The sequence below is a fragment of the Alternaria ventricosa genome (assembly GCF_023758065.1).
Source record: "Alternaria ventricosa strain BMP 2768 chromosome Unknown scaffold_12, whole genome shotgun sequence".
In the NCBI taxonomy this organism is placed as follows: Eukaryota; Fungi; Ascomycota; class Dothideomycetes; order Pleosporales; family Pleosporaceae; genus Alternaria; species Alternaria ventricosa.
Window position 1 is genome coordinate 1 of NW_026055692.1, and position 1,077,719 is coordinate 1,077,719.

At 52.3% G+C, this 1,077,719-nt stretch overlaps 324 protein-coding genes across 324 annotated transcripts; 160 read left to right on the forward strand and 164 right to left on the reverse strand.

Annotated features, from left to right (window-relative positions):
* Positions 1–596: 596 nt before the first annotated feature.
* On the forward strand, positions 597–1,806 carry J4E93_006887 (uncharacterized protein; the record flags this gene model as incomplete). The annotated part of the gene is made up of 1 exon (XM_049344797.1): positions 597–1,806. A coding segment is annotated over one exon (1,210 nt), but the record flags the coding sequence as incomplete, so codon positions are not given.
* Positions 1,807–3,195: 1,389 nt separating this feature from the next.
* J4E93_006888 (uncharacterized protein) lies at positions 3,196–5,010 on the reverse strand (the record flags this gene model as incomplete). The annotated part of the gene is made up of 4 exons (XM_049344798.1): positions 3,196–3,921; positions 3,971–4,318; positions 4,374–4,760; positions 4,816–5,010. 4 exons carry the CDS (start codon positions 5,008–5,010, stop codon positions 3,196–3,198), a joined length of 1,656 nt encoding a protein of 551 aa, XP_049197723.1.
* A 3,195-nt stretch (positions 5,011–8,205) lies between these two features.
* Positions 8,206–9,165, forward strand: J4E93_006889 (uncharacterized protein; the record flags this gene model as incomplete). The annotated part of the gene is made up of 1 exon (XM_049344799.1): positions 8,206–9,165. The coding sequence occupies one exon, from the start codon at positions 8,206–8,208 to the stop codon at positions 9,163–9,165; it is 960 nt and encodes a 319-aa protein (XP_049197724.1).
* Positions 9,166–9,411: 246 nt separating this feature from the next.
* J4E93_006890 (uncharacterized protein) lies at positions 9,412–16,386 on the reverse strand (the record flags this gene model as incomplete). The annotated part of the gene is made up of 13 exons (XM_049344800.1): positions 9,412–10,957; positions 11,026–11,109; positions 11,158–11,312; positions 11,361–11,939; positions 11,995–13,976; positions 14,033–14,074; positions 14,122–14,289; positions 14,336–14,615; positions 14,893–15,042; positions 15,091–15,960; positions 16,016–16,123; positions 16,237–16,266; positions 16,321–16,386. 13 exons carry the CDS (start codon positions 16,384–16,386, stop codon positions 9,412–9,414), a joined length of 6,060 nt encoding a protein of 2,019 aa, XP_049197725.1.
* A 4,893-nt stretch (positions 16,387–21,279) lies between these two features.
* J4E93_006891 (uncharacterized protein) lies at positions 21,280–24,049 on the reverse strand (the record flags this gene model as incomplete). The annotated part of the gene is made up of 2 exons (XM_049344801.1): positions 21,280–23,753; positions 23,803–24,049. 2 exons carry the CDS (start codon positions 24,047–24,049, stop codon positions 21,280–21,282), a joined length of 2,721 nt encoding a protein of 906 aa, XP_049197726.1.
* A 1,810-nt stretch (positions 24,050–25,859) lies between these two features.
* J4E93_006892 (uncharacterized protein) lies at positions 25,860–29,016 on the forward strand (the record flags this gene model as incomplete). The annotated part of the gene is made up of 5 exons (XM_049344802.1): positions 25,860–26,408; positions 26,461–27,012; positions 27,062–27,319; positions 27,369–27,546; positions 27,593–29,016. The coding sequence occupies 5 exons, from the start codon at positions 25,860–25,862 to the stop codon at positions 29,014–29,016; spliced, it is 2,961 nt and encodes a 986-aa protein (XP_049197727.1).
* A 1,747-nt stretch (positions 29,017–30,763) lies between these two features.
* On the reverse strand, positions 30,764–32,149 carry J4E93_006893 (uncharacterized protein; the record flags this gene model as incomplete). Its single annotated transcript, XM_049344803.1, has 1 exon — positions 30,764–32,149. The coding sequence occupies one exon, from the start codon at positions 32,147–32,149 to the stop codon at positions 30,764–30,766; it is 1,386 nt and encodes a 461-aa protein (XP_049197728.1).
* Positions 32,150–33,094: 945 nt separating this feature from the next.
* On the forward strand, positions 33,095–33,606 carry J4E93_006894 (uncharacterized protein; the record flags this gene model as incomplete). The annotated part of the gene is made up of 2 exons (XM_049344804.1): positions 33,095–33,221; positions 33,275–33,606. The coding sequence occupies 2 exons, from the start codon at positions 33,095–33,097 to the stop codon at positions 33,604–33,606; spliced, it is 459 nt and encodes a 152-aa protein (XP_049197729.1).
* Positions 33,607–33,656: 50 nt separating this feature from the next.
* J4E93_006895 (uncharacterized protein) lies at positions 33,657–36,074 on the reverse strand (the record flags this gene model as incomplete). Its single annotated transcript, XM_049344805.1, has 1 exon — positions 33,657–36,074. One exon carries the CDS (start codon positions 36,072–36,074, stop codon positions 33,657–33,659), a length of 2,418 nt encoding a protein of 805 aa, XP_049197730.1.
* Positions 36,075–38,385: 2,311 nt separating this feature from the next.
* On the forward strand, positions 38,386–40,660 carry J4E93_006896 (uncharacterized protein; the record flags this gene model as incomplete). The annotated part of the gene is made up of 3 exons (XM_049344806.1): positions 38,386–38,536; positions 38,585–38,760; positions 38,816–40,660. 3 exons carry the CDS (start codon positions 38,386–38,388, stop codon positions 40,658–40,660), a joined length of 2,172 nt encoding a protein of 723 aa, XP_049197731.1.
* A 787-nt stretch (positions 40,661–41,447) lies between these two features.
* J4E93_006897 (uncharacterized protein) lies at positions 41,448–43,103 on the forward strand (the record flags this gene model as incomplete). The annotated part of the gene is made up of 1 exon (XM_049344807.1): positions 41,448–43,103. One exon carries the CDS (start codon positions 41,448–41,450, stop codon positions 43,101–43,103), a length of 1,656 nt encoding a protein of 551 aa, XP_049197732.1.
* A 261-nt stretch (positions 43,104–43,364) lies between these two features.
* On the reverse strand, positions 43,365–44,804 carry J4E93_006898 (uncharacterized protein; the record flags this gene model as incomplete). Its single annotated transcript, XM_049344808.1, has 1 exon — positions 43,365–44,804. One exon carries the CDS (start codon positions 44,802–44,804, stop codon positions 43,365–43,367), a length of 1,440 nt encoding a protein of 479 aa, XP_049197733.1.
* A 1,280-nt stretch (positions 44,805–46,084) lies between these two features.
* On the reverse strand, positions 46,085–48,053 carry J4E93_006899 (uncharacterized protein; the record flags this gene model as incomplete). Its single annotated transcript, XM_049344809.1, has 2 exons — positions 46,085–47,909; positions 48,001–48,053. The coding sequence occupies 2 exons, from the start codon at positions 48,051–48,053 to the stop codon at positions 46,085–46,087; spliced, it is 1,878 nt and encodes a 625-aa protein (XP_049197734.1).
* Positions 48,054–48,745: 692 nt separating this feature from the next.
* On the forward strand, positions 48,746–49,451 carry J4E93_006900 (uncharacterized protein; the record flags this gene model as incomplete). The annotated part of the gene is made up of 2 exons (XM_049344810.1): positions 48,746–48,907; positions 48,960–49,451. The coding sequence occupies 2 exons, from the start codon at positions 48,746–48,748 to the stop codon at positions 49,449–49,451; spliced, it is 654 nt and encodes a 217-aa protein (XP_049197735.1).
* Positions 49,452–49,750: 299 nt separating this feature from the next.
* On the reverse strand, positions 49,751–51,648 carry J4E93_006901 (uncharacterized protein; the record flags this gene model as incomplete). The annotated part of the gene is made up of 3 exons (XM_049344811.1): positions 49,751–50,045; positions 50,106–50,944; positions 51,010–51,648. The coding sequence occupies 3 exons, from the start codon at positions 51,646–51,648 to the stop codon at positions 49,751–49,753; spliced, it is 1,773 nt and encodes a 590-aa protein (XP_049197736.1).
* A 1,246-nt stretch (positions 51,649–52,894) lies between these two features.
* Positions 52,895–53,254, forward strand: J4E93_006902 (uncharacterized protein; the record flags this gene model as incomplete). Its single annotated transcript, XM_049344812.1, has 1 exon — positions 52,895–53,254. One exon carries the CDS (start codon positions 52,895–52,897, stop codon positions 53,252–53,254), a length of 360 nt encoding a protein of 119 aa, XP_049197737.1.
* A 1,116-nt stretch (positions 53,255–54,370) lies between these two features.
* Positions 54,371–55,450, reverse strand: J4E93_006903 (uncharacterized protein; the record flags this gene model as incomplete). The annotated part of the gene is made up of 1 exon (XM_049344813.1): positions 54,371–55,450. One exon carries the CDS (start codon positions 55,448–55,450, stop codon positions 54,371–54,373), a length of 1,080 nt encoding a protein of 359 aa, XP_049197738.1.
* Positions 55,451–57,236: 1,786 nt separating this feature from the next.
* On the forward strand, positions 57,237–58,397 carry J4E93_006904 (uncharacterized protein; the record flags this gene model as incomplete). Its single annotated transcript, XM_049344814.1, has 1 exon — positions 57,237–58,397. The coding sequence occupies one exon, from the start codon at positions 57,237–57,239 to the stop codon at positions 58,395–58,397; it is 1,161 nt and encodes a 386-aa protein (XP_049197739.1).
* Positions 58,398–59,148: 751 nt separating this feature from the next.
* Positions 59,149–60,312, forward strand: J4E93_006905 (uncharacterized protein; the record flags this gene model as incomplete). The annotated part of the gene is made up of 1 exon (XM_049344815.1): positions 59,149–60,312. The coding sequence occupies one exon, from the start codon at positions 59,149–59,151 to the stop codon at positions 60,310–60,312; it is 1,164 nt and encodes a 387-aa protein (XP_049197740.1).
* Positions 60,313–61,734: 1,422 nt separating this feature from the next.
* J4E93_006906 (uncharacterized protein) lies at positions 61,735–62,265 on the reverse strand (the record flags this gene model as incomplete). Its single annotated transcript, XM_049344816.1, has 1 exon — positions 61,735–62,265. The coding sequence occupies one exon, from the start codon at positions 62,263–62,265 to the stop codon at positions 61,735–61,737; it is 531 nt and encodes a 176-aa protein (XP_049197741.1).
* A 3,442-nt stretch (positions 62,266–65,707) lies between these two features.
* On the reverse strand, positions 65,708–66,526 carry J4E93_006907 (uncharacterized protein; the record flags this gene model as incomplete). The annotated part of the gene is made up of 1 exon (XM_049344817.1): positions 65,708–66,526. One exon carries the CDS (start codon positions 66,524–66,526, stop codon positions 65,708–65,710), a length of 819 nt encoding a protein of 272 aa, XP_049197742.1.
* Positions 66,527–67,489: 963 nt separating this feature from the next.
* On the forward strand, positions 67,490–69,111 carry NUO51 (NADH-ubiquinone oxidoreductase 51 kDa subunit, mitochondrial precursor; the record flags this gene model as incomplete). The annotated part of the gene is made up of 3 exons (XM_049344818.1): positions 67,490–67,783; positions 67,834–67,905; positions 67,954–69,111. The coding sequence occupies 3 exons, from the start codon at positions 67,490–67,492 to the stop codon at positions 69,109–69,111; spliced, it is 1,524 nt and encodes a 507-aa protein (XP_049197743.1).
* A 216-nt stretch (positions 69,112–69,327) lies between these two features.
* On the reverse strand, positions 69,328–70,056 carry J4E93_006909 (uncharacterized protein; the record flags this gene model as incomplete). The annotated part of the gene is made up of 1 exon (XM_049344819.1): positions 69,328–70,056. One exon carries the CDS (start codon positions 70,054–70,056, stop codon positions 69,328–69,330), a length of 729 nt encoding a protein of 242 aa, XP_049197744.1.
* Positions 70,057–71,573: 1,517 nt separating this feature from the next.
* J4E93_006910 (uncharacterized protein) lies at positions 71,574–78,047 on the forward strand (the record flags this gene model as incomplete). The annotated part of the gene is made up of 5 exons (XM_049344820.1): positions 71,574–71,757; positions 71,946–75,646; positions 75,807–76,034; positions 76,086–77,879; positions 77,934–78,047. The coding sequence occupies 5 exons, from the start codon at positions 71,574–71,576 to the stop codon at positions 78,045–78,047; spliced, it is 6,021 nt and encodes a 2,006-aa protein (XP_049197745.1).
* A 2,235-nt stretch (positions 78,048–80,282) lies between these two features.
* Positions 80,283–85,272, reverse strand: J4E93_006911 (uncharacterized protein; the record flags this gene model as incomplete). Its single annotated transcript, XM_049344821.1, has 2 exons — positions 80,283–82,105; positions 82,155–85,272. 2 exons carry the CDS (start codon positions 85,270–85,272, stop codon positions 80,283–80,285), a joined length of 4,941 nt encoding a protein of 1,646 aa, XP_049197746.1.
* A 2,362-nt stretch (positions 85,273–87,634) lies between these two features.
* Positions 87,635–90,487, forward strand: ATG13 (autophagy protein 13; the record flags this gene model as incomplete). The annotated part of the gene is made up of 3 exons (XM_049344822.1): positions 87,635–87,868; positions 87,920–88,015; positions 88,064–90,487. The coding sequence occupies 3 exons, from the start codon at positions 87,635–87,637 to the stop codon at positions 90,485–90,487; spliced, it is 2,754 nt and encodes a 917-aa protein (XP_049197747.1).
* A 2,316-nt stretch (positions 90,488–92,803) lies between these two features.
* J4E93_006913 (uncharacterized protein) lies at positions 92,804–93,822 on the forward strand (the record flags this gene model as incomplete). The annotated part of the gene is made up of 2 exons (XM_049344823.1): positions 92,804–93,014; positions 93,074–93,822. The coding sequence occupies 2 exons, from the start codon at positions 92,804–92,806 to the stop codon at positions 93,820–93,822; spliced, it is 960 nt and encodes a 319-aa protein (XP_049197748.1).
* Positions 93,823–94,287: 465 nt separating this feature from the next.
* Positions 94,288–97,341, reverse strand: J4E93_006914 (uncharacterized protein; the record flags this gene model as incomplete). Its single annotated transcript, XM_049344824.1, has 1 exon — positions 94,288–97,341. One exon carries the CDS (start codon positions 97,339–97,341, stop codon positions 94,288–94,290), a length of 3,054 nt encoding a protein of 1,017 aa, XP_049197749.1.
* A 1,428-nt stretch (positions 97,342–98,769) lies between these two features.
* Positions 98,770–101,946, forward strand: J4E93_006915 (uncharacterized protein; the record flags this gene model as incomplete). The annotated part of the gene is made up of 5 exons (XM_049344825.1): positions 98,770–98,773; positions 98,831–99,682; positions 99,741–99,893; positions 100,006–100,407; positions 100,634–101,946. The coding sequence occupies 5 exons, from the start codon at positions 98,770–98,772 to the stop codon at positions 101,944–101,946; spliced, it is 2,724 nt and encodes a 907-aa protein (XP_049197750.1).
* A 3,055-nt stretch (positions 101,947–105,001) lies between these two features.
* J4E93_006916 (uncharacterized protein) lies at positions 105,002–105,756 on the reverse strand (the record flags this gene model as incomplete). The annotated part of the gene is made up of 2 exons (XM_049344826.1): positions 105,002–105,498; positions 105,732–105,756. 2 exons carry the CDS (start codon positions 105,754–105,756, stop codon positions 105,002–105,004), a joined length of 522 nt encoding a protein of 173 aa, XP_049197751.1.
* Positions 105,757–108,847: 3,091 nt separating this feature from the next.
* Positions 108,848–109,733, forward strand: J4E93_006917 (uncharacterized protein; the record flags this gene model as incomplete). The annotated part of the gene is made up of 2 exons (XM_049344827.1): positions 108,848–108,949; positions 109,521–109,733. The coding sequence occupies 2 exons, from the start codon at positions 108,848–108,850 to the stop codon at positions 109,731–109,733; spliced, it is 315 nt and encodes a 104-aa protein (XP_049197752.1).
* An 889-nt stretch (positions 109,734–110,622) lies between these two features.
* On the forward strand, positions 110,623–111,753 carry J4E93_006918 (uncharacterized protein; the record flags this gene model as incomplete). Its single annotated transcript, XM_049344828.1, has 1 exon — positions 110,623–111,753. The coding sequence occupies one exon, from the start codon at positions 110,623–110,625 to the stop codon at positions 111,751–111,753; it is 1,131 nt and encodes a 376-aa protein (XP_049197753.1).
* Positions 111,754–112,239: 486 nt separating this feature from the next.
* MPG1 (mannose-1-phosphate guanyltransferase) lies at positions 112,240–113,573 on the reverse strand (the record flags this gene model as incomplete). Its single annotated transcript, XM_049344829.1, has 5 exons — positions 112,240–112,259; positions 112,314–113,190; positions 113,245–113,391; positions 113,472–113,515; positions 113,567–113,573. 5 exons carry the CDS (start codon positions 113,571–113,573, stop codon positions 112,240–112,242), a joined length of 1,095 nt encoding a protein of 364 aa, XP_049197754.1.
* Positions 113,574–114,878: 1,305 nt separating this feature from the next.
* Positions 114,879–115,883, reverse strand: J4E93_006920 (uncharacterized protein; the record flags this gene model as incomplete). Its single annotated transcript, XM_049344830.1, has 1 exon — positions 114,879–115,883. The coding sequence occupies one exon, from the start codon at positions 115,881–115,883 to the stop codon at positions 114,879–114,881; it is 1,005 nt and encodes a 334-aa protein (XP_049197755.1).
* Positions 115,884–116,395: 512 nt separating this feature from the next.
* J4E93_006921 (uncharacterized protein) lies at positions 116,396–116,803 on the reverse strand (the record flags this gene model as incomplete). Its single annotated transcript, XM_049344831.1, has 1 exon — positions 116,396–116,803. The coding sequence occupies one exon, from the start codon at positions 116,801–116,803 to the stop codon at positions 116,396–116,398; it is 408 nt and encodes a 135-aa protein (XP_049197756.1).
* Positions 116,804–119,587: 2,784 nt separating this feature from the next.
* Positions 119,588–120,767, forward strand: J4E93_006922 (uncharacterized protein; the record flags this gene model as incomplete). Its single annotated transcript, XM_049344832.1, has 3 exons — positions 119,588–119,616; positions 119,683–119,833; positions 119,913–120,767. The coding sequence occupies 3 exons, from the start codon at positions 119,588–119,590 to the stop codon at positions 120,765–120,767; spliced, it is 1,035 nt and encodes a 344-aa protein (XP_049197757.1).
* A 2,969-nt stretch (positions 120,768–123,736) lies between these two features.
* J4E93_006923 (uncharacterized protein) lies at positions 123,737–126,312 on the reverse strand (the record flags this gene model as incomplete). Its single annotated transcript, XM_049344833.1, has 2 exons — positions 123,737–123,837; positions 123,888–126,312. The coding sequence occupies 2 exons, from the start codon at positions 126,310–126,312 to the stop codon at positions 123,737–123,739; spliced, it is 2,526 nt and encodes an 841-aa protein (XP_049197758.1).
* A 3,041-nt stretch (positions 126,313–129,353) lies between these two features.
* Positions 129,354–129,902, forward strand: J4E93_006924 (uncharacterized protein; the record flags this gene model as incomplete). Its single annotated transcript, XM_049344834.1, has 1 exon — positions 129,354–129,902. The coding sequence occupies one exon, from the start codon at positions 129,354–129,356 to the stop codon at positions 129,900–129,902; it is 549 nt and encodes a 182-aa protein (XP_049197759.1).
* Positions 129,903–134,001: 4,099 nt separating this feature from the next.
* On the reverse strand, positions 134,002–137,215 carry J4E93_006925 (uncharacterized protein; the record flags this gene model as incomplete). The annotated part of the gene is made up of 3 exons (XM_049344835.1): positions 134,002–136,795; positions 136,851–137,066; positions 137,121–137,215. The coding sequence occupies 3 exons, from the start codon at positions 137,213–137,215 to the stop codon at positions 134,002–134,004; spliced, it is 3,105 nt and encodes a 1,034-aa protein (XP_049197760.1).
* Positions 137,216–139,516: 2,301 nt separating this feature from the next.
* J4E93_006926 (uncharacterized protein) lies at positions 139,517–141,244 on the reverse strand (the record flags this gene model as incomplete). The annotated part of the gene is made up of 1 exon (XM_049344836.1): positions 139,517–141,244. The coding sequence occupies one exon, from the start codon at positions 141,242–141,244 to the stop codon at positions 139,517–139,519; it is 1,728 nt and encodes a 575-aa protein (XP_049197761.1).
* A 294-nt stretch (positions 141,245–141,538) lies between these two features.
* On the reverse strand, positions 141,539–143,544 carry J4E93_006927 (uncharacterized protein; the record flags this gene model as incomplete). The annotated part of the gene is made up of 2 exons (XM_049344837.1): positions 141,539–142,752; positions 142,800–143,544. The coding sequence occupies 2 exons, from the start codon at positions 143,542–143,544 to the stop codon at positions 141,539–141,541; spliced, it is 1,959 nt and encodes a 652-aa protein (XP_049197762.1).
* Positions 143,545–145,335: 1,791 nt separating this feature from the next.
* Positions 145,336–146,298, reverse strand: J4E93_006928 (uncharacterized protein; the record flags this gene model as incomplete). Its single annotated transcript, XM_049344838.1, has 1 exon — positions 145,336–146,298. The coding sequence occupies one exon, from the start codon at positions 146,296–146,298 to the stop codon at positions 145,336–145,338; it is 963 nt and encodes a 320-aa protein (XP_049197763.1).
* A 789-nt stretch (positions 146,299–147,087) lies between these two features.
* Positions 147,088–148,289, forward strand: J4E93_006929 (uncharacterized protein; the record flags this gene model as incomplete). The annotated part of the gene is made up of 2 exons (XM_049344839.1): positions 147,088–147,432; positions 147,543–148,289. The coding sequence occupies 2 exons, from the start codon at positions 147,088–147,090 to the stop codon at positions 148,287–148,289; spliced, it is 1,092 nt and encodes a 363-aa protein (XP_049197764.1).
* Positions 148,290–148,983: 694 nt separating this feature from the next.
* On the reverse strand, positions 148,984–149,985 carry J4E93_006930 (uncharacterized protein; the record flags this gene model as incomplete). The annotated part of the gene is made up of 1 exon (XM_049344840.1): positions 148,984–149,985. One exon carries the CDS (start codon positions 149,983–149,985, stop codon positions 148,984–148,986), a length of 1,002 nt encoding a protein of 333 aa, XP_049197765.1.
* A 1,226-nt stretch (positions 149,986–151,211) lies between these two features.
* Positions 151,212–153,350, forward strand: J4E93_006931 (uncharacterized protein; the record flags this gene model as incomplete). Its single annotated transcript, XM_049344841.1, has 1 exon — positions 151,212–153,350. One exon carries the CDS (start codon positions 151,212–151,214, stop codon positions 153,348–153,350), a length of 2,139 nt encoding a protein of 712 aa, XP_049197766.1.
* Positions 153,351–153,557: 207 nt separating this feature from the next.
* Positions 153,558–156,915, reverse strand: J4E93_006932 (uncharacterized protein; the record flags this gene model as incomplete). The annotated part of the gene is made up of 6 exons (XM_049344842.1): positions 153,558–154,717; positions 155,242–155,270; positions 155,429–155,451; positions 155,502–156,677; positions 156,734–156,790; positions 156,841–156,915. The coding sequence occupies 6 exons, from the start codon at positions 156,913–156,915 to the stop codon at positions 153,558–153,560; spliced, it is 2,520 nt and encodes an 839-aa protein (XP_049197767.1).
* A 407-nt stretch (positions 156,916–157,322) lies between these two features.
* J4E93_006933 (uncharacterized protein) lies at positions 157,323–163,147 on the reverse strand (the record flags this gene model as incomplete). Its single annotated transcript, XM_049344843.1, has 5 exons — positions 157,323–159,958; positions 160,848–162,373; positions 162,431–162,805; positions 162,854–162,966; positions 163,028–163,147. 5 exons carry the CDS (start codon positions 163,145–163,147, stop codon positions 157,323–157,325), a joined length of 4,770 nt encoding a protein of 1,589 aa, XP_049197768.1.
* A 353-nt stretch (positions 163,148–163,500) lies between these two features.
* NUO31 (NADH-ubiquinone oxidoreductase 30.4 kDa subunit, mitochondrial) lies at positions 163,501–164,521 on the forward strand (the record flags this gene model as incomplete). Its single annotated transcript, XM_049344844.1, has 4 exons — positions 163,501–163,647; positions 163,699–163,832; positions 163,881–164,412; positions 164,465–164,521. 4 exons carry the CDS (start codon positions 163,501–163,503, stop codon positions 164,519–164,521), a joined length of 870 nt encoding a protein of 289 aa, XP_049197769.1.
* Positions 164,522–165,330: 809 nt separating this feature from the next.
* Positions 165,331–165,972, forward strand: J4E93_006935 (uncharacterized protein; the record flags this gene model as incomplete). The annotated part of the gene is made up of 1 exon (XM_049344845.1): positions 165,331–165,972. The coding sequence occupies one exon, from the start codon at positions 165,331–165,333 to the stop codon at positions 165,970–165,972; it is 642 nt and encodes a 213-aa protein (XP_049197770.1).
* A 465-nt stretch (positions 165,973–166,437) lies between these two features.
* J4E93_006936 (uncharacterized protein) lies at positions 166,438–167,369 on the forward strand (the record flags this gene model as incomplete). Its single annotated transcript, XM_049344846.1, has 2 exons — positions 166,438–166,752; positions 166,809–167,369. 2 exons carry the CDS (start codon positions 166,438–166,440, stop codon positions 167,367–167,369), a joined length of 876 nt encoding a protein of 291 aa, XP_049197771.1.
* A 1,218-nt stretch (positions 167,370–168,587) lies between these two features.
* Positions 168,588–169,085, forward strand: J4E93_006937 (uncharacterized protein; the record flags this gene model as incomplete). The annotated part of the gene is made up of 2 exons (XM_049344847.1): positions 168,588–168,726; positions 168,799–169,085. The coding sequence occupies 2 exons, from the start codon at positions 168,588–168,590 to the stop codon at positions 169,083–169,085; spliced, it is 426 nt and encodes a 141-aa protein (XP_049197772.1).
* A 108-nt stretch (positions 169,086–169,193) lies between these two features.
* SPB4 (ATP-dependent rRNA helicase spb4) lies at positions 169,194–171,179 on the reverse strand (the record flags this gene model as incomplete). The annotated part of the gene is made up of 2 exons (XM_049344848.1): positions 169,194–170,940; positions 170,989–171,179. 2 exons carry the CDS (start codon positions 171,177–171,179, stop codon positions 169,194–169,196), a joined length of 1,938 nt encoding a protein of 645 aa, XP_049197773.1.
* Positions 171,180–171,934: 755 nt separating this feature from the next.
* Positions 171,935–173,152, forward strand: J4E93_006939 (uncharacterized protein; the record flags this gene model as incomplete). The annotated part of the gene is made up of 2 exons (XM_049344849.1): positions 171,935–172,375; positions 172,424–173,152. The coding sequence occupies 2 exons, from the start codon at positions 171,935–171,937 to the stop codon at positions 173,150–173,152; spliced, it is 1,170 nt and encodes a 389-aa protein (XP_049197774.1).
* Positions 173,153–174,146: 994 nt separating this feature from the next.
* UBC15 (Ubiquitin-conjugating enzyme E2 15) lies at positions 174,147–174,720 on the forward strand (the record flags this gene model as incomplete). Its single annotated transcript, XM_049344850.1, has 3 exons — positions 174,147–174,255; positions 174,312–174,404; positions 174,464–174,720. The coding sequence occupies 3 exons, from the start codon at positions 174,147–174,149 to the stop codon at positions 174,718–174,720; spliced, it is 459 nt and encodes a 152-aa protein (XP_049197775.1).
* A 663-nt stretch (positions 174,721–175,383) lies between these two features.
* On the reverse strand, positions 175,384–175,748 carry J4E93_006941 (uncharacterized protein; the record flags this gene model as incomplete). Its single annotated transcript, XM_049344851.1, has 2 exons — positions 175,384–175,502; positions 175,562–175,748. 2 exons carry the CDS (start codon positions 175,746–175,748, stop codon positions 175,384–175,386), a joined length of 306 nt encoding a protein of 101 aa, XP_049197776.1.
* Positions 175,749–177,714: 1,966 nt separating this feature from the next.
* J4E93_006942 (uncharacterized protein) lies at positions 177,715–179,245 on the reverse strand (the record flags this gene model as incomplete). Its single annotated transcript, XM_049344852.1, has 2 exons — positions 177,715–178,752; positions 178,802–179,245. 2 exons carry the CDS (start codon positions 179,243–179,245, stop codon positions 177,715–177,717), a joined length of 1,482 nt encoding a protein of 493 aa, XP_049197777.1.
* An 821-nt stretch (positions 179,246–180,066) lies between these two features.
* J4E93_006943 (uncharacterized protein) lies at positions 180,067–181,581 on the reverse strand (the record flags this gene model as incomplete). Its single annotated transcript, XM_049344853.1, has 1 exon — positions 180,067–181,581. The coding sequence occupies one exon, from the start codon at positions 181,579–181,581 to the stop codon at positions 180,067–180,069; it is 1,515 nt and encodes a 504-aa protein (XP_049197778.1).
* Positions 181,582–183,721: 2,140 nt separating this feature from the next.
* On the forward strand, positions 183,722–184,976 carry J4E93_006944 (uncharacterized protein; the record flags this gene model as incomplete). The annotated part of the gene is made up of 2 exons (XM_049344854.1): positions 183,722–184,204; positions 184,269–184,976. The coding sequence occupies 2 exons, from the start codon at positions 183,722–183,724 to the stop codon at positions 184,974–184,976; spliced, it is 1,191 nt and encodes a 396-aa protein (XP_049197779.1).
* A 105-nt stretch (positions 184,977–185,081) lies between these two features.
* On the reverse strand, positions 185,082–185,660 carry J4E93_006945 (uncharacterized protein; the record flags this gene model as incomplete). Its single annotated transcript, XM_049344855.1, has 2 exons — positions 185,082–185,419; positions 185,612–185,660. 2 exons carry the CDS (start codon positions 185,658–185,660, stop codon positions 185,082–185,084), a joined length of 387 nt encoding a protein of 128 aa, XP_049197780.1.
* Positions 185,661–185,887: 227 nt separating this feature from the next.
* On the reverse strand, positions 185,888–186,463 carry J4E93_006946 (uncharacterized protein; the record flags this gene model as incomplete). The annotated part of the gene is made up of 3 exons (XM_049344856.1): positions 185,888–186,147; positions 186,293–186,346; positions 186,412–186,463. 3 exons carry the CDS (start codon positions 186,461–186,463, stop codon positions 185,888–185,890), a joined length of 366 nt encoding a protein of 121 aa, XP_049197781.1.
* An 882-nt stretch (positions 186,464–187,345) lies between these two features.
* J4E93_006947 (uncharacterized protein) lies at positions 187,346–188,395 on the forward strand (the record flags this gene model as incomplete). Its single annotated transcript, XM_049344857.1, has 3 exons — positions 187,346–187,660; positions 187,712–187,924; positions 187,979–188,395. 3 exons carry the CDS (start codon positions 187,346–187,348, stop codon positions 188,393–188,395), a joined length of 945 nt encoding a protein of 314 aa, XP_049197782.1.
* Positions 188,396–188,621: 226 nt separating this feature from the next.
* J4E93_006948 (uncharacterized protein) lies at positions 188,622–189,458 on the reverse strand (the record flags this gene model as incomplete). Its single annotated transcript, XM_049344858.1, has 1 exon — positions 188,622–189,458. The coding sequence occupies one exon, from the start codon at positions 189,456–189,458 to the stop codon at positions 188,622–188,624; it is 837 nt and encodes a 278-aa protein (XP_049197783.1).
* A 406-nt stretch (positions 189,459–189,864) lies between these two features.
* J4E93_006949 (uncharacterized protein) lies at positions 189,865–191,249 on the forward strand (the record flags this gene model as incomplete). The annotated part of the gene is made up of 2 exons (XM_049344859.1): positions 189,865–190,038; positions 190,086–191,249. The coding sequence occupies 2 exons, from the start codon at positions 189,865–189,867 to the stop codon at positions 191,247–191,249; spliced, it is 1,338 nt and encodes a 445-aa protein (XP_049197784.1).
* Positions 191,250–191,443: 194 nt separating this feature from the next.
* Positions 191,444–191,823, reverse strand: J4E93_006950 (uncharacterized protein; the record flags this gene model as incomplete). The annotated part of the gene is made up of 2 exons (XM_049344860.1): positions 191,444–191,475; positions 191,529–191,823. The coding sequence occupies 2 exons, from the start codon at positions 191,821–191,823 to the stop codon at positions 191,444–191,446; spliced, it is 327 nt and encodes a 108-aa protein (XP_049197785.1).
* A 777-nt stretch (positions 191,824–192,600) lies between these two features.
* J4E93_006951 (uncharacterized protein) lies at positions 192,601–193,818 on the reverse strand (the record flags this gene model as incomplete). Its single annotated transcript, XM_049344861.1, has 2 exons — positions 192,601–193,307; positions 193,734–193,818. The coding sequence occupies 2 exons, from the start codon at positions 193,816–193,818 to the stop codon at positions 192,601–192,603; spliced, it is 792 nt and encodes a 263-aa protein (XP_049197786.1).
* A 2,661-nt stretch (positions 193,819–196,479) lies between these two features.
* On the reverse strand, positions 196,480–198,285 carry J4E93_006952 (uncharacterized protein; the record flags this gene model as incomplete). The annotated part of the gene is made up of 1 exon (XM_049344862.1): positions 196,480–198,285. The coding sequence occupies one exon, from the start codon at positions 198,283–198,285 to the stop codon at positions 196,480–196,482; it is 1,806 nt and encodes a 601-aa protein (XP_049197787.1).
* Positions 198,286–198,701: 416 nt separating this feature from the next.
* On the reverse strand, positions 198,702–199,982 carry J4E93_006953 (uncharacterized protein; the record flags this gene model as incomplete). The annotated part of the gene is made up of 3 exons (XM_049344863.1): positions 198,702–198,904; positions 198,954–199,350; positions 199,398–199,982. 3 exons carry the CDS (start codon positions 199,980–199,982, stop codon positions 198,702–198,704), a joined length of 1,185 nt encoding a protein of 394 aa, XP_049197788.1.
* A 1,053-nt stretch (positions 199,983–201,035) lies between these two features.
* J4E93_006954 (uncharacterized protein) lies at positions 201,036–202,789 on the reverse strand (the record flags this gene model as incomplete). The annotated part of the gene is made up of 3 exons (XM_049344864.1): positions 201,036–202,333; positions 202,394–202,571; positions 202,649–202,789. 3 exons carry the CDS (start codon positions 202,787–202,789, stop codon positions 201,036–201,038), a joined length of 1,617 nt encoding a protein of 538 aa, XP_049197789.1.
* A 747-nt stretch (positions 202,790–203,536) lies between these two features.
* On the reverse strand, positions 203,537–204,967 carry J4E93_006955 (uncharacterized protein; the record flags this gene model as incomplete). Its single annotated transcript, XM_049344865.1, has 3 exons — positions 203,537–203,752; positions 203,798–203,863; positions 203,918–204,967. 3 exons carry the CDS (start codon positions 204,965–204,967, stop codon positions 203,537–203,539), a joined length of 1,332 nt encoding a protein of 443 aa, XP_049197790.1.
* Positions 204,968–205,622: 655 nt separating this feature from the next.
* On the forward strand, positions 205,623–207,186 carry J4E93_006956 (uncharacterized protein; the record flags this gene model as incomplete). Its single annotated transcript, XM_049344866.1, has 2 exons — positions 205,623–206,146; positions 206,235–207,186. The coding sequence occupies 2 exons, from the start codon at positions 205,623–205,625 to the stop codon at positions 207,184–207,186; spliced, it is 1,476 nt and encodes a 491-aa protein (XP_049197791.1).
* A 5,366-nt stretch (positions 207,187–212,552) lies between these two features.
* Positions 212,553–214,462, reverse strand: J4E93_006957 (uncharacterized protein; the record flags this gene model as incomplete). The annotated part of the gene is made up of 5 exons (XM_049344867.1): positions 212,553–213,752; positions 213,800–214,004; positions 214,054–214,165; positions 214,225–214,347; positions 214,420–214,462. The coding sequence occupies 5 exons, from the start codon at positions 214,460–214,462 to the stop codon at positions 212,553–212,555; spliced, it is 1,683 nt and encodes a 560-aa protein (XP_049197792.1).
* A 6,350-nt stretch (positions 214,463–220,812) lies between these two features.
* J4E93_006958 (uncharacterized protein) lies at positions 220,813–223,731 on the forward strand (the record flags this gene model as incomplete). Its single annotated transcript, XM_049344868.1, has 2 exons — positions 220,813–223,038; positions 223,084–223,731. The coding sequence occupies 2 exons, from the start codon at positions 220,813–220,815 to the stop codon at positions 223,729–223,731; spliced, it is 2,874 nt and encodes a 957-aa protein (XP_049197793.1).
* Positions 223,732–224,116: 385 nt separating this feature from the next.
* Positions 224,117–225,142, forward strand: J4E93_006959 (uncharacterized protein; the record flags this gene model as incomplete). Its single annotated transcript, XM_049344869.1, has 1 exon — positions 224,117–225,142. The coding sequence occupies one exon, from the start codon at positions 224,117–224,119 to the stop codon at positions 225,140–225,142; it is 1,026 nt and encodes a 341-aa protein (XP_049197794.1).
* A 2,237-nt stretch (positions 225,143–227,379) lies between these two features.
* On the forward strand, positions 227,380–232,231 carry J4E93_006960 (uncharacterized protein; the record flags this gene model as incomplete). The annotated part of the gene is made up of 3 exons (XM_049344870.1): positions 227,380–230,212; positions 230,267–231,887; positions 231,946–232,231. The coding sequence occupies 3 exons, from the start codon at positions 227,380–227,382 to the stop codon at positions 232,229–232,231; spliced, it is 4,740 nt and encodes a 1,579-aa protein (XP_049197795.1).
* Positions 232,232–232,630: 399 nt separating this feature from the next.
* On the reverse strand, positions 232,631–234,028 carry J4E93_006961 (uncharacterized protein; the record flags this gene model as incomplete). Its single annotated transcript, XM_049344871.1, has 1 exon — positions 232,631–234,028. The coding sequence occupies one exon, from the start codon at positions 234,026–234,028 to the stop codon at positions 232,631–232,633; it is 1,398 nt and encodes a 465-aa protein (XP_049197796.1).
* A 1,240-nt stretch (positions 234,029–235,268) lies between these two features.
* On the forward strand, positions 235,269–236,248 carry J4E93_006962 (uncharacterized protein; the record flags this gene model as incomplete). Its single annotated transcript, XM_049344872.1, has 3 exons — positions 235,269–235,826; positions 235,882–235,995; positions 236,048–236,248. 3 exons carry the CDS (start codon positions 235,269–235,271, stop codon positions 236,246–236,248), a joined length of 873 nt encoding a protein of 290 aa, XP_049197797.1.
* A 3,763-nt stretch (positions 236,249–240,011) lies between these two features.
* On the forward strand, positions 240,012–242,008 carry J4E93_006963 (uncharacterized protein; the record flags this gene model as incomplete). The annotated part of the gene is made up of 5 exons (XM_049344873.1): positions 240,012–240,095; positions 240,146–240,236; positions 240,291–240,542; positions 240,676–241,266; positions 241,317–242,008. 5 exons carry the CDS (start codon positions 240,012–240,014, stop codon positions 242,006–242,008), a joined length of 1,710 nt encoding a protein of 569 aa, XP_049197798.1.
* A 1,159-nt stretch (positions 242,009–243,167) lies between these two features.
* On the forward strand, positions 243,168–244,504 carry J4E93_006964 (uncharacterized protein; the record flags this gene model as incomplete). Its single annotated transcript, XM_049344874.1, has 3 exons — positions 243,168–243,283; positions 243,341–244,411; positions 244,468–244,504. 3 exons carry the CDS (start codon positions 243,168–243,170, stop codon positions 244,502–244,504), a joined length of 1,224 nt encoding a protein of 407 aa, XP_049197799.1.
* Positions 244,505–245,148: 644 nt separating this feature from the next.
* On the forward strand, positions 245,149–245,988 carry RIB3 (3,4-dihydroxy 2-butanone 4-phosphate synthase; the record flags this gene model as incomplete). The annotated part of the gene is made up of 2 exons (XM_049344875.1): positions 245,149–245,281; positions 245,360–245,988. The coding sequence occupies 2 exons, from the start codon at positions 245,149–245,151 to the stop codon at positions 245,986–245,988; spliced, it is 762 nt and encodes a 253-aa protein (XP_049197800.1).
* Positions 245,989–248,792: 2,804 nt separating this feature from the next.
* J4E93_006966 (uncharacterized protein) lies at positions 248,793–251,564 on the reverse strand (the record flags this gene model as incomplete). The annotated part of the gene is made up of 3 exons (XM_049344876.1): positions 248,793–248,825; positions 248,905–251,242; positions 251,293–251,564. The coding sequence occupies 3 exons, from the start codon at positions 251,562–251,564 to the stop codon at positions 248,793–248,795; spliced, it is 2,643 nt and encodes an 880-aa protein (XP_049197801.1).
* Positions 251,565–252,264: 700 nt separating this feature from the next.
* Positions 252,265–253,753, forward strand: PAC1 (protein with putative role during mitosis; the record flags this gene model as incomplete). Its single annotated transcript, XM_049344877.1, has 3 exons — positions 252,265–252,302; positions 252,356–252,521; positions 252,572–253,753. 3 exons carry the CDS (start codon positions 252,265–252,267, stop codon positions 253,751–253,753), a joined length of 1,386 nt encoding a protein of 461 aa, XP_049197802.1.
* Positions 253,754–255,818: 2,065 nt separating this feature from the next.
* On the reverse strand, positions 255,819–256,519 carry J4E93_006968 (uncharacterized protein; the record flags this gene model as incomplete). Its single annotated transcript, XM_049344878.1, has 2 exons — positions 255,819–256,092; positions 256,467–256,519. The coding sequence occupies 2 exons, from the start codon at positions 256,517–256,519 to the stop codon at positions 255,819–255,821; spliced, it is 327 nt and encodes a 108-aa protein (XP_049197803.1).
* Positions 256,520–256,792: 273 nt separating this feature from the next.
* J4E93_006969 (uncharacterized protein) lies at positions 256,793–258,495 on the forward strand (the record flags this gene model as incomplete). The annotated part of the gene is made up of 2 exons (XM_049344879.1): positions 256,793–258,085; positions 258,400–258,495. The coding sequence occupies 2 exons, from the start codon at positions 256,793–256,795 to the stop codon at positions 258,493–258,495; spliced, it is 1,389 nt and encodes a 462-aa protein (XP_049197804.1).
* A 1,014-nt stretch (positions 258,496–259,509) lies between these two features.
* J4E93_006970 (uncharacterized protein) lies at positions 259,510–260,118 on the forward strand (the record flags this gene model as incomplete). The annotated part of the gene is made up of 3 exons (XM_049344880.1): positions 259,510–259,663; positions 259,716–259,867; positions 260,005–260,118. 3 exons carry the CDS (start codon positions 259,510–259,512, stop codon positions 260,116–260,118), a joined length of 420 nt encoding a protein of 139 aa, XP_049197805.1.
* A 3,963-nt stretch (positions 260,119–264,081) lies between these two features.
* On the reverse strand, positions 264,082–265,586 carry J4E93_006971 (uncharacterized protein; the record flags this gene model as incomplete). Its single annotated transcript, XM_049344881.1, has 3 exons — positions 264,082–265,271; positions 265,323–265,475; positions 265,553–265,586. 3 exons carry the CDS (start codon positions 265,584–265,586, stop codon positions 264,082–264,084), a joined length of 1,377 nt encoding a protein of 458 aa, XP_049197806.1.
* Positions 265,587–267,659: 2,073 nt separating this feature from the next.
* J4E93_006972 (uncharacterized protein) lies at positions 267,660–270,051 on the forward strand (the record flags this gene model as incomplete). Its single annotated transcript, XM_049344882.1, has 6 exons — positions 267,660–268,046; positions 268,094–268,206; positions 268,253–268,612; positions 268,663–268,686; positions 269,155–269,246; positions 269,300–270,051. 6 exons carry the CDS (start codon positions 267,660–267,662, stop codon positions 270,049–270,051), a joined length of 1,728 nt encoding a protein of 575 aa, XP_049197807.1.
* Positions 270,052–270,269: 218 nt separating this feature from the next.
* Positions 270,270–270,745, reverse strand: J4E93_006973 (uncharacterized protein; the record flags this gene model as incomplete). The annotated part of the gene is made up of 1 exon (XM_049344883.1): positions 270,270–270,745. A coding segment is annotated over one exon (476 nt), but the record flags the coding sequence as incomplete, so codon positions are not given.
* A 3,210-nt stretch (positions 270,746–273,955) lies between these two features.
* J4E93_006974 (uncharacterized protein) lies at positions 273,956–275,757 on the reverse strand (the record flags this gene model as incomplete). Its single annotated transcript, XM_049344884.1, has 2 exons — positions 273,956–275,357; positions 275,405–275,757. The coding sequence occupies 2 exons, from the start codon at positions 275,755–275,757 to the stop codon at positions 273,956–273,958; spliced, it is 1,755 nt and encodes a 584-aa protein (XP_049197809.1).
* A 224-nt stretch (positions 275,758–275,981) lies between these two features.
* On the forward strand, positions 275,982–276,946 carry J4E93_006975 (uncharacterized protein; the record flags this gene model as incomplete). The annotated part of the gene is made up of 3 exons (XM_049344885.1): positions 275,982–276,012; positions 276,066–276,406; positions 276,455–276,946. 3 exons carry the CDS (start codon positions 275,982–275,984, stop codon positions 276,944–276,946), a joined length of 864 nt encoding a protein of 287 aa, XP_049197810.1.
* An 837-nt stretch (positions 276,947–277,783) lies between these two features.
* On the reverse strand, positions 277,784–278,791 carry J4E93_006976 (uncharacterized protein; the record flags this gene model as incomplete). Its single annotated transcript, XM_049344886.1, has 2 exons — positions 277,784–278,332; positions 278,393–278,791. 2 exons carry the CDS (start codon positions 278,789–278,791, stop codon positions 277,784–277,786), a joined length of 948 nt encoding a protein of 315 aa, XP_049197811.1.
* Positions 278,792–280,016: 1,225 nt separating this feature from the next.
* J4E93_006977 (uncharacterized protein) lies at positions 280,017–281,491 on the reverse strand (the record flags this gene model as incomplete). Its single annotated transcript, XM_049344887.1, has 2 exons — positions 280,017–281,389; positions 281,440–281,491. The coding sequence occupies 2 exons, from the start codon at positions 281,489–281,491 to the stop codon at positions 280,017–280,019; spliced, it is 1,425 nt and encodes a 474-aa protein (XP_049197812.1).
* A 384-nt stretch (positions 281,492–281,875) lies between these two features.
* ALT5 (Type I Iterative PKS) lies at positions 281,876–289,758 on the reverse strand (the record flags this gene model as incomplete). Its single annotated transcript, XM_049344888.1, has 5 exons — positions 281,876–288,401; positions 288,451–288,836; positions 288,904–289,214; positions 289,266–289,513; positions 289,574–289,758. 5 exons carry the CDS (start codon positions 289,756–289,758, stop codon positions 281,876–281,878), a joined length of 7,656 nt encoding a protein of 2,551 aa, XP_049197813.1.
* An 898-nt stretch (positions 289,759–290,656) lies between these two features.
* Positions 290,657–292,301, reverse strand: ALT4 (FAD-linked oxidoreductase alt4; the record flags this gene model as incomplete). The annotated part of the gene is made up of 4 exons (XM_049344889.1): positions 290,657–290,924; positions 290,980–291,377; positions 291,425–291,774; positions 291,866–292,301. The coding sequence occupies 4 exons, from the start codon at positions 292,299–292,301 to the stop codon at positions 290,657–290,659; spliced, it is 1,452 nt and encodes a 483-aa protein (XP_049197814.1).
* Positions 292,302–293,096: 795 nt separating this feature from the next.
* Positions 293,097–294,793, forward strand: ALT3 (Cytochrome P450 monooxygenase alt3; the record flags this gene model as incomplete). Its single annotated transcript, XM_049344890.1, has 4 exons — positions 293,097–293,192; positions 293,248–293,630; positions 293,686–294,054; positions 294,112–294,793. 4 exons carry the CDS (start codon positions 293,097–293,099, stop codon positions 294,791–294,793), a joined length of 1,530 nt encoding a protein of 509 aa, XP_049197815.1.
* A 342-nt stretch (positions 294,794–295,135) lies between these two features.
* Positions 295,136–296,755, forward strand: ALT2 (alanine transaminase alt2; the record flags this gene model as incomplete). The annotated part of the gene is made up of 1 exon (XM_049344891.1): positions 295,136–296,755. One exon carries the CDS (start codon positions 295,136–295,138, stop codon positions 296,753–296,755), a length of 1,620 nt encoding a protein of 539 aa, XP_049197816.1.
* Positions 296,756–297,381: 626 nt separating this feature from the next.
* On the forward strand, positions 297,382–299,044 carry ALT1 (alanine transaminase; the record flags this gene model as incomplete). The annotated part of the gene is made up of 4 exons (XM_049344892.1): positions 297,382–297,417; positions 297,473–298,594; positions 298,653–298,825; positions 298,888–299,044. The coding sequence occupies 4 exons, from the start codon at positions 297,382–297,384 to the stop codon at positions 299,042–299,044; spliced, it is 1,488 nt and encodes a 495-aa protein (XP_049197817.1).
* Positions 299,045–299,691: 647 nt separating this feature from the next.
* On the forward strand, positions 299,692–300,643 carry J4E93_006983 (uncharacterized protein; the record flags this gene model as incomplete). Its single annotated transcript, XM_049344893.1, has 2 exons — positions 299,692–299,767; positions 299,838–300,643. The coding sequence occupies 2 exons, from the start codon at positions 299,692–299,694 to the stop codon at positions 300,641–300,643; spliced, it is 882 nt and encodes a 293-aa protein (XP_049197818.1).
* A 1,112-nt stretch (positions 300,644–301,755) lies between these two features.
* Positions 301,756–304,008, forward strand: GRP78 (78 kDa glucose-regulated protein; the record flags this gene model as incomplete). The annotated part of the gene is made up of 5 exons (XM_049344894.1): positions 301,756–301,996; positions 302,053–302,162; positions 302,219–302,569; positions 302,619–303,406; positions 303,471–304,008. The coding sequence occupies 5 exons, from the start codon at positions 301,756–301,758 to the stop codon at positions 304,006–304,008; spliced, it is 2,028 nt and encodes a 675-aa protein (XP_049197819.1).
* A 2,382-nt stretch (positions 304,009–306,390) lies between these two features.
* Positions 306,391–307,471, reverse strand: J4E93_006985 (uncharacterized protein; the record flags this gene model as incomplete). Its single annotated transcript, XM_049344895.1, has 2 exons — positions 306,391–307,315; positions 307,368–307,471. The coding sequence occupies 2 exons, from the start codon at positions 307,469–307,471 to the stop codon at positions 306,391–306,393; spliced, it is 1,029 nt and encodes a 342-aa protein (XP_049197820.1).
* A 4,596-nt stretch (positions 307,472–312,067) lies between these two features.
* Positions 312,068–312,614, reverse strand: J4E93_006986 (uncharacterized protein; the record flags this gene model as incomplete). Its single annotated transcript, XM_049344896.1, has 3 exons — positions 312,068–312,103; positions 312,154–312,501; positions 312,564–312,614. 3 exons carry the CDS (start codon positions 312,612–312,614, stop codon positions 312,068–312,070), a joined length of 435 nt encoding a protein of 144 aa, XP_049197821.1.
* Positions 312,615–314,083: 1,469 nt separating this feature from the next.
* Positions 314,084–314,847, forward strand: J4E93_006987 (uncharacterized protein; the record flags this gene model as incomplete). Its single annotated transcript, XM_049344897.1, has 2 exons — positions 314,084–314,551; positions 314,614–314,847. The coding sequence occupies 2 exons, from the start codon at positions 314,084–314,086 to the stop codon at positions 314,845–314,847; spliced, it is 702 nt and encodes a 233-aa protein (XP_049197822.1).
* Positions 314,848–318,460: 3,613 nt separating this feature from the next.
* Positions 318,461–319,447, forward strand: J4E93_006988 (uncharacterized protein; the record flags this gene model as incomplete). The annotated part of the gene is made up of 4 exons (XM_049344898.1): positions 318,461–318,561; positions 318,616–318,997; positions 319,046–319,219; positions 319,265–319,447. The coding sequence occupies 4 exons, from the start codon at positions 318,461–318,463 to the stop codon at positions 319,445–319,447; spliced, it is 840 nt and encodes a 279-aa protein (XP_049197823.1).
* Positions 319,448–319,839: 392 nt separating this feature from the next.
* Positions 319,840–320,558, forward strand: J4E93_006989 (uncharacterized protein; the record flags this gene model as incomplete). Its single annotated transcript, XM_049344899.1, has 2 exons — positions 319,840–320,006; positions 320,054–320,558. The coding sequence occupies 2 exons, from the start codon at positions 319,840–319,842 to the stop codon at positions 320,556–320,558; spliced, it is 672 nt and encodes a 223-aa protein (XP_049197824.1).
* An 814-nt stretch (positions 320,559–321,372) lies between these two features.
* Positions 321,373–323,326, forward strand: J4E93_006990 (uncharacterized protein; the record flags this gene model as incomplete). The annotated part of the gene is made up of 2 exons (XM_049344900.1): positions 321,373–321,460; positions 321,507–323,326. 2 exons carry the CDS (start codon positions 321,373–321,375, stop codon positions 323,324–323,326), a joined length of 1,908 nt encoding a protein of 635 aa, XP_049197825.1.
* An 813-nt stretch (positions 323,327–324,139) lies between these two features.
* On the forward strand, positions 324,140–326,542 carry J4E93_006991 (uncharacterized protein; the record flags this gene model as incomplete). Its single annotated transcript, XM_049344901.1, has 4 exons — positions 324,140–324,328; positions 324,381–324,984; positions 325,032–325,300; positions 325,349–326,542. The coding sequence occupies 4 exons, from the start codon at positions 324,140–324,142 to the stop codon at positions 326,540–326,542; spliced, it is 2,256 nt and encodes a 751-aa protein (XP_049197826.1).
* A 453-nt stretch (positions 326,543–326,995) lies between these two features.
* Positions 326,996–329,613, reverse strand: J4E93_006992 (uncharacterized protein; the record flags this gene model as incomplete). Its single annotated transcript, XM_049344902.1, has 2 exons — positions 326,996–328,810; positions 328,858–329,613. 2 exons carry the CDS (start codon positions 329,611–329,613, stop codon positions 326,996–326,998), a joined length of 2,571 nt encoding a protein of 856 aa, XP_049197827.1.
* A 774-nt stretch (positions 329,614–330,387) lies between these two features.
* On the reverse strand, positions 330,388–331,851 carry J4E93_006993 (uncharacterized protein; the record flags this gene model as incomplete). Its single annotated transcript, XM_049344903.1, has 2 exons — positions 330,388–331,770; positions 331,828–331,851. 2 exons carry the CDS (start codon positions 331,849–331,851, stop codon positions 330,388–330,390), a joined length of 1,407 nt encoding a protein of 468 aa, XP_049197828.1.
* Positions 331,852–332,217: 366 nt separating this feature from the next.
* On the forward strand, positions 332,218–334,548 carry J4E93_006994 (uncharacterized protein; the record flags this gene model as incomplete). Its single annotated transcript, XM_049344904.1, has 8 exons — positions 332,218–332,269; positions 332,314–332,862; positions 332,996–333,071; positions 333,147–333,491; positions 333,538–333,640; positions 333,794–333,900; positions 333,952–334,300; positions 334,351–334,548. The coding sequence occupies 8 exons, from the start codon at positions 332,218–332,220 to the stop codon at positions 334,546–334,548; spliced, it is 1,779 nt and encodes a 592-aa protein (XP_049197829.1).
* Positions 334,549–336,624: 2,076 nt separating this feature from the next.
* On the reverse strand, positions 336,625–337,710 carry J4E93_006995 (uncharacterized protein; the record flags this gene model as incomplete). Its single annotated transcript, XM_049344905.1, has 1 exon — positions 336,625–337,710. One exon carries the CDS (start codon positions 337,708–337,710, stop codon positions 336,625–336,627), a length of 1,086 nt encoding a protein of 361 aa, XP_049197830.1.
* A 4,977-nt stretch (positions 337,711–342,687) lies between these two features.
* On the reverse strand, positions 342,688–344,458 carry J4E93_006996 (uncharacterized protein; the record flags this gene model as incomplete). The annotated part of the gene is made up of 4 exons (XM_049344906.1): positions 342,688–342,827; positions 342,905–342,945; positions 343,000–344,067; positions 344,115–344,458. 4 exons carry the CDS (start codon positions 344,456–344,458, stop codon positions 342,688–342,690), a joined length of 1,593 nt encoding a protein of 530 aa, XP_049197831.1.
* Positions 344,459–347,382: 2,924 nt separating this feature from the next.
* Positions 347,383–350,775, reverse strand: J4E93_006997 (uncharacterized protein; the record flags this gene model as incomplete). The annotated part of the gene is made up of 4 exons (XM_049344907.1): positions 347,383–348,852; positions 348,899–350,019; positions 350,068–350,078; positions 350,309–350,775. The coding sequence occupies 4 exons, from the start codon at positions 350,773–350,775 to the stop codon at positions 347,383–347,385; spliced, it is 3,069 nt and encodes a 1,022-aa protein (XP_049197832.1).
* A 596-nt stretch (positions 350,776–351,371) lies between these two features.
* On the forward strand, positions 351,372–351,827 carry J4E93_006998 (uncharacterized protein; the record flags this gene model as incomplete). Its single annotated transcript, XM_049344908.1, has 4 exons — positions 351,372–351,419; positions 351,469–351,561; positions 351,709–351,759; positions 351,807–351,827. The coding sequence occupies 4 exons, from the start codon at positions 351,372–351,374 to the stop codon at positions 351,825–351,827; spliced, it is 213 nt and encodes a 70-aa protein (XP_049197833.1).
* Positions 351,828–351,959: 132 nt separating this feature from the next.
* J4E93_006999 (uncharacterized protein) lies at positions 351,960–352,883 on the reverse strand (the record flags this gene model as incomplete). Its single annotated transcript, XM_049344909.1, has 1 exon — positions 351,960–352,883. The coding sequence occupies one exon, from the start codon at positions 352,881–352,883 to the stop codon at positions 351,960–351,962; it is 924 nt and encodes a 307-aa protein (XP_049197834.1).
* A 518-nt stretch (positions 352,884–353,401) lies between these two features.
* On the forward strand, positions 353,402–356,457 carry J4E93_007000 (uncharacterized protein; the record flags this gene model as incomplete). Its single annotated transcript, XM_049344910.1, has 2 exons — positions 353,402–356,299; positions 356,350–356,457. 2 exons carry the CDS (start codon positions 353,402–353,404, stop codon positions 356,455–356,457), a joined length of 3,006 nt encoding a protein of 1,001 aa, XP_049197835.1.
* Positions 356,458–359,767: 3,310 nt separating this feature from the next.
* Positions 359,768–362,614, reverse strand: J4E93_007001 (uncharacterized protein; the record flags this gene model as incomplete). The annotated part of the gene is made up of 1 exon (XM_049344911.1): positions 359,768–362,614. The coding sequence occupies one exon, from the start codon at positions 362,612–362,614 to the stop codon at positions 359,768–359,770; it is 2,847 nt and encodes a 948-aa protein (XP_049197836.1).
* A 3,643-nt stretch (positions 362,615–366,257) lies between these two features.
* On the forward strand, positions 366,258–369,615 carry J4E93_007002 (uncharacterized protein; the record flags this gene model as incomplete). The annotated part of the gene is made up of 3 exons (XM_049344912.1): positions 366,258–366,581; positions 366,669–369,434; positions 369,484–369,615. 3 exons carry the CDS (start codon positions 366,258–366,260, stop codon positions 369,613–369,615), a joined length of 3,222 nt encoding a protein of 1,073 aa, XP_049197837.1.
* Positions 369,616–370,232: 617 nt separating this feature from the next.
* On the forward strand, positions 370,233–372,405 carry J4E93_007003 (uncharacterized protein; the record flags this gene model as incomplete). The annotated part of the gene is made up of 2 exons (XM_049344913.1): positions 370,233–371,057; positions 371,107–372,405. 2 exons carry the CDS (start codon positions 370,233–370,235, stop codon positions 372,403–372,405), a joined length of 2,124 nt encoding a protein of 707 aa, XP_049197838.1.
* An 892-nt stretch (positions 372,406–373,297) lies between these two features.
* Positions 373,298–376,032, reverse strand: J4E93_007004 (uncharacterized protein; the record flags this gene model as incomplete). Its single annotated transcript, XM_049344914.1, has 2 exons — positions 373,298–374,851; positions 374,899–376,032. The coding sequence occupies 2 exons, from the start codon at positions 376,030–376,032 to the stop codon at positions 373,298–373,300; spliced, it is 2,688 nt and encodes an 895-aa protein (XP_049197839.1).
* Positions 376,033–377,154: 1,122 nt separating this feature from the next.
* J4E93_007005 (uncharacterized protein) lies at positions 377,155–378,720 on the forward strand (the record flags this gene model as incomplete). The annotated part of the gene is made up of 1 exon (XM_049344915.1): positions 377,155–378,720. One exon carries the CDS (start codon positions 377,155–377,157, stop codon positions 378,718–378,720), a length of 1,566 nt encoding a protein of 521 aa, XP_049197840.1.
* A 2,041-nt stretch (positions 378,721–380,761) lies between these two features.
* Positions 380,762–381,751, reverse strand: J4E93_007006 (uncharacterized protein; the record flags this gene model as incomplete). The annotated part of the gene is made up of 2 exons (XM_049344916.1): positions 380,762–381,384; positions 381,433–381,751. The coding sequence occupies 2 exons, from the start codon at positions 381,749–381,751 to the stop codon at positions 380,762–380,764; spliced, it is 942 nt and encodes a 313-aa protein (XP_049197841.1).
* A 392-nt stretch (positions 381,752–382,143) lies between these two features.
* RPL8B (60S ribosomal protein L8B) lies at positions 382,144–383,090 on the forward strand (the record flags this gene model as incomplete). The annotated part of the gene is made up of 4 exons (XM_049344917.1): positions 382,144–382,224; positions 382,274–382,362; positions 382,413–382,774; positions 382,828–383,090. The coding sequence occupies 4 exons, from the start codon at positions 382,144–382,146 to the stop codon at positions 383,088–383,090; spliced, it is 795 nt and encodes a 264-aa protein (XP_049197842.1).
* A 288-nt stretch (positions 383,091–383,378) lies between these two features.
* J4E93_007008 (uncharacterized protein) lies at positions 383,379–384,941 on the reverse strand (the record flags this gene model as incomplete). The annotated part of the gene is made up of 2 exons (XM_049344918.1): positions 383,379–384,660; positions 384,718–384,941. The coding sequence occupies 2 exons, from the start codon at positions 384,939–384,941 to the stop codon at positions 383,379–383,381; spliced, it is 1,506 nt and encodes a 501-aa protein (XP_049197843.1).
* Positions 384,942–385,332: 391 nt separating this feature from the next.
* On the reverse strand, positions 385,333–391,331 carry J4E93_007009 (uncharacterized protein; the record flags this gene model as incomplete). Its single annotated transcript, XM_049344919.1, has 3 exons — positions 385,333–385,395; positions 385,446–390,840; positions 390,895–391,331. The coding sequence occupies 3 exons, from the start codon at positions 391,329–391,331 to the stop codon at positions 385,333–385,335; spliced, it is 5,895 nt and encodes a 1,964-aa protein (XP_049197844.1).
* Positions 391,332–392,254: 923 nt separating this feature from the next.
* PSF3 (DNA replication protein) lies at positions 392,255–392,939 on the forward strand (the record flags this gene model as incomplete). Its single annotated transcript, XM_049344920.1, has 4 exons — positions 392,255–392,427; positions 392,479–392,668; positions 392,717–392,825; positions 392,872–392,939. 4 exons carry the CDS (start codon positions 392,255–392,257, stop codon positions 392,937–392,939), a joined length of 540 nt encoding a protein of 179 aa, XP_049197845.1.
* A 262-nt stretch (positions 392,940–393,201) lies between these two features.
* Positions 393,202–394,923, reverse strand: J4E93_007011 (uncharacterized protein; the record flags this gene model as incomplete). The annotated part of the gene is made up of 2 exons (XM_049344921.1): positions 393,202–394,611; positions 394,783–394,923. The coding sequence occupies 2 exons, from the start codon at positions 394,921–394,923 to the stop codon at positions 393,202–393,204; spliced, it is 1,551 nt and encodes a 516-aa protein (XP_049197846.1).
* A 415-nt stretch (positions 394,924–395,338) lies between these two features.
* J4E93_007012 (uncharacterized protein) lies at positions 395,339–396,512 on the forward strand (the record flags this gene model as incomplete). Its single annotated transcript, XM_049344922.1, has 3 exons — positions 395,339–395,560; positions 395,609–395,868; positions 395,915–396,512. The coding sequence occupies 3 exons, from the start codon at positions 395,339–395,341 to the stop codon at positions 396,510–396,512; spliced, it is 1,080 nt and encodes a 359-aa protein (XP_049197847.1).
* Positions 396,513–397,130: 618 nt separating this feature from the next.
* J4E93_007013 (uncharacterized protein) lies at positions 397,131–398,185 on the forward strand (the record flags this gene model as incomplete). Its single annotated transcript, XM_049344923.1, has 2 exons — positions 397,131–398,037; positions 398,085–398,185. 2 exons carry the CDS (start codon positions 397,131–397,133, stop codon positions 398,183–398,185), a joined length of 1,008 nt encoding a protein of 335 aa, XP_049197848.1.
* Positions 398,186–398,910: 725 nt separating this feature from the next.
* Positions 398,911–401,152, forward strand: J4E93_007014 (uncharacterized protein; the record flags this gene model as incomplete). Its single annotated transcript, XM_049344924.1, has 3 exons — positions 398,911–398,913; positions 398,962–400,279; positions 400,338–401,152. The coding sequence occupies 3 exons, from the start codon at positions 398,911–398,913 to the stop codon at positions 401,150–401,152; spliced, it is 2,136 nt and encodes a 711-aa protein (XP_049197849.1).
* Positions 401,153–402,729: 1,577 nt separating this feature from the next.
* Positions 402,730–404,187, reverse strand: J4E93_007015 (uncharacterized protein; the record flags this gene model as incomplete). The annotated part of the gene is made up of 1 exon (XM_049344925.1): positions 402,730–404,187. The coding sequence occupies one exon, from the start codon at positions 404,185–404,187 to the stop codon at positions 402,730–402,732; it is 1,458 nt and encodes a 485-aa protein (XP_049197850.1).
* A 2,111-nt stretch (positions 404,188–406,298) lies between these two features.
* J4E93_007016 (uncharacterized protein) lies at positions 406,299–407,798 on the reverse strand (the record flags this gene model as incomplete). The annotated part of the gene is made up of 1 exon (XM_049344926.1): positions 406,299–407,798. One exon carries the CDS (start codon positions 407,796–407,798, stop codon positions 406,299–406,301), a length of 1,500 nt encoding a protein of 499 aa, XP_049197851.1.
* Positions 407,799–412,773: 4,975 nt separating this feature from the next.
* J4E93_007017 (uncharacterized protein) lies at positions 412,774–413,352 on the forward strand (the record flags this gene model as incomplete). Its single annotated transcript, XM_049344927.1, has 1 exon — positions 412,774–413,352. One exon carries the CDS (start codon positions 412,774–412,776, stop codon positions 413,350–413,352), a length of 579 nt encoding a protein of 192 aa, XP_049197852.1.
* Positions 413,353–413,650: 298 nt separating this feature from the next.
* On the reverse strand, positions 413,651–415,527 carry J4E93_007018 (uncharacterized protein; the record flags this gene model as incomplete). The annotated part of the gene is made up of 5 exons (XM_049344928.1): positions 413,651–413,958; positions 414,023–414,390; positions 414,445–414,804; positions 414,856–415,186; positions 415,239–415,527. The coding sequence occupies 5 exons, from the start codon at positions 415,525–415,527 to the stop codon at positions 413,651–413,653; spliced, it is 1,656 nt and encodes a 551-aa protein (XP_049197853.1).
* Positions 415,528–417,440: 1,913 nt separating this feature from the next.
* Positions 417,441–419,178, forward strand: J4E93_007019 (uncharacterized protein; the record flags this gene model as incomplete). The annotated part of the gene is made up of 4 exons (XM_049344929.1): positions 417,441–417,485; positions 417,533–417,683; positions 417,737–418,194; positions 418,243–419,178. The coding sequence occupies 4 exons, from the start codon at positions 417,441–417,443 to the stop codon at positions 419,176–419,178; spliced, it is 1,590 nt and encodes a 529-aa protein (XP_049197854.1).
* Positions 419,179–421,578: 2,400 nt separating this feature from the next.
* J4E93_007020 (uncharacterized protein) lies at positions 421,579–422,432 on the forward strand (the record flags this gene model as incomplete). Its single annotated transcript, XM_049344930.1, has 3 exons — positions 421,579–421,632; positions 421,687–422,118; positions 422,169–422,432. The coding sequence occupies 3 exons, from the start codon at positions 421,579–421,581 to the stop codon at positions 422,430–422,432; spliced, it is 750 nt and encodes a 249-aa protein (XP_049197855.1).
* Positions 422,433–425,069: 2,637 nt separating this feature from the next.
* Positions 425,070–426,461, forward strand: J4E93_007021 (uncharacterized protein; the record flags this gene model as incomplete). The annotated part of the gene is made up of 1 exon (XM_049344931.1): positions 425,070–426,461. The coding sequence occupies one exon, from the start codon at positions 425,070–425,072 to the stop codon at positions 426,459–426,461; it is 1,392 nt and encodes a 463-aa protein (XP_049197856.1).
* Positions 426,462–426,862: 401 nt separating this feature from the next.
* On the reverse strand, positions 426,863–428,345 carry J4E93_007022 (uncharacterized protein; the record flags this gene model as incomplete). Its single annotated transcript, XM_049344932.1, has 3 exons — positions 426,863–428,023; positions 428,143–428,252; positions 428,321–428,345. 3 exons carry the CDS (start codon positions 428,343–428,345, stop codon positions 426,863–426,865), a joined length of 1,296 nt encoding a protein of 431 aa, XP_049197857.1.
* A 538-nt stretch (positions 428,346–428,883) lies between these two features.
* J4E93_007023 (uncharacterized protein) lies at positions 428,884–429,771 on the reverse strand (the record flags this gene model as incomplete). Its single annotated transcript, XM_049344933.1, has 2 exons — positions 428,884–429,516; positions 429,568–429,771. 2 exons carry the CDS (start codon positions 429,769–429,771, stop codon positions 428,884–428,886), a joined length of 837 nt encoding a protein of 278 aa, XP_049197858.1.
* A 1,081-nt stretch (positions 429,772–430,852) lies between these two features.
* J4E93_007024 (uncharacterized protein) lies at positions 430,853–433,133 on the reverse strand (the record flags this gene model as incomplete). The annotated part of the gene is made up of 2 exons (XM_049344934.1): positions 430,853–433,037; positions 433,099–433,133. The coding sequence occupies 2 exons, from the start codon at positions 433,131–433,133 to the stop codon at positions 430,853–430,855; spliced, it is 2,220 nt and encodes a 739-aa protein (XP_049197859.1).
* Positions 433,134–433,664: 531 nt separating this feature from the next.
* J4E93_007025 (uncharacterized protein) lies at positions 433,665–434,595 on the reverse strand (the record flags this gene model as incomplete). The annotated part of the gene is made up of 2 exons (XM_049344935.1): positions 433,665–434,303; positions 434,350–434,595. The coding sequence occupies 2 exons, from the start codon at positions 434,593–434,595 to the stop codon at positions 433,665–433,667; spliced, it is 885 nt and encodes a 294-aa protein (XP_049197860.1).
* Positions 434,596–439,752: 5,157 nt separating this feature from the next.
* Positions 439,753–446,740, forward strand: J4E93_007026 (uncharacterized protein; the record flags this gene model as incomplete). Its single annotated transcript, XM_049344936.1, has 2 exons — positions 439,753–439,768; positions 439,821–446,740. The coding sequence occupies 2 exons, from the start codon at positions 439,753–439,755 to the stop codon at positions 446,738–446,740; spliced, it is 6,936 nt and encodes a 2,311-aa protein (XP_049197861.1).
* A 350-nt stretch (positions 446,741–447,090) lies between these two features.
* Positions 447,091–448,113, reverse strand: J4E93_007027 (uncharacterized protein; the record flags this gene model as incomplete). The annotated part of the gene is made up of 2 exons (XM_049344937.1): positions 447,091–447,232; positions 447,281–448,113. 2 exons carry the CDS (start codon positions 448,111–448,113, stop codon positions 447,091–447,093), a joined length of 975 nt encoding a protein of 324 aa, XP_049197862.1.
* Positions 448,114–449,818: 1,705 nt separating this feature from the next.
* Positions 449,819–452,896, forward strand: J4E93_007028 (uncharacterized protein; the record flags this gene model as incomplete). Its single annotated transcript, XM_049344938.1, has 2 exons — positions 449,819–449,854; positions 449,900–452,896. 2 exons carry the CDS (start codon positions 449,819–449,821, stop codon positions 452,894–452,896), a joined length of 3,033 nt encoding a protein of 1,010 aa, XP_049197863.1.
* A 386-nt stretch (positions 452,897–453,282) lies between these two features.
* Positions 453,283–454,771, reverse strand: J4E93_007029 (uncharacterized protein; the record flags this gene model as incomplete). The annotated part of the gene is made up of 2 exons (XM_049344939.1): positions 453,283–454,004; positions 454,054–454,771. The coding sequence occupies 2 exons, from the start codon at positions 454,769–454,771 to the stop codon at positions 453,283–453,285; spliced, it is 1,440 nt and encodes a 479-aa protein (XP_049197864.1).
* A 534-nt stretch (positions 454,772–455,305) lies between these two features.
* Positions 455,306–456,103, forward strand: J4E93_007030 (uncharacterized protein; the record flags this gene model as incomplete). The annotated part of the gene is made up of 1 exon (XM_049344940.1): positions 455,306–456,103. The coding sequence occupies one exon, from the start codon at positions 455,306–455,308 to the stop codon at positions 456,101–456,103; it is 798 nt and encodes a 265-aa protein (XP_049197865.1).
* Positions 456,104–457,332: 1,229 nt separating this feature from the next.
* On the reverse strand, positions 457,333–461,233 carry J4E93_007031 (uncharacterized protein; the record flags this gene model as incomplete). Its single annotated transcript, XM_049344941.1, has 2 exons — positions 457,333–458,353; positions 458,403–461,233. 2 exons carry the CDS (start codon positions 461,231–461,233, stop codon positions 457,333–457,335), a joined length of 3,852 nt encoding a protein of 1,283 aa, XP_049197866.1.
* A 2,499-nt stretch (positions 461,234–463,732) lies between these two features.
* Positions 463,733–465,739, forward strand: J4E93_007032 (uncharacterized protein; the record flags this gene model as incomplete). The annotated part of the gene is made up of 2 exons (XM_049344942.1): positions 463,733–464,422; positions 464,471–465,739. The coding sequence occupies 2 exons, from the start codon at positions 463,733–463,735 to the stop codon at positions 465,737–465,739; spliced, it is 1,959 nt and encodes a 652-aa protein (XP_049197867.1).
* An 825-nt stretch (positions 465,740–466,564) lies between these two features.
* J4E93_007033 (uncharacterized protein) lies at positions 466,565–468,214 on the reverse strand (the record flags this gene model as incomplete). The annotated part of the gene is made up of 1 exon (XM_049344943.1): positions 466,565–468,214. The coding sequence occupies one exon, from the start codon at positions 468,212–468,214 to the stop codon at positions 466,565–466,567; it is 1,650 nt and encodes a 549-aa protein (XP_049197868.1).
* Positions 468,215–472,159: 3,945 nt separating this feature from the next.
* Positions 472,160–473,381, reverse strand: J4E93_007034 (uncharacterized protein; the record flags this gene model as incomplete). Its single annotated transcript, XM_049344944.1, has 4 exons — positions 472,160–472,577; positions 472,629–472,981; positions 473,030–473,158; positions 473,205–473,381. 4 exons carry the CDS (start codon positions 473,379–473,381, stop codon positions 472,160–472,162), a joined length of 1,077 nt encoding a protein of 358 aa, XP_049197869.1.
* A 2,747-nt stretch (positions 473,382–476,128) lies between these two features.
* Positions 476,129–478,365, reverse strand: J4E93_007035 (uncharacterized protein; the record flags this gene model as incomplete). Its single annotated transcript, XM_049344945.1, has 3 exons — positions 476,129–477,388; positions 477,650–477,729; positions 477,780–478,365. 3 exons carry the CDS (start codon positions 478,363–478,365, stop codon positions 476,129–476,131), a joined length of 1,926 nt encoding a protein of 641 aa, XP_049197870.1.
* Positions 478,366–478,829: 464 nt separating this feature from the next.
* On the reverse strand, positions 478,830–479,732 carry J4E93_007036 (uncharacterized protein; the record flags this gene model as incomplete). Its single annotated transcript, XM_049344946.1, has 1 exon — positions 478,830–479,732. One exon carries the CDS (start codon positions 479,730–479,732, stop codon positions 478,830–478,832), a length of 903 nt encoding a protein of 300 aa, XP_049197871.1.
* A 498-nt stretch (positions 479,733–480,230) lies between these two features.
* On the reverse strand, positions 480,231–481,647 carry J4E93_007037 (uncharacterized protein; the record flags this gene model as incomplete). The annotated part of the gene is made up of 2 exons (XM_049344947.1): positions 480,231–481,475; positions 481,531–481,647. 2 exons carry the CDS (start codon positions 481,645–481,647, stop codon positions 480,231–480,233), a joined length of 1,362 nt encoding a protein of 453 aa, XP_049197872.1.
* Positions 481,648–482,054: 407 nt separating this feature from the next.
* J4E93_007038 (uncharacterized protein) lies at positions 482,055–484,082 on the forward strand (the record flags this gene model as incomplete). The annotated part of the gene is made up of 6 exons (XM_049344948.1): positions 482,055–482,107; positions 482,155–482,235; positions 482,295–482,767; positions 482,815–483,085; positions 483,136–483,937; positions 483,990–484,082. 6 exons carry the CDS (start codon positions 482,055–482,057, stop codon positions 484,080–484,082), a joined length of 1,773 nt encoding a protein of 590 aa, XP_049197873.1.
* Positions 484,083–484,493: 411 nt separating this feature from the next.
* Positions 484,494–486,003, reverse strand: J4E93_007039 (uncharacterized protein; the record flags this gene model as incomplete). The annotated part of the gene is made up of 3 exons (XM_049344949.1): positions 484,494–485,289; positions 485,345–485,774; positions 485,832–486,003. 3 exons carry the CDS (start codon positions 486,001–486,003, stop codon positions 484,494–484,496), a joined length of 1,398 nt encoding a protein of 465 aa, XP_049197874.1.
* Positions 486,004–486,786: 783 nt separating this feature from the next.
* J4E93_007040 (uncharacterized protein) lies at positions 486,787–487,873 on the reverse strand (the record flags this gene model as incomplete). Its single annotated transcript, XM_049344950.1, has 4 exons — positions 486,787–486,996; positions 487,043–487,171; positions 487,223–487,439; positions 487,491–487,873. The coding sequence occupies 4 exons, from the start codon at positions 487,871–487,873 to the stop codon at positions 486,787–486,789; spliced, it is 939 nt and encodes a 312-aa protein (XP_049197875.1).
* Positions 487,874–488,292: 419 nt separating this feature from the next.
* On the forward strand, positions 488,293–489,478 carry J4E93_007041 (uncharacterized protein; the record flags this gene model as incomplete). Its single annotated transcript, XM_049344951.1, has 4 exons — positions 488,293–488,334; positions 488,386–488,829; positions 488,888–488,957; positions 489,021–489,478. 4 exons carry the CDS (start codon positions 488,293–488,295, stop codon positions 489,476–489,478), a joined length of 1,014 nt encoding a protein of 337 aa, XP_049197876.1.
* A 391-nt stretch (positions 489,479–489,869) lies between these two features.
* On the forward strand, positions 489,870–491,626 carry J4E93_007042 (uncharacterized protein; the record flags this gene model as incomplete). Its single annotated transcript, XM_049344952.1, has 3 exons — positions 489,870–489,898; positions 489,959–490,587; positions 490,653–491,626. 3 exons carry the CDS (start codon positions 489,870–489,872, stop codon positions 491,624–491,626), a joined length of 1,632 nt encoding a protein of 543 aa, XP_049197877.1.
* A 78-nt stretch (positions 491,627–491,704) lies between these two features.
* Positions 491,705–492,608, reverse strand: J4E93_007043 (uncharacterized protein; the record flags this gene model as incomplete). The annotated part of the gene is made up of 3 exons (XM_049344953.1): positions 491,705–492,000; positions 492,052–492,498; positions 492,548–492,608. The coding sequence occupies 3 exons, from the start codon at positions 492,606–492,608 to the stop codon at positions 491,705–491,707; spliced, it is 804 nt and encodes a 267-aa protein (XP_049197878.1).
* Positions 492,609–492,927: 319 nt separating this feature from the next.
* Positions 492,928–495,310, forward strand: J4E93_007044 (uncharacterized protein; the record flags this gene model as incomplete). Its single annotated transcript, XM_049344954.1, has 3 exons — positions 492,928–493,009; positions 493,072–494,466; positions 494,517–495,310. 3 exons carry the CDS (start codon positions 492,928–492,930, stop codon positions 495,308–495,310), a joined length of 2,271 nt encoding a protein of 756 aa, XP_049197879.1.
* Positions 495,311–495,340: 30 nt separating this feature from the next.
* Positions 495,341–497,010, reverse strand: J4E93_007045 (uncharacterized protein; the record flags this gene model as incomplete). The annotated part of the gene is made up of 2 exons (XM_049344955.1): positions 495,341–496,746; positions 496,794–497,010. The coding sequence occupies 2 exons, from the start codon at positions 497,008–497,010 to the stop codon at positions 495,341–495,343; spliced, it is 1,623 nt and encodes a 540-aa protein (XP_049197880.1).
* A 513-nt stretch (positions 497,011–497,523) lies between these two features.
* J4E93_007046 (uncharacterized protein) lies at positions 497,524–498,773 on the forward strand (the record flags this gene model as incomplete). The annotated part of the gene is made up of 2 exons (XM_049344956.1): positions 497,524–497,753; positions 497,831–498,773. The coding sequence occupies 2 exons, from the start codon at positions 497,524–497,526 to the stop codon at positions 498,771–498,773; spliced, it is 1,173 nt and encodes a 390-aa protein (XP_049197881.1).
* An 86-nt stretch (positions 498,774–498,859) lies between these two features.
* Positions 498,860–501,367, reverse strand: J4E93_007047 (uncharacterized protein; the record flags this gene model as incomplete). Its single annotated transcript, XM_049344957.1, has 4 exons — positions 498,860–499,101; positions 499,158–500,221; positions 500,310–501,214; positions 501,269–501,367. The coding sequence occupies 4 exons, from the start codon at positions 501,365–501,367 to the stop codon at positions 498,860–498,862; spliced, it is 2,310 nt and encodes a 769-aa protein (XP_049197882.1).
* Positions 501,368–504,056: 2,689 nt separating this feature from the next.
* J4E93_007048 (uncharacterized protein) lies at positions 504,057–505,301 on the forward strand (the record flags this gene model as incomplete). Its single annotated transcript, XM_049344958.1, has 4 exons — positions 504,057–504,294; positions 504,347–504,837; positions 504,891–504,960; positions 505,018–505,301. The coding sequence occupies 4 exons, from the start codon at positions 504,057–504,059 to the stop codon at positions 505,299–505,301; spliced, it is 1,083 nt and encodes a 360-aa protein (XP_049197883.1).
* Positions 505,302–506,021: 720 nt separating this feature from the next.
* Positions 506,022–507,766, forward strand: J4E93_007049 (uncharacterized protein; the record flags this gene model as incomplete). The annotated part of the gene is made up of 3 exons (XM_049344959.1): positions 506,022–506,271; positions 506,325–507,284; positions 507,336–507,766. 3 exons carry the CDS (start codon positions 506,022–506,024, stop codon positions 507,764–507,766), a joined length of 1,641 nt encoding a protein of 546 aa, XP_049197884.1.
* A 1,938-nt stretch (positions 507,767–509,704) lies between these two features.
* Positions 509,705–511,449, forward strand: J4E93_007050 (uncharacterized protein; the record flags this gene model as incomplete). Its single annotated transcript, XM_049344960.1, has 4 exons — positions 509,705–509,876; positions 509,938–510,144; positions 510,204–510,371; positions 510,434–511,449. 4 exons carry the CDS (start codon positions 509,705–509,707, stop codon positions 511,447–511,449), a joined length of 1,563 nt encoding a protein of 520 aa, XP_049197885.1.
* Positions 511,450–513,394: 1,945 nt separating this feature from the next.
* On the forward strand, positions 513,395–515,921 carry J4E93_007051 (uncharacterized protein; the record flags this gene model as incomplete). The annotated part of the gene is made up of 2 exons (XM_049344961.1): positions 513,395–514,567; positions 514,653–515,921. 2 exons carry the CDS (start codon positions 513,395–513,397, stop codon positions 515,919–515,921), a joined length of 2,442 nt encoding a protein of 813 aa, XP_049197886.1.
* A 201-nt stretch (positions 515,922–516,122) lies between these two features.
* On the reverse strand, positions 516,123–516,723 carry J4E93_007052 (uncharacterized protein; the record flags this gene model as incomplete). Its single annotated transcript, XM_049344962.1, has 2 exons — positions 516,123–516,596; positions 516,649–516,723. The coding sequence occupies 2 exons, from the start codon at positions 516,721–516,723 to the stop codon at positions 516,123–516,125; spliced, it is 549 nt and encodes a 182-aa protein (XP_049197887.1).
* A 2,909-nt stretch (positions 516,724–519,632) lies between these two features.
* On the forward strand, positions 519,633–521,802 carry J4E93_007053 (uncharacterized protein; the record flags this gene model as incomplete). The annotated part of the gene is made up of 3 exons (XM_049344963.1): positions 519,633–519,851; positions 519,918–520,611; positions 520,667–521,802. 3 exons carry the CDS (start codon positions 519,633–519,635, stop codon positions 521,800–521,802), a joined length of 2,049 nt encoding a protein of 682 aa, XP_049197888.1.
* A 4,410-nt stretch (positions 521,803–526,212) lies between these two features.
* On the forward strand, positions 526,213–528,779 carry J4E93_007054 (uncharacterized protein; the record flags this gene model as incomplete). The annotated part of the gene is made up of 2 exons (XM_049344964.1): positions 526,213–526,941; positions 527,778–528,779. 2 exons carry the CDS (start codon positions 526,213–526,215, stop codon positions 528,777–528,779), a joined length of 1,731 nt encoding a protein of 576 aa, XP_049197889.1.
* A 3,887-nt stretch (positions 528,780–532,666) lies between these two features.
* On the reverse strand, positions 532,667–533,728 carry J4E93_007055 (uncharacterized protein; the record flags this gene model as incomplete). Its single annotated transcript, XM_049344965.1, has 1 exon — positions 532,667–533,728. One exon carries the CDS (start codon positions 533,726–533,728, stop codon positions 532,667–532,669), a length of 1,062 nt encoding a protein of 353 aa, XP_049197890.1.
* Positions 533,729–534,718: 990 nt separating this feature from the next.
* J4E93_007056 (uncharacterized protein) lies at positions 534,719–535,981 on the reverse strand (the record flags this gene model as incomplete). The annotated part of the gene is made up of 2 exons (XM_049344966.1): positions 534,719–535,690; positions 535,757–535,981. 2 exons carry the CDS (start codon positions 535,979–535,981, stop codon positions 534,719–534,721), a joined length of 1,197 nt encoding a protein of 398 aa, XP_049197891.1.
* A 1,248-nt stretch (positions 535,982–537,229) lies between these two features.
* Positions 537,230–539,036, reverse strand: J4E93_007057 (uncharacterized protein; the record flags this gene model as incomplete). Its single annotated transcript, XM_049344967.1, has 3 exons — positions 537,230–537,492; positions 537,544–538,796; positions 538,861–539,036. 3 exons carry the CDS (start codon positions 539,034–539,036, stop codon positions 537,230–537,232), a joined length of 1,692 nt encoding a protein of 563 aa, XP_049197892.1.
* Positions 539,037–539,708: 672 nt separating this feature from the next.
* J4E93_007058 (uncharacterized protein) lies at positions 539,709–540,956 on the forward strand (the record flags this gene model as incomplete). The annotated part of the gene is made up of 3 exons (XM_049344968.1): positions 539,709–540,119; positions 540,171–540,340; positions 540,665–540,956. 3 exons carry the CDS (start codon positions 539,709–539,711, stop codon positions 540,954–540,956), a joined length of 873 nt encoding a protein of 290 aa, XP_049197893.1.
* Positions 540,957–541,621: 665 nt separating this feature from the next.
* Positions 541,622–543,688, forward strand: J4E93_007059 (uncharacterized protein; the record flags this gene model as incomplete). The annotated part of the gene is made up of 4 exons (XM_049344969.1): positions 541,622–542,161; positions 542,211–542,408; positions 542,715–543,287; positions 543,338–543,688. 4 exons carry the CDS (start codon positions 541,622–541,624, stop codon positions 543,686–543,688), a joined length of 1,662 nt encoding a protein of 553 aa, XP_049197894.1.
* Positions 543,689–544,038: 350 nt separating this feature from the next.
* Positions 544,039–545,393, forward strand: J4E93_007060 (uncharacterized protein; the record flags this gene model as incomplete). Its single annotated transcript, XM_049344970.1, has 3 exons — positions 544,039–544,043; positions 544,167–544,173; positions 544,221–545,393. The coding sequence occupies 3 exons, from the start codon at positions 544,039–544,041 to the stop codon at positions 545,391–545,393; spliced, it is 1,185 nt and encodes a 394-aa protein (XP_049197895.1).
* A 171-nt stretch (positions 545,394–545,564) lies between these two features.
* Positions 545,565–547,385, forward strand: J4E93_007061 (uncharacterized protein; the record flags this gene model as incomplete). Its single annotated transcript, XM_049344971.1, has 2 exons — positions 545,565–545,569; positions 545,708–547,385. The coding sequence occupies 2 exons, from the start codon at positions 545,565–545,567 to the stop codon at positions 547,383–547,385; spliced, it is 1,683 nt and encodes a 560-aa protein (XP_049197896.1).
* A 1,934-nt stretch (positions 547,386–549,319) lies between these two features.
* On the reverse strand, positions 549,320–550,561 carry J4E93_007062 (uncharacterized protein; the record flags this gene model as incomplete). Its single annotated transcript, XM_049344972.1, has 1 exon — positions 549,320–550,561. One exon carries the CDS (start codon positions 550,559–550,561, stop codon positions 549,320–549,322), a length of 1,242 nt encoding a protein of 413 aa, XP_049197897.1.
* Positions 550,562–556,494: 5,933 nt separating this feature from the next.
* J4E93_007063 (uncharacterized protein) lies at positions 556,495–558,507 on the reverse strand (the record flags this gene model as incomplete). The annotated part of the gene is made up of 2 exons (XM_049344973.1): positions 556,495–558,314; positions 558,366–558,507. The coding sequence occupies 2 exons, from the start codon at positions 558,505–558,507 to the stop codon at positions 556,495–556,497; spliced, it is 1,962 nt and encodes a 653-aa protein (XP_049197898.1).
* A 787-nt stretch (positions 558,508–559,294) lies between these two features.
* Positions 559,295–562,542, forward strand: KGD1 (2-oxoglutarate dehydrogenase E1 component; the record flags this gene model as incomplete). Its single annotated transcript, XM_049344974.1, has 3 exons — positions 559,295–559,474; positions 559,536–561,577; positions 561,627–562,542. The coding sequence occupies 3 exons, from the start codon at positions 559,295–559,297 to the stop codon at positions 562,540–562,542; spliced, it is 3,138 nt and encodes a 1,045-aa protein (XP_049197899.1).
* Positions 562,543–562,856: 314 nt separating this feature from the next.
* On the reverse strand, positions 562,857–564,785 carry J4E93_007065 (uncharacterized protein; the record flags this gene model as incomplete). The annotated part of the gene is made up of 4 exons (XM_049344975.1): positions 562,857–564,406; positions 564,567–564,573; positions 564,748–564,754; positions 564,781–564,785. 4 exons carry the CDS (start codon positions 564,783–564,785, stop codon positions 562,857–562,859), a joined length of 1,569 nt encoding a protein of 522 aa, XP_049197900.1.
* A 2,887-nt stretch (positions 564,786–567,672) lies between these two features.
* J4E93_007066 (uncharacterized protein) lies at positions 567,673–568,895 on the reverse strand (the record flags this gene model as incomplete). The annotated part of the gene is made up of 4 exons (XM_049344976.1): positions 567,673–568,081; positions 568,141–568,579; positions 568,627–568,732; positions 568,785–568,895. The coding sequence occupies 4 exons, from the start codon at positions 568,893–568,895 to the stop codon at positions 567,673–567,675; spliced, it is 1,065 nt and encodes a 354-aa protein (XP_049197901.1).
* Positions 568,896–569,636: 741 nt separating this feature from the next.
* J4E93_007067 (uncharacterized protein) lies at positions 569,637–571,626 on the forward strand (the record flags this gene model as incomplete). Its single annotated transcript, XM_049344977.1, has 5 exons — positions 569,637–569,862; positions 569,906–570,015; positions 570,070–570,772; positions 570,823–571,011; positions 571,070–571,626. The coding sequence occupies 5 exons, from the start codon at positions 569,637–569,639 to the stop codon at positions 571,624–571,626; spliced, it is 1,785 nt and encodes a 594-aa protein (XP_049197902.1).
* Positions 571,627–572,291: 665 nt separating this feature from the next.
* Positions 572,292–573,499, forward strand: J4E93_007068 (uncharacterized protein; the record flags this gene model as incomplete). Its single annotated transcript, XM_049344978.1, has 4 exons — positions 572,292–572,416; positions 572,468–572,540; positions 572,589–573,297; positions 573,357–573,499. 4 exons carry the CDS (start codon positions 572,292–572,294, stop codon positions 573,497–573,499), a joined length of 1,050 nt encoding a protein of 349 aa, XP_049197903.1.
* An 883-nt stretch (positions 573,500–574,382) lies between these two features.
* On the reverse strand, positions 574,383–576,700 carry PAB1_2 (Protein phosphatase PP2A regulatory subunit B; the record flags this gene model as incomplete). Its single annotated transcript, XM_049344979.1, has 2 exons — positions 574,383–574,512; positions 574,563–576,700. The coding sequence occupies 2 exons, from the start codon at positions 576,698–576,700 to the stop codon at positions 574,383–574,385; spliced, it is 2,268 nt and encodes a 755-aa protein (XP_049197904.1).
* Positions 576,701–577,777: 1,077 nt separating this feature from the next.
* J4E93_007070 (uncharacterized protein) lies at positions 577,778–581,753 on the reverse strand (the record flags this gene model as incomplete). Its single annotated transcript, XM_049344980.1, has 3 exons — positions 577,778–580,949; positions 580,998–581,448; positions 581,621–581,753. 3 exons carry the CDS (start codon positions 581,751–581,753, stop codon positions 577,778–577,780), a joined length of 3,756 nt encoding a protein of 1,251 aa, XP_049197905.1.
* Positions 581,754–583,355: 1,602 nt separating this feature from the next.
* On the reverse strand, positions 583,356–585,015 carry J4E93_007071 (uncharacterized protein; the record flags this gene model as incomplete). The annotated part of the gene is made up of 3 exons (XM_049344981.1): positions 583,356–583,712; positions 583,763–584,598; positions 584,646–585,015. The coding sequence occupies 3 exons, from the start codon at positions 585,013–585,015 to the stop codon at positions 583,356–583,358; spliced, it is 1,563 nt and encodes a 520-aa protein (XP_049197906.1).
* Positions 585,016–585,779: 764 nt separating this feature from the next.
* J4E93_007072 (uncharacterized protein) lies at positions 585,780–586,830 on the forward strand (the record flags this gene model as incomplete). Its single annotated transcript, XM_049344982.1, has 2 exons — positions 585,780–586,017; positions 586,082–586,830. 2 exons carry the CDS (start codon positions 585,780–585,782, stop codon positions 586,828–586,830), a joined length of 987 nt encoding a protein of 328 aa, XP_049197907.1.
* A 215-nt stretch (positions 586,831–587,045) lies between these two features.
* J4E93_007073 (uncharacterized protein) lies at positions 587,046–589,371 on the reverse strand (the record flags this gene model as incomplete). The annotated part of the gene is made up of 2 exons (XM_049344983.1): positions 587,046–588,854; positions 588,907–589,371. The coding sequence occupies 2 exons, from the start codon at positions 589,369–589,371 to the stop codon at positions 587,046–587,048; spliced, it is 2,274 nt and encodes a 757-aa protein (XP_049197908.1).
* A 250-nt stretch (positions 589,372–589,621) lies between these two features.
* On the forward strand, positions 589,622–590,988 carry J4E93_007074 (uncharacterized protein; the record flags this gene model as incomplete). The annotated part of the gene is made up of 2 exons (XM_049344984.1): positions 589,622–589,710; positions 589,755–590,988. The coding sequence occupies 2 exons, from the start codon at positions 589,622–589,624 to the stop codon at positions 590,986–590,988; spliced, it is 1,323 nt and encodes a 440-aa protein (XP_049197909.1).
* A 1,308-nt stretch (positions 590,989–592,296) lies between these two features.
* Positions 592,297–592,706, reverse strand: J4E93_007075 (uncharacterized protein; the record flags this gene model as incomplete). Its single annotated transcript, XM_049344985.1, has 2 exons — positions 592,297–592,523; positions 592,577–592,706. The coding sequence occupies 2 exons, from the start codon at positions 592,704–592,706 to the stop codon at positions 592,297–592,299; spliced, it is 357 nt and encodes a 118-aa protein (XP_049197910.1).
* A 417-nt stretch (positions 592,707–593,123) lies between these two features.
* On the reverse strand, positions 593,124–595,488 carry J4E93_007076 (uncharacterized protein; the record flags this gene model as incomplete). Its single annotated transcript, XM_049344986.1, has 4 exons — positions 593,124–593,380; positions 593,428–593,725; positions 593,773–594,906; positions 594,985–595,488. 4 exons carry the CDS (start codon positions 595,486–595,488, stop codon positions 593,124–593,126), a joined length of 2,193 nt encoding a protein of 730 aa, XP_049197911.1.
* Positions 595,489–598,285: 2,797 nt separating this feature from the next.
* Positions 598,286–599,228, forward strand: J4E93_007077 (uncharacterized protein; the record flags this gene model as incomplete). Its single annotated transcript, XM_049344987.1, has 2 exons — positions 598,286–598,522; positions 598,569–599,228. The coding sequence occupies 2 exons, from the start codon at positions 598,286–598,288 to the stop codon at positions 599,226–599,228; spliced, it is 897 nt and encodes a 298-aa protein (XP_049197912.1).
* A 574-nt stretch (positions 599,229–599,802) lies between these two features.
* Positions 599,803–600,611, forward strand: J4E93_007078 (uncharacterized protein; the record flags this gene model as incomplete). Its single annotated transcript, XM_049344988.1, has 2 exons — positions 599,803–599,870; positions 599,921–600,611. 2 exons carry the CDS (start codon positions 599,803–599,805, stop codon positions 600,609–600,611), a joined length of 759 nt encoding a protein of 252 aa, XP_049197913.1.
* A 207-nt stretch (positions 600,612–600,818) lies between these two features.
* J4E93_007079 (uncharacterized protein) lies at positions 600,819–601,876 on the reverse strand (the record flags this gene model as incomplete). The annotated part of the gene is made up of 2 exons (XM_049344989.1): positions 600,819–601,339; positions 601,390–601,876. The coding sequence occupies 2 exons, from the start codon at positions 601,874–601,876 to the stop codon at positions 600,819–600,821; spliced, it is 1,008 nt and encodes a 335-aa protein (XP_049197914.1).
* A 772-nt stretch (positions 601,877–602,648) lies between these two features.
* On the forward strand, positions 602,649–605,555 carry J4E93_007080 (uncharacterized protein; the record flags this gene model as incomplete). Its single annotated transcript, XM_049344990.1, has 1 exon — positions 602,649–605,555. The coding sequence occupies one exon, from the start codon at positions 602,649–602,651 to the stop codon at positions 605,553–605,555; it is 2,907 nt and encodes a 968-aa protein (XP_049197915.1).
* An 824-nt stretch (positions 605,556–606,379) lies between these two features.
* Positions 606,380–607,563, reverse strand: J4E93_007081 (uncharacterized protein; the record flags this gene model as incomplete). The annotated part of the gene is made up of 3 exons (XM_049344991.1): positions 606,380–606,697; positions 607,180–607,297; positions 607,343–607,563. 3 exons carry the CDS (start codon positions 607,561–607,563, stop codon positions 606,380–606,382), a joined length of 657 nt encoding a protein of 218 aa, XP_049197916.1.
* A 3,522-nt stretch (positions 607,564–611,085) lies between these two features.
* Positions 611,086–612,675, reverse strand: J4E93_007082 (uncharacterized protein; the record flags this gene model as incomplete). The annotated part of the gene is made up of 1 exon (XM_049344992.1): positions 611,086–612,675. The coding sequence occupies one exon, from the start codon at positions 612,673–612,675 to the stop codon at positions 611,086–611,088; it is 1,590 nt and encodes a 529-aa protein (XP_049197917.1).
* A 994-nt stretch (positions 612,676–613,669) lies between these two features.
* J4E93_007083 (uncharacterized protein) lies at positions 613,670–615,169 on the forward strand (the record flags this gene model as incomplete). The annotated part of the gene is made up of 1 exon (XM_049344993.1): positions 613,670–615,169. The coding sequence occupies one exon, from the start codon at positions 613,670–613,672 to the stop codon at positions 615,167–615,169; it is 1,500 nt and encodes a 499-aa protein (XP_049197918.1).
* A 406-nt stretch (positions 615,170–615,575) lies between these two features.
* On the reverse strand, positions 615,576–618,003 carry J4E93_007084 (uncharacterized protein; the record flags this gene model as incomplete). Its single annotated transcript, XM_049344994.1, has 4 exons — positions 615,576–616,668; positions 616,751–617,420; positions 617,470–617,696; positions 617,753–618,003. The coding sequence occupies 4 exons, from the start codon at positions 618,001–618,003 to the stop codon at positions 615,576–615,578; spliced, it is 2,241 nt and encodes a 746-aa protein (XP_049197919.1).
* An 835-nt stretch (positions 618,004–618,838) lies between these two features.
* On the forward strand, positions 618,839–620,151 carry J4E93_007085 (uncharacterized protein; the record flags this gene model as incomplete). Its single annotated transcript, XM_049344995.1, has 3 exons — positions 618,839–619,452; positions 619,502–620,061; positions 620,114–620,151. The coding sequence occupies 3 exons, from the start codon at positions 618,839–618,841 to the stop codon at positions 620,149–620,151; spliced, it is 1,212 nt and encodes a 403-aa protein (XP_049197920.1).
* Positions 620,152–620,808: 657 nt separating this feature from the next.
* On the forward strand, positions 620,809–624,866 carry J4E93_007086 (uncharacterized protein; the record flags this gene model as incomplete). The annotated part of the gene is made up of 7 exons (XM_049344996.1): positions 620,809–621,104; positions 621,155–621,724; positions 622,430–622,557; positions 622,600–623,119; positions 624,223–624,363; positions 624,418–624,536; positions 624,601–624,866. 7 exons carry the CDS (start codon positions 620,809–620,811, stop codon positions 624,864–624,866), a joined length of 2,040 nt encoding a protein of 679 aa, XP_049197921.1.
* An 86-nt stretch (positions 624,867–624,952) lies between these two features.
* J4E93_007087 (uncharacterized protein) lies at positions 624,953–627,074 on the reverse strand (the record flags this gene model as incomplete). The annotated part of the gene is made up of 4 exons (XM_049344997.1): positions 624,953–626,134; positions 626,183–626,592; positions 626,643–626,977; positions 627,025–627,074. 4 exons carry the CDS (start codon positions 627,072–627,074, stop codon positions 624,953–624,955), a joined length of 1,977 nt encoding a protein of 658 aa, XP_049197922.1.
* Positions 627,075–627,498: 424 nt separating this feature from the next.
* Positions 627,499–629,356, forward strand: J4E93_007088 (uncharacterized protein; the record flags this gene model as incomplete). Its single annotated transcript, XM_049344998.1, has 3 exons — positions 627,499–627,901; positions 627,948–628,042; positions 628,091–629,356. 3 exons carry the CDS (start codon positions 627,499–627,501, stop codon positions 629,354–629,356), a joined length of 1,764 nt encoding a protein of 587 aa, XP_049197923.1.
* A 1,174-nt stretch (positions 629,357–630,530) lies between these two features.
* On the forward strand, positions 630,531–632,227 carry J4E93_007089 (uncharacterized protein; the record flags this gene model as incomplete). The annotated part of the gene is made up of 5 exons (XM_049344999.1): positions 630,531–630,675; positions 630,727–630,988; positions 631,042–631,619; positions 631,673–631,851; positions 631,922–632,227. The coding sequence occupies 5 exons, from the start codon at positions 630,531–630,533 to the stop codon at positions 632,225–632,227; spliced, it is 1,470 nt and encodes a 489-aa protein (XP_049197924.1).
* A 1,246-nt stretch (positions 632,228–633,473) lies between these two features.
* Positions 633,474–634,458, reverse strand: J4E93_007090 (uncharacterized protein; the record flags this gene model as incomplete). The annotated part of the gene is made up of 3 exons (XM_049345000.1): positions 633,474–633,889; positions 633,948–634,327; positions 634,376–634,458. 3 exons carry the CDS (start codon positions 634,456–634,458, stop codon positions 633,474–633,476), a joined length of 879 nt encoding a protein of 292 aa, XP_049197925.1.
* Positions 634,459–635,149: 691 nt separating this feature from the next.
* Positions 635,150–637,167, reverse strand: J4E93_007091 (uncharacterized protein; the record flags this gene model as incomplete). The annotated part of the gene is made up of 5 exons (XM_049345001.1): positions 635,150–635,283; positions 635,332–636,881; positions 636,926–636,933; positions 637,006–637,028; positions 637,089–637,167. 5 exons carry the CDS (start codon positions 637,165–637,167, stop codon positions 635,150–635,152), a joined length of 1,794 nt encoding a protein of 597 aa, XP_049197926.1.
* Positions 637,168–637,812: 645 nt separating this feature from the next.
* On the reverse strand, positions 637,813–638,753 carry J4E93_007092 (uncharacterized protein; the record flags this gene model as incomplete). Its single annotated transcript, XM_049345002.1, has 2 exons — positions 637,813–638,525; positions 638,573–638,753. The coding sequence occupies 2 exons, from the start codon at positions 638,751–638,753 to the stop codon at positions 637,813–637,815; spliced, it is 894 nt and encodes a 297-aa protein (XP_049197927.1).
* Positions 638,754–639,492: 739 nt separating this feature from the next.
* Positions 639,493–641,054, forward strand: J4E93_007093 (uncharacterized protein; the record flags this gene model as incomplete). The annotated part of the gene is made up of 4 exons (XM_049345003.1): positions 639,493–639,680; positions 639,729–640,154; positions 640,208–640,457; positions 640,506–641,054. 4 exons carry the CDS (start codon positions 639,493–639,495, stop codon positions 641,052–641,054), a joined length of 1,413 nt encoding a protein of 470 aa, XP_049197928.1.
* Positions 641,055–649,341: 8,287 nt separating this feature from the next.
* J4E93_007094 (uncharacterized protein) lies at positions 649,342–651,273 on the forward strand (the record flags this gene model as incomplete). The annotated part of the gene is made up of 3 exons (XM_049345004.1): positions 649,342–649,688; positions 650,159–650,226; positions 650,804–651,273. The coding sequence occupies 3 exons, from the start codon at positions 649,342–649,344 to the stop codon at positions 651,271–651,273; spliced, it is 885 nt and encodes a 294-aa protein (XP_049197929.1).
* A 339-nt stretch (positions 651,274–651,612) lies between these two features.
* J4E93_007095 (uncharacterized protein) lies at positions 651,613–653,073 on the forward strand (the record flags this gene model as incomplete). Its single annotated transcript, XM_049345005.1, has 1 exon — positions 651,613–653,073. The coding sequence occupies one exon, from the start codon at positions 651,613–651,615 to the stop codon at positions 653,071–653,073; it is 1,461 nt and encodes a 486-aa protein (XP_049197930.1).
* Positions 653,074–653,719: 646 nt separating this feature from the next.
* J4E93_007096 (uncharacterized protein) lies at positions 653,720–654,292 on the reverse strand (the record flags this gene model as incomplete). Its single annotated transcript, XM_049345006.1, has 1 exon — positions 653,720–654,292. The coding sequence occupies one exon, from the start codon at positions 654,290–654,292 to the stop codon at positions 653,720–653,722; it is 573 nt and encodes a 190-aa protein (XP_049197931.1).
* A 2,431-nt stretch (positions 654,293–656,723) lies between these two features.
* J4E93_007097 (uncharacterized protein) lies at positions 656,724–657,629 on the forward strand (the record flags this gene model as incomplete). The annotated part of the gene is made up of 2 exons (XM_049345007.1): positions 656,724–657,216; positions 657,274–657,629. The coding sequence occupies 2 exons, from the start codon at positions 656,724–656,726 to the stop codon at positions 657,627–657,629; spliced, it is 849 nt and encodes a 282-aa protein (XP_049197932.1).
* A 689-nt stretch (positions 657,630–658,318) lies between these two features.
* J4E93_007098 (uncharacterized protein) lies at positions 658,319–659,131 on the forward strand (the record flags this gene model as incomplete). Its single annotated transcript, XM_049345008.1, has 2 exons — positions 658,319–658,585; positions 658,712–659,131. 2 exons carry the CDS (start codon positions 658,319–658,321, stop codon positions 659,129–659,131), a joined length of 687 nt encoding a protein of 228 aa, XP_049197933.1.
* Positions 659,132–659,804: 673 nt separating this feature from the next.
* J4E93_007099 (uncharacterized protein) lies at positions 659,805–661,760 on the forward strand (the record flags this gene model as incomplete). The annotated part of the gene is made up of 3 exons (XM_049345009.1): positions 659,805–659,982; positions 660,034–660,385; positions 660,434–661,760. The coding sequence occupies 3 exons, from the start codon at positions 659,805–659,807 to the stop codon at positions 661,758–661,760; spliced, it is 1,857 nt and encodes a 618-aa protein (XP_049197934.1).
* Positions 661,761–662,289: 529 nt separating this feature from the next.
* Positions 662,290–663,879, forward strand: J4E93_007100 (uncharacterized protein; the record flags this gene model as incomplete). The annotated part of the gene is made up of 1 exon (XM_049345010.1): positions 662,290–663,879. The coding sequence occupies one exon, from the start codon at positions 662,290–662,292 to the stop codon at positions 663,877–663,879; it is 1,590 nt and encodes a 529-aa protein (XP_049197935.1).
* Positions 663,880–668,642: 4,763 nt separating this feature from the next.
* On the reverse strand, positions 668,643–669,269 carry J4E93_007101 (uncharacterized protein; the record flags this gene model as incomplete). Its single annotated transcript, XM_049345011.1, has 1 exon — positions 668,643–669,269. The coding sequence occupies one exon, from the start codon at positions 669,267–669,269 to the stop codon at positions 668,643–668,645; it is 627 nt and encodes a 208-aa protein (XP_049197936.1).
* Positions 669,270–670,772: 1,503 nt separating this feature from the next.
* J4E93_007102 (uncharacterized protein) lies at positions 670,773–672,267 on the reverse strand (the record flags this gene model as incomplete). Its single annotated transcript, XM_049345012.1, has 4 exons — positions 670,773–671,165; positions 671,222–671,775; positions 671,826–671,949; positions 672,013–672,267. The coding sequence occupies 4 exons, from the start codon at positions 672,265–672,267 to the stop codon at positions 670,773–670,775; spliced, it is 1,326 nt and encodes a 441-aa protein (XP_049197937.1).
* Positions 672,268–673,102: 835 nt separating this feature from the next.
* On the reverse strand, positions 673,103–673,804 carry J4E93_007103 (uncharacterized protein; the record flags this gene model as incomplete). The annotated part of the gene is made up of 2 exons (XM_049345013.1): positions 673,103–673,590; positions 673,636–673,804. The coding sequence occupies 2 exons, from the start codon at positions 673,802–673,804 to the stop codon at positions 673,103–673,105; spliced, it is 657 nt and encodes a 218-aa protein (XP_049197938.1).
* Positions 673,805–678,423: 4,619 nt separating this feature from the next.
* J4E93_007104 (uncharacterized protein) lies at positions 678,424–680,115 on the forward strand (the record flags this gene model as incomplete). Its single annotated transcript, XM_049345014.1, has 3 exons — positions 678,424–678,673; positions 678,738–679,382; positions 679,442–680,115. 3 exons carry the CDS (start codon positions 678,424–678,426, stop codon positions 680,113–680,115), a joined length of 1,569 nt encoding a protein of 522 aa, XP_049197939.1.
* Positions 680,116–680,784: 669 nt separating this feature from the next.
* Positions 680,785–681,181, forward strand: J4E93_007105 (uncharacterized protein; the record flags this gene model as incomplete). The annotated part of the gene is made up of 2 exons (XM_049345015.1): positions 680,785–680,815; positions 680,886–681,181. 2 exons carry the CDS (start codon positions 680,785–680,787, stop codon positions 681,179–681,181), a joined length of 327 nt encoding a protein of 108 aa, XP_049197940.1.
* A 219-nt stretch (positions 681,182–681,400) lies between these two features.
* Positions 681,401–682,186, reverse strand: J4E93_007106 (uncharacterized protein; the record flags this gene model as incomplete). The annotated part of the gene is made up of 1 exon (XM_049345016.1): positions 681,401–682,186. One exon carries the CDS (start codon positions 682,184–682,186, stop codon positions 681,401–681,403), a length of 786 nt encoding a protein of 261 aa, XP_049197941.1.
* A 302-nt stretch (positions 682,187–682,488) lies between these two features.
* J4E93_007107 (uncharacterized protein) lies at positions 682,489–683,617 on the reverse strand (the record flags this gene model as incomplete). Its single annotated transcript, XM_049345017.1, has 2 exons — positions 682,489–683,452; positions 683,511–683,617. The coding sequence occupies 2 exons, from the start codon at positions 683,615–683,617 to the stop codon at positions 682,489–682,491; spliced, it is 1,071 nt and encodes a 356-aa protein (XP_049197942.1).
* Positions 683,618–684,246: 629 nt separating this feature from the next.
* On the reverse strand, positions 684,247–685,518 carry J4E93_007108 (uncharacterized protein; the record flags this gene model as incomplete). Its single annotated transcript, XM_049345018.1, has 4 exons — positions 684,247–684,348; positions 684,406–685,042; positions 685,106–685,384; positions 685,433–685,518. The coding sequence occupies 4 exons, from the start codon at positions 685,516–685,518 to the stop codon at positions 684,247–684,249; spliced, it is 1,104 nt and encodes a 367-aa protein (XP_049197943.1).
* A 206-nt stretch (positions 685,519–685,724) lies between these two features.
* On the reverse strand, positions 685,725–686,813 carry J4E93_007109 (uncharacterized protein; the record flags this gene model as incomplete). Its single annotated transcript, XM_049345019.1, has 1 exon — positions 685,725–686,813. The coding sequence occupies one exon, from the start codon at positions 686,811–686,813 to the stop codon at positions 685,725–685,727; it is 1,089 nt and encodes a 362-aa protein (XP_049197944.1).
* A 4,905-nt stretch (positions 686,814–691,718) lies between these two features.
* Positions 691,719–693,143, forward strand: J4E93_007110 (uncharacterized protein; the record flags this gene model as incomplete). Its single annotated transcript, XM_049345020.1, has 1 exon — positions 691,719–693,143. The coding sequence occupies one exon, from the start codon at positions 691,719–691,721 to the stop codon at positions 693,141–693,143; it is 1,425 nt and encodes a 474-aa protein (XP_049197945.1).
* Positions 693,144–693,291: 148 nt separating this feature from the next.
* Positions 693,292–694,675, reverse strand: J4E93_007111 (uncharacterized protein; the record flags this gene model as incomplete). The annotated part of the gene is made up of 3 exons (XM_049345021.1): positions 693,292–693,685; positions 693,734–694,608; positions 694,658–694,675. The coding sequence occupies 3 exons, from the start codon at positions 694,673–694,675 to the stop codon at positions 693,292–693,294; spliced, it is 1,287 nt and encodes a 428-aa protein (XP_049197946.1).
* Positions 694,676–696,785: 2,110 nt separating this feature from the next.
* On the forward strand, positions 696,786–699,560 carry J4E93_007112 (uncharacterized protein; the record flags this gene model as incomplete). The annotated part of the gene is made up of 1 exon (XM_049345022.1): positions 696,786–699,560. One exon carries the CDS (start codon positions 696,786–696,788, stop codon positions 699,558–699,560), a length of 2,775 nt encoding a protein of 924 aa, XP_049197947.1.
* Positions 699,561–700,391: 831 nt separating this feature from the next.
* J4E93_007113 (uncharacterized protein) lies at positions 700,392–701,033 on the forward strand (the record flags this gene model as incomplete). Its single annotated transcript, XM_049345023.1, has 1 exon — positions 700,392–701,033. The coding sequence occupies one exon, from the start codon at positions 700,392–700,394 to the stop codon at positions 701,031–701,033; it is 642 nt and encodes a 213-aa protein (XP_049197948.1).
* A 449-nt stretch (positions 701,034–701,482) lies between these two features.
* J4E93_007114 (uncharacterized protein) lies at positions 701,483–703,034 on the forward strand (the record flags this gene model as incomplete). The annotated part of the gene is made up of 2 exons (XM_049345024.1): positions 701,483–701,489; positions 701,884–703,034. The coding sequence occupies 2 exons, from the start codon at positions 701,483–701,485 to the stop codon at positions 703,032–703,034; spliced, it is 1,158 nt and encodes a 385-aa protein (XP_049197949.1).
* A 2,574-nt stretch (positions 703,035–705,608) lies between these two features.
* Positions 705,609–708,129, reverse strand: J4E93_007115 (uncharacterized protein; the record flags this gene model as incomplete). Its single annotated transcript, XM_049345025.1, has 5 exons — positions 705,609–706,365; positions 706,412–706,448; positions 706,494–706,847; positions 706,907–708,012; positions 708,062–708,129. 5 exons carry the CDS (start codon positions 708,127–708,129, stop codon positions 705,609–705,611), a joined length of 2,322 nt encoding a protein of 773 aa, XP_049197950.1.
* Positions 708,130–708,890: 761 nt separating this feature from the next.
* On the reverse strand, positions 708,891–710,629 carry J4E93_007116 (uncharacterized protein; the record flags this gene model as incomplete). Its single annotated transcript, XM_049345026.1, has 3 exons — positions 708,891–709,896; positions 709,947–710,290; positions 710,345–710,629. The coding sequence occupies 3 exons, from the start codon at positions 710,627–710,629 to the stop codon at positions 708,891–708,893; spliced, it is 1,635 nt and encodes a 544-aa protein (XP_049197951.1).
* Positions 710,630–711,906: 1,277 nt separating this feature from the next.
* Positions 711,907–713,996, reverse strand: J4E93_007117 (uncharacterized protein; the record flags this gene model as incomplete). The annotated part of the gene is made up of 5 exons (XM_049345027.1): positions 711,907–712,629; positions 712,689–712,971; positions 713,021–713,225; positions 713,278–713,634; positions 713,693–713,996. 5 exons carry the CDS (start codon positions 713,994–713,996, stop codon positions 711,907–711,909), a joined length of 1,872 nt encoding a protein of 623 aa, XP_049197952.1.
* Positions 713,997–732,411: 18,415 nt separating this feature from the next.
* Positions 732,412–737,547, reverse strand: J4E93_007118 (uncharacterized protein; the record flags this gene model as incomplete). Its single annotated transcript, XM_049345028.1, has 6 exons — positions 732,412–734,526; positions 734,574–734,627; positions 734,675–735,130; positions 735,174–736,779; positions 736,825–736,978; positions 737,025–737,547. The coding sequence occupies 6 exons, from the start codon at positions 737,545–737,547 to the stop codon at positions 732,412–732,414; spliced, it is 4,908 nt and encodes a 1,635-aa protein (XP_049197953.1).
* Positions 737,548–738,956: 1,409 nt separating this feature from the next.
* On the forward strand, positions 738,957–739,495 carry J4E93_007119 (uncharacterized protein; the record flags this gene model as incomplete). Its single annotated transcript, XM_049345029.1, has 2 exons — positions 738,957–739,182; positions 739,233–739,495. The coding sequence occupies 2 exons, from the start codon at positions 738,957–738,959 to the stop codon at positions 739,493–739,495; spliced, it is 489 nt and encodes a 162-aa protein (XP_049197954.1).
* Positions 739,496–740,883: 1,388 nt separating this feature from the next.
* J4E93_007120 (uncharacterized protein) lies at positions 740,884–742,259 on the forward strand (the record flags this gene model as incomplete). Its single annotated transcript, XM_049345030.1, has 2 exons — positions 740,884–741,960; positions 742,020–742,259. The coding sequence occupies 2 exons, from the start codon at positions 740,884–740,886 to the stop codon at positions 742,257–742,259; spliced, it is 1,317 nt and encodes a 438-aa protein (XP_049197955.1).
* A 1,919-nt stretch (positions 742,260–744,178) lies between these two features.
* MIC33 (putative mitochondrial 2-oxoglutarate/malate carrier protein) lies at positions 744,179–745,243 on the forward strand (the record flags this gene model as incomplete). Its single annotated transcript, XM_049345031.1, has 2 exons — positions 744,179–745,140; positions 745,195–745,243. The coding sequence occupies 2 exons, from the start codon at positions 744,179–744,181 to the stop codon at positions 745,241–745,243; spliced, it is 1,011 nt and encodes a 336-aa protein (XP_049197956.1).
* Positions 745,244–747,229: 1,986 nt separating this feature from the next.
* Positions 747,230–748,126, reverse strand: J4E93_007122 (uncharacterized protein; the record flags this gene model as incomplete). The annotated part of the gene is made up of 3 exons (XM_049345032.1): positions 747,230–747,658; positions 747,736–747,835; positions 747,900–748,126. 3 exons carry the CDS (start codon positions 748,124–748,126, stop codon positions 747,230–747,232), a joined length of 756 nt encoding a protein of 251 aa, XP_049197957.1.
* Positions 748,127–748,812: 686 nt separating this feature from the next.
* Positions 748,813–749,808, reverse strand: J4E93_007123 (uncharacterized protein; the record flags this gene model as incomplete). The annotated part of the gene is made up of 3 exons (XM_049345033.1): positions 748,813–749,299; positions 749,420–749,694; positions 749,755–749,808. 3 exons carry the CDS (start codon positions 749,806–749,808, stop codon positions 748,813–748,815), a joined length of 816 nt encoding a protein of 271 aa, XP_049197958.1.
* A 356-nt stretch (positions 749,809–750,164) lies between these two features.
* On the reverse strand, positions 750,165–752,080 carry J4E93_007124 (uncharacterized protein; the record flags this gene model as incomplete). Its single annotated transcript, XM_049345034.1, has 2 exons — positions 750,165–750,950; positions 750,998–752,080. The coding sequence occupies 2 exons, from the start codon at positions 752,078–752,080 to the stop codon at positions 750,165–750,167; spliced, it is 1,869 nt and encodes a 622-aa protein (XP_049197959.1).
* A 383-nt stretch (positions 752,081–752,463) lies between these two features.
* J4E93_007125 (uncharacterized protein) lies at positions 752,464–753,510 on the reverse strand (the record flags this gene model as incomplete). The annotated part of the gene is made up of 1 exon (XM_049345035.1): positions 752,464–753,510. The coding sequence occupies one exon, from the start codon at positions 753,508–753,510 to the stop codon at positions 752,464–752,466; it is 1,047 nt and encodes a 348-aa protein (XP_049197960.1).
* Positions 753,511–754,587: 1,077 nt separating this feature from the next.
* Positions 754,588–756,320, forward strand: J4E93_007126 (uncharacterized protein; the record flags this gene model as incomplete). The annotated part of the gene is made up of 5 exons (XM_049345036.1): positions 754,588–754,593; positions 755,002–755,067; positions 755,114–755,202; positions 755,251–756,218; positions 756,268–756,320. The coding sequence occupies 5 exons, from the start codon at positions 754,588–754,590 to the stop codon at positions 756,318–756,320; spliced, it is 1,182 nt and encodes a 393-aa protein (XP_049197961.1).
* Positions 756,321–767,927: 11,607 nt separating this feature from the next.
* Positions 767,928–769,100, reverse strand: J4E93_007127 (uncharacterized protein; the record flags this gene model as incomplete). Its single annotated transcript, XM_049345037.1, has 2 exons — positions 767,928–768,958; positions 769,097–769,100. The coding sequence occupies 2 exons, from the start codon at positions 769,098–769,100 to the stop codon at positions 767,928–767,930; spliced, it is 1,035 nt and encodes a 344-aa protein (XP_049197962.1).
* Positions 769,101–769,361: 261 nt separating this feature from the next.
* On the reverse strand, positions 769,362–770,288 carry J4E93_007128 (uncharacterized protein; the record flags this gene model as incomplete). The annotated part of the gene is made up of 1 exon (XM_049345038.1): positions 769,362–770,288. One exon carries the CDS (start codon positions 770,286–770,288, stop codon positions 769,362–769,364), a length of 927 nt encoding a protein of 308 aa, XP_049197963.1.
* A 588-nt stretch (positions 770,289–770,876) lies between these two features.
* On the reverse strand, positions 770,877–773,369 carry MAK5 (ATP-dependent RNA helicase; the record flags this gene model as incomplete). The annotated part of the gene is made up of 1 exon (XM_049345039.1): positions 770,877–773,369. The coding sequence occupies one exon, from the start codon at positions 773,367–773,369 to the stop codon at positions 770,877–770,879; it is 2,493 nt and encodes an 830-aa protein (XP_049197964.1).
* Positions 773,370–773,740: 371 nt separating this feature from the next.
* J4E93_007130 (uncharacterized protein) lies at positions 773,741–774,949 on the forward strand (the record flags this gene model as incomplete). Its single annotated transcript, XM_049345040.1, has 1 exon — positions 773,741–774,949. The coding sequence occupies one exon, from the start codon at positions 773,741–773,743 to the stop codon at positions 774,947–774,949; it is 1,209 nt and encodes a 402-aa protein (XP_049197965.1).
* A 396-nt stretch (positions 774,950–775,345) lies between these two features.
* J4E93_007131 (uncharacterized protein) lies at positions 775,346–780,410 on the reverse strand (the record flags this gene model as incomplete). The annotated part of the gene is made up of 3 exons (XM_049345041.1): positions 775,346–780,027; positions 780,075–780,321; positions 780,369–780,410. 3 exons carry the CDS (start codon positions 780,408–780,410, stop codon positions 775,346–775,348), a joined length of 4,971 nt encoding a protein of 1,656 aa, XP_049197966.1.
* A 544-nt stretch (positions 780,411–780,954) lies between these two features.
* On the forward strand, positions 780,955–783,191 carry J4E93_007132 (uncharacterized protein; the record flags this gene model as incomplete). Its single annotated transcript, XM_049345042.1, has 2 exons — positions 780,955–781,242; positions 781,296–783,191. 2 exons carry the CDS (start codon positions 780,955–780,957, stop codon positions 783,189–783,191), a joined length of 2,184 nt encoding a protein of 727 aa, XP_049197967.1.
* Positions 783,192–783,886: 695 nt separating this feature from the next.
* Positions 783,887–784,691, reverse strand: J4E93_007133 (uncharacterized protein; the record flags this gene model as incomplete). Its single annotated transcript, XM_049345043.1, has 3 exons — positions 783,887–784,045; positions 784,297–784,423; positions 784,573–784,691. The coding sequence occupies 3 exons, from the start codon at positions 784,689–784,691 to the stop codon at positions 783,887–783,889; spliced, it is 405 nt and encodes a 134-aa protein (XP_049197968.1).
* Positions 784,692–785,165: 474 nt separating this feature from the next.
* J4E93_007134 (uncharacterized protein) lies at positions 785,166–786,911 on the reverse strand (the record flags this gene model as incomplete). The annotated part of the gene is made up of 1 exon (XM_049345044.1): positions 785,166–786,911. The coding sequence occupies one exon, from the start codon at positions 786,909–786,911 to the stop codon at positions 785,166–785,168; it is 1,746 nt and encodes a 581-aa protein (XP_049197969.1).
* Positions 786,912–788,328: 1,417 nt separating this feature from the next.
* Positions 788,329–792,914, forward strand: J4E93_007135 (uncharacterized protein; the record flags this gene model as incomplete). The annotated part of the gene is made up of 2 exons (XM_049345045.1): positions 788,329–792,339; positions 792,390–792,914. 2 exons carry the CDS (start codon positions 788,329–788,331, stop codon positions 792,912–792,914), a joined length of 4,536 nt encoding a protein of 1,511 aa, XP_049197970.1.
* Positions 792,915–805,738: 12,824 nt separating this feature from the next.
* Positions 805,739–808,474, forward strand: J4E93_007136 (uncharacterized protein; the record flags this gene model as incomplete). Its single annotated transcript, XM_049345046.1, has 6 exons — positions 805,739–805,856; positions 805,913–806,439; positions 806,485–807,789; positions 807,834–807,933; positions 807,986–808,320; positions 808,370–808,474. The coding sequence occupies 6 exons, from the start codon at positions 805,739–805,741 to the stop codon at positions 808,472–808,474; spliced, it is 2,490 nt and encodes an 829-aa protein (XP_049197971.1).
* Positions 808,475–809,705: 1,231 nt separating this feature from the next.
* Positions 809,706–811,497, forward strand: HSE1 (ESCRT-0 subunit protein hse1; the record flags this gene model as incomplete). Its single annotated transcript, XM_049345047.1, has 3 exons — positions 809,706–809,979; positions 810,028–810,648; positions 810,695–811,497. 3 exons carry the CDS (start codon positions 809,706–809,708, stop codon positions 811,495–811,497), a joined length of 1,698 nt encoding a protein of 565 aa, XP_049197972.1.
* Positions 811,498–819,688: 8,191 nt separating this feature from the next.
* J4E93_007138 (uncharacterized protein) lies at positions 819,689–822,677 on the reverse strand (the record flags this gene model as incomplete). The annotated part of the gene is made up of 3 exons (XM_049345048.1): positions 819,689–822,429; positions 822,480–822,616; positions 822,664–822,677. The coding sequence occupies 3 exons, from the start codon at positions 822,675–822,677 to the stop codon at positions 819,689–819,691; spliced, it is 2,892 nt and encodes a 963-aa protein (XP_049197973.1).
* Positions 822,678–822,878: 201 nt separating this feature from the next.
* J4E93_007139 (uncharacterized protein) lies at positions 822,879–826,634 on the forward strand (the record flags this gene model as incomplete). The annotated part of the gene is made up of 1 exon (XM_049345049.1): positions 822,879–826,634. One exon carries the CDS (start codon positions 822,879–822,881, stop codon positions 826,632–826,634), a length of 3,756 nt encoding a protein of 1,251 aa, XP_049197974.1.
* A 1,189-nt stretch (positions 826,635–827,823) lies between these two features.
* J4E93_007140 (uncharacterized protein) lies at positions 827,824–829,338 on the reverse strand (the record flags this gene model as incomplete). Its single annotated transcript, XM_049345050.1, has 1 exon — positions 827,824–829,338. The coding sequence occupies one exon, from the start codon at positions 829,336–829,338 to the stop codon at positions 827,824–827,826; it is 1,515 nt and encodes a 504-aa protein (XP_049197975.1).
* Positions 829,339–829,609: 271 nt separating this feature from the next.
* On the forward strand, positions 829,610–830,965 carry J4E93_007141 (uncharacterized protein; the record flags this gene model as incomplete). The annotated part of the gene is made up of 1 exon (XM_049345051.1): positions 829,610–830,965. One exon carries the CDS (start codon positions 829,610–829,612, stop codon positions 830,963–830,965), a length of 1,356 nt encoding a protein of 451 aa, XP_049197976.1.
* Positions 830,966–834,691: 3,726 nt separating this feature from the next.
* On the reverse strand, positions 834,692–835,714 carry J4E93_007142 (uncharacterized protein; the record flags this gene model as incomplete). The annotated part of the gene is made up of 1 exon (XM_049345052.1): positions 834,692–835,714. One exon carries the CDS (start codon positions 835,712–835,714, stop codon positions 834,692–834,694), a length of 1,023 nt encoding a protein of 340 aa, XP_049197977.1.
* Positions 835,715–836,500: 786 nt separating this feature from the next.
* Positions 836,501–840,408, forward strand: J4E93_007143 (uncharacterized protein; the record flags this gene model as incomplete). The annotated part of the gene is made up of 2 exons (XM_049345053.1): positions 836,501–836,657; positions 836,897–840,408. The coding sequence occupies 2 exons, from the start codon at positions 836,501–836,503 to the stop codon at positions 840,406–840,408; spliced, it is 3,669 nt and encodes a 1,222-aa protein (XP_049197978.1).
* Positions 840,409–841,043: 635 nt separating this feature from the next.
* Positions 841,044–842,217, reverse strand: GPI8 (glycosylphosphatidylinositol anchor biosynthesis; the record flags this gene model as incomplete). The annotated part of the gene is made up of 2 exons (XM_049345054.1): positions 841,044–841,647; positions 841,700–842,217. 2 exons carry the CDS (start codon positions 842,215–842,217, stop codon positions 841,044–841,046), a joined length of 1,122 nt encoding a protein of 373 aa, XP_049197979.1.
* Positions 842,218–842,582: 365 nt separating this feature from the next.
* J4E93_007145 (uncharacterized protein) lies at positions 842,583–844,853 on the forward strand (the record flags this gene model as incomplete). Its single annotated transcript, XM_049345055.1, has 1 exon — positions 842,583–844,853. The coding sequence occupies one exon, from the start codon at positions 842,583–842,585 to the stop codon at positions 844,851–844,853; it is 2,271 nt and encodes a 756-aa protein (XP_049197980.1).
* A 189-nt stretch (positions 844,854–845,042) lies between these two features.
* J4E93_007146 (uncharacterized protein) lies at positions 845,043–847,433 on the reverse strand (the record flags this gene model as incomplete). Its single annotated transcript, XM_049345056.1, has 2 exons — positions 845,043–845,176; positions 845,342–847,433. 2 exons carry the CDS (start codon positions 847,431–847,433, stop codon positions 845,043–845,045), a joined length of 2,226 nt encoding a protein of 741 aa, XP_049197981.1.
* A 1,677-nt stretch (positions 847,434–849,110) lies between these two features.
* J4E93_007147 (uncharacterized protein) lies at positions 849,111–852,749 on the forward strand (the record flags this gene model as incomplete). The annotated part of the gene is made up of 2 exons (XM_049345057.1): positions 849,111–851,529; positions 851,776–852,749. The coding sequence occupies 2 exons, from the start codon at positions 849,111–849,113 to the stop codon at positions 852,747–852,749; spliced, it is 3,393 nt and encodes a 1,130-aa protein (XP_049197982.1).
* Positions 852,750–854,351: 1,602 nt separating this feature from the next.
* Positions 854,352–856,483, reverse strand: J4E93_007148 (uncharacterized protein; the record flags this gene model as incomplete). The annotated part of the gene is made up of 2 exons (XM_049345058.1): positions 854,352–856,370; positions 856,418–856,483. 2 exons carry the CDS (start codon positions 856,481–856,483, stop codon positions 854,352–854,354), a joined length of 2,085 nt encoding a protein of 694 aa, XP_049197983.1.
* Positions 856,484–861,747: 5,264 nt separating this feature from the next.
* On the forward strand, positions 861,748–863,287 carry J4E93_007149 (uncharacterized protein; the record flags this gene model as incomplete). Its single annotated transcript, XM_049345059.1, has 3 exons — positions 861,748–861,873; positions 861,922–863,096; positions 863,221–863,287. 3 exons carry the CDS (start codon positions 861,748–861,750, stop codon positions 863,285–863,287), a joined length of 1,368 nt encoding a protein of 455 aa, XP_049197984.1.
* A 104-nt stretch (positions 863,288–863,391) lies between these two features.
* Positions 863,392–864,930, reverse strand: J4E93_007150 (uncharacterized protein; the record flags this gene model as incomplete). Its single annotated transcript, XM_049345060.1, has 1 exon — positions 863,392–864,930. The coding sequence occupies one exon, from the start codon at positions 864,928–864,930 to the stop codon at positions 863,392–863,394; it is 1,539 nt and encodes a 512-aa protein (XP_049197985.1).
* A 973-nt stretch (positions 864,931–865,903) lies between these two features.
* Positions 865,904–866,791, reverse strand: J4E93_007151 (uncharacterized protein; the record flags this gene model as incomplete). Its single annotated transcript, XM_049345061.1, has 1 exon — positions 865,904–866,791. One exon carries the CDS (start codon positions 866,789–866,791, stop codon positions 865,904–865,906), a length of 888 nt encoding a protein of 295 aa, XP_049197986.1.
* A 529-nt stretch (positions 866,792–867,320) lies between these two features.
* On the forward strand, positions 867,321–868,398 carry J4E93_007152 (uncharacterized protein; the record flags this gene model as incomplete). Its single annotated transcript, XM_049345062.1, has 2 exons — positions 867,321–867,588; positions 867,638–868,398. 2 exons carry the CDS (start codon positions 867,321–867,323, stop codon positions 868,396–868,398), a joined length of 1,029 nt encoding a protein of 342 aa, XP_049197987.1.
* A 2,254-nt stretch (positions 868,399–870,652) lies between these two features.
* On the forward strand, positions 870,653–872,846 carry J4E93_007153 (uncharacterized protein; the record flags this gene model as incomplete). The annotated part of the gene is made up of 7 exons (XM_049345063.1): positions 870,653–871,096; positions 871,146–871,364; positions 871,416–871,512; positions 871,564–871,656; positions 871,705–871,837; positions 871,887–872,557; positions 872,611–872,846. 7 exons carry the CDS (start codon positions 870,653–870,655, stop codon positions 872,844–872,846), a joined length of 1,893 nt encoding a protein of 630 aa, XP_049197988.1.
* Positions 872,847–873,384: 538 nt separating this feature from the next.
* On the forward strand, positions 873,385–874,486 carry J4E93_007154 (uncharacterized protein; the record flags this gene model as incomplete). Its single annotated transcript, XM_049345064.1, has 2 exons — positions 873,385–873,675; positions 873,806–874,486. The coding sequence occupies 2 exons, from the start codon at positions 873,385–873,387 to the stop codon at positions 874,484–874,486; spliced, it is 972 nt and encodes a 323-aa protein (XP_049197989.1).
* Positions 874,487–875,602: 1,116 nt separating this feature from the next.
* J4E93_007155 (uncharacterized protein) lies at positions 875,603–876,020 on the forward strand (the record flags this gene model as incomplete). Its single annotated transcript, XM_049345065.1, has 2 exons — positions 875,603–875,956; positions 876,006–876,020. The coding sequence occupies 2 exons, from the start codon at positions 875,603–875,605 to the stop codon at positions 876,018–876,020; spliced, it is 369 nt and encodes a 122-aa protein (XP_049197990.1).
* Positions 876,021–878,360: 2,340 nt separating this feature from the next.
* Positions 878,361–879,146, forward strand: J4E93_007156 (uncharacterized protein; the record flags this gene model as incomplete). The annotated part of the gene is made up of 1 exon (XM_049345066.1): positions 878,361–879,146. The coding sequence occupies one exon, from the start codon at positions 878,361–878,363 to the stop codon at positions 879,144–879,146; it is 786 nt and encodes a 261-aa protein (XP_049197991.1).
* A 91-nt stretch (positions 879,147–879,237) lies between these two features.
* On the reverse strand, positions 879,238–880,804 carry J4E93_007157 (uncharacterized protein; the record flags this gene model as incomplete). The annotated part of the gene is made up of 2 exons (XM_049345067.1): positions 879,238–880,185; positions 880,250–880,804. 2 exons carry the CDS (start codon positions 880,802–880,804, stop codon positions 879,238–879,240), a joined length of 1,503 nt encoding a protein of 500 aa, XP_049197992.1.
* A 718-nt stretch (positions 880,805–881,522) lies between these two features.
* On the forward strand, positions 881,523–882,524 carry J4E93_007158 (uncharacterized protein; the record flags this gene model as incomplete). The annotated part of the gene is made up of 1 exon (XM_049345068.1): positions 881,523–882,524. The coding sequence occupies one exon, from the start codon at positions 881,523–881,525 to the stop codon at positions 882,522–882,524; it is 1,002 nt and encodes a 333-aa protein (XP_049197993.1).
* Positions 882,525–882,780: 256 nt separating this feature from the next.
* On the reverse strand, positions 882,781–883,806 carry J4E93_007159 (uncharacterized protein; the record flags this gene model as incomplete). Its single annotated transcript, XM_049345069.1, has 1 exon — positions 882,781–883,806. One exon carries the CDS (start codon positions 883,804–883,806, stop codon positions 882,781–882,783), a length of 1,026 nt encoding a protein of 341 aa, XP_049197994.1.
* A 3,706-nt stretch (positions 883,807–887,512) lies between these two features.
* Positions 887,513–888,690, forward strand: J4E93_007160 (uncharacterized protein; the record flags this gene model as incomplete). Its single annotated transcript, XM_049345070.1, has 2 exons — positions 887,513–887,638; positions 887,692–888,690. 2 exons carry the CDS (start codon positions 887,513–887,515, stop codon positions 888,688–888,690), a joined length of 1,125 nt encoding a protein of 374 aa, XP_049197995.1.
* Positions 888,691–894,296: 5,606 nt separating this feature from the next.
* Positions 894,297–895,037, reverse strand: J4E93_007161 (uncharacterized protein; the record flags this gene model as incomplete). The annotated part of the gene is made up of 1 exon (XM_049345071.1): positions 894,297–895,037. The coding sequence occupies one exon, from the start codon at positions 895,035–895,037 to the stop codon at positions 894,297–894,299; it is 741 nt and encodes a 246-aa protein (XP_049197996.1).
* A 7,592-nt stretch (positions 895,038–902,629) lies between these two features.
* On the reverse strand, positions 902,630–904,326 carry J4E93_007162 (uncharacterized protein; the record flags this gene model as incomplete). Its single annotated transcript, XM_049345072.1, has 3 exons — positions 902,630–903,664; positions 903,721–904,086; positions 904,138–904,326. 3 exons carry the CDS (start codon positions 904,324–904,326, stop codon positions 902,630–902,632), a joined length of 1,590 nt encoding a protein of 529 aa, XP_049197997.1.
* A 2,938-nt stretch (positions 904,327–907,264) lies between these two features.
* Positions 907,265–907,711, forward strand: J4E93_007163 (uncharacterized protein; the record flags this gene model as incomplete). Its single annotated transcript, XM_049345073.1, has 1 exon — positions 907,265–907,711. The coding sequence occupies one exon, from the start codon at positions 907,265–907,267 to the stop codon at positions 907,709–907,711; it is 447 nt and encodes a 148-aa protein (XP_049197998.1).
* A 758-nt stretch (positions 907,712–908,469) lies between these two features.
* J4E93_007164 (uncharacterized protein) lies at positions 908,470–909,339 on the forward strand (the record flags this gene model as incomplete). The annotated part of the gene is made up of 1 exon (XM_049345074.1): positions 908,470–909,339. One exon carries the CDS (start codon positions 908,470–908,472, stop codon positions 909,337–909,339), a length of 870 nt encoding a protein of 289 aa, XP_049197999.1.
* A 1,251-nt stretch (positions 909,340–910,590) lies between these two features.
* Positions 910,591–911,184, forward strand: J4E93_007165 (uncharacterized protein; the record flags this gene model as incomplete). Its single annotated transcript, XM_049345075.1, has 1 exon — positions 910,591–911,184. The coding sequence occupies one exon, from the start codon at positions 910,591–910,593 to the stop codon at positions 911,182–911,184; it is 594 nt and encodes a 197-aa protein (XP_049198000.1).
* Positions 911,185–914,162: 2,978 nt separating this feature from the next.
* On the forward strand, positions 914,163–915,841 carry J4E93_007166 (uncharacterized protein; the record flags this gene model as incomplete). The annotated part of the gene is made up of 2 exons (XM_049345076.1): positions 914,163–914,190; positions 914,442–915,841. 2 exons carry the CDS (start codon positions 914,163–914,165, stop codon positions 915,839–915,841), a joined length of 1,428 nt encoding a protein of 475 aa, XP_049198001.1.
* Positions 915,842–917,122: 1,281 nt separating this feature from the next.
* J4E93_007167 (uncharacterized protein) lies at positions 917,123–918,062 on the reverse strand (the record flags this gene model as incomplete). Its single annotated transcript, XM_049345077.1, has 2 exons — positions 917,123–917,639; positions 917,701–918,062. The coding sequence occupies 2 exons, from the start codon at positions 918,060–918,062 to the stop codon at positions 917,123–917,125; spliced, it is 879 nt and encodes a 292-aa protein (XP_049198002.1).
* Positions 918,063–918,894: 832 nt separating this feature from the next.
* On the forward strand, positions 918,895–920,716 carry J4E93_007168 (uncharacterized protein; the record flags this gene model as incomplete). Its single annotated transcript, XM_049345078.1, has 2 exons — positions 918,895–918,921; positions 919,019–920,716. The coding sequence occupies 2 exons, from the start codon at positions 918,895–918,897 to the stop codon at positions 920,714–920,716; spliced, it is 1,725 nt and encodes a 574-aa protein (XP_049198003.1).
* Positions 920,717–922,739: 2,023 nt separating this feature from the next.
* On the forward strand, positions 922,740–925,088 carry J4E93_007169 (uncharacterized protein; the record flags this gene model as incomplete). The annotated part of the gene is made up of 2 exons (XM_049345079.1): positions 922,740–922,748; positions 923,040–925,088. 2 exons carry the CDS (start codon positions 922,740–922,742, stop codon positions 925,086–925,088), a joined length of 2,058 nt encoding a protein of 685 aa, XP_049198004.1.
* A 3,489-nt stretch (positions 925,089–928,577) lies between these two features.
* On the reverse strand, positions 928,578–929,649 carry J4E93_007170 (uncharacterized protein; the record flags this gene model as incomplete). Its single annotated transcript, XM_049345080.1, is given in 2 exon segments — positions 928,578–929,094; positions 929,114–929,649. The coding sequence occupies 2 exon segments, from the start codon at positions 929,647–929,649 to the stop codon at positions 928,578–928,580; spliced, it is 1,053 nt and encodes a 350-aa protein (XP_049198005.1).
* Positions 929,650–931,025: 1,376 nt separating this feature from the next.
* On the forward strand, positions 931,026–933,145 carry J4E93_007171 (uncharacterized protein; the record flags this gene model as incomplete). The annotated part of the gene is made up of 4 exons (XM_049345081.1): positions 931,026–931,368; positions 932,498–932,523; positions 932,579–932,724; positions 932,893–933,145. The coding sequence occupies 4 exons, from the start codon at positions 931,026–931,028 to the stop codon at positions 933,143–933,145; spliced, it is 768 nt and encodes a 255-aa protein (XP_049198006.1).
* Positions 933,146–933,672: 527 nt separating this feature from the next.
* J4E93_007172 (uncharacterized protein) lies at positions 933,673–934,821 on the reverse strand (the record flags this gene model as incomplete). Its single annotated transcript, XM_049345082.1, has 1 exon — positions 933,673–934,821. The coding sequence occupies one exon, from the start codon at positions 934,819–934,821 to the stop codon at positions 933,673–933,675; it is 1,149 nt and encodes a 382-aa protein (XP_049198007.1).
* A 3,253-nt stretch (positions 934,822–938,074) lies between these two features.
* Positions 938,075–940,744, forward strand: J4E93_007173 (uncharacterized protein; the record flags this gene model as incomplete). The annotated part of the gene is made up of 1 exon (XM_049345083.1): positions 938,075–940,744. The coding sequence occupies one exon, from the start codon at positions 938,075–938,077 to the stop codon at positions 940,742–940,744; it is 2,670 nt and encodes an 889-aa protein (XP_049198008.1).
* Positions 940,745–941,074: 330 nt separating this feature from the next.
* J4E93_007174 (uncharacterized protein) lies at positions 941,075–944,971 on the reverse strand (the record flags this gene model as incomplete). The annotated part of the gene is made up of 2 exons (XM_049345084.1): positions 941,075–941,284; positions 941,351–944,971. The coding sequence occupies 2 exons, from the start codon at positions 944,969–944,971 to the stop codon at positions 941,075–941,077; spliced, it is 3,831 nt and encodes a 1,276-aa protein (XP_049198009.1).
* Positions 944,972–945,598: 627 nt separating this feature from the next.
* J4E93_007175 (uncharacterized protein) lies at positions 945,599–949,080 on the reverse strand (the record flags this gene model as incomplete). The annotated part of the gene is made up of 3 exons (XM_049345085.1): positions 945,599–946,484; positions 946,664–948,983; positions 949,035–949,080. The coding sequence occupies 3 exons, from the start codon at positions 949,078–949,080 to the stop codon at positions 945,599–945,601; spliced, it is 3,252 nt and encodes a 1,083-aa protein (XP_049198010.1).
* An 886-nt stretch (positions 949,081–949,966) lies between these two features.
* Positions 949,967–952,216, forward strand: J4E93_007176 (uncharacterized protein; the record flags this gene model as incomplete). The annotated part of the gene is made up of 3 exons (XM_049345086.1): positions 949,967–949,975; positions 950,038–950,203; positions 950,256–952,216. 3 exons carry the CDS (start codon positions 949,967–949,969, stop codon positions 952,214–952,216), a joined length of 2,136 nt encoding a protein of 711 aa, XP_049198011.1.
* A 2,401-nt stretch (positions 952,217–954,617) lies between these two features.
* GLD1_2 (mitochondrial glycerol dehydrogenase Gld1) lies at positions 954,618–955,721 on the forward strand (the record flags this gene model as incomplete). Its single annotated transcript, XM_049345087.1, has 3 exons — positions 954,618–954,664; positions 954,721–955,321; positions 955,377–955,721. 3 exons carry the CDS (start codon positions 954,618–954,620, stop codon positions 955,719–955,721), a joined length of 993 nt encoding a protein of 330 aa, XP_049198012.1.
* A 1,109-nt stretch (positions 955,722–956,830) lies between these two features.
* J4E93_007178 (uncharacterized protein) lies at positions 956,831–957,727 on the forward strand (the record flags this gene model as incomplete). The annotated part of the gene is made up of 1 exon (XM_049345088.1): positions 956,831–957,727. The coding sequence occupies one exon, from the start codon at positions 956,831–956,833 to the stop codon at positions 957,725–957,727; it is 897 nt and encodes a 298-aa protein (XP_049198013.1).
* Positions 957,728–958,404: 677 nt separating this feature from the next.
* J4E93_007179 (uncharacterized protein) lies at positions 958,405–960,039 on the reverse strand (the record flags this gene model as incomplete). The annotated part of the gene is made up of 2 exons (XM_049345089.1): positions 958,405–959,847; positions 960,031–960,039. The coding sequence occupies 2 exons, from the start codon at positions 960,037–960,039 to the stop codon at positions 958,405–958,407; spliced, it is 1,452 nt and encodes a 483-aa protein (XP_049198014.1).
* A 1,424-nt stretch (positions 960,040–961,463) lies between these two features.
* On the forward strand, positions 961,464–964,338 carry J4E93_007180 (uncharacterized protein; the record flags this gene model as incomplete). Its single annotated transcript, XM_049345090.1, has 4 exons — positions 961,464–962,772; positions 963,205–963,280; positions 963,333–963,425; positions 963,477–964,338. 4 exons carry the CDS (start codon positions 961,464–961,466, stop codon positions 964,336–964,338), a joined length of 2,340 nt encoding a protein of 779 aa, XP_049198015.1.
* A 2,305-nt stretch (positions 964,339–966,643) lies between these two features.
* J4E93_007181 (uncharacterized protein) lies at positions 966,644–967,510 on the forward strand (the record flags this gene model as incomplete). Its single annotated transcript, XM_049345091.1, has 1 exon — positions 966,644–967,510. One exon carries the CDS (start codon positions 966,644–966,646, stop codon positions 967,508–967,510), a length of 867 nt encoding a protein of 288 aa, XP_049198016.1.
* Positions 967,511–973,659: 6,149 nt separating this feature from the next.
* On the forward strand, positions 973,660–973,995 carry J4E93_007182 (uncharacterized protein; the record flags this gene model as incomplete). Its single annotated transcript, XM_049345092.1, has 1 exon — positions 973,660–973,995. The coding sequence occupies one exon, from the start codon at positions 973,660–973,662 to the stop codon at positions 973,993–973,995; it is 336 nt and encodes a 111-aa protein (XP_049198017.1).
* Positions 973,996–977,251: 3,256 nt separating this feature from the next.
* J4E93_007183 (uncharacterized protein) lies at positions 977,252–978,936 on the reverse strand (the record flags this gene model as incomplete). Its single annotated transcript, XM_049345093.1, has 2 exons — positions 977,252–978,400; positions 978,457–978,936. The coding sequence occupies 2 exons, from the start codon at positions 978,934–978,936 to the stop codon at positions 977,252–977,254; spliced, it is 1,629 nt and encodes a 542-aa protein (XP_049198018.1).
* Positions 978,937–981,776: 2,840 nt separating this feature from the next.
* J4E93_007184 (uncharacterized protein) lies at positions 981,777–983,118 on the reverse strand (the record flags this gene model as incomplete). The annotated part of the gene is made up of 2 exons (XM_049345094.1): positions 981,777–982,937; positions 983,023–983,118. 2 exons carry the CDS (start codon positions 983,116–983,118, stop codon positions 981,777–981,779), a joined length of 1,257 nt encoding a protein of 418 aa, XP_049198019.1.
* A 1,349-nt stretch (positions 983,119–984,467) lies between these two features.
* Positions 984,468–985,928, forward strand: J4E93_007185 (uncharacterized protein; the record flags this gene model as incomplete). Its single annotated transcript, XM_049345095.1, has 1 exon — positions 984,468–985,928. One exon carries the CDS (start codon positions 984,468–984,470, stop codon positions 985,926–985,928), a length of 1,461 nt encoding a protein of 486 aa, XP_049198020.1.
* A 646-nt stretch (positions 985,929–986,574) lies between these two features.
* J4E93_007186 (uncharacterized protein) lies at positions 986,575–989,241 on the forward strand (the record flags this gene model as incomplete). Its single annotated transcript, XM_049345096.1, has 2 exons — positions 986,575–987,853; positions 988,442–989,241. 2 exons carry the CDS (start codon positions 986,575–986,577, stop codon positions 989,239–989,241), a joined length of 2,079 nt encoding a protein of 692 aa, XP_049198021.1.
* Positions 989,242–989,549: 308 nt separating this feature from the next.
* On the forward strand, positions 989,550–990,850 carry J4E93_007187 (uncharacterized protein; the record flags this gene model as incomplete). The annotated part of the gene is made up of 2 exons (XM_049345097.1): positions 989,550–989,556; positions 989,793–990,850. 2 exons carry the CDS (start codon positions 989,550–989,552, stop codon positions 990,848–990,850), a joined length of 1,065 nt encoding a protein of 354 aa, XP_049198022.1.
* An 83-nt stretch (positions 990,851–990,933) lies between these two features.
* On the reverse strand, positions 990,934–992,079 carry J4E93_007188 (uncharacterized protein; the record flags this gene model as incomplete). The annotated part of the gene is made up of 1 exon (XM_049345098.1): positions 990,934–992,079. The coding sequence occupies one exon, from the start codon at positions 992,077–992,079 to the stop codon at positions 990,934–990,936; it is 1,146 nt and encodes a 381-aa protein (XP_049198023.1).
* Positions 992,080–992,545: 466 nt separating this feature from the next.
* Positions 992,546–996,102, reverse strand: J4E93_007189 (uncharacterized protein; the record flags this gene model as incomplete). Its single annotated transcript, XM_049345099.1, has 4 exons — positions 992,546–993,692; positions 993,831–994,788; positions 995,195–995,601; positions 995,654–996,102. 4 exons carry the CDS (start codon positions 996,100–996,102, stop codon positions 992,546–992,548), a joined length of 2,961 nt encoding a protein of 986 aa, XP_049198024.1.
* A 506-nt stretch (positions 996,103–996,608) lies between these two features.
* On the reverse strand, positions 996,609–997,783 carry J4E93_007190 (uncharacterized protein; the record flags this gene model as incomplete). Its single annotated transcript, XM_049345100.1, has 2 exons — positions 996,609–997,321; positions 997,375–997,783. 2 exons carry the CDS (start codon positions 997,781–997,783, stop codon positions 996,609–996,611), a joined length of 1,122 nt encoding a protein of 373 aa, XP_049198025.1.
* Positions 997,784–1,001,018: 3,235 nt separating this feature from the next.
* Positions 1,001,019–1,002,663, forward strand: J4E93_007191 (uncharacterized protein; the record flags this gene model as incomplete). Its single annotated transcript, XM_049345101.1, has 2 exons — positions 1,001,019–1,001,157; positions 1,001,210–1,002,663. 2 exons carry the CDS (start codon positions 1,001,019–1,001,021, stop codon positions 1,002,661–1,002,663), a joined length of 1,593 nt encoding a protein of 530 aa, XP_049198026.1.
* A 299-nt stretch (positions 1,002,664–1,002,962) lies between these two features.
* Positions 1,002,963–1,003,535, reverse strand: J4E93_007192 (uncharacterized protein; the record flags this gene model as incomplete). Its single annotated transcript, XM_049345102.1, has 1 exon — positions 1,002,963–1,003,535. One exon carries the CDS (start codon positions 1,003,533–1,003,535, stop codon positions 1,002,963–1,002,965), a length of 573 nt encoding a protein of 190 aa, XP_049198027.1.
* Positions 1,003,536–1,004,309: 774 nt separating this feature from the next.
* J4E93_007193 (uncharacterized protein) lies at positions 1,004,310–1,005,182 on the reverse strand (the record flags this gene model as incomplete). The annotated part of the gene is made up of 2 exons (XM_049345103.1): positions 1,004,310–1,005,105; positions 1,005,178–1,005,182. 2 exons carry the CDS (start codon positions 1,005,180–1,005,182, stop codon positions 1,004,310–1,004,312), a joined length of 801 nt encoding a protein of 266 aa, XP_049198028.1.
* Positions 1,005,183–1,010,063: 4,881 nt separating this feature from the next.
* J4E93_007194 (uncharacterized protein) lies at positions 1,010,064–1,010,831 on the reverse strand (the record flags this gene model as incomplete). Its single annotated transcript, XM_049345104.1, has 1 exon — positions 1,010,064–1,010,831. One exon carries the CDS (start codon positions 1,010,829–1,010,831, stop codon positions 1,010,064–1,010,066), a length of 768 nt encoding a protein of 255 aa, XP_049198029.1.
* Positions 1,010,832–1,016,074: 5,243 nt separating this feature from the next.
* On the reverse strand, positions 1,016,075–1,017,614 carry J4E93_007195 (uncharacterized protein; the record flags this gene model as incomplete). The annotated part of the gene is made up of 3 exons (XM_049345105.1): positions 1,016,075–1,016,812; positions 1,016,862–1,017,067; positions 1,017,263–1,017,614. The coding sequence occupies 3 exons, from the start codon at positions 1,017,612–1,017,614 to the stop codon at positions 1,016,075–1,016,077; spliced, it is 1,296 nt and encodes a 431-aa protein (XP_049198030.1).
* An 802-nt stretch (positions 1,017,615–1,018,416) lies between these two features.
* J4E93_007196 (uncharacterized protein) lies at positions 1,018,417–1,019,157 on the reverse strand (the record flags this gene model as incomplete). The annotated part of the gene is made up of 2 exons (XM_049345106.1): positions 1,018,417–1,019,061; positions 1,019,119–1,019,157. The coding sequence occupies 2 exons, from the start codon at positions 1,019,155–1,019,157 to the stop codon at positions 1,018,417–1,018,419; spliced, it is 684 nt and encodes a 227-aa protein (XP_049198031.1).
* Positions 1,019,158–1,020,689: 1,532 nt separating this feature from the next.
* J4E93_007197 (uncharacterized protein) lies at positions 1,020,690–1,022,375 on the reverse strand (the record flags this gene model as incomplete). The annotated part of the gene is made up of 1 exon (XM_049345107.1): positions 1,020,690–1,022,375. One exon carries the CDS (start codon positions 1,022,373–1,022,375, stop codon positions 1,020,690–1,020,692), a length of 1,686 nt encoding a protein of 561 aa, XP_049198032.1.
* Positions 1,022,376–1,023,352: 977 nt separating this feature from the next.
* Positions 1,023,353–1,023,751, forward strand: J4E93_007198 (uncharacterized protein; the record flags this gene model as incomplete). Its single annotated transcript, XM_049345108.1, has 1 exon — positions 1,023,353–1,023,751. The coding sequence occupies one exon, from the start codon at positions 1,023,353–1,023,355 to the stop codon at positions 1,023,749–1,023,751; it is 399 nt and encodes a 132-aa protein (XP_049198033.1).
* A 280-nt stretch (positions 1,023,752–1,024,031) lies between these two features.
* J4E93_007199 (uncharacterized protein) lies at positions 1,024,032–1,024,557 on the forward strand (the record flags this gene model as incomplete). Its single annotated transcript, XM_049345109.1, has 3 exons — positions 1,024,032–1,024,036; positions 1,024,074–1,024,081; positions 1,024,241–1,024,557. 3 exons carry the CDS (start codon positions 1,024,032–1,024,034, stop codon positions 1,024,555–1,024,557), a joined length of 330 nt encoding a protein of 109 aa, XP_049198034.1.
* Positions 1,024,558–1,024,708: 151 nt separating this feature from the next.
* On the reverse strand, positions 1,024,709–1,026,631 carry J4E93_007200 (uncharacterized protein; the record flags this gene model as incomplete). Its single annotated transcript, XM_049345110.1, has 3 exons — positions 1,024,709–1,026,063; positions 1,026,112–1,026,240; positions 1,026,289–1,026,631. 3 exons carry the CDS (start codon positions 1,026,629–1,026,631, stop codon positions 1,024,709–1,024,711), a joined length of 1,827 nt encoding a protein of 608 aa, XP_049198035.1.
* Positions 1,026,632–1,027,240: 609 nt separating this feature from the next.
* J4E93_007201 (uncharacterized protein) lies at positions 1,027,241–1,028,370 on the reverse strand (the record flags this gene model as incomplete). Its single annotated transcript, XM_049345111.1, has 4 exons — positions 1,027,241–1,027,305; positions 1,027,357–1,027,750; positions 1,027,798–1,028,263; positions 1,028,330–1,028,370. 4 exons carry the CDS (start codon positions 1,028,368–1,028,370, stop codon positions 1,027,241–1,027,243), a joined length of 966 nt encoding a protein of 321 aa, XP_049198036.1.
* A 1,000-nt stretch (positions 1,028,371–1,029,370) lies between these two features.
* On the forward strand, positions 1,029,371–1,030,052 carry J4E93_007202 (uncharacterized protein; the record flags this gene model as incomplete). Its single annotated transcript, XM_049345112.1, has 2 exons — positions 1,029,371–1,029,459; positions 1,029,506–1,030,052. 2 exons carry the CDS (start codon positions 1,029,371–1,029,373, stop codon positions 1,030,050–1,030,052), a joined length of 636 nt encoding a protein of 211 aa, XP_049198037.1.
* An 858-nt stretch (positions 1,030,053–1,030,910) lies between these two features.
* On the reverse strand, positions 1,030,911–1,031,791 carry J4E93_007203 (uncharacterized protein; the record flags this gene model as incomplete). The annotated part of the gene is made up of 2 exons (XM_049345113.1): positions 1,030,911–1,031,384; positions 1,031,456–1,031,791. 2 exons carry the CDS (start codon positions 1,031,789–1,031,791, stop codon positions 1,030,911–1,030,913), a joined length of 810 nt encoding a protein of 269 aa, XP_049198038.1.
* A 4,046-nt stretch (positions 1,031,792–1,035,837) lies between these two features.
* J4E93_007204 (uncharacterized protein) lies at positions 1,035,838–1,039,074 on the forward strand (the record flags this gene model as incomplete). The annotated part of the gene is made up of 1 exon (XM_049345114.1): positions 1,035,838–1,039,074. The coding sequence occupies one exon, from the start codon at positions 1,035,838–1,035,840 to the stop codon at positions 1,039,072–1,039,074; it is 3,237 nt and encodes a 1,078-aa protein (XP_049198039.1).
* A 228-nt stretch (positions 1,039,075–1,039,302) lies between these two features.
* On the reverse strand, positions 1,039,303–1,040,803 carry J4E93_007205 (uncharacterized protein; the record flags this gene model as incomplete). The annotated part of the gene is given in 2 exon segments (XM_049345115.1): positions 1,039,303–1,040,775; positions 1,040,795–1,040,803. 2 exon segments carry the CDS (start codon positions 1,040,801–1,040,803, stop codon positions 1,039,303–1,039,305), a joined length of 1,482 nt encoding a protein of 493 aa, XP_049198040.1.
* A 1,210-nt stretch (positions 1,040,804–1,042,013) lies between these two features.
* On the reverse strand, positions 1,042,014–1,043,064 carry J4E93_007206 (uncharacterized protein; the record flags this gene model as incomplete). Its single annotated transcript, XM_049345116.1, has 2 exons — positions 1,042,014–1,042,996; positions 1,043,061–1,043,064. The coding sequence occupies 2 exons, from the start codon at positions 1,043,062–1,043,064 to the stop codon at positions 1,042,014–1,042,016; spliced, it is 987 nt and encodes a 328-aa protein (XP_049198041.1).
* Positions 1,043,065–1,044,877: 1,813 nt separating this feature from the next.
* Positions 1,044,878–1,047,745, forward strand: J4E93_007207 (uncharacterized protein; the record flags this gene model as incomplete). Its single annotated transcript, XM_049345117.1, has 1 exon — positions 1,044,878–1,047,745. One exon carries the CDS (start codon positions 1,044,878–1,044,880, stop codon positions 1,047,743–1,047,745), a length of 2,868 nt encoding a protein of 955 aa, XP_049198042.1.
* A 602-nt stretch (positions 1,047,746–1,048,347) lies between these two features.
* On the reverse strand, positions 1,048,348–1,053,217 carry J4E93_007208 (uncharacterized protein; the record flags this gene model as incomplete). Its single annotated transcript, XM_049345118.1, has 2 exons — positions 1,048,348–1,052,521; positions 1,052,571–1,053,217. The coding sequence occupies 2 exons, from the start codon at positions 1,053,215–1,053,217 to the stop codon at positions 1,048,348–1,048,350; spliced, it is 4,821 nt and encodes a 1,606-aa protein (XP_049198043.1).
* Positions 1,053,218–1,054,147: 930 nt separating this feature from the next.
* J4E93_007209 (uncharacterized protein) lies at positions 1,054,148–1,054,945 on the forward strand (the record flags this gene model as incomplete). The annotated part of the gene is made up of 1 exon (XM_049345119.1): positions 1,054,148–1,054,945. One exon carries the CDS (start codon positions 1,054,148–1,054,150, stop codon positions 1,054,943–1,054,945), a length of 798 nt encoding a protein of 265 aa, XP_049198044.1.
* A 199-nt stretch (positions 1,054,946–1,055,144) lies between these two features.
* On the forward strand, positions 1,055,145–1,056,605 carry J4E93_007210 (uncharacterized protein; the record flags this gene model as incomplete). The annotated part of the gene is made up of 2 exons (XM_049345120.1): positions 1,055,145–1,055,149; positions 1,055,177–1,056,605. The coding sequence occupies 2 exons, from the start codon at positions 1,055,145–1,055,147 to the stop codon at positions 1,056,603–1,056,605; spliced, it is 1,434 nt and encodes a 477-aa protein (XP_049198045.1).
* Positions 1,056,606–1,077,719: the final 21,114 nt, after the last annotated feature.

A 1,077,719-nucleotide genomic window follows, 5' to 3' on the forward strand; every position in this document is an offset into this window, starting at 1 on the left:
CACACACACACACACACACACACACAAAGCTTTTGATATCTCAACTGGTACACAAGACAACGCGGAGCTCAGGAAGTAAAGGGGCTTAACGCTCTTATTCACGCGACAAAATCATGACGAAGAAACGTCATGGGAAAGGTAGGGAAGCGTTTCTCTTTTTTACATGGCGTTAGATCTAACAACATAATAGGGTCAGGCCACAAATCATCGGGGAATGGCGGAGAACGCCCCCAGCGACAAAACCGATGGGCGATGAGCGATCACTGGTCCCCGGAGCCTTATAGAACTCGATCGAGGTCTGCTACCCCACGTAACCTTCGAACCGGACCGAACAACGACCAAGACCGTTCGCGCACAACGTATGAGGAATGGGGTCAACCGACCGCCTCTCAGCGCCAAGAAGAGGCAGACATTTCTTACTATGATCCAGACCCTGAAGAGGCCCTGCCGTCCACCGAGCGTGATGATGTACGTCTTCGCGGTTCGGAACGTCACGAACGATCGTCGGCGTCGCGCATGTCAAATTCTCAACTTGATACTATAACTGCGAGTCGGCACAACAGGAATTCTCGGGTCGTTCTTGCAACTAATGCTAGCACACCAGCAAATTCAGCTGCTGTTGACTTGGACGATGGCATTTGGGATTCCGACGAGGACAACTCTGCCGAGCAGATTCGAGACCGTGCTGGAGAGAGCCAGACATCAGCTCTCGAAGACGATCCTTCTCATCCTCTATACAAGATCAGAAAGGCTGCTCGTCAGAGCAATCTTCCTCTCTACGAAAACACTAAAACTAGGAAGCGGGCGACAGGCTTGCAAGTAGTTTACGAGGGAGAAGACCAAAAGACGAAACTCGCCGATGCGGCACGTGTTACAGTCGGGGAAATATGGGAGATCCATGAATCAGCTCCAACCGGCGATCCAGACGCTTACCTAGGAGATGGAAAGACCGCACCAACGCCTGGAGGTCTGCATAGCTCGAAGACCAGCAGAGTTGTGGTCACTGGCGTGGAGGGAGAGTTTCGAACTGGCTTCAGGATTACCAGCTGTAACGGCAAGCTCCAAGAAAAGATCGACAATATGGGAAAAGACATACGGTATCTCTTGATTCATCTCGAAGGTCGGCCAGCACCACACAATTCAGCCGGTCTTCCACTTCTGCGCATTACATCCCGGGTATCCTGGTATGAGTTATCGGCCATGGATCTTGGCCATAGCGTCAGCTTCCGACCATCGATGAACGACCGACCCATAGGAAATGCTCACATCACCGATGTTGAGGAAGGTGTACTTCGGAGGACCGAGCGAGATGTCATAGGAGTCTCGACCTTGGCCCGAACGTTCGAAGCGACTCAGCCGTACGGCCCGTTCCCTCGCCAAAACACCCGGGCACGGTCTCATTCGACAATGACAACTTCAGCATCGCCAGCTGTGCCGCATGCGCAATCTCAAGCGACTGCCTCGGCGTTCAATCCGCCCACTGGCCCGCGCTCTATGGCTGGAGGATTCGATCGGCTGGCGGCTCTGAACTCAGCAATTGATTGGAGTCCGGAACGTCAGCAGCGCGAAGCGAGGCCTGCGGCACGAGCTACTCCACAAGCTCTCACGCATCCACTTCCGCCCCCTCCACCTACGCTTCCCCAGACCCAGACAGACCAGGCTACTCGAGATGGTATCAACGCTCGTACGCCTGCGCAGCAGCACACGGAGACCGATCAGCCTGGTACAATAGTCACAAATACTAAGCGCAAGAGGGACGACCCGGAAGATGGGGCTCTCAAGAATGGCCGACGCCAATCCATTTGATTCGTCTCCTACATGATTCCCTCCACTTCTTCCAGATATCCCGCCGACCTTCTGGGGCGACATCGATTAAGTTTCTTTTCTCATCAGGATTAGCGTTACAATACGCGCTTCAGCTTTCTCAGGCCATGTTGTCATTTGCGCATTTGTTCAAGCTCTTCCAGCGTTATGTCAAAAGCTGTAGTTGAAGCTCATGATGTCCCTGCATGTATCATACCCAGCCACTTTTCTTCAACTTCCCGTCGACAGGATAGCATCATATCTCATTATAGTCAATAAATCATCTCTCAGTTCAGTTCTACTTTATCGATCTGCGCCCCTCATTGCTCATCAAAGATATGATGTCGAAGAAGCCGACAAAAATCTATCGAACCCTGTTCAGCGTTCAGACCGTACCCCTGCGCAGAAGTCCATTACCGTCTCCGCCGCGAGTAACCACTCCTTCATCATCTTCCCATCACCATCGCCCTGTAGACTCCACAACGCCCCCTCTACAGTAGCAACAATGAACTCATTCATCTCACACAGCCACCGTGGGCTCTCCGTCAGCCAAACAGCCGTCCAGCTCGCCAAATGTACCAGCCCATCATGTCCCAGTGACGCAAGTCCTGACATCACCCACTCATACCGCTGCGACACGAATGCTCGTAGATCGTGAAACATTGCGGTGGTGACGGATGCGATCGTGGGGAAGTGCGCACGGGCTAGGGTGGATATAATGTCGAGAGTGATGCGCGAGAAAATGTGTGCGTTGACGAGCAGATTGACGAACAGTCTGAATGTAGATTCGTGAAGTAGGATGGCGATGAGGAGTGCGAAGAGGCTGATTTTACGGAAGGTAAGGACCATATTCGCGAGTCCAGCGTTGACACAGCTATCGGTAAAATGACGGCTTATCGAGACTGCCCAGGTGCTGGTGGTGACCTCGGGATGATGCCGCTTGAAAGAGACGCTAGTCCTGATCTGGCTACACGCCTTGGCAGGTAGGCTGTCGGGAAGGTAAAAGAGTCAACACTTGGAGGTTCCACGAGCTGCAGATCGCTAACAGAGTCCGTTTAATAACACTCACTATTAAATCGAATGCTCAGCACGGATCTGCACGCCAGCTGTACCAGGCAAAGTTTCCGGCGATCTAACGTGAATGTGACGGTCACATGACAAATTGTGCTTTCACTGCATCGCACACCAATCGTCAGTTCGAAGACGGATTGGATCACACACGTTTTGAACGCGAAGAAATAATAAGGCAAAGTTCTATTTGCTCAGATATTCTTTTGTTACAGTTTTTCCACACTTTAACCGTATAGGCAGCTACCGCTTGGTTTCCTTGTTCATCATCTGCGCAGTGCAAGACAACTAAGAGCCACTACCACCCGTCAATAACAACTCGTTCTAGAGCTCATGATCAATGGCAACTGGTACGTACGGAGTGTTCGGGTTCGGCGCGCCTCTGACAAGCTTGAAGCCACCCGGTTGCAGGTATTGGAAGACCTGTTTCGGATCGTACTTCTTGGATATCTTCATCAGCCGCAGTTTGGTCTTCGCTCCGTAGCTACCGATGGGGTCTTGGTATTCGGATGCGTAGTTCAGATACACAAAGTCGTGGTCCAGGTTCCTTCGCTTCGCTTCCGCTTTCACAAGTTTGATGATGTTGGCAATCACATTGTGAAACTTGGGCTCGTCTTCTTTGTTGTTCCAGGCAGCGTTGAAGTTGAGTACGAGGTATGGGCCATTTGCTGGATCGATGCCTAGAGCATTTCCACCGTTCTTTTGCATGGCCTTGGTCGCGCCTTCGGTGATGGGCTGGATGGCCATAATGAGTAGGATCTTCTCGACGTCGGCGACAGTTGCTTCTTGCGTGTAGAATGTGTCGACGATGAACTTGAGCAATTGCCTGTCCATCTTGAGACTAATGCCCCACCAGGTCTGGAAAGCACCAGGGGCAGGAGCACCCTGATTGAGGAGATCGGCCATGCCGGACATTGGGCGAAGGCCAGTCGTGTCATCGATGGCAGTGATATTACCCCAACTCGAGAAGACAGGCGCGTTCGCAATAGGCTTGGCGTAGTGGAGGTTAGCGAAAGCGACCTTGCCGATCCCGGGCGCGCTTGCGAAAGTCTAAAGATGTTAATTCTCCGCGCATGAGGAGTCTGCTCAGCGCACTTACAACAATCTGGGCCGCATCTTCATCCTTAACAGACCCAGAGACTGTGAACTGATGAATCGCATCAAGCACAGCGGGGTATGCATCCTCAAGGTACACCCGCTGGCCTCCCCACATCTGGCCAAGGGGGAAGGCGTCAAGCTTGAAGTTTGTGACGATTCCGAAGTTGTTACCGCCTCCTCTCAATGCCCAGTATAGGTCGGGATAAGTAGTCGTGCTGACGTTTATCGCAATACCCGAAGCCGTGACCAGTTCGAAACTCGCCACGTTATCACAAGCCCAGCCGCGCTTGCTCGCGAAGTGAGATATGCCGCCTCCGAGAATGAGGCCAGGCACGCCAACGGGGGCCATCTAGTTCTGCGATTAGTAACTAGACCATGAAGTTGGCGCAGATGCGTAGACTTACACGTCCTCCTGCGACACTCAGACCGTCTTTCTCGACAGCGTTGTAGACGTCTATCCATCGGAGTCCAGGACCAATGTCGACCGTCTGCTTATCGGAAGCAACGACAGCCTGCTTGAAGTGTTCAAGCGATACTGTAATTCCATCTTCGATACTAGATGCACCGGCCCACGCAGCATGGCCACCGCCTTTTACTGCGAAGGGGCATTGGTATAGTCTAGCCGCGAGCACGAGTGTCGAAACCTCAAGTGTCTTCGTGGGTTTGAACACACAAGAAGGTCGTACTAGACCTTGTTGAGCAGACCAATATCCCCCGGTGAAGTTGCTGTATGTGGTTGCTCCTTCAGCCAAGACCTTGTCGGTGCCGAAGAGTATCGTCAACGCGGTACACTAGAGTCTGTCAGCTTGCGCAACCCTAAGTTCGTGATATCGTGACAAAGCTTACGGCATCTGAGCATTGCGCATCTGAGCCACGGATATTGAGTGCATTCGCAGGTTCTGGCAGAGCCGAGACGTCGACGCCGAGGTTTTCGAGAGCCGCAGTGATGTTGAAGTCTTGCGGCTCAAAAGCAGCGCCGCTGGGTTGTGCTCCCACACCGGCTGCAAGAGCTGCGATGGGAACAACACATGTGACCTTCATCGCTGCTGATAGCTGCAATCAACTCTGCGAGTTAGGTCACTTGGCAGCGCGTTCGACAATAACCTGCGCGTTTGAGTCCCAAGGGCGCGTCGAGGTCTGGGGCCCCGGGGCTCTCTCACTTGGGGGCCTCTTTAACAGCATACCAGTGCGCCGCATCCTTCTGCACCTCGCTTGGCTGTAAGCATCTAATTTGAGGTACGTGTCCGATAATTGGCGCAATGCTAAGCCTCTTGCAAGAAGACGGTTGGATCCTGCGGGATTGTGGCGATGTGGTGAGCGAAGCCTTGCCATGTCTTGCACGGAATGGGACGAGCTGTCGGCTATTCCTAATCCATCCTGGCGCGGTTGAGAAGAAGTCGCGTCCCGCAACCCCTCGCCGCTATGACGTTTACATGAACAAGCAGCCTATAGCACTTTCAAGGCCACAACAACATTCAATCCGAAAAGGAGATGAATCAAAGTCGAACAGCGATGCGCTCTGATAGCAGAAGGATGCTCGGAACGGGGATGGCTGTGCCGGCCGAGCGGCAGAGGCGGGACGACCCTGGAAATGAGAACCTTACTCTCGGTAACATCGCCCCCACCAGACCGTGAATGATACTGCAGGTACCTCCAGGCCCCGCCGGACGACATCCTCAAGTGCCTCGATAAGAGACTACCAAAGTGTTGCGCTATCGAATGTTACCGACGAGGCAACCATGAGCTCTACAGCTTTTGTTAGACTGATCGCACGATGGCAGTGCACGTTAGGTCTGCGCAACTGGGTTGTGCAATACCGGTCTTCGTGAGATATGCAGTAATACAGACCCACGTCGTAAAGTACCTTGTACGGCAGATCACTCTTATCAAGGTAGACAGGCGCTTACGGGAATACTAATCGTTGGCTCCGCTTCGCAAGCGGTCAGATATCAAATACTTGATCTGAGGGATCCATACGTTCCTGTTGGTGCTATTGATGTAGACTTCTCGCTACTTCATCGATCCTTCCACATACAGCTACCTGACGACATACAGTTCGAGAAAGCTTCACCGCGTCGGATGTTCAACAAAACACTTCCGATATACCCAGACCCGATACCATGACGTCCCAACAACTTGCAGATGTCACTTGGGACAAGAACGCACCTCCAGCAACGATGAGCAGACGCGAACTAGAAGGCATCAACACCGCCATGCTGACTCTGACGTCTTTGGTCTTCGTTGCGCGCATTGCTATTCGATTATTCAAGCGGAGAACATTCGAGCTGCAAGACTTCTTTTGCTGTCTATCTTATGTTTTCTATGTCGCAATGCTCGTCATGTTCTTCAAGGAGAACGACCCGCTTTATCGAGCCGAGCGTGTTCAGAGAGGCGAGGCGCCGTTGTATCCAGAACTCCGTGCGTATGATCATCTTTCAATGCGCAGATAAAGCGGCATGCTGACTGTCTTAAGTTCATGATGCAGGAATGGTCTATCGATGGCTGACAGCTGGTCAATTGTTATACTATTCGTCTCTGACGGCAGTGAAGCTATCACTGTTAGCCCTTTACCGACTTCTGTTGAACAAAGCCTCGCCAAAGTATAACATCATGTGGTGGACGATTTTGGCCTTTTGTGTTTTGGTAAATGCGACGCATGACCAGCGTTTAGCGCTCATTACTAACACTCGAACAGTCGTATGTGGGAAGTGCTATGACAACCATCTTCGTCTGCGACGACCAAAGGGCGAAGTATAACTACGGCATGTGCGCAAAACCGAATGAGCAGAAGCGTGCGCAGTTTAGTCTATGGTTTGCGTACGCAGTAGATGTGGCCGGTGATCTCGCAGGTTCGTATGACTGTCCTGTCGGTTACAGGACCTCACTGACAAGTGCAGTAATGTTCCTTCCGTTTCGCATGACCTGGAACCTTCGGCTACCCAGGGCTCAAAAGCTCGGCATCTTCGTCCTGTTCGGAAGTGGTTGGATATGTATTGTATGTATCACCCGCTATTACCCGCATTCCTCAATGACCATACTAACATGATGCCTTACTTTCAGGTCTTTGCGACGCTCCGTGTCGTTCAAGTCAGCGTCAAAGACGGTCTACCAAAGATACCAGACCCAAAGTGGTTGCAAATGTGGACTGTCATCGAGACTTCAATGGGTTGGTAATCTCTCTGGGACATAGTCTCTCGCTCTGCTGACTTCAATCCTCAGCCGTCATCATTGGATGTGCTCCGGCATTCAACGCTCTTCGCCGTCGCTCAAATCATCAAAACGTTGAGATATCGTCAGTTTGTTTGGATCTGGAAACCGAATGTGGCGGACAGACATTGCGGGCGGAACCTTACATGCGAGTGCTGCGAACGAATGAGCAAGGGAGTGAAGAAGCACTGCGTCCACGCAGCACGCCTGGACTGGCATTCTAGGTCAGAATCTGCGCCCTAGGCATCCCTGTCGGCATGTCATCTCATGAGACACCTCCACCAACGTTTCTTTTCCAGTGGCTTATCCGGTGACCATCGTCCTACGAGTCCAAACTTCCACACAGAGCTTCGGTCTTGAGTTTCAAACTGTTGGATCTCGCGATGTTGTCCAGTGAAGGTGAACGCGGTAGCGCGGCAAATGCTGGGGTGACGTCAGTCGAAAGCGCGCAGTCACCACCAGCATCCTTATCATGTGTGATCTCTCAGTCAGATACCATTGTTGCAAATATTTTCAGCCCGTTCGTCTTGATTTCCGTTCACATTCGCGTTTTCCGAATCGAGACGACAATAGTCAGTGTTTGTGGTCGCGCGGCGACATCGACGAGTGTAAACAACAACGCGTACACTGCGCGTGCTCTCACTCTGTTTCACCTCCGCACTTTTCGTGAAAACTGTTTTAGTAACCACTCGCTATCGCGCAATCTTGTAAGCTTGGCTCTACGTTGCATCTTGTCTCTCATTCAGACTTCCCTGGCTCTTCTTCACAACCATCCAAACCACACAACACAACACCGCTCCGACCATATCAACACGACCCACAGGAGGTAAACAACCCAGAATCTACATCGCGTTAACAACCCCATAACTAACGTTTCGGTGCGAAGTTAGACTGCAAGGTATTCGATTTTCACATTGGATTTGGTGCTTTCGCCTGTCAGCTCACACAGCAAACAAGCTGCCTACCTTGCGCAAAGGGATCAGAGGCGCTTCCGAATTTTATGTCACGATTCATACCCCGATTCAGACAATGAAGCTCGAGCCCCAGTCACAGCCTTCCATCATCTCCATCACCACACAGAAGCGCAAACGCTGCGCAGACGAGCAGACCGACCCAGCCATCACGTCACCAACCAAGAAGCTCAAAACATCATTAAACTGCGCCCGAGTCACCACCGAAAAGCCTACAAGTACCAGTCGCAACACCCCCAGCTCAAAGTCCACCCTCATCCCCCGCGGCCCCCGCAAAAAAGCCACCCTCGGCGTCAAAGACTCATCCCTCCTCCTCATGCTCTGCGACAGCAGCACGACCCCGCGCAAAACAACCGAACTACACTTCCGCAAGATCCCACACTCCCTCATCGACTGGCACAACCCCCAACACATCTCCCAGATAAACGCGTGGCGCAACCAGATCTACGGGCGCGCCGGCCTGAAAGCTCGCTCGGTGAGCCTCTGGTACGAAGCCGAGGAACTGTGGTTCGAGCTCTACTTCCAGCTCTCCATTGTTGAGTCAAGGAAGCGCGGGATCATGCTTCCGGGAAGTAGACAGGTGCGCGAGGCGTTTAATAAGACGTTTGTGGGGAGGGTGATTAAGGGGAGGGGTGGAGAGGATTTGGAGCCGAGGGTGGAGCGCGAGGGGAATGCTTTTGCATCGAAGTTCAATCGCATGTTCCCGGTGTTGAGGGCGAGGTTGAATGGGTGTGTTGCGGGGAGGTCGGGGGATGTGTTTGTGCCGGTTATTACGTTTGGGATGATGGAGAGGTATAGGGTGATGAAAGGGCATTTGGCGGAGAGGGGGATTGAGACTGAGTCGGAGTATGCGGATGGGCTGGAGGAGTGGCGGTGGTTTCTGTCGCATCTGCCAGATGTCGACATGCAGACTGTCCTCAAAGAGGACGAGGTCAGGGAGATGGAGGCGAAAGAGCTCGATGCTGTTGCTGCTTTGGTCAGGCTTGCCAACTCGCCAGTTGACTCTAGGTGTGACTAGAGTGCGTGTTGCGTACACTGCTGAAACCGAACATCCTGACCGTTGCTAAGGTTATGTATACTTCTGGCCCCACATGCTTTCGTAGAATGAGAGACAACCTCACAGTATGAATAAGCAGAATAAGGAACAAAGCGAGCTGAAAAGACGAAGCCATTGCTAGTGCCTAGATTCCGCCAGATTTTCGTCAGCCCACACATGTCCACGTTGCCTATCCATTGCACCGCAGTGACTCCAGATGTAGCACCTCTAGTCATCAACAAGTTCCACGATGTCGCCGAACTCTTGGAACAACCACGGCTCCAGGCCCTTGAAAGCTTCGGGTACCGGCTTCTTCTCGACTAGTGAGACAACTGCCGGCTTATCGCCGAACATATCCAACATGTCTGCTACCTCATGGCCCACATACGCGTCTCGTTGGTCGCCGGCTGTATGCGGCTCGGGTGGTGTAGTCGTTCGTTGTTGCATGTTTGGCGGCGTGGGTACCTTTGTGGGTGTGGCGTTTGCAAGCTTGGCTTCGGCACCGTCTTCGCTGTCAAAGAAAGGCGATCGAGAGGTCTTGATTTGTGCTTTGCGAGGATGATCGGGATGACTAAACTCCGGCTTTTGCGAAATGTGATCTTCGGAATTGATCAAACTAGAGTCTATCTGTTTGTCACCTCTTCCGTAACCCATGTAGTCATCGTCGATGACGTTTTCGAAGGGCTGCACGGTATCAATGTCGCTTTCACGAATCTCCTGAAGATTTTGAGAATCTGCAAGCCCAATGAAAGCCTCTCGAAGGACAGAGTCGTCATCGTCAAAGGCGTCAGATTCGTGAGAGGCTACATGAGCTGCAGGCTCATAGTCCATGTAATCTTCCGGCTCTTGTGGGCCACCGAGTGAGTCTTGCTGCGCAGACTGATGCTGAGGATGATCGAAGTCGACTGATTGCTCGTCAAACCGGAAATCACCGTAATCGCTTGATGTTGGGTGCCGCTCGGGAGCGGAGCCGCCCATAAAGTCAAGGCTATGTTCGCCACCTTGAGAGTAACAATAGGCTGGCTTCGTGTACTTGACCGAGTGGAGTGAAGAGGGAAGCTCTCTACCCTGAATAGTCTTGTGCAGTTGATGCAGGCCGCGGTAGTCCCTAGGCCCGTTGGTGCCATAGTCGGCTCTCTGCTTCTTTTCTTGTTGCGTGAGATCGAGCTCATCAATCGGCGCCGAGATCTTCCTCTTAGATGCTGTGAGCTGGAGCTTGGTTTGCTTCTCCTTGCCTTTCGGAGGCGGTGGTTTCTGCGTCGGCTCGGGTCGATCTTCGCCCGATGGTACACGTTTGGCGACAGCTTTCTTCTTCGATGGTTTATCCATACCAGTCTTGCAACACTGGTGCTTGCATGCCTCTCGATCTTTGCACGGGTGATGACAGGCCCATTTGCCGTTGGCTAGCTGCACTGGCTCCGGATCGTTGTGTTCAGCAGCAGCAATCGGTCGTTTGCTCTTTCCGTCATCCTTGTTCTTGGTCACTTTGTTCTTCGCAGTATTCTTCCGTGTGATGGAATCGATAGGGTCGGCGTAGTTCTCGATGTGATCAAAGTCAAGATCACGGAAGGAAGCGTTGACAAGAGCATCATCATCTACATCACCATCTCCATAGTCATCGCTGGTGGCGGACACCTTTCGGCTTGATCTTGCAGTATCTGTGCGTCGCTTTGACATATTAGACTGATGTGATGTCGGCCGCTCTGTTTCCAAGCGCTTTGGAGTTGGAAACATAGAGGCAGCGACCTGGGGCTTCACGGCGGCGGCACGCATACTGCCAGCTTGTAACAGTCAGTCTTAGCTCTCATAATGCAGCCGGAATACATGCCTATGCCATCACACATGACGTAGCAGTTGATTGACTGGTCGGGGTTTGTCAAGAGCGCTGGGAATGTGAGGCTTTGGCCAGACCCAAGCTTCGGTCCACTGTGAGAAAGATTAGTACAGCGCAATACCGAGATCGTAATGGCTCACCTGATGCGAGCGAAATGCACCTTGCGGCCATCGGAAGTATCCACCAAAAGGCACACGTATATGAGTTTGTTGTTGAAGCGCTGGGGCGGCTGCTCGTTGATGAAGCCAATGTCTGCCTTGATCTGGATTTTGACCCCATCGTGGGTTTTGATTGCCTGGATAGACATTAGAACATGCACTTCAAAGAAGAATCGCAGACTTACGGTTGACGGTTGAGCATTGAGTGAGACGCGAAGCTTCGGAAACGACCGGACTTTCTCGAGCACGTCGAGGCCAAAAGGCGGATTTCGACCAACGAGTGCTTCGATCCGGTAAGGCTCGCAACCTTCAAGATCCTCCATGGACTTCAGTCCAGCGTTGACGAGCTTTCTGACAGCGACATTGCCGATACTGCCAATTTGCTTCATTTGGAGCGGGCTATCGTCCCAGATTCTGGCGCCTAAGCTTCTCTCAAGCATGAGAGCACTGTGAATACTGATGGAGTCACCTAAGGCAATCTGACAATCGATGATGCATCGAATCAGACTGCCAATATTCTTGAAGATGATCTGTGTCTCCGTCGTGTATTGAGAACGATGCTTGCCGGCCTCGCCTTCCCACGAGATATCGGCAGACCCAAGAACAGATTGTACGATGAGAGATACCTTCTGCGATGGTAGATCAAGGTTGACAGGGATAGCCCAGCGGATCGAAGCGGACTTGTTGAGCAGCTTGTAGAACGCCTTTTCGCCTTGACGAAAGCGTACTGTAGAGTACTCAACAGCTTGAGCGATGGCGGAGAGCTGTGTATGAATGTCAGCAAGGTCCTCCAAGTAGCGCCAAGGTTGTGTGACTTACAATCTCCGAGGGAGTGGACCGCAGCCCGAGTTCCATGAAGACTTTCATAGTCTCGAAATGGACGTAGTACCGTGCCATAGCATGGCCAAACTCGGTGCATCGGAAGTACTCTTGCCCTGACACAAGATTGGTCTCGCGCAAGAGTGTGATGTCGCGGAAGCATATGTCGTCAACTTGCTCTTCGATGCTTTGACCACTTCGAGCGCCGTCCAATTTGTAGTAACCAGGATTCTGCTGGAGTCTGACGTAAAGGAATGTACCCCTAAGCCATTTCCTGGCTGACTCTAGGTCGCTAATGGTTCCAAGTCCAATCTCGGCGTTCATATGATCTACCAGGTTGAGATGGAGTTTGCTCTCTATGAGATCCTGGCCTGTGACCAACATCTCGTACCGTCGGACTTTCGCCTGCCTGGTCATAATGACTGCTACAGCTGAGTCATCGTACTGAGGTCGTCCCGCACGACCCAGCATCTGCATCATCTCCAGGTCCGAATACTCCTGCATTCCTTCCGCACCCCAGGCCATGGTATTCTTGATGATGACGAGATGGCAGGGTAGGTTGACTCCGACCGCGAGCGTGGATGTGCAGCAGATGACACTGATCTCGCCAGCGATGAAACCTTTTTCGATTTTGGTCCGATCATCGAGATCAAGTCCGGCGTGATGGAAGGCTACACCAGAAGACACGGTATCTCGAAGCTCCTTATTCAGCAGCAGGGGTGGCTTAGACGGAGGCTTCCACATGCGATCTCGGTCTGATGCCGAGACCCACCAGTTTGCTATCAGCTTTGCCGTGCTGACTGTGGAGTTTCGAGTTGCGCAAAAGACCATGAGCGGCTTACGCTGTGAGTGAGAAGCGATAACCTCAGGGATCTTGGCATCGAGCACTTTTTCAAACCCGAATTCGTTGCTGGAGTTGTATGCATAGCCACGAACGTGCTTGCGGAGTTTGACTGGGCGGAACTCTTCACCAAACTTCTCATTGGCGGCTGGGATGTCTGGTTCCGACGAGTTCTTTCCTAACCATGCCGCAATGTCATGGAAGTTGGGCACTGTCGCTGATAAAGCCACAAAGCGCACATCCGTGCCGGTAGATTTCATTCGCGAAACGACCGTCTCAAGCGTGGCACCACGATCTTCCTTGAGTATATGCACCTCATCGATAAGAAAGACGCGGATAAGTCTCATCAGTTTCTCGTGGTCTTTCCACTTCCTGGTCATGCTGTCCCACTTCTCGGGTGTTGTTATGATGATGTTAGCGCTCTGTACGTTGCGTAGATCCCCAAGGTCGCTGTCGCCGGTCAGCTCGGCGCATTTGAGGCCTAACCTGTTGAACTTGGCTTCCCAGTCACGTTGGCGTTCTGCACACAAAGCCTTTGTCGGCGCTTGATAGACCACTTTGTACTGGCCGGTCGCGTTGGTGGCGACAGCCCGACAGACAGCGAGCTCGAGAATGACGGTCTTCCCACTGCCAGTAGGGGATGCAAGCACAAAGTTGTCATCGGTCCTGAAAACTCGGTCGAAACACTTGGACTGTACGGCGTTGAAGGTCGGGTAAGGAAACACCGTTCGAAGACGATCTGGTAGGGTAGTGACAGGGACCAGGCGGATACCTTGGCACATGGGAGCAGCGCTAGACACATCTTCTGGGTACGTCTGCGGCTCTGGGGGAGCTTGTCGATGATGCGGAGGATTGAGGTCGCCTCTGTGCTGTGCGGCAGATGCGCGTTGCTGGCTAGCATGTGGTCGAAAACTGGGCGGTGCAGCCTTTCCATGGGAGTGCTCATGTTGTTGTCGGTACTCTTCAGCAACAACATGGCCGTCGCCTTCGAACGGTGGGGCCTGTGAGCCGTGTTGAGGTCCGAAATCAGTGACTTGCTCGGCACGCCGCTGACTTGCCCTGAGTGCTGGACTAGAAGACGGGCCGAGCGGCATGTCGGAACTAGACTCTTGAAGCGGAGCGGCATTATAGGCAAAGCGGCCTGGACGGTGATCAGCATGGCCACAACCACCAACGGCAGAGGTGCTTTCGACTCACTCATTTGACCTCGCATAGCCTGCTCAGGACGCGGGTGGTATTCTGCTTCTTAGTCAGTAGATGCCTCTCTGTAGTGTGGGCTAAAGTACCTTCTCCATGGTACGTGTCTTGATCACGAACCTGGTAAGACGGCTGCGACTGGGTAGGCGCCGCATGACTGTAGAACGTGGAAGGGCCTGGTGCAAGTGACAACCTCTTTGTGCCTTGTGCAGCTTGCCGCCCAAAGTCAGCATATGGTTGTCGAAGCACTCTGTCATCTGCAAGTGTGAGCGAAGAAGTTGTGGAAGCGAGGGGACCACTTACCGAATGAATCGAGTTGCTGACCTCGGTCGTACATGCTATCGTCCTCAACCACGTCATACTGGGGGTCGTCATATTGAGTGGCGCGATAGCGATCCCGAGGTGCGACTGTTCTTCTAGGCTGCTTGAACTGAGGCCGAAGCATGTCGTACTGCGACGTGCAGCGGGGAGCCCCGAACTGCTCGTAGCCATCATGTGGATAGCGGTCGTCGTCCATGACTGCTACATGTGGTTTGATCAGAGGCTCTTTCACAGCAAAGTCGCGGCGGGAAAAGTTCAGAATCTAAAGTGGGGCGTTACGTGAGAGCTGAGATGAGAGGGAAGTGACCATGGAGGAAGTCGCGGCCTGACGTGCCATATCCGGATTTGGCGGAGTCACTCGACGGCAAACTTCGATCAAGGAAGGTAGTGAGTGCGTAGATCTCTGTCAGTTATGCGTGCACCTCGTCCGCATTGTGATCACATGGTCCCTATATTACTATCGCTCAAGCATCTCGCTTATGAGAATGCCGTTCTATAGAGGGCGATTCCGGTGCTGCTTTTGGAGCAGCTTCATACACTGATGACCTCCGCGGCTTGTTGGTATCGATTGTGCGATCCACTGTAGTCTTCTCGAAGTCGGCAATCCTGACTGGCAGCGATTGCGAGCCCCGCTCAGGCTTTGTGTAAAGATAGGTCGCAAACAGCACGACGCATGTACCTAGGAAGAACTGCCGATGGTCAGCATCATGAGCCTCACTATGGCACTAGAGACTTACTGATCGCGTCACCCTGAAGTCAAAGAAGTAAACGCTTGCAATGCAACTAACCAAGATGGAGATCGATGTCGCAAAGTTCTTGGCGATATTATCGGCATAGTTGATGACGAGCGCGACCACAATGCCACCAGCTGCTTGAAGACCGATAGCCGTCCACACCACCCAATTGTAGCCGACGAAGAATCCAGTCTTCGCTATGATCTCCCCATCCTTCCATATCACGCCCAGGAACAACGACGGAAAGAGCGACCAGAAACAGAGCTGGCAGTTGCGGACCCAGAGCGGCGTCTGCTTGGCGCTCGTTGAGTCCTTTAAGATCTTCTCAAAGGTAACCCCGGCTAGGCCTGAAAGCGCGCAGGAGATCAGGACAGCCATGAGCCCAACCCGGTAATTCATGTGGGGTATCTGGGCTGCGCGATCTGCGTGTATGCCCTCGTATGACCCAGACCGTTTCCCTAGCCGCCCTGCGACATTCTCACCAAGGTCGTGCAGCTGCTCCAGCGTCTTGGTCCATGGCTTTGCACCAGATGCTTGTGGTGGTGACGGCGCAGTCGCTTGCGGTACTTGTATAATAGAGACGCCGATGATGAGAAGCAACAACGATAGCCACTTGCGCGCCGAGAGTGTTCTGCCCAGCATCAATACACTGAAGATAGCCGTCGTCAGGATCTTGAGCTGGTAAGTCACCTGGAACGTCGCGGCATCCAGGTTACTGACAGCGATGTATTGGAGAGAGTTTTGTATCGTGTATAGTACGGCGGGTATCGCAAGCTTCCAGCTTTCGTTCGTAAAGATCGCGGTCGTCAAGGTACGGAAAAGCGTTGGGATCGTCGTGTTCGAAGGAAGGTTGCCTGACATCTCGTGTAATGCCTAGGACGGTCGTGAGCCTAACAGCATTCCATCCCTCTCAACCCGAGTGCCGTACCATAGTCAAGCTTATAGCAAGCTTGATGACCTCATTCAAGAAGACGCTTGTGCTTGCGTGGTATCGTTGCTCTCCAGTCAGAGGCATTATCCTGGAGTAATGCATAACCTGGGGTCGCGTCAGCCACTGTCACTCCCCGCTTGCTTCTCCACGGTATCCGCATGTTCTGTGTGCTGTTCGATTGCGTTGGTGTAGTGGTTCGCGGTGGAGGGCAATCGTACCAGGATGAGGGCAGAGTTTTGAAATATAAGCTGTGCATGGATGAGCTTTTGCCTATACGATGAGTGCGACGAAGATTGGCTTACTGTCACGAGAGAAACATGCTTCATAGGCACCCCGCCCAGAGTTCCTGAAGCCGACCTGACAACCATGATGGGCGTCGCTCTCATGGGTTTGCTGTAGTGACGGAGATACGCTAGATGTACATTTCCAAGGAGTCGATAACGATAGTACGTGATATTATAGTGAATGTAAGGTCAAACTGGTGCAGGGCAAACGAGACATGTAGACTGGGTCCATCTTGAGTGCTGTCAGCTGGAGATGGGGCGCGGCTTCCGCTGCTCGAGCATCCGGCGCAATGAGCAGGGATACTTAGCGCCGCCGATCAAGCTTGGCACGCTGGTCAATTTCCGATGACGCGCATCTCGACGCGTCACGGGCTATCAACTTCATCCTCACAACCACCACGGCTCCTAGTCACTTACCATTAATGAGTGACATGCCATTCAAGTACCATGCTAATTGAGCCAAGAAGTACGGCTGTTGCATTGGTGGCTTAAGCGTCGCAAGGTATCTTAGGTATTGACCGATGCAGGATCGCTCACAGCATAGAGTGTAGCTGACACAGAATGCAGCGGTTGCTGGTGCCTACCACTGCAGCCACAGGCACAGCTCCGCTGGACTTGACTTGGGGCGCGAAGCATGTTCCGTGATTTTATCCGATCTCACTCATGTTAACCCCTCCAAGATAACGTCAAACCCGCAGGACCTACACGTCTAGTCCGGTTCGTCCTTCACCACTACCGCCTCCTCTGCCACAAAACCACACTTTAGCCCGTTACGACCATCAAATTTTCATATCGTACATTCCGTCAATTTAACTCCTGTGGCATCGTTCGAAATCTTGATTACAGGCCCGACGATCTCACATCCTCCTTCTCGAACACATTCATCCGAAGCTTCAGCCCTTTAGCCCTCAAATTACCATGCTTCCATACCTACACCCAGCTCTTCCGCTTCCCGAAGCAGGCAAACACGTCAGGCTTCTGAGACTCAGTCCTGGCGACTTTTCAGATGACCTTCACGTGGAGCTGAAGCAAGTGCTTTTGGATGGCACTTCCAACTACGAAGCTCTGTCCTACGTGTGGGGCTCGCAGGCCCATCCGATTTCCATACTCGTCGGTCCTTCTCGGGAACACACTATATCGGTCACGCAAAACCTAGCGACAGCGTTACGGTATCTCAGAGACGCGAACAATTCCAGAATACTGTGGGTAGACGCAATTTGCATCGACCAGAGTAATTTGAAAGAGCGAAGCTCCCAAGTCAATTTAATGAGCGATATTTACCGAGGAGCATCTAGAGTTACAGTCTGGCTTGGACCCGAGGAAGATGACTCATCTCAAGCCTTCGACATCATGCGTGCCATCGGTTCGAGCATCGATGTGGATTGGATCAGATGCACATTCAAGCCTAAGATGGCGGGTGATGATCCACCTTCCAGGATGGGAGAACTCCAACATCACGGGTTTCAAGATGAGGACGCCCAAGCTCTCAATCGCCTCTTGCATCGACATTGGTTTGAACGTCTTTGGATTCGGCAAGAGATTGGGCTGGCAACTCAAGCAATTATCTGTTGTGGTAGACTGTCCATGCCTTGGCCTCTGTTTAGGGATGCTATCTACTTCATCTATACAGAAGGTTGGAAGCTGATGTTAGAAGCACTTGGAGATCAGATTGCGAGCTTTGCGTCCCGTATCACCCTGGTGTATGGCCTTTGCGAACGTCGTGTGTATTTTCTCGATTGGCTCAGAAAAGACCTTGCCCACGTTGTATGCGCAGACCCCCGAGACAGGATATATGCCATATTGAGCCTACTTCCCCCAAGCCAACAGGACATAGCCATCGTCCCAGATTACACTCGGGATGTAGCTCTTGTCTACCAAGACACCACTGTACGGTTCATAAACCACACGAGTGACCTATCCATACTCCTTCAGTGTGAGCCGCAAGACACTCCTCCCCATATGCCAACATGGGTCCCAGATTGGTCAACGGAGCTAAGAGCGGAACCAGGTATCGGAGGTTCAAGCAATGCAAGCGCTAGTTTCGAGTCGATTGCAGCTAGCAAAGGTGAAAAGATGTTGAGTGTCGCTGGTGTGGCTATTGCGACAATAGAAGATGTACAGTCCATGCATTTCGGCGAGAGCGAGGATGACTTTCAAACTGTGTTGACGGCCCTCTGGAAGGCCACAATGGCCAAATTGACTCCTTCGAACGAAACCGAAACATCTCAGCTGTCTGCAGTGTGTGATGCGCTTTGTGCCGGTTCTTTCCGCCATGCCATGATCCCTATCCGCCATGCCATGATCCCTATCCGCGAAGACCTCCCAGACTTTAAGTCAGTCATGCAAACTTTCAAGGCTAGACTGGTAACAGGGATGCTCTTGTCCGGCGATGTGGACTCCACCATCGAATGGCGCAAATACGGAGACAGGGTCAGATCTGTTTGTCGCAACCGGAATTTCTTCGTCACAACAGAAGGTTCGGTTGGCATCGCTCCACCAGCCGCCAGACCGGGTGATACAGTCTGTGTACTTTTGGGTTGCTATTCTACCATCCTACTTCGTCAGACTAAAGATAATACCTATCAAGTCGTTGGCCAGTCATACGTGTCAGGGGTTCATGCTGGAGAGACACTGTTGGGCCCTCTACCAGAACATTTACGGCCAGTCCGTCACTATAACGAGGACGTAAAGACGTTCATATCTGCGTATTGGAATGAGCATACAAAAGAAGTACAGTACAAAGATCCCAGACTGGATAAATTGCTCCTCAACCCCGGCTTCCAAGCTCATGACCGTGGAAAGAACTGTCTTCCAACAATCGAGACGAGTGTGGAGGCGCTCAGAGACGCTGGTATCCCGGCTCAGTACTTTGATCTTGTCTAGTCGATGACAGAATTCTTCACCTGTACGTAGGACACGCCACTATAGTTGCGGTGACGCAGGGCGAGCAGCGAGCTACTCACGATTTCCGCTGTACATAACCATCTCACACACCAAGTTACACCTCAATGAGAAAGGCCGCAATCATAAAAGCCGTTCCAAAGTACTTTGAATACTGTTAATATCGACTGCGGGACCGTTCCCGCGTTCACAGAATTGTTTCTATCGCGCTCTCTGGGAACAGTCTATCATATCTCGCAATTTCAAGCAAGCGGAACATCTTCTATCTCACTGATCTGCTGAACCGCAGCCCTGAAACGCTCATACACCTCTTCGGCGCCCAAACTATAGTCGACAGCGACATCAAACGAACCCCTTTGATCATTCTCGATGATAGCGAGGATAGCGTAGTACCTGTCGCGCGGGTCGCCACAGCGTCGATGTCGAAAGTCAAAAGCCACATCGAGAAGGTTCCGCTGCAACACCACACCTTCTCTGCGCGCAGCTTGTCTCATCTGAGATTCAAGAATATGGAGTAACGGCATCCAATCGAGCTCTTTCGCATCTCGTTCATGCAGATTGTAGAGCGGGGATACGATCGCAGACTTGACGCGAAAGACTAACGCTCTTAAAGTGCGTAAGTCAGCGGTCCATTGGATTCGATACTGGCCACATTGTAAGACAATGTGCCGGGCCAGGACTGCCTCTTGCAGGGTCCACATGCGTTCAAACCATGGTCGGTCGATGATGTTGGAAACGCTACGCTCGAGGTCGGGTATCGCGATGTGTGACCAGGGTGCGGGTTCTCCTTGGACATGACGCTGTAAAAAAGACTGTAAATGTTGCATATCTGTTCCCGTATGCTCCGTCGGTACACCGAGATGAACAACAACACTTTTTGCAGTTCCGTAGATCATGTCCATCTTTTGAACCTGATGGCTCCTTTCCATTACGCTTGATTGATCGACGCACACTTGATCGGCCCACATCGCTCGTACTGACGCTGAATATCGTAGAGCTGCGAAAGCGTCGTGAAGATTTTTGGTGATGTTGAATCGAGAGTTGTTGATAATGATCTCGGCGCGATCCAGGCCGCTTCCCCAGACATAAGATATTGCCTCGTATGCGGGTGCGTCATGTAGTGTCGTTGCCATCAGACTGATCCGGATCGGATCACCAGGATTGCCTGGATGGAGTTGAAGCAGACGAAAGTCTTCCTCTTTGGTTTTGTCGAGGGGAATGTGGCTGTAATGCTCTTCGGTGTCGTTCTACACAATTAAGAGCTGATCATGTCACGAGTTCGTAGGACGTACTAGTATTGCAAAGGGTGCGGCTCCGGGACTGTCAACGGTGCATCTGATCCAGAGTCCGAAGCCAATATGCCATCCAGTAGGCAGCCGAAATAACCATCGGTCAAGGTGAAAGGGAAGCGAGCTGAGCTTGAAGAACTGCCTCCAGAATTGTGTCCAGTACGTCATTATTGCTGCACAATAGCTGTATGTAGGGTGACTTTTAGCTATTGTTCATCAAGATCTCACCGTAATCGGCTTGCGCTCTGATAATATGAATTGAGAGCGAAAGTGGTGAGTCAAAGGGTCGTGGACGCGATCAGATGCCCGAGTAGATTCCGGTGAGACCTACAAAAGGCACAGCCACTTCATGGCGTTATGGCGTACACGGCACCAATCAGACCGATCAGCCACATGCACTGGACTCAAGTCATCATTGGTTCAGGACACAGCGTGACCATCTATCCATTATGTATGTCACATGTGCGAGTATAGCGTTAGCTGGACGTGAAAGAAGTCGCTAGATGAGAAGTCAACGATACGGTAGGAAACGATCAGATACCCTCACTGTACCGTCAGAACTCTCGGAAATTGAACAAGTATAGTTGATCTGATAAATCATTAACCTTCCAAAGGGCGCTACAAACGAACCCACCAAAACCGAATCCACCACCCAATGCGATGCAAACATGCCCCTATATACATAAATCATCATACAAATAACCCCCATCAATCATCACCAAGTTCCCTCAAACACATTCCAGAAGCACCAGAATGCCACTCAAAGTCACCAGACCCTCTCTCACACCTAATAAGAGTCCCCAAAAAACTGACTAGCAAGCATAATATCCTTATCCCCATTCGCAAAGTCCCACCCCACAATCGTCGGATCCTGACTACAACAGATAATCCTTCTGGCATCGAACTGCAGTTTGAAGACGCGTGAGTTGGTGCCGTTGTTGGTGAGAGGCGCGGCGAGGGGGTGAGGCTGGTGGTGATGATGGTGATGGTGGTGGTGGGGTGCAGCGTTTGCAGGGCCGGCGGCAGCTTGTTGTGCGGGCGCGGCGTTGGCAGTGGGAGGGTTGTTTGCAGTGGGAGCTGGGTTGGCGGTGGCTGCTGTGTTTGCGGGTGCGTTGGCGGCGTTGACGGTGGGGCCATGCATTGCTTGGGATGCTGCGTGGAGGGCGTGGGCTTGTTGGGCGAGGGTTTGGGCTGCTTGGGCTTGGGCTTGGGCTTGCTGTGCGAGGGCCTGGAAGTTGTTTTGTTGTGCGCCGGTTTGGGGGTTTGCTTGTTGGTTGGGGGGTTGGGCAGGGTGGTTTGCGTTGGCTGCGTGGTTGACGGGTCTTCGGGGGCGGCCGCCGGCTGCTCGGACAGCGTCGTTTTGCAGGAGGGTTTGCGACTTCTCCCATGCTCCGTCTGGTCCTCGCTTCCAGATGATGACTGTCTCGTCGTATGAACCGGAGACGATGCGCGCCCATTTGCTACCGCCGCCGCCGGGTGGCAGTTTGGCACCGTAGGCGAAAACCTTAGATGGGTCACGGGAACCGGCGTTACGAGCGCGGCGCTGCTCTCTGCTGAGATTTTGACCAGTGAGCTGACCACTGGCCTGTGCTGCGAAGTAGTTTTGATCAACAGAACGCGCTTCGGCTTCGAGCTCTTCTTCGTTGCCAGGAAGGTCGCCGAATTGAGCTTGCACAGTGCGCACAAGATTACTGTGGCCGTTCAAGCAGGCCACTTCAGCCCCCGTTGCACGATCGAAGATGCGTACACTTTCGTCCGAGCTGCCACTAACGATGCGTCGTCCGTCGAATTGGACACATGCAATGCCCTTAGTATGGCCTGAGAATGTCCGCGTACATGCGCCAGTGCGGACGTCCCAGCACTTGACACTTCTATCTCCGGACGCAGACACGATTTGACCATCAAGGATCTGGATGGCATTGACTGCAGCGCCGTGTCCTTCCAAGGTCATGATCAGACTGTAGGGAAGGAGGGGTTTGAAATGGAGGTGTTGGCTCTCGACGTGTTCCTGCATGTTGATAATGTAAGAAGGAAAGCGAGCGCCCGACTTCATCGTCGATGAAGGGTAGGTATCGTCCGTTGGCAGCATCTCTTTGCGATTCCATACTTTGATCGTCTTGTCTTTCGAGCAAGTGACCAGGTAGCGATCGTCGAACCTGAGATTCAGGACCGACTCAGAATGCGCCTTTTCGATTTCCTTGATGATGCGTCCGGTGGAAAACTTCCACAGAATCACTCTGCAGTCGCTGCCACCAGACACTACAATGTCTTGCTCGGGGCGCTCGTCAAACTGTAAGCACAGCACGGACGCTGCGTGGCCGACGAGTGGCGGGTGTACAAGGCGCTGAGTGTCCAAGTTCCAGACCCTGATGCTCTTATCCCTGCTGCCGCTCACCAGGAACTTCCCAGAATACTGTATGGTATACACGCACTCGGTATGAGCTTCCTCGGGATGGTTTGGGTGTGGTAGCTGGAAGTTGGAATAACGGCCAGTGCTCCAATTTTCTTCTAACCTCCTCTTTTGCTTGTAGAGATATTGCCAGTTGATCCTTGCTTCTGGGCCTGGAAGCAGCAATGAAGGGTGTATCGGAGGCCCGTTGTTCTCCGCGGAGGTGCTCGCCTGTGATGCCTCTTCGGTGACTGCGCCTTGTCTTCTTTCTCGGCGTGCCACGTCGGTGGGCGAGGCTGTAGGCGATGCACCGTGAAACGAGATGCCCTCCATCTTATCCTCAGACCTGACGGATGGACTGTCATCAGCCTCTACAGCACCGTGTTGTTCGCCCCAGGCATTGCCCGCAGAACCACTAACGGCCATTGGCTCTGATATGTTTTGTGTGCCATTTTCCAACGCGGCCCCGTCACCAAACAACTGCCGTTCTCGCACGCGCTTCTTGTGGGATGGTTTGCCGTAATCGGTGTCTTCGGCGGCTCTGTGTCGCGTCTTCCGCTCCTTCTCTTTGAACTCTGCGCGCTTCTGTCTTTGCGCCTCCTCGTACGCGCGCACTTGTGGGAAGTTGGAGTTCCAACCCTCTAACCTGAAAAGCAATTTCCATAAGGGGCTGTCGAGCACGCGTTCTCTCCACGAGCGGGATAGTGTCGACGCGCGTAGTAACGTCTCGGGGTTGAGATATGAGAGAATCTGGAAGGTGATCTCGGGCGGAAGGTACATGACAGGATCGAGATGGAGGAGTGGGTTGAGCTTCTCGACGATGCCGGCTATCGAGGAGGTCCGCAGCGAGCGTAGTATGGCGTATGCGAATTCTTGTGTAATGTCAGCGCAGACGCGCATGCTATCGTAATATCTACTTACCACTTCGTTCGTTCTCGCTCAGGTTCATGACCCAGTCGGGCAGGGCAAACGGCGAGTCGGCGTCCATCTCGGCGTCGGTCAAGCGCACGTCGCTGCGCATAGCCATGTCGCCCTCATTCTGGCTCCTCGTGTCCTCGGAGTAGCCTTCGTCGAAGCGGTTTGCGCTCATGGCAGAGGCGGGGCGGAACGGATGCATGTAGGGCGGGCCCGAAAATTGGGCGTTGGGGTTGCCTATAGGGCCTGCCATGGTGGTGCACGCGAGGATGTGGGTGGGTGGAGACAAAGGTCGCTAGCTGAAAAGTGATGCTGCGGCCGTTTGCAGCGCGCTGGACTGCGGCGAGAGGATTGTGTTATGCTGTCTCAACATGCGCTGGCAGGGTGTCGGGCTGGTGTTGCCTGGCGCTCTTGGTAATCAGGGTACTGGCGATGCGGAAAGCGACGGGTGGCAAGGTACGGGGTGCGATGCGCGTTCGGGTTATCACGGCGGGGTGAGGTCAAGTCAAAGATGGAAATGTCAACTTCGCGATGGCTCTCCCACTTTCGCAGAGCCTCGAGATGCCCAGGTGCAGCATGTCATGGCTTCCCGCGACACACGCCCGTGCACCCGCGCCCATTCACTCCAGATCTGCCGCTAGCCGAGCTGCCTAGGGCATGCGGACTACTACTCGTGCGGCCAAGTCGCTGCATCTGAGACACACCAGGAGAGGGACGCTAGATGCCCGCTTAACGGTCTGATGCACTAGAAGTTGAAGGATGCGGGCTAGAAGAAATGCAACAATTCCCCGATGTCGTTGCTTTCATGTGAAGGCCTGCCGTCTACGTGAAGCAGCGATTAGTCAACGGTTGCGCAATCGCCTGGGTTCTGCGTTTGAATTTTACTGTTGGGACGCGGGGAGTCAAGACTGTTTGAGGATGCCTGACGATGCCTGACAGATGTGACAACTTCACGTGGATATCCGACGGCTGTCTTGAAGCTTTTATTATATCGCCCAGGTAGCTGCGGGCGTTCAAGCGCCGATCGGGAACATCACCTGCTCTCGCGTTCGCCTGAGCTCGACCAATGCTGTGTTCCCGTCGGACGGCATGTGAGAACGGGCGCGTATCCAGCCTCCCATGGCCTTCCCGGCAAGCTGATGGCCAAAGAATGGGAATCGCTTTCTCACACCGCTCGACTGCCGCTCTCTAACAATACTCGCATGAGCCGCGTGGTGTACTTGGTGCTAGCAAGGCTGGAGAAATGGGTCCGCGACGGGCAGGCAGAGGGGCGATCGCGGCCCAAGGCAGCGCCTGTGCCGACATGACGAACCGCAGGCGGCAGATGCTGGAGATGATGTGATAGGCACGCGCATGCATTCACATTGCTAACCTGGCAAGTCATCGCAAGTCACGAGAACGGGGTGGGAGATGCTGTGCGGGTGAGGCGAGGCGCCGTTGTGAGTCAGCTGTCATATATCGCAGACTCGGTCGTGATCAAAGGACTGGCACTGGAAATGAGTGGAACGGCGACGCGCCGCATGGCTGTGGGGTGTCACCGAGCCGTGCTGCAAACAGCGTCGTTGGCACAAGCAGCGCCCAACGGCCAGCAGCCAGCCTGGGACGGCCAGCAGATGCCAGTGACGGGCGTGTATTGAGTTTTGTAGTCGCAGTCACGTGCCGGCTGCAACGCCTACATGGGCGGGTGAAACGACGAGCCGTGAACCCCTTTAGGCGTGCGCCGCCCGACACCTCATGCGAGACGTCCTGCGAGATTACACGATTATCGGCCATCTACAGCAAGAAGAGATTATCGCGACCCGAATGCAGGCCGGCGGTGATTTTGCTCCTGTCGCCGCACGCTCCACATCGCCGCCCTGTTCAGTTAGCAGCAGCGACCCTGACCGCCTAGGTGCTAGCGCGAGCGCAAGGAGATCGATGAAAGCAGCATGGAGGGCGGACTATCGTTTCACTCGGGTCTGGTGAGAGCCCATACCACCTTTGCCGTCTCCCATCCACCCCCCAAGTCGCCCTCACAGCACACTGCACACGCCCGGATGACCTCGACCGGGCCGCCTGCCCTCATGTCGCACCAGAGCTTCCAGAGCACCTACTCGAGCTACTCGCACAGCAGCGCGCGCGACACGCAGAGCACCCAGGCCACCAGCAGCAGCACCCTCTTCCACCCCCCGCCCGCCTTCCCGACCTCCTCCACGCCCGTCAATGGCGGGCCCGTCGAAGCCTCGGACAATGTCCTCAACAAGCGGGCCGACAAGGACACCTCGCTGTTCCAGCGCTGCCTGACGCTGCAGATGCGCCTGCGCTTCATCCCGGGCTTCGACCGCTGGATCGCCGAGGAGGAGGGCAAGGCCGACGACGATGCCGACCCCGTCACGCTGCTCTGGCGCACCTTCCGCCGCGGCTACCCGCTCATGGAGCTGTACAACGCCCTGGGGCCCCGCACGCTGCTGAGCATCCCCAGCTCCAAGCAGGACGAGAAGAGCCTCAAGAAGAACGAGAAGATGGCCTGCTACAAGTTCATCCAGAGCTGCGTCGCCGAGCTGGGCATCCCCCAGGAGAGCTGCTTCATCCTCGGCGACCTGTACGGTGACGACACAACTGGTTTTGTGAAGGTGAGCCCGCTCGACGAGACTGTGGGGTAGGCCCGCGCTAACACTTCCCCAGGTCACCAACGTAGTCAACAAAGTGCTCGACGAGCTCGTCGCCCAGGGCAAGATCGCTGGCGTTGCCGAAACCCTCGAGAATGTCGGCGGCGTCGTTACCAAGCGCACCCAGCGCGAGCACATCATCGACGAGCTGGTCAAGACGGAGCGCACCTACGTGCAGCATCTGGAGCTGCTGCAGGAGTTCAAGAAGCTGGTCGAAGAGAAGGGCGTCATCAGCGGCGACCAGGTCCACGACATCTTCCTCAACCTCAATGCCCTCCTCGACTTCCAGCGCCGCTTCCTCATCCGCGTCGAGCAGACCAATGCACAGCACCCGGACGAGCAAAATTGGGGCAACCTTTTCGTGCTGTACAAGGATGCCTTCAAGGTCTACGAGCCGTATATCGCGAACCAGAAGAAGTGCGAGCAGATCGCCATGCGCGAATTCGACAAGCTGAAGGAGACGGGTGGACCGCCAGAGATGCGACAGATGGTGGAATCGCCGACCCTCCTCGCATCTTTCCTCTTGAAGCCCTTCCAACGACTCACCAAATACCCCCTCCTACTTCAGGTATGATCTCAAACCCCCAGCTCAGAATCTCATTTCTAACACTTTGCAGCAACTGCGCGACAAGGGCGATCTCGACGAAGGCCGACGCGAAGACATTTCCAAGGGCATCGAAGCAGCCTCCTCCGTACTCGCAGGCACCAACGACGCGATTGCTCGGGAAGAACGCGTCGAGGCGGTTGAGGAGCTCAAGACGCTTGTAGAAGACTGGAAGGGCCACCGAATTGAAGGCTTTGGAGACCTGCTTCTGCACGGCCAGTACACGGTGCTGAAAGGCGAGAGCATGACTTCCAAGAACGAAGAGCGCGAGGTAGGCACAACCACCGATCAAACCTCCGTACATCACTAATCCCCGACAGTACAAGATTTACCTCTTCGAAATGATACTCCTCTGCTGCAAAGAGATCAACGTCAACAAGCCAAAGAACAAGATGTCCACGCGAACCCTGGTCACCAAAGACGGAAAGCCCAAGCTACAGCTCAAAGGCCGCATCTTCATGCAAAACGTCACAGAAACCATCTCCCTACAGAAGCCAGGTACGCTTTACCTCCTCCACTTACTCTATACCCACTAACCATTCAGGCTCCTACACATGTCAAATCTTCTGGAAGGGCGACCCAGGCATCGAAAACTTCATCATCAAGTTCACCTCCGAGGAAACCATGAAAAAGTGGGCCATGCAGGTCGATACCCAGCGCCGCGTCTGGAAGGACCAGGCGCGCACCAGTGCCAGCACCACAGCCTCCAAGCCATCAGATACCCAGTTCGCGTACATGCGCGACCAAGTGCTCGAAAACCCCTACCAGGAAGACGACGATGAAGATGGCGACGAGGACATTGACCCCGTCACAGGCTATCCCTACAGACAAAACTCCTCCACGCCCTCATTACGTTCGCGGTCAACGACTGGTGAAAGCGGCCCTCCAGATGGAGACTCAAGGGTACCGCCTCCACGTTTTCCTATGGGCTACAACGGTCAGCCAGCACTAACCCTGCGCACCCAGCAGATACAGAATGCCTCCAACAATGAATCCTACTTCTCACCTACGGCAGAAACACCAATGCAAACTCCCATGTCAACACACTCCAATGCCCGCACAAGCTCGTCGTCGAACGGCACATTCCCCTTCCCCCGTCAAGCTCCACCAAACGGATATTCTCACGATGAGAATAACCGCCACACCGCACCTGCTCAGTCGCGCCACGGATCCAGGGGCGAAAACGTTCAACATCCCCAAGGCCGTGCGATGCAACGCCCGTCACTTCCGGCCAATTCCACTCTTTCACAGCAAGGTAGATTGCGGGCAGCTAGTAGCCCTGACATCAACTCACATCTCCAAGGACAAACACGAAGAGCGCCGCCGTCACAGCCAGTACCAGATGTGCCACCTTTCCCTACCCACTACGCCTACAATGCCGCGATTGTCAACCGAAGTAACAGTAACTCGCCGAACAACCCACCGCCGCGCGCTGCAACCCAGTCACCAGCGATCCAAAGAGACCGCCTGATACAGCAACGAACCGCCGCGGAGTTGGCCAATGCGAATAACGAGTACCACAACAATGCCATGCGCCGCGATCCGAACTACCCAATACGTACAATGACGCCCGCATCATCGTTTGAGCGAAGCCAGGGCACTTTAACGCCAGCATCTATGGATTCACGAAACATGTCGCCACCGCTTGGCCAAGACTCGAGCATACCGACACAACTCAAAGTCAAGGTGCACTGCCCATCAGCCGGAAGCTCGATGGTTCTGGTTGTCAGCACCAACATCAGCTACCAGTCGCTCAAAGATCGCATCGACGCCAAGCTCCAGCGATCGACATCCGTCTCACTTGGCTCCGGCCAAGTCAAGCTAAAGTACCTGGACAGCGACAACACATACGTCAGCATCCAATGCGACGACGACGTACAAGAGGCGTTTGAGAACTGGAAAGAACAGCAAAGCAATCTCAACCCCGGCGGCGGCCTCGGCGAGATTGAGCTGTTCTGCCAACGGTAAATTCTGTTATTACACTGCGTTTCGGCATCACGGGGCGCTACTACACCATTTGGGGCATTGTTTCAGGCGTTCTTTTACGGCGTGCTCGGCATACACCGCTTGCTCTTTTACTCTCTCTTCCCGTTCCATGATATATCCTAGGGGCAAACATACCCTTCTTGCCCCGGCGAAATTTGGGTTTGTGTCTGTATGTGGAGGGAGGCTGGCTTCACAAATACCTCTTTTTGCTCTTCTCTCTTCTACCGATCGAACGAACGACACTATCGCATCATCCTACCCTAACACACATTTGCGGGATTCAGAGCTGGTTGGAGGAAATCAGCTGGTTCTGTCTGCGTGCGTTTGTTCTTCATAACGACGAGGGAGATGTCGTGCTGCGCTTGTTATACTCTGAAAGACATGTTTATCTATACCACGAGCTTCCGGTTTTCTTTAGCTGCTTCGTAGGCGGTGCCGGCTCATCTTTTTTCTCTACTTCCTTCTTCGACTTGAAGACTATAGGGTGGGTGGGCTTGGGTTGTGGTATGATTGAATGATGTAATGAATGCTTTCAGTTTCTTGAGAATTTGAACTTTTTTTGTCCGCCTTTTTTTTTGGACGGCTTGGTCTGAGGTGTAGGACTGAGTCGTTGGTACCTTCAGATTGTTGAGTTGAGAGGGTGTAGGTGTTGAAATACGATTGTTTGAAGTTCTCAAAAGACTTTATGCGGTGCTTCGTTCTTGACTTGCGTTCATCGTCACATCCTGTCTTCTCGAGGTCGTTCCTACCCAAACCGTTGAAGTAAACATCGAACTCCGCTCCTGCTCCGAGCACCGACCAATATCTTGGCACGCCGAACATCTATCCATCCATCCCTCACCTTCCACCCAATCCCCAATCCACATCTCAACATCAACATCCACATCCAACAACATTCACTCACAATGGCTCCCTCATACACAATCTCGAGCGCCCTCCCCTCAGACGCCCATGCCATATCCTCCCTCCTCGCACTGACATGGCAAGACCCCTTCACGCGCCTCCAATTCGGGAACGTTCCAGACTTGGGCAAAGCGATGACACCTCATATCGCGCAGCAGCTAGAAGAAGGACGTAGGACGTTTATGGTTGCGCGTGAGCAGGAAAGTGGGGATATCGTCAGTGTCGCGCAGTGGGGTGTTCCCTCTACTTGCATCCAAGACAAGAATAAAAAGGATGGAGAAGAAACAGAAACATCGTCAGAAAGAGAAGAGAGAGAAGCGTTTGAGAACGAAGTCTACCTCAACTCCCTCCCACCAACTTGCAACCACGCTCTCATCTTGGAGTTTAGAACGCGACTCGATACTCTACGCGAACGGATAGTACAAGGCGACCTTCATTTCCTGATTGATAATTTGGCGACACACCCGGGGCATCGGGGGAGAGGGTTAGCGGCACAGCTTATACGGCATTTATTTGAAGAGGCGGACAAGGACAGTTTGGTAGTTTATCTGGAGACGGGGGAGGAGAACAAGGCGAGGGGGCTGTATGAGCGGTTGGGGTTTGAAGAGAAGGGTCGGGACGAGATGGAGTTGGAGAGGTTCGCAAGTAGGGAAGAGAGGGAGAACTTAGGGGTGGGGGATGTTCATATTGTTATTGGGTACGTGAGGGTGCCTTCTCCTACGATATAGATTTGATCAAGCTCCAGAGGTAAGGTCTGTCCGCCAGAATGATCAATCACGCCTGCAGAAGGTTACCGATGCTCTTTCATCTACCCAGTACATGGTACTCAGACCCTCTTGCGCAATTTTCCCGTAACTGTGAGCCTCGCAATGAGAACGCACAGTGCCGATACAGTGGCCGTTCCACCAGCGTAGAAGATAGCAGGGCGATATACGTCAATGTTCTGACCCGATGCGGCACCTTGTCTACCGCCAGCGGCCTCTAACAAGTAACCAGCGATTGGTGCACCCATCAGATACCCCACGCTCCAACCAGTGACCGACATACTCATAGCGACGGCAGCTCTTCCAGGGCCAAAGATACCAGCGACTACCGTTGGCTGGGTGGTAAAGTACGCGCCGTTTGCAACACCGTTCAGGATTGCGAAGAGTACGAGTGGACCAAGGGTATTCGAGACCGGCCAGATCGCCAGCATGCTCGCGGCGTTGAGAACCATGACGATGACGAAGGTATTGAGTGGGCCAAACTTATCGCACAGTGGACCTGCGATGAAACGGCCGATGGCATTGCAGGCGTTGAATGCAGCGACGAGCGCAGCACCAGTACTAGAACTGAGTCCAATTGACTGCGCGAACAATGGAAGATAGTACGGCGGGACGAACAGTGCAAAGACACCAATAGCGCTGGCGACGAACGTAGCGATGAAGGTCAGAGACCGGAACATGGAGAGATCGACAAAGGGTATGTTCCTGAGCGGCACACGATCCTTTACCATCCACGCAGCCGGAAGACCTATAGCCCAGGTAAGTAGGCCTTGTATGCGGAAAGTCCACTCGATCCCGACTTTCTCGTACAGGGCGTTCAATGCAACAGCCATGACGCAGCCACCTACTCCGCCACCTAACTTGATAAGACCGTTTGCGAGACCGAGGCGAGCGCTGAAGTACTGAATGGGAACGGTATTGTTGACAGTCCAATTGAGCGACATCCCCATACCGCAGATGATGCTATACGTGCCGAACAGGCCGGGGAGATTAGACGTGCAGAAGCTTGCTCCGATCAACCCCAAGCCCATGAGGAAAACACCGAGGAGGATCGTTGTCCGACCGCCCATCAGTCTTATCAAACGAACAGCTCCTAGTCCGTACAAAGCGCCGCCTGCGAGACCCAGGGAACCGACGTAGGAGAGCGTCGATGGAGGGACATCTTTCAACGTTGAGTCGAGTAATGCGGCTTGTAAGACGCCCCAGCAGTTTATGATGGCGTTGTTGCAAAAACTTGTTGTTGAGGAGCCTGCGACTACTATCCATCCGTATCCGCCGTCTGGGACTGCTGTGACGGAGTAGGCTGCGTTGTCTGGTGTGTCGTCATGGATGTGAGTCAAAGATGGCGGTCTGGAAGTTGGAGTGAAGGTCTTGTTTGACGGGGGTTGCGGAGTGTTATGGAAGTGAGTGAGCTCGATGCGGTCTTCTGTGATGGTAGTAGTAGACATGTTGATGCTGTTAACCTGGCGTTGCAACACGAGGGCAGACGCGGGCAAGCTTATGGATGTCTTGCGAAGGGCGCGTTTACACGCCTTAGACGCCAGAGTGACTGGTACTCAATGTTGCCATGCAGGTAAGCGCAGAATGCCATGGGCCGATTTGCCCTCGCTTCTTGCAGAAGGGGCTTTTCCGATGGAAAGGGAAATAAGACCTACAGCGTGAGGACTTTCCAACTACAAGCAACGATGGACTTCCAGACGAGTCCATGTGTGTATCTCTAGGATACAATTGTACTGATGCGTCTATTACGGCCCATACCTCCAGAGCATGTATTACTTTTGCTTCTCTCGGGCTGTTGTCGCATCGCACGTATTATGTTCTCATTGCTGTATCCACCTGTTCAATCGCTCAAGGTGACCGTGAGACATGGAAGGACGGATCAGTAGACGACTGCTTTCCGACGCATAGTTACGTTGGATGGTAGTCTGTCCCAGATTGCTGAAGAACAAAGCGGGGAAGCTGCGGAGGTGCGCTAGTGCGTGATTAGTCATTTAAGCTCCCCAGGGTCCAAGGGTCCACGAGCTATCGACTGTCTAGGACTCTGGCACTTACCACACGCCTTTGAGTCCTACACGTCTCACCATTGTTCAAACTACAGATTATCGGCATGCGTAGTTGTCCTGTCCGAGCTCTCGGTGTTTCTCAAGATTTGGAAGCCGTGAGACCAAGTTTCCTCGCTCAACTGCCCGGTTTTCCAGGCTAGGCGCGCTCGGTGCCCACTCGCTGAGACGCGACACGCCTCATCCAACATCGCATCCTTGATCAGTCCACGTCATGGCACATGGCACAATCTATATACAGCATATAGAGCTGTAGCATACCAGATCGTTTGCTAACCTTTCGCACCTATCAACACATAGCTCTTATTCTGCACAACCAACACAGCATTCACAATGGCAACAGAAGACACCGTCGACCTCAGCGCCGCACACGCACCCCAACAAGCATCCCTCGAAGCATTCACCTCCATCCTCGACACCGTGAAAAGCGAACTCATCAAACTACGTCGCGATCATGACAGTAAACCCACCCTGTCCCATCGACTCCCCTCATTCCTCTAACGACCCCTCTAGAGCACGAGCCCGAATACTTCTGCGCCGTCTCGCACCTCTCCGGCAGCGATCTCGCATCCTTCACCGCCGACGACCTCGAATCCGTTCGTGTAGCCGTAACAGCATACGGACTGCATCTTTTCGGCAAGGTCAAACTGCCCGCTCTAGACAACGGATACATTCACATTCGCATCTTTGGGTCTGCGAAGGACGGGACGGATGGAAGTAGTCTTGACGAGAGGGAGTATAGTTTGCACAGTATACATACGGAGGAGGTAATCAAGGAGGATGGAGATAGGGTTTATAGAGCGGTGTTTGGAAAGGAGGACGAGTTGGAGTGGTTTGAGACTTGATTGGTATACTGAGTATATCTAGATAACGGATTGAGGATTTTGAGAGGTATCTACAAGTCCTCCAGGCCTAAAGCCGCATTCGCCTCCAAGATGCGTTCGTGAACCATGTTCAGGGTCATCTTGCCAAACTCCTTGAACGCTTTGTCGTCTACTTGCCCGTTCAGCATCTCAAGCTCATGGCGGTAGGCTTGGCGAAGACCAAACATCTTTGCAATCTCCTCGTTAATGCTCTTCAGATTATCGTCTCTGCTCTCTCGTCGCTTGTTTGCCTCGCTCAACCAGTACCCTTGAGCGCCTGGCAAGCGACTGAAGGTTTCGTACGTGGAGATCATCTCGACATCTGAGCGATATAGCATGACGAGTCGATTGAAACGGAATTCGTTGCCGGAATGGAAGTAGTCTTTGATGCCGATGAAGGCTTTCATGGTGTTGACAAAAGCTTGCCATTTAGCGAACAGCGCCTTGATCTTGCTCAATGCTAAGAGGCAAGAGAAATCACCCTTATTAGTGATCTTGGCACCAATGCTATCGAGATTGGAGGCGAGCTCGACGAAAGCGGAAGGAGCGCAGTTGCCTGCATTTGCGTTCAGCCATTCGGCCTCGCATGCATTGATGGCGGTAGTCCGTTCCCTGATCTTGCCAGAGCAGTCTGCTGATACGGCCTTTTGCGGCCTTTCCGTCTCATGCTCCTTTGGGGCGGCCAAGGGAGCATCCTGCACTGTGTGTTCTTGACCGGTCGTGGCGACTACGTCGTCGTCATCGAAGGAAGATGTGGTAGGCTCCAAGCTATTGCCGGCGGCAACCTCATCAATCTGCTCAGAGATTTTGAGGTCTTGAGCCTCTGAAGTCTGACTGGCGACATCGTCACCAACCGAAAGAGGCCCGTTCAGGATCATGTTGTCGCCTAGGGGGGCCGTGAAATCGAATGCTCCGGTCCAGTTTTCAGGGTCGAAGCCGGACGGGATGATAGGTACAGCGACGCTGCTTTGAGGAGAATTGAAGGTGAAAGTAAAAGCCGACGATACCGGAGATGCTACGGTGGGGGAACTGGGGTGAGAACTGACACCATCCATGGTGTTTTCGCTTTCATCCTCATCATCGCTTTCGTAAGGCTGTGGCGAGCGAGGCGATATGATCTCAGAATCGTCGCTTTCGGAAGACCTGTCAGATACGTCGTTGTCTCCAGCGTCGTCTGCATAAATATCTGACAGCTCTTCGTTACCCCAAGCAAGTTCCCAGAGCTCGTCTGCAGTATTTGAATCAAGGCCATGGTCTTGAGAGGTGTCGTTAGGGACGTACTGCGTGTCGGTCTGGTCATCCCCGGACTCGTCGTCTGAGCCAATGTCGACACCACCATCACTATCGTCGGTCTCGATGGAGAAGCAAGCATCTTCACCGTCCTCATGAGGATGGGAAGGCTCTGTCGATGCTTTGACTCCTTTCGGGGATTCAATCTGTCCGTTAGACAAAGCATTGTGCGCCTGAAGCTGGTGAATGTAGTCGAGGAAGAGCTGCCGACCGGTTCGACTACCTTCAGGGTCGCTTTCAGACGAATTCCAGTACGTTTTCCAGTCATCTAAGTCTTCCAGTGCCTCATCGATATCCTCTTTATATGAAGTGTTGCAGTCTTCGTGCTCAAGCGACGAAGTCCAAATTTCGGTCTCCCAAGATGACGCAAGCGCGACGACGTCAAGGTCCGGCGTATGATTCGCGGATCTCAGTAACTCACAGATGCCTCGGATATGGCTTCGGAAGCCCCGACGGTTGTCTTTGCGCAGCTGCATCTCTGGTGAGAGGCCTTCTTGGTGGTTGTCCGCATTGAGTATGGCCTCGGTGGCTTCGGTGGCTGAGTCGGATTGAGTACACACATAGCCGAGGCTGGCTGTAGTGTCCGCAGAATGCGGCCCAGATGCGATGCTCTCGCTCTCCAGCATGTCGTAGTTCAATTTGTCCATCTCCCAAATGAACCATTCTTCACCTGTCCAATAGCTTCCATCATCGACCGGCCAAGCCTCAGACCACTTCTTGTCGCACTTGGTGAGGAGTCGCAAAGTCGATCTGACTTCGTCCTCGTATCTCTTCTTATCGGAGCTTTGCATTGATCGGCGCCATATGTCGGACTCCCACTGTTTAGCAAAGACATCGGGCTGACGTTGCATAATCGCGGCGTGAGGAGGGCTGAGCTTCCTGAATCTGGAGAGCTTGGCGGCCAGTAGTTTGATAGCTTCCGTGCGGAGGTTTTCGTCTTCCTCGGTCAATAGACGCTCTTTTGTGGCCTCCGCATCAAAAGAAGCTGTTGTCATGTCTGTGTCGGGTGGGCGCATTCCCGCAGTCAGACGGGGGTCGTAGAATTTCTTTCTTGTGCGGAGCGGCTTCGGAGTGAAGCTAGCCATGGAAACGCTTGTGATATCTGGATGGGCAGAGGCGGGATCCGTAGTGCGAGACGAGTCGTTCAGTTGAGACGACATGGTGGCGCTTTGAAGGGGAGAGTTGTGACAAGGTCGCTGAAATGAACTGCAGGTTGGTTCTGTAGCGAGCCTTTTGGGTGTAGTATCAGGCTGCGGGAAATGGGAAACGAGAGGCGGAGTATTTGCGTGAATCTAGGCGAAGTTGCAAGTTGCGATGAACTGTAAGTGGTTGATGTGGGAGCCTATTGTTCTATGCTCAACAATAAGAGCGGGCAGAGCGACCGCCGAGTGTATGGTGGTATGTGCGCAATGAAGTGAAAGTGAAAGTGAAGACCGGCCTCTGTTTTCCAATATAGCGACTATGTGTAAGGCCATGTAGTCGACGATACTGCAAACATGAGGCCCCGGACTACGGAGTCGACAACATCATCAGGTGTTTGATAGAAAATACAGAGGACAGGCAGTGGTGACCGCACATACTACCTTGTGAGAGCTCCGGTGTTCATAGTGTTCGAGTAGCGACACTACCACGCCGCGTTCTTTGCCCTGCCATGTCGCCAATTTTGAGGTGTCGTGTACAACATGAATAGCTGGCCGTGTTAGAGCAGACGAAGACTGGCCTATGGTGTGCATTCAAGGCCTATGGAGCCTTCTACGAGTCCATGAACGCCTTTGCTGGAGGTTAACATGACCAGGGGATGACATCCGGCTCTAGGGGGTTGTTTCGGATGGCGTTCAACATGCGCGCAGGTCATCTTGGCCGCAACGTCCATCAGGCTATAACGAGCTAGTCATCCATGATGGAGGGGCCCTGGCGATTTAGAAGTGACATCTTGGCTCCTCAAAACGGCAGTTCGAACGTGAAAAGACGAGGCGCGGCGTTGTGAAGAAATGAAGTAGACATCTGCCGGAGGACGTGAGGTTTGGGAAATTAGTGGGCCAGATCGCAGCCAATGGGACGCGTCGGAAGCTCTGTCGCCCCGCCTCCCATGCTTTCTTCACGAGCTTTGCCACTTCCACTATGCTCAACCGATCGCAGCGCGTTTCCAAGCAGCGACAGTCCAAAGGCGTTTGCTTGCGTGCTGAGCAAACACTCTGACAATGAATTCTGAAAATGAAGCTAAGGCATCTCATCGACCGATTGCTTCGGCCCGGAGGAAGGCGCCAGGCCGGGATACATTGCGACTAGCAGTTTTCCGAGCTGAACACGACAAACAGATGCAAACAACTCATCCTCGCCAAAGCAGTGCTTCTTCCAGGTACTGTCGGTTGTCGCGATCGCCGCTGCAGTTCTAATCCTTCGCCGTCGCCACGATCCTCACGATCGAGCATTTGGACCAGTCTGGAACGTTACACCCGGCGCGCCCCTCTGACAGCTCTTAGCTCCCGCCGTGTATCACACCTCTGCAAAGCACTCTGCGCAACCTCTGCTCCCAATGCTGGGCAGTAATCCGACATACAGATATCTCGATGCATCTCATGGGCGGCCAGCGCGTTGCTTTCTTCCCGAAGGCAGATGCGGCCGTCCTCGCATCGAGGCATGCTGCGCCGGCCTCGTCCGAGCGCCCGACCACCACCGCGCCAATACTTGATCTTGAGAATGCCGACAAACCCCTTGAGCCATGGACTGCGGAACAAGTCACGTCTGTGTATCCCAGCGATGGCGACATCTGGACACCAGCACCAATACCTGCCAAAACATTATGTCCACCTCAGTGCACTGCGGATCGCTATCTCTTCCCAGTCTTGACGCGGAACGAGAGGCTGAGGCTGACATTGCTTTACTACTATACTCGCGGGGCGCTTGAAGATGTAGAGCTAATGTCTCGCCTACAGGAAAAGGTCCATCTCGCGCATGAGACAGTAGGATGGGAGTTTGTTATTGCTGGACTGCTGAATCATAGCACTTACACACGAATGGTCACTGTGAACCTTCCTCTTGCGATATTACCCCGTCGCGAAAGTACTTGCGCTCACACCATCAATCAGCCGCCAGGAGTAAGTGGACACTCATCGTTGCTTGGGCCACCACTGACACCTACAGACTGTCTTTGCGATGCAGAACATGGCCGAAGATTGGCGTTTCGAGAAGTCACCGCATGTTGAACTGGGTGGCTTGCGCGCCTATGCCGGTGTACCGTTGAGATTTGACACTGAATTCGGAGAGCACGTGGCTTTTGGATCCCTTTGTGTCGCTTCTAATTCTCCACAAGAGCCGCTCTCGCCATCAGTACAGCAGGCTCTTGCCAGGCTTGCTGACTGGATTGTTACGGATATAGTGCACAGTGCAAGAGCTCGCCGTCAGAAGGAACGTAGGCGAATGCTTGAACTGCTCTCTGAAGCCCAGCAGCAATGCGACAACCACCACAATATGGAGGAAGTGATCCCCAGAATGCTCGAGGATGTTTATCTCAATACGCAGGTGAGAATTCATCAGACCACGGACAGCCACATAACCTTTCCTGGTGGTACGAGGTTTCGCACCTCAGAGCTGGAGCAAGGCCTTTGGGAAGATACAGCCTGTGAGTCATTATGATTGATATGAATGTGACATATGCTGACTTTCGCAGATTTTGACTACGCCATCGAGAATCTCAATCATTTGGACATGACTGCGCCTCGGCCTGTACGGGCTATCGCGGCACAGTGCACCAGTCAGCGTGCAGCAATGTTTCTTGTGGTAGCCAGTAACGACCTCAAGATGGTTTTTGACGACATAGATTCTTGGTTCGTCCATATGTGTGCCGTAAGCATTGTCGAACTCGTCCTTGGGAACTATGCTGACACTTTGTGACCTATAGACAATACTATGTCGATATTGGCAAGGTCGTGCACTCCAGGAGGCGCTCAGCGCTAAGGAAACGTTCCTTCGCGGCATTACGCATCAGCTTCGAACCCCTATACATGGCATTCTTGGCTCTGTTGAGCTTCTGACTGAGGAGCTGAAATCTCGAAACGTGGTCCCTTCGACGGCTGCCTCGTCACCCACTGCCAGCCCAGACATCGAGCAATTGGACCCATACACCTATATCAAGACCATCAAGACTTCGGCAAGAGAGCTGATCTCAACGGTGAACAGCCTCATCAAGTTGAATCAGTGGGCAGACATTGCGCAGGCGGAACGCGTTCTCACAATGCATACAGTCTCTGAGATTGAAGATGCTTTGCTGAAGGAAACCCTGCTAGGACTATCGGACGACCTATCCACGCGACCATCGATTATAATACAACATCATCTACCACCAAGCTGCGACTTGCTTGCTATCGACAAGCGGGTATTTCTGGACTGCATCCAGCCGCTGATGGTCAACGCTGCTCAAAATGCCGCTGGCGGTATGGTAGCAGTGACTCTGTCAGTCCAGGAGGATTGCCAGTCCCTCGTCGTCGATGTCGAACACAGCGGGCGAAAGACACCCAAAGGGAATTACGATCGCGTGTTTGATGCACACGAACAAATCGATCTCAGTGGTACCGAGTCTGCTTTGGGTTTGACGTTGGCAAGTAAAGCGGCGACACTCTTGGGTGGCGAGATTACAATGGTGACTTCGCCCCATGGTGCAGGCTCACATATCAGAGCGACGTTCAATGAGCCCGTCTGCGCCAGCTCATTGCCAGCGTTCCGTGCAGTGAAGGATAGGTTCAGTGAGCTTCCGCAAACCTTCCATCATCTCACGTCCAAGTCAGCGACGTCGTCTTTGGGCGATTACTTCACTCAGTATCTTTCAAGTGCTGGCTGGACAGCATCAAACACACCGAAGGGCGCTTTCGTAGTCGTCGACTATACACCGAATCTGGCGGAGCTCTACCGACACACGTCGAACATTGATGCAGACCAAGTCGCGATATGCCTCGTTCCAGAATGTGCATGCTTTCTTGACTTCCATACGGAGCGCGTTCGGCGGCAAGGAAATGTTGTATACGTTCAAGGACCTTTCTTGTCGGAAACATTTGAACAAGCATTGAAGCATGCGGATGCAATTTCGGCCGAATTCCGCGCATCTGCTTTGGAGACTGAGCTGTGTACAACTGGTGGGGTCGTCATCGAACCAGTCAAACAAGATCCTGCGCGCGACTCGAACGAGCGCCCCAAACTCCCATCCGAGCGAGGTTCCATCTTCCCCGACAAGCTTCAGAATGAACTAGTCCAGTCGGTACGGACCTTGCGCATCCAAACCAAAGCTCCACCGTCCGTAAAGGAGACCTCAACATCGAGTAAACCCTTGACACTCCTTGTTGATGACAATGCTGTCAACCTTCGTCTATTGGAGATGTACTGCAGTCGTCGTGGTATCCCGTTTCGGAGTGCAAAGGATGGGCAGCAGGCTGTCAACCTCTTTACCGAAGCTCTTGTACCCAAATACGACCCTCTACTACGACAAAACCTACCCGTCCAACCCTTCGGACTTATCCTCATGGATCTGCAGATGCCTGTCTGTGATGGCATCGACGCGACACGACAGATACGACGGCTAGAGAAGCAGCATGGATACGAACCAAGCGTCTTGTTCATCGTCACTGGTCAAGACTCTTCGAACGACCGCAAGGCTGCAGACGACGCCGGCGCCGACGAGTTCCTGACGAAGCCGGTAGGACCCAAGGTTCTTGACCAGTGGGTGAAGAAGTGGTACCCTGATATCGACATATGAGGGCTTAGCTATCTATTCGCCCGCCAACAGCAGGTTGAGTTCCCAGGCTCATCATACGAAAATCCATGCTTAGCGCAATCACGACCTGTTATACAATCAAGATCGTCGCAACCGCTACAGACTTACCAGAAGTTCCTCGCGGACAAAATGGAGCTAGAACATTACAGCGGCCCAGAAGGGCTGCCACGGCTTGGATGTCGAAGTGCCTGCGCAGCGCCGAGCGCTATGATAGCATGCACCAAGAGGCTTGACTAAAGTTCCTTCCTCGGAGCACGCGTGCTAAGGAGTATCAATGGAACGAAGCTTGAGTCAGCTTCTTAGGCACCAAGCTTCTCATTATCACAAGCAAGCGCGGCGAGACATGGCTGTTGATAGGTAGCGCTGTTAGGCGATGACAGCTTTCGGGTCCCGTTATACACCCTTACAGACGCTTGCCACAATTTATTTGCATTCTGAAGGCTCGAGCAGATAACAATCCAAGGATGTTCTACCTATCAGAGCATCATCGCATGTATGCATTGAATCGGGCGATGTATTGTGTAATCACCGATCAGGCCCGCTGACGCCAAGTGATTATGTCATCGCTATGTGAAACCAGATCTCACTGCATATGCCATGCCGAATCCTCCGTACCCCGCCTCGATTATTGTATATCTTGATGCTCTCTAAACACTACCATCACGCATTCTTCAATATTGCTGTCGACAAGTTGTCAAAACCCAGCTTTATTGGCCGTTTGCCCGCAGTTTAGGCGCCACCTGCAGCCTCCCTAACCCCCAACTCAACAATGGCCCTATCATGGCTATCCTACACATGCATAGCCATCCTTCTCGCCACAGTATACATCAGACAACGCCTCAGCGTCCGCTCATCCCAACTCGAGCGCGATGCAGAAGCCGAGAAACCTGGCCGTCTCAGGCTCGACGATGGCCTCACAGCATCCGGACGGCAACTGAAAGCCAAGCTTGTCGCAGCCATTCCGCACATCGTCATCACTCCGGAGAAAGCAGCGGAATTCAAAGAGTCGATGAGCGCGTATTGGGACCAGAAAGCGTGCGAGGTGCCGCCCGCATGTGTCGTACGACCCCGCAATGTGTGGGAGCTAGCGCAAGCGGTCAAGATTCTCAAACGCGAGTTCGATCTGAGGGTTGAGCGAGCGAAGCAAACGGGAGAAGAGGTGGAATCGATTTTTGCGGTTCGAGGGGGTGGTCATTCTGCTGTTGCTGGTGCATCGAGCATTAAAGGTGGGGTGCTTATCGACTTGTCGCTCTTTAAACAAGTCGTTCCTGCTGAAGATGGACGGAGCGTGGTCATTGGCGCGGGCTGCAAGTGGATTGATGTGTACTCAGAACTCGAGAAAGAGGGGCTTGCGGTTGCTGGTGGGAGGAATTCTGCTGTTGGTGTGTCTGGTCTTACGCTTGGCGGTGGTCTCTCGTTCTTCTCGCCGCAATACGGGTTTGTGTGCAGCAACGTCCTTGAATACGAGGTCGTGTTAGCGGATGGACGGATTGTAACAGCCTCGGAGACAGATCAACCTGATCTTTGGCGTGCACTCAAGGGCGGAGGAAACAACTTCGGCGTCGTGACAAGCTTCACAGTCCGCAGTTTCGCCGCGAAAAACGTATGGAGCGGATTCATTTATCTCCTTCCATGGAAAGCCCCTGCTGTGCTGACAGCATTCCATGATACCGTCTCGAAAACACTGGCCGGTGAACTAGACCAACGCTTCGACCCCTACGCCGCAGGCCCGTTGGCATGTTTCACGTACCTCCAATCCGTTGGCATCCAGGCAATCTCTGTGCACCTCGTTCACACCGCGCCAGACACGAAAGAAAGAGGCTGGCCGGAATGCTGGCGTAGCTCTGGGTTCCATAGGATTGGACGTGTGTGGAGTACGTTCAAGATCCGTAGTCTAGTCGGTGCGACAGACGAACTCAGCGTTTTGAACCCGCCCGGGCGACGACAAGAGTTCGCTACTACGACGATCAAGAATGACAAGCTGACGCTGGAGGCGGCGCATAAAGCGTATCGCGATGCGATACCGAAGATTAAGGAGCACAGTATCAAGGGCATGAATTGGACGCTTGTCCTTCAGCCATGTTTACCGTCTTGGGCGCGAAAGGGTGATGCGAATCCGCTTGGCCTTGACGAAGGATCTGATGAGCCGCTTGTGAATGTACAATTCACAGTGAACTGGGCGTTGGAACAACATGATGAGGTGGTGAGGGTTATCACTAGAGAAGCGATCGAGCAGATTGATGCTTTTGCCACTGAGCATGGAACGAGTCATCGGTATCGCTACTTGAACTACTGCGCAGCATGGCAAAAGCCATTCGAGAGCTACGGAGAGGAGAATTTGAGATTCTTGAAGGGTGTTAGTCGAGACGTTGATCCCGAAGGATTATTCCAGCGTGGTTGTGGAGGTGGCTTCAAGTTGGGGTAGTGAGATCATCTCGCCTCATCGTGATGTATCATGGGAAGTGGGCAGGTGGTTCAGAACAATATAAAATTACTACAAGTGCTACAACGGCCGTCGGAAAGAATCATCATCTGTCATCAAACCTCGTATACTCGTCAACGCCGTTCGCTCTAGGAACACTTCCTCTGAGCCGCTCATGCTACCGCATCCCCACATTATACATGTCTGAAACGCCATAACACCCTTCTTGCAATCGGACTCTCGCTACGCACTCAAGCAACTTAATTAGTCAAGGCCGGCGGCGATCGCGGCAAGTGCCCAGTCCATGAAACCGGCGTTGGTGTCAAGGATATTGGTGTTGAACTCGGGCAGAGTGGGGTAGAAGTTGGTGCTGTATCCGAACTCCATGGTGAAGCCGTGGATCTTGTTCGCGCCAGACTTGGCGTATGTGCGGCTAGCAGCGTAGTCGTCCGAGGCACCGGATGTGGCGTACAGACCGACGGACTGCATAGATGTGTAGTCACGGCCACCGACTGCTCGCATCGCAGCCGCCGTCTTGGCAGCAACGTTCTTGATGTTTGTCGCATCAGCCGAGGGAATGTACTCCTTGTACGTGGAGTCGCCGAGACGACCTCTCTTTCCGTCATACGCGCTGTTGAGGAAGTTCATGGTGGTGCTAGTGCTCTGGAGCTCATCGTCACCCCAGTTGTACAGGATGTCGCCGGTAGCGGAGTGGATGTCCATGAACCACCTGATCTTCGGGAATGAGTCGTAGATGCTGACGTGGTTCTTGGTCTCAGACTCTGATGCAGCAGCTGAACCGTAAAAGGCCTCGGAGCTCGGCGAGGTGGAAGCAGGGGATGTGGAGGGGTCGAAGTACTTCTTGAAATTCCAGAGGAAATCAAAGTTGCGGTTGATGTCTACACCGACGGAGGCGCCGCTGGTGCCAGATCGCGTGTTGCGGTTCTTACGCCATAATGATCCGGAAGACTGGTCGTATGCGACACCGTCTGGGTTGACGAGCGGGAAGAAGACGATACCGGCAGCAAGGACGCTCTTGACTTGAGCATTTGTGTATGACTTGCTACCGTACTTCAGACCGCTTCCAGCCTTGTTCGCGGCGAGGAGATCTGAAATCCAGTAGATGAGCTGATCAGGGCCTCCGCGTTCGCGTGCGTGCATTCCAGCGGATAGATAAAGGCGGTACTTGGACTTGTCTGTGCCGGCGCCAACGTATCCGGCGGTTTGGGTAGCGCCATTGAATGTCTTGTATGGCAGAGTGACGGTGCTGATACCGTATCCGTTGACGAGTCCTTTGATGGCAGAGTTGATCTCGGTGGGGTTCATGATGCTGCTCATGGTCGATCCCGTAGCCTTGGTGCCAAGACCAGACGGTGTGACAGAACCGCCCGACCAACGGTCGCCAGTGCCGATCGGTGCAGTGGCAGCCCTCTTGCTGAGGTCACGACGGTGTAGGCTGATCTCTGCATGGTTCTCGTACTCTTTGGAGAGGTACGCGATTTGGTCCTCGGTCAACAGGGCGTGGAGCTCGAAATGGCCTTCTTTCGATGGCACCGCCTTAGGCCTGCAGCCGAGATCGTATGTGCCATTGTTGACGATGTCGAGAAAGTGTGCTGGAGAAGGTGCGTTGAAATGAACAGGCAGAAGGCTACCGAGTACGGTAGTGCTCTGGAGTATCAGAGCGGCGGCAAGAGCGTACTTCATCTTGGGTCTGCTTGAGGCGAAGAATATGGGTAACGTTAGAATGAAGTTGCCGGTGCTCTTCAGTATGTCGTGAAACAACGTTGTTTTTATACATTCCTTCCATTTTGGTGTAACGATCGACCTTCTCCTAATGGCCGGCAGGTGATACTCTAGCATAAACGTGTCGGAGGTGCCATGGTGTCGCCTGCCGCTGATTGGTCGACTTCGCGAATTACGCCGGGCGCTAACTTGATCTCCTTCTGCTTTCGTCCTGTCTCCGCTGAAACTCCAGATGCACCTGCCCGGGAGGATCAAGTAGATCCAGAGATGCATGGGCAATGAGAGGAGCTGCCCTGGGTGATGTGCAGCACTAGATAAGATAGATTAACTGGCCCTGAAAAGCAAGCCCTTTGGGGCAAAGTTTAAAGCTGGCTGGCCGGACGCTATCGTGAAGCGGTGATTTCCATCTGGGCATTCCAGGGGAAGCAGGTGGCAGGTCCAGACGGCTTCACCGAGGATGCGTGCTGGCCATGGAAGTGACCGCTGTGTGGTTATCCTGGGTTGCGACACACTGGGTGGCGTCGGTAAGTGACGGGTGTGCGCTCGCACAAAACAACCACGATAATCGCGCCATCGTCGGAGTCGGGACACTGATCGCTGAGAAAGGCTGCAACTCACAAACGTGTGACTTGCGGATACTCAAGCCTCGGTGGTGGCAGGCGAAAGATGCGGGTACCCGCCGCCAAGCGGGCCACGTGCCTGAGCCTAAGCAAGGGCAAATTGTCCGGCCGCTAAGCACGTCACCGTCACGCCAAACAGCTCAACATGCTACCTACCTAGGTACAGGCGACACACGAGATGCGTGACAAGCTCGCCCTCTGCTAATACCGGTCGATTGATGAAGAACGACGTACGACACGCCTGTGATCCTGCTATGCTTTTTACGCGTGTTGGCAAAAAGCAGCTCTGCTGGGAACAATCACACTTTCGCCACCGTATCATGCTTCAAGGATCGAAGATTGCACCATAACCCGGAAACCCCCGCCTCTTCATGTCGAACACGATCTCGTGTGGAATTGCTTGTTGCTGATGACCAGCACAGCCTCTGCGTTATCCTCACGCCACTCACACGTACATCTGTCACAGATCAGACCGCATCAATCATGGGAGTAAGCGAATGGCGGTGATCAAGCAACGATGCGACTTCAATACATACGCGACCAACACGCGACTCGGGAGGATTAGCTGACGCGAAGCCGCTCATCAATTCAGCTATACCCAGGTAGCTAATCAGATCCTTTCTAGGTGCCGTTGGCCGGCTGGTGATACTCCACGCCATCGATCGTCGTGGTCAACGTTCCGTTTGCTTCGAGTATGTTCTTCATTACATCGATCCTCAATTGAAACCCGTCCGGGCCAGTCCTCTTGCTTCCAGTGGCAGATCCCTTCTGCGAGATGTCAGAGTACCAATCAAGTTTCTGGTCCCACACATTCGGAGTCGAGACCGTCAGCTCAACGTCCTCCCAGCCGTCGATGACATGCTCGCCGTCATCGGAAAAGTTGGTGTAGTTGGCAGCGACACGCTTGATGGAGTCTGCTCGTGAAGGTGCCGTGTCTCCGATGAGCTTCACTTTCGCAAACCCAGAGATCTTGCCATGGAGTGTATAGTTGCCTGGCTTTAGTGTAAGCTGCGAAGGGATTTTGGCTCCTGATGAGAACGGCGTCGCCCACGGTATGCGACGAGGCACATTATAAACTGGGACTGGACGCGCAGGCTTGCGATTGACCATGTGAGCGAGCATTACACGGTACTCACGCTCACCTGGCGCAGTAGAGATTGGACACTGCAGCGGATTAGTGCCACCACATGCTGGCGATGTAACGATGGCCTGCCAGTACACAATACGCGTGCTGTCCAAAGAGAAAGCCGGGTCCGCTCGGCCGTTCCAGTTCGGATCGTCAAAGCCTCCTTCGCTACCATCGCCTTCCCCGTTGACCTGCTGCCCGTAGTACGACTCACAATCCCCATAACGATCTATTAAGATTGGTTGGAAGAAGCGACGTGGTCCATTGTTGCGTGTAGATGCGGCTACAGCAACGGCAACAATGTCGATGAGAGGCGGAATACCACGCATACCCGACATCCACATCTGTCGTTCGCTGGCACGTGTATCCTGAGTGACGAACCACTGGTCATCAGCAGAGAAGGCAATAGGATCGGCGTAATCAGGGTGACTGGTCAGACGGCGAACAACCCCAGTCTCGATGTGAACCGCATACAGATCGATATTTGTCGACTCTGTCGGCGCACCAATGTAGAGTATCTCGTCACCGGAACCACTGAAGCCCCGTAGTTCGCCAATTATGATTGAGTCGGGGTGAAGCTTCAGCTCCTCACCATCCGCCGTTATGAAAGCTCCACGCTTTGGATCAACAAGCAAGTCGACATCAACCAGGTCATAGCGAGGCGCACCAGGGCCCGACCCTGAGGGTCTCGCATTGAACTCCAGACGCCCGAAGTAGGAATATTGCCCAGCGTCGTTGGTGAACGAACTCCAACCAATATGGACATCGTCAGGGTGCATACGCAGCTCACGCGGACTGCCACCCGACCAGTGGATTGGATAGATGTGGATTTTGTCAGGCGTACATTCGTCGCTAGCCAACTGCTTCCCGTTGCAGTCGAGGATGTTGTGGCCCCAGATTGCTTTGTCGCCGCTTCTGAAGACATGTGGATAGTCCCGTTGTGGATCCAGTTCTCTTGCGTTCTCAACCGGTACCCCACACGTTAGGCACTTCCACGTGTCGCCGTTGCTGAAGGTTGAGCTATCAGCTTTGATGAGGATTAACTGAATTCCATCGTAGATGCTCGCCGGGTCGGGAGCCGCGGGAGCTCCAACGAAGGTTACCGTGACGATGACGTTCCTGCCGTCCGGAGTGAAGTCTCCAGCTTGAAACTTCTCAGTGAGCTCTCTCGCAATGCACCCGGTCTGATTTGGACATGCGCCAGGGTCTTGGCTTGGAGAAACTGGAGGTAAAGGTAGTTCGACGATGTCGATTTTTTCGGGCTTTGGAGGCTTCGGAATGTATAGCGGGGTGTTGAGAACAGCTTGTTGGTTGTTGTTCCTGGCTGGAAGATCGTGATTGGTTTGATGCGACGGGGCCAGGCTTGCGCCTAGGGCAGCTGCACCTGTGTACAAGTGCAGCAATGACATACTGTAAGCGGTAGTCTTGATCATGGTAACGGCTTAGGTACTTTGAATGCATCATGGCGGGTCATGCAGCAGTTGTTTTATAGATGATGCAGAGTGAAGCTTGCGGTAGCGCAGCTCAATACGCCAGATACGCGATACGCGTATTGTGAGCTTTGACCCCCGCCACCTCATTATAGGCCACGCGTGCCTAGCTGGCCTCCGACCGCAACATCACGCCATGCAGAAACGGATCTGAAGAAGTGCTCGGGCGTCTACTTTTACACAAAACAAAGAGTTCTAGGTTATTTCAAGGCGATGGAGCCCTCTGGATCATCCGCAGAGAGCTGCGCAGAACGATGAAGCTACCGTATCCGGAGCTTCAGTAGAGGAAACTCGAGGGGAAGAAGGTCGAGAAGGTAAAGCTGGGCATGGATTCTCGTTAGTCTTGAAGCTTTCGCAACGAGAAGTAGCACCACTGCATAGTCTGTGAGTGAGACCGGCGAGGACGAAGACGGGCACTTCACTGTAAAGAATCCATTTCGTTCTTCTCAAACCTTGTTGGATGATCGTTGACGAGGCGTCAAATTTTCTATCACCCCAGAACAAAGTAAAGGCAAGTCGGCTGTTGATGGCGCCACTGTTGCGACTACCTATGCCTCTCTAAAGCCTCATCTCCCCGCCAGTCTCTCACCCAACCACCTACACTACACACTTCTCAACATCTCTTCTATCCAAATTCTCCCAGAAACTGCCATTAAAATCTGAAAGATGGCCCAACTTCCCGTTCCTCAGCAGCTCTTCCTCCAGAAGCTCATCAACGATGCAGGTATGCAGCTGGATATGGAGCTCATGACCGGACTGCCTGTCACTGTCGAAGCTCCTTTGAAGCGGTGGCTGATACTCATCGCGAACAACGCTAGTAATCTCAGCGTAAGCATTCAAGGTCTTACTTCTTTTACGATTTGCTGATTCTCTTCACTAGTTTGACGCCTGGCAAGGTTATCGTCACGAACACGCGGAGCTCTTCTTCACAGGCTTCACCGATCAGCTTGTGGCCTCAGGTCATTTAGAGCTTGACGAAAGCCCGGTTCCGGTCGCAGCTGTAGCCTCAATAGCTCAGCCTCCAGCTCCTGGACCTTCGGCTTCTTCGGTCTCAGCTATCGGAGCCAGAACACCTCGACAAGACAGCCATGAGGAAGAAGAACGTATCAAGGTAGATGAGAGTATGAACCGGGAGATGTTGGAAACTGAGGGAGATCACCTATCAGAAGACGATGAAGAAGAGCAGTTAGAAGACGATGAAGAAGAGCAGTTGGAAGACGAGGAAGAGGAGCGACCGGAAGACGAAGAGGATTATCTACACAAGCGATGGCCGACACCCGAATTTTTGAAAGGAGTCACAGTCACAGAGGCGGAGGAAAGGGAGGAAATGAGACAGTACCACATCATGTCTCGGAAATTGGGTGATTACTGAATGCAAGCATGCACTTCATTCTTGATGCAGACGATCGGTATTTGATTGTAGCTAATGAAAACTTGGCGGTAGCTAGCATTCTTTCGTTGCACACTGGTCGTAGCTTAACTTAGTAAGATGATTGTTCTTATAATGGAAACATGTTTCTTCTCGATGAGTATTTACCTACAGCTGACGAAAATATGGCGATGTCCAGCCTTCTTTCCTTGCAAAATGCTCGTAGCTTGAGAATTATTCGTAGCTCAACCAAATAGAAAACTGTTGACATCATGTCAACGTTTTTCCTTTCTCCTCCCAGCTCACTCCCCATACATGCCTTCTTCCATGACTACTCGCTGCTGCTCCATAGCTGCATCCCGTTGACTAAGCTCGTGGTATGAGTATCGCGAGTTTGCCGTAGTGATATCCAGCTTGCCTTCTGCCTCAAACTTGCGAAATAGCTGAACCACGCGTGACAGTGTCTGAGCACAGGCCAGGAATTCCCTGTGCATGTCTCTCGGCTGGGCTACACGAACAACCGATATAGCGTGACCAACGATCTGTAGGCCTCGAATCACCACTGCGTTGTGGCATTTCCTGCCGTTGGTGCAGAAACTAGAGGGTTCATGTTAGCCTAACCACCACATGTCGAACCAGGTTTGGACAAAAACTTACGACTCGACGAAACGCTCTACCATAATCTGTAGCTGTCGCAACTCTGGAATCAGGTCGCTTATGGAAGACAGACCGGGGATTTTGATCACAATAGGAACTGGGCCGAGAGCTCCAAGCTCGATGATTGCATTGAGCTTCTGCATGCAAGCGGCGTAGTGTTCGTTGTAGAGCGCATTACCTGCGCAATAAAAGCTCAGGATATTATCAACTCCAATGAACGGTGACCTCAGAAGGCCGAGCTGATCAGCTTGACCAAGCGTGTCTGCATATTGGTCTGGCTGGGCAGCGCAGATCGCACTCATGACTTTGAGACTTGGCAAGTCTGCCAGCTTGAAAATGGCCGTCCGTGAAGCTTCCTCCTCGGGACCCAAAGCATCATGTCCTTTCCCCTTGGAATTCCAGTTGATAGCAAAGCTACTGACATCGTTGGGAGACGTGTATGGCCTGAGCCTCAAATCATCGTCCGTACCGGCTTTAGGCCGCAGTACTCTTGCTTCCAGGAATGCGACTAGGAAACTGTCGACTTCGCTGTCGCGCATAGTCTCCAAAGGAGACGCACGCCTTCGGTAGTGGTCCAAATAAGCTGCTGCGTAAGCTACCGTAGAGCTGTTTGCTTTCGAAGTAAGCTCTCGTAAGGATGCCAGCTTAGCTGCCCAAAGCTCCTCGGTGTCGGTTCGTTGGTTCCAGGTAAGCTGAGACGTGTTCTGAGCTGCGCTGCCGCGTTCTGGCAAAAGCTTCTTCACCCATGCGATAGCAACATCTCTCGTCGCATGGTTCAGTACAAACCATTCGATCTCCGTCTTGGTCAGCTTATACATCTCGTACAGCGTCAACACGTCCTATGATGGGAAGTAGTTAGCACAAGTTGGAAGATCTATGTCTGTAAATACGCCATTATGCTTACCCTGATATCTTTCCATCGGGACCGGGCCATATCTTCAGCCTCAGCTGCACTTGCGTTTGGAAACCAAACGATATCCTGCTGGCGTACCAGCATTCCTGAGCGCGCCTGGTAGAGGGGCCTGTCATCTTTCGATATCGACATGTAGACAGGGTCCATGATATCGCCCTCCTCAGCTTCCTTCTCTTTGTCCCCGCGCTTCTTGGCCATGTAACCAACTTGGATGCCGATAAGCGCGGCCGTCCTGCGAAGCTTTTGCTCTAGCCACTGAACTGGTACTACAACGACTTCTTCTTGCTCTGCTTGGGCGGCAGCCAGCTCTTGCCACATGGAGCGCAGATCATGGCCGCGCAGTGTGGCGTTCATTGTTGTAGCTCTGGGCCTATAGTCGAAGTTTTTGGCGTCGTACATGGTCGCTATAGCTTCCCAAACATCTTCCAAACGCGCGATATGGTCGGCGAGTGCAGCGTTAGATCCGCCGTCCCTGCCCGAGCTCTTCGACCATTCCCCCCAAAAGTCTTGCGCTTGTTGAATTGCGATCAAGTGTGCATCGACGGTGTCGTTGGCTACGCCAGATCCGTACTGCCAGTCTTCACCCTTGGCTGGGATACCCGGGGGTCCAGGGCGCATCTTGACGTCCATATAGCAAATTGGTTTCCAGTAATTCGGCGTAGAAGGTGCGTATGTGTAAGTTGGTGAGAGGCTGGCGAAGAGATTTTGGGAGCAGCAACAACAATGCCAAGACATGCAAACGGCAGTCACTTCGACTCACCTTCACCCGTCGCGATCTTTCTTTTTTAGGCATACCTCTAACGGCGGAAGCGCCTTGAGTTCTTCCTCACCTTGCTAAGATACTCGCGCCTAGCAGCGATGATTGAATTCTATCCCTCTCGGTCCCTTCACCTCGACCGACTACCTAGGTACCATCGGAAGATTAAAAGCGTCAGATGATGTCAATTCGTGTCTTATGTCTAGAACTTTCGACATTTCGCCAGAGCAAAACCGTCGATGAAGGAAACTGAGATGCGTATGACCGTCGGTGTAGGTTGGGATGCCATACCTCGGTGTAGTGTTGATGGGGTAGGCGATAGCTGGAGCTGGAGAGTCCGCCTCTATGACCACAAACTTGACGGTCATCAACTCACAAAGTGGGATATATAGGCCGAATCCATTGCTAGCACATATAGCAAGCTCCCTTTCATGGACCTTTGACCTCTGGGTTTAACTTGGACATAGAGTCACGCTTCAACAACATCAACTGTTGGCGCACTTCATAAGTCGCCTTATTACCGTGAGCTACGGAGTCGCTGTAGCTCGTTTATTGACACGGTAAGCGTCGTTGCTTTGTCTTCAAAGCATGCGCGGGTGGCCTTGGATGTTGGTGTTCGCCGTGACTCAGAGGAGCAACGAGGCGATCCGCTGTTCCGGGCGGCGCTGCGCCCTTTTGCTGACTCCAACGTCGAAACAGTGCCGTTAATGTTCGAGGCATAGTTTCCGCGCACCAATCATAGCCCTCCGTCAAGAGCGCGTCTTAGCTCGTCTGAAACTGCGGTATTTTGAGCGGTTGGCTGTTCAGGAAATAGGTAGTCATCGCAAAACCCGCGACATGACCGCGTCAATGAATCGCAACCCAACAAAGTCTTAGATGACGAGCGCATTTCGTGACTCAGAAGTGCTGGTGAATCTCTGCACACATATAGAGGAACTCATCCCGCCCAAAGTTGCATAACAAATCGACCAGCTTAACGAGAGGCCCTTATCAACACCAACACAAAGACTTCGCTTCTCCAGACCAGGGCAGCAAACCAAAGTTCATCATCGGCTACTCCGGTTGTTGAATCTTTCTCTCAACACCAATCATCGACGCGCACGCTACCGCGTCGCCTCAATGTCTACCACCACCAATAAGGCCGAACAAGCCGTCTCTTACGCTGCCCTGATCCTCGCCGACGAAGGCATCGCCATCACCCCCGAAAAGCTGCAAGCACTACTCAAAGCTGCGAACATCGAGGACGTAGAGCCCATCTGGACCACGCTCTTCAGCAACGCTTTCAGGGACAAGAACGTCAAGGACATAATCCTCACGGCGACCACGGCCATACCAGCCGGTCGCGGGACCGCTTCCGATATTAAGGACGATGGAAAGACAACTGAAGAGGATGGAAACGACGAGAAAAACGGAGAGGAGGGTATCGATATCGATGCGGACTCGGATGATGGTTCTGCATTTGGGGATCTGTTCGGCTAGGCAACCAGTGGTGATGGGCAGAAGGCTACGCACGTACGGAGGGGAGCAACATCGTCGCTTCGGACGGGCTGGGATGAGGGCGAGAGTTTTGAGATGCTACATTAGTTGCGCAACCAACAAGAGGATCTTTCTCTCGCAAAATGTGCTACCTGCTTGATGTGCCTGACTGATCCTGACGCGCGCAAAGTGCAAGGACGTTCGGCCTGATCCGTATTCTTCAAACTGAGGTGAATGCGACCTGCTGACACTCCGATGGCTTAACGCCGCAACCTGCATACAAGCTTCGATCCTGGTCTCGAAGCACTACGACTGTAAGGGTGTAGAGTAGTCATGTCGTGTCGAAGGATTTGCGGAAGTGGCATCGTACCTTGCCAATATAGCTGTGTGCTGTGGAGAGACTTGCTAAGCTTCGAGTTTGAGGGTCAAGATGCGCGCTTCTCTCTGAAAGTCGGCAACGCGCTCAGACCTACTGCTGATCATAGATCCAGCTGATTCATGTTCCCCAATGCGAGGACATCGGAACGAGTAGTAAGTATTCAACTTGAAAGCATTTGGCAACAACCAGGAACAATGTTCGGCATGTTGTAGGTAAGTGGCCTATGCGCATCGTACGTTGTTCGGAAGAGATGCCAGTAAGTTGCGTGTTTGAACATTTATCCTAAGCCTTGCTGCAGTGCGACGTGATGTGGTTCTAGAGTCCCCGAGCTACGACCGACCGAATATTAAGCTTTTGATTGCGACAGCTCGCGACCCCTGCTCGATCTGCAGCCGTCTGAATCGGAACCCACGCCCAAGGATTTGGTGAGAACTCTCACCCCGCAGGAGCTTGCTGACAGTCAGCTCGGGTCCGTACAATTGGGACGAGGAAACCCAAAATTGACGGGCCGCTGCGGCGGCTGTAGACAGAAGGGTTTTGTAATACAATTGCGCCATGATGGGCTTGCTGGCTTTCAGGGTGGTGCTGAGCAAAAGTGTTGTGGCGCATCGAGGTAGTGCCGGCCTGTGCATAAGATGTGCACGCGATCGAGGAGCGCACTGTGAATCGCTTCGGCGCATTCCGAGACAGCAGGCTAAAGTAACTTACGACGGGTAGGTGACATCCGCAGTATTCTGATATTAAACAAATCGCACTGGGTCCCTCCTCGACCGATCAACTTTGAGATCAAATACGTCTGGTCGCTGATATCCACCAACAACATCATGATATTGTTTGCCTTCGATGCAATCGTCAAGATTCATGTCGGCATACAGGATGTCTTCTCGATCTTGCAATGCATGTACATGCTCTTTCTCCCAACCTTTATAGGTGAAGCTAGGCAATGGCGCGCCGGTAGGATCCAGGAAGAAGGTCGCGGCGCGAGGCATGGCGTGAAGGGTCTCGGCTACGACATCCGCTTGACTTGCACCCTCGATGATCGTTTTGATAGCATCTTCACCAAGATGGCCCGAGCATGCTACACCGAAGCATTTTGCTTCAAAGCAATGCGCTGCAGCACGGGTCTTGTTTGCGGCTAAGTTGTCGTAGTTTGTTCCACGCGCAGCGCTTGGACTCGACTGTTCATTGCTATCGTCGGTGGTTTGCTCGGCGGTTTGCGCTGTGTGACGCGAAGTTCTTGTCGGCCATATCGTCGGCCAAGTTGATATATGAATTTGCTCTGCTTGCGCGATCAAAGAGTACCTTGCAAGTGCGTTAGTGTTCTCGCCACAGATTAACGCGCCGATACGCCCGTATTGCGTATCAGCAACACGCAGCCCATAGCCGTCACCGCTACTCCATGTGAGCTTTTCGAAGAAAGTCGGGACCAGCTTTCGATGGTGGACTAGGACTTCGCCTTCGGTTCCAATGAAGATGTTCGAATTGTACAGGCAGCCGTTGCTGTGTCGCGACCTTTCGCTGAAGCCGATGCTCACTAGGATGTTGTTTGACCGAGCCGCTTCGCGCAACGCCTCCATTTCATCGCCATCAGCATAGATAGATTCTTGTACCATACGCTGGAACAGCGAGTGGTTTTCAGTAGGAGGCCGTAGAGAGCTCCAGATCGGAAAAGCAGAGATGTAGGTTTCTGGAAAGACCACGAGATTGGCCTTGTTAGATGCCGCTTGTCTGATGAAGGATAGAGCTTTATCTGTTGTTTTGCGTGCATTGAGAAAGACGGGTGATGCGTGGCAGGCCGCAACGCGTAAGCTGCTTGCCATGATGGAAGGCTTCCCTTGTTTGTGCTCGTGTCTGTGAGTGAAGAAAGAAGAGAGTGTTGACAGTTTGGCATTGCAACCCCGCGCCTACGGCACGATTTCCCCGCACCTCTTGGAACCACGCAACCAGTCCATGCTGCCCTCACGAGCTCTTCAGGCTCAACAGTATTCAACACCTGAGCCTGCTGCATCACTGGAGTCTCGCATGATCTCTGATCCTCGCTCGATTCCCGAAGCGGCTGTCACTACGCCAAGAGGAGGCATCGTTTCACGGACGGGTATTACACGAAAGCTTTGCCTTCACAGAGCCCCCTAATTTCGCACAATCAGAAGAGACAGTCTCATCGGTCAAGCCAAGGCTGACGTCCAGGTGAGAGGCATCGAACGCAATGCTTTGCAGGGAGCGAGCCAAGGGAGGCGGAGATCAAATCTGGGCGTGTTCGAACTCGCTCGTCTCCCAGGCGGATGGTGCAGACGCCCGTTCTTCCAGCTAGATATGTGGAGTAAAATCGATATACAGCGTTGACCTGGGATGTCCGCCGTCGGCGGATAGAGACCAGATGTGAGCAAGAACCCGTGGCCCGCTGGACGAGAGCCTTGGCCGTTACGCGCTAACCTACTAGCGTATTCAGGCTGTAAATTATCTGGGCCACTGTTCACTCCTTCATCGTTCCTCAGTATCATGTATAATCCACATACGTTTGTTCGCGCGAGAAAAAGCTCTTTCAGTAGGCGGTTAAGGGGACGTGTGACTGTGCCGACATTGGAAGACCTGCATTACAGCCCACTGAAGTACAGGCGTAGCTTCGGAGCGGCGATCCGATGCGGTAGCACCGTAGGTACAACATCAATCGCAGAGAGGAGCCAATTTCCTGAGATAAGGAGCATTTTTCAGGAAGTCCGGTATGCACATGGCTCGATGCAGCATGTGTGTACGATCGATGTTGTTACCTCGGGACAAGCACAGCAATTAGCCGCCTTGCCACAACGCCCGACTAGAGCATAGCCCGTCGTTATATCACCATCGGTGACCGATGTAAGGCTTAGAGAAGCAGCGGAATCAAGGCGCTGCTTGCTTTGTCACCAGGCTGAAAAGTTGGAAGACGTTTCAGCCTAGCTCGTGGGATAAGTGACGTTCCAGGTCCGGCAATGTGCCGAGCAACCTGGGAATCCCACGGCAGTGACCGAAGCCACCTTCCACGTTTCGAGCTGGTTCCGGTACCTCAATTTCAGGAACTGTGCAACCATTATCAATCTACTGACCAATCAAGCTACTGCGACGGCACCGATTGATGCGAAATTCCGCAGTGGGTCACCCGCGTGCCTGGACTGACAATCCTGACATGAACCACATCGGTCCGATGCAGCTTCGGTGCCCTGTGCGTCCAATTCATGCTAAACAACAACCCAGTCGCGACCGCCTCTGGAGCGCTTGGCGACACAGCGGGACGTAGTGATGCTCCACTTTAGACGTTTTGACAGGATTGTTTATCAGATGAAGGGACTTCACGGCCCTTCTCCGATGACGCAAATGGTTTTGAAACCCAAGTTGGCAAGTAGCGCCATGTAAAGTCCAGTTTGGCACAGATGGTGTGCAGGCAAGGGTTAGATGGCATGCAAGATCTTGTGCCCAGAGTGACTTGCATGCCGAGTAGGCACAGCTCTGCCCGTCCCATGTCTCCCAGGCTTGACTGAGGAGGTATAAGAGTCTTGGGATCTCCTACCAACCCATCTTTCACCCAAAGTCGATCTTTCCTGCTCTTAGATACCCCAACAGTACTCGCTCAACATGCGTTACTCACTCCTTGCTTTCGCTACTTGCGCTCTGGCAGCACGCCCTTTCCTCAACGAACCCGATACTGGTATCGACGACCAATTGGCTGGATTCGTCGCTAATGACACCCTGCCTCCTCTTAAGTCTTTGGTCGGCCTGCCAGACTTCCAATGGGTCGGCCGCCAGCACATGAACACCTCCGCCTACACATACTACCGCAACGGAGCGGCTGGCGAATGGTCATACCGCAACAACCTCGAAGTCTTCTCGCGCTACCGATTGAGGCCCCGCGTCCTCCGCGACATCACCAACATCCAGGCTTCCATGCCCACAACTATCCTCGGCCACAACTTCTCAGCACCCTTCTTCATCTCCCCATGTGCGCGCGGTGGATATGCCAACGAGGATGGTGAGCTTGGCCTCGTTAAGGGTGCCGGCGAAGGCGACATCCTCTACATGACCTCGCTCTACTCGTCCAAGAGCTTGGAAGACATCTACGCTGCTCGTCCCAACGGCTCAGAGCAAGTCTTGTTCCAACAAGTCTACCTTGACGGTGACATGAACGACACCCAGGTCCTCTTCAAGAGGATTGAGGATCTTGGTGCGAAGGCCATTGTCCTGACCGTCGACTCTCCCGGTGATGGTGTCAGGCACCGTGCTGCCCGCTACGGTGTCGGTTCCGCCGACGTTAACCTGAGTCTCCTGACTTGGGATCTGTACCAGCAGCTGTCCAACATGACCTCCCTACCCATCATCCCCAAGGGTATCCAGACCGTCGAAGACGCTCGCGAAGCTGTCAAGCAAGGTGTAAAGGCGATCTTCCTCTCCAACCACGGCGGCCGTCAAACCGACACTTCGCCGTCATCCCTAGAAGTCGCCCTAGAGATCTACAACGAGGACCCCGACATCTTCCAACAAATCGAGGTTTACGCTGATGGAGGTATCCGCTACGGTACTGACGTTCTCAAGCTCCTCTCTCTCGGTGTCAAGGCTGTCGGTCTCGGAAGGCCCTTCATGTACGCCAACATCTACGGCGCTGAGGGTGTCGCAAGGGCGACAGAGATGCTCAAGTACGAGCTCATCAACGACGCGGCGAACATTGGTGTAACCGACCTCAAGAAAATCGGCCCAGAGTTCGTGAACTGGAAGTCTCCTGCCGTAAGCTTCAGCGTATAGACGGTGACGTCACCAGTTCTTGCTGCGCAGGAGCTCCAATATTCCCTTCTCTTCATCTAGATGTATATACTTTTAGCGAAAAACTTATCAAAACTTTCTTCAACTTCAAACATGCCGTCGCGTACTGCCTTTTCCGTGAAGCCTGCTGTGTACACGTTCAGAAGAAGCACGCCTCCCCGGAGGCAAACACGCTAGTGTTTTAGCGTGTCGCGCTCCTTCCCGAGGCACAGTCTCACTTCTTCTGGTTCCATCCCAACCTCCAACGTCAGTCGCCTACAATTATCGGGTAGGGAGCGTCAGATAATGCCCAATAAATCCTCGTGGTTTGCTCAGCGACAACAAGCGCAAAGTGTCAGCGACGCCGCCATAGCCCGTTCCGGATTCGCAGGCCCATTCGGTACCTTATCGCGCGCCTTATCGGCCACGTGTAGGGCGCATCTCAAGCAGTTCCCATGAAAATGCGCTGCCTCTCTAGCCCTCCATACGCGATGACATGCTCAATTGGACATTGGTTAGGTAATGGAGAGACTCGCGCTAGACATTGAAAGGCAGGTGTACGCCGGACGCGACAGCGTCTTGCACTAACAATATTTCCTCGCGCTTCATTCATGTCTTCCATAATTGGGCCTTAACCTTGACGCAGTCCTCCTCTCAAGCTCTAGAACGAACGAAGGCACCAGCACAGTATCTCGGATCTTCGCGTCTCCTGTCCCGGTCGATCCGCGCAGAACATAGCGCACTCAGCCAAGTCATGGTACATGCCACGGAGGACACGAACGCAAAGCTACAAGCTACGACAGATTCCTTGACGGAAAGCGCTGCTATCAAGAGTGGAGCGCATACTTTGTCTGAGCATGATGTAGTCCTCAGCTACCGCGGTGGCATCATCGAGAATCGACACAACGTCCACGCGGCCATTGTCGACGCATCTGGAAAACTACTATACACCGTTGGCGACTACCAAAGAATGACCCTTGCGCGATCATCTACGAAACCAATCCAGACCCTTGCGATCTTGGAAACAGGCGCTGCGGAGAGGTTCGATTACGATGACGCAGATGTAGCGCTCATGTGTGCTTCGCATAGTAGTGAACCTCGACATATCGAACGAGCACAAGCAATGCTCAAGAAGACGGGAGAGGAAGAGGAGGTCCTTACGTGTGGTGGACACCCAGCTCAGAACGCTGCTGTCAATCGCGCGTGGATCAAAGAAGATTTTACACCGACTGCTATCTACAACAATTGCTCCGGAAAACACGTCGGTATGGTAGCAGGTGCGGTGTGTCTGGATGTGACAACTCACGACTACTACTTACATGAGCATCCCATGCAGCAGCGCGTGTATCGAGCTGTTGAAGATGTAAGCGGACTCACGAAGAAAGAGGTGCTATGGACTGTCGACGGATGCAACCTCCCTACGCCGGCGATGCCTCTTCCGAACCTCGCGCTCATGTTTGCAAGGATTGCGGATGCCGCTGACCTTTCCGACGGTCCCTCGAAAGAGACACTCGATCAGAGAACACGACATCTAGCTCGGATCCACAAGTGCATGGCCAGCTATCCCGGACTGGTGGCTGGCGAAGATCGCTTCGACACAGCGCTCATGACGCCTTATACCGGACAAGTCGTTGGCAAAATCGGAGCAGATGCCTGTTATGCAGTAGCAGTTCGTGCTTCACCCGACGCTGATCTGGCTGGAATGAATCATGGGGCTGTCGGAATCGCTGTCAAGGTTGAAGACGGCAACCTTGATGTTTTGTATGCTGCCGTCATCGAGATACTGGAACAACTGAACATCGGTTCAAGCGAAGTGAGGCAGTCGTTGGACGGTTGGAGATATCCAAAGATTGTCAATACTGCAGGTGTCGTCACGGGCGGCTACGAGCATTGCTTCAAAGTACGAAGTGTGGTGTAGTAATAATCTTACAAAACAGTATCGACGCATATATTACCAATCCTCTATAGCCCTCTAAACCGAGCTGCCGCAACATACCGCCCATACAGACCGAGACAATGTGTTGACAACCCTTTTGGGTATCAGGGATTGGGAGGCGTAGAAAGGAAACATCCCATCAGGCCCGCGGTGAAAGGTATCAGAATCTTAAGAAGTTCATCCAACCTCATACTCAAAGGAGCAAAGCTAGCCATCTTCAAGAGTATGGAACCCACTTCTTTGCAGAACACGATGAGCGTCATGCCATCTCTCACCCATGTACGAACATCTCGGCACGTCTCCAAGTACGGTCTTTGCCCTTTCCTTTTCTCCAGTGGAAGCTTTTCGAAGCCGGCCAATATGCTGGGCCCATCGCCCGAGAGTCCGGTTCTCCTACGAAACTCGACGAGTGCTCTCATGCATACTAGCCATCTGTCCAGAGCCCTTTTACACTTTTCGTACTCACTGTCCAGCGCATTTTTGAGCTTTTCGGAGTTTTGCGCAGCTATACTGTTGATGCGCTCCATAGTGTTCTGCATGTGTGCGATCTCATGGCGTCCAGCGTCCTGTGATTCGAGAAGAACAAGTAGCTGGATTCCCAGCTCTCTGCGATCAAGAAGCGGCTGGTTTGCCATCGAGCCCAGACTTTGAATGGCATTCTCATTCCTGACTTGATCGTGGACTATCGCTGGCGTTACAGGACGGAGGGTTGTCTGAGGTTGTTTCGTACGGCGCGAGCTCGATACTGGTTGTATCATAGTTGGCGCCTTCTTCGCGTTGAGTCGTACAGTCCGTGCGGCTGTGTTCTTTATCCCTACCAGTTCACTTCGCTGCGGCTTCCTCTTCACCGTTCTTGTGGTTTTGGAACTCCCGGGCTTCCTTGGGGATACCACAACCGCTACGCGTTTGGTAATGGATCGTTGTGCAGGAGTTTGAACTTGATCTTGAAATACTCCTGATGATTGCAGTTGACGTCGGAGAACAGTATCGACTTGTTCTGTCGGTTTGGTTTTCCCTGAAGTGCCAGCCCAATAGTCAAAGTCCAATTCATCGATATCGTCATTTGATGACAATCTGGTATTACAAGGAGGCTCGTCGCGATTCCCGCGGACTGCTGCCACGAAGCTCGAAGGTCTCGTAGACGCTTTCCCCAATTCCTCAGTCTCATCATTTGATGACAAGTTGGGACTGCTAGGGGTTTCATCGCGATTCACGCGGACTGCTGCCACAAAGCTCGACGGTCTCCGTGACGCCTTAACGCGTGCTTTGTAAGGGTTCTTTTTCCCCCCGGCTTCGACTTTTCGACAGGCGCGCTGGACGATCCACGCAGATACTTGCAATCGTATTCTATGTCGTGTTGTTTTAGTCCCTCGTGCTTGAGGATCATATTGTCTGTGGACTAACTTACTTGTCTTGGTCACTTCGATCTCCGTAGATCAGATGCCTTGGATACGTGCTCTCTGCAATCTTGGTACGAGTCTTGACTTTCGAAGACTTCTGGACTCTGAAGGTCTCTTTGGATTTGGACTTCTCGCTGAGTCTCTTCGGAGTATCGACGCGCGTGACGAAAGGCTCTTCAATGCCATTGTTCCAGACCTGATGGCCAAACTTATTTACACAATCTCTTGAGATTTCTTCCAGACAGATGCGCCGATCTCGGAGAGCATCGCGCATAGCGTTTCTTGTCTTGTATTGCGTCGCAATAGACTCGACAATAGGCTTCGTTGAATCCCAGAAGCGTTGAACTTCAGGTACTGATTTGAAGTCTGGCTTGCCGCACTTCCTAGCATCCTTTGCTAGATTGATTAGCCCAAGACGTGACAGATATACAACAGCGTGTATTCCCCCCTTGGTACATTCCTCGATCAAGCTCAGGGAATCATCACCTGGTGGCATAACCCCAGGATCAGTGAGTTCTGTTTTCGTTAGCTTCATGATTCAATCAATAGCTTCCTTTTTCGAGGATACATAGCAGACATTGTGCGAACCTTCGAAGTAGAATCAAGGTCGTAGAGACTACGGGCGTTGATGGCGTCTGAAAGTGATTGCTTCGATGTGATGGATACGGTAAACGCAATACAGAGGCTACCAGACAGTGACGGGGTTGGTCTCCAGTGCCGTGCTGTGAGGCTTTCCAGGTGGTATGCAGAGAGAGCATCCTCATGCTTTGCTTATAAAAAAGACAGCAACTTCTACACGCCAGAGTATCTTCCGCACGCAGAAAGATGATGACTACGGCAGCCAAGCGCAGGACTATTTCGCCGAATCACCGGAAGGATTCATACCTGGCTAAGAACCTACTCCTCACATACTATGACTCATCTCCCTGGTCGTTTCCAGGAATAAAGGTACGCTTTGCCAGAACAGCTGCAGTAATTCTACCAGTGAAAAAGCTCGGATCACACTCGCAGCTCCTCATCTGAGGATGTAATTTCGGGGAACGTCGTCTCGTGCCAGATTGTGTACACGATCGGCGACGAAGGACCTTCATAGCTCTCCACGAAGTCAACTCATTGGCTGAAATGATGTTGAGATGATGTTGAGCTGCACGACGTCTCAGTACGTTAGGCAACAGGCCAAGATCTGGTCTGAGAGCGTCCCTCGCGGCATTCGAGCGGAGCGGAGATTACGTCCTATCGACTCCAGATTCCCTGTTGTTCTCTAACGGGAGCGGTGCTCGTTCCCCAGCGAATCATTGCTGATCACCCACTGCCTTATCAGACGGGTGTAGCAAAGCCGTGGCGGCGGGCCGTGCGTTCGGGATCCCATAGGCTGTAAGTCAGCCATATCTTGAAGGGAATCATACGTATTTTGTGGGAAATAAGCGGAAGCAAAGCTTGGCCACACTAATGTTTCAGAGATTGCGTCACAGCAAGAACTTATCGCTCTCAATGAGTCCGCCTGGCATCGGAAATAAAGAGCTGCCCAGACTGACGTTGCGGATGACACTTACGCAGCGTAGGCAACGGCCCTGACGAGGCCGAACCTCTGGGGAAAGAAAAGCAAAGGAAGGTAAACGGCGTGATTCAACGGGTGGCTGCAATAGTGCTCATGCGTAGACTGATGGTTTTTGGCTTGTCGAGCCGAGACTGCATGGCACGTGACCATGCAGGTATGAGTCCGAATCACCCGTCAGCGAGTGATCGACACTGAGAGAAAGCGTTGAGTACAGTTATCGGTGAAGCCTTGGGGATTTTGCGCCGCTTCTACTCCCTGGGAGCGTGCACGCACCTGCACTGCATGCTAACTAGTGGCTAATACACGAACACTGACGCTAACTCGATTTAGGTCTAGAAGCAACCGCGCCGCATTGCTACCAGCATCTTAATCCTGCCGGTGAAGGACCTGGCAGTAACTAGCGACCCCTTACGCCCCTTTCTTGCGGCGGAACGCACCGCGAACGTTCCCATTCAGTCGGTGGCGCACGCCACAGGGGCCGGGAAGAAATTAGGAGTCCAGGAGCCGCACTACCTGGTCTATGGCGTGCCTTAGCCGACGTTCCGACAGCTGTAGATCAAGGCAGGGGTCGTCTGTTCCGATCCCTATTGAAGATCGGCCCGGGGGACAGTTCGGACGTCTGTCAAAGTGCAGTGTCGACTCGATCGAGTAGAAAGAATAGGTTGAGAATATCCAGTTGCTTCCGTAACGCCATTAACGGGTCTTCTTCCAACGAAGAAGCAGATCAACAAACTCCTGACCCTTGTGTAACCTACAATAATAGAGATGGAACATGCGCGAAAGCCCTAATTGAATCCTACACCCAGAAAAGTCAATATGCTGATCTATTCAGTCCCCGGAGACTGATCTCACGATGCGTTCTTTGTATAAACAACAGAACGCATGCCATATAGAAGAGTTCGGTTTCTTGGTAAGGACGATCCCGAATTCTCACGCATGCACGCTGAAGGATCCAGCAAGACACGAGCGTTTTGATGCTGCGAGGAATACGTTAGCTAGCTCTCAGACCCATTGTTACAATACTGACTTGACGCGATCTTGATCGTCTTCGTACAAGAGGTAATCGGGGCGAACATAGTCCTGGTTCAGTTCGTCGATGTCGTTGGCGCATGTCTTAAAGGAACTATTGTGGTTCCATAACAAGGGACCATGCTCCTTCAGGAGGGGCTCTATGCTCGCATCGAGAAAGGTAGGCTGTGAACATATCGTCTCACATAAATCTCCCACGGAGAGGTACGTGTCGACGATTTGATCCACAATCTCTTTAGTCGCTTTGTTGAGGTCGCTGGCTATGCCCTCGTATCTAGGGCGTCCTCGTTTGATTGCGCCTTTGTTACCTACAGAGGGTTGTCGGAGACCCAAAGGCTCGGTGTAATGATGAACTCGGGCTGTTTTGAAGGTAGCTTCGAGTAGTCTTCCTAATGTTTCGGGTGGTTTGAGGGTCGCCATGTGATAACCCGCATTGAGAGTCGGCATTTGGAGCCAAAGCAGGTGGCGAATGATGAAACTGGAAGGATGTCAGTCAAGATATCAGACAGTGGACGCGTTGCTTTTAGCGCACGAAAGGGTCACATCTCCCAATAAAGCACCCACGAATTCGTAAAGATCGCTTACCTGTCGGACTTTTGCGCGTCTGTACAAATAGAGAGGTGCTGGGTCGGAGATTATTTTAGGTACAAGCTGGATTATGCAACAAGAATTCAGCTTTGAGAAAGTAGATGATTTAAGTATGCAGACGAACCTTGAGCCCTCACTGTCCTCCACAGCCACTCTCAGCACGAACAGCGTGGCTCAGAGACATATGTCATCCCGGGCTTGTCTCAGTGACCATTGTTGTTCAAGCAAGACCCGGCTCGCTGCCACTGGAATGTTCTGGCTTCCCACAAAGCTTGTGACCACGCATTGTGAGTCAGACATGCCAGGTGGGCAGATGAGTTCTTGTTGGCGCCAAAAGGTCTCAGCCGAATCAGTGGGTCTCATTCGCCAACATCATTAACGACACATCGGCCGGGATCCCGGGATATCTTCTTCGCGAGGCCCTGCATGCAGTCCGGTTTCGTGTTGTGCTGTTTGGTGCAAGTCGGGTGGAGTGGAAGCCGCGAAGACGGCACCAGCCTGCAGCAATACTTAGCGCGAACGCGTGACGTCACGCACCACCGCACCCGTGGACGTCTTGGAGAAGATAGCTGAAGACAGAGCTTGAATGCCTTCGCGACCATCATCATCGAAGTTGCAAACAATGGTGTTGTGAAATTGACAATGATTGGATTGCCGTTAATCAACTACCTCCTCCCTGCTAACTTTTCGCCAAAAGTGCCCAGTCGTCCTCCAAGACGTCAATGAACGCCCGACCATCTTGTCAACGCCCAGAACAGCAAACAAACAAAAACTTTTTAGGAACGCTTTTGCGCCGTCGACCTTACTCAGAGCTGTCTAGCTTGTCTGTCATCGCCAGCAGCTCATTCTGAATGTCCGCCCCTTGCTTGACTTTGACCTTCTTCGCCTCTGGTCCAGCGCTAATCCCAGCGGCCTCAGCGTTCCGATTAGTAGTGAAACCTGCATATACTGCAGCCATGTCACCGGGAATAGGTCTAGGTCGCTTCCGCATGGCTGCTGCTGGGATGTCGAAGTACGGTGAGCCCTGGACAGCCCTGTCGGTGATGCTCAGTGGCTTGATATTACCGTCTATAGGACCAGGGACGTAGGGACTAGGCTTGAGCATAGCCGGCATGGTACCGCTGAGCGAAATTTGGGTGCTAGCCTCGATTCTCTTTGCTTGCGCTTCCTCTGCTGCTCTCTTCACTCGCCAGTCAGGGGTACATTCTGGCGAGGAGGGGCGACCACAGAACTCATATTCGGCCGTTCTGCTGCGACGAAGTGGACCCCTGGCGAATACCGTTGTAGAGTTTTCGAGATATGCTGGCCGGCCACGATTCGGCCTGCTGGCTTTGATGTTGCCCAGATTGTCAAAATCGTAAGGCCAAAATGTGCTGAGCTCCTTCGCGGTATATGTTTGGGAGTTGTAGACTGCATAGCAGGCTTTGTCGTCGAGATATACGTACCTTGGGGGCTCCCTTCTGCCATAGATAATTGGACGTGGTACCTTCCCCATGTACATCTTCCAGGTCGGATGACCGCGTACTGTAGTCTTGGAGCGTGTGACGAAGGCTTTGTTGGAGTCGCCATTACCGTCGCCATCGGTCCAAAGAATTCGCATTCGTTTTCCGTCGGAGACCATTGTATTCTCTTGGCCGGGGGTTGCTGCTGCAATGTATCCATGTTTGACCATGATGTATCCGCCTGAATGTTGTCTTACCTTACCGTCCAGAGGGGAAAGATATGCCAGGCGAATACAGGGGACTTCCCGCGGAATTGAATGATATGATAGTGATGAGTGAAAGAGAACTGTAACTATCATGAATAAGAGAGGATGGAGGAGGCGTGAGTGAAGAGAGGTGGGTTATATAGAGAGCTGCTGCTAGCGACGATGACCAGTAGCCACGTGGGATGCGAGATGTACGTTGAAGTCCACTATGGATCCACTGCCACGAGATTTAGATAAGGGAAACCTGGGTGTTGATGGAATGACGTGCGACGGCATGAGAGCCTTCAGCGAAACAGCTCATAGCTATCGCAAAGTTTCTGTGCACGAATCTACATCTTCAACGATCAGCAAGCAACAAGATTTGGTATTAGCCTGTCTTAGTGGCGCGTGTCACTTTTCGTGGAGACTCCATGCAACGACTTTGACAGATGCTCTGCAGTCGATATCGAATACTGGGGAACATCGTCCATGGTAGCAAACTGGTACTGCTCAATATGAACGTAATGAGACGACGATACTGTAAGATGACGACGGGTATAATTGAACAGCGTTGATCTATGGCGACATAGCTCAAGTGCGCGGACATTGTAGGGAATCAGAGTTATGTTGCGAGTCATTCTGGACGGAAAGAGTGTAATTGCATTCTTGCGGCATCTCGTCGATGGTCCGTGACGATGATGATGATGGTGCGGTCGAGTCGGACCTTCCTGGCGGATTGATGTCAACGATGTCGGCTCGGGCCAATCAAAGACGCCAAGAAAACGGTAGGTCATCCAGATCGAACTTCACGACCGCCACCACTCGCATCGCCAGACCCAACGCTCGCTGGACCCCCGAGCATCAATTGCGCGAGACAACACACACACAGCAATCACGATGCTCGCACGACACGCACCTGCCTCATCGGCGCTCAGCGCGGCCGCCCACCGAACGCTGCCCGCGGCTTCGGCAGCTACTCGCCTTTCGGCCGCTGCCCCCCAGAACCGCACACAGAAGAGGACGCTCGCGACGGTCCAGGATGCGCCACCAAAGAGGACATACGGCGGCTTGAAGGACCAGGACAGAATCTTCCAGAACTTGTACGGACACCACGGTGCGGATCTGAAGAGCGCGCAGAAGTACGGTGATTGGCACAAGACGAAGGAGATCCTGCTCAAGGGTCACGAATGGGTGTGTAGAGTCAGACACAAAGGGTATCTGTATCAGGCTGACGGGTATAGATCATCTCTGAGATCAAGGCTTCTGGTCTGCGTGGCCGAGGTGGTGCTGGTTTCCCCTCCGGTCTGAAATGGGTAGGCAGCGTCAATATCTGTTATCACGACCTCTGCTAACGGTTGCAGTCATTCATGAACTTCAAGGACTGGGACAAGGACAGCAAGCCCCGCTACCTGGTGGTCAACGCCGACGAGGGTGAGCCCGGAACCTGCAAGGACCGCGAGATTATGCGCAAGGACCCCCACAAGCTCATCGAGGGCTGCCTCGTCGCTGGCCGTGCCATGAACGCTACCGCCGCCTACATCTACATCCGAGGAGAATTCTACCATGAAGCCACCGTACTCCAGCGCGCCATCCAAGAGGCATATCAAGCCGGTCTTATCGGCAAGAACGCCTGCGGTTCCGGATACGACTTTGATGTCTACATCCACCGTGGAATGGGCGCCTACGTCTGTGGTGAGGAGACCTCCCTCATCGAGTCGCTAGAGGGCAAGCCCGGAAAGCCTCGCTTAAAGCCTCCGTTCCCCGCTGCCGTCGGTCTTTTCGGATGCCCTTCTACTGTCGCCAACGTCGAGACTATCGCCGTCGCTCCCACAATTTGCCGACGAGGAGGCAGCTGGTTCGCCGGCTTCGGTCGTGAGCGCAACCAGGGTACCAAGCTATTCGCCATCTCCGGTCATGTCAACCACCCTTGCACTGTAGAGGAGGAGATGTCCATCCCTCTCCGCGAGCTCATCGACAAGCACTGCGGTGGTGTCCGTGGCGGTTGGGACAACCTGAAGGCCATCATTCCTGGTGGTTCCTCGACCCCCGTCCTACCCAAGCACATCTGCGACGACCAACTGATGGACTTCGACGCGCTCAAGGATTCGCAGTCTGGTTTCGGTACCGCCGCTGTCATCGTCATGGACAAGTCTACAGATATCGTCCGCGCCATCACCCGTCTTGCCAAGTTCTACCACCACGAGTCCTGCGGTCAGTGCACACCATGCCGTGAGGGATCAAAGTGGACTCACCAGATCATGGACCGCTTCTCCAAGGGCCAGGGTCGTGAGCGTGAGATCGACATGCTCCAGGAGCTGACTAAGCAGGTCGAGGGTCACACCATCTGCGCGTTGGGCGAGGCGTTCGCATGGCCGCTGCAGGGTCTGATCAGGCATTTCAGGCCAGAGCTTGAGGCCAGGATGCAGGACTATGGATTGAAGAACGGTGGTCAGGCGCTGGCAGGTGGATGGGCACACGATTCCGCCAAGAAGGGTCTTCTTGTCTCGCCCGGCCAGTAGAGGAAGAGCTGGGAGATTTGTATTATGCATTTTTCGTGTGTTTGAATTTTGATTTCGGCGTGCAATTACTTTGAAGAGCTGAGCTGTAAATAGTTTCTCGGCGCAAATAAAGCAAGATTGAAATTGACTCGCATGACATCCTTTCTCGCAGCCATGACAGCAACGCCCGAAACGCCTTGCAACCTAACATAACAGTGTCCCTCGTCGCCCTCCTACTCAAGTCCCCATGCAGATCTGGATAAATTCCTCCCTCGAAATTGCGTTATCGTTGTCCATGTCAAACTCCTCAATCATAGCCACCAACTCATCATGCGACAGCGCCTCGCCCAGTTCCCTCGCAACACGCGTAAGATCCTGTAGAGTAATCGTTCCCTTCCCGCCCTCGTCAAATAGCTCAAAAGCCCTAAGAATCTCATCCCTCGGATCACGACTCAAAATCCTCTGCGCCATGAGCGTCTGGAAAGCCTGAAAGCTCAGCAACTGTCTTCCAGGCGCCGCATACTGCTGCTGCTGTTGTTGTCTCGAACTCTGCTTCCCACCCTGCTGACCCCCCTGCGTCCCATACTGTTGCAGAATGCCCAGAATCTCCTGCTTGGGCAAATCAAAGCCGAGTGCTTTCATCGCCACTTTGAGCTCGTGATAATCGATGTAGCCGTCCTTGTCGAGGTCGAAGAGGTTGAAGGCTTCGCCGATTTCTTCTCGTTGTTCTTCTGTGAGTTCGGCGAGGGAGGCCGCGCCGGAGGCTTCCATGCGTTGTGCGGATTCGCGCGCGGCGCGCTCGCGTTCTAGGCGCTCGGATTCGAGGCGTTGGGCGTTTTTGGGGTTGGGTGGGAAGGCCGGTGTGCTGCTGAAGGTGGGTTGCGGTTGGGTGGGTTGTTGGGGTGGTGCGGTGCGGTTTAGACCGTAGCGGGGGCCGGGGCCGAGGGGGTTGGAGGATGTCGCCATGGTGTATCTTGAGGCGGTGGTGGTAGTTGAGGATGTGTGTTGTGGGATTGGTGGGGTGCGCGAGGTGGTGGTGGACTTGCGCGCGCGGTTCGATAGGCGGGATATAGGCCCAAGGAAAGTTGTGAGGGTTCACGAAGGCTGCAGAGATATCCCGTTGAGTTGCGACAATCCTCCTCTCTGTTTGGAGATTCTCGATGTGAACGAAGATGCGCAGTTGTTTGGGACGCGAAGCGCGTCGGGCGTGCGAGCTTAGCTGCAGCTCTAGCGCGATTTGGCCTGCAGTGGGGAATTGAGTTGTGTAGGGCTGACAGAGGCCCCGGCATACAATTACGATGTATATTCCGGTACGATATTGAATCTAGTACATGTTCATTGATTCTCCATCCCAAAGCAATCCCAGTATCTTCCTCTGTTTGATCTGTTTTCATCACGGAGGACCCCCGATTACTGCCACGAATCTCCACGCAGCTGATCGAACCACCGAGGCAGTTAGATCGCAAGCAATATGCATTGCATGTAAGCTACCCACATTCGACTGCCTATCGGACCTTCAACCTTCACATGATCTGAAAGACGCCTGCCTTATCGGCCAACCCTGCACTTGGAATGACGCAGTACTCTGTAAAGTGGCTGAGAGGAGGGCGTGAAGTAAGGGAGCGCAACGTCTCACCAGGCGCAAAAACAAGTCCTTTGTCTGGCACACCTTCGTCCCAGCCAGAATCAGAGTCATCCCTCTCTGGCTAGACGGGTCTCTTCCTTGCAATGTGAGTCCGGTTGCGCGAGAATTTGTTGCCAAGGCTGTCTTCAGTCACCAGGCAGCCGTAGGTAGCAACAGGTATCCGTCAGGCATCTTTTCGCACAAGTCGCGCCCAGAAAGCGTGTCGTGTTATTCGTCAATCGCTGTCTCGCTTTGTCATGCGTGCAGCGGCTGCAAGCGTATCGGAGAGTCTTTTGCTGGCAATCGTGTTTAGGAGAGGCACACGTGACGGCCGGTGACGGGTTAGCGCAATTTTGACGTGCCTTCCTCCTAAGTGCAACCTCACCTTTGCTTGTCCCTCCAAACTCACGCGCCCGTCGCTCTTTCCCTTCCATGACGGCCATTTCACTACTTAATCAGTGCCGCGCCTGACCCTCTTACTAATTCCACTCTTTACTGTTTTGCTCCTCGCAGCAAACCCCCACCGCGCCTTGTTCTCGTTCGCCCATTCCTTGGCGCGTTTTCCGCGAAGCTCTCATCAATACCTGCCTCTCCAAGAGCTGCAGCACCTCGATTCTATCAACCACCCCACAACCTCACGACTCTCCAGCGCATTGCTAGCCATCTAGACACCAGCACACGCGCAACCCGTCGGACACGCTCAAAATGTCCTTCGGCGGTGGTTTCGGGGGCTTTGGCTCCAACAACAACAACCAGTCCACTGGCTTCGGTGGATTTGGCTCAACCAACAACAACACATCGACTGGTATGTACAAACTCTTGCTTGAATTCTTGGATCCCTTTACGCGCGACCGCTTCGATGCGCCCTGCGACATCGCCACGGCCTCCTCGACGAACCGTGTCTAACTTGCCCTCCGCCTCAGGCTTCGGCTCAAACGCGAATACCGGGACGAGCATATTCGGCGGCGGCGCAAACAACACGGGCAGTACAATGTTCGGTGGCGGCAACAACGCCAGCTCGAGCTCGCCTTTCGGCGGCTCAGGTACGTGGACCGGTTGCGCTTCACTATCGCGTCGCTATTTGGATCACTCCGCGTTTTTCGAGGTCGCTCTTTGAAGTGCTACAGGGTCGCCAACAACGCTGCGTGTTCCGGTGCTCTATCGCGATAGCCTCGACCTTCACACGGATCCATTTATCACAAGCCGGACCAAAAACTAACTTTCCCTACAGGAGGCTTCGGCGCTAACACGGCACCCAAAACCGCTTTCGGTTCGCAACCCTTCGGCAGCTCGACAACAGGTGGTGGTCTCTTTGGCGGTGGAGGTACTTCAGGTGGCAGCGCGTTCGGCGGCGGCGGCTTCGGAGCGTCGAACAACAACACTACCTCAGCTTTCGGCGCCAGCAACACAAACACTGGAGGCGGTCTTTTTGGCCAGGCCAAGCCGGCGACAGGCTTCGGCGCTTCAACAACAACTGGCGGAGGTCTGTTCGGAGGTGGCAACACCAGCAGCGGCTTCGGATCCACCAACGCGAACACCACAACGGGCGGTTTCGGTTCCAGCACTACTGGCGGTTTCGGTGCAGGCAACGCCCCACCTCCAAACAACGGTACCGCCAGTACTCCGTTCCAGGCCTTCCAGGAGAAGGATGGCACAGGCAACGCGCAGTCGCAGTACCAGACCATCACCTTCCAGCAACCGTACACCAACTACTCCCTCGAGGAGCTACGGGTAGCCGACTACAACCAGGGCAGGCGGTATGGCAACCAAAATGGCCAAGCTGGAGCGTTCGGACAGAGCACTGGGTTCGGCGGATTTGGTAGCAACAACAACACCACCGCTTCTACCGGCGGCTTTGGTGCAGCGACCAACACTGGCGGCAGCTTGTTCGGAGGCGGCAACACGAACACCGGTACCACATCAGCGTTCGGTCAGAGCACCGGTTCTGCGTTCGGAGCAAACAACAACACTGCGAGCGGCGGTCTTTTCGGTCAGAACAAGCCTGCCACTGGTGGACTATTCGGCTCAAACAACAACACCACAACTGGAACCACTGGTGGTCTCTTCGGAGGTGGCGCCTCTACTACAAACAATACTACAGGTGGGTTTGGGTCTGGAGGCGGCGGTTTCGGTGCGTCCACAAACACTGGCGGCGGTCTGTTTGGCCAGAACAAGCCTGCGACTGGCGGCGGTCTCTTCGGAGGCGGTGCCGCGACTAACACCACCTCAACACCTTTCGGAGGTGGTGCCACGAACACTGGTGGCGCGTTTGGTCAATCGAACACCACCGGCGGTGGTCTCTTTGGTCAATCCAACAACCAAGCCTCCTCTACCCCCGCGTTCGGAGCCAACAACACTGCCACAAACACCGGCGGCGGTCTCTTCGGCAACAGCACGGGTGGAGGCTTTGGACAGAACAACCAGGCTCCTGCTCAGAACAACACCTCTGGAGGTCTCTTCGGCGGTGGCGGTGGTGGCTTCGGCCAGCAGAACAACAACCAGCAAAAGCCCGGTGGCCTCTTCGGAGGTGCAAGCACTAATAACACGGGCGGCGGCGGCCTCTTTGGTCAAGCCAACCAGAGCCAGCCAGCTTCTGGCGGCTTGTTCGGCGGTGCTGCTGCTAACAACAACACCAACAACACTGGAGGTGGTTTGTTCGGGCAGAAGCCTGCTACTGGCGGCGGTTCTCTATTCGGCGGCAACAATGCCAACACTGGACAATCTGGTGGAGGCTTGTTCGGCGGTCTTGGGAACAACAACAACACTCAGCAGAACACAGGAGGTGGCCTCTTCGGTGGTGGTCAGAATAACAACCAACAAAAGCCTGGCGGCCTGTTTGGCGGCTCTACATCGAACCAGAACACTGGAGGCGGTCTTTTTGGCGGCGGAATGGGACAGCAAAACAACCAACAACAGGGTCTTGGTGGCTCACTCTTCTCGAACCAAAACCAGCAACAGGAGCAGCCAAGCCTCAGCAACAGCTTGTTCGGGGCTTCAGGAAGCTCGCTGCTCAACACGTCGATGAACACCAACCCTTACGGCAACGATGCCCTCTTCGCTGGACTTGCTACCCCGACACAGAGCCCGGGCCCAATCGCGACTCCCTTGTCGAGCAGTCAGAAGAACAAGAAGAACGCCATCCTCCCTCAACACAAGCTTAACCCGGCTGCTTCGACACGTCTCCTTACACCGCAAAACAAGAGGGGCGGCTATGGATTCTCATACTCCACTTACGGCACTCCAGTTGGTGGTGCGAGTCAGAACGGTGGCCAACTCGGAGGCAGCCTGTTTGCGAGCGGCAGTTTGTCTCGATCCCTGGGTAAGAGCCTTTCTACGAGCAACCTCCGGAACAGCTTCACACCCGAGACGAACAGCATACTAGCACCAGGTGCCTTCTCCAACACGGGACGCAACTTCGGTAACGGCAGTCTCAAGCGACTCAACATCAACCGTTCCATCGCCAACCGGGCCCCACTGTTTGACGAGCCTTCCCAAAAGCGCGTCAGCTTTGCTGGTGGCGACAGCCCGAACGGCGATGCTAACGGAGAGACTGCGCTGGTCGTCAGGCAAGACGAGGAAGATGCTTCTCCCCGGTCCAACAAGGACACCAACGGCGAACCTTCTCGCCCAGTCATGCAGCAAGTCAATGGAACGGAACTCGCCCGCGTTTCAGAGGAGCACGTACTTACCCCCAAGTCCTCTGCATCCATCAACGTTCAACCGGGCCAGGACCCCAAGCCAGGCGAGTACTGGTCAAGTCCCTCGCTGGATCAGCTGAGGAGGATGAGCAAGCAGGATCTCAAGAGCGTACCCGACTTCATTGTCGGTCGTCACAACATTGGTCAGATCAAGTTCAACCACGGCAAGCCTGTCGATCTGTCCGAAGTCGACCTTGACAGGCTATTCGGTGACATTGTACAGCTCAATGCTCGTAACGCTACGGTGTACGGAGAGAGCTGCACCTGCCTGCCAAAACCACCGCTAGGCAGCGCCCTGAACCAGCCTTCCGAGATTGTCCTTGGTAACTCTTGGCCTCGTAACAGGGCTGGCAAGAAGGATGTCAAGCATCTCGAGCGTCTCAAGCGAGTGGCTGGTACTACTTTCATCAAGTACAACCAGTCCACTGGCGAATGGACCTTCTCTGTTCCCCACTTCTCGTCTTACGGGCTAGACTACGACGACTACAGCGAAGACGAAGGTGAAGACGAAGATGCGTCGAGCCTCCTCAGCGACGTCCCTGACACTCCCGCTGAGCAGCAGCACCGCTCGAGCCAGATGACCAGCACACCCCAAGACGACTCCTTCATGAGCCCACAGTCGCAGTCTAGCCCTGATGATACCTTTGACTTCAAGAAGGGAATGCGCAGTAGCCGTACTAGCGTGCCTGGTGGCTTCGGCGATGAGACGGCGTATGTGGATGACGAGGAGATGGAGGACACCCATGGCGAGTCTTTTTTAGGGCAGCGCTCCGTGGGTTCGCTTGATGGGCAGCACGATGCTGACTACTCTGAAGAGAGCGAATCGGAATTGGCACGCGACCAGAGCATGGCGGACTCTGTGTCAGGACCAGTTCGAACCACGGAGCAAGACACCGCTAAGGAAGATCCGTTCAAGAGCACTTTGAAGCCAAAGTCGATCTTGAAGCCTAGCCAGCTCATGAAGCCCGGAGCAGGCACACCTACAAAGGCGCAACCAGTATTCGACGATGATTGGGCAAACCAACTCCAGCGCACAATCAGCCCAAAGAAGCAGGATCGATTTGCCCTTCGCGAAAGCCAAGGCAACGTACTACGAGAACACGAAGCGCAGCCTACGAAACTATCGCAGTCTTTTGGTGCGCGACAGATGACTACTGCCATGGATTTAATGGACTCTCTATTCGGTGAGACCGAGAAGCAGCAGTTTCCCAAGCGTGGTAGACATGGTATTGAGGTTTGAATTCCCCTTCCTATTGTTTGTATTCACGGGGCGTAATCTGTGGCGGGTTTCCTACGTGGTTCTCCTTCATAGATTGACGCTAGGACCTTACGTCCGCCCGTGTATGTAGTCACAAATTGATATGGGGCAAGATTGCTGAAACTCTTGTCTCTAGTTACCCTATTCCAAGCGACCCAAAACCGCCTCCGATCTCGACGAGCTTGCCGATGCCGACAAAGAATTCCATGGTTGCAGCAAACCCCACTTCAGCGAAACCAACGTCCTGATCTACGGCAACAAGGGTCCATCGCACCTCGAAGGTGGTGTCTTCGCAACCGCTCAAGACCCGCTCGTCGATGCTACAAAGGACATGCGCTTCGTCAAGATGCCTACCTTTACTGATGTAAGCTTGGGTCTATGAATATGTCTATGATGTTGTTACTGACCATTGCAGTGTGCCCCCGAAACTCTGTCGCTTCAGAAACAATACACGAAGATCTTCAAAACCGATGGTGTACCTTCAGCAAGGCTCCTGACTGATCCCGCCCCAGTCGAGTTCTCCAGCATGGCAAAGGCCGTCGCGCTCGACACGCCAGCTGGTGTTCATGAACAACAGGCTTGGCAGCTACTCTCGCTTCTGTTCGACGATGCCGACACAATTCCTACCGACGTGCCAGAGGAGAACGTTAACACATACCGGAAGGAGAAGTTGTCTGACTTCTGGCAGCTGCTCGTCTGGGAAGATGCGCAGAAGCACGCCCAGCAAGCTGCCTCGCCTGAAGAGCGCGCGATCGCCCACCTCAGCTGCAACAATGTTGCCGAGGCTTGCCATACATTGCTGGATGGACTCGACCTCCGGTTAGCCACGATGGTCTCGCAGATTGGTGGTGATGAAACGATGCGCCAGAGCATGGTAGCTCAGATCGAAGAGTGGCGGCGTTTGGATATGCTTTCCGAGATGGAGGACGCCCACCGTGCCCTCTACGAACTTCTAGCCGGCAACTGCAGCAAGTCCGAAGGCAAAGCGGGATCTGGGAAAGAAAACCGTGCTTCTACCTTTAATGTCTCGAGCCGGTTTGCGCTTGACTGGCGACGGGCCTTTGGTCTTCGTCTGTGGTACGGTACGATGATTGACGAACCCATCGAGATGGCTGTCGCGCAGTTTGCGGACGCCGTTAGAGACGGTAACGAAGACGTCAAACCAGTTCCCTGGTTCATTCAAGACAATGCTGACATGGGCTGGAAAGATCCGGATGCTGAGCACCGAGAGGACCTGCTCTGGGGCATCCTCAAGCTCTATGCGGCAGAGAAGATGAGTCTTCCCGCAAACGTCGAGGACGTTCTCGCTCCCGAGAATGTGTCCGGCAATCCCTTCAACGCTCGTCTATCATTCCAACTATTCCAGCTCTTCAAGTCTAGGCAAGAAGACGAAGCTGAGGCAGATGAGCGCAAGGTCGCCATGCCCACTGCTCGCGGTCAAGACGAAGAGGACGACAATTTCCGCCGTTCACTGCAGTCATGGTCCGCACCTGGCGCTGCAGAAGACGTGCAAGCAGCGAATCCAATTGTCGAGCTTGGTGATAAGATCACTCTCACATACGCGGCTTCGCTACATACACCAGAGCACTGGACCACTGCGATCTGGGTATACACACATCTCTCTTCTCCAGCGACGCGGGAGCACTACATCCGCTCGCTCGTGAACCAGTTCTCCAGCTCCTATAACTTGGAGGAAGGCGATGCCACTTACAAGTACCTCACAGGTGATCTCCATGTACCTGCAACATGGCTTCACGCTGCCGCAGCACTACAAGCGAAGTCAGGCGGCGATGCCTTACGCGAAGCAACCCATCTCATCAAGGCCGACGAGCTTGAAGAGGCACATGAAGTGCTCTGTCGAAAGGTTGGCCCTGAAGCTATCGTCTCTCGCGACTACGACGCCCTTCGTGAGCTCATGGGCGGCTTTGTTTCCACGTCGCCACCTGATCGCCCTAAGGAAGCCCTACAAGGCTGGGCCCAAGGTGGTCAGATCTACTTTGACTACATTGAGTTGATCGACCTGACCGGCCAACGCTCAAACTACCGCGTCGACGAGGAGCTAGACAACCGTGTCAAAGAGCTTCTTACTAAGCTACAGCGCGCTCTGGAGATTGCCGGACGCGACAGGCTGGGTACATGCGGTCTGGAGGAGCGTGTCGCTCTCATGGAGATTGCTGGTACCGTTGCCAACCTCATTTCAAAGACTCAGGTATGTCAAATCATCCTTCTTGGTCATGGGCGTGTCAAACTAACATTCACACAGCGATCCAACCGCAACGCTATCCTAAAGCTCCCGCTTACCGAGGATCTATGGCTCAAGCACTCAATCGATCTCAGTACAAGCTACTACCGCAACGTCATGGTCACTAGTCGGTAGATCCGGTATGAACATGAACTCCTATCAGGTGGATACGGTTGGTACGACAGCCAGCGATCAGACGTGCGTGATCTGCTCGAGCAGGAGTGGTTGACTGGTATAATTAACGAAGACCTCATGGCGTATTGAGGTTTGAGCTATAACTGAATCGACTTTTCGCGAATGAAGCATGCATGTTGGGGTATTGATTAGATTGGGGAGGAAAAGCGACTTCACTTCGATCATGTGTATAATAGGTTTTGAGTGTGGAAAACGAGTTTAATGCATTGGTTATGTTATTTTGTGGCGTGGCGTGTTTGTTTTGGTCATGATGCTGACTTTTCGTGGTACTAGTCAAAGTGCACCGATCAAACACATGGATTTGGAGCTTGAGCTTTTGTTGTAGAAACGCGCAACTCAAGTTCTCAGACATCAGGGTTGCTGCTGCATCTTTCGAAGTTGAGGTGTCGAAATACAAGAAGGTTGTGACGTACGAAACATACAGGTGGTAGAATACGACGACTCGTATATCTCCGCGCTTAGTAGATATGAATCTACATAGGCTGGTGGCAATGATGTAAGCGGCGAGTGCATATGCAGGCCGTCCTAGCCAGCTTGTGCGACTACAAATATTCCGCCTACGAAACCTCAAGCTTTCTTTCCTTACTTCCTATCATTCCTACCACAGATTTCGAAAATGTGAGAAACAAATCCCATGTTGCGCGCTCTCCCGATTTTCAAAAATAGCTTCTGAATATTTCGATGTGAAGCAAGGCTTGAGCTTGTCAACATTTTCAAAAGCGCCAGGTAAACGATACATGGGTACGGAACTGCGCCCCTGAAACCAAAACTTTACCCGGGGTATGCTGATGAGAGACGTGTACTCTCGAGCCGAAACGTGTATCGCAGTCCGAACACATCATTTTACATCTTTTGGAGACAAGGCAAAACTTCAATGCCGGTCGTTTTCCAGGAATGCAGCGAGTGTGAGGGGAAGCGCGTCTCTGGTGCTTTCAAAAATCTGCAATGACTACTACATGTAATCCTGATCTTGTGGTGCGCCAACCTGAAAGCTGTCCAGGTCAAAGTGATGTTGGGTGTATAAAAGCGCGCCCTCACACAGTTCTACTCCCTGCATCCTATTTCCCCAACATACTGTGTTGCTTTCCAAAAACGGCACAAAGAACCAAGATGGAGAGCCCTCTACATTCTCCGCACACTAAAAAGTGTATTCGCCACGCCCATGGCTCTGTGGAGTTTCTCCTTTGGAATCTCTTCTACGACCTCCAAAAGCAACAATCGTTTGGATGATGTTCTGAGCAAGTCTTGTCGAGATACTCTACCTATATCCCTCCCTCTTTCCTCCACCTACAAAAGCAACACTAAAAACACAATACGACCAATTGAATGAGACCCGTCTGCCTCTCTTCTCTCGAGTTTTACTTCCAAAGTAGTGCATGGTAGCGGATAATGGCTTCTGGCTCGACAAAACGCCTCAGGCATCACAGATAGTCTGCTGTCGGGTTTCTCCAAAAGAATGATTGCAATCTGCATATGAGAGAACCTTTCTGATCTCTTTCTCCAATCTAAAAAGTAGCCAGTGAGAACACATGTCTGCGCTGCTCTGGGAACTTCGATCTTAGTCTATTCGACTATATAAGCATGTTCAATACCGCTACCTCCTTCACTCATTAACTACATTCACGAATTCTATCTTTCCAAAAATGCGCACGATCTACCAATGACCTCTGCCTTCTTGCGCTTCCAAAAACATCGGTGGCAACAAGGCATGAGAAAGACTTCTACCCCACCTACACATTTTACAAAAACAGCAGGCCTGACAGTCATGAGCTGTTCGCCTTCTTGCTGTCTGAAAAGGACTGTATTGTCGTTCGCGTCTGAGTGATGCTGCATATTGACATGCAACCAGAAAAGAGATTGAACGGACTGTGATGAGAAAAGAGGCACGTCAACCTAGGAAAAAGCTGAACACTCTGAAGTCTACGTTGACGTTAGGTCACCTACTTTGCAGGTTCTTGTCTTGATGTAGTCTGCAGACCTTTTCGGTTTTTTTTGCTTGTATAAGGTGGAAGGGGCCACCTGAGGCCACGAACAGCGCAGCAGGGTTTGGGACTTTGATTTCAAACAGCCATGGGTCATGCTCTGGCGGAAATTCAAAACGGCTGTAAGTGGTGTGATGTAAATATACAGATATATCAATATGCTAGATGCTATATACAATGGCACCACTTCGCGTCACGTCCGCGAAACAGAGGCCTGTGCCTGCGTTGCAGATGGAGCAGTGCTATCTCTCGGTGGCCCTTGAGCACGCCCACCGCGTGCGCCACCTCGACCGCCGCGACCGATTTTACCACGGCCGCCTCTAGCCGCATTGTCGCGACCAGGCGCACGACCACCAGCATCTTGTTTCGGACCTGCCTTTGGTGGCGCGTTATCCTTCGCAGTAGGCCCTGCACTACCATCACTCTTCCCTTTACCACCACCAGCATCATCGCCGCCGTCCTTCTTATCCTTATCCTGACCCTTCGCCTTGCCACCTCGACCACCGCGACCTTTGCCCCGCCCGCGGCCAGCACCCTTTGAGAGTTTATCGACGAGTTTCTTGGTTTGTTCCTCTTCTTCAATAACACGTCTGCTCTCTTGGTCCCACCATTGCTGGAATTCTTGTTCTTGTTGGATCTCTTGGAGACTACGCTTGGCTGCTGCATCGCGAATTGATGTCTTTTCTGCTTCTTGCAAGGACAGAATCTCCATCATGCTGAGGTGTTGGCTGGGTGAGGTTGGTGAGTGTTGGGGTAGGGGAATGTGGCGGACTGATCGAGGGGTTGGGATGGGGTCGGTGGAGACGGACATGCCTCGCTCAGATGTTGCAGGACGGGCTTGCGAGGGTGATCCAGCGCCGTTTACATCTTGACTTTGTGATGCGGTCCGCTTGTCCTTTTGTTTTGATGCGGCGCCCTTCTTTGCAACAGTCTGTCGCATGGTAAGCTGAGGAGTGCTTGATGCGCGAGAAGGCTGAGGTGATGGCTTCGGTGGCGGCGACGGCGCCACCACTGGGGTCACGACAGGACTGTTGCTTGGTTTGCGATGCGCGGCTGCTGTCCAAGGAGATACAGCTGGTGGGATAGGTTCTGGCTTTGCGATAGGTGTGCCGAGTTGCTGGGCTTGGGCAAGACGCTTTTTCTCCTTTTGTGACAGCTTGGCACTGGCAGCCTTCGCGACTCGCTCGCTTTCGCCTCGTGAAAGACCGAGCGACAAGTTCGATGGTGTAGCTGAGGAGTCTTGAGCCATGATGTCTTTGAGATCTAGCTTAGGGCCTGCAAGCGGCGTGGTACCCCATGGCTGGCCAGGTAGTCTGGTCTCCTTGACAGCTGGCGGGGGAAGAGGACTGACAGACTTCAGTGGTATGTCTCCTCCTTTGTCAAACGTATGTGGTGATGGTCGTGGAATCGTGCCCCAGGCTGTCTCTGGAGATCCGACTGGCGTTTCCACCGCCTTCTCTTCCCCAGTCTGCTCTGTGAACCGCGGGGGCTTGATCTTCTTTGGCACATCGTCATCGTCTTCCCCATCCGACATCTCAAACATAAGGTCCTGAGTGGAAGCTTGACCCTTCAGTGCTGGCGAAAGCACTGGACTCTTAGCTTCTTTCGACACCCTCCTTCGATTGCGCTGACGTAGTGGGGAAGCTGCCACTTCTTCCAGGCTCTGAGCTCTGAAAGAGGACGAGAGATTGTCACCGTCCGCATACTTGTTCGACAATACTATTGCATCGACCTTGGCGCGCTTTCCTCGCTCTATCCTTTCGGCAAGCTCGGGATAACGGTCGAAGAGAAGAGCCTCAGCTCGTCCACTTCTTGCAAAGGGTAGGTAAGCGAGCTGGTTTTCATGGGCAACCTGATTGAGCTCCAGCAGCAAGTCCTCGTCCAATTCGTCTAGTGAGCCATTCTGCATGACTGCTTCCAAACTCAAGCACACGTACTCAAGGGCGGCATCCTTGAACTCAGCAACTGAGCTAGGTGCAACTGCTGACAAGAGAGAGCAGACGTTTCGAGCATTGACTGGCATACAATTAGCGAGTGTATGACAATACCAAACGTGAATACATACCATAGCGACCTATCAGTCTTTGACAAATCTGTGACAGACGGTCCAACATCAGTTCATTGGCTACAGACATGACGTCCATAACGTGATCGAGCAGCTCGTCGAGCGCTAGCAAGTCGTTCAGATCCTCACTCGTGACATCCTCAAAAATCTCCTCCCCAGCGTCGGTGTAGAGGTGGCGAACGATGAGCTCAAAGAGGCGCGTCTCAACATGCGTCAAATCGATGTGGATGAGTGAAGACTCTTCCGTTCGCCTTCCCGCGAGCCACTGACCACCAGCACGTCCTCTGAACAAGCCTTCGAAGAAAGGACAACGTTGGCAAATTACATCGGAATGCAGTAGCATCTCGCCATCAGCAAGGTCGACGATGACGTCACCGCTCTCGAAGAAAGACTGCTCCTTGATAGCGAGCTCCATGTCCATATGCAACGATCTCCGTGGCTTGACCATTTGGCGGACAGCAGGCTCGAGCTGTCGCATTTCAAGACGAGAAGCGACCTTCATCAGTTCTGTTCGTACCGAGCGATACCTGTGCGCCAAGGAAGGATAGTGCCGAGTAACGTTCCAGAAGTCTACCACGGAGTCGGTGTAAGCGTAGAGAACCAGATTGAAGATGGTGAGGAAATCGAGACCCTGGAAAAGTACCAGGACTCTGCCGCCCTCTGCGCGAACAGTAAGTAGATCAGGCACCACGTATTCGGCGCCCCTGACACGAAAGTCGAGCAGAGCATCCCGCAGTATACGGCTGCGCCCGGTCAAGATGAACTCGTGAACAGGTATCCGGACATCGGACAGGGTCGATCCGACTTCCATATTGTATGTCCGATTTTGTGTCATCGACGAGCCTCGCGAAATGTCAGTCATCTCCGCTTCTAGGTCCTTTGATTTCAAGACACGCTTGCGGAGACCTTGCGCTTCTGAAGCTCGAGTCCAGAATCTTGGTGTCGGATCTTCATCGTCTGACGTCTCCTCGTAGTTTGTCAATTCGTGGAAAGAGAGCAAAGGTGCAAGGTCATCCCAAAGCCCGGCCTCATCCACACCTATCTGGTTTCTGGTGACGTCGCAATCCTTGCGAATCGCGGCATACGCACCAAATGCGGAGGCACGAACAGCAATAACCCGAGTCAAGCCAGAGACACGCTGGAACTTGTAGTCTTTTGGCTTGGACTCCACAGCAGCAGTGATGCTTGCGTTCTTGATCGTCGCGCGTTTCGTACGTCTCCAGACGCTACCGACTTCAGTAGTCAGAATGATGGAACCGTCCTGATCGACATCGACATCTCTGGCTGCCATGTGGCTCTTCTTCGACGACCAAATGCGGAATGGTGTGGATAGTGCTCCTCTAATTTGCTTCGGATTCGTGGTCGATGTGCCAGCGTCCTGGGCACCCTCTGAGCGTCGACTGACCGCGACTGTAAAGACCTCACCGGATGTAGATAGTGCGCAAATGGTGTCACCACCTGATGTGATCTTGCTGATCCTGTTTGGTGCAGTATCGTACTTTGTAGTCAACCAGCTCTCCTTGAGGAAGTTACTGGTGAACCCGTCCAAGGGAAAGCTGAGTTTCGCATAACCGTAATTGGCAAATACCCAGACTTCGCGACTCTCCAACAAACACACTGTAGCTCCGTCGATAGCCGAAACTGAGTGGATTGGGCTGGAGAACAGTGCTGCCGCAATTTTCCTGGGAACGATCTGCATCTCAAGCGACCGTGCGTCCGAATCGACAATACCGAGTTGGCCCTCATTCTTGCCAAAGGTGTACAGCGATGTCGCAGTATGAACGACTGAGTGTATTCGGGATGCCGAGATGCCGGTAACAACATCTCGCTTCAAAGGTCCAAAGATCTGGCGGGGAATAGTCGATATTGGGTCGTCGTCTTTGACGGCGGGCTTCGGCAGCGCATACCCTAATTGTCCGTACGCATTGTTACCCCAGGAGTAAATTTCGCCTTCTTCGGTAATGGCCAAAGTGTGGTTCTGCCCCAACGCGACAGCAGCCACCTTCTTCTGACCTAGTCCGCCGCTTTCAATGCAGGTAAATTGATATCTCGTCGTTTCATTACCCGTGCCTAAGCGACCACCTGGACCGTGGCCACACATGTACAGATTGGAAACTGGGTCAGTGGTCAAGACGGCGGTATGCAGTTTCGACATTCGTACGTCTTGGATGACTATTGGAGTATTCCGAATGTGAGTGGGAAGATCTACGGTACTGCGCGCTTGGAGGAGTCCAGAATCTTGCATGGGCGCACCTGTCGCAGCCCAATACTGATTTTGGCGCTCGCGATGCTCCCTATAGAAACGCTGAAGCAGGTGATCAGGTCTGCGCAAAGTGATGCGTTCCGGATACTGACGATCATCCTCATCGCCAAAACCAAGCGTGACATTCTTGTTGCTGCCAAAGGTATACACTTCATCTCCCTCGAGAAGTACGGGCGGCGCAATCAACTTCTTGCGCATCTCGTCATCCACATCGCCACTGTCGCCGTGAGCCATCTCATCGTCTGAGTCTGAGTCGAAAGCAGGCGCTTCTTCAGGTCGCAGAGTCCGGTCTTTGATAGTCATGGAGAATAGATCCAAAGGACCGTATCCTTCCTTGTCTTTGATCTTGACCAGGCCCCGCGCGTGCTGGTTGAACCCGCTGGATCCTTGGCCGAGGATGTCCTGCGCATCGCGGTTCAGAATGAGACGCGCGATGGCGATGTTGCCAAAGTAAAAGGCCCTGTGAAGCGCAGTCCAGCCATTCTCCGCATCTTGTATATACACGTCGGTCCAAGGATGTTCTAGCAGTGCTTGCGCGAACTCTACTGCGCTTTCGGCGGTGGACGAGGCTGAATGGTGCAGGATCGTCATTCCTGCAGCATCGCGACTGTTGATGTCGAATCGACTCAGGTTCGCAGCCGCGCCCATGCCCATCTTGCGGCCCTTGGCACTCGTTGTTGGTGACGCATTGTAGCTGCCCGGACTCCCGTTCACTGCAGTGGCAAACCCTCCGCCCTGCCAGCCAGTGAAGCTTTTCTGTGTTGCGGATCGGTGCGTATGCGTGGGGGTTGCGAGGACATGTCGAAAGTTGTCGACATCATCTTCGAGGTAGTATTTCCAGAGATAGCCGCTCATGTGCCGATAGGAAGGAGGAGTGATCCGAAGCTTTTACGAGTAGCACCTGGCCTCAACCTCAGGGGGTCAAAGCGTGTTTAAAGGCGCTGGCTGTAAAGCTGAGGACGACTCCGGGTAGGGGGACCGAACGCGACTGGTCGGCGGGGTGTGTGGCAGATGTAGTCGTTGGTGGAGGTGGGACGTGTACGTGTATCGGTATGCGGGTGGGAATGCGCGGGGGACGAGGAAGGGGCAAGGTGGCAAGTCGTCCGAAAGCGATTGCTGGTGGTTAGATTGAGCCTGCAAGAGGTGCGATGTGGCAAAAGTCGACGATGAAATGCGACAAACTTGCTGGGCAATGGGTGCGTTTGTGATGGTTGTGGAAGGCGCAAGTGGCGGGGCGCGAAATGGGAGTGGGTTGAGGTGCTAGGTATCTATGACGAAACTACCGAGGCGATTGATTGTAAGGGAGTCGCTGAGTCGCGAGAGTGAGATGAGTCAGAATGAGACTGCTTTACTTCCTCAAGCTTCCGGCAGGTGCGATGGAGGGGTTAGTTAAGTACGGCAGTCGCGAATACCTATTCGGAGGTGCACTGCGGGCGCGTTGTGGGATGGCCATCTCGAAGCCATGGGGTTCCAGCCAATGGCGTGCGCCCTCCTCTCCACAAGCTGTCCTCGGAGGTCGACATTGCTTGCAACGTAAGCTCCTAGAGTGACTACAGTGGTTTGTGACTATGGCATCCAAGTCATGAGATGTCCGACCTCGGCTATGACATGTCGATGAGGAAGCAGAGCTGGGCAGGGACCAGTGTTGCGCGCGATGAAGGCGCGAGCACGACTATATTATATACCATGCACGGTTACTCCACACTGACTGGCGGTCAACCTGCCCTATATGACAGCCTTCAAATTGGCGCTTGTAGTCACTGGAGGGGTCTCTTGGACTTTGGATGCGCTTCGAGGGCGAGACTTGATTGTAAAAGAAACGTGAACCGCTGCAGGGCGGGAGCTAGCCTCTGGAAGCTACTTGGACCTAGCGATGAGTTCACGACAAGGGAGCTACGAAGAAGGTCCGAAGACACGGCGTCAATCACATCATCGAGCATGAGGTGATAGCACATCTTGATAGCCACGCGTTCATGGGTGCCTTCGAGCGACGCGCCAAGGCCAGGCCGTGAATATCAAAAGCAAGTGATGATGCTTTGCAGTGCATATGCAGCTGAACAGCCACAGGAGTTGCTCTTGCATGCATCGACACGTCTGTTCGACATGGGTCGTAGGCAGTGAAGATACGAGTCTGCGCAGATGGACGTTCTGCGCAGACATTGACATGCAAGCTAAACCTTGTGTGTGATAGATGTAGTGCCTGTTCCTGGCTCGCCGGCCATGACATGATGAAATCGGCACAGCGCGTCTCACCGGCAACGCGGTAGCACAGACGATAAAGCAGATCTTGTATGACCGGTCAGAGGCCAGAGGCTGTGAAAAGGCAAGGGAGGCGTCGAACGGTGGTGCATAGCCGGGCTCGCTAACCAATGAGGCAATCAGTGCCAGGATAGCCGTCCACGTCGACTGGAGGGCGAGGGTGAAAGCGCATGCGCAGGCCACGATGATGGTGGTGGATGATGGCGTGGCCGCGGTCTCGATGTCGGAGGAGTGGTCCCAGCTCCCTGAGCCCGCCGAAGCTTCCACAACGAGTCACGCCAGTCACGGCTTGGACACTGCACACCTCCATCTTCCCCGGATTTGGCCCAAGTCAGATAGATTCCCTCATTGAGCACCAGCTGCTAGCTCCCTGCAGCTCCCGATAGCTTTATCTTGCCCGCCCGCCTACTGCGCGGCTGCTGCGTCGTTTATCTGACTATCTCGTGGCTAGCTATCGTCCTCGCTCGTCATTCCACCACGGCCGCGTGACTGACTCCCGGCGCATGCGTCCCAACCCTCTCTGACTCTTCATACGCCATCGCCATCCGCCTGCCCTGCCTGAGTGTCTGCCTCTATCCAGGACCCAGCCGTATCAGTTGTCGTCCCAACAGCTGCAGCCACCCTTGCTGCGCCCTTCTACCTTCCAGCCGGGTGCTCAGCTTAAGTCCGCTCATTGCCCCAGGCACGCATTCAACACAGCGCCAGCACCCTGCATATCATGGCTGCTGCCTGAGCCCTACCCGCCTGTTGAACCATCCCCCGCGTGCCCAAGTCTTCTGAGAGACATATCTGACGGCTCCTACGCGAACCTGACCCTGGCTGCACTCGTGATGGCTACGCGCATTCACCCTCGCCTGTTTCCGCCGCAACCATAACCGTCCTACTTCACTCGCCCGAGTCCCTCGCTGCCAGTCACGACACGCTCTCTTCCCGTCCGTACCTGCAGGAGGCCGCCGCCATGCACCCATACTCGCGCCCCTCGCCGCGGACAGCCTCGCCTGCCAGCAACCTCCAAACCAACCCCACACGAACCAACAACCAGCGGCATAACAGCCAGGACATGACGGCATACTCGACTACGCCGCCCTACAGCGACCGTGGTGCTGAAGAGTCGGAAGGCGAGATGATGTCAAGGGGAGAGCCCGCCTCCGAGTCGAGGGGGCAATACCACAAGGTCAACCAAGTCATCCAGGTACTTATCTTCTCCTCCCATCTGTCGCTGGACGCATGCTCACCCCAATAGAACTTCTTCACGAAATCAGCCCTCGCCATCGTATCTTCTCGCGTAACTCTGCCTCCAGCATACAACAAGGATGGCAAGATGAAGCACAACAAATGGGTATGTGCTGTCTATCCGCATCTCCACATCCCCACTGACATGCCATAGTTCAATGTCGTCCTCCCCGATAGCGATGTGCTCCAACGCCAACTCACCGAATGGAAACTCATGGATGCCGTGAACGGCCAGCATCCCTCGCTATGCATCGACATCTACCTGGACATACAAGGCCTCGGCCACAACCAGTCGCTCGTCATACACGATGATGATGGAAAGAAGTGGGACGTCGCTGCGGCTCTCAGCTCTGCAGATGCGACATCCCGATCGTCAGGCCGCACTGGCAAATCCACACAGGTTGTGCTCGAGCGTTGGAGAGTACACGTCGGAGACAAGAGCTTGGTGCAGCCTTCAGAGCTGAGCGAACCGCTTCCCAACGTGTACAAGAAGGCCGTCGTCACGTTCCGATCGCTGTTCGCTTATCTGCGCTTCATGCCTGCGTTCAGATACAACAAGGTGCTCGCCAAGCAACCCGCAAACTCACCCTCACTGAAGCTCAACTACCGCGTTTCGAATGGGGATTTTAAGAGCCCTAGCGTCGACACCCTGAATCTGCCGCTCTACCCAACCGACTCAGGCGAAAGGATCACAGATATAAACGACATCGAGCCCACCAACTCGCCTGTAGGCCCTCTGAGTGTGACAGTCGAGTACCGCACCAACTGCGAGTTCAGCGTAGAAGACTCAGAGTCTCTTCTGAGTTCGCAGTTCCAGGGCCTGGACGACACTTATTTCGAGCAAAAGACACGCCAACTACCTGGATCACTTCCTGTAAATAAGATGAATGCGCAAGAAAGCCCCGATATTGGACAAGCCTACGGCAGCCTTTCAACGTTCCACCAAGTTGGTCCGCCAACAGGAACAAGCCCCATCTCAGCTCTTCGCGCTGCACGGGATATGCCGTCATCTTCACCCATGGAGTCACCACCACAGAAGCTGCCACCCAACCATCGCACCGCTCAAGGCTCCAAGTCATCCTTACGCTCTGTAGATACGCCGTCATACCAGCGACGAACCTCAGTCTCTTTCCAGCCCTTCAAGGCTGGCTCACTCTCATCCTCGCCAGCCCTCGGTGTGCCCCCATCTCCTACCAGCTCAGTAGGAAGGCCCGGCAGCTCCCTTGGTCGAACCGCTACCTCCAACCCACTCACTCAACCGCGTAACCGAACGTCCCTGACTGCCCTCCCTCAAACGGCGCTTCGGACACCTTCATTACCCAACGACAATGTCATCACTTCTTCTGCATCAAGTTCGCCAAAGCCTGCGCCCATCAGTCGCTACAGCAGTAGCTTCGGTCATAGGAGGAGCAAGTTTTCCACAGGCGGCGGCAGCAAAACAGAGGATGACAACCTCAGTAGTGGGAAAGGAAGCCTCTCGTCGTCAGCGCAACGCGGGTCTGACACCATGAATGAGGGAACAGGCGGCAGTTCAGGCGAAGTGAAGACGGACGATGAGAACATTTCCGACTTCCTGAAGCTTCTTGAATCGAAGAAGGATCTGAAGAGCTTCACTCGGAGCGACCAATCCGCAAAGGCAGCCACCATGCACAAGACTACTGCTCAGCTGTCCAAGTATCAGCGGATGCGCGAGTCACATACAGGCCTTGCTGAATCGGTTTCTTCTTCCACCATGCTTCATCGCACACCATCATCCTCCAGCCGACATCTATCTAGTGTCCCCGCGATGATTGCCGGCACGTCAGTATCGACAGCGTCTTCACCTGGCAAGCCAATCTCACCCCATACTCCGCACACACCAGCCATCCCGTCCCGTCTCAGCGCAAATAGCATTGCTGAATACGACCAACCTACACGCAGTCGAAGCCGACCTGGTCGAAGGACGCGCGAGCACGATGTAGTCAACGTCGAAGAGCAGAGCGAGAGCGAAGACCAAAACATGAACGCCATTGCCATACCAACTTCACCGCGGCCGTGGCACTACACCCGCCGATCGAGTTCCGTCTCCCAGCAAAATAGAACATTACCTGACGACGAGCCCGACGTGTTCGGCGTCCGATCGGCCAGTCTACCATCGGAGGAGGTCGATCGCGCTAACGACCTGCATCGTCTGACCAGCGCAGGTCTCACGTCTAGTGGACTATTCGCGCAAACGGAGCTACTAGCTAGTGGCAATCGCGATAGCCAAACTGCTGATAACGATTCTCGCGATGACTTACCCCGGCCGTCCTCCACTTCCAACATGGCCAAACGCGGCACCCAGGTTGGTGCACGGGGTCGAGGCGGATTCTTCTCGCATAGCTCTTCTACCAGCCTCAGCACTGGCGGTACGAGCTCGACTGAGCGTCAAAGTCGCTACAACTTTAACAGCCGCGCTGCGACAAACGTTGACGACGACGAACCTCTGCTCTTTCAGATGAGCGAGATTGGTGCCGGGGGCTCCCGACGCAGTCTCGAGGAGGCACGAGGTGGCACCAGCACAGGCAGTGGCGGGAAACGTGGATCGTACTTCCGCTGAACACTTTACTTTCAAAACAACCTCGTCAAGCTCTTGCACTTCTCAAGCTTTATTCATCTGCTTTTTTAACGGCGTTTCCGGGGCATGGAGTCTGGGATATCTTTCTATCATCCCTTTAGCGTTTTACATACGTTGTTGCGCATTTCCAACTTTCCCTTTTCTCACTTATCAGATTGAGTACCATGGCGGAATGGATGGACCCGGCGTTCAACAAATGGGTGTTTGTTTCTTTTTTGCAAACGGCCGGGAAGGACATCTAACTCTCATGTAAGGAGTGGATCTTTATCTATGATTGTCATCAGTGTTTGATGCTCGGCGGGCGCGGAGTTTCTGGGATGGAACGGATAGGCATGGATGGTATGGATGGGTATGGATACGGTTTATCAGGGTAGTGCAGACGTCTTGATTGGATCGTCTGCAGTATGAATGAATGTGTTATCACTCCGCTCATTTTGTACTCGACTCTGAATTCATGTGCGATGCAATAGTAGTGCGATCAAGCAGAGGTACTCTCTAATTCCCGTTCTTCCCCTCCAATAAATCATCCAATCCCTTCAGTCCTCCCTCAAACCCATCAAGATCATATTCCTTCGGATACCTCACAAGCACATCCTTCAACTCCCTTACATGCTCCCTCTGCTCCGCCGTCAACTCCTCCCAAACCCCCTCAAACGCATTCCGAATACTAGGTTTCTTCTCCTTCTCCGCCTGTTCAAACGCACTCAACACCTCTTTCCTCGTCGCACTCCTCAACTCCTTTTCTTGGGCATCATCCCAGAGTGCGCATCCCTCGAGCCACTTTCTAAGCCGTGTGATGGGATTGTCGCGGCGCTTCCAGTCTTCGACTTCGACGCGTTGGCGGTACGCGAAGGAGTCGTCCGAGGTGCTGTGGTGGCCTACACGGTATGCCATCATTTCTATCAGGACGGGGCGCCCGCCGTCGTGGAGAGCGAGACGCCGTGCTTCGGCTGTAGCGCGTCGCACGGCGAAGATGTCGTTGCCGTCTACGCGGAGAGTGGCGATGCCGTAGCCTGCACCGCGGGAGGCGATGCCGTCGCCTCGGTATTGGTCTGATGTTGGCGTGGAGATGGCGTATCCGTTGTTGCGGCAGATGAAGATGCAGGGAACTTGTCTGGTCGCAGCGATATTGAGGGCAGCGTGGAAGTCTCCTTCGCTGGCTGCACCCTCGCCGAAATAACACACCGCGACGCGTGGCTCTGTCTCAGGGTTCTGCACATTCTGCATCTTGAGGGCGTAGGCTGCGCCTGCTGCGTGTGGGATTTGCGTTGCGAGGGTTGAACTGATGGTGTGGATGTTGAGCTCTTTGCTGCCGTAGTGGACGGGCATGTTGCGGCCTAGACCGTTATCTTTTGCGTTGGCGAAGAGCTGGTTCATGAACGACGATAGGGTGAAGCCACGTTGGAGGTACACGCCTGATTCGCGGTATTGGCAGAAGATTACGTCGGCGGGGGAGAGGGCGCTCGCGGAGCCGATGGCTATGCCTTCTTCGCCAGCGGAAACCTGGATCTGTTAGTATGAAGTTGAGAGGTGTTTGGTGTTTGACGTACCATGTAGAAGGATAGTCTTCCTTGCCGTTGCGCTTCAAACATCAATAAATCCATTATGCTCACTGTATCCTGTCAATGCAATGTCCACACGCAGTAACAGTCTCACTGACGCTTAACCATGTTCTTGTATAACGACAGAGCCTCCTCATCTGTAGTCTCCACTCCAATCTCCTTGTCTATGATCTCTCCATACTGGTTCATGACACGGTAGGTAGATATAGCTGGAGCCTGGGCTGGTTGCATAAAGTCCATAGTATTCGTGAACTCGCTGTTCAGCGCACCGGGAAACAACACCCTAAACACGATGTCAGCCTCTCACTTCAACAGCAACCCAGACACAGAACTCACCTCTCAGCCGTAGGCGTCGAAGCAACACCCCTACATGACTGCAACGGCGTGCCGACAACCTTTCTCGACCCATGAAGCCCTCCCTGGAGGCTTGAAAGCCTCTGTAACCGTAATATCCGCGAAGTATACCGGAACGACATGATTGGCAATTCTACATCCTCAAAACTAAAGCGCGGGCGGGGGACAGCGGTATATCTAATAATTCTGGGGAAGCATGCGCCTGGGGTAGGCGGCAAGCGTCGGCGTAGTCGACTCAACCGCGGTCAAACAACAGCGGGCGGGCGCTAGCAAACTTCCGGTTGGTACGGCTGGCTGGGGCTAGATGCGCGTGTCATGGCGCATGAATTCGAGAAAGTCGCCCGCCAAGCCTTGTCGAACAACAACCACGACCAGCGCAAACATGCAGACGAGCCGACAGAGGATAGGACGGCAATTGCTGGGGGGAAGGAAGAGCGGGGTGGCTAGGGAGCCTTACAGATGTTTCTCGTGCTCCATCCGACAAGCGCAGCAAGCGACGCCGCCACCGAAGTCGCCGCAGAATGGCGGCAGCGGCCAGCAAACGACGCATTTTGGGTTCGAGACGATATCTGAAGCGTTGAAGGAGCAGAGGGGTATGTCAATTGCATTCCATCTCCCCCTAAATACCCAATACTAACGGTAAACCGCACAGTCGGCGCAGTATTCTCCTCCGTAGCCTCCTCCTACGACTCGATGAACGACTTCATGTCCCTCGGCATCCACCGCCTCTGGAAAGACCACTTCGTGCGAAACCTAAACCCGGGCCTCAATCCCCTCACCTCCCCCACCAGCCAACAAGGCATGTCCATCCTCGACATCGCAGGCGGCACCGGCGACATCGCCTTCCGCATGCTCGACCACGCCTCCACCATAAACCACGACCCCCACACCCGCGTCGTCGTCGCAGACATAAACCCCGACATGCTAGCTGAAGGCCGGAAGCGGTCGTTGCAAACACCGTATGCGCGGTCTCCACGATTGGATTTCGTCGAAGCGAATGCGGAGAAATTGGACATGATACCGGATGCAAGCGTAGACCTCTACACCGTCGCCTTCGGCATCCGCAACTTCACACACAAAGAAATCGCGCTGAAAGAAGCTTTCCGCGTTTTGAAGCCCGGCGGCGTATTCGCGTGTCTTGAATTCAGCAAAGTCAACAACCCCGTCTTTGATGCCGTGTACCAACGCTGGAGCTTCGGTGCTATACCTCTGATAGGGCAGGTGGTTGCCGGGGACAGGGAGAGCTATCAGTATCTTGTGGAGAGCATAGCGAGGTTCCCGAGTCAGGAGGAGTTTAGCAGCATGATTAGGGAGGCCGGGTTTTTGGTGCCGGGCAAGGGGTGGGAGGATTTGACTATGGGGATTGCGGCTATTCACAAGGGAGTTAAGCCGAAGGTTTAGGGGTTGGAGATTTGGGATGGGGTTGTGTTATGTTTGTATGAATACATGAATTAGCAAGGCGGTCACTATCTTGAGGCTCTGATCATGTCAGTTTCGCTGGTGTGCCATTATTCAAAGTCATCCATCTTTCTACATCGTCTATTGTGACCACGACATCTTCGTTACAGTGTAAGAGAGGTAATTGGTCACGGCGTCAATCCCCCTTCGTAGCACCAACTCCGACATTCGCTTCCCCAATCCATTCCATCACACCGCAACACCGCAACACCGTTCCACCAGACCATCAAGGTACCTGAACACGCGAAGCGGTACGCATCAGATAACTGCCCTGTCCGACGTGTCAAAAGCTGTGCAAGGTGATGCACAGGCACGTCACATTCATTCAGTGTAGTGTTGTACTGGAAATTAATTGGCATTAGACTGCTTTAATCTGATCCTTCGCCGAAGCGATTGACATATTGGTGACTACGTAACATCAACCAGCCAGTCGGGATCAGCGTCTTCGTCTTCGGGGTCTTCCATCATGAGGGAGCCGGTTTCTGAGGGGGATGATGAGGGTGGAGAGGGCATTTCAGTGTCGGTATTGGGTTTGGGTTCGAGGTTATCGAGCTGCTCCGGGGTGGTAGGCTCTTCGGTCTTTTCCAACTGCGCGTCGTCGGTGGGGTCTACTTCCGGTATGAAACCTCCGGCGCTTTCTGCAGTTTCGTCAAGCTGCGAAGGCCCGGCATTGGCGTCTGTGGTAGCAGTGGAGGGACCTGCTTCGTCTGGAGAGCCGTCACGGACAAAGCCTCCGCCTTCTTCATCATCCTCGGAAGAGTAGATTTGACCATAGCTACTCCTACGCCGAGGGAGCAGCTGTTGCGAATCCAGGATGGAGCTTTCAAAGCTTTGATGTCGGTTCAGACTGATAGGCGGTGGACGGTCGGCTTCTTCTGGGACAAAGCCGCCACCTCCATCGCCGTCATCTTCGTTATCATCCTCGGGCAGGAACCCGTCATCTCCATAATCTTGCTCAGGTGGCTGGTAGCCACCCGCTGAGGGTTTTGCGACATCTCCCTCATCAGGGAAGAAGCCTCCGGCCATCTCCTGTGCCGCTAACTCTCTGTCCTCTTTACTAATCTCATCTTGCACATCAATGGCTGGGCCCTTTTCACCATCAATCTCGATGGCGTTGACACGTTGTGCTATGCGGAGGCCGAGGAAGAAGCGCCTCCATAGGCGCAGAGACTCAACCCTTCGCGCTTCGGCTTCAGCTTCTTCCTGTTGATGCTCCATTCCATCAATGACTGCCTGGACAGCATCTGCGTACTCTTGTGCGACCACAACACCCTGTACAATCGCAGTACCATGGCGACCCTTGAAAGAAAAGCCAGTAACAGCATCTGCATAGTCTACCCCAACGATACGCGCTGCTTTCGATGCGAGCTTGTGTCGGATATGCGTACCGCCGGGTGGACACATGGACGGGACGTAGAGATCCAGATTACCGTAAGCATTGCGGGGCACGCGCCCGCGGACAACGGGAGGAGGAAAGTAGAGCTCGGTCTGGAATTCTGCAAAGAGCCCAGTGCCGACCTCGTCGACTTGCTCATCGACATCCATATCTGCTCCAATCGAAGACCTTCTTCCTTTCTTGGGCTTGGCGCGCTTGAGTGGCTGCTCGCCGACTTTGACGTCGCGTCCCATGCGATACCACTTATCGGCTGTCCGGACTAGATGGACATTCGTACGACGGTAGATGGGTTCCATCTTTGGGTTCATGGCACTGCCGCAGTTGACCTTGCCGACCTGGTTCAAGGGATGTATCACTTCGTTATGCCTAAGATGACGCTCGAGAACATAGACTGGATGGCCTCTGAAGTCTTGCACGTTCTTTGGAATGCCCTCGGCAGCTTCTTTGCGAGCTAAAGTAGCGTCTTCCATCTGGTCTCTGTCGAGGGTGGTTCCACGCTGGAAGAACTGCATCGCCCGTCTCCACCATTTATCGCCATCAGGGGTAATTTCGACACGGTACTTCCGTGTCTTGGCATTGTACGCTTTCGCATATCTTCGGGTGACGTCTTTGGCAGTATAGTCTTCGTCGAACGCTATCGCATAGGAGAGAATGTTCTGAGCAAAGTTAAGCGGTGGCTCTAGCTTCTCAGGCGAGTTGACAGTAAATGTAGAGTGTGTATCGATTGGTATCCACTTCTGGTAAGAAGGGTTGAGTACCTCCACCCAATACACTGGATACGGCGTGTGATAGGCTTTCTGTTTCTTGGGTGTTACACCTGTCTTATTCAGAACAGCATGTCGCTCCCCCATCACACGCTCGAGTCTGGATAATTTCTTGTTACGCGGCCCCTGTGACTTGGGTTTCGTTGGACTGGGCTCTGCCGGCTTGTTGTACGGATCGACAACTATCGTGTTTTTCTGCGCGCTGGTCTTCTGCGGGGTGGCACGTTCGGCTGCAGAAGCAAAAGGTAATGGCTGTAGTGAGCAAACAAGCCTAACCTCAATACCGATGCCACGAAGAAGAGCGCAAAACAGTTGCGTCCCAACGTCCTGAGACCCTTGTAAAGTATGCGCTGCGGTGCGAAATTCATCCTTGTCCATGGGGTCATCAAGGTCGTCAAAGTCTGAGAAGGGTCGGATGGCGGCTTCGGCTTCAGCCCATCTAGGCTTGTACATGCCTTGAGCCGTGATTCTGAACCGCTTTGACCATAGTACCTTTAGCTCGTTCAACCCATCTATAAATTGCTTCGAGGCCGAGTACTGCGACAAGTCGGGATTGGGTACCAGATTGGATAGGGTCTTGGAGGGCACAATTTTACGTAGCGTGCTTTGTACCCTTCTGTCGTTGCACCAGGCATTTCTGCGATGGACGTGGTAGAGCAGACAGAGAATGTGCATCTTGTGGATGTCCAAACGTCGCTTCTTGTCCACCGAGGTTATGGCCCGCCGACGCACCTTCCTCCTTGTCCCAGTCTCCTCTGTCTTTTTGGCTCCCATGGTGATGTTGATGTCGCCAATCTTGGGTGCAGCCTCAACACCTTCGTCGGGGTCATCGCTATCGTCGCCGTCGGCAAGCGCGTCTTCCCACTCCATATCGCTGTCATCTGACTCGTCCGAGTCGATGATAGTCTGGCGCACTCGCTCGTTCGTACGCGGTTCCTCGTCAGTGACGGACTGGGCCTGAGCGACGGGCCGCGATCGCGTGTGCGACGGCATCTGGGATTGTGATGCAGCATCTTCGGCTTGGGACGGTGCGGGTAATGGCGACTTCGGAGCATCGGTCAGCGGTCGCCGCTGTCGTACGGGCTCAACATGGTGTTCCGGGCTTGGTTGTCGTCGTGGAGGCGCCGTTTTTCTCTTCTTGAGCGGCGGTTCGTCTGTGCTCATGGCCTGCTCTTCGCGCAGCATTTCCTGGAACACGGCTGGTACGCCTGCATCTTCCTGTTCCTTCTTGGCTCTCCGTGTTGATCGTCTTGGGGTAGCCGACTCCGCCGCCTTATGCGACCTTCCTCGCGCGCCTGCCATGTCTGCTGTCACCGGTAGAGTTGGCGCAAAGTGTGGGGATTCGATTGTGACGCTTGCTGTTGAGAGCTACACAGCGCAACAGCAACGATCATGGCTACAATAAGCAGAGAGTAGATTGCGTGCAGATGCCGCGATTCGTGAGTGTACTGCGTTGCGGCGGCCTGCTTGGAATGCTTCAGTGAAGGCTGACCGTGATGACGCAATCGTCCAAAAGCGCGCTATCACGTGTTCGGCGATCTAGCCTCGAGCCCAACCCTGGAAGGTCGCGTCCACATCACGCTCGACCAGAGTCACTCCAAGATGCATCGCAAGGCCAATCCCACGCTCCACCTCGTACAAGGAGAAAAGGAACAGACCTGCAGCCTACTTTCAGGTAGAAACCCGCAAAGCAGGTGATCTAACGTCAACGTAGCTCTGGGGTGTTCAGGTCTTTCCTTGCATGAGGACGCACCATGAAATGGCACTTCCCATGCTAAACCTAGTATCTGGGACATGTAGTACGGACTGGCATCCTCCATGGCCTTCGAGGTTGGTACCCGGACACTATGGACGTTATTACCGCGCGTAACACAGGAGACTGTCGCTCTTCCCTGACCAGCATACTTCCTCAGTCGCACCTGTATGCTTTGTGGAAGGCGTGTTACAGCTGTCAGTATGGATCTGGAACAGCTTGAAAACCAGCCTATATCTATGGTCATTGATCGAGTAGGCTCGTACTTCCGCGCTGTACCCACAAAACCATACCCTGGGGGTATTCAGTGCGGCTTTACACTTCTACAGGATACAAGATAGTGCCTAAATTCAGAGTCGCTTTTATATGAGGCGGGCCTTGCGACACGCTCCTTCGCATTGCAAGATCCTGGCTACTTAACCGTACCTTGTTGCTGCCCTCAACAGGAGTTGCGCCTACTACATCTACATGACCGGATGTCTTGTTATCTCCCAGCCTGGTTGAGTTCCCGGACGCATCAACATCATCAGAACCATCAGCATTATCAGCTTCACCGACATCGGTAGCAACACCAGAAGCATCTATCACTATTACAGCAACTCATCATGGCCATGTCTATGAAGCCCACTGAGAATGGCATTCCACGCGCTCATATTCTGGGTCTTCCATTCACGGTTGACCGAAGCTTTCCGAAACTGCCTACGGTCGAGACACAGCCTGTTGAGCACCCGCCGCGAGCACTGGAATATACTGGCTCTCAGTACTCTGAGGCAGCGGAGGAGATAAAGGTTCCAGCGCCAGATTCAGTGCATCTCCCAAAGAAGCCACATCACCGTCCATTTGGCGCGATTTCCAGCTGCTGCTCGACCAGTCGACCTCATATACCCCCTGCGACGGCAACGGTACATGCACACGGCGATGCGCATGACGAGGAAGAAGTCCCAGCCTTGGAGAGCCCACATACCCAATCTCACGCCATGGGTATTTGCTGCTCGGCGTCTCCCCGCCCAAGTGAGGACTCTTCGCTAAAGCATCTAGGTGACATTGCGATCTCGAGCGAACAAGAGGACGTTGAGCTTGGCCCTTCAAATTTTGAGCGAGTCGTTCTCCGAATCGATGGTCTCAAGTGCGGATGCTGCGAATCAGGGCTTTCGCGGGCGGTTGGCCGCATCCCTGCCGTTAGGAACTTTCAAGTGAACACTGTCTTAGCTCGGGTCGAGCTAGAGCTGGATACCAATCGACTTTCCGTCGACAGAATTATTGAGCTACTGGAAACGAGGACTGGATACAAATTCGAGGAGCAGGTGGCGGTTTCTGGTCAGGTTTTAGAGTTTATCATTACAGATCCCAGGCGTTTGCAGCATGCCGTCCAACCACGCGGCGTCACACTTGTCCAGGCCCCCGAACGAGCACCATGGCGTCCTTTCGGCTTGTTGCGTGGGCGCAAGGGCTTAACGCAGAAAAAGACGGCCGACGTCAACGGAGATTCCGGTGCCAAGGACAACCCTCGCGGAACCTCGAAGCTACGTATACCACCGACCAAGATATATTACGACGCGAACGTCATTGGAGCCCGAGACATCTACGAACACTACCTCAAATACGATCCCGATCTAACTCTAGCACCTCTAGTGGCAGACCCAGGGCTTGACCTTGGAGCCAAGCAGACCAGAAGAGCCCTGAAATGGTTCCTTCCCACACTGGCTCTCACTCTCCCCGTCCTCATCTTCGCATGGGCCCCACTTAACCACGAGAATCCTACTTTCGCACACATTTCATTGGCTCTGGCAACCCTCGTACAGCTAATCGCCTTCTACCAATTCGTCCCCAGCGCCTTGAGATCTCTCTACCATTCTCACGTATTAGAGATGGACTTCTTGGTGACATTCAGTACGCCAGCTTCAAACTCCATCCTCAAAATACTTTTGCTGACAATATACTTCCATAGGTACCACAATGGCGTACGTTTTCAGCGTCGTATCCTACAAGTACCAACTTGATGGTAGGCCACTAGAAACTGGATCATTCTTCGAGACATCTACGCTGTTGGTCTCGCTTCTCTTGCTGGGCCGCTTCATCAACGAATACGCCCGTTATCGAGGTAAGTGAAAGAATATCCTATCGCTCAGGAGCCTACATCGCCTTTAGATGTTTTTATTATGAGTTTCATTACCAATGTAGTCTCCAGGGCACGTTCTAACCTTTTCTTGCAGCTGCGAAGTCGGTATCCTTCAGATCGCTCCAAGTCGACCATGCAATCCTTGTGCAGCAGACAACGACGTCGTGGGCCAACGCAATCACGAGCAAAATCGACAGCAGACTACTACAGTACGGTGACTACTTCTGCACACCACCACACACCAGGATCGTGACAGACGGCGTGGTCGTATACGGAGGCTCCGACGTCGACGAATCAATGATGACGGGTGAGTTCAAGCCGAACGCGAAGGGACTCGACTCGGAAGTCTTCGCAGGCACCAACAATGGAGACGGCCAGCTCATCGTGAGCTTAACGAAGCTGCCTCATGAGAACTCGGTCCAGCAGATTGCCGCCCTGGTCGAAGACGCTGAATTGACGAAGCCGCGAGCACAAGCACTGGCTGATCGGGTGGCTGGTTGGTTCGTCCCTGCGATAGCTTCTATCGGGCTCACGGTCTTTCTTATCTGGTTATTTGTTGAGCGACACCACAGCGTAAAATCCTGGAGGGTACGGTGTCCACCCCGCGTACATTCAAAGTTCTCTAGCTAACTATTTTCCAGTGTGTATCCGCCAAGCTCTACTCCGCGGAGGCAGATTCAGATCAGCGTACTGACGTGTTAGCAGAAGCGCGGTACTCACAGCCATTACCTATGCCATCGCCACTCTCATCGTCTCATGTCCATGCGCCATCGGTCTTGCCGTACCCATGGTCGTCTTGATAGCAGGTGGTGTGGCTGCACGGCATGGCATTATCTTTCGGGACCCCCAGAAGCTCGAGATCGCACGCAACGTCACCGATGTCATCTTCGACAAGACCGGTACCATAACTACAGGAAGACTTGAGATCATTGGTCTCCCTATGCATCGCAACACGGACCACACACTCATGAAGGGGCTATTACTAGGCCTTGTGAAGGACATCAAGCACCCTGTATCCATCGCGATCGCCCAGTATCTGGAACGAGACATACTCGCCCACAAGAACTTCGAACCTCTTCAGGTCAACAACATCACCAGTATTCCTGGTAAAGGCGTCCAAGGCAATTGTGCGAAAACTGGGGTAGAGATTCGTGCAGGCAACGCGGAATGGCTTCACATCAACGTCATCGGACAAGGAAAAAACACAGCATGCTACTTCACCTACGGCGGCGATCTTCGCATGAGCTTCGAACTCCTGGATCAACCCCGGCCTGAAGCGATAATGGTGATCAAAGAACTCCACGCTCGAGGAATAAACGTACACATGCTCAGTGGCGACAATGACGGGGCTGTCAGCGACGTGGCGACAACCCTATACATCGACGAGGCGAGTACAAAGGCTCGATGCACACCCGAAGGAAAGATGCAGTACATCCGTGATCTCCAGGACTCGCGCAGGAAATCTATTGTCATGTTCCTTGGTGACGGAACGAACGACTCTGCAGCGCTCAAACAAGCCGACGTGGGCGTGCACCTCAATGATGGTTCCGACGTTGCAAAATCCGCGGCTGATGTTGTCCTCATAACGACGCGACTACACGACGTTCTCATCCTACTTGATATCTCACACGCGGCGTACCGACGCATTTGCTGGAACTTCAGTTGGTCGGCATTCTACAATTTCTTCGCCATCATCCTTGCTGCCGGCGCATTCGTCAAGCTCCAGGCGAACGTGAGGATTACACCGCAGTGGGCGGGCCTGGGCGAGCTCATCAGTGTCCTACCGGTGGTTCTTATCGCGTTCCAGATGCGCTTTCGCAACTATGGGAAACCGTACGGAGCGATGGAGAGGACGTATCAGAAGGTTGAGGCGCCGAAGCGCGAGCAGCGACGTAGTCGCCAGAGTGCTAGTTCGGCAAGTGCTGGGTGTTGTGAAATGCCCACGTCGACTTTGGCACATGTTGACGCTATCACGGGTATGAGTGAGAAGCGTGGGCTTGGGAAGGTGGCGTTTTGGCTTTCTTCGAGACGATGATTATTCTGTTTGTTTTGCGTTTGGAGTTTTGTTGGGGGTTTAGGGTAGATTGAAAGTGTGAAATTCTTTGTTTTTGTCTTGTCTTCATGCCTGTTCCTGCTGCTTTCTATGTGCACCCCACCCCTTATACCTTCAGGATGGGCTTTCGCAATGTAGATACGATGTTCATTGAAGGTGTAACTTCACAACATGTTCTTTCCAATTCGCCGGAACACCTTCTCCATCCATCAAACCATGGACATATGTGTCTCCAACGAGCGTGTAGTGACCCTTAGGCGCTTCTGGGACGGCTCGGAGGCAGAATGGCACGTTTCCTCCAAGCAAGATGGCAACAGAGTCACCTGGAAGCATCTCCGGCGGACCGACGCCCATATGGCCGTCAGTCGTGATAAAGAACCTCCGATCAAACCCCGATGTAAAGCAAGCCTCATAGAAGAAGCGATCGTCGCTAAGATCCTCTCCATGCAGACTTCCCGCGGCATCTGGATTGGTCGCTCGAGCCTGGCACCACGTCTGCAAGTTCCGTCCCAAGCGCGAGACGTTTGTGTTGCCGAATCGCTGTGATTTGTTTCCTCGAGGGGAGTCATTGGACGAAGCAGCGTGGTTCGACGGAAGCGGTTCCCAGCAGTCAGTCGTCAAGACACGCCAGAGCGCTTCTTCCAACGACTGATCTCCTAAAGCGCGAAAGACGTTTTCCTTATCTGCCTCGATCATGCCATAGCATGTTTCGAGGGTGGCGATGATGTTTTTCCATGTAAGTCGCTCCGTATGTAATATGTGTGAGACTTGTGAGATGGTCTGGCGTGGCTCGAAAGCGTTTACCGTGAGTACATCTTTCCGTCTCTCGATGTGGGCTGCCGTTCCACCCGCCGCGGCATACAGTGCTGAACGATGTAGTTTGAGTTGTGCAACTGCGTACTGCGTCGCTGTCTTTGGGCTGATTTCCACGACCCAAGACGGTATGTCTGATACACCGGCCATGGTTCTACCCATTAATGCACCCAACGAACGGGTACCGCGTATATCCCTGATAGTCGCTTGAATAAAGATTTCCTTCGGGGAGAGGCTGTAGTCAGGGATGATGGGCGGTGTACCTTGCCAGTCTGTTACAAGGCCTAGTACACCGAACACATTGTCTCTAATATTCGTCGCTTCGTGCAGGTGTACTAGACGCATAACTTGGCTCAGACACAGTCTTTTGCCTCGCTGTCTGAGCATTTGGAGGGCTACCGCGCCGGTGTGCACGGCGAATGATAATTGACTCCAAGCCAACCTGCCGTTCGTCGGTAGCGACAGGCTAAGGCTTCTACAACAGCCTTTAGAGTGTCTAGTTATCGACTGGACTGCCTCTATGAGTGTATTCCATGGCATGGTATTGTTGCAGTAAACCACCGTGGCCCGTCGAGCAAGCACCGTCTCTTGTACAACCCAGATTCGATACCACCACGGATTGGATATCCATGTCTTCGTAGCTCGAATGACTGCTGACCAGCTCTCCTTGCGAAGCAGCCGCCCGTTCTCTACAGTGAAGAAGGGGATTTCGCCTACGTGCTTGTCCATGCCACAGATTCGTATGTAAACAAAGAAGCCAAGTACGTCCTCTGCCTCTTTCTGCTCTTCTCTTCCCCCATCTCGGATCTTGCTCTGCTTGAAGTAGGCATCCACGGTCGTGGCGTCTCTTTCATCTCCAGTCCAGTCAACGGTGGCCGGTCGTTTGGAGGGCGCTCGCGGGCTGCATCCGTAACCGAGCCAGATGAACGTTTCTTCCGCCAAACTATAAATTTCGCCCATAAGCTGTACTTGTTCAGAACGCTCATTGAGGTCCGACTGGTTGATGCAGGCTGCATCTGCGTAGATGATCAAGGCCTCATCCGTTCTCCGTAATCGCTGCAGCCCATTACGCAGATTCTGGGTTATCTCCAGCGGGTTTCCATCGATCCTGATAGGTAACGTTATCGTTGGGTCGCCCCAAACATACGAGATCGCGTAGAATATCGGGTTGTCGTTCAGCGAGGTAGTCTCGAGGTGGCATTCGATGTCATCATTCCAGGCTCCTGGGTGGACATGGAGTAGACGTATTTCTTTCCGGGCCGCATCAAGCTGGGAATACATGCTGGGGTGCTGAACTTGCTAGCAGTTTGCGACGGCTTGTGTTGGATGCATGGCTCAACATTGTTACCTGGAGAGACTGCTGAACTTCGCGGGTTGCGCGTCGCATTCCTCTCATTTATCTCCCCCTATAATTAACGTCAACGGTGGCACGGACTGTTTGCTCCTTCCTGATGTTGTTGGCTGTGATGGCATCTGGATATCCGATTAGCTGGGAGCAGAGAAGCGAGCCAATGACCCGGGGGGCCTCGTGGGGCTGTGCTGGGCGGGAATAGGACCTGAAATTGGGGGCGGAAATCAATCTAATCATTCGAGCCAACAGAACCGACGCATTAGCGGAACAAGGTATATAATTTCATAACCGTCATAAGCATCATCGTTATATAGCCGCGTGGCCAACATCATCATGTGATCTTCTTTCATACATCTTCCATCTTTGGCTCAATCATCAGACAAAATCAGCCAAGTACCAAAGGAAAACACAGCAAGGAAAAGGTCATCATCGTAATATATGAGAGCAATTTCGTGAGCGCGAAAATGAAGAAGCCAACCCAGGATCAAGGGAAAGGTGTTTGCCGATCCGAAAAGCAATAAGAGGAATAGGTTTTTCGCTAAAAACGCTTCAATGCCGTCGCTATGCAGCCCCGCTGGGGAGGAAGAGCAAGATCAGGGTAAGGAAATTGGGCGTGGGTATGGTGGTCGTTACATAACCCAGCTCGTTTCGATGGGGGTAGGAACAAGGCGTCCGAGCCCGATAAGATATCACCGCAGTACTGGATAAGGATAAGCTCGTAGCAAGGCCGTAAGGGATGCAGAGTCGTAGGAATCGTGGTATCGCTGAGCTCGAGCTCTTCAAGTCTTTTGGTTCGATGCGGTCGTCGTAAGGTTTTGGTTTCGTTGTTGCTTGGTGTGGATCCCGTCGAGGGAAGCGAAGTCTATCGATATCTTACACCCTGTATCCCGCCTCTTGGAGACATCCTGAGCATCTCTCGTAAGCACGGACATATCCGCGACCGCAGTAGCATGCTGAGGTAGTTGATGGCGCGACAGAAGCCTTGCTGGGTCGTCGTCCTCCTGCCGCGGCTGCCTGGGCAGCATCAAGACCACAGTCGGAGCTCCTTGGGCTGGTGCCGCCACTGGTGGTACTGGAGCTGTCGTAGTCGTTGGATGAGGAAGTATTGCGTCGGCCCGCTCCTATCGGTGTTGGCAGTCCTTGTGCGCCCTGGCCGGGCCGTTGTCCTGGGTACATTCCATCGTTTACCGAGAAATTGCGGCAGATCATGTAGGCTCGGGTGGCGGCGGCATTCTTGGCGAGCTCTTCGCTCTCGTATTCAACATCCGTGGAGTACTCTCGGTTGTTTACTCTGACTGTTGATCCGTAACCGTAGCGTGTTCGGTAGGTTTGGAAAAGTGGGTCAGGCCAGTGGCGCCTTTGGCAAAGACCTATATCCGAGGGTCAGCAACCAGTACACATACACACGTTGAATCTGCTATCGTGCCGCCAAAGTCTTAGACATGGTCTTCCACCCCGTTGTGTGGGTCCCCTACACTAGACAGGGCTATCACCCATGAGTCTTGCACCAGTTGCCATGTCGTCGAGACCTCATTTGGCTCAACTAGATCCGGCTATGTGGTACCAACTGTCTAAAAAGAAAAGGAACAGTTCTAGCACTAACCTGTCAGGTACATAACGTAGAACATGTTGGAGGTGGTCGAAAAGGACTATTGACGTGTAATGGAGCGATTGGAACGACTGATGGCGCTTCGATGGTGAGCTGTCAGTCTGAGGGCAAGACTACTGCTGCGGAGTATTGCTGAACTGGCAAGCGTTCGTTGGTGGCGACGATAGTATCCGTGGCAGTGGTTGTACGACAGTAAATGCTTTTAGGGTGTGGGTGACAGTTGCCAATAAAGCATTGACAGCTGTACAAAAGAGATGAAAAGCGTTGATGTATGAAGAGCAAGGTAGAGGGAGCGGCTTGCAGTCAGTCGGACGGGGATGGGGGAAGCATATGTGCCTACTGTGGGATGGAGGAATATATTGCAGCAGGCGAGTGTAGCATGTATCCAAGCGCGTCTCGCCCACCAGTAAAAACGGAGGGGCAATTGGGCTTGTGGAAATGGATAATCTGCGGGTCTTGTTGCGGCTCTGAATGAGGGAGACCCATAGTATGTGCTGGCGAGAAGGTAGCCAACGGTAGAGGTTCCAGAATTTTAGCTAGTAAGAGACTCAAACCTCAAAAGGTACAGCCTGACCGGTTCGCTCTTGCCACCGTGCTGCACGCAGTAGCGCAGTGAAAAAACGGCTGGCGATCGGACACAATTGCTGTAACCCGTTTTCCCAAGGCTGGACATGTCTCGATCGGCATTGTGCAGGTTTAGACGCCTAGGATGGGCGCATAAACAACGAGGTGGCAGACGTGCATCCTAACAGCACTCTTTGCTCGTATCTCCCGGATGCACTGGGCCCACTAATGCAATATGCAAAGTGAGGGGAGAACGCAAATACGTCAGACTCTGCACCCTTTGTCAAGTGTACCGATACCCTGAAATCTTGGCAACAGAATGCGTGATATCGGCGTATGGTTTGGGAGGCAGGGTCTGAAAGGAATCAGAGACCAGACCAAACGTGCAGCAAAAAAATGGGACTGCTAATCGGCTAGGGTACCAACCGCCAGAGTCGCGACTGGAGAGGAGTTGGACACGATTGTGTGACTGCAAGACAATGCAAAGCATAGTGGCTCGAAGCGAGAACGCGTCACAACAGGCATAGCATGGAGCTACCCGACAGCCCCAGGGGCGAGCGAGACGAGTTGATTGATGCGTTCGAGGGTTCGAGGAGATACCTGGGGTTGGTGTTACCAGAAAGCATCAAGCGTCACTGCCAACGCATACATGCAGAAAGCACGGTCCTCTGAATATCGCTACTGGGAAACGCGCCTGCAGCTCGAATAGGGAAAGGGTCAACGGCTGTTAGCTGTAAGCCGTGTGCATGCAGGCATGAATTGGCATTGCGGAGACTGTCTGATGGCGCTCAAGCACGTTCGCGAGACGTAGTGGAGTACGGTTTGACAGGCGATGATTGACGAGGAGAGGACAGCTGGAGGGGCCAGGCGTTCTCGCGCACACGATCCCGGTCAATCGAGAGAGACAGAGATGAAGAGTTCACAGACCCTGGGATCCCCATGTTCAAGGCTGATGGTAGGGCATCAAGCAGTCCCCACTTTGCCGAAGTCAAGACATCGAAGATAGCAGGATGCCAAGCTCAGCACGAACGGGTCTGGAGCTTTGGGAGGAAATTTTCGAATTGACACAAAGGGATCATGCATCGGGCGGCTGCAGAGCGTACTTGACAATTGACCTGCCGCGAAGTGGATAGCAGCAGTACAAAGGTTGAGGGTGCACAGAGCAAGTCGTCGTGGAGCGGAAGCAAAATTCGGACGATTCGATAGGCCGGCGCAGTTCACGACAGGCAGCGGTGCATGGCTAGGTCCCAGGTCCCAGTAAGGGCCGCTTCTGTCTGGCGCCGATCCAAGATGGTGGTTGATACATGGAGCGGGACGATGGCGCTTGTGAATAGCGGCAACGAAGCGCAAGGAACAGCCACTGATATATTGGACAAAGAATAGCGTTTGAAGTCCAGACGAGCGCGTCCAAGGCCAGCAGAATCAGCGCGGAGATGAGTGAACGAGCTTCAGAACTATGTCGCACGCGCGGGAGATCTGTGGATGACGCGAGCGCGCCAGCACGGCCACCCGCCCCAAGCTGCAAAACAGGCGGTGAAGAAGCCAGCGCTGTCAACCATGCGCCCCTCTTTCTGCGCATCAATTCTTGACACTACGCATTAGCAAAGAAGACTGTTCTTTGACCTACTCGACCGCGTGAGAGGGCGGCCATTTGGACCGCAAAGTTGTCGGCCCTGGAGGCGTCCTGTCGTGGACATGTCGTCTTCGAATCGGCCTGATTCCATCAATAGGCTACTGAAGACCCACATGTTCGAGCGCTTTTCCAACCAAGAGCACCCTCACCCTCCTGTTCAGCCTCGCGCGGTGAGAGGTGGTGCTGCAGCCGGGTGTGGTTGCAGGGTAATCTAGAGGGGCCGGGTCTCGCGTCCATTACCGATGCTCGATGGAGGACACAACGCACCGTCCCGACCCTCCGAATCTCGACATTGCAGATTGCAGCCCCTCAGGGTCCATTCACCCTTACACAACTCGAGGATGCGGTAAAGGCTCTGGCCAGCTCTTTCCACGCTCCATGTGTGACGTCTAACAGCAGATGACTGCCATCCTCCACCGGCATCGGATAGCGGTGTCTGTCGTCTATTGTCAGTAGCATCAGTTACCCCACGATTCAAACGGACATTCCCTCTCTGGTGACACGTTTCAGACTATCGAGACAGGCATGGCGTGCGCATCGAGACTGTAAGCCTCGCCGTCTCGTAACAGACAGGCTACGTAATTGCTGTCAGCTCACAAACAGACCACCCGTCGTACAGGCGCCGTACGCGGGGTCGACGGCCAGACTACGGCGTCCGCAAAAAGCAAATGTAATTAGGCCGTAGATGTAGTATGTACTACGTCTTGAAAATACGCTGTGCAAAGCGTAGGGGAACCGACGTTGACGTTGACGTTTCGAATGGCTCTCCGCCTACTCCGGAGTCCGACAGAGTACCTAGATATACCAACTTGATAGCCTCATACACAATATACACACATTCATACAACGAGCTGAATCATACAAACCACTACTACGACTACCCTAAAATCATCAAAACCAAGAAACCGTCAAGATGCCCAAGATCGTCCGCCTCACTATGTTCAAGATCCCCGACCAGGACATGGTCAAAGAAGCCATCCAAATGTACAACACTCTCGCCCAAGATGCGAAAAAGGTACGTCGAAGCCCTTTCTTGACTCGCCAACATCCCCTCCAAGCCCTCCCATTCCCCTTCTAGATCTCCATACATACCCGCTCTCTCAGCCGAGTTAAGGCCAGCACATATCCATCGAACGTGCAGTCCATACCGCCCGCCCCCTGCACGACGGACCATCTCATCACGTCGGGACCCCAGATTTATTCTAGTCGCCCTCGGGCTATTTCCATCTTGCACCCTCGATAAGAAAAGAGCGGATAATGGCGTCAACCCTCCTCTTCGCGCGCGCGGAGCAATGTCCCTGGCGGGTAACCGCTGGGAATATTGCCGCGGCTAGGAGAAATGGGGTGGGGGTGACGAGGCTGCAGCAAGCGGGCGACACCAGCGAGCGCGCGGAAACAACTCCGAGTCACGACGCACATATCGGCCGTCTTGGATCCATTGAAGCCTCACGATGGACAGCCTGACGCTAGAGATATACCGACAGCCTCCGCACCGACTGACTTCCGAGGCTATCGTCGTCCGCCGTTTGTTGTTTGTTGCTGCTTATCGAGAGGATGCATGCTAACGTCATTGTGTTTTTGTGCAGGACGGCAAGACGTACATACAGCTTGCACAAGCCAATGCCACCTATGACGACCCGCGTAGTCAGGGCTACACGATGCTGGCGCGTTGCATATTCGAGTCTAAGGAGGATATGGACTACTACGACAACCAGGATGAGGCACATGCTAAGATCAAGGCGCACTTTAAGCCGAAGGTCAACTCGCCGCCGCTCGTCATCTACTCGGATATGGCATAGAGGGGCTGGGATGTGGGGTGTTGAGCGCTGTAGTGGAATACATGGAATCGAAAGAGTAACACATGGCAAACTTTGTTTTCTGTTGTGATGATGCCAGAAATGACGGAAGATAGCGCATATGCCTACGCAACCTTGGAAGTCTCTACGACAGCATCAGCCGAGTAGAGAAAGAAGAGTCATGCTCGGCCAGGAAAACGTATTGACAAAGCAAAGAACGTGATAACTAGGATCGATGGCATCAGACCTAGCTGCAGTCTCATCACTCGGCCCTTCTTTGTCTGGTCCAACATCTTTGTCTAAGACAACTCCGCTGATTTGCGTGCAAACTGAACAGTACGAGGCGCAGCTCTTCTATAGCCTGGCCTGATATCTCGGTTCAGACCAGGGCCCTGACTTACAGGCAGAATGACAGTCTCATATCTTTATCTCAGACGATCTTTGAGCAATGTCACCTACTAGGTACTACTGAGAACAAGTATCAAAAGAGTGAAACATCTGGAGGAGCCGGTGACCCAGCGCAGAGACAAAGACATTTACACAATGAATACTTCGTGCTGGCATACAAGCATCAACACTGGGAAACAATGTACAATCACCACAGATTCGCTTCTTTCATCAAAAGAAAGAGACGGCATCCCCATTGTTCAACATAGCCTACGTTGTACCGTAAGACCTGCCGTAGTCATCTCATACAGCTCTCGAGATCATACTTGAACCCATCTCCATCGCTATATCCTAAGTGAAGAAGCTGAACAACCCCATGGGCATAATATCTATTCCACCACAAATATCAATACCAGCACCAGCACCAGCACCATCCACATAACAAGCCCTGCAATCCTCCTTCTATCACAGATAAAGCACCCGCTGGAACTCCAGCACAGAAACCATGTCACAAAGAAGGCGTCAAGCACCATCCCTACCAGGCTTACCTAAGTATTCAACATCCTCCGAGTCCTCTTCCAGCTCAGAGGCGGAACCAGAAGACTACGAACCAAAGGCCAACCAAGGAGCAGTCACAACCCAAAAAGTAGCCCCAACCCAGAAAGTAGCCGTACCCCGATTCGGATCCGCAACCCAAAAAGTAGAGCCAAACCAAGAAACAGCCGCAGCGCCAGGATACGTGGGATACATCTGGTCACCGCCACCGGGCTCACCCACAGAGAAAGATGAAGACGAACCCGAACCCGAACTCGATCCACTCTCAGATGATATAAACTGGGATGACGACGAAGACCCACACGAGCCCGATGGAAAGGGCGAGGGGAACGGCGACGAAGAGCCCCAGACCACCGGCGTCGAAGCCCCGAACCCCATCACCATTCAGCTAAACCCCGTAGAGCGCATATTCAGAACGCCATCTTCGACGGGCACCGTATATTCGTTTCCAGACCCAGAACTGGCTGGAACAGACGCAGTAGCAGAAGTAGTAGACTCAGCAGCGTCCTCGCCGCTAGGTGCAAAAAGTCCTACTCCACCCCCTCCCTCTCCCGGCCCACCTGCAAACAAGCCGAAGGAAAGAGGTATGCCAACGGGTGTTGCTCCGAGGGCAGGACACCAACATGCAGAAACGGGCATGGAGGATGACGCGCCGGATGCTGGGGTAGCGCGCGCGGTAGCCGCAGCAAAGAAAAGGAAACGCGAGGAGGAAGAGAAGAATAAGCGCAAGGCGCCGCCGCGGAAGAAGACACGGTTTGCGTCACCGGAGGATGATGACGACGACTTATCGGATGCGCCGTCGAATCCCGAACCTCCTTCGCCAGTTGCGGTAGTTGAGACGGCGAAGAAGGGGAGGAAGACCAACAACGGGAAGAAGGAAGGCACAAAGCCGAAACCGGGTAAAGCGCCTCCCAAAAAACCGACGAAGAACACCCCGAAAGGCGTTAAGGGAAAGAAGGGTGAGGGTATGGAGAAAAAGAAGTGCACTGGGACAACGACTAAGGGCGAGCCGTGTAAGAACCAGGGGAATGTGAAGGAGGGAGATGACTATAACTGTGGGAAGCATAAGCCTAAGGAGTGAGAGAAGGTAGGTGATCGTAACGGTAATCAACGTGTAATTGTACGCAATCTTCAAATAGAAAGCTTTGTTTTCAGGTTTTTGGTATTCATACCTGCAGTACAGTACATGCACACATGATCTCCGTTTCCATCTCCATCTCCATCTTCATCCCCATTCTTCCCCGTTTCCTCTTGAGAAAAGGCAACATGCCGAGGCACAACCTTGCTTATATCCCATCGCTAAACCCAACCCAAAGCATCCATCCATCCATCCGTACCAAACCAGACGCTTTTTCGTATCGTCAACGCACTCCCCATGCTGAAGAGGGGAGATGTAGAGTGCTTGTAGAGACGCCTCCGTAGAAAATGCACAACTACTACCACGCAGTTCTATATGCCAGCCGGAGTGTATGCAGAAATATACAAGAAAGATACACGTTATTAAAAAAAAGTGTGTGTAGAAGATTTGCGTCGACGTGTCGTTCGACCGGGTATCTCGTGGGTGCGTTTACATGATAATCGAAGGAGCTGCATGGCGTTAGTTATTGAAATCCACATTGTGACATGTGAAGGGGAACTTACTGTCAACGTTCTGCTTGATAGACTTGTGCGGCAGAACTGAACCACCATTGACGTAAACCTCATCACCAATCGTAACATCATCACCAAGCACAGTCACGTTCTCGAGACGCGCCCACTTGCCCACGGTGCTGTTCCAGCCGACAATCGACGACTTGACCCAAGCGTGGTCCTTGACGCGGCTGTTCTTGAGCAGCACACAGCGCTGGAGACGCACACCGTCGCCGATGACAACATTAGGGCCGATGGTAACATTGGGACCAATGCGGCAGTTCTTTCCTATCTTGGCAGACTCGTCGATGAGCACGTTGCCGCCGTATACGTAGGGTTCCGACGCGGGGGTCAGCAGCTTGGAGTTCTTGCGCGCGAGCGAAGAGAGGTAGAGGCATGTTCCCGAGAGGAAGTCCTTGGGCTGACCGACGTCCATCCAGAAGCCCTCGAGGTCGAAGGAGTGGAGGAGGCCGTCCTTGACAATCGCAGGGAAAGTCTCTTGCTCGATGGATGTAGGGCGGAGCTCGATGCGCTTGAGCACGCTGGTGTTCATGATGTAGATACCGGCGTTGATGCGGTTGCCGACGAATTCGACGGGCTTCTCGACGAAACGGTCGATCTTGGAGGCGTGGCCGGGCTTGTGGACTACGACACCGTATTTGGAGGGCTCTTCGACCTTGGTGACAACAATGGTGCCCTCGTCGCCGTGTTGCTTGTGAAACTCAGCGAGCTGCTTGAAGGGGTAGTCGCAGGTGACGTCGGCGTTGAGGACGAAGAAGGGCGAGTCGTCCTTGCCCAGGACGTTCTCGGCAAGCTTAAGGGGACCGGCGGTGCCGAGGGGCTCGGTCTCGACGGAGAATGTGATGGTCACGTTGTATTGCTTCTCATACTGCGCAGCCGGTTATTCGTGTGCTCTGGTTTGCGGAGGGGTGGGTGTACTCACTGTCTTGAGCGCCTCGGCCATGATCTCGGGGCGGTAGTTGACGGCGAGGACAACATCTGTGACACCGGCAGCTGCGAGGGCCTCAATCTGGTGCTGGATCATGGGCTTGTTCGCGAACTCGACGAGCGGCTTGGGGTAGGTGAGGGTCTGCAATTGGCGTTAGCATGGCCGTTGCTTTTGGCATCGCGGGGCTCTCGAGCGAGCGCTGCGCGGGGACGAGGGCTTACGAGAGGCCTCAGACGGGTACCGAACCCTCCGACGAGAATGATGGCTGCATTGGCTGTTAGCTACATACAACAGAGTCGCGATTGGCCAGGCGTACCTTTCATATTGGCGGTGTTGTAGTTGTAGAGAGGCGCAGGTACTAGGAACTTGTCGCAGGAAGAACGGAGGAAAACAGTCAAGTCTTCAACACAGCACAAGCAGACAGTAATTGCCGGGTATACAAGAAGAAAAGAGTCACACGGTCGAGTGAAAGCGCAGGGCAAAGAGCAAGGGAGCTTGTTGGTGATGAGGCCAGCTGTAGGTTATATGCGTCGAAGCACCCGCGTCCACAATTAGCGGAGCTAATGCTTTCCCTGGAAATGTTCTAGCTCACACCGGCGCCGGTTCCCCTTTCTTTCACCCACCACATGCGCAACCCCCGAGTCCCGCTACGCCTCGTTAAACCAACTCCCTAACCGCTATCGTGATCGTGGCCTGGCCAGATGGGCCCTGTTCCTGATCGCTCGCCCTATCCGCTTCTAATTCGGGGAGTAGCTTCGTGTTGTGACTGCTAATAGGCTGAGTTCGTATTCCATCACGAGGGAACAATCAGCTCTTCTCATTTTTACTCGTTGTGTTCGTGACCGCTCCGTCTCCCTATTCAGAGCGAATTGCACCACGTGCCCGTGAAGCTGTGAATTGGGCGGCGTGGTCATCTCAGAATCTTCTGATCACGCCTCGGTCCCCACGTCGGGACCCTGAAAGTTATCCGCGCCCCTGGTACCGCCGACATGTGGCTAGCTGTGGCTGACCGAGAACACTACCAAGCCTTTGACAAACGCCAATGTATCTGTCACGTCGCTCATGGTGCACCTGATCAATCATCAATGCACGACGTTTTGGATCTCTGCAGATCCATGGTATCTCCACTCGGCCCCTCACAGCCACTCTCACGATGTTCGCTCCCGCTTCAATCAGCGTTTATGCGACGCGCGTCGTATGTTGGTGGCGAGATTGCCACGATCATCCGTCCAATGCGCTTACGCAGTTCTGAATACGGGGGATAAAATAGAACGGCGCTTCCTCCGTCTGCTCAGGTTTTCGCACTGGCGTGATGTATCCAGATCCCACAGCTGTTATACTTTCTACACCTACGATGTTCGCCAGCGGGACTCCCCTCGGCCATGGCAAACCACGGACGTGACATATTGGTACCAGACTGTCTTCTCCGCATCATCCGAACGCTGGTTCCGAGGACTGCCATTGAGAATATCATGGATATTCCGCGACAACATTTCATACCAGCCTTATATTACAGAACCCCCCTCCCAAACGCCCAAAATACGTACTATACACAGATTCACAAAGCATCTAACCTATTTCAGACCCCAGTCTGAATCAAAGGCGCATTCTCTTCTTCACACATCATCTCAACTCCTCTTCCGAAAGCTCATCGACCTCAACGCATCCCCCACACTACTTCCCCGCTTAAACATGCCCGGTCTCCTCCCGGGCCCATCCGTAGGACTCTGCTCGGGCGACAAATGCTGCCCTTGATTCCGCAGGCTCCCCGTCTTCGTCGGCGTCTTAACCAGCCCCTCACCAAACACAAACTCCTTTGCGAAAATCCAATTCCCACGTTCATACCTCCACAGATCCAAACCCACGGCACGACCCTCCTGGTTCCTCTCACTCAACTCCTGGCGTATCGTCGCGAACGCGCTGTCAACTTTCGTCTCTTCGTCGACTTTGTTCATGACGGTCCAATGGGGCCGGAAACCACCTGCGTCTTGCTCGCTGAGGAACTCAGACCATTGGGTTTGTAAGTCGGCGTGGACGTTCTTCATCTTTGTGTAGCCTGAGTCGACGTTAATGCCCACGCCTTTGCGCATCCGGAAGGGCTTGCCGGTTGAGACGTCGAAGGGCTGGATGCTCCCTGATACCTGTGCGAGCCCTTGTTCTAGCGCCTCCATGTGCGAATGTGGGAGTGCGTGGAAGAGCGTAAGATGCGCGCCTGTGCGGTTGAGGTGTTTAGGGAAGTATTGGTTTCGCATGTCGTCCATGGGTTTGGCTAGGGAATCTGTGAGTTTGAGTGTGAGAACGTAGACTTGTTCATCTTGACTCGCGGTGTTCGGTCTATGTTCTTCGCGGGTATGATGTCCTGATGGTCGACTTTCTTCCACGACATACGGCTCATTTTGAGCTTGCTTAGGACTGGTCTTGCCTTCCTTCTTGGTAGACCAGCCACGGAAACTGGTTTTGGCACGGATTCCTGCGCCGGGGCGTTGAGGTTTCTTGGTCTGCTCTTTTTGTTGTGCTTGCGTTGCTTCAAAGGATGCGCGTAGATCTGGGTCTGAACAGGCTCGGGCTTGGATTTGAGGCTGCCGAACCCCGCCGTTCGGTGTGCTGACAGCGGCTGCGTACGTGACTGCCATTGTGCTGAATCGTGGTGAAGTTGCTGATGTGATCCCGTTAGACGGTGATGATGACAAAGATTGACCCAGCTGCCTGAGGACAGCAATCCTCATCGAAAACGGGAACGTGGCTGGTGATGTGAGTACTTTCATGAGCTGCCCCTTGAAATGTTGTACGGAACTTCGGAAGATCACATACGTCACTCGACGGCCACTAGCGATGCGCCCGCGCTATGTGGAGATGCCTCAAGCTATCGCTTTTAGCTTTATAGGACGGGAGTACCCCAAACCTCGTGATTTGAGGTGGAGATGCATTGAGTCGTAGGTTTCGAAGTATTGTATCGCAGTATAATTTAGTATATGTAGCAGGTCAGAGTGTTCAACCGCCATAATGTATGCTTGCTCGCATTCTGAGACCCACAGCTCTCGCTTCTACAACGGCCAGCTGCCTGCAGTCTATGTGGAACTGTCCAAGGTATCAAAAACTCCCAAACTTCACGGCCTAAGACACCATATCTGAGCAACATAGGTCCCTAGATCAGCGTCTGCTGGTGGTGCGCCATCTTCCAATCGCCTGTAACGCCCTCTGAAGCACCTTCCAGCACCCATGCGCTCGAGCAGATGGCCCTGAACGTCTCGCTGTCCCTTGTCGCCTCTACGCGGTAGTAGATGAGCGCGCTGTCCTTGCCCAGTATAACGACTTCATCGTGGCTGAGTTTGTATGACTTCCAGGGCTGGAAGTCGGAACCCTGAAGCATATCGTGGACTGTCGGGGAAGATACGGAGGTGAGGATGAGGTTGCTCGGGAAGATCATGACGGGATTGCTGGAGAGAAGCGGGACGAGTTCGGCGCCAGAGCTGCATAGCGCTGCCCAGGCTTTGTGTTCGAGCGAGCATATCGCAGCGGTCAAAGACGGGTTCGTGAGCGTCGGTGTCGTCATAGTGATTTCGAATGTCGCGATGAATGGAACTGGTATCGGGTGAAGTGTTCGCGGTTCCTAAGTTACTGCGGTGTTGCGATGGTGAGCCGGCCAAGATGATGGCGCCACGTTCAAGGCAGAGACCTACCCCGCGACGCCATTGTGACATCACATCTCTAATTGTCGATGTTTGCCGGCGTTTTCGATACTTACCGTCGATATTGTCGGTATTGTTGTGTCGAGATGATGCGACGTTGTCCGAAACAGTCTCGCGGTTATGCGCTGTCGCATCTCGACATTGAATTGGTCTACCAGCCAAAAGCGCGCCTTCACGGAGAGGAAGGTTGCGCGCACAGGGCCTACGCGATGGCCGCGCAACAGTCTTGCATGGCCGAAATCTTCTCTATGCGATTTCAAGCTTGCGAGACGATGCTCGCCACTTCGCAGCCAGGAAGGTGAATCGCTCGGCGGACCCATGCCGGGTATGCGGGGTGCTGCGAGTAAGCGGGTCCGTAATCGCAACGTCGTATCGCGCATCCATACTTCGGTGTCCCATGCCGGCCTCTGCCCACGCGATAGGTGAAGACTCGGGATGCAGAGTTTGATCAAGATCTGGATGGCGAGTGTCATGGACTGTCTTCGGCCGTGGAGGCGCCGGTGAGGACCGCAGAGGCAAGGGCGCAGCTGCCTTGGTGGCGTCTACGTCACATGTCGGGCGCATGCTGGTCCAGGCTCCAGGCGATAACGGGCGGTGGGCCAGCGGGGAACCTGCGCGGTGTAGCAGTGAAGGGCGGCCACGACGGTGATGGAGCACAGTGAGGAGGTATCAGACAATGGACTAGGTACCGTCGTAAAGAGACAAGCCGAGTGATGGCAAACAGCGAGGTCAAGTAATGGCCAGTTGCCTGCGGTGTGCGTGGAAGCAGCCGGAATGTTCCCGTGCGCAGCTGCTGATTGGCGCACGGGCTCTCGCCGCATCATTACTCACTCACTGCCTCAGCCTGCCTGCATATAAACCAGCCTCTCCCCTCTCTTCCTCCTTCTCACACCACTCTCACACTCCTGCAGCCCACTCATAAGCTGTTCTACCCAACCAACACCTCATCCACACCGAGACACAGCACACCGCAAACATGCAGATCTTCGTAAAGACCCGTAAGTAGTCACCGCCACCGCCATGTCTCTGCGCCTCAGCTGCTAACACCCTCACAGTCACCGGCAAGACCATCACGCTCGAAGTCGAGAGCTCCGACACTATCGACAATGTCAAGAGCAAGATCCAGGACAAGGAGGGCATTCCCCCGGACCAACAGCGCTTGATCTTCGCCGGCAAGCAGCTTGAGGATGGTCGCACCTTGTCCGACTACAACATCCAGAAGGAATCGACCCTGCATCTCGTCCTGCGCCTTCGTGGAGGTATGCAGATCTTCGTCAAGACCCGTAAGTTGCCACATCGCCGCTCATAACCAAACACCCTTGCTAACTCTCTCCAGTCACCGGCAAGACCATCACCCTTGAGGTTGAGTCATCCGACACTATCGACAACGTCAAGTCGAAGATCCAAGACAAGGAGGGCATCCCTCCGGATCAACAGCGCCTTATCTTCGCCGGGAAGCAACTCGAGGATGGCCGCACCCTGTCCGACTACAACATTCAGAAGGAGTCCACCCTGCATCTCGTCCTGCGCCTGCGCGGTGGTATGCAAATCTTCGTCAAGACCCTGACCGGAAAGACCATTACCCTTGAGGTGGAATCCAGCGACACCATTGACAACGTCAAGTCGAAGATTCAGGACAAGGAGGGTATCCCTCCGGATCAGCAGCGTCTTATCTTCGCTGGTAAGCAGCTGGAAGACGGCCGTACTCTCTCCGATTACAACATCCAAAAGGAGTCCACGCTTCACTTGGTGCTTCGTCTCCGTGGTGGTATGCAGATCTTCGTCAAGACTCTTACTGGAAAGACCATCACATTGGAAGTCGAGTCAAGCGATACGATTGACAACGTAAAGTCCAAGATTCAGGACAAGGAGGGTATTCCTCCTGACCAACAGCGTCTCATCTTCGCTGGTAAGCAGTTGGAAGACGGCCGGACGCTCTCAGACTACAACATCCAGAAGGAGTCTACTCTCCACTTGGTGCTCCGTCTGCGTGGCGGACAGTAAGTGCGATGATGGTTGACGGTTCACGATGATATCTGGGACATGGCGTTCATGGGATGATCTGCCTGCGGGAGATCTGGTCTTATTCATAGTTTACACGACGGCTGTTAAAGCCTGAACAATGCATGAAGCATGCCTACGGGCGCGAGAGTATCTCAACCATCTGCGTTCTTACCTCTGTGACTTGACTTTCACTTTTGCCGCCTCTCGGGTTCACTTCCATCTTCCGTGCACCGTCGGTTTTGCTGTCGCCATCTTGGTACTCAGTGCAATACCAACGGCTCCATTGCGACGCCGAGAGCATGCGCTGCTGTCACGACGCTCATGTACCGCGGCTTCTTTCCGTTGACCCCACTTCAACTGACGCCATTGCCCTATCTCCGGCTAACTCCATGAATTATGGTGGCACGTCACCAGCAGTTCCATAGCTTCACGGAGGAGGAACCACCTTTGGACCCATTTTACAGCTCCGGAGGTCTGATCTGACTAAACCTGCGCACTGTCTGCGGTCTTTCCAGCAATCCCCGCCACCATCTCCGCGACAAACACCAATATAAGGCTATCACCAGCCCCTCCGTACGCGAAAACAGCTCCAGAGCAACACACTACGAACGACACAGTCTCCAACGGCACAAGCAATCGCAACAATGGCAGACCAGAAGATGCAATACGTAAAGTACGGATACTTCCATTGCTGGGCCAAGGACCAGCCACGGCAATAACAACGCTGACTGGAGTACAGCCTGGGCAAGTCCGGCCTCAAGGTGTCAAAAGTCATCCTGGGCGCCATGAGCTTCGGTAGTTCTAAGTGGCAGCCGTGGGTCCTGGACGAAGCCGAGAGCTTGCCGCTTCTCGAGCATGCATACAAGAGCGGTATCAACACCTGGGATACTGTAAGTCCACACAAGCTTCATCCTCACACCACCAAGACGCCGACAAAGCTGTCGGAGATCCAGAGCTAACATGCGACAGGCTGATATCTACTCCCACGGCCACTCCGAGAAGATCATCGCAAAGGCGTTGAAGCAATACAACATCCCGCGCAACAAAGTCGTCCTCCTCTCTAAATGCTACTTCGGCGTCGTCGAGGAAGACCCCAGTCTCGGCATCGCCTCCGTATCCACCAACGACGGGGATATGGTCAACCAAGTCGGCCTCAGCCGCAAGCACATCTTCGATGCAGTCGAAAAGAGCGTCGAACGCCTCGGCACCTACATCGACGTGCTTCAGATCCATCGGTTGGACCGCGGTACGCCCCGAGAAGAGATCATGAAAGCCCTCAACGACGTGATCGAACGGGGATGGGTTCGTTATATAGGCGCGTCTTCAATGGCAGCGTGGGAGTTCCAGACGCTTCAAAACATCGCCGACCGTAACGGCTGGCACAAGTTCATATCCATGCAGAACTACTACAACCTCATCTACCGCGAGGAGGAGCGCGAGATGATTCCATACTGCCTGGACACCGGAGTCGGCCTCATCCCTTGGTCCCCGATCGCTCGTGGGGCTCTCACTCGGCCTTGGAGCGACCGCTCCTCCAAGCGCGCTGAGACGGACAAGTTCCTTGAGATGCTTGTGCACGGTCGCGAAGATGCCATTGACAAGAAGATCATAGAGCGTGTGGAAGAGGTGGCGAAGAAAAACAACGTTAGCATGGCGTGTATAGCGACCGCGTGGACGATTAAGAAGGGGGTTTGCCCCATTATTGGTTTGAGCTCCAAGGAGAGGATCGATGAGACTGTACGCAACAGCAACTTCAATCTCAGTGATGAGGATGCGAAGTATCTGGAGGAGGTTTATGTCCCGAAGGCCAGGCAGGGCTTTTAGATGATGGTGTTAGATATCTTGGTTCAAGGGAATCGCCATGTAGTCACCATCGATAGGTCTATCAGCTTGACCCCGTTCAAGGAAGGAAATAAACATGTAGAAGTCTACAATGCTTTACAGTTTGGTCCACATTTATGGTTGCCTCGATTTAGCCTGTGAAGCACCTGTCCTGTTACTCCTTTGCACGCGGTAGCTCTTCAGGATGTGAGAGTTGGTTGTATCAAAGTATGAGCAACGATGCCTCAATATCGCCCAACATTTCTGCCAACGTCACTTTTACCCATAGCCTGATCGGGAACTTCCACTCATGAGGACTTAGTATCTTTCATTCATTCACGATCTGCTCAACAGCTTCAGTCCCAAGTTCTCAGCATCAACAGAAACGAACATCACAATCTGTCTCCGTCTCTATGTCCATTTTCGACGAACCGACACACCGACCCTGCATACCCTCGCTCAACGATGTAAAAAGCAGCTTCAATCCCCCGTTCAACGACATCAAAAGCAACCCCAATTCCCCCAAGCTTCCCCAACACCATCCCATCTCCATCCCCATCGGCATTACAAATCCCATATCTAACTGCCCTCACCTGACCTACCCAGGTACTCGCCCTACCTACCACACCGCGTTCGCGCCACTAGTTCACCACCGGTCTCCCACTACACCATGGCCAATCATCTCCCACCGCTAACTCATCTCGAGACGAGCCCCTCGGAAAACCGTTGAGACCAATGTATGTACCAGGTACATCCGGAGTGCGTACATGATACATTACCTTGCATTGCGCCACCACGCCGGTCTGGCGGGCGCTGTTTGTACAACGCATCAGTACGTTGCTTTTTTCTCGAGCTGGGGGCTGTAGGGCTAGCCCCACAAGTGGCGAGGTTTCTAGCTGCTTCTAGGGCAAAAGTTGGTGTCTGGTAGATGGAAGTTTGGGAAATTGGGGTTCGGGGGGTTTGTGGTAGCTGGATACGAGGAATTTGGTATGGGTGGGTAGAAAAGGCGCAGGGAAAACTCCCTTCTAGAATCTTAGACGGTTCAACTATGTGAAGAGAGAGGTAGCGAGGTGATCAAGCTCAAGATAGTGTACCAAGATCCGTGCATGAAACGTTGAGATGTAGCTAAACCACATCATAACATATCAGTACGGGTGTACTCGTAATCCCAACGTCGAACTTATTCCCGTACGTTCTCACGCATCCAAGACAAACCGGCTACGAAACCCGGTCCCTCAAACTCTCAAACGCGTGGACTACGAACCCAGCCCAAAATGAGATCACCATGCGTTCCCTTTCCGGTGAATGTGGGAACGCGCCTTACACACTTACACACTTACACAACGCCACACAACACTCTAACCCCGCAGTAGGATAGCAACTACTAGAAATCTAGCCCACGGAGGTCTAAACTCTACTTTACACACATCAATGATCGCAAGCATACGCCTGTTTCTATACTACCACACGCTTGCACGCTGTACAGACAAGAAGACAGGCCCATCCCGTCCTACAAACTCTCGCCTAAGCACGCTCATGACCCGTTGTCGCGACGGATCGGCTAGTCAGCGGGCGTGATCGTGATCGACAAGGAAGGGGCCGGGTAGATCATTCCAAAGAACCAAAATGTAACAAACCTGTTCCTCGCTCTTCGTTCGAGCGTTTGAAGGGTGAGGCAGAGGACTCTCATCCTAACGCGATAGTGCGTATGGCGGGTGGTGTCGGAAGCGAGGGGCGGGAAAGGCGGTGTGGTGCAGCATTCTCTTTTTTTCCCGCGAGCGATGCCTAGCCGGAGTTTTGCCGGAAATACAGTCCGCCGATTTCATGGGCTGCATTGAATGAGAAACACAAGTTGCAGTAGACAGGAGTGTTCCTGTCGTTCTGGCTGTTTTGGGTAAGTGGGGTGCGAGGGTTGGCGATGTAATGCAGGCACGGAGATTGGGGGTTGTGTTTGTAAAGTCTTTTGCCGTTGCGGTGTAGAAGTGGCTGGGGAGTCGGTGCGATTGAGTCACACGAACCCTGCTCAGAAAACTTCACTTTGCGAGTCACGATGTAGAGAAGTGTAGATGTGAAGGCAATAGTGATAATACCGATATTGATAATTCCCATGTTTTGATTTTGCTATAGCCTAGCAAAATACCCCCGATAAAGACAATGATGGATAGATACATACTCTGTTTTCAGTAGTTAAAAAAGAAATTCGCCTCACTCACAGCTTTCGGCACACAGGTGCCAAAAGGGCCGGAGGAGTATGTTCGAAGCCTCAAGGAAAGAAAGAAAGCCTGCTCGCTCGCTATGCCAGTAACACAATCGTCAAGAAGATGAAAAGGTGACTTTGTTCTGCTTGCTTGGTAAAGGAGGTTGGCAACATGGTGTTGGACGTCAACAACACAGGAGTGTTGGAGTGCGACACCGTACCAGGGACCCCTCCAACAATGTTGCAAGGAACAACCAAAAAGGAAACAGGAAAAAATAAACAGTTCAAAGAACACACAGGACCAGGGGTCCGTGGCTCTGCCTCGCTTGCTCGTGTTGTAAAATCAAGTAGTCGTGATCGTTGTCGTAGATCATACGTGCAGCCGTCTCCGTTCAGAAGGTCAATAAAAGTCGTATGAATTCATTTGTGGTGGTGAAAGAATATTGGTTTCCGGTGTCGCCGGGTAGTGAGCGTGATGTAGTTGGGAGGTTTGGGATGAGCCAGAAGCTGCTTGTAATCGTAAGATCGCGGGCTAACTTGGCATCCATAGGACACCGGGGAATCGCAGGAAATGCAGGACAGGTCGTTCATCATTTTAGGTCGGGTCGTCAGCCGTTATGCGTGCAAACATCGGACACATGAGTCGTGGGTCGTTCTATTTATATGGGTTGTGCCGTGAAAGCAGGCTGCTGAGAGGGTTGTCGGTGGATGAGTCGCGCGTAAACAATTGGTCGTGAAGAGTATGTGCAGCCTGGTGATTAGATTATGGTAGGACTTAGTTGGCCCTGATGACAAGCTTCGAGAGGAACTTGTTCGACAATGAGTCGAAGTCGGTACGGTCGAACTTGCAGTCACTTCTTGAACGGAGGTACGTTTCTGTAATGTTCGTTAGTGTGTGTAGACAGTAGCAAGGACGTTAGACTTACCATATTTAGTGACGTGCGCGCGGACCTCGGTCATCGCATCGCAGACCGCGGGGTTGGAGGCGAGGAGGTGGTGGTGTTTCCTCGAGTCCCACTCGGTGAAGGAAGGAAGCTTCTGGGAAATGGCCGAGAAGAGACCAACAATGACACCAACAGGTGTACCCTCCATCTCACCGCAGAACTTGTTGACCGCACCAACGTCGGGGACGCGGTAGTTGCAGTCAAACTGGATCAACTCCCAGACAGCGAGGAGGATAGCAGCGAGCATGAAGATGGTGGGCCAGTTCTTCAACTTGTCGCCACTGTAGACCGACTGGTAGAGCGAAGAGAGCTCCTCAAGAACATCCTTCTGCAGCTCACGCCACATGTCGGCAAGAGCACACTTGACCTGGAAGTTGATCATGACAGGTGCGATGGTCTTGCCAGAGAACTTGGACTGTTGGTCCTCGACCTTACCAGGCGTGTTATCCTCGTCGCCGAGACCCTCGATCATGGTGACGTGGAGAGTCAGGTTGTAGGCAAGGACAAGCTTGAGCGCCTTGCGGATGACGGGAAGCTTCTCGCGAGTGTAGAAGCGGTAGGCAGTCTTCAACAACTCGGTGACGAAGTAGGTACCCTCAAAGTACTCATCAACAAACTGCTCGAAACCACCATCGATATGGCGGTCAAGGTAGTCGGAGAGCATAGCGCGGGAGATGCCCTCCATACCGGCGGACAGCTTGGCGGTGTTGATCTCGAAGTGGAGACCGTTGAGGGTCTCGTGCCAGTCAACGCCGAAGCACTTCTCATCGCGGACGTAGACGTCGCGGGCCATGATGGGGAGGTAGTGGCCGTAGCCGTGGGTAACGTAGATCAGACGCTCCGATGTCGAGAAGCCCTTGATGTTGCCGATAGAGAAACCAAGGCTGACGTGACGCTCGTAGTCGGCCTTCCAGTCCTTCATGAAGTAGGCAATATCCTTGATGTCGATACGCGTGCACGGGACCTGCCAGAGACGCGCGTGGGATGGCTGGCAACCAGCGCACGGGTCGCCCTTGTCACAAGTCTTCTTGAGGAACTTACACCTCAGGCATGCACGAAGCTTGCGGATCTCGTGGGCCTGCTGTCTCTGATCAGGCCTGAGAGGTCCCCTTCTCCTGCCGACGCGCTTCTCGCCCGTGGCGTCCTTCTTCGTAGTGTGAGCGGGTGTCTTCTTGACAATGGTCTTGGCAGGCTTCGATCCTGTCGCGGTCGCGGTCGCGGGTGATTTCCTGCGACGAGCCGGCGGTGAGCTGACGGCTGACGAGGTTGGCGACGCGGTATTCGACGAGGATTGTTTTATGACAATGGGCTCGACGCGTGCCATGGGCGGACTGACGGACTGGGTAGGCGAGATGTAGCTGGCGAAGTCGTGATCGCTCATCGGGAGCCCGTGGGTGTGATTACAGCTGTCAGAGTGGGAGTGGGAGTGGCTGTGCGAGTGCACAAGCGGGCTATGCGAGTGCACAAGCTCCAGGTTGTTCTCTGATTGAGGAGAGTGCATGGGGAACTGTATCTCCTCGAAACTGCTGAAGGAGTGGGCTGACGGTGGCACGTCGGAGTGATTCGAGTTTGACGAATTCGAGCCGGTGCGGATGTGGAGTGACTGGGCTGGGTTGAAGATGATGGCAGAGCTATCTGAGTAGTCGTACGAGTTGCGGTGACCGTGGCCGAGGCCGACGTCGACCCAGCCGTTGTCGCTGCTGGAGAGCGAACGGATCTCCATCCAATTCTCACCAGGTGAGCCAGTGCCAACGCTGGGATTTGAGTGGGCGGTGTATTCGGCGGGCGCGCTGCCGAGGTGAGTGAACTCTTGCTGGAAGTCGTTCATTGTTTGCATTGTAAAGGGCGCAGTAGTCAGGGTGGGTAGCCCGTCCATGCTGGTTGTGGTCATGAAGTTCATGGGCGCCATGGACATTGAGTTCATCATGTGCGGGTTGATGCCGAACTCGACAGGCGACGTCTGCAGAGGCCCTCCGTATGTGCTGAATTCCGTGCCCATTCCCATTGAGCCCTGCCCGTAGCTATCCTGCCCAAAGCCATCAGTGTTGATGTTCATCCAAGTAGCCAACATGGGGTTCATCGGTTGCATGGCCGCGGGAAAGCCGAGACCCATGTGGAGAGGTGCCATGCTCGTCGTGCTCGGGTGCGAGTTGTGCGCGGTAGACGCGGCTGCGTTGTTGATGCGGCGCTGCTGATGGGGGTGCTGGTGCTGGTGATGCGAGTGCTGCTGCTGCTGCTGCTGGCTGCCATCGTGGTGCTGCTGTTGCTGATTCATGCTGCCGGGTGAGATTGGGAGCGGCCACGTCTGAGAGAAGTTGTAGGTTTGTCGGTTCGGGTCGAAGGAAGGATCAAAGGCACCGTCCACGCCGTAAATGGCCCCGTCAAAGTCGATGTGTTGGTTCTCCATGTTTGCACGGAGAGTGAAAATGGGGTTCGAGTGTTCTCAGCCTCTTCGAGCTGATAGTAAGCGGTGAAGGTAAGCGGGCGGGCGATGGGCCGACCAGAGTGTAGGCGGATGATGCCAAGACGCGTACACCGCTTTTTGTATGCAAGTCCCAGCCCCACACACCAATGGCTCGTCTAGTCCTACACTTGGTTAGGATAGCGCCAGAAGCGCTGCAGCGGACCGCGCGATTCGCAATCGAGGTCAAAGAAAACCCTGACCAGCGCCGACGTGCACGAGGGTTCCTAGACGGGCGCGTTGGGTGGTGTGCGGGTAGCGAGAGGGTGCTCAACTATCGTGGAGAGGCGCCTCTAGTGAGCAGATCGTTGAGCGACGACAGAACCGAATTGTGTTCGCCCGCCGAGACGCTCCACAGGTGTCCTTAGCCAGCTCCGCCTCTCGGTCTGGCTGTCGTCTGGCTAACTGAACCCACGCAAGCTGACGCCTCACCCTGCAGCAGCCAGTGAGACGGCGATGCAGGCCAGTGTGTCGCAATATCGCTCTTCTCTCGGATCAGCTGTCGCCTATCGAGCAGAAGGACCCCTCTTGCGATAGTGCCGATAAGCGTTAGACTCGGGGTCCGGTAGGTAGCATCAGGGTGTGGAGGGGAGCGTTGGGGATGCCGCAACAAGCAAAGACAGCCTATACTCGACGCTGTGGGCTACATCCACCCCTCATGCCCGTGCTGGATCGTCCACCTTCACCTCTCGAACGAGCTGTTCAACATGCAGCCAGGCGAACCGGCCTGCGCTACTGGCGCCCGTCGGTGGATCTAAGAATATAGACTGCGACAAATGGTGGACAAAGTCGCGGATACTACCATGGACCAGGGCTGTCCGTATTTGCCTCACTGGCATGGCCCGGCCTGCGACTCTATAACGGCACTTCGCCGTCGACGTCCAGACTCACCGACACGTCCGAGGATGCCTCGCAACTTGTCCGCCGTCATCATACATTCCAGCATCCTCGGCCATCCGCAGCATGAGCGCCATACCTGCCTCCACGCGCGGTGCCCACTCGCCGGCGGTTCCTCGCGTTGGCAAGCGCTCATCGTTACCCTGGCATGCCGAGCGCCTTCTGCGTAACATCGCTTCCGATCGTACTACTGAGCGCCGTGTCTTGCATCCGGATTCTCGTCCATGGCAGCCGTTTCAAGTATTGTGCATCCTGTCATGCCTTGCCCGCATATCGCCGTTTGAGCAGCGACAGCTTGACAGGATAGCGCCCCTGGTCTTACTGGTGGGCGTATTACATTGGTATCACTCTTGCTGTGGCATGCCGAGATTCGTCATAGTGCTCGTGACCATCTCTGCCATCTGTTTCGTTTTACTTTCGTTTGAAGTATACTGTAATTGAATGCTTCCCAAGTCTTAGAGATGCTTCCACGTTTTCGGCAAGATCTGCGTGGTTCTGCAGTGTCGCACCCACAATTTAACAGGTCAGTAGCCACGCAAGCCACCATCATCCGAAGTCATGGGGAGTGGATAGCGTTGTGCTACTGTACGGCCTTGCTGACGTTTCTTTGTCCAACATTCTCAGGGCGTACCATAGGCGAGGCGGCCGCATGTTGGGTCTCCGTATGACGCGAGCAACGTTGTCTTCCTATTGACTGGGTTTGACTTGCGACTTGTGCAGAGTACGAAAGGGAAAGGCGACAAGTTGGGGAACATCCCCGCACTTGATAGGAGAGTGACCGGTTGATCTCTTTAGCTTTGCCAGTTGAGGAGATTGGATGAGGCATTTGGGTACTTTGTGGGATGCATTCTTCCCCGTCTCGTGAGTATGGAGTAGCACTAGAAGTGGTGACGGGTGTAAGACCACGCAAGTAGCGCCATGCAGCAGAAACAAATGGAACGAGAGCAGGGGCTGAGAAAATTGGTGGTGAGCACAAGAAGAAGCGGCGATGTAATAACAGAAAAGCAGCGATTGCGACAAAGTTTTGCTCCGTTTGTGATGTGAAGGAAGTCGCGGTGTGCTGGAGCGCTCTTTCCGTACACGCGGCAGCCAGAGTTTGGTTCACCCGATAGAACAACGTCACGGTCTGTCGGCCATTACAACACCATTCATCCTTTCATTCGACAGAACATTGCTGACCAGGCCATGCAAAGTCCTCACCCTGTGTAAGGGGCAGTAATTGCGCGACTGAACTATAGTCTAGAGAATCCTGTGATGTCAGCTCAGGATCAAGCCAGGGCCAAACGACTGGCCTACATCGACGCAGCGCGGACGGTCTTATCCAGGCCTAGTTCATTTGTTGTAGATACGTCCGTGCTGCCTGTCACTGAACCATGTCCCACTGGTATCACTGACGGCGCTGTGTAGCGACCTTTGCTTGGGTTACATTGTTACCTTGGCCAAGACGGATATCTACATATATCCAGATGCATACCAAGAGCTTGCGATCAAGATATGATCCTGAACGCGGATTAGTTAACTAAAGTTCAGGCGTGCACTGCGAGGTGGTCGACCCGACATATCTCGAGTTCGAGGAAATCAATGCCATACCGGAGGAAAACCAGAAGGTACGCATGTGTATATCGAACGATCCAGCCGATCCTTCCCAGCCGTCCGTGTTCACTACTTGGCCAGCTTACTGGCTTTGCAGATGCCGAAACTCGTTGCGTATAAACGATGTGGCGGCAATATAGCAGACCTTATACATCTCGAACCCTGAACTGCAGCGAGACGAAACTCTATAACTCAGGCTATTGTAGATGCAATGACGCCTACTCAGGAGCCGTAGATGGCGGAGTACGGGAACTTGGATATGTGGATCCGCAGCCGGCCTTCGGCTCCACGCGCATCTCCCGTACCTCGTGTAACGCAGACAGAGCGTGAAGCAGTATATCTGAGACTCTGTGGGGCATGTTAATACATCGTTACTTCCACTCTGGCGAGATAGAAGGCGCGATCAAGTTACGTGTTGTGCTTGTCAGACTTCACCTTCAACACCACTCAATCATCACGAACGAGCACACTTCACGATACTCCAAAAGATCTCCAACATGGCACACATCGGCGCGTTGCCCAAGATCCACCGCTACATCACGGCCCATGATGACAAAGGCAAAGCCGTCTTCAGCAAGGCCTTCAACGAGGAAAGCAAGATGAAAGCCAACGACGACGGTATCGCCTTCGCCCTCAGCTTCACCACCAAAGGCTTCCCCGTCGATATGAACGACGACCAAGATCTCGATGTATACGGCAATTATCTCAAGGACGCCCCAGGCCTCGTGGTCGCTGGTGGCACAGTCCTCCGTCACGTCGACATCCCCCCGGACACAGCGTGCACGATGCACCGGACTGTGAGCTTGGACTACGGCTGCGTGCTCGAAGGCGAGGTCGAATGTCTACTGGACAGCGGCGAGAAGCGGTTGATGAAGCGGGGTGACGTTGCGATTCAGCGTGGGACGATGCATCAGTGGATCAACCACAGCAAGACCGACTGGACGCGCATGTTGTTTGTTCTACAGGAGTCGAAGCCACTGAAGCTTGCGGGCGAGACGGTCGGCGAGGAGCTTGCGGGTATGGCTGGGGTGCGTTCTTCGGATTGAGTTGTGTGTGGATGGAGATGAAGACGGGATGGTCCCGTATCGATAGCAGATGTCGCCAAGCCAGCTAGCACTCAATCTGATCACTCCCCACGTGCTCCACTCTTCTTTCCTTGTACCTGAGTTGTGTTTGCGACAAACAAAGGGCAGTCGATAACTCACGTAATGTTCGTCACACTATGCGAATGCGCGCCGTGAGATCCATACCATATCTGGACGCTGCACCTGTCTTCGAACAATACTAAGCAACCCTTGCAAGAAACCCACTGCACGCGCCAGCCACTCGCGGATGCCCATTCGTTGACCATTCAATATTGCAACGCCACGACGTGCATGTAAAAAAGATGGCTCTTCCACTGCGTCCCTCAGCTCCTGCTTCCCGCTTAGAGGAGATTATTCCCGGATCAGAACGAATTGAAGAGCTTTCAGACGAAGAGCTTGATAGCGATTACGAAGATATGGGGACCGCCACTATGGAAGAGCAAGCGAACATCGCTTACCTGGAGACTGTAAGGATACCAATCAGAGACTCACTCGTAACGGACACATCGGAAGCGGATGATGAAACGTCCAAGGCCATATTACCTTTCTTGGAAGGCAATCCCAACAATTTCCCACTCAACGCTTCTGGTATACCGAGCTTGCAGCGACGAAAGCACGCCTACTTTTTAGAAGGACAACTGGATGACTGGCCAGCACGCGCTGCCGCATTGGACGCTGCACGACCCTGGATCATCTACTGGTCTCTGCAAGGCCTGACTGCATTGGGCTCGGACATAACCGACTACCATAAGACGTAGGTCCATTCATTCCAAACACTCTCTTTGCCAAAATCTGCATACACGCGACTCCAGCTGTACATGTTCTGATATCACATAGAACACCACACACCGCCTCCCTAGCCCAGCACCCGGACGGAGGATTTGGAGGTGGCTACGGACAGTACGCTCATCTTGCCTGTACATACGCTTCAGTACTGTCGCTCGCCACAGTCGGCGGAAAAGAATCATATGAGACCATCAATCGCAAAACACTATGGCACTTCTTGGGCCGAATGAAGCAAGCAGACGGAGGCTTTACCATGTGCGCAGGCGGCGAAGAAGATATCCGCGGTGCCTATTGCGCCCTAGTCGTACTCTCCCTCCTCAACCTTCCTCTCGAACTACCACCCGATGCACCAGTACGAAAACAGGGCTTCACCACCTTCACAGACGGCCTTGGAGAGTGGATCTCTAAATGCCAGTCCTGGGATGGCGGCATCTCCGCAGCTCCAGGCAACGAAGCACACGGAGCCTACGCGTTCTGCGGGCTGGGCAGTCTTGCCATCCTCGGACCACCAAAAGAAACACTTCACAAGTATCTGGACGTCAACTTGCTGATATACTGGCTGTCGTCACGGCAATGCACACCAGAAGGTGGATACAACGGGCGCACAAACAAGCTCGTTGATGGCTGCTATTCTCACTGGATCGGCGGCTGCTGGTCCATTGCCGAAGCTGCGACCACGACAGGACTATGGAACCGCGGCGCACTTGGTCGTTACATTCTAGCCGCGTGTCAAGAGAACAAGGGTGGGCTGAGGGATAAGCCTGGGAAAGGCGCAGATGCATACCACACTTGCTATAATCTGGCTGGGCTGAGTGCGGTACAGCACAAATACGCCTATGATGAGAACGTAAATAAGACGCTTGGTACGGGCACCTTTGGCGCACCTTTCCATTGGAAGATGGAGGGTCGCTATGATGGCGAGGATAAGGTCTGGGATGAGGGTGATGCTGTGAGGGCGGTGCATCCTGTGTTCGTTATTCCCTTCATGTCGGTGTACGAGACAAGGAAGTACTTTGAGGAGAAGGAGGGCTTTTAAATGTCAGTTCGAATACATATGATAACTCTCAAACGCTATACAACCGAAACCCAAACTTCTATCAAAGCAGTCATGGCCATGACCGCCGTGGTAATCCTGTAACATCCCAACGCATCTGTCAACACCTAAAATTCGACTTTAATGCCCATTCATCTTCCTCCCACCCACCTCCTCTAAGATCTTCAACTGTCCCGCCCCAATATCATAAATAAGCCCATGCAGCGACAAGCCACGCTCAACAACCGCCCTCTTAATAGCCGGATGCTGTTTCAGCACCTCAATCGACTGCTGAACATTAAGCTCCGCAACGCGCGCCGCCCTCGCATCGTCGTTGGGAAGGCCCTCCAACTCGACTTTGTGTTTACGACGGAGTCTGTCGGTGTCGTTAGTATGCTAGCTTTTCAAAACCAGGATTCTGATCCTGCGAACACGCGTTCGCCCCACTAGATACCCTCCCCACATGCTCTCAGAGATGGAAGTAATCAACAAAAAGTAGACTCACTCTCGGACAGGTCCCAACCACTTATTCAAAACACCACCCAAATCATCATCTCCCAAAGCCGCATTCGCCCCGCCGCACTTCGTGTGCCCGCAGACAACTACTTTGTTGACTTTCAAATGCACAACCGCATATTCTACTACACTCGCCGCTGATAGATCATCTGGATGCACCGTATTCGCTATATTGCGGTGCACGAAGATCTCTCCGGGTTTGCAGTGACATACTGTAGTTTCGGGTATGCGACTATCTGCGCAGCCGATCCAGAGAATGTCGGGAGCTTGGCCTTGGGCGAGGAGAGTGAAGGCGTTGGGGTCAAGGGCTGTGGTGTCGGTGCGGTAGGTTGCGTTACCGGTGAGGAGGTGCGCGAGGGGTTCTGCGTTGGGATGATTAGTAAAGTGGTGTGAGGTGTGCATGAAGGAATCCTTGTGCGGAGTATCTGGGGTGATGCGACCGGGGTGTGGATCAGTCCGGGGATGTATAAAGTCTACGGTAGCTCCCAGGAGTGCGACATCCTTTGATGCCTCCTGCGCATCCGCGTCTTTTGCGTAGAAAAGCCCTGAAATTCGCAGCAAAATCGAAGGAAGACTACGTACCGATGTAAGTCGCCATATTTGAGTCGGATAAGCGGCTGGTAAGTCTATACGTATATCTCTCTGTATGCCCAGTACCAAGTGTATGTCAAGCCTTGGCCGGATAACCCACGGCAAGGTTATATACCAAGTCAGAAAAAGAAGGAACTTGAAGAAAGGGATGTGAACCAAGGTTGGCTTCAATGACCGCAGCCGTCGCATACCCTCTTCTCCGGCTGACTGAAGTCGCACACGAGCGCCGCGTGCGCAAACGCTCTCACAATATGCGCCACTGTTTCTCTACCCCCCTCTCTTTCGTCATATAGCTGGCCAATCGCTGCGGCGACGGTAGCCATCGCAGCAATGCAAACGCGCTGTAATCAGCGCGGAGAAGGTGTGGAGAAGGAAGGCGGTATCTGGGTAGCGAACCGTACATTCCACCCAACTTTACCTGTACTGGACCAGAAACCTTCATGGGACCATGTACGCCAGCCAATAGAAGCCAATCTGCCTCAAGACAAAGACTGTACCGATCAGAATTTGTGCAACTGCCGCGACACCACCCAACGTGCCGAGAAAACGCCTATATGCCGTGAAGCACTTTGAAGCAAATTCAGCCGGCTTGGTCGTACTCAGCATGATTGCTCCTTCACTTGAATCTTATCCGCGTCGCATCTTGGGACTACTGTCGGTTTCTCAGCGCCTCGCCTAAGCTTGTTGGTCGTGTGTGAGAGCCCCGATTAGTTGGGAGGTGTCTTACATTTTCCGTCTTGAGCGCATGAAAAGCATGAATGTGGGATGGGCAGGCAGCGGTGGCTTTAGCGTCAGCGTGTCACAAGAATTCACTACCACACCTCCAAAGAACGCGCAATCGCCATGTACTGTACTAACGGATGATAAGTGTGTCAAATGGAATTAGGATAACGTGAACTCACTTGCTTGAAGTGACAAGTAACAAACTTGCCGACACCCCGACTCATCAGTCGCAGCGGTATCATAAAGCTATGAAGATATCTAAGCGTACACTACCCCTGCGTACAAATGTTGTGAACTCCAAACACACCGGATCGCTCATACAGGATCGCTCATACAGAAGAAAGCGGAAACAGCCTTTTGCAACCTCACCAACGCCACGCAGCAAGGGCTTTACAAACACGTACTACTGCATCAACCACCGCCTTCAGCGATAGCCTTCAACAACCCACCAATGTAGTTCCGGAGAGTAAGGTTGTGACTCGCAGTGAAGGCGATCTGGTCCCGCAGCGGAGCAAAGATACGGGGCACCCATCCGGCATTTTTGGCTTCTTCTTCCTCCTTCTCTTCGTTCTCTCGTCTTTGTTCCGCTGCCGCATCGCTGAGACGCGGCTTCTTGCCGCCGGCTGTGGCTCGTCTGGCGGCTTCGGGGCTTCCTTCACTGGCGCTAAATGTCCGCTTGTGGGCTGGGGATGATGGCGAGGTGATGTCGGTGACAGTGGTTGGGGGCGGGATCTTGTTGAGCTGCCGGGCAAGGTTGCGAAGGACGAGGACAGAGGATAGGGGAAGGCCGGCGGCATCGTTAGTATCGTCAGTCGCCGTGTTGTAGTAGCGGAAGTTGGGTGCTGATTGCGCTCCTGCTGCATCCTCTCGGCCACCGTATCTGCTTGCAGAGCTGGTCGATGAACTTTGGTGTCGCCCACCCATACCCAAGCTACCCAGCCCGACCGGTTGTCCGAATTGCGGCTGGAAGTTCTCATGCCGAGCTTGTGCGGAAGAGGTCAAAGGCCGTGACTCTGAAGGCGTGCGATTGTGTTTCGCGTGGATGGCCTGCTTGATGCTCGTATCAGGCAAATGTGTCTTGACATGCTGTCCAGCCTCAAACGCGGATTCTGTGCCGTCAGGCGAAAATCGAGTGCAACCGCCCCAATGGCAATAGTATTTCGTCGCTTCTGGTGCGTCTCCGTTCTCGATATTGACAATGTCCTTGATGTCCAGCTTTGGCTCTAGCAGCCACTGCCCGGTTTCCTGGTCGCGAGGAACTTGGAGATGGACACTGACAACATGCTCCCACATAGAGCGTGCTCCGGAAGCGAACTCGCCGCACTCGATATTGGCTGTTGAATGTTTCGAGTCGGCGTGGCCGTTCAGAAGGCTCGGTGGATGCCAGCAGCAGCGCATGTACGGCCTCTTGGTGCTTGGGTCGACTGGTACGGATCGTGGCCGTATGCCTCTTATGGTATACTTTGGCTGTCCACCCACGGTCAGCACCTGAGCAGAGGCGCCACCGAACGTCGTCGATACATTCGTGATGAAGTCCTTAGCTGGCATCAGCGCCTTGAAAGAAGCCGGATTGTTCGTCATGTGTTCTGAGAAGGCTGCGTTGTAGGCCGACCAGAGCTGAATCTGAGTAATCTCGCCAGTCGCATCCTCTTCGAAACACGTCTTGAGCCATTGCGAGCTACGCTCTGGCTCATCAAGCGTCACGAGATGATCTATGATTGCAGACGAGAGCTTAGGCGCGTTCTCTGGAGGTGCAGAGGTCTTTGCTGTCTTGGCGGCACTCCTTCGTTCTTCGTATGCAATTGCACCGTATTGCAACAAGCGTACCAGTTGCTTCGCCACTCCTTCGATATCAACTTCGTGTACAAGCGTCTCAACGTTGTCGGGGAAACCAGTGAAGAGATAGAGGAAGTCCAGGCATGCTATGCGCAGATCCTCGTCTTCTACTAGCAGCCAGTCGCAGATTGACTTGAGAGTCTTGACTGGCACGTCGGAAAGCTTATTTGTCGCCTCCAGGTTCATTGCTATCCGGGCGAGTGCTCTCAGCGATGTGATGATGCGGCCACGGTCGTCGGAATCCACTTGATTGAGCAAAGAGCGATACAGCGGGCTTTGCGAGTCCAATATCCAGTACTTTGTCAGCTGCTCGGCGATCTCTAGGGCGTAATGCTGTAACTCCACGATAGTAGAGTGACGGGGCAGGTTGAGTGCGATAACGATCATGTCTTGGATGGATGGCACAGAGGCCGCGAAGATAGCATTCTCTTTCAGCATCACCATGTTCCGGATGATGAGCGCAGCCTCGTTGATCATGGTGAGGGCCTTTGCGGATTGCTCGGGTAGGAGGTTGTCGTGCATGTCGAGTGGGCGGAGAGACTTGATGCGCTGCAGCAGGTCGCGGGTGCCGGTCAGTCCGTTCAGGGTTTGCGGCAGAGTAAAGTCCTCTTCGACGTATGAGATGTCCCAGTTCACATCGAAGAACAATGTGGACACGTCAATGACCTTGGCGATGAGTGCATCTGCGAGCCCCGGGAACTGATCGAAGCGGTACTTGTCTCCTCGCTCGTGTGAGATCTTGACCAGGTGGTGCAGCGCGTATGCCTCTTCCTCAGGCTCCTTTGACCGCAGCGCGTTCAAAGCGCGGATGTATATGCTGGGCCCTGAGAAGCCGGTACCGGGCAGCATCATGCCCTTGAGCGGCACCGGCCTGTTCTTCTTGTTGAGGATGTACTTCTTGCGCGACTGTATGTAGGTATCGAGCGAGTTGGACGGGGTAACGACGGGCTTCATGGTGGCTGGCACGGCGGTCCGTGGCTCGTAGTTCGCGATCGTCATGGCTGCTCCGCTGGTGCCGTAGCCGTTGGCTTGCGACGAGGTCAGATGGCCCGTCGATTGGCGCGTCTGCCGGGTTGAAGACTCGGGCTGGAAGAGCACTCGCTGCGGCGGCGCATGGCGGAGGGACCTTGTCGACCGCCCAAGGCTACCGGGCTCGTCCACGTCCATCTTGTCGTCTTTCGGTGTCTTCTCGACGTCGTCTTCGGAGTCGGAGTCCTCCTCTCCCCTTAATCGTTCAGCCTCTCTATTGCTGGTTGGGAAGAAGTTGTCGACGGTCCGGTTGAGCAGGTCTCCACCCTTTGCAGATACGTTCTCGAGGATTTCAGGCGGCGGGGGCTCGCGCTTGTGAACGGTGGATATTTCGTAGGCGCTAGAGCAGGCGTCAGCAGTGGTAGGCGCAAAGTTGTCTTTCACCATTCACGTACGCAAGGTTCTTGTAGTAGGCCGTCTTCACCAAAAAGGCCTGAGTCGTGATGCTAGGGCTCTTGGGTAGGAACTCAGTCGCGATTTTGCGCCACGCAAGCTTGTTGTTTTTGGTATCTGAAACCCTATCGTAGCCTCCCTCTTCATTAACGCGTTTGTAGAGTCGCAACAGGTCAATGTGCCGGCTCCCGACCTTGGGTTCGCGATCCAGGACAGTGCTACACGTCGGGTCAATATGCGCTCATTGCGGCGAGACAAAGAACAAAACCCACCCGCGCTTTTCGTGGTATTCGGCCAAGGTGTTCAGGAAGTCTTCATGTTCTTGGGTGCGCTCGACAGATTGTTCCTCTGGTTTGTTTGGGGCCATGGTGCGGCTGTCGCATTTACTCGGGACTGCTCGGGCACGGGTCGCGACGCATGCGTGGATTCAGCTGTGTGCCAGGCGCAATGGTGGATCTGCTCGTGAATGCGCGGCGCGCGTCGTTCGCGATGATGGATGGGCGAACACCAGCACTCCAGACTGCACCAAGTCCCTCGCGTTGATTCGCACGGACCACATCATGTGACTGAGGTCGGTCGCGACTTCCTTCGACCATCTCTCACATCCTCAACACCTAAGTGCGCGACATCGGCGTGTTTTCAAGACGACACCGTTCATCGCACAAATGCCACCAGACGGCAGCTGATTGATCTCGACTAACAAACAGCATTGCTAACAATCATGCTATCCCTTCCGCTCCAGACTCTGTCAACAGCACAGGACACCGACACCAGCGAGCAGAGGTTCAACTGGCAGAAAGAGACCAATGACCTCACATTGATCATCGACAGCTATGGCGCGCGCGGGGGTCTCCAGCTCATGAAACTGTGTCAAGGCTCGCAGGTTCGGGTACGACGCATGCATGACTGATTCCCACCCACTCAGCTTGAACACCCGCTCCAAATAATGTGCTAACTAACCGTTGGATCACAGCAAACCATCGAAATCGAGAGACTGATCAACGAAAGCAACCAGATAACGCGCCAGAGTGAAGAGCGCGGATTGCAGGTGCAGCCCGACCACTTACACATCTCTGCCATTGTGCGCTGCCCTCTGCTCGCCATAAAATGGCAAGTGGCCAACAACAAGATCAGGCGCATCCAAATGAGGTTCAAGTCAGACAAAGACTTCAACACCGCGTTCGGCCACCTCCTTCATCTCGGTCTCTACATGGGCGGCCAAAAAGCAGTCCCGTCTCAGCCAAGGTCTACGGCTCAGCCACCATCGCCGGCGCGAGGAGGATCATCATCTCGGCCAAGTCTGACTGCTGTTGCATACCCTCAGCTGCCTAACATGAGCCCTTCCGTAGGTGGACTATCATGCCCTCCTTCGCGGCTGGCAGAGATCTCCAATCGACCGTCCACGAGTTATGACTTCTCTGCTCCTTCAGATTCTCGATTGCCCGTAGCGTCATACACCCGCCCGGTTTCTGCCACCACAGGATATACCAGGGAAGATGTTGGTATGACGGCATCCTTGTCAGGCCCTCTTGCTCCTCCAGTACTCTTCACTCGTCCTACCTCAGCGACCTCAGAAATCTTAGGGCGATCGCATGTTGACTCTGCATATTCATCAGATCAGCACATGTCAGACGTTCAAGAACCTCCTCGTACATCTACTGAGCGACCAGATACTGCTATGCTCTTCAATCGGCCTGGCAGCGCCAATCGGCCTGGTAGTGCAAACCGTCCCGATACTGCCGATCGCCCCGGTAGCACTGAGATACTACCACCGAGACGCGAGCTTCCTTTCCCACGCTTATCTTCGCCGCGCTCCTCTGGCAGCGACAGTGTACGACCCTCCACTGGCACGATGGGTCCTCCTCCTCTACCAGCACGCGTAGCCAGTAACCGACCTGGTTCCAGCCGCAGCGCAACCAGCAAGAATATTGAACTTCCTCCTCTTCCACAGCCCACTGTCATCAGCAAAACGGCACGTGGAAAGCAACCAATGCAACAGCCTCCTCGCACACCGAACCAAGATCAGTACAGTCCTGCACGCGCAAAGACGTCTCCACATGGCGGCATCGAGAATCAGTCACCGTTGACATCGTCTCCAATCTCCTCTCCGTTAGCTTTCAATCGGTCAAGCTTCAGTGCCATCCCAACACCGCAACCTCTCGGCGAACGAAGCAATGCTGCACAGAATCTTCACCATGACATGTCGTATAGTGGTCTCGACACCCCACCTACGTCTGTTGCTGGCCATCGTGGTGTGAGCATGTCCAATCCAGGTGCTACTATGAGTGTGAATGAGAACGATCAGTTGGCGACATATGCGATGCAGCCTGACGAGGGACGCAGAGCAGCGCTCAACGAGTTTGTCTATCGCCACCTGGAAAGCGACGACTTCCTCACGCTCGTCCAAGACATGGAGACAGCTTGGTCGAGAGTTACAATGCGAACGCAATGAGAGGACCGCTGCCCAACAAGATTTCTAGCTAGGAGTATGTGAAGGAAGGGGGGTCTCGTCGAGACATTTTAAGAAGACGTAGTAAAGAGTATGAAAAAGGGCGCGACGGCATCTCACAAGTATCAACTCGTTCTGTTGTTCCATACGCTTTCGTAGTTCTGAGATAGTAATACCGTCAACAGATGAGCAGCATCGAGTCCCTCGTTTTACGTCTACTCAATGCCTGCTCCCCTGCTCACCTACAACGTACCCCCTCGCAATTCCACTCCTCCCCTCTTCCATCTTAGCCGCCCTCTTACCCCCAGCCCCCTCCCCTCCATCTTCTGCATCCCGGTAATCCGTACCCAGACCCTGCCACGTCCTATTCGAGCGCAAATACTCTGCACCAGGCGACGCAACGCCCCCCACAGCCGCTATATCCCCGTTGGCCCGTTTCGTCAGCGCCGAACTAGATGACGCCGCCGCCACATTCCCATTAACAGCTTTCGTCGCGCCACTCGAGCGCATAGGTCTCGCATGCGAAACATATCGCCCAGTCCTAAGATCAAACTCAGGAGGTGCAGATTCCTCCTCAGAATCATAATCGCCATTCGCATCTCCCTCTCCCTCTCCCTCCTGCACATTACTACCAGTCTTCTCTTTCACATCCCCCACCCCCTCATCCAAAACCCTCTGAAAATCCCCTTCCCACCTCCCCGTCCAAACCCTCTCCTCATCCCCCATCAACGCAACCCCCAACTCCCACGGCGTGATCATCGGCCGCCAAAACTCCCTGCTCTCAATCAAACTACTCTCCCAACACCCTATCACCACCCAGCCCCCCACCTCACTGAAATTAGCCACCTTGGCCGCATTCACTTTGCCCACGACAAACGTGTAGTATTTCTTGCCCGCGGCGCTGATTTGCTTTTGGACGTGTGAGAGGATGTGCATGTAGTTCTTCACGGAGAGCGTGTTGATCAAGATGCCGAAGATGGGGGTTGTGGAGAGGGATGTTAGGAGGGCGTAGCGGCGCATGAGGGTTTGGTGGGTGCGGGCTAGGGAGGCGGTTGGTGGGGTGGAAGAGGTGGAGGGCGTGTCTGTGGGGTAGATGTGTATTGAGGCGACGCGTGAGGAGAGGGTGAGGAGGAGGGAGGTTGGCGGGTCGGAGATGTGGAAGAGGGCGTAGTCGTGGAGGGCTTCGTCTGTTTCTGTTGTATTCGGTGGTATTGTTCGGTTTGGGAGCGGCGACGAGGGGTCGTGGACAATTTGTGTGGCGTGGATGTGCGTGTAGCCGGCGTCAAGGAGGCGTGCGTGGAGCGGGGGGATGTGGTGCGAGTATGGTATGTCGGCCATGAGGATGATCTTTGCGTCTTTTTCTGGATATGTTTCTTGGAATGTTGCGATTACGGGGTCGAGGTCTAGCGGTCGTTCGGTAAAGACGTATACGACTGGTAGTCTCGAAGGAGGCGAGAGACATGAGCGACCATAGTGTACGACAACATCCGCATCGACGTGCTCTGCTGCAACTTCGTCCACACAGCACGCGCCGTATGATGTGTCGCCCAGTATAAACAGACTTCCGTCTTTGCTCTCCTCCTCGCTTATCGCCGCCTTCTCCAAGCCCGCGCTGATTTCTTCCACGCATGTTGTCCCATTTGTGTGTTCATTCTCCTCTTGCACCCCCTCCCGCGCCTTCCTCGCCTTGCCCAGTCCCCGACTCAACTGCTCATACACCCTCGGCGCATCAGTAAGCATGTGATCCGGGAACTGCAACGCAATCCTCTTCCACCTCCCTTCGCGGATTTCCCTGACCGTCCGCTCAATCTCATATGTGAGGGTGATCTGCTCATCGGAAAGTTTGGGGAGACTAGACGTGTCTACGGCGGGAGTGGGGTCTTCGAAGATGTGCGTGTCGGGCGTAGAGAGTACGGGCGCGCCTGCGAGCGACGGAACGGCGGCCATTGCGTGTGCTGATTGCGGAAGAGTGGCGTTGTGTGCGTGAAGCGTGGCGGGGTTGTAACTTTTTTTTGACGGGCGCGCAACTGGCGGGGCACACCTCGGTGATGCAGGGACGGGCAGCGCCGAAGAGCCGCAATGCATGGCATGGTAATGCCGCGCGTGTGATAGGTGAATGGCAATGGGTCGTTCGGTATACGTGTATTGACTCAATTACTATCTACAAAAGAGAGGTGGTATCATATTTCAACCCGCGCTGAATCCAATCCCTATGTCGCCAAAAGCAAACTAGAAAATATCTCACATCATCAGGTATCCTGACACGGCCGCTGCCAGAGCAAGACCGAGAACGTTGGGAACGAACTTTCCTACACCGCTGTCGTCGTCGCCGTTGCCGTTGTTTGTAGTGGCGAGCTGACCAACGATCAGCTCGGGAGTGTATGGCTGCGATGTCTCGACTGTTGTACCGTTCCAGCAGTAGTCAGTGAAGCACTGCTGGCACACTTGTGGAATAGCCTCGCCGTTGCGCTCCAGACTCCTAGAGAGGATGGCGCATCCGACGCAAGTAGGCCAGTTTGAAGCACCCTCACGTGTGGAGTTTGCTTGGGTGACGACGTCGTAGCCGTTCTCGATCATGCCGTTGCGCTCTGAGATGCTGTAGTCGAGCTTGTTGAAGGTGGAGGTGTTTGACCAGAAGACGTAGGGGGCATTGGGAAGGTAGACAACGAGAGGAGGGATGTTATCACCCTCAGTAACGTTGCTGCTGTTGCAACCGAAGAAAGCGGGGCGGCTGTTGAAACCTAGGGCAACGAAAGTGTCCTGGCCGGGGATGTAAGGGAACGAAGTCCTGTTCATGAGAGTGCCGCTTGCACGCTCGTAGGTTGCAACTAGAGAAGTACCGTTTGGCCAGTTTTGCGACGGGTCGTCATCCTCGACGGTGTCACCGGAGGAGTCGATAGCAAAGACGACATCGACCTGGCGTACGGGCTGAATGACCGGGTTGAAGGGAATGTTCTGGCCGTCTTCACCACCGTCGACGAGAGTAAGACGTTCCCTGTCAGCACTGGGGTTCGTCTCGTTGTGGTAGTGGAAGAACGGGTTGGGTGAGTAGTCGGCAATATCGTCACCATCTTCGCCGATACCCTTGAGAATGTTCGATACAAAGTTTACCAGGATCTGAGGTACGTCCTGGATGGTGTTCAATGTGAGGAAGATCTGGTTGAACAAGGAGCTGCTGGTTCCCATGACGAAACCCAGATTGTCGAATCCCTCAACGCAGCCCTGATCTTGGGCAAGTTCACCCTCGCTGAAGTTGGAACCGATGTACTTCAGAGGAGCAAAGCCGTAGGTTGTAGGGTCGAATGAGCCCATTTCGAACGGGTTGAACTCGAAGTTGGTGGCGTTCAAAGAAATGATCAAGTCTCCGGGCGAACGCTCATCTGCGACGAGGATAGGCATCGGTGCGTTTCCAGACGAGAAGTCTTGGTCGTCCTGGATGGAAGAGAAGGTGTAGGCTATTAGGGTTAGCTTGTGGACTTAGAAGATCTGGGGGTAAACATACCTGGGGCTCCATCACTGGCGTTGATGAGCTGGAAAGAAAGACCGCGGCCGTACACATCGGTAATCGACGTGTTGAAGTCACCAGCCGGCGAATCGCTCTTGTCCTTTACCGTGCTGACCAAGTTGTCGTAGTACTGTGCAGTCGAGAGCAGCTGGATTCCCTTCGTGGGAGGTCCCTTGAACAGCGAGTTCTGGAATTGCCAAATCGCCGAGTCCTCTCCCTTGTTGATGATTGCTTCAACTGAGGTAAAGTTGTTTGCGTAGATGCTGCCAATCATCCAGCCTCCTCCTGATAGTGCGGAAACATATGTGGATGCCTGCAAGATTCCTCCCAGATGTCCTGCACTCGTCGAGTTCGATGTCCGACTGTCAAACGCCGCTAGAGCACCCGCACCGTTCAGCAGGGCCCGGTATCCTCCACCAGAGAACGAGATCGCGATGTTCGGTAGGGCGGTGGTGTTGTCGCGGTGGTTGCTGATGTATTGTCCAACGTCGAAGCCCTCAATGTTGACGCGTTCGAGGAACTCGCGCATGGGATCTATCGTGTTCGGTCTCCTCTTCTGGAGCCATTCTGTCTCTTGCTGGGAGAGTTTGTCGGCGGATCGAATGCTCGGGCGTGTGGACGGGCAGTTGACTTCGGCTGGCGCGTAGCCGTTGGGAGCCTGGGGCGAGGCACGCTTCAATATATCCAAGCCATTGGGAGGTACGACTCTAGCTTCCCGAGGAACAACCGCAGATGCTGTCATGCGTCAGCTGGGTCCCTGCAGGAACACAAGGAGGCGCATCACTTACAGGTCGCTAAACTAGTCAATGCCGAAGCAGACAATACAGAAGAATACTTCATCCTAACGAATGGATGCAAAGAAAGGAGGGGTGAGAAGGCTGAGAAGACGCGAAATGAATCGCGAACAAATGCGGAATCATGGCAATGTTAAATGATGCGCTCCATGCTGACGGGAGGCTGCGGAATGACCCACACTGCACAGGCGGCTATGCTCCTGGCTCCAACGCACCAAACGCCCGGAAGAGCTAGGAGGATCTGACCTCATAGGCGTGCTACTAGGCGTGCCACTTGTCGTGGCTGAAGGCCCTGACGATCAAACTTTATTTTTAGTCCCATCTCTTCTCGTCGAGGTTTTGTCCGTGTTTGGTTTGTAAAGTGCTGTCGCATGCTCGCCTGAATCATCAGGCCCTCAGCCATCATCAGTCCTTGACAGATCTTCTTCGTTTGCAGCAGTTGCTAGCTGACACCGCCTTTCTGCGGTAAGGCTCTGGTCAGCGGGCACCGTTGTGGCGCGTCATCTCCCGTGAGTGGCTGGCGCTCATTTCGAAACAATGCGCTTTCGGCACTCGGCAAGCTGCCGGTACGAAGGGTACGAAAAGAACCTTGATACGACCCTGTCATCCTGGTTTGAGTGTGTGATCGTTACTTTCTCCATGTTTGAGATGTCGAGACAAGCGTTTGGCGCAAAGTAACTATCGCTGCCCTGTTGTTATGCAATAAACAATGTCGTCATCTTCGTTGGGCCCTGATCGCAACTATTGCCGTACATAGCGCGTCGCGTCCTCGACGTTAGGCAGCCTGCGTACGGGCATTTCATTCGACCGAATTTCAAGACATTACCTGAAAAGCGTGGTTTTCTTCACCACAGCGTATGCGCCATGCGCAGCGAGGAGTAGCTTCGCAAATAGTTCTGTTCCGAGGCTCCGGACTCCGCCATGACGATCAACGGGCGACGCATAACGTCGCGGCGGTGCTATGGCCGCGCGCTACATAACGAATCGCGACGGTGCATAGTACTAGGCTGCTAGCTGGATGCGGGTATGGAGATGAAAGTATTGTTGACGCGGCCTGCAGAAGATGTTGCAGAGCGTAGTCCTATACGCGGTACGAAAAGAGACGTTCTCGGCAATTGCGTCCCGCGGCCTCCACCCGAAGGCGCTCCAACGGCAACTGCAACTGCGTACTGCCATCACATGTTGAGAGTACGCCACCTCCACCTTACAAATCCTTCGATCGTTCGTCCGGATCTAAGCCTCCACCTCCACGTCTCCTTCTAGATCATGGATCATGTGGCGATGGTCCACCTTCAACTATCCAACATCCCAGAGGAAGGAACTGCTAACGGGTGGCTGAGGGCCCGTTGCCGAGCATCAATCTGGACTTACTCGCCAAAGACCAGTATGAGGTGAGCCGTGATTCATGCACATCGAGCACAACGACAATGAAGAAGAGCATGCGCCTTGACTCATACTGGACCCTGGTCATGGTCAGGCTAGTCATTGAAGTCTTACTGTACATCTCATGGAGATCTGCGGCATACAACCTCACAAACAACGACGATGATGGTCGCCATCTCCCTGTCAGCAGCATACATTATATCAACTCCTCTCCCTGTATCTTGTGCTTTCCATGCATACTCTCCAAGTACTCATTTCGTCCAGTCAAAAGATCTAGCCACCGTACTTGTACGAGCCCAATCCCCTTCCTCGATCGTCGCATCTAGCACTGATCTCCACGGCAACGCTGTGTATACCTAGTTATCCCTTTCAACAACCAGGCTCCTCGTGAACACATCGCACCAGTCCACTTCGAGCCCCAGAACCGGAAAATTGCCCCTGAAGTCGAAGTCACCCCATGTCACGATCCCATCCTGTCCCACAAGCCTTCGTGCCAGCGCTTCCACCTGCTCGAACCTGGCAGTATCGAAGACCGGGTTCTCGCAGATCCAGTTGGTAGGTATAGTGATCTTGATCTTTCGTAGATTACCGTCCCACTGCTTGGTGTGCCATTCGGCGATCCAGGCGTCCAAGTGTGCTTCCCAGTCCTTTGAATCTCGGAAACGAGATACTTGCCACTCCAGCTCCATGGACGCGTCTTTCACATGTGCGCGGTTGAGAATGGCCATGAACTCATCTTCTATCCCCATATGTTGGTCATATATCCTTATGACGATGATGTTGCGGAGGACTTCGCTATTGAAGACGAGGGGGGTAGAATAAGGACAGCCGGGAAGGCCGCGAAGGATGTCGCATTCCTTCTGCAATTCGCAAAGACGGTGAACATCGATTGCGTTGAATGTGCGCGAGGCACCAAAATAAGAGAGGGCTTCCGAACAGATCTGCTTATTGGTGAGGACCCACTTCGCGAGGCCCCGAGTGAACGCGGGAATGCTGTCGTGATAGCGGATGTCGAAGTCGTCGTCGCCGTCGCCATCGTCTTCCTCCAACGATCGAATCTTGCGTGTGGCCTGGATCAGTAGGCCCTTCACTTTGAATATGGTTGGGAGTGGACCAAATGCGTACTCGTAGATGGAGTCGCGGAGTTCTCTGGGCAGGCGGGTGAATGGGAAAGTACCGGGCGGGTTCCAGCCTTGCGCAATCTCAGCTGCTCGACGGGCTTTCCTGGAGATAGTTTTGGCCTTCATATCCATGTACCGGCCTGTGGATATGAAGAGCACTTCTTGCACCTGGCGGGGTCGTGGCGGTTGACGGCTCATTGTGATAAAGCTCTAGCTTGCCCAGATGAGCACGGGGAGGTGATGAGGGACGACTGGGAAGAACAGTTCCTGGATACACACTCAATCGACACTAGCGTAATCCATCGCAGCAGGCGCGATTTGCCATTTAGTAAGCACAAACGGAGGGCGGGGTGCGATCCACTCTCACTGCGATGTAGGCCTTGGAGCGCCCACACACCGAGTTAACAGACTAGACCGAATAGAGACCTTGTTATGCGCGGACTTTTAAAGGGGTTTAAGGACGATTTATGAGCTGACGGGTCGTCTGGGTAAGAGCAGGTTGCACAATACCATGGTGCCCAGGTGTCTCATGATTCCAGCGACTAGTCAGTAGTAGAGCCAGGTATATTTCAACGTGATTACAGAACGTGCGTAGTACACTTCTAGGAGTATGAGAACGTCTGGGTATCATGTAAGCTATCGAAATCTCACCACGACTTTCTTGACATCCTCCCGGATTCTGCGAGCCCCGACTCAGAAAGACATCGACCAAGTCACGAACCCCCTGATTGCTTTGTCCCTCGCGTGCAGCCTGATCGAAGGACCCACGTGGGTAGGGAAAGAATGACGCGGTGAGCAAGAGCAATCCGCGTTTGCAATCGCTCTCTCACCTTCACTTTCAGTTTCCAAGTCACGCTTACCTAGAAATGCGAAAATCTCTTCAGTCATATATATCGTCTATCGCCGACTCAATTCCTACTCTCTTCTTCAACACTCTACCTACCTACTTGTCTCTATCTACGCATACACATACCAAACAAATTCACAATGTCTTCCTCAGCCGCCATCGGATTACGCGTGCTCACCCTGTTCGATGTCGATTCCCGCAAGACTTGGAACAACTTCCTTCTCTACCGTTCAATGACTTGGAACGACATGGTGGTGTCAATGCAAGCAGCGCTAAAGCGCGACGGTCAAGAGCTTTGGGTGCATGATAGGAATGGCGAACCCTTGACCGATACCGACCCTGTCTTCAACATGGCCAGCATCGCGGGCCGTGAGGTGTTGCTCGTCACAATTCGGGAGAACACCCGTGTTACTGCGGGCAAGGATATAGAGGTTGTGCTATATCTGGAAGAAGAAGATCCTAACGCGCTTCCGAAAGCTCTTCAGGTAAGTCCTCGCAAACCTTGTCGCTATGAATTCAGGAAGCCACTTCATCTATGTCACTAAAGTCAGAGAAGCCTGCGCTGAAGAACATCTGGCTGACTCTTTACTTCTAGAAACTCAATACCAAGGACAAGCGTATTCATATGGAGAAGCTTCGTCGCCGCGACGGTATCGAACAGAAGAACATTTGCCGCATTCTTCTTCCTCACTCTGAAGTCAAGAAACTCCTCGCGAAGATGAACAGCGTTCCTCAGTACACGTTCGACCGGACCTACTCGGTAGCCAATTCCATAATAGATATCCGCAAGAACTGGCGCGTCCGCACCACGGACCAGACCAAGCACCTCCTCAAGGATCAGAGGTGCGTCGCCATGGTCAGTATCTTCAGCAAAGCCCTTCCCGGCCAACACCTCTTGGGCGAAGACTTCCTCGTCGCCGCCAAGAATGCGCGTATCGCCGCGGGTGGGTCGTCTGAACCCGAGCACCTCCTAGAGCAAGACGTTTTGGACGCTATCCAAAAGCTTTACGAAGCCGCCAACGCGATCGATTCGACTTGGAATGACAACAAGGTCACCAAAGCCATCAACAAGCGCGCTGATCGGATGGAGGCGTATGGCTCGCGTAAGACGGGTGAATCGGCGACTGCATTTGCCAATGCCGAGGCCGAAGACATGGGTGAAGAGGCTGCTGAGGCGGCTTACATTGGCAAGGGAAAGGGAAAAGCGGTCGACAAGCTCGCTGGCCGTCTCGAGAAGACCAAGTTGCCGGACAACGTCATGGACGACGAGGACGACGAGGACGACGAGGACGACGAATCCGAGGCTGCCGATGACGCCAACGATCCAGACTACGTAGATTAGGTTGATGGAGGAGCCTGGAGGATGTCAGTGAGATGGGGGTGAGTGGAGAGATACATGCGAAGACGTCGAACACCTCCTGGGTCTGTTATGATATCTCAGTGTTTACTTGCATGTTTAGCGAAGGTGTTCTGGGATTACTATGGCGTTTTGGCGGTCTCTTGATAGTCCACTGAAGGGACTCTGGGTACTCTGATAATCTGACTACTTGGTCGAGCATACTATGATAATGACATACCTTTTCAGCAAACATCTCATCCCATGACCCGCAAGTATGGATGTGGCGCAGTGTTACGATTGCTTTCACTTGGATAGTCTGCTTAACTGATCTCTCGACGTGACGTAGCCAGCTCATGCGGGTACTGTTTGCACGTCCCCACTCCCACAATCGCACAAGTGAACGCGCTCACCCATCACATCCAAGCGATAATAAGAACGCATTGTACTACATATACATATTAAACTGAACAATATCCCAATAGAATCTGAGGGACCAGTAGCGTATGTCATTTGCATGTCTACCTCGTCGTGCGGGGTGTGATCCATTCACATACCTGGTTTCGGTGAAGCGATCTATTTTTGCTCTGGGTTCGAAACTGACTGCGCCCGTCAAAGTCGACCATCTTTTATTTTTGTTTCGCTGCTGCCCAATTCGTTATCCTTCACTCGTCACGGCATCCGCACCGCCATAACAAGTTTAGTCAGACCCCTCCAGCCACCCTAGCAGCGCGCTATGGTATCGCTCACTGTCCTGAACTTGTGGACTGTGGCCTAAGTCCTCAAACTCAATAAGCTCTGCATCCGGAATCCTCGCCGCCGCCTCTTTACCCAAAACCTCGTATTTCCCTATCTTAGCCTGCACTTCTGGCGGACTCCAAGCTTTACCGATAGCCGTCGTGTCTTTCGTCCCAATCAAGAGGAGGGTCTTGGGCTGCACCAGCTCAAACTCATACGCAATCGGTTGAGTCAAGACCATATCCGTCGTCTGTGCCATATTCCACGCAAAGTCAATGTTCTCGGGTGACGTTTGGTAGAGCGAGACTAGCATGTTAACCCAGACATCGTATTCCGGCTTCCAGGTATTGACGTAGTAGGTGGCCTGTTGGTACTTCCGAATCGATGTGTAGTTGGTGGCCAGCTCGTCTTTGTACAAGGCGTCGAGATTGCGCCAGGGTACTCCGAGTGCTTTCCAGTCTTCTAGGCCGATCGGGTTTGTGAGAATGAGATGGGATGTTTGTTCTGGATACATCAGGGCGAAGCGCGTGGCTAGCATACCGCCCATAGAGTGACCGAGTACGTATGTTGAGTTCACGCCCAGGCTTTGCAGTAGCAGATGCGTGTTTCGTGCGAGCTGCTGCAGCGAGAACTGGTAGGCGGGAGGTTTGGACGACTTGCAGAAGCCAATCTGATCCGGGATGATGACGCGGTATCCTTGGGCTGAGAGACGACGCGCAGAGTCCTCCCATGTCGCGCCGCAGAAGTTCTTGCCATGGAGGAGCGTGATGGTCTTGTTCGAAGCATAGCTGGTGTTATGAGGAGGTACGTCCATGTAAGCCATTGAGAGGTTGGCGCGTTGCGACGTGAACTCAAAATACTGCACTGGCCATGGGTAGGTGTAGTTCCAGATACTGGGCGGAACCTTACTCGCGCCGAACGCCGTCGCAATGAGTTGCGTGAGAAGAAGTAGCTTTAGTCGCATCTTGAGATTGACGGTGGGAAAATAATACGAACGAATGTAGTGCCGAGAGAGAGGTGTGTAGAAGATGAGTTTGCTATTCAAACTCTTGAATTCTGACATGCATATGATGTGCAATGACGCCTGCCAATCTATCTTGCCTATCGCGACCCACTCCAATTCTTGTCTTCTTGCATCTCTTCGTATTGCGATCTGCTGCATGGTGCGAGCGCGCTCAAACCCATTGACCGATGAAAAGGACGGAGCGTGTTCGGTCTCGTTCGTTCTGACAGCGATATACATTCTGACCTCTTCGTCTCACAGTTGTCTGGTTTAACATAGCCGCTACTGTGTTCATGATGCTGCTATACTTGCCAAGATGAAGGGTCTCCGATTAATCCTCCAATGAGATGGAGGACACCAAGCGGTACTCATAGACGACGCCCCTGTGTTGTCGAGTTTAGCGACCGTTAAAGAATCCATCATCGGGCATAGAAACTACCGTCAATATTGTGGACATATACCTGTCGCTTCCCTCAAGCAAGGAAGTAGTCGATTGCCGGAAGGAACAAACCTGCCAGATTGTGCCCAGCTGTGAGGGGAATATGGCGACTAGCGCGCAAAACGGCTAGCACCAAGCTGCGCGTGTTGAACCCCGGAACCCCATCAAATTCCCAGCTTCCACTGCTCCGCTCCCCAGTTCAAGCCACACCCCGCGAACGGACAGCGAAGACATCCACCCGACCCCTGCATCATCTAGCATCCATGATGCCATCGCCACGAGGCCGGCGGGCTACATGCAGTGCCTAAACGGCTAAATTACATCGCACCTGAACCTCGGATGAAGATGCATAGACCACTCTCGCGATGCTGCGCTCGGTGTGATCTAACTGCAGGCCAAGCGATACATCGATCTGGAAGGACTCACATCCATTGCGATATCAAGTGACAAGCCAGGATGCATATCATGTCCTCATGTTCAGGCGAGTGCATTCGCTTCAGATACGAGAGGTTTTAGCACGCGTTTGTCGTTCGGTAGAATCGTTGCGGTACCAGTGTTCTGCTTAAGCATTCTGCCACTGCCCCTGCCTAGTGATCGATCTACACCTCGTTTCCTGGGGTTAGTCCGTTCTCGAATGCTTATTTCCAATAGCCTCATGTGGAGGAGAGCTGCTTGTGGCTAGCGCTACGGTTGTTCATCTGCAAGCACGACGCCATCCGGGTTACCGGCGCCGTATAAGAGGATCAAGATGAACGACCATGGTTCTTCAGCTGTCGATCAAGTCTCTGCGCCAAGCTGGACATTCAAGATGACAGTCATCACCACCCTCGTTGCCGCTGCGGCGGCTGGTATTGTTGCTGTCTCTCAGGCTTCACCAGTGGGATCAGCACCTGCCGTTGGCGTGTCGAACGCAAAGTCTTCTTTGACACTCATCTACCAGAACAACCTCAACGGCTCAGACGACAAGAACCACATCGGTGCCATCATCCTCGACCCGGTCCCTCAAGCCAATGCAGCAGCAGCCTGTGCCTCGCTCAACGAGAAGCTCATTTCTAAGGCTACGCTCCAGAAGTACCAGGCTGATTTCAACGATGCTCTCTCATACCAAGATTATGCCAAATACACCGATGCTGAACGAGGGTACTACATCGACAGCGGCGTGGTCTCAGTCGGAAACCGAGTGAAGTACATGTCTGCTTCATCACACCACAAGCAACTCCCAGTGCTGTGTACACAGTCGGCAAACAACGGTTCAGCGAGCGCCGGGCCCGTGAACGGAAGTTCTATCTCGGTTGCGTCTGGTGGAAACACTTTTGTCGGATACCGAAACCAGAAGTCCTTTAGGTTCCTCGGCATACCATACGCCGATACGCCTACCCGTTTCAAGTACTCTTCACTCTACTCTAAGAAGGGTCAAACAATTCAGGCTACCGAATACGGCTCCAATTGCATCCAAGGTGGTGGTGGAAGCGAAGACTGTCTCTTCCTCAACATACAAACACCATACATCCCCAAAGTAGGATCGAAGAAGCAGCTCCGCCCCGTATTGTTCTGGATTCACGGTGGTGGATTCACTGGAGGAAGCGGTGCTGATCCACTCTCCGACGGTGGAAACCTTGCAAGCAAGGAAGATCTTGTCGTGGTTAACATCAACTACCGTCTTTCGACCCTCGGCTTCCTAGCCATTCCTGGAACCGATATCAAGGGCAACTTTGGTATCGCCGACCAAATCGTGGCGCTCGACTGGACTATCGCAAACATCGCTGCCTTTGGTGGTGACCCAAAGAGGATAACCATCGCTGGAGGATCTGCTGGAGCTGGTTCTGTCCGAACACTATTGGGTTCTCCCAAAGCCATAGGAAAGTTTCAAGGTGCCGTTGCCTTGTCCAATCTCGGAGGAGGCGTGACGCTTGGTCTGGACGGTGACTACGGAACAACCTATTCAACCTACTACACGGTCAATCAAAGCTACACCGTCGCCGGACCTCAGATCTTTGCGGCCGCTGGCTGCAACGGCACTGATGTGTCGGCCCAAATTGCTTGTCTCGACAAAGTCCCTGCTGCAGACCTAGTTGGTTTCAACACTGTAGCCCGATATGTCGTCCAAGACGGTACCTATGTCAACACGCCCGAACTCATCATCTCAACCCGCAATGCCAGTACCGCGCACATTCCCGTCATCTTCGGTACCGTCCTCGATGACGGCGCTTCATTCTCTACATACCCCACAAGTCCCATCTCAAACCACTCTCAAGGCCTACAGGAAGCGCTCGGCATCAACAGCACATGGGCCGAACGTGTCATCCAGTCCGGTCTTTTCCCCTTAACCAGCACCGGCAACCTAACGCTCGACTCCTTCAACGTCTCGCAGCGTATTGCCACTGACAAGACTTTCCGCTGTGCCGATCAATCTACAGTCTACTCTGCCTCGCGATCAAAAGCTTTCTCAAAGACATACTACTACCAACTCGACCGTTCCATCGACGGCTACGACCCCAACAACCTCGGCGGCCCCGCCAACGATAACCCCGATAACCCTTACTTCCGCTTCCACGGCGCAGATTCGCCTTGGTTCTTTGGCGTTCTGAACCGCATCCGCGAACCAGAAGATCTGTGGAGCATTCAGCTCACTACTAGCTACTTCGCTTCTTTCATTAGGAGCGGCGATCCGAATCCTAGCTTGAAGTATCTTGATGTAAGAGGATACTACAAGGTGCTTGAAGGTGTGACGAAGTACGGTCAGTGGATGCAGGTAGATGCGACTAAGAAGTCGGGAGATGAGATTAGGTTGCTGGATTGGCCGAGCAAGAGCGCTGGGTACACGGATGTGGAGCAGTGTGATTGGTTGGGGTACCCTCTTGACTACTATCTTAATGGGGGTATTTGAGTGATCGTACTGCTATCAGCCGTGTCGTTATGTAGTCATATATAGGAGAAGCCCTCTCAATGCATGTGTAATTGTCATCATACCTTCTACCAAGTTGCTATCGATGCAGTCCATCTAGAACGCCTTTAAAGAAACCAAATGATAAAGGCAAAGCTGACAATACCCCCCCAACACTATTCGATGCTAATCTACTCACCCCCCACGACCTCACCAATCCGTCCTCATACTATAATAAAAATTCCCACTAACCTTCCCCAACAAATGATCCCCATACCTCCCCTTCCCATACCCGCCCTTCCCGCCCGTCCTCTCCACACACTTCCCCAACGGCTCAACCCACGCCTCAAAGTTCGGCTCATAGAAAAACGGCACACTAACCCTATACCTCTCCCCCCTATGAATAACCCGATGTTTCGTACTCTTCCACACCCCGTTCGTCCACCGCTCAATCATATCGCCAATGTTGACGACAAACGCGCCGGGGAGCGGGTCTGCATTCAGCCAGGTTGTCCCGTCTTTGAGCAGGACTTGGAGGGAGGAGGGAGTGGGGTCTGTGAGGAGCAGGGTTACGCAACCGTAGTCTGTGTGGGCGCCGCAGGAGAATTGGTCGATGTTGTCATCACCGGAGATGGGTGTTGTGAGGGGTGGGTAGCCGATCATGCGCATGACCCAGAAGGAGTCGGAGCAGTTGCGCAGGAAGATCTCTTCGTCTTGCGTTGATTGTGTTGCGCCTTCTTGTGGGGGACCGAGATCGAGGGCTACGCCCATGGCGTGCACGAGGGCTTCGCCGACTTTCTTGACTTTCTCTATGTATTCTTCGTACACAGGTCTGAGCTGTTCGGGTTTCTCGGGCCATAGATTGACTCCTTGGAGACTCTTCACGCTGCCTGGTCCGCCATCGCCTGGTTCTCTTTCTTCAACGGGCCAGTCCCGGTACCAGTCAATGGCTTCTTGCATATCTTGCAGCCCACCCGTTACATTTTCGCCGAGCCCCTGGTAGCCGCGCGCGCCGTCGCCTCCTTCTGGACTGCCGGCGTCGAAGCGCTTGATCTTGTTCTTTTCTTCGAGTGGTAGAGAAAAGAATTCACGCGCCAGGTCAATGATTTCGTCGAGTTTGGACGTGGGGATGCCGTGGCCGGTTAGGTAGAAGAAGCCGTAGTTTATGCAGGCGGCGTTTATGGCGGAGGCGGTTGTTGAACGGGCTTCTTGAGATGAGGAGGTGTCCATAAAGGGGGATATGTCGATTATGGGTAGTCCATCTTTTTGGGCCGCGGCGATGGGCTTATCGTAGCGGGAGCCGGAGTCGGGAGTGGGGTTGAGGTTTGTGGGAGGTGAGGATGTAATGCCATTTGACTGTTTGTCTCCTACTGGATGGGGGGATATGTTCGTATCTGACATTATATATTCCGGCAGATGACCCTCTCTTGTTTGGTTTGCTAACTCTCTTTCAACTCAAAGATTGATGATGGACCGTATTGCCTCTGACTCAGACACGATAACGGTCCTAATAACTCGCAACCAATCTTCCTGGAATGAAGTTAGCAGTGATGTAGGGTTTTTTTGTGAGTACTGCGTATAAAGGTTGATGAGGTTGGCAAGTTGGTACAAACGTGTGTTGGAGTGGAAAGGTCGAGATGTTGGATGTTCGGATGGCGATGCCCGATCGAGACTAGACGCGGCTATTCTAGGACATGTTCAAGTCAAGACGCAATAGCGGTAGACATGCGTTCAGATCATGCTACTGCGAAGGACGTTGTCCAACGTGATGACTACACACGCTGTCTGTTCACGATGAAGATCTTCCACCACACGTATGGTGCACGTCAATTAGCCTGCTGCCAAACAATGCAGGGCAACAGAAAGCAGCGCCCAAAGAATCGCATCTTCACACATGTAAGCACGAGGTAAAGATCACTCTGGCTATCATCGTGGCTTCATTTCAAGTATAGTGGTATATCGCTCTATCCAGTGACCACATGTCATGCATCGCATCATGATTAATTTCTATAGATGCACCTGTATCGCATCATCACGCACTGCTAACTAGCAACACACTGTTACCAATCGTGGTCATTTACATGATGACCTCGTTCGAGACGTCCTGTACAACACGTTAGCACACGCTGCGAACACATATATTAATTGACTCACCCTCTTAAGCTCCTTGTAAGGCAGGCAAACACAGTTTTGCACGCGAACCTCATCAGCGACAGCACACTCCTTTCCGAGAATGGTGATGCTCTGGACCTTGACGCCGTTCTTGATGACGCTGGTCGTGTGGCTGGTAACGGGGGTAGGAGTGCCCTCGACACGCGCCCAAGCACCGACCTTGCTGTGCCAGCCGATGATGGTGTACAATACGCAAGCGTCGTGCTTGATCTCTGAGTCTTCAAGAACGATGGACTCCTTGACACGGACACCAGCGCCAATCACGACGCGGGGACCAATGGACACGTTGGGACCGATCTTGGCGGTTGGATCGATCTGCGCGGAGGGGTGGATGTAGACGGGAGGGAGGATGTTGGCGGAGGGGGCGGCGAGTTCTTCTGAGCCAGCTTGGAAAGCCTTCAGGAGGTACAGAGCATTTGCTGGCACGGCGGAACCAGCGGTCTTGATCTGGCGCCAGAAGTCCTTGGTCTCGAGGACGAAGAACTGCCTGCTGTCGGCGATGTCAGACAGCACGTCCTGCTCCAATCGAATAACTGCATTCTCCTTGTTGTCATCGTCATCGTCGTTTTGGTAGAAGGAGGATTCGAGGTTCTCGGAGGAGGGGTACGACAGCAGCCGTGGGCGCTCGGTCCGTCGCTTGATGGCGCTGCGAATGGCGGGGAAGATGCACTCGGTCGCGAAGAGGTAGACGCCGCAGTTGATGAGGTTGGAGATGTGCGACTCGGGCTTCTCGACGTAGTGCAGCACGCGCTTCGTGTGCGCGTCCGAGACAATGCATCCGAAGTTGGAGGCGGCGTCGTTGGCGACGCGCGTACCCAGCATTACCGCCTCCGCATCCTTGTCCTCGAACAGCTTGAGCATCTCCACCAGCGGGAACGAGGAGCAGACATCGGCGTTGAGCACGAATAGCTTCTCGGGCCTGCCCTTCAGTATGACGTCGCGGAAGTGGTAGAGACCACCCGCTGTGCCCAATGCCTGGTATTCGCGGAGGTACTTAACGCTCAGGTGTGGCCAGATGGTCGAGACGGAGTTGATGAATTGCTGGAAGACGGACTCCTCGTAGTAGCCGACGATGAAGACCTCCTTGATCTCGGGGACGTTTGTGATGGCGCGGAAGCAGTGCTCGATTATGGGGTGGCCGGCGATGGGGAAGAGCGGCTGGAGTAGCGTTAGCGGGGACGCCCTGGGGCTGTCTATATCGCGTCGTCGCGTACCTTGGGCAGTTCCATAGACAGAGGCCTGAAGCGTGTGCCGCGAGAAGGGCCTCCGACCTAGTCTGGTGAGTATGCATGGCTGCGTCGGTGTTGTGGGCAGTATCTACCAGAATCACGGCCTTGGTCGAGCCTCCAGACGGAGACTTGGGCCTCATGGAGAGGGAAGGCGGCTGCAGACTCATAGTGGCGTAGTTTTGGATGTGAAAAAGCAAGCTGGAATCAAGAGATTGCAGAAAAGCCTCAAGATCAGAAGAAAGGTGCAGTGAGTACAATTGCGAATCTGGCCTTCAGGAACGAGTTGGTGGACCCTGGAAATCCAGCCCACGCTGGCGTTGGCGGTGAGGCGCCCTGGCGAATCGGGGCGTCGGCGCATCGTCAGGTGCATGTCGACTTCACCTTTTCACACGCCAGCTGTGAGGGAATACGAGCAAGCTAAATCCGTCGCGCATATACGATGTCACAATGCTAGCACTTCTGCTACCAAAATAATAATCTGGATTTAGTCGATAGCTACTAAGCATATCGTCTGTCGAAACCTCCTACCACCTATGCTATACATATTGGGGATTCCCATCAACCTATACCACCACTACTTTCCCACGCCAGTCGCCAGCTTCTTGTTCTTCTTGATCAGCGCGTTGAGCTTCTTCTCCAACACATCATGCTCCCTCCTCGCCGCATGCATGGCCTGCTCCGCCTCTTCCATAGTCAGCACACTACCTCTTCCTCGCCTCGTGTTGCCGTATCCACCCATTCCAGCTGTCGTCTCAATCGCGTTCATCAAACCTTGCATATCCAGTCCGCTTCCACCGCCATTTCCAAACGTGATGTTGCCGTTTCCATCAAGGCCGAACTCTTGTGAAGACTGGTAGCCAAGTCCAGCACCCACGAGCGCTTCGAGACCCTGTACAAACACGCCACCAAGCCTGTCAGCCGCCATTAATCCCATACCGTCTATCTCTGTGCTTCCTACCGCTCCGCCCTCAACCACTGCCTTGGCCGCTTTAGCTAATCGGTTCGAGTTGACAGATATGTTGGCTGTCCCGGCCCCAGGTGCGCCACCAACAGCCGCCATCTCGGGACGTGGCTGGTTTGGCGGTGGATTGTCCGTCTTAGGGAGAACGTATTGATTTAGGTAAGCGCCGGCATCTGCGGGTGTTTGCTGCTGTTGTGGGGGAGGGACCTGGGGCATGGACGCGTCCTGTCCTTGTACCGGTGGCAAGGGAAGGTTCGTCGAACCGAGAAGTCCAGAAGAATTGTCCAGTCGCGGCATCTGCTGTCCGCCGTTGGTGTTCAGCTTCTTACCTGCCTCCTTGAGTGCAGTCGCGATAGCTGGGAGGACGTCATTCGAATGCGCTGAAGTAGTCATGCTGTGACCGTGTGCATTTTGCTTACGGGGGTGGAAGCGGGCATGGCCTTTGAGCTCCTCGATGTGCTTCTCAAGCTCAAGTGCCTTATTCTCAAGCTCCTCAGTCAAACCCCAGAAGAACTTGCCGTTGGGCGTGATGAGAGTCCTGGAGTCTGGCTTTGCGTCCTGGCTGTTTAGACGTACCGGCTTCTTTTTCGCAAGCGCCTCGAGGTCTGCTTGAGAAAAGTGCAATTTCAGATCAGGTGGTGTAGACATATTGCCGTTCTGAGTAGCACGGGTAGCGTGAGCAAGCGACGAAGACAATGGTTTGAAGAACTCAAGAGTTGACGCAAGGAGCTCGCCAGTGCGCTGCAAGTCAGCCATGATCGATTGAGCTGAATGCTCCCGCTTTTCCTTGGGCTGTTCGGGCTCAGGCTCCGGTTCAGGCGTTGCCGTTGCCGAGATCTTCGCTGACGACACTCTCCGTGAGGCCACTGTCGGCACTTCAGGTTGCTCTTCTTCGACAGTAGCTGGCTTGGGCGAGGCTGGCTGACTTTTGAATGCAGCGGCAATGGGTTTGGCGTTTGTTGTCGGCTTCTTGGCTTTCTTCTTGCGCCCGACGATTGGAGCTTGCATTACCTCAACATCCGACTTGTTGTCTTCCAGTATTTCTTCTTCTATCTGCTTCTTCCGCTCTTGCCTATCCTTCTTGGCTTGTGACTTTGTCTTCTTCCTGACAGGCGCAGTCCCGACCTTACCGCCGATCGGAGGCGGTGAGCTGGCCCTGGAAAATGATGTAGAAGTGACTGAAGCAGTATCCGATATCATTTCGCTTGGTGTGCCTGGTATATTGACGGAAGCGATACTCGCTTGCCGAGATCGAAGCTTGTCGACCGTCGGGATTTGAGGCAAGGACGGTTGTGATGCCGCTGGAGTAGGCGGTGGCGCTTCTGTCTTTGGTGTTGCGACGACACGCAAAGTCCTCGGCGCACCCGCGCGCTTGATTGGCGATCCAGTACCCGCTGCGGCGGGACTTGGAGGTACAGAACTGGCGGATGTTGCTGGCACAGAACGACTGCTTTTTGTCTGAGAGTCTGCTTTGGATGAGTTTGGAGCTGGAGAACCCGCTTCGACCGGCAGCTTAGTTGCTGCTTGGATATCTAGCTTGCCAGGAGGCTGTCGCTTGGTCGAAGCTGGAGGCGTCGCAGTCGCGACAGGAGTGCGCGCTGTCTCTTTCTGTGGCTCTCTCTTCGGTGTAGTCTGAATAGCATGTTGGGTCTTCTTGGAGGCACCCTTTGACTTTGGCGTGTCTTTGCTAATCGTTTCCGCCATCGACTTCTTGGCATCTGGTGTAGACTTCGGTGTCTGCACAACGTCTTCTTTGGCCGCTTTGGAAGCCTCTCTGGGTGTGGGTTCCTTGGGAGTCTGCGGAATGACGACTGCTTCCCTAGTTGTCGTCCTTGAAGGAGTCGCAGGTGCAGGCGAAGGCTTGGAGACAGTGGTCGCGGTGGGCGCTGCTGCAGGAGTCGCAGGTTCGATAGTCTCGCTCTTCTGTTTTCCCTTGCCATTCTTGTTAGGGGTTGAGGTGGAAAGCGGCGTGGCAGGTACAACAGGCACAGCCGGTATGATGGTCGAAGATGTAGTACGGGACATTGGTCGAGATCCAGCACGCGAACGTGACTCTTCGAGGACTGCTTTGGGAATGGCTGGCGCTGTGAAGCCAGGCGGTATAGTGGGAGTCGATCGACGAGGATGCTCGAAAAATTGGCCACTTAGTGGAGTGCTTGGAGCCGGTCGTGTTGGCTCATTGTCGCTGTCGTTAACAAGTGCATCGACGTTGATAGATGCCTGTTCCTCTACACTCAAAGATCCATCATCTGCAATACTACGTTAGCACTAGAAACTTGAATGTATGAATCGACAAAAGCGGAGTCAGCGTCTATAAGTACGGCGGCCGCCAGACGATGGTCAGGATGGTTGATAAAAGCGCAAGGTACATCATGTTGCAAAAGTCGTCTCTCGAACATCTTCGTCACTTGGTAGGCAAGAAAACAGTGAATAGGCCATCTCTCTATTAGAAAGTAAGCATGCCGACATGATGCGGCAGGAGGGGTAGTTACGTACATGCGATGACCATGACGAAGACGACGAGAGAAGCCAACCTTTGCAGCGGCAGGACAGCGCAATCCACCAAATCATGACAGAAAATGAAAAGAAATGACAAGGTATAGGTGCCGTGAAGACATGCCGGGGCCATATGCTTTGACAAAATCCGTGCAGTCCAATCATAACGCCAGGCGATCCAGTGTCGAAGCACTGAATATGTGCCGATGCATTCGCCGTAAATCCGAAACGCCATGCAGCCATCATTGAAGTAAAGTACTAAGACAAAATGTCAAGCCGCTAGGCCGACCCGAGTGCAGAATGAAAATGACTACCATCGTCCAGCGCCGCCGTAGTTGTTGTTGGAATAGAGCGAAGAGAAACCACCTTGGCCTTGACCATACAAGCCCTGCCCGGCCATTCCGCCTTGGTGCAGCCTCGCCTGTAAGATACTCGGGTCTTGAACATCGGCAAGACCGCCACCCCCAGAGGAGGAAGTGTTGGCATGCCTATGCTTCTTGCCCTTTTTCTTGGATTTCTGCGAACCAGACTCCTGGTAAGCTCCAGGCGAAGGTCCATAAGGGAAGCTGAGGAGGCCAGGGGCAGGAGCAGGTGTGGAAGTTGAAGGATGTTGGTTAAGGAAAGAAGGAAACATTGACTCACGCTTTCCAGCTTCAGCTAGCCTAGCACCACCGTCCATGTTACGGCTGCGGAGCAGGTCCTGATACATGGCATCATTGTTGTTCCTGGCCGTTGCGCCAGCCCCATAAGGCAGACCACCAGTAGCGAAACCGTGGCCTTGACCGAACATGCCAGTCCCGCTGACCGGGGGTGTGCCAGTAGGCTTGAGTCCTGGAGGGGGTCCCTGCACGTTGGTGAAGAACTGCCCACTCAACTGCTGATGCTGAGACATGGGGTTGAATTGATTGGCGTTCTTGGGCATCATCGAGTTTTGCTGGCTCATCAGCTTCTGGTTCGCGACAGGCTGCACATTCGCAGAAGCGGAAGCGCTATCGTTGGCGAAGCTGAAGCGTGAAGTGTGCCTGGTGTGGCTAGAAGCATTTTGCTGTTGAGGGTGCTGAGCACTCGGCATGTTGTTCAGAAGACCCGTGGCTTGGGTACCAGACTTGAAGTTGGAGAGCAATAGCTGCTGCTGTTGCTGAGGTGTAAGACCTCTGTTGCTCAGTCCCAGGCTGCTGAAGTCCTCGGCCAATGGCGTGTTCTGTCCGAAAAGGCTGCCACCAAAGCCTTGCTGACCGGGTGGTGCAATGGCGTGCTGATTGAGGTGGTTGGTGCTTGTCTCGGGACCGTCTTCGGGCTCTCCTCCTAGCTGTAAGCTGCCGCCTGCCGTTGCTTCGTTGTCTTCGCGCTCGGCAGCCGGGGCTTGTTGAGAAGCTGCCTTTGCTACAGCTACAGCTTCCGCCTCAGCCTCGCGCTGCAATGCCAATTCCTTCTCCTTCTTTTCCTTGATGGCACGACGCTTAGCACCGCCATTGGGATCCAGTAGTTGAGGGAACTCGGTGACAGCTTTCAGTTCTTCCTCCGACAGAACGGCGCTCGAGAAGACGAACTTAAAGTCTGGCGAGCAGATGACCTTCAGTAAATCGTGGATACCGTTGTCGCGGGGCTTCGGTGGGCGGGCGGCGGTTGCGGGTGTCGGAGCAGGCGGCGGGGTTGCAGCCTTCGATGCTTGTGCAGCCTTCTCCTTTTCCCTCTCTTTCTCCTTTTCTTTTTCTTTTTCTTTGTCCTTGCCCTTCTTCTTTGGTGGCTCAGCTGCCTTCGATGGTTTGGGTGGTTGCGCGGGAACAGCATTCGTGACCATGGGACTGGCGTTGTTCGAAGCGACCGTGGATCGGCTGGCTCGGCGTTCCAGCAACGCCTTGCTTCCCCAGCTAGCGGTTGCAGGCAAACCGGGTGCCTCGTGTATCGAGCTCGACGTATCGGTACTATCCTGTCGATGCATCGGGATCGCGGCAGCGACAGCGGGACCCTGGTGGGCGGGGGGCGCGGCTCGAGACGTAGATGATTGTGACGGTTGTTGCGTCTGGATTGAGTTCATCATGGAGAGATCTTGGCGAGTGAAGCTGTCGTTATCTTCGCCGGGTTCGTGCAAGAACATGCAGTTGCGGTTATTGCAGGTCTCGCCGCGAAGGTACGCGGAGCAGTACTTCGTAGTACCAAATTGAGCCCTGCAAGAGACGTGAGCTTGTTACATGACACGTGTGCATGGATAGAAATTCACATACCTTAATGTCCTCTCGCCATTCTGAGAACCGTCGACAGCATTGATGCACTTCTCTGCATCTTCCTTGCGAGCGAATGTCACATAAACACCCACCGACTGTTGATGCTGCGCGTTCTCCTTGGCTTTGCTGACGACGATCTTGAGGATCTTGCCGTACTGGCCGAAATAGTCGTCTCCACGAAGAGTCTTGAGCAGTTCGTCTTCGCGTATCGTCGGCGTGAGACCGGTCACGTATACGAGGTTCTTCTGGACGACACGCAGACCAGACAGGTGCTTGCGGCTGAGGGAGTCGGCTTCGGCTTTCTGTGCTTCCTTCTGCCGTATCTGCGCGTTCTTCTTGGCCTTTTGCGCGATGAGCTGCTTGTGTTGTGCCATCCTGGACAGTGTCAGATGTGTTTAGAGATAGAAGGTGCAGGGGACCCACTCTTCGGGGGAGATGGTCTTCCACTCGATCGTGGAGTCATCGTAGGGGCGGCGGCAGGCGGGACACAGTCCGTTCATGGTCGTCTTGATGTTGTTGTAGCAGAACTGACATATCTGGCACGTGGGTCAGCATGGGACTCGAGATGGTTCACCGAGTTTTGGCACAAAGGCGTACTTGGTAGCCGCATGGGCAGGGGCGGAAATTCCTGTCCGAGAGGTCGAACTCTTCGACGCAGAGCGGGCAGCACTCCTCCTCGTCATCGTCGACGAACTGGTCCTGCTGCAGTCGAGACATGGTGTGTGGTGTTGCGATGTGTTGTTGAGAGCGGGTGGCGCCCAAAGTAGAGATACGTGGGGTGAGACGAGACCTGGGGGGTCAGGACGAGAGGTCAGTAAGGAAACCGCGGAAGTACAAATAAACGCCGGCCGGAGTGTCGCTGTCGCTGGAAGAGGGATCCACAGGAGGTGATGGGGTTTAAGAGGCTGCACCTGCGCGATGGCACACCAGGTTCCGCTTAACGCTAGCGACTTACATAAGCGTGCATTTGCGGGTGGGAGCTGCGAACTCGACGACGTCGACGACATCACCACCCGCAGTCGCCCTCACCTGCTACATCGCGTAGCCTCACCACTCTCTCACCGCACACAATGGCTATGCGGCTAGCTGTCGGCCGGCCATTGGGCGCCGCCGTCCGCGCCTCGGGCTCCTCCCGCCATGCAGTTCGCACCTTTGCCTCCACGGCTCTCCGGGCAAAGGAAGTCGCGGGTCCCGAATCGGAAACGCCAAACATGAGGGTGCGCATGTCACATGATATGGCGAAGACGTGGTTTCTAATGTGAACGCAGTTTGCCCCCCGCGACGAGACCGTTACGCTCAAGCGCGCCATCGTAAACCCGGCCGACCACTACAAAGAGAAGGGCGAGGCTCTGCACAAATATGGCCAGTACATCATGTCATGTCTGCCCAAATACGTCCAGCAGTATGTCAGTCCACATCTGGGAGTAACTACAGTCTGACCCTACCCAAGATTCTCCGTCTGGAAGGATGAGTTGACCATCTACGTCCCGCCCGCCGGCATCATCCCCACCTTCACCTTCCTCAAGTACCACACCGCCGCAGAGTACACACAAATCTCAGATATCACCGCTGTCGACTACCCCACCAAGGACCAGCGTTTTGAGGTCGTCTACAACATGCTCAGCATCCGTCACAACTCGCGCCTGAGGGTCAAGACGTACGCGGATGAGGCCACTCCAGTACCCAGTCTGTGCGATCTCTACGATGGCGCCAACTGGTACGAACGTGAGGTCTACGACCTGTTTGGTGTGTTCTTCGTTGGACACCCCGATCTGAGGCGAATCATGACCGACTACGGTTTCGATGGCCACCCACTGCGAAAGGACTTCCCCATGACCGGATACACTGAGATTCGGTACGACGAGGAGAAGAAGAGGATTGTCGTAGAGCCCCTGGAGATGACACAGGCTTTCAGGAACTTCCGTGGTGGCTCATCAGCATGGGAGCAGGTCGGTCCCGGTGACGATCTCAAGCCGGAGAACGTAAGCTATCCTTCATACTACACTTCCGTCACAGCATCTAACATGTTCATAGTTCAAGCTCCCAACACCAAAGCCAGAACCTCCCAAGGAGGGGGAGCAAAAGAAATAGAAGATTTAGAGAGTTTGGGCTGTATATACCTGCGAATGAATGTGCTTGTACAACATCCAAGATCCCACGATATGCAAGCTGCTGTCATAATTTGGTAGGTATCGCCGATGTACCTATCGGTTCCTTTGAGTCTGCACAAAGTAGATTGCATGTCTGAGAAGGACCGACAAGACTTCTAGCAAGGACATTCAGAGGCGGCACGAGCACAACTGCTGCAACATAACCAGGCCTCGTATTTCGTATTTGAGGTCCTGTTTTCCCATGCCAAGCAGATCTCGCAATCTTCAGCCCAATCAAGTAAGCGTCAAGCGCTGCACCTTCCGTCGATTCTTACTAGTCGGGTAAACATCGGTAGCTGCTATACGACGTATTGCATGATCTGCCGTAGTGTAGCTCGATGTGTAAGACGTACCACCAAGTTATCCATCGGAACTCAGATTTCGCATTTTCTCGCCCGGAACAGTACCCCGCTTTCCCCGGCTGCATCACGGGATGCCAGGATTCCAGGACGAAGAGGCGTTGGGGTAGTCTCCTTTGGCGGTCTGAGTGGGTTCTTGGACAAGGACCTTGAACAACTCCACAGCTATGGAGCTGAATCGACCCGGGGTTGAACCGTACTTCCGACTTCCTGCCAATCAAAAGCGCTACCGTACTTTCGCAGTAGTCAACTTCGTCACCTCCGTCACACCTGTCTTGCATCATGGTGCCAAGGTATAAATACCATTACGATCCCATAGATACCATGCATCATCAAGATGAAGTCTTACATCGTCTCTTTCCTCGCAGCCACAGCCACAGCCGCAGCCACCATGTCCAACACCACCACCACAACCATCAAGCCTTTCAGCCTCTCGGCTCCACCAAACACTGACATCTGGCGCAAGCCTCCCACGCACAACGCCTTCAATGCATCGACCTACCCAGAGCAGCTCCCAACATACACTCTGAAGAACTTTCAGCGAGCGCAGCTGTCGTTCGAGCTCCCACCGTCCGACCAACTCCGTCAATACGACCAAGCCGGCCTCTTGCTGCATGTCACCAAGCCAGGTGTCCCAGACAACCAAACCAAATGGATCAAGACTGGTATTGAATTCTACTACGGAAAGCCCTACGTCGCGACCGTTGGCTGTGATGCTTGGGCTGACTGGTCACTTACACCAATGCCTGAGTTCAAGAACGGTACTATGCCCGGTGCCACCATTGAGGCAAGAAGGGAGAGCGATGCGCTCGGCAACAGTCTTTGGATTTACTGGATCATCAAGGATGAGGCTGGCAAGGAGGTCAGCAGGCAGCCATTGAGAGAGGTCACCTGGGTCCTTGCTGAGGAGTACGAGCGATGGAGCGTGAGTATCGCAGGATACGTTTGTCGCCCGACTACGGCAGGTGGCGATGGGATGCTTGAGGCGGAGTTCAAGGACGGTCTGGAGATTGAGACTCTCAATCACGTGTAGGGGGAGGGCGCGAGTTTGGCGTTTGTTATGGTACGTGATATCGTCACCTGCGGTTGCGATAGTATCTGACTGACAAACAATAGAAGGTGTCTAAGTCGCAGTGACGCGTGGATAGCCAGTACATATCTCAATCTAATATCTTATACCTCCATATATACGAACTTCTCCGCATATATCTTGCTCAATTAGGCTATCAGACCCACACCTTACGACGGCAGTGTGCGAAAATCCACTCGAGTCTGCTCCCATGAGAGAAGCACGAGCCATCATTGGCTTTGGAGAAGGGTCAGTCGAGCGTAAGCGACGATTTTTCTCATTCATTGAGCAAAGCAAACTCACTGCGCCTGCCTAGAGAGAGCACTGACCTCTGGGCTATATATCTTCTTCGATTTTGATCTCTTGGTCCACACTCCCTCTTCGACAAGGATAGCCATCTGTTTCAATACCCTTTACAATTCCGCGACCATGGTTAAAATTCAGTTGTACTGTCCATCCACCAAGAAGACTGTCGAGGACTTCTACGTCACACCATTTCAGACTCTCCAGCAAGTTCTACCAAGTGTACGGCTTGCCTTCGACCTCAAGTATGCAGCGATATACACCACCGAGGCCAAACCAATCACGGAACCGAGTACCCTTGAAGAAGACCAGCGGGTCCTGGTAGCGGCCAGCGCTACGGAAGTTATGTTACCCGATTCGCCATCTGAGTGGGTACTGTACGACGGCGAGGAGGGCGACGACATCCACCCGGACGTCGAATGCTATGGCCTGGGTTGGGAAGTAAGTCTACATTGATCTCTATCAACAACGAAGCAAAGTCACTGACCGGGGTGTAGGAACTATGTGACGCCGACATGCGTCTCCACATCACCAGCCTAAACGAACAGAAGCCTGCATCTCGCAATAAGATGCGTATCACGCGCGAGTATAAGCCTGTTGAGGCCGACATTAACGCATTGGATGCTAAGACTTCAACCACTTCAAGTATTGCCGAGGACGAGGACCACATCGAGAAGTGCTGGGGCGTCACCGTCGAACATTTCCTTCCTACGTCGATGAAGCCCGCCGCCGCCAAGTCCAGCTCGAAAGCATGCGACTCTTCCACACTGGCTGTCCTGAGCATCATGGCCGGCTTCACTCAAGGCCAATCTCGTCTCGCTTTAGAAGTCCTGGAAGAAGCGGTCGCTCTTCGCACCGAAGAGGATCAAGGTGACCACAAGGATCCCGCTTTGCAGAAAGGCGATGTCTTGAACGCTATCACCCTCATCTATGAGAGGGCTGAAGCCATTGAGGCTAAGCTTATCAAGGGCAAGGGTGCGAAAGGAAAGGGAAAGGGGAGGAGGCGGCCCTCGAAGGGCACTCCGAAGAAGCTTGGCGCTATGTCGAGCTTGAGTTGAGGTTCGGTAGACCAGGCGGCGACATGATGACTTCTGAGTTTACATGGAGTTACCTGAAGGAGCAAGGATATACCCGGAGTCTTTTGAAAGTGATGTTGGAGGCAGGAAGTTATACCCAGGCGGATATATGCAGTTTGTATGGTACACATCAACTATGGGGGATACCTATGTAGCTGGATAGTCAGTGTACGGTATACGATTGCAATAGATTCATCAAGTTTGTATTTGCCCACCAAGCACCTCAAGTGTTGATAAGCAGCGAGATCAGGATATGTATGCGTATATCTTCCGACGCTCTTCCCCTCACATCTCCCACAATTCTTTCCACTCACACCACCACAGAATGTCAGAACAACCACCACCACCATCAACTGCGCAGCCAACAAGTGCGCAAGCTACAGAAGAGCGCGTCATCTCTAGTAAGTTCAATTCCAAGGCTATTTTCCCAAGAAAGACGTACCAGTTCTTTAACCAAGCAGGCCAATGGCTTATGGACAAGCTCAAGAAAAAGTCCCGTGAAACCAGAAATGATTGTAAGCAACCCTCCCATCTCACTCCTCCTCTCCCGTTATATGCCTCCAACCCCTCCAACCCATTCCTAACCCACCTCCCAGATCTCCGTATCCTCCGCTTCCACGTCAAAGAAAGCGCCGCAGAAAACAAATTGCAGCAAGCACGCAACACCACAATCTCCGAATTCGTACTACAGAAACTTCAAGGTAAACCTGGAGGCCCGGAACACGATTTCGATGCGGCGAGGGAGTATGAGGTAATGATGAGGTGGAAACTGCTTATTGACCTGGCTGTCAGTGATGCTAAGCATGAAGGGTTGGTGGAGTTGGTGAGGAGGGTTGAGGAGCTCATGAATGAGGATGGAGGAATTTAGATTGAGAAGGCACATGAGCACAATGGGCGCGTGGCTTGCGTACTTCTTGTTCTGGTAGACCGATATAACGAGTAGCAAGCCAGAAAGCCTATTGAATCCACCATGAGGTCGAGTTTGTGTTTGTCTTACAAGCACCTCCAGTACTAACAAATCAGTATCGCGAGTATATATGCGACCACATACACCAGTATTGTGTACATACCAAGATCCTCACTCGATCGGATACACACCTACAAGGCAGCATCCCGGACGCATCGCTCAAGCATCTCCAAACAATTCGATCAACATGGCCGAACAAGAACAGTCACCAGGCTTGCCAATCTATCTGCCCAATGGGCATAAGCTCTCTTGTAACAAAGCCCCCAGAACCCCTGCTTGAAAAAGCCAGCGACTTGCTAACTCAATACCACAAAGCGGTGATGAAATACTTAGATTTCCTCCAGGCCCAATCACGACGTTCTAAAGAAGGATGTACGTAGACCACTCGCCCTGGACTGGCCCCTTCTCTGCAATTTTCACCGACAGATCCTAACACATGCATAGGCCTGGAAAGTCTGAAGAAGTACATTGACAAGAGCTTGAAACAGATGTCTGAGCAGCGTGAACGCGACGACACAGTTATCGATCGCGCTCGAATGGAAGTCGAGGCCATGGAAGAAGGCGAAGAACGCAAGCGCGCAGCGGACCAGCTCGCTTCAAAGATGAGGACAAGGATGTTCGATTCGTTGCTCAAGGCGGCAATGCACAACGGCGTGCAGGAGTTGGTCGAGGCGGTTGAGGGGATTGTGCGGAATCATGTGCCGAATGAGGCCGATAATCTTTACTCGTAGATGGAGATGGTCAGCTAGAAGTGTGGCTTGCGAACGCTTTGTTAAAGGGTACTCGTGTCGTCAGTAGCAACCATCGAGCGTTTTAATTTCCATGTAGACGTCCGGTATTTAATCGCTAAATCCCTCAAATTCATCCGCGGCGTCTTGCGCCTCCTTCTCGGCGACCTTCTTCCGTACCTGATCAATCATACCCTTCACTCTCTCTTCTTCCTTCCGCTCATCTTCTGTCAAAGCCGCAACACGGTCATGTTCGCGCTTCGCAGCCTTCTTCTCTCTCCGCAGCTCCTTGAGCGCCTTCGCATCCTTCTGTTGTGTCCACGCCGACGCCTTCTTGTCCTCCGTGACATATCGCTTCTTGCCTTCTTTCTTCCCTTCCGCCTTGTTAGCTTCGTACTCGCTCTGCTCGACCTGTCGTTGTGCTTCGCGCGTTTTGTCTTTATATGCATATGTGCTGAAATCCATGACTACGCCTAGACTGCGGTCTCCGTCCCACTTCTTCAGTTCCGGCATGCTGGGTAGTTTGAGGAGACCCCAGGCGTTGCCGTGTTCTGTCCAGTCCAGATCGGGGATGCGGAAGATGGAGCTGGCGGTATGTTTGCTGTAGGCGCGGACCCAGGAGACGAAGCCTCGTTGTGCTTTGTCGAATAATGCTCTGTCGGATTTCACTACCTTTCGTATCCGGTTGCTCATGGCTGTGGCTTCTTCTGCGGATACCGTGACTTCAGGTGTTGTTAATGGCGATACCGGGGTTTGTCGAACGCGGAGGAACTCGATGTAGTCTTCTTCTCGGCCTGGACTGAGGAATGTGATGGCTAGGCCTTTACGACCTGCCCGACCTGCCCGCCCGCAGCGATGGATGAATGTTTTCGGGTCGCTTGGTGCATCAAGTTGAAGGACGAGGTCTACTGACGGGATATCGAGGCCACGAGCAGCGACGTCTGTGGTAAGGAGGATGGATGGGGTGACGCTCTCAACGAATTTGATAAAGTTGCGGTTCCTGACTTTGTCCGGGAGTTTGCCGTGCAGGGGCACAATGGTGTATCCTTTCAGAACTTCAGGTAAAATGTGTTGGAAGTAGTCGACTGAGAAACAGGTTGCCAAGTACATGATGGACTTTTGCGGCTGCGGATCCAATGACTTTAAGACTTTCTTGATGGCAGGTAGCTTGTGCGATGCTGGTATGGTCAGATATGTCATCTGCAGGCTTGCTGGCGTTTTCTTGTCTTCGATGGCACCCATTTCTCCTGTCGCACTATTGGGTGCCGCTCGTGCCTTGACCTTGACAGCGATACGAACGGGATTCCGGAGACCCACGCGGATTAGTTGGTCGACAGCCTCGGAAACACTAGCACTAAATAGACCGGTTCGGCGTTGCTTTGGGAGTCGTGAGAGGATCCTTTGTAGGTCATCTTTGAAGCCAAGGTCTAGAAGACGATCGGCTTCATCGAGTACAAGAGCATCGAATGATGACTGTGAGCAATGGACATGTGGTGAAGAAAGGAGTTCGAGTAGTCGTCCCGGTGTGCCGATGAGTACGTTGGTAGATGACTTGAGGAATCTGCTCAGGTCCTGAGCGGGCGTTACTGATCCTCCGAGAAGAAGCTGGGGTATGACCTTCAACGTCCCAGGTGGAAAAGTCGGTTTTGGCGGAGCATCGGCGTCTTCCATGTCGGTATCTTCATCTTCCGGATCCAATAAGGCTGCAGAGGGCGCATGAAATCTGAGAAGCGACGAAAGTACTGTGTGGATCTGGGTTGCAAGTTCTCTGGTAGGTGAGATGATAATGGCACCCACGTGATGCTTCTTTATGGGCGCATCCAGTCGCAACAAGCGCTCGACGATGGGAATGAGATAACTAGGAGCTTGTTAGATGCGCATAAAGACTGTCAATGTACGACCTTACGCTAGAGTCTTTCCACTCCCTGTCACGGCCTCGACGACAACATCAGAGTTCTTCATGAACATGGGGATGGCTGCGTGCTGCACAGGCGTGGTCTTTACGAAGCCCATGGAATCCACAGCTTCGAGAATCCATTCTGACAAGGCAGGCGTTAATGCGCTGAATGAGCGATCTATCTTAGTTTGGGGCGCCATGATGCACTATGATATCGTGAAGATGTCTGCTGGAGTCGCGATGGCTGCACAGAAAAGTCGCGCGAACTTTGAAAATAAAGTGGAGCACTGCACGGCCACCTTGCGCCACACTGTCGTTCACAGGCAGGTACGCTGGAGAGCACGCGGGGTCGTCGTCAGCTGTCACTGCTTCGAGCGCATCTGACAAAAGCTTGATTACTCAAAACATGATGCATCCAGTTCGCGAGCCTGTAATGACATACTGACACGGTGTCTCCTTTCTCGAACCTGATCGCATCGCCAAGACTGATCCGCCGCCACGCTGATCATAGGCGCATTCGCGAGACCGGATCATACATGCGTAGCCGTGAGACCAAATTTCCCAGGCTCATGCAGCAAGATTACCTAGCCGTCACGCACCAACCCATTCCCTGTCCACCCGCCTATAACAAATAAGACGACCGCTGCTGTCGCCTGCACGCACTGTGGCATCTTCTGCCTCCCTAAACGATGCGCGCTGCCCGGACGAATCCGCGGGCCATGAGCCTCTGATCACGCCTGATGCTGACATCAATGTCGAAGCCACCCTAAGTGCCGCCCTCCCACATGTTAGCTGTGACGCGCCAACCCAGCCTCATTACCTTTATTCCCAACCCTCGGATCGCCAGTCCCTGCTGGTAAACATCGCCCTACTCTGTGCCAGGGCCCACTCCACTCTCTCCGGCGTCATCCGGGCTCCTACCTTTCCTTACTTTCCCACCTGCTGGCGCGTAGCCATGGAGTCTTCACGCCAATACCAGATCCCCAACACGCCGCGTGTGATCTCGCCGTCACCAACGCCCTCGGAGGCGGGCAGCACGAAAGATGGCTATTTCGGACCCGTGACGCGCTCCTCGACGCGCAAACAACGGGTTACGTCACCCCCACCTATCGATGAGGACTCAGGATCAGACCCCGACAGCAGGGCTCGAGCAAGGAGCCGGAATGCCAGAAGTCGGAGTCCTACTCTGGATGGAGGCGTGGGACGCCGGAGGATGAGCGGCCTGACAAGCCGTAGGCAAATGAACGGAGGCATGAAGAAGGATCTCGCGCTGCCTGGCAATACTTCAAACGGCCACCTGTCACCCGCGCAAGCAAACAAGAACTACTGGAGGGAGATGAGCAGGAGTCCGAGTCCTCTCGGCTTGATTCCCATCCACCAGAAATGGCGGTCATTCGTGAGTACACACAGGGTGACTTCGCAAGCTCATTACTGACATCGATAGATTCACCGACATGAGATCCCTCGCAAGATCCTGCACGTCTCCATCGGCTTCCTTACCATCTTCCTCTACTGCACCGGCACGCAAACGTCGCAAATACACAATGTCCTCCTTACCATGCTGATACCCATCGCCCTCGCCGACGTCATCCGCCATCGTTACTGGCAAGTAAACCGCTTCTACATCCGCTGCCTCGGTGCCTTCATGCGCGAGTCAGAGGTCGATGGATACAACGGCGTCATCTCCTACCTTCTGGGCGCATGGATAGTCATGCGCTTTTGCCCGAAAGACATAGCAGTCATGAGCATCTTACTACTGAGTTGGTGCGATACTGCTGCTTCGACTTTCGGCAGGCTCTGGGGCCACCTCACTCCCAGAGTCAGGAAGGGCAAGAGTCTTGCGGGTTCCATCGCGGCGTGCGTAACGGGTGTCCTCACGGCGGCTGTATGGTGGGGCTGGCTAGGTCCTCTCTACTCAGAGTACAACCATGGCGAACACGCTTTTGCATTCCAAGGCGCCCTGACGCTTCCTCCACAGGCGCGGGAAACTTTTGCTCTCTCCGTGAAGAAAGCTTCCCTTACCGGATACTGGGCGTTGGGCGCCATGTCTCTGGCCTCTGGTATCATCGCCAGTGCCAGTGAAGCGATCGACGTTTTTGGCTGGGACGACAATCTCACCATTCCCGTGCTTTGCGGAGCCGGGCTATGGGGCTTTCTCCGGATCTTCGGCTAATCAAAGCTCCCTATATGTACGATTTTACGTTTTGGCTCTTCTAGAGTCTTGCTATTTCCAATCTATATCCCCTTTGGATCAAATGATACCCTAGATACGGGTCCTCGGGGAGTGGCATCGCATCTATCATGGTTACGACGGCGTTCTGGGACGTAATGGGAACTGGGCAGACAGAGATGGACGGGTATTGGGCGAGTAGATCGGGACATGAATCGGTATACCTATATAAGCAAATAGTGATCTTCCTTGCAGCCACAGAAGCTACTTTGGTGTGAAGGCGTTGTAGGGCTTATCGAGTTTCAAGCCGAGGTCCAAATTCTCACGTTGCTCATCTACCAAGCACCGAATCCAGCTCTCCCACACGCCTTTAGGGCTGACTATCGGCAAGCACCCGTCCTCAATGCAGAGCAGACGCAAAAGGGAAGGCCTGAATACCCCGAAGGACCCCTGCACAGCGGTATTCGACTTGGCGCATACCGCCACATGGGACGCGGCCATTGGAGCATGCCGCCGACTTGCTTCTTCATATATGATCACGCTCATGCACGCTCACTAACAAGACTCACGGAGACACTCTGACTCTTGCGCATACTCCCATCCACCCAGTAATCCCCTACCCACGACTGCCAGCGAGCCCCCTGCCGATCGCCCGCAGCTTGCCCCGCCACACCCGCCGTTAAGAGCCCTCCACGTCCTGCGCCCGAACGCGCCTCTGGAATCTCCACCTACCCTCTTTCCGCAACAGAACCGGCGCACACAAAACTTCCCTCACGCAAGAACAACTGCATCCGGACCGCTGTAAAACGTGTGCAATCTCTGCGTCGCAGCTATTATAACCGTCTCTTCGGCTGCGTTCCCCCACCCGTTCCCGATCTCTCTGCGCATACCGAGGGTTCATCTTCGAGCGCCACTTTACATACACGTACGCGAAAAGAAGGGTACTATGGCTTCGTCATCTGCGGCAGCGGGGCTGCTGGCTCGTCAACTCAAGCAAATGCAAAACGACAAGAGTATATCGGGCATAAGCTGCGGTCTGGTGGACAACAATGTGTTTGAGTGGGAGGTGATGCTGATGATCGACGACGACACAAAGTTCTACGGAGGTACAGATTCAGGCATGGTCTTTAGAAGTTACAGCTCCAGTACTAACACCAGACAGGAGGTTTCTTCCGCGCGCGCCTCACCTTCCCCAGCGAATACCCGCTCCTCCCACCAAAGATGCGCTTCGAGACACCCATCTTCCACCCTAACAGTACGTCTCGTTCCTCACAGACCCCTCATAACTCGAATCGCATAACTAACACCTTTCAGTCTACCAAAACGGCGAAGTATGCATCTCGATCCTCCACCCACCCGAAGAAGACAAGTACGGCTACGAATCCGCCGCAGAACGCTGGTCGCCCGTGCAAACACCCGAAACGATTCTTCTGTCAGTCATTTCCATGCTGTCGAGCCCGAACGACGAGAGCCCGGCGAATGTGGAGGCGGCGAGCTTGTGGAGGGACAATACACCTGAGTTTAAGAAGAGGGTGAGGAAGTGTGTGAGGGATAGCTTGGAGTTTGAGTGAGGTGGATGATTAGGGTGAGAGGGAGGGAGGCAAGTGTCTTTTGTGATAGCATAAGCGCGGACGGATATTTGGGTAGGCGATTATCTGATTGTGTCATGGCTTGCATGGTGGTGTTTTTGACTGTTCTCAGGGAGGCTTGAATGCATATGATAAGTTCTTCTGTGAGTTCGTTGATGGTATTGGTGTCATCAGATCGTAGCAAGAGTCGGAATCTGTTCTGGTGCTTCATGGTAGGCTTTGCGGACTCTGTGATGAGCAAGTGGTTTTTAGACTCATCGAAATGGGAATCGCATGATGGAGAGTCATACTTTGACTGGCGGCAGACTCTTAGTAAGTAAACAGGGTCTCAAAGCGAATTCACGAGATGAGGCACAAGATGTAGCTTAGGAAAACAGATTTCTCATTGTATCATACACACCTCTTCTTCCTACCAATCCTCCATCTCCAAATATATCTACAAATAAACTGTCACACCTAAAGGAGTGGTAGGCAGCGACAACAAGAACGGTAAACCCCCTTATGCTACATCTCAGCGATGTCTCGACCGCCCATACACATACACATCCACATCTCCAGATGATTCACTGCTTCAGCAGCGAACCCAGCATGCCGAATTGCCCCTTAGTCATGGACGTATCCAATGTCTCTGAGGCTGTGAACAGCTTAAGCAGCAGTGCAAAGCAACCCATCAGCACCAAGCGGCACAATGCAGCACTGAGCCGTCGTGCCGTCCTCAGCGCAAGCAGCCTGGAAGTCCTCTGTTGTTTCGATACCGGCGCCAGCTGTTATACACATTAGCACTCATTCTCCTCACTTCAATGGACTGAATGTTCTAACGTACCGTTCGCGCAGTTCAAGTTGGCAACACCAAGAACATCAGTCTGGCAGCACAATGGCGTGGCGAGGCCACCGCAGATCTCGCTCTGGCGAGCCTGGACGGAAGTGGCAGGGTAGGGGAAACGCTTGGTGACTGCGGCGGCGGAGGTGAGGCTCAGGAGAGCGGTGAGGGTGAAGATGGTGAACTGCATTTTGGTGGTTTGGTGGGTTGGGTGGGTTGGTTTGGTTGCGAAAGTGTGGAGGTGTTGGAGATGATGAGATGAGAACTGTTGTGATGATGAGTCTGTTCTGGAGGGAGAAGCCTTGTGCTTATATATCCCTGGTGAACGAGATGGCGGAGATAATTCCTTTGCCTCTGATGCCAGTCTTTGCCTTGCCCCCTTGTGCTACACTGCCTACACTACTCTCGTACGATACTCGATCTTGCTCGATCACATCCCATCCTCCCACGTCCAAGACTTCGACACGTCGATCAATATCCCCAATCCCCTCCTCCCCATTTCCTTTTCGTCATCGAAATCCCACAGACTATCCAATGCTCGCCGACCACAATCGTCTCCCTCACTACAATTTCAAGATTACCGACTATCAGCCACCACAACGATCGACATGAGGCTTAGATACCCAGTGACGATCTCTGGCCGCCAAGTACGCCCAATCCACCTCCCCGTGCGCCACGTCGTCTACATGCAGATACGTCACGCCGTTTTAGGTTGTAGTTTCCCCTCTGTTTGGTCACCTACCCTGCGTTGCCGTGCAGAAAAGGCAACGACACATGTGGGGACCTGATGAACGGCAGGGTAGTGCTCTAGCGGTTACTGATTAGTGTTTTACTGGTAACAGGGAGCTAGGCATCAAGTGGTATGTAGATCTGATAAGCTCCTGCTTTGGACGTATGCCGAGCATAAGCAATGCTTGTGGGAGGATTTGGGCCGTCGGCGAGAACTACAAGAGTAATCTAGGTTCCTGGATATGTTTGGTAGTGATTAGGGGTAGTGTTATCGGAGGGTTGTTTGTTTGGTTCTGTTCCGCATGATCGCTGGAAAGAAAACTGTGCGGTGGAGTTGTAGGTACTAAAGGGTCTTGTGTGTGAGATTCGGTGGTTGAGGTCATGGCAGAGATGGCCAGGTGGTGATCTCCTTCGATACCTTCACAGTTTGAAACGGTACCTGCATACTCAGCCCCAGAAACACCCACAACCTGACAGACAGATTTGGCATGCCTGTCATCCACATTAGCCACGTTATCTCCCACATCTTCCAATCTCTGTGACAAGCGAGCAACGATCCACGATCCATTCACTTCGGCGATCCTCCCCGCTCACCAATACCAGCACTAACACTTTCAATCATTTCATCGACACCATCGATATCAATCCCAGAATTCCGTAACAACAATAACACCTCCACTCCTCCATCCGCCCTATCTCTCCATCCTCCCCGTACCCACCGTATCGCGTCACCAGCCCCCACACGCTACCACGGCTTGGCGCGGCTGCAGCGTCGATCATGACGGCAGATAGCTACAAGCCTTCCGCCCTGAGCCTATCTCGCTCGGGTGCCCGGGTGCAGTACGTACCGTATGCTACACTTATCTCTGAGATCCAGGGACCGAAAGAAGAAATTACTGTAGTCGCTATTCTGAGAACCGAGGGACGATCACCACCCACACGCACATGGAAGGGGATGTTGGCTCGGCAGCGTGTCAAATGGAACAAGGGATGGGGGACATCACGAGGGAAGTGAAGGAATGTGGAAATGTCGATTATCTCATCTTATCTCATCTCTTCATCTGCCCCAATAGAAAGATAAAAGAAGAAGAAAGCACACGGCCAGCATATACCCTCTTCTTCTTTTCTTCCATCTCTTACACACGATAATTACCATCTCTCTTTCTACATACATGTACATCTCTCTATCTCTCCCACATCATCAAATCGTCAAGGGAAATCGGGGTGGTGGGAATAACGAAAAAAGAACAACAACGGCGTATTTACAGGTAAACATCCTAGGGTATCAGGCGCCAAAACATCCCGCATCCGTAACAAAATCAAAGAAGCCAAATAGATCAAAAGAGCGCCAGATTGTGAGCCAATCCATAAACGTCGAAGCGAGTGGTGTGTATGTTTATCAATGTCGTCGTTTCCTTCCTCCAGTCTTATATGTCGTCCCATGGGAAGTCTTGCGGATCGATTCTTGTGCATGTCAAATAGGGCAGTCCGCCTTCTCGTAGGTCGAGCTCGAGGAAATTGCGCATCAGCGGCTTGACTGCATCTTTGGCCTTGACCTTGATTTCTTCAATCCTGCGTTCGAAGCGCTTCAAGTTGTCGCGGTTGTAGTGGTCGGGGTTCAGTCGCAGGAAGCGCTTGCATTCGTCGTGGTTGAGGTAACTTGAGCCGGCCTGGCCGAGCAGGCGGAATATGCGGCCGGTGTTGAAGACTGGTGGAGGTGGCAGCGGCGCACCATCTCGCGAGTTCTGGGGACGTGGCGATTTAAGGATCGGGGCTGGGGGTGGCGTCGTGTTTTCGGCGAGCCATTGTCGGAATAGCGAGACTGCTATCCAGTCCAGCCAGTTGCTCGATGGGCTGACACGCTCGCCGCGACTGGTTGTGAGGGATAAGCGGAAGAGCTTGACTTCGATCTTGGCCTTGAGTTCGTCCATCTCGTCGACTTTGTCCTCTATCAGTTCGATAACGGGCTCAGCGATCTGGCCGCGTAGCTGATTGATGCCTTGTGGCCATTGTCCGACAACGTGCACCATAGCTTCGGCAAAGATGGCTTTACTCCGTGCCATGTAGCCAAGTTTGAGGTAGCTGGGCGGGTATTTCGCGATCTGCTTCCATAACCGGCCTTGGAAGCGCAGCAGATGATGGTCGACGCGTGGTCCGATGACGCCAAGCGCGTCGTACATGTCGGCGAGCTGCAGGAGCGATTTGCACTCTACGTAGGCGTTTGCGATATTGAGAGAGTCGAGCGTGGGAGGGTAGTTGTAGAAGATGCGGAACAGGTTGTCATAGTCTCGGAAGGTGTCGTCGTCGGGGTCGGTCTCGGGGGTGGCTGTCGCGGGCACGTGGAGGGTGGAGAAGTTGGCCATGCTCCTGAAGAAGCCTGCCTGCGGTGCGGCAGGCTTGTTGCGCGCAGTAGGCGGTTGCACAGGTGGACTCGGATCACCGCCAAACATGGTCGGTTGGTTCTTCTGTGTTCTCGTTAGCATGGTCGAGGTCGCGGACGGTAAACAAACGCACCTTCTGCACGAGCATGGGCAGGTCGTCATCGCCGCTGCCCCAATCCATCTCGTACCTCCATTTCCGCTTCTGCTCGGGTCGTGATCCTGATGGTATCCTCGACAAGGCGGTGCCGTTGCTGGGCCCGGCGTTGGTCACGTCGCCAGCAGTCGCCCACTCATCGCTCGTGCCAGCCTCGAAGAAGCCCGAGCACTGCGTCAGAATCAACTTGTGCAGCAGATAACGCATTTCCTTCCGCCCATTGCTGATGACGATTTCGACGTCGCCGGTATGCGTGAACACGGGGAACTCATTTTGGGGTGCTAGCGACGAGCTACCCACATTGGAGCGGTGCTGGCGATGTCTGCGGACGGTGGATGCGCGCGACGAGTGCGACACAACCGACGAGGGACGCCGTATGGGCAGTGAGCGCTCTGCACTCGCCGAGTCTGGGTAGGAAACCATGCGCCGCGACGTTTGCTATCTCGCTGTCCAGGGTTGGTGTTGAGGTGCTCGGGGTGGCCGAAGGAGTGGTTTGCGACAATGATGCGTTCCAACAATATTGCGACGGGTCGTGGATGGCTGGAGGTGGGTGACACTGGTCGGGCGGGGCAGGCGTGGCGACAGCAACAAAGCTGCGTAGTGCGGTGGTTGCACGCAGCGGTGCAGCTCGCGGTGCAGGCAGGCTGGTGGTGGGCGGCCGGGTTGTTGATGCTGGCGAGCGCTGGAGGCTGGTGCGTAGGCCGTAGACGAGAATGGCCCGCTAACCACCCCACCTCGAATGCGATGGCGCCAAAGGTGGACCTTGGCCCAGAACCGGTTCAGCGCGACAGGGTAGACTCTGCTGCTTTGCGACGCATGTGCAGTGTTGAGAAATGTTTCAGGAGCCGTGCAGCACCAGACAGCAGTGGCTGTGGCGGCTGTTCACATGGCCGCTATCCAGTATGCACCTGGTCTCATGCACCCTGCCACTCAGCTCGAACAGGTTGGAGGCTGTGCGCCAATCGCCGGCCATAACCGGGCCAAGCGCAGTCAGCCTCGATGGCGGCCAGCTGGGATGTCGCGGCCAAAACAGGGGAGTGCAAGCATCTGACGGTCCGAAACTTTGAAAGTTGATGCAGGGGGCGACCAGCGTGGTTTTGTAGACGGATGTGGCCAAAGACGTATGCTTGCCTGCATGTTTCTTGTGTGGTGTCGCGCATCTAGTTGCGGCACCAGTAACACCCAACCACCTGACATCATAGTCTAGATACATGATACATATCATACAGTACTTCTTCACACCATCAGCGACGCTCCGCTTGTATCTTTTCTTGCCCACCCATGAACGGTCGCAGCACCTCTGGTATTGTTACCGTGCTGTCCTGTTCGTTCCAGTGGTTCTCCAAAATCGCCGCGAGCACTCTGGGCACAGCAAGTGCTGTTCCGTTGAGCGTGTACGGGAAATCCAGTTTGCCTCCCTTTACGCGCATGCGAGTCTGTAGTCGTCGGCTCTGGTAGTCGATGCACATGGAGGACGATGTCACCTCGCCCCATCCTTCGTCCTTCTCACGAGATGGGAAGAATGCTTCAATGTCGATTTTCCGCGTCGCGCTGGCACCGAGGTCGGTTGTGGGCATTTCCAGGATGCGGCAGTGCAGCCCGAGCGCTTCTAGTATCTCCTTTTGGATCGATAGCATCTCGTCAAAGATTGACTCTGAGCTCGGTGCCGTTGGAGCGGTAAAGTGATCTTCTCCCATGTTGTCGGGTGTTGTCCAGGCAAACATCTCGACCTTAGTGAACTCGTGAACACGGTACAAGCCTTTTGTGTCGGCTCCTCTTGCGCCAGCTTCAGCACGGTAGCACCTGCTCACGCCGACTGCCTTGAGTGGCAGATCCGCTTCTTCTAGAGTCTGATTGGCTTTCATACCAGCAAGCGGTATCTCTGCAGTTCCAGCAAGAGCGAGTTGCGGCTTCGCCTTGTCCTTCTCCGACTGCTCGATAGCATATATTTGTTGCTCTCCGTTTTGATCCCGCGGCTGAAATCCGCATGCAGATGCAATGTGCGAGTACACTAGGGACGGAGGTGCGACTGCTTTCCATCCTTTCCTCCTAGCAACACCTAGGGCGTACTGCACGAGTGCCTGTTCCAGCATTGCACCGTCTCCGACCAGAAAGTACCAGCCCCAGCCCGAAGTCTGTGCTGAGCCCGAGAAGTCAAGTATCCCCAATTCCTGCCCAATGTCGACGTGCGACTTGCGATCTTGCGATTTCAAGGGCTCGTTAATGTAGCCAAGTACATCTGCTTCGGTGCCGACGGGTGTGCGTGTGCTACTCAAGTTGGGCAGATCCTGCGCCAGGCCTTCTATCTCTTCTTGGATCTCGGATTCTTGTGCCTCAATAGAGCTCAACTCCGCCTTCAATGCCTTTGCATCGCTAATCAATCCCTCTCTCAAGGCCACTGGCTTGCCGTCGGCGTCCTTGGCGCGCGATGCTGTCCTAGCTAGAGTGGCTCGTATGCGATTGTTGCGTTCTCGTAGGTCGCGACTGCTTTGCTGTAGCGCGAGCCATTGCTCGTGCAGCTCTATGATTCGCCATGACGATTTGCTGTGTGCGGCATAGTTGCGGTCTACGCAGTTCTGCTCATATAGTCCTGGGTTCTGCCGGATGTGTTTGATGTCGATGGTGGGTTTCGGTGCGAATGCGGGTCGTGTGTATGCGCGGCGTGGTATCGAATTTGTTCGGCATGACGTTAAGTTGCTGCAGAATATTTGCCTCTGACATGTTGCATTGGCGCGGAAAGATGGTCGGACAGCTTTCATGGTTGTAACATGAGAACTGCAGTCGAATCTCTTGCTGTGTCCCGCTTTCGCGCCTTCCTAGCTTTTGAGCATCCTTGATCCCTGCACGCGGCCGTCGCGTAAGTCGCGTCACGAAACCTCCCCGCATTCTCTCACTCCGCCTCACAAGGGTGTACTATTCGTAGGATGTGTCTGTTGAGGATCAACCAGACGAGTATGATGGCAACTCTGTGCGGTAATTCAACAACTCCTGAGGACAGAATGTCTATTCGCCTGTCCTCCCACCTTGACCCGCTCACGACCACGGTTCCGCGGTGACCCTTCAAAGCCCCAGCGAGACACTCGCAAGTACTCGTCATACATCCTCATGTTCATGTTGGGTCAGGGCTTCAGCTACGAGTGCAAAAAGCCGCCTGAAAGACTCATGTGAATCATGAGTCCTCCTCGCCTCTCTCTCTCTCTTACAACTTATTCACCATGACTTCCAATCCCGACAAACGCCCATTTGACCCAGCATGCGACCCCCAGGCTGACGCGGAAAACTCCAACCTCTCCTTCGAAGATGGCTTCATTGCGGGAACTGAGAGAAGACGCAAAATAAGTACGAGTCGGGGCCAAGGACCGTCCGGGACTGTACCATTCCCGCGGCAAGACTTCATTCCATATCCATTACCAGGGTTGAAAGCACATGCCACGCAAACGCCAAACCTTCAGTACATGCCATTCTACTGTTGTCCCATCTGCAGAGGGAAGCGTGAGGCGCATGCCCACGTGCGTAAGCTTTTTCTAGTCGCCGAGCGACTTATGTGGGAGGAAGGACTGGTGTCGATGAGTGAGAAGCATCGCAACGCATACTTCAATAAGCAGGTCAACGACGAACTCGGCGTTCCAAATCCCACTGTCAGTTGTCAAGACTATTTCCCTGGTGGGAGGTATAGCCAGACCAATAGACACTATCCTTTCCACAACGAGCACGAGATGGGGTTCGCTTTTAACGTCATACACACACATGACAACTTGACAGAAGCTGTGTGGTCAATGTGGATCGGTACAAAGTTGGATACCGAAAAGAGGCTGGCGGAAGACAGAGCAGCAGGTACTCTTCTGTCCGGAGGGAATACAGGAGGATGGACAGGACCGACCAACATGGCACCACATGAGCATGCGTCTGCTCAGATGGACTATCTCTCCGGGCTACCCACGCCGCCAGTATCCTCCATGGAAGAGGCTAGACGTATGAATACCCTCTTCAACTCACCTGTAACGACCGCACAACAGAGCCAGTTCACCGCCCACCCAGCAAATTTACTCAGTCACAGCAATCGGATCATGAGCTATAGGAGCTTGCAAGATTTCTACTTCCTTCTCGACAGGATTGAGAGAACCTCGTACGTCGCAGAGATGTTCCTCGTTGCATACGCTGCGAGGTTGAGGGGGGACAAATGCTTGAACTGCTGGCACAATCAGAACGTCGGATTTGATGGGCTTTGAGCGCGGCGTCTTTATCATCATATTATTGCTTTGAAGATACCCACTACCACCTCCACAAAGAAAACTCTGGTCAGCTGCACTGCAGTCTACTTTATTTCAAAACCAAAGTTAGCCAAGTCAATGAAAACCTCCGAGCCATTTACTTCTAATAGGTGTTCAACTTCTTTCTTGTATGCGGTGATGCGGCGTCGGAAGAGGGTGAGATTTGTCACAGCATGACGCCTCTAGTGGCGGTGCACTGTACCTAAACACAGAAAACAGCATCCAACATGACGTGGTCCCGTGGCAGTGATTTAGCATTCCACAAAAATGACCCGGTGGACATGAAATCTGTCGTGTGCCTCTGGCGCAGGGCGATGGGTCCTCGGCTCGCTAATCGCATCTCGGCCTAGAACAAGGGACTGCACCGAGCTTGGTCGTCATCCGCACCTTTTGCCAGGCATCCTCGAGCGGCGTGCATCATTGTGCCGCCGCGGCCTTGGATCTTCGTATCTACCCGAGTATAAAAACGCTCTTGCTCTGCCTTCCTGCCGAACGCCCCTCCGCTGCTTCCCTGCCTAAGAAGGGACCATCGCTCCTGCTCGCGTGCAACCCTTACCGCCCTGACATCACTCTCGCACCTCCACCTCCACCTACCTCCGCGTCTACTGCACCCCACTCGACTGCCACGATGCACGACCCGTTCCCTTTCGCGCCGCCGGAGAGCCTAGTCAAATATATACAGCCCGTCGCCGACTTCCTCAATATGAAGTCGCTGCCGCTGCACTTCCACGAAGTCGCGGCAGCCTTCACCTTCTACCAGATCATCTTCAGCTACGGCGCCCCCGCCATCTCACGCTTCTTCTTCCCGCGGATATACGCCAACTTCACCGCGCGAACTAAGCTGAACTGGGATGTGCATATCGTGTCATTTGTGCAGAGCACGCTGGTCTGCGGTTTGGCGTTGTGGGTCATGTGGACGGACAAGGAGCTGAATCAGATGGACCCGACAGAGCGCGTGCATGGATATACTGGAGCGTCTGGCTTGGTTCAAGCTATGGCAGGAGGCTACTTCCTGTGGGACTTGGTCATCACGGTGCAGAATGTCAAGGCCTTCGGTACTGGCATGCTGTTCCATGCCATCTGTGCCCTCTGCGTATTCTCGCTGGGTTTCGTAAGTAGACCACGGTGCTTTCCAGAGCATATGGGAGCTATTCAGAGTACTGATCGTGTGACAGCGTCCCTTCGTGAACTACTACGCGTGCACATTTATCCTCTACGAACTCTCCTCGCCCTTCCTGAACATCCACTGGTTCTGCGATAAGCTCAACATGACCGGCACCACCATCCAGCTCGTCAACGGCATAATCCTGCTATGTACCTTCTTCTCCTGTCGCATCGTGTGGGGATCCTACAACTCCATCCGCGTCTTCACCGACGTCTACCACGCCTACGCCGCCGGCGCATACACGCACTCAGACCCAGACGTTGGAAAGCTATCGCAAAACACCACCCTCCATAACGCCGGCTTCAAACACGACATCCTCCGATTCGCCGAAGGCCAAACCGTTCCCCTCTGGCTCATAACTGCCTACCTCGCCTCTAACATCATCCTCAACGGCCTGAACTGGTTTTGGTTCGGCAAGATGATCGAAACGCTACGCAAACGCTTCGATCCTCCTTTCGGCACAAAGACACAAGGTCCCGAGATTAAGGAAACTACACTGGAAATACCGGATGATGAGAAGGTTCTCGTTGAGGGTATTCACGTCTCTACTCCTGGTGCGGTCGAGCGGGATGCCAAGGATTATATTGAAGTCACTGATCGGGCGGCTGTGTCGCTCGAGAAGAGCAGTGCGGGCACGCATTTGGAGGTTGGGCAGACTAAGGTTAGGAGTCGGAATGCGGGACAGAGAGGGGGATTGAGGGCTGCACAGGCGGCTTAGGGGGATGAAGATTAGGAATGAGATGGGTGGGTTTGGAGTGTAAGTAACATGTAAGGCACCATCTACCAAATCTACATATTACCAGATTTCTTTACAGCAAGGAAATTAGCTACTATCAGAGCTGTCATCATGTTCTTCACTCGCCTCCCCAACATCTGCCCATGCATCCTCCGGCATAACCTCTTTAATCTTGTCCATCAGCGCACATAAGCCGCTAATCTTTCTACCCTTCTCCGCATTCGCATAAATAGATCTGTCCTGCTCAAGGTGCCAACGTTCCTCAGCGCGCTCCAGCCGCTTCCGCGCTTCCACGACCAATTTCCTCTCAGTCTCGATCTCAGCCTCAACTCTTGCTCGCACAGTGAAATTGAGGCCTTGGGGTTCTGGTTGTTCTCCTAAAATCTTCATGCTGGCGCGGATCTGATTGTAGATAATCTTATTACCTACGTAAACGTTAGACTGTTCAGATGGTGTGAGACAATGGGAGGGAAGAGGGTACGCACATTCTCGTTGGTCTTCGCGTGATAGTTGAGGGAGTTTGGATAGAAACCATTCTGCTGTTTTGCCAAGGGTTATCAGCTAGAGGTCTTTCAAGCGACAGCTGCAGTTTTGCGATAGGGAGACGGGGTGCTTACTGGGTATCTCGAAAGTTTCGGGAAGGGTGTCTTGGGGGGCGTCGGACATTTTAGTGAGCTTTTCTGCTGATCAATTTCCTATGACAGACTGAGGAAAAGTGAACGCTAGTGTAGTAGGTGTGCAATAGCCAAGTCAGAGGAGAATTGCAGTTCTGAAATGTTGCGGGCGAGAGAGGGTAGCATTATTCATACATGTAATACTTGTGGTTTGCTATATAACCCGTCGATTGGTGACATGACTGGTAGGTCGACAAACCGCAAGCCCGCTGGATCCTCTCACTCTACGTTTTTCCGCCACAACGCTTGGTTAACCTTGCTCAGCAACTCCACCAAGCCTTCGTGCTTGGTATCATGTACTACCTTCTCGAGCTCGATCGATCGTCTCTCTTCCTCTAATTGCTCCTTCGCACGCTTTAGCTGCTCTTCCAAAGCTTCGACACGATCCTTTCCCTGTTTGATGTAATCGGCGGATTTGTCAGTGATTAGTTTTCTCTCGACAATGCTGTCTTGGATGTAGGAGCTCAGGGTGCGCTCATCTGTATGCGTATTAGAGGATTCGAGCTCCACTGGTAGCTATGATGTGGACCGTATGAGATGGTAAAGTAAAGCGATCAATAGCTAGATACGGGTAGGTAGAAGAATGAATAGGGTGAGAAAGAAGAAGGGGAGCTAGGCACGTACAGGCATTCAGATCTTTGAGAAACATGTTGGGGAGAGTGGAAGTGAACCATAAGCCTGTTGTTTTTTGTTCGTTAGTCTGCTGTTTTGTTCTCGGAAAAGGACGTTGCGGTAGCACTCACTGGATACGCTTGGACGAACGGGTCGGTTTAGGGGCTCTGCATCTGTGATCATGGTTGGCGCTTTTCGCAAGTCGTTGGCGCTTCTCGCATGCCGCATCTTAGATACAGAGGTCAGATGTGAGTTCATGACTGAGGGAGAGCTGACTGGCAGAAGAGTGATAGAGATTCTGAGCCAAGGAATATTGCACTGCCGGAATATATGTGATGGCACTGCTTGCTATCTACTACGTCGGTCAATCAAGACAAACGGTATGCAAACCTCACATTCATTGTACACTTGGAAAGCTTGTAGTAACCGCCATATCAACGTAGATGTACCTTGTACCAGCTCTGATGTATCCCTAGTTACTGCGCACATGGACAGCAAATAATTGACCCTCGAGAGCTGTGCAAAAAGACGTGGGATGGGCTGGTGAATCGAATGTAGCAAAAAAAGATTAATGTCAGAATCTAGAATCGAACTCGGCAACAAAAAGAACATTCTTGGTCGGTGCTATCAACACTGCGTATTGGGTATATCAAACCCGTCGTCATCTCTCAAGCTGCGATCTCATCGGAACTGCGTATTGGGTATCTCAAACCCGTCGTCATTCCCATTTGACCACCCGGAATGTTCTTTACGAAAAGTGATAACATTAGAGCCATTATATAGTCAATACAAATCGTCTGTGGGGGGCAACGGTGGATCAGTCGCTAGATCTATGAACCCTGAGCGTAGTGAAGGCAAGGCGGTGGAAGAGCGCTCGCGAGGCAGCAGTGACGCACTGTCGCACAATGCAAACGCTCACCTTCACTTTCGACCTGAAGAAACTTCTAGGGCGACGAGTCTCTCGTCGCTCATCCACCCGCTCTTTATCTCTCCTCACGATCTCGCGTCTCTTGACCCATCCATCTCCTTGCGCTGCCCTGAGTACACAACAACGTCAACGCTACCATGGCGCACAAAATAACTCTTCACTGCCCGTCCATCGACAAGACCAAGAGCGACTTCGTTCTTGGACCTTTCGATAAACATGACAAGGTCCTCCAGCAAGTACGCGCGGTCTTCAAGATCGACTTCGCCGCCGTCTACGACATCCGCGCTCAACCGATCGACGACATCTGCGCCTGCGAACCGGGACAGATTGTACAAGTCGCCGCGTCAAAGGACGAGATCATGAAGTACTACAAACCCAAGGTCTGCATCTTCTACGACGGTGAAGAAGACGTGTCCAATGAGTTGGTCGACGGTTACGGCTTGCCATGGAAGGTAAGTGATGTCTATTGAAGCGCATTCACCGAAACCTAACCAAACAAATAGGATCTCAACGACTATCAGAGGTGCTCGCACGTCATGAGCCTCGGCAAAGGCCCAGGAGGTTTCGTCTTGGACAACACCACCCGGATCACGCGCCCGTACGCCGACGTTCAAAAGGACCTGAAGGAAGTCGCCGGTGCTGCTCCGGACGATATGGAAAGCAAGCGCAACCTTGGGATTGCGATCTTTTTGAACTGGGCTTGGAAATGGGAGATGGTTAGTGAAATCCTTGTCCGAACTGAACTGAGACTCATACTGACTTATCTATAGCTCCTACCCGCTTCTATGAAGCCGGCCAAAGATACCGACATGTCGTCCAAGGTTCTCGGCCTCTTAGTCGTCCTTTCCTCTTTCACTCACGGTTCCGCGAGCCTAGTACGCGGCTATCTCGTCGAAACCGTCAAGGCCCGTGTCTCTGGCGCCGAAGATGACGAGACGAAAGACCCACTCCTCCGCGCTCAAGACGTCGTGCACGTGATCAGCACACTGTATGAGAAGGCGGGCAGCCTAGCTGCGAAGATCGCACTAGCCAAGGAGAAGGCGATGAAGGACAAGATGAAAGAGAAAGCGCGGAAGACGGCCTGGAAGGCGAAGCAGAAGACGGGAGGAAAGGTCAAAGAGCCATCTGACGTCGACGATCTTGCCGAGCAGCTGGGTGGCCCTCAGAACTACATCGATCTTACTTAGAAGGATCAGCGAGGTGGTGGACTAGCTAGATGCCTACGTACCTGATAGATAGCGAGAAATGAAGTATCCCAAAGCTGATGAAGGCATATCAGTGATCAATGGCAGCCAAGATTACGTCTACCGAAGTCTATGTAGACATTATAGTGAAGCATGCTAATAACGGTTGAATTTTCTCAATTCAATGTAGTCACATCAGCGTCTCGAACTTTCAGGACTCGTGAGTCGTCTAATACCGCAACCACTGAAAATCATCATGCGCAAGTACTAAGTTGTGTCCTTCTCCCCATATCTCTCCTTCCGTCGCAAACCGCAGAGAACCAATCTGTATCAGCGGAAACAGTCGGTCACAATTGTTTGCGTCAAATGCTTTGAAGTTATTCGACGTAATCTGGAGAGTGTTGCGCATAGTGTTGTGCAACTTGCGCGCTTCGGCTTGGTCGACACGAAGCCGCCGCGAAAGGGTGATTGGATTGTGGCCGTTACCCCCAAGCGCTACCACCTTCGTGGGTGTACGCAGGTTTAATATCATACGTTCGGTGTACAATACACTGAAATGAGGGTTGCCTTGGAATAAGAGATTCGCCAGCGTCTTCAGGAAGATAGCAATGTAATCGAAGAGCTGTTTGGCAAAACAAGTCGGCGAGTGCTCCAACAAATGAGCCAGCTCATGCTCATGAGGAACAAAAGATTCGCGCGGCCCGTCTCGGAGGGGCTCTCTCGTGCGCAAGTCGACGTTGATAAGAAGTTGGTTGATAGTAGGCGAAAGCGCCGCAAATTGGACCCAGCTCAACGAGAAGTACGGCCGGCCATGTGAGAAGGTAATGTCGAATTCGTAGTTTAGGCGTTTCGCAGCGACCAGGTGTTGGATTGCTTGCTTGAACTCTCCATGCGTCTGGCGACACACGCGCAGCAGTCCGCGATAACACCGAAGCGGTAAGTCGTTCCTCACGTAATGCTCTGACACCACCATAACCCCGCGGAAAGAACGACCCAGCTCTTCGTTGAGCAACACCTCGTAGACATGATTTCGGAGTTCAAGTGGAAGATCCAAAAAGCCGGGCATAATGTTGGTGACCAAAAGTGCGAATGCGCCTGTCGAAGATCAGGGTCCAGCGGCAGGCACACGGATGTTCGGAAGCGAGACCGAAGGATTATTGAGTATGGTTCAGGCCTGCACTCGCTGCTTGCGGGACCAGAGAATGGGGATGCGGGGGTGACGACTGGAAGCTGACGTGATCAAGGGAAGTTTGCGGAGAAGATTGAAGTGAGGTTCAGCCTTTTCGACGAGGTTCAGTGTTGTGAAACTGATCGGTCCGTGCTACCCACGTGATTGGATCTGGGCTCTGGGATTTGCGAGCGGGCAATGGCGGCGCGGCAACTGCATCGTCATCGCTAAAGTGGTGTCTTATCCAAGATGGCATTTCCAGCCGGCCTGACTGCTATGCACACACGGACAGCGCATCGCATAGATGGACGACTACGAACTGGATCGCGTCGCGTCGGATAATCCTGCTCTGACTGCGCCTGCGGCCCAGCGGGCTCCCATACGACGGCTGAAGTCTCAGGGCCCGACGTCGACGTCAGCTACTCAATCTACCGGTTCCAATACTACGGTCGCATCGGGGGATTTGACGAAATACGATGTACGTGTCAAATACATGGCTTGGAGATTTACTCTAAACAAACGTAGGTGGGCTGGCGCAGATTTGTGAGGAACTTTTCGCCGTCATGGTTCTCCGTGACCATGGGCACGGGAGTAGTATCTCTACTTCTCGCCGCTATACCGTTCAAAGCAGACTGGCTGTACTGGCTTGCGGTTATTTTCTTTGGACTCAACACTATCCTGTTCGCCTGCGCCTTCTCCGTCTCCGTCTTCCGATATGTGGTATACCCTGAAATATGGACCGTCATGATCGCGGACAGTGTCAACTCACTTTTCCTTGGAACCATTCCGATGGGATTCGCTACCCTCATCTCAGCTTGGTGCTCAATATGCATCCCATATTGGGGGCCCTGGGCCGTTACCTTTGCCTGGGTCTGCTGGATGATCGATTCCGTAGTCGCTGTCTCAGTCACGATATCGCTCACGATCCTACTGATCTCCGCCTCTGATCGTCAGGCTTTGGATCGCATTACAGCAGCTCAGCTATTACCTATCGCTGCATCCATTGTCGCGGCTGGTACCGGTGCCAGAGTCGCAGAGCATTTGACCAACCCGCAACATGCTCTCGGAACGATCCTTGCTTCGTACATTATGTGGGGTATGTCTACACCACTAGCGATGACGGTTCTAGTCATGTACTACACACGCCTGGCTTTGCACAAGCTACCACCACGAGAGATTGTTGTGTCATCCTTCTTGCCACTAGGTCCCTTAGGCATGGGCGGTTATTCCATAACCTATCTTGGTTTGGTTAGCAGACGGGTCTTTCCAGAGACGGATTTCTTCTCAGATATTCCCATGGCAGGCGACATCTTCTTCGTCTTCGGGGTCTTTCTGGCGCTCATCATGTGGGCGTTTGGGCTGACATGGCTCTGTTTCGCACTGGCATCCATCTACAAGTCTCGGCCTTTTCCGTTCAACATGGGCTGGTGGGGTTTCACGTTTCCCCTCGGAGTCATGGCGCTTAGTACGATGGAGCTTGGCAACATCTTTCCAAGTCTGTTCTTCAGAGTTCTAGGGACGATCTTCGCCGTAGCCGTCATTCTGCTGTGGTGCGTAGTAGCTGTTGGCACAGCGCGCGGTGCATGGAGCGGTCGTCTGTTCAATGCGCCGTGCCTCAAGAACTTACCGAAGAGAGATTCTACGGGGAAAGATGAAGCAGAGAAAGAGAAAGGGCTAGTGCAGACATGATCCTGGGTCACTATCATCGACACAAGAGGTGCGTGTATGAAAGAATATTTGAAATGTCATAAATTGCGTTGCGTCTGATCATAAGAGTATATATGTTGTGCAGCCCATTGGAGCGAAGCATCAAGCCTCTTGCTGTTCGTTATACAGCTACATGATCTCCATCACACGCCGATAGACTACCTCGAAGGACAGGTCTAGTTGCCAGCGCCTGCAGCATCGCATTGTTCTACCATATAATTAGCATCGTACCAAAAGACTAGCGATCATCATCAAACTCACGCTTCTGAGCCTGGCAATCCTGAGTGGAGAAGTCCCCCTGTCCACCATTGGCCAAGTTCGCGCAGCCGTTGAACTGCTGGTCGCAAGAGCGCTGTAGAGCACCCGAGAGGTTGACGAAAGTGTCACCCTTGACACTGAAGGGGCGGTTGGCGATGCCGGAGTCGAGGATGGGTGTAGCTGCGACACCACCGAGAGCGCCAGTGAAGGTCTGCGCGTTGTTCTGGCGAACATAGATGGCGCGTGCGTTGCTGAGAGCAGCGACGCTAAGAACAAGGAGGGTGCTGGTGAACTTCATGTTGACAAATTGAAGTATTTGGAATGAAAGTGCGTTAAAGCGATGGGTATCTTAATGTGGTATTGAATGAATGGGGCGACCGAGCGCTGAAGAAGTGAAGTGAAGAGAATGAAATGAAGTGAACGTGAGCTGAATGAGTGCTGGCTTGATGATGGACTTTTCCCAGCGCCGGCCTCTCCTACATATATGTTCGCACACCTACCCCCACGGCGCCTACATCCAGATCTACAGCGCTTCTTGCAAAATTACTAGGCGGAGTCGCAATGCCAGTGCCCGCCGGTGTTGGTGTTCCAAAGTGCTGCCTCAGGCACCTGAAACCCCGCAGGTTTTGGGGTCGACACACCAAATGCCTCATTATCTTCGAATCGGCTACGCGACCAAACAACTACACCATTCAAGCTACTGCTAAGAGTCGAAATGTTTATAGCGCAAGTTTGACAGGTGGTGACAGCTGCTTGCAGCCATGATCCTGGATTTCGCGAGCCGCGTGGGTATGGCGTCGTTTGTCTCGGTGTGATTCATGTGGTGATTATAGCCGCGGCGCGACAATATGTGATACGTTATAGTGTTCGAGAATGTTGTTGGACGAATCGAGGATTCTATGGTGAGTTGCATCGACGCATATGACATGGTATGTGGTGTGTCGCGAGATCTGACGCGCGACCTTCCGAGGCATGATCAGCCATGACTGCGATTGATGATATGTGATGTACATTATTGTTCTTCTATGGTTTTCAGATAGTGCCGGCGACGCCGCTTTTCTACGACTTTGTGGTCTCAGATGTATAATCGTTTCCTGTCCAGCTTTCCTACGTTCCTGTCGGCTCTTGCAAATGCGATCGCGCCCACGGCCTCATTCGGACAGACATCTCCTATGCGCACAGGGTAGTCGCGCATCAACGCTGTTCTCGCCAGTCCAGTCAAGGTAGTTCCTCCAGTAGGCGTAGGAACATAAGGGTTCAAAAGCGTCAGCGAAGATGCATAGCCGATGATATCCGGTGCGATTGTTATGTACTTAAGTACGAGTCCGGTGTAGGCGGCGGCAAGCAGTATGATTGAACAAACCAATAATGCTGCGAACCATCTCCAATCTGTTTTGTACATTGGCGTCGTATCCTGCGATACATTGGCTTCGGTCGCGACGAATGTAATATTGGCGTCTGCACGTTGTGCCTGGGTGAAGTTCATGGCACCGGTTTCCATCACGGATGCTGGTAAATTTCCGCCGATCGCTCTGCTGGCGTATGTGGATTGCCAGAATGTATTGTACAGGATAGTCAAACGGTCGCCGAAGACTTGCGGCGAAAGCTTGTAGAGTTCGGCATTTCCAAAGAATACGCCGGTGAAGTCGAGTGGGTCCTGCAGCCATTTCTCCATAGTCGTCGCGCCTCGAGCTATTGCAGCAGGCATATTGAAGTTGTCCACGCTCGTCATGGCGAGGAGTGCGGTAGCCATGAACTGCCTCCTTAGGGCGATATCGTAGCCTATTGGGTAGTCCTCGTCATACAAGTACATCTTCCTCATCTTGTAAGCGGCACACTCCGTCCCATTGCAGCGCACTCCGACTTCATATTTCTCGAACGAAAGCCCGCAATTGGCCACTGAGTACTTCTCTGTATCCAAATCGACGACAGATTCACTCCGAATTGGGCAGGGGTAACTGGCACAAACCGGGGGCGAACAGGACGTCTCGTTCTTTTTGCATGGCGGCGGTGCTGTATCGTTAACTACTTGGAGTTGCCACGTATATTTTGACACGAAATCTATGGGTTCTCTTCGCGATGCATTGTTGCTTGAACAGGTCACGTCGAATTGGCGAGCTTCAATGTTGAAAGAGCTAATGCCGACAGAGGGAGGTCCGGCTATCGGGATACCGATTAGGGAAGCGTATGTGACGTTGTCGGCTGTACCATTAGGCACAAACTTCCACTCGTCAGACGTACTGTTCTCGATAGTGCGGTAGAGCGGGAGTTTGACATTTCCCCATAGGTCCATGGGTGTAGTACGGTATCTGGTGCTGCTGAGTATAGATGTGAGAAATATCGGAGTGAAGGAGCTACGGCCCGTACCTACGAATAGTGTAAGTATAGAGCCAGTTTACGTCTGTAACGAGCTTGACATATATAAACTTACTGAGGGTACTAGCAGTCTCCATCAATGAATCCATAAACGTCGTCGGATGGAGGTAGCGCACTTGTTTGGTAAACTGGACGTTTCCAATCTCTTGGTCAAGAAGACGAAGTGCAGACTGCCCACCGACTGGCGATAGGAGCCAAATCAAGACGGATGCAACTCCAAGCATAGACCAAGATCTCAGACAAAATTGACGTTCGAGTGCGGAGAAGACGGATTGGCAACCAATCAGCTGTTCGAGACGGCCGAGGGTTGTGCCCCGTTGAGCAAGGAAGAGACCGACATGTCGGAAGAACCTTCCCATCAAGGCTGCGAAGATTAGAGGGAAGATTGTCGGCGAAAGGAGAAGTGTTTGTTCCAGTTTGGCACCGTAGTCTGACACTTCTTTTCCGTTCAATCGGGCAGCGATAAGGGCCAGGGCTGTAGCATGTCAGCAAGTGGTCAATGTAATCGTTAAAGCAGCTCAGTGTGGTCACGCTGAGATCGATCATACTCACCCAGGAACATGATAGGCGATGAAGCTAAAATCACATCGAAAACTAGGACCAGTGCTTTCCAGGGCGTAATCTTCCCAACTTTCCGTAAATCCGAAGGCCATTTCTGCGATACGCCCTTGGTATTATCAACACTGTATTCCGTATCGCTATCCTGGGGAACCTGCGGGGCGGTGTTGTACGCCCCGGAATCGTATTGAGTGTTCAGGCCGCCATCATACTCCACCGACACGTGTGGACCTTTTGCCTGGGGTCCAACGGGTTCATAAGCCATGGTACTTGAGAGTACAGGGAAGTATCGTCGCCAAAGTTGAAAAGCAGTAAAGAAGAACGAAACGGAGAAAGGAAAGGTTGGACAAGTACACAGGTACTAGGAAGGATTCTAAGGACAGAGCATGAGGAATGCTGCCTGCCACCTGCGTTTTTGGCCCCAATCACACACATGCGGCATGGTACCTTGCAGCGGGCACCGCCCCGCCTCGGAACGGGGGTTGAGTTCGATAGAACATGCGCGATAAGCGGCTGAGACTCTCGGTGAGGCTCTCGTTGAGGCTCCCAGACTGTAGGATCGTAGATAAGTTGACGCCGCATTGGGGCCATCATGTGTTGCGCGCGAAGTGGACGAGGCTGAGTGGTGGATCGGATTGTTTTTTGCCGCTAGGATGCTAGCGTGGTCCGAAAATAGGCTAATGCAAGGGTCATGATGTCTGCATTCTGTCAAACGCGACATGGAACACCGCCATGCATTCCCCACATCTCCAACACCATACCGCCACACGACAGCCTTGGACCCAAGTACGAGCAGACCGGACACCACGGTACCTGAATATTCTTATTTCCGAGTTGATCTAGCCCCTGCGATGTTGCCAACCTTGCGCGTTGGATAACCCGCGCAATGAGGATCACGGCATTTCTCTGGGCAACCGGGACCCATATCCCACGGCGCATGAGTAGAAGCACCGTCAGAGAAACTCTGGGTCTATCGGAGAAACAATGGCCAATCTTCCTGGTACAAATCTCGCTCAATCCGTTGTCGCGACGCGCTCATAGTGCTAACTTTCTCGCAGCGTGTCTCACTCGCGGTTTGCAAAGACTTCACACGCTCCACGTTGACCGAGCTCACTGCAAAAGAGAAGGAATATCTAATTCAAACGATCAGGGAGTCTGTAGTGAAGGAAGGGCTTCCGCCTGTAGACGATGAAGGGATCGAGTGGCGTGTATCAAAGGTTCTGCCAGAGCTGCGCCACTATCAGCGCTGTATGCATACTCGGTGCACATGACGCTTATCGATGCTAACCGATAACAGTCGCAGATCAGTACGAAGCCTGGGAGAAGGTAGCTCAGAGATCGTTCCCTTATGTAAGTACAACGTTATGCATTCGCTCGGTGACACGGAGCGTTGTCACATGTTCTAACCCACTTTCCAGAAAGTACTTAGAGAGGCGGTCAATGCGAACATGGAAAAGATTCCCAGAAAAGGACTCCGCTACTGGATGGACATTCCCGAAGATGTTCGAATGGAACTCGCAGAAGACGTCAACAGGCGGCTTGATGAAAGTGGCCTGCCTACGATGGACGAAGAGGCCGTGTTGTATCGACTCAGGAAACACGTGAACCATTGGATAAGGGACCACCATGTGTCGCAATGACGCGCCTCACTTCAATGTAAGCAAACTGCATCAAATTTCATCAAATCTGGTGGCGGCAAGAGCTTCACGATTGCGACGCCTGTTGCGAGAGCATTGGGGCAGAAGTAAATCTCATGTCTGGGATGGTCTTAGCTAATAGTGTGTATTTAGAACGAAGCCGCCAAGGCAGAACGATGACTAGCTTCAAGCGACTGCTGTTCCAATCGAGAGCAAGTTCACTTCATTCAGCCTGCCGCCTCACAGTCCAAAGTCACACTGTCCTCGCTCGAAGCATCTGTTCCGAACGACCAACCCAACTTCAGTCCTTCGCCCACTCGTACTGCAAGCCACTGGAGCCACATTCTAGGCAACCAGCGCATGGATGGTAGAGTCGTAGACTATTACCTCCTCCAAACAATGAGCTTGCCTGTGCCCCTGCCCACAGCGTCCAGCCATCCCTTGAACTGCGCAACGTCAACCCGGAAGCCCTCAACAAGCGGTATACTCCCAGCCTTCTCCATCTTGGCGACCGTCCTCTTCAACGTCAGCGCACACTCTTGCGGCTCAATGCTCGATGCATCCACCTGGGGCAGCTCCGAGCTGCTCGAGGCCGAACGGATCTCGCGGTGAAGATGCTTCTGGCCACGGCTTCCGCCCACGAGGTTCCCTAAGGAAACAAAGCGCTTCAGTGGCTCCTTAGAAGATGTCGGGGTCGTGGGCTGGTTGCCAGGAGCGAGAGCATCCCTCAATGGAAAGACGGTGTGTAGGCAACTCGACACGTTGGTGACGGCGGAGATGTGCCAAGCCAGCATGACATGCGGCGGCGCGATGTCTTCGGGCGATGCGAGATGTCCTTTGATCAGGACATACGCCCACCGTCCCTCTCCATAGTTGGCAAGATGCATCTGATCCTGGGATCTAGTCGCTTGTCCTCCCGGTTCACGGTACCCACGTCCGAGCTTCAGCTTCTTCTTGATTTCCTCGAGCTTTGTATGTTGTTGCTCTTCCTTCTCGAAAGCAGCGCGTTCCTCTTTGCCACGGAATACGTCGACTTCTGCGTAGGCAATTTCAGCCGCGTCACCTGGACCCAAGAACCGGATCTCCTTGTGTGGGACGACGCTGGTGTCGTAGAAGCCGACGGAGACGAGGTGGTTGTAGATCGGAGCGGTGACGGGGAAGGGAAATGATGCATGGGCTCGGAAGGCCTTGGGGTCTGGGAGGCGCCGGTAGAATGACTGTACTGTGAAGGACCAGTTCAGGAGGATGGTGAGGAGGGCCGGAGTATAGCCCGGGAAATCGATATCCCATGAAGATCCCTCAGGAAGGGTTGGTAGTCCGGTTGTACCGTCCACACGGGAACCTTTGGGTGCCGGGCCAGAGAGTTCATCACCGCCTGGAGGCGACATCCGCTTCTTAGCTGACGAAGGCTCTCCTCCTGATGGGGCGTGGATGGCGACGTTAGCTTGGACCGGTGCCATAGGCTGCTTACCCTTGGCTGTTGAAGGAGACATAGGCTCTTTACCTTTGCCTTTGCCCTTGCCTTCATCCCACGTCTCCGCCTCAACGTGCGGAGACGGAAACAGCGGCTTGTCCGGCACACGATCTTGCATACCTGCCGCCTGACTCAGCACGTTCAAGCCCATATTCTGCATCTTCTTATCCAACCCATACTCTTCCAATCCAGCAACGAACTCTTCCTCTAGACCCTCCGGCATGTCAGGCGGCATAACGAACGGCTCTGGCGGTGCTATGCCCAAGACACGGTGCAGCCTCTTCGCTGCATCAGTGGCTCGAGCGAGACCTAAAGCGCGAGTCGTATTGCTCTTTCGTGACTGCGAGGGACCAGGCTCGGGCTTGTTGTGAACGTCAGGCTCTGGAGATGTCCAATCATCGAAGCCAGATCGAGGTGCAGGTGGGTTCACAACTGGTGTCTGGGGACCTGTCTCGTTGCCCACTTTCTTTTTGTCAGTCGTGCTCAGTTGAGGTGTAAAGTTGCGCAATGCGAAGTTCAGGGATGAAGTAGTGTTAGGCGTGTCGAGCTCGGGGAGGTCAATGGGGGACTTGAGGTTAGTGGGTGCGGACGGCTGTGAGCTTTCTGCCTTACCCTCATCGTTGGCTTTGGGGCCTTCCTCGGTGGCATCTTTGCTGCTGCCTTTGTTCTTGTTTTTGCGGCGGTTCTTGCTGCGGTTTTTGTGGCCGCCAGCCATGGTGAAGGTGAGGGGGGTGGGATCGAGCAGCTTGCTAGCTAGAGTTATGTAGACGACCCCTTGGGGCTGTCTTTGGATAGCAAGTTCTCGCTCTCAAGATGGCGAGTTGTTTGGTGAGGGTAAAGGTGTAAAGGAAGGAGCAGTCGGCGAGATGGACAGGGACGTAGGCAATGACGACGGCAGCGAATCCGCGGTGACCGCAACTCCCAGGTGACTGCAATCCATGGTGACTGCGAATCCATGGTGACCGACGAAAAGGAGTATCACAACAAACAGAGCAAAGTAAAAAGACGTGAAGCAGGAAATAACCTAGATTACCATTACGACATCCTCAAAAGGTGTCTAATTATACTATCGCACGTGGTATCATGTCACCTTATCCAAGGCTCCGCTCTTTCGTCACAATAGTGCGTCGTCTACTCAGTGGTAGAGAACACGTACTGGGCCTCGAGCGTGTAAGCTCCGCTGGAGGGACCAAAGATCTGCTCCTTCTCGCGCCTCCATTCGGGGTGGTTGATGGCATCGATCCAGTCCTGAACCTCCATGACGACGCAGCCGTACTTGGGGACGTAGCCGCTGCTTCCCTCAGCACCTTGGGTAGACTTGATAGGCAGAGTACCTGTATTTCTTGTTAGCAATTGTATGAGAGTTTTGTGGGTGTCACATACCATCTTGACCGGGGCAGCTGTACATCTGGTACGCGGCTTGGTCAGAGTAGACGTCGAGCTTGATACCGGACCACTCGCTCCACAGAGAAGCGACAGGTCCAGAGTTGCGCCAGTCGAGAGCCTCAGCTTCGTCGCGGTTGACGAGGTAGCAGTTGTCGTAACCGGTGCAGTTAGTTCCGCAATTGCCGAGAAGCTCGGGCGCAGTCTGGTTGGCACCAATCTGCTTGGGCGCCGACCAAAAGTCGTTGACAGAGTATTGCTCGTTAGGAAGAATAGTACCGGTGGGGATAAGAATGGCATCTACATCCATGCGCTGGCCAGAGTATGGGATGTGGAAAGTGTGGTTGAAGATGGTCTCATCCTCAGGGTTACCGAATCCGTCCAAGTTCCAGTAGGTCTACAGTAATCAGCATTGCAATACGATTAAAAAACCGATTCACTTACGTGAGAAGTCAACATGATGGGCGTCTTCTTGGTGGTAGCAAGCGCCACGATCTTGATGTTCCAGGTGTTTGGGGTCATGGTGTAGGTAACGTAGCTCACGACCTCACCTGGGAAGCCCTCCTTGCCGTCGGGATCGACAATGGAGAAGGTGATGGAATCCTCGGTATGCGCCACAACAGTGAAGTTGCGGTAATCCCATCCATCCGGTCCACCGTGCAGGGTGTTGTTGTTATTGTTCTCGTTGGGCTCGATGAAGAACTGCTCGCCATCGATGGAAAAGGTGGAGTTCCGAATGCGATTGGCGTAACGCCCGGGCACACCACCCAAATGGGGGTGAACCTCGCCCTCGTAAGCAGTTGCGTTGTCAAAGCCGAGAACAATGTCGCGCTCAACACCGTCCTTGCCCATAACGAACAAGTTGGAGATGGACGCGCCATATGGGATGAAGTGTCCGCGAATGCCCTCAGACGAGATCTCGTACTTGCCGTCCTTGTCAGGTCCGGACGAGCTCGAGTTGGTCGGCGGGGTGCTGTACTGCGCGAGGGCAGTCGCAGCAAAGAGGGGGAGTGCACTTGAGAACCGCATCGTGACTTGCCAAGCTCGATCGAGTTGAGAAGTGGAGGTGATGTGATGTGGTGTGGAGAAGCGTACGGGGTTGAAGGGCGGAGGGTTATTATATACTGCTATAGACGAACAGGCTACCGGCGTAATTACCGTTCCACGATCCTGTGACTAGGATCCATCCCGCATATTCTCACTTCTCCAGCCTCCAGGTTTATGGTGCTAATGGGCTCGTACTGGGGAAAGTGCGGGTCGCCGCTCGAGGGTAGCGAACGTGCGCTTCTTCCCCGCAGGAAGGCCATGTCAATTTCCCCAGGAACGCGGCTATGACGAAATCGGCCCGCGTAAGCTCACAGAAGCTGCATACTAGTCACATCTGTGCCATGGAGCGCGACGATCAACTGTCGCACAAGGTTGTCGCTCTCAATTGCAATTGTCCTTCGTTCATGTTGCACCGTGAGGCATCCAGCTCCGTCGCAAGCTCGAAGCCTCGGTCGTCATAGCTCTCAGAAGCGCGACTACACAATCTCACTTGACAAGGATCCGTCTAGCAAAAGGCACCGGCAAAAGTCGCCATTCGCGGAAAATAGCGGAAAAAACTAAATGCGCCCCCTTCACAGGCAGAACAACGTGGAGATGGCTTGTTGTTTACGCGGAGAGCGGCTGGGGTGAAGTATCCCTGCCGATGAGCTTACCCGTTGAGGCGGAAGCTTGAACCACGCCACATGTCGTGTATGCAAGGTCGGGATGGTATACTGCATGCAGCAATGACACCGCCATATGCATCCTTTTACGAAGTAGCTCGTCATTCTTCATCACGCCCTCATCATGCAGATACAACACGATGTTGGAAGACATTAGATTAGATCGCGCCATGTTCTGTTGTTCTACGAACAACCGTTACATACATGAGTCGGGTATTCTCGTTGATTATAGTCGTACATTCCTTCTGTAGCTCCAACCACTACTGCATTCGATGGATTCTGCTTCGTTTTTGCTGACACTTGCAGTCATGTGCCATACAACCTTCCCCGTTTTCGTCCCAGTAGAGCGCGCAAACTGGCTCCCTGACTAATTCTAACGGTATTCCGCATCTGCACCAGGTGAGAACGGCGATCTGAGAGCTGCATACTGTCGCCTTGAACCGTCGAACTCCAACTCGTTGCCATTGTTCCAGTGTGAATCGGCGAAAGGATGTGAGGGAGGAGGGTACTGGTACGATTCACCAAGAACCGGCAAAGCCATGTGTACTGGCACGTGAACACCTCGAAGGCCAAGTCCCTGTGTAGTGTATGGGTACTGGCGACCGTATGTAAGAGACTCCTCACGACGATCATCTGAAGCGTTCTGCCAGTTGGTGATGTACTGCCTGTTCTGTTCAGCAGCGGCTGCCTGAGCATCGAGATGAGAGATCACTGAGTCGATGCGTCCTTGTGGTCGTGGCGCATCGATCTCGGATGCGACGTTGACAGCAGTGAGCAGGTCGTCGAAACTTGATCGAGTAGGCAGCCGATGAGAATGATATGACCTCATGTCTTCGATAGGCTGCTCACTCTGTTGGCGGTGCGGCGATGTGTCGATAAAGGAATGATTGCGGTCATCATCAGTAGGTACCATCGAAGGAACCAAGGGAGCTTCTTGGGGCATCGCCTTCGGTTTCAGAACGGCCGATGAAGGCTTTCGTTGCGGAACACCCTCCCTGCAGCTCGGATGCTCGTTCCAGCTCACGTCTGGCTTGTTGTTCTTCGCCCAACAACCGCTAGTTGTCTCCAGATCATCAAGCTTCTTGCCCCAGTGGTGTTTCTTGACCTTTGACCTGCCTGAAAATCCCTTACCGCACAGACTGTGAATGTAGGGCCCTCCTGTTCCTTGCGACGGGGTGTTTGCCTCCTTGATCTTCTTTTCCGGCTGAGGTGGGACTGAAAGTCGATCAGCGATCTCGGCATCTTCTACTCTTGATTCCTCCTTCGCCTTAGCCTGGATTGTTGAGCTTTGACGACGACGGCGTTTCTTTGATGGAGGGGGCATCTCGTCGATGGGCTGGCCGATGGGTACAGCGACGGGTACTCCGAGCACAGATGGGCTAGCAGTCACAGTCTTTCCCTTCCTTGGAGAGAGAGTTGGAGAAAGTTGCGTTTGATAAGATGTTGCTGGCGAATTGAAGTGATTGCCAGTGGGAGACTGCGCATGATTGAGCATCGGACCGTTGTTGACGGAAGACCAAGGCTGGCTATAGTAGGCATGACCATCCTCGTGCCATAGTGGAGAGATTGGGGGTAAGCGCATTTGAGGCTGATGAGCCGGCTGCAGGAACTGAGGGCTAGGGCCAGGTTGTTCGAGAGGCTGGCGGAATCCGAAGTCGAAGTCGCCCACGCCTGGAGGTAAACGCACGACGTCAGTATATGTCTCACGTGCATTTCGTAGTCAAAACTTACCCCAGTCAGCCTCCCTGTGGAACAGGATGTTCAAGAGATCTTGCTTGAGGTCTGCATGATCTCCGAGCGTGTATCTGATTGCAACGAGAGTGTCTTTCTTCGACATCTCTCCAGCTCGGAATGTACCAAGGATGTTCAAGATGCTGATGACCTCAGTCGAATTTTCACCAAACCGAAGCTTCAAAAATCAGTATCAGATGCAACGGATGTATATGATGATGGCTCTCGATGGAGAGTGCAAAAGTGACGACTCACCTTGATGTTGTCCAGGAATATGTAAACGACCTGCCCGATAGTCGGCCGCTGACCACGACTCACGTCCTCATATCTGCCGTTGGTCGTTCCGGAGTGCGCCATTTCAGCTGGGTGTAGCGATTGCTGCGCATTATTGAGCATGTTGTTACTGGCGAGAGCTTCCATGACGTTGGTCCAGGCGGCAGCGCGGTCACTTCTTTCTGGTCACCTCTTTCTGGCAACAACCTTCAGTCCAATCCCAGTACCGGCGTTGATGCGATATATTTACAGAATTGATGGGTGCTGGAACCTCGTGGGACAGGCGCTCGGTCCTCAAATAGCCGAGTCTGGTCTGTTAGCAGTGATTGCACCTTCCGGTGAAGTGAAGATGAAACACGTGAGCGCGTGTCGCCCACCGCTTTTCGGTCTCGCGGAGGCGGAAACGCAATATCGCTCGTTTGTATAGTGGGTGGACGTGCGCAGGCGGAAGACTTCGTGGGCTGTTTGTACATAATGTGTCACAAGCAGGGTCTTCTAGGCCCCATTGGGACGACTGTTGCATCTCAAGGAAGTCGCGATGACTGCGGAGGAATATCGCACTCCTCCTCAACGATTCGATTTAAGGCAGCTGATACAAAGCGACAGGCATATACTTAGACTAAAAAGCGCGGAGTGGATAAAGTTTTCATACGTACGTTTGAGACACTCGGTATGAGGCCGCATCACCTCACACAAGAAAAAACTAAACAGGTCTGCAGGCTACATTAAGCCAAAATCATGCAAAGGCGGTGACCCAGCGCCAATGTAGGCTCCAGGCTGTTCAGTTTTTTCCTCTGTTTGCGTGGCATCCTAATAGCCCCCTTTCCAGTGTCAGCAACTCGTTCAGCATCACTAAAGAAACCTCATACATTACGTTCGTGTATCTTTCGATGCAATCAAGCGGCCTCTGAAAACCGTTTGGCGAGTATGGCCGGCATCATACACCACCTCTACCACGCTCTTTCTGCAGTGCCAGCCACTGTCCATTCGGTCGAACAACACAAAGTCGGCAGGCTGACCCGGATTTAGGGCGAGAGACGTCGAATCGCAGCCAATAGCGGTCTTTGCCCGTGTAGATACGGTTTCCTGTATGGTTAGCATGAGCAAACGGGGTGTTGAACGGCTGCTTACATATAGGAGTTCAGCGTCTTTCTTTGTACCAGCTTGGTAAAGACCGACACCTAGTGATGCAATGCTCTAGTCACAGTTTCAGCGACATTTCTGTATGAGCATTAAGGCGAGATGTCTTACCAGAGGATCGCAGTTCCCGTACGGTGTGAATGCGTTGCCTACATTGTTCACGGCAATGGCAGCATTGAAGCCATACTCATTGATGAGTTCAATGACCGGCAGAGTCCCGCGCACATTCTCTGGTGTTCGCATCATGAACAGGTCGGAAGTCGGTAGGCCTACGAAAGAGATCGGCAGGTCGCCTACTTCTTGTCTGAGATGCGTCCACTCGTCGTTCCGGAATCTCGTCAGTCTGGTGCAATGCCCTAACGTAATTTGCCTGTCTCCCGCCTTGTCGTTCCATTTGAGCTCTTTGAACATGTCCAGGGTATCCCAGACCAGTGGCTTCTTGTCTTCTTCCAAGAAGTAGTCAAGATGGAGATCTAGATGCTTCTGGTATTTGAGTGCTAACTGCGTGATCCATTCCACGTTACTCTTGGACTTCTGCTCATCATCCTCAACATATGGCGTGCTTCCGAGCACGGCCACCTTCTCCAACGAGGCAGCACTGGTCATCAGCTTCCTTATTTCCTCACCCCCGTCTTGACCAGAGAATAGCGGGAGCTGGGCGAACGCGCAGATTTGCACTTCACAGCGATCCTTGAACATGTCTTTCAGCTTGAGACCTGCGTCCAAACATTTCATGTGCACTACCCCGTCCACTTCTACAAATGCCCGCATAGCAGTCACACCGTGCTGGATGCTCTCTTCGATGAGGCGCGTGCCCCTCCTGAGAAGATCGTCCTCCTCAAACCTTGACTTCGCCTCACCAGTCATCGACATAGCCTCATTGAAATCGCCACTTTCGATCTGTAAGTCGCTGAACTTGGGGTCTTGCAGGAGGAAGCACTTGTCAAGATGGATATGGGCATGACAGAGCGATGGTGCTATGAGACGATTGTTTCCATCTAGCGTGTCCTCACTGCGCCCGTCCGAATCCTTGACATGGCTGTCTATCGAAGCAATTCTCCCATCGTTGATCGTGATATCCCAGAGTGCGGACGACGGTTTATCCGGTATACGCACGTTGGTAATTCTTTTGAGAGGTTTCTGTGACGTTTGGTCCTCCATGCTTTCCTTCTCTTCACTCACGCCAACGACTAGGGCGCTGGGTATCGAGAGGTTTTGCGTGTTAAGGTGCAGATGGGAGAAAAAGAAAAGAAGAAGGAGAACAGGGGACAGCGATAATGACGCTTAGATAGACTTGGACGATACTAGATCGCTTCACTGAACGAGCGTCAACGAATGCCAAGACGGATGCTGAGGCAGTGAATGAGACGGGGCCCCAATAGCAGCGAGAAGCACTTCTTGAAGGTTGCTATTTTACATCACACGCAGGTCTCTGATGTCGATGAGGCTGGAAATAGATGGAAAAGCTTGTGCAGTCGAGGGCTGGGTGGGGGTGATGCCCCGCATGGCCTATAGGGGGAGCTAGAGTATCCGTGCATGCACGTAGTCGTACCTAACCTCGACGCGTCTCGAAGAAGTTACCATCCTATCCACCTTCCATCTCCACTGACGCGCTTTCATCGCGAACTTCGCTGCCGTTCATTTTCGCACACTTTGCACCATGCAACCGAACTATCAGGCACGGGGATATAATTATCCGCAACAGCACAATGCAGCTACGCCATCCCGGCGACCAGGTAAGTACCCATTGCCAACCACAGCTTCCCCAACACGCCCCATCGCACCGACCGCCTGCGCATACCTTCCGTAAAAGACGATGATTAGTAGGAACGACCTCGCTCACTTGTTCCGCAACCCAGGCCCCATTGTCCACGCTCCGCACCCGGCTGCGCAACCGCAGTACAACAACGCCAACATGCAGGCTTCGCAGCGCGCCGAAGCTGAACGCCGCGAGAAGATGCGCCGAATCGCGAAGAACCCGACCGACAAGAACATTCCCGAGGGCGTTGAAGACGTGTGCATCGGCGATGCCGTAGCCCGCTACAAGGAATTGCGCGAAGTCGAGCGCACGCTGGATGCGACCATGATGCGCAAGAAGCTGGATGTCATGGACTCAAAACACCATTCGCGCGCATCGCGTTACGGCACCATGCGCATATGGATATCAAACACCGCCGAGAACCAGCCTTGGCAGAGCACCGGCCTCGACGCAGACGCTTTCGATTTTGACGGCGAAAACAACGCGACATACCGCGTGAAGATCCAAGGCCGCCTGCTCGACGAGGACGGCGACGAAGGCCTCGAGGAGGATGAGGACGACGAGAAGGACGCCGATGCTATGTATGTCGACCTTTTACTTGCGCCGGCGCCAGTTCGAGCGCCTGCCGGTCGGATTTTACCACATACAGCAAAACTGACTAGCATCTAGGGATGAAGACGGAGCCGAGAAAAAGCCAGCCGCGAAGCCAAAGCAGTTCTCACACTACTTCACGTCCATCAACATCGATTTCGACCGCGCCAAGAGCTTACAACCCGACAACTTTACGCAAATCGAATGGAAACGACCCGAGAACCCCACTGCGAAGGAGGCCAACTTCAGCGAACTCGAGTTCGAGCGCAAGGGCGACGAAAACATCAACATCACGATCAACCTGCAGCGGTACCAAAACCCCGAAGTCTTCCGACTGAGCAAACCTCTCGCCGAGCTGCTTGACACCGATGAGGAGGATCGCGCTGGTGTCCTCATGGGCATCTGGGAATACGCGAGGTCGCAACACCTACAACAAGAAGACGACGAGCGCAAATTTGCGTGCGACGCGAGGCTGAAGGCCCTCTTCGGTGGCCAGGACCACTTCTTCTTCCCGAACCTGCCCCAACTCATCAAGCAACACCTCACGACTCTCCCACCAATCCAACTACAATACACGATCCGTGTGGACAAGGACTACATCTCGCCCGCTGCCGACTCTGGCAAGACCCCCTCCGAACCGACCGTATACGATGTCCAGGTAGCGCTCGAAGACCCGATGCAGCCGCTGTTCCAAGATATCCTCCGCCGACCAGATAGCATCCAGACCCTACAAGAGATTCAGAAGATCGATGAGCAGCTCGTGCTGTTGATGGGTGCAATCGGACAGTCGAAGGCGAAACACGCCTTCTTCACCAGCATGTCCAAGGATCCCGTAGCCTTCTTTAAGCGCTGGTTGTCCAGCCAGAAGCGCGATCTGGAAGTGCTACTCGGGGAGGCTACACGAGGTGGCGGCGAAGACGTGTCTGGCGAGGAATGGCGACGAGGAGGAGCCGATGGCGTATGGGGCAGTGAAGTCGCAAAGGAGAGCGTGGCCTTGTGGCTCGCCAGGTCCAGCATCAAGCCGCATTAGAAAGAGGCCTTGGATACAAAGGCTCTGGAAGCTCAGGTCTTGGAAACTGAGGCCGTGAAAAACTAGGAACCTGATGCCTTGCTGCTTTATTGGTTTTCTTATTAGGTCGTAGGAGTTTACGCTGCATTATGGAGAGCCGGGTGAAAAGACGGCGTTCATATTCGATACCCAACGATTAGTTCTTTCCTCAGCTTCGACCTGCGATGGTGACTTGCCCAGATGAGACAATGCGGTTAGTTTCGGCCAAAAGCAGTTAGTGGTGTTAGTCATCGATCTCCCGCCTTCCGGGTGCCAGAGTGGTGTTCTGTGTCTGGTACCTCTGCAGCACGAATCGACCCAGTGACATTTACCCGGCATCTGTCGTAATGCTCGCCTGCTTCCAACACGGCCGACGATGCTGTTGCCAGTCTATGGGCTGTCGTCACCCTATCAGTCGCGGTTTCCCCTCCTATCAAATGCGAACCCAGCAGGCACAATGCATAACAACAAACGTCGGCCGTTTCTTCGAAGCATATTGAAGGCATGTTTAGCGCTTCAGGTCCGAGTTCAGATACCGCGAGGCTGAAGTATGGCGGCGATATGCGGATTGTCCAATGGCAAGCCCTGACGGAATCAGTATGCCTCCAGCTCCTCAGCCTTGTGCCATACCGCATGCAGACCTTCCCAAATCGTCTCGATTATATTGCAGAATCTTCCTGCAGATGTTATCCTTCCGGCCATCTAATGTGACTCTATCGGTCGCCGTCACTATGCCTCCAGCGTCTGTCGTCGTTGTCATAAGTACAACACTGTGAGGACGCTTCACAGACGTTCCCAGCCCAAACATCATCTATTAGCCTCTGTAAACCATGTCCAGTTTATCGAGGAACATCCGTTCGTCGACTTCGCCCCAGCCACGCGCCGCTACTGGAAATGGTCTCAGCGATGGCGCAATCGAAAGATGGAGGGTATATATTGCATTCGTTAGACCTTCACCTCAGTGCACTGTAGGTACATAGCACATCATCTTCTCAGATAGAGGGAATATTGTTCAGGTCGGAAACATGAACGGCGACATCTATTTTGGACGATGCTGAGCTGTGAGATCGTAATATTGGCAAACTAATCACTGATATCGACGCAAGTCATAGGAGAACTTGGGTCTAACGCAGAGTAATAACGTATTAGACGAAAGCTGTGCCCGGAAGTGGCGGGGCAAGCGAGTAGACTGATCTGATTGGCATCGCTAGGCTGCTGGCTGCAGGCCGCAGGACGAAGGCCATCGGGCTGAGATCTAACAGATCTTGCGCGACAGACCTCATCACCAACAGACACCCCATAGTTCATGCGCGCGCTACAACAGCGGTGCCCTGGGCTCTACGACACTGACCGCAACTTTCGGTAGCACGGCCATTTCATTCGTGCTCACATCATCAACGACTCCGTTGGGTTGCATATCTCGCTAGGTGCGTTATGAGGCAGCCCTGCCAGGTTTCGAAGCGCTTCGTTAGAAGAGATCGCTGACAACATAACGCTAGGCTTCGCGAATTCCCTTGGTTCTACTGAAGACGCACCCTCGAACTCATTCACCAAGCGGCACGAACCTGTATGTCTTTCCAACAGGCGCGTCGAACCCCTGCGCGAGATACACAGCTAGGCAGCCGGACCAGACAAGTTCTTGTGGACATGCACGCGCGTGCTGTAGATAACCACCCGCACGCATATATACCTTGCAACTGAATACCGACACAGAATTTCTAAGCGCCCATCGACCACCGGGCTACCGGTTGCTCGACGCATGCCGTTAGTGCACCTATTTTGGCAGCTCAGATGAAGTACCCTTACTCTACATTTGTTAGCTCTCCCTGCCGCTACATTTCCATCGCGATCAAACTCGACCCGACGTGCGTGTCGCGGGCAGATACACAGGCGCCGTGATGCGCCTCTTAGAACGCTCACTCAACGGAGACTTCAAGCTAGTATCTTTCGACGATGAAAGTCCTCCCCCGCATGCCATCCTATCCCACACCTGGATCGAGGATCAAGAGGTCACATACAAGGAGCTAATAGAGGGTACCGGCCAGGAAAAGAGTGGCTACGACAAGATCCGTTTTTGTGGTGAACGGGCAGCATCGGATGGCCTTCAATACTTCTGGGTCGATACCTGCTGCATTGACAAGTCTGCTGGTGTTGAGCTCAGTACAGCCATAAACTCCATGTTCCGTTGGTACCAGCGTGCATCCAAGTGTTACGTATACCTAACAGATGTTGTTGTACCAGACGAGGTTGCTGACGCTAAGGCCTTCCCAATAACCTGGGCGGAAGCTTTTCGACGCAGCCGATGGTTTACTCGGGGTTGGACGCTGCAAGAGCTGCTGGCGCCGCCGTGCGTTGAGTTCTTTTCTAAGAACGGAAAGCGATTGGGTAGCAAGATATCATTGGAGCAGGAAATCTATAAGATTACTAACATTGCACCTGAAGCGCTACGAGGCCGGAAACTAACTGAGTTCAGCATTATGGAGCGTATAAGCTGGGCAGCCGCACGCACAACAACATTGAAGGAAGATAAGATATACTGTTTGCTTGGCATTTTTGGGGTATTCTTGCCGCTTATATACGGAGAAGGGGAGGGATATGCGACTCTACGGTTGAAAGAAGAAATAGCAAGGCGGCTGGGAGGTCAGGAAACGGGGAGACACCTTGATCTGTTCGGTGTGTATATCATGAGCACAACAATGCTTCCTGTATAGAATCTACGCAGCTAATAGTATAGATGCATCGTGTTCCGCGTGGCCTTCTCCAGGATACGAGCTATCGGTTGGACGGGTAAACCAAAGCCCTGAAGACAGTCGCAAGCAGCAACGACAGGAAGTCACGATAGAACAACGCAAAAGATCTTGCCAACAGTTGCAGCAGAACATCCCGCCGCAAGTACTTCTGGAAAATCCGGTAATCTTATTTGACGGGTTCGACAAATGTTTCGCCTTCAGTCTCAACTGGATTTCCTCATTGAGTGTGAGTCACTTCTTTAGATGTTTATTGAGCCCTCTCATTCACTGACAAACTGGTAGTTCTTCCGTGAAGTCATGGCAAGGAAAGCCTTTGAAGTACTAGAAGACAGGTTCAAAGAAACGGGTCATGCCAAGATACGGGAAGGCGAGTTCCTGCTTCAAGATCAGTCTCGGCAAAATATAGATCTGCGCCGGCCTTGGAAGTTCATCATGAAACCTGGAGAGCAGAGATATATGAGCATCAAATTTCGTGACGACATGAAAATGAGCACGAGTTGTCCACATTGTGGCACAGAGAACAAGGGCTTAGAAAATCAGCCTACATTTTGGCGAGTTGCCCAAGACCAGGAACACATCGTTTGGCTAATGAAAAGTAGTCAAAGCTGCCAAGTGACCTACCAGCGACTCGTTGAACTCGACGAAAGGGACACCGCGAAAGACAGGGCACCAAAGAGTCTACCGAGGCATGATGTCACAGAAGAAGAACTCAAGTATTGCTTTCGCCGAATTATCCTTATGGCAACATCTTCTCGGGTTCGGGAAAGGCCGGTATGGCGCTGGGAATGTTGCCAATGCTATGGCTCAAACAGTGTGAAAACAGCTCCAGGTTGCGAATATTGCGGCAATCATTGGAGATGTTCCAGTTGCGCGGTTTGGGACGAAGCTAAGCGCGCGTTCTGGGAAGGCCGTACCTGACACCCGCTGAGTCGACGAAGGAGATATCGGCGGCCATGGTGTAAGTCTTGCAAGTAACAAAGATAATAAGCCTCTGTCACATTATACGTCTCTTGAGGTTTAACCTGATTGAATGTGCGATTCGATATTATAGTTCATATCTACTTACTCTACTAGTAATGCGATGACGCAGAGTGAAGACGAGCTACTAGCCACTCACGACTCCCGCAATATACTCCCATCCTATTCGCAATGGTATTCCACGAATGAGAGAGATCGAAATCATCAGACGCTGAAGAAGCTGATGAAGCTCGGCAGTAGCGTCCGGATGCTGTGGCTTGTGTCTGCTCTCGCATTACGAAGGATACGTTCGTACGCTGCCAGTACAAGCATACACACATACCAGATATCCTCGCGGCTCCAGTGCCTACGATTTTAGGACTCGACAACACACTTGGCTCCAAGATGAGGCAGAGGGTCTAATCTGCCGCTACTGCAGGCAAGCTCTCATCACTGTAGGCTAGCTAAAGAGCATATCTTTACTTCAAAACTGTTAGACTGGTATGATTATACCTACTGAAAATACTGTAAACACTAATATAACCTGTGCTACGTATGCAACATCTACCTGCGCCCTTTTAAGGCCAAGGCTGATCTCAAAGGCCGCGAACTCTCAAACGCTCAACTTTTGTTATAGCAGCGGGATTGAAGCGTCATAAGGGAAGGATGCACTAGCAGCGCGTCGGAAGTGACGAGATACCCATTGCACCATTCTCGGCTGCTCAACATGTCATAAAACCTTTCGCCCACTATTTCAACCGACATGCAAAACGATGTCGTAGACGCGTTGGAAAGGGGAAAGCGGAAGAGCGTGCAGAACCTGAGGTCAAGGAAGAATGAGGCAAATAATGTACTATACCGGTTCTTTGAGAAGAGTAAAAGTCTGTTTCATCTGCCGGCTGTCCATTAGCCAGCATTACACTTGTAGAACACAATCCAGAGAAAGCGCATATGAAGAGTAGGAATATGGGTATTTAACGTTTCGCGCACAATTATCGAATACAACATCCATCCCCAGCGTAACCTCGACTCATAAGATCCCACAGCGGCGGCAGTAACAGCAGCGGCACATAGCGTTGCCCATAGCCCATGCATTCAGCGTCCCGACATCTCTATACCCACACAATCAAATGTACAACAGCGCGACCTTTCTCTTCAGGAAGAGGAAAAAGTCGACGCCTCATCTGCCCCTCCTCTTCCCTCATATATCTCATCCCCATTCTAAACCCAAATCTCGTTCTTCGTTCGTTGTGCTTACGGGGCAACAGCTGCCCCATGTGTCCTGCGGTCTCTCAGATGGAAAATGACAAATGCCTACAACGCCCATTTCGCGCACACCTCTTTTTTCTCAGGGTGGTGGAACTATGCAACTTCGATGCAGTCGGATAAGGAGAGGAAGCGACAACCACGATGTTCGAAGCGTCGTCGCTGAAGATGTAGGAGGGGACTGGCATGTATGGAGCCCAAGAAAACACGCCAGTAAAACGCCACGCAGGAGAGAAGAAATCTCGGAAAGAAAGGTCTCCTGGGAAGACATCATCTACGGCAAGGGAACTCGTTGGAAGAAAGGGCGTTTTGTATGGGCGTGACGTGAAAGAAGGCAGGTGGGCGGGAAAAGGTGAGGAAAGGAGAGCAGGCATCTCAAGTATTGCTGATGATGACTCTGGCGCCTTCTTTGCCCAACACACCCCTCTCTTTTGCCTTGGGACTCCTGTCCCGGCCCTTTTTGCGACTGAGGAAGCCGAGCATTCCGGAGGGTTTCTCAGCTTGAGCATCTTTCTGTACGAGGGCGGAACTTTGGTTAGCCATCTCAGTCCAAGAACCGGTCTCGTTGAGAACTACCTGTACGCCTCCGCTGGTGCTGATGCTGCGTTGCGAGCCTCGCTGGCGGTTGTTCATCGGGCGGGAGAAGGAGGGGGTGGGGACTTCGGAGCCGTCGTTGGGGAAATAGTCGACGTGCTCGCCGCGTTGCGAGGTGGGTGAGCCGGTGTTGGCGGTTTGGTTCAGTATGTTGGTTGCAAGGGGAGGGCTGCCGTTGGGAGATTGCGTCGATCGGCCAGTGGCGGCGGAGCGTGTGGGATGGAGTTCGGCGTCTTGGGGATTGTTCGCGACTGGGCGACCCCAGGGATCTACTGATGGAGTGGGAGGTTGGTCCGGTGCGCTTTGGTTGCTCGTCCTTGAGCCGCCGACCGAATCTTGGGGATCTACGACTGCGACCGCGGCAGGTGTTCGTTGGTCACCAGCCGTCGTGTAGTTGAAGGGCTCGAAGAGAGTCTCAATCATCCTGTGTAGCTCTTCAGCCCTGATCTCCTGCTCGGTGGCATCGTCCTTGAGCGCCTCTCTAGGCTTCTGTCTCCGCGCTCTTGCTTCAAGCGGTGCTTCTTCCAACAACAGTTCCTCCAGATCGTAGGTGGCATCGAAGTTGGTCTTGTCGCTCGACGGTATAAAGACGGGCGGGATCTCTTTGCGCTCTAACGCGATGAAATCGATGGGACGGAAGAAGGGATTATCTGTGAAGGACTCGAATCCGATGGCGCCTATGCGCTTTGTCCTGTTCTTCTCCAAGAGCGAGCTGATGGCATGCAGACAGGGCATGGATACAGGCGGACTGGTAACGGGGTATGTGGGCTCTCCCTTGGAGATCTTGGCGGCGAGAGAGTCGTGGCTGCTAGCCTCGAAGGGTCGCTTGTTGTAGATGCACTCATAGAAGAGCACGCCCAGTGACCACCAGTCGACTTCGCATGAGTATCCTTTGCCTTCGTAGACCTCGGGCGCGAGATAGGCGAGCGTGCCAGACTTGCTCGTCAGCGGCTTGGTAGGGACAAAGTCGGAAGCGACATTCTGGAGATGTTAGTGATGGCCGGAGACATGATGTGGACCGAGCTTACGAAGTCTGCCAGATGGACATGGCCTTCGGAATCCAACAGCACGTTGTCTGGCTTGATATCCCTGTGTACAATGCCCTGCTGGTGGATGTAGCGCACCGCGCAGCCAAGCTGGGCTATCCAGAAGCGCACAGCTTCCTCTGTAAATGTCTTTCGCGAGATGTGGAAGCGGAGGTCACCGCCATTCATTAGATCGACCACGATATATCTGCCCTTGTCAGCCGCGTGCTAACTCATTACCGGGAGGTATGACGTACAGGTATTCGATGTCCTGGAAACTGTAGCGCAAGTTGCAGAGGAAGGGATGGTTCAGGTGTTCAAGCATGCGCCGCTCGCGAATGATGTTGCGGACGCTTTCCGAGCGTACGACTGTGACACGACGTCAGCTCCAGTAGTGCTGGGGTGATGCACAGGGCATGGAGACGAACCTTCATCTTTGCGTATGTACTTGAGCGCAAAGGTGAGACCTGTGTCTTTGCGCTCGACAATGCGCACTTTGCCGAATGCGCCCTTGCCGACGACTCGCAGCAGCCGGAAGTGGTTGAGGTTTACTGTTGGTGTTAGTCTGATGCCCTTCTCTTCTCTATGCATCTATCTATGCGTTTCTCATTGATGGCACGCACCTTGGTCGGTAAAGACGACGGGCTTGCCGTTGCTCTGACCCATTGGATGTTTCTATGGCAGACTGCCTGGAGAGTGGGAATGCGTGTCTAGTAATGCATCAGGCGACTGGGAAAGCTGGCCGGGGGGATCGGGTGGGGACGGGGCCGTGGTTGCGGGCGGCGGTGGGCAGGATGTTTGGCTTGGGCGGGCGGGTAGTCGGGGATTATTAAGGCAGAAGCAACAGGTCGAGGGCTCGTGATGGCAGTGAGCAGCACGTCGAAAGGAGGGCCCGACAGGATTGAAGAGGCACGTTTCGCAGGCGTGGCCCTTAGCGTCGGCAGGAACTAGCATGGGTAACACGTTTGAGTCGCATCCTTGCTTTCACACGAGTGGCTATCAAAGGCGACCGAACCCCCCCAGAGCTAAGCGTCGACGCTCCCTAGAGTCATGGCGGGCAGCCACAGCACAACGCCTGGCCGCACGATAATCGACGCCATAGCATGTGCATGTCTAGATTTAGGGTTGGCCATATTGGGGTACAGCTGCAGCACGCAACAATCCCCCCGTCTGCCATGTGTAGTCCACCTGTCTCCCACGCGGAGCTGTCACGGGACAGCACTCTATCTGAGCCCAAGGTTTCCGGGGTGGAGCGAGACGGACGTCGTCGTCTTGCTCTGCTCCCGTCTGATCTGCACTACCTAGCTAAGCTCGGACATGTGCTGAAACACATCTTCAACCACAAGGACGCTGCGCAGTCATAGCACGCGATGCATTTGTCCGGCGTTCGTGACAATTTCCTTCTGCAACCATCACGTCGATGCTGGCAGCAAACGGCCCTCTCGCCGATGTTAGCCTGTCTACAGCCTTCATCGTCGTTGATAGTCCCCAGAAGGCCCTCGCGGAGCCGGCGCCGATTGGCGTCTCCTAGTTTCTTCTTTCTAGACCCGCTTTCTTCTACTAGGTAGCAACGTAGAACCGTGCCACGGGCGACCACCTCTGCCTCCAGCCAGCTGCGGGTACTCAAGCCGCCGAGTCCACTCCACCTCAAGCGGAATTGCTTTGGCATCCTTCGCGCAGCCTCGACGAAAAGTCCAAGAGAACAAATAGTCGCCAAGATGATCACATATGTGCACCCTAGCAATGCAGGCGGGGAGAGCAGGAGCCAGTGCTCACATGCAGACGTCGACGAAGAGCGGCGGCGCCTGGTATAAACTTTCCAATCTCTCCTCTTTGCCCTAGGCGTAATAGTCTTGGCGGCCCCTCGCGCCTTCTCCAGGACCTGCACTAACTCTCACTTCTCATCCCCTCGCGACGAACACCACGGCCTCATTGTCATGGCATTCTTGTTCTCGGGACCTTCTGAGTCGACATGCATAAATCCCTGTCCATCGCCGTCCCGGCCCGAACAGTTCCTCCTACTGACATAATGTTGCACGACACCTCATCAACCCTGGGCACAGACAACAGACCCTTTCGCGGATGCACTCCGCTGCAGTTGCACGTGTCTGTTCGCCTGCGCGTAGGGACAAAGTTTCGGCTGACTACACCCACACCAGGCTAAAGACGTCGCGTTCTAGAAGACTTCCGCTTCCTCCGAACGTGCAGCAGTGTGGACACAACCACGCGGCTACTGCGTGCTTCATGCAGCCAGGTGGGTTTCTTCAGCCTCGTCAGTCCTTATTGCTGCAGTGCGCCCACCCTAGTGCTGTCTCCAAATCTTCTTCGATTCCGGCTACAGTTGTGGCTCATTTCCCTAGACGCATACACCTCGTGTCGGTACCTTAATGCCAGGGCAACCCTTCGAACGCCCATCCTGCTTGCATGCGGCACAGCAAACTCCTGACGCAGCCCCCTATGCGTTGGCAGCCAATCTTCGAGCAACGGTATTCTACCCACAGCTTCCCCGTTCCCAAGGCCTTGTTGCTGGTTTCGCACCCGCGATGGAGTCCAATGTCTGTCCAGTCAGTGGTGTTACGGCTATCGATCGCTGCTATCCAGTGTCTTGGGATTCAGCCCTACAGCAATGCGCTCGGGCGGCACAACCAACTCGAATACCATGAACATCAGGATCACGATGAGCTACCTCCTCTGCGACTCTCGCTTAATACAAGGATCCATTAATCTGCAACAGGCGGGCGTCAAGAGCCCCTTGGTGGTCCACCGTCATCTTCATTGGCTGGATCTACATCCCGCAATGTTGACTACCGAGTGCATCACATCCGGAAACTCCCATCTCGTACTAGCGCTATTATGCATCTGAGGACCACCCACAGGATGTGAAGCACTTATCTTCGACATTCCAGCTGAGCTCGCCCTGCGAGCGGTGCTTTTGCCTATTCTTAGCGCCATCGGGACCAGAGCCTGTTTGCACGGACTACATATAAGAGTGTGTGGCGTTTGAATAACGTCCCGCACAGAGTGGTCCTGCAGTGCCTGGACTCCATGCTGCGGAGAAGATGCTGGAGGCTTTCCGCAAGACCAAATTGGGGGAGTTGATTATGTCGCCATTAACGTGGCTGAAAAGCCTGCCGAAAACTGTCTTTACATCCCTACATCGCTTAGGTGTAATACCTCCACTTCATGCACGTCAGCTATGGATATCCCAGCACGCACGATTTCGGAGGGGTTAGCAGATGAATTCCTGTACCACGATAGTGTGCATTGTCTAGCACGGGAAAACTCGTGCTGATCGCTGTATTGACGGGCAAAAGAATCGATTATTGTGGCTTGCATGTACCCCGGAAAACTGCCAGAAAAGAGTCGAGGCCGGTATTGAAGGAATGATCGCCCATACCCTGTCCATATTCTCATAAGTGGAGCACACCGCCAACATGATCACGAGTACACAATGCAAGGAAAGAATTGGACAGATCTTTGGAGCCTAAACTAGGATGAACCATGCGGATCAGAGGATTGATGTAGGCTTTCACAATATATCATGCCAGGTAAGGTGATTAGTCTGCACTTCGACAACGAGTGGGGGAATAGCACGACTTACCCAGACGGGTCATCACATCCTAGAATATATCACAAACAAATTGGCAGATGGATCACCCTTCAACAGAATCCAGGCGACCTCCTTTACTCATCTCATTGCTCTAACACTAAGGGGGTGGAGCGAACGAATGATGGTCGACGAAGACAAGACTAAGAAAGTGTTGGTCGATAGAGAACAAAGGCTCATCTCTCCCAACCTACACTAAAGAAGTAAAAACTGAGGCCCACTCGCGATGCGTGTTCTTCATTCAGCTGATCGCAACAAACGACACTACAAGTAGACTCAAACCCCCTCTATCATCTTTCCTGGTGCCAAATGTCGAACCGTCCCTACCAACCATTTACATCCACGGTGTGTAGCAGAATGCATCCGTCTGCAAATGGGTTCGCAGAGTACGCTGGAAAGATATGCAACAATGAGCACAATGTGCTGACGATAGAGACCAGCATGGCGTTCGATGCATCGAGAACAAGATAGGAGAGGCGTATGGTCGTTCCGCGCAGACATTTGTCGCCGCGCGGCCGAGACGCGGTGGTGCATGTAGGTCGGGGAAGAAGGCGAAAGGGATGCGATAGGAAGGCCCAGGCCTCAAGACAGCACGCAGGTTGGCTGTCTCGTTTTGTCCGTGGCCGGCTCCTGTTGGTCTTTTCGTGTTGGCTGTTTCCCGGTACATGTTTGCACAAGATAGAGGGGATAAATAGATAATGTTCTTTGTTCTTGGCCGCGGGGCTCTCTTGCTACTGAGCTGTTGAACTTGGCTGGCTTCTGACACTCCTTTGGGGCTGGCTGAGCGCCCTGAGATGTTACATGTGCACTTCATCTACCTGAGAGAGGAAAGCTCTGGGCTTCGTTGGCTTGTTCGCCTTGTATGACGCTTCTCGTACTACGATTCTCGGTTGATATGTCAAGAATGCACCTATACGCAATATTCGTAGTGACTACCTCTTCGCGATGCGTAGCATCCGACTTTCCCACATTTCCATGGGCCCTTAACAGTCTTGCGGAATCAGAGCATTTGTCAGTGTTGGAGGTCAAGTATCTGTGCTTTACTAGGTTTTTGCATAGTTCGTGTTCTCGAACACTCCTTTTGCAAGAGCAGACGCACTGTAGGCCTCGAATACATGGGAGGTGGTGTGTAGCGAGCGCAGTCGTAGCTGCATAGACCCGCGTAGAGCTAGCTATCGCCAGCGTCTCGCTGCGAAGGAGGGTGGTGGCAACTCACCGTGTTTTAGATCAGAGGTTGAATGCAGAGTGTCCGTTCCATTGGCTTGCTTGTATACGGAGTGCATAACCACTGTGACGAGGCCTCCGCGTATCTCACTGAAGCCATCCCAATACAGTTTCCACCGAAGAGAACTAGAGATTCCTCGTGTTCATGAATCACAAAAAGGAGAAGCATGTTCCATATCTACATCGCCAAGTCGAGGCATCATAGACACTAAGTTGTACTAGATATTACTCGCTCTGGCGATCGATCAGGAAGGAGGGCAAAGAAGAAAGACACATAGCGATGACCACCCGGGTTATCATCGGGTAAACACCCGACTTCTGAGATGGCGTTAGCCCACGCTGGTCCACAGTCAGCCAAATATGCGGGATATGCGGCATGTGCGGCATATGCCGCCCGTAACCAGCTGCCTGGGTGCAAGGGTATCGGCCATGAGCATGATTGTATTGGACGGAAGAATGCTTCCTTAGGCGTCGAGTGGCGATTCTAGAAAGAAGCTGAAGGTGTCGTGCATGAAGGATATCGTAGATCGGGAGCTGATCGACGAGCTGCCTGTGCATTTACGCGGGCTTGGGTTGCTTTTTTAAGGCAGCATACCACGAGTTTGGTATAGCCCCGCAAAAGCAAGTCTTCCGCTATGCTTTGGGGATAAGTGTTTGATAATCTTGATGTTCTCAGTTTTCTCGATGTTTGGTGTGCCGTCGCATGGTAGCTGTCTTGCCAGGTGCTGTGAAAGGTGACAGTAACTTGAATAGGCCACTGCAGACACCTACATGAAACTCCCTGCACCTAGCTACCCATGCAAGACCGTGCTAGATCTCGAAGGAGTCTATTCGTACTACAACTATTGCTGTGTGTATCTTTCCATGCTTGTGTAAGGATACGAGGTTCGGGTAGTACGGCGCATGCGGACATGGATTTGGCTGTATGCGCAATCAGTCAAAGCCGGAAGGAATATACGTTGATCAGATGGCGCCCTTCGCGGGGTCGAATACGAATGTAGTACAGCCAAACTATACCATCTTTCTTTTCTCTTGCTGCGTAGTCTGTTGATAACCTAGGATCTGGGTTGCGGTTCGGGTCGGGCGTGCAGATGGAATAGAGCAGGCATGTACGTTGCACGACGTACGTCGAGTGAGAGAAGATCTGCGGAAGACAGGCTGCCTGAGATGGTCTGGATGCAAGCCTTGAACGTGAGCTTTGTAGACCGAATCATCTCCGGATCGTCGCAGAAAGCTTGCAACGCATCTGGGAGGGGCAAATGTGACGGGGTCGAGCGGAGCGGTACGAGGCGCACTCCGGCGGTTTACGTGAGACGTTTCTTCTTTGGTGAACCAATCTCTGATGCCGCATACGATGCCGCATACGGGACACCTCCAGTGTCTGCCCTCATAAATCTTGCCCACAACAAGACCAAGGGTCCACTTGGTCTTGGTCAGTCTCGTAGAAATCTCGATACTGGCAGTGAGCAGTTTGATAGGCTCTGCGATTGTAACTATTTGGCTTTCGTTCTTTGCTCTGATTGTTAGCTTTGCTCTTCTTGATCGGCACAATGGGAATCTGGGAAGATCTCCGCCACTGCCTTGAGAGGCGGTGTCCCTCTTCCTCCTCTCACTCAGCATTAGTTTTGCTTCCCCTCCTCTGGCCATTCTTGACCAGGTTTTTGGTCGGATAAACTGGAATACTGAGACCATCATCTAGCATATCGAGGTCGCGTTGTTTCAATGTTTGATGGTGCAGGTTTCCGTCAGAGGTATGAGAGATATGAATCTGGAGCTGTGCTGTCTGTGAGTGATGGCTTCGACCAAGATTCAATAGACATTTGCGAATTGCCAAAGCCACTACGAACAACATGGACTGCCAGAATTGTGAGTTTCCTGGTCCTGGCGACAATCCGTCTGGCTGTCATCGTATAAGTGGCCCAAGTCAACGCGGTATCATGGACGTCATACCGTGTCCATAAAGGGCTTTGCGCATTATTCGTTTAGATTCTGTAATGGAAATAAGTTGTTGGAGATCCATTCACCCAAAAGTGTTGTTGGAGAGTGCGAGGTCAGTGGTGGCCGGGGTCTGCTTAGTGTTCTGGTCGAACCGAGCACCCGAAGAAGCGGCAACACGTCGCGATTGCCCAGCACGACAAGGAGCAATACACGATGCACTCAACCAGCACCTTCAGCCCCTCACGCCATGAACGGGGCAGAAACACGGATATACGGTGAATCGCATACGACGGGCCAGCTCCCCACGCCTTCCTCGACGCCCGAACCGGACGATGTGGCACCTCCGAGTGGCCGCCGCGCCCATGAAGCCAAAAGCGAGGAACCGCTACAGGCCATGACGAATGGCGCCAAAACCGAGCCAAATAGCGCAATCAGCTCCAGTGCGCCGAGCAGGAGGCCCAGCGTGCACGAAGAGGCCATTCTCTCCGACACCAGCGAGAAGATACGGCCTATCAAGCGGCCTGGAGATGGGCGGCGGAGGAGCAGCGTGTCGGAGCACGAGAAGATTCTCAAGCTCAGTCCCCGCCAGATCCAGGAACTCACGAGCGAGCCTGCGAGCATACCTGTCCGAGCAGCCACACCGATTCTCGAAGACGAGCTGGAAGACGCCACGCCGCTGGAAGATGGCGATGGCCAGGGCAGCAACAAGCTCTTGGGCGTCGTGCTGGAGCGGCCGGTGGAGCTGAATGGTGAAGCGAGGAGAGAGAAGGGATCAAGAGGGCGGGACGGGCCGCGAGAGAAGGAAGTCGTCCTGATCAAGACACCTGCAACCGAATTGCGCAACGGCCGCCCGTCGCTTTCCTCACGATCCGTCACCACGCCCTCGCTCCCACGAAGGACAACGTCAAGGTCGCGATCGCGCACACACAACCAGACACAAGAGACAGAGGACCGGAGGCATAACAGGCATATTCCGCCGCCGTTGAGTCTGGACCACAGAGATGGCACGTCCAAGGGCCACGACCGACACAAGGAGGCGCGCGAGATACGTGAGCAGGTTTCTCCGACACCAATCGCCCTTCCGCTGCCGCCAATGTCGATGCCTACCTTTCTCTCGTTGGAACTTTCCGCAAGTCGGCCTTCTCCATTATACATATACCGCCCGGCGACGACGGACTTTCCATACGAAACATCCGAGATCAAGTACGAGCGCTTGCTCAACTTCCTGAGGATACCGCTGAAGATCGAGGGCATACTTGGATTTGGAGCGCTGGCTTGTCTGGATGCATGGATGCACGTCTTGACAATCTTGCCCCTCCGCTTCCTGCTCGCCATTGCCATTCTGGTCAAATGGTGGGGCTCGGTCATCGTGAAGGAGTTTCGCGATCTTTGGGCGTTCGTGTACGATGGCCTTCCTCGTCTTTGGCAGCGCAGGAAGCAGACCGATGGCCCTACGCCATTACCAACACCCGCCGAGGAAGTGCCTCCGTCTATGTCGCGGAAGCCATCATCCTCTACAGTTCCCTCGGCAAACACCACAGCTAGGCAGAATCCTCAAATGTCGACGACCTTCAAGTTTCCAGACATGAATGAGCTCAGAGCGCGCCGGCCTCGAAACTCCCGATTCCGTCACCGCCGTACCAAGTCCACGCCTTCTACGCTACAACCAAGCCACAAAGCAGACATACTGAAGGGTCTACTGGTCATTGCCAGCTGCTTCGTCTTGATGCGCTTCGACGCGAGTCGCATGTACCATGGCATTCGTGGACAATCAGCCATCAAGCTCTACGTTATCTACAACGTTCTTGAGGTCTGCGATCGTTTGCTCTCAGCTGTTGGTCAAGACGTGCTGGAATGCCTCTTTTCTCGCGAGACGCTGGACCGTAATCCTGACGGCAGAAGCAAGGTCCTCCGTCCATTTGGAATGTTCGCACTTGCATTGGTATACACTGTCGCCCATGCTACAGCGCTGTTCTACCAAGTGATAACGCTGAATGTGGCCGTCAACTCCTATTCCAACGCACTACTGACGCTCTTGATGTCCAACCAATTCGTCGAAATCAAGGGCACGGTGTTCAAGAAGTTTGAAAAGGAAAATCTTTTCCAGATTACCTGCGCAGATATTGTAGAGCGTTTCCAGCTCTGGCTCATGCTTCTCATCATCGCCATGCGCAACGTTGTCGAGGTTGGTGGCTTGAGCATTCAAAGCAGCGACACCTCTTGGACAGCCATGTTCACAGGTTCTGCCAACGTTTCTTCTGCGACATCGTTCAAGGCTACGAGTATCATACCTATGAGCTTCACTATCTTTCCGAAGTACATCGCGCAGGTACTTAATCCATTCCTGCTGGTGTTGGGTAGCGAGATGTTTGTCGACTGGCTGAAGCACGCATACATCACCAAGTTCAATCAGTACAAGCCAGAGGTGTATAGCAAGTTCTTCGACGTTCTTGCAAAGGACTACTATTCTAATGTAAGTCGTCCAACTCTCCCATAATTTGCTAGCTAACATGCACAGGCCTTTGCTGATGCGGACTTGACACGACGTCTTGGCTTGCCAGTCATACCACTATCCTGTCTCTTCATCCGTGCTGCTATACAGACCTACCACATGTTCATCGCCATGCACATGCCGCCTCCCCTCCACACCACATCAACATCTCTCTCTTCCGACCCGACCTCATCCCCCACAACGACCGCAGCACTAGCTCACATCGACCACGTCTTTCGCCGCGCCCTAGGCCGCTCCTCCTTCGGCGCCGGCATCCCCTCGCAAGCCTGGTACAATCCCCTGTCATACACCCTCGACGACCTCATCGCCGGCTCCACCATGCTCATCGTTTTCCTCGTCGGCTACCTTATCTTCCTCGCTTTCAAACTCATTCTCGGCATGCTTCTCCTATCTGTTAGTCGCAAACGATACTACAGTATGCAGGAACGAGAAAAGATGAACGTTGAAACTGGGGGTAAGAGAATCGGAGGCTGGGGCGTTGTGGATGTCGATGAGGAGAAGAGGAAGGTGATTTACGATGATGATCCTGAGACCCTGAAGAGATTGAGGGAGAGAGATGAGAAGGGTAGGAAGAAAGAACAGGAGGAAAAAGAGAAGGGGACGAGCTTTGGTCATGTTAGTCGGTATGCGATGGTTGCTAAGAGGATTTGGTGATTGGAGTAATTGTATGCTGTATATCATCAACTGATCAAAATATCATTCAAGACTTTCTCCATACTACGCCAAGTTACTGATGCTGGAGAGTACTTCGCAACCATACCTTGATCCAGGTGAGGGGCTGCACACCAGCGGGAAGTCCTGCCGAGGTTAGATTATTGGTGCAGCACGCTAGCGGCAGCGGCATGACTTTCGATCCGTAACGGCCGCAACATCCCCAAGAACATATCTACATTGATCAGGGGCTTTATCATTGAACTCTCTGCCATCTCAAAGCTACCACACTAAATCAGCGTTGCCTGTCAATCCTATAAACACCATCTTGATACTTTCGCCACATCAACACACCTCAATTCGTTGCATTCAACTATACCACCCAAGGATGACGGATCAAGCCATGCCCTCACAAAAGCCTTTCATGGAGCAACTAGCCCTACGGCAAACCGGCGAAAACGAATTCGAAATGATCAACCTACCCCAGAAAATGGGCAATCCACTGGACATTGCCTACGGCGGCTACACCATCGCCGTAGCTTGCAAAGCAGCCTGTCTCACCGTACCAGACGGCTACAACCTCTACTCTCTCCAAGGAAACTACCTAGGCCCCGCATACACCGACCGACCCCTCCGAGCCAGCGTACGAGTAGTACGCCAAACCCGGACCTTCGCAACGCGCCAAGTCGAAGTAAGCCAAACAACCACTCCCAAAGAAGGCCAAAAGCCAGAAAGCAGAATATGCCTCCTCGCAACCGCCGATTTCATAATCAGCTCCCCCACATCCCTCCTATCCTACTCCCACACGCACACCCACCCCAGCTGGCGTGACTGTCCTACACCTGAGGCGGCCTTCACCGCGCTCGTGAAGAAAGGCACGGTCCCAAAAAAGCTAAAGCAAGCCCACGAAAAGAGCTTCAATCTAATCTCGCACTTCTACGACCAACGCCTTGTTCCAGACAGCATCTTCACCCAGAACCTCTACGGCATCGCCGCCTCAGCACCGCACACCCAAGACGCGCTCCCGCCATCGGAGCGCAGCACCGCGGACTGGATCCGCAGCAGAGAACAACTTCCCACTGCTACCGACAACATGACTTCCCTGACCTTTCTCATGGATCTAGGCATTGCGTTCTTACCCCTGTCGTTCAACCATATGTGGTTTGGGGATGCGAGTGCGGTGTCTAGTTTGGATTTCTCCTTGAGGCTGTTTGTGGATACGGAGGAGTTGAAATTGGATGAGGGGTGGTTGCTGAGGGAGTTGAGGTGTAAGGTTGCGGGGGAGGGGAGGAGTTTTGGAGAGGGCTGGGTTTGGGATGAGGGGGGGAGGTGTGTGGCTAGTATGACTCAGCAGTGTATTTTGAGGCCGTTGGCGAAGAAGAAGGGGGAGGGGAGTGGGAAGGGGAAGTTGTGAGATGGGAAATGGGTTGGGGAAATTGCATGTAAGTTGAAGTTTCTTAGATCTATGGATGGATATACTGTGCACATTTACGTCATGTGTTTTACACTCAATTTCCACCAAGTAATTATGAAAATGAGTCTTGAAAGGAACGACATGGCCATTGCTCAGACGTGCCGTCGGTTGTCTCGATAAGCTCATCAGCACTACCCCAGGCCGTCCCGCAACGTTAGAGATATATCTGGGTGGGCAATCGGACCGACGGATCTGTGCGGAGGGAAGACGCAATAGTAAGCCGGACCCCTTCATGTCCCCGACTGTGGATGCTAAGACGTATATAGGTCTCTCACGTCCCGGTAGTCTTGGACACATTCAGCGGGTTGATCCTGCATTCGCTGCCTGTCGAGATGTACTCAGCAGTTCGGGTAAGAACATTGCCATGTCGATTCTTCGGTAGCTGTCTCAACGGGCTGCACAGCATACGACCGGTGGGAATTGACGAACGTCTGAGTAAGGATGCTACCGTTATATAGGATTCAGTGTCGCACTCTTGGCGATTTTGTTGTATTCGCGATAAGTTGGGCAGCGGCTGGTCGCACTGAGTATGTGGAATCGCTGCCTGACGCCCTGCTGTAAGAAAATCGTCAGATCGTTGAGGAATATGCAGCGTCTGCAGATAAGAGGCCAAGTACTGACTGAACCTATCGCAAGTTCAGTAGCTCGATCGACGGCTTGATGACTGCCTAGATGACTGTGAGTGGCATAATATTACCCGGGGCGTAACATGCCAACGCTGACCGGCACAAAGCAGTCGTAAGATGCACACCGTTTAAACGGCATACAGCGAACTCGAAAAAGCGCGCACAGTCAGCAGTACATACCAACAACATACCGCGCGCGCATTTGAGGTATATGTCAATAGATGAGCCGGCGATCGGAACAGCCAAGATCCGCCATCCTCGCCGTATCCCGGGGACCAACAACCTCACAGACCCTCTCGAGCGGCACGACGATAAGCAGCGGCAGTCAGCAGTGGAGATTCCGGAATCAGTATCGAGAAGCAACGGGACCCGGAAGCCTTTTGAACCAGCACCGTGCCACGCACATGGCAGGTGTCAGGGTAGGGCTGAACATCATCCATGGATCCGTGGGACCGGAAGACGCTACATCCGTCGCCGAATCCGCGCTAGAAGGTCGACGCACCCGAGGACACAAACACACACCCGGGCAAGCCACCAAAACACTTCCCACGGCAGGTCGAACCGAATGCAGCACCAACACCGAGCAGATGGCCACGCAACCACTCCGGGGGCTGGATCCACTCTGCCTTCACCCTGAATCTCGCGATCTGCGATTTTCGTCCGCTGTGCTTGTGCGAGGGAAGGGTCTGGGGCTCTTCGTTTGGGAGGGGCGTACCGGGGTGCGTTTGATTGGCGCGGTATGCAAGCATGCGCAGGGGAAACGAAGATGCACGACGTCAAGATGAGGTACAGTGTTAATGTGGTTGTTTCTGTCGGTTGCGTGCAGTGTCGCGATGGCGTATGCAGCCCTCGATTGCCTGAGACAGTCGACTGTAAGACCTTCTTTTTCTCTAGGGGTCTGGCGGGGATTCGCTTTCTCTTTCGCTTATCGCAGAGGGCAAATGGGCTGCATGTGAGCTTGGCCAAGGCTTAGGGGCATCCGCGGGCGTTGGTCGGACGAACTAGCTCGGATATCGTGCTGTATACAGAGGACAGTGTACAGTAGGCGATGCAGGTTCCACCACTGTGGTTACCAGAGAGAGCACTCAGAGCCGCATGGCCGAACGGCGATCGTCGCTGGCGGACGTAACTTTGTTCGGACCGTTCACGTCGAAACGACAGTGGTGGATGTAGAATGAGTCGAAATCGCGTGAAGCTCTATCGGCCAATCACCGTCTGCACACTACGGCCACTGGACAACGTATGCACCGTATCCGAGGCATGACGCTAGCCGCTCTCGATGCAAGCGAGAGGACCAGCGCGCTTCCGCCATCCGTCTCCAGCCAAGCCGTCTGTCCGCCGCCCGATGGACCAAATCCTTTACTGGGGCGGCCGCCTGGGTCCTCATTAGCAGTAGCTGCTGCTACCTTTATTATCATCTACCTCATCCCCCCGGCCTGGTCTTGTTGTTCCTGCCATACAAACTCTATTACCTTTTTAATACCTGTCCTTCTTTGCATTTCTCCTTCGCCTGACTAATCTCTGCCCCCAAGTGGCGATCTCTCGCCCACCATGAGTCTAGTCGGCAATTTTACAACCAACATGGACCGCGAGGCTGTATCCGGCGGCGTTCCACCACCAGAGATGGGCGGCAGACAACCTTCCCACTACAACGACAACGAGCAAGCAGAGTCAGATGCATCCACAATAGCAGCTGTCGAGGGCTCGCCACAAAGTCATAACAATCACACCGACCGCAAGGATGGAAACTACAATACACATGACGCCGACGAAATCGCCGAGGCTGCTCGGAGAGAAGAGGCCGTTCACCAATTAGCCCGCAGACTTACCTCGCAGAGTCAACAATCTTCAGCAAACCAAAATCCGTTCAATGCGGCACCCAATTCCGCTTTGGACCCCAATGGCGAACACTTCAACGCACGAGCATGGACCAAGGCTATGCTGAACCTACAGCTAAATGACGAGAATGCGCCCCCTACACGAACGGCTGGTGTATCATTCCGCGATCTCAACGTTCACGGTTTCGGAACCGACACTGATTACCAGAAGACTGTTGGTAACGTGTGGCTAGATGGACCTGCGCTTGTCAAGAAAATCATGGGCGACAAGGGCCGCAAGATCGACATCCTGCAGCACTGTGATGGTTTGGTCGAGGCTGGCGAGATGCTGGTCGTTCTTGGACCTCCTGGATCTGGTTGCTCGACTTTCCTCAAGACCATCACTGGAGAGACGCACGGTTTCGTCGTCGACTCAAGCTCGCACATCAACTACCAGGGTGTCAGCCCAGAGCTCATGAACAAGAACTACCGCGGTGAAGCCATCTACACTGCCGAAGTCGATGTTCATTTCCCCATGATGACCGTTGGCGAGACTCTCTACTTCGCTGCTCAAGCACGTCGGCCAAGGAATATCCCAGGCGGCGTGAGTGTACAGCAATACGCCGAGCACCAGCGCGATGTCATCATGGCCTTGTATGGAATTTCTCACACCGTCAACACTCGTGTCGGTAACGACTTCCTTCGCGGTGTCTCTGGTGGAGAGCGAAAGCGTGTTACCATCGCCGAAGCCTCCCTCAGCAGAGCGCCACTGCAAGCGTGGGACAACTCCACCCGTGGTCTTGATTCCGCCAACGCCATCGAGTTCTGCAAGACCCTCCGCATGGAGACTGAGATCAACGGTACCACTGCCTGTGTCGCCATCTACCAGGCACCCCAGGCTGCCTACGACCTCTTCGACAAGGTACTTGTGCTCTACGAGGGTCGCCAAATCTTCTTCGGAAAGACCACCGACGCGAAGGCCTTCTTCGTCAACATGGGTTTCCTCTGCCCTGACCGTCAGACCGATGCCGATTTCTTGACTTCCATGACCAGTCCTTTGGAGCGTATTGTTCGCGAGGGCTTCGAGAACCGTGTCCCACGCACTCCGGATGAGTTCGCGCAGCGCTGGGCCGAGTCACCAGAGCGCGCAGCTCTCCTACAAGAGATCGAAGCTTACGAGCAAAAGTACCCCATTGGTGGCGAGGCTGGCCAGCGCTTCAAGGAGTCGCGCCAGCTCCAGAAGGCCAAGGGTCAGCGTGAGAAGTCACCATACACTCTTTCGTACATGCAGCAGGTCAAGCTTTGCTTGTGGCGAGGCTTCGTTCGCTTGAAGGCTGATCCCAGTATCACCATCACGCAACTCATCGCCAACTCCATCATGGGTCTTGTCATCTCGTCCGTCTTCTACAACCTCCAGCCTACCACTTCGAGTTTCTACTCTCGATCCGCTCTTCTCTTCTTCGCCATCCTGATGAACGCTTTCGGTTCCGCCCTCGAGATCTTGACGCTTTACGCTCAACGTCCCATTGTCGAAAAGCACTCTCGTTACGCCCTGTACCACCCGTCCGCTGAAGCCTTTGCCAGTATGTTGACCGACATGCCATACAAGATTGTCAATTCGATCACCTTCAACTTGGTCCTGTACTTCATGACGAACCTGCGACGAGAGCCCGGCAACTTCTTCTTCTTCGTCCTCATCTCCTTCACATTGACGCTCGTCATGTCCATGTTCTTCCGTTCCATCGCCTCTCTGTCCCGCTCTCTTGTCCAGGCTCTTGCACCCGCCGCCATCCTCATCCTAGGTCTCGTCATGTACACTGGTTTCGCTATCCCTCCCAGCTACATGCTGGGCTGGTCCAAGTGGATCCGCTACATCAACCCTGTCAGTTACGGTTTCGAGGCTCTCATGGTCAACGAGTTCCACAACAGACAATTCGAGTGCAACGAGTTCATTCCTTTCGGTCCCGGCTACGAAGACGTTTCTGGTGTTCAACAAGCTTGCAGGACCATCGGCTCTGTTCCCGGACAGCCATTCGTTAGTGGTGATGCTTACATCAACTCGGCCTTCAACTACTACGCAAAGAACAAGTGGCGCAACTTCGGCATCATGTGGGTCTTCATGTTCGGTCTCATGGGTGTCTACCTCGCTGGTACTGAGTTCATCACCGCCAAGAAGTCCAAGGGTGAAGTCCTTGTCTTCCAGCGTAGCCACAAACTCCCTGCGCCCAAGAGCAAGTCCGAAGAAGATCTGGAAGCCGCTCAACCTGCACGCAATACCTCTGTTCAGAACAGCTCCGACGACATCGCCATTATCGAACGCCAAACTGCCATCTTCCAGTGGGAGGATGTTTGCTACGACATCACTATCAAGAAAGAGCCCCGCCGTATTCTCGATCACGTTGATGGATGGGTCAAGCCGGGTACCTTAACTGCGCTCATGGGTGTATCTGGTGCTGGTAAAACGACTCTCTTGGATTGCTTGGCTACGCGTACTACCATGGGTGTCATTACCGGTCAGATGCTGGTCGATGGCAAGCCTCGTGACGACTCTTTCCAGCGCAAGACAGGTATGTCTCCATACTATCGCTAACATTAGTAACACACACTAACTTCGCATTCAGGTTACGCTCAGCAGCAAGATCTCCATCTCTCCACCTCGACCGTCCGTGAAGCCCTCACCTTCTCCGCCGTCCTCCGTCAACCCGCACACGTCTCTCGTCAAGAGAAGGTCGAATACGTCGAGGAGGTTATCAAGCTTCTGGAGATGACTGAATACGCTGATGCTATCGTCGGTGTCCCTGGTGAAGGTCTCAACGTTGAGCAGCGCAAGCGTCTTACTATCGGTGTGGAACTGGCTGCTAAGCCTGCTCTTCTTCTCTTCTTGGACGAGCCCACCTCTGGACTCGACTCGCAAACCTCTTGGGCTATTCTGGATCTCTTGGACAAGTTGAAGAAGAACGGTCAGGCTATTCTTTGCACTATCCACCAGCCTAGTGCCATGTTGTTCCAACGTTTCGATCGTCTTCTCTTCTTGGCCCGTGGTGGACGCACTGTCTACTATGGAGATGTCGGTGAGAACTCGCACGTCCTCGTAGACTACTTCGTTCGCAATGGTGGCCCTCCTTGCCCGCCTGCCGCCAACCCTGCTGAATGGATGTTGGAAGTCATTGGTGCCGCTCCCGGTTCGCACACAGACATCGACTGGCACCAGACCTGGCGCGACTCCGCCGAGTACCGTGAGGTCAAGCGCCATCTCGCCGAACTCAAGTCCGAACGCGGCCAAGCTGAGGCTCTTCAACGTACCATGTCTGCTCAGAAGCGAGAGGACAAGGCTGCCTACCGCGAGTTCGCCGCACCTTTTATGGTTCAACTTCGCGAGACCATGTCCCGTGTCTGGACGCAGTACTGGCGCACACCCTCGTACATCTACTCCAAGACCTTCCTCTGCACGCTCTCGGCCCTCTTCATCGGTTTCTCTCTCTTCCAGATGCCCAACACGCAGACTGGTCTCCAGAACCAAATGTTCGGTATCTTCATGTTGCTGACAATCTTCGGTCAATTGGTCCAACAGATCATGCCTCACTTCGTTACTCAGCGTGCTCTGTACGAGGTCCGCGAACGCCCCAGTAAGACCTACTCTTGGAAGGCCTTCATGATCTCCAACATCGCTGTCGAGCTCCCATGGAACTCGCTCATGGCCGTGATCATCTACTTCTGCTGGTACTACCCCATTGGCCTGTACAACAACGCAGCGCAAACCGACGCCGTCACCTACCGTGGTTTCCAATTCTTCCTCTTCGTCTGGATGTTCCTGATCTTCACGTCGACATTCACACACATGGTCATTGCTGGTATCGACTCCGCTGAGACTGGTGGCAACATTGCCAACTTGATGTTCTCGCTCTGCTTGATCTTCTGTGGTGTCCTTGCCCAGCCGTCCACCTTCCCCCGCTTCTGGATCTTCATGTACCGCGTCTCGCCCTTTACGTACATGGTGTCTGGATTGCTTTCTGTTGGCCTCGCCAACGCCAATGTGCAGTGCGCGCAGAACGAGTTGATCCACTTCGACCCTCGCGAAAACGAAACCTGCGGTCAATACATCGAGGCCTGGACAGCATCTGCCGGTGGTAAGATGACCAACCCCGAGGCCATGACCGACTGCAACTTCTGCGCTATCGAGGACACCAATGTTTTCCTCCGCAGCATCTCCTCCGACTACGGCGACGCTTGGCGCAACTTTGGGTAAGTCACTCCGATCCATATCCTCCCTTTCGAACCTGTTACTAACTCTACCTCACAGCATCCTCTGGGTCTACGTCATCTTCAACATCGTCGCCGCCCTCGCCTTCTACTACCTCCTCCGCATGCCCAAGCCGAAGAAGGAGAAGAAAGACAAGAAGGAAGTCGGTGCCCACGCTGGCGCCGTCAAGGAACAGCATCTCGACCAGCCCTCGCACGTCGGCAGCAGCCTCAACTCCAACACCGAGCAAACCGGCGAGAAGAACACCGAAACCGCGCGGTACGCTTCCATTACCGGAACTACCACACCGCCGACACAAGCACATGAGATCTCAGAAAAAGCATAATCGTCCTTTATGACCCTGCTTTGCTGTTTGTTTCGTACTTTCGTTTTTGATGGGCGTTCTCGCTGCATGACGACATATTAGTTGTATACATGTTTTGGTGCGCATGTCGTTTATACCTTTTTTCAAGACTTAGATCTACTGTTTCTCATACGCTCAAGCGCTGAGCACATATTTATCAAGCATGTTTTGTTTCTTACATGTATGTACATACAACCTCACCTAATCCAACAATGGTCCGCTTGCCAGCTTGCGTACCATTACGTTGATATGACTAGAATGTTGAACTTGATGGTTTTTACTAGAAGTGTTTGTGATTGTGAGACTTCTGAAATATCATGTATCTGATGTTGTTAAGAACGGCGGCATCTAGCCACGACTCTTATCTGATGACTACCCCATCTACGCAACAGTATCACTCTCACTATGCGCCAACAACCCCGCCCTCTCCCCCCTCTCACTCCCCACGCTCCTCCAAACCGGCTCCTCAGCCCTGCCCATCTCAATCCTCCGTGCCGCCACAAACCCCCAATGCCACGCCAACCCGCTCACGAACCCCACCGCATCATTCTTGAACGTCAACAGCGCCGCCACCGTAACCAGCATAACCATCCACCTCTCCTTCCTCTCCCTCTCATCCAACTCCTTGACCCTCTTCCCATCCCACGTCATATCCCTCTCCAGCACCCTCAAATCCCTTGCATCGGTATTAATACTCTCCCCCACCTTCGCTAGTTCCACGCCCGCAGCCAGAACCAGCACACCCAGCAGCGCTTTGGGTATATCGTGTAACGTGCTGATAATCGCATCCGCTTTCCAAAACGCAATAAGGCCTAGCATGAACTTGACTGCCCCCAGGAAAATTATACTACTCCCGCTCCGAGCACCGAATCGGAACTGACCGGCCAGTCCACCGGACCCGTGGCACGCGGGCATGGCGCCGAACCAGCAGCCCAGCAGATTGATAGCCGCGACTGAGATGCCTAGTTCCGTTACGGTGGGCGCGGCGGGGTAAGGTGGCGATGGTAGCAGGTCAGATGAGAGTGCTGAAGCGGCGATGACGGAGTTGAGTAAGGTGAGCGGGAGTTGGCCTAGCGATGCTGTTGTTGTTGCTTCGAGGAAGTCTTTGGCCGAGGGATGCAGGATGGGGATTGCGGCGTGTGGGACGGAGACTTTGTCGTTTTGTGGGGCTGCGAAGGAGAGGAGGATGCCGATTAGGAAGATTATCATTGCGTAGGGTATGCGGGGGTAGGGGAATGTGCATAGTAGCAGCATAACTGCTGCGATGGCTATGAAGAGGTTGTCGCCCCACCATGGTCCCGTCCAGGTTAGTGATGAGAGGAGTTTTGTTCCTGTGCTTAGGCATAGCGATAGGCCTGCTCCGACTTGAATCCCTTTTACCACTGGAATGGGCGTGACGCGATTTGCCCAGTTAATCAATCCTGTGATGCTGAAAACACCAACCAAGCCCGCGACCACTAGCCCCGCAGCTGCATTCTGTTCCAGCGTGAATTGGCGTGCGATTGCTACTGCGGCTATGGCTTTCATCGGTTGTACTGGTAGTGGGATGCCGAATGCGAGGCCTGTGAGTACATTTGCTGCGCCGGTGAAGAGGAGAGTGGACGGGAGCGATATCGAGTTTGTCAGGACGAGGGTAGTCATAAGCGGTAGGAGAGTCCCCAGGTCACCCAGCGAACCCGATAGTTCGGCCAACGGTTGCGATTTTATGGTCTCGATGTTGTGCAGCTGGGTGCGGCGGAAGCGCCGCGTCGTGTTGCGGACTTGCTGTAGGAAAGACATGACTCGACTCGCTGAAAGCTGGACGCTGGAAATGCAGGGACTGAACGCGCAGGAAGAGAACACACAGAGAGACAGGCAAAAAGGAGATCTAGAATAAGGGAATCATACTGGCGGAGGAAGTTTGTGTATATCGTGGAAGCGGTGGGCGTAGATGCTCGGGTCCTACTGGTGACCAAAGTGTTCGATAAGCTCCATGCGAGGCGGAGCAAACGACGTCATTCAGCCTCAATGGAGGGTCTCGTGAACCACCCGTGGACCTCACCGCCTGGACGTACGACGCTACAACGCGTGTTTCCTGCGGCGGTGTCTTGAAAGAGAACCATGCACATGTACGTGCTCCGAGGGAATCGATGGGTGGGCTGGAAGTTGCTGTACAGGGTAATTTGAGGGTTCCGATGGCGTGCAGGAAGGGGCACAGAGGGCACGACGGCGTTGGACGGTCATTGGATGGATCAGTAGGCGTCGCGTGGAAAGGGCACGAAAGGGCAGCTGTGATCGATGGTTTTGCCTAAAGTTGCCGAAGAGGGCATGTTGGTGGTTTCGGGTGGTGAGCTTGCAGGGTATGACGACCCCGCTAAGATTTGTGCAGCCTGTCAAAGTGCTACCACGCGTTCGGTGGGTGTTGGGAAGTTGCCTAACGTAGTGAGATTCGGTGATGATCTGACGGATGTCGCACAGCTGCAATCGATGGTTCTTTGAAGTTGCCTGATTGATGTAGTGGATTTCTTGCACAAGTATCTTTTCGACGGGAGAGTAGAAGAATGCGTCGGGCAAGAGCACAGGTACCTACATGCTGTACTTGCTACGTTCGAGCATTCCAAGCACAGTTATATCAGGAATTAACAGATTTCGCCGACATCTCTCGACATTATCTTTCTCGATGCGGCAGCTATAAGCGCAGCTAAACAGTACCTTGAACGAGGTTGTTTCTCTTGGCAGCGGTTAAAATTGCTCGTTCGATCAACTCGGAAGCTGCATGAACCTTGTGCAGTGTCCGGTCCCAACACCAACGTCCATCCACGTACACCCCTCGCTGGATCTGCGACGATGGAATTCCAGCGAATCAGTTCCACATATGCGGCTTTCATGTCGAATGTGGAGAAGATGCGCGTCTATATATTCCATGAGCTTCGGTATACATGGAAGCTGCTTGCGTCGTCGTTCCTCAACACTTTGCATTCAGACCCTCTCGTACACCAGTCCTTGATCTTTAGGAGATTCTGACGTCCCACGAAGCAAAATGAGTCCATCAGCCATCAATACGGTCACTAGCGCTCTTGCCTCATCCACGACTCAAACATCAACCGCGCAAACACCGGCACTCTTCTCTCTCGCTGGGAAGACAATCGCCATCACAGGAGGTGGTCGCGGACTCGGAATTACCCTTGCATTCGCTGTCGTGGAAGCAGGCGGACACGCAGCCTGCCTAGACATCCTTCCAGAACCAAGCAACACAGAATGGCAAGCTTTGACAAAGCTTGCGAAACAGCTCGGCACTACAGCAACATACCGCCGATGCGACGTTACTAGTGAAGCGGAAGTCACTCAAGTTCTCGATGAGATATCACGCGAGGCTGATGAGCAAGGCGCGCCACTCAACGGTATGGTCGCATGCGCGGGTATCCAACAAAGAGTGCCAGCGCTCGACTACGAAGCATCAGACTTTGAGCGCATGCTACGAGTGAACGTTGTCGGCGCTTTCATATCGGTCAAGAGAGCTGCGAGGATACTCAAGGACAGGGGTACTGGTGGTTCCATCGTGCTCATCGCTAGTATGTCGGGTCAGGTCGCCAATAGGGTTCGTCTATTTACTTTGATATCGAAACGGTCAGTGGATCTAACCAGAATTTCAGGGTCTTACCTGCACAGCCTACAACGCCAGCAAATCAGCTGTACATCAAATGTGTCGCTCGCTTGCGCAAGAGTGGGGCCAGTATGGTATTCGGGTGAACACGCTTTCGCCAGGTGTAAGCCTATTCGCATCTCGCTATCTAGACATCATACTAATTGCCTCCACAGTACATCCGAACTGCAATGACCGACGAACTTCTCGCAGCCGACCCAGATGTAGAGAAGACATGGATGGCTGGTGCACTGCTTGGAAAACTTGGCGTACCAGACGACTTCAAAGCGCCAGCAGTTTTCTTGCTAGCAGAGGGAAGTCGCTTCATGACTGGCGCCGACCTCAGAGTGGATGGCGGTCATTGCGCGTCTGCCTAGGTTTTATGACATTGGTGTAATGTGCTCATATTCCCGTTGGCGGTAATGCTGATGTTTGGAGTGGACGACTCATGACCGTAGATCCGTGGTTCGCTATCCCAACTTATGGTAGAACCCACTATGAGCAGAATCTCAATGCTTTTAAGACTACTTTCTTCACTCACAATTCCTCCACTACAATACCTCTCACAAAACTCAAGACAACCTTCACACAAAACCCTCGACTCCAAAGCAGCCATGTCAGACGACAACACCTTCACGTCATACGATCAGTCGTTCGACTGCCCACCTTCTTACTCTACGCATGATCACACGTCGCATACTGCATCAGACAATTTCTCCAACACCGCTTCCGACCCATTAACACACAACACTCCTCATCACATCCTCTCCCATCCAGAGCCCGCCCGTTTCCCCGATGCCCACCATTCATCAAACCACCATTCCGCACCCAGCGACCCAAACTACGATATCGAAGCCGCATGGCAGACAATAAACGCTCAAAACTCTACGAACATAGCTCTCTCCTCACTGCAGTCAAATGCCGCAGAGGCCCAACGCACAACCCCCATACCAGCGGCTGAGGCCCCACAGCATACGCGCAGCACTGCACTCACGACGCCGAAGCGAAGACCGGATCCTGAGGAAGAATGCACGCCCGGCTGCGTTTGCTGCTTTATCGTTATGGCTCTGGTAATCATCATCATTGTCTTGGCTGTACTCCTTTCTCAAGCTAAGGATCATCTGAAAGATCAGAAAGGAGTAAGTGCAGACGGGAGAATGAGTGGCGACTGGGATGATTGGAACGCCTTGAACGAGGCCCTAGATGGACTGTATAGGGGGAATTGGGGGCGTTGAATGGACTGCGGGTTGCTTTGGTGGATGGAGAATTTGGGAGGGGATGGGCTGTAGGATGTGGTCTACCTAGGTAGTCATGTTGCTTTCAATATCGACGGACAGCCTGTCGCTGCTTTGATCTTGGTATCGAGTTTTCCTAATTCGGTAGTTGTAATTCGATTCCGTTTGAAACCAGACACACATCACATGCTTATACCGGCCTGGTGACTTTAATCGTTGAGATGCATTTTGGGGTTCATATACAGGTTTGGGAGTTGGATGAGACGTGGCGGTTGTTTTATTTGAAAGCGGGGGAGATTATAGATGGAGATGGGGTGGTGGATATGGAGAAGGTTACGAAGATAGTCTCTGGGGAAGAGGTGTAGGTAGGGAGCTGAAGCGCTTCGCGGTATGTGTCTGGTATGCCATTGCGGTAACTGTGCGTTTCATAGATAGTCTTACGGGATATGCTTGGATTATTGTGTCTAAAGCCGCCAATACAGTCAGCCCCAGCTAGACGATCATACGGCAGGTGAATACGAAGCGGACCAACGGCGCGATCGCACTCAAGTATGACGGCGTAGAGTTCACTCCGCAAACTCTATATTCGTCATCCCCTCATTCCAAACTCTCCGTCCTCATGTTACTCCGGGCCGCGATGATCTCTCTCACTAGACTGCTTAGTTCGGCTCTAGGCCGCGCTACAATCGATGAATATGACGCCAGCAGCCCAACGGCTACCTAAGTATCTCCGGTAAGTAAGAGGCCCGAAGCCATGCAGGTTGTTTGCAGGAGCTGAAGAGGATATCCATAAGCTCTAGTATAAGTGCGAATAAGGTGAAGCCGAGTCCGAAGTCGCCAAACGAAAGAACCAACAACACGGAAATCCTGTAGCCGTACGACACGGCAAAAGCGATTGGTTAGCCAGCTTATTAATTCTGTCATTTCCAAACAATGCCATATCGTGACGTCTCCTATGCCACGTGAGCGAGGCGCTCTAAAGAGCAAGATGCATATTGCATTTCCCCTAGCAGCCAATACATGTTGCTAGCGCAAGGGGTAGCCACATGGCAGCGCTAGGAGCGAGGCGACGATCCCCGCACCGTCGTTCAGCTCACGTAGTGCATATCGGTTAGAACAATCGTTGTGCTTGTTGCGTAGCGTCTGGATACTCAGCTCTCTGTATAGCGACACGAACAGCTTGAAGCGTAGTCTATGGACGCCGAGATGCTGGGCTCCGGTATCGGCGATGTTGACACAGGACATCGATCACGCCGTCAACAATCTCCACGGCAGGCCTATGCAAAGTAGGAGGCCTTGTAACAATATCTATCCTCATAGATCCCCGCGGCGAGTTTCAGATGGACCACGGCCCGTGGCGCATCGGGAAAGCCGCGTTAATCCGCGCTCGAAATACTCCATGTGGATTGTTTGTTACACCAGATCCGGCGACAACACGACTGCGGCGCGGATAACATGGCAAACCGCATCAAGCGCCATGAAACCTGAGATCGGGGCGTTCTAGATGTGGCCCAGTGGAGTCCCACAAGGCCAGAAGACGCGTAATTGCTTTTGAGATGCTGCGAGGCGAGGTATCGTGGTGGCATGGTCTAGGGCTGGAGGGCGATTGGTGTAGCCACGTCGTTCTTGTGTGACTCTTGAGATTAGTCGTCGAGGTGGTGGTGTTCGAGGTAGGAAGAACAAACAAGAAGGCTAGATGTCTTTGATTAGTTTATCGAATCGCGATGCCGCGAGTGCTTCCCCGTGAGCGTAGACTACCCCAGCAGAAGGAACGTGCCAGTTAGTATACTCGTAGCGTTCATGCGAGGTCGTATGTATAGCAAGCGATGTGTTTGTTCCCCGGAGGTGGTGTGTAGAAAGCCGTTTGTTGGTGGATGTTGGGCAAAGGAGCTCCTTGCGCTAATATTGTGTATCCATGCGCTTAGTCGCCGATGCCCTGGCTGCCGGGTTCGCTCCTGCATGTGAGGAGAAGCGACCCAACGATGACACGGGTGTCACCAACGTCAATATGGATGGTCGTGTTGCGCAATGGAGGACGAAGGCAGACGACATATGCAGGCGAAACAGCGCTGCAGGCAGTGGAAGGCTGACGGCATTCCAAGGACTCCACTTGGTGCTATCAGAACTTCATTAACGCGACTAGGCGAGTCTCCGTCAACCGTCGCATGGACTAGCTCCACCTTTATTTCCAACACGAGCGACCCATTCCGAAGATTGACAAGATTCCATTTGCAATCGACGAGGTGCGCCCGTGGTGTGCGTCTCGTCAGCTACGATAACAGAGATTCGGTCCTAGATACCCGTGGACAAGAGGCGACTTCCACAGGTCGTGGCTGCGGGCGCCGGCCGGCGACCTCCGAATAGCGCGTCCGCGCTGATACGCCAGGGCTGGCGTGGCTTCGAGGGGGAAAAGCATGTGTATGCGCCAAGATGAGGTGTCGCGAAAGGCGAGCTGCAGTGCCCGGGACTTCACGACGTTCCCCAGGCTTAGGCTGAGGGAAGCGGCCGGTCACCTTCACGCGCAGCACGCCGAGACAGCCTAGCTTGCCGCGAAGTGGAATCGCATGGGCCGCGCGACTAGTCCAACTAAAGCAGGGCTTGATCGGCCTGATATGGGTCATTGGTTCTTCGCGGGAGGTCGAACGCGACAGGGTTGGTCGTCGCCGCTGGTCCTTATCTTTTTGGTGCGGGATACACTTTCATTCACATCCGCCGTTCAGGCCCTGTGCTACGAACGCACCCTGACTTAAAAGACTCGCTTCGCCTTCACTGGTAAAAAGAGCAGAGCTTGACGTCGATCTTCTCGCCGGTCGACTCCGCATCAACCGTACCTCTTCATCGCACACAACTCAACCTGGAATTTTGCGATTCAACCCCTCTGTGTCGTCGAAAAAATTCTGCTACAATGTCGGGCTTTGTTCACAAGGTCAATGGCGCGGTCGCGCGCTCCGTCGTCGGACGGTATTTTCGCCTCGAGGGATCAGGTCATGTATGTATATCGCATGTCGATAGTCGGTACATGCACTAACAGCCCTATAGCCCAAAGAGCGCAAGGGGAGCTACTTCTTCACTGAGTTCCGCGCGGGACTAGCCACTTTCTTCGCCATGGCTTATATCATCTCTGTAAACTGTATGTCAATTGCGGAATGTCGTTGACAGGACCGCATCTGATGACCATGTGTAGCATCCATCGTGTCAGACACTGGTGGTACTTGCGTGTGCCCAGGCCTCCCGGACGACCCCATCTGCGAGACGAACCCACAGTACGCCCTCTGTGTCCAGGAAGTCAGACGTGATCTGGTTACTGCGACCGCTGCCATCTCCGCTTTGACTACTTTCTGCATGGGCTTGTTCGCCAATCTGCCCATTGCTCTGGCTCCGGGAATGGGGCTGAACGCCTACTTTGCTTACACCGTAGTTGGTTTCCATGGTACAGGTACGTTGCACCAATGCGCCTTCCCCGTTCCCGTTTATGTATTCCCGTTATGCGGTTCCCTAATTGGGTCTGCTTACCGGCGCCACGGGTCGTACCAGATGATCTTCATGGAACGTTGCTAATTGCTTTTTAGGCATGGTCCCCTATGAGGTCGCTCTTACCGCTGTATTCGTCGAGGGTTTCGTCTTTGTTGGTCTTACTATGCTGGGTATCCGACAATGGCTTGCACGAGCTATTCCCGCTAGTATCAAGCTCGCCACCGGTGTCGGTATTGGACTCTACCTGACTATCATCGGTCTCGCCTACTCCGCCGGTATTGGTCTCATCACCGGTGCTCAATCGACCCCTCTCGAGCTCGCCGGTTGCGTTGCCGCCGACCAGGTTGATGGCGTCTGCCCAGGAAGTGTCAAGATGAGGAGCCCAACCATGTGGATCGGTATCTTCTGTGGCGGTGTCTTGACCGTCATGCTTATGCTGTACCGCGTCAAGGGTGCCATCATCATCGGCATTCTCCTTGTTTCCATCATCTCGTGGCCTCGCCCAACAAGCGTCACCTACTTCCCGTACACCGAGACTGGCAACTCCGCTTTCGACTTCTTCAAGCAGGTCGTTACTTTCCACCCGATTGGCAAGATTCTTGCTGTTCAGCAGTGGAACATCTCAGAGCACGCTGGTCAATGGGGTCTTGCTTTCATTACCTTCCTCTACGTCGATATCCTGGACTGTAAGTTGCGCGCTACACAGACTTTTTGAATTGTATGCTGACATCACTAGGCACTGGTACCCTTTACTCCATGGCTCGTTTCTGCGGTGTTATCGACGAGCGCACCCAGGACTTCGAAAACTCCTCCATCGCCTACTCCGTCGACGCTCTCGGTATCAGTATCGGATCGCTTATGGGATGCCCTCCAGTCACCGCCTACATCGAATCCGGTGCCGGTATCTCTGAAGGAGGCAAGACCGGTCTTACCGCCATGTTCTCTGGTATCTGCTTCTTCATCGCCATCTTCTTCGCTCCGATCTTCGCATCCATCCCTCCCTGGGCTACCGGCTGCACCCTGGTAATCGTCGGTTCGCTCATGGCAACCTCGGCCAAGGACATCAACTGGCGCTACCTCGGCGATTCCATCCCCGCTTTCCTCACTATCGCCGTCATGCCCTTCACATATTCCATCGCCTACGGTTTGATCGCCGGTATCTGCTCGTACATCCTCATCAACACCACCGTCTGGCTTATCGAGAAGGCTTCTGGTGGTCGCATTGTACCTCCCAACAAGGACGAGAAAGAGCACTGGACCTGGCGTCTCGAGGGTGGCCTCCTCCCCCCGTGGGTTAAGAGGCTCGCCAGCGGAAAGAAGGACTTCTGGAGATCTGACCCGGAGACTATGGGTGTCTCAGAGCCGCATAGCGGAGGCAGCTCGGCTCACGACGACAAGGAGTTTGTCACCGATAAGCGGGCTTCGTAGACTGTCTGCTCTGATGTCTAGATTGTATATTTCATGTTTGATAGTCATTTTGCGACCTTTTTGTATACATGGCGTTATCACGTCGAGACGCTTCGATGCGCGCAGACGTGGGTAGTTTTCTTCACATATACCCTCACTTGTATCTGATATAGATCAGGTTTATTACAATGGTACACAAAACGTAAAGTCTTCATGTTTTGGGATATTCGCATGTGATCACAATTGGTTCGTTAGAATGAGAGAACGCCATGTTCCAGAGCCACCAGCGCACGACGTCTGACAGACAGCGCATCTGGTGCAAGGATATCCAGACTTGTCAGATATCGATCTTGCAGCAGCCACACCTCGGCATTCGGTGTCAACGCCACATCAGAGGCGGTGCGGCCGCGACCGAGTCACCGATGCAGGTGCACGGAGCCTAAGATGTTAGAACTGTTAAATTATCGCTCTTTAGAACTACGTAGGTTGCCTAACTACTGCAAGAAAGTCTAAGATGCACATTTAACACACGCCGCCTAGGTAGGCGCTGCGTGACACTGTGCTTTATACGTCACACTTCAGAAACGCTTACTGTTCTTACATATTCTTGCCGCCCTCATCTTCCGCGAGGACGTGCAACGCTAGTCTGCCACTGCTCCTGTTCAACGACTTGTTAGAGGCATACATATTAGCTACACCACCGCCGAAGTTTCCACTTTTCTACTTTTGCAGACTGCGAGCGGGCTGGTCGTCGTCTTGCAGAGGCGCTGTAGGCTTGGTGGACGATTTCATGACGATGCTGGGCGTGGGTTCTACGGTAGCTGCTTCGACGTCTTCTCTTCCATATAATCAAGAACAGACTGTCATGTGTAGGCCGAGGAGCTCGCCTTGCGCGAGAAAAAACTTACGGCGCAGTTGTTGATACGATTGCTGGATATTGCAGGCGCGACTGAGATCCAGAACGAAAAGGTGCAGAAGTCGAGTAGAGGGGAATGCTAGTGTAAAGTGAAACGGAGTGAAAATTTTCTGCCTCCTCGCGTAGCAAACAAGTTGGTTGTTGTCCTATACGCAATGCCTGGCATCCAAACTCTGGTGTCTACGTCGTTGCGTTTGCGCTCCCTTGCACTCTTGCTGACCCAATACTGAAATTCCCATAAGTCTGCACACAACAAGAGCGAGAATGTCTCCTCCATCCGCAGCAGCGAGACTGTTCAAGAAGAAATTCGACGACGTACAAGCGCTCTTCGACAGCGGCGATATAGCTGGCTGCATATCAGCAGCTAAGGAAAACGTATGGTAAGTGGCAGCAACAGAACATTGACCAGAATTAGTATTGCGACTGACTTTCCCCAGCGACACAACTCTTCCGGTGTTCTACTTTATTAGATACTGCATACTTCTTGCGCGCGCTGTGGATAACTGGGACGAAGGCAATGAATGGAAGCTCGCCGCGGTAATATCTCCAGTGTACAGACTAGATGCGAGACATACGCTGACTTCGACCGTGGCAATTCAGGAGCGCGCCTGCAGTAGAGCGTTCCTACGAGCAAGGGAAACAAACGATACGAACTCGCTCTTCTTCCTACAAGGTCTCCGTGGAAAGATTGACGAGTTGGCTAGGCAGCGAGACCGGGATCTCCAGGAACACATGCTCGAACAAAAGGGAGAGGACAATGAGGACGAGACGGACTCGGAAGCAGATGGAGTTGAGCTAGACGACAGCGAGGAGGAGGCAGAGATGGAAGCCGAGGGCGTTAAGTTAGGCGAGGGTAACGCGCTGATTGTAGATGGTGGGGACACTCAACTTCTTCCGATCCGCGGAAACCAAGCATCCACGGCAAGCCCCGTTCCAGTCATCGAGGCACTTGTTATGGGCGCTGTGCCAGTAGGAGAAGATAAGGAAGATAACGAGGGCCGAGAAGAAGTCACTGCCGGCGACGAGGAAGGTGAAGAAGGGGGTGCGGGAAAGATGCCAGGAGGCGGAGAGCCAGCAAGCACTGGCGATGATGGCCAACTGCAAGGAAGGGCGGGAGTTGATCGAGAGGACGAGCGTTCTGCCGGTATCGCAGCGGTCAGATTCCTTTTCGATTGCCAGTCGTATATGCCAGAGCATATGCGAGTTGAGTTCAACCAGGCGATCCAGACATTTCAGGAACTTGAAGTTGAAATGCGCAGCATCGTCAGCACAGCTTCCGCAGCTCCTACAAGCTCTACGGCTGCATCGCGCATCAACCTTCTCGAGCAGTTCAGAGTTGCCATGGTCGACTGGTTCCAGTCCAAGGAAACATCATCCTTTACGGCTGATGAACTAGTCGCTACTACGCTAGACGAGTGGCAAGGATTCAATCCGGATATTCAAGCTGCCTTTGGCCGAAATGAAATCGTCTCCTTCTGCCGGGAGCTCGACGGCAAAGATGGTTTCAGGTATGCACCCTGTTGATAATCCTGAGGATTAACACGTCTAACACTGACATTACCAGATACTACAAGTTTGGGGTGCTCAGTTACAAGCCCTAATCATCCTCAGGTATGCGTTGGTAGCTGGCTGTGCGAGGATACCTAGGTAGCTTACCGCTTGCAGAAGTGGAGCTGCACTGCGCGAAAGGAATGTCATGGATTCGGAGGCCTCGTCGGGGGCGTGTGGGATAAACTTTCTTTGCAAAAGATCGACGACAGGTACATGTGCTATGTCGGACATAAAGCATTTCCATGGTAGTTCGAGCAATAGAACCTTGTCTACGTCGACCGGCATCGGTCAGCGCCACATCGGAGGCCGCGACCGAGGCACCGACGCAGGCAAGAACCCCTCCCAAACCTTGGAAGGTACCCATGTGACATCAACCCCGACGGCTCCGCAGCTACCAAACATCACCACCGTTGACTCCGCCCGTATTCCTTCAATTAACTCTCGTGTTGTCACGCAGTATACATTCGCGCTCGAAGCATACATAAGGAGCACTATCCCAGAGCTTAGCATACCACGAGGTTCCAGGCGCGGACATCCGGTGGCTTACGAGATCTTTTTCTAAGCAGAGTGGTAGCGAGCTCTACGCTTTGCAAGCACGCGGAACCACCAAGCTTCGTTATTCTTCCCTGACACGACTACTTTAAGAGAAAGCGATATCAGGCGAAAGTAATTGGATCAGAGTCATACCCCAAACATGCCGGCAGAACTACAGAACGGGCTCCCTGCCCACGGCACAAATGGCGTCAATGGCAACGCGACGGAGCTTTCAAATCCCACACCCGCACACCCAGCATTTGACTCGATACCAGATGTCATACAAGCCTTCGGTACGTGTCTGCGAGCATCACCAGCTCCAACAGTCACCTTACCCCTCATTCCACAACCCTTACTAACGCGCCTTCCAGCAAATGACGAATTCGTAATCGTCCTCGACTCTCCCTCGCGCGAAAACGAAGGCGACCTAATAATCGCCGCCGAGGCCCTGACGCCCTCAAAAGCCTCCTTTATGATCCGCTACTCAAGCGGCTACATCTGCGCGCCCCTCCCCGTCTCCCGCGCCGCCGCCCTGCACCTCCCGCAAATGGTCGCCGACAACGCCGACCCCAACCGCACCGCCTACGCCGTCAGCATCGACTCATCCGACGCGTCCGTTACAACCGGTATCTCAGCGACCGACCGCAGCTTAACATGCCGCATGCTCGCCGACCCCAGTGCCAAAGCCAGCCATTTCAGGAGACCGGGTCATATATTGCCGTTGCAGGCGCGGGATGGTGGTGTGCGTGAAAGGAGGGGACACACAGAGGCGGCGGTGGATCTGTGCCGGTTGGCGGGAAAACAACCTGTGGGTGTCATTTGCGAGTTGATTACGGATGGCGACGAGGTGCCTGGTAAGCCGGAGTTGATTGGTGGGGGCATGATGAGGAGGGATGACTGCTTGGCTTTTGGCAAGAAGTGGGGGATTAAGGTGTGCACGATTGATGATATGGTCAGGTACATTGAGGAGAATGATGGGGTGTTGGGCACGTCGTCATAGTTTGAGGCGGGCAAGGGACCGGGTAAAGGCGCGATCATGAGAGGGAGGACATTTGTGAGGTGATCCCGTTGGTATGTTGTACGTGGACGGTGTTGGCGCACTTTGAGGACACATGCGCTTTAGTCATGGCATGGAAGGAAACCTGATATTGTACTATTAGATACTCCAATCCAGCGCAAGCTTCACTATCCGAAAGCCAGAAAAACCGTACACATGTCATTCTATACAATCCGACGAAAACAAGCTCCGCCCACGCTTATACCATGGAAAGCAAACACAACGTTCCCGCCCATCGCGAACAGCACAGTACGCGCCGAGGCCAGGCAAGCAAACCACCGCCCAGCTAAACACTCCAGACGAAAAGACCGCCCTCATCCACTCCCCCCATAAAACTCCTCCAACTTCCCCACCACCTCCTGCATAACCTCTTCCCTGACCGCAAAATTCACCCTCGCCCAACCCCCATCCTTCTCCACCCCATTGAACGCCCGCCCAGGCGCAACCTTGATCCCACCTCTCCCTTCCAACTCCCTCCAGAAAGCGATCTCCTCCTCTCCTGTCCTAGTCTTCTTTGCAAGTTTAGCAGCGAGGAAGGGGCCGTGTGTCGGTACCACGGTTTCGATGTCGTGGCGGCGGAGGAAGGAAGCGAGCATGTTGTAGGAAGTTGACAGGCGGGATGTGTTTAGAGTGAGAAGGGAGGGGAGGAGGGATGATGTAAGCAGGGAGGTTAGATAGATGGTCGAGAGGGAGGAGGGGTGTGTGGATGTTAGTGCTAAAGAGGTGAGGAGGGGGGTGTTTTGTTGGGATACCACGCAGCCCTGAAATACTCGTATCAGCTCCGATCATTGCAACAGGTGTAGTTCTGAGAAGACAAGAAGAACGACTTACAACTTTCAGTCCACCTAATCCGAATAACCGGCTTGCATCCCACACCACATGCACGCGACTCGGATCGACCTTGACGGCTCCCTCCGGTACAAGCGGTTCCGTCAACGACAACGCACTTACAAACGTCTCACCACCTCTTTTCCCCCTTCCTCCGCCTCCAATACCCCCACCCCCGTCTTTACCATCCAACGCCATCAACCCAGCCCCCTCATCGACGATTAGATGCAATCCTCTTTCTTGGCAGAACTCCAGTAATTCTCTTAAGGTCTCCCGGGGGTAGCATCGCGAGAGGGGATTGTTAGGATTAGACAACAAAACAGCTTTAATCCGCGTTCTGTAGTCGGAGAAGTCGTAGGCAGCTTGCAGGGAAGGGACGAGGTAGTTGTCCCAGTGGATGTGGGTTGGTGGGATGACGGGGATGGGTGTTACGTTTGCTTTTCGCTTCAGTAAGAGCGAAAGGGTGGCTGTGGTTATATCAGTCAAAGAGGGCAATTTTGTAAGTCAGGGTTGGACGAAGTTATGGATATGACTGGGGCTTAATGTGGAAGGAATGCTTACGACAACTCGGACCAGGAACAAGCACACTATCCCCATCGTCGCAAACAGCATGAATCACGTTCTCGATCGCATCCGTAGTCCCGGCTGTAAGAACGATATGTTCCGCCCTCACAGCATGCACAGGCTTGAAGTACGTGTTAAAAAAGCCCGCAAGAGCATTCCTCAACCCTGAATCGCCGCCACTCAGCGATGGCGCAGGCTCAATAAATGCCTATCCCAACGATTACCGGATTAGTCGAAAGTATATTGTGCTGTATAGCGAGAAGATCAACATACCTCAACGGCCCCCACATCCCTCACAACATCCCCCAGAAACTTTTGTAACTCCGGATACAACATCTCGTTACCCCCACAACTAAGATCAATCGTATTCCCAAAAGGGTCAAACGTCTCCGGTGCGGTACCCTCAAGCGCAGGCCCAAGCCCGTCGAGCGCGTTCCGCGCTCGTCGCGACAGTCCCGGGTCCATCATGGCTGAGACGGAGAGGTGGCGCGTGCTGCGCATTCAGGATGCCGTATGCGATGCGTGGTATATGATGCACAAGAACGGATTGAGGTGACTGCTGCTTCTGTACTGTGGGGAAAGTGACCCTGCAGCACGTCGCTGTCGCAGATAAAAAACGTTGCGATCTCATTGTCCGGGGTGTGCTGCCAAGGGTGGTCGCTGCGGTCTGCGGCACAGTTATTTGTGAGGACCCAGGGGAGTGGTAGCCTGGGGCTGACGCGACGCGATCTGTTGGTTGGGCGAGCGAGGGACGGGTCATAGCTTCGATACTGGGATCCCGAAGAAGAGAAATGTAGGCAAAGAGGGAAGGAAGAGCTCAAGATCTAATATTTCGATTACGGTAAACAAAAGCGTGTGGGGAATCTCTGAAGAAGGGAAGGAAGGGAAAAACAATGTCTCCCCTCTGCACCAAGACCATGCAAGTCATAGAGCCTGCACGCGTGCTTTTCTCCCCGGTCTATCCTAAGCCTCATGCCCTGCCCTGCCTAACACTATTACACAAATGCATGCCCCAAGCCAGACCAACGCCGTTGAAGATGCTCACGGATAAATGCATGCAGAGCGCATGCAGGCACCCTATTTAAAGCAAAAACCGAACACCCTAGAGCCTACATCAAGATAAAAACTTGTGAATTTGGTGGCTTGACGGCGACGTAGGCTCCTAGGTGTTCAGTTTTTCCCTTGTATGGGGTGCAGGGTCCAAGATAAGCGATGAGCTACGAAGCCCCATGAACGCCATGGAGAAAATCTGTGTGGGCCCGTCTCGATTTTGGGTGAAGCGCGGCAATTCGTTCGTGCAAGCGCAAAGATGACTGCTCGTCGAGAAGATGAGGTCGAGTCGGCAAGTCGCTATTCTATTGCTGTGGCCGTCCGATCCCTTGCTTAGCCTGAGGAATTGTAAGCTTCATCGTTAAAACTAAAACAAAGACGGCGGTCTTCTTCAAAGTGGGAGGTGTCGGAACTGACCTTCATCATCTCAATCCTCTGCTTGAGATTCTGAGTAACCTCTGCTGCGCGCTTCCAGCTCTCCGCGCCGGATGCTCCCGCGGAAGGTACCCGTTGAGCTGTTCCGTTCTCTGTTGGGCTTCTGCCATCACGCGACATCGATGACAGACCATCTGCTCGTGGACTTAGTTTTCCACTCAAGTTACTGCCAGGGCGGGATAGAGAATCAAAGTTCTCCTTACCATCGCCGCCCGGGCTTCCTGGCCCACTGGCAAAACTCCTCTCTCGCCTTGGGTGCATGGCCCGACTGCCGTAGCCAGAGTCACCGAAATGCGCGCCGTTGGTGTTAGCAACTCCGTTGTCGGTGTATATCTGGTCTCCGACGTCTGTAGCTGGCGGAGAATTTGAACGCGCCTGTCTAAGGAGTTCGCGCTTCAATCTATCAATCTCGCGGCGCTGGTTCTGTACTGTCTGCTCGGATGCCTCAAAGTCTGACCGCGCACGGACGAGTTGCGTCTCCTTTGCCTTTATCGAGAGCACGTCGCGGGTGTGATCTTCGATGAGCTGAGCGTTCTGGTTCTGGAGCTCATGGATCTGCGAAGTGAGGTTCGTCCTTTCTCCACGCAAGTCTTCATTCTGTCGCCGTACTCGTTCAACCTCTGCTCGCAGCTCATCAAGTTCCGCACGTTCCACCAGGCTGAGGCCGGTTGGCGCTTGTGGTGCTGGGGCGGCGACGGGTTCAGCAGCAGGCCTTCCTAGGGGACGACCTGCGAGACCACGTCCGGCACCAAACTTGGGCTGTGGCGGCGGTGCTTCTTCCTCGGGAGGAGGTGAAACAACAGATTTCCGTGGCGAAGGAGCTCCAAGACCTGGTTTCTTCAATCCACCGAGCCTTGATGGCGCAGCAAGACCGGGTTTGGCACCCAATTTGGACGCAGCGGGTCTTGAAGTCGGCTTCGGCTCGAGAGGTGCGGCGGGCTCTTCCACAGGCGGAGGCGGGGGTGCTTTTGCTGCAGGAGCCGGCTTCTTTGCGCCACCCGGTGCTGGCCGTTTACCCATAGGCTTCTTAGTTGGTGCTGCGGCTGCAGGCTTGGGCGCTGGCGCAGCCTTTGGCTTGTATTTGGACTTGACTTCCGCAGCATCGAAGAACTCCTTGATCTTGGTCTTGCGGATCTCGTCAAGTCCGTCCAGATGAGCGTTCATGATACGGTCTCCCATAATCTTCCACAGCGTACCAAGCACCTCGGCACCAGCAGCTCGCTGTACCTCTTGAGATTCAGTGAGAAGCTTCGTAGAGCCCTCTGCAATGGCCTTGGCTTGTTCCGGTGTTGGAGCTTCGCGGGTGTTCTTCAAGCATCGAACTAGGAATCTTGACGATTCAAGTTTGACCTGAGGATTCTTGTGCTTTAGGAACTCCAGGATCTCCTCCAAGCACTCTTGAAAGCTCGTGCACGCGAAGCAGGCGTCCAGAGCAGCTCCAATGGCGTCAGTCACAGTCTGCTTCTTCTCCTTCAGGCGCTCCATCATTGCGTTCATGACGTCTTTGCGGTACTTGGCGAAGCTCTTCTTTAAGCCCTTGGCTAGAAGTTCGACACAGTTCGCGGCAGTTACAACACAGGCAATATTCGCATCCTTCAGGCACGTCTTCGCAAAGCCGCGTATTAGCTCATCGAAAGGTCCTTCGGCGATCCTTGGGTGATCAAGAGCTTTTTGCGTGTCGTCGAGCGCTTCTTTTCGGTCTTTCCATTTTGACGAGGCCAACTTCTCCGAAAAGTCCTTGGGAATCTTTGCGAATACATCAACGGCTTCGTACTCGGGCTCAAGATCGATGGCGGCCTCCTCTTCCTCTTCCTCCTCTTCGACGTCTGGCGCAGCGGCAGCGGCTTCCTTGGCAGCCTGCTGTGAACGGAGCAGTCGCTCCTGTTTTGGCGAGGGCTCTTCCTTGACCTTTTCAAATAGCTTGTCAAGATCTTGCTGTTGGACAGGCTTCAGATCGTTCCAGAAGAGCGGCTTCATGGCCTCTTTTAGCCATCGGTAAAGTTCGACTGTCAACTCCTGCGCCTTGGCGCGAACGTTCTTGTCCGCATGGCCGTAACATTTTGGAAGTGCCTTGAGGACGGGCTTGGGCTCGATGGTTTTGCAGCCGTAGGCATGGTAAATCTGTGTAAGGGCGTCTAAAGTCGCGGCGATGACTTTGGGTTGCTTGTTGCCTAGTACTGGTAGGAGTTCTTCGATTACGGGGTCGGGCTTGTCGGTCTCGATATATAGCATGAGCGCTTCGAGCGCCTTTGCCTTCGCTGCCGGTCGTGTCGAGGGTAGGCCCTTTTCGGCGATGACTGTGATGGTGTTTCCGCGTGACCTGAATAATGCGTTAGTATTGCGCCGCGCAAAGTATTGCAAAGTACTTACCGTACGCAGCCCTCCCTTCCTGCTATCTCGAGGAAGGCGCACAGTGCGCCGAGGCCTTCTTGTTGTGCCGCGACGTTGGAGTCGCCCGCAACACCTTTCCATACGCTCGCATCATTTATGAACTGGCGCACAATCGGGTCTGATTCACTGGCGGCGAGACTGAACTCTTTGGCAGCGGCCTCGTATGCTTCTTTCCGCACCTTCCAGACCTTGTGTACGAAACGATCCGGAAGCGGCAGGGAACTGAAATCTTCCTCCGCGGCGTCGGCCATGGCCTGTTATGGAATGTGATGGATGTAATGCGGGGTCGTCTAAGAAACCAGAAAAGCTAATAAAGAGTGAGTCGCGTAGTTCTGGAAGGCTGAAAGGCCTTATAGCAAGAGGCGCAACAGTCCAAACACTGTGTAGACAACAGTGATATGCGCGCGGATGAGCGCGCGTGCAGTGGACCATGACTGATGCAGGAGGTAGGAGCGCGGAGACGTACCAGATGATGTCAGTAGACAATGTTGTCGATTGCTTTTTGTGAGACTATTGGGTCGCAAAGTCTCGGATAGCGATAACAGCGGAGTGTGAGGGGTCGAGTATGGTGTGAGGTGATGATGTAGAAAGTGCAAGTATGTTTTGGCGGGCGCTCCAGGGCTCGTTGTCCGGGCGAACAGCAGTGTTCCTTCCTAAACAGATCCCTGCACCACATGAATGCCCAACCCACCTACATCGTCCAGCACACACGTCACCTCCAACACACGCCCGCATTATTGCTTCGAGACAATCGCTATCCTCCCGCCGTCGCCATTCCCCTACCTCTAACTTGCGCCCCCAAGATACCCCACCCCTGCAGACATCCTCCGCTCACCGCAATTCCCCGCGCCCACCAAAAACCTCCGCCTCGACCGCACACGACTACGCACCAAGTCGCGATAGTGCATGGTCCCGTCTAGTGTCAATCGCGTATGACCTAGCCATTCCGCCATGAGCGCGATATTGACAGACCGGCAAGCGGAAGAGCTGTGAGCATTGCAGACAGCAAGTGACTCGAGAGCCATGACTGACGACGAGCCAGGCACAAGGCCATAATCGCATATCTGGGCGTTATAAACGCGCCAAAGACGGCGGAAGCGTTCCGGGAAGAAGCCAACATAGCCGAGAGTTTCGACGATGCCACGCGGAAAAAGTACGAGGGGCTGCTGGAGAAGAAATGGACCAGTGTAGTGCGGCTGCAGAAGAAGGTACTTGCGCGTCAATACCTACAGTGAAATCATACGCTTACGGTCTTCAGGTTTTGGAACTCGAGCAACGCAACCAGAGCCTTCAGAGCGAGCTCGACTCCACAACGCCAACCTCACTCATCAGGAGAAACCAAGACCCCACCGCCTGGCTACCACGGGCTCCAGCACGACACACCCTCCAATCACATCGCTCGCCCATAACCTGCGTCGCCTTTCACCCCGTATTCTCGTCACTCGCTTCAGGCTCGGAAGACACTACCATCAAGATCTGGGATTGGGAATTAGGCGAGCTTGAAAGGACGGTGAAGGGACACACAAAAGGAGTGCTGGATGTCGATTTTGGTGGTCCAAGAGGTGGCACACTGCTGGCGTCGTGCTCGAGCGACTTGACCATCAAGCTGTGGGATCCTTCGGACGAATACAAGAACATCAGGACGCTTCCCGGGCACGACCACTCCGTCTCTGCGATTCGATTTGTTCCTAGTGGGGCCGCCGGATCTCCATCGTCGGGCAACCTACTGGTCTCTGCGTCTCGAGACAAGACACTGCGCATTTGGGACGTCACAACGGGATACTGCGTCAAGACGATACGCGGGCATGCCGACTGGGTACGAGACGTAGCCCCTAGCTTTGACGGACGATGGCTTTTGTCTGCAGGAAACGATCAGACTGCTCGGCTATGGGACGCAAGCTCAGGAGAGCCCAAATGCACTTTCCTCGGTCATGAGCACGTTATCGAATGCGTTACAATCGCGCCTCCGGTATCGTACGCCAACCTTGCAGCACTTGCTGGACTCAAGAAACCACCACCACTCAGTAGCTCCGCCGAGTACGTTGCGACTGGATCAAGAGACAAGACCATAAAGATATGGGACGGACGGGGAACACTCATCAAAACACTTACTGGTCATGACAATTGGATACGGTCGCTGGTCTTCCATCCAGGCGGCAAGTACTTGCTATCGGCTAGTGACGACAAGACTATCCGGTGCTGGGACCTCACACAAGAAGGCCGATGCGTCAAGACCGTTACCGACGCACACGGGCACTTCGTAAGCTGTATGCGTTGGGCTCCCAACGTCATCAAGGATGTACCTGTCAATGGCGATGCCACCAACGGTGCAACCAACGGTGCCAGCAAGAAGAAAGAAGAGGAAGCAGCCAAAGCGGGTATACGTTGTGTTATTGCGACAGGCTGCGTTGACTTGAACGTTCGTATCTTTGCATCATGAGAGACGACAGCTTCGCCGCTTTGTTCGCATCGTTGCCAGTACGTGTTTTACATAGGAAGGTTGGATGTACAGGCGAAGGGGCTTCCATACACGAGACTTCATGAGTTCCAGTTTTTACGACTTCATGTAAATACCCAAGTTACGCGCCATGATCGTCTCTCACGCGTCATACCAAAGGCGCAATTCGGAGAAGGGCATGTATATCAGGTTGGCGTCAATATGGGCGGGAAGATCAAGGATAGAGCAGCAAGAGACATGCGATCAGTGTTTCCACCAAATGTTCACAGAGCGAAACAAGATGACTCCAAATCCCCTCGTGCCCTGCTCAACAGTCACTATGTGATTCTACGATGTTCTCAGTACTGAGGCCCGTGTCTCTATGAGGCTGGGGGTCCACCTTCGCGTGATGCTGGCTTAGTCACCAGCGCGCTAGTGGAGCGGAAAAACTAGCGAGACCTCCGATAGCTTAACTTTTCTCTCAGCGGCCTACAACTTGTCTTCCTACACCATTACTGCTTCACACAGCAATGGCGCATCAACGATACAGCAAGATTTGCTGTTGTGCGCACAAGATCTACGACTAACTGCCAGCACTAACAGCACTGCTCGCAGCATGCGCTCACTTTTGTAAGTACACACACACTACCCTACATCCTGCGCTTTCATGATGATTCACAAAGCCAAAAACAAATTAGAGTCTTTGACCTCTAGGGGAATGAAACTCAAACTTTTGCACGTCAGTCTGATCGCGACTGCGCTCATCACACTTGTCTTCACTTTTGCGACGAGAGCATCAAGCTAACTAGCTTCAGAACTTCTTGACATTCATTTGGAACAGAAGCGCATTGCGCATTCGCGCTCATGACTGCCGCAGGTAGCTTCGCTGCTCTGTGATATCACTGGTAAGCACACCTCCCCTCTATCTCCCCTCGTCCAATGATGATCAGATTGTGCTACGGCACGCTGGAAATTACCGACCAAGGCTTCTGCCGGTGCCGATAAACAATGGCTGTTTCTGATTTTGACTTTCACATTTACTGCTCTTCTCAACATCGCTATTGACTCTCGCTAACATTTCGCGCGTTGTAGACACTATCATCCCCCGACCCAAATGGTACGATTCCTCCCTCCCGACCCCTCTTCGAACACCATATGATGATTCCGCACTGGGCACCGACAATTCGTGACGGATATGCTCATTATGGCAGGCCTCAGAAACCTCGCCGACTGACCTCGCTCGCCAACACTGCACACTCATACAAGCGTCGTAGAGCTTCGGCTAACAACGCAATCAGTCTGTTCTCCAACAACAGTCTGTGACGTCCTCATGGGTAAGCGCACACCTCTTGCTCACCTTCCGGGAAATGATGAACACTTGATGACGAGTCCGACGGGTTCGCCCGGTGAAGACTTAAAATCAAAATATCCATTCATGTCAACTGATCCCACTTCAATGCATACCATTTGCTTTCTCCTCACTGGCAGAAGCTTTTGCTAACATGCTACCCAGATCCACCAGCGCTTGCCTCACTACAATCGGTACGCTCACCGCCTATCTCCTTCTTCGATATGATGATACGACTTTATCAATGACAAGCATATGTCCAAGCTTCGGCGACGACGAGAATTGTCCTGTCTGATCCACACTATACTGTGTTGCACTATGAAGATGAGATACAACAGCAACTGATCAGTTGCATAGGATGTTCTACTCATGTTGCAAGCGTGATGCTATCCTCTATGGTAAGTCTTCCTCAATCACCTCCACTTCCTTTTACAAGATGAACATTCAATTTATCACGACGGTCTACCGAGCTACGGCAATGGTGATAACTGCCTGTGACAGGGCATGAGTCTGATCAACACCCTCAACTTGCACATATTGATTACTTTTGATGCATCAAACGCTAACAATATGTTCAGATCTCAACTCTTTTCCATGAATCCCGTGACCAAAAACGCCTTCCTATGCTCTCGCGATGCCGCTCAAAGCGTGTTCCAATCAATGTCCTGGAATCTTCGTGCGACGCGTCGAGACTTGTCCGTAGTCCACCATGCCAGTAGCTCAATACAATCCAATCGTAATATCTCCACGAATCCTTGCCGTCAAGTGAATCTCTGCCTCCAAATCTAGCTTGATACCCAGGAGTAACGCCGCATCCTTGGGCTTGCCGTTGTCGTCCACTGGCCCCTTGATGATGTTGCCGGCCGGTCGGTTGAGTGTGGCTGAGGATGGGACAGGGCCAACCTTGGAAGTGGAAGACACCTTGCGGCCACCGGAGGCTTGTCCATCGCTCTCAGTGTCGGAGCCGTAGGCTGTTGGGCGGATGGTGGAGTCGCTCATTGAGGTTAGCACATGCAAAACCCTTTGTACCAGAGTTGCTTACAGGGTAGACATTCTGATGGATGGTTGGAGATAAAAAGAAGTCGATATTAGGTATTAGGCAAGTGGTTCAAGCTGGACAGGCGCCGGGCCGTTGCTGGGTATTGGCGATGGTGGATGGTGTGGATGAGATGCAGGTCAACTGTACTGGCCTTGACCAAGTGCCATATCTCTGCCTTATAAGCAAAGTTGCCATTAGGCACGACAACAGCACACACCCTTCACCTTCGCCATGAGTCGATGTCGCGTAGGACGCTCGAAACGGCTGTTGTGGCACTCCCGTGTCTCAAAGTCGCTGCCATCATCCGAGTCTCGTACCAGCCTCACTACCGAAAAGGATTCCAGGGTCCAGACAAGACGGTCAACCGCAGTCGCTTGGACATTGTGGGGATATGCTATGCTTGCCGGCGGGGCGGCTGTGACGATGAAACACACAGGGGCTGGTGAGGCTCAGGGCGACCGTCTCAGCTTGGACATTCTTGTTGTCAGTCGAGCGACCATCAGACCACCGGAGTCATCAAGCGATCCCGATTCTACGGAACCACGGTAATGCGCATAGACCCAACCGAATCCCATCCGCAGGCGATGCTGGACATGGTGCATGTCCATGCTAACCTCCACCCGCGAATGCATCTCCATGATGCAGCACACGCAAAATGGTCCTCTCAATCCTCATCGCCACGATCGTAGCCCCCGGCCTCCTTGGCTCCCAAGAAGCAATCCGGCAATCGCAATCCAAAGAGAAGCGCGAAGAACACCGTGCCCGCCGCTGCAACCTCATCGCCACATGCGTCAAGTCTTCACATCGGAGCCGCGAAATCGACGGCCGGCAAGTCGTACTGAGAAACGGGAAGCTCTGGATTGATACTGGGACAGAGGACGGAAGCCCGCTGGGTCACCCTTATGCAGGGTATTACCTTCCTTACCCGGATACGAGTTACGAAGGGCTTGTGACGACGATTACAGATGTAGCGCCGATCATGAATTGGGTATATGTTGACAAAGAGACGGGAGAAGCGAAATATGGTGTGAGAGCTGATGCGCAACCGCATCTGACAGGCCCATTCGACTGCACGCGTCAAGACCGACGGCTCACATTCGATGGTTGGGAGGGGTGGTGCGCAGTTGAACAAGCACCCGGGCTATGGGGCTTGTACTTTGATCTCGATGACGACGGCCTCAAATCTAGAGTTGCGCCTGGTACGAGGGTATTGGAGATCGAACTCAGTCGCAAGGAGAAGAGGTGGAAGAAAGAGGCGGACGAGAGGATGGCGGATCAGACTACTAAGAGGGCTGTTGAGAGGGAGGAGGATGCACCGGTTGAGAAGCCATTAGGTGGGGAGAAGGTGGAGGTGAGGCCGGGGGTTGGTGCTGGAGTAGGAGAGGGGAAGGAAGAGGATTGGAGGCCGATGAAGATACCGAAGTCTATTTTTGAGGATCCGCCGCCCGTGGTGGAGAGTTTGGTTTTTAGGTCAAGGACACCGCCGCCGGCGTATGAGTCTGTTGGAAGGGGTGAAGAGAAGAACTCGGGGACAGCGATGGGACAAGAGGAAGCGCCTGGTGAGGTATTCAGCATGGGTCAAAGTACTAACCCAACGCCTCCTGTTGTAACAGAACCCTGGCCAGCTGAAGCTCAGTCAACGTTCGGTGAAGAGACAAAAAGTCCATCAAACGAGGCAAACGTCGCACAAGCTCAATCACCACCGATACGGGTTGATGAGATCCAAGGCACCACCCCTGAGAAGGTAGACTCCACGTCGTCACATGAAGAGCAATCCTCGTCTTCCAGCGAGAGACGAACCACACCCAAGCTGAACAGAAGCAGCGGCTCTCGAGCTCTAGCCCAGGCGCAGAAGTTCGAAGCCATGGCAGCAGCGCAAAAGACTAGTCCTGAGGCTAGACGCCGATCAAGTGAACGCGGATCGAGTGCCAACAGTAACACGTCTTCTGTATACTCCAATGAAGATGCGCCACTGAGCGTGCCTGGAGTCAGTACACAGCCCCAAGCTTCACCAACACCGGCCCCTCTAGCACTCGCCGTCTCCAAAGCAAAACAAGCAAAAGCACTGGCGACGCGGTCGCAGCCATCAGCAGCAACAATGTCTGTATCCGATCCGTCAATCCAACGACCGATAACACCTCCCCGCCAACGCGCACCCTCCACCCGAGAAGACCCAGCCATATCCGCAGCTCAATCTACATCAAATGTCAGACCGGTGATATCTCTACCCCGTCGACCAAATCCGTCCAGGTCTACTCCTAGCCCAAGCCCGAGTCCCTCATCAAGACGATCCACTTCACAGCAGTCGACGCAAAGATCCTCTCCCGACCGCCGGCAAAGAAATCGATCCATCTCTGAAGTCTCATCGCCATCCTCATCCAGAGCCGCTACCTTTCGCTCATCCACTAGATCATCCACTATGGCATCGGGTCGCCAGTCTCTTGCGAGAACTATGACCAGTGGGAAGGGGAATCAGGGGATGAGTAATAGGATGGGAGGGAGTCAGAGGAGGGGAAGCGCGAGTGGGGTAGGCAGGCAAGCTGGTACCACTGGTGGTAGGGAAAGAGCGGCGACAACGGGTGCAAGAAAGACTACGTCGGCGCTGTTTAGAGAGATTGATGATTTGGTTGGTTTGGAGGAGGGTGGGGAGACGAAGTGAGATAGCGTTGGAACACCATCACGCATTTGAAAGATAGTAATCTATGAAAACCATTCCATCAAGCATCGTTGTATCTATCTTACAGGGCGGTAATGCTTGGTTGAGTAATCACGTTCTGTGTTGATGCCCGAAACCGATTAGGCGTCAATGCCGCCTTCCATAATTCGCTCAGTGCCACCATCTTTCCTCATGTCGTCTACCACATCAACCTTCACTATATCGATTATTCGGAACTTGAGCGGCAGTCAACCCAGATGTTACACTTTACCGCATACGACGGATCTACCGGCTAACCCACCCGTTGCATGTCGTTGCGGACCGGCAAATGTGAAACTCGACCCACCATCGACCGACTCACCCATCGCAAGTGCGTCAGGTTTCCGACACGTTTTGGCGAAATGTCACATGCCATATTGATCACGCGATAACAAGGCGTCATGTAGCGGGAACGGTTTGATGGAGGATGTGGTAATGCTAGGTGGCGTGGTAAAGTGATTGCTCGTTGAAAGCTGGGGTAGCCACCCGAGCGTGCCTGATACTGACTGCTAACGACTGGAACTTGGCTGAGCCCTACATTTCATGGTATCTTTTGCTTTTCTTTGGTACATATTCCAGTTAATTAATCTTGTCGACCAACGCACGCGTGGCCGTTTCCGTACGGGACTGATCCGCACCTCCTACACGGCTTCTTTCCACTTTACTGAGTACCCACCATGGATGCATCGACACGGCTATACAAACGCTTGGGAGAGATACCAGAAGACCCGAACGACCCCGAAAGTCTGGACGATCTGATAGTCTGCGCATTCGGTGCCTTTGAGCGATACTACGTGTGCTGGAAGACAAAAGGAGGAGAATTTAGACAAGGTGCGCATACTTTGTCTGATAAATGGGGAGGTTCCATACTAACACTCAAAAGATGGCTACGATCTCCCTCCCGCACTCAAAGACTGGCTCTACCCCACCGACGGCACAACACGAGACTTCGCGTCCCTTCAGGTCGTCTTCGGACGAGGCGAAGAGTACTTCGCATCCGACAAGAACGGCAAGCTGGAGTACAAAGAGCCGGAGGTGAAGAGACCAGCGCCTACTGAAGATGAAGAGAAGCTTGATCGACAGGCACTGAGGAGATCGCGAACGGTCTCGTTCTTTCGACCATTATCGGAAACGAGCATACGATCGGATGGCGGAGTGAGCGATACGAATAGGAGCAAGAGGTCGAGCTCAATCAGTTCGCAACGAGCGAGTCGGCCACCGAGTCTAAGCTATACGAATTCGAGGACGAATTCGGATATCTCGCTGTTGGGAGAGACGATTGTTGAAGGGCAAATGAGGCAACCGGGACGACCTTCGTATATATTGCAGTGGACAGCTCTTGGCTCGGGCGTAGGCGATTCGGAGAAGATGGAGTCGCCGCAAAAGTCAGATCCGAGGACAGACGTCGAGCCAGTGATAGAGCCAGACCGCAAGCCGGTGTCGACGAAGACGACATCTCCAGCACCAGTCGAGAGCACACCATCGCCACCATCATCACAGCCCGCCCTGACCCAGGAACCCACGACACTACAACGGAGTCCTCCACCCCAACCAAAACCCACTTCAGAAAGTCTACCATGTGCATGCAACTGCCACGCTACATCAAACCCCTCACCACCCCCACAAAAACCCACCTACGCGACCACCGCAACCCAAACATCACCTCCCCCTACTCCTCTCCCTAGAGAAAACTCACCTTCATCCTATTGGCCATCGCAAGCGAACTACACTGCCATACCCCAAGAGCCTTCCTACTACACGGACGAAGACTACGATACACCACCCGTTTTCATGGGGCGCATGTCGACGTACTTTAGTAAACCGGGGTACCAGTTGGGAGATAGCTTGTTTAGTGGGTATCAGCTGATTGATTGGGGGAGTGGGTATGAAGAAGTGGAGGCGGAGGGGGATGGTTAGGTTGAAGAGAAGGCGAGCCGAGAACTTCGTTGAAGGGGAAAACTAAATATCGATGGGTCTACGATGACGCTACGTCTTCTTGTTTGCTGGTTTGCTGTTCTAGTGCAGCCTGTAGACCTGTTCAGTGTCTTCCTTATATGAGGTGTGAAGAGAGATGAAGTGGTTCAGTGTGTGTTGTGTATAGTATTGATGAGCCTTTTTCCTCCTAATGTAGTATCGATATTCGACATCTGACTTCTCGAATTGGTCGTTTGAAAACGCTTTCCATTATCATTTGTTTCCACAACCTTCATTCGATGTTCGCCGCTGCCTCACAGAAATACCTATCGCTCTCCTCATAGGCGCATTGTCACTTCTTCTGATCGATACCTCCACGACACTCATCATCTAAATCATCCTCCTTTTCTTTTTCTACACACACGCGCACACTGAGTACACCACACCGCCAGTAAAACTGCTTTCAATCCCTCGATACTCGACCAAGACCAAGCGTACACCCCTTTGTTCGCGCCATGCAGCTTACTTTTCCAGCATCGACACCGCCAGTCCCATCCATGCGACACCTACACGCGGTAAACGCGCCACCAATCCCGCCGTGCAACGTGCAACCAAAAGAAAGCTTGACCGTCACATTCCCGCGATCGACTTTCCAGCTGCATGCAGGGTGAAGCGGAAATTCTCCGCCGTGCATGTGATTGATGACTTACATCCGAACCTTGCACCTCAGCATCGGAACGCCTCAGCACCGGAGCATAACGTTGAACTAGTGTTCACAGCATATCCGGGGACTTGCTTACCGACAGCTGATCCCCATGTCTAGGTACGTTCGGAAATGAGACGGTTATTAGCAACCGACCTCGTGGACATGATGGGGCTGGCACCGACCGAGCGATGACGTCGCGTCTCGTGTTACTTGCAATCACAATCGCGAACTACCCATACCTGGGTACTGTACGCGAAACGCAGCAATGACAGCTGCCCGGGCATGTTCCGCCTCATTCTTCTTCTCACCAGTAACCTGCACTCGATCCGTAGCGCAGCGAAATACCGTAAAAGCAGATGATACCGCACCCCCACAACCCCCACAATACAGACACGCGCGAACTCCAACTCGCAAAAAAAACTGAATCATTGTCGGCGTTGGCGATCGCGATATCCAACTGGCTGTATTACCCAAAGGGGAAAAAGTCGGTGGAACGGTGGAACCTCGTTGTCTTTTGCGCCTCGGTCCAAAGAACGCGAAGGACAAACACGAGACGTTGACATCATTTTGAACGGGTGTCAGAGAGTCCACAGGGTCAAGGACAAGGGCAGTTTTTCAGGGTCCTGCCGAAAGGTCCGATAGAGATGCGTGCGACAGGTGCGACAGGTGCGACAGCAGACAGACAGCCGAAGGTAGGGGATTCAGGGATCGACGATCTTGCCTTGTCTGAAGGAAGGGTCCTTGAGGTCGACTGACGTACGTCTGGATTGATCTGAGAACCACCAGAACCTTCAAGATGGTGTTCAACAGAGCGCGCTCGTCTTCTGACATTCTGGACGGGGTTGCTTAGCGCCAATGAGCTGCTGTTCTTCCACCAGACCCCCCGCAAAGCCCACGCAGTCTGCGAACGCCCGAAAACCCGCGGGAAAAGGTATCATGATGCAAGCGATGCGACGCATAGCGTCTAGATGTTCCATATAACTTTCACATATCGCTATGCCGCGACTCTCGAGAAGGAAGTTCAGTTCGCTAGGCGGGATTGTCCGCGGCTACATATGCGAAAGTCTATAGATGCATTGCATGCGTGCGTGATTTTCGCTATTGGAACGCTTCGTTGCGAAGACGGAAGAGAGGGTACTGCTGTTGCGGCTGCAAGTTCGCGATGAGTGATTATCTCAAAACTCGGTTCGAGCGACCATTGTTAATAAGCTGAGCTACCTCTCCATTCCCGTGAAGAACTGCTACAACACTTCTTCATTCTTGGTTTATCTGTTGGCGATGAACACGGCTGACTAGCACTATCGTGAGGAAGTATGCACCCGCCCCCATTACGAAAACGCGTGAGCACACCCAGCTTACCCGCATCTGGTTCGCTAGAACGCCGACTGCACACCTCCCACTCTGGCGGTTCGTAAAGAAGCGTAAAAGGGAGGCTGTGCACTGGGCATTGGCATGCACAACACACACAAACCCTCCTCTTTGTTTGTGCTGTGCAGCGGGCGCCGGATTGTGAACGCATCCGCGACCGTAAGCAGCTCTCGTAAGTGGGATGACATGCTCGTGGTCATGCTGCTGATTTAGCTTTCCTGACGGTGCGGCTAGCTAATTGACTGACTTTGCCGCGCTGTGCGGACGGTCACTGAGCCGTCTGTTGCGACAAAGATCGGTGTTTAGCCTTGATTTGATAGCCTGGATGCCACCGAGGCCGTCCCGGCACATGCTCTTGTGCAGTGCGTCGTAGCATTGCGAGTGATCACGTCGATTCAATCGCTGCCGCCGCGAGCGCTGGTGTAGCGCTCTCGTCGCGCATCCCGTGAGACGACGTAGTGGTGTTACATCTGTCGCCGATCATCCACGCACCTCATCGTCCTTTGATGCAGGACGACCCCAACGTGGGATCTTGACAGAGCATGCGCGTCCAAAAGGTTAAACACGGTCTTGCTGGGAGATAGCCTATCCCTGTCGACCGATCAAAGGATACTTGGAATGTCAGCGAAAATCTCTGCCATGCAGGGCGTGGGCGAGGCGCCTCGGGAACCCTGAAAATTCGTTGGTAAGGCGTCCCCGCCAATTGGTGGAGGACGAAAGCGAACCTTGCGGCCGTGCGGCACGCCCTGCAGGCTGCGACTCAAGGACGTCACTCGACGATGCTTGAGGGGCCCGTTGGGATGCCTCAATTGACAGTGAGAGTTCACAATGAGAAGCAGATGAAGACGTAGGATTGTTTTTGCTTTCTTATTTCATTGTGGGCCAGACGTCAGAACGCCAAAGGCTCCGTCTATACTTTTGCGAAACCCCCACGGGCAAACCGCCCAAGCATTGAAATCACCACCCAAATCCATCCCATTGTATATACGTATGCTTGCTTGTTCAACACTCAAATGCAACAAACAGTGATGGCGGCGATCTATATAGAACGGCCTCAAACGCACATCAAGCGAATGGTTCGGGCCAGGTCATAAAATATACACAGGCGACCGATAGTCAAAAGGGTAGTCGTGAAGACTAAAAGAAGATATGAATAGAGATCGCCTAGGCGTTGGTATCATCGCGCACCAGCAGCGTCATCAATCATGGCGTCATCAAAAGCGACAGTAGCTGCGAGAGCTGGCTGTCCCTTCGCAGGCGTCTAAAACCAACCACTGTTGGTATAAGATAGATCAAAGTTGTTCATCGCGTTGAAAGCACCGTTGGTCTGATCTATAGGCCATGGGTCCATAGGAACATCTTCGAAATTGCTAGGCATCGAGAGGGCGGCTGTGTCGGCAAAGTCAGGCGAGGCGGTACTCGTCATAGTTGCTGGCGCAGCAGTCATGCTCTTGGCGTAGATAGGATCGAAGCCAAGCATGTTCGGCATGGGTGCCGTAGTGGCCATTGGCATGGGCGCGTTGACGGATTCACTCGGTACTGCAGTGCTAAAGCGATACGCAGGGGTATCTTCCCAGAAGAGCGACTCGCTGGCAGCCGACTGAGGGGCTTTGAAGTCCAAGTCCCCGAAGAGGGCTGGCTCTCCAATTTCCGAGTGCGCAGATGAGGCTACAGTAAGGCCGGGACCGCTGAGTTTAGACTCTCCGCTGTGTGAGATGGGCTGCGCCAAGTCGTCGTTGAACTTGCTAGGGTCCAGCGGGAGATCAGTAGCAGACCAGACGTGGTCGAAACCAGCAGATGCTGTCAACCAGTCGCTATCCATGTTTGGAAGGCAATCTTGCGATGGCGAAGTGGACAGGCTGCCCAGACCGAACGTACTGTTCACGGGTGTTACACTGTTGGCTATCCATGGCCACTGATTCGAGAACGTGTCGCTGACGTTACTGTTGGGAGACTCGCCGTCTTGTTGAAAGACGCCGGGCTGACTGCTGAACATCTCGTTGAAACCGAATGTGTCGAGGCTACCGCCGACGTTGGGAGTCGGCGACTTGTCGGCACAGCGCTGTGTAGAGCCGAACATGGTGTGGAAGTCGTTGTTCGATAACGAAAGCGTGTCCATGGAGCGTGTAGCGGTCGGTTCTGGCTTGCTACGGGCACTCTTCTCTTGCGAGAGAGCAGAAAAGGCGGCATGGCCGTGGAGCGTATGCGGACGAGGAATCTTGTACGGAAGGCCAGAGACGTGGGCCGAGTTGTTGTTGCGATGGCAAGGCTTGTGGTGGCCGTTTGCGAAGACGGTCAAGTGGCTCTCCGAGTGCGTCGCAGTCAACTTCGGTTTCGCGCGAGCATCGTGGAGCGTCTGCCGAGTAGTGTCGATCTTGAGATCGATCTCTTCCTTCTTGGTGCCACACAAGCACTTGCCGCCGGAATGGCACTGGCAGCGGTTGTCATGAGCTAGAGTAACGTCAGAGATGTCGGGGACGGCCAAGCCAGATGTGAGCTCACTCTTCGCGTCGCCTTTGTCTTTGTGCAAGTCCTTGTCCTTCTTGTCGCCACAATCACACTTGGCGTGATGAGACTTGGACTTGCGCGCACCGCGACAGTGCTCGCATTGCTTGACAGGACGACCCTTGGGGTTGATGTGGTGGAGATCCCGATCTTCAAGACGAAATTAGCACTGTAGGGTTGTGAAGCGTCGCACTGAGCGACATACCAGTGTGGTTGCAACCGCTCACTCGGTGGCCCTTGATGCAGGACGAGCAAGCCCATTTCTCGCCATCGATAACAGGCATACCGGGGCGATAACGGCCGAGTGCGGTCGTCGCAGCTGGCTACGAGCAGCTGGGTAGGAGCGGTCCAGGGAGCCAACGGGCTAGAGACGGCGAAAAATGACGAAATAATGCCACACGCGCGGTGTGAGCGGATGGATAAAGATACAAGGAAGAATAGTAGGGTTCAAGAGAAGCTAGTTCAAACGCCAGAGGGTATCTTGGGCAATGGTATGGTATGCTGACTTGTAACCGTGAACGCCGGGGAATGAGACCGAGGACGACAGGATGGAGTGGAGAGTGGAGTGGGAGATCAAAGGGGAACCGAGCGCAAGAGGCGCTGGCCGAAAGCGTTAGACGGAGCTCCTTGGGAACGACCAGACCAGTATACTATGTGGTGTTGTGCGGGTGAGGTAGTGATGAGAGGGAAGAGAGCGAGCGGGAGGAACAGGTTAAGAGGAACGCACACGGCCCTGCGCGGCGTGTAATTGGCTGTGGGGCTTAGCGTCATCGGCAAGTGCGCTCAGACCTCGACGCTCGAAGCAAGCGCGATCAGCCATCATGACGGCGGCTCCTTTGGGCTAGCGCGGGAATCCCACACTTGCATGCAAGTGCAAGCGCAGGTGCAGGTGCGAGCCAGCAGCACCTTCTCACCGCATGAATCCTGCCATCCGCCAGCCCGCCGCCGTCGCGATCCACACCGGACGCCTACGACGCCTGCGACGGAGCCTGCTCCTGTGCTGCGCTGGCCTCGCCAGCCCGCCTCTAATCATGCGGGACTCCACGCACGGCATGTTTCATTGCGGACGCGATTCGCTTGTCGAGTCAGCATGTTTCCCTTACCGCGACGGCCGTAACTCGAAGCATCCGTCGCCCGTTGCCAAGTGGAGATCATCACTATTGTCTGCGTCGATAGCGTCCAGCACATATAGAACCGGAAGCAAGCCTATCCATTACTCTCAGGTACAGTGCCCGCTTGTATATCTCACATCAATCCTCCGGCCCAGGGAGCGCTAGCCCGTCGACTCGAATTTGATCTTTTGTGGGACAAATGGAATTTAGATCGAACAGAGCGTCTAGCCCTTGGGACCACTGGGCACAGCGTTGGCATAATGTTTTTGAAACGGGACCCCATGGCCTTCTCCGTGGGGTATACTCTGTCGGTGTATTGCACCGCTCTTATACGGGAGATCCTGGTGATCTTACGCTTGACGCTGCAGCCAGCCGTCAAGTCGTTGATCGTCTCGTGGAACTCTGGTAGCACTAATCTACGAGAGCCGGAGTAATTACAGCATCTGACATTGAACGACTTCGCATTCGGTATGCACTGGCCTTGTACATAATCGTGACGCGTGAACAGGTGTACGTATATCAAATGATACGGCGATTCTCCAGACCGCGTGCCCACCAATGGCTCGAAATTGTTGAACATCTTGCTCAACGTGTCCAAGTGCACCGGAGACTTTTTATGGCGAGCTCATTGTAGTGTGTGGTGACCCAAGTAAGTCGGCACTAAAACCATCATCTGAACACCTATGGATCAGCGCATGATAGACAGGACGAGGTCAATATCGCGCAGCAACAGTACGGAGCAGCAGAAATTTAAAGTTTATTCAGCAGTCTCTTGACGTTCTTGAAGACGAATGTCATCGGCTGCAGCGTGTGGGCATTTCTGATGATGGCTGTGCATGGTGCTCCCACTGGCCGCCCGGAGCGCGTACGGTGAAAAGATAATCCAACAGCGACGTCGTCACCGACCAGTTAGTAGCTTCCGATCCACGCTGCAAGCAGATAACATCTCCCATGTCTTAAGAAAACGACAACCACCATAATGTTGTTGTCACTTTCCCATTCATCCAAGGCCATGAGGACCTGTTCTCTCTTGCCATGGTTCACGCTAGCGCAAAAATCGCAAAGCTCGCACAACTCTCCTCGGCGGCCTCTTACACAACACGCTCCTCTCGCTTTCCAACACCAGAACCTCGCGCGCGATCGCGCAACAATACCGGACCGGTGCTCTGGATAATTCCCAACGGCATTTCTACTCGCAATCTCGAATACGACGCGCTGAAGAATGGCTGGCTACGGGGACTCGGATACGCAGATGGGAGGAGGGCCAGGCCAATACGCGAACCAGAACGGCACACCACCCGCGCAGCAACACCAGTTGACTGATCCCGAATTGCGCCTACAGGAAAACCTACAGCAGCTGCGCGACGGTGGAGACATGATGCACCCAGTCGGTCCCCAGCAGCCTCAGTACCAGCAGATGGCTCACATGGGGCCTGCAATGGGCGCGCATCCGCATTTTGCAGGTCCAACGCGCCCTACGCATTCTCCACAGCAAATGGCGCAACATGTCATGAATATGGACGGACATCACGACCCGTACGATCCCAACGACCCGAATCGCAAACGCTCCAAAGTCTCACGCGCCTGCGACGAATGCCGAAGGAAGAAGGTATGCGATGCCTCCAATCCTGCACAACATGCGCTTACGCTGGGTAGATTCGATGCGACGCGACCAGCGAGAACGGCCCAGAAGCCTGCTCTAGTTGCAAACGGACTGGCGCCCGCTGTCAGTTCAGCCGTCAGCCTATGAAGCGCGGCCCGAGCAAAGGGTATGTGGATTGTGTGCAGCCTGGCGAGTCTGCTAACAATTTCCAGTTATATCAAAGAACTTGCAGACCGGCTTAATTCGCTCGAAAGCCAAATTCACCATCCTCCGGCCCAGTCGCATAACTTCGATTTCGGAACGTTGGGTGATCAGCCGTTTCCCGATACTCAGAGTCCACCGCAGTTCAAGCGCCAGCGCACTCACTCCATGACAGATGGGTTTCACGAGGCATTCAGCCGGCCCAACTGGTCCGCACAGGATCGCGGTAATGGTGGATCTGTAGACGCACATGGTCTGCCTGTGCTAGGTGATCAAGACTCGTCGCTCAATGGCAACCGTCGTACCTCTTTTGGAGAAATGAGTTTGGGCGGCAGTCTTATCACAGGCTCTCACGAAGAGATTCTCAAAGCGTACGTATACCCGCACATGTGAATTTGCCAGACACTAAACCATATCTCAGGTATTACAACATCATTCATCCCACGTTGCCTGTTCTGCCACATCACGAGTCACAACTGAACCGCCTTACAAACTGTCCGTCAAAGCTGCGAGAGACGTTCTTCCTCGTGCTAGAAGGCTGTATCCGGTCCATTGCCTCGAAGGCTCTGCCGCCTATCGATATCAGTCTTAATCAGCTGTTACAACAGTGTTTTACTTCAGTCGACGCGGCGAACTATTGTCTTCATGACACGGATAGCTCACGACGGTTCTATAACCACTTGGTTTACTGCCAGTCACTGATCTTGCTTGCTGCAGCATCTGACAGGCCTGGCCCAAGCATCATAGGCAGTACTACTGGACTGCTTGCCCGTGTCTCAGCATGCATTGCAGATGTCGGAATAAATGATGCCAGAACCTTGGCTGGACTGAAAGAACAAGATCTCGAAGTGTATCAAACAGCACGGCGCGTATATTGGACTGCGTTGATCATAGACCGTTTCCACGCGTCTAGTCAATCGACGGACATGATGATTCGACGATACTCTGGAACACTTTCGCGAGACGATTACTCAGCTCTGGGTGAAGTCGCTTATTATCTCGCCCGTAAGTGCCAGGCTCATTCCAAGTGATGAACATCCAAGACTAATCTTCATCAGGTGTCGCCCTACTAGTTGGCCGTATTGCCTACGTCAATCGCGCAGGGAGCATCCCGAACGTCGACCCAGCAGCCCCTTTCGCTTTTTCCGCGCTCAAACCCGGAACCACTGAGTCAGAGTACCTCAACGGGGCACTAGATGAAATCAAGCAATCCATCGACCTGACCACCTTGACGAGTAACTCGCCCCCTCATCTGGCGCACCAGTATCTCAGAGTCTTCATCGCGCGGCTTTCAGGGCAGAATTTGCCTTCAGCCGAGGTCCTAGAAGTCACCAAAGACCTGCTCAGCAACCTTATGAGCGGTGCAATCACACCTCTGCACCACATCTTCGCCGCTCTAGTCGCTACATCCCTCACCGAATTAAACGACCGAGGCGAACTAAGAGCAGAAGCAAGCGCTACCATCAAAGAAATGAGCGACGCCCTATCAAACGGCCAAATCATCCACCGCAGCTCCGACGGTCTAGGCTGGGAAACCGCAATCGGCGACCTACTCCGCAAGAAGAAATCCTCCACACCCCCCTACACAGGTCCCGAACAAGCCAGCCCCGCGCTAGAACCCAATATGGCCGGCCTGCAACATCTCGCCGCAGCTGCAGTAGGGGAACGGGAAGGAACGGGTGATAATAACCGTCCTGGTAGTTCTTCGCAGCAGAAGGTTGATAATGATCTTTCGGCTGCTATGGCGGCGGCGAATGAGGCTGCTAAGGCGCAGGCGACTGCTGTTGCGGCTCAGGATTTGTTCCATTAGATGTGGTGAGCGTGGTTGTGCGTGAGCGATGCTTGTCTTCTTTTTTTGTAGTGGATATACCCCTTTTAGCGGTGAGCTGGTATGATGGTCTGAGTTGTAGGCTTGTATCATTTTGTAATGAGATTCATTTGTCTACTTGCTCTATTGACAGTTTGAGAATCCTGAGGTATCGTGCTCCAGTTGTTACTACACTTCGGGGGCCTACGCAGTGTTCCGCCTTACTCGTCCACAGCATCGCTCTCGACCTCATCAAGCGATTCGCTTTCGTCTTCTTCGATCAAACCGTCCTCACCTTCATCAACCATGACAACACCCATCTCTCGCCTACCCGCAGCATGTGCAGCCTCGTCCTCTTGCTTCAGTCGATCCAGTACAATGTTGACCTCCGGTACTAGTACGTCGTCGACAAAAGATAATAGATCGCCGTCGTGCGAGTCGTACTGTGCGTCAAGGAGAGGTACCAAGTCTTCTAGCAGACGTACGAGATAGGCGTCTTCTTCTTGGATGCGGCGCAACTTGTCTGGGGGGTATCGCGGAGGAGGCGCACGCTGAAGGTCAGGCTCGGTCGTTTGGTAGAGAGAGTCCATGAACCACCATAGATCGCAACAGGTGTGCCGAATGCCTAGCCAGGAAAAGACACATAGCCTGATGAGGTCGCTGATTATCCACCTATTCGCCGCGTCTTTAGCCACCTCTGCTACGCATTGCAAAGACTTCCTACACTTTTGATACCTATCTTGCATCTGAGAAGAAACGTGCTCTAACCTTAGTAGATCCAGAATCCCTTCCCGGTTTTTAGTTTCTCCACACCGGAACTGGTGACGGAAGAAAGAAGCAATAGCAGTACAGCCGTGCGTACTACAGCTGCATTGGCAATCGTCCGTGACCGTGTGTCGGAATAATTTTGCAATGTTATCGCAGACATCGTCTGTCATGACTACTGTAGTTCTGAGCATGAGTTGGGATGCTTTTGCGCTGGTGAAATGTAACGCGGTGATCTTTGATTCCGGCAAGCAATCGGTGATATCCGCCCCTTTGCCCAGGAACCAGTCTATCATTCTGAAAAACTCAAGTATTGCGTCAGGACGACTACGAATTTTTTTCCAGGATGCGATTCCGAGGTGAAATGGCGAGTAAGCCACATCGTCGCAGCATTCTTTGTCTACTATAACAACGTCCTTGAAGCCAGTGTCGTACAGGAATTGTAAGATGTTTAACGTTGAATTTGACGAAATTCTGGCAGCAGATTGTCGATATTCGTCATAGATTGTGCGGAAATTGTATATGTTGACTGAAGTCGGCCGAAAAGAGGGCGGAATGTTGAGGCCAATTCTGTCAAGTGCATGCGTTGCACACGTGGCGTGAGCGTCAAGAACGCCTCTTGATCTTTCTACGCACTCGCATTCGATTCCAGATTTCCGTATCATCTGCCGAAGCCGGTGTCTCTGTTCGATCAGATATGCGGCGACGACCTCTGCTATATGCACTTGAGAACCCGCCAATGCGTGTATAACTGCAGCTTCTAGGCTCCCGATGTGTTCAAGACAATCCACCGTAGCGTTTTCGCGCACAGCAAGCCAAAATTGCACCATATCTTGACTCTGAGAGTCCACGGCCTCCAAGAGAAGCAAGGCAGACGCATCTGATGTATAGCTTAAATGAGCATCGAGGAGGATCTGACAGCCGCGTGTCCAGCCCATGAGAGTTGTCATATGATACAACTTCGATACCTCTCCTTCTTTCCACGTGTGGTTAGAATTGTGCGTTTTTATCGCACTGCTGAACTCCAATTCTGATCTCAGCAACGCTGCCACAGTGGTTTCACCAAGGTCAAAGAAAGGATCTGGGAAAGATGTGAACGAAATTCCGACCCACGAGCTATAGCTTTGGGCAACGTCAATAGCTGTCGATATCCTTAGGTCGTAATGCAGAAGATCGGACCCCAGTATCTTGAATACGGAATTGGACGAAGTATAGAAGCTCGGACTCCACAAGAGGAGGTCTACGCATGTTCTGATCTCATGTGATTAGTCATCTCTGGTATTCAGCATTGTGTCTTGTTTACCTTCCGTAGTCATCAGTATCCGATGCATCTGCGTAAGTCATGTAACTTAGGAGCTGATCTAGGAACAATTGATAGGTATCAAGGCTGTTGGGGCTCATGAGGTTCGCCATGCCATTGATAAGTCCACAAAAGTACTGTTAGCTTTTAGCAATGCCCCCAATAGTCAGAAGGGGTGGTCAAAAGCTCACGTGTAACAGCGTTGTTCCGTTCCCCAAACGTTCGTGAGGTGAAGCCTGACGTGTCTGAAATATCTTTTTCAGCTCCGCGACGTAATCCAGGTGCTTAGATCCGCCACGATTGATAATGGGAACCATCTCGTCAATCAGGCAGAACGCTGGGGACGATTCTATAGTGACGATCCGACGGAACAACAAGCTTGGCATGATCGAGAAGGTGCCACTTCCAATAGACAGTTGCATAAACAAACGGAGTTTCAGGCCAAGGATCAGGTAACAAAGTATCATCCCAAACCCGATTGTCATCTCGTGGCTTCCAGACGTCCAGAATGGGCAATTTGTATCATGGTAGTGTGTTTCGTTCCGTGATACGACGAATGGAGACCGCACAAATTGCTTCCTTAGTAGGCGCTTGCGACATGTGCACAAGACGGAAGCATCTGGATTTCCCACCTGTACGGAGGGCGATCGTCGCATGCTCTGCTCGAATTTTCGTAGAGTTCTTGTCTCTTCTTCCAGACTTACTGCAGACATTGGCAGTAATGCACCACGGCGACTGTTCTGTGGCCATATTGCGGGGGATATCGGGAAGTGAACTCCAATCGGAGGTTCCTGGGCAAATATATGATCATGTCGGCCGACAAAGGGCTGTATGAAGTCTGAACGTTGTTCACTGGTGGCTAACTCTGCGCTTGTGCTCCAGCTCTTGTCGATTGAGTAGCCATTAGGCAAAGTCTGAGCGCGTCGCTGCTGATCGAGAATCATCTGGGTAGTCAGAGACAGTTGACCAAGCTGTCCCTGTACAGTCGCGAAGTTTTGTTGCCACTTATCCCTATGCAATATTAGCTGTAGTGTCATTGATTACACACTAATGCGGCCATTACATCTCTAACGCCTGCAACGCAATCTGCAAATTCTGTCGAATACTGCTCAAAGCATCTCTCCAGTACTTGATGTCGCTCTCTTTGAACGGATACGCTAGTCGTTTCATCACTTTCCGTGACTGTGTCGAGAACCTGCTGGAGCTCGTCGAAGGAGTGTCATCTCCGACCTTCGTTCTGATCCACTCTATGGAGAGCGCGCATTGCTGTATGATAGCTTTGACCAATGCGATAGGTGTCGTGGGGTCCATTCTGCTGGTGGCAGTCTCCAGATACTCGAGGAGATCCACCAGTGTGTCCAGTTCGCGGGTAATCTGTTCAGCCTTCTTTTTCGCATCCTTAACACCATTCGTATATTCGGAGAGTTTGTCGTAAAGTTGCAGGGAAAGAGAGATGACACCAACAATGGTGCCGGCCACTTCGGCCATGGCGGTCGTATGCAGAGGTGGGTGGAAAGTGGGATGGAGGAAGAGGCTGGAGGGCGTCAGCAGAATGAGTTATCGTAAGAAGGCGCAGCACAGCAGTGCGCCTGCCGTAGACAGCTGGCCACCCATTGGAGTCGGTGGTGCGGGGATCACCTGCAGCTCAGCCTTGCGACGATGCCAACCTTGCGGGCTTTCAGCCTCATCCAGCTACAATTTTGCTTGATAAATTCGAAGAAGTTGGCATATCTTATGCACTTCGTGATATGTGATCACCTTGAATTTTCATGCAGATTGCAGTCACATACACCTGCGACAACACCGCATACATCGTTGAAAAACTTCATGGACTACGAACTCTCAGCCCATCCCTAGTAGACCTTTGAGTCTAGCTACCTTCCCGATAATAATACCCTTCAACCCTCCAGCACCCATAGTAGGCACCTCATCAACACCCACAAAGCGCCTAACAAGCAGATTGAAGATATTGCCAAAGCCCAATGCCATAACCGTACTAGTCAAAATAATAACGTTATACGGCATACTGAAGTCCGGCGTGGGAAGAGGAAGTAGCAGCGAAGTAGTGCGAACGTAGATACCTTTGTTATCTCCTGATTGCGGCGACAGAACACGGATAACAGCAGGTGCGACGTCGAAGCCTCGATTCGCATCTGGCGGGTATTCCGTGTAGCGCAGAATCGCTTTCTCGAAGTCGTACGTGAGGGTGAGCGTGGAAGCTGGTGGGATGACCATGCGTAGCTCGAGGTGGGTGCCGCGCTTGCGGTCGACAGCTGGGCGGTAGTAGGTTTCTTTGATCGGGCTCTCCTCGGTAGTATCGACGCGGGCTTGGAGCGTATGAAGGTATGGCTTCATGAACCAGGGCAGAGACTCTAGGTATACTATCTCGACTGCATTGGTGGTAGACGGGTTCTTGATGACGGACTGTGTACTGCCTCTTTCCTGGCCGTGACCATTGATGGATCTTGCCGCGAAGACTAGGGGGTCGGGACGGACAAGACCGGTTTTCATTTTCTGCTCGGGTAGGACGAGGTCGAGGTCTTCGCCGACGGGGAGCTTATAGCATCGAAGGGTGTCTGATGCCAGTCTTGATTCGAAGAATTCTCCTGTTGTCTTGACCTCGAGTTCGCGCTCTGGCGGCAAGTTGATGCAAACGTTATTCGCTTCTCCCTCAGCCTGATCTGCGAGTGGACAGGCTCCCCTGAGCGGTCTTCCAAAGACCTCCTCCAGTGTCCACGCGGGCTCGGTGCCTTTGTTTAGGGGATAGCAGGTATCGTGCCCGTTGTATGGCTTGGAGGTGTCGCATTCCATCTGGTTGATTGGTAGAGGTCGCGGGATAGGGTTGTCTCTGGGTCGCTTGGCTCGCGCAATGTCCAAGACCATGTCTACGCTTTGCTCCATCTCTATTGAGCAGCTTGAGCTACCCTCTTCGCACGTCGGGCGTACATCGATGGCCATGGTTTGGAATGAAGCGTCGAATAACTTGTGTCCGTCCAGCAGGCTGGATACACCGGCCTTACCCTTACAGGGTAGTAGCTTGAGAAAAGGTGTAAGGTTCTCCGTGCAGACGACTTCGTGGGGTAGCGTGCCGTGGAGGAGGTGAAGGTTGGAAGAGTTGCGGTGCTGGTCTTCGGGGTCAAATGACATGACGGGCCGTATGGTCTTGGTGGCATCGATGAAGTTGATCGAGGCACAAAAGAGGCCTGACAGAGCGTTGGTAAGCTTCAGCCATCGTGCGAATGCTCTGTTGCAATTAGTCGAAGTTCCTCGCCCAATGCATGGAGGTCATACTCTTCCTCAGTATCAGCCTCTACCCAAGCCCACAGTTCAACGCCTGTCCCTCCTTCTCTTGCGCCGTTCCATGGCCGCTGTCCCCAGTTCTCAGCATCCCATCTTCCAACACTGAACCTCAAATGTAGCTCCCTCGTATGCGCATGTTGCAGAATCTGTCCAAATGATCGCGGGAAGTATCGGAAGTTTTGTTGTTCGAATGCAGTCGCGCTCTCGTTGCTTCGGAAGTTGAAAGAGGCCAGAAGGGTGTTCTGGGGAAGGGGTCGCAGGAGGAGGCGCTCGCTGTAGTCGGCGCCCGCAGAGACGAATCCAATCAAGGCATTGAGCAACACAAAGTAAAAAGACGAGAGCATCGCAGCATCGTAGCGCTCTCTACGCGAAATGTGAGCGGGAAGACTGACGATAGGCCCTTGATGTTGGGGTTGCGGCGGACATGTGGAGTGAAGGCGCCCCACCGGTGATTGGTCACCCGGCGTGGATACTTGGCACTGCCGCGGTCGCGATTTCTTTTGGCTGTCACTCACCTTGCAGCTCTCCACATCACGACCCAACCGCGCATCCCTAATAAATACACATCATGGCCGCCGCAGAAACGCGCAGGCTGCTTGGTAGGTTCTCTCAAACTTTATCACAACCACGACACCATGCTAACGCGACACAGAGCAGCTGATGGGCGAGCAGCTCATGAGCGGAACCGACCAGCGCGCGCCCCAGCTAAACATTAACGACACCAAGGTCTGTCGCTCTTACCTCGTAGGCAACTGCCCCCATGACCTCTTCACCAACACCAAGAACGAACTGGGTCCCTGCTCCAAGGTGCACAACGAGGCGCTCCGGACCGAGTACCAGGAGGCAGACGCGGAACAGAAGCGCAAGTGGGGATTCGAGTTTGACTACATGCGCGACATGCAGCATCACATTGACAGCTGTAATCGCAAGATAGACACTGCCCAGCGCCGCCTAGAAAAGACGCCTGAAGAGATCAGGCAGACCAACGCTCTTGTAAGTATCCCGGCTAGGGGACCTGCACTATCTGCTCACGCGCGACAGCTCAAAGCGATTAACGAACTGACCAAATCGATCGACGCCGGTATGCTCGAGATCCAAATCATGGGCGAGGAAGGCATGGTCAACATGGCCGTCCAAGAGTTCACCAAGGTCCGTTACAAGAAAGCCGAGAAGGAGGAGCGAGAGAGGGAGCTTCGCGCTCTGTCAGACACCGGAGGTCCATCTGGACACCAGAAGCTTCAAGTGTGCGACGTATGTGGTGCGTATCTCAGCCGTCTTGACAATGATCGGCGTCTAGCAGACCACTTCTACGGAAAGATGCATCTCGGCTATGCTCAAATGCGCAAGTCCTACGAAGCCCTGTCCAAGGAGCTCAAGGACCGCCAGCCACCCCGCAATTCCTACGCTCCCTCCGGCGGCGACATGGACCGAGGCGGCGGTGGAGGCTGGGGAGGAGGTGGTGGAGGATACGGCGGCGGTGGCTTCCGTGGTGGACGTGGAGGTCGTCGCGGAGGCAGAAGAGGCGCTTGGTAAATATCCCCGGAATTTGGCGTTAAGGTGTGTCTATGCGATTCCCAAAAGGTTCGGCTTACAGCAGTATTGATGCGAAGACTACCGCGACTCGGCGGTACTTGTACAACAAATGGCGACTATGGAGGCCCTTTCGGGCGTATGAGCTTGAGACAGTCCAATCAGAACATGTACGCTTTTCTCCAACATGCACCTGACATGCTTCTAACCAACGTCAAGGAACCTGTGCGACCCCTGGGCCAGTTAGACGGAATTTGGGCATGTCCACCTGCTATGCACCGTCTTAGGTGAGTTGCACTTCTTTGCGGTATGTTTCTGCAATGTGACGCGCAGCATTTGGCCCTGGTCATGACATGTCTGATATGAACCGCTCATTGATTCCGTAAACTCACGTCATAAGCCCGACCTTCCGGCCTATACGCATCTCGAGGTAGGTCGTAGAAACATCAAACATACCCACTTGCTGTAGGGTCAGCCGCATTCGCAGCATGAGAAATTCGCAGATCTCGATCTGCATGCTCGTTGTCATGACCCTGGCCAGCTCGAATCTGGCCTCTTCGTATACATGTGGCTCGCTCAGCTCTTGATTGATTAGTATGTCAAATTGGGGTTTCAGTTATCCACAACGGATAAGTCGACGATGGGACAAGACAAACGATATGTATATACACCAATGCATTCCTCTAGAATTCTATATACAGTCCAAGGGGGTATTCGCTAGCCACCGTGGCTTTATGGGTATCGTAATTGGCGGACATTCGCCCGCCATCCTGCGCTCTACTCAGAGCGAGTACTCGCGCCAGAAAAACGCAATCTACATGTAATCCTCCCCATCACCATCTAAGCGGTGCCATAGTTTCTGAAGTTCTCGCAGGGCAGGTAGTTGTTCTCGATGAACGCCGAACTGAACCTGATGCCATACGCGCACTCGAACTCCTGCTCGCTCTCGAATGGGAAACCCTTGGTCTTGACGGAGCCCTTGACGGTCTCGATCTTGTTAGGGCTTGTCGTCAAGCTGGTGTTGAAGAGGCGGATCATGTTATCGCATTGCTTGCCGTCGCCGAACATGACCTGGTTGGTGACGTTCATGAAGAAACCCAGCGGGTACTTCTCCTCCGACGTGAGTGACAGCCGCGTGCTAATGGATGCGGCGCCAGCCTCAGCGCTCGTCGCCTCGAACGACGTCGTTCCAGGCTCCTTAGCGTCAGGAACCGCGCTGTATGCATCGCAAGCAGGCTCGAACAACGACGGATAAGTCTTGATTCCGTAGTCCGCAGCGCCCTTCAGAGCGATGACGTTTTCAGCCGACATAACCAGCGAGGGCGTCCACTTGAAGGACGTGGCATTGTCACCGAGGAGATCGAGGAATGGGAATTCGATGCCACCACGCTAGTCAAAGTTAGCACTACTACCGCGGATCACGATCTAAGGTTAGGCGCATTATCGTACCGAGAAGTCGGGTATTTGAAAGCCGAAAGCTTGTACGCCGTGGTCGTGGACTGCCTGGAGAAGGGCTGGGTACATTCCTTCCGGGAAGTCAGGGAGGAGATGGCGGTATGCGTGCTCCAAGATGCGGTATTGCGAGGGGATGAGACTGCGTGCGAGATCCAGGGAAATCGGTAGGACTGAGATTGTGCCGTTCAACGTTCCCGTCGCATTTGTTGGGTATTGTGACGCAATGGGGTTTGGCTGGTCAACCGTCTTGCACACAGCCTGCTCGACGGCCTGTTGGATTTCATGGAGGACCGGAACCTGAGGACTCGCATTTGTAGTACTCGCATAGCGAATAGCAAGCAGCGAAAGAAAGCTGAGAAGAAAGTACTGCCATTTCGAAATCGGGGCCGCCATCTTTGGTCGTTGTATCGAGAGGAAAGCGAGTACAGGATGGCACAAAAGCGCAAGGTCCAAACAAGTGCTTATCATGGTTGCTGAGATTGACCTCCGGGCCGACTTGACAAACACTAGACGGTCAAAAAGCTGATCATGTGAAAAGGTTGGTAGTACAGCAAAAGGCGCCAGCCCATTTGGCGTAATGAAGGACTTTTTCAGCTACATAAAGGTAGTCTATACACACCGGCAACGCATGAATCCGCGCCACTAAAAGGGTGCCGCAAGGGTATCGAGTACTGGAACACAGATACCCGCAGCTGAGCGGGACGACTGACGCCGGGTGAATCAGGTACGTACCTGACCGCAACAGCGTCTGCGCGAGACGCAGCGGTGCTTTGGGCTGCTGGAACGAGCAAACGAGCAAAGACCAGAGTCAAAACGTGACTAGTGGCATGGAACTGCAAGTTTCCGAGATGCTGATCTGTCAGGTGGAGGCATGCTGCCGATGGGCTAGGGTAAGCCCTTGCGCATCGAAATGCTTAGGCCCGACTGCACTTGCTGGTTGAGTGCGCCCGCGCGTTGGGAGGGCGTGTATTGTTGCCGTTGGAATGGCGGGTGGTGCAGTGCGTGTGTCAAGGAGACAAGGTCGCAGTTTCATCGGCTTCGAGATGCTTGCGGGGCCGAGCGCGCACGTGCTTGCTAGGCTGGGTTCCGACTGGCGTGCGCAATGTATTCTCCGGTTCAAACCATTGATTGCTCTTTCACCACGCTTCTGGGAATGTCTTCTTCCAAGATTCTGAAAAACGCGTCGCATATACCGGTAGAGCTTATTGCTTGCGCCGCAGAAGGAGTCGTCGCGATGCTTCCTCTTTGATAGAGTAACAACTGAAGACATGCCAGGAAACTGTTCGCCAAACATTATCCAGTCGTACGTCATCCGTATTCATCACCACTCTATACGGAACCTAAATCCATGGGCTCCTTGCGTTACATATGGTAGCGTTGTGGCGTTGGTTATAGCCCGTGAAACGGCGGCGGACAAAGTTACGATCATAATCTTCCGGTGCTAAAGAATCCCATATCCGGATCCACGGTCGACCTCAATTACACTAAGGTAGGTAGCGTGCTAATCATCTCAAGTTCAACCGGTCAGACCAAGAGGACAGACCTTCGCAGCATTAAGATGTTGATTACTACAAGATTATACCAGCTATTGCCCAAGAACCAATGCGTATACAGGATATCACACACTTCCGTGTCGACCCCGCAAATACTGCTCCACCGTTGCATCATCCATCTTGTCGATCTCAGCTGCCATCGACTTGTTTGCTGGCTGCGCCGAACTACTCCTGCTTGAGGGTTCGGAATCCGACGAGGAAGATGATGAGTTGCCGAAGCCCAAGGCCGCGTATACAGCCACCACTGAGTTTGCAAGGTTTGTCGCAGCGCTCGTTGCTTGACTGATGTAACTCTGATCCCCTTGTGTCTCGCCATCGACTTGAGCGGCTGTTCCAGACGCTGAACCTTCTTGACGGGTAGGTTTTGCAGAAGATGGCGTACTATCGTTTTGTACGGTGCGAGGTGCAGGTTGCGAAGCCCGTCTTTCGGCCTCCTCGGCAGCGCAAACTTTCGTCAACTCCTCATGACCCGTCCGAGGAGGAGGTTGTGAAGCTCGTCTCTCAGCTTCTTCAGCAGCGCGTACCCTCGTCAGCTCATCGTGGCCTGTCGGCTCTGGCTTCGGCTGATTGTCCACAGCCACAGCCGGCGGCGCACTCTCCCTCCTCTTTTCTTTCTCCAACGTATCATTCAATTCCTTGCCAAACAGTAACTTAAAGAAGACCACGAGAAGGACCTCCTCCGTCTTTCGATTCCGAAGTACATATCTTAGATGATGCGTCTTTTCATCCACGTATTTGGCTACACTGATCGAAAACCCGGGTAACCTCAAGGAGAAATTCGCAAAGTCAAGATGTGGATTGAAGAAGTCGGCATGGTACATGCGGCCCTTCTCGAACGTAAATGCTGAAAGGGCTTGCTCATCGAGGTAATGCTTCCGCCGCTTCTTCCATTTGGAAGGCATAGACGATGTTTTGCGCACTTCTTTGCCGCTCCCGGATGCACCTTCTTCGATCACACTATCACTTTCTTGACTGAGACTTGCGAGTTGATCTTGTGCGGACACATCGCTCGTCCGATCTCCGATTCGGAAGGCAAAGAAACTTGACAGCGCGGGTCCGTAGAGATACGGCTCGTCAGAGTATGCATCTGAGTAGAGCCCGGGATCCAGCATACTCGTGGCAATCTTCATTGCGTACCTGAAACCTGGTGGAAGCTGGTGCTTGATCGAGTGGCCGTAATCGAAGCCCATGACAAGATCGGAGCCGGACATATCCTGCTTGGGAACGAATGAGTAGGCGATGGAGTATCTATCAGAGGTATGTTGTGGGTGTTCAAAGTAAGATGATGAAGCTGGCGATCCACGTGGTAGGCCATGGTAGTCTTTGATTCGGACGCGGATCCATGCTTCCACTATGTCGCTCTCGACGTGTGTGGGTTCTGCGCCGTTGACTGATACTTGTTCGTGTTTTGAGGCATCATAGGATGGTCCGGCAGTCACTAAGGATCATCAGCATTTCGTGGGATAATTCCAGTTCACTACAACATACCTTGCAGAAGGTACTTGTCGCGTGCCTCAGGGTCTACAACGTTGCCCGACATGTTGGTAGTAGAGTCCGACGATGAACTAGTGCAATAGCCGTTTGGTCTATCGGGAAAGAAAGCCGGGCAAGTAGATCTGCCAGTTGGAGCGACAGGTAAACTTATGTACCGTTGGACGCATCTTGTATTGAATGATCAGGCATCATCGTAGTTCGCACATCAATCAAGCTCGAATCCGCGGCCCTGCGTTGGTGACGACCAAACGGTTCCACGAGTCCATGACGTTATGATCAGCTACTGGCCAATCAGAAGATGTGGCTAAGCCGCTTGCGTGGCTGCTTCGTCGTTCCTTCTCAGCAAGCATCACGAACAACATCTGAGCAAGGACGAAGATAGACATAGCGGGAAGCAAATACTATTGGAACTACCCAGGTACACACAGCTTCAAGCCTGCGCAAGGAGCAGCTTACTCTTCTCTGCCAAGCTTTGTGCCAGCTGTGTCATCGGGATGTTCTGCAGAACATCGAACACGGAGCACTCTACCAACATCTCACGCGCGACCCAATTCCTTACCTCAACAGCGACCAGACTATCAACACCATACGCGCTCAGCGGCCTACCGGCATCGATATCGGCCTCGGGTATCATCATCAGGCTCGCAAGACGCTGCACTATGGCAGCCGTGATGAGCTGCACGGCCTCTTCGTTTGCTGTGCCGCATCGCGTCAACTCCTCTCGCAACGAGATGGTCTGTCCAGCCTTCGCCGAAGAGCCAGCTGCAACGTTGCGCAGTGCAGAGAATCGCGCGTCGGCCATCCAGTACCAGGCGTCGTCGTGTTCATTGAAGGGCAGACCGCACATGACTTGCCCAGGGTGCTGAGAGGGGCCCTCAATGGCGGTCGCTAGAAGACCATGAAGATCCGACGTATGCATGACCTTGAGCCCCATGGCCTTGACGTGGTCGACATACTCGTCATGTTCAGCCACGAAACCTACCGACAGAAGATAGCCGATGTCGATGGTCATCGCCGGTAGGCCCTGGTTGCGCCGGAATGCAGCAAATTCGTCTTGGAAGTTGTTGCCGCAGCCGTAATTGCCCTGTCCACGATGGCCCATCACACCGGCTAGCGAAGACAGCATAACGAAAAAGTCCATATCGCGTGGCAGCAGCTCGTGCAGGTTCCAGGTACCGTGGACCTTGGGACCGACCGTTGTACGCACATGGTCTGCCGTCATCTTGTCGAAGAGGCAGTCTTGTAGGACCATGGCGCCAGTCGCACAGCCCTTGACAGGTGGCAAGCCCTTGGCCTTCAAGTCCTCCAAGACTGCTTGCAGAGAGGCCTTGTTGCCAACGTCGCAATCGTACGCCAGAGGCGTGACACTGTACGTCTTCTGCAGTTGCGCAGCGAATGCTTTGTTGTCTGTGCCGCTGGCTGCAGACCGAGAGAGGAACACCAGGTACTTCGCGCCCTTCTCTGCCAACCAACGCGCAATCTCACGCGTGATACCACCAAGTCCGGCAATTACGTACGTCGCGTCAGACTGAACACGTACGCGTGGAATTCGAGGTACGGCACGGACCAAGTCTGCATCGTCGACGCGAACGACCACCTTGCCCATGTGCTTTCCTGCCTGCATATGGCGGAAGGCCTTCTCGACTTCGGCCATGGTAAAGATCTGGAGTGGCGCAATGGGCTTGATCGCCCCCTCATGGATCATCCTGGCCGTGTCATGCCATAGCGCTACTGCTCGCGGTGTCGGATTGTTCTCAAAGTCCAGCAGGTTGACACCGATATAGCTCTTGTTGTCCAACAAGGGCTTCATGTCAAGACCGGTGTTGGCGAAGAGATCCGCCTTTCCGATCTCCAAGAAACGACCGAATTTGGCCAGGCAGTCAGTCCATGATCGACGAAGAGCCTCGCCAGCCAGCGAGTTCAGTACCAGATCCACACCCTTGCCGCTCGTGGCACGGAGCACTCCCTTGACAAAGCTGGTGTCGCGACTGCTGAAGATATGGTCTTCGGGGATGCCATACTGCTCCATAAGAAGCTGTTTCTTTGCGTCCGCGCCGACTGTAGCGAAGATCTCGGCACCTTTGGCTTGCGCAATCATGATGGCGGCTTGACCGACACCGCCAGCAGCGGCATGAATCAGGATCTTTTCGCCAGACACAATGCCACCTGCAGTTACTAGCGCGTAGTAGGCTGTGAGGAAGATGAGTGGCATTGAGGCGGCCTCCTCGAAGCTCATGCCAGAGGGAACGGATATGGCACCCTTGGCTGGGAAGCGGACGTAGGTGGCGAAAGTATCGCAAGATGCAGTCATGACCTTATCGCCGACCTTGATGTCTGTGACAGCCGCTCCGACACGAGTAACGATACCCGAGGCATCGACACCCAGCTTGTTCTCAGCCAGGTTACCTAACGCCACAAGTACGTCCTTGAAGTTGAGACCAACGGCCTTGACCTCAATCTCAATCCAATCCTCAGGTAATGGCGTGTGGTACGTCTCGTCTTCTTCCCACTGGAATGTATCAAGAAGACCAGGTGTCTTGATGGTCAGCTTGAGGGGACGTCCACAGCTCTTGAATGGTACCATCTCGGGATCACCCTTGGCCTCATACTTGCGCAAAGATGCATCCACTTCCATAGTTCGCTCTACGCGGGGTACATAGACCGTGTCGCCACGCGCAGCGAACTCACCCTCAGTGCCGTCACCACGGAAGTGCTCATGAGCGACCTTGAGTGTGTTCTGTGCCGCTCTTTCGAAGTCAATGGTCGACGGCGCCTCCAGATCGAGACAAGCAAGGCGAACACCGGCATCCTCATTGCGAATGGCTCTGGCAAGCCCAACCATCAGACTCTTCATAGGAGATGGCGTGTCAAGAGCACCACCACCTGTGATCCACAAAGCACCCTGGGACGAGAGAACAACTTCGCGCAATCTGCGCCAGTTGTCATCGTTAAGATTGGCGAGGACAGCGTCATCCCATTCGGCAAGACAGAGACAGTACTTGCCATCCACGTGTGCTTTGGAGATGTCGTTCCACTGGGCGATGCTTGTGTCATGGCCGGCGGAGGCGAATGCTCCCTGGATGGCAGAGGCAAGCCAGCCTGTCGCCTCAGTCCCAGTGGTAATGACCAAGCAAGAAGGCAGACTAGGACTTGTAGTCTCGGGCTTGGTCGAAATGAGCAGCGAGACAGGCTCTTTCGAAGTTTCTCGATCACCGCGGATATCGACATCAACACCCGAGAATCCGGCCAGCTTCAAAGCGACGTTCCACTCTTCAGCATCCAAGAGTGGACCTCCCTTCCTACCGTCCGCTTCTCCTAGCCACCAGCCGGGCAACGGCCCCATGATGAACCCGGAGAAGATGCGCTTGATGGTCACCTCGGACAAGACAAGACGGCCACCTGGCTTCAGCAGCAACTTGCAATGCGCTAGTGTCTCCTGAATGCTCTTCGTCGCGTGAAGTACATTGGCGCAAACAATGAGGTCGAAGGACTCAGGACTGAACCCCTGCTCCGTAGGTGGGTTCTCGATGTTGAGCGTGCCAAATTGCATGATGGATGCATCCTTGTCGAATCGATCTGCCGCCTTAGCAAGGAAACCAGGAGAGATGTCCGTGAAGTAATACTGAGCGGCCTTGGAGCTGCCATCGGGGTTGCGCAAGCGCTCCAAGACATGGTATGTAGTACCACCCGTTCCGGCGCCGATTTCCAGGATGCGCAATCCGGGTTGCTTGTCGGCGATCAGACCGACGTACTCTGCTACGTTGGTGTTGAAACTCGTGCCGAAAGCGCCACGGTAGAAGGAGTAAAGAAGATCACCCTCAGTCATGCATTGCAGAGCTTCGACCTCGCGCGTGAAGATGCGAGAAAGATTCTGCCCAATGCGGTCCACCATCTGCACCGTGATATCGCCGCTCTCCGATTTGATGATGCGTTTCCGGGCTGCCTGCATCTCGGTCTCGACATCTTCAGGCAGCGGAGGAAATTGCTTCACGGTGTCATGCATCCACTCCACGTAGGACTTCCAGAAGCCGTCCTGCGGAACATGTGCCTTGCCTGCTTCACTCTGAAACCAGTCAAGGCAGCGATAGATGTAAACAAGGCAGACAAACTCGAGGAGATCAAGGACCGAATCGTCGTCTCTACTCTTCAACGTGCGCTTGTAAACGAGTTCCTTAATCTGAGATGGAGACAAGAGATCAGCATCCACGTGCCAGTTTTGCGCGAAACAAGACGCACGCGTCTCAAGCTGTTTCGATGCGTTCTCGGTTGCACCAACAGATGCCAGTACAACGCCTTCCATGATGACGACAGGTTCGGTCATGGTTGCCTCGGACATCGTGATGCTGGAAGTCCACGTTGTGTAGCTCAGCTTCTTCGCGGAAGAGCAGCCATGTAGCTCTGAACCAGCGGTGCTTGGGATCCTGGCCGAAACGAAGATGCGATCAAAAGATCTGGGAACGACCGCCTCGTTCAGTGCTTGATCGTCGCCAGATATACTGGGAAAGACAAGATGAAGGACCGAGTCCAGCGTGGCAGGGTGAACGACATAGGGGTATTCGAAGCCCTTAGGCATGACTGCCTTAGTATCGGGTACCTTGATTATGCCATAGCTGGAGCTAGGACCAGCATACAGCTCAGTCATGTTGCGGAAGGTCGGTCCGTATTGCATGCCGATCGTCTCGACTGTGTCGTATAAGAAGCTTCGTGCCGGCTTTTGGCAAACATCCCTAGCCTTGGAAAGAGACGACATGTAGCGCTCGTTTTCAAGCGCCAGCTCACGCTCCATCGAAGGAGAGAAGGCTTTGAAGACGACGGAGACTAGACCACGAGCATGAGCACTCCAAGAGTTCATCTCCTCACTCCAGGAAGAGACAACAAACTCGTAAAGTGTGGAAGACGGCGCTGCTCTTGTTCCAGTACGACGGTTGTGTAGCTGCGTCATAACTTCAATACCCTTCTCCGTATCAGGTACGCGAAGCGCAGTGTCGATGCTAACGTCGCGCAACTCGAAACCATACACTTCGTCGGCATTGGTCTCCTGGGCCAATTGGTGCGCCGCTTCAATAGCCATGACGAGCATGCCCGCACCTGGATACAGGATATTGCCCTGGACTTTGTGCTCACGGATCCATGGATTTTCGTTGCACCGCAGGAAGTTGCGCCATGTGTGCTCTGGCGTTCCAGTAAGGCGATAGCCGACAAGGTCGGTACGTGGCGACTTGCGAAGGCGGTGTTGCCGGCTGAGGTGGGATTCGTCCCAGTACGCCTTGTGGTTCCAGGCGTATGGAGCTAGGTCTACCAACATGCTGGTGTTGTCGGGAGAAATGTCATTGGCTTTGCCCAAATCGACTTTGCATCCATGCGCCCAGAGATGGCCCATCGCTTCCAACATAGTAGCAGCGCCATCGTGGTTGCGGCGAAGCAGATTAGTGTAGGTCGTATCGGCAGCACGGTTCGCACTGGCAAAGATGTCTAGGAGGTAGCTGCGCAAGGCAGAGTGAGGGCCGAGCTCGATGAACAGGTTGGCGAAGGCCTTGCGCGACTTGCTCTCTTGGGGGTGGCTCAGAAGGGAGCGGGTAGCCGCGACAAAGTTGACAGGAGACACGAGGTTATCCACCCAGTAAGAGGGCTCCATCTGTGCAGGATCAACCAAACTTCCCGTCACCGAGGAAAACATGGGAACGGTCGCAGTGGAACCATGTGGGATGCCCTCCAGAGCCCTCTCATATTGTTCGCGAGCTGACTCCATGTGGAACGAATGATATGCGACATCCATGGGAAGCCGAGTGCATGGTATCTGCGCGTCCTTCAACTGCGTTTCCAGCTCACCAATGGCTGAAGCGTCGCCGGTGATGGTGCAGGCCTTGGTGGAGTTGAAGCATCCCACGACCGCTCGACCGCTCTTCAAGCCATTGAGATGATCCTGTACGCTATCGGCACTTGCAGAGACGGCCAACATGCCACCGTTCTTGGATACAGTCTTGCTGACCTGGCCTCTCAACCAAGCGATCTTGACTGCCGCTTCTTGATCGATGAATCCAGCAGCGTACGCAGCCGCAATCTCACCGCTGGAATGGCCGAGAACAGCAACGGGTCTTACACCGAGGTCGCTAAGGAGGTCAACGAGCGCGACCTGGATAGCGGTACAGGCCGGCTGACTGTAGTCGGTCTCACGTAGCTTGGACTCGGTCTCGCTGCGATTAAGTTCCTCGCCAAGACTCCACGGGCAACCAAACGATTTGAGCATGGCCTCCGACCTCTGCATGCTCTCAGCAAAGGCCTTGTACGACGAAAGACCTCTCCCCATTGCATGCCACTGCGCGCCCTGGCCAGTGAAGACAAAGGCAATTCGTGGTATCGCAGAAGTGGAGGAGCGGACCACTGGAGCAAGGCTCGAAAGCTTCTCTCGCAGACCGCTGACGCTCGAGGCGACGGCATATGATTTCCATGGCAACGTGGTTCTCTTGGAGCTCAGCGTGAACGCCAAGTCGTTGAGGAACGAAGGTGGAGTGGATGTCTTCAGTGCCAGATAGTCTTGCAGGCGCTCGGCATTGCGCTTGACTCCTTCTTGGTCGTTGGAAGATAGGACAAACAACCTCGATGTTGGGTGAAGGTCGCGCAAGATCTCGCTCGACACATCACTTGTATTGTCGCTGCACTCCCCGCTAGTCGTCTCGTCAGCGACAGTGCTTGCAGAGCTGCTAGGACTGTCACTGGGATCAGCAACGCGCACACTGCTTGGGCTAGGAAGAGATGGAGTTGTCGCATGCCGACCCTTCAATCCATGGCGTGACAGGAAAGATGCTGCGTCCTCAAGAATGACATGTGCATTCGCACCACCAAAACCGAAGCTGTTGACGCTCGCGCGGCGAGGGCCGTTGTGTGGCCATGGCGTCAGCTTCGAAGCTATCTTGACGTTCTCCGGTAAATTAATGTCGGGATTGAGCTTCTCGAACCTGGAGGATGTCAGTATCTGCAGATTGGGAGCTTCAGCGATTTACTTACCAGAGATTCGGCAGTATCATGCCTCGCTCAACAGTCAGCGCAGCCTTGATGATACCCGCTACACCAGCTGCGCCTTCGAGGTGACCAATGTTGGTCTTGACCGATCCGACGTATAGATCTGACGACCGATTCTCAACTGATCCTATGGTTTTGAGGATAGCTCTGGCTTCGAGTGGATCGCCGGCTTGTGTACCCGTTCCGTGCGCTTCGACATATCCTGTCTCTGCTGGATCCACACCAGCCTGCCGGTATGCGGTTCGGATCAGTTCTTGTTGCGCTTCGCTGTTGGGCAACGAGATGCCTGGTGTGCGACCATCTTCGTTAGCGGCCGTGGCCAGCACGACTGCTCGGATGTTGTCGCCGTCGCGGATCGCTGCGTCTAGAGGCTACACGTCGGCATTCGTCAGTCAAATTTCTCACAGCGAAAGCGCGATGGAAGCGCTCAGTACACACCTTCAAAATCGTAACGCCGAATCCTTCTCCGCGGGCAAAGCCATTCGCGTCTGCATCCCACATCTTGCTCTTGCCTTCCGGCGACAGAATCTTGGCAGCGCCCAGGAGGATGGACATGTCCGGTCCGAACATCAGGTTGGCACCACCAACCACGCTCATCTCGGCTTCGCCTGTGCGGATGCTTTGGCAGGCTAGATGGAATGCTGTTAAACTTGACGAACAGGCCGTGTCGACTGTCAGTGAAGGCCCCCGCAGATTGTAGAACCACGATAGTCTGTTGGAGGCTAGAGATGCTGACATGCCAGTCGCGTCTGCAGAGAAGGCTTAGCTTGGACCAGCATTATACCGACTCGATTACTTACGGTATATTGAAGGCCCTTCGTTATCGCGGGCTTGTAGATTGGGGAAGTCTGCTGTGAAGGTTCCGATGTAGCAGGATGTCTGTGTGCCTGAGACTTGCTCCAGAGTCAAGCCGGCGTTTTCGAAGCCCTCATACGTGGCTTCCAGTAGAATGCGATGTGTCGGATCCATGGCCTTCGCTTCTTTCGGCGTGATGCTGAAGAAAGGAGCATCGAACACCTTGAAGTCTTGTTCCAGGAAGTGCGCATGTCTATCGCAAGAGTAAATCAGTATGGCTGACGACCTACGCATGGCAACAGTTTAAGCCTACCTTTGTTGGATGCTACCTAGCCGCTCTGGATCGGGATGGTAGAAAGCGTCGACGTTGTAACGGTCCTTGGGGATCTCGGTGCGTGCGCTGCGGCCTTCTACGAGCATACGGTAGAAGGCTTCGGGGTCGCGAGCATCGCCTGGACCCCGGAAAGAGATACCGATTATGGCGATTGGCTTGTTCATTGTGACAGCTTGAAGAGGAGGGGGGATTATGAGAGATGGTAGACAGCTGTGCGGTGGCAGCTCGAAGAGAGGAAGAAGAGTTACGGGAAGTAGCACACAGCTGTGTGATGCGGTAGGTATGAAGAGACCTGGTGCGAAAGCCTGCTGTGAAGGCTATAGGTACATATCCTCTTCAGAGCTCTCATAAGACTCTCATCTACTGATCCTACAGGTTTCGCGTCCCAATGGCCCGATCACTGTTCTCAAGCCCACGCATCCGGACTGCAATTCGGCAAGAGCGATATGAAGCCGGTCAAACATCTCGACGAAACTATCCAATACCGCTGTGTTGTTCGAGCACGCAGCATGTTGTTTCCCCGATACAGGTGAACGTGTTCGACTATCTTCCCAAGATCTAAAGTCGACCAGGGTAACCGAAGCCACGACTCAGGTGTGTCTCCACCACTCTAAACAAGACTTCCCAAGACTTTTCCGACCCACCAAAGGCCCTTATAATCGGAGAATTATTAGCATCGGCTTCAGATATTTCCCAAGATCATACTGCTGTGGTTCTCGCTTCGAAGTCTAGCGTGGGCCACGTCGCATGAGAGTACCCACTTCCTACTGCGCCCACGATTTGGCCAGATTTCGAGGTTCGAGCAACGTCTATAGGCCACTCTTCATGCCCACGTGTACGCACGCGGCCTTTTACTGTTCAGCAAGGAGTTGGTATCGTATCTACTAAGCTATCGAAGTCCCAAAACGCTTAGAGGTACACTAAGGGTGCCGCCGCCAAGTCCAAAGGCCCGCGCGTGAGTGCAGGCAGGATCATGTTGCTCAATACGGTATTTCATCAAACAACATCATTGGTAAGCTAAGTCTGCGTTGGATGCTGCTCCAAACATCTACAGTAGGTATCTCATGACTCAACGAGTGGTTGGTACCATCGAAACGCATTGTCAGGGTCATATCTCTGCTTGAGAAGCCGTAACTTCTTCAATCTCCAGGGCTCGTAGCCATACAGTGCTTCGGGCGGGTCCTCCAAGGTCGCCGTGCCATTACCATAGCTCACATACTGTTGCAAACGGCCGTATCCAGACGTTTCGACGAAGCGTTGCTTCCAGTAGTTGAGATGGTCCTCGAAAACCTTGCGGTCTTCCAATCGCTTTGGTGTCGCATTCAGCATACTACATCCCATACGTTAGAACTCGCTTCGTAGAGGAACCAATGTGGTACACTCACAGGAAATGATTCGAACCTCCGCGCCACGGAAAGGCTGTCGCATCGTCGGGAATCTCGCGAACACGCTGGTCAGGCAGGCATTCGAACATGGCACTGAACCAGCCGCGGTCCTCCCACTCCTCACTCATAGCTTTAACACTCTCAAAGAACTCGCGTGTCGTCTTGAGGTCAAACTTATCGACACAGGCTGCGCCCATCATCTTATAGGGGCCTCGGAGCCAGACTTCGGGATTGCAAAAGAGCTTATTTATCTCTTTGTAGGTGGTGAACGGTAGCTCTGGCCATGACACGGACTTCCGCCCGGTGATCAAGACTGGGTCCAGGGACTCGAAGCGCTGCACATATGGGTCTGCACCCGCAGCTGGACCAGACCAGACTAGGTTGACGAGAATGATGTGCTGGGCCTTGTTAGCAGTGTGGATGCCTTACTCGTTAAGCGACCTACCTTGCGACCGCTGCTCTGGCGCAACCATAGGACGAAAATTGCCAAGTCCGCGGGCATAGTCTTGTAGACGCTATTCAGCGTCTCAAACACCGCATCGCACTGATCCAATGTATACTCCAGATCCCAAGTATGGTGAATACCTCCGTGCGGCTGCGGATAGACTTGGAACGTGACCTCGACTGCAATACCAAAGTTATGACCTGCGCCACGAATGGCCCAAAACAGATCCGGATGCGAGTCCTTGGATGCAACGACCACACTTCCGTCGGCGAGTACGAGCTTACAGGAGATCATGTTGTCGTTCAGAAAGCCATATTTGCCTTGCAAACGGCCAAGGCCTGCACCAAACGCTACACCAATGACACCAGTCGTAGGACACGATCCTACATCTTCCGGCTTTGTAAGTACTTTGGCTGCCAGTGGAGGCTTTGCTACACTTACTGACTTCCATACCCAAATCATGCACGAAGCGCACGAACTCATCAGTGATCGCTCCACCACCGGCGGTAACATGCCGTCTCTCAGCGTCCCATCGCATGTGGTTGAGTGGGCGCATGTTGATACATATACCGTTTTTAAAATGTCTCATCGTGGTTGTGACTGCATGGTGGCCACCACGGGGTGTGAATGGAATACCCTTCTCCCGCGCATACTTGACAACTTCGACCACGTCGTTCTCACAACCTGGATTGACGACAGCGAGGTATGTTGGGCGCTCGTACTGAGTGAAGCGAAGGTTGCCCTTGTCGAAGCCTGTCTTGTCCTCGTCAAACGGCAGATGGACGCGCGCTTCGCTGGAAAGCTTCTGTTGAAGCTCGGCACGGATTGTCTTTGCCAATGAGGCAAGCACGTCGTCGGAGCCATGTTGGTTATCCATGTTTTTTTGGTAATACAGATGTTACCGCGTTGACTGGCGATACCAAAGAGAGACGTCAAGACCGAAAAGAGATGGTGTTTCGTACGACGAGATGCTCAGCTACCCGCAGACCACCAGCTCGTCATCACAGCCCATCTCTTGGACACATTGACAGGCCAGCAACCCAACGATACCGCGTGCTGGAGGCTACGCAAGAGGAACTAGCATCCTTCCAGATCAACAGGGGTATAGAAATGCTCCACCTTACACTGTATCGCCGTGTAGTAATCGCGAGTCATTTTTCTCCGTACCCGTGGTCAAGCTTTCACCATTCACCCCAAACACGTGGCCCAGCTGCACATAATCGTTTGCGCACCGTTGGCAAACCCATGTATCCCGCCAGTATCCACAATTGCATGAGCGCAGCCGACTATCTGCAAGCCATTTCGGAGAGAGGATCGGCCCGACAACCAAGGGCCGAATGAAAGTCCGGGTCACCTGAGCTCACCTTCGTATCTTGACCGCGGAAAACTTCAATCTCTCTCAACACCAACTGTAGCAGAGCGTGCGTAATGGAGGGGATGCAATTGGTTACTTCTGGTCTGCACCATCGGTCGGCGAGCGCGACGTTTGGCGATAGTAAGGGAATGGGAGGTTCTTGCTAGATGCCGCATGGATCGAACACGTCGGGTTAGATGCCTCCGGCAGTTTGAGCGTTCAACAGGGTGATGAGCTGGAGAAGGCAGAGTTGTTCGTTCCCCGGCTTTCGAACCGCTGGCTCTGAGCTTCGTTACAGTTTGACAACTTCACAACATCATGGCGGCTGCTTTCATACCCGATAGCCTGTGGCAACAATTCCGCCAAGTGCCATCGCTAACATTGCGAAACATCGCCGCCGGTATCTTCGTGCTTGTATGTCTACGCAAATCCTAATTTGGCTTCTGTATGAGCTCACAAAGATTACCAGATCCTGCTCCACGTCTTCTTCAAGGTCGTATACAACCTCTACCTCAGTCCTCTAGCTGGTTACCCGGGCCCGAAGCTCTGGGCCATCTCTCGTCTACCATGGAATCGCGCAAACATGAAGGGTCGGATCAGCTGGAAGATTCGCGAGCTCCACGACAAATACGGTCCTGTTGTGCGCATCGCTCCTGACGAGCTCTCTTACACGACTTCGGGAGCGTGGAAGAAGATATACGGACAGCGGAACCCTGAGTTCGTGAAGGCTCTTGACGGTAGAGGTATCGCGCCTGCGAGTATAGGTGGCCAACGTAGCTTGATGACTGAGCATCAAGATCGACACTTGAGGTTGAGAAGAGCTATCGATCCGGCTTTTAGTCAGAGAGCGCTGTGAGTCTATGCATCGAGATGCAGTCATTGTATGACAATACTGATCTCATGCTAGGCGCGAACAAGAGAGTTACTTCCAAGACCACTCGGATAACCTCGTCCAAAAGCTGAAGGAACGAAGCAAAGACGGACCCGTCGACATGACTACATGGTACAACCTCGTCGCATTCGATATCGTTTCCGACCTGGCTTTCGGCGAACCATCAGGCTGCGTCAACAACCCCGAGCAACCGTGGATCCAAGCTATCCTCGCTCGCGCAAAGGCTATCGTTTGGTTCCAGCTTGCCGTGCAGTACGGCTTCATGGGTCTGCTCAACTGGATGACGCCGAAATACGTCACCGAGTCAAGGAAGAAGCACATCGCGATGACAGAAGCCAAGTTGAAGGCGCGTGTCGAGGCCAAGAACCCTGGGAAGGATTTCATGTAAGCTCAATTGACTCATCGCCCAGTCGAAACACTACTGACTCAGTGACTAATCAGGTCTTACATCCTCGAGAACGACGAGAAGCTCAACCACCTTGAACTGGTCATGCTCTCCTCCAACTTCATCGTAGCTGGCAGTGGCACATCGGCAGGCGGCATGTCCGGCCTGACATATCTTCTCCTGCGCAACCCAGATAAACTCGAGAAACTCAAGCAAGAGATACGCGGCTTGTTCAAAAGCCGCGCAGACATGACCCTCCAAGCTGTGACCAGCTGCAAGTACCTGCGCGCCTGCCTCAACGAGGGCATGCGTCTCTACCCACCAACTCCAGGTTCACTACCACGCTTCGTCCCTGGAAAGGGCGAAATGATCGAGGGCAAATGGGTTCCTGGTGGTTATGCTGTTGCCGTTAATCAGCTAGCGGCCGGACACTCTGAGCGGAATTTCAAGAAGGCTCGTGAGTTCCATCCAGAACGCTGGCTAGATGACGCACCCGAAGAGTTCAAGGACGATGATCGTTCTGCTGTTCAGCCGTTTTCCTACGGTCAGAGGGCTTGTATCGGACGATCTATGGCTTATGCCGAGATGTCGCTTACGATGGCGAAATTGGTACGGTTCTTTGATTGGGAACTTTATGATCCTGGTAACGACTGGTGGAACAAGCAGGGCACTTACTTGGTGTGGGAGAAGCTCCCTTTGATGGTTCAGTTGACGCCCGTGTCTGATCTGGATGGATAACGGCAGCCGAAGATGAAGACATGGAGGTGTTTCTGATGTATCTGCCTTGCGTGTAGTGATGTAGATAGCGAGGTGTCGAAAATATGACTGTGATGTGGTTAAAATTGGGAATGCGCCGCAAAACGCAATGACTCGCTCGCGGCCATTCCCACAAGCAACGCTAACCGGGCATTCTCCAGCTCAGAATTCAGAAAATCGACTGAATACCCATCCCCTGCTTAGTGCTATGCACGTGGGTCAGAAATGATGCGTCGGAATGAATAGCTCAGTGGCATACTTAAACTTAGAGTGGCGCACTTCTAAATCCATGCAGCTTCAAGACCAGAAACTCCTACACCAAAGATGCAAACACATCTTCTTCTCCTAGGCGCAGGCCTCCTCCTTTTAGTTCACCTAGGCAATGCTCTCATTTTAAAGCCCCTCCGCAACTACCTCAAGAGCCGCAATCTAGGATGCGGTCCCGTCCCCGTGGAGCCTTACCACTTACCCTTCGGCATCGACACCATCCGCCGCAGCCTCCTCGCTGACAGCGAGCAACGCACCCCCGACTTCGTCTTCTCGCGCTTCAAGGCCATGAACCGGTACACCTGGGCCATATCCCTGCTCGGCACAACCAATCTGATCACGGCCGAGCCACGCAACATCCAAGCCCTACTCGCCACGCAATTCGATGACTTCATCATGGGCACAGCACGACGCACGAATTTGAAACGGGCGCTGGGGCGCAGTATTTTTGCTGTTGATGGGGTGGCTTGGCATCGGGCGAGGGAGACTATGCGGCCGCTGTTTAGTAGGGAGAATGTTAGTAGACTGGAGGTGTTGGAGGGGCATGTGGGTAGTTTGTTACGAGTTATCGAGGGGAAAGAGGGGGGATTGAGGGTTGATGAGGAAGGGAGGGCGTGGTCTGCGCCTGTCAGTTTAGCGGCGTTGTTACCGAAGTTGACGATGGATTCGGCGACGGAGTTCTTTTTGGGGATGAGTACGGGGTCCCTCAATAAGTTGCTTGAGGAGCAGCGACAGGAGAAGGAAGGCGACGAGAATTTTGAAGAAGATAGCTTCGACCACGCATTCGAGCGTATGCTATCCATCCTCGGAACCAGAATGCGCCTCCGAAGCTTCTACTGGCTCTACGGCAACGCCGAACTAAACAAATGCATAAACAATCTCCACGCCTTCGTCGACCGCGCCATCGACGCCGCAGACCAAGCGAGAAAACAAGGTTCTTCGTCTCTCCGCTACGACTTCCTCGAAACACTGCGATCGCGCTGTGCCGACCGCGCCGAAGTCCGCGAGCAAGTTCTTGGTCTGCTAGCCGCAGGTCGAGACACGACAGCATCACTCACCTCATGGGTTTTCTATTGCTTAGTGCAGAACCCATCGGTATACAAAAAGCTACGTGAAGTCATTATCGCGGAATTCGGATCTTACTCGAGTACTATCGTTGGCCAGAGTATAACGTTCGAGAAACTCAAGAGCTGCTCTTATCTACAACACATTCTAAACGAAACCCTCCGCCTTCACTCCGTCGTCCCCTTCAATTCCCGCTGCGCCATCCGCGACACCACCCTCCCCACCGGCGGCGGCCCCTGCGGCACCCTCCCCATCTTCGTCCCCGCAGGCACAGAAGTAAACTTCAGCACGCACGTCCTGCACCGCCGGAAAGATCTCTGGGGCGTAGACGCCGATGAATTCGTACCTGAACGCTGGGAGAAGAGGAGGCCGGGGTCAACTTGGCAGTATGTCCCGTTTAACGGCGGGCCGCGTATTTGTATTGGGCAGCAGTTTGCGCTTACCGAGGCGGGGTATGTGATTGTGAGGATGTTGCAGAGGTATGATGTTGTCGAAGGACTGGATGTGGATTTAGAGAGGGATTGGCATAATTTTACGGTAGTGTGCAGTCCCGGGAGCCCAATGAAGAGGGAAGAGGCGGTTTTGTGTAAGTTGAGGGTTGCTATTGAGTAGATCTTGGTGGTTCTAGACATGTTGTTAGTGGTGTGGCGTTCTAGTTGGTTGACTCAGATGTGGCTCAGTTCTGAGATGGTGGTGGAAGCATGGGTATAGTCACGTGCCGACCTCTCTCAACTTTGAACCCCAACGCTATGACAGAATGTCCGCTGAACCCTCGCTCTTTCCTTTTCCATCAACACCGCCCTCGTAACGATGCCATGCAGCTCCCGAGTCAGTACAGCGACCACCGGCGACTAGGCCTCACTAGCATGGCCGGACCGAATGCGGGATCGAAGTATTAGTATCGCCGAGAGCAGGTGCCGCGTGGGGTTACAATATCGAGGACTACCAGCGGAGTCACATTCGAGATCAGACGCTCACGGTAAGTCGATCAGCCACGTGGGTATGCATTTTCTCCCATTGGCTCGTCGACTGCTGCATCTACGACGATGGCAACGACACCAGAACTATCCTACGAATGAAGGAGAATCAGCAATCGAAATGGAAGTGATTGGTTCGCTTTACTTACGAGAAGGAAGATATCTGTCTATGCCACTACCACGAACCTGTGGCCATGAAGCTCATCTCTTGAGTCCTGGGCAGAAGAACCAGAACGAGCGAACACCAAGCTGTACGCCGAGATGTTGTCCATGATAGTTCTCTTCATCTTCACCAGTGTACGTCAACACCTCCTACACCATCAGGAGCCTCCAACATCCTAACCGCGCATAGCCAATACTCTACTTCCTCCTCCGCTCCCTCTACTACCTCACCATCCACCCCCTCTCTTCCTTCCCAGGCCCCAAACTCTGGGCCATCTCCCGCCTGCCCTGGCACTATGTCAACCTCCGCGGCGACCTCGCATGGCGCATCCGCGACATGCACATCTACTACAACAGCCCCGTAATACGCATCGCACCCGACGAGCTGTCCTACACCAGCAGCACAGCCTTGAAGAAGATCGATGGCTCACCTCCACCTCGCGAGTTTCTCAAGTGTCTGGATGGTCGTGGTATCGCTCCTGCGGTCGTCAATGGACGTCGTAGTATCGTCACTGAGACGCCTGAGCGCCATGCAGTGATACGGCGTGCGTTGCAGCCAGCGTTTAGTGAGCGCGCGTTGCGGGACCAGGAAGATTTCTTCCGAGATCACACTGATCGACTTGTTGCTCATTTACGAAAACCGCAGTACCATGCTGTAGAGCAGAACATCCTCCGTTGGTTCAGCCTATTGAGTTTCGATGTCATGAGCGACCTGGCCTTTGGACAACCAGCGGGCTGTCTCGACCGCGCCGATGAGCCCTGGCTTGACGTTATCGGATCGCGTGTCAAGAGCATTGTTTGGTATCAACTCGCTACGTACTACCATATCGAGTGGATACTTAAATGGACAGCACCCAAGGCGGCTATGGAGGCGCGGAAGCGGCATCAAACGTTGACACTGCAAAAGGTGCAGCGACGGATTGACGAAGAGCGCGCCGGCACCCGGAAAGGGAAGAGGAGGGATTTCATGAGTTACATCCTTGGTAATGAGAGCGAGAATTTGAGTAACATGGATCTTTTTGGTATGGCGAGTGCGTTGATTGTGGCAGGTAGTAACACGACTACGTATACGATGAGCGCATTTGTCTTCTTCGTTTGCGGGCATCCGGACGCGTATGCGAAGGTCATTGCCGAGGTGCGGGGTAGGTTTGCGAGCGAAGAGGAGATTACCATGGTTGCTGCTGGTGAGCTGGTTTACTTGAAGGCTTGCATCGAGGAGTCAATGCGTATTTCGCCGCCCACGCCATCGGCTTTGCCGCGCTGGGTTCCAGAGGGTGGAGAGGAGATAGATGGGAGATGGGTACCGGGAGGGGTAACTATTCATCTGTATCTCGATCATGGCGAGTTTGTACTGACTAGTCGGCCAACAGACAGCTGTGGGCGTGCACAATCTGGCAGCCTGCCATGCTCCATGGAACTGGCACCGACCTCTTGACTTTATCCCGGAGAGGTGGCTGCAGACGAAAGATGGAGAGTTTGCTAGTGATGACCGAGGCGCGTCTCGCCCTTTTTCCTATGGTAGACATGATTGCATTGGACAAACGTAAGATCTCTCTTTTCCTTCCCGGTATCACTGGAACGATCGCTGACTTCATGCTTTTCCAGTATGGCTATGAATGAGATGAGACTGGCTTTGGCTAAGCTCTTCTGGAACTTTGACATCTCGCTCAGCCCAAACAGTGAGAAGTGGTGGATCACACAAAAGTCGTATTTGGTCTGGGAGAAGAAGCCGCTCATGGTCTCCATCAGGCCGAGGCAGTAGTCAGAACTTGATTGAGCATCTGTTATATCAGCACGTACATTTACAAGGCTATGCATACCGGCAGCGTCAAAACGGTGTACAGAACGCTTGCGTAGGCCTCATGACGGCCAAGTACGCCCTATACGGGGGATACGGTGAATACGGGCGATGATGTGTGTGCGTGTATCAGACCCGGACATCGTTGATTTACCTCATGTGATTCGACAGCAGAAAGCCTGTCTTTCCGAGAACATTTTTACCAAGCCAGGATGTTGGTTGCGCGTGTTCCGTTGTACTCTTGGAGTGTAGACCAATTATGCGCGATGCGTTTGCAGTGGCACTTTACTCGGCCCGTTACACTTCGGCCCGAGCGTGTTGAAACTAGGAAGGGGTCTACCGGTAGATCGTATTGATAGCAGTGGGCGCTCTTCGGCGCTCACATTTGAGTTAGGCAGCGGCAAGTAGAATGGCCACTCCTTTGACCACGTGGTAGGCGGTCCAGTAAATGAGTATGGAATGTTTACCACGGTCCACGGTGAGCAGCAAGATGGGATAATCACCTCTCTGCCGAGCTTACAATGGTCGAGGAATATTACCTTCTGTCCCACTCCCGACCATCTTCACTCGTCAGCCATTCTGCGTGACTGAGACCAGCTTTGGTGTGAGCCATGGCGATACCAAACTCCATTGCCGACCGGCCAAAGCGAGAGCTGAAGGTGCTTTCATTGGGAATGACGCGTACTGGTGAGTTCCTCTAACGTTTGCTTTTGCTATTGTTACGGCCGTCGGGAGAAGCTGGCTGAAGCGACGGTAGGGTCGGCCTCGATCACTCAAGCTCTCGAGATTCTCGGATATCAAGGCGTGCACCACGGCATTAAGGCCATCAGTTCTCCAATTGAATGGGAACTCTTTAGCAAAGCATGCGATTCCTTTTACCCTTCGCTCCCGACCTACACGGGCGCGCCCTTCACACGCGCCGACTGGGATGTGGTCTTTGGACCTTATGAGGCCGTTACCGATATGAGCTCTTTCTTCGCCACGCAGCTCATCGAGGCTTATCCCGAGGCGAAGATCATCCTGGTAGAGCGCGATATCGACGAGTGGTACGACAGTATGGAAGCAGCCATCTTCAGCACGACATGGGGCCTTCGCGCTGATCTCGTGATCAACGTACTGGGTCCGCTCTATGGACTCAAGGGCGGCAGCACGATTCGCAAGATCATGTTGGGCTTCTATGGCGTGCGCAATGTGCAAGAGATGCGACGAGTTGCCAAGGATCGGTATAGGCTGCACTATGCAGAAGTTCGGGCTGCGGTCCCTACCGAACGCTTGCTCGAATTTCGCTTGGAGGATGGCTGGAAGCCGCTGTGTGAGTTTCTGGAGAAAGATATGCCAGACGAGCCATTTCCTGTGAAGAACAAAAGAGAGGAGCATGTGAAGAGGGTGAGACAAAGGCAGGACATGTTTTTCAAACACTTTGCAAAGAATTTTGCCAAGAAAGCGATACCTTGCGCGCTGGGTGTTGGCATCCTAGGCTTGGTTATATTGAGAAGCAGGTCTGGTGCGCGATGGGACGCGATGTTGAGCGCCCTCAAGAAGACGTTGAAAGAGGCATGGTGATGGGTTTCGCTGGTCGTGGCGGCGATGCGGCTGATCGGCAGAGTGGGACAGCGGAATGATCGCGAAGATTCCCTTTGGCAGACCTCAAGATATCCGCAATGAAGCATCATGCACCGCACGTACGATGTTCTTCGCTCCTCTCCAGTCAAAGAAGCCAGTTGTCTCTACGGGGTGAATCTTTTCGCATTTGCAAGCATGACTGACGTGTCGTGAATGGCGGGCAGAATGCTTCGATCCAGGCAACTGTCAGAAGACCTGGCGCATTGTGTTCTCACCCTGTGGCAACAACATTGAGGAAACGTTGCATATAGACAAAGGAGTCATCGAGGTGAATGGTGTTGGCGGTGCGGTGGAGCCGGTGTCTCGTGTAGATCTGTCTGCCTAGCGACTGGAAGACTACCGAAAGGACACCTGGAACTTGGGACAGACATTGAGGGCCGTGTCCGAGATTATCGACGCAACGACTCAGACTGGCTGGGGTTTTGCGCATTGTGGAAACGGCGATTTTCAACCCAGATGAGTTCATTCGCGACTTGGACGTTGAGATGGTAGAGCACCGAGGTTTGCAGGTGTTCGCGTTCGCTTAGATGGAGGGGTAAATTGGACTAGAGGCACGATAGCGATAACGACGGAGCTCATCACCGTCTGCACAAGAAGCTACTGTGGCCTATAGGTCTGCATAGCGCGGAGTCACACATGCTACACAGGAGCCGTGAAAGCCCAGTGCTAGCGAATTACACGTGTCCTGTAGCCAGCTGCGTCAAACGCAGGTGAAATTGAGGCTGATGCGGGCGGTTGGGGCAAAGTGAACGGGCCATGGGCGAGCTGCGCGCTAGACCGTTTGCGGAGCAAGATCCTCGAGATCGCAAGGTGTTCTTTCGAAATACTTCCACGACGTGTCCATATAACAGTAGCCGCCCACCGCTACTTGCCCTTCTTCCTCCACTCACCTTGCAACTGCAACCACCGCAACTCGCCTTTAGTTTCTTTCTCAGCGATACCTGGAGAGCCCCGTCTACTCCACACATTGCGAGCTCCCAGAGAGTTACGCCCGCACTTGCACCTGGCATCTAGGCCATACCCCCAGTCTTGAGGACTACACACACATCACAATGGCTCGAAGCTCGCGGGGCGCCAACCAGCGCTCAACATGGTCCATTGCCTTCTACCTCCTCCTCGTCCTTGTCGGCGGTCTGATGCTGGCTAAGACAGCACATGCCCAAGACCAGGAGCCCATCAAGGACGACGCCAATGGTGTCTCCGGCCCCGTCATCGGTATCGATCTGGGAACCACCTACTCTTGTGTCGGTATCATGAAGAACGGAAAGGTTGAGATCATCACCAACGACCAGGGTAAGTCTGCGTGCTCGACCATCTCACACACCCAAACTGACATGTGTCCTCTCCAGGTAACCGTATCACACCTTCTTGGGTAGCCTTCACCGATGACGAGCGTCTTGTCGGAGACGCCGCCAAGAACCAGTTCGCCTCCAACCCCGAACGCACCATCTTCGATATCGTACGTACACTCCCGTATACCCTTGTTGCAAGGCTGGCATACTGACTGTGGAGCAGAAACGTCTCATCGGTCTCAAGTACAAGGAGAAGTCTGTTCAGAATGACATCAAGCACTTCCCCTTCAAGGTCGTCAACAAGAACAACCAACCCAAGGTTTCCGTTGCGGTTCACGGCGAGGAGAAGACCTTCACCCCCGAGGAGGTCTCCGCCATGGTTCTGGGCAAGATGAAGGAGGTGGCCGAGAGCTACCTTGGCGAGCCTGTCAAGAACGCTGTCGTTACCGTTCCCGCCTACTTCAACGACGCTCAGCGTGCCGCCACCAAGGACGCCGGAACTATCGCTGGTCTCAATGTTCTCCGTGTTGTGAACGAGCCCACCGCTGCCGCTCTGGCTTACGGCCTCGACAAGGTAAGACATCAGCATCCTCCGTTGAAGCAACTCAGCTAACGCACCACAGACCGACCAGAAGGAACGTCAGGTTCTCGTCTACGATCTCGGTGGTGGTACTTTCGATGTTTCCATCCTCACTATCGAATCCGGCGTTTTCGAGGTTCTGTCTACCGCTGGTGACACTCATCTCGGTGGTGAAGACTTTGACAACCGTGTCATCAACTACTTCACCAAGAAGTACAACAAGGAGAACGACGTCGATATCACCAAGGACTCCAAGACCATGTCCAAGTTGAAGCGTGAGGTTGAGAAGGCCAAGCGCACTCTCTCTTCCCAGAAGACCACCAAGATCGAGATTGAGTCTTTCTTCAAGGGCAAGGACTTCTCCGAGACCCTCACCCGCGCCAAGTTCGAGGAGCTCAACAACGACCTCTTCAAGAAGACCCTCAAGCCCGTTGAACAGGTTCTCAAGGACGCCAAGATGAAGAAGAGCGAAATCGACGACATTGTTCTCGTTGGAGGTTCCACTCGTATTCCCAAGGTCCAGGCCATGCTCGAGGAGTACTTCGGAAAGAAGGCCCGCAAGGATGTCAACCCCGATGAGGCTGTCGCTTACGGCGCTGCTGTTCAGGGTGGTATTCTCACTGGTGACGCCGCTACCGGAGACGTCGTTCTCATGGATGTCAACCCTCTTACCCTCGGTATTGAGACCACTGGTGGTGTCATGACCACCCTTATCAAGCGTGGTACTATCATCCCCACCAAGAAGAGCCAGATCTTCTCCACCGCCGCCGACAACCAGCCCGTAGTCTTGATCCAGGTCTTCGAAGGAGAGCGAGCCATGACAAAGGACAAGTAAGTATCCACCGCGTTATCGCGTGTCCGCCACAAAGATCGATTTGCTAACCTATATCTGCAGCAACCAACTCGGAAAGTTCGAGCTTACCAACATCCCTCCCGCGCCCCGTGGTGTTCCCCAGATTGAGGTCACTTTCGAGCTTGATGCCAACGGTATCCTCAAGGTTGGCGCTATCGACAAGGGCACTGGTAAGGGTGAATCCATCACCATCACCAACGACAAGGGCCGTCTCAGCAAGGAAGACATTGAGCGCATGGTTGAGGAGGCTGAGAAGTACGCCGAGGAAGACAAGGCCAACCGCGAGCGCATTGAGTCCCGCAACAAGCTCGAGAACTACGCCTACAGCCTCAAGAACCAGGTCAACGACGACGAGGGTCTTGGTGGCAAGATCGAGGAGGAGGACAAGGAGTCTCTCCTCGAGGCCGTCAAGGAGACCCAGGACTGGCTCGAGAGCAACGCCGCCGAGGCTGCCGCTGAGGACTTTGACGAGCAGTTCCAGAAGCTGTCCGACGTCGCCTACCCCATCACCTCCAAGCTCTACGGCGCTGGCGGCCCCGGTGGTGACGATGAGATGCCTGATGACCACGACGAGTTGTAGATGGTTGACTGTAGAGTCACCACATGTTGCATCCTTCCTGTCGTATTTTGGTTCCATTGGCACCCCGTGTATGAGTAGAAAAGCACTTTTCGCGTTGGAGATATGACTTGCTTAGACGCACTCAGATATATGCGCAGTCATGGGAGTATTTACATGGAATGAAATACTTATGAGATCACTTGATTCTTCCAATGATACCTGGTGTTTGAATTCGTGTCGCACGTTGCTGCATACGTGCTGCTGAATGTTGATGAGTGAATATATCCCAAGACGATGTAGCCTCCTAGGTTGGTTATTGAGGTAATACACAGCTCGCATCCATGCCAACTCAGGGAAGCAGATCCTGTCTCAGACAGCCTTGCTAAGCGTCAGCGGGATGTCATGCTCATCCGCTTCCCTTGCGTTCCTTGCGACAAGACCTTTGGAACCAAGGCCTTTTTCAGCAGACACTTCGGCAGAGATCGTCACAAGTCTGTGGTTGAGGATGGGTGTGAACTGTACTGCAAACCATGCAACTACCAGGCCAATGACCGGAACGTGCTTAACCGCCGTCAGTCGAGCGCGCGCCGCTAAAAGAGAGTAGCCAGTGTACCAGTGACGATGATGTCTATTCTCTTTTTTTTCGTGATTCCTGCGAAAGCGGTCTTTGTGGCGCGTTTGGAAGAGTTCTTTTGTAGCCTCATCCTCGTCCCTAGGGGTGGCCAGATGATGATACAGAGGGTAGGAGCATACACCACCCTAGAACATCTCTACTCATCAAGATCTAATCATATGTATACTACAAACTGCGACCCAAAATCTAGCCCGTGTCTTTCTGTTTGACAGGCGCATCTGGAAGGCCCTCTCCTCGTGGCTCTCGTATTGCATGTGCCGCTTTACCCAGCTTAGCCTGCCAGGACATAGGTCCGGTGAGCTGGTGTACCAACGAAACCGAGGTTCTAGAGGAATGTTGAACATTCGATAGTGTCAGAGGCCATGTTCTCGTATCGTTTCGTGTACTTGAGTGAGGGGTTTCCCTTCCATGTTTTCTTTTTGCTAACGTGCATCGTGTCTTTGTTGCTCCTTCCTTACTAATAGTCTGGGTGTCGCGCAGAGAAGGAACCTGCTCTAGGGCTCTGCAGATGCTCACGCTCATCAAGTTACTCGATACTTGCTCTTCCCTTCTCTCTCGTTGTCATGCGGGGTTCTTTCGTTTGGTGCCGTGGTTGCGCTTTCCCCTTGCGAGCGTTCTTACTTCAACGTCTTTTCCGGCAGAGCGTGGAGCGCCAGACATGTCTTTGGTGCATCTGCGAAGCTTACTGTGAGTGACTCACTCCAAGAAATCGCCGTGAGGTTTGATTATTTGGTCGGGTGTTCGCACTTCTTTCTACGCTCGTGTTGCGACTTCCCTGTGTTGACACCATGGCTGCCGCGATCGAAACACTGTCGCCTGGTCGTTTCTACCTTCTGATGAATTTTTTTGGTCATCGCTCTTCGACTTTCGCTCGCCGTCGCTCGCTGGATCCTACACCTCGCCTAGGGGGTGAACACACGCGCTGCGGATAAACCTCTAGGCCTGGCTAACCACCGTGCCACCGTCACCAACAATGCGGCACCCAACCAAAGGCACGCGCGATACACACCAACAGGTCGTTCGAAAACAGGATCGGGAGACGCGCGCAGTGTCGTCGCAGTCGATCGATCCACCGTCCGGTCGCCTTATCGCTTCGTTAAGCCAGCGCTATTTTTTAATAGCCCAACGATGCATCGAAGCTACGAAGAGACTACGCGGCCTCTGATCACAGCCACCTCCATATCCTGGACCACGCGAGATTTGGATCGTGAAGCGACAATCGCTCCACTTGTGCAGCAATAACGGCTATACATACCTACCCCAGGCAATATGCTCCACGGCCGGAAATTTGCTTGCGAAGTCCTGGTTTCTGGCCCTGGTCTGGGAACGCAACAACCTTGGAGATAGCAGCAAACGTTATGTCTGAGCGTCAATATTGGAGAACCAGGATAGTCCCGAACGGGAACCACGCCGATCACAACACGCAATTACATGTGATGACGCGTGCAATATCGCGAGCTTCACGTTGGATCTCAATCAAGCAAGAAAGGTGATATAGTTTTTATGGCTTTTGGAATTTGCGAGATACTAACAATAAACATTTACAAAATACACATAGACCGCTAAGAGCCGTGACGAGTAACGCGAATGGACCTGCGACCACTACCCAAAGTGCACGTGGGCATCTTGCCAGGCAACTAAGTCAAGATGACTGCCTAGGCAAGGAGACGTTCAGGTCGACAAGGTACAAAGGGGGAATATGGCGAAGAGTAATACACAAAATGACCCAAAGCGCAATCCAACTCCAAGCATGTTCATGTCGGAAGCGTTTAGGAGATGACAACCTTGACGGTCTCACCGTTTTGGCCCATGGAGCAACCACCTCCGGTACCGGCCATGATTGGGTCGTAGCCACCACCGCCGCCACCGCTGGAGTTGCAGTTGAAGAGGTCGTAGTCGGAACCCTGCTCGCAGGTGTCCATGCCGTTCTTGCACTTGAAGACACAGGTGTTCATGTCGGAGACGCACTTGGAGCCCTTGGAGCTAATGCTGTCACCGTTCATGTTGATGTTACGCGAAACATCGAAAGCACCCTGAGCACCAAAGGTGACCTCCCACCAGGTGTTGTTGATTTGGAAGCCGTCATCCTTGTAGCCGGGGAAGACGGGGGCGCAAGCGGAGGGGACACCCTCCTTCCAGGAGAGCTCGAGGGACTTGCCGGCGGGGATCTTGACTGAGATGTCGGGCTGGTTGGCCTTGACAGACATGCCAGAGTAGCCGAGTGCCCTCCAGCAGAACAGGAGCATGTCCTCGCCGGAGCGGTCGTTGATGAACTCGGCCTTCCACTTGCTGTCACCGCCAACCCAGATACCATCCCACTCCGACTGCTTGTTCACTCCCTTCTTGCAGCCGAGCTCCTGTACCCAGTCCTGGACATCGTCGAAGATGGAGCTGACGAGTCCACCGATAGCGTCACCAACGTTGTCCAAAGCGTCGCCGAGGTCACCAAGAGGGTCGTTGGACTCTGCGGAGGTAGCGGCGGGCTTGGCGCTGGTGGTAGTGGGCTCCTGCTTGGTGGAGGAAGGCGTGGGCTCGGCCTGAGTCTTGTAGTCGGCAACCTCAGCAACCTTGGGGGCAGCAGCAGGGGCAGGAGTAGGAGTGGGTGTGGCGAAGACGGAGCTCCAGTCGACATCGCTGAGATCGTATGCGACCTTGCTCCAGTCAACTTCGTTGGCAGCGCTGCGCTTGACCTCACTGGAAAGAGTTAGCATCGTGTTCTCGTTGTGGACTCGCAGGCATTACTTACGCCTGACGGCGAGCGTGGAAGCTGGCGTGACGGTTGTGGAGGTTGGCGGCAGCAGCCTGGCCAACGACGATGGTGCTCAGCACCGCAGCGGAAGAGTAACGCATCGTGAAGTTGCGTAGGGGTGATTGAGTAAGGTAAGCGCTAGGTATCTATACTGCGGACAGGTCGTAACGTCGTTCAACGGCGTGTCGTGATGCGCTGGTAGTGGTTGGTCAACGAGTAGTTCAGGTATGAGTAATGAGTGACTGGGTGAGCGAGAGCTAGCAGGCGCAAGACGGGCGTGAAAGAGTGAACGCGCGAATTTGCCTTTTCAAAAAGAGGGACAATGTGTGGATTATATGTTGGGGTGAAGGAGGAAAAGGGAAACAAGCGGCCAGGCGCAAAGGTAAGTGGCCCTTCAGCCGGGCTGCCCCCATCTCATCTCCTGGGAGACAGAAATGGCCTAGCGCGCTGCGGACTATCCCCGTTACTAATTTAGTCAGGGCCAATTGCACCGGATGTTGCACCCCTGGATAGCGCGCGATCCTGACTTGGCTGGCGCTTCTCATTGGTGTGCCTGAGCCAGGCACAGTTGGCGCTCCGAGGTTTCAGCCGCTTTTGATCTCTCCTCGTCGCTTCATCGCCTGTCGCAGCCGCGTTCCCCTTGGCCAGACTCGCAAGCGGCAAGGAAGCAAAGAGTTGTTGCTCGACTTTCACAACGACAGTGCGCAATCCCAAGGCGCGGCACTCGACTCAGCACCCGCGGGCGACGACGTGAAGGCCGCGCAATTGCGATCTACACAGTGTGGAACCCAAACACCTGTGATTGGGGCAGCCGCCCGTGGATACTGACCCTCCAGATTCCAGAACGTTTTCCACACATCGGCGCCGCGTTGCCTGCGTGTTCCTGTCACACTCCGGCACGTGTTTTCACCCAACGAGTCTAGTCTCCGCCGCCCTGACGAGTCCACAACCTTCATCTATCACTGTCACTGCCGTGTGCAGACACAATGTACACTCCATTCAGCCGCGACAGTCTGTGAGCCGGACACGTCTTCCCCCTCGGCTATGCATGCGTAACTCCCAAACTCCGTCAGGGCATGCAGTCCTTCCGCAGGATCGTGACGCAACCGTCCACACGACGACTTTTTGCCTCGCCCATTTCCACATCTGCAGCCCACCTGCACCTAGGCAAGATTCTCTCCATTCACGGATCAGCAAGATGTGCCGATGCAACGTTTGTGGAGCCCCGGTGCCGTCAGCGGGACGATAAGGCTCTTTATCGCAACGTGGTAGCCGGTATATGCATGATGAAAATCTGGAAGACTACCCACTGCTAGTACGGTGTACAGCGACACCGCCAGCCGTGACCAGAAAAGCCTCACACGACGTGGTGGGTCGCTGTTCGCTGGATCTTCCCTGTGACGCTCCTCCGAGCAGAAACGGACCGGTAAGCGAAAACTATGTGTACAGTCTGTTCACCGACCGCTGGACTTTCTCTCATGCCCAGCGAGAGTAGTGACGCGGACCTTTTTGTGCTTTCATCATCTGTCTTGGTTGTTTCATGGTTGTGCTGCGTATCGCCCTCGACATTGGACATGTGGTCGAGCAACCTGCCCTTGCACAGCAACAACCCAGCCTCTATGCGCCAACTGAGACATTGCGAAACCAAGGAATACACAGAAACACTACCGCATGCGGACACCTTCTGTTCCTGCCGCCGTTCTCTAGGCGACACACATGCTCTCTAGTTCAGCCAGCCACACGATTACTATTATCTGCCGGACCGACAGTCCTGCATTTGTCGCTCAAAACTTACCATTGGCGGACATTAAAACACTACCATCATGATTTTCCAGACAAACCAATCATACGAGAAGCGCAACGCCCTGCGGAGCCGGCGACGAAAAACTCATGCAAGACGTTCGCAAGTGTTGCCCGCTTATCGATACCTACTCGGAGCCGGGTTGGTGTGACATCACCAGGTGTAAGACTACCATGATGCTACCAACAAGCGGATGTGTTCTAGACAACTACAGGTAATTTCGCTTGTGGAAGGGATTTGTGGTGCTGTGGAGCGTATTTACCAGTCATACCTCGAGGTTGTATGCTCGACTGGCTGCGAGATGATGGAAGAGTGCTTCCTGGCAGAATCTTCTTTTTGCGACTACACACCCGTTGACAGGGTATAGGCGATCAGAGGTCATAGAGGCACGCGAGCGGGTGGAGATATCGGTCAGATCGGGCAGCAGGCATGCAACATGACGGACGTGGTATCTGGCTTCGAATCGAGGTGGAAGTGGCCGTATCGATCGTAGTGATGACTCAATCATGTCGCCATGAGGCGGAATGTTGGATTGCGGAACTCGCCCTACGCACTTGCGTTGATTGCAAATATCGTCGTCCATAACAACAGCAAGAACAACAATCTGCCATGGTAGCGGGGACCCATGTATCCACCCCTCAGCACCAGCGGTTCCCCCTCACAGGCACCCCTCACCCAACAATCCCAAACACAATCTCGCTACCACGCAAAAACCAAATGATACCAAGAACGCCCCAACGTTCTTCTTTCAAAGCCGCCGAAACAAGTTCAAAGCCACCGAACGTTTCTGAGTACGCGCGTGTTAGTCTGTCAGAGAAAAGTCTGGATTGGCAGCGGGCGCGAAGTTGTGTTGGAGCGTGGTTCGCTCGGAGGATGAGTCGGCACCATTGCGCTGGTGCGGATGTGGTGCCTGTCGATCAAACGCGTTCTCGGTTGGTGCTGCGTGCGCAGCGCAGGAGATCAGGTTTGCCGATCAGAGTGCCGGGCGAGCGTTGGGTGTCGCGGCGTCAAGAGTTCGCGGCACCAACAACACAACACAACAGTCATGCTTGATATTATGGCGACTATCTTATGCGCTGCATGCGACTGGTAATGTTGATGTTGTGGAAAGTGTTGCGACATTTTGGCAGCGATGAGAAAGGCATCTGACATTTTCGACAGTGCTGAGGCACAGCCCACGGCGTCGCCAGGCAGACACATCACCCTACCACAACGTTCATCTTGCTCGCAACACCTGTCAAGACATGTCATTCGGACAACTAACCCCATGCTACAGTTTCCATTCAACTTAGTCACACGTGGCCGGTTGGTCAACGGACTCTAGAAGTTCTGACCTCGCAGTCCCCGCCCGTCGCGAGACGCGCAATGCCGACCCTCGGTCCCCGAGCTATCCACACGTTCGCAGAAGCGCGCAGACAGCGTGGCTGAAACCGATTACCTGCATCTACTCGTAGTGTACCACACAAGAACAACACGCTCCTCGCTATCTTATCGTCCACGTTTCCTGCGGCGCGTCCCCGCCACTGGCACCGCCGCCGTCACTAGTAGAAACAAAAGAGAAGGGAAATGTGAAACATGCATGTGAGCATACATGCCAATCGTTCAGCTCATATGCGGCCCCACTCGGAGTTCTACACTTCTTCGTATTCAGTGTCGCGAAAGCCTGGGTATGCAGGCTGGACATCTCCCGGGCGCCGCGTGGCGTTGGGGGCCGCTGACAAGTTGAGTCTGTCGCTGGTATATGCGACGGACAATGCGGCTAGGGAGGAGGTTGATGTTGTAGCGCTGTTCAGGGTCTGAACATATGAGTTTCGTGGTACACTTGCACGGGTAACGGTACGCTTGAACAGGTTAGGAAGGAGCAGCGGCATGGACGAGGTAGCTAGGTGTTCAAGGTATGATCGTTCGCTGTCAACCACGTAGGCCCCGCATGGTATAGAGACACGGGAGGAGGGCGTAAGATGGCGGTGAGGGTTAGATCTAGCTGTTCTGTATCGTTTACTGGGTTCAGGTATGTCGGTGTACGTACAGGTAAGGTATGATGGGCAAGAGATTGTAGTACGTTTGCTTCGAGACATGGTATAGTATGTACATGTCGACACATCCTCGCGGCTGCCGCACTACCTTTCATCATTCTTTTTCCATCTAAGTACCCGGCAAACCATCTCCTTCACTGCGCTACCCCAATACGTTCACCACCGTACATCAACTCTCGTTGGAATAGGTTCATTCACATCGAGCAAGTCTAGTGACATAACGTAGATCACCAACCATCCCAACAGCCTCAACGTCCCTCAGAACTCCGCTCAACACGTTGATCAAGCATGTGACAGAAAGCTAACGCACATCTAGACGCTTGAACCCACGAAGTATGCGTCTGCATCGGCATGAGCCGCTGCGAACCATTTCTTGATGCATGGTAGCTCAGGTTTGCTTTTCCCGCGTATATGCTTTTTCCAGCCCACGAAAGCCGAGATAAGGGTTCAACGGGTGTGTCAGATGTGATTTGCGTGTTTCATGGTCTGTCTGGTGATACATATACGAAGAAGAAGACATGCTTGAGATGGAGAGGCGATGGAGGTGTGGTGGTGGGATCATCGTTTGATGTGAAACTGCACATCAGCGCTACTAATTAAATGCTTCGCCAGCTACTTTAGCATATTTAATAGGCATAGCGGTAGGTGTGTGGCAAGTGAACACAAGCACACATGAACGCATCTTAAAGGTATGTGCCAGGGAAGTGACAATCCATTGATAGTACTTCATAAAACGAGTGTAGTGCCAAAAGATTGTACCCAATAAGTAGAAGCTTTTGGCAAGTAGTCGATGAACACCGACCCTGACACCATCTCAATAGCAACATCTTCCACATACTGCCGTAAGTACTGTCACTCCTCTAACCCTGGGCCTCAGTGAGGATCAGCTTCAAGTCCTACACGCATCCATTAGCACAACTCTCACTTCTCAAGACCCACAACTTACACAGCCCCCATCAGCAGGAGCGCACTGCGTACCACCAATACTAGCCAACTGGCAGTTGGAAACCTCGAAACGATTGTATATCTTGTCGCTCTTGCGGAATAGATCGATCGCAACGGAACCAGGCCCATTCTGCTCGTAGACCCAAGTTGCCTGGTAGTCGTCATCCAAGTCTACAGTACCCCCGTTCTTCATATCGAAGTTTTGCTTGCATGTGCCAGCAAAACCCACTGTTCCGTATGCGCCCAGAGAATCTTGGTCGCCGACGATGAAATTGCAGACGGGGATGCAGCAGCCTCCGGGGCAGCCACCGAAGGTACCGCCGTCGTCAAGGCTCACCTGAGCTTTGGTCTGAGGTCGATGTTAGTTTTGATTCGGCGCACTGGGAGAATATGAGGAATGGGGAGGCGTACCGTGGCGAGGAGGGCGATGAATGCCAGGCTGATAGATTGGATGGAATGCATGTTGATGGTCCTCTTGAGTTGGATGGCTGTCGTTGCTATTGTTGAGGATGTGAGTGGTGTTTGTTGCGAGGTTTGAAGACCATACTTATATCTTTTCTACCAAGTACCCATCGTCGATTGTTCACACTGGTGCTGCAGTGACAGAGACCGGCGAGCCATTCATGACCCCTGCAACCATCCCACACGCAAAGCTATTCCTAGGATAAGAGATATCGCAACCATCAGAGATGTCCATCACCCATGAGTCTGTTTCTGAGCACGTCCCTGAGAGGCAGAATATCTTGTCATTACTCTACTGTGACTGGTAGACGGTGAGTATGTATGGTAGTTTTAGGCTATATAACAGGGCGATTGCTTATAGAAGTCTTAGTCTAGACAAGAGATCAATTGCCTATAGTAGTCTTGGACTAGACAAGTGGGTGATTGCTTACGTTGATCTTAGACAGAACAAGAGGGCGATTGCTTATAGTAGTCCTAAACCGGACAGCAAGGCGTTTGATGATGGTAATCTTTGGTTAGACAGTGGGACGATTGCTCATCGACTCTTTGCACGTCGGTTAATATCGAGTTTGTGTTTACTGATAGATGCGATACCTCCTCCCCCAATTGAAAGGTTAGTTTGGATAGTCATAGCTAAAGCTGTTCATGACAAAGCCTCACATACTTCACTAAGTTCTGCACAGCGAATCGAGTATGTTTCATTGCCATGTCATCCTCAATGTCTTCCGTGTTCTAGCTCTCCACTGCTGGGAGCCTCACTAATATCCTCCTCGCTCTGTTGTCTACTCACCTCCATCGGCTGGGACCGAGATGAGATACTCCCCGCTCTATCGACATATCTTCTCCGTCAATCCATAATGTACCGACAGCCTCTTATCTGAGGTCCGTGTTTGCCGGTGCGTCATACTCCCATGTTCGCACTCACTTTTCACAACACTGCGTTTGCACTTACCTCGACCCATATCTCCCCACAACAAACTCACCCACGACTTGCGATATGTCTGTATATTATATTTAATTGAGCGATATTTCATCACAACACGACTCCGAATGGCCTAATAATCCCTGGATGCGTCTCCTGGGTTGACCTTGAGAATACCGTTGATAACAGCCATTTCGGTGAGTGAGTTCGATCCTCATAGTGTACCTTATTTTTGCTCTTTTTTGCTCACATTGATGTCTTTCACTCGCCTTTACTCAGACTTGAAGGTGGCGTCATTTTTGCTCTTACTCGATTTAGTACTAGTGCGTGAGTATACGTTGATTGTAGTCGCAGTGAGTGTGGAAATTTGGCGCAAAGAGGAAGTGAATGTGAGCGTGAAGGGGAATTCTCTACTCTCCTTCACTGCGAGAGTTTTACGCACTGGAGCCTAGCCATATAAAACTTTCTTCTGTTCGTAATTCTGCTTCCTCTAACCACCCACGTACAATCAAGCTATCATCACTTCAAAGCTTTTTTTGTATATATCATGTCTACATTCTCTGATCTCACCCGCACCGAGAAGCGCGACATGATTCGCGGCGAGCCCTTCGACGGTCCGCAAGTCACCATCGCACCCAGGAGCGTACGTGACCTCCTCGACACGCTCGACAGCATCCCCAACAACAAGTTGGGCACTACACACCCCGCGGCCTCCTCTCTCGGCCTCATCGAAGAGAACTGGGGCGTCGACATGACCTCCTTCCCCCCTCCGCCTCCCATGTACGGTGGACGTACATTCCGTCCGGCCGGTGACGCGGCGACTTGGGACTTGCGCCTGTTGGCCACTCTGGCAGTCTTGTCGGAGTTTACGCACGGCCAGGGCGACTACATGGGCAGCCAGATCAATTCGGCGGTAGAATTGAGGAACATCAACAAGAGGTTCAAGAAGGACCTTGACTTGGTGACTACGGTCGATGTGGTGAGGGTGATTCGCGATCTGCTGCATCCTCTTGAGGTAAGTCATTTTTTCTTTTCAAGATAATTCAATTGCAAACTACAAATGCTAACGATATATAGATGAACGAAGAAGATGTCTTGGCGACAAGGAAGCGCAAGAACGAGTACAACGGCCGTCGCAAGTCCGAGCGGGACAACACCAAGGCCACCGAGCTGGCCATAGACACCGACATGCCGGTTGGGGGTGAGGCGATGGAGAGGGTTGAGAAGAAGTTGAGGAAGACAAGGCTTCCTGACAAGGTCGAGTCTGACTCCGAGGAGGAGATGTTGGCTCCTGGGGAGCGGATGGAGTAGATAGTTGCGGCGGGGTGAGTCGTTGTCGTCGTCTCGCACCCTGATGATGTTGGACTTCGCGGTGTGAAAGGACAGCCGGGCAGATACCAATACAGTCCAGTACCACCATGAGTCGATTATCCTAGTCGAATGTCGACCTCTTCCGTGTCTGCAGCATCCCATTCATCCTTCCACACGTGTCCTATAGCTTTCCGGTATGCAATTCCGTCTTCCCACTCGATCCAGAGGACATTGTAAGCCATGAACTGCCATTTGGAAGCTGGTGTATAGATCTTTGAAACGAAGTGATTCCTGTCTGGAAAACACTCCGGAGGACAGGTCATCTGAAATACCTTTCCTCGGTTAAGATCACGCAGCCGAGCATGTTCAATACATACAGGCCTACTCATGCTGATGCAGATGATTTCGACCTCGTGTTGAGGTAAGTGAAGATCGTTTAGTGTGATGTCGATATCTAGAACACCGATCGTTTGACCTTGGGGACCTGTCAGAATAGGCGTATCTTTGTTTAGATCCTCGCGACCGTGCTTAGACAGAGAAGTAATCAGTCGCCGAGTCCTGAATTCCAGAACAGTAGAAGGAACATATTCAGCTGTCAGGCTTTGTGCGTCATCTTCTTGAACCACTGGGTGCTTATCAAATATTTTGATAGGTAAATCGGAGGACCAGCATTCATCCTCTACCAAACTAATCAACCCGTGGGTTTCATAGTAGTGTAGGTCCTTGATATGTTCCTTGCGCTCGCCGTCCGTTCCGATTATAGTTTTGGAAAAGTAAACAAGTTGTGGATATTCAAGAGAGGAACAGTGTAGTCTCCTTATCGCCAGCCGGCACGCTTGTTCGGCAGAACGCATGTTGACAGGTCCAGACCAACCCACCCACGACCAGGAAGGGAAAGCTTTCAAGACATTGCCTTGACGATCTATCCGTCTTTGATGACGACGTTCTTTAATAATATAAGAGAGAGAATATGCGCCATGGTGCCAGCAAAGCATGTGGGGTAGGAAGAGTTCTGGTATACCAAATATGAAACTGCTTTTCATAGCTCGCCCTTGCACAGTGGTGAATGCGTTGAATGCAGCCAGGACATCTTCGGAATAAGTTAACGTCCGTTTGCTGTAGGTTTTAACAGCACTACAGTACCCCATGAAACCAGGATATGCATCCCAATCCTCGCTTGATAGACTTGTGGGATCCACGGGGTGATGCCACATGCTTTCCGATTCTGCGAAGTTTTTGCAAGTCCAAGACACAAATTGATCATGAAAAATGATCATGCGACGCGAGAATGTCCATTCTTGAAAAGTCCAGCCGCGTGTATGATAAATCGAATCCTTTGCTCTGCTCATACACACTATCATCTGGCAGCTGGGACTAAACTGGTAAATTTCAAAGGGTGGTATCCTTGGTCGTTCTTTGTTGAATCCAGGTATCCCGTAGTCACTATCATCTCCCTCTGTAGCAGCTATAGTAACGTATGCATTTGAGTATATAGATGCCATGGAGGCCAGTTGATGAGGTTTCGTAATTTCATCATCCTGTATGATAGAGAATCTGTCCACCCATAGGTAGCGAAGGCCAAGAGCGCGTATGAAGGTTATGCTGTCTGCAACAGTGTTGGGGAGCCGAGTGCGGTTACAAGGAAGGTCTAATGCATATTCCTTGCTCAAAGCTTCGACATTGGCTTTAACTGTCTGGAAAGGATCGACAGCCGTCCCCCAAATATAGCTCAAGGCGGCATATCGATATCCGCCGTCATGCTCTGATTGCTTCACGAGGCAGAGTTTCTCGACGTCTATAAAGCGTAGATCTGAGGCGTCTGGCATCTTCTTCATTGGGTTCGTGATTGTATGGCATATGCCCGCGTGGTCCGTGTCGCAATGACTGATCCACTTCTTGATACCCTCGATGTCGAATTTCTGGTCGAAAAGGGAAGGGTTGAACGCGCTTGGAATTGCATCAATCTCCAGGGAACAGTAGTCAGGTAATATCTCCTCGCCTTGGACACTCTCTCCACTGACCCTCAGTCTATAGTCGTCATCATTCTCAGAATACAGAACAGAGCCGGTCCATTCCCCTACACAATCGGCTCGTGTATGAATTCCGAACCTTCGCGCTAGTTTTTGGCATGTAACGCACCCAACGTTCTGCTGGACATCGCGATATTTCCACACGTACTCTCCAGGATCCGGTGTCTTCTTCTCTATCGCGTCTGCGACTGATTTGCAAAGTGCACACTGCACCATATCTCGATAGCGTGACAGATTTGTGCGATCTGGAGGGCGACCACGTGTATGAGACTCTTCGTGCAGATAATAAAGCCACCAGCCACTGTAGACCAATGCGGGGCTAGGACCCCTTAGACATACGGACGATGCTGAGTTGGAAGGGTATCAGTCGTCCGGTAATGTTTATAGATGTAACTCGAATGTAAGTCAGATGCAAGCTTGAGGTTTTGTTGAGCAGAATGCAGGTGGGTTTCTGCGCAGAAGTGTGAGAAGGCAGCTGCCACCTCATGCGCAGCCTCATGACATCATGCATGCTTATCTGCATATTCAGGCTTGTGTGTGTACCGATCAACGAAATGGGAGGCGCGTTTCCAGTGAGTGGCTTGTCAAAAAGAACATATGGGAAACATCAGAATAGGAGAACGGCATACGCGGTCATTGGGCGAGCAGTGACTAGATGGTGGTTGACAAACTTCGCGCTAGCAGGGCATCGCGATCGCCGGACCCGTGGACGCATCTGCACCCCAGATTCAGAGCCCACTTCTTTCATCAGGAATAACGGGGCATCAGTTCAATCCGATTTCAGCTACAGCAATGCTACCCTTTCAAAATTGTACTGATTCGAGCGCGAATTCACCGAACAAACCTACAATCCCATGAAGATCCCCATCCACCGGAAATAACGCCCCCAGCCTTGACAGACGTCATGCCTAGCGCAAAACAGTCACGTCCCAAGCTCCTGGCGCGGGCACCCTCCCCCTAAGCCGGGAGATCTGACTAGTAGAAATGAGGGGAAGTACGAGATCGGCTTCCTATGGCGTTGGCATCACGATGGGGATTGTGCTGTGACGTCTTCTAGCATACGGGGTATACGGAGCCGAGGGCATGCGACGAGACATGCTTAAGCAGTCGCCTTTCGCTGAGTAGGGTATTTCTGTGCGTCTGCTAGTACTCTTCTCACGCTGGTACTGGTGTTGAGGCTCACCAGGCTTTGTATTAGACTGTCCCTCATTCTTCGTTTAGTGTTGCTTTGACGTGTGTTCAACATGACTGCCCAAGGACCCATGGCCCCAGGGCCGTCGATTACACGGGACTGGGCGGACGACCGTTCAGATGATCGTCTGCACAGCGTTACGTCTGGTACGAGTGCTACACCTCTGACCCAGGCGCAAACACAGCATTCGGCGCATTCTACCAATTCTGAACTCTCGGCCCATCGAACGTCGTCGAGCGCTCAACGGAAGCGATCGGTACTTGGCTTGCATCCTCAAGCACCCATCGACGAAGAGCATGACCACGGTGCGGCATCGGAGTTGCTGTGGTCGCGTATAAGGACGGTGATGAGGGAGCCGTTCGCGGAGTTCTGGGGCACCGCTATAATGGTTATGTTCGGTGATGGAGCGGTTGCGCAAGTCTTGCTTTCGACGGGACAGACGACTGCGCCGGGTGGTAACGGGTTCGGACAATATCAGTCGATTAACTGGGGGTGAGTCGAGCGCTGAGAGATTGAAAGATTGTGAGGCATGCTAACACCGATAAGCTGGGGCCTAGGCGTGATGCTCGGACTGTACGTAGCAGGGGACTCTGGCGCATACCTAAACCCGGCGATTACTCTCAGCAACTGCATCTTCCGTCAGTTGCCCTGGCGGCGGTTCCCCATGTACTTCGCTGCGCAGATGCTTGGTGGGTTCGTTGGGTCTGGGATCGTATACGCGAACTACATCAGCTCTATCGACTGGTTCGAGGGCGGGAAGATGCGAACAGTGCCTCCAGCTGAGAAGGCTACAGCAAACATCTTCTGCACTTACCCGCAGCCATTCCTAACCAAGACCAGCCAGTTCTTCTCTGAGTTCATCGCAAGTACACTGTTGATGTTCGTTATCTTCGCGTTGAAGGATCCGAGCAATAATGGTGTTCCGAAGGTATGGCCGATAAGAGTAATCGATGGGATGATGCTGACTTTATTCTAGTCTGACAAATGGTTCCCTCTTTGCCTGTTCTTCCTCATCTTCGGCCTAGGGTCTTGCTTCGGCTGGCAGACTGGTTATGCGATCAATATCGCTCGTGACTTCAGCCCAAGGTTGATGTCGTATGCTGTTGGGTATGGTCCTGAGGTGTGGTCTGCTGGCGGATACTACTTCTGGGTATGTCTTCTAACAACCCTCACGTTTCTTTCTGACAGCATCTAGATCCCAATGGTAGCACCGTTCCTTGGCTGCGCGTTTGGAGGTTTCCTGTATGACATCTTCATCTACACGGGTCCCAGTCCCATTAACTCGCCATGGCTCGGCTTGAAGCAGCTCACTCCGGGTAATGCGATGCGAGCGAGGAGAGAGCATATAAGGAGAGAGAAAGAAGAGGGGATTGTGTAACAGTCTGTTCTTTGCATCCGACCATGAGGCCTGGCAAGGTAGATATTCATGAACAGAAACGCAAGCTCTGAAACAGCCGAGTTCTCTTTGTTGAGGTATTCTTTGTTCCTGATGTATATAGACAGGTGGCTATAAGCCGAAACGAATGGCATCTCTTCTGTTCAACAAGAGCGGAGACGTTTGCGAGTACGCGTGGAAAGAGCCTTCAGTGTTGCTTAGTCATTCACGCGTGTCGGTGTTGTCTGACGCCATTGTGCCCCGCTGATGCCCGCAAGCCGCTGTCAGGCGCCGCATACCAAACTTTGACTCACTCGCAACTACACATCGAAATACTCGCGCATCACGTCCATCCACTTCGGAAACAAACACGAGCTCGCATACCTCACAACACAATGGCGAAAAAGGGCGCGGCCGGCGGCGATGGAGGGGGTTCGAAGAAGGCACAAGGACAAGCCCGCAAGGCAGACGCCGCTGCATCGAAGCAGGCTGCAAAGAACCAACAAGCTGAGAAGGCAGAGGCAGAGGAATGGAACAAGGGCGCAAAGTCAAATGCAAAGGCGTATGTGCATCTTCGCCCCTACTTACGCAGTAGCTAACATAACATAGCGAGGCCGCAGCAGAAAAGGCCGCTGAAGCAGCCCGTAAGAAGGCTGAGAAGGAAGCCCTGCTCCGCGAAGAGGAGGCTTCCCTGCCTTCCAAGCCCAAGGGCAAGAACCCCAAAGCAGAGAAGAAGCCCCGCGGGGGCGGCATCGACTCAGCGCTTGGCTCCTTCGACGCGAAGCCTGGCGCGCTCAACGCCACCGGTATCGACAACGCCCTCGACGCTCTGGATATCACGGGCAACAGCCAGGACAAGGTGGACCGCCATCCCGAGAGGCGCTTCAAGGCTGCATACGCTGCGTTTGAGGAGCGAAGACTAGACGAGATGAAGGACGAGAAGGGTCTGCGACGACAACAGAAGATCGACCAAATCCGCAAGGAATTCGAGAAGCACCCCGAAAACCCGTTCAACCAAGTCAACGCATCGTACAACATGACCAGAGAGGAGATCGCCGCACTGCGCGAATCAGAGAAGGAGAAGAAGGAGAAGAGGCTTGTGGGGGTCAACTGAGTGGCTGTGTTACTTTCGCGTACTATTCATATATGGGGGCGTTCTGGGTAGACCTGGGACGAGACGCCTCAGCGCATGATCGCAGACGGGCCGAGGCATGAGTTGGGGGATTTTGATTAAACTCCGCCTCATGAACGAGCCATGGGTCCGTAAGCTGACTTTCATTATTCAACACTCTTTCTTGTTGCATATGGTTGTGATGATCCCCGCGCTCTTAGCACGACGACGGCCCCGGTCGCCCCTCATTCGTGCAGGTAGTGTACCTCTAGCTGATGATCTACAGTAAGTAAGAGATGGTCATGCAGTCGGTCCTGGTGTTGGTCGGGAGAGCACTGCGACACGCGACGATCTTTTCTTAGCAGCCAAACAATAGCAAAGTAACAGCACGTCGGCACGACCAGTGAACACAAGGGATTCGAGGAGGCCAGATAATGAAGGACAAGCCGCCCGGACAACATGCTGTGGCGCCAAAATGATCGGAGGCCCAAAAGCAGCGCAGCCCGCCGACCTGAAACATGCGTACTAGTTAGCCATTGGACAACACCAAATCCGTTCCTGCGTTTCGAAACGCCCGCTTACCCAATCCCTGCTGCACCCGCGCGCTCCTTCCCCGGCTGCCTTCACCAAAAGAAATATGGGTCTGCGCGAGTTAGATCTTAGATAAGCCCTACTCCCGGCATTCACCATGCGTGCTTTGCTCTCCCTCACATTCTGCAGCCTCGGAGCTATACATTCGTTCTTTTCTTCCCTTTCTCTCTTCCGACTGCTTGTCGTTACCTTCTTTTGAACTCTACTCATTCGTTTCTCAACCAATATGAAGTACTTTACCACTACTGGAGCAGTGCTCCTCAGTGCTCTTACAGCGACCGCCGGCGGTATCAAGTTCGACCCCGAGGATGAAGGTGAGGATATTCACAGCAACCGCGCTACAAAGCTAACCTTCAGAAGCGTCAATCCTCGCCGTCACTCGACAGTATGCGTACGGCCTGATGTCGATGTACCAGGGCAACGCCACAGGCACATCCATCGAGGGTGTCGGAGTCTGGCCCAAGCCCCACTACTGGTGGGAGGGTGGCGCCGCGTGGGGTGGCATGATCGAGTACAGCCAGTTCACCGGCGACGACTCACACGTCAAGACGCTCCAACAGGCATTGACTGCCAACTACGGCCCCGACAACGACTTCATCCTCTCCTACCGCAAAGGAGAAACTGGCAACGATGACCAGGCTTTCTGGGCGCTTGCCGTCATGAGCGCGGTCGAATACCAGTTCCCCGATCCCGCCGATGCGCCTGCGAGCTACCTCGAGGTCGTAACCAACGCTTTCGAGAACATTGTCGGACGCTGGGACGAGACAAGCTGCGGTGGAGGACTGAAGTGGCAGGTGTACCCAGAGAACAGCTACGGCTACAACTACAAGAACTCAATCTCCAACGGCTGCGCTTTCGCCCTCGGTGCGCGCCTTGCTCGCTACACTGGCGAGCAGAAGTACGCGGACTGGGCTGTCAAGATCTACGACTGGACAAAGAAGGTTGGACTCATCAGCGACCAGTACGAGGTATTCGATGGTACAGACGACAAGACCAACTGCGCCACAGTCGCCGACAAGACCCAGTGGTCCTACAACAACGCCATGTATCTCCATGGATCGGCCTTCATGTACGACTACACCAACGGCGAGAGCACCTGGAAGGATCGCACTTCCGGCTTCCTGGATCACGCTGAACTGCTGTTCTTCAGCCCTTACGAGAACGCCACAGACATCATGTACGAGTGGGCTTGTGAGACGGGTGAGTCTGGCCGACACTGCAACCTCGATCAGCAATCATTCAAGGCATACCTTTCTCGCTTCATTGCTAAGACTGCCATGGTCGCTCCCTTTACTAAGGACAAGATCGTGCCGTTGCTGAAGGCTTCTGCGGTCGGTGCTGCCAAGGCCTGCTCTGGAGGCACTGACGGCGTCACATGCGGCAGCAAGTGGTACACTGGAAGCTGGGACGGCACCTCTGGCGTCGGCCAGCAGCTGTCGGCCTTGGAAGTCACCCAGGCACTCTTGATGATCGAAAAGGGTACCCTGCCTGCAAAGGGCAACAGCGCGCCGAAGCCATCAAGCAGCCCTTCCCCCAAGCCTAGCTCTACGCCAGCGCTATCATCTGCTCCTGCAACAAGCGACGCCGTTTCCTCATCTACCTCTGTGTCTAGCCAAGTTCCAGCTGCCAGCGAAGCTACTCCGTCCTCAAGCGCTACCAGCGAGACCCCTGCACCCAGCAAGGCCCCATCCAACGAGGCGCCTTCTAACGACAACCACAACCTGGTTCCCAAGTTCCCTGAGGCTGATGAGGCCCCTGTTTCGACACAGGTTGTCTCTTCGGTCGTCGTAGTAACAAGCACATCGGTCTCGAGCTCCCAGCCCTCGGCCTCAGGCAAGCCTGCTAGTCAGTCCAACGGAGGCTCATCCAGCAGCTGCGCCCGCAGCGTAACTCGCACTGTGACTCTCGCTCGCTCCTCCGCTACAACTAGCTGCACCCCCAGCGTGACCGAGACTGTGTACGTACCGGCAGCATCGGCGACTACGGGTCTCGTGGTAGACTCTTCGCCAGCTCCGGTTGTACCTCCTGTTACTACCACGTTGATGTCGGCGCCAGCTGCTAATACCAGCTTGCCCAACCCGACATCTCCAGAGCAGTTCCTCGGCGCTGGCTCTGCCCTCACCGCCAGCACCTCTGTTGTCGCCCTTTTGGTGGCAGCGATGGTCTTTGCTATGGTGTAAGCCTTAATCTGCACATTGCATCTTGTCTTCATCTTCTTTACTGTACATATATACCCTTCTTGCTTTATAGACCATATTCCCGGGCCGCTTGACGGCACCCTCTGATAGATCAGAATGTATAATGGTCCTTTCATCTGAACTATCTATTCGTGCGAATTTGATCATGGCTTCTACATCAATATGAAGATTCAATAGCTGTGAAAGTTGCCAAACTTCATCGGTGTGGCGTGTCCTCAGCTGTCACTTGGTGGAGCGGGCTCAGCTGGCTCCTACCCCACTAGAAAAGGGCCGCCAACAATTAATGTGCGATGACATAGCAACCATCCCACTTCCCCGGCCCTATCTGCAACCCTCCACATATCCGAGCTCAACAACGAAAATAGCGCTGCGGATATGCGCTGCTGAAAGCCTGATTTCCTCACCAGAGCCAGCGCTCGTCGGGTATCGGCTATCCAGGTCCGCGCAGACTCGGAACTTCCATTTACTGTGGCCTGATGTTCTTCTTCTGCACGCGACCTACGTAGAGAAAGTGCTAGAACGTGAAGGTGCGTGACAACATGTCTGAGTCTGCGCTCTGATGCTAACGAGGGATAATACTGTAGCTTCCAACGCAGCTTCATCGTCAGCGACCCTGTTCCGCCGTGCGCGCATCTCGTGCTTCGTCACCCCTCGTTTTCTGTCGCATTCGCCATCGCGTCCGTGGACGGATACACACCACCGGCCATAGGAGGCTACACCAACCTTGCCCTTTCGGCGGCGCATAGCATATTCTTCATACTCGTCGGCAGCATACTCGTGGTTTAGGTAGCCGCCATGGCGACCCAGAAGAGAGACGCGAAGGGCAAGAAGCTCGCCGTCATGAACAAATACGTCTACGATGCCTTCTTGTGGACGTTTTCAATCTTGGTGGAGCTCTTCTTCCGAGAAGTGCATCCTAGGAGTAGTTGGAAGGTGCCAAAGGAAGGCCCCGTTATCTTCGTGTGCGCACCGCACGCGAACCAGGTAGGACATGCTGCGACGATACCCCGTCAGGATGTATGCTGACAGATGGCAGTTTGTCGACCCCCTCATGTTGATGAGAGTCGTAAAGAAAGAATCCGACCGCCGAATCCAATTCCTAATCGCCGATAAATCGATGAAGCGCAAGTTTGTAGGCGCAATGGCTGGCTTGACGGGTGTCGTGCCTGTAGGAAGAGCCATGGACATGACCAAGCCTGCAGAGGGCAAGATATACCTCCCCGATCCCATCAACGACCCGACGCTAGTTCGGGGTGTGGGCACCAACTTTGAAGATAAGAAATTCCAGGTCGGCGGCTCCCTCGTACTGCCTAAAGTGGACAACAAGGCGGCGACCGCTGAGATACTCGAGATCAAGGGCCCGGAAGAAATCAGGCTGAAGCGTGGCTTCAAAGGAGGTGTTGCCATGCAGCAGATGACTGGGCGAAACGACATGACCAAGGACGGCACATTCGTGGACGGAGCCAATGCGAAGAAGGGTATCGCTGATGGTTACGAGGGAACTCCCTTCCAGGTTGCGCCCAAGCTCGATCAGACAGAAGTTTACGACGCGGTACATGCTGTTCTTCACCACGGTGGAAGCATCGGTATCTTCCCTGAGGGTGGTAGCCACGACCGAACTGATCTTCTCCCTCTGAAAGGTGAGTTATCCCACCGCTTAAAATTTCCATGTACTAACATTTCCCAGCTGGTGTTGCTATTATGGCGCTCGGTACAGTGCAAACAAAGCCAGACTGCAATCTGAACATTATCCCCGTCGGTATGAACTACTTCCACGCCCACAAGTTCCGATCAAGGGCCGTCATCGAGTTTGGCACGCCCATCCACGTCCCACCTGAGCTAGCCCAGAAGTTCGACGGCCCTGGAAGACGTGAGGCCATCGGTGAGATGCTGGAAACCATTCGTCAGGGTCTTATCTCCGTCACGGTCACAACACCCGACTACGACACACTTATGGTATGTGCAAGACACACCCATACTCTTTCTCATTGCTGACCCTTCTAGGTCATCCAAGCTGTGCGCCGCCTCTACAACTCCAAAGGCACGAAGCTCCCTCTTCCCAGGATCGTGGAGCTTAATCGCCGGCTCGTCCAGGGTTACGAACGCTACAAAGACGACCCTCGCATCGTCGAACTCAAGAAGGAAGTCACCACCTACAATAGCAAGCTTAAGGCGCTCGGCCTCCGAGATCATCAGGTACAATACGCCAAGATGCATCCTATCACGGCGTTTGGGCTTTTCTTCTACCGTCTTGGAAAGCTGCTCTTCCTGAGCATGCTCGTCCTTCCCGGAACTCTGCTCTTCAGCTTGGTCTTCATTGTCACTAAGGTTGTCTCGATTAAGAAGGCCAGAGAGGCACTTGCTGCATCAAACGTCAAGGTTCAAGCCAGAGATGTCATGGCTACGTGGAAGCTTCTCGTTGCCATGGCTGCCGCACCAACAGCTTACGCCTGGTATGTCTGCTTGGGACTCTACTGGTACTCCTACAACCAATGCAACGGATACCTTCCTGCTGGCATTCAGAAGCGCTGGCTCATCATCCCCCAACTCGTCGTCTACGTCACCCTCACATACGGCGCTCTCCGATTCGGCGAAGTCGCCATGGACATCCTCAAGTCCCTCGGTCCCCTTTGGAAGATGATGAACCCCTTCTCCAACAACGAACTCGTCAAACTCCAAGAGCGCCGCGAGAATCTCGCTCAGCGCGTGAACGACATCATCAACGAACTCGGACCGGAGATGTACGAGGACTTCCACTCCAAACGCATCGTCGAGGATCCCTTCATCAAGCAAGAGCGTCCCAACACACCACCGCAAAAGTCGGACGAAGACGCGGAAAGAGAGGCAGGCCAGGACATCGAGACCTACGATTACCCTGCCTCGCCCGGATCTATCAACGAAATTCCGCGCAACGAATCGTTCCACGACCTTGCCAACCAGGACTTCTTCTCTAGTCGACCACAGACGCCGAAGAAGAGCCGCAGTAGAAATAGCAGCAGTGCGAACCTGGGCGGCTTCCAGCTCAAGCCTTTCAGTACCATTGATGGCAACTTGGACGAAGTCAAGAGGAGATTGACAGATGGTGTGAAGCAGCGGACGAAGAAAAGAAGGAGTAGCGGAGAAGGAAGCTGGGACGACGGCGAAGATGGCGAGGGCCTGACAATGGGAGGAAGGAAAGAGCGCTCGTATACCAAGTAGCTTTTGGTCGTGATGGTAGTTTGGATGAGCGGTGTGTCGGTTTTGCTTGTGCGTTAGTACTAAAGATACCACTTTCCTTTCTTCTCCTCAGCGGTTGAAATTGGATATGTTATGCATGAAATACGATTTGCTTGCTATGCTTGCTTGTAATGCTATGCTGTGTTGTGGTTGTGGTTGTGGTTGTGCTATGCTAAGTACTCTTGTAATATCATCGCTTGTACATCGTTCGCCCTGCCTACAAATATGCCTGAATCAATAGAAGAAAGAAGTTATGGATATCGCCATCCAAAAATGCCAAATCATGCAAAAGCGCTGTACCCCAAAATCCGAGCTTTCCCCCTGCAAAAGTGGTATCTTGCCTTTCCTTTCTTACCGAATCCAAATCATCGCCTTCCGCTTTCCAAATCAGTACGTGACACAAAGAAATCTCCCCACGGATGATACGATCAGCATCTACCCAACAACAGCCTTCTGACTCAACTTCTCCAAAAACCCACTGAGATCCTCCTTCTTAATCTCAATCACACACGCCTCGAAACTATCCATTCGTACTCGTGCTCCCGTCTCCCTCACAACCTCTTGGAACGCATTACCGAATCGATTCCTGCCGGACCCCCTCTCCTCATCCTCATCTTCACTATCCTCAGAGTCGTTATCTGAGGAATCAGATTCTTCGGCTTCAGACTCCGAGTCATCAGCAACCTCGTCTTCTTCAAGCCCTGCGGCTAGATTGCGCGCAACACGTGCTTTACGGCGGGACTCTCTCGCTTCAGCTTTCTGCGCTTGACGCGCCTCTTTAGCTTTGAGTTTAGCTTCGCGTTTCTGAAGGCGGGATTTAGCAGATTCAGTTGCGCCGCCGCCACCAAGGCCGACGACGACGTAGAGGCCGCGGGAGTCGTCGAGACCAGCCATGACAAGCTCACTGCCCTTGTTTTTGCCCTTTGTGCCATTGAGTTCGACGATGGCTTCGGCGATCCAGAGGGCGAGTTTGGTGAGGGCGCCCGGGTGGGTGAAGAGTTGGACGTCGGGGCCTTCTTTTACGACGGCCATGCGGAAGGCGCGCAGGTGGCGGATTTGCTTCTTTTCTATCAGGGCGGTTCCTGTGCGGAGGATAGCGCGGTGGAGGTGTTGTGCTGTGCTGATGTGCTCGACGAGGCGGTCGATGTCGCCGAGGGCGTCGTAGGCGGTCCAGAAGCGGCTGGTGATGTGTTCTTGGGCGAGGTCTTGTTGTTCTTGCGTGGAGGAGGGCATCTCGGTGTGGTCGTTGGCTCCGGCGAAGTTGGAGCTGTCGAGGGCGGATTGGTTGAGGTTCTTTGCGTCGCCGACTTCTAGGATGGCTCCTAGGATCACGCCGGCGTCGATGGCGGAGAGACATGCTTTCCAGCCCCAGCAGCGTACGAAACCCCATCCGTCTTTGGGGTCGCCTGTGCCTGACTTTGGTGGCACGAGGCCATCGAGACCGTATTGTGGAGCGAACTTGAGGAGGCGTTCTCGGAGACCACGCTTGAGCTCCATATCCATGTGTGTATATCTTTGCTTGCACTCAGTGAGTGAAACACCCATCTTGGCAAGAAGTTTGGCAAGACGCTTTTGCCCCGCGTCGCTCCAGATGTGTAGTTTGGCGGAGAGGTAGGGCGAGTGGAGCATACTTTCGTAGAGAGACCAGTGCCGAAGGAGAAGGAAACGCGGCTCGGGAGAGAGGCGGATGGACTTGTCTGTTGCTGAGAGAGCGCTCGTAGGAATCACACCCCACACTTCGCCCATTGTTGCATTGCGGGATACACTCGAGGCGTCTGTGACAGGGTTGAGTCGACGTACTTCATCTCGCAGGACAGAGCGTATGTTCTCTCCGCGGTTGCCGTTCCAGCCTGCTGAACCACCTTGTGCGGAGAGGGGGTTCAAGCCAACACCGCTTCCTGTCCGCCCGTATAGTTCCAGACTGCTGACACCAACGATGGCATTCCATAGCAGGTCGTTGTCTTCGCGGCCGAGTTCTGATGCTAGATTGTATACGAGGGAAGAGACGGGGTCTGAGTAGGAGGTACCGAGTCCGTAGTATTTGTCGAGTGTAGATGCGTACTTGTTCCGCTTCTTGATCAGCTGCCTTCGTAGGCTCTTCAACGACTTCTCTTTTGGCGCGGCTACTGATGGGGATGCGGAGCGGCTGCGGGAGTCTGAACGCGAAAAGTCGGAGGAGCCGCCTAGTTGTTGCGCTGCTAACAGGCCTCTTCGCCGTCTCGGTTCGGGTGACGATGGTATTGAGCCTCCCTGGGTAATGTTAGTGTGACTTTCGTTTGAACATTGAATATACATACCGAATTACTCCTCCGTCTTTGTGCTGGCCGCTCGTCATCTGTCATGTCGTCCTCGGAGTCGTCTTCCTCGCCCCACGACTTCCTTTTCTTCGGTGCTTGTCCAGATGGCGGCTCCTCATCATCCTGGTCGTCCGAGTCGTCGCTGATGTCGTCTTCCTCCCCCACCTCTGGCATCTCCTCAAGCCCAGCGTATGCTTCACGCTCTGCCTGTAGTTCTTCGTCGATGTCACCGTCGTCAAAGACTATAATTCCACCTCGTGACGACTGGTATGACTGCGTGATCTTGCCCTTGTCCACCCCCGCTTGTCTCCGCACGAACTCTCCCGTTGCGGGGTCCTGACTTATGGGGGCGGCAAAAACGTTCGTCAGATTCCACGGCCGTCTAGCGTCCAAGAGCCAGACCTCGACATCGCCAGTGCCACCCTCGCCATCCTCATCCACATCGAGGCCTAGTATCTCTTCCATGTCCACCATGCCTCCGACACCCAGACATATTACGACGCCTCCGCTTCCACCGTCTGTTGTCCGCATGGGCCGTACCAGCTCTTCTGCTGCTCGCGATAGGTCGCCATATCCGGCTATCGGTTGTATCTTGTGTTGTATGTAGTCGCGCTTCAATAACGCGGTAAGGATTCGGCAGGCACAAAGCGCGTCTGGTTCGAGGGCGACGAGGAGTAAAACGGGCGGTGCGGCGGCATGTGTGCGTTTTATGAGGTTCTGGTATAGGTGGGCTATCAGGTTTCGCGGGAGGTACATGGCGGCGGCGGTAGAGTGATTTGCCCTGCGTGCAGGTGTCGAGAAAACGCGCTGCGAGACGCGTCGGGAGGATTTGAGAGGGGCTGGTGGGGCGGCGTGAAGCTTATGGTATGCTCTGCATTTGCGGGGCGAAGAATAGAAGACGTGATTAAAATAGAGAGTATGGCAGAAGGGCAATTGGCATGCGTGGGTGCGGGTGCTTGCACAGCTCGTATGCGCGTGGTATCGAGGATGGCCGAGACGCGTTCGGCGCTAGCCGCGGAAATGGCTTCGCTCGGACGCGCCTCTGACGTGAACATTCACCCTCATCTCGATTCCGATCGCGTCTCATTTCCAATACAGATGAAGGCATGACCATCTGATCGCTGTCGATAGCGCGCACTTCCCGTTTAGTATTTCCCCATCTTCCCACTTCATACCTATTCCTCCCGTCTACTCACGTGGTCCACGTACACATGAAGAAGCGAACAAAATGCATTTGCTATGGACCTCGCGCAAACCGATAACATATACTGGGGAAGCATGTTGATCCTCTTCACTGCTGGCCAGTCCGATTATGGCGAGTCGACGCAGGAGTTCCAAGGCCACCTAGGAGTATCCTTCTTCCTCGCTTTTAGAAAGAAAATACCATAAACTCGATTCCGTCAAATTCGCAAACTCGACTCGTTCACCGTTAATCCCAGCCCCCGATTTCTAGGTACGCCCCCGGTATCTTCTTCAGTTTTAAGCTTTTCCATCCGCAAAGGGTGTTTGACGTTCAAGTCAGTTGCTGCCTCAGCACCACTCCCACTCAGGCTCTTGCTTCACTCCACGCTCTTGCTTGATGACAGGCTCTGCGTCAACAACCTCCTGGCGAGAATCATCGATATTTTGGCCTAGATCTTTCGGCTCCAAGTGCACAAGTGTAGGCACAATGTTGTAACATTGGTCGTAGTGCTCCCCATGGGCGTCGCCCCACTTGGTCAGGCCTGGGTTGATTATGAAAGCCACAACTCCTGCTTCCATGTCTTCGTCATCGTCGTCATTCACCGCCAGCATTTGTGACTCGTGGAAATCGGCTCCAATAGCTGGAAAGGTGACTTGAAACCGCGAGCGCTGCAGGAACATATGAAGGGCCAGAGAAAAGGCCTTGTCGATGATGAGCTGGACGTCTGAAATTTTGAATCCGGGGGCCAGTACCTCGAAATGACCGCAGAGAGTACTCGCTACAAGTTGGCGCTGCTCGATCACACTGGCTGTCAAGCCTGCAGATAAGACTTCTGACTCTCCGTGTGTGATGGTCTCGGCATTAGTTTGCTGGAGCAGCTGCTCTACTGTCTTGACACGCCATAACTCGCAGTGCGAAGAAGGACTCGGCCATTCAAAAAGATGTTCTTCTCCATAGATCTGAAGCCACGCCTCATTCAGAGCTGCGTAGTGATCTCCGAAGATAACAAAGGGATTGCAGAATACTAAGGAGATCAAGATCGACCAGATCCATGCTTCGGCCAACGGCTTTTTCCTTGCGCGTCCACTCCAGTGATGAGGCGCAACATCGCTCACTAAGAGAAGTGAGCCGACAGCCTCGCTGATGTTGATTTGTGTGTCGAAACGAATGGAGCGGCTGAACGTTTTGATAGTCGAGGCGAGCGAGCGGAACTCCTTCGCGAATTGGTCATCAGTTATAGCTTCGACTTTATCGACCTTGGCGAGCATGTCTTGCTGAAGCTCCCCAACTTGAGTTCGCAAGCGGCGAATCTCTGCCCACAACGTTCTGAATTGAGTGGCATGGCGCAGCATCGGATCTATAACCTGCTTGATCGAAGCATCGGTCACACCTTGGAAGTCAAACCTGCGGCTGGTCGCGTATGGCTTGATGAGACGTTCCAGAATGAAGTTGTAGTCCGCCTCGACGCTCTTGGAGCCCGTTTGCTGTTTATCATAATCTTCCTGCAGTTGGTTCTTGTCGCTCTGCAATTTGCGATTGGCAACCTCGAGCTGGGCTATCTTGTCGTTGCGCTCGGTGTTTATGATCCTCAGTCTTGCTATGGTTTGGTCGGCCTGCTGCTTGCGCCTCTGCGTGTCCAGCAGCTGCTGGTATGTGGACTGGCTTCGAGTGGTTCGGTGTTGATTGTTTCCGGTTGAGAATCTCGAATCGTTGCTGCGTCCTCCGCCCAGCTAGATTGCTCGTGTCAGTACTTGTTCTTACGTTGTGCATGGAAGTTGAGCGCTCACAAAGTTGTTCGCCCAGTATGCCATAGCTAAGAAGGTAAGCTTGCCACCAGTAACAGCGGAAAATCGATGAAGCGTCGTGTTATGTACTGGGATGATGGTGTTGTTTAGGTTAAGCCAAAGGTGAAGATCTGAGGCTGGCGTCTACTAATGCGCGCAAGTGGCAGTCGTACTCACCTTCACCTTGTCTTCGCAGCCGGATGCGGGATTTCCGCGTCTTGATCTGGCACGTGCGCAGCAGCTCGTCTCTCACCTCTACTCGAAGTTACCTATTGGATTTCTCGCAACTATTCATCTACTTCTCCTCTTCTCCAATCTTCATACCTGTACCTTTCCTCTCACTCGGCACAACCCCAACTACAATAACAGTCCGCCAATCGAAGTTACGACCAGATGAAGCCGAATCGTTTGATCGTAGGCCTTGATTATGGCACTACGTATACCGGTGGGTCCTCCTTCCTGAGTTCCTATCGTTAGCTGACAAATTAGGCGTCTCATTCTGCGAAACCTCTGACAACGGCACCGGTGATGAGCACGTCGAAGTCATCCATGATTGGCCATCTCAGCATACCAAGATCGGTACCAAAGAGAAGGTTCCCAGCGAAGTGACGTACCAGAAGCAAGGCTTGATCTGGGGCTCACTTATCCCTCCCAACGTCCAGCGACACATGTGGACAAAGCTTCAGCTAGACCCGACGCAGAAGGGCGAGATGGTTAAGATTGTTCGAGAGGTCTCAACGTCATCTTCCCAGGAACCGAACAAGCAGCCGGTTGAGATCATCGCCGACTTCCTCGCACAGGTGAAGGCCCATTTGATCAAGAATCTAGATCAAAAATACGGCAAGGTACTCTGGAGAAGCCTGGACATCACCTTGGTGGTCACTGTTCCAGCGGTCTGGACGGAAGTCGCCAAAGCTCGTACGCTCGAGGCTGTGGACAAGGCCGGCTTCAATGCGCCTGAGTTTCCGCAACTCAAGAAGATTGTTATGACGACCGAGCCTGAAGCGGCTGCTATATACACCATCAAGAGTATTCGAGGTATGTATGACGCATAAGTACTCCTGAAGCAATTCGCGTGTTGTTGCATCGACTATCTCAACACAGAAACCCTCTGAGGCCCTTCTGGACTTCCTTTCACACTTAGAAAGAGGCTTTATTGACTGATATATAGGTACTACCCAGGACGCGGATTTTGCCGTGGGTGACGGCTTCATTGTTTGTGACATGGGCGGCGGAACGGTCGACTTGTACGTTATTCCCGTACTCCACATGAGGATTCACTGCCTTTGAGATGTTGGCTAACTTCAATTACCATGATCCAGGATCTCCTACCGGGTTGCAGGAGTGGAGCCTACAGTTCTCGAGGAAGCCACCGTGGGTGGTGGTGACCAATGTGGAGGCAGCTTTGTTGATCGAGCCTTCTTGAAGTGGCTTGAGCGCCGCCTGGGCACAAAAGACTTCGTAGAAGTCGTCGGCTGTCGGAGTGAACATGTTCAACATACATCGCTCTCCAAAAAGGCAGCCAGGATGCTCCAGGACTTCACTCTTGAGGTGAAGAGTGGCTTTTCTGGTACAGAGACTTACCATCTACGCCTGCCGTCTCCTCTGAACGCCATTGAAGAAGACGAAGCGAGAGGTATAAGCGATGGCGAAATTACCATCACTCCGTAAGTCAAACCGGCACATATTCGTACAGGGACTGACCACAATCAGGGAGGATATGATCGAGATGTTTGAGATGCCCGTCCGTCGAACCTATGAACTCTTAGGCAATCAGTTGGATGAGCTGCGCAAGAACAAAAAGGTCAAACTCAAGGTCAGTCGTACATCCTAAGAATCCCATCCCTACAGGCAAGCCCATAGTTCTACCATCGACCGACAGCGATCCGTATCGAAATGTCTTCCGCTCTGACTCGATCTTCTGGATGGACTCGCTTGTTTGTATGATCTCTTGCTAACTTTTTATAAGTATGTGTTCATGGTTGGTGGTTTCTCCGAGAGCCCATATATGTTCGAGAAGATCAAGACGTTCGTCGCCAGGTGTGATGGTTTGCAAGCGGTCAAACCCGCCTATCCGTAGGTGATTCTTATCAAGCCTAACTAATAGCCCGCTGACATTCCGAATAGATGGTCTGCTGTTGCCCGGGGTGCAGCTGTGAAGGGCTTGGAGGGTGACAAGAAGGGCGCGATCAAGACACGCAAATGTCGCAGGCACTATGGTACCGACTACAACGCTCACTTCGACGCAAGCAAACACAAGGAATCCGACGCGTATATCGACAAATTCAGCGGTATAAAGAGAGCAAGTAACCAAATGGAATGGTTACTCACTCTAGGCCAAGATCTTCCGACATCCAAGGAGGCTCATGCAAAAGCGTCGTTCAACCTTAGCTTCTGGCCAGGTCAGAGACGAGCCTCCACTCTGGAGCTTTTCGCTTCGAATGCGCTAAAGGCTCCGCAACGTTCAGTCGACAAGGTAAGTCGCATTTCTATGACACATATCATAACTCACTAATATGACTACAGGGTCTGTATATCGTCACGAAATTGACTGTAGACCTCAGTGTAGTCCCCAAGAAGGAGTTTAAGGCTATGCGAAGCCCTGAGGGTAAGCTCTACCATAAGTTGAGCTTCGAGGTCGCGATCTCTGCACAGTCATCTCTGGAATACTCTCTCTTGGTCAACGGCAAGACTTACGGCTCGGTGACTGCGAAGTATGATTGAGCGGCCGTATTACACGCTACTCCAGCACTATGTCATGTAGATGCATAGGGTGGTGAAATTGCAGAGGTTGAGCTGGTATCTGAGAGAATGGAGGCAAAACGACGGAAGATGGAGACAGATGGTATCTGTGGAATCCTAGAGAGAGAAGGTTGAGTAAAAGCGTGGCTTTGGAAGATTGGCTAGTATCGGCAGTGGATTTGACATCTTGCATGCATCGGTCTTTGAACTTCTGTGTCAGCTGAACACATCGAATTAAGCACTCACCTCAAACTCAAATGCACCCTGAACTCCCTCCTCCCCTCCCACCGTGCCACCACATCCTACCCACCACGCCACAACCACCCCATCATCCCCTCCAACCACGCCTCCCTCAGCAAACCCCCTTTCGACCCCTCAACAATCATCAAACCCCCACCAATCACCACCTGCCCCTCTGCCAAGCCCCCAAACTCTCTCGGCCCAACCGTCCCTTAGCACCACGCACTAAATCACGTTACCACCATCTCATGCGCGTCATCTCACCAACCATGCCCTTTCCAGCCATACAGCCGACGCGAAAAGTGGGGCCCAACGATCCCCAAGGCAATGAGTGTGAAACGGCGATCGTGGGAAGGGTTTAGGGTGCTGTGTGGCGTTTGAGCTTGACGGGCGGCGCGGTGGCTTGGGTTAAACGCGAAGACGCGCGAGTGTACGCGAAGCACGCGATGGGGGAAGCGAGGCGAGGGGCTGGGTGGCTTGGGTTGGGTCCGGCAGTGAAGGGAGGGGGGTTGTGGTGCGAGTATGGGCTGGAGCGAACCGAACCATTACCAGTTTTTCCTTGCTGGGGCAAGCAGATGGGGTTGTGGTGGGAGTAGTGTAACGTGTTTGCATTGATGGGAGTGTCTGGTTGAGAGACGGGATGGACTGCGGCTCAAGGGAAATGTCTTCCACGGTCTTGATGACCTGTTCGTTGGACTGATGGACCTCTTCCGTACCAGAAGAGCCTGCGACACGTTCATCCTGTCACTCAACCGTCCCCAAACCTTCTCCATCCTCACTGCACGATCGGAATGCAGCCCAACACGGCAACCACGAACCCAGCTAGCACAAGATCTCGTCTTCGTATCGCCGCAAGAGCATGGCCTGTGTCAAGTTAGGCACAAAATTTGCCCGCACAAGAATCTCGTACCATTTTTCGTCAGCTGTGACGGGAAACCCCGGTGTGAGCCTACTGCACGGCATCGCCCGATGTCACCAGGCAGGTTTTCGCGGCTGTCGATCACTAGTTCAAGCGCGAGTCTGAGACTGGAAGTGCGCAATGCGATCTACGCTACACATTCGCTTTCGCATGTGACGGTGGTAACGAGCCGAGTGGCCGTCTTTGCCTTCCAAATCTTTCAGGGCTTGCGCGCGCTGGTAGTGGGTGTTGCGGCTGCAGGTACGGCAGGTTGTGGTTTGCAGACGCAGGAGGCTCAAGAATCGGCGGTGGGCCGTAAGCGGTCGGGTGAGAGGTGATCGCTGGGCGAAAGCCGCTCACGTTGGATGTGTATGACTGAGCTGTGAGGGCAGGGGAGGCACGAGGGTCAGTGTGTAATTTTGAATTGTTTGTATTTTGAGTTCGGTGGGCGGTGTGTTTTTTTGATCCCAAGGAGGGTAGGGTTACTACTCTCTCCGTTGACAGTGTGATACCTAGTACCGTAGCGATGTATAAGAAAGTGACAAAAAGAAAGACGACATCATGTTGTCGTGATTAATGACTCCGTACCCAAATGCATAATGCCCTCGTCATAACACCATGCTGATAAAGAAAAGCGTGGGGACGACGACGTCCGAAAACCACGCGCAAACCGAGCGTGTAGAAAGGGTTGAGACAGCTAAGTCAACTACCCATCGAAAACTGAATGAACGAGACGGACGCGTGATGCGATGCCTTCTCCAGCGTGTGCGTATTATGTGAACTCGACCTAGTCACCATATCTTCATCCAGGGGAGTTCTTCCTCCGCCTCGTCCTCGCATGACTGAATCATGATATCGGGGCAAAACTCGAGCAAGCCGGTCACCGAATCTCGATATGGAGGAAGTCGATCGCGGTCTTCCTAGACCTTATAATCCGTCTCCTGTTGGATCTTCTGATCCCATGGATCAACATTTGGTTGATCGACGAAGGAGGTTACCATGTTATAGTTCATGGGGTTGTTGTACACCTGGTGACCTGGGTGACCTGGATGACCTGGATGACCTGGGTGGAATGGCATCCGTGGTGGTTGTGCGAGAGTGGAGGAAGCGTAGAGATTCATGCCATGTTGTGGGTACGATGGCAGAGATGGGGGGTCACTGCCCAAGTTGGTAGGCAGGATATAGCCAGAGTCTTCTCTCCTCCTCTTGGATGGCTGCTCGTAGTCGTAGGCGGGATGGTCGATGGGTGCCTGTGTGGTCGGTTCGGGGTTTATGGGAAGGATGTATTCTTCCCTTCTTCTCTTGGAAGACTGAAACTCGTAGCTGGGCGCGATCTGTGTCTGGGAGGCAGGCTCTGCGTCTGCCTGGAACGAACGCTTGTTGTTCATCATCCCTCTAGCTTCTTTGCGCAACCTGAGTCGAACGCCCTGGTCGGAGAACGCTCGCGAGAGATACGTCGACTCTTCGAGACCCTTGAAGTCTTTGGGAAGTACGACGTCGAACTTATCACTCAGTGCAGAGCCGAGGTTCTGGATCTCCCCACGTGAAGGGTGGAACTCGTACATGGAGAAACACAGTCTGAAGCTGCCCTGAATCCGGATAGAAATATCGCCGAAGACGAAGAAACCGCCGTCCTTGTTATCGACATCCTTAAGACGATGCAGGGACGACACCAGTGTGCCGGCCATGGATTCATTGGGAGTGTGCTCGACAGGCTCATCTCTGTCCGCTTTGTAGAGGGATGCACTGAGGAAGATGTAGGGGTTTTGTAAGAAGCTGTTCGAGGCATCAACGCGATCCCGAAGGTGGAGCTGGAGAATGGGTGGAGGATCCACAGGCTTCCGGAACTTTTCCTTGCTCTTGACCGCGACCAGTGCCTCTTTAGGCTGTTGGCGGACGGACAGGTAACAGTTGTTCGGGCTCAAAGGCTCGGGGCCTTGACTTGCGACTGGTAGTGCGACAGGTATTTGCGGTTGATAGTAGTTCTGGTTATACTGCGGCGGCATCGGGTGGTGTGGATACATGGTTGGGATGTTCATGTTCATGGTCTGGCCCTCTGTAGTAGAGTTCGGCGGTCGTAATCGTGTTGTAAGGAACCCAAGGACCAAGTCTCAGAGACGCCCGAGAATATGTTGGTGAGATGGAGTCGTCCGGTCGAAAAATACTGAGAACATAAGAGAATTTGGATGTACGGCTAGCGGCCTTTGAGAGAAATACGCGAAAGGTGACCAATCGAACAAAGGCTTGAGTCACTACGGAGTGCAGTGCCGTCCGAAGGTGCTGCGTGACCAGTGATTGTAGTGGTAATGAGCGATGAAAATGCGAGTGGATCACCGTTCCATGGGTGGAGGACCCTTTTCGGAGAAAGTGCCGTCGAAGCGCGGCTGCCTGCTCTCAGAGTCACAGTCCAGTCACAGTCGATAATAATGCGTGTCCTCGTATGGTATGCGCTGCCTTTCTCAAAATTGGAGGCACCTCTGGAAAGCGTCGATATCAGAATGGCGCGCGCGGGAGTGGATCTGGCGCTCGCCTTTCAACGGGACCGAACTAAAGGCCCGCCTGCGGAGAGAAGGTTGACTCCACCCTTGACCGTGACTTCCAACAGAAATAGGCGCAGATATAAGCAACAACGAAAAATGGTACTGCGCCTGCGTCGCTCAGCACCTGCAGTGTGGAACCTGTAGAACACTGTAGTTTCCGCACTGTCTCCGCAAGGCATAGCACCAGCTTGATTTCGAAGAGGATTTTGCGATTGAGTTGAGGTTACGCAGGTCTGGTACCGAACCGTGGTCGAGAGTGCCTTGGTGTGCTCCAAATATTACAACAAAGAGGGCCGTTTCCAACGGCTTCGAGGGTATTAGTGTCGTGCTGGTCGACCAGTCAAGCAGCGATGACGTGTCGGGGGGTAAGTCCAGGGTAATCTGGTAATATTATGGAATTAGAAGTGAAGGTCAGAGGAAGAGCGTCGAGGGCGACGACGTCGCAGTGCTCATGAAGGAAGACGCACAAGAGTAAGACACAAGATAGAAGAGCTGGCAAGGGTACCTCAAGGTAGTCGTCTCAATCGGGGCTCCTCTACACTCGTCCTTCCGTGGCGGCTTCGACGGCGATTCGTCGCTTCCCGTCTAGTCTCGAGTGCAACTGGTGCCGAGCGCGGCCGATCAGTGCTGTAGGGTCTCTCCGAGCTAGCGTGCTAAGAGATGAACGAGCGGCGGCGTGAATCATGCGAACAAGCTCTAGTGCAGCCAATCGAACGTCGCCTGGGCTTCTTTCTTCTTTTGTAGGCACGGTCGCTTTGGAAGCTAAGGTTTCTCGCTTGTTGACACAGGCCTGGTTGATTTTGCTCTTGCACCTCGTCGACTCCGAGAGGGCTGCAGTGTGGTTGATGCGTTCTGCAGATGACGTCGAGGGTACAATCGAAAACGACAGGACGGTATGCACTCAGCGAAATACCGGGTTCGCGATGGAGATGGGACCTTGTCCAGCCCGCTGGTGCATGTGTCAGCGTGCAAGGACGGCACGGCGGGACGAGGTACAAGAAGACAGGCTGGTCGCAGATGCTGTGCCGTAGTGCAGCGACTGTTCTATATGCTCAACAGCACTTTCGAATGAAGCCGAAGAGAGCCCAAGGGTCGTTTGGCGCTAGAATGCAGCAATAGCCCGTCCGCACTATGCTGCCAGAGCGAGGGTAACCCATGCAGCCGGATGGCAGAGCCTGGCTGCACAGACTGCGCGGCAGTAGAGCAAGGATAGCGAGACGGCTTGGATTCAACGGCAATCCCAGGTTTGGGGTTGGTAGGGCACTGTCCAAGGGCATCGAACGGGGGACCCGGTTGCATGCAACGGAAGAGCCCCATGTCTGTAGACACTCACAGAGACGCTCGGTATTTAGCCACTGCAACTACTCTACTTGAGAGGTCGTATATAATAATCCATTGGCGCCCAATATCTCAGCATCACGCCGTTCGACAGCCTGTTTGCTACGGTTCCTCTGATCCGTAGCCAGAGGCACAGAGCGCTCGAGTTAGCTGATGAACGGACCCCAACATATCCGTCGGGACCACTCGCAGGCGAGTGCAGTGGTACTGAACACGTCCACACACATGGCGGCTGTCACACGCTTTCCGACGGCGCACGATGGCGGCTCCGGGACGTGCCTCAGGACTCGAAGGCTAAACTGACAGGACAGTCAAGGCTAGGATACCCACAACATAGTCGCGTATCACTGCAGCAGACGGCACGCACGCTGCGATAGAGTGCCCGGTACGCTCTCTGTCGTCAATCGGACCTGGAACGGGCGTCGAACCGTGCAGGAAACATCCCCATTGGGCACTGCAGACCGATGGGGCAATGACGCATTGTGCATTCAGTTCGTCGGGCTGAGGGCGGGTGATGTCGTCTGGAGGCTATGAAGATGCATGTGGGGAGAATGATCGCCGTCAAATCGCGCGGTGGCTGGGAGGATTTCTGCAGGGATGTGGTTCGATTCCAAGCGAAGACCGCCGAATGCTCCGTTCTCCTCATGAAAGAAATTCTACGATGTTACACCGTCATCCGCACCCCCGTCCAACACCCCTTTAGCCACAAACTGCCAGCGAGTGAGAGGCCGGCGCACTTCCTGCGATGCCTCATCTGGCCAGCAGTCTACCTCTGACAACAGCGCTATAGCCAGCCATGTCCTTAGCGAAGTCTTGCCGGGTCACCATCACCAGGTAACACTCGCTGTCGTCAAAGCACGATGATCTGAGTGCTAGCTGCTTGCTTGTTGCGCCTCTACGACAGATCGTCTCGTTGTCTCGGCAGCTTTCCCTCGTGCACCACGTCTTCTCTCCGTCCTCCGACATGCCGCTGTTCCTGCAGGATACGAGAGCCTCCCGCTATTGGCCCTTCGCATATGTTGCAAATATTGTCCCAACATCGACCTTGTATGCGCTTAATTTACTTTTCGCTTACTACGGCGGAGGCTCGGGCTGTTCATCGTTGTCGAGAGATTATCAGCTGCCGTCACGGGCTGCCATGAGGTTCATTGTCACTCAATATTGCAATACTAGTCAGGCGTGCACTCTGGCATATCGCAAATCTGCCTGCACAGTCCAAAGAAAAGGGTTGCCCTTCGACTCTGGTATCTGGCCTCCATCCAAGCGTCTTAATCTGGATATTTGCCTTGTGCAAGCTCGGAAACCTTTCCAGTGCCTCGCGGTTGTGGGCCCCTCATGTGGATGTGGGGTGGTGACATGGCCTCTATCGCAAAGACCTCGTGGACATTCTCCCTGCATCCTGTTGGATTTAAGATCTCTACTGCACAAACACGGTTGATATCTTGGGACAAATCGCGACTAGGCTTCTGGTTCCGTTGAGCCGTGTGCAGTGGATGCAATGAGCCTTAGGCGCCATAGCCACGTTTGCAACTGCCGCAGAAAGGCAATCATCGAAAGAATGAACACATATGGTTCACAAACAATGCACTAACGACCATAGTACATTCTCGTGACAAAGATCGGACGGCTCGCTGCAACTACACCACCGTGCGTCTGAGCTAAGCTGTGGCTGTCAGTAACAGCAGCCTTGATCTGTAAGATCAGCTGGTGATTTAACATGAGCATGCATCGAGGCGGTCTGTAGATATGCATCCAGGCATACTTTTTCTAACTTTGAAGCTTGTCAAACAATTCTCTGGGTGTGCATTCCAGATTATCAACGGCACACTCCGTAGACATGACGGTTGCGTACACCTCAGACGGGTTGATCGAGGTTCACAGCAGTACCTATGGGATCCTTATCAGTCCCCCAATAGGGTCAGATGGCGCTGCCTCTCTGCCGCCGCAACTAACAACTACTTACATGCAGCTTCGACACCAACTCCCGTCCGGCGGCCCCGAAAGCCATCATCCATCCGAGCAGGATACTGTCGCATGATAGTCACTACACCGGTCTTGGGTTACACGGCACTTGACTGACAGAGTGTAGCACCGCTGCACATCGCCTGCCCTAGCTACTCGAGTCCACTGCCCCTCGAATGCGAATGCGGCCAGGTCCAGATCCACAACACTTCCAACCCCGTTATTGTTGCTGTACATATTGGTCACAGCTCTTCCCGACCGCCCCCACCTTGCACAACGAGTACTCCACACGAACCACTCGACATAAATCGCTTTGAGTAGAAACGCAAGCTTATGACCGTCGAGCAGCTTCGCCGACTACCAGATCAATCCGCAAATCACTGCATCCTTCACACTTGTCTCTCATGATGCATTGCAACCAAGAGTTGATACATCGCAACTGGATTCGACGATGAGCGTACACTGAACTGTCAGCAGGAATGTGGCCAGATGTGAGCCAAGAAGGTATGATGTATGTACGCAGCAGGTCACTGGTTGCGCAGAACGACATGATCCCTGGACAAAGGGATGCTGCATAGCCGGCGTCGAGCGAGTCCGCGGCTTCCTGGTCGCCATTGGCTGCAAGAGCTGTGGCAGAACTACGAAGACTTGCGTTGGTCTAGCCGAGTGGCCGGTGCAATGCAGCTGATGCCAAAGCTGATGCGTTTGCATTGATAGAAGAAGCAGATCAACAAGCATCATCTCTTGCCCAGTTGAGACAAGAAGCATACCACCGCACTGACAGAAACATGCCCCAGCACTCGAAGCCTTTACAGCCCGCCAAAAACGAGTTGAACGCTCTTGAAGGATTCTAACGCTGCGTTCCCCACGATAGCGCATGAGGATATGGCTGTTGATTGGCTTAACTACGTACGGTTCCCACAGCTCTACCATGGTACAGATTCTCAGCGGCGTGAACCGGCCGCACACTCTTAATTCGCCGTACGGCTGCCGACAGCATGCTTGCTTTTACGTCAAGGTGATTCCCCGCTAGGACTGGTTGCACGTGCGGCGGGGCAGATGCTTCCTTCCTTGTTCAGTGTCGGAGATCAGGGTCCAAACATGCCTGATCATTGAGGCAAGAGCCTCCAGCAAGCCTCGTTCCTACACTACCTTTTCAAGTCTTACCGTGAGCTTGTCACTTTTGGGTGGCGCAGTATACGAGTCCATCTGTTCGATGCCGGTATCGTCGACGATCGTGGTGCTGTAGTTGGAATACAGCGCTGCGATGATGTACTTCATCTCTGGGCTCCGTCAGTATCTAGCATCGATGCCTTGGGAGCGGAGCGTGCAAAAGCAACCATGAAGGATCAGCACTTACGATATATCGCCAAGTGACTTCCAACGCACATGCGTCCGCCACTGTCCATCATCGTGAGTGTCAGCGGTCAACGTGCTTCGAGAAGTAGTACTGACCTTCCAAAGGCCCAAAACCACCGGCTCTCCATATCCCTCCGCTTCTCCTCGTCTAGCCTGTCCATGTCCAGCCATCGCTCTGGCCTCCACTCGTTTGCGCGCTCGAACACTTCCTCGTTGAGGTGCAATAGGCCCGCGCTTGCGCTCACCCTTACTCCACTAGGAATGTGGTACGAAGTCTCTTCAGGCCCAAGTTGACAGCCTTGCGGCGGCGTGAAGCGTGGCTGTGGGCCCGGAATGGCCGAATGAAGACGCAGGGTCTCCCATATGACGGCATGGAGGAATGGCAGGCTGTCTACAGCCTTAGCATCAGGCAGTGTCGGCGCTGATGACGGTACAAGCTGTGGCGAGAGACCAAGCAGCTCAGCGCGAAGACGGGCCTGGATTCCCGGATGTCGCGAGACCTCATGGACAACGTAGGCCAGTGTTATCCCGGACGTGTCGAACCCGGCCGCAAGATGGTCCAAAACCTCGCTCGCAATTTGAGTCTGTAGTGCGCTCTCCCCACCCTCCTTCGCGGCTTTTGCCATGGTGTTTTGGAGCTGCTGCCACACCACAGGTCGATTCTCGATCTGTGCATCGCCTGCGCTCGAGACACCACTAGCACCGTCGCACATCCTCAGCGTCCACTTCTCGATCTCACCGTTCGCCTCATCGACCCACTTCGGTGTCAATCGGTAGCCTAGCCACTTCTCCACAAAGCTAGTAAATCGTGGGAACTCCTGCGGCCAGAAGTTGTAGGATCGACGCGAATTGTACAAATCCAGAAACCACGCAAGCTGCTTCCGGTCATCGATTAGGTTCGAGCCTGCCTTGAGCCCGAAGATGAAGCACGTCACAATGTCCATCGTGGTCGCGCTGAGCAGTGCGTAGATGTTCAGGACACCCTTCTCAGACTCCGTAAATGTCGACTCCAGATACGGCAAAAAGCGCTTGTACATAATGGCAGACGTCTGGCCGAGCAGTGCCTCGCTTGCCGTGACATGAGACTTGCTATAGATGTTGCTCAGCATTCGCTTCCTCTGCGAATGCGGCTTATTGCGTCCAGTGGAGAACATGTTGTCGACTCTACGATGAGTCAATAAACGCACGGCCGGTCATCTGACAGTGCTCACCCCCCATAATTCGAAAAGAAAGCATACCAATTGTATCCATCCTTGGCACTGCTTTTCTCAAATCCCCCGGCGTAGACGTCCCGGATCCCTCCTTTGACGCAGTTCACGCTGATCTCGCTGGGTCCCAAACACACAATTGGGCCCAAGCGGTCATGCGCTGCCTTCAGTGTCGCATTCTCGATACCCCGCCATCGAACTGAATGCATCCAGAGTGAAGTGACATGCGCCAGCGGATGGGCAGCGGGGACCTTTCGCAATGGATTGCGCACATAACTAGCCAGCACTTGGACGATAAGCAGAAGTGGGAAAAGGATACCCAGTGCGGAAATCGACAGGCCAAGCATCGTTTCGTAACGTGCCACAAACCTCAAAAGCAAGTGTAGAGGCGTCTTCGAGAATGCAGGAACGCAAAAGAAAAGGCAGATGTCAACGACGCCTTGCGAACGACAGCGCTAGACTCGGGCTCTGTCCCGCTTCGATCGGGATATCCCACTCTGACATCCCCGCAGCACATCACCCTTATCGCGACCCGGTCCAACCGCATCAGGACTAGCGCTCTCAGCCCTATCCGTCGCTATCCAGCCACGAACATTTTCAGCCTCCATCAAGTCTCAACACGCGAATCGAGATGGATGATGGATGTCTGGGAAAGGGGGTGACAACGAATGTGTCACAGTACACGATCATCGCGTGCTCATAGTCTTGGCATGCGGTATCGGCACCCCAACGGCGCTTCACGTCGCACAAGTCACTAGAGGAATGCAATGCAACGCGCTGCACTGCCATGCAAGGAGGAGCGAAAGCGGCGAGTTACATTGAATATGGAGTTCAGCCTTGGGGAACGCCGGTGTTCGGCATCTTTTACCAGCGACGAGCGGAACAACGGGTTCTGCTTACACAGACCGTATGAGATCGTCGTTGCATGCAGAGAAGATCGCACTGGGCGTCAACCGTTCAGATGGGAAGATGGTATGCTGGTGATATCATAGGGTTTGGGGCGATTTGTAGAGCGGCATGGAGGAGATTTCAGGTCTTGCGCACTTGGAAATGCCATGGAGACTGGTGGGTGACGGGCAGTGCACTGTAGCACGACATATTCGGTAAACAATTTGTGTCCGCTGTGGTGCGAGGATCGGTACGGGATACAGTTTGAAAGTCCGGGACTGGATGTTGAGAAGGTGAATGGGACATCTTACGCGATGAGGAAATGAGGAAGCTCAGTGGGAATGGATGAGCCAGCGTGTCCAACGTAGCGTAGTACTTTTGAGTACGGTACGGTATACGTCGTACTTTAGGCCGTACGTACAGAAGCTGTCAGGGGCCCATACCGTAACCGTACGTAGTAACGGTGAAGGAGTCGTACTACGGCTAGGTACGGGTGGGCGGCTTAGCATATTAAAGCTATCAGGGGTGGCTCCTAGACGCTCTCTAATGCCCTGTAACGCCCCCTGTAACGCCCCCTATAGCTACCCCTAAGAGCTTACGCTCTCTACAATCATCCCTAACGCTCCCTACAGCTAGAACATTCACTTCTTAGAAGCGCACTAGTCCTAATTAGGCAGTACGACGTACAGGAGCACTCAGGGGCCGTACTACGGCTGCTAGCGTGTCGTATATACAACCGTACGTACAGCTCTAAGAATTGGGCCGTACGTACCCCTGAGTGCTCCCAAAAGTACCGTACTACGCTACGTTGGACACGCTGGGATGAGCGACGTACTCTCATGAGCGGAATACGCAATCTTGTTCTGCATGAGATATCAGTGTATAGTTGTTCTATTCTACACTTGCCCGACAAGTCCCAACTGCGAAGGTTGAAATTCGTACCATACGCTTCCGTCGTCCCATCTCTGCCATGATTCATCGCATGCGCACCTACTAGTGTACCAGTGAAGCGCCAGGTAGTGATATCACTGGACATATACCCTGGAATTTACTGAAGCGCTGAATTAGCAGATTCAGTCCCAGATACGGGGTTCTATTGGCTGTCCCTTCATCTTTCGAGACGCCAACGTGTTTTTCGAGTTGAATTCATATGCCACTATAACACCATCGTCCCGAACGAGAAAATAGGACTTGGAGTAGAAGTGCAGATATGATGTCGATATGCTACGTTCGTTCATCAAAGTAAGTAGATCAGATCTATGCGCGCGGGTATCTACGTCAACAACATCCGAACAATCACAGCATCATCATTCAGTAGGCTTGACATCTACAGCATTTTACCCTAGTTCAAAGAACGATGATTCGATCAATATGAGGCAGAATGTAAGAATGTACCGTCGCAGAAACAAATTGCACACACTCAGTTTATGCTTGCCTTGTCAATAGACTCCACGGGTACAAATAATGGTAGTTGACTCTCGAAGATTTCAACAGGGCAACGGGTGAGTGAAAGACGCGTATTTACATTGTCGATACTACCTACCTAGAGTGTAAGAGTTCTCAGATGAAGCATCGCAACCGCCTTTGCACACTACGCTACGTGGTCACGTAGCTGCCTGCGCATCTCCAATCCACCAATGCAACTACATCTACTTGCATATCCACCGCGTCGTTTTCTACAGGCTCTCCATGGTTACATCGCTTCCACTACCTGGAGAAGTATTTGCCCAAGTATGTGCGCGGAATATGGAGACGTAACAGCACTCTTCGGATCCGTATTGCTACCCAGCTCGAGCGCCATGGGGCTATCTATCAGCTGGATCGAGTGAGTTGAGACAAGAGAACAATATAGAGTAGAGCTGAATCAAGGATTGTAGTTGAAGTGTAGGAGAAAGGGAAATTTGACAGCGTCACTAATACTCGTTATTTGACGCGAATGTTACCAACAACAACAGCGAAAGAGTGACACAGCCTCAGAAACTTCGAATCGACAGGCATCACCGAGAACATTCCGTAGAAGAGCATACATCCCCCGAATTGAAACTCAACATGTGGTTTTTCTTGAGAATAGGATCCTGACACTCTCTTATTAGAAGAAAAAAAACACACAACAGGCTCTGTTCAGGAGATATGTGTTGATATGGATCAAAACGCCCCTTCGCCCTTCCATTCGCTGTCCCGTCCCAAGGTGTCTCCGTAATGCATATAAACACGTCGCAACCGTAATACTACAAAGAAGCGAACCCCTATATCTCCGCGCTTATCGAAGTTAAAAAAAAGGAGAAACGAGAAAGGGAGGGTCGGTGTCAGATCAACACCACCACCAACACTAAATATTACAAGACGAGAGCGGGAGAAGTGAAGAAATGTGCTCAGCAAACACTCATGCATCCTGCATGATGATATCATCATCCTCCTCGCCCTCGGCATCAACATCCATATCCCCCTCTTCCTCGTCATAATCGCCATCGGCGTCGATATCCTCATCATGCTCCTGTTCTTGTTCCTGTTCCTGTTCCTCTTCAATAGGCAGCGCTTTGCCTTTACCCTTGAAGTCAATGCTGCCCCTCGAGCTAGCGGAGCTCCGTGTACTCCTCCTCCCGTTGACAACGACAGCCTTGACGGCGCCGCCATCTGAGACGTCGTCGCCATTGGTGACGCTCTCGCCGAGGCGGCTGCGTGTACGCCGGAGCGAAGTACCCGGTGTGAGGGCACCGTTGGCGGAGGGGGACATGAGAGCTTTTGCACCGCGGCTGGGCGAGAGTTGGATTTTGGATACGGGGGCGGTGTGGATGGAGAGGGAGGTGTTGCGGACGCGATTGGGGGTGCTGGTACGTCGGCGGGAGCCGAAGGGGCGGCCGGGGCGGCGGCGCTGTGCGGGTTGGCCGGGAATGGGAGGGAAGATTTCGTAGCGGGAGGGGGGGATGGCGGGTTCGTCCATGTGGGAGCCCGCGAGTGCGACGGTGGAGCCGTTTGCGAGGGGTGTGCCGGGGGCTGGTGAGCCGCCGTTGATGGAGTCTTCGGCGGGGTGGGGGCCGTCTGCTTCGTCGCCTGTACCGTTGGCTTTTGCTGCGGCCATCTGGACCCCTTCCTCGGGTGCGGGCTTGTCTTCCTCTTCGATTTCGTCGCGCTGTTGCACTGTCTGCAGGGCGGGTCCATCTTCGTACTGGCCCAGACGGCCCATGACGTATGGTGTCCATATCAGACACTCTGGATTGATTTTTGGGTTGCCTGCAGCGTTGCATTTCTCAATGTATGACTTGAAGTAGTTCAAATCAAGGCGAAGCGCGTACTTCTTCGTGACAGGGTCGCGCACGAGAGCTCGTAGGCCCTCCAACGCTGATACAATGTCATCAGGTGTCATGCCAGTGCGATCTGATATCGCCGATATGCTGATCGCGGCTTTCTGTTGGAGTAATTCCTCACACAGGACAAGCCGCCAGTATTTCCGATAACTCACCAAACCCATGTCACTGAGTGGTTTCTCGGGGCTTCCAGTCTTTCTCTCCACCCGGGTCAAGAGGTAGGAGAACTCGATCAGGTACTGTCCATAGCCTTTGCGCATGTGAATGGGAAGTACGAGAATGCAGCTAACATTGTTGAGCGAGCTGGGACGCTTCTCTTTCGAAAAGTAGCCGACGAAATGACACCCGAAGTTGTCGTTTTCTGTCATGACGTAGAACAAGAAGGGCTCGACATCGTAGTATAGCGTCTTGGAACCGAGGAACAACTTGGCGAGCAAACAGAGATTCTGGCAGTACACTGGATTCTTTCGGCCATCGACCTCGAAGAAAGAGTACTTGCCGTCGCGGTAAATCTCGTCGCCAGGAGGGTGCTTCGCTGGACATTTAAGCTGTGATTATTAGTACATGGTTATGGAAAGAAGTCGAAATGCTTACCTTATGCCGCCATGCCACATAGTCCGAGTTCATGTACTTGAGACAGAACTCGCATATGTAAAGCACCCGATTCTTGCTGTACTCTTCAGGATATGGGGCAGCGTGCCAGGTGTCGATCTCCCAGCCACCGAAATTGACGCATTTGATCTTGCTCGCTGTGGTTGCTTGCTTATGCGACCGGAGTGGTTCGGGCGGGTAAAGTGCGGCCTGCTTCACTTTCCATTCTTCTTCAGCCTTGATACGAGCGTCGTCGAACCGCTTCCGGTCAGCGGGCGAAGGATAGGTCTTGGATGTGTCGGCATCCGCTTCTGAAAGTACACCACCGTAGGGCTTGCTCTTGACCTCGTCTGGCTCCCTGTCGGTAAAGCCTGGGAACGGAGCGGCATTCTGAATGTGTATTGTTGGGTAATGCAAGACCTCTGAGGATTCTCGTGCAGCCTGTGCAGCCCGACGATTTCTTTCGCGACGTTCTCTATCCCGCTCGCGCCGCCTCTCCTGTCGCTCTTGCTCGCGCGTGAGTGTCTTTACTTTGGGCTTGGCGGTGACAATCTTCTGGACTTTCTCGTTGTTGAGATGGAAAGCGATAATCAGGCTCCCAGGCTGGGCCTCTTCGATCCATGCGAGTGGCCGTTTGTCGGTCCTCTTGGGCTGACCACGACGTGCTCGCGCTGGCCGTAAGCGAGTACCCTCGCGATCTGAACCAGTGTGCTCTGCCTCGCCTCCACTCTCGTGACCATCCGTCATGACGCTACGAGCACTTCGTACGCTTCTTGAAGGTGGCCGAGGTGAGACTGCAGGCACTGATGGCGCCGCATCTGAGTTGGATGCTTCGGAAGGTCTCCGCTTCTTCCGTGTTTGCCTCGACGGAATCGGCACTTCCTCTTCCTGCGAAGTCTTGCGTTTGCGCAGCGAACGTAGTCCATCTGCTGGTTCATCGGGAAGAATTAGCTCTTTGAAGATTGAATGTCCTTCGGGGTCAACCCCACGATGTGAAGGGAGCAGCTCTTTGGTCAATTTGTTCTGAGACGAACGTCTCCGATGAGTAGTAGGCTCGTCTGCCTCTTCTTCTGCTTCCGTGGGGAAATTGTTGATACATCCTTCGCAGCGCCAAAGTTTTGCATCTATTCGTCGTTAGCAAGGTGCGGTTCGGGCCTGACAAGGGAACATACCGTCATCGGGACTAAGCGTATTAGCGTTACGCGCGCATTGCCGGTGTGCTGGACCAACAACGTGTGAGCTACCACATCGTAAGTCGAACTTCCCCACTGCGAACTCACCATTGTCTCCGCACTGGGCGCAAGAGAGGTACTCCTCGAATTCCGGGCTGGGGTCGTTGTCCTCGTCTAAATTGCAATATCTGCTCAGTTAGTAAATGGTTTTACAGGCTCAATCTTCTCCGGCGATACTTACATGCACACGTTGGGGTTGTTCGACCTGATAATTTCATCCTCTTCACCACCCTCGCTCGCCTGCCATTGGTTCTCCTCTTCGGAATCAAGGTTGCTTGACTCGTCACTGTCGCTGGACTTGGCATCGGAAGATTCCCGTGCGACATCGTCGCCGTCATAGTCCTCTTCCTCATCGTCGGACCTGGGTCGACGCAGTGCGATCTTGACAGCACCAACGGGCTCAGCCTCGTCCTCATCGTCGTCCACCTCCTCACCTTCGGCGTCCACATCTTCACCCTCAGCGTCCACATCTTCGCCTTCCGCATCCACGTCTGAGCCCTCAGCGTCTGTGGTTTGGCCTTCAGCATCAGGCATGTCCTCGATAGGCGGGCCGGGCGCGTACTCTACATCGTCCATCTCGTATTCGCCATCCGCATCGATGTCGTCCGGGTCGGTGTTGGCCGCCGCTTGGCCCATGATTTCCGTCATTGCGAAGTTGACGGCAGAGGCCACCTTGGAGGCCAAATAAGCCACTGTCGCAGTCCAATTGGTATAGGCCTTAGAGCATTGGTTGCGCGAGCGGTAGCAGCCGCGGAGGCTCTCTCATGCAGTGGTTGGTGAGCGCGTCGTGTCTGTGTCCTAGCGCGTTGTTGTGACCCGTGAAACTTATAACCGCGTGTTTTCGACTGAGGTGTATCGTGTAATGGGTTTTGGAGGTCGTGATTCGCCAGAGGCAGATGCGGCGGTCTCGTAGTCGCGTTGGGCGTGACTGTGGGGAAGGCGGAGGTGCGATCGCAGCGGAGGCAATTATTTCGGGGGTCTGGCGGCTGAAGGTTGCGGGTTTCGCGCCTCGTATGAAAGGGTGAGTCTGTGCGACACCGAGAATAATTGTCGCTCGGCAGGAAATGGTATGGGCGATGCGCTGTCGTCGTCCGAAATGACACCCTTGGTGTAGTCGGGGTCGCCGCCAAGGAGCAGTTGGCGCACGGCCGCCGCACCTCACTTCACGCCGACGGCACCTCCAGCCAGTCCGTACTGATAGCCCACCCCGCAACACCACCGCGCCTGAACACACTACCGCAATCATGGGTGTCCCATTCGAGGCTCTGCTGCCCTATGCCATTATGACGGGTGTGAGTAATTGGCGCGCCTGGGAGTGAAAGGGTGCTAACACAGGGCCAGTTCTTCGCATTCAGCGCCGTATCTGTCGGAAAGCTCAAGGAGATCCAGAACGGAGGAAAGAAGACCAGGAGGGGTATCGATCAATGGGACAGGGTAGGTTGCGAGAGGCGTATGCGTACCAGAAGAGTGCTAACATGCGTACAGCAAAGTACGACGGCTTCACGATGACCTCATGCGACATACTTACGAGACCCAGTGATGGAGCGCGACCGCCGGCTCACAGGATTCATGCGCGGACAGACAGACAAGCCGATTGCCCCGGAAGGCTTCGAGCTCAACAACCCATGGAGGGTGCGTATGGAGGTACTGGGCTGTTGGAAGGTGCTAACCACGGGCAGTGCGAGAAGCGATTCCTCTAGACGATGCGAGATACTCCGACACAGCATACAACATACCCAATAGTAACTACATCGCACTGAGAGGGTCTACGGCATATACAGCAGTAGTAGGCGTACGAGCAATCAACAATTCTCAATGTTCAGTACTGGTGTCTACTTGATCTCTGATGGCAGCCCGGCGATGCCTTCTCGCTCCACGTCTCTGAACTTCATTCCAAAGTACTTCTCAAGCGCCTCCAACCTCTCTCCCTCACTCTTGAACTCGATTTCTTTGGTTTTCTGACCTTTGATATTCCACTTCAACGAAGCAGCTGCCAGACTCATCTTCCCTTCCAGCTCCCCATCATCACCCAGTATCTTCTTGTCTGCCACTATCATCTGCGTGAAGAAGGTATGCTTGCTGGTGGAAGTGTAGTAGCTCATGACTGCGTAGTCTTGCGGCTGGAATTCCAGCTCACTGTATGAGTATTTGGTCTCCCAGTCGCTCTCGTTGTTCCTCCGGTATTCGTAAACCCAGAGGCGCTGGTCGGGGTCAGTGTTGTCTGCAATGTTGCGCCATTGGAGACGGGCCGATGCAGGCTGGATGTGCTTTTGGACTGTGCCCGAGCGGTCGAGAGGCATTGGGACAACAGGCCCGTCAGCCCCGAAGCCAACATCGACATGGTATTTGGTGTTGCCGATGGTAACAAAGTTCACCATATGCGACCAGCCCGTCCAGCTGTCAGCAGCCCAAACTCTGCAGCCGCCTGAATACAGGGTAAACCCCAGCGAATTCAGCAGCGTGCCAAATAGTCTGTTGTTCTCCATGCAATAACCACCGCGTCCATTGTCATCGTCAATAATCTTCTTGAACAATTCCTCTGGGTGGACAGAGATGGAATGATGCGCCGAGTAATGCAGGTTGATGTTCTCAAAGGGCACGGCTGCTAGCTGCAGCTTCTGGAGTAGTGCGAGGTACTCTAGTGCGCTCTCGGGATCCAGACCAGCTACATCGTAGTTTCTCTTTTGGTCAGGCAACCCCAGGCGGTCGAGGTATTTTGTTATTTGGTCCTTGGTGTAGGTTGCGCGTGCACTCATGTTGTTGACTGACACGGACGTTATCGATAGCGGAGTGCAGATCCGAATTTGGCGATCGACGAACTGAGACAAATTCAGATGGGAGATGCACTTTTACCGCGAGATGCAGCAGCACTAGAGTCACTGCAGAGAAAGATTTCACGCGGGGCACGCTACGAGACGCCAGATGTGGTGTCGTCAGGATGTGCAGCGAATACGGGACGAGAAGGCGGGATGGTGGGGAATGTCTGGATGGGCGGTGCCTGCCAAGCGCGCATGAACGCGTGAACTCCCGCCGGCTAGTGGCTCATTCACCCCTTGACGGGCGCAGTCGAGTGCTAGGAGCAGACTGCTAGAGTAGCGTCTCCTGAGCCAACTCTCCAATTGCAACCATGTTGAGCTGCTCGCCGTGAGCGCGCCCACCACCCCCGCTGGCTGCGCGAGTATTACTGTTGGGCGCTCCCGTCGCCTTCTCCATCCGGTCTTTTATAACCCCCCAACGCCCCGAGTCGCCGCGTCGCTCGCTCAGATTCAGAACCATGACCGCCAATGGCCTGCGCACCCAGTACCCCTACGCCGGGGACACGCTCAGTCCCCGCGCCCTCTATGACTTTCCCTCGCCCACGTCCAACTACCCGTCCGGCATCAATGGCACCGCCTCGCCCAGCTTCTTCCCCATGGCCTACCAGATCTCCCCGCGCTTCGGTGCCAGCGCCTTCATTCCGCCCCCAGAGGTCTTCGTAGACGGCCGCCGGGAGACCATCCGCGAGAATGGCGTCTACACACCGCGAAACTCTGGCAAGCGAAACTCGGACGCGCTGAACACCGATCCCGTGGCTATGCACTTGCTTGTTGAGACAGCAATCGGAGACAGCCAGTATTTCGACATACTCTCGGTCGAGGAGGTGGAAGCGCTCAAGCAGGAGCAGAAGAGCCTGGACACTCGTCTGGGCACGGTCAGGCGGAAGCTGGAGTCGGAGACGAAGATCCGCGATGCGACGCGCTCCCTCGGACGGCTGGCCTCGAAGAAGGCAAACGGACACAAGCGCGGGCAGAGCAGCAAGAGCAGCAAAGGCAGCAACGCCGTGCAGGACTACGACCCCAAGACAGAAGAGGGGCTGGAGTCAAGCAACAAGAAGGTCGAGGAGTTCATTCGGGAATGCCTCGAGATAGAGTCTCGCATGCGCATGATCGACATGCAACTCCTGATGCACACTGCGGCTGTACTGCAGCTTACGCACAAGGGACCAAAGCAGCGTCAAGACGACTCCGAACTGTCAGAAGACCGCTTCCGAAGACCAGACAGCCCCGCAAGCCTCAATACCTACGAAGACGGCAGACTCAATGGCGCTTTCGATGAGCGCAGCTTCTACAGGACGCCCGAGAACCTCGACAACCTCATGAACGTGCTGCAAACCGGCAAGCACCTCACAGCATCCTCAGAGCGTCACGATCAAGCCTTGAATGCGACTGCAACGCGACTCCAGGAGATCAACGAGCGTCTGCGATCACTCATCATCGAGGCGAACCCCGAGCGTGACGAAGACTATTCACTGCCACCGCTGGCTCTTGAAGGAACGCCAGACGCGTCAACCCTAGATCGCCAGCTCGATTTCCTCGATCAGGGCCTCCGCAGCATCGCCGCTGAACAGTCCAACATCCGCAACAACTCAAGGCATACTCTAAGCGAAGTCGAGGGCCGTCTAGAGGGCATGAACAACCAACTGTATGCGGTAATATCTCGATCCGAAAACGAACAGTCCGATAAGATCCCACCGCCACCCGCCATCACTGGTGGTGGCGCTACCGAACAGCTCAATTACATGGAAGATTCCTTCTACAACCTCGAGCAGATCCAGTATGCGATGAACGAGCAAATCAACGAGCTTCGTTCTAAAGGTCCTGCGGTTGACGAGTCGGAGAGCGCTGAGAAGGCAGAAAAGTACGAGACTACGATTATGAGCCTCTGGGAGACTATTCTCACTGGCGAGGAAGAAGCACGCGAACGCAAACGTGAACGACGCCAGTTGCTTGCCGAAGATCCCGATGCCAATGAACAAGTTTCGCCAGACGAAGACTACGTCAACGAGAGCTACTCTCTTCCTGCCTTCTCTTCAAAGGTGCAATTACTGTTCAGGCGAGCGACTAGTCTCAAAGACAAGCAATCAGTCCTGATGCGCCAGATCAAGCAGCAACGTGAACTGAACAGCAAGTCGGACGCACAGAAAGAGGCAGAATTTGAACGACTCAATACCAATCTGCTCAGCGCGAGATCTGAGAAGAAGTCCATGGAGGGTGAGCTCGAGCGTGCAATGGAACAGCTACAGCAGTTCGATGAGCAAAAGGTCTCGACTGACACACAGATCTTGCGCGAGACGCAGGAGCGGAACGCTGGTCTGGAGGCTCAGCTGATCAACGTACAAGAGCGAGTGATGGCATTTGAGACTGAACTGAACCAGGCCAAGCAACGTGCTGTCGCGTACGAGAACCAGCTCAAGGACGTGCAAGAGCAAGCTGTAAACTTCCAGAGCAAGATGCAAGAGGCTGAAAAGCGTGCTGCCACGTTCGAGGAGGAGCTGAAGGATCACCAGGAGCGCAACACCGCGTACAATGTCTCGTCACAAGAGGCCGAGCAACGCACTGCTGGCTACGAGGCTCAGGTTCGGGACGCGCAGGAACGGGCTCTCATGTTAGAGACCAAATTGAGGGATGCTCAGGACGAAGCTCGTACCGAGGCGGCAACGATCCAGGCTCAACTTGCCAATTCCATGGAGAAGATCACAGAGACTACAGCTGCTCTCGAAGCCGTAACTGCCGAGAAGCAAGCTGCCGAGGCTCGCTCTCTGGACGCAACCAACTCCCTCAATGCTAAGGAGGAAGAGTTCCGCAACCTTGAAGGCGAGATCGTTCGTCTCACAACCGAACTCACATTCGCCAAAGCAGAGCTTGATGGCGCTTACGGTACGCGCGCGCAACGTGCCGCTGACTCCGCCGCCAACCCTGCTATCAAGCGAGAGCTCGACGAGCTCACCGAGCAAAACCAAGCACTCCTTGGCGAACTAGAAGCGCTCCGTAAAGTACAAGACGTTGCCTCACAATCCGAAGCCGAAGCCCGGCAATCCGAGCGCAACCTCAAAGCCGAGCTGTCCGGCATGGCTGCCGAGTACGAAGCCCTCACGCGTGACGCCATCCAAAACGAAAAGGACCGCGAAGTCCTTGAAGCGCAGATCGACAAGCTGCGCGATGAGAAGGAAGCTCTGGAGCGCGAGCTCAGTGACGAGAAAGTCAAGTGGCTCGGGGTTAGGAGTCCTGGGCCTGGTATGCCGAACGGCGCTGCGGCACAGCTTGACATGGGCGCGACTAGTATTCGCATGTTGAGAGAAGACTTTAGGAAGATGATGAGGGATCGGACGGCTGAGGGTTTGAAGGCGCTAAGGGTAAGTCACTTCCACAAACGCTTCTTTTGCAGAACACTAACAACATACAGGCGGAACAAGAAGAACGACGAAAGCTCGAAGCCGTTGTTCGGCAGCTACGCAAAGACGCTATGCCCCAACGTTCTCAACTCTCCCGCACCATGACAACGCCACAATAACGCCGAGTCGCTTGACCGCATCGACATGTTACGTTTATAAACTTCACTTCTCTTTCTTACACTTTGTATTTCTATATACCCACTTTGTACCTTTCTGGATCCGTTATCATTCACGCATTACACGCGGAGTTTGGGACTTGCATTGCAACACATGTACTGGCGTTGCATCGCTGCTGCTATAGTGGAAAGCATATCTGCATATAAAGTAATGTATACGCTGTGCTTATCAATTGGAATGATGTTAGCATAAGATCGCACACAAATTTGGCCTTTGTTGTTCCGTTGTGATGGGCTGTCCATGTAACGAGCAGAAGAAATGCATTCGAGGTGGTCATGCCTCGCCTTTTAGTCCCACAGAATGTCTTCCTCAGAGTCAAGATATTAATCACTGCCCAGAACCCAGTCGAGAAGACGTAGGACGCCTTACAAAATAGACGTTTACTAGCGCCCCCACATCACACCAATGCCTCCGCGTATTCGGACCGCAACACACCATGGTCTATCCTTTCACAACCCTCACAGACAGCCGTAAGATAACGTCATTCGAGTTGGCAATCGATCGGACGAACTGTTCTCAAGACTGATCCACAGTAACAAACTCTTGAACCCTCCGTAGTTTGCTTCTGACATATTTTGAGGCTCTCATGCCATGTCAGTGCCGTCTTCCCAAGTGCGGCCTTATTGAACAGACAGAAGGCCTACATCTCCACTTGCAGTCCCCCGTATACGGGTGGCCTTAAGTGTACTCTCATAGCGAGATAGTGCGAAGTGTCAGCGCTCAATCCTCCGAATATCCTGCCACATGGGCAGCCTGAAGATCCGGTGCAGTGGCTGTGTTACGTCTTCGGCGAAGAGGTTTCTTTCCTGATTGGTCGTCTGCTGTCTCTACCGTCAGGAGCTCTATGGCTGCTCTATCCTCATGCTCGCCGATTACCTCAGAGAGGTCCCCGGGCCGACACCGAATCTCTCCGGTGTAGGAGTGGAAGCTTTACGATGTGGTTGCCTTGGAGGCCTGAGAGGAGGTTTCATGCGGTGCTCTATAGCGATGTAGGAGGTGAGATGGGTATAAATGACTAGAAATATGTCATTTAGAAGGACGTCGTTTCCAAGTCCTTCACATCCGCAATCATCCCACACCATCCAACCACACCAACCACCTACCCACTCACCCAACATGAAGCTCCCAACCCTCCTCACAACCCTCACCCTCGCCACCCTCGGCAGCAGCACCGCCCTCAAATCCCCCCGCTCAACACCACAATTCACCTGGACCTCCTGGGTCGACTCCCTAATCGCCGACCCATCCCACGCCCTGTCCCCCTCCGAAGCCCTCGCCGCCTTCAACGCCGCAAATCCTAATCCCTCCCCCGACCTCTCCACCTCCTCCGACACCGATACCGACGACACCAACCTGGACAAGCGCCAAGCCTTTGCCAACTGCCAACAACTCTCCTCCCGACCCCCTTCCGTCCCCGACGCCGTAGCTTGTATCAATGACTTGGCGGGAAGGGGCAACGCGGGGCAGAGTTGTAATGTTGATGGGTTTACGGCGAGGGTGCAGTGTAGATTGGGTAGTGCGGATGTGGTTAGTGTAAGGGGACGGGATGATGCGCCTAGGAGTGTGAATTGGTGAGTTGTGGTGTCTTCTTTTTGTTGTGGTGGTTTTAGAGAGATGTGAGGGTGATGGTGATGGTGTGCTGACTTTTGGGCGCAGTAATGATATTGCGAGGTCGGCTGGTGTTATCATGGATCGGTGTACGAGGGGCGATAATACGGTTTCTGGGGCGGCGTATATTCCGCAGGGGGGTGTTGCGGTGCAGATTCAAGGGAGGTAGATGGGTGTGTGAGGGGTTGTTCATGGATGGTGTAAAGATGCGTGGGAGTTGCGCCAATTGTAGTAAGTAGGGGAATATCTTGATATTGGGCTGTATAGTACCGTTGAAGAAAGTCATGTTAACTTCAACATCGGAAAAAACACTGATCAGGGTACTGCAAAGATAAGTTATCATTGGTGTTCGCGTATCAGACTCTCAATCGTCAGTCTGTACAGTAGTAATGTTTGTTCGAAGCACGAGCAACTACCTTACTACTCTCAACCACAAAAACTGAAAGACTAGAGATATCCCGAAGAAGCCAATAACGGAATGCCATATAATAGTCCGCTGAACAATCCACTAAGCCCCAACGTCATACACCTCGTAAGAAGCCACTATAGAACTCACAAGAACAACCTAAAACACTTGCATACTCAGCAAAAAATCCTCAAGTCATCCAACTCCCAAAGACCACGATAACCACAGCGATCATCGCAGTCAAACAAAAGGAAAACACCAAGCCCACCCCAACACACCCCAAACAAGTAACCCCATAAGCATCCTCCCCACCTTCCCCTCACTCCCCCTTCCCAAAGCAGACACCCTCACACCACCACGAAAACCTCTCTCCACAGTCCGAGCCAGCTCGCGCCGTCATGCTTTTTCCACAAGTCGGGTACCGCGTCCAGGAGAGTTGGTGGCGGTGTGTAGTGTCACATTCGGGAATTTGAATTCCAGGGTTCTTTGTTTTTCTGGGCGGGGAGTCTCATCACGCTTTTTCCCAACGGGTCGGGAACGCGGAATATGTTTGTTGAACGGGTGGCTGCATCCTGCATTCAAGCTTGATGCTTGCATTGCGTCCGCCACTTTCATTCTCGTTGAACGGGGGGTGTCGGTGTCGCACAAGGGGGGGTGGAAGCGAGATAGGGCCGGGTGCACGGCCCCACGATGACATGCTGGGCTGGCGGGTGCTGTTTACCAAAAGAAGAAAGTCGTTTGAGAAGAGGGAAAAGGGGGGCAGTGGCAGCATGGGGGTGGGCCCGGTGGGGGAACATGACAAAAAACACAGCATGGAATATGAGTTGCGTTGGAAAAGTCATGTGATTATCCTGTCGAGCGCAATTTGACGTGCGACTCAACTCTAGGTTGAAAGACTCGGTTTACGAGTCGTGAAAGTATCTATGATGGCCCAACCTCATCACCAAGCCCCCCGTCCTCATACGATGGTAGTAATAGTGGTAATGAAACCCAAGCATCTGATGCTGAAAACCCAACGAGGCCATGCAAGTGAAAAAGCGACAAAGGAAATCGTACAACAGATAGCGACTTTAGGTTTACAAGTTAAGGTAAAGTAGACCGACCGAACTGTAAGCGGCGGGTGAGAAGCGGAGGGGTATCATACCGCTGAAATGGGAATGATGTAAATGCTGGAAAGAGAAGTTCGTGACCAAATGTGAAGGTATGGTGGAATGAAAAGAAAAGGAAAATATGCAAGTCTAGTACGTCCCTCCTAGACTGCCCCAGGCAGCCAAAACATCATCACTGACGCTGTCCCTATCCCGATCATTACTCGTCATCCTGGGACTGCTCGTAACATTGGCGTCTGGGCTCAAATGACGTGCCCTCCCCTTGCTGGCGGGCTTGTAGTAGCTCGATGACTGCGAGTAAACCGACGTACGTGATTCAACAGAACGGATGCTGCTCTGCCGACTTCGTGTCTCTATGCTTGCGAGTGCGAGTTCGCTGATGTGGCGCGCGTTCTTTTTCGGCTTCTTCGGAATAGCGGGTTCGACGATACTGGGAGCACGGGACGAGGCTTCTGAGACTGGAGTCAGGTCGCGGAAGCTGGTGGATGTGGGTGGCACCGGGAAAGTTATTTCGGCCTCACTGGATGCAGTCCTGCGTCGTCGGTGGGAAGATTCAGACTTCGCACCTACTGAGGGTGCGCGCATGATACCGTGGTCAAGCATAGCTAGCTCGTCAAGCTCGTTGCTCGTGTCACTGCTTGCAACCTTTACAGCGACGTCTCTCTCATCGGCGTAAAGAGCAGGGGTCATCGGCGATGGCAAGGGAGATGGGTGGCCAGTAGTAGTGGGCGATGCGAAGCTCGCAGCAAGCGGTGGAGACGGGGGAGACAACATGTCCTGTGGCGAGAACACAGACGGGGTCAGCAGTTGGTGCGACACCCTCCCGCGACTGACAGGCGAGTAGTTTCGATCTGACCAAGTGGTGCTGGCCGAGGTGTCACGGAGTCGACTTGTAGTTGCACGGCTCTCTGTCGTCGAAGATCTGCCACGTGATGGCGCAATTGAGCAAGGTGCACTCGTGGGTGTTCGGTGCTTGTTCCGTGACTCAACCATTCGCGCAGAGCTGGGAGTCATACCTTCTGCAAGAGAGGCAGACGTGCGATGCGGCGGTGTAGGCCGTTTAGTTGACTTGTGTTGATACCGATCTGGTTCCGGTGTAGATGACTGGGAGGATGCGATCTGTTTGTTCATAGCGGCACGTTTCTTCCTCATCAACTCCAGCAAAGCTTCCTCTTCTGGCGTGACTTGCATAAACTTACGCGACCCTTCCGACTGGGGCTGCGGCGCGCTGGCTGACGTGCGCGTGCTCACAACACTGTGTGCCGTTGGTGACACTGGCGCGGGAACGGCGGTCTTTGGACGGATGTCATCGTCTTCGTGAATGACCGAGGGCTGCCTGACGTGGCTGGACAGTCTGCCACCGCTGTATGTACTGCCACGAGGATGATGATAGGAAGGAAAAGGCGGCTCTGGTGCATACATGACTTCGATAGTGGCGTTGGTTGACGTTGAGAGTATGCTCAGTTTTCCCGACGACTGCATACGACGATGTGGTGGAAGCTCGTAAGCTTGCGCTCGTCCAATAACGATCTCCCCTGTGTAATCGACGCTTTCCATGCTCTTGCGGACGCTGCCCTTGCGGGATCGTGACCGGTCGTCGGCCTCATCCTCAGACGAGGAGAAAGACAAGACACTAGAATCCTGGAGATTAGTCTTGGAGATAGCTGACGTTTTAGTCTTTGCCGAGGTATGTGAGCGATACGTGTCCAAAGAGTACTGGCTGGGTGAGGTCAGATGGGTGATATCGACGATATCCTCAAGCGCAAAACTGTCCCTTTTGTACACTGGTACAGGAATATGCGGCCGGCTATAGCAATGACCTGCATTCCTTTCTTGCGAAGGCTCACCAACAGTAGGCACAAAGTCTGGCAGGAGGTCCGGCTCAGTCGCGACGCTGTTGTGGCGTTTGGGTTCCAAGTCCCGCACTTCCTCCTCACTGTCTTCACTATCCTCATCGAGCGCGTCGAACCAATGCTGGACGCCCTTTGGTGGGCGGCGTACGTGAATTTTGGCATTATCGTACTGATCTCTCTTGAGTTTGCGTACTGGACTCATCGGGGGTTGGGGTTGAGGTTGAGGTTGGGGTTGAGGTTGAGATTTTACTGAAGGGGTCCGGTACTTCATGCTCTTCTTCTTCTGTAATTTGGCAGGCTGTACTTGTGGCGTCGGTTGCCTCGTCATTGGGCGGGGAAAGAACTCAGAGGTGGATGACATAGCGGCCGGCGAGTTCACCATCTTGGCAGGCGAAAGCAGTGTACCGCCATGACCGTCGCTGCCATCCCTCGGCTTGGGGAACAGTTTTGTAAGATCTAGCCGAGCAGGCTTACTCTTTCGGTATTCCTTCTTCCTCGACTCATCCAGGACGGCAGGCGACACTGGACTCGCTTCGTGATTGTCGTAACCATGATCCGTCAATACCGGAGGATGTCCTCTTCGTAGCGCTCTATCTCTGACTGCCGAGTCGGAGGTTTGCTGGGAGATGGCTAGCGGCGACTTCTTTGCGTCATAGTGTGATCGAAGGGTTGAGTTCGACGTTTGCGGGTGTAGCCGGCGATGGAGGGAACTGCTGTCAGAGCCCTGCCTGCTTTCCCCAGTATATGTACGTCCCAGAACGTTTGACGAGGCTCGTGTTGCCATGGTGGGACGTTGTAGGTATCTGTCGTTCTCGGTGGGTGTTGCTGCGTTTCTCTCGTCGATGTGGGAGCCGAAGCTAGCCTCAGACACTGTGATGGACATGAATCCAGGACTCGGTGGTGGTATTGTCGACTGTCGAGATGCCGTGCGATTCAGGACATCGGACGTCCCCAGTATTCGGTGTGCTTTACTGGAGGTGTCTTCGGGACGGGAGGGCCTGTCGTGGCCAGAGGCAATCGATGGTGCAGGGCGGGCGTCGTGGTCGTCGTTCTTGGGTCGCGAGCGGCGAGGTAGAGGGAAGGAAAACTTCTTGGGTGGGCGGTCGCCGCGAGCCATGATCATGAAAGATTGGTGGCTGTGGTGCTGGCGTGGGCGCGACTCAGGGTAGTTGGAGATATGACAGTCGAGACTGAATCGCGGGACCAGTTCAGTTGGCGCTACGAAGTCAATGCCCACATAAGGTATAATTGCGTCGAATGGCACGTCTTGTGCTACCCCCGGCCAGCGCTGACAGCATTAAGTGATGTTTGCTTTTTGGTGCAGATGACGATCCGATATGCGGTAGGAGAGATCCGGCAACCTCAATTGAGGAATCTAAGGGTTCAACTGCGGGCCCCTACTGCGCTGCTGCAATGAGCGCTAATCGAGCGTGGACTGGTTGAGTGCTATCTGCAGGAACGGCAGCGCGGCGTAAAGTAGTACGATGTCATGCAGCGCCGCTTCAGGACTATCGAGTTTGCTGCTTCTGGGGGCGATGGGGATGGCGGAGTAAAGAACCAGCTTTCGAGATCTCCCAGGAAGATGGGCGATGGCGGGTATAACCCGCGAGTATTAACCCAAGGATCCATTGAATTTACCGCTTGTGAGGAGCTGGTGGTGGTAGGATCCGCATCGTAGTAGGCTTTCAGGGGTATCATGCCATTCGGCAAGACGTGCGGACCGCAGCAAGGCACAAGCTCCGAGCCAAAAGCCACACTGCTGCGTCGCATACATGCATTCCCTGGGTTCTAGTCAGATGACAGCACGCCGCCGCGACCCGAATGTGCAGCGGTGCGGAGAGGCACGGCCTCGAGCATGTCCGCCTGTTGCCCGTCACCGCATCAGACGAGGCTGGATCTGTCCGAAAGAGATTGCTCAAGTGGTTGAGTAAAGCTAGAGCTCGCGTTACCGAAGTTTGTAGGATCGCCCATGCTCAGTAGGCGACATGCTAGTCTTTGCCAAGGCTCTAGCTCGTGGCATGCCGAATATGGACGAGGAATTCGAAAATGGTCGTGTTATCGTGGTCCTCCATCCGTCACCAATTTCCACCCTTTGTACCTGCATACTGCCTCCTCCACCGGGTTCACTTCCGACTCACCGTCATCACAGGTGGTGTCGCACAAGTCGCATTTCGCTTCGCGTTCATCCATAGAGTTGCGACTGCGACACAAGGCGGGTAGCAGCGCTGCGGCGTCCGCATATTGGGTAGGTACATTGGGTATCTTGGGTATCTCGGGTTCTCGAGCATACTCAGGGATGCGAGATGAATTGTGTGATGCGCCCGCGTCCTTCCCTTCTGGTCGCAGGTCGTCTCTATAAGGATATGGTGTGGATTGCTCCACGATGATCAATGGACATCTTCGTGGGGACGGACGAAAGCCAAGCCGGCTCTTCGCCGATCCGGCTATCTCCTCGCGAAGAAAGCGCGATCCCCTTGTAAGGCCATCACAGCTAGTTTGTGATACTAAGGTGGTCCATGTACTGTACGCGTCGAAGACAATCATTATACTTCACGTAGTGCTGATGCGAGAGCTTGTCGTGTGTTGCTGTCCAACGCTCTGTTCCCTACATCAAACCTTGAAAGGCCGTCAAAGAAGGCCCGGACGTGAACGACAGCCCTACTTTCAGGGTCAATTGAACCCAACATGTCAGCGTGACAAAACATTTAGACCCAAGAACGAGGCTGAAAGAACGCAGCCGAACGCATCTGGTGGCGTTGAGGGGCTTTCGGAGTTTTCGCCGTGTTACTATGAATATAGATTGCACCGCGAACTTTTGACAGGTCCTCGGCTGGTGCTATGAGTTCTGGGGCTTGAGAAGGTCGTTTCAGCTTGCTCGGTGCGCGCATGTCTGCTTCCTATGGGTGACTTCGGAGCAGGTCCTGGCTGGCCGTACGAAGGAGATGCACACATCATCTGCAATCTGAGAAGTAGAGTTTACAAGCTCCTCCACCCGAACCCGAGCAACGACCGTGGACCCGACAATGTGAGCTCTCTGTGATCAATATTCGAGATTTTGTAGCTGAAACACTGGATGCAGGCTCAAAAGTTAAAACATATTCCTCTCAAACTATCGTTCAGTCACTCCGAACCCGAGAGCCTGGTCGACTGGAACGATGATAAGTAACTGCGCATTGGGTATCAAGATACCATTTTTCCTCCTTTTATATTGGGCGGAGAGAACGACAGCGAACAGACAATGAACTCTCTTCTTTCGTTTTCTCAGACAAGCCAGAACGATGATGCCAACGTTGCTAGAGCCGACGCAACGAAAGGGTTTAATGAAGGACGCTGCCTTAGATGAGAGGACAGGTCATGGTCGACACGTCATACGACGACAGCTCGTCATGTGCGGAAAGCATCGACTCGGTTTTGCTGGTCACGTTACGATGAAAGAAACCCAATGTACCATCAAAGTCATTGCAATCGGATCATCACGAGACGAGCGCGCAAACAAGAAGACGATGAAAGAAGATCGTCACGTGTTTTTCTTTAACATATCGACGATGTTCTATCACTATGAAGGTATAAGTGAGTGATGCTATATGTATAACATACGTTTCTTCGATATTGAGAAGACATCTGATCATGGCAAGTCGCCAGTGTGGCGATGTGGCCATCAGCTATACTTTCAACCACGCAACCGTCCATGCCTTTACAACCGCATCTTGACAGTCACTCTTACTTGATGCAGCTGCTGCATTGATCATTGAGTATTATGTTTGTCGAGATGCGTCATGCAATGTGGCGCTTTCTGGCGTCGTGCAGCTTTCTCTTGCAACACTGCTGCCTATGTGTCCAACGCATACACAGCGTGTAGTCTCGAACATGGAACGGATCCAAGATGTCGTTCGTTATGACAGTTTTTTCCCTATGACAAAGCGGAAGATTGTATAGCACGAGGGCGGCGCTTGTTGTTGTGATTTTGCCACGGCGGGAAAAGTCGATGGGGCGGTGATCGAATCACACGAAGGCGCCTGTGCCGAGTGACGCGAGAACACTATCCGCCCGCGAGCTGCGCAGGTGCAGCAATAGCTCATGTCGTAAGAACCATAGCTTCGACATAGAGCGAGAGAGGGCGCTGCGATGTCTTACGGTGGTTTCTAGATGATGGAGAGTATTGCTGGGATAATTTGCCCCGCGGCAAAGATTAGAAGCTTGCCGCTGCGCGTGATATGTGTGAATTGGGGCGGTTGACACCTGCATGGATGGAGAAGCTAGCTTTGCCCACCAGCCAGGTGCCTTCGTTACCTTAGACCCCACCACCACTGCCAGTCCACCACACTGCCTTTTACACGACTACACGACCAACCTTCGTTCCTGGCGTCTTCCCGATCCACCGCGTGTCGACCTTGCCGCCACCTTGCACTTCGCGTTCCGCCACGGCATCACGTCTCCAGCGGCTCCTATCTCTCCGTCAGCGGCGACACGTCGGATATCAAAGTACCAGGTTCCCGTGACCACCACCACGAGCCCGTACACGTCGAGCGTACCGGCTGGCGACATGTACGATTACTAGAGTCGCTGCTCTTCCCGCCTGTCTTCTGCTCCTCCGAGTTCGCGCTTTGATCCCGAGGTCTCAGGTCCCGGAACAACACCACTAACGTTTCCGCGAGCCTCTTCACTCGGCAAGTGTCCCGAACAGGTTCTCCACGCCCATCCTCCCACGAATCACTGGATTTCGAAAGAGCCTTCACGCCCTCAGTCTCTCGTCACGTCCGTGCAACATGTCCTCCAACGCTGCTGGCCCCAGCGCTGACGGCGTGGCCAAGACGGTGCACACCGAAGCCACAGACCCGTACGCCACCATGGGACAGTTCTCCTTCGCGCCTGCCACCAAGACTACCGTAGTCACGACCACATACACCACGACGACCACGTTCCCGCCTCTGTGTGTAAATGCCCCCGGCAGCCTTAGCGAACGGGACCCCAAGGACTACCCGCTGGCCCACGTCCAGGCACCCGAGTCGATACGCAAGTTCTACTTTGAATCCGGAGGCAACTTGGCCTGCTTCGAGGAGGCAGACGCTGCATCGGACAAGGTGCGAGAGGTACGCATTCCTCATGCCAGGGATATGCCTGCGGCTGAGGCCCTTCACGTTGCATCTGCCAACCACCGGCTAACGCTTCTATTGTAGCAGAAATCACTCCAACGCAATCTGCGATCGACCAACGGCACCCTCAGAAAGGTCGAGTCGTATGACGGCCCGCCAGTCTTCACGACACCCAGCCGCTCGACGCGTCCGAAACCACACGCTCCTCACCAAGGCCTACGATCGGTATCTGGCCGTCGGAAACGGGATAATGCAGACGACTCGCCGCCCCCACCGTCAATAACAAAGGCCGTCGAGCTCCTCGGCATACATCGCCAAAGCAAAAAGCCCCGGCTGGAGCACGAAAACAAGGACGTTACACGTACGGCCTCCCGTTCCACCTCGGACGATATGGAGGATCCGCAGCTGGCCACACCCGATACCGACATGGCAGGCTCCGGACCATCCAAACTGGCAAAACTCCGCACCGCCGCCCATCTGCACAACTCCAAGCTACGGACTACGTCACATCAAATTGCACCAGATGAAACGCCGCCCAGATGGCGGCTCCAAGAATCAAGCGCTCGGTCATCACACTCCAGCGGTAGTCTTTCGGACCATCGCGAGCCTTCTCCCGAGCACGCCTTCCCCACAGGTGTATTCGATGGCCCCGGCGTAGCTGCTACACCCCCAATCGCCGAATCTGATCTGGAACCAGTTGGACCCTTCGCCGACGACGCGTCCTTCACCCCCTCACGCCTCACGCCTCTTGACACAACGTCTGCACAAGACGCGAGCCTACCTAGTCCGAGCTTGTCGCCCATCACTGCGGCCGCGAACCTCGCCCAACAAACGAATGGCGGGGCTTCCTTCTCGGGCACAGACATGGACTTCGATGCGAACGATGTATCCGGCCTTGACCTGTCACAGGGCACCTCAAGCAGCTCACGCCTGGGAGATTTCACCCTATATCCTGGTTCCCGACAGCGTGACAATGCCGACAGCCCCAATACTCAATTACCCACACCCTCCGCCATGGACATACCGAACATGCTGAACTCGTTCGATGCTCTGCCGGAACAGATGAAGTCGTACGTCCTGTACCAGATGCTCAGAAGATGTAAGAAGCCGACCTTACACTTCGTTGCGGATGTCGTTAATCCCGCCCTCAAACGCGACTTCATCGCCTCGTTACCTACGGAGCTCAGTCTCGAAATTATTGGGTATCTCGACGTCAAGAGCATGTGCAGCGCCGCACAGGTGTCGAAGTACTGGCGGAAGCTCACCGATACCCACGAGTCTGCATGGAAAGATCTGTTGGACAAGGATGGATACAAGCTGCCGTATGGCGAGTTGGAGCGCGCTGTGCAAGAAGGCTGGGGTTGGCAATATCCTTCTTCGGCTGACAGCTATGAGCGCGACCTTAGAGCTCAATCGGTAGCCTCTAGATCTGACAACGAAGGCCATTCGGGCTTTTCCAGCTCGGGCTTCCCCAATGGTTTGCTAGACCAGGAGGGCGCAGTGACGCGATCCTCTTCCATACGTCAGAAGAGGAAGGCTACCAGCAAGCATGGTAGCGGCAGCGGCAAGAAAGCGCGTAAGAGCCGCCCCTCTACTAGGACGCAGATGGCCCTCTATTCGCGCCCTGCAGATTGCCAAGAAGGTCCGCATGCTTTTGCCAAGCGAGCAGAGGCCGCCATTTCCGATCCTAATGTTGGCTTGCCTGGTCTTCGTGCTATGCATTTGTTCAAGTCTCTATATCAACGTCATCATCTCATCCGCAAGAGCTGGATGGCGACTGACACGAAGCCGAAGCATATTGCATTCCGCGCCCATCAGCGCCACGTGGTGACATGTCTTCAGTTTGATACAGACAAGATCTTGACAGGCAGTGATGATACGAACATCAATGTCTACGACACAAAGACAGGAGCGCTACGGAGCCGCCTCGAGGGGCATGAAGGCGGCGTGTGGGCCCTTCAGTACGAGGGCAACACACTTGTATCTGGCTCTACCGATCGCTCAGTGCGCGTGTGGGATATCGAAAAGGGAAAGTGCACGCATGTCTTCCAGGGTCACACCTCCACCGTCCGATGCTTAGTGATACTCAAGCCAACTCAGATTGGCGAGACCCTTGACGGCCAGCCAATCATGATGCCGAAGGAGGAGCTCATCATTACAGGTTCGCGAGACTCCACGCTTCGTGTGTGGAAGCTTCCCAAGCCAGGCGATCGGGGCATCATGCAGGCCGCAGCGTCATCCAATGATCACGACAACCCGTACTTCATACGCGCCCTTACCGGACACCATCATTCAGTGCGCGCCATTGCTGCACACGGTGACACGCTTGTCAGTGGCAGTTACGACTGCACCGTCCGAGTGTGGAAAATCTCTACCGGAGAGGTTCTGCAACGCCTTCAAGGTCACTCGCAGAAGGTGTACAGTGTTGTTCTTGACCATGCACGCAACCGCTGCATCAGTGGTTCCATGGACAACATGGTCAAGGTCTGGTCTCTGGAGACGGGTGCCTGCATCTTCACGCTTGAGGGTCATACCTCGCTCGTCGGTCTTCTCGATCTGAGCCACGAGCGCTTGGTGTCAGCGGCTGCTGACTCAACTCTCCGAATCTGGGACCCAGAAAATGGACAATGCAAGAGCCGTCTATGTGCTCACACAGGTGCCATCACATGCTTCCAGCACGACGGCCAGAAAGTCATATCTGGCTCTGACCGCACACTCAAGATGTGGAATGTGAAAACGGGCGAGTTTGTCAAGGACTTGCTGACAGACCTGAGCGGCGTATGGCAGGTCAAGTTCAACGAGCGTCGTTGTGTTGCTGCTGTTCAGCGCAACAGCATGACATACATCGAAGTAAGCAGCTAATCATCGTCTTTTCAAATGCCTAGCTGACCATATCCAGGTGCTCGACTTTGGTGCTTCGCGCGACGGAGTTCCCGCCGACCAACGAGGACGACGCATTGTGGTCAACTCCAAGGGCCACGAAATTGAGGACATCACTGAGGGCGACCTAATCGACGTAGACCAGGCTTAGTCCTATTCTATTATCGTTCAACACTGCGAGTTACACGAAATACAGATACACCCGCCACCACTTGGGACTGGCGCGAATGTTTTGGCCATGTTCAAAAGCGATACCCACTACGCGTTCTGGCGAATGACTTGACGACACGGCGACCGAATCATATTTATTCAGGTGCCATCATGAATTGCCTTTCTTTGGTTCGGCCTTGGCTGCCTCTGTTACCGTACACATAGTGTGAGAAATGACACATGTGTCGGGATAGCGTGTTTCTTTGTATTTTCTTTACTATTGCATAGCTATGGCGTTTACTATATCCTAAGGAGTGCATCGGGGGTCCACGGGTGACCACCATTATGAGAGTTAGTTGGACTTGCACTGCATAGGTACAGGGCAAGAATGAAACATAATCTTATCACTAGAATCTTCAAAATATGCCTTTGTCGTGAAGCCGTGCGCGTCTTGGTGCGCTAACACTTGCGGAAAGATGCGGGAATGACGCGCTTGCGCTTGCCCCACTGCCGCGGCTGCAAGTCACGTAGCTCAGGTCGCAAACACGTTGCTTACGTTCCAAACTTCTGTTCACAATCGCACTCGTTGGAAATGCAGGCTCTTAGCAACAAGACCTGATGCCGGCGTACTTTTTCCACCTTACCTTCGAGCTGTATCCCTCGCGCTCGTCGCCGGACAAGACGTTTCTACCTAGCGACATCTTCGACTCGAAGCTTCCAGCCCATCGCCGAGCGTCCTGGGGCTCCTATCCCCCGGCATCACGCGCATACAATCATTTCCCGAAACCAATAGCTTCTAGCAGTGAGGCCGGCCAAGCTGCTGCTGCCCGTGATCGCACATCTACCGCCCGCCGGTTCAGTCATCGCACGCGACCTTCCTTCTCAGATCACCACGATAGCCCCGTACCCGTCGTCAAACCGCCGAAGCGACCGGGACACAGGCGAACACAGAGCTTTGCACATAGGGATTGGCGCTTCGACACCATCTCCATACTGAGCATCGACATGAACCCGAGCACCGGCACTGAACTCGATCGAGCCCGCCTCAAGCACCCCTCACACGCGCCAAATGCCGGTGGTCTCGCGACTAAGGGCAAGTTCATACCCTCAGATCCGAAAGACACAGATGTTGGCTGGGGCGTGGTGCATCTCTATCGCGATGGACAGGACACGCCAGGCTTGTACGATGAGGTGGATGGAGCGAGCAAGGACTTCAACGAAGAGGACTGCACTACACTGTGTATACTGGCGGTGCCCTCATACATGACACCTTCCGACTTTCTCGGCTTCATGGGCGAGCAGACGAGGGAGGACGTCTCGCACTTTAGGCTCATCCGGACAAGCAGAGCGAACAAGTACATGGTGCTGATGAAGTTCCGGGAAGCCAAGAAAGCGAGAGCGTGGAGAAAGGAATGGGACGGCAAGGCCTTCAATAGCATGGAGGTAAGACAAATAACTGTTGCAGTCAAGAGGCGATAGCTAACAGAAACAGCCTGAGTACTGTCATGTCGTCTTTGTCAAGTCGATCAACTTCCAGAACGGCGACTCAAACCGCGATCCCACCTCATATCCTGACCTTACGAACGATCCCTTCGCGCCCGCGCCGACCAAACAGCCCACAGCTCCTCTTCCGCCAGCTAACGCCCTACCTTCACCAGTCGACGGACCATCAATCGCTACTTCGCTTACAGCGAAGCCACACGCTCCTCCTACACCTGCTTTGGTAGAGCTCCCAACTTGTCCCGTTTGCCTTGAACGCATGGACGAAACAACTGGTCTCCTGACCATTCTCTGTCAGCACGTCTTCCACTGCGCCTGTCTAGAGAAGTGGCGGGGCTCAGGCTGCCCAGTCTGTCGCTACACACAAAATGATGCCTTTACCTCGAATCGAAGCGCGGACGGCGAGAGTCCAGACAACGAGTGCAGTGTCTGCGGATCCACACAGAACCTATGGATCTGCCTGATCTGCGGTAACATAGGATGTGGCCGCTACGACTCAGCACACGCATTCGCTCACTACGAAGCAACAAGCCATACCTACGCAATGGACGTGGTAACCCAACACGTCTGGGACTACGCAGGCGACGGCTACGTCCACCGCCTAATCCAAAACAAAGCAGATGGAAAACTCGTCGACATGCCCGCCTCGAACCAATCCTTCAGCGCCCCCGGCATGACCGGCTACTCCAACGACACCGTCCCACGCGAGAAGCTCGACAACATGGGCATGGAGTACGCCTACCTACTCACTTCTCAACTCGAATCCCAACGCGCATACTTTGAAGAACAGCTCGAACGCGCAGTCGACAAAGCCGCAAAAGCCGCCTCCACCGCCGACGAAGCAACGCGATCCGTTGCCTCGCTCTCCCAAAAACTAGACCAACTCTCCACCTCCCACACCGAAGCAACAACCACCATCGCCTCCCTCACACGCGAATCCGCCCGCAACGCCCAGAAAGCGACCTCCGCCTCTGAACTCGCACGTAAACTCACAAAGCAATACAAAGAAGAGCAGATTGTGAATGAGAGCTTGATGGAGCGGATTAAGCACTTGGAGAAGAAGGCCCAGGAGGCTGAGATTAAGGTCAAAGAGCTCGAGGCCCAAAAGGCGGATCTCGAAGAGCAGAATCGCGATTTGAGTTTCTTTATTAGTGGGCAGGAGAAGTTGAAGGAGATGCAGGGAAATGAGGTTATGGGGTTGCAGGAGGGTGAGGTGGAGGGGGCGTCGGTGGAGGTGGGTGAGAAGAAGGGGAGGAGGAAGGGGAGGAGGAAGGGGAAGAAGAAGGCTTAAGGGTGTGTGGTACGAAGTATGAAGGGTGTGAGGTTTGAGGCATTCGTGTGGAGTTTATCATTTAGCGGCATTGGCATGGTCATGGCTATGACTTGGAATGACGGAGTTGGAGTTGTCAGACATCAGATACCCATTTAAAACGTTGAATAGAGTCCTGGTTAGGGCATCAGTATCACATCAATCATCATCAATCATCATCAATCATCATCAATCATCATCAATCATCATCAATCATCATCACAAAACGACCAAATGCTGAAGATAGATGACCTGAATTCTCCCCATCAAAACTCCCTAACAAAACATTATACGCCCCAAGCCCAGTCCATACCCATGCATCTCAAACATTGCGCATAAACAATATAAAAAAAAGGAGCGCAAACAACAAGTACATGTATACACTATACACGCGTTCCATTCATGTATCAGTATGTCGAAAAAGAAGGTCAGAAGGAAGTAAAACACAACGTCGTTGCCCCCCAGGCAAAGGGAAGCCAGCCGTGTCGTGTCGGTCGTGAGAGTCATGTCATATGCTAAGGTCGTTGATGTGAAAGAGGGAGAGATATTCGTTCAGGACCCCAGAAATGCCAAATAGAGAGAGAGTGTCGTGAAAGAGATCCAATTGGGGGGTGGGAGATGGAAAGTAAGGATGCATGCTGTGATTTGATGTTGATTTGACGATGTGACGATGTGAGATGGAATGCAGTGGAGAGGTGATGAACGCCGTTGTATCCGTATTTGCGCCGGTTGGGAAAGCAATGTTGATGGGTTTGCTGAGTTGATGGTGGGTTGATGTGGTATCCAAGGAGATGTCGAGAGTAGCCGTTGGGTACGAGATATCAGCTGATATCCAAAGTGGTAATAGATCGGACAGATAGCGATGTCGAACACCTCAAATCCAGTCATCGTCCACTTTGTTCGTACTGCCAATGGCAATCTCCCGCTCAAAGCCCAGTCCAAGACCAAGCCCGACATCCATTTTAGGGGGTGCCATGAGCTGTGGTGGAGGTTCCGTCTTCTTCTTCGGGCTCTGCTTAGCGGGACTCACGCTGCCGCCCTTGCCATCACCAGCACCCATGCGCACGGTCTTGACGTCCCAGTCGTCTTCGAGGGCGGCGCCTATCCAGACTTTGACGCTGTCGTGGACAGCGCCGTAGTACTTGGGGTTGCAGGCGCGGAGGTGACCTAGCAGTTTCTCGAAGCCTGAGATCTTGAGTTCGGAGCGGAACTCGTTGCGTGCGGAGCGTGTGGGGAGGGACGCCATGATGCCGTTGAGAAGGTCGATGTGCGTGGCAAGGTAGTTGGTTGCGTCCCATTCTACACCGCCGACGTAGGGTGCTGCGGGCACGATGGCGCGTTGGCCTGGGAAGTGAGTTTTCGCGTACGACTTTCCTTCCGTGGGCTTGGGCGGTACGGGAATGACGTTGAGGTGGTGGATGAAGATCCAGAAGACCTCTTTGGTGACATTGGATAGCTCTTTGCACCAAACCTGGTAGGGTCGCTGTGTGTGCATCTGGAGGATGAACGGAACAGTTGAAGCCTGCTTCTCCTTGACAGGATCTTTCAGGTACTTCATCAGCTCCTTGGCGCGGGTCTCTAGCTCGCCCTCTGGTGCCATGGAGATGTGGGCGAAGATGATCTCGATGATGAGTTCACGCGTAGTAAACTCGCTCGGACCTTTGTGCTCCTCGTCGAAAAGCATGGCCAGTAATGCTGGGTACAATGTCGACGAGATCTCATTAAGTTGCTTGAGGGCAGTGGCAGTTGTGCAGAGTCCCTTGAGACATCGAAGGAGTTCGTGCAGAAGTGTGTCTTCGTGGTCTTCGCGCCATTCAATCTCCATGATGCGGTGGAGCAACGCGACCAGCTCAGTCATACCGCCATCCTGGATGAAGTTGTCAACCCAGTCGACGGTCTCGTTACGGATCAACAGGCGCAGCTTGTGCAGCTTGCCAACCTCAACGTTCTGGGGCTTGGGAGTCTTCTTCAAGTAGGAGATGAACTCGTCAGCCTTGACCGATTTCGCTCCGTTGGACACAGAACGATCGGAAGCATTGGATCTCAAGGACCTCATAGACGGAGACTTGGGGATAGGCGCTGGTTTTGAGTTCGTCTTCCGTTCGCCCGATTCGCCCTTCTGCTTCTTCGTGGGAGAGTCACTCCTGTTGAAGGTGAATGTTCGGCTCCGCGGTCGCTCACGCTTAGTAGAGTTGGCTGACTTGTCCTCTTGCGCCTCATCCTCTGCATCCTCGACGGCAGATCCGTGTCGGGACTTGGACGATTTCTGTGGTGCCTGCTTGGTGTTCTCGCCAATAGAAGATTGGGCGGAGTTTGTTCGCGAGGTCTGGGGTATGTCAAGTTTGTGCATGCGAACAAAGTCGGCCTTGACCTCGAGCTTCAGTGTCCGCATCTGAGCACGTTGATGTGTGGGGATGTTTCGAGATTCCTGGTATCATTAGCAGGGATTCATTGGTATCTTCGGACAGCACTTACCAGAACCTCCTCAAACTCGGCGTCTACCGCCTTTGGATCGAGCTTGGCAGACGCCGGAGCACCGTCAGCTTGCTTTGCCTTCCCGTTAAAGGCAGCAACGGCAGCCATGACTCGATTCTGCTTCTTGGTATTGGCTGGCGGCGGCGGCGGCGCCATGGAATTGAGGCTGTAGTCCTTGCTGCCGGTGTCGGTACTAGCCCTACTGAGTACGGGTCTTGCCGGCTTCACAGGAGAGCTCTCCCTTGTGCGTCCCTCATTGCCCTTGGTGTCTGACAGAGGAACGCGCTCGTTGCTCCGCTTGCGCGAGAAGGTCTCAAGCAAGGATGCCGTGGAAGTCGACTTGGGAGCAAACATGGACTTGGGCCGCTCTTTCGGGGCAGGTCGGAGAGCTGGTTGACCGACCTCGAAGAAGTTGCGCTGCTTGGTGGGCGAGTAGTCTTGGGGAGTGTAGAGGGCAATCTCCTCCTCGACGCTCCGTCGCTGATCGTTAAGCGGGACTTTGCTCGTGGTGGTGACTTCCTGTTGGGAGCTGAATTCGGCCCAGATGGGAGTGCGAGGTGGGGCCTTATCGTGGGAAGAGCGGGGTGGTGTAGTGTTCTCCTTGTCTCTGCTCTCCTTGACGGGCGACTTGTCTCTCCGGCGCCCGCCGAACATGGCAGCCAGATTGGTCGACGACTTTGTCTTCTTCGGCTTCTCGCCCATCTCAGCCTCTTCCTGAGATCGCCGTGAGTCGAATGACTTCTTGTAGGCCGGCTTCTCCTTGTCCTCCTTGTTCTCCTTCTTGGCCAGTGACCGCAGCGAGACGGAACTAAGCGTCTTCTTGTGCAGGCTCTTTTTGGGGCTCGAATTGACGTCTCGCGACTTGCGCGGTGAGGGCGGATTGGTGAGAACGTTCTCCGTCTGGTTTGCCGCGCGCAATTGGCTATGGGGGTGGTCTGGCGGCAGGAGCGGCGCCTGGAAGTTGGAGACAGGCATGTACGGCGGATTGGCTATCTGATTGTTTTGCAGCCCAGCGCCTTCGGTCGGCGAACGCTTGTGGCCTTTGTTCGCGATGATAGACTTGAGCACTCCAGCTGCAGCGCTCCTGTTCCGTCTATGCGAAGGTGCGGCGGTAGCCATGTCCGGCGTCGACATGATGCTCCAGCAAAGATGGGAATTGGGGAAGCGTCGACTGAGGTCGGGGCCGGGAAGAGAAGGCTTGAAACGTGGGTTGTCTATAGCAGAAGGATGGCGGGCATATTTGGGGAGGCGATGAGGCACATGTCCGGCATACTTTGTGTTTACGTCGCGGACATGGCGGGCGATCCCCACGGCAACGACACCAGCGCGTGGGGAGCACGCTAGGACCCGCTAGACGCCACATTCATGCGTTAGACATTAAACATTGCACCCGTCATATCTCGCCGTGGTTTCCAAGGCCCTTCTACCATGGCCTGCATCTGGACACCTCCACACCACCTGCATTTCCCCAGTCGCGTCGCGTATTGTTGCCTCCAAACACGCGACCCTCTACAGTGGCACCACCCGCTATCGTGTGTTGACATCGCGAAAGAAGCTAGCACCTAACTTCGGAGGCACTGACCGCTCACGGCAGCGTCACTTGACAACAAAAAATTGCCTTTATGCACCGCAAGCCTAAAGTCGCACTGACGCCAACCGCTATTCACAACACGGGAAGCCGTTGCCGGTGTAGGTATAGAAGCGAAGGATGTATATTGTGTTGTGAAGACCATTGTACAACGCCCACTAGCACATTGGCAGGCACCCAACTATTCCCAAATGACAACAAACCACGATGCCGCCCTTTTCCCTGCGTATGCTACCACCATGCTGTCGTCCCCTCCTTAGAGTTGGTTCGCCAACCCTCTGACGGTCCTTCTGCGCTTTTCCATCTCTCCAATCCGGATCAGCCCGCCCATGACAGACAATCCTTCGTCCCCACACCCAGTCGTGCCAACGCAGATGCCCTTGGTAGTATCTGCACAGTCGCAGACGTTAGGCATACAAACTGTGCCGATCGGGCAGCTGTTTGAGGTCCTGCATTGCAGGATACCTGGGTCAGAACAGTTTGTCGCATCCTTATCGTAACAGACACCAGCGCCATCCATGGTCCTTGCGCACCGGCATGACGAAGTTCCGTTTCTGTTGCACAGGCGGTCAAATTGGCAGTTCGAATCGCATGCGCGAGATGCGCAGACTCCGTTGTTGCAGGTGTTCCCCACGACGCACGCGTTGTTGCAGCGGCCACAGTGAAGAATGTCAGTCGCGAGGTCGCGGCAGGCGCCGTTACAGACACCCACGCCAAATCCTCCGCATACAGGGGTGCTGGGTGTTGCGCTCGCTGTGGATGTAGTCGACGATGTATCCGTAGTTAAGGAAACGGTTGTAGTGCTGAATGACGACGAAGAAGATGATGACGAGGATGATGGGCTGCTAGTCGACGTGCTCGAATCACTGGATGTTGAAGTGATGATAGTGATCGTCGACAGCGAGGAGGACGAGTCTGTGGTGCTTAATGAGAACGACGACGAACTGCTAGTAGACGTGCTCGAATCACTGGAGGTTGGACTTGTGATCGTAATTGTTGGCGGCGAGGAGGACGAGTCTGTAGTGCTTGATGAGGATGAGGATGAACTGCTGGCAGACGTGCTCGAAGTACTAGAGGTCGGGGTAATGGTACTGGACGATGGCAGCGAAGACGATGAGTCGGTGCTGCTCGTTGAAGATGACGAAGACGATGAAGCGCCAGTCGATGTGCTCGAAGCACTGGAAGTCGGAGTCAGAGTAGTGGTTGATGACAATGACGACGAGGAGTCCGTGCTACTCGTTGCAGATGACAAACTACTACTTGCAGATGAACTGGAGTCGCTAGAGGTAGGCGTTGCACTGCTTGAAGATGAGGGTTCAGTACTACTAGTCGAGCTTGTCGAGACGCTGCTGGAGGAGCTCGATATGTCGGATGTGCTTGATAAAGAGCTGCTGGAAGAGCTTTCGGATGACGTAGTAGCTGACGAGGAGCTTGGTGTCATGGAGGATGATGAAGACATGGAAAAGCTTGACATGCTGCTTGTAACAGGGACTTCTCCCGAGGAAGTCGAGGAGCTGCTTGATACCGTGAACGAGGTGCTTGAAGTGGCGGAGGGCTCAGTCGAAGTACTAGATGAGCTACTCGAACTTGTGCTGGATACATCGCTTGTGATGGATGATGATGTGCTCGAACTACTGGACAAGCTGCTAGATGAGCTGCTTGAGCTAGAAGACGAACTTCCAGGTGTTGTAGATGAAGAGCTGGGGGAACTGGATACAGTCGGTGTGCTTGACGAGCTGCTAGACTCAGTCGACGATGCTGAAGAGCTAGAGCTGGATGAAGTTGGCGTGGTAGACGAGCTAGACGAGCTACTACTGTCGGTCGAGGATACTGAAGAGCTTCCTGTGCTAGACAAACTACTAGAAGTCGCGGACGAAGAGATGGATGAGCTGGTCACTGTTGGCATGCTAGACGGACTACTAGACTCAGTCGAAGATGCTGAAGAACTGCCGATGCTGGACGACGATGTAGCCGAGCTTGAAGAACTATCCGTGCTCGTAGATGACGAGAAAATTGAGCTAGTGCTGCTCGAAACACTACTGGGTACCGAAGAAGAGGTAACCATGCTCGACGTTGAAGAGCTCATTGAAGACGATGGCGTGATGACTGGACAAGACGTCCCAGTAATCGAAACGCTGGTATACGTTGTAGTCTCAATATTGGTAACAGTCTACAACGTGATCAGCCATTACCCATTGCACACTGGAAAAAGCTTACGGTTCCAAGATAGGTGACAGTATCTTCGGTGATGCTCGCACATCCGCATACAGATTTGTATTCTTGCGAGGCACAGGCTTGGGTGGCGTATGTAGGCACTGGTCCAAAGACGGTGGTCGTGGACCAGTTGGTTCCGGTTGGCAGAGCTTGTCGAATCCACAGTTTTTCTTCGTCGGAAGTAATGGGCTCATCTGTCGGAACGGGCAATACCTCCGAAGGGCATGGTGTTGTCAGAGTAGATGTCGTAAGAGTAAAGGACGTGATGGTGGTGCTGTAGCAGACTGTTAGTGTGTTCGATAGACATCTTGAGTCGGATACGAACATTGGGTACCAGATGACACTCGTAGTAAGGAAGTCATCGCAGTCTTCTCCAGCCCTGATTATCTTACCGAATCCGCCGTTGCCGAAAACTGCGCGGAAGCAGTCATCCTCATTGCATTGCTGTCTAGTGTCGAGCACGGCTGCCAAAGCCACGGACAGGCTGAGGAAGGTAGCGAAGGTAGAAAGCTTCATCGTTCTCTAGTAACGAGTGTAGGTCGGACTAAGCTGATGAGCACGGCTACCAACCAAAGGAGCTTGGAGCAACCTTTATAAGTCGCCCTCACTATGCCAAAGACTAGTGACAAAGCTGGCGTGACCAAGCCTTCCTTCTGTCTTTCCGAGAGGCCCTCATCTTCGCTCCGACATTCTGGTTGGTGTAGGTGGCGTCGCTGTGAGACTTGACGATGGTCATCATCTTCAAGCAGAAGGCTTCTGACTCAGAAACTAGGGCATTGATCAGTGTCCTGAGATGGCGCATTAGTGTTCACCAAGTCGTTTTCCGTCGGGAAACAGTGGCAATCCAAGGCTGTCGGTCATGTGTCGAGAAGCAGTGGATAATGCAATGTTCTGCCTCGCCCAATGTGTCGCATCTTGCAGAGGGGTTCGACATCATGACGTTTCTGTATACAACTGGACTGCAACTGTAGTAGTGTGATGGCACAGCATCTCGCCATATTGTCGCATCACCAACTTTTATACGATGATCTAGGCTTCCATCGGCAGGTTGGCGTTGGTAGCGCATGCAGGTACAAAGTCGTCAGACCAACTCTCCATGATAGGCTAGGAAGACAGGTCAGCCGCTCTATGCGACGTTCACCTATCATGTCCAAGTTCCATTGTAGAGTGCATGTCTCAACACTTGCGATGGTGGGGGCATTGAAGTAGCAACACTAGGAGTAAGACTGTGGGGTACTTGGCATTATGGCGACCTTGTAGCTGATCGTTCAACTTCTGCCGCAGTGCCAGAATCTGGATGTAAAACAAAAGTCTTAACTCAGTGATTTGCGTCCTTCTGAGCTATTCCTACATTTTGTGCCAATTCGCCCGGAGAATTGAGTAAATGTCTAGATGTACTGAGTGTTGTAGTAATTGCGAAACATGTTGATTGGAGTTCAGGTGCCTGATCATGGCGTTTTGACTAGTAGTAAAATACGTCGTACAAGCTGGCTGGACGTCTGAATCCAAGAGCTATGTGGTAGGCTTACGCCATCACCGTGTGGGTGCGACAGTAGGTACGCGGTCTAAGGTTTAGGCCGGCGGGAGAAAGTTAGCAAAAAGCATTCCCTGTACTAAGCAATACATGATGCTACCTCTGATACACCACTTGGCCGTTCGTGAACGATTTTCTGCCAGGGGAGTACTTTGTGAATCTGCGAACCACGTAGCGACGACTAGATACCACATCGGATAACCGGAGGCAATCCGGTTCACGATTTGGACGTGAAAACTGGTAATGGCTGTTGTAGCCAGTAGTAATTGGGGCAGTGCCAATTCCGGTAGCCTGCATATCGCGGAGGTTCCGTTCCTGGATTTGGCTGTTTCACCAGTCTGGGGTACAGGACGCCCACGCAACGGGCGTGGGACGCCGCTGCGGAGAATGGTGACACTTGATGTGAGGAGCAGCCACGAAACTGGTGCCGCTAGTATGAACAGTGGCAGATTTGAGATGGTCCAGTAACAGAAGAGTCCTACGTTCCTAAAAGAAGTCAGACTAGTAAGTCATCGTATTGGGGTAACTTACCAGTAATGGCTTTGTACCCACGAGTAAATGCTCGGGAAGGTCTTGTCACACCATGGTCTAGTTCCAGTGCCGCTGCTTCGGTCGCAGAACTCCGTATACGCCAGATACTGAGGTCCAAGGAATGCCAACGCTATTAGACTACCAGCCATGCATGTGACAAGCATCCTCCTTACATCTTGTATACTCAACTGCGCAGACATGACGGGGGCAATGTACATGACGACATCGTATAGGAGGATCAAGCCGCTTAGTAAACCGTTACTTCGCATCAGTGTGGCCGCTGCGAAACAAGCACCAGAGCCAAGCTTTTGAAAGTCAGCTCGAATCGATGACATTCCAGTCTCAGCCGCAGTTTGAGATTGAGCATAGAAGAGCATGCCCGCGAAATTGAGCAACGAGAACATGGCTTCCGCGTATGGTGCACTCATGAAAAGGGAAGCTGGCGTAAGGATATGCAAGACAGCGGCGATAAATGGGATGATCTGTCGCCGTTGAGGTTCCAGGACCAAGGTCAACAGGCGATACAGCACTAGCACAGAGAGGAGGTGGCAGATGTTGGAAATCATGATTCCGGCCAGAGCATAGTAGTGCAGAGGAGCCTGCGCGTCGCCAGCCATCACTGCGAGAAATCAGTGCCGACCCAAATGACTGGGCCACTGGTGCTCACATTGACCGGTTAGTCTCAGGAGATGCGAATACGCCCCGCTGAAGGCCCACGCTTGCTCGTGGACATGACCCCGCTCAGCTGCTTTCACAAAGTACAAAGCGTCCCAGCGGAGCATATTGAGGATAAAACGCTCATAGCGGGAGGTGACGTCCAGCTTAACATGGCGACGGGCGCTCGTGTCGAGCAGTATGAGACCAGAGGTGTCGTATCCGGAACCTGGGCAGAACGCGGCAAGCGAGAGAAGCAATAGTTTCCATAAGCAGAATATGGCGACGAGCTGCGCGTGACGTCCTTTCGCGCCGAGATTAAACGCGTTCATGATCTCGCATTGAAGTTGTCGTGGTCGATGATGGATGGCGAGGCACCATGCTCCCATTGGGCGGGCGCTAGCGCCGGCGAAACGTTCTTCCCCACCCGCGCGCACTCGCTTCTCTGGATTTCGGTGCCGACAACTTTTGCGCCCGCTTTCGAACGTTCGTCAAGTCCACCGTCGTCAATCTTTAACCGTCGCCGCCAACACACCAGGTAAGCGCATATCCGCCATGAATGCTCGGTAGCATATCACAATCGCACGTCTCTACATGAGCGTGTCGCATACAAATGATGGCTAGAGTGGAGAGCGGCTGAAAGGTCCTCTCGCTCTTACGAGATTCAGACCTATAGTGAATGAACATTCGCTAATGGTTTCTGTTCTCTATGACAGCCTCGACAATGCCTCCCAAAGGATCCGGAAAGAAGCCTGCGGCTTTCCCCCAGGCCACTTCTAAGTCGTCTGCCGCCAAGAAGCAAAAGGTCTGCCCATTCCCCAAATATTCAACTACAACCGCTCACAATGGAACAGAACCCTCTCATCGAGAAGCGTCCTCGCAACTATGGCATCGGTCAGGACATCCAGCCCCAGCGCAACGTTGGCCGCATGGTCCGCTGGCCGTAAGCAAACCCCGATCCACCGCAAAAATGTAGATACTGATGATGCGCAGCGCATATGTCCGTCTTCAACGCCAGAAGAAGATCCTCAACATGCGCTTGAAGGTCCCACCGGCGATTGCCCAGTTCCAGCACGTTGCCGACCGTAACCTTGCCACCCAGGCTTTCAAGATCCTCAACAAGTACCGTCCCGAGACCAAGGCCGAGAAGAAGGAGCGCCTCACCAAGGAGGCCACCGCCGTCGCTGAGGGCAAGAAGAAGGAGGACGTTAGCAAGAAGCCCTACGTCGCCAAGTACGGTCTCAACCACGTTGTTGGCCTGATTGAGAACAAGAAGGCTTCCCTCGTCCTGATCGCCAACGACGTCGACCCCATCGAGCTCGTTGTCTACCTGCCCGCTCTCTGCAGGAAGATGGGTGAGTACTCCAAATGCGACAATGGGTTTCGAATTTTCACTGACATGCATCAGGTGTCCCTTACGTTATCGTCAAGGGTAAGGCCCGTCTCGGAACGGTCGTCCACCAGAAGACCGCCGCCGTCCTCGCCCTCACTGAGGTCCGCTCTGAGGACAAGAACGAGCTCCAGAAGCTCGTCACCGCTGTCAACGACGGTTACCTCGAGTCGCACCACAAGGACGCTGCCCGCCACTGGGGAGGTGGTATCATGGGTGCCAAGGCCAACGCCCGCATGGAGAAGAAGAGGAAGGCCATCGAGAGCGCTATCAAGATCTAAGCGGGTCCTGATGTGCTTTCTCGATTTCATGATGACTTTACGGCGTGTCTCTTATCTCTGCATATAGTCGGTTCACAATACCAACGGAGTTTAGGAGGGTTAAAAGCGGTCGGCAAACGACTGCATTGACTGGAATCAATCACGATAACGCACGCCATTCGCATGATTTATTGCTTGTGATTATGTTTCGATTATGCATGCTGAACTATGACTACTGCGTCAGCTGCACTCGCATGAGGTAAACTGCTCTGATTCCACTTCCAGTTCCGACGGATGCGACAACCCACCCTAGAAGTTATCGATCCTCGTCCCAATGTTGCGCTCATCCGCTATTCTCACGAGGTCGCTGCCTACAACAACATCCGTAAGCCCCAATCCCACACTCTTATAAATCACATTCCCCTTGACCAGCCACTCGATCAAACTCTTATGCGCCTTATCCTCCCCATCATGATGTTTCTCCTTCTTCCCACTACTTCCCCTCCTGGCCTTCTCCGTCTTCTCCCTCCGATTCATCTCACACTCACCCAACTCCACACCCCCCGTATCCAGGCCCTCCGCCTCCATCAACCCCTTCCCAGCCAAACACTCCCGCCTCCTCCTCTCCGCATCCCTCTTCAACATGACCAACTCCCCAATCTCAACCACCTGATCCGGACCCAACCCCGCCTGCACCACCTCCCCACCCTCTTTCAACGCCTTCTCCACACTATCCACCACCACCGCTCCACTCTGTTTTGCGTGCTTGTGAAAGTGGCGGTGACCGTGCTCGGGCGCGACGTTTTGGCGTAGGATGTCTGGGTGTAGTTCTGTGGCGAGTGCAGAGAGGGAGCCGATGGCGGCTATGTAGCGGCCTTTTTTCCGTCCTTCGGGGTTCGTCAGGATGGGCGCGGAGAAGAGGGGGGTAGGCGAGGCGGTGCACAGGAATAGGACGGAGGAGGAGCGGAGGGTGGCGTGTAGGAGGCGTGGGTACTCGCCGTGGCCTGGGGTGAGGATTTGGATTTTGGGGCGGTGGAGGTATTGGTGTTGGGTTTCTTTTCCTGTTGCTTCGCCTTCTGATGGGCCTGATGCGCGGCGGTAGGTTGGTACGTGGTTTGGATCTGGGTTGAACGTTGATGGTGCGGAGTCGGGGTTGTAGAGTTTCTCCAATAATTGGTGGACACGTTCGAAATCTCGGTTTATTATGTTAAGGTGGTGGATATCCGGTCCGCGTAGCAGGAGCGCAAGACGAATGTGCCAATAGGCTTGTTTCCCTGCTCCAAAGACTGTTACGTCGTGGACATTTGCTCGTTTCTTAAAGAGCATTGTGCTTGCGAGGGCGGTGCGGAAGGCTGTCATTTCGGAGGAGTTTAACATAGCACGAGGATTCCCGGTGCGGTCGAAGAGGGTGAGACTGGTGTTTGATGCGGTTGTTTGGGTCGATGAGAGAGAGGCTATGGTTGCTGAGCTTTTACTCGTCGGTGTAGACTGTTGAGATAGAGCGAGTGAGCTCATCGATGATGTGACAGAGGCTGTGTCTGAAGAGTTGGACTCTGGTCGTGTTGTTATTTTGACTCCAAGGCCATCATTGCTGCGAATAGTCAGTCGAGGCGTTTATCATGCACCTGTGTGCAAAGGGTATGCATACCTGCTTGCCGGCGCAACGGTCATCAGCCCCCCATCTTTAGTCTTCACACTCGTTCCCGCGGACTGGAAACTCTCGCAACATCCATTATTATCGTCTTCTTCCGTGCTAGTAGAGTAATGGTGCAGCGCATCAGCGAGGTTCTGCTGCAAGTCGAGAATGTCTTGTTTGGTCAATTGTAATAAAAGAGTGCGTACGTCCGCGTCGGTAAGTACGGTCAATGGCATTGTAGATTTGCTGATGTGGTTATGTTGGGAAACTCGTATCGTTTATGTGTCGCGCTGCGAGTGGTGATTTATTGTTGATGGTCGGAACGTTCAGGGTGTGATGTCACATGCAGGCGCAGGTACAGCTCGGAGCGAGCGGGGGAGGGGCAAACGGCTTTAAGCACGAAGGAGCGCGCGTCGGGTCGCGACTGAGTAAGCGTGCTAAGCAAAACGTTCGTTCCGTAAGCAAGAGACTACTAGAAAATGCTATTTCCACTAGGCGCCACTGATGCAGAGCCTGTTCATATCGCTCGTAGTCATGACCCGTCCGATCTAACTTATTGTACATGTTCGTCGCTTATGGTATCATCGAGCGTCGTTCGTAATATTCCATTCGCTGCATAGCCGTCGTTTAAGCAAAGTAGCTCTTCCACAGCACACCCTCCAGATCTTCCAGCTGCTCTTGTTCGAACGCCTGTGTAATAGTTAGTAAGATTCATGATCCTATGTGTGCCGAAAACTTACCTTGACATCAACATGCCAAGTATCCTGCCTAGTCTTCTTGAAGTCTGCCAGAACAGTCTTAACGCTCTTGCCGACCATGCCAGGATCGGCCGCAGCCTTCCTAGCCAGCGTCGCAAGTACGTCGGGTAACCAGGCTGGCGGAGGGCTCTGGTACGGGAAAGCTTGGATCAGCGCACCAAGACCCAGCACAGCTGCGTGGCGTGTCAGGACGAGCTTGCCTTGCTCTGTTGTCGGGGTTCCTGGGTTGCGCTTCTTGGGCAATGGGTTCTTGTTCAGCTGCTTGGTAAACCGCTCCTTGAGTGTGGAGACTTGGCGGTCGCGGAACGCAATGGGCGAGCAACGGATCATGCCCGATAGCGTGGTGGCAGCACCCATACGCACTTCGAGCTGTGTGTCTGACAGCATGGCGGAGACGCAGTCAAACATGCTCTGCTGCTGCTCCTCGCTCATAAGGAAGAGTCGGCGGAAGTAGATGACCTGGATGTTGATGAGGATCCTAAGACGCTGATGCCAGCTTGTCGCGTTGCGTCCGATGCGAATGAGGGCAGAGATGAAGTCTGAGTCCTCACCTTGGCGATGCGGGATGTTTGGCAGGTGACGGAAGACGTGATAAGCGAGCGACTGCAATTCAGGGTCTTCCTTGATGTCCATCATGTGTAGCAGCTGCTCCATGAACACATCGGGGAAGAACCTAACGAGCGAGGTACACTCGTACGAGGAGAGCGTGGAGTCGAGCCAGAGAAGAACAGTCTTACCACCTGATGTGTACGACGAAGGTGTCTGTTGACCTGCCGGACGCTCCCCGCGCCAGACTTCAAGGCGATCAAAGACCTCGGTGATGGTTTTAGTGAACTCTTCCGTAGGCTGGTAGGGGCGTTCACCGATCGAAGAAGCGTCCTTTTGCGCCTTCATCAGGGTGTCGACATCCTTGTACGATTCGTGGTAACGTGTCCTAAAGATACTCGCGATGGTCTGGCCCATAGCCTCTCGCACGCCCTTGTACGGATGGTCGAGATGCTTCATGAAGTCTTCCAAGATCGGCTTCTCGAGGCGGAAGTGCCAGCCCGCATCGCAGATGCATTGCGTCAGCAAGTGGACTTTGGAGCTCTCTTTGAAGGCGGCGTTGGACTCCATGTCAAGGCGGAAGCTAGCTAGCCAGTCGACCAGCGGCCATCCTCGGCGTGGATCCTTCGACTGCAACACAACATGTAAGAAGGTAGTCCAGTAACCAGAGTTCTCTGGTGTCAGTCCGTCTTGGAAGATGCCACGAACGATAGGGAAGACGTATTCCCATACGGCTTCGCGCTGGTCTGCCTTGAGATCTGGGGCGCATGAGAGCAGTGCGGCCATGATCTCAGCGGTGGCACGATGCTGATGCTTGTCGCTTCCATCAGCGTAGACAGACTGGGTCAAATCCTTGATGTCTTCGAACGTCGCCTCCGTCAACCCGCCAAAGACTAGGTCGAATGAGTGAGTCAAAACCATCGCGCTTGACATGCGGAACCTGTCGGCGCTGTTGTCGCGTGGCTCTTGCTTCATGAACGCGAAGTAGTTGGAGAACCAGGATCGAGTTAGGTGCTTGGCTATCTTTTGGCGGACGCCAGTCTCGACTTCATCGTACGATAGCTGGGGCGCATTGGGCTTGAATGCAGTCATGCTCTTGTTCCACACAAGCCAGCCAGGATAATCAAAGTCGACGTAGTACTTGGCTTCTGGCTGCGCAAATGAAGTGAGGTACTCCTCGGTCCAGTTCGGATCCTCTGGCTTGGTCGGTACCGAGATCTTATCCGGCAGCTCTTCTTCGCTGAGCAAGTACTTCTCGTAGTTGTGTCCGGTGATCGCACGAGTCTGGATGACGGAGTATAAGCCGATAAGCGCTCCGGCATAGAGGCCTCGAAGACTAGGATGTTGATCGATGGATCCCTTCGCCACAAGGTCGATCATCTCGTCGGAGGCAATGCTGTCGTAACGCATTCCGAGATTGACGATAATGGCCGCAGTCCGGCTGACCTTCTTCCAGTGCTCAGTCTTGGCAATATCGACAAGCTCCTTGGAGAGCTCAGCCTTCTTGCCTTCAATGCGAGCACGCTTCTTCTTGATGTAGTCACGACGCTTGTTGACCTTGGTATGCACACTATCGCCCTCGCTGGAGTCGATAGCATACGCGATCGCTTCCACAACTTCTTTCGGGAGGATAACCATGCGCTCCATTGCCTTACCCATGTCCATGATTTGGAAAGTAGCGTTGGTCGCTAGCTTCTGCACCGAAGGCTTGTCGGCACCAGTGACCTCGATGAACGCCTTGATGAGCTTAGGCGTAAATCGCCAGTCGCGGCTGATGGTCTTCGCCAGGCTACCGAACAGCAGAGTGAACATCGCACCCTTGATGCGAGGGTAGTCACTCTCGGCAACAGCCTTGACGAAAGCGTCTAGTAGAGGAGGGATGACAAGAGGCCTAGCACCCAGCACGCACTTAACGGCTGACTCATTGGCTGTCTGTGCGGTGCGCCGGATCTCTGTGTAGACTGAGATACTGGATTCGGCGAGATCAAGCAGCAAAATCATGTCGAGATCAGTCTTGGGTCGTGGATTGGCGTTGTGCCGTAGACGCTGCAGATGGTAAACGTTTGCGCGTCTAACCAGTAGAGGTCGCGGGTATTGCTTTCGCAATCCACTGAAACGGAAAGGCCGCTCGTCGTTCTCTAGCAGCCTAGAGATTCTGTCAAGCACATGAGCAGATCGCTCAATGCCAACATCGATGAACCACGACCGATAGGCGTTGTACAAAGAGTTGAAGCACGGCACGTCGTCAGGCTGCTTCTCGATCAAGAATTGATGAACGTTGTGCAACATCTGACCAACCTGTTCGCGAAGGTCGTGGATGAGGTTGTAGTTGTCATCGCCACGACGCAGCGGGTAGCCGGCTTCGTACTGGAAAGTAGGCTTGACCTCTTCATCTTCAGCTTCTCCTAGGCCAGCATCATCATCGATGCCTTCTGTGTCCATCGCATCAGCGTCAGAGTCATCATCAGACTCGGTGGCGCCATCAGCAGCCTGATCATGTCGAACATCAAACAAGACGGAGATACCGGAGATGATCAAACGCAACAGAACAAGATTTCGAGAGACCTCATCGGACCAATCTTTGCCAGTGCCTTCGCGCTTGATCGGCGAATTTGCTTGCGTCAGGGCTTTGAGTGCCTTCATCGAGTTGTTGGCGTGAGTTTCGAAAAGCTTGACAGCGAAGTCAATCTCGTCGGAGCTCGGAGTGTGCCACTTGATGTTCAGCTTCTTGATATCGACCTGCCTACCCCACGACTCTGTCGACAAGCCTTGTGCAAGCTCATCCTCCTCGTAGATCGAGTAGTCGATGGTGTAGGTGCATGTAAGGTTAAGTAGCAAGTGATGAATGAAGTTGGAAACATGCACGGTGGGCGTACCGCGGCACTTCTGCTGCATGTATTCTGCAATCTCGAAGAGCTCGTCTTTCCACTCAAGAACTGCATCACCAACATGGACAACACACATGCTAAGAATGCAAAGGTTCCAAACAAGAGCACGATCGCGGGGAAGTACCTCTGCACCTGTCGTTCGCGTCGATCCAGCGCCAATCTCATCAATCTCAGTACGGATGCCTGCCAAAAGATGTGGCAACAGACGCTTCAGTGCCTTTTTAGGGTTGATCTTGACAAGACTGTTGCAAATGAATGCGATAGCATCTTTGGCTTGGTGAACGACATGGTTCGTGATGAAGTTCGCGATCTTATCAAGTGCAACATCGTACAGCTCAGGAGAGAGTGCCGCGAGCAGCGGCGTGAAAGCAGCTGGTAGTTGGTTAACCACATACTCTTCAGGAGAGCCACTGCGAACTCTAGACGCATCGGGCAAGTTTTCCAGGAGCGTGAAAACACGACCAAGGAATGTGATCAGGAATTCGTTAAGACCAGTCGTGGATGACCGCAAGATCATCGCCTCATCCTCTTCACTGAGCTCTTCGTCGTAGTTGATCTCAATGTTCCCGTTGGCGCTTTCTAATCGTTCGACTTGTGCTGTGATCCATTCCAAAGCAAGCCCTGTGTTACCGCCAGCATCATCGGGCGTAGTTGCTCCATCTCGAGCTGTCTCATCCGACGCCTTCCGCGCCTTGGTAAGGTCCTGGAATGGAATGAGGTAGCACACACCCTGGACGTATTGCAAAGTATGCACAGTCTTCTCCAGATCGTTGGCGTCGATACCTGGGAGCGCAAGCCCGAGCACAGAAGTAACGTGACACCGGAAGCCCTTTGTCTTAGCCATGACCTTGGAGAGCATGTGCAACGCACGTATTGACGAGATGGTGCGATGTACCTCGACAAGCCCTTGCATTGCGGGGTAGATGCGCTGTAGTGCGCCGGGGAGGATCAGATTGGGCTCGAGGTGTGCTAGGCTCTGAAGAGTGGACAAGGCGTATTGTACCGCTTTGTCGCTCTTGGAGAAGATGCCCATGAATGTAACCTCTCGTAGACAGAGTACGAAGCGCCTCTTTACTGCGTCGTTCAGCTTCCTCTCTTCTGGCACATCCATCTCCCCGCTGTGCTCTCGATTCCACCGCAGCACAAAGATGTCGGCCAGGTAGTAGACAAACTGCGCCAGAGGTCTAGTCCAGCTACCAGAATTGGAAGGATGGAAGAAAGTCTCCACAGCCTGGATGAGTCCTTCGAGCTTAGTCAGGGTAGAGTCAGAATGCTCTGCACATGCAGGCGATAACGACATGGCGATGATGCGGGCGATGTGGTGAGTCGAGGGGTGCTTCCGCGGGTCACGGTCAAGCATCACAGCGAGTCCTGCACCAAGGTCAACAGTATTGCTGTATGGAGATGTGGCCTGGCCGACAGGGATTTCCAGTAGCCGCAGGATAGCTGTGAAAATCTGAGATGACTGCTCGCCGGTAAACACTCCGTATTGTGAGAAAGGAACATGCACCGCTGTCAGGTTGTCCCTAGACAGCCTCGACAGTGTATCAATGTAGTGCGCATCGAAGAGCCGCGAACGGTTGACGAGCGACCATAGATGGAAGAAGGTCGGGAGATATTCTTGGGGCAGTAGTTGCTGCATGTCTTCGGGTGCAGGGTGGGTTGGGAAGAGCAGGTTCAATAGACCAACAACCACGAATGCGTTCTCGCTGAATGATGTGCTGAAGAAGGGCAGGAGCTCTTCCAGTATAGCCGGTATCTCCTTGGGGTCGAAGTACGACTGCGCAAAGGTGCACATCTTCGTCAACGTGCGGATATTGCGCTTTACGTTTGGCGGGTGTGAGCCTCCAGATTCTGAGGGCAGAACGAACATCTTCAGCTCTCTATACAGGGGTCGCCAGTCGAGTATGAGGTCTTTGCCGGGCCGCAGGTAATGTTTACGCCTGTCGTCGTGTCAGTCTCCACCCGTCATCCAAACTCTAATGTGTGTCACTTACTTGGTCAGAACCATGAACATGCTTGCGAAGCGCTCTGCGACCAGGTAATCCAGACCTGGAGCCAGCGCCAGCTCATAGTAGAGCTTCACGAGCTTCACGCGCGTGGTGCGGGGGAGGTCGAACTTGAGCGATAGCCAGCCTCGGATCTCGCGCGTCCAATGTACAGCGCCAGGCGCAAAGTCGCCGGCCGAGACGGCAATGTAGAGGTGCTTCAGACATGTGTTGAGGCTCTCTTCGCGATCGCTCTGGTCTTCTGTCTGGTACGGGAGGTATTCGAAGTAGGGGAATGTCCGTGGACGGCGCCGGTCGTCTGCTCCGTTGACGCCACCGTTGGGCTGCCGCCAGTCGCTGCCCGGAGACGTGGCCCGCGAGGTATCAGGGCCGGAACCCGTATCGAGGGCGCTCATGAGCTGTGATATCCGTTCGCTGACCGCCATGGTGCCGGTTGGGGTCGGTGGATGTCGTGGTGGGGGGTCGTGAGGCGTGTGCCTAGGGCGCAGTGGAGGGACGAGTCTTGGGAATGCGCAGTCATCAATGTACAGCTAGCAGTTCACGGTCGAGAGCAGCTGGGACGGATTGACTGCAGGCACAAACAGTCAGCAAGTGGTTGAGATGTAGTCGTAGTCACGGGCTGTGAACCACAAGAGTAACCGCAGCACGTGGGGCGGGTGAATTGCTGTGCGCGCTACTTACTCCACAAATGCGCCGTGTATAGCAGGTTCCGGGTGTTGGGCGTGGAAGCGGGTGGAGATGTAGTCGGGTGCAATGGTTGACGAGCAGTGGTTCATGTGGGTATCCGGCGCCTCGTCCTTACGACATCTAGTCTGGAGCTCCAACCCTGCAACCTTAGGCGAGTGAGCGGCGGCAGCGTCGAGATCGTGGGGGAACAGTCGCTGTAGTTGTCGGACGTTTGCAGAACAACTATTCCACTCGTTTAATCTCAAAGAGAATCGTACGCGCTGCTGAAAGGGAAGGCGCGCGGTGATTCATCACATTCGGACGAAACGCGCTATACATCATCGGACCTCCGCCAGGCACTCAAAGACGCGCAATACACACAGCGGCGACTACGCAGTAAGCTACACGTTTCTACCATCTTCTGACCCGCCTTCTTTTTGCCTCTTCCCGCCCCGTTCCTACTCGCAGGGCTGCATTCGTCCTCCATTCTGCCTGCGCTTTCATCTCCTTGCATATTCGTCCCGATGCACAAGGCTGGTGGCACGACACGCGACACGTCGGTTGCCTCGTACAAGGATGGCCTCTGATACATTTCCTTCGAACCGCAGCATCAGCTGAAAGATAGTCTTTCCTTTTTTCAGTCTCTACGTGTCTGTATGCTAATGGGATTATTTTGTCGAAGATGAGTTCCTACTACGACGTCGACGCCATCTTGACGGATGCGCAAAAGGTACCATGTACCTTTGAGCTTACCGTTCCTGGCCTCGGCTATCTCGAGGGCAACATGAGCGGCGATATGAAGCAGGGTTCAAAAGTCGAGCTTCCACTGTGGCTCGGCGAGATGCTTGCATTGAGGTAAATGAAGATTGTAATCATATGTACATTCCATATTCACAATATCTACAGTCAAAGTCTAAATACATCCTCGCTCGTGACCATCGACCCTCCGTCCGCCTTATCTCCGCGCGTTTTGAACGCCCTCAAAGCTGACCCAAGAACCGTCGATTTGCGAGCTCTCGCCCCGCACTTCTACAATCTCGGCGCACGAATCTTGGAGCTCTTTGAGGAGGAAGAGATGATTGAGGTACTGAGCGATGTGAGTTCTGTTTTTGTTCGATGCAACGGTATATGCTAACCCGTATAGACATTCAAGGCCAGGGCTGCCCTCATAGCGGATCAGGCTCATAATCCACGAGGTGCATTAGGAGAAGGCGCCGACTTTATGCGAGGCCTAGATGAAAACGAGCGGCAACGTAGGTGTTGAGGGATTCAGCCATGCAAGAGCTAACGATGATGCAGTATTTCGTGCGGCACACGACAGCGCAAAGGGCGTACGGACGTGGATGGCAGATCTGAAGAAGAAATGAGCATGGTAGCCGGATCGCAGAAGACGAGTGCCAGATGATCGGCCAGGGGAGGTGGAAAGATCGACGCGCAGGAGCTTTGAAAGATAGACGAAGGCACAGCGTAGTAAGCAATGACGAGCGCATGACAAGAAGCACGACGATACCAAAAGACAAGGTGAAGCGTAATTGTGAAAGGAGCAGCTGTTCGAGCCTACCTTCTGAATACAATACAGTACCTGCAAGCACATAACCAGCGAATGAGAACATGCAGAGTGGTCCATATCTACCGCAGTGACGCGCCCAGATTACTGTTCTGCAGTAGTATAGCCAACTGCTCGGGTGGGTAGCCCAAGAACACAGGCCCGTTGAAAACCATTTGCGGCACCATTTTTGGACTTTCCGTCTCTCTCGTTGGTTGTTCTGGGGCTCTCGGCTGTTGTTGTGGTTGTGGTGGAAGTTCTGTTGGGGGAACATGCGTAGTCGGGGCTCGAGGTTGCGACTGCGGTGGCATAGTGTATTGTGGCACTTCAGGCTGCTGCGGCGTCTGTCCCATCATCGCGCGATGGTCGAATGGGCATTTGCCAGTCTTTTGGGGCGTCTCGCCGATTGGACGGCCAGTGTCGAGGGGTAGTTGCGGCGACGCTGTTGGTACTGAGCCAACTGAGGACGAGCTGTGTGCATTGGTGTATTTGGCAGGTATCGAGATGCCCCAGGGCCGACTTGGAGATTCGCCAACTCTGACTTCTTTCAGTGGACGGTCAAAGTGTCCGCTTCTCGACTCGTCCAGTGTGTTTTCTTCTGTTTCCTCCTCAGGCGGTGGGGTGCCATCGTTGAGACTTGCCGAGACAGCTGAGGCCCAATTTTGAACTTTGGTGTCCGCCTTTGCGTCGGTGCTGAAGTGGGCTTCTGCCTCGGGCTCTTCTTCGATGGCGTCGTCGGGATCCTCAGGGAGCCACTCCTGATGTTTCTGACCGAGGCCCTGGATCATATTAACCAGATTGCCATACTTGCGATCTAGCTGCTCTATGCTTTCTTGGTTACTCTGGAAGCGCTTGATGCAAACTTCGTGGCTTCTCGGTAGCTCATGCTTGTGTTTCTCAAAGTATTGGGCCACCTCCTCTGGGTTATGTTGGTCGAGGAAGCGTATGGGGCACACGGCAGCGGAGCCAGACGCGGCTACTGAGGCAGTTGCGGAAGCAGCGGGATTATTGCTGCATATTTCGGCTCGAATAGGATCGGTAAAGGAGGGTCGTTTCGATCTTCGGCCACGTGCGCTTAACCGGGACGTCGAGCTGCGTGGGGTAGCGAGGGGGCTGCCTCTGCCGCTGCCAGAAGCGAAGGGACAGGCGAGCTTACTAGGAGTTCCAGCAACAGTGAAGTCTTTCTCAATGGGTGATGTGGCTCTATTGGTCTGTATCTCAGGTAACGAGGCGGATTTGTCTGCGGACGGACCACTCCATATTTTTACACTGCTAGTATTTTCATGGGCGTGCAGCTTGACAGCAGCCTCCTCAGCCTTCTGGATGACCAGTGCTCGGCTCTTGCGCTCTACATCATCGCTATGTGCCAACTGCTCCACCAAATTCACATGTATCCGCGGTTGTTCGTCTCCTACGCGCTCAAGATCTTGCAGGAAGGTAAGGTGGTCTTGCGACAACGTGTTGGGCGTGAAGCGTTTCAAAAGGTCAAGATACTGGGTATTGTCAGCAGTGTACGTCAAAGGTATTGTGTGCTGAAATGTGGAATGGGTGTCCTGGTCAGGCTAAGCTGTGATTATTTTCGATCAGAGCTGCGAGTGCAGCTTCAGGTCTAGAGCTAAAGTTGTTCATCATAAGAGGAAGGGGTGTAAAAAGACATTGCGTACCTGTTGCTTAGCCCACGAGAGCTTGCTTTCGAGTTGTTTCTGTGAATCAAACAAAACCTGGTATTCTCCACTCAGAGCTGCAAAGCCTTCAACGAGCTGCTCGGCGAGCTCCGTCACGTTACTCCGAGGCTGTTCAGCCATGGCGATGATGTATGTTAGTAGAGAGATGGGTGGAATGCTACAGCAGGGCGATGAGCGCAGTGTTGATGACGCGGCAAGTGAGGCTTGCGTCGGTGAAGAAGAAAGATGATCGGAAGGTCGGCTGCCGGCAAAGAGATTCGAGAATCGGAAGCGACGGGTGCGCCACGCCTAACGCAGTCAGCCCAGCCACACCGCCGCAGGGCCCCAGAGTGACGCGACTCCCAGACCATCGCTGCGCCTTGAAGTCATACGTAGCTTCTAGCATTGGCATCAATCTTTTACACCATGATACCCTGACTCCCGTAGCATAGTCTCATCCATCCGACTTCCCACCCATCCATAAGACTCGACGTTGCATCCCCTCGATATTCCGAAGCCCCTACGCCCTAAGCCAAGTACCTCAACAATATTCACCATGGGCTCCCTCCACGATTCACGCATACACAAATGGTTTGCGACCTCGCCGCCCGTCGCATGGACAGTCAGACAGCTGCGAGAGCTCCTTATTGGGTCACTGAAGCAAGGCCCTATCCCACAACATGTTGCGTTCGTCATGGACGGCAACCGCCGGTTTGCGCGCAACCACCACATTGAGACGGTAGAAGGACACAACCTTGGGTTTGAATCGTTAGCGAGGGTATGAAAGACTGCCATCAGTGTGTTCGAGTCATGCTGACCATCTCAGATCCTCGAAGTCTGCTACAAGACTGGCGTCAAGGTCGTCACCATCTACGCATTCAGCATAGAGAACTTCAAGCGCTCCAAGCATGAAGTGGATGCCCTCATGTCCATGGCCAAGGTGAAGCTGCAACAAATGGCAGAGCACGGAGCCTTGCTGGATCGTTACGGCGCATCCATCCGGGTGCTGGGAGAACGCGAGCTCCTCAGTCCCGATGTACAAATGGCTGTGGACAAGGCTGTTGCAATGACAGCACACAACAAGAAGTATGTTGCTTGTCGCTCCTCAAATGGCATGACTGACCGTTTACAGGGCCGTCCTCAATGTCTGCTTCCCCTACACTTCGCGACACGAAATCACGACCGCAGTCATGAAGACTGTCGAGACGTACGGCACGCCGATACACAACCTGCCCACCCCTTCGAAGCGAACCTTTTCCGAGTCCCACATCACCCAGCATATTCGCAAGCAAATGTTGGAGGAGGATACAGAGGGCCTTGCCGAGCAGGCTGATTCGCGGCCAGCATCACCCTCGAAAGACGCGGCTCTGGCTGAAGACGGGCGTTCCTCGTCAACCTCGACCGCCATCAACTCGCCTGAGAAGGATGACTCAAATAATGGGCCGACGTTTCTGGACCCAGAGTCCATCAGCGCTCAGACTTTAAACGATAACATGATGACGGCTGACGCCCCGCCTCTTGACTTGCTAGTTCGCACCTCTGGCGTCGAGCGGCTGAGCGATTTCATGCTATGGCAAGCCCACGAGAACACGTCCATCGTATTCCTCAAGTGTCTGTGGCCCGAGTTTGATCTGTGGCAGTTTCTACCTGTGCTGGTAGAATGGCAGTGGCAGCAGAAGAAGCTGCAAGAGGAACAACAACGGACCCGTGGGCGGTCCAAGTCAGATTGAGGGCGTTGACTGTAGTATATGGCGCAAAGTCCTCGCGGACCATAGAAGCAGGCAGATCTGAACTTGAGCGAGCATCGAAGATACCCAGAACAGAGCATTCCATTCGTCTAGCCGTAGGCTTTCCACAGCAAACCATATCTTGTAATACATGTCGATCGTGCGCTATCGTGGCACGTGTACATATGCGCAGCTAATCGCTCACCCAAACCCTGACCGTTCGTGGTTTGCGACCGCGCATGCGACACTTCGGGCGCGCACTAGCCCATTGCCGAGTGCGCCGACCAGCTTCAAACGTCATCTCACCCTCGGAAGAACCACCGCTGGCAGGGAGCTCCAGCCGGGATGTGAGCTGAACATGACTTATAATCCGCGCGTTCCGCAGGATTGGGCTGGACTGACAGCTGCCGTCAGATCGTTCGCATGTAACCTGATCTTGCTTATCGGCCAGTTGCACCGCTTACGCAGCACGTCCACTTGTTTGGGTCCGGCAACCAACTTCTAAGATAGACTACTCCTTATCAATAGCAGCTTCTTTAGTATCGCTTGGTTCCCTTAAAAGCAAGGAATCGCACGTTTCTGCCCTTGAAACCATCGCGGCGCGACAGCAGTATCGACACCATGAGCGCTCCAAACCTTCTGACCATACCTGTTGAGTTGCGCGAACTCATCTATGGTTTCCTCTTCAGCAGCTACACTATTCAACATGGCTTCAAGCATGCTAGCACTCCTAGCGACGACTCCGAATCTTCTAATCGCATAGCGCTCCTGCTCAGTTGTCGCCAGATCTTCGCCGAGGCGCACCGCCATCTCCCGCTCAATTGCACACTCCACTTCCGCGGTACAGAGAACCTACTCGAGACGCTTCTCTCCGTCGATCAGAGTGTACTAACGCGTCTGCGCCATGCCCGAGTGCGCGCGTATCCCTTCCCGTTGTACGCCTCCGGAAGCTCACAGTACTACCCGACCTACTATGCAGCGAATGCGCTCACACTACTTCCCGGCCTCTGTCTAGATACTTTGGTCGTCGAAGATTGCTGGCACGGTTTCGGCATGGGCGACGGTTGGCGAGATGTCACAACCTACTTCGATATCGAGACACTCTTGAATAGCGATGCTTGGAAGGAACTGACCTACATCACCCCGTGTACCGATTTCATCGCGTCCGGCTACGATCATCGGCGTAAACGATCGGCACAACCTGAGAACTGGGATGCGCTCCTCAAGGAACGGGATGGAGAGGAGTTCGGCGCAGAGGTCAAGATGTACATCGTTCCGTATGCGCAGCAGACCGCGACCGGAGATGAGAGAACCGAAGATGGACGCATCATGCAGCCCTGGACAGCGAAGCCAGGACACGAGGTCAACGAGAACTGGCGCATCGCTGGGCCTGACCAGGATTTGAAAGGCGAAGTCAGGATTATAGCGAAGAGAGGCAAGAGGTCAAGAGCTGTACAGCTGGGACTCGCCGGGAAGAAGACCTGGAAGGAATTGAAGGGCAAAGAGCCAGGCGGCTTTGCCCCCGAAGGTAAGTCTCATTCCAACTCCTGCAAGTCCTCAGCTCACACTACGCAGGATGGATACCGTACCACAACGACATGGCCGACGCAGTTGCGTGGATATATGGGGGCCACGGCAGAAGGATACAATTGGCCAACGCCGCTCTGAACAGTTGACTACATGACTTCACAACACAGCCGGTTTACGCGCCCTGGATGTCGACCCAAACGTAAGGGTGGCTGGCGGCCGGATCCATGGCCATGCAGACCCTTGTCGGCATTTAGCCTGTATGCACCCGACACTAGGATACGGCAAGTATAATTTCCTAGACACGTTCCTACACGCTTCTAGCACGCGGCGTAGCGCGTAAATAGCACAAGGTGGCTGAGATGTCTTACACAACGCGCTGTGATGATGAGACAGAGTGGTGCGCGACAGGACGGACGCTTCGGCGAGCAACAGAATGCAGTGTGTATTGGAAGGGCACAGCTGCATTATTGTGAGTGATTGTGCCCGACTATTGTGATACCGAACTGGATTTCCCTTTCCCTGCCGTCTACATCATCGCGTAGTATTGTAGTACAAACGCTCGCTAGTCCTCGTGGCGTGTACATCAGCGCAACGCTTTCCTCGCCGCTGCTCTGCAGTTAGCGAGGGACTACCCGTTTGGCGCATCCCTTCGCAAGTCAGAAGTGAAGGAAGGCGCGTTACAAATACCACTAGGCACTACACGCGGTTGCCTCTCAACGGCCATCGTCTTTTCACCTCCTCAACACGAGACCATAGACGCAAAGCTGCGCATTGCTTGATTGTAACAGTTCGGCCGCCTGCTGTACCTTATCAGGCCTCTTATCCTCATTCTCATGCGCGATAGCTTTCCGCTACACCGGTTCCCGCCAACATGGTAGGCACACTGCTCTGTACATGCCGACCAATCACTGACGGTCATTAGATCCAACTACTCGCCATCGTTCTCATGTCTGCTCTCCACGCTGGATCGTCAATCGCCCAGCAGTTTCCACTACCTGTAACCTATGACACCGTTATCAAGTCTCCTGCAGACCCGCGCATCACCATATCCTACAAATCACCCGACGCCCACGTATGCGCAACGGCGTTCGAGACGCAGAAGCAGTATACTGGATATGTCAACATTCCCCCGTTCACGCTGTCGCCGGCCGAGCAAAACTACCCGATCAACACCTTCTTCTGGTTCTTCGAAGCACGTGAGAATCCGGAAACTGCGCCGTTGACCATCTGGCTGAGTGGAGGACCTGGAAGTTCGAGCATGATTGGTCTCTTCTCAGAAATGGGGCCATGCGAGCTGGTAGAAGGGCCGAACGGCAGCTACGTCTCTCAGCCTAGGGTTTGGGGATGGGACCGCAGCTCCAACATACTCTTCATCGATCAACCTACACAAGTCGGCTTCTCGTACGATGAGCCCGTCAATGTTTCGGTCGACTTCAGCAAAGGCTATTGGGCGGATCTAGACCAGCGCTTAGAGCCTTCACCGCTTCCCGCCGACATCCCGGAATGGCGCTTCAAGAACGGCACTTTCCCATCTGCGAGCTCTAAGAAAACCGAGAACTTGACTGTTATTGCTGCGGATTCCTCGTGGCACTTCCTTCAAGGCTTCTTGTCGGCCTTTCCTCAGTACAATCCTGGTGTCCGATCCGACAGCGACACCGTCGAACCATCTGAGATAAACCTGTTCGCTGAGAGCTATGGAGGTTTTTATGGTCCTATCTTCGCAGACCACTACGAAGAGCAGAACGATCGTCGAGAAAAAGGCGATCTTCCAGCCGAAACGTTGGAAATCCGCGTCAGTTCAGTCGGTATCATCAATGGTATAATGGATGTCAGGACGTCAACAACCTCTGGCTTGCTCTTCGCATACAACAATACCTACGGCATCGAAGGCTATGATCTCACAACTTATCAAAACGCGATATCAGAAGTTTACGCAGAAGGAGGCTGCGCAGATTTGGTCAACCAGTGCGAGGCTGCGGCAGCTGCCAATGATCCCCAAGGTCTGGGTACCGTCCAGGAAGTTAACGACATTTGCGTAAGTGCGCTCTTGACATGTCAAACAGACGTCGGCCCCGCCTATCTTCTTGGTAGGAGTGTCTACGATATCCGAGCTCTCCCAACAGTTGGCCCTAGTGATGCACTTGAGACGTACCTTAACGAAGATCACATCATGCAATCCGTGGGTGCGCCGGTGAACTTCACTTCTACAAATGACATGGTTTTGGATGCTTTCAGCTACAGTACGATATGCCCTTTTCTCGACTATCTGCGCATCTACCTTGCTGACTTTATTTCTAGACGGAGACTCCGCCCGCGGAGGCGTATTTGAGGCTGTGGCAGACCTGCTCGCTCGCGGCATCAAAGTCGGCCTCATCTACGGTGACGCGGATATCATATGCAACTGGTATGGAGGACAGAACAACTCTCTTGAGATCGCCAGTCGTGTGCCAGGCTACGAGACGGCTTTCAAAGAGGCTGGATATGCGAATATCCAGGTGAACGACTCTTACGTTGGCGGCGCTGTTCGTCAACACGGCAACCTGTCCTTTTCTCGGATCTACGACTCCGGCCACTACGTCCCGAAATTTCAGCCAGAGACCGCATTTACCGTCTTCAGTCGCATCATTCAAGGCGATGATATCAGCACCGGTCGCGACGTCGACCTGTCCAGCTTCAGTACAGAAGGCCCTAGCACCTCAGAGCACAGGAATGACCCAGGAGAGAGCCCTCCGTCAATCTGCTGGATTCGCCAAGCTATAATTTCCTGCACGGAGGAGGAAAACGCAGCTATCATCGCGGGCAATGGTACCGTGAAGGCGGGCATCTGGTATCCATCCGAGGAAGATGTGCCGACTGGTGCGGGTGAATCCGAATCGCAGCCCACTTCGACAAACTCGGCGCCCATGACAGGAGTCTACACCGCTACTGGCGACCAGAAAGTTAAGCAAACGTCTGGAGCATCGGCACTTCGACTCAATCTCCCATTTGGCCTTTCGCGCCGCCAAATTCCAGGCGATCTAGTATCTGAACCGAAGGACTCTAGTGACAAGAGCACCAGCATCAGGAACGGTCTCATTGGTGGTCTCGCTGCAGCGGTAGCTCTGTTGCTGTGAGTGCATAGCACTCTTTTCATATCTGTCATATAGACCACCTTGCACACTCATTCGCGCAACTTTCTCTTCACAAACATTATACATTTCGAACATCACGTTGTAGCTACGGCCGCGCTTTCTCTTCTCAAACCACCTTTTACTGAATGAATATATACAGAGGTTTACTTTCCATGCTGTGCTGCTGCCGTTGCTTCAGACGACGTAAGATTTACGATGGACCTTTTCCGGATGATGCTGAGAAGGGTCCGATCGTCGTTGAGCAAGTGATTGATGATGACCCAACGCCGACGCCGACGTCAACCATTCTTGGCCGGCAAATAACGCACATGGAGTCGATACCTGAAGCAAGCCCTAGACCAAGCGACGATCTCAGAGATAGAGCAGCGATACCAACCAAACCAGCACCCATGCCAACCGCAGAAGAAGAGACCCTCACGCCACCCGTGCAGCGATCATTCTCCCCGTCGCAAGAAGCCGACCTATCAACAAGCGCACTAAGTAGACAACCTACAAATCCCTCGCTTCCGCCTGCTCATCCTCCTCCCAACACAAGCATTGTGGCGCGTCCCCAACTCCCGTCCTCGGTGTCCGTGCCGCCAACCAACCCGCCGCCCTTACATTCCTCCACCCCAACACCGCCAATCAGTCCGCCCACGCCCCCACCACTACATACCACACCACCTGTACCTGAGCCAACGACTCCTCCGATCCTGACTCCTGGGTCAACGGCAACGGCCATCCCTTCCTCTCGCTCACCCCTGCGCACGCCTCTGAGTAATGGCCCGGCACCACATGACCTGCCGCTGCCAAAGATAGAAGGAGAGCACGGCCCAGAATCGCCACAGCCGTCGCTATTTTCGCGGATTAAAACGCTGTTTTTACCGAGTTCTAAGTTGGAGGATATGGAAGGAGGCGCAATGACGGATGGTACGATTGATCGGCGGGTGTTGAACCCGCGGGTTGCTGTGAGGCCGGCGCAGAAGCGTGTGACGAAGGCTGCGGTGCCGAGTTGGTCGACGGAGGTGTGGTTTTGACGGGGGTTGCGGTTGGTATGAGTTATTGGAGTTGCGGTGACGAGGGACTTGTGAGTTGGGATTGGCTGATTGTTGGTATGCGAATGATGGTCGGGTAATGATAATGCTTGAGGGTGACGCGTGATGTTGCGAGTGTAGGGTGAGGGTTGGGTTGAAGGAGTGGGTAGTGAGTTGGAATACATTCTCAATCCCCAAAGGAGATGACTTGTCATCGTGTCTTGAAACGTTTTAGATCTGATCTGCATCGCCGTCGTGCCTACGAATCCAGAGTGGTAGTCCTTCGCGAGACAGGTGTTAAAGAGAAAATGCGCGCGACCGGGTATTCATTACTATTATACTTTAACATGGTGACAGTTCCCCAGCGAGTCTAGCTAGATGATGAAATTACAGAATGGCGGAAGAAGGCAACAAGCTCTTTCAACGTACGCAAAGACATGGCATCGTTTGGAAGACAGAGGGGAAGAGCTAGATGACATTGCGTCAGTCCTTCCGGGCTTCGTCAGACTTGTAGGTGCGAGGAGTCGTAGGCGCAAGAACTCGAGTCTAGATGTTCCAGTTTATCGGGCTCCGTTCTGTCTCGCTCTTCATAGGCTCAAAGAGCTCCTCTGGAATCCATTCACGCTCCCTGGCTGCCCTGAACGGTCCGGCGCATATGTATGCATCGCGAGTGATATGGGCAGCGGAGCCTAATTGCGCTAACACAGCTGCCTCCTCAGGCGCGTTCATCCACCCTTGAGGGAATTTCTTTGGAGAGTATTCATCAGTCATATCGCATCTGTCTAGATGGATTTGGAATCTGGGTGCTCCGGGGATCTTCCATAAGTCGTCTATCCAGTGACCCTGTTTGACTTGCTCACGAAGCTGCCCCGCGCGCTGCATCCACTTAGAGTGCATAGTCGGCGCAGCTTCTTGAAGTGCTTCGACAAGGTCGCCAATACGTATACCATCCTCTCTACGAAGTCTTCGTAAGAACGCGTATGTTCCACGCCATGAAAGCGTGCCCGGATCGAAGTGGTAGATACCTAGGCTCTTGCATGGCGGATATGCGATCTGCATCGATTTGATAGCCTCAAGGAGAAGCGCATTTGAAGCTGATGCGTCAACCAGGAGTGTATGAGACGTGGCTCTAGGGCGTAGGCTGATTTCCCACCGACCCAGGTGTTGTCTGAAGCAACCGTCGGAGAATAATGACTCAAAGTACGAGTTTATCCGGAACTGACTGAGGTCAAGCCAGTATAGTTCTGCGTCGCGCGATACCGACGACACTTGTATCCGGGAGTAGTCGCGTTGGCTCACATCCAGATCATTCAGCATATGCGCGACAGTATCCGGTAGCCCAGGTGACTGTGCGAAATACGCTGGAAAGTATATGTACTTGAAGCCTTCGGCGTTGGAACGCACGTCAAGGCGGCGCGCAACATGGAGACCAAATTGCGCAGTATCTTCAGCACCAGGTTGCAACGGGCCCTGGCCTTCCCAATCGATGATATTGCCATATTCTGTGGGTGTACAGTGCGGTAGGGAGCGGAGCGCATTCACATTCTTGAGGCTGCTTATAACGGCAATTGTGGAGGTACGCCACGCAGTCGAGACAAGTAATGCTTGAATTTGGGCTTTGGGTCCCGCGATGTCGAGTATCATATCCAATAGTTCGGGAATCTGGAATAGCTTGTGCTCTGTACGTTGACATGACCGCTGATTGTTCGATCTGAGCATATGGTCTTGCTTCTGAGTCTGGTAAAGGGCTATGCGAGCCTCTACTCGGTAGCCAACCTGTTCTCTCCACTGTTCAACAGCCAACTGCTCTGATGGTGAGTAGAGTGGGGGTGCTATTGTAGGCTCATTGATGGTATCTCGCCAAAGATTTAAGTTTCGATAGATACCAGGTTGTCTTGTTTTGTTATTCGGTTCGTAGATGGAGAATAGGAAATCTTCCTTCGCGTCCTGAGTCGGGATCTCTTCTTCGAAATAAGTCGCTATCCAGGATATTGCGGATCCCATAGTGGACGAGAATTGTGCTGCTCGCAGATGTTAACAAAGATAGAGGGAGCAACGACTCGAAAGGGACTGAGATTTTAAGAGCCGCTTTGTACAGTTGTCCTTTGATCGTTCCACGGTTCGAGGGTGCAGGGACCCGTCACGTATGAAGCCTGGGTGCTAGTAGGGATTCGGCTTAGCGCAAAGGCAACCCGGGTGCCTTCCAAGGTTCCATCTTTGCGACGCAGTGGATAGCCGAGCGGACAGCGGAACGATGAATGCACTGGATGTAGTGCGGGTTCGAGTGATCAGTATGTAGGCGCTGAGGCAAGGAGCTGTGGCCGAGATGTGACATGGTTTTCCGACGACAATGGCATCTGGGCGCGATTGACACGTTGAATGCGCGAGGACTCGCCTCCTTGCCGGTAGATCTAAACTCTTATGGCGTTGGCCTTGAGGTTAACTGAAGAATAGGAAAGCAAATGCGGCGATGATGCTCAAGCCGCGAGTAACGCGAGCGCGCGAGCGGCGTGTTGGTGATGGACGCACAGCGCGTAAGACCCTGCGGGTTGAACACCGTGAGCTCGGGTGCGGCGACAGTAGCGCCGGTACCCCGAACTCCTGCTTTCGTTGTGACTTGCACGGGCCTGGATCTTCCACAGCACGATCACGTTTCGTCGACAACACATCTAGGCTCTCGCATTAGCCTCGATCATAGCAGCTCAAATGTGCTCAGCTCGCACATTCTCGCGCACTACTTAGAATTGTAGAGCGGTTCGTCGACGATGCGTACCAAGGTAGCGAGCAACAAGCCGCCACTGGCACCTCACAACCTACCTCACAACCATGAAAACAGATGTGGATTCTCGAATGAGACCTCTCGTGACGGTAAGCAGGCTAGTGATATAATCTGACTGTACTATATGAGAAGGCAGACATACCACAAGATCCTTAAAAACTCTTCTCGAAAATAACATTAACGGCCCAAAACTATCTGCCTCGACACAATGCAGGTGGCTGCATTCGCGGCAATGAGCATCATCACGACAGGGGCGACCATCACCTCGTCAGGCAGGGTCACGCCCATAACGCGGACCCACGGCAATCTTATCGTATCGCGCGATGAAAGATACTTCTGCTTGGAGGAAAATAACTCGTATCTGCAAGCGGTTATAGGGCGGTGGCACAATCTCAAGACACAAAGGAAATACCTTCGTATCGAGAACCGCAATCATCGAGAGTCTGCACTATACCGTCTACCTAATGAGCTTCTCGAGCAAATCGCCATGTATCTCCCTCCCGCCGACCTCCTAACGCTCGTCCGTACTTGCAGGCATACCGCAATTTTGCAACGCCGACGTTATTTCGATCAACCCGCTCTACTGGTATACTGGCGACGCATGAGGCGCGATGTCTTCGCCTCTCGACTGATGCTCGAGAACAAAAGCTGGGATCTGCCTGGGATGCTGTGGTGCGACCGTTGCAGCGAGTTCCACCCAAGGACTTATTTCGCGAAGACTTTGAGAGATGCGCCAGACGATGGGAGGGAGTGCAGGTTCGCATCGACGGCATGGACTGGCTGGTATTTCCAGCATCGGATTGGTGTGCCGGAGAGGGTGTGAGATTGGCCTGGAACCAGAAGTAGCTATCGATCAAATCAGGGATTCTGCAGCTACCGCTAGACTACAGCTTTGATGATGCTGGATTAAGAGAGGGTTAAGAGTGGCAAGGTATAATTATGCATACTGCTTAGAGGGTGGCAGATTCTCTAGGCTATTGGTCATCTTCGGAGGATACAGTGAAAATCCTTTCATTATTAATCGAACTAGTTTTGTTGAAGATTCGTACCACCTCATACAAGAAAAAACTGAACATGTTTGCAGCCTACATTAACGTTGAAACCTGCAAAGTAGGTGATATAAGGTTGATGTAGGCTGCAGACCTGTTCAGCTTTTTCCTTAGTTGGCGTGGTGCTGTAAGTAACTCGGAACAGAACGCTTCTTGCTGTGCTCCCCTTGTGCGAATATGAAGATGAGCTTATGAGTTGAGTATGCCTGTGTTGGCGCGTACGACATAAAAGAAAGTAGGCAACGTGCTAACCATGCCTGACAGTACCGTAGTAACACCAATGACTCTCACACCTCCCAATCAACATTCGATCGTCCAGTCTCAGTCTTCATAGGCTCGAAAAGCTCTTCAGGGAGCCATTCACCCTCTGTCGTTGCTCTGGGTGGCTCCGCGGACATGTAGGCGGTGCGGGTGATGTGGAATTGGAGCCCTAGGAACGTGGAAGCAACGGACTCTGCATCCCTTCCCCTTGTTGGTTCAGTGGTATCTTTGATGCGGAGCATTTCGTCCGACATATCGTAATTATCCAGATGAAGGCGAAATCTGGGTGTGCCGGGCATCCACCAAACGTCGTCAATCCAATGGCCGTTTTCCGTAACGCGATTGCGGAGCTGCTCAGCGTTCTCAGCCCACTTTGCGAGCAACTTCGGTGCGCAGTCTTCAAGCGCATCTAGAAGTTCGCCAACGCATATACCGTCGTTATTGCGAATTCTCTTTAACAACGCGGGTGCGCCGCCACACGCTCCAGAAACGTCCGCATCGTAGCAATAGATACCCACACATCGACACGGCGGGGTCGTGATGTGCATCGATCCAATAGCATGTACTAGCAACATGTCTGAAGGTGAGTTACCTATAACAAGATGGCCAGGTGTCGCATCAGGACGTAGACTAATCTCCCATCTACCAAGACGTTGCAGTAAACGGCCCTTCTCCGAGAACAAGAGGTCGAAGTAAGGATTGATCTGGAGCTGTGTGAAGTCCAGCCAAAAGAGGTCCGTATCACGAGATACTGAGAATGTGTTATCGTGATAGTCAATGCTGCGCTGGCCAATATCCAGTTCGTTCAGAGAGCTCGCAGTTGAGCTCGGTAGATCACTCAGCTGCGCCATACATGCTGGGAAATAGATGTATTTTGGGTAATACGACTTGTTCCGCCAACTGATCATACGATTGACATGAAGCCCAAATTGCTCGATCTGCCGGGTGCATGGCCTCGGCAGGACGTAAGCAGCATCATCGATCAGTTGTCCGTACTCAATAACTGGAGCAGTCGATGGCGAAAGGAACGCTTCCTGGATGCGGCGATTTGTAATAACAGATATTGCGGAGGTTCGCCAGGCAGCTGAGATCTGCAGTGCTCGGACTTGTGCCTGTGGCCCTGAGAAATGCAGTATCAGGTCCAGCATTTCGGGGATTTGAAATACGGGATGCTCTGAGCGAATCGGTGGCCGTGACACCTGTGGCACTTTGCTCATGCCTTCTGGAATGAAGTTGCTGACGTTGTAGCTGGAGATCCGTATCATCATCCGGCGATTGACTTGCTGTCTCCATAGCTCCAACGCTGATTGCTCCGCTTCTGAGTAGGGTGGAGCTGCTATGGGGGATGTGTTTGTGCAGTCTTGCATGTGGTACCACTCCAAGTAGAGCTTCAGTTCCCTAGGATGCAGGTGTCGAAGATCACGGTCTGGCTCATAGATCGAGTGGAGCAAGGAATTCCTAGGATCAGCCTGCAGAATTGACTCGTTGGCCCTTGATTGGATTACTGAAGATAGTGCGGCACCCATGGTCGCTTAGCAGGAAGGGGTCGGTTGTGAAGGTTTGCGAAAAGTCGAAGTACAGAGTTTGTGGAAAGCGGGAGAGGGGCTAAGTATTCACCGCGTCCGCTTGTACAGGTGTTCTTTGTACGTCCCACGGTTGCTGGTACCACGAGATACATATGGCCGGGGCCTGGAGAAGCATGGGCGCTAGCTAGGATCTGGCTTAGCGTGACCGCAGCACAAGCTGCCTCCAGGGCTACCTAGGTATGTAGGCAATGCTTCTGGGTTCCGCGCTCGAATCTGAAGTCTTCCGGCGGTAACTTTGAGCGTCTAAATCTGGGGTTTGGTAAGTCGGTAACAGTAGTCGCCAGTGTACATTTGAACGAGTTAACGCTTCGGCAGCTACACAAAGTTTTCAAGGATATTTTAATGCACCTTATTAATTTCGCTAGAGGCTAGTCTAGTTAATTGCCGCTCTGCGCTGCGCTACCTTTAGCCACCTAACTTACATCGCGCAATCTATCTTTAATAACTATTCGCTAACCCGCCCTAAAGTCTATACAGCAGCGCTAAGTTGTTTATAGTCTACTTATAGCGCACACAAAGATTACTAAGGTAGCTCCTCTACGTAGTAGAGAGAGAAGTTCTAAAGTAGACAGCAAAGCGCAGCTTAACAATTACTACAATCTTAGCTTTCTTCTTAGCCTTCTAACCTAGAGTAACAACTTAAGGTAGACTATTAGCATACTTAATAATAGATAAGCTTCGCTTACATACCTAGAACGCCTTTAAGCTACAGCTCTAAACTATTATAAACTAATAGCTACTATTCCTATATTAGTGTTAGTATTAGTGTATTCTAGATCTCTTAGATTCTTTTATAGACGTTACAAGCCTTAGGCCTATATAGTGCTAGCTTAGGCGTAACTTTACTAAGATTAAGATTGTTAGGTGTTATAAGAGCTAGCATTAGTAAGGTAGGCGTAGTCGCTATTATAGTATTATATAGAGAATAGAAGAACATTACTAGTACGCCGCTTCTTATACTATCGCACTTAAAAATCTTTAACTTATTACACCTAAGAAACGCTATCTTTAGAGTTACTAGTATTCTTTTTAACTAACAGCATCTCTCTAAATTATTAGGAGCCTCTACACACAACTATAGTACTATAGTAATACACTATAGTACTCTAGTAAACAATATTAAAGCTATTGCAATTATACTGTATACTAAAGTACTATCTTAATAACTAGTACAAACTAGGACTAGACTGCAGTCTAAGTTAAAGGCGCACTCTATTTGTTCTAAATGCTTCGGCAGCACGTATGTCGCGGCCTTAGATTTCTGCTGAGCGTTATACAAGTGCTGCAGGATACATTACTACGCTGTGGCAAGCAAGCGATCGCGATGGTATTATGAAGTCGGCAAGACAGTTTGGAGGTAGATGCAAACTTCCGTGAAGCCTGGACTAGAGCATTTAGTTGAAGAACGAGGTGGTTGTGCAACGCTCCAGATACTTAGGTACTTGCAACCGCGGCGAAGCTCTACACCCCTGGCGACGCTATGCGCAAGTAAGTAAACAGGCGGGTGCACAGCGCAACAATCAATATACTGCCGGCAATAGGCGATGGACGATGGACGAGTTATACGTAGGCGTTGAGGTAATGGGCTGCTGATAGACACGCGTCTTTTTCGCGACAACGGAGCGATCGACGCGTTAAAGACCGACGCGTAAACACGCTAATAAGGTGAGTAATTATGCCGCCCTCGGCGACAGATGAAAAGTTCTATGATGCAAGCTCTGAAAGAACCCCTAGAACAAAGTGATGCAGTTATTGGAGACGATGCCTGTGTTGTGCCCATGAAAACAAAAAGCAATCCAGTGGGTGGTGCCAAAGGTGCAACGCGACGAAATATCGGGTACACTGTACCTTATAACCTACCATTACATCCTACCCGCTATCCATGTCAGCCCTCGCATTAGACGCGACTATACACATCCTGGTTTTCTTAAATTCCACCGTTTTGCGCACGATGTGGAAATATCTCGTCCAGGCTCTGGTGTTGGACGAGTCACGATGTGTGAGTGCGTTGGAATGACATTTTGTAATCAGAAAGACACTACATGATTACGGACATGTTCTACGGCATATTTGGCTTCTGCGGTAATATGAGGGATTGGGAAGTGTATTTGTAGAGAAGATCTTGAATTAAAGATTATGCTACCAAATCCTAAGGAAAAAGTACGCTTTGGATTGTACATGACCGGAAAAAGCGACGTATTGCTTGAACCATGACCTCTGAATCATGCCGTCTTATTATCCGCCGGTCTCATGACAGCTCCACCCAATTTCTTAACTATTCCAATTGATGTGATACCGACCGGTAGTACTTTCGGCTGGTTCGATAAGATCCTCAGATATCCACTCCTTCTCCCTTGTTCTCCGCAAGGGCTCTGCATTCATCTGAGCAGCGCGAGTAATATGACTTGACAAGCCGAGTACCAACGGACTTGCCGCCCTCCATGCGTCGAGTTCTTCTAGCGAAGCGCTTGAATTGATCGTATGGACATCATCTGACATATCCACGTTATCCAGAAAAATTCGAACCGTGGGTGCGCCAGATACTCTCCAGAGGTTGTCGATCCAGTGCGCTTGTGGAATCTCTTTGACAAGCCATTCTGTACTTTTAAACCAGGCTTCTAGAACGATTGGTGCGACTTGCCGTAAGGCCTCCAGAAGCTCAGAAATGCGTACACCTTGATCATTCCTGATCCTTGTCAGAAGTGTATTACTGCCATTCATATGCGTTTCCCAAATGTCGTTATGGTAAATGCCCAAGGCTCGGCAGGGTGGTGATGTGACGTGCATAGACCCAATGGCATTCAACAAAGCTTTGCTCGAGCGGAAGGAGTTGAGCAAAAGTGTTTGCGGGCTGCTTGCCGCTTTCCTTAAGCAGATTTCCCATCTACCGAGTCGATGCTTGCTCTGGTGCTCTTCCGCAAAGAGTGCTTCAAGGTACGGGTTTATCTCCAACTGACTTAGATCTAACCAGTATATGTCCGTTTCACGAGATACACTATACGTCCTCCTGAAGGCATCGTCTCGCTGGCTCCAATCCAGATGATTGAGGGTCTCAGCTAAGGAACTGGGTAGATCTCGCCTTTGTGCGCACTTTGCGGGAAGGTACAAACTCCAGCCTACGCGGGCCTTGCACCATCTCTTGTAAGTGGAATTAAAGTTTGCCTCAAAATCCCTCATCTCTTCGGAACTCGGCTGCAGAGGCGCCAGAGCGTTTTCGTCGATGAGCTGTCCATGCTCTACAGCACTGCAACGCGACGACAATGGTTTTCGGTATGTATTAGCGGACATGCCACTGCTTATAATGGCGAACACGGAAGAGCGCCAGCTTCTTGATACATGCAATGCTCGGATTTGCGCAGCAGGTCCGGCGAATTCGAGTATGAGATCTCGTAACTCAGATATTTGAAGCATTCCATGTTCTGTGTAGGTGGGACGCTCGTCGTTTGGCCGCGAGTAGGAAAGAGTGCTCTTGTGGTACGGGGGTTTGTAGCGATAGCTAGAGATGCGTGTCGTCACCTGCTTTTCAACTCGCTGTCTCCAGTCTTCGACTGCCGAACGTTCTGCATCTGAGTAAGGCGGCTCTGCTTTCGGGCGAACATTCATGAGGTCGCGAATGTTGTGCATAGCATTGTGGCTGAATACATCAGAGGGAGGGAGGTCTGCGGGGTCTTGATGTGGTTCGTAGAGTGAGTAGAGTAATTCCATTCGAGGTTCCTTGCTCTGCTCGAGTGCCCCCTCGTCGCTGAGGCGGATTCCGTATGGAAATCGCCCGGTGGTTCGCTCGGTGGTCATATTGTCGAGTGTATATGAGACTGCAGCCGGGGTGAGACGGTTTTCCTTCTTATGTACAGGCTAAGTATGCAAGCTCAATAAATGTGTCCTTTGTGTGTTCCACGGTCGCTGGTCGACCCGGGGACGGGTGCCTTGACGCTAACTGGAATACAGCTAGCGTGCCATCAAACTTCGCGAGCCTGCCATTTCCAGCAGCATGACGTTGCGGCTTTGACTGTATTTTCGCTTCCACGTCGACCTAGGTAGGAAATAGCTGAACACCCTGGAACCTACATCGATGTTAGGTCACCTACTTCGCTCGCTTTCATTCTGATGTAGTGGGCAGGGCTGTTTCGGTTTTTTTTCCTTGTACGACGTGCTTCTCCATCGCAACACGTTGCAGTTATCGCGTGGATTTTAAATGTGGCTTTCTACTGCATATCATCAGGCATACATGTATGCTGTCACCCCAGTTGACACAGGGCTGACCAAGCAAGCGAAGACGCAACCTCAAGGTTCCCGCTATACTCTGGAACAGAGCCTGACATACTCAAACATTGAGGTCAGAACGGGCTGGAGTAGACGCAGTAGTAGTAACAGACTTTTGAATCTTTTTGAAATTATTAATTCATGGTCTACAGCTTATGACGACCGAAGGCCTTGCTTAGTACTACCTATGAGCTGTGCCGCCAAACACAAACGCCTTCCCAAAGACACCCAATGAATTTTAGATTCATGCATATCAAAGTAGACTCCACTGATATCCATCTCTCTTTATGAGGGCTGCACGCAACGCTTCGGTTGGTAGATGCCGGTCATCTACTGTAATGTGAAAAAATTGTCATCAACCATGGTAGACAGGCGACACCCACTGTTCTGGCCAATGCGACACGCTCACAATGTAATTTCAAGAGATGTAAGTCCTCAAACCAACGCACCCGCGCTTGTTCAAACCATTCTAGCAATCGCAGAAAATCGATGTGACAACCGTGCACTACTTCACCTCGATTGCTTCATTCCGAGAAGGTGCGACCGGCGACAATTCTCACTCTCACCTTGTCACATACCACCCGCCTTGAAACCGAACTCAACCCTCCGCGACCCATAATACGCTCGCGACTACTTCAGCTGTATCGAGTCCAAAATGACAGTCTTCGCAAATAAGGAAACGTTCAACAACCTGGGCCTCGAGCAGGTCCAACAGTCGCACGCGCATGCGTCGCAAGACTGCTACATCTGCCGCCATCCTCTCGCCCTTCACCCTACGAAGAATAAACCCGCGAAGTCCAAGCTCCACTCTGCTGTGCGTATTGCCGCCTGCGGCCATATCGTCGGTCAACAGTGCCTAGACGCCTGGCTCGAAGTCGGTAACACATGTCCAACATGCAAGCGCCTCCTCTTCGAACCTACTGGCGACCCTATTACACAACAAGATATCAACAACATCCTGCGCACCTTGGGTCCGGACTACGGCGAGGAAGCAATCATGGCCGTTGTGGCGCGACGCGTCGCCCGCCAGGAACACGAGCAGGCGCGAATGAGACAGGCGCACGAGATCGAGTTGGAGAGGATGAAGGCCGAGGAAACAGAGGCAAGAAATGATGCGTTCAAGCTGTCCAACGACGATTTCCTGGACAGCGATGAGGATATGGATTTCGAAGAGGAGGAGGAGGATGACGATGAGGCCTTTGAGGCAGATGAGGATGGCTCAGGCTCGAGCTAGCACTTTCTACTGAGATGATGGAAAGAGAAGGTCAGCATGTGCGCGTAGCCAAGGCAGTCTTTGCGAAGCGATCTGAGGTTTATGAGTGATAGAGTGCCTCCGATGATATCTGGAATTACTTTGGGGAGAGCACGCACGTAGTGAATGGCTGTGATGTCTTGACCACAATGGTCTATGTATCCGAAGCTACTGAGTACTTTCAGGGCCTTCTAAGACGTTGGGATACAGCAAAGTACACTTTGACGTATTCGTTAAATGGAATCATCATCGCTGAAGCTCCGTGCCGATCTTCGCCCGCTCACTTACTCTCGACCCTCAAGTTCGTCCACATCATACCCGTGACCGGCACCTTGGCGGCCGCAAACCCGATGAGTACCTTGACCTGCAGGTTATACGCTTCGCCAAACACCTGTCTCACACGCTCCAACGTTTCCGGTGAAAGACTCTGCACTAACTCCGTCCTTTCTAGCAGGCTCTCGGCAAGCTCCAAGGGTAGGATGTCGGTCAGATGGGAGCGAATGTAGGGTGTGGAGATAGATGTAACGATGGCAATACCGACTAGACCGCCCAGGGTGCGGAACTGCGATGTAGCTGCTGAGCCAACGGCTGGTGGTCGTTAGTAAACGAAAATCTTGGAAACATGCGTGTGTGAATGTAGTGGATAACTTACCCAAATCCCTCTTATCCATCGCGTACGGCACAAGTAGGATGAGTCCCGAGTTGACAAGACCAGTTCCCGTTCCGGCAATGATCTGGAACGCATACTGACTAGCATCGATATGCGACGAGGTATCGATCTGCGACAGCAACGCAATACCGAGAATCTCCATCAAGGAGCCACCGAGAATGATCCAGCATGGCGGTATCCTGGGCTTGCCCATCATCGCACCAGCGATACCACTGCCAAAGGGCACGAAAGCTCCGTATGTGAGGAGCCGGGCGGCGGCGGCGAGAGGAGAGAGGCCGTTCACCGTGATAAAGCGTTGGGGGATTTGCGCAATGCATACGAACATTACTGTGCCGGAGAGATAGGTATTGCTGGATGTCTGTATCAGTATGATGCATGATGAGGATACAAAATTGTGGACTTACATGATCATACCGAGCTGTATGCGGCTCTGACAGAAGCGCCACGGAAAGACGGGCTCAGGGTTGGTGCGACGCTGGGTTATGTACCATTGCCATGTGAAGAACGCGACGGCGAAAGGCGCGGAAACGACGAGTAGAGGAAGGACTTTGTTGGAAGACCATGCATAGTCCAGCGACGCTTGTTGGAGACCTGTAGCGAGTAACACGAGAGTGCCGAGCATCAACGTCGCTCCAAGGAAGTCAAGTCGACTGAGGGAATGTTTCGAGAAGATCGGGTGTGTCTGCTGCGCAGCTGGCTCGTTGAACAGCGTTCGCGGAAGTGTGAAGCAGAGTGATATAGCAGTAAGAACTCCGACAGGAACGCTACACCAATGTTAGTACGTTGACGAGGGTTCTTCAATGACGTGTACATACTTCAAAAGGAAGATCCAACGCCAGCTACCATGCAGGGTGATGCCGCCACCAAGAAGCGGTCCCGTAATCAGACTGAGTGCGAGTACCATACTAACACCTGCCATGTACTTCGGCAACTTGCCTGGTGGCGCAATTTCCATAAACATGAGTTGAGTGAGTGCGTATACACCGCAACCGCCGATACCCTGACACCATCGGAACATGATGAGCTGAATGAGTGTCTGACTAGCTCCGCAAAGCGCCGAGAAGATGGTGAAGATGAGCAGCGAAGCGATGAGGGTGTATTTCCGTCCTGCAATGTCTGAGAGCTTTGCCCAGATCATCTGGAGACCTTGGACAGGATTAGCGAAGTGGTCGGTCTGTGGGGGTAAGAAAGTGCTTACTGCAGTAGGTCAACATATATGCCGTGAAAAGCCATGAGCTCTTCTCATAGCCACCCAGCTCGTCGGTGATGTCCACAATGGCAGTGCTGATGACGGTCGATTCGAGAGTAACGAGGAAGATCGAGATCGTGAGACCAGCATTGATCAGGTAGAGCTTCAGGCCTGTGATGTACTTCGATTCATCAGTCGCTACCACCGGCTCAGCTTCATTGGGGGCGGAAGTATTTGTCGACGCCTTCTCGACACTCAAGTTATCCAGTACGGCATCGTCCTTCGGAGCAGAAGACATGGTCGTGCTTTGGTGACAAGAGTGTGGAAATGAAGTGTGGTGAGTGAGGGAGAGCGGGAGAGAAGTGTGGGAGCGAGAGCGCAAGAGATTTCGTGAAGGGTCCAGAGAGGCAGGCGCGTCGTTGTCGCTGCTGTTGCTGTTGCTGTTGCTGGGTGACCAAGGAAAGTGCGAACCACAAAGTCAGGTACGACTTGCGTAGCTTGTGTGGAAATGTATGAGGTGAAAAGGATAATGATATTATGAGAGTGCTTCAACCAGGGGCTGGCAACTGTGCCACGTATTGTATGCAAGCATGGCGTTTCCCTTGCTCTTTCGATAAGACCGTGCCATTCACTGGTCGTGAAAATGCGATTCTCCATCTGCGTACGGCGAAGAGTACTATTCGAGTATTGACAGCCCGACGATGTAACTATGCCTCCCATTTGCCGCTCCATGGCGCGAGGCTATACTGAGTAAGCTGACTATACCGGGAAGACGGTATCACACCACGCCGCAATCAAACGGGGTTTTGGTTTCGGCCCCATGCATAAGCGAGCAGGATCAAAATCCCCATATGTGAGGCTGTTCTCGGTATGTCCGAATTCGTGCAGATAGTGAAGTACGTTAGCTCTTAGCTAAGCTGTGGGTTGCCCTTTCCTTCCCGGTAGGATCTTTGTTGTGGGGGCGGGGATGTGCGATCATTGGGGCTGGTGTTAGCGCAGGCGCGAGCCGCCCGTTGGATGTTTAACCTGGAGCCGTATTTATCCTGTACCGAGTGCTTGGGCATAACCTATCTGCGGTCCAATAGAAAACGCTCGCATGGGAAAATCCTCTCGTTTTATCGACTGTGCCGGAGTGCTGCATTGTTTATCAGTCGCGTGGTGCCATAGTGTAACCGGAGAGGTTGTCCAGTGCGAATGGTCCACAAATGCGTAGCGAGCGTTATAGCGCGAGATTGGAGTTGGCTTGGCGAAGGACCTTACTCTCTCTATATTTGACGATAGTCTGCCACAGAGATCTCGCTATCTTTCATTATTCTTGTGAAATCTTGTAGAAGGTGGCGACACTTCTCGAGCGCACCAAAGCATCAGGTTACGACCAGGAAGAACATGGTATTTTGCGATATAACCCCAGACACGGTGGGCCATGCGTTGATTCCTTCAAGTTCTGGCCCCTAATATGGGCCCCTTCAACAGGCGCCCGAGCTACAAAACCAGTATAACTTGGTCGTCGTCGGGGTCGGCGACTTGAAGCTGAGCGAACGCTGGATGACTGCAAACCCCACAACCCATTATGCCGCGATGAGACCTAATCTTGAAGGATGACTATCATAGCCACATCTGCTTACGTGCAGTTTGACATTATACTCAGAACATACATCGCGCTTATAACCTCGCCAAAAGCAAGACGACGGGACGTCTTAAACCATCGTTGGCTTGGGGCCATGTGCGTATGGGTGTATTGAAATGTGGCGTTAAGGGCTACCGCACTGTCAAACCCCGCCCCGCTGATATAGCACTAGTTCGCCCAATATGCTCGGATGATTGTTGATGGCGATGGCCTTTCTCAGTTGGGATGGTATGGCATCGGGAGTATGTCGAAAGTAGCGGGTTAGGGCTGCGTTGAAGACATAAAAAGAAGTCAAAGGAGTGAGTGGTGGTCAGATGGAAGGCACGCCCGACACGTCGCGACAGATTGTGCTAAATTGTGCAAAAGGCGCATGGGAAAGCTTCATCTTGGTGTGGTGGCGGGCCGTCTGAGGTGGAGATTGGGGGACGAGATAGTGTGCCCAGGCGGTTCGAGCGTGTCTCGCGGGGTTTGCGGAAGCCCTGGAGGCCGTTGAGAAGGCTCGGAGCAGCAAGATATAAAGTTCAGTCTCATGGAGTCTTGATTTCCGTAGTATCAACCGTTACAATTTATCAGAACTCTCCAACATGACTGTCACCGTCCCGCTCGTTCTTGGCGTAGCTGCCATCTATGTCAGTATACTCCACATTAATACACGGTCTTAACTTACATGGGATAGCTCGTGTACTCCACGATATACAACCTGTGGTTCCACCCTCTCGCAAAGCAGCCAGGACCACTCTTTGCTCGCATCTCCGGCATACCCTCTTTCTACCATGCCTGTAAAGGAGACCGCCACATCTGGTCTTGGAGGCAGTTCCAGATCTATGGTACGTGTGTCAGGCTTCGACCCTTGAAGTCATATCGTTAACGTTGTGCGCAGGCGACAAGTTCCGGGCAACTCCCAATCTCCTACTCTTCCAGACGCCGGAAGCTTACAACGCCATGTTCGGTCACAAAGCCAACGTCAAAAAGTCCCCATTCTATGAGGTTTGGAGACGGAACAAACATGACCTAAACACACTAGGCTGTACGGATGTCGAAGTGCATGCTCGAAGGAGAAAGGCTCTTTCGTTGGCGTTTACCGAGCAATCCGTCAAGGCTACCGTGCCCTTCGTAGCTCGCCATGTCGATCGATGGAACGAATTACTACCGGGTGAGACATTCGGTGGTGAGGGGTGGTCTGGACCACAGAATCTAACCAAGTGGGCTGACTACTTGTTGTTCGACATGTTTGGCGACATCTGCTTCGGCAGCTCCAACAACACCAAGGAGCCAGGATCGAATGACCTGAAGAGTATCCCACACAACATTACTAGATACTTGCGCTTTTACAATCCCGTAAGTCGCTACCCCTCTCCTCGCACGTCGTCGCGCTGACCGCCGTAGCTCGCCAAGTCCCCATTTCGAAGCTTATTACTTTGGCTGAAGCCCCGCGGCCTGGATTTGTTGATGAAGCTCATCACCCCGAAGGAGATTAAAGCTTACTTCGCCTTCACGGAAGGTCTGGCCAAGAGCCGAATCGAAACCGAGCGGAAGAACGAGGCCGAGAAACGTCCAGTTGCTCGAGAAGACATGTTCCACTTCCTATGCACGGCGAAGGATCCAGAGACGGGTGATTACGCGCTGAGTACCGACAATCTGATTGCCGATGCAAACTTGCTCACAGTTGCTGGCTCGGATACAACCAGTGCAACAGTAACCGCGCTCTTCTTCTTCATTACTCGCAACCCCAAGGTCTACACAAAGCTCGTTCATGAGATCAGGACCAATTTCAACGACGTTGAAGAGATCGGCTCAGCTCCGGATCTCATGGCAAAGTGCGAGTATCTCCGAGCAGCGGTATACGAGTCCTTGCGCCTCTCGCCTGCTGGCCCAAGTGAGCTTGAACGCACCGTGCTTCCGGGTGGCATCATGATCGCTGGTGAACATCTTTCGGGCGGCATCATAATTGGTGTTCCGAAATGGTCGCTCGGTCGAAATGAAGCCCTCTGGGGCGATTACAACAGCTTCCGTCCGGAGAGATGGATAGTCTCCGACACCAACACACAGGAGGAGGTGAATCATCTTAAGCGATCATTCCACCCTTTCTCGAAGGGCGTCGGTAGTTGCCTAGGTCAAAAGATGGCGATGATACAGCTCTGTATGATCGTTGGAAGGACCCTCTGGAGATACGACGTGCGTCAGGCTCCTGGACAGAATGTGGGAGAAGGCCGCCCCGATCTTGGCTGGGGCCAAAGGAACCCTGGTCACTTCCAGTTGAGGGACGCGTACATCTCGCTTCGTGAAGGTCCTATCATTCAGTTCAAGAAGAGGGTGTTGTGAGAGGTACGGCACTGCATGATTTCGATGCTGAGATTTCGAGATCGCCAGGGTGGTCACTGGGTCGTCTCCCTTCTTGATTTCATACTGTGTTTGCATTTCCGTCGCGTGCTGCTGGTTGGCAACGAAGTCGGACGCGTCGTCATGCGAAATTGCTCCGTAGGATAGTCATCGTAATCGGGGTTTCTAGGACTGATAACGCGTCACTTTGATCAAGAGACATCACAAGGCAACGCTGATGTGAGTTGCTGTGATCTTCGTGCAATGGTAATCTTGGAGGGGGCTGGGACTGGTTCGCGGGCGTGTCTAGATGCGCCGACAGTCGCCGCCATCAGCCGTTCTAAGACGCCTTAGTCATCGATCCCCGCCATCAATCCACATTTCGTGATCGCAGTCAGTAAGAACGCGCCGGTTCTGAGAAGCTGTGCTCGAAGTCTGAACCCAAGCTGCGCGCCCTGTCCATTAACTATTTCGGTGAGAACTGTAGCATATGCTTTCAAGGTGGGATATCTGGTAGCACAGAGGACACAAAGATTCATCATTCTGTTCAAATGCAAGTCCACGTGTTGGGAAGCTCGATTCACATCTAGTTCGTTGCACCTCATACAAAGAAAAAACTAAACAGGCCCGCGGACTACATTAAGACAAAAATCTGCAAAGTAGGTAACCTAACGTTAACGTAGGCTCTAGGGTGTTCAGTTTTTTCCTAGGTTGGCGTGGTTGCATGATTGATCTCAAGAGAAGCATCACGCAACGACAGGCGTCCGAGGGCATAATTCACTAGGCGCAGCAGCAAACATGGTGATTTCACGCCTTTTGTGTGCAAAAACAAGTCCACGTGGGAATACAGTGAAAGTTCACTCACAGATATACTTGCTCACTCGACACGCAATCAACTGATAAGACCCACTTGACTACACCTGCGTGAAGACCTTGTCAATGTCGACAACTCGCTCAGCACCAAACTACTCCAGGGTTGAAGACACGTGTTAATGGGTCCAGACTACAAAAGCAACGCGGAGGCGGAAGCTGATGGCAAGGGGAGATGTGTCGGTTTCCGGTGAGGGCGAGCGTGAGTCATAGGCCGACGATCCATGCAACACCCAAAAAGTCGTGCACCAGGCTGCACCCTCCCAATGCCTCCACGATCATCCCCGGATCACAATCTCGCATGCGGCCGCCCTTCGCCCACCAAGTTCTTTGTTGTCGACGTGATTGCGTGTTCTATTGTTTGCACTTTCACAGGGTGTGTGCCTAAACAGACCCGGGGGAGGCGCAGCGTACCGCAAGTGTCTCAGGTCGTCGCACGCCTTTCAAAGGGCGGCAACTCAACCAGCAGAATCCAAGGGGTCCAAGGAAAGGTGTCGCGATGAGTTTTCTCCTCGTTCTGCGCCGTTGCTGGTGGCCAGAGTGCGGCAAGTGAGGCGACGGGGTCGAGTGGACGGGCTGGATTTGGGCCATCGCTCAATCCGGGTCAGTGCGTCGTCATCGCTGGTAACGAGGGAAGGCACCGGCCGACCTGCACGCATCAGTAAGGCAGCAACATGCGCGCTGCACCTTCCAGTGTCGCGGAGAGGCTGTCGGCAGCGCTGCAGTCGACACAAGCAAACCGGCTCAGTGATTGCAGCGTCGCATATGCGGGGTGAAGCTAGGGGAGTGAAGGGAAACGGTTGCGCATGACGCTGGGAGCCCCTTTTACTCACAGCAGAATCTTCTCGCTACCGGGAATCTGAGGCTAAGCCCCAATCGCCGCCCAATCCCTGCGACGTAGCGGGGCGCTAAATGCTTGGCACGCAGGCAGCCACTACTATAAGTACTCGGCCTCCCCCCCAACTTTTTAACGAGATTTCCGCCGAGCCCGCCGTTGTCGCAACACCTCAACCCTCTACTCTACCATCGCCGCAGATCGAAAACTCACCTTTTCAACTGCGCGCTCTCTAATACTGCGACTCAGAAATCCCGGTGTGCCACTTTCGCACATATCCACTCTCTATCAGAGGTCGCGATCGGCGCTAGCTATATTCAGCCTGCGACAGCCCAACAGCAGCCTCATCCTCAGTCGCAATCTCGACTTACCCCGCCAAAGGCTTGCTGGCTACGCTTTTGGTCACTTAATCTACACACTAACCCGCCGTCCACTGTGACAGCACCACTCGACGGCATACTTGTCAACGTACGCGAGGGACACATTCGCTTGTAGCTCTCCTGCCTCCGGTACCGTCTCCACCTATCTCATAGACACACTCCTCCGGTGTCGACCGACCTCGCTCTATACCTCGCGATCTCGTAGTCCGCCGACTTGACCGTCGCTGCCGCTCTAGAACACACTCTGACCTGCGCAGTCTGTCAAGATACCGCTCTCCTCAAGAGTCTATCACTCCAAATCCAATCAATAATCTCATCATGGATCCCAACTCTCTCACTTCTCACCCGTCCACCGCCGCCCAGGCTCAGACGGTAAGCTCTTGTGATGTCTCCCATTTGTCAAATTGTTCTAACGTTCGCTCTCAGTTCGTCGCTCCTGGATCTCTCTCGTACCCCCAGGGCGCGAACCTCGACCTGAGCGCGCCAACCGCCGAGCAGAACACTCAGCAGGTTGCCGACAACGCGAACGGTGTTGCGACCCCAGCGGCTACTCCCGATACTCAGAATGGTCAAGTGCCCTCTGGTATCGTGCCTACTCTCCAGAACATTGTCGCTACTGTCAACCTGTCCGCTCGTCTCGATCTCAAGACCATCGCTCTTCACGCCCGTAATGCCGAATACAACCCCAAGCGTTTCGCTGCTGTGATCATGCGTATCCGCGAGCCGAAGACGACGGCCTTGGTCTTTGCGAGTGGAAAAATGGTTGTAACCGGTGCCAAGTCTGAAGACGACAGCCGCCTTGCTTCCCGCAAATATGCGCGGATTATCCAGAAGCTCGGGTTCAGCGCTAAGTTCACCGTACGTCGCATCGGACTAAGTACGTATGATTCAATGCTAACTCACCATAGGACTTCAAGATCCAGAACATCGTCGGCTCCTGCGACATTCGCTTCCCCATTCGTCTCGAGGGTCTTGCATCTCGCCATCACACTTTCTCTTCCTACGAGCCTGAGCTTTTCCCTGGTCTCATCTACCGTATGATGAAGCCGAGAATTGTCCTCTTGATCTTCGTATCTGGCAAGATTGTCCTCACCGGTGCCAAGGTCCGTGAGGAGATCTACCAGGCTTTCGAACTCATCTACCCTGTCTTGTCGGACTTCCGCAAGTCATGAGCACTCTTTCTTCCAGGATCCGGCCTCAATGAGCCTTGACCATACACCTTGACTGGTGACATGGCTACGACTTGGACCCTTCCTTCTAACTTGTCATTTCTTGCGGCATTGCATGGTGTTACGGTGGGCGGCATTTCCTTCTTCATGCCTTTTCAAAACTCCAAATTACCCTCGACACGATTAGACATCTGCACGCGGGGTGCCTTCAGCCTCTCTTAATCTGGGTCACGAAGGCTTTTTACTCTCTTCTCTTTCCATTTACGGGTACGAACACGTCGGCGGGCGGCGTGAGGGGATGTTCCCAAAGATTGCTACAACGGGTGGAGGAAGGAACGCGAGGACGTTCAGACAGTGCGACCGTAAAAGCTCGCACCGGGAGCTCGAAAAGGTTGACGATATGACACCAGAGCTCTCATCGATGGAAGTGCTTCAAAGCATCCATCGTGTATGTGTACATGACCCTTGGCCTTGAAACAGGTTAGGCAGTAATGTTATCACGATCATAATAGTCTTCTCCACCCTCGTGATGTGATGTGACTGCATGTGATCATTGACTGCCCACCCGAGAAGTATGACCGTCGCTGCTGGATACCTATTTGCACCAGCGATACTATGCTTGGGTCATACTCCTACTTTGAACAAGCCATCTTGCTCCATGTTCTCAAGGCTAGAAGAGGTCTGGACTATCGTCTTCAACTGCTGGTTGTGATAGAAGTAGTAGACGAACCCAGCGACGGTCATGTGTAGCCTTCTGTTGTATGGTACGCGCGGCCATTGTCGCTCATGAAGGCGGTGGCTAGATTGAGCGCGCGCGAGAGTGTGCGATGATGTGGATATGCTATTTGTTTCCTCCTGACTGGGTTCGCCTTAGTGGTATGGGTGGTCGAAAGTACAGCAGTGGAGGTGCTGTGCGAAGTTCCGAGGTAGAGGAGGAAGTACCTGACTACGAAGTCGGTAGCCCGCTGCGGCGTCTGAACGTGGGTCGGTGTAGCGCTTCAGTGGTCGAAATGTTTCCTGGAAAGCGAAAAGGTGAACGTATGCGGGGCTGAACCTCGTGTTTACGGTGAAGGTGTAACTCGGGGCCGGGTTGAGCGAAATGGGAAGAAATCGGGGACCTTGGTTGCTGAGCCAAGCTCTTCCGATCGCCCCAGAGCTCGGACAATCTTGTGATAGCCAGTGCGTAGGAGTGAAACCCGATGGAGTGAATCACTTTCCTGCCTGATGCTCCTTGCCCTGCGGGGCTTCCGTCACGTCTCGGCACGCGAGGCCTTCGCTCGGGTTTGTCGAAACAGGCAAACGACATGCCGCGTAGCTCGAAAGTCTTGGGGAAGGGTAGCAATTGAGCTCTGTGTGGCGTTTACGAGCGGTCCAGGTCTGGTCGAAGATTGACTACACGGTAGCCCGGCGATTACCACAGTCCAAAACTGTGTTGTGGTGTCTTCATAGGTAGTCTCTGTGCGAAACCACAGCTCCATGAAGTTATCCATGTGATGGTTTCCGCCATTAGACTTCCAGTAAACCTACCGTTCAACGTAGCTACTGAGCAAGACGATGCGATGAAATAGGATATGACAGAGAATATGAAGAATGAAGAAATCAAGATGTGACGCTGGACTTGTGAAGAATCAGGAGACAAACGAAAAAGGAAATAAGAAACACTATGCGGACCAACGCACGCCGGTTTGGGATCGGACGCCTAACCTCCAGAAGCCCTTGCGAGTGTGCATGGCCGTGAACGATAAGGAAAGGTTAGCGCTTTACACTACCTGGAAGAGTTGAACCACATTTTGGGCAGCAGGACGAAGATGCGGTTAAGAAACTTGGTACAAAGCTGATAATCTTGGCGAATGAAGCGTCAGGGGAGTACCAAGCTCCTGAGGCATCCCGCGTTCCACCATGAACTCTATTGTGTTCAGGCGTTAGAGGCGGCTTGATTTGTTGCGTGTCTCAGCTAGTGAGCATAGACCGCTTGGTCAGATATGGGATCCTAGATTTGATGTTTCGAAACGTTTGTACAAGGAGGCGAGAGCCGACGTGCTGCCTTGTATAAGCAGGAGATTGAACAGGTGCGCTGGAGTTCACATCAGTCTTAAAAACATTCGTTCATGAAATTCCATGGCGATTCTGCTTCAGAGGATCGTTGCTAGAGTCATACCTTGTCGGGGAGTAGGTGTTTGATTATTTTCTTGAAAGGGGTGGTGTGGTAATTCTCCGAGCGTCTAAGCTACGTCACGGTCGAAGGTATCGATGGAGGAACGGCGTTTCTGCGCTGGCTGGTGTATGGATGTAGAGGGGCAAAGAGAAACGAAGAAAGTGCCAGAGTAAAAGACACAGGTCATGCGTACTGCTGTAAGTCAGTGGATTCATTTTCAAGAAAAGCTCCTTGGAATTTAGAGGGTAGTCGCTGATTGTGTGGGAAACGAGATGCAAACACGTGGGCCGTGCGTCATGCATGCCGTTTGCGTCAGTAGCATGGCGCGCCTTCCCTCCTTTCACCAGCAGCCACCATGAGCGCATAGCTGCATCCTCAGCGCAGTCAGGCCATGTAGCCACACTTCACTTCTCTAGCTCTAATTTGTAATATCCTCAGACCGATGCCTACATTCCTTACGCCGAGCCCTCACCACCGCCGCCGCCATGCGCATTCCTCTCTTCCGCATCTGGTACTCGACCACGTACACCACCCTTCTTATAATCCTGCTCCTGCTCCTCGCCGTTACGCCCGCCGACACAATATACCAATCGATTAAATCTAAAGAGCTTCAGAAGCTATTTGTCATCGGAGGTGTCTACCTGTTGACCTGTCTGATTGTCCTGTTGATCTACTCGACGCGCATCTACACGAATAGGACTGTGCTTGCTGCGATACCCAAGAGCTATGTGCCAATCGAGGAAGGAGAGGTGGGTAAGGGTGTGCGATGGATGATTGTGAAGCACTTCAAGAGAAGCGCGGTCATTGCATGGGACAGCAGGCCGAGGGACGTTCGCGGCGAAGTAGACGTGGATGAAGAGAAGGGCGAGGAATCGCGACCAAACACCGCAGAGAGCAGAAGAGAGAAGCACAAGGCGAACAAGAAGAAGGGCCACCATCACCATCACCATGCGCCGGATGCGACAATCATACCCGTGTCTGCGAACTCGCCGCCTTGGGGCAACGTCTCGCATCCAGGCTGGGCGTCACCTTCGTCGCCTGATCTGCCAAACCTCCAGTACTGGGGCGTCATCTGCGAACTACCGAACCTCATCGAAGCGAAAGCCGTCTCCCTCGCACCGCCCGACCCAGCCCTCGAAGAAAGCGCCCAACAATACCCCGATAACGCGCCGCCTCTCCCAGACGCGCGCATCGTCACCCTCCTCCAACGCCCACGCGCAATGGGCCTCCGCGAATACCTCGCCCGCCTCGCAGAATTTGGGCTCCTAAACCCACCCACCCTCGGCGCCACATTCCTCGCGCAATACGAATACGCACGCTTCTCCACCGCAAGCCTGACCGAGACACAATTCCGCGACACCATGGCCACTTTCGCAGAGATCCTGAACGGCATGACAGAAGTCGACCCGGCGGTTATCGAAGAAGCACGCGCCCAAGACATCGAGTCTGACACACGCAGTCTTGCCCCCACAGAATCAAGCTCTGAAACAAGCAGCTCCTCGCACTCCCATCTCCCCTACCGTACACCGCAACTCGAGCGCCAAGCTTCTCTGTCCTCTTTCAACAGCTCCCTCCTGTCCGCCGACAGTAATTCAACTACGCATTCCCCGCAAACCGTCCGCACCGCTCCGTCGCGCCAACAACAGCGCAGTTCCACCCTGTACGGTACACCGCGTACACCCTCGCAACGCTCGCATGCGGATTCTGGGTCAGAGACAGGCTCTGTCATAGTCCGAGAAAGACCACGCAGAAGTCCAAGTACTTTGTTGCCCAATTCGAGCGAGAGTTCGCTGGGGAGTGGAGGTAGTGTGATTCGCTTGCATCCTAACCCCAGTGAGGGGGATTTGCCGTACGAATATACTATTGATGCTGGGTGAAGGGTGGGGGAGGCGTGCTGAGAAGCACGTTGATATTCTAAATACATACCTGGGACAATTGAGTCAGATCCGCGACAGCATGGGAATCGAGCGCAAGGCTCGAGACGCGAAGATGCGCCCGCATGAAGAGGGAGAGGGAGGATACTACGACACAACGCCATCTCACTGTGTCAAGGTGAAGACAAAGTAGGAGTGGCATTCCGTGTGAAAGCAGCGTTGACAGCACGACACCGAGAACTGACACAACACATACTGCAGACATCAACTCAAACGAGCCGAGCATTGAAGAAGAAGTAGGATAATCAACGATTCTTGTATATATCATTCAAAGTACATAACATTTTACCCATCATACCATCATGTAATCAACGTACATTCAACCCAATCCTTACCTTACCATCCTACTCCGCAACCCAAACAGCAGCCATACCCATACCAGTACCCACACACATACTAGTAACCCCCACACTCTTCCCCGTCCTCCTCAACTCCGTCAACAGCGTACTAACCTGCCTCGCGCCCGTCACACCAAGCGGATGCCCAAACGCAATCGCACCACCCTTGGGATTGACCTTCTTAACATCCAAGCCCAGTTCATTTATACAGTAAAGACACTGACTAGCAAACGCCTCGTTAATCTCCCAGATATCCACATCCTGCTTATCGAGACCCGTCTTCTCGAGCACAACAGGGATGGCAGCAGCGGGGCCCACGCCCATCATGAGCGGCGGGACGCCGACGATGGAGGCTTGCACGAACTTTCCGATGATGGGTTGGTTGAGGCGCTGGGCGGTGCTGCGTTTCATGAGGAGCACGGCGGCGGCGCCGTCGGAGATTTGCGAGGCGTTGCCTGCGTGGATGGATCCGTCTTTTGAGAAGGCGGGGCGGATTTTACCGAGGGACTCGGCGGTTATGCCTTGGCGGACGCCGTCGTCCTTGGATACGGTGATGGTTTGTTCTTCTTGGGTCTTGGGGTCTGTCCACTTGACTTGTAGGGGTGCAATTTCCTCGTCGAAGAGACCGTTCTTCTGAGCCTCGACGGCTTTCTGGAAGGAGGATGCGGCGAAGGCGTCTTGCTCGGAACGGGGGATGTTCTTCGCTTTGGCCATTTGCTCGGAGAGGACGCCCATGGGGACTTTGCAGTTCGCAGACTCCTTGTGCGATTCGAGGAGTTCGGAGAACTCAGAGACGGCGCCGGGACCGTACTGTGTGCTCATGCTTTCTGCGCCGGCGCCGATGCCGATTTCGATCATGCCGCTCTTGATGGCGTTGGCGATGTCGACGCAGGCTTGCAGGCCGGAGGAGCATTGTCGGTTCAGCGATTTGACGGCTGTGGTTGTTGGGAAGCCGGCGGCGAGGGCGGCAGCGCGGAACTCGGTTGCGCCGCCTCCTGGGGCGAGAACGGCGCCGACGGCGATGTCTTCGACGAGGTTGGGGTCGATACCGGAGCGTTTGAGGAGCGCTGTGTAGGCGCCGTGGAGAAGGTCGGAGGCTTGTGTGTCTTTGAAACCGCCCTTTCCGCCTTTGGTGAAAGCGGTGCGGAGGGCGCAGGTAATGACGATCTGGGAGATGGTAGTTAGTATGGTATTTCAATGACAGGTAACGAGTCTTCAGCTGGAAGGACATGGAGCTGATCGAACAGTCGCCGTCGTATCGCTCAAAGACAACATGTGTAACTCACGTCATCAGCCTTCTTCTCCAACAACCCCTTCTTTCCCTTGGAGCCCGCAGCCCCAGGACTTCCACTTCCACCCATGAGATGGCCCTCGACCTGCGTAAGGCGTTCTTGAACTGCACAACCGTCAGCAATCTCATCCAGCATTCATCAACGCCACTTCCTCCATTCTCGCCCAACATACCTTTGTTAGGAGCTTGGTTGGCCATATTGAGTACTGTCGTCGATATAGAAGCTGTGTAAAGGGAAAGCTAAAGACGAAGGTTCGACGTGAAGTATATGAAGCAGCACTACCGTTCGGTCGCGGCAAGCATTAGGTCATTCGCATGCGAATCGCCGAGGTACGTTACGCTTCCGGTTAGCGCGTCTGTGGGGCGCGTCATCCGTTCTGGGGGGAGCTAGCTTTCACATGCTTCCAGGTGTCGACTTTGCGGGCGATTTGGTGTGCTTCACATGTCAGTGTGGGAAGTTTGCTCGTCATGTGCGGTTCTGCGGTGCTGGCTGTCGTGTTGCTGATGCTGACGGAAGATGCTTTGTTATACGCAGCAGTGGATGTGTAGGCGTTGAGATGCGGACACAGCATCCGCAAAAGCAGCCAGAGTCAACAAAACACAATCTATACTGTTCAATAACTCAGACGAAGTGGAGTATCAGAGTAATATAATAATAATCCATGCGGCCATGTGAAGCCGACGACCCCGAACGCCCTGCTCAAACACACCCATCTAATCATGACAACGTTCCTCTTCACCGCCTCGCCTCATCTTCCTTCCAAGGATTATTCATCATCTGTCTCTCCAGCTCATCTACAATGCTCCCACGCTGGGTCTCCTCATAGCCTGGCGGCGGATCCGACGGTGGCTCGAAGCGCTCTTGTTGAGTCCGCGGGCTCGACAGCGGACTCGATGCTTGTGGACTGGACGGCACGGGAGCCGCAACAACAGGACCGCCAGCCCCAGCCGCAGAACCATCCATCGGTGGACTAGGAAGCGGATCCGGTACTCGGGCATGTTGTCTGCTCTCCTCGTATGCGGGTAGGTCTTCCAGATGTACGTTATTCATGTTCACGCCTCCCACACCTCTGCTTCCGTCTTCCACATCACCGCCGCTCTCCCGCGCGACTTCAACAGCCTGCCGTAAGCGCTCCTTTAACCGCTCGAATATGCTCGCAAAGTCGAATGCGCCGCCTTCCTTGAACTCCATGACAAGGTCAAGCTCGGCGTGCTGTGGTGGTATGCCGCCGCCTTGGACGGGCTGGATGATGGCTTCCCATTTGTTGGCGCCGAACCAGGGGGCTGTTACGCGGGAATCGGTTACGTTGAGGATGGGGACGGCGAAGGATTGGAGTTGGGGGGTTGGGGCGATGGGGAGGTAGATCATCTGGTGGTCACGTTAGTCGGATTCCACATGATGGAGATGGTATGTACGTACCCGTCGGTTTGTGAGGTATACAACGCCCGACTTGCATTGTTGTGAGTAGGACTCGCTCGGATTACGCTGATGGCTAGTCTGGAGCGAGAGCGTGGTTCGAGGAGGAGACTGGTATAGTGTCTGTTCGCCAGGCAGAGGAGTGTACCCGCCATTCTCAGCGAGCATGACCCAACTAGTTTTGCGGTCAGACTTCGACTTCTTCATCTTGTGTGTCTTGAACCCCATGCTGCTATGCCAAAGTGACTATGCCCAAAGCTTCTCGTTACAATCCGCGGGGTAGGAATGCGAGGGGCAACACAAGCATACACGACAAAGCCAGGACAGGACGTTCAGGCAGAGCGGAAAACGAAGCGAGAGAGAAAGAGAAGAGAAGATACTAACTTGACAGACATGCTTGAAACCAACCGCCTTGCAGCAGACTTGTTCACGGATAAAGCGTGAATGGTTCGCCCACTCCCCAACTGTCAATGCAAGCCAGCCTTCCTTACCGCGAATGCGCTAACTGTGCCTGCGCGTGAAGCGCCCGCCTTGATTGTATCGGCCCGACCGCCGACTGCCTATCAGATCGCGCGTTGCGGTTCCCGCGCAAATGCGAGTGATCGGTTTAGCGTGGTGCGGTGGAGACGAACGGTGGGGTGGCTACGGTCGAGAATTGTCGGCTGGGGCTGGTCTGCCGCGGCGAGCGCGGTTGTCGCGAATGCAAATGTGTGCACTGCGGAGGGCGAGTTATGAACGCTGTGTAGAGGGGTAGAGATGAAGATATGTAGATGTATGTGTCGATATGCGTATGCAGCTCGGATGCGGTAGTTACGTGTTCCGAATGAGCTTTTTGGACTGGTGCCTGCAGTATGTAGGTAGGTAATGCAGCTGATGGTGATCCCGTGAGACGAGCTTGCGTCACTCGTTGAAAGTGGAACCCAGGGCTGGAAGCATGGCAAACGTAGCGCGATATTGGATCGAGTGCACCGCAGTCATGGGCAAACAACATGCACGTGTTTCATAGATATTGTTCCCACTTGGGTAGGGTATTCCATTCATAGCCGTAGCCCTCGCTGATCAAACGCCATAGTCCGCCGCTACAAATGCTAGTCATGAATCAATGAAACACAGTAATAACCCCAACAGCCCATCGCTGAATACCGAAGATACGAATAGCATGCCAACACCCCACATCATTCGAGGGAAAACCTGGATACCCTGGAGCCTACGTTGACATCAGGTCACGTACTTTGCATGTTTCCATCTTGATGTAGGCTCACGGGTGCTCAGTGCTTTCCTTTCTGAACTACTCCTCCCTCTCCGTGACCGTCCATCGCCGCTTAGGCCCATGACTATGCTCGTAAACGTCGTCCAACTTTGGCGGCCCCCAGAGTCCGTTGTTGGCCATTGGAGCTACCTTGGCGCCCCAGAGACCGCCAGCAGAAGTACTCGGAGCGCTCTGTTTGCGGGTCTGGGCACTAACCAGAGGAGTGGGTTTATCGTTGACTTCTCGCTCTTCTTTCGAATCGAGTTTTGTCAAGCGGTTGCTCACATCAGACGCGCCATCCAAGTGTGCGATAGAGTTGCTCTTAGATTTGGAGGCAGCTGCGGCAGCGGAAGTCGACTTTGGCGGCTGTGGCTGCTGGTTTGAGAAGTTGAGGACCATGTCGGCTTCTGTGGCGGGGGTGCTTGCGCCTGACCACAATCCGCCGGATGGAGATGCAGCACCGCTTGTCGCACTCTGCGCAAATCTCGAGTTGGATCCTGAGCTCATCGTCCGTCGCACACCACCCAGTGAGCTGTTCCAGTTCCTGTACGGCTCGCCGAGTGAGAAGGGGGAATCAAGTGGACTGCTAGTCGTCGATGATCCTGTGAACCTTCGTCGATACTCCAACGATGGACTTGCTGTGATGGCTGGGGATGATGTTTGTGTCTGCGCGGATGGCAGTTTTGAAGGGTCGACCCCGGGCCGTAGATGGTCGACTGAAGCTGAGAGTTTTATATCGTAGGTATCTGACATGCCGGGATCTGCTACAGAGAGTCGTCGCGTGTGTATCGTGGCCGGTGCAGATGTCTGCCTGGGCTCATCTCTCCGAACGGCCATGGACAGCGACGCCAGACCTATATCCATCAAGACGGGCTGGTTTGTCATGGCCCCGAGCAGCGCATTGCATCCTGCTCCATGTGTGACCAGAATGAGAATTAACTCCTCCTCTTCGTCAGCGGTAGGGTCATCGCTGAAGTTGGGGAAGGGGTCGGACTTGGTGTGCGACATAGGCGGTGGCGTTAGGCGCAGCGGTTCCTTAAACATGAAGCCAGGGAACTGATCCTTGGGAGGCGCTGTGCCGTGGACCCTATACCACTCCATCATGCCCGCAAGGCCTCTCCTGAAGCGCTTGTGCATTGTGCTCCATTCGTCGCCGTACTCACCGCCGTCGCCCCAGTTCTGTGGTGCACGCATGCTGTCCCATTGGAAGTCTACTTTGACGCAGGCTTCTTGGGCGTGCGCGACGTAGCCTCGTGGTATCGGGTCGGCGGGCGAGACGGAGTAGGAGGGGTGCGGCGGTTCGTAGACGCGGTTGGGTATCGCGGTCGGCTTTGGTGTCTGAGTTGGCATCGCCAGTGGTGCAGTTGCTTCTTTCGATGGTGTTCGTTCCAGACCCAGTGGGCCGGCGTAGCTGCTAGAGCGTTCACGAAGCGGCGCAAACTGGGCCAGACTGCTCATAGCGGTGCCAGCTCCTCTACCACCATTCGGTGTGCTAGTCCCCGACTTGTTCCCCATCCAACCTCCTGGGAAGTGACCCTTGCTGCTGTTCGGATTTGGTTGTTCTTGTATGTAGTCGCCCCTCCGTAACAGATCAGCTTTGGCGCCTGCCACCATCATGGTCGAGTTTGGCGGCGCCGTGATGTCGGCGTAGTATTCGGGAGACAGCCATTCGCCCAGGAACGCGTCGATGCGCAAGAGCACCCTCTCAGGGCCTGTGTGGGGCCGCGGCAGTATCTCGAGATTGGGGTCGGCGAGCGGCTCGAAGGTTCGGGGCTGCGACGAGGTCGATTTGGTGCGCGGCGCTTTGGGCGAAGGGACTCCCAGCGAGCCATTGGCGTCTTTTGAGGGGGGTGTCGGCACATTGAGCTGGGGCGTGGTAGGCGAGTGGTATTGCGAGATGCCGGCTGCGACCGCGGTGCTGGTCTGGACGCATCGCAGGAAGGGACTCGAGTGTATGATGATCTTGCGCTTTTTCCTGGGCCGCCCTTGCGCCTTGCCGTCCTTGGAGATGCTCAGCTTGCTAAAGTCGAGATGGGCGGGATCGTTGGTGGTCACGTTCTTCGCATCTTCCGCCTGCTGAATGTCTCGCTCGTGCAGGAGAGCGGCTATGCGCTGGCCGAGCGCCTTTGCCTGCGACCATCCACCATACGTGAGGGGCGGATCGTACGGCGTGGGCGAAGAAAGATGCCATGACTTGTCGGCAGCGTCGAGTCGGGCGCCGTGTCTGGGTGCAAGTTAGCTACAGAAGCGGAATGTGGAGCCGTGAAGGCTGGGTGAGACGGTACCTGGCGACGACTACGACTGCAGGACCCTTTGCCATGCCCCGCTAGAGATGCTTCGCGTGCGTCTGGCGTGCAGCTGTGCGACGGTCGTGTATGCAATGCGCCTCCAATACGAACAAGCAAGTCGGTGGAGAGAGCGATTGTAGAGGCTTGAAAAGAAAACAAGGCGACAGCTGCGAGGCGTCAAGTGATGCTGCAGACGCTCCAGGGTTCACTATAACTTTGCGACCCTGCAGACGCTATGACACCATCGTCTCTCGCGCTGACAGCTGGAGCGGGCGCTCGAGAGGGGTTGGTCTGGTGTTAGGCTGTTTGTGCTTGACGCCACACTGCCGCCTGGTGTTTCACTGCTGCATGCAGGTGTCGACTTCTTTCTCTACTTTCGCGCACGTGTTGCCTATAAGAGAACGCGTAGGTCAAAACAACAAAAACTTTGTCTCGCCTTCGCACATGTCATCTTGGTCCGGCGGCGGACTTAAGACGCCGGTGGGGCCGGGTAGAGCCCTGACAGCCCTGGAGCACGCCATCAATTTGCATGTGATGACTATTCTTGATTCGACTAAACACGCCTACTCCAAATAATCTCCCTGCGTCTCCTTGTGTATAACATCGAACAACGGTTTCGCACTGAACCACCCGGCCAGAGAACTTCCAATCGTCTTGTGTGTGTAAACCGCGTCCTCCTCTGTAATCTTCACCGTCTCGCCACCCCGCCCAACCGCCGCTGCATCCGCCATCAGCTGTGATTGACAGCACTTCTCCATGCTAATGAACCAGAACACTGCCTCCTCCACGCTCTTGCCTACAGTCAGCAGGCCGTGGTTCTGAAGCAACGCAGCCTTCTTGTCGCCTAGGCACTTTGCAATGTTCTTACCCTCTTCTTCGGCCAGTACGACACCGTTGAACGATTCGTAGATGACGTGGTCGTTGTGGAACGCACATGAGTCTTGTGTTATGGTATCGAGTTTGCGACCAAGTGCGCAGAATGTGCGACCGTAAATCGAATGCGAGTGTGCTGCGGCGACGACATCGGGGCGTGCGGAATGGACAGCGTGATGGATCATATAAGCTGCCGTGTTCAGCAGTCTGCACTCACCGCCATCGATGACCTCGCCCTTTGCATTGACGAGAATGAGGTCCGAGGATTTGATGAGGCTGAAGGCGACACCGAACGGGTTGACCCAGAAGGTCGTAGGGTCCACAGGATCCTAAAGCCATCAGCATACTGCGCACAAGATGTATATCACAACGTACCCTCAGTGTGATGTGCCCAGCAACCCCCTCGTCAAACCCGTACTTTCCAAAGATGCGGAAAGCAGCAGCCAGTCGGCCCTTCAAGTACGCCCGCTCCTTGTACGGGTCGTCAAACTTTGGCGGCTTGGGAAACTTTAACATCTCGATCTTGCCATCTTTCTGGTTCAGACCAGGCTCGTTTGGTGCCACCGTGTTTGCCCTGGTCTCGTCGCCTGCTTGAGGCTCGATTGCTGACGGTGGAGACATGGTTGTATTCTTAGGGCTAGTTGAGTAGGATCGATAGGTATCTAGATAGAGAAGAGCTTCAGACGAAGAGGAAGTAGCGCAAATATCGAAACAACAGTAGAGAAAGCCCGTCTGTCCAACGTGCGGAAATAAACAGAACTCGCGACAGACCAGCCTTAGTGATCACCACCCCTCGTACGGAGGCAACTACGACCTCGGTCACTACCTCGGAATTACAAACGTAAGCACCCTATCTGCCCAAGTAATCGCCTGCGTTATCGGAACGCTTCCGATAGTCTCCCTATCCGGCGTTTAGCACGTTAATGATAGGTCGGCGAGCGATAATGCGTGTGCGGGGCATCGCGCGCGGGGTAACTATAGATACCGCCGCTCGGCATTCTTCATAGACTAAGGTACCTCGAGGCGAGCGGAAGTGCAAACTCTTCGTGATCATGGGTTCGGGGTAAGCTGAGAAGAAGGGCTCGGTGTGCCTAGGTTTCCGGAGGCGAGGATTTATGGTGAGGATGACGATGAATCGGAGGAATTGAAGACACCGACCGTTCTTGAGAAACGCGCATGTGTCTTGCGTGGATGGGTATCAAGATTACTATTCCTTCGATATGATGGCGAAAGTAAGAGCCAGCTCATTAGAATTCTCGAAGACACGTAGAATATTAGAACTTGTAAGTGCGTCAAGACTATAACGATACGAGTAGTAGGCAAGACGGTTTATCGTGGGAACTTCTTCAGAACCTTGCTAGTCTTGAGTCTACAGTATGGCAATGTAGAGGTTTTCATTTTCCTATAAATTCACGCACGAGCAGTAGCATACCACGTAACGAAGGATAAGTGTAGCTTTGACTCGAACTGTATCTTGGTAGCCTTGTCTTGATTTGGGCCTATCACTGAGGTGATGCCAAAGCACTTTTGTATACGGTATGCTTGCGATAAATTTGATCAGCAGTAGCATGTAATCAAGACAGACATTGTTTTGAGTATGTCGCAGTAAACTAACATTACGAGTCAAGTATAAGACGTGTAAACCACATATCATAGTATCTCTACTAGTCTTTGCGACGATATGCGAGCGTACATACTTCACAAAGGCTAAGGGAGTGCCATGGGGCGACTTCGAGATATCCAACTTAGGTATGATGCGAGCCGTAGTGACCAGAGAGTTCAGGGTGCAGGAAGTAAGCAGGTGGAGATCCAAGGTACCTAGGCACACCATGCGTGCGACGAGTTTACATGCCTAGTGAACCGCTAATCGTGTCAAGTAGGATGGACTCACACTTCGTTTCATGCAGGTGAAGTATAGTCCCCGTTACGGGCGTTGTGCGTTGCATTCTATGGACTAGGACTAGTACCGACATCGCCCTGCATCATGCATCATGTTGTGGAACTGGATGAAGGCGTCGGAATATGCATGTCAGTTCTAGTGTATTACTATGTCACTACTCATGCTTATACTAGGGTGTTCAAGGAGACATGTCAGTGACTGATAGTTGTGCGCTGCTGGGTATGTTTGTTTGAAGTTGTCAAGGTGTCACCTAGTCGGATAGCGTTTTACATGCTTGTTCTTTCTATGATACGGACCATGAAAGACACAGAGAAGGAGTTCATCCGGCTTACGGCAGCAGGTTCTCGTGTCCTCGGGTGGTTTTACAGTGACCAGTGACTTTCAATGTCGAGATCACATGTTTAGCTTATGGAAGACAGAGACAACGTTGACATCGTGATTGCAGTGGATGGCATGACATGAGACTGGAGCTTTCTCGCTCTCATGCTGACAGCAGAGCAAGCATGGCGTTGTATCTCAATGAGATCGGAGAAGCCTTAGTACGTATCATGGTCAAGAGTGACTTTACGCCTGCTATTGAGGGCGCCAGAATCTTCACTCATCGAAGAAGAGAATGCAGTTTTGACTCAGAACGGGGTCTGGTAACAGATCGTGCTGGCCACCGTAGTCGTGCTTTGATGTTCGACATGATTGTGATAGCTCTGTGGGCATTTCCCCTTCCTGTCTGTTGTCAAATCTTAAGAGCGCGTATTCCAACCTGTGATATCACCAGACACATGCTTGACTCGCAACCACCGGAAACAGACTGCCGATCAGTTCTCCAAGAACGACTCTGCTAACCACACTGCGCAACCCCCACTGTATCGGTTTCGCCGTACTCCTCATGCGCAGCCGATCTGATTGGCTTCCATCCTCTTCACACTGAAATTGCGATGCAGGATAGAAGTGGAGCGATGTGCTGCATTGTATCTTCGATCATTTCGAGTCAGACTAAAGATCCACTTGAAGTAGATCATCCACAAGCGAGGCGACGTTCAGCTGAGCGTTCCGTGGCGCCACGGGAATCCGGCATGTCAGAATGTCAATCACGGCTCCCAGCGCCTCGCACTGACTGTGCTCGTCACGTTCGTGCGGCATGCATGTTTGCTTCAAACACTCCATTTATTGCCTTTGTCGCGAACGACTCGCGGAGCAGGTATGCCGTCATACAGACGTAGTGCTGTTGATAGTCATTGTGATTACCCGGTGGGGGTTGCAATAAAGTATCGTGAGCATTTTGGTCGGGCGAAGCCTCACCGGAGACTTTTGTCGCTCGACCGTTCACGGGTAGCCGAGAAGTAGCGTGTATGCCGTTGAGAGCACACTTATGATTGCGGTGCAGAGCAGCGTGGTAGCCTTTGCAATGCTACGTTACCATAGCCTCCCACGCTTGAGTGCTTCTTCTAACTTTCGTCCGATTGGGGGCATGGCTGCGCCTTCGTACCGTTTCGGACGAGGGTCCTGTCGGTCGCAGTCTTCAGATGTATCATGTTGGCGAGCTAGTGGAAGAACAGCGATGCGTATCGAGTCCAAGACATCGCCGATATCTGGGTAGCTGCAGTGTCGCTTATTGTGGCGCCATGCCAGGTAGTAATGGTCACTGCCTCCACTTTAGATGGAACATCCTCCAGTTGGTAATTGAAGCACGACCGGGCAATGACGCCAGGTGTACATCACGAGCTGTGGATACGCGCTTTCCATTCCATTGAGATTGCGTGCTTGTTGAGAATTGTCGACAAGTCTACTGCTAAAAGCATGTATTCTATGTTGGCGTCAGCGGGTACTCTACACGCTGTCTGAGCTCTCCGAACCCAATTGCCTTACAGGACACATAAAACTGCAGATCCCACGGACGAATCAATCAAAAGAATTCGCTGGGAAAATGTTCCGGCTTTCAAAACACAACGACGATTAGCCGTGCACGGTTTCCGTACCGTGCTGGGGGAAGCTGTTGCCGGGAAGCCCGATGACCCGGCGTTCGAGCCGAATCTTAATTTCGTGGCTCCCAATAAGGAATGCGGGTGGTGAGGAAGTGCCAAAAAGGACGCTGGTGGGACGCGCCATCGTCTAAAGTAACTAGAGTTGGAGATGCAGGCAGCCTTGGAAGTGGAGGTGAGTGGAGGTCAGGATCTGCGGCTAGGGCGCGGGCTGGCGCATGACGTAGCGTGGACACAAGCAAAAAGCACACATTCCGAAGGACACGTCGATACGGAGCCCGATGCCAATCTGAGCAGCGAAATCAGCTCTTTGCCATCTCTCTCGAAATTCCCTCCATCTATCGAAATGTCCAACTGGTGTCTTGGGCGTCGTCGAAAAGCGATCCCGACGACGCTGTCGCGGAGCGATAAGCGAGCCCTGCCGTGGAAGCGCAAATCGACGGGGAAGGCTAAAAGGAAAATGCCGAAAGCCAAAGACGCATCGACGACCTCTCTCCGAGGCTGAGGAATGGCTCTACTCAGATCCCGGACATATCCTGCCCCGATTTCCGGCAGCGCAATCGATCGACGTGAGTGGTGGGTCTGCCCTGCTCCCATCAGCTCTGCACTCTGCTTTAGCGGGCCGCCCATCGATGATGCTAGAAGCAGATCAGTCTTGCGGCTTGCAGATGTCGGTGAGGAGCGATGTGAGTGGGCCGCTTGACCCAAGAGCGGGAGGACCGTTCCTCCACCCGCAGATCCACCTGGCCTAATTGCGACAGTTCAGCTCTCGTCGCGGGCCATGAGATCCACACTATAGGACTTCGGTCAACCCCGCCTACATCCTAAACTCCATCAACACTAGCGAGGTATCCCGTACTTCCATCTAGAGCCACGGCAGACGTGGTCGCCGACCATTCAGGAAGCAGCTAACAGGCTGCTCGCTTGCAGGCTATCGTGGCTTGCCCACGCTGTTGAGAGCGACATTGCACCCCAACGGCGGTGCCTGTGCTTGCCGCCTCGTCAACCACGGAAAGGGGACGTGTTTGACGGGAGTGGAGACGGGCGAGGCGTGGTGATGCAAAAAGAATCATCAAAAATGAAACGCCAGCCATGTGATATCTCACTCCTGCAGAATGCATGTCGTGGATGCGGTACGGTTACCACTCTATTGGAATCTTCTTCTCCGACAGTCTAGCATGGACTCTGGAAGACCACAGATCGAAGCAGGTTTCGAGGAACGGAGAATCTCGACCACGAGGACTCCAGATGACTTTACTGGACGCCATGGCATCGATGTGCAGCCTCTTCGCTATACCAGGCTGGTGACAAAGCTCCCAAAATGGTACTCTTGTTGACCGGTCTTGGTTAACCTACACACAGATTGACTGAGCCCCGCTCCTTGCAGCGATTGTCTCAAGTTGTTGCGGCATTTGTCCAGATCAAATCGCCATGGCTCAAGCTTCCCCACTCCGGCTGGGACCTTAGTTGCATTGGCTTGGTTCATTCGACTACGGAGCAAGCGCAACCTCCCCACGTACTCCATACGGTGGAGCTCATGCACCATGCGTGCGCGTCAATGCACTCACTCATGCCAAAAACGACGTACCAGACGTGTCAAGCTCGGCTAGGATGCATGATCGCCGACCTGCATTATCGACTCTAGGGCTGTCTTGAGCTATCCACAGAGCTCATCCTGGTACGATGGACTAGCTCCTGCGCGTAAAGCTGTTGATTCTCATCGGGAATACTCACAAGCTCAGACTATGACGACAAGCTGTTGATCCATACTATCAAAGTACATGTGCCCCGCTCGTGGTCTGTGAGCTCTGCCGCGTATGATCGTAGCTTTTGAAGCCATTGGGATATATAGGGACGACCTGAGTATCATTGGAGGCATATCTTTCATGCTCCTCTCAACTCATGTTACAGATTTTCAGTGAGTCGGCCTCCCGTCCTCAACATTCCCTCATACTGATCCAGCTTCCCAGAGAGACATAAAAAGAAGCGCTCCTCCCAGGCATCCGTAGATTCTCAAGATCTTAATAGACGCTCAGCTTCCATCGCATCTATCGAGACCGACGTAACCTCGTCTCCTCCCTCCACGAAGTATTCATCTTCGCCGCCGTCTTTGCCAGTCACCAAAGGTCGACCCTCTCCGGCACAAATCAGCTACTCCACCTCGGCAGTACCTGAGCTTAATCCCCAACCATCACCAGAACCTATTGTTCGACCTAGTCCAGTGATAAGGAACACCTTACCACTCACAGAGTCAATACCTTCGGTCTCGCCTGCATCTTCTCGTGTTGCTCCTACAACACCCACACCAGCTCGCCGTAACACGGAGCTAATCTTTGACCTGTCTCCGCAGCCAGACAGTCCTCCTTCGCCATCCCCCATCCGTTTCTCAGTGAGCTCCAGCATCTCATCTGAGTCCGTTGTTACCATCAAATCTCCACAACCTCCATCGCCTATCATGCAATCGCCCAGACCCACGTCGTCTAGGCAACAGACCAACGGCGCGAACGGTTCATCTGCGGTGTTCTCTCCTCCACAGTCACCTCAAGCCCTCTTTCGCACAAAGGGTCGTCTCCCATCATTCACCTCTTCTCGCGCTACCAGCGGAAACTTCAGCATGATGAAGTCGTCGTTCAACAACTTGAAGCGAGGAAACGGCAACCAGTACCAAACATCCATGGTCCAGGACTCGGCAGCCTCTCTCCGGAAGAAGAGCATGGCCGAGCTGGGCGCTGGTGTGTTTCAGAGCATCGGCAACGTCTCTTACGTTGCCTTCCTGGAATGGATCAGATCTGAACGCCTGACCACTCTCCCTCACAAGGGCAGTCGCTGGGACAAAGTTTTGATCCGCGCTCTGTACTTCGCTGAGCAGCTTCACAAATTCGAGCAAGCTGTCAAACCATTTGCTCAGGACAGCAGCTCGGCAGCTACCATCGGATATGGACATGCGCAGCTCCTTCTCGAGCTGAGCCACCACAACTCCGAGGCTCTTGACAAGGCCTTCTCCGTCTTCTACAAGTTCGCCATGTCATTCCAGTCGGTTCTGCATCGCTCAGAGCTGTTGACATCAGGTAGCTCAGAGATCCGCGAGCAAATCTGCTTGTTGTACACAGACCTCATCACTCTCGTAGTAGACGTGGCCATCAAGTTCTACAAGACCGTCAAGGGCATGACTCCCGGCCGAACAACGCTTGACATCTTTGAGCTCTTCGGTGAGACCATTGATGCTTTCCGTACTCGCCAGAACACCGTCGTCGAGTTGATCTGGCAGTCCCAGATCGAAGGCGGAGAGTTCGAAGAGGGTGAGGCTATTGGTGTTCAGCACTTGAGCCGCTGGTTGGCTTCGCAAGACCGTGTCATTGCCGCCATCACCAGAGACCACGAGACATATGTTGACAACCAAGCCGAGTTCACTTGCCTCTGGTTCAACAAGCACATGACCAGGTTTTTCCAGAGCGAGAACAAGGTCTTCCTTGTTACGGGTCAGTCGGGCGCTGGAAAGACGACATTGGCGGGATCGATTGTCGAGCGATTGCAGCGACCTATGAACAAGAAGCAGTACGACACACTCTTCTGTTCGCTGTCGCCTGACATCCCGACTGCTGCTACATCTTTGGCAGTAGTGAAGTCGCTCTTGTACCAATTGCTTAACCTTCGTATTGGTAACATGGGTGTGTACCACGCTCTTTTCAATGCCTACAACCGATGCAGAGGCACCGATGATATCAAGGCCTACGAAGAGACCATGTGGCAGGCACTGGGTGAGGCTCTCCAGCAGCCAGTATCTGGTAGCAACGAGTTGGTTATGGTTGTCGACGGTCTTGATGAGATCGCAGCCTCCAACAGCGCCTCTGTTCAAGCTATGGGTGGTTTCAGCCCAGCTGATCTGCTTGAGAGGCTGGCTAAGGTGACTCAACAAGGCCACGGAGTCAGACTCATCACATTGTCATCTTCCATGAAGATGCCAACTTCGGCCAAGGGAGTTCAGCACCAGATCGTCAAGGAGGACGTTCGAGACGACCTTCACGCCGTTGCCCTACGTGCTTTGATCCACAACCACCACTTCCACGGTCAGCGTCCTTTCGACCAAGAGCAACTATTGGACCGCATCATCACCATGTCTAACGGATCTTTCCTCCATGTCACTTTGACTTGTGAGTTGCTGAACACTCAGAAGTCACCAGATGCGTTGATCAAGACTCTGGAGAGCTTTGAGTCGTCGAAGCCGTCCGTTCAGGACCTCACTCTCAAGCTCTTTACCGCCCTCAACCCCACCAACGAGGCAAAGACTTTGTTGTCATGGGTCTTGGCTGCTGAGCGACCTCTCACAATCGATGAGATCAACACCTTGTTCTCAGTCGACGTGCAACGCAGCACTGTGACCGACAAGGGTGTCAACACGAACGAGATCTTCAGGACGCTTGAGCCGCTGTTTACTCTGCACCAACGCATTGTTCGTTTCAAGCATCCCGTTATCCACTCTACCCTTCATGACTTCTCCGCCAACGGAAAGATTCCCATTCCTCTGAAGGACAGTGAGACCGACATGCTTCTCAGGGTTCTTGCTTACACCAAGCACACCCTGAAGGACCACAACACCGAACCTACCTTCGACACATTCGATCCTACCACTCCCGACAGGCTGTTCAGGAGACATCCCTTCCTCGAGTACGCGGTACGCTACTGGGTTCTGCATCTTCAGCAGTCTCCATTGGCTCCAAAGTCCACTGGCGAGTTCAAGCCTACTGCCGAGCTTCAGAAGGTATTCCCCGACAGCACCATGTTCCCCATCTTGGAGTCTTACTGCTGGGACACCCAACTTCCCATCCCCGAGGCTTTGGATCTGCAAAAGCTTGTGGTCGTTCTCCGCAAGAGCACCCTCCCAGAAAACCACCCTGGTCTTCTCCAGACGTACCTGTCCATCGCCACGAGCTACCTGCTCATCTCCAACATCCCGGAAGCAACCAAGTACCTCTACTTGTGCACCTTCGTCAGCCGCAAGGTCTTGTCTGACATGCACCCGTTGACTCTGGAGTGTGCTAGTCAGTTCTTGAAGATCACTGAGACCCAGACTACCACCACGAGGACTGAGATCATGACTCATCGCGAGGAGATCCTCAAGGTTCTGATCACGACTTATGAGCGCCAGTACGGAAGCACTTCTGAGCTAGTCATTGAGACTCGCAAGCTTCTCGCTCAGCTCTACGCCAATATCAACGAAGAGGAAAAGTCTATCGAGATCTACCGTCTCATCCAGGATGCAACCATCCAGCTTTACGGCAGGGACTCGCACCAGGCCCATGACATCAATGATCACCTCAAGCTCACACTCAGAAAGGACACAGGCGATGGCGAGCTTGACCTCTACGACGACATTTTTGATGATGAGCACGAGGAAGAGGAGATAGTTGAGGCCCTCACCATCTCCACTATCAACGCTCAGTTGATCCAGATCCAGAAGCTTCTCTCCATGAAGAGATTTGCGGAGGCTGAAAGGATGTACGTCGAGCTTTGGATGGAAGTCTCTTCCAAGTGCCGCACAGTCCAATCTGTGGAATGGCATGAGAAGAACATTGAGATCGCCACCTCTTATGCTCAGTTCTTGAAGAACCAGAAGCGCACCAGCGAGTCTACCGCCATTCTGTCTTCAGTCTGGCAGCAGTACGAGTCGCACCAGCTGTCCTTCGCAAACAGCATCGTGTCGCGCTTGTTGACTGTCGGCAAGGAGATGCGAAGTATGAACGCACATTCGCAAGCGCTCTCGATCTTCAAGTTCGCCCATTCTTACCACAAGAACATGAGCTCTCAGGAGACCAGTGAGTCGCGCGAGGTCAGCCAGCAGTTGTCTGAGACTTCCAAGGAGCTCGTTCAGCACAGCTTGAACCACACTGGAACTACCACTACGACGACTGTATCGGAATCTGTCTACCAGGATGTATTCTTCTCAACCATCGCAAGCTCCAAGACTGTCGAGGCAAGCACCATGTCGCTCGCCAGGCAGCTTGTCACCCAACACATGGCGAAGAAGAACTACACCGCTGCCATCAACGTCATTCACGCGACTCTGCAGCGCACTTGGTCCTCATTCCTTGCCAACTCCATCCATGATGTCACAATGGCGACTGTGTTCACCCAAGAGTCGATTGAGCTCGTCGAGCGCCTCGCGGAGTGCTACCTGCAAACGCGCCAGCTGGACAAGGTTGACGATGTGTACAACCGCTTCTTCCGCGCGGTCTTGGTCACTGAGAAGGTCGACAAGGCCACCTTCGAGAGGTCGAAGAACCTGTTGATCAACTTCTACGACAAACACGGCTACGCCGACAAGGCTATCAGCACGTACCAGGAGATCTTGGTTGTGTACCGCGCACGTCTCGGTCACACCCACGAGCTCACCATCCAGACCTTGTACATCTTGGCCCAGAGATGCCGTAGCCACCCTCGCAACCACGGCTACTGGCTCGACTACTACCTGCAGATTATCACTGCTCTCAACAAAGACTCTGATGTCTGCCACAAGGACGCACTTGACGCCATGCTGGTAGTCACTGTCACCTACTGGGAAGACCGTAGGTACGCAGAGGCAGTTACCTTCTACGGAGTCTTGTGGAACACCTTCGTCCGTCAGACCAAGCAGCACAAGGTCTTCACCGACGTCAAGTTTGTCGAGACTCTGTACGAGCGATACTACCAGTGTCTGGAGGAGACCAAGGCCAACTGGTCTGAGCTCTACAAGGTTACCAAGGAGTACCGCGAGACTGCCATTGCCGTCTTCGGTGCTGAGTCGACCACTGCTATCAGCGCAACTCTCGCACTTGCACAGGTTGCTCAGAGCAGCGAGGCGCACATGTCTGAGGCTATCGCTCTCTACGAGGCGGTGCAGCAGTCAGGCAAGCAGGTGACGACCACCACCAGCACCACGGAGATCAACCAAGCGTTGTCATCTCTCTACGTCAAGCAGATGCACTCTTCGCTCTCCAGCAACATGAAGGCTGAGACTGTCCAGCGTGCTCTGAGCATGTCTGAGTCGCAGTTCCAGCAGTCTACCCGCGAGAACGGCTACAGCCACGAGTCCTCGCTCACTAGCTTGAGGGAGCTTGCGTCTTTGTACTCGCGCCAGCAGAAGTCAGACCTCGCTGTCAAGCAGATCTCCAAGGCTGTTTCCGAGATTGTTTCCAAGGAGACTTCGTCGCAGAAGCAGATTGAGTCGGCCAAGTCTATCGCCGCCACCCTCCAGGCCATCGAGCAGACCAGCACTGCTCACGCCATGGTTCAAGAGCTTCATCGTCAAATCTGCGCCAAGGATGCACGCAACGCTTCTAAGTGGTCGTTCGACTTGACCAAGAGCAGCCGCACCGCGATCGCCTTCCTAGCGTCTCTCCAGTACAGCCTGCGTAGGGATCTCAGCATTGGCTTCTCGGAGATCTACGCTGATCTGACCATGGAGTACATCTACTGGGTGCAGTTCCACTCGACTCTGGAAAACAACGAGAGCCTTACCAACATTCTGCTCGCTGCCGCTCCTCTCCGCTACTTCCTGCGCCGCAACGATCAGCAAGACATGATCACGGTTGTCGAGGAGCAGGCCGTTGGTCTGTTCGTCAAGCGTGACGCCCAGGACCTGAAGGACTTCAGCAAGGAGTCGCCACGTATCTTCATCATTGGCATCCTTGACTATCTCGGCCACGGACGCAACAAGAACTTCAACCGCGCCGTCATTCTCTCCAGCAATGATAGCGTCGCCAAGCTCACCAAGGCGAAGAAGTTCCACGAGGCATACGACATTGCCAACCTCGGCTTCCTCTTTGCTCGCAAGCACGACGGCTACAACGGTCCTCGTGCTATCAGCATGGGCTTCAAGCTCGCCTCTCTGCTCGTCGGCCGCGACGGCGAGAAGTGCCCCGACGCTACTCTCCGCAAGAAGATGCTGGACCTCTCGAACCGCATCGTCAAGCAGATCTTCGAGATTTGCAAGACCCTCAAGATCAACTTCGCCCAAGTCCAGCTCTACGAGCTCAGCCACCTGTCTGCTCTGCTCGGCGAGCAGGAAGACTACGAGACCCTCGAGTGGCTCCTCACCACTCTCTGGCAAACCCGCGACGCTCAGCGCTCATGGCCCTCCGAAGTCCTGCTCAACCTCGGTCGCCGCCTCATCTGCGCCCGCTACCTGGCCAACCACCAAGTCAAGGCCATCCGCCTCGCCGAAGACATCGCCTACAACATGCGCCGTGCCCACGGTCCCCGCGCCCCTGTCACCATCGAGACGTACGAGCTCCTCGCTCAGCTCTACACCTCCACCGGCCACGCCTACCAAGCCCAAGCCGCCAAGGGCGAGAAGACCGCCAGCCTCGCAGCCGACTACTTCAAGAAGGCCATCAGCGTGCACGAAGACATCCTCCGCGTCCTCGTCAACGACCAAACCTCCGCATCCAACGACTCGGACGACGAAGACGACACCACCGCCGAGCTCCTCGCTCGCGAAGGCGTCAACGTCCAGAACTCACCCAACTCGCCTCGTCCCGCGGCCGTCGACTCAAACACACTCGACAAGTCCGCCACTGCGCTCAAGCACTTGCACCTCCTCAAGTTGGCGTACCAGCGCTACGGCGGATGGCCCAAGAGCTACAACGAGTACGAGCACCTCAATGCTCAGCTCTTCCGTCTGTTCGGCGCAGAGGCCAAGTGGAAGGGTGTCGAGGGCACCGAGAAGTGGGATGCGAAGACCTTTGGTGCTGGCAAGGCGGAGAGCCAGGAGGGTGGCTTCCGCGGTATTGCCGACTGGAGCCTTGGCAGTGAGGAGCTGGTTTCTGTTGGCCATGGACATGGTCAGGGACAGCATGGTGCTATGGTTGGTAATGGTGTTGTTGCTCCGCTCAAGACTCACATCGACTACTAGGGGAGTGCGTTTGGTCTGTTTTGATTAGCGTTTTGATCGTTGCTCACACATTTCCTTGAGTCATTGAGTTGGAGATGGAAGCTGTTTTTGCTTGTTCCGATCAACTGGTTTTGATCGTGCTTTACAAAAGTTCACACTTTTTTCTCTTTTTGTCAGGTAGTTGGTTTGTTTTTGATCAGCGGCGGTTGATCTCCTTTACTGAAGTTTACACTTCTCTTTCATTGATTCGATTCGCTGGTAATAGTAGTTTCATAGCAGTTTTGAATTTACCGTTCTTGCTCATTACTCTTTCCCTCGTTTGATTGATGCCTATGAAACACTCAGCTTGTAGCTTCCATTCCCTGTGTCCTCTACTCTTTGCTCAATAACTCCGCAATCGAAGCGGCTGTAGCGTTGTGGATAGGGAAGGTAGGATGTAACTCATTGAGCCACAAGTACTCGTTGACCGGGTACTCGCACGAGGCATCCTTGGTGTACCAATCTGGCGTTCCACTATCAATCTGTTAGCAATGCTCTCTTTGGACTTCATCCAGGACTCACTTCATATACGCCGCACAGTAGCCCGTGACATTCTTCAGTCCGGCCGTTTGCTCATAGCTCGCAGGGTCCTCAATAACCTTGTTGAACAGCCCCCATGTATCATGTACAAACACCTTCGTGCCCGTATGATTCGCCTGGAACGCATCCACCATCTCCCCCAGCCTCTTATTCCAATCTAGGATGACCTTCCCCTCGTTCTCCACCGCATACCCCCCATCATCCTGGTTCAGCGTCAACGGCGCAAGATTGACAGGCGGCACGCTCAGGAACAAGAAGTTGCGCGCCCCGGTCTCATACACATCGTTGAGGAGGTCGGCGTAGACGGAGAAGATGGTGTCGTAGAGCGTGGCGTTGTTGAGCCACCAGCTATTTCCTACATCGTTGATGCCGATGAAGAAGGCGAAGAGGGAGGAGGATGACGTCCAAGGTGCAGTGGCGGGGTGCGAACCGTAGGTAGGCAGAAATTCCGTACGGACCTGGTTCTTCATGCTGATGACGGTGGGGGCGTATGGTGTCACGAGGTCGGAGTCGACAGTGGCGCCACCGTAGGCCATATTATAGGTGAGGAGGTCGCTAGCATTGTAGGTTGTAGAGAGGAAGCCGACCCAGTTGGGTCCGTTGGAGGACGTGTAGCCGGGGTACGCCGGGTTGCCGAATGGGTTTGAGGCGCTGGGTTGTGTCCCATTTACGTCGAAGCCGGTTTGTGTGTAAGAATCACCGAAGACGAAGAGTTGCTTTACGTTGGCCCAGCCGGACCATGATGAGCCGTTTGTGTATAGAGCTGCGAGGGTGGTAGTTGCTAAAGATAGCGCGATCGTAATTGACTTGACCATTGTTTTGTCCGTTTTCTGCAGTTCACACAGAATGAAGGTAGCTAGGAAATAGACATTGAAGAGGGAACGGCATGGTAAGTATAACAAGGACAGAATCATACCAGTACCCAACTAATCCGGGTCCCGGACCAGACGATCTACAGGTGCGAACGAGGTAAATTGCTCGAGATTACTTGACGTATGCGAACACCCCACATATTGCACCTAGAGCGCGTACTACACTGAATCGCTCGCGGAATAATTCTGGAAGGACGTTTGGGATGCACTAAAGGCCTGCGCGTGAGTAGTGCGCGTAGAAACGCTTGTCCGGAACGGGGTCCGAAGGGGGTGACGCTCCGTGTTGTAATGGGTATAGTGGGTCGGTGGGCATCATCGTCGACACGCGATATTGGAGTTGTACTCCAGATTACTGATCTGAATTGATGTGAAACACGTGCGATGTTTGTACCTGTGCTTACGTTGACACAGGGTGGCTGGTGGAAACTTCTGGCGCGGGGTCAGTGCGGCAGACGTTGTGAGATGCAGGCAACAATGCCATGGCGCAGTATTCGTGACTGCTGGATGTTCAAGCTCAGATGAGAAAGTATGAGATCTGATGTGTCCTCCTGGGGTATGCAAACGCGTTGTGGTGTGCGTCTCCGAGGTCCCGTCTGCGTGAAGGTAGTGAGTGCAGTCCTGCCGTCTCAAAACAACAATATTGGGATGAAGCAAAGACTGAGTGAAAGTGTTTCTGGCAGAGAAGCGGAAAGGGAAGAAACTGTATCAAAAAGCGCCTGGCGGTGTAGTTGCATTTGTGAGAGAATTGGCCCTGAGGGTCGGCTGTGAGGGTGGGGCGTCAGGTACTCGTTCAGCGCTCGTATACACGTATAGCGCTACAAGCAGGGCGTACGTCGTACCGACCAGCAGACCATTGTCACGAGATCTAGAAGCCAGAAGCATTCGGCCGTAGTCAGGTATGATATCAGTCGGATGGAGCGGGATGGCGGGAGTCGGAAAGCAGGAAAAGATCCATCGGCCGAAGCAGGATGCACATGAGAAATGCGTCAGAGGGCGTGCGCGCAGCGAAGACCTGCTTTCCCATGCTGCGTCGCATGCGAAACAGGATGGAAGAAAGACGGGTAATTATCGCAAAGTGTGTGGCTAGAAAGCCGGTCAGTCGAGTAGCTTAAAGGGTGGAAAAGGCGTGGCTGAGGAAAAGATGGCGTAGTAAGGCTGAAGACCCTGGCTACCAGCCGCCAGCGTAGACCGCCCGCGTCGACACATGTCATCCAAGCATTGGAACGTCTTCTGCCCGTTGCGCTGCATTTTTTCGCACAGCTGTTACAAAGAAGCAACTTGGTAGTTTCTCTTAGTAGTCTCGAACAATCTGGAAACAGAAAAGGGTCAAATTACATTCAGATCGGCGGTCTACCATTCGGCTTCGCAGCAATCCGCATTCCGAGTCGACAACATCGTCACCAGCGCGCCCGTGAAAGCTGACAAGTCACCGAACACGCGCCCGACCCTTAGCAATCCGACTTCCGAAATGCCCGGCTGCTAGGAAACATCGTCACCATCGTCACCATCGATCCCTGCATTCGCTCGACCGCCAGACATTTATACACGCTTGCGACTCCACGCCTGCACCCCGCGTATTTGTCTCAAGATTCACGACCACGACCACCTCAACGCATAACAAAGAGAGGCATAGTAGCAGAGTCCAGTCATGGCGGGAATGGAGAACATCGAGGTGCATAGCAAGGTATGTACAGCATCCATGTCGCGCTTCCTCGCTGACTGAAGGCAGTCGTACCTTGTAAGATGGGTCAATGTCTCGTCAGGCCACACCATCTCCTGGAGTGTCCAACCGCACAAGAAGTCGCTCAATTTCGGCATCTTCAAGCACCCCGGCACAGCTACCGGCGCAACTCCCCAGCTGCCCACTTCTGCGCTCGTCGAATCCGGGCCCGGCACGCCGACCCTCGAGCCACCTACAACACGCGGACGCGGAGCTTCGACGTCGCGGAATGACAGAACGGTCGTTTTAGATAAGCTGGCGGCTATTGGGCTGCGGCAAGTGCATTGGCATGGGAAATGCGAGGCTGATTTGGTCTCCATGGGCACATACGACGTACCGCCAGGCGAGGGTGGCATGTACGGACTGGTATTTGACAACACCTTCTCCAAGACCGTGTCAAAAACAGCCACCTTCGTCCTCATGACATATCCGACCAACGCGGCGCCCAAGTCTGGTCATCACATGCACTACGCGCAGGCCATGGCAGGCGCGAGCACCACGAGCCTCCCGAAATCGAGCCCCTCCATGGGCCCCATCGAATCCTCAGAATCCCTACCGCAAGCCTACGCCGAGCGACCGAAATCACAATACGGGCAGAAACAAGGCAGTCTGTCTGGCTCCTCGTTCCTCACAGGAGTGCTGCAGAAGAAGAGGAGAAAGAGGAACCAGGGCTATGCCAGGAGATTCTTCTCCTTGGATTTTACATCCTCGACACTCTCCTACTACCGGAACGACCATTCCTCTGCACTGCGAGGAGCCATACCTTTGTCACTAGCGGCTGTGGGCGCGAACGAGGAGACGAGGGAGATATCCGTCGATTCTGGCGCGGAGATCTGGCAATTGCGAGCAAACAATGAGAAAGACTTCCAGATGTGGAAGAATGCGCTCGATCGCGCCTCAAGAACCGCTTCGGATAGAGGGGCGGTTGCTTCACCGACCCTGCAAATCAAGGACAGCCCATATCAGAGCCTCCCGCACGTCTTGAACTCAGCCGAAGAGAACGAGTGGGCAAGAGTTGAGGCCTTGGTCGGCAGAGTCTCAGGTACACGAGATGCAGTGCGGAGGTTAGCTCAGGATACTGATCCAAAGTACAACGCATCGTCTGCGATGAGCGTCAGAAACATGGGTGATAGTCTGTCGCCAACGCCGTCCAACGACGAGGCAGGTGACTACTTCCCCGAACAAAAAGCCCCTGAGAAGATGGCTTTCTGGAAGCGTAAGCCGAGCAGTTCCGCCGCTCAGAGTCCCTCCGCCGGCATCTTTAAGAGGAGTGTGTCAGCGCAAGTAGGAGCTGCGTCGCCTGGAGCCGTCCCTCCTGGTGCCTCCAATGCGGCAGGTAATGGCACCCTTGCCGTACCCAAACGCAATGGACGCGCGAGCACCATTATGAGTTCCGCAAGCATTCCACATGAGGAGAGCGTTCACGACAACTGCATGGCTCTACTCCGAGACCTAGACTCTGTTGTCAGGGACTTTGCTGATCTGATTAGCGAGAGCAAACAAAGACGGATGCCCCCGGCTGCACCTCTTTCTGCTGTAGGATCACGTCACAGCTTTGACTCAGTGGCCGAGTCTGTAGATGAGTTCTTCGATGCTCCAGATGGCGACGCGAGCAAGTCACAGCTTCTGACCATCCGGCGCGACAGCCAAGAGGATAGCCGCGAACGTGAGCAGTCACCAGATGCGGACTCAGATGGCGAGTCGGAGTCGTCCTCAGAGAATGGCAGTGTGGGAATGTTGGATCGGCCTCGCATGTCACGGGAGACCACTCCAGCGCTCTTCCCTACACGACCCAAGTCGCTCACACCTCTGCCGCTTGACCCTGTGAAACGTCGGGGCACAGTCCCAGCACCAAAGGTTCAGCCTCCAAGTCTCATCGCATTCTTCAGAAAGAATGTCGGCAAAGACTTGTCAACCATCGCCATGCCGGTATCAGCTAACGAGCCCACATCCGCGCTACAACGACTAGCAGAACAACTCGAATACAGCGAGTTGCTCGATGCCGCAGTAACCGCAACTCCAGACAACGGCGAGCGCCTCGCCTACATGGCCGCCTTCGCCATCTCCGCCTTCAGCAACGCCCGCGTCAAAGACCGCGCCATCCGCAAACCCTTCAATCCCATGCTAGGCGAAACATACGAACTTGTCCGCGAAGACAAAGGCTTCCGCTTCTTCGCCGAGAAGGTCGTCCACCGCCCCGTCCGCATGGCCTGCCAAGCCGAAGCCAACGAATGGACCTTTGTGCAATCCCCCACGCCCATGCAAAAGTTCTGGGGCAAGAGCGCAGAAATCAATACCGAAGGCCGCGTCCGCATCTTCCTCCACGCCTCAGGCGAACACTACTCCTGGACGCTCGCCACATCCTACCTACGCAACGTCATCGCGGGTGAAAAGTACCTAGAACCCTCCGGCACCATGACCATCATCTCTGAAACCACCGGCGCAAAAGCCGTCTGCACATTCAAAGCGGGTGGCATGTTCGCCGGCCGTTCAGAAGAAGTCTCAGTCCAGGTCTTCGACGCTTCAGGTGCCGTTCTACCCATGGGTCTAACAGGGAAATGGACATCAGACCTCCAACTCACATCCGGCGGTCAGCCAACCGGAAAAACAATCTGGAAAACAGGTGACCTCGTCGATAAAGCAGAGAAACACTACGGTCTTACTACTTTCGCCGCTGCCCTAAATCAAGTCACGTCCATCGAGCAGGACCGCATGGCGCCCACTGATTCCCGCTTGCGACCTGATCAGCGCGCGTTGGAAGACGGGGATGTGGATAAAGCCGAGGCGCTGAAGGCGAAGTTGGAAGAGAGGCAGCGGAGTCGTAGGCGTGTGCTCGAGGAACATGGCCAGGAGTGGCAGCCTAGGTGGTTTACGAAGGTGGGGCCTGTGGAGGCGGCGGCGTTGGGCGATGAGGAGGTTTGGAGGTTGAAAGGTGGGAAGGACGGGTATTGGGAGTGTAGGGAGCGTGGCGATTTTGGGGATGTGGAACAGGTTTTTGAGACGTAGACGTAGACGTAGATGATAAGAAATAAGTGGTTGTAGGGAGAGTATTGTGGAATCTACAAGGTTTTCTGCATTCGAGTTTGGATCCGTTATGATGTGACATCAAGTGTACGAGTTGATCTCGGAAAAAGTTTGTCTGGTATATAATACTAATTCAAGAAAGCATACCAGATATTGGCTTGAAAACACCATAATACCCAAGACACTCATTCACCCATGGGTCTCAGGGCAGCCGGCAACCTCGAACACCACGCAATGCTAAGAACCAAAACGTGCAAGCTTTTGGTGTCTTCGTCTATAACAGAAAAGATCAAGCTGGAAAAGAAGAAGGCAAGCCAAAGCCCAACACTAGCACCCGACCAAAACTGACCCTACGTTTAGCAGGCCGTTCAAATCTCAATATCCATGCCAATATCCATACTAGCAATGATATCATCATCCATCTTCGGCTTCCTAAACGTCGGCAGACCTTTCCGCTCCGTCTTCTTCTTCTGCGGCTGCTGCGGGTTGGGCGTGCTCGCTCTGCTGGAGCCATCGCCATCGAACAGGGCATCAACATCCAGGTTATTACTCTTCTTGAGCGCCTCTTCCTCCTGCGCCTTGCGAGCTTCTTCCTCGGCCTTGCGCCTAGCAAGTTCCTTCTTCTGCTCCATCTTCTTCTGGCGTTGTTGGTCGAACTGCGCTTTGCGGACACGCTCGGCTTCCTGAATGCGGTTCTTGCGGTTCAGTTCGGCGATGCGGGCGGCGGCTGTTTCTGATTGGGTTGCGATCTTGGGCTGGGCGTCGGCGTTAGGGCGGTTGAGGAGGTGGGCGTACTTCTTCGACTTGGCGATGCGCGCGCTGATGTCGGCGTCGGTCCAGTGGTGGTTTTGGAGCGCCTTGAGGTCGTCGTATTTGCGCTGGAGGAAGGATTGCGTGGGGACCTTGGCATTGGTCTCTATGAGGGATTGCCGGTAGGTGTCGAGGTCGTTCTCGGTGAAGCGTTGGTTGGACATGAATTGGAACTGGTAGTCCTTCTTCACGGAGCCGTGTTGCGCAATAACGTATTGGTCGGTCGCGACGCGCTTGCCGTCCTTGCCGTCAAAAACGTATGGTTTGCCAGCTGAGAAGCCTGAATAACATGTTAGCGTAGTCTGCGATACAGCCGGTGTCGTGTATACCCTTGATTTGCGCCATCTTGTACAGTGTCCGCCGTTGTGAGTCCTGACCGACGCCCACACGTCCGAATGCGCCAGTCAGAGCCTCCTCAAAGCCTGGGTGGAAGCAGACTTCTGAGAAGAATCCTCGACCGACACGAACCGACTCGAAATCGCGGAGGGTGGCAGGCAGCTCTTCGCGGGCCTTCTCTGGTGCTCGGTCGTCCCACTCCACATCGCTCTCACCGTCAGCGTCAACATCTGAGCCACCGTCACGATCTCCCGAGCTGGACCGCCTGCGGCCACTGCGTCGGTCGTCGTTGCGCTGTCGTTGCTGGCCACGCTGCTCTCGCTCACGCTTGTATGCCTCGAGCTTCTCGTTCTTCCGCGGTTGTACCTTGGGGCGAGTGCTCCTGCGCTCGTCGGCATCTTCGGAATCAGCCTTGCGCTTCCTGTCGTTCTGGACGTTGGCGGCGCGCCTGGCGAGCTCGGCCTTGAAGTTGGCGCTGCTCATCTCCTCGGCACGCTGACCCAGGATCTCTTCCCGCTCCAGCTGCGATAGGCCCAGGATGCGGCGCTTGTCTGATTCGTCGATGTACTTGCCCTCTAGGGGGTAAGGGACGTCTGCGGAGCGCTCTGGTACGTCATCGTCGCGATCTGAATCCGACTCGTCCATGGCGTCGGAACCCAACGAGTTTGGCGACGAGGCTGCGGGCGAAGAGCTACGTGGAGTCAGCGCCATGTTGCGGTAGGGGGTTGAGCGGTCGGTGGAGAATAGAGCGGAGCGGAACGGAGAGGAGAGGAGCGAGGGAAAGTAGCGAGGCAGAGGCAGAGGAGGAGAATGATAGGTGAGAGATGGTACTCACGCCTCGCCTTCTTCGACGTCTGCATCTTCGTCACCGCCAGCGAGGGCGAAGAGCTCATCGTCGATATCATCGGCCGACATGTTGGGTGGGATTGGCGAGGATTTCGCGATAATTTCTGGATCGTGGAGGCGATTTGGAGACGGACCCGGTGTCGCGGAGGGTGCCGTGAGTGAAATTTGGCGTGATTAGGGGGGAAGAGGATGAAAGAAGAACGTGGGAAGTCCAAAGGTCGGGGAAACGCTCGTTGAGCTCAGGCCATGCCGCGTTGAAAAGTGGGTCGTGTTAGCGTGCCTTGAGCGCATCATACCTCACCCGCCTATTGTCCGACTCACTGAATTCGAGAACAATAGCTTCGCCCCTTCACCTGTTCACCCGTATTACCTGTATTGCACAATAGCCCGGCCTGGAACATGTCTCCCGTCCTGCTCTCGCCGCAGGCATTATCGCGCAATGTGGCCCGTCGCAGCCTCCAATACCCGGTGCTCGACTTTCTTGCCCCCAGTACCACATGCCCACCACGCCAAACGTCACGCCTGGCCAGCACCGCCTCCGCACCGCAACCCCCGCCTTCACAGCCCGACTCCACGCAATCACCGCCTTTACTGCAATCTCAGAAAGATGGCAAACCCATACGGCCGCTTTCGCAGCAGCAGCAGGAGTTCCTCTCTTCCGCGCTGCGGGTGAACCAGACGGGTGAACTCGCCGCCATCCTCATCTACGCCGCCCAATCGCCCGTCCTCACACGGTCACACCCGCACTTGCGACCGCTGATGAAACACATGTACGACCAAGAAGCCGGCCACTACAAGTTCTTCAACGACGTCATTTCCAAGCACCGCATACGACCCACCGCAATGACTCCCATATGGACCGCCGCGGCCAGCATACTCGGGTGGTCGACCGCTGTCATGGGCCGCGAGGCCGCCATGGCATGCACGGAGGCCGTCGAGACGGAGATTGGTAACCACTACAATGAGCAGGTGCGCGTGCTGCTAGACTGGGCGAAGAAGTGCGAGCAGCGAGGTGAGAGCCTGGGACCCGAGCTGGACAAGTTGGTGGTTGAACTGCGACGGATCAGAGATGAAGAGCTAGAGCACCTGGACCATGCGGTGGAGAACGATGCTAAGAGCGCGAAGCCCTATGATCTGTTGAATGAGGTTATAAGAGGAGGATGTAGAGGCGCTATTTGGGTGAGTGAACGCGTATAGTGTGATGTATGACTGCGATGATCTTGTATATACTGTAACACCTTAGACACGCATGCCTGGCTACTGCGTTTATCTTCTTCCTTCAGGTGAGGGGTGGTGGGGTTTGTCTTTTGTTGGTGATGCTTCTTTTACCTTTACTATATTCGTCCTCAAGTCAAAAGTCTCACATGTCTTCTGCTCAGCTCTCTTGCTTTCATACGCCAGTTTCTTGCCTTGTCTTCTTTGATACCGATGCTAGTCAGGGTGGGGAGGTCTTCATGCTTCTGTTGGCGATGCTTCCTTTACCTTCTTCACCCTCTAGTCAAAAGTCTTAAACATTTGCTACTCAGCTTCCTCACTTCAACACGTCAATCTTTCTTCTTCTCTTCTGTCCTTTGATGTCAATGTTGATGTCCACACCCTACACGTCCCTCAGCCAACTCCGTGGTTTTCCCCATTTCTCGCTTTCACCTTCACTTCAACTGCCCACTCCACCAAAACACGCTCTCACCACCACAACAACACCGCCATCACCACAACAACGCCGCCACCCACTCTTCCCACCACCCACTCTTCCCATTTACGTTAACCTCTATCCATCCCCACTCTCTCTCTCCTAATATATACCACTTACTTCTTCAATTTTCCATCAAAACAAGTGTCCGGCACAACACAAACGACTTGCCAACCCAACTACGGTTAGGTCAGAGGTTCGATCCCTCTCAGTGACACACAACGGATGGGAGATTCATCCCCATAAGGGGCGTCGGGTATCATGTACCTGCTAGGCTTGCTTAGCGGGTATGTGGCACCTGAGTGTGTCCGGCTAAGGGAGACGTCCCTTGGCTGGGTGTGCTCGAGTAACGTTTGAGAGTGAATCATCGGACTGGCGGAGGCAGGGGCTTGTTCCATTGATCTGTTATTTTTGTTGATTTTTTTTCCCCCTGCATGTTGTGGTACAAGCTGAGGGCGACACTTTCTTAAATGATGCATAACTAGTGTGTGAGCGGTTGAACACAGTTAATTCAGAGCGCAAGAGGTAAGCAGTTAGAAATTGAAGGTGCGTTATGCGTGCGAGGGCGTTGAAGGAAGAGAGTAGGGATGTGCGGTGGAGGTAAGTTGAGAAGAGGTAGAATAGTAATTGCATCTTTGCGTGAATAAAAAGCTACAGCGAAGTGATATCTATCTTGCATACTACATAACACCCAACACCACGCGCGTACATGCTGAAAACATCACCTCCGTAACACCTACTCAAACCCACCACCAAGATCACTAAGCACACTCCTCATCCCCTGCTTCCTCCCACCCTCAACCTTCTTCCTCAGCGCCTCCTTCCTCTTCCCCTCCTTCTTCTCCAGCAACGCCCTCCGCTCCGCCTCCCTCGCCTGAGCATGGATGTTGCTCCTACCCGTACCACCTCTCCTCACCCCACTCTCCTTCGGCGCACTGCTACCCACAGACCGCTCGCTACTGACAGACAAATTACTAGTTGCCTGACGTATGAGCGACGGAACGCGGAAGCCCGGTGTCGCAGCCGCGCGCGATGGAGCATGGAAAGCGAGATTGGTGTCTGCGCTTACGGACTCCTCGACTGTGGACTGCCGGCTTAGCGTTAGGCGGTCGATGATGGGTTTGCGTGCTGCGGAGACGAAGGCGGGTTCGTGGTCGTCTTCTGCGTCCGAAAGCTGCGAGTCTGGGATTACGATGCGCGTGTCTTCGATGAGCTCGGAGATGGAGTCTCTGACATCGTCGGCGGTGAGGGGCTTGCGCGCGAGGCTCTCGGATGCGGTTGTGCGGCGCATGTGTGGGGGTGGCCGGTTCTCTTTCTGGGAGTCTTGGGACTTGCGCTTGAGTGGGCTGTTTGGTGCTGAGAGGTTTTGAGAGGCGGCCTGCGAGTCTGGGACGGCGATGACGCCGCCTTGAACTTCCTCCTGCGACTGCGACTGCGAGTCGTTCATGTCCGGCTCCTTCTCGGGCATGTTGAGATAGTCGTACTCGCCTTCGTCGTCGAAGTCAGCGAGTGTCTTGAAGAACGCCTTCTTCTTGTCGTCATCGGCGAGTGCCTTGACTTTCTGGTCCTGCAACAAAGCGTTGGTCTGCTTTTGGAAGGCAGCGCGCTTCTTGCGCTGGCGCAACTCGGCCTCGTCTTCAGAGTCAGACATGTCGAAGCCGTCGTAGCCGCCACCACCTCTGCGGAGGCCACCCTTCCTCTGCATCTTCTTGTAGAGCTCAGCGAGATGCTTCTCGTCATCCTTCTTAGTCTTGTCACTGCGCTGAATTAGTATTGACATAACATATAGATGGAAGTTGAACTTACGCGTAGAAAGCGGCGATCTGGCGCTCGTTGACTTTGACGTCGTTGTGATCGATCATGTCCTTGAGATCTTCGTCTTCCTCGCCTTCCTCATCGTCACTGGCTCCTCCAAGCCCGGCGTACTCATCTTCGGACTCCTCAGCTTGTTCCATGACGGCTTCTCTCGCCATGCTCTTCTTCTTGTCGAACTCTTCGACCGCCTTGGCCTTCTTTGCCGCTTGCTGCAACTTCATAAAAGCATCTTTGCTGAGCTTAGGAGGGCGCTGAATGTCGTCTTCGCTCTCTTCCTCTTCAGCATCAATCAAGTCGTCTTCAACGTCGGAGAGCTGAACAGCAGCCTCTCGCCGTCCACGCTGAAGCTTGCCCTTCTGCTTGATTGGCGACTCAGCAATAGGCACCATGACGGTATCGGTCGTTGATGGTGGTGGGGCAAGTCCGGCTGGCGACCGAGAGAAGGAGAAGCCTGCATCCTGTGTTGGTTCAAAGTCCTCGACCTGGGTCCGCGAGAACATGGGAGAAGCCCCGACAACCTGGCTGATCCCCATGCTGAATTGAGACTCATCACCAGTCTGTGTTTGCTTCTGCGGCGACTTGAAAGTCTGGCTGTTGGGGACTACAAACTCTGAAGCCTGGCTAAAGTTTGCGGCGGGTTGGGTATCCGGCAGGTTTCGCAGGAATTCTAAAGAGTCTTGTTCGGTGTTGACGGCGGCAGCGGGTTGGGAGTCAGACTCCAACTCGGCCATGGTGCCTGCGAACATCTGCGTGAGGCCAATTCCAGCATTGGCATTGCCAAAACCAAAGGCGGCCATTGCGTCGGTTTGAGTTGCTGCTTGAGTGGGTGTGGCAGGCTTAGGAGCCTCTGCATCCTCCTCATCGTCGTCATCAACGACTCGGTTGCGGGCACGGTTGACAGTTTGCCTTCGGACAGGAGAAACGGCGTCTTCGTCCTCCATATCAACATCCTCGTTGACGTTCTGGGCTTGCGCTGTCTCCTCTGGCTCGTCATCCTCGTCAGCCATTCCGTCGATGAGAGGATTGTCTTCAGTGTCGTCTTCCATCTGCTCGTCTTCTGAGCCTGATAGAACAACCTCGGCTTCTTCTTGATCGTCCTCTTCTTGGTTGACGTCCTCCTCGCCGCTACCAACATAGTCGCCGTCTTCGTCATCGCTGGAGGGAAGGTCATCGATGGTCTCGCCATTTTTCTTCGCCTCCTTCCTCTCCATCTTGGCTAGCTCAAGGTCCTCCTGCCTTTGCTTCTCGAGCATTGCTACCATGTCGTCGATCTCCTCTTGGCGCTTCTCCCTCTCCTCTTCGGTCTCAGGGTTGTGGCCTCGCTTGATCAAGTCGGCTATTCTCTCCTTTTTGGCCTTCGCAGTCTGCTGGCGAGCCTTCTGAGCTAGGGCGAATTCCATCTCACCACGAGTCACTATCTTCTGTCCCTTCTTGCCCTTTGGTGGTGACTTGGTCAACTGAGCGAGAGCACGAAGATGTACGAATGACCCTGCCTCGTTATCCTTCTTTGTGGGTAATCGGTCAAAGACGGGGAATCGGCTCTTGGGCTGTTCCACCTTTGCATCATCGTCCGAGTCCGAAAGCTCCACCATGTCATTGTCGGAGGTCTTTTTGGTTTCCACTGCCGCTGTATGTACAGTGACTGGCTCTGCCTGCTTCATCCAAGGATGTACCGGCAAGTGTTGGAACTCGGGTGCTCGCCCTTTGCCCTTGTCTACTCTCGCGGGCTCGGTTGGCTGAATGTTGCTTTCGGGCGCTGCGGTAGATGTTTGTTGATCCAAGGAAGCACCCTTTTCCTCCGTAGCATTGTGTCTTTGGGGACTCGTCGGTGGCGTATCCTGTATTTGGTTTGCCTCTGCATCAGACGATGTAAGGGCTGAGCTGGCCTCCGGTGTTGGGAGAGTCACGACTTCGGCATTGGGCACTTGGTAGTTGAACTTCTTGAACAGATCCTGGGTCGTGAAGCGCTTCTTAGTCTTGGCTTGGTGGGTAAGCTGCATGTTGCGGCTTATGCGCTGCTGGTCGCGAGCCATTGCCTCCAGGGCCTTCTTGCCAGCTTTGCGGGTTGGCTTGGCTTGTTGTGTAAGCCGCCTGCCGCTCTCGCCATCAGACTCACTGCCGGAACCCTGATCTGCTAGCCGTCGTGCAAGCTTCTTGGAATTTGCCTGTTGTGCTTCCTCCTCTCGCTGTTTCGCCAATCTTTCCTCTCGAATGCGTCGTACCCGCTCTTGCAGGTCGGTAGTATGTATGGGTCGCGAGGACTCGTCGGAGTCTGAGCCGGCATTCGCCGATCGCCGCGATGGCTTCTTAGCCGGTGATGGACCTGGGGTCACAAAGAGGCCTGGGGAAGATCGTCGTGATCGTACGCTTGGCGACGCGGATGCCCGAGGGCTTGCAGTCTTCGCCCGGGTTGTGGCTGGTTTGCGGGTGTTCGCTCGTACTGGCATTGCGTCCTCATCTTCGCTACTTTCGATGGTAGCAACAGTTGGTGCTTCCTGCTGTGCTTGTTGCGGGGCGGCCGATTGTGCTGTTGATGAGCTCTTGTTGGCAGCTAGTCTCTTCTTCATGAGTTCGTATGCGTTTTCTCCATCGCTCTCGTCTTCCTCGTCAACCTGCGTTGTCTCCAGCTCCCGACGTGCTGTTGTGGAAGGCTTTGCGCTGATTGTGAGGGCTGTGTCATCCTCGGATGCAGACGCGTCACTATCAGATCCGGCTTCGCTATCTGAAGTGTCCACGGTTTTGCGCAGAGCTGCTAGCAGCTTTGGCCGAGGCCTTGCGGACGCGTCTGCTGCGCGTGTCGGGGAAGTCGGTGCTGATGTCATGGTGTATGCTGGAGTCCCTGGAGTGGGCTCGTAGAAACGGGTGTTAAGAGGTGTTCGCGGTTCGTATGTCCTGATATGTGATGGTGGCTGTAGATAGAGGCCTCGTGAAGTCTTCGTGGACGTGGGAGACTAGGAAACCCAAATGGAGGGGTATTAAACGCGTAATGCAAGTATTGAAGATGTATATCGAAAGACGTAATAATTTTGCAAGGCTGGATACGTTCAATTGCACATGCACATGGCGGGGAAGTGTCGTGGTTGGAGCAAGCTTGGACTACGCGTGATTCTGGAGGTCGCGACACGCGACTTGCGACGCGACTTCTCGCGCTTGCCAAATGTGGCTTAAGTGCCACCGTTCCTTTTTCTCTCTACCACCAGATCGCTCCACATCACGATGCATCGCATCGTCTGAGACAACGTTGCAGTTGGCGACCTCTACCGGAATACAAGCAGGATATGCTTCGTTCCAGACAGCTCGCTTTCCTTTATCCGCGCGACCCGCCACTCACAAGCCTCGCTGAGTTCTCGGCCAAAAAGTCCTCCACCATCTCACATGACACTGTCGTCGCGTGTGTTGTGTGAGCAAGATACATGGGTTGCGCTCCGAAAGAGATGAATTTCTTGGTTCGATACCACCACATCCCGACCATTTCTGTTTATCCATTTAGCCAAGATTTCGATCGCGCTGTCCTAACCGCGATAGTCCATCTCTGTTAGCAAGAAACCAACGAGACGGCGTGTCGCGGACTGATTGGGCACATCGACATCATATATCCATACGAGTGCGAATGCGTCAGCCCTATGCCTCTTTTCTGACCAAGCAGTAGCCGACCCACTGAGGAGTTTGCTCCGCCACAAAACACACGATCAGCATGAATGCAGACTTCCATGCAATTTGAGTATCTCCTTTGTTGAGGCTGCGATTTGGCGTAAACACGATGGAGGCCTGATCACGTTTCATGGAAGCCGAATCATCGTCGCTTACAAAGGACTCTGCGCGTGAATCAGTCGTGCAACTAGGTTCATAGCCTCCTGGATTTCGAATTTGATGCAGGTGTAAGTTCACGGGGTGTAGGAGTTGTTTTGCATGAAATCTGGCACACAGCCTCGATGGATACCTTGGGCACGCACAGGCAGCTGCGCCGCAGAACACCCGCTCGGTCAGCTCATCTTCACGATGATCATACTGGTGGCCAGTCCTCTCTACAGCGGGCGCGTTTCGTCTTATGCAAGGTGGTGGTCATAGCAGGAGGGAAGGTCGACGTTTTGCAGGCGTCTTGCCTGCTTGCGATCGGACCATGGTGCTCCGCCAAAAATAGCACCCGTTCCTTCGTCGGTAACGCGTACCCCAGAGAAAGACCGTTGCCAGCCAAGCAGATCTTGCAAGGGCCACTTTCACTTTGAATGCTCGCGAGCATGGCTGGAGCGATCATTCGACGTTATGCGGGATCTGCAGAACTCCTTGCCTTATCTCGCGTCCACATGCGTCTGAAAGATGACGACAGACGTGAGCAACAAGCGCCTAACACGCTACTACGCGTAACGCGCCATTGGTGGCTTTCCGCCGAAACGAACGCGATGTGCTGTAGCTACAGAACTATCGATGCGGCCATCGCGATGGTACCTGTTGTTGCTCACGGAACCGACTGCGAAACGCCTCAGGCTGGCTTTTTAGTGTTGGGTTGTTCGATGTGTCTTACAGGGCCACCCTACTTCTTTGAGCACTGCCACCAGAACGGCACTTCTGCAGGAACGCATACTGCGACGAATTTCGGGCCAATGGCCAAGTGCGAACTTCTCTTACAGCGCGATGGATCGTAGATGGTGGGGGTGAGGAGTTGGGATTATGTCACGTCTGATGCAAGCGACGGCTCCAGATGCCTTTTACGCGTTCGACAGTGAGGTGGAGCGGTACGACAGCTTTCAGATGGCGAGCAGATGCACGTTTCATGTGGTCTGCTGAATTACCCCTGAGAATGCGGCCCTAGGTTAGTAGCGCTGGGGGTCCCTGCAGCGCCGGCGCGGCGATCTCCCTTAGAGCATCGTGAGGCTCGACGCGTTCAGAATTTGAGATCGCGAAAGGAGAGATCACCATGGACAATATTGATCACTAGAGGCAGTTGCTGCAGCACCGGAAACTCTCCGCACAATAGTCGCTGGCTCTAGTACCAGACTGGTGTGGAGGCATGCATGCCTGGGTGCCTGCATGCCAAGGCAGCCTCTTAGTGCCCTCTTGAAACCCGTGAAACAGACCACGGATGTTGCTCTTCTAAACAAGAGCCGTCCGTCTCCGCCCGGAAATTGGACGATCAATGTCTTCCTGGCGGCCTAAGAACTGAGCTTATACCCATCCGTATACCGTCAAAAGCTTCTCGAACGCTTCCATTCCGCGCGCACTCGCCCTCCCTACATAGTAACCACAGCTCTGCCCGCCCAAGACGGACCGTGAACCACCAATCTCCGGCATGATACTGGCGATTGCGCATACATCGAGATAACATGGAGGCCGACGACGCTCAACTCTACCAATTCAGCACCCCTCAGCAGAGCAACTCGTTCAAGCGCGCGCGGCGCAGTCTACAAAGCTCCACGCCCTTGAGCAGCGTGACCGAGAGTGTCACTTCTTCCCCCCGTCACTCTGGCCAGAACCAGTTGGCACCTCAGCTCTTTGACCATGTCAATGCGCTGAAGCATCTTGATGACCAGCAGATCCTCCAGCTACTTTCCGTTGCGCGCAATGGAGGTCAGTCAACGTTCAGCCCTGGCGGCGCGTTGTTTGCTCACGCGTATCCAGATGGTATGCGTCGGTCGGGCGCCGACCGATCGTCCATGTCGACCGTCGGAAGCCGCGCGTCATCATACCTGAGTGTACCATCCAGCAGAGTACCCAGCATGCTCTCGGACCCGCGCTCGTCCATCGCGTCTACCGACTCGTCCTTTACACACTACAGTGCCGCATCCTCGCGCCTGTCGACCGCATCATCCCGTCTCTCCACAATCTCCACCACATCGACGCCCGCGCCCAAGAACTTTGCCTGCACATTTTGCGACAAGGCTCTCAAGTCGAAGCCATACTGGAAATCGCACGAGGAGGAGTTCCACGAGCAGCGACTTACCTGGAGATGTCCCGACTGCGAGCAGATCTTCCATGCTGGCAAGCGGTTCCGTGAGCATCACACCAAGCTACACGTACGTCAGAATTACCCTTCATCTAGATTCAAGGCTAACATTGCACAGGGCTGTGAACACTGCAAGCAACCGAGGGAAAGCGGTCAACCCACGAGCAGGAAAGCATCGCCATGCGTCAAGAAGTACGAGATCGTCATGCACGACAAGGACGCCTGGGGTTGTGGTTTCTGCGCTTCTCTCCTGACCACCTGGGAAGAAAGATGCGAACACATCGCTCTTCACTTTGAAGAGAAGGGCGGATCCAAGTGGAACTTCACCAACGTCATCCTCGGTCTGCTGAAGCAACCCGAGCTTAACAGCGCATGGAACCAAATGATGCTCGATCGCCATGGCGACGAATCGAACTGGCCGTCGCTGGCGTGGGAGTCTAAGAAGTGCAACCGCTTACGGTATAAGCTCGAGACCAAATGGGATACACGCGTTTTCGACATTGAGAAGTTGGTGCAGGACACCTACGACTTGGCGGAAATCGAGGTGAAGGACGTCGTCGAACCCACGACTGAAGTCACGCCCGAAGCTCCGGAGTCCCTCGACAACAGCCAAGGCGAAATCGTAGAGTTCAAGTTGGAGTCGAATGACTTCATGACGGACAACAGGCTGCATAGCTCCCACGGCTTACCGTCTGATAACAGGCTCCACAGCTCGCACGGTCTGCCGTCCGAGCATATGATGATGGACATTGACTCTGTGGAGCCCCCACAGATGCATCACCAAGATATGCAACAGTCACAATGGCCGGTCAGCCAGGACATGCACCACAGCATGAGCGCGGCAACCGCCATGGGTGGCTTCGGTGCTTTCGATACCACCATGACGTCGATGCCAACGGACTTTTCGCAACCGATGGCGCAAAGCTTCCAGCCACAGCAGCAAAGCTGGCCAAACGCCGGCTTCACGTCGACGCCTGATCTACTGAGCTACCAGCAGCCAGCGCCATACATGGACTACCAGCAACCCAAGGAAATGGTCTCTGTACCCACATCGCAGTACTCCAACTTTGCGCACTACCCCCGCCAAAGCCTCCCACCAAACTTCTTGCAGCAGCAACAGCAGCAGCACCAACAACAACAACAGCAACAGGCGCCCAGCACGCCAACTTCTCGTCGCTACGTCCCCAGACTAATTAATATTTCCAACAACTCAAGCCACCGCGGCGTTCAACTCGAACAGCCACCGCCGCCACCACCCAAAGACGAGCACCAAAACCGCTTCTCCCGCCTCATCATGAGACGGCGCCCAAGCAACATCTCCCAGCACAGCATCGTCTCGCACCGCGATATGGGCGGAACCTGGGGCGACGATTCTAACTGGGGATAACTCTGATTCAGTACTCTCCTCACCGCGCATACACGCGCATAATACCACCTTTTGCACCCTCGGCTGGCCCGACCACGCACACTCTCCTTAGAAACAAACAAATAAAGCACCGCAACAGGTGACTCCGAACCTCGCTGTTCGTCCCTGGGTCCTGGCTCTGCCCTGCACCCCTCGACGAAGCGAGCTACACGACACCTCAACGGAGATAGTACCCACACACAAGACGCTTCATCAGCGCTTGCCACTTGTTTTTCCTTTACCATTTCCTTTCTCCTTACGTATACAACAGTGTTTCCAGCGGGATGGGATGAGGATATACCCATATATGCAGCGACTTGCCTTTTTTCCCACCATGTTTGTTGTCGCTGCTTCGCCGCAACGTAGTTTAGTGTCTTTGTTGAGAAGTTGTTCAACTATCTTTGCTTGCTTGCATGCACATGCACCTAATACCCCCGCACCTCTTTTTTCATGTTGCCATTTGGTTGCGACGCGATTGATGTAATGATGGGGTTTGGAATGAAATATCTTGGATAGGGAAGGAAGAATGGATGGGCAGGGCAGATACCATATAGAGTTACTTCAATATGCTTGTTAACTTTGTTTCACACGTTGGATTTTGACTGGCTCGGTGATGTTTCGTGTGTCTACTGTGCTTCATACGTTGGATTTTGAATGGCTTGGTAAAGTCGTGTGATGGCTCTGTGGAAGAGACGTCACGTTGCAATGGTTGATGTCAATATCAGGGTATCGATTGTATTCTGCAGGTCTTACATTTAGTGCCTCTACATACCCCACGCCGCCCATGTATACTCCACACTTCGCTGTCTACAAGACCACACGTCCACCCATGTACCCCTGCATGCACTTGTGCTGCTCAGAAACGCAGCGGAAGCACAACCAATTCTTTTTGTGGAATAGATGGCCGGTCAGTTTTTCATCCGCAAATGCGATGGCTGCCTCCCTGACTTTGGTGTCGAGAGGAAGGTATCGCTGATCGCCGCGAACAAGGCCATTTCCGAAATTGGCCAGATCGATCACCATTGACGCGTGCTTCTTGCGCTGAGATGCTGGCACCTTGAAGGCGCACAGCACCTTCTCGATCTGCGCCTGGAGGTTGGCAGGCTGGGCTTTCTGAAGCCCAGAGATGCGCAAAGTGCCGTGCTTCAGCTGGCTGAAGACGACATGAGACGTCTCTGGAGCAAAGTCCTTCTTGAGGTCCTTCACGATCTGGTTCGTGGACTTGCGCTTTGGCGCCACGACCTTGTCGCCCTCGCGGTCGTTCTTGTTGCGGGATGCGGGGGCGGAAGCATGTGTTGTAGGCTTCACGGGCTCTTGAGGCTTCGCGGTTGACTTGATTGAATCCAACGTCTCCGCCCGGCTTGCTTCAATCTCCTCCATCAGTCGGTCAACCTTTGCTTGTAGGCGGCTCATGGCCCCTATCAACTCCTCCACTTTCGTATCAGCCTTGATACGCGCAGTCCTCTCCTCTTCCAGAATGCTTAAGATCATCCCCATCTGATCCTTGTCGGTAGAGGGCGCCAGGTCAGTCTGCGTGGAGGTGGACTTCGATGGGGAAGGAGTTGAGGTATGTCGTGATCTCTTTTCCTTGGGTTCGGCCGATGAGCTAGTCTCCGGTGTTGGCGGAGCTGCGAACGATGTTGAAGAAGCTCCAAAGTCAAAGACAAGCTTTGGTGCTGCGGCCGGAGACACTGCCTTCTCCGCAGACTTGGTGTCGACCGTGGGGCTTGCACCAAGACCATCAGACGCAGAATCGTCATTAGGCTTTTTGAAGCGTGACGCTCGCTTCAGAGGTGCCACCTTCCTCTCTGGTATGCTGGCTGCAATCGACGGGAAAGGTTTTTGTACAGGGTTTGCCTCGGTCCCAATCTTGTTGAAGATGGACGCACCATCGGGACCGACGAAGGGGTTTGTTTTCACTTGATCTTTCACCTTATCCGAAGCGAAGGCGGAGGGTGCGGGTGCTGGTACGGCTGGAGAGCTCATATTTATACCAGGAAGCTGTAACGGGGAAGCACCGTCGGGTGGCGAAACTACAACCTCGGGGATGTCCTTATCTTTCTGGACGGGTAGGACAGACACAGCATCCGAGCCAAGAATCGTCTGAGGAGGCAGCGGACGAGCGGAAGAGGTGTTGGGTGTAATGCCTTCCGGGTACTTTGTAGCGTCCCTTAGTAGCTCTGACAACTCTCGCCAGGCGCCTGGAAGATCGTCACGAAGTATCTCGAGCCTCGCAATGAGATCTGAACACACTTGATGATAGTCTGTCACATCCGTCCTATTGTCCCATGTTGACTTCTCGAGTCCCCTGACATACGCACGGAGAGCCTCGTCTGACAGGATGAGCGTCTGCTCGGGACAGTCGTTGGGGACCTTATTGCGACACTCTATCAGGAGATCGACTATTTTCCGCGCAATGTTCTGGCGATCTTTTGCTTGACTGGCTCTGTCGCTCATGGTGTATGTTGGGGTGAAGGTGGGCTGCTTGGTATCGTCGGGTAAAGGTGGATCGTTTGGTATCGTTGAGGTAAAGGTGGACTGTTCGGTGTCGTGAGTCGGAAGTTCTACACTTGAGGTGGAAAGGATGGTTTATAAAAGAAGGAGAGCTGTACCGTGCGATTATATAGTATAACGCGGGGCTGTGACTTCGAAGTGAATTGGAGTATTTACGCCTTGGCGCTCAGTCGTAGCGCCGCACAATAGCAGATGTTGGTATTGTCGCTGAAGCCCAAAGGTGTCGCAGGGTGCGCTAGTGGAGTCGGTGTCGAGTAGTTTCCCTGGTGAAGGTAGACTTATGAGAGATTGATGAGACTTGTTGCTGGACGCAGCGGGGGTTGTGGAGATTTGAAAAGAGGGAAGTTTGAGCGCAGGCGGGGAATTGGAAACGCAAGTGTGAGTAACTATTAGCGCTATCAAAAAGCGCACAGGCTATGCGGTATATGTTCGCAGAAAAGTGTAGAGCGCGTGAGGTATCGGCCATGACGCGTTTGCGCTGAGAGCCTTTCACTACGTATAACGCAAACCACAGATCTTCCGACTGAGCATTCTGGCTCCTGAATGAAGTTGTGACGCCGGATCCAAAGTCTATCTATTCGATCTGCACGAGTGTACGAGTATTCAGAGTGACACCGACGTTTGAGGCATTCACCGCTAAGAGTTTGTCCATCGGTATGGTTTGTCGGTGACGTAATGAGTCTCGAAAGCGCAGAATGCGACAAACATTTGTGAGAAACTCCGCATGCGTTTTTTGACTGGCCGATATCTCCGCAAGTAATACCAGATCTGCTTTTCTAGTTGTGAACGTAGTTGCTTACATGCCATATGTACGGACTTCCGGGAGCCTGGGGACAGCTGAGGAAGATCGTGCAATACGATTGAGGAGATGAGAAAGCATTTTCCTTGCATGGAAACAAACATCGAGTGTTATCGGAGTACGAGATGTTTGAATTTTCTACCAAAAGCTCTGTTGTGTTATCTCGTCCTTCACGGTGGGCGTTCGTGTTGGGACGTCAATATGTACGCTGTAGTAGAATGAGTGATGGTCTAGATATGACATATCAGTGTTCGACGCGTGAGCAGAATGAAACCAGGACGCCATGCATTCACTCATGCGACGCGATGGTGAAGAGAAAGGCAAGGAAGAGCTGGCGTTGAGGTTGGATCGGACTGGCCCCACTTCGGACGGACCGCTCCGACGTGAGCCCGCCAATCACCCAGGCCACGGAGCGTCTGGTGTCTTGTAATCGCCAGGCTAGGGCGAGGTGTTCGCTTCTAGATGACTTGGTGACTACTTATTTCGAGTAGTAGTCGCCCTATGCGACATCTCCAGGGCTGCATGTGTGAATGGCGGCGTACGACGTTTAGGCCCACCAGGTCCTACCTGAATGATGGCACCACAGCGGGAATGGTATATTCCGCTTGCACGTACACTTGGGATAAGATCGAGTCAGATTACGCGCAGGTAATCTGCGTGCCGTTGATGACAGCGGGAGCGATGCGAATAGCGCACTTGTTCGGACTCATTTCCGAGTGCAGAGAACATAAGTTTTCATAGCGAATGATCGGCATTCACCGGAGTCGTTCCGGCATCAATAGTATGTTGTTCATCGATACTTTCCAAATTCAATAGCTTTGGTGCCCTGATGGTGGCCATAAGCACTAAGGATGTGGCTGGATCTGTCCATGCTACAACAGGTTGTCATAAGTGCACATCGTCTCCTCTAGCTCGTGTTTTCTCCCGAGTAGGTACGCACGGTATAAGCAGGTCGAAGAACAGCGAAGGCAGAACCAGAATCTGCAAAAGTAACAATGTCAGCGAGGCTGTTCCAATCCAAATCTCACCTGCCATGAGAACTCGCAAGGTCGACTTACGCAGCAAACACTGACAGTCCATACGACCATCTCATGACTTCGCAACCATACATGTTTTCCTTCCACGCCTCCGCACATCCGCGTTCCAGATACCAAGGCCGGAGGCTGATATGCTCTGGATCCGAGAAGTCGCCCGAGTTCTGGAGCGAGGTACTATACATCCACAGCACCGCGAGTATGGCATCGTACAGCGCGTTCACCGTGACCGTAGAGTAGAAGTCGAGAGTTTGCTTGCTAAAAGACATGATTGAGAAGCGTACAAGCCACACGAACAATGTTATGATGGCGATGCATAGATTGCAAAGGGTACAGCTGCTTGAAGTGTTAGACCTTCAAATCGCTGCTGTATTGAGGACGTGGGAGAATACCTTTCATCCCATATCAATGGTATGGTTGGTGATTTGCGATAGTTCGCATAGTCGTATACACGTTGTATAGGATCGGAGTTCCAGCCTTTGGTGCCGCCTTCTTTCCATAGTACAGTGCGGAAGCGATCGGGGTATGCGGTCGCACAGAGGGAGATGAGCGCGATAGCTAAGGTGAGTTCCAACAATGTGGCGCTGAGGAAGATGAGGTAGGGATTGCGGAGCATAGTGAGTAGGACAACGATTGACGAGTGATCAAGTCCGACTGCCAGTCATTCTGGAAAGAATAGCAGCCGTGCCGTGGAATTATTACGTCGGCTTAGAGTTATTGTGACACAGAGGATGTACGCTAGCGCGATGTCAGCTCAGTCGTGGTTGTCTTAGGTGCTCAATTGCGTCGTGAAAGCGGCAGGGTCCGGAAGAGAGACATCGAGCCTCCGTCGATCGTCAAGCCTATCAGCACCGAAGATAGGCAGCGATGTGGAGGGAACTACAGTGATAGCGATGCCTTAGCCTGTTCTCTTTGCATTAGCTTGTTGTTCAATAGGGAAGAACGCCAAGCAAAGTTGCGCAAATGGCCTCATACCGACTTTCGAGAAGACACTGTTTAATTAATGCCAACATGATGTTGCGCAGCTAATGCGATTAGAAAAGTGCGCTGATATGCGCCTATTCCTATGTGCTATCTCATCTCTTGTGTAAGTGAAATGACTTGCTATATGCACTGGCACGATGTGTATGTTGAGTGGAACTCGAGAACATTACTAGATCACCTCACACAAGAAAAAACCTGAACAGGCCTGCGGACTACATTAAGACAAAAACCTGCAAAGTAGGCGACCCAACGACAACGTAGGCTCTAGGGTGTTCAGTTTTTTCTTAGGTCGGCGTGAGATCCCGCAGTGAATCGCAAAGCAAGTCGGTCGTCTATGCTCATTACATTATGCATGCGCGCATATATGCTGCGCTTGTACCAGCCATGGTGATTGATGCTCACCGGCTCTCCTGTCTTGCGACTAATCATCTAACTCTTGCCTTGCTCTTCAAGCTTTCTTAAGCCTTATCAAATCCCTCTTGTATCCTCACGGGTCTCGCCGTAAACGCTACTCTTCTAACGAACAAAATCGTCATCTGCGTTTCCTCACATCGTTTCTCTTCGTAATGCCCCTTCCGTGCACAAACTGACCGAACTTGTAGTAGCTGGCTCATCGAGTCTTCTCTGCAGTGCATACCTCCTGGCGGCTCTTCATAATCGGGATCTCTTGGCAAGTACCACGTCGCGAGTCCAGCTTGGTATAGTGGAGGCAGCGTGCCGAGGCGAAGGTTGGGGTTGGGGGCCATGATGGCTTGGGCGTCCATAGGAGGAGGGTAGTGGTGGCTTGAGGCGTGTGGGCGAGGGATCCATCCGTAGATCACGTTCCGGCAGTCTGATTGTGACGTCAGATGCGCGTCCTCCCGCAGCGGCACGACTGTGCCACATGGACGTCAACGACAAGTGCGCGCAGTTCCGAAGTGACACTGTCGTCCCAAATCGTACAATGAAGCACCTCACATTTTCCAAGTAGCCAGCGTGCTACGTGCCTGCTTTGTGCATCAACGTCGCTACCCCCACATGCATCGCTGTGGGCTAGCCATCTCGACTCTGCGCCCCAACAGCACAACACACTCATAACCGATCAAGGTTATACTCTTTCGTAACTTTGATTTCGTTCAACCCCAATGAGCCCAGTCTCTCCGAAGGGGCCGATTCATTGCTCAGCGTGACGAAGGCAGCCGCCTGCGGTTTGATGCCTGGCATCCATTGCGAAGGAGGTGCGTTGAGATTCGATGTCGACGAGCCGTTGCTCTGTGTCCGGAACTTCATCCGGCGAAGACCGATACCGCCATCCTCTGTCGGGAGCGGAGGAGTTCGGCGCCACGAAGGAAGCGAACGGACGTTGGGTACGCAACAGCAGACAATACCGACAGCGACCTCGATTGGGGAAAAGCAGATACGCCACCACGACGCACCGATCGGGTCATCATTGACGTTGCCGAAGACGTCGATCGCGCAGTCAATACGGAGGACTGCTAGGATGGTACAACTGTGTGGTGTCAGCAAGAGCTATTTGGAGCGAGCGCTTAGCTTCACGTACAAGCATCCAAGGAGGAACAAGACCATCACCCACGCCTTCTTCTTGCCTGAGAGTTCAGCTGCTGCTATGGCAGGTATTGGGGCGAAGAGGATGACACTATTGAAGAAGACGTGCAACGATCCAATGATGATGCACGACTTCTTGCTCTGCAGCTTGCACTCTCCCGGTGGATGGCACATGCTGATCCAACCCGCGAGCGACCAGATGTACCAGATTGCGATGAGCGCCATCGACACATAGCAAGCGATCCGAGCGAAAACCCTCTTCTCGTACAGGCGGAGGTAGGATTTCGCAAAGGCCACCTGCACCGTTGCAACCGACGTGGCCCAACAGATATCAAGTGCGAATTGTATCTTGAATTCCTGTTAGCCAACTCTCGAAAGATCTCCAGCTAAACATACCCGCAGCCAGAAACGCTCCACAACGTCAAAGTTCTTCGTCGGGTCCGCCTGAATCTCATAGCTCGTAAGCCCTTCGCCGCCGAGGAACACCAGCACGTAAACTAGCGTAACTACGACGAAGCTCATAGCCTACAGCTGTTAGCATGGTACCGCCGTCAGAATTCCGTCGTCTTACCAGAGCAGCCAGCATCAGCGCATCTTCGTTGATAGTATTGACCCGTCTGACACTCCTCGTGTACCATCTCGCCGCCACCGCCGCCGCAGCCACCGCAAGGCATAGTGTAGGCGCAATCAACAACGCAAGCTGCTTGCCATTGACAATGTCGAAACGATCCGAGTTCTTCCCCGCCATGATCAATATTGTCCAGCTCTTCTTCACTTCACCGCATACCGAGCGCACATCAAAGCCAAAGTCGTCGAAAGAGAGGGGCGTAACTGGAACCAGGATTAAAAAGCCCCGAGCGGAGCGAGGTGAACGTAGATAAAGCCAAAGAGGCGATCCTCCCAATTGCCTGGTCCAGAGCACAGAGCTGTCATGCACTATGCTCGTTGAGTCCGCCGTCTTCAACGCCTATCTCGCGTCACCCAGGGTGCCTCAGCCGTGCGGCCCATGCGACAAGTGTAGTGTTGGCCTTTCGGGAAGCAAGACCTAGTCAGGGAGCGCGGCGGGGCTCATGCTGTGCGCCGCTGATTTGTCGCACATCTGACGGTCCGACGCGGAACACGGCTAACCTGCATGCATCCCTGCTAACCATATACCTGTGACCCAATGAAAGCTACCACACCAGCAGGCTCTCCGTTCATGGGGGCTTGCGCTGCCGGGGCACTGATGCGGCTAGCATGAGCTATTGCAGACAAAAAGCAATATAGCAAGCTGGCAATCCTATGCCGTATTCTGGTAGGTTTCTTGATGATAGTTTCACTTCCCTCGAGGCGATCGGTTAGCAAAAGAAAAGTAACTCAACGCTATGGGCGATCCGCGCATATGTGTGCATCACGACGTGCGGGGTTGCCGAAGCTGAACACCCCCGAGGTGACGGTTGGCTTCCCCTATCGATCACGCAGCCCCCATGCTCAGCACCACGAACTGAAACAAGCCCGCCGCGTCGGCCGTTCTTCGTCGCGTGGTCTGCCAGGTCATGGTTCCGGCACAAGCGAGGTGGCGCCCTTCTATTGTGACCTAGAACACAAACTCCACCTACCAACAAGCCTAACAAGATTGTAACTTTGCTTCTCAAGTTCACGGCGCACATTGAGACAGCATTTATGCCTGCTATATACTCTATCCTTCTTTCTCAACAGTCGTGCCGTCTCGCTCAACACTACAGATATTAAAGGACGCCGCCCTCTCTTTTGGTTTTCTGTAGCGGCCCGATCGGTCCTCCGAAATAAATCTCCGACATGACACCGCAAATGCACACGCGTGCAACGGGAGAGTTACCGCAAAGATGTATTCTAGAATTAGCTAAGAGATAAACCCGCATCTGGGGTATATCTCGCTCCGATCATACGATCCTGCAGCTCTTTCGGCCTAAAATCCTAGAGGTGACGTCGCAGGTTGTATATTGGATGAAGTCATCGGGCTAAGGTTCGGGCAGTAATGCGGTCGTCTGCGTGTCATATGCAGGGCAATAGGAGGGAGGGAGGTAGCATCACGTGGGGTGAGCTTATCTGGTGCTGTCACATGTGATTGGGGACCGGGGAGAACGTAATTTGTATGAGAGACAATGCATTCGGAACTACAGAAACTATACGGTACGACTATGCGCGGAGGCATTCGCAACCGTGAAAACCGATAGACGCCAACGCCAAACCTATCCCAGGAGGGATTCAGAAACTTCTGACCCAGCAAACCCAAACGCCAAAACCACCCCAGGAGGTATCCAGTGACCTCTGACCCAGCCCAGGCAAACTTCATGAGGGTGCGCGTCACCCTTCACGACCCCAAGACCCCCCAAAAAAAAAACGCCAAAACCACCCCAGGAGGTCGTCGCATACTTCGCACGAATGCAGTGAAATGCTAGTACTCACCCAGGAGGTTGTCACCCTCAAACCCCCAAAAAGCCCTGCTCGCCTCCTCCTCCCTCTCCACCCTCTCCCTCTCCATCTCTTCCTGTGCCCATGTTGGGAACAGTACTTTCCTACACATAGGACAAGTGTTGCACCTCTCAAACCAAGTCATGATGCAGTTGGTGCCGAAAACGTGGCCGCAGGCGTTTAGCTTTGATACTGGTTGCTCTTCATTGGTGTGGTGGCTGTGAAGAGGTTTTGTGGATTTGAACCAACTTGACTTGAAGACAATTGTGTCGGCTGGATATAGTAAAGCCAATTCAAGGATTGACTTGTCGGCGGCGGTGAGCTTAGTGGCCGAGGGGTTCTCGCAGGCCAAGTCTTTGGTGCAGATAGTGCAGGTGTCTGTTTCACCGGCGGGCTGGAGGTAAGGAGACAGACCCGCGGCGATGAAGTCGGCCTTGCAGGCGTAGACTGGTGGGGTTGAAGACATGTTTGTTGTAGTGTGGTGGTGTTGTCTTGGTAGGTGTGGTGGTAGTGTTGGTAATAGTGTTTGAAGATAGTTGGGATGGTATGGTAAAACTTTCTTCGGATGTGGGAATGTGAATGTGATGGATGATGAAGAAAGGATAATGGAGAGAAGAGAGGGACAGAGCACTATTTATTGAGTTGGAAGCGTCTCTGTGACTCACACTGGACTTTAGGAATGAGTTGATTCTTGAGTTGGAAGGCTATCTGTGACCCACGCTGCCCGTTGGTAATGAGTGGGTTTGCTGACCTTGGAGACCTCAGGAGTGGTGGTTCTATACTATCAGGAGCGCATGATCGCGCATTGTTCGCCGGAGCGCCATGCCGAACCTTAGATTTTCAGATAGCTGTGACTCAAGTGCGATAAGGAACCTATGGAAAAAAGCTGCACTCATCACATGCCAGGGAAGCCTAGAAGTCTCTACTGCGCTGAGATTTTGCGGACTTTCGATTCGATACCAATGTGGGCTGCGAAATTTCTGTTCGCTTTCTTCCATGGACGAGGTACGGGCAAAAGTTCCGCATCAACAATGAACAAGACCTATTAGAAATACACCCACACTAGAGCTCCTCAAACTTCTTGCCCCGTGTTCTGCTCAAGGCAGCAGTAGCGCCAAATGCGATACGACCCACATCATCCGTGGGTTTCTCGTCCCCGACGAACCCTGGGCACGCAGCAATAGTCTGCTTCCACTGCTTGTCCCCCTCGGCAGCGCTCAGAATATCAGCATGTGCCGTACCAGCCTTGACAACGAATTCTGCACCCAACCAAGGCGTGAATGGCCTCTTCCAAAAGGCGTACAGGGCAAGCACCAGCAAACCGAGAAGGTGAAGGCCAAGGAAAACAGAGCCGGTGATGATTCCCCAAAGCGCGATATCAGTCTTCTTGGTTGGAACGCCCGGATCGAAATAAACTTCGCGTGAATTCCTATGTCCTCCCCAACTGTTGTATTGGCTTGGGTTCAGCCACTCTTTGTTGGCGAGAAAAGCGGCCACGGTGAGCGCCGCACGTGCAGAGTTTTCATTGTCAAAGTATGCGATTAGCTGTCTCACAGGTGCAAGGACTTCGTTCTCGCTCAGGTAGTTGTAGTCGCGGAGGCAGCCTCCTCTGGCAAAACTGAGAGGCATCATCCCGAGGCAATTGTCGCCGAAGTTCTCGTAATAAATATCTTCGACCTCAGGTCGATCCACAGTGAAGGCGGATGGATTTGAAACTCTTCTTTCAATGAAAGAGCCTTCGCCGAACAGAGCCAGTCCAATAGCAGTCAGCGGACCAATGTGTTCTCCAATGGCCTGCCTCACATTTCCTGCATAGGATTCGTTGGTTGCTCGTCTCTCCTCACTTCGACCGGACCCGCCGCGTGATTCGGTCCAAGTGTTCGTCAAGGATATTTCATCGAGCAACGGCCCGGCGCGATTCCCGTTCTTAGCATTGGGAAGTTCGAAGTAGCCCAATGTCGAACGGGCGCTTATTCTCCACATAACAGGATTACGTATCTCTGAACGCACCGAAATTGCGAGAAAAAGATCCTCGGTAATGTCCTGCCGGTTGTACGTAGCTTGCCAAGGTGTGTCAGAGATGTTGGCGGGTATGCAAGCCATCATATCGAACTTGCGATAATCATCATCTCCTCCATGGTATTCTACGAAGAATACGTCTTCTCTGTCGCGATCGCATTCGGTCGGCCACTCGGCGTCTGTCATGTTCCTGTATTCGATCGTCGTATTGAGGCGTGGTGCGTACTGAGGGTCAACGTGGACACCGGTGCTGAAGCCCGAGGGAACGGGTGAGAACCAGGTATCTGAGCTCATCTTATCAAGCTGAGAAAGACTCCTCCCGAAGTGGTTACAGTTGGCGGCCGCACTGGATGTATCGTAACACCTGTAGTTATCAATTCCATCCTCATCTACATCGATACTGTAAATATCCCGTCGATCCTCCTGTTCATCGATCCAGAGGTTAGGCTCATGTTCTGTTTCCGCGCGCGATTCTAGAATGCTACGGAGTCGAACAACTTTTGCGGCTTGATAGTCTTGGCTTTCACGACTGATTATAGCAGGTATATCGGCGACCCTACTCACACTGGACCGTGTGCTGCGAGTCGGTATACGTGTCGGAGTAATTCGGATAAACGTTGTCTGCAGAATGGGGAAGACAGCACCTGTATTTGAGTTAACGCCGGCTTCGTACCAAGATCTGGGCATGACTTACCCACTAAGGTCAATGCAAAGGCGAAGTACAGTGGGAGGCTTCCAACTTTGGACCACCTAGTCAACGTTCGTGGGCTGGTCCAGCCTTGGTCCGCAAGCGCCATAGTCTGACGGAGGTTCAACTTCGTTCTCGAGCTGCCGGCCTGGATATAGGCAGCTAGAGCCATGGAACATATCGCGGAAGTGATGGGAATCGTGAGTAGAGCGACTACCACTTGTAGGATCTGCGCCGCTCTGAGTGCCTTCTCGTGTCTAGACAAGGTAGCAAGCAGCTCGTCTATGGTGATTGGATACTTTTGCGCGTTCGTATAGTCTTGCTTGCTTCCGATCGGCCGGCTGCTCGCGAGACAAAGAACGATCCAGGTGAATAGGGCGAGTATCGCATAAAAGATGAAGACCATCAGCGGCCAGAACGAAGTGTGGAGAGTCCTGACAATGGGCTCGCGAATGGTCATGGAAGACGCTCTCGAAAGCCTCGACGTGTACATGGGCTCGTGAGTAGTTTCCGGGACCTTTGGTGCACTCGCGTTTGCTTGTCTGTTCTCCTCGCTGACGCTGTGCATCTCATGCGATTCTCGTTGCTCCATGTTTGGTGTGGCCGATCCGCCGTTAGGGAAGATGGGGATTCAAGATTCCCGCTGTAAGGGATGTAGCTTAGATTTATTAAAGCATGCGGATGCTATCGTCTGACAGCGCGTAACTGGACTGCGCCGCCTTGGCTCTTGTCTTGGCGTGCAGTTTGTATTGAAGTTGGGGCTAAGAGCGGGTGTCGGCACGAGGGGATGTGATCCTCCACCATCGTCGCACAGGGGCTTCAGAGGGAGGCATACTCGCACACCAAAAGCAGTGCCAAACCCTTGTGGACCTATCCAAAGGCCAGTCAGCAAGACATCATGGCGCAAACTCGCAGATGGTCGCCCGAAGCGTACACTTATCGCGGCAAGTGCTGGTGTCTTATTTCCACCTCAGCCTTACAGGGCTGACTTCAGGCCTCCCACCACACCGGTGAAGGGTCCAGGTCAAGTTAGATGTCGTATAACCGACATACAACTCATTTCTTCGCGACCACTACTACGCCACACACAACTCCGGTCCGTCCCCACCAGCCAAACATGGTTTTCGCGACACCAAAGCGTCCTAGGCCTAATCCTAACATCTTGAGCCTGTCGTCCTGCTCTTTCAGGAATGCCGCCAGTGGCGCGAACACATGTTCTGAGATGTCCGTGATGGTGATGGCTTCAGGGTTGTATCCTATCTGCTCCAGCCTCTTGCGGTACCCCTGTGGTGTGGTGAAGTTCGCCCAGGGCGCACCCATGACGGCAGTGAGAAGGCGAAGCGTCAATCTCTGGGCCCATGTAGCGGTAGGAGAGAGACATAGATCAAAGGCCATCCAGTTTGCTTCTAGCTCTGAGTGAGCGTACTCGATGATGGGCCAGCGTGAGGGGGCGAAGTGGTATGCTGTGTCTAGTGCCAACACCCAACGCTCTTCTGTATCGTCCTTCGCAAGCTGCAACTTGGTTTGCAGCTGCTTGTCCCAGGACTTGGGTTTCGACGCGTCGGCACAGAAGAGAGATATCGTGGGGTTTCCACCATCTTCTATCTCAGGAGATGCCGCCTTTGTCGTATTCTTCTTGAGTTCGTCAACTCGCTCCGAGGCGTATCGAGCCTGCACTGCATCTTTTGTGATGCCAATGTAATGTTGGTATGTGGCGCAGCGATCTCTTTCATCCCACCAGTCTTTGTCGCACGCTCGAATAGGTTCCTTGCTCATGAGATAGATGCTTTGGTCCCCGCATCCGAAGCCCAGATCTACCAAGGCTCTTCTCCGTGCTGCTGGGCCTTTGTCGCTTGAAAGGCCAGCCTCAGCAAGGATGATGTTCAGCATGTCTCGACAGGCTTCGCTTAATGTCGTTGAAGTGGTGGCGTTCTTCCAATACCCCATGTTCATCCACATGGCTGTGGGAAGCTGCAGATGTAGCCGCCCATGTTGCAAACCGTAAACTGAAGCATTGTCTTCTTGAGCCCCCCGCGCTCTCATCATCAGCCAGAACAGTAGGGTCGCCAGCCCTGCGCCGAATATCTGGGTAGCGGACATTTGTTTGGCGTGTGGCAGTGATTGGTGCGACGCAGAATCGGGTGCTTGTGGGATTTCGCGAGAAGCTTCAACGAGGCAATCACGCTAGCCGTTTCCGGCGAAAATGTATGACGAGACGCCATATGATACACACAACAGGAAGTCGCATCCTAGAACCCTCAATCCTGAATACTTTCACTTTCGGTCACACACTTTTGAATTGCCTACATCACTTGCTGATTCCTAGGATGCTGATGGGCATTTTGTCTTGCCCGGGTATCTACTCTGTTGGATGACCTGCAAGGCTACGAAAGGACTAAAGGCAAGAGGATGCCCCATGCGTCACAGTCCGAGTCCGAATACACTTGTCTTCATGAATTACTGATGCCTCCAGGGCACCGCAACGTCGAACGCATCAGCCACCCGCATGGCCGAGACGACGCAGCCTTCCAGGAGGACCATACCGTTCCAACACCAGCCGCCCACGAGCCACACATTGTCCTCGCCATTCCTCCACTGTGGCACTGACTTGTCATCTGTGTCGAAGTTCGAGCGCTTATCAAATATGGCATTGACGATGCGCTGGCTCTCCGGGCTGCGAAGAACGCGCGTGAACCGGCTCCGCTGAGCAACGCATTTCTCATCGAGAGGGGTGCATGGGCAAGTGGTCACTACCACGCCACATGGTTGGACATGATGCGATTCGGTCGTGTGCGTACCGGAGGTTGCCGTGTTGAGGTGGATGAGTTGCGCGCCTTTCTTATCGATCTGCCTGGCATCGCTTCCGTGGAGGACTGCCCAATCCGTATGCACCACACTTTCCACGACTGCAGTCGGTATGCGCTGCATGTGGTGTTGGAGGGGTCTGAAGATACGGCCGACGACGTCTGGGGCGACTGCAAGAATAACTTTGTCGAAGAATTCCGTTTTCTGAGCGTCTGACCCGCCCTGAGACCAGGTTATCCGAACGCCCTTTTCAGAGGGCTCGACGGCTGTGACGGTAGCCTCGAGAGTAACATCGATACCCTTGACCAGGCGGTCTTGTACCCCTCCTACGCCATCTGATACAGTATAGTGCGGTGCGCCATGGCTCCTCCGCTTGTACTCGATGATATCGCTGGCAGGAAAGGCGAGTAGCGACTCGTGTGGACAAGTGGATACGCTCGATAAGAGAGGGAGGAGGTAGTAGGTAACGAAGTAGGTCGGGCAATATGTGCGGTCCAGGTACTGCTGCATAGTCTCGCCTTGTCTAGGCTCGAAGAAGAAACAGCAGAGCGCGAACCACGAGTAGGCAAGCGTCAGGTATAGCCATTGCATCAGGTACGAGGACCTGCTAACTCTGCTCGGTCGGGGCGCCATCTGGTGGAGATTCGACGCATGTGTGAAGTACGACGTATCGCGGCGGCCAGTCGCCAAGGCCTCGGGGCTCCCATCGCGGCATTTTGCAAATTCGAAGAGGAAGGGCTGGGAGTTGTATTCGATGCGCAGGTAGTCGTACAGAGCCTTGAGGTTGTTGTAGTAGCCGCCCGCAAACGCGCGCATGGGCAGGTCCACGCGGGTGGAGGCGTCGGTGGCTGCATCGGGGATGGAGATGGAGGCGGCGTCTAGCGAAAGCGTTTTGCCCTAGAATTACTTTTGTGAGTACAGTCGCGGATAGAGTGGGTGTTAGGCGGCCTACCGACTCGAAGACCCTGACCGCGTATCGTTGACGGACATCGTGGAACAACAGGTTCGCGCTAACCAGTCCTGCCAGGCCTGAGCCTATTATTGCGACCTTCTCGCGTGGCTGCTCCATCTCAGGTAGTCGTGGACGTCAGCGGTGTGGAGCTATGGTGTTGTTGATATTTAGGGCATGACGTGCAAATCGTCGCATGTCCTCGGCTGCTGGCCCGCAGCAGTCTCAGAACAGGCATCGTCCGTCTCTACCCAATTTGATAGCAGACATCAATTGGCGACGGCATCGTCGCCGAGGCTAGGCTTAAATGAAGCAAGGTACATGGAGGAACATGTGCCCGTCGGAGCGTCGCGCGTCCTGTCTTGATGTCATCCTTTAGATTGGGCGTCTTGATTGGTTGAGGGAATATCACCGACGCGTCCCTTGCATGCGACATCCAGCAGTGCACGCGATATGTACGACCCTAGACTCTAGAACACCACTTTCCTGTAGACGTTGTAGATATCCTTTCTTGATTGATCGTGGAAATGGCAGGCACCGACAAGCTTCCCGTGATGCGAGTCGCCGTCATTGGGGCTGGGTACGCCACCCTCTCAACAAAATTATCACATGCTAACACCTTAGAAGCCCGGGCGGATTGACAACTTTAAAGACATTGCTAGAGGCGTCGACACCTGAGCGACCGATAGAGGCTGTTTTGTTCGAGGCGTAGGCATACTCCACCCGACCCGAGCGGGTTTACCAGCACATGACCTGACATCCTCCAGCGAAGACAACATCGGAGGTACATTCCACTACCGTGCTTATGAGAATGCTGAGCTGGTATCCTCAAAGCAATTGACGACCTTCTCCGACCATCGCTTCCCTGTGTCAGCACCAGACCACATTTCGCTCCCACAATATGTCGGCTACTTGCAGGACTATGTGGACAAATTTGACCTACAGCCGCTCATGAAGATGGGCTGCAGGGTCAACAAGATCGAGCCTATATCGAAGTCGATCGATCGGAAGTGGAAGCACCGTGTCAGATACGTCGACAAGAACAGCGATGGGGAGGAGCGCGCTTTCGATTGTTCACACGTCGCTGTCTGCACTGGATTGCATGTCGAGCCCAACATTCCGAACATCCCGGGAATTGAGAATGTTAAGGGAGAGGCATTCCACTCTTCGCAGTATAAGAAGCGAGCACAGCTGACAGGCAAAGATGTGCTCATCATGGGCTGTGGAGAGACTGCCATGGGTATGCTATACGCTGACGGAAACATGAGCACAGGCTAACATGCGTAGATATCGCTTACGAAGCTATGAAGGGCGACGCAAACTCAGTCACCATGTGCTTCAGAACGGGCTTCCTTTCCTTCCCCAAAGCGCTTTCGCGTTTCAAGGTCTTCGGCAAGCAGTTCAAAGGAGGCCTGCCTATTGACGGTCTCATCACCAATCTCTTCGAGACGGCCTACGTGCATCGCGCCATAGCTGCGAGTCGCTTCCGTTGGTTTGTATCGGACTTTGTCATCAAGCGTGTGTTGTGGTTCTTGACTGGCACACAGGCGGGCATGAAGTGAGCTTCCCCCCAGGTACGGCAAGCGAGCATACACTGACCTCATATAGTCAGCATGTTGGTGCATTACCACACGACAGACTGGGCAGAGCTTTCGTCTTCCTAAACAAGAGCAGCAAAGCGATGCCATATCTAAACCGGCCCTATAAAGAGAGCCACCCTCTCGCGTTCCTCGGCAACGGTTACGTAGACCCACCCGAAGACGCACAGTCGAAGAAATGGGTAGACACATGCACATTCCCGGAGCGCATAGACGAGACCGGGAGAGTGATATTCGAGAAGCGCCCCGACCGTAAAGACTGGAGACGCATGAAGGACACGGAGGTACGACCAAACTGCGTAGTCTATTGCACCGGCTACAAGCAGTCGTTCTACTTCCTTGATCCATCATACCCCACAGCAGCCGATGCCACCATTCGCAACATCGTCTCGCCTACAGATCCTAGCATATCCTTCATCGGGTTTGTACGACCTGGTGTTGGCGCCATTCCGCCCATCGCTGAACAACAGGCCATGTGGTGGACAGCGCTCATCACCAATCAAATGGCCATGCCTACAGATCCCCCGCACTACCATCTCTTGGCTAAAGAGACCTCACGCATCAAGTACGGTGTTGACCATAGCGCATACATGAGCACTCTCGCGAAAGACTTTGGTGGCGCTCCTGGGTTGCGGGAACTGTACATGGCGCACGGGTTGAAGGTGCTCCTGGTCTACTGCTTTGGTGCGAGCTTCGTAACTTTTTACAGGCTTGTCGGACCTTTTAAAAGCGACGTTGCTCCTAGCATCACGAAGACTGAGTTGGCGGAGACTATTCTTCGCAGAGGCATTCTCGGCAATTTGTTCTTCGGGGTAAGCAATAAGCAAGCGCATTCTCGTAGTTTGCGTATTAACGGCTTCGCAGGTGATACCAATGCTCTTCTATGGGTTGATCAACTCCACGGCCTGGATGCTCGAGATGGTGGGTCTTATTCCGGAGGAGAAGCCGGTTGTTTGAGAACGGCGTGGCATTCAAGTCATTGGAATTTATCTCGTTGGCATGAAGATAGCAGAGTTCATCGGGGGTGGGGGTGGGGGTAACAGGGGGTGGGAGATATTCGGTAACGGTGTTTCATCAGGTTGTTCGTCTGAAATGGTCGTCTCTATATGCCGTGGGTGTGCATGGAGACGGCCACTTCAGACGAACAGCCTGACGAAACACCGTTACCGAATATCTCCCATCCCTAATGTGCACAACCAAAGTACCCTCGCGAAAAGACCCCTTGGGCTCGAGCGCGAAAGACAGAGAAGAGTTCATCGACGAAAGTGAATGAAATGTAAAACTGTTTGCAATCGTATGATCATCTTCATTACGGTGCTGACCGAGGGTATCTCTCAAACCATGTCTAACTAGCAAATAGAAAACCACCTACGACGAGTTACTGTTGTCCGCGCACGAGAAAGCCGAATCAATCGACCCATCCTTGTACGCGTCCATGATCTGGACAATGACACCGTACGTACCGCCGATCGTCAGGAAGACTGAAATACCGATCAAGATAACATGCAGCGCATACATGATCTTCTGCCACCAGTTCCCCTTCCAGTAGCCCTGGTGATCGTAAATCCAAAGCCACCCAGGCAGACCCAGCGCCAACGGCGCAAACGCCACACTACCCGCCAGACTAAGCAGATAGTTGAAGATGGGCACGCCAGACGCGATGAGGAAGCTGACAACCGTCATACCCGTGACGCATCCCAACCACGTACCCCAATGAACCGGCGAGTTAGCCTGAAGATGTTTCGAGTTCCTCAGTATGCGAACGAAGATGTATTTCGCACTAACATGCACATATAACGCGCCACTAACACAAAGTCCAATAAGACCAATGCCGTACGCGACTTTCTTCACCATGGGTCCTGCGCTGCCGAGAGAAGGCGACGCAACCCACTTCCCGCACCACTTGTACACGACAAGGCTGAAGGAGAGGTACGCGGCGGTGACAAGGCCCATGCACCAGTTTACAGCTTTGCTGAATTCGCGCGGGTTGCGCATCTCGGACATGACGGGGAGGAAGGCGGAGGTGCCGGCGCCGGAACAGAAGATTGTGCTGGCGGCTGTGATGCCTGCGGCGAAGGTGGGGTGACCGATTACGTGGTAGCCGAATTCGTAGGGCCCGGATTGGGGGGCTGCGGCGGGGCGGTCGAGGGTTGTTACTCCGACGCTGTTGGGATGGGTTAGATATGTGGCTTTGAAGGGCTGAAGAGTGTTGGACTTACACAACGATAAACACAGCGACGAAAACAGAAATGAATCCCGCCCACGTAACCCAAGCGATCTTCTCGAACTTGCGTACACTCGCACATGTACCCACCATGATTGCCGCGATGATGGAAAAGTAGTTTGTGCAGAGGGAGTGGTTGGATAGCGCGTTGAGTGCTGTCGATACACCCACTATACCCGATGCCGCGACGATGATGAACGCAACGAGGAAGAGGACACCAGTGATCTCTTTGACGATGCGGCCACCGACTAGCTGGCCCATGTCGGCGATGGAATGACAGCCTGGGTGGTTGTTTCGGAATTGGCCTTGGACGAGGGCGCACCAAGTGTTGAGAGCTTGCCAGCCGAGAACGTTGATGGCGCCGGGGAAGGCGCCGAGCGTGTACATTGCGCTGGGGATTGTAAGGACTCCTGTCGCGAAGATGACTACATATCGATTGTTGTTAGCGGGATGGTCGTGGATTGGATAGCGACGTTACTCACGCTTCAAGAAGATGACTGCGGTGTGAACCCAAGACACCGTTCTGAAGTCCTCATATCCCTCTCCTCGCTTGAAGATCTCGCCATCGTTCTCGAGGTCAACCTTTCCGTTGATACTCTCTGAGCTGGTACTCGGTGCGGGCGCAATGACATCGTCTTGCTTTTCAGCCGACATGATGGCGATGTCGTCAGGTAGTTGTGCTGTCGACCCGGATTGAGTAACGAACAGTTGTTCAACACTTCAAGTATCGGTACTTGGGTCACTGTATATATATCCGTTCATGTACGCATGCCACGCAACGGCCCTATCCTTGCCAGATGCAGGTGCCCTGGTAGAACGTTGATAACCCGCGTGGTAATCAGCACGCCAACGCGGTATCTCTCAGAATCCGGGGCAGGAGTGGATCTTGCCAGCCCGCTCTGCCCCGTTGTTTTGGAGGTTGATAGTGGCGAGAGAGCGGTGCGGGCGTCTCCATCGGCTACGCGATTCAGGCGCAGGGGTGCCTCCAATGGTTACCCCGGTTTGGGGGAAGGGTCGCCTGGGGATCATCGTTACTCCAACTGATTACGGAGATGAGCAGCGGAGGATTCGGTGCGGCGCGTGGATGCTTCGTGGCTTGGGAGGGGGTTGGAGGCGGTCGATATGCCCGATTGCGGGTGGGGTGTTGTTAGCGTTCACCCTGCAGTGGCTCGTTTGGCAGTTGCCGGTGGCTGCGTATGACGGCGGTTCCTGCGCGGGGCTTCTAGAACGGCGTTCATGCGGAGCTAGGTGGCGCATGTTCGTGATCTGACTATATTGTAGATGCAACGCACTAGTGGTGATGTTGTCTCTGCCGTGCTAGTGACAGCTAGCTCGTAGTTCGCATTAGGCACTGCTGCGTTGCGTCTTCGCTACCATCTGCAATGGACGATCTCCGGAAAAAGCAAAGTCGGAAAATAAAAAATGTCATCAAATTGTTTAGTTAATCGGGGACTCCTTCAGCTTGAGTCCCGCTTCAGATGGCATGAGCGCTCCCTCGGGCGGCGGGTTCTTCTTTCTGAACTCATCCGCCATCTCCTCCATCGTCACAAACTCAACGCCTTCATGCTTCTTGAAGTGCTCGATCAACCTCTCATGCATCAGCAGCAGATGTGGCCGCCCAGATACATCAGGGTGAATTGTGATGGGCTGCAGGAGTGTTAGACGAGTTCTTCAGGCAGTTCGGGATACTTACAAAGATGAACTCGTCGTATTCGCGGTAGAAGTAGTCGAAATGGTCCCTCCATAGGTCCTCGGTATCTCGCGCATTCACGAAACCATGGCTGTTCTTCGAAGCCTTGATGAACATGTGAGGTGGCAGGTCCTAGCATTCAGTGTGAGTAATGTGTTATATGCTTGTAGCATTCATACTTACATCGAGGTACCAGTTGGCAGGAATCTCAACTAGACCAGTCTGTTGGCCTGCAACGAGTGGCTTCATCCAGTCCTTGGCCTTCTTATTGTAGTCGATCTTGGTCCAGGTATCTCCGGTTCTCAAATAGTAAGGTTGACAGTCGTGGTGGCTCATGCTGTGATCGTACTCAATACCGTATGAGAGCAGCAGTTCGGCACCTTCGCGGCTTGTTTCCCACCTAACGAAATTGTCAGCGTACCGTCTGCAGCGGTGATTCTCGAAACATTACCATGGCGCAACACTTCCTCGAGGAGGCTTGCCAGCAAACTCAGTCAACATGCGGTACGTCTTGTCTAGCACGTGGTGTTGCTGTTCTAAGCTCATATCGGAGGGGTTCTCGTGACTGTAACCGTGAAGGCCTATCTCATGCCCAGCATCGCGTACTGCTGCCATGTCTTCCGGAAATGTCTCCAGACTATGACCCGGAATGAACCATGTGGTCTTGATGTCGTACTTCTTGAACATCTTCAAGAGGCGCTGCGTACCAACCGTGCCAGCGAACAGACCACGCGATATGTCGCTGGTGCTGTCTTCGCCGCCATACGACCCGAGCCATCCACATACCGCATCTACATCAACACCGTACGAGATGAGAACGCGCTTCTTGCCCATGATAGCTGTAGTGTGAGAGTGATGATGGTCTGTTGATGCACTTGATCAGATCAAATGAGGAGCTGTCAGTCGGATGGATTCGTGTGGGAACAGTCAGACCGAACTGCCCACACGGGACTACTTCCTCTTAATGCCATGATGCCGAACCTGAGAGCTATGGCGGGGTAAGTGGGATGTAATGATGCTGGACCGACGGCGCGCTTGTCTATTTCGTCATTGGATGCGCCAGCTGCCGCTGCCCCTCGCTTGGCCTTATCGTCGACCCCAACCACCTCCAACTCTCTCAAGCTCATCTCCAACAACTTCCGAAAACGGTCCTACACTCTCCAAGACGCGTTCGCATCAAGTCACGATGACGATAAGCAAGGTATTGAGTGTAATAACGCAGTGCGCACCTTTGAGTGTATCCATGTTCAATCATGGACATGCCTGATAAGATGCGCGCCGCACAGATTGTAGAGGTATGGTGACGTCATAAAATCCTTGAGATTACTTCTAACAAAGTCTATCAGTATGAGAAACCGTATCAATTGTGTGAGCGAGCTGTGCCTCGATGCGGAGACAATGATCTTCTCGTCGAAGTTTACGCAGCCGGCTTCTGTCATTCAGATCTCCAGGTCTGGAATGGCCAATTTCCGGCGGCGCTTCCCATGATACCATCGCACGAGCCGGCTGGAAAGATTGTACAGATTGGCGCGAAAGTGCAAGGCTCATGGAAAGTTGGAGATCGCGTTGGCGTTCTCAACTACAAGAATGCTTGTGGACAATGCGCAGGATGTCGACAGCATGGAAGACGAGCGAAACGTCCTGATCCTCGCTTCTGCCAGAGCAGAATTGTCGCTGGCTTCAAACACGACGGCGCATTCGCAGACTACATGCTGGCAGATCCTAACACCACTGTGCATCTCCCTGATGGAGTTTCTTTCGAACAGGGAGCGCCGTTGATGTGTGCTGGTGTAGGTCCATCTCTTGTCGACTTCGCTCGCACGTCATCATTGCTAACAGCATGAAAAGGCGACGGTATGGGGCGCGTTGCGAAAGCTGAGTCCCCAGATTCAGCCAGGTGATGCCGTAGCCATAGTAGGTATTGGAGGGCTTGGGCAGCTTGGAATACAATTTGCCAAAGCCCTTGGTTACCGGACGATAGCCATGGACAACCGTGAACAAGGCCGTCGGCTTGCGCTCGACTTGCCCGACAACCTGAGACCTGATCTAGTCATGGACTCAAGCGCTAAGAATGCCGAAGAGAAGATACTAGAGTTTACTTCAGGCGAAGGTCTCGCGGGCATCGTAGTATGCACAGATTCGATACCAGCCAACGCGTGGTGTCTTCAGCAACTGGGCAACGGCGGTGTTATGGTCCCGCTAGGTCTACCAAAAGACAGCTGGAAGTTTGACTCTGAAGCTATGGTATTCCATGAGCTCACCATAAAAGGCAGCTATGTCGCTAGTGCGGAGGAAGTTGAGTCCATGCTCAAGGTCGTAGCCAAGCACGGCATCTCGTCTCATTTGACCGTGCTGAGCTTTACGGAGATACCCAGTCTCATAGAAAGATACCAGCATGCATCTATGAAAGGCCGACTAGTAATCAATATGAAAGGATAAGCCTCCATTCGTCCGGGGATGAGCTTGTTCTTATGAGCAGACTTAGAATCTTACGTGTCTTTTACCTGTCTTTTGGACTTTGGTCTGACATTATGAAACTTGCAATGCAGACCCTCAAAAACGCGAGGTTCTGGGTACTTTCTGGTACGTTATCGAATCGAGTTCGCCACGAGTTGGGGTCATTTGGAGAGCCTCAGGCGTGATCTCTTAGTTTGTTTTGTGGGACCGCCGACCCACTTGCTCACCATTGGTCAAACGGTACGTAAGGACATCCCATCTACCTGAATATGGTCAAAGTCTTGCGGCAGAGTATACCGTTCAGCAAATTCTTATATTGACTGTAGGTATCGTAGCATCCAATTCACACTGCCGCTGCACCTACGTAACCATCATGTCTGTCTTTTTCGATTCGCCTCTAAGGTCAGTACCAAACACTTTACTGTTCAAATCGAGAGTGTGCGCATATTGACGGTACTTCAGTGAGGATCTTGTACGGGTTGGGGACGCAGAATCAGTACTACAAAGCATTGGCATCAATAATGGCATACCAGCACACGAGTCTCGGGACTACCACCAATTACTAGCGGCGGTCCACGATGTGGCGGAGCATGTACTTCAACTTCCCGACTATACAGCACATACCGATACCGAAAGATATCCACGAGGACGAATCCACCGACCATCAGCAGAAGAGCAAGATTTCGGCAATGCTTGGGCGCATAAGTTCCAAATACGTGGCAACCCACAAGGACAATTCCTCCAAGGAAAGACTGTATGTCTCAAAGACAACATTGCAGTAGCCGGAGTACCGCAGTTCTTCGGAACAGACGCCATCCCTGCATGGACACCCGATTCCGACGCCACCGTAGTTACCCGGACGTTAGATGCTGGTGCTGACATCGTGGGAACGACCATATGCGAAAACTTCTGCAACTCCACATCGTCATTCACTTCAGCGCAAGGTACCGTTCACAACCCGTATGCGAGAGGGTACTCTGCTGGCGGCAGTACGTCTGGTGGCTGTGCAGTAGTCGGCGGCGGTTTGGTAGACATCGCAATTGGTGCCGACCAAGGCGGCAGTATTCGCGTTCCATCGTCATTTTGTGGGTGTAAGTACACCATGACTGTTGCGTATCGCGCCATGATGTAGTGCGAAGCTGACAATCTACACAAGGTGTTGGACTAAAGCCAACGCATGGCCTTGTTCCCTACACTGGTATATCCAGTGGCGACGCTGTCAGTGATCATGCTGGGCCCATAGCAAGATCAGTACGCGACGTTGCTTTGTGTCTTGACGCAATCGGCGGAAGGGATGACTATGATGACCGTACGCTTGGTGCGCCAACCCATGGGTTTAAGCAGTACACAAAACGTCTCCAGAGCTCGGTCGCAGGAATGAAGATTGGTGTTCTCAAAGAAGGCTTTGAGCACCGCCTCGTCAACGAAGACGTCAAATCAACCGTGGAAAAAGCCGTTCAGTCCTTTGAGCAACTGGGTGCTACCGTCGAAGAGGTCTCATTACCCCTTCACCTAGAAGGGCCGGCCATTTGGACCATCCAACAGCGGATCGCAGGTACTTTCAGCATGTTAGGATACGCCCACGGTCGGAGAGGACTATTCTCAACAGCCTACGAAGCAGCGCGACAACCATGGACGAACGAAACATTCCAAAAGCTTTTTCCATCTACGAAGAATACTATGATCAACGGCCTCTCGCTGATGCAAAATTACCCGGGCCTTTACGCGAAAACCATGAATGTGGCCCAACAGCTCCGCGACGCGTATGAGAAGTTATTCCAGGAGTACGACCTTATCATTATGCCGACAACGCCTTTCGTAGCACCACCCAACATAGATTGGAAGCGCGGGGAGGATGCGCCGATAGACGCGCTGAAGCCAAGCATGGGCATCACCATCAACACCGCTATTTTCGATGTAACGGGGCATCCGGCCATGTCACTTCCCGTAGGTTTTGCTCCTTCGGGTGTTGATTCTGAGGTCAGCTTGCCGGTTGGTATGCAGTTGGTCGGTGGTCTTTGGCAGGAACAGAAAATACTAAATGCGGCTTTTGCCTGGGAGTCAGCGAACGACTGGAAACAAATCGGCGTGCGACAAGATCAAGAGTCGAAGCATGCTACGAAGCTGTAGAATATGTCATCATTAGAAACATTGGAATATCAGCTTCGCTGATCATGCGATTTATACCATCATTGCGATATCATTCAATCAATTTATCGTGTAGCCACCATCTACAACCAATGCATGCCCTTGGATGAAAGACGACTCTGCCGAACACAAGAAAAGCACTGCATCAGCGACTTCATCTGGTGTGCCCATCCTCTTCATAGGCGCTATCTCGATAGCCGGCTTCAAGGCTTCCACCATAGCTGGCGATGTTGTAGTCATGGGTGTCTCGATAACACCGGGACAAACGCAATTTATGCGTATGCCATCATCGGAGTAGTCGATAGCATTCGCGCGTGTCATGTTGATGATGGCGCCTTTTGAAGCGCAGTATGCCGCTGCAATGCTCATTAGCAGAGGTTTTGCATTTCACGAAACGGTGAACGTACCAGCACCCGGCCTCGCTACGATGCCGAGCTGACTAGCGATATTGACAATAGAACCCCTCTGCTTGGGATGCTGATCAAGAGGCTGCTGCTTCAACATGTTCCTCAGCTGCGCACGGCAACTAAGCCATGATCCCTTATAGTTGATAGCATTGAGTCGATCAAAATGTTCGGTCGTCATCTCTACAGCTTTGATAACATCGCCACCGAGCACGCCAGCGCAATTGACTCCATAGTCGAGCCTCTTGAACTTGGAAAAAGTCTCATCGTTGAATGAGTCGACGAACTTCTCATCAGCGATGTCGCCAGCTCGCTGGAAGACCTGAGCGGAAGGGTTGATGCTCAGGATAGAGTCCCTGGTCTGCTCGAGCGTCTTCGGGTTGATGTCGGTGATGGCGATTCGCGAACAGCCTGAACGGGCGAAACCCTTGGCTACTGCGGCGCCAATGCCTGTTCACTATGAGCATGCTATAACAACATTGCATGAAATACAACCCACCAGTTCCTCCAGCGCCTGTGATGACGGCTACACCTGGGAGTAATCTTGCAAGTGATGCCATATCGCTATCATGTGGCGGTGAAAGCGTGATCTACCAAGATACGCGCTCACTGATTGACTTGAGGCACGCATGAATGCACTCAAGATTTGTTAAGGGATAGCGTACCGACGCGACGTTCTGCCGGCGATACGTTCGGCGGCCATCCCGTCGAGTTCCGCTATCTTGGAGTAAGCGTTCCACCTACTCCGAAGATACGCCTTGCGCTAACCACGGCGCTATTTACCCCGCAGACCTAATTGGCCGAGGGCAAAACCTTGAAGTAAAGACCAAGACCCACCTCGCTCCAATTCACCTCCAACTCCAACAATTCTCACACCACATGCACGGACTCGCTCACGTTTGTACCCATTGCTCCAGGAGCTTCAAGCGAGCAGAGCATCTGATTCGCCATACTCGTACACGTTCGTGCCTTCAACTAAGTGACTCCACGATGAGGGCGTCGTCAGAACTGATGTCAGCATAGATACCAGAGAGAAGCCGTACTCGTGTCGATGCGGACAAGCGTTTACACGACGTGACCTGCTTACTAGACATTGGCGCATCACGCACCATGCTGGCAATCCTGATGCAGAGTCGACAACGTCGACTGAAACAGCGACGACAATAGACGCACCCGCTTTGAACGTCCCCAGCGCTGGGGCCGTCGAGGCGCATCTCGTCCCGCAGGTCCACGCAAGTCAGCTTGATTTGCAACATCCTCCGCCAACGTACCAGGAACTCCAGCCGGCGCCGCCATATCGCGACGAAGGGTTTGAAGATTTCCGTGACTTTGTAAACTTCATCGACGGTGTTGGACTATCCGCTCAATGGACGCCTGAGTACGATTTTGACTGGATGCGACTAGGAGAACCTCGTCAGGAATCTCGGCGACACTCCCGAGAGCCAGAAAATCAGCCCTCCTCCCCGGGCCCAGAGGACATCGGCACGCCTTTCAGCACGTGGTTACCATCAGCTCCAGCTGACGATGAGGTCCATTTGCGATCCAATGCGCAGGATGGCGAAAAGAGAACGAGGAACGGGACATACAATGTAACGGATGAGCACCGAAACTTCCTGGTATCCCTGCTTGAGAGCTTTGCTCCTCCTATCGCCGACTTCCAGATCCCTTCCCGACATACGCTTACTAGGTATATTACCGCGTTCTTTGGTGGCTTTCATTCGCACTTCCCGTTCATACATGCGCCAACTTACAAACCGTCATGTTCGCCTCTGGAGTTGACACTGGCCATGTGTGCAGCTGGTGCACAGTATTGCTTTGAGCGAAGAAGCTCCGAACGTCTCTTTCGCGTATCGAAAGCCATTGTCTTCGAACGCCTGCGGCAGGAAGAGTCGCACTTCGGCCCACAAACTCTTTCCTTCATCGCTTCTACGAACATATGCTCGCCGGAAGCGCATTTCATTAGCAGACGCACAGGACCGTGGGCGCCTTTGGATATGGCGAAGACCCTTCTTATCCTAGTAGGGTTTGCGACGTGGGAAAGAAAAGATCTACTCCAGCAAGCCTTTGCGCTTAGGGGCCTGCTAGTGCAGTCGCTTCGAGATATTGGTCTCAAGGAAGAAGAGCCGCCCAGGAACATATCGACCTCTAGAGCAGCAATGTGGGATAACTGGGTACAGCGCGAATCGTCCAGGCGAACCAAGCTGGTGGCCTTTTGTTACATAAACGTGCATAGTATTGCATACAACATTCACCCTCTGCTTTGGAGTAGCGAGCTTCATCTGCGACTTCCTTGCTGTACGCAAGAGTGGCAAGCCAACAGCGCCGCGCAGTGGGCTGCGCTACAACGCGATGGACGAGAAGACCACATGCCTTTCCAACAAGCGTTATCGATACTGTTGCAAGGGACGACGAATCAAGGTAGGCTGCTCCACCGGAAGAAACATCGAACGTGTATTGACATGCTTCAGAACTGGTGCACCCTATCCCGAGCCCGATCGGCAACTACATCCTTCTCCATGCACTGCTCCAACGGATCCACGTGGTCAGGGAGCTCTCCTTCCCCGCCACATCACCTGCAACAATCTCATCTGCAGAGCTACAAGTGATCAGCCGCGCTCTCCGTGCATGGACTTCACTCTGGCAACAGACTCCAGAATCAATGCTCGATCCCAACAACGAAAGCGGACCCATCCCTTTCACATCAAGCGCATTGTTGGTGGTGGCTTACGTGCGGCTTTCGCTCGACATAGGACCTTACCGCCATCTAGAGTCGCGCGACACCGACGTCATCGCCAACGGCTTAGCGAATCTTCCAGACATCGAGCGCAACGACAATATACTATCAGCTCTGTTGTATTCAACCCATGCACTCAGTATACCCGTCAGGTTAGGTATCGACAGGGTCGCGCGCAGTCAAGCATTCTTCTGGAGCGTTCAGCATGCCATATCGAGCTTCGAGTGCGCAATCTTCCTCGGTAAATGGCTATGCTCTATTCCTCGTCCATTCCGCGAGGAGTCCTTGTCGCGATCTGAGCATCGCATTCTTCACTGGGTTCGCTGTATCATCAAGGAAGCATATGCGGTGATTGACTTTGAGGATGCTGAAGAGACTGATGGTTTCTTGACAGTACCCAGCGAGCCCTTTGCGCTTGGTCTGGCTGTGCTGAATATTTGGTCAAGGTTCTTTCGCGGTAACACGCAGTGGCAGTTTGTTGTCAATCTCGGGTTGAGCTTAGAGAAATATATTGCCAAGCTTGCTTGAACTACATGTTTATTCGATACTCAAAGCCCCTCAGACCTTATCATTATGCATCTTCTCATCATGAGCCTTGACACTTTCCATAACCTCGCCATCCCCATCAGCAAAAGCCCTATCACCGAATGCAATGGCAATCTCCTCAAGCGAATGGTTCGCTGTCTCAACATAGTAGAAGTGCGCCAGGCCTGCGGAGAAGAGACAGAACCCTGCGATGACAAGGTAGAAGTAGCCACCAATACCTGCAAAAGCGTCCGGCGAAACCATGCCGATGATGAAGTTGAATACCCAGTTGGACGTCGTCGCGAGCGCCATGCCCTTGCTGCGGCTACGGAGCGGGAAGATCTCCGCGGGTAGCAGCCACGGCATCGGGCCCCAGGTGAAACCATAGACGATGTTGTATAGCATGATAAAAGCGAACTGTCCGTTTGCGCGGGTCATAATGGGCATGGAAGCTTCCGTGAAGGCGCAGACGATGCCGAGAAGAGCGGCCATGAGGACACCGCCAAGGATGAGGAGCGGCTTGCGGCCCCAGCGGTCGGCTAGCCACCAGGTTGCGACAGTGGCTGCGGTGTAAGGGAGCGCGTTCGCGGCGGTGTAGAGAAGGGACTTCTCGTCTGAGAACCCCGCGCTGGAGAGGGTGGAGGGGAGGTAGAAGGATATGATGTTTATGCCGTTTAGCTGGGCGAACATTTGCACTGTCACGCCGACGATTGTGCGTTTGCGGTAGCGGGTGAACATTTCCATCCAGCCAGCTTTGCCGAGTTCAGCTTCGTATACGACGGCCTCTTGGATCTCGAGAAAGACCTTTTGTACGTGCGGGGCGTCGGTATCGCCGCTCGAATGGAGGTCTGCGACTGTTTGAAGGCTTTCTTGCATGAAACCGTTGTTGGCTAACCATCTTGGAGTTTCCGGGAGGAAGAATGACATGACCACCAAGATGAACGAGAGGATGATCTGGATGATGAAGGGCCCCTGCCAAGATAGCGCGTCCGGAAGCATGAAGTGGAAGCCGTAGTCAACCCAGCACGACAACATGTACCCTGCAATCAAGCATGTGTATTCGATGCCGACCATGAGACCTCGAGCGTGGGGTGCCGCAATTTCAGTTTGGATGATGGGGACTGTCATGGACAAGAAGCCGACTCCGAAGCCCTGGATCGTACGTCCGACGACGAAAGTTGCGAAACCTGGAGCGAAGATCTGGATAAAGGCGGAGAGGAAGTAGATGAGACCACCGAGACGGACAGTCCGCTTGCGACCGATCATGTCTCCAAGGCGTCCGGCGATGAGAGCACCCACAGCAGCGGAGGCTTGCAGGCAGGCAACGGAGATTCCCGTGATGGAAGGATTCACGGCTGCTGTACTGCCATCTGCGCCACCGTAGTCGCTGAAGAAGCGTCTGACAAATACGGGGTTGACCAGTAGGCCAGACATGATGCCTAGTGGTGTCAGTGTTGTTGGTCAACATGCGAGTACCCGAACGCACCTGAGTTGTAACCAAACAAGGCATCACCGAGACTGCCAAAGCCACATGTTGCAAATAACAACGCCTTGCCCTTGATGGGATACCTAGCCGTGATCTTCTTTGGCTTTAGCCTGCTTTCAAGCCATCCCTGTTCAGCAGCGACCTGTCCAGCTATTTGCGAGGCACGTTGCTGGATGTTGGCGCTCTGACTGGCAACCGAATTACTGCGGGCAGCCATGTTTTCGACCAGTGTAGAGAAAGATAAGAGTAGAGAAGTAGTGCGTGCTATGGAGCACACGGAGGAGATGCGGTGGGATGATGGAGAAATCTGGGGAAGCCTGACAGCTTTATCGTCCCCAGATTTTCGCAGTGGAGCGCATTCGGCATCATCGCGTGTAGTCAGGCCATGTTACGGTTCCGGTCCTAACGTTGGCCCTGCAGCGACGAAATTTGGTCGGCATATGCTAGTGTGTTTCTCGGGAAGTTGATCAACGCTGTAGCGCTAAGGGATGCTTTACCAGCCAATCAGAAGCGCTCTTCTCACGAGCCGCGGAACCGGTGCTGGGGCAGAAAACTCCGGGCTGGCGGCTCCGACTCGTGCACATCGGAAGGTCAGCAGCCTGCATGAGCCGCCGGAACCGTACTGCAGTCGCTCTCACACTTGGGTAAGAACGCCTGGCCGGTGATATAGTCAGGGCCTCAAGATAGAGACATCAATTCTAATCATTGCTGTACACTGTTTTTCACAGTCATGTCTTTAGCTGATGTTCAAGAACCCAAGAATTCCTCTGGATCTTTGACGTCGCCTGAGAACCGACTCACAGCGCCAATGAACACGTCCTTCATCCTGAGCCCATCGAGGCAGTTCTCATACGAGGATGGGCCAGTTCCGAGTCTTCCAACTCCTAGGTATGTTCGCGTAAGGATTGTGGCTACCGGTCTTTGTGGTTCTGACGTACGTATCGCCCGCTGTGGTCTGCAGTGTGTTCGTCAACGTTGACGGCGATCTAGGTACATTACTGGCAATTTGGGCGCATAGGCAGGTATGTAGTCGAAAGTCCAATCACCCTCGGTCATGAGTCTGCTGGTATTGTCGATGCTTGCGGATCAGATGTCAAAGGGCTGTCCGTGGGCGATCGCGTCGCATTGGAACCTGGCGTAGGATGCAACACCTGCGAGACATGTCGAAGCGGCCGATATAACCTATGCGAATCGATGCAGTTCGCTGCTACCCCTCCCTACAATGGCACGTTATCGACCTTCTACTGCCTACCCGAAGAGTGCTGCTACAAGCTGCCGTCACACATATCCTTCCGTGAAGGTGCCCTCGTGGAGCCGCTAAGCATAGCTGTGCATTGTTGCGGACTCGCCGGGAGTCTTCAGGGCAGGTCTGTAGCGGTATTCGGGGCTGGGCCTATAGGCTTGCTGTGTTGCGCTGTGGCACAGGCTTTCGGCGCTGCGAAAGTCGTGGTTATTGACGCAGTGGCTCCCAGGCTGAGCTTTGCGACCGACTTCGGTGCCGACGACGTATACATGATGGAAGCTGGGTTTCCAGAAACGAATGCTCAGAAAGTTTTGGAGAAGGCTGGGCTGGATGCAGGGTTTGATGTTGTGATCGATGCAACAGGAGCAGAGCCATGCATCAACTGTGGTGTAGCTGCATTGAAACGCGGTGGAGTCTTCGTTCAAGCTGGGCTGGGCTCTCCCAATATCGCATTTCCAATCGGCCAGATTTGCGACAAAGAAGCTACGCTCAAAGGAAGCTTTCGATACGGACCAGGAGACTACAAGCTTGCCATCCAGCTACTGGAGTCCAATCGTATTCAACTAGATAGTCTTATTACTCATGAGTTCGCGTTTTCAAATGCGGAACAGGCTTTTCAGAATGTTGCGGATAGAGTCGGCATCAAGTCGCTCATATTTGGACCAGGCATCGATAGGGCGTTCGCAGAGGGTCGCACCGAGCAGCACACGCGTGTGTCTGATCTCCCGAGGCTCTAGTGTATGATGCGCTGAACACATATCGCAATCACGAAATTGCTCGAATTGAGACGCGTGCCCACCGAAGAGTGTTTGTGATGCGACAGCTAGAATTGTGGCTCGTTCCAGACGGAATCCCAAAACCAGTATAGGCCATTGCCAGTAACATCAACACCGTTATCATCGCTGATCCAGTCCAGCTCGCCTTCGAGGTTGAAGTCTCCGGTGCTAGCATTTGTCCAATCATTGTGTTCGCTAGGCAGGTGATTCATGCCACCGTCGTTCGTGACCCATTGCGGGACATAAGCTGTGTCGTCACGGGAGACGCTGTCGAGGGCGGCGGGAAACACTGTGAAAAGTAGGTGATTAGATTCGTACGCAGCTTCGGGGATGCATCAGTCTTACCTCTCTGTACTGACGCCATGCTCTCGTGAACGCGCTGCATGCTGTCAACTGTACTCTGTTGCTGTCTGTTGTGTCCACTCGCTGGCAGTTGCGTCGGCAGACGAAGGGTATCTTCGACAGACATCTGCGCAGTCCCGGTATGCGATCTTGTCATATCACTCTCGCCAAAGATCGCATCTGCTTCTCTGCGCAGTAGCATCTGGATGACGTCTTTGAGGACCGCATTACTCTGCATCGAGAGCTGTGTCCTTTTGCCGAGTAGCTCTTGCAAGCGAAAGATGCGTGTGATGGTCCTTTTCACTTCATGTGCTCTGTCCGAGAGTGGATCGGACAGCGCCAACACAGCCATGACCATGGCGGAGTTGAACAGATTGATAGCCAAGAAAGCTACCAGGTGGCTATCAGTAGCTAGTTGAGAAAGCCGTGGTAATTCAGTCACCTTCGATGTTCTCAACGCGGCGTCCCACCATTGCTCCGTGCTCGACATATGGCTTCTGTTGAGCGGGCTGGACTCATGAACCGCATGAAATGGGGATTCGGTGTTCGTAAGGCTTGCTGGAGATAGTGTGTTACCATGCCCGCTTTCCGGTTGCGTCCTGATTAGGCGGTCCACTTGTTTTGCGATTAACGGGCGATTGAAGATGATAAGGAGGTTGTCAAATGTAAGCTGAAGGGACAACGCCTGCAGCTGGTGCACCCGTGCGGTGCGTGATTGATCCATACTGCAGTCGGAGGCCACGTCGAGTAGAAGATGAGGCGGCAGACGTCGGCGCCACGCCCAAAGCTTCTCCGTCACGTCCGTGATCTGATCAGTGTATTGTGGTCCGCTCGGCCGTTCGTTGGGTCCCACCGCCCGCATCCCGAAGATGGTCTCGATGATGGGTGACGCGATAAGGTAGAGTTTGTTGAGCTCTCGTTGGTAGGACGAGTAACATATTGTTAAGTCGGCCTCTGGGGGGTTCATCCCTCTGAAGTAGGGCGACTCGCATACGTCAATCGGATGGTGTGTATTGCAGTCCTTCTCGTTGATGCCGATCGGTCGTCCGTACGTAATGGAAGCGAATCTGGTCAAGTTAGCTAATGATGCTACAGTGTCCGAGGAGGCTCAGACTGTACTGAGTTCCTTCGTATCTTCAGGGAGGGGCGCATTACCGGTCCCATGTGTAGATAGTCCACCAGACTCTTTTCCTCTCTTCGACATAGTGAGAGTCGCCTCGTAGCGGCTGGCGGTGGAGGCCGATGGCTTGTGCCGTTCGAATGGTTGCGCCTAGTAACGCAAAGGATAGATTAGGCTTCCCATGGTAGACATAGTAGGAGCCGAGCAAGATACACGTCTGAACAGACGAGATGGTACTCTGGTCCATCAGTTCCGCCAATTGGGAACCCGCGCCTTGAACGAGGGACTGCGACCAGGCGTGCCAATCCTCGCCTGGAAAGTCCGGATCCACGTCCTTCTTGTGAGACTTGTACCATGCTCCCATTCCCACAACTGTAGATAAGAGGAGAAGGAATGACTTCTGCGACGGATAAGCAAGGCCATCCTTGATAGAGTCGAGTTTTGGCCGGAATCTTGGCTCATAGATGACCAAGCTAAACCAATGCACCGAGTCGAAGTACTCTTCCAAGAGTGCCCGCATCATGTCGATTGGCGGCAGAGAATGACCGAGAATAGCCGCTATAGGGCGTCTCTGAGTGCGATCCAGACGAGACGCTGGGGCTCTACCATAGACATTGCCGCCCGGTATAGCTGATGTAGTCCGGCTCAATGTTGGCTGATTTCCCAGTCGGTAGATCTGGTGCGCAATATCCATGGCTGAGTTGGCTTCACCTTCTGCGATACTGGCACGCCTGCTCTCATCGCGACTGTTGCTTTCCGGATCTATAGTTTGATGCGTACCTTCATGACGCTGAATTGGAGCCTGCGGTTGCTCATGTGAAGCTTCGCTGGAGGGGCCTTGGGTGCGTCTCCTCTTCGGTGCGCGTGGAACTTCGACATTGCTTACAATGCATTCGACGTTTGCTCGAATGCAGAGCGCGCAAGGGCGCGATGTGTCGCACTTGGATACTCAGTCGGCGGCGCGCGTGACAGGCGGTGGGAGGGCGTGACTGACTCGGCTCTTGTTGCGACGACACCTCTCACACGCCTTGCTGACCCTGGTGGGTAGCTGACGCCCGGCAGCGGCATCAAGAGTCGCCGGGGGTGGTGCCATGGATGATGTTGCGATGGAACGGGTGAGGGCGCGCACGCGTCAGGCACGCCAGGTCAGCTGCGGAGCTCGGCGAGGTTTGCACCGTCGCCGTCGATGCCGCTGCCGCTGCACCCTCGCGTCTTTTCCGCCCACCACTGGCATTTTCATCGCTTTGCGTGTCGCCGATTGCGCTTGACAGCTGATGAAATACGCAGTAGTAGACAGCTTGCGCGTCTGATTCTCTCCGTCGTTCCGCCTCGATGTTACAGATCCAGCGCCTTCACCAGCCCTATCAGGTCAGCACCAACAATCATCGGATATAATACCAAACCGCTTTCTGATGCCACTGAGTGTGATCGCGGTCATGGAAAGTGGTCAAGATGGAGACGCGTCATCCGAGGTCTTCGTGGACGAACAGCCGCGTGCAAAGCGACGGCGAACATCAGAACAGCCTGCTCGGGAGGTGGGCTTGATGCGAAGCGTTCCTGGTGACAAGTTCACGGGCTTCGTGGGCAGTGCAAGCGGCATCTTCTTCATTAGGTCAGTCTATGGTGCGATCCGACGCTCTGCGGTACCTACAGACGGCGAAACGCCCGGCAGCGATATCGTGCCAGGCGAAGACGACCATCTCTCTCTAGTGCAACCGAATTCCTCTGGACGCTTATGGCGAGAAGCTGAGATCTCACACGGTCATACTTCTCGCATCCCGTTTCGCGACCTGATCGCTTTTTCTGGGAGCTATTTTGCCAATTGGCATCCGTTCTACCCCTTCGTGCACGCCCCGACCGTGCTAGAGTACTTCGACTGCTGTGCAAGAAATGGCTTTCCTGATCATGGTGCTTCAGAAGACCTACAGCTGGTGATAGTGCGTTCGATCATGTCCATCTCGCTTGCAGACCATCGACAATCGCCAGGGCTACCGAGTACTCGGCATCCTGCCTGCATCGTCTTTCCATCGTATGACGCTGCTGTAGATAGCCTCCGGACGATACTTTCTCGTCCCACGACAATACTCACATTACAAGCCGCACTCAGTGTGCAGCTCTTCTTAGTTTCCATGCTTCGCTTGAACGCCGCCTCCCGTCTTGGAGGGCTGATTATGCGGATGGCTGTGCAACTAGGCCTTCATCGTTGCCCAGCCAGATTTTCGACCTTCACATCAAGCACAAAAGAGCTTCGGCAACGCGTCTTCTGGTCACTTTATGCTGTTGATCGGTTTCTTGCCCAATCAATGGGCCTCCCACTCGGCCTGCCTGACGACGATATCGACGTCTGCTTTCCCCTCGCGGAACACCATCTGCAGACGCGCGTCGAGCCTCGTAAGTTGGGTGATGTTTCTTTTGTGCTATATCTCACAACCTGCAGGTCGTGAACTCCAGCTGCTGCACCTGGTTGCCCAGCAAGCCAGGCTGCGTGGCGAAATCATCGAGTTGCGCAACAAGTCGCTACACTACGTCCAGCATGATCCTGACCGAGCGACATCGATCATAGCTAAACTTGGCGAATGGTGGAACGATGTTGAGAACTACATCGATCCGGACAGCCGATGTGGCGTTTCTCCTTACGCGACTGCAGTATTGACACTACTTAGACATGAGTTGATCATCTCGCTGTATCGTCCCGTCTTAGCTACCGGTAGTAAAGATGTCGCTTACAATGCCGCCTTACAACAGTGCATCAGTTCTGCGCGTAGCATCATTACTACTTTGCACACCGCTATCCAGGGGAAAGACGGGTCTCAGCCGTATCATGACCAATTGGCTCTCCTTTGGCCCTCCTGCACCTGGGCTGTATGGATCAGCACATTCATCATGTTCTACGCCGCCCACGAGGGCCGAATTGACCACAGCGTCGTCATAAGGTAATCAATACGCCGAAATCGCGTTATCTCAACTAACACGTACGATGAAGATTCGCTGATAAAAGTCTCGACATACTTCAAGACCTCACGCTACGCGGCAGTGCTTGGCCTGAAGCAAGCTCGGCGGCCATTCGCGACTTACGGGCTCGAATGCTGCAGAAGTCTGCTCACATGGTTTCTCGATACGATTCAGAGGTCGCTGGAGATGCAGCCCTTTCTCAGAAAGATGAAATGAACTTACGTTCAAGCCTGCACGAGCAATCATTACCTACCCGCAATGACGATCCAGATCAAGTCGGAAGCCAAAGGAGGAACGACATCGAGCCTCATCATGACGCGCAGTATCCTCCTCATAATGCAACATTCAATTTCAGTGCGACGAGTAACCCAAACCACGATGCGACTTTCCTTGAGCACAACAGCTACTGGAACATCTTCGTTGGAACTGAGGGTGCCAACGCTTCGTCAACAGAGTACTCCAACGGCCTAGACCCTTTCTCTGGCTTCGATATCCCATTCTGGTTCGATCAAGAGCAGCATTGGGATTTCACATAGTTTCAAGACTCAGGATAAAACTGAGTGCTGGTTATGGCGGTATTGCTTGCAGAGCGTCGGACTTTGTTTGTCCGCCTCCCCCGCACTTGCCCTCATCTAGCGCATCTGTGGCAAGGTCATCGGCAAACCCATCGTGTGCGGACTATGAATATGGGGTTTCTTAGTCCGGATTATGAGGCTTAAAAGATACTGCGCATAGAACTCAAGAGATATCAACTCAAGTGCTTACCGCCGTTACGATCGCTCATTAGCCGTTACTCCCTGTCCCAACCCAACATTTCAACAGCCACCAACATGCGCACGCACTCTATTGCGACTATGGGCGCCGATGGCATCGGCCCTGAAGTTGTCAATGCTGGCGTACAAGTATTGAAGAAGCTGGCACAACTTGACGGCAAATTCGGACTGCACTTTGAAGACTACGACTGGAGTTCTGAGACCTATAAGAAGACAGGCCAATATATCCCTGATGGAGGATTAGAGAAGCTCAAAAAGCATGATGCGATCCTGTTCGGTGCTGTAGGTGCCCCGGGTATGTATCAGATGCTGAGTCTTACGCAATGTTGGTACTGAACTTCTGACAGATGTACCTGACCACATCTCTCTCTGGGGCTTGCGGCTCGCGATTTGCCAGACCCTCCAGCAATATGCGAACGTGCGACCCACCAAGATCTTTCGGGGAACCTCATCGCCTTTGCGCAACGCAGAGCATGGCGACCTAGATTGGGTTATCGTACGAGAGAACTCTGAAGGTGAATATGCAGGGCAAGGAGGCCGGTCGCATAGAGGCCAGAAGTGGGAGACTGCTACGGAGGTCTCCATCTTCACCCGCCATGGTGTAGAACGACTTATACGCTTCGCCTTCGAAACAGCCCAAAGCAGGCCGAGGAAACAGATCACAGTCGTTACTAAGAGCAACGCGCAGCGCAACGGCATGGTTATGTGGGATGAGATTGCTGCTGAAGTTGCGAAAGACTTTCCTGATGTCAAGTGCGACAAGATGCTCGTCGACGCCATGACGTGCCGGATGGTACTTGATCCGAAATCGTTGGACACGATAGTTGCAACAAACTTGGTGGGTAACACAGCGTACGGTGTATTCACCTCGGCTCTGACTGACTCGTCCAGCATGCGGATATTCTTTCCGATCTCGCAGCCGCACTGGCAGGCTCCATTGGCATCGCTCCTACCAGCAACCGTACGTATTCTTCATTTCCACATGGTTGCATCCATTGCCCATGCTAAGTGCTACCAGTGGACCCCACACGCCAACATCCATCCATGTTCGAACCGATTCATGGCTCGGCTTTCGACATTACCGGCAAGGGTGTCGCAAACCCAGTCGGAACCTTTTGGACAGCGTCTGAGATGCTTGCATGGCTAGGCGAAGAGCAAGCGGCAAAGAGGTTGATGGAAAGCGTCGAAGCTATCACGGAGCGAGGCATTGCCACGCGCGACCTGGGAGGCAAGGCGTCGACAAAGGAGGTTACTGACGCGGTCTGCGCTGAGCTAGAAAGCATCTACGGTAAGAGTCAGTAGAAACCAGGGTCGTGATGGGGTGGGCCTGATGATGCGGCAACGTTAGCCGCTGGCTCCAACCTGGTGGAGCGGACGTTGTCCGGTCAAAACCTGACTCGTAGCCGATGGGATTGTCCTTTAGGCCTACAACGCCATGTGCCAGCTATCGCGATAGCTTCAAACGCCATATTGTAAAGTTCAGAGATCAGCAACACCCGTCCACATCCGCGCATGTCGATCGTGGCTACGTTACCTCTGATGAAGCCACCACTGCCACGAAGCCATTGTTGGGACCTTATGTGAACTCTAAAGCAGAGCCTCTGCCGATCTCTTGTTTCCCCTATGCGGTCGCACACCCAAAAGAGGCGACGATTGACAGCATCTCCATCGGTCGCATTAACCCGAGCCATGCTGGCACCACTAGCCGTCTGCAACATGAAGCAGTGGATACCTGAGCGACCAACCCGGAGCTAGCCCCCGCATCCTACCATCCTTCCCCGCACACCACCGAATCATCATTCCCTGTATGCAGTTGCCCAAGCTCAACTGCCGTGGGAATAAGGCATCCCCCACCACCACCACATTATAGTGTCCGTCGCATCTTCGACAATTTAGGATTGCTTCCACGCTTCTTCCATCCATCTGCTGTGCGATCTAGATTGCTCCTTTGCATATCGTTTATCCTTCCACGTGTGCTCCCTCGCGCTACCATTCCAATCACACCGCGGCCATAGAGTTACCATGCCTTTGGGTATACTCCAAGACTACAAGCTCGAACATGTCCCTGGGACAGCTCCGTTAAGCGAGCTTGGTCGCATTGATCTCGAGATCTCGAACGATGTTGATCGCGGGCTGCTGAAGCATGATCCTACTGGGCAGATTGTGCTGGTGCCGCAGCCTTCTGATTCGCCGAACGACCCCTACAATTGGCCAAGATGGAAGAAGGAGATGTTCACCGTCGTCATCGCATATGGATGCGGCGCTGTAGGAGGTAGGCTCGCGACATCAAGATACCACATACTGAGCTAATTGCATGTTTCGTAGCTGTCGGTCCGCTGCTCACACCAGCTTTCGTGCCCCTGGCAGAACAGTTCAACGTCCCATTACAGAGATTCACTCTGGGTTGCAATGGGTCCTGTATTGTCGCCATCGCAGTCGGCAGTCTCATCTGCAACACCTTAGCCGTCAAAATCGGGAGACGACCAATCTACCTCGCAACCACGGTTGGCCTGGCGGTGTCCTGTTTCTGGGCTGCGGAAGCTACCAGCTTTCCCTCTCTGGCGGCCGCCCGAGCAGTCCAAGGACTGTGCATGGCGCCGTTCGAAGCACTCATCCCAGCATCCGTCGGAGACATCTGGCATGTCCATGAACGCGGATTCCGAATGGCTATCTTCAACCTTGGTGTTCTCGGTGGTATCAACCTAGCGAGTCCGATCGCTGGATCCGTCATCCAATACGGCTCTCACCGCATCGCATTGCACGCAATGGGCGGCGCTTTTGTCATCATGCTCATCCTCATCATCTTCTTCATGCCCGAGTCCGCCTACCACCGCCACGACGTCATCAACATCGACACGAGCTCCAAGAATGTGGAAAGTGACGCGGTTGAAAAGGAGAAGTCAGCCGAGCGCGTCGAAGACTATGCGGTCCAGTCGTCCGTCTCTTCCGAGGCCCCATACCCTTACGTCAAGACTCTCATGCCATGGTCTGGTTACTGGGATCACGTCTCCTTCTGGCGCACATTCCTACGCCCCTTTGTGGTGATCATGAGCCCGGTGGTCATGTGGGCAACCTTGCTCTTCACCATCTGCGTGTCCTGGCTTGTCTTGATCTCCATCACGTTGTCGCAGATCTTTTCCGCGCCACCATATAGTTTCTCCGTGAGCGCGGTTGGCGCGACGAACCTGTCCTCGTTCGTGGCGTCGTTGTTGGCCACGCTGGTAGCCGGTCCGATCATCGATGGTGTGGCGAAGTGGATGTCGACACGCAACAAGGGTACTTTCGGTGAGTACAGACGACCCAAGCTGTGATTACGAGCAACTGACAATGTCTTAGAACCTGAGTTCCGTCTCCCTGTTATGATAACCTACCTAATCTTTACCGCAACCGGCTTCTTTGCTTGGGGCCAATCACTCCACAACCGCGATCCGTGGCCCATCCCAGTCATCGTCTGCATGGGTCTGATCAACCTGGGTGTTCAGTTAGGAACTACCGCCGTCGTAACCTACGTCTCTGACTGCCATCGCGAGCAGGCCGCCGAAGCCTTTGCCATCATGAACTTCGTCAAGAACCTTTTCGCATTCGGCCTGACGTTCTACGCCAATGACTGGATCGCGGTACAGGGTGTGAGGGACGCGTTTTATGTCATTGGTGGAACCACTGTCGCTGTCACACTTTGCACGATTCCAATGTACATCTACGGCAAGCGTGCGAGGAGTTGGGTGAAGAGATGCGGAGTACTCGATAGTGTTCTCAAAGCCGAGTAGAGGATCAATCGTGCGACGAGAAGAGCCTGCGTGTCTCGTGAGCGTTTCACAATGTATTCCAGACTGTAGAATGTATTACCGTAGCAATATTTTTTCCAAGCTTTCGATCGTGTCATACGTCCAGTGCCGACCACAGCGGGATGGATGGCCAGCATCGCCTTTCGAGCGTGGGCTGGTCCTGCGGCTGCCGACAATCGGCATCTTTGGTGGTTGACTCGTGTGACGAAGGACGAGCCGCCTATCTGACTCAGTCTGACTGGCATCGCAGGAGCATCTGCCAGACATTCCTCTCGAGTTCTAAAAGTAGTTTTCTTGCCATCTTGCAGGATCAGTGGGAGCCCGCTGCATGTTCGGTGCTATAGGCATTTTGCAGTCTTCCAGTTGCTGCAGGACTGAAACCGGCGGGGATGTATCGCCGGGTATCTGGCGAGAAGCGTGCGCACCACTATTCGGTCGACCTTCGGCTGCCCTGGATGTCTTGCGCGCTCCGTCGTTATCAGGGACGGAATTGCTGTGTCTCGGCGGAAATACTTCCGGGGCTGCCGTCTCGCGACACTGTGCTTGTAGCCAAGCTGTCAACTGCTCGGTCGTCTGCAAAGGCAGGCGCTTCCATTCTTCAAGCTTTTCTGCTTTTGAGCCTTGTCGCTTTGGCGCGTGCGATGATGGATCTGAAAGCCTAACTTCGTTCAACCGTATTAAGTCTTGGTTTTGGACGACAGTGAGTGTTGCGGAGAGTGCAGCCTCGGTGTCTGCAAGCCGTTTCTCAAGAGCAGTGATGTATGCGGCTGGAAGACCTCGCTTACCACCCTCTTGATAGTGGCATGGCAGCGATGATGTCTGGCATTGAGAACAGCATGGGCTGTGTTGGTTAGATGAAGTTCTGCAGCTGGCATTTGGGTTACCCACAGCTTCCGATCGCACTTGCACTTCTTCGCTCTGCAATTCTCGCATGCAATGGCATTTAACTGGACCTCCAGATCGCGATGTTAGTGCATGTACCAGGGTCCTAGACGAGATCACGCACCGCTTCAGTCATGCTTGGATGACGATGGGAAGTGTTGGAGTTTGAGGAGGCTGGAGCTATTCGGGAGGTGTGGCTTGGTGATCTGTGCGCCACGAGGGGAGCCCCTAATGGCAGGCGCGTCAACCTTGGAAGCCTTGCACGTCATCTCTCCAACGCGACAGCATCTACTTCAGAGCTTGAAACGACATACATTACGAAGAGCAATGCTGCTGAGCAAAATGCGCATCGTGGTTCGGTGTAAGCTCCTACTGGGACCCGCCTGCGAATCGATTGCCGTTGCGGCACTACCGCACAACGTCTTCCGCCTGAAGAATGCCCGGATTTTTGGCCCGCCGATCCAGCCTCTTCCGCACTTTGTCGCCCAGATCAGTCGAGAAGTTGGCGATACTGTGCGAAAGAACTTGTCAAGGGACAGGAGAATTTCCCCCGCATTCAACCTTACCCGTTGCACCACGGACCGCGCCAGACATGGCTAGTGCTGAGGTCCATGTCGGGCATCGGGTCATTTGAGCCCAGCCTTGCATGCACATTCACGGACCTGAGTACACGATTTCGATATGAAGCTGACGGTGTTGAGTAAGGCAGACTAACATCACACGCCATTTATTCGCACGGCAGCGAGAACTAGCCACATATGTCCTATCACGGAGAGACCAGACTTCGTAGTCGTTGTACCGTCGCAAGACAGACATTCGTATTTCCTTTGATCAACGGTCATGCTTCATGGTGAAGGATGCGTCAACCGTACCACCGGGCACAAACCCCGCAAAGCCAAGAAGAAAGCGAGGCAGATCCGGCATCCCTTAGTCGGTTCGACGGTTACTTGAACCGGTGAAGTGCTTGGCTTCGAGTATGTAAGTTGAGAAGGTGCCATTCTGACGCTACACCGAGTACCTATCTCAACCGGAAAAATCATGGCACCAGCAGTTGCAGGCCCCGGCGACGGTATTATCGAGCGTCTCGTCGCTGCCGATACGGTACGATGGTGGAACAAGCCAAACCTCCGACGTCTCTACCTGTTGTTGGTACCTTTTTGCTTCTTCATTGAGTCTACTTCTGGTTTTGATAGCTCAATGATGAATGGAAGTAAGTCGTTTTTACTACAGCGCTGTTTAAGATGAAATACTGATGCAGTATGCGTTATCAGTGCAAGCTCTCCACTACTGGCAAGAATACTTCAACCACCCCAAAGGAGGCCAACTCGGATTACTTGTCGCCTGCTACAATCTCGGCGCTATATCGAGTATTCCGCTCGTCTCAATCGTTTCTGACCATCTAGGAAGGCGAAAGAGTATCGTCTTGGGGTCGACGATTATGATCATCGGAGCTATCATGCAAGGCTTATCGCAAAACCGTGAGTACCTTCAGCATTTCTGTCGCATGCGGAGATTCTTGCAACTGACATACATGTAGTCGCCATGTTCATCTTCAGTCGAATCTTCCTTGGCCATGGTATCGTCTATGCCATCATCTCTGGCGCCGCTCTTCTCGGCGAACTAGGCCATCCCAAAGAGCGACAGTTCTTAGGCAGTCTTTTCAACGCATTCTTCGGAGTAGGCTCCGTGCTTGGAGCGGGTATCGGTGAGAGGTTCCCCTCCATCAAAGGTAGATGAATGCATGCTGATCTTGGCTCCGATGTATAGTCGTCCGCACACTACTCATTCCGAGCGACTGGTCTTGGCGCCTTCCCTCAATCCTCCAAGCAGGTCCTTCTGTCATTCAGATCATCTTTGCTTTCACAGTTCCGGAAAGTCCTCGATGGCTAGTCTCGAAAGATCGCAGCGAAGAAGCTCTTGAGATCTTGATCAAGTATCATGCGGAGGGCGATGCTTCGGCCGAGTTACCTCACCTTGAGATTGCTGAGATTAGGAAAGCTCTGGAACTGGAGAACGAATCGCGACAACGTGGATGGGCCGAGCTCTTCCAGTCCAAAGGCATGCGGCACCGTGCACTTGTTGCCGCCGGCCTTGGCGTCTTCGTACAGTACAGCGGCAACAACCTCATCAGCCAATACCTCGTGCCTATTCTGGAGAAGATCGGCATTGAAGACAGTCACACCCAGGTGCGCTACAACGTCGGCTCTGAAGCATGGGGCTTCGTTATGGCACTTGTCATGGCGACAATCACACCTCGATACCCACGTCGCAGGATGTATCTGCTGTGTGCGAGTTGCTTGTTGTGCGTATATACCGCATGGACCATTGCTCAGGCTCGTAATCGCCAAACTGGATCTAAAGAGACCGGCTATGCCGTCCTCGTCATGATCTTCCTATACAAGCCCGCCTATAACATTGCATACAACGCCCTCACCTACGTATACATGGTCGAAATCTTCCCATACTACGTCAGAACCAAAGGTCTATCCTGGTTCCAACTCTTCAATCGTTGCTCCGTCATGCTTGGATCCTTCACCAATCCCATCGGACTGGAAGACCTTGACTGGAAATTCCTCTTCGTGTACATCGCTTTGCTGTGTTGCGAGATCGTATTCATCTACTTCCTGTTCCCCGAGACGTACGGAAAGACGTTGGAAGAGCTCACTTTCTTGTTTGAAAGCGAGAAGGATGATGCCGATGCGCTTGCTGCAACCACCGCCAAGGTCATGGGAGGAGATAGTAACGCCATCGAGCTTCACGAGGCGCCAGACAAGAAGGCCTAAGTCGCAAGTAAAGTGGTGGCTTGGACTGAGGTCTATGGGTCTTGCAAGTGACGTTGCATTTGGCGCTCACAAGGCGGGTTTTGAGGCCGCTTGGAAGTGAGCCGCATTTCTTCGAGCGGGTATGAAACGGCCGTTGACGGAAATAGTGGAGATGGGGATGCACAAATTGTGGCTGTTCAGCACAAGTCAGTGTTGCTCGCGGTCGTACTCGGAAATGAATCATGAACCAGTCTTTCCGTTCCGCATGTATAATATGGCATCGCGCATTGTGGCTCGCAATGAACACTTCGGGTTCGTGCAACATTTATGAAGCAATGGCTGACATCAGCTCAACACTTTCGCATTGTTACCTGCATGTCCAATGTTCCGAAGTAGCATGCGGCGCAGCAACGTGTCAAACCACAGCTTGCATACAACGCCTGAAGAGGATGGAAATTGCGCGGATCTCCACATTCATCCATAAGTTTGTTCGACAACACAACGCACCAATGACTCGCTCTTCTATGCGACCATGACACCGATCAAGCGACAGCGGCTACAGAAGACAGATCTCCGACAGATCGGGACCTGTGGGGAATCTCCCGAACGAATGGGAATCTGGCGGCTTTGAAACAACAACAGATGGGCATACGCTTGGCCAGTGAGGGTACGCAACGATCGCAATGCAGCCTTGATAGCCGCGACCCGGCAGACTGGATTTAGCGTACGCCGGTGTTAGAACACGTGTCAGTACTGGAGAACACCGAATGACATGTTCAGCCTCAAGCCACCGTAGTATCAAGTCAGTAAGCGAAGTGTTGGATGTAGAGGTAGGGCTGGCTGGAAGGTGTCAGACGATGGTCCATTATAACACACCTGATATGCTTCGGCTACTCCAGAGGATGGCAGATGTCAACTCCTGCTTGACACTGGGAGAAGCCGTCACGTGAAGCTTGCTTCATGCATGCATGCGTTGTTTGCTTTGCACCGAGATGCCAAATGCACGATAGACGCGACGTGGAATATTCGAAAAATAGACGCATGGCTAAATATTCCGCGGCGCTGATAGGTGGCTATTAATAAGTGGGGTTATCGGCCCCGCGCTTAACGATAGCGCGACCCCGCTATCTGAACCCCCCAAAATTCGTCGAAACATCCCGAGGCCGTCGGTCCCACCACGTCCACAACCACCCACGTCGCGCGAGTTCACGCGATACCTCCGAGGCTGGAAAGCGGCATCGCCATTCGCTCACCGAGCAAAACCAACATGTTTCCCCAGACCCGCGCTCCTTACATTGGCTGCAGTGTCCGATGAGGCTCGAAGCGCTTATACGACTGTGCCTCATTGATGCATCGTCATCGAAACGTGACCTCATGGAGGGGCCAAAAGCTAAGAATACGCCTAGCTGCATATGTTTTAATACTACAGCGGCAACGAGAATACGCTAGCCTAGCCATGCGGCCATCCCAGCGGTTATACACATGCTCTGTACGGCTACACCCACAGCGGTGACCCGGCTTGACAGCTCCCGACGCCCGCGCCGCACGTAGGTGTCGTGGAAACGGCCTTCAGCCGCCTTTCTTGGCATACTTTTCTGGAGGTTGGGTCTGGTCCTTGCGGCTAGCTCGTGCCGTGAATGGTGCGTTTGCTCGGTAATGCACCGGTTTCCAGAACGAAGGCATAGTTTGCATGTACGCCGCAGTAACAGTGCTGTTTGATGTTTCGAGCAGGCTCCAATCATGGAAATGGCTTGTGGAGGCTTATACTGCAGCTCGATGTTGTTATAGTATGGTGATGGACACCGATGGTATGTACCTGGTATCAGTCTACTGCTTCTCTCCAGTCTGGCACTGCTCTACTATCTTGTACGAAGCAACAATCTTTCATCGTTCTCCACTATCTGCGTACCTAATTCGTGTTCTTTTAATGCCTTATCCGATATCCACATCAGGTTACTACCCCAACATGTCTCGTTCTCCACGCACTCCTATGCGTTCGCCTGCTTTTCCAGACATTCCAATTTATCTGGATACCGGCGATGAACGAATCACAGCAAAGACATATGGTACAACACCGACTACGCCAACTACACCAGACATCATCCCTCCTCAACGCCCGACACATCTGAGTCCGTCACATATCAACGCACCACCCATCAGCCCGGCCGAGCCGAGCCCTACCACAACTATTGAGACTTCCAGTTGCCGGTCAGTCATCTGGCCCATTCCGGAACCACCACCAGAGATCCAGCACCAGTCTGACTCCCGGCGACCGACTCTTCGCTTCTTCCCGACTGAACGGCCTCGAGTCCGTCTTGACACCGTTCATTCCTTGCAGGTTCCTTCCATCAACGAGAAGACCCCGATCAGCTACTACCACCACCCCGGGCTGGGCATCCTCAACGGGCCGCCTAAGCCTCCCTCCATCGAGATCTCGCCGCCGTTCAACGAGAAGTCCGATCCGGAGGCCAACATCGCACAACGCATTGAAGAGACATTGTGGAGATACAGCGCTTCAGGCAATGTATTGAAGCGGTGGCTGTTGGAGTTAATCAGTTGGCTTTTCAGCGCAATTTGCATGGCTGCAGTCATAGGCGTACTGATTGGCCTTCAAGACAAACCACTATCTGACTGGTCACTAGCGGAGAAGACTGGTCTGACTTTGAACACCTACATATCGATACTGTCTAAGATGGCAGGTGCTGCTCTAATTCTACCGGTGTCGGAGGCCCTTGGGCAGCTGAAGTGGAGCTGGTTTCTGGAACACTCTAAGCAAATGTGGGATTTCGAGATCTTTGACAATGCTTCCAGGGGACCATGGGGATCACTCCTGTTACTGATCAGAACCAAAGGAAGGGCTTTAGCAGCGTTAGGAGCCATGATCATGTTGTGTTCCTTGGCACTGGATCCTTTCTTCCAACAGGTCGTCGACTTTCCAGACCGATGGGCGTTGCAGAACGCCTCTAGCCTGATCCCGCGAGCTGTGACTTACGATCCGCCTAACGCGCATTTGTCGATGTTTGGATATGAGATTGGTGTCACCGATGATGTCATCGCACCTCCGATCAAAACCTACTTTTACGGCAACGGTACTGTGCCCCTCCCTTTTGGCAATGGCACGAAACCCGATATCCCTCTTGTAAGTCTTCATATCTACCTCCCTACATCGCTTCTTAGCCCTTTTCTTGTTTGAGAGTAAATCGCTGACTTAGCGCGTGCAATAGTCATGTCCAACAAGCAACTGCACATGGCCAGAATACGAAACTCTGGCTGTATGTAGCAGCTGCGAGGAAGTATCACATCTCCTCGATATTGATTACGCTTGTTTGGAGAATGCCACAATTGATTGGAGTGCCGGGTGGTACGGACCGTTAAGCGACCAGCCGTATTCGAATGGTACCGTGTGCGGATACTTCCTGAACTCGACCAGCGAAGCCCCGCTCCTTCTATCCGGATGGGTTGCCAATTCCACGGAGCCTTCAGCGCCGACAGGGGAAACGCTTCTCGTTCGAACGATTCCTTTATACGACATAGATACGAAAGAACCCCTGTACGGCAATGGGTCTATCAACTTCAAGCACATCGGCAACCCTATCCTCGATGCCTTGATTGCATCAGCTGTCGATGGTGTTGACAGTGTCCTTAGCAAGGCAGCGCCAGTCGTGCACGAATGTGTACTTTCTTGGTGTGTACAAACGATGAAGTCTTCTTACGAATGGGGCAAGTATACCGAACACGTCACATCCACCCACCTGAACGTCGTATCTGAGCCCACGCCGTGGCCTTGGGCTGTGGACGAAAATGACTTCCTCTACACCCAGAATGTAACGATGGTACCTCCAGCCTCAAGTACAGGTCGTACCGCTGATACGGTGTTCAACGACACGTACACCGTGGATAACGCTACGATATTCAAAGCCATGGTCATATTCGATGACTTCTTTCCGTCTATGTACACTGCCAACAATGTGTCGGAAGAGGTTCTAAGGTTTAGGAATTACCCGAATGGCCCGACGACGCGCGAACTTGAATTCAACCCGTGGGAAGCGCCCAACAACCTCACACGTCACATGGAACGGCTGGCAACGACGATGACGAACGTCATTCGATCCGCCGCTAGTAAAGAGATGACACCAGGCGAAGCTTACAACAAGGAAAATTTCGTCTCCGTTCGCTGGGAATGGCTTACTCTTCCAATCGGTCTTTTGTGTATCTCATTAGTCTTTCTTTCCGCCACCGTTGCGAAGTCTGCTGTTGAACGAGATCGTGTTGGGGTGTGGAAGACATCAGCGTATGCTACGCTTCTTTATGGATTGCCGGACGAGATGCAGCAAAAGATTACCAGGTCTGGTAGTACTGGCACTCCAAGAGCAAAAGCAAAAGAGTTGAAGGTCAAATTACAAGGAACTCAAGGGTGGAGAGTGTCGGGTAATCTCTTTTCACCCTTCGTATCTAAGCCACGGCCCAATCAGCCTCCTCCAGGCTGGATTTGAGTATTACTGCGCCAGTACAGATAGGAATATGGAAAATGTACAACAGAAAGAAAAAGCCACCCATCCGCGCTCCACCACTTCTTCGTTTCGTACTCGGAGGTATCGGAAGTGTGAAGGTTGAGAATAGTAATACAAAGAGTCGATGGAGTCCAGCTCGGTAAGTCGAATCCAGAAGAAGTCACCGCAACGTCCCTGCGTCCACTATGGGGGACCGAAGCCACCGCCGCCGATTCGCCTCGCCCGCTTCTCGATGTCCTCTACCGACCTCTTTGGAGGACCGAAGCCACCGCCGCCGATACGCCTCGCCCGCTTCTCGATGTCCTCTACCGACCTCTTTGGAGGACCGAAGCCACCGCCGCCGATACGCCTCGCCCGCTTCTCGATGTCCTCTACTGATCTCTTTGGAGGACCAAAGCCACTACCACCGGGACGCCTCGCCCGCTTCTCGACTTCCGTTGTCGACCTCTTTGGGGGGCCAAAACCACCACCACCGGGACGCCTCGCCCGCTTCTCGACTTCCGCTGTCGACCTTTTTGGGGGGCCAAAACCACCACCACCGGGACGCCTCGCCCGCTCCACCAAGTCGACGACAGGCTCTCGCTTGGGTAGGCTGGGAAGGATAGTGGCTCCAACGGGCTCATCGCTTCGTTCGACTACGACATCCTTCTGCAGAATCTGGTACATGTGTTAGTGTGGATCCCATATGTGCCTGAAGCGTGAGACGTACGGTAGAGCCTGGAAGAGGCGCGGCGATGATGGGTAGCACAAGGGATGCAAAGAGGAAGATCTTGTATCCGTACATCGTGCCGATTGAGGATACACGACAGCGTCAAGGGGTAATGATGGAGTCCTTCAAGCTTGGGTCGATGTGTCTAAGGAAAGAGATGCTGGACCGTGGTGCACTTTCGGTATGCGGCCTGAGTGTGGGAATCAGCAGGGCATTTATCCTCGATCATTACACCAACGCGACAATGACATCCAGAGTCTCACGCAACACACTCATTTCCACCTACCCCTCCACGGCGCTTCAACCCGCTGCCACCATCATGATGATAGCCGCCTTGGAAGCCACCGACGCGACGCGAAATGCAAGGAACAAAGCACGCACGATGTGCTCATCACGCGAAGATGTGCAATCATTGGGAGGGAGAACGGAGGGCATGATGCCTGGAAGACGAAAGAGGCAAGCTGAAACGCAGAGACCGACGCGTTGGAACACAAGGCGTTAGGCCGGAAGTATGTGGTGGCCCGCGACCGCGTCGCAATGGATCAGGGGATCTCTGCGGTTTTCGTCACACCGAGTTATCACATCCGAAGCGCTCAAAAGACAGGGCTTTCTACAAGGCGACTCTGTAGAGTCGAGATCCTGTAAGTACGATTCATCACCTGTAATTCCTGTGGTTCTTGTCAACGTCCAGAACGACTTCTAACCAATCAAAAGATTTTGGAGATGTGACGTGGCTTGGCGGCGTTTTGGACCTGCCCCTGGAGTTGAAGCGATTGGCTCTGCGCAATCGGTGCCTTACGCCAATCAACCGCACCCTCGACCTAGTCACAGTTCATCCGTACACGTGATTGACGACGGCGTAACGCTTCATTTGTTCCCTTTGTTCAAGTTCGATAGCGATTCAATACAAGCGATTTTCAACATGAACAAGACGCTTTTGGTGTAGTTGCGGACTGATAGTTTTGATTAATGGCGACGTACATACCCTGGCTTCTTAGCCGAGAAACCGAACGCCCTGGTTGAACTGGACCATGAGATCTCAATACATTTCTCATATAACAGAATCCTGTCAATGCCGTTGAATTGCAGGCTGCGAAATTCAGAGCCGTACACAGATTGCTATTATTCTTCTATGACTTTTTGCGAAGTTCAATTACTTTGCATCAGGAAAGAAAGGGGTAAGAGAAGCTTAACCAATCCCAGGCTGCGAGGAAGCGCCGGAGATCAACACCTACGTTGTTGTGGAGGGTTTTCCCTCACGCCCCAAGACGACCGCTACATACATGTAAACCTTATCAAGACCCATCGTCATGCGGCTGGATCAATATCATCGCTCCCGCTGCGGTGTCGCTGTCAAAAATCATGCACACAGCAAGCTTCCAAGGTTCTTTGGAGCATCATGCGCAAGCTGTCACACGGCCCTTGCATGGTGTCACCCATCGAGACCTTGTCCTACACCTGTCCAAGCAGGGTTGCTCTATCAGCCTTGTTACTCCCGGCCCATTCGTCGACCGCGGCCGCATGGGCTTCTATATGTTACGGTTGCCCACGTTGATTGGGAATGACCGGGGACAAGGGCAAGCGAAGCGGAAGGAAGGCTTCCCACAAGCTTGGCATCATAGGCATTGGTGCAGTATGTTCGCATCTTGCTTCCCTGTTCAATAGCATCGTATTGCCCTGGAGAAGACAGACTGAGATCATCTCATGTATGTCTTGTTTCGCTACCGGCTAGCTATTGTCACTTGCTCAACAAAGTCTTAATACCCTTCACGTAAATTGCTCCGCAACTCATCATCGTGCAGTATTCACAGCAAGATCTTCGATACTGTTGTTCAGTTTACTTTGTAACACTGTTGTGACATCACCTTACACAAGACAGCATGGATACCGCCAGTCAACCTTGGAAGAGTTCCTTTGGGCTGATCGGTACTAGCTTCCGCTCCTCCAGCTGTCGTCTCCAGGTTCTTTCTCTTGATCGGATCGCCTCGCGTTCTGCCTATTTACAATGACAAGTCCAGCGCGTAAAACTTCACGTGGCTACGAACCGAAAGACGGCGGTGACTGCAGGATGTCGTGCACGCCTGGGCGCTACTGTGGACACGCTATGTGATTGATCCGACTACACCAGCCTTATCCCTACGAAACTGTACGACCTCGGGACGGCTGGAAACCATCATGGAACGAAGGCACTGTCAGCGCTTAAGTTCCCATCGCGATAGGTACGGAGTTGTTCCGGACACCGAGCACCTCGAGAGTTCTCCGTATCATCGATGCTCTAGCCCAGCGCTCTGCATGCACGCACGACTAGGTGATCACCTCTCTTGAAGCGCAGAGTGCTCAAGCTCGATCAGCTGCACAGTATCCATTGGATCGATAAGCCCAGGGTCATGTGAAAGACCGACGTACTATCGAAAGCCACCAATACAGCTTTCCAACTGGTGACGTACGATAACCGCGCTAGCGTGATGACCCTGTGGACACGCGCCCCAGTCGCGTCGGCACGCATCACGAACCATGCGAGCTGCCCATCATCGCTACACCACGTTTTGCACTTGATAGCCCCATCTTTGAAGCAAACCACGTCCCGATAACGACGCCCAGCTTGCGCGATGATTCCAGTATTGTACGCTGTCCATCGCCAGCATGCTTCCTCGCCTCGAGAGCTGTGCCGCAACGCCGAATGGACCTCCTGCAGCGGTTGATCTACCTGGCGCTTAATCGCCATTGTACAGAGGCTCGATATCTCTTATCTGAGATATTCAGAGCTCGACTCTGGTAAACTCACGACTCATAGTGGCCGCAGTATCTGAGCGAGCGCACCGTCCAGTGTATTTTTAGCCGCTCGACCTTCATGAGGAGGCCGGCCGTCGATAAGCATGCCATGAAGAACGTCGGCAGACCGCTCACTCGATCTCGTACGGAACACGATCCAGCAATTAGTACCATTCACGCAGCTCTTTCGGAAAACCTCACGAGAGGCACAGATGTCACCTGTCTCCAGACTTCCACCGTCCTACATCCCAACCCTCGGCACTGAGCGCACCACTCCGCCGCCCTCATACCGTGCATCCACCCAACACAAGCCGTCGCTAGATCTCTCTCAACGTTTTGAGAAAAAGTTGGCGGAATACAATGCGTCTCAGAACATCTTGAAGCGTTGGCTGTTCGAGATTGTCAGCTTGACCATCAGCGCGATCTGTATGGTATGTAGCATCTTAATGTACAGACTTCGAGCATGTGTCAGACAAGCACTGACAGTCCATCTCCAGGGATCCATAATTGGCATATGCATCTACACCAAGGACCAGCCTCTCAGCGACTGGCCACTCGCGTCGACCGCCCAAAACGTACTATCCAAGATCGCCTCGGCCGCCCTGATTCTCCCAATATCTGAAGCCATTGGCCAGCTCAAATGGGCCTGGTTTCACGGCACCAAATCGAAAGACATGATCGATTTCGAGATATTTGACAAAGCTTCTCGTGGAGCCTGGGGTTCGTTCCTACTGCTCTTTCGCACCAAGGGCCGATCTCTGGCTGCGCTCGGCGCTGTCCTCACGCTACTCTTGTTAGCTGTCGATACTTTCTTCCAACAAGTCACCGATCTTCCTGAACGTTGGAATCTCGACGGCTATGGCGAGATACCTCGTGTGGTTCGATACGAAGGCGATAACGGAGATATATACGAGGATGGCTATCCGAACACCATGCAAGACATAAATCTACGCCAAGCTACACTGAAGTACTTCTACTACAATGGGAACAAGGCCGTGCCGTTCGGGTCGGGAAACCGATCAGAGATACCGCTATCATGTCCGTCAAGTCGATGCGAATGGGACGAATACGATACGCTAGGGGTGTGCAGTGCTTGCGAGGATGTCTCTGAGCTTCTCACATATGCATGTCTTACGACCAACTTGGACTGGATATCCAGCGCGTTCCGGAATACGACGACTCAGTCAATAGGTATGTGCTCTGTGTACGCGAGATAGCGTTGCATCGAACTGACCCGGCTCCTTAGGAAGCTCTTGTGGTTATTGGATAAATGCCACGAGTGAAGCACCAATCCTAATGTCTGGCTTTAGAACCGGCACTGCTGCTGCTAACTCGTCAGACAAAGACGAGGCACTGCTACTACGGACGTTGCCATTATCACCAGCTGTCAGTTCCGTCAATCCGCTTTCGGCAACTCCACTGTTTGGTGGGTCGATAAATTACAAGGACATCTACTTACCTTTCCTGGACGCTATAATTGTCAGTGCAGCTGACGGCACTGCTTCCAGTGTATATAATGGCGAACGTCCGGTTGCTCAAGAGTGCATGCTCTCGTGGTGTGTCAAGACTCTCAAATCTACTTACGATTCGGGAGACTACGAAGAAACGGTGATTAAGACATTTCTTAACAGGACAGCTCGTCAGCGGTCCTATCCGTGGACTGGTTGGCCGGTATGGTCCCTGGGTGAGGAGACCTTCTTCTCAGAATTTCGAGGAAACCTCAGCATACACCCTCCTGGAACCGATCCAACGATTGATGACTTCGGCATGTCAAACGAGACCTTCGCAAGGACTCAAGCGCTATTCGATGAAATATTCCCCTCCACTATCACCGTCGCTAATGCTGTGTCGAAACCTTGGTGGCGCATTAGAATCTCTGAATGGGGTCGCAACCAACTGCATCCTTTCACGTTTTGCCCATGGCTTGCGCCAAACAACGTTACTCAGTACCTCGAAAGGCTTGCAACCTCCATGACTAATGTTCTCAGAACGCACAATAGCCACGACTTTGTTCGAGGGCGAGCCTATTCTCAGACTACCTTTATTGCTGTTCATTGGGAATGGCTCACATTCCCTCTTACTCTCTTTTTGTTTAGCCTGCTCTTCCTTGCAGCGACTATCTATAAGACATCCAAGACTGTGGACAGTGGAATGGGGTTATGGAAAACTTCAGCCATGCCCACGCTACTATACAGTCTACCGAAAGACACGCAAGAGGCTGTTGCTTCTCAAGGTGGATGGAAGAAAAGTCCTGATGAAGACTCAAAGAAAGTCAAGATCCGCTGGCTACCGAAGCATGGTTGGCGAGTCTCAGGTCAAGTGCGTATGTCGTCGTCACCAAACACGAACAACAACCGGAGAGCACCTCCGGGGTGGATCTGAAATCTGATTTTGGTGCTTCTCCGTGGAGATTCAACAGAGACAAGCAAATTATGCGCCTTGCAGCCACGTTCTTTTGAGATGTTGTTTGTTGTTCCCTTGTCTCATGTGCATGTATAGCCGCGTTGAAGCAGTATCCATCATCTAGTCATGCGCGACAAGCATGTGAGGCTCCCGAGGTCGATACTGATCGCTCACGCAGCCGATGCACGAGTTTCTTACGGCAACAACGCAACATGACAACGAGCCTCGCATAAGCGCGTCTTTGTTGCGACGTCGACCTCGCGTGCCTGCTCAGGTGGTCGGCGTCAACTCCCGCGGTAAATCGATCGCTGCTATTGGCTTATGCCGCCAAGCCACGCGAGAGATCAACATTGTTAGACATGGCAAGTCTGCACGACCATGGACTCGCAGCTGCTCGGCGCTAAAGCCGCTCCTCTAACGGCTAATTCCTTCGCTGGCAGCTCTACCTAGGTAATCTTTACTCCGCGGCTGGATATCTCTAGTTTTAGGACGTGCGATTGCTGCATCAAGGAACTGCCGAGCTAAGCCCATCCCGCTAAAGGTTCCGAGTGTATGGCGGGTTCATACAAGATGGTGCCACCGATTTGATGGCACGCCGTCTTCACCTAGCGGCCGTCAAGCAAATTGCCATTCTACTCACACATCCTCAATGAGTGAACCACCCAGTTACACATCCGCGATCTCAGAACACCCAAATCATCATATACCGACACTTCCCCAGTACCAATTCTCAAGACACCCGCCGCAAAATGCGCACACCTCGGAACGCGATACGACACCATCGACTCCTTCCGACGAGGCCGAGAAGAAATCATTAGACTTGGTACAGCGCTTAGAGAAGAAACTGGCTGAGTACAACGCGTCTCAGAATGTTTTCAAGAGATGGCTTTTTGAAACTGCCAGTTGGATAGTGAGCGCGTTGTGCATGGGCGCCATCATCGGTATCTACATATCGATCAGTGGAGAGGAAATGACCAAGAGCGAACGACTTCTCACGATAGCCAATATCTTAGGGAAGGTAGCATCCGCTGCCCTTATCGTACCGACATCTGAGGCACTTGGGCAACTAAAGTGGCATTGGTTTCATGAGTCCAAAGCTATGTGGGATTTCGAAATCTTTGACAAGGCATCCCGCGGTGCATGGGGTGCTGCACTACTTCTATTCCGGACGAAAGGAAGATCGCTTGCTGCGTTGGGGGCGCTTCTCATTGTGCTACTGCTTGCCATCGACACCTTTTTCCAGCAAGTGGTAACCTATCCGGACCATTGGGCCATGCAGAATTCTTCCAGTTCGATTCCAGTCGTCAAGCATTACCGTCCACCTATCTTGAAATTCTACATTAAAGGTGAAGAACAGGGGTTGTATGATGAGGTATCTGCCCCTATCGTTGAAAAGTACTTCTATGGGAACGGCACACGTTCTACACAGCTGGGTCGAGGCATTCGTCCTGAGATCCCCTTATCGTGCCCTACTAGCAACTGTATTTTCCCGGAGTACGATACTCTTGCAACGTGCAGCAGCTGCGCGGAGGTCTCTCACAGTCTAAACATTACGCACGCATGTCTCAACACCACGATCGACTGGAGTGCTTACTACCAGGGCCCGATAGATAGTGTTCCAAATCCAAATGGGACCGTGTGTGGGCATTTCCTCAATATCACATCGAGTACACCGCTCCTTCTCTCGGGATACGTGGTACAAGAAAACGGAACGAAGGATACTGCTGGCGAGGCTCTATTGATGCGCACAATTCCTCTTACCGACTTCTGGACTCGAGATCCCTACTACGGTTCAGGTTCTGTCGCCTTTAAAAACATCCGTTATCCGATATATGACGGTCTTATCTCTTCCGCAGCGAACGGTATTGACAGTGTCTTCCGACACGAGCCCCCTGTAGTTCACGAATGTGCACTGTCGTGGTGTGTTCAACGCATGAGATCCTCATATGAATCGGGTATATACAGCGAGAGCATCCTTTCAACGCATCTCAACATCGCCAACGATCCCACACCATGGCCTTGGATCGTTACGAAGCGGGAGTCTGGCACAGATTTTGTTTACGCGCCTAATGTGACTCTCGTGGTGCCATCGCAGAGCTTGCCAGGTACAACCTCACCCGGCCCAAACATGACGTATACAATCTGGAACGAAACCGTCTATAAAGTCAACACCATCTGGGACGATTTCTTCCCAGCATCTTATACTAGCAACAATTCGGCGATGCAGCCAGTACTCAGGTTTCAAAATTACGAAAGTGGCCCTGCTACGCGATACCTCGACTTCAATCCCTGGCTAGCACCTAACAATGTTACACATCATATGGAGAGGCTAGCTAGAGACATGACCAATGCCATGCGGTCTAATGTTTATAGCAATGAGATGGTAGCCGGAAAAGCGTACAGCATGGAGAAGTTTGTCCATATCAATTGGCTGTGGTTGATTTTCCCACTCCTGTTACTTGTACTCAGCCTTGTGTTCTTGGTTGCTACTATCATCAAAACGTCGAGGGATACCGAGACAGGTATATGGAAGACTTCGGCGATGCCAACGTTGATGTACGGTCTACCAAAAGACATGCGGAAGGACAGTACCTCAACCACGAGCTCGGGTGGCGCATCACACCACGATCCCCGCAAGGTCAGAATTAGACTCTTGCCAAAGCAAGGCTGGAGAGTGTCTGGACAGGTGCAGCCAGCACCGACAGCTCCACCTGGTTTCATATGACCGTAGACCTTTGCCCGCGATGTCAAACTATAGACAATCAAGTCATTTTGATAGAACTAAATAGCATGTAATGGAAAACCACATCTGGCACGTTTTGCCAAGCAATCGTCATCGCGGAGCCAATCTCGCTTGCCGAAGCCCAGCTCCAACGCGTCCCGCTGACCCTCGCTCCTTGTGTCCCCATCCCAACTTCATCACTCAAATTTCGACTCCCCCTTCGGTCGCCGGAAGATCTTCGCCTACTACTGCATCCAAGGTCGCTCTATTCGTTTGCGCGATGTGGTTATGTCGGTCTCCGCGCCGAGGTCGGTAGCTGGCATCCAGTCGCCATGCCGCAGCGCTAACAGCAAACCTCCCATAGGCGCACGATAACGAAGCGCATGCCCAGCCACGAAAATGGACACGCGCAACTTGCGCTTCGCTTCTGTGATACCTGGCTAGGTAGTAGAAGATGATGTTCAGCCTATACAACTCCGCAGGCGCCGGTCTGCGGCCATCTCGCTTCCAGGAATCGATCCAAACACCTTCTTGTCCGCAAGACGTCTACCCTTCATGTCTCTCACTGAGAACCACGATACACTCTACAACAATATACGCCCCACGTTGATGGCTCCAACCTCGACAGCAAGACGATCTTATCTTCCCCATAGTTCACCACAGAGCGGGGAATACCGACGACCCCATTCGCCTGAATCGCTCGACCCTCCAGAAAACGAAAAGCCATCGCTAGACTTTACACAACGAATCGAGAGGAAGCTAGCGGAATACAACGCCTCTAACAACGTCTTCAAGAGATGGCTGTTTGAGATCTCGAGCTGGTTAATAAGTGCATGTTCGATGATCGCGATAGTCCTGATATGCCTTCATATCAAAGATCAGCCAATACTCTCCACGAATAGCGCGTTCATTACCGGGATCAATGTGCTGGGGAAGATCGCGTCTGCTGGATTGATAGTTCCGACAACCGAAGCGCTCGGTCAGCTGAAATGGAATTGGTTCCACAACTCCAAGGCTATGTGGGATTTCGAAATATTTGACAAAGCTTCTCGTGGACCGTTAGGAGCGTTAATGCTCCTTTATCGCACCAAGGGTCGTTCACTAGCAGCACTCGGCGCTCTGCTAATACTCCTGCTACTTGCTATAGATACATTCTTTCAACAAGTCACCGAAGTATCCGACCGATGGACCCTCCAGGCAACTCTCGCGGCAGTGCCTAAGGCATACAACTACGAATCGACCTATCCGAAAGAGTACCTAGATGGATATGAGATAGCAACAGACGATAAAGACACCTTCTTAATAATCGAAAAGTTTTCCTACGGCGAAGGCATACGTCCAGTCGTGTTCGGAAACGCCGTTCGCCCCGATATCTCAATCGTAAGTGATACACGATACGTCATCTCGATTATCTTCCACCGTTGATCTCCACGCTGACGAGCTACGTCTAGTCTTGCTCGACTAGTAACTGTACATGGCCCTTGTACAAGACACTAGGCGTTTGCAGTCAATGCATGGACATATCTACTGAGCTCTCGTTTGCGTGCTTGACGCAAACTGTGGATTGGACCGCAGATTCAGATGGATTATTCGATCTTCAGCAGCCGTACCCTAATGCGACAGCGTGTGGTTACTTTCTAAACGCAACAAGCGACAATCCGACATTGATGTCAGGATACCTGTGGGACGAGGCCAACTCGATCGCGGGCGAAGCCCTCACGATGCGCACTTTTCCACTGACTCAAATCATCACGAAAGAGCCTTTATACGGCAACGGTTCCATTCATTTCAAGCACATACGCCACAAGATTCAAGACGTTCTAATTGTCTCATCGAGCGATGGGTCAGCTGAAGCGGTGTACCGAAATGAGACGCCTGTGGCACAAGAGTGCCACTTATCTTGGTGTGTAAAGACCATGAGCTCGTCATATACTTGGGGCGGGTACAATGAAGAAGTAGTTGACACTGTCTTCAACACCACTTCTGGTCCATTTCCTTGGGAAGCCTATCCTTACCAGACCGAGGTTGAGAACGGTACCGATATCTTCTATATGGAGAACATAACTATCAAGGCGGGAGAGTTCACCGGCGATGGCAAGCTTGCCAATTTTGGGACGTCAAATAATACTGCCTTGGCGTTGATGCAAGGCTTCACAGATATATTCCCCGCATACACCACTCAGGCCAATAAGTCAGCTTCCCCAATTCTGCGCTACAAGACATGGAAGACAGGTTCTCCATGGCACCAAACGCTCTTCTTCAACCCCTGGCTTGCTCCAAACAATGTCACGAGGCACATGGAACGATTAGCCACAGCTCTCACCAACGTTATACGATCAGCGCCTACCCGCGAGGATGTCGAAGGCCACGCGTTTTCTAAGGCCAACTTCGTATCAGTAAGATGGGCATGGCTTACGTTCCCACTTCTCTTACTGGTCCTAAGCTTCATCTTTCTGGTTTCGACAATAATCAAAACCTCCAAGGATACTGGTGCCGGTATCTGGAAGACTTCCGCGATGCCGACCCTTATCTACAGCTTGCCGAAAGAGGCGCAAGCCCAGTTCACCAAATCACCAACTTGGAATAGTTCAAAAGATACGAAGAAGGTCCGTATAAGATTGCTACCGAAGACAGGATGGAGGGTGTCCGGCCAGAGTTTATTGAGCCGTTCTCCGCAATTACCACAACCTGCTGTGCAAGCACCACGCGGTTGGATTTGAAACATGTCGCACCGCGCTGTGCGGTTGCTTATGCAGCGGGCTATATTTAATATATGATGTGAATATTGTTCAAATGACAAGGCAGGACTATGATGCTGGATGCACATTGTGAACTCTCATACATCGTGATCTGACAAGTCATCAGGCGGTCGGGAGTATCCCAATGTATACTACCCAATCTGATGCATGAAGCAAGATCTCATGGATCTGCCTAGACCTACCGGATAACTATGTGTGATGAAGCCCACAAAGGTCTCTTGAAATGCTGGGGGAGGGGTGAGGTGAGTAGATGATGGAAGGTGGCACTACGCCCAATGCGGTGCACGCTTGGACCAGGGCACAATTGCTACAACAGTTTGCTCTCGCGCAGACTTCTCTCTTCTCCAGTGCACATCATGGCGTCCAACAATGGAACTTCTGTGCCCTCGAAATTTACAATCGGTCGATCAAATCGACTATCACAAACCCCCAATCTGACTCCGAACAATACGACTTCGATCTATTCACACCAGACCACGAATGCGCCCAGCTGTGTCGAATGCGGCCTCAAATGCCCAAACTGCTCGTCACCGAGAGCACCGGCGGTGAAGCTAGACGAGAAGAAGAATGCGCGACTGCCTGAACCTGATCAGGTGTCACCTGGCAATGTGGACTTACCTCGGCCTGACAATCCGAATGCGCGTTCCGTTGCCAATCAGACTGAGAAGGAGGGAGATAAGGATGACAGCAATCTCCACATTGAGGAAGAAGACAAGAAGGGTGAAGATGAAGACGAAGACGAAGATGACGCCAAAGTGGAGTGGTCGAAATACGTTTCACTGCGACTCTACAAAATGGCCCGAGCCGACCCCTCACTCATGACAATGACAGCGGCAGAAATCGAGCAATTCAATGAGCAAGGTCTCAAGCATCAATACGACAAACATTTCAGTCCTCGTGAGCGAACCTTGTGGGACGACGAGTCTTTGCCCCGACACCTGGTACTAAAGCTCATCCGATTCCGCCAAAGCATCGAGCGCGACGCAGCGAACGCCTTGGAGACAGAAGACAAGGAACCAAACTATGACGCCCATATCTTTGATCAACCCAGCGACTACTTGAGTGATCTTCGGAACTACGCCTACGAACTTGTCGCCGAAGACCGCGAGCGCGAAGTGAAAGCGACGGAAAATATGCAAGAAGCCGCGGAACATGGATCCGCAGAAGAGGAATATGAGTCCGCAGAGGAGGAATACGAGCACCCAGGGGAGGACGACTATCGCCCTTCTTACTCCGACCGATCTCGAAACCTACCTGCGATGGAACACAGTTACCCGACTTCGACGCACCACTCCGAATTTTCACCCGTCAACTACAATAGTCGGAACACATACGGGCATAACAACTTCTTTGGGCAGAACGCAGCTCCACAAGACGATTGGAGCGGTAACGGCCCTCAGTCTAGCCGAGGCGAGACTACCTACTACGACTGGGATGGCTCTCGTTCGCCAGAGGAGGAGACGACGTGGTGGTAGGGTCTGTTCAAGCACGACACTAGTTCCTTCTAGTGCACGATATCGGCTCTGCTGATCGCACGCATCGACACAATGGATGCATCATACTGACTTCGGTCGGTCTACCATACTGACTTCGGTCGGTCACCATACTAACTTCGGTCGGTCTACCATACTGACTTCGGTCGGTCACCATACTGACTTCGGTCGGTCACCATACTGACTTCGGTCGGTCACCATACTGCCTTCGGGCAGTTACCATACTAGCTTCGCTAGTCGCAACACGCATCAAGGTGCGTCACGATGCTACACAATGCGCGCTGTATATAGTCTTGGTATACATCGTTCAATCAAACGGTCTCATGCCTACAAAAGAACACCAAGTGCGATGCCTATCAACGTTATTGTTACGAGTTAACTGTAGGACTTGATCAAACCAGACTTGCCCAAGTTTGCCGTTTGATTTTAGCATCCATGATAGAGGCCTCTCTACTGTCTCTACTAACGGAGACCATAGAAGGCAGCACGGATTTGTGACCACAAGCGACTAACTATGTAGTCGCAAAGACAATGCACAGGGTAGTATCAGAGTGGTGTACAGTAGGAGAACTGTTTACATTTTAAAAAGCTCTTGGATCGATTGCAATGTGATTACTTGGTGTGATGAAAGTCATGAGGAGCAGCGTGTTGCATTACGACGCGTTCTCAGTCTCAGGCTCACGTGACTGAGTTTCGGCCGTCCTGATTCGTACCGCGACTGTCATGCTCTCTGATCTTCTTCCAATTGCTGTACGAGTCGCCGCAACACCATCATCCTACGCTCTTGGATAATCCAATAGTTCCCGCATCAGTAGTTTCCAAGGCATTCATCAGGGTGAGGCGTAGGTCACGGATCGAAGCGCCACTACATGCGTAGTGGAAATGAGCATGGCGTACGATATTCTGAATACAATTGTACTTGGTGAGCCTCATTTATGGATAAAGCCCCAGGCGATTGCCTTCGCTGTTGACAACAGCTTCGTCAATTGAACCACTACAAACACGCATCGTCCTCCAATTCTTCTAGACATCTGAGTCTGAGATCAATACTCTTCCTTCCCACTCATACCAATATGCGCGTACAGGCAGTCACCGTGCTTCTGTCCTTTTCTCTTGCTATCCTCGCGGCACCGGTCCCGGACGCCGAGGTAATTCATCTTGCAGTCATATCCCCAGGTCTTCGCTAATAGGGTATAGACATCACTTCATGATATCTCGTCTGCTAGCGCAAGCCATCGACGAGATGCGATCCCTATAACTCTCATCGAGCCCTTGAAAGCACGCAGCCAGGCCGAAGAGGTGCCTATTGAAGCTCGCGGCAGGGTCAATACCAGTACCGGACGAGGAAAACGAGAGGCCGAAGCCGAGGCTGAGGCTGAAGTCCTCGAAGCACGCGGAAGGTTCGGGGGTAAAGCGGATGGCGTTCCACGGGATGCAGATGCGGAGACCGTCAAGCGGGTCATCGGGTTTCCAAAAGGTGGCTCGTCCAGAAGACGTCGGGATGCATAGAGGCTCAAGTTCAACAGCCCTGGTGGTCATCGACGAGATGCGGATGCAGAGGCCATCGATCGATCTATTGGGGTTCCAGAAGGTAACTCGAACACCGATGGAGTCGCTATTTCCAACGAGGCCCTGGCCGACCGTGGTCGCCTTGTCACATGGCCCCGCACACGCGATGCTGAGGCATCGAACGACGTGGTTGCGCGTGGAAAGGGAGTGCCATGGACCCCTAAGCGCGATGCTGAGGTAATCAAGATCAACAGCCCTGGCGGCCATCGACGAGATACCATTCCAAGAGGCATTCGCGGTAATGGTGCCAACCCAAGAGGCGTTCGTCCGGGGAATGGTAATAACCCAAGAGGCTTTGTTCGTCCGGGGAGTGGTACTCGCCCAAGGGATGTCATTGCAGAGACGGTCGAGGCTCGCGGGAGGTACAGAGGCAGCAGCCGTCTCGTTTGATCGATGAAGACCAGGGAGTTCAATCGGACAGTTACCATCTCTTTTGTTGATGCGAGCTCTTTTTGTACAACAACATCGGCTCGGATACCTCAAGGACCTGCTGGACACCAGGCGAAAGGTATCCAGCCATTCCATATCTCTTTGCAATGGAATATATGTATTTCCATTACTAGCGCCTCGTTGCTACAGCACGGTAGGCGTTGTGTTGGCGGTTGTTGTGATGTCGGAGGCGAGAATAGGGTTTCTAGATATCATCCAGCTCACGCTGGGCTTGAGCTCGGCTTGAGTCGTCAGTCGATACTTGGCCGTCATTGGACAACGCAAGGGAATGCAAGCTTTCGTCTTACTTGGATGACGTCACAGATACATTGTTTCCAGTGAGATGTTTATCCTTCGCGTGTTAAGAGAGCAAGACCTTCTGAGATGATTAGGCGGTAGCGTCCAATTGTGGTTAGCGTGAAAATTGGCTAGCGTCCGGGCGGCTCGCAACAAAACACCAGCAGCCTCCCCAGTCTTTTCGCGCTCCAGTCACCACTTTGAAAATGGATGACTCACGTGGCAGCAGCGATGCCGCAACACCTCCAAACCCAGTCCAACAATTGGACTACCACACACAACAAGACCACGCCGATCAATATGAACGCTCCATTGAGAGCCGACGCGCTTACCTTGCGTCGTTGCCTCTTCCATCGGAAATACGGCAGGGAATACAACAGGGAAATGAGGAGTTTATGAATTGGGTTCGGGAGATCCAACGAGCTGACCAGCATGATCCACCACGGCCTAATCAGGCTTTGCAAGACCTACTGCGGGCTCAGAGATCCGCCGCTCTTCCATCCACAACTCAGCAAAATGCGCCACACACTCGGTCATTCGAGCAACCCGATTTGACGGCTCAGAGCTCGGTCTCGCCTTCACCTACGACTTTGCAAAATACGTCTCCAACTTCGTCAGTCGATCGAGCTGAACTACGTGCTCGGTGGGCAACCTTGCCTCTTCCTACGACCCTGCAGAATGCGACTTACACGGAAGAACGAGCTGCTCTGCGAGCGCTAAGGGCAAGCCTACCTCTACCTACCACTCTGCAGAATTTGGCCCAAGAGGCGTTGACAGGCGATCGAGCCGCTCTGCGGGCTCAGCGGGCAGTGCAACGTCTAGTCCACGAGGTAGCAACACGCCATCAAGCTGCTCAACAGACAACTCAGCCTTTACAACCGACTCCGCCAAATGTGCCTCATGTGAGGATATATTTATACATGCATACTGAGCCAAGATCTCGACGAACAAACACATAGTCGATATCTGACGGCCAGCCGGCCACCATCTACGATCCGATCCCGCCATGGTCTGACATGGCCGTCAGAGGTGACTCTGGTCGACACCATCTGGGTCATACAACCCGTGGCCGTGGATGTGGACCAGAGCGCAGCTCCTACTGATACCGGTAATCTGGGTATATGATGTCAATCTTCATGATCTTCGATAACCGACTATGCAGGTTCCTTAATACTGACTGTGTTAGTCCCTGATACTGGCTTCATGCTGGTGGTGACACTAGCTCTGCTGGTCCATGATACTGCATTATTGTGGTCCCTGATACTGGCTTCATGCTGGTGATGATACTGGCTTATGCTGGTGATGATACTGGCTTCATGCTGGTGACGATACTAGCTCTGCTGGTCCATGATACTAGCCTTTGGTTGGTGATGATACTGACATTCGTCGGTCAAATTATACTGGATACGTCTAGTCTTGACAAAACATTTCTCTACTTATCTTCATGGTGTCACTGGGTAACACTGCTGGATACGCGCAGGAAACAATTTAGATAGCAGCACCAATAGTGTTGAGTCTACCAACTTGTGACTCTAATACAAATCTCAGATGTTACAAATGTCATTCCAACTCACTCACACATCGTGGCTCATCCCTCGATCCATACGCATGCTCTCTTTCACTGTGGGGCCGCCTTTGCTATTCTGAAGCAAGTAGTTGTTACCCTTTCGCGATTCCTTCTCGGCTTTTCTTGCTTTCTTCGCCGCCTTCCTCTCCTTGCGCGACGGAAATTCGCTTCCAGGCCCTTTCAAAACGATACCAGGATGCACAACTGCCAGCAATACCAGTGCCAACACCATCGGCACAGCATCCAGTCCCAACACATACCCTTCTGTGCCAACGAGAACGTTCGTCGCACCCTTAACTCCAGCCGAGAATTCGATCAACCGGAAGATGATACGCGTCGTGATGAGCACAAGGACAGCATACAGCGTATACGTCAGTAACTTCCAACGCACCGTACCTGCCCTTCGATCACTTTCCGTATCCTCCCGACCTTGGCGCTCCACCCTCAGCATATCCAAATGAAACCTAACAATCAGCGCCAGAAACATCAGAATGAAGACCTGTTGTACACCCACACCAACCATATACACGTTCTTCCCGTATCCATTGGTCTTAGCACCAGCCTGCGGGTTCATCATAACTCCACCCGCAGCCTGAACAATGAAACTGAAGATATCAAGCCCCACGAACCAGCGCCCTATCTTCACTGCTTCAATACGCCATAGCTTCTTCCGCGGATGCAAGAAGTACACCAGCCGGCCCGCAGTCATATACACGAAAGCGTTGATCCACAGTGGTGCAAGCAGGAAGAGCAGCGTAGACAAGATGACCAACGCTTCGTTTTGCTGGTTTCGTGTACCAAGCGCGCGTAGGATGAAGGAGACGAACTCCCATATTGCGCCTGTGATGAGCACCCAGCAGAAGCGCTTTCGATGGAGGACTGCGAGGCCGATGTGTGCGATTGTGAGGAGACCGAAGAGGAGGGTGAAGACTATGGCGGCGGCGAGGGAGGGGTTGTATTGGTAGAGCGCGTTGCAGGCGTAGGGTGGGACGTGGCCGTTTGAGTCGGGGATGGCGGTGATGCATGCGGGTGTGGTTGGAGTGCTGGAGGGGGCTGTTGACGACGGCATGGTCGGTAGAGTTATCAGATCGTCTTGCTACAGCGGGTTGGTAAATGTCAAGTCTGGCTTGGGATATCGAAGCGAATGTATTAGAAAGGTGGCAAAAGCACCATGATTATCTTTATGTGGTCGTTGTTCCGCGCGTTACATCCCTTCTTTTCGTCCACGCAGCATTAAACGGACTGGTATAACGCTCCAAGCATCAGGCTCCGCGGCAACACGCGTTCGTGCATAGATGGAACCCTTTCCAAGCAGAATGGCGTGCGGGTTCCTTTGGCAAACCCTCCGAGGGAGTTTTGGCATCCATTCCGATGTGCCAAGCCACCCGCGGAGGGTTTTCATTCCCTCCGGTGAGCATGTAAAAGCCTGAGGTAGGTGTTTGTGTTCCCCGACTCTGACCTACCACAGCAGAAGCCAGCGCTTGGCTCATGAAGGACCAATCACTAAGTACCGAATGGGTTAGTACCGATCATGGGTGTAAGCGGAATGCCTTCAAGTACGTTTACGAAAGGAGAGGAAAGACTGTATAGATATGATTAAGGAATAAGTATTATGAAATTACCGTCGTGGTGTGTAAATGTAATCATGCCAGGGTATCATGCAAATCATCGCTTCAAAACGCCATGTCTCTTCCATCTCTCGTCTATCTATTGCTTTTGCCGCCGTTTCCACGGGCATCGTTCATTATCGCGCCCAGCGCGCCACCGAGTCAGTGTTGGCACCTGCAGGTGTGCTGTGCTTCTACTGGAAGGTGTTAGCTGTGTTTGTGTTGCGAGAAGATTGACTGAGACTTACTTTGTGCTATCACTCGCTCCAAAAACAAGAACTGCATCATGTATGAAGTGCTCGAAGACCCGAAGCTTTCAAGAACTGTTACATGCTCTTGAGCATGTCTGATGTCGGTAGTGGATGCGGCATTTCCTTCGCTGTCGAAAGGCATGATGAGGTTCATAAGAACGCCCGATGTGTTTTTTTCCTGTCCCGCAGGCCTCAAACTCATCAGACGAGTCTACCAATCAGCAAGCTACCATCGCTTTCGCTTGCCCGCAGCTCTGGGTTTCGGTAAACGGTATGCGCTGGCCTAGGCAATACAGGGCCTTGACTATCGCAGCTATCCTGACTTGGGCTCCTTGGCTGATCGGCATCAGCGTGATGTATATGAATGGCCGGGACTTCTGGCACGTTGTGATTCCTGGAGAAAGCCGAGCGATATTTCGAACGCGTGGTCATCTTGGTCTGGCTGCCGTGCAGCGGTGGCATTTCGGGTCGCTCGAGATTACTACATTCGATGAACTCGTCGTTACGGGAGGTTGAGCGGGAGCTCTTCGGGCGGCTGATACCGGTTATCGAACGGCGGCGCCCAGAGTCATCACCGGAGGTGAATTTGCGGGCGACGATATCGTCCAGGATAGATTTGAAGTCGTCGAGGAAGATGGTGTCGGATGCGCACTTGAAGACGAGGGCGAACCGCCAGTATGGGTTGATGCCGCTACTGGCTGTGACTTTCGCAGCGCTGACGGCGACGTCGGTGAGTAGGAACACGATGGAGAGTAGCATGCAGGCCAGCATGACGCCAAACCTCCTGTTAATACCGACAAGAGTCCACAAACTGAAGGCGTAGGTCTTCTTGATGGCATGTATCAGCTTCCATGTTGTGAAGATCCACCAGGGGTCGCGCAGCAAAGCCTCAAACGGCCGCATGCGAGGGTTGATGTTGGAGCCGTTTGCAAGCTGATTGAAGTAGGCGAAGTTAGACCACGCCTCTGCTATCCAGAATGGTTGGACACAGATTAGCGATATGATGAAGAAACGAGATCCCCAGAGTGGTAGGAAGGGTCGGATCTTCAGCCACGAGACGACGTTGTGGAGGAAATATGATATGAACAGTAGGGTTGCAGTCGCGCTGAGGTACCAGCCATATCTCGGGTCGTCGACGAAGATGAAGGTGCCGTGCCAGATGGCAAGAACAAGCTGAGTGGATTAGTAATTGGTATATACGACGAAGCAATTCGCCTGGAGAGCAACACCGAGACTCACCTCAAGTAGAATAAGCTTGTGAAGCCACATGCCAGAGCGGTAGTTGCAGAAGACGATCAAGATGAGGATAATCAGAGCGCCGACATTGTATCCTTGAGCCCATGCCTCGAGAAAGCCGCCCTCGGTCGTCATGCTCTCTCTGTTTGGTGGCGAAGTACGCGTCGTAGCCGTTCCGGGGAATCGCTTCGCCATGGCCAGCATGTCCATGGTGCTGAGCGGTGCCATTGTTGTTTCTTGTCAATTCTCAGATCAGAGCGAAGCTGAGGTGCGGAGCCATGTAAGGCGACTTCGCTCACGTCGCGTGTGAAGTGAGAGCGCGTCGACAAAGTGGGGCCGATCGTGGGCGAGAAGACGGGTGAGTAGCAGCAAGAGGCGTGAAAGAAACCCGGGGTATTGCTGCCTTACATAGAGCGGCAGCACCGGCTTTCGGGTAGATGGTATAGCAGAATGTAACGTTCGTACAAACCTCTGCCGCCCTTCCAGAGTGGCGGGACGCAACAAGGCGGTTGGGCTGGGTGGGCACAGCGAGGCTTTCAGGGCTGCTGGCCGCAGTAAGCCTCTCGCGCTGGCCACGGACGGAAATACGGAACACATGATCGCATTGCCATCGCGACGGACATGCCGCCGCTCTAAATTCTGACAAACAGATTGCGCACCCAAGTCTTGGTTGCGCAGACGTCTTATTGCGCGACGGAGCAAATAGGCGGAGCCGGGTGTTGTTGGTGTGATGCGTTGTTGATCGGCGGTGATGTCAGGCGTGGCTGTGATTGACAGGGCTGCCTTCTCATCTGCCTGAGACGAATGCGAAAACCTTATGCTGACTCGACGCCAAGGTCTGTTGAGCCTCATTTCAAGTAGTACATTTGGGCGCGCATTCAATGAGCTACTGCAATAGCGGTCAACTTGACTTTCACTACTTGAGGGCGAGCAGTCAGCGACATCTGGAACCTCGCGCGTAGTATCTGTGTTGGGCGAACTGCAAGGAGCGAACGGTGTAAGCACACTAACTGTACGACGGAGGACGGCAATGAAGGGGCGATCAATACCGTGCCTGGCGGTCATGTAAGCCCTGGCAATGAAGAGAGATGTCATACTGCGCAAAAGGAACAAAGAGGTTGTTCCAAGATCTCAGGTGCGCAGCATGATCTCATCCGATCCTCCCACCAACCTGTCACGCCAACGAGACTGCATCAAAAGTACAGCAAAGCAGAAAAAGCCATGAAACACGCATGCGGATGTTGAAAGTTTCTCTAAAGTCGTGTCTATTGATATGATTACATTGCGGAGGGTGACGTACGAGCTATGACCCGATTGGCTGCACGCGCCAGGGCTCGAATTAAGCCAGGGGGCGAGAACCCTTTGGCAGAAGCAACAAAGAAACTGCCCAATCTCTCTAATCTCCCCATCCGCTTCTTCCAGGAAGCCTGGTGTCTCTTTGTCTTCGCAATCGCTTCGTAACCAGGAAGCCTGGATTTACCCAGTGTGCGTCTTCTCTTCTTTGCCCGCAACCGCTATACGCGTCTTACCCCACCGGAAATCGTCCATCCTCCACAGCGTGTAGAACTGCGTGCAGACGTTGACGTAGGCCCCGGATATGGTGTAGGCAACGCAGCCAATGACCGTTTGGACAATATCAACGAACGAATCGCACGATATCAGGCAGATCATCAAGTCGAAGACGCGTCGGTAGTACTCGAAAGCCACGATATAAAGTATGGTCCGATCGTCCAGGTCACCTATTATCATGTTAGGAAGATTTCATGAATCGCAGCCAGAGTGGTACATACGGAAGAATCGTGAGATGAGAAGCGCCGGGTTCTGCACCCAATGCGTCAAGGAAGCCAAAGCAGAAGCTCTCTCCATCCAGCCCGTCGATTTGCGACTGAGGAGTAGACTGTCGCTTGTGAGCGGCCCCAGTGTCCATCTGCGGCGCTGACTGACAAAGACCGAAGGGGTGTTCGGTGCTGTAGTGTACGCTCGTGCACTGAGGTTCACACGCGTCTGGACGTGGGCGTAATGTGCGATGACGAGACAGACGTGATCTCTGTCTTCACTCATCATGGAACGAACTGTACGGAAGAGACCATCGGAAGCTTTGGGATAGTAACCGAATTTGCCCAGGATGAAGTCGCCCATTGTCTCCTCGCAGACCCGCAACAGTTGACAGCAGCCAGGCAGGCACGTCACCTTTCCACTTGTGAGACTCTGACGCAGGCGACGCCGATGCTGGCCAACCATGTACTCGGCGTTCTGGTAGAGATAAGAAATTGTCCAGCCTCCCAAAGCAATCGGGTCGGGTCGAATGTAGCCGGTTACTCCCACGATCTCATCGCCTTCCCTTGCGGTTTGCATCAGACTGTGAACGCATTTGACGTCGAATCGGGTGTCTGCGTCTATTCCAAGAGCGTAGTCCACTTTCTGGATGGATTGGGTCTCGAGGAAGCCTGAGAGCTCGGCGAAGAGCTTGGGCGAGATCATCTTCAAATCGGGGTTTGCCTTGCGCTGATTGAACTTGTTCAGGAACGTCCGGATGAGAATGATGCCATCTCGTTTCCCGCGGTTCTCGTTCTTGATAACGCAGATGATTGGAAGCCCTCGGAATTCGCCCTTGATAATTTCAATGTCCATTGGGCCGTCGTCCCAGGCAGTGTACGCCTCCTTCATGAACGTACTAGTCGGACGCTCAACAATATCTTCTTTGAGATGTGCGGAGGTCGTCTTGGTCATACCCTTGCAGCTAACACGACCATCGCAAACCACGACGATAGCCTTCTTGTGATCATCGAGCTTTTGCTGCTCCGCCAGCGAAACCAGCGAATTCATCATCTCCGCATACGACTCGTTGTAGCAGCAAAGCAGGTAGACCAAGCTCTCCGGTGTTGCAGGAATCGTGATTTTAGGCGGATTCAATCGCCTTCGAATGAGGGCATGGATGACCATGGTGATTTCGATCATATCCACAACGGCTCGGAGAATTAGGTTCGGGAAGAGGACCCAGGAATATTTTGCCCAATCTGCGAACATGTACATTATGAAAAGGCTGAGTAGATCTATTAGCAACTCGTGTCATGGGCATTGGGGAGTAATGGCGTTGATTCACTTACTTGAACGGTATTAAGATGGCCCATATTACATATTTCTCAATCCTGAGACGATCCGTATTGACATCTGGAAGATGTTCGATAGCGCTGCTCAAAACCTTGGAAGAGAAAAAGCGCGATCGTTTCTTCAGATTGCCTGCAATCTGAGCGCCCGAGCTCGCGGTATTGAGGACATCCATCTTCATGAAGAGAAGATAGGAATTCCCGTGCTGTGATGTGGTGAACGGGGAGTGCTGCAAGAGCGAAAGATGCTATTCTAGTATCTTGTACAAACGCCATGTACCTTTTGGAATTCAGGGTCAATGTGTCAGGGTACGAGCGTCAAACTAACCATCTCCACAATGGAAGTCTGGTTAATCTCTAGAACGCGGACTAACGAAGCAGTTTCAGGCGGTGTAACGCAGGGACGCCAGGGACGGTGACAGGGCTGATCACCGAGGTACCTCCAGGCGGCGTAACGTCTCGTGCCTGCGTGCGTGGCTTTCCTAAAACACATTTTTGTGGCGAAGTTTTCATGTTGAACACGCGCATTAGTTCGGAGTTACACCGGTGAGCCCAAACATACGGACCGCTTCATACACTTGGTAGCACCGAAGCTAAGACTTGGCGCGTACCGAGACTCGCTGCTAGTGTATCAATACCGGATGAAATTTTGCCATCGCAATACGTGCATGTCTCAGTGGGATTGTGCGTTCAGTAGAGTATCAAGATAGGAGTAATTTAGCGAGTTCAAATATAACCTCATCCCTAAACCATGTCCGTCTTCTCGATTACTGAGCGATTACTGAACTTGTTATTCTGCGCATCTCAATTTCTACGACCTTAAAGTCTCACCGGATTACGATATTCTTATGGAGAAGTACGATCAAGATTCCGTTGTTGCGATCATCGGGGTGGGATATGTTGGCGAACATCTCATGGAAGTCTTCTCTTCCGCATTCCAGGTTATCGGATACGACGTCTCGGCTTCCCGGATAGAAAGATTGCGATTGAAGCACTCACAGAGAGACAATGTCAAATTCTCGACCGATGAGAGGGATTTGAAGGATGCGGCACACTTTCTCGTTTGCGTACCGACCACCCTGGGATTGAGCGGCCAAGTAGACTCTTCACATGTCCGCAGCGCGATAGACATGCTACAACGCTACGCAACCAGCAAATCGATAGTAGTCATAGAAAGTACCGTCGCCGTCGGCATGACAAGAACTCTCCTTGGGCCGCTGGCCGGATCCCGCGGCATCCTTGCGGGGATGTCACCAGAGGTAAGATGATCTTTTCGTCCGAAAGAACGAGGACTGGCTGACACCTACCAGAGGATCGACCCAGGCCGAATCGAGCCGCCGCCTAAATCAATACCAAAGGTCGTCTCGGGGCTCGACGACATTGTCCCGGGCTCGCTGGATGCCATTGTACGATTGTATGAGACGGTCTTCGACACTGTCATCCCTGTCAGCAAACCCGAAGTCGCGGAAATGTCAAAATTGTACGAGAATTGCCAAAGGACGATAGCCATTGCGTACGCCAACGAGATGTCAGACGCTTGTCAGGGACTGGGGATCGACCCCTTCGAAGTGGCACGCACAGCCGCCAGCAAACCTTTTGGTTATCTGCCGATGTACCCGTCGTTGGGAATTGGGGGTCATTGCATCCCGGTTAACCCGATCTACTTCATGTCGACATGCAATCTTCCGCTCCTCCAACAAGCGCACGAGAAGATGATGTCGCGGCCGTCGCGCATCGCCAGCCAGCTTCTCGCAACCATGATGGACGAGTGCCACAAAAAACATGGTTCGACACACCGCCCTAGGCTTCTCGTCGTCGGAGTCGGTTTCAAGCCTGGCCAGTCGGACCTGTCACATTCACCTGGCCTGCAGTTGCTGAACTACATGCGACAGTCGGGAGAGGTAGATCTCATGTTTTGCGATCCTCTGGTGAACCAGGAGGCGATACCCGAAGTATCAAGATTGGAAGAAGGTTCTTGGGAGCCCGACGCCTTGAGATCGTTTGACGCCATCGTTGTAGCGGCGAAACAACCTGGCTTAGACTACACAGTTCTGGAAACCTTGGCAGATGTGCGGATTGAAGTCTGGAACCGATGATAGCTGACGCGGGCGTCAGAGGCCGACACATCTTCAGTCGCATTCGCAAAGTGGCTCTATTGGTTGTTTTGCTGGCCATCTTCTGTACATTACGGTTTTCGCCTACTTAATGGTAATACACGCCATCTTTCGTAATCGGCCCGAGGAAGTGATCGTCCGGTCTTTGCATTCGGTACCCAAGTCTAAGACCGGCTAATTTTGTCTGCACATTTGGAGATCGGGCCTAACGGGCGTTTATTTAGTCCATACCGGCGCTTTGGAACATTTGGCCCCTGAGATTTGGCTGCAAGCGGTGAGCAGTCGCGCCGCTGCGGATGTGAACCTAAACACGGGGCGAATAAGTCACGAAGCTCGCGGAACCGGCTCACAGCGTCGCTATGGTCGCAATGGATCTAGATAAGCTGGACAGCGCCGCATCAGTCAGCCAAATATCCAATTCATCATGAACAGTGCGTTGGGAGCTTACCATCCATTTTACTATACTCCCTTGGGAAATATATGCCCGGTGATAAATCCACTCGTCAATGTTGAGACTATCAACTACGGAAGATGTGGACCAGGAGTTCAGCAACCTGAGTGTAGCCGATGCTGCTCGAAAGATGTGAGTAGTTGAAACCTCGAATATTAACTGTCGCCTTACTCATCATTTTGAATAGGGTATTCGCATGACACATCCAAACTTTGCTGGTAAACATATGTGTCTTTGGGACTATGGGTTAGCATGCGATGGCACCCAATGGCCTCCAGGATTCAATACATCAGACACTCCTCGGCCCAAGCTGGGAGATGTTCCCTATGGAACAAAGATTTTCAACTGCAAAGTGGAAAACACGCTTGCACTCACGTACGATGACGGTCCTCGAGAGTGGACAGCGGATTTGCTGGACATCTTGAAAGCCAACGGCGTCAAAGCGACATTCTATATCAGAACGATCAATCTGTACTGGGAGCTGATAGCCCACAAGTTTGACGAAAGATCTGCGCTTATTAGAAGAATATACAACGAAGGACACCAAATCGCGGGACATACCTGGGGCCACAAGAACTTGGACAAGATGACTCCACAGCAACGCAGAGACGAACAGATAAAAGCGGAGATTGTCCTCAATGACATCTTGGGTTTCTTCCCGACTTACATGCGCCCGCCGTTCAACATTTGTGGCCCTCAATGCCAGGAAGAAATGGGGGAGCTCGGTTACCATGTGGTGAGTTGGCAAAGAGTAACGGAGAGGACCAAACTAACTGTGTCAAAAGACTGCAGCCGATCTCGATGGACGTGACTGGGAAGGTAATTATACCTACACGGAACAGAACTTCATGGAGAAGATCAAGGGCAAGAACCGTAACGGGGTCCGGGCCTGGTTAGGCCTGGCGCACGATACGCACGAAGGAACCGTGCATAGATACACACAGTTCATGATTGACAACGCACGGGCGCATGGATATAAGCTGGTGAGAGTAGGGGAATGCCTGGATGATCCGGAGGAGAACTGGTATCGGGACCCTTTGACGGGTGACAGGCCTGTTGAGATGCCTCCAAGAGACATGCCGTGATCTAGCCTTGCAATTAGACTTTGGAACAAGCAATGATCTGAACCAGGAGTCTGCATGTCAGCAATGCGGGGATGGAAGTCAGGACCGAAAGTTACGTGTAATCCGTCCATGGATTGGTGGGCTTGATTAGTGATTATGTTCGGGAACGCGATGACGTCCCCGTCGCGTGCGGAAGATTGTCCGTGCCTCCGCCCGCGTAAACAGCTGTGGCAGCGAGCCATCATCCTCACATATCAGCAACCATGTCTCGCACCACCATACCACGTGCCGCACTACGTCTTAGCTCAAGAAGCCCGTTATGCACATCTTCGAGGTCAATTGAGGCGCCAAGCCGCAGGCTGTAAGCTTCAATCGCTGCTTTGCGCAAACTTCCCCGCTCACACCACCAGGCCTATATTGCGCCCAACACCACAATGCTCGTCCCACGCCATTCGGAGCTTCTCCATAAGCACACAACTACAGAAGAAGGCCGGTAAAGCGAACAAAGCCCATGCGCGAACCGATTCTGCACCACCCGTCAGCAACCCGGGCCCATTGACACCTACCGACGAAGCCTACGATGTCTCAGGCCTGGAGGCACAGATCCTCAAGGCTCTGGAGAAGCTTACACACGATCTCAGTCAGCTGCGCAGTGGAGGAAAGACGAACCCTGAAATCGTGGAGAACTTGAAAGTGCAATTGGGCACGGCAGGTAACAAAGAGACCGTGAGACTGGGAGATATCGCGCAGGTTGTTCCAAGAGGAAGAATGTTCAATGTCATTTGCGGGGAAGACACGGTAGGTCAAGTCGCTACTACAACAACACCAAGTGTTCTAACACTTCACAGCACGTCAAGCACGTTACCTCCGCCATCGCCGCCTCACCGCACTCGCTCACACCTCTCACACCCGAACCCTCGAACCCACTCACGATCCAAGTTCCTCTCCCACCGCCGACAGGAGAATCGCGTCGCGCAGCCGTCGAGTCGGCCGTTAAGGCTTCTGAGCGAGCAGACAAGCTGATACAGCAAGGGCGTCAGGAACACAACAAGAAGCTGAGGAAATTCGAGCTGAATCGCGATGTGCTACCGGATGACCTGCAAAAGGCGAAGAAGAAGATGGAGGAGGTGGTCAAGAAGGGACACGAGGAGGTTAAGCGCATCAGCGATGGCGCGAAGAGGGTGCTTGAGAGTCAGTAAATAGCATGGAATGGCATATTGTATTGCTGAGGAATCTCGAAAAGCACCACATTACGGTGCACAAGAGTCTTGGTGCACCGTGCATGCCATTGGGAGGTGTTGCGCCTGGACAGGTTTGTGTGAACTCTGCCTCAAATCTGCCTCAGCAGTTTGCATGTGCTTACACAACTTCTTAGCAAAACGGTGGCCAATCGAGCCATCACGTACTATCTCATACACATGGCACAAGGTTTCAATTGGACGATGTAGCAGCCGGCATCAACACGAGCAATGCGAGCGGCTCAGCCTCCACAACAGTGCTTGGCGCGACACTCGCGCATCATCTGGTGACCACCGAAACCACCACATATATGGAGTGGCTAGCCAGATTCACAGGCCAGGCTCCATATGTAGGGAGATGAACATCGCGGGGAAGAGCTATGGTGACTGTCATAGAGTCAGATGACACTGGTACAATCAGGCTTGGCGGAGTGGACAGTACGAAGGTATGTGTGCTAATACCGACAGCTTCATGCTAGACAACTGTTGACAGAAGCAGGGCACTAAATTCACTACAGCACCCATACCATCGGCTGCAGGTGTGATGACTACCCGCCTACCCACGGAATATGACCATGAGCTACCACCTAGTACCGAGTCGAGTTCGACCTTCCACATCTACGAGAAGCACGCATGTCATAAGAGCATCACACCAGTCCTCGATCATACACTGGAACGACGGTCTGGCCCAACGATCAAAGAACAGAAGGCTACACACAAGGAAAAGAAAGAGCGTCAAGATGCTGGACTGCCTAGTGTAGAACCAGACGATAATGCTTTCTTCCTTCACCGACCATATCTCGCTTTCCACGTACCGCCTCGCGTCCTTTACACAGGCAGTAGCAAGTACACCGCACAGCCAGCTATCCTGATACACGAAGGCTGTTTCTGGAAAGAGTATAAACTCCAACTCCTCCCATCCATTTCCGGTATACTTGACCCACGCGGTGTAGTACCATGGCGTCACAACGGCGGTGACAAGAAAGCGCAGAAAGGCGATCACCACAAGCTCAAGGGCTACAAAATACGGACGTGGAGGCTGTGGGGTGAGACGGGGAAGGATTACGTTCGCTCCGTGGAAAACATCCGCAAGACGGGCGAAGGAACAGATCCCGATGTTATCACCAGGACGAGTGGCAAGCCAGAAGGACCTGCGACAGCCGACGAAGTGGTGTATCTGCGTTGGAAGAACCCTCTCTCACGTCAGACGAGATGCTATCACTTCCAATATGCTGGTATTGACTTCTTCTGGAAAGGAACTGGTTCTGTCAAGGAGACTCGAACGTGTGGTGTCTTGTTGCGGTTCAACCATCTGAAGCTAGTCGCTAGGCTACCTGTCGCCGAAGAGAAGAAAGAGGATCGAGATGAGGTATGCTTGGGGCTGTACACGTCGTCTGTTGCGAGTAGAAAGAATGGACGTTTGGAGTTCTTCGATGCTGTTATCTTGCGTTTGGTTGATGAATATGCGCCTGATGTGCTTGCTCGGAGTGGGGAAGGGACGGAAGAGGAAGAGGTGGAAAGTGCGAGAATCTTGCGCATGAAGAGGAGTAGGTTGTATCAGGTGTTTGTGGCTACTGCTATGTGTATGATCAAGAGTGAGAAGGAAAAGAGACATACTTTGTTGGATTTGCTGGTGAATGTTGCTGAAGGTGGTGCGGGTGGCTAGCTGTGGATAGTTGGGTTCCCTTGCACATATACTCCAGTTTGGATACACCATCAGATGTCAGTTATAAAGTTATGACAGTGTATGCATACAGTCTGACTGTAAGGTGTGTTGGTGTTTTGATGGAGCCTCGGCCGGTTGCTATCGATAAGCCATGCGCTAAACCTGGAGGTCATGACGTGGGAGATGGCCATTTCTGAGAATTCGACGACGCCACTCCTTCAACACCCCATCTCCTTCCACCGACTCTCCTGTATGCCCGCATTTGCGTTTCCGAGACAGTACATCTGCGCACGCTGTTTGCGCACGAATCGAAGATCCAATGTCTTCGTTCCATCCCGACCCGCGCCGGCAGGGCCTCTGAGGCAATACGGGCAGACGGCAACACAGCGCAAAGACGAGGATGACGGGAAACATGAGCAGGAAGACGCAGGAAACAATGGCCATGGATCAGGCGTGGAGGCCGAAAAGGAGGAAGGCGCATTCACGCGACGCATGCGGGAAATGAGTGAAGACGCGCTGGAGTCGGGAGGACATGGCGCCGTCAAAGCTGTGGAAGAGGCAGGCTTCAGTGCGGACCTCAAGGCACAGCTCGAACAGCGAATCGCATCTGCAAACCTCAAATCGTCTGAAGCAGAATTGCCCGCCTTCGCCTCCCGCCACACACGCGAGCTTGCCACAACAGAAGCCTGGACCGGCAACGAGTCCATCCACGACGCGAGTCTACGCATGCTGAACGACGCCCATAAGCCGCTGCGACTCGGGCGACCAGCCAAGATGCCAGGTGTTCCTATACCCCAGTCCATTGACACCGGACATGCTCGGAGCAAGGAGGGGCGGGGCGTGAGATTGGCCAACGCACGCGACAGGAGCACCGTCTACGCTTCCATCAATGAAGACGAGAGTATAGAGGCTTTCGACCGAGAGAAGCGGTTGCAGGACCTCAAAGACCGCTTCGAACCAGGTGCGCGCACCATCGTTCCTGGCTCTATCCAAGGCATCGCATCTCTTGCGAATAAGAGGATTGAAGATGCCATCGCTCGTGGCCAGTTCAAGAACATCCCGCGCGGAAAGAAGGCCAATATCGAAAGAGACTACAACGCATCGAGCCCCTTCATCGACACGACCGAATACTTCATGAACAAGATTATACAAAAGCAAGAGATTGTACCGCCGTGGATCGAGAAGCAGCAAGAGCTCACATCGGCTGCAAGCAAGTTCAGAACTCGACTACGGGCGGACTGGAAGAGGCATGCTGCGCGCGTGATAGCCAGCAGGGGCGGGTCGCTGCTGGACCAAATCAAGACAGCTGAGGCATTCGCAAAGGCAGAGCTGATTGCCAACCCTCTGAGAAGGAAACAGCAAGAGACCCTCACCACTGTTGACGATGACGGGCACATGTCACAAATTACCTTGTCTGGAGGACTGAAGGTAGACTCAGATGAAGGGTCCAACGCGGAGCCAGTAGTCACGGAACAAGTCGTAGCAAAAAAGATTACATTTGATGCCTCCCCAGAAGCTGTAGCGCAGGACCCAGCAGCAGCTACCGTAACAGAAACAACCACGGAAACCATGGAAGTACCTGTTCAAGCTCCCGAACCAACAGTCGCACCAGCACCGTACCCTTTCCGCGACCCAGATTGGGAGCGTATCGAAGGCGGCTACTGGAAAGTCGCCATCAAGGACCTCAACGACAAGGCGCGCAGCTACAACCTCCTCGCACCCGAGCTAGCTAAACGACCCTACTACAATCTGCAGCGCGAGCTGAACTCTTGCTTCGCCGACGTCGCGCCTCAACTCGCCGGGGCCATCCTCGAACGCGCACGCAAACCGCCCAAGAAAGCAGATAGTTGGCAGAGCTCCGGCCAGAAGAGCGTGCTCGACAACATCATTGGAGGGCCAGTCCGCGTGCGAGATGAACGCCGCGAGAAGCAGTATGGGTTCCGCCAATTTTGGAAAGACCTCTGGGCCGACAAGTCCAGCAACCCTTATTGAGCCAGTCACCACCAAGCCCGATCCTCGCATCCTCATCCCGCGGACTCCGAAACCTCTCGTCACCGTGTCCTTTCGAAACCCACTCGCCCACCGTTGTATGTAGCTACCGCGCCCTTGCTGCACGACATCGAGAGAGAGGAACATGATCGACACGCACATACGCTTTCGCCTATCCCTGGCTGTAATCCTTCGTAGCGACCTCGAGGTCAGTGATCAGCACCACGAATTCCAGGTTTTCAAGTTCTTGTTCAGGCTTGTCATGGGCATATGCACGTGTTTTCGAATGGGGACGGATCTACATCCTTTGACCCGGAATGAGCGGTGCTCCCCCGCTACCGACGCCCTGGGTCGATAACGCAGGCGTGAGGCGTCGGGAGTGCCGTGACGGGCAGGGGGGCTGGATGAAGTACTACAGCCGTACACCCACCACAACGAACACCAACAAGACTCATCTGTGGGGTTTCGCGACTACCCAATGTCCCGATCTGTCGTCAGCTGCATGAATCCGCGGAGCTCGGCGAGCCCGCCCTACGTGGGAGAGAAAGTGAGGCGTTTGTTGTTGTCTTCGAACCTGTTTACCGGGAACCACGTTTCTCGGATTCGGATACGCTTAATACGCGACTTTCATGCGTGAATCTCGATGGTCGCGTTTAGCCAACTATTGGTCTCTGATATACGCAAGGGAGACGGTGCTTAGTCGAGCTGACCGGGTTCAGCTCCTCGGCTCGGATGCATTGTTACTCAACCGGGCAGTACCTGCATATGCTTTCTCGGGTCGCTCAAGCGGCAGTTCTAGGCGGTACTTCCATGCGTTTTCCTACTCTATAGCCAAGCGTTGTAGAGCTTACACGAACCCGACAGCCTGTTAGCGTGTAGACATACGCCGAGGTAGAGAGCAAATTATGTTGGTTATCGGTGTGCATGTCGCTTTCTCAGCACCTCGCGTGTATGTATGTGTATGTGTGGATGACGGATGACAGACGGCAGCGGAGTACACCGCTGCGTTGTGGTTGTCATGTCTTGGCGGCTCCAGATACTTGGAGTTGGTCGCCGATATCCGGGTCTCTCTTCCGATTAATATGGTTTTATCATAGTGGTCGGAACGTCTCACTGGCTGCTTCATTTTATTCAGCAATATCAACAATACACGTGCGGTGATGTCTGGGTTACCAGTGTCGGGACTTGACGGGTCGCTCTCGATACGAGTTTATACATGTACGGTCGAAGCTCGCGAGTAATTTGCATTGGCGCATTCTACTCGCCAGGCGTGGGATGCTGTAACCTGACGTCGGTTGTGATGCTTGAAGTTATCTGCGTATGCACTATCAAGTTGCCGATATGCAGCGCGGCATCCCCTTGGAAGATCAAAGCAAAGAAGACGTCAGACCAGTATTGTTGTTTGCTTCTTCCGTGTGGGGTAGTGGAGTAGCTGCCCCTGTCCTATAGCACCATCATGATAGCGTATATGCACATCATTCACATCTCAGAAGAACACATGAACGATACGCAAAAGCAACATCACTTTGCAGTCCTCAGGAAGAACCACTGTCGAGTCATTCCGCAGCACAATTGGTGGAACAACCCATCCCTTTCAGAAAAGAAGTAACATTGTCGATCCCACCCATTACCATCCCCACACACACCTCCATCGAGCCAACTAACAGCATACGTCTAACCATATCGCGTAATCCTACTTTCCATCGTATCCAAAAGCAGTAACGAATGTGTCCATTTCCTTCTTTCGCAAGTTCCCAAAGCGGAACGAGCATACTACCAAGCTATACCGCTTCCAGCGACGACCGCAATGCCTGTTTCTGATGAGATGTGACAAGACCCGCTTTCTTTGTGGTACATTCGGTACCGAACTGAACAACCACGTACCCGCACACACCTGTGTGGCAGCTGTCACAGCGGATGCGGTCTAGCCCGTCAGCTTAGCCACGCGCGGTAGCGGTGCTGGGTGCCACACCCACGCTGACGGCACTGTCACTGCGCGTTCTGGAGTGGTGACTGGTGCCGGTGGACGAGTGTCTCTTCTCCTTGCGGACCGTGGTGCGCTGGCGTACGGTGTTGCTGACCTTCCGTTCGGTTCCGGTCACGACCCGCGCGTTGGGTAAGGCTGCATCCACGTCGACGTCGTTTGCGTTGGAGCGAGGGCTTTCCTTCTTCGATACGCTGCGAGTGTTCCTTGTGTGATTGCTGCTGCTCTTGCTGATGCAGGTCTTGTTGGTAGCGCCGCTGGCTGTCGTCTTGCCGGCGCCGTCGTATGGCTGGCAGAAGCAAATCCGTAGTATGTGCCCGGCAAGCGGTCCGAGGACCCCTACGTCGCGCCGAGCTGTGGGTTGACGGGGGTGTATCCGTTTCTTTCTGGACCTGATTGTAGCCTCACCTGCGCAGCTCCGGGGCATGCTAACGTATGCGGTTGCTGCGGCTCTACGGTTCGCAGCCTTTCGCTTGCGAAGGACCCTTCCTTTTCCAGACGAGGTGCAACTTGCGATGATGGCCGTGATCAATCGGGCTCTGTGGTAGCTCGCCTCGTATTTGAGGTCCTCGGCGAATGATCGAGCTGATCTGCGAGGTTTGTAGCGCGGGCGTACCTTCGGCTTCTCGTACGAATGACGAGGTCTGGAGTAAGGCGCAGGACTTTCGGTTTGCGCTATTCCGTCGCAGCCTTGAACTAACGGTGCAGGCAAGATGAATGAGTCTGTGGAGCCAACCGTAGAGTCGATCTGCGACTGCTCAGGGCGTCTGTAGTTGTGATGGAAACGTAGGTGCATAGGGAGCGGAACCGACGATGTGGGTGGGGTGGTCATTGGCCTCAAAGAGGGCCTTGGGGGTGGCAGGCATGTCGTTGTCGGGAACGCACGATAGGTCGCAGGTGTGGTTTTGTTATCGTAGTACGATGTGGTTGCAGTGGGTGAGCCGCTGAAGTCCGAAGCGCTCGTAGTGCCTGGCGTCGAACTACCCTCTGGCTGGATAAGATTGCCGGACGGCGAGAAGAATGAAATCTTCGGTATGTCGTAGTTGGGGCGAACGATACCCGATGCTGCAGCTATTGGTAGTAAAGACGTCAATGCGGATGAGGTGATTGAGCGACGTGTAGGTTCTGCCTCAGCAACTTGATCCGGCTCGGGAGGTGACTCAGAGAGTGAAGCTTGCCGTTCTAGCTCGGCCATTTGCGGAGTAAACCATACTGGCGCGACAGGTGTGGGTGAACGCGAGGAACGCACTGGATGAGGGAAGTCGTGCTGAAGGTCGACATCGACACCGACTACTGTTCCCGAGTAGGAAGTGGACATGGTACTACAGAAGCTCGCATTGTGACTAGCCTCCGTCGAGTGGTCATGCCCTGTGAGTGAATGGGTGTTCTTACCTGCACCATAAAACGCGTGTCCAGCTGAGATGGGGTTGTTGACCTCGTTTGATGGTGTTGGTACTCCAGCGCTACCGCCATCGTGCGCCCCATCGCGTGCTTCCGGGTACACAAGACGCACAGAAGAGGACCGTTCACGCGGGCGGACTGTAGCCGACGGTGGCAGTAGCTTTGACACGGCTCCAAATGCCGTTCGCGACTCGAGCGTATACGGGTCGACGTCAGAATTGGACGCTATCGCATGAGCTGAGGAACTAGGATCAGCCATGGATGACTGCCCATTTCTGGCCTGATGCTCTGAAGCTAACGCTTTAGTCGCGCTTAGGGCCTGGGATGCAGTAGGGAAACGATATGGCATGTCAAATGTGTCATCGCCTAGTTGAGACATGTCAGATGCCTGCAATTGGCTTTGTAGGCTATCGTCGCTCGCACCCGGCCGATCGCTGTGGTTCTCAACGAGCGACATCTGCGTCGAGGACGACCTAGACCGGGTTCTCGAGGCAGCTCGAACATTGTGTATAACGCCACGAAAGAAGCTTTTGACATTGCTGGTATTAGCGTCGGAGTCGGCCTTGCCATTCCGATGGGTATTAGATTGCGATGGCTTAAGACTGGGAAACGCGGATGGGATTGCGGCATCATCAGCCCGGAACGAGTTGCTGTAATCCTTGCACAAGGGCACATCGTGTGTATTGCTTGGTGGTTTCAACAATTGCCCTCGCTGCACGTCTTCTGTGATGCGCTGGAGAACATGTTCTTCTGGTGTGTATGGAATTCTGTGTGACGAGCGCGTTGGCGAGGCATTTTCCACCACACGGAGTGAAGGGAAGCGGCCCACGCTGAGGAGGGAGCCATGTGAGTTTAGCGTCGAGTAGGAACCCTGCTCCACAATAGTGGCTAGAGGCGCGCCATTGGAGCGATTTGCGAGCCGAACGGCAAGATTGTAGGGAACGCCTCGAGCTCTGGCCTGTTGCTGATATTCCATGTCATGCTGCATATCTCCGGTCCCGGTAATATCGTGGCAGGCATAATCATCGTGATCTTGTGCGATGTAATGCCGGTCGCGCCCTTGGCCTTGCGTTTGCGGTTGCATTTGCGACGAGCTCGTATCTAGGAAAGCTCTGTAATAGGCGAACGGATCCGGTTGCATGGCATGGGTCGATCGGCAGGACGGGGTGGCGTAGGTCTCGTTCAACTGATCTGATGGAGCTGGACCACATATTGGTTCCTGGCCGTTGCTACGGTCTAGTAGACTGGCGTCGCGGGGCTGTGCTGTAGGCATCATGCTCATGTCCTGTCATCGATATTGTCAAAGATGAGATCCGATCGATGCTAGATCATAATGTGCATGAGTGTGGGACCCTGCTGATAGCAGAGCATCTTTGTTTGTGCGCCGCAGGGCATCCTGGGAAGTAGCAGGTCTTCCGCAGCGCCCTTTCCGAGGTTGTATTGTTTAGGCAGGAGCAGCCATAACCTGCTCCTGTGCAACCGCCCTGTCGTATCTCGTGGCGGCTCATTCACCACTCGGAGGGCATGACCAAGGCCATGGCATTCGCCGACTCAAGTCTCCCGAATCGTACGACCATTGCAGTCCGCCTAGAAGATAGCTCCAGTGTTTTCTGTTCTAGCGAAGGGAACATGTTCGACGCGGCTGTGTGCGGAGGGCCATCCAATCAAAATGCTCTGTACTCGTAGCCCCTAAGCCCCACGACCCTTCCTAGGATTGGCGATGATGCGCAAAAGCAAAAGCTGTTGCTGTGCTTCTTCGACCTCAACGTCGGACCCTCCCGTACGCAAGTACATCGCTCCAATTTGCTCGTGGCGGTTTCTCCTGCATGCAGACCCTATGCCCCAGCCTGCCTATCTTTGGCTAGCGCCGCTGTGAGATCATGACCCTTATTCATGGACAGAGCGCTCATCCATAATTGATTGCACAAGCATGTGCTTAGCGAGGGATTCGAAGATCACCTACGCATTTCGCAAATGGCTCCATCGAGAATGCTGGTTTTGCATAGCTTCCATAGCCTCTGTTCACAGGCTGCACAATCAGAGCCTAATGATCGGCAAAACAAGCCGGATCCGTACAATCAGGCCGGCGACGGGAACAAGTGGGTCGTGCCGCTTACATTGTATACGATGCGTTGAGCAGACGAAACGGTCCACTAATCCAGATTCGCCGGCACGGAAAGCATACTGGTTAGTTTGACGCAGTCTCCACAGAAGCGACGTACTTAAGGCTGGGGTAGCGAGGTGTTGGCTAGGTTCACCATGGAACATGTAGCCTATCGCGGTCGTGACAATCATAGAGCTGTGTTCCGAGCACATGTGGCTGGTCGTACGTCCTCTTCTCCATGTACCTTCATATATCGTCGACAAAGTCCCAGGATAGCCTGGCAAGATTGAACTGCAGAAGCGACTTCCAGTCCACACCATCCACGAGCTCTCAGAGCTACTGCCGCAGCGGATTGGATACGGAGAAGCCGCCGACTCATCTATCACCGATGTAATAGAAGGTAATCAGCGATATGTCACTCATGCGATCCATTCAGTCGGTGCGAGTGCGCTGAGAAGACTGAAAATAGACACGGGATGTGTCTCATTGTCGTCAACCTATGAGCCAGCATGATGACGGTAAGCAAGGGATAGCTTTTCCAGGTAGCTGACCGGTGTTGACCTTCGGAAAGTTCGATTCGCGATGGGCACCAGCCGTGCGCTCGCTGCAGACTCGTTTGGCTCGGGCTTAGCCGGGCTGGACGAGGCTGCATGGGCGCGGCAAAACCTTCCATTGCTTCCAGAAGTTGTTGGATTTGGTATATGTTCGATGAACAAGATCCGCCCAGCAGCGAAATGCGCATTTCACCGTCGAAACACACGGTTGTGGGACTGCTCATGCCTGTCCGGTCCATGGTGCTGTGTAAACTTGCACGCTTCTATGGTGATTCTCATCGAGCCCTCGATGACGCCTTTAAGCCAGGCTTACTGATTACTTTCAACTTCTGTCTGTTGACCTGCACTTGACGGCGATCTTTACTTTCAGTAGCTGAGGGCGGATACGGCATGTATCACCTTGGTACGTCGTTGACAGCTAGATGGCCTTCGAAAGTGCTGAAAATTCAAGCAAGTTGAATGTCTCGCGTAGGCTGATTCGTGGAGCTGTAAGTATGGAGTGGAGTATTGATCTCATGTCGAGGCGTGACTCAGTTCGGGCCGTGCTGTCTTGCACCTACACTCCCCAACTCTGATACTTTTCTTCGAGCGCCTTTGGTCCGCAAGAGCTGGGCGTTACGAGTCGAGCTCCATCCATTCCGCCCAATGCGCCACGCTCGTGAGCCATGTAGTCGTAAGCTCCGCGCTTGAGTGGTATTAGCTGGTCCGAAAAGTCTTCGAAGCAGTCATCTCCCTGCCGACCGTGGATGCTTGTCGTATTCATGTCTGACAAGCGCTCAAGTCCGTCGACCTGATTCTCGGGATTGCATCAGGTCCTCGACTCACCGGCCCGATGATCGCAGTGCGGATGTTGTTTTGTCGTTAGGCTAAGCTACACTATCGCTGATTTAGCTAGCGCCAACAGGATGGTATAATGATGTGGAGAGATCTACAGGTTGTTATGAATCGCTGCACGCCCATGGATCTGAAGCTATGTCCTCGCGGCAAATCAGGACAGCGGTTTTCGACGCATCTACCTGCCGTTGCTGCACGGGAGGATACGCGAGACCCATGTGATCCACCCTGTCCACGTCAATAGATCGGCGCTGGCCAGGCATAACACCTAAGATTCGCTAGCTGCATGTGAAGCCACCTCGAGAGCATGGCGCCGGGGCCAGGCGAGTAAGGGTGGGAAATGGGTATTTCTCGAATCGGATCTCCATTATCTCATAATGTGGCGTATGCGCCGTGTCACAGCGGAAGGAAAGAGGACGGGACGGACCTTGATTGTCACATGACAGCGACTCCATAAGATCTTCCTCCACGGCTGTCGAACCCAGGTACAAGACAAAGTGACTTGACTTTCTGTTTCTCATATCTAGTTTCACTTGAGTTGCTCTTTTCGTACCATTGGCGTGATGAACGATCCTATTAGGGAACGTCGCCATACCATGACCCTGCCGCCTCTTTCCCAGAGCGCCAGCAAGAGCGAGCTTTGCAATCGACTTAAACTCAGTGAGAGTACACACAGATTGCTTCTCGTAAGTCTCCGTCTGACAATAGAAAGCTGTCCGCTAACCCACACGACTTTCGTAGGCCGAAGCTGTGGCTGCCAGAAACGCATTGAGCTCAAACCGCCACAATTTGACCGAGCAATCGAGGGCAGACCCCTCTGTAGCAGAACCATATAGATGGGACGAGTTGTCGGAAACGTCAAAACATCTGCACATTTTGATGATCGTACGCGATGCTTGCGCCGAGACAAGACCGTATTATGACATCGGTCGTTACATGCTCCATGTCAACGAAGAGAACTGGGTCGCGAGATGGTACCTCTGGCATAGCTTCCGTTACAGGTAGGTCGACCAAGGTTGTCGTGCAGCTGAGCTCGACACTGATCTTTGCAGAGACAACCGACCGAGGGAGCGAGTTCCTAATAACAATGGTGCGTATATTTTTGAGTCGACGAATAGATGTTCTGTTACGTATCTGGTGCAGGTTAGCTAACGGATAGTAGGAAACCAACCATACTATGATCCAGCGCGCGACTATTACCGCGGACGACAACCCTAGCTTTCAACCCCAAGAACACGTATACTTGCGACGGCATCTCTTATTGTAGATGTTGTAGGTGTCGCGTAGGTTCGGTCCATGTTGGGTGATGTAGGTGTTGCGGTTTCGGTCTACTCAGAGGATCTGTTTGCTCTTCGGGTGTGTTTCATCCAACCTTGCCCTTCGTTTTCTGGTTTTAATACTCGGTTAAGACTTTTCCTTTGGTTTTTCGACGTTTCGGTATTGCTGGTCGCAATAAACGCTCATTCCAATTTCGGTTGTTGTTGGTCGCAGTTGTTCCTGCGTTTCAGGAATTGATGACGTCCTCTCTTGCTTTGTGTTTCTTCTGCATGCGCAACATGTCTTCATGTTACCCCAATACCCAAGCCCTCAGTTGCTGCATCCAGGCCGCGCAGTATCATACCGCAAAGAACCGAAGTGAGGATGAGGTTGTGAAAGAAACGTGCCTCGTCGAGTTACTCAATAAGTGGGGCCTCTCCCAGGTCAGGGGTCCAGTGCCTGCCGAAGCAGGCCGGGCTGGTAAGATGACATTCACTTTGGCAGGTGCGATGGACCGGCCGTACTGTGCACTTATCAACCTTGCGAGCCTTAAGGTAGCGGTGTAGAGACTCTCCTGATATTACTTCTTGTTAAGGTACATGATCCGAAAATTGTCGGCGTCTATGCACCTTCAGACCCGATGAGGTGTTGATCACACATGTACTTTGTAGCTTTCAGCATCACTTTTGGTCATGGCGGACCATTTTCGTGGGATGTGTGTAGATCATTGCGGATTTGCGCAATAACCGACGTAGATGGCTGTTGGATAGACATGGGCATTCCCAACATCAATTGCCTCACTGACTACAATTATTATGTATCTCCGGAAAGAATATGTGTATTTCAAAGCATGGGCTGCAATTGTCTCACGAAAATACCTAGCGGTCTCCGATCGACACAAGCCATGTCTCCCAAACGCCTTCGCTATGCAAATCAGAAGGATCTTCAACTTTTGAAAGACGGAGGCCTGGCATAATATCAAGCAGTCGCAGTCGCCGTATTCCGTGCAACTTGTTCCTGGAGCGCTTTCTTGTATTGACTCCGCGCAGCGTCGATCGCCCGGATCAGGGGATCCACGATCTGCTTGACAGCTTTCGCGCCTCCTCTGATAGCTCCTGGGTCGAACTTCCTCTTCTTTCTCTCTCGCTGGTTGGCAAACTCATTCTCTTTCCGCGCATGCTCGATCCTTGCTTCGCGCTCTGCTTCTGCCATGTCGGCAACCGCCTTGATCCGGTCAAGTGACTTATCCAGCGTCTCGATAAGACGTGCAATTTCACCCGCGCGGTCGGGATCTCCGGAGTAGAACACGGCCCAGAAGTAGTGCAAGAACTCGACTGTCGTGTTGTGGGTCATGGTGAGATTCTCTAAAACCCCTTCTGATACGTGAAGCTCCTTTGCCCGCTCGCTGGTGGGAATGGCTTTGGATAACGTGTAGTCATCGTTGTGCAGATGTCGTTTCCTAACAGCCGCAATGATCTGTGATGAGGCTGCACTTCGTGAGGATTTACTGCCAACTTTAGTCTTCTTGGGAACCGACTCCTCCTCGTCACTACTACTTTCATCATCGATGTCGATTGTGGAATGGAGGTCAACGCGCGAAAGCTGACCGTCGCCACCGAATTTGCGAAGATCCTGCTGTAACGTCGAGAGAGCCTGTGCAGGAGTACGCTTGGTGTAGGTCGCAGCACTGGTTGAGGTGTGCACGCTCTGGCCAGCGGAGAAGAACCGGCTTTGATCCTGTACGCGGAGAACGACCCTGTTGTCGTCATCTGCACGCTGTAGATCCCGCAACTGCAGCTCTTTGTATGTCTCTTCATCGACTCCGACGGGTCCATGGCGACCTCCGTCTGAAGGTGGCACTTCTTTCATCATCTTCTCGCTCATGCGATTCAGGACTCGGAGGATGGGCGCCTTTTCGTAATTTGTCGGGTTCATGGTCCAGTCGGGCCGGTTACCTTGTTTCTGGCTGTGGTTCTGTTCATTTGCCTCGATGTTGATGAAGTTAGGGATGGAAGCTGCAAGCAGATCCTGGTTGTCTGCTGTCTCATCGTAAGACAGATACTTGTCAAGCTTAGGATCAAGCACGTCCTTTTCTTGGATGCGCTCACCCTTGAGCTTCTTCATCAAGCGACTGTGGAAGAACCTCTCCCAGAAATCACCCTCGCTCAACTGGGGCACGTTCTCATTGTAAGCCTTTTGCACGATTGGATGCTGCCTGAACAAGAGCTCAATCTGCTCTTTGGTCAAGCTTAGCATGAGGGTACCGTTGACAGACTTTGATTTGATGACGGACAGCACGTTGTAAGTTCCTGTAGCCTGCGACTTTTCTGTTGCATGAGATCTCAACATGTGCACGCGTGTAGACCAAAACTGCATAGAGAACTGCAAGACACCGACGGAATCGGGCTTCTCCGCAAGCGCTCGGTCGAAGCGTTGACGAAGGGCTGGATTCGAATTGAGAAGCGACATCTGAAGCGTTGTATCTGCAAGCAGCTTCGCATCGTCGTAGTTTTCCTCGTTGTCTTTGCCGCCAGCAGTCACAGTCTGCGCCATAGCCATGGCAGCTGAGGCGCTGCTGTCACCTCCATCCTTGCCACCAGCGGCAGGAGCCGGAGAAGGAGCGCTCTGCTGCTTGGAAGCCTCGATCCATTTGCGCAATAGACTAGTTATGTTCTGCTGATCGTCGCGGGCGGTAGCGGAGGTGAATGTGAGGGTGTGGTTGCCAGCGAGGGGCGCTGGCTCGGGTACGACGATTTTGATGGATGCCTTGGCAGCGGTCGCGGGCGTCTGCTGGAGGTCTAGAGAGTGTCAGTGGTGTATAGCGTCTTTCTCGTGAGGCCTCGACATACTGCCAATGTCTGCTATGGCTATGGACCACGGAGCAGGCGCATTGGCCGCGCCACTGGTCGACTTCCAGGACACCGTCTTGCCATCCGCAGACACGGTGACTCTGCCGTTGTCCTTCTTGTACTGGGCAGCGGCGTCGGCCATGATGGCGGGGTGTAATGTCGCGACGATCAGTGAGGCGTGCCTGGCTTGAGGCTGACGCGGTACTAGCTTGTCTGGGCTTCCCCAGATTCACGCGTCGCACGTGACTACGCATTAGCGAACGGCATGGCAGCCGCTGAGGCTCTGAGGCAAGGCTGTACCCTACTCCGAAACTCAATTCGATGTTCAGCTGGAATGCATCTACTGTTTGAGGAGGTTTGGCTATATGTGGCCTCTTCATCTCCTCGCCCACTTCAGAACGCGTATCTGCAAACATGGCGCATGGCTCGCATCAGCCAAGAGAAGTAACACATCAGGCGCAACGGATACATATCCGTGCCATGCAGCGTCAGAAGCCGTCAGAGGCTGCATGCGAGTTACATAAGGCCTGCCCTGCTATTGGCCGGTGTTGCGAGAACACTGGATGAGCGACCACTTCGTCATATCGCAGCGCCGCCACCATCAGCGAAGGTTACCACTGGAAATCTGCACAGGCCTGCAAACTACATTAGGACAGCAACAAGTAAACGTGAAGATGCAGTGTCAATATGGACTTCACGGTGTTCGGTCTTTCCCTTGAATGTGGGAGGTGGTGACCGGTCAGAAATCCCGCGATCCATGATACGCGCTAGGCCGGAACACGGGGCCTGTCCTGGCTGCATCAACTTCTACTGCGTGCGACGCTTAACTTCGACTGCACATTGCTACAGCTGAGGCTTTTCTTCTCTTCATCGTCGTCCGTTTGGATGTCACCCATCCCTACCTCCGCTTTGTTAATCTAATCTCCGTCATGTTGCGCAACACCCTGCGCCAGTGCTGCTCCCGCCAGCTCCAGTGCGCCCCGGCGAGAGCATCCTTCTCGAGCCTCGCACAGCCCTCACGAACCGCTCTCTCGACATGTCGCCGCCCGCTCGCCGTGACGCAGCGCCGCCAGTATGCCGTGTCGTCGGAAGACACCAACAAGGGCGTTGTGCGTGCCTCCCAGCCAGACCCTCAAACTCTTCGACCCGTAGCTAACAATGACGGCATAGGACCCCAACGACTCGTTCCTCCAGGGCAACACAGCCAACTACATCGATGCTATGTACATGCAGTGGAAGCAGGACCCCGCCAGCGTTCACTACTCATGGCAGGTCTATTTCCACAACATGGAGTCCGGCGACATGCCCGTGTCGCAAGCCTTCCAACCGCCGCCAAACATCATGAGCTCGCCCCAGGGCGGCGCCGCGAACAGGCCTGGCATGGGCATGGCCTCCGCCGAGGGTACCGACGTCATGAACCATCTCAAAGTGCAACTGCTTGTCCGAGCCTACCAGGCCCGCGGTCACCACAAGGCCAAGATCGACCCGCTGGGCATCCGCTCAGAAGCTGAGCAGTTCGGATACAGCAAGCCCCGCGAATTGGAACTCTCACATTACAACTTCACCGAGAAGGACTTGGAACAAGAGATCGAATTGGGCCCCGGTATCTTGCCGCGCTTCAAGACCGAGTCCCGCAAGAAGATGAAGTTGAAGGAGATCATCGACGCCTGCGAACGCCTCTACTGCGGCTCTTACGGAGTTGAATACATCCACATCCCCGACAGGGAGCAGTGCGACTGGCTCCGTGAGCGCATCGAGGTCCCCACACCCTTCAAGTACTCTGTCGACGAGAAGCGCCGCATTCTGGACCGCCTGATCTGGGGTACCAACTTCGAGGCTTTCCTGGCCACCAAATACCCCAACGATAAGCGATTCGGTCTTGAGGGTGGTGAGAGTTTGATTCCTGGTATGAAGGCCCTCATCGACCGAAGTGTCGACTTTGGCGTCAAGGACATCGTCATCGGCATGCCGCATCGTGGTCGTCTCAACGTGCTCTCCAACGTCGTCCGGAAGCCCAACGAGTCCATCTTCAGTGAATTTGCCGGTACTGCCGAGGCTAACGAGGAGGGCTCTGGTGACGTCAAATACCACTTGGGCATGAACTTCGAGCGCCCCACCCCATCCGGAAAGCGCGTACAGCTGTCTCTCGTCGCCAACCCGTCCCATCTCGAGGCCGAAGACCCCGTCGTACTAGGAAAGACCCGCGCCATTCTGCACTACAACAACGACGAGAAGGAAGGTTCCAGCGCCATGGGCCTGCTCTTGCACGGTGACGCCGCTTTCGCCGGTCAGGGTATAGTATACGAGACTATGGGCTTCCACCAGCTCCCCAGCTACCACACTGGCGGTACTATTCACATCATCGTGAACAACCAGATTGGTTTCACTACGGATCCTAGGTTCTCCCGTTCGACTCCTTACTGCTCTGATATCGCCAAGGCAATTGATGCGCCCGTTTTCCACGTTAACGGTGACGATGTCGAGGCCCTCAACTTCGTCTGCCAGCTGGCAGCTGACTTCCGCGCCGAGTTCAAGAAGGATGTGGTTATCGACATGGTTTGCTACCGAAAGCAGGGTCACAACGAGACTGACCAGCCCTTCTTCACCCAGCCTCTCATGTACAAGAAGATCTCAGAACAACCCCAAACACTGGACATCTACACCAAGAAGCTGCTCGACGAGAAGACCTTCACCAAAGAGGACATTGACGAGCACAAAGCTTGGGTCTGGGGTATGCTAGACGAGAGCTTCAACCGCAGCAAGGACTACGTACCAAACTCCAAGGAATGGCTTACTTCGGCCTGGAACGGCTTCAAGTCGCCCAAGGAGCTTGCGGAAGAGGTCCTGCCCCATCTGCCAACCGCCATCGAGGAGACTCAACTGAAGCACATCGCTGAGAAGATCGGCGGCGCGCCGGAGGACTTCAATGTACACAAGAACTTGAAGCGTATCTTGGCTGGCCGCACCAAGACTGTCATGGACGGCAAGAACATCGACATGGCTACCGCGGAAGCCTTGGCATTCGGAAGTCTGTGCATGGAAGGCCACCACGTCCGTGTCTCCGGACAGGATGTCGAGCGTGGAACCTTCTCTCAGCGCCATGCCGTGCTCCACGACCAGGAAACTGAGAAGACATACACCCCTCTCCAGAACCTTGCCGAGGATCAGGCAACATTCACCATCTCCAACTCCTCGCTCAGCGAATACGGAGTGTAAGTTCATGCCGTTTTGTTGTATTTTGCCGTAACTAATCACCTGTAGGCTTGGCTTCGAATACGGATACTCGCTATCATCACCCAACGCCCTCGTCATGTGGGAGGCCCAGTTCGGTGACTTCGCCAACACTGCCCAGGTCATTATCGATCAGTTCATTGCCTCTGGTGAAGTCAAGTGGCTTCAACGTTCCGGTCTCGTCATGAGCTTGCCCCACGGTTACGACGGTCAAGGTCCCGAGCACTCTTCTGGACGTATGGAACGCTACCTGCAGCTCTGCAACGAGGATCCCCGTATTTTCCCCTCGCCCGACAAGCTCGACCGCCAGCACCAGGACTGCAATATCCAGATTGCCTACACAACGAAGCCGTCTAACCTTTTCCATCTCCTCCGTCGCCAGATGAACCGTCAGTTCCGCAAGCCTCTTATTCTCTTCTTCTCCAAGTCGCTACTCCGTCACCCGCTCGCTCGCTCCAACATTGAGGAGTTCACTGGCGACTCTCACTTCCAATGGATTATCGAAGACCCCGCGCACGCTAGCGGCGAGATTGAGTCGCATGAGGGCATCAACCGTGTCATCCTCTGCACAGGTCAGGTGTACGCCGCGCTCGTAAAGGAGCGTGAGGCCCGCGGTGAGAAGGACGTTGCTATCACTCGTATCGAGCAGCTCAACCCCTTCCCCTGGCAACAACTGAAGGACAACCTGGACTCGTACCCCAACGCCCAGAACATCATCTGGTGCCAGGAAGAGCCCCTGAACGCCGGTGCCTGGTCATTCACCCAGCCCAGAATCGAGACTCTGCTCAACCAAACCGAGCACCACAACAGGCGTCACGTGATGTACGCCGGCCGCAACCCCAGTGCGTCTGTGGCTACTGGACTTAAGGTGTCGCACAAGAACGAAGAGAAGGCCCTATTAGATATGGCTTTCACCGTGAAGCAGGACCACTTGAAGGGCGAGTAAACGCTGGATGAGGCGCGGAAAGGGGTAGTTGGTCATTGATTGCATTACTTTATTCCCATGATATGTATGTTTACAGCGTGTAGTCTCGTGTGCTGTCGTGGAAGCTAGATGTACTTCAATGACAGTCTGAACAAAAATTCTTTACTTCATACATTATCTTGCCGTCTACATGCCTTTCTGTGATTTTGGGTCGTATGTTTAACAAGATGCTCAGCTCTTGAGGCATGTATCATTGCATCCTATGTGAACTTATGCTCACCCATAACCTACTGGGTATATACAGGCTGTACCCGGAAACAACTTCTACTACAACCTCAAGTAAGCAAATGCGGATTCCCCTGATACACAAAACTCGGCTTCCTGCGCGCCTTCAGCTCAGGTCTCTCTCCGTCATCCCAGCCATGCCAAACGTTCGCCTCCTGTGGGCCTTCAACCTCACGGATATAGCCCAAAGCACAGTCCTCGAATTGGACCTTGGGTTGCGATGCGTAGAAAGCGTCATAGCGATGCGATAGTGCTTGTTTGAGTGATTTGACCTTGTCACTACCGTGCAACACATTCCAGGGGTTTCGGCAAGCGTCGCCCTTGCATGATTTGAGTACCATCATCAATGCGTCGATGCGGTCGATGATGGCGGTGAAGGGGCGGCCTGCGATACGGTAGGTGTCACGTTTCGCTATGAGGTCCGCGTCTTCGCCGTCGAAGTAATTTTGGAGCTGGCCTGGGTCAAAGCGCATGTCGTAATACTCCTTGTCGCCAGTACAGAAGACGGAGTAGTAGATGTTGTAGTCTTCGCCGATGAGGCGAAGGCCTTTGTACGTGTTGTTGCGTACAGAGTGGAGGTATCCACCCCAGTTCTGGTCGGGCGGGTGAATTTCCTTCACCGGGTTGTCGTAGTGTCCCCATATACCTTCGGGGATGGCTCGGCCCCAGTACTCGATGTTGATGTGTTCTTGGCGTTCCGTAGATTCGGCGAGAAGGGTGTCTTCTTTGGAGAGTGGCATGACTGAGCCATCGAAATCTTCGCGTAGACTCTGCCCGGCTAACTTCATGATAGTGGGCGCGAGATCGGTGTGGGAGCTGACAATGTCCGTGGTGTGGCCCTTCATCACACCAGACCCACGCACGATGAGGGGGATGTGAATATCAGTCTCATAGCCACATTCCTTGCCAGCATGCAGGCGGTGCTGACTTAGGTGGTACCCGTTGTCAGTGGTGTAGATGATGTATGTGTCTTCAAGAAGGCCCTTGTGCTCGAGAGTCTTCACAAGTTGCTCCACCATCTCGTCTACTGACTGAAGCGCACGAAGGCGGGAGCGTTGAAACTCGTCATTGTAGTCAATGACTGTGTCGTTGAGAAGCGGAAGTCTCTTGACCCATCCTGTGCCACCCTGCTTCTCGGGATTGAAGTTGGCGTCGCGAGGGATCTTGTACTCGGTGAAGAGATGAGCATGTCGCTCTGCGTATTGAGGCAAATCCGCACTATACTCTTCGGTAGGCACAAGCTTCACGTTGCTATGGGGTGCGATAGGTGCAATGGTAAGGAACCAAGGCTCAGGGTGTTGCGTTGCCTCCTCGAGAAAGCCATACGCCTTCTCTGCAGTCACATCAGGCGAGTATTGACCCTTGTAGCTTATGGGTCGTCCACCGTTACGACTCATGTGCGCGTTGTAGTATTCGTACGTATAGGGGTCGAGGATGAAGTCGGAACCGTTGTATCCGCCGGCGTAGGGTGCGTTGTAATTGTCAACAGAGTGGTGGTTCCACAGCTTGCCAGAGTAGTACGTGTTGTAGCCAGCATTCTGCATCCATACTGGGAGGTAGTCATCGTTGATGCCTTCGCGAACGACCTTTGGGTAGCCACCTGAAACGTGTTAACGAGGCTGGTAGTAACACGCGGCGATGACTACGAACCGTAGGGTGCAAAGACGTCAGTCACATTCGTGTTGTGAGCAGCTCTTCCGGTCCAGAGGTTTACGCGAGAAGGGCAACATAACGCAACCGTACAGAAGTGGTTCGCATACAGTGTACCTTCATGGAGTAGATACTTTTGCAGGAATGGCATGTGCTCCTGTTCTTTGTGAGCTATTGTTACTCGAGACAGCCAGAGATGCACAAACCAATGACTTCATGTGCCAATCTTGATCATCTGTCAAGATGAAGAGAATGTTCGGTTGCTTCGCTGCTGCGCAGTACAGTGCCGACGAAAGCACTGCATAATGGAATAGCTTGAGGAACTTCATGGTGACAAGCCGTTGTCGAAGCTGACAACTGGACCTGGAGAAATGTGCCCTTATAAGGCATCATACGGTTGAACGCGCTCTCCCCGCGTTGAAACAGAGCCATGTTCAGGGTCGATGTTCCCGCGTCGTTACTGGGCTTGAAGACGAGGCCGGCGCCGTGACGCGTGAGTGCAGGAAGCGGGTGGAGTTCATGGGTCGATGCATTGTCACGTAGTGCGACGCTAAACCTCGAGCACGAGCCTCACCCCACATCTGGCACCAGCCATCGCGGGAAATGTCTCCCTCGTGCTATCGTCTCCGCATTGCGTGCCCGGCTACGACGCAGCAAGCCGCAAACGCCAATCCTCTCGCGGCGATTCCTAGTAAGTCGCCGAAAATGCCGGCGCGCTCCTCTCATGGCTTCTCCATGTGGAAAGTTCGTCACCGACGAGGCACGCAGCCATGGACAGGACAGTGGCAAATATGAGTACCGAACAATTGTACCGAAAGAGGACATTCGACAGACTTAACCAAAGAGCTGCGAGAGCGCGGAAGAAGTCGCGTATAGCAGAGCTAGAAGAAGAGGTCGCTGATCTGAAGCGGCGCCTTACGCGCTCAGAAGGCCTCGTCAAACAGCTGCAGAACAATGAAACATGCCTTCGAGAGATCATCAATTCGGCGCGAGTGTCCCTTCAGATGGTCGATCACCACACAGTCTCACCATTTGATAGAGATGCGTCCTCACCATCGACTGGAGCAGTCCCAGACCCATCCTTTGCTGAGGCCGGGCTCGACTTGTCGCAAACATCAAGATCTCCCCCGACTAGTATTGGGGCCAATACGACGTTGAACTTCGCATCGCATTCACTATCTGCTGGCCTGAGCGATGGCTCAGCGACTATCGATGCTTCAGCTTACGGCGCAACGTCCACCGAGGGCGTGCTTTTGAGAGATGCAGATACTGGGCTGAGCCTAGAGCTGCCTATCAGTGCGGACGAGTCTCTGTTCAATATGTGGGATGGCACTTCGAGTAAGTCTCGCCATCGTGGACTGATCGGATATCAGCTAAATCCTTAGTCCTGGAACCAGACGCGAACAATACATACTCATTGTCACTATTTGGCGCGAATGCAGCCCAGGACGGTGTCGGCATCCCAAGGGATTGGCCTTTCGCACCAGAGCTCCCGTTGTTAGACATGGCTGGCACAGCTTCACAGCCTCCGGCGTGGGAGCGACTGCCACTTCATGCATCCGCCACCTGTCGGCTCGATTCTGTATTGCTCGAGATCATCGTTACCAGCCGTCAGCACGTGCAATCTTCTGGGCAGCTTCCAGAAAAGTCTTTCCCTAGCGTTCGGTCATTGCTCAACCCTGCTACCCGCAATTCGCAGAATCCGATTTCGGATGCTCTAGGTCAGCACGGTAAGATAAGTATGGCAGTCAAAGGCTCAGCCGAAAGGGTTGCGTGTTTGTATTATATGAGCCTGTTGCTCCGCTGGCTCATATCCCCCACAAAGCGCAATTACGAAGCCATGCCAGACTTCTTGAGGCCCGTAGAAGCCCAGCTAACAATACCTCATCCGATTTGGGTTGATACGATAGTTTGGTAAGCTTACGGTCGAAGGTTGAGTGTCACTACTGACGATATAGTTGAAGGCCTGAAGCACGGAAGCGCATACTCCAGTATATGGACTTGTCTGAGGGGCGGGAGTTCTCCAAGCTACGGGAGATCACGGGCAATTCGCTGTCAATCCATTGGCCTCACGACATATCTAGTATTCTCATCGTCGCATCGAACAGTGAGCTGCAGCTCAATCCGGACTTCGAAAGTCACGTCCGGCAGCTGAAGAACTGGACAGTCGGGCCCGACATGGTGGAAACATTCCCATACTTGGACTGCATTCCGACGACGCCTTGATCACGCATGCGTCGAATGACTTGGTCAGCGCCGCAGCTGATGCAAGACTTCATTGTACTATACGGTGTTGGTTGATCGTTGTAGCAATTCGGGCTATATGTCTCGGCTACACCATTCCACCACAGGCTGCCCATGGGTGACGTCAAACACCTTGCGCCATCCAAGTTATTGACTCTCACGCGTAGGAAAGGGGTGTCAAGATGCGTTGTCTACTCGGCCGAGTTTGCTTTCAACAGGTTCCTCTCCTTCGTGACAAGTGCGATGGAAAATGCGATGACGGAGGCGACTAGCCCAAGCACTGTCGCAAGTTAGCAAAGTCAGGCCTCGAATTTTCTAGACTTACCGAATACTTGCTGCGTGGCGTGTATATATGCCGGCATCAGCAGCTCGCGAAGACCGTCGCCCACATGCTGAATGTAGGCGATATCCGAGGTAGCCTTCTCGACTATCTCGGATGCGTCATTCCTTCCCTCCAGGGCATGATTCAGGCCCATCTGCAAAACGATTTGAAAGGCTGCAGCAGCCCCGCTGACGCCCGTAACGCCCCCCACGTTCCCACTCAGGTACAAGCCAGAACCAGCAATGGCTACCTCGTCCTCCGCCACTGCGGATGTCAATCCAACGAAGACCGCCGAATGAGCCATGCCTGTTGCAAAGCCGGCGGGGAATATTAGGAAGGATCCCCAGGCTGTGGTATGCCCACGCCAGAATAGAAGCAAGAGAATGAAAGACAACGCTGAGCTGGCACTCGCGAGTATCGTAGGAGCTTTGTAACTTCCGGTTCTGGTTTGTGTTAGCTCGCCATCCCAGATACGTGAACGAAGGACCGTACCGCTTGATCCATGCCCCCGTCAAGAGGCCACCGACTGTATTTCCAACCACAGAGGGTATGAGGTAGGCGCCGGCTTCGCCAGTCGATGCATTGTTGGTGACCTGGAAGTAGATGGGGATGATGAACATTAGCTTGCCACTGAGTTAGTCTATCATCTTTCAGCCACAATTGCTGGGTCTTACTGCGGTCTGAGAAAAGTTCTGCAGGAGAAGGATTCCATAAGAAGTGCCAACAACGTAGCGGGTGAGTAGTTGGGCAGGAAAGATTGGCTCTTTCGCGAAGTACCGTTCGTATACGACAAACGTTCCAGCGCCGATAACAGCAACGCAAGCGGATGTGACGATGACGGGGTGGTTCCAATCGTATTTCTGGCCGCCAGTGTCCAGGACGAGCAGCGCAGTGAAGATCGTTATACTCATGCACACCGCTCCGATGAAGTCGATACGTCGTAACTTGTCGCGAGTGGATTCGCAGTACCCCGGTTTGAAAGTCTTCTGCGGAACATCCAACTTCCACTGGACTAAGACAATCGAAAGAATGACTGGAGGAACTTGTGCCAGGAAGGCCCTGCGGCATCCATCAGTAACTTGTGTACGTAACGAAGGGACTGTCATATAAGGACTTACCAGCGCCAGCCAATCGTGGAAGCAAGAAGCCCCCCAATCACGCCGCCACAGCTTCTTCCTACTGTCTGCACCACATTGACATAGCTTCGGTATAGCGCGACTTCGTGGAAGGGCAGCAGATCAGTCAACAAGATCGACACCATGCACACCATACCAGCGCCACCAGCACCCTGAATTGTACGAGCAGCGATGATCTGAGCCATTGACCGGCCCAGTCCTGAACCGAGCGTTCCGATCGCGAAGAGGACATAGGCTACCTGCAAACACGACTTTCGCCCAAAGATGTCGCTTAGCTTTCCAAAAAGTGGTTGCGATATACACATGGCTAGCATGTAGCTTGAAAGGAGCCAGGAGCCGCTTTCGAGGTCGTGGAATTCTGACGAGATCTTGCCGTAGGTGGCTAACACCAGCGATGTGTCTGCTTGGGAGATGAAGACACCTGCTATGATTAGCGGAGAGCTATGCTGACAGGATAAAGACCCCCACCGATCAACAAGATGGAAATGGTTGTCACCAGCGATCGTTTCGGCGTTGAGTGGTCTTTCGCGGACCCATCTCCCCGCTCGGGATCTTGCGAAGCACCATTGACTGCCTACAAAATCTTAGCTGACAAAAAAGGCCATTTTGGGATGACAGGAGCTCACCTCGTATGTTGATGTTGGTGCAGGAAACAAGGGAGTCGCTTCATCGACTTCTTGAACAGCCGTCTGTGCTGCCCATCCTGGTTTGACGGGACTCCGCTGACGGTTTACCATATTTTGTGAAATTTGGAGGTGTACGACTTCGAAGACAACGTAAGGTCGCGATCAATTTCGGAGTGACTCTGAGCTGACTTGAACTCAGGATAGACTTGACTGCCCAGATACATCTCCACTTCAACGGTGCACGCTCTGATCGACATGAACTCTGCAATGCAATGTCATGCAAGTCGATTACGCGGAATTGCGGCACGACCGACATCGTTTGAGCAACGATATCCGTATTCGTTTCATCCAATCGAAAGTATACGGTCGCATATCGGCTTCCGCGAAATCGCTATAACCGCAAACGACATGGTGCCGCTAGCATGACCTTGCATTAGCGCCCGCTTTCGTACGCTACCACACTGACACTGCATATCGCATCATAAACGGCGAGACTCACCACCGAACTACGTGGCGGCGTGAGAACTACCATTCGCGCGGCGATACCCCGCAATGCTTGTCTATGTACCCTGACAACAGTCACGTAGCAGAGTCGTGTTCTCGAATCATCAGACTCTACGAATTTCATGGCGTGTGCTGAGCTGAAAACGGTGGCTTCGGAGAAATGTATCCACTCCCGTTATTCTCAACACAGATCGCGACATTGACAGCCACAACGTCGGGAAGGACGGGACTGTGTGATTCGCGTATGAATTAAGTCTTATCACAGACCATAAGTATTGCTATCAATGCTGTATCCACTTCCGACATATGTCCGGTTCAACAACAACTGGGGCAACATCAGCTATCAGAATGGCCGCAACCGATAAGACAACGCCCGGCATCTCCACGATTGAGGATGTTTCGAGCATTCCTCTCAAAGACATGGAGGACAAAGACAAGATTCAGACTGACGCCGATGGCTTCGCTGGCGATGTGGAGAATCTACCGAAGGGGTACTATCTCAGTTCCTTCTTCCTTGGTACATGTTGCGCCGTGGGCTTTGGGGCTTGGGCTGGCAATGCTGGTGAGTATACTGGTCAGTGAATCGCATGAGAGGATGACTAACCAACACAATGCAGGCTTTGCCTATGCTGCACCTATTCTGGGTACCATCAATGCGGACATTGGACCAGATCCCAATATCCAATGGGTCGCACTTGTGCATCCAGTTGGACTGTCCGTAGGTATGGTACGTACAACGACGAATCTTGAGTTCCACTTGTTCATCACTGACTTCGACCAGACCATCATAGGAAGACTAAGCGACATCTTCGGACGTCGTTATTTCTTCATCGTGGGGGCATTCCTCGCTATGATCGGAACACTGATCAGTGCTCTTGCTATTAACGTCAACATGTTGATCGTTGGATCCATGATCAAGGCACTCGCAGCTGCGACACAACTGTCCTGTTACTACACCATCGGCGAGCTCATCCCATCTAAGTACCGATATCTCATGATTGGCGCAATCAACGTCTGGAATCTACCTGGGCAGGGTTTCGCCCCCGTCGTTGCGCAGAGTCTAGTTGCGACTCGAGTCGGTTGGCGAGCTGTATACTTCTTACTCACTGCCGTCAACGGAGCGTCTTTGATCTGCTACTGCGTCTTTTACCATCCTCCCAACTTCCACCAGAAGCATGGTCAGAGGGAGAAGAAGATGGATTTTGTTAAGAAGTTCGACTACGTTGGCACGTTGCTCTATGCCGCTGGCCTTACTATGTTCTTGCTTGGTCTCTCATGGGGCGGCACGAAGTATAGCTGGACGTCGGCTGAAGTGCTATCTTTCATTCTCATCGGCTTCGGCTGTCTTGTTGCTTTTATATGCTGGGAACTCTTCATGGATCTTAAGGAGCCTTTGGTTCCTATGAGTCTCTTTCGCCATCGCCCGTGGGTCGTATCGGCAATACTCACGGGTATTGGGGCTGGAGTGTACTACGCTGGCGCGAGTAAGTCTACCTTCTTCGGCCCTGCTGGGATAGTCGCTAATAGTCCGCAGTCATCTGGCCACAAATTACGCAGAACTTCTACGCCAACGGCGACCTTATGCATGCCGCGTTCCTTTCCTCGTTAGCCAATTTAGGCATCCTGATAGGCGGTTTCGTGGGAGGATGCCTGGCTGGACCGATCGGATATCAGAATTGGCAGATTACCGTGGCTATGGCTATAGGTGGCGGACTTCTTGCATGTAAGTTTTGCTCTGTTCCGGTACCTACCCTCTGAATACGTACTAACGCAGGCAACAGCTGTGTCAACAGCAGACCCAAGCAACCAAGCCCAATCGTCTGCGTTAATCTTCTTTTCCGCTATGATGATGGGATACGTCGCGGACATCGCTCTCGGGAATGCCATTCTCACGATAACCGATCAACGAGAGATTGGCGCTGCTGGCGGTGCTGCTGCATCAGTACGCACCGCTGTCGCGGGTACATGTCAAGCAGTCTACAACGTCGTCCTGGCGAACAGGCGCTCGACGACGGTACCTGCTGCGGTAGTACCCGCCGTGTTGGGCGCTGGCTTGCCTAAAGATAGCACTGCTTCGATCCTCTCAGCCTTGTCGTTGGGAACGCCTGCGGCATGGTCCATGGTAAACGGACTAACCCCTGAGATTAGAGCAGTTGCGGTATCGGCATATCATTCGGGCCTGTCACAAGCTTTCAAGACGGTTTATCTGGTGTCTTTAGCTTTTACTGGACTGGGCATATTGTTGTCGCTGCTTGCGCCGAACACGAGTAAACTGTTGACTGAAAAAGTCGCGGTTTCTCTTCAGACACGGAAGCCCAAAGAGGATAACGCAGCATAGCGCAATTAAACCACGAATAGTCTTCAGGAGCACGGGAGTATATAGCACGAGCGTGATGGTGATGTCTCCCCGTCCGCGGTCCGGAAGAAGTCGGGCAAACGTCAGCGCTTCAGTCGCGCCCCGCCAACCCCTCGTGCCCCTCCACTTTTCCGTCTCCGCACCTGCATCATAGCCTGCCACCCACGCGCTCCCGCAACAAAGCGCGTCAATTCCCGCAACACTCTGGCAGCCGTCCTCAGCTCGCGGGCCAGAACCATGTCGAGCATCTTCGCTCGGGAATTTTTCCACGAAATTCGGGCTTGTTCCGGAGAAACTGGCCGCAGTGACACGCGCTGACCGCCGCCCCGGCTGGAGCATCGTGAGCTGCCAGTGACGTCCGGCCAGTTGCCGAGGGCTATAGCTTCCCAGCGGCCTGCCAAACAAATGCCACAGAAGTGTGGTCCGCCTGCCCGACTCTACCCACCCTGACTTCATAACGATAGCCAGCTCCGCTTTTTGCTCAACTTGTAGCTTGATAGCTTTTTCACCATCCCTCTCTCCAAATTTCCCCATTCCCCATACTGCTTTCCCATCTTCCCTTCCACCGCTGATACCAACTTGTCTTGTCGCTTCGTTCGTCCCTACTGTTACACCTTGTAAATTGAACTCTACCAAAAGTCTACACCATGGCTTCAAACGGTAACGAGGGAGGCCCAGTTGCGCAGGAGAAGATCAACACCGACATCATCACCCTTACGCGATTCCTCACTGAAGAGCAGACCAAGTACGCGGAGGCAACAGGAGACTTCACGTAGGTTCAAACTCAAGGCATTCAAACCCGAGAACTGACCAATTGTGCTAGACTGCTATGCCACGCATTGCAATTCGCCTTCAAGAGCATTGCCTACTACATCCGGAGAGCAACACTGATCAACGTATGCAAACCACCACAAATCACACTCAAGCGCAACTAACACCCCCAGCTCACCGGCCTCCAAGGCACATCCAACACAACCGGCGACGACCAAAAGAAACTCGACGTAATCGGCGATGAGCTCTTCATCTCCGCCATGCGCTCCTCAGGCCGCGTGCGCCTCCTCATCTCCGAAGAGCAAGAAGAAGCCATCGTCTTCAACGAGCACCCCAACGCGCGCTACGCCGTAGCCTGCGACCCCATCGACGGCTCCTCCAACCTCGACGCCGGAGTCGCCGTCGGCACCATCTTCGCCGTGTACAAACTACCCGAGGGCGCCAAGGGCACAAAAGAGGAAATGCTTCTACCCGGCACCGAGATGGTGGCGTCAGGCTTTACCATGTACGGCGCGTCCGCGCAGTTGGTGCTTACAATGAAGGGCGGAAACGTCAATGGCTTCACGCTCGACAATGCGTTTGGCGAGTTCATCCTCACACATCCTGATATGCGCGTCCCCAAGACGAGGAGCATTTACTCCGTCAACGAGGGTAATAGCATGTACTGGGAAGAGCCTGTTAAGCAGTGGTGCGAGAGTCTTAAGAACCCCGCTGAGGGACAGAAGCCGTACAGCGCGAGGTACATTGGTTCCATGGTGGCGGATGCGTATCGCACGCTGCTTTATGGTGGTATCTTTGCGTACCCAGCGGATAAGAAGACGCCAAAGGGCAAGTTGAGGATTCTTTATGAGTGTGCGCCTATGGCTATGGTGTTTGAGAATGGTATGTTCACCCGTTTCTTCCTATCCCAATGCACTCCGGCTAACTTTCTTTGCTTGTAGCTGGCGGTTTGGCGGTAAACAGCAAGATGGACCGTATGCTTGAAGTCGTCCCCGAACACATCCACGACCGATCGGGCATCTTCCTTGGCTCCGAAGGCGAGGTCCAAAAGGTCATCGACGCGCACAAGAACTACAAGAAATAGGCGTCTGTGGATAGCTTGGAACGTGGGATGGCGTATAATTTGGCTATCACGGGCATATAAGCAGATACCTTGCTGGTCAAGACTCGAGTTTACGACATCGACGCAGTATTATTGAATGACGATACCAATCTCGATATCTATCTCGCTCATTGAGTCGTGTACTTGATCATGTTAGTGCTTGTCCTCAGGATATCGATTTTGTAGTATCCATGCGCGGCCCGAGACCTCAACACCAATTTTCAAACAAACGAAGTGAGAAGCCATCACATCAAAAGCCAGTCGTGAATATTGTAAGATCTATTAGGAGTATCGACTACATGCCTAAGATCTTATCTGCTCATCTCTCCCCAGCAAAGCTATCCAGTACGGACTAGATGCTTCGAACCCGTAATCTTATCCACATCTACCATGAATTATCGAGACGCCGAAAACCCGAACATTGAGAGCCAGCTTGGTATCGTAAAGCTGCTCGTGAGGTATCATACTGTTTGCGCAAAGAAAATCCATCCACACAGACCCATATCATGAACGTTTCGAAGACGGGGCGCCGTCTATGATAACATGCACAAAGCGGGGAACAAAGAAAAAAACATGAGGGGAAAACCAAACTCTGGAGATGCGAGTTTGGGTGTTGTAGGCAGCCGACGTTCCAGTGAAGGAGTCAGTTGCCGGGGAAAGAGGTATCGTAGTAGGTAGCTGAGAAGTGGACATCGAATCGTGAAAACTTTTTGGGTGCATGGTCATGAAAGCCGTCCCGTGTCGTGAAAGAAAACCGTTACCCGTGCGCCGTTCGCCGTTCAGAAAGATCATGCGACCATCGTAACTTGTTGCCGTTCGAGAGAATCGCGAACCGAATCCTACTCAGTGGCAACTAGAAAGAGATCTAAGCATCTTCCTTGGTCTCCTCCTTGGGAGCTTCCTTCTCAGGCTCACCCTCTTTGTTCTTGACGTATTCGTCGTAGACGCTCATGGCCTCGTCGACTTTGGCGCGGAGGGCAGACTCATCGGAAGTGCTAGGGTAGTCAGTACTGAAGGTTCTAAAATGGGAAGTGGGAAAACTTACAGGGTGATCAACTCGCTGTTGTCCATCTCGAGGAGCATACCGGTGATCTTGCCAGCGAGCTCGGGCTGCATCTCAGCGATCTTGGGGTAGAGAGCCTCACCGAGCATCTGCTTCTGCTGACCAGGAGGAGCGCCGCTCAGAGCACCCATGTCGACGCCAGCACCGGCGGGACCGCCACGGCCGCCCTGAGGGTAACCGGGCATGGGGGACTGACCAGATCGGCCGCCCTGGGGCATACCGCCGCGACCACCTTGAGGAGGGAAGGCGCCCTGACCACCGCGCATGCCGGGAACACCAGCCATCGGGACCTGGGGCATACCGGGCATAGGAGCCATGGGGCCGCCACGACCGCCGCGTCCGCCCATAGCCTGCTGAGCAGCCTGAGCAAGCTGCATGTACTGCTGGTTCATGTAGGCGGGAGGGAAAGCACCGGGAGCCATGCCGGGGGGCATGTACATGGGAGGCATCTGCTGGCCGTTGGGTCCACCACGACCGCCTTGCTGACCGGGCATGCCGCCGGGGAAACCAGCGCCACGACCACCTTGCTGGCCGGGCATACCGGCGGGGAAGGGCATCTGACCACGGCCACCAGCGGGGAACATCATAGGCTGCTGGCCAGGTGCGATGAACATCTGAGGGATGCCACCGAACTGCTGCTGCTGTTGCTGCTGCATGCGGAGCTGGTTGCGGGCCTGGATGGTAGCCTCGAGCTGGTTCTTGCGAACATCCTTGCGCTGGGCAAGAGCGACGTAGAGGGGCTTGCCCTCGATCATCTTCTGGTTCATCTCGGTGACAGCCTTGGTGGCCTCGTCGGGGTTGCTGAAGCAGACGAAACCGAAGCCCTTGCTCTTACCAAGGATCTTCTTCTCACCCTTGATGGTGACCTTCTCGCCGCTGGCGTTCTCGTCCTTCTTCTCGTCAGAAGAGTCAGCCTTGGACTCATCCTTGGACTCCTCAGTCTTCTCAGCCTCCTTGGGCTCCTCCTTGGCCTCGTCCTTCTTCTCGTCGGACGGGGTCTCGGCGCGCTCAGCGGGCATGGCATCGCGCATGACCTTGGCGGAGGTGATGGTACCGAAAGGAGTGAACATGTCGCGCAGCTTCTCGTCGTCGACATCGTCGTTGAGGTTCTTGATGTAGAGGTTGACACCCTGGTACTTGGACTGCTTTTCAAGACGAGCGGCCTCGTACTGCTTGCGGAGCTCCTCCTCACGCTCGTGCTTCTTCTGGGCACGGCCGACGTAGAGCTTCTGGCCACGGAAGTCAACGTCGTTGAGCTTCTCGACGGCGTCAGATGCGGCCTCGTGCTTGATATAGTTGACGAAGCCGAACCCGCGGCTCTTGCCCTGGTCATCGCGCGCGATGGAGGCAGAGGTGATGTCACCGTGCTTCTCGAAGAGCTCACGGAAGTCCTCGTCAGAGACATCGAGGTCGATGTTCTTGACGTAGATGTTGGTGAAGTTGGCCTTCATCTCCTCGAACTTGCTCATGCGCTCCTTCTTGGGGATGTGGTGGCCGACGAAGACCTTCTTCTCGTTGAGCAACATGCCGTTGACGTGCTTGATAGCGTTGTTGGCAGCCTCGGCGGTCTCGTAGTGGACGAATCCGTAGCCCTTGGAGTTGCCGAGCTCGTCCTGAGCGACCTTGCAGCTGAGGATGTTACCGAAAGCGGCGAAGGTGTCGTGGAGAGCCTTGTTGTCGATGGCGTGGTCGAGGTTCTTGATGAAGACGTTGCCCTGGCCAGTCTTGCGCAGAGCGGGGTCACGCTGGGACCACATGATGCGGCAAGGCTTGCCCTTGATGACGGTGTAGTTCAGCTCTTCGAGGGCCTTCTCGCCATCCTCAGAGCTGTTGTAGTTAACATAGGCGTAACCGAGCGAGCGACGGGTAACGGCGTCACGGCAGACACGGATAGACGCGACCTGGCCAATCGACGAGAACAGCTCGAAGAGCATGGCCTCGGTGACGGAGGGGTCGAGCTCGCCAACATAGAGCGACGCGGAGTTCTGGTTGTTCGCGGGGGCAGCGGTGGTGGGGGTGGGGGCTTCGCCCTGGGCGGCAGCGACGTTGGTGTCGACCTGAGCGCCGTTGGCGGCAGCACCGTCCTGGACGGGCGAGGTAGAGTTGGCGACGTCAGACATGATGTATATCTGCGGGGTCGCATGTTAGCGGAGGGGTCCTAATATTGCGGGCACGAGCTGCGTCGACATGTGCCAGTGCGCTCGCTTCGCAAAAAGTTTCAGCACTCACCTAAGTTGCAACAGAAGATGTGCGGGGTAACAGAGTCGGCGTATGGGACCAGGAGCGCGGGCTGTGCGGGCGCGCGGGTTGCTTCTTCGTGCGAAAAAGGTGAGATCAAGTAAGACGTCTGTCGGGTGCAAGCGACAGTGGGAGACGAAGAGTTGGCGGTGGTCGTCGGACGGGCTTTTCTTGTTGTTTTCTGTATTTTTTTGTTTCTTTTTCTGTTATGAACGGTCCACTGGGAACCGAGGGCTTGGAGAGCTGTGGGTGTAGTTGGGGGTGGTTAAGCGTTTGGGGGGGAGGGACACGACGAGGTTGCCAGTCTTTATGCGCAGGTGTGTGATTTTTTGGGTGGTCCGGGCGCCGCGCTAGCTTCTTGTAGACGGCGCAACCAGGGCGGTGAATGAAGGAGCCCTGGGCAGGCAGACAATGGCGATGGGTGAGCAAATAGGAAGGCAGTCGGCTGACAAGACCAGGGGCAGCGGCTTCACTACAGTGTTCTTGTTTGTGAAAGAGCAGACAAGCGTAACAGCCGCTGCGATACTGGACCCTGACCTTGTGCGTATCACATGTCAGATACGCGAGTAGGCGTAGGAGGGGTGGAACAGAAGAGTTTCTGCAATCGCGATCATGCATTGTTGCAAGTTCTGTGCAGGACTGTACCGATTTGATCAGTACTCGAGAAACAAGACAAAGCAAGATTATCAAGTGCGCATCAAAGCCAGGTTTGGCCGCCGCTGACCAGCTATCCTGGGGTAAGGTGCATCTCTGTAAGACGACGCACGACATACATGCACAGGCACTGCAAGCTAGACAACCGTCTTCGGAGACAAGCGCAATCATGCCTCCAAGGCGTATCCATGTCAAATTCGACAACCTACGAGATGGTATTTTGAGTAGATATTCAAACGGGTATCGATACGGTGCGAAAATGCCAAAAATGCCGACCACGTCATCTTCATCAACAAATACTTAAACTACTCCTTGAGAGTATCATCCCACCCTCCTTGCTCGGTCAGGTGGTCTTCTACGCGTGCTTTGCAGTCTTCGAGACCCTGCCCAAGTGCCTCGTTCCACTGGCTTTCGACGAGACCAACCTTTTCTTTGAGGTCGTCCGTCAGTCGCCGTTCTTCGTCTGCTCTGATGGCCTTCATCTCTCGGTTTACGCCCGTCAGATCCTCGCCCTCTAATAGTCGTTGAGTCTCGAGAAGTCGGGAGTTCGCGGTCATGACTCCAGTCTTGACCTCGTGCAGTAGGCAGAGCAGGTTGATCTGCGACTCAATGAACTGGTACGCCGAGCGACCGGCGTGTGCCAACAAAGTGTAGAGATACTGCAGAGGGTAATCGTGGTATGCTGGTGTCTCCGCATACTCTTGCGGTGGGACCAGAACTCCGAAGCCATGCAAATTGCGGGGTACTTGCTGCACGATTTCCAGTAGTCCAGGCGCAATGTCCCAGAAAGCTGACAACTGCGCTTCGACACCCCGAGTCACGTTCTGCTCGATAACGTTCATCAGGTCTTCGTAGCGCTTCAATGTCTCCTTTTCAAAGGTGACTTTGCGATCTTGGCCATCGCGCTGGAAGAAGGTCGTGGCTTCCTTCACCTTCTGCTCGTTCTTGGTCTGGACGTACGGTAAGACGATGATGTCCCTGTAAAGGTCGTTGCGCTCGTCTTCCAGGTCAAACATCTCCTTGTGCAGCTGTTCCCGCGCCTCAAAGAGCCATTTGTGCAGGGTAAGCATCTCCAGGAGTTCTGGTTTCTCGTCGCCCTCTTCCTGCATCTGGTTCGGATTGGGCTCTTGCGCCTCGCTGGTCAAACGTCCTTTGAGGTGCTCCATCGATGCCGTGGCCTTGGTGATGCGCTCGCAGAACATGGCGTGCAATGGATTGGCAATTTCAGCCTGAAAGCTGTCGAATACCCACTGGACTACGTCCTGAGCTCTCTGATGCTCTCGCGCTTCAAAGTCCGCTTCTGCTTTCGCCGCCTCCGCAAACGACATAACCCCATTCCGAACATTGTCCTGGATGTTATATCGCAGTTGGGCTCTTCTGTCAGACAGCGATGCATTTTCTTGCTCTTTTCGCGCTTCAATCTTTGTCTTAAACTTCGCCTTCGTACTCTTTACGTCGTCGAGCTCAGATAGAGTTCGGAGGCTAGTCCTAATAGTTGCCAGATCGGGATGGCTATTGTTAACTGCGGGGTGGTGACGTGGGTACGATGGCGGGAGAGTGACTAGTCGCGATACATCCAGCTTATGTGGGTCGGGCGTTGCCGTAGCAGACCTGGGATAGTAACCGTAAGGCTGCTGCTGCGACGGCTGTAGACTATCTTCGTGTAGTCCGACCTTCTCGGGTGGGTATTCATTGGCTCCGTAAGCTGGTCGACTGCTGGATTCGCCTCGTTGCCTTGGAGTAGACTGGTCTTCACCCGCCCACTGTTGGTTCTCGCGGGCCTCTTTTGGTAACAGGCTCATGTACTTGGATTCCCGTTTACTCCGCTCCACCCTTCTACCACCCCCAACACCAGATGAGCCGCCATCGCTCTCCCACCAGCGACTTGCTGAGCGTCCCCGCGAATCTTGCTCATCAGGAATGGTACTCATAGCCATACTTGGGATGGGTGAGAGCGAGGGGTGGTAGTTGTTCGCCCACGAAGCATCGCGAGCTTTCTGGCTAGATGCGCTCGAAGGAGAGGCCGGTTCGGTATGCGGAGTGAAGTTGCCAATGGAGGATGCCGGGCTAGCAGCCGTCGTCGGCATCGAGGAGAAGCGTGTATCCGGGGATTCACCGGCTACAGAACCTTGAGATCTCCTGCTACTATGACCTACAGGCGTGGCTTGGGTGTTTGGTGTAGCTGATCTGCGTCCAGAATTGCCGTACGAGCGCCATAAGTCTCTTGTCAGATCCATAATGTCTCCGGCCATTGCGTCGAAAGCTCCAGAGTACCGATCACGGCGGAGTCGCGACTCAGTGACAATGAACTCGGCAAACAACTCCAGCCTGTCTTGGTCCGTTTCCGCAGCCATCTCTTTTTCAATGAACTGTCGATGTCGCTCCATGGAGGCAGTCGCAAAAGCGTGGACGTTTGCTGGCTTCGGGGTGCTCAGCGTTGAGCTTTGTACACCCATTTTCGATGTGTTGGGTGTTTGCGTAGCCGATTCGTTCGCAGCTTCTGAGTGTCGCGTCAGGTCTGCTTCTCCTTCATCACCATATATACGTAACGGTGGAGTGGGTAGCGCTTTCGAGGGGATAGATACGGGTGCTTTTTGTGCTGAACGACTGAGATGTTCCATACCTGGCGAGAAAGGTGGCGTTGCGACGGACAAAGATGTCGCCTTTCCGTTCACGTCCATCCGAGGCGTGGAATGCGACGACCCAGGGTCTTCAAAGAGGTGTCCGCTCCTGGGCGATCGTAGAGCGCCGCCACTCCTCGGTGTACCTTTGGTGATGGCACCACGACGGGTCAACCCACCCTCAGGTGTTCCCAAGTCGAGATTGGCAGGTTTTGCTGACTCTGCTTCCAAGTCTTGCGCCCAGGGGTTGTTGCTCGGCTCGATCCGTAGCTCTCGAGCAGCGCGGCTCTCACTCCTTCGCTCCCGGATGCCTCTTGTACTGGATTCCCGTTTGTTCGCGCGGTAGAGGGTGCTACCGGAACCCGATGTGATAGTCGTTGGCCCCGAAGATATCGAAACGCTTCCGCTTTCTGACGTTGGCGCAGGATCTGATAGATGAACAGCACGAGGACTCGTATCGATGTGTAGGCCATGTGCCGCGGGGGACCTCGACCGCACATTCGCTGGCTCGTCCTGCCAACCTTGAGGTGTAGGTGGTATCGGTGTCAGCGTTGTTTGCCCTGGTCTCCTCGTTGGAGGTGCGGAGGGTAACGTAGGCGCTCGATTTGCTGGCGGTTCCGTCCCGGGGCCCATACTTTGCGATCTTGAGCTGCTGGGCGGCGGGCCCGGCGGAGGCGGGGGTAATGGCGCATTTCTACTCCAGCTCCCTCCTGGTGGGACTATGGGCGACTCGTCAATAGGCGTTCGGGTCTCGTACCCTGGCACGCCAGCAGATGCAGCTCTGCGAGAGGTCGGTGCTCGGATAGGCGACTGTGTGTCGGGGCTGTACCGCCGTTCTAACGTGTTCGCAATGTAACTGTAACGAAGTCAGTATCGAATCGTGCTACAGTGTACACTGACGTACTTGGAAGTCGCCCTCTGTGCGACCAGCCCAGGAGAAGCTGGTGCCCGCTGGATCGCATCAGAAGTGCTGATATGGAGCGAGTCGATGTTGCTCGGAGCAGGGCTATGGTCATTGTTCCGATTCCTAAACGACGACAGACTAAACTTGGAAGCTAACTTGTCACGCGATGCTGACCGACCGGGCCCGTTTCTGGGCGGCGGAGGAGGGAACAGCGGATTCGATGTTATGCTCGTCGCGCTAGAGGGTATGACCATAGAGCCGGGTCGGCTATGGTACCCAGAGATGGGTCGTGCCGATGATGGGGTACTACTCGGCGGTGGTGGAGGTGGAGGATGCGGAAACGCGCCGGCCGACATCTGAGGCGACGAGGTATTGCTATGGCTGCTCAGGGACTGCGATACGTTCGGATTCTGGCCGGGGGAGTACGGAGGCGGTGGGGAAGGCATCGACGCTGTTGCCATTAGCATCACATCTCATCATGCGTGGGATATCTCCACGAGGGTTTGCGCAATTGATACAAGGCTTCGGCACACAGGGATTCATGCTTTGCGAAGACGAAAAGAGATCTATCCAATCTACTACGTATGGTATGAGATGAGGAAGAAGTAGGAAGTGATATATACCTTCCATGCCCGTCACATCCTGGAGCCTCGTAGGGACCGACGTCTGGCTATGCTGGACATGCTGCCCACTGACATTCCCACCCCGCGTCCATTGCTGGGGATTGTATGGCACGGCTGGACCCGAGCCCCTCATGGCCATAGGAGAAGCGGCGGCGCTGGGGGAAGGCGCATACGTCGAGGGCGTTGGGGAAGGCGTGAAGGGCAGGCTCAGAGATGAGGAAGTCCCCGGCGTAGACGAGGAGCCATGCAGGTACGCGTGGGGGGAGTGATGGGGCGGGGCGAGGGTGGTGTTGAGGAGGGGAGGTTGCACAGCGAAGCGCCGGGGAGATATCTGCGGAGCCTGGAGGTGGGCGGGATGCGGTGAGGGCGGTGGTGGAGGCAGTCGGGGCGACGGCGGCGCGGGACTGTAGGCGTGCTCCATGGCTGCCACTATCAACTTTGATGTCAATTAGGGCTGGCGGCTCCCAAGTGGTACGGGCGAATCCAGCGGCGGAGACACGATGGGGCGGCGTTGGTCGCTGCACCACTCTCGACGTTGTCACCACGCACGCGAACGCAGAGGCCGAGGCGCGCAAGGATGCTGGGTCATGCTGTGTGTCGGTCAACCATGAGGATGGAAGGGAAGGCGGCCAATTCGACGCCGGGCAAGCAGACGTCGATCATGTCGGGCACGCGGCTTGCACGTCTAGACTCGATGCAGCGTCGACGACGGAGGTTTGGCAAGGTAGCGAGGCTTGACTTTTGCTTGTCCAGCGAATGGGCGCCGTCTCATGCATACGCCTACATGCACCTTATGCACCATCCCTGCCCGCGACCAGACGTCGGCGGCTAAGTAAAGAACAGGCACCACACGGTCGCCATCCTCAGGCCATATCTGCGTCCATCTAGCACCTCTCGGAACAGGCACTATCAATCCCAGGTGTGCTGCAAACCGCCGATGTATTCCGGGCGAAATTCGGGCATCCTCGTGACACGTTTATTGTCCTGTCCGACATGCGACCGTTGTGGTGTTCGTCTTGGTATCCAAGAAGAAATCCCCACACGGGGCGATATAAATAGTCGCTGTGGGCCCACTCCAACACGCGCAACGGCCCACCCCAACCCGGACCCTAAATCTCTACACCACCATGCACCGCCATCTCGAATCGTCTTGGTGCCGAGTTGCTTTTCGCTGGCCGAGGAGGCAACAAGTCCAATTATAACGCAACACAACATTCGTCTCCAATGTCGCATACGTGGACATGGCTACCGATTATACATGATGATGCACATTCCTTTACGAGTTGGTGGTGGTGTCGCAATCCTATCATGGACTGAGGTGTGAGACAAAAGGCACACTGATGACCGTGGGAGGAAGCGATTGCTTGCATGCTGATGGCAGTAGTACGGTTTTCGGCAATCGTGCATTCCCAGACCCAGGTCTGACAGCGCGTTAGCCCCAGACGCGGTCATGTATAGTGGCGGCACAGTACCACGTTATAGATGACAGCAGGGCGTTCTCCGCGTCCAAACCCGGCTGATGATGCTTTATTATATTAAATCAGCTTGCACGCCATCAGATGATCAAAAGTGATATTCAATGGCAAATATGTATATGTGGTGGACAACCACACGTGGCAGCAATATGTACCATGCTGCAAGCGCTGTCTACCGAAAATGCCCATGAACGCCTCGCTCAAGTGCTCAACCTGCAAAACATGCATGAGCTGGTGCAATGATTCACCGCTCACTTGTCTTAGTCGTCCTTCTTCGGTTCCGGTGCCGGGTCATCCTCGTCATCCTTTGACTTCTTCTTTTCCTCCTTCTTCTTGCGGTCCTTCTTGAGTGCTTCCTGGACCTTCTCGTCCTTCTCTTCTTGCAGTTCGTCCCACTCAACATCGTACTCGTTGGCAACAGCCTTGATCTCCTTGCGAAGGGCATTTCCGTCTTCGATCAGGACTTCCCACTTGCGCAAATCGAAATTATGTTGAGCGTACAATTTCTGCTGTCGGCGAGATACGGTGAAGTTCATGGCAGACCGGTAGCTGACTTCGCGGTTGTGGTAGAGGAACCATACGTAACCACCAATAAGGGTAGAGAGACCGACGAGGTACTGTGCAGAATGTCAGATGGAACCAGAATTCAGTGTTTGGCCAAACTTACCGTGACGGGCTCCATAACATCCCAGCCCAACTCTGTCTGGAAGGTGAGGTAGTAAACAACGCACCACCATCCGGCAATGCCCACGAAACCAGCCCTTGCAACGTTCTTTGCCGCCGCCTGCGCTAGGTCGTCGCACTCCTTCTTGACACTCGCCATCTCGCTGATCTTCTTAGACGTCTTGCGCAGACGCATTCGTAGATAGTAGGTTCTGTCGTTAAAGCTGGGCACACCAACTCGGATCTCCTCTGGCGCACCTTCAATCTCAATGGCGAATTCCTGCCCTCGAGCAGCATCGCGGATGAAGTCACCAATCTCGGTGGATGAAGACCATCGCACAAACTTGCGCTCCCCTTGCTTGTCTGCTGGTGCTTCCTGGCCCTGTCCAGAGTACGACTCGACGCCTCCCTTGCCAGGCCCACCTCGCAGCTGCTCAGCTTGCTCAGGTGTCTTCCGATCTTGGCTGTTGAGCTTCCCTGTTTTCTGGACCTTTCCGTCGATACGGATCTCATCGACCTGTTCAAAGTCCTCCTCGCCGTCTTTCTCGCTGAGACTCTCGCTTTCGTTACTGACTGGTGTGCTTTCCACTTCCTCCGGCTCGGCGTCGTGCTGCATTGAGTCCTCGGCGCGGAAGTAGACATTCGGCTGGCGATCACGGCCCTCCTTGTCCTTGATTGTGGGTAGCTCGGCTTGTATCAGGCGTTCGAGGTAGGAGATGGGTTGCTGTGGGTGGACGAGGAGTGCTAGGGGTTCCACGTCTTTGCGATCGGTATTCATGTCGCTCGTCGTGAGTGGCAGGATGATCTTAAGCATCCGCGATGGGGTAGTCAGAAGTTTGCCTGCCTCTTATTAGTGATCAAGTCCTCGTACAACGAAAGAGGCATACCCTTGGTCATGGCTCCAGCGCTCCTCTGTCGCGCGACAGGCGGCAGGTCGCTTCCTTCCCTGTGCCATGGTGTTCGTATTTGCTTGCCCTTGTCTTCCTTCAGTTTCTTTGCGAAGTGGTCCTTCTCTTCCTGTGTGATGTTCTCATTGAGGTCTGCAGCAGGCCGCGCATTGGAGTTGCTGTAGTCCCCATACTTGTCAGTCTCCTTGTCCACGCCTCTGGGCTTGGTCCCGTAGCATCGGAACTGGGGGGACGCCCTAAGCTGTATTGATATGCGCGGAGAGTTGCGTGTGAATAGTGGTGCGCATCGAGCGGTCGGGAATGTTGAGGCGCGTGGGAGCGAGGCCAGCGCCGACAGTCGGTGCCTCATTATCGGCACAGGGATGATGCAATGGCCGGGGAGATCGGATCGCGGCGTAATACACGGAGACGCGAAGACGTAGTTGTGTTGACACTTCAACAGATCTCAGGAGATACACACGCGACAAGCAGGGTTCCAGCATCCACATCTTGGGCGACGTCATTGCTGGTAATGAGTGGCTTGAAGCTGTGGCTGCGTGGCTGGAGGTCCTCATCAACATCGATGTGCTAGCTGCGGTCTTCCCACATATCTCACCTCTCCCTAGACAAAACAACTCGTACTAACTGGATACAATTGCAATAATACCAACAGTCACTTCTGTAAGCTATGCGATTGTGGAACTTACCTGCGAAATTGGCATAGACAAGACGTCGATACTTCAAACTATCAACGTGGATGTGAGTCGCAACATCGGCGGTAACGGACATAACGCCTCTGAGCACGCCAATTGAAACAACCATGTGGACATCACGTCAGATTCTTCACCGACAAAATTCGGTTCTTGTTAGGAGTACGTGAGGCATGAAGGTAACGCGGCTTTAGCGGAGATACTCGACTCAACATCACTTATCCACGGATTCCAAGGTTTGCATGGGTCCACTAATGCAACTGGCTGACACTCTCGAAGTCTGTATCACCGAACATATTCCAAGTTGCTATGCGTGGATATATAAGATAGACCTCTGTCGGCAAGTCCTACATTATCAAACCAGCTCAGCAGCTTGCACTTCTACTCCAAAACGTCTCGTCTCTACGCAGCCAACTCCATCAAAATGGTCAAGACATTTCAGTTCCAGGACATCCAAGTACCATCTCCAGGCTTTGGTTGCATGGGCCTCAGTCATGGGCTAGGTAGCAACCTCAGCCTCGAAGAAGCTGAGCCTGTTCTTCTCAAAGCCATTGAACTCGGTTGCACTTTCTGGGACACTGCCGTCGTGTATCAGGCAGGTGTCAACGAAAAGCTTCTGGGAGACTTCATCCGAAAGCACAACGTCCGTGACAAGGTGTTCAGTAAGTTCTCCTAATTAGAGAACAAGATTTCGTACTGGCAGTATCACTGATAGCCTATGTTCAGTTGCCTCAAAGTGCGGCGTCGCATGCTTCGATGGCGAGTCAGGCGTAACCAACAGCCCAGCTCACATCAAGAAATACATTGATGGTACCATTGAGAGGCTGGGATTTACACCCGATCTCTACTACCTCCACCGCATCGACCCCAACACCCCCCTCGAAGAATCCATCCCCGCCCTTGACGAATGCCGCAAGTTGGGCAAAACCAAGTACATCGGTCTATCAGAGTGCTCGGCCAAGACACTCCGCAAAGCAAACTCCATCGCCAAAATCCACGCCATCCAAGCCGAGTACTCCGCCTTCGAAACCCTCCACGAAACCGACTACCTCATCGCCACCGCCGCCGAACTCTCCATCTCCTACATCGCGTACTCGCCCCTCGGCCACGGCTGGCTCGTCGACAACTTCGACTTCCCCTCACCAGACTCCTTCGCCCCGGACGACTTCCGGCGCACAGTCCCGAAATTCCAAGGCGAGAATTTCTACCGCAATAAAGCGATTGTGGAGGAGATAAAGAAACTAGCGAAGAAGAAGGGGTGTACGACGAGTCAGATTGCGTTGGCTTGGGTAAGTGGGCAGGGGATGATGCCGATTCCCGGGACGACGAAGGTGGGGAGGTTGGAGGAGAATTGGGGGAGTAGGGATGTGGAGTTGAGCAAGGAGGAGATGGAGGAGATGAGGAGGATTGTTGATCAGGCGAAGCCCGAGGGGGAGAGGTATGGCGAGGCGCATCGGGCTTGGGTTGGACATTGAGGATCGAACAAGATGACGGTGTGAGCTTCTTCTACTCATAGATTGTCAGGACATCGTTCTTGCAAAAGATTTGTAGAAAGACGCCATGTAGGCTGCGCTGAGGGTATATACGAACGCCCAATTCAATCTTGCGAAACGCCGTTCCAAAAGCCAATTCTGTGCTCTTCAAACCCGAAAGTACTGATAGAAATAACCACACCAACCCCCAACCCCTCCTACCGGCTCCGATACGTGTCCAAAAACTTCAACCGTTCCACAATCCCACCCCACCCATCCAACGTATGTTTCCTCTCCAACAATGCCAACTGATACCCATCACCACCCTCCACAGCCTCGTCATCTTCTTTACTCCATATACCCCTTTCCATCGGCAAAGGCTTGCCAACCTTCCACGCATCCAGTACCTTTTCTGCTAGGTCAGGACGTAGACCTGTGCGTTTAAGTGCTTTGCTAATGAACTCATTGGACCATTTTTGCTCGTTCAGCTCGGTGTAGAAATCGATGATTTCATCGCCGGTGAGGGGTGGGTCGGGGTCTTCTTCGCCTGTTGATGAGGTGGAGGGTGCTGGGGATGAGGAGATGAGGAGGGGTTGAGGGGGATGCTGCGAGTAGAGGGTTTGGTCTGGGTCTTCTTCCCCTTCTTCTTGGAGGGAGCGGCGGAACTCTTCCATGGATTGGGTGGTTGATGCGTCAGATGCTGGTTGTTCGGGGGGTGAGGAGAATCGCTGCGGTTGTCGAGGAGCCATGTTGGGGACGAAGTCTTGTGGTCTTGAGAACGTGTCTTGTGTCGGCGATGATAGGATGGCTTGAGTGTCGAAATTAGAAATCTTTTGTCGGGTGGCACGCGGTGTAGGTGTATTTGAGGGAAGATCATCGCCAGATACCGAGTCTTGGTCTGGCGGTGATGAGAGTGGGTGCAGTTCATCAATGTCAGGGAAATCATCTGACTCTATGCTTCCCACCTCTTCTTCCTTTAGATCTTCGTCTATGTTGACGATGGTGGCATCTTCATCCACTGTATCGGGCTCTTGAGACCGGATTTGCTCTTGCATAAGCTCTTCGGCATCTTCTGACGTCGAAGTAGTCTGGGAACTCGCAGCAGAAGATATCTCCACAGGCTGGTTCTGCGTGCCCTCGGCTTTGATCGGTCGCATTGGCTCTTCCTGGATAGGCGTCGCGCTTCCGCTCTTCCGACGTTTGGTGGGAGGAGCGAGTTCTTCCTCATCTTCCTGCTTCACAAAGTTGTCTTCGCGTAATCGCTTAGTGTACCTGGCAAGCTGCTCATCATAAAAGTTCGGAGATTCTTGGCGAGCGGTGGATGATGACGGCATCTTAGGCTCTGACGCGATTTTGGGTGGGTTTCGGGGTTGCGGTAATTCCTCAGAGTTCGCTCCCTCAGAGGCTGACCGCTGTACCGGCTCCACTCTATTTCGTGTTGTTGGAGAAGGTTGTGACAGTGTTTCGTCTGGTTTCTCGATCTCTGCTGGATGCTGACTGAGCGCCTGACTCCGCCTTGCGTTTGCGGCATCGTGCTTTTCTTCCATCTTCTTCCTGATCTTCTCCCTTTTCGATACCGGATCGCGCAACCACTGTGGACGGACTACCTTCTCGTAATACTGCCGCCACTGCTCGGCAGCTTGGTTTCCCTGATTCTCAGCCCACCCATCCCAAGCAGAGAGATAATCGTCTTGTCCTTCGACGCCATCGATGATCTCTACAAAAGCATAGCACTCCAGCCAATCGTCTGTGCTGAACAAGACTTCTAACTCTTCTACACTATAGTCGCGGTTTGCTTTTGCTTTGCCCTTGTTATCGAGGGCCGTCGCACTCGGAGCCTGTTCTGTTTTAGGTATTTGCTGTTCTGCAAGCTTGGAGTGGGCTGGAACTGGGGGCATACGTTCGTTCGACTGGTCGGAGGGAGGAGACGGAGGAGCGTTGTCAGGTATCGTGAAAGCCGAGAGCGGACGTTTGCTAAGTGTCTTGACCCATCGGTCGCGCCATGACTGCCATGTATGCCGTGGGTACTGCCGTTCGTTAGCGATCACTCCCCCGCGCGTTTTCTTTGTTGGCGCATACCTTGGCTTCGAGCTGCTTGTATAGCTCGTTCCCACTGACGGAAGCACCTTTTGACTGGGCGTCGCGTACCCATTTGGAGAGTATCCTATCTTCCTCTGCTGTGTACGATGTCCTTCCGCTCTTGGTGGGTTGGTGGATGGAACCAGCTTCTCGCGCCTCACCCAACGGCGGTCCGGCTGTGTAGTCTTCGGGATCTTGGAGTTCTCCCTCCTTGATGGACTTTTCTATGAATTCATACGATGTTGATCCGGGAGGACAGTCTCTCCGGGCGTGGTCGACGATCAGGTAGTCCGCCTTCTTCTCTAATGCAACGATCTCTCCGCCATTGGCTTTGATGTCGTCCAGCAGCCGTTTCCGCGACGCTACGCGCTGCGCAACCCAGAATTTCTTGCCAGCGAATAATTGGCCACCTGACGCGAAATCGAAATCCTCTGCGACGTCGGTGTATACGGTCGGCCCAGCCATGGTGGGGTGGTGTTGTCGGGTTATGGTGGTGGTGAATGACGCGTTGGCTCAGGCGCGACGCGCGCTCACATGGGACACATGATTCACGCGGGGTCGCTTAGCCTCCGCGGCTGCTCAGCCTTATCCGACGCTTGCGCTGTCACCTCTGTGAACTGACAGACAGAGCGCGACGTGATGCCATAGAGCTTCGGTTCGCGTCTTCATTCTGTTCCGCCATGCGTAGTGTCGCAGTCTGCTGGTCTCTTTCACCATGACGGTCGCCCGCACCATCATCATCTTCACCATCACAGTGTCGCTGGTGACATTTGTAGCTTTCTTCGGACGACTGCCAGCTTTCAGGTATCTACATCCCTCCTACTCATCATCCCTTCTAACATTCCCAGAAACACGCCCATAGGCTTCCTTAACCGCCTCTTCCTCATCCACATCCCCTCCGCCTTCCGAAAGCTCGATCTCGCCCTCACCAATGGCTGCATTACCAATGGCGGCGCCCGCCTGGGCAACTACCTCATGCACGACAAGCACCCGCTGGTCGTCATCTTCTTCCTCGGCCTCGTAACCGCATGCGCGACGTTGTTCCTGCCCACGGTTTGGCACCTCATCCGACCGCATCACAAGCTCCTAGCCTTCGTTCTGCTGCCGCAGCCGTACATCTTCCTATATCTCAGCGCGAAAAGCAACACCCAGACATACATCACCACGCTCAATCATGCCGAGCAGATGCGACACTACCCGTACGACAGGGTGCTGTACTATCCGGGCACGCCATGCCGGACGTGCAAGTTCCTAAAGCCAGCGCGGAGCAAGCATTGCAGCATATGCAAGACATGCGTGTCGAGGATGGACCATCATTGCATATGGGTCAACAATTGCCTGGGTCGGGGGAATTACAAGTGGTTCCTAGCCCTGTTGCTATCCACCGGCATACTGATCGCGTACGGCGCATACCTGGCTTACTACAGCCTTTCGCCGTTGGTCCACAGACACTACCTGAAGTACGAAGGATGGTATAGATACAGCCCCAAGCAGGGCGTAAACACGAAGAGCTGGTTTGGTTACTTTGACAGGAAGACTCACTACTTCCTGATCTACACAACCATCTACCTCGACATGGGCGGTGTGCGCGGGTCTGGGGTCGGACTGCTGGCTCTTCTCACATGGCCGCTTCCGTTAGGCCTGCTCGCATACCACGTCTACCTGATATGGGCTGGCATGACTACGAACGAGAGCGCCAAGTGGGCAGACTGGCGAGATGACATGGCCGATGGTGTCGTTTTCCTGGGCCATAGGCGGGAGGATACCATGCAAGAATACCGCTCAGCAACACCTGCACGGGAACATACACATGCCTCCGCGCATTCTTCTTCGTCAACGTCACCCTTCCCGACTCCTCCGGAAACCCCGCCAGAAGACGAAGAGCCGCCAACCACCTGGCCGCTGGAAAGCAGACACATTCTCATCCGTACGCGAAATGGCCAACCGCCTAAAACACTTCCGAGCCGCATACAGTCAGTAGCTAGAGAAGATAGCTTTGAACGTGTTTGGAATCTGGCGGCGGTGGAGAATGTGTACGATTTGGGTTTCTGGGATAACATCGTTGAGGTGCTGTCGAACTGATGTATATTTGAAGTCGGATTGTTGTACAACCAAGATAAATGTTTCCATGGTTTTTGGCATGGCCGATCTTTGCACCTCTTGTCCTTGGGTCTATAAATTGCTCCTCGAACCTCCCACAACCCTTCTTCATTCCAACCTTCACAAAAAGAGCGGTTCAAATGCCGTTCGTCTTCGACCCATGACCTTCTCTCTCAAAATCTAAATGCTGAAGCACATCGCGCATGTTCTTGTGGCATTCTGAGAGCTTACTTTAGGCCGTTTTGGAGACGTGTTTCGCAGTTTCGATGTCTCAATGGTAAACAAGTATACCTCGACATAGTCTAGCTACACAATAACTCAAGAGCTCGCACATGTATAGTCTTTGGACTTTTACGGGCTTCCTTGCTTGAGTTACACATATCTGCTATCTCTCATAGCCATCAAATCATATACCGAAAATGGTTGTGCGATGTTACATGTTCTCGCCTTCTGTCTCGAGCCCGAAAGACTGCCGGTTATCGGAGCTTCGACGCGAGTATGAATATCTGCTCCGCCGCTGTCTTCGAGTCTTTACTCCTTCCTCAACTTTAAAGTTCGTGTTTCCAAAATCGACGAAAAAATCTTCTCATGTGCGAGAGTCTGGTTTGCGTTTTCGATGTCTCCGAAAGGCCACAACAACAGCTATATGTCTCGAGACTCCCGATGTCGAAAAGAACTTCTCAGGAAGCTCTTGTTTACAAAACCACCAAAACGATATCCTACTAGATTCATGTGTGTCGTCGTGCAATAGTATCCAAACTTTGCTGATGACTGGCGATGTCGATTTGGAGAGGAGGTGTATAAATACTGTCTATTGCGCCTTCTTCGAGCATTCGTCACTCTTCCTCCAACATCGAAAATCAGACAGTTCCAAAGTCGCTTGGAAACAGGTTCATGTGCGAGAGACTTGTTCTCGCGTTCGAAATTTCCAAAAAGCGGCGACATCACCACATGTTCTGAGAAGTTGGGAACGGTCCTACAGAAATCCTTTTTATATCATGTGTTACCCAAAACAACAAAAACTCGGCGCATTCGGTGTTATGAGCGAGCTGTTGTGTCACGATCAAAATAGGCGGCTATGATGGATCAACGATGGACAGATCTAATGCCTTCATTCGAATCTTGCAGCGAAAAGGTCTATGTGAGTCCGTTTTTCAGTCTAACACAACGTACCGTCGCGAAAAGCGGACAACGACAGAAGGCTGTGCTAAGATGATATTATTAGATAGATGTAAAGCTGCCGTAATAGCCTATGATAACAGCTTTAGCTAAGCGTGGCGCTATCCGGATTCAAGTCGCAGTCTTCGCTGGTGTGCTTGGAAACTTGTCCTCACGATTCCCATGTCTGAAAGCCCATGTTGATTCGTCCATGCCGTTATGCGCAGCAGTCATGTATTTGCGGAAAGCCGAAGACATCTGCACGACTTGCCTGAGGCGGCCCTCAGTCACCTTTGGTGGCTTTCTACTCTTGTCCTTCTTGGCTTCAAAGACCGCTAGGGCGACGGCGGTTTGGAAGGCTACGGTACGACTCGTCAGTCACACGTTTCAGTATACACATCAAGCGACTCACCGTTTCGAATTTCTCGTCCGTTCCACTCTAGCTCCTGTACCTCTCTGCTCTTAACGTAGCTCTTCGCGTCATATTCGTAGAGTATTTCTCGTCCGCCGCGCTCGTGATCATCGCGGAGCTTCCTGAACATATTGTCCCATATCTTGCCACGCGAGTCGTTCGTTAGCTTGTCATACCCGAGTGAGAGATGGATGCGCGACATAAAGGCCTCGTCGAATTGACCAACACGATTCGTCGTCAAGAAAAATATGCCTTCGAAATAATCAAGAGCTCTGAGAAATACTGTAATGACAATTAGCGACCGTCAGCAGACGTGGTGAGAAGCTTGCCTGATACGATGCTGTTCCGCTTCAGGTCGTGTATCGTTCGCTGCTCGAGATACACGTCTGCTTCGTCCAGTAGCACTATAGCGCCCCAGTCACTAGCATCTTTGAAGAAACGGAGAAGACTCCTTTCCAAAGCTTCAGGCTCATGGCCCAGGTCAGCTGCAGTGATGCTAAGGAGCGGTCGTCGCGTATACTCTGCAACAGTTTCTGGGACACGTTAATCATTGTAAACCGACAACATGATACGGTAACACACCAGCTGTGAGCGTTTTGCCAGTTCCAGGAGGCCCGTGCAAAAGTATGATCTGCCCCTCGCCTTTTCCACGTATAAAGTCCCCGCTAAACCGATCGGGGTCGCTATCTGTATAGATCTGGGCCATGGCCTTGATCAACTCTTTGTTGTTATGATCTATGACCAGTCTGTCGATCGCTGTTTCGACCAGCTCAGGCTCTTCCAAGCCTTCGACAGCTAGCAAGTCTAGTGTACAGTTAGCAACTTTAGGGCGACAAAGATGGCGAGCATACCATAAGTGCGCTCTTTCAGCATGAAGGCATAAACATGCGATGTCATGAGCATGTATTGATGGTCAGAGATCAGATCAGGGCTCTTTGGCTGAATCACATGATAATCGCCGAATCGTTCCTTATCGTGACTCTCTTGCGATGTCTTCAACTCTTCACATTGGTAGCATTCGCAGCTCGCCACGCGAATAGATGCTTTTATGTGGCCTGTGAAGTCCCTCGGTGTATGGTGGCCATCGCTGAAGTCGCAGAAATTCCAGGGCGTCTTCTCGTGTGCAACAACAACACGTGCTCGTTTGTACTGCATACTGTCAGTTGTTTATATCGTAAGCGTCATGATGCAGCTACCTCTATACCCTTTGCTAAGCCCCGGCCAGAGTACTGCAAGAAGCTTGGTTGGCTCGTGTATTTGAGATACCTCTTGCCTCGTCCTACCAACTCCTGCCTGAGTCTACCGTCGTCGAAGTTGTCGTTATACTCAACGGGAAATACGGGCAAACTTTTCACGTCCCTCTCGTTGTCGAAAACTGGAACATGTACACGTCGACTCTCAGGAAATGCATTTGTCCCATCACACGCCAGGTTCCATACGGAGACTTCGTAGTCGCGATTGATCGCTTTTCCATCGATCTGGGTGACGCCTCCGCTGACTGCATGCACAATATACGCGTTCATAAGTCCATCTTCTTCACGCACATACACATCAGTACCCGGTTTTAGGAGTAACCAGTATGACGCGAAAGTAGTGACTGACACCTTTTCGCGGCGGGCAGAGGCATGTTTCTCGAAGGGTATATCTCGCTGCAAGCTCAGATAGTCAAGCATTAAGTCAATGTGACAGTCTGCCCTCTCGTTGAAAGCTGCGGGGTGCTGAGCACGTAAGTCGCTCTTACCAGCCCGGTATCGTATCAGATCGTCCATGTGATGGTAAAGATCCTTATATGGGTAGTTGAACTCGCCCATACCTACACCGAACTCCTCTCCATGAGGAGATTCTGACGCGTATTCGATCACCGACTTGAGTATGTTCAGTAGATATGACGAATTGATCTTCAGGCTAATCTCTTTCACTTGATCGAGGGGCCCTAGCTTAGCTCTCGCTTGCTCACCGGCGTCCTTATCATTTGCCCGGTAACGTGGAGTCTGAATGGTCCTCAATTCTTCCAGTGCGGGCATCGCTGTATCACCGTGGATAGTCTCTACCTCCATTGGGGCGTCATATGTGCGCTCGTCAACGAAGCATCCATCCTTGTCTTTTGGACTGACTTCCAAGTAGGTGACAGTATACCGCAACTGATCTTGGTAATCCAGTGGAGGCTGTTGTGGGACGCGAGAGGAGAATACCGAGAATGCGACGCTCATTCCGTGTTGGATAACTGAGTCCCACGTTTCAGAGGAGATTAGGCCATGGCCTACCTTTCGAATAGTGATGTTATTCCAGTTTATGTCGTTCAGTGCATTGTGATCGTTGCAGTAATACATCTTTAGTAAAACTAAGACCACCTGGTATACTGAGTCAGGCGTGCAACACGAAATTTATAGAAAATGGGATCTTCATACCTCCCATGAGTAACACGCTATCCAAGGAATGACGTAGTAGTCCGAATCTTCAAATCTTGCGCTGATATGCCGAGGTACACCCGCCGACAAGTCGAAGCACGGTTCATTCTTCATCCCAGCTTCGGTGGCAGCCTGGATAGCTCTGTTGACATGATCCATCGGAGCTTCAAATGTGATATCGTCATCAGTTTCTTGTTCGTGATCCTCTTCGCCTAGCTCCTCGGTTACTTCTTCGGCTTCCTCGTCCTGAGAGTTCGCATCTCCAGCACTGTTGTTCTCGGAGCAGGCTTCCATGACTTCTTCGGATTGGCTGTTGCATTGTTGGATATCGTCAGTAGTATCACCGCTGGGAGATTTCGGTCGGTCGTGCTTCGGGTCTTTGGAATAGTTGTCAGCAATAGACTCGTCTCCAGCAACTGCGACGAGAACAGATTCCGGGAAAGGCTTTCTTGGTGGCTCAGCACAGACGTTAGAAGGCAGCGAGCTGGGCTTGGCCGTCGCCATGATGGAAAAGAGCAGAATCGTGATAGTGTCGTAAAGAACCCCAAATCTAACGGTTGCGTGGTCGTAATTAAGCCAAGGTTGCCCCATCAGGGTCCTGCCGCCGGGTGGGCGTTCCTGAGTGGTTTTCAAAACCGGTCAGCCTATTTTAGATGGTCATGCGTAGTTATACGGGAGAATGCATGACGCGGGCAGTGAAGGAGGACAAGAAAACGGATGCTACTCGAGTTCCCGTCATCCTAGCTCAGATCAGCGCTTGTATCACGATAAGGATAGACTGTACTTCTTGTTCAACAATGAAGCCACGTACGTCGTGACTAATGCATGGGTATCCAACGTGTTACTGCTTCTCAGCTGTGAAGCGACGCAGGCCATTGCAGATTGTGTGACCTTTTGTTAAGATTACACGAGTGCGAGTGAGGCGCAGGGCTTCAACAAGCCTTTAGATCTTCTGCCTGCATCATATCCAGCTGGACTGATCTTCATAGGGTCGTGGTTGAATCTCATTATCGGCAGATGGCGTCGAATACTGCTTCTAATCGAATCGAAGCTGAAGCTCTTCAAGGACAAACGCTGGTGCGGCGATTTACAAACACGCTGCCAGGGGAATCGACCCTCGAGCTTGCGACCATTAGGGTACAGCATGCGCAGGACGCTGCAGAGGAGCAGGTTTTTGAGGCTCGGGCGCGGGCACTGTACAAAGACGACGAGAAAGAGTGAGCTTGTCTTCTGTTCGTGCATCTACTGGTACTAACAGAATTAGCGATTACGGCTTCCATACTATCGAAACGGAGAGACTTGCACTTCTTGAAACATGCAAATTGTTCGAGATCCCAGAACCACCATCGCGATTAGCAAAACTCGGATTGAAACGCAAAGCGGCTCGGGCGAGAGCCAATGAGGCGATTCAGGGTATGGCGACCCATGGATTCGATGACTTGTGCAACTACGTTCGTGATCTTGAAAACACATGGAGGAGCAAGGAAGGATCGGTACGATAGCCAGATAAACTGCGCCGTAATGCTCACCTTACTAATTATACCAACAAGTTCGCTCGTCGATTTCGCGGCCTCTGCCAAGGACTGGAAGCCCACAAGAACGTGTTCACAATCTTCCCTTCGCACAACAGCTACGCCTCTGTGCTTTCTGGTAGCCTTATGCTCATCATTGAGGCAGCTGTCAACCACGACGAGATTGCCGACTGCCTTTCGGAGTATGTCATTCACATAACCGAGATAGCAGTTCATACAGCAGATCTTGTGTTGTTGGTACAGACACGCCGGATGCGCGAGCTGTATTCCAGACTTTACGCGCAAGTCTTCCTCTTCTATCGCGAGGCTATGCAATGGTATATGGAGTCGCAAACCGCCCGCTTTTTCAAGAGTTTCAACAACAAGTTGAAGCAAGGGTACGAACAAGCGATAGCAAGAATCGAGAGAGAAGTAACGATGATGTACAGGGTAGCGCAGACTGCCCAACTAGCCAACTCACTGGTCGCGAATACGGAGCAGAAGCGAAACGGTGAGCGTCTGCTTCTTCAGCTACAGCAAAACTCGGAGCTTCTCGACATGTATGACATAGGACAGAACTCACGAAACTTACTCCTGAGTGGGTACGAGAGATCATGTATCGAATTCGGGGCTGAAGGAGATGATCATAAAGAGGAGCAGCTCGCACATCTTGATGATTCCATGTCGCCGAGGGAAGTTGAGTTGAAAGCCAGCTTGGTAAATCGTTGTGAAGTGAGGAAACTCGTCCCTGGTCTAGAGGACTTCTGTGTAGGGACCGAAGGCCGTTCGTTTTGTGACGATAACAAATGCTGGATATCTGGCGTTCAAAGAACGTTCAAACACCACGCCTGGGAGGATGCAGAGGCCGTGTCATCTACGCTCTGGGTTTCAGGCCTGGAAGTATCGCATAATGGCATATCCAGCTCTCGCGCGTTTGCGATGAACATATTAGCTGTAGCGTGGGAGGCGGGATTACCGACAGTTTCGCACTTCTGTGAGAGACCTCGCACTGCAACACGCGCAGACCGAGAACTGGAGAAAGTCGGTCTGATCGGGCTGGTGTATAGCCTGATATCTCAGCTGTTGCAGTTCCAATTCGACGAGGACACTTTCGAAGTGTCCCAAGACATTGTATGCAAATTGAATGGCTCGGATGAAAGCTGGCCGGCAGCTATCGCGTTATTCTCAAGACTTTTGGCGGCGACTCCACATCTCAGCATATGCGTAATCGACAGTCTCAATGACCTCGCATTCGGAGCAGGTGCGCAGTGGTGCGATGTGTTCCTACGAGTACTGTTCGAGCACCAGAAGGCATCAGCAGGCACCTTCAGAATATTGCTTACCACTACCGGACAATCGCGGGTGCTCCAGGATCATGTGAAGATATCGGATCGAGTGTTTACTCAGACGGAAGCGCGGGAAGTAATTCGGGGTGGGCGTTGGTGCACGAGTCCAGAAAATTGAGGTGGTTGGACGCGTGGTGTTCGCGACGGAAGGTTCATTGGCGCGTTCTTGTGCCTCGGCAATAAAGGCTTGGCACCGATGGAACATGAGGTCATTTCCATCGTAAGTTTCCGTCATGTACCACATTTTGTGACCATCGTGAATGGTCGTTTCGAGGCTCCCAATGTTCGACGGGGATGTATGAGCTGACTACATCTATCTGTTGATGGGCTCGCAATATGTCATCCAGCTGTCTAAATTCATTATCTGCTCGTAGACTCACTACTTCTGTCGCTGTATCTTGTTTAAAGCCCTGCCACATCCTTCCGTTATCGACATCGCGCAACATGGCCTCTGCTTCAACAAATCAAAAGGCATCACGTCTTTACGATGGTAAACCTGCCTTCATCTACGGTACTGCTTGGAAGAAAGATCAAACGAAGAGGCTAGTCAAGGAAGCTCTCGCTCAAGGCTTCCGTCGCGTCGACACAGCTGCGCAACCACGACATTACCAGGAACCTTTGGTTGGTGAAGCGCTTCGTGAGGCGTTCGCTGAGGGCACACTTGAACGTGAACAGCTATACGTAGGTTCAACGAAGACCTGGTCTAGTTAATGCTTATGCGTCACAGTTACAAACAAAGTATACCACGCCTGCCGGCCAAGATCTGACCAACATGCCCTACGACCCTGAAGCGCCGCTGGACACCCAAATGCACACATCCGTCGCATCATCATTGAGAAACCTACGATACAACGAGTCAGATGATGAATCATACGTTGACTGTTTACTTCTGCACTCTCCACTACCTACCATTGACCAAACACTGCAAGCCTGGAAACTGCTAGAGTCTTATGTGCCCGACAAGATCCGCTCCCTCGGCATCTCAAACGTCAGCCTCCCCATTCTCCAAGCCATCCACGAGAATGCCACAATAAAGCCGTCGGTCGTTCAGAATCGCTTCTACCCTCAGACGCGCTACGATGTACCGTTGCGCGCCTTCTGCCGAGAACACGACATCATGTACCAGTCCTTCTGGACTTTGACCGGCAATCCTTCTCTAATCAGATCCGAGCCGGTTACTGCGTTGGCTCAAGTAGCGGGTGTCGGACTGCCTGTTGCGCTTTACGCTCTGGTCATGGATCAAGGAGTTGTGGTGCTCAATGGAACTACTTCGAGTGATCATATGCGGGCGGATCTGGAGGGTATTGACAAGGTGCGTGACTGGGCGCTGTCACAACCTGACAAGTTCAAGCCTATTAGCGAGGCCTTCAGGTCACTGCTCGTATGATAGGAAGTATTGTCATCAATAGGAGCGTACTACACGTGCAATGTCTGTCATCCAAGAGCAAAGTTACCTCGAGTCGTCAAACGTATGTCGCGCAGTACTCGGTCTCAGCAAGGCGATCTGAGCCATCATGTTGACCGCTCTATATGGTCCTCAACAAAAGGCACTCACTCTTCTCCTCCGAATCGCCCTGGAGGTTTGTCGCAGAAGAGACACGTGCCTCGAGACTTAGTTGCCTAGACGATGCAAACAGCTCCCAGCTCGGTACGCACTGACCCCCACTGACGACTTTGGTCAAACAAACGGTCGTTGAGCTTTCGTCCACCTTTGCCGCACACCAGAACCTCTGACTACTGACAATTGCCGTGACGAAGGAGATTGAGCCTACTAAGCAAGCAGAACACTTCTACTCGACAAGCACAAAAAGTATGCTCAGCATATCGACTCCACGGCGCAACGCCGATGATGATCCCAGTCATGCATACATGCTCTCCGCTTTGGAGAAACTGTAGCGGCTGGTATCATCATGAATTTGAACCTAACGAGATGAACTAGTACCAAAGCTTCAGAAGCAAAGATGGCAGCCACCAAGCCACGCAACGAGGTGGAACTTCGAATGTACCCGAAAGGAGTCTTCTTCCAGTCGTAAGATACAAGTCATCACATCCATCAGGAAGGGAACTAACATACAACAGGTTCTTGAGACTCGTATGTGACGACGCCAGCCCAGGCTGGTGCTCAGAGCTCACCTCGAAGATGGTGCACCAGTTACCTCGGGAACTCCGCGACATCATCTACACGTACATCCTCGAGAGCCGGTGCATCAACCGTCAGCATCAAGTGCTCATGGTCAACAGTCCTGCGGACTGGAATCTTGCAGAGTTCACTAGCAACGACAAGGAGTTCCCTGTCAGGAGATGTACCATCAAAGGCGTTGAGATTCCACATTTCGCAGTATACGAACACGTCCACGAGACCTACCGAATTGAGTTAGCAGAGACTCTCTACCGTACCAAACTTCTACGGGTGGCAAGCATGTATGAGCTCAAGTTCATACTGAACTACGACGTTCTTTTGACTAGCTGTGATCCGAAGGAGCATATCCGCCACATTCAAATCGAGCTTAAATTCGACTGCGGCACCAAGACTCAAGCTCAATACGCCAAGCAACTTGAACCCTTGTGGTACCTCCGTCATATCAAACACCTCGAGGGACTGAAAGTCGGATTTCTCGTCCACTTCATATACGATGACGTCATTCCGCTTCTGGAGGAAGCCACAGCACCGTTGGTTCAGCATTTGGTATCGGAAGGTGCGAGAGTGGGTTGGTACAAGAAGGGAAGGGGTAACAATGCACCAAGCAAACTTGGAAATGGCACCGCATAATGCAGCTGGGAACCTATGATTGACCATTTCGCGTCAAAATGGGAAGAGATTGAACACCATAGAGCCTACATCAACGTCAACTCAGCTATTTTGCATGTTTGTATCTTGATGTAGTCTGCAAATCTGCGTAGGGCTTTGCGTGTATAAGGTATTTCTTAGCATGAATGCGGCACTTGATCGATAGCTAGAAGGCAACTAGTCGTATACTCAGACCCCTCCGCCCCACCCCAACACAACATACACTATCAGACCCAATACTGCATCCCATCCCAGAGCTTTCACTGCATATCCGCCGTTTACTAAAGATCCCACGACGCTGCCAGGCGTGAGATCCTTCCTCATCATCGCCGCATTTGCAACCGCAAATCCACCAGAAACAGTAATACATTTAACAACATCCGCATCCCTCAAGCTCATAGCCGAAAAGTGGGGAAGTAACAAAATGGCGTGAGTAACAAGAAGTAGACCGCTGAAGACTGAGTTGGATCGTAGAGCTGGAAGTGCGAGTAGAGCCGCGTTGAGAAGAATGTTCGGGATTTGCAGTGTTGCTATAGGCTTGCGATGTTTGGGCGTAGCATCGGGTTTAGCTGCTCCTTTTGCGACTGCAATATCCGGAGATGAAAGATGGAGTTGGATCAGGAACAGCGAAACTGTAAAAGATATGGGTAGGATCTGGCCGAGCAAGATGTAGGTGCGCACCATCGACGTGTCGTATCTGCGCGTTCTCGCTACATGTACATTAGCATCCACTCACACATATGCATCGAACGCTGCTTACCCTTCTGCGCCATATAAATATTCCAAAACCACGTCGCCAGAATCGCAGCCTGCGTCCACATCGCGTTCGGCGCGTCTTTGACCAGATCCTGCGCAAAATCTTGGAATAAAGTCGATTCTAACATCCATCTCTTCACCTGATCCGCACTGACATTACTGAAGCTCCGGCTCTCATCTCCGCTCCATTCCAGGTAGTGCGTGATCAGGAACATGAGCATGTGGTAGGACAATGTCGCGAAGCTGATCGAAGCAAGGAACGCGTAGATCTTGATGTGGCGCGCTCGCGCTGCCTTTGCTGCATTGAGCTTCTCATCTTTTGACGGGCTAGAAGTGTTGAATATGGCCGAGTACTGAGAGTAGAGCGAGTAGCTGATCTTGATGGTCGCGTAAAGTGCTGCGACGATGTAAGAGAGGAAGATGGTGGTGCCGATGTAGCTGTTGGGTGGTGTGGCGTAATACACCAGCGCGTCGTACCCAGGGATTTCCATCTTGCGTGTCTATGCTGGCGAGGTATTATTGCTGGAAAAACAGCACCAGAGAAATTAATGGGCGACGTATATATCATTGCGGCCAGACGCGAGGTTTCAAAAGTGTGCGATGATGCCTGACGTCATGACACAGTTGGTGTCTGAGAAATCGGGCGACGCGACACTTCGGCGTCTCTCTCCTCCGTCAACCCACACGCGCGACATCACGAAATGCGGTCGCGTTCATCTTTGCGCGCTGTGTAGGAGTCATCGTTCCAGCCATCTCTCGCCTTGCTTGATGGTTCCGCCGGGCCGCCCCCAGAATCTAGGATGCCTGACTACCTAGTCCAGGTAGCCGTGGAGGCTGCAACGCAGCACAAACTAACAACTCAACGATGTTACGCGGCATGTAGCCGTCAGAGTGTGGGATGCGACTCATTCTGCGAGCTTTGAAAATCTCGAATGGTCGAATGAAACAAGTACTAACTGTAACGTACTTACCAAAAGAGAAGTGCTCGTCAATGGGAACAGCTTCAAACGAGTTATGGGGCTCTCAACACCATAATCCGGACCCTTTTGATGGTACGATCCCCGCAGTTTGTGACTCATGAGCTCGAAGTTTGGCACGACCATTGGGGGCCTATCATACCTCAGCGGTAGGGACTTCCCCACCCAAGGTTGTAACAGGCAGCAGCCGGCCGGTCAAGTATATCAGGAGCGCGCGCGCTGTTTCCTGACAGACACCAAAAACATTAACTCTCATCTCCCCAAACCTCGAACAAGAACAGAAACGATGCGCCACGTGTGCGGTTGTTACATCTCCCATCCCGGAACGCGGGAGCGAACATACCTCCCCCAGATTAAGGTTGACGCACACACGACGATTATCTCCACGGCCGCCCGCACCACCTTGACGCAGACATTCGTGAACCGGTCCAAGGAGCCATTGGATGAGATCCGATACGCCTTTCCGTTGTTCGATGGCGTCAGCGTTGTCGAGTTCTTCTGCCAAATCGGCGAGCGTACCATCTACGGCCTAGTCAAGGACAAGAACGAAGCCAAGAAGACCTACAAAAAGGCCAAGGAGAGAGGCGAAGCCGCAGCGCTGCTTGAACAACTAGATGAGGCGGCGGATGTCTTCTCAACTGCCATCAGCAACATCCCCGGAGGCGCATCTGTGCATGTGTCCATCAAATATATCCAAGAGCTGAAGCACGATGCCGAAGTCAATGGAATTCGTCTTACCATCCCTACGTCTATCTCACCCCGTTACGGATCCTATCCCGGAAAGCTCCAAGAGACATCTGCGGAAACTGATTCGAAGGGCATCTCCATTACCGTGGATGTCAAGATGGCACAAGGTGTTCCCATCAAGAAGGTCATCTCGCCATCACATCCCATCGAAGTAACGCTTGGGTCGCTCTCAACAAGTACCATCGATGAGGATGCCTTGCTCTCGCAAGGTTCAGCCACGCTTTCCCTAGGTACCACAGGCCTAGACAAGGACTTCGTGTTACAGGTGGTTGCAAAAGACGTCGGCGTACCTCAGGCGATCTTGGAGACTCACCCGACGCTCCCCAATCAGCGAGCATTGATGACCACACTGGTACCGAAGTTCAATCTCAAGTCGCAGAAGCCCGAGATCATCTTCATTGCGGATCGATCGGGTAGCATGGGCGGCCAGATCCCCACGCTGGTGTCGGCACTGAAGGTCTTCTTGAAATCGATCCCTATCGGCTGCATGTTCAACATCTGTTCATTCGGTAGCAACTACTCCTTTCTTTGGAAACAGAGTCAGTTGTATGGCCAAGATACACTGGAGGAGGCTATTCGACATGTAGAAGCGTTCGGGGCCGATTTTGGCGGGACCGAGACACTCGATGCGGTCAAGGCCTGTTTCGAAGCTCGCAACACCGAACTTCCTACCGAGCTCATGCTACTTACCGATGGCGACATTTGGGCTCAAGACCAGCTGTTCGACTACGTCTTCAAGAACACGAAGAATGGCAACGTCCGTGTCTTCCCCATCGGTATAGGTGGAGGTGTGTCTAGTGCGCTCATTGAAGGCGTCGCGAGGGCCGGGAGAGGCTTCGCTCAGATGGTTGCAGATAACGAAAAGCTTGATAGCAAGATTGTTCGCATGCTGAAGGGTGCACTCACCCCTCATATCCAGGATTACAGTCTCGAAGTCAAATACGAAGATGACAGCGTCGAGTCTGTTGCCGACAACCTTCGTATTAACCTTCATATGGACAACGATAACGACGAAAAGCAAACGAAAGTCCCAGACACCGACGCGAAGCCCATCTCGCTCTATAATCCGGACGTAGTGGAAGAGCATCCCAAGGACGGCGAGTCAAAGGACATCTTCGCGGGTCTTCCGGAGCTAAAGCGCCCAACGCTTTTGCAGACACCCCACGAGATACCAGCGCTCTTTCCGTTCAACCGTACCTGTGTCTATCTCCTCATGTCTCCAGAGTCATCACACCTGCAACCAAAGAGTGTTGTTCTCAAAGGCACCTCACCCCAAGGCCCATTGGAGCTAGAGATTCCAGTAGAAGTACGCAACGAGGCCGACGAGATGATTCACCAGCTTGCTGCCCGCAAAGCAACACAGGAGCTCGAAGAGGGTCATGGATGGCTATCTGAAGCTACCGTTGGCGATACTGACGTCCTGTTCCAAATGAAGTATAGCTCTCAGTATCTGTTGCTTCAGAGACGCGAGGCTGTCCGTCTTGGAGTGGAGTTCCAGGTCGGCGGCAAGCACTGTTCATTTGTAGCCGTAGAGTCTAACGAGACCGAAATCGCCGAAAAACGTCAAAAAGCTCTGGAATCGACAGTGAAACGGACTGATCTAGCGGATGACGATGACTGGGAGGTCCTGGAGCATGGCCAAGCATGCAGATCACCGATTACCACTTCGTATGGTGGCGATACACGATTTGCCAGTGGACCTACATCTGCGTCGGCGAAGTCTGGATCCTTCGCTATGTTCCGTGGAGGCTACGGCGGCGGCCCCTTTGCCCGTACTGGCGGCGGGCGAGGCGGCGGAGGCGGACAAGGCGGGCACTTCCAAGCTAGAAGGATGGCTGCTGGCCCTGCACTATTTGGCATGAACAGCACAGTGGATGACGCCGGCTCAGACGAAGACATGGGCTTTGGATGTTTCGAGAAAGCCAGTGCAGCACCCATGGCTCATCCTGGCCAACCGTCAGCGCTGCGCACATTATCTCCTGCGCAAGTATTAGAGTCAACGGGTCGGTCGGGTTCGAAACGGTCGAGTCGGTCGGCCATGGGTCCCTCTTTCTCTCCGCCACAAAGGCACAAAGTACAGGAAGAGACCGGCACCCTGCTCCAGCGCCTCATCGCACGACAGTCCTTTGAAGGGTCTTGGGAAGCCATCGATAAGCTTCCGTTCGATGAGATGAAGCTCGACCGCGACGCCGCTAGCTCATGTAACGCTCAACTCAACGAGCAGAACTCCGAACAGCTTCTGGCTACTGCAGTCGTAGTCCTGTTTCTGGAGAAGAAGATGCAGGACGAGGAGGAGACTTGGGAGTTGGTTGTTGAAAAGGCGCGCGCTTGGCTTGGAAGCAATGCGGCTGAGGATGTGCTTGCTCGGGTGTGGCAGTTGGCTGAGGATGTTGTTGCGAAGACTTCAACAACACCTCAGAGCATACACAAACGTTGGGTTGACTAAATTGTGAGATCTTATCGTTATGTAGGCTGCAGGCCTATTTGGTTTCTTGTTATACAAAGTAAGTCCTTTAAGGCCACGTGCTATCGCTCTGGCTGTCAGCACTGTAGCTAAGCTTATGATAGAAGCATGCACCATCGATTTCATTGCATCTGATTCACTACTACATGTTAACTTATCGATGTCTCCCCTCGCTCTTTGTGAACCATCAACGTGGAGCTAGACATGATGTCGCGTGACCCATCCTCTGTATACGCCTCATAGCGTCTTCGCAGCTTTGCATTCCATTCTTCCCCCAACATGTTCGCCCATCTCTCTGGTATTATGGGTATCGCTAGCGCGATAAGATACATCCCAGTGCGCGCGAAGTAGTTGTCACGTAGTTCTCGATAAGTCGCTGCGCAGTGCTCCATGTTCAGTGCGAGAACGATGAGGGGAATGGAAACGCTGAGAGAAATGCCGACTGTGAGGATGCATTAGCGAGAGGAGCCTTGACGAGAACGCCAACAGGGGAAAGCCACTTACATACTAGGCCGGTAACAATACCAAGCGGCCAGTTGGTCTCTCCAGTGATATTGTCTTTGGGGAAAGCGGCAATGCCGATCGCAAAAAAGGATGACATGAAGGACAGAGGAAGAAACACTATGGTCACGATTGTGAATACCAAGATTGTCTGTACATTGTAAGCTGGGCAGAGCGAGACAACATGGTGATTTCCTACATTTCCTTGTTTACTCGCCGCAACTGTGGTTTCACGAGCTTCTCGTGCTTCCCAGGCATTCGCAGCCTTCTGTTTGAGATCCATCAAAGTATTGATCTGTTGTGAATTAGCTCTGTTCCACTCTTTGCAATGTCTGCCATACCTTCTCTTGTATCGTGCGGCTGTGACCTTCAAGCTTCTTGAAGTCGTCTATGTCGGCTTTGATGAGATCCTCTGCAGCTGAATTACCCAAGAAATTGAACCCTTCCGCCTTCTGTCGCTGCTCGATGACCGTCCGTTGTATGTCTAGTACTGAGAGAATGATGTTGATCTCATCGAGGATGTCTTTTATCTCAACCAAGAGCTTCACTTCTTCGCGGATGTCGAGAAGATCGACGAGAAGTTTATTTTTTCTTTCCTCGTAGTATTTATTGGTCGCTTTGAGCTGCATAAGATGTGTAGACCCGCGTTGAAAGGATCGAAAGAGCCGACTCTCCTTGTCGTCCTTCGAAAGTCAGCCATAGTAAGCAGAGCACTTTTCTCAAAACCTACTAACGTTCCAACACTCTCTTCGAACATCTGAAAAAAGCGAAGCGGCTCCGCATCCAGCAGTCTATCAAAGACGCTGCAGCAGGTCTCCAATATGCGTGAAGTGAGGTCTTCCGGTTTACGGATGGGATATCGTTTTCGGTGCGTCGGATCTAAGACTAGTAGTCTAAGATCATCCATGACGCGGTGCGCTTGCTGGCCGGTTCCTGTTCTGCTTGGGAAGCAAGATATGACATAGTGGTCCTGAGGTTCTTCATCCAGTTTATTCCCATTGTTCATTACCATCTGCTCACGATTCGTCCGAGTTTCAGATACCTTGTCTTGAGCTTTGTTTGGAGACAGTTTCTGATGAGTGGACCAAAGCCAGAGTTGATCCACCATAAGAATATTGTGCCGAGCCTCGGATTTCATGTGTTTTGCCCATCGAGACACGACCTGGTCCATGTCGCGCTCCTTCGTATTGTCAAGCATATGGTAGTAGTACTGGTCCAACGTCCTGCACCGTTAGCAGATGGACTCAAGTAAATGAGTAGCAACTTACCGTCGGATATGCAGAGCTGGAGGGTCATGTAGGTACGCGGTAACCAAAGCCTTTTCCTCTTCTTCCAAATCATCAGGATCGTCCGCGTCATAGGTGTCTGAAAAGTCGGAGTCATAATCGTCGGATGATGGTAGAAAGTTCAGACCGTGTCTGACAGGGACTTCTAGAAGTTCGGGCTCTATTGACGATGATTTGTGCGACATCTTGCGCAGGACTTCCATTGTCACTGATCCCGGTATGTTCACATCAGCGGGGCTTTGTAGTGAGTGCTCTTGGTCAACCTCATGCACATATTCCGTCCGTCTTTCGTGTCGCATGTTGGCTTCATAGCTCAAGAAAGGAATCTGACCGCGTCAGCAGCGTCTATCAAAGAGCTATGATGGGAAGCGTACAAAGATTGAATGATGGTCACTTGTTCCGATATGAGGAGTTATAGCACGCTATCCTAGTCAGTAATCGTAAGAACAGCGATAGAAAGAACGCACATTGCGCAAAGATCCTGTAACAGATCTCCTGGTCTCTTGCCATATCGCAGGGTGTAGGCCTAGTTTCGAAAACAGATCCTAGCCTGGGTCAGCGCAAGTAATCGATATCGACACGCTACATACCTCGACCCAAACCATCTGTGATTGATCAGCGATATGCAAGAAGATCTCAGAGGGGCTGCGAACCTACGTTGTTTTCTGGAACGTGCACCCAAGTACAGACCGGCACTTTTCCGGCGACCTCTTTGGGCCTGACCTGCCCAAGGACATCTTTCAACGAGGTGCTTCCGTACAGAAGCGCTTCAACTGAGATGCTCACACTCCAATGCTTGTCGCTAGATTTTGATGCATACACTTCCGTCACTGTGACTTGATAATTCTTGCACGCTAATTTGCCCTCTCTCGAAGTGGGCGACTGACCACTTCCTATCCTCTGGGCGCTGGGACGATGATCTGGCCCCTTCACCACGCGACTGCGCAACATTTTCGCTATGTGCCTACGAGATTTGTGTCTTTCAGCAAGAGCTTTTGGTGTTCGCTTGTGTGTATTTTCCACTGCAATGTCTGCGCCATGGTGCAACAATGCCCTGATGATCGTCTCGTTTCCGTTGCGGACTGCGTGATGGAGTGGCGTATTCAGCTGGCTATCACGCACGTTGACGTCTACCCCGTCGACATTGAGAAGACGGTGAACAAGTTTCTCGTGATTAAGTCTTACGGCGATCTGAAGTGGTGTTTGCTGCCTATTTGATATGGTCAGTCATTACTCAAAGTGCGCCTAATGCAGTGCACCCGAAACATTCATATGACCCGGAGGACATATCCCGTACCAGAGTCCAAGATCGCACCTCTTGAACTTGAAATCTCCGTCGCTTATGAGAAATCTGCGTACTTACCACCTATCACGTAGATTGGGACTGACACACTCTCCAAGTAGAGCGTCGACTTCCCTTGGGTTGTTATCGATGGACGCTCGCAGAAGGCCAAACAATTGTAAATTGGCCTTTACTAGCAACGTCAAACGCATGAAGTCCACGTCATCAGAAGCGGCGAACTTCAGCACGTTTGCAGCATCCCGAGAGAATATCAAGGTACGGGTTGAAATGCCGAAGAGTTCGCTGATTGAGCCCTGACCAGTCCCTTGGTCATCTCCACGAGCGTGTATCTGTGTTATTGGAAACCCGATCGCAGTTCTCTTGATACTTAATGGGCTCTGATTCCCACGTGATGGGCCTCTGAACGCGTCTTGTTGCCCTTGTCGTGAAGATACTAAGCTGGTCTTCGCCTTCTCGCGTAACCGGCTCATGGAAGCACTGCTAAGGAGGTCATTGAGAACCTTTCCGCTGGGCTTCACTCCATGGATCTTAGTGAATGATTGAGCGCATCTCTCAGGACTAGAAAGTGAACAAGAGAAGAAAAACACCCCCGCGGTGTGGGGTAAGACATTCGAGGCCAGAGCATGGCCAGATGGAAGTGATGCAAGCGCGTGTAGTATGATCAAGCAGCCAAATGAGTGACCAAGAAACACAATTGGTGCTTGACGGTGTTCTCGCATTTGACACAAACGCTCATGGAGTCGCTGCGCTGCAGCCTCGAAATCAGGTACGGTAGAGAGCATGGAAGTCAAGTCAAAGCCGACAGTGATAACCCGGCTGCCAGGTAACCGCTTTCGCAGCATATTTTCATCCTGTATCCAGCTCACGGGTCGCGGCTTGGCGCTCTCAAAAGGGATGCGGTTTTGGGTGTTCGTGAAAATGGTCGGCAAAACTTGACGATGCATTCTTCCGATATCTGTTCTAGCACGGCGGATCGGCTGCGTTGGGGCGTTACTAGGGCTTTCCACTTGAGATTGGGCTTGATGTCGGAAAGCGTCTAGGTCAAGATCGGGGTCCGTAGACGTGTCGCACAAGCCGGAGTTGTATAAATAGACTACCACAATATCGACGAGGTGCCCGGTCTCTGGCCAAGGCGAACATCGTGAACGCATCTTCCATCCACTTTTCGGACCCGCGTCGATGCGACTCCATGGCTGTGGTGTCTGGTGGACCTTTGGCTTCGCGAAAGCGTTCAAATTTGGTTCCCTGGTGAGGTCTTGTACGGAGACATTACTGAAGCTATGTCGCCGTAGACGAATAGCGGGCCTCAGTGTATTCTCGAGATTATTCACCGGCGCGAAACGTGCCTCCTGCCTTAATGGAAGTGCTTTCTTCAACGATGGTTTCTCGATGAATCCTGCAGACGCGTTGGATCCATCTGGCTGATGAACAACGATTTGGGGCACCGTATGGTCCGTCAGCAGCTCATCACCAACGTCAAGTTCCAGCTCATCGTCCTCGTCTCTTGAAGAGGCGCCGCAGGTTGAGTCTAGCTCTTCCGGGCGAAAGAAATCGACCTGAGAAATTGGGTCGGCTTTGTATCTCTCTTCCCAATCTTCAAGAACCTTCCTCGCAGCATCCCCCCTCCCCGGGCTAGTTCCATATTGGCGATGGCCATCGTAGAACAAAGGTTCAAGATCGATGCGTGGTCTTCCCGGCGTATTGAGCTCATCGTGCGATGTGACTATGATGTCAGGAAAGTCGCCAATCTCATCTGATCCCCGGCTTGCTGGAGTCTCGTTAGCCCCGTTACAACTTGGGACGGACGCAATCTACTGGGTAATATTGCGCTATCTGAGCAACCCTTACCTGGATTGTACTCCATGCTGACAGACATGTAGAGTGTACACAGCTTGTGTCTTTGGGACGCGAAGCATTCTGCTAATACTCCCCGCGCCGTGCCGCTGCATGGAGATCAATTGGGGGCTGTTTTCCTGTTGCGTTACTGGACGACTGACGCCACAATCAAGCAGGATAGAGTGCGATCGGCGATCGGCGGGGCAGATCAGGAGATGAGAATGGCGAAGGGAAGTCCCGCAGGATGAGACAGATGCACATGATGGGGAATGAAAGATGATCTGGGCCTCAAGGTGTTCAGTGTTGCAGCCAAATGGTGTCTAGGTGAGATGCGCTCGCCGGGCGGTTCCGACATCGGAACTCTTCATTCCGACGCTTCGGGCCGCACCTTTGGTTGCAGACCTCAGCTCCGCCCGCCTCATCGTCAACACTATCGCAGTTTACAAATAGAAGAACGAGCATCGACTGCCGCAATGACGTCAAGTACCCTCCTGGGAGGGTTTCCAGACAAGGCACCGTCTGCACCTACTATAAAACTCCGATATGCAGACAGACGTATGTGCCACCTTTCCCTCCTTCACTGCTATCAGTGCGTCTTTCTCTCCTTGACGCTAATATTAACGCCCTTCATGGTGCACTGGAACCAACCACCAATCTCCGGCTTTCCCGTCACCTCAACATTACATTCCATAACCAACCGAGCCAGTGTTTTGACAACAAAGAACCTCGCAAGATGTTGGCCAGGGCAGCTTCTACCTCCACCCCCGAATCCCATCCACACACTGTCCATTCTGCCAATCTCCTTCATCTTGTCTTCGCTACCACCGGAAAGCCATCTGTCTGGGTCAAACTTAGTTGGATTTGCGAAGACCTCAGGATCAAAGTGTGAAGCCCAGAGGTTAGTCCCGACTGTAGTCCCGGGTGGAAGGTAGGTATCGCATAGTGTAGCTCCGGAAGCGGGCACGAGGCGAGGGATGTACCATCCGAGCGTAGGCCAGATCCTCATGCTTTCTTTCATAATGGCGAGGAACAATGGTACCTTCTGGATCATTTCAGAGTATTTGGTATTCTTTGAGATGCCCTGGCTTTCCATGTCTTTACGTAGGCGGGTGAGGATGGCTGGCGACCTGTACGTATGGTAAATGACCGAAGAAAGGGTGAACATGAGCGTGTCATGTCCAGCGCCGAAGTTGGTAAGAGCTATCGAGAGAACCCATGAAGGAGGGAAACGTGCCTCCTTGTCATGATGCAGACGCATCAAAGTAGCCAACATATCCGTCTCTTCAATGCCATCTCCCTGTTGCTCCAATGGCTTGACATCTGTTCCTTGGTCGTGGAAGAGCCCTGGTCGGTCCCCGGGAAACTTGACGTTCCTCGTACTATCCAGTGCTTTCAATCTCTGCATTATTGTCGGAGCAGAGAAGCTGAAGACGGGCCAAACCTTCGGTAGTCGCACACCTAGCAGCAGGGACGCGGGTAGAACGAGCAACATGCCGACTTTCGGTATCGCATGCATCAGCTTTACGAGCCATGGGAAGATGCCAATCACAGTGAAGCATTGCCATAACGCATCGCTGGCATCTCCGTTCCCTTCGTCACTGCCTTTCTCCGTGTATCCTGGTCTCTTGCCAAGAGTGAACTGGCTCATAGACTCCAAGGCGAATATATGGGTCCATTCCGCAAGATCTACCTCTTTTCCTCCAAACTCTTTCAGCCTGCCGACGTACTGATCGATGTAGGCATCAAGCAATCCCTCATGCTTTTCTAACCCCGCAATGCTATAGGCAGGCCCGATAGCTCTTCTTTGCCTGCGATACTTCTCCATGTTGGTTTCTGTCAGCATATCGAGAACCTCCTCGGCGGGTTTCCGGCTTTTGTCAGGTGCGCCAGCTATGCGATACCAATCCCCTTTCGTGAACGACGTCGCTGCTCCATAAACGGTTTTGATGGCGTTTTCGTCGCAGACTAGGACTTGGTCAGGTGCTATGCGCACAATAGGCCCATATCGCGCGTGTAGTTTGGGGAAGTAGACATGCGATTGTCCTTTTCGGACGTGCCACGCAAGCCATAATTTACTGAGACGCGCCAGGAAGGGGCCGGGAACGTTGTGTAGCGGGTGGAAGAAGACCCTGTAAGTCGTTATGTAGACAAAGTATGCTAGTAACAAGGATAGCATCGAGGAGGCGGCGGAGAACATTTTTGCGTTCTACGAGCCCGTAGTGTAGCACGATATTCGCGGGAGACTGCGACACTATATAGAGCTTGATAAGCATCAACGCAAGCTTCAGGACACCCACCCGATCCTTGTTGATTGACAAAATCTTCCATAAGTACCAAGCAACTGTTGGTATACTGCCGGCGGTGTCTCGCGATGGCAAGGCTGGTGCTTGAATGGCCATGCCGCTGGGCGCCTTGCGCAATTGCTCGCCTTACGCGGGGCTTGGAGATGACGACGCGAGCGGCGACGTGCAACGTTCTCTTATCGATCGTCACCTACTATGCTGACTCGGCTGGGCGCAATGATTGTTATTGGAGCTGCAGTGGCTCTACAACGACGTTGACCATGTTGTTCGGAGTTCGGACTGAGAAGACTGCACTGATGGATGTATGTGTTGCTGTTCGGGCGTAACCCGTATCCCGCTCTGAGACCTTTCCTCTTATGGAATGGCGCGACCGAGTGTCACAACGCGCCCGCGCCTTCCAACTCGCACGAAGGATGCACCCTGATCAAACTTTGCTTCTATGCTGGCACCCATACTCTACATTAGTGACCGCACCGAACCTCCAAAGCCGTTCAACTTAGTGTCACGAAAGCGCCGTGAGGCAACGCCACCTCAGCCTTTCACTAGAATACCCGTGCTTCCCTGCGACCTCACTAGGATTGTACATATGTGCGGAACACGGCTTATCTACTACCATGCAAAGGTTTCATCACTGCGATGAGTGCCAGACGCATGGGCGCTGGGCCGACGTGGCGAACACTGAGTGGGCGGCGGGGTAGGCTGCGTTGCCCTCCGTTGTTACACAGCATGGAAGCCTGGGCAGGTATCACCAGCAGCCCGTCCCGCCGCTATCATCCATACTCATGATAACCTTTGTTCCTCCTTTGGAAGCAAAACTACGGGCTTGTATTTTCACGTTGTTATCGTTGATAGGAAAACGTCACACCAATGGCACCAAAGAAGAGCTCCAAACCTGCTTCATCAGCCTTCACATGTACTTCTTGCACAAAAGCATTCGCCAGCGCCAAAGCCTTGTCAGATCATTCTAGGTCTAAGCATGCGGTACCTACCACTGCGAGTGACAGCACTTCTACTCTGGAGGTGATCAATGCCCCAGGCACAATTTCTACGAAGAACGCCGAGTTCGCAGCCTCTCGTGTCGGGATAGCAACGACTATGACTTGGACGACTCTCACAACGGACCCTGAGTCTTCATGTCATACAAAAATACCTTCATGGTCGAATGCCCAAGATACGTCCTCCACGCCACGACCGTCCAAACAAATTACATTCATCAAGGAGCGCACTCAACAGAGAACCACACCACGATCAAAAGCTTCCAAAGCACAAGTCCCCAATCCACAAGTCCCCAATCCACAAGTCCCCAATCCTAAAGCTTCGAAATCAAAAGCTCCCCAACCAAAAGCTTCCCAACCCACAGCTTCCCAACCCAAAGCTCCTCAATTCAAAGCTCCCCAGCCAAAAGCTCCCCAGCCAAAAGCTCTCCAGCCAAAAGCTTTCCAACCGAAAGCCACCACACCAAAACCGCAAACCCTGACAACATACGCAGTCCCAGATTGGACAGTCATCCCAGACAGCAAACAACCCGCAGCACTTACCGCACTCATCCTCAACTGCCACGCCCGACCAATTCTCACAGCCAACGAATACAAGTTCGGAACAACGCTACCTATCCCTTACAAGACAAATCCAAAGCGCGCGGCCATATCCATCGACTGCGAGATGGTTGGCATAAACCCGAATAACACATCCTCGTTAGCCCGCATCTCGGTAATCGACTACCTTACCAATGAGACCCTCATAGATACGCTCGTTGAACCCACACAGCCCGTCACGGACTGGCGGACGAAATACAGCGGCATCACAAGACAGGCTATGGCGACTGCGGTGTCTCAGGGGAAAGCTCTGAGAGGATCAACCGAAGCACGCATGGAGCTATTCAAATATGCCGATAGTAACACTATCTTTGTCGGACACGCTTTGCAGCATGACTTGTTAGCCCTGGGCATCCGACACGACCGCATCGTCGATTCCGCAATCTTAGCCGCCGAAGCCGTGGGAAAGGGTGTGAAAAGGCGGTGGGGACTGAAAGACCTGTCCAGCCAACTCCTCGACATCAAGATCCAGGGTGGTGACAAAGTAGGCCATGATTCCGTTGAAGATGCTTTCGCAGCGAGGGAGGTGGTGCTGTGGTGTATTGACCAGCCGAACAAGTTGAGTATTTGGGGAGAGAAGAAGAGGAAGGGGTACTACGGCGGCAAAAGCAAGAAGACTAGTGTTAAGAAAGGGGTTAGTTCGAGGGGGTTTCGTCCGTCATCTTCGAGACCTGCGTGGTGTGGGCGCTACGAGGAAGTTGAAGACGTGTTGACGTGGTCGGATGTTGCGGGGGATTATGGGGATAAGGATTATGGTTATTGGTCGGACTAGAGTGTTGGTACTACCGGTGGTAGCGTTGAGACATGATGATCAGAGTTAGGGATGCGAACTCAATGTTGATGCATTGGTGGCGAAGGTGAGAAAAGGTCCACGTACACGAGCTTAGTAGATATATATTCCAGACTCACAGACGACAACCATCGTCCAAGAAACAGCACGCCTTTTTATAATACACTTCTGTGAAAAAATACCAGTCCTATCAATGCCCATTATTTTCACCCATTTTCCCATTGAACATCGAAGGCGAAGTAGAAGAAGGAGAAGACGCCGATGCATGCCTATTAATCTTGCCAGACTCGAAATGACTGAGAAACTTCGCACTCGCATTCGCACCGATTTCGCTCATGACCTCTGTGAGAAACCGGGATTAACAACATACTCGAAACGGGTAATGGGGTTACCTGTCTCCGAGCAGAGGTTGCGACTCGTGGCTGTCTCCAGCGCCACCCTTCTTCTTCTTACCTCGCTTCTTCCTCTTCTTTTTGCTTGCGCCTTTGCCCCCGGCATGCGAAGACTCGGCTTCAGAATGCTTCTCGCCGTCTTGACCATCGACTTGGCTGCCGTTCGCTTTCTCTTCCGAGTCGCTGGAACTGGTAGTCTCCAAAACGATCTTCTTGATGCCATTGACATCGACAACGTTCTCAGAGATGCTACCGCTTCGAGCAGTGTGTCGCTTTTTCAAGGGACTGCGCGAACGCGAGCGCATCGAGCGCAGGGAAGCAATGGTGCTCACGGAGCGTGCCCGTGATCTGTTTGCCTCGCCGTTCTCGTTGCGGTTGTCGGCCAGGAGATGAGTGTTTTCGTTGTCATCGTTTGCACCACCCTTCGGAGACGTAGGTTCGTCGTCGTGATCCCTCATACCCGATCGGCCAGATCTCCACGACATTCGGTCGCCACTTGGAGCCATGGTGCCATATCCCACTGCTACGCTGTGTACGCCGTCGCTGGCTTCACGACCTGCCGATGCTAGCAAGCCCTCACCAATACCACCCTCAGGCGCATGGGAGTCCTGGGTTATTACACCCTCAGTCGGAGTTGCCTCGGTGGGAGCCTGGGAGTCTTCTGGTATCGTCTTGGGAATGTCAGGGGTCACGGCTGCCTGGCCGGGCTTGATCTTGACAGTGTTGATGCGTGTCTGCTTGGGCCTAGTCGCGACATTCGAAGGGCCGAGATGCTTCAGGTGCTGCATGACGGTCGGGTCGTCGCTGCGAAGAGGTGAACCAGCTCCCTTGCTGCCGCTGCTACGGCGACGAAGGAGGAAAGAGGGCTTGGGGTGGCCTTCAGGCATTTCGGGTAGAGAGGTCTTGCGTGGAGCCGGCTTGCCATTCTGCTCCGCGTCGGTTTCGGAGTCTACAGCTTGTGCTTCGGAAGGTTTGCGGGGAATATCGGTGACGACTTTGCCTCGAGGAACGCGGGCGCGAGGGGCGGGGGCCATGCGTCGGATCGCTTTGTGCACGTCGATAAATACGTCGGACTCGTCGATAATTTCCCTGATCTCGTTAGTACAAACTTGGTTGGAAGAGCAGGCGACAATGTAGCCGCCAGAGTATTTTTCAAGGATGCACGACTTACTCTCCGATCAGTTCTTCGATGACATCCTCCAGAGTAACCACACCGACGGCACCGCGTGCCTCAGCGGGGAATTCAGAGACTAGCACCATGTGGGACTTGCCCTCCTGGAAGAAGTTGAGAATGTCAAGGCAGCTCGTTTCCGGGCGCGTCTCGGGTAGGGTGGCCAAAGCAAAGTCGCGAACGCGCAGAGCATCCTCGGGGTCGTACGTGATGAGCATCTTGACCAGAAGCATACCGACGAAGTTGTTCTCGTTCTCAGGGGTGTGGATGGGAATACGCGAGTAGCCAGCGGACAGGATGTTGTCCATCATCTTCTCGTCCAGGATAGTGTCGGACGACATGGTGAAGACGTCCTTCATGGGCGTCATGATGTTGCCGACAGCCTTGGCCTTGAGGTCCAGCACAGCGGTGATAATGGTGACTTCGTCTTCATTCAGGCGCTCGTGTTCGAGTCCGAGCGACTGGTGCAGGCTGACGAGTGTCTTCAAGCCACCCTTCTTGTAAACGGTACCGTGGTCTTCTCCGAGGAGGTAATCGAGGAGTTTGGCAGTCGGCCAGGCGACGATGCCCATGATGTACATGAGGCCGAGGACGATGGGTGCCATGATGGCGCCGATTGGCAAACCATAGCGCACACAAATTGACTGAGGAACGACTTCACCGAAGATGACTGAGGCTTGTTAGACGGGAACAGAGTAGCTGGAAGTGCTTGCGCGTACCAATGAGGACGGTGGAGCTGACAACGGCTGGCCATCCTCCGCCGAGGGACCTGTCCAGGACTATAGGAAGGGTTTCGTTGGTAATGACGTTACTCAGGAGTAGCGTTACCAGAACCCAGTGCTTGCCTCGCTCGAGCAGCTTCAGCACCTTGGCCGCGTTCTTGCGCTCGTGCTTCTCGCCAGATGAAGCAAGGACCTGGAGATAGATTTCGTCCTGGCCCATCAAGCTGGAGAGTCGCTGTTAGCGCGTTGTGACACGATGGCGGGACTGCGATGTACTCACGCAATGGTCAGACCTGCAAACACACCACCGGCCAAGACAAGCGCGACGGCGATACCCAGTAGGAGCCAGCGCTCTCCATCGTTGTCCGTGGGGACCTCCTCCCCAGCGGTCTTGAAGGTCGCGTCGCCAAAAGGCATGGGCAACGCGGTCACCATGGGCGCGAAGGCGTGGAAGAAGCCGATGAAGGCGAGGCGAGCAGTCCGCATCGAGCCATTGGCGGCTGCGCGTGGACGAGGGGCGCTCATGGCCATGGGAAGCACCTCAGTGCGGGAAGATGAAGAGTGTCCGAGTCGGGGAGATGGACTGGCGAGAGAGGTGGACTCCAAGGTTTGTGGTGGGCGCGCAAATAATGATGCGGAAGCAGCGGTTTGGTGGGTCTGCGCACGGCCGCGATCTAGACGTATGATGCAGCCTCCCAAAGGCGACAAAGGCGCGTGCAGTCTTATTGTGTCAGACCTCAACCCTTTGTATACACCCGGCGTGATTAACAGCAGTCTGTCACTCCATCACGCAATGAGATCTGCCTCTGATCACACAAGTGTGCGCGTCTTCGGTACAAGGGGCCGGCCACAAAGTTGACTCCGGGCGAGCTTCTTCCCGCTAGCCTGTATTGCTTTCCCCAGGCTCAAGACTAGGCGCCAAGTCCAATACGGTGCCGTCTTCCTGCAATCATAGGTCATAGCTGTCTTGGTCACACGCTGCAGTAGATCCCAAAGCAACGACAACCGCAAGCCCTCTGTATCACGATCGCACAGTGATCTAGCAGAATTGTCGCAAAACATCGAAGTCTGGATGCGCTAGTCTCCACCTGCCGTGCGAACCATTCTGGCGTCAATCGTCATTATGCAGCGCCTCTGATCTTGGCAAGCCTCGAGTCACGTTACTTTCAGCCACATCACGTGCTTGCACCTTCCTCTCTCGGCGCTTGCCCGCTAAACTCCGCAACGTTTGAAACCTGGAGAGCCGCTGGTAGCCGCGGCATACACCCGCACAACCGTCGGCTCGCATGTTTGTGCCCAGCATGACTTTATTGCATGTACCTTTTCTGGAGTTCTGGGGAAACTTGTTGCTCTCATTTCTATAGACATGGCTGCTAGAACACCATCAATCCGCGCATTGTCGCGCTATCTGCTTCGCCCGCAAGCACCACTCCGGCCCCGCTGTCAACACCACCTTCAACGCATACAATACTCCTCGGCAGCACCTGGCGCACGCCTCAATGGCACAGTAGAGTACGATGCAACGCCCATTCTCCACCACACCGCCAAATCCTCCCTTGCGAACCCCGAGTTCCCTGCAGATATACAGAAGGGTCAGACGAAGCGCATAAACCTCTACACCGCCGTCAACGAAGCCCTGCGATATGCATTGCAAACAGACGAACGCGTCATGGTGTTTGGAGAAGACGTGCAATTTGGCGGTGTCTTCCGGTGTACCATGAACCTCGCCGGAGATTTCGGCACAGAGCGCGTCTTCAACACTCCCTTGAGCGAGCAGGGACTCGTGGGATTCGCTATAGGAGCAGCTGCCGAGGGCATGAAGCCAGTAGCAGAAGTCCAATTCGCCGATTACGTCTTCCCCGCCTTCGACCAAATACACAATGAGGCGGCCAAGTACAGATATCGGTCAGGAAGCACTGGCGTCAACTGCGGAGGACTAGTCATCCGCATGCCATCAGGCAGTGTCGGACATGGCGCACTGTATGACTCCAGCAGCATCTACTCATGAGATTTACTGACACGTCACCAGCTACCACACACAATCCCCAGAAGCCCTCTTCACCCACACGCCCGGCCTGCGCGTCGTAATACCCCGCTCACCCGTCCAGGCCAAAGGCCTCCTCCTCTCCGCGATTCGCTGTCAGGACCCCGTCATATTCATGGAGCCCAAGATACTATACCGCGCTGCCGTCGAGCACGTACCCGTCGACGCGTTCTACCTCCCGCTCGACAAGGCTGAAGTCCTCAAGACAGGCAAGGACGTCACAATCGTCTCGTACGGCACACCACTATACACATGCTCAGCCGCGATAGCAGCAGCAGAGAAGGACTTTGGATGCAGCGTTGAGCTGATAGATCTGCGGACGATATACCCCTGGGACCGAGAGACGGTCCTGGAAAGTGTGAAGAAAACTGGAAGGGCGATTGTGGTACACGAGAGTATGATGAATGCTGGTGTGGGGGCTGAGGTCGCTGCTACGATCCAGGAGAAGGCCTTCCTTAGACTAGAGGCGCCTGTGAAGAGGGTGACAGGGTGGGCGACACATACCGGGCTCATGTTCGAGCAATTCGTTATTCCGGATGTTACTAGTAAGTTGCGATGTACTGACATGCGGGCGCTCTCTTTTGCTGACATTGACAGGGGTCTACGATGCGATCAAGAAGACTATAGACTATTGAATCAATCATCTTCGAGACGATGGCATGCAAAGCTGCGATGATTGAGACCCCGCTGACAGGCCCCTGCTAACCGAAGCACAACCCCAAGTAATCACACTCGCGTCGTATACCAAAGAAGATAGGTCCCTGGTGTACCTGCATACCCTATTGGCTTTTGAAAGATGACACATCCCCAAATTGGTCAAAATTGGACGTCCGCCCCGTCCGCCCCTTCCTCACTGGAGTGCAGCGATAAGCGCCTGCTGTCAGGCGTGGCTTGATGTCTTATTCGTTCAGATATCAATCTGCCTCATGCACCTTCGCTTCAGGCATAGCTGATGTTAATGAAGTCTCAGCCTGAGCCCCGCAACTTTCTTTCGTCCTGCCTTCCCTCAACTAATGTCTCTTTGATATGCCTAAGACCATACCGAAAGATTCCCACGCTTCAACCGAGGCAACGCCAACTGAGGGTATAACAATCCAGGCTTCTTAGGCGCATCACCGTCAGTCAAACCGCCTCGCCAGCGTCGTTGCTGGGATTCTTGTGCTCAGCCTTGCGGCATTTTTGGCCTGCGCAATAGCTCAGCCGCATTTGACTGCCTTCAAATCGAGTGCCCGCGCGGCTCCGTCGTACCCCAGCCGTCCTTCGTCACTTCCTCCTTCGTTTTTGTCAACGTCATGGCGCCGACCGCGACTACCTCGACCGCCAGCGGCACGCCTACCGCAATACCGATCATCGCCACGCCTACCCCCTCAGACGGCTTCAATGGCGAAGACTTCATCAACAACCTCGGCAGCGATTTGGCGCCTCTCTTAACGCTGTTCGGAGAGCAAGTCACGAAACAATTCCTCAGCATGTCGCTTGGCTGGGCCGACCATATACTCCTTGCTGTTGGTCCGCTGGGCATAATCACTACGGTAGTCTCCGCGATTCGAGTTTCAAACGTCAGAGTCTTGAAGGCTATCATCGGTCGGTAAGTAGTCGCTCATTGAGGACTCGTACTCTGCTAATCTTGGTCAAAAGTGCACGAGAGAAACTGGCGACCGCAGAGCTGGAGCTGCTTTCATCGACTTCAGATGCCACTTCGGAGCTTTGGACCGAGGAAGGAGTCGTGCGCCAACCAGGCCATGCTAAGATTCTGGAGCTGGTCGTCTACCGGATGAAGCCTGGGCAAAAAGGTCCATGCCAGAATGGAATCGAAATCGAAAGACCCAGTGAAGTTCGCATCGGCGACCTTAGTGATGCCTATGATCAGGGGGTTCTCAGACCTGCCACAGAAAGCCGTTCCAACAGACCCAAAGGCGTGTTCGGAGAGGCCGGCCTTGGATCTGATGAGCGGTTGGAAGCTCCCACCCAAGGCGAGGATTCTACTGGCATACTTGCTAGAAGGATTGCCGACCAGCCACCAAATCTCACACTCAACGTGCACGATGCCCTCCCAAAGAGCAGAGAATTGTGGATATTTGCGGTCTTTGGAATTGCCCTGCAATTTGCTGCTGTAGCAGTACCTGCAGTCATGACATATCACTGGAGAAAACCGAAGGGTGCAGATCTTGTTCAAGACTATGCATACCCAACATTTCTCGTAGGAACGTGTTTACTCGTCATGAGTATAGCATTATGCTCGTGTATAATCGAAGCAACGAGTGTTGAGCATGTTTTCGCACCGACGGGAGATTATGAGGTGAAGAGTGTCTTCCGGTTGCAAATACAACAGAATATGGGTGATCAGCTCTTCAAAGCCTATATCATCCTGAACCATCCTGATGATAAACGAATTCGCACTTCCAGATACGACCCTGAAGAGTTTGACCAAGATGATACCCACGACCTAGGCACTAGCGCAGAAGGTGCATCCCCGAATGATGGTCAAGACAAATTGCCAAGTGGCCGTTGGGGGCTCGTCCAAGAACGCATTATGGAGATCCTTCCAAGGTTCTCGAAACATCCTCGCAAACGTTCGCTGGAAACGAAAAGCAATGTTCAGAAGCTAAAGGTCGTCGTTGCTGTTGCTCTTTGCTTGACTGGATTTGTTTGCCAGTTTGTCGGGTTGAGAGCACTACACTGGTCGGCAACAGTCATCCAGCTCGTGGTGACGCTGTTGATGACTTGCATCCGAGCTTGGATTCGCAGAGGTATTTCGAATACGCCGTTAAATTTCGAGCTGGAACCCAACCCAAATTGGATTGCCCTCTCTGTGGGCGATGCCTGCGAAGGCTCATGGCCCACTGAGGGTGATACTTGGCCAAAGCAACGTTTGAGGTTTCTACCATGCGAGTCGCAAGGCGGTACGCGCAGTACGCTCAGCGCGGATCTTATTACCATCGAGGACCCCAGGATCGTACTGCGGCGAAAGATACAATCTTTGTCGTCTAACGCTGATGACGATCTCTCTCTCTATGCTCGGAATCTTCACCGCGCCATACGTGAGTTACAACACAAACGTGACGGGCGTTCTCATTCCCCAGACATCACATGGGTGCACGTAATGGAGAGCAGCGTCAACGAGTCCGATCCATACTACGTACGACTGGCGCTCACGGCGGAAGATTATGGGTGGGTGGATGAGGAAGCATTGCATGCTCTACTAGCAATGTGGAGGTACTCAAAACCTACTCAGCCCGCCGAGATGTATGTTACGAAGGTATACTCTAAGAATGATTATATCAGAAAGAAGAGCTTTCTCGAAGCCAAAGTCGACGCGAGAGTACTATGTATTCTGTTGTTGGCCAATGGTGACGTGGCAGAGCAGTATGAGAACTACGACTACGCGAGGATGAATGATAAATCCCGGCGCACTGGACTAAGTATCGAAAACATGCAAGACTTTAGTGAGCCTCTCGGGGCTGTCAAAAACCGCTTGTATGGTTATCTAGTCGTTGAGTTGGCGAAGCCAGCAGCTGATTTCGCTTCCGAGGTGCTTGCTGGTTTCATGGATGCGCGGTGGCAGAAGATGAATGTGAGATATGACTACAAAGGCAGGAATTGGTATGTGATTGCTGATGGGCGTGCTAAAGTCTTGAATGTAGACGAAGCTGTGAAGATTCTGTTGGATACTGGAATGGCAGCCAATGAGCGAGATGCTAAGATTCTGGTTGTTGCATCACTTGCGCGATGCACAGTATGGAAAAACCCGCCAGAACCAGATGAGTCTACCTTTACAGCCGATCAACATCCCGATTCGCTCCCATCTACGAATTCAGCTACTCAAGATAAGAGCCCAAAAAGAGATCAGTCGAGACCCAGCACTGCTGGAACAGCAGAAGCTGGTGAGCATTTGCACAGCAGCGCTGCAGCTCCAAGCAGTTGCAACCACCGAGTCACCTCCTCACCAATCATACCGATAGACGACGAATCTGAAGCCATGCAAGTAGGAGAGAGCTCAAAAGCAGGCACTGTGACATCCGGAGCCTCTGCTGATGAGCCAGTTTCTATAGCAAGCACACCTTCACTTCGTGCTTCTCAATGAACGACAAGGGCAAACGCACGACAACTTAGGGCGTTTTTGAAGACGAGTGTACCTCTACTGCAAGAAGATCGATAGCCAGCAGTATTGCAGCCCTAAAAACAGGAGAGAGTTTCCCTATTGTAGCGCGTATGGTGGAAGTTGCTGGAACTTTGGCAGCCGTAGAAAGTGTCCGTTCTCAATGTACCTAGGTATCGTCGCATGATACTCTTTTGCATGGCGGAAGTAGTAGCATTTCATGTCTAAGCCGGCACGGTAAGAAAGCGAACCGTTTCTCGCGCTCCGCATTACTATTGCACATGGCGAACAGCAGATTTGCAATCCTTACCTACCTATATATGCGGCTCACAGCGATGCGCGATCTCCCCAGATCTCGCTTCACTAGCGGCGGGAGTGCCTTGCGCTAGATCCCACCAAGCTGGCTGGATGCAAACGTCATGACTTTGAGCGTCGCGAGATCGCCGCGTGGACGTCACAGCTGTCATAGCTCCAGATTTCTTTTCGTAGAGCTTAGGTAAATCGCTCAATCTAGCCCTGGTCCTTTCAATCTTCCGTTTCGGATATCTACAAATCAATCCGCTCATCACCCGCACACAAACCTCAATTCATACACAATGGCTAGCAGGACCTTCACACCAATGCTCCGCAATGCGGTTCGCGTCTCGCAGCGGAATGCCATGGCGGCACCATGCCGTCGCTTCTTGAACACCGAGACGGCACCGAAGCTTTACTCAGCAAAGGCGCACGTAGTCGGCGCACGCACAGGGTACGATGAATTATTCCATTGAACACACGAGGAAACAAACTGACACATCTCCAGACATGTAGACGGCGAGAACCTAAAGGTCGACCTAACAATGGCCAAAGCCCTCGGCGGCCCCGGCGATGCCGGAAAGACCAACCCCGAAGAGCTCTTTGCAGCAGGTTACGGCGCGTGCTGTATGTCTCCATCCCCTACCGATCCCATACCAGTCCTCCAAAACACTCCAACTAACCCCACTAGTCCAATCCGCCATGAACGCCGTGGCCCCCTCCCTCGGCGTCAAGATGCCCTCCACACCCGAAGACTCGATCGTAGAATCCACCGTTGAACTGGTCGGCAGCATGAAAGACCTCGACATGGGACTGCGCGTCCAGCTGCTCGTCAAGGTACGCGGGCTGGCGAAGGAGGATCTGGAGAAGGTTGTGTACAAGGCGAGGCAGGTTTGCCCGTATAGTCGGGCGACGAAGGATAATGTTTATACGACTGTGAGGTGTGAGACTATGTAAGGAACTCATAGATTCCAGGAATTCTATACAAGTTATGTCGATTATGAGAAGACATAATGAATGAATAAATGCATTACGGAAAGATATTAGAGACGAGTTTCCTGCGAGCTTTCCACAATTGCAGCCAACACCCCCTCCGCCACATCTTCCCCATCCTCCGCTTCCGTAACCCACGTCACGCGTCCGCTCCGTGGACTGCGTACTTCTAGTTCCATCTTCATTTGTTGGACCACGCAAATCACATCTCCTTCTTTCACCACATCGCCCTCGTCAACTAACACTTCCACCAGTTTTCCCGGGAATGGGATACTGATGTGTGAAGGATCGCTCGGGTTCCCTCGCCTATGGTGAGACGTCGCTGCTGATGCGCTAGCGGAGGTGGAGGAGAGGGTTATGGTATAAGGTGTTGTTTGGGGCATGTTAGACGAAGCTGTTGAGGGCGTGGTGAAGAGGAGTTCTGCGCTGAGGGACGTGGGAAAGTCGTTTCGGAGGACGCGGGTTAGTTCGAGGTGATGGGGTGGTGGTTTCTCGTTGGTTTTTGTGGTGGGGGTGGAGATGAAAATAGACCATGCGTCGCCTTTTCGGAAGAGGGTATTGGCTGTTGAGACTGAGGCTGTCGAGGAGGATGGCGCGATATCGGAGTTTAGGGTGTTTTGGCTGGCTGAAGCGATGGTTTGGCTTGAATGGAGGAGCTCGGTTTGTTTGCTTTCTAGCCATTGCGTGTCGCATTGTCCGTTTAGGAAGTCTGGGTGCGCAACTATGGCTTTTAACATGTCGATGTTTGTCTTTACTCCTGCTATCTGCGTATCGTTCAAAGCTCGCTGAGCTTTTCGAACGGCGTCTTCCCAAGATGACGCTGTTACAATGACCTTTGCGATCAGACTGTCGAAATCTGCGGATACCACCGCGGGTCGGCCACTGATAAGATGTGTGTCGACCCTAATACCGTTACCCGAAGGGAACTGGAAAGAGGTGATCTTGCCAATTGATAATGACCAATCGCTCTGAACATTCTCCGCAGTGATGCGAAGTTGGATGGAATGCACTGGAGGAGGAACTTCCGGGTCTCTCTCGGCGACTGGTAGGCCGCAGTCATTCAGAGATGCACCCTGGGAGAGTAGTAGCTGCGCTTTGACGATATCGGTCATGGAGATGGACTCCGTGATTGTGTGCTCGACTTGTAAGCGAGGATTGACCTCCAAGAAGTAGAATTCTTTCGTTGATGGGTTGACGAGAAACTCAAAAGTGCCAAGTGAGAAGTATTGGATCTATGCATATGTTAGCAAGACAGAATCGTGAGCAGCATTCATGCATACATGTTTCGCCATTCTCAGAGCGTTTTCAATGACTTCTGCGATCAATTTGCGGTCAGATACAACGCTCGGTGCTAGCTCAACGATCTTCTGGTATCGTCTCTGGATGCTGCATTCGCGTTCCCATAGATGCTTCACGTTTCCAGTACCGTCTCCTATGATCTGTACTTCGATATGTCGAAAGCCATCGACTGCAGCCTTTTCTGCAAAAATTTGCTTGGACGGGCTTTCTTCGACTGCTCTCTTCACCAAGGATGCAAGCTGGTCTTCGCTGCGGATGAGACGAATACCGCGGCCACCACCTCCATCTACTGCTTTGACCATGATTGGAAAGCCGACTTCGGATGCGAAGCGTTGGACGTCTTCGACTTTGTTAGTCGGTTGCTGGAGTGCTGGAGATACTGGGACGTCGCCTGTTTTACGTGTCAGTAATCTCGCGACTCTAACGCGCATTTTGTCTTACATTGTTGGGCAAGCTCTCTCGCCTTGAGTTTATCTCCAGTATTACTCAAGATACCCCACCCTGGACCGACAACGACGGCGCCAGTTTCTTCCCAGACTCTCTTTGAGAAGTCTTCTGACTCTGACAGAAAGCCATACCCTGGATGTACAGCATCAATTTGGTGCTTTTTGACGATACCGATGAGATCCTCAATGCTCATAAAGGATGAAGCTGATGACATCTTGATCGCATGGTCCGCTCGGACGGCATGCGAGTCGTCGCCAGGTATGTAGAGTGCAAACGTCTCAATGTCAAGTTCTCGGGCTGAAGAGATAATTCGTGTTGCTATCTCTCCCCTACAGACAATTAATTGCGCTCCCCGAAATGTTACTTGACTACTAACCTATTCGCGATAAGGAGTCGCTTGATGGGTCTTTGTGGAGGTCGCGTCATATTGGAGTCCAGCCAGCAGTATGGATCGGTCAAGCAGTACATTCGGTAAGATACCTAGGTACCTATGCCACTATACCATCAGTGGAATGACTCGAGTGGACGAGTCGTTGGGTTAGGTAAGGCGAGATCACGTTGTCCGTCGTCAAGGAGGCTTTTTAAGAGCTGGAATGCGATTTGGATCGAATGTTTAAGCAGGACGCTTGTTGAACATTCGATTCATCCACAATGACATGGTCGCGTTCTGGTGGAGTGCGATGGAGGAGGGCAAGCGCGGGGAGCTTGAAGATGCCTCGGTTCCCCAGCTCTACCCCAACATTCCACCACGACCATCCCATCTTGGTCCGCGTCATCGAGATGTGACGATTTCGTTGTCGCTCCATCACTGGAGCTCGAAAACAACCTTGATCACACTTCTTCAACAGTCATGGCTGGTGACGAGCCCGGGCCAAAGCCCTCGCCCAAAGACGCGTCGACGTCATCCGAAACCGCCAAAGACCGACTCGCGCAGGTCAGCTCCCACATCGCGCCCAACACACCAAAGCGACGACGACGGAAAGGAGCAGACTCAGATCTGCCCGCTGATTACTCAGACATCCTTGGCCAGATTGCGACTCTGCGCAAAAGTGCCGCGACGCCAGACAAGAACAATAGGGGCTACGTGAGGCAGAAGCAGGCAGGGAAACTATGGGTGCGCGAAAGAGTCGAGCAGCTGCTTGATCCGGGGAGCTTCCAGGAGGTGGGCAGCGTGAGTGGGACAGTCAAGTGGAAGCAGTTGGGGCCGGTAAAAGAGGAACCGGAAGACTACGTGCCTTCGAACAACGTGCAGGGTATGTACTATGGACGGCATTGGGGAGATGTACTGACGGCGGGTAGGCTTCGGAAGATTACGAGGTCGAAAGATTGTCTTCACGGCCGATGACTTCTCTATACGCGCTGGACACGCTGATGGCGCGCTTATGGAGAAGACCGTGAGTTCGATTCATTGCATTGATCCGTGCTGGTACTGACGACTGCAGATATATATGGAGAAGCTCGCAATCGCGTTGAAGCTTCCCATCGTCAAACTCGTCGATGGCTCATCCGGCGGCGGCTCTGTCACGACCATTCGCTCCACAGGCTTCTCCTACGTCCCTCCGCTACCCTCCTTCGCACAAGTCGTACAACAGCTCAATAGGGGGATACCAAACCTGGGCGCTGTGTGCGGACCGGCGATTGGTCTGGGGGCAGCCCGCGTGGTGGCCTGCCACTTCTCGGTCATGGCTGCAGATATCGGCTCGTTGTTCAACGCTGGCCCCAGTGTGGTGAAGAACGCGACATCTGAGGAGGGTCTCTCTTTCACAGATCTTGGTGGACCAGCAATGCATTGCACCAACGGCACAATCGATAACCTGGCGCCGGACGAGGCGGGCTGCTTCGAACAGATACGCACGGTTTTGAGCTATCTGCCCGACTGCGGTACGAAGCTGCCTCCAGCAATCGACTGCTCTGATCCAATCGACCGAATGTCAGAAAACCTCCGATCAATCATACCGCGTTCCAAGAACCGCATGTACAACCCGCGGGCCATCATCACCGAAGTTGTTGACCAAGGCTCGTTCTTCGAGATTGGAGCCCTTTGGGGTACTACGGCCATAGTAGGCCTTGCGCGTTTCGCAGGTAAACCGGTCGGCATAGTCTCTCTCAACTGCGAGCAGAATGCCGGCGCACTGGATGCATTGGGTTCACAGAAGATTACACGCATGCTAAAGTTCCTCGATGTATTCAACCTCCCGCTCGTCCAATTCGTCGACGTCCCAGGCTACGCAATAGGAACTGTCGCAGAGCGCACTGCAACGATGCGGCACGGCGTCACTCTCGCTGCGACCTATTACAGCACAACCATACCCATCTTCAACGTCATCGTGCGACGCGTCTACGGCGTAGCAGGAGGTATCATGTTGGACTGCCGCGACCCACGCATGCGCGTTGCTTGGCCGTCCGGGGTGTGGGGCTCCTTACCACTCGAGGGTGGCATTGAAGTTGGACATTCGTTTGAACTCAAGGAGATTGAGAGGAAAGAGGGCAAAGAAGCGCGCGACAGGCGTTATACAGAGTTGGAGAACGAGTACAAACGACTGATGAATCCAGTTCGTACTGCGAATGCGTTCGGCATCGAGGAGATTATCGATCCGGCATATACACGGCGAGTCTGTTGTGAGTGGACAGATCACATGTATGAAAGCTTACTGCCAGAGCGCATTTTGGAGAGGATCGCGGGAAAGTTGCAGCCTTCTTTCGCGTAGTCGCTCTGTTTTCGAATACAGTCATTTATTCACCGGTCACCTACACTGCGTCAGTGCAACAGCTGGTCAGAGGCAGCGCTGAGTCTACGATACGTTCGCAACATCTGGAGTAGTCCGTCAGACACCATCGCTTACTTACACCGCATCGCTTACCATAAGACATACCGCGCACGGCCCACTGTTGTCCATCTTCCGCAATCGGCTCATCATATCCTGCTTGTATATCCAATGCCATGGAGCCGAAGGTTCGTCCTCCGGAAGCGGTGCCGTGCTGACCATTCTGGAACAGGCTGGCCGTCAAATTGGTATCGCCAATCAAGTTCTTACTGGGTACTTTACCCCTCTTGGCATGTCCTCGGGTTGAGGAAACTCACATCGAGTATGAGATGTCATCGTGTATCATGCGCACGTCGTTTGGCTCCGACTTACAGATTTCTTTGTCGCATAGCGCCGAACACACATTACGCAGATACGTGTGTGTTTCATGCCCACAGTCATACGAACAGCGACACAAAAGCGAATCTGCGTGGCGTACTACTCTATCCGCGTACCACAACTTTAAGGACGATTCTTGATTCGTTACTGAACCTCGTATATGACCACCAACATCGCCCGGGTGCGGGGCAAAGGTCAATGCACCCCTACCCCAGCACAACTCTACCACAGCCCTTCCAGTTTCGCTGTCTCACCTGCATCCAGTTTGATGATACGAGCCATGATGCGCCGCACAAATCTGGGGTATATAGAACTAACGGGCATGTCCGCACGCCCCGGACGCCCATCACTGCTAGCCGCCACTGCTAGCCGCCACTGCTTCGTTTATCTGTCTAGTGACATTCCCTCTACTTCTGCTAGAGCTGCAGTTTGAAGTGTGATACCAAAGATGGCGCCTGTTGGCGCTGCGGCGGCTGCGAGGCAGGCGGAACCGATATTGACGCGCATCGTTGAACAGGACCAGATACCTTGGTACAGAAAGCGAAATTTGAGGAGGCTGTATGCACTCTTGCTGCCGACGTGTATTGGGATTGAGATGACTTCTGGATTCGATTCGCAGATGATCAACGCAGTGCAAATCGCGCCAACATGGCGGCTCTGTAAGTCGAGGTTTCGGCCACAACATGCCGTTGCTGACAATGTAGACTTCAATAACCCACAAGGAGCGCTTCTCGGTATCATGTCTTCAGCATACAACCTTGGCGCGATCTGCGCTCTTCCACTGGTACCGTACGTGAACGATAGATTTGGCCGACGATGGGCAATCTTCTTAGGCTCTTGGATTATGGTCGTAGGATCTGTAGTACAAGCCTTCTCCATCAGCGGTAGGACTGAACGTTCAATCATTAGATGAAATTTATATTAACACATCGTAGCTGGCATGTACGTCGGCGCGCGCTTCATCCTCGGTTTCGGTATACCCTTCTGCATCATCGCAGGTTCATCACTAATGGGCGAGCTTGCATATCCAAAGGAACGACCCATCATGACCTCTCTCTTCAACGCACTCTGGTTCGTAGGCTCGCTCATAGCAGCAGGAGTCTCATACGGCACCCAAAGCCTGAAAGACGACTGGGCCTGGCGCATACCTTCGCTACTCCAAGCCGGCCCATCACTACTCCAAATCGTCTTCATCTTGTACTCGCCTCATCCCCACTGCTTCCAAAATCTTACCAAGCTAACCTGCCCAGCATGATCCCCGAATCCCCACGCTTCCTCATCTCCAAAGACCGCCGCGAAGAAGCCTACGCCACGCTAATAACCTACCACGCCGAAGGCGCCACCACCTCGCCCTTCGCCGCCGCAGAAATGGCCCAAATCGAACACACGATCCGCATCGAACTCGAACATTCCAAACGCTCCTGGCGCGAAATGATCGCTGTCCCCGGTCTACGCAAGCGCGTGATAATCGGTTCTTTCCTCGGCCTCTTCACGCAGTGGTCTGGAAACACTTTACTCAGCTATTACCTCAACCAGCTGCTCAACATGATCGGGTACGACGACCCTGGCTTCGTCGGGAAAGTGAATGTCGGGCTCAATAGCTGGAATCTGGTGAATGCGGTGTGTATCTCGCTATTGGTGAGACGGTTTCCGCGGAGGAAAATGTATCTCATCTGCGCGAGTAGTCTGTTGTGTTGCTATGTCGCGTGGACGGTGGCGATGCAGCGGTATACGGCTACGAAAAGGATCGAGCCGGCGAGGCTGACGATTGCGATTATCTTTTTGTATCAGATGTGTTATAATATTGGGTATAATGCGTTGACCTACAGTGAGTTGGTGCGAGGGTATTTGATGGGGAAAAGGATGCTAATGGACCCGCAGCTTTTTTGGTCGAGTTGTTTCCATTTGCGCAGCGCACAAAGGGAATTACTATCTTTCAGTTCTTTAGCCGTACAGCGGTTTTCACGACGACGATACTTAATCCTATTGGGTTGAAGCATGTTCAGGGTAAATGGCTGATTATGTATTGTGCTTGGTTGGGATTCGAAATTGTCTTCATCGTAGGTTCTTCATCTCTTCTACCCAGTTTATCTCTTTTATTCGAGTCTATGCGTTAATGCATTCGCAAAGTACTTTATGTTCCCCGAAACCTACGGCCGCACTTTGGAAGAACTCGCGTTCCTCTTCGAAGACCACGCTCTTGCTGATGAAGCGACGACGCATGTGGAGAAGCAGATGGAGTGGGCTGAGAGGCGATGGGGCCGGATTGATGAGCGCATGAGTTGGGAGATGGATGTTGTGGTACCGAGCAAGGCGCGTCATGGTCAAGGAGAAGGAGGCAATGATGTAGGGACGCTGGATGCAAGAGAAACGGTTCAACGGCATCAGTATCGGAGGCGGAATAGTAGCTGGGAGGATCTTAGGCAGCGGGAGTAGCTATAGTGGTACGTCTTGTTCGCACTTGAACGTTATGTACACTTCGTCTGGCGCCATACCCCCTGACTCCTCGCGATGCCATGTGGTAGTCTAGCAAGTGAACCTGGATTCAAAGGAGTCAAACCCATCCCGGATTCCCTCAATCGCTTCCACCTCTTGCTTGGACGTGTCGTTCGCCGCGTTATCTGGGCATATTTGATCGATACCGCTGGAACGCAAGGGTTGGACCGGGAAGTTATCGAATACCGATACCACCATCAAACAACCCAAAGGTATTGTCAGCTCATGAAGAATCGAGTATTACAGTGGTAGTGCACGGTGAACGTTCCCATCCACCCCCGTAAAATTCTTGTACCCAACATGTTCCGGCGGGGTCGGCCAACAAACCTACCCCTCATCAGCCAGCCCCACATCACACTCAAACACCCACACACGAAATTTCTCAACCAATCTTTCTGTTCATCGCCATCGGCCACGTGCAGGGCCGGACGTAGTCGGTATATACGATGTAATTTCCAAATTGCCATCGGTTTTGTAGTGTACGTCTTCACAGATTCCCACTTCCAGCTTGCCCCCGCTAATCACCATATAGGTAGCGGTTATCACTCCGGATTCTGATCTCAAAATCAGTGTCTTCCGGCAACCCCGGTTCGATTCCGGGCAAGACCTTCCTTTTGCCAATCTGTGCGTCATTTAGAGTGTTGGGTGATGCGTGAGAAGAAGCTGGGTGTTCTTTGGGATGTTGGTGATTTTTTTGCGGACAGGAGGGACGGCGACGAGGTGGATGCGCACTGTTGTTGGATGATGGAGTAGTGCTTGCGAAGAACTCCAATGAAAGGAAAAAGAAGGGTTATGAGGTAATGTACTATGTTGAGAAGTGTTTGGAATTAGTTGTCGTTGTTGCATGTTTTCGGTGTGGATGATTCTCTTTTTATACCACTACCACTCTGTAGGCTGTGTCCAATGTAAACTACCGCAGATCGAGGCCGGTAACCAGCGCGAAACGGAGTTACACAGCAGAATCATCTAAAAGCGCCGACTTATCTCTGTCGAGGGAATAAAGGGGATCTGCTCGCACCGAGCGTGGCTTGGCTTTGCGCAGCGTACCTCTAAACACAGCAGTAAAGGTCGCATGTAAATTTTCGCAACTTATGCTTCACTGCAAAATCTGCGCTCTGGTAAATATGCGAAGGTCTTTTGCCCTGCACTGCTAAGATGAATTCAATTGAAACCCAACGTAACCACCCTACGGCGCCTTAACGCCCTTCCCACTGCTCCCACAAACATCCATCCACCTCTCCGTCGCCTCCTGTATAACATCCATTTGCATATCAATCAACTTCGCCAGCGGCGTCGACGGCGCGTTCTTTCTCAAAACCTCATTGCCGGGCTCCAGCAACAACTTATTCACATTCAGCTTAACAGCACCAGATCGTATGCACCGTTGCATGACCTCAGGCGGGAAGTCGTTGGTACCGTGCAGTGCGACGAGGACGCGCTTGTTGATTTGCTTGTCAATCGCTTCGAGGCGGTCGTAGTGTAGTTGTCCTTCTTTCGGTCCGGCTGGACCGTAGTCACCGTGGACGTTGCCGATTGAAGGCGCGAGGATATCGACGCCTGCGGCGATGAAGTTGTCGACGTCTTCGGGGGATGTGAAGAGTGCTGGTAAGGTCAGTATTTATTCCTCATTCCAAATCACATGAACTTAGGCATGGCATACCTTCAAGATCTCCCGTATCAGCAATACCATCCTCTCCACCGTTTATCCTTCCGCTCTCTGCTTCTACTGCGATACCCTTGTGTTGGCATTCTTTGGTTAATATCCTCGTCTTCTCTAGGTTTTCGGCTTCGTCGTAATGTGACATGTCCACCATGACTGAGTCGACAGGGAGTGTCGCAATGATTTCCCGGATATGCTCGACATCTTGCGCGTGGTCGATGTGTAGGGAGAGAGGTACCGTGGCGGTCTTCACGGCGTGCGCAGCCGCATGCGCGAGGAGGGGTAGTTGTTTCAGGGTTGATGGGAAGAGTTGGATGATTAGAGGCGATTTTCTTGACTCTGCTGCACGAACGAGAGCTGTGAGTTGCTCGACGTTGTAGCTGGTGTACGGTTAGCATCGTGATTGTCATCTGGAGAGTGTTGCGTACGCGATTGCGGCCATGACGCCGTAGTTGCCTGCGGCTGCGGCATTGAGTATGGCGAGCGTACGGTTATCTTTGCTGACTGGCATGGTGGCTGTAGAATGATGTATATTGATGATGTCTTTGATGTTCTACTGTATTGTTATGTATTGTTGGGAGAATTCGAGCGCATTCAAATCACTATGTCGGAATCGTCTCGGAACTGAAGCTATTATCATGTCCCTGCAGCTTATTGATTCGGGAAAGCCGCGGAGTTTGAGAGCTATTATTGGTGCTCGTCGCGAGCAGCTTGGATGGCCTTGACGGAGTTGCGAGCGACACCGCGGGCACGATGGAACCGCCCGATGGGCCTTAGCCGATGTGCCTCGTAACGAGGCACAAACGTCCCAGAGAGGCGATCGGCCCTCCAAGATGTACCCCGCTTCTACTCCATCTCTGCAGGGAATTGCACGACGGCGAACATACACCTCCGTGTGGGGTCTGTGGGGAAGGCGAACCTGAATAAGAGCCTGCTCCGCTACAACATCCGACTTCTGCCTCGCAACGTGACACTCCGACCTTGTCATGCTTTCCTGATCTTGGCCCGGATACGAGTCATGCGACCAACTCATCGGAACCAGGCCTGCATCGCAGTGGAGTCAAGGCGAGTGCGGCTGAACATGCGGCTGAAAGTCTGTTTTCTTGCGGTCCGACACATGCCGCATTGCCGCGATGACGAAATTGACATGCACTCATGGGGGAAGATCGGACCTGAGTTGCATTCGGCACGATAATGGAAGGTTATGATTCGGCTCGCCAATAGCTGGTAAGATCCGTGAGTAATGTCTTGGGTGGAAACTTGGTGATGTCAAGTGTCTGTTCCAAGAGATGCAAGATAGCGGTTTGTTTGACAGGGTTCTGAACGCATAGACCAGCTAAAGACTGTAAGCATGGTTTTGGATGATGTGTGTGAAGGAGCTTACCAGCATAGATAGACTTGAAGTTGACCATGGCACTCGCGATATCTCTACCTTGATGCGTTATGGCTATGCCGCAGATCATGTCTACACTTTCGTCCAAAGTGCGCTGTCGAATTCTAAACTCGTCCACGCCTCCCATCGATGGCTGATTGATGAGAACGATGATCCGTGCAAAATGAAAGGTTTGCATGGCAGCTGCATACGAAGGAGGATGGATCCAGATGGGTGTGAACAGAGCGCCTGGTCCAGGTGGAGGGCCGCGATGGATGGGTTGAAAGGACATCGGGAGCGCCGCATGCCAGTCCTCTAGCGCTTGTAGGAGCTTTCCAGCTTGCTCGATGCGCGTGTTCAGATCGTACTTCTTTTCGTTTGCTGCAAAGTCCACACATCTTCCACATATGTACACGATTCGTAACGCAAGTTCATCCGGGGTGAGATCCATCAAACGCTTGGTAGGCCGCCAGATAGTGAGGACCCGTCGTCCTTCGCGGAACGCAACCCATGTATCTTGCCGTATCCAGTTCCACCAGGCAGCTCTCCGGAGCGGATCTGGGGACTCTCCGTTGTTATTCTGACTCCGCTGTATCCAGAAAATACCACGAAGATGTCTCTCCCAGGCTCCATTACTGTACTGGCCTTCAGAGTCCCACATCTCATATGTGCTGATAAGAATGGAAGTTGATATGATCTCCCTCGACTTATTGTAGGATGGATAGAAGAGATTCTTCGATAGGTAGTGTAGAGTCTCATAGTAATACTGCGTCGCCACCTGAATTAATGGGCTATGAAGTTGTCTGGTCCTGCCATCTTCAGCGCCTGGTTCCGGATCATGTATGTTGAGCCGACGAAGCTGTGGCTCGTTTAGAAGTGCCATGTGCCGCGCCGACACGGCGAGCAAAGATTTCAAAAGGCCAACATTGTGGACCGCTAGAGAAGGAACAGTGTATGTGAACTGCTTAGAAGGGTCGTTCAGGTCCAAAATGGGTCCAACGACATTGACGTAGTGTTGGAAGAGCACAAGCTCGTCGTCCGACATGGGTATGACATCGATACAGTTCCACGGCTCGTGTCCCGATGGATCGGCATCTTCCGTTCGTTCATATGAAAGCGGATGCCGATCAGAGCTTGCTCCATCAGTTGCTGGGCTTTGCTGTCTCGACAAGTTGTTTCTGTCTAGGTCCACATTGAGATTGTACTTGTCGATATTGTTGATGGCATCTTCAGCAAGCAGGTCGTAGTAAGCTAGAGGTGCGGAATTGGGAGAAGGTAACGAGTTGATGACCGTCGATGGCGATTCAAACAAGAGCTCGGGAGAAGCGTTCCAGAGCTGAGGATCAATCTCAGGTGGGATCGCTCGTCTGGCAGGCGCCGGTGATGTAGTGGCAATAGAAGAGGCATCCTGAGCCGGCGACGTGTCAGACTGTACAGAGCCAGATGCATTGCTTGCTGCACCTCCAGGAGGGTCATTGGGTGATGGCCATAAGCACTCTCTGTCGGATTTGCTGCATGTTGCGCATCGCGGTCTTAGCTCGTCACATTTCACCCTCCTTCGTCTACAAGTTAGGCTGTCTGTGTTAGCTAGTGATCAACTAGGTACTTTGCACGCTGGATCTTATCAGGCTAGCGAGCTTTACCATGGGGTGATACGGGATAACACGTGCTGGGGGAACAGCTTACCATCCAGTTGTCGTACGTAAGCCCTGCAAGAGACGCGTCTAGTCAGTAAAGGTCTCACATGCAGTGGAGATAGGCAAACTTACTCGCGCTCGTGAGGGACGGGGTTTGCGCGGCTTGGGATTGCCTGTTGACGATGCTTGCATCACGAATGATGTTGCGCATGCTGGTGGAACTTCGCTTGGCCCTCGAGGATCCGCTTCGGCGGTTAGGCCTGCCGTGGGGAACGAGTCTCTGACCAACGGGACAGGCTTCAGACTAGTCCAGGATGACACAGCGCATGCGGAGCCCAGTTGTTGATATCTCGCGAACCTAGGAAAGGCGATCAGACGGTGGTTGGGAAACTGTGGCAATTTCGCAAAAGGCCCGCGTCGGATACAGTTCTAGGACCCCGCGCCAGTCCAAAGCACTGTCCACCACCGGCAGAAGTTGGGAGGCCTGATGGCCATGATACAGTCTTGAAGTCTGTTGAGAAGAAGTGAAGAAGTTGCGTTTATGCAGAAAGGAGGTATTTTGATGATAATGACTGGTTGTGTACGATGCCAGGACGTGCTTAGTCAGTCGTGGTTGTTGCGCGTTCCGGGTTCTTTCCGTTTGAGGCGGATCGATCCATCCTTCAGTCAGCACCACCACACCATCAGCACCGACTCCCACACCCGTATCAATACCGGTATACATCACTTTCGTCTTTCCAATGGGTATGAAAATTGGAAGAAAATGCGTTGAATTGACTCTAGATATATCCCAGCCAGCCGGCAGTTAAGAACTCCACCCAATGCATATGGCGCGACGAAGAAGCAACCAAAACCTCTACCAGGCGCCGACAATACCCGCAACAGGAATATCAATACCCGTAGTGTAACTGGCACTGTCTGAGAGCAGGTACACATACGCGCCGCCAAGTTCGCGGGGGTCGGCCAACCTAGGCATGCCGCCATAGTACTGCATCTTCAAGTTCCAGTCGGGCGCCCGCTCAACGTAGTAAGTCATCTGCGTGCGCACAAAACCCGGAGATATCGAGTTGACTCGGATGCCGTGCTTCGCCCATTCCATCGCGAGTGTGTGTGCCATATTGCGGACTGCGCCCTTGGTTCCTCCGTATGGCGCTGATGGCGCTGCCCTGTTTGGCCGGTAGGACGTCATGGACGCTGTGAAGACGATGGACCCCTTGATACCAAGCTCGATGAACTTCTTCGCGGCTGCCGTTGCGCAGAAGTATGCGCCAAAGACGTTGAGGTTGAAAAGCTGCTCGAGCTGCGGGCGGTCGAAGTTGAGTGCGGGCTGGTGCTTGGTCATTCCTGCGTTGGCGATCATACCGTCGATGCGGCCCGATTGTGCCACAATTTCGTCAATGGCTTTGATGACGCTCTCCTCAGAGGTGACATCGCAGTGCAGGTAGTGTACGCGCTTGGGGTTTGCTTGTTGCAGCGCCTGGAACTCCTCGCCGGGTTCGAAGAGGTCCAAAGAGTAGATCTCAGCGGCTTCGTTTGCGAGGCATACTGTCGCGAGACCAAGTCCAATGCCTAAAAGGTCAGCATCTATCCGCAATCTAGATTCGACATGCACCGACCTCTGTTCGCGCCGGTAATAGCGACTACTTTGCCCTTAAGGGTTATCTTCCAGTCAAAGTCCTCCTTCGGCTCAGTCGTAAGGTAGACGGGATTTGGGACACTTTGCTCGACTTGGGCATTGGCGGCCTGACCAGCAGGTGCTGTCTGGTCAGATTGCGGTGTGATGGCAGAGGGAGACATTTCCGATTGGTCTACAAGGGTAGGCTGCGAAGGTTTGGGGATATCTGGAGAGGCAGGTCTCGCGAGAGAATGGAAAATCGAGTTACCACCACCACTTCGCTGGCACCCCGCATGTTTAAGTACATCGCATTTAGGTACCCCACAAAGGCATGTGGCGACCGAGAGCTGTTGATCGGTACCAAATACACCCCGCGGGTGAGAGCGCCGCGAACCAGGTCCACAAGGCCGGGATGTTGTTGAGACTCGGCTCAAACCATCTTCGGAGGCGCGATGGCCTCGTGGCGAGCATACGCGCCGACGCGACGAACACGTGAGCTTCCGACCTTTTGCCTTCGCTTAGTGGCACAAAGTTCGCCTCGAGGCACATAGCCGGGCGCGCAGCGAGTTCATGCATGGAACACGTTCTGTCGTGTTCCACAACCAATCGTAACCGTCAAGTTATCGGTGCAGGCGGGTCTGTAGCGGGCCTGTAGCGGGCTTTCGGCTCCTAGTATGCGACCTGGGCACCTGGGGTAGGGAAAAGGGCCGAACACAATCTGGGGAGGTCCAAGCTGTTTTGAGCCAACATCATCAAAACCTGTGGAGGTGAGGTATCTTCCTTCTATAAAGCTACACGGGTGTCGCACCCATCTGGAGATATCCGCAACGGTTACCGCAACACTGCAAGTCGGTTCCTTCCACTGCAGCTTCGTTCCTGTTACAACGCTGTCGCACCTGTCAACCAGCAGATCAGGACACCATGTCGTCGACACGCCACTCTCAAGATCCAGTCGACTTCAAAGAGATGGACAGCACGAAGCATGTCGAAGTTACTGAGGACTTCACATGGACGAAGGATGAGGAAGCCAAGTTGGTCCGCAAGATCGACCTGTTCCTGCTTCCCACAATTTGGCTGATGTACCTGCTATCGTACATGGATCGCACGAAGTAAGTTGAATTTCAAGTGATGTAGGAGCGATGGCTAACAAGATCCAGCATTGGAAATGCGAAAATCGCCGGTATGGCTGATGACCTTTCCCTCAGCTCCGAGCAATACTCCATCGCATTGGTTGTATTCTTCGTTACCTACGTCGTCTTCGAGCCGCCATCCAACATGCTGTTGGTCCGCCTCAAGCCTTCCGTCTACCTGCCCGCCATCATGATCATCTGGGGAGCATTGACATGCTGCATGGCCGTCATCCACGACTTCAAGCACCTTGTCGCACTCCGGATCCTCGTTGGTGTTTTCGAAGCCGGTTTCGCTCCGGGTATCCTCCTCATTATCTCGTCCTGGTACAAGAAAGATGAGCAGTCGAAGCGCTTCGGTGTATACATGTCTGCGGCTATTCTCAGTGGCGCATTTGGCGGTCTTCTTGCAGGTGCCATTACTGGCGGCATGGAGGGTACTGGTGGCCTTCGCGGGTAAGCAACAAGCTCGAATATAGGACCAAACCTCAAGGCTAACACTGTATTAGATGGCGATGGCTTTTTATCATCGAGGGAGCTGCGACTATTGTTTGGGCTATCTGCGCATACTTCATCCTGCTGGATTTCCCCGCCAACACCAAGCGACTCACCGACCGCGAGCGCTCTATCGCTATCGCACGCCTCAAGGAGGGCGGTGTCCAAACACATACCGAGGGCGATGAGAGGATGGGAAAGGGAAAGTCCTTCCGTCTGGCTATCTGCGACTGGAGAACTATTTCTTTCATCCTTGGTTACATGGTAAGTAATGCCGCGCGAATCATGAAGAATTCGACTAACAGATGCCAGGTCATTGTCGGCTCCTCCACCCTCTCGTACTTCTACCCAACCCTCATGACTGGTCTCGGATACACCGACACAGTCACCGCTCAATACATGACCGTCCCCATCTACGCCGTCGCCTTCGTCTGCACAGCAGTCACAACCTACTACGCCGACGCCATCTCCAACCACCGCGGTCTCGTCATCGCCGGCTGGCTCGGTTTCGCACTCATAACCTCGATCTGCGTACTGTTCGTCTACGAATTCAAGGCACGATACGCACTTCTTGTTCTCATGGCCGCTGGACTCTGGTCCTCCAACGCTGTATCGCTATCTTTCGCTAGTGCGACCTTCGGATCCATGCAGCCGGAAGTTAGGGCTATTGCGATTGCGCTTGTCAACGCGATGGGCAACCTTGCGCAGATCTATGGCGCATACCTCTTCCCTGCCGACGACAAGCCAAAGTACCTCATGGGCTTCGGCGTCATCTCTGGTATGCTGGGTCTTGGCATCGCGGTATACATCTCCCTTCACATCGCTCTGAGGAGGAAGGAGGGAATCACAGCATTCTTTTGAGATATCTCAGAATAGCTATTGATAGGAGGCTGGGTGTCACCAGTCATGCTTGTCAACATGTATATATTATGACAGCGTTCAAATTTCATGGCAATGATCACAAATATGATCACAAGAACGACCGCATGTGCGCAGGTGATGGGTGACAAAACTGACGTGGCTCCATCATGCATCAACAGCATTCAGTAACCTTCTACTTTCATATTCCAGGAGTACGCAGTCACAACAGCCCTTCGGTATAAAAACGATACTAACCTCCTAGTGCCACAAAGTTTTCTGCGATAGAACTTCTCATACCGCATACTACACCACCCGAGAAAGGTACAAGCAAAGCGCAGCAACCCAGAGTTGATTCTAAGAACCAGCATCTCTCACAGCACGAATAGCACACCATGGGGCTATTCAACTTCTTCAAAAGCAACACTCCACCTCCACTCTACCATCACGGCGAGCGAGGAAGTGGGAACGAATACCTATCGCCAATGCCTAGCGAGCAAGATCCATCGATCCACCAAGGCAACGACCCCAAGACTATCAAGAAGCGCGTAAAAGAAAGGGTAGATGCCGAAATCTGGATCGAGCGGAGGAAGGCACAGATGGAAAAGAGCGAAAGGATCGAAAAGAGATGGCGTGAACGTATGAGTCGAGATGCAGAGTACTTTAAGCAATCTGGACTCAACGATAAACCTTTACCACCAACGCTCAGGGCTCAGCTTGAAGAACGTGGTGGCTCTCGCGATGAATCACACGGTGCAGGGCATTTTCGCCTTGGAGACCACGGGTTTGCTGGCATGGCTGATGATCCTCGTGCTTTGGGATTTATGCCCATGGGTCGTCGTCGCGGAGGAAGACGTAACCCAGGATGGCCAGACCTAAATGGTATGGGCCTTGGCGACCCTCCTGTTCCAGATCATAGCGTTGGGCGGGGGGATAACAGTAGAGGAGGAGGGGGAAGAGGTCAAGAGGGTGGGCGTGGCCCGCGTTGGCCTGCTGGAGGTGGGAAGGCTTCTGCTTGGAACATGCATGATTGAGAGGAAACTATTGGATGTTCTAGTTATGAAATAGCCTCACTGACCGATATGGGATCGATTCTATGCGGCCGAAAGTTCTACCTCCATCTCTTTATCTCCTAGCTTTAGATTGAGTGCTCTAGATTCTTTGTATCTTTACCATTGCACATGTCGGTGCGACGTCTACACGGAATCGAATTTTACTTAATGAATGAACAATGTCAAGATCGAAAAGAAGATTGAGAAGATAATGCGCCTTGGCTGGGTCTGATGCTGCAATATGACAGCGCGGAGCCGATTTGATGAGGTGTCTTCCAAGGTTTGTCTTGAATCAATGACACGCTGTCTCCTTTCACGCTGTTCTATCACGGTCAGGGGATGCCTATAACGAGCCGCACGAAACAGCTCTATCTTTCTACATTACACTCTCTCACACTGCGCTGCACAGGGAAAGTCGCCCGTAAACACCTTTAGTTCAACAGCAGTTCTGCAAATCAAGATCCATTTTCCAAGTTAGCAAGCATGTATTCCGCCGTGACGCACGGAAGACCCAATATGCGCGCGATCGATAGGGAGATCAGGGCCGAAAGACGCCGAGTGCTTACTCCCGAGGAGCAGGAGGAGAAAACGGCGAGGGAATGGATCAAGCACAGAACGCAGATACTTGGATTGCACAACACAACGAGAGAACGACACGGTCTTCCTATAGTGGAGGGTGAAGTGGCAGCAAGCTTCGTACAGCGACCAAGTGAGCTCGAGGCATACCTTTTCAGAACAGCACAACATGGCGAGGACGGAGGTGTATCACAAGAGGAACTAGATCGCAGGGAAAGGGTAGCTTGGGGTGACTATTGGAACGACTGGGCCAATGTAAACCCCAACTTTCCTGGCTCTGGTAGAGGTAGAGGTTTTGGACGTGGGGAAAGGGGAGGATTTGGGCGTATGGGCGGTAGTATGAGTGGTGGACGTGGGCAATAGGAGCACCAGAGCTTGCTGAGAGAATATTTAATGGAACCTATCTTCGTGCCTATTAAGTCTGTGCAACTTACAACTTCTATTTACTTGCCTGATCGTCTTCGTTTCGATGCAGCCTATGTCACTAGTATTATTTTGGTATGAGTGAACAGCTGCGCAACATCTAGGGGCGTCACTCGATAGACTTATGGATAACGGATGAGTATTGTGATAGTGACAAAACTGTTGATGGCTTCTGTGACATTTTGTCCAGCTGACGAGCGCAGCTGTGTACGTGGCGTTACTCTATGTCTCATTAACAGCACATGATCATGCTTCACAGCTACAAGTTACAGCTGCTTCGTATATAAGATCTCTCTCCCAAACTTAGTGCAGCTTCCTACGATCCCTCCTTATACATCAACGTACACCAAATAAGCTACTTAGCAACAACTCCGGCTTGATGCGGTCACCATAAAACCACACCTTTTACTCGAAAACATGATTCCGGTCATGAACCCGCCCTGGGGTAGACGTCGTCCCTTCGAAAGAGCACAAGGCAAAAGTCATCTTTTTCCCACTGACGAAGAGAAGAGAGAGACAGCTCAGGCGTGGGTAAAAGAGAGAAACAGGTTGCTTGTAAGGCACAATGAGCACAGGAAAGATCATGGTCTTGAGCCAATGCCAGCCGATCGGGCCCAACGTTTCGTCCAGCCGCCGAGCGAGTTAGAAGCGTATATCTTCAGTAAATATCGGTCCGACAATGGGTTCAACAGCCCTCTTTACCGTCGGGTCAGCAAAAGAGACCGAGCCTCGGCGCAAGCGGAATACTACGAGTTGCTGACGGAAGCATATGGTGATGCTGAAGAGTGGGAGAAGGTTTACGCTGATCAGTGGGCCAAGCTCTTCAAACCGCCTCGCCTCCATGGAGTGGGCGAACGCCGCAATATGGGGGGGATGTTCGATGATGATGATGACGATGACGATGACGATGACGAGGCTTATGGGAATGTAGAGCGTGGAATGCCTCGCGGAATGGGCGAGCCAGTGGATGGAGCTGGAGGTTTTGGAGGTGGGGCTGGTATGCGTGTACCCGGTGGTATGGGCCCTGATATTCCCGGTGTGGGCTTTGGTGCTGGCTTCGGCGGTGGCAGGAGGCGTGGGCGTCGATATTAAGCTCTGCCGCATTCATTCCAAAACAAAGACATCTTTTCTAGTAGTGATCATGCATGGATATCACTTGCGGTTTCCACAATCAGGTTCTGAAATCAGCAAGCCAGACCTCTCGCTCCTTCGCGGCAAATGCTCTTAAACAGTGAATGATGTTCGTGTCACGGTTTTGTTCCACCCTTGGAACCGGTCTAAAGTTCGTTACTGATAGAAGCCTACCTGGGTATCTTGAATTGTTTGACAGCCTCCATTGATAGCTATCTGTACGACTTTGTTGTTAAGTTTACCGTATTCCTCTAGCCTCTAATGATGGAATAGTTGCACATCAATTTGGCCATGACATCCATTCATAACTGTCTCCATGAATAACTCCATAAATGACTCCAAGAATGGCTCCAAGTATGACTCCATTGAGTGACTCCACCGATGACTCGATGAATTCACTGCTCGTGTCTTGAACATCGCACTTGGAGCGCCAGAAGTTACTTCACATGTGCTGGCGATAAAATACAACGTTCTCCCCTGCTTGCAAACTCGTCAAACATCTTGGAAAGACTTCTCAATCATCGACCATCCGTTTACTGTCATACTCGCAACTGGAAGCACTGCACTCATCAAACATCATGTTTTCAGGCCTATTTTCCTCCCGGAAGAAACCCTACCCTAAAGCCACAGCGGAAGGAAAGAAGTCAAAACCACCCAGAAGTTCTTCTGAAAAGACAACAAGAGACCGCGGGTCGGACAAGCGCAAATCATCACGCCGCGTATCGGTTGAACGGCCGAAATTTCCTGAAGCACCTATGCCACCGCTCTCGGGTGGCGCATGGAACAAGCCCGCAACAGATTCTGAGCATAGTAGCTCGCGACGGGGCCACTATACGTCCACCCAGCGGGATGGCGGCGTAGCAGGAGGCAGCAAGAGCCGTCACCGGCGTGGCGACCGTAGCGATAAGGCCCCAAGAAACGACAATAGCCGGAACTATAGCTCTCGCCATCGATCAGAGGATCCAGGCGCGAGCCATGCCTCGTTCTCTCATGGCTATAGGAAACACGAGCAATATGAGAAGTACCATGGGGAGTTCGACGGAGGCTACGACAGCGATGAGATTTGGCCCACAGATCCGGCAATCAGTGTGGGCGAAGCAAACTGGAGGAAAGCAAAGGCGGAGAACAGGGCCGGCCCAGCGATAGACAGAAAAGGGTTTCCGATATATGTCCCAACCGAGGAGAGTTTATATACTCAAGGCCAGGAAACTTTCCACACTGAACATGTGTCTCCGAGCTGGAAGAGAGATTAGGGTAAAGCTTGAGCTTCGTGGAATGGTTGATTGTTGTAGTAGAGAAGACAGGCTCTCATACTATTGGTCTAGACATCTCAGGGTAGATCGTGAACGTAGATGTCTGGAATGGCGCGTGTCGTATGCCCCCTTGAGTTCGTCCGCGGAATTTCAAATGAGACTTGATAATACCGGTACACCGTGTCACTTTGTAGCGAAAGATGATAGTAAGACTGGTGAAGAATGACGGTAGAAGACGTAGCTTATCAAGTTCCACGTATGCTTAAAGGACTCTCGTAGTTGTTACTCATACCAAGCACGTAGTGCGATTCACGCGTCGCTTCTGTCATCCGTGAGTCTTGCTTTACTCACTAATATATCGACACTGTCAAAGTCGACATTGACACAATAAGTGAAGGCGGTTCAGGACTCCATGACTTGCATTCAGTCGAGGATGACGATTCACATGAAGCTCATTCAAATATGCCGTGGGACACCTTGCTTTCTCTATCGCTGTCCAGCATGCTGTCTTTCTGATAATCCAAATTCGAAGATATTCTTTGATGCACAAACTGCCCCCAAGTTAACAATGAGCTTCTCCGCGACCCACGTAAATAAAACAGCAAAAAGATGGATCCGTGACGAAGAACACGGCGCTGAACGCAAAGATCTTCGCGTCAAGAAACCTGAAGACTTCCACAACGACAGAACGAAAGGTCATAAAGCAAAGAGTCGCGAACCAAGTCAATCTACGTCTAGTATACCGGCATCAGTTGCCCCACTGCTTTCACCTGCCGTACATGCACGAAGCGCGACTTCAGCAAGTGCGGCACCAAGCCATCTCCAAAGGACGACCTACTCACGACCCGTACCCGGGGATATAACTTACAGTCAACATGCTGTGAGACCCGTCAGTGGCGCTCAAACTCAAGGACCCACAAGACTGAATCTCACGACTCCATCGCACACCCGGAGCGTCGCTCATAGTACTCATAGCACCTACCCCGCGAGCATGATCAACGACGCTAAGAGTTATATGAGCACCAGCAGTGCCGTGCAAAATACCGTACCTCCAGTCCGTCACTCACATCCTCCGCAAGATGTACCATCACCGTCCCAAAATTCGAATGGCTCTCGCACCCCAAGCGTTGCAAGTGTAGCTCCGAGTACGGCCTCGGGGAGGCACCTGGCTGTGCTTCCGTCAAGAGATAGCTCTCGCGCACTGAGCGCTGTAGGCGCCACTCCCAGCAAGGTATCCGAGACATATCCGTCTTTGCCTCCCTCACGAGATAGCTCTTGCGCCCCTCCAAGTAGGGTACCCGAAAGCACGACGCCTGCGTCTGAGTCAAGACTTCTAACGTATCGCGCCCCAAGCGTTGTAACCGTCACATCAAGTACGATATCAGACCAGCACCCGCTTTCACATGCGTCAACTGCTTCAAGCGTTATACACAGTTTGCAGCCGTCTCGTGCTCCGAGTGTCGCTAGCGCCACCCGAAATACGGTATCGGAGGACCGTCGTGTATTACCCACGCCTGAATCTAGCAGTCCTAGTATCGCACCGAGCGGCGTCAGCGTCAAAAAAGAGTCGCCGGAATACCTGCAAGAGAGCCACACCCGGGATCTTTCGCGAGCGCCGTCCTTACAAGCCCCATCTTCACGAGCCCCATCGTCGCGACCTCCATCGTCGCGAACGCCTAGCGTAGCACCAAGCATTCGAAGCGATTATGTCAGCAGCACTGTCAGTGCCGCTCGACTCCAGGCGGACGAAGGGTACGCTGAATCTGTAATCAGCTGCGCCCCAAGCGAAGTGAGAAGCAGTGCAAGGAGCTGTAGACCAAGTGCTGTTCCGCCCAGCGAAGTATATACCTCTTCAGTCTGCGGAAGAGCTCCCAGTATCGCTGCAAGCACCAGGAGTAGTGTCAAATCGAGTCGCAACGAGCGAGATGTCAGCGTCGCACCGACAGCTAGAAGTCGTGCGCGCGAGGAAGACTACGAGCCGAGAACACAAAGCCAGTCGACCTCGAAGCGAGCCTCGAGTATCAAACCTGATCGGAGTGAGCGAGGCGGCAGCATCGCGTCAAAAGCCAGGCGTTATATCGAAGTGGATGACTATGAGTCCAGTGGCGAACGCGAGCCGACTTCGAGACGAGCCTCGAGTAAAGCAAGCAGTTCTAAAAGTAGCCGAAAAGCATCTCGTGATGACCGTGGTCGTAGTACTACATCTCGCACTAAAGGGCCCTGCAATGAGTTAGTCAAGGTGAAGGTGACTTACGAGGAACACGAAGACAACAGAACCAAAAGTCGAGCTCGATCCGGACGTAGCGAATCTGCTTCCACACGTCGGAGCAGCTCGTGCTCAAGCACCGAAACCATCCGAGCACTCCGGCCAGGCAAAGACAATGCGCTGGTAGCGTACCGCGACAATGCCCTGCATACTGCCGAAGCCTCGAAAGACTATGGGCGTCGTAAGTCATCCAGACGCAAGAAGAGCTCGGCAATGAGCGTCGTTTCGGTTTCCACCACCGCTGGATTGCCTGTAATGCGCCCAGACCCATCGGATAGCGAAGCAGAACAGGCATCTGGGAAGAAAGGTCAGCGGTCGCATCATAATAGACAGCAGCAGCAGCCTTATCACCCACAGCCGTACACGCAGCCATATCCACCGCAGTATGCGCAGCCTTACCCCGGACAGCAGCAATATCCCCAACAGCAACCACATACCGCTCCCGGTGCATACGGCTATCCAAACGAATATCCGCAATATACACACTATCAGTATCCAAATCAGCAATACCCAAACCCGCGGTATACACATCCACCGCCCACTGCTCAATCATACTTTCCAACTGCGGATGCAAGTTATCCGTCGCCGTACGTGAAACCTACGCCTCAATACGGAACGGGGTATGAAAAATTGGGCGAAGAACTTGAGCAAGGTCGGAGAAGCGGACGTTTACCCAAGGCCAGGGATAGGCGACATGAGAAAGTGGGCCGGCCTCGGAGGACAACTCGCTTGGAGGGAAAGTATGAAGAGCCACCAGAGGTATATGAATCGCAGTATGATGATGGCGAGTTCCCTGACCGTTGGTTTGACAATTAGGCTTGATGGGTATCCGTGGTTAATGGGGTTAAAGGTTGAAGTATATCAGGTATGCCATGGCGTACGCTGTTTCGTAAAGCAGGAACGAGAGTTGCAAACTAGGTGCTGGATCATCTGGGAATCTCGAAGTAGAGGAAGGCGTAGATTTGGTGATCAGGTAGACTCATCGATAGGTGCGTTACGCAAAGACTGGCTTGTGAGTCACTTTGCGTTAGTCATGCAGAGCATCTCGTTTGATACAGAATGAACTTACCCTTGCTATCATGCTCTAGACTGCTTCTCGAGGATCTTGCACTTCGCGAAGTCAACACGTATTGTAGTGCGGTGTGATACGTACAAAGTTGCTCATCGCTGCCATTGTGATCGATATCGCCGTGTATGTCACTCAACGTTGCAATGGAAGGGACAGAGCAATAGAGAACTTGAAGCCAGTCACCGAAGTTAACCCCAGAAAAACATAAATGCAAAAACCATAAATGCCTTGACTGTGAACTTTCTGAACGACGTATGTCGCACGGCCTGCCAATCTTGTCAATAATATGCACATCCAATGTCGACCCTTGAATGCACGATGTCACATACCGTCTGCGAAGAGCGCATACTCAGCTCCATATACCTATAAATACCACATCAGAGTACTCGTTCTTTCTCCATAACACATCATACAGCCCTTAATTCGATATCTACTTTCGTTGGAAGCACTTTCTCGACCTACACTATCAGTCAAGACTCGTATACCTTCATCAAAGAAATCCCTCGTAGACATCACCACGATGCCAACCTTATACCTGAAATCAAATAAGAAGCCAAATGAGAAGCATGAAGTCTTGAACGTCAATACAGTCACCAAGAAAAAATATAAAGTGCGCCCCAAAGTTGTCAACAAGAAGACGGACATCTTTAGCGTGGTGAGCAAGAAGAACGGGCCTAAACGGGAAAACGCAAATGTCCAGGAGAACGAGCACCACACTCAGAGCCACGCCGAGACACTCGCTAGGCAGGCCAACAAGGAAGCCACGGAAAAGCTCGAAGCTAAGATCGGGCGCGACTCAGTTCGCCAACACATTCTAAGACCTCAAGAGTACAGATCCGCCCCCGGCCAAATGGATTTCAAGAACAGGTCGGCGTGCGAAACCAGGGATTACGATTTATCGGGAAGGACGGTTTTCTTTAAGCGTTGACTAGACGTGTGAGGGTGGGTGGAAGAGTCTTGAGTGCCGGCACTCTCGGCATCTTGTTACTATCATGGGCGATCGTGGATTCTGCGGCGTCGTGTTTTGTTGTTCGCGGAATACAGTTCAATTTCGGAGGCGTTTGGCGTAGAGTGGATTGTGCTGGTTTCCATTATATCACGGGTATCGTCGATGGATAGGATGTCACGGAGAACTGTGATTGTTAGTAGGATATTTGAAGCTTGCTGCATCTTCACCATTTCGGTCGTGGGCCATATAGTGCCACTGCGCGTCTCCGTGCCAAAGCACTTTTCTTCTACTCATCGACGATCCTGAACAAAAACCCTTCCTATTGACGGCAGCTTCGAAACCTCACCAATCGCGTCTTCTGTTTAACATCCAACTCCTGTGTCCATAGTGTCAACAGCATGGGCTTCTTCAAGCGACTCTTCGGGGGAAGTAGGACGCCGCCTCCTATTCACTTCGGTAAGGTATTCAGAATAGCCTACTAGTTCACTGTTAAATAAGCAGGTTCATATTCTGCATACGGTGGATACCCTGCACATGGAGGGTATCCTACATATGGAGGATATCCAGGATACGAAGAACCAAGACGCGGAAGGAACGTGTACGATGACGGTTACGATAGTGATGAGAGCCATGGTGGTTATCGATATGGTGCTGCTCGGCGACGATACCGCCACGGGCCAGAAAGACGTGGTAAGTGGCATTCAATGAAACGTTTTAGCATCCAGTATTGGATCCATACCTCCTCTTCCATTGTCCCAACAGTCATCATGCCTCAGTATAAGATCGTTGTGGCTCTTCCTTTCTTCCTATACCCAACGCATCCTCACCAAGAACCATGGCACGGACGAAGAAGTTTTGGGTACGCAAGCATGTCCCATCAATCTGGGAAGAATGGAGCAACAGCCGGCGAGCTCATCAAATAGACCAGAGAGCCAAACACCCCAGGCCACGCGAAGAGATGATAGGAATGCCAAATCGTACAACCTGTCATGTAGTAAGCAGAACCTACAGGAAAGAGCTGACCATGAGACAGACAACCCGGCCGGCGGTCCACCAGGCTTCGTACCCGTTGGCAATAATAACAATAGAGGCAACAATGGTAACGTTCCTGCCCCGCGGCGTGCTCATAATGCACCGAACCAAGCACCACCAGCTCGAGGTCCGGGGGTTCAGGGCCAAGGTCAGGGCAATCCTCAACCGCCGCCGCCGCCGCCGCCGCCCCAGCAGCAGCAACAGCAACCCGAGTTCCTACAAGTGCCCCCTGTGAACAACGCCCGCGGCCCACAACCCGCAGAGGCGGATCCTCATCTGCAGCCAGGAGGGCAAACCGAGTATGGTGAGCGGCCACGAGGGCAGGGCCGAAGCGAGTATGCTGACGCTGAACCCGCTGTTCCTGATGGCGGGCGGGGCGGAGGCGCGCCTGACAATGGACCGCCTCAGCACCCGTGGATGCCAGAGACACGGTTCTATAATCAGCAGCAGACGCGAAGGAGAAGACAGTGATGATGACGCAAGGTGAAATGAAGATGGAATGAAGAGGATGGGTGATGAGAGTGGAAGGCGCACTGAGCGCTCAAGCTGGTATGATTAGCTATGTTTGTAGTATGCAACTCGATATACCTTCTTCGAAACGACTGCAATGCATCATAAAGAAGAACCCGACAGCGCGCGTGGTGTGATGACAGTGACAAGACGCGAAAGAGTGAGAGTGAAGGAAGGTTGGTGCGGCCACATAGGGAAGGTCTGGCCGCGGGCTTATCGATTAGGCCGCGCCCATCTCCAAAATTTCCACCAGCAGTCCGACACCAACAACACCAGCAACACCGCCAAACAACGCCCACGATGCCGAAACGAAAGCGCGAAACGACTGCCGCCGCCGGGAACCTCCCTCCTCCCGTGATAATGAACCCCGCGAAACAAGCCAAGTACTGCCAAAAGCGCCTCGAAGATGCGCAAAAACCGCTCCTCCAAGCTCTGCGCCATGCTTCACAGCTCGAGCGCCAGAAGTACAGTCGCAGAAAGAAGTATGCGACCAAGAAAGGCCAAAAAGAAGCAGTGTTTCGATTGAACGCCGAGTACAATGTCCTCAAGGCGCTCAACTTGGAGCAGCTGGGCGACCAGCATTTGCGCAAAACTTTGTCACGGGTCAAAAGCTTGAAGGATGCGGAGCCACTACAAGAATACATCTCCGGCATCAGAGAAGGCAGCAAGGATACCAGCACACTGAATGTCACCGCGAGGATGTTCAAAGTCGTACAGGTGAAGAAGGCCGTGGATCAGGTTATCGAGGACCTGAAGGGCATACTTGGGGTGGACAAAGCCAAGGACAACGAAAAGGTGGAGGAGATCGTTAAGGAATACACGACGGAGGAGATGAAGAAGCACAAGGAAGAAAAGATGGCGAGGAAGGCGCAGAGGGCGAAGGCTGCTGACAAGGACGACGTGGAGATGAAGGACGCGAGCGACGAGGCGGACGACCCGTACATGGCCTTCAGCGCGCGGATAGCTGAGCCGTCCTCGGGAGAAGAAGACAACGAGGGCTCGGTATCCGGCGATGAGCGACCGCCGAGTATCGCAGACAGCGAGAGCGAACACGACCCTGACGCCGATCTGGAAGCTGCAAGCGACAGCGAGGACGAAGCGGAAGAAGTCGCGCAACCCGACGACACCAGTGACGACGAAGAAGACAGCGATACTGTAGCTATCTCGCGAACAGTAGCTCCTGCCTCCGACGAGTCCGCCGATTCAGCATCAGACTCCGACTCCTCCTCTTCCGAAGCCGCCATACCCACAAAGAAGACTAAAACCAAAGCCGCCCTCGAAAAGCCCACCTCCTCCGCCTTCCTTCCCGCCCTTAGCCACGCCGCCTACTTCTCCGGCTCCGAATCCGAAGCCTCCGACCTAGACGCCGATAACGCACCGCGTAAAAACCGTCGCGGCCAACGCGCCCGCCAAAAGATTGCGGAGGCGAAATTCGGCGCCAAAGCCAAACATCTCGAGAAACAACAGCAGAATGTGAAATTCGATCCCAAACGCGGTGCTGTTGCCGGTGACGACAAGCGACAACGACGGGGCAAGCCGCTGGGTGGTCGGGGTGTGCAGCAGAGTGGAAGTAATGCGGAGCCGTTGGGCAGGAAGGATGATAAGAAGGATAGGAAGATGGGGCTGGGTGTTAAGAGGGATGATAAGGGTGAGTTGCATCCTAGTTGGCAGGCGGCGAAGTTGGCGAAGGAGAGTAAGAAATTGAAGATTGATCTTGGGGGTAAGGGGCCTGCGGCTGGGAAGAAGGTGGTTTTTGATTAGATTAGATACCCCAGAAAAGTTTGTGCGGGTGGGTTGTTGATGAGAGGGCTGTTTCGTGCATGATATGTCGTAAGGGTCGTTGAAATCTTGATCGTGTGCAATGGATGTTTAGCAGAGGTATCATTCAGCTTCGGTATAGAGACGTCAAGGTTTTCGATGAAGAGAAGGACGAGAAGCCAATTCTTTACGCATTACGCGGTATGAACTAGCTATGCTACGATATACGTCTGCTTCAGCCATACCATCGTTATCAACCCTCAATCCTAAGACCAATCATCGAACCCTTCATGTCAACGGCATCCTCATCGCTACGCAACCGTAAAAACGACCGGATCACCGACACAACTGCGGGCAGTAGTCCAGACAAGTACCGCGATACCGTCCATGCCGACCGTCTTCAACAAGATACCTCTTCATCCTGTTGAGGCATTCATGGCGGCAGTAGTTTGTTCTGCAGTGATGGTTCTACGGCAGTGTTAGTCAGTGTGAGGAGGAGAGGGCGCCGGGGAGTGGGAGTGGGGAGTAGTGGGTTTGACCCACTTTGAAGCAATCATCGCGCATCCTCCTACATTTTGTGCAGGGGAGGTCGGTTTTGTTGACGAGGTCCTGGGGTTTGTTAGTAGATGATAGTGGAAAGGGGAGGGGTCTACGAGGGACTTACGGCGTCGATGTTGTCTTCGTCGGTGTTCTCTTCGTCGGTCTCATCACGGGAGACAATGGTCTGAGCGACACACTGGGGCGCGGCGCCGCCAGTACATTTCTCAGTCGCTTCGCAGACCTTGCTGTTCACCCACTTGCGGCTATAGCAGCGTTGGATGATGTGCCGCTTGATCGGATCGAGGTACGCGCACTGCAGAGTCCCTTCAAGACAGACCTGTTGCCTGGATGAGATCTCGTTGGCGGCGACAACAGGTGTCTCGTCCTTGTCAGCGATCTCACCATTGATGGTCGCGAGGGTACAGTGAGGTGAAGGGTCCGAAGTACAGATGACCCCGACGTTGCAGATCTCGACATCAACCCAGTTGTGGTTGATGCAGCGCTTGATGGAGTGGCGGCCGAGGAGGATGATGGGGAGGATGGAGCACTTCTCGTCGCCGTTGCGACAGTCTCCGCTGACGGCAAATCCGGTCAGATCGTCGGAAACGCCCGTGATAGCGGCGCCTGAGGCGATCTCGAGGAAGCCTATGAGGGCAAGGAGGAAGATGGTGAGGAGCTTCATGATGAGCCGGTAGTGTGTAAGAGTAGGAATTGATCGAGGAAGTAGTGTAAGGGATGCGCAGAATAGTTTGTTGAGGAGAAGGTATTTGAGAGAGATCGCGATATCACAAGCTACTGACTATAGGTGTAAAAAGAATCTGCGCTGAAGTTGGCCAACAAAATCGAGGTGAAGGCGACGAAACACGTCAGAGTGTCGCGCGCTTTTCTCCAAAACTTGCTCATGGCGGCTGGCGCGTGTTTGATCTGTTGTCGTGGAAAAGGGTAGTGAAAACTGCCCAGCAAGGCCCGCCCTTGGTGGCTGTGGAATGCCGCGTGGTGGTCATCCATTCTGCCCTCGCGCTGACTTTGGACGGTAACATGATAAAGCATTTCTTAAGGTGGCAATGTCGCTTTCCAGACTATCGTGTAAATTCTAGGTGCGTCCGATCAGCGCGTCGAGTTGTTTTGAGGTTGTTTGTTGTCGCTTTGGGAAAATGGCGTGGTCGAAGACGCGTGGTCACGTGGTCAACATGTCGCGTGTCGCTCGGCTACACCGCCATTGGCTGCGGCTTGCTTTCTCATCTCGTGTTGTCGTTTCTTTGTTCGCACCACACCCGTCGTAATCATGTCACAGAAAGAAAATTCCCGGGATTGGGTCCGCGGGTATCCAGAAAAAGGTCGCCCGTACCTAGGTAGGGTTAGATGGTTCAAACACCATCACTATCCACGAACGCGCGAGTGGCCGCTAGTCTCCTGGGACGGGTGTGACCGCGAAGGTGACTTGTACGTCGAGGAGCAACGTCGACGAATCGACCCCGATATGCCAACAGGCCGGCATCCCCTTGAGCGTTTTTCGTTGATAGTACACTCAGCGGAGTACTTGGAGGAAGCAATTCTCGATCACGATCGGATTGAGATGGTGTATTTTCCGCGGTGTGTTCGTGTCACGAAGTTAGTAATCTTCCTTACAGCGTTACATGCACGTTCCGCTGACCAGACATCATAGCCGGATGCTACGGGACATCACCGAAGCTCCATATGAGTTTCAATTACCGATCCGGATGATATATCTCGGCGACCCCTTGCGCGAAAAGGCCCTAGAGATTACAGACGATGTGGTTGCAGCCATGATTGAAGCGCTGCCGAATTTGAAGCATGTGCGCATCGATGGTGCCCCAAAAGTTTGCGACCTCACACTTTCGGCGTTGCTGAAATGCGATGATATACGAACCATCACTCTGACCACCACTCGTGATCGACCAAATATCCTAAGGAGAAAAACGCTTGAGGACGGACCATGGCCACCGAAGCTTGTGTATCTTGAACTTAGTGGCCAGCAACTACCCGCGAGCATTATCTACTACTTCGAATTTTGGACGAGCAAGATGAGAGATGTGGAAATTGGAAAGAGCCTGGAAATCGTCTACAACTTCGAAAAGTACTACATCTTCTGGCGTGATGGGTTTCCGCGATGGTGCAAGGATTGGCGGTTCGAAAAAGAGGGCGCATGGGCTCCCTGGACTGACGCTGCACTGGGGCTTGAATCTGACGAAGAATCTGACGAGAAATCTGGCGGGCAGTCTTAAGAGGAATCCGATGAGGAATCTGACGAGGAATCTGACGAGGTATCCGACGAGTTTTCCGGCTAGACTGGCAGCGGCATGTAATGCAAGGGAAAAACTTTATGAGCACGCGAAGTCTACATCAGTATCGAAAGGCAAAGTCATCGGGCAATGTAGCCTCACAAGCCCCTCTCTTCCATGGATTGTACGCTGTGGGAGGCAACGTTGAAAGTGTTCATTTTTTCTTCATCCAATGGGGCAATTGGAGCGTTCTATACATACGTATCCCTCCGTGACTAAGTATTGTAGTATTGGACTCGTAGTTTACTCTTCAGTCTTCATCATCTCGGCCGGGTGGCGCAGTGCAACGCGTCGCGTCATTAAATGCCCCTGAACTGCGCCTCAAAATCATCGCTTAAGGGGGGCTGTCAGAGCCTAGCTCATCCGGAAGGGACCAGCCGCGTGCCAAGTAAAGCTTAAAGAAGCTTGACATCCTGTGAACGAGTGCTGGCCGCCTCATCCAAATCGCTGTTTCTGTTGGCGTTTGATATCCTCAGGATTGAATTTGATGGAGTTGAAGCGGACATGTTTGTAGCGACTTCTCGTTGCTGGCCATCGTGGCTGCTTTTTGGCGAATACGGGGAGAGCGGCACCGCCTCACCGCCTCACCGAGATTGCGCCACGTTTCAAAGGTCCGGCCGTACGCATTTGCTACGCATCGTGGGCCATCTCGAACAGATCTAGCTGCAGATGTAGTGGACCGATTGATGCGTAAGAGGGGCATAAGTAGATCATTGAATAAATACCTCACCCCGCTTCCATCCACATTGACAGACTTCATACAACTTCTACCAACCTCTCACACTATCTAACATCCACAACATACTCACCATGGGTTTCCTCAGCGAATTGATCTCCGACTTCACCAGCTCTGGCAAGCAAGACCAACAACAACAGCAGCAGCAGTCAGGCTACGGCCAGTACCCACCCCAACAGCAACAGCAGGGCTATTCACAGTACCCTCCCCCACAGCACTCTCAGCAACCACCACCAGTCTCACCACCATGGTACGCTGAGTGGGATCAACGCGAAAACCGTTGGATCTTCGTGAACCAGCAGAACGGCGAGCGAACTTTCCAGTACCCCGGACCCGGCTACGCGCAACAACAGGGCAACTATGGCGCTCCACCACCACAAGGTGGATATGGTTACGGCCAGGATGGGTACAGCAATCAGGGCGCATACCAACAGAGCGCATACGACCCGACTCGCAGTGGTCAGCAGCAAGAAGAGAAGAGCGGCGGTAATGGCTGGAAGTACGCCGCAGCCGGTGTCGCAGGTGTTGCAGGTGGTGCACTGCTGATGCATGAGAGCGACAAGATCGGTTCGTAACCGTCCACTCACCCAACTTACCCACATTATCTCTAACACCCCATCGCAGAAGACGGCTGGGACAGCGCCAAAGCCAACGTATCCAACGGCGTCGACGAATTCGGCAACGACGTCAGCAACTTCCCCGAGAACGCCGCGGGCTGGACCGGCGAGCAAGTCGGACGCGCCGAGAACTTTGGCGACGACGTCGAGCAGAAGTGGGATAACGGCGTCCAGGACGTGGAAGACTTCCCGGAGAACGCAGCGGAGTGGACTGGCGAGAAGGTTCAGGCTGTGGAGGATATACCGCAGGATATTGAGAACAAGTGGGATAATATGACGGAGGGTGTGGAGCAGTTTGGTGATAACATGGAGAATGCGTATGATGAGGGGAGGGACGAGCAGAGGTATGATGATGAGTACTGAGGTTAATGAGGAATGGAGAGAATGATATGGAAGGAATGCAAGGCTGAACAACGAAAGTCTAATGTCGATCATCAAATTGGACCGTGTTCGTTGCAATTTGCATTGTTGCAAGGCCATCTTCAAGGCAGAATTCTTCAACCCGACACGTAGACTGTGCGAAGTAACAGCGATTGTAATGCCGAGTACGAGAGCACCGAAAAGAACAGATCAATCTTCTGTTGTCGAAGTAACCGTACGTGGCGTTGGTAGCGAACTCGGGTCCAGGATCCATTGGCGAAACAACACCACAACCCGGCGTAGTCGCTATGACGACGTCAGGATCTGCCTAGACTCCGCTCCAATACACTGCAGCACCAAGTGTATCCGCGCGAATGATGTCTGCGCATTCTTCTTTCATCGCACGCGCTGCACGGGCTTGGCGGTCGGGTTGCGGTCGTAGAAATCGGACGCGGGATGCCTGACGGAGGCGCAGTCGTGCGATTAAGCGTGTCTTACTCGGGTCCCGTTCCAGCATGCGACTGGAAGAACGCGGTGAAAAGTACCCCGCTCGGCTTCATACTGGTTGTATATAGTGGTCGTGGGCTGCCAGCCTTGTGCTTCATATCGCAATCATTCTTTCACCCCGACCTCTACCCTTTCCAGGTCATCCATCATATTTCCATCCTAACGCTACTATATCCGATACAACCATGAGTTCATCGATCCTCTCCAAGGCCTTGCAAGCCACCTCCCTCCTGGCGTCGACAACCCTGGTTGCTCTTTCGATTGCAACGGTCGCCCTCGTCACACACTACAGCGAGTCGATGGATGCAAGCTATCCAGAAGGCAGCTACACATATTACGGACCCGATGGCTCACCTGCACGAAGGGAGTATTGGGAGGAGTATGACGCCGGAAACAGAGACTTCAACAAAGTCTACATGCAATATGTGACGAGCAACGACGTTTGGGTCTTGGTGAGCGGTTGTGTGGGGTTGGTTGCCGGAGTCGTGGGATGGCTGACAGTGGCGTTCATGATGATGAAGGAGAAGGTATGCCGGATTCTCTCCAACCTCTAGAGGCCCTGCTGACAACTGCTCCAGAACCCCAAGACCGCAGGCTCCCGCTTCCCATGGGTACTAGCCTGCTCGATCTTCTTCGGCCTCGCCGCCTTCGCCATGTCACTCACCTCCACAATCATAACCTTCGAGACCAAGAAACGTCTGGAACGCGAGGCATGCATACCTAGTGCTGCATATTCATACTACAACCCATATTTCGACTGCACGCGCGAACTAGCTGCTTGTAGTATATTCAAGATGCTTTCCAGCGGCTATGATAATCACAGCCAACAGATTTGCAGTGAAGCACAGGCGAGCAGGAAGATGTTGATTCCCAGTTTGGTCTGCGCGGTGGTGCTTATCAGCACGTGGATTGCGCAGGCTGTTGTGAGCAAGAAGGGAGCTGATGCTGAGGCCGACAGAAGGGTACAGGACTTGCAGGAGCAGAAACAAGTGCAGTAGGAGAGCTGGAGACGATGTATAAGCGTATGGGATTTGGGAACAGCAAGGAGACGTGGGGTTTCGTGTTGGAACGCGAATGAATCTGAGATCTCGGAGTAAACGATAGATCGCTAGTACGTAGATAGAATGATATCAATGACACGATACTTTGCCAGCCTTTGGGATGTCGCATGCCGAAAGATCCGTTTTCGGCAACGCGACGGAAGCTGCTGCCGCTGCTTGGCGCCCCACTCAAGTCCCATTCGTAATTGGCTCAACACCGGGGCAAGCGCCAAAGAGGGGCTCACCACGAACGCGCATCGGAAGGATGCGCGATCAACACTACACTGTCGAATCGAGGATAATGCCGAAATGAACAACGCGTCGACCCGGTCGAAGTTACAGAACCTCTTATATGGGATGACCCACTTACAGCATTCCACCTTCCCCGTGTGGACTCCGGTTGGAGGTGTTGAGAGCCCTAACCTTTGCCATGGGTAAATGCGCAGCTGTGGCACAGGTACCTCTGTCTTTCGCGCTCGAGCCCGAGGGGTCTTTTCGCGTACTTTGGTTGTATACATTGGGGGGCACAGGTACCTAAGGACATGCCGAGCAAAAGGTCCCGGTCTCTCCAATGCCGTGAATGAAACATTCTCTTTCCATCATGACAAAGTAGGGAATAACCCTCACGAGAATGTTGTCGGTCAGGTACACGTCCCTTGTTGGGCTCATCGGCCTCCTTACCACAGCTACAGCAGCGGCAGTGAGCGTTCGACAGACGTTCCCAGAGTCAAAAATCTATGATTACATCGTGGTGGGTGGAGGACTCAGCGGACTAGTAGTCGCCAATCGCTTGACTGAAGATGTAGATGGTAAGCACAATTCATCTCCATGAAACGGTTTACCTCACTAACCCCGTCAAGTCTTTGTTCTGGTCATTGAGAATGGCGCCATCGACAACAGACCCACGACAAGCGTGCCTTACTTTGCCAACATCAATGCCGAGAACTATTACACCATCACGTCTGCGCCAGAGCCTTTCATGCAGAACAAGACTTGGATGGTGCATGTAGGCAATGTTGTTGGCGGTGGCTCGGTGGTCAACGGGATGCAGTGGGATAGAGGCTCCGACGCAGACTATGATGCATGGGAGCAGCTAGGGAATCCGGGATGGGGGTATGAAGGCCTCGCGAAGTACTTCAAAAAGTCTACTCATTTTGATGGCCCTTCGGAGGCAGTCCGCCAGCACTTCAACATGACCTTCGATGCCAACGCGTACGTGCTCATGTCGATTTCAACTGTACGGTAACTAACCATGGATAGATACGGTGACGGTCCAGTCAAAGTATCTATACCCAACTACCAATACGAAGACTACGTCGACATCATGGGATCGTTCGTATCCAGAACCGACATCCCTCACTCACCCGAAGGTCTCACTAGACCCATCGGAACGTTCTGGACGCCGAATTCCATTGACAATTCCACCAAGCAGCGCAGCCATGCTCGCAGAGCATACTACGACCCAGTTCAAACACGAAGGAACTTGCGTCTTATGACCAATACCCACGTGGACGAGATATTGTTCAAGAACGGTACTACGCTCGCGGCGAGTGGTGTTAAGTATACGTCGAACGCCGACTTCTCGACCGCATCGGTCTTTGCGAAGAAAGAGGTTATACTTGCAGCCGGAGGCGTGTTCACACCGCATCTGCTTATGCTGTCGGGCATTGGTCCGAAGGATGAACTATCTGCTGCTGAGATTGCTGTGAAGAAAGACCTTCCGGCTGTTGGCTCGAATTTCCAGGATCACCAAGCCTTGTACATGCGCTTCAACCTCTCGAACCAGTCCATTCCCAATCCCGACATGCTTGTCACAACACCTGATCCAGCCTTCAACGCCACAGCTGCCGAGCTGTACGGAGCTAACCGTACAGGTCCATGGACCTTTGGACGAGGCAATGCCGCGCTCTTTCTTGCCTTCAAGGATTTCTCGGACAAGTACGCCGACATAACCGCCCTCATCTCTGAGCAAAATGCCACTACCTACCTACCACGACGCTATTCGAAGATCGATACCTTGCTGAAGGGCTTTATGGCACAGCGCAAGATTCTTATCGAGCACTACCTCTCCGACGACGCGGCTACAGGTGAATACCCGATTCAACCCTGGGGTCGCGCAACAACTGCAGTGCAGAAACCTCTCTCGCGCGGTATGCTGACCCTTAACACCACGCACCCATCTGCAAATCCGATCGTTGTCCGGAACGCATTCCAGAACCCAGTCGATAAATTAGTACTTGGCGAGCTCGTGCGCTGGAACAGAAAGCATTGGACCACCGCACCCCTGCTGCAGCGCTATGCGCCCGTCGAAACCGTGCCGGGCGCACAATATCAGACCGACGACGAGATCTTTGACGCGAGCATCAAGGCTGCTGCTTTGGATCCGACGTATGCGCATTCGAGCGGCGCATGTGCGCTGATGCCAGAAGAGTTGGGTGGATGTGTCGATCCGCAGTTGAGAGTCTATGGTGTAGATGGATTGAGGGTGGTGGACGCGAGTATTCTTCCGTTGATACCAGCGGCGCACTTGCAGGCAACGATGTATGCTGTTGCGGAGAAGGCTGCGGACATCATCAAAGGAGTTTGATCAAGGTTGCCCTAGAATAACAAGGGAGTGAGGATCACCGCCGGAGCTCTGAGTCTTACTTTCACCGATGCGCTGCGATGGTTTTCGAAGACAAAGCCGTCGCACTCGAGATCTGGAAGCTAGGATATGAACAATGAGATGCCCTGACCATGTATGTTAGCGGACGAATGTCCAAGGTTGCTCTTGAACAAGCTTCCTCGCGCCCTAGGCATCCTTAGTAATAGCCATCCCAGAGGGGTATACCGCTAACTGTATGTGGTATAGTGCGATGCAAACTTAGAGTGAAAATGTTTCCGACCCTCTGGTTTCCCCCGCACCACCAATCCGCTACGAGCAAAATGACGTGCTCCGTGGCAAGCTGTGCGAAATGCGCCAGAAGTGTAATGATTGCTGACTCGCCTGCGAATTATGGGTAACGTGCTCGTGCTCCGTCGAGAAGTAAGCTTCGCCATGAAAAGCTTCCATGCGCCAGCTCTGAGCTCCAGGTCTTACATCGCATCGCATCACCGCGATAGACCTCGCTCCGACCATGACGACTACCGACCCTGAGAAAGATCCTCATGATGTCGCGGCGGCATCGCCCGAATCCCTGGACCGGATACCTTCCCATCTCGTCAACGAAGATCGCCTTCGACGTTCCCTCAGTGCCCGGCAGGTACAGATGATAGCCATCGGGGGCACGATCGGCACTGGACTCTTTCTCGGGACTGGCAAAGCTCTCGCAACTGGCGGACCAGCTTCGCTACTCATCTGCTACTCGATCGTCGGCTTCATCGTCTTCTGCACTATGCTATCTCTTGGCGAAATGGCTGCTTTCGTCCCCGTCGCAGGCTCCTTCTGCACATTCGCCGGTCGCTACGTGGATGATGCGTTTGGTTTCGCCTTGACGTGGAATTACTGGTTCAACGATGCTGTCAGCACGGCGGCCGATCTTGTCGCTTTGCAGTTGCTGATACAATACTGGAGCGACAGCGTCCCATGGTATGCTGTTGGCATAGCCGTATGGGTGCTGATCGTGTTGGCGAACATCATCAATGTCAAAGCCTACGGCGAGCTGGAGTACTGGTTGAGTCTTCTGAAGGTGGTGACCATCGTCATCTTCATCATCCTGAGCATCGCAGTCAATGCTGGTGCCAACACCGACTATGGATACATTGGAGGCAAATTCTGGACCGCTGGAGATGCGCCATTCGTAGGTGGCATTGGAGGTTTCGCATCCGTTTTCGTGACTGCATCGTTCGCCTACGGTGGAACTGAGTCCATCGCAATCACAGCCGGAGAGACGCGCGATCCAGCACGCGTGCTTCCAAAGGTCGTGAAGAACGTCTTCTGGCGCATCTTGCTCTTTTACATCCTCACGGCTATCATGATTGGATTCAACATACCATACGATTATCCCGGTCTCTCGACGAAGTCATCGCGTACATCGCCTTTCACCATCGCATTCCAAATGGCCGGTTCGAAAGCGGCTGGATCGTTCGTCAACGCAGTGGTCCTCACCAGTGTCATATCGGCAGGCAACCATGCCCTCTACGCCGGCTCCCGCCTGCTCTACACACTCGGAGCGAACGGACATGCGCCCAAGGTCTTCACAAAGTTGACGCGATACCAAGTTCCGTGGATCGCCGTGTTGACGACGAGCTTGATATCCATTGTACTTTTCTCCCTTTCTTTCGTCGGATCGGGCCAGCTATGGACATGGCTACAGAACATCGTGGGCGTCTCGAACCAATTGAGTTGGATATGCATCGGCATCTCTTCGCTGCGTTTTCGCGCAGGTATCAAGGCACAAGGAAAAGAACACCTGCTACCCTTCCGAAACTGGATGTACCCTTGGGGCCCTTACATCTGCGTCTTCCTAAACATTTTCATTGTGCTAGTGCAGGGATGGTCGTCATTCAGCCCCAAGTTTGCCGCCGTGGATTTCGTTAGCTTCTACCTAGAACTTCCCATCTTCCTATTGATGATCGTCGGCTGGAAACTTCTGAAGAAGACCAAGTTTAGGAAAGCGAGTGAAATGGATCTTGAGACCGATGTCTATACGAAAGAAGACATGGAGCCGGTTGATAAGGGTTGGAAAGGGAGGAGCAAGAGAATTGGCACCTGGTTTTGCTTTTGAGGACCCACCTTGCGGCTCAGTACGAGCCTGGGGTCCTGGCCATGCTATACATATATACGAAGAAGCATGTCTTTCTGTACAAGTTCCTCAGGACACACCTAAGAGTTTTCCTTGTCTTTCAAGATCACGCGCTAAAAAGACGATTGCTGGCGAACGTACTTTGACTTCAAAAAGATGGATCGATGTGCGCCATCCGGTTGCAGCACCTTTACCATCAATGCGACGAACCGTTCCAACGAGGTTTCATGTGGCGTCGAAGGGTTCATGTATTGTATGCCTCGGCTGGCGCGTAGCTAGTAGGCCGACTGATGCATATTTTAGCATCCGCTGCGATTTGGGGTGGAAGGATGAGCTCGGAGACACAGACCGTGCCTGCATCAGCTCGACGTTGAGATGACCAGATATTGCAAGGCATCGCTGCACAGTTTCACAGAGCGACGACCGCACTGCAGCCCTGTATCGACCGGCGAGTTTTGCCCGCACATTGAGATCCCTATCGCAGAGATTTGCGGAAGGCTGCATGCACAACCTAGGATTAGGAGGCTCCCAGCCCCGCCACGACGGAACGCCTGCTTGGCAGGCGCCAACCAAACCATGAATGGACTAAGTCGCACTTTATCCGCCTCTCAAACCCCCGGCCCAACGCTGCCCGTGCTCGAAGGCTACGCCCCGCATATCCCCTAAACCTCAATCGTGTTTTCGTGCCTCATGCACCCACTCACAGCCGTCGAACACGACCAGGATGTCGTGATAGTCGGGCGTATCTAAAATGACACGATGGTTGGGGTCCAAAAGACAAAACCCACTTTGCGACGAGGTCGCGGACCTTGAGAGTGTCTCTGTCGCTCTCCTTCCACCGACTTGAGCAGTGCATGCGCTGGGTGCTCTGGTGCTCTGTCCCATACGACACTTTATACACATCGCCATGTTTTCTTTCCTCTTGCGAATGGTCTCTATCAATGTCGCTGCTGCGGCACTGATACATGCCCCAATGCCTGCACCCACAGCTCCTGCAATGCTCCCAAGGCAAGGCCCTGCAAATGGCATCGTGGTTATGGGATACGAGCTCATCGGCACGCAAGACGATAAGCCGGTCTGTAAGTACACTGGCATGCGAGCTCGAGCTCGAGGTGCGCTTATCTGACCTGGCAATAGGGTCGATCAAGACATTTCCTCAGTCCGACGGCTACCTTTTTACAACAGGCAGCCTGTATCAATCGTGCAAAGCGTCATCCGCTTTCGAGGTTGATGGAACCACCACGACCTCCCCTTTACCGAAGACAGGCTGTGAGGCATGGACAAGCTGCTCACATACAACGGTGTATGGGTCTGGAGGTGTGACTAGTACCTGGTGAGTTGAGCTGCATGTCTTCCGCGTAGACTCGGCCATGTTAACCAGCTGAACAGCGACGGAGATTATGGGCTTTGCTACTCGGACATCATGTACACCACTTTTGGCGCTTCCGACGCGTACACGCGTATCTACTGCGATTGGACAGGCAGCCATCCGTTGATGTCGACGACACTGTACCAAGCGCTTCCGGCCAATGGTACGTGACATTGCGCAAACGCTATGTTTGACTTATTATTGACGTGTTGTAGTGGACCCAACGTCAGTCGCGTCCCAACAGGCCGCGTCCAGTACACCTGCATCGAATAGCAATCCGTCCATCTCGGCACCTACCCCATCCTCAACGTCGAACCCGACCGGCGATCAGAATCAACCCCCTGCTGGAATCAGTGGGACAGTCAATACATCCATAATTGCCGGAAGCGTCGTCGGAGGGCTTGCGGTTATCGCATTCGCCGGTGTCGCTATCTTATACATCCTCAAGCGCTCCAAGCGCCACTCCGCGGGGACTGCTGTCCCGTCGAGCGACGGTGATTCTATGAATCCGTATGGCACGCCAGAAATGACCAGAGACGGATACCCTGATGCGGAGGCGTATGCGCATACGGCGACAAAACACGGACACACCATAAATGGAGGCGAACTCGATGGGCAGCATGGCACCGCAGAATTGGGTGGCGTCCCGCTTCACGAAGCAGAGGGCCGGCGATGAGAAATGAAAGCAGGAAGGAGCGCAGAGTAGGCTACGAAAGTGGCCAAGAGGGCAGCGGTGTAGTATTGTATGCAAATGCCTCGGCAGTGATGCGTCGTCTGGTCGGCTTACGTACCGCTGCTAGTTCTCGACTCAAGAGCATTCGAGTGAGACGATCAGCCAATGTCTCAAGACGAAGTCGCCCCGTGGAAATGAATGGCAGCGCACCTACCGGTCGCACGAAGCATGCACTCCTTACTTTGAGTCTATGTTCGACAGTCAGCAAGGCAGCATTTGCGCACTGCGACTAATACTGGCCCTACTGACCCCGAGTCAGCAAGGCAGCATTTGCGCACTGCGACTAATACTGGCCCTACTGACCCCGAGTCAGCGCCCTGAAGTGGCAGTGCTGCTGCGCTTATGTAGGCCTCGCTCTGGTCCCCGCAAATCAAAGCGGTGCTGACATGATCCGGCAATTTAGCCGCTCCATAGGCCAGCCTGCTCACCACATCAACACCGACAAATGTAAATGCTGCGCATACAGCTGACATGAATCAAATTCTGTCCAGTTGCTGTTGTTCTTTTCATACATGCGCTACACGACAGGTGGCCGTAGTCCCTCATTTCCTGCAATGGTTTCCATCGACGTATATCTCACAGTATGATAGGGTACAGCCACGGACGTACGTCTCTACCGAGGTTTGGCCGAACGCAGGTCTTTGAGACTGTGGGTAGTCGGTAATGCTAGCAATCAATACGAAGTGATTCTAGGGACTTCATTTCTTCGAGATTGTTGACTCTATTTCTCTTGCTTCGACTTTGCTTTCTCTTCTTCATCGCGAGCGCCTGCTTCCGCCTACTTCAACATTCACTGCCAAGAGATCAAGATGCCTTGTTCCAGCCTATCTAATCGCATACTCTTCATAAGCTCCATCCTACTCTTGGTCGCATCCATTGGCACCCTCGGTCTCACTGGTCATGCGAAATGGCTTTTGGTTCAATACTTCCCCGCTGACGCTTGGTACATCTGGAGAGGAACAGATGGAACATCTGACGAGCAGCAGACGACTCAGCAGTGGATCGCTGTCGACTATAACGAAACATATGATAGACTAGCCGTTGCGAGAGCGGTATTGGGCGTCGTGGCAAGTGTACTGAGTATCTGGATTGTGCGAGCGAAGCCCAGAGCTGTAATGGAAGAAGATACACAGGTATTATTCTTCGTGATGGCTGTATCTTGATCAGGGCTTACAACGCATCCAGAACCCGCAACATCCCTTTCGAGGCAATACCGTGTACATCACAGCTGTGGTACTCGCAGTCGTATCCTTCGCCAGCACACTTGCATCCGCGATATGGTCCTCGATCCTGCATTACCAGTCACAAAAGCGTTGTCAAATACCGACTGTGTTGACGAAATACAACAACGAGTTTACATGCACGCGTGAGCTAGCGACTTGCGTTATGATACCCGTTATACGAAAAACGGATGATGCAGCAAGGAGGCTGGCGTGTGTGGAGACTGTAAGTATAGAGTTCAAGAAAGCGAGTTTGGTAGACTGGATTCTGACTGTTGTGATCTCCAGAAAACCGTGCGTTGGCTGCTTGTTCCCATGCTCGTATTGGGTTTGGCTTTGGTCGTGGGATATGCTGTGCAGATCTGGTATCTGAGGAGACGGGCGGCTCTCGAGCGGAGAGCGGAGGATAGAGTTGCCGTGCTGGAGAAGGCAGACTAGCTAACCGGAATGCGATGCTGCTGGCAGGTTCATGTCACTTCCAGGCAGCACTTGCAGCAAACATTGTTGGAGGCATAAGTTCTGTCGTGTGGCGCACGAACAACCCTCCACATCGATAAACGTCTTCATCATGGAAACCTTTCACGAAAATGTCGAGATCCTCGAATGGACCCTCTCTATGCTACCAGTCGAAGATCTGTTGCGCTACGAGCGCGTCTCAAAACGTTGGTGCGAACTGATCAGGGACAATCAAAAACCTCTAAGACACTATTCCGGTACAGACAATCTATGAAAACGCAGATCGAATTAAGCCCCAGGGAGGCCTTCCTAGCAAAGAAATGGTTGGATCATGGTAACAGCCGTTCCACCAGGTCGGAAGTACTCGCCGACTGTATCGCACACCCTCTTCTGAGTCGCTTCTTCGGATTACCAGAGCCTAGCTCCATTACTGCTTTCGACAACCCCGAACTCCCCTACATCAGCCGCTGGCACCTCCTTCCCACCATCAACAGGCGGAATGGATTGCCCAATCCGGAAGCGTCTTGGCGAGAGATGTTCATAACTTGGCCTCCACTCAAAGAGATCGAATTACACGTCAGCTACAGGCTTCACAAAAGTCAACCGGATCAGGAAGAACCCAAAGTCATCAAGATCCTTGAGCCTGAAGGTATCACGCTGAATCACTTCTTCTATGCCCTTTCGGGTTTTGCAATACTGAAACGGGGGCTTACTGCAAGTTCGATAATGGATTGGAACAAGGCGATCACTAAAAGTTGGTTCACGAAAAAGTACAGGGGCATGCGCCTCATGGTTGTTCTCGTAGTTCATGTGAAAGAAGACGAGTCAGAGACTGCTGCGAGAGAGGCATGACTGCTGCGGACGATAGATGATTTAAGGCGTTGGGTCTTGCCATTCAGTAGGTTCCATTATAATATGTAAAGAGTTCGCATTACAATTATTATGTGAAATAAGATCTACGACTGTTTCATGCCATCTGTCCCCTCACCGCACCAGGAAGCGCCAAGCTGGAATGAGTATCCGCCATGAAAGCCGCCGGGTTGGCTTCAATCATGCTAACATGGAAGCCTTCGCCCGAATCCTTTCCTTCAACCATAACACCAGTCGTAAATGGGCCCTTGATACAGCCTGCACTGTTCCTGACCGTCTCGCTTCCCTCTACCAGCTCCGGGTTGGGGAATGAGATTCTGGGTGGTCCGCTAGCACCGCGCGCGGCCTCGTGGATGTGGGTCGCCGTAGTCGCGGGGGAGTCGAATTCGCCTTGGAAGTTGTGCAGGGTAATGTTGTAACAAATCATGTTGGAGGCGCTGTTGATGCCGAAGTTGAAAGTACCGGATGCGCCAGCGAGACCACCGGTTGGCTCGGTGCCGTTGACGACTTCTTCCGGAACGGCATGAACGAAGTGCGTTGAGGAGAAAGCGAACAGTTGCTCAGCATCGATAGCGTTGGCAGCGACGGCGTCTTTACCGGTCAGGTCGATGTTGATCTGTAGCTGCATGTGACCGTTGCCGATGTCGAGAGGTGATGCAGCGACTGGCGCAGCGGTTGCGCCCAGCGCCAGGCTTGCAATGGTGACGAATGCGGCGGTATACATTATGGTATAATGAGTTGCAAAAGATGTGTATTGTGAAAGTGTGTGCGGTAAATGTCTTGTCAAAAGAACGTGTAGAAGAGAAGCGAAAGAAGCGAAAGGATCAATGAGTGTGTTTGAGAAAGGACTGGTCAACAGCGAATTATTCCTACCGAGCCTCACATAGCGCCTCTTCCATCTGGTTATATACTCGCCACATGTGGTGATACAGCGTACGTGGATGCCTTAGCACCAAGGCTTGGTGTCCGAAATTTGAGGCACCTGTGTAACGCGTGCTGAGTTTCGCGCACCTTGGCCAACACCAACATCCGACTCGGCGCCTTGGAAGCATCAGGCCTCAACGCATGCTATAAACATTCAGCTCAAATGAACGATCGAGTTGCGAAGTGTACAACCCGTATTAGCATGAGCATGGGTGGAAAAGCTGATGAGCTCAAGGTAAGCATCGCTAATTCGACGCGGGTCTTTGTTCGCCAAGTGCCTAAAACATACGATGAGGATGTCTTGGACAAAAGCGAAGCGCATCCTGACTGGATCGGATGTCTATTCTTGTGGTAACCTTCTCGCCATTTGTTACTCGTGATCTGCTTTTGCTCGGATTCCATGCCGTCCGGAAGGAAGGGCACTCTTGAAAGGCCGTTCGAGTAAGAAATTATGTGTACGGCTTCGTGAACAGCATGCCAAGAATGGGTCGGCTATCGCAACGCTACCGATAGGAGCAAATTGTCTGACATGCTGGTCGTTGTCAAGCTGTTCATGGTCTTTAAGGGCTGCCCAGATGAAATTGGCTCTTCGAGACACGGGCGCGTGCTGTCGAAGACGAGAGATTTAAGGGACAGGGCGATGCTGCAGCAGCCTGGAAGCCAGGGAGCCGTCTAGGGCTCATTGGAGCACTTCATCGACATACATTGGGATGATATGGTGGTTTGACGGTTCGTACTGATGTTGATTGAAGTATGCAGGTGATGGGAGCAGTCATGACGCAGCGTGGTCATAGCTTCCAATGTTCCGAGATTGGCCCGACCCAGAGAGGAGGTGGCCTCTGATCATCTCATCTACAATGTTCGCGCGTCGCGAAAGCACGCCCTCAGCAGCTGAGCATCGTGCCAAGGACAGAGGCGCTGGCTTCTTCGATGGTATGTCTTCCCGAAGCGATTGTACGCCCGCGAAGGGGTTCGGTGCAATGACGGCCGGTTTCAGCCACTATCCGACTCCAGTTTCATGATTCTCTTGGATCTGGACTTCTCTACTTCTCGCCATATTCAGCTATCAATCTGTGTCCTTCGGGATACTGCACTACATTGAACAACAACAGTCCCTCATGGAGAGATTACGCAAAGATAAGAGACTGAAGGGATGTGAGACTTTTCGACGCAATTGTCAACATCAAAGGGAACATTGCTTGACTCGTCATTAGGTCTTGTTGATGTTCATTAAGTACGTATTAATACACTATATGAAGTGAAGTAGGTATTGGTATCATAAAGCAGTCATCCTCACACCCAACTAAATTCCAGCACCCGCACCCGGGAACTTGGCAAGCAAAGACTTGTCGTACTTGGCAAGATCAGGGCAGCCAAGCTTCGCAAGGATAGGGTTCAGCGCATCGGTCAACTTCTGCACAGCAAGCAGAACATTGCCGAGGAGACCCTTCAAGATATCCGGGCTGGCGGAGTTGACAGCCTGGAATGCGAAGCACATGAGGTTGTTGTCTTCGAGCAGGGTCTCGGCGTTGAAGACACCGCCGGTAAGGTCGGCGATGTTGACGCCGGTGAAGGTGTTGGGCTCGCCGGTGTTGCCACCTACGACGGCCATATAGGGAAGAGCCTGGAGTGCGCCTACAGCGTCGAGAGTGAAGGCTGCGATTCCGTAGTCATCACCGATCGCGCGGCGGTACCACTGCGGTAGGTGTTAGTAGATTTCGACCGCTGATGATGCATGCAGAGCAAACTTACGTTCTCGGGAATCTTCTCCTGACCACGAGCCCACTTGAAGCTGCCTTTCTCTCCTGTGACGCCTTCAAACGACTTGAGGGTCTCACCGTCAAGATAACCTGATGGGTACTCTGCAGAGTGATTCGAGAAGAAGTGGAAGGTGAACAGGTAGGTCGCAGTGTTGATAGCGTAGTGGGTCAAAGGCCCAGCCCAGTAGTGTCCGTTGGTGGCGACGGAGTTGTTATATCTTGAACCACGGAAAGGATGCATGACAGTGAGGTCGTAGCCTTGGGGACCGATAGGCATGGCCATGAGTTCCTCGAACTGAGGGAGGTTCAGCGATACTGGGTTGCCGTTCTTGTACAGATCCTCTCGTGTAGGAGAGCAGTCGGCTTCGAAACGGTTGTGTGTCCCGCTCATACCCTGCGGCTTTCCGACGAGACCAAGCCCTGTAGTGAGTCCACCAAGCAGGCCTCCGCTGGGCGGGCCACCGATGGAAGACGAGACGATGTCGCCGCCCATTACGGTAGCAAGGACTGACAGGAAAGCGGAGAGCTCGAGACCCATACCGAAAACTACGGCGCTGTGAGCAATTTGGCTGACGGTCCAGTGGCAACATGCGTACCTTCGTTCGATGCAGTAGTCAGCTGCGTGACGGATGCGATTCCATTGCGGGGGAGATAGCCATGGTTTGCCATGACGTTCAGGCCTGGGCATGGTCCGCGAAGGTCATTCTTGCCAGGTGCAATCTGTAGGTAGACGTGTTAGAAATTGATGCAAGAACAAGTCTTCCATCCCAAGAGTCCACCTACATAACGGTGTTCACCCGTGGTGCTGATACGCTGCGCGTCCGCGTCGAAGCCCGGTGGCAGGATGCTAGCACCAAGTTGTCGCTTGGCCAAGTTGGCCGGCATTTCCTCGACCGCTCTGGTGATTTTTGCCGCCAGCTCTGTAATCTCTGCGAGTCCCTCATCGCTGAGATCAGCAGGGAGGTTGTTGAGGAGGTTGGCGGGGAAGGCAAGAGCTGCCGATGAAAGGAGCGTAGCGCATAGAATGGAAGCCTTCATGCTTGCGACTGAAACTATGCAAAGACTAAGGAGCGTATGTATCGGTGACGGGTGAAAAGCAATTTGGCAGTTGAAGTCTTATTATATGCGAACAGTCTGAGGTGTTCACGGCGAATGACATGAACGCCACCAATCAACCATGGCGAATTTCGTAGCGGAAGTTTAATTCAGGAGTGGTGTGCCTGATCATCGTGCTGAGATCATGCACGTCGCTGATGAGATGGCAAACCTTCTGCGCGAGCGTAGAACAATGACTCTGTTCTACAAATGAACGACCGATAGAAGGGCCGAAGTTAGGAAAAGAGTGTGGTGGTGCAGCCTTGGATATGCGCCTGACATGCTAGAGACATCGACTAAGATATCGACTAATGTCGGTCGGCTCATCACGTCATCTTCGATTGGTCGGTAGATGATTCCGATGCTATCGGTCGCAAGGGCGACAAGGCCCCTGATGTGCGCATAGTGCGATTTGGGATCCGGGGACGCTAGGCGTTGTCATGGTGGTGGGCGTGCAGTGGCGCTACCTGGGAACCTGCCGCAGCGTGGAGGCGGGCCTGTAGATCAGATGCCGCTAGCCGGAAGGGAGCGGAGCCAGGAACCGGGCAGAGGCGAATGAGAAGACTGCGATGAGATTCGGTCTTCAGGGTCCTCTCGCCTCTCATTACTCATGTTCTAAATGCTCGAAGAAAGTAATGCGATGGCTAGGATAATTAACAAGACTCAATAGTAGTCATGGAAAAAGGACTGGGGGCGACGCCGATTTGCGGCCGAGAATAGGTGAGCAAACATCTTCGTTATGGCATTATTCGTGATTATCTATTACTCGTAAGCTCCATTACAGCCTCCGTATGTCTTCTATGTGCGTCTGAATGTGGTCTGCCAAGGGCCAATTGTCACCGTGTAGGTGTGCCCGTGACATGGACTCTGGCAATGACTCGGGTGTTGCAGCCGAAACCCTTCCAGTCTTCTCGTCAACAATGAGATCGTCCAACTCAATGTAACCCTCCTTGGGGCCACGCTCCAGGTCGTCGTCGTCTTTGAATAATGAATCTGTGCTCGTGTTCCCCAATGTACGTGATGTGTTCTTGTTCAATCGTCGTGCACTGTGATTCGCAAGGGTGCTTGCGTTGTTGGAAGGGTTGGAAGGAGTGCTTCCAGTCCCAGTAGATTTCGATTTGCCGCTTCGGTTTGTTGAGTTGTGGTAATGTGAGATGGCCGTGTTGACTGCTTGCTTGAAGAAGACACGGAGTACCGGGATGGACGTGGCAACAACAGTCATGGCAGTGTCTGCTGTTGACCAAATGACGGATTTATACGCTTGGTCTGCTTTGGTTAGCTCGTTTCAGATAGAACGCTTTAATGACTTACAAGATAGATCCTGGGTTTGGAGCTGCTCGACATATCTGGCTCGGAGAATAGAGGTGACTCCTGCCAAGATACCCAGACTCATGGCAAGACCAACTCCGATCTTCTCCGCGGTACGCATCTGTAGATTCCAGAGGACCTTCCATGGCAATAATGCTAGAGAAATGTCCATGATTGCGGCCCATATAGCCTGAAATCTTCCGTATATAACCGAAGGCTCCTTGTCGATACATGTGCCCGGAAGGATATCAACGAAGGTCTTCGTTATTGGCTTGCATAAGACCCAGGGAAGGACAGCAACTGGTATCGCGAATAAGCCAAGGGTGGCGATAGCAAACCAAACGTAGGCCTTGAGCCATCCGTCGGTCAACCGAAGCAAAGTGAGCCCGAACGAGATTTTGCTGAGAATGATGCCCGTGATGGAAAAGGTGAGCGCAGATGCACCATAATACGTGATACGTTCGAAGTGGCTGAAGTCAACTGGCCAGAAAGTTAGAGATAGGTTGATTGAAGTCTTCTTTGCGAACTCTTACTGTCGAGTGCATGCTTTCCAAAACCGAGGTTGATGCTGAGTTGGTTCAAGATTAGTTGGCCAAGGAGCATAAACTGTGGTGCATCAGCGATCCATTATCTCAGTTCGACCTTTGGCCTCACTTACCCAGCTAATAATGAGTACAATGTCGTCAAACCAGAACTTCTTTTGGGAACGACGGATCCAACAGCGAACAACCAGAAAGACGAAAGAGATTCCACCCATTGACCATGTCGATACGGCCATCAACATCGAGTGCGACTCACTCGGGTCGCTGCGCCAGTTATCGAATTGGGAAGACATCTTGATCGCAGTCGCGGGGGTCCAAGGCGTCGGATACGACGGGAACGTCCAGTCGGTATAGATGTATTAATGTTCAACGGAGTTCCATCCAAAAAGGGCTGTGTTCCTCCGGGATGAGGGTACAATCTATAGGTAAGGATGCTCCGCGGATGTCGACATGTAAGGCACAAACTATACAATAGGCTAGTGCCTGAGACTCTTCCGCATGCCAGGGTCCGGCGAAGATCTCGCCGAGCTCGATCGTAGAAGCTATCGCGATATGGTGTTTGTCAGGTATGCAATTCACTGGAAGTTTTATGCCTATGTGCCCAAGACCATCTCAAAGATGTGGGTATTCGCTGGCCAAACCTCGTCTCGGTGTGAACGTTGCTGGTACGTGCTTTGGGCTTGTCTGACTCGGGCCTGAAGCAAGAGCCGGTAAGGATCAGGTCGGCGTGCATCCTCGTCATGTTCCAGATATTTGACCAATCGCGGTTTTTGCACTTGGCACTGGGGTGAGTGAACGACGGCCCGGGCGGCGGAGATCCCCTCCACTTCGCCGCTTGGTGCACGCGCTAACAACGCGCCCGTCTGTCCCAGCAGTCATACCATCGCGATTTTCAGGTCATGAGCGGGACTTGTACAGATTGATGCCAAGGTGCATTTGATTGTAGTCGCAAATCTTGTTCTTTAGCAAGAGTGGGTCGGCTTCCATTGTCGTACTAGGGCCAGCGCGCGGATAGACTGATGCTCGGTCATCACCCTTTATCCTGATAGAGTTCAATGAATGCCGAGTGCGCAATCGACAGCCGCAACTTTCGGCGATCTGGAACATGCCGCGCTCGGACTTATCTTGGGGATGCTTGTAAACCTGTGACCATGAAGGCAACGGGAGGAGGTTGGACCCAGCAACATCGCACCTTAATTTGATGAGTATGCGCTGGGCAAACGTTGGCAGGAGATGCGGTAGTTAGGTCAAACACCTTCCAATGCAGCGACGTTGGGATATCGCAGGTATCGCGACGTAGGCGCATGGCAGCAACATGTTGTGGCAATATTGCGCGATGAAGCTGTTGGCAAACTGTTCATAAAGATGTACATTCTTAGGGTGTCTGTTTCCATCCACACGAGATGGTGTCTGTGTTTTGGTGAGTGAGGTGCTAACGGCAGATCAGCCACTTCAACGTACCTAGTGGCCTGCGCGTGTGTCTGCACTCTTTCACAGATGACAGCAATGTGCGTGTCTTCAAGATGGGTGCTACCCAAAGCCCCGCATTCGTTGTTAGCAGTGAGCCAACCGATACAAGAGTGCGATGCATTATGATCTAAACTGGTGGTGTTGGTTTTGGTGTAGGTTCGAAGACGAGGCGAACAGCCCTGCACAGCCAACTGTCGCTTGCCTTACCGCAAGTGGATTTACTACTGGACATGTCGACCGAGCACCTCTGGTTCGTCGCTCCTAGTCGTCATGAACACTGCTGACGAATGAGATATCGCTCTGAAGCGGATGTACGAGTTTCGGATAGCTTACACCACAAGTTGATATGTAATGGTTCATTTTCGCGATGCAAGATGTGACCACACACTAATGGTGACCTGTAGTGCATCAGCAGCGCTTTGCAGCCTTCGTAAACTCTGTTATCAGCGATGTGTTTTCAGTCAACACGGCCGCAGTCAATCTGAATGAACATTCGCGCGAGTCACCCTTGTGCTGAGAAACAGCTGTTCGTGACCAAGTCGTTACGGCACGGCGGCTGCGAACCGGAGTGGCGCGCTTGAATTACCCGCCGGGCGTAGGCATGAGGGATCAGGATGCTTGCATGCGCACCTTGCGCTGACCGTGTTCGCGAGTTTCTCATAGAGGGCGGCATATTTCTCCATGTCTAAGTTTCGGGATCTAAACTCTTCTTCGTGGGCCAACCAGCAACTAGGCAGCTGGAATCGTAGACAAAGTTTGCGGAGCAGATCGGCCAGCCTAGCTCGTTCGGGTTCGCACTCGCCATGGACTAAATCAACACCATCTCCCCTCCTAGATTCTCTCTACGTCAACTTCATGTTTTTCGTAGTGTAGGGCATCTGCGCTAGGGCCCAAACTTATGCGTTGGAGCCCACCATCCAGGATACCAGGAAGCCGGTACTTAGAGACAACTTTGAGGCATTTGCCTCGGAGTTTTGGCCTTCGCAGTGATGACCTACACGTATGCATAAGGTTCGACATCTTATCTCGTAGATCGAACTCGAAAGAGGAAGACATGTGAGGGGCTTCGATGCTCACACTGCGTGACGCGCATGCTCCATGAGCCCAACAGGATAGGCTTCGACCTTCAACCTTCAACACACAGACAGGTGACGTATCTGGGCCATTGTTGTCGATGGACTGTTGTCATGTAGACAACGTTGGGGCTTGGAGGGCAAAGCTCAATCGGTCGGGATTGGCGCGGAAGGTGCGGCCAGTAGGTGATCACTGTCTGGCTGAAGAGGGGGCTGAGACAAGAAACGCAGTCGGGGGTGTATTGCTCAACTTATGCGTCTCATCGAAGAAGGAGACGCGCGCTTGTCGAGCGCCGGACGCGAAGTTGGGGGTTCGACAGAAACGATGAGAGACGCGTCCTTTCCCTCGGAAGATGATTCCGAAGACGCGCACGTGCACAATCACGTGATTGTCTCCGCATCTTGGCAGGCACCTGACGGGGAAGAGGGACCCGAGAGTCGACGTCATAACGCACTGCAACTGCTCTCTATCTACGAAGGATTCATTGACGATGTAACCTTAGAGCTCAATCAGGGTGTACAACCGACGACGCCCGCCTGCGGATCGATGCGCGCATGCGGGGTACCTTGGAAAGCGGTGCACCAACGGCTGGGACGCATAAGAAGTAACAGAGACTACGACCCGCCTAGCTACCTCAACTGCCCTCAAGATGTTGGGAACTGGGTTGTTGTCTCTACTGGTACTTGCGCCATGCGCACTTTCGAAAGATGTCGACTATTCGCAGTTTGTGAATCCATTTATCGGGACTGAAGGCGCGATACCTGGCTACGCATGCAAGATGCCCAGAAATTTACATCAAGCTCACTTCTAACAGATACTAGACGGTGGCGGTGATGTATTCGTGGGTGGCGCAGTACCATTTGGCATGGTCAAACTGGGTATCGACACGTATGAAGAGCCCATCAACCAGAGTGCACTCAACGGCGGATATACACCTCAAGGCCATGTGACTGGCATCAGCTTGATGCATCAGTCAGGAACCGGCGGAGGCTCTAAATATGGATACCCTTCCCAGATGCCGCTAACAAGCATTGACGGCGATGTCAATTTGCTGGACAATCGAACTTACTGGCAGGATCGTGTAGGGTCATCAAGCGTGATGGAAAGGCAGCTTCTGACAAGCCTTTAGGTTGGCGAAGACGTTGCGCAAGTTGGCTACTTCCGTACCGAGCTCGAATCTGGTGTCAGGATCGAGCTCGCGGCCTCTCGACACGCAGGACTATACCATTACACATATCCGTCTTCGTCCGAGAAGCACGTGCTGGTTGACTTGTCGCACTACTTGCCCCATCTTACACGCTCGTGGGACTCGCAATTCTACACAGGCGGCGAGATTGAGATTCAACCGAACAACAGCACATACACTGGATACACATCCATAGCAGGTGGGTGGAACGTGGGTGTAAGGAAATCGCTGTACGAACTGCATGTGAGACATGGACTGACTTCGTACACCTACGTGTAGGCACCAGTCACCGTGTACGTGTGCGGCGAGTTCGATAGCCTGCCTGACGAGGCACGTGCTTTTAAAGGGAAGAACACATTCCCTGTCGGTCGACATTTCTGGTCGTTCAATAATGGCACAACACCTCGGCCTACGTATACTGGATCAACAGCCCGGTCAGGGCCGATGAACGACCGCGTTGGAGCAGTATTCACTTGGACCGATGTCACCGAGATCAAATCGCGAGTCGGCATATCATTCATGTCCGTCGACAAGGCATGTTCGTACAAGAACGCCGAGCTCTCTTCGTGGTCAATCGAGGATACCGCGCAAGCGACGCGTGACGAATGGAACCGCGATGTCTTTTCCAAGATTCGCGTTGACACTTCGGAGTCGGCAAACAAGACCAGGCTGGCCTTGTTATACTCCAGCTTGTACTTCATGCACCTCATACCCAGCGAGCGTGTAGGTGAGAACCCGCTATGGGAATCGGACGAGCCATATTGGGATGGTAAGTCCTGGCTCCACGAGATGCATGTGAGACATATACTGACTTCGTATCTCTACTCCTGCAGATTTCTACACAATGTGGGATTTGTTCCGCAACCAGGTCTCGCTCTGGCACCTCATTCAGCCAAGCTACTATGAGTCAATGATTCGATCCCTCATCGACATGTTCAAGCAAGAAGGATATCTTCCTGATGGCCGATCTGGCAATTACAACGGTCTGGTCCAGGGAGGATCGAACGCCGACAACGTCCTGGCAGATGCCTACGTCAAGGGCTTGACGGGTATGATCAACTGGACGGAAGGCTATGCAGCAGTCAAGAAGGATGCCGATGTCTTACCTTTCTTCGACGAGAACCCAGTCGATCCGTATGGGTCGCTGAAGGAAGGACGTGGCGCGCTGAAAGACTGGATAGAACTCGGCTACGTCTCGGCTGATCGCAGCACGCGTGCAGTCTCAAAGACAGTAGAGTACTCACTCAACGATTTCGCTGTGAGCCAGATCGCAGCTGGTGAAGCGCCTGGCGATCGTGACCTCTACCTCCGTCGGTCCGCAGGTTGGCAGATGAGTTGGGATCCTGAGTCTGCGAGTCGTAACTTTTCCGGTTTCGTTATGCCGCGATACGCGAACGGCACTTTCCACAAGACCTACGACATTACTGACTGCGGCGATTGTAACTGGGAAGATGAGAGCTACGAAGGCACTGCTTTTGGTGAGTCGCTGCCTGCCTGCATGCATTCATCTTCTACTTGTACACTAACAAGAAGGTAGAGTATTCCTTCGTCGTTCCTCACGACATCTCGCGCGTTATCACGCTAATGGGCGGCCCTTCCCACTTTGAAGATCGTCTCGACTACGTATTCCAACCAAACACGTCTGGGGTAGACCTCGGCGTAAACGGACTTGGTATCACGACCATCAACAACGTCGCAAACGAACCCGACTTCGAAACACCGTATCTATACAACTACCTCAACAAGCAGTGGAAGAGCGTCGAGCGAAGCCGCCAGCTTGCCAATGACTTCTACTTCAATACAACGAACGGTATACCCGGAAACAGCGACGCAGGAGCCCTGAATTGCTGGCTCATCTGGCAGATGCTGGGATTGTATCCTATAGTCACTACCCCCGTATATCTCTTGGAAAGTCCTTGGTTCTCTGATATCAACATTACTGTCAATCATGACAAGACGCTGAGGATCAGGGCCGAGGGGTTGGATGATGGAGACGGAAAGCAGGGGTACTATGTTCAGGGAGTGAGTATCAATGGGCAGGCCTGGGACAAGAACTGGTTCGAGCATGAAGACGCGGGTGGCATCATGACAGAAGGGGGTGAGATTGTCTTCAGGCTTGGAGAGCAACAGACTGTGTGGGAGTCAGGTGATGTACCGCCTAGTCCTGGACATCAGGTTGTTGATGTTGGTGAGGGCGCACAGTTCTCCTAGGATGGTATAGTACGGCACTGCGCTAACACTGCGTTCGAAGGGCGTAGGTTGAAATAGAAGATCGCGAAGTACAAAAGGGACTCGCATCAATAGATGTTCGTGATATTGACATCTGACACATCTGACACACTCCACCCACCCTCCGATCACGTGAACCACTCTGAAACGCCTCCTGCGACAGCACAACGAGACCCATCCGCCACGGCATTGACCCCGCTGATAGGCCAGAACACATCATCCACAGGACGCGTCACCAGCAAACCGCTCAATAGCACAAGTCAGGTGCAAGTCAACCAACAGCATGAATCATGCACGACATATGCGCTTTCGTTATAGGTACCTCGCCTCCGACACCCGGCGCCTGGATACGCAGGCGACAAGGCGATCACACAGCGACAGCCTCAGCGCCACGGAGAGCATGACACGATGCACTGGAAGCGTACTGCGGGGTGTACATCGCCGTGCCCTTTCCTCAGGCATAAGAAGCCTGCGTCGCCCATCGTGCTGAGAGACTATCAAGCAACATCTTTACTCGTTCCAACAACCTTCTCTTCTATTCCATTCTTTCTTTGCTGTCTGTGACTGCAAAAGCTGACCTGGTGTCATTCGTTCAAACGTACAATACATAATCTCCCTCCCGATTATATTTCGACACCCAGAACCATCAATATGCGTTTCTCCATCGCTACTCTTATCACCTGTAAGCAACCACCGTTTTACACCTGCCATGGGCAGGAGCCCCGAGATGTCATATACTAACACCCCTCCAGTGGCCGCCGTCTCCATGGCACAAGTCACGCCCAACAACGCGGGCGCCAAGAACGTCGGCGCGGGCGACGGTTCGCAATTCATCACCGGCGGATGCGTGTCGGATGCCGATTGCAGCTCCGGCTGCTGCAGTCAGGTCGCCGCGACCGGCGACGGTGTTTGCTCTGCTGAGGCGGCTAGCCAGCAGAACGGAAAGACGGGTTGTGGATTCACGGACCCGAATGCGGATGCGGTGATTGCGGCGGCGCAGGACCAGGTTGCGCAGCAGGGGTTTAAGAGGGTTGTTCGTAGCGAGTAGGGGTGTTGCTGAGTAGGGATGGGGGGTGGTGTTGCGTCAATGATAAGATGGTTTGACGGTGGCTGTGTGTTGTGCTCTGGCTGTGATGTCTCTTCTCGTGATGTGCATCAAGTTCAACTAGTCCATGCGCATTTTAGAATCCGCTCCAGATCGAATCACGTCTTCGACGTGGAGCGGATTCTAAAATGCGCATGAACTAGCTGATTCGTGATGATAACCTCAATGAGCATATCCGCTTCCCGCCCCAAAAGCCGCCCACAGCCGAGCTACCCAAAGCGCCAATATTAACTCCCGACATGTCTGGTCTAGATCATGCCTCAGCTCAATCGTCGGCATCTTTCCTCCAGGCCCCATTTTCAACACCTCTGTCGCGACGACATGACCTTTGCTATCTTTCCATTGACTGGGCTCCAACTCGTTCTTCCTCTGCTTAAGCGCCTTTGTAAAACCCCCTGGCTTCCCACAAGTCATGATCTCGTTCGGCCGACTGCCCTGCGTGGGCATATGCACGACATGCCACCGGCGCAGACCAAAGCGCAGTTGTAAAGCGCCGGGTAGTGTGCTCCCTGCTTTGCCTTGGATGTAGTATTCGTTGATGAGGAAGGGCGGGTCGTGGGCTTCGTAGAGCACGCTGCTGCTGTCGAAGGCGACGGTCGGTGCGCCGGATTGTAGAAATGTGATCTCTTCGGCCTTTAGCCTCCGTATCCGCAGCTTGTTTATTCGCGCATCGAGGAGGGAGGAGAGTTGGTAGGCTGGCGCATTGGGTGTATGGATGAAGGTGCCGTAGATGGTGAAGGTCGTGGCCTTTTCGTCGACGGTGGCGTATGCGGGCGGTAGTTCGGGCGGAGGCGATGCTGGGACGATGGTGGGTGTTGGCTCTGGATCGACAGCAGGTTGTTCGGCAACGGCGGGTTCGGAAGGAGGTTGTGGTACTGTGGTGGGCGGAGGTGCGACGACAGCTTCTTCGTAAGAGGGTATTGGCGCGTTGATGTTTGGGCGAGACATGGCTGCGAAAACCTGGAAAAGCACGCAAGCAGTTGCTCAGTCTGGCTGGCAGTGCTCAAAGAATCGCACAAGATGAGATTTCAGAGGCTGTGTTCCGCCAAGCATGCTGTCGTATTGAATGATTGATGATGTGAACACGGCAAGCCCGGCGTGACGTACTTCATCCACAACCTCGGCTTCTTCCGCCTGCCAAGACCCCACACCTGCAGTCTCTCCCCACGTCACACCACGAGTCCCATGGAAGTCGCGTGTGGAACCTCAACGCATCCGACCCAGAATACTAGAAACGCAGCACTCCGCCATCATGTTGGTGACTCTTTGCACCTGTGCATCTTTGTCCAACAAGCCAAGTCGATCATGCGAATCTCGTGGCCCTTCTCCTGCAACTCAGGCAAGAGTGGTTCTACTAGATCGAGGAACTCGGCGCCGCGCTTACTATCAGCAGGAAAGATCGATAGAGAAACAGTGACGCCGAGACTGGCTGAGTTCAAGATCTTTCTCAAATCTCCAATAGTCTCCTCCATATCTGACTCAATCCTCCAACTATTGTCAAAACGCATGACGAAGGTGATGCGGCCGACGATGGTTTTGGGGAGTACACTCGCATCGATGTTCGACCACCACGGAAGCTTTGCGAGAATATGGTGGATGGACAACGGCTTTGCGCACATGTACTTCTGAATGATGAACGTCGTTCTCCAATGGAATCTTTCGAGGATCTCATCGGCTAGTGGGTGGGTGGTTGATATCATGGGGTATGGACAGCCGACTGGTGGAGTAGGTATAATACCGTCCGATGCTCCTTTGTGGATGGAGAAGCCAGTGTTGTCTGTTGCTAACTTGATAGTGTAAGTGCTCTCCCCAGGGAGTAGATGGTCGTATACCATGTCCCTAACCTCCCGTGGTAGCTTCCCTGTTGGTAGCAATCCGAACATTCTGTCGAGGAGACTGGGGTGTACGAGCCTGGCGTATTCTCTGAGGACATGCGCGAGCGTCTGGTGGATGTACAGTTCCTTCGGTACAACCTCGGAACGCTTCCGAAGCTCTGCATTGATACGGCGCTCTGCCAAACCAAGCTTCAACGTAGCTGTATCCTTGCTGACCGGGTCTGCGAGGGACGGTGGACCGCTTTGAGAATTTCCATCAAGTCGTTTCTCGATGTCCTCGAGAGTCGAAAGCTGCTTTTCTTTCCACGAGTACAGCTCTTGCAGCGTAGAGTCAAATCGTTCCTTCTCAGCTCTTAGTCTCTCCGCAATGACATGTAAACTGAGAGCGTGGACGTTAGCTAATGTTATTTACGTTACGACAGAAAGCCCTCACTGACCTGAAAGCTCGGAGACGGTAGTGCGCATACTCCGTCGAGGCAAGCGAAGAGCGTCCGAAGACATCTACGAAGCCGAGTTGGTCACCAGTGGTATGGGTTGTGAACATCGCGAATACCTTGGGTGATATATTGTGTAATTTGTTTTGGTGTTACGCAAAACACCAAAGGACCCAGGTATGGGTTGTGACACTCAGCTAGCCGAAAAGCTAGTCCCAAAGAGGCAAATTTGAAAGGTTCCGTTGTCAGGACACCAAAGAACGCGTTAACAAAGATTGAGTGACTTGTTAAGAGTTGATCATGTTTTCATATTTCTCTACCTAGGTACACATTACCGTGAGTACGTGATTAATGCTCCCTTTAGTTGAGATACTCCAAGCTTCTATACGAACCAAGGTTGAGAATTAGACCCCAAACATATCCTCCGCATTTCATACGACGCACAAGCAAAAGAATGCCCCCGAATAAGAAGTACCGCCACCCCGAGAGCTCAACAGATAACGAGGTTTGCGATTAACGTAATTTGAACCGGCAAAGCTACTAGTTTCGCGTCCTGGACGAAGCAGCGCTTGGCTCAAGCGGTGATTACACTTCGTAATTTATTCTGCAAAAAGTAAAGCCACTATCAGAGCAGGGGTATATATCGTCTTAGGAATGATTTACTTATCAGGGTTTAGCAGTGTATATGCAGCAAATGCAACACGCATCATAGCCCTTCCTGGTATCGTGTTCACATTATCTAACCCTCCGCTCTCATCTCCGCCTTCTCCCCAGCATCCAGATTACGTCCCGAAGGGTACATCTGATACAGAGACAGCCTCATGTACTCGCGGACTTCCGCCTATTGAATCACATTAGTGCCATAGACTCTTATACAAGACTCAGGTTGACGACATACCTTACGAAACTGCCTTCGATTAGTCCAGGCATCAGCGAATGTGGCGCTTCCCTCCCCCGCCGTCCATGTCCACCCGCTAATCCTATCGTCCAAGTGAATCTGGTGGCCTCGAGCCTTCAAGGCGGTCAGGCTCGGGAATATGGCCTCCATGATGATATGCACGTTCTCGTTATGAACAGCGGCATCGATCTCGGTCCCATTATTAGAGGCTGATAGTCGTTCAGTAGTAGCTAACATGGCTTGGCGTATAGTCGGGTCGGTGGGAAGTAGATCCTGATATCTTTCACGCATATGACCAATCTGGAGATGCCAGTATCGTTCTTTGTTGGGGAAAAATACCTCAATGCGTGCACGGGTATTGGTGAGCTCCTTCAACAACTCGAAACGCTGACTAAATAAGGTTCTGCGCTCTTCAAGCTGATAGATGTCCTCTGGCAAGTGGATATGAATCGTGGAGAGCCAGCGTTTCGGTTGGATATCCTGCCTCCATGCATCTTGATTGAGAACCTTTTCTATGAGAGCGTCGTGGTGGATGTCAAAGCGGCTACGTCGGTAACGAAGTTGTAGAATCTCTAGCGCCGCCTCTTTACCGACGATGGCGGGATCAACGTAGTAAGGATCTCGACCTTCAGTGACACTAGCTGCCATGCTAGTATGGGAAAAGTGTGTAGAGCGGGGATTGCTTGGTTTGAGTACATACTTCCTGCCCACTAGCCGGATGTCAAACACTGGATTGTCTAAGTCCATCAGTTCAGCGTAGACCATGTCGCGCAGCTCTCGCGGCAGGTGGTCTTGCAAGGCTTGTAATAATGGCGGGCAATCTAGACGAGAACATTTGACAGCAGTGCGATACAGCTGGTCTTTAGCCTTGCGGAGTTGCTTCTTTGCTCTTGCACGCCGTGCGCCGTGTCCTTTGGGGCAGGTGGTCACTTCGAAGTCGTCGACCATCTTTTGCAGCCTCGCAGCCTTTGCGGCAGTCCTAGTTCGTCAGCGCGTGTTCTCAATCTTCTTAGCAAACGATGCTCACTCATAGCAATTCGCACGCAGCTCCTCAACCGTCAGGATCTTGCCTGACGAGCCGTGGCTACCTTGCGATCGAGTTGTAGAGACCATGATTGACAGCGATGTGCGACGGGGAGCAAGCTTCGGATTCAGGCGATGTTCGTGCACGCGGAAAGGATAAGAGTGATGCGTATCCACTGGTGTGGACGGACCGTAAAATGAATTAATGAGCGCCTGCCAAAGAGAAAAAGGGTCCACGCTAACGAATGTGGTCGTGAGTTCCCTATGCGGAAGTCACGGTAACGCCTACGTAAACACTACCAGAACTCCAAAACAACGTACCACCTGATCACGCTGCCTACCAAGAAAGCCCAGCTCCCTGCCATTGCCGCGATAGCTGCATGTACTTTTCCCTGTTCCTCATTCTCACCGTCCTGGAAGAGAAAGAAACCAGCCATCATGAAACCGAGCCCACCAAGCGCATTGAGGATGGCACTCTGCCAGTCCGAGTGGAAGAACCTGGGCTTGTACCAGCGCTCTTGTTCGGAGAACGCCAACATAGCGTTCGCGACCAAGAAGAGCGCGCCGTGTACCACCTGCGGCCCGAAAACGATGTATTCAAAGAGAGGGTCTTCTTCCGGAACAATGCCGGGAAAGTCGACGATGCCAGCGAACATAAAGATGATGCCCCCAAAGAGAACGATGAGACCAGCCTGGAAGGCCAAGTTGGTGGCCGACAACTCCCAAACCTTCTCCCATGACGGTATCCATTTGAACTCAGGTGTGCCAAGGAGCGCTGGTCGGTATCTAACTTTCTCAGGCTCCAACTTTGACGTTTCGAGCGTACCGCGGTCCGCATTCAGAGCACTGAAGGTGTCGAAGATGCCTGCGACGAAGAAGAAGATCGATCCAATCAATATCGTACTAGGGACGGCGACAGTCTCTTCGGTTTCGAACTCCGTGGAAGGGTTGAGGCGAGGTAGTAGATCGAAGGTGGCGTTGATGACGAGGTCGATGGAACCAATGAGGAAGATGATCGCTACGAGGTAGATAGGGTCGCGGTAAGGAAAGACTGTGAACATGGATTTTAGCCGCACTTTGAAGGAACTGCTGTTGTCCCATTCCATGACCGAAGTGGTGTCGAGATAGCGGTCGTCGATGTATGCTTGGCTGTTATCGGCGTTGCGTTCGACATCGAAGAAGGTCGGCTGTGAAGTACGCTCGGAGTGGCATTTTTCGCGGTGTTCAATGTGGTCGACATGGACGAAGGATTGGAGCTTCTCGGACGAAGCGGGGCGTGGTTGAAGATCGATTGATAACGTCTCCGATATGCTATGTGGACGAGGGGTCATGCTCATCCGCGCCTGGCGGATGTACGAAGCACGGATCGTTGCTGAGGCATTCATGTCGGGCCAAGACAGCGGTAAGGACAGTATTAAAGATTAGAAGTTATCGGTACTTGTACTAGGAAATTGAATGAAGGACACAATTCGACACGGTAGGCTTATAGAAAAGGAAGCATCCTCAATAGGCCCTTATGAGAACCCATACCCAGCGCAATCAAACGTTAGTTGGGTGTTGCTGTGTTGATCGCGCGCTCAGACGCCCAAGCCCAAGACTTCACATGTCTGACCCACGAGCTTCGTCATGCTTTTGGCCAACAAGCATCGAGTATTGATGCTGTTAAGCTCAACCAAGCTTTGTGAAGTGGTGCTTGTTTCCCACTTGCTTTTGAAGTGGGTCGAACAGTACGTGGCGCCGTTCCGGATGGAGGAGTGCCGCCACTTGCGTGTGGCAGTGAACTGTTCGGAGTGAGAGTTGTCGGTTTCAGTATTTGCATCGTATGAGACATCGGCCCAAAATAGGGGCGACTAGACGAAAAGGGCCCGGATCGCCGGCAGGCGCCGCTCGGACCGATCATCTTCAGGCACTAGTGCAGTGTGCGCTTCATCCTGGAGGTCGATCTGGAAAGATAGTGGGTTGAAACATTCTTGCCAACTCAAGGCCACGCAAGCAGAAGGAAGGCAAGCGCTTATCGAATGGTGATGTTCAAGAGCGGCGCCCACGTGGTCGCTGGTGGCTCATTGTGGTACTCAAACGCTGGCCTCTGAAACCAGATTGCTGCGCCGTCTTCGAGGTAAAGTTTGTCCATGTCGCATCGATAGGCCTGTCGGGGCATTGAGTATATCAACGCTGTCGCGCACGAAGATGCGTGCCGGCAGATGCCGTGAAAGATCCGCGCAGTGACCGTCTCTGGGTTATCAATGCACCCTGGTTCTGAGTAATGCGAGGGGTGGGCATGCATTGTGCTGGCGGGTTCCTCATCTTGCGTCGGGATCGTCTGGTGTTGTCATTGTTGATGAAGCTGCCGTTCAGACGAGTGGGTGAGAGCGGTCTCGGCTGGAAGGCGGTGCTGACATCATCCGCTAGGCGGCTGGTTCAACCTTGGAAGGTGCGGCCCTCCCATCCTCCTAAGGTTTTGGCGGCTTTCGCGACCCATCACAACAACGCTCTTCGCAAACGACTTCTGGCCCACCTTCTATCTTTTTGATTCATCAGCACGCTTGAAGCGCTCTGTGCTTGATCGACATCATTATAGTATTCGTCGCATGAGCGGTCCGCTTACTGATATTTTCTACAATCTCGACCGCCCTCAGTTTCGAGCGCATCACCTGCTCAGTAGTGGACTGAATACAAGAATAGGCACCTTATCTACTTCAAACCCCGAAACGCAAGATAAGACAACTTCAAGCGCCGAGTCACATTGTTGGTACCTGGGAAGGATGCACGCTTGGCCTTAGGATGGGTTTCCGGGGTCTGCACGAAGACCTAAGAAAAGACGCGCCACATTACGCGAACCCAAGACAACCGCACCCAACCTCAGCCTACATAGCCGGAACCGTCGTCTTCGCCTTTCTAGGAAGTCCGGTCTGGCATTCTACTTCAGAGACAAGGCTACAGCGACAAGGCTACGAGGCAAACTGATGACTACCAGTTGATGGAGTGCACAGAAGCCTAGCAAACCATGTACAATTTCACCGGTGTTGAGCCCCAGCGATCCGCAGCTGCTGCGTAGACTGCGGCCAACATCCTCCTGCCAACGATGATCATCCAAGGAACATGTTTCGCGATTTTGTCACTTCGTACCGTTCGCCAGTGTTCATGCGCGTCTACGTTGAGGGCGCGGGAGGATGGCCCCGCGCCCCAACGCGCATACCCGCCGGAAGGAACGTAGCGCATGTCAGCCGCGCCATCCATCAGCAGCATTCACAAATCATCGCAAGCGCCCATACACCCCAAGATTAGATGCATGACGCAGCGTTGCCGAGTCGCCTATGCGCTTACCAGTGCATCGCAGGACGCTAATACTGGAGAAAAGGTAGAGGGGTTCTGAACAGCGAACCAGAGACGCCAAGCTGCTATTTACCCAGTGCAAAAGTGTAGCAGCTTGAGATGAACTCCCGAACTGAACGTCAAGGTAAGCAGTACCGAGCAGGTGCTGTAGCGATATTCTAGGATTGATCGCCTCGTGTACTGTTTTTGGCCCGCACCCTGGACACCTCGAAGCACTCGTAAGGCTCTTCTTCGCCGCATAATTCGCCTTACCAGCTACAGCCTTTCTGATCCAGATTGTGCTCTTTCGTCATGTTTGAGTAATACGGGGTAAGAAGGTCTGGTCGTTTTACTATTTCCTTGTCGTTTCCTCTTGGGTCGCTTTTCTGGACTTTGTCCGTCTTTCCCTGATGTCGAATATGAAGTTACCGAGTGGATATGTCCTTCCCAGAAGTTCATCAGCCAGCCCCATCGACCGAGCAAATACCATTAGGGCCGCATCATGGGTCATTCTTATCATCACGATGATGGTTTTTGGAGCACGGCAGATAATGAAGATTGTTGTCTTTCGGAGAATGGCGCTCGATGATCTCTTGATATTTATGGCTTTTGTAAGTTGCACAGCATATCTCTCGAACTTTGCTAACGCATGCAGTCCTTTGCCGTCAGTCTTTCAATTATAGCTCTTGTCTTGTCGTTCGAAGGTCTCGGTACTGTTGGTCCGTTGACCCTCGAGCAAACCATCTTCCTCATGAAAGGGTACTATTCGTCTGAGATTGTTTACATTGTAGCCATTGGCTTCGCGAAGCTATCAATCTTGGTAATATTCTACAATGTCGTCGTAACGCAACGCATCATCCGCCGAGCTGTGGTAGCTTTCAGTGCGGTAGTGTCAGTCTGGACAGCGGCGTCGCTTGTCGCAATTGCGTTTCAGTGCCAGCTACCTCGACCTTGGCAGATCGTAGGCCCAAGATGCTTTAACTCGGTATGCAACATAGGCCCTAAGCAAACACAGTCTGAAAGCTGACCTGAATAGCGCATCTTTTGGATCGTCTATTGTATCGTCGACATTTCCACCGAAGTCGCAATCATTATGCTTTCTATACACCTCGTAGCATACCTTCAAGTACGGCTCTCAAGGAAATTCGCAGTCATTGCATGCTTTGCGCCGCGCATGCTGGTCTTGATTCTGGCAATTGTTCGTCTCGTTTTGCTATTCCCGGCTACGCTCCATGGCGATCCTCAATACCGACTCTGGGTGCCGGCGATCGTGTCGCAAGTCCATGTATCCTTCAGCATCGCAACTGCCAGCATTCCGTACATGGTGCCCTTCTTCAAAGGTATGGATGGTGACTTGCGAAGGACTCACTCGACGAAGAGCCGCCTCCATCTCGTCGATGAAGAGACAGGGCGCTCAAGGTCCTCGCTGTGGTTTCGCCGACACAACAAGACCAAGGCTCTTGAACTCTGGAATCCGACTGCAGATGCCGTTGTTCCATACAATCGCGTGCCGCAGCTCTCGCCATACATTCCCGCACCAAGACCTTTATCGCCTTTGTCGCCTCCTCGGCCGCAGACGCCGCTCGGCAAGCAGGCTAGCGTTCGCGGTTTGAACATATATATCCCATGTCGAGATCCTCGGCGCCAACGAAGCTTAGATTGGGCGAGTCCACGCACAGAAAGCTCGGGCGTGCTTTCGCCATCGTGCGCATCACCACAAGCTTTGCTTCCGCAATCGTTCATCCCGTCCAGGAAGGCACCCAGCCCGCCGACAAAGATCTACAGTCCCAGACCAACTTCCTCAAGCTCATGCTACTCCAGTCGCACGCCAACGCCTGTTTTGACTACGCCACATGCGGAACGTTTCTCGCTATTCCCGGCTCAAAACTCCTCTTCCGTCTCGCCGCAGCCACAGTATAGCCCATCTCGGGTGCCACCAATCCGAGCAATGCGATCGCAAACGATATCCACGGGCGTAAAGTCTCCTGTTCCGTCAGTCTTGAAGAGTCCCTCCGGTGCAGGGGCGCTGATAATACGGTCGTCCAGCCGTGCGCAGCCTCGGAAGTTCAGTACCACAACTCATCTCCAGACACCACCGCTGATGACCACATATGAGGGGACTGGAATCAGGCCCGGTTCGATAAAAGAATTAACATCCCCCATGGGTGCAGCCATCAATGGCTGGTTCAGCAGTGCCAAGACAGACTATCCGTCGCCATCGTCACCCATGGAGGCCCCACCGAATTGGCAACCCAAGACCGATCAATATGAGCTTTCACCAATGCGCTCAGTCGCTCACCCAAGGTCGCCACCTCCAAGTCATATGCGCTCACATGCCCGTGCAGACATACCACACGATGCGCCGCCGCTCCGTTCGCCTCACGACACCCTACTTCACACCCGAGCTTCCAGATCGCAAACCATTCCTGCTGTACGCGATGTGCGGCATAGTCCGAGGATCGTGCATTGTGACCCCTTCTAGCTGTATATCCTTCAGTTTTTGTACCATTTTGTCCTTCGTCTTGCATCTGGGTGGCGTCAAGGGGGTTTCTTTCAACAATTTGTCGCATTGAATGATACGATGATTGTATCACGAACTGTATAACATGTACTTGTACTTTCCGTTTACGGGTCTGTCTCTAGACCCCAAGGTTTTGGCGGTTCTCTTCTGGTGTTCATGGAGTCGGAAGGATATGTTGTTGATTGCCTCGGCATTCTCACGGCGCGTCTTTGCAGCTATTTCAGCAAGCTATTTCACGAAAATTTGAGTCAAACGCTTTCACATTAATGTGCGCAAAAGAAGCACTTTCTCCACACGACGAGTGAATGGGTTGCGTTGTGAAACCTCGCCGCTTCCCCACTTTCACAACAATGGTAGGTAAACACTACGCTTGCAACCCATTATAAAAACTCTCAAACTTCACCCTTATCGAAAACTCACACCAACCATTACTTTCAATCAACTCGGTCAAACTCTGATGTCTGCGGCATACAGCAAAACGACTGCCGACAAATTCCGTCTCTGGAAGGTCGACGGCTTCACGGATTCCTCTGGACGGACATCATGTGCCAAGGATGAACGAGAGCACTTCCGACTTCGCTGTCTTGCACTGAGGAATGTTGTGTCAACCCTAAGGCAAGATTATCAGTCCAAGCAGGCGAAACTAGTGGAACTCGAAGACTTCATCGCCCGGAAGCTTGGATACACCGACAACCCAGACAATGCTGCGCATGCTGCCTTGTACCAGAAGCGCCTGTTAGTCCACCAATCTACAACTCACGCTACTAAAGAAAGACTGGCACGCGTTGAAGCAGAGCTGGATTTCGTTCTGGAGCACAATAGCGAAGCGAGGGTCTTTTGCGAACTTATCTCCGAGAAGTTACCCACGGAGCTCGTAGACATAGTTTACACTTTTGTCGAACCCTACCCCAAGGAACTTGACGTCGACTATGATGTCGAACACAAAGAGCCTTTGGAAGACGAAGCCGACAACCAAGCAGTCGTGGAACGAGTATACACCTCTAAGTCTCTGAACGGAGAGTTCAATGGAAAAGATTGCAAAACGCCCTGGTATTTAGACACCAACATCGTGAGCCCCGAGTTTGCCGAGGAGAAACTGAAGGCGTTCCATCGCGAAACGGTTTTCTCTATCGGCCGGTTAGTACACCTCACGCGCTTCCTTAACCAGAACCGTTGGAGGGGATACGAGCACCTGGTCCCAAAAGAATTCGTGCGGAACATTCATCTCAAGATACCGTTAGATATGTGCCACGAGGAATGGATGGGCCCGGAAGACTCGGAAACTGAGGAAGAAAGCCAAGCATATCTGGACTCAATCTCAGGCTCTGCGGATGAAGATCTAGAATATGAAGCACACGACTCAGTACCTGAGGAATTCCCGGAACAGCCCCTATGGAGACTTGTCCCTGGAGATACTCTCTTGAAAGAGCTTGCACCCCTACAAACCCTCACACAGAAAGGTGTTCGAATTACTATAGACGTCCGGCCCAGCATGAGGACTTGGTCCTACCTTCTGCCAAAACATATCATGGAGGCATGGAGGGACTCTTCCCACGAGGGCCCATTCAGATATGAAAAGGGCGACGAAGCAGAAAATGAGTGGGAAAACACGGAAGACTTTGAACTCATTGGACGTCTTCTGCTGCTGGTGCTGATGCAGAAGTTGCTGCCGTTCTTCCAGGATCTGGTTAAGAAGGGACAAGTCGTAACGATTCTGGATGGCCGAGAGAAGTGGTCTTGGGTCATGAGCAGGGACAGTATGAGCGTGGATGACTTGCTGGAATGTAGACAGGCGTTTTGGGCTCAGAAGCCAGAAGGCGTTTTCGGGGGCCAGGAGTTGGAGTTCCGTATACCGGCTCTTGAGGAAGTTGGAGACGTATAAGTCTTTGACGGTCAGTATTCTTGAGCAGGTCATGCGCTCCGTATGGATATAGCGCTCTGGGTAGTATTTCAATTCATGGCAAAACCTTGTTCCGCAACATGCTTACTAAAGTCTACATCACGAACACGTTTCGTTCCATCTTCCACGACTACGCCGCCGCGCTATTCTCCGCCAAAACCCCATTACCCGTCGCTAGCTCCCCCATCGCCTTCCCACTCCCTTTCTGCTTACTCTTAAAGTACTGCGTAAAATCGTGTCTGACCTGGTGTATAGTCTCTGCAACGCTCTTTCCCCACACAGGATCATCACTCGCCCTCTCACACATCTTGAAGAACTCCTTCCTCTTCTCCTCGTGCTCGGGGTCCCAGAGGCGGTGGAAGTTTTCGCGCGACATGGGATCGATCATTTCGCGCCAGATCTTAATGCGGATTTCGGAGTACTTGTCGAGGATGGAGTCGTCGAGTTCGTCGAGATGGATGCCGGTGAAGCAGTCGTAGAGAGAGCCGACGTCGGCGAAACCGCCTGTGAGGCCCATGCCGCCGCTGATGTCGCGTTAGTAGAGCTTACGCAGCGTGGATTAGAATACATACAAGGGATTACATAGATGCGCTGCGTCGGCGACTAGTAGAATTCTGCCTACGCGGAAGCTGGGCGCACATCTTTGTTGGAGCTTGTAGGGGCTCATGCTTTTAAGTTTGTACTCATGGGGCTTGGGGTGACCGGGCAGGATTTGCTCGTAGCGAAGGGGTTGGCGTTTCACGAGCTCTTCTTTCGAGAGGCCTTCAGAGTCGCCATATGTCACTCGCCAGAGGCCGTCGTTGGTGATCTTGGCCGCCATGTACCAATCCGTGGGGTGGACGATGAAGTTTGAATCCCAGAAGTCGAATCGCTCGTCGAAGGGTAGGTAGACATTGGTAGCAACAATCTGCGCTTTCAGCGTCTCTCCTGGGTATTCCTTTCCGAACAATGCTGTGCGAACACCACTTGATGCACCATCAGCACCAACTAAATAATCGCCTGCGATCTTCTTCTTCTCGCCGTCGATTGTTTCGACAACTGCGGTCGCGCTGTTGTTGTCTTGCTCCACACCGGTCAATTTGTGGCCCCACTTGATCTCGGTGTTCTGGTAGCTTTCAAAATGCTTCACGAGTAGGGGGCCTAATTGATCGAGCGGTAGCACAACCATTGCGTATTTTGAGTCTTCTGGATCGCGGCCCATGCCACCCAAGAAAGTCCCATCCTGCAAACGCCAGCATACACCTCTGGGGTGGAGCCCGACAGCACGCACATCGTCGATAATGCCTGCGCGATGGAAGTCGTAGACCGCTGAAGGCGCATAGTGAGCAGCCCGCGGGTTGTCGTTGATCTTGGTATCCGCATCGAGGATGGTAACTTTGATGCTGAGGTTCTTCGCTAGAAGGATACCGAGCAAAAGCCCAGAAGGGCCAGCTCCTACGATAACGACCTGTCGGTGTTAGCGACATGCACATGCAAGCCATCTCGGAGGAACATACGTGATTAATCTTCGGCATTGTGACAGATTTGAACTACTGCATACAGATGATGAGGAAGTATATTTCAACCACATGTCATCCTTTAAGAAATTCAGATGACATGTTCATTATGGTGGGGCTGTCATATCCCCGCCTCCAAGCTTCTCCATACCATCTCGTCGAGTGTCGGCTGAGCTGCAGCTGGCAGGTGCGGGGAACGAGTCGACTGCCCCACATCCATGGATGGTAATCGGCACCGGGACTACGTGGGACCGGACCGGCACTTGTGCACGTGATGCGCTGAGTAATGATAGCCGTGATAGTGGAGCAAAGGGTCTTGGAGCCGCAACAATGCTTCCTGCAGGGCTGGTGGATCGTGAGGTTCCTAGGTATGACGTAAGGAAGAGCACGCGTCTCCCCTGATGATCATAACTCCGGCGCGCGCCTGAGCCAGACAAATGGCAAGCAACCGTTGCTATAGCGAGTGCGTCTTACGAAGATGGTGACGAAGACATTGCGATACACATAAGAAGTGTTGGGACGACGTGGCCCACGCTATCGACACCCGGAGGTCGCGAACCTTGTGGAGAGTGGAGATAGTCGTAGTGGTGGCAGGTGGTGAGATCTAACAGAATTAGAACGCACCACCCGCGCGCGACGTCATGATCATGGCGTATCGTCGTGTCCGTCACACCCAAACACCCTAGCATGTGACGATGCGAGCGACACCGAAACATGCGCTCCGACTTCTCTCGCGGCGCATTGTTGTTGGGACCGTGAAATGCGCAGGGACTCCCGGGCTCGCGAAATAAGCTTTACCGGCCCTTCAGAGAATTTGAGCCGCAAGTTTGCGCTCGTTCGCCACCAACTCGACCACACCCAAATCCAACACCATGCGACGACCTAGGTAATCTATCCATCGCTATCGCGTTCAACGCATTCCTTTTCAGTGCGCCTCCGCGGCCATGACTCAATTGTGTGATGTCCCTAGGCGCTGGTTAATTCTCGATCATCGCCTAGGAGCCATTGCTCCACCCATGCTATCATAGCACTCCAAGCTCATTCCCACGATGCCCCTAGGTTTGCGACGATTGGGCCGACGCGCGCTGAGAGGCTTGGACGACCCAGTTATACCCACTGTCTCCTTATCTCGGTTTCCCTCAACCAGAATGTCCCAAGCTTTGGCACCACGATGTCCACTTTTCTTGCTGCGCCGACATCCTTCCTGGGTATGGGTGACTGCAAATCTTGGCTGTAGCGGTGTCCGCGCTTTGTCCACTGTCGTCAGTCCAAGAGCTTCATCAAACATTGTGCAATCCTGCTGCTATCATGTTGCTTCAAAGTCGTCGTATGCCGACTCCTGACGGTTCCCTAAAAACTCTGCGCGTCCGGCGAATGCAGGCGTCTTTATACTCTGATATCTTCGGCACGCTTGCGGCTCTTTTGCATCGGCCTTCGCGGGTTCCCTAAAATATACTTAACGCCGGTGCAGCCACAACCGCTGCAGCGATCAAGGTTCTGGAAGTTTGGGCTACGATTTCTGGTGCCTGTCGCGATTTTGGCGCTCCCGACGTTCCACGTCCCCTGCACTTTCCGCTCCACCCTCACGCTGTCAAGCTGACGAACCCGACACCGAACCTTCTGGCCGCTGTGTTTCGACTAGGAAAATTGGGTCGGCACGCCACTACAGAGTTTGAGAACCCTTACAGACCCGTTCGGGACTACGCGACACACCATTGCACTAGAGGCTCTTATCAATCCCACGCAACATCAGGAGTACTCGCCTTCCATCGCGATCCCAACCTTTGGCTCGAATCAGTATTTCATTCGTACCTGGTTACCTCTCATTACGATATTATTATTCGACTTCCAGGCATCATCGACACACAGGCCACAACAACCAGTCATACCCTGTTTGTACCTTGGAACTCACGATACTTGATAGATCCACCTGCAGGCGCATGAACGGGACCGGATATCAACTCGCCTATTGAGTACCGCCGCCTGATTAGCGCACAGTCAGCACTCACGCGAACGTTGTATGCACCGAATCGCGTGATCCGGCGCATTGGTTATTATTGCGAGCGCACTGGCTACTCCTGAAGCGCCCAACTAGCCCACGATAGTGCCCAAACAACACAATATCATCATGAATCCCTCTCAAGACGCCGGCCCCTCTCGTCAGGCCAATTTCGAACTCGAGGATCAGATGTCTACCACTCCCGGCAGGAAACGCGTTGGTTGGCATGCCGAAAACCCCGCTGTACGAGCAACACAATCACCCGAGGACACAGGCTCTGCTGGACAAAACACCCCTCTCGTGCGGAATGATGTATCACATGATGATCTCCAGAAGATCCGTGCCTCGCTACGCTTAGCTCTTGGAAACGAACATCTACCAGAAGAGGTTATCCAGGAACCTATCACTGCTCCAAAGGATGTACAGAAACCCCGACCAGCCATTCGGAAGCCAGGCCCTCGGACTCCGCCCCCGGAGTTCTACCTCAACGACCAACCAAATCCATTCGACGACCAGAATGCGGCGGCGACGCCTTCAGTGCACCAAGAGCTCAAGGAGAGATCTGGACTCGCTGCTCAACGACGTGCGGCAAGATTGTCGAAGTCAGTGGGCACTTACTCTGCTCCAGTATCCCGGCGAAACTCCAAGGAGCTGGCTTCTCCACCAGTTGAACTCCAGAACTTGTCAAAGCAGTACGAATCAGTCGGCGAAACGACTGACGACGACGATGAAGACCCGCAGTTCATGAAGCGCGCATCCATGCTCCTTCGTCAGCACACCATACGCGCTGCTAATGGACAGCCCGCATTGAGTGCCGAGGATCTTTACCATACCGAAGCTCCACTACGGTCGGGCCAGGTGACACCAGATGCTATGGAGGTTGAGGACGAACACGTCGTTCGTCCTACCAAGTACCGGACAGGAGTATTGGGTACCCTAATGAAGATGTCTAGTAACGCAGCGCCACCTTCGTCATCTTCGTCATCACGCCGACCCATCCATCACCGAACCCTCAGCACCAGCACGTTCAGCGGAGCTTCGACTGCTGCAAACTCACCCAACCCCTCGCCGCCAGCTTCCGGATATTCCACTCCGCGTGGAGGCCGTCCTTGGTTCCGGAGTCACTCCAACAACCAGTCCGCAACCTCCATCTCGCACTTGGTCGGATCGTCGGCGCACAGCTTTGCGGCGCCTGCACAACAAGAACTGGGCCAGGAGTATGATCAACAATACAAGAAGACAGCTGCGCGCCCTGGCATGGGCAAGCGATCCAAGTCGGATGAGTCCATACTCCCATTCAAGAAGAACAAGAGGAAGGAAGAGGAGATCAAGATCAAGATCCATCTCGCTGGTACACTCGCGCGTCAGAACTATCTCCGCAAGTTATGCAAAGCGCTCATGATGTACGGAGCCCCCACTCATCGACTGGAAGAGTACCTGAACATGTCGGCTCGTGTCTTGGAGATCGAAGCACAGTTCTTGTACATGCCTGGCTGCATGATCGTTGCTTTCGATGACTCCTCGGTCCACACTAGTGAGGTCAAGCTCGTCCGAACCAGTCAAGGTGTCGATCTCGGTAAACTACATGACGTCCATGAGATCTACAAGGACGTGGTACACGACAGAATCGGCGTCGAGGAAGCCACACCTCGACTGGACGCCATCATGGGACGCAAAGCGAAGTTCAACAAATGGCTTCGCGTGCCCATGTACGGTTTAGCATCTGCAACTGTAGGGCCCTTCGCTTTCCAGGCTCGATTCGTCGATCTGCCCTTCTGCTTCCTACTAGGTTGCCTCATTGGTTGGCTCCAACTCGTCGTCGCACCCGGGAACGACCTTATCAGCAACGTCTTCGAGATTGGAGCATCGGTCATCACTAGCTTTGCAGCACGCGCCCTTGGATCCATTCGACACGACGGCAAAGAAATCTTCTGCTTCAGCGCCATGGCCCAGTCTAGTATTGCCCTCATCCTACCCGGTTTCATGGTGCTTTGCGCATCGCTGGAGCTCCAAAGCAAGCACATTGTCGCTGGATCTGTGCGCATGGTCTACGCTATCATCTACTCCCTCTTCCTTGGTTTCGGTATCACGATCGGCACTGTACTATATGGCATGATGGACCACAATGCCACCTCGCGCACCACATGCCATGAACCTATGTCGACCAACTTCTATTATCTCTTTGTTCCTGCATTCGCCATCTGCCTGCAAATCGTCAACCAAGCCAAGTACAAGCAGATGCCCTCCATGACCGTCATCGCTTTCATCGGTTGGGTTGTCAACTTCCACAGCTCAAAGTACTTCAAGAGCAACGCGCAGGTCAGCAACACGCTCGGAGCACTGGCTATCGGTATCGCCGCCAACGCTCATGCTCGCTTCGGTCGTCACATCGAGAACTGGGGACATGACACCTGGGAGAACAAGCTGCGACCCCACTTCGTCAAGGTGCGAAAGATGTGGCAGAAGAAGAATCACGGACCGCTCACGCTCCGTACGCAAAAGGTCGAGCGATCGGCTTATGACCCAACCCACACCAGCAGTGGCCACACATCACGAGCTAGCTCAGTCAGCGACTTCACACCTCACACTCGCAAGATCGGCTACGGTCTTGCCGCAGCCGCCATGTTGCCAGCTATCTTCGTACAAGTTCCGTCTGGACTCAGTGTCCAAGGCTCTCTCGTATCGGGTCTGACCTCGGCTGACCAGATCGTGCGCAACCAGACTGGCAACGCTACGACAATCAGCAGCGCCGACGTTGGCGGCAGCACAAGCATCAACTCCATCGCCCTGGACGTTGGTTTCTCCGTCATTCAGATTGCTATTGGTATCACAGTAGGCTTGTTCCTCGCTGCGCTTATCGTTTACCCGTTGGGTAAGAGAAGGTCGGGACTGTTCAGCTTCTAGGAGAGGTTGATCATATCACCGGCCCTCTTGCACCCATCGCTCATCACCTTTCTCTCCTTTCAACAAGTTATTCACTGTAGTTCCCTCAGCACACCAAAACGCATTTCTTTTGTTGTCGTGTTTTACCAGCAAGCGAGTCTAGCATTTGCAGGAGTCGGGTTTGCTATTTTTACATATATAGATGCAGCTTCTGCGAAGCTACGAATAAGATTAGATACACGATTCTCGTATAATGTATTACTATCCTCGCCGCTCGTGGGCTGGGCCTTCCAAACAATGCCGCTCTTCCCGGATATGATGATGTCATCAGGGTGCGCTACCGTATATGGAATAGCGCATCTTGGCACTCTTGTCTCAGATCGTCATCGCTGACGGTCCAACGCTTCGGACTCTCGTAGCAGATTGTGGCCATTACTCGTATGATATCAACGCGCACCTCTGCGCAACATGTCTTCAGATTCGAGTCCTGTCATACCGCAACACAGCGTGAGTGTTGGGGTGCCGAGGCGCATTGCTACCCCGCATGCTTGCATTTCCAGGACTATTGACATCCAGTAACATGCCAAACACGTACCCACACGGCGCCTTAACGTGTACTTTGCGGCACGCCGTGGCTGAACGCACGCCTGAAACCTGGTTCATGCCACGTAACGTCGAAGCCAGGCATGCAGACATCGGTGTCGGTGGTTGGTAGCTCCAGATTACAAAGCTCGCGGGCTACATGTCCGACCTCATGCGCAACGACTCGATACTAAAGTATCGTGAACACATACATTTTCATCACGAGCATCTCACCTGACAGCTTTCCAACTCACTCCACAACCGCCCAACATGACAGTAACACAAATAATCCACTTCCGCGCGCCCTCCGCCTCGGAAGCCGACGCAGCAGCCCACGCCGCCGTCAAAGCCCTCAAAGGCGCCAAAGCCCCCGAAAACTACGTTCTAGGCACCCAGACCCAGGACAAGCGCAACCTGCAATTGACATCGGAATGGCACGACCCCAAAGCCGAGTCCTCCAAGGAAGCAAACACGTACCGTGAGACCGTCATCAAAACCCTCGGAAACCCCGACAAGATGTTCCACGTCACTTTCAAAGATGGCCAGTCCGCCTTCGACAACAACGGCCCCATGTCCTCTCCCTTGGTCGAATTCGTGCAAATCTATTTTCCAGCCAGCAAGATCAACGACTCGTTCAGGAATAAGATTGAGAAGGATTTTAACAAGTTCAACGACATTTGTAAGAAGGCTCTGAAGGGGAGTGGTGGGCTGACGTATGGATGGGTGATGGAGGAGCTGGAACACAAGGATGTGAAGAAGGAGAAGGCGAAGTGCTTTTTTGTGGCGAGGGGGTGGGAGGGTATGCAGTATTTTGAGGAGGCGGTTAAGAGTGAGGAGTATAAAGAGGCGATTGGGATTTTGTTGGCGTGGGAAGCGCCGTGGGAGTTGTGGCATGTGAAGAGGGAGTATTAGGCGGGGAGAGGATGGGGGCTAGGATGTGGCGGGGCGTGACGCACAGGTATGAGCCGAATATATCCCGCGGTCTCAAATCGCAATTCCCGTTACCATCATGTGATGCGGACGTCGTCTGTGAGTCATGGTATGGGTCATCGTAGTACCATGTGATCGCGATGCATGTCCTGCGACCACAGCCCTTTTACGTGAAAATTTGGTGTCGTTAGAATTACAGTCAATGTGGATGAACGGCGCACCACCCGCCTTCGCTTTGCAGTACCGAAGGCTCGCGTTCTACAAAATAATTTTTCGAGCTAGACGTCTACGTTGAATCAGAGACTACCTATCCGTCATGATATGACAGTGTGTATACAGCAAAGCTGAACAAGCTGTGTCATACGTTAGGAGATGTTTCTAAGAGCCAGACGTCTACAATGCCTTGCAAACCCTCTACTTCTCATTATGTAATGGTATGTATGCAGCAAGACATGACACATACTTCAGCTATCTCTAGTGCCGATGCGTTATCTGAGATGGCTTGGTTGGATCGCTACTCGCTTTGCGTCAGCGCAATACCACTGGGAAAAGTGGATAGATTGAAGTTTACCAAGGCGTCGCATCGGCGCTCAGGTCCGAGCCACAGGCGCAGCAAGACATTACACATACTCTATCTATCGCCATTGTGGGTGCGTTTTATTCGGGAGGGCTCAATTGGATGTTGCTCGCTCTTCGTTATCGCAGTACCAGTGGGCGAAGTGGATAGAATGGACTGGACCAAAGGTATCGCATGGGCGTTCTTAATGTGAGTCAGAGGTAGGAATCGTATATAAGGGCTGCATCCCTGGCTTTTCTACTTAGACATCTTCAGCATCAGACACTATTGAAGACCTTGACGCTAGTACCAAAACACATCCGCGAACTACAGTTATCTACATTCGCTCGACTAAGACGCAAGAACGCAACTACAAAGTGCTACTGTACTTCCATCTCAACACATTCAACATCATGGCCAACATCAAAGATCTGCAAATGCAGTGCAAGATTACCGAGCTGCGCAGCGCTGAGTTGCAGGAAAAGTCGCATCGAGAAAAGATGTTTTGGACTACCCTGCACAAACGTTTCGGCACTACCAAGCCAGAAGTCAGCAAGGAAGAGCTTATTGAACCAAGAATTGCGCAAATTAAGCGCGTACAAGACGCAAGCGCAATGCCGCATACGTCTTCAAGCATTGCCTACATAAACATGAGCATGGAGTTGAGCGACATGCTTCCAACAGAGCTCCGCGACATGATATACGGAGAAATCATGCCAAGTCATGTCAAAGTCAGAAAAGCCGAAGCTGGCGGCATATTTTTCGAAAATGAGGAAGATGGAAAACGCTTCGACCTCGCTGATCACGAGGGCTTAGGCCCAGAGATATACCTAGAGTTCGTTGTGCGCTTCTATCGCACGGCGCAATTTACATTTGAAATTCCAAGTGAAGAAGAGAACATAGCCCTGTTTCTCGCTTCAGACACGTCTGGACTACAGCTCGATCTGAAGAAGCTAGTCTCAAAAATTTCGCTTGATATCAACGAGCGCCACTTCACAAAGATGGAGGAGGCAGGGCATGAGTTCGCCTTCGATACTCCGTATACAAGGGCTTCGCCGCCAATCACAGAGCTATTGATGCGGCATAAAGCCCCCAAAATGGCTCTCAAGCGGCGTCTCGATTTCCTCACCACTTTGCTGCCGATGGATAGCAAGAGCCGCATCTTGTCAGTCGCCATAGAATACGACGTAAGACACAGGAACTATCTGCTCAACATCATACTGCCGATCCTCCAAAAGCTCAAAAGCAAGGGCTGGAGACTATGCCTGAAGCTTGAGGATTACAAGACAGCGTTGGGTCGGTGCGCGAACTTTACTGAGGACACATTGGTCTTTGAGACAAAAGGGTGCTTGGAGGGTGTGCAGAAATGGCTTCAGGTTAGTGAGATGGATGCATTATGCATGATTGATACTGACTTGGTTAAATAGATGAATGAATGAACTGGGATGATGTGTTTATACATACTCTGATTAAGGAGGGGAATGAGACTTTCAGGGCTACTTTATATAGGGCAATGAAAACCACCCGGACGTCTACATCACCTCCCAGAGTGTGTGAAGATTCGTTTTAGTGTTGATGTAGACGGCAAAGCACGCTTCTCCAACGCAACACCCCACCGCAACCTACAAGCCCTCCTCGAACACCCTCCGTGACCCCGCTATACCCTCCACACAGGTACAAACCGCGTCTTTCCGACCAGACTCACCACACTTCCCACAAGCCGCCCTCCACTGCGCCTCCACAACATCTTCCGGAAACTCATGCAAGATCGAGAAACGCACATTTTGCGCAAATGGCACAGGACTCTTATACATCGGCAACGTGTGCATGTGGCACCCGCCCGCCGCTCCAGGCCGATCAGGGAATTTTTCGTGGCGCAGCAGACTCCAGATGCGGGTTTCCTTGATGTAGTGTTCCGGGTCGACAACGTTCCTGGTGAAGCAGTGGATGCAGTCCATGTTAAAAGCAGAGATGGATAGAGATGTTGTCGTGGAGGCAAAATGTCCAGGTATACCAGTCGAGAATTTCGCGAACTCGGTCTATGCTCGATCTCACTTTGTCCGGAGGCATTTGAACGGTCATTGTACGCAGGCGATTCCGGCTGACCAGACTGCACTCGGCGTAGAACGCCTTGAAGATTCTCTCATAGTCATCATCGAGCCAGCGACTATTTCCATGCGGTATAAGAGAGAAGGAAATATCGTTCAAGCTCAACAAGAGCCCACGTGTCTCTGCGCGAGTCTGATGGCAGACTAAGCGAAGGGGATTGCAATCACCGGGTTTGAAGATAGCGCCGTCGTAACCCTCGGCTGGCCGCTCACTGTACTGGAAAGGCTGGAGACTCGGCGACCATCGGAAATGCCCGGGATCATGTCGGAAAGGTTCTGAAGTCGCAACAAGGCCATCCTCATATGTCAAGGCGTACGTGTGGATGATGTCTCGTATTTCCCGAGGAAGGTTCAGATAGTGGCATACGCCGCTGGGATCTGGGGTATTGGCTGGGTGGCTTCGAAGCCGCAGAGGCTGCTCGTTCCTTGAAGTGGGCATAATCTTGGCGTGTGTTCGTTGAACGGAAAGTTGAGGCTGGTGGAGCAGTCGTATGTGGTTATAAGTAAAGTAAAGCTCAGGCTATAGCGTTCACGCGCCGAGATCTTGGAGCTTTGATGGTTTGGCAGTCATTCACAGCAGCGGTGATTCCGGGAGTGGCGACAGTCAAGGCTCCTACGCTTCTTGGTCGACCGATTACTTCTCTCGAGAGATAAGAACCCTTCTCAACCCTTCGGTTTTACCAGCGCGCATTATCAACCTCCGACTTTTCACCATCACCATGGGCTGTTACATCTCCTCATTGTCATCGCTAGCATGGAACTCGCCCTCGCCAGAACCAACGGGCCCTTCACCGCTTCTTGATCTACCGTTAGAGCTGCGCACCATGATATATGAATACGCTCTCTACTACGAAGATGGGCTGTCAATGGTGCCTTTGACACGACGTTCCACAAGTGCCATCACACTTCGCCCAAGCAACACCGCCGATGGCCGCATCACAAACCCCCTCAAACTCATCTGTCGCCAAGTCCGCGCAGAGACGCAAAAGCTCCCTTTGAAACTCAACATAGTCCACGTCGATGATCACACTCAGCGACTAATGTATAACCAAGAAATGTGGCACTTCGTCGGGGGTCTGGACTATGGCGTGTATCGTCATGGATCCATTCGAAGACTGTTCGTTCAGGTTCCATACGACCGCAAGTTGGACCGTATGTTGACGGTAATGATCTGGCCGGGCCGAAACAGGTTTCAGCTTTCCCTGAATGCATGGGTGGCGTATGGCAGAAGCCATCCGTTGTGTGAGGTTCAGTGGGCGTACGATCTACGGTCATGTGAGGCGTATCGGCCAGAGTTGGTGTTGATGTGGATGGCAGCCCTGGAGATCGTCATTACTGGCGAATCCCTCATTACACTATCTGAGAGAGAGAAAGCGTTTTGGATACCGGGTGCGCGAAATCTTCTAGAAGGTTGTCTAGACGAACACACTGGTGCAGTCGCGTTACCGACCAACTTTCGAATATGTATCAATGCGCCGTTTGCCGAGGACATGGTCTTGGCGAGATTACGGCAACAACGGGAAACAAGTTCATTGACTGATCTCCAAGTTCAGAGGATGGTGGAACAACTCAAAATAGTCCATGAACAGGGAATTCGGGGACGCGAAACAACAGCGATGCGCGAAGCAAAAGACCAAGGACTGTTCGGTAGAGAGCTCTAAGAGCGCGATCAAGGTCTTGGTAGGAGGTGACACAGCTGCAAAGGGTTCGGAGCGGATGGTCGAAAGATACAGATAAGAAGGGCGCTGCGCCTAGATAGAATTTCCGTTGACATAAGCGCAATATCGTTACCTTGAACGTTCACTGTCTGCTCTCATGAGGATTGACCGTCGTGATGTTTTCAAAGTCATGAGAGCTTCGACCGAGTAGAGAGATTCGCGTTACTCGCATACCTCAGGCGTACAACCGCCCCGGAATAGGCATCTCAACCGGGAAGCTCGTAAAGCAGCAACGGCCGATCGGCTCATCCCCATCCTCGCCCGCTGTCCCATGTGTAACAGCACCCCACTGTACCGGTAAAAGACTGGCGTTGACATCTTCCGGCGGCGCATGACACGCCGCGCTAATAGCAGCAGAACAGCTACTAGCCAGAGGTATACCAGCTGGATACCAGAACCTGCTGATGAGGAGACCGCCAGCTGCGATAGTGAAACCCACGATCGTAGTCAGGATGATCGCGACGGGGGAATAGCCACATGTTGAAACTTCGCTGGCGACTTTGCGCGTATGCATGTCTGTGATGGAGATCTGTACTTTGAATATGCTTTGTGATGCGAGCCAGTGGAAGAGACCTGACATGATGGTCATAGGAATGGCATAGCGGAAGGGTACGTTGAGCCAGTAGGAGTCGCGTTGGAAGCCAGTGGGCGATGTAACGCGGAGTGATTTCCGTGTTTTGACGTAGCTTGCCCACTCCGCCGACACAAACATGCTTGTGTAGAGAGCGTTTAGCGCGATATACAAGTATGAGAGGACCAGCTGAGGTGTGTTCGCCAAAAGTACGCCCGGAATCAGTGATGTGCTGAAGTCCATGAGATTGTTACCGTTGACTGTGGCAAACCCTGTCTTCCATAGCTTTACAGGGTCTTTCGGCATGCCTTCCAAGGAAAGTGCTATGCAGAGTCCACCGAGCCCAGCACTGATGGTGTATCTGAAAAGGTGAGTGGATGACCGCCAACGGCTTGCACACGACTTACGTAGAGTACGTCAACCACCATCGCGTCGTGCTCGGAGCTCTAGCCCACCTCCTTTTTCTCATTGTGAACCTCGCCGGCTCACTGCTGAGTGCTACTTTCGAAATGCTAGCGTATTCGTTCCAGTTCCATCGGAGACCAACGTCTCGTTTGGTGTGTAGGCAACGACCGTAGGTTTCGGGATCTGGATTTTCGAGAAATGCCGCGATCGCATCTCCTATGGTTACAAGCGCGCCATGATCCCAATACAGGCAGAGCAACAGTATCATACAGACTGCTTTGACGAAGTTGGCCACAACAACCGCAATGGCAATAGTAAAGCTGAATTGCAGCTTGCAAAACTCTTCGACTTGTTCGATAGTGCAGTATGCCACGGGTACTTCAAAAGGTTCCCACGCTGATCGATTGCTTGGTATTGCGGTCTCATCGTCAGGATCGCCTGCGTAGAGTCCTGTCAGTATATGATCTTCGTAGGTGGCGTATACTGGGTCTACTTACAGTTGACAGAAGGATGAGGAAGACAGCGCCACCCATTAGAAGGATACAGTTCTGGCGTACTCATCACCGGGAGTTGTTGGTTTGGAGCTTCGGTGACATATGTGTCGTTCTCGAGGTCCTGTTTCTTCGTTTCTAGTGTTTGAAACACCCATTCGAGAGAGCCGTTAGGATAACGTCGACCAATCCAGGCACTAGCGTCCCGCAGAACCGTCGGGCTTGCTTGGATCAAGTACAAATTCCCGACTGCTGAGACATACTGCGTGCCATATGCTGTAAGACATTCGGGTGTGCTGACGTTCCTGTATCCGGGCACCGTGGTGCCGTTCCTCAACACGACCACATCAGAGGGTTTGAATCTGTAATCCCTTACAGTTGAAGAGATCACTTCCTTTGCGCTCGTTCTGATATCCACAAAGCCCGAGGTGTCGTAAACGTTTTGCGTAGACATTACCCAGTCAGGCGTCGTCGGTATGACAGCATACTCATTTGCCTGCAGGTTTGTGAAGACAACGGAGTTGAACAACAAATGTAGCGGTACAGACGAGAGAAACAACAAAATCCACAAGACGGAGCGATCCCATCCAACATGCCATAGGTTGCGGAGATTAGGAACGCCGATGTGCAGCCAATTTCGCCGTGCGTGCGCACGCCCCAGCTCTTCTCGATTCGGCGCAGCAAGAATCTGTTGGCAGTAGTTCGAGCTGCACAGCAATAAGGTACTGAGTATATTCACGACCAGGTGGACGTAGACGTTCGATTGTCGAACAGTAGAGCAACTGCCTTGGAATAACGTCCCAACGCCATCCTCATGCTCGTAATCGGGGTTCTTCCAGACCCAGATTGTGACCGCGAGGTTCATGCTGAACACCGATATGGCGCAGGTAGCCGATGCGAGCGCACCCATGCGCCATCCTGTAAAGAAGCGCTTCTTCGTAGGGACGGGATAGCCAGGCGCCGGCGGTCTTGCCAGCAGGAGAAAGTCATCATCGTGGTATGCTTTGTCGTTGATCAGCTCGTAGGTAGGAGGCTTCGAGCTCGATGTATCCGATTCGCCATCGATTGTAGAGTTCTCGTACGGCTGGGCATCCGTGGATGCGGCTCTATTGCTATCTTGTTAGTCAGTACTACTCGTTGTTACACGAGATGGACTCGTACCTTGGGGACCTTCCTGCCCTGCGTGCATCTCCGGTCGGATCTTCTTGACCTTGCAGCTGCTCGTACATGCTGTCTAAGCGTCGAACGACCGTCGCGTGTAGCCCCAGAGGCGAGAGGTCTCAGAAAGCATGGGGAGTGCGACATCTTGTTGGGGGCCGACACAGCCTCACTACATCCTGATTCTCAACTCAACGGTGACGTTCCAGGGCTTGAGCTGGCGCCTGAATGGCATCGTTGGTGGCGTAGGCTGCATATGCATGTAGAAGCGTTGTGGACTTGGCGTCACAATACATGACTACACCAGGGTGTCTGAAGGCTTTTGAGACGCGTTTGACGCGTGGTTGTGCACCGAATGCGCGAACGTTGCGCGTGAGTGACCTCTCATGTCGAGGGCGTTGGAACCGGCTTGCGTATACGGCATACGATCTGTCTGAGTGGCCCTCTTCCCATCGAGTGCGCGAGCATGGCGAATTCGATTTGTGATAGTGATGGTGGCTGAAGGATGTCAGCAAGAAGCGTGCAGCGAGGGTGCGGCGTCCAAGCTCAAAGGCATGTGACGTCACAGAGTCATGTGCAATCAGGACGCACACAACGTTGTACTTGATCTTGAATGCTTGATGGCGTATCTGACAGCTCATTGTGTCTCCAAAATCATTAATTGTAAATCCGTCGTCCGCATACGGGAAAATTAGGGCAGGAGCATTCCGATCACGTGACAGGGACATGGCGCCGCACCTGCAGTTCACGGTACAAATCATAGAATCTAGAATGTCGTAACATACAGCGTAGTGTCGTGCACAATTACATTAATTGCATGCTCATCGTCTATCTAAATCAAGCTTCTCTTAACCCTACTAACAGCACTAGCACTCGGCGTGCTCGTAGGCGGCAAAGGAACATACTCCTCCGTATGCGTACTCTCCGCCGTCCCATTCGTACTATAATCATCCGTAACAACCACACTCCCATCCGCAATAACAACATGATCCAACACGCGCTTAAAATGCTCAAGACTAGCCACAGGCTGGTAATACGGCACCTCATGCCCCGCCTCATAGATCCTAGTAAACGAGAAATTACCATACTCGCGCACCTCACCATACTCAACGCCATCAACAAGGAAGGGAGTGTAGCCCGCAGCGCGGAAAGCTTCAGAGTCTGTGTAGTTGACAGCGAGGGAGACGGCTTCGCCGCCGAACCAGTTGCAGATGTAGTCTGCGTCGCCGTAGAGGAGGGCGACGCGCACGCCGTAGCTGAGGATCTCCTCGAGGTCTTCGAGGAAGTTGGGGAAGACAAAGTCGCCGGTCGTGGAGAAGCCGTAGGAGACGTTGGGGGCGTTGGTGCTGGTGTAGTTGATGTTTACGCCGATGGCTTCTTGCGTGGAAGCCAGGTTGAGGAAGTCTTCGAAGTAGTCCGGGGGCGTGGGGTCGTCGTAGGGGTGGCGGATGTCGTAGACGCCGCGGCCGCCGAAGGCGTAGTACGGCTCTTCGACGAGAGAGCGGCAGAGGTTGGTGGCCTCGGCGCAGGTAAGGTAGCCCTCTTCGGTGGTGCGGTCGGATTGCTTGCAGTAGTCGATTTGGTCGCGGCAGCCTCCGGGCATGTAGTAGGCGTTCTTCATGAAGGTGTAGACGGTGTCGTTGACTGCCTTGATGCCGTAGGTGTTGTTCACCGCAAACTCCGGGTAGTAGGGCGCCTGGATCTGCTCGTCGACGATACCGTTGATGACACCGAGAGTGTCCATCTCGACTTCGACACCGGCACATGAACCGTTCTTGATCTTCTGGTTTTGTTGATAGAAGTAGTTGTAGAACCCTGGGCCGTAGTGACCTCCGTAGCTGGTAACATATCAGCATTGCGTACATTTTGAGATGATCACATGACCTACCTCTCAGTCCAAAGGTTGAAAGTGAAGTTGGTGATATCGGGATCGAGCTGCGGGCTCAGCTCCAAGAAAGCCTGAAGAATGTGCCATGCACCAATGGCTGCAGCATCGGTAGTGTTGGCGGTATCTGGGTCGACGAGCGAGTAGCGACCATCCTCGTCGGTCTCGGTGGTTTCGTAAGAGAAACCCACACCAACGGGCTGAGAGAGATACAGCATGTTGCTGCGCTCGTTCCACGAGTAAGGGTTCAACTGTGTCTTGAGATCCTCGGTAACGTTGCAAGGGCCATGTTCCTGGAACAGACCAATGAGAGAGTCACTTCCGGGTCCTCCGTTCAACCACAAGGTCTGACAAGATGGTTAGTACACGCTTTGGTAACGCTTCACGAACAAGGTACTTACCAATGGCTTCTCGGACGGGTTCTCGCGAGCCTCGAAGAACCAGAAGAACATGTTCGTCGTCGGGTTGAGGCTGATGTAACCGGCATAGTCGTCGACACCCTCGGTGGTCTCGCACACACCCGCCTTGCCAGGCTGCTTGTACGTGATCTTAGCACCAGCAGCAGAAGTAATGGTCGTGACGCCGGTAGGGTCAGCGGGCACTTGGCGTTCCTTGATGAACGGCGCGCGAGCATTGGCTAGCGAAGCAGCGGCCAAAACGGCGGCGAGTTGAGCGAAGCGCGCCATGGTGGGAAGCTTGTCGGGAAGAAGAGCAACCAAGACTTCAGCGAATGCTTGCCCAGCAAAGTAGTGTCTTCCACCTCTTTATATACACGGCCTTACTACGAAGCCAAGCGGCTTTGCGTGCACCGGCTCACCTAGCTACGCATGCTTCTCGCGTATTTCAGCGCTGGGTCAACGTCAGACTACATGGTCGTATGCTGCGAGCCGCGGGTTGGGGCACAGGAAAGTAGTCTAGATCAGGCAACTGCGGACGTTCTGTGCAATTATTGGCCGGATAACGTGTCTCTGAAGATCCTCCGGCTGTGTGCTGGGAGCAGTGCTCAGGAAGTTCGGCTAGGATGTACCGGCACGTCCCTGGCGGGGAGATAGAGTGTGATTTGCTGTTTCACCTGCGCGACCATCAGGCATCCTTGTGCCATCTTCTTGCGCTCTTTTCTTCAAGCTGCAACTTCACCCGTCATGTTCGCACGCCCATTTCATCAAGTCCTTTGCTACAATATCGCGTTGACGTTGAAGCCTCGTATCCACAAGCCCCAAAGCTTGCTGCAGCGCGCATAATGAGCTCCTTACCCAAAGAAGAAGCTCGCTATGCACAGCGGCGGAACAAGGCCCTTTGCCAAGGCTTGTCTTGCTTGTTACCGGGCGGGCAAAGCTTATCGACGTCATGATTTCGGCGTGATATTGGACGGGGGGCTGGCACTGAGTTTGATGAGCCGTTCGCTGTCGATGGTGTGTGGAGGTGGAGGGAGGGGAAGAGGCCGGGAATTGCCCCGCCACATGCCGCAGCCCAGCCCTGTGCTGACTCCGACTGAGCGGTAGGCCTTAATTGTGGCTATGGCGACTGAGGCGATTACTTGGAACTGTAGGCTTTTTCCTGCATCAGGAAGTCAAATCGCATGGCTTGTTGCATTAGGGACTCGAGATGGCCAAGGCTTAGTTCAGATGGGTGAGTGGTGTCTGGTTGCACAGACCACTAGCAAGTGGCTGGGTGGGGACAATCGCAGTCAGCAAGTAGATCGCTCGCAATACGGGCAACACGGCACGGTATCTCGGTGTCTTGATGAACCAGGCTTCAAGCGGGTGAGTATCCAGGCGGGTACACGCGGCGATTACAGCAATTGGTCGCGTCTTCAGAGATCTTAGCTTGGAGTGAGCAATGTAGTTGGTGGCATTCACTAATGCTCTAATCTCCGGACATTGAGAGGTTTATGTGTGAAACACACACACAGAGGTTACTCCTACCCAGCGTACAATAGCCCATCCGCAGCTTCCGGGCTGGATTACGCAGTAATTCCAGCACTCGTCACACTCCTCCGCCTCGCCTCCTCCACATCACCACCAAAATACCTCGCAATTTCCACGTCCAACTCCCTGCCCATCAGCTTAGGCATCTCCTTCGCTTGCTTGACCGGGTTGATACCCATATGATGCGCGCTCGCAAAGATGACATCCAACTCTTCCAGACTGCGACCCTTGGGCTCTGGGAAGAAGAAGTAGACGCTGGGTATGAGGCAAGCATTGAAGACCGCGAACATCGTGTATGTGTTGTATTGCAGATTCGCGAACGCTGGGGGCGTGATCATGACGATGACGAAGTTGGAGATCCAGTTTGAGCAAGTAGAGAGTGCGTTTGCTTGGATGCGGATGCGGAGGTTGGTGATTTCGGCAGGGTAGAGCCATGTCATCCCTAGCCAACCGATTGCGAAAAACGTGTTGAAGGCGAACATGAACACCACAGCCGTGATGCCGTACTTTGGCTCTAGGACCGGAGCACCAAATTCGTTCTCGGTAGCTGTCGACACCATGCCGCTCATGATGGCCATGCTAGCCATCATGCCGAACGCACCGGATAGCATGAGTTTACGACGGCCAGCTCGTTCGATCAAAGGGATTGCGACTAGTCCGGCGAAGAAGTACTCGGTACCGTTGCAGGCGGACAGGAGACGAGACATGTCTGGGCCGAACCCGAGTGAGTTCTCGAAGACGTAGGTTGCGTAATAGGTCTGGGTGAAAGCAAGGTCAGTTTGTGGTTCACCACAGCGATATTTGAAGGTATACGTACGATGAGATTGATACCGCTGATCTGTTGGAAGAACTGCGATACAACACCCAATAGTGTGCGCCGAAGGTTCTGACTGGGACCGTTGTGCAGAAGCTCCTTCATCTTGAATGGACCATCCCTACTTTGCGCTTCCAGCGCGTCTTTGATGTTTGTGAGCTCCGTGTCGACTTCTTCCGCGTCCGCAGATGTACCGGCGAGGCGAGCAAGTAGGAGTCGGGCTTCAGTATAGCGGCCACGCATTACGAGCCATCTTGGCGAGTCGGGCAGGAAGCAAAGACCGATCCTAAGATGATGTTAGCGGGATACCGTGAATGCGGAAGAGGTATACATACATGACGAGGATAGTAAAGAAAGACTGGAAGACAATGGGGAACCTCCAGCGTACGGAGCTATAGCTCTCACCCGATGGGAGGAAGTAGAATCCATAAGTTACCCAGTACGATATCATGATACCTGCGACAATGACTGCTCCGGATGTGATGATCAAGCGTCCACGCTTCTCCGGTTTCGCGCATTCAGATTGCCAGGTCGGGATCGCTGGGAAGGCTGTTAGCAAGTAAGGCCGCGTGCGGGTCGATGTACTACTGACTTGCTGTGACCATGCCATTGCCGATGCCACCGACCACACGACCGATTGACAGTAGGGCATAACCGTCAACTCCACCACCACGAGCACCTCCTGCGGCCACTTGAAGAACAGTTCCAACAATCATGATGAAGCTGCCCCAGAAGCTACTGCTTTTCCTTCCCCAGACCTCACCGTAGAACAGGATGAGAACAGCGCCGAGGAAACATCCGATCTGATACACCGCGACGCATGCGGATAAGATACTGGGGCTGCCCGTGCACATGCTCGGATCAGGCACAGTGTTGGTCGGTGCGTCGAGCCAGCAGAGGTTGTTCTGACGTTCGCGCGGTGTCATAAGAGGAAAGTGGCGTTGGAAATCTAGATGGTGAGTGAAGTTAGTGAGTGTCTCATGCAATTCATGCGTCAGTGTACTTACCGTCGAGCGTGAGGACTCCAGATAGAACACCTTGGTCATAACCAAACATGAGAAATGCCAAGCAAGAACACCATGCTATGGCGGTGTTCAGCGCTTTCCCTTGGAGGAGACCGATGCCGGGAACGTGCCATTCTGGTAGGTTGCCGAGCTTGGAGAAGATACCCAGTACGCCGGAAGGTTGCGATGCTACTTTTTGTTGTTCGATCGCATCTTGTGAAGATGAAGAGTTCCCATAGTTGATGTTATCGATGCGCGCGTCAGGCGAATGTTCCGAGCGCTTCTCGTCCATCTTTTCGGAACCCATTTTGATACTGAGATAGTCGAAAAGGTCCTAGCGAGCGTACAGTGCAAACATCTGCTGGTCAGCGTCATCTTATACTTTTGCGCTTCCGCACACTCGGCTATCCTGCCGGTAAACAGACGCGTTTAGGTTGCAGCCAACTCCTCCGTGCGCCATCACCTGCGTCCCCAGAGTCTTAGCCATGGCATTTATGGGGTAATTTGTGGCTGGTACAAAGCCCATAGCCGACGTAGTCCAAGACTTTATCAAGTCGGAACGACCTCTTCGGGCAACCCGTCCAGGTGCTGAGGCTTTTCCGATGCACTAAGTAGGGCCAAGAGGCCAGACAAGCAGCGGAGCGGAGCCTTGACCTTGGCGAGCATCCTCATCTCGGCTTTCGGGTCAGAAATACGGGAGAACCTGCGAACAGAGATGAGTATTGCCGCGTAGTCGGGGAGATGGAGTAAGGAAAGTTGGAGTAAGCGAGAGTGAGAAGTTGTTTGTTGTGTGGCAGACGTGCTGTTCATGTCTGCTTTGAATCGTATATAACGCCGAACCATGCTGACTGTATAGTACATAGGCGAGCAAGCATGCGGCTTGCTTCATGCCTGTCGATGGCTCCAGATGGTAGTCCTTGCTGCCGGGGCTTCCATCTGTGGTGCGCGGCTTCCCTCTATTCATCCTGACTTCCATAACAGCCCAGATCCAATATTCATTGTGATCGTCCAGTGTCCCCGTTGCGCCCGCTCGTTTCGTGGTGAAGAGTTTGTTCTATTTCTTGCCGCGTTTGGCTTCGAGGAAAAGTACTTGTTTCCGCACTGTTCGCTGTCAGCCATGTTCTTGCATCCAGCCTGCCCCGCGAGGACCCGCGGGCCCTTCGATTGCCCCAAAATTGCATCCAGTCTAGTATGACGTCGTGTCTAAGGCCGGCGCGCCCATGGACGATGGAGAGAAAGGAGCGATGGCGTCGTACCAATGGGATCGTATTTAAGCATGCTCAGCGGTTGATGCGCACGTGGTCTTTGCATTGTCCGGTAGTAGCCCGTCATGGCCATCGAAATCAGGCGCACCATAATGGTACGGGACTTTGCTGTAAGGCTCGTCGTCAGCGCATGTCCGCAGATGTGTGAGTCGTGGGAGGGCGCATTGTGAATCGGCGAGGGCCTCGTCTCGGCTTCTAGGGGCTCGATGCGATAGAAAATTAAGAGCGCATACCTTTCTTCGCCATTGCGACAGGCGGAGATGTGTGGTGCCGACGTCAACGGTGGTGATGTCGCGGCGTGACGATTTGCAGATGCGGATCTTGGCCCGGAGGTTCTGCGGCGCCAAGGTCGTCAGCCAATCAGCGTCGATTGAGGTCTTCGCATCACCTAGAGTTCAGCTGTGCCCGTCAAACCTCTTCGCTTCAACCATCACGGTCATAATTTTGTTCGCGCCTCTCACCTTTGCAACCATCCTGACCTGTTCCATCAACAGCAGTGTTGCTCTTTCTTCGGCCCTTGGAGTCATGTCTGACAGCGATTGCGCGATTGCACGATACGCCTACCTATCGTGTCCTCTTCAGAACCCGTTTTCGTCTTTGCGACACTTCCGCTTTCAATGTCATATCGTGTTTCCTCGTTCATTCCATTGTCTCCATCTTCGTTCCCAGATTCGATGCCCGTATGTGATATCGTCGTTCCATCCTCTTACAACATATCTTGGTCACCGACCTCGAGGATGACGACACGATTTGCAATCGGCCATCAACATTGTTGGCGTACCTCACTCACTTCAGATTCGAGCTCGAAGAGATATCGAAAAAGATATGAATTGATCTACCTAAGAATGTTGGAGCAGAGCAACCTGCAGACCCACGCGACATGCCGTTCCATGTAGCGGGCGAGCGGAACAGCTCTGCGTCCATGCATATACGCAACCTGCCTTCCGAATCTGCGTAACGGGCGCAGCAAGTATACTTGATGACTCCATTCTAGATCCGACCCCTCGATTTCTGGAAGACAGGGCATGCACTTTGGTTTCTTCTCGGCTCCAGTTTCGGGACACTACTATCGCCCTGAGGCAGTAGGTCCTTTTCTGTGGAGTCGTTGTACTGGTTGGAAAAGCGGCGTTCGAAAATCAAGTGTCCCCTTGGAACACCAGGACCAACGGCAAGCCGGAGCCAACGATGAGCGGAGAAAGCACTCGCAAAAAAGTGCCGCGGAGCGACAGACCTGGATATCAGCAGATTTTCAATGTCGATACCAAGACATCCACAGCCTGGAATGGATGCTTGACGAGCCCTCATGTCGCTTGTCAATACTCAGCCCGCCGGCGTTGGCAGCAAAAAGAGCGCGGGAAAGCAGGGCGTGCGCCAGGCCCGTGTTACCGTCGCCCTGGGTGTTCGAATTGCTGACCTTACACAAGGCAAAGTAACGCCAAAAGATTGGCAAAAAAAATGTTAGCGTCTCTTTGATTGAGCGTGTCATCCTTAGTGCAGGGGCCATGCTAATCTTCTCTGTATCGTTTCAAATGACCAAATGCCCGAAGGCGAAGAGAAGCTCGATTATGGTGGCTATATACCCAAGGTCGAGCGGTGAGGGCGTTTGTTTGCGTTGTGCGGGTACCCGGGCTTGTGCGCAGCGACAAGGCAGCAGGCGGCGTGTGGCATGCGCTAAGCGCCGGCAGGGAGCCTAGGGGAGAGGAGAGGAGTTCCGAGATGGTTGGTCAAAGTTGAGTCGATGTTAGCATGTTCTGCAGTTGGAGTGTTGAGCGTACCTTTGGTGCGGCGCTACCTGCGACGCCAACCTCGCACCACGACGATGGAGGGTCGAAACAGCGGCTGAAGTCAAGGCAATAACCTTGAGAAACCAGATAGTTGGCTTTCGATTCCGTTGCATCATTCGGAAGCTGCCCTAGTTATCTGGTCAGTAATCAGTAATGGACGACATCCGCGGAGTTGAGGTTGACGATCAACCAACGATGACGCATTCCCGCAATCAGGTAGCCAAAAGAGGAGGAGGCAGACATGGAAGAAGGAGAAGAGAAGGGACGGATGTAGCATCTTGCTGATGATGCTTAAGCGTATCTGCGACAATGTTAGCTGTACGCGAATTGGAAGAGCAGGGCAGACGATGACACTCAACACTATGGCGTTGGGTGTATTACGAAGAGTAGACAAGAGCTTGTCGCATGAATAACCTGAAGAGGGCAGACCGCCCGCGGTTAGCATGCTGCTGTCTTGAGAGGAACGAGGTACTTACCGTCGAATCCGAGGAGAGCACATAGGCGTATGCGACACCAACCGGTTAGCATGATGCTGGATTGGGGGTTGAGAAGTACTCACCGTCACGCCGCTGGATACGAGTAAGGGAGCTGGAAGAGCACATTGCGCGCATATGACACCATGCGGTTAGGAGGATGTTGTCTTGGAGAAGAGGAGGTACTTACCTTCAAAATAACCGTCAAGACTGGAGGTCAGCCGCGATGTCGAAGAAGGCCAGAGTACACGCATCGCATTAGCAAAGTCCACATCTTCGGGCATTTGGTCGATTCGAACGACACTCACAGATTGCTGTCGCCGCTGCCGGAGACGACGCCAGAGATAGCCGTCATTGGATCAAGGGCTGGGGAAAGAGACAAGACTAAGATCTCGGCGGCGCGGACTGGAGATGCTACTATCAGGAAGTAGTCTCGGAAGATCATCGCACCGCCTTGAGAAGCGCAGAGCTAGCGTCGACACCAGTTAAGAGGACATGTGAAAGAGTTAGTTATGGTCTTGTACGAAGGGGAGCGAAGAAGGGAGTACTTACCGGAAGCAAAGATACGCAGCCATGTCGACATCAAAGGCGGAAGCATCACGTCACGCAAGCAAAAGGTACCGAATAGGTATCAAACAAGTATAAATCTGTGAAGAGTTAGCAACTGGAACCAGTAAGGGAAGCGAGGAGGGGAGACTTACTCTATCTACCGCAACACCAAGGAGGGTTTCCTTCGACACTTTCCATCATTCAATCCACCGACTCAAGGAGCGTAGCTCGTCCTCGCTGACATAGCCGAAGAGACCGCTGACGAAGACGGTGGTGTTGTTGGGGTCAGTGAACTGGTTCCATCGGCTGGGGGTCAGCGAAAGAGTGAATGAAGCGGAGGGATCGCAGCCATGGCGAAGATTGATCTAGCATAGACCCTGGACTGTATGTGTTCTCGAAGTCGTCGCTGCGGTAGCTCTTTGGCGACGGTGATATGCTCTTGTCCAGGACAGAGCTGTGCAAAAGGACCGTAGCCGTGGCGAAGATTGATCTAGCATAGACCCTGGACTGTATGTGTTCTCGAAGTCGTCGCTGCGGTAACTCTTTGGCGATGGTAAAAATGTACAGGAAACCTTGTGCACCGGCACAATATGCTCTTGTCCAGGACAGAGCTGTTGGCGGTCATCCCATGGGGCGTCATCGGGGAATGGGCAGACGCTGAGACTCGGGGAGGAGGCGCTTCAAGCGTGAGCCACTGAACGGGATAGGCGGACCAGTGGGACTGGAGTGAGTTGCGACACCATCTGGCGGTGATGTTTTCGTAGCCTGCGGGCTTGATGTCCCATTGTGTCATGCGACGTTCGCGCTTCTGGATGTTGGTAAAGCTTGTAAGGTCTGGTGTAGCCTCGCGCGGCTTGTTGAATGGCGGAGACTCCTCTTTTGCCTCCAAACGGCTTGGAGTGTGAATTTCTGGCATCTTGATAATGTTACGATGGGAAGGAGTATCGTAGTAGCCGCCCATTGGGGGAGCGCCCATGGAGTAGCGACAACGTCTTCGACTCTGGCAATTGAAGCAGCCTGATCGGCGACCTTTCGAGCGTTGTCGCAAACTCCAGCACATGCCATCCTGACCAGCTATTGGGTAGTGGTAACAGTCATGTCCATATCATCTCAGGCCATTACACACCAGTTACCAGTATCATTCCTTCATCTCAAATCAGACCAACTCCTTCTGCATCTCAAGGACCTGAGCCTTGGTGCCAGACAGCGCCATAGCAGCGGACAGATCCTCCTCGAAGCCCGCCTGAGGGCTAATATCACTGAACATCTCTTTGCGCTTGTTGACGAGTAGCACGAAATGGCGAGGTAGATAGCACAGATGCTAATGACTCCGTCTGATAGTGTCCAGTAGATTGGCCTCCCTGTCGCCGCGCATCCTGAGGATGGGCCGCTCCGAGACGGGCTTCTGGCGAGGTTTCGAAAGTTTACGTCCACGATTGTGTTCGGGCTGGAGAGCTTGCGCTTGGCGGCATCCTCGTCACCGTCGCCGCCCTGATCCGGGGTGGTGTTCGTCTCCGAGGGAGGCGTTCGCTTGTTGACGAGTAGCAGATCCGGAGTGGTGTTCGTCCCCGAAAGAGGCGGGCGGCTCGTCTCCTCAGCTGATTCAAGATGGTAAACTCCGTGCGCAGGAGCTGGAGGCAGCGGCGATGGAGAGGAGAAGTCGTGGCACTCTAGGCACGGGCTACGAGCATACAGCAGTGGCGAGGTAGCAGTCTCAGATGGAGACCGCCATCCGGGCATGAAGTATTCCAGGGCGTCACAGGCTACTGCGATGTGTGGGCTTCGTCTGTCGGCGATATGCTCGTACTACTGGTTGGGTGAAGAGACATCGGCTGCTTCTGAACTATCGCCCCAAGACAAGCGCCAACCCTATCATTAGGAGAAGGCGACTTACAGCTTGGGGTATGAGGTATGTTAAAGATAGGCGAAGGCGGTGGTCGCTGAGATGAATACCGATCTCGCCGAACATCAGAGCAGGTCCAGTTCTTGTCTTCCATGGCACTCGCGTAGATGATGTCGACCGTGTGCTTCAACTCGAGTGGGTCCGCGTCGATATTGGCGATCCAGTCTTGACGTGGTTGCCGTTGGCACGAGCCGTCGGAGGAAATGAAGTATGCGTTGCGATGCCATCGCGTGGGTGTCGTGAAGCGCAAAGTACTTCTTGCCGATGAGGGTGGCCAGAGGAAACGCGGAAACCAAGTGCTAGGAACCACACGCTGGCTCATCTCCGCCATCTTGGTGTGCAGATTCACTCTCGTAATGCGACCGTGATGTTGGATCTGACGAGGCTGGGCAGGATATACTGCTCCTCGACACTGTTGCCCCTGGGAATGTTCACCATGCGAATCGGGGTGGGCGATGTCGTGTAGGAGCCAAGAGACTCGTAACCAGTTGGTGTCATCGGGGATGGACGGCGCTGGGCTTCGGGGACGACCCGGAAATGTCTGTCGGAGAAGTTTGCGGAAGACCGAGCGCAACGAAGTCCACGTACTCGATGAACAGGTCGATGCTGTAGTTGTTGAAGAGATGCTCTGCATTTACCACCAACTTCAAGATCCAAACGTTTGTCTTGTATGACATGAGAAGAGGTGTGAGTTCTTCACTGCTCACGACGGGCGCCGACTCTATGTTAGAGAAGGCGACCTACCGCCGCAAATGTCTATCGTATCGTTAGTATAATGTTTCATTATGGAAGGGACAATTCAATTTGTAACTTACCAAGAGTTGACGGGGCTTGACATCCAGTGCGACAGTCGATTTGAGCTCGATCTCGAAGGCAGATGAAGCAACATTTGGGAGGAGGATCTGGGGCGCTGGGCATCTTGACTGCCGACGCTACGTCGTTGTTCTCGGAGGTGGATGGCGCATCGCCCCTGAACAGAGATGCAGATGTTCCGGACATCGTGAGGCAAGGTATCTCAAGGTATGGCTGCCACGCTTCGCGACGGTGACACTGACCCTGGGCAGAACGTACTGCTCTTCGACTCCTCGCTACTCTGGATTCTGGTTCGGGGTATGGGATGTCTCGATGGTGCGTAGGAGGTAGAAGCGGACTTGCTGCATTAGACCTCTCCTCGCCGTGGTCACCGAATACTCCTGGGCCGTCCGAAGACGGGCGTCAACCCCACGGTGGGGAAGACGACTTACCATGAACGCCAACCCCCATCGCAGGAGAAGGCGGCTTACCATGGGCACCGACCCATCACTAGGGAAGGCGACTTGTCGCTGTCGAATCCACCTCTTTGAAGCCCGCCTGGGGGCAGCATCCTCCTCCTCAAAGTCCTCTCCTTGAACGTACTCATGTACCATGGTAATGACCTTTTGGAACACATCCATCGACAACAATGAGAACAACATCGCGCCCACTGTGGATTGTTTCTTGGTTCATATCGCCCATGTACGGAGGCGATGTGTGAGCGTAGTATATGCATGGAGGAGCCAAGGAGCCAAGGAGGGTGAAGCGAAACCAAGGCGTGGACGCGACATCAGGGACGCCCTTCTGCGGGACCTCGACGGTGATGGACGGCTCGGGCAGCGTAGTAGAGGTAGTGATGATGGAGCAACCGGAAGAAGCAGAGCTTGAAGTTGACTCAAGCGTGACGGTCATGAAGATAGTCTCAGTCACGATGACGACTGGTCGGCGCTCTCGTGCACCTTGGAGCCGGTCTCCAAATCCAACAAAGAGCAGAAGAGGAAAGATAAGCTTGTTGCGTCTCGACGAGCTCTCGAATCTGCTCCTCCTCGATGTATGTGGGGATGTTGACGATGCTCAGCTTGTTTGGGCTGTCCTTGACAACACAGGTCATGCCAACAAGCAATGTAAGGATGCGCTTGTTGACGAGTAGCAGAAAATCTTGCGTCCTACACGTGTTGGGCCTTCCCGAGCCGACAGGTTGTAGATGGAGCGGATGTTATCGAGACCACCACAAGCGACGTCTGAAAGCGTTGCCTGTGGACGAGTTAGTATGGGTTTCAAGTAGGATGCAAGAAGCTGCTCACCGGTCTTGTACTTTACCTGCTAATGGGTCGCTGCTTGTACCAGCGAGTATGTCCTGGCAGAAGCGAAAGGCGTGAACTTCGTGTACCTTCCATCTTCTAATCAAGAACGCTGCAACGCTTGCAAAAGTAGGAAAGATAGCGACGTCGCATTGTGATTGCATATAACCTTGGAAGTTCGACAAGGCTGGCGTCCGAGGCGGTTTCTCAGCGGGCGTCGATTTCGCTCGCCCGAGGCGGTGGTATCAGGGCAACACCAGCAAGTAGTGTTGAGGTCTTGCTGGCGACTGTAGCTCACTTGGCTACCCTCTCGCCGTGGGAGAGGGCATTGCCCGGGAGGCGGGTGCGACGCGGCGCGGACCCGGAGTCAGATTTTGCCTCCCATGCCCTGGGTGGATGGCAAGGCTTGTCGGGGTGCTGGTATCTGGCAAGCGTTAGTCAATGAAGGGGAATTGATCAAAGGGGAAAGATGATGCTCACTTCGTCTGGCGCCAGCTCGCCTCTTCATTGTAGCTTGTTTTAGCTCAGTGTCCCAGTGACACATCTTGCTTGCTTCCATGTGATCTGCTTGATCTTTCAGGGGCGGAAGGCGTTCTCGGCGAGGAATTGGATTGACCACTCGCGGCGCGGTCGCCTAAACAAACGAAGACACCAGCAGGCAATGACCTTTCCTGCTGGGACTGCTCTGTTCAGCCATCTCCCTGAGACAAGGTGAGATGTTTCCAGGAAGCGCGGCGCGGACGCACAGAGACAGATTCACTTCCCACACTGAGACACGTTAGCAACAACCAAAGGGGAGAGAGGTACTTACATCACTTCGAGAACTGAGACACGTTAGCAAAAGACGAAGGTTGAGGACGACGTACATGCGATAGGCTGTCGAAGCCTTGGGGTCGAATACAATTGCTGCCCACGATGGGCGTATGGATCGTCTGTCTCGACGACATGGCATCTCGAGACGCTGACGTACGAGTGAGAGACAGCCTGAATACATGTCAGTAAGTGCATGTCGCCGGTAAGGGTAGGCGGATACTTAGCGTCGGAGAGACGCTGATGAAAGGTATACCCTTCGCTGATGTGCTGGCCAGCGCGTAAGTCGGCATGGATGGCGAGCTTGGAGGAGGAGAGAAAGCAAAGAATAGTGAAGATGGTGAGGATGCTTAGGAAAGCGAAAGAATTGGAAGAAGGTTCAATGCGATTAGGCACGACTATACTGGAGCTCATTTAGCCGACCTTCTCCGAAGAGAAGGGCGTTACCAGGAGGCGGCGACGGGGAGCCAGAGTCAGATTTTTGCCATCCCACCCTGGAACACTAGTTAGCCGACGACGGAAGAGGGGGGATACGTACGTGTAGAGGGTGCGTCGTCATGTTGTACAGCGGTGGCATCCGACATGGTACTTCTTCTCCTGGGCGAAGGCGAGAGGAGGGAAAGAGGGAGGTATCGGAAAGACAACGGAAGTCCATGGTGCCATGCGTGCGCAAGCCTCGATGAGCTTCTTGGGAAAGCTGAAGGCCAGTTGTGGGAGGCGTCACGGTTCGTGGTGTTGAGCTCGACGGAAGGCGACAGCAATATCCTAATGTAGTCAGCCAGAGGGCTCACTTCAGTTAGATATCGGGGTACTTGGAAGGGGAGAGAGTAAGGTTTGAGGCGCCATGTACTGGTATCGTTAGTCAATGAGCTAGATGAGGGAAGGGAATGGACTTAGAAGTGGACCAAGAATTGTCGAGATGGTCGTGAGGGGTCCGCATGTATGAGACCGACAAGCAGCGCGTTGCTATTGCAATACGGTATGCGACAAGCCATGGTCTGAGAGAGGTCAGTAAAGAAGGGGAGGACAAACCTGGATGGAGGAGGGCGGGGGAGATAAGGAGATGGAGGTGGAAGGGCAAGCACCACTAGGCAAAGGTTAGTCAAGGAACTTATGATGTAAGATAGAAGAGGTAACATACCAATGAGTGGACATAGTCGTTTTGTGGGTAAACATTGCGGGGTAGTGACGCCGAATGGTCCGGCGAAGATACTGCTGGTGACGACAGCAAGTGTCGTAATGGAAGCGCTGCGACTACAAAATGATTATTAGCAGGTCGAGGCGACGCCGCATTGACAGCGACGTCGAACTGTTAGAGTAGAGGAAGGGATACCTGAAGATGTGGTCAGACCTGGCGGCAGCAAGGTGTGCCACGAAGAGAGCCAGCGACTACAAGTTGCGGATTAGCTGGTCGAGGGTGACGTCGTACTAATGACGACGTCGCAATGTTGGAGAAGGGGAGGGGATACTTGTAGAGGTGGCTGGAGTTGGCTCAAAGTTTTGGTGTGGGGTACTAGACCGGACGCGCGAAAGCGACGCCAGCGAGGTCGTCGTCAGCGAAGTCAAAGGCAAGGAGAGAAAGATACTGATGGTAAGGATATACTTATTCCCATGCAAAGCATGGGCGATCGACTCTAGGCGAGCCAGGAGGAGGCGGGGAGAGCCAAAGTCAGCGCTACTGCTATCGAAATCAGCGGGCTGTCAGAGAGGCAGTGGGGGGATACCTTGAGGCAATTGCCAAGTAGAGTAGAGGTGTCGGAAGGGGAGATGAAGTTTCGAGGAGCAGAAAAAGGGCGATTGGGAGGCGATTTTGGGTGGTGGTTGTGGGAGAAGGAGAGAGGGAGGGAGTGAGACAAAAAGCTTTGATTTATGCTAAGGCAGCTAACTGAGAGAGCGGCGGTGACGGCGAGTTGTTCAATAGTATCAATATCACCGCGGACAATGAGACAGGGGTGTGCAGATGGCGGCAGCTGGATGCATCTGCCACTGAGACATTGCAACACCAAGAGAAGAGCTGGGAGGACGACGATGATGATTTTAGATAGTTCTATAGTATTGCATCCTCCTCGCGAGGCCTTGAAGTCCTATCCTACCGTGTTGTGTTGGTGATCCTGACCTTACTTTGCCTTTGACGCTAGTGATAATCTCCGCGGACCCCTTCAGCACCATCACCACTGCCAAGCCTGCACCGACTTGAGATAGCCCAAAGACTTGCAGATGCTTGGGCACAAGCTGCTCGAAGGCGGACGAAGCCCCTGAAGCTGCTGCATGCATCGGGAAGAGGTTCAGCAACTCTGCCAGAACAGGAGCGGCGTCGAGGCAGCTATGAGCTCAGGGATCGCAGTCGGCGACGACGACCTTGCCTCAGTCGAAAACGACGAGCATGAGAGCAGATCTCCGTTAAGAGTAGGAGCAGCCTAGTCTCTGCTTACTTGTAAGTATATGAACAGATGTTGTGACTTACATCGCCCAGGGCGGGCACCAAAATGCGTCTTCCGACATACACCATCGCGGAGAAATCCACCAGCACTACACCTCAACCAGCCCGATGAGTTCGACGAAAGACTCCCTTCCACCACTCCCTCCGAGGCATCGAAGCGGCGACGAGAACGGCGATGGCGACGGCGGAGATATTGCACCGCGCACGAAGAAGTCCGGTCGAACACAACCCAAGGGCAGCATAAGGGCGCGGAGATACCGTATGAGATAGAGCTTCCAGTTGGCACAATATCGCCTCTGGAACACGAAAGGCTTGTCCTTTCCTCGCGTCTCAACTCCGCAAGACTTCTTTGACGGCGGCACGATCATGTCCGACGACCCTCTGCACATCGGGGCTCGACGAGCTACACGACAACCATCGCCTCCTCAAGCATCGGCGCGCCAACATGTACGGCCTCTCCTCTCTCCTCATCGAACAGCGCGACCCATCGGCGAAGGCACAACAGGGGCTCTGCTGGCAACGAACAGACCGCTCGACCAAGGGCGGGCATGGCGCCGGTAAAACAACCCCATCAACAACGGCGCCTCAAACTTCCAGCTTACTGAGCGCCTGGAAGATCCACGGGGAGAGACCGATACTTCCAAAGTTTGCATGACGGCGGTGGGCGTGAATGGAGTCTTTGGCGACTTACCTCTCGCAATACGACTCCGCCGAACCTGCGCCGTCACCCTGAGCATACCCCGCAAGCCTTTCCCACATCGAACCACCACAACGCTCCCCGGGACAGCAGACGCCTCCTTCACGGCACGCGCCGGTGGAGAAGCCTCAACGACATCGCGGCAAGACTGAGGGCGAACGACGAAGACCAGGACACCAGAGGCGCAACTAGGATGCGGGGATACCGCGGCCATGCGGAGGCTTCATACCATGCACACAAAGGTATGCAAGCCCCAGAGGGAGCCCCTTGGCTAGGCGAGGCATCGACCGACCGAGCTGCGGTCCGACCATGCATGCGGAGGCGTCCTTCTTCCTGTGACGAGCCTTCCGATCATCATCAGCCGGATGGCCGGCAGTCTCCAAGACCTGCAGGAACTTAGGCTAATCTCCTGATCATAGTGCCCAGAGCTGCGCCGTACAGCTTTATCCGCCGGTACCAAGCCTCCCAGCATCCGCCCGCCTTACGCACCTGCGCGCCAAGAACCCCGCGGAGGAATATAAAGGACACGGACGAGGTCGAGCGATATAAGCAGCGGTACAAGACATCGAGGTCGCGATGGCCTCACACGCTGGACGCTGAAGTTGATGGTTATACCCGCGGGCACTTCCAAAGGCTTAACGGAATTCAGCGGCAGCGTCTCCGCTAGCTTCATCACCAGCTCCATGGTCCAGGCGAAGCAGCGAAGGTTGGCGCCTTCGCGTCTTCCGTTGTCTCCCGCCGCAAATCGCGTCTCCGCAGACCAACTACTCACGGTCACTGTCGTCGAATCGAGCGAAGCCGTACAAGCAACATCAATACGGGACATGGCCGATAGACCTACATGCAGCAGAGGGGGTGCGACACCTTTGGCTTTCGGGCAAAGACCAGACGCAGCATCAAGTATTCGGCATGCCTCCTCGATGGTATGAACATAATGCGACAGCAAGTAGTCATGCCTAGACTCTTTCCGAACTCGCTCAAGTTCGGTCCGCACGCGTAACAAGATGTTGGTGACAAGGAATAACCACAGTGGAGGGCCATTGGTTGCAGGAGACGTGGAGAGCCGGCGAAGACTTGGTAAGAGTTTACTGTAGCATGATGACAAGAACTGACTATTGAGCAAAACGACCAAACTCGAATCCCACGCCGCAAGGCGAGACGGCAGCTGCAGTACGCCCTCCACGGAACGACGCCATCGAACGCTCCCTCCTCTTCCCAACGCGCAAACGGCTCGCCGGACACCGCCGACGCTCGCGGTATGACAATACAGAAAGGACAGACAAACGGATAGGAAGAAGATCTGGAAAGAGAACAGATGTCGCGAACAGATACAGAGAGACAAGGAGATGATGTCGAACATACCTTCAGCATACGGCAGCCGGGGCGTCGAACCGCGTGCCGCGATGCATCGCTATGGGAGGGGCAAATCGCATAGCACCAGCCCAGGCGTCGAAAGCAAGCTTCTAGAGCTATGCGCCGGTCGAGCGACGAGGCTTCACATAATCTCCTGGATCTGCGACGTTGCTGGCGTCCAAGATGGATGGCGGCGGGCGTGATGCAGGATGGGAGAAGTTTGATGAGGCGAGGTGTGCTCCTGGCAAACTTCAGCTAAACCATTTTCGTCCAAGGGTCCCCTCAGTCCCTCGTCGACGCGTCGACGCGCTCCCATACTTTCCTCACGACGTTTGGACATCAACAACTTGTGCTATTTACAATCATGTGCGCAAAGACAATAGAAATTCGATGGGAGAGATGGCTCGATGATGCAGCTTGCGATGCCATCGAGCTGCAGATGGAAGAACCGTCGAGCGGAGAAGACACGGACGCGCATCGGCAACGCCAAGTCTACCTCCACACGCGTGGAAGATGGCCACGTCTGAAGACCGCCACCGAAAAGCCAGCAGGACCTTCTGTGCCCTAGCAACTACTTTGTCAGCGACAGCCAATCATCGGATGCTCAAGACGAAGTGGAGATGGGTTGCTCAGTTTTACAGAGATGTTACAGAAGAAAACAGATGTGACGGTCTTCACGAATCGGAAAAAGGACTTCTAATCATGGCAAAGAGTGCAGAGGAGTCGTGCTTACCGTCGTTCAATCTGCGCTGCCTCTCTGACCACGCACGAGATCGACCGCTCTTCGATCATACGTTCCCGGCGATGCACGCCAAAGCGACTACGACGATGTCGATACCTATAATGCTGCGCAAGCCCAACCGCACCGCTCGATCTGGCCTCATGCCTCGTTAGCGAAGTTCGACAAAGAAGAAGCTTCAAAATTCGGAGATAGCATCGCGTATTCAGTAAAGGCGGGTACTCAAAACCGAAATGTACAGAAGAGGGCACAAGAAATCGCTGCGGTAAAGGCAGTGCAGTCGATAAACAAGGTACACTGGCTGATCGCACCCGTGTTCATGCCCTCGCAAGGTCGTGTCCTCATGAAAGTAAGGGTTAAAGTATATCGGGAAACAGGTTCATCATAACACGACAGGAAGAGGAGGAGATGGCAGTACATATCTTTGACTGGAACTCGCGCCAAACCGGACCTGGGGGCATGTGAGGATGCTCAACGACTGCAAACGTCGACTTTGCGAAACGGCGCTTACCTGGACGCCACACGATGGGGCCGATGTTCTGCTCTCATACCTCGTTAGCCAAGCTCGATCCTATAAACAAAAGCGATGAGAAAGAGGTTCAAATTGCTCAGTTCCGTTTTTGACATGTCTACTACCTAGATGCATGTGCCACAGGGGCCATGCATCTGGTTGTCGACGATGCCATTCAAGCCGTCATTTACAGTAAGACTTAAATGTGGATATTCGGCAGAGTAAATCATCATTGCAACAAAAAAAACGCGAAAAACAGAGAAGGACTTACTTCGGGAGCGTGCGAGTCAGCGGATACACGTTCGCGATCCTGAATTACTGCTGGCGGCGGCAATTTCTGCTGTTGGTCGTCATCATGTCGATGTGCTGCCTCCATACGGAGACGAGTGGCGTGCAGTACATTGGTCGATGTGTCGCATCGCGGTCAAGACCGAGCCAGCCTCCTGCATTGTCAGTCACAGCCAAGACATGTATGACAGGTAGCAAACAGAAGAGTGGGAAGCCTCAGAGTATGATACATGATGATGACCTCATGGGTTGTCGAATGAGATGCTTAGTCGGTTGCTCATCATTGGCCAAGTTTTGGATGAAGTGTCGCACGCTTACCTCGGAGAAGACGGCCCTTGCAGTAGAGGCGTGTGGGTGGGAAGGCCTTTGATAAACTTACCAGCATCGTCGCCAATAACCTTGCCATCAAGGCCGGTGCTTCATGAGCCTAGTGCTTGTCAGCAGAGTTCACCAGCACAGTACGAGGCACAGAGTGGAAGTGTGATCTTCAGAACAGTTGAATGTCGCCATCGGAACTGACGATCGTGCGTCTTCCGGTCTGAACCTTACTCTTTGATCATCATGAGGGGAGTTGGGCAAGTAACATGAACGACTGCGCACTTACCTTTATTGGATATGTTCTCGACTAGAGCTGCCTGCGCCTCAATGTCAACAAAACGAAGCTCAAACCTCGGTCAAGAAAAGCCAATGAGAACCCTCAGCGATAGGTTTCGACAGCGAAAGTTCGGTGATTGGAATGAGTGTTGATGTATCGTCATCGGGTACTTCGTATATGTGCAAGAGTTGGAATGGATGAGGGATGCGTACCGAGGATGACATGACGATGCGACCTACCGACCTACTGCAAGGTCGGCAACTCCGACAAGTCGTTATCGTCTGCGAACTCGTCGCGAAAAACCTACTAGAGTGTTAACGGACATGCTCATCAAAGTTCTCGAAAAGGCTGTCATCGTCTGAAAAGATGTAAGAGAGCGACAAACCACACGCGGCACTCGCGGGGAGGAGCTAGCTCGCCATGGACCAGTCACGCATCGACCTGCAGATTTTGAAGATACTGCTCCTTCCTTGCCCAAGAGCAAATCGACCGAGTCGACTGGTAGTTGTAGTTTAAGAACAGATATCCGAGAGCGGGATGTTTTGCAGGTCTTTTGTTGATCTCGGCGCGTGGGTGTACGAGTCAGGATATGGAAGATCGATCCTCCTACACCCTGCGCCTGCAGGGCGATATGAAGAGATGGGAGAGAAGAAGACGGTGTGGCGGACTTACCTAAGTCTGCTGAAGCCATGATGGCTGCTGCTGGTGCGCTCCCGGAACACTACGATTGAGTCAGCCAACGCCCCTGCTCGTACTCAAATTGGAGACATGTTGTAGGAATGTACGAGCATGACAACCTATAGGCACATTTGCCGACGAGGGCAGCGCGAATGGAACAGTCATGCGTCGCTACACACTGCTTGAACGGGTAGCTTCTCTTTGTTTGTGTGTGTATGTGTACTCCCTCGCCAGGGTACTGATTACCATGCTGATCTTCCTCGTATCGTTTCAAAGTTTTTCCCACGTTCAAGACTGACGTGTGTGATCTTGCTCTCGGCGCGCTGGATCTCCGAATCACCGGAGGGTCATGCGAGAGAAGGGTATGGAAGATCCGTCCTCGCACACCCGGCGCCTGGGTCTGATATGGAAACGGGGAGTAGGAGAGAGAAGTCGAAATTACCTGATGCAGCTAAGCTGAGGAAGCTGGTGGTCTAGCGGCGGCGTCAAAGGAGTAAGACGGGTTGCGAAGGCCGATGCCGATGCCAAATCTAGAAAAGGTGTCAGTTTACTCAAGGTCGGTAGCCTTTCGACAGCAGGACAACGACAACAGTGCAAAAGCGACGAAATGTACGAGCTTGACAACCATCCAGGCCGTACCGGTAGATGGCTACCACGGCGAGGGGAACAGTCAAGGGTCGACGCGGTCATTTGCCCCCCTCCGCGATCATGGATCGCTATGACCTCTCTGCCATCAGAGATTGGCGACGGTATCTGATCGTCATTCCAGTTTGTCTCTGGGCTCGAGACGCGCTGCTGCAGCAGCGCCCAACAAGGACCAACAAACCCACTCATCGCGTCATGGCTTCAATATAGGCCCCGGGAAGCAGGTTGCGGTATGAGGAACCACAACCCAGGATGCGGGGCCAGATGCTCATCCAACGTGTCGGTCGGTATGATCTGAGCAAGAAGGAAGACAGACTTACCTAGGGTTGTGACATGTTCTTACTGTCCGGGTGGGCGGCGCGTCAATGTATGATGGGCGATTCGGTTGTGGATGACCATCGAACGGCCCGGCCAGGGAGAGCAGACTGGGAAGGTAGAAGGTACCTGCGAGCACTTCCGTCAGTTGATGTACTTGAGTTGTTGGAAGAGAAAGAGAAGGACCCAGTACAAGAGTAAAGAATTGGCAAAGACTTGCCCGGGAGCTCAGGTCACATGAGTCTTGTGCGCATGGGGTAGGAAAGGGGAGTTGCGACTCGGTGACAGCCGAGTCGCTCACCGCCGATGAGGAGGACGTTACTCACGCCGCTTTGAGTGGAACATACTTGAGGGGAGACCGACTAGGTCAGCGTGGACTCGCTTGATACGGCGGTCATGGCGGAGGTCGCGCATGTCCGAGTAAGACCTGCCAACATCGCCGGTGAGGCTGGCGGCATCATCGCTACGAATGCTTGTCAGTCTCAGTGCGCGCATCGTGGAGACCATGGTAGTCAACGAGAAGATGCCAGAGAGTGTTGTTGGGGGACATGGTCGCCGCCGCTGTCGCCGCAGAGGCAAGCAGCGGAGGTCAACAGCCAGGAGCTGAGCAACGACATCTCACCTGGCTCTCTTGCCGCTGCGTACTGGGGATGAGAAGGGAGCTCACTTACTGGTCAAGGCCTTGTAGCCTTCTGGTGAGGCTGCTGTGGCTGTCGCCGCCTGAGGCGGGGTACAGTTTGCCGGCTACGAGGTCAACAACAGAGCGTCGATCTCGACAACACCACTTCGTACGACGGTACAGTAAGCTGGAGCTGGCTCTTTGTACCTTTGGCCAGCTTCTCGCCGACTCTAGTCGTGTTTGAGAGCGGCGTGGTTGTGGGCAAGACCTGGAGCGATTTGGGACTCCCGCATCGCCGCCATCGTCAAGGCGCCGCAAAGGCTCAAGATGAGCGTGGAATGAGAGAGAAAGTATTGGCAAGGTGCAAAGAGGCCTTTGAGATGCGCGCCAGCCTTGCAGAAGAAGGTTGTGGGTGGCCGTGATTTGGTGGTGTGGGTGGCAAAGGGGAGCTCGAAAAGGCCTGACAACATAACAAACCTTAGCGCCAAAAGCCTCCAGCAGCAGCACCGACCACCTTCCATCACTTGGTGAAGCACGTTCCATGCGTTAAGGGCTCTCCAGAGAGCGGCTGCACTTCTGCGAGCAGGCCAAGCTTGATATAATTTGGACTACATTGTACTCGCATTAGGTCTACTAATTAGATCTACTGAACCCTCGCCTGGTTGAACTTTTCTCCTTTTCCATCCTTTCCTTCGAAAAGACTACTCGCGGAAAGATCCTCCGCACGACGCTATCTCCCCTCCGCGTACCTCGAGACCTACAACACACATAAACGACTCGAGCGGAACCCGATGTCGAGGACCGCAACAATCTCCGAGAGTACCCGATCTCCTCACCCAAGCGCTTCGTTCACAACTCCTACTGCGCTTCGTCTCGACAATGCAGCTAGTCTAGCTCCTGGCCGAAACGATCGTTATAGCTATCGCCGAATGCGGTGCCGTTCCTGCCTACACCACCGCGTTAGCTCAGTCCAACACGGCTTCAAAGCGAGCGCCCTTACTCTGGCTCCTAGTAAGACGGGTCGAAGATCGACGGGTCGGACCACCAGTGGATACCTGCGATGAAGGCTGGCCACGCGGTGAGTACGCACCACTAGAAGACGGAGCCTGACGGGTGACACGACCGCGCATACGGGAGGAAGCGACGGGAGTCTTTGATCGGGTCGAAGCTGGAGCACTTGCCTGTCCATACAACAGAGTCTTTTGTGCCTTTGGACGCGAAGCCGAGGCTGACTTCCCAGACGCATATTGAGGTCTTCCAGGCAGATCGGAAGAGGGGTTCAATGGACGCGACTGAGATCTGGTTCGCTGCTTCTTTGAAGCCGATTCCCTCTCGGCCAAGTCATTGCTACTCTTACGTTTATCGGTGTAACCCTGCTTCGTTGAGGGCGTCACGCCGTGCTGTGATCCGGGTTGGGCGGAGCGTCGGGAGTCATACTGGTTGTTCGTTTGTTGTGACAAAGGTCTAGTCCGATCTTTGGGGGTTGACGCATTTGCGCCGCTACCGCTGAATATCTCCAAAGGCTTGCCGTACGTAGTATGTCGAGTGGAGCTTCCATGCTCTTCCCCGTGGACACCAGTACCAGGCTGAGAGTATCTAGAGCCACTACCAGGAGGTGGCATCATCCGCGACGCTGTGTTGGCTTGCGATCGTGGTCGTCCAGATGATCGAGATGAGTGAGAGCCAGCCACAGATACGTTGTCGACTGCTGGCGTTGCTTTTGTATCTGCGTGGGCTGAAGCATGATTGGAAGAATCGCGAACGTAGCCCCGAAGCATAGCACCTGACGCAGGTTGAGTCTCATCCAGCGCAGCTAAATCGTCGAGGGATATACTACTCAAATTCAATGAGCTTGAGCCTTGGCGATTGAGATCTTGCTGTGGCGGTCGGTACATGTTGAATATATCCTGCGAGATAGATGCACTTCCAATATCCTGAGTTTCTGTAGCCGTTCCAGGTTCGTGATCAATGCTGTCTGCGTTGTTGGGGGTTTCATGAGTCTCATGTTGTGTCGCAAACAAGTCGTCGTCGTCAAACTGAGTCTGTGAGACCTCGGCGTCCAAGGCCCATGATGGCTTCTCAAAGTGATGACTCTGACCCTGAGAACCGTCAAGCACCGAGTTGTTTTGTCGTTGAAGTTTCTTCCGGGGCTTCGCTGCCCGTACAGCATCGCGTGAATCCGTTGAGACACTCTGGCCATCCTGCACTTGGGGACCGTCTTGTTGGATGCGGCGAACCTTCTCGCGTTCAGCCTTGATCAAATCCTGATATTGTCGTTCCAGTTTCTGCATGTTCGACTCTGCCTTTTCGCGATCAGCCGCTAGCTTGGCTTTAAACTGGTCTTCCGCGAGCCGTAGATCCGCTTCTGCTTTGTCCAATGCAGCGTCTTTCTCGGCTAGACGACGTTTCCAGTCATCTATCACGGTGCGGTGTTGCTCATTCAGCCTCCGGCGCTCTTGGTCGGCGTCTTTTTGGCATCGAGACTCGTCTGCTTCCTTCGCAGCGCGTAGTTCGGCTACATCCTGTCGCAGGTTGCTCTCATTGGTCCGGGCATGCTGAAGCTTGGACGATAGATCCTTCTTCTCCTCTTGAAGCGTAGAAATCTGATCGTGTAACAGTTGGAGCGTATTGCTTGCATCTTGTTGTGCTTTGGCAAGTGTAGTATCAGCCTCATCGCGCAAAGTCTGCATCATCGTCCCTTGTTCGGCTGCTTGGGCTTGTGACTTATCGAGAAGACCTTGCAGCTCGGAGATCTTCTCGGTCTTCTCATTGCAACGGCGGCTCAGTTCAGCATGGCCTCTACTCTTGGTGTGTAGCTCTTCAGTCGTCTGTCGTAGCTGGTCTTGGATGTTTGTCGTTTCCAACGCTTTCGATTCCAGTGTGCGGATTTTCTCCTCCAGCTCCTTGATCTGGGTATCCGCGGCGTCCAGGTTGATGCTCACTTCTTGATGTGCGTTTTCTTTATCGTCGCGCTCAGTTGTGAGTCGATCAATCTCGCTCTTTAAGCTGCGTTCTTTCTTAGCGAATCTACTCTCGCAGTCTTTAGCGATCTCCTCTCGTATGGCGACGTCGTCTTCAACCTGTGAACAGAATTAGTGAGGCCATGAGATTGAGTGGTACTTCCTACCCTGTGATTTTGCTGCAGTTCCAGTAGCTGCGTCTTGACATCCTCGTGGTGACCCTGTCATCCGTCAGAAACCACGATAGACAAGAAGCAACGCCGATTACTTTGCACGTATCTCTTTCCTGCTCAATCATCTCGACCTTGTTGTTGGCGGCTTCCAGATCTTCCTCGACCTTCTTCAACTGTTGGCGAAGGTCAAAAGCTTCTCGCTCGAGCTTCTCCGTGTCGACGCGTGGGACAGGGTGAGCAACCCTCAGTTCGATCAAATCCCGTTCCAGCTGATCGGATTGGGCCTGGAGATTGACCTCAGATTGCTTCAGTTCCTTGATTTGCTCATTAAGTTGATCGGAATGTTGCTGTTGCTCCTCAAGTTTCGTCTGGAGAGAAACGTTCAGCTCCTGCGTTTTGCGATTCTCGGTAGTAGCCTCATCATATCTCAGCATCGCTTTCTGAAGAGTGTCCAATCGCTCTCCGATGAAAGTCCGGAGTTCCGTGCCAGGGGTTGGTTCGCTCCTTATGGTTTCGGAAAGGGTATCAAGACCTGAGTCCAAACTGTGCAACTAGTCAGCACATCAAAGATGCACAATAAGAAAGGATCATGACTTGCCGTTCGTGCACAAGACGCAACGTGCTCTCCATCTTCTCGATGTCCTTAGTTGTCAAGGCTGGCGACATCTGCAGGGTTCGCAAAGCGTCCAGACATTCTTCGATCGGGTCATTTCGATCGTCATGGGCAGACGCCTGCTCCATCGAAGTCTGGAGTGATTCCAACTTCTTGGCCAGAGTATCGGAAGCATCGACAATCTTACCGGGAATACTCTGAACGCTTGACAGGAGCTGCTTTTCCATGTCGTCGCGTTTTCTCCGCTCTTCTCCGATTTCGGCGTCCCGCTTGCCCAGATTTTCGATAAGATCTCTCCTCTTTGACTCCGATATGATGAACCGCACGTAGACATCGTCGAGCGCGGACTTCATCTTCTGTTGAGTTGTAGCAAGCTTGTGAATTGCAGTCTCGCATTCGCGATACAACGTCTTCTTTTCATCCTCAAGTTCGGTGATCTTCTCTGTCAGTGTCCTCTGGCTCTGCTTTTGGAAGCTCGTAGCAGACTTTTGCAGCTTCTCGTAGTCCTGCTGAAGGCCATGTACGAATTTCTGGTTGTTTTTGGCCTTGTCGGTGAGTTGACTGAAAGCTTCTTTCAGGCTTCGAATGCTCTGATCACGCTCTGCGATAGTCTGGACATGGTCGTTGATCGTACCCTGAAGCCCGGCAATTTCGACCTCGCGCTGCTTCGCGACAATCATGCTTTCATGCTTGGCCCGGAATTTGTCAGCCAGCATCGCCACTCTTACGCTCTCAATTGCTTGATCAACACTGAGAGACATGGCCTGCTCCTGGGGGCTGTTCGGTACCGGACCGCTGGGTCGTAGCTTTCTTCGAGGTTTGGCCACACGGTGAGATGCGTCTTGGTGGGAGATGCGATGTAGAACAGCTTCAGCATCCTTTGGCTGTGGTAAAGCCTGTTGACTATCTGCGAATACTTCGAGCTGTTGGAGTTGAGTGGACGGAGTGGCTTCCGCAATCGACTCGTGATTGTCTGGGATATGGAGACCAGAGTCTTGAGCCGGCAGTGGAGTACGGTCTTCAGCAAAGGGCAGCCCGCGATCCTGATCGTGTATATCTGCGAGCGGCTGTTGCTTTGGCGCCGTAGCGTCCACTTGCAGAGGCAAAGTCGATGCCACAAGCATAGAGGACGTGGGGAACTCGCGTTGGGCGGAAGACTCTGGAAAGTCTTGAAAGGTCGTGTCCGGAAGGGTCTGAGTGGTGTTGCAAGACTCCTCGGCGTGAGCGACACACTCATGCTCTTTCATCAGCGGAGACTCCTCAATGTATGAATGCCCATCGAGGTCATTGATAGGGGCAGATGCTTGCACTGCATGAGATTGGGGGGCATGAACTCGTGTGTAGTCGGCATCAAGGGGTCTCTTGAGTGTCTCGGCTACTGGCCCACCAGGCGCTATGGCCTGTTGAGCGTGTCGTGCCAGAACGTTTGATCGAGGAGGTCGCTGCCCTTCACGCTGCTGAGAGAGCTGTCCTTTTCTGCCTTTCTTGGACTTCTTGACAACACGAGCCTTGCTAGTTCCCGGAGCTGGCCTTGCGTCGGGCTGTGCGGACGGAGGGATTTCAGACGACGTGTCCGCTTGGGTAGAGCTACGTAAGTCAGTGGAGTTCTGGGCGCTTGCCATGAGCTCTTACAAAGGATCTGCAGATCCGTTTCGTGACTCTTTGGCAGCTGGCTGTTGGAAGAGAAGTATCTCCTGGTCGATGGCAGGATTTGGCTTTTGGCGATTGTCATTGCCCGAGAAGATTGGTGGTGAGACGTATGCAGGCTTTGTTGCTACGGTGGCATCTACTCGCATGTTAGTCTGGTCGGTTGGCATGGCGTGATGGCTTACCCTGTGATGCATGCACGACCTGCTTGTCGACACCAGGTATTGTCAACTCAGTATGAGGAACAGACCTAGCGGTAAGGGCCTCGTCATTCGGGGATGTCTTCTTGTGAACTTGGCTCGGTTGCGAACGTGAAAAAGCGAACGTTGGTACATCTGCTAATCCAGAGTTATTGTGCAATCCGGATGTTTCCTTGGCGCGAGTGTTGAAAGCGAATGGAACCCATGATGATATATGAGTGTCCGCTTTCTTCGTTACTGCAGTGCGCTGCAACAATTCTGCAGTACCGGGACTAGTATGTAGATTGCTGAGGTCCAGCTCACGCTCGGGAGTGAAGTCATCACGAATGTAGTTTCCGTCCTGATTGGGCTGAGTCTCCGGAACAATTGCATCGCTATCAGGTTCTTGGGGGACAGGCTTCTTGCGATCTCGCTCATCATCGGTTGACTCGGGGCGTACTTCATGTCTCAGTCGTGAAGGCTTCTGCCTCTTTGGCACCTGCTTGCCTTGTCGAGGCAACTCGGCCATGGTGAGTGACAGCACTGCCAGGCGCGTACGGACGCAAGGAAACCGTAGTAGAAAGAGCGCAGGCAGAAGATGAGAAGCGACGTGCTAGACGACTGCACGAGTAGGAGAAGATGAAGTATTATGGGACAAGAGTGAGGGGCGACGAGGTTTGCAGCGCCGCCCTGCCTTCGTTCTTTCCCCCGCCGGCATGAGGGAAGCACGACTGAACAGAATGACGCCACACGTTCGGTCATGACAACTGAGAAAGACATCGTGGAAGGCGCGATGGAAAGAGGAAGAACACCCACATCGCATACATACATAGAACCAGTGAAGCACCTCATCACGGCGGACGTATCTCACACTGCAGTATGATTTCCAGAGGCATGTTCCGGATCATGCGTCGTACCTATGTCTGCCCGCAGCCACTCGATCAATGAATGCCTGGATGCAGTTCGCTGAGTTTGCCCTTAGGCTTCGCAGTCACCATCCAGATGTCGCAGTCCCCCACCATGTCCACATTCCTGGGCTATACCTACCTACCCCGCGCGGCCACAGGCACGTGACGGTAGACGAAGAACATTGGAAGGCAAACCTTTGAGGGGTGAGTACTTACTCCAAAGCTGCTTCATGCAGCGCACCACAATGATGATTGCCGTGCATCCCATTCATAGCGCGCATCCACCCGAATGCCCAGGCAACATCGTACGATAATTGTCCCTAGATTAGAGAAGGTCATGTCGCCTGCCATGTGATTACTTTTTTTACGTCGTCTGGTCCACTTTGCGCCCAAACGTAGGTGGCTAACGTGGACTGCACCGGAGATGAGGAGCCAGAAATACCTTGATACCACGGGCTCACCGACTACAATAAGCGGCAGCTGCTACATGTACGCCGTGAGGCGGACGATGGGAGTCGTCGCCTTGCATGCTCCCCTGAAACTAAAGTGTGCGGCGACATAGCTAGCCGGGCGCTTCAGACCGGGGTGCGTCCAATCACATTTTACCCCTTGCTAGCTCGGCTGCACGGTGATCTTCGTCTACACAGCTACGCGCCCACTACCCAGTACGCCCTACCAATCCTTTCGGCTTATCCTTCCAAGCCGACAAAACTCGACGCCAATGCCGCTATATTAAGAGAATGGCCTGATGTACTCTCCGGTAGCCAACCTGGTCTGCCGTCCAAGCGCACGATGCTAACCGCCGAGAAGCCCTGAGACTGGCGGGGTATTGGACGAGTGATGGCGAAGGTATTGGCTTGGATAAAAGATGTTCGCAGGCGGCCACGCAAATATAGAGACATGCCCTCCGTTCGGGTAGCGAGCTGTTGGTATTCCTCCAGTTGATCGAACGTCCTTCACGCCAGCCTCGTGTTACCTCATATCCGATCCATCTTCCCGTCCACGCCGCATTCCACGGCACATCGACATCATGAGCAGGCCTCTCCTCCTCTCGTTCCTCCTTCCTCTGCTCGCCCTTGCTCAGGACTCTTCCTCGGGTAGCGAGCTTCCTCCTCCCGGCTACAACGGCGGTAGCGACAACCCGCAAGACCCCAGTGATGCCGGCGCTGCGGGAACGCAAAAGGGTGCTTTCTCGCTCTCGGGAGGTGCTATCGCAGCGATCATTGTGGTCGCCGTCCTAGTCGTGCTCGGATCCAGTACGTTCTGCACATCACGTCACAGCATACTCGAGCTAACATCGACACAGTCGCATCGGGTGTACTCTGGTGGCTCGCGAAGAAGCGCCAGTGGGACGTTCGCGCATCCATTCGCCGTGCGTCTCGTCGCTTTACTGGCCGCGCGAACAACGACACCGGCAAGCAGAACCGCGAAAACCGGAGGACAGGCATCAGACTCAACTCGCCGCCCCCGGGCAAGAACGCCAACAAGATGCGCGACATCGAGAAAGGCCTTCCTCTTTCCAACAAGGCGCCACAAACTACAACTACTATCACGAGCGTGATGAGGTGAAGCTGCGAAGGCATAGCTTAGACTATCTGGAAGCAACACCAGCGCCGCCACACGGGTCGAGGCACCCGTCGTTGGGAAAGACGATGGCGAATCTTAGAACAGGACGCTTCGCAGCTCGCGTTCGTCGCAACGTGCGCACGCATGCCGTATCCTTCGTGCGGCTCATCATAGCACGCAGGACATGCATCTTTCGGACGTCAACGAATATTACGGTAACGACAGCACTTAGGAAGCGGTTGATGGCCGCTTAGGACTCCGGAGTATTCGCACTTTGGGTGTCATTATTTTCTTGTCAACATATTATGATACCACGCTTTTTCGGACGTATGGATAATGGACGCATCGGTCAGCGTCAATGGGATCAAGACGTAGACCGTAGATTTCGATAGTACTCAAATACAACTATGACCACTTTTTCAAAGACCTCAATATCTTTCTTTCACTCTCGACATGTTCAAAGTAAGAGCTTCGAGCCCGGGAATACTGACATAGGAGCCTCCAAGCCCGGCAATAGCAAGGCCTATTATCAGGTCACGCCAAGTCCGCCACCGCCCATCTGACCACCAGCGCTTGGCCAAACGCCCAGAAATAGCACGTCTCTTGGAAATAACTTGGACGTTTCTTGGAACTTTCTTGGAGGAAAGCTTGGGCAAAGCTTGGGAAAATGCCCAGGAATAGCTTGGAGAAGGCTTGGGAAAGGCTTGGGAAAGGCGTGGTATATGCAGAGGTGATCTGACCCTGATCCTATTATCCCGGTGCTATGGTATGCGCCCGGCTGGGCACCCAGTTTATCTGCCGGCTCTGTGCATGACTGCCGTATGTACGTCTGACCCAGGATTAGAATAACGGTAATGGTGCAGCAGGGTATCTGACGAGATCGCTTCGTGCAGTTAATTTCCGAGAATAGTTTGCTGTGCCGTAAAGGTACATCGCGGGAGCACCTCATACAAGAGAAGGACTGAACGGGTGTAGAGCCTACTTTGACGTTAGCTCACCTGCTTTGCATGTTTTCATTCTGATGTATACGCCACGGTGTTCGGATGTTTCCTGAAATAAGGTGGAAGGAAGACCCGAAGGCAGATCGTGACTTAGATACCGTGACTCGAAATTTTTGCCCGTGTTGTTCCCCCCGAATTTGAGAGCTGTAGACTATTGATGACTTCACTTTTACGAAATTGACACCCCGACTTGTGACCTTACGATAAGAGGACGGTCAAACCTGCCGCCGCTCGGGTTGAGACACGTGACCAGGCGGAGGCACTAGTCCCAAAGCAATCGTCCCGACGCGTTTCCCCGCATCATCGTGTCTCGCGCTATCTCTGCCCAACGCGACACCTGGGCAGCACCACATCGCATTCACATCGCAAGATCGCACTAAACAGCACAACATGGCCTCTCGACACCGAACTACGCGGCCATCTGCTAGTCGCCCATCTGGGGTTTCCACTCCAGCCCGGACTGCCGGCAGCAACCGCAGCGCAGACATCCTTCCACCGTACAAGAAGCCATCGCATCCCCTCGATACCGAAGCGACGCGAGCCCTGAGGGAACTACAAGGTCGCAATATTAATGACATCAAGAGGCACAATAAGCAGGCTACCGAACATGTCACCAGTACCGCGGCAAACATCAACGATATGCTGCGCGACCATGCTGGGTATATCGAGCGACGGCAGAAGAAGTGGGACGTGGGCAAGAGTTTGGACGACAAAGACGAAGAAGAAAGTATCATGGCAGAGCTCCAGACCAATGTGGATGGAGCTACCACCAAGCTGGAGGAAAGCATGCGCGCTGTCATCGACTCGGGTGTTGCCGCGCAGCGCATCGAGGAAGCACTGGAGTGGTTAAGGAACACTGCGCCCGGGCGATCGGCAGACGAATATCGGACGCAGATGACACAGCGGGAGACACAAAGGCAAACCCAGACTCAGGCAGCGAGCCAACGGGCACAGAACGAGGGTGACGATGAGGAGATGGACGACAGACCTACGCCCGGTCCTACACCCCTGGATGGCTCTCGCGTAGCTCTCACAGGTGCGAGCGAGCTGTTTGCAGATCGCATGCAGCGCGACAAGGACGCCTACATATCACTCTCCTACACGGCGCGCTATGCACGTAACAACGATTACCGGGAGTTCAAGCGTACGGTACACGATGCCAAGTATGGCGACGAGGGTCCTACACTGGGTCATGAAGATACTTGGTTCAATGAGTCCGGGTCGCCAGCGCCTGGCATTACGGACACACGGCGAGGCGACCTCGACGACGACGATGACATCGTAGTAGACAAGGCGACCATCAGCACGAGGTGCCCCATCACATACCAGCAGTTCAAGGACCCCTACACAAGCACAAAGTGTCCTCATACCTTTGAGAAGAATGCCGTTCTCGACATGATTCGCTCGGGTTCTCACAGGGTAGACAACCAAAGAGCTATTGAGTGTCCAGTCAATGGATGCTCACAGGTAAGTCTATCCGTCGCATGTTAATATGCTCTGGGAGTTATGCTGACACTTCTTCTTAGTTGCTCACCAAGGACGACGTGCGCAAGGACACTATCATCGCCCGCAGGATCAAGCGCATGCTGGCAGCTGAAGCTGTAGATGACGACTCTGACGATGAGGTGCAAGCTCCTCGTGAGGCTCAACAAGTCGATGGGAGCGACGATCTATCTGGATCGGCTTCGAGGCTGCAGGTCCCGGGAACTCAACAGAGCATTGTCGAGGACCTCGGATCTCCGAGCGATAGCGAGATGTCGGTTTAGCCTATGCACGATGGGAATGGTGTTTCGGTTTCGGATGGGCTCAATGATACCCAAAGGTGCAAATACGTAGTTGCATTTCAGCGGAATATGTTGAGACAACAGACAGGCCGCGCAATCTATGCGGCATAGTACTTGTCCCGTAGTCAGGCATCAATCTTCTCAACAGTACCTGCGCAGCCCTTTCGTTTCTTCTGCAAGCGTTCAGGCCGGCCGGGCACCTCCACATTCCCGACCCTGTGCCGAAGACTAGCTGACCTACCATTCACCCACGGACATCGTGTCGGCCTAGAGCTGATGCCCTGCATGACATTTCGCTACAACATTCTTCCGCTCACAAAGTAGTTCATAGCCTGTCGTCACTCACAATGTCTTCGGCCGCGGATACCTTCGGGTCACTGGTGGTTGCAACTTCAACCGCGCACCTGGGCGAAAGGCCTCAGCACCGCCCCGTCCAGCGCTGAGGACCCTGATCTCGCCCAAAAGAAAGCGATCTCGCCAGTTCATTCCGATCTGCGACACGGCGGTATATCAATACCCAACGAATGAAAAGCAATGTGCGTACACGCGCGTCGGGTTGGAACGACGCACGGATGCACGTTGCGCTCGCGGAAATCGCATGCTCATCCGGAAAAGCACAGTGAGGTCACTGCGCCTGGTAACAGGGTACCGCAACCACAACGTGGTGTACTGCAGCGCAAGCCCTCTGACAGTATTGTTCATGACATGTGACAGAATGCGCTGCGTTGAAGTTGCGATCGTTCGATTGGCCGAAGGCTGCCGTTACAACAAACGTCATCGCTCACATGCAAGCGGTTCCGCATGTGGCGCCCTGGAAACGGGATACTCTGTGCCTGAAGATCGTGTGTTACTCGAGCAAGACATTGCGCAATGGTATGAGCCTCAACGGTGCAAGGGAAATCGGATGGCATGGACACGCGACATCAATGCGCCCAGCTCGTCCCGCTCCGCCGTGCACGTTAAACTTCAACATGGGAGCCTGTGAAGTAAGAATGGCATCAGAGTTCCAGAAATCAGCGTAACCCGATTGGCCCGAAGCAATTGGCATCAGGTAGGACGAGCAGCAGTTCATATCAGTGGCTCGCTGGGGCAGCTCTGCGATGCGGGGAAACGCAGCCCACCCCTCAGTTCATGGCACCGGTCGACTGGCTGGGCCTGTTGACAACTAAGAACAACAGATCATCGTGCTGCCTTTGTCCTCCAAGCCTCTTCACTCACAGCCTCGTCCATAAATCTGTCTCCTCTGCTACTTCAATCCAAGTTGCATCGTCGCATAGTCGTTTGATGCTAGGAAGCGGGTAGTCGAGCGCATACCACCCTACCCACTAAACCCGCGACCCACACCCCACTTCTCCGACGCGGACTGGATCCTCCGCACAGACGTCAGCGCACGAGGTACGCACCCAACGTCCCATCTTCCTCTTCACCGTCTTTGAGCATCCACAATGCGATCGCCGCGGGTGCAATCGGAAAGAGAAGGGTTATCGCACGTGCGCACGCCTTCGGAAATGCACACATGTCCGATGACATTCTTTCCTGTGCGCCGAGCGAAGCTGTACATCTAGGTTGTAGCCGGCTAGCTTGCGACGTCCACGGCCGCGGTGTAAGGCGCATGGGAACTGCGTCTCAGGCTGAGGCTCTGCCAACACCTCACGGACGCACGTCGTAGTGCTATGCTGCTGGGATATAGACCCGGCCATGGAGTCTCTTTTGTGGGCTTTCTTACTTTCTTAGTTACAGTCTTTCTTCACATTTGGTCTATTTCCAGTACAGCATAGCGACAGCGATATACCCCACAGATCTTCCTTTCCTGCATTATCTATTCACATATCAAGACTGCGTACGCTGTCACTGACAACGCAATGTCGACAACAGCAGCCGCCACTTCGCAAACCCTTAAGATGCCCGCCGCACGCGCTCTCGAGAACGCAAAGCAATCTTCAGAAGCTGTTCTAAGCGACGCATCCTCCGCCATGTCCAAAGCCGCCGAGAACCCCAAGAAGGCCACCGCCGACTTCCTACACACACCCTTCATGCGCGCAGCACTGCCCTTTGTAAACGGCGGCATCGCAGGCATGACAGCAACAACTGTGATCCAACCCGTGGACATGGTAAAAGTGCGTCTACAACTCGCCGGAGAAGGAGTAAAGACCGGCCCCAAGCCAACCCCCGTCACAGTCTTCCGGGACATCATCGCCCAAGGCAAAGTGCTAGACCTCTACACAGGTCTGAGCGCGGGAATCCTGCGCCAAGCCGTCTACACAACCGCGCGCCTAGGCTTCTTCGACACATTCATGAAGAAACTAAGCGCGCGCGCCAAGGAAAACGGCACAGCCATCGGCTTCAAAGAGCGCGCAGGCGCGGGTCTAGCCGCAGGAGGTCTCGCCGCCATCGTCGGCAACCCGGCCGACCTCGCCCTCATCCGCATGCAATCCGACGGTCTGAAACCCGTCGCCCAACGCGCAAACTACACCTCCGTCATCGACGCCCTCGTCCGCATCAGCAAGCAAGAAGGCGTCACACGGTTATGGGCCGGCAGCTACCCGACCGTCGTCCGCGCCATGGCCCTCAACTTCGGCCAATTAGCCTTCTTCTCTGAAGCCAAACAGCAGCTCAAGAACACGTCTTTGTCGTCGCGCACACAGACTCTGACTGCGTCGGCGGTTGCGGGCTTTTTTGCGTCGTTCCTGTCGCTGCCGTTTGACTTTATGAAGACGAGGTTGCAGAAGCAGACGAAGGGGCCGGATGGCACCATGCCTTATAAGGGCATGTTCGATTGCTTCAGGAAGGTTGCGAAGGAGGAGGGGCTTTTGAGGTTTTACCGTGGCTTTGGGACGTACTATGTCCGTATTGCGCCGCATGCGTAAGTTTTTGTCCTTTGGCTTGATGTGAGGGTGTGTGCTAACGAGTGTGATAGGATGGTGACGCTTATTGTTGCTGATTACTTGGGCTTCATCACGAAATGAGAGTGATGAGATGGACTGTTTCTTTTATCAGGATGTGGCGTTTGGATTGAGGGTTTGATGGCGTTTACACGTGGCTGCTATCGCCATTGATGTTGTTTCGACATTGTTTTTCTCTTTGAACCGTCGTTCATTCACGTATCCTTCCGATGGAGGCGTCCGTTAATCGCTCAGGACTAATGCATATGGTACGCTGCCATGTTTGCGCACGCATGCATGCACGCATGCTGCCAGTACACGGGTGTCTCAATGTGTGTATCTCGACGTGACACAACGCTGTACTCATTCTAGCAAGAGTATTTTTTCTCGAGGAAATTATTGGAGTAGGCCTTCAATGTACCGCGTTAGGAAAAGGGTTTCTGTTATCACAATGATTCTGTCGTGACTTTGAGTGACGCTCCATGACGCTCGCGAGTCCAAGGTCTGATAAATGGTCTTGTGCTGTAGTTGGGTGTCGATACTTAGCGATACCTTCATCAGCTAGCTACACCCCACTTGACATGTCCTTCGCTAGGGTGGGGTTTTTGAAGTCAGGACATTTATCATTCGAGAGCAGCTCCTCGCGCATGAATTGCTGAAGAGATGATTGGCTCGCTGTCTCTGGGCCATCACAGTCCTAGCGGAGGCGGTCTTGCGAGGTGTTCGAGCTATCATAGATGTATTGCAACTGCCAAGGAGCTAACTAATAACGAAGGTGACGGGATTCGTGACGTTCCAAGCTACCAAAGGACTATCATGACTACAAGATAAACCAGACGACCATAGAAACACTCAGTGCGGCGCCGAAAATGGCACGAGAGGACGTATAGAGACTCATAGCCGCACCGCGTTCCGCGAATACCATACACTTGCCTGTACGATCGCTCTCCTTTCGGGCTGGCGCGACGCGAAAGCTGCGTGCACCGTACTCCGAAGTACCGCAATTGCCTTCTTCCTCGCTCCAACAGCTGAAGCCATACCAGGGAACAGGGGGATTTACCGGGAGGTCACTGGTAGGATCCCAAGTATCACAGCCTTTAGCAGGATAAACAGAGACTGAGTGATCCGCGTACTCGTTTGTCTCAGCAGATAGTACCGGGCGTAGATGATAGAGAACACTGGTGTAGTTCACCTCGGGGCTGTATGACTCGGCGTTCTCCACTGCCCAGTAAATGCCTGCTTCGCCTGAAAGCTGCCCGAGGGCCCAGCTTGTGTTCGCAAAACCCTGAGTGGTGTTCCCGCCAAAGACGTCTTCCATCTCGAAGCAGTACTCGCCGAGGGGGACGGTCGATGTCGTAAAAGTCAATGCGCTACTGCTGTTGCGGAAAGAGCATGTTTCGTCTTGGCTCTCTTGGAAGAAGCGAACTGTCAAGTTGTTGCCACTTTGGAGTCAGTTCATTGGTTGTGGGTATGCATAGAGTAAGTGATAAGTACCTTACGATCTCATATTCGTAGGTGTGAGCGTTGAGCGGAAACAGCAATAGAGCGACCGATGCCAGTCCTCTGGCAGCTTGCAGCAGAGATAGCATTCGAGATTGATGCATAGTCTACTAGAGATGACCGTTTCGAGGGTGTTTCGTATTCCGTCAGTAGTGGCCTGTAAGTAATTCGATCGTCCGGAGAAGAAGAAGCGGAGAAGTCTCAGATTGTACATGCAGCTGTGGTGTGTGTTGCGCGAAGCCCTAGCATAATAGAACCACAGTCTGCCGAGTTGACATCGTCCTGGTGCTCATCTGTGAATTTGCAACCACATGATGCATGAGCCGGTACCCGTCGGGCGGTGCCCGGCTGAGTTGGAATGCCCTTTCCAGCATTCGCCTATTGGCGGTTAATATGATTTGACGTGGCGCCAAGCCTGGGGATCCCGCTCGCCCCGCGGGCCAAGATGCTTATGTGGCACAGTCCGCTAGGCGTTATGTCATAACTATACGCAACTCCAATCACACCCTGCAACGGGATACGCTCGGTGAGCCCGTTGCTAACTGTGTGGCACAGTCGTTCCTTGCCGATTTATCCATCTTGGTAGAGCGCCAAGATCTCCCCAAGGAAAGGTGCCAGTGGGAATGAGAGCCAATCATCGTGCGCGAAGTTAGAATGGGCTGGATTCCACTTCTGAATCTTCTTGTAAGACTTGTGCGTAACCTTCGCGGCCCGCCTTGCAACGCTGGTGCGCTTCACCACGCTGACTGCCTCCTCGTCAACATCGACGCAGCCCGAGCTGCCGACGGTCTCGGATGAACAAAGTGGAGTAAGGGTCTTCGTGGCCATATCGCAGAACTGGCCGTCAGATTCAACGAAGTCGAGGCCCCAGGACATGGCTGAGTCGCAGAGTTCTGGGGCCGTCTGGCTGGTCCAGTTGGAGATGATGAGATGTTCGGGCATCCACGTAGGGCGTTTGGGGATGCTTCGCTTTTCGGGCTTCGCTGCGTTGGTGATTACCTAGGTAGCCATTTACTCATATGATTCACTGAATGATGTACTCACCTGTCTCCTCCTCAGAGAGTAGAAGCGCATACCACCTCTTTGTCACCAATTGATGTGACGTCCTTGCCATACGCACCAAGGCTGAACTTGAGCGTTGCGTTCACGATATCGTTCGAGACATCTTCGTTAAGCCTGTATAGTTGGAGGTACGAGTTCAGCCTAACTCTCGATCGCAGTCCGTAAAGTCAGAACTCACCAGGTGCACGAAGGGATATAGTCTTTGCCGGTGTCCTGATACGTTCCAGCCTTTTCCTTGCTGTAGTAAAACCTCTGGTCACAGTAGCGGCCTATGTCGCCGGTCCAAGCACCACCCACAGTGCCGTCGTATTGAACGACGCTAACCCACGCGATGCAAGTAGCATCGTCATTGTTGGAAATGCCTATGTATTCCCCTCGTTGGGCCGCAACAAACTGGGAGATCATCAGGTGCCCGCAGGGTCTATCTGACAACCGCCTGATAGACCAAAGAATTCGTTGGCTTGGCCCCATGAGTAGGCACCATTGATAGACCCGCCCTACTTCCTTGTCAGGCTGTGCGACCAACGTTGAGGCATTGATGAGGCAGGACTGACGAGACTGTCTTCGTCGTTGCCAGAATCAGCAAGACCAGCTACGGAAGTAGTATATATTAGTGACGCGATCTCAAATTTATCAAAAATCGTTTCGCATGGATCTCGTACCTTTGATTTTGAGGCTAGTGCCACCAGCATCTTTACCGGGGAATTGAGAGTCGAAGAAGTTCACGAGAGACAGTCCATCGAAGATAAACCTGCTTGTAGCTTCTGCAGCTTCAACACAAACGTGCGACAACGTGATGCTTGAAAGACCAGCAAACCGTGACAACAGAAGAAGCAGGAAAAGGACTGACATCATGATTCGATGTGGCCGGAGAAGTTGGTCTCGCCGCCTGCGTGTACCATTGACGTTCCAACATTTCATCTCCCACCTAACAAGCACGCGAGCGAGGATACCGGGGTAAGCAGCCACGAATATCATACCATGTGCTACAGCCATCACATTCAGCGACCCCTCAGTACACAAAGCTAACGACCACACGTCCCATCCACTAACCCCCGCAAACCCCCATCACACAACGAGGCAACATGCCCTCACCTCCTCCCACCACCAATATCCTGACCCAACCTATACCCACTAATCTTCTCCCACTCAATCTTCTGCCTCGTAATCGGCAACTGCCTCCTCAGCGCCTTGAACGCACCCTCACTCAGACTACCAAACGCCCTGTTAAGATCCTCCTGATACTTCTTCTCCTCGGCAGCAATCTTCCTCACAACCTCGCTTCCATTCGCACTGGCACCCGCACTGAGGCTAACCTCCTTGGTCGTAAGCAGACGCACGTTGCCGTCTTCGTAGTAGTGCACGTCGACTTTTATGCTGCCGGTGATGGAGCCGGAGGACGTGTCGTAGATGTAGGAGCTGCGCCAGCGGCCGTTCCAGTAGTTTGTGGGGGAGTACTTGTTTGCGACCGTGATGATGGCGAGGGAGGAGGGGGAGGAGGGCACGGGGTATACGCCGTGAGAAGACTTGGGGTAGTGTTCTGAAGCGTGGGTGCTGAGGGACTTGTTTAGGCTCTTGCTGTTGGGGTGAGGTTAGGTTAAGCTTTTATGCGGCATGGGTGTGTTGGTAGCCAATGGGTGTGCGCGAGGGATGCGCGGAGATATTGGCTTGGCGAGGGAGGGGCGGAGCGGAACGTACAGGAGCTCTTCTTGTGCGCTTTCTACGACGTAACTCTGCACAGCGCTGGCTTTGCCCGTGGCGTGGTCAAAGTCGAAGGAGCTTTGTGTGTCGATGTCGTAGTAGCGGCCGTCGCCTAATGAGTTGTACTGGCTGACTAGGACCTCGGTGCTGCCGCCGGGGAGCTTGGTTGTGGTGAATTGCTCCTCGTTGTACTTTTGGAAAGCGGGCGAGAGCTCGTTTTGGACGGCGTCATCGCCGAGGATTGACTTGATTGCCTTGGTGACATCGGCGAGCTGTGGTGCTGTTAGCAGGTGTACTGGTTGGAGGGAGCTCTGTTTTGGTGGGGGAAGTACCTCGCCAGGCGGCGCGCTGTCGATGAAGGAGGAGAGAGCTGCTGTGCGTGACATAGCTGCGATTTGGCTACGTAGCAGAGGGCGGGTATGCTTCTGTGGTTGTCTCAATTGTTTGGCGCGTGGTGGAGTTGCGGGCGGACGTCGAGGCGCGCAGCCGCTTAGTGGGGCAAGGGCCAGCAGGGCGAACAGGGGTCAAACATCCATGTGCCTATAGTCGATTGCGGAGGAAGCTACGTCAACAATGCAGTACACGCAGACGATATGCGCAGTTATTGTTTCATATTTGAATTGGGAAATTGACAATGGGTATCTATATATATCGAGCAACCATCGTTGGCCTCATTAATCCTGGAACGCCGCGCTAAGCCTTGATCAATACTAATATTATCTTACAAGAAGTCATATGGCCATCACTCGATGCTCATCTTCATCAAGCCGTCGTTGGTATCTGTCATGCCCTGCAGACCTATCCGCTTTGGGCCCAGTGTCGGCGTCATGCTCATGCTGCCTCCACTGTTTGATCGCTCACCGTGTGACTGACCGCTGATCGATGTCTCTCGACTGGCTTTAGCATTCGTGCCCCAAAGACTGCTGTCCCTCTGTGCGGGCGACTGCGAGATGACCGGGCTGTTGTGAACACTGAGTCCTGGCGAGACTGCACGCCGTTTGATTGAGGCTTCGTCAAAGTCATCGTCTCGTCGGCGTTTGTTCGACTTCTTCAAAGCCTCAGCTGCTGTGGGGGGCTGCATTGGACCTGGTGTAGATGCTCGGGATGCTCCGCCATTCATGGAAGGCGAGTCCATGTTCATGTCCTCGCTCATTGCGGATGACTCTGCGCGAGGGAAGGATGGCGGTGGAGTATGTGCGGCGCGTTGGTTCCAGAATCCGTTGCTTATCGAGTTGCGACCACTGTGAAGACTACCAAATGCACCGAAAAGTCCCTTAGACGTTGATCCGTCCAGACTCATGTTGCTCTCGCTGCCCTCTTCCGGCACACCCTCGAGCGGACCGTCCAGCCCGGGTACTGTGGGTAGTAGATTGGGCGATGATTGCGCTGTATTAGAGGGCCGCTCCAGATCCGTGTCGCTCTCTCTCACTTGTCGGATGATCTCGGCTTCGCGGCGGAACTCGCTATCAACAGGTGCGGCTTCTTCGAATAGCTCCGCTCGGATGCGACCGAATTGCCTCGATTTGGGCTAGTGAAGTCAGCATCTGATGTCTGCGTGACAACGGAAGTACTTACCAGCAGATTGCCTCTGCGTGTGACAACCCGCCTCACCACACCTGGAGTCTGTGGCAGATTACCGCCCTCATCTCCGCTGTCATTACCAGACGAGATGTGAAGGTCGTTGGCAAAGAGCGACAGGCTCTCTCGTCGTGATCCCGCTTTCCGCATAGCCGCTTCTCGCGCAAAGTAACCCGTGTCTTTGCCGTTTGGCGGCGATGCTGGCCCAGGGCTTGCCATGGAGCTGTGTCCGCTGGCTGAGCTGGAGCTCTTCCGACTACGACCCTTGCGCAATCTTGCCCTATGCATGCTCGCAAAGTTGGGCTGTCCACCAGGCGAGAACAAGTTCGACCACGCGTTACCGGTATTGAGTCCTGGGAAGAGAGTGTTGGTCTTCGCCTGCGGGGTCATGATCATGGGGTCGTCGTTGTCCTCAGGGTCCAGTGGATCCACCTCGTCCGAAGAGCTGCTAGAGTCCTCAGAGCCCATCATGTTGATGCTGCCGACGGAGCTGGACGGAGCGGTTCTATCGCCATGGCTCCAGCCTCCTTGCATGCTCACATTGGGCGAGTCAAGCAGCATCGAGTTGGAGCGAGGCTTCCGCGGTGGTATCTTGATGCCCTTCTGCGTGATCGTCGGCGAGGAATCCGGCGAGGATTGGTCGGGGAGGGTCGAGTGGTGGAGGTTGGTGCAGGCTCTCGAGAACTCGGCACCGCGCGACCGTCGGGGCAGCACAGAGGCAGGCGACGCGTACGTGTTGCGTGAATCTAGCTGGGGCGAGAGGGGCACACGGGCGGCGAAGTGGGCGGGACTGGGCATGGGCGACTCTCGCGCAGGCATTTGCAGCGACAGGCCTCGCGAGAGGAAGTCGGGTCGACGCGGTGTGCTGGGGCTGGCGACGATGGTCTGATCATCTTTGGACATGCGAGCGGGTTCGCGGAATTTCGGAGAGGGCTCAAGACGGGGCGTGCTGTCCGAGAGCGACCGTGCTTTGGGCGAATTCGTCTTTGACGGCGTTGTCGCCAGTTGAGGTTGCGACTCCATCATGCCTCCCTCGCCCTGTTCGGCGGTACTGCGCTCGCTACCGATGTCTGGCGTCATCGTCAACATTGAGGTGGAAGGTTGATATGACAGGAAGCGACCTGAAACGCATTCTCTCAGCAGCGCGCTGTGATCAGAGTCAATTTGTCGGGACTGGTGAATGGCCCGTCCGTTGAACGTCAATGTTACGAAGCGGGGCCTCTCGTCACGTGCAAGCCACCGTCATGGGTGAACCATGCTGTGAGGCTTTACCTACAACCACGCCCTTTGAATATCTCTGAAATGGAAACTTTTGTAGCAAAGGCTGTTTGCATCAGCTGTAGTACTGTACGAAACATATTGACAACTTCCATACGCCATCGGTATGATGTTGATCATGACGCGTAGGCCACCCATAGATCACCCGTGCCTTCGTACCCCTGAACACTCTTCTCATGCTATTGCTAAGAGTCCACAATTCCTTGTACCCACTCGATGTCCTCCCAAGTTGCTTCCCAGATGTTGAGGATTGTCAATGTCCATTCCTTATCCTCGCGCTTCATGGTGCCAATGCAGCGGCAGATCCGCCCTTGCTGTAACAGTCTTCTGCTGTCGTACTCGAAGAGCTGCACCGACTTCCAGATAGCAGCATTGTACACTGCCTTGAGGTAAGGTGGCTTGGCGTGGAAGAGGTCGCAGAAGGTGAACTGCTGCTCTGTACTAGTCCGCTCAGAAGCAAGCACTCTGGCATACATCTCAATCATGATGTGCTTCCCTGATTTGGATGCCTGACAACTTTGGTAGATCACTTCACCGATACGGAAACAGGTCCTGAGCAGTAGGTTTGACGAAAGACCGATGATGGGTGAGCGATCACGGACAGCCTCTGGAAATGGTGGCCTGACAAATGGTTTGTGTATCTTCGATGAACCTAGATCGTCAGTCGCGGCTTGCAGGCGCGTCGTGAGAGTGCCCGGGGAAGTGAACTGCTTTGACACGGACTGGTAGGTCTTCTTGGTAGGACTTTCATCAAGCATGATAGGGGCATCCGCAGAGGTGCCGGGAGGGTGGTGCAGTCTGTCATCGCCATTGTCCACGGGCTGCACAGAGCGGTTCAAAGCAGGATTTGCAAGATCAGGGCATACGTCGTTGATCTCGGATGTCAATGTAAGCAGGTCATCATCGTTGATGTCAAAGTTGAAGTCGTCTTGCGCAAGCATCGATTTCTCAATCTGATGTGGTGCCAGGGATGCATCAAGTTGTTCAGGTTCACTGGTATCAAAGTCGTTATCGTCGAAATCAAACTCGCACAGTGCGGTCGGATACTGCACAGGCAATGTGGCTACTGTATCTTGGCTAACATTTCGTATGGTTTCAGGACTCGCGAAACCATAGTCTGTCATATTGCAGGCTTGACTGATACGGTCCTGGTGTGAAACCGCCGTTCCGTTGCCGGTTTTTGTCGATCGTTGTGTTTGCGCATCGTCAACAAATATGGACTGCGTTGTCATTGACAGCGGAGCCTTAGATCTAGAGGCCGCGGAATTGCGTGCAGGCTCTGTTACCCGACAGCTCTCCGATACTCGATGTTGTTCGGGAAGTCCGTTTCCTTCCGGATTCACGCGTCTGCCATCTGATGTGCTCCCTTGGACGGCCAACCGAGGTCGCTTGCGTCGAGGTTTTGGAGGCGGGCTACGCGGCAATGCCGGCGAAGGAGCACGTATTTCGAGATGCGTTGGCTCGTCCGCGCCACCAAGACCAAGATAGCGTGCGACAGTAGAATTGTGTCGCCGTCGCTCGTGCACGGCGGCTCTCCGGCGTGCCTGATTCTGCTGCACGGGTGCCGCGGTTGACGAGGGAGGCGTCGAAAACTGCGTCGAGGGCTGATTGATGGCCGTGAAACTAGAAGTTGACGAGCGAATGTGAGTGCATCTGCATACTTCAGGTTAGTTCAAGCGATATGAGATAAAAGCAACGTGTAGTGAGAAAAGGTGAGTGAGCGCGCGTCGGGCCTCTCACGCGTCATCACCAGTTCGTTCTCTCATTGTCCCCGTGTCCCCATCGTGATGCAGCGCGTTTGGTGCATCCATGCTGACTCTATCCGTGAAGCGACATGGAGTGGAAGCGGAGTGAGAGATGAGGTGAAGAAGGTTGATGTGGTGGGTCGCGACTTCCATGGTCCCTTACTCAGCCCAAAGCCACCCCACTGCGGGGGGCTTGCGCCCGACCAAGCAACCATAGCTTCATCTTATCGCGTGCGCATAGGCAACCATTACTACTTAGACTTCCGCTACGAAGCTCTGCCACCAGCTCTGACTTCCTGCAAACTTTGCACCACTCGTCAACACATGTTCCGTTGAACCCCGAGTGTTCTATTCTTATCTGTAACACCGGCTCTCTCCTTCCAGACCGACCCTCCGACCTTTCTCAGACCGTGGTGCAAACACCAGACCCTGATTCTGTCCAGATTCGTTCTGACAGCCAAGCAAACATCCTGTTCGGGGCGCTTTCTTTTTCTCGCCTCCCAAATATAGCAGGTCTTACCCTGAAGGGTCAAACGAAGCGACAAACGAAGCGACAAACGTACGATGCCTGTAAGTTCTTCTTCAGACTTGTCTCTCCTTAAGAGCGTTCAAATACCATGTTCTCTTCCGCAGCAGCCCCGTTTCATTCATCCTTCAAACCACCATTCCTACCATAGTTATGATTTCCCACGCTTCTTGGTATGACGGACAACCCCTTCTCTACGGAGAGACGCTTCATAGAACTTCTTCTTCGTATAGCAGTGCATCTTCTGAACTGCAAGCACTTCCTTTGTACCGCAAAAGTCTGTCATTGTCAAGCGAGTCGTCAGTCGAGGCGTCAATCAAACCCCCTCGCAAAACACTTCATCACCACAAGGACCCTAAAGCCTATGCGGACCTTCCGATTTTCGAAAACCCCTGCCCGCTATGCTTCTTTGAACACTGTCACACGGTACTAAGAACATGGATTAAACGTAGAAGCACGCTTTCTCGGCTGTCACGGTCCAGATCGATCGATTGACGAGCGAGCAATACGAGGAGAATGTAAGTTGTCCTGTTAAGATTGCATGTCTCTTGCTAATCAGTACAGGATGTCGGTGGTGTCGTTGATCTCATCGAGGTCATCCGCATCCAGGCATCTGGTCCTACGGAAGCAGCACGAGCTCTGCGAAAGAAGCTGTAAGCTGGATTTCCGCAAATCCACAACGTGTACTAATAAGTACGCAGCAAGTATGGGAATGTACATCGCCAGATCCGTGCGCTTGTCATAATGGACGCTCTAATTCAGAATGCTGGAACTAGATTCCAGAAAGCGTTTGCAGATGAGCCACTTCTCGAGCGACTCCGCATCCTGGCAAGGGACGACACAGTCGATGCTGAAGTACGGCAGAAGGCCAACGTTCTGTTCCGAAGCTGGGCTGTCGCATACAAGGGAACGCCTGGCCTTGAGCGGATAGCTGCACTACACAAAGAACTTCCTCGTACCAAACGTCCTCAGCCACAACAATCTCGGATTGTGCGACAGCAAGATGCCGAAGCTGCGCGTGAGCGTGAGGAGCATTCGCAATCTCCTCCTAGAAGCAGGCGACCGGAGCCACCCCATACGTCATCTTCACGAACGACCACACCTGTTGTACTCGGTGCTGGTACCCCTCTTCCAACCACTTCTCTATTCAAGAGGGACAAGAAAGACAAGAAGAAGACCAAGGGGCAGCCGTTCAACCTCGAAAAGGAGAAGGGTCAGATGCTTGAGACGATGGCATCGGCAAATGTCGCCAGTACGAACCTACTGAATGGCCTGCAACTCATCAACCGAGAGCAACAGCGTGTCAGTGAGAACGCGGAAGTTATGCGACGCTTCGAGACGTGCAAGCAACTCCGTCGCCAGATCTTGCGCTACATTCACCTGGTCGAGTCTGAGCAGTACATTGGCGGTCTTCTCAACGCCAACGACGAGCTAGTCAAGGGCCTCATGGCCTTCGAGCTCATGGACAAGAGCATCGATGATGACAGTGATAGTGATAACGAGGAGGGCAACGTGTCTGCCGCTGAAGCAGCTATGGCGAATATGGGTATGAATGAGTCCGCCCCTCCGAAGCCGCCGAGGCCCATGAGCATCTCCATGCCTCCGCAGCGCGTCGAGCCAGACAGTGAGCCAGAGGAGGATGAGGATGACCCGTTCGGAGACAGCAACGGTAAGATGAAGTCAAAGCTCTCCTTCGAACCCTAGCTAACGCGCTACAGCTGTCAAAACACCATTCGCAGAGAAGGGCCAACCGACCTGGAGGGACGTCTAATACACACAAGGCACTATGGGAACAAGACCTGCATGTTCACGGCGAGACACGGTGTTGGGCTCTCCTCATCTCATGTTCAGCTATACCCTTTTCCTATAGTTTCAATATTTAGAAAGACCTCTAAGCACATTTCCACCATCTGCCATGCATCTCCATCTTCCGCATGCCCCGCGCGCGCCTCTGACCGAACGCGCGGCATTAGCCACGTTCACTGCCACGCGGGCGACGTCATGCAGCCCCTAGCGTCGGCCTGTCATTGGCCTAGCGCCACGCGCAGCATTGAAGCAGGGCTGGATGCGCTCTGCGACCGTATTAATCTCCCCTTTGCCTCCTCGATACCACTGCCTACTAGCTCACGACAAACCTCGTCTTTCACGCACCTTCATCGCATACACTGTGAGTCCCGCCTAGCCTCGTGGCCGTGAACACCGCTAACGTCATCGCAGCGCAACTCCGTCATCTTTCTCAACCAACAGTCACGAACCCGCGACCGTCAACCCCCGAGTCATAATACGTCGTAAACCCACTCGATCATCGCATATTCATACTTCGCAATGCCTGCCTCTACCAACTCCGTCTCTTCGGCCGCCGGCTCGATCGTTAAGCCTCAGGGCGGAAAGTGCAGCTGCATCAGCACCGATGACTGCAGTTGCTGCTGCATTCCCTGCACCGTCATGTAAACGCGACGGCAATATGAAGAGCCGCGGACGGCTTCGACGCATGGCGGCGCCGTCGCGTGCGAAAGCGGAAGCGGAAGCGGCAACAGTCGGCACGTCACGGACGGCACGCGCCAGACAACGGGCACGATAAGGGAACGGTGTTTTGGGACATTTTGAGCGAGCATACCACAGCAGGAGGATTACTTTTGGAGTTTGGGATTGGAGCGATAGCTCGTGAGCTTGTTGGTAACTGCTCATAGCAATAGGACCTTTAGATCTTTCATCCTGCGCGTTTCTGCTCTGAACTTCAAGACCGCCTCTCTTCACACCGTGCATCCGCGAGTAGGGAAGACTATCGCGATGCGCAATCTACAACGCTCTAAATTTTTGTCGCGCGGCTGTTGGGCTATGCCTCGATGTTTCAGTGCCTTGCGCCTGTGGCGAATGGCTTGCCTCAGGTATCCGCCACGCTTCGACTTGGGCGCTTAGAGACCACACAGCATGCGGCACAGCAGCGCAATACTGATGCCTACCAGAGATTGCTAACATGTAGTATCAATCATTTCCTACCCTGTATCACCATCGCATTCGCTTTCCGACGTCTTCCTACCCGCCAGCGTCGATGTACCTCTCCACACCTTCCTCGTCGCCTTCCCCCATCCTCAATCACGCAACTACAGACCCAACATGCGGCTTCGAGGGCAATAATGATATCTACGGCATCAGGATCCGAATCGGTATATACGCGCAGATCCTGGCTGTGTGGTTCGCAAACTACTTCCTCCTCTCTGAAGCCCAGGTACTCCGCGACTCCGTCAGCATCTTCAGCGTCGCAATCCTCATCGTCACGTTGATTTACGCTTCCAATCCGGCCGATGTGTATGCCGTAGAGGCATTCGTCTTGCTACAAATACTGGCATGGAGTTGCATAACGGGTGTGCGCGCCAAGTCGTCGTACAGCGAAGCGACGTTTTCGCGCGGCAGCTTTTTGAGACGAGTGGTGTGTGAGATTGTCAATCTAGTGAATATTTGCCTGCATGTCTGGTTTTGGTGGTCAGGGTTGGACCAGATGAAAGAGACGCCGTGCGGTACGTGGTTGATGATGTATGTGGTCAAGACGGATCTGTTTGGTTGGGCGAGGAAGGTGATGATGGCTATGAGTCTGTTCGTTCTGCTTTGCACCATTTATTGGATGGTTCTGGGGTTTCTGAAACCGTGGACTGCTTGGAAGGTCAGCGAAAAGAGAAGGCAGTTCGTCGAGGCGGTTAGGTCTTGGGAGGAGTCTCGAGGACAAAACCTTAACGAAGAGGCTGTTGAAGAGAAGAACACGGAGGATACCTCAAAGCATAGAGCATCTCACGAAGCATGTACTCAAGCTCTATGCTCACGCTGTCTACCAACGAGAGCCGACTTCGGGCCCACCCGCCCACTCAACTCGGTTCGCACGCGTTCAGATCCCCTGGCGCAAAGAACAGCAGAGTGGAGGTACTTTTCTCGTATCATTCACCAGGGACACTCCAATCGATCATCCCACGTCACTATTCAAGAGGTCCCTTCTCCTACAACACCGACTTCGCTATCGTCTTCTCACACCAACGCAAGCATCTCTCAACCTTTGCCGGACCTCTCCATCATCCATGAAGTCTACGAAAGCGAATTGTATATCAAACATTGCGTCGCAGCGAGCCCATACCAGATGAGCGCCGACGACAAACCCCTCACCTTCCCAGTCATCGCACGATCGATTCTTTTTCCGAAGAAGTACCGCGACGCAACTACTGAAAGACCCGCACCGCCATCTTGGTTTCACTGCCAACTACACAGCTACACAGCTTTCCTGACAGGGCGCTTCCCACCCCAAGCTTTCGTCATTTACTCGCATCTACGCCATGCCCATCTTCTCGATCCACTCAACGGACCTTTCCAAACATACGCCGCTATAACGTATACATCAGCAGCTTCGACCCCGGACATCATACCACCGTGGGCTTCCGTATCACTGGCTTCATCACTCCTGCTTACCAACCCTGCAACGCCAAAGAAGATCTGGCTAGGGTGGTACTACACCATCCTTGATCTGCTCATCCACGTCATCGTTATCCTGCAACTTGAATTGACCCTGCAATGGAATCAAGTGAGTGGTTTGAGTGGGCTGTGGACGAGTGTTGGGCAATTGATTCCTTTCATCATTGGTGTTGGTGGGTTGGGGTTGGTGATCACCAGATGGGTTGTGCGGATGTGGGTTAAGAGGATGATTGCAAGAGGGGAGAAGAGTGGTTGGGAGGTCGATGTGGATGAGAGTGAGAAAGGCGACGGAGATGATGAAGATTACGTTGTGGATGGTCTTGAAAGAGCAGGTGCTAGGCACGGGTACGAAAGGTGGAAGAAAGTACATGCAGCAGGGCAAGCAGGATGAAACGGATGACGTATGCTGCAGATAACAGCAATACCAAGACACGGTTCCGCCCCTCGTTGATCGGTCAGTCTGTGATCGGTTTGCAGAGTGAGTTCCGGCCCCCAACTCTTGCGGCGCAGCGAGGCAGACTCTTCATCCGCTGTGCCGCATGCGACCCGACAAAATGGCGTCACAGCTGCACATTTATGTATTAAGGTATCACGAATCTTCTTTCTGCGCTTACTTCCCACAAAGTACAGTACAAGGGCGCATCTCAAGTCCATCGCAATGGCTGCATCTGCGAGCTACGAGAAGGAGCCTTTCATAACGCTGACACGGGGATCATCACCTGCACGAACGCCAAACTTAGGATCACATCCACCATCACAGTCGCCATGCACTCTACCACCTCCTCCGTTCCCTAGCAAAACAACCAATAAATTACGGCATCCTCGGGTTCGTCGCAACAGACCGCGCACCTTCTTCAACATACGCAACATGGATAGGCTCTTGAGCTTCCTGATCATCACAGTTGCTTGGATCATGTACCTCATCATGCTTCCTTGGCTATCGCCTTCCGTAAACTGGAGCCCCTTCCTCGCCTTTTTCTTTCTCCCGCTGTGGGTGATCACAGGCACCCGTCTTTGGAGAAGTTACAGACGCTATAGAATGGATAGAACGATTGCTGACGATGAGGCTGTCATCGGGCTGTTAGATGCTGACGAGGTTTTGGAGGATGGGTTGGATTTGTATGCTGTGGGGTATAAGGATGAAGAGGGTCTTGGGCTGGGGAAGTGAGAGGGACAGATTTGGATTATCAAGGACTCAATGACGTAGTGACGTGTTGTGCATGTTACCCAAGTAGCGCGCTGTACACCTGCCGCTTGGTTACTGCGGCGCATAGCGATGCGGGACACCACTCAGCCGTGTCGCTGCTCCTCGATCTGGCCCAAAGACGTGGCCCTGAGATAATTATCAAAGTGCTTTTCTCGGTGGCTGACGTGAGCCCCTAGATAGTTAGTGTGATGGTGGCTGAGTTGCCCAGGCTCACGGGAGAGTCAGCTGCGGCTGACACCAGCAGCGGATATATTATCACCAGCATATCTCTCATCTCCGATTTGAATTTGGATCTTGATCACGCATCAGAGTTTGGTTGATATACAAGTTCTGAAGGAAATCCAAGATGGCGCAAAACCTCATTATGAATGTCGAACTTAGCAAGTCGGTAGAAACACGCCGCGGTGTTGACCCCCCTCGCTTGGATAACTACCAAATTAAGACAAGCTTTGCATCAGGTGTGTTGGAGATGCTAAGCGATCCACCCAATATTCCAAGCGTCCCAGCCAAAATACCGCTTTCAGGGTTGGGTACACTCATTGAGGCGATGACTCCGCGATCGATGTCAAAACCAAGAAGAGATATGAATGGAGGGTCCGTTCTAGACGTTGATAGTGCAGCAGCACCTTCCTACTCGCTAGGCACAACGGCGAGTGAGGGTCCATCTCCAGAACATCTCCCAGAGCTTGCCCGCAACGCTCCAGTCTTACTACGACCTGAATCGTCTACCATCACGGCGGCACTACCACCCATCGATTGTTACCCATACGCAGTCACACCGGCATCAAATGCAAACGATCAGTCCATAATTATCTCTCCAACCCAAAGAGCAGTTTCACCAACGGTCGATGGCTTAAACAAACCAACGTGCTCTTTGAATCTCATGTGCTACAGACCTGGTAGCCAGGGCTGCATACGACGTCAAATTCAGGTGGCCAGGAAGTCTTCGGAAGAGTACCCAGGTATGATTCGAACCGATCAAGAGTTTTTCCAGGCACTTCATCGAGAGTATGAACAGTATATATGTGGCTTCTGGCGACGGCACCTGTCACTAAAGACGTTGAGGCAGATCCGATTATTATCCTTCACACCCACGACTCGCCCAGAAGTTGTTTCGACAAACGATTTCACCCTACAGGAGGTACTTTATGCGTACGAGCATTCAGAGGATATTAATACGGAATGCGAATGGATTGACTGGGTATTTCGGCTTCGCCAAGCTGACCGCCGCCATGCTCTAGAATTTGTTGAGGGTTGGAGCGGCTTCCGCATTGGACTGATCGGATCGCTACCGTGGGTGGTAGCAACTGTAGTGGGTGTTGTGTGGACAGTGAGAGGCGGTGATGTGCAAACGGCGTTCACAGTCGCCGCTTTCATCCTTACTGTTGGTACTTGTGAGTCGTATCAGTCGCTGAGAATGTCAATCTCCTGCTGATTCACGAAAGCTTTGCTAGCACTTCTTGCAATCGTCAGCAAGATTGAGTCATGAAGCGAATTACTGACATCCTGCTGATATCTGCCAAACCATCGGAGTCTAAGGGATCAGATTCTTGGCCTCCAAAGTCTGTCTGAGTGTCGCTCAGACAATGTGATGGGTTGGAGACGGTGTTGCTTGTGGCGCCGCGAACGCTTATCTGGTTTATGTTCTGCGTGTATACTACTGCCTTCATTTATCTTGACGCCACCAGATTGGAGATTTGCTTTTGCTTCTGGTTGCATGTGCTGCCAAGAATCTTTCGCTAATATGAGACATCAAGTGGCGCAGCAAGGCAGATTCCCTAGCGCGTACCTTGTACGCTACTGTGCCGCATCGCGCATGAACACAGCCTTCCTCTACTCATATATTCCAAACACAACTTCCCGTGCTGCGCTTCCTGTACGAGATTATCTCCTCACTTCTCGTCAGCATTGGATCACTATTACAACAATATGTTTTCGCAAAAAGAACACTTCATGCCACAGCCCTCGGTTTACAGCGAGAAACAGCCAGATGCTCATCTACCACGATCCAACCCTCGACCAACTCTTTCAGGTTTTCGACAATGGTTGGACGAACTTGATCACTTTCGCTACGAAGATCAGCCACTGTCCTTCCGCACGTTCGGGTTTATTACCTACGACACGTTCCTCAAATACATCTGGCTGCAAGTTTTCCGTTGCCTCCTAATTCACCAAGGAGTCCGTCGTCTCTATCCTCCACTTCTGTTTGCAATCGGGGGGACTATTATAGACTTGCTATGGAAGAAACTGGCGAAGGACAAGTGGAGAGTGAGCAGAACGGTTGGGGATGACGAGGCAGACGTTGGGTTGATGAAGAGGAGCGACTTATCGGACGGAAAGGTGGACTTTTATGCGGTACGGAGAGATAAAGATAGGGGGGTTGAGTTGGCGAAGAGTCAGGGATTCAATTGGAGATGGTGGACTGGACTTGAGACGGCGAGGAAACAGGGATGCGGTTGGAGATGGTGGGTCGCTTTTGGTCTGTGGCAAACTGTATGCAATGTTGCAATGATGTTGACTGTGGCGTGGTGGCAATATCGAACGGATGTACGTGAGATGGCCCCATTTCGAGGCACTCAGGACAACGTGTCTTCTTGAAAAGCTGACTGAGATGTACGTATAACTTCGATGGAATCTTGCTCTATCGTCTTTGCAATTTTTGTTGCGCAACACCCAGTCTTTTAACCAATCTTTATCAACTTTACTCGATCTCGCATACATTGCAGGTGGTAACGAACAATGACAACGCAAACGCACTTTCCGACTCGAACCCTGCCCACGACCTCCTCTAAAGAGGTCATTTCGCCGAATATTGACAGCGAAATACCGCTCTCTCCTCTTAGCGCAACACCAATCTCCACAACCGATGATGCCGAAAGCGAGGGTCTCTCCATCTATTCTCTCAAGGTCATCCTATACACGTCGATCTTCTTATCGATCGTCGCATGCGTTGCATACGCAATGTGGTATCTCGAAGATGCGGTGGCGAGCTTCCTCCTCTTCGGCGTACTCACCTCATTTACGAACATAACGTGGAAGCTGTGCGGTCGGAGACTGTTCCGGGAGTGGCGACACAGGAGGGTCGTGCTGGATGAGGAAATGAGGTTGATGGATCAAGATGAAGAATTTGTTGAAGGAGGGACTACCATCGAAGCGCTTGATGCCGGCGATACGGACGACGATGTCCGGTGACAACGTGCCTAATGGGCTAATTTGAGCTCCTAAATCCCCTCTACGAGCGCTTCTGTAGAGTTTTCGTTCTCCAAGGTGCGACGCACTGCTGTTGATACTCTTTCCCGAGCGTGCTGCAATTGGCGGCGTTGTTTACACGCAAACCTGCCTCGTTGCCTTGCTGCTAAGCCTACCTTTTTTTGCGCGCCGTCTTCCATGTTTGCGATTGTTAAAAAGACCTCAAACGATCTTCTCTCGAGTTTTTGAATGGCTTGGACAACTCTCTTGATCATGGCGCGGTCGTTTCCACTCACTTCGTCTTCGAGGCTTGCTGGAGAATACCGAAGGTGGTGCTTGACAGTATGTATAACCGACGGATGTTCGCAAAAGATCTGTATAGTCCGTAATTGGACATTTGGCGGACATCGTTTCTTGATCGTGCTGGAGGCCAGACCGAGAGCGTGTAATATAGCAAGTAGCTCAGCTCTTTCGCGTGTCTTGACGTTCTCGGTCGGAAAGTTTGCGCGTGTAATACCGTATCTACGCTCTTCAGTAGGCAGTAGTTCTGGCATCAAGGCGCCCGTTTTTGCGCATCTGGCCTGCTGTAGGACGCCGATTCCAACACCCTGCCCTTTCACGTGGTCCACGGCAGTGTGTAGCAGCAACTCCAAGTTGACCTTCTCTGGAAATACGGAACCCATTGTGTTCCGCTGATGGCGGTAGATTCTCGTTAGTTCTTTTCGTTGTGTGTGGAGTGCAGTGAGACCTTGAGCGAGATGACTTTTGCTCGAGCAAACAACACTAGACTAGCGACAAGATTGTACCACGGTTCACGTTTGAGTCATCCACCCTACCAGAACAACATGGTCATTTATCATTGAGCACATGCTTATCCGGCTATGTCGATCAGAAGAGTCTAATCAAAGATCATGTGAACCAAAAGATGTACCTTAGACACCAGTTGTTCCTTCGCGTTCGGCCTACATAAGACACACATAAGACACACATTTGCCTAAACATAGATTCTATTGCTTAATAGCTACTACTATGTTTATCTCTCCTTATCTCTTAGACTCTTAGTTAACCTAGAGACTATAACTATAAAGGTAGTTATTAGCGCGAACCCTCTAGGGCAAGTAGCTATAGGCGTTACTTGCAAGGTATAACCTCTTAAGATTTATTAGTACATAGCTAAGCTATTTAAGTTAATAAAGAAGACCTTTTACTATATTCTTCTCTCTCTTTAGGAAGTCTCTAGCTTAGAAGGTATTACCTATATAGTTAGCTATATCTATAGTAAATAGTATTACTATATACCTTGTAAATAGCTATAGTAGATAAGGTTCTTTTAGAGCTGCTACTTATATTAACTAAGAATACTAGTATTCTTAAAGCTAGCGTATATTTAACTTAAATCCTTAATGCCTTTTAAGGTGCTAGGCGTAGTAGAGAAAGTAGAGATATTAAGAGTTAGCACTAATATTCTGTAGAAGCTAGTTATAGCGCTCTAGGTATTAACTTAGTATATAAAGATTTAAAATACTAATATAGTTATGTAAGTTATATAAGTAACAAAAACGCTAAAGTGCGCATTTTATATTTCTCTATAGTTAACTTACTTTAGTGTATACAATTCTAAAGTTTAGTTCTTCTATTCTATCTATAGTACTATAATAATGCAGAGTAAGATAAGCTACTTATAATTCCTAAATTACATAACTACTACATACGCAAAGGTACTCCTTATTAAATAAGAGACATCGCAATCCTTAGAGTCTACCTTAGTCACCTTTCTTTCCCGACTCTTCATCATCCACCTTCTTCTTTCGTATGAGCCCTCCCAACCAAGGGATCCGGTAGCCTAGGTGTACCATCTTCAGTATCACTCGCTTAAGCGCACTGAATCTCCTCCACACAATGAGCACCAGCAGGGTCAGACCTATCGTAATCACAAAGTACAGATAAACCCAGTATGTCACCTTCGCGCCGTCATTGTCGGGAGAAAAGTCCCAGAATGTAGTACTGAAGAAGGTTGCGACAAACGTTCCAGGCAGAAAGATGAGGGTGATCGCCGTGATGAGTCGCATGTCAGCGCCGTACCGATGGTTCAGTTGATTGTCTGCAAGAGTGGAAATACGAAGTCAGTATGCGGCTTACTTGCAGGGCGTTTCATTATCATACCATGCTGCTGGAGGTTCGCGTATACCTATGATTGTAAGATTCAGTGTATGGGAAATTTTCTCAAACCCTTCAAAGGGACGCCTACCGTCTGTACCATGGCTTGGACGATGTCTTTTCCTCTCCTGGCGGCGAAGCTGATATCCGCTACACTTCCTTGATAGTACATTACCTGCTCTCGTAGCTCGGTACAGATCATAGGGCAATATTCATCAGGCAATACCTCGAGCTGGCTCCCCAAACGGTCCAATGCGACCAGTAGTGAGGCGCATTCGCTCTCGATGTCGGCAATCCGAGTCAGGAGACTGTTCAGACGCTGGGTTGTCTGCGAAGTGTCTCGCATTTGGTCCAAGTGCATAAAGTTGGTTCCATAGTCGTAACCCATCGTTAGCTCCATGTACCTGCAATCCTGATCGGCTTCGAATCCCTTGAGTTCTTTGTATTGTTGACCCATGGAGAGTGAAACTACTGTCAACAGGAATGGATTAGACGCAAAGCTCTGGGCGCGCTGTAAACGTGTTACGATGCGGTCGGGATTGTTGTCTGATGTGAGACATAACGCAAAAGTTTGACTTGTCGCGACATTGTAAGTAGTCGTGATATGGTCCCCGAAGGTTTGGAGAAACCCTGCGGAATTATGTAAGTACCAGCCTATGTTGTTGGATGGCGTCGCGCAGTCCAAATCAAACTTACCTTTCCAATTGGAGTCATGAAGTAGAGGGGAGAATGCCATCGATACCTCGGAGTAAAAGTGATATGAGGAAATGTAGCTGTATGGGATATGCCAGCATGAGTTCAGAGCCCGAACACTTTCAATTGAATATGGAATTAAACTGTGTCCAGTTTGATTTTCCGGAGAGGCAGTTAGAAGGCTTATAGTATGTTAGTAGATTCTAGAACAATAAGGCTCATCATGCTAACAGTTCAAAAGACCACTTTGTATCCGTGGTTGATTTGGCCGTTTCCGCGCACAGCGCTGGTATATCCATGTCGCTCACTAACTTTTGATTGAATTTGATCCCCTCCTGTATAGCCTTAGACCAATGAACACAAGTCTCCTGTATAAACACCTACGCTGGCTTCACATATCGAGACGATGACATATTCGTCCTGCGGTACCAACCTTTCTGGGTGTCGTTTCCAGTGCTCATACCGCCATGGAAGATGATCTACTGCCGCCATCGCAGTATCACTGGACGATGCGGTAATGTATATCAGCGGGGAAAGCGTCGATCAAAGCGCGGGAAGAACGTGTTAAGTACGCGAGGTAAGCGTGCATCAGGCTGAAGATGGAAGCCTTTAGCTTACAATGAATAAATACAAGTATAAGCCGTTGCATGTTGATAGGTAGGATCCCGACGAATCACAGGGGCTGATAACCCGACTTCGTGCAGTCAGCACACAAGGCTGAACAAGGCTGTGGCGGGTCAATGACTTGCGACCCATACCACCGATGACATAACATCTGAATACCACCTATCGGCAACGCCAGGCGTTGCAAAAGTCTGGGAACATGAGTTTCGCTGAATATGAAGGGTAGATAGATCAAGACAGTTATTGGGCTGCGCACGACAACCTGATAAAAAACTGTACACCCTAGAGCCTACGTTGCTGTTATGTTAGCTACTTTGTAAGCTTTTAGCCTAATGTAGTCTGTAGACCTGTTCAGTTTTTTTCGTGTATGAGGTGTGCGCACGAGTGAGTTGTTTCTCGTGGCGCTTGGTCCCGCAAGGCTGAGCGCAGCTGAGAAGGTGGCGGTCGAGATGCAGTCTAGATCATCGTCTGCACTACGGCATGGCGCCAGATGTTATTGTTGTCATGCAGAAGGCAAAACTGGATCGCCTGATCGAATGTTGGCTTTTCAGCAGCTTCTGATGATTCACCGTGACGCGTCGCAGTCGCGAATTCAGCAGCGTAAGATCGAGAAGACGTTATTGTTACTTCCCTTCCACTCGCATTTTTGTGTCTGCGAAGACGATCATGTCGCTATAGAAGATGGACTAGGTACCCGGGAGAGATCTGGTGAAAAGGATGGTATTGCTTTGATTCCGAGAGCTGAGCGCGCGCTCCCAGGTGAGCGCCCTTGTGCTTACATCATCGATTACTAAGACGTTAAATGCACCTACCAGCGCGTCGTTTTGGGACACGGCCTGTGACGAATACATCACACAAAATCAATCGCGAATTTCTGTCACACGGCCACGGGGAAAGATAAGATGGGACACATGCCACGTTTTCCTCACTAGGAGTACGTCTGGGATGAGCCGCTGGGGAACACACTCAGGATCGGTGCACTCCTATTTCATCATCCTCATCCACTTTCCATGCAGCCGTAGCAGCCACGATCCTCCCGTGACATCCTTCTCTTCAGGTCTCCTCTGCGACAACAGGCTGATCCCGCACACTCTGGAACCACCTATCCAAGTCCTCGTAATTCTTCTCCAACTTGCTATCAACGCTCTCCACGGCTGGCGATGGCGACGCGATAGAGTCTGAGGTACCATAACCTGGTGATAGAGTCCGAACGTTCGACGCGTCCTGCGCACGCTCCAGATCCTCTTCCGCCTCATCCACTAGTCGATCAATCTCTTCCGGTAACAAGCCCTCGCGATCGAGTATGTCCTTGATCTTCTCCGCTACTGCAATCTGGAGCCTGGCCGTGGTCTGCCGCTGTTTGAGCGCGACAGCGAAGTTCTCCAGAGACTCCGTAAGAGCGTTGTTATCGTTCTTGATGCGGTTGCCGCAGTTCCTCTTCGCGCCCTTGACTTTAGGCGGCGCAGCCATGGTCTTCGCCTTCTTGGTAATGAGTTCGGCGTAACCGATGAGGGTTCCGTAGTGATCCAGGTATGCTTGATAGTATTCCAGACGCATTTCATTTAATTTTTGGTGGAAGGCGCGGAAATAGGTCGTCCTGTACGCCGCGGTCTGGTCAAACGCTTCCTCAGCCTCTTGCACCCTTTTGTCGCAGGTATGTGCCATGTCGAGTGAAAGGCGGGCCAAGTCTCTCATCCTGTCAACTATCTTCTCGTACGATCCTACTATTCGTTCCAGATAGGCCTCGGAAGTGACTTCTATGAACACCATGAAGATGATGGGAATGAGGAATTGGCGACCTAGGCGCGAAGATGCGGGCTGGATGAATACAACGTGGATCAGTGTGTAGAGAACAAGAAGTAACAACGCGCCTGGCGAGAAGTAGCGTCGGCGACGCGGCGATGTGTTAGCAAGTGTGCGCAGGACCTGGTCGAGCTCGTCCATCATCGCATTATCGATTTCGTGAAGCGTCTTTTCAGCTTCCGCTTCCGAGATGAGTGTGTTCTTGTTGATGTTGGGGTCCATGGCAAGCGTCTTCCGGGTTGAACATAGGGCAGGTGTGGACTCTGCGCTCGTTGCCATGGCTATCTTTCCTTGGGATGACTCGTGGTGTGGTAGTATGATTCGAAAGGTCACTGGCTACGATGAAACACGTCTTCATATAGGCGATGGGGTGGGACGGATTATGCTACGTCATTTGCTATTTGTTGGTGACATCCTACCCATCAATCAGGCAACCACGTTGATGACCCCACGTAGTTTGCCCAGGTGGACTTGCTAGAAAGAAAACGTCGTGGTATCTCGGGAAACTGAGACTGGGTGTCAATTGTCAAGTGCTTGTGGGAAAATATCCGCTACTGAATGCGCGACTTCATGTGAAACAGTTGTTATGATGAGTAAAGCGCACAAACCGCTCTCACACATATGACATCTCGTCGCTCCTCTACCTACATATTTACAACATCTACCCTTTTCCCCATTCTATACCTATCCTTCCTCCTCATCCCTATCCACCTTCCTCAAACAATTCCTAACCCTCCAATCCCCCTCACAATACCTCTCCAGCCTCTCCCTATGCCTATTCAACCTCACTTCCAACCCAGAATCGACCCTAGCAGGAGCAGCAGAATTCTTCACCAGATCTTCCAGATGCATCAAATACCCATCTATCACCACCGCCTTCTCTAGATCGCCTTCTGCCTCGCGGATGGAGCCATCCATTCCCTCGTCTCTCAGCGCGCGTATTGTTTTGGAGTACAGGATATTCTCGATGCTCTGGGCTATGCTCAGTCGCGTCTGTGTTCTTGATCGCATCATGTAGAGCTTATCGAACGGGATATTTAGTGCGGGAGAATCGGGGATATTGGTGTGGGCTCTATTCAGATGTTCTAGGAAACTGATCGTGCTGCTTTGGTGCTTGTGAAGGGATGTGTAGTGCCTGACACGGGCTTCGATGATTCGTTTCCGATGCCTGCTATGTTCTTTTTCTCTTGCTTTGAGACAAGACCAGAGATCTTCCGATGATGCTTCCTTCTCGTCTTGTAACCCTCTTACTATGTCCGCATTTTCTTGTAAAGTTTTCGTCTGTGCGTCGATGGTTCTTCGCAGGTACTCGGCTGTGATGGCGAGGACAGTGATGAACCCAGTTGGCAGTAGGAATGTAAAACCCAGAGCTTTGATGAGGACATCGCTGGTGAAGAGGCCGGCGCGGAAGTGGAGCAAGGCGTAGATGGTGGGTGCCCAGATTGTAAACTGCACAAAAATGCTTCGGAGGTACTCGAGCGTGATGTAGCCAACGGACTGGGAATTTGGAGGCACTTCCGTGGTGGTTGGGACGTCGGTCTCTGTGGCGGAGGACTCGTCTCTTGTCGCTCTGTCATCAGCGTTTGGCTGGGTCTGATGATCTGGGTCCATAGTTGGAGTTGAAGACATCAAGAAGAGTACCAAATTAGACCGTTCTGTATGATGAGCTACGAATAGTCGCGGGTCGACGGAGACAATATACTAACGCAGTGTTTGTGCGGAAGTAACGCACAAAGCGCTCCCCGGTTTGCGCTTCGCAATCCCGCAGTCTATTATTCGGAAACCAAACAAAGCCTAGAAGGTTCGTGAAACCGGTCGCCAAAACATGCGTACTCCTGATGGATAAATCGAGTCGATGTCGGAGCAGATCCTACAGCGCAGTAGTAGATACTCTACCTTTTTTACTTAATAAATTAGTCGTATAGTATATGATAGCTCATAGCTCTTTCCTACTGCTGCATCACAGCGAATATAAAGTGTTTGGGAAATACACTACATTGAGATCACTATGTAGAGTACCTGACCGCGTTTTGTTGCCCTGCGCTGCATCAACATTTCACGGTAACAGCTTATAACTCTTTATTAAAACATGAGCTTACAGCGAAATCTAAGGCAGTAATGCAGGGCTGCAAAGACGTCGGGTAGACTTTGAATGGTTGAGCAAATCTTGCGTACAATTGATCATCCTCTACGACGTGACTATTCAACAACCTCATCAAACCCCAGCCCATCCAAATTACCCAAAAACTCCATATTCCCCTCCCCAGCCATAAGCGCATCAACATCTATCCCGCCACTAGTAAGATACCTCGCACTAACCCCCGTATTAATCCTCTGACTGAGCAAATGTTTAAGTTCCGCTCTAAGAGCCTGCATCTCCCCCTTCGTCATCTCACTCGCCTCCTTCTCCTTCTTCTTGCGACCACTACCCCTCCCCCTTTTACCGGGCGCTTCCTTCTCAAACTCCTCGCTGTCGTAGTCTACGCCTAGATCCTCAGCTGCTCGACGCAGCACGTCGTCTTCGCTGTGTTTCTTTTCCTTCGCGATGACGGTGTCGGCGAGGCGTTTGGAGATAGTGGCGCGGGGCTTTAGACGGGAGACGATGCGGCGGTCGATGTCTAGGGTGCGGATGAAGAAGGCGGTTTTCTTTGATTTGGGGGCGTCGCTGGCGCGGGCGTGCACTTTGGCGACGAGGCGCCGGACGCCGCCGACTTCTTCGGGGGCGCAGATGAGGATGCTGGCTCCGGATGCGTCGGCTCGGGCGGTACGTCCCGAGCGGTGGACGTAAGTGTCTGCCGCGCGGGGGAGATGGTAGTGGATGACTAGGTCTATCTTGGGTATGTCGAGGCCTCTGGCGGCGACGTCGGTGGCTACTAGGATTGATCCTGGTCGTTCTTTGAAACGTTCGATCGAGCGTAATCGGGCTTTCTGGGGCATGTTGGAGTGTAGGGGTAGAGCTGGGAGCGCCAGATTCGTCAGGAACGGCGTTATGCGACGTACTGCCGAGATTGAGTTGGTGAAGACTAAAGCGCGCTTTTTGGTGTAGAACATCAGTAGCGAGTAGAGATAGAGATCCTTCTCGGGTCCAGCGCATTCAATGAGACCTTCCTGCAGTCTACTGGCCATCTGCGAAGTCGGATTGGCATCGATGAACATTGGCTTCTCCTCGCGGAACTTAAGTTTCTTGAGCAGGTACTCCATCGACTGTTGTTGGTTCATCAGATCCCCACCACCATACTTCTGCTTCCCAGCGAGTTTGTGCTGCAGCTCCTTTCCGAAAGTGGCAGAGAACACAAGAGTTTGCCGTTGAGATTCTGGCGCGTCTTCCGTATTGACATTCTCATTAGGCTCATCATCGGGCTCTAGGACTTTGAGAATCTCTGCCATTTCTTTGAAGTGTCCTTGGCTCAGCAAACGATCAGCCTCGTCTACAACCAGGAACTTGATTTGCTTGAACTTGGGTAGCACTCCTGAACCGCTGCTCATGACCTCCCACAGACGTCCTGGTGTTCCGACAACAATGTCGGCCTTCTCCAATTGCCTGCGCTGCTTTTGCACGGAAAGTCCACCTGTGATGGATGCAATGTACGGGGAGTCGAAATCGCCCTTCGCGCAAAGGGCGATCAAATGATCATTGATCTGATGCGCAAGTTCACGTGTGGGCGCAATGATCAACGCGATGGGCGCCTTGTCCTCGGGATTTTTGGGCGTCGAACGAGCAGCAAGATATGTCTCGACAATCGGGATGCCGAAAGCGAGTGTCTTTCCTGAACCGGTCGAAGCCTTGCCGATAACATCTCGCCCAGACATGATCTCGGGTATAGTAGACGCTTGGATACTGGTAGGTTTCGAGAACTTCAGCTTCGCCAACGCACCCAGCATGTCTTCGGAGAGGTCGAGTTTAGCCCATGCGCGCACATCTGTCTCGTCATCGTCGTCATCGGCGTGGTTCGCCAATATGTCCCAAGCGCCAGGTCCGAAGGTCTCGCCATCTTCGCGATCTTCGATATCGGAGGGTTCGTCGTCCTCATCGTCCTCGGCCTCCTCTGTTTCAACCTCATCTGGTGTCGGCAGCTCTGCCTTGGCCTTTTCCTCTGCCTCCCTCTTGAGCTTTGCTTCCTTCGCCCTTTTCTTCTTCTCAGTCTTTGTCAATTTCTTCACCTCCGACTCGCCGTTGGTAGCAGTCGCGCCAGCTGTATCCTTGGCACCTGCACCTGTTGTCTGCTTTAGGATTCCCGCCGGCGCATCTTCCTCATCGCTGAAGCCCTCCCACGCGACTTCCTCATCAGCTTCCTGCAGTTTCTTTCCTACGCTCTCGTCTTTTCCAACCACCTTCTCCTCGTCAAAGGTAATCTGCTCCAAGCGTTTTTGCTCGTCCTCCTCCCGTTGCCACGCTTCCTCCACATCCTGTGCCACCTCATCTTCCGTCTTTGTAGTCTCAAAGGTAAGATTGCCCGTAACCGGATCTTTGACAATCTCAACATCTTCAATTTCTTCAAGACCGTAGAAACCCTCTGTATCCTCCAACCGATCAGGCATCTCCACGGTCTTCCATCCCAGCTCGTTGAGTTGCACTCGGCGCTTGGGTCTCGTGGACGGGGGAAGAGGTTTAGGGAAGTCGTCGAGTTTTTGACGTTTGGGTTTGTGACCCTTATGCGACGCTTGTTTCGGGGCGGGATTGGGGCGCTTCATGGTGGGCTGTGGTGCGATTGAGGTTTGTCGTGGGTTGGATGCGCGCGCCGTGAACTTTTTGGAAAACTTGTCGGTCTTCGGGAGTCCGCTCGCCCCACTTTTGTTCTAGCCCACTTGCGCTTTCCCACACTTCACGTGCAATGACTCGCACGTCGATTAACCTTTTTTAACCAAGACTATTCGCACATATGGATAAGATATAAAGAGAGCAGGGATACGTTGACGAGAAGAAACAATTTTTGACATGGTTGTGATCTTTTCACAGAGGCCTCACACCAATCCATCGCCCTCTCAAAAGACATAAAACCCAGCCCCACCAACACTCTATCTAAATCCCCAAAAGGAACTGGAGTCAACAGACCTACCAAAAGATGGGCAAATCCTCAAAAGACAAACGAGACGCCTACTACCGCCTCGCAAAAGAAGAAGGCTGGCGCGCCCGCTCCGCCTACAAACTCCTCCAACTAGACGAAGAATTCAACCTCTTCGAAGGCGTAACGCGCGTCGTAGACCTCTGCGCCGCACCAGGAAGTTGGAGTCAGGTTCTCTCGCGTGTGCTGATAAAGGGGGAGAAGTTTGGGAGAGCGGGATGGCAGGATAAGCAGAAGAATATGCGGGATTATGTTTTGGGCGGTGGTGGGGAGAAGGAGGAGGTGAAGGAAGAGGGGAAGGAAGAGGGGGGTGTAGAAGGAGAAGTTGAAAAGAAGGCAGAGGAGACACCAAAACTCACACCGCGGGAAGGCGTCCGCATCGTAGCCATCGACCTGCAACCCATGTCCCCCCTCGACGGCGTAACAACCATGCGCGCAGACATAACCCACCCCTCCACCATCCCCCTCATGCTCAAAGCCCTCGACCCAGACACCTACTCCCCCTCCTCCCCCCTCAACTCCTCCCCCGTCGACCTCGTAATCTCCGACGGCGCCCCCGACGTAACCGGCCTGCACGACCTCGACATCTACGTGCAATCGCAACTCCTCTGGGCGGCCCTCAACCTCGCCCTCTGCGTTCTCAAACCCGGCGGCAAGTTCGTAGCCAAGATCTTCAGAGGCAAAGACGTAGATCTGCTGTTTGCGCAGCTGAAAATCGTGTTTGAGCGTGTGAGAGTGGCGAAGCCGAGGAGTAGTCGGGCGAGTAGTATAGAGGCGTTTGTGGTTTGTGAGGGGTTTTGTCCGCCCGAGGGGTTTATGCCGAGTTTGGAGAGGCCGTTGGGGGCGGGGACGGTGTTGCCCGAGCCTGTGAGGGAGGAGCCGGTGTCTTCAGATGCGAAGAAACCGGAAAAGAAGGTTACGTCAAGGGTTAGGGAGGATGGTGCGATTGAGATAGATCTGGGGGATGAGACGGACGATGAGGATGATATCGAGGAGGGTGGTCGGCGGTGGATAGCCCCGTTTCTGGCTTGTGGCGATCTTTCGGCGTATGATGCGGATGCGACGTATCATTTGCCAAAGGATAGGGTTAGTCTGGATCCTGTACAGCCGCCTACTGCGCCGCCGTATAAGAGGGCGTTGGAGATGCGGAAGTTGGCTGGGGGAGCGTATGGCAAGACAAAAGGAAGGGCAGAGAAAGCAGCATCATAGTATAGGCTAGATACCCTTTTCGAGATTATCAAACAACAGGGTGATACTTCAGCTCATGGTCCAGTAGGAGGGAGGAAGACGATCCCTTCGCGAACACGGATTCCAGCAGTAGGTAGAAGCGAAAGAAGACATGGGGCAAAGAACGTGGGTGTTTTAGTACTTTCGAAGACTACGATGATAAACCGGATTTGAAATGATTATGACTACATTAAATTAAACCAAATCGGCATGATGCTAAAACGTGACAACATTGCGAAACAAAATATGACGGATAACATCGTCCCTTCATAGACGATAGACAATACACATCCCAGAAAACCAAGAAACGCCATATATCAACCACAATGTTCCAAAATCCTTCCTAAACACCTTGAAGAAAACACTTCCCAAAAACCGTTAAACCGCCCCACCAATCCTCCCCAACCCCTCAACCCCCCTCTTAGCAGCAACAACATGCCAAGGCACCGCCCCATTCCTCGTCCCGCGCATCCCCCTCAACTTCGCCAAAACGCCCAACGCCCTAAACTGCCCCAGCACCTCCTTCAACAACCCCTCAGCCGTCGTCCTCGTCTGCGGCGTAGGCGTCCACATAAGACTCGTTGTACTCCTTTGAGCAGAATCCTGACCCGGCCCCGGACTCTGCGGCGTACCCGGATTACTAGCGTAAGGATTAGGCAAGCCAGCACCACCTGGGCTGGGTAGGTCGGAGGAGGCGGAACTACTACCACTGCTGGTGCTGGTGCTACTGGAAGAGGGTGGGAAGGGGGAGGAGGCAGCGCGGGTAGAGCCTACGGCGCCGATCCAGAGGAAGTTTACGGCTATGACGATGGGACCGGGTTCTGGGTCGGGGATGGGGTGCGAGGTGCTGTTGGTTGTTTGGTGGGTTTCGCCGCGTTTGACGAGGAGGCCCGAGATGAGGGCGGGGCTGAATTGCGTTGTGGAGTGGGTGTTGTGGAGGCGGTGGGCGAGGATTACGCCCCAGGTTTCGTCTGTCACGTCGACTAACCTGGCTTCTGGATCTGCTGTTGGGTCCGTGGCGGAGGGGTCGGCTGAGGGTGTTGCAGCGGGTGTTAGACCTGGTCCTGGATCGGAGGGGGAGACTCCTGCTTGGGACGTGGAGTCTAAAGGGCTTGCACCGCCGCCGGTGGTTGTGCTTGGAGCAGCCATGGTGGGTATGAACTTGTACGGTGGATCTGCATCTACTGCTGTGAGTAATGTGACGAACACATTGATCTGTGTCGGACACGAAATGAGGTAGACCCATGTCTCCAGTTCCTCCCTTTCCAGGACTCCGGCTTTGGCAATGCAAACGCGCCAGTTGACTCGTCGTGATTGTAAGATCTCGATAGTCGTTTGCCAAATCTCTTTTGCGACTTCCCTGAACACACGTGTGCCTAGATGGTACGAGACAACGGCTTGAGACTTGCCGCAGCTGTCGGTCCAAGCAGCTGTCACCCATGTGCCATCGAGACTGATCGCGTACGCAAGATGCATATAGGTATTTTCTCGAAGCAGGTCCTGCGCTGGCTCGGGGATAAGCTTGAAGGGTATGTTTCGTGGAAGCGTCTCCTCGAGATGGAAAGCAGGTGCCGCATATATGCTGAGAGATGTTTTGTCGCTATTAGGTGCACTCGGCGGGCATCGATCGTAGACCTCTCGTGCAAGGCTGAAGTAAGTAGCGGGATCCAGGATGACAGGGGCGTCAAACGAAGCGATGTACTTGATAGGTATGACCTGAAGCACCAGATCCGGCTTCTGGGGCTGATCTGGACGTCCTGGTGTTCCTTGACCGTAAGCTTGAAATAGCGCCCAGAAGGCCGAGCACAGTTCCCAGAGCGCAGACGGACCACCGAAAGGATCAATCATGTAAATGACGAATGCATCGATCTTTGAATCCTGTTGCTCCCGTATCTTTGCATGCTGTATGGCGAGAAGCTTTCCGAGCTGGACGCAGGTCTCTCTGAGGAGCTTGAATGTCTCTGACGGTGTGATGGACGAGCTGGCCCTCACAGGCACAAGACCCCCTTCAAACTCGACGACGGTCTCGACGCGAGAGTGTGAACCGAGCTTGCAGCTGTCGTAAGCAAGCTGAAGGTTGAGCAGGAAATTCTCAAGGCATGGTCGTAGAGCATCGCTATGAGGGTATACGCAGAATGTAACGACATTCTTGGGAGGACTGATGGGTGATAATCCCAAGGGCTCCCAGAACGCTACTGCTGGTGGAAGCAAATCCCAATGCGTCTCCGCACGGCGTACCCTCAAGAAGGGTGCGTTGATCTGGTACATGTGACTCCCGGTAACTGCCGGGCCATCACTCTTGCGTGCAGGTGGCCTCTGCTGCGCTTTTGCCAGGGCAGCATAGTCCTGGAAGACCTCGTGCACGCCTGCAAGTGTAGGTAGGTCACAATCCTCGGCCGCTGGGAAGAGCTCCTTGATGACAGCCTGCCAGCGCGTCTCTGTCATCTCATCACTTCCGGGTTCCTTTTCGAAAGGTACATCCTCTCCCAACAGATCCAGAGTTGTAGACACAATCTGGTCTGTTACAATCTGCGTAATTGAGATGCTGTCCTTAGCACTCAAAGGCTTCTCTTCTGATACTTCGTAACTCATCTCAGGCTGAGAGGTGGGAGTGTCGGGCATTTGCGCTGGGGTTGTCTGTAGGGTAGGTAGACTGTAGCGCGCGCCAGCTAAGTGTCGTTCCACTGGAGACGGGAAATGAACCAAAGACCAATCCCATAAGCTTGGCTCGAAATTGTTCAGGTTTGACTCATCAAGTTGAAGACCGTGTAAATCTTGCCAATCGCCTCCCATCGAGTCCGCGAACGACGTCACCGAGAGCGGCGTGGCGTTGCCCTCGCTCTGTAACTTCCTCTTCGCAGGCATGACTAGTCCGCCTATGGTAGCTGTGGGCGTCGCTTCTACTTCCTCATCTTCTCCAGAGTCTTCATCGGATTCGTCTGACGTCTCACTGGAGTCTGAGTCTTCGCTAGCTGCTCGAGCCAGAGATGCTATTTCTGGTATCTGATGCGTAGACGCGGCCCCTACAGTGATACGAAGCTTCGAAAGTAGAGGTATGTCTCTCAGACTTTTTGTTTGGGTGACGGTGGCCCCAGCACCAGGACTAGGGCTGGAGAGACTGTTACGACCATTTTCAATAGAGTGATGCGTACTGAATCGTCCATCCTGATACTTTGCGTCAGACATGCTCATCTTGCGACTGAAAGCCACTGGGCTGAAGTGTGTGTCGTGTGGGGTATCCATGGGTTGATTCGATCGAGTACGGGATGCCTTCTTGTTCGGAGGAGATGGCTGTAGTGCCTTGGTAACAGCGGTCGGGCTTAGTGGTGGGGTTGGCTCCTTGGAGAATGACACTTTCGCTCTAGGCGTTGGTACAGCAATTTTCTCATCCGACGGGTCATGGCTTTCGTTTGGGGGCACTTCCGCGGCCATGGGCTGTTTGCCTTTGTCTTCTTTCTTCATGTCCACGGGAGGCTCAGAAGCCGTGTCCAACGCACTTTCGAGTGCAGCGAAGGGGTCGGATGTGTCTTCTTCGGTCTTGGGTTCGACAGCGACTTGAGACTCGAGTTTTTGTTGTGTGTTGGAAGGTGCTACACTTGTATCCGGCAGCTGAGGTGCGTCCATCATGTCAATGTCATTATCGTCAGGTCCATCGAAGAAGTCGAAATCCGTGTCGTTGATGCGATCCCCTCCATATCCATCTTCGTCTATGTCGTCGCCAAAGAGATCATCGTTTCCACCGGAGTTGTTGAAGTTGTCTGGCGCAGGTGCGACGGGTGAAGTCAAAGGCATTTGTTGATCTTCCATCTTGGTGTCGTCTTGTGGAGCGGAGAGATTGATGGCAGGGTTGTTGCCTCCGGGTGCCAGGATGACGTTAGAGACCGTGCCAGACACGCTCGGTGTGTCGCTATGGGAGACTGCAGTTCCGGGAACAACCCCATCCGGGGGTGTGGGGTAGACACCACCTGCAGGATGCAGGTCCCCATAGGCACCACGAGCGTTTACAGGTGATGACGCGATCAGGTTCTGTTGTTCATCCTTAAGACGGGCAGCGTCCTCTTCAGCCTTCTTCGCTTTGCGTCTCGCTTCCAGAATCTTGTCACGATCTGGCTTCCCTAGGAACCACTCTTGTGCGGCATCAAGTGGGTCCTTGAAGCCCATTGATTCTGGCGTTTCGTACCATCTCAGCATACTGTGGCCTCCAGCTGCCGGCTCCGCAGACGTCACCTCGTGCTCTTCTGTGCCGTGAAAGAAGCACAGTGCTCTGGGCCAGAGGACGTCTCGATCCTGACCTGCTAGAGCCGGGCTCGAAATTAGAGGATTGTTAACTGAGGTCATGCGTATTCTAACCCATGCGCTTTTCTTGTCAAGGTCAGGCAAAGTGAAGCCCTTCCAGCCCAGCCAACGCTTGACACTCGACTTCCAGTTCTCAATGCTTTGCTCTAAGGTGGTGAGTCTAGTGCGTTTCCTATGACGGAGGCTTATCTCTTCTACGAGGGAGTCTAGTGGATCTTCGAGGCTCGTTATTGTGGCAAGCAGGCCATTCGGAGCCACTCGGATGCATCTACCAACAAGAGACTGCTCTCCAGCTTGCGTGGACACGTCGGCGACGCAACGAATATCAGTCTTTTGGTCAGTGAAAGTCGACACGAGGAGCGTGCCCGAGCTGGCCCAATGTACATTGATGCTTGTTATGCGATGTACGCAGTCTGGTGGTTCAAACTCATCTTCCTCATCGTCTATCTGCTTGTAGGCCTTGGAAACAAACGTGCGGAAGTTCAAGGCAGTCACATTGCAATCTTTGACGATGTTGAACGAGATGAGAGCAATGACGGATGATGTGAAAAGCTCATAGACTGTGAAGCAATCGGGCGGCGCAGGGGCATCAGATGCCGTGGCCTGGCTGTTGCCCTGTGACGATCTCGCGCTGCCAGCAGGCAGGCCCCTTTGTGGTGCGGTTGCCGATGGGGAATTGTTCGAAGCCGCGGTGGTGTTGGGGTTGCCCGGGCGCATGGGAGGCCGCGCTAGATCGATGGCTTTGGTGCATCCTGTCTGCTCGCCTAGCACGTGTCAGTCGTAATTTCGGGAAGGTGCGAGAGCGACATACTGTGCAGGCGATAGCCGTCGAGCTCTGGGAGGTCGACGCTCGGCTCTATCTTATCGACGGCCGTGGGCTTGAACAGCCATAGCCACGGTCGCGATGCATCCTGCGCAACAAGGTGCAGTTCCTGTCGCAGCTCGGCTTCGACTGCGCGTATGTCGTCGGAAACATTCCAGTCTCGCGTGCTCGAGGAGGTGGGGGTGGTGGTGCGGGTGATTGAGAAGGCGTGATATGCGACAGCCTCAAAGTCTCCCTGTATATTGTCAGCGTGCCATCGCGTACAAAGAGGCTCCGACGTACTATAGCTTGCGCATTCGTAGTACAGGTTTTGAGAAATTCCATTAGAGAGATGGCTCCTTGTTAAGGGACATTCAGGTGGTATGCGCGGCGTATTTTCACTCCCAAGACTGCGCTGTACACTTTTTCCATCAACTCCGCTGCGGTCCGCCCAGCGCGTCACGCGCGACAGTGTCTATCAAAGCGATGGAGGAGTGGTGTGGGCGGGGCGTCGAGGGTCGAGGGTCAGTGTATCGGCATGATCTAGACGCGTAGGAGAAGTGATCATGGCTCCGAACACGGGGAGAGAGCCGGATGCAGCGTTCGGCGCCTCCCGATTGCAACGACGTGGTACAGGGCGGGCAGTACAAGCACTTGAGGGACAGAGCGACTGGACCCGGCAGCGAAAAAGCATGTGCATGCGATGTCAGCTACGCGGAAGAGGCAGCCCAGTCGACGGCGGCTGGCTCGCGGTCGCTAGCCCACACATCCATGTCGCCCGGGTGCACGCCCGGAGTTGCGCTTAGTACTAACGGCTCCACTCTTTTTTCATCGCGAACTTCCAAACGTTCTCTGCCGCCGCTCTGTCGCATTACCTCACCACGCCACCATGAAGATTTCCTCGGGCGCCGTTCCGGTATACACCATCAGTGGCAGCGAGGCGCGCCCGCTGCCCGAGTGGCTTATCCGGAAAAGAAAGCGCAGTCTGAAGAACGACCCCGAATTCGCCAACCGCGTCGACCTGCTGCAAGATTTCGAGTTTGAGGAAGCCAGCCAGTGTGTGCGTGTGAGCGAGGATGGCGACTGGGTCATGAGCACGGGCACTTACAAGCCCCAAATACACGTCCACTACCTTCCCCATTTGTCGCTGTCGTTTGCAAGACACACCAACACTCTTGTACGCTCTTTCCGTTCTTATTATCCACCCGCAAGATATACTGACTTCCGCAGAACCAAACCTTCCACCTCCTCTCTTCCGACGCCAAAAAGAGCGTACATCTCCAGCAAGATCGATGTATAGAATTCCACACCGGTGGAGGCCTCCACTATGCGAGTCGCATACCACGTTACGGTCGCGATCTTATCTACGACCGGAGATCAGCAGAGTGCCTGGTGCCCGCGGTCGGTGTCAACGCGGACGGCATGGGCGAGGCCTTCAGACTGAACCTTGAAGTCGGGCGCTTCATGAGGAGCTACGAGATTGACGTGGGTGGTGACGATGTGACGACAGTCGGCGGCGGCGCTCTCCAGGGTGGCATTGGTGCGGGCGCAGTGAACACTGGTGCTATCGCCGAACATTCGCATGGCCTCCTCGCCTTTGGTACCTCTATTGGCACAGTCGAGTACTGGGACTCACGATCAAGAAACAGAGTGGGCGTTCTGTCGGCGCCCCCAGATGCGTTTGAGGGAAAGTCGGAAATCACAGCGTTGACCTTCCCATCGTCAGGACTGGAAGTTGCCGTGGGAGACTCTAACGGCATTGTGCAGCTCTATGATCTTCGATCACCGAAACCACTTCTGCGAAAAGACCAAGGATACGGCTACCCGATAAAGAACATCATCTACCTCGACGGCGCGCAAACCGCCGAGCCCAAGATTCTGACCGCAGACAAGAGGGTTATCAAGATCTGGGATCCAAAGGACGGCACACCATGGACTTCCGTGGAACCATCAGTAGACCTCAACCACGTCGAATGGGTCCCAAAGACTGGCATGTTGCTGACAGCAAACGAGGGCAGGCAACAACACTCCTTCTTCATTCCACAGCTTGGTCCAGCGCCAAGATGGTGCTCCTTCCTCGACAACATTGTGGAAGAAATGGCCGAAGACCCCAACGACCCCAACGCTTTCGGCAAGGGCGCATCTGGAGATGTATACGACAACTTCAAGTTCCTGACACACGAGCAGCTGAAGCAGCTTTCCCTGGACCATCTCGTGGGAACCACAAGCCTACTCCGACCCTACATGCACGGATTCTTCGTCGCCCAGAAGCTGTACGAAGAAGCGCGCCTCATCTCAAACCCAGACCTCTGGCAAGAACAGCGCGCCAAGAGCATCGCCGAGAAGATCAGCAAAGAGCGCGAGTCGCGAATCCGCGGCAACAAAAAGGTGGCCGTCAAGGTCAACCGAAAGCTCGCAGAAAAGATGCTGGAAAAGCAAGAAGAGCAAGCGCGCCGACAAGCCAAGCGCGTCCTCAAACAAGGCGGCGACGACGACATGCTCGACGCCACCACCAGCACCGCGCCCGCCGTCTCCGAGCCCACCAAACCCGCCGACGGCGTCCTCAACGACCCTCGTTTTGCCAAAATGTTCGAAGACCCCGAATTCGAAATCGACGAGCAAACCCGCGAGTTCCAGCAGCTCAACCCCAGCACCAAGATCCCCAAGGGCCTTACCGCCGCCGAGCAAGAAGACCTCGAATCAAGAAAAGGCTCCTCCGACTCCGACTCTTCAGACGACGAAAAGGACGCCGTGCGTCCTGCGAAGAAACCACAACAGCAGAAGGAAAAACAAGACAACTCGCGTATTTCATCCAGTGCCTACCGCAAAGCGGGGCACCGCTCTCAACGCGCTGGCCCCGAAATGGTCGTCTCGTCATCAAACCAACGGAAATCGGGGTCGTCTGCGATGGCGAAGGACAAGACGTTTGGTTCGCGTGTTAGTAAGCTTAAGGATAGGAAACCGGCCAAGTCGGCGAGTAACACGACGGTGGTGGGTGAGCGCGAGATTACGTTTGCGCCGGAGAAGAAGCAGAGGAAGAGGCCCGAGCAGGAGGGGCAGAGGCATGATCGGAGGAAGGAGGGCGGGAGGAGGAATGCTAGTAACAATGTTTTTAGGAATATGTAGGGTTTGGGAAAGTGGATGGATTGGGTGGGAGGGATGGAGATGGATGGAGATGGAGATGGAGATGGAGACGTATACTTGGGAGTTGAATGATACCCTTATCAAAGTGTAAAATATGTGTTGAAGCTGTGATAGGAAGTGGTGATTTTGTTCATGGGCTCTCCTGTTTCTTACAAGGACATATAAAGTCGTTCCGTCTACAAGAAACTTTCTACCCAAGCTTACGGCTTTGACGATAAGACCTTCCTTTAAGAACCTCGAGGCCTCTGCCTCACATTGGCTTTGCAACGGAGATAAACCAAAAAACTTCAGTATCAATATCTGTTTTTACATCCATCTCTTACCTGCGCAATTGGGATCAGTGAGTGTGACCCTACACAGGCAAGCACTTGGAAGCGTGTAGAAGAAGGAAGAGTCCTGCATTGTTGCATTGTGGGCTGTCAGAGCATGCGTAGAGACCAGACTGAAGAAAGTCAAATCGATCTATTCCAATAGCTCGTCCGCGGCGTGATAAAGCCCAGACGCAACCTACGCCATATGAATATACTCCTCCATGTGCAAACTCCACATGGTACCGCCCCTACATGATATGCCAGCCCCGTTGTCTTGTCCAGGCGGGACTCTTCCTCCTCCGAATCAGAATCGAGACTCTAATCAAGGGTATGTCTGTGTTGTATGCTTTCTCTACGTGAACAGTCCTACTCAGAAGACTGCTTGTTCATCATGGTGTAGGCCGCGAATGCAAGCGCACCACCAAGCAAGATGATAGCGTAGAGACCGACACCGGTGGATGCGCCGTCGGTGGTGGTAGCGGTTGTACCGGGTTGCGCGTAGCTCTTGGGCTTTGGGTCGCCCTCCTATATCACTCGTTAGCATCGCTATTCTGTTTTGTGGATACGGAGAACGGGTTGTTTCGTTTCCGTGCATGGTGGGCGGAATCGTTCCGAAGAAGTTCCTTGACCCGAGGACCGGTAGCTGGGCGCGGGAGCTGGGGTCGCAGGCGGGAAACAGATGTGTGGTGTGTCGGGGGATGTTGTTTTGTGTGAAGGAAGGGAGGAAGTGGGAGTCGGGTTATATATGCGGAATTGAGGAGAGGAGAGTGCCGTACCTGACGCTTCAAGTTTCCAACAAGCAGCCCATCAAGAATCTCACGGGCCTCATCCGAGTGCCCAACATCCTCAAAGGCTTCTGTTGAGTCCTGGCCTCCAACATCGAGAAGAACCTCCTCACCACCTCTGTATACACATGTTAGCAACCGTTGCTGTGACCATTGACCCGACACATGTGAAGGCGGGGCTTTTCGCCATAACAAGTATGAGTATGCGAATGCTGCCGAGGTGCGGTGCATTGCGCGGCGGGCAGGTGCAGGAGCAGCGAAACGTACGGGTGCTCGTCTACGAAGCTCGATGCGTTGTAGACTTTGTCGTGGACGACGATGTATAGATCCTTCTTGGTGTTGTGCTCCGAGACGTCGGAGTAGGTGAATTCCTTGTCGGCAGACATTGTGGTGGTGGAAGAGGAAATTCGGGGTACGTGGTCTTAAGGCGGAGAAGAACCGAGTTGAGCGTGTGCTTGCGTGCGTCGAGGCGAGGAGAGGATTGGACGGGAGACGGTTGCGTTGACGTGGAAGTGTCAGATGGGAACAGCACGGCGGATAAGAAGTTGTGCACGCTCGTAGCGGGTTGATTAGCTAGCTTCTCGGTTTAGGCGTTGCGAAGCTCAAAGTCAAATTGCGGTCCCTCTATTGGCCGACCGCTCTCTCACCGACAAGACTTCCGAGCTCCGCCTGGATCGGGTAAGAAGACCCTGCCCCTCGTAAGCCCCACTACTACTCGACACCTGGGCATTCCTATCATACTGTATTGAGTAGCCAATTCCGTTGGCAATGGGAATAGTCGGATGGTTGTCAGAAAAATCGCTTGCTATGCTATAATGCTATGATGCTATCTACACCTGCTCCGCCTCCCTGATTCCCCATCACGACCCCAGGACCTTGATCTTCATCCACTCGCTCGTACCCACCCCAAGATTTAATCCGTTCAACGCCCACCATCTTCGCACGGCATCTCCCCGCGCTCCCTCAACACCATCCTCCAACGCTTCTTCGATATCACACGTCTTGTATTCCACTTTTAGGCCGCTGCGCTTCCACCATTCTAGCACGCCGGCATGGCCCATTTTGGTTGGTCCTACGAGAACCTGGTTGTCAAAGAGAATTTTCTCGCCGCGAAGGGTGCGCCAGTAGTCTAGGATATGTGTGTGGCCGTGAGTCGAGGCGATCTTAGCTATAGTGTCCTCATGCGAGAAGGGAATGCCGGATTCGACCCAGAAGTGGATTGCAGGTAGGCAACCTGACTGTGTTGCGTAGGTGATGGATTTGCCCACCTTGAGAGGTAAGTCGTCTTGACGGGGTCTGCTGGGTGCTTGTTCATCAATCGGTGAGGACGGCGCTGAAGGGGCAGTCCTATAGCGACTATGCTCCTTCCACCACTTCAGTACGTGAATGTGACCTTGAGAACTAGCTTGCTCAAGCGCGGCTTCTGTGTACTTAAGCGAAAGGCCAGAGTTGTACCACCATTCAAGGGCTTGAACCGAGTTGGTGCGGCTCGCATTGTCAATGGCTTCCGCAGAGTACTCCTTGGTAAGGAAGGTGGGCGACGTTCGCCAGTACTCGAGAATCTCCGTCTTGCCAAATACAGAGGCTTTGTGTGGTAGGAAGGTGTGCCCGAACGTGCCCCAGAAGAGCTCCTTGTGGAACTTTTCGAGATGCGCAAGAACGGGAACCATAGCAAAGCGCATGATGAGTTCGATGCATACGCGGGAAATGCGTGTGGGGTTCTCAGTGTCAAACACAGCCTTGATCTCTGAATAAGGGTAGGTAAGAAGCGCCCATTCTATCTTCTGCATCTGTGTCTTGGGCCCTTCATCGCTCGCCGATTGTCGCCACTCTTTCGGTACAGGCAGGTTCGTATGGACATTTAATGTAGTCGCCAACTCCCAATCCTTGGTGAATTCCAGGATTATGGACCAGAGCTCTGGCGGTAGCCGAGATCCTTTACTTCGCGTAGGTTTCAGTGTTGGGAGATGGGCAATAGGTAGTGCAATAGTGCGATCACCAACGGCCATCAAATCGATCTGGGTTTGTATAGATTCATTGAAAGCCTTGTGCCCTTCTACCCATGGGTGGTACTTGCGCCCGGAATGGTCAAAAGACCACAAGAACGGAGGGAGTACGCGGATCCAGTTCCACTTCCGCCGTATCTTGCTGATCTGCTTCCTCGACATGGGGTTCTCCCACATCAGCGTGGACATTCCCGGTATGAGCATTATCTTCTTCGACACATTCCAGCTGCGCAGAATCTTCAGGTGCAGGTTTGTTGTGAATCCATGGAGCATACGGGCGAGATTCTCGGCGTCAAGCGGTGCGAGGACGAGCAAGTCGGCCCATGAGCAGTACTCTGCCACGTTGGTCTCCTGATAGTCCGCATGTTGCCACTCGGGCGTCGTGTCGCTCTCGGGGTCATACGTGTACCAGACGGGCTCGAGCTGGGGCGGGACAGTCGTGTGCGTCGTGGTCGGGAAGTCCTTGCATGCGATGATCTTCAGAGAAACATGCTGGAGGCGATGCAGGCGCGCAACGATGGAGCAGCCAAAGCGGAAGGCCGAGGGGTCAGTGAGGGCGACGAGGACGTTTAGCGTTCGCGCGGGTGTTTGCGAGGACATTGAGGGGTGGCGTGTGGCAGTGTGTCGGTTGCGGTGAGTGCCTACAGACAACGATTCACCGTTACGTTAGACCGCGATTGGCCGCTGCCCCACCAGCGTTGCTGTCAGTAGCTGCCAAGCCACGACAGTGTCAGGCACGAAGGGTGCATGGACGTTTGGGGGGCATAAGCCATTGATGCCATACTGTCGCGAACGGTGGTGACGGCCGCATTCAAAGGCCCGACCTCGTTACATGTACGCGTCAAACATGAAGTAATTCCATGGTGCATCGTTGGTCCAGGAATTCGTCAGAGCTTGGCGTGTTGATCGTCGAAACATTTGCACGCCACGGGCCGGAGTGGACATGGATCACGTGAGATCGGCGCATCCTGCCCCCGGGGCTGTCTGCCGTGGGCACTCTGCAATATTCTGGGGACAGACAGTTCCGCGGACCGGCGACGCAGCGTACCACTCTTGCTGCGAGCGTGTCTGGAGCCCTCTGAGCCCTCTGACAGCTGTCATGGACATGTTTGTGAGACCCGGGTGTCATTATCCGACGCCTCTGTGGTGGTGAGGGCAATAAACAAGCAGATGACTGTCGCAATGATGCGCCGCGTCTCACCAAACACACTGCACGTTCGGCGTCAAGCCACCATCTCACCGATGACGTAGCCCTCTTCCGCCCCAATTCCCGCGCGCGAGTGGGTCCGAGGCCGCTGATGATGGAAATGTGTCGAATATCCATGCTCTGGTCGCTAAGAACTTTCATGGCCTAACCTGCATCTTGCCCCTAACCTACCTGCTCTGAGCTTAGATCGACGATCGCAGAGATAGAGCGACTTAACCCAAGACGTTCGCGATCGACATCTGGAGGCGCATCAAGCCATTCAAGACGACGCATGGCAGTCATCTATCTCATCAACTAGACGGTGACGCGCTGCCCGTCGTTGTGTCTGCACAAGTGCAGCTAGGAGCCAGCCTGGTCGTTGCGCATCTCTGCCTGTGTCCGTCCTTCTGTCGCTTTCCATCCACTCCAACCGTTGCATGCCTCGCACTTGACAGCCCTGGACGGTCCAGATTTCGTTCGCCCCTCCGCACGCCGCCACATCTCCCAGCAGCAGCAACTCTGCCAACTTCATGAGGCTGCTAGGCCCGCCCACCATTCCCCTCTGGCAAAACGAACGAGACTCCTATTAGGGATTGTCCGCCTTTCGCCACCCTCACGCGGTCCCTGCATAACGCCAAGTGACCTTGCCTGCGGTTGAGAGCACCACAGCAACTGTCCACACCACACGTTAGCGACCACCAGACGCCCATGGACGCCTGAAGGCACAATCCCACCGTGTGCGGGTGCCTCTATTCCTACCAACACCCAGGCCGTCGGCGCACTCTTAACCCTGCCGCCGGCGTGCTCGCCTGATCGACGACACACAGCTCCATGTCTCAATCACCCCAGCAAACCCCCAACCTTGGTCCAAATACACCAAGCGATGGCCGCTTCAACTTCTCCACCGTGTCGCCCGTGCCCGAAGAGCCAGCCACGCCCGACGCTGCACCAAAGGCCGCCGACTTCGCTCTGCCACCCAACAGTGGTCCTAGCAACGAAGGCGCCATGAGCCCCTCCGCGACCGACCGTGTCTTTCCAATACGGAGCGCCATCAGCGTCGACCCTACTCCCACCCCAAAGGGCGGTCACTCCCAGGGCGATTACTTCCACCCATATTCGCGAACAAACGACTCGCGCTTCACGAGCGACTCCCGCCGAGCTTCGCAGGGATCGACTACGTCACAGGCTTCACATGGCTCGCAGCGCGCTTGGGGGTTGCGCCCCGGGGGTAACAAGGCAGACTCAGGTTCCGATACGCAGCGCTCGTCTTTCCAATCCACCCAAAGAGCTGACGGCTCGAGAAGGGCCGCCCCTCAAATACCCCAAAATTTGTTCAATGATCTGTCGTCAACAAAGTCAGGTGGAAGCGCACAGGAAGGCAGTCGGTCACCGGGGTCCAGAGCCGAACGGGCACCGTCAATTGGGGGTGCTTCCGCTAGAAGCGGCATCAGCAGCTTGGATATGGGCGGACTGGTAACACATCGGTTCAAGCACGTCACGACTGAGGGAGGACACATGGTCATAACAGGCCGTGAGGGCGATACCCTACAGCGCTGCGAGGATGAGCCCATCCATCTTCCGGGCGCCGTGCAAGGCTTCGGTCTGCTACTGGCACTGCAAGACGACCCCGAGGGCAGCCTGCTAGTGCGCGTTGTAAGTGAAAACTCTAAACGCATATTAGGACGCACCCCGAAGGAGCTATTCGCACTAGAGAGCTTTACAGACATCCTCTCTGAAGAGCAAGCCGATAACCTCTTGGACCACATCGACTTCATCAAAGACGAGGACTCCGATGTCACGTCCAATGGGCCCGAAGTCTTCACCATGTCCATCAAAGTGGCAGGCTACAATCGAACCCGCAAGCTGTGGTGCGCCATCCATATCAATGAGTCAAATCCTGGGCTCGTTATCTGCGAGTTCGAGCTTGAAGAAGATCCACTATATCCGCTGGTGCCCCCCAACGACCTTACTCCAGAGCTGCCGGAAGATACTTTGTCCAGTCAGCCCACGGCGGAGGAACTACTCGAAAGTACAGAAATCAAGAGCAAACCCCTACGAGTCCTGCGTAGCGCGCGGAAAAGGAAGGGTGAAGCTGCTGCGATGGAGGTCTTCAACATCATGTCCCAGGTGCAAGAACAGCTGGCTGCGGCACCTTCATTGGAAAAGTTTCTCAAGGTTCTTGTGGGCGTTGTCAAGGAACTAACTGGTTTCCATCGCGTCATGATATATCAATTCGACCAAACATTCAACGGCCGTGTCGTTACCGAACTTGTTGACCCGCGAGCGACCAAGGATCTGTACAAGGGGCTGAACTTTCCTGCTTCCGATATTCCAAAGCAAGCTCGAGAACTATACAAGCTAAACAAGGTACGCATGCTCTACGATCGAGACCTAACAACCGCAAGGCTCGTTTGCCGTACCGCTGAGGATTTGGAAAGCCCTCTCGACCTCACGCACTCGTATCTTCGCGCCATGTCCCCAATTCATCTCAAATATCTCGCGAACATGGCCGTAAGATCGTCAATGTCCATCTCCATCAACGCGTTCGGTGAGCTGTGGGGTCTCATTGCCTGCCATTCGTACGGGCCTCGCGGCATGCGCGTATCTTTTCCTATTCGAAAGATGTGTCGCATGGTCGGCGATGCAGCATCGAGAAACATCGAAAGATTATCGTATGCGTCAAGACTACAGGCCAGGAAACTCATCAATACTGTACCAACACAACATAACCCCTCCGGGTACATCATCGCTTCCTCTGATGATCTCTTGAAACTGTTCGATGCCGACTTTGGTTTACTCTCGATTCGTGACGAGACGAAGATTCTTGGGGTTCTAGAAAACTCGCAAGAAGCACTTGCCATGTTAGAGTATCTCAGGATGAGGAAAATACAATCGGTCATGACTTCCATAGATATCATCACGGACTTCCCCGATCTGCGATACCCGCCCGGTTTCCATGTCATAGCAGGCATGCTGATCGTCCCCTTGTCGGTAGATGGCGAGGACTTTATCGTATTCTTCAGGAAAGGACAGCTGAAGGAGGTGAAATGGGCTGGCAACCCATACGAAAAGTTCATCAAAGAGGGCACCGAGGGTTACCTGGAGCCAAGAAAGAGTTTCAAAACCTGGTCCGAGACCGTCGTTGGAAAGTGCCGCGAATGGACGGAAGAAGAGATTGAGACCGCCTCAGTGCTATGCTTGGTATACGGCAAGTTCATCGAGGTTTGGAGGCAAAAAGAAGCTGCGCTGCAGAGCAGTCAGCTGACCCGGTTATTGCTGGCGAACTCGGCGCACGAAGTTCGCACACCACTGAATGCAATTATCAACTATCTCGAAATAGCACTGGAAGGGGCCCTGGACACGGAAACGCGGGAAAACCTTTCGAGATCGCACTCGGCATCGAAATCACTCATCTACGTAATCAACGACCTACTTGACCTGACCAAGACGGAGGAAGGCGGACCACTCATTAAGGGCGAGTCGTTCGACTTCCGGGAAACCATCAAGGATGCCACCGACATGTTCAAGAACGACGCCAAACGGAAGAACATATCTTACGAAGTTATCGAACACCCGGGGTTGCCTACTTTATGTATCGGAGATCAACGGCGAGTCCGTCAGGCCATTTCCAATATCACTGCAAACGCGATACAGAATACCACGCAAGGAAGCGTCACTGTGGAGGTTTATGTTGCAGCAAGGCCCAGGAGAGATCACGTCGAGGTTGAGGTGGCGGTAGCCGACACGGGTAGGGGCATGAGCCAGAAGAAGCTTGATCAGCTCTTCTATGACTTGGAGCAAGTTCAGTCTGAGCCTGCATCCATGTTGGAGGATGCGCTGGTGCCTGACAAGAAGCAAATTGCCGAGCAAGATGAGAAGTCAACGTTGGGTCTCGGTCTGGCCGTCGTTGGCCGCATCATCAGGAATATGAACGGACAATTGAGGCTTCGATCCGAAGAGGGCAAAGGCACGAGGTTTGTCGTACAATTCCCGTTCGACCTTCCAGATGCCGAGGTAGAAGCCGTGACAACGGCGGAGGCTTCGCCAGCTGGTAGCATCACACCCCAACCGGACAGTACCTTATCGAGCATCCTACCCGGCACTGATGAAGGCGAGCGGACTCTGATCGCCCCAAGTCTATCGCGCCACACCTCCGATAGCGAGAGAAGGAGTAGCACGAGTGGTGGGGCGAGTGGGGGAGCGAGCGGTGTGGTCATTCGAAGATCTAGTGCGGAGAGTCTGACAAGCAAGACTAGTCTACGCAGCTTCAAGAGCGGGTCGAGTCAGAGGAGTGATGTGGACAGACTTATCGACGCGATACAAGAGCCGCACATGATCGGCAGAGGCGATGGAAGCCCAAGCGCACACTCTCTGAGACCGACCTTAACGAAACGCAATAGTCTTGATCCCGGCGCCGCGCGCATGAGGTCTAGGAGCCTTGAATACATCAGCAGCCAGCCTATTGTACCTCCACACCAGAGAAGCATGCAGTCCGATCACCCAGGTGAAGAAACCGTACCTGGCTCCGGTGCCCCCATCACGGCCTTGAAGATGCCTGATGAAGGCGGCGATAGTCCGGTAGATCCTCGGCCCAAGCCTGGGAGTGTCCTCGGAGAGGTACAAGGCGACACACCAATACAACCGTCTGCGGAACCGGAGAAATTGACTTCGGATCACATGCGCGTACTCGTTGCGGAAGACGACCCGGTGAATAGTAGGATTGTCAAGAAACGATTAGAAAAGCTTGGACATGAGGTCCATCTTACCGTCAATGGCGAGGAATGTTCGTCGGCATACTGCGACAATTCACGAGACATTGATGTTGTCTTGATGGATATGCAGGTTAGTAGAGTGTTCTCGAAGCCCTGCCCCGTTTACTGACATTATTGAAGATGCCAATCGTCGACGGACTTACCTCAACCAAGATGATAAGATCGTTCGAGAAACTACACACCGATATCTACTCAGCCCGAGCCGCCCTCTGCGGCCGCGTTCCCATCATTGCAGTCTCAGCCTCTTTGATCGAACGCGACCGCCAACGCTACATCGACGCTGGATTCGATGCATGGATCCTGAAGCCCATCTCGTTCGATCGGCTCAACAAACTCATGGCTGCTATCGTCGACACGGACATTCGCCATGACTGTCTCTACCAACCTGGAGAGTGGGAGAAGGGTGGCTGGTTCCACGGTGGCAAACACAGTGCCGACGAGGCCGACACCAAGCCATCAGGCGAAGCGCCAATGCCCAACCCTTCGGAAGAGGTCGACGAAGCGATCATGCGATCAGAAGAACCAATGGCTGGAGAGGAGAACGAACAGGGCGATATTCCCGACGAACAAGCACGGCTCTTGCAAAACCAGGAGGAGGGAAAGACGGAGCCACCACCGGATGACGCCTCCAAAGATCCAGCATGAAGCTGTTGAGAAACGCGTACTCGATCACATGGCCTGCTACTATCCTAGTCTATCCACTCCGCCCACGGTACTGCTAATACAAGCCGCCCGTCGCAGCTAGATGGTTCTCCGCGCCCACGCCGACCACCAACACAGTCTTACTTTCTTTCTGCGCCCTCACGACCCTCACCCTGTTCGGGCTCACCGGTCAGCGCATACCCTTTCACCGTATACATGTAAATTTTTCCATCACTTTTCAGGCGGCATAGTTGGTCGGGAACAGGGCCCTGCAAGCATTGGAAGGGGTTTTTGGGTTTTTGTTCTTCTTATCCCAGATCGGTCCAACATTAGACGTTAGAAAGTCTGCGTCGAGTTTCTTGGATGTCACGCGCGTATGATGATGAGAAGAGGAGTCTTGTGCTTGTTGTCGATGGGGCGTATGCGTGCCCCTTGTATGAGAGACGAGATATGTCGTGTCCGCGGACTTGTAGAAGGGAAAGGATGAAAAGGGAGGGGTCTAGAGTAGGATAGGTGCGAATGTTCAATTGAAGGACACAAAAACATCAGATACTGCTGTGTGTGTATACGTGGATTCGATGGTTCTATTGATAGGTTAAGTGTGCTATCGGGAAATTAGTGATTGCGATAATACTGCGACACCCATATCTCCTCTTACACTATAATTGTTTAATAGCAATTTTTGCGAGCGAAATAGTGCTCTAGCAAGATTTTACAGCTATTGTTCTTATCCTTCTCTACTCCTCTTTATTACTACTCTATTTATTAGCAAACTAATAATTCTATAGTAGAAGCTAGTCTAAAAAGATTAAAGTCTATTACTAGTATATAAAAAGATGTATTTCTAAAAAAGTTAAAATTTTATGTTTAGAGGTGTAGGCGTTAGGTAGACTAAGACTTAAATTCTTAGCGCTACTACTTTTAGTATAGTTAAAGCTTCTAAAATTTAGACTAGTAAAGTAACTATTTTATAAATACTAATATCTGTTATAGTAGTAGCTAGTAAGAAGCGCTAAGAGCTGCGCTGTGCTCTAATTAGCTACACAGATTTTAGGTAGCTAGCTAGCTTACTTAAAATCTATAATACTAAAATTCCTACGTAGACGCGTTCTATTAGAAGCTCTTTAAGCTATATTCTTATCTTAGCCTAACTCTATACTATTAGTAATATATAGTAAATATACTAATTATATATATTTATTTTTCTCTACCTACTACTTCTATAATATTACGTAGCTTCTATTTATAGGTACTTATCTCTATAAAGCCTACTATAAATTACTCTAAACTTTCTATAACTCTAGACTTAGCTAAAGCTCTTATAGCTAAAGTATAGAGAAACTCTAATTTTTAGCTACTATACTTACGTAATAATTATTAGTACTTATAAAGCCTTAAAGACTACTTAAGTAATATACGCGCTACTAAGTAAGAACTCTAAATCTCTATTACTAAGCGTAATAGAATTATCTACTACTAGAAAAAGTAACTTACTACTAACTAGAGGTAGATTACTTAGCTTAAGGTTAAAAAGTCTTACCTTACTACTACTATAAGCCTTACTATATAGACTCTTTATAAAGCTACTACTCTACCTCTCTAAGCTATAGCTAAAGCTTATATAAATAACCTAATAAGACTATCTACGCCTACTACTTCTCTATATTCTAGAACTACTAGCTTTAGTAAGAAGATACCTAACCTAAAGAAGTTTAATAGAACTTATAGTAACTTTTAGTAGTTTATCTAATAAATATATAGTAAAATAAATATAAACGCTAACTATTTTCTATTAGCTACTAACTAAATAACTTATATTATAGGCTATCTTATAGGCAGCGCGTACGCGCTAATACTACCTAAGATCTAATATAGTATTTCTTAGTTTATTAACTACCTATAAATACTAAAATACTTAGAGTAGGTATTTAGAAACTTAGATTATACTTAGAATACTTAGAATAAGCTCTTCTAACTATAGTAGAAAAATCTTAATTTTAGTACTTACTTTTCTAAATTCTAGTAACTAGCTCTAGAGAGAGATATACTAGAAAGCGTACTTACACTCTTACTATTTTAAGAAATATTCTAGAAATTATAAAATATACTACTTTATAACTTAGCTCTATTTTAAAAGTTCTTTACTTATACTAGCTACTTATAGAAGCTTAATAACTATTACTAATAGTACTAGTAGTAGGTTATCTATAACTACTAGGCCTTACTTATTAGAACCTTTCTAGTAAGCTACGCCTCTACTATAAAGCCTACTTCTAGCCTAGATATATAGAATAGATAAGTAAACTCTCTCTATCTAGCAGCGCTAAATACTATACTTATATATAAACTTATAGATTTTAGCTTATAAAAGACCTCTATACTAAATAGCTACTAAGAGAGAGATAAGTATTTTTACTATAGCTTAAAAAGCTATTAGGTAGCGCACTACCTAGAATCTAATACCTATCTCTTTATACTTTACTAATTCTCTAGTCTCTCTACTACTTACTAGTCTTTTTATATATTTTTACTCTAGATTACCTACTCTATTAGCCTCTTACGTTCTTCTACCTACTAAATAGCTAGCCTACTATCTAGCCTAAGCTACTTATTAAATAGAATAAGTCTAAACTAAGTTATATTTAGGCTCTAAAGTTATATAACTAAGGCTAGTAGCTCTTAGTTTACCTCTCTAAAGTATCTATTAAGAGACTCTTAGTATATAAGAAAAGTAACTAAAAGTCTAATATAATAATCTTGCCTATCTTACTAAGAATAGAAGAGAAGATAATACTAATATATATAATAATAGACTCTAGTGTAGAGAGTAAAGAGTTTATAGACTAAAGCTAGACTAAAAGCTATAAGCTACCTCTACAAAAACTAAAGAATCTCTTTAGTATTATAATATTTAATAGAGACCTATTAGAGTAGAGTACTATTACGCACTACGTTAAAGCTACTATAAGAATAGAAGACTATATAGAAACTATCTACCTAAATATAATATAGCTAGCGTACTACTCTATAATTCTTAGAATACTTTAGCTAAAATAGTATAACTTAAGAATTAGCTTTACTAGCTATACTCTAATATTTAAAAGTAAATACTACTAGAGATACTATAATATCTTAGAGAAACTAAATAAGATCTATACTCTATACTAAGTTCTACCTAAGTCTTACTCTATTAACTTACTAGACTACCTAAAACTACTATAGAACTAAGATATTATAAAAGTATTACTTAAAGCCTACGCTATATATACGTAAAAGAACTACTATATATTTATAGTTACTATTAAATAGATTAACTTCTACTTATTCTAAGCTAACTAAACTAAACTACTAAACTCTAAGACTCTACTACTATCTAAAATAAGAGACTTCTAAAATATCTTTTTACCTAAGAAGGTAGAGAAGCTTCTACTATACTACTTATATAACTATAATATCTATCTACTAGAGAGTAAAACTCTACTCTTTAGACTACTATACTTAATATTCTAAAAAGAACTTAAAGCCTTAAAAGAATAGCTTAAAGAGAATCTCTAAAAGAGGTTTATCTAGCTAAGCTTCTTACTTACTACCTTACTTATTTTATTTATTAAGAAATTTAATAGAGGCCTCTAGTTCTATATAGACTACTAGAGGTTAAATAATATATTTATAAAAGACTACTACTTACTTCTACTTATAAAGAAAAGTCTAAATAATTTAAAAGAGATAAAGTACTTCTCTAAAATTAATATTATTACTACCTTTAATAATATACGTATAAAGAAAAGCTAGAAGTATTTAACTATATTCTAAACCTAATTTAGCCTATATAAGAGCTTAGTAATACTATTTAGCTTATTAGAAGTACTAGCTACTTTCTAGAGGTTTATTAATAATACTCTAAGAGAATACTTAGATATTTTCTATACTACTTACTTAGATAATATTCTAATTTACAGCTAAACCTAAGAAGAATATAAGAACTACTTATAACTAGTACTTACTACTCTATAAGAAGCTAAGTTATATACTAAGATCTAGAAGTATAAATTCTTTAAGAAAAAAATAATATTTCTTAGCATTATTATAAAATGTAAAGATATCTATATAGACCTAAAGAAGATCTAGATAATCTAAGAATAGAATACTCTATTCTACCTAACTAATATATAAGCGTTTATTAGATTTAGTAACTTCTACTACTAGTTTATTTAAGACTTCTTAAAGATTATTACTCTACTAGTTACTCTTATAAAGAAAGGTATTAACTTTACCTAAAGTAATAACTACTAGAAGGCTTTTAACTATCTAAAGACTACGTTTACTAAAGCTCTAATTCTAGCCTTATTTAACTAAAAAAGAGAGATTATTCTAGAAATAGATACGTCTAACTACGTTTCTATAGAAGTACTATTCTAGTATAAAGATAATAGAATACTATAACTTATAGCATTCTTTTCTAAGAAGTACTCTATAATAAAGTATAACTATAAGATCTATAATAAGAAACTACTTATAATTATACACTACTTTAAGAAATAGAGACTTAAGCTAAAAAGAACTCTATTACTAATTAAAATTATTATAAACTATTATAACTTTAAATACTTTACTACTATAAAGCTACTAAACTAATAATAGGCTTACTAGTCTAAATTTCTATTCTATTTTAACTTTTAGATTATATACTACTCTAGAAAGCTAGGCGTAAAGCCTAACGCGCTAACTAGAAGGTTAGAGAATCTACCTAAGAAGAGAGATAAACGCCTATAGTACTAAAGCTAAGTTATACTAAAAAAGAAGAACTTTAACTAGCCTCTAACTCTACTAAATATATCTACTATAATACCTATTTTAGCTACTACTTACCTTAGAAATATACTACTAATACTGCTAGCGTCTCTAAAACTTAAAAAGAGAGTCTACTTTACTATTAACTACCTTATCTATCTACTCTCTATTACGCGCGCTAAAGCTATAAAAAGCCTAGAACTAGCAGCGCTAGAACTAACTACTAAACTAGCCTATCTAATACTACTACTTAATAGAACTATACCTTTACTACTACTAACTATAAGAGACTTAGTAATAAAAAAATACTAAAATAATAAGAAACTAAATTCTATTCTAGAAGCTTTCTATACTAGTTAAAGCTATTATAAGAGAATTATACTTACTAAGTATATAGAGCGCAAAGACTATCTATATTACTAAGACTACTTATACGTGTCTAATAACTCTAAGCTATATACTAAGCTACTACGTATATACTATAAGAGCTCTATAGCTAGCTATATAGGCTAATTCTAGACCTATAAAGTACTATTTTAGAAGTACTACTAGCTAGAAATACTAGACTACGTTAAATAATAGACTTAGAACTACTATACTTATAAATAAGTAACTACTTTATAAGAAGTAAAGTAAGAGGTTCTAAGACTATTACTAATACCTAACTAAGCTTAGTAAGACCTATCTATAGACTTTATTACGCACTTACCTAAGAGTAGCAAATTTAACGCTATCTTAGCTATAGTAGATAGACTTACTAAAATAAAGTACTTTATTACCTATAATAGTACTTATAATATAAAGAAAGTAGTATAACTATTTATAAAGTATATCTAGAAACTATATAGCCTATCTAAGATAATTATATTAGACTAAAAGCTATAATTTATATCTAAATTCTAGAGCTACTTAACCTAACGCCTAGAGATATAGTCTCTCTTATTAACTATATACTATCTAGAGACTAATAAGTAAATAGAGAGAGTAAACTTCTTTCTAGAATAATACTTACAAAGTTAAGTCTTATACCTATAAAATAACTAAGTAAGATAGCTACTACTAGCTAAATTTGTAGTAAATAATACTAATAATAAGAGTACTTATACTACGCTATTCTTTATAAACTATAGCTTTTACCTCTACTTTAGATTTAAACTAGTAGAATTTAGCTAATAACTTACTACTTAAGACGCTAAAGACCTAGCTCTAAAAATAAAGACTATTTATAAATACTTATAATTAGAGATCTATATTATATAAGCCTAGTATAAGAAGTACGCTAATAGAAAATATATACCTACCTACTAGTTCTTTAAGAATAATATAGTCTAGTTAGATATCTAGAATATTAAGACTACCTATCTATAGAAGAAGCTTAACTAGAAATTTCTAAGCCTCTTTAAGATTACTAAAGTTATTAGCTTATATATATACTAACTAGAGCTACCTACTTTTATAAGAATCTACTCTATATTCTATATTAGCCTCTTCTACTTAGCTACTATAAACCTATTACTAGAATAGTACTAAGAGCTACTCTCTTCTATTTAAGTTAAGAGAGTTAAGAAGTAGAAAGTTAAAAATATTCTAGACTTCTACTAAGACTACTATAGCTATAGAGACTGCCTTTAGCTAAAGTATACTATAAAATAAGCTAGCTATAATAAGTTTACTAAGGTACTAGCTAACTATGTTAAGAACGCCTAAAAAGTTATAAAGAACTTCTACTACTACTACCTATATAAGCTTAGTTAACTGCGTTATTAGAGCTCTACTTAGAGAGAAGAGTACTATTATAGTAGTAGCTAGTAAGAAGCGCTAAGAGCTATACTATACTCTAATTAGCTATATAGATTTTAGGTAGCTAGCTAGCTTACTTAAAATCTATAATACTAAAATTTCTATATAAACGTATTTTATTAGAAGCTCTTTAAGCTATATTCTTATCTTAGCCTAACTCTGTACTGTTAGCAATATATAGTAAATACACTAATTACGTGCACCTATTCTTCTCTGCCTACTACCTCTGTAATAATATCTACTTATAGTAAAAAAAATTATAATATAATTATATATTCTTAATAGCTTATAACTAATAGAGCTATAGATTATAAAGTAATAAAATACTAAAATTTTTAGTAAGTAAAATTATACTTCTACTATATATACACTCTTTATCTTTATTTTACTACTTATAATAAATTAGAGATCTAAAGACTTATTAAAGATATAAATAGTAGCTTAAATCTAATACTAAAGCTATACTAGTACACTAAATAAGCTCTAACTACGTTCTTAATACTTTATACCTTTTTTATAAGTTCTTTTAGCGTTAGTAAGTCTAAAGCTAATCTTATTACTAGTTATATTACCTTACTACTTAACTAAAGCTTAATTAAGCTTTTTTATTATTACTATATTAATTACTTTTCTCTTAAACGCGCTACTATTACTACCTTTATAAGTTCTTTTAAAGTTATTATTTTAGAAGCTATTATAGAGGCTATTATAAACTACTTTATTTATACTATACTAGAGGCTATTATAAGCGCTCTAAAGAGCTACTTTACTAGTACTTTAAAGCTATACGCTAGGCCTATTAATATTTCTATTTTATCTATTTTTATTATTTCTATTATATATATAACTAGCGTAAAATCTTTTATTATTCTTTTTTCTAGTCTTACTTTTAAAAAGCTTATTAGTAAGATATATAAGCTTTTTAGTAGATATAACCTACTTTTAAAATAATAGAAAGAGTATTCTATTTAGAATCTTACTAAGATATACTTAATTACCTACGCTATTTATATCTATAACTAAGTATATAAAGTAAAATTAATATTAAGTCTATAGCTCTTTCTAGCTCTTAAAAATACTATACTTTAGTAAAGAAATACTTTAGCTAAGATACTTTATAAAAGTAATAAAAGCTAGAATAATAAGAATATAGTGTTTATAGCTTATTTTATATAGTAAAATACTATTTATTAGATAGTAGCTATAATAGAGTATTATTACTTCTATTAAAACCTAAAGAAATAGTTATTATATTATAGTTATTAAAGAATATATACTATAAAGCCTATTATAGTATTTCTATTACTACTATATTATATAGTTTTTAAATACTACTTAAGCTTCTAGAAGTTATATAAATAAGTATATAGTCTTAGTTAGAAGCGTTAGTACTAATAGTAATATATACTAAATATCTTAAAATCTTAAAATTTTCTAGCTATTCTAAGATAATAGCTAAGTATCTTTTAATATCTTTTTACTAAATAGAGTCTACAAAATTAGGCTTAAGAGCACTAATTACTACTCTATATACTTCTCTATTAGAAGCGCAAAGAGTAAAGACTATATTAGATATTACTACTACTAGTAGGTTAGACGCGCTCTAAATAGGTATAATAAATAATATAAAATACAAGACAACATATTATCTTAAAAATTCTAAAGAAATATATATTTATAATATTTATACCTTAGTACCTTAAGTCTAATTTAGTTATCTTTATAGTAAAATAATATTAAAAGATATTAAAAGATGTTAAAAAACTTTAAGCTAGTCTCTTTTAGAACTACTAAATAATTTTAATATTAATTTAGTATATATTACTATAGTAATATAGTTATTTTAGACTTATTCTACACTTATCTATATAACTTTCTTTATTCTATAACTAGAAATAACTAGAAATAACTAGAATAATATATAGTAATAGGTATACTACTAATAGAACTAGCTATATTTATTCTCTATTAACTATAATATAACGCTGTATTAACTCTCTAGTACCTAATAATAATAACTACTATTCTTAACTGCAAAGCTTTATAGCTATTATAGTAGCTATCTACTTAAGTATAGTAATACTTAAGAGACTATTTATAAACTTCTTTTTATTATTATTTAATATACTATTAAAATAGCTAATAATTCTATTTAAAGCTCTAATCTATAACTTTATAGTATTAGAAATAAGTTTAGAAGAGCCTAGTTCTATAATTAGCACTAGTCTATATATAAAAGTATAAATATAAATAGTATAGACTTCTAGCGTATCTATAGTAATAGAATAGCTCTAATTAATATTAATAATAAGCTTAGAGTAGTAAAAGAACTTATATATATTAGTAGTAAGCTCTTTAATAGTAAAACTAGTAAGAAAAAGAATTAATAGCCTTACTTTAGGTAAATACGTCTATAAGATAATAGTAGTAATAAGAGCTTTAGAGCCTTTAATAGTATTAGTAAAGTAGCTCTTTATATATTTTAAGACGCTTCTTATAGCACTTAAAATATTAAGTATTATATTATAAATAATATCTTATTCTATAGCTACTAAAATAGCTTTAAAAATAGTTTCTCTAATAGTCTCTCTTCTAGTAGACACAGAGTAGCTTATAGTAGATTTATAATAGTAACGTAATTTAGAGAAAAGTAATTAAAAGATAAAAAAATAATTTAGTAGAGTATTAGTAAGGTAGTAAGGTAACGTAACTAGTAAGAGATTAGTTTTATTTTTATAAATACTAAGAAAACTTATAAATTATTTAATATAGTAGTATAGTAACGTAGCGTTTAGTATTAGATATAAGCTACTTATGTTTTTAATCTTTAGAGTTCTAAATATTATTATTATATAAGTATAAAAAATAGAAGAAGCGCGCTTTTACTAAAATTTTAGTATATATATTCTAACTATAAAGCTTTAGAATATATTACTCTATTAGTTATAAGCTAATAAGTGTATATAATTAGATTATAATTCTCTTATAAAGTTCTTTTATAAAGTATTTAGTATTATAATTCTCTTATAGAGTATTAAAATAGCTGCTTTATAAGCCTAAAAGATTTAGAAGCTTTAACTACTTTAAAGGTAGTAGCGCTAAAGCTCTAAGCTTTAGCTTACTTAATACTATACCTTTAAAAGTAAGTAAAACCTTTAGTTATACGTTTTTTAGAGTACTAGTAATAGTTTTTACTTTTTTAGAATTAGTAGCTCTTTAAGCTATAAGTATTACTACTTAAGATTTAGATTTCTGCTTAATAATATTTACACCTTTTAGAATAGTATTAAGTACTATACTAATTGTTACATGCTAAAATTAAGAGGTCTCGACTATATCACTTACCATGTACGAAACACCTCTTGATACTAATGTTCTATCAAGAATCCCTATGTCTGATTTGGTTAAGTTTGCGAGTTTCACAATTTTCCATGTCTCTTTGTCGCCTGTTATTTAATACAGAAAACATTCCACTACTCGGTTTTATCCGATGATCTCAAAGCAGAGAGATTATTGCATGGACTGCGGTCTATCACCTTTTTACTTCCCACTAGGTAGCTACTTCGCTTGCCATATATTATGTGAAGCTTTGAGGAGATAGACGCTTTCATAGAGGCTGCTAAACGTAATATAAAGTAAACGCAAGTAAATACTTTAATCTACATTGCAGGACCAATAGCTCGGAAGATTCAAGCCTTGTACTGTACTACTTCACCAGGCAACATATGGATGTTATTACCACTAAGAATGACTAGTATAATGTACATGTAGAGCGCTCATCGCAGAGCACACACTCACTGCTACTTTGAAAGGGGTGATGCGAGATGCAAAGAGAAGACCTAGTCTCGTTTCTTCATGATGTACTGAGGAGTGCACGCGTGCAGCTTAACGATTAGGGCCGGGAAGAGATCTCAGTACCCATATCTTGCGGAATGAATGCTTGGCAGAGGTGATGGAAACCCAAGTGACCGAGGAAGCGGACGTTAAAGGCCGTAGACCTACCTGGTCAGGGTAGGCGATCGCAACAAGAACATAAAAGAAGTGGACGGGCATCGTTTGCGAGACGGAGGAGCGTGAGATATGGTCGTGTGGCCCAACGGGTGACTACACCAAGTCGTTGAGTAATGGGGGGAGAAAGCTACCGTGCCGCAATTGCACAGTGACCGGGATGATGAGGCGGCACGGGTGAGGCGCGTGAGAAGGTTGAGGGGGTGATAAGGGATGCGTGGGGTACATGGTAGATGCAGAAATGGAAGACTACTCTACTGCCATTTTGTATACTAGGTTGTGGGTTCTTGGTGGAAATTGTGTAAGTTTTAAGCTGGATACTGAATCTCATCTTAGAGAAGTCTGTAATCTTAATGAGTTCTTTACATTCTTCCATTCGACTACGCATATAAATAAAACGCTATTCGTGGGGGGTAGTAAGGAGTCAAGCAAGCCTCCTTTCTATCAACATGCATGATTAGGATGCTTATTCAAGAAGCAAAGTCTTCGCAAATTGCCAAGCCAGAGCGCGACGCGGTTTGAATGTGTACAAGGCTTGTGTTTACGGTGTCGCTGCAGTCCATCTTAAACAGACGCGCCGTTACATCGCGTCTCCTACAAATACGTGCGGTGATGATGTAAAAGTCGTGCCGACAACCGAACGTTGAAGCCATGACGTCGAAGAAGCAAAAATAGCACGACCAACTGCATGTTTGACAGTGATCGTCATAGCTCACGATGTGGCTGTTTCGGGCTTCTTCACAGATGAATCCAGACTCGAAGAGTGCCGGAGAGCTGACATAGATCGACAGACTCGTATCATTTCACGTGGCGTGTGTTAGCCTTGCGCAGTTTTGTGGCGGGCTGATCAAACCCCTAGATGCTCAGAGGAGCGTTGTTGTGCACGGGGAAAGTGCCGTGGCCGGGTGCGTTAGAAAGAACGGGAGATGGGCCGTTGCCGCGGCGCTCGGGGTATGCTGGCTCTTGTTGCATGACCATTACTCGTAGACTCGTAAAGCGGGAGTATGAGTTGTTCGTGCAACGTTGGTTTTGGAGCGTCTAGGCGAGCCTGGTCGGAGTTGTTGAGCGCTGCCGTGCTCCTTGCCTTGACATTTCATGTTCTTGCCCAGGTGGATTAGTATTTGTTGGCGCATGACTTACTGCTGTCTCGCGTGCTTTGGGCCGGCATGTTGGATGCTGTATCACGGCGACCTGCATGTGGGAGAGGAGACGTGCGTGGCGTGTTTCATGAGGGTGAAGGTTGAGGCTATCGTGACGCTGTGCTCTGCGGCCGGAGTCGTAGCGACAGATAGCGCGATGTGGGGGGGAAGAGGCTGTCTCGGAGCTTGGGCGCTGCCTTGCATGGCATTACCAGTCGATTTGCAAAACGCGACTACCCTGCAGTGAAGCTTCCACGGTGGAGGTGATGATCGCGCGTATTGCCCGGGAGACGCGATAGGGTGCGTGGTGTTTTTGGGCATCGGTGTTGGTAGCAGGTGCCGCGCATGTGAAAGATGCGACGCCGGGAAGAGCCGCACGTCGACCAAGGCAAGAGCGTCCAGCGTCCAGCGTCTACCAGGGAAGGCGCGATGGGATGGCAGGTATAAGAATAGACTTTACGGCGTGGCATGGTGTTGGGTCGGGGTCGCTGTCAATGGGGTAAGTTCAGTCCTAGATGCGGGATGGACAATTGATTGCACGGAGATAAATGCGATGAGAATAGACAAGACAAATCGACTTGGAGATGTACTATGTACTGTAGACGTCGACGTGACATGAGCTACTGCATATCGCCACACCTTCTTTGGGCGTCTGATGCGGGCGCGCATGAGTCGGCGGGCTGCAGAGCAACGGGCAGAGGGCGCGCTTCAGTCAGCGGCGGCAGGCCGTTGAGAAATTAGAGGAAACACGTCCTGAAACAGACGTATTCGGAGTAGGGTGGAGGTATAGCTGCCCTGGTGGAGATTAGGTGGTAGAGTCGCTAGCTAGGACTTGAGCACGGCAAAACCAGCCCTGGAGAGTCGGCCAGATCCATCTGTGCTTCTGCTGCGATCACTTCTGTCTGTACCAGCTTCTGCCGTGCATCCCCTCTCCACGTATCCAGCGACTGAGCTGCCCACGGCGCCGCCCATCCTCTGTCTTTCTCCCCTTCCGGCCTGGTCCCCCTCGGCTGCGCAGGCTCGAGGTGTGACGTTGAAGCGAGTGGACATCCGCCATTCCCAGGCCCTGGGACACTCTGCAGGCCCGCAATGGACGACAAGTCATCAACGCGGCCCACGAGGCTGACCAAGAGAGGGCCGTCCAAGGAGCGAGGCCCGCCAATAGCCTATTTGAACAAGGGCCCGACGACGCTGAAGCGTGCGCCCAGTGAGTAATAGTGATGTTGCTGTGTTCGTACCGTGCCTGCGATACTGACTCCATAGGCGCCGCCTCTTACTTCCAGCCGAATCTTGGCGTAGCACCTGCAGCATCCTCGTCGCAGTCGCCAGCGCGAGGCCTCTCCCGCTCGCCCTCGCACACCCTGCGGCCAGTCTACGAGCCGCCGAACCCGCACGCCTATGATCTGCAACCAGTCCACGTTGGCCAGCCCTTCGACCGCATCGTCGAGGAAGCTCTGAACGCCTCGAGCCAGCCGCGGCCCGCCCTCCAGCACTCACACACCGACCAGCCTGCGCAGAACCGCTATCTGCGTCAGTCGCGCTCCTTCACCTCCAAGATGGACTCGACGACGACCCCGCCCTCGACCACGTCGAGCAAGACGAACCGCTACAGCGACGGCAGCGGCGATGCTGCCAAGAAGCGCCTCTCGGGCGGCGCAAAGAAGAAGGGCACCTTTTCCAACTTCATGAGCAGCATGCTGGGCTCGCCGCGCCGCCCGACCATTTCGACGCCCACGAACCCCATGCACGTCACCCACGTCAGCATCGACAACCACACGGGCGAGTACACGGTGGGTAGCCCCTCACTGTTGATATGTGTGTGCTAACTGTGTCAGGGCCTCCCCAAGGAGTGGCAGCGCATGCTCCAGCAGAATGGCATCTCGCAGGAGGAGCAGAAGCAGCACCCCCAGGCCGTCATGGACGTGGTCAACTTCTACAAGGACAATGCCGAGAAGAACGAGGAAGATGCCATCTGGGACAAAATGGGCCCCACGCAGCCTCAGGGATACGCGTACCAGGCCAACATTGTGCCCCAGACCGCAAACTACCAGAACTCAAACTACGGCTCCAACCAGCCCCCGCTCAGTCCCCCGCAGAGCCCGCGATTCCCACGGAACGACCAGTCTAGCTTCGAAAACCCGCGTGCGCCTCCTCCCGTTCCGCGCAGCCTGACCTCCCCCGTCGTTAACTCTCCTCCAGTCAATGTTGCAGCCCTCGTGCCCAGCCGGCCAGCGCCCAAGCCTCCAGGTCCTCCTGCTGGTTCCGCTGCGCCCATGCCAAACAGACCTGCCCCCGCGGCCCCAAGTCCGATCATCACCCAGCACCAGACCCCTCGCTACGAGAACGACTACCCCCAGGCGGCCTATGCCCACCCAACTCCCTCAGAGAGCCCCAATGGCTCTTCGGCAATGTCCCGCACCCGATCCAACACCACGGGAGGAACGCCGCCGCGATTTGATTCCCCAGCCAGTTCGACCCCAATCTCTCCCGCCCAGCAATACCAGCAGCAGCAGCAACAGGCCATGGCCATGGCAACCACGCAGCAGCCAAAGGCACCTCTAGGGAGGAGCGTCAGCCAAAGAGCCCCGCAACCAAACTACGCACCACCTGTGGTCCCTGCGCCGCAGCAGCAGCCGCAGATGCAGATGTCCCAGCCGACACCCCAGCAGGTCTTTGCCCAGCAATCGGATCCCCAAAACATTCCATTACCATCGCAACAGGCTCGTGTTGGTCCCGCGCCCCGGCCACGCCAAAGGCCGAGGCAGAGTCAGGGGCCGGATATCGTGGCCAAGCTCAACGCCATCTGTACCAATGCCGATCCCCGGGAGAGATACCGCAACCTCAGTAAGATCGGTCAGGGTGCTTCTGGTGGTGTATTCATGGCCTACGAAAATAGCACCAACAAGTGTGTAGCCATCAAGCAGATGAACCTCGAGCAGCAGCCCAAGAAGGACCTGATTATCAACGAGATTCTGGTTATGAAGGACAGCAAGCACAAGAATATTGTAAACTTCATGGATAGTTTCCTGCTCAGAGGCGATCTGTGGGTGGTTATGGAGTACATGGAGGGTGGAAGTTTGACGGATGTCGTTACTTTCAACATCATGTCCGAAGGTCAAATAGCTGCCGTGTGCAGAGAGGTAAGTCTTTATGTCCCGCTCGAAGAACTCCGCTAATTTTCCAGACCCTCCACGGCTTGCAACATCTTCACTCCAAGGGCGTCATTCATCGAGACATCAAGTCGGACAACATCCTGCTTTCCCAGGAAGGCAACATCAAGCTCAGTATGTTGAATTCAGAATCACCACCTTCCACTAAGTCTAACACATTTCACAGCCGACTTCGGTTTCTGCGCGCAAATCAACGAAAGCCACAACAAGCGCACGACCATGGTAGGTACCCCCTACTGGATGGCTCCCGAGGTTGTCACTCGCAAGGAGTACGGCCGAAAGGTTGACATCTGGTCGTTGGGTATCATGTCCATCGAGATGATCGAGGGAGAGCCGCCGTACCTGAATGAAAGTCCACTCCGTGCACTGTGGCTCATCGCGACCAACGGCACACCGACGATCAAGGAGGAACATGCCTTGTCGCCAGTGTTCCGTGACTTCTTGGGCTTCTCGCTCAAGGTCGACCCCGACAAGCGGGCTAGCGCTCACGATCTTCTGGTGGTAAGTACATCGTGATTGCTTGTCGTCGATAGTCGCTAACAAGATGCAGCACCCCTTCATCCAGACCGCTGAACCGCTAGGCACATTAGCGCCACTGGTACAATCGGCGAGGAAAGCAAGGGCAGAAGAGAGGCGGAAGAAGGGTGGTCTGTGAAGTTTCTTATTTCATTGTGAATGTCTCTTAACACCGGAACTTAGGTACGGACAATGCGCAGACCAACGGCCGCGATTCGTCAAACACGAGCACGAATTCGTTCGCCGATTGGTATGGCAAGACGATGGAACTATAGGTGACGAAAAGGCGCACAACGATGAACAAACGCACGTGGTGGAGGCTCACAATTTCGCATCCCCAGTGGCAGCTCGGAGCCACCCGCCCCTCATGGTCGTGTCGCGGTACCACCCCCTGCTCGGCAGTCAGTATGCAAAGGTCGAAGCCTCATACTGCTGTTCTACACAACGAGCATTGTCGAGCGAATTAGCAAGCGCGTCATATCCTGTTCAACTGCTCCTATTCGCGAGCGCATTATTTATGTTGTTTCAAATACTCCGAGTGCCGATGTAGGCATACATCCCATCTCATGATCTGGCAGATTTCTTGGGTTACAGAAGGAAGCGCATCTCTTACGACTATCTCATATACAAATGTGTGCAATTTTAGTGTCTATACGATTTGGGGTTACAAACTTGGCCGGAGGTGGCAATCTCGGCATATAGAAAAGTCGAATATGAATATTCTTCCTGTGTACCTACAATCGATCGATATTCAGGGGCGTATATTGTGATGGGCGTTGACATGTCTGGCTTGGTGAATTTGCGACCCGAGCATTGTGGCTGAGTAAGGGCCGCCACATCGTCGTCATTGGCGGGGAGCTCTAAGCCCGGTTGCATACGACTGACTGCGACACGAACGACTTTCACTCTTCCTATAACACATAACACGGCCTTTCCCCGAAACTACCCTTACTACCTCGCGCGCATTTGCGATCCATCCGCTCACCCTCCGCCCTTCTCAACTTCACACCTTTACCTCAACTCGCGTATCGACTCCAGGCACCCGCGCCCCCGGAGAGCTTCCCCATACCGAGTCTCACGACACTTAGAAGCAGGCACACGTCATGTTTCGCGCGCAATCCAACATCTTCGACGATGTTGTCGTAAAAGCCACGGACGAAAATCTCACGAGCGAGAACTGGGAATACATTTTGGTACGGTCAGCACTCGCGATGCCTTGGGCGGCGATTTGGGCAGATGTCGCAACATCCGTCCAGCCACGACCATGCGCCTTATATTCCAGCATATGCAACAGATGCTAACTGACTACGCAGGATGTATGCGACAAGGTTGGATCGTCCGACACAGGCGCCAAAGATGCGGTCGCCGCCATGATCAGGCGGTTAGCACACCGGAATGCGAACGTACAACTATACACCCTCGAGCTGGCCAACGCCCTGAGTCAGAACTGCGGGATCCAAATGCACAAGGAGCTTGCCTCACGGAGCTTCACAGAAGCGCTGCTGAGGCTTGCCAACGACCGCAACACACATCAGCAGGTCAAGGCCAAGATACTGGAGCGCATGCAAGAGTGGAGTGATATGTTCGCCCGCGACCCCGACCTGGGCATCATGTCTAATGCATATATGAAGCTGAAGTCACAAAGTGAGTTGGGGAGGTGACGGTCCCATGTGCAATGCTGACAGGTCTTAGACCCCAACCTCCGAGCGCCTTCCAAGCCACAGAAGACGCAGATCTCCGACGTCGAACGCCAGAAAGAGGAAGAAGAGCTACAAATGGCGCTTGCCATGTCGATACGAGAGTCGAAGGGCGCAGCGCCGACGGCCGCCAAGTCCAATACGCCCCAGCAGGGCGGATCGACTCCCAGTGCCCAGCCCGAACAGCCTTCGCAACCCCTACCGTCAGGCACAACCGCAGCGACCGTCTCACGTGTACGAGCCCTCTTCGATTTCCAACCATCCGAACCCGGTGAACTACAGTTCCGTAAGGGTGACATTATCGCCGTACTCGAATCGGTATACAAGGACTGGTGGAAGGGATCGCTGCGTGGGCAGACAGGTATCTTCCCGCTTAACTACGTGGAGAAGCTGCAAGATCCGACGCGCGAGGAGCTCGAGAGGGAGGCACAGAATGAAGCTGAAGTCTTTGCACAAATAAGGAATGTGGAGAAGCTGCTTGCGCTGCTGAGCACAAGCTCACAGCCAGGCGCAGGCGATGCGCGAGACAACGAGGAGATCACCGAGCTCTACCACTCAACGCTGGCTATTCGGCCGAAGTTGATCGAGCTCATCGGAAAGTACTCGCAGAAGAAGGGTAGGTCAATCGTAAGAAGCGTTACGATCAGCGCTAACTCTACTAGATGACTTTACACAGCTGAACGAGAAGTTCATCAAGGCTCGTCGAGACTACGAGTCCATGCTGGAGGCATCCATGTCCCAGCCACAACAACCTGCGTACGGCGGCCGTCCTGGATATGGCGGCTACAATGCACCGCCCCCCTCAAACTACCAAGGATACCCACCAGTATCATCTACCCCACACCAAGATCCAGGCCGCTACGCTTATGGTGGAGGACCTCAGCAACATGGACCTCCCTCCCAAGCACCACCTGTAGGCTCAAGCCCTGCATTCTTCATGGTTCCCCCGAACGAACGGACACAGCAAACCCCCAAACCGGGACCGCCATCAGACTCTTACACGCTACCTCCAGGCAGAGTACCAGTAGGAGGTCGACCGCAGAGCTACGCACCCCAGGAGCTAGCGACCAGTATATACGACTCACCAGTCGACAACCGCCAGTCATTCCACGCTCCCAGCCAGCCACCACAAGGCTACGAAACGGGCGGCTATCCACCACAGCAAGCCCCTCCCCAAGGCCCACCACCAGGACAACAGAACCCATACGAGCAGCTCACCTCACCTCCGCCACAGCAAGCCCCACAAGAACAACAGCCTCCATCTGACCCTTACTCACAACAGCCGCCTCAGCAAGGTTACGGATATCCGCCGCAACAGCCTGGCTACGCACCACCTGCGCCGCCTGGTAACACCTCTAGCCCCGCACCGCCTGCTCAGGGATACTTGCCATATCGACCTGGAGGCCAACAAGCACCCAGCGCGCCGCCGGTCGGTGGAGATGACGCAGCGGGCTTTTACCGTTAGAATCGGCCGTGGGGGTCGATGGGCGGGTGATGGGATGTGTAGCTGTAGTCGTAGTTGTGTAGTATAACAACAGGTTTCTAAATACGAGATATTATCAAGTTGCACACTGGGTTCTTCACATGGTTTTGCTGATGGTATGGGGTCTTTTATATATACATACATTTCCCCAGTCTCCAGTCTCCGGGTTTCAGGATACGATGATATAGCGGCGGTTCGCTGTTGCTGCGCCGCTTTGGGGGGATGTCTTTGTTGATGTTAAGGCTGTTTTTGGATGAGGGAAGGGGGGATGCGAGGTGCGAGATGCTGTTTGTTGGATATGGATTGGATGTGGAAGGCAGATTTCCGGTTATTGTAAAACACGTTGTGTGATTGAGGGATTTGATAACAATACTTGTAAGAAGTTGGGATAGTGTGGACTTGGTAGAGATGGAGATTGTAGAGAGGGTAGCATGGGTTTTTGTTGTTACTGAGTATTGAGGTTGTGCGGGTAGATTGAAGGACTAGTTACCTAGGTACACTTTCTCTCTCATCGGTTAAGGGGGGGTTAGAGCGTCTTTCCGTACTTCATCTCTGCATCTCGATACATGTGGATTAGAACGAGAAGTGGGAAGAGGGCGATCTTGTTTGATTTGCCGGACGGGTGCTGCAATACCTAGGTACCTTAATGGAGTGAATACACAGTTCATGCAGGGAACGCATTGATACCTAGGTATAGCCTGCCTGCCTTGAATATTTTGATGTTTTGATGTCATGGCAGTGTTGCACCACGATGATCATCTCTTTGTTCGGTTGAAGGGACGAGTGAGTCGTTTCTTTATGTTTGCACGCTTTGCGACGCCGCATCGTGAGACTGTCTCTCGATCATGCCGGATACAGTCGTAGGGCTTTCCATGGGCCATGGCATCGGCATCATTCCTTTATGATAACCGGAAGGAACATCCGAGTCGCCTCTTTGTCTTTGCGATGCCTCCTTAGAACTTCTTGTCTATTGGTTGGCTGGCATACACAAGCAGGGTACCTAGGTATCGAAGGATATAATAAGACAAAATACACGTCTTTCATATTACCTGGGTATGCACCTTTGCTTGCCCACGTCCACATCCACACCCGCGTCCACTCGAAAGGTAGAGTCAAGTTTATTCCACACCATGCATCTGCCCAAGGCATTTCTCCCCGCCGCCTTCGCAGCAACAGTCCTATCTGCCCCGTCTACCCTAACCACCCCTCCACCCTCCACCAACACAACCACCCTGATCCGCCGCGGCGACCAATGCAACACCGCCCAACAACACTACCCCGACACCCCCTCATGGTCCGCCGCAATGCGCCAATTCTGCTCCCTCCACGGCTCCGGCCCCATATTCTCCGACAGCGCCACCGTCTTCACCTACACCATCACCGGCCACGACAACAAGCCCATCGACTGGATCTTCAAAGTATCCATCCACAACGAATTCGCGCACCATTTATGGAGCTGGATACCGTTGACGCAGGAGTGTCTGGACGGGTTCACGGCGTTGACGAAGGGGGAGGGGGGTGGGGTGGGACAAAGTTGGTGTTATTGGAAGGCGAGGACGAGTCAGGATGATAGTACGGGGTTTTTGGGGGGCAAGTGGACGCAGCATATGCCCAAGGAGAATCAGCCTGATGGGTATATTACTTGGGAGAGTAGGGCGAGGAAGGGGAAGAAGGGGATTTGAGAGGGGGTAAGAAAGGGAGGGTGCGAGGATAGTAGAATTGAAGGAGGGTTGGAGACGGGGTTCTTGTTACTACTTTAATGTTCTTGGTCATATGGGCGGCGGTGTGGAAGTTCTCTTCTTGGTGGTGGTCTTTTTCTATGCTCTTTTTCGAGCGTGCCAGAGGCGCCTGGTAGTTTGCGGTGGCGGTAGCCCATCGGCCATTCTTTCTCGTTCTCTTTGATAGCCTCCAGTACTATCTCACAAAATCGTCGATATATGCTTAGCGGTCGATGTTTTGCTTATACGCAGTTGAGACGAGAATATTCGTGCCCATCATGAATTCATATTTCTCTGGTAGCGACTAACGTGCGCTGGGATGTCCGTTCCGTTGGAAAATATAACCCAGACGAATAATATTTAGTCAGTTGAATACAGATAAACGAATGCAAGTAGTGGATTGCAATTATCGAGGCGTGTGGAGGTTAGCGGCTCTCCAGGGCTAGGCTCGACGGGATGGATCCATTGGAATTAGTCGGGTGGGGCGCCTTCGGCAGGGGTCCAACACCGACCAAAGGGAAGTTCGAGTACCTTCGAGTAGCTTTCTGGCCACCTGTGCTCTCTCTCCCATTGCACTATCGCCTACGACACCTGCAACTGTAGCAGTCGTCTCCACATCAATTGAACCCGCACCGCCTGTCCAGTCACGTAATGGCCTGCTGAGTAACGGCATCAAGACCCTGTAAGCTATTTCCTGGTAAGCTCCGAGTGACAACAGGCCCATTCCACGGTTGCATTACTTGGTACCCGCACTGCCGGTAAAGCTTTCCAGCGAGAAGCGACTTATTCAATTCGGCTCTTACTTCTCAACCATCCACTAACCCTCCACCCCCAGAACAAGAAGTACACCGCCCACCGAAATCTCAATCCCAACGTCAACGTCAAGCTGGCTCCACGCTGCTAAGCTGCCCACCCACCGTCCACGCGAACACCCTTTGGTCAACTCGAAACGGTTTATACTCAATCATGGCATCTGAGCAAGTTGCTACCTCTGACGACGGTCTGACCCCGGCGCAGAGGCTCATGCACAATCATGGAGTCGAAGATCACCATGTCACTGTCGAGGACGTCCCCGACGAGGATGAGCTTGCCGGCTCTGCTCCGCTCAGCGACAAGGCAGCTGGCAAGCAACCTGCCTCGAAGAAGCCTGCCCTCAACACGTCGTCTGAGGAGGCCTTCCCAGCTCTCGGTCCCGCCAAGCGCACTCAGGCTCCTGTCGCGCCCACCTGGGGCAAGAAGCCTGCCTCGGTCACCTCCAACGGCGTCAATGGCAGCGCGCCTGCCCCGTCTGCTCCCAGCCGTGGCCCCGCCCTCCCGTCCATGAACATCCCCGGCAAACACACCGAGCGCATCTCCCTCGCTGCCCACCAGGTCGCCCCTCGCGGTGAGTTGAAGAAGCCCATCAACGAGATCGTCCGCGATATCAACAGGCGCTCCAAGGCCAAGCTCGACTACAAGCAGGGTCAGGGAGCTCTCATCTTCGAGGCCACCGGTCCGGTTGAAGCGGTGAGGCAGGCTCTCAAGGAAGTTGCCAACGAAGTCGGCTCCAAGGTATGCCACCCATCAATTGTACTCTGGCCAAACTAACATCTGCCAGCAATCCGTCGATGTCCCCGTCCCCGCCTCTGTCCGCGCCCACATCATCGGTCGTCAAGGTTCCAAGATCCAGGAAATCAGCAAGCGCACCGGTGCCCGCATCCAGGTTCCCAAGGCCGAGCCGGGCGAGGATGAAGATACTGTGGTCAACGTTCACATTGAGGGCAATGCCTTGACTGCTGAGATGGCTCGTCGCGAGATCGATGCCATTGTCAACGAACGCACCTCGACCGTCAACCTGCGTCTGAAGGACATCCCTGCCGAGTTCTATCCTTTCCTCGCAGGTCCCAACAATGTCCACACCGACAGACTTGTCCAGGGCCGCGACGTCAACATCCAGATCCCGCAGTACCACACTTGGCAGTCCCAGGCACCTCCTCAGGCTACTCGTGGCCAGCCCATCCCGTTCGCTCCCCAGGCCAACTTCCCCATCCAAGTCTCTGGTGACCGCGCCGCTGCACAGCAGATCCAAGCTGAGCTCGAGCGTCGCGCTCAACAACTCCGCCAGCAGTTGGCCATCGAGCAGCGATCCATCGAACGCGGCAGGCATCAGTTCATCGTTGGTGACCGAGGCAACTCTCTCCATGACTTCTTGGAGGAGACTGGCTGCAGCATTGTCCTGCCCCCGAGCTCCGACGACAGCGAGACAGTCTACATTGTCGGCCCGCCCAACAAGATCGAGCAGGGTATCAACAAGCTTGAGGACCTTGCTGCTAGCATGACCATGGCTACTGCGGATGCTGCTCGTGAGCACAAGGGTCCCAACGCACAAGCGCACGCACACAACCTGACTCGCTACCTTCGTCAACGCAAGGCCCTTGCTGACCTTGAGCGCATGCACGAGGCCAGCATTGTCGTACCCACAGACCGTGATGCCCCGACTGGATGGGAGATCTACGCTCGCGACGGAAAGAACAGCATGAAGGCTCGTGGCGACATCATGAGCGTCTTCCAGTCGCACCCACCCAGTCGTTTCGCGACCATGAATGTCGATCCTTTCTACCACCAGTTCTTGCGTCAGCAGAATGCACCAAAGGTCCGACAAGACCATGGCGTTCACATTGTCTTCCCCGACGAGACCGAGCAATCGCCAGAGTTGATCCTTGTCTACGAGGGTGACGCTCCTTACAACGAGTACTCCATTCCTCGTGGCCGACCCTCTCCAGCTGAGATTAAGGCATACCAGCAAGGTCTGCAAGACGCTCAGCGATTCATCATGGGTCTGACCAAGAACCAACCGCAAATCGACACTCGTGGCCTCGAGTCCAACCCCAAATTCCATCGCAAGATCGAGCAGTTCGTCAATGAACAGCAAGAAGGCCTTACACCCGACCAGGTTCCCGTACAGGCGCTGTTTGGTCAGCGACGACCGGAGCCCCACAGCCGCTCAAACAACAGCTTCGCGATCCGTGGACCATCGAATGCTGTTGATGAGCTCAACAAGAAGATTCTCGCTTTCATCGAGCAAGCTGAGAAGGACGAGCTTGAGCGTAACCACGTTACAACATTCGACTACCCCCAGAAGTACGCTAGCCATCTTGTTGGCAAGGGCGGAGAGAACATTCAGCGTCTGCGCCAGAAGTACGATGTTGATGTTCAGATCAACGACGGCAAGGTCGAGCTGAAGGGACCTTCCGCCAAGGCACAGCAGTGCAAGAAAGACATTCTTGACATGGCTAAGAAGCTCGAGGACGAAGCTACCCACACCTTGAAGGTTGCGCCTCAGTTCCACCGCGACCTGATCGGTGCTGGTGGCAAGCAGGTAGAGCGTCTGCAGGACCGCTACGGTGTTCGCATCAACTTCCCTCGACGAGCACAAAACGACGAGGAGACAGCAGATGTGTCATCACAGAAGAACGTTCGTTCGGGTCAGAACCAGGATGAAGTCATCATCCGTGGACCCAGGAAGGGTGCTGATGAAGCCCGTGATGAGGTGCTTAGCTTGCTCCAGTACATCAAGGACAATTCTTTCAACGACACTGTCTCGGTCGCTCAGAGCAACATTCCGCGTCTGATTGGATCAGGCGGTCGCGAGATGGAGAACCTCCGTCTCGAGACTGGGTGCCAGATTGACGTTCCCGGCGCGCGTGATGGCGCTGATCCATCCGGCCGCGCGGAGATCAAGCTCAAGGGTACTAAGAAGGCTGTTGAGGAGGCCAAGAAGATCTTGCAGCAGCGTGCCCGCGAGTTTGATGATACCATCGTCGAGACTCTGGATATTGACAGGAAGCACCACAGGAGCCTCATTGGTGGCAGCGGTGCCAACATCCGCTCCATTGTCACCTCAGCTGGCGGACCTGACAACTCGCGCGACTTGGCTCGTATGGTGCGCTTCCCCCGCCCCGAGTCTGATGAGACGACTATCCGTGTTGAGGGTCCCAAGAGTGTGGTTGAGAAAATCGTTGCTGCTTTGAAGGCACAGGCCTCTTCGCTGGAGAACCAGACCACCGAGACCATCGAAGTCTCGCCTGATAAGCACCGTCTGCTTATCGGCCGTGGAGGTGAGACACGCCGCCAACTCGAGTCGCAGCTCAGCATCCAGCTCGACATTCCTAAGCAGACTACCACTGGTGCCGCCCGAAGTCAGGTAAAGATCACCGGTGACCCTGCTGCTGTTGAGAAGGCCAAGGAGCACATCCTCGAGCTCGTCAAGGGACAGGAAGGCGAGACCATCCAGGTTCCCCGCCACCTCCACCACGCCATTTCAGACAACGGTCAGTTCTTCAGGCAACTGCGCAACCAGCACAAGGTTACCGTAGACCACGGCGGTGAACAGGTGCCCGCGAAGCCTGCCCAAGCTGAGGCCGGACGCGCCAGGAAGGGTGCTAACGGTGCTCTTCCTTTGATCACCGACGATGCGACTGCCGGTTCCAACGAGCACTCATGGGAGATCGTTGACAACAACGCTGTGGCAGAGGGCACTGATACCTCTGCCACTATCCCCTGGATCCTGCGTGGACCCACTGAGAGCCTTCCCAAGGCCCGTCAAAGGCTTGAACAGGCTATTGAGGCTGCTTCCAAGCCTTCCGCCACTGGGTACCTGATCCTGCCCGACCCAAGAAGCTACAGGTAAGCTCAAGCGTTGAACACATTCAATGCTGCAGTAATACTAACACCTCACAGGCTCGTTGTCGGACCCGGTGGTGCCACAATCAACGATCTCCGCAAGAAGACCGGCACAAAAATTCAGGTCCCCCGCGACCAAGCCAAGGATGAGGCAATCGAGATTGTCGGTACCAAGGATGGCTGCGAGGAGGCCCGCCAGATGATCCTCGACATTGTTTCCAAGGGTGGCAACGGTGGTCGTAGGGAGCGTGCTTAGGCATTTTCATGATCGTTTTGGGCATGCGATGGATGACATTTACTATCAAAAGCTTTGGGCATATTTCGGGGTTAAGGTGATGATCTTGTGGGAGCGATGTGTTCATTCGATAAGGGGAGAAGAAGCATCTACTACTCATCTTGGACTACCTAAAAAGGGGATATTGCTTAGCTGTTGTATACAGAAATAAAGCTTTAAGTTCAAACGTGCTTCATTCGAGTGACTGACTATCCCTCAATCCCCAAATGATCAATTTTTTCCACTTTGTTCCCCTGCGCTTGTTCCTGCGTCATCCCGCTCGACTTTGCTTTTAGACTACTCTGCTGTGCGTTTCCTGCTGCGTACGCATTTCCTTTGCCGCCGGCTGCTGCGCTTGCGGTGCCTATATGAACCGATTAGTGAGACTGTAGTCGAGTAACGAGGGAATTGAAGAAGGGGGAGGATGGGGGATACGCTGGGTATATTGGGGGTTTGGATGGAATGGATTGGAGGATGGGATGGGATTGATGAGGGGATGGCGGGGTTGCACTACCTTTATCGTGTTTGTCTTCAGTAGTCGTACTCGACCCATCAGCATTCTGATGCGTAGTTTTCTTTTGCTTGGAGGAGAAGGCGCCGGAGAGGGCGCCGAAGAGGTTGAGGTTTAGACCGGCCTTTTACGCTCTGTTAGCACACATCTACCTAGGTATACATCCAATCCATACTACACGTATACCCATCTACTCATCTACCAGTGGCAGTGGAAGTACATTGAACAGTGCTGTAGGCGATGTCGTGGGGTAGGGAATGAGAGAAATGGAAAGGGGAATGGGAATGGGAAGGGATATGGATATGGACATACAGAAGCATTCGCACTAGCATGATGTTCCTGCACCTCCCTACTTCCCGCATCTTGACGCTGCTGTTGGACTTGCTGCGCTGAAGCATCCTGCTTAGATACGGCTTGGGTCATCTTGGATAACCAATTTAATCCTTCTTCTTCTTCTTCTTGGTATATGTAGTGTAATGCGTGAAGGGTTATGGGCTCAACGGGTATCACGACACGTAATTCGGGGTATGCAGTATATCGATACAATATGAAAAGTGAAATGAAGAGGGTTGGTAGCGGAGTCTCCTCCGCGGATGGAAGTGGTACGCATGCTTTGTATGCATGGCCGCGTGCCTTGGTGGTGAGGGTTTGGGTGTATGACGTCATGGGCTGGATTGGGAGTGAGGCTGGGGTGGGGAGCAGGTTTTGGTGTGAACGCGCGCAGGGTCTGGGATTAGTTGCAGGGGTTCAACGTCTTGGAGATACGGAGGATATGTGTATGACTTTCGTATCGCACTTGGTGTCGTCAATGTGGGTAGTTTGTGTGGTATGGTATGGATGATGTAGTAGCTGCACGATTATGAGAAAATGAGGTGGACAGGAATTCAACGTGGTATATTCAATAAACTCGGCGCTTCGTATCCATCATCGTCAAGTCGCGAGCCCCAAAACCTGCATTGAAAAGGACCGAAACACCGTCCCCAAACCCGATAGCACATCCAGCCAGGTTCATGTCAGATCCAACATCTCAACAGCGCTCTCGCGCCATTTCCGTCTCTCCTTGCCCTTGAGCACAAGTCCTGCTTCACCACCTGCTGTCTTCTCCGGACTATCGACATCTACATAGGTCCAAGCGCCGACTACGCTTTTTCGCAGTACGATTGCGCGTTTCTTCTTCTCTCGCGCTTTCCATGCTGCTGGTGGGGAGGTGCGAGGTGGGGGCTGTGGTGAGGTAGATGTATGATCGCGTGGGGATCGGCGCAGTGAGGAAGGTGAGGTGTGAGTTGGTGGAGGGGATACTGGGGCAGGTGCTGTCGGGACCGGGGCGCGCTCGACTACGGGCGACGAGAGTTCAGTAAGATCAAGCGTTTCGACATTTGGGGATGCGGATCGTCGTCTTGTTGACATGGGGTTTGGCGATGTGAGATCGAGAGTATCAGCCGTTGGTGATTCTGATCTTGGTTTTGCTGCAGCAAGCTGTGGTGATGTGAGATCGAGGCAGTCGGCTTCAGGGGGCGCGGACATGGTTTTGCTGAGACGAGGTGAAGAACGGCAAGGTCGCGATGGGCCAAATACGTCTCTTATACTCTTCTTCTTGTTAGATGTGGAGGCTGTTGATGATGCCGAGTTTGTGGATGCATGCGATGCGTTCGATGAAATCGATGTTAATGGTGGGCGTGTCGTCGCTGTCCTCGAAGTTGGTAGTGCGCTGGTACTGGCACTTTGTTGATGTCGCGTTTCTCGTACCGGCGAGGAAAGTGTCAAGTCCAGCGAGTCGACTTCTTCTGATAAGGAGCGAAGTTGGGGTGGTGGCCCTGCATTGAGAGCTGGTGTCACACCTCGTCGCTTGGTGGGCGTCACTGATGCTCGCCATGCATCTAACGTCGACTGCTTTGACTTGCTAGGAGACAAGGCTAGAGAGGTATCTCGAGACGCTGTCGTAGCTGGCCCGTCCTTAGTCCTTCGTGTTCTCGCCTTCTTCGCGGGTAATTGTGAGGGTGATGGATGGGCCGGCGAATCAACCAAGTCCAATGTTTCTATCGTGTTCAGAAGAGGAGGCGTCGATGGTCGTTCAGGAACCGCATTGATATCGGCGGGAAGTGTTTTGGAGCGTTGAATCGGGGCTCGTCTTCTCCGCTTGCTCACACTTGGAGGAAGGTCTGCAATGGGGGGAGACACCGACTTCTCGCGTTCAGGCGGGTGCGGCTGTACAGCATCCAGAGTCCTTACTGGGGAGGAGAATAGCAGATCAATCACATCGTCTTGTTGTAGCGCAGGCTGTGAGACAGGCAGAGTGACCTCAGCAACCTTGTCCTGTGTCTTTGCGAGAGCTCGCGAAAGCTTCGAGCCCGGTTTCGTTACTTTGGCAAAAGTATTGATGCGAGCCTGCGGTTGATCGCCGGCTGTTTTTGTTCGCTTAGGAGCAGCCTTGGCCTTTGGCGCCGCTTTGCCAGGCTCTTGCACAGTTGCTGCTCGCTTGGGCTTCAGCTTCGTCTGTCGCCCGGCTTCCCAATCTTCAACCGTGAGCGGCACACCAACCTTGACGAAGGTCTCCATCACCCAGATTCTCGCAGCCTTCTCTGGGTCGAACTTGGTAGGCCCACGCTTCTTAGGGCCTTCATCTTCCAGATCTTCATCATCGAGTTCTGCATCACCCCCGGCTTGCTGAGAACTAGGCGGTACTTCCACATCATCGTCGGGATCTTCCTTACTAAGGTCGATCTTGACAAGCTCAATGGGCGTGAAGCTTACTCGCAGTTCTGTGCAGTTGTCCGTGACCGAATGTTGTCGCTTGCCATGCAGGCCCTTGATGAGAAGAGCTTCATCCTCTTGTACCGCCTGAATGTTGTTCGTAGGAAGTCGATCGAGGTTTCCAGCGCGTATACGTAGCTGGCGCACAACCATCGAAGGCGCCAAACTGCGGATGAAGTGCTTTGCGCCTTCAAGCTTAACCCAGTCGAACGCATCATGTGTAAACTCGCGTAAGCCCGAGAAATCCAGCTCTTGGTCCCATTTGATCGATTGGCGCAGTTTATCCAATCCAGCTTGATTCGAAATGGCCGGGTGTGTGTAGTATCCAAGAATGTCCAAACGCGGGAAGTCGTCTGGGATCCTCAGCGCACCGTGCTTCCGCTTGAAGTGCTTGCTCTCGTTCGTCTTCAGCTCATGCTGCAGTCGATCTCGCCACTGGGACATGGCTCTGGCGTCATTCTTCGGAATCTTGCACAAATCGGCGCCGAAACCTGCCTTCGCAGCCTCGCATGCTGTCTTTGGGCCGCATCCAGGTATACCCTCAGGAACGTAATCTCCTCCACTCATCAGGGCGACGAGTATCATGCCCTCGCGATCCAATCCTGACGGCCCGTTCTTTGTTTCAACCGCATCGTATACGTTGACGTGTGTTGGCGTCTTTCCTGTCTTCTCCGGCGACCAGTTGCGTATCGTAATGCCACTTCCAAACATGAGTGTGTCGACATCTTCACTCAGAACCGCATCCACTATTCCCTCTCGCTGAAGTAGTGCGCATTCTGCCTCAGCTTCACCCGGCGCAAGATGTATCGGATATCCAAATTGCTTCAATAGCTGCTTTGCGAGGAATTCGGGGATGGATGCGACGTTTGGTCCAGTGCGTTTGTTGCGCTTGAAGGGCGGCTTGTTTGGTCCATCGAAGACGAAGACGGGGTGGATGGCGAGTGAGATGAGGCGAAGGAGGCGGTAATAGAAGGTGCGCAACGCCGGGTTGGTGCCGCCTATTCACAGTCAGCATAGCGAAAGCATGTACGTGGTGCCAAAGCTCTACCTTTGCTAGCTTGTATCTGGAACAGCCATATTGATGTGTCGATAGCAATGCGCAGCGGGCGTCCGGTCTCTTCGAACTTTTCGACGGCGAGCTTTGACAGGGCTACGCGCTTTCCAGGGCCGATCTCCTTGTAGATACTGCGCGAATCAGCAAGAAATGATTGTTAGTAGAATGCGCAACTCACCCATGAATACCCATCGCGTCTCCATAGTCTGCACTCGGTTGTCTCGCTGGCTGCCTTGTTGGTGGTGTCGCGCGTAGCAGCGCGTGATAAGATAGTTGCTAGGGCGACAGCGCGTGGCCTGTCCCGCATTCTGACGGATGCCGCACGTTTGTTCCCCACCCACATGCATTCCTCTCGCACTAACAACCAAGACACCCCTCCGACCCTTCTAAGACATGGCGCCCCGCGGCCGAAGCGCAACGGCAGGCGACGATGCCCACAGCGATCGCAGCTACGACTCGAGCCCGGATCCGCTGGCCCTCTCCTTCGACAACACCATCACATCCGCCCGCAAGCCCAGGCCGCGTGACTCCATGGCGGGCAGCTCGCCGACCAAGCAGAACCGCCGACTCGAGGCCTCGGAGATGATGTTCTCGTCGCCCACCAAGTCCATGATCATGAGCACACCACGCGGCGGCGGCGCGAGCCCCTGGCGCATCAAGGTCACCGTCCAGGCTGAACCCGGCAGCGACGACGTCAACGCATCCCCATCCGTGAAGCGAGTGACCACGAGAACGAAGACGACGACGGTGCCATTGAAGGATCACGAGACCTCGTCGCCTGTCAAACGCCCCCGCGGACGCCCCCGAAAGTCTGACGTGGGAGCCACTCCTAAACCAAAGCGGAAGGGAACACCAGTCAAGAGACGCGCACGATCCGGATCACGCGAGTTGAATATGAAGGGTGGAGAGTCAAGCGCAGCCGATGTCGACACCGATGTGCCGCCCAAGAAGCGGAGAGGCCGGCCCAGGAAGGTCGTGGCTGTGGCCGAAGATTCAAAGACCCGGGAAGGGTCGGTGCAAGATACTACGCCTGTACTCCCTTCGAGTTCAAAGTCCGGACTCTCAAAAAAGAGCGCGCATTTTGCAGATCTCCCCGGCCCCACTACCGAGACCATGAGCGATGCGCTGATGGAGGCTGAGGAGTTACCCAACTTGAGCTCGCCGACACAGAGGAGCATGAGGCAGGATTTGCGAACGCGCAAGGGCACCCCACACGCGAACAAAGTGGTACTCATGGAGTCTGACGAGCACGAAGAGGAGGGAAGCGATGTGCTTACGCCGACCAGTGGAGACGACGCAGAGCCTATACAGCCCGAGGATCTCGATTTCTCGGAAGATGGCCATGCCAGCCTCCCCACACCCAGCGAAAGCTCCGCCCATGCGAGCGATGCCGGAGATGACCAAGCTCAAGCCTTCGAAGACGACGAACCCGATAATCGAAACGACGCAGATGTCGCTTTTGACGAGGGGACGATGAGAATGCGTGACGACACAGTCGGTAACGAGAGCTTCACCATGATTTCACTTGATACCTTGCTTAGTAACGGACCGCGGAGTACGCGAAAGCCTGCAGATACGCAGAACACCACAGCGCCAGCCGTCGGATCATCACTGAGAAACGAATATTCTGAGTCAAACACAGCTGCAACGCACAATGCTGGACCATCGACTAGCGAAGAGCCATCACCTCCACCCCAGACCTTCACAGCACCCTCGGACCGTACACGCCCAAAGCTATCGCGTTTCGTGACACCTGTCATAGATGCCGACTTTCCATCAGCGCCGCCCGCTATAGAGCCTAGCCCACCTAAAGCCCAGACACCGACGCTCGGGCGTGTAGTTACCGCCGGCGTAGCTTTACAAGGCTTGCTGGATCCCAATCGTCTTTCGTCTACGCCCGAACCTCCTCAACAGGCACTCGACAAGAAGCGCGACGAGCTTGATGATCTGTTTCGGGGATTCAGCGAGGGCACGCGGAAAGAGCTCCAAGCGGGCTTACGTCTTGGTGAGCAGCTTGCGGGCCAGCCATATGAAGAGAGCGCACCCGCTCCTTCAAGTCCCATCAAAAGCAATCCTACGATAGCTCCCAAACAAGGTGTGTTCCGAACGCATCGAAAACGTCAGTCACGTCTTCTTACTCCCGAAGACCAGGATCATGCCGTCTCACCAGTGGAGCCAACCGCCACAGCGGACGAGGTGCAATACCCGGTGTTGGATGTCGAAGAAGAGAGTGTACCTGTGAGCCCTGCAAGGAGCGAGGGAGAGATGAGTTGGCGGGCTGACACACCCCCTGCGAAACGAACTGGCTTGGCACAACGAGATTATGAGATGGAAGAACCCCGACAGGATCATGCTGCAGAACAGGCAGACAAACCTGCCCAATGGGATGACTTCGCTGACATCTGGCAAGAAGAGGCTAGTCGTTCGGTGGTCTCAGTTGAGGAGGAGGAAGCCCCTGTGGAGGAAGAGAAATTGTTCCGCGATGTCTTCACAGAGGACATTCCTACCAAATCGGCTGCAAGGACTTGGCGTCGTAGAAAGGCGAATGAAGCTCTTTACAACAAGAAAGTTGAGTTACAGCTAGAACCGAGCCCTGTCCAGGCGGAACCTGCAGTCACAGAACAACCCGAAGACGACGAAAACGAAGACGAAGAGGAACAGGAAGAGCAGGATGAGGATGTCGTAACCCCACTGGAAGAAGACAAGCCGATTCAGATTGACGATGAGTCGAGTCCGGCGAGCGAAGCCAGTGACGACACCGGCATGTTCTTCCAGTCGAATATGCCCAACGTCTTTAATCAAAAGCGACCATCCCGTTTCGAACAACGGCGGCAACGAAGACAAGAGAAGGAGAAAGTGAGCCTGTCTGAACTTCTAGACCAAGGTGAAAGCTTCGTTCCCGAGTCCTCGCCGCCGCCCATGGCAACAAAGAAGCCATCCCCGACAACAAAGACAAACCCGTTCATTGACACACCACCTCGCTTCCCTGCGCTTATGAGTTCACCAAAGAAGAGCAGTCCTTTGAGGCGAGAACTTCAAAGCGCCGACATCTCAACAAGCTCGGTGCAGTTTGAAGAGTCTACGCTGCCAATCGCGCAAAGCTCTCCGTTCCATACCATTGTTGATGGCGATAGCAAAATCTCTGCAGCATCCGATCAACGACAGTTCCGTGTAGAGATGGAGGGTAACACAGCTTCTACGATAGTCCGCGTGCGCGAGGAAGCGAATGAATATCTGGATGCCTACGAGCCGCAAGAGCGGACTTTGAACGACCTTACTGAGGTCACTGAGGAGCCCAGCAGAGTTCTGCATCAAGAGCGCAGTCGTCTTCCATCAAGTCCGCCAAAGATGCAGCAACGGTTCCAGCAGAACTTGTTATCTGCCCGCAAGCCTTCGCCGCTCTCGCAAGCCTCGCAGCAATCCGAAGAGGTCCCCGCATCATCCCCGCAACAATCGCCCGCGCGTTACAAAGGTCCCCAGGTTGTCGACGAGTCAATCGAAAGTTCCATCAGCTCGGAGTCGCAAGCCAGCCCAGAACCCAGCAGCCAGCCCGCCACATCTCCACCCCAGCAACCGCATCTCCTCGACCGCGTCAAATCCACCCTCACACGCCCCCCACCACCACCGCCATCCCCCCACCCAATCCTCTCCCACCTCCACCCCCTCCCCAAAATCGAACCCTGGACCCGCACCCACTACAAAGCCCTCGACAAACTCTACACAACGCACCTCAAACACCCCGCCCTCTTCTGCCCCTCCACCATCCCCCCAACCCGTCTCTCAGCCACAAACCACACCCTCCTCCGCCAATTCCTCTCCCAGAACGGAAACCTGCCATACGTCGGCGCGATATTCCATGCTTGGGGCTACCAAATGGAGATGACGGAGGAGTTGGTTGTTATGTGCAGTGTGTTTATGCAGTTGCTTACGTTGGAGAATGAAGAGCAGTATTTTTTAACTACGGGGAGGAGGTTGCAGGTGGGGGATTGTGCGCCGGGGAGGGTTGGCGAGAAGATTACGGGACGGGAGGTGCTTAGGCGGTGCGCGACTGTTGTTATGGGGGAGAGTGTTAGGAGGGATGAGAGGGAGGGGAGGGTTATTGATCGGAGTTTGGGGTTGGAGGTTGAATGGCCGGTTGGGAGAAGATGATGTGGCTTTTGGTTGGTTGGTTGGGGCTGGCGTTTTGGGTTGGAAGCGAATATGAATGTTATGATACCTGGTTCTTACTCTTTGGGTAGGTGGAGATGGAGTTTTGGGGATGTTGAGATACCTTTATTTGGTCTTTTTGAATGTGATTGAACTTTCTTCAAGATCGTGCTGCTGAAGAGTGGAAGAGTCAGTGATGTATGCTCTTGATCAGCAGTGTTCATGCAACATAGCGTAGGTATTACTTTGAGTCAAGGTACTCCTTGTCAGGAAAGAATGCAAAGCAAGGTATCAAGAAGACATTAAAAAGATACCTTCTATCTAACTACGTTCATGCGGAAATATTTCAGCAACATCCTGCAGACAAAGTATCGTGCTAACTGAGCAGTGAGTGTTACGCTAGTTGATCATGACAAAATGCTTTGGCAGGTGATCATGGCATCAACGGAAATGTCCCAGGGAGATTTTCGGAGCCCTGATGGACGGTACGGGCAATTGTGTTGCTTGCGGTCTTTTTGTTATTTTGGACACCACTGGTCGTTTCAACGAAGTCATGGATCTCAACCGCCGAATTTGCGTACTTCCTTTCAGTCATTATGATAGTTTTTCGCTTTTGTAATCACAAGAGGTAATATATACATTGTTCTCGTTCCAATTCATGGCTGTGTTGTGAAGGAACGTTGGCGAAAGAGGACATCCATGGGTACCGGCTCTGCGCATGTGACATAACCCGCGGGCGGTTTGCCGCTTTGCAATGAAAACCAGCGGCGACACGTTTCCATTAGCATGTAATACCACTCGCAATGTCCACGAAGTACAGATCAGTCATGTAAAGGTCCATTTCTTCATAACTCATACAGTACAAAACAAGGAAACACAATACTAAAGAATCCAATCACTCATAGAAACGTCCTCCACAACAAGAATGCCTCGCCTATCCCAGCCCCGTCCCTAGGCTAACCAGATCCCCCCACAGGAGCCAGCCCTTGCGGGCGGCTACAACTGTGAGGTTCACCTTAAGCCCAAGGGAAAGGGAAGAGGGCGGATGCGGCTACTAGAAAAACACAAACCCAAAACACAACAACAGAAACAACCTCGAAAACCAACAAAACCAAACGCCTGTCCATATGCCGGGGTATCATAAGCGACCGAACTCCGAAGTACTCCAACCCTCACCGAACGCGTGGGGAAATCAAATAGTGGGAATGGCTTCCAAGACCGTCATGGCGCGTTGGCCCTCAGCCTCGAATGCCATGATCTGCCTTTCGCAGGCCATGCGCAACTTCTCCTCGCCCCTCTTGGCGTTGTAAAGAACCCATTGCTCGATGGTCATGGACTTTTCGTGGTCTGTGAGGTTTGCCATGACAGCGTCGAAGATTTGTTCGGGTGTTGAACCAGCGGCCTCGATATTGTCAAGACCGGCGTCGATGAGAATGTCTTGCATCAGGCCCTGAGCCTCTCCCTGGGACGCGAAGAGCATGTCCACATTGGCGGGCTCCCAACCGTTGTTGTCATCTGCCTCGCTCATAGGAGGTGGGGTCCTCTTAGGTGTTCCCACCATCAGGTCGCCTGGCAGGCTGGACATGTCGAAGTCTGATGCGACGTGGTCTTGGGTATGAGTCGGAGTCTTCTTAGGTGTTCCGCCCGGCAAGTCGCTGGGGAAGCTTTCAATGCTCGATGATCGAACGCGCTTCGGTGCTGGTTGTGCGACCTCTGACATCTCAGTGATCTCCATCGCATCGCTCATGCGCTTCTTGCCGCGCTTCGGTGCGGGTTGTACAACCTGCGAGACTTCGGTAATGTCCATAGTGTCGCTCGTGCGTTTCTTGCCACGTTTAGGTGCTGGTTGTGGCAGCTCCGAGAGCTCGCTGCCCTCCATCGTGTCGTCTACGTGCTTCTTGCCGCGTTTTGGTGCCGGTCGTGACACCTCAGATAGTTCACTGTCCTCCATCGCCATCGTGGTGTCATCGAGGTTCTTCTTGCCGCGCGTGGCCTTCTTGCTCGCGGTGGATGCAGTAGACGAGCGTGCTGAACGACCCTTGGCTTTTGAAGCGCGTTTGCCCTTCTTTGGCGCGGGGATGGGCGGGTTGTAGATATCGGACAAGGTGAAGAAGAGACAGTCGGGAGAGCGTTTACGGTGCTCTTGCATCGGATCATCGCCAATGTCCCAGGCGTCGAGTGCGCGAGCACAGTATGCACAGGTGACACCATCGGGAGTTTCGTCTGTGGGGTCGTAGAACCATCCCGCGGCGACCATTTGGTCGACTGAGGGGTAGCCGGCGTTGGGGTCTAGAGGCCACATGTCGCCGAACGTGTCGCGACGCGCCGCGACCATCGCGTCGGAGGTCGGGTCTTCTTCAGTTCTGCCTGGATCGCCAGAACGCAGGCGAATGCACGCGATGACTGCAAAGCCGCAGCTCGGCGAATGTGTCGCGTGTTCATATGCGGGGACGTCTGATTCTTCCCAGCCGTCGAGCTGGCACTCGCAGGAGAAGCATTGTACGTTGTCAGGGCTGGCGGTAGTGGGCCTCCATACGAAACCCGCGTACGCGAGATCTTGTGCCGCTGGTGATGCCAATGGCCAGCCGGCTTTGGACTTTGTGCCTGCCTTTTTCGATCTGCTGCTCGTGCGTCGCGTCTTTGTGGTCGTCGCTGCTCCGCCAAAGGTCGCGAGACGCGCCTGGAATGAAGCCAGCGCGGCGTCCATGGTGCTGGATGTTGTGGGGGTAGCCGAATTTCTTTTTGGGCGTTCCTGTGTGATTTGTATTCAATTGACAAGAGTAGCGCCTGAGTTACACGCAGTATTGAGAGTTGCTGGTGTGGAGTGTGGTGGGATGGGTGGGATGAGAGGAAGTCGCGTCTTTACGCGGCAGGCGGGACCAGACAACATCAAATCCACCAAGCTGGTTACGGAAGCAACCGCTTACGTCATCCACCCTCTCACTTTGCGAAACCTCAGGCATCGACTTCTGTACAAGATGTATCGACGCCAACCAGCATTCCGGATAGCGTGGTGCAGGAGGCCTCTGGTTAATGTCAATCGCCGCTTCATCTCATCCGAAAAGACTGTACCCGCCGACAAGCCACATGCATTCCAATCGCTGCCCCCAGACTGGGAAGATGAGCCTCCCTCGCTGGACGACTTCACGCAGCTGCCACGCGACTTCGGGAAGAATCAGCTGATACAGACGAATGAGGAGTTCAAGCGATCGTTAAGGGGCATACTTCGGCAATTTCCACCGGTCACCTATGCGTTTGCCTATGGCTCCGGTGTCTTCCCTCAGTCAGCTGCGACAGCTTCACGCCCGTCGGAATCACCGCATCCGAACGCGCCCGAGGCAATTCTCAAATGGCAGAAGGGCGGTGGAAAGATGATAGACTTTATCCTGACACCTCGGTTCTCGCAGCACTTCCACTCGCTCAATCTGCGCGAGCATCGAGACCACTATTCTTTCCTGGGGTCGCTCGGCTCAGGCGTCGTCAGCCATGTGCAGGACAAGTATGGTGCAGGCGCCTACTTTAATCCATATGTTGTAGTGAACGGAACGATGATCAAGTACGCTGTTGTCAACTACGAAACCCTCCTCCGCGACCTCACCGATTGGGACACCCTCTACTTCGCCGGTCGCTTACACAAGCCCGTCAAGATCCTCCACGAAGAGCCCAACCTCCGCGTCGCGAACCAACGTAACCTCCTCTCAGCCGTACGATGCGCGCTTCTCCTACTACCCCAGACGTTCACCGAGAAGGAACTATACTCTACAATCACTGGCTTGAGCTATCAGGGCGATCCGCGGATGCAATATGGCAGCGAGAACCCCAAGAAGATCGATAACATCGTCACGCACCAAATACGGAACTTCAGATACCTCTACCACGACCTCATACTGTCATTACCAAACATACTCTACGCCGACGATTCCGTGGTGCACACAAGGGGTTGGATCGAAGACCAGACGCTCGATCAGAAAATGTCGCAAGATATGGATCCCGAGAGGCGCGCTACCATGATCAGGCGGTTGCCCAAGAAGTTCCGTGAGAAGGTATACTTCCAATACCGCGGCAAATTCGGCATTTCAGGCCGCGAATACCAGGAGATGCTGGATGCAAACAAAGACGAGTCTTCCGGTGGTATCCTGAAGAAGCAGGTTGCTGGCGACTTTGACAAACGGATAGCGGGCGAGAAAGACGTCCCGCAGATGGTCACCAAGGCAATCAATCAGACAGTCAAGTGGCCTTCAACCGTGCAGACTCTGAAGGGTCCTTTCACTGCGGGCTTCTCCAAGACAGTACGGTATCTGCAGGAGAAGAGGCAGAAGGCGAAGATGAAATAAACGGGACGTTATTAGATGTTGATGTTCGCTCTCTCAAGCATTGTTTTCTTTGTACCATCATCAAAAGCGAGTAGCAAGCGAATCAGCTTCTACATGTCTCGAATACAATCGCGTATAGCCGCCGTCGTAGCTCACGGGTCAGGCTCTCTGTATAAGCGGAAAAGCGAACATAGACTTCAATAAACTTCAAATCAACAGCACAGCTTGTTCTCTTTACATACTGTGGTGAAGTATAAACCCCAAAGAGATGTATTATATGCTGTCGAATGCACGATAATAACTAGTCTGCAGTGGTCCACCTTGTTGAGCCACCACTGCATGTAAACGAGACTTGTTTTGACCGCCCCTCTCCACCGTCTCCACCCACAACTAATTTCGAACTAACGCCCACACAGTAATCCAAATTGTACAAAGTAATTCCGTGACACTACTAGCGCTTCCGTACCTGCATTGGTCATTATATATTATCTGAATCTTCGATTAGTCATCAAACCCACCCATCCAACGGCTCAATGGTGTAAGTCCCCAACTTCACCCGTTCAAGCCCAACCCCCCGACTAATATCTCTACCAGCTAGTCGCATGATTCCTGCTTTGGGAAAAGCTATTCTTAAATGCAGGAGGTCCCGGGTGTAAGTTGCCAGTGTGTTCGAATTACGGAAGTATCAACCACTAACATGTGTTAGTCAAATCCCGGTTGAGCCCTTTACGGATCTTTCTTTTTTTGCCCTTTTTTAGGCTTGAGTGAAGGGGGGGTGGGTAAGAGAGGATAAAGGTAGTGTTAGTGAGCTACTTACTCCCGCTTTTAATTTTATTTTTGTGTTGTAACCTACATGATTCTTTTTGTGTCACGCTCAACGTGTAAACCTCACACTTTAGATCTCTACGGCTCTCCGCCCGATGAAAAGAACCTATTAAGTACAATTTGCCGTGCAAGACATTCTTGTAATAAATCTTGTTCTACTTGCATAGTCTAATGCAGCAGATACAGGATGTTGCTAAAATATATCCGCATAAATGTAAATTAGATAGAAGGTGTCTATCTAATTAGGACTTGTTCCTTGGCTCTGCACGTTCTCAAAACGCAGATTAGTTATGTAAAAGTCTATTGTCTTCATCATCTCGTACAGTATAGAACAGGAAAATACCAAACTAGTAAATCCAATCCAATCCAATCTCTGAGAAGAAGTGCGCTTCTTGCCGCGCTTCGGGTGCCGGCTGTGGCATATCCGATAGCTCGCTGCCCTCCATCGTGTCGTCGATGTACAGCCTCTCCGAAGTTTGGGTAATATCCATGGCGTCGCTCATGCGCGATTTAAATCCACGACTTCGTTGAAACGAGCAGTGGTATCCGAAATGAGAAGAATGTCGCAAGCAATACGATTGCCCAAGATCACAGTGGAAGGATAGCGGAAGAATGATGGAAGAATGGTGAAAGAATGCCGAAAGAATGTTGGAGAAATATTAGGAAAAAACCCCAAGGAGCCATCACGGCTGCGTGGTCATATCAGCTATTTTTTATGGCGGACAGCTGGAGTGTTTGAGAGAGCTCGTACATTATTCCACATACCTACTCCGCCCGATCATCGAGAAGATCATGGCCCGAATCATGGTTAGGTATGTTGGTGCTGAAGATGCGAGTCTGCTTAGGCCTAGTAGCGACGTTCGGAGGACCGAGATGATTTGAGTGCTGCATGGCACAATAGTCGAATCGTCGCTGCAAAGATGTAAACTGGCTTCCTTGTTGCCGCTGCTGCGACGACGGATGGGGGCGGATTGCTTGGGGTGGTGGTAATTGCGTAAGAGGAGGGTAGGTAGTAGTCAAGCTGGTTGTCGCGCGGTTGGGGAACATAGGCTTGTGTTCCGCTTGACCAACACACGGAATCTCATCTTGGGTATCCTCGGCGTCGTCAGGCGCAGGTGTGGAAGTAGATGACGGCGGTGTCGGTGGTGGTGGCGGTAGCGGGAAAAAGATTGAGCATGGTGCTGTTCAACAGGATAGCGAAGAGGAGGACCTGAAGGACAAGTTAAAGCTGGCTGGAGGGATAGGCGAAAAGATAGTCGAAAGAATGCGGAAAGATGCTAGGAACCTTTTTCGTCGTACATTAGCCAGCTGCATACAGGGATTTGATGGCATCAACTTACAGGAGTACGATATCGATGATCGAGTTGCTGCTGCTGTTGTTGCGACGAGTAGCGCGACGAGTCTGACGGGTGCGGCGACACGCCACGCTCCGCGCAAAGTGGTCTCGCTGGCAATGACAGAAAGAATAGAGTGCGCCTTTGACTTAGACTGCGGTCTGGTCCTAGGTTGGGCTTGGTCTTTGAGATTGTGCTTTGGTATACGGTATGATTGCAATAGCTTTGATGTCGCTGGCAATGACAACCTTCCAAGCCTCTTTGAAGCGCAACAGGTCGATGTCGGCCGTATACGTGTATCGGAAGAGCTCTTGCTCGCCAGCTCAACTTCCGTTCCGGCTCATACGAGTGACGGGGCGATTGGTGTTGAGGTCGTTTTCGAGGGCATGACCGAGGACTGGGGTGGTAAGACAAGCTCTTGTGTTGATGATACTTCTCTTTTTTCGAGAGGATCTGATTGGATGGGTACATATGGAATTCGGAAGTTGTGAGTCGCTCGTATGCGTCGCGTCACCGCAGTACCAGGGTAGTAAGACAAGTGTATGAGAGAAAGAGGTCTCTTGCTGCATGGGGCTGGTGGCTTACTGTGTAGCGAAGGTCCGCTTGTGAAGAATATCTGAGTAGGGATAAGGTAAGATGGTAAGGCCGTGGAGGAGTGCGCCGACGACGAAGATGACAGCAATGCGATGAGAGAAGTAAGATAAAGATGCGCGAAGGCGCGTGACCATTGAGTGGCGACTGGGTATCTGAACGTCGTCCGGGGAGGCTTGAAGGGTTTGACTCCCACATGGAAGCTTTGACTAGTGTATGTAAACAAACTTTCCTCTAGCAAGACGTTCTTGCTAATGTAGTAGGGGTGTTCATGGGGGGTGAGGAGGAGGCATGCAGAAGCTAGTAGGCGCGATGGGAAGGCTCGAGCCGAGAGAAAAACGATCGGCCGCCGTACCTAGGTAGATGAGAGATACAAGCGTAGTGCGCAGTCGAATCGAGGGAAGATGCCTAAACGTAATGAGAGAGCGCATGTCTATCTTGCGAGCTAGAAAGGCGCGGTGCAGGCACAACGCTATCTCCCAACATTGTAGCCGATAGCGACGGCATATATATATATATATATATATATATATATATATGTATGTATACATCCCCTCTCTTCTCAGTGATTTCGACCAGCGCCATGGGTATCATGCGTGCGAGTGGATCGGACAGCGAAGGCTTCGTCGATAGAATTGTCGAACGGGTAATCGAGAGACTGTTTGCAAGGGTGATTGAGAGAACGGTTGAATGGGTTATCACACGGATCATTGAAAGGATGGTGGAGAGGATAGTGGATAAGGTAACTGAGAAGATTGCTGAAAGGGTTATTCAAAAAACGGAGGAGAGGATGCAGAAGGAGGATTAAATAGGGTTGGTGACGGGGGTGTGGAAATGCTGATGGTACTGCGGGCAAGTCTTTGCAGCATGAATACGCACGGTAGTCAATGGCAGCGTACACTTAACATGAGAAATCATGCTTTCCATCACGACTTGACGCGCTTTCACGTGACGATGAGATTCAGGAAATGATATGCACTGGACGAGCGCATGATCTTCATTCCACAAATCTCCTCTGCAGGTTCTCCAGAAACCCGCCTCTTTGCTGTTGTGGCTGCTGCTGCGGCTTTGGCACACTCCCACTACGAGCGTGCTTCTGCTGACCACGCTCCTTGTTCCTCTCCTTCTCTCTATCAAGCTCTCTTTGCTTATCTTCTGCCAACTTGACAAGACCCTCCACGAACTTGGTCCTCGCCTTCTCTTCTGCTGTGCCTTTCCAGACCTGCGCTAGGTCTCTCAAAGCCTGTATCCGCACCTCTGCCTTTTCCATACCGCCGTCTGGGTCGCCGGTGATGAGGTCGGCGATCTCGGTGCGCAGGGAAGCAGCGAACTCTTTGCCCTTCTGTTCGCGCGAGGCGCTGTCTGTGCCGGGTTCGGGGGCGGAGACGCTGATAAGGGAGGCTCCTAGCGAGACCTCAGAGGGTGGTATGGACCAGTGCATGGCTTCCCCAAAGACTTTGATGACAGTCTCCAGGCGCGAACGGACTGTGGTGAGGGTGCGCAGGTCGGAGATGTACTCTGGGGTCGTCTCATCAGGCTCCTCCAATGCTGGCTGTGACGGTTGCACATCTGGCGCATCGGCCTGTGTCCCAGCAGGGCTCTTAGCATCGTCATCGGCTGACTCGGTCTTTATCGCCATGCCGCCTGGTAGGAACTTCTGAACATCGCCCTTTAACCCATCTGTCAAGGTCTCGGTGAGCCCAATGGCCTCTCCCCGCAGCACCTCGACCTCGTAAGCCAAGCGCCCGCCGCTCCGCAGTATGTCATCCGTCAATTGTGTCAATATCGCCGATAACCGCGTCGTGTGTGCATTGAGCTGTGAGAGGAGGTCTTGGGTCTGAGAGGAGAGGTCGGCTAGCGAGGCGGCATTGCTCGATTTCGGCCTGGCAGCTAGCGAGAGCGAGGGGAGCGTGGCGTTGAGGTATTCAGCGGCATCGAAGCGCGAACCCAGAAACGGGGCAAGCGCAGGGTCGGAGACGTGGGCAGACTTGGGCGTCGTCTTTTGTTCCGACACAGCCATTTGGAGGGCGAGAGCAGGGCTGAGGAAGACTGGAGCGGCGGCGGCCGTTCCTGAATCAGTTAAGCCGAACGCTCGGGACCTTTAGATGCGGGAGAGGGAAACTAGGTAATTGTGGGGGAGGGGCCGGCATCTTCCACGTCCTGGGTGCGCCGCCAATGTCTTTGGGTTTGCTATTCACTTTCTCTTTGTTCGAGATGGGATCTATGATATCAGTGGTAATTGCTAAAATGGATTGCATAGTTATCATCCCTGTAGCTGCCCGCCTGCAAGATGCGGGCTGGAGCTTGGACTGAGCCACACTACTCCGTGCCTACCCACTCTTCCCAGGCAACAGGGCCCGTCCTCCACCACCACCATGGACTGACTGCGTTTCACGGATTCTAGTCTGCCAAGAGCCTGTAAGGTAGGGTCGCCAGCCGCTGTTCTTCCTCTCGCTCTTCTGTTTCGTCTCTTTCTCCTCCGCGTCGGTCGTCAGCTGTTCGTGGGCGCGATTACCTAGTTTCCAAGGTTAAGCCGTCCAGCGTTTGCTACCTCACACCGAATACGGCAGTTCGACGTCACCCGTGGACCCTTATCCAGGCAGTTTCCGCCTAATTCACGATCTCCAGCCCTGGAGTGCTCAAAAGATTAAAGTCGGCCTCTCCACTGGATTTGCACTACGCCGCAGCCCACTCGCTCAACCACGGATCTCAATCCGCGCCAGCTTTACACGTGCAAACAGCAACTTCCATTACAGTGCACAAACACTTCGCGACACCAGCGACACTACTCAACACGCGCGCCAAAATGCCGCGGCGGCAATTCCAAGCCGACCTGCAAAAGGCAGCAGAAGGACTTTCGATTGCGGGCATCTCAAATGTGCGCCCTGGTGGTGATGATGGTGAATTCACCTTCATGTGCCTCGCAGACGGCCAGCAGCTAGAGATCTCAGCGCTTGTTCCAGGTAAGCTACTTCCGGTATACGCATAGCTCGCGACACTCGGGATGGCTACAACTCGTGTCGCAATTTACAGAATTATCTCGTGGTAGAAGCACACTTTGGCTCAGGTGTCTACTTCTCAAGATTTAGCATCGTGTACGCTGGAGCATGCGCCCACGAATTCTAGTCGTCCTGGCGGCGAGGCGTCTACCGCCCGGAGCTCCCGGCCTGTCTGCATTACCTTGACGAAACATAGCTAACAGACTGCGCAGAAGTATCCGATTACCCTACTGGCCATACCTGTATGATCTTCGGCGCCGATAACCTTTCTGCTGGTGTCGCTACTGCCCTTGACAGCATCGCTGACGCTACCTACGCAAAGACCGTTTCCCAGATTTTAGAGCTCGTCTCTACCCGACTGGAGTCCACCGACCGGGATGGGGACCAGCAGATGCTCGACTCTCAGGAGTTTGAAGACTTTGACGATGAAGAGGACGAAGAAGACGAGTACTTTCCCGGTGACGACGACATGATGCCGAAGCCGCGACTCGCCACCGACGGTGGTGTTACGTCGGGTGGAGGTTACACAGAAGCTACATCTGCTTTCCGACAGCGTGTCCGGAATGACCTCCTGATCGCGAAGAGCGAAGGCTTCAAGGTTGGACATCTCGGAGGTTTGATGGATGGTCTAGGATGCTACGTCTCCCTGTCTATCCGCATTTCGAAACTCGGTATCTCAGAAGAGGCTATGCAAGCATGGCAGGTCGAGCCATCGGAATATCTTGTCGCGGTCTTTCATTACCCATCAGGCTACAAGAACATGGACGACCTGAGGTCCTACGATGCCCACCAAGCTCGACGGAACTTCGGCATCCGCATCGGTGTCTGTACGACGTACAAGCCAACCATGCAAGAAGCTATTTCTGCCTTCACAGTCTTCAGCAAAGAGGAGGAGAAGCGACGGGAAGCGTCACAACATGCCGACTCTCAAAACGTCTCTTCAGAGTTGCCCAAGGGATTCCGGAATTCTTTCATATCAAGGCCTTTGAACGAGCTATTGGAACAGCGTTTTCACATGCTTCTAAAGTACCGCTACGGGGGTATGCCATGGCACGGTGCTGAATCATTCTACAACGATCAAGTGCTTCATGCCTCACACTCGGATCACGATGCCTCGCACGACAAGTACTACGACGACGAGCGTGCCGGCAATACATGGCCGAAGATTGTGACCGATGATCACATCGCATCTTCAAATGGTCAAGAGCACTCTCTTCCTCTTGTGGGAATGCAATTCGTGCTACGGCACTTTGTTCGATGTACCGAGTTCTGCCTGATCTGTTTCAGTAGAATGCCTGATGACCTACAAGCTATCAAGCCCTATGTCTGTGACAATCCGCTGTGTTTGTACCAGTACATGTCGCTAGGCTTCGGTCCGAGTATTGAGCATGAGATCGTCTCACAACCCAAAGTCGTCGACCTCCTAATCAGCTTCTGCTACGCTAGTGCGCGCGCCAGTAGACTGAGGGAATTTCCAACCGGTCTCAGTTTGGCAGTTCCACCTCCGATAACGAATGAGAAGGATTACATACCTATCAGTACCCGCTATCATTATGCCACCCAAGACCCCGCACAACAGCCTCCGCAAGCCGACAGTACACCTCCAGTAGCTGCGTTGAGTGTGCGATACAATGCGGCCAATCTTGAGATGCTGTTTGAGAACGCGAGGGAAGCTTGTCCTTTATCAAAGGGTCAATGGATCGTTATGCGGACAGATGATGAGCCGACCAAAGCTCTGCATTGCCGCGTGGTCGATGCATCTCTGTATCCATCAGTCAAGGTTTCAAATCCTGTCATCCCGTCCATCGAGGGACCGACGGATGCATACGGCATGGCACAGCCAGTTCCATCAAAACCGAAGGTGTCAGCCCCACGGCCAGTTCCGGAGAACGAGTTCAAGTCCGCAAGCTTCTACATCTACAACACCAACTTCGACGATTTGGCCGACGTCGAGAAGCCGCGAGTCATTGCATCACTTCTTGATCTCCTACCGCCTGTGCAAGAAATGAGGAAGTACCTTTTGCGGAAATCGCAGTCTTCTCTGAGCGCTTGGGTTGACCGTCTTTCCCCTGCCGTCCTTGGAATACTGCGTTGGGTCATCGCTTCAAATCGAGCCTGCATCCTACAGGTCGATAACGAAGAAGATGCTTCGAACGGCCGCAAATCGGAAGAGCGTCTGTATGGAATGGCAGGTTGGGCGCAGTTCCGATTCGCAATGGGTGCCCCTGATAAGGAGCGAATGTTCATACAGGCCGTGCGAGACACTACCGACCGCCTCAAGCTCAAATACCCAACTTTGTTTGCGTGGCATGGCAGCCCTATCCACAATTGGCACACCATCATCCGAGAGGGTCTTCACTTCAAGGAGACTGCTCACGGACGCGCTTTCGGAAATGGTGTTTACCACGCTCCTGATGTCAACACTAGCTTGGGTTATTCCTCGATGTCTTACGGCGCGGCTTGGTCAATGAGCGAGCTGAAGGTCCAACAGACCTTGGCTCTAAATGAGATTGTCAACGCTCCACAAGAGTTCGTGAGCCAGACTCCGCATCTGGTCGTCGCTCAGCTTGATTGGATTCAAACTCGCTACCTCTTTATAAAGACGCGCGCGGACAACGCAACAGCCATAGACCCGGGTAGCAAACCCCTTCTTTGCGTTGATCAGGACCCAGGCCGCACGCCTCGTGGTGTGACAGGCGACCTCGTTATCCCGATCCACGCTATTGCTGCTTCTCGGCGTCCCAAGGCGAAGTCTACTGGGGTGAGTGGTACCCTAAATGCTACTGCGCACTTGCTGACAGATACACAGGGTCACAAGCGGCAGAAGGCTTCAGGGAAGACACAGTACGACCCCATCGAGATTGACGACGATGATGACGCCGCCAGTGTCGCAACTCTTGAAGAAGATCGCATCATCTTTGACGGTGAGGACGAGCACAAGTCTTTCCAAGAGACTGACCCTCTTCCCACGCCAAACTCAATCAGCGACAAGGGCAAGTCAAAGGTCGCGGCCTCGATCGCGTCGTTTTCGTCCAAGATCTTTGGCAAGTCATCATCAAGTGAGCCTCTAACCGACTACGAGCCTGGAAAGCTTGACTACGATAAGCTTCCTAAACTCCAGGAGCCTGCGTGGGCAACGACCGCTGCTACCAGGCGTCTGATGAGGGACTTCAAGGACCTCGTCAAGATCCAGAATAAGGAACCGATGCATGAGCTAGGTTGGCACATTGACGAGGAGAAGACCGAGAACATCTACCAGTGGATTGTGGAGTTGCACTCATTTGACCCCACTCTGCCACTTGCAAAAGACATGAAGTCAAAGAAAGTCAAGAGCATCGTACTGGAGCTACGATTCGGCAAGGACTATCCCATGAGCCCACCATTTGTCCGTGTCATCCGACCTCGTTTCCTACCCTTCACTATGGGTGGAGGAGGTCATGTCACCGGTGGTGGTGCCATGTGCATGGAGCTTCTCACCAACGATGGCTGGAGCGCTGTTTCTTCCATCGAATCCATTCTTCTCCAAGTACGCATGGCCATCTCCAGTCTGGATCCCAAGCCTGCTCGTCTACAACAAGGCCCTCCTGGAGACTACGGTGTCATGGAGGCGGTCGACGCGTACATACGTGCGTGCCAAGTACATGGATGGACTGTTCCCGCTGGCTTCAAGGAGACGGCTTATGGTGGTGCGGAGAACGCGTCTGCCATGTACTAGGAGATGGGGCTGAGCGCATCTCTCCGTTGACCACCCCATACTGGGCAAAATTGAACACCGACTTACAGCGGATGACGGATGAGAATGACCCAGAAGTGTGCATTGCTTCAAGGACCCGCCAACGTTCGTTTATGTTGCCAATGCAGACTGCATGGGTTTGGGCTTATTCCTTTCAGCGGGGTTCGATCGTCGGGCAATACATGTGGAGTTCACGCGACACGGCGCGATACACGATGCTATGTGATGGCAATGAATTGAGATTGGTTTCAGGTTCTTTAGAGGAGTTTCGGTGCATAGCATGGATCACGGAGAACGGCATACGATACCTTATGTGTTTTCCTTTTCGCGGGTTCTACGCATAGTGGAAAAGTAGCAATCGAGCGCTTCATCATGGCTTCTTATAGGATATGATGTGATGTAGTGAAATGATCGGAAGGACATATCTTCCAGGCTCGTCCTTGCCACGCATTTGGGAGATCCACTGTAGTTCATGTCAACATAAACATGAGCCCAAACCTAACAATTCCAATCAGAATACACCCTGGCGCCCAGTAGCATCGTTCAGAACATGAAGATTTGTGATGTTGGGTATCATTAACGTCAAAAAACATGAAAGACCACAAATCTCTACAACCCTACATAGACTCAATCCAACTCCCCACAAGCCAAACACTCGCACAACCCACCAAAGCTGCAGCGCCATACGCCTGCTTCGTCCACCCTTGCTCTCCATCTACCTTCCAAGCCCCCTCCGTACGCGCTTTGTGCGGTACCTCTTCCTCACTCACATTCCCCACACTCTGATCCCGACTCTTCACCAACTTAACCCCCCTCCCCTTCTCCCCAACCCACCCCGTCTCATTCCTCCCCTCAACCTCCACATTCTGCACATTCCCAAAAAAATCCATAACCCTCCTCTCCCTCGCCTTCCCTTCCCCCCCTGCAAAAAGATCATACCGTATACCCGGATGACTATGTATCTTTTCCTCGTCATAGCTATCAAACAGATCACCCATGGTCAATTTTGAAGTAGGGTCTTTGACCTGGTTTTCCAGAAACTCGAGGTTGTAGTAAGTGTAGCGGTCGATGACGGCGACGCCGACGTCGTTGTCGGCGTGGTGGGAGTAGGAGGATTGGTCGATTTCAGAGGAGCCGGTTGCGAGGATGTTGGGCGTGTAGAATTTGGAGTACATGGTGTTTGCTTGGCAGGTGTCTATCATGAAGAGGATTTCGTGGTAGCTGGGTGGGGTGGTGTTAGTTGATGGGTCTTGGGTGGAAGGGGTGGACGTACCGTTTCTTCTCCCACATCTGGCCAAACGCATCGGCGAGGTCGAAAGCACTGATTTCCTCCGCGTCTTGGAATTTGAGGAATTCGTTTCCGCCATGCCCGGTCATGTACACGAGTATATTACTCCGCTCGTCCGTCATCAACCTCTTGCTTCGCGGCATGTCCTCGCCCACTCTATCCGTCATCAACCTAATGAAGTTCTCGACCGTGACTTCGTAGCCCCGGTAGTCCACCTCGATGTTGTCGCCGTATAGATCTAGCGCTCGGTCGGCGTTGTTGTAGACGGTTCCGGGGAAGGCGTTACGCGGGTTGCATGCCATGTCGTCGGGCAGCATGAGGATGATTTGCGAATCGGGGATGCCGAGACGCTTGACGGTGCGGTATAGCGAGAGGACATTGGCGAGGTGGCGGTAGTTGAACCAGAAGCGTGATGTTGAGACGAGGACCGCCCAGTTGGATGTGTGTTCGCTGGCGACGAAGGGGACCGCCAGCAAAGGCAGGAGGGCGGCGGAGAACTTCATCGTGAAGCCAATGTCGAATTTAGTACGAGCGGGCAATTCAGAGGCGTTCTTGACGTCGTATTGCGGACCCGCGACGCGCCCCTGTCTAGCAGTTCGCGATGCCCGTTGTCGATGTTGGCGCAATCTGACAAATCGGAGATAAGCACTTCACTCCGCCAATAACAGCCGGCTGTCACGTGTGGATCCGCGCACGCTAGCAGATCGCCTTGCATCATCGCGTGCACATGCCCAAGCACGCCATACCCTGTCAAGACTCCGTTATCTTCCCATCAGCGACCTTCTGACCTCTTTCTTTTTCCTTTCCCGAATGCGCCTTCCTCGTCTTCACGCTGGCTGAGTCGATTCAGCTCCAGGATATCGCGAGGATGGCTCCAGATCGGGGGTCCGCATCGTTGGAAAACGAAAGAGATGGGCTTGGTGAAGAGGTGGATGGTCATGCGCTCGGTCGCAGTACGACGGGTGCCCGCAGGTACCTGGCTGAGCAGGCAGATCAGCCGCAAAACTTCACGCTGAGGGGGGTTTTGGTGGGCTTGGCGATTGGGGTTGTGATATGTTTTTCCAACATGTACTTTGGGTTGCAGACCGGTTGGGTTTCTGGCATGGCGATGCCTTCTGCTCTGATCGGATTCGCGTACTTCAAGGTCGTTGCCAGGACGCTTAAGTTGCCGTTCACGCCTGTGGAGAATGTCCTCGTTCAATCAGTCGCTGGATCGGTCGGCACCATGCCTCTTGGATGCGGATTCGTTGGCGTGATTCCTGCGCTGAACTATCTGTTGACGCCTGAAGAGAACGGGCCATTAGATATCAGTCTGTGGAAACTGATAGTGTGGTCTGTTGGTATCTGCTTCTTTGGCGTAGTGTTTGCAGTGCCCTTGCGGAAAGAGATGATCATTAGAGAGAAGTTGAAGTTCCCTAGTGGTACTGCGACTGCTCTTTTGATCAGAGTGCTACACGGAGACGAGAAATCAAAGACGATGATGGCCCGTGAAGGAGTCCAGGACGGGGACGATCGGTCCAACGACGGAGAGACACAGGGCCTGTTGCAAGGTTCAAGCGCGCAGCGAGAAGAGCATGACCTCAGGCCATCCATGGACGACAGCATGAAGGACCCAGATCAGGAGCTCGGAGAAGACGGAGACTGGAGATCGAAAATCAGATTACTGCTCATCTCTTTTGGCGGATCTGCGCTATATACTGTCGTGTCGTACTTCCTCCCGCAGCTTCACGACATACCCATCTTCGGTCTTTCTCTGGCGCAGAACTGGCTCTGGACTCTGAACCCATCGCCTGCATACGTCGGCCAGGGTATCATTATGGGTCCAGCTACGACACTACACATGCTTCTCGGTGCCATCATAGGCTGGGGTATTCTCTCCCCTATCGCAAAGCACAAAGAGTGGGCTCCAGGGCCAGTATCAGACTGGACGAATGGCTCAAAAGGCTGGATTGTCTGGATCTCTCTAGCCATCATGTTAGCAGACTCCCTCGTCAATTTGGGATGGCTCCTTCTGCGCCCAGTCGTCACGATTGCCAGAGCTTACTACCCAACCGCGAAAGAGAACTTCCAGTCGCATACCTGGAAGGAGATCTTCACGCTCAACATCACGTCCAAGCCGCAATATACCCAGCTCAGCGACGGCACATCCGTCAATCTCTTGGAAGCAATAAAACAGCACCTAGCTGAAGGCAACGAGCCCGACGCGCCGCCCGAGCACCTCGTCTCAAACCGCACCACCATTATCGGCCTCATCGCATCCCTAGTCCTTTGCGTCATCGCAGTCCACGTCTCATTCCCCAACCTCATCCCCCTCCGCCTTACCCTACTATCACTCGTCCTCGCCCTCGTCCTATCCATCATGGGCGTCCGCGCCCTCGGCGAAACCGATCTCAACCCCGTCTCCGGCATCTCAAAGCTCACCCAACTCGTCTTCGCGCTCGTCACCCCAACCACCGGCCCCGGCGCCAAAAACGCAGTCATCATCAACCTTGTCGCAGGCGCTATCTCCGAGTCCGCAGCACTACAAGCAGGCGATCTATTGCAAGATCTCAAATGCGGCCATCTTCTCGGCGCGGCGCCGAACGCGCAGTTTTGGGGTCAGATGATTGGGTCTGCGGTTGGCGCGGTGTTGTCTGCTGTTGTGTATAAGCTCTACACTAATGTTTACACCATTCCTGGTGGCCTGTTCGAGGTGCCGACGGGATATGTATGGGTCTTCACCGCGCGATTGGTGACTGGAAAGGGTCTACCGCCTATGGTCAAGGAATGGGCTAGTGGGGCAGCTATCATCTTTGCCATGGGCACGATGGTCAGAGTGTGGGGTAATAGCAGAAAGCAGAGGGGTCTAAGTGGGTGGTGGATTGACTTTGTACCTGGTGGTATTGCTGTTGCTGTTGGTATGTTCATCGCATTCTCACTGATCACGTTCTGGGAACTAACGATTCACGTAGGCATGTACAACACGCCTTCTTTTACGTTGGCGCGTACAATTGGCGGTTTGCTTAGTCTGTGGTGGCGCCGCTGGAAGGGTCGGAGTGAGACGCCTATCATTGTGCTTGCGAGTGGGTTGATTCTCGGGGAAGGTCTGTTCAGTATTGTGAACTTGTTATTGGCGAGTCTTAAGGTACCGCATTTGTAAGGCGCGTCTCATTTGAACCGAATCTTCACGTCGGCAATACACAAGAACGTTGCAGTTCCGTCAGACGGAAAGATCGATGCAGCAAATGATTGAGATAGCAAGAGATAACATGTGCTTGTCCTAGCATTGCCCCAAGATCGCCTCACGTGCTATCACACCGCGACTTCTTTAGACATTGTGTACGCGTACCTAGTTGACCCACTCGCCTGGCTTGTCACAAAACTTTGTATTCGTTTTCTCTGACTTGCAGTAACCGTCATAAAGCAAATTGTTCGGGATCTTAAACGTACTTGGAGCGTAAGCTTTCGTCTGCTTAACGGATTCTGATATGTCGCAGTAGTCATTACGCCCAGGACAATCGCCCTGTTGGTCGCGCTTAGTAGCAGTGCATGAGGGCAGACATGCTGGGACATCTCTCAGTCCGCCAGGGCAAGCCAGCCTCATATAATCACAATGGCAACCTTTACTACAGGGCGCGTAAGGCTCACCAGCTTTCCTTTTGTTCTCGCCATGGCCGTCGAGAATCGCAAACGTTATGTTATTAGCGATGGGCGGCGGTGAGAAGTCGTAGACTGCAAGTGCGGCTGGTCTGGCTGGTGGGGGCGATTTGGCCGATGTCTTATTGCGGGCCGTTGGGTACCCTGTGGAATCCTGAACACAAAGAGTCTGGTCATCCCATGTTGCACGGGCGGTGTAGTCCCAAAGTTGAGTCATGTTGTAGATCGTCTCCAGCGTGTAGTATATACGACAATCGGCAGCTTGGTATTGGAATTGCAGGGGTGTGAATTCGGTGCCACGAACTTGATTCCTGATTGTGAAACCGGCGTAGTTGATCCACATTCCTGTATCCGTTCGGTCGGGCAGTTGCGAAACGACTTCGGGCTTTTCGACAGGCGAATCCTCTAGTCCTTCGTCAAAATCGAAGTCGAGGGCGTCAGCAGAGTATGCGGCAGCGCCACGAGTACCGCCGACTGCTTGCATCGGGCCGGGCTTAGGCTGACCGCCAACGACGATAGTTTTGACTCCGGCTTCGTGGGTCATGAACTCGACAAACACAGCGCATGCAGAGGCACAGAGACCGTCAGTCAGGATGACAATTTGCTCAGGAGCCCAAGGTGGTGATGTATTGGTTATCGGGTCGCTTGGATCGTATCCGTATGGTAAGTCACCAAAGGCGGAATAGTCGAAATTTTCATCAGACAAATTGTATTGTTGACTCCCCGAGAACGTGTCGCCGTTGCTAATCTCTGGACCGTAAAACTCGTCCCAAGACGAGAAAGTTTTCCCAGTAGCGGCGTTGATGCGATTAGTGACGATCCACTCGCTCGACGCCCAATTGTAGGAATCCGTCTGGTCGCGGCCTGACCGGTCCCACCACTCGGTGTAGGCTTCACCGAGAGAATCGCTCAATCCATGGCTGCGTTGGCGGCTTGCACCATTGGGCTCGAGATTCGGAAAGAACTGCTTGAATGTATCGTAGGCGAGAAACACAAGACCTCCAGAGTTTTGTTGCAGATCGATAATGACACGGGAAGCCTGGCTTTGTGATGCGTTACCGATAAAGTCGCGAATCGCTTGGCGAAAGTTGGACGTATCAATACCATTTTGATAGAACGAAGGTATGCTCAGGATGGCGGTGGACGCTCCATCTAACATGTAGCTAGATACAATACCTCCTCCTATGACAGAAAGATCGGCTTGGACGGTCATGGGATTATTCGGGTATGCGGCAAAGCTGTCCATGCACCAGTTTTGGCTCGACGGGGCTCCTGCCATACAATACTTTTCCAGTTCCGCTGTGAAGTTGAAAGTACTGACGCTGTCGTCCGTTGAAGAGAGAAACTTGTCTTCGAGGGTTGGCCACCACTCTTCGCCTTCACGATAGCTTTCTGGCAGGAATCCGAGAACAAAGTAGTTGTAAAAATCGCCACCAGTGGTAAGAGGTCCTGTTTCCTTACAGTCGACACAAACGGCCCACCAAATGGTCTCGACCACAGTGGTATTTTGGAGGGTGAAGTTGAGCGCATCGGAAAAGAGTCCATTCCCGGGGTAAAGCGTTGCCGATTGGAATGTACTCGGAAGACCCTGGATATTGAGCGCAGGGCTGTTCATTATCGCGTTCCAGTCGGCATGTGGTTCTAAGAAGCCTTGGGAGTTCTGTTCGGCAAAGAGTTCCAGATATTCGATCACGTCAACCCCGTTGATATGGGTCACAGGCGACGCTTTGTATTCGTTGATTGCCCAAGCCTCGTACAGGTCCTGATCAAGGTAGATTTCCGGGGCTTGCTTCCCGTCAATCGACGCACTTACAAGACCAAATGAGGCGACGAAAGAGAATGCTGACAAAGCTCCGGCATTGAGAGTGACGTGCGTGTCACGAAGCTGGTTTATCAAGAGCTGAATCTGTGCTTCAAACTCATATTGGTTGTTGTAAACAGCCGCAGTCACGTTCTGCTTTATCTCGTCTAAAGCTTTGTCGACGTCGAATGGTGCTCGTTGGTAGCCCGCGGGTGGCTCTTTGAGATATCCCAGTGTAGGCTGGAATTGTAAGGTCATGTTGTAGTAATCGAGAAAGCGCATTGCGACGGCTGAGTTGAAGGGGATACTCTGCAAGCACTCGTACACCCATGACGCCTGGAAGAGTGTATAATCTTTGCCATTGATTAGTCAAGGTGTTCTTCCCAATCGTATATCGTAGTACTGACTGTTGTTTACAGCGACAATGATGTCTCCACATGCAGTAGAAACAGCTTCCGAAGAAGCTGTAGGAGGCTCAGCTTGCCGAGGGGCGAAAGAGCCCTTCAGAGGGTTTGCCCATCCGTATGCCAATAGGCATGATATCGCCAGGAGCTTAACGAGAGACATGACGCGTGACTAGAAATCAGTAACCAAAGCAGGTTGTCGCGTCAGTAGCTAGAGTGGGTCTCCTCGACTTTTTGACTTGGGTGATCACATCTTGTGTAACGCTGTGAGGCCCATTGGCAGGGATCTGAACTTGCGGCGATGGTTTGCGCAGCCTCAACGGGGACTCCATAAAATTGGAATAGTACAGGAACGGTAAGCAGCCAGCGACTGCTATCGAATGAATGAGCACTTGCTCCTGCCAAGGCACGAAGCCACCAATTGCCACGGGCATAGTGAACGGGAAACTGCAGGGGTTAACCAGATCATGAGATAATTTAAGCCTTTCCCGGGATTGCGCTAGAGGCTTGTCAGTCGATTTGTCGGTTGATGCGTGAAGTACAAAGCAGTCATCTTGCATATCAGCCGCACTTGGCCCCCAGACCACCTTTTGGCCCGTCCCACGCGGTAAAAGGGGTCGGTAGGCTGTAAAGAGATACTGATTCCTGATTCGATATATCCGAGGTCGATGGGAAGCTGGCTACGAGTTTGCATAGCCCTGTCGCTAGCTGAAGGCCCAAACGGTAGATGAAAGCTGGGTAATAGAAGCTCCCCGTCCACGCTGGAGTTCGACAAGCAAACAAAGCCCAGATCGGCACCTAGAGAGATAATCGTGAGCGCAGCAGAGGCGCACGTCTAGTGCGACGAAAGTTCGTCCAGTCGTGAGCGGAACTGTCTAGGACGGGAGAGGGTGGAAGAAGGCAAAAGTGGGCCGTAGAGAAAATGCAGCGAGTTCGCGAACTAGGCAGATGTTTGCCTCGAACAGCAAAGTGCTGTATACAGTCGACCAACGCAGCGTTACATTGTACGACGTGCCGGCTGACACACAGGTTGTGTGGAGGTGGAGGACGATGTGTATTTGTGGATTACGCGCCAGGCTAATTGACCGGTTGCATGACATAAGCCAAATGCACGGACACAGATGGAGCGGGGGCCGACCCACTGGAACCCGTCGTTCGTCCTGACCCCCAAAAGCAACAGCTGCAACCTTCAAACAACAGTATCAATGGATGGCAATTTCCTTGCGAATGCATCTGCAATTTCGTGGCGCCTACGACAATGTCGGACGCCGCAGCTGGAGACATTCCAGATCCTTTTGCGCCACAAACTCACGTACCACACTCAGCCTTGAGCCGAAACACGCTACATGGCAGCGGATATGATCCCACCTTATTCGACGAGTTCTTCGCGTCTCCAGCCTTCTGTGCATGGTCTTCAGGTACTAGGTCATGGCAACTTCACTGCTATGGAGAGCCTGGGTGTGGCAAAGTAAGCTCTCAGGGATCTGACAGAGGACTTTGCTTACCGTGACAGACGACTGTAGCTGCTTTCGCTGCCGATCGTCTGCCATCTGGCATGAACGGGACCAAAACTGCTGTCGCATCTGTATCCATCACTCAACATGTGTGGTCGACATCATTGGCGTTCATCGAGGATCTTTTTCAGTTCATATACTCAGAATTCGGCAATGAACCCAACGCGAAGTATGGAGCATATCAGCGCGCGTGTCGCTTCGGTGATCCTGTAACCGAGCGCATTGGGAAGCTGATCGGAGCTTTAAAGAGCTTTGCCTCCGGTGCTTGCAAGTTCCTCATTCTCGACGGATACGATCGCATCAACGAAGCATTACAGTCGATTGTCGATACACACTTATCCGCTCTGGAACCCAGCGGCTTCAAGGTGATGATCACACGAAGGGTTCCAGCGTTCTCTATGTCCATCAATCCGTATTGCGATGAATGCAAGCAGGACTACCTGGAGCTCTGGTGGGAATGTTCACATTGCAACGAGTTCGATCTTTGTTATGACTGTGAAAAGAAGAAACATCGGGAAGAACCTCACATATGCCCAGTGAATGGTTTCAAAGAACCCTATCAGCATGTCAGCATTAAGTTGGGTCACTTCAACATGAAGCGCTTGCTCGAAGAAAGACTGAGCATGCACTATCGCGATATTTACCCCGAGAACACGATTCGCATTGTTAAGTATATTGATTCAAAAGCTGGTGGCAACATAACACTTGCGTTGTTATATTTGGAAGATATCTTTGCCCGCGACCAGATCGCTACCTTCAGCATAGATCGAGTTGACGACAGGCTGCCCAGGGACGTCATTGCTTATTTTGACACCGAGATGAACTTCATCGAAAGCAAGATGGAACCCGAGCGCCTGCCTCCGATATATGCAATTGGTGCCGCTGCAGATCATTCGCATGGAATTTCTCTGGACGCACTAGAACAGTGTATACGCCTTGCCCAGATCACTTGTTCGAATTTAGATTATCCCAGGTCTGTTGAAGACGTCTTCACCGCAGCAAATGGATGGCTTACTGATCCACGCACTGGAGATCGAAAGGTGGATGTATGCTGCAAACCCGCCTTCACTTTATACGTGCAAGAGAAGTACAATGATTCGCTAGAACGGGCGAGGCACCATGTCAAATCTACGGCAGAGAAAACGTCTAGTGCTACCCTGTTACATGAGTTCCGAGAGACATCCTCATCAGACGAGACACCTGATCTCTTAGGAAGCACATTCGACACGTTGGCAAGCGACAGGCCTCCCCCGACACCGCTCATGAGCCTCGAAGATGGCCTTCGTATCCGTGAGCTGGAAGGCACCTTTGGCCAGGCATCATTCCTCGGCAAGGGCGAAGGGCTAGTCCAATCGCCGCCTAGGATCAACAGCGCTGAACATGTACCGCAAGCGTTTCAGGGCATATCTCCGCGCCATAAGCCTGAAGGAAAAGTCACGCAATCAAAGCTAGCTCCAGCGCAGTCGCCAGTGAGACTGTGCGACTTTTGCGTCAGCAATGTATTAGATTGCGATGCTTCATCCGGACAACATCGTCTCTCAATTGATGGTACAAAAAGTGCTACGTATCAATGCACAATTTGCAGCTCGCTCTACGCCAACGTGGAAGATTTTGTATTGAATGCCGAAAACTGGCCATTGTATCACTGGACCCTACGAGCACTACCACGCGGCAGAGAGCTAAGAGGATCGATGATGTTACGGTTTTGGTCTTCTCATCCGAAAGTTCCAACCAAGTCTTTCCGAATTCTACCAGGAACCGATCTGTATGTGCCTATTCCCGAGGATCTACAAGACACAACGGATCCAGCACGCAGTGGTGGGGATCAAATCAGCAGATGGATGGACACTTGTATGCGCGATCATCAAGACTGCAGCAAATCCTGGCACGACCAGCGATCCAAGCCGTCCTTCCTACCGACGCGGCTTCTGGATGTTGACACTGGAGATGACGACATCATTCGCTTGGTAGATACCAAAACAACGAAAGTCAAGGGCCCTTACTGCACGTTGAGCCACGCGTGGGGACCACGAGAGAAACCGTTCCTCACTACCACCGTGTGGAACATGGCCAAGCATCTGATCACAGGCATCTCCCTGGATGAACTTCCACGTAACTTCCAACACGCAATACACGTGACCCGCTTCTTGAAGGTGCGGTATATTTGGATCGATAGTCTTGCGATCGTTCAGGAACCTTTCGGTGACTTTGTAAAAGAGGCCGATCTCATGCACAGGGTGTATCGGTACTCGCATTGCAATATCGTTGCAGCGGACTCAAAGGATGCACACGGCGGTCTGTTCAAGACGCGAAAACCCCACGAAATCCTTCCGGCCACATACCAGGGGACTAATGCGCTTCATGATTTGGGGGAGAAGACTTGGACTATTGTCCCGGCGGATCTATGGGAGATGGAACTTCTAGGCTCCGTCATATATGGCCGTGCATGGGTCTTTCAAGGTAAGCAGAGCCCAGCGCATTGATACCTACCCCACCGCCAGGCGATTACAACTCACCAGAAGCTAACTCCCGGTGATCAACAGAACGCATTCTCTCCCCGCATCCTCCACTTCACGAAGCACCAGATCTTTTGGGACTGTGGTACGCTCTCAGCCTGCGAGGTATTCCCAAAAGGCCTTCCGTTCCCTCTCGACCACAAAGCGAGCACGGATCGACACTGGAGAGGACGGCTAGCTAGAAGCACAGTCGCATCTAACGCAATGATCGGCGTCAACGACAACGAAAGCTCCTACACTTTCTGGATGTCTGCAGTACAAAACTACACGAAATGTGAACTGACGAATCAAGGCGACAAGACGATCGCAATCTGGAGTATCGCAAAACTGCTACGCGATTTCATGAACGAGCAATACGCTGTGGGTATGTGGTCTGAGGCGCTTGAGGAGCAACTGGCTTGGCGAGTACGGGACACGAAGTCGTGTAAGAGGATACCGGAGCTCGATGCCAATATCCCTAGCTGGTCATGGGCAAGTATCAAGGGTGCTGTTGTGCCTCAACACCGACTGGCCATACGATCATACAGGATTACAGATCATTATGGAGCTGCCGTCAGGTTTGCGGTCAATGAAGAGACCAGGCAAGGCGACAAGGAGCCTATATTAGAGAGCAGAGCATTAGCACTGAAGGCCCACACGAACACTGCGCGACTGGACAAAGTGAAAGAGGACGAATACCGTCTCCATTGTTTCCGCAGATCCTCTAGCGACGCTAATGGACTGGATGTTTTTCTCGACACCCCGCTAGCGACTACACACTTCTATCCAGGATGGTGTGCAGTCATCATCCTCGCCGCATCCCCCACTCCAAACACCACCCACGCCCCCCACTCACCCCAACCTCCTCTCCCGCAAGCGCCCCAGACCTACTCCGGAGTAGGCCTCCTTCTCATGAAACACTCTACCTGGTTCGCCGAGCAAGAACGGCTGTACCAAGAATACAAAAGCGCACTAGCAGGCGTGGAACCTTCCCGAGAACAAAGATGGCGGCTGGATGCCTTCGAAAAGCTCATGTTGCAGCAGTCAGAGCGAGTCATGAAGATGGGAGAGAACATTGAAAGCGTGTATCGGCGGATTGGAGCGCTGCAGTTCCGAGACATGGATGAGCGGGCTTTCAATGAGATGACGGATGACCGGATAAGGGAGGATATTTGGTTGGAGTGAAGCGGCTTTCCTTCTTGTATATCACCTCTCCAGACCTTTAGGTGCGCTTTTTATATTCCTCTACAGTTAACTTACTTTACTATGTAATTCTATACTCTAGTTACTGCCTACCTTTTCTAATAACACTATAATAACGCTGAGTAAGATGAACTACCCATATCTCTTGTAATACATTAATTGTATACGCAAAGGTACTCTTTAGATAACAAGAGAAACGCAATCCTTAGACTCTCTAGACCTTGTCCTCCCAAGATTACATTCCCCTCCAAAACTGCGACCTCCCACCTGGCCCACAATATGATATCTAACACAACATATCAACGCCAGTACACCACAACTACCAACATCAACCACCATCACAAAACAGCACAACCCATCTCTCCTTCTCACAGCAACAGACACTTCCAAGCTATAACCTACTTCCTCCACGTCCCATCGCATGTACAGCAAGCCCACTCCAAGCAAGAACCGATTACAAGCGACGACGTTATGCTTAACGTTATATCAAGCCACACAGCCCCGTTCGCGCGACACACTACTCCATGTCCAGTTTCGATCTGCGGGCACCACTCCACCCAGTGCGCTTCAACAGCCTCGACGGCAGTAGGGCGTTGCTCAACACCTCATTTGAAGCATGCGATACCACACTAACAAACACCGAACCTTGGAGTATATGCGTGAAGCCGCTGCGAATCACACCCAGATGCTCGGTAGCCATCCCCTTCGTTTCTTCCGCGAACAGCTTTGCTTTTGCCGTTGAACCCCAGCGGCCCAGCCCAAAACGAGATTATTGGAACAAGAATACGTGTGTAACGGGCTTGATCGACTGAATCGGCGTTGCATGTGATTCTTGCTGAGACACGAAATTGAAAGCTTCGAAGATAGAGATAAAGAAATAGCAGAAGCGTGGTTTCTCGTGTTATTAGACACAATGGTAAAAAGTTGTCATTAGAGACGGCGAGGTGATCGGCCGCAATGAAGCTGAGAGCGAAACATCCCCAACGAATGTACAGTGAGAAAAAAGCCAGTGGGGTGAAAAGCTGTTGATGAGTATGCACAATTTCCATTGCTCTCAACTCTCCGCAAAAGAAGTGGGTATATAATACACATATGCGCGCCTTTCCCAGCGCAAACATCCTTGCTTTTGAGCATGACCCAATCATGCTACCTATACAAGCCCAAGTCTAAGCCTAAGCCTAGATTTCCATCTCTTCATCACCATCCACAAACCCTCCACATATTCCGATAAATCATCCAATTCCACCAAGTCATTCCAACCAAATCCCCCGGGTAAACGCGTAAAATCAAAGAGCGAAAGGACGTCCGAGGCCAGCCATGCGGGTTGGGGGGTATCTCGAAACCAAGCTAAAGAGCGAAAGTAGAAAACAGAACAAAGGTCGTTAAACATTTCTCTCACTGACACACACATTGAAGTGGAGGAGAGAAAGCGTCGTGCGTATGAAGGTAAGAGTTGTAAGAAAAGAATCGGGTTTGGGCGGCCTCAGGCACAAAGATGACAGATGGAGAGTAGAAGTGAACGCCGTGAGATGCATGAATGTAGTGATTCCAAACGTTGTATGAGATAAAATGAAATGAGGGAGATCAGTAGTTGTAGCTGTTGTCGTAGCCACGAGGCGCAATTGGGGTGTAACTGCGTTGTTGCTGTTGTTGTTGTTGGGGTCCAGAGACGGGTGTGTAGCTGCGTTGGGGGCCGGGACCCTGAGGTGTGTAGCTACGGGCAGGAGGTCCCTGAGCCCAACCTGGTTGTTGAATCGGTGCTGTTGCACTTCGTTGTTGTTGTTGAGGTGGCGCTGAGCCGTTCATCCCTCGGTTGGGGAAAGGTTGCGAGGCTTCGCGACGCTGGATTGCAGATTGCAGTGATGCTGGGACACCAGCTCGGGGTGGCGCGGTGCCAGATCGTGGAGGCGCGGTACCTGAACGTGGTTGCGATGGTAGCCCCATGGGTTGTGATGGGGCGGGTGAGCCAGCTCTTAACAAGCTGGGCATTTGAGGTGGCTGGTAGTCGGCTTGTCCATTCGAGTCCGAGAAGTAGTGTTGCGAGATATCTTCTGTGGGGTTGACATCGACAGGTGACAGCTCATACTCCGGGCCCATCTGAGGACCCCGGCTGTCGTAGGGGCTGAACTCTTGGTACGGTCGGTTGGGGTGAGCTTGGTGTGGTGTATTCCGCGCATCGAGGGGAGTGATGAGTTGAGGATCGTTCTCGTATCGCCCGTTATTGTAGCTTGTATCCACAGGGGGCATGGGGCCACGTGGTGGGAGTGGGGACGCTCTGCCCTGTGACATTGGTGTGAAAGGTCGGTCGGACTGGTATGGCAGGTTGTCTTGCTGGCCAAAGTACCCAGTGCCGTTACGGTCTAGAGGTGGCATTTGGGGTGCAGGCGACGACCTGCCCATACCTCCTGCCTGGTTCAGCATTGGCGCGTTCGAAGCGAAGCTGGCAGTCGAGAAGTTTGTGAATTGTGCGTCCCGCTCTGGCATGCCAGGTCGCTCGTCTAGCGTGGGCAGAGACGGCTTGTTCATCAAGTTTCGGCCCGAGTTCATGGTGTTGAAAGTGTTCGAGGTGTTCGATCGCTCCGGGTTTGTTCTGTATGAAGGTGTGTTTGCGAGGGTATACGGGGGCAGTGTCGCGGTGGTCTGCATCGTATCAGATCGTTGCAGCGAGAAGACGGTCGATGTATCGTCATCGTCGCCTTCGAGCTTTGGTAGCGTAGGCCGGGACTTGGAAGCGTCAAATTCGCCCTTCTTGATGGCCCTCTCCTCCTCCCTCTTCAGCTGCTGGTTCTGCTTCTCGATGGCCTTCTTGATCTTCTTGCCCACAATACGCTCCAGACGGGTCTCGACCTTGCGTCGGCAGTAGTTGGTAAGACTGCCATCAGCCTTGGGGATGTAGTGCCAGAGGAAGAAGAGGTACAAGATACCAGCGATAATGAGACCCAGCGCAGCGATGACCCAGATGACGAGAGAGAACAACATGGTGAAGTAGATGACCGTTTCCTGCTTGTTGCCGGTCTCGACCATGAGCTTGATGTTCATGAAGAACTGCTCGAAGTTGGAGCGATCTTCTGACGCGTGCTCGCCGACGGGTATGAGCTGCGCTTGCATGACGGCGTATAAAGTCATGGCATTGAGGGCAATGCGAGGTCCCTGGGCGACAATGATGAGAAGAGCGCTCTTGAACTGGAAGTATACGAAGAGAGCGATGTAGTTAGCACCCTTTTTACTCTTGGTCAACTCTGCGAAGACCAGGAAGCGGCGCCAGCCCTGGCCAGTCTTTGTGATGCGCATACTCTGCAGTATAGCAGCCAATGGCTCGAGGTAGCATTCGGTGACACTTCCTGTCCGCATGACGCGCAGAGCCCGGATCCATCGGTATGCGAGAAAGACGTAGGAGACGATGATGGTGATGGCGAAGATCCATTTGGCAATGTCGAAAGGCACGGTAGGCTTGACCTGGCTAGTCCATTTGTCGAAAGCGAGGAGGTTGACGGCGGTGAAGGCATCGGCGGCGTAGACGGCGCATGAGATGACGACGAGAATCCACAGCCAGGCGTACGAGAAGGGTGCGAGGCAAGATGTGGACTTGAAGTCGGACAAGTTCTAGGACAATTAGCAATGCGCTTCCATATTCGCGCTCAAGTGCTTACGATATAAGTCCACTTCTGCTCCTCCGTCACGGTAGTTCCCTTTTCGCGGTCTCCGCAGCACCCCATGTTGGCGATTCGGTATTAGTCGGTATGTACGTATGTGTGTATGTAAGTATCCGCTCAGCGGTACGGTGGCCTGCAGTCCAGCTGTTCGTCTAAGGAGTGACTTGGTCGCTAGGACATGGGTTGGTTGTTGTAGCCAAAAGGAGGAGGCAATTTCGGTTGTCGAGTGAGTATTCGCGATATGGTGGTGACAGGCCGGCTGCTCACCACTAGCGAGCGAGGGAAAGAGCGACAGGGGCGGTAGTTTTGTTAAGCAGGCGGAGGATTGCGGCGGGTGGCCGGGAACGGAGGGCTTTCCAAAAAGGTGGGTGTTCGGAATGCTACCAGAGTGCCGTGCGCATGACAAGAGACGTGTGCGCGTGGGTGGAGCGTTGCGTGTTTGAGATGCGCAAGGCTTGAACAGCGGTGACAGCGGAAGAGGCGTGTCCGATGGCTGCGTACGTATATGTATAGCGACAACAGTGGTATTGTTGTTGCTCGGGCTATTGTTGCTGGCTTTGCGCCGTGGTGAATGCGACGACTACAGTTGTGGTGAACGAGTGGGTACGGGCGTCAGGGAGCGGCAGGCGCGAGGGGGTATCCAGCGGCAGTCGCAAGGTGAACACAACACGAATGGAGTACAAGATGCTATGGCGCGAGCAAGTGAGTGAATCGCAGCGCAGGCGTCTACGTTTGTCGATGGTGCACAAAACGGCCACGAGTGGTGTCGAGGGAGCGTCAACAGGTGATACTCGGTCGCGTTCGAGGGCAGCGGCTGGCGGAGGGTTGAGGCTTGTCTGCCATTGGCCGGCGCCACATCCGTCCTTGTTTGGCCCCATGCTTCACCTTGCCCAAGATAGCAGCCCGCTAGCCTGTTCCTCTCATCATGCGCCGCAATCGCCGTGGGGTAAATTGCGATTCCATCTAACAAAGACCCTATCACCGCTTTGGCCGCCTCTACTTCGCCATGTAGACAAGAGCCCCACTGCGAACTTGACCTCCAGAGAGCCTTCTCGCACCACCTGTGGCTGTGGCACAGGCGGTTGCAACAAAAGCGTATCATCCTGCTCTTCGGCGTGTTATGCCACACTCCCTGTCCGAGGCGTGCATGCAAAGCTTCCAAAAGGGCGTTCGGCCTTGCCGGCAAGTTCCCACATAACGTCACGCGCAGAAGGACCGGTTACGTGGGAAGCATCGGGAACATCGGCTGCCTCAGCCTTGAAGCCTCAGCCATCTCGAAACGAAACACGCGTGATGCGCATCATTGGGCTTCCTGACCAGGCAGGCGCCTTCGTCATGTCTGCATTGACGTCGCCTTGCTGGGTACAGATCGACGGGCGATGGAGAGTGCCGATGCATCCGACTCCACTCGGCAGTCCAACTCTCCTTCAACGTGTATGCGAGCCCAAAACAGGAAGTGGAAGGTTCATGCACAGACAACCAGTCAGCATTGATGTAATTGCTTACTCCCCTAGCTGTCGGGAATAACGTCCCAGAGTATTGACGGTTCAGGACTCTGCATCGTCCTCCTTGATTCATCCTCGGGCCTGAGTACTACATACACCAGTTTCTTTGCCTCCCCTACCTCCCCTGTCTGCTCATGAGGTCGTAGCCATAGCGTGTTAGCTCTCCAAGTAAAGTTTTCGACTGACGGGCCATCAAGTTCGACCTCAGGCGGATGCACCGCGCTATACGCGGGACGTCTGGAGCCCTCCAGTATCCGGACAGTAGTCGAACGGTGCATGCGACAAGTCAGCCGATCGCTGTACAAATAGCCTTCGGGCATGTCCAACGCGTTCATCGTTATCGAGATCCGCTGCTGATACATGCTCTGTAAGTGCGCCAGCATATTGGTGTAGTCTTCGCCGTCGCGAAGGGGTCCGTAGAGAAATATCGAGAGATTTTCGAGTTTTGGGAACCTTTCATGGAAGACCTTGCTGACACTCTCTGATTCCTCGGCGTGGGTAGGGGATGGGATCATCTCGCGTTCTGACAATGACGTCTCACTCGAGAGAAACTTTTGGATACCGACGAAATAGTGCAAGGAGCGGATGCCAGACATGTTGAACCGAGGTGGTTCCCTACACAGTTCAACCAGCACGCGATTATCAAGGCAGACAAAGGTGTTGTCCTGATAAAGCATCGTGATCGTTTCCAGATATCTAGTCCATCAGCTTCTAGACTTCCGCAAAGTCGCTATGTCTCGGTGACTTACGTGGTCTGGCACGTTTGGAGTAAGGAAAAGACGCCTGATTTCGATCTAGGCATCGCTATGCTCCTCATAATGGAGGAGGTGGCGCTGTCAACACAGGTTGCATCATCCTTGTCCACGAAGATGGATGTAACATCGCCCCACTTTCGATAAAGTACGATGAACTTTCCGGCCATGAGATGCTCCCAGATCATGATTCGGATCTCGGCTGGCAGACTAAGAAGGGCGCTTCTCTTCTGCGTGCAACGTTTGCGAGAGCGCAACTTCAGAGGCTTGTATTTTCGCAATTCTTCCGCTTCTTGTGCAATGCTTTTGTTTACTAGTCTTATCATCCGCTCGTCACGGATCTCATTCGCGAGTTGGGCTGTCATGTTTAGGAAGCGTTTGGTGTAGTTGGCCCAGCGCGCAGTCCGAGAATTGTCGAGGCGTTCCTGTTCCTTCCTCTTTTCTCGTGCTGCAGCCTCTTCCGCCGCTGTGTAGAATCGCATGTTGGGTCGATATCTCGCTCAAAATGCTAGGCCCTGGTTTGAGGCAAAGGCGTATTCTCTTTGTCGAACTGCCGCCGCGCGTTGCCTTCAGGTGATCAGGAAATCATGAATGTTGTGCTACGGCGGTGAAGAGTTCACACATTCCCTGGTGTGCATGCGGCGCAGCGGACGAGTCCTGCAGGCAGCAGCCCGCGGCTTCCTGTTAGTGGACGACTCGTACCTGCCCCTGCAATGCGAGCTGATGTGAACTGCGCCGTATAACCCCGCAGAGCCGACTGCACTTGCCAATAACTTGACGGGCAGCATGTACAATTTTTCCATCATATTATGAAGATCTTCGACACCAAAAAACGGCGGAGTAGGCTGAGTAAAGCACCTCAATGGCGCAGAGGCGCCAAATTCTTTGTCTGTCTTCCGTGGAATCTTACGGCTTGCCTTTGCAATCGACTTTGGCCGAGCATCCCTCACAGTGTCACTCCGGAGAGAGTTACCCCAGAACCTCCATACATCCCGCTATCGTTGCGCAACGACTTGGCAAGCTCTCAGTCGCAGAGCAAGCTTTTGAATCTGCCCGCCGAGCTACGTTCTATTATCTGGAAACATCTGTTAGGCGAAAAGCACATCGCATTGTACTACAGGAACGGCAGAATCGCCTACGAGTTCCTGGAGGATGAGGGCCCTGGTGAGGTGTCGAACATCACACCAGCGGTCGTCCAGGCAGTCCACACAAACTATGCTGCAAACATGCACGGCAAGCGTGAGAGAACCAACGTATTAGGGGTGCTCCAGTCATGCCAGCTAGTGTAAGAGAGACATGCGCGTGCGAGAATCCAGCCTTGCAACTAACAAAGTTCCATCTAGTTACCGAGAAACCATTGATGTGCTGTACGAATCAAACACTTTCGCGATGCTACACAACACGATTCTGATTGACTTCCGTCGGGCCGCTCTTGCATCGCACCTATCCCATATTCGCTCATTGCACATTCACTTCCAGTTCCGCGAGCTTGGCCAGCATCAATTCTTATATGAGACAGACGGCTTACCATCTCCATGGAGCATTGAGACTTTCAACGCATCAGCACCAAGCCCTAGTATCGCAAGAGCCATCCAAAGTCTTCCGAACCTCGAACGCCTTTCCATGTTCATCCAAGGTCCCTTGACGACAGAAAGCGCATACCGACGAATCCTTTGGTCATTGAGGTCCATCCGGAATGATATGAAAAGTTTGAATTTGATGATGGTCAGGTTCCCAAGACCGTTTCCCGATCACGGCTACCAGATGCGAACGACTCGGTGGCGCAATCAAGATCCCCGTGATCTGGTAGAGGAAGTTCTGCGGTGGGAAGAAGAGCTGAACGGATTTCGCATCGTCCAGCCGACTGTAGAACTCGCACAGGACGCGTATGATTTGGCGGACTCGGATATCGAAAGCGAATGGCGCGTAGGGAATATATACATGAAGTGCAACGGTGTTGAGAATGGATTCGCGACACGAAGCTACGCTGTACTTCGACCAGAGAAAGAGACCGAAACGTACAGGCCTGATCTTGAAGCTCAGCCCAATTGCTATCTCAAGTTACCGAGGGTTCCAGTCATCGAGCATGAGGATCCAGATGACTTGTATGGATCTGGGTATCGAGTGCTCAATTGGCCTCCGAGACTGGACGGGCAGACGTGATGGTGCGCGACGCGTGCGTTGGTTGGGTAGTACTCAAAGCTGAATAGGCTGTGTCACACATAGTGCTTACACGAGAGAAAGCTTGACAAGACGCCATGGTTAACGAAGCTTTACGCTCTACGCTCGTCGCATATTTAGCAGGGTCAATACCAGCGTAAAAGACTTGGTATACTGTGTTGGGAAGTCGGTGAGACAGAATCGATTCCAGCACTAATGGCTTGGAGCGGTAGAGTTCGGCGGCGTGGCTTGGGCCGAGTTTGAGCCGCGTCGCAATGGCCAAGTAGCCGCCGGGTATATCATCATGCTTAGTAAGGAAGATCAAGACTGCCTTTCCAGCTTCTGAGACATGATGCGTGAAGCTCAGTAAGTAGCGAACAAGTACAAACGCTTAGGTATTCCGAAGAAGAGGCGAACAAGCTCCAGGCTATATAGCGTACAACATGACGGATGCATGCAGATCATGAGAAGGATTGCTTATGTTACTCGGCTATCTCTGTCAGCACATGTCTAAGCTTCCTAGCAGACTCCTAACTGGCTCAACCAAAGTACAGCAAACCATCGCTCAGTTACGCGCGCTCTCAACAACACACTCGACTACCCGACGCCTATCGGCGAATGCGACAACGTGCGTCTTACAAATCAGGGTGCAGCGCGATGATGGACTGCTAGTGACAAACCATGCCGAACGGGGAAGGCGGGGCGCCAAAGATGCCCCGCCGCTGGGGTTCTATGGTAACAATGTCCAAACACGCACGTCATGCCGGTACTTTCGAGAAGAATGGCAGGAGCGTATAAAGATGCCATTGTCCACCCACCCTCCACTTTCCATATCCATTGAGCTTCGGACTCTCGACACAACACTCCTCACACTTCACACATCCAACTCTACATACCGACAACCGCCATAATGGGAATCGAGGCTGATACCGACAAGCCGCACTCGCATCATGCGATCGCAAAGGATATCCCCGAGGATAAGAACAGCGAACAGGTTCCCAAGCAGGATGAGTTGAGGAACAAGGCCGCTCCTGGTGTATGCATACATCCAAGCCCCATGCCTTTGCTTAGCTGACCCATCCAGATCCCCTACTTCACTCCCGCACAAGAGCCCGTCGCCGGAACAGCCCTTGGCATGCTCGACGGCAGCTCCAAGATCCCTAAACTCTTCCAGCCCCTCAAGCTCCGTGGCATGACGATCCAGAACCGCCTCGCCCTCTCCCCTCTCTGCCAATACTCCGCCGAAGACGGTCACCAGACGAACTGGCACCTCACACACTTGGGCGGTATCATCCAGCGCGGTCCCGGTCTGACATTTGTCGAGGCCACCGCCGTACAAGCCGAAGGAAGAATCACACCCGAAGACTGCGGTCTCTGGAAAGATTCGCAAAAGGAGCCGCTGCGCAAGATCGTAGAATTCGCGCACTCTCAAGGCCAGAAGATCGGCATCCAACTCGCACACGCTGGCCGCAAAGCCAGCACCGTCGCCCCGTGGCTCAGCAAAGGCGACATCGCAACGAAGGAACTAAACGGCTGGCCCGACAACGTCTACGCGCCCTCCGCCATCGCCTTCAACGACAAGCACTGCACGCCCAAGGAGATGACAAAACAAGACATCGAAGCCTTCAAGCAAGCCTTCGTCGACGCCGTCAAGCGCGCCGTAGACATCGGTTTCGACACCATCGAAATCCACAACGCACACGGCTACCTGCTGCACACCTTCCTCTCCCCCGCCTCCAACCACCGCACCGACGAATACGGCGGCTCCTTCGAGAACCGCACGCGCCTCACGCTTGAGCTCGTCGACTTAACCCGCAAGACTATTCCTAAGGATATGCCACTTGTTCTCCGCATCAGTGCAACAGACTGGCTCGACGAAGCCGGCATCGAGGGCTGGACCGTCGACCAGACTGTCAAACTCGCTGAGATACTCGCTGATCGGGGCGTAGACCTCCTCGACGTTTCATCCGGTGGTCTCCACGAGAAACAGCACATCCACGGTGGGCCAGGTTATCAGGAGCCGTTCGCCAAGGCAGTCAAGGACAAGGTGGGAGACAAGATGGCGGTCGGCACCGTGGGCAGTATCACCGATGGCAAGCAAGCGAACGGGTATCTGGAGAACGATAACCTCGACGTTGCCTTCATCGGTCGCATGTTCCAGAAGAACCCTGGTTTCGTCTGGCAGTGCGCTGATGATCTCGGTGTTGAGGGACGCTGGGCGAATCAGATTCGATGGGGTTTCGGAGGCCGTGGCAAGAAGTAAGTCTTGCCTCCATCGTGTTTCATTGGGGACGAAATGTGTTTGTGCAAGATGAAAGGTTTCTTTTACGTTGATGATGGATATATTTAGAGTATAGAATGAATCTAATAGATATTTAACTAGGGATCAAGTCGTTGACAAGAAGGCGTTTGCGAATGAAGCTGCTTTCCAGATGAACAAGAGCAAGTAAAGCGAAGCCATATTGAAGCCAACTAAGAAACAATATATACCCTTATCACCACCACAATATCTACAGTAAAGCCGAAAACCCCCTCGATTACCACTCTCTTACCGTCACTCATTCTCCTCCCTCCCAAAAACCCTCTTCCACAACAAAAACGCCTCAAGCGTCTGACTCGGATACCTCAACACCCCCCTCTCATTCTTCTCGTTCAGTCTAGCCAACTCCTCCACCTTAAACCTAACTTCCCTCCCTCCTTCAACCACCACACTCTCCTCCTCCATATACGGATAAACATCTGCCTGCGTCCCCGGTATCCGGCGATCGGCCGTCGCCGTCAGAATACCCACCAGCGTCTTTATACCCAGTAGGCCCTGCAGGTTGTCGCCGAGTTGGGGGAAGATGTTGTTCAGGGTAGCAGTGATGGAGCGGGAAGTCCGTTGAATAGCACTGAAGAGCACGCCGCCGGGGGCGTAGGCGAGGACGTCGCCGTAGATGTCGCCGCTTCCTGTGCGTGCACTCGGTGCTGCAGGCTCTTTTGGCAATGCTAACGAAGATTCGCCAAGCCGCGTGCTGAGAGTGGAGATGTGTTGCTCGGTATTAGGCATTAACGGGGTGGGGGAATCGTTGTCTACGTCGCGAACCCCCTGGACTAACCACCGTAACACCGCATCGCTGAGCACTTCATTCGGATAGATAGTCCGCGAGAGGAGATTCGGAAGCCAGCCCAGTGCATCTTCGATCCAGTTCGCGGGGCTTTGCCGCACGAAGCGGAAAGTCATGCGGCCGACGTCGTAGTGGGTGCCTGGGAACCAGCGTTGGTTTACCACGGCTCTGTCCTTCTCCTCTTCGTCGTCTTCGTTGGGGTACACGAGACAAGGCTGGAAGATCCAAAGACGGTCGTGCAGACAGGGCGCGTGGTACACGTGCTGCACGACGCTGGAAACGGTTTGATCGAAGAACTCGAAGGGGGACCAGTCGAATCCTATTCCAGCGTTCAGGCGCGGGATACCGAGTGCGCCGACTGTATCTATAATCCCCATAAAGCGGATTGGCCGTTTGACCTGCCATACTCTATCGCCGAGGCCTTTCCATCGTTGGCATTCCTCGCTTTTGGGGGCGTCGACAGGGAGGTTGCTGCGGTAAGTGCGGAAGACTTCGTAGCAGAGGCGTTGGACTTCGGCGTCGGAGTATTCGGGACGTCGTTTTATGATGCCGCAGTTGTTGATCATGCCGGCGACGCAACGCACGGTGAAGGCGCCGCGACTAAATCCAAACAACCAGATCTCATGGTCGGGTGTGTAGTTTTCGACGATGAAGCGGTAGACGGCTATGCATTCGTCGCTGATGGTGGAGGCGGTTGCGCCGTCCCAGATGTACTGCAGAAAGGTCTTGTTAAGACCTACGCCTTCCTGGTAGCCGGCGATGATGTCGGGGGTCGAGCTGCTGGTTGTTGTTTTATGCGGTTTTATGTGGTGGACTTTTGCGGCTGTCTTGTCGTCGGTGGAGTATTGTACTTCGCCGACCATGTTGGCGAGTTGGCGGATGTTGCTTGGAGGCGCGTCTTCGACTTGGGTTTCGCGACCTACCCATGTTCCGTCGCAGAAGATGGCTAGGCGTTTACTTGGCCTCGTTGAAGTCGTGGAAGGCATGGCGAAGAGTTGGTAAGGAAAAGTTGCGCGCAGCGCAGACTTAGAAGATTAACGAAACGTGAATTGGTAAACCAAAGAAGCGCGTAGAGACTTGAGAGAAATGACGCGGTCGCGTGTGGATAAATAGCAATCCTCCCCGTCTTACTTGCTTATCTCTAGGCGTCTGTAGGCTGAAGACAAGTCGGTCAGAGGCTGAACTCGCCCAAAGACTCAGCTGTGGTTGCCTTCTTTATCGAGTATTTGGCGGTCTGCGCACCAGGGCTGAGCGCGTGCCAACCTTGGAATCCGTTCAGCCTTACGTTGGTGTCACAAGCACAACATTAACCGGCGCATGCGACAGCGGGAGGTTCCGAAACAATGAGATGAACGATGGAGAAACAGCTGATCAAAAAAATGTGGCTTTGGATGTGGCTGAGAATGATCATGGGCCAACCTTGGGGAGCTGCTGGATTGGTGTTCCTGGGCGGCAGGTGCTATGACGTCATAGCCGGGGGAGCAAAAAGATGGATGAACTGGCAAAAAATGTCAAAAACATACAACAGCGGGGATTCGCTAGTGGTCACCCACCTAACTACTAATCCGCCGGTATCATGCTTGTATATGGCTGAGCGGACGGGAAGCCTAATTTTCATGATCCTATGGTCGTATGTGGAAGAATGGGTCATTGTAGGTGTCTATGTTGTCGGTGTAATCCAGAGCAATCCATGGCTAGATGCCCAGCACTTTGCCAGACCCCAGCAGGGCGGCTGCTTGCTTGCGATGTATACTAGGCGCAGTGGGTCTGAGGTTGAACGTCTGCGGTGTTTATCACAGATACCCCGACGCTTCTTCGCGCTGATGCGGCAGACACGTTGTGTGCCGGCTTCAGGGGTACGGGCAGAACTCATCGATCGCGCGTGGACAGCAGACACCAGCTTCCGCTGCCACGTATAACAATGACACTCGTCTTGAAAATTGCCTGATATGGCGCGTCTTATCCTACGACCTCACCAATAGCCTCCCACATGCCCCTCTGCACCCGCCTTCTGTCCTCCTCCCTCGCCCTCATATCATCCTCCATAGTCTCTTCACCCCCATAACCCGACTTGTCTTCTCCATCAACCCCACCAAACCCAGCAAGCACCTCCTTGACCTTCTCCCCCATCCTCCTCACACCCTCGACCTCCTCCCTCTTCTTGCGCACCTGCTCCTCCATCTTCGCAATGAGCGTCTGCCTCGCCTGATGCGGCCGGTACTCATTGATAAGCGCATGTATATTCGCAACCAGCGTCATAATATCCTTGAGCTTCTGATCCTTCTGCTCTGACGTCGGGTTCGCGGCCACGATGCCCAGTAGCGATATGTAACTCATGAGTATGCTGCGCAGAAACCTGAAGAGGTAGTTTTGCCGGTCGAGAGACGCGGAGTTGTTCGCCGTAGGTGGTTGCGCGGAGGGGTCGTCGGTCGTGGACTCGGTGGAGGAGGAAGGGTAGAGTTGTTCGTACGTCCAATCTGGGAAGACGTCTTGCCATTTCAGCTGCTCGGCTATGAAGTCCATGTTCTGCTGGAAGACATCTTTGCCCTTTGCCTTTTCTTTTGTACCGAAGACGTGGAATTCGGCATCGTCGGCGGGCGGTTCGGGTGGGATCAGGTAGCGAAGTTCGGTCGGTAGGGCGAGGATTTGCTCTGCGGTGAGCTTCGTCGATGGATATGAGGGCGGTGATTTCGTTTCGTCATCTTCGGGCGCAGCTTCCTTCTCAATTTCTTTGAGTCGCGTGAGGTTTTCGGTGGTGAAGTGCTTGTAGAAAGGCGGGGGGTCGGGGAAGAAGTTGAGCTTGATGTCTTCGTCATCAGGCGTTGGCGGTCGCTGAGGTTCGTCCATGGTCGCAATCGAAGTCTAAGCACTTGACAAGCTTCAGGACAATTGTATATGCTGGGGTTAGAGTAGGAAAGCTACGCGCGTGGAGCTGTCGCGATGCTGGACCCTTGCGCCAGGCTTTAGCGCAGAGCCCGAGCTTGGACCCTCCAACTCACATCTACCGACCGTCACCCACTACCACAACGGGCTTGTCACATTCGCCACACACTTGTTGAATCAAAAACCATGTCATGCCATACCGATACTTGCGATACTTCACAGTCAATCGCCAGATACTAATCCTCCAGTATACTCAGCATGCTCCACAGAATTCGCCGAACATACTCCGCTCCGCCCGTCCACGGGTAGTCCCAAAGAAGGCTGCATGACGCGGTAGTCCCCTCCCATTACAAATCCACTAGTACATCTTGCATCATAGCAGAAATGGATCTCAATCAGTCTAGTTTTATAAACCATGAAAACCATCTTCACCCATCTCACCAAATTCCGAAACTTACATACCAGAATCCCAAGTTCTTTTCACATACGCAACATGTCTACACAAAGAGCAGTTGTACACGTCTCTGAAGGCGTATCTGAACTGCGCAATGACGTCCCTATTCCTAAGCTTCCGGCTGAGAATTGGCTGCTTGTCAAGACAAAGGCTGTAGCACTGAACCCGACGGATTGGAAGAACATCGATAGGGCCGCGGCGCCGGGTGCTATTGCTGGATGCGATTATGCTGGTGAAGTTGAGGAAGTTGGCAAGGATGTAACACACTACAAGGTTGGAGACCGCATTGCTGGATTTGTTCGCGGAGGTACGAACACCACTGAACAGCAAAGAAGCTGGTTATTAACACACCCTAGGCGACCCAGCAGACCACTCCAACGGCGCCTTCGCCGAGCACGTAAAAGCCAAGACCGGAATCAATCTAAAGATCCCCTCCAACATGTCCTTCGAAGATGCCGCCACTCTAGGCGTTGGCATCACAACCGTAGCTCAAGGCCTCTACCAAGAGCTCGGCCTACCCTTCCCGCCTGCAAAGGTCCAATCACCAACTCCCGTCCTCATCTATGGCGGCTCCACCGCAACAGGTACCCTCGCCATTCAATACGCAAAGCACACAGGCTGCGAGGTCATCGCAACATCCTCACCGCACAACTTCGATCTCCTCCGCAAACTAGGCGCAGACCAGGTCTTTAACTACAAAGACGCTGATGTGGGCGCTAAGATCCGCGAAGCTACCAACGACAAGCTCAAACTGGCCTTCGATTGTATCGCCGAAGGAAACTCATTCGACATCACCGCTGCGGCAATTAGCTCCACGGGCGGTCACATGTCTGCTCTTCTGCCCGTGAACAACTACCCGAGGAGCGATGTGAAGACCAAGTTTACGTTCGCTTACACGGCGCTGGGCGAGGCGTACAGTGAGAAGGTTGGCGCTAGTCAAGAGGACTACGAATTTGGTGCTAGGTTCTGGAAGCAGGCTGAGGAGTGGTTTGGCCAAGGCAAGCTGAAGACGCATCCGATTGAGGTGAGGAGTGGGTTGGAGGGTGTGCCGCAGGGATTACAGGATTTGAAGGATGGGAAGGTTTCGGGTGTCAAGCTTGTTTATAAGGTTGACTAGTGGAATAGAGTAGCTTTGTGGGGGTGATGTGTATGTAGCCATCATGCCACGCCTTATGTTAGCAGATCTTAAAACGTTGCAAGCAGTGTAATTTGCGTGGTTGTTACATGTAATGTATGTCTAGAACTTTCCTGATAGAGATTTGCATTGCTATCTAGTCTAGTATTTGTGCCTGTCGTCGCAATTAGCCGGTATTCGTCAAGTACACTGGCATCATACCCAGGAACCCAAAGGCCTCGATCCTTCTTGCCCAATAACCACTTGCGAAACACATCCTCTTGCAGCTATCGTTTGGGTTAGCAATGTCCACTTCGCTGTTTTGAAGAGCGGCGACAGTAAAAGGATGATGGCTTACATGCTCGAGGTTTTTACCCGTGACTAGACCTCGCTCGGAGTGGGACTCACGCCTAGTGAAGACACCATTAGTATCGCGGCCAAAACTGTGCGGGTGAGCGACTCACCCTTCACTCCGACTGGATGCCCAAGGCATATCCTTTAAGAAGTGCTTTGGTACCCTCGTAGATGCACACTTGATTCGATTACCGCTCGGTAACGTGTACGTGCTGTACGTCTTTCGAGCGATCTCTGCTTGCTCAGCATTAACAAAATTGAGAATTATAAACCATTGCCCCGATTTCAATCAGCTTATTTCAAAGACATCCACATCAAAAGAGTGGAACAGATTATAAATTTCCAGTCGCAAGTCCCGGACTTTTACGTCCTGAAAACTTGTCACAAGTACCTGGCGGGCTGAACCAGATTAGTCAACGTTTATTTGCTTTCACAATGGAGGCAGAACGTACCCTCCTTGATCGGCCTAAATATATCGACCGGTGGGGACAGCAAAGGTGCACGCAACCGTATATTCTCGATGCCTGGCCCACTCGTAGCATACCAGCCCCACTCGATCTGTGGTACTTTGGAGAAGGATCTCTCAACAAGATAGGCTAGTTGAACGCGGACTTTGGTGTCAAAAAGGAGTGCACCTTCAACGTTTACGACAGCTCGGGCCACATCCTCCACAGTAGGCATGACTGCAAAAACCGTGTAAGACCTAATCAACCCATTCCAGCGATAGATCGATAGAAGCATTCCCGGATTGAACCCATGATCCTCTAACAATCGCCGGTAATCCTGCTCGATGGCAAATCTGGGTCCGGAGATGAGGATCGTTCTGGTCCTCATTTCTTTCGTAATGTAATAGTCCCGGAGCTCACGCCGGTTGGAAAAGGGTAAAGGCTGATACACCTCCCTGGAGAAGATGGTGTGTTTCATTCGAACTCCAGGAAGAAGACAGGGACTGGTACTTTTATGAAGCGGTACCGCATTGCATAGCGTGAAGGGTCTAGGCAAGCCGGGGGGCTTCCCACGCAGCAGTAATGTTCCATGTTTAAACATTCCGTGGTCGGCATAGGTACAACGACATCAGCGATGCCGTGATAGCTCTTGCTCGAATGAAGTTCCGACGATGCAACGTGGATAACACGGGAACGTGTACGGCGGGGTGTGAACGATGCAATGATTGGTTGAATCAAGATAGAGAAGCAAGCAAGCGCTTTAGAAGCGGAGAATTGGGCATCGAAAGAAAGGCAAGATCTGCAATGCGATTCGTACGTACAGCAAGTGTATGTCAGGAAAGAGAGAGATCGAGGAGTTCTTCGGAAAGCTAGACGGGGTGGATGTCGAAGGAATGGACGATGGAGTTCTCCAGGGTTAGCATGCGGCGCGGTTGGCGCTAAACCCTTCTAATCTTAGCGCCATCTCTTTCCGCGGACTGGGAGCTGGAAAGCCAAGCAACCCTCCACCCCTCTTCTCCTGTCACCCCAAAGACTTCACCTTACAATTCCGCATCGTCGCGTTGACTCCTCACATACTGTATGTCATGCCAGGATCAACGACGTTCGACGCGCTGCACATCCCCACAACGGGCTAGCCTGTCCAGCGGGATGAAGTCGCGCTCGGCCAATCTCAGCTCATCCTCCCGGCACATGCGCATCGTGCATATGTCGCGGTTGACGATCAACAGGCACTCTTTTACACACTTACAATGCACTCTATGCGATTGGCCACAGCTGCTGTCAGAACTGTACTGAATGCACGATGCGGTAATGTTGGCGGCCGGAGTAGTACGAAGGCGGTGAAATTGTACGCGAAGGACGGCACGTTGAAGTGCGATGGAAGTACTTAAGCTTTCTGAAGTCTCGGGACTTTGGAAAGTAAGAAGAGAGTCACCGAAGCTTCTTCGATCCTCGCAATGCTTTCAATCCTTCTTGCCGCGGCGCCTCTAGCCTCGCTCGTGTGTGCATCTTTCGATGGCAACCTGAACTACCACTCGCCTTCTCGCCGACACGAAGGCCTTGGCATCGATGTACCGAAGGTCGCAAAGAGAAGTCTCATCAAGCGGGCGACTCCATGGGATCCGACTCAGCTAAGCTTCACGCACGGCGTCGCCTCTGGAGATCCTTATCCCGACTCTGTCGTTCTCTGGACACGCATTGCGCCATCTCTCGAGAACGACAGATCTAACGTGACTGTTACGGGTAATGTAGCTTTCTACAACCACGAGACAGAGAAGTACATCAAGGCTTCACCTAATCCTATCTGCGTGGACTACCGCGTTGGTACGGACGGCAACTTCTCCAGCATCGTCGATCAAGGCCAAGCATACACCACTTCCGACATCGACTTCACCGTCAAGGTAAGATCTAAGCGGCGGGTTTGTCGAGTGACAAGCTAACTCTGAGAAGATTGAAGCAAAGAACCTGTCCCCATTCACCCAGTACTACTACCAGTTCAACGTTTGTGGTAGCTCCAACAAGAGCCCACTCGGCAGGACCAAGACCAGCCCCGACGAAGACGACGATGTTTCCAAAGTTGGTCTTGCCATCTTCTCCTGTTCCAACTGGCAGAACGGTTACTTCAACGCATATGGCAATGCTGCCAGGAAAGATCAAGTTGACTTCTTCGTAAGTACGATGATTACGCGCATTTGTGACTCTGCTAATCTGGAGATGAAGGTTCATCTTGGTGATTACATCTATGAGTCCACCAAGGGCAAGCTCGGCCAAGACCCGCGCGCCACGAACCCGTCGCGAGAGATTGTCACACTATACGGTTCGTACGCAACTGATGCTTGAATTTGACAGCTACTAATTCGTCTCAAAGACTACCGAACGCGTATTGGCCAGTATCGCACTGATGACGACCTTCGCCTTGCTCACCAAAACTTTGCTTGGATTCCAACATGGGATGATCATGGTATGTTGCTTAGCATGGCACCCCTTTACTCAACTAACGGATGGACAGAGGTTGCAAACAACGGTTATCGCGATGGCTTTAGCGGCATGAACAACACTGAACAAAGCTTCAAGAAGTTCGGAGGAGTCAGCGTTGACTCAAGGAAGATGAACGCTGTCCGTGCCTACTTTGAATGGATGCCGTAAGTATTTCGCTTTGGCCGTTCCTGATGTCGCTAATAACCACCGCAGCATTCGCCAGGTCGACATGGATGACAACCTCCGCATCTGGCGCAACTTCAAGATGGGCAAACTCTTCGATCTGATTATGCTCGACACCCGCAACTACGACCGATCTATTACAACACTTAACTGGAACGACGGCTACATCGAGGATCTCAAGGATGACGCTGGCCGCTCGCTCATGGGTAGCCGCCAGGAAAACTGGTTCTACAACCAGCTGTCCGAGTCGCATGAACGCGGTGCTACCTGGAGGATCATTGGCAACCAGATTATCTTCTCCCGAATGAACAACAGCGCAGTGTACAGCAACGAGCTGAACGCCGATCAGTGGGACGGATACACCGCCAACCGCAACCGCACTCTTCATCACCTTTACAGCAACGAGATCCCGAACACTGCCTTCTTGGCTGGCGATTCTCATGCCAACTGGGTGTCTGATCTTGTCTGGCTCGACGAGACCCCATACGACCAGGCGACGGGTGCTGGTGCCATCGGCGTCGAGTTTGCCGGCACGGCCGTTTCATCCAGCGGTTATGGCGCTGGTAGATCGATTGCAAACTCGAGTGACCGTTCCGCAGCGCTTGTGCGTGATAACCGGGAGCTTCAGTGGACTGAAGGCTACTACAGAGGGTACTACGAGCTGTTCATCTCTCCTGAGGAGCTCAATGCGCAGTACTACGGTAAGTCGATACATGATGACCTTTACCATGCCTCACATGCTGACGATGTTTAGGCTCTCCATCCGTCGCATCTCGCAACCCCTTCGATATCAGCCTCGCAAACTTCACCGTCAAGGCTGGTGCCAATCATCTGGAGAGGACCAACGGAACTGTAGCTGCTGCAGGCGGTCATGTCGAGAGTGGGGCGCTTCAACGTGGTCCTACCACTCCAACCAACTTGACACTCAACACTATTACCGGTGTGTGGAACGTCACTGGCTTTGAGCAGATGTTTGTCACATACGCGTAAGAGGCTTCATGCAGGGCGAAAGGGCGGCCTGAGCTGCGGCTGTTAGGCCTCCAGCTCCTCATTGACGTGCAGGACCGATCAATTGAAAATCCATTGTGACACAAATAATCATCTCGCTCATGACCATCTCTTGATATTGATCCCTTCTCGGAACTCATGATGAGACTGCTGTCGCTGCGCAGAGTACGCCCGATTGGGCTAGGTGACAATGTGGGCATGCCCCTTGATCGACCGAGCGCAAGTAAGCCAACCCATTGGGCAAGGAGGCATACCCACCTAAATGGATTCCACGATGTAGGTGTCCTACCCAGGCTCAATCTGCGCGATTTCTTCGGTCGCCTGAATGGAGCTCCGATAGATGGGTGTCTACTCACAAAGCTCGTGTTAACAGACGGCGGTGGCGCTTGCCCCGCTCAACGCAAATCGTCATGACGCATGCCTGTTTCCACGCTATAAGATAACAAGGACAGCGCGCATCGTCGGCACCAAATCTATCGGAAATCCATCGCGACAAGCTCCGTTCAGACCAAACAGTAATATGGCGTCCACGATGAGGGCCTGGCAGTACAACAGCACCAATGGCGGCATCGAGAAGAACCTCCAGATCAATGAGGCCGTGCCACAACCAGTGCTTCATGATGAGCAGATTCTGGTCCAAGTTCACGCCATGGCGATCAATCCCGTCGACCATAAAGTCACCGAAGGCCCAATGCCTCTGCGACTTGTAGGCTCCGACATCACGCCCGGTGCCGACTTTTGCGGCAAGGTCGCCAAAGTAGGCAAGAAAGTCGACGAGTACCAGATTGGCGAATTTGTCTTTGGCGCAAAGGTTGGTGCGCTTACGGGAGGAAGCATGGCACAATACGTAGCCGTGGATAGACAAATGTTGGCAAGGTTACCAGAAAGCGTGAAGGTTGAAGACGCAGCAGGCGTTGGCATTGTGGGGCTGACCGAGTAAGGCCGCGCAGCCTGAGAACACAGCTGAAAGCCATGCTAACCCCATCACCAGATACCAAGCCATCGCCCCAAATGTCAAAAGCGGCGACAAAGTCTTCATCAACGGCGGCTCAGGCGGAACGGGTGTGTACGGCATCCAGATCGCGAAAGCGCTGGGTTGCCACGTGACGACCACCTGCTCAACGCCCAACGTCGACCTCTGCAAGAGCCTAGGCGCCGACGAAGTCATCGACTACAAAACCAGCGATGTTATCGAAACTCTTTCCTCCAAAGGCCAGACCTACACCCTCGTCGTCGACAACATCGGCACACCACCCAACCTCTACAAAGCCGCATCCGCTTTCCTCACTCCAGCCGGCAAGTTTGTCCAAATCGGCGCGGGGATGAGCGTTGCTAGTATCAAGAATGTGGGGTCCAATATGCTGTTGCCGGGATTCTTGGGCGGCGGCAAGAACAGCTATCAGTTGTTGATGGCGAAGCCGTCGTCGGATGCGCTGAGCCAGATTGGAGCGTGGATGAAGGAGGGGAAGGTCAAAGCTGTGGTCGATGAGGTTTTCGAATGGGAGGATGCGCCTAAGGCGTTTGAGAAGTTGAAGACGGGGAGGGCGAGGGGCAAGATTGTTGTTAGGGTGCCGTTGGATTTGGATAAGGCGAAGGAGAAGGCTGAGGGAGAAGATGCCTAAACGAATGTTCATGTTTAGTTTGCTAACATAATCCGATATCTGCTGGGCTGTCTCTTGCTCCCCAATCTAGTCCATTTTAAGAAGAGGGTTAGTACTAGAGTGGACTCATCATTCACACCGCCCGCACTTACGTCTAGCCCCGTGTTTGCCTAAACCATAGTACGCATGCACCTACTTAGCTTGCGGCTCTGTCACGTTACACACTGAGCACACGTCGACTCTACATCGCGATAAATCTATATAGATTAACACAATCGTCTGGAATACCTCTGTCGTTTCAACTTTTGCCACTACACTACCTGAACAACAGAGCATTCACGGAATGGCCCCGAAGGATCGACTCACCACCAAGGCTCAGGCAATTTTGCTGTAAGTTGGCATGAGAGATACCGACAAACAGTATTAAAGAATCTGACAGTCTCGCAGCCTTGCACAGAGACTGCAGAAAGCCCAGAAGATGTAAGCAACTTTCTTTGATCTTTGTGGTAAGAAGCTGACTATACATTTGGAGAAGTGATACCACTGCCAGAGAGATCGAAGAGCGGCAAAAGCAGCTAGATGCACTTCAAACTACGCAAAGTGCGCTTGAACATGAGAAACAGGGTTTGGAAACGTAAGTGCAGGGCCGCCCGGCGTCATGGATTGATGACTGACATAACATTTCTCCTTAGTAAGTATAAGAAGATAACCGATGACTGCTCGCGCGCATGGAATCGTCAATTTACCGCGCGCTTCTTGGAGTTAGTCACCGCTCGGGAGCTGCGAGATGAAGTCTACCTCTACCTTATCGGCGACTGTCCGAGTGCCACCATCTATCCAATTGAGGTCCCTCTGCCGGCAAACACAATGAACGATCACTTCTTTCACCTTCAACCCATCGACCGTCGCGGACGGAGTCAACGCCGTGGTAACGACGATGAACTCGCACACTATTTTCGAGATAAGTTCGTGGGTGAGGAGTTCGCCGTGGAAATTGCCCAGCTCTTCCACCGTCATGCCATTCATAAAGTGGGACATGTCAAGGACGTGGCCCAATTTTTGAGAGATGGTCCTCTGATTGTTCATCCGTCCTGTCAACCCAAAGATTACATCCGAACGCTCAAAGTAACTGTGTCTATGGACATCGCCTGTTCCAATGAAGGGATCTGGTACAGCAAGGAAGAAGACAACTGGAAAAAGGAAGACTACGAGAGTCAGCTGAGCTGGCTCACGACCCTCAAGGGGCTTGATCAGGTATCAAAATTTACACTCAAGCTCAAGGTGAAAGTCCTACACTCGTCGACAGTTAGTAAATACAAAGCAGTGCTGCTTCCGCACATCCAAGAGCTTGTGGAAAAGGGTTGCAAGGTAACCGTACGGTACATCAGCGCGAACATGTACCAATACCCAACTGAGCGGGAAAAGATCATTTATGACAGTACCATGCTTCTCTCTACGCGTCAGCTGGAGAGCTTGGTCGCTGAAGCGTTTGTAAGTTGTCATCGGGATTAGCTTCGAGAAGTGTCTACTAACACTCCAGAAGGATGGCAACTAAGAAGCGGGAAGTGAGCGCTATAGGCATGTGTATTCAATGGGCCTACAGTGCGGCGGAGTTGATCAGAAATCAGCGAGATCAGAAGGGGGTTAGCATCATTGCATCTTACATGGTATAGGGCTCGTGCGTGGCCTGTATATCATTGTCTCAAATGTAGTACCTCTTCAAAATTTACGTTCGGGTTCACATTGCCATCGTAGCTATACGTCAAAGGAAGCTATGCAATCAGCAACTGAATCGCATGCTCAAATAGTTGTTATAGTAGTAGAAATCCTTCATCTTATATATCCAATGCGTCCAAGTCGTGAGCAAGCAGCACATATATCGCTAGCCGCTTATGTTGAGACCTTTCTCGTACTGCCTCATACATCAACAGCGTTTCTACCTGATGCTGTCATGAGACGGCGGACGAGAGCATACCATGAGCATAGTCCTGACGTAATCTCTCGATAATTGACTGCGTGGAAACTACACTGTTGTGCTGAGCCGGGGCGACACGGATTGAGCTTCGACCATATCGATAGTCGCAATATATGCAAGACAGGTTCTAGTTATGAGAAGTAAGCGTGTGAAATGTATCCATGAGGCTAGTCACTTACGAAGACACCAGCCTTGAGTTAGTAGCGTTCTAGCGCGACTCTGGCAAAATCGCATTTCCAGCCAGCGTACATCTCAGTGGTACGACGGGATTCACGTCGATATGGCTGAATAGCCTGAACTTCCCCGTCAGCCTTCACTCCGTGGTCTTGCAGATCCTGCACAAAGGGAACCAGAGCTCGCTCAAAGCCTCTCGCAACTCTAGTGGTCCAGGTGCAAATCGATATATGCAGTTCGAGCTTGTTCAACTGCTTGATCTTGGCGATAACAGCAAGCGCTTTGACCTTTTCGTTGAAGTCACGCTCGGTAGCGACAGATTCCAAGTGCTGAGGATCTCCTTTAAGGTGTTGCCTAAGATCAAAATGTCCCGTTCTGCGCCAACTGAGTTTGTTGACGTCCTGATAAGGTTGGAAGGATAGTTCTACCGTGAGTGAGCGAACGAAGTCGAAAGCCCGGACCGGAAGTGATGCTAGCGGCAGGCCATTTTCCAGAAACTCTTCCACATCGTTTGGGCGGTAAATACTATGTTTTGCGCGTCTGTGGAGTTCTTGCAAGATCTCTTTCTGAAACGCCGTGCCCATAAACTCACTCCTTAGATAATGAGGGATGGGATCGAGTTCACTGTCGTTCCACGAGCTGAACGTCCATCTAGGGCCGGAGGAAACGCGCCAATCCTGACCCAGGAGTGACACTTCTGCTGAATGAGGGAGAAGGTGGTCGTAGATCATATCTCGCAACTCGCGAGGGAGCTTATCAAAGAGACCTTGAGACAGGCTTTGACACCAAGACTGGCTGTATTGTTTGGCAGCAGTATATTCTTCATAACGCAGTACCCTTTGGCGACGCTTCAGCGTATGGTATCTAGAATCGGCCTTGATCATCTCAAGTCGAGCGGCAGATGTGCTCGAATTGTTGGCCTCAGTTTTCTTGAAGGCTAATGCTAGCGCTCGTCGGTTTGCGTCTACGAGCTCGGCAGCCATGTCTGGAATCGAGGACGGGGTCTCGTCTGCACCTACTTTCATCGAGAGGTATATGAGTTTGGCGTAGGTTAATCGTCGATATCGAGGGTAATGGTTTAAGGTAGACGAATCTCCGGGTTGAGGGTGGTTGAGTATGGTCGACAGGAATTAATCGAGATGTAAGTCGCTCAGGGGACTGACCAGTGCTTAGGCAACAGCGAGTGATCAGGAGATTAGTACCCAGTGGTCTGTGTATACGCGTCAAAACCTAGAAGTATTGTCATGAGCTTAGACCAATGGCTGTCATTCCAGTGAATCTATCGCTTTGTCGTGCAATGGAAGACGGCCGTTACCCTTTTCATTGTAACGACAATATCGAATCGTTAGTGCAGCTTTCGCTACATGACAACGGAGAGCCCATATGTAATTGAGGTGTACAGTATAAGCAATAGCCCATAAAGGCTGATACCGAGCTGTAGAAGGGTCAAGTGACGGACCTGTGACTGAACCTACAAATATCGGTCTAAGCCGCTGCTGTATCGAGATTGCGAACTCGCGCAATATCATACATCCGAATGTAGTAGTGGTAAGGAATCTGAATACAGTTATCAAGAAAGCCTGGAAAGATTGCCTGCATGCCTGCGACGATGTCTAGGGAAGACATGGGGATGAAACGCGTAGTGTAGCGACCCCCGACGCTTCCTTGGCGTCGCCCACGAACTTCGACATTGTCGCATACCCCTTCAACCTCGCAAATCTCCAAAAGTAATGTAATACCACCGCGATGTCGTCCATACCGCGGCGCATCATCCTCATCGCGTCGTCCGTTTCCCTCCTCCTCTTCATCGCAATCTCGCTAGCGACCGCCATCGAAGTACGCGCACCAACCACACCAGTCATACAAATCAACCTCGCGCAAGCTGCAAGAGTCGGAGATGGCGATGATATCGTCGCGGCGAAGGCGCTGTTGAACGGCACAGACTTCGACCGCGGCGATGTGTACAACGGCAGCAGCATCGTGTCTGGCGCGACGCTCGTACCCACCACGATGACCGAAACCCAGGACGGGATGATTGGCTTCACACCGGAACCACAAATGAGCGCGAGTTGGAGTGCTGAAGGTGTCTTGGGGCCTATTGCTACGCCAAAACCGTCCGTCGCGCCTAAGCCTCGGCCGCCGACCACTCCACAGATACCGATCCTCGCCCTCACGTACTCCGGCGCGGGCGGCCCTAAACACTGCCGCGGCGAGCTCTTGCAGAAGACGTATTTCCCACCGCCCCTCGAAACATGGAAGAACGGCACATGCATCACTCTCCCAAGCGAAGCGCGATGCGGCGTGTTCTATTCGAACAAAGGCGACAACTGCGAGGCGCAACTATTCAACATGCCAGACTGCTATAACACGACACGATCGTACGTGAATACAGTCGTTTTCATGCCCGAAGAAAGAGCAGTCGGTGCGCTTTGGAGCAGCATGTGGGTGCGATGTGGTGTCGACGTGTCTGAAGCCAAGATGCTTGATCCAAGTATTCTTGGTGGTGCGCTGAAGAAGCCTGGCGGAGGTTGAAGCTGTCACCGAACGTAAAGCTGCGCCAACACTATGCACATGGACCCCTTGTATCAAATCGATCGCAGTGGCTATGCATAACCATCATAGCCTATGCCTCGTCCATTGCGTCATTGTCATGGTCGTCATCTTCGTCTTCATCTTCGTCATCGTCTTCGTCGCCATCTTCGTCCTCGTCCTCGTCTTCATCTTCGTCTTCGTCTGTGGACCGGTCTGAATCATCGAATCCGTCTTCGGTGGTGCTGCGATCTGTCTCGGTATCATGATCCGTGCTATTGCCATCAATATGCAAATCTTCATATGGTCTTTCGAGAAAGCTTTCTTCAATGAGCTCCGACTCGTCACACACGCGTACACGTACGACATCTGACGCGTCACAAATTTGAGGAAACAGTTCCCAACCCGTCTTGCACCAGCCACGGCGCTCTGAACTGTCACGATGGATTACATGTCGGTACCACGTCACGTTTGCAATCTTGAACTCTGCGATGCGAAAGTCCTCCGAGAACTTCCAAGTATCTGCTGGCATCGGCCGTTCGTCCCGATGGTAATCCAATTCGACATCCATGTCTCGCAATTCCAAGCACGGTAGTGGCCCTTGCCTGTGGCTGAATGCACGGACAATAGCAAGAATTTTCTCTCGAGGCTCGTGTAGCCACGAAGTGACGTACCTATAGCTGGTAAGCACGAGCCGTCGGGGTTGAGTCTTTGCCAAAAGGTCCAAGTTTCCTTCCGGCCACGGTCCGACATTCCGTTCGCTGTTGTCGAGGAACGTTGTGTATACGATCGTCAAAGACTCGAGGACTGGCATCTGAGTCGAACTTGAAATGCCAGTGCCGTATCGTAGACATCCCAAGTCGAGGACGAGGTGTTGGAGATGAGGTAATGGCTTTGCCAAGAACGGGGAGAGTCTTATCTGACCGCGGTACAATGTCTCACCGGGCGCTCCAAGTCTGAATGTTCCCAAGGAGTCGGATCCTAACAAAAGCGACATCAGAGTTTCCGCGTGTCCGCTTTCGTGTATCGATGTGTAAAGTTTCTACGTTCACGTATTAGCCTCTATACTGGGACTATCTGGGGAAAAGATGGGTGCTTTAACGTACTCTAAAGATGTCTACAGAACGAAAGGGACCCTGCCTTCGTTCGGGAATAGTTTCGTCGGCGGTATCTTTGTCGTAAGCGTCACGGGGATCGTTTGGCTTAAAAGACTCAAAGATTGGGACACATCTAATGCTTTCCAAACGAGGCGCAATGCTGAGAATTGTCTTGAAAGCGTCCGCCAGATGGTCCTGTATCCAGACCGCCCAGGATCGTTGTATGGGTGTTTTGGCTATCTTGGCACCGCCGATAGTGAGCTGTTTGAACGACTGCGACACCCAGGCAAGCTGCAACAACCGCGTCAAACGGCCCAGATGCTCCTCAGTGCATTGGAAGGGTACATCATGTAGGACCTCTAGGAATGCTTTTTTTAAAGCGTTACTGAGACCTCGACATGCTAGACGGGTGTTGTACACTGCCTGGCAACTCCCCACCAGTAATCGCGGTATGACTGCTGCGACGGAATCGTTGTATGGAGCATATTCAATGAGATTCATTCCGATCATCTCGATGAGTTCGATCGGAAGATCAATTATGGTTTTGGGTGGCGCTGACGACATAATGAAATTTGAGTGGGCGGCCTATCTCGACAGCGGACAATTATGAGGCTGAAGAGATCAGATTCTGAGGGTTCGCGGAGCTATGGCGGGGATGCGCTGGGATTAGTAAGGGTAATTAGAGCTAGGCCATTCATGAATTAGCGGCTGCGCTACCATCCAGCCGACCTCGGGAAATCCTCTCTCCTCATACCTCCGCGATGGAGAGCACCAAGGTCGCGTCTTCGGGCACACCCATCATAGCGGTGAAATCTTATTCAGATCGATGAATTTTCGTCAGCCGATAGCCGCGATCTGATATCAAAGCTCCCTTTGAGTCACCAAAACGTGCAGACGATGAAGCCAAGAACACCTGGACAAGTAAAGCCACAAGCTATGATGGCGTACACAATCATTTAGCAACGAGATGCAAACTCAACACACTTTCCTTCGGCATCAAAAAAAGTCCAAAAGACTCAGGCTTGACTGGATTACGATCGTGATGGTTACACAAGGCCATGACTGCAACGAGAAAGATGTGCTGCGCTGAGCAGCAGCAGAATGCGAAAACCAGAATCTAATTCAACCTCTTTCTCATCTTCAGTTTCACTCTCACTGTCAGCTTCATCTCCAATGGCACTAGTCTCTTAAAGTGCCGCATCAAACGGACGAACGCTTCACCTACACAGATTTCCTGCCGCTTATTCTCTGCTACCCATGAACATCGCGCAGCTTAAAAGTCATGTCAAAATCCACGTCAGCAAAGCTAGCAACCCTTCGCAACGCCTTGGCTGCGCTACCAGACAAAGATGTCCTGCACAAATACCTCGGAAGGTCGACAACTGCTCCAAACCTACTTTGCGACGCTGTCCTCGTCGTCCTCCACCGCAAATGGTCAGCTCACCCACCGTATCGCCTCACCGAACTTGGAATCACCACCTACGACCGATCTAGCATCAACCAAGGGCAGCCTATCATGGCTGGCCCGCACGCAGAAGACTTGCTACGCAAAGTATGGTGCCTTCACCTCGTCATCCGCTCCACCGCGCACCTGGACTCTACAGCTACCGGTCTCGACCCCTTCCACTTCGGCACAGCAGTCTACGTGTCCCAAGAAGAAGCCCTCTTCCTGCTCCAACAAATCTGGCACCAGCCCATGGACGAGCAGAACGAGGACTCTGGCTACCGACCCATCATATACATGTCCTTTGGCTCCAACAATAGCATCAGCAAGGTACGCAAGACGGCGTTCGACTTCGACCCAACCCTTCTGGATACCACGGTAGCGAGTCTCGATGCGCAAATCATACCCCAGCAGTCTAAAATCACGCGCCACGCAGACGCAGACTTCGCATACCTCCTCAGACAGTTCAGCGTCCCAGTATATCACTCCGAGAACAGCGGCAACGCAGCCATGTACGCCACCATCGTCGCTATCCTCTCCACCCTCCGCTTCGAGCTCTATGGGTCTCTACAGAATGCCAAGGCAAAGCCGGGGCGGGTGGGCCAGTCGAGTTCCAAGTCTGCGGCGTTTGTGGTGCAAAGCTTGATGAACTGGCCCACGCCGGCGCCGCCTGTTGGCGTGGAAGTCTTTTGCTGGAGATGTGGGAGTGGTGAGCATGGGTTTTTGGAGTGTCACAATGCGGATTTGAAGTGTAGGAGGTGTAAATGTGCAGTTCAGGAGTGGAGGAGGAAGAATGCTGGGACGCATATGGAGGGGTCGTGTGCGTTTGGGCCCCGTTGAGAAGATGGGGCGGGCTGGTGTGAGGGCAGCTATGTGGCATCGAGGAAAACTGAACAGGTCTAGAGCCTGCATCAAGATGAACACATGCAAAGTAGATAGCCCACGGTTGATGGAGGCTCCAGGGTGGGGTCTGACTTGTACGCCAGTGTGATGGTTTCATTCGTAGCTGCGTAGCTACCTGGGTGTTCTACCGGTAGTCCTTTCAAACGTATCCTTGGTCTCATCTCTCGCCTCTGCCCCTATGGACTTCTTCAATCTACTGCCCTCCAAATCCATAGTCCCTTGGCGGTATCGGCAAATACTGATACATGCACCTGGTAGTCTTGTGTGTATTTCGCGCACCAAACAGTCTCTTGACGCCCGAATTGCTGCATATCTGACAGATGAGAGCGGTATGGCAGTACTTGGCGAGATGACTCTTGTGATCGCATCGGATGCAATACACGAGCTCTCCCCAGGGTGGCGGCGATAACGACTGTCCCATCTCCATGACTCCAGCCACCACTTCTGACATACTGCGACCCTGGACAACGGCGGGTGGCGAGCCGGGGACATCTGGATACATCCAAGGCTTGAGGGTAAGTAAGACGGCGGCCATGAGCGTAGCTGCTGCGTCATTGCCGGCGGTGTGGAGGTTGGGTACAACCATGTTGAAGTGAGCGAGAAGGTCCTTCAGGCCGATGAACGGTCCTCGTGGCGCCTTGATACCCAGTTCTTGCGCCATGAGCTGCGTGTCGATGACCTTGACGATAGTACCGTAGCTCAGTAGATCGACGCCGAACGCGCGTTGCATATGCTCGAACTCGTTCTCTACAGCGTGGCCGACCAATATGATGGGCTGCAGGTCAGACCCGTCTCCGTATTCCCGCGGTCGCACAAACGTGTTGATCAGAACCTGCTTCACCTCCTCCATGGTAACGAACTTGGTTTTACCGAAAAGGAAGTTATCGGGGTCTCCAGCGCCGGGAAATCTGTTGGTGAGGTGGGCGTTCTCGATGATGCGGGCGTGCGCGACTTGGATGCTAGAGAGGATATTCTCGGCGTGGATGGTCGGGGTTAGTCCCTTCTGCATAAGCTCTGCGATCCCGAGCTCGGTGGTGGGTTTGGGCTCTTTTTGCCACCACTCTGCGTCGATGCAGACGACGGCGGCCTCATTGAGTCGTTGGGGGGAGCCGACAGCTGGTATACCGCAGAAGTGGCCCAACACCTCGAATGCGGAAGTGTTCTGGAGGGACTGCTGGAGGTGCTCGTTTGGCGATATGTAGTCCTGATTGGCGCTCATCTTTTCGGCTGACCGAAAGTCTCTCGGTTATATGAGGTAAAGCCCTGGGATGTGTTAGCCTGAAGATGTAGGTGCGCTGGAAGAACAGCCGCAAGTTCTTAGAGAGGTGCTTGGAGAGGTTATGGAAGGGGTGGTTGAAACCAGAGCACGTTAGATTGTATCGCGAACGCGAACGAAGAGAATTTGGCTATTGTAGAGAGATCGGCGTCACTTGCAGTTCGCGGACTGCGCTAGAACCCGTGATATACCAAACAAGCTAAGTGTGAGCCTTAGAAACGAAGTGAATGTGGCTCACTAGCGCCAGACTGGCTTCTTTCTCCAACGTCGTGAAATAGACGTAGAGCTGAGTCGCAACGATCGATGAAGAGAACCTGGTCTCAGGCGATTACACATACGAATTTGTAGTGCGGTAGTAGAGTACTAAACATGACGTAGATGTCATGCATAGTCGTTACATGTACCTTCACGCGAGTTCGACACGTTGTATACTCCATGGGTCATGCTACGTCCACGTGATACCCTGCGCCTGTCCAGGTGTGCTAGCTGCTGCTAGCTCGAACTTCCATTATTCCCATGATCTTGTCCGCACTCATCTAGCCATGCCCGGGCCTTCTTCATCTTGGTCGGCTGTCGTAGTGACAGATGCACCATCTTGTTTTCCTGCTAGCTCTTCCTGGCTACCGTGTATGTTCGTCCATAAAGTATCCAATCCATTAGGCGTCTTGTGCTTATGGCGTGTTGAATCACTGCCGACGGTACGCAGGTTGTAGCTCCATCCATGGACTTTCTGAGTTGTTCTGCCATCCGAGTTGAGAAGGACGGCGAAAGAGGGGCAAAGCCCGATCAAAATGGCTAACTCGTGTCAGTATTGAGCGACTGGATCAACGGAGCAGATGAAGCTAAAAGACACATAGGCGACTTACCGACAGCTGTCTCAGCCATACTCCATACTGCAAGCCATGTACCGTCCATCGTCTTGCCAGTCCTGATAGTATGCGCAGTGACATTGGCAGCGCGTAGAGTGGCGATCAAGATGCAAAATACTGCGCTGGCAAATAAGACGATGATAGCTGTTTTCTGCGTGCGCGGCATCTGAAGGTTCCACGTAAGACGCAAAGGAAATGCGATGACTAGGGATCGTCAGCAGCGATTTCGAAGCGTGCGGTTTGATGCCGAGAGTGCTTACGCATGATATTGGTAATCGTATCCGCACCGAACGAGTACCAAATGCTGACGAACTGCCTAAGTCTGTTGTTGCAACCTCCAGATCCATCGAAGAAGCTGTGCAGTGATACGCAAGATGTGAGAAAAGCGACATAGTTCCCAATGAGTGACTGTTCGTCATGTCAGCATACAGTGGTTTTCTTGTCAAGATGTAGGGGGAAACTCACAATGACCCAGAAAACGACAAGGAACCACCACATCCGATTGTACACCCTCGGCAGCCCAACAGTTAATTTCCTGTAAAGAAGAAGCAGGCCCAACTTGACAGTCCATAGGATGGCCCAGAAGAACATCAACGCAGGAAAAATGAGTCTGCCGATGAGATAGACATGATGAGGAAGCTCAGGGTAGCGTGGCATCTTGCCTTCAGTTACCTCCTGCACTTTACCCCGTATGGGCGACAGGACAATGTAGAGTATGCATTGCGCAAGAAAAAGAACGTACGCAAAAGCCATGCAGCAGTCTTGTGCAGCTGTTCTTCTCGGTCGCAGATACTGCAGCAAGCATCGGGCTATTATAGCCACTGACACTATGGAGATGGATACATAGCCGACTACCCGCACCGTTATCTGTGGAAACAATGCGCTCGAGCCTCCGTCATTGGATTCGTGAGTAGAGAGAGTCATAACAGTGAATCTGAAGAATGAAAGAGTAGTGCCAACTGGAGGGCAACGTACTGGCAAGGAAGGGACGCCCCGGGTAGACAATGGGGTCTATTGCTACAAACAGTGCACCCAGCATCAGGTATAAGAGTCGTCCGTCATCCTTCTTGACCGCGCCAGCGATACAGTGGATCTCAACGTGCCAGAATCCTGGTGCATGGATTGCAGTCTCATGTCGCGGCAACTTTGATTGCAATAACAGGAAGGAAGAGGCACAGCTGAACGAACTTTCAGTGCGTGTCGCCGCGCCATGTTTGGTGGATCCATGCTCTTAGAGTAGCAAAAGCTTGATGCGAGCTGCCCGTCCCAGATACTCTCCGAGCGACGTGTCGCACACATTGCTTATTCGATTTCCGAACCGATGAGCGACAGTCAGAGTGCATGTGTTCACCGGTGGACGTCTGGAAGCCTATCTGCCTGCCCTGACCCAACTCCAAATGCCAGGGAGTAACTTGTCGGCGTTGACAGGGCTGGGGCTGTCGAGTGGCTAATGAGGCGTGCCACAAGCTTACCGCCCGGGACAAGAGCTGGAAGCTGCACCTGCCTGTTACACGCTAGATGTAATCATATGGGTGCGAGTGTAGCGAAAGGATCGAACCCAGAGTATGTCCAAGAAACTTGGTGGTGATGGATGATGGATGATGGATTGAAGGATTCGTGGAGAACCGATGGCTAGGTTCACCCGCAGACCGCGCCGCAATGCCAAGCCGCGCTAGTGGCGGAGCACGGAACCGAGCCGTCCCAACCCGATTTCCGTCTCTCTTTGCATCAACATTTGCAGTCCGATTCCTTGCTTCCCTTACAGGATGCGTCAACTGACTGTCTTCGATCTGACAATGGGCGCAAGAGATGCACTTTGGATGCGTATCGTTCCTAGCGCCCGACAAGACATCTCTCGAAGAAGAGGGGCTCAGTGCCCAAGATCAAAAGTGCAATCCCTTCAAAGTTAGCCAGGCATACAAGTCGCACCATCTAGGTACAGGATCCTGCAGGGACTGTGCTTGCTCCTTACTTCCGCGAGGCAATATGTGCGACTTGCATACTGTGGGCATCTCGGTTCGCGGCCTGCCGCCCGTCACCTGCAGAAGTAACGATGTGAACACTCGCGATTGGACAGTTTATATGATCTCACTAACACGCGCTGTATATCGCATAGAAAACGCGCAACGGCGTTTCTAGACACGTACGAGCCGTCTCATTACTCGCCCTGGGGGCTCCGCGGGTTTGGATACGACTACAAAAGGCTTGTCTCCTGCGATCGATGGCCTGTCCCTTCACATATAGGCCGCAGAAGTCCCGATCTTGATCCCTTGGGTGCGCGGCTATACCTCAGCGGTCATGAAGCTTTTCCATCAACTATGCGTTTGCGCTCTTGCGGTGGCAGCTGGAGCATCAACTCAGGATGTCTTCGAGCCGGCTGACTTCAATGTGACGGAGGCTCTTATTGACAACGGCATCAACGTGTCTACCATCCCCGCCTTGGCTGGTCTGGCGGCCAGATCCTCCTTGAAGGGCTGCTCCATTGCCGTAGGTTTCATTTACCCAATCTTACCCATCTTCCGCTAATTAGCTTCGGAAAGTGCAACTCCCTCAAGCTCGTTTTTGGAGCGGCGAAGGTATCCAGCGCTGCGCCAACAACGTACTGGTCTATACAGCAGCTCGAAGTCGAACCTCATTGCACGTTCAAGCCTAGTACCGCCCTAGATGTCTCGAGCCTAGTACTGATCGCACGTCTCACAACATGTCCTTTCGCAGTCAAAAGCGGAGGCCATGCGGCCTTTCCCGGTGCATCTAGCATTGAAGGTGGCATCACTGTCGATATGGTCAACCTGAACCAAAAGAAACTCTCTACGGATAAGAAGACTTTTACCGTCGGCCCTGGGAACCGATGGAAGGAGGTATACGACTACCTGACGCCCTACAATCTTGCCATTGTTGGTGGACGAGTAAGTCGAATGATCAAATTCAATACCTTGAGTTCGTTACTGATGCCTAATAGGCGGCATATGTCGGAGTCGGCGGACTCACGCTCGGCGGAGGTATCAGTCACCACACCAACGAGTACGGCTTAGCTTGTGACAACATTGCCTCATATGAGCTCGTCACCGCTTCGGGTATCATCCTTACTGTGAGCCAAAAGACTTTCCCAGACCTCTATTGGGCCCTTCGCGGCGGCGGCAACAACTTCGGCGTGATCACGGCATTCAACTACGAAACCCTACCTCAAGGTCTTATGTTTGCGAGCAAACGCCAGTACAACGCAACTTACGCGCCTGCCCTGTTCGACGCGTTTGGAAACACAGTTGAGGCAGCTGAGACCGATACCAAGGCCGCCCACTTTGTTGCCGTCGCTTACTCTCGTGGCGTCAAGATTGCATCGACTGAGTACGAGTATTTCGAGCCGGTCGACCCAGCGAACCCACCCGCTATACTGAAGGAATACCTCGCGGTACCTCCACTCACCGACAACACTCGTAATTGCAGTCTGGCCGACACAACCCCTGGTCTCAGCCAAAGCATGCCAGACGGCTTCCGCACGACTATGTGGTCCCAGTCTTTCAAGTTAAACACAGAGTTGATGAAGCGTATGACAGACCATCTTTTCGAGACCGCGCCGGGTATCCCCGTTGGTTCGCCCAGTGTCACGTTCCAAGCCTTCAGCAAACCCGCCATTGCAGCCATGCAGAAAAAGGGCGGCAATGCGCTGGGTCTTCGGCCAGAAGACGGCCCTCTATTCCACGCCCTCTTCTACCTGTCTTGGACGGACGAGAAGGATGACAAGGTGGTCTTGAAAGCAGCGCAAGACTTCCTGAGCGCATCGGTTACCATGGCGAAGGAGCTGGGTGCGTATAATGACTACATGTACATGCCGTATAGTAGTCCTTACCAGCCTGTCATCTCGGGCTACGGCGCGGAAAACGTGGCTAGGCTGAACAAGGTCTCGAAAAAATACGATCCGAGTGGGGTGTTCCAGCATTTGCAGCCGGGATACTTTTAGCTTGATGGTAGGGCACCGTACGGCCAGGTTGTGTAGGAGCACCATAGCACATTCCGATCGGACAATGCATGATATGTGGGCACTCGGTCTGCCAAACCCATCAGGATATCGGTGCCGACTGAACGACGCATTTCTTCATGTATATCGGGTTGTCTGCGTCAGTGCCGCAGGGTATGCACAACCAATTAATACCTGTATTCAATGTCCAGCATTCAGCCGTCACAATAGTAATCTGTAACATTATACCCTCACCAAGCACCATGGTGTGTTAGAGGCGCTAGGAGATGCTGTAATTGTGATAAGTGCATGTCTCCGAGACGTCCTCACTATCAACCAGCAGAACCGCGTAGGCGCGCATTTCCAGGTCTTCAATTGAGTCTCAACTCGACGATGCAGGAATGAATGTATTGTGTATATGAATGTGTGTTGTCTAAATGAGTGTTGGATGCTTCTCTCTGAAGTGCGCATACCTGAGCCGTCTCTTAGTTACGCTATCCCCTGCTTACTCCACAGCATCATCCCGAAAGCCCTCTTGATTCTTAGCTAGAACCGCGTTTCTTATGGCTGACGATCTTAAGCAGCTTCGTCGATAGTAATGACACCATCGTTGTTCGTGTCATGCCTTTGTCATGTCAACGTCACATCCAATAGCAACAAGAAGGAACTTAGCACTTACTCGTTAAACCACTTGACCCATATCTCACTGTCTCCCTCCACCGCCATATACTCCAGATAGCGGTCCAGAGTGATACTGCCCGTATCCTCCATATCAGCTTCCATGAAAGCAGTCGCGGTAGCGTCCGAACGATCATCCAATTCGAATGCCTCGGGAAGGGCCCGTCTCCTGTGACGACAGCCGCCTTTGCAGGCGCAGCAGAAGATGTTGCATTTTCCGTATCCGCAGCATGGTGTCATATGAGTGCCATCAAGACATCTACCGTATTTGTCGTCACAGCACGCGGCGGTAGCCAAGGGAAGAAGAACGGTGAGGCATGCCATCCAGGACAATGACAACATTGTGACTTAGGAGTTGTAGATCGTGAGTAGAGTAATGTAGTTGTGATAATGAAGCTTCTGGTGTGCAGAGTGGTTCTGTTCTTTGTGGTGGAAACCAAGCTCAGCGGCGGACGAGGGTTTTTATACATCTTTCGGAGTTGGAATTGCCGTGGTGTCAATGTTTTGCGGTGACAAGCCAGACATTCAAGTTGCCCCACACAAACACCTTTCGTTCAAGTAAATTGTGTTTGATCTGTTACCTTGAAGTGACGACCTGAGCAGTCAGCAGGATAGTACTTCACTCAGGCTAAGTTGTGTTTACTTCATGACCTTGCAGCGACCACCTTAAGCAGTCAGCTGGATAGTACTTCATCTGCAGTATTCTATTGGTACTTGCAGATGATATCAGACCACACTTCAACGGCAGTACATACAATAGTAGTACAGTAAGATATCTGATAGTCAATTTGAGATCGTTTGCAAATTCCCCGCATTTAGTGTTGTGATCCAGTCGCCTCAAGATGCCGGACAGGCGGAAACACTAAGAATTCACGGAGACAACGCGCAAAACTAATCACAATCCAGTTAACTGAAAGGCTTAATTCGAGAGCTAACTCAACGTCACAATACATCGGGGGCCGATGCCGGAATAAGCTACGTCATGCAACGATACTGTCGACCCCACAAACCCTCCCAAATTCGCCAGAGAGTACTCGAGTACCCCATTCATGCAGGACAGGACCTTCGTTTCTTCTTGCATGTGGAATGTCTGGCGTTTACTCGTACAATTCCGATGGCCTGTGTCGTCAACGAGTGCAGTCATCCTTCTGTGACATCAAGCGTGGCGCCTCTCAGATGTCAGGCACAGCAGTAAGGCATGGAAGACGTTCGAATCCGCATGGTGATCGCATAAGAGTGAAAAGCTCCCTGCCCCAAAGTAGCATCTGCACGTTGCAAGCATCCGAGTATGATCCAACGAGAGCTTCGCAATCTGTCCACATCAGCATTCAAGGCAACCTTACACCTCTTCCATACCCTCACTACCATGGTCGTCATACCACCTCTCTTGTCTCAACCCCCAACCCCTCCAGCCCCATCCTCATACCATTCACGCAATCTACCCCAGCGACTGCACCCCAATAAAGCGACCCTGACGACGCGTACCTGGCGCCTCGCACATCTCAGGAACTGAACCCATGTCTGGCAGAAAAGCGTGTTGCGATTGGCTCAGCAGAATGTTTGATGTCGAAACAGACATGGAGGCGGCGCAGCATGCGGCGCATGAACGTCGGGGGGCTATTTTTGAAATCGACGGGAGGAAGGAAGGATGCGATGGCGCGATGGGATGGGGGCCATAAGGCTGGCGCTGGCGCGGCGGCGGTACCTGAGACTAGGCGGTAATACGAGACTTGGCCCCCTAGGGAGGGAGGTCTTGAGATGGTTGTTTGTCGCATTTGCCGTTTTGCGATGGGGAGATGGGGGGGTCCGTCTTACGAATTACAAATGCGTGTCGGAGGGCGCCGTCTTCGCATGTTTGCTATCGTATTCATCAGCCGCAGGATCAGGTGCGATGGTGTTCTGACCGGTGATTATGCATCGAAGCAGTGGCTTGACGCCTTGGACGACATCTGATGGCTCAGCCCTGTGAACGCGGTGCTGCGCCTCACCCACCACCACCACCCACCGAACGACAGCTTCCCGCCGCAACACGCGGACATGCGACAAACCACCACGCATCGACCACCGAACACCTACCTCTACGACCAAGCCATTGCCCAATCACCTACACTTTTTCTGCCAGTACCTGCGACCAGCGTAGCCCTGTCCAACGCAGCGACGTACCCATCAATACTCGGCTACGGGCCCATAGCAGGCGAAGATTGACCACCAAAGTCCACAGTTGGGCAGGGCCGCTATGACTCCTCGGGGGCAGGACCCCAGCAAGCGAGGTCGACACGTTGACATTTGCACCGGACTACATTAGAAAATACTAAAGTATTGGACTGTGGGGAAGCATTTCGGATCGGGTGGTTGGGATGAGGTTGGGTTCGGACGAGGGTGAATATTGGCGCGCTGTTCTGTGTGTGAGTCGACGAACACGGAATCCAGCTAGACACGTTGGCCAGCAAGAGCAGCCTCGCCGGATGGGCAAAGGGCAGCTCCTGGTAAATGCGGGGGAGCTGGTGAGCTGGCAATACAGCTTGCGCACTGCTTTTGTCCTGAAACACTGACACGGGCAGCTCCGACGATGCAGGAGCGTGATGATATGGTTGATTCGAGACCGGCGTGCTGTGGGTTTCGTGCAGGTACTCGTTCTGGTTGACCGGTGAGGCTGCAATGCATGCGCGCTGCACCTACTACGACGTCGACTAGAGGGCTAGCTGCATATTGACCGGTGACAATGGAGTCGCGGCCTGCTCCACTGGAGAATAAGAATATGCATATCATATGCAATCGACAATTATCCATGATGGAGTCGCGCATTCGTTGAACTGTCGTTGTTGTGCTCGTCTGGCCAGTTACGAGCTCATCCGGATTATAGACAGGGTGGGGCTGGGGGCTGGCTGGAGTGCGGTTACCGGCATCACCCACGGTCTCTGGGGATGCGCAGTCGGGAACGTCCTTGATCAGAACAGGTAGCTGCCGCGATATTGGGACAGTTGTCAATGCGCGATAAAGATGGAGAAGTGTTCTGGATTGTAGATGTCGCTATCAGGTCTGGCTAGTATGAGGGGTTGGCGGGGCCTTTGGGCTGGACAGTGCGAAGTGCAGCTCATCAATTCTCCATCTCTCCTGAGGTTTGCAGTCTACTCTTTCCATCATCGCTCGATGACAAACATGTGCTGACGATATGTGACGTCCGATATTGCTAACTCGGTCGTTCTGCGGCGGACGCGCAATAACGTTCGTACATTCTCGTTCGATCTTCGTGTCGCGGGAAGAAGCGAGACAGTTGCTATTATCGTGAGGCTCCTACTATTGAGATCCTTCGACTTGTGGCAATATCGCCGTTGGATTCAGGGTTGTATTTTTGGTAGTGGCGAGAATTTCTATTGAGTTCTGGTTGTGGCAGACGGCGCTGAAGATCGAGCACAGCCGGCGAGGCCGCTGCCTATCTGCCGGCTGCCGTTCAGCGCAAGTACCCCGCAACACCACATTCCATCGCTACCAGCCATCCAGGCCACTGTTAGTAATCTCCTACCAAGGCAACCATCACAGTAAACATATTCTCGAACACCACCGATCACGGTACCTCCGTCGCCCGCCCCCAACTTGGCAGACCCTTGACTTCCATCGTCCCATGTGAGATTCCAAGATTCCTGCCTGGACCCTGACGTCTGCCATCATTGCCCCGCATCGCAACCTTGGAATCCTCCCTGACGAAGATCAGAATTCTGCCGTCGTGAACCTTGACGATAAGACGTCATGGGCAAACGACCCCCAGCATCCTGACTGTCATCAGCAACATCCGACCAGGGCCCCAGTCCAGCTGACGATGATGTCGTCCTGGTTTCACTCCGGGGCTGAGGTCATGTATGTAAGAAAGTGGCTTTGTGGCTCAGTATTGCACATTTGAAATCAACCGCGACGGAATGACATCTTTGCGCAACCTTGGAATACACTAGCAGTTGCGCAAATGCAAGTCTCACTTTGATACTCCAGGAGGGTGTATCGAAACCCACTTACCTCGCCGGGCGATAAGGGAGGGTGCTTGCGACGCCAGGCAGACATCAGGGTCCATTCGACACACGCGCGGAAATCTTGGTTAGAGAGGGTGTTCGCGCACTCGTATCCGGCGCCGGCGATCAATATATTCCTGGCCACATGATGGCAAACTTGGCTAGAGATAAGACAAGGTGTTGCTGGCTGCCCTGGGGTCTGATTGGTCGTGTCTCAGGCGTAACAAAGGGAAGAGCCAGAGGGGAGCAGCCGAGGTGTGTGTCTTGTAGCAGTCATTGTTGGTTCAGCATGTCTTGTGTGTGACTGTTTCAGAGTAGCGTGGTTCTGGGAGATTCTGTGTGTGTGTGGAGCAAGACTTGCGCTATCGGAGCGCATCTTGTAGCTGTCTGTCGCAAAGATATTCTAGACTGCTGTAGAAATGATGTTAGTATCATTCTTGGGTAATGGGGCAAAGTCACTTCATGATGGCACAGTGATGTTGAGTGATGAGGAGATGTCTCCATTATTAGCTATCTAGCCAGACCCTCTAGTCTCAGCCCATTAACGTCATTCCAAGTTTCCTCCGCATCATCCAGGGTCCATTACCCTGGAGCGCATCATCCATTCCCTCCTCAAACACCGCAAAGGTGGAGGCATGCAGCTGTGATCCTTTGCAGGTATCATTCCACCGTGGTTCCTCCAGCACCCAATAGCATGTATAAGCAACGCATAAGCAAGGCGTGCGATAAAGCATGTATGAACGTGTGTTTGGCGGTGGCGCGCACCGGCGCGGAGCTTTTGCAGCGTCCGCCCGCGGATGTCGTCGTGGTGGGATCGGAGCGGTTGACCGCGCGGCCGCTAGGCCTCGTAGCCGTATATGGTATTGTGGGTATCGTATTACTCAATGAGTCGTAGTTCGTAAGGCGCAAAGAAAGTCTTCAAGTCATCATTCATCGGTAGTAGCCAGACGACCGGTGCTCGCGGATGTCGCGTGATGATGGCTCGCGGACCTCGACCGCGTAGTGCTTAGCAGCGCGGCGCTGCTTAGCCACTTCCTCATCGTAGAGCGACCCGCGCTTGGAGTTGGGAGTGTTGCTGATCTCGGCGAGTGGACGCTTCGGCCGGCTGGTGGAGTGCTGTGGCCAGTCGACAATTTCGCTGTTGCGTCGTGATGATGACTTCTTGGTCTTTGGCTCTTGCTCAACCTTGACGGAGTGGCTTCGTCGGGGAGAGGCGGGTGCTGTGCGGGGAGCAACGTAGTAGCTGCGGTCCATGGAGACGAATGGCTTGCGGGATCGGTGACGGATGCTGCGCTCAATGGCCTTGAGGAGGCTGCAGACCTCGATGTAACCGGCGGGGATCTCTACACGGACGAGCTTGTTGTCTTCCTCGACAGTTGAGTAGGTGGCTCCATCGGACTTCTGGTAGATGTAGCGAGCGACCTGTTGAGCGAGACTGTGGCCGACGTCGCAGAGCTGCTCGTGGTTGCGGTGGACTTCGTAGGGGTTGTGGCAGTAAGCACACTTCCTGGCGTGCATCTCGAAGTGGTAGGCGGCCCAGCTCTCAGCAGTGTTGACGGGGCGGGAGAAAGAGTCGACTGGGTCCTCGTAGAAGCCGACCACACGCTCCTTCTTGGCCGTGGAAGGCCGCGAGTGAACGATGGTAGGCTGGTTTGTGCGTGCGGAAGGCATCTTGGGCGATGAAGGGGGTGAGTTCTTCAGGATGGACTTGGGGTAAGCCGTTGTGACGTTGTTGCCAAGGTACGGAATGGTAGCGAAGTCACTCCCGGGTGGGAGGGTGATATTGGTGTGGTGTTGTTGAGCGTTGGTTGACTTTGGTCGTTATGGGATGGCGAAGACTGGGTGTTATGTAGATAGCAGGTCGTCGTCGTCTGGAGTGTGTTGGTATGAATGGAGGGGCCATGGTGGGTGCGGGTGCCATGGAATATATGTCTTGTCTCTGTACAGAGGCCGCATGCCCAGGGTGTGGGTGGAAGCCTGAGCTAGGCCAGGGTTGCCTGCGCCCATCAGCAGGGCTAGGTTAGCTGCTCCTAGTGCCCAGACTGGGGGGGCCATGGCCGGCTAGCGAGGGCGGTGACTTGAAATGTTCCTTTCGATCCGTGCATGACGACGATGTCTTGGGAACCGCCGCTAGACGCATGTTTCGTCAGTCAGAGGGCCGCCAACGGCCGCTGCTCGAGGGCGCTGTCATTGGCGATGGTGAGCTGTCGCTTCGCCCACTGCTGTCGGAGAATGGGTCCAGCAGTGCCAGCACCCGCCGCACCGACTCCTGGCGCCCGTCAACGTGTCCAGTCGGGCAGAGAGAACACCTATGCTGTCTCTCCAACGAGGTCGGCCGCTTCCGTGGATGGGGTCTGAGTATTCGACGCTGCGCCTCATGTCGCTGTCCGCGTTCGCAGGGTGTTGAGGGGTGGGCGGGTGGTCGCTGCCAGTGTCTCGAGGCATCAGCCACACCCAATCCGGCCTAGACTTGTTTTCTCCCCACCATCGATTTCTCATTTGCGCAGCACTCCCACAATCTCACCGCTACACAGGTTCGCGCATAGCCACAACCTCCCGCAACCTATCTGTCAACTAATGCACGGCGCAGAGTGGCTGTCGAAGCCCTTGTGCGACTGTGCGAATCGCTGCAAAATTGCACTTTGCGTGGCTAGCATGCTACAGACCGGCGGCTGCAACCACGACAAGACCCACAACACCTCACCTAGGGCTGTGCTAGAGGGTCTACGCCCTTCAATGTGCGCCAGTCGAGGGCGCCGAACATGCAAATTGTTTGCGTGTCTGCGAAAGACTCATCAGACACCCTGTTACTCGACGCTTGCCGAACAACGTGCATAGCGCTACGCACCCATCGATTTATTAGCTCTTCTCATTCTGGTTGACCGGAGTTTGACACCTCGTCATTCGTCAATTGGGCTCTCTGGTGACTCTTTTCACTATCGGCGCGTTGGTACAGCAGTTCGCGCCCACCCCACCGAGCTGAGCAGGCCCTGGTTACCAATGTATCGGTCGGTATACAGCGAAAGTGTTTCATCACGGGAAACACGTGGACGGGCCCTGGATAGTCAAGTTTCACACATCGCTGTCGCTCAATTTTGCCAACGGTGAGTCAAATGTGCCCCGTTTGGCACTTCTCGGTGTCTCTCTTCGCGCTTTCCTATGACTCCGACTGCGACTCGAGAGTCGGCTCGCCCCGTATGTCGGAGCAAGCCATCAAACTGTCAGTCCCACCTGTAGGCATCTTCTAGTGGCACATGATCAAATCACTGGCCTTGGCCGGAGATTTAATGGCTTCTAGCGCCATGTCGCTCATCACGACAGCCGCAAACACCGGTTCGTCGGCTCTGCACCGCCACACAATGCCGCTAGTTACACGATAGAAACTCCGGTCGTCATTCTCCCATCTCGTAAGCTCTTCTATGCCATACCAAGACCCTCTCCCAAGGCTACGATGCATGGCGACCAGGGCCCACTAGCATCCGATACCCAGAACTACGCCATACTATGGCGCCACAGAGGCGTCTTACGAAGCCTAGGCATTACGGCATCTTTGTCTCCACATGTCGTACTTCGGAGGATGGAACGCTCCGTCGCTCTTTGCGAATTGTCTCAGTTGCCTTACGGAAATCAAGCTTCGATGCGCACGTCGCCGGTGTACCCTTCAACTGCTTCATTCTCCTAACATGCCCAAGCATCTTCCGTTATTTGTGATCAGCTGATGTGAGTAGGTCTGCCGTGGTCTGGATCAAGCCCTCGGTGAATCTGCGTTACCAGAGACTAGGCAACAAGTCGCCGTCATAGCTGAGGACGAGGTACCAGGCGATGGATATCGTCGGAACGCTGGCGTGCCCAGTAATTCAGTCGGCTGGCGTGACCTCTCGCTCACTCAATGCTCTCAGAACCTGGCCTTGACATGTGTCTTCGCATTCGACGTACCTCGTGACATTAGCAAGTGTACGTACGCTACCATCTCAAAGTCTGGAGCCGCATGCAGTATTGGTTCAACTGGTCAATAACATCGTCTAGCCGCATTTGAACTGACAAGTGCCAGAGGGTCCAGATAAGATTGTGGGACCACGCGAAGCGGGTCAGTCACGTGCGCACCCTTTCATCCGCGCGACATCACGTACCACTTGACTTTCGGACGTGGCGCTTACTAAATCGACTGGACATTGGGATGAAGGCGATCAATTCGGCAATACTTCGCGATTCTCTTATCTTGTCCAGATCTGAAGCTGACTTGTTCCCGTAGTAAGCGGCAATGCTTACCAAGTTCACCGGTTGCTGGGCGTTTCATCAGCACAAACCTGTTCTCTAGAACAACGAACACGCTGAACGGCAGCTCCAAGTCAGCTGAAATTGATTTCGCGGCATGCGGGCGTTATGGCGATCTCCAGGCAGACCAGTAGTGTCAAGCTCGAAATAGGGGTCCTCAATCGCCATCGCGTCCGGCATCACCCTTGCGTTTGGCAAAAGAAACTACTGTCGCGCCAGCGTTGATTGTAGATGAACAGCGAACACTCAATACCTGATCAGCTTGTTGCTGACATGTACACGCAAAGCTTCCACGGGGACCGTCAGCCGCTGACTACCCCACAAACTGGCGGTCTCGCCGTTTCCGTTAATGGGGATGTGCATCGAGCTGCTTGCTTTTCAAACTCAATCGCGCTCCAGACAGTCGGAGATTTCTTTTGCAGATCCCGCGATGATCGGAGCAAAGTCGCGCAACGTGAACTACAACCACCATTTTCAAGCCTCCAAGCACTGCAACAACCACATAATGCACAGAAGATGCAAGAGAAGACCTCCATCTCCAAAATGATACGGTGAATTGATACCCAAGGCTGAGACACATGACCGCGCGTTTCAGCGGAACGGTAAGCCTTAGCCTGTTCCTGGGCTAGTTTGCGATCTGTGCTTCCACACCTCACACCGCTTTTCAGCGAAACTTTGCAGGAGCGCAGCGACCGCATTTTTGCTTGAAATACCAGACATCCCTTCTATTCTCCTAATTCTTTCTTTTCTAGAACACCTTGCCCTTGACCGGTTGCTTGAAAGGAAAACGACGTTGCGAAACAGAAAGAGAAGGAGAAATGCCACCCCGAAGCGTGTGTTTGAATGTGTTTACGTCCAGTCTTGGCGATGGCAATGGAGCGGTGAACACTGGTCGACATTCCATAATGGACAGGAGGGATAGCGCGCAGAGTGGTATGTTAGACTCCTTTTCGAAGTTGCAATTGCAGACTTTGGAATCGCTATTGCGATGCATACTAACTTTGCAAACCAGACATTCCGAGACGGTCCTCTGACGGCTCTGTCGCATCGCAAGCCACACCACCAGCGACAACCTCACCACTCCCTGCATTCAACCGACCCGAACTCTTCCATTCCCTGCGTCCGATGGCCAGCACCGAAAGCCTGAACGGCGCATTCAACAGCAAACGTAAGTTTGGACTCCTATCTCCAGCTCCCATGTGGCGCGATGCAGGAACCCGATTTGATTCGCCGGGCTGCATTAGTGCGCATGTGGCGCTCCACTTTATCCCACAATTATCGCCGGCCGCCTTACTGGCCTGGCACTACAACACCACTTCACTTGATACAAACTTCATGATGCTAGGGCCTTGATTCTAACGTGCGATAGCTTGCACAACATGCTCCGGCGAACCCGCACGCCGCCGCTGCTCCCGCTGCAAGGCTGCCTACTACTGCGACCGCAACTGCCAAAAGTCCGACTGGAAGACCCACCGCAACGTCTGCGAACCCATCACCCAGACTTACTCCGCTCCTGCCACACCCAACTTCTCCAACCCCACCAGCCCCACGAACGAGTCTTGAGGATGCGACTACCATGCCGCCGAACGTAATGAACGCTGGAGGAGTCAATAGAGCAGAGGCGCTGCAAGTGGAACGACGGACGGATGTGATATTAACAGCAAACACCTGCTACGAACTAATGATACGAATCGACTGGACTTGGGAAAACTGGACGGCGGCGTTATTTTTGCTTGTATGTTGTTGTTTGATTGAGGAGGTGTTTTTGGGTGTTATCACATTTAGAAAGAGCGAAAGCATTCAGTTGCACTGCATAGCGAAACTAGCGAAATCATACTCATTCTTAGCTTTTTTGGAAGATGGGACTTCTTTTGCGCTTTGCGAGACTTGTGATGGTTGATGGGTCAGACTGCACTTTTGGGAAACGATTGCGAGACTCTACGAGATTTCCAACTTTCGGCGCAATCGTTGTGTATGACTCGCCCTCAAACGTATACGCTCACCGCTCCTCTCCATGAAGTTACCAACTCGGACCTACGTGGCATATTCCTTCACGCACTGTTCACGTAGCATTGTTGTTGCGGCAGATGATGCATACATCTTCTGGTCTGCTAGGTAGCTCACTACGTAGTCCCCTAATCACACACGCGCCTTTGCCGACTGCTTCTGTATGCTGCTCGCGGGGGTCGGTCGAATCCATGAGTAGTTTCGTCACACGATTGTGATCTCATGTTCGACGAGGTATTCTATCTCGCGTCTGTGAAGGCCGACAAACGTGCCGATCCTTCGGGCAATGCCTGGCCCAGCCGGGACTAATACGAGACCATCACAAATTGCCTCACGATCATCGTTTACGTCGCTCCAATGGTCTCGTAGCACCAGAAGTACTAAACCGACAAACGTCAGCCATTAGAGTTGTTTGCCAGAAGTTGTTAGGGTTGGTGAGAACTCACGAACAGTTAAAGGGTCACTGCTGAATTCTTGGTAATCCCAGAAAAAGGTCGCTCGTGCCACTGAGCGCCGGCTGGAATCTACGATTTTGGTGGCTTGGTCAAAATAGGTTTTATAGAACCTTCGCAAGGGTGGTTCTGTCATCCCACTATCATCATGGATGAGCGTAACCATCCGGTTATCCCCGAACAAGTCCTCCCTAGGTGTTACTGCAATGCTGGCAATTATAATCTTTCCATATATCTTGACAGATGCGTGGACCACCTCTCCAAAGGGTACTTCTGCATTCCTGGGGAGGACTTTCACCGATACCAAGCTGCAGCAGTCGTCTCCAACCAACGACAAGTTTATCGGGCCAGCGGAAGCCCAAGACCACGATGGTGCTCTGTACAAGTCGCCACGACATTCTGTTCTTGGTTGTTTTGACATCCAACACAACTGTCTGATGAGACCGTATCGCCAGAGTCCCGCATGGTACTGCCCGAGAACTGCAGCGAATCTTTCCGCCAAAGCCGCGATGGCGGGCAACTTGTCACTTTGTATTGACATGGAACGATGCGAGTAATCTTCAAGAGTGTGTGACCATTCCCGAAGCGCTATCTCCGGGTCTGTATCGAGTTGAGAGATCAACTTTGGAACTGGACCAAAACGCGAACCTACGTTTAATGAGTCGCTTAGACTCATCATACTTGATGCACATTGCCACTCTAAAGTATGCTTAGTGTAGGCCAAGATCCGACTAGCCATCATATGCTCTTGTAATGTCCATGCTCGTCTACTCAGGGAGTTGTCTGACATAACAGATAGCGAGCGATGTAAATATGGCCGAGCGGTGATGCTTCCAAATCTGTTTGGCGCTATTCGGAACGGTATTCGCGCGCTTGGAGCGTAGATCGTGTCACGATGGGCAAGAAAGCCGTGGGCCGCATCGGCTGCGTTGGAAGCTAAGATGGTGATATAGGCATCACTGTATATCTGGGCCATGGACCCAATTTCGCGGGCTTTGTCTTCCACGTCATCTTGAATGATGCACAGTGCATCTACCTAGGCAGTGTAATCTGATTAGACATACAATTTATGACATTCGATCGAATGGGATTACTCAACATACCCAGAGATAGGGAATGGATAGTGAGCGTGTGACGAGGACAGCATCTTTGATAGTTTGAGGTAGGACGTCGAAGTTCAAATGCTGCATCAGCGTCTCGATAGTACCCGACCGTAGCTGGATTTGCGAGCCAGTTCCCCAACAATATGACAATGCTACGAATTTCCCGACGGCTCCGTTCGTATGACATATCTTTAATGTCGCTACATCAATGAGACGTGTGGGAAGAGGAGAATCGATTTGCTGAGGACAGCATGAGTGTTGAACGCATTCTGCAAGCCAGCTCGAAATCTGGGGGAATGTTTTTGATGGCGTCACATTTCGATCCACATCTCGAGCGGTGACCTGTTGGGCGGCAATATTATCGTGTTCAGTGAAGAATTCAAGTTCTGCGAATTGAGAAAACCGATGGAGCTCGTCATCCATGATGCGAAACCCGTAGAAGTTACTGCCTGGTGGCGTGATGACAACGTCGGGCACTGTGTTCAAACTGTTCAAACCGATTTCATAGGTATTTCCAGTCATTTCAAACTCCGGGAAGAGTTGTTTGACCATCAAACACCACGTACATCCAGTCCTGGTACCCGTTCGAAGGCTCTCTCCAGTAATCTGATTCAAACCCTGGGTCAGCCTGCGTTGTATTCATTGAGTGCTCTGGGTGGTTGTCGCAAACACAATCCACAAACGCTTTGTATGATGCAAGTCGTACATAGTGACCGCTTGCAACACTCACGTTGTATTTGAACTCAGCAATATCACCACGCCCCAGCTTCTCAAACCCCTCCGTATCGAAGCAGTTTTCCCAGCAAGGCTCGCAAACCAACGCGCGAACACGCTCCAGCGGCTCCGGTTCACGCGCCATCGTGGCGGTATATAGTACAACGCGATCTGCGCACAGTAGCGTTATAGTTGAACTGCCATTGTCAAATAAGTCGGGGTGGACGGGGAGATGCGAAGTGAGAGAGGAGGGCTGGACTCGATTTTGCGGGGTTCTGAAGTTCGGGCGCCACCCACGTGGAGATGTCCTGCTGCGCCATGCATCCGCATGTGGAAAGTGGCGTCTCTAGCAGCCACGTATGGGTATGTCAGATTTAAGCGTCAATACCATCGCGCGAGGATATGTTCCCCTTCTGCGATTGTTGTGGCGGTTATCTTAGTACAAACAAGCTCGGTGATGTGGGGAAATACGTGGACTAGTTGTTAAGATATCTCGTTAGCATCGAAGTTGGATGCTTCGGTTACGCTCGTGCATAACATCCAACACACAGAAGCAGGCGCACATCCTCATTCTTTTGCAAGGGATGAAGATCTTCTGCCGACGTTGAAAGCCTCACCGTTGTTAGCCACCCGAACAGCCGCAACCACACAAATGCAAACGCCATAGAACCCTGAAGTATTGAGCATTGATAGCTTTTTTCATGCGCGCTGTCTAAAGACTCGCACCAAGCGGAGCTTTCCCGTCAAGCTTAAAGTACCCTGGTTGCAGGTTTTGGAAAACTTGCATCGGGTCATACCTTTGCGATACAGCCCTTAGTCTCGCCATGTTCTCCTTTCCATACCCAGAAACCACGGGCTCATATCCGCTGCTGTACGGCATGTAGTAGTACTCGTTATCGACACCCAGCTCCCTAGCCATACGCTTAGACGTCTCAATATAGGACTGGGCAGCCTTCATCATCGTGGTGTCGTCGCTAGACTCGTTCCAGGCCATATACACCAAGACATGAAAGAATGGGCCGTTCTCGGGGTACAGGCCAAGGGCGTTGCCACCTTTCTTTTGCATCGCTTGTAGCGCTGGCTTGGAAAACGCTTGGAATGCAATGTTCACGGAGACGGCAGGCAGACCAGGTGCCACGTCAAAGAATCTGTCGGTCATCTTTTGAATGAGCTCGGCGCTCATTCTGAATGACGCAGACCACATGGAGGTGCGAAAACCAGATGGCATATCGTCGCTTCGGTGTGGCGTCAGATCTTCGAGGGTACTGTTGCTCGTCTTGTCTTGCATGAATGGGATGCTGAGATACTCCCTCGCGATTTCGGGAGGGTTCGAGAGGTCGACTGGGAGGAGGTATTCGAGTTCGGTAAACGCGAGCTGGTAAGTATCGTATGTTGTGAACGACACTACGTGTGCGAACTTCGTATCTTCTTCGGCAGTATTGATGGCGTTCTCAAAAGCAGTGATCAGTGCGGGAGTGGTGCTGGGGTCGTGGATACGCATGCCACCCCACATGGGCGGTTGTACAATAGTCTCATAGTGGAAGGTTGTGACGATGCCAAAGTTGTTTCCGCCACCGCGTAGGGCCCAGTATAGATCGGGGTAGCGACTCGGAGACGCGTTGATGATAACGCCGGACGCGGTAACGACTTCGTAGGACGCGACATTGTCGCATGCAAGACCGTATTCGTTTGTCAGGTCGCTGATGCCTCCACCTAGAGTCAGACCACCAACACCAACGTGTGCGGCCTAGAAGATGTAAGCGCACTTGATGGAGAGTAGCTTGGCGTTCGAATTGAACGTACTCGGCCACCGACTATCGTCAAGTTGTACGGTGTGAGATACCGGTATGCATCTATCCACCGGTTACCTGGCCCAATAGCAACAGTCTTCTGGTCCGCAGACAGCTTGCGTTCGGTAAAGTCTTCTAAGTCAACTGTAATACCTCCATGGATACTGGAAGCACCTGGAAACGCGGCATGCCCACCACTCTTTACCGCAAAGGGGCACTGGGTAAGGCGAGATATCAATACCAAGGATGACACTTCAAGAGTGGCCTTGGGAGTAAAGGTGCAATACGGCACAACGGCGGCTTGTTGGTTCGACCAGTATTCGGCGTTCTGACCACGGGCAGTCTTCTCTTTACCGAAGGCGACTTCGAGCACGTCACACTGTCGCGGAAATTAGCTCATGCTGCAGTGGGGCACAGTGCCGAAACTTACTGCGATGGAGCAGCCGCTTGAAGATGATCGGATAGCCAAGCCCGTCAGTTCAGGCATTGCAGAAACATTGACCCCATTCTGGATGAGCGCTTCGGTTACAATGAAATCAGGTGCTTCGAATGAGTCTTGAGCCGACACCCTCACGGTGGCGGCAACGGTGCCACATGCTATCGCCGCGATGGGTTTCATGGCCGAGAGATAGGTGGAAAGACTGAGATGAGATCAAGGACGAGGTTAGCTGGCCCTTTTACGGTCGAAACTTGACCGCAAATGTACGCTCACGTACGAGTGAGTAGGCAAAAGGTCCGCATGCACTAATATTGCGCGAACGTCTCCAATGCGAGCTTCCGCTCGTGCATTAGTACGTGTTGAAGGAGGTCTCGATCCTTCTCATAGGATCGCTCCCCCGGCTCTGGTAGTTGGATAGCCGCTGGCCACGTTCACAGCTCCCGACGGACGACGAAGGTACATTGGTGCCTCCCGCGCGATGAGCTTTTCGTACGCTCCCGAAGCATAATGACAATGAAATTCCTGTGGAGCAGCCATAAGGAACCATGCGAGTCGAACGAAGGATTGATGTAGAGATGAGTTGAGTGGGGCGCGCGTGAAGACACGGCAGGTGCGACCTCGGATGGGCGCGTCGGCTGAGGCCCGTGCCGCTTTGCCAAGGTGGTCCCGTCCTCGCGCGCATCATTGCAGTTTCCCCCCCTCTCCAGGGCTCGACCAAAACATCATTCTTAACGACTGGCGCCCGCAAGGTACTGGACTGTGTAACAAGTATGCGTATCGACAGGGTAAAATGGCGAAGTACATATGGCAGGCCACCGGTCGGGGCTTTGCGCGCACGCGGCGGCAATATGCTAAGACTCCTTACCTTCGCGGATGCATTCTTCCGCGGCATCAGCTTGTCACATTGTCACGTCTGGACTATGGCTCTGCAATTCATTGCACATATCGCTCTGGTAGCAGTGTTCAGATAGCTCACGGGAGAGCATTAAGAGAGAGTTCTGAAACATTCAGGACACCTCTGGGATTGCTTACAGCCGCTTCCAACAACTCTCTGGACATCAGGGGCTCACGGCCCCAGCATCTTGCCGTAACGATGCTACTTGTCGACGAGCCAAGACAATTTTCACCAGAAATGACGAACAGAATGCGTCGAGGTGTGGTGTACACAACACAGCGCCTTGGATGAACGCGGGCGGTACGACGCGTCTGTCGACCAAGCTGGGCACCAGCACCAACAAAGACTGTCTGGATCACTAATCACCTACCGGACCACCGGGTCATCGATCGGCCTCACTGCTGCAATCAGAACCAAAGCTGAACACCATGAAGCCTGGGATACAAGGTTGCGGGAAAGCGAATTACTCAGAGGACTATCTCTCTCGGGATGCATAGGGTAAAGTGACATATTGTAAGCAGTGAAATTTTGTCTTCGTGAGGATTGCGTGAGAAATCCGCTAAATCTACGTCTGTCTTCATTCCGATAGCCAAAAGCTTCATATTAAACCCAATGCGTGGTCAAGAGCAAAGCTTCCTCTTGAAGAAATCGGCCTGTCGCTTGACGCATTCCTCGAAGTTGGGTTGCGTGGCGTATGCTTCGTAATGACCACCGCGGAACAAATGCAGCTCCTTTGGCTCAAGTGCACGATTGTATGCTTCCAGTGTAGTCGCAGTGGGCGTCACAACATCGTTATCTGCAACAGTCATGAGCAATGGTGTCGGGGAAATGTGGTGAATCCAGGCCGCTCCAGGATGCGCTCTAAGATTCTCCATGCTGACCACGAGTTAGTTGAATGAATCTTCGCTGGCATTGCCAGGTTGATTCTTGCGTAACTAACCTCCTCAAGGTTACTTGGTTTTTGAAGTGAGGAACGACGCCCTCAGCACCTCCCATGGACGCGTTACTATCTTTTGTAGTCATGGCCGATCGGTTTAATCGATTTGGATCGACAACAGGAATCATCATAGGTGGTTTGCCAGCAGCACGATCAATTCGATCTAGAATAATCAAATTAGTCAAAACTCAAGAGATGTGTTAGAGAATCGGGTCGACACGGACCTTTCTGGAAATCTGCTTCCCAATCTGCGATGTCATCTGACCGTAGCAAATTGGCAAAAGCAGAGTATCCATCCACCAACGGCGCCTGCGAAACGACGGCCTTCACTCTTCGGTCCACCGCAGCAACCCAAAGCACACTACCACCGCTGAATGACGAGCCCCAAATCCCGATCTTGGTAGGATCCACCTCAGGTCGGGTCTGAGCGTAAGTAATGGCGTCGGAAATATCACTCATTTGTATCGGTGCGTCAACTTCCAGTCTAGGTCTGCCTACTCCAGCATCGCTCTCTCCAAATCCACGATTGTCGAAAACCAAAGCGGTGATGGGAAGGTTCGCCACAAGATATTCAGCGACCGCTGTCAGGCCCTGATCTTTCGTGGCCGAGAAGCCATGTGAAATGACTACGCATGGCAACTTTTGCCCGGAGTAGTTTTTAGGGGTATAGAACAAGCCACGCAGGGTGGTTTGGTCCAGCGTTAAGAAAGAAACTGGTTGGGTGGACATGATCGCAAGAATGTGCTTCCAATTCAGAGAAAAATCGTTTGTGGAAGAGGGTATTGAGTTTGAGGTGGTTGAGGTGGTTGAGGTGGTTGAAGAGGCGAATCGAGCCATTAGAATGCTTTATATTATAGACTACCCTCAAGCTATCGTGGTTACTCATACATGTAGGCTACTTTGTAATCCATACTTTAGTGCAACCTCAGGTAAATCCTATCACAATGCTGCACAGATTCCAGCCTTACGACCCTCCGGATCTCCGCGTCAAAGCTTACGTAACTAACTTCGGAGCATGTGCGGGCAATCTCATACGGCCGTAACTTTACACAATTCGGAACAGTACTACTCCGGACTTTTCCCGATCGGCAAAATCGACGCTTTTAGTTCGACAGCCTTTCTTAATCTCCAGGCTAGCTTGTCAGATGATACGGTGGAATAGAGATTGTTTATATGGTGGCGTCCATCGCATCAGATAGTAGACTACCAAGCATCCATCTCGACTTACTGAACTCGCAACCTCTGTTCTTACCATTTTACCATAACAACCTACGACACACTCTACAATGCCTCTCTGGCTCATCTTCTACCCCGAAGGCCATTTCCAGGATACGGCCGCGAGGAAGGCTCTCACTCAAGACATCACCAAAATCTATACGGACATAGGCCTTCCTGCTTTTTACGTTGTCATCAACTTCATCCAAATGGGTCCGCAGGATATGTGGATAGGCGGGGAGCAGAAAACGGACAAGCCGTTCATTCGATTCGTCATCGACCACATTGCCGTCAACATGCCAGACGACGACATCGTGAGGGACAAAACAGCCAGGCGAATTGACCAGGCTTTGAAGCCTCACGTTGCTGACAAGGGATACGATTGGGAGTTCCACGTGGATGAAACGGACCGGCGTTTGTGGAAGGTCAATGGATTGGTTCCGCCGAAGTTTGGAAGTGAGCAAGAGAAAGTTTGGGTTAAGGAAAATCGTGCTGTACCATATCGCCAAGGATTGTAGACTGATAATGGCGTGTGGAACACGATATAGCTTGACCTCCTGGTCTGCCAATTTCACAGGAACCAAGAAAAAAGCATACTTTGCGAACTCTGTGTACTGCTTGAGATCTGTACATTTTGCATCCGTGCAGTTAAACTACCTTCTTGCTTGGCTTTTTTGATAAGCCTCCGTTAATCAACTCATTGCGACTCAAAAACGTCAGAAGTATGACCTGTGAGTACACGGTTGCAGAGCAGGGAAAGTACATGCTGCAAGATGTATTCTCGATAGCGGGTGTTGGTCGTTGCATCCACATCATACTCCACAACAAGCCTCTGCGGAGTTAGAGATCTCCACATGAACTAAATAACCTTGGAAGTTCACATAATCAATTACTAACAGCAAGTCGACAGGACAATGAACCTGAAACTTGCATTACTAATCACCAAATGTGTGAGGCGATAGCCAAGCCGGAAGTCTACCTAGTGTTGCGATTAGAGTTCCACGCATTTACGGGCGTAAGCTAGGGTATACACATATCTATGGGTCTCTCCGCATGCTCCCGATGCGCATATGTACGGACGTAAACTAGTTCTGAGTTTCCCCGCACCCCACACCTGCATTGATCATTCTACGTAACCAACCAAGAGTTCACATCGTCGCCGGTACCGATTATCCTCTTATCCACACAAGCGCTCCTCTATAAAGATCTCATTGAACTGGAGATATTCTACATCCTCATCACAATATTTCCCAGATTACTGCACACAAATTACAAGATGGGTAATACCAAGCTCCAAGTCGATATCTATATTGCACCCGTTATCCCAGCCACAACCGGCTTTCCTGATTACGAAAGGGCAGCTTGGTCACCCATCAGCTGTGTACTTGTCCACGGACCCGAGTCAGCCGCCCTCATCGATACTCCCATCACCGTTAAGCAAGGCGAGGAGATCGCCAAATGGATTCGCGAGACAGCTCCGAACAAGAAGCTCAAGTATGTTTATACCACCCACGCACATCCCGATCACTTCGCGGCTGTGCCAGTACTGCAAGAACACTTCCCTGGCCTCGAATTCGTCGCCACGCAAAACGTTGTAGCCGGAATCCAAGAATTGTACAACACGACCTACGACCATGTTTGGCCAAATCTTTTTCCGAATCAGATACATCAAACCAGGTCGATCCCGAAGGCCCTCCCTGCCTCAGGCGAATTTTTCATCGACGGCGAGAAGCTTCACGGCGTCGAAGTCGGACACACGGACAACGAGTTCTCCAGCTTTCTCCACGTCCCTGCAGTCGACCTTGTCGTTACGGGCGACATTGTGTATGGCGACTGTCATCAGCATTTTGGGGAGGCCAACACGCCAGCTAAACGCAAGGAGTGGCTGGATGCTATCGATCTCATTGAGGCAAAGAATCCTCATATTGTTGTTGCAGGACATAAGAGAGCTTCACAGGCAGATGCGCCATATTTGATCCAGTCGACTAGGGAGTACATTTACACATTTGAAAAGGAGTTGGCCAGGACAACGAGTGCTGAGGCATTGTATGACAGGATGAAGGAGTTGTATCCTCAGAGATGGAACCTTTTTATTTTGCATTTCGCGTGCCAACAGTCGTTTGCGGCGCGAGAGAGCAAGCTTTGAGAAACAGTAGAGTAGACACTGTTAAGCTGTTGAGCAAGAGTCTTTGATAGTTGGTACAGAATGTGAAAGATGATTTGCGGCTCGTAATCAAGATGCATCATCACTCCTACGTTGTTTGTTAATTTTATTCCCCGGAAATTACGCTATCAAGAGCACCAAGGTACATGACACTGATTCTCATTAATACCTCGTCAACAACGGTGTATATCCTAATACAAACGAGCACCCGGATAGGAGTGTGTACGCTAAACCAGACAGTTTAGAAACGCTCATATGAATGCTGGCTCAGCCTCGACCGTCGCTTTCGCCGTCTCGTCGGGCGGCATTGTGACCAGGCACGCGGCGCAGCAGGCATGGCGGGATGGAGCGATGGATGAGCTGTCGCATGCAACCTTGGAATGCACGACGTCGGATGCACGATGTCTCAAGAGCAAAAGACGGAGTATTCAGAGAATTCAGACGAGCTGATTCGCATGCTGCCAAAGAAAAACAGGTGTCTGAGTTGGTGTTTTCTATCATGGAAGGGCAAGAAGCGGGGCGGGACTAAGCCTGAATCCAATTAGCGCATTCCCTTATCGATACTGAACGCTGGCCTCAAAGCATTGAACAGGGCGCGTCTTTGAACACCGCTATACTCACGAACTCAGTACATCAACACCCATCAGCAATAGGATTTGGCTTCTTTCTGCAAAGGTTTACTCATCTTCAATCTACCCTGGTATCATACGAAGTCGCTATACTGGCCCGACGTACCGGCCTTCTGAATGTTCTTTCCTTCGCATCCAACCCGTGCATGGCAGAATGAAAGACATCACAGTGCTTGTCTCATAGTATCTATGGGGAGCGGCTGCTTTCAGGCATGTCCAGAGCTTCATACCAGCTCTGAAGCCGAAAGTTCAAAGGCCCACCCCGAGTAGAACGCAAGACATGTCTATCTGAGTGATAGCCCGTCATAGTGCTCACAAAGCTAACTAACCGTTCGCGTGCTTCGGGTCGTAGACGGCCTTACCAACGTCACCGGGCTTCGCTATCGTCTATTACACCCCGAATCTATGCTCTATAAGGTCGCCAAGTGCAAGAGCGGAGCCTCAAGCGGAGAACCAAGCGAGAGCTGGGTTTATCCACCAATAGACCTTGACCATCACGGCCACGCAACAAAACCACCTATACCAGCGCATCTACTCTTAGATTGATCACAATCATCTACTTACGATTCACCACGCTCGTCTTCTGGCAGTTTCAAGTCCCAAAATGGCCGCCAAAGCTCTCGTCGAATCGCTGAAAAGCGCCAACCTACTTCCCTCCGCCATCATCCCCGAGTCTTTCACCCCAGCTCTGGACCTCAGCATCAAGTTCCCCTCCGGGCTTACTCCAGAACATGGAAGTCTCGCTCGTGTGAGCCAGGTCAAAGAGCAACCCATCATCTCCATCTCGTCTCCGCCAACATCTTCAGCCGCGAGCTTCACATTCATGATGATCGACCCCGATGCGCCTACACCGGACGACCCAAAGTTTGGCTACTGGCGCCACTGGGTCGTTACCTCTATTCCCTCTCCATCAGCGACCACCTCACCAGACGACATCACCGCGAGAGGAAAGACGCTCACGCAGTATCTGGCACCTGGACCGAAGGATGAGAGCGGGCCACATCGGTACCTCTTTCTTCTATTTGAGGAGAAGGCAGGCGAGACTGTAGAGAAAGCGGATGTTGGAGGAGAGGAGTTCGTTGAGAGAAGAAGTTTTAGAGCAGAGCAGTTGGCGGAGAAGAAGGGTTTGAAGTTGGCTGGGGTCCAATGGATGCGAGGAGTGGGCGATGGGTGGAAGGAAGAAAAGGATGAGCTATAGAAAGAGTAAGGACGCAGCGGTGGTTTTTACCTGTAAATAAAAGCTCACAACAGCTTCATCCAGTTATGCATCTTCCGTTCAGGATGTCAAGATGCTTCAGTGCTGGGCGGTAACGCCAAACTCTTGCTGACTCAGCCGTGCCGCCGCGCTAGCGCTCGACGCGTCTCAAGCTTCAGCGCACAAGGTTGTGGACGCTCCAACCCTCACCTGGTCTCTCGTGAGCAACAATGCGCAACATCACGACTATTCCTTGACAGCACACCATATTTGAAGGCCGCGAGTGTACTCATGGTTCTTGCGAGATGTCGAAATACGATACTGCTATGATGTCACCGCCCCGTTTCGAACGGCACGCGTAGGTCGTTTCGAACGGCACGCGTAGGTCGTTCCGTCCAGACTGACCGCAAACCAGTACCACCTTCATGGTCGCCGCGGCCTCATGCTCAAAATCTCCATCGCTGTTCGTCTCTCGCGTCCCAGAGGTCGACTTCCACGCAAACGCTCTTTCGCTGCGGCCGCCGCATGCTTCCTGATATCCCGCTGGCGTTCTTTTCCATGCGGCACGTTTGAGCGTCCTCGAATACTGTCTTTATTGGACCTGCCTGTATACCGACTGGCTCCTCGATCGCTCGACCGATTATTACTAGGCGTATCGACATCCTCCCTTCTTCCACGGCTATGCCGCCTCGATGCTTCAGCAGCCTCACGTGAATACGATGCGGTTCGAGGAGCTCGATTTCGATGTGAGCTTTGCTCGCTGGCTGAGGAACTATACTGGCGGTAGCCATGGTGGTCGCGATCATGTACGTTGGTCTGGGGCGCCTCTCGACGCAAGTGCAAGCTGCTCTGTGCCTTCCCTTTCGTGGTAGACTTTGGTCTCATCCCGGCACGTCGAAAGCCCTCAAGTGGCGATAGTCCTACCTCTGAGGGTCTGAGCTCACTACGCCAGACCGGCAGTCTAGCTTGCCTTGCTTCCTCAGAGTTACGGGGAGACTGTTGACCACGCTTGGTATAGGGCGCTGCCCTGTACTCAATCATCCCTCGAGAACCGCTTTCCTGGGGCCTTACCGAGTATTTATAGATGCTATCCCTCATGTTATTCGGGCTGGTCACAGAGTGGCCTACGTCACTCCCAAGACCCTCGCTTGCCGCGATCTGACGCCAGCCTTGACAAGCTTTCATCAGCTTCAACCTTGCTGATTCTCCGGATCTCCAGACCCCATCCTCGGTAACATTAAAGTAACTGGACCGTATGGATAGGCTGCTCTCAAGTTCCGGGAGCACTTCGACAGCACGTAGTTGCGCGGACTTCAGGTCATCCCGTTTTTGTTCCCACGCCCTGCCCAGCTCTTGCGCTTTTGTAATCCAAATGTCCTGACGGAAGTCATCGCGAGCTTTAGCTTCATTTTCGTCGTCTGCTGCTACGGATGCAGACCCTCTTGGTCTAGCATTGTCTCCGCTCTTTGATCTAGCCTTTGCCAACTTATCATCAAAGTTATCCCGATACTTTCTGTATAGAAGTTCCGCTATGTTGGCAGCCTGCTGCTTTCCAGACACGTCCGCCATAACTCTTGCCCGCTTTTGCGGTCGGTCTGTTGTATCACTTTGACGATCAACACCGGCAGCATTGGCCTGGGATCTACCATCTTCATGACGTCTTCTTGTTGCTCGCGTGATGATAGCGTCCCCTTTCCGCGGCTCAGGATATGGCTTGAGGAACCTGGATTCTATCAACACCGGATCTAGCATGCGGTCAACGACGAGCCAAGCGTCGCGCCACGCATTTCGCTTTGCATTGAGTTCGTCTTCTAGCATTGATTTGTTATTGAGGATGATCCCCTGGTTGTTTCGGCTCCGCATCAACTGTTGCCATAGATCATCCAACTCTTCCGCTTGTCTGTCGCTAGCAGTCCCGGCTTGTTCCAGTTCTTTCTTCTTGAGTTGTAACCGAAAGTCAGTGGACTCAGCTATGCCAGCAGCATCTTGACCCTGCGTCTCGAATCGCTGTCGATGAACCTGAGCTTCGCTTTCGAACTTTCGGAAGCTTCTCCCAAGACAAAGCGCTCGCTGTATGCTAGCTGCAAGCTGTCTGGAAAAGACCAAGGCCTTAACCTGATCTTGATCTTGTTGAAGGACTATGTCACCCACCTTGGGTTGATTGCAGAAGGTTAATTGGTTAATCGCCGTCGTCGCCCATTGCTTGCAGGCCTTCTCAGACGACGTCTCTGGATGTGGCAGTTCATGCGACATCTTGACATGTATCGGTGTAATGGTATATGGTAGGTGAGTTGGTGGATGTTGAACGACAGACAGTTAGTGTGGAGATGCAAGTGCAGCCCTCCAGCCAGCTTCTTGGACAATGTGACAGCGGAGGCCTTCCTCAGATCGTCGTCTGCCTCTTGGACTTGGATGACTCTTGCAGTCGCAGCAGGGTTTTGATACTCAGATGCGACTGCTCCTCTCATTTCGCACGCGCAAGCTCGGATAACGTCTGCGCCTGCGCCATTCATCAATTTGTCCGAGTGAGTAACAACTGATAATTCTGCACTAGCAGGCTCATTGCGGGCTGAGACCTGGGAGGCCCAAACGACTTATAAAGCTGAGGAAGGCGTGTAGTCAAACAAATAACACAAGTACTGTCGCTCAACAAAGGACGTGAACTCACATTCTTGGCCACCTTGATATGGACGTAACCATGTTCCATGTACAGCGTTTTTTGTCATTCAACGTCATCCGGAGGTTCTCAACACTATCCTGGGACCGTGCGCAATTTCCTCACTTCCGATGGCGTCAAGGTCACGGTGCAGGCTTGGCACCACGAAGCCTTTCGGCCTCTCAAAATTCATTCCCTGGTTTAGGCTCCAACTCCTCTGGGGGTATATAAGTCAAGTGCTTGCCCTTTGCTCGATACCACCCCACTCTGCTAGCGCTATCTGTTTACTCTTGTAATCATAGTACACAAGACCAGAACTTCCAAGATGACTGATCCGGACGGGCGCGGACAAGGTACGATATACTACATTCCTCTCTCAATGTCGCTGACATGCTTTCAGGTTTCAGTGCATCGAAACTTCCCCTGGTTCAATCGTACCAGCCTGCGACACCCCAACTCAACTATGACGAGGTACGATGACATCTCGCCACTATCAACAAAAGCTCCCCTGAGCATCAACCCAGCTTCGCTCACGAATCTCTTTTCCGTCAAAGCAATATATTTAACCTCGCGAGCAAAGCTAATGTATTGAAGGATGATATAGCCCCTGCTATCCCCGCGTTTGGAACTACGCCCGATGTCTCGAAAAAGCGCAAACACACGGAAGTGACTACTGGCCCCTCTGATGACTTCGACGAGGAGTTCTACGATCTCAGCGATACTGAAGTTGAGGGTGACCCGAGCGCCATCTTGACTGGCAGATTCAGCGACCTCATGACGGAAGACATCGCCGAGATACTGCGGCGCAATGTTTTATTCACCTCTACTAAACTTGGTGCGGTGATCAAGGGCCTTGCTGTCCATCTGAACCCAGCATTCCACGACCGCGTATTCATGATGTTCAGCAAATCAGCCGTGGGCATCCCGCGTGCACCCCAGATGCCTCTTGAGCATCGAGTCAAGGTCGGTATGGCATTTTGGGAGCGAGCAGTGGGTTATTCTCACGAAGAAGATACTCCCCTCGGAGACAACGCCGCTGGTTCTGCACTGGGAAAGATTACCACAAAACGGCGCTTGCACATCGTTCGCGCCATTGTAGGCGACAACGAGTTTCTGACTACGTGTGTGGAGACTCACGGTAAGCGAGGGCTCCACGCTCCGTCCATACCGCCGGATACATACTGGCAGTGGCTGCGTGTAGCTGATGCTCGCGACCGAGACCCCGTTAACCATGGCCCTCACGGTGTTCTCAAGGTGGACACAAGCCAGGCCACGAAGCCAGTTCGCATCTCGGATATGTCATACGTGCTTGCAGGCGCGATCAGTCGATGCACACTTACGGAAGACTGGGATTTCGCCGGATATCTCGATGAAGCCAGTGTCACTCTTCTGGAGACGATTGGAAACCGAGTGATAACATCGCAGCGAAACGACAAAATGAATCACGGACTCTATGACTCAATGAACTGGGATGCTATAGACGACGGCCGTAACGCCATGGGCCTCGCAGCGTATCCACGACCTGACCGCCGGCCACCCCCTCGTCGAACTGGGACTCCTCAACATCATCCGGATGACGACGAGTCCGACAACGATCGTAGGCGTTCCGATCATCGCCGCCGCTCTGATGATCGACGAGGTCGAGACCACCGGGATTCATCTCGAAAGGATCGTGGCTACTCAAACACCGCATCTCACGAGAAAGATCGGCCACAGCGCCCTCGTGGTTCGGATACTAGGAGCTCTCGACCGCGACCGACCCAGGGAAAGAGGGCCGTCCAATATGACGACGTTGACCGAAGCAAGGCTGATGCCCCTCGCGGGGACCACACCGCAAAAGTTGATCAGTCCTGGAACAATGCTGTTGAAGACATCAGGGGCGGTAGTGTGTACATTAGCCCCAACTATTACAGCCGGGAGTCTACAGGCCGGACTGACCGCAAGAACAACGACGAAGGTCCTCCCGGATCGCGTGGCCTTGGTGGTTATTACGATCGCTCCTAGTGGTGCAATTCATTGCTACCTGGAGGGTCTTGGCGAGGAGAACGCGCGACGGCACACGGAGAAGCGGAGATGGAGGAATTTGTCGGAAGATGGGCAAGGTGAGATGTTTCGAGCACTTCGTCTCAGTGCGCTCGTCGTACATACCCTACATGAAGGCAGACTTAGCTGATATGAGCTTTCCAAAACTGTGGGAGCCAAGCTGGTCGGATTTGTGTAAAGTATTATTGTTGCTAATGGAAGATGCCATCTAATGTTCTCGTGAGTGATTGCTAAGTTGTTTGCTTGAGTGTGGAGATCGGGCGGAGAAGAGCCGTTGGTGACGTCAGTGCACGGGCCATGACGCGAAAGTCACGCGTAAGCGAGAGTCCAGCATTCTTTCACCACTCGCACTGTCACTACACCTCGGCACCCTTCCTTCACAGCAGCAGCCCTACTTCACTGGTTTCTCATGTCTCTGATCGGATGCGATGACTTCCTTCTGTAAATTATGAACGCCATAAGGAGACGAAGAACCACAAGTTTGCGCGCCCGGCACAGACGCCCGCTTGCATCGAAAGTCTCCTGGAGACCAGCATCGCGCCCATGCAGAACCTCGAGCTAAGACATAGTTCTTCCGCTCATTCCGATTCGGTGGCCTAACTTGCTACGTACATGGTGTAAAGCTGTCATCCCAAGTCGTCCTAAACTTATGCTGATCTCGCCCAGGAGACCTTGCTATCACCTACCGGCATGATGGTCAATTCCTAATCCGACACTTCGCTCACGCTCCACGCCGTCCTATGATCGTCTTGGGTCATTCTCACACTAATGTCGAGTTTCGTGGATGAGAACAAGGGACTCCATCGCTCGGTTTCGATCTGCGTACCGCACCATAATCGATGAGAGCGCTACCCGGAAGTGCATTCGGTGGACACACGGCGATGAGCTTCTGCCGCGCTTGACAGTTTGCGTCGTACATGATGCACGAATTACGCATCGTATACCCTTACGAGCTTCGTGTCTTGGGGCTTATCACCTGGCCTCTGCTTGCGTAGGAATCTGCTGGTGTCGATTCTCCTCACCTATGGACCAAAGCCGGTATCTGTCACCGTCTGAGCCTTCAGCGTAGTTTACGGTCGGCTTCGCCTCTCAGATAGCAGCTGCTCAAACTTTGGATGGCTTATCTACGGTGCTCTCGTGAGGAACGCCTGCGTTCGCCGCCGACTCGATAACGGTTATCTTGGTCCATATCTTCGCGGTCGCGATATTCTCCGCCTCTTCTGACATGGCGTCTCTCTCGATTCACATCCAAGGAGGGTGATCGACTCCGACTTCGACTTGGACTTCTCTGCCTGGGAGAATCCCTCCTTCTTTGTCTGGTTTCTCCTCGTCGAGCTGAAGCTTGTCGCGAGCGTAGTCGAGAGCTGCTTCTTCTTCCGCGTTCAAAATCCTCACGTTCTTGCCTAACAAGCCGTTCGATTCGTAAGGTTCGTTCCTCCCTTGTTTTGCTGTCAGCAGACGGACTACGCCTATGGCGATTTCTGTCTTCTTGATCGGAGCTACCGTTTCGCTGGTCAAGCTCATCGCTGTCGTCCACAACTCGCGTCCCGTCTTGACGTCTGCATCTTCCACGTGGCTCATTTTCCGTCCGCCTTCTACGTCTTGACTGAGAACGATCTCTTCGTCCCCCGCGGCCCCTGCCATTCGTCCCATCGTCGCGAGCCGACTCCTGTCCGCCAGCCAAGTCCATTTCCCTTCCGGATCGATGGCCAGGTGCCGCTGCAGGTCTCTCGGTTCGATCTCCACCGGTGCTTTCATACTGCTTCAGTATTCCAGCTTCCATCCATACCACGTCTAGCAGCCTGTCTACTTCAAACCACGCATCTCTCCATCGTCCCACCTCTTCTACGTCGCCTTCACCTAGGTAGACCAGATTACGCTCAATGACACCATGATTAGCGCGCATACGATGAAGGTCTTGAGCCAAAGTATTAAGCTCTTTTCTTTGCTTCTCGCTCATAACAAGAGACTGATCAATCTCCTTCTTCTTGTGTTGCAGCTCAAATTCGAGAGCTTCCACCAAACCCGCATTGTCCAGTCTCTCTGTTTCGAGCTCCTTTATTTTGGCTTTGGTGTATTGAGCGGATAATCTATGCTGTCGGCCCATGGAAAGTGCTTTTTGGATTTTCGTCGCTAGCTCGCCGGACAGTGTCAGAACAAGGACGCTTTGTTCACCATTCATGGTTTCGGTCAACTTTGTACGTGCTCCTTCGTAACTACGGGCCCCATTTGGTGCCGTCCAACTGGCGACAATCCGTTCTTCTTTTACAGGTGGATGACCTGCGTGGTAAGGCATTTTGCAAGTATTTTCGGGCTCTATGAAAGATGGCGTGCAATCGTTACCGAGGATGAAGTTTTCTTGGACGAAAGCAAGGTTGCAATTACGTTTTATATACGATACTGATATGTCAAAGAAGCAGACAAAGGAAAATGCACAAGGCGAAACCTGCTTTCATTGAGTGTCTAGTCTTGGACTGGACTGCTTATGACGAACGTGCGCATTGGAGGATGTCCTTTCAAGTCTGTAAGTCGATCTCATATATGGATTCTGAAAGGTCGACGTGCAGGCGTCAAGGAAAATTTAGGACTGGATCTACACCAGCACTGGGTACCGCGTACTTGAGATGGAGCGACTGTTGGGACTAACCCAAGAGGTCCAATTCTTCTGAGGTTGTGCAGCCAGCGAATACTACACAATCTTCACTCGAGACTGTAGCGTCACTTGGTCTTCCTAAATTGGCCGCGCTGCAGGCTAGATTGCGATCTGACGTTGCGCTTGGACAAATGTGAACTGCAACTGCTTCGTGCTCCACTCTAGGAAGACCAAAGTGCTGCCCACGTCTACTCACACGCCTTACTTTCGCATCAACAACTGCGCCGACTCCGAGCAGATAGTTCGACCTACCCCGACCATTCTGCAGACCACACTATCCGACGACCAACCCTTCCCCTGTCCCGCCTGCACTGCGCAGTGCGCGCTCGACTCGATTCCAGTAGTGCATTCTGCAGCTACTATGGAGCCACACGAAACTGAGTCTTCGGTACGTAGATATTCTGCTTGGGCCATCGGGTGTGCTTTAACCTTCACGACATAAAGGTCTATAAAGTAGATATCTGCAAGTAGCTAACTCAGCGCAGGCCGACGACGGTGGTGATCATGCCGTAAACGCGTCAGATCTGCTGCACGTCGATGACGTTTGGACCAGATACGCTCGCCGCGCAGGCAACACCGAGTCAAAGCCGACCAACGAGACCATTGAACTTGGGCTTCAACCAAGTACCAAGAAGCGTCCACACGAACACACTCCTGACGAAGACGGAAAAAGAGTTCGCACCAAGACCCATAGCGCGCCACAAAGCTCAACTACACCTGTCGATCAGCCGACACCACCTTCAACCCCCCTCGGCGGACCAGCCCCAGACATCAAGCAGATCATGACGAACCTTGCAGCAGTCACTGGTCAGATTGTTGCATCTACCAAAGACAAGTCCCCAACTGATAGTAGCTCTGCCTCTAAGACCATCGCGGACAAGTTACGAGAAGTGCTTAAGATGCTTGTTCCTTGCGTAACCGAGGTCCGTTCCATGGGGGTTCTCGGCGTTGAGGTCTTAGGGCTTGCAAGTTTGGTGGATTCCTCGCTCGGGCGTGAGGGCATACTTACCATCATCTCGTCGCCCTACGCCAATAGTATTCCCAAGCCAATTGTTCTCTATTACACCGATTACTTCGCCGTTGGAGACACATTCTGGGATCGGGTGGTAGAGTTTGCGGCTGACCAAACCCTGGAACCTGGTGAGAAAGCCGCTCCAAGCTCACAAGGAATGGTTTGTGTTGCCTTCCGTTTACATATTGTTACAAAAGTGACTCCGGCAAATATGTGGACGACAGTTGGCCGACTCAATGGTGGAAACGGGCTTTCACATCTACACAAAGACGACCTTTGGATGCACCTGCATCTTCACGACAGTGTGCACGGGCCGCTGCCACAAAATGGGCTACTCAAGACGAACGGCACACCACACGAGTCGCTGACCTATAGACGGGTCAGAGGTTACAATCACTGGAACGTCGATAAGAACGCCCACTTCTCCGCAGTAGATGCAGTACCACACATTCCTAGCGAGGGCATGAAACCTCTGGGACTACTTGATGAGGACAGTCGCGACCTGCTCATGGGACTGAAAGCCAATGCACACAGTCCAGACGGGGAAGTCTTCGTACGTCCAAAAGGTATGAATGTGGATGCGGTCAAGAGCGGCCTTCGACAGGCGAACCATCATCTTCCGGGTGATATGCCTCGTCCACACAATGCACAGAGGCGTGAACATTTGTTCGGTCAATTACGCACTCATCCTTCCAAGAAAGATTCCACGGATCTTATACGAGAGTCAAGCACATTCAGCTCCGCGTACTCGGCATCAGTTCCCCAAGCAGGAGAAGCCAAGTCTTCGGTTGATCAGTCTCGAGACCAGTCCTCCAAAAAGGTCAATCCATCTCAAGTCATGTCTCAACCCCGTGACAGCCCGGCATCACATTCGCAGCAGCAAGCACAAGCTCCGGTTGCGGTGAGGGAAGGTCGAAACTCTGCGGGCGAAAAGGCCGATACCACAGCCACAGGTCTACGGGAAGCTCTTTCTCATGCTAACATGAAGCTCCAGACCGGTTCAATCACCAACCAGCCGGCTATGGCACAAGTTCTGAATCAGACTCACAGTGGAGCAATGGTCAACCCCGTCCTCAACGTGACAGAGCAAAACCAATCGTTAAACATCAACCAGCCTGTCTCGAACTCATCATTTAGCCCGGAAAGGAAAGGTGGCGATGGAGGCTCTTAGCTGTCTTAGCAATCGTTGATCGAGATCTGGAGACAGGGGGTCGCAGGGTTTGGTGCAGGTTTTCACGATGCGATCATTCTATTGATTGCGCAGCATGGGATAGCTAGGGGTTATTGTTTTCTTTACACTATCTGGTTTCGGTAGCATGTGAACGGACTACCGTCCAACCAGTCACGATACGATGCAACGCAGCTTGCATTCATCGATAATGTAACTCCTCAAGTCATGTCAGAATGTCTCTTCACGTTAACGGCACTTTCCAGAACGCCACATGACCCGCGATTGCTCAACATTAACAAGGTAACGACACTGCCCTACTACACGATGTTTCACAAGATGCCCACTAGCAAACTTCTCACAAAGCACCCTATCTACCACAGCCCCTCGTGTCGTCTTCAGGAGGGTTTCGACTTCTTATCCTCCGGGCGCTTTCCTCGCGAGTCCTGTGCTGCTGACTTTCGCGGTGATTACGTTCCCGATATCCTGGTGCGTCTCTAGATGTACCTCGTTCTCGTGCTGGACTGCTTGATCGACTTCGGTTCCGTAATTCGCGATGCGCTTCATGATCATCCGCTTGTTGTCGCGCATGGCGGGGCATGGAGACATCGTGGCCATGACGCGGTGGTGGGGGCGGCGGCGGCGGCGGGCGCGACGAATATGCCCGATACGATCTTCGCGGATGCTCACTAGAGTGTTGGGACAAGCTCGAAGATGTTTGAAGATCCCCATTGTTATAGGGTCGTCCTGTGGGATGCCTGTGATGAGTATTTACACCTTTCCCTTTGTCGAGGTTCGTGGGGCTTTGGGCTTGGACACTGTTTTGCCATTCTGAGATTTCGCTTCTTCGCCCTCCTGTCTGCCTTTGTCGGGCGGGCTCTGCTTCCGGTGCAGCTAATGGCACGTGGTCGCCAGGTATAGTCGCCTGGCCTCCGTTTCGCCCGACTTCGTTCTTTGACTCAGTCGCTCTATGTGGCCTTTCGTCGTCCGCATCCGACTCGCCGTCCACCACTAACCGCCCTGCATCTGTCCATACTTTGGCTAGAATCTTGTCTACGTCAGTCCAAGCCTTCCGCCACCTATCCAAGCCGCGTGCGACTTTGCTATCATACGTTGCAATGGTTCCATCATAGACAACTTGGTTGGCTTTCAGTCGCTCGACACCTTGGGCTAGGCTCGTCAATATTTTCTTTTGCAACTCAGTCGGCTCTTTGTTTGGCTGTATCTCTAGTCGCTTGACGTTCAGGCGATGCGTGACGGCCTCCAAAGATCCGGCGTTGTCCGCTTGCTTCAAGAGCAATTCGTGCTTCCATTTCTTGACGTTCTTAACTCCCTGGATATAACTACGTCCCAACGCAAGAGCCGTCTCAATCTTTCCCTCGAGCTCTCCGGTTAGAACTAATGCCCAAGTTTCGCGCCTACCGTCTCGTACTCTCTTAAGTCGCGGTCGCGCACTGTTCGATGTCGAGACATGTGCCGTCGGATGAATCCAATTCCGACATGCTTGTTCCGAGTGTGTCGTCTCTAATTCTGCGTTGTCGTACATGACTCTGGTTTTCTTGGGAGGTGAACGTGAACTCGACAAGATGCGCGAAGCTTCCGGACTTTTAAGTACAACGACAAAGCTAGCAAGTTTCTTTGACCACGATGCCGCTTTGTGATTTTAAAACAAAGGTTTCGTTCGTCCGACCAGCCACGCAATGATCAGAAGATTCAATTGGAACACTCTATAGGTATGACTGCGCAATCTGATTGGCTACCACCCGCTCTTGTGTTGACGTTGCTTCCCTTTTCGAGAGGACCTGATACACCACGATCTAGCTACCACTTGAAGCTCGGAAGCGAGACTTAGATAAACTCAAAGCCTTCGAAACCCACCAGGTGTATCAAATGCGAATCTCCATTCGATCTGTTCCATCTAAGCGGCAGCAGACACAACTACACGCCGACCATGCAGAATTCACTGACCCATTACGCGGGTCAAGTCCTGCCAATTTTGCACTACGTCAGAAACGCGCTGACTACAATGAATTGGGTCTTTATGGGAGCACAGAGCTCGCCCTGCTGATGCACCCACCGAGAGTCAGTGCACCGCAATCCACTACATCAACTCCGCATTTCACTGTTCCTTCTCGGAAAGACCTTTCTAGACAACCAAGCTCTCAACCAAACTATCACAACCACTTCGAGCATTGCATATACACAGGCCGCTTACACGATTCAAATCCGCTGAACATGGCGGATCGTCACCGTCGTCCAGGCAAGGCTTCATATCCCTACATATTTCAGCACTTCACTAATCAAAACAGACAAAGATAGCCCACAGGCATCGCGAGGGGCACGGCCCAAGGCCTTTGAGCAACGCGACGATGAGAAAGTCGCGGAGTTCGAACTCGAGGACGTGGTAGCCACCGATGGAGAAAGCTCGACACTGAGCCCGGCCAGCCCTCCCCCGCAACCTGAACAAGACATCGAGCGCGTTCCGCAGCCTATTCACGCCCCTTCCCCACGACCACAACAAGAAGCACGCGAAGCGAGTGTTGATAGCCAAGACGGTTATCATACACCTTCGGAGTTTCCTCAAGAAGAGCGCGAGCCTGCTGCTAGCTCGCGAGAGCAACCTACACGCCCGCATGGTAGGCAAACAACCAGCCCTTCGCCACCCGAGCTTCAGTCTCGTCCGGGTACCAACACAGCTCCTCCACTATCTCGTCAAGAAGAGCGTAGCTTAGTCGCCATTCCCCAAGACCAGACCGCACTGCTCCATGAAACTGGTAGATATGTCGCCAGCACTCCACCGACCGGCCCGCGACCTCGTCTGGGTAACAGTCTAGCACATCGGCTTTTCGAAAGCTTCCTGCTTGCCCAAGACGAGCCCATTCCACCTGTTGACATGTCCACCCATGAAGGGAAAAATCGCTTCATTCAAGTCCTACAAGACTTTTTCCAGTACGCAGCGCGTCGACCAGAATCAGATGGAGGTATCGTCAGGCGTGGGGGCCTTGGACTAGACATGGGCAACATCTTGACCGTCCTCTTTCCTGGATTCGCTGGCTTTACAGCTCTTGTCCTTTCCCAGCGCGCCAACAGCGTTCCTAGACAAGTCCGACGACCGCTTGGAACCTTCTTACGCAAGGGCGATCTGTTCTGGGCAGTCACCAACGAGTGGGTTGCTGATAGACACCAAGAACTTGGAGACAAATCCGCACCAACCAACTATGGTCCCATCTTGACAGCTTTTCGACTTCAAGTAGTCGTAGATGCTGATTCAGACATGCTACATGTCGTCTACGGTCGCTGCAGACAGTTCAGTGGGCTGGAAAAGATTCCCGATCGTCAGAAATGGAAGAATCTTCGACTGCTTGACGAATCGCTACCAGACAACCAGCCTGGGAATGACGGCCCCCACGGCAACGCCCGAGTTCTGGTAGGAGATCAATGGGACAATTGTATGGCCATCAGCTCGCTTTGCCACATCGATGTGGTCGAAGTGCAGTCAATCACAACCATGCCTTGGGGATGGATCTATGCTGGCCGTCTATCGGGCGACGCACTTGCCATGTTAGACTACCTTCGCAAAGCGCATTTCAACAAGGATGCCGACATCGCTCCGGTGCCTCAGGGCATATGTCATCAAGCAGTATGTGAAGGACTTCGCGGATTTGCTCCGCCTATCCACCCACCGAGGGAGAGCGAGTTTAAGAAGGCGAAACACAATCCGCGCCATCTTTTTCCAGACTACAAGGCGAGTGTAGAGCCCAATTGGGATGCTCAGCGCACAACTAGAGCTCAGCGTACTCGCAACCCGTATCAAGGATATGGACAACAACGCCGGCCCGGTGATCGAGGACAAGATAGGGGCCGTCAGGATCAGCGTGACGCCTATGGCCGGACCCGTCCAGATTCGCATCCGCGTCCGCGTACCCGTAGTCGTTCACCCCGTCCAAGGGACGACCATCGTCGAGCACGATCTCGCGATGACCGTCACTACCGACCAGAAAACTACGGAGGTCAGCATCCGCGCCGCCATCAAGACGATCGCCCTGCTGAGACGCGTCTCGGCGATCATGTCCATACTCGGCCTGTGTTCCATCCCGTGAACAACGTGATGCAAGATGGGCGATATCAGCCTCACGTTTACCACAACTATGCGTCGCGCGAGCACGACGACAACCATAATCCCGAGCGTGAGAACTACGAGGACGACCGTGGCCATGACCGAAATGAAGAGGGTGGCGCGTACCAGAATCCTGAGCCGCGCAATCACGACGACAACCGCAATCGCGAGCGTGAACACTACGAGGACGATGGTGGCCGTGGCAGGCATGAGCAGGGTGGCGAGTACCAGAATGGAGATTTACTCAACTATGGTTGAGAGTACAAGAGGCCTCTCGTACGAAGAAGCCTCTTTGTCCCCTGGTATCCGGATTCGGAGCGCGTGAATGGGTCGATGTCGGTATCTCATCTCAAGAGGTGTTCTCGATGTACGTTACACTGAGCTTCAATTGAGGAAATGGGCTTGTTACCGCCGAAATATAAAACGAGGCCTTGTTCATTGTAAATCGTATAGAACAATGAAGTGTAGAATTCTCGATGGCGCGATGTGCTTTGTTCAAGCTTTTGATATCGAAGTTCCTCAAAGACCGAGGGACGAGACGATGTCCGCGTGATTCTTTGTGTGATTTCCTGACTGCAAGACCCCTACGTTAAGTGACCTCGTTGTTCAAAGTGTAGTATATGCGAGCTTTAACAGGGGTATCGCAACGTGATAGCCTTGGTCAATCCTCGCTGTTCGTATGATAACTGCGTTGACGATGGTCCGACGAGCCTAATCGCTGCGGCCGCAACATGGGCCGACAGCTGTCGCGTGCTGATCACAACGAAATTGTAGGTCTCGCCGCATCTCGAGTCGTGGTCCTCATTGATTCGCGAAGGCTGTAACACAGGATAAGTGAAGTCTTCGGACTCTAATGGCGCGGCGGACTTGGGGCACGAAAGTCCTAATAAAGACGTGTTCTCGTGTGCTTGTGTCCGAACATGTCGCTTGCGACGAGAATTGAGGCGCAGAGGGATTGATAACCATCTGAAGAACGAAAGACTGTGCGATAGCCGTTTCGATTTTGATATAATAAGAGGAAAAAGGTGTCGAGGGGCGGAGATGCGAGACGTCCGACATGATCGCCTGGGGCTAATCCAAAAACGAGGGGCACGGAGACACCAAACACGTGTCATGACATCACTCATAGCCTTGCAATCATCATGTTCTCTTTCTCCAATTCTTCGATTGGAGTTAGATGCATATCAAAATGATTGTATCAATTGTCTGCCATTACATACGATTACTTGGGAACGATGACACGCTGCGCCATGCCTCTCATTATCGCTTCCGATGGTCGCAGCTGCTGGGCGCTTTGCGTGCATCACGCTGCGACCTGCTACTCCTTCCGGAACCAAGCATCCTGAACAACCTCTTTCGCTGATGCCCTAGCGGATGGCTCCATTCGTAGCATGCTGCCGATGAGTGCGCCGACTCGCAAAATGTCTTCTCGGCTCATATCCTCGCGCCTTTCCCCATCAAAGTACATTTCCTCCAACCATTCTTGAAGTGAGCTAGTGGGATCGCTGTCATCCAATGTCTTTTCCATGGCATACCAATCCATCTTCCAACGATCCGGCAAATCGTCGCTGACTGTCTCAAGCATTTGACGGACAAGGCCTGCAGGCGTTATCATGAAGCTGTCAAACGGCGGTTGTCCGACAATGAGCTCGAAAAGCTTGCTACCTTGTCAGATATCCATCGAGACGCTCTAGGGCTTGCATGGCAGAAGTCGGACTCACCAAACAACCCATACTCCAAAGATCTACTCGATAATCCACCTTATCTTTGAAGATAATCTCCGGGGCGCGAACGGGAAGTGGAGTGCGCAGGGCGCCAGGACACTCATCGCGTAAGAACGATTGACCAAAATCAATGATTTTGATCGAGCTGGAGGATGACTTCATATTCATGGTGTAGGAAGTGGGTCTGACAAGATATCGAGGCATATTAGGTCCTATTGGCTGGCCATCTTTTCTTTGCACTGTGCCAGTTTCGGGCTGTCCAAATTTCCGGAGGAAATCTTCTTCTCGCAAGTTTTGCAGCGAAGGGATCGTGAATGCTAGGTTGCGGGTGTGCAGATCTGAGGACGATGAGCAGAGATGCTATGAACACCGGTGTCACACTGTACCTGCATGCGTAATTCCCCGCTCGTGAAGGAAGCACAAACCAAGCAAGGCTTGTTTCGCAATCATCTTTGCAAGCTTTCCGGGAGGCCTTTCCATGAAATGCGCGTCGAGGTAATCGGCCACACTCGGTCCTAACAGCTCTAGCACCAGGCACTCATGCGTTCCATTTGGACCACTGATATGGAAACAATCTTTCATTGTCATGAGATGCTGGTAGCCAGGCTGACTCGATTGCGCCACAGCTGTTGCACGCAAGACTGCAGCCTCTCGATTCTCATGGGTTGTCTCAGATACCGATATCTTTAAAGCGACATACGTTTGGTCCCTGGCAGCATCTCAGCTCAAGTCGTCGATGTTTCGTAGAAAGCGGAACCTAATATCGCGCGCAGCCCAGACAGTCGAGTATCCACCCCAGCCTAATTTGTGCAGGACTTTGTATCTGCCATTGCTTAAACGATCGCCCAGGTGAACGGGATGATAGCCACCCCTTTTGTAACGATGCAAAGGTTCAGCATCAATATCGCAACTATGTGTAGACCAATCCATCGACGAACTGCGCAGAGAAGGCCGTGCAAGCGTAGATGAAAGTGAACGTCTAGGCGTGAGTGTCGTCAAGGACAATTGCGTTACCAGCCTTTTCTGGATCGATATGGTGCGAGTTGGAGCGATCGTCCTTGCGACACTCATGCTTTCGCTCACACGCTTGCAATGAGATGTGAAAGATGTCTAGCGACACTGTGGTGGCGTGAAGATCAGACCCTTGAGAAGGGACCCGTGGACGCCAAGAAATCATGGTGCCGGGCCGCGAGTTGAGCCGGCGCGCGTTTCGAGCCACCCAAACATCACAACCAGTTATTCGTCCCAACTCCAACGCGCCACAACTCCATCAACACGCACTCTATTTAGAAAGCAACCGAATCAATGAATTCGCGCAAAGAAGGCGCAAGTTATAGCAAAAGGTAGAAATAAGCTCACATTCGCGCCTCCCACTTGTGATCGCTCCTGCTGCGCCGTGTCTCCAACACGCGTGGGAAAAACAGAGAAGACTCGTCTGGGGTTTAGACCGCTATTCGCATCCAATCATCTATCTAAATCTAACACAAACTCTCGCCACGGCTTTGATACGGATTGAAAAAGTCACGTATCGACATTCTCATGGACTCTGGAGTCCCTCCCGCGACTGCCTGCACACGCGGCTCTTCCTGAGCCCACCCGACAGTCGGAACTTCACGCGTCGAGTATTCACTCCCACCCTTTTGGTGTTCAACTACCTTCCGAGTCTTCCTTTCACTCGGTTCACAATCGTCCCTCTTCCGCTTAACGCCACTGGGGCGATGAGGCAAGCCTTCACACGGTTCGGTCGGCTTCGGAGATGGCGTCTCTCTCTTGTTGTACTCTAGCGCTAATTGTCTCAGGCCAGCTTTGAAGTCCTGAGCCTGTTGCGACAATGGTACGGAGGTTTTAATATCTTGGGCTGCCAATGCTTCGACGCTGTCGTCGATGCTTACATCACTAAATGATTGCTCGACGTCATCTGCCATGATTGCTGATGGCACAACGTCGCGTTCAGAGATCTGGCTATCTTCTTCTCGATAGCTATCTGGTCTCTTCCAGTCAAGTGCCGGTTTCGCTGTAAATCCTAGACGGGCTGGGGTGATGTCGCATGTATCGCAATTGGATTCCGCCACACGCCACAATTCCGGACCACTCTGAGCATGGGAATGAGACGAAGCCGGCGAGCGCGGACTCGCAAGACCATCGTGTGGATGCTCGGATTGAGCTCGGTCATGGTGTTGTCCATGGTGTTGTCTACGATCATGCCTTTGCGACCGTGAGCGGGACTGAGATCGATAACGAGATTGTCCACGACTTCGCCCACTCGATCGTTCCTGCCTTCCGTGGTCATGGGTATGAGGCTCTCTTCTACGATGCCTGGACCTGTTGTCTTGTCTTCGCGGTCGAGAAGTAGACCTAGACCGAGACTCAGCCCGAGAACGTTGGGCATGATGTGTACTTTGCGATCTAGCCTCTCGCCTCTGCCCGCGGTGTGAGCGTCTATGTCTTCCATCCCGGGATCTTGAGCGACTACGCCGCTCTCGTTGTCTTGGTACTGAACCACCCCGGCTAGATGCTCGATCAGGGTCATACTTATCGATCTGACCATCACGCACCCACACGCGATCGAGTTCTTGTTGCACGGCATACCAAGCATTTATCCATCTCTCCTTGCCTAACTTTACCGAGTCTTCAGCCAAGCGACGGTAATACTGGTAGTAGTTCTTCGTCCTATGACACTTCTTCCGCTCTTCCAAAAGGTCTTGCAGCTTATATCTTTCCTGATCAGTTGCTTGTCCTGTCTTTTTAACCTTCTTTTTCATAACTTCTATCAGGTGTTCCAACTCTTCCTCCCAAGCCTCGGTTCTGGCTTCAGCCTCGAACCGGCCCTTGTCTTCATCAGCTACGCTTTCGGGAGTTCTCCAGTATTGGTGAGCGATGCATAAAGCTTTGCGTATCTTTTCCGCCAGTGGTCTGGACAGAACCAACGCATCAGGCGACTCTCGCCTGTCTTGAACGCGTAGGAAATGTGCTGACCCATCAGTGCATTCTATCCTCTCTCTGTCTTTCGACGTCCAGCGACGATATATGCCTTTCAATTGATTGGCATGATATTCGGGGTCCCAGTCATGATAAAAAAGGTGATTAGGCTCCATCTTGGCAGGTTTCTAGATAGCATGATGGCAAAACGAGTCGTGATGATATAGGCTCAAACAAAGGAGGCTTACAGATCCACGTACATCCGGATTCGGTAAACGTAGTGCGACTACAACAAAGACATCATTATTCTTTCATTTAGACAACGGCCTTTCACACTCGCTAGCTCTCGACAGCCCAGCTCTGTCAGAGAGATTGCGAGACTAGACTGGCTTGAGCATACACAACACCACTGGGCACGTACCTCAGCCTGCGACTAGCAGATGCAACGACTTTCGACATTCACTGAGGCCAAGACAACCACGATGCCTGCCCCTATTTCAACAGCGCCCCCTCTGGAATTACAGTCGCTACCACTCCATGGGCACCTCAACTCGCCTGGACCTTTCAACCTCGCCTCAACAATTGAAAGGGATTGACCTCCATGCCTCGCGGGAGCCAAACCCCAAAGCAGCCTCCGGGCCTCGAACGTGCACAGGTTCCACAGGAGGTTGCCAAAGCGTCACCATACGATTTACGCAATGATCGTAGACCGGCCGAAGAGCACGATGACAATCGCGCGGAGGAGCAAGATCACCGCGGCCGCGACGGACAAGGCGATGAGCCCTCTAAACATGGCGAACCAGATGAGCCTCCTCGTGGTCAAAAACGATCACGCTCACGCACGCGCTCTCGTGACCGAGATCAAGGCCATCCTAGGAGCCCATCCAGGGTTGCAAAACGAGCCCGGAAAGGTAAACCTTCTCGGCCGCGGCGGGAACACCCAGCCAGAGAAGGCGATCGACCTTCCAGGAACGAGCATGCTCGAGGTCGCGATGCCCACCAGAAACAATCGCCCTCCCCTGAGCGTACTCCAGCTCACCCCAAACGCAATCCAGATTCCACCAAGCGCAATTCAGATTCCACCAAGCGGACTCCAGATCCATCCGATCGCACTCCAGATCTGCTACGCCTGTCTTCAGCTCCCGGCATAGCCTACACTGTGATAGATCACAGCAAGAACACAAGCTTTCAATGGGGACTGAAGTATGGCCAGCCCCAGGATACGTGTCAGGAAGATCTGACGAAGCTACTTCAAACCGGAACTGTGATTTCCGTTCGACACTGCGATTTTTCGTCTGACCCTGATGCGAAAGTTGGAGAGAAGTTCACTCTGTCTTCGCAAGGACTGATATACATTAAAGAAGACGTCCCTTTTGTGGTTTGCCGAGTTGAACCTACTTACGTCACCGGCTGGTATTGTCGCAGCGTCGGCGATCGCGGCTTAGAAGTGCCTTGGATATCGGAGTCGGAACGCGCAAAGTACATGGGGATGGCGACCAAAGACGACCCGAACGGACCTGGGGGAAACAACAGTCCGCACGCCCAGCTCCAAATGACGCGAAGGGGACACTCCAGAATGCTCAAGCCAACAACTCATGTCTTCGCTGGCGAGATATCAAGGGCCAAGGTTCCACCAAATGTCTACATCTGGGGCTGGCTCGCTCCCGAGGAATACTACCGTTTGATGAAACTGCACGAGTTTCTCACGGCATCTCCTGGATCGGCTGCCGGAAGGATCGCTTTGGTTCCAAAGACTATCGGCTTCGATATCGATGCGCTGAGTAGGTTACGGACAGCGGAGCAATCTTTGCATGTAGGCTTCGAAAAGAGAATCGCGGCTCTCGAGGCTCAACACAAGCCGAAGCCACCCACCGACGACACGGACGCAAACACCCGTCCGCCTCGGGCTCAGACAGCACCGGATGGGCGTAACACAGCTCCTATCGCGCGCGCCGGTGCCGGAGACGTTAGTACGACAAGGACGCCGCCGCCGCCACCACCACCACCACCACCAGCGACTGTGCAGGCTAATCACAAACGGACACGGCCAGCGCAGCCTCAACAACCACGGGCTGGGAATGGTACGAGGGACAGCGAATTCAATCCACCCACGGGCCCGAGAAACATGCGCGAGCGCGACCGTCAGCCTCGTTCGTCAACAAGGCCTCGTCAACCACCAAATCCTTAGGGCCACGCCAGTCTAGGAAAAAGCCGAACACCCTGGAGCCTACGTTGACGTTGGGTCACACACTTAGCAGGTCTTTGTCTTGATGTAGTCCGCAGGCCTGTTCAGTTGTCCCTTGTATGAGGTGGGGCAGCGTAATAAGTCTTTCAGACGGGTTGGAAGGAACAACGGGTGACATTGGTTCACACCAATCTTCAGTTCACAATGAGCAGCGCGATGTGCTCAAGGAACAAAGCGCGGGAGACTGTTCTCCGGATTTGGGCGATAAAGAGATACGAACAGGGCGATTCAGGTATCCTGTTGGTGTCAGACATGAGATGCGCTCATGTTATGAAATTGTATAGCAAGGATGTCGTTGCGATGTTGATATTTTGCTGTATATAGAGGGTCGAGATGACATTTCGATTCCAAAGCGCAAGGACTGTATTGTATGGGAAAGAGGCTTGCTATACGACGAAGAACAAGTAACAAATTATCTGTTTGTAGATAAAATGTAACAGCATTATAACAAATGAAGCCGAATGGCGCGCAAAGCTTGTGAAGGAAAGAACGAAAGATGCGTAGATGCCCAAGTGACGATGCGGCTCCTTGCCCGCCAAGACCCCGGAGATTGCCGGCGCCGATCATCACAACTCAAGGAAGCATCGCTCGTGAACTTCGACAACTGCGCCAGCTTCTTCTCTACGGGCTATACAGCATGCCCCGTGTAGTCGCTCGTCACCTTCTCGTTCTTTCCGTATAGACCATAGACACCCGCTCATACTAGCGCGTATACAGCTCCACCACTTCCACCAGCCACCGTCGCGCCCATTCGATGGGTATCTGCTCGTCGTGCCTAGGAGGGCGAAGGACTTCTGAGTCTGATGTAAGTGCCTGGGGAGATACTACTGCGCCATACAAGTACTTACGCTCTCCCACAGAACTCGGACGCCTCGCACCTACTCGGAGATCAGTACCAGCCCAACTATGGTACCGCCAGCAGCACCCACAACGCGCCCCAGCCAGACCCGGAGGAGCTTCGACGTCAGCGAGAGAACCTAGAGCGTATATGCGCCGAGACAAATGAGTGAGTGCCACCTTCCTCATCCATGGCCGTTCCTTCTTGCATAAGGGTCTGCACCTTCCCACGAAGGCGCCCGTCCCTTCCCTCAAAGGAGCCCGTACCTTCCAAGTTACAGGCCACAAAGTCCCCTGGACGTTCCCCAATGCACGATACCATACTAATCCTCTGCAGACAACTAATCCCCGTCTCCCAACCGAGCGCCCTCCCCGAAGTCACCGAACAGCCCTCCAAGAACGACGAATACGCACACCTCTTCAACGAGCGCTTCAAGTCGATACGAAGCCAGCGCCCTTCCTCCGCCGGCAACGACGATGACGACGAGATGACATGGCTCGAGAACGCCATGGGCAACCAGGGCGAGGATGAGCTGGAGCAGATCAAGCCAGCTAAGGGAAAGCTGACGATTCAGTTCGGTCAGCGGTAGATGCCTACACCGAGGGTTTCGAGGACGGCGATGTCCTGCGACCCTGTAGGGGGTTTCAATTGAGGCTAGGAGAACTTTTCATTGTTTGTCGCATTCTGCATTGCATCAGCGCCATTACGGATACCCATAATTTTTTCCTTTTGTTGTTCCTACGCCTCGAAAGGAGGTCGTTTACGTACGTTTCTCAAGTAGAATAATCATGTCTGCATCGAACGTCTCCTCGTCTCCTTTCGTTCATGGCTCTCAAGAGCTGGTCTGGCAATGCCAGCATACGAGGCACGACCTTCTTCATTACACATCCGATGCAATTGGTTTCTAGATACAAGCTCCTACGATAGTACTTCGCTATCCTAGGCAAATGCCAAGCTGGCCAGACGAAGCCAACCAATGCCGACTCGCTACCCATGTGAATGGACTGATGAAAGTCCCGACAACTCTGTCTATCGCTGAAGATCTATCAATACAAGAAGCAGGCCCAAGCAATCATCGCTCGGACCAATGCAACACCACCACCGCCATCACCTACCCTAAACAGCCTTGAACAACAGGTCCGGAGGACCAGCCGCAGGCTTCTCATCACCCACACCCAACTCCGCCAGCATACTGCCAGCGCGCTCATCCATCAACTTGGCCAACTCCTCCCGAAACTCCGCATCGATGAAGTCAAGACGCAGTTTCAAGCCTGGTTGTACCACTTGCTGCTTCTCCGGGTCAAGCTTCTTGAACGTCTTCTTGCCCCAGACCAACGCGGCGCTCTCCATGGCGTTGAAGAGAGCTTTGTTGTCGTCTCCGTCCATGGTGTCGGCGTTGAGGTACTTTGTTGCCATTTGCTCTACGAAAGCGCCGACGGTGCATTCGTTAGCGTGCTGTTCGTCGGTCTTTTTCGATGGGTCAGCTTTCTCAGTGTCAATCACAGCTCTATACTCATTACTTACGCTCTGCTCAGCCAAGGACGCCACAGTCTCTTCTCCAGCTGTCTCGTCTGCCTGCTCTAATCCCATTTTCTCACGCAGATGCTTCTGGATGTACTTGTACGTCTCGCCTTGTGGCCTCGGTACACCACCTCGCTTGATGATATCGGGGATCCTCGAGGCAGGGTTCGACAGGACGGGGTTCTGGCGACTCAACAACGGCTCGTCGTATGGTGCGATGGCAGCGTCGTAGAGGTCTGGATCGCCCTTGTACTCGCCGCCTAGGTAGCCGTTTGACCTACCGCCACTGCGCACACTGCCGTCGACGGGGTCTGAGTGCGGGGATGGTGGATCTTGGTAGGTTGGAGCGGTGGTGGATCGTCGAGTCGCGCGTGTGGCAGGCGGTGTCCGAGTAGCGGTAGCGAGGGCGCTCTCGGCGAAGGTGAGTTCGGTCTTGCGCTTCTTGCTGGGTGTGGGTGAGTGATCGTCTGGCTCGAAGTCGTCTTCGGAAGATAGCTCGTCGACCTCACTGTCGAGAACAACCGGCTTCTTCCTGATCGAGCGCTTCTTCGCCGACGACTTCTGGGCAGACGCAGTAGTCTCCTTCGGCGCGGACTCAACCACTTCCTCCTCTTCCTTGACCTCGTCTTCTTTCTTCTCTTCACTCTCACGTACGGGTGTGCTGCTCGGCGCGGGCTTACGCCTCACCGTCCTACCCGCAGGAGTAGTACCAGCGCCAACCCCAGCCGCACCTGGCGTCGCCATATTACCATGAAGAAGACCTTTATTATTCTTCACCCGTTTCTCATAGCACGGCTGACAGACCTGGAATGTACAGCCAGGACAACGGCGCATGGTATCCATATTCCGCTGGTCGCACTCAGTGCACTTGGCCGTGTGGACAGTCACCCTACTAAACAGCGTCTCGTCGACAGTGCAGGGCTGGATTGCCGACGATGCTCCTGGGGTGCGGGGCGCGCGTGTGGGGAACGGGCTGCTGGATGAACGTGGGGTGTTGGGGAGGAGGGACCGGTTACGTCGGCCTGGTGTGGACGGTGCGGGTGAAGGCGCTGGTGCGGGTGTTGTTGCGGTTGGAACCTTAGCGCGAAGGCCCGCATCTGGACCTGGTGTTGCTGGAGGATCCATGGCGCCACGTGGTGAGCCTTGCTCTGCTTGCTCTGCTTGCTCTGGTGGGGGTGGGGGTGGGTCGGGTGCTGTGTCGCTCATGTTGTTTAGTCGCCTTGTCCTTGCGGAGGATGAGTGTACTGGAGATTGTATCGCAGTACTTTGAACTGCTGGTGTGGACGCCGGAAGAAAAGTTGACGGTGGGGGATATATACTCTGAAGATCTGAGACTGACAAAGGGTCTCAGTAGTCGCCTGAGACCTTCTCGGTGACTCGCCGCTTGGACTGTTATTGTTCTGATTCAAATCCGCAAGAGGGGAGATTGATTCAGAAAGGTATTGATCGTAATGGTCGTGAACGTAGAAGCCTTGCTCTGATCAATCTGATAGAAGTTGGTGCTTTGCGCTCGGACTAACGCGGGGTATAATGACGCGAAATCCAGGCGCCAGAGTCGTAGAAATCGAACCGGAACGGAATGTCGAGTCCGGGGCGAGCGGATTCAAACGGAAGTGAGCGAGGATTTTCGGGAGGCAATCCGGAGATCGAGGGGTAAATATTGCTCGTTTGAGAGTTTGAGGGAGTATTCACTGAGTGGGACTGGGGTTGGGACTGTTCGAGGCCTTGGGCGAGGCTTTGGGATAGACGGGTAGAGACGGGTGGAGAGTGGAATGTATGTACAAGTACAGGTGCAAAGAGCAGAAAGAAGACAACCACCGCAACCACCACCAAGCTATATACAATCCTTCCGACGCGCTACGTGAAGAGAAGACCGCAAGATACACGACGGAAGCGGGCTGGAAAGCGAACAAGAGGAGGACGCGAACGAAGGACCAGTCATTGTTGATTATGTGAAGAGGAAATAGTTCTTTATAGAACGTGTGACATGTCACATCTGTCACAAGTGGTATTGGAGTCATGGAGTGTTGCATAGCATTCACGTCCAGGGATCGAAGGGAGCTGCGTGCGTTGGTGGTACGGTGGCAGGTGCAGTGGGGAGATGGTGACAAACGGTGGGGATGGGAGTTGGGGCTCGGGTTACTGGATGGGGTAATCGTGGTCGTTACAGGGCGTAAGCGGGGATGATATTGTTGGGTGTACGTATTGTAATCTGGATCTGATGTCTTTGCATCTGTAGGCCAAGTTTTGTGACTTTGCAGTGGTTTGTGGTGCTCTTAGATGTCTCGAAGTGATGAGCCACTCACAGCTTCCGCAATCTAACCAATAGGCGTACAGAGAAAGATTTCGGATAGTAAGTGTCGCTGCGATGAGTTCCTGGGGTTTCTTTGGAGTCTTTGTATATGTGTTGGGTGGGTCGTGGTACGGTTTCCCAAAGACCCTGAGCCGGGTCGCTGTTGGATGGCCGTGGTCGTTGGATGGCCCCATCTTTGCCATGCGAACGTGCGGATCCTGCGGGCCGATCTCGCAGTGGATCTAGATCTGTTGGATGTCGTGCCACATTGCATAATCGATGGCTTTGCGATGCTACCCTGGTACTGACAGAGGCGTGATTGACGTCTGGACCAGACTTCGGAACCGAGGATGTAGATGTGCTCGGTGGATCGCAGCAGCATCAGCGGCGCTCCTGAGCGCTGTGAAGAGTCAGCTTTCCTATATCAAACGCGGTGTCGTAGTCATGACGTGGCGACAAAAGCTCGGTACAGCATTCTCCCAGACCAACGGCGTGAGGCTCTTGCTAGTCGCTAGTGAGGCTCTCGTGGTGACTAGCAAGGCTGCTAGAGGACTGGGCGGTGTGCTTGTCTGATAAGAAAGCTAGATCAAACGCTAGGAGTGGATGCCGTTGATGGTATTCAAGTCGACGTGTCGTGCATTGCGGATCTACAGAAAGCATGCACGGTACCTGAGGAACGGCAGCCTCGCTTACCCAATCCGGCGCAGAAGGAACTCGCATCTTGCAGATGTGACACCTGCAAGGAGCCGCATCGTCCATCAAGTCCAACCCCGCTATGGGCCGTGAACCATTTTCCCGAATCTCTTTTGCCGCCTCGAGCGCCGACGGTCGCTCTGCCGCCATGACTGTTGTGTCGGGTGCTTGCTTCTGCCTAGAGCGGGGTCTCGCCGCTTGATGACGGCTCTAGAGAAACTTGGGGGTGTGCGGCCTCACCGGCGACTCTCTGGGAAAATGCAGCGCTATATATACATCGTTGCCGCTTCTTCAGCAGCGGCGGCACCGGAGTGTCGCCGTACGCTGTACGCCGCATCAAGCAGATAGCTGGAGACGGCGGTGAGTGGACTGCATGGTGATTGCAGTAGACCTAGCAGCGGGCACTAGCCACACCGACTAGGCTAACAAGGGCGCGCAGCTTCTTCAGTTCGGAATGCGCAAAGCGCGACAACCAAACATCGCGCGTCCATCAACAGACCGCCAAAACCATCAAGCGCGCGTGACAGTCGTCTGCGCGGAAGTTTGCGCCGCGCAATCGTATAACTCTGAAGGCTGTCGCAAAGTACGCGTCGCGGGCTGTTCGAAACCCAGGCCTTAAGCGAAGACAACCCTGCCCATCACGACAGCATACACATACTCGAACCCTCCTGGCTGAGCTCGCCGGGTATTCTTAAGCGGAGAAGAGCGTTGTGGCGGTGCGGCTGAAGATCAAATCACCAAATCAAAAGCTTGGGGCTGCAGCCTCTGCCTCCTCGCAGCGGCCGGATTCGCACACCACCAAGCACCTTCCTCTCGGCGGCCTGCCCTTGCCAGTTCGAGACCTGGTGTACGACCTACTCCCAGGCCTCCAACAATCGTGTGAGACGATAAAGTCGCCTCCCACGACCTTGCACAGGCCGTGTATCTGTGCGCAGCCATAAGTGTCTAAGACAGACGCTACGAGAACAGGAACATCAACGAAGAAACGAGCTCACGATCACGACCACGACCATGGATCAGCCAGAACCCGCGACACCGCTTTACCCGGCCATGGCCCTCCTCAACTACATGCATGCGCCCACCGTCGGCTTCTACTACATGGGAGCTTGCGCATTCAGTTTGTGCATCTTGCAAAAACCACGATTAGTATCAGCAAAGAGGCGGTGGAGCATACTTATCGCCATGCTCACAATACTGGTCGCATACATCACAGAGGTACTCTACTACTTCAGCCGGTCAATGGGCGACTGGGACTACGAGGCACCTCAACCTGCAGCAATCCGCTGCTTAGGGTCGATACTGGTCTGGAGTCCGCTCGCATACATACTCTGGTCGAGTAAGGCGTTACGGTGGCACGCCTACTTTGGCGCATTCGTCCTGCAATTCGCTTTCGAGACTACAACATGCCTAATCACGGCATTTTCCATCCCGGAGAACGGTCGGCAGAAGAATGCGCCTTTCGTGATTGACTGCGTCAGGGCATTGGCTTCTCTCATTTTACTTCTTGACGCCTTCATCATTCTGGTCACCAAGCAGGCGGTGGTCAGCACGGACGAGGAACGCCAGTCTCTGCTAGGAAAGCAAGCAAATGGTTCATCAACACCCAACGGCAACGCTGGATATGGCACCATCACTACTGGAACATCGAGCGATGATGAGGACGCACCACCGAAGGATGACGACAAGGATATCAAAGAGCAGCAGGCAAAGCGTCTCGAAGAGGAAGGTGGCTGGTTCGGATATCTCAAGGGTTTCGCCGTGTTCTTGCCTTACCTTTTCCCGAGAGACGACTGGAAAGTCATGGCTTGCCTGGGCATACGACTTATTCATATGCTCACAGAGCGCGTTCTCAACTTGCTTACTCCTCGCCAGATCGGTATCATCACAAACGAATTGCAGCACTCATATGAGACTCAGAGTGGCGTCATGCCGTGGAAGGATATCGGCCTCTGGATCTTGTTCTCATACATCAACAGCTATGCTGGGCTCGGCATACTCGACGGCATCGCAAACCTAGTCATCTCGAACTCTGCGTATCGGCGCATCACTCTGCTCGCATATGAGCATGTTCTAGGTCTATCCATGGACTTCCACACCTCGAAAGACTCTGGAGAGGTTCTGAAGGCTGTGGAACAAGCCTCATCTCTAAACTCGCTCATCGAGATGGTTCTCTTCGACATTGCGCCCATTCTACTGGACCTCTTTGTAGCCATGTACTACGTGACGCACTTGTTTGACGCTTACATGGCCTTCATCATCCTCTTCATGGGCGCAGCATACATCGTAATCGGATTCTACTTCACGACGCTCTCTCAGCCGAAGCGAAGAGACTATGTCGAGAAGCAGCGCACTGAAAGCTCTACGGTCAATGAGACTGTCCACAACTGGCAGACGGTCGCTTACTTCAACCGACTGGTGTTTGAACACAAGCGCTATGCCGAGAACATCATGAACACCATCTCCGCTCAATACGCATACTACTTCCGGTCTATGGGCGGCCATGCGGCACAGGACGTTCTGACAACTCTCGGATTCGCCGGTGCTTGCGTCTTTGGTATGTCGCAGATTGTCACTGGTCGCAAGCCAGTTGGTAACCTGGTCACTCTCATCATGTACTGGCACACAATGACATCGCCTCTATATGTTCTCTCATACAGCTATCGCCACATCTCCAGCTCGCTTATTGATGCTGAGCGCCTTCTGCAGCTACTCAATACTAAACCCACAGTTGCCGACCAAGACGGTGCGAGAGACATCGTGGTTTCCGCGGGTGAAGTCGAGTTCAAGGACGTCGACTTCCACTACGACGAGCGTAAGCCCATCATCAAGGGCGTGAACCTGAAGGCGGAAGGCGGACAAACCATCGCCTTCGTTGGTGAGACAGGAGGCGGCAAGTCGACAATGCTGAAACTACTGTTCCGCTTTTACGACGTCACCGGCGGCTCAATCATGATCGATGGCCAAGATCTGCGTTCAGTCACGCAAGCTAGTCTCAGGAATGCTCTCGGTCTTGTGCCGCAAGACCCTGTTCTATTCAACCAGACCATCCGACAGAATATTCGCTACGCCAAACTCGATGCAACGGACAAGGAGATCGAAGAGGCCTGCGCCGCTGCTGCCATCCACGACGACATCGTCGGCTTCCCCGACGGCTACAACTCCAAGGTTGGCGAACGCGGTGTTCGTCTCTCAGGCGGTCAACTCCAGCGCATAGCCATCGCCCGCGTGCTCCTCAAGAACCCCAAGATCGTCATGCTTGACGAAGCCACGTCAGCAATCGACTCTTCTATCGAAGCACTCATTCAGCAAGCGTTCCGCAAACTTAGCCAGGGTCGCACCACCTTCGTTATCGCGCATCGCCTCAGCACGATTGCTGATGCGGATCAGATCTTGGTCGTAGAGAAAGGCGAAATCATCGAGCGTGGTACGCATCAAGAGCTGCTGAAGAATGAAGCTGGAAAGTATTCAGAGCTTTGGTCGAAGCAGACTGCAGGGCACCTGTCCAAGACGCCATCAAAGGAGGATGTGAAGAAGGATGTCGCGACCAAGGAGACCGAAGACACGGTGACCGAAGATAAGGACACCGAAAATAAGAACACGAAGCAAACAGACGAGGCAACTGCAACGGCCGTAGAAAGGAAAAGCGATAATGAGGACACAACAATAACGAAGCGTAAATGAGCATAGCTTGCTATCTAGGGAGGAACGTAATTAGGGCTTTCGGCCACGTAGTATCGCGATACAGCAACGCGAATCGCATTAATCGCAGCCCATACAGTTGCTCAAACTCGCATTAGAGGTTGTAAGGCAGACTATGCATCGCATTGAACGAAACATGAATATCTTACATTTGCACAATATGAATCAAATTAAATCCCATAGCGTTATCATAACAGCCCGTATTCAAGAGCCGGAAACGCCGTCCATCCATGCATCCCCAGCCCAAAAAGACTGAACCCAACATATCCTTACAGCACAGTACTGCGATATCTTCCTCAAGAACGCACCATGTTAGTCATCGCTATCATACTCGTCATCCTCAGCAAGCAGCGCAGGATACTGGCGGCGCCTAAGATCCTGTTCAAGACCGCCGTCGCTTTCCGGGTCGACATAGCCGCCGCCGCCTACAATGGATAGGAGAACGGGGAGGAGGATGAGAGCGTGAGTTGAAGCCCAAAGGACGAGGGCGACCCAGACGCGGAAGTAGTAGATTTCGAAAATCTGATGAGTAGTTGTTAGCGGTGGGAATGGAAAGGGAAGTAGGGGGGGATCTTGTTAATAACATACCTTACTCCTCGTAAAAGCCAAGACACCCACGCCAAGGATCTTAGTGATGGTGATACCGCTGATGACGCTGCTTGCGACGTTGACCATGGCAGTCCAAGCGCGGGCGTCACGGCCGCGGAAGCGGTGTCGCGGTGCCTTTTCCATGGTAGCGCGGCTGGGGAAGGTGAAAGCACGGGCAATGTGTGCGGTGAACTCGACGCTGATGCCGACGCAGATGATGAGGTTGACGAGCGACACAGCGTTAAGAGATACGCCGAGGACAGCCATGGAGCCGATGATGGCAGAGACTGTCATGCCGACTACGAGGGTGACGACGAGACCTGTGGCGAGGGAGCCGAGCATGATGGTGGTGATGACGAGGACGGCGGCGAGGGCGGAGCCGATGAGCGCGCCGGCGAGGCGGACGATAGTCGTGTATTGGTCGAAGAAGATGTAGAATTTGGAGTAGGGGAAGACTTCCGTGTCGACGTCCTTGGAGATCTCTTTCGAAATGCGACGTGCCGCGGTGTAGGCAGAGATGAAGTCGCTCTGCGAGCGGAGAGGCGTGTGCGAAGTGCGGAAGTGTGATGCGGGGATGGTAAGGTGTTTCGAGTCAATGACTAGAGCGTCAGAGTAAGCAGCCTTTCCACCTAGCGGGCAGTCTTCTGTAGTCGGTGCGTCGATCCAGAGTTGGAGATAGTGGATGAACTCCTCGCCTTCGGGCATGCCCGACAAAGTCATGTTCCAAGCTGGTTCACGACCCTGGAAACACGGCTTGCCCTTGTCGTCGACGCAGCACTTCTCGTTCTCGGGGTTGAGCCATAGGAAGAAGTCATCAAGCCAGTTGGCGGCTGAAGCTGCGAGATGGGAGACCTCAGGTCGCTTGCGTTCCGCTTCGATGATGTTGGCCAAGCTCTCTCGGTCGCAGGTGGAAAAGCGTCCACAAAGCTCCTTTTGAGGCTTCCGTTCGGTAACGTTCAGCTCCTTGGTGACAAAGTAGACTGGCGGGCCCACGTCAAGGTAGTCGTAAAGATCGTTGAAGTAAGGAATGAGATAAGAATCGCTGGGAATAGCAATGCGTTGATCAAGGCCTAGCTCCACACTTGGGAAGAGTGCGATACCAGCTGTGAAGATTCCGAAGAATAGCGCAATGATGCCGACCTTCGTCTTCTTTCCCAAAATCGCTGGGGCATATGTCTTGCGGATGAACTTCTGTAATGCACCCTCCTCGCCAGCGCCGTATCCCATGCCGCCATTTAGGTAGCCGGGATCAGCACGACCAACACGAACACACGGGAAGCAGTCAGCTCGGTTGTTTTCCACACGTTGCTGGTTCAGAGCGAGGACAGCAATGAACATGGTGACTTGAAGGATAGCGTTGATGAAGACAGCGCCTGCTGCGTACGCGGCGAAGTTTCGCACGGCAGGCATACCTACGGCACACCCAAGGGCGAATGCGGTGGTCTCTGTGAGCGCAGAGAGTAGAATAGAAGGGCCCATGCGTCCAAGTGCACGTGATACACGTTCTGGGATGCTGCCTTCGGGGTGGCTGATGTTGATGCGCTCAAACTCGTGGACAATGAGGAAGATGTTATCCACACCAACAGCTAGAACAAGGAACGGAATGACCTCTGCGATGATCAGGGTGACTTTGATACCGGCTGCCGAGAACAATCCAACCGATGCAGACACAGACATGAGCACAATCAAAATGCCCACCGTGCCGAGCATGAACTTGGACTGCACGAACGCGTTCGCGGGGTTGCGAAGAACGGATCGTACGGTGAGCGTGGTAGAGCCCAGAGCCAAGGATGCGTATAGGAACATGATGATGTAGCTGATGACCACGATCTTGGCATCTGTGTTGGTGCTCTTACTCAGTTCCTGCTCAAGACTGACCTCAGTGTTGAAGCTCAGTCGGAGACCTCTCTTGTGAGCTTCATCGGATACGAACTTGAGGTAGTTCTTCATCTCATTCTCAAAGTCCATGGCGCGCTGTTCTTCCGGGGTGCCCTTGGGGAAATTCTGCACAACCCATGTAACGACGAGCGCTTTGGCGTCCAGAACGGTCTTGTTGACGCCGCCAAAAAGAAGATGAGGGTCAAGCGGCTGCTGGAAGGTTGGCAAGCACTGAGAAGGATTGTCGACACATTGCAGTAGATCGTCTTGCCAGCTGTCGGGAGAAACATTGGCAAAATCGCCTTGGAAGTATCCAGTCACAGACTGAACGACACAGTCGTCGCCTACTGGCTTGAAGCAGACCTTGTCGAGAGTCACACCGTGCTCGTAAGACTTGAGACGCTGGATCTGGTTCTCTACGCCAAACCACCAATCCAAAGTCTCGTAACTTAGAACGGGTCCGGCTTCTCCGTGGGTATCGTTGACAAGGAAAGCCTGTTCAGCACGGAAGAAGGGGCCAAATTTCTCATCGAAGAAGGTCTTCTCTTGCGCGGCAGCGGAATCAGGAGAGACCCATAGATTGACAGGGTCGGTTTCGATCTGGAAGCGCAACCATCCCAAGCTCATCAGACCAACCACAATGACGCTGGTGACGATGGTAATGGCAGGGAAGCGAGCGCAAATGTAACCAAGACGGCTGAACATGCGATCGCACCACGTGTTGATGAAGTAGTGTTTAGTGGGGCGATCCAACATGCCAACGTTGTGTACGATATCACCCTCATCTTCATCGTCGCTAGGGCTCGTGTCCTGCAACAGGCGCATACGCTCGGTCTTGTGTTTCGAGTGATTCTTGTAAGCGACGTGTCCTGCGACAGCAGTGCAGAGCAAGCCAAGGAAGAATGAGTAGATGATGATGACGGCGAATGATAAGCAGGGCAGCAGACCAACGTGGCATTGCTTCTCCTCTTGCACTTCTGGCAGTTCAGTGCATGATCCACCACAGTCGAGGCAGGCGCAACGATACTTCTCGTCGTCAGTGTCGCATGGGTAGGCGTGCTTGTTCATGGCATCCATTCCAGGAAACTCGTCTTCGCTGGGCCGGGGAAAGTTGATCTGGAAGGGCGAACCCAAAAACTTCTTGTCGCCCAGGAACTTGAGGAATTGTGTATAGTTCTTCGCGCCACCTCCAATAAAGTCCATAGCTTTGCCATTTGTCGCACCGAATTTGACATCTTTGCAGCTGTCATAGAAGGTTGACGCGTACTTGTCGGATACCAGGTTGTCTAGTTCAGTGACTAGGTACTTGTCTCCTTTGGGCTCGGTTCGCGTTACGTTGATGAAGGTGGATTGGTCGGGAGAGCAGGTGAATGTGCAGAAGAGGTTGTAGAAGTTCTCCTTGCAGGCAGGGCATGCGTTGATGATGGGCGTGGCGCGGTCGAGGTTCGTCTTGAGGGCGTCGAGCTGGTCTTCGTCACAGCAAATGTCCGAGTCTGACCACTGACTGCCGCAGATGTCGACCAGCTTCTTCCGCACATCGCTGTCCGGCGTCTTGGCCGGGCCGTTGTCAGGGCAGGGCAGCTCTGACCCGAAGAAGCTCTGCTTCCCGCATTGTCCGCGGATCGCGCACCTTCCCTTCTCGTGTTTCGACGTCAGGTCTGGCCCTGCGAGCGCTGATCCGGTGAGGATGGAGAGCAAGCCAAACGTCATGGCCTTCCATCCTCGCGTGCTTGGCTGCACCATCATGGGCGATGCGCCTGAGCGCTAGGACCGATCGCGACGTGGTTTCGTATGAACAGATGGATGCGATCGGATATGGAAGAGTGCGAAGGAACCGACGATGCAAGGGCGATGGTAGACGATGGGTGGTGAAGGCTACACGGTCGAGCCGAGGTGGCGGGCGAAGCTATCTGGAGCTATGTACGAGACGAACGCGGTCCAGGAGCGTCTAGCACTCGCGCGCTGTCATGGAGCTAGTGAAGGAATGCGCACGGAATGGGATGGCGTTGTAAAGGAACAGCTCGCTTTGGAGGGTGTTGGTGTTGTGGTGAGGCGTGGGCGCACAGGCAACCGCAAGTGTCTGGGGTGCAGACGTCACTGCTCCAGCTTGGATAAATGGCGCGCGCCGGCCCAGGAACAGGAAGCACGGGCCCCTTGTCACGCGTCTCAGCCACCCAACACCAATCCACATGCTCGAGGTAATCACAGTCTTCACCACATTGAAGTTCAGGGCAGTCTGTATATTGAACATTCATTCATGCGCATGATATCGTAAATCCGTGTCTATATCCTATCCTACCATCCCATGCCTAAATCCATCACGTGTGTCTTTCGACGGGTATCCCTCTCTTTTAGCAAAACGAAACCTTCTTACTTGCGCAGATGCTGCACCAGCTCAACAAGCTGCGAGCGCGTCTCGTCCTCGAGCTGGTCCTCAGGCGGGCCGAGAACCTTCTCGAACACGGGCATCAGCGTAGATGTGAGCTGCTGCACCGTGGGCTCGTTGAGTTGGTAGAGCTTGACAATCATGCCAAACACAGGCTTGTTCTCCTCGTAGTCCTCGCGCAGAGGCAGGAGCTGCACCAAGCGGGGCAGTACCTCTGCAATGGGAAGCTTGCCAGGGTGCTTCGCGATGAATCGGCTGACGCATCCAGCTGTGTTGTCAAGAAGACGTGCTTGGTCCTGAGCATCGAGCAGAGGCTCGAGCTTGGAGAAGATGGTGGGCAATGACTTGAGGATCTCGTCGTCATTGGTCGTCTTCTCGCACAGGAGGCCAATACCGTAGACAGCGTTGGACTTGGTCTCTGGGTCCTCATCTGACAGGCGGTGGAGGAAGAGCTTCAGCATGCTAGTGGTGTAAGGAGTGCAGGCGGCACCCATGTTGCCGACACACTCAGCAATAGCGCCGACGGCAGCGGAGCGCTCGGTGGATTCCTGGCTGCTGGCGTACTTGACGATCGGCTTTTCGAACATCTTCCACAGTTCAGCGAACTGCTCGCCTAGTGCGACAGAGAGGCAGGTGACGGCCTCAAGGGCAGTCTCAATCACGAGCCAGTCGTACTCGGAGGATTCGTCCATGATCTCCTCCTCAGCCTCGTCGCCGAGATCTTGCTGGCAAGGGTGACGCTTGGTGATGACGGCAAGCAGGTGCTGGCAAAGATCAGGTACAACGGTGCCGTTGTCGGTCAACAAGATAGCCGGTCCGCAGACCTTGAGCGTAGCCGCGACATCACGGTTGATGTCGGTGACAGTGCCACTGGAGAACGTTAGCCAGATTCTCAGGTATACATCATGTATAGGTAATAGTGTTGAGAGTTGCTCAGTCGTGATTTCGCTTTCACCTCAAGTGCACTTTGGCATCGGAGTGAGCTGGGATTAACGACAGTTGTGTCATCTTTGCAAGGTGTTTCAGAAAAGAAAATAGAAGGTACATACCGGTCCATCTCGTCTTGCCAGATGGTCATGGTCGCAGTCATGACGAGGTTACCCAGCTTCTTCAGCTCATCGGGAATGTCCACCTTGAGAGGAAGACCAGGCTGCCACTTGGCCATACCATCGCCCTCGGCCATGCCGAAGAGGCAGGCAAAGGTGCGCCAGAGCGTACTGATAGCAGCCTTGCGGATACCCTCGTAGGAGTGGTCGACAAGTTCGAGCAGCTTGGTGACAGTCGACTCCATGTAAGGGATGAATTCACGACGGGTGTGGGTGATGATGTCTCCGAAGACTTCAGCCGCGATCTCCTTCTCCATGGCAACTGCGCTGACGCCCTCGAGGTCATCCCAGTCATCGTCGTCATCGCCGGCCATGAGAGCTTCGTTCAGGTCGCTGTCATCGTCGTCGTCGTCGCTGGCAGCTGCGACCTTGATCTTTTGGCCCTGGATGGTAACTTCCTGGCCGGCAAGGTCTGCCGCCTCCTCACCGAACTCGAGATCAAGGTTGGTCTCCTCCTGCTCAAGGCAGTCGTTAAGTCCCTTGACAATGCCGGCAAGGTACTTGGCGAAACCCTCCTCGTAGACCTTGGCCAGGACACTCCAGAGGATGTAGCTGGTCTCCCTGAGACGGGGGTGGTCCAAGTGCAGAGCCTCCTCGGAGGCCTCCATTAGTGGCATAACGTATGGCTCGAAAGGCTCAGGGCCGACAGCGGACGCAATCTTGGCCATGGAATCGCAAGTGACACCGCGGAGATCGAGCTCGTCTTGGCTGTCCTTGATCCTTACGTATGGCGAAAGCTCTTGCATGGTCTGGGCGAAGAAGGGGATGAAGGCCGTCTCAGCGGCAGAGGCGATGGAGCCAACGGCACCGATAGCTGCGCTCTTCACCTTGAGGTCTTCGTGGTGGAAGAGCTTGCTGAAGCGTGGGATGAGTTCAGGCACGTACTTGCCAGCGTCCTCTGGCTCGAGGCCCTCGATGAGAGAATCGATAGCATGGCAGCTACCACGGACAATGGAAAGGTTGCGCTCGTCATCCGAACCCTGCATGTTGTTGGCGGCGAGGTCGAAGTTCTTGATCATGGCGGGGATCAGGCGGGCGTGCTCCTTGCCAACGTCCTCGGCCAGGTCATCAGCCAAGCGAGCGACACCGTTGAGAGCGGCAGCTCGGACCTTGAGCTCAGGGTCCTCCAACAAGTGCAGGACCATGGGCATGATCTCGTTGAGCTGGGTAGCAATGAAGTCAGGCGCGCCCTCGACACACATGCCAAGAGCCAGAATACCGGCTTGACGGTAGTCGGGGTTCTGCGACTGGAAGTAGTTGCCAAGGTTCTTGAGAAGAGGGATGACAACTTGGCTGGGAGGCAGGCTTGAGGCAAGGATGTCGAGGAGTCCAAGAGCGGAACGGGCAGGGGTGACATCCTCCTCCTCGCTGGAGAGGTCACCGAGCTCGGTGACGATGTGGAGAGCCTTCAAGGTCATCTCCTCACCAATCCTCAGACCCTGCACCTTAAGCTTCCTGTAGCGAACGCATTGCATGAGGAATGCGAGCGCCTGGGAACGGTAGTCGTCTTCGACGTTGGTGCTTGACGCAAGCTCGAGCATGAAGCGGACGAGATCGCCAAAGTGCTTTGCGAGAAGCGCGGACTCGCAGCCAAGAAGAGTCTGGAAGACCTCGAAAGCTTGCATGGCGCGGTCCTCGTCACCCTCATCGACAGTAGTCTTCAGAACGTTGACCATGCCCGGGATAGACTCCTGGAACAGAGCAAGCTCCTTGGGGCTCTCGTCAGGCTCAAGCAGCATAGCGAGGCGGCTGAGGCCAAGCATGGTGTTGATCCTGACCTCGACGCTCTGGGGGTCTTGGATGGTGGAGCTGAACAGCTTGTACAGATCGGCTTGCTTGCCGGGGAACGAGTCGCCCGCTGACTCAAGCGTGGTGAAGATGATGTAGGTACCGACTTCACGGTGGCGCGCCTCGTTGCTGGTGGCAGCCTGCTGGAGGTAGCCGGGCAGGTCAGCCCACTCGCCATCTTCGAAGTCTTGCGATGCGATAGCCGAGATGACGCGGGCAGCAGAGTGCCGTGTGAGAGTCACGTCCTCATTCAGTGTGAACTGGAACAGCTGGTTGCGGAGAGAGTTCTTCTGGTCCGCAGGCAGGTTGGCCCAGTGCTTCGTCACCAGCTTCCTAGCCTCGACGGCCGCCAGTTGGCGGAGTTGAGGCTTGGGGTGGCCGCAGAGGATCTGAAGGAGGGCATTGAGAGAGGCGGGGGAGTTGTAGTAGTTCTTGTTGAGGGTAGAGGTAGCGGATTTGACACGCTCGGTGTCGGCTGGAGAAAGTCAGTCCAGGTTCTGTGGTAGAGCGGGGTTGGGTAACATACGCTCCATGAGGCCCTCGAGCAGCTGGACAAACTGTTGCTCGTCCATGGCGATGCTCTCACGGTGTGTTTGTGTAGAAAGCAAGGCTGTAGTGATCTATCGCGGGGCAGCGAAGACCTTTGATATTTACAGTTGTGAAAAGAGCGCCGCTCGATAGAAGAAGGTGGGATTTCAACTTTTTTAGTGGGTCCAAAAGTTAGGTAAGCCGGTTCACCGACCAATGGCAACCGAGCGCGGCAAACTCGAGGAGCAAACGCTGCAGAAGCACGTAGCAGCGCGGAAAGCCTTGGGTGGGGACTCTCCTTTCGGTGTCCCTGCTGGCTAGTGGTCGTAGAGTCTGACCTGGTGCGTCGGTAGACTGCGCTGAGGATCGACTGTGCGAGCTGGCAGAGGTTCTTGCGCTCGAGCATTGAAGCTGCTTCGTAGAGAGACCGAAGAAAAGCCCTAAGGAGGAAGTAGTGTGTCAAATGCCGTCATCTGAAGTTGGTGACAGCTCTTCAGGTAGCTAGGAGACGAGGCCGCGATGGCTGGCAGTGATGCCACGTGCATGTCGGGAGGTAATGCAGAGGGAAGCCATCTTGTCAGAAGCTTGCATGACAAAAACGAGATGAAGAAACAGCGATACCATGAGGCAACAAAGCTCAATGGATGGAGGAAGCTTGGGGGAGCTGGAGATGTAGAGGTTCCAGACAGCTCCAACGCGACTTGATAGGACGCGCTAGGCCAGGGTCTGTGCGGCGGAAAGCTGTTAGCAAAAACAGAAGGAGCAACGGCAGACCAGACAACTCGCCGCTGCCATCACTAAAGAGGAGGCTCTTCCACTACATTCTCTCTTACTCCGAAATTGTAATACCCCACCCCATCTCCGCCGCCCACCCCAGCCATCTGTATACCTCACCAGGACACGTTGCTCGACCCCTCCGCCTCCGACTCCATGGCTTCAGTATGTCTGGCAATTGCCGCTCCAGTCTGACAACATGTGACATCGATACTGACCTCATCTAGCAAGCTCCCAACCAGCCGCGCCCTTACCCAGGCAACTACCTCCCTAATGGCGGCGCTCCCGGTGGTCCCTCAGGCCCAGCGCCTGGAGCTGTCCCGCTGCTCCCTAACCAGGGCCGCGTGATCCAGCAGGGAAGCGTACGAGTGCTGTGCATTGCAGATGTCCGAGGTGAGGGCGATAACAACACCAGAACATCAATTTCATCTCTAACATCAGTCAGGAAACCTGCAATCGCTAAACCAGCTCGCCGCCGACGCCCGCGCAAACTACATCATCCACACCGGCGACTTTGGCTTCTACGACGACCGCTCGCTCGATCGCATCGCCGAGAAGACTCTCAAGCACGTGGCACAGTACTCACCGCTGTTGTCAGATGCAGTTAAGCGCTCTATTGCCACAGCCCCTCCGCAACCGCCTATCAAGGAGCGCTTCGCACGGGAGCACCTGCCACTCTCAGAATTGCCCCTCTTCCTCAACAAGACATACACCCTGAACGTGCCAGTGTACACCGTATGGGGTGCCTGCGAGGATGTTCAGGTCCTGGAGAAGCTGCGATCGGGCGAGTACAAGGTGGACAACCTGCACATCATCGATGAGGCGCATTCGCGGCTGCTCGATGTAGGTGGCGTCAAGCTGCGCCTGCTCGGTCTCGGTGGTGCTGTTGTCATGCACAAGCTCTTCGACAACGGTGAGGGCAGGACGACCATTGCCGGTGGACAGGGCACCATGTGGACTACCCTGCTACAGATGGGCGAACTGGTCGACACAGCCAACCGCGTATACGATCCGACCGAAACCCGCATATTCGTCACCCACGCATCTCCCGCTCGCGAAGGCCTGCTCAACCAGCTGTCCGTCACGCTCAAGGCCGACTTCTCCGTCTCCGCTGGTCTGCATTTCCGCTACGGTAGCTCCTACAACGAGTTCAGCGTCAACCCCACACTCGACCATTACCGCGGAAAGCTCGCTGCATCCAAGGCCTCCTTCAACGACGTTTGGGATACAGTCAAGACCGAAGTTGAGCCCGCGGTCGCTGATAGCGAATCTCAACAACGCCTGCTGGCACTGGCACTTGACATAGTAAACAAGATGCCGACCGTAGCCAACGGCGGCAACCCATTCGGTGGCCCTGCTCCTGGTCCCCAGAGCGGCCAAATCGACGAGAGCGCTTTCAAGAACATGTGGAACTTTAACCTTGCGGATGCTGCTTACGGTTGGCTCGTACTGGATATTGACAATGGCAGAATCGGTACTGAGATGAGGGCTCAAGGTTTCAACTTCGCTCACCGAGGCGGAAAGGTTGCACCTGGCCAGACTCAGCCCGCAGCTGCAAACACTAGCACTGGTCCCCCAGCTGCCGTGAACCCCAGCCCCTCCGCCCAGCCATCGCCTGCCCCAGGTCGTTCAGCAGGACCACCAGCGAACGCTCCTCAGCAGCCCCGCCCTGCCGTTGCGACCCCACCGGTTCCTCAACAGCAGAAGCAGAATGCCGGCCAGGCTGCACGGACCGGACCCTCGCCCGCCCCTGCTGCTACACCCAAGGAGTCCGTCAAGGCCGCTACACCCCAGCCTCCGGCCAACAACACAGCAGCAAATGCTGCTGAAAAGTCCATCCCAAGCGAGGTCAAGCCCAATGGCACCGGCGCGCCAGAGAAGGCTACCTCCCCAGCTCCCCGGGAACCCGTCGAGCGCAAGGAGAGCAAGGGTCTCTTCATCGCCGGTGTAAAGGATGAGGAAGAAGCCAAGGGTCTGCTCGCAGAGGAAGACAGGTCCAAGGTCGAGAAGATGGAGAAGATCAAGCACTTCTTCGTCGCCCACTTCGCCACCTCGCAGGACATGCACGGTGCGCTTCGTCGCGTTGCGGACGATGTCAGGAACGCTAGGGGCGGCCCAGACAACAAGACCGTCAAGGTGTACAACGAGCGCGGCCCTGGTCCCAACCAGCCTAGGTACGGAGCCGGCAGCTGGCAAGCCAGCACCCGTGGTGGCGTCTCAGGCGGCGGCTACCGAAGTGGAGGTGCCTCAGACAGCGAGGGTGGTCGCGGCGGTCGCGGAGGCCGTGGCGGTGCTTCTCGTGGTGGACGAGGTAGCGAGCGAGGCGCACGCGGAGGCCGCGGAGGAAGGGGATCATTCAGAGGTGGTGAAGGTGCTCCCGCAGCATCAACAGGAGGCGAGTCATAAACACTGCCTGACCGCACCTCCACATCCTCACCGACTCTGATACCCCTTCTTTCTTCTTCGGTTCCGTGCTAATGGCTGCCATAGCAAACATGACGCGGTCTGTCCCTGGCGAATTCGTCTCTGGCGACATCCGCAACCATGTGCTCTAGCTTTTATCATGTTTTCTGGGAGCGATTTTCCATACCTTCTTCGTAGCGGGCGTGGGTTGTGCGGGTTTTCCTTTTCAAGTCCCTGTTTAGATGGGACCAGGATGGGTGGATCGGCGCTTTATGTGGTCCTTGGCTTCCATGTTTTGGATCGCTGGGGCAGGCTTTCGATGAAGTATGGTATCTATGTACTGTAATCACAAAACATTGAGAAATATGTCGTGAGCAATCATTTTCGGTCTGTTCATGTTTTTGATGCATCACAAATAAGGAAAAACTTGAACACTCTGGAGCCTACGTTGATGTTAGGTTGACTTCGTTGCATGTTTCTACGTCAATGTAGGCTGCAGACCTCTTCGAAGTTGTTTTTTCCTATGAGGTGGCTGTGTCATACATCGTCTTCAAGCTGTACCTTGGTTGGGGCGTATTGTCCAGTCTAAACCCAGCGTGACCGCCACATCTTAACCAAGGTACGTTAATTCATCAGTTAATGTTGTATTTATTAGAGAACACCAAGTCCTGCCCTCGCCTTTTATTCTTGTTCTCGAAATCTTACAGCATACTACCTAATACCCACTTTTCCCTCTTGTATCATTACCTCTCGATACCATCAAGATTTCAAGGCCGCTTCAAACATGCCAAGATCCAACATTTTGCAAGGCAAGCCAAAGTCACAGCCAACACTCCCCGTAAACGAACCCGCACCAGTCTTCGAGTTCTTCAATTCCCTTCCTGCAGAACTCCAAGCCCGCATCATCAAATACGCCTGGAACAACGCCATACACGCCTCACCAGTCCATCTCCACGCCGACATCAAATTCTGCCGAGCCCCTTCTGGAGCGTCCGCGCTAGCAATAAGCATTCCCTACTCAGTACATTACAGAGTCCTCCCCTCCGTCAATCGAGACATCACCTTGCACCTGGCCAGCAAGTTCTTCTCCGCCGAGTGCAAATTCCTCGCTGCGCCGCACCACCTCCACCTCCCCATTTCCAACTCAAACGGAAGCAAATCCGCCACAACCAAACCCCTCCTCTTCATCCCAGACACAGACACCCTACACATCAACATCAAAGGCGAAATAACTTACAAACACACCGTCCTCTCCGCTTTCGCCATATTGCCTAAACCCCTTCGCGAGATGGTCAAACACATCGACATTGACTACACAGACGCACAGGATATGCTTGAGCTCTGCTTACAACTAGGCCCGAAGGGCAGTCTTACGAGCTTGATCGCCGGGCTCGGAGCGCCGGGGTTGGAGACTGTGACGATTTCGGTGTGTAGCTTGATTGTGGAGGGGAATCAAAGGATGGGGTTTTTGACGGTTCCGGGGAGGGAGGGTAAGGGGGTGGAGATGAGGGTTAAGGCAGTGGATGTACGGGAGGGGTTGACATTTTGGGAGAGGATTATGAGATGAATGCGGTGGTGACCACCTGATACAAGGGAGAAACTGAAAACCCTAGAGCCGACGTTGACGTTAGGTCCCCTACTTTGCACGTTTTCATCTTAATGTAGGCTATAGGGTGTTTAGTTTTTCTCTTTTGTAAGATAGTGTTGGATCAATGCTACGCCCACGTTTAGGCATTCCATCAATGTACTCCTGCTCTTTGCAGTACAGGTAACGATGCAAATGTCAAAGACGCGTGAATTCACATATCTAGAACGCCGTGGAAAGGCGACGTGGCTGTAGAGTGGGTCGCTTATATAACCGTCTGATGCGCCGAGGTCAGTCCCATCCGCATGCCGCCATCGATGTCACCAAGCCAACCCCATCTTGACATGCAGCCGCCATAGCTCTTCCGCATGATGCCCGCGCTTATACAAGACAATAGACGTTTGCGACTTGGTCCCTGAACGCCGCCTACAAAAACTTCGCGTTTGCCACATTTCATCCACCAATGGCGACGCGACGTGTCCGCGGTAGTTCGACGGCAGATACTCCTAAGCCTCTCCAACACCGTAGCGCCGATGGATGATGCTTGTTGAGACACGACTACCGCGACTCTGGCGAAGGCGAACCAATGCATGACGCAGAAGTCTGTAAGGTGGACCGTCGGACATTGTTGATGCGCGGAGGCGGCTGCCAAACATGGAGATGGTGCCGTCTGGGGCTCGGTGACGTCTCCGACCCCTCCATCCCACCTCCGACAACTTTTTCCCCAGACAACGCTTAAAGGTCCAGAACATCCGCATTTCAGCAATCACAAACTCTTTACTTTTTCTTCTTGATACCCCAACTTCACCAATTGCAATCATGTCTCTCGGAAGGAAGGTTACTCTCAACACTGGCGCTGCCATTCCGTGAGTACCCAAACAAACACCCCGCAGACATACGTAGCAATTGCTAACCTTCCCAGCCAACTTGGTTTCGGCACATGGCAAGCTGAGCCTGGTCAGGTCGGCGCTGCCGTTCTCGAGGCCCTCAAGGCTGGCTACCGCCACCTTGATCTCGCCAAGGTCTACGGCAACCAGAAGGAGATCGCTCAGGCCCTCAAGAAGGCTTTCGGCGGCGAGGTCCCCAACCTCAAGCGTGAGGACGTCTTCATCACATCCAAGCTCTGGAACTCGCAGCACCGACCAAAGGACGTGCCTGGCGCTCTCGACGACTGCCTGGCTGAGCTTGGCCTCGACTACCTAGACCTTTACCTCGTCCACTTCCCCGTCGCTTTCGACGAGCGCGGCGATGTCCACAACAACCTCTTCCCTCTGGAGGGCGAGGACGTCAAGATGCTCGATGACGTCTCCATCGTCGACACATGGAAGGCCATGACACAGCTGCCCAAGGAGAAGGCGCGCGCTGTCGGTGTCTCCAACCACACCAAGGAGCACCTCCAGGCCATCATCGACGGCACTGGCGTCACCCCCGCTGCCAACCAGATCGAGCGCCACCCCCGTCTCCTCCAGCCAGAGCTCATCCAGTACTGCAAGGAGAAGAACATCCACATCACCGAGTACTCCGTAAGCACCTCCCTTTCCCCGACCCCAAACTCAGCACCCACTAACCACCCCCTAGGCCTTCGGCAACAACATGGTCGGCGAGCCCCTCCTCGTTCAGCACCCCACCATCAAGGAGATCGCCACCCGCATCAACGCCTCCCCCGCACAAGTCATCCTCGCCTGGGCCCAGGTCGGCGGCCACTCCGTCATCCCCAAGTCCGTCACCGCATCCCGCATCCAAGAGAACTTCAAGGAGGTTGATCTGTCGGAAGACGACTTCGCAAAGGTCGAGGAGATTGGCAAGAAGGAGCCCCGCCGCTTCAACATTCCTTACACGGCTAACAAGCCGAGGTGGCCGGTTAACATCTTTGGTGAGCCTGAGGAGAAGGATGCGCCGCATAAGGTTGTCATCAAGGTCTAGGCCAAGGTCTAGTCTGAGATGTGTTAGAGTAGAATGAATAATAGAATAAATGAACAATACCCCCCACATACATCATACTCTGAGTTGTGGATATGATGCGTTGATCTGCGTGGACCTCTTCGAAGCTTTTATTCGGACTTTACCTAGCTGCTACTACTGCGACTAGTCCAACCCAAGCTTGATCTCGATGTTTAGTTATTCGTGATATCCTTTGCGCAAGGTGGAACTTCGGTGTAGGTTTCATCCAACAGGATTGAACATGCATATGACCTTACTGACATTCTAGCACAACAGCAGTGCAAACTTGGGACCTTCCTTGGCATCGACTTTGGGGCGCTGGATTCACATCTAAGGTTATCGGGGCAGGAGCGCGATGACCCGAAGATACAGGGATTAACACGCGGGTACCTAGGTGGGCTAGACTAGTCATCATGACGTAGGTATAGTCTCGAAACCAACGCGCTTCACTGCGCTGCATTTGCGCACTTCACATCCAACACTGCATGTTAAATCGTGGTCAACATTCTGCTCTATACATAGGACATGTGATGAATTGCAGCACAAGATCTAGATCATGCCTTCCTCATTCTGGTGCTCTGGACCCTGGTCAAGCCATTGTTGAGCCTATTACGACGCGACTAATCACTTTCTGGGCTCACATGTCTCGTTACCGTCTTTACAATTCCCAGTCACTTGCTCTTTCTATGGTCTTTCCGTTTGCCTGCGTACCATGAGGACGAACGCGTTCTCACGGGGCTTTATGGGCCCGATATGCTCTGCGTCAATCATCCATAATCACTTGCTCACCTACACCACTACACCAATACACCTGCCGCGACAGCAAGAAGACCACTTGTGGAAGCAATACTGCAGCAGTCGAAGACCCTTATCTATTCGCTAATCTGACACGCGAACGTCACAAGAACTTTCAGGGTACTACTGCACCTCAACCCTACACACACGCACCATCTCGATCTTTAGCAGCACATTCACTTCGGCTTTTCGTCATCGCTTATATTTGTAGACAGATTTAGATTTTTACAACACCAAGATTTTTGCAAATACAATCCAAAGCGCCACAATCCCGCCCACACTGCGCAACCGTCGCGATGCCTCTGAACAATGGCGCCAAAGCGGCAAACGAGCACCTCATCTTCGTTAAGAACGTCCCCGGCTACATCGAAACAGACGAGTTAAAAAAGATGTACGAAAGCTACAATCCGACAAGCCTTAAGAACGTCTATCCGAATAGCAATGTTACCACCATCGTCGTCGGCTTCCGCACCAAAGCCGAAGCACAGCGTGCTCAAGAGGAGACAGACCAGACGCGCATAGCAAACGTCATTCTCAAAGTGGAAATGTACAATCAGTGGCAGTCGGTGCGATACCTGCGGGATCAAGGGCAAGCGAGTCGGCCGCTGGGTATGGCGGAGCAGGACGAACCAGGATACTTCGACGAGCCAGCGCAAGAAGACGCGCCGGTCTTCACACCACCGCTAGAACCATACGTTGCGAAAGATCCCGCTGCCGCGCCGCAGGGTACCACGTGGGCCGACATCGCTGGCAATCGAGCTGCTCCAGTCAAGCACACGACCAAGCTAGAAGGAACAGACAGCCCAGCGACCGTCCCATCCACACCCAACTTCACACCCCGCATGCCAATAGCTGTCCCGCAGAAGCTGCTCCCGCCCGGTCAACCGCAGGCTGGAAGCTCACCACCCCCAGCGGCCGTCTCACTAGGACACAGCACCCCCGAAGCCCTGCCCATCCCGCCGACCGTCACCGCCGAAAGTATCGAGAGCGGCAGCGACACCGCCGATGAGACTGAAGACCGCGATAGGATGATTAGCGATATTGCGATCTGGCAAGCGACTGCACAATGGGCGACCGAGACCGGTAGCTACCAACCCACATACCAAGAAGTAGAGCCTATGGATACTACAGCGCGGATTCGGTATCGACATGGTCGGGACTGCGTGTTTTGTCAGATGCGGAATCGCTCTTAGGGGAAAGATAATGAGCATCAAGATGAGCGTCAAGAGACGGGATCGGTCTTGCTGATGGGAGACGACACAATGTCTTGCGTTGCGGATGCTTTGGAAGGGTAGGAGACATTTGGAACCTGCCTTGGGCAACATCTGATGAAATCTTTGGGCTTTTGCTAGACTAGTCGCGATAGTCGGAGAATCAGAAGCCTGTGTGACAGTCTTTTTCTGCGGGTGTGATCTCAGTGATCAGAAAAAAAAAGTGAGCTAACACGATAGGAGAATTAATGCTTGCGAGGGGAACAAAGACGCGTCGTGCATTTGGCAGCGGCGACGCGACGGATGTGCGGGTTAGCTTCATCAACGTCATCGTGGCTTCCGTACGCGTTAGCGCACCTGCATGTAGGCAGGGGCTTCTTGCTCGGTCCGCCATCCTCAAACCATCAACCTTCATCGCTTTCATCATCAAATTCATTGCAGTCACTCATCGCAACGCTTGTGTCATTACCACCCGTTTATTTGTAAGCTTGTAATCTGTTAAGCTCTACATACCCGTGCTCTACCCATGTTGCAATGCAAATGCATGCTGAATGAAATCGCTGACATGAAATTCAGGGACATCGTACTGACCCCCATAGCTAGGCTTCTCAACCCGCTCGCGCGATGTTACCGACCATAATCTCGTGCCAAAATGTCCACTAGATCATGCCAGCAGCAGGCGCCACCTGGTTCCAGTTGCAGCCCTCCGGTGGGTTCTTGAGAATCCGAGAGACAACGAACTGGTGCGACATGTTCACATCTTGCACATCCTGCAGGCCACGGATTCCAGAGTCTAAAAAGAGAAACCTTTTCCAAAGCTCCTTGTACTCGCGGACGTGCATGGGTGTCCTCGCATTTGGCTTCATGGCTTTAAGCTTCTCGCCATATTTCTCGGCCGAGCTACGGGCTAAGTCCGCATCGACGACATCACTGTAACGACGAACTCGTGCATCAAATGCCAACTCCTTTAGATTTGCGATAATCGTTTGGCCGATGGTCTTAGGCTTCAGTGAGCGAATCGCTGCGATTTCCTCTTCGGTCAAAGGTTCGTCATCCCAAGCCAACTCTTCCACTGGGTTGGATAGCCCGGAGATGGCCGACGACGGAGCATATAGCTCAAGAGCCAGCGATGAGGTCTTTTCTATGTCGCAGCTCATGTCAACATCTCCCAAAGCGCTCGGTCGGTGAGACGCGCCGATCATCTGCTTCTCATGTATTGGAGCCTCCGTAGCGCCGAGGACGGATCCGGCAGGTGGTGATGAGGATATCTGGTCACCAACCCAGCTCTTGCAGCTTTCAACTGTGGTACGGTTGATGAGGTTCTCCTGGGTTGTTGAAGCGATGAGTGCATCTTTCATGTGCTCGGGCATGCCCGTGACCGCTCTACCACATCCTGGATCCACGGAAGCTATACCATGTGTGCCTAGCAAATGGCGATCAGCAATGGCGGGCTCCGCAGCGACAGGGTTGATCGAGTCCATATCAATATGCTCTGCTTCGGCAGCTAGCGCCCTTTTGGAGATGAGCTCCGAGCACGCCCTTATAAAAATGATCGCGGACGCCGGTTCCAGAGCGCCGTAGATGTCCATGTCTTTAGTAGCATGGATGGTTCTTGACTCGTCCAGGTTGATGACTGATGTTTCGTTGCCTGCCTTCGGATCTCTGCACCATTCGACCTTGACGACAGGATGGCCATGAGCGTTCGAATTGCTAATTCCCTCCGGATACAATACTCGCAAGTACTGCTCGCGCTGAGCTGCGGTCAAGTTCGCATCGCTCGGCTTGTCTTGTCGAGTCATCCTCCTGCAGTCAAAGGTCCATGTCTCTTTGTTCACCGAGAAGACGATCCAGGGCGCGGACTTGAACAGGTAAAGACCGTCGGGGGTGGGGAAATATCTGGAATCATCGGGTCTAGCATGAGGGTTGGTGGTCTTCTCTGAGTAGAGCTCCCTGATCATCATACCGGACTTGATCTTGTTGAACTCCTCTTCCACGGCCTTCTCCTTGATCTTGGTCCAGCCCGGGACTGATTGCATCTCTTGGCGGACTGCTTTTGCACGGGACTTTCCGTCTACTTCGGATCGTTCATCTTGGTCGACGATCTCATCGCGTATTGTACGACCGACGGAGGACCCAGTAGCAGTACGTGTGGCCACTGGATGAGGGCGCCCTGGTATTGACACCGTATAACGGCCAAGCCTCGCGGGTGTGTAACCGTGGTTTGCTTGCGGGAGACCTACTCGACTGTTAGCGCTGTCACATTCACAAGAGAATCGATCACTTACGAAGCCCATTTCTCCAAAATGGCCGATGGGCTTGGTACTCTGGCACCCTGTGCGGCTGACCCTCCCTAGTCCTGTTTGCTCTAGGCATGTCGTAACGACGCGCTCTGGATATGTCGATGCAAGTAGATGATATCGGTGGCTGGTTGGAAGAAGCGTCAGCAACCCGCCAACTGGGTCGTCGACACTCTGTGCGCAGAAGACTAGTAAACCGCCCAACGCGTAGTTGAGCTGAATTGGAAGACCGATGCGGGCGGAGTGGTTTGCGACCGCTGTTGCTAACCTTTGGAGAATAGGGCGCTGGATTGGACTAGGCGTATGCATTCATTGCGTACAAAAACAATGGTCAAAGCGCGTCCCACAGCGAAGGCAAAATTCCATAACACGTGCGACATTCTCAGCTCAGTGAAAGATCAGGCAGAGCCTGCAGGACAGGATTGTGTTTCAAGCTTTCGATCTTTTTACACCAACATCGCGTTCAGTCTGGGTTAGCACGCGGGCACATCTCGTCTCAAACGGAAGCTTCATAGAACCACGCTGTGGCCAAACCCTTGCGTACTTGTTCAGTCTTCCCAGCCGTGCTTCCTTGGATTTTGATACAACAGGAACAAATTCTCGCATCAAGCTTACATCTAGTAGTCGTGACAACACTGGAATATAGCGATGAAACGGTACATGCACTAAAATGACGATTACCGCGAACATGCGAACTAAATACGAAGTATGAACCAAGAGCGTCTGCACTGCGGACAGCTCATCTTATCATGAACCCTACCGGGCATTCTGAAGAGCGCAAACTTAGGCGATTTTTAATGACGCAAACAAACGCGAGTCTAGCGGCATACTCAACACTGACGTGCATCAATCTGAGCTCGTGAAAATGTCTTCCGGCGTCAACAATGAGTTCCAACCCCTTACTTGGAAACAAAGAACCATGCATGTCGTTCAAAGATATCAACAAAGCCACTAGGCTATTCGTGGGACGGCCTTTGTTTCCGAGCTCCCGATACACTAAGTAATCCGCTGAAGTTCAGCCCGATGCTGCCCTGGTCCAACTCGCGCGTTCTAGGCAGTAACGTGTTTTCGGAAATCAAACACTTTGCACTCCTGAGATTCCAATGTCCACATCAAACATCGATCAAGTGTCGAGCACGCAGTCGAATCACCCTGGGGCAGAGAACCCTCCACCGCATAGTCCACATTTGGAGAGCACAGAAGACCAAAATGTCATCCCAAGGACAGTCGAACCATTGCCAGAGGGATCGAGACTTTGGCCGGCCGCAGAGCGGGATGAACTGTCCATAGAAAGTTACAGAGCGGGCTCGGCTACCTTGGTTGAGGTTCCTGTCGACGGCAAGCCAGTCATGGCGCTTCTGCTCTCGCACGAATTGGGCCAACGGATGTTCAGATCTGTGGAACTACAACTTGAATTTGGGATGCTCGAAGATCGCTTTAAAGAGCAGATCCCAGCGATTAATCACAAACTATCTCACCTCCAACAGATAGTCGATTCCACGAAGTCGGGTCTAGCAAATGTCGAACGCATCAACCTTGGCTTAGTGAAGCAGCAAGACCCTAAACTTGTCGCAATGCAATCGAAGGCACAAGAGAAACTACTCAAGGATGAGGAGGAGCTAGAGCTGCTCGAAAAGGAAAAAGCAGAGCTAGAGCGCAAGGTTCACGACGCGAAAGAGGCATGGTTCGAGTTCGCGTGGAATGTGTGTGTTCACCACCATATTGCTTTCATCAAAGCAGGATTCAAAGGAGAAGGTGGGGACAGCGAAGATGGAGAAAGATCGAGCGCTGAGTCTGAACCAGGTGAAGAAGCCAGTGGCGCAAAAGAGTCGGAAAGGAAATCTAGTCCTACGGCAGCGAAAGAGGCACAGCAGCCCGTGGCTGGAAACGAGATGGCTATGGTGCTGTACACCGGTAACAATGCAAAGCAGGATACCACGATCCGGAATGCGGATGTTCCCCAAAGCAAGCCCCCTGATCTCACCATGACTCGATTCACAGCAGAGGATGAGATCAGACTCAAACTCCGCACAGCAAAGAAAGCTTTTAACAAAGCTGACGACGCACACGACAACCACCGAAAATGCTACGAACTCTCATTCCTTAGATACTGCGCACAGTACCCGACCAAACCCGAGGCCGAACTTGCCGCTCAGTTTCCCCTCTACTTCATCAGAAAGGGACAGGAACTCATAAACGCGTTACGTGTTGCGGAGAAAGCATACCATGAGGCAGAGAATCGCGCTTTGGATGCGAATGTTTTCACCATTCCAGACGAACGTATCGAAGCAAATGTTAACCCGTATCTGGATCTTGATGATCTGGACGCGAAGTTGATGCCGTGGACTGATAAGGACCGGGCACGCATTTACAATTGGCGGCATGTCGAGGCGGGTGTTCTCACGCCGCCGTCTATTCATACGATAGATACGTTCTATGATGCGAGTTGCAGTGAAGATGACGACAACACCGAGAGTGTTGTAAGCGCGCAAGACATTGAGGTTCAAAGAATAGAAGCCGCTCAACCGTCAGCACCATCCGCGAACAACAATGTCGACACCATCGCAACAACACCGGCGCAAAATGAAGCCGGGCCTCGTTCGGAGGAGCATGATATCCCAGAGGGAGTGGTCCTATTGACCAAGCCCGTTGCAAGTCAGAACTCCTACTCGTCTACTGAATTAGCGTCGACAATAGATGGCGCAGCTTCCTCTGAGGTGGTGGAAAAGCGTAAGTTCTGCGGTCAGGTACAAGGACATGATAGCTTTAGTGTTGTCGATATGAGGATCAAACGACAAAAGATAGATAGATGGCAGCGGGATTGCGCGCGGTGGAGGGCTAGTAATTTACATTTTGAATGAAAGGTATTCTCTTTCCTACTTTATTTGAATTCTTTCGCATGTTTGCCACGCCATGGCTTTCGAAAGTCTGTCCCGTCTATATCAGCTCATCCAAAGTGTGTGAAGGTCATGTGCTGCCGGGTGCAATGCAGTCAGTGAAGATGAGTGCACCCAATCCGGACACGCTTTGCCTTTCTAGGTTAGTGTAGGCTCACGATTAGTTCCCAACTTTCTCTCACAAACACGCGGGTACTTATTGCGACCTTGCCACCTCTGCTCCCCATCCGCTGAACTCATAGGCAACGCCACGACGCTGATCTAGTCATGCCTCTGTCCGATTTCCAGATACCCGATTCCGTTGAGGGCCTGCAAGCGGCTCTTAGCAACGTCGATGAAGAGTGAGTAACCCGACATCTAATCGATGGGTAACTGACTGACGTTGATTACCAGCATACACAGTACTGAAGACAAGGAACGCGAACAAGCCCGCATAGCAGATGATGATTTACGGTTGCTGGGCGCGAAACGTCTTGCCATACGCATGTAAGCTATACAAGATTGGACAGGCACAATCATTCATACTGACAGTTATAGGCTCTTGTTGTCGAAGAGAGACCAGCAGTGTCGAGAGGCTATACAGGAAATACCAAACGCGGTTCTGGAGAAACTGCCACGCGAGCTCCGAGATATGATCTACACTGAGCTATACCGCGGAAGTCAGGCCGAGCAGGACGAGCAGGACGAGCCGTACGAGATTGTCGACAACAGCTCTGAACACCCACACGACCCCCTGTATGAGTTTGCGCCTATGGTCAAAGCGTATGAGCCGCCATATTGGATGCTGGAACGTGAAGTCGGCCCTGAGTTTGCGCGCGAAGCTGTGGAGATTTGGTACAAGCTCGCCTATCTCGCGGTCGATATAAAGTTGCTACAACCACTCTTGCAAGACGATGATGGTGTCTTGTACGACATCTGGTCGCCTTCGGTCCGGACATGCGATTTCATTAGGAAGCTGGACGTCGACATCGGCCCCGCGTTGTTACCGTTGCACACAGGGCGTAGTAGACCATCGGGTCGAGCAGTACACATCCGACAAGTCTGTCGATCACTCTCTACCTTGTTGGAAGACCCGAGTGTTGCACGGAAGGAGGGGTTCAAACTGCACATTGCCTTTCAATGGGACATTTCTGACGATTGGTCCGATTACCTCAAGGCAATTTGCCCAGTGGTCTACCGTTTGAAGGCCCAAGGCTTCTTAGTGTCAGGTAGCCAAGATTATGGAGAACGCATCCGACACAAGTGCTTCCAAGCTGGCTGTCCGTGCGAGTTCTTTCGATTTGGAGACACTGATTGGGAAAGTAGCCATATCGATGATTGGTTCGACTGCTCGGAGGAGGAGTGTATGAAGAGGATAGAAGAGGAGAGAGAAAGACACTGGGATGAAAAAAGTCAGTGATACGACACAACGCACGGAAAGTGTATTTGGAGCATGAAGCCAGTCGGTAAACGGGATGGCTGGTGCTCGGGCTTTTCATCGTCACATGAACTGAAATTCATCCGCATGTAGACGCTTTGTGAGAAACATAAGTCCTAGTAAACACCCTGTTGTGCCGATCATTGTGACATCGTTGCAGCTAGCTCACGAACCGAATGCGCGCGTTGATTGAATTGTCGGCAACGGCGCTTCTAGGCGCGTGTATCGTGAGCTGAATATGAGCGACTTGGCGCGAGACGCTGGACGCGCGCTATGGAAAGACAATCATCTTCAGTAAAGCGGGCGAAAGAACGGGAAGTGAAATTCCGTTGACGCGTCCAGGAGAGAGTTGGTCACGCCCGTTCAAGATCAATATTACGGCCCTCTTCTACTGGCCAATCGCGCTGCCCATCCTCTCGCAACAGGGGTATCGGCCCCCGCAATTGCCGCCCTCATCTTCGCCACCCAAACATCAACACGGGCTTGATAAGGCCTGTCGCATCCCGCGAGTCCCTGCATAACATCCTTCCTGCGGCTATATCTTTTGTTTTGCAAAGTAACAGCGAATAAACATGCCAAAGTTCTTTAAGCGCATCTTCAGCGATGCGTTGTTTCGGAGAGAGCCGGACGTCAGCGACATGCAGCGATCGCGGCGCGTGCTGGTGAGGAGCTCGGGGGGCATGCCAGAGGAACAGACGAACTGGAGAACATCGTTTTTCGATATTCAGGTTCAGGATGAGGAGCGTCGTGCGTTGAGGGATGGGGCAAGTGTAGCCGGTAGCGACATGCGTGCCGCCGAACGACCTATTCTAGCACCGAGCCACGAACAAATACCAGTGCGCAAGCCGAGTCGCGCGCGGAGGAGATTGAGCAAGAAGCATCGAAGGCCTGCTTGAAGTGTTGTTGGAGGTATGTATGTTGTATGCGACGTCAAGTGCTCGATGCTGACACGTCTCTCTAGAAGTTCATCGCGGCGTCGTTACGACCACATGCTGGCATGATGGAAGTACGACAATATGGAGCTAAAAGAGGACATGTAATCTAGCACCAGCGACTTCCCCCAGCACGATGGATTGTGCTATGATCGAAGTGGCTACAACGCTGGCCATCACCTGCGCAGCCTGGCAGGCCAGCTACGCACATCGGTGGGAGCAGTAAAAAGGCTCTCTACAGCACACGACCCTTGGATGAAACTGTCTATGTTCATCGGACACCTAGAATATATGATATCTACTCGCAACGACAGCCTACTTAGGACAAGACGAAGGATCGATATAATCGGGGCTCGTCACGTGTTTTGCCCCTCACCGAGGCTTGGCTTGTCAGCCATTCCAGCTTTACGGAATGGATATGGATTACTGAACATCAAACGTTGTCTGACTTCCGCATCTCGTCTTCGTTTCTTCAATGTTCATCACCTTCTTTTGTTGTCTCGCTATCGACACCTTTGCAGCGCTAACTGTTATCATCGATCTTCTTTCGGCATTCGAGAATTGACCAGCCTAATAGCAACGGAAAATTCTCGATCTCCTCTGGCCATCATAGTACGTGGTATCCCCAACTAGATCTGCATGATCCCTGACCTTTGAGCTTGCACAGTTTCCTGCAATTGCTATACGATTTTCAGCTGTTAAGAAGGACTTACCGAACAACTCGAAGCTCGACATACGCTGCGCTACCTGCTCTGAGCGTTAAGGATATGCGATTATCTACGTCCCTTCTCTGCCTTCTCTGTATTTCATCGCACAGCGACGCGGTTGGCCAGCCGTGTAAATGTGTGAGTTGAGATTACGCATCCGCTGAGTACGGCTGATGCATATACCAGGCACCCGATGGTGCTTGTTGGCCTTCTATCAACGAATGGAGCGACCTCAACACGACACTTGATGGCGCACTTATCCGCAGCGTTCCACCGGGAGCAGTCTGTTACCCATTCAGGCCGGAGTTCAATCGAGAAGCCTGTGACTACGTGACGTCGCAGTGGTTTAACTCGTCATATCACGCTGCGCATCCCGTCAGTATCGACTACCCTATATGGGCGAACAACTCTTGCAATCCACTCTTTCCAAACGGCACTAGCATCGCTGGCAACCCGCATGCTGAAGTGCAGGGATGTAATATCGGCAACTACCCCGCCTACGTAGTGAATGCCACCACTGCTTCTCAAGTCAGCATAGCTTTGGTTTGGGCAAGTACAAGAAATATTCGCGTTGTCGTGAAAGCGACTGGACACTCATATCAAGGCCGCAGCACTGGTTATGGCAGCCTAAGTATATGGACGCACCACATGCGTGGCATCGATTATCTCGCCTCCTTCAAGCCCATGTCATGCCACTCTGGAACTTCGTATACTGCTGTTCGTGTTTCAGCCGGTCACATAAACATCGAAGTTCAAGAGGAAGTAGCTCAGCACGGAATGACGATCGTCACAGGTGCTAATCCTAGCGTTGGGCTCGTTGGGTGGCTCACAGGTGGTGGTCATGGACCGCTTTCGACCAGCTACGGGATGGGGGCCGACAACTTGCTTGAGGCCACCATTGTCACACCTAATGGCGAAGTCGTCCTCGCAAACCCGTGTCAGAACCAAGAATTGTTCTTCGCTATACGAGGCGGAGGTGGCGGCACATTCGGCATCATCACTGAAGTCGTCATTCGCACCTTTCCAACCCCGAAGACTACTGCACATATCTTCCAAGTCCGGTTAAAAGACTCAGGCAGAGGCACAGATTTCTATAAGTTCTTGGGATTTCTGCACGCTGATATGCAGAGGCTGAAAGAAGGCGGCATGCAAGGGTATTACTTGGTTGTGGGGCCGCCTATTGTGCCCACTCTATCATTCTCTTGGACATTTCTACTTTACAACGCACCAAGCGGAGCAGTTGAGCTACTCATGGAACCTATCGAAGCATATCTGCAGGAGCGGAAGCAGGTTTTTGAATGGCAGTCGGTAATATCGCACACGGATACGTACCTGGAGATGCACAAAGCCAATTTCACGAACGAGCAAGTCGCAAATGGTGGCTCGGCATATGGGTCGAGATTGCTCAGTGCTGAGAGTCTGGCGAATCCACACCTGACGGCGATTGTATTTTCGAAGATCGGCCCAACCGATGATGCCTTTGAGCCAAATGTAAAGGACCTCAGCTCTGGATGACATCTGTGATCTTGGCTAACATACCCATAGGGACCAGTAACTAACCCACTCCTCATCGGCCACATGATTGGTGCACCGAACGAACCAGCTTACTACCCTCTTCAAAGCAGTCTTAACCCTGCATGGCGGAACACTCTCACGCACCTTATCGTCGCATCGCCGTTCGGTGACACTGCACCCCAAGCCACTATCGATGATGTGTATTCAGATGTCACACACAGAAAGACCGAGGCACTGCGGCAACTCAGCCCCAACACTGGCGCATACTTCAACGAAGGGGATAGCTATGAGCCGGAATGGCAGGAAGCGTTCTGGGGCGAAAGGTATTGGATGTTGAGAGGAGTGAAGAGGAGGGCCGATCCAAAGAACGTACTTTGGTGCCGCCGATGCGTTGGGAGTGAGGCTTTGGTTGAGACCAAGGATGGGCGGTTGTGTGAGGTGAATGCGGAGGGCCACGACGAGCTTTGATGCAAACCAGCTGAAGCATTGGCGGCTGTGGGCTGTGGATATCTAGACTTATGATTAATCTGCATCTATTTCGCATGGTTTTAATCGCTGATCTTGCAGTGTTTCCCTCAAAGTGTGGTCTAGTTGGCTTCATGGAAGACGATCTGGATGCCGGAGATGAAGTTATTTCCGGGCCGAGATAGAGCCGCAGGTCACTTAGTCATCAATGACATTGGAACATCGAACGCGACCCCTGTCTCCTACGCGAACGCGGTCTACAACATCGCTCAAGCAGCCGTACTGCCTACTGCCATTGCTACCGATGCAAGCCTATATGTCTTGCCTGAGCGGCTCCACACATCTTCATGAGTTTACCTAAGTTAGGCCCGACCTTTGACCTCACAACGCGTCCACTCACCTCCCGAATCGACCTCCCATACTCGCTGCTCGATTGCCAGACACAACGTACACTGTCTGATCATGTGGTCCAGGTGATCATGAGGTTAGAAAACTAGGCATAATCGGCAAGCTATAAGCCGGGTGCATGGCGACTTTGGGAATCCCCTAGACTCGACGCGTCGCATAGAAAGCTTGCGCGACTGCTCCACGCGTACAATTTCAAGCTGGCAATTGGTCAGGGATATGCCTTGGTGCCTCTTTGGACAACACGGAGGCAAAAGGATCCAGGATAAGAAGCCAGCAGCACATCGCAAGCCGGTGGTTGGTCGGAGAACACCGCTTTGACGCGGAGCAAGACGGTGCCAAGACATACACAGGCCCAATTTCCAACCTCTTCTGAAAAGATGGTACGTGGTTATCTTCACCGCTCGTTTATGTCCGGGTCTTCTCTTCAGAGAAACGTACGTACAGGCATATCAGGAAGGTACCCTTCTGAAGCCCTGCTGGCTGATGTGTCATGTCTGCGATCATGAGTCGTGGTAGACATGATCTTTCAAGGTGCTTTAGACTGCAACGGCGCACTCTGCAATCGGGCATTGTACCCAGGTTGTCTGGGCATGCTCGTAGTGTATGGCTTCCGGCAGGCATCGTTACATCAACCTTAACCCGTTGAGATTTGGTTGTTGAACACGGACTCCTCTGAGGCCTTACCCACAGACCGTCATCGTACATGAACACGCTTCTAGATTGACTCCACTCTGTTCTCCCAGCCTTCTTTCGGATCCTCGCCTCCAGCCTTTCGATCCTTTCAACGGCTATTCACGTGAAAGACCAGAACGCCATTCGAGCTGACTAGCAACTGAGGGTGTACTGCAAGCGTAGAAAGCACTGCCTTTCTCATGCACAGACCTTGGAATTCTCCCAAAGTGCTAATTACACACAACCATCATCCGACTTTTCCCGCCTTGCGGCCAACTAATAGGGCTAGCTGCACGTTACAGAAGCCCCGCGAGAGCCACTTTCTACTCGCACTCGGGTTTTCTGGATCTGATAATGTAGCGCCGTCGCTCATTGTCATGCCAGTGGCCGGTAATCGGGCTAGGTTATTTTCCTTCGCTCGCTTAGATGTTGAGCATGAAGCTAATGACGCACGCTGCTGCGCACGCAATTGACAAGTGCGGACTCTCTTCCGAACTAATGTCTCAACTACTTGCAGCATGATAGTGCTTGTTCATTTTCCTCTCCGCCGATGTTGTTGTTGATGTTTACGTCAAAGTGTTGTGGGCGCGTAGGGAAACGACGTTTCGTCAAGCGCTGGGTCGCAATGACGGCCGCAACGGGGCTGTCGCACAAAGTGTGCTATCCCTCTGGTTCCATAGGCTCTACTGCTCTTTCTTTGTTGTTCTCGTTTCCTTGTTCCCCACACTTACACTGGTGGGTTTGAGCTTACCGTGCATGTCATATCGGTCCTTTTGCTACGGTTTCGTCACCGCTCATTCGGTTGAAGGACGATGCGACCAACGCACCTTACACCCCGATCGTGTGGGCATATCCTTGTCATGGTAGTAACTCCTGCCAATTGGATCAATGCGGCGATTTTTGCCTTTGTTATAGGTGTAGCTTTGCGAGCATCATACTGCTTCAGCATTATGTCGCCGGCGGCCATTTATCTGATGCGGATAGGCCACTAATATGGAGTAAGGTGCGATGTCGTAGGTCACTTTCGCCCCACATGCCTAGCTTGTATGTCTCCAATTGCTGGTACCGAGTGTCATGTTCAGTGCGTGCGACGTTCAGCAGCTTTCGGTCGACCATATCAGCAGTAACTGCCGCCATCTGAAACTGAGAAATGCATGGAGGCTCGCCTGAGCATACCCCTCTTTCTGCGTCATCAGGCAAAGGTAGGTTCTCGAATACTCGTCTGCGTATGCCATGTTGCCGGCGTTTTCCTTGTGGAAGCCACGTGCACGGCATATAGCCTTTGGCAGCCCCAATCACTGCTTGTTGATGTTTTTCCGGATCAGCACATTGTTGTCCGGCCATATCAGCGACCCAACACGGTTACGATAGCCAGATTCATGCGTAACACCATCCTTCCGCATCCTTCGCATGAACAACACATCGTCGCTAAAGTTCTGCTTTCTTTGTCTCTTGTCAGTGTCTGCACGCCTTCATCGGTCTGACGGGCAGCTCGTATAGTGGCCAGCCAAAGGATGTCGACGGCATCAGCCAGACCATGAGCTTGTCCCCTGATCCCTCCTCCTTTGTGCATATGCGGCTAGAGGTTGGTTGCATGCAACAGTTTCCCGTGCTCGAGCGAAACCTGCCAGTGCCATGCACATGCTCTCTCGGTGGTCAAGCGAAGACAAGGCAGGGCTTTCAGCCTGAGGTCCCGCCACTTCGGTCTTTTCACGTTTTGCACGGGGTGGCCGCCATCTACTGCCACACTTGCTTCAGGTATTTGTCGTAGCTTATCCGTCATGTCATGCTTCACTCCGTCTCCGTCATCGAATACCTTGCTTTTACTAAGACGTGTGACCCGTGGAGTGATTTGTGATGTCCTCCCAGGCAATCTTTCGTCATCCAGTCTGCGCTGGTCTCGGCATACATGAACGTTCTCATCCGCCTTGACCAACCATATTCTTCTTACGCGGGGACATGTAACCTGGCTGGCCAGAACGACTTGACCCACCATGAAGCGGCGCCCACCAATCCGCCTCCACACAGCTTAGCCTCGTCATGCACAAAGAGCGCCGGTGACCGCAGCTCCGGCCCACACAAGCACAGCACTCGCTCGTCTCGGGATCAAAATTGCGTGCGACTTGCCATCTAGTTCCATCGCTGCCCATGTACTCGCGGCGTACCCAGCATCGCCTTGCTCTCACATGACGAGAAGTATGCGCGGAGTGCCGCGTAGCAAATTCCAACGTCGAGCCTTGATGAGACTGAGGTTTGCGTACTCAAGGAGCGCAATTCTGGGCATTTTTGCATGCCAGGACCATAAGAGGCCAAGTCACAGCGTCAGAGAAACCCAAAAGAGGTGGAATCAGCAACGGGTCGATTGATTGCGCAACTATTTGCAAGGTTACTTATGGTCGCAGCAGTGGCCGCAGTTGTCATGTTAATTGTGATGGCTGGTGTGTGGTTCCGTGCACGACGCAAGTCCGTCGTTGGGCCGGATGACACCACAAGGGCACCTCGCTTTCTGCATCACTCGATGTACGCTCACTTTGCCGCACTCATGCCATGGATGCCCAGAACACAGTTGAACAAGATGGCTATGAATTTACAGCTCAATCTAACTGAGAGGAAGCAATTGACTCGGCAATGTGGAATTGTTGCCTTGTTCGACGGCAAGGCAGACTGATTGAGTCGACTTACGAAAGCACACTGCATCATGTTGCCACTGCATTGACTACACAATATAACTCAAGCCTTGTTTGCCATCCTTTTGGGCTCACCGGTAAAGACGGTTCTAGTGAAGAAAACCTTCCCATAGGCCCGGTGGAAGCATCCCTCGCTGAGTATGAGCGGAAAGGCAGGCGAGCCAACGCGGATGTGTTCGTAAAAGCTATGACAGATGGCGAGACAACGCCAGGGATACGGCTTCTCCTTTGCTCAACCATATACCGCTCGCCACGTCAGAGGATCTCCGATGGGGCATGCTTTGGCTGGTTCTAGTGTGTGTCCGGGGGCCCAGATGATTACCGTGATATGCGATGGCGGCTTAGGTTCCGCATTAACTTCACGCCATCCTGTTATCTAGGATAGGAATGCCTGTCAGCGTGCAGGGCCTAGTCAGTCAACAACGGACCGGCCACGGGCAAAGTCAGCCGTTGAGTGGGGATATCGATCAGCTGAATGAAGGACCCAGTCCGTGCTATGCAACATGCATGCGGATGTTGCTAGCGTTCCATCCCAGTGGCGATGCTGGGTGACCAGGTGCGAAGGCGAAGACGCATGTCTGCAGCAGAACAAGATAAGGTGACTGGCCAACAGCGTTTCGAGTCCATAGTGGAAAGACCGGCATGTTGTGTGTCAGCCAAGCGGTAAAGGTGAGGATCTCTAGTGGACGCAAAGAACAGCCGAGCACCATCGGTGAAGCTCAGTGATGCTACACAGGTTGATTAGCGTGACCACAAACGGAAAATTTGGGGTCGAGCATGTAGCGTAGGAAATGAGAAATGCCCGAAGTACCGTGACCACATGGCGTACTAGTGCGTAAGGAGACAGCGATGCCCAACCGCAGGCGACGATACTGCTTATTCTCCAGGGCCTGGTCAGTGCATCTTGTAACGGTTGACCATAGCTCGAGGTGAAGGGAGTGGAACCTAGAGACTCTCAAGGTTGGCCCGTGTATCGCCTGGTGGCATTTCCACTGAGGTACCAATAGCGGGAGCCATTGGCCAATCGCTTATTGGACCCAGGAAAATATTCTTGAACCGGACTGTAACTCGGCATACACCAAGCAGCACGTGATCGTATCTCGGTTCACGAATGCTCCATCTCATATGGCATGAGAGGCCCGGATTGCTCGACAAGGACACACCATAACGACCCCAAGCGCCAGCTAAGGCGTCTTGACAAGGAACATGCGGGATTTTCGCATCTGGAACAAAGGGTTACGTGGTTGAGGAAGCCACGACACGTTGATCCCCTAGCAAATGTGATAACTGTCTGCAGCTGGAAACGCCGGCACGGCCTAGGGTATCATTTCAGCCCGTCTCCGCATTACTCTAGCGTCAGAGTAAGAGGGATCCGTGAATCGTAGCGATATCGTTGGATGGAACCGGGTGGGGTGCTACCACGTCGATGAAAGGATAGGCCACGGCATCAATTTATGGCCTGACAGCGAAGCGGGCTTGGGTTCGATGGATGGCCGGCGAGGCCGGCGAGAGGAGTTCGTTTCGAAGGATAAATAGCGGTACGCTGCTGCCAGAATATCAGTCTCTTCACACTCAGTCCAAAGATCTCTTCCAGTCATTCACCATAGACTCTGATCCTCAGCCATCTTTTGCAACACCGGGCTTGACCAACAACACCTCTCTTGGGTATAGACCATAGCCGTCTTTGCCAAAGACCTCCTACCATCCAACCATTCTGTATGTGTCTTTGAGGCTCAAGGTTGAGGTGACCCCTGAGCTGACCCACTTCCAGGAACGCGATCGCTGGCCCTATCAACAAGGTCCAGTGTTTGAACCAGCAGTAACAGGTAGGTGTTCGAGTGCTGATATCCAAGCGGTTCGTGAACAAGACTAACGTGTTACCGAACATCAGACGTCCAAGCTCTTCCAGCCTGAAACATGTGCTTCTACGACCAACACAGGTTCGTCTGCGGCGACTGGAAGTGGGGCCACTTCCGACAGCACTGCGCCAAGGAGTACCGAATCGGCGAGACGTGTGGCATGAAGCTCATCATGCAGACAATTCCTACTGGAACATACTGCAAGCTCTGTGAGAAGATCAACACCAAGATGCGCCGCCGAGCCGCTGAGGTGGACCGCATCGGGCGCTGGCAGCGAGAGCCTCACAAGTTCGGTGCTTCGATCGAGAAGTCGATGGAGATGATTCGCAGTCTGGATGGAGAAATCAATGAGCTGTCTTGCGAGCGCAACCGTAGACTGCAAGCAGTCTACTGAGGTTACAGCGGTCATGGCGCGGGCGTCTGCGGTTTCGTTTCATGTATACCGCTTCGGTATTTTCTTTCAGTTTGAGGCCATTCATTTTTTGGGTCCAGAGGCGGAATGATGCACGCAGAGCTGACATTGAGCGATGGCATACGGAACAGGGAAGGCCGGGCGTTACCTCTCACAGTCGCTTCTTTCTATTCCTGAGATTCTCAGTATTTAATGATGCAATGATCATTTCCAGTTTATATGATTGGTTGCTTCCTGGATTGTGGTGATCGTAGCCGCTGTGCTTGAATTGGGGGCTGAAGCTGTCCAATCCGTGACCGTCGCGTAGCCGCGAATAGAAGTGGAGAGCTCATGGTGCACGGCCCGGCGAGAGACAGTACGGCGCTTTCCCCTCAGTCAGGGAAGGCTGGTCGGGTGTTCGGGCGAAGAATTTGCGCCATGCAGCAAGGTCGACCATCGTGAGATGAAGCGGGCGGAGAGTCGGATTCGGTGGTGTTGTTGTGTCGGAGGACGGCTGGTGGGGTAAATTTCGCAGCTTGGCAGACACGTGACCACGCTAGGGCTTACTCGGATGGTGTGAGCGGGTAGTGCCGATAATGCCCCGGGCTTAGTTGCCTATCCCATAGTGTCAGCTGGTCGGCCTGCACTCACTCTGTCATCTTGTGTACTCTTTCTTCCACGTCTTTGACCTGGCTTGCGTTGCCTATGGACACCACGATATGTTCGTTCGTCCGTAAAGCTATTCTGACAGCACCCCGCATGGCCTACGGTCGATAGCTCCCCCTGTGTGGCCGAGCTCATGCGGCGCAGACGTGTGTTCGTTCTGGATTATCGAGGGAAAGGTGCGTGAACCGATGCGTCGATCAGGTGGGTGTATGCAGTGGTCTGCGAGTACTTCGCTCACTTTGTCGGCGTCGCTCTGATGATCGTCTGTTCTCGTGGGCCATCTGTCGTGTTCCGTGTGTTCCATCATGCTTTTCGTCCGGGCTGCACGATGTTATTCCTCGTTCTTCCAGTTGAGAAAAATGCTTTCGAGGTCAGCTAAGCTATACAGTGGTCGTAGTAGGTTGCAACAGTCTCAAGAGCCAGGAAGGAAGGTTAGAAGAGTCGACTTACGTGGCGAACGCTAAGTGGCCTGAATAGCGGCTGATCGCCTTCATACGTCTTCAAGGCTCAACTCCACCACGTTTCTTCTCCGCCATCCGCTACCCGTATCGTTATCCAGACTCGGTGACTCACCACCTGATGTGTGTTCGTGCGAAGGAGAGCGCGGGTCGTCCAGACGAGAGGATCAAGAGCGTATGGGGCTACCGAAGGTCTTGAGTATGCTGCGACCGAAGCCCTACCACGGCGAGTAGGTTTAAGCGCTCGTGACATACGACAGGTTGTCACTCGTGTACTACCGCTCCTCCCTCGGGCTGAAAGACGCGGTTAGGTGGACACCTGAGGGGCATACGTTCAGCTTGACGACCAATAAGCCAGCTTGACGTGTTGTCAGCAGGACCACTCGGACATGGTTCGTACATGACTTACCACAGAAGGCATGTGTAAAAGCCGCACTTTGGATGTATTGGGCTGCAGTTGAATTTGTGTGCATAGCCGGAACACATGTAAAGCACCGGTTCGACCAATGATATCGCGAGACAGCACTTCTGGACATGCTGGGCAACCAACCCAGTACTTCTCTCATCTCGCTACAGTTAGGTAGTGGGCGACTAACTAGTTTGCATGTACTGGCGATACGTACCGCTTGACGCTCATTCATCTTGCTCTTTTCGTCGTCGCTACAAGCCTTGCGCATAGCGACTTTACCCTTTTGGGTCGATCTTGCTTGCCATAGCGCTCCCGCATATTATCTGCATATCGGAACGGACGCACTACCTGTCCCGCGCCAATCATGACAACATCGAGGTCCGCAGGTCCATCCAGCTTTCAACTGCTGTTCATGTTTTTTCCTCTTATCGTGGCAATGACTGCACTCGTCGACAGTCTACACCCTCAGTCGAGGCTGGGCATCCCTATATTTGTGTCACCAAAAACAGGCGTAAACTAGTTTTCAGGGCGACAAAGGATGTATTGCGTTCGATGCAAGGCCTGTCATAGCCTATGCAGACCTTGTAGAACATGCGAATGTGGTACGTTCTTCGCCAAGGGCTTGACCAATCACAGTCCAGAAGCGGCATTCTGCCTCGATCGCATGCCGCCGACTTCGCCCAACGAAAACCTTGGACAGCCACGAAGTATGGCACGCTAAACTGCTTCCATGATTGTTAAGATTACCTTGATTTTCTGTACATGATGCAGTAACTGGGAGATTGCAGCTTTTCCAAAACGGGTTGTTACTCCAAGTATCGTCGACGGTTCTATGTCCAATAGCGCGCGCTCCCACCCCCACCGGCGGCTCGTCTCGCAGCGAACGTCTAGGATGGCCCTTGCTGGTCGGCGAAGGTGTTCGAATACCCCACGTTGTTTTCGCAAGAGAGGCATGATCTTCTAATACGAGGAAAGGACCAGACGTTCGTCGTGTGGCAGCAGGACCAAGCGCCTACAAGGGACGCGAACCAAATTTGGAATACCCCAGCTACTCCATCTTCCATCCCTACAGCATTGTTCCACGGAAACTCGACACCGGGCGCGCTGCTACAACAACACTCTGGATGAGTCTCGTGGCTTCTGAGGATAGAATCCTATAATCTACCTAGATATGTCAATCAACACGTGATTGGCCGTCTGGGCAACCTGCGAAGAAAGGAGCCCTTAGCCACACCTTCCATCTAGACTACTACTGCGTCTATTCCAGCCCACGCCGGCCTCAATATTTGCACCAGGAGACCTCTGCAACCTCAATGCAAGCTTCATGAAGTACTCCACTAATGTCGGCATAGAGTATATACCGCGAAACGATGTGGAGTTCCTTCGCATTACAACACCAGCGGTGCTGACAGATAACTCATCCGTTCCTCCGGGGTTTGACCCCTACGCTCCATCGCTCTGAGATTACACACAAATCAACAATCTCCCGTTGTAAAAGAAGCAATCTTTACCATCAGGTGTCGGCGTCAAGTCGATTGGATAAGTTACAACAATGGTAGTGGCAAAAGTTCGTTCAAAACATCCGCATCCAAAAACACGACTTAAGGCCTATACGGTGTCACATGAACTTCCAAATGGGCGTTCCGACGACATCGAAATCCCGCTTCCTCATGCATCACCAACAAAAGCATCAATCACACTCCCACTCCCATTCTCTACGCCCTACCTACACCTTCTCCCCCACCCCAACATCCCTCAACCTAACCATCAACCCCCCCTTAGGCCTCGCCGTAATCCCCCCCTGAATCCCCGCCACGTGCCCCTCCACCTCAAACGCAATCTCAAACCTGCCCACAAGACTCGCCACAAGACAAGCAAACTCCGCTTTGGCAAACTGCATGCCAATACAACTCCTTGGCCCATGTAAAAACGTCGTAATGGCATAATTCGATTCCGCGCCGCCCGTGTTGGCAGTACCGGGCTGCATCCAGCGGTCAGGGTTGAAGGAGCGGGCATCCGGGCCCCAGAGGTGGGTGGACGTGTTGATGGCCCACGGGCAGATTACTACGGTTGTGCCGGCGGGAACGAAGTGGTTTTGGATGGTGGTGTCGTGGGCGGTTTCGCGGAGGGTGAGGGGGACGGGGGGGTATATGCGCATTGTTTCTTGGAGAACGGCGTTTAGGTACGGTAATCGATCGATTTCGGTCGAAGAGATTTGACCACCTGGTTGTAGTGCTTCAGGGAGCTCGGTGCGTATCTCTTTTCGAAGCCGCGTTTGCACATCAGGGTTTTGACACAGCAGGTATACGGCCCATGACATGGCTGAGGCGGTGGTTTCGTGGCCGGCGGCCAGGAACGTCATGAGTTGGTTCACAAGGTCTTCGTCGCTGAAACCGCCGGATTCCATGGCTACGCTTAAGATATCCATGCCTTTTGCCTCGCCGGATTGCAGCTTTTCGCGCTTGTCGTGGATGAGATCTCTAGCGACTTTCTTAATGGTATCGACGGCGTTGCCGATTATGTCGTTGCGCGCCAAGGGAAGATTTACAGCAACCCAGTGGGGAAGCAGATTGAGCAATACTTGGATGAGTTGAGCACCTCGGGCGCCGGCGAAGATCTTGCGGTAGGTTTCATTGAGTTCGTTGGACGGGTTGCTGATGGCATCGAAGTCTTTGCCCATTCCTGCGACACCGATGATGTCGAGAGTGGCGCGGGAAGCCCAATGACCGATTTCGACTACAGATGACTCATCAGGGCTGCTCTTGATAGTTTCAGCCAGCTTGTCTGTAAATTCCTGGGATTTACTCCAAAAAATCGGGTATAAGTCTTTTACGTGTCGGAAGTTGAAGGCAGGCATAAGTGCCTTCCTCTGGCGCTGTAATCACATACACATTAGCAACTATCTTCTGAAAATGCATCACCTATACGCACCTTATGTTCATCCCCCTCCGCCAACAAAATCCCCACGCCCAGCAACCTCCCCAACCCCTTCCTCAACCTCCCCGGCTTAACAAACTCATAGCTCCTCGTCACCAGCACCTCGCCAATCGCCTTCGGATTCGTCACCAGTATCCTTGGCTCATTGAACAACCACCGATAATACAACACGCCATCATTCGGCACATTGTCAATCCAATCCCGCTGCGGCTCGCCAGTCGGGTCCTTGTAGATGCGTCGGAAGTGGCCGAGCAGGAAATGGCCGTCTGGTGGCGAGGGTAGATGCCTCAATGGACTCAGAAGTAATGGGTAGATAACGATGGACCATGCCAATTGGGTGAAGACTGCGATTGCGAAAAGCGCAATAGTGTTCTTGATGTAGCCCTGCGAGACAGCGACGGCAGGCGCATATCGCTGACTGAACCACGTCCACGCCGCAGCTGCAAGCAGCAAGAAGCGTTTCGGCACCACCATAACAGGAAACTCTGCGCAAGGGGCGCGGTTGCAGATGTTCGAAAGGGATGGACTGTTTGGGATGGATTGACCTGCGAGAATGTGGCGAAGCGGCGAATCAAGTTGTTTCGGTAATGGATGACGTAAGGAACTTTGTTTGCGCCACAACGAGGGTTATGATGCGGCGTGGTAAGCCAGAGAGCTGCCAAGTACAAACACACGTAGATGGTATATCGTGAGAAGAGAAGAATGAGAGTTCAGCAAGCCAGCTTAAACATCCAGCTGCTCGCCCGCACATGCATCGTTTCGATTGCGCGTAGCTGGTCCGAAAAAGTCCGTGCGTCAGAGTCGGCATGTTGTCTTCCCGAGAACGCCCACCATTTAGGGCACAATTGCGACTGGCTGGCGGGATTGTTGTCCCGCGTTGGCTGAGTGGCTTCAAGGCAGCAGGAATGTATACTGATCATGGGGTCGCAAACTGCAAAAGCCAACGGACGAGTTCCACGGGATGATGTTGGAAATTTATGTGGTGTTGAAGCATACGTGTCTAGCTACTATTGTAGTGTGTGCCCCGAAGTGCATCTCCTGTTCGATATCTCTTGTTAAATGCATTGCTAGTACATACTTTTAGGTAGATAGGCTGTGTTTCTGGGGATTGAAGCGTTTGACCGCGGAATATGGTGGATGGCGGGTGGTTACGTTGTGCAATCTCGAATAGGATGTAAGGTAAACGATGCAATGTCGCCGTTAGGATCGCATCCTATCTGGGGTGGGGAAGGATGGTTTGGATAAATCGGATAGTTGCTGACGACAACAAGATGCTGAGTCTAGTTCGCAGTGCTAGATATGGATGAGCCTGGCGGATATGTGAGCGATTCCAAGCTCGAATGTAAGGAACACGCTGCAACGTCGCCGCCTAGCTCATGTACAGACAAGTGGAAGAACGTCTAGCGTGGCGGATACTTTGTATAATTTTGCTTAGTATACATATCAAACGCTACAACGTCGCAGTCTAGCTCATATATGTGTATATCCAGTAAGTTATAGCGTAGCGGATACATTGCATGACTTCGCTCAATGTACATACCAAACGCTGCAACGTCGCTATTAGGCTCATGTGTGAATAGTCGCGGCGAGGTCTAGCGTGGAGGATATATCGTATCAATTCAGTTATTATCTACACCAAGCTCCACAATGTAGCCATCCAGCTCATGTATGAATATATCCGGCAAGGCATAACGTGGCGGATACATCGCATCATTCCACTCAATATACCCACCAAACGCTCTAACGTAGCCGTCCAGCACACGTTATATCCACACACTCACACCACAGGCTAGCGAATACATGCACATCAAACCCTTCACATTCACATCAAACACTGCAAAGTCGTCGCCCAACCCATATATTATCCACTACAAACCCCCCATACCCCATCACTGCATAGGGCAGAACTGCGCGCAAGTAGCCCCGAAAGCAGCCAAACAGCTACACACAGTATCCTCATCACATAGATAACAACAGCCCTCAGGGTTACAGCCAACATACCATCCATTTCCAGGCGGATTGCGTGGACGCTGCGGTACCGGAACTGCGGGAGCGATTGGGGGTGCCGATGACGTGGGGCGCGGTAAGCGAGAGATTTGGTCCGCCGGAGGGGTGGGCTGTGCTATGCGTGTTGGAGGGGTTGGTGTGGGTGTTGGTGGTGGTAGCGAAGGTGGAGGTGAGGGCACGTGATCTGACTCCCCAGAACGGCTCAGACTTTCGGCGTACAGACGGCTACCATCCTCGTTCATGAGCTCGATGAACCTCGAATCACCGGACTTGCGGACTTCGGTGCGATCTGGGGGCGCGAGAGATGAGGCTGAGGACTCATGTAGGCTCCTGGGTCTCTCATTCGGGTCGAGAAGCGTATGGGATGAGCCATTGTGGACGCCTAGCTGATCTTCTGAATCAGCTCCACCACGCATGAACAGCATGTCGTCTCGAGAGGGCTCTGTTTGGACGTAGTGAGAGTATTGAGGAGAGATGCCTCTATGGCTGAAATACGCTCGCGCAGTTTCTGATGCCGGCGGGCGACCTGGTGTGACTATCCATGCGCGACTTTGACCGTCTCGGGTTCTCGCTATGGTAGACAGCGTAGGGTTTCGTGGAGGAAGGCCATCTCCAAAGTGAAGGTCGTCTGACTCGCTCTCGGAATCGCTGCAGATGTCGTAAACGATGGAGCCTGCTTGACTCATTGGGCCTTCGACTTCAACAACTTCAGCATATCTCCGCTGGTCCCTCAATATAACAGCCGACGCTGAAGATAGAAGGCGAAGCTGATGCAGTGTTGACCTGAGTCGAGAAACCACTTGGGGAACAACTGGAGCCGCAGGCGAATGTTCAACGAGCGTTGTCTGACCACTGTTCAACTGCGATGGACTGTCATAGTTTCCTGTTGGATGCGATGAGTTGACGAATGCTCCCGGTGTATGCGGGGTGGGCGACGACGAGAAAGCTTCGACGACAGTTGCGGGACCACTTTCGACTTGCGATGAATTGTCTAAGGATGCTACGAAGTGTGGGGTTGGCGCGAAGCTAGGAGGAGACGTTGCTGCATGTGTTGCTGACAGCTAATCAATAATCGAGCTGAGAGGCGACATCGAGCTGAGAGGCGACGGACGATATGCGGTGTTGTAGGCTCTGTTATACTGCACATCCTTCCAGTCTGGCAGAGCCGCAAATTCTGCATCAGACATAAAGGCGGGATGCGGGCCTGTCCGCTTGTTGTGAGTGTATTGGCCTTCGACATGCTGTCTCCGATGGCGCTCCTGTAAGCGGGTCACCCAATTTTGCGCTTCTTCCTTCTCTTGCTCTTCCTACGAGCCGACCTCGTCAGCCCAGCTGCGTCCCTTCTCCATGGGTGATGGCAGGCCAAAGTCGTCTGTCTCCTTCACCTTCTCCTTCACCTCTGCAGGTGCCTTACCCTTGGCAGAGGGTAGTTCTGGGAAGTCCGATGCCGACGGCGGGACGTTGTCGCGCTTCTCTCGAGTGTTTGCCGGCCTCTCATCGGATCCTCGGTAGTCGCCGCGGCCACCCCTGCTGCCACGGCCTCTACCTCTGCCTCGTCCGCGGCTAGACTGTCCGGCAGGCTCATGGTAATCTTCGCTTGCGTTGTAACCGTTGTTCACTGGTCTTGAGGGTGCGATGCCACCGTGCGCGCCACGCGCAGCGCCACGTCGCTTCTCGTCTCCAGTGCCGGAGAAGCCGTCTTCCTTCTCAAAGTCCCACTCTCTGCCCATTTGCGCATTGAGCTTGCGCTGGCGGTTCTTCTCGCGCTCGCCCATCATCTGCTGGCGACTCTGGCGCTCTGCCTTTTGCTTCTCCGCGAGAGCCTTCTTTCGCTCGATATCCTGCTTCTGCATGACAGCCTCTCGTGCCTCGAAATTGCCCTTGTCGGCCTCGGCGCGAGCATGGGCGCTCTGACGGGCTTCGTTCTTGATGCGCATGTTGGCTAGCTTCGTGTTGAGCTCCTCTTCTGTCAGGCGCGTGCGTGCAGGGCCGCCAGTCAGGCCTCTATCACCGCGCACGGCGTGTGTGGTCTTCTCCTTGGGCTCGGTGGGTGCGGAGGGAGGGGCTGAGTTGTCTGCGGCATCGGTAGTGGCAGCCACGGTCGGCGCAGCTTCCTTCGGAGCCTCAGGGGCCTTCTTTCCGTTCTCTTCTAGTCGAATGTCGGTGTTGTTCCCGCCACGGCCTCGTCCACGCCCCCTTCCTCTGCCGCGGCCGCGACCTCTGTCGGCGTTCCTTGGTTCGCGAGGTGCATGCGGGGCGAGGTGTGCCTGCGGTGCGGTCGGTGGTTGTACTTCCTCAGGAACGAATTCGGGGGCGGAAGCTTGGAGCTCGATGGGATTTTGCTCAACGACTGGCTCGGCGATAGGCGTAATGTCGTCGTCGAAGAAGAGATCGTCTGTGCTTGCGGTCTGAGCGAATGGATCTATTGACGGATCGTCGAAAGCGGGGTCGTACGACGTGTTGTCCATCTGGTGGGAGTTAGTCATCACACCGGGTATATAACTACTGTAACAGGAGAGATATCAGGGGTAAAAAAAGTACCAGTCGACATACCTGCACTGGCGCTGGTTCTGGTTGAGCGACGGTGACCTCGGGCGCTCCTGAATGCTCCGCCTCGTCAGGCTGGGTTGCCCATTTTGACTTGAGCATGTTGACAATAACGAGTAGTGCTAGAAATAGTATCTAGAACGAGGTATTGGGCGATGAGTTAGCGATGTGAAGAGTCTTGGGTCGTTGCGGATGGCCGAATTACTTGCAGGAACCCTGGCACCTGGCAAGTCCGTGCGGGAGCACCTCCCCGCACCTGCAGTCTAGGCCCGATGGGTCCTTCCAGGCTCCACGTCCATGGTTCAGTGGCAGACGCACCCCATACAAGAAAAAAAAGCTGAATAGGTCTGCAGACTACATCAAGTTAGAAGTATACAAGGTAGGTGACCCAACGTTGACGTAGGCTCCAGGGCTTTTATTCTTTCCTAGGCACCGTGCACGCACACGTACTCCGCGGTTCTCCCAAGTTATTGCAAGCACTACCGCAACACACCAACACGCACCAACATACATGGTGGTTTACAAACCGCGCACATCTACCTGTCCTCATAGCGACTACTTGCGCTTTTACCTTCATTCTCATGTTTTCACACGGTTCAGCGCTAGCAATCGAGCCCCATCTGCATCACAGTCGGCGATGATGTCGTACGGCAGGGAAGTTCATCATACCTATAGATATCGTTCTTGTACCGGCACAATGTTTCCCTCCAGACTACATTGCCGTAAACGCATCCAAACACTCCTATGTCAAGTAATCTCGAGGTATATTCATATTAGCTCATGCTCACGTCTGCACCCAACAACCCATAGTTTGGTATCATCAGTCCTTCGGTGCGGTGACGCAAATACCCCATCGATCAGAAGCGGCTGCATTCTATACTTTCGTTCGATACGAATCAAAACCTGATAGCACATATCACAAGACATTATCGTTTCCCTTCTACCTTTGTGATTTCGGCCTACTCCGCGAGATGACCAGAACGTCGTGAACAATGTGATTGTCAAACAATGCCCATTTAGTCACACTGTCGTTCCTTTCACTGTTACTTTGTCTCAACGCACGGACGCGATTGTTCACACTATTACATCACCTCCACTCTCGCAGCACTAGTGTCTACTACGGCCTGAAGCACTCAGAGTCGCCTTACCGCGGCCAGCGTACGCTCAACCTGCTTGCGCTCCACCCCGAGTTATCTTACCCGCGCAACACCATCGCCCGCAACCCGACAGCACTGGACAAGGCTCGCCACATTCGTCCCACCCCCTCGTATAGTCGCTCGCTTTATTGCGCGTATCCAGTTCTCTTGAACCGAAGTCTTCGCTCTGGTCTTGAACGCTGTACCATACTCTCGCTTATACTCTGTTACTAATATATGTAAGTCCGGACTTGAGCCGGTGATGTTAAGCACCCCTGACAACACTTAGTCACACACTCACTGCGAGTCGCAATCATGGCTCCTCGCAAGGACGCTGCCGGCGACATCGCTTGCAAGAAGAACAAGGGCCTGAAGAACCACAAGAAGGCGCAGAAAGAGAGGGCGCTGGCGAAGCGCACCGCTGCCGCCGAGAAGATTACCGCGAACAAGGCTTCGTATGCGCCGGTCGCTACCATCGTTATCAACGAGACTGTACCCGTACGAGAGGATGTTATTGGAAATGCAGGACCGGCGCCCATGGTAAAGGATTCTGCGCAGGTCATCGTGGAGTCGTCCGATCTTTCTCGAGACGAGTCGGCCACTCAAGAGAAGGCTGTCACCAACACCAAGGTCCCCATTGGAACTCGCACCACCGGTACCAAGACCGCTGCGCTTCTACCGCAAGTCTGCGCACATTTGCCCGTGGTTGTATTCGAAGACGTTCCTACTGGCTACAAAGCCAACTCTCCAACCAAGGTAGCCAACGACCCAACCAAACTCGAACAGAAGTCCAACAGTATATCTTATCCCAAGACTGCTCCATCTCCTCCAAACCCCAACACCTCACAAATCAGCATACTCAACCCTACCGCCCCAACATTCCTCTTCGGAAAAATCATGGTCGCCCAAACCCCAACCGTCGGAATCACACTCACAAAGGAAGACACTGCCCCCGGATGGCCTACCGAAAACGCAAAAGCGTTTGAAAAGGCCTACGGTGTTGTCGCCCGGAACAAGGCTCTCGAAGCCGCGCTGTACGAAAACATGGAGACGCCGCGCCAGAGGGCAATCCGCTGCAAGTACAGGGTGTCTGTTGACGCTGAGTTCCATCAGGAGGAGGTTCATGACTTGGAGTGGGCGCTGGCACTCATCGGCCAGCCGACTCGAAAGTGTTTCGACGACAACGGCTTTGAGATCACGCCGATCAAGACGGGCTTGACTGAAGCCGATTTGACAATTTCATCCCCTCTCGACGAGTTGTTTGCGAAAGTCGAGGCGGAAGGCATCTCTAGGATTAGCGCTCCTATCTCCACGGGTTACATGTCTCCCACCTCCGGTGCTAGGTCAACGAAGAAGCCCGTTCTTTCTCGTACCCTGGAGGTCGTTGAGGCTGAGATTCGTCTCGCCTCTACAAAGCGCCCTTCCCACGCACCCTCGTTCGCTGACCCCGGTATTGTCAAGTACACCTTCAACGGCCAGGATTTTGACAACATCGGCAACCCCCTCACAGAGACAGTGAGCCAAAAGGTACTCGGTTGGCTTGAAGACCAGCCAACCTCTCCTCCGGAACTCTCACCAACGTCTTCGCGCCAGAGCCGCGAATCGTCGCCTCGCGAGACTGGTCAGAAACTCACGTCTCTGACGTTTCATTCCAAGTCGCCGTCTTCGGGAGGAGAGGTTTGGCCCCCACGGGAAAGCCTGCCCTGGGATAACCTGCAGGATGGGTATTGTTACGGGTCCGGTGTACCGGTGTACCCGTACATTGCGGAGTCCTAGATCACGGCGGGGCAACCATATAGAGACACTGTGTCAGGGGACAATGAGCAAGAGATGCCCAGTACCAAGCTGTTGGGGGTTTGCATCACTTCCCTTCCGAGCTGGTACGAATCAAAGTGGCTGCTGTGCTTTCTTGTTTCTTTCTTATCAAGTGTTTGTATCTTTAGTGACTGGATAGCTCTGTATGACTAGCGATGGCGTTCGTGGAGTGGTAGGATGTGTCATTCGGAGCCGAGTATCTCCATGTTGTGGTCCCATTTATCGGGATCAATTTTAGCATAATAATAATGTCTGACGTCTACATTGCCTTCGTATCTAGCAAAATGTTGTTCGTGGGCTTGATGTAGGCTGCATAGTTCCTGTTCACATCTCCCGTGGACGTGCGGGGGTTGCAGACCGCGATGGTTGTGGGTGGGCGTTGGAGTGTTGTGATGATGCGTGCTTACCTTGGAATGTAGAGAACCGCGCATCAGCCATAGACGCGGCCGTGCGCGGCACTAGTACTAGCCTCTTGGCACTGCTCCGGAGATACATGGCAGCGGCAGGTACACAGACTCTATCTTTCCTGCTTCCCATACTCGCGTCTGTATCTATAAGTATTCACACCGCCACTGTCAAATATTCCATTGCAACATTGGACGGCGTCATGGATACGCTACCACAGGAGCTCATCAACAAAATCGTCTTGTGTCTAGAGCGCTATTCTGGTCAGTCACAGGCCCCAATAATTGAACAACAGGGAGACCACTCTAAGCTCCCACCGTATGCGACAATCTCTAGCCGCTGGAGAAAGGCTGTGGAATTCGTCACGTTCCATCGTTTGTCAATCAAGAGCCATGAGCTGAGTCAGCTCGAGGTCATGATGACCGGCAATCGTCCGAAATATCTAAAGAGACTTTCCTTCGCGATTACACTACCAGAGTACTCGGAAGAAAGCTGTGGACGTGTTGAGTCGATAGAAGAACAACGATGCAACGATGAAACCTTCACCCAAGCTATCATAGACTTGTTTTCCTTAGTGAGAAAGTGGGAAGATGCAGGCCTGGTACATGGTCTACGACTACAGCTACACGGTGCATATTCCCCGACCGATCTTCGTGACTGGAACCAAATCAGGCTTGAAATGGCACAACACAAGCGAGGGATAGACATTTTCGAAGAACGATGGGAAAACTCCTACCTCCATCTCTCCAGACCGGAAAGGATACCCACGCTCTCGAGCATCGTATATCTCCGCATTACGGGCCACATTTTCCGGAAGCTGGCACCTGTGGTCGGACCAGGTCTAGCTGCATTTTTACCCAACCTGCAGAGTTTCTACTGGGAATTCGGAGAGGTAGACGACACGTCCATTAACGTGGAAAGCAGGGCCTCATTCGCGAGGATGCTCAACCAGACTAAGCTTGACAAATGCTGTGCGGCTGAGATCACCTTCAATCAAGACCCTGCATCGGACCAACGCGTGGCAGAGCCTTCGCGCATACCAACAGGCGCACTCTACGATCCGTTCAGCGTATCTCTGCGTAACTTTTCGCAAAACCTGACTTCTCTTGTTCTGAACGGCTATGTGGACTCAACTCTGTTCTGGCCTCCAAGCCTTGAGACAAGCTCCATGCCTAGCTGGCCGACCCTCAAGAAGCTGACAGTCTTCTTCAATATGGCCGCCCCGTCTGGGGAGTGGTACTTTGACGGAACACCACCAGGCGAGATTGAGGAGCAGTGGGGCGGCAGTATCGTGCAGTTTCGCGACCGTGAAGACGCAAAGACCTTGAATCCGTTTGTCACGGCTTTCGCAAAGGCGGTGCAACAGATGCCGGCCCTCGAACATTTTCTGCTAGAAACGGAGCTTGGCCACGACATAGGCTACTGGGAGATATCGTACTATGCACCTGGGATAAAAGAGGATGGGCACGATAACGAAGATGGTGCTAACGTGCGGCGGCTCTACTATTCTGTCGGGCAAGTCTGGAGGCCAGATGACTTCATGGCAGAAGCTTTTCGACGTGTCGGGCGGGATAGGCATGGGCCGGAGCTGATTGAAAGGTTTTATGAGCTGGGTAGCAGGACTTGGCCGCTTGATTCTCCTTGGAGTTGGTTATGACCTCCAGGGCTACATAATCGACCTATGGGCGCTTTTACAAATGACCACGCAGTCTTGACAACTCTTGCCGAGCTATTGTTGGATTGCGACTACCTGGCACTCTGGCCAGCTAAAAAGGCACGTGCGGCGACGAGCCTTTCGGACGCTAAACTTCATTGCGACATGACCGCGCTTACTAAGCAGTCTGGGCACTTTCTACGGTCCATGCATACCATTCGTCTCATTGACAGACCCCGCTATATCGACCTTGCAAAATGCCGGATATAACAGCCAACGATGGTATTCATCTCCATTACGAGACATATGGCTCTCCCGGTGCCGCTCCCTTGATCTTGGTGAGCTCCCCGCTTTCGAGCGCGTACCGCCATCAGGCCTGACATTGGTCGCTAGCTGCACGGCTTCACGGGTTCAGGCGCAGTCTTCAAGCGCAATGTTGCCGCACTCACAAAAGCTCACCATGTCATCATACCCGATCTGCGCGGCCACGGCGACTCCGGCAAACCAAAAGCCGGCTACAACGTGGCACGCCTAGCGATGGATCTCAAGAACTTGATTGAGTTCTTCGGTTTCCGCGACGGCACCATCAAAGCCATAGGCACAAGCCTGGGTGCAGCTATTCTATGGAGTTACAGCGAATTATTCACGACTGGCGCATTCTCACACATGGTTTTCGTGGACCAAGCGCCACTGCAGAACTATCTTGAGGATTGGGGTCCTGAGTTCGGCAATCTAGGATGCAACAATCTAGAAGCGCTAAACGCGATGCAAAAGACACTCATTGCGAATCCGAAGGAGGCGCACCTTGGTACCATCGCCGCGTGCTTGGGCTACAGATCTCATCCGCGACCCCGAGACCCTCGGTCGGATTCGTCACAGTGGGAAGATGACGAAGCGTTCTTCCTGGCTGAGGCTCTAAAGGGCGATGGATGGTGGTATGGGAAGCTAATGGCTGATCATACGGCGAATGACTGGCGACATCCCATCGCTCATGCTTTCGGACCAGAGAGCGGTAGTGAAACCAAGGTGCTGGTAGTAGCAAGTAGCCGAAGTGGATGTTTTCCGGCTGCTGGACCGCTTAAGGTGGTGGAGCTGGTGAATGGAGGCGAAAAGGAAGGGCTCGCGAAGGGAGTGACGGTGGACTGGGGTGGCCATTGGTGTTATTGGGAGAAGCCGGAGATGTTCAATGCGCTTGTCATTGACTTCTTCTCGTGAGCGCAATGTATGCCGTATTGACTTGATGCTGCTGCGAGAGAGTAGTTCGTATTATTGTTCATCTCACTGTTCATACCAAGAGGTAATCCATCATCGTCGAAAGAACGAGAGGGGTAAAGCTTCCACGCGACGAATTCTTCCGCGGGCGCGTCAATCCCTGCAGAGCGCCGCTAATGAGTGAGTGGCATATGAGCAAAAAGCTAGCGAAAACATACCACAGTGGGGATTTTCAAGCAGTCATCCACAAAGCCATTTCTAAACCGCCGGCATCCTGTTTGAATATGGCTGAGCGGCCGTAAGAGACCACTATGTGGGGTTCCCCAGGCTAAAGATGCGGCTCCCGGAGGCTCTGGGGCTAGCGTATCTGAGTTGTGGCTCGTAGCGAGCAGGTCTGCCTCGAGACGAGCATGACTCGCCTCGATCCCCGCAACACTGTCACGTATATATGTTCAGCTGGCTGCATGTCCATCGCATTATCATCACCCACCTCTTTCTTGTGCAAGCATTGTACCCTCGATTCCTTCTTCGCGTTGCATAGCTCCCAACCCGAGATCGCGAGGTCCAGAATCGAAGTCCCGATTACCTCAAACCTGATCCGAGAGTTTTGAAGAGCAGAGCACCGACGATGTCGAACAACATCCTCATCACCGGCGGCGCCGGCTTCCTGGGCCCTATGCTCGCCGCCAAGTTGGCAAAGGAATCCTCAAACAACATCGTCCTGACCGACCTTCGCACACCCCAAAGGCCAGCCGGCATCTCAGAGTCGGCAACCAACCTAGAGCTCACAGCTGGAGATCTCACATCGCAATCAGACATCAACAAACTCCTTTCCATGCGCCCACAATGGTCAGCCATCTTCCTCTTCCACGGCATAATGTCAGTCGGCTGCGAAGAGAACCCCGCGCTTTCTACCAAAGTCAACCTAGACGCAACGCTTTCTGTTCTTACGTCCATCTCAAAACTGCAACAACCTACCAAACCCCGCATTGTCTACGCTTCGACCCAGGCTGTGTATGGACCGCCTTACACGGCGACAGGCCCCATCACAGATGATACCCCCGCGACACCGATAGGCGTGTACGGCACACACAAGGCCATAATGGAGAAGCACATCGATGATCTTAACCGCCGCGGTCTAATCGATGCCTTCTCCGTGCGCCTACCCACGGTCGTCGTCCGTCCAGGCGCGCCTTCGCGATCTGCAGCAGCATTCCTAAGCGGCCTACTCCGCGAGCCACTAGCCGGGCTCGAATGCATCGTCCCCATCAGCGACCGTTCAGCGCGCCAGATGATCTGCTCGCCACGCGTCATGATCGAGAACTTTGTGCGCGTCATGAAGGCGCCCTCAGATGCTATGCCGGCGCATATCCGCGCGGTATATATGCCTGGCATCAGTGTCACCCTTGGAGACATGTACGCGGCGTTCGAGGCGGTAGTTGGGAAGGAGAAGCTGAGTCTGTTGAGGGAGGAGGTGGATGAGGAAGCGAAAAGGTTGCTGGATAGTTGGCCGCAGACTGCGGAGTTTGGGAATGCGACGAGGATGGGGTTGTTGTTTGATGAGAGTTGCGAACAAATTTATAGGGAGTATGCTGATAGTCTTAAGGCGTAGGCTATGAAGTAAGAATGTATCACGAGTTTCAACATCTATACTTCAAATAGTCATCGCATGTCGCAAGGATACTGACCGCTTACTCACGCAATATTCTCAAAATACACGCCTTCCTCAATCCTCTTCACATCCAGGTAACCCAACTTCTCCATGTCTACCTCCCACATCTCCATCTTCTCTTCTCGCGTCCCAGCCAGCAAATCCTCTTTTCTTCCATACTGCCACCGACTAAATCTCGGAGGCCCATGAACCCGAGCCTTATACGTGCGACCAGCCTTCAGCCCTTCCATACTGCGAACATATTCCATCTCGTTGCCCAGTTGTTCCAAAGTACATTCAAATCGCCACGGCTTCCCCGCCGAAATCTCTACAAAGTCATCATCGTCCGGAAATATCGGATGGGGATCGTAATCGTAGCAGACAAAGACGGCACCCCACTCAACCTTCTCCCTGGTATCATTGTCTCGGCAGTCAATCAGTTGGTCGATGCAGTGCAGATTGAATCCGGTGCAGAGATTGGTGACTGAAAGTGGAGAGCGTGATTTATCAAACACGAAGGGCTCGTCGCTGTCGGTTGTGTACTCGATGACGAGGGTGAAGGGGTCTGGACCATTGAGATAAGCTTTGCTGGGCATCTCCAACCTGGCGAAGAGTTTTGGAGGCGCTGGATCGTCGTAAACGGTGAAGTAGTATGTGCCACCATCTTCACGATGAACGGGCAGCTTCTGCGCTGATGAAAGGTCCTCAGCTCCACCTTCCAATTCATCCGTATAACATGCGAACACCTCACCAGCTTTCTCCGACAACCGTAAACCGTATGTATAGTCTGGTCGCAAGACCTCTTTCCACAAAACATGCGTTGTTTCAGTCAACACGCTAATCGAAACTTCCCGATACTGTGGGAATGACGTTGAGGGTATGTTATACTGGCCTTTCTGACGTGACGTGACAGATAGCAGCATAACAACACCTGCATCTTCCTTGCCAGATTGCACGAGTTCGAACAATCCAGACCTTAATGCCTGTAGGACAGTGTTTCGTCCTCTTCCAACAACAGTAAGACCAGCGCAAAATAGAGTTATCGGGCGCTCTGTCTCTGGAGTTGTGACTATGAGGTGGCCAAGGCTACGACGTTGTTTGCGGTTCAGCTGGAATTTGTTGTTGGGTTCCGGCTCGTCTGCCTCAAACCGGAGGGATAGGCCGTTGCTAGGTGTGGCTTTCCTTGTCATGGTGGGCGCACGCTTCGTGTTATGTGCAACGCAGGCCCGGCCGATCGTCGAGGGACAAACGTGTAAGGCTGAAGAGAATGATCACGTAGCTGAAAATGAAACCGAAAGATTTCTGACTAGAAGAAGGTAATCGTGAATGTGGTGGCAACTACAAAGGCTGTGCCATTCGATATTCTGGTAACGATGTGACGTCATGTCAGAACTAGAACCAGAAAGGACAGCCCTTGCTAAACGGACGATGCTCTCTCCACAGCGTGGAAGCCTACACCGATTGAAGGTTGATAGTCTAATAATCCGCGAGGAAAGAACAGCGCCATTCTCACCACACTTTCCCTAAAGTTGACAACTTCTCATGTTCATTTACGATCACTGCAATTCTGACCACGACCAAGGTTAAGTAATCGCAAACTTGCCCAGCCTCATCTATAGATGGATTACATATCTGTACTACGATAGTTTCAGCGTCTCAACCGAAACGACGGCGTTTGGAGCGCACAATCTTTCCGCCATGAGACATATCCTCATGGTCACGCTTCTCACCTTGCCGCATCCTCTGCCGCAAAAGAGGGGGCTCGATTTTTGGAGATCTCTTAGCTCCTGTTCGCGTTCCTGTTCTTGATAGCCTATCAGATCGCGATTCGAGATGAGGTTGCAACATCGTCTGGCGCTCTCTGTGTTCGATCTCCTTTCGCAGCGCTTGTTGGATATCTTCAACGCTACTACTTGACAATTCTGATTCACAGCTCTTCATCCAAGCCAATATGCCCTGGATTGTGATGACATGGGGATCCGCCCCATATTGTAATGAAATTAGGACCATGTCGCGGACGGGTCGGATGTGTAAAACACCGTACAGGCGTTGCTTGATGGCAGCACCTATAGAGTACAGCAATCCCCTCCATATGGTGACACCAGTCTGAGTGTCAATGTTGGGATCCAATCCGTGTTCGAGGAAGATACGGTATTGCATTACTCTTAAAGAGAATAAAGACAAGGGACACTGCCGTTTCAAATCCGGACACACAGCTTGGAACCATCCATGACGTGTTCTATCCATGTAGACCATGGAGACATCAGCGCCGACTCTGAGAAACTTGCGTAAGAGTTCGTGCTGCATGTCTCGTGGCTTCTGTTCGAGGTAGAAAGAGGTTCGTATTAACATCCGTAGGAAGTGCTTGGTCAGTGTCGTGTTTCGATTCATAGCATTTGGATCCAGTCCATAGCTGAAGAGGCATCTGAAGTACCTTGCCGCGTTCCGGAGGCTGTGTTCTGATCCAGTCTCTATGCGATCTATGAGGACGGTCCATCGCTCTGCCGCCGTGTTCACGTCGGCACCCTTCGCGAGAAAAATTTCCAGGACAGCCCAACATTGCTCCTCTTGCTCGTCGCCCAACCGCTTGATCATCTCGTCTACTAGAACGGCCCAATGAGATGTGCCGTCCACGATAGCATTGGGGTCTGCTCCTAGTCCAAACAGTGCGATCACCAACGACGGTAAGGGCGTTTTACCGATAGGGGCGGAAAGAGTTGGGCGGAGCCAGTCCATCGAGTGGCAAGATATGGCGAGGCTCGTATGAGTCGAGGGTGGATAAGAGTCGTATGTTTCATCGGAGCTAACCGGGCATGCTATTGCGTGTCTGAGAATGCGATTGAGATTCAACGTAGCACCTTTCTTGAGCATTCGATAGTTCAAGAAGTCTGCATGCCCAAGAGAAGCTGCAAATCGGAGAATGAAACAGTTTAGCCCGCACTCTGAGTGCGAGCACATCATTCGCTCGTTCTCCCGCTCAGCGTGTTCAATGACTTCGAAACACAGAGCTGTGTTGCCTGTTTCTTTCGCGCCTTTGCTAGCCAATTCTACGGCTAGCTTGTATAAAGAGGGCGGTGAAGATACCGCGACAAACTTGGACTCGGCGATTAAAGCGCGGCTTATTGCAGTGAAGACGTTCAGCTCATTAGAGGCCCAGGACTGAAGTTTCTGCCTCATGCGCTCTGTAGCAAGAAAGTCACTCAGCGTGCGATGCAGGAAGTCGACTCTGGTCTGCGCGCTGATTTCGGCCGGTGAAGCGACCTCTAAAAGACCTTTGAACCGTCCATTCAGCCGTCTTTCAGTTTGCTCAGCACATCTTTGTATTATGGAGTTCTGCCATATTTTGCTGGGCACATTGAGCTCCAAGGTTGTGTCGGTCTGTTCCAGGAAGTAATAGTGTATCAGTTTCAGTTGATGAGGACTTCGAATGGCAGCAAGGAAAGTCCCAGCCATTCGGCCTCGATACACGCCTTCCACAGAACCCAGTATCTGTTCGAAGAACTCTTCCAGATCGGATGGTATGGTACGCAAACGCTCTTGCAGTATAGGAATTGAATCCTCGTTGTCGATGCCGTTGCGAAGCGATCTGACTACTAAGCGAACCCAGAGAAACACCCCTTGTGCTCGTTCTCCTATCTCCTGTACAAGATCGTCGAAGAGGGTCGGTTCGTAGTCCATGTAGGGGCGGTTGGATAGCAGGTTTTCGCGGGCAAACAGCTCTATGTCTGGTCTGGTGTATTCGTATAGTCGGAGGACATGCGGGTTGCCTCTACCAAAAGAATCTTTGAAACAGTTCCAGGGCCTGCTGGAAAGGCAAAGTTTGACGTTTGGAGCTTCAGACAAGTCTCGCAGTGTCTCTATGACTTCCCAACTGTCTCCGTAGTACTCGTCAAGACCGTCTACTTGGAAGTAAAATTTGGTGGTCACTGAGGTTTGGGTACGGAACAAAGCAAATGATTCTCGTAGCTCGGAGAGCGTCCACGAAAGTCGTGAAGCGTTGCCATTGAGATGTGGCTGTGATCCAGCATCCCATCTTCCAGGGCACAAAACAGGAGCCAATTCGGGGCAAGCACGGAGTATATGATACAGGAGGGTTTGAAGAAGTCCTTCTAAGGACTTCTGCATCTGTTGACCCGGTGTCCAAAAGTAGAAGCATGCTCTTACTAACGGTGCATCTCCAGACCAAATCCGGAGATTGCGTACAGTCTCGCCATGGTCGTAAATGTATTTCATCAACGTTGATTTTCCTGAACCTAGAGTAGCATTCAGCTACCGACTTGCATGAAGAATGCGACCAGAACTCACCTGGCTTTCCAGTGACCCAGTATATCCCACTGCTACGTTGTAGCCATTGGGTGAATCCGGTACCCGATTGCAGAACAAGAGTATCACGCATACCGGGACTGTACATCCACGCAAAGGTCCTTGTGTGAGCATCCCTAATGGCACTCTGTCGTACCTGCATGAAATCGTAACGCAGACTTGCGATGAGCACGTGACACCGAGACACTAGGTGAACCTCCGAAGAAAACCCAGAGAAAGCGTCGTTGAGTGTTCCCCAGACGCCATTCCCGCGGAGGGTTGAGACGTCCTTCTGAATGCCTTGAAGCTGTGAGTCCAAGGCCTGGATCTGTGACGTGATGCGGTAACCCAACCGCCGATTCTGCACTTTGAAATCGTCCAGTAAGTCCACGAGCTGAACTTGATTGTCACTAGATGCATCTTCAGTAACCATGATGGTAAGATAATGTCAAGGGCAATTACCATGTGTCGGAGACCAGATGCATTGTCACTTGGTCTCTGAGCGATTCCAGTCTTGCTTTCAACTCTTCAACGTATTCTTTTTTCCACACATATCTGAGAGCCTTCCGAAAGCTCCGCCATATTTGTGGTGATTTTCGTGGTGATTCTCCGAAGGCTGGCACATTTTCCTCGTCAAGTTTGGCGATTGCGTCCAGGAGCTCTTTAGCAATGATATTGCAGCGAGAAGCAATCTCAGACAATCGCGCGGGGGCGCCGGCGCCGGCGCGTGATGTTATTCCACTGCTGAGAGCCCTGATGTCCTGCGATATGATCTTGAGATCGACCTTTTTGTCCAATGCGTCCGACGCGGACTCATAAAGTTCCTTCGTTTTCGAAACGAGGACGAAGCTGAAAGAAATGAATTGGATGATGTTTCCGGCGAGACTAATGGCAACAAGAGCTTCTGCCATTCTGATACTGATTGTTTCGAATGGTTCTTGTAGGCGTAGCCGAGAGAAACGGGGCCAGCCTCGGTTTCATAGCTTGAAGTGGTGCAGCTACTCAGCTGTTTCAGGCCTCGCCATCATCAGGCTGAGGGCTGTGTTGACGTGTGGCGACCTGTGATTCGACGCGAGCACAACAGTGGTGGCACAACATACTGCGTGCAGTTTAACAAGGCAGAATGATGCTCTCATGCAGCGTTATTCCGGTAGGATGAGGCGATTTCGGTTGGTGACGGTTGGAAGTTACGAGCTCTCCTGCTTGGCGATGTCCAGGTGCGCCTGCCAGCGGAACGGCAAGGCATACCGCGAAAAATAAAAATCGCGCGGCACATATGTTGAACCAACAACGCGCTCAGTGTCATTATTGAATTACTTGCGCAGTGAATGAAGCCATAAACTAGTCAGACGGTAGGCAAGAAGATACTTACGACGAGCCGTTCGCATCATCCTTGCGATGTTCTAGTCCCTGCTTCTCATACTCTGCCCCTCAACCACTCGCCCGCCCGCTTAGCCATATTCACAGCCTCCTGATTAAACCCTAGAAGGTGACCAAGAAGAAGGATGTCATGGGGGACATTCTCCTCAATATCCAACTGAAGATCATTGCCCGCCTCCTTCATCTTCTCCGCCCACTCCACAATATCAAAGTATAGGACCTCTCCGCTGCCCGTATTCACAAACATGGGCACCTCGGTTTTGAAGGTCCTGTTCTTTTGAGAGACATAAGGCTGCGACAGCACCTTATCCCCACCCTCACCCGCATACGCGGTCGTGCCCCATGCCGTAAAGGGCGGGGAGATGTAGTCTGTCGCATAGTTTCGGTTGTCGTGGACGTAGGAGCCAGAAGTATCGGCGGGGTTGGTCCACGGTGACCAGAGGAGCGCGGAGGAGGGATTGGGTAGACCGAGTTCGGAGCCGTAGTCGGTGATGTAGCGGAGGAGCGCGATGGCGAGGTTGCCGCCTGCTGAGTCTCCGGACAGGATGATGTTCTTCGGCGAGATCTTGAGGTCGTTCAGGAGGTATAGGTATGATGTCAGGCTGTCTTGGAGGGCGGCGGGGAACGGGTTCGACGTCTTCGAGACGGGCAGGGTGGAGAGGCGGTATTGCGGGCAGAAGACGTGTGTGGCTGGTGTATGTTTGAGGAGCTTCTTTGCCATGGGTCCGCTGGCTGCTGTTCGTCCGTCGCCTAGATCCAGTTAGCTTTGATAGACCTCTAGCATAGTGAGGTTGTTTGCTAACCAGTGACGAAAGCTCCGCCGTGGATATGGAGGACCACCTTAGTGTTCTTATCGCTGCCCGTGGTCAACGGCGCAGGAAACCAGGTCGCCCCGATTTCCACAGGCACAACATCTTTGTTGCTTCTCAATGGCCCCTTGTATGCATCGTTCTTCGCCGGCTTGATGACTACAAAGCGCTCCTTCTCTTGCTCCGGTGTCAGGGGTAAAGGTGTAGCAACCTGCACCTTCGACACGTGCCATAGACCAGAAAAGAAGGCATGCACGGTGATAGCCTGTCGAAGAGTCCAGCTAGGATGCTGGCGACCAAGAACGAGGAACTTGATGAGTATAATAGGGAAGCGCACGAGCTCGAAGCCCAGGGCGCCAAGTCCATAGATGGCCTTTACGGGGTGTTGCGTGAGGTCCACCATTGCGCTCGTGGCAGTGTCGACAGAGATGAAGAGAGCTCCATTGCGGGACTAGAAGCTTATAACGCGATGACGATGGTGTGCCGCTTGCCTGTGATTGTTGAGGGGCGGCAGGTCCTGAGGATCTGAGCCGAGGTCCTTGGCGAGGCTAGCTCATGATCTCCAAAACTACCCCACATCTGTACCTCGACTTTTCCAACACTTTCCCCTATCGACTTAGGGGAATCGCATTTTGGTACGCACCGCGTTTAGTCCGGCGACCTCGCAACCCGTTTCTGAGCACGCAAAATTGTCCAAACACGCGGGCCTGGCGGCTGGACGACTTGCACACCTCGGACGACTATCCGGCGTAGCTGAATAATGCTACTAAAGCCTCTTGCGACACTCATCACGCATACATCACTCCGATGCGTGACCTGCTATACTTCTTAAAAGCACCCGCGGCTTCGCCAGAAAGAGCTTGGAATTCATGACATTACATTGCAAGATCACATGGGTAATTCACACCTGCCCATGCATTGCTTCTTTTCGCATATGGGTATCTCGAACCTCTCTATATCTTTCCAACATACGAGAGCCCCCGTCGGGCCCAATTCGTACCAACACCAGCCGTTCATTGACGCGTGAGAGATTCGTTTTCTCTATCCATGATAGAGTGCGGTGGCCAGTATCGCAAACGTCCGCTGGGAAATTATGACAGTGACACAGCCCGAAGCCAAGATGACAACCAAGTGTGCCGGCAGAATCAAAGCTCCTGGGGCTAAGTGTTCACTGACGTCTTCTCCTGGACCTGGGCGGCTTGTAATCTCCATCAGGGTCTTCGTGCTGACGTCGTTTACGCTTAGGCCTAGCAGCAGTGTTGGATGTAGCCACTCGAGGCTGGGTCCTCCGAGTTGAAGCGACATGAGCATTCTGCTGGGGTTGCCGAGTTGCTAAACTTGTTCCCTGGCTGTCACCGGCCTGGGTAGATAGTCGATCTGTCCTCGACGTGTCCTGCTGGTTTTGTTGTCGGGTATCCTGTCCAGGCCTCTTCCCAGTAGCCTTTTTGACAGGCTTCGCAGGTATGGGTTCCTCAGGACGAAAGTACATAATCAGCGCCAGGATATCCTCTTTCATGGCACCTGTAGGGCGACCCGCCTTCGTTCCCCGGCCAAGATGAATTCGATCTTGAATCATTCGTTGTACTTCCTTCAGCTTGCCTGGTGTGAGGAATGCTAGATCTCGAAGGAGGACGAGGAAATCCTCGCCCCATCCTAGGCATCCTTTGGCTTTGTTGACGTGTTTGTAGCTCAGACCGTACGGAAGCGCTTCCCAGGCATCGTCGAGACCCCATAGTCTGCATATATCCTCGATTACCGCGTTGATAACCGGTTCGGGGGTCGAAGACCGTGACCGCTGCGCGTTGGGTGTCATGGTAGATTTCGATGAACAGAAGTACCTGACGGTCGTGGTTGCACTTCAACAGATCTCAGTGAGGTCGTAAGTGCAGAGTCGCCAACTGCTGTACGAGACTGCGATCATATAGGAGCTGGCGAGACCATATCGCGTCGAGGAGAGGTGTGTGACTGAACAATGTCGCCATCGGACCGTATGCATGAAGATTGAACGCACAGCAGCCCGTATTTCGACATTCACTCGAACTGATGTACCTGCGTTTCAATCTCGAGCTCGCAACAGTGAAAGCGACTGCCCAGATGCATCGCGGAATTGCATGTCGTGCTACCTACGCTTTGCCAGGAGCACATCGTATAGTTCGTACACGAGGCTGTGTATTCGACTCGCATCATCGGTTTAACATTTGAAGACCTGCGTATATAATATATTCATTGTAAATCTTATAAGGAGCCGTGGCTGGACCCTAGTTAGGTACATCCGCCCGATCTCGTGATGAGACGATGGGTCGGACGATGTACATCAAATGAAAGGACAGCTTGTAAACAAGTGAAAAAGCTTGTTTGATGTTTGTCTCTAAACAGTGAATCATGAATGTTCCATCGATGTCCAATCTGGCTTGCTGTCAGGCGAGCTCTTTACGCCCTTCACACCTTCAATGCAAGGTCGAGGCGTCGGAATCGAGTGGAAGGCAAAACAATCGACTGTGAATGAGTACAGAACTATACAGCAATATTTCGATCATTCGATGATTCTTGTCTCTTCGTTGTGGGCAGATGACAGACCTGGAGGAAGAGGGAGGGATTTGCTTACTCAGCTGACTCCGCCAAGCCGCACCCTGGGGTCTTTCCGCTCAGAGCTCCCACCAGCTTCACTCAAACCTTGTGCCTTGCGTCAAATCACCGGCATCCCTCCACCACTGGAGAAAGCTAGCGAACTAGCGACGCTTCTTCTTTTCGCGTCACTATCACTTCCCAATACACGGGATCATAATGTCAGGCTTCAGCTGTCAGCTGTCGCACCTGCCAGAAGCTGTCAAACGTGGAAGGAACAACATTGCGCATGCATTTTGATACCAGCCGAAGCGTCGTCGCTCAACACATTGGACTAGTGCGCTCCTCGTACGATAAGCAAAAGCAGAGAAGAATGGGGACGTCGCATGCATAGCCTTGCTAGCTATCATGCCTCGGTATAAGATGATGCCCCTTTTCGGAGGTCAGGCGAGCGCGGTACCCCAATAACGAACGGCATCGCAAGCTACACGATGGAGCTTTCGTGCGTAGTCGCGAACAGATTGGAAAGCAGTAACAGCAAACACTCACGCCTTTCGGTCGTCGTAGTGCTCAACAGACTGTACAGTCCTCAAGTCGAATGCTCCACCAAATCAATAGGTCCCTGCATCTGTCGGCAATCCCGCCGAGAGAAGGCGAACCCAGACCACCACTTGTCGCGTGCACAACCCGGAGATTTTCAGGACCAATTGGCTCGAAGAAAATACCAATCGTGCATGGGGTTTCTGATGCCAAAATTAGATAAAGACGGTCTAAGATCGTTTTCTAGACGAAGCTGTGCTTAGCTTCTCGGTGAGAGTAACCGCAACCCCACATCTTCCATGCTCCATCCTACATCGTATTCCGAACACGAACTTAATCGCCGCAACGGGCACTATGGCAGCCTTTCCCGTATGCGCATTGATCATGCGCCGTTTAAGAAGCCCCGTACCGATACCCTTTAATAGCATTTCGCATTCTAGAGGCCTTATATACCGCTTCTCCGCGCAACGGTCTTCAATATCATCATTCGACATTCGTTTAGTCCTCCGTTAGAACATCCAAACACATTAATCATGAGGAGAAACCAACTAATCAGCCTCGCGCTGCTTGCGCCGAGTTGTCAAGCATACGTCTGGCCTAGCAAGTACGACCAGCTCGACGACCTCTTGTATTTGCAATCTGGTTACATCAGAAACGGAGAACTCTCAGATCGTACGTATCCATACTCCCCATTTTATCCCTCCTGCAACTTACACAACAACAGAGGTCCAGACCTGCTCATTCGGCGCTCGCCAACCAGGCATCCAAAAGGCCGCAGAATGGGTGCGAACGAACTTCCACGACGCTGTCACCCACGATGCCTCAACTGGGATCGGAGGCTTGGACGCCTCGATTCAATACGAACTCGACAGACCAGAGAATCTCGGTGCCGCGTTGAACAACACCTTATCCGATATGGCCAGTTCAGTCAACATCCGAAGCTCAGCAGCCGACGTTTTGGCCTTGTCGTTAGTCATGTCTGTGGCTCGTTGCGCTGACATGCGCGTGCCTCTACGACTGGGCCGCAAGGACGCGGCAGAGGCTGGTATCAAAGGCGTACCGGAAGCGCACACCGATCTCGACACCACAAGGAAGAGATTTGAAACTGCCAGTCTTACAGAGAAGGAGATGATCACTTTGATTGCTTGTGGTCACAGCATTGGTGGTGTTCACTCAGTCGATCACCCGGAGATCGTCTCCGGTCCCGTTACCGCCGAGAACAAGGCGACTTTCGATACCACGAGCGGAGTGATGGACAACGCTGTGGTAACGGAGTACCTCAACAACTCGACAGCGAACCCTTTGGTCGTCAACGCCAACAACACGTTGAACTCCGACAAGCGCATCTTCCTTGCCGACGACAACGCGACTATGCGCAAGCTTGCAGACAAGGCCTACTTCAAGTCGCAGTGTGAAGCTGCCTTCGAGAAACTGATTCACCTCGTGCCAGGAGATGTCACACTAACGGAGCCCATGGAGCCAGCCGATATCCGTCCTTACATCACAACATACCAACTCAAGGATGGAGCAGTCGAGTTAACAGGACGTCTTCGTGTCCGAATCACACCAGTCACCGGCCGCGACGGCAACACCCTCACAGCTTCTCTCATCCCAGTCTCGCGCAATGGCAGCGCGCCCGCCGAGATTGTCGCCAACCGCGCTACGTACAAACTAGGAACGTCCTCAGGATATCTAGACGAGAAATTCCAGTGGTTCGAATTCACCCAGACACTCAACGCCACCGATGCCTTCGACGCCTTCACCATCCGCGTGAACGACAAGACCTACGACAACGGCGGCACAGGCAGCTACCCCATCAACCCCGACGTCCTCTACCAAGAAGCGCAATCATGCACAGCCAAGGACACCACAACAGGCGAATGGAAGATGACCATCACTGCAGCCGTTTCAAAATCCCTCCTCCAGACCGGAGCTACACCACAGCTCAACGTCTCGAAGAAGACCAAGGTACAGGGCCTTGTCATTCCTCGTCTTACGCCAACGATTGTCGAGATGAAGCCCGCGGGCAAGGAGACTGCGGAGTATGTGTATTACACTGCGACGACGGTTTTGAGTGAGAGGGGGCTGGATTCTACGTTTGATATTGAGGTGGGGGAGTCGAAGGTGGAGTTTATTAATGCGAATGCGCTTACGCAGCAGGAGTGTGCGGCTTTGTAGATACCCAGTTTTTAATGAACGTTTTCACATTTCAAAACTCGATCATTTAAACTGTTTTCACCTGATATTATGACCATAATTGGTAATGCGTGTCTCCTGCTGTGGAGAGGTTTAGCGCGCGATCACGGTGCTCAGTCGCATGCAATATAACACCACATATCCCGCACTCGCCAGTCCTTTAGGTGCACGATTTTCTTGAACATCTATGAGACCAAGCCGAGCTCTAAGTCTTCCACGTCATCTACTAATACACCATCCCCACCGACCACACCAGGAACGCCGAACCATGCAACCCAACCCTACAACTTCGAAGACAGCTTCCCGCTCTTTTGCGCCGTGTAGGTGGCGATGAGATCCATCAACGCTGGGCTAAGCACATCATATGTCTGCAGACCCTCCTTCCTGAACTTCTCTCGTACGGCGTCCATCTCCTTCGGATTGAAACCCTGCTCGATGATGCTGCTGACGAAGGCGGCGAACTGGGGCTCTTGCCATCCCTTCTTATCACTGAGTTCAACGTGGACGAAGTCCAGGCCCTTGAATGGATGGTCGACGACGATGCGACCGAAGAGGTGGACGCCGCATTGCTTGCAGGCATTGCGCTGGATGGCCGCTGATTCGTCGATGATGTGCAGCTTGTCGCCGTTGGCGGTTACGGAGACGTTGTCTTTAGGAATGACACCAACGACGGAGAAGAGCGCGCCCTTTGGCTTCCAGCATTTCGAGCAGCCGCAGGCGTGGTTGTGCGCGACGTTGCCAGCGAGGGTAACTTCGACCTTCTTGGTGGGGCAATGGCAGTAGAGCTTGCCGCCGGAGAAGTTGGGATCGCCCTTCTTGATACCGTTGTCGATGGCGGGGTGGATGGACGGCATTATGAACACTAATGCACTGACGATTTACTTGGAATAAGAGGTGGTTGTTTGAGGTTATCTGGAGGGTATGCAAAGTCGCAGATACTCAGGTACCTAGGCGCACACTATATACGGGTCTGCGTTCCACATCGAGACTATCACCCCCTCACGGGACTGCGCAACCGATCAAGAAAGAGCCGCCTGATTGTGTGGTGCGACCGCAGGCAATACTGATGGTATTGTGGATGTGAGGTGCGGAGCCGCATAACGTTGCCGCTTTAGGTCACTCGGCCCTTCCCCGCCTCGCGCTGGAGATTGCCGCGATACAGCTGCTTGCCCTTTGGAGATGATGCGATTATTCATATTCACTGAGTTGCACAAACATGAGAAGAAAGGCCATCGCTACAGCTTCAAGATGAGGCCGACGTCGTGATTGATATGAGATTGGACGTTGTCGCACGTGCGACGTAGAGGGGGCCTCGTGTCGGCGCCCGGGAAGATCATGAGTTTTGCCACCTTTGCCTCCTACATCCCATTCGAGGAACTCCAGCGAGAACTCTCACACAACTTTCGCGACGACAATGCAGTAGCTATTGCTATTTCATTCCGCGATACATCATTAAGCTGACTACAGCGCTAATTCCTAGCGGTGCACGACGGCCAAGCCGCCAGCCCGGCGCCTTCGCATCGATCGAAACCACCTATCCGTCTCCCGTGAATTCGCTGAAGGCGAGCAGGACATCTCGAAACGTACTTTACAACCTACGAAACATCTTTGTCAGCAGCAACTCCTCTCTAGGCTCCCCTAATCTGGGACTCCTGAAGATCCGCCATGCGCTGCGCAATCCTCGCTCTACCCTCTGCGAAGAGCCTCTCGTCTTGACATTTGAAGCGCTTCGCATGGAATCGGGCACTTTCAGCTTCCATCTCGTACTTCATGAGCTGTTCTTCTGGCGTTTGAGGCGCGAAGTCGTAGCCAAAGTTGAGGGAGTCAATGCGCTCTCCGATGTCTTCAACATCCCGCTTTCGCTTAGCGCGGAGCCGTCTTTCATTGTCGTCTGAGGATACTTCAGACGCTTCTCTTCTCCGACGATGACGTCGCTCCCGTCGACGGCGCTCCCATGGCGGCGTGCCGCTGCGAGACCTGCGAGACCCTGTCTGGCCATCGCTCGGATGAGGCGAGCGGGACGGCTCATGTTGACGGGTCGGGCGCTCGACCGGGGTACGAGCTCTACGCTCTTGTGACGCAGCTGGGTTACCTTCTGCTGGCTGCCTTTCATCGGCTAAATCTGGCCTCCGGACGAAGAGGACCTGGAACGCTGGTTCCATGAATTTTATCCAGCCTTGAGCGCGATGACCAAGGTCGCCATCAACATCGAGGAGATACAACGGGAAATCGTGGCCGCCATCAAGAACAGGAGGAGCAAACGTAGAGGTGTTGGACGGCCCAAGAATGAGGACCGGGCCGATAGCATCGGAGATGTCCGCCCAGGCGATTTGCACGACGCACATCGCACTCTGGGCGAGGCTCATAGACTGTACAACATTGGTAATGGCTTCTCCCCAGACGGAGACGTTCAGAATGAAGAGACTGGCAGAGATTCAAGCGGGGAGAAGACCCCGGAGTACGTTCCAGAGATGTTGCAAGCGATGAGAGCAGGACGTCATTTTCTGAACAACGATAACGAGCCGGCCGATGGCTCTCCGGCGCTATCTCACGAGTCGTCTGATGTCGAGGACATTCACCAACGTACTCCTGTGCCTTCAGCTTCCTTTCTTGGGCCTAGCAACGCTATCGGCAAGATGCCGGTCATAGGACTGCACGGCGCTAGCCTGGAAGGAAGGATCAACGGGCTACCGAATCCACCTTTCCATTCCCTGCTGGGGAGGATGAAGCCACGAGTTCCCATGACACAAGATCAATTCGAACAACGACGAGTCGGTGGACGTACGAGAGTGAGCAGAAGCCCAGCGGTATCACCAGAGCGTGGACCTAGTACACCAGCCAATGCCCAGGCCAGCGGGAACTATATAAGAGAGACGAGGACATTTATTGTCTGCTGTATCTATAAGCTATAGCAATACTCTTCTACTTTTTAACCTTAGCTTTAAGCTTAGAGTTGCGAGCCTTAAGAGTGCTAACATAGTTAAAGTTCTGTTGTCGCGACTTACGAGTAGTCCCGCCCGCCCTGTCTAAGCGCCGGCTAGATGAGTTCTCGTAGAGAGTCGCATTATCGGCCAATACAGGAGCGCCCTTAACCTCTAAGAAGGCGGGGGGCTAAAAGTTTCGATGCTAATATTGCGCCCTAACGCGTCGCCGGGCGGAAGCGGGGTGTTAAAGAAATTAAAGATCGCCTTAACTTTCTAGATTTTAGCGGTTATAAGAAAGAATTTAAGACATATAAGAACATGCTTATAACACTTCGAACAGAAGACAATATACTAAGAATAACCTAAAAGCGCTTAAAGACTAAAGGTACATAGAGCTTGCTTATTATATTCTAGTAGGCGCAAATTTGTCTTATTACACAGAGAAGGCGAGCTAGGCTTAGCGTAGGCTATATATCTTAAGAAGAACTATAAAGCTACTAGCAAGTGTTAAAGTAAATAGAAAATAGAGTAAGAAGCGCTAGTTAAGAGAGCGCGGGACTTAGAGCGCAGTAACCGCATACTAAAGGCAGAAGTACATATACTATAGACTAAACTGCGGTAGGGCTCGTTCTTGTATACCTATTCTGTATTATGCGTAGTGGCCTTTTATGCATTCTTCTTGCTTGCGCGTTTGCGACGCTAGTTTAGTGTTATTAGTTAAGAGTAGAAGAAGGTACTTGCAGCTTATGCTAGAGGTAGAAGAGCGAAAATAGAGAGCTAGGCAAGAGGCTGCTGCTGCTGCTAATGCAGATCTTTTGCAGTTTGTAGAGTTTGTTTTAAGATGTCCTGCTCGCCTTCATCAACTGAGGCGTTGTTTAACGAGGCCACACCTGGCTTAGATTTTAGTCCTGCGCTATCGCCTGCCGAGTCGCTGGGCCTCGTTGAACAACGCTGCCACACCTGGCTCGAATTTCAGTCCTGCGCCATCGCCTGCCGAGTCGCCGGGCCTCGTTGAACAACGCTGCCACACCTGGCTCGGATTTCAGTCCTGCACCATCGCCTGCCGAGTCGCCGGGAAGCACAAGACAGGAGAGCACTATCAGTGGTCGATATTGTAGTGAGAGACTGCGTCCATCATAGCGTGATCCTCGGCCTTGGTCATGAGGTTGGAGTGGAAGTGGGGATGGTGGGTATTGATATGTCGGCGGTTAGCGGACGGCGAGATGCGGGGGGCGAGAAAGAAGCTCGGCGCCGTTCCTGAGCCTCTTCGATCAGCGGCGCATGTGGGCCGTCAGACGGGCGGGTCCCGCTGCCAACTTCGAAGACGTTGTCATAATCGACCCTGTAGCGCGATATCGCCAGTATGGTGCGGGCCATCGATCGCGCTGAAGCGGAGTCATCATCCCACCTCATTGGCCATAGCTGCTGCGGAAAGATCTGAGTCACGTCTTCCATAGACCAGTTCCGCGCGATCTCCCGTAGGTGTTCCAGCATGTGCTGGTAGTCTTCGTGGTCCGGTGACGCCATCCCGAGATGAAGGAAATCGAACGATTATCGCGACGGCGCGGTCGAAGTGATCAACGAATTGAGTGGTGGTAGCGGTACTATATATGTATGAGCAACCATTCCGTCGAGCGAAAGTGGGGCAGATTGACATACCTAAGATTTGAGATGATGTGACGACGCGGGGGTGGGTAATATTTACCGATATTGCTGTTCGAGTGTAAGAGTGATGTATTGAAGTATGTGATGGTACCTGACCATATAAACTAGCACTAACCCAGGAGCACCTACCCATCAAGTGATCGCTCCTTCAACAGTTGCTACCCTCCACGAGCGCAAGAGTATGATCGCAGAGGCCGTGAAAAGATTTGTACAAATGTACGAATCTTCAATCGGTGGGTGAAAGCTTTCATCTCATGCAATGAAGTTAGCGGCGATAGGCCTTCGACAGCCAAACTTCAGATGATAGGCCCCTGACAGCACCTCATTGATCTGATAGCCTATTTGACGCCTTTCACCCCCCTAGGGGTGCGCGCTACGGCACCGACTAGGCTAAATCGGCCCAAACATACCAGAACCGCAGCCATTCCCATCATGGGACGATTATGGAACGCCTTCGCGCCTCATAAATGGATCTACCTACTGATCCTCATCCTCGACTCGAGTACTTTTGGCCGCAGCGTCTTGTCTCATCTTCCACAGCTTCAGCCGACGAGCCGCATAGAAAGCTCTACCACTCGCTATAAGCGAAGTGTCGGAGTTTCTATACCCACCCGGGAAACGATCTCGTAGCTCGTATCGTTTCGCGTGGATCTCGGCTATGTCGATGTCGAAAGGCAGCAATTGCATCTCTTCCTCTCTTGTCAAATGCTCGTTCACGGGTGCATAGCCGAAGTTGTAGAGGCTGATACGTTCTTCGATGTCGGACTGATCTATACCATGAATCTCACCGACTCCGTCATCTGGTCCATGACGTCGGCTTGAAGTGTGACGCCCGTTTCGCTTTTCAGCTTTAGTAACTCTCCTTCTCTTCCTGCCCGATGTACCTATGCCTCTCGACTCTGCCACTTCACCGGTTCGATTATTTCCAGCCCTGCTCTCTATGGCTCTTACGTCTCTTGAGTATCTCATATGCATCCTCTGGTATCTTGCAAGTATTTGGAGTCTCAAAGCACAGTAGTAGTCTTCCTGTGCTTCGTATAGCTGGTCTTTCTCGACATGCAAAGCTTGCAAGTCGTCGAAAGATGCGTCTTTGGGATCGTCAGGAACGTCTTCCAACTCACAATGATCTCCATCGAGACCTGCGAATCTCTGATGGCGTGAAGGCGCTTTGTGTCCCGCGTCCTCGTCCGATTAGAGATACTCACCATGCCTTCTCATGGATTCACCTCTTTGATCCGTCAATGGTTGCCTGCCTTCATTGGTACGTGCGGGTCGGCCATCTTGTCCCAGAGGCAAGTTCGAACGATCTGTCCACCTGGTCGCCTCTTGGCCCCCAGCTTCGGGCAGACCTTCGTTGATGCCAACCTGTGTTTCGCAGGCTACACCGTTATTTTCTTTTTCCTTGACTACCTGGATTCTCATTGCGATCAGTTCACCTTCTTTCCTGATCACTTCGTCCCTCCGTCGATCTTCATCCGTTCTATTCTTGGCCTCTTCCAATCTTCTGGCTGCCATACACTTTGCGAACCACAGATCCTTCGCATCAGGCTGCTCTCCCGTCTTCTTCATTGCCTGCATGTGAATTCGTAAGCACTCACGCGCCACAGGCAACAGCTTTCCTTTCATTTCTTCAGAAAACATTGCTAGTGTTTTGACGAACTCCCAATCCTCAAACGATTCGGGGCTTGGCGCTCAGCGTGTCCAACGTAACGTAATACGGTACTGTTGAGAGCACTCAGGGGTACGTACGGCCCTGTTCCATCTCTTGTACGTACGGCTGTATATACGATACGTTGGCAGCCGTAGTACGGTTGGTTAGGCCATGCGTACGTCGTACTGCCTAATTAGGCCTAGCGCGCTGCCAAGAAGTAAATGTTCGGGCATTGTAGCGGGCGTTTTGGGTGGTTGTAGAGAGCGTAAGCTGTCAGGGGTAGCTTTAGGGGGGCCTAAGGGGTGGGTAGAGGGCGTCTATATGCCTTCTGCTGTCACCCCTGACAGCTTTGACTGTGCCAAGCCACCCAACCGTACCCAGCCGTAGTACGTCTCCTTCACCGTCACCATGTACGGTTACGGTACGGGCCCCTGACAGCTTCTGTACGTACGGCTCAAAGTACGACGTATACCGTACCGTACTCAAAAGTACTACGCTACGTTGGACACGCTGTTGGCGCTTTTACAGGAGGTACGAAGAAGCTGCTAGGCGACGAAAGCTTCCAGTTCCTGCATATTCGTTCGCAGTGAGAAGGTATCTCATGTAGTCGGTCAGCCCATCTAGATGCCATCACGGAGCAGAGCAAAGGTCAAAAATCCGAGACGTTGCATGGGTTGAGAAGAGCAGGGCCTATCAGTAACATCTACCCTTAGTTCGCGATCGTTTTTAGTGGGGTAGCAATGTACATTTCGAGAGCTGAAAGAGAAGCAATTAAGCGAACAAAGCCTGCTGTCCACTCAAAGGCTGATGGACAAAGACAACTGCCGTCTCCTCCAGTGCCCAGCTTATGTGAACATCGCACACGAAGGCGACCGGCTCGCACGAGATATTAGTGGCATCTTTGCGTAACAGCCGTTGCTACTGAGATAAGTCGTCCCACTAAACTACAATAGACTGCTTAGTGCCAAAGTCCCACGGTCTCGACATGACATCCAACTTTCTCATATAGTTCATACAGCCACCCATAAAGCCTCGCACAAGCCATGTGAAGCGTCAATCAGCTCCATCGACCGCCTCTTTCGGCTTACGGACCTCCTCCTCGCATCACCATGTCCATTCACCCTGCGACTACTATCTCCCCACTACCCCGACCCTGTCTTCTCCGCGGTCACTGCAGCATTGGCTTGATTCCTGTTCTTTAGTCGAGATTCTTCGACATCCGCCAAGAGCTGCGCAACCCTTGCTCTACCCTCTGCCAAAAGCTGGCTTTCTCTGGCGAAATGATATTTCTCCCTGTCGGCATAAAGTTCTTCTCTGACCTTGAAGCGTTTTGCATGCAACTTGGATATCTCAACATCTGCCCGGTACTTCATCAGTCTCTCTTCCGGCGTCTTGGGCTCTATTCCATCGTATCCGAAGTTCAGGAAGTCGATGCGGTCTCCGATGTCTTCGGCCTTTCGCTTACGCGTGGAGGCAGTGTGCGGATCCGGCTCTGCGTTGGACTTTTGAGGCTCGTATGCGGTCAAACGGCGACGGCGATCTTGAGAGCGCGGTGCGGATCGGAAGATATCTCGGTTACGCATACTCATCTCAGGGCTTAGCGTACGGTCCACCATACTTCCAGTCATTCTAGTATCTCCCGGTTCCGCTTGGTCTGAGTCTTGGCTTTCGCGAGCACGCTTAGTGTTGCGGTCTTCGCGAGCAATGAGTGCGTCCGCAGGGCGCTTCGGGGCCGGACGTAGAGGCAGGTCCAACATAGAGTGTAAGTTCTTTGGGATATCGCTAAACACGTCCAGGCGGGCGCCTTGTAGTTGACAAGTCTCGTCATCAATGATCGTCGGAGCATAATACGGCGCGCGTTGACGAGAATGTGCAAGTGTGGTGTTCTCGCTATCGGCATCGGTGTTCATAGTGTGATATCTGGGCAGGTCTGTAGAGGTTGAACGCGGTCGGTGACTGCGAATGAAAAGTGTGCGCGTACTCAAGCGCTCCAGGGCTAATTCCGGGCTAGTGCAGTTGAGTGTTCGCGATTTTGGTATGTTTAGAGTGAAAGCAAACTGATGAGCATGGCGCTTCATTACTAATGACAATGCATGAGCTTCTGGAAGGTTGATCGAATCTGCCTGCTAACTAACGAAGGTCACTCTTCGCATTTGAAAATAAGAGAAGCGAGACGTTATACGGACTTCAGCAGTCATCTTATCTTCGCCGGCTATAGCTTCTCTCCCTCTCATGACGCCTAGTTTCCCTACCTCTTCCTTCATCATCTCTGTTGTACCTCGTTCTTTCTCCACCAGCGACACGCTTCTCTGTCTCGATCACCTTTCTCTCATACATGTGCACTCTCGCCATGTATCGAGATAGCAATTTTCTCCTCACAGCTTCGTAGTATTCCTCTTGCGCACCAAGCAATTGCACTGCCTCATCCCGTAGTCCAAGTTTCTCGTCGAAAGTGGCACCAGGTGGGTCGGCAACTAGATCGGGCGTCTCAATGGCGTATGCACTGAAGTGGTCAGTGGTTGCGCCGCGATAGGCTGGCTGCTCGACCGGACGACTTCGCTGCTGCGAAGGATGCGGTGGTGGGCTGGATCGCCTATTGACGCTTGTCGCACGTCTCTCACGATCGCGTGGTCGAGGTGGACTTCTGCTTCGCTGTCGGTAACGACTTGGTGATCTACCCACAGAGCTTCTCAAACGACTGCGCGGCCTATCATCTCGACTGTCATATCGGGCTACAGACATCAACCGACGCTCAGTGGCTCTTTCACTCTTCTTCCTTTCTCTCGACCGCAACGTGTCCCTGTATTCTCTCTCATACTCTCTTCTGTGCCTTTCCCACCTTTCATCATCGCGTTTCCGACTCGCTGCTGAAGCATTGTATCTTCTCAAAGCCCATACTTCCATGTTCTCTATCACATAATTCCGCGCCTTGTCAACATCTCCAGCCTCAACTTCATCAATCCGCAAAGGTGGGTCTCGTGCCATAATTTCACTAAGCCGTGTGAACAGCGCATTGCGTGCTGTGTCCACAGAGGACGTCGTCTTGGCTAGTAGGTACAAGGCTCTGGTGAGCCCTGGATCCATTGATCTGTATCTTGGCTGTGGTGGGAGTGGCGGCGTGAAGAAGTCGAGCGTGCTGTTCAGATTCCAGGTACCGCAAATGTACTCCTGCATGTCAGTCATAGGGCTGGTGGCTCCTTTTACCGATATGCCCGGTGAGGCGGGTGGTGCTGGGGCCAATGATGCACTAGGCGCGGACGGAAGATTTTCGCGAGCAGGAGAACGACTTCGACCTCCCCGGCCGGTTCGCAGCCTGCGATGGTATGACGGGTCGCTTGCTGACCTTCTTGGAAGGCTGCGTCTGTCGTCACCCGGAGGCATATGCCTTCCTCTATCTCTTTATCCTAGGTCGTTGTCTCGTTCATCCACTCGGCCCGATCTCGACCTACGCCTACGACTGTGATCAGTCGTCCGGTCGTCGACAGGTCTGTAGCCATATCGGGCCGAGTTCTCATTCGCCACCTCTTTTGCATCTTTTTCTTCCTTGCTACGCTTGGCTCGTTGCCAGGTTTCGACTAGATCATCGACGGTGACGTCCCTGCTTAGCCCTCCCTCGATGCCTTCTGCCTCTGCGCGGCGATGAAGCGTCTTCATCAGCTCCCCGCGCGCTTCTACATTGTCATACCAGCCATGATGTGCTGTGTACTTAGCCAGATTCTGCAGAGCCTCAAGGTAAAGACGAGCAAAGTACATTGATCCTATCCGCGCTTCCGAGGGTGGCTTGAATGGAGTCTCTGAAAAGAAGTGGCTCCAATAACGATGTATGGACTTTACCGTATTCTCAAAGCTATACGCTTCATCTTCAGATGAATCTTGAGACATGATCAGGATACTAGTGCGCCGTGAAGAGATACCGAGAGCCTTGGCTTCTGAGACCGACGTACTGACTTCAAGTACCTAGGTAAGTATAGAGCTGAAGAATTGACGAAAGCACGAGATACGGTAGGTACTAAAGCATTGTTCATCAAAGAGGAAGGGTTCTTTAGCACCGAACAAAGGAGCAGAAAGAAACGATATTGTCCCACAAACACGAAAATCAGGTTGTGGAGACATGACATGAATATGGGCATTTTGGAGTGGCGCGTATATCCTGCGTCATCGTAGTATCATGGGAAGGGAATATAATTTACAATCTTCTCCCAGCATCATCAACCTACCCTCCCACTTTTTTTCTCAGTCCGTCTCCGTTCTCTATCAACCCTACAAGTCAAAACATCCCTCTCATACTTAAGCACCCTCTTCCGATAACTAGCCACAAGTCTCCGTCCAACAGATCTCTCATACGCCTCTCTAATCCTATAAAGTTCTATCTCGCCCTCAATAAACTTCATCTCCTCATCCCTCGATACATCCTTCGGCCATCCAGGAAAAGGCGGCCACGTGATATCCTGGACAAAGACCTCGTCCATCGGTGTGCAGCTTCGGTCTCGTCGCTGTGATGGTCGGTGTACCTTCTGTTCGTAATCGCTTTTAATACGGCTTGATGAGAAAGGTCGTCGTGACGCGCGTGTTGGTGATGAACTGCGTGATGACTCATCCGGGGAAGGCCCTAGGTGTCTCGTGTAATGACTCCGTGGATGATGCCTCGGAAGCGGCGATGGTAAGCTCGGAGGATAGGGGCCTTGCGGTCGTGAGCTGCCCTGCAATGACCCCAGCAAACCATCGCTAGAAACCGATGACACTGATGACGACGGATATCTTACTTTCGGCGGCCGCGTCTCGCTGCTATTCATCCTCCTTTGCCCTTCCATTTGCGAAGCGATGAGTTTCCTGGCTTCTTCCAAACCTCCCCAAGCACCTGGAGCGTGCTTTGGCGGGGTGGGAGGAAGGCCTCTCGACTGCATCTTTTTCGTGCTACTTCCGCTCTTTCTATCCTCCTTTTGCTGCGCTAACATTTTCCTAACCTCAGCTAGACGCTCCATCGCACTTTGATTTGTTTTTGAAGGAGGAAGGAACGGGTAGCCCGTAGGGTATGGTGGGTTTCCCGACATTGCGCGTGTGATTTCCTCAGCTGTTCTTTCTTCGATCTTGGCCAAAGGGTAGAAATTGGTAGTTTTGAATAGCATGTAGATGAAGGGGAGGCCATGGGCTAGCGATGGTGTTTGGTGGGCGTGATGGCGGTTTGCGGTGTTGGAGGCGGTATTTGCGGTTGGGGTGGTGTTGGTGGTGAAAGAAGATGGCGTTGTGAGATAGTGGACAAAGACGACAATGGGGTGACAAAGGAGGTTAATGGGGTTGAAGGCATGGTAATGTCCACGCTTGGTATGCGAGGGTGTTGTCGATGTTCCGTCATCCTTTTTTGTCGCACTTGACATGTGAACGCAATGCTAAGAGGCGTCGTCGATGGATGCGGGAGCCGGTCTGTCATATAGCTGCTGCCGGGCTACGGCCAGTCGACGCAGATCTTGAACAACCAACGCAAATCGTCTGACCTGTTCCACATGTTGCCGATAGAGCAATCTTTCTGCTCTCTCCACCGCACTGATCAACCTCATTTGTTCGCGCCTGATGCGACGGTACAGCCTGTCGAGGTCGCAAACAGTCACGCACAACAACCGGTTTCGTCTTCCTTGATGTCTAAAGTACACCACATCGCGCATCTTTTCTAGGATACAATCCTTCATTCGTGCGTTCGTGAGCAGTACAAGACGCTCCAGTCGAATTTGGAAAAGCCTAGACCATTTGTTCGCACGATGCTCGCCGTGGGGATGTAGGTCGTAAGGCACAGCATGACTTGCGTCCCAGAGGTTCCAGTTTTTGTTGATGTTTCGAAGCGTGGCGGTGCCTGCGCCTGGGAGGGTCAGGCAACCGATGCGAAGGTGTGTCATTGTTGTTTGTGATGGGGGGTTGGAGAGTCGCAGCAAAGAGTTAAGATTTTGCACCGTGTGACCACCGGAGTGCGCTTGTATGCCCAGGTGGCGTAGATACCTTTATAAACACATGCGTGTACATGTGAAGCCTGGCAAACATGAGATACTTTGGATCAAAATCTTGGATGACCCAGAGACGACCCAGAACCGACGAGCCAACCACACCTGTCGCATTTCATACTATTTATACGCGAGAAGATACTCTTAAAAAGAGAGGAGTATCGCATATCGGAAAGCCTTGGAGCGGAATCTTCTATACTGTGGTTCTGCAGAGAAAGTTAAGGGTACAGACGTTCTGGGCCTATAGCAAGTAGCGCCATTCCAATTCTCTTACACATCTTCCACCCAATAAACGAGATTCCATTTCGTCGCCTAACACCGCTTTGGATTGCCCACACTTCCCCACCGCCGCAATGACTGGATCTAAAACCCAGACTATCGCCTCGAACATCTTAGAGGATCGGTCCAGTACGGAGCTTCGCCATGCATTTCCTGTCCGAATACGACCGCGGCCTGGTACCGTTATTGCCTCCACGCCCGTGATGGCGCTATCTGATTTATCAGTCATCTCAAGAGGTCGAGTCGAATGGGTAAAGACGTTGCTGGGCGACGCAGTAAGGGAGCGATGCGAATGGTCCAGGGGTACAGGACAGGCCGATGTGACGACTGCAGATGTGCGAAAAGCAGACGGTTGGATATTGGCCGATTTGAAAGAGCTTGAATGTGAGCGGTCGCTCGAAGTCGGTACCGACCCGAATACTACTAGGGGCGCTCTACCAACGATCATACCGCGGCCACCTGGAAGCGACTGGTAACCACTCAGACCTCCAAGTCCAAAGATTGCACCAGTAGAAGACCCAGAAGAATCGCCGGCAAGGTCTTCGCGTTCGAGTGGCTTCCCACCACTTGAAGACATCGGCGTTGATCTAGTCCAACCATTCGACAGCGAGCACTCGCCGTTGCGCGCGACGGGCGAAACCATGGCATCGAGCCCTGTCATCATCGTAAAGGAAGAGCGAAAAAGTCTTGAGTCTCTGCGGAAGAAGCAGCTGGAGGCGGCCATGCATCGAGTGCTGGCCCAAGCGAACGACCACAGGCAGCAGGCAGAAGAATACCGCATCAGAGCACCCCACCACTCACGCCTCACTTTCGCACTTCAAATGCGCGTCTCAGAAATCCAGACTTCCGCTGCCATATCCATCCACCTCCCACCAATCCCCCCCTCAAATCGCCCCAATAATACTCCCCAGCCCCCCAATCCTCCTCGCCCACCTCGTCATCGTATCCACCGCATCCTTCCTCAGCTCCATCGTCGGCGCCGCAAAAGCCACAGCCATAACAGGCGCAATACTCCTCAGTAGGTCAAACCCGGGTGTCTGGGCTTGTTCGATCTCCGCCGCAGCCTCCATGATATCCGTCGTGGCTTTTGTAGCCACGTCGAAGTAATGACTGGTGGGCATCTCGTGGGACTCGATGGGGGCTGAGGCTTCCGTGTGTGTTTTGTACATGAGCATGCTTAGGACTAGGCGGTCGGCCATGTAGTTTGAGGCGATTAGTGCTATGAAGGTATTAGGTGAACTTGTGGTTGGTTTGGGAGATCCTTGCCGTGGTTTGGGTAGGGGTAGGGTCGACGTACCCCTCTCACCCGGTGTCCCGCCCCGTACGGGACTCCTGGATAAGTTCGTCAGGTGCGGGTATGCTGCAGCCCAGTCATCCAGTTGCCGGATTAATTTGCACGCGAGTTCTTTGCAAGATCGAACGTCGACATGCGAAGGTATTGGGGTTGAGAATAGGACGCGCATAGACCCCGGTATCTCGAGCATGGCGAAACAGTGGGGGACCATGAGTTCGATGTCTGCGAGAGTTTGGTGTGCGTCGCGTGGTTTGCCGATGAAGGGGAGGGTCATCCAGTCTGGGGATGCGTAGACGGATTTTCGGTTGAAGACCACGGATTTGTGCGCCTGGGGGTGTTAGTAGAGTGGATATCGGGAATGTGGGTTTTGGTCTTACATCAGAGCTACGAATTCCCTTGAAGAGCGGCCAGATGGCGCCTGACCCGCAGTTACTTGGACCCCGCATATTCATAATCTCAGCCGCTGCTGCGATGTGAGACATCGCACCCGTTGCAGTCGCCCCTACGTAGAGTTCGTACAACGACATGATAAGCGGCACCAGAACCTCTTCTTCATCAGGGATAGCATCATTCTTCAGTCTCGCTATAGACGTCCTCTGCGCACTCAACGCGACGGTATACCACCTCCAAGAATCAATCAAAATACTCGGATCATGATGATGTTTTCCAAAAAACGCCATGGAAACCGCGCGAAGAGACAGCCGAACAGCTGGCTTCCTTGCGTTGCTGTGAATCTGGTTTATATGACCCAACCATTGAATTTCCGGTGCGTACTGACTTCCGCCTTTGTTGAGCTCAATGTAGTGGGAGAGGAACGCGGTGTCTAGGGCTTCTGGCAGGATTCTTGAGGGCTGGTTTAGCATAGGGGGTCTGTACTGGTAGCGGATTGCTACGATGGCTTGCTCTATCTTTTCGTTGTCTCTGCTTTCGGATGGTAATGCTGGGTATGACGAAGAAGGAGGCTGGCCAGTTGGTGTTGATGTGCTTGCGGCTTCATCTTGGGCAAGGATAGTACGTGGAATTGTTGATGGCTGGCTATCGTCCGTTGAATCCTTTCCGCGGACTGCTAGTGCAGCTCTTGTTGTTTCTTTCTTCTTCCGACCTCTGGGCTTGGCTACTCGCTCCGTCATATCGATGACGATCGAACCCTGGAGAGCACCAGAGCAAGCAAGTCCGAGACGCCGACATTGTTGGCATTCAACTGGAGTTTCATCGCACTACACCACAGATCAGTCTTCAACCCTTCAATCGCAAATCGTGAGTAAAAAGACCTTAACACGTCTAGACCGACACTGAGCACAAGCCCTACTGCGCTGCGATTTGGGGGGCATTCCGTTCCGTCTATCCGTCTATTAAGGTCGGCCGGGCTGTTTCTGCACGGGAAGTGAAAGAGGGAATTCGCGCGAGGTAGACGAGGGAGGGATACAGGGGTAACGGTAGTCTGGGAACTTCATGCGGCGCAGTCTCATTTGGTCGTGCTGATTGGGTGGCAGTATAAGGTTTCGGAAGATACCTCTAGCAGAGTGGGGAAAGCGCGAGGTACCGCGTGAATTTCCGCAGCGAGTCTAGCACGTGCTGTAAGGGTCCAGCGTGCATTGGAGCGGGCTAAGATGCCGACTGTCGGTATCAGCATCGAATGTTGCGGGTGTTGTATTTACTTCGTTGTGAAGATTGTGGTAGAATGCGTGTATGGAAAGAGGACGTCGTAGTCTATGCTATCTGTTGACATGGCCTTTACACATCAAAGACTGATCATAAGCATCTCGTGGTATGGGATCGCTTATCGTTGTAGTCTGCAATTATAGGCATCGCATCAATGTCAAGAAATGGAGACCTAATACTGAAGACGCGACATATCTTCATTCAGAAAACATCTGCACAAAGGGTATCATACACCACCATCCCCATCCCATCCCCATCCCATCCACCCACCTACTCCCTCCCCAACTCCACAATATCCCTCATCTCCATCACCCAAACCCCCTCCTCCCTCTTCCCCTCCACACACCTCACGCCCGCCTCCACCGCCGCCCTCGCAATCATCCCCGCATCCTGCGCCCACCAATCCGTCATCTTGGGCGTCAGCCCCCTCAGCCCCTTCGCCAGACTCCTCAACGCCGCCTCCGCAGGCCTCGACTCACTCCTCTCCCCCACAATCAGACCGGGGCGTACAATAACCGTGTGTTTGAACCCTAGCCCCTTGACCGCCTCCTCCAACTCGCCCTTCATCTTCGGATACGCAAAGTAGCCATTGGGATTCGCGCCGTTGGACGAGATGAGGATGTATGTGTCTACGCCGGATTCTTTGGCGGTCTTGGCGAGGTCTAAGTTTAGATCGTAGTCGATTTTACGCTGCGCGTCGAAGCCGCCGACTTGGGCGCGCGTTGTGCCTAGGGCGCTGAAGAAGACGCGGGGGGAAGAGGATGTCGGGAATTGGGCGGGCCAGGTGGACGAGTCGGGAGAGGTGATGGGTTGCAGCTTTGTGGAGCCGGCTGGGTTGGGGAGTTCGCGGCGCGTGTAGGCGTGGATGGCGGAGAAGGAAGGGTGGGCGAGGAGCGTGGTGAGGATGTTGGAGCCCTGCGTGTTGTGTTAGGAGTGCGTGATGGGGTTATCTGGGGGTTGTGGGGGACGTACGACGAGGCCTGTGCTGCCTGCGAGTACTGCTGCCGCCATTTTAATACTTTAGTCGTGGTCTGTTTAGCAGTAGGATGAGCTTCTCAGCATGGAATGTGGGCGCGTGGTGTTGTCAGTCAAAAGTTTCGCCGTGTCTGTAAGTGCGGAAATTCGTCCGCGACCCTGCCCAGACAAGCCGACCGAGGTGCGTCATTCCGATAGCTGTCTCTCGCAGCTCCATCATCGAACCTGCACCTCACATGTGTAAGCCGTTAATCGCATAGCAAGGCAAAGACAAACAACCATGACAAAACCCTTGTCTACTCCTTGTGAAGGCAGCATCACGCATACACATTGCTTTTCCGTATCACACCACAATCGCATCACCAGCACGCCGCAGCACCCCTGACTCATGCCGTCGGCGCCCGCCGACCCTGCCCCAACCGAACTCACACCACCCTCTCACCACCGTCATTGCATCCAAAGTTTCGCACGAGGCCAGACCAATGACAGTGTCCGGGAACAAGCGACTGCTTTCCACAGCTTCCATGTCTGTTGCCCGATACGGGTTGTGTTTTGCTGCTGACTGTTGGTTTTGGTGTGCCTGGCTTGTCCGACATGTCAGGCCAGCCGTTCGGGTTGCGGAGAAGGCGCCCAAGAGGATGGAGGGCTCACGCCATGGTTTGGTGGTGCGATTGCGGGTTGGTGAGGGTGATGGGGATGGAGGTTTGGGTTGTGGGTTGGATAAATAGGTTGGTGTCTTTGGGGTATGGTGGCTATTCACAGACAACTACTACAACTATTACAACTACTACTGCGATCAACAGTCCACTTCATACACCTCATACATCCTTACGCTCAGCGAAAGACGAAAACACCAAGTTTGTCTACACAATACTACATTAACGCCACTCCCATCCCAACTCCATCTCACCCAACCCTCAACCTTCACACAGCCACACAAACCCCAACACACACCCATGCCATCACCAACCCAAGCCCGCCTCCTCTGGCGCACTCTCTCCCGCAGCATGGTAGAGCCCCACCCCTTCGCTCGCAACCCAATTACCATGACGCCTCACGCATGGCGAGCGGGTGATCTCTCAAGGAAACTGGTAAAAACGAGTGCTGTGTAAGTCCGTTCATTTCTTGTCTAACCATCCTTCTCCAACTATCCTTCTCGTTGGGAACATGTCGCTAACAGTCATTCAGCTACTTCCCCTTCTACGCAGTCATCTTTGGCTGGCCAGTCGCTGCGTCGTGGTGGTTTAATGGGAATATGTGACTCGAAGTTGCTGGGGGTGAGGAAGAGAGGTGTGAGACGGAGAAGGCGGTAGGGGAGATGAAGGGGTTGAGTAGTAAGGAAGTTGAATATTTGGTATTGAATATGCGGTGGGATGATTGATTAGAGATTGCATTGGTATGGCGTTTGGGTCTTTGAGATGTTGCATTTCCAATTATTGGAAAGAATCCGAGAACATTACTCATATCAATTCTAAACATGCTACTCCATCAACTGTTTTCGACAGATCCATCCGTCGCTTCTACGCAACACAAAGATACCCCATCACCTCCTCACACCACCCACCCCCCTACAAATCCAGCACAACCCTCCCAACCCCCCTACTAACACAACTCAACATGGCCCCCTCCTCCATCTCCTCCTCCAACAACCCCGTCCCCCGATGTTCCACCCTCCCCCCACAAACATCCACCCTACACGTCCCGCAATTACCCACCTCGCACGAACTATCAATGTCCATACCCACAGCCCTCAGCGCATCAAGCAGCGACTCCGTAGCACGCACCTCCACCGTCTTGCCGCTTTGTTCAAGCTCCGCGGTAAACGGATCACCGGATGTAGCTACCGTAAACGCTTCGATGTGGACAGAGGACTCGGGTATACCGTACGTCTTTGAGGTCGCGACAACGGCGTGCATGAGGCGTGGGGGGCCGCAGGTGTAGATGTGGGTTTGGAGATCGACTTTTGATAGGATGGCGGGGAGGTCGAGGCGTTGGCCGCGAGATTTGTTGTAGATTGTTGCTTTGGGGCCTAGTGCGGCGATTTGAGCGGCGAAGGGGATTTCTTCTGCGACGGCGTAGTGGAGATGGAAGTCTTGGTTTGCGTCTTGGAGGTAGGTAAACGCTGTCATGAAGGCTGTTATGCCGATACCGCCTGCGATGATGATGTGTCGGTCTGCGGTTTTGGCGAGGGGGAAACTCGCTGTGATGCGGCCGACGGTGAGGATGTCGCCGACTTTGGTTTGTGAGTGGAGGTATTTGGAGCCGCCGCGACTGCTTGGGTCTAGAGCGACACCGAGCTCGAAACGCTTTGAGGTACCGCATACGACGGAGTAGGCGCGTACCAACTTTCCTCCAAGCTTAAGCCGTACGTGGCTACCTGGCTCGACGGGCGCCGGCTCTGGGATGTCTTCAATGGATTCGAAGATGAAGGCTGTGACATTACTCGTCTCCCTACGCTTCTCGATAAGGCGGTATTCATTCCAAGTATCCATCTTCTCGTCTTCGCCACCAAATAGTCGACTATTGTGGTCTTCGACAACACCTCTATTCAGTCGTTTCTGGAATTCTCCTTTGATGTCCCATCCAAGCTGCGGCAGCTGCACAATGTGCTTCATCATCTCCACGTTATTTGTTTCGATAAAAAGGTAGTACATAACCCTGGCGACCGTCCACTGGGGATGCGGTCGCTCGAGTAGAGAGATCATGTCGCCGGCGGTGATGGTACCGGTTTTGATGATACGGTACATCCAGCCTGTCCGCAGTAGCGTCTGTGTGCGCTTGGCCATGTCTTTGACCTCGAAGCGATGGTTGAGCTTGTAGCAAGGTCCGCGTGGCTCGCTGACTTCGACGATAATGTCACCGATGGCCAGTCGATCTCCAATGCACAAGTTCATCTCGCTGACTTCAGTGTTGAATAGGTTCTCGCCAAACGCACCGGGCTTGAAATGGTGTTCTGAGGCGGGTAACTCTTTCTTCCACTCATCGTAATGCGATGTGCAGTAGTGGAGGAGGGCGTTGTCTTGGCCGCCGTGCAGATGGAATGCATGTTCATCGGTCGGAATACCCAGCTCGGTGATCTCGACTGGGCCCGTCAGCGGTCCTTTGTATATGGCAGACTCGATCTTGCCGTTTCCAAGCGACTTCTTGATCTTGCCGGCGCGTAGTTGGATGAGCGGGAAGGGCTCGAAAGGCGCTGGGTTGACCAGGGTGTCGGGGTCTGGAGGCGGCGGCGGTATCCACGTCGAGACAGGCATACTTGGGATTGTATCTGGGATCGATTGAGTACGTCGAAGTAGACCAGTTGGCGCAGCTGTAACCCTTCGATCTTTACAAGCGTTTCTTTATGTAAGGCGTAAAGACTTGGTGCTCCGTGCGCCAGGTCGGGTCAAAGAGAATGGACAATGGGGTCGTCGATCACGAACGTGCAATGAAGAGAAAGGTCCTTTTTTACTTCATGCAACAACTCCTAAGGTGTTAGGTCAGTCATCAGGCGTGCAGCCATAGCCTGCGGAGTACCCTGGGATGAGTCTAGACTGATTGTAAGCTACACCAGACTCGGAAGGCGTATGGGAAGATTGTGACTCTGCAAGAGAAGTCGATGAGTCTTGAAGACAGCTAGATGCACAATTCGGTAAGCATGCAAGAGTCAGGTTCGATGTGCGTCCCAGCATCATGATCGGCCTGACTTGAAGACCACAATATGTCATTCGATTCCTGGTGTTCTGTACATTTGACACTTTGGAGTTGTCTCATGTTCGATCCAATGTGTAGGGTCTGGCGGGATGTTGCCTGTTGAACGAAAAGCTTGTACCAAACAAGCCTGGAGACGCCTAGTCACAGGCGACGGGGAACGGCGGTCGGAGATCAACGCGACTCCCCGACCCGGGGTTGAACGCGTCGACTCGCTCGGACATACAAGTCATCGGTCAAGTCAAAGACCATATCAACGGCATTGGAGATGTCGTGCCGCGGATGAATGGTCGGAACGTAGTTCAGACGATGGACGCGTCGTGTGTCACGTGGGTAGCGGCCTCGGCTGCAGTTTGGTGGAGCTGACGTCAATGTGAGGGTCCGTGGACAAGCTCCGAGCTACAGCATCAACTCGTCACCGCGATCTCAAGATAGTCAATTGCTTCTGACCCCACAACTACTCGGCTTCCCAAACCTCAAACTCAATACATCCAATCTACTCATTCGGAAACCAAGACCTGTCGCACATCGCAACCTCACCATGTTCCGCATCCAACCCGCACGCGCCGTACAACGCGCAACCTTCTCTCGCGCAGCCATCGTTCGCCCTCGCTTCCTCAGCACAACACCAACACGCTTCGCTCAAAAAGATGCGCAAGACAAAGACTCGCTGAAGCCCCGATCGACTGAGTACGCCAAGTCTGGCTCCGACGATGGCGCCGCACACTCCGACGCTGCCTTCGACCCTAAACAGACCAGCCCTGAGGAGGCAGAGGCAACCGCTGAGAAGGAGGCTGGAGGCCCACAGAACAGCTTGAACGCCAGCCCGGGCAACAAGAAGGTCAGCGAACCCAACAGCCCAGACGTTGGCGGCAATGGCGGCGCGCCGGACAAGAAGAGCAGCGGTGGAGGCAGCGCACCTAAGAACAGCACAGGATAGACGCAGATATCACGCGGACAGGCTATAGTCACGATGAGGGGATGCCAAAGGCAGAGACATCAGGTAGCTATCGAGGGTAATCCAGGGCGTACAGGGAGCATCACATCACAGCATCATAGCATTGGGAGTCGCATCTCAGGCATCCAACTGTATATACCCCACAATCGAAAGAGAAAAAAAAAAGCCAATTTCGAAGCCACGACCACCAGTGACGTGCCCATGCTGCAGCTCCACCGGATGCGGCATCTGCGTGGAGCAACCTCAGTCTTGCACCCATGCAATGACGTCACAGCCAATGACGCTGCCCACAAGAACGCGGCAGCAACATCCGTCTTTGCACAACAAAACACTTCACACCTCTTCAATTCTGCTCTCATACCTCTAAATACCTCTCTCTCAAACCACAAACCTCACACATCCCCCTCTCTTAAACCTCAAACTCTCAAACTCTCAAACCCATCAAAATGGCACCCCGCGCCCTCTACACAGCAACCCGCTCCCTGCGCACCCCCATCTCCACCTCGCGCACACCATTCACCACACCTTTCACAACGCGCCGCACCTTCATGACTACACCCTCCCTGCGCATCAAAGAAGACGCAGCACGCACCCCCGAACAAGTCGAAGCCGCAAAGCAGGAGCAGCTCAAGGAGCAGGAAAAGGGCGAGGGCAGATGGCGCGAGGACCTTGCTAGTCATGGCGAGAGCAACATTGCGGCGGATCGGCAGCAGGTTGGTGATCATGAGGAGCATATGAAGGAGCTGCAGCGGGAGGGGAAGGAGAAGGGGGAGAAGGGGGAGATGTAAGGATGGATGTAAGGATGGATGGAAGGATGGATGGAAGGAAGGGTGGTGGTTGTATATGTCAAACCGAAGGAAGCGCATACCGAGTGAACCAAATGAAAATAGAGAATACGGAAGCAGCAGCATGTTGAAGCCACCCACATCCCCTCCCCCCTCAAAAGTTCACAACACTAGCCTCCAACACCCCCTCCTCCCCAATCAACGCCTTGAGCACATCCTCCCCAACCATCTTATCAACCCCCAAAATCATCAACGCCTCATTACTCCCCTCCCCTCTTCCTTCCACCTCATTCCCATTCCCTCCATTCCTCTCAGCCAACCGTTCCTCCACCTCCCCACTCAACGGCGCAACATTCATAAACTCAATATTCACCCCCGCCTTCCCCAGAAGATTCCCCACATACCCAATCTTGCCCACCGAATCAAAGTTGCGACAAATGAGCAAGGTGCCACGGGGCACGAATTCGCCTTTGAATTTGTCGAGGCGCGAGATGAAGGGTTTGTTGCCGGAGACGAAGCCTTGGATGATTTGGTCGGAGGAGGAAGAAGAAGAAGAAGAGGAAGAAGGGGGGTTGGTGGTTTGGAGGGCGCGGGCGGCGGAGGGAGATGCGTTACGGGAATGGGAATGGGGTTGTTGCGAAACGGAGCGGGAGGCGCGGGCGCGCAGGGTGATGAAAGAGGAGTAGGGTTTATCTTCTACGTTTTCGCGGGAGCGCTGTTCGTTGATCAAAATACCGCGCTCCTTCGCTAGTAACTCAGCATTAACAATATTAATGTTCAGGCCGTCGCTGGAGGTAATGGGCGTGAGCAGTCCCTTAACCAACGCGGCGAACAGCGGTTTCGTGGTGTTGATCGTAGCGAGCTTGCCTTCGTAGATGAGATCGAAGGTTGTGCGAAAAGAACCCGTTTTCGCGGAGGAGTAGTGTTGGGTGTAGAGGCTGCCCATTTTTTCGACGAGGCTGATGAAGGGTTGGAGGGTGCGGTATTCGTCTGGCAAGACGATGGGTGCGTTGACGGCTGAGCGGGGGAGTTCGCCGCTGAGGATTGAGACGACTTGTTCGCAGACATCGATGGACACGTTCTCTTGGGCTTCCTTGGTGGAGGCGCCGAGGTGGGGGGTTGCTACGACTTTTGGGTGGGCGATTAGCCGGGATGCTGATGAGTTTTGTTCGGGTGGTTCGGAGGTGAATACGTCGATACCTGCTCCAGCGATGACACCAGCGTCTAGAGCTTCGACGAGAGCATCTTCGTCGATCATGCCGCCGCGTGCGACGTTTAGGATGCGAGCTGTTGTCTTCATGGTCTCTAGTTCCGCCTTACCGATCATGCCTTTGGTCGAGGCGATCAAGGGAGTATGTAGCGTCAGGAAGTCGGCCTCTTTCAGGATCTCAGCTAGATTTGGGCGGAGGGTTACTGACGCCGCTGCAGCCAAGTTCGGGTTTGCATAGGGATCGTAGGCTATCAGACGCATGCCCAGACCATTGGCAATACGAGCAACTGTGAGACCGACTAGGAAGGTGTTAGCCAGCCCTTATAAACTTCAAGCATCAAACTCACCTTTGCCCAGGCCGACAATGGCAAGAGTCTTGCCTTTTGCCTCCACACCCACCAGTCGACTTCGCTTCCATTTCCCAGCTTTGATACTTTGCGATGCATCTCCAATATTGCGAGCCACAGCCATCATTACTGTCACATGTTAGTTAATGTAAGAATGGCCTTGCTTGGGCTACCTACGCGCAATGGTATGTTCCGCAGCAGCATTGATATTTCCAGAAGGTGAGTTCACCACAATGATACCGTGTGAAGTGGCACTCTGAACGTCCACATTGTCAACGCCAACACCAGCACGAGCAACGACTTTCATGTTCTTGGCGGCACCCAGAAGCTCTGCTGTCACCTTCGTCTCCGACCGTACGATGAGGGCGTCATACTCGCCGATGATCTCCTTGAGCTCTTCTGGACTTAGTCCTTTCTTCTCATCTACATCGAATTGGTCTTTCAGTAATGCGAGTCCATCTGGCGAGACCTTCTCTGGTATCAAGATCTTCCGTCTCGCTGTGTGCATGAGGATAGCCATGTTGACGGGTATCGGTATGTGCTGTTCTTACTGGCACTGGTAGACTTAGGTAACCAGATATGAAAGAGTTTCAGTGAGTTGATCAAGGGGATGTGTCGGTTATGGCGTTGACTGTAAGTTTACGTGAGACTGTATGAGATGTAAGCGCAAAGCCTACAGGAGGAGTACAGTCCATTTTGTACACCCAAAGTGAGACTGCGCCGCTATCGGTCTACTGCAGTAGCATGCGTCAGAGGGATGTCTTTGTGGTAGCTTTACCTGTTGGCTAGGTTTACCCCGCACTCCTTCTACCCCACGGGGTGAGCGCCGCTGCTGCAGGGTCAATTTGGCGAGTTACCTAGGTATCAAACAACGCCCTCGGATCTTTGTAGGGACGATGTTAATAATATTCATGAGAGAAACCGCTGAAAGAAAATCGATGTATTGGAGAACGTGTTTCATTATTTAGTCGTTGTTGTAGTACCGCGAGCGCTCGCGTCCGTCATGGTACTTTACTGTGCATATGTTGCGCAGCGTGGGTAGCCACATATGGTGTGATCTTCAACGATTGGAGGCTGAATTCCTGTAGAGTGGGATATGCACATCACGCGGGTAGTCGGCGCCGCCCGTTTACCAATTGCTACGTGTCTTGAGCTTCTCGTTCTGCACTACCTCGATCCAGTAACCATCGGGATCTGCGTATTCTGTCAGTTGTCGCTTCGTGCGATGAATAGATAACGACTCACCTAGTACGAAAGCGATGTTCTTCATGCGACCGTCAGTAAGCCTCTTCTTCCAGTTGACCTTCTTCTCTTCGAACCGAGCACACGCAGCGTCGAGATCGTCGACAGCAATGCAGATGTGGCCGAATCCTTGGGGCTCATCGTTGCCGTTGTGGTACTTGAAGTTTGCGTCGTTCTCGGTTCCGTAGTTATAGGTCAGCTCAAGCAGGCCTTCGGTGTTTGCTACCGGGTTGACGCCGTTTGCGGTGTTTTCGGATGCATCGGGGCCGTATCCAAGGAAGTACAGGTTGAACTTAGCGCTTTCATTTTCAGAGGTGCGCTTAAGTTTCATGCCCATGACATCTTGGTAGAAGTTGAGTGAGGTCTCCTTGTCCTTGACGCGGATCATAGTGTGGTTCTGCAATCATCAGTATACCAACGTAATGTCTTCCCAACGCTACTTACCATGCGGTATGAGCCTGTGTCGGTATCCTTGACATTCTCGGTCTCCTCCAATGGCTTCTGGCCAATGACCTCCACCCAGTAGCCATCAGGGTCGAGCACGAACGCAATGTGGCGCATGCGACCGTCTGTGAGCTTCTTCTGGAACTTGTAACCCGCATCTTCTAGCCTCTGGCAAGCTGCCTGCAGGTTGTCCACCGAGATGCAGAGATGGCCGAAGCCTTTGTGTGGTTCCGTGTTGCCATTGCTGATCTTGTAGTTTGGATCGTCTTCAGTGCCGTAGTTGTGTGTCAACTCGACGATTCCCTCGCGGTCAGTCCAGTGGTTGCCGTGCGAAACAGCCTTCGGGCTATCGTATGCGAGGAAGTAAAGGTCGAACTTGGCGTCGGGGTTCTTGATCTGATTGATCTGCTTCATTCCAAGGAACTCATAGAATTGGACAGAGCGCTTCGGATCCTTGATCCGGATCCTAGCAGGTGTGAGTAACTGGCCAATAGAATGGGGATGGCGCAGTGAATGCCATGCGGGTACTCACATGGAGTGGTTGAGCTTGTACTTGGATGGGTCGGTCGCCATGGTTGCTAGCGTTCGGATCAGGAAGCTTGGTGTACTGTTTGATTTGAGAGGATGAAATGGAGATGATGTGACTACTCGTAATGTTCTTGGTATTGCGAGACGCGTGAAAAGCATTCCAAGGTTGACTGAGCTCTCTAGCAGTGTCGCAGCGCAATTGAGGGGAAACAGATTCTAAGGCCGATGACGTCTGCGATCCAATGAAGAGCTGCCAATTGCCCCTCACCCGGTATTTGCTCGGAGATCAGCCCGGTGGGTTACAAACATCTCGAATGCGTGCGAACGACGAATCGTCCTATGACGTCGATGTCAAACATGAGCACTATCTACCCAGATCTAGAGATGTCACCAGGTCAATATATCTTTGTAAGGCGCGTGTCATCCAAGAACATCGTCGTGTCGCGTGCGCGCGCGCCCATCCCTTCGTTTCACACTCCACTCGTGACCCGGCCCAAAGATATACCCTGCGTCTGATTCCTGTCGTGATGTGTAGATACACGCAACCTGGGTAGCATCTCCAAGCCGCTCATGGTGCTAGGCTGCAACAATACAAGCTCTCATAGCATGAGCGCGAGAGCACGTGCGGCGGAAAACAAGGCTCCGGCCAGCCCAGGTGGTCATAGCTCTCTCTCCTGGGGAACTTCGTCTTGAACATCGTCATGATCAAGATACTGACACGCGCAACTTCTCTCTCGTGCTCCCATCCGTTCCTTCTCGTTTTCTAACGCGTTCCTTACTGTTGCGACGCGTCGCTGGTCATTGTATCTGCCTTTGGTCTCCGAGAAGGCGCAGATCGGTGAATTAGCAGCACGACAGCGCGGAAGTGGTTGCGCGAACGATTGACCAGGTACGTGGGCCTGATTTCACGTCACCATCATCGAAATCACATACATTCGCTGCAGCGCGTGGTACTCGCAACATGCTCACACGTCGCTAAAAGCTTCCCACGCACAGTCTATTCTTCATTTTTAGTTCTTAACACCTACAGCTTCCCCGTCTAATCATGTCTGCAGATCCCACAATGATCAACATCGCTAAAGTGAGCGACTGGCTCACGCAGAATGCAAACGAACACATCTACCCAAGACTCTTGTAGGTTCCAAGTACCAAACACTGTTATTCCAACTAACTTCAGTAGCCTGATGTCTCCAAATGGCACACTATTAGCGTACTCAAAGCCTGTCCAGACCAAGGAGCTTCGCGATCAGGCTGCCCTAATATCTATGACATGGAAAGACAACTGCCAAGGACGTCAAAAGCCATCGACCCGCAATGGAGCTACCCAGGACCAGTCGCTGCAACCCGCACTTAGGACACTCACCATCGAGACTCCGGATTGTAATATCATAGTACGCCTATTGCAACCAGAGCTACTGCTCGTTCTCATCGGTAGAATCGCTCCCGGCAAAAAGCAGGGCTTCAAGATTTCGGCCGAGGGACAGGGAGACCCACGCTACCCAGAGGCAGACGACCCAGTTTCACGTCCTGGTTCAAGCAACGAACAGCATTTGACCATCAAAGGCAAAGCGCCCTCATTACTCAGCAACATGAGCCAGCGCGATAGGGATCTCAGGAGCGGCGCGCTTCACGTCCAGCGGAAAAGATTAGATGCCCTGGCTGAGTATGTCTTGCAAGACTTCGGCGAGACTGGATTTGTCATGCCCGCAGATGCAGACCTTCAGTAGTACGATGATGCGGCTCGGGACGGGGACACGTTACCCCTGCCTCACTCTACAGAGACCGACTATGAGGAGACTGATGGTGACGAAGTACTGCACAAGAGATCGCTGGCTTGGGTCAGTTCGCTGACCGCGCTAGTATGAGCTCATTGTGTTCCCAGGAAGGAAGCGGACTGTGATAGCGACCTCTCCACGGCCATGTGCTACATTATAGCTAATGATCCTGCTGCCTGTTGGCTACATGGGTTTGGCCAGTGCTCAGAACAGCTCGCACGCGAACAAGTAGCCGTCAGCCTGCTTTACTGGCGGATGGATCGCACCGAGTTTGCTTCGCTCGCATGGTTGACAAGATTCTCTGCGAGGTGCGGCACTCTGCAGAGTTTTGTTTTGAAGAGGAAGAGTTTGTGTATATTGCAGGAATATGGGGACTGCCGAGGCGTAATTGGTGGTAGAGAGAAGGAAACATCGGAAACAGCCGTCGTGTTTGCGCTGCATTTTTGGATACCCATGAGTCGAATTTGACTTTGTTTGCTGTTCACATGGATCTCAGGTGACATTCTCTTGGACTAAGATAGCTAACTGGCCGGGCATGCGTTGCCCGCTATGACAGAACGACTCAGTTTTTAACATATCTCCCTCAGCAGCGATATACCATAGGATACAGCAGCACGTCCACCCATATTACACATCATGAAAGACACATCCTCAAAGCCACCCTTGGAAGCGAGGTGTAGCAGATACCAACTCTCAAAATTTGTATTTGGTTTCCTGTCTAACAATGTCATAAACCTGGCGACGGGCCAAGGCTCTAGGAGACGCCGAACAGCCGCCACGAATACTAGCTTCAGCGTGATGCACATCCCATCATACCGGCAACGGCTTCGGAACACCCCTCTTAACACCAGGCTCGCCCAGACCCGGAATAACCAAAGGCGCCCTCCTCTCCATCGGCGTCCTACCAATAGGGAAGAACTTTGTGATCGTGTGATCAGGTCCATATGCCTCTTCGACGAGATACACCGTCACTCTCCACCAAGCGCAGAGGGCGGACAACATCCAGAAGTAGCTCGCAGCCTTCATTCCCATCGTTACTCCGCCAGTGAGACTATCACCCGATGCGCTGGTATCCGCCGTAGAGATGGGACGACCGTTGTACGCAAACATGCAGCAAGCGATCGTACTGCCGATAGCCAGGGAGAAGAGACAGACGCTGAGGACAACATCGCGTGCCGTCGCTGCGAGCGCGCCCGACCAGGTGAAGACGCAAAGTATCACGAACCAGGACGCGAGTTCGGGGAAATGCGTGTGCACTTCATGTGGTTCCAACGCACCAGCCGCCTGTCATTACCGTCGTTAGCCCACCATCCCTACCCTGTTTCAAACCCCCCTCATAAACCATCAACACTTACAACAAAAGCGTACAAAACCCCAATACTAATCCAAAAACTTCCCCACATGGTATTTATCACCGTCACCAACGTATCCCTCGCTTTAAACCCATACAGCCCCGCGATGAACTGCGCCAGTCCGCCGAACAGACCTACGAAAGGGAAGAAAATGGTTGGGGATTCGGAGTTGCCCCACCAGTTTGCGATGTAGGATGAGGTTATCCATGTTGAGCCTGCGAAGCCGGCGAGACCGAGGGCGGCGGGCGGGGCGATGGGTTGGAGGAAGATTTGGATGCCGGGGGTTTGTTGGAGGGTTTGGTCGACTTTTTTGGGGGAGGAGGCGGCGTGGAGTGCCATTTTGGATGGTGTTTGTTATGGAGGCCTTGCAAGAGGGAAATGGGTGGTAGGACGATGAGACAGTCCGGAGATGATTATTGCTGATTATGATGTAGTACGAGCATTGGGAAACTGCGACAGGCGTTGGAATAAAATACACCTTTTTTAACGATCGGCGACCTTATTGCAGTGATGCAATCGCACGGTCAGTGGAGTCTGGAGATAGGATTGTGATGTTTTGCTGTTACGATGTTATGACGATAAGCGCGACACGGTAAAGCGCTCCGTGTGCTGATCACGAACATCGCGACTTGTTCGCGTCGGCACCTCGCTTCCGTGTGAACACTTTGACATCATCGCAACACAGATGGACATGCTCATTCGTTGGAATTACACGACAAAGGATTCTCGAGACCCCGCAAGGCACGGTGGAGATCGTGATTACTGGGGACATCAGGGATCGTTCCCGGCCATTGCCAAATTCGGTAGTTCGCGACGATGTGGAGCGGTGATGCTCAAGGATGCTTATCTTTGAGTTGCATGTGCTTAGTTAGTTTGAACTCGAACGTAGGAGGAATAGTAAGAAAGAAGATGTCATCGCACATTCCCCAGATGATGCCGATGGTTTCGAGTTCACGGAGCATCTTCGGCCAGGGTTTGGTTCTTCCAACTCCTCGAATCATACCGTCCTCATCGTCGCTCGATACTTCGCTGCTCTTTTCACCGCTTTGACCATCGGCGTCTGTGACAACTTCGGGCTCATTCCCACTGCCCTCCCCTCTGGGTCAGTGCAGTTTGCATCCGCCTCTTCTCGCTCATTTCTAGTTCTTTCTTGACGCTGCGTCTCTTCCATATCGACTGGAAAGGCCCCTGGAATGTGGATGCATTTGTTTTCATCATCGTTCGTGATATATTCGACAGGAGTGATGCTATCAAGCAGGGCCTGGAAAGCGGCTGATTCGTCGGAGGAGGGTGCAAACTCCTGTGGGAAGAGATAGTCGTAGCGCTCTCCGAACCAAAACCAATATTCCTTCAGTGACTCTTCGTCCATTGGAAGACCTTTGATGCTTGCCTTCTCCAGTACCCGTAGAGTTTTCACATGACCATGAGTAGCTGCGATGTGAATAATCGACAGACCGTCATTTTTCTTACGATTCAGTCGAGCGCCGTGGTCTATGAGCGTCCCGAGTGCGGAGCAGTTGTTGAGCATCACAGCTATCATGACTGCTGTTCTGCCCTCGTGATCTTGCGCTTCCATGTCGGCGCCAGCTGACAGTAGTCGTTCGCAGGTGTAAGACGTAGAATGATAAGCCGCCCTCATCAAAATGGGCATCCCATCATGGAGCCCATGAACATCAGCTCCGGCGTCTAGCAAGATATCTATCATTGGAGTATGCCAATCCTGTAGCACCGCCACGCCTAGAGCGGTTTCATTGTGCCGGCAAATTTGGTCAACGTCTGCGCCGGCCTCGACGATCTTCCTGCAAATTGCGCCAGAATTCAAGTGAGATCTGACAGACTGACACAGCGGAGTGGTACCATCTTTTGCCACAGCGTTCAAATCCGCGCCAGCTTCGATCAGCACATCGACAGCCTCAACGTTTCCCAGATTCACAGCCCAGTGTAGAGGTGTGTTGCCCATGGAATCTCGGGTTAGCACAGCGCCCGGCTCGCTTTGTAGAAGGTTTTCAAGGCTCGTAATGCGTTCGTTGAGTAGTAACTTTGCGGCGGGACCGAGGTCGAGAACACCACTCGCCTCCAGAAGATCCGATCGTCTTTGAAAGTCTTCGCATACTTCGCCCCGTACACAGATGGCGCCAAAAAGCTGCGCAGGAGTACTATTGTCATCAGCGGGCGTGGGCAAGTTAGTGTCGATGATACTCACAGCCCGTTAACGGGGGACGGAAATCCAATGTCCGCTCCATTATCCAACAGCATCATGTACATAGACTCAGAGTCTTTATGTTCAAGAGCAATCTTCCCAGTTAGTGAAAAACCCTGTCGATGAACAGCGGGCGCTTACTGTAAGTAGCGAGATAGGTTCACGGTTTAGGGTCGTGAGCATATCGAAACCCCTGATTCCGTAGTGTTCCATCATCCGCTGAACTTCGACAACCGTACCGTTACGAAATGCAGTCATCAAACTCCAGTGGACAAAGTTGTCGGTGACAACTCGTGGTATTCTAAGACTCCAGGCTCCTCCGATGCCATCGAGTGACCGCCAAGATGCGGCAACTTCAATTCCCATTGGCAGGAGCCAGGTCGGAAGAAAGTACTGAAGCCGCAGAGCTCCTGCCCCGTTTGACCTTTGAAGACACCGTCCGTAGTTACATGATCGGCGGTTGAGCAAAGGTACTGAAGTAAACTTGAAGAATGCGGCACCTAATACCCCACGTAGCCATCTCGGCGTAGTACCCTCAAGTGGTATATGGCAGTCGCAAGGACATGATGACTTGCAGGTTCGGTTAGTCGTCGCTTCGATAGTTTCAACCTTGATACAAGAATTGCGATTGACTTGCTGGTCGACCATGGTCTTATCGGTACTTGATGAGATTGTGCTCATGCAAGTGGCCTTCTCCATAACGGAAGGCAAGTCGGGCGCATTGCCTTCAACCATAGGTTTTGTTGAGATGTCCCCCTCCCGAACGATAGTCACATTTCGGATGACGGTATAAAGCTTACTAGTGGTTTTCCTGAAAGCGCAAAGTCAGCTGGTTGGCTCCATCTACGAACAATGCCTGATCTAGCTTCCTATCGTGATCCCAGCATGAGAATATGAACAGTGAAAACCGACTCACATGTTCGTCGCACTCATCGCCAATATAAAGCTGAGTTTCAAGGAAGCGAGCTCCTGCTGGAACGCATCGATCTGACATTGTGCTTGACCACGTCCCAACACGTCCATCCACTTCACGCGTCTCTTCATCTCGGTGACTCTATGAGCACCTACCACATCTTGTCGCTCACGCAGAACATCTCTCCGTAGAAACTTAGCGAAGGCTTCAATTCGGCCCAAAGCTCGATCTAGAAGCCTGGTAAATTCGACCTGATAAGGTGACGGAAGCTGCTGATGGGTCTCATCTAATGTCTTCTGTACCAGAGCAAGAGTAGCCTTGAAGTCAGTCACTTCATTGATCGCCCCAAGGACGTATAGGGAAACGCCGCGCAGGCCCAATACTCGTTCCAGGATCGATGCGGCATGGCTGGCTGCGCTGATGAGGGTGATTATGCTGGCCACTAGGCCGATGGCTTCCATTGTGAGTTTGAAAGTGCGGAGTTATCAGTCTAGGAATTTCGTGTCATCCTAGTGAACTCGATAGAAGCAAAGCAGCAGGATATGAAGAAGCCATGATGGAGGCGCAGTGCTGTAGCCTATAGTTGTCCAATGTTATTTGTACGACACGAAGTGAGTACAAGAGGTATACACAGACCACATACGGTCAAATCAATACTGCACCGCTGCGCGCATACAGTCTGGCACTGGATGCGTATGCATGCGCCCGGTTCGTGCATCTAGTTGTTCATGCTCAGCTCTGTGTAGTGTCACCCAGACTCGTAGAGCATGCAGTAATCAATCAGTCCGGTGTCGCGACGGGAGTCCACCAGGTTTTGCGCGACAATGCATTGCGCGAAGGACAGTGGAAGACGGGATGAAACGGTGTTGCTGATCAGATCTCCGAGAGCCGTGATTTCCCCGCCGTCACGTGCGCAGACTCTTGGCGTGTCGAGCACGCAATTCGCGCTAGGGCCAAATTCTCGTCGCGTCAAGGCGACATTCCGCGCATTTGCAATCTATCGCCCGAAAGACGTGCTAGAGCATCTGGACAGAGCCAATCATGGTGTCCGTGAAGGATTGCGTCTTGCTCGGTCGGTCTTCTGCCGATGTCGCTACTGGACGACGGCACTTTTTGGCTGCTACGAGGCGGCAAACCCACGACACGGATATACTCCCACGGTGAAGCCTCCGGAGCGTCGTGGCACCTCCCATTCTCTCATATACCCCAAAGAGAGACTCTCATTGCCTTTCCTGAAAGGCTGAGTTGCTGAGGCGCATACTTGTATTCAAGATGCATTTCCAACAGACTGAGTCTGCCGGCCCTGGGGCTGAGCAGAACGCACCCAAGGACTTCTCCAAGAAGTCGTCCAGTCTGCCGTTTGGCCAGGACCTCTCCTACCAATCTATCGGTGGCCCCACCTACCTCACGGCCCAAACTCTCGTTCAACAGGTCGCATACGCCCTCTCGGATAAGATCTTCGCATACTCGGCTGAGTCGTTCGACTTGGATGTCGCAGTCAAGTACTGGCAAGAACAGGGCGAGAAGAATGCTTTCGGCTACCAGACTGGTGTCTCTTCCCTGGAGACGAGGACCGGTGCTGGTGCCATCGCCTTGGGATACATGTTCTCCAAGGACTATGACTTGAAGAAGCGCCATATCCCCCAGTCTATCGTCGCCTCCTCTTCTACCCTGAACTACCTCCGCGCCTCGCTCGACCAGCTATCCGCCCTCTACTCGGTCGCAAACCCTTTGACCGCCCACATCGCCGCAGTCGACTACTCCGCCAACTCCAGCGCTGGCCTCGTCACCGACTATGTCTCCTCCCTCACACTCGCCGAAGACCTGGGCCTTGGTCTCGTCTGCAGCCCGTCTGTCTTCGAGGCTCAGCACATGTCCCTCTTCGCTACCCTCCTATCGAGCGTCCTCCCCACGATCCACACATACGATGGCATTAGCGTTGGAAGGGAAACAGCGAGACTAGTCGATACTCTCGACCAGACCAGGCTGCACAACAGCTACGAGGCGGTGCTCAAGGCCGTCTCGGAGGTTGACAAGAAGCACTCCGACACCGCTGGTCGCGTCCTGCGCCTGCTACAAGCCTTCAACGACGAGCTTGGCGAAGACTACAAGCTCTTCGACTACTACGGTCATGAGGAGCCCGAAAGCGTACTTGTTGTTTTCGGTACCGTGGAGGCTTCCCTGACCGCTCAGGTCGCCAACGCCTTGTCCAAAGATGGCGATAAGGTCGGTGTCGTCAACGTTCGTGTCTACCGACCGTTCGTTGAGGAGGCTTTCCTTGAGGTACTCCCCAAGACCACTCGTCGTATCGCCGTTCTTGGCCAAGTCAAGGATGAGGCCGCGGTGCTTGACCCTGCGGAGTACTCCAGGCTCTACTCGGACGTCTTGGCGTCAATCCAATTCGCCTACGACAGGGACGTCGAGGTCACTGATGTCAAGTACTCGCGCGAGCAAGTCTGGACGCCCAGCAACTTCCTCGATGCTTTCCGTCAGATCCACGCCGAGAAGGAGGGTGCTGAGGTCCGCTCGTACGTCGACATCCTAAACACTGCCGACGTCAAGCAGTACAGCTTCTGGAACCTCGACGAATCATCTGCCGCCAATGCCCCAGTTGTAGTTGGCAAGCTTCTCTCGAGTGACTCTTCCAAGAACGTCTTCGTTCGCAGCGGCCACGACAATCTCGTGCAGGGCGGTGTTACTCGTACCGACATCCGTAATGCCGACTACACCATCGAAGCGCCTTATGCTGTTGAGCAAGCCGATGTCGCTTTCGTTGGCGACATTGCTATCCTGAAGGAATTTGATGTTCTTAATAGCGTCAAGCCCGACAGCTCTATCATCGTCAAGCTGCCCGGTGTGAAGAACGAGGACATTGAGAAGAAGCTCTCGCCTGCTTTCCGCAAGGCCCTCGTGGACAAGGACATCCAGCTCTTCGTCCTTGACCCTGCTTCATCTGAGGCTGTCGCTGAAGATGAATCTCTAGAGTCTTACCTCACCCAGCTCGCCTTCTTGAAGGTTGCTCGTGAGGACTTGCTCTCCTCTAGCCTGAGCAAGCTTGCTGCTATCAACGGTAGCTCAGAAGTCTTCGACAAGCTCACCCAGCAGCTCGAGAGCGCTCTTCGTGAAGTCGAAGTCCCTGCTGCTTGGGGCACGGTTGAGGAGGACGTTGAGCCCATTCGACTCCCCTCAGACATCAACGTCAACAGCTTTGCTCCTTTCGACCGCATCGAGGCCGAGCCACCAACCCTGCTCAAGGACTGGCAAGTCGCAGCCAAGGGCTTTGCCTTCAAGGAGGCCTTCGGCACTGCGAACCAAGTTCGTCCCGATCTTGGCTTTAAGACCAGTGTTGTTCACGTCAAGGAGCGTCGCCGCCTCACACCACAGAACTACGACCGTAACATCTTCCACATCGAGTTCGATCTCGGTAACTCTGGCGTCACTTACGCCATTGGCGAGGCTCTCGGGATCCACGCAGAGAACGACGAGGCACAAGTTGAAGAGTTTATCAAGTGGTATGGTCTCAACCCCAATGAGATCGTCGAGGTCCCGTCTCGTGACGACCCCAACGTTCTGGTCAACCGTACCGTCTACCAGTCTCTTATGCAAAACGTCGACATCTTCGGTCGCCCACCAAAGCGCTTCTACGAGTCGCTTGCTGAGTTCGCTGATGACGAGCGTGAGAAGCGTGAGCTTCTGCAGCTTCTGAGTGCTGAGGGTGCCACTGAGTTCAAGCGCCGTGCGGAGGTCGACACTGTCACCTACGCCGACATTCTACTCGAGTTCCCGTCTGCTCACCCAAGCTTCCACGACATCGTTCGCATCGTCAACCCCATGAAGCGCCGCGAATACTCCATTGCCTCCGCACAGCACGTGACTCCCAACTCCGTCTCTCTGCTCATCGTCACTGTCAACTGGGTCGACCCCAAGGGCCGCGACCGCTTCGGCCAGGCAACTCGCTATCTCAACAGCCTCAAGGTTGGCGCGCCTGTCACCGTTTCCGTCAAGCCATCTGTCATGAAGCTTCCTACCAAGACAACCGCGCCCATCATCATGGCCGGTCTCGGAACTGGTCTCGCGCCTTTCCGTGCCTTTGTCCAGGAGCGCGCCTACCAGAAGCAGCAGGGTCACGAGATCGGTGAAGTCCTACTCTACATGGGCTCTCGTCACCAGCGTGAGGAGTACCTCTATGGCGAGGAATGGGAGGCATACCAAGACGCCGGTATCATCACCCTCCTCGGCCGCGCCTTCTCTCGTGACCAGCCTCAGAAGATCTATATCCAGGACCGTATGAGAGAGTCCCTGAAGGATATCCGCAGGGCGTACCTCGAGAAGGAGGGTAGCTTCTACCTCTGTGGACCCACATGGCCGGTACCTGATGTCACCGAGGTGCTTCAGGAGGCTGTCGAAGTCGAGCACAAGGTCAAGAACGTTGGCGCTAAGAAGATTGATGGACGCAAGGAGATTGACAAGTTGAAGGATGATGGTCGTTACGTACTTGAGGTTTACTAGGCAACACGTAGATATGAGATAGATCCATGATATTCCATTATTAAGGCCTAGTGCCAATTACCGCAAATCATCTCGCCATGTATCGAACATTATTCGTGATGTTTCGAGGGCTTCACAGCCTCGTCATCAATCAGAACAGGAAATTCAACTGGTTCTTACTGACCATGCAGCCCCAAGTCTTCACCCAAGGGAAGTCAAAACCGTTACCAAAATTACCTTCGCCAAACTCTACTTCTTCGACATGCTCGCCAGGCTCGCCTGCATGGCACGAAGGTGTGCAAGTTTGAGCTCCGCCTCAGCGACGGCCACCGCGGCTTTGACGCTCTCCTCGTCTTTGACCATGGCTCCTTCGTGACCGAAAACCCCTGGATTGCCGAAGTTGTCGACTTGCTCGCCGTCAAGGCCGGGCGACTCGCGCTTGATCGTGGGGGTGTCGCGACCTGCGCGCGCAGGCTTTGGGGTACCGGGCGGATAGGCCATTGGTGGTGGTTGGCGAGAGAAAGGCGGGAAGGGAGATGGATGAGATGGTTGGCGGCCTTGGTTCGGAAACGGGGGCTGGCCGTAAGGTGGATAGCCATAGGCGTTGAAGCCTGGGTAACCGCCATAACCACCGAACCCACCACCCTGCGGAGGCATCATCATCGGACGACCCCACGGGTCAACGGGCTGCTGGCCGTGGTAGCCACCATACATACCGGGCGGCGGCGGAGGATGAGGAGGCGTCGGCGACTCCTCCTTGACGGCTTCTTCCTTGGGTGTCTTGTGCTTCTTATCACGCGGCGTCGAGGCAGGGGACTGGTGATGACCACCCATCACCCGGTGACCCTCTGAAGCTCCTCCGCCGAACTTCTTCTTCTCATCATCATCCGACTCCGAATCAGACCCCCCAGAACTGTCCTGACCCCCATCACCTCCCTCCTCCCCATCCTCCTCCTCCTCACTAACTTTCATGATCCTATCCACATCCTCCTCAGTCTGGATCTCCTTGGCCTTAACAAGCAAATGCTTATACCAGACCCCAAACGCATACTCCACCTCCCAGTCTTTGACCAACATATCCTCCATGACATCAAAGTCCGTGCTGCAAAGCTGTGGCTTCCTGTTCCCGGTGTTCTTGACGCGGTAGCGCACCACTTTGTTCATGGTGGCCGCAAGCCACTTTCGGTTCTTGGTGAGCTTGGCGACCATGAGGATGGATTTGAGGACCAAGGGGAGCCATTTCATGGGGTCGTTTTCGTGGGCGCGGTTGTAGTTTCGTTTTGTGCCGTTTTTGTACTGCGGAGTGTTGGTGGGTGGGGAGTAGGAGGGTAGTGTGTGGGTACTTACTAGGGGGCGGTGGCATTTGGGGATGTGAGTTTTGACCCAGTTTTTGCCCCAGTAGCTTTCGATGCTTTTGATCACGGCTTTTTTGGCGACCAGGTCGTTTTTCAAGATGGGTCGCGGTCTGGCGGGTAGTGGACTGGGTTTCTCGGCAATATCTGGGGCGGGCTTTTTTGGCGACGGCTTGGTGGGCTTGCGCGCTGATGAGCGGAGGTTGTGGCGCTGACGTGTGGAGGCGATGGGTTCATCGTCTTCTGATGAGTCGGGGATCGTCTGGACTTTGGTGGGTTGGCGCTTCACGGGCGTCACCTCTTTGACGTCGTCGTCGGAGACAAAGATGCTTTCCTGGGCGGTTGAGCCGTTCTCGGCGTCTACACTCGTCTGTTTGGTTGATTAGTACTGTAAACATGAAAGCTATCGCGAGAGCATTCGCGACAACCTTCTCATACAAACAAACTGCTAATACGGAAGCGTGGAGGTCGTCGCGATGGTTTTGTCGTAACACCTGGCGCAGTGACGATTTACTTACCGGGTGTAAGGGAGCAACGGACTCTGACTTCACACGCGTCTCAACGACTCGAGGCGCAGGTGGCGGCGAGTCATCTTCTAGGCCCCATTCTGGACTCGACATTCGCTCAAGCGATTCTGGAGAGTAAGAATGATCCATATTGACAATCGGGCGAGTCATGAAGCGGAGTGATCAGGAGTTGATGGAATAGGTGTATACTCGAAATCTTTGATGATAAGCCGCAGATGTAATGAGACGTAAGCCTGGGTAACCGCTTCCAACTGGCAGTTGTTGCGGAGGATAAGTGGTCTGTCACCGAGGAAGCTTGGTTATATACACTCACTCGATAACAAAGACGCACGGTCGATTGCAACCCACTAGCGCCCATGTGACATCGATTTGTGTGGGGTAAATCTATAGCTGGACGGTGGTAATAGAGGGATAGACGTCGCTTAGAACCGACGGTGAGAGAGGAGTCGCAGCGACTGCCCGGTGGACGACGCTGGCCAACCACTGCGCGGGGCTGGGTCGAGAAAGTGTAGATGTTGTTCCTGCGAGGCGGCGGTGTCTTACAGACAGCAAGACTCCGTCCTACAAACAGGCAAGCACAAGCGGCCCTAGTGCAGCTCTTGTTTGACAATCGCGATGTACTACGGGTTTATTAATGTTAGAGTCACGGCAAAAAGTTGGACTATAGCCATCTTCTCCCGAATTCTACGATGATATCTCTGTCGACAGACAGTACCTACAAAGTTCTGGTTTAGCAACGCCTTAGTCGACATACCTAGATGGTTAACACGCTTGAAGATGATTCGAGGGCGACAGTATCTTTGCTTAGCATAGTAGTAGTGTAATACCTACCAAAATCTTCTTTAAACAACTAAATATGGAACTAAAGAAACGCAATTAACTAGATGATCGAACTGCATTGCCAAGAAGAAGAGGTGATGTCTCTTACACGAGAACCGAGAAGAAGAATTGTCATGCTGCTAAAGCCTCCGAGTAAGGAAAAAATGAGGACAAAATTTCCATTCGAAGAAGTTTAGCAGCAACACGAAACGGTTGGCGAGCTGAATCCGCATGATACCATCCAATTGCTACTATGTGAAGTCTACAACCGACTCTGAATCTTCTCTAGCGTATCGCCCAAAGCGTACTCGCTCGCCACAGTCTTGCTCCTGACCTTCTCTCCATCCTCCTTGGTCACGTAGCGCGCCTCGACAGCCGGGTTGTAGGAGAATTGACTCGCTTTCTTGACTTCCTCATCACTCATCTTCGCATTCTTCTTGCCATCGGCACGTTTGTAGACGTTGATGACAACAGCTCCACCCAAGCCGAGGTTGTGCTGCAGCGCGGCGTCGGCCCCTTCAGCAAGTCGGTTGTTAGCCCAGCCACGAAGCTGCCATGTCAATTCCGCACATTGTGCGAGTCCTGTTGCACCAAGAGGATGTCCTTTGCTGATGAGACCGCCTGACGGGTTGACGATGGGACCTTTGCCGCCGTATGTGATGTCGCCATTGCGCACCATCATGTGTGCTTTTCCGGGCTCGCTGAAGCCCAAGCCTTCCAGTAGAATGAGTTCATTGGCTGAGAAGCAGTCATGCAACTCTGCGACTTTGATGTCTTTTGCGTTGACGCCAGCCTCCTTCAAAGCTGCTTGCGCCGCGCGCTTGGTCATATCGTAACCAACAAGATCCATCGATGACTTGGAGTAGAGTTGCGGTGAATCTGTCATCAACGACTGGCCAGCGATGAGGATAGCTTGACTCTTCAGGTGTGGCCTGGCGTCCAAGAATCTCTGGCTCACAATAACCGCTGCACCCGCGCCATCGCTTGTCGGGCTGCATTGGAGTTTGGTCAACGGGAAGTGAATCATAGGAGCCTTCTCGATCTGTTCGAGTGTGTACACATCCCTGAACTGCGCGTATGGGTTCTTTTGGCTGTGTTCATGGCTGATTCGTGCAATCTCAGCGAAGTCACGCGCCTCGGCGCCATACTTCTCCATGTACTCAAGACCGGCATTGGCGAAGTATTGAGCATTGGGTGGAGAGTTGCTTATACCGCGCGTGTCGGCCATCATACGCATTGAGAGCCCTGCAGAGGTAGGGGTACTAAGTCAGTATATGTTACACATGCACTTCGTACAGCCAGAGCTTACCCATGGGAGAGGGTCGATCGCTCCATGCAGATTTGATGGATCCTGGTTGCATCTGTTCAAATCCGATGACCATCGCGCAGTCAACTGCTCCATTCTTGATCAGGGTTCGCGCCAGATGTATTCCAGTCGACCCAGTGGCGCATGCATTGTTTGTGTTGTAGATTGGGATACTGATAGCTGTCAGTGCCTTAAGACTTCAGGACAAGGCTATTGACTTTCATACCCCGTCATGCCGAACTGGTAGAAGATCCTTTGGCCACTAGTGGTGTCGCCGTAACAGTAACACGCAACACCGGTCTCAACCTCATCGTAGTTGATCTGTGCGTCGAGCATTGCTTTCACACCCGCCTCGTAGCCCATTTCCGGATATGCGCGCGTCTGTCGAGGCTTGATGAACTTGGTGAGCCCGACACCAAGGACATATGCTGGAACCTCATTTTTCGCCATTTTGATGTGATGAAAAGCGATAGACTCCGTGCAGGAGGGATCAAGTTGTAATGGTGGATTCTATTTGACTGTTGGTATGCCTAGATGTGGTTTATGGTATGTAGCTGCCGGGAGGCGACATCCTGGGCCGAGGTTCGACTACCCCACTTGTAAACCTCCGCAGCATCAGCACGTTCGACTCGTTCCTTACTCAGCGAACACACCCACCGACCTAGTTTGGAGACAGTTGAACGACCTTTCGAACCCATCGATGTCCTAGTCTATGCTTGACAGGTCCACGTCCTCAACTGCTGCGCCGTGCCCATGTGGTCGGCAATCGGCATACCGCTAGCACGGTAGCTGCTTGGGCGTATCCAACCTCACAACTTCGTCCCGTCGCTCACGGCTGAGCATCGAGCAGCCATCACACTATCGTTATCCGATTACAATGTCGTACTTATCCACCAGAAGAATCGCAGGTCGCGTCGTCGCAACGATGTTGAAGCATGCACGCGCGAAAGCCCGTCGGCTTTGAGCGCGTCACCTTCTCAAAATCCCAATGTTGCATCGATGCAATTCTTCGAAAATGCCGTTCTGCCGTATTTTGATTGTTGCAGAACGACCGACGCCGAAAATTGACACGATCCATGGCTGTTCGCATTCGGCTTCGGGCCACACCGTGATCAAAGCAGACTGACTCCTGCAGCCACCGGGTGCAACAGCCGAGGAGGCACACCCGACTCAACGGTCAAGCCCACGAACTGCGAGCGCAATCCATGGCAGATGGTGTTTTGCTTGGAGACCCACGCGCAATTTGCAAAGGATAGCGGTTCCTGCCTTGGCGACGTTTCGAAACGGCTCTAGCATCCACCTCAACGTCAGGTTCATGCCATGGAAACATGAAACATCCTCGTCGACGAATGAACGCAACCGTGTTACCGAACAGTGCGTCGGCATATCTCCGTCCAAGCTCCACCCAATCTACTTAGCACAGTGGTGCAAACGCCAGTTGACCGTTCTGACACCTGTAGCGCCACCTATGAACCATGTTCCTGGGCATCGGAGGTCCAGATTCCAGGTTGACAACGTGGTGAGGCTGCATCATGAGCTTGTTTGACGGGCGCTAGGTCAGAGGAGGATTTCATCCTTGGAAGTGGCAGATTGAGGGAAACATGGTCCACAATAGGTATTGTCTTCATATAAGGATGCATCTTGCGGCGACTTATTCGGTACACGCTCTTTCGCTTTTGTCCATTCTTTCGCTTTACTTGCTCGTTCTACGAACGTTGCTTCCCAGTCATTCTTTACAGCCTTGACGGCTTCACACTCTTTTTTTGCGGCAGTGCCACACCATTCTTTCCTCCACTTCAATCATCACTCACAGCGTCACAATGGCACGCTCATTCCTTCTTTCCACCGCCATTCTGGCTCTTGGCGCATCGGCGCAAACATCTGGCAAGTTCACGGATGAAAAGACGGGCATCACCTTCCAGGGTTACCATCACTCTTCCGGCTACACGCTGGGCTATGCTCTACCTGAGAAGCCTACTACGGATGTCATCATTCAGCTTCAAGCACCCATCACCAACGATGGAGGTTGGGCTGGTTTCAGTCTGGGACAATCTATGACCGGTAACCTGCTGGTCGTTGCCTGGCCTCACGAGGACAAGGTCCTTGCATCCTTCCGGGAGGCAACTGGCTACACCAACCCAGCTGTCAAGACCGGTGACTTCACCATGTCTCCTATCCCGGACGGTACTTTCGTCAACGACACCGCCTTCTCATACACATTCTTGTGCTCAAACTGCATAAGCGACGACCCATCTACTGGCCTTGTCATCTACGAGGACCCAAGCGTCAACGTTCAGGGTTGGGCTTACTCTGACAAGCCGCTCGCAGACTCCTCGACTGCTGGCGCGGTTCTCAACTACCACGATGCTGGTTTCGGAGCTTTCGGTCTGCCCATGAGCAACGCTACTAGCCCCGATTTCGAGAAGTGGGCTGCCCTCGCGGTAGCTGGCACCCCTAGCACCCCCGGCGCTGGTAATTCTACTACCCCAGGAGCTGGTGGCAACTCGACTGCCCCAGCCGGTGGAAACACCACAGCCACCATCGCAAACTCTACCTATGACTACATCGTTGCTGGAGGTGGCGCCGCCGGTATCATCGCAGCTGAGAGGTTCGCTGAGAGTGGCGCGTCTGTCCTCTTGATCGAGCGTGGTGGCCCATCGTACGCGTTCACTGGCAAGACTGAGGTCATGCCTTGGAACGACACTGTCTCCATGTACGATGTTCCTGGATACGGATACTATCTCAGCGATGTCGGTAGCCCAGCTTACTGCGCCGACACTGCGGATATGGCTGGCTGCCTACTTGGCGGTAGCACTGCGATCAACGCCATGATGTACGTCAAGCCCCAGGAGCGCGACTTTGACGACAAGTGGCCCGCTGGCTGGAAGTGGACCGATGTCGCCAAGGCGGCTGACCGTCTGTACGAGCGTAACCCTGGTCAAACCTACGGATCCGAAGATGGTGTCCGCTACGATGATGGCGCGTACGACGTCCTCTCTAAGTTCTTCGAGGGCCAGGGCTGGACCGAGACCGACTTCGTCAAGGACCCCAACGCAAAGGTCGATGTCTACGGCCACCCCACATGGAACATCGCCAACGGTCTCCGTTCCGGTGTCGTCAGGACCTACCTTCCCCTCGCCCAGAAGCTCGACAACTTTGAGCTGATGATGAACACCAACGTCGTCCGCGCTGTCCGTGAGGGATCGGCGGTCTCTGGTATTGAGGTCGAGACGGCGGATGGCAAGCGCATCATCTACAACGTCAACAAGGGAGGTAGCGTTATCCTCGCAGCCGGATCTATGTCTACTCCCCGCATTCTCTTCAACTCCGGAATCGGTCCCGCCGACCAGCTCAAGACAGTTGCAAGCGGCAGCAGCAAGGTCACTCTCCCCGACGAGGCTGACTGGATCGATCTCCCAGTTGGTGCTGAGATCAAGGACCACCCCATTTTCACTGTCAAGTTCAACACCAGCACACCTCTTGCTGCAACCGATAAGGATGCGCTCATCACTCCCAACCAGACCACCATCGATCTGTTTGCCAAGGGATCCGGTATGCTCGCTCAGTCTGGTCAGCGTCTCAACTGGTGGTCATCCGTCAACACCACTGATGGTAGCGAGATCTTCTTCCAGGGCACTTGCAACTCGCCTTCCGACAACACCATCCAGATGAAGGTCTACATCACCCACGGTCTTCAGTCTGTTGGTAGCCTCGGTATCACTGCTGATGGCGCCACCTCCTTCATCACCGACCCCCACATGACTTCTGATGTCGACACTGAGGCCATTACCATGATGATGGACCGCTTGATCGCCATGACAAAGGGTGGCAACTCCACTCTGACTGTACAAGCGCCCGCCGGTGTCTCTAACGTCACTGGCGCAGATCTCATCAAGTCTTTCAAGACTGGTAGCCACTACGTCGGCACTGCCAAGATGGGAACCAAGGGAGATGCTGGTGTTGTTGTTGACACTGACACCAAGGTCTACGGTACCGACAACCTCTTCGTCGTCGATGCCTCCATCCACCCCGATCTTCCCACTGGTAACACTCAAGCCATCGTCATGGTTGCCGCCGAGGCCGCTGCCGAGCGCATCCTGGCCCTTGGTGGTAGCCCCGCCAGCGGTACTACTCCTGCTACCCCTGAAGAGGTCAGCTCCGGCGTACCAGTCGCTACTGCCTCAGCCCCCGCTGCTTCATCCGCAGCGCCCACCAGCGCGGCGGCGTCTGCTGCCCCTACCGCCGCACCTGAGGAGTCAGCACCACCTGCTGAATCCGAGGCACCCGTTGCTTCTGCCTCTCCCAGCCCCTCTTCGCCCGCCGAGTCTTCCACTCCCTCCGCGCCTGCTGAGTCCGCTCCTACCACCACACCCGCCCCCGCTGAGCCAGCTGAGCCCGCCCAGCCCAGCACAGCCGGAGCCTACGAACGCTGCGGTGGCATCGGTTTCACCGGTCCTACCACTTGCGCCTCCGGCTGGAAGTGCGTGAAGCAAAACGACTACTATTCCCAGTGCCTCCAGGGATCGGCTTCCAAGCGTGGCCGCTCTGAGCCTGTTTCCCGCCGTCACGACGCCCCCACCAGGCGTGCGATGAACGGCCACAAGCCTGTTAGCCCTGTTGTTGTTAGGGAGCATGTCCATGCTCAGAAGCTTGGAAGGGCTTCCTTCATCGACTCTTACCAGTCGTAGGACCTGGGAAGATGAAACGAACGCCCTGAGTGAGACGTGAGGAGGAAAAGTTTTCTTGTATATAAATATTACATTCTGTTGGCTGCGCCTTTTGTATAGTTCAATCAAATCATGATGATAAACCTTAGTGCTTGATCTATATGTGATGCATCTGTTCTTGTCTGATTGGAAAGCCAGCTCGTAGAGCCCCGTGATGGGAAGTCAATTTTGCCGACTGTGCAAGATATCGGAGGTGCTCGCGTGAAGCCTTGATTTCTTGGATTGACTGAGTAGCGACAGAAAGTATGAGCTTGGGTAAAAACGAGACATCATGCGCGCATTGTAGGGCATCTTGCAAACAAAGGCTTCGTAATTGACAATAGTACATTGAGTGGGTATAGTGCCATGATCTAAAGGCAAACTCATGCTGTGAAAAGCGGGGCAGGAAGAATTACAACAGTATGTTGGAAGAAGAAATAAAAACACATGCATCATTCGCACTCGTACGTCACGGCAAGCATGGTCAACACGCCATCCTCCCAAGAAGAAAAGACCTCTAGTCCTGCTCCACTGTGAGCTTGTGGGCAGTCTTCGTGCTCTCAGAGATGGCCTCGTTGTTGAGCTCAGCGAGCTGGTTCAGGGTCTCTTGCATAGCTGCCAACTGCTAGCGGCGGATTAGCGATCTGTACCTCATGTGCGACAAACCAAGCAGAACAATCACATACAGGCATAGGGGATAGAGTGTCACTTACAGTTCCTACCACATCCTTGTGGTCACTGGCACCGTTTGTTTTGGGAGCTTGGATGCCCGGCGCCATGGCTTCGTCATCCTCCTCATCCTCTTCTGCGAGAGTGTTGATGTTACGCTGCTCGCCTATGGTAGCGGCCGCACGAGCGATGCGATCACCGGCGGCAATGATGGCCTCAAGGCGGTCAATCTTGTCGCTGAGGAAGGCGTTTTCCTTCTCCAAGGGCTCGACTCGTGCCAAATGCTTGCGAACCACTTCGCCCTTCATGGTTTCGATGCGGTCTTCGGCGTCCTGGGCAGCTCTCATGGCTTCGTCACGTTGTCGCTCCACCTCACGGAGCTTTTCTTCGTAATCAGTTCCGTTCGATGTGGAGGCTTCCGGGACGTCGGTGATTGGGGCTTGCTGCGATATGTCCTTGTCTGAGGTTGCTTGTGTGGCTGTCTCTTGCCTTACAGCTTCGAGTTCGCTGGCATGCCGGGAACGCTCTGCTTCCAGCTCAGCGGCAAGAGCAGCGTACTTCTCCTGCAATTGCTGCAAAGCGTCGGAGGTGCTAGCCTCCATGCCAACCATCAATTCGCTGATAGCTTCCTCGTGTGCCTGGTCCATAGACGCCTTCTGCTCGGTGAGATCAGAGTGCCGTTTCTGCATAGTCTCAAGCTGTTGTTTCAAGGCCTGCATGTCGTTCGAATGACCTGCTTGGAACTCGTCTTTTAGTAGCTCAATTGCGTCACTCTGCTCTTGATCTGTCTTGGCAATCTTTTCTTGCAAAGCGTTGTACTCAGATTGCAACTTCGATAGGGCCTGCTCATGGTCCTGCGTGAGAGAGTCCCTAAGCAATGTTATGGCATTCCGATGCTCTTTCTCCGCGGCGGTCTTCTCGGCGAGAAGGTTCTCGTATTTAAGGGTTATCTCGTCGTCTCCGGTGGATTGCACTTGATCGCTCGTGGCGAGTCCGGACTTGAGCTCATCAATCTCAGCGTTCAGCTCTTTCTTAAGAGCAGCGAGCTCGTTGAGGGCGGATTGTTTGCCCGATAGCGCCGCAGACTTCTCCTGTTCCAATCGATCGGCATCGCTTTGCATGATCTCAAGTAGACTTGCATACTTTTGTTCAATCTCAGCCTGTTGTGCTTCGAGTGCTTTGGCGTGTGCTTCCTCGGTCACCAGCTGCCTGGTGAGCAACTCTGCGTGACTCTGCTCGAGTTGCGAAAGTCGCTTGGAAAGGTCGTCACGCTGGCTCTGGAGGACATCAACCTCAGCCTTATGGTTTGCCTCGATACTGTCGATCTCTTCCATGGCAGCATCGTGCTTCGTTTGCAAAGCGCTTAAAGCTTCGGACGTGCTCTTTACGTTGTCCTGAGCTTGGTCGTACTTGGCTTGGAGCTCGCTCAGAAGCTCCTTGGACGCGCCCTCTACCTGTTCCTTGAGGTGCATGATAGCTTGGTGGTGCTCATCATCAGCCGCAGACTTCTCTTCCAACAGTATGTCGTACTTGGATTGAAGCTCGCCCAGGATCGACTTGGTGGTGCTTTCCGACTCAGATTTCAAAGCCTCGATTGTTTGAGTATACGTTGCTTCGGTTGCGACCTTTTCTTCGAGCAGTGCGTCGTATTTGGCCTGAAGCTCGTCCATGAGCTGTCTTGATGTGTTCTCGGATTCCTGCTTCAGTGCCTTGATCGCTTGTTCATGTTCGTCGTCGGATGCAGTCTTCTCGTGTAGCAGATTGTCGTATTTGGATTGGACTTCTTCGATTAGTTCCTTCGAAGAAGCATAGGCATCGGCCTCCTGCTTCTGAGTCTCGAGCAAACGATGGTGTTCCTGCTCTACAGCCTTCTTCTCATCCAGCAAGGCATCAAACTTCGCTTGTAGTTCAGCGAGCAGATGCTTGGACTGGCTTTCTGAGTCCTGCTTCAGCGCTTCAATCGCTCGGCTATGAGCGTCTTCAGCAGCGGTCTTGTCTTCCAGAAGGGAGTCATGACGGGCTTGCAAATCGGCGATGATCGACTGGGTCATCCCATGCGCCTCTTCTATGGCGGCTTTCTCCTCCTTCATGCGGTCTAATTGAGACTGGACGTCTTTGACAGTGGCAGCTTCCTGAGTGAGGGCATCGACGCGGGCTTGAAGATCGGCGACTAGAGACTGCGAGATGCCGTGTGCCTCTGTAAGAGCCGCCTTCTCTTCTTCGAACTTCTTGAGCTTCATGAGCGCGTCGTCTCGATTTTCGGTCGCGCGAGCGGTACTCTCCTGGGCTTCTTCAGCCTGTTTCTTGACAGCTTCAAGCTCACTGGATCGCTCAGCAAGGATCTGCTCATGCTGTTCCAGTGTTTTGCTCTTCTCGGTCACGAGGGAGTCGTAGTCAGCCTGCAGGGTGTTAAGGCGCTTGGTTGCGTCTCCTTCAAGATCCGCCCGCAGCGACTCGATCTCGCGTTCATAGTCCTCACCAATGACCCGAAGATCTTGCTTGTGTCTATCGTGCAGCGTATCAAGCTCTGCCTTGTGGGCTTCCACCTTCTTGTTCGCGTCGTTCAGTTCGGCTTGGACTTTAGCCATGTCGGAAGCGTGCTGAGACTCTTGCTGTTGCGAGGTTTTCTCGAGTGTGTCGATGGTGCTGCGGAGACTTGCGGCCTCTTCCTTGAGCTGTTCAAGCTCGGCGGCGTCAGTGGTGAGTTGCTCGTTCATGGCGTCGAGCTGTCGCACGAGCTCCTCGTTCTCGTCAGTCTTGACTTTGATCGCTGCCTCATGAGCCTCCTTCAGTTCTTGGATTTGCTTGTGCAGCTCTTCAGCGACTCTGGCACCATCGGTCGAGCCTTGCTGCAGCGCCACGATCTGTTCCTGCAGACCATCGATAGACTTGAGATGGCCAGAAAGCTCGTCTTCTCTCGCTTGCAGCTCGGCTTCTGAACTCTTCTGTAGCTCCTCGATCTTGGCCTGCATCTGTTCTGCGTGGGCGTTGCGTTCGGTGTTCAGGTCAGCAGAGACCTGATCAGCACGTTCTTGCAGCTTGGCAATATCGTCTTGAAGTTCCTTTTGCGCCTGAATGTGAGACGCGATGGTCTCTTCCTTGAGGCGCAGTTCGTCAGTGTGTTTCTGATGTAGCGTCTGGATCTCGGACTGAAGTTGTTCCACGACAGCTGAAGACTCAGAGGACTTTGACTCAAGAGACCGTTGTGCTTCTTGGAGGGCATTGGTATGCCTCTCCTCCCGAGAGGCAACCTCTGTCACGTACTCATCGACAGTCTTGGTCAGCTCGGTGATCTTAACATCGCGCGATCGGAGGTTGTCGGATTGGGTTTGCTCGAGCTCCGCAAATTTCGTTTCCAGGTTTTCCAGCGTCTTCTTGGCGATGTCCAGCTCTTGCGACAAGCTGTCTCGCTCATCCCGAAGCGTGGAAATCTCCTTGTTGAGCCCTTCGATCTGCGCAGCTTGCTCAACGAGCTTCTTCTTCTCTTCGTCCCATTGCTGGCCCTGTTGTTCCAGCTCGGCGTTCAAATCGTCCAAGACCTGCTGCAGCTCGCTAGCCTTGGCGGCCTCGGTTGCCTCTCTCTCCTGCGCAGCCTTCTTCTCCTCCTCCAGCTGTTGACTCTGCTCTTCCAGCTGCTTGGTTTCTCTCGCAAACTTCTTTTCCATGTCCTCGACGAGGATCGTGTGGGCGCGGTGCTGGGAGGGCGAGGCATCTGAGCCGCCGGAGATGGCCTTGTCCTTCTCAACAATAGCGGCCTGGGCATCCGCCAGCTGTTTGCGCAGCTTATCCTTCTCCGATTGCAGGTTATCGACTTCGCGGGTGAGGTCGTCGCATTGCTCTTGAAGCTTGTCGCGTAGGTTGGTCTCCTTGAAGAAGTCTTGCATGATCTGAGCGCTCCGCCTTTTCATCTCCACATCCATCTCGGCACGTCCCGTCGGCGCAGTATCCGGACGCGGCGGCTCCTCGCCGAGTTTCGCCATGGAAGCCCTGATGGGCTCGAGAGCGCTCTTGCGTTTTTCGGTTTCGGCATCAGAGGCAGCTTTGTCCTTGAGGGGCGCACGGCGAGGGGTGACGACGACGGGGCTCTCTCTGTGATTGAGTTAGTAATGCGCTATCCTGGCGGTTCATGCTGACTCACGCTTCTTCGGCTGTATCCTCTGTTTCCGGCGCTGGTGGTGGAGGGGCAGAGACGGACAGCTTCTTCGCAGGCCCAGCTGGCGCCTTCGCTGTTGCGCCTGCCGTCCGTGTTCCTGCCGTGGGTCGAGTAGCGGTCGGGCGTGTTGACGCAGCAAGAGAGGCGCGTGGGGCAGTGCGGGTCGTGCCTGCCTCTGCAGGTTGGCGTGTGGTTACAGGACGCTTGGCGGCAGTCGTTATCGTGGAGGAAGGCGCAATGGATTGCCTCGAAGTCGGTTTGGCAGGGGATGGCCTCGAGGTAGCAGACGGCGTGACTGGCGTCCGGCGCACTGTTGTCCTCTTCTTCTCATCGCCCGATGTGACCGACGACAGATCTGGCTCGGCATCGGATGCGGTTCGCGACGATGAGATGGTCCTACGTGCCGTCGTTCCTGCTGCTGGACGCGTAGGTGGTTTATTCAGGCTGGATCCGACTGTGCTGGTGCGCGATGTCGCCGTGGTGGGGGCTTTGGACGCGCTCGCAGTGGTTCGCGCCGTGCTTGTTGATGCCGCTGCAGGACGACGGGCGCTCGCAGCGGTGCCGCTGGCTGCAGTCGGGCGGCGAGGCGGCACGCCATCTTTGGATGCTGGGGAAGGCGCATTGGCAGCCATCTTGCGGCGGACTGAGGATGTGGGCGTTGAGGGGGCGGGCAGTTTTTTGGGCTGCGGACTCCCGACTGGCACGCTTTCCGAGGGAGCTCTGTCGCGAGCCGGGGGTGGTGTCGCCATTCGGTGCCGGATTCAGGGGCCTGTGCTGATCAATGCACTCCCAATCGCGCTCTCGGTGGGGTGTCCAGCAGGTGCCGGCCTAATGGGATGGATCTAAACTGCAGAGGATGGTATCGCGTAGCTGTCGCTTCTCAGTCGCGACTTCCTCACGCGCTGGGCTAGCACATGTATGTGGGGAGTGCAAAAGCAGGGTCTCATAGCGCTCCAATCCACGCCCAGACGGCCAGCACAACACTCCGAGCATCACCACCTAGTTTCACTCTCGCCGCCCATCATCACACTCCTGGCCACTGAAGAGAGCACACGTCAAATCTGTCACCTTGCATTGACTACATCGACTTTCGGCGTCAACGTGGGCCGAACCTGTGGCACCAATGCACCCCATCTCCAGGCTCCCATCGTAGTGGCTTGCAGCTCCCCCACTTCGCATGCTATAGCCAGGAACGACTTAAGGCATCAACGCGCGACACAAGACATCCATGCTCCAGGCTCACCTACTACGTCATTGGCTCGTTGTGCGTCTGACAGGAAATGTAATCGACTCTACACCAGTACACAGTGCCGTGTTCCGGATCTATGATAGTGTAGGCAACAGCCTCAAGTGTTTCCTCTATTGCCTCGCACAGTCCAGTGCTTTGTCCAATCAAGATTACGACTAAGCTTCGGATGATTCTACGTAGCTGTGGAGGAGACTTAGGCGTGCGACTACGGTTTACGATGACTTGTTGAACACTAGGCAACTTCCATCTTCGGACCTATAAGTGTCTTATTACTCAACATTCTGCTGCTCATTCTTGACACAGCTTCTCCATCATGGTCTACGACCCAAACTTGTACCGCGACAAAGAGCGCTACCTTGGCATTCTCATCGCCGATCTTACACCTACGCAACTCGATGCAGTCCAAAAACTCTTCGGCATTGGCGCCAACATGTGCTCTCCGTATCCTGCAGAGCAGCTCTTCATCGAAGACAAACGCGACTTGTCAAACTCCTCCCATGCAGACTTGAGGAGAGCCTTCCCCGAAGCAGAGCCCTTACTTGTTATCGACGCTCAAACGCCCATCGACGGCGCTGTCTGGTATCTTGACAGATTTGCTGAGCAATTCGACGTCGATGACGGATTAGCCGAGAACCTCAACACTCTTTACAAGATTCGCATCGATATCCGCGACGTTGTCATCACGCATGTGAACTACAATATCGCCAATACCGATATTCGAAACGATCTAGAAACTGTCGATGTGCCGTGTCCTATACCGGAGAAATTTGTTCAGAACAAAATATTCTGCATGGGTTTCGATCATATCAAGTATCGTTACGTAAGTCCGACTTGGGTCATAGCTATACCGGACGAGCTAGAAGAGAGTACAAATGGCAGAGACTTGGACAACTTCATCCCACGGCCGGAAGTTGTCTATCGAATCAAAGAAGATATCGCGAGAGAGGCGGGCTTGAAGAGCGCATGGATGATCGCGAGCGATAGATCCGGGGAAGTGAAATTACCCGATGGCACCAAAATAGCATTGCCCCCAGGGAGCAAGGTCGTGCAGTCCACATACGATCCCGATGTAGCGATGCCAGTGTATCAAAAGCCGGAAGGAAGCTTGTAGACGCGGCTTAACAGCAAGCAAAGTTCCTCATCAGTCCTGCTGCCAAAGATACCCTTGCTATGGATGGTTTTGAACATATGCCTCCTGCAAATGTTGTGACAGGTCTCTACTAATAGTCCTAATGCACAGTAGCAGGACCTGAACACAATCGAACAATTACTGGATTCGCGCGAAGGAGGCCGCGCAAGTACTCGTCAACATGCTGTTTCAGCCTAACCCACAACGTACTAGACCGCAGGGTATCCACTCACCTCCGTTGAATTTGAGCCCCGCACGATCCCGTTCTCATGCCCGAACACAACCTCTACACATCGTCTGGAACAGCTCATCAGAATTACCAGACATGACATCTTTCCGCTTCCTCGATCTCCCCCGCGAGATTCGCGACAAAATATATGGCATCCTGCTGTGCACATTCCCGCGTCCCGAATCTATCACGCAGGGGACGATGCTTTCGAAGAAAGACTTCAGCCCAAGTATCCTACGCGCCAACAAGCAAATCTACGCCGAGAGCTACGACGCTATGATCAAGGGGAACCGCTTCCTGCTCGTGTCTTCGACCGGCGGTATCCATTTCGCCTACATGCTCAAAGCCAATTCCGTGCCTACGCTAGCTTTCGACTTGGACAATGGCACCAAGACGAAGAAGAAGAGTGGGAACAAGGTCATCAAGCCCATCACCCAACGTTTTCGAGGATATGCCATGCATATCACGATAGGGAACAGCAACCCTCGATGGAGGAAGGAGTTGCCACCTTCAGAGCTCTTGGAGCCTTGCAACGTTGTCATGCTGTTTCGAGACGTTAAGCTCCTCTGCGAGGCCATCAAAGGAGGTGATGATCGCGTAGAAGACTACAAGAGTCTTGTCACCTTGGATTTCGAACTTGCACCAGTGCTCAAGCGTCCACCGTACCAGCTCGAAGGCCCATCGGCTTACTTCTCTTCTACCAAAACCCAGGAAGAGCTGTTGGAGCCTTTCCGCCAAAGCTTCCGCGACATGCCACGGGTCACTATCAGTGGTACTGTCGAGGAAACCCTTGCCAAGTCAGCCAAAGAAGACTTCGCACGCAGCAAATTCCACGATCTTGACGCTGTCGTCTCATCCTGGACCGAGAGAAAAGCTGAGGGAACACAACTTTTCAAACAAGGCGACGGTGGCTGCCTGAAACTCTGGGCTGGAGTGAGGGACGAGATCGACGAAGCCCACAAGTCAGACACATGGAAACGTCTGGTCGAAGAAGGCGGCCTCTCATTCGTGGCCAAGGTTGCCGAGCTCTACTACACGACGAATCTCAACATCGTAGCAATTGGACTCAAATGGCTAGAAGAAGGAGACCGCGAGGTCCTGCCCGGCATCCAAAAGTCCTACGGAGAAGTGAAAAGTAGCACCAAGGAGGGATACTGGGGCGTCGAGCACTCATGGAAACCTTCGCCGGCGCAGGAGATGAGGAGCACGTTTCGATACGCCAAATTTCTGAGGCTCTGGGGAGAGTCCAGCTTGGTCCCGTTTGCGCTCGCGACTATCAAGATGCTGGCTACTCGGAATCCTGAGGATGCCGCGATTCTTGAAGAGCAGCGCAAGATTAAGGCTTGGAAACGCAGCGTGGGTCCTATTGATGACAGCGCCTTCAATGCTATGATGAGCGGTCTGAACACATAACACTAGGACGGGTACGGCGTGTCGCATCGGTGTATAGTTAGGTTGGTGTAGATATCTAATGTTAAGTTAGGCGATAACAGCGTGCGCAGATTTTCGCAAAGACTAGCTTGTCTTAGGTATCTCTGTATACTCTTTAATAGGTTCTAGAGAGCAAACGCGCGTAGAAAAAGATAGGCTGTTACTAGAGATAGATATCTACTAACGTAGAAAGCTTTATATTAGCTATTTATATAAATTCTATATAGCTTTATACAAAGCTAAGCTACTTTACTTTCTAGCTTTACTAGTAAGTAGTAAAATCTAAAGTAGATTCTAATAAATTTAGCTACTCTATTCTCTAGCCTTCTAAGAAGTAGTAATTAAATTTTTTTAAAGTTTAAAGTAATATAAGCTTAAAAGCCTACACTAGCTTACTCTTTTAGTTTATTTATATAAGCGCGCTACTTTTATTTTAAGTTTTATACTTTTATTTTAACTATTAAAATGATATATTATATTATACTTTATACTATATATAATAATTTTAATATTTATCTAAAGGTTTAGTATTATTTACTAAAGTCTAAAGTAATAACTTAATATAATACTTATACTAAAGTACTACTATAGCTTAAAATTACTAATTTTTATATATATAGTAATTAGCTTATAGCTAATAAAATAAAAGCTTTCTTTAGCTAATATAGTTTTTAACTTTTTAAGTAATATATAATCTTAAAAGCTTTATAAGTAGAGTAATTAAGAGTTTACTACTTTAAGTACCTACTATACTATATACTATTATTAACTTTTAGTAGCTATAGCTTTATATTGTAAAGAATAGAGAGGTAATAGAAACTATTCTCTAATAATAGAATATAGCTTTGTTAGAATAAAGTAGTTAAATACTATAATAAATAGTATAACTAATAAAGATTACAATAAAGTAGTTATAAAGTAGATAATAAGTAATAGGTAATAATATTATTGCTAAGTAAAGAATAACTATAAAGAATTACTATTTCTTTTATAGAAAATAGCTATTAGAATAATTATGTAAATATCTGCCTATTTCTGCTTAAAGATAAGAATTTATAATTAAATCTACTTAATTTCTAGATTTATAATCTAAGTCTGCTAAATCTTTCTTATCTTCTAGATTAATAATCTAGACTAGTACTAATTATATTAGTCTATACATTATATTATATAGACTAATAATTAGTTTATTACTAGATCTTTTAGTAATTACAAAAAGAAAGATAAAAAAGATAAGAGTTATTATCTTATGTAATAACTTTAATAATAACTAAACTAAGATAAATAGAGAGGTTTTAGAATCTTCTAGTGTAGTAGATTAAAACTAGCTACTACAATCTTAATTACGTAAGCAATTAGATTTACTAGAAATTTTTCTAATTTGTTAAGAAATAATAATAAGTACAATCTTAACAAAGCTTAATAATAAAAAGATAATAATAACTAAGTTATTATAATTCTTACATACTCTTATAAGCTATAGTTTTAATAACTAAATAATAAGAAAATATAAGTAGTTTTTATAACTAACTTATTAATAACAATTTATAAGAAGTTTTAATAACTATCTTAAGACTAAAAACCTATCTCTATTTCTATTTTTATTTACTAATATAAATAGTTATATAATAATAACTAAATATAAAGCCTAGACTAGAATCTCTAAGGTATAAGAACTTAGGGGTTAAAAACCTAAGCCCCGTAGTGATAGTATTAATATACTATTTTTATTATAATAAATAATAGTAATAATAACTAGTTTGTAAATAATTAATTTAGTTTAACTAGACTAATTCTATTTATAAGTTTCTTAAATTTAGAATAACTAGTAGGTTTAGTTAGATTATCTGCTAGAATAGTACTAGTATTTTTGTAAACTAGATCTATTTTATTATCTAGCAGATTTTCTCTAACAAAGTAATAAGTTATATCTACGTGTTTAGTTCTAGCGTAAAAAATAGAGTTTTTAGCTAGTTCTATAGCACTTAAAGAATCTGTTTTAATAATATTAGTTCTATTAGAAATAGAACTAAATTCTTTAACAAAATTATTATTAAAAAGATCTTTAATAAAGTTATTAAGATATAAACTTTCTTTAGTAGCTTCTTTTAAAGCTATATATTCTGCTTCTGCACTAAAAATAGCTATAGTTTTTTGCAGTTTTATAATCTAACTAATAGCTATATTATTATTATAATTACTTTTAAAATTATTTAAAATAAATATATTGCCTGTAGTAGATTTTTAAGAATTTAAAATACCTCTCTAATCTAAATCGCTAATACCTAATAAATTAATACTATTATTAATATTATTAATAGTATTATTATTAGTATTATTAGATTCTAAAGATTGTAGAGTTAAATCTAAGCTGTAATTACTAGTCTTTAATAAATAACTAAATATAAGATTTAAGTATTTATAATATTCTAGACTAGAATTAGACATAAATCTAGCGAGATAATTAACACTATAAACTAAGTTAGGCCTAGTAAATATAGTTAAATAAATTAAACTACCTATTTCTTTTTAATAGTCTTTAATAATAGAACTATCTTCTAGATTTTTAGATAATTTAACTTCTATAGGCAAAAGTATAGATTTAGGCTTATTTAAAAGCTTGTTATATTTTAATAATAGCTTATTAATAAAGCTTCTTTGCGTTATAATTAAAGATCTCTTAGATCTATCTCTACTTATTTCTACGCCTAGAAATTCCTTAATTTCTTCTAAATTAGTCATTTCTAATTTAGAAGTTCTAGTCAAATCTTTATATAGATTATTAACTAGATTTATATTTTTAGCAAATACTAATATATTGTCTACGTATATAGCTAATATAATAGGTTTAGTATTATGTATAAAAATACTATTATCTATATTTAAAACTTTAAAATCTAGTTATTCTAGAATTTTAGTTAGAAATAATTACTACTACCTAGAAGCTTGTTTTAAACTATATAAAGCTTTATTTAATCTATAAACTAGATTCTTATAGTCTTTTTTTAAAATAGCTTTATTAATAAATTTTATTAAGGTTTTATCTGTAATATCTTTTAAAGCTTCTTTTAAGATATATTCTTCTAGGCTAATAGGCAATTATATATAGATATTATTATTATCTATTTCTGCATTAAAAAAAGCTTATTTAATATTCTAAGTATAGATTTCCTAATCTAGATAGCAGAAAATAGCTAATAATAGCCTAATAATACTAGGCTTACTAGTAGAAGCAAAAGATTCTTTATTATTAATATTATATTTTTGTAAAAAGCCTTTACCTACCTACCTAGCTTTGTATTTTTTAATAGTATTATCTAAGTTTAATTTCTTAGAAAGAACCTATCTACCTTTTATAATATTAATATTATTAGGTTTATTAGTTATATTCTAAGTATTAGTTTTAATAAGATTATCTACTTCTATTTTTATAGCAGCTAGATATAGATCTTTATCTTTTCTACTTAATACTTCTTTATAACTTTTAGGTTCTATTAAACTATTATTACTAGTATTTAAAATATTCTCTATAATAGAATCATTATAAAGAGTATTCTAGTTGTTTTTACTAGTATTAATATTTAATTTACTATTAAAGCTATTATCTTCTATAATAATATTAGAATTAATAGCTAGTTCATCTTCAGAATAATTATTATCTAGTTCTACTAAACTATTATTATTATTAGAAGAAATAACTCTTTTATTAGAGTTATTATTATTATTATTAATTAATAACTTATCTTTAGAATCTTTACATTCAGAGTTATTATTAATAATAATATTACTATTACTATTATTAATAATAATTTTACTATTATTATTACTAGTAATAGATTCTATTTTACTAAAGTCTTCTTCTATAATATTATTATTATTAGAAGAAAGATCTTCTAGTTTTAAAAATATTTTATTAATATTTACGTTATTATTAGGTTTATAATAATAACCTTCTATAATTTTACAATCTCTAGCTCTAATAGTCTTATTATTACTAAGATTATATAATTTATAGATATTAGAACTACTAAATTCTATTAAGTGATAAGAACTAGCTTTACTATCTAGTTTTTTAATTAAACTAGTAGGTTCTTTATAATAAGTTAAAGATCTAAGAATTCTTATATTTTTAATATTAGGAATTTCTTTATATTTTAACTTATAAGGCGTTTTAAAATTAATAGAACTATTAGAAGTTCTATTATATAAATAAGTAGCAGTTAATATAGTTTCTCTCTATATATTTTTAGGTAGATTACTATTAATTAATAAAGCTCTTACTTTATTAAGTAATACTCTATTAATTATTTCTGCTGCGCTATTTTGCTTAAGAGTAGAAGAACTAAAATATCTAGTATTTATTTCTTTTTTAATTAGATAACTATCTAGTTCTCTAAATTTAAACTTGTTATCTAATTACAGAGCTTTAACTTTATTATTATTAAACATAATAATAGAGTTATTATTACTAGTAGAATTACTAAAGTTATTATTAGAATCTAAGCTATTATTAGTAGCTTCTAATTCTAGTTTAGTTATAGTATCTTCTATAACATTAATAATACTTTTTCTAGTTTTTAATAGTTTTACTACTAGGTACTTAGTAAAACTATCTCTAAAAGTAATATAGTATTTAAAACCTCTAAAGGTTTTAAGTCTAATAGGCCTACCTATATCTATATATAATAGATCTAAATAGGCTTCTACTCTAGTACTTGCTTTTATATTATAGTTTTTAGTTAATTTAGCTTATATATAAGTAATACAGTTATCTAAATTAACTCTAGCAGTAGAAATATCTTCTAAATTAAAATCTACGCCTAAAGCGTTATCTTTAAATTTCTAATAGCATTAAGATTAATATATTCTAATCTATTATGTAATAGTTCTATAGTATTATTATTTAATACTAATTACTCGCTATTATTTAAAATAATATCTAAGTTAGAATTATTATCTAAATTAGAATTATTATCTAATTCTATAGTATTATCTATTTCTAGATTATCTTCTAGATTAGATTCTTTTAGATCTTCTAAATTACTATTATTAATAGTATTTAAAGTAGTATAAGATTTATAATCTTTACTAATACTAGAAGTAAAACTAATTACAGAGAATATACTAACTCTGTCTTTATAATAACCTTTAGATAATAGATTATTATTAGAGTTATATATAAAGTAATTATCTTTATTAAAAGATAAAGAGTAATTCTTCTTAGTTATTAAACTAAGACTTAATAAATTAACTTCTAATTATAGTATATAAAGAACATTAGTTAATTTAACTAATTTATTAGTACTAGTAAGTTTAACTAAGATATTGCCTACACCGCTAGCTTTAATATTATTATTAGTATTACCCTACTTAATAGTAGTAATACTAGGTTTAATATTAATAAATAGCTCTTTAATATAGTAGGTATATATAGTAGCGCTAGAATCTAAAGTAAAGTCTATAGTATTATTACTATTATCTTTATTAACTATAGAAGAAGTTAAAATAGTTTCTTCTTTAGTAGTATTATTAATAGATTTATCTTTAATTAAATTAGGATATTTCTTAAAATAATTAGATTCTAGATATTCTTTTTTTTTACAATAATTACAAGTCTTAATATTATTATTAGACTTATTATTATTTTTCTTAGTAGTAGACATAGACATTTCTATATCTTTGTTATTACTACTTTTAATAGAATTTCTTTTATTATTTTTATTCTTATTACTAGTATTATAGTTATTACTAGTAGAATAATTATAACTAAACGAATTATTCTTATTATTAGAATTAGAATTAGAGTTTCTATTCTTAATAGAATTAACTCTTCTACTTTCGTCTAATAATTGCGATATAATAACATCTAGATCTACACTATTATTATCTATTCTAATAGTTTGTGTAATTATAGTTACTATATATTAATAATCTTTATTAAGATTATTTAATAGCAAAGCTACAAGAAATTTATTAGGTAAACTAATTTCTTTAGCTTCTAAGCTATTAGCTAAGCGTTTAAAATCATTAATATATAGTTCTGAATTGCTTTTATAAGAATTAATAGTAGAATTAATTAGTTCTCTACTAATTAAAAATTTGCTACTAAATTCTTTTACTTTGTATAGATTCTTTAGTATTTGCTATAATAAATAAGGATTACTAATATATCTAACTTGCAATAAAGGTCTGTCTTCTAAAGCTAATTTAATAAAGCTAGTAGCGTTAATAGCTTTATCTTATAATAGAACTCTAGTAGCTTCGCTTAAACTAGATAAATCCTGTACTATTACTTTTAGATAGCCTTCTTTAGTTAAAAGAGCTTCTATTTTAATAGACTAAATATTGTAATTACTAAATCTCTTTAATTTAGGAATTTTAAATATAGTATCTAACATTTTTAGTTATCAATTAAATAATAATTAAATAACTAAAGATTTTATTACTCAAGAGTAATAAGATTATTAAACTACTAAAAAGTATTTAATAATAATAGATATAGAACAAAGACTATTTATCTTTATTAATAATAATAAACTAGTTATTATTATTAATAATATAGCTAAGGTCTATACCTCTTTCTTCTATATTCTTTTAATAAAATAAAAGAATTAGTATTATAAAAATACTAAATTATTCTTAGAGTAATATTAATTACTTATTACTTAGAATAATTCTAGAATCTAGAATATAGAAAATAGTAATAAAGCTAGATTTCTAATAGTAACTAAAGTAAAACTTTATTACTATAGAACTTTAATAATAAAGATAAAGTTATTATAGTAATAATAACTAAGATTATAGACTTTTATTTTTTAGATAATTAATAACTTAAAAAATCCTCTCTTTTTCTCTAAAAGAGATTACAAATACTAGTATATATAAAGTAGAACGCGTTTTTAAGGCGTCTTTTTATATATAGAATTCTAGTAAAATAGATTCTTTAAGCTTATTAAAGCCTCTAGCTAGTTTACTTTTAAAATAATATACGTAGATAACTAACTACTCTCTAAATAGAGAAAACGTATATAAAACTCTATTATCTTATATTCTTATAAGTAGAGTAAGCAGGAACTAATACTAGTAAAAGTCTTAGCTAATACTATTATTTTATTAATATTAATAAAAAGTACTCTAGTTTCTTTTTTATTAATTATTAATAATAATAACTAAAAGCGTTTTTCCTTATTATTATAAAATAATGATAAGTACTTTTCTTTTTATTATTAATTATAATAGAGGCTAATTAACTACTAAATAAAGATTATAAATCTTTAAATAGCTTAAAGCTAAAAAGGTACTATTATAATAATAGATAAAAAGTACAGGTTAAACTATATAGTTCTAAGATAGATATTTTATTAATTCTAAAGAATAACTCTTTTAGAATAATAGAAATCTTTTTCTTTTAAATATATTAATTACTTAGAACAAGAAATAATATAAATAAAATATATTCTAATAAAGCTATAAGCGCCTAGCTAGGCTTATAACCTGTAAAGAATAGAAAGGTAATAGAAACTATTCTCTAATAATAGAATATAGCTTTGTTAGAATAAAGTAGTTAAATACTATAATAAATAGTATAACTAATAAAGATTACAATAAAGTAATTGCAAAGTAGATAATAAGGAATAGGTAATAATATTATTGCTAAGTAAAGAATAACTATAAAGAATTACTATTTCTTTTATAGAAAATAGCTATTAGAATAATTACGTAAATATCTGCCTATTTCTGCTTAAAGATAAGAATTTATAATTAAATCTACTTAATTTCTAGATTTATAATCTAAGTCTGCTAAATCTTTCTTATCTTCTAGATTTATAATCTAGACTAGTACTAATTATATTAGTCTATGCGTTGTATTATATAGACTAATAATTAGTTTATTACTAGATCTTTTAGCAATTACAGAAAGAGAGATAAAAAAAATAAGAGTTATAATTTTACGTAATAACTCTAATAATAACTAAGCTAAGATAAATAGAGGTGTTGTAGAATCTCCTAGTATAGCAGATTAAAACTAGCTACTACAATCTTAATTACGTAAGCAATTAGATTTACTAAAAATTTTTCTAATTTGTTAAGAAATAATAATAAGTGCAATCTTAATAAAGCTTAACAATAAAAAGATAATAATAACTAAGTTATTATAATCTTTACAGTATATAGTAGAGGCGTTATAATTATAATTCTCTTCTCTTTAGCTTATTTCTTATATCTTAAGTGCTCTTTTACAGTAATATTATAGTATTGTTATTTTAATAGATCTCTATAATCTTCTACTAATAGTAGCGCTTACCTATAGCTATAAAAATTATTATAACTTTTATTATAAAGTCTAGAGTTTTCTTTTTTAAGTTATAATTATATGGCTTACTTAAATAATTCTTCTAAATAATTAGAGCTTATTTATTAAGTATAAAGCTAATAAAGAAGTTGAATAGGTTTTATAATATTCTAGAAAATAGTTATAGTAATAGCTTATAAAGCTAATAAGAGATTCTTATAAATATATAAATAATATTATAATTATTATATTTACTATACTATATACTAGTAATCTCTATATTCTAAATAGCTTTAATAAAAGCTTTAAAGGTTACTTACCTAGATAGCTTATTCTTTAATACTAAAAGTTAGTATTATTAGTGCGTAATTATAAAACTTATAAGTAAATAATAGTATTTGTAATAATATAATTAAAGAGATAGATAGAAAAGTTATATTTAATAAATAAAAAGTTAAATCTATACTTAAGAGTTAGAAGAACAATAGATATCTTTAGTATCTTTATCTTAATTATATAATTATAGCCTATATACTATATACTACTACTTCTAAGAAGCTTCTCTAAAATAATATTAGTAAAGAAACTAGAAATAATCTTAATACTAGTAAGTATTAGATTAGCTTTCTAAAGTTTTTTAGAGATACTTAAAATAAGTTAGAGTATATAATTACTAATACTAATTACTGGAAAAATCTAGCTACCTGCTTTAACTATTTCTCTAGTAGTCTTAATAAAGAAATTAAACTTAATTAAAGCTTTATTATTAAATAAGTAGACTATAGCTTTACTATTAATAATTATACTAGCTAAAAGTATATAAAGCCTAAAGCTTATACTAAGAATAAAAGGCCTAAACTTAGTAATTAGCTCTTTAAAGTAAATAATTATAGAAACTATATTACTTAGGTACTTAGAAGCTAGAGTACTTATTTTTTAGCTAAATTACTTTACTTTTTTATATAAGCTACTCTACTTCTTTTGATAGTAGCGCTTTTAAATCTTTTAATTATTTTAAGTAAAGCGTTTTATAGATATAATACTTAGTAGCTTAAATCTAGTTATTATAGTTTATAATTAAAAGTATAAAATAGGCTTTAATTTATACTTTATATTAGGTTTATAAGAATAAGGCTTAAGTAGTAAGTTTAACTACTTCTTATCTAACTTAGTAGAAGTAAAAAGTTAACTTATAACTATATTAAAAATTATATTAGTTTTATCTTTTTTAAAAGTAATAAATATTTTCTAAAAAACAACACTAAACACCTTACTAAGATTACTAGAGCTTAATATTTTTTTTTAGAGCTATAGTAAATAATTAATTATATTACTACTAGTAAGCCTACTTAGAGTTAAACTTTTTAATTATAGTAAAAGATTTAGTAATTATAAAAAGTTTTCTAACTTCTAAAAGCTCTACAATCTTTACTTTTTAGTAAGGTATTAACAAGTTAGTAAACTACTTTTTTATAGATTCTCTCTAAGTCTTCTTAAAATAAGTATAATACTTTATATAAACTATATTATATATAGTTTAATAAGTAGAAGTAAGTATAGTCTTAAAAGTCTTTATAAGAGACTAGACTATTCTTTTATTATTACTTATAATTATAAGTAATAAATACTTAAGTATAAAAGTATATATAATCTAGTTCTTAATATTATTAATTTTTATAGTTTTTTCTAACTACTACTTAAACTTGTAGTTCTAGTAGGCTATAAGTATAGTACTATCTTTAGTTTTATAGTTATAATTTTATAAAAAAGTATTATACTTATAAGTAGATTTATTATACTTGTTCTTTTAATTTCTAGTTAGTTTTATAAAAAAAGAAGCTAAAGCTATAAGCTCTAGAACTAGAAAGTTAAAGAACTTAGACTTCTAAGTATCTATATATTTAATATCTAGAAATCTAGAATTAATCTTTTTCTAAATACTTTTCTTATTATAGTATTACTTAAAATGTATAAACTAAGTATTTCAGTTATATTACGTATTAAAAAGTATACTTATAGCTATAATAGCTATAGTATAATTACTTATATTTATAGAGTTATAGTATAAAATTAATATAGAGATATAAAGAATAATAAAGAAGTAGGTAGTAAGTAAGTAATTACGTAAGAGCTATTCTAATTATAGAATATTTTAAGGGAGTAAAGTAGAAATAAAATTAATTAATCTATCTTCTAGTAAGCTTTACTATATAGTAGAAATTAGTTCTATAATTAAGTAGCTAGGCTTAAACTTATTAGAGCTAGAGATAATTAATAATCAAAGATAATTAAGTATAATATAATTATTCTACTATAAAAGAAAGTTAGAATAAAATCTCTAGCTATATACTTAAGAGCTAAGCAATTACGTATCTGCAATTAAACAATTCTAAGTACTCTCTAACTTTAATAAATGTACTATAAACCTTACTTAAAAAAGGCTAGAAGCTGAATTTTACTATTAAGATTATCTTTTAATAGTTATAGTAGAGAAACAGAAAGAAAGAGATATTAAAAAAGGTATCTTTTTTAAACCTATCTAACTAAATAAATAGACTAGCTAGAACTAGAATGTTTAGTATTTTCGAGAGTAAAAAGCTAATTCTTTAAGTTAGCTTACTAGTATTAATTTTAAATAAGCTTCTAGCGCTAGTAAATTAGCGTAAAAAAAAGAGTACTTATTAAATTCTACTTTAATTAGCTACATTCCTTTGACTAACCTTTAAACTACTAATTTTATTCTTTAATTTTATTCTCTATATCTATTTTTGTTTTTAGTAATTTTCTTAGAGTTATAGGATATCTGCTTAAAAAGTTATAAAAGAATTTGAAAAAACGCTTAAAATTAAACTTAGTTATCATTAAGTAATGTCTTACTAATATTAGTACTTATAGTTTTATTATCTTAGATTCTAAATACTAGCTCTATATCTTTAAGTTTAGCTAAGTTATACTACTTTAAAGTCTAAAATTTTTAGAATATTAGGTCTCTATTTTTAAAAACTTTCTTTTATAAACTCGTAGTAGATACTTTTAAAAATTACTTTTATTAGAAAGCTTTACTTTATTTTCTATAATAAGCTTTAAATAGCTATAATAACTTAATTTAAGTTTAATTAGTTACTAAAAATAATCTAAAACTATTTCTAGAATAGATTCTTATTCTTAAGTAGAGACTACAAAACATTTATTACTAAAGTTATTTTTTCTAAATAAGTATTAGTGAGTTATAGAGCTTTTAAGATTTATATTAGATTCTAATGTAAAAGTAACTTAAAATAGCTACTACTTAAATATTAAAGTCTGAGATTACAAAAACTATAAAGAATTTACTAAAATTAAGAAACTATATATTTTCTTATTATATACAAAGATATACTTTGATATAGAGAGCTATATCTTTAAGCTTATTTAAAATAGTAAATAGGCTTAGTACGCTAGAGTACTTACTTAGTATAGATTGCTTTAAGATCTTATTAATACTAATATAAGAAAACTTTTTAGTATAGCTACTTTAATTATCTAGATAATTAGCTTTAAAAAAGATAACTTTTAAAATATCTCTTCCTTCTTTTTACTCTACTGTAAATATATAGATGTTTTTACATATCAGCTAGATTCTAAGCTATTATAGTGTAATTTAAGCTTTTTTAAAGTAATTACTAAGCTAATTAACTAGATTTCAATTAATAGAGGCTTACTACTATTAGTAATAAGTATAAATAAATACTTTCTTAAGCAATTACTTACTACAGTATATAGTAAATTCGTAAACCTAGACTCTACTAAAGTACACTTATTATAGTAGATAAAATAGAGATTGTTTAAGTAAAGTAAGTTTTCTTCTAGAATATATAATAGTATACTAAAGTTAAAGAGTAGTTGCTATTATTTAACTATAGATACGTAATCAACTAGCTCTTAAGTATATAGCTAGAAATTAAGTGTTATATTTTATAAGCAGTAGAATAATTATAATAGACTTAATTATCTCTAATTATTAACATTTCTTCTAGTTTTAGTATAATATAATTATTAAATAAGATATAATAACATAAAGTAAATTTTAAAAATTAGTATCTAAATAAGAAGAACTATTTATATCTTTCTATTTATCTTTTTTACTTTTATAGATAGCTTAAGAATAGTTACTAGTTATAAAGCCTAAAATAGAATTTTTAAGATATAAGACTTAAAATAGTAGAAATAAAAGCTGTATAAGATTACTTTTTATTTACGACTATTATAGTATTTATTTATTTGTAAACTGATAAGTCTATAGCCTATACGCTAGCTTTTGTAAGTAAGAGTTACTACTAGTATACTAGAGAATATTTAACTAATAGTATTACTTACCTTTAAAAGTAGATAAGCTAAGACTTAGAACTTTAGCACTAGTACTTCTAAAGTAGTTAGAGCTTCTAGAATTAACCTAGCTTAAAAGCTATTTCTATATAAAAATACTTTATATTAAAGATTTAAATATAAATACTTCTAATAATTTAACTATACACACTTATTAGCTTCTAACTTATAAAGTAATATTTTTCTTAAAGTTATAGAAAGAATATAGATACTAATACTGTAGTAAATTACTCTTTTCTTATTTTCTAAATTAATTCTTAGAATTTAGAAACAAGTTAAAGACTTTAGTAGCTTTAATCTAATATTAAATGCTACGCTAGTTTATTATATTATTTGTTAGTTCTTATAGTAATAAAGAGAATAAATTAAACAATATTAATCTTTTACTAGTATTATTACTCTACTCTCTAGAGCTGTTTTAAGTTGCTTTACTATTATCTATTAACTTTATTACTATATAGATTAATATTACTATATAATTTCTTCTATATTATTATAAAGAATAACGTTATAATAAATCTTATTACTTTATTAATTTTGCTTATTATTACTACTATAACTTAGTTTCCTAATACTATTAAGCCTATAAAAACTATAAAATACTATTATATTAAATATTATTTCTAAATATATATAAAATGAGTAAGTCTTATTATTATTTTTTACTAGAACTTTGCTTTTTATAAATCTTTTTAAAAGATATAGCGCTTCTTTTATAATTCTTATTTTAACACTATAAACTACTTAGTAGTTTAAGCTTTTAATATTACTTTAATTCTATATAACTCTATTCTATATATACTTTATATAAGTTAATACTCTCTTTAAAGAAAAGACACTATTATATTTTACTTTAATATATATAAAATTATAATAAAGTAGAATCTATACTTAAGCTATATTATAAAAAGTTATATTTACTTATAGTAGCACCTCTTAAAGAAGACTAAAAAAAAAAAGTATAAATAGTAGAATAAGAAAATAAAAAGTGTTAACAAGTTATTCTAAGTAGGTAAGTATTATAATGTAGAAAGTGCTAGTAATTATATCTATGGTAAAGTATTAATTCTAAGTAGAGTAACAAAACGTAGTTAATAGCTCTATCTAGTAAAGTAGTAATTAGAATTTATATTACATAGACTAGGATAATTACTTAGAAATAAGTAAAATAGTCTTATTAAACTAGATCTGTTCATGTATTTTCTTAGATTAAGAATAAGTAGCAGATTTACATAAACTATATACTAAAATACTACTTATAGTCTTATAAACTATATTTATTCTATTATCTAGTAGACATTCTCTAATAAACTAACTATTAATATTTACGTACTTAGTTCTATTGTAATAATTAGGTTTTAAGGTAGTCTATTACTATTTAGAAGCCTACTTAAAATTAACTTTACTTAAAATAGAAATAAACTCCTTTATATTATTCTTTATTAAAAATTTTAATCTAAGTTAAGAATATTTTAACTAGATTTAATAGCTTATTTTAGAGCTATTAATACTAATTTTACACTATAAATAGTAATAAATTTTTTAAGTTTTAAGATTTAACTAGTAGTTATATAAATAATAGAAGTACTTTTATAATTATAGAAAACTAAAATGTTATTAATTATTATAGTAGAATATTGATATAGAGTAGAGTAATAAAACGTAGTTAGGTAACTCTATATCGTAATCTTAATATCATTGTATTTTATAAACACTTTATATTTACTATAATATAGTAGTAGAAATTAATAAAACTTTCTCTTAAATATTTACTATAGATCTAGAGTATTAATAATATACTTATAGAAGTAATAGTAATAAAAAACTATCTAGTATACTTAGAGGTAAACTCAAAAGTGCTAGAGGTAAGCTATTAAGCTATAGAATTATTAAAATTCTAAAAATGTACGTCTAGATAAGCTTTTAATAGTAAATACTAATAGTAATAATAAGTAGCTCTTATTAGTAGAAGAGCTAAGAGTTAGAAAGTAGTATAATACTAAATAGAAGCTATTCTATTAGCTATAGAACTAAGTAAATAACTATAGTTATAATACTTTTTAAAAAGATTAATACTATAGTTTAGTAGATAGCTACCTTATATAACGTTTTATATAAAAAGCCTACACACTTATAAGATACTTCTCTTTATTTTATATTTTAAAATACTTATAAGAGTAAATTCTCTAAAATACTAGTAATAATTAAAATTAACTTTTTCTTTAAACTTCTAAAAAACGCGCCTATTCTCTTTAATACTCTAGCTATAGATAATACTAAAAATACTACTATAGTAGATCTTATAACTTAGAAAGTAGCTTTTTTACCTTTAATATAAAAGTAAAGAAATATAAGATAGTTAGACTATAATATATAAGTAGAACTCTTAGGCTATAGTAAAGGTTCTAGTATAATAACCTAAATCTTATAAACTAGATTAACTTAGATAATATATATATTATAAGCTTAAATATAGCTAGCGTATTCTATAAGGCTTATATAGATCTTTTTTAGAATACTTACTTTATTACTAAAGAGTAGTTTAACTAAGTAAAGAGTTTAGACACTAGACTAGTAGTAAGTAGACTAGTAACGCCTAATAAGTAGTTATTTATTAAAGTTACTAAAAAAAATAAGTATATAAAGTAGAAGTAGAAAGTACTTTATATAATCTCTTAAGCGTTAAAAGTATAGTATAGTATTAAGCTATAGAGATAATTATATAATATAGTAGCTAATATAGCTAAGCTTATAAGTAATTATATATAGAATATAAGTTACTAGTAATTATATAAGTTTTATATAGATATCTTAGATTATCTTAAGTTATATTAGAGGCTCTATACTAGTATTAAGCTTACTATAGCTTACTTACTTTCTTTTTAGTATTACGCAATTATATAAGGCTAGTACTAAGACTACTAGTTAATAGTCTAGATAGCTATTAGTATTATATTATAAATATAAAGTAGTTAGTATATTATAATTACGTACGTAGTAATTATTATATTAGTGTAAGTAGTATAGTTATAAGTATTAAAAGTTATAAATCTAGGCTTATATTAGAGATTTTTAAGTTTAAATTAAGAGTCTAATACAGTAACGCGTTATCGCGTATTTATAGAATTACGTAATTACTTAATCTTAAAAAAGTATACTATAGGCTCTATTTCTTAGGCCTAGAAGAGAAGGTTATTAATTATAAATTTTTAATAGTTAAAATTAACTATTTAATAGAAGTTACTTAGATATAATACTTAAATATTATTCTAGATTTAATTAAAATAATAACACAATAATTAAAAATAAAAGAAAATCTAGTGTAGGATAATCTAAAGGTATAAGTTATTAATAAGTAACTAATTATAGAACTTTTAGTAGTTCTTTTTATTATTAATAGAAACTAGATAGAAGTCTTAGTTTAGCTAGATATTTAACACTATAAACGAGTTTAGGCCTAGTATATATAGTTAAACAAGTTAACCTACCTATTAATTTTTAATAGAATTTAAATAAATAATTATTATCTAGATTTCTAGATAATTTATTTATTATACGTAAAGGTATATATCTAGATTTATTTAATAGTGTATAAATAGAGTTTGTTTACGTAATAACTTAGTACTAGAGCTCTTAACCTAGACTGTCTAGTCTAAGTTAGAATAACTTACCTACGTACGCCTACTTAACTCTTAAGCTCTTAAGCCTACTAAGGCTACGCAGCGCTTTAGGCGCCTACTATATTAAGTAGCTACTTAGCTAGTACCTTTATAATACACCTATACTTATATCTATACACTTACTTATACCTATATACCTATCTATACTTATACGCCTACTTATACCTTTATACCTACTTTACGCGTTACCTTATATACTATATAATATATAATTACTTATATATACTATATATATTATATTCTATTATATATATATACTAATATACTAAATATAGCTTTATATTTAGCTACTTTTATAAAAATACTATTACTAGTAATATTATAATACTATTACTATTACTATTATATATAAATAATTTACTACTTATATATAAATACTTATACTAATATAATACTTAACTAATATATTATACTACGTGTCTTAGCGCTTATAAAATACGTAAGTATAGCTCTAATCTATTTTACGCTCTTATTACTACTACCTAATTCTTATAAACTTTTTTTATTTTTTTCTTATTTTTCTTAGACTTCTTATCTCTCTTATTCTCTTTAATTAGCACTTAGTCTTTTAGGTCTTCTAGCTTCTTAAGCTACTTATTAATAAATATATTAGCACTTTCTATATATATACTATTAGCTGTAAACTATCTTATATATATATACGTATATATATATATATATATATATACATCTTATATACTAAGGTCTTTAATAAACTTACTAAATAATATAATAATAATTTCATTTAATATCTTATATAACTACTTTCTATAGTTTAAATCTATATTCTTCTACCTCTTAATAGTCTTAGCGTTTAGATTTATAAGATCTACTACTTATATAGACTAGTATCTTTTTATATATCATTAGTAACTATATATATATATATATACGCTTATAATACTTACTAGCCTTCTTAGGTAGCTTTATAAGAATCTTTTATATACTTTAGCTTACTTATATATTACTTTATTAGAATATATTTAAAAATACTTTTCTTAGACTAAATAAAGTTTTTTTAAAGTGCGCTTTTTACTACTATACTCTTATAACTTTACTTTTAATTAGCTCTTTTTCTCTTAGCTTTTTAGCTACTATAGTTTAATATATAACTTAAATTAATCTAAATCTCTACTATGTTCTAGCTACTTAACTTACGCTTACTCTACCTACGCTTTTTGTCTTATTTATAGCTACTACAATTGCGCTTACTATCTCTTCTTAACTTAGTACCTTTTAGATCTATCTCTAACTTTTTCTTAATATAAAAATTTATCAATCTCTTTTTTATAATAATTTAGAATTAATAATACTAAGTAAATCCTATATTAAGATTATCTAATAGTCTTTAATAAAGACTAAACTCTAAAATAATGTTTTTGTGCTTAGGTAATTTAATAAGTTTAGTATTATAGATAAGAATACTATTATCTAAACTTAAAACTTTAAAATCTAGTTCTTCTAGAACTAAAGTAAAGATTAATTACTACTATCTAGAAGCTTACTTTAAACTAAAAAAAGGGTTAGCTAAAAAAGATTTCTATCTAGAATAGCTTTGTTACAATAGTCTAGTAAAGTATAATTTATTATCTTACCTTAAATCCTTTTTAAATATTACTATTATAGGCTTCTACGTTAATATATATATATATATATATTATTATTCTTTATTATTATATTTTAGAAAGCTTAGAATACTTTGTATAGAGATATCATAATCTATATAGTAAAATGTAGATAATAATAGTTTAGATATGCTAGATAATCTAGTAGAACTAAAAGGTTTTCTTAGAAAAATATTAAATCTTAGTAAAAAACTCTTAGGTACTAATCTAGCTTCATATTTTATTAGAGTATTATCTAAGTTTAATCTTTTAGAAGAAATATATCTTACTTAAAAATTATTATAATTATTTTTTTAATTTCCTAGTTTTAAGATTTAGTTTTATAAAGATTATTTACTATTAGCTTATAGTAGCTAGAAATAGATTATTATTTTCTTTATAAAATACTTCTAGATAACCTTAAGTTTCTCTTAAACTATTACCAATAGCTTTTTATATTTTAAATTATATTCTTATTATTTATGCTAGTATAAGTATCTAATCTACTATTAACACTAGTATTTTCTATAACAAAACTAAAAGAGCTAGTAAGCTTTTACTAAAATACTTATTCTCTAGCTCTAGTGAGTAAATATAATTACTAAAAGTAATTAATCTATCTATAGAGCTATTATAACTATATTAACAAGTACTTTATTTCTAGAAACTTTTTATTTTATAATTATAATTAATAATTATAAAATTATATTTAATAAAACTTATTACATATTCTACTATACTAAGGTTTTTTTTATTACTTAGAAATTATTAGAAAAAGAGTCTTTTAGTTAACTAAATTATCTTAAATATATATAATTTGTTTAGCTTACTAATACTACTATTAGATAATTCTACTATTGTTAAGCTTAGAAAGTTTTATTATTTCTAAATTTATATAAGCTTTAGTAATTAGAACTACTATATTCTATTATATTATAAGAACTAGTTCTTCTAAGTAATTTTTTTATATAGCCAGTAGGTTTTTAATTATTATTATAAAATCTAAAAACTATAATATAATTAGTGTAAGGTAATTTTTAATATTTTAATATATAAGATACTTTAAAATAAAAGAACTATAAGAAGTTTAATATTATAAATAAGTAGTAGCTTATTATAGTAGAATATTAATGTAGAGTAGAGTAATAAAACGTAGTCTAGTAACTTTATATAGTAATCTTAATATAAGTATATTTTCTAAACACCTTATATTTACTATAATATAGTTATAAGTATTATTATTAAAAATCTCTTTGTAATATTTACTATAGATCTAGAGTATTAGTAATATACTTATAGAAGTAATAGTAATAGAAAACTATCTATTATACTTAGAAGTAAACTTAGAGGTACTAAAGGTAAGCTATAGAGCTATAAAGTTATTAAAATTCTAGAAATATATATTTAGATAAGCTTTTAAAGCTAAGTAGATGCTAATAGTAATAATAAGTAGCTATTATTAGTAGAAGAGCTAGAATTTAGAAGGTAGTATAATATTAAGTAGAAGACTTTTTATTAGCTATAAAAGTAGGTAGATAACTATAGTTAGTATAAAAGTCAATATTTTTATAGAAGTTAATACTATAGTTTAGAAAATAGCTACCTTACATAGTAATTATATAAAAGCCTATTTACTTAAATACTTTTCTTTACTATAAATATTCTTTTCTAACTCTTTAAAACTTCTAATATATTCTACTTTTTTCTTAAAGAATAATACTTAGTCTAAATTAACTTCTCTTCTATACTTATAGAGAATATTTATATTTTTAATAATACTTAGACGCCTAGTGTTATAAAAAACGCTAACTTAAACAACTTAACTATATTTATAAGTAGCTTAATTAAAATTATAGTCTATACTAGCTACTCTATAATAGCTTTTATATAAACTTTAGCTATAGATTTATAGCTAGTATAGCGCTAAAGTAAGAGCTTTAACTTTAATAGTATTACTGTTATAAACTAGATTAATAAATATACAAAACGCGTAGTAAGTCTATATTTTCTAAGTATATAGACTCTTATCTATATAGACTTTTTTTTAACTACTTATATAATTACTTTAGAGTAGCTTTTATAACTCTGAGTACTGTAAAGACTATAATAACTTAGTTATTATTATCTTTTTATTATTAAGCTTTGTTAAGATTGCACTCATTATTATTTCTTAACAAATTAAAAAAATTCCTAGTAAATCTAATTGCTTACGTAATTAAGATTGTAGTAGCTAGTTTTAATCTGCTATACTAGAAGATTCTAAAACACCTCTATTTATCTTAGCTTAGTTATTATTAGAGTTATTACGTAAAATAATAACTCTTATCTTTTCTATCTCTCTTTCTACAATTGCTAAAAGATCTAGTAATAAACTAATTATTAGTCTATGCAATACAACGTATAGACTAATATAATTAGTACTAGTCTAAATTATAAATCTAGAAGATAAGAAGAATTTAGCAGACTTAGATTATAAATCTAGAAATTAAGTAGATTTAATTATAAATTCTTATCTTTAAGCAGAAATAGGCAGATATTTACGCAATTATTCTAATAGCTATTTTCTATAAAAGAAATAGCAATTCTCTATAGTTATTTTTTACTTAGCAACAATATTATTACCTATTACTTATTATCTACTTTGCAATTACTTTATTGTAATCTTTATTAGTTATACTATTTATTATAGTATTTAACTACTTTGTTCTAACAAAGCTATATTCTATTATTAGAGAATAGTTTCTGTTACCTCTCTATTCTTTACATATACTTATAAGCCTAATAGCTTAGTAGAGAGAGCTAGCTAAGAGCTTACTACTAAGTTAATTAAAATACATATAAGCGCTAATCTTCTAGCCAAATTCTAGCTAGTAATTATAAATATAGTAACTTAACTCTATAGAATAAGTCTATAATAGCTTTATAGCTATTAATCTCTAGATTAAGTATTATATAAATAGTTTAAAAAGTATTTCTAATATTATTAGCTACCTAAAATTAAGTACTAGGCTACTAATCTTTACTTACATTAGAGTAGAATTTATACTTATAGCTATTAAGTATATTTACCTAATAGTAATTATATAGCTAGAAAGTACTTTAAAGACTCTAAAGTTAAGTTTTATAGCTATATAAAATATTTTATAAGCTATTA